This window comes from Gasterosteus aculeatus, chromosome 8 (genome assembly GCF_964276395.1).
Source record: "Gasterosteus aculeatus chromosome 8, fGasAcu3.hap1.1, whole genome shotgun sequence".
Taxonomy (NCBI): Eukaryota; Metazoa; Chordata; class Actinopteri; order Perciformes; family Gasterosteidae; genus Gasterosteus; species Gasterosteus aculeatus.
In genome coordinates this window covers 17994211-18915875 of record NC_135695.1, presented here as the reverse complement: position 1 = coordinate 18915875, position 921665 = coordinate 17994211, and the positions used below count along the sequence as shown (strand labels likewise).

Sequence of the window (921665 nt, the reverse complement as noted above, 5' to 3'; positions counted from 1 at the left end):
TGGTCCCTTTTGGTTTCTTTCTCCTTTCTTCCGTTCCATTTGTTTGTATGCAAGGCCTCCTGCATATGGCCAACACACTTCATTTTTATGGTTCGCTCTCCCTCCCTCTCTCTCTCCGGCCCGCCTCTGTAAAGGCATTATGAGTTCAGGCTGCTTCTCTCAAAGAAACCGTGGGGTTGTAAAAGTTCGCCTCTCTGGGCGAAAGGGCCTCGCAGGTTTTCTGACGAGAAATGGAGGTTACGGCGTAGGAGCGACAGGCGTGGAGTGTTTATTGCATCCTCTCCGGCCATTGATCTTCACTGCTAACTGAGGAACAGGTGCGGGTTCGAAAAAAAGGAGGAATAAGCACAACAATAGGCCGGGAGCGTATTTGTTCTGGCTTTGTTTCCCTCTCTCGTTCTCTGTTGAGTTGAATGCAAAATAACTAATAAAGCTGAAAAATGGCATCATCCATCAAAAGATATCTGAGGCAGGAGGTCACAAACAGGAAACACTTACAGGTTCTTTAATAAGTTCCTCTTATCTCTGTCGTCCCATCAAAGCCCTGGACTTGTTTACAACGGTTTAATCGCGATCGGTAAAAATGTTTGAATGAGGGAACACGCTGTACTCTTCTCGTCCGAAATGGCCTTCCTTTGCCTTCCAAAGTGGAACAGTTTGTCTAGTAATTAACTCTTGTGTAATTCTGTTAACATCTGTTAATATAAACATCGTTATATTTATTTTGCTCACAGATGGAAATTATTCACCCGCTGTGTTTGCATTTTTTGTTATGACACGTTTCGGTCGGTTTGCACACCTCACACAAACCGGAGAACGGAACGTTGGTGCATTTCTCTCCACATTACACAAACTGCTCTCTCGTAAACAGTATTTACTGGCGCCCGGATGAGTGGCTGCAACATTTGACCCCGAAGGGAAGGTACCCCCCCGAAACCTGCATAGCTTTTGGTGACGATTTAGACCATTGCTCACGAGAGCAGCTGTCTTATCACGATGTCTCTCTACCTGGGTAAAAACCCAGAGCCCGTTCCCGGGCCGGAGCAGATTTATAATCCCTCCAGCGTCGTCCGCGTCTCACCAGTTGGACGGCTCAGGAAAAACCTCTAAGTGGTAGAGTTTGTCCCCTGAGATACCTGCTCGGGGGGGGGGGGTAGTGACTCCTTCTCAACGAGCGGTGTGCGATCCACCGTTTTCCAGCAGCCGTCCATGGCCTCAGACTTCCTGGCTATCATCCCGACCACGTCCCCGCCCCAGTAGGTCACGCTTTGTAGGAGCCACCAGAACCACATCATCTGAAGGAGACCATCAAGAGCAGAGACACACCTCTGTGCCCCCCCCCCCCCCCCAAACCGGACATTCTACTTCCCCTGGCTTCCATCTGGTTCCCTGCACTCCTGCGGTTCCCCCACCCCACCGGGCTTCCAGGGGACGCCGCCTTAAGCCTTCGGTCTGTCACTCCACGGGGAGTGTCCCCGACCTCCACATGACGCCCAAAGAGATGAAAATGTCCAGAGGCTTCTCAGAGCAAGTTTCCCCCCACCACGGCGCCTTGCCGCCACTGTGCATTTCAGGCTCCTCATTGAACTCTGCCAGGGACGTGGATGGGTCTTTGAACATGACCCACTCTGAGTCCGTGTTTCAGCTTCCTCAGGGAGGCCAGATGAATTCACTCTTTAAGCACTGGTTCTAGTGTACTGACAATCCTCAGCATAAAGAATGGTGGGTTGAGATCTCTCTCAGGAGTTCATCCAAACCTTTTGTATCCCGTATCCTTGCTCTGACCGCCGCGCATCTGCTGCGTGCCAACGTTTTGCACCTTTCCTCCTGCGTGCAGTGACCACTGATCCTCCTGCCAGCGTGCATGTGAGTCGCGTGGGCGACCTTGAGGACCAGCTGACGGTCCGGTGGGCCAGCCCCCCCGAGCTCAAGGACATCCTGTTTCAGGCCAAATACCAGATACGCTACAGACTGGAGGACAGCGCCGAATGGAAGGTGATCCACGCACATGCAAACCTGCAGCCGGCGCGCACACTCTCTCTCTTCTGCGGTGACACCTCTGTGGCAGCTGTGGAAACATTTTAGCATTGACGATCCATTAAATGATGAACATAAAAGTAGCTCCCTCCGCATCGTTAGACTCCCGCATGTGGCTTTTATTACAAAGCAGACAACACTGCTGCTTTATTGTTTGCTGGTACATTCTTAACCCTGGATTTCCTCCAGAAGTTCCCTAGTGACGCTTAAATTCCGTCTTTAATATATTCTGTCCACAGCTTGTTTTATATTTTGTGTCGGCCTTGTAGGTGTTTGCTGAGGATTCGGAATCGAATGATAAAAAATGTCAAATATCTATACGTTCAAAATGTATTCATTAAATCAGTTCGACTGTTCTGTAGCGAGAAGAAAAAGCAACATTGAGAAAATGTATGCATGGTTGGAATTAAGTTGTCTTCTATTACATCATCCTCCTGCCTTTCCCCTCCGATCAAAAGGTGGTGGATGATGTGGGTAACCAGACATCCTGTCGGCTCGCAGGCCTCCGGCCCGGCACCGTCTATTTTGTCCAGGTGAGGTGCAATCCGGTGGGCATCTACGGCTCCAGGAAGCCTGGCATCTGGAGTGACTGGAGCCACCCGGCTGCCGCCTCCACACCCAGCAACAGTGAGTTCCTTCCCCCGACAATCGATGCACAATCCTCCACGTGTTTAAACGCATAGGTCAAGCCTTTCCTTTCTTAGTCTGTCTCGTGTGTTTTAAATGGCTTTTAAATGCTTCCCAAAGGTCTGTGAGGCCCGTATATCTTGACCATTTCTTCCTTTCTAATAATCAACCCTTCCCTGCCAATTAAAACCAGAAAAAAAGCAACGTCCTTATCCCTGTTTCAGCATCTTGAATAAGCAGATCCAAACCGCATGTGACTCAGGGGAAAGCGAACATCAATAGTCTAGATACCTTGATAGAAATCTCCCTGCAAAGGATTAGAAGGAACTGCAAGGAGCCGGAGGGCGTTTGGATAGATTTTGGTCGTCGGCTTCAAAGATTGATCAAGTCAAAACGGGGGTTGAGTGGAAGCAGGTTCGGGGGCCGGAGCAGCAGATAATGAGTTACCCAGGTCATGCGGTATTTACTCCCAAAAGGGAGGAAGTCGTTATCGGGCTCTGCTGCTGGCCGAGAAGAATCGATCGTAGCAGAGCCACGACTTCCAGGAGCCTTTCCTCTCCTGAGAAGGCTGTGCGGTTCAAGGCATCTTAGTTGTATTTAACTGCTCACTTTGTGATATTAAGCGACATTAATTACCGTTAATGTTCACTCAGCAACCGGTGAGCTTCTGTTAATGCTTCTTTATTCCATTTGTTTGTAATCTAATGCGCGTGCATTATCTTACTGGATGAATATTAGGAAAGCATTTTTTGTGTTCTACTAAATAACTTCGAATTATTCATCGGTTTGACTTTTATAGTACTTTTGATAATCAGACTATGAAAATGTCGACAGCATGAATTCACACTTATTAAAAAAGTGCCAGAGAAGAAGAACCACGTAGGTGTCATTCATGCCGACACATTGAGCAGCTGGCGCATAATCCACACACCATCCTGCACTCGTGTCCTAACTTCAACCTTGACGCCGTCCTCTCATCCTCTCCCCCGTCTTCCCCCCCCCTCTCCCCCCGCCCGCCAGAGAGGCTGCAGAGCGGCTCCTGCGACCCGAAGCCCGGCGAGCAGAACTCCACCCTGCGGCGGGAACTCAAGCAGTTCTTCGGCTGGGCCCGCAAGCACGCGTCCGGCTGCAGCGGCATGTCGATCAAACTGTACGATCAGTGGAGGGTGTGGCTGCAGAAAACGCACAGAACGCGGAACCAGGTAGGTAAGCAGAATCCCTCCCCGTCTCTCTCTTCCTTTCATTACCTCTGCTGAGCCGCACTCAGTCACGCACACAAACAGCCATCTCTGCAGAAAAGTCCTGAGGTGAATTTCCGACCCTTTTTGTTTCGCCGTGTGGTCGGCGTGTTTAACAATCACAGAGAGGACAGACTTCTCTCTGAACTTTGTGATCAGGTGAAATGTGCTGTTTTTACTCAGCCGGCCCAGAAGTGGGAGCATGAAAGTATCAGATGCACTTTGTTTTCTTTCCTTTTTTCATATTTTAACAATGTTGACTTGACCCCAAGGGGAGGACTCAACCACAACAAAGGGAAATAAGCATCTAAATGCAAATTAACGGTCCACCGCAACGGGTTCTCTTTTGTTTTCTTGTGGCCAAACGGCGGGCAGAGCCTTGGCATCTTCTCTGTGTTTTCGTGTGCGAGGAGTTCAGGCGCTTCAGCCGCATTCTTCTGCCGCACGGGCCTTGAACCCACGGAGACCCTCCCCGGCCCCCTCAGCCCGACGCGGTGAAGAGATGGTACAAAGAGAAGGGGAGGAGAGAGAAGTGGCAGCACAGACAGAGCAATTATTGTGATGACTGTAAATTACATGCCTTTTCCCGTTGAAATCATCCCAGTACGAACCATCTGCTTTTTGTCTTTTCAGATTCTACAAGGCGATAATTCATAGCAGCGCCGCTCGGCACGCCTGTGGAGTTTAATTCACGCGCAGCACCGAGAGGCAGTGACACGTAGCTGGACCCGAGGGCCCCCCCCCCCCGGCTGTGTTAGAGGTCCAACGGCCCGGCCGAGGGACGCCGCAGCGTTCGGTCTCACAGCGTCAACTTCAGTTCAAAGGGCCCGAGTGGAAGAAGAGTGAAGTGGGGCAACGCGCTGTTCTTTTTCTACCACTTCTTTGAATCTGCCCGTTGGATCTGTGCGCACAAACAAATGCTGAGCCCTCAATAACTGCACTTTTATTATGAAGAAAATGTATTTTATACTCTTTTATTATTATTATTATTATACTTGTTGGTATGTGATACTAAAGCAGGTATCTAATATTCAAAACAAAATAACTACTTTTCATGTATTTTTGTAAATTTGTGGTTTTTCTTCAAGGAAATGTGAATCTGGGAGGTTTACATTGTTATTATTGGTTTGACCTTTGGGATAGTTTGTGTCTACTGCTATTAGTGCTGGAAATATTACTTAGTAGAGCGGCCATTCACAATTATTTTCTACATCAAACAACATACTGATAAATCTCATAGTTTCATCTTTAAATATTTTGTTTGACAAACTGCCCAAAACACCAATTATTCAACAGTGAACATTTGGCATTTTGCTACAAACAAATGACTTCGATAGCAGGCAAGTCACTTTCTGTCCAATCGATCATTTAAAAGGACGTTCAGCAAAAAATATACTTGAGAAATTACTGAAGAGCCGTTAGTCCAACAATCACAGCTCTTAGTCATGTGGTAAAGCTCAATTAACACAAACGGACGGCTTTGATTGAAAATCGCTTCCATAATATCCACAATATACATGCGTCACGTACTTGGGCTCCATTGAAGGTCCAAGAGTTACGCTTGTAACCAAATAAAATAAACTAGTATTCAACGACAACTCCGGTCTTACTCGTACACAAGTTACAAAGCGGAATCAACTTCATTCTTTAGCATTCGGTTCGCTTGTGAGCTGCACCGTCCTCAGGCTACACGCCTGCGTCCGTTTACAGTGACGGACACACGGCAACGTGTCAACGCAAACCCAAACTGCAGGTCTTTGAGAAGATCATAATGTTTCATATTTATATTCAGATATTAAATACTGTGACAAGTGTTTGTTCAATCAGTGAAATGTAGATTATACCCAGTAAACCATTTTTATAACTGCGTATTTCTGTTTTTTGGTTTAAGTTACCATATTTTACTGCACAACATTAAAAAGTCAAACTTCATTTTATTTTGTGTTAAATAAAACTCATCCAGTAAACAAAGATATGGGCTTGAACGACCAGGAATTATGGAACCTCCAGAGTATTTACATGTCTCTCTTTTTTTTCTGCTGAGTTATGCATTAACAGAAACACATGAATAGATACACACACAGCCAGAATGTGACGCGTCCCCTGGGTGGAGGAGGACTGCTGCAGCGAGCAGGGCGGAGCCAGGGAGGGATCGATGAGTGCAGCTGACGAGTCAAAGATGGAAGTTGCAGCAGAGCAGAGCCGATCCGTCTTTTCCGCCTCCTGGGAGCCACCTGTCAATCAAACTCCTCAGAGTCGTACTTAAAGTCCTGCAAGACTTCACTCAGGGCCTCTTTGTTCTTGATGATCCTGGAAAAGAAGAAACACATTATATGTTGCACGCCTTTGCAAGTATCTTTTGACAGTTGTCCGTTCAGCGTCGGAAGGAAACGGGGAGTCCTTCCGCAGCTGACGACAGTTTGGCGGCGAGCGAGCGGCCGGGTGCTAACGCAGTTAGCGGTAATAGTCGCTCTTACTCGTGCTTGATCTCCTGAATGTGTTCCTGACAGCCCTCGTCCTCCGGGTGATCCTGGGCGCGCTGCCGGGCCAGCTGCAGCCTGGCTGTCTGTGGAGAAGGCACGCCAGATAAGATTTATGCAAACCATTCATCAGTGGGGGACGGCTGGCGAGGGGGGGGTGAACTCTGAGGTAATAGGGGTTTTATGTCTTTACTGGCAGAAAGGCAGTTGAGTTGATCAAACTTCACACGACCCCTGAGCACCAGATGTACGAGATGTGGACCGTCAGAGCGTGTGGGAGGCAGCTCTCAAACTGTCCGTCCAATCGGGACGAGTGTCCCGGACGGCTCTCGCGTCACCGGCTTGAAACCGAATCCCAAAAATGACAAAGCCCCATGCAGTTTTCCTCCATGTTCTTTAAACATGTATGACCTGAGCTGCCAGCGTATGTAAGAGTCCTGCATACTTAACGTGACAGCCGGAGAAACCGGTGCCGAGAGCAAGAGGGAGCTCATGAAATGTTTTGTACGAGAAGTCTGCCTCCTGGTGGTCAGACACTGGGACTGTTTCACACATTAAACAAAAAGCAGTATGTATTGTCAAAGATCAAGAAGAAATGGCATTTATTGTTATGATCACTATTTATTAAAGGCGGATCGTTATTGCTGTTAAAGAGGATGTTTGAAACAAACATTAAATTACGCAACCACTGTTATTTAATAAAACAATACCGTAATTAAAATAGAACTTATTAAACAAAAAATGAATACAACTATTATTTAAAAGAGTGAGTTGGAGTTAACTTGTTTATAATAAACCTTTTTATCTTAGTTATAGATTCATTCAAATATAAATCTGTTGATTGCCCCACAGCGATTTGCATGTCTCTTTATTGGTGCAGAGACGTTATTTTCATTAAGTCGGTATCTAGATACACGTATTAATATTTCCATTATCCATGTCTTGTACTAATTCTTTGTGTTCACGTACCAGTTCTAGTTTGTGCTTCTCTTTGCTCTGCAGCTTCTCAATGTGCTCAGAAAGCGCCGGCCTGTCAAACTGGTGGTGCAGCTTCTCTTTGATCTCCAGCATTTCCTTGGAGATGCCGCAGAAGGCCTGTGTTATCTCATGGACCAGCTGCTTGTAGTGGTCAAAGTCATAGTGGGGCCCCGTCCTCAAGTAGGCCTCATGTCCTCTGGAAGGCAGTAATAGACACCCATAAAGAAACCCAAGCGGAGATGATGAGACGATGCGTACCATTTATGCTTTGTACGTTTATGAGCCCCAAAATCAAGGAGCATGATTTCTGGAGACATATGCAGAGACCTATCAACAGCGTGCTGGTTCATACTAGACACAAACTTACTCATCAAAGAGCTGATACGTCTCCACCCGCTCAGACTGAAGGTGGTAAAACCTCTGGATCAGGGCTTTAAAGTCCGATGGGACCTGCAGGGAGGAAACCAGGACAGTTCACACAAAACATGCAGATCGTTGTAACGGGTCCAAACACATGACACAAAGAGCTTAGGAATGCACGTCTCCTGGAGCGTTTGGACATGAAAATGCGTGTTGCCACCTCCCCAGAAATAAAAATGAAAAAATTGCCACGTATCAATTATATTTCCCGGGGCCACTAACATTGACACGGTTGATTTCCAGCAAATCGACACTCATTTCCCCACTTCCATTTTGTTTTAACTGATCCGACAGAATACAATTACATTAAAAGTGTTATTGCTCATTAAAATGACATTACTTTTATTGAAGAGCTCATAGTTTAGGACTCATTATTGGGACTTGACTTGTTTAGGACTTAAGTCCAAAGACTGTGTGCCTAATTGCTACTTGTAAACAATGAACTGGTCCCACTTGATTAACAGAATATGAATCCATTCAAGCTATAATAATTATTATTACCATTACTGTCCTTTTCACTTAAATCAAACATGTATGACGAGCATAGTTAAACTACACATTACCTTGTATTTACTTTATTAGAAACCAATTACCTTTGAAAAACGTTATAGAGTAGATTTGACTGGTTGTAATTTGTCTTTATAAAGAGGAAATAGAATGAGGCTTCTTAAACAGGGCTCATCTGCTTGAAACTCCAATAAATTTCCAGTTAAAACGTGTTTTCAGATCCCATCTCTGTCACTGAAGCTGCAACTTCACCTCCATTGAGTTAACGTTGGTCAAGTTAACGTTAGCATCGATTAGCTTAGCACATGTGGAAGTATTAGTTTCAAAGCTCTCAGACACTTAACATTGGTATACATTTACAAATACTCACCATGGTAACCTCCCAAAAAACGCCGTCGCTAAATGTCCCCTGTTTATCACAGAGACATGTTTAAATAGAATAAATACGGGACGTGGTTTCCCTTCGTTGTGTGAATCAGCAGCCTGTCTGACCTGCAACCCGGAAGTGACGATGCTGCGCACGGTACCTCATCTGTTGTCAAAATAAAATATACTGTTCCTTTGCTACAATCTACAAGAGTCAAACTCTCTTGTTTTAAAAAATATATTGTTCCTGTTTATTTGATTTGTACTCCCATTGTCAGATTTAGCTCTTTATTTGTAATAAAACCTTCCTCTGTAAGGCGATGCAAGCTCATCAGGACAGGTTTCCTCCAATAGGCCAAAGCAGCTTGAGCATACTAACCATGTTATAAATTATTACAGAAACAGTTTTTAGAGAATAGTTGGAGTGTAAGGTAGCATTAAAACGCATACACGCCATACTGTAATACGTGTAAGATTCAGAGCTCAAGCATGGACGCTTCATTTTTTTTCTGTGTAAAAACAAGTTGCTGTATTTCTTCCATCAAATCAAATAACAGACAATGTGTCGTATATGTTTAAAGTGACTTATTTAAAAAAATGTTGGAAGGTCAAAAGGTGCTGACGATTTAATTATCATTTCATTCATAAAATATCAAAGTGCATATTTAGAGGTTATAAAAACTGATGAAATGTGTGAAAAGATATGAAACTATCAGGGTAAAGAAAACAACGAATCAATTCTATTCTGTTAATCCTGCTTTAAAAACCTACAATATATCTGATGTGTAATCAGAATGAAATCATTGAGGGGTAAATACATGCATTAACATACCATATGCATATCTGCAAAATACCAATACACATCATATGAGGTTCACATGCGTGTTTATGCAAGGCGTGTGTGTATTTTATGTCATTATGGGTAAAAATGCGCTGTGGACTCAAATGGGTCGTCACCTGCAAATATGGAGGGATCTTGTAGAACAGAAAGAACAAAAGAAATCTCACCACAATCTCAATTTTTACTCCTTTACTCCAATCACTCAATATGTACAAATCCATGCCAATGTAAGGACTGGGTTAGTGTACCCCGAGGTGACGGTTTTATTTTGAAAGGGGTCAATCTGATTGACTGCACCCTAACCACGCAAATATTTCTCCACACGATAAAAAACAGCGTGTCTTTTTAAATGTTTAATTGCATATGCCGTTTTGTTACGTTGGATTAACAACAATGCATGAAGCGGTGTTTCCTCCCTGAGAGACGCAGCAGACACTACACACCTGTTGCCTTCTACCTCACAGCCCCTATCAATCATACTTGCAGCCCACCCACCCATTGACATCTGCTTTACACGTTCACGTCATTAGGTTCCTCCCGTATGGAGGAACCAGGTCCCCGGGCGACCACCGCGCAGACACTCCCACGCCCTCCGTCCCCCTCTGCTGCTCATTGGTCCATTCGGCATCTTCAGCACCGCGCAGGCTGAACAGCGACACTCGGCCGGGCAGCTTCCACCACACGAGGATGCCGCCCGGCGGACACGCTTCCGCGCGCGGCCCCCCCGACGCGGTTCGCCTGACGTTATTGTAACAATGTCATCGTTTTTCTGTCCGTCGACAACGCGTGTTGACGGCGGGTTTGTGCGTGGCTCGTTTTCCCCTCCGCCTCTGATCGGGAACGAGCCGCCCGCGTCGCCTTGACTCCGCCAGAGGAAGCTTGATATCCCCCCGTCACCGATGCGCGGACTCGCGCGTTTTGCTCGTCGCACCGGGGTTCCCTCCCTCCGAGTCCACAGGCATGACGGACGGTAACGCCGCCGCCGCTCAGGTTACAGGCAGCAGCAGCAGCAGCAGCAGACGAGCCTCGCCGCCCGACCACCGGGTCTCCCTGCCGGCGCCCCGGTGTCCGCCGGTCCCCCGACGCCTGTTGTGACATGACAGCTCGGGGAAGGAAGAAGAGGATCAAAGGTTACGGGCAGGGGCTCCAGCGGGCCGGATCCTTGAGGAGGGGGCACACGGAGGCGCACGGTGCGCACGGCTCGAGGGGAACGGACAGAACCGGACCCGGGTCGAAAATCCACGCGACGCGTTGTTAACATCCTCGCGTGGGTGTTTCTCTTGGAGACTCCAGAGAGGTCAGAGCACGCGGGATAAGCAACGGAGCGTCACCCCTGGAGGCCGGGTGACGTGTCCGTATACAGCAGAAAGGCCGGTCCGGGAGGTGGGGGGAGGGGGGAGGAGGGCGGCGGAGTTCGAACCCGGGTACCTGGACCCAGCCGCCCCTCCAACCCTCCTTATTGTGACTGTCGTCCGGGCCCGCGGTGCGGTACCGCTCCCACCTCTCTGCCTTACAGCCGCATCTGATGCACGGCCTCGTGGTGTTGACACTGGTCGAGTCCCAGTCAGCAGTGCGGTTCCCCGGGCCCGGCGGGCTCACTTGGCTGCTCCTGACCGTCACCTTCACCTTCACCGCCATGGGCTGCATCCAGAGCATCGCCTGTAACAAGTCGCGCCTCAAGCGGGAGAACATCGTGGTGTGCGACCTGTCCGCCACCATAGACCACTGCCCGACCGTCATCGAGGAGAACTCGCCCATAGTGCTTCGCTACAAGACGCCCTATTTCAAAGCCTCGGCGCGGGTCGTGGTCCCCCCCCTGCCTCGCAACGAGACGTGGGTGGTGGGCTGGATCCAGGCGTGCACCCAGATGGAGTTCTACAACACCTACGGAGACGTCGGCATGTGAGTCCACACATCCTCGTCACGCCACCTGTGTGGCACGCGCTCTCGTGACGTGTTTTTAGCAGATACCTGAAATAAAGTGCACGCGCCTTTGCTTGCAACACTGCGCGCGATGAGGCGTTTGCATGGATGGAGCGTTTGTGCACCCAGCAGGTTAACTGTGCAGTCAGCCGCCTTCATTCAAAACGCCCACCGACAGATTCTGTTCCTGTGACTCTGGCACCCAAATAGAAAGGCTGCTATTAGAGGAGCTAAACAACAGTTGATGCTCTCACATGCAGATTGTGCCCACGGAGACATGTCCTCCCCCACGACACACACACACGTTATCTGGATGGCATATGTGAGGGGGTGTTTAATCCTGCTGGGTTTAGGGAGTGGGTGGTTTTCAGGGGTGAGAGATTGGGGTTTAGGACTGAACATGGAAACACAACACACATAGACGGTTTGGCACAACAAAGAGATGATGATAATCCACCGACTGAACCACTATATCGTTTACTGCTCATTGCCAGCTGGTGTCTGGGTAACACTTTTAAAGCCTTTCTGAAATGATCTTGTTACTTCTTTGTTTTTCCTCCTGAGCTTTTCTCAGCCCACGAGAATAACTGATCCACGTGAGAATTAAAGAGTCTCCACAACACGATTGTAAATCGGGTCAAAATAAACTGGCAGCCCAACTCGTTTTGGGCTGTGAAAGGAAGGCCAACACTAAAAATAATTTTCTTTATTCATTGAAAAGGAACTAAATCGTTGTATGATTTTCTTCTGATTGACTGAGTCACAGTTTCAGCACTAGTGAAATGGATTTTCTTTAATGTCAGAATTAATTATTTTCAATTATCTCCTGAGAAACAATACTCTTATCGTTCATAGGCCCCTAACTTTAAACGGTGTATGAAAATGTACTTGCACATTAAAAGGAAAAAGACATGTAGCCATTAGTATCTTGTTTTTGCTGATCTCCAGTAGTTTGGTTCAGGTCTTTTGATGGGATTCTTTTATGGTAATTCAAATATCACCAGACCCTTTAAATGAATAACAGACAGTTACACACCAAAAATATCTCTCTTTCTGCCTTCTATAAATCACACTCATTTGAAAGGTCCAAATACAGATATGTTAAAAATGACATGACAGCATATTCAAGCCAGCACGAGCGAAAGGAATCCAGCTGGACGCACGTAAAGGAACAAACATGCGACCAGGAAATCAGCGATGTGTGTGTTTCTCCTTTCCAGGTCAAGTTGGGAGCTTCCTCAGCTACGAGAAGGCCTGGTGAGGGCCATCAGCGACTCGGACGGCGTGAGCTACCCCTGGTACGGAAACACCACAGAGACCGTCACCATAGTCGGCCCCACCTCCAAGCCGTCGCGCTTCGTCGTCAGCATGAACGACAACTTCTACCCCAGCGTCACCTGGGCCGTGCCGGTCAGCGAATCCAACACGCCCTTACTGACTAACATCAAGAGAGACCAGAGCTTCACCACCTGGCTGGTGGCGCTCAACACCACGTCGCGGGAGAAGATCCTCCTCCACACCATCAAGTGGAGGATGAGGGTCGACGTGGCGGTGGATCCGTCCCTGCCTCTGGGCTCCAGGGCGCGGCTGGTGGGCCGGGTGCACCAGGACCAGCCGCGGGTGCTGAGCCGCATGGAGCCCATCCCTCCCAACGCCATGGGGAGGCCCAACGCCAACGACGCGCAGGTTCTGATGTGGAGGCCGAGGAGAGGGCCTCCGCTCGTTGTCATACCATCCAAGTAGAGCGTCCGATTGGCCGCTTCTGACGTCTTCGTCAGTGGGTCGTCGTGACGGATGTGACAGCAAAAAAAAACAACTAAAGACAGACGAAAGATCTACGAGCAGTCTGAGACTTGTGACAATACGCACAAATCAGAGATCTCCAGGGGATAAATGCCTTAATTCCCCACCGCTGCCTTGGACGATGCAGAGTGTGTGACGTTGTGTGTGTGTGTGTGTGTGTGTGTGTGTGTGTGGAGCCGTCGGGTTTGCAGGCCTTCACTCTCGCCCGACGCAACATCTGCCAGGGGTGCAGGAACGTAACCTGCACTGTAGCTCCTCAGGCCCAGGAAGAAACCACGGAGCCTCTTTAGAAAGGTTTTTCAGCCTTGGTGATGACTCCTACCACTGGTGCCGTTCTAAAGGAGTGCACCCAAGGAAAAGGTGATTGCGTAAATGTGTCGTACAACACTGGCGCGGAGTTGTGTTCGTTTCGGACAAAGAGGACTGTAACGTCCAACGTTAACGTTACTGGACGATGTGCTTTTAGGGATGACGTGAGTGTGTTTTTCTATAATGGAGACCCAGGGTCGGGTCCAAGCCCGCTGCTTTGTCACACCAGACTGCCTCATACACACAGACACACACACACACACACACACACACACACACACACACACACACAATGGGGCCTCGTTTGTGATTATGTTTCAGGGAGGAATATTTTATTGGTTTAAAAAAGAAAAGAAAAAACGGGAAGCTTGCCAACATTCGTTTATCCTCGGATGTAGAAAAGCACAGCTTTTGGATTTCATGACATGCACACTATTTGTGTATTGAGAAGAATCTTGAATGAAGCCCTGCGGCGGGATTTTAGTTATTCACAAACGGCCGGTCCATCCGCCCCTCTCTCTCTCTCTCTCTCTCTCTCTCTCTCTCTCTCATGCCTTTTGAAAGCCAGCGATGCCTGTGTGTCGGTGAGAGCCGTCCCCAGCAGACAGACAACCGCCCCGTCTAATCCGGCCTGTGGAGGGAAGAAGCACGGCTACCTGCTTTTAAAGGGACTCTGCCGGCTACGAGAAGACACCCCCCCCCCCTCAAACGCGTCCCTGTCCAGTCGACGTTTGTCGCTGAAGAGCACGGTTTGAGGCGGAAGAAAGCTGATTTCACACGAGGGTTCAGCTATTACAGAGAATAGTGTCAAGCCAAGCTGATTTGAGGGGGGGGGGGGGGAGGTGATCAGAGACGTTGGAATAAAGTCACGCAAACAAAACAACAAGGGTTACATGATGGTGTTCAGCAGATGTGCTCATCATCTTGGCTTACAACGTTAGGCTGTAGCATTTGCTAATGAACGACGAACGAAAGCTTATACAACAAAACCAGTGGAAAGGTGCTTTAATCCTCTGGGCATCATGAATGTCTCACCACCTATAATAGTTTTACTAAAAGACAAATACGTCAACCTTGATTAAGCGTTTAGGCGATTTTTTTGAATAAATTTGTCAACGCTATGTACACATGAGCCCCCCCCCCCCATTCCCCTCCGTTGTGTTGAGTGGGAAATAGACGGCCAGATATTGAGAAAATAAGAAAACGTTTTTGTCATTTGTGTGGGATTATAATCTTTTATAAAATGTGTTTTTAATGAAGATTCACGGAATAATGTGTCCACTCTGAAAAGGTTGCGTGTTTGTTTCCCAGCCAGGTCCATTCGTTGTGTTTGTGTACTAAACGCGCACTCAGCGCGTTCCAGGTGAAGACAGAGATGAAGAGAGACGGAGGACGTAACCACGTCGTCTCACCCGCGCTGCTGCTCCTCACCCCTGGTGCAAACCCAACCAGCCTTGGCACACGCACACGCACACAACACGCACACGCACACACACCTCGGAGCGTCTCTGCCGGTGTGCGACACACAAAAGACAGAGATATTTGGACAACATGCCGATAGTGGCCATGACAGAGGCCCACGATGACAATCAAGGGAAACATCTGGAGAGTCAAAGTATTTACATGTTTTTTTCTTCACAGGTTGCCCAAATTTCAAAATAAAATGGCGAGAATACGTTTGTACTTGAGCAGGAGGTCAATGACCTCAAGTGTCTTTCACAGCAACGGACGTGCCTGAGGAGTGTGACGCCGTTGTTGGTTTGAATTGGTTTTACTGCGTTATGATGTGAAGAGGAGGAAAGTGTTACGGCCCGTTCTCTCAGACTGTCTGGCTTTCGCATGCAGTGTTTTTAAAAGTAATTAAAACAAATGCCAAAAATATCCAAAGGGTGTGAATGTATTCATGTCGTGTAGCTCGCAGTTCAAAGGCGACGTGCCGAGTGATGTATTATTCAAGGTAGAGGTGTTATCGTGCAAAAAATGATCTGGAATCTGGCAGCAACTTTTGAGCAGTTGTGTAGAAAACAATGATTATTATTATTATTGCAAAGTCCACATGACCTTTGAGCTTCTCAAAATATAATTCGGCCCGTTCTAGTGTAGAATAGATACAGAAGGAATTTAACACACATTTAACACAATTGAGGAAACATTTTTATGTAACACTCAGATATTGGTAATCAAAATAAAAGTTATTATACCCGTGTTTTCCCAAGAAAAAAAAATTAAAACACCGAAGAAGGAAAAACAATGTAAATTTCAACAACAGTACATGTTATTACATGAGAGTAAAGAGCTGGATGTTTATAAACAGTGGCTTTGAAAAGCAAATTAACTAATGAATAAATTAAAAAGACAACTCATTTAGATTTAAGATAACAACTTCAATGGTGGTGATTACTTACGCCCCAGGTTAACACAATATCAAGTTATACAAAATAACCTTCACCACATAATCACAATGGCTTCAGAAATCAAATATATATTCAAAGAGTAACCCCTGTTTGACCCGAGAATTGATCTTCTAATCAGAATTATTCCTTTTTTCTTTGATTCGTAGTCCCGGATGAGTGTAAAGCATCAGCTCCACCAGTAACGGTCACAGCGTGGTTCTGTCACCGTGCTGAAATCAGAGATCCCAAAGGCTACTTGTTGCCTGGCAACCGCAGCAGTTATTCAAAAATACCTGGATGAAATGGATCACGGAAGCCGTTATTCAGGAAACGATACCAGTCATGGCGAATGCGGCGAGGACACTAAACCATTTGGCTGCTGCAGCCACAGATGAGGTGAATTTTATTCATGTCAAAAGGTTTTCCCCAAACGTCTCTTTCGTAAGCCGACGGGAGAAGGCCGTTTTGGGCCCCTGAGGCCCCGGCTTGGTCGTAGCTCGTGCTGCTGTGAGTAGCTTCAGGGGGCCGCGGTCACACGTGTGCAGATGCAGCTCATTTTCCTGGTAAATGTGGGCGTCGCCAGGTGAGGTCTATGTGCACCTGTGCACCTGCGTGACCCTGTGAGCAAACTGTGGCGAGAGGCGAGTTGTAGGAAAAAAAAAAACGTGTGTTCAGATCTCGGAGTGGGACGAAAGAAGAGCGTCAAGTGTCTTAAGTGCTGCAAACTCAAGAGGTGGATGAGAATCTCACTACGGCTCCAGAAACGTCTCCAGGTGCTGAGTGGATGTGACCGAAGACCAGCAGCCAAATCTCTCACCGGATCTACGCCGGCAATAATCGCCGCATTTCTCTCTTCTCGTGGGTCTCCGCTGAGGCACATTGGGCGTGTGAGGCCGGTCGCAGCGGGTCGCTCTCTGCCCTCGTATACGATAAAGACCCTTTCCCCTTCTTCTTCTTCTTCTTCTTCCTCCTGCTCTCAGTCTTCCTTTCATCTCGTCTCGCCGCTTCAACGGGACCTCCAGCGGCCGCTGTCAGCCCCCCCCCCCCCCCCTCCCACCGAGCGTCCTACGCCCTGCTGGGGTTGGGGGCCGCCCGGCCTTCGTAGCCGTAGAGGAAAGTGGCCGCGATGACCAGAATGGCCCCCATGAAGAACACGCTGTGGACGACAGCAGGCGACATATGAGAAAAGGGAGACAAAAGACCAAACGACCGCGGGGAGACAGGAGGGGGTGGGGGCGGGCGGGGGCGGCTCTTTACCCGGTGGGGTCGAAGTCCTGCAGCAGGAAGTAGGATATAAGCGTGGACAGGATGATAGACAGCGACGTGGCGAAGCCCTTGAGGATGTTGTCTGCATACTTGATGACCGCCGCTATGACCAGACCACCCAGCGCCTGGAGAAGCAACAAACACATGGACGCAGATGGACAAAGGCATGACCCCGGCGGCCCATGAGGGGGGTCTCTCTCGGGTTACAACGAGTGCGTCACCCCGGAGGCCTGATTGAGTACTTGCCAGTTAGGTGGGAAAACATGTTTAACCCACGGCCACTCATTTATTATTATTATTATTATTCATGCCACTTACGGGGCCGCGGTTCAGACCACACACCCTTTTTTAAACTCCGCTTTCATTTTGATCTCAGCTGCTCAGTCGTAGAATTTTGAGACGGCCTTCCTGTCTGCGCGGCGAGCGTTACCTGCAGCGCCACGACAGCCCAGGTGACTGCGTTGTACCCCTGGAACATTCCCGATTCAGTCACCCGCTCTCCGTCGTATGCCAGCATCCCAAAAAGGCCGAAGACCAGGCCGAAAAGCCCTGGAAACAAACACAAGACCTGCGTAAACGTTCCATCCTAAAGCCTCGCCAAAATAAAAGCTCAACGTTTTACGATTCAGTTTGATGGAGAAGAACTGCGGCGACGGCTGCGTTAAAAACAGAACTTCAGTTCAGCATCTTGGCGTGATAATATCGAGGTGTTACCCGCTTATTAAGATGAAACATCAGTTACAATGTTTCCCCGTTTCCAGTCTTCGATTCAGTTTGATGGAGAAGAACTGCGGCGACGGCTGCGTTAAAAACAGAACTTCAGTTCAGCATCTTGGCGTGATAATATCGAGGTGTTACCCGCTCATTAAGATGAAACATCAGTTACAATGTTTCCCCGTTTCCAGTCTTCACGCGGAGTGAACAGAAAGCGTCAACGCTCCTTCTCTGGTTTGTGACGGATCCGCCAACTCCAAACAAGAAAGCTAATTAAGCATTTTCTTGAAATTATCATTATTATTTGCCATGACTGCTCACATGACCTGTACTTATTTAATAAGTACAACAACCATTTATTTTCCATTAATGTGTCAATCAATGCTTAAACGATTCGCTTATGAGAATAATTCCTTTTGCCTTCTTTCTACGTAAAACGGCAAAAACGCAGCATTTTTCATCCTCTGCTCCGACATTTAAAGCAGCTGGAAAAACTCTGCGCTCGCGGCGGGAATCGCAGGAGACTTACCACAGGCCTCGCACGCAAAAACAGAGCAGACAGCAACATTTATCTCAAACAGAACCCAGTGGGAGTGAAGAAGCCCAGCTGGCTCTCTGCAGGACCGCTTCAGAAACACGGTGCTGGTGCCTCCTTCAATTTGCTCTCCTGACGTCTCACCACATTGTTCTCGCGTTGATTTAAAATGGCACAAACTCCACATTTCGCAAAAGGAAATGCTGAAAAACAGACAAGTACGGACCCAGCTGAATGTTGCGGACCCAGACGCTCTGCTTGCTCTCCTTCAGGATCTTCTCGAAGTAGACGCCGGCGAAGCCGCTGGAGCAGCACGCCACCAGAACCGCCGCCACGCCCACCAGCTGGGAGCCCGGCAGGGGGGCGTCCTTCTCGGGGGCGGCCGCGGACTCGGAGGGCCACTGCGAACACGAGGGAGCCAATCGGGGTGAAATAAACCGTGGAGCTGGAACGTTCATTCAGAAGCTTTTGTCCCAATAGATCGACTGCGTTAAACCGGTTTTCATCAGCAGGCGAAGAAGCAGCTTAGAGGTCGTCTCTTAAACGCAGACTTGTGACACGGAGGACGGCGCCATGTGGTTGAAAGAGAGACAATTGTCAACTCTCTAAAAACATAAAATCAAGCAAATGTTGAGAAAGCATAAAATTAAAAAAAGAAAGTGAGAAAAACAGATTGTGGCTCGTTTAGCCGTTTGCCATCATAACATTTAAATAAAGTTTATTACTAAAATTACCTTTTTAATTAACTAATCCCAAGTTTACAATTAATTCTTGAAGGCTTCCACGCCAAACAGAACAGTCACAGCTCTGCAAAGCTGTGAAGATTCGGCAGCCTGCGAAATCCCGCAAGAAAACGGGCGTTAAAAACAGACCGCGATGATCTCGGATGAGAATTGAAGCCGCTGCACTTTCCCGTCGCACAAACCCACAAAAAAAAGAACGTTCCGGAACAAGAAGCCGGTTTGTGTGCCGCCAAAGCAAACCCTGGCGAGTGAGAACGGACAGCGTAAAGCTCCAAAAAAAAAAAAAAAATGCAGTGACGATGAGAACGGGCCAATCGTTCACCAGCAGATGTCTTTTCCCCTCGTTTGTTTGCAAACAGCGTCGCCTACAAACAAACGGCTCGCCGTGTTAACGCCGCGTGCGATGTGATCGTCTGCTGTCCGAGGCCTTCGGAAGGCGCCGTCACGTCAGCTCGCAGCCCGGGAGCAAACGCTTCCGCCCGTCCGACCGACCGACAGACCGACAGAGGTGCGTCTCCGTGTGCGAGTGACAGACGCTGTGAGAGGCTGAGAGGACCGGTCCTAGAATTACATCTGAAAGGATGGAATTCTTTTGGGGTTTTTTATTAAAAAAGGAAACAAAAAAAGAATGAACGGCACGTGGACGCAGAGAGCAGGAGAATAAAGCTCAGAACTCCCTTATGAAATCCACACGAGGGGAGATTCCAAAGTCCAAAGTTTACAAAATGTCAAAAACAAGTTTTGGGGCCACAAAGTGACTTCTTGCTTTTTGTTGTGATAAAACCACCTTTTCATGAAGCAGTTACAGTTGATGCGTATCCGTTATCCCAGAGTTCTTTCTATCGTCTGAGCAGATTGTACTAGAAATAAAATAATGTATCCTATTAATTAAAAAATGTACCGTATGTATTTTCATCAAAATAGTTCGAGAGAATTAGTATTTTTAAAATTGCTAAGAAATATTAGTTTAATGTTGTATTGAATATTTGTTTAACACTAAACTTGATGGTTCTTGTTCCTCTTGCACGGAGGCCGATCTGTGCTCCACGTGGGAGAATCCAACCGCACCGTGCTTCTTCACACCAAAACACACACAGCCCATCTACTCAAACTCTCACGTATCATTTTAGGATTCATGATTCAGCGGTTACCGGACCTGCACGAGGGCCACTCCGGCCATGAGAACCAGCAACGAGAGCCACTGGTAGACGCCCAGCCGGCGGCCCAGCATGGACACCGAGAACAGAGCCGTGGTCAGGATCTTCAGCTGGTACGTCACCTGATGGAGCCAGAAGAAGAGACGGCACGTCAGGGGTGCGTGTGTGTGTGTGTGTGTGTGTGTGTGTGTGTGTGTGTGTGTGTGCGCTGCACGCCGGGAGTCTCCTGCCACACGTACCTGGTAGGTGGCGGCGTCCAGGTTGGACAGGGCGACGTACAGCAGGTTGTTCTGCAGGGTGTAGATCCCAGAGGGGATCGCCAGCTTCAGCGTCTCGATCGGCTTGTGGGCGATCTCCTGCCGCAGAATGCTGTTCAGAGCGCGCACGCTGTAATCTGAGGAGAGACGACAGCGAGTCAGCTCGACCGCCGGAACAGGTAATTCGCTTTGTATCCGGAAGTAGGAAATGTGTGATCCAACGGGCTGAAATTCTCAGAAAGAAAATTTCCCCCAATTTATTTTTTATCTTTCCCCCATGTTTCAGTAGAACCAGGAACAACCTGATCCACAGAGTGAGGAAGGTTTTGCCGGATGTAGTAACTGATGTTGGCTTTGGCAACTTACCAGGACTCCGTTCTTTGAACAGATCAATCCTGATTGAAATAGTAGGTTTTTTGCATTTTACACTTTATTCAAGCAAACTTGTTGAGGAGCAATTTCCTTTCAGACTACATTTCCCAAGCAACTAAAAAGGATTATTTGCTTAAAACGATAAAATCCAAAAAGTAACAACATTATTATTATTGCTCTAATTCACTATTAACATGAACTGTTTTTCATATACCATTTCTCATGTGTCTGTGTTGGATTAAAAACACACAAAAATGATGACGATCACTATTAGGACGACGTGCACCAACGTGCACTCACTGTGCTCCTTGAAGACCAGCAGCACGCAGGCGAGGATCTTCATCATCTCGGCCACCACCACCGCCGAGGAGGCCAGGTACCGCGGGCCCTCGGCCTGCAGCGTGCGGGAGTACCGCATGGTGAGCACCAGCGACGTGGTCTGGAACACCAGCACGCCCAGAGAGAGGTACTTCAGCCGGGGAGAGGCCATGACCCGTGGTCGGTGTGAGGCTGGACACAGAAATGAAGAAAAAAGGATACTGTTCAAATATTGGGAAACGGGGGGGGGGGGGATTAATACAGGTAGGGAGTTAAATACAGAAACACAGTAAGAAGTAGAAAAGTCAGTGACACCGATTGTTAAACGAGTGGCTCTCACCTCTTCCTCTCCCGCCCGATGGAGCTTCTTTTTGAAGCTACTTAGATGATTTGTCTCTATAATAAGCGGCTGTAATCACCACTTCCTGCAGCTGTCTCCGTGTCTCCGCGTCTCTCTCCGTCGGGCAGTCGGACCAGGGAGGCTCAACCCAGCTGTCACAACAGCAGTCCCGGGCTGGCGTCCATTGACCCGGGGGGGCAGAATATCCACTCGGAACTCCGCCGTCTCTTATCGGGGCTTCCGCGAAAACTGCTTCATCGTTACGCCCGCTTGAGTTTCAACTGACGGCCGAAGGAATAAGGAAACTAAATCTGGGAAGTCCGCGGAAGCGGCAGAAAACCCAGCATGTAAGATCCTGTATGACTTCCGTGTACTGGGGTTTCTTCTTCGTGTTATAGCGACGCGGCTCGTGCGCCACAGCGCCCCCCGCTGGACAGACGGCGGGGGGACTGCAGCGCTCGTGTTTACCTGACCGCGGCTTTACAAACTACTCGACATTTATGCCCGCAGATAAACGACGTTATGTTTTGAGTTTACCGTTAAGTGGATATCCGGTAGAAATTCATGGATCAAGTAGTTTTATAATGCAGAAATGTTTACGTATATATAACGGCGCAAAGTGGTAAAGAGGGTTCTTTGTGTGGAGCATTGTTTCTGTACTGTAGTCATTCATTTTATTATTATTATTATTATTATCAGTTATTATCTCAACAAAACATTGTTGATGTTGAGTGGGAAATGCTGAACCACTGACCCAAATGGATTTCAAATATCACAAAGATACAGATTCATAGAAGGAAATCAAATATTGAATCCAAGACCCTGAGAAGGCCTATCAGCATGAGTTCAGTTCTGGCGGTTTTGTTTTTGGAAAATACAACCTGCTATCTATCAAACTCTGTATCTGTCAAACCTGTATCTTTCACCCTGAGGAAGTTTTTTTACTTTCAAAAAGTATATCTCCATTCGTTTTAGTTTAATCTTTGTCATAATTACATCTCCAATTTAAAACTATGTATATTTTCTGAACTTTGGGGAAAATACACAGTACACAGTTAAAAAAACAAAAAGACAAAGCAGAAGTCTACGAAGATCTGGGCTTTATTTCAGGAAGCACATTCGGTTGATCATTTGTTTTTTTGACATCTTATATTTTCCATCAGTATTAGTTAATCTACCTTTTACAAACATGGCGACAACTACTTCATATGGCATGTATATTATAGGCCATTTGGTTAACAGAGGAAAGTACGATACAAAAAACTTATATATACAGAATATAGACACATGACCTTGCATATGAAAGGGAACCGACCCTCAATTCTAAATAGAAAGGCTGACTGGCACAGGACACTCGTTTTGGTAAACTACATAATTAGGACAGAGAAAACCATGTGGTTCGTTGCAGTAGTAATTCAAACACTGATGTTTCTTGGTATCGGATGATAGTCATGCGTCTGTTTAGGGCAAAACGAGGGCAACGACTGATTTGGACATGATGTACATTTTTGGCAGAAAAAAAAAATCATAATTTGGTCTAAAGAGGCACTGATGTTCTGTTTTGAAGTTCCAAAAACAAAACAGTGAATGATTGTCTGGGTTTACAGAGCAGTCACACAACGCTATGATCAACTTTAAGAAGGAAGACAAAAAAACAAAATACTTTATCAAACCTTACTCACCTCCAGACTTTGTTTATGAATCATTAAGATTAGAAAAGGTGCAGCGATACACTGATTGTAGTTAAGCAAAAGGCAAAACCGGTTAAAATTATTTTTGGAAGTAGAGGCCGTTTAAAAGTAAAAACATTCAGAATCATTCAAGAAGTGCGAACATAATTCATATGAAAAAAACAAACGAGCTCAGTAACAACAAGCAGGAAGCGCCGCAAGTCTATGTACATTTCATCTCATGACACTAAAACTAATGTGTTTTTGCATAAAGTCTGTCAAGCTTAATTAATCCCTCAGCGACACATGACAGATAGTGGTTACATCTGTGGCAAGATACAGTCAAACGGTGTTTTGTTTCTTATGTAACAGCACGCGCCTTCAACGCGCAGACGTCTCTCTCTGCTCCTCGCAGCTCAAAACTGCATTTGTGTGTTCGGACATCTGATGGGAAACACTAACATCGATCATCTGTAATCACTGCAGTGAATACACCCGAGCGGCGTCAGGCCATTGAGTAACATTCATGCATGCGTGTGCATTTCTATACAATCGGTAATTTACTTGACGTTTGTCTTTTTTTTTTTAGTAATTTTATAAAAATTCCCACTGGAGCACGTTGAGAAATAATGCATGAATATAAAAAAAGAAAAAATTAAGACGACCCTTTAAACTACACATGTAGGCAGCAGGAGGCAGAAAGAAGTGACCATGTCCTCTGAAACAGACGGAAGACCGTCCTCCGCCTCGTAAGTCACAACGTCTTTGCTCTTCTGCTGCAACACCAGCCCGCCGCCTTCTGGGCGCCACTTCCTCATTGATCCCTCGATAAAACAGTTTGTGTTTGGGTGCCAAAGTCTTGACTTCGCCAGCAGAGAGGAGTGGATGCTCGGCTGGGGGGGGGGGGGGGGGGGGGGGAGTCACAGGATGTGCCAACGGCTTCGATGACGTTTCAGAAACTACGTAGATTTTTTGTAAGTGCAAAGAGGAGGAGACAACGTAAAAGGGGAAGTGATCGATTATCATAACAGGAAGAGAGACAAAAAAAAGAAAGAAAAAAAGCGTTGCACGAGTTCACTTGTTGTTACGTAACATCAAAGAGCCCAAAAGTCAGTCTGTTGATGCTCCCCTGCAGCCGGCCTACGCAAAAACCTGCATGTTGCCGTGCTGAGGCGGCTGAGGGGCCGGCTGCATCTGCTGGGACGCCGGCTGCTGCTGCGCCTGCTCTGGAATGTGTGTGTGGTGCGCAGACGGCAGTGCGTGGTGGGGGTTCCCCAGAGGGGTGGGGCTGGTGGTGACGTCCGACCAGTCCGAGTTGGAGTGCGGCGAAGAGGACGACCAAGGGTCCGGGGACTCGGGCGAGGGGGTGAGATACGGGTGCTCGCTGGGCGGGTGGGCCGAGTGGCCCGGGGTGGTGCCCTCTGAGCCGGTGGTGGTGTAGCTGTGCTGGGAGGGCGGAGTAGGGTACTTATCCACGGGGCTCTGCATGGGTGGATAGGAGGGCAGCGGCCGAGACTGGGCCTCGATCCCCGCGTGGCCCCCGTGGCTGACGGCGTGGGGGTGCTGCAGGGCGTGGGGGAGCCCGTGCGCCATGCTCATCTGCTCGGACATCCGGTACATCATGCCCTGGGGGCATCGGAGGTGGCCCGCCCCCTGCTGTGCGTGACCCTGATTCTGGCTCTGCCCCTGGGACTGAGTCACCTGCACCTGCCCCGGCTGAGGCGGCTTCAGCATGGCCTGCCCCCCCCCGGGGGCCATCATCTGGAACGTGACGATGGGCGGCAGCTGCTCTCGGCTCATGGTGACGTTCATGGTGCTCAGCATCGGGCCCTGGACGTGGTGTTGGCTCATGCCCGGGTGAGAGCCCCCCATCTGGTGCGACACGTGGCCGAACATGTGGCCGCCGTAGCCGTGCTTGGTCATGCCCCCCCAGCCCGGCTGCTGTCCCAGCATGTGGCTGACGGGCGGCAGCATCGGCCTGGAGGTCGGGCTGCTCATGAGGGGGGGGGAGTTGGCCGTGGTAGCGGCGGCGCCGGACACGTCGCCTGTGTACGAGTGCGGGGATTCCAGGGAGTCAACCGGTGACATGGTGACAGAGCTCTCTGGGAGTCCTGCTGCTGCCTTGGCACCATTTGCGTTCCCCCCTCCCGTACCAGCTGCTCCTCCTCCTCCACCTCCAGCTCCTCCAGCACCCACAACCGGCCCCTCTCCTCCAGGTGGCTTCTTTCTTCTCTTTGCCTTCATGTCTTTTAGCTCCTTAGCTCCCCCTCCGGCGCCGCCCACCTTCGCTCCGCCTCCACCCCTCCTGCTCTTCTTGCCCTGCGGCCCGGGGCGCATGCCGATGAAGCCCACTCCGTTGGCCCCGCACATGACGGAGGAGTTTCCTCCTCCACCCATGTGGTTCGGGCCGTGTGGACTGTGGACTAAGTTGTACTGGTCCAGCAGGCGCACGATGTCGTGATGCATGCGTTCTTGAGCGGTGTCGCGCGGCAGCCGATCCAGGTGGTCGGTGATGTCGCGGTTGGAGTAGTGGTCGAGGAGCACCTGAGCCGCCTCAAAGCTGCCTTCTCTGGCGGCAAGAAACAGAGGGGTCTCCTCCTGAAGGAAACACAGCAAGCAGCAGGTTGGTTTCAGTGGACTTACACAACTAGACGACGTATCTGGAGGTAACGAGTGAGCGATCTTTTAATAGCACACAAACATGAGATATCATGAACGAGAACCAACCTTATTGTCTTGCATGTCGCGGTTGGCTCCGTTCTTCAAAAGCACGAGTGTGGCCTGCACATTATTGACTGCTGCTGCCCAGTGGAGAGCAGATTTGCCTGAAATGTTGCGGTGGTGAGAAAAGACAGAGAAGCAGATCCATGTTAAAAAAACATTGAAGAACTAACCGGGTTTTTTTCCTGCTAATCAGAGCTCTTTGAGTCTTAAATGTTACTATCCAAACAGAACATGAAGAGCTGCAGAAAGTAAGTCAGCGTCTTAGGTTTACTACCATGAACAGGTACAATTTGCATTGGCGGGGCTTATAAGCTTGTCCTGCTTACCAGGATACCAGCATAATTCCCCATACTAACACTGCATTGTCAATACAAGCCACAGTGTGAACCTCATTGACCGTGTTCAGACTGCAGTACAAACATAAAACATTCCACAGGAGGAGTGTGAACATATGGAGGGTTGGCTCACCGTGGTCGTCCACAGCATTGATGTCGGCGTGGCAGTGGATCAGCTCTTCCACCATTCCCTCCTCAGCCAGCCGGGCGGCCAGGACCAGCGGAGTGGTGCCGTCATTCATCCGGGCGTCCAGTTCTGTCGCTCGATTACGGATCAGAATCTGAGGAGGTGGAGATAGAAGATTGAAGTGATGCAGAGTTCACCAGCAATTATGCGTTTATAGAAGTTTGCTTTGTTCATGTCAATGTCAAATTTATAAGTTTGTAGTTGGATTCGACTCGTGTCACCTGGAAGACTCCCTGGGCGTCGGCCGCCACGGCGGCGTGCAGAGGAGTTCTGCCCATGTTGTCGTGGCCGTTGGGATCGGCGCCGGCGTCCAGCAGCCTCTTGGCAGCGTCGGCCCTGGCGTAGCGGGCGGCCAGGTGGAGCGCCGTTTCTCCCGTGCGGTCGGTCTGAGCCATCAGAGAAGCACCCTGAGCGATGAGGTCCGAAATGACGCTGGGCCCCGGTTCGTCCCCTCCGCTCTCCTCCTCTTCTTCCGCTGCGTGAAGGCTGCAGTCCGGACCGCCGCCGTTACGCAGCGACGCCAACATCAGTGGGGTGAAGCCATCTGAGAGAGAGAAATATTAAAAGGAAGTTCCCGAGTACGCGTGTCAGATTTAGAAGTTTTGTATATTTTTTTTTCTTCTCTCACCGGGTCCCTTGACGTTGACGTCCAGACAGTCGGCGTCCAGGTCGGCCTGTGGGGGAGTGAGTGAGATGTCGGCAGCCTTGCGGTGCTGGAGGGTCCACTCCCTCCGGTCAACACTTCCCTCCATGGCGATGGGCAGCAGGGGTTTGTCTTCGGTCTGTAAAAAGCAACAGAACTTGAAACAAGATATACAACGAAACCTTTCCCCACGATGTTGATCCAATTGAATCCAAACCACTCCAATCCGTCGGTTTTCTTTTTGAGCCGTTGCTTTTACCCTCTGAATTCACTTACTCTCTGCTTTTTGGATGGGACCTCGTCTTTCAGCCACCTCTGACTCTGCACTCCATCAATCAGAGCTCCATCCTGGGTCTTGAAATTCCTTGTATGAGAAAAAGGAAAAGGTCTAAGAGATAGTAACATTTCCGCTTGGTTGTGCTTATATTCATTCCTGCACACAGCATGCAGGATGGAACAACCACAACTTATGTAGCTTTTGAAAATAAAGTATCGTCACAACGGTCACACTGACGCTGACACATAACATCTAGGTTTCACTCTGGTAGGAGGTGGCTGTTATCACATATCTTGCACAAGCTTTCGGCCCGTGTTTCTACTCACTTCATGTCAAAGTCGTCCTGTCCGACAGGCTCTCTCCTTTTGTCGTTCTTATTGGCCAAGAAGCCATCGGGCAGCCACAGGGCTCCGTGTTTGTGCTTCCTCTTGGCTGCCAGCATCCCCAGCACAAGGATCAGCAGTGTGATGACCACCGCCAATCCGACCAGGTACATCAGAGCCGTTGGGGGGGGCGGGTTAACTGACGGCTCACCTGGAGGATCCAAAGGTAAGTTTAATACCGGTTGTTTTGTCGTCATTGGATTTAGGTTTTTACTTGACGACGGACCATTGACTGTCGATTGACAGGCCTACTTACTCTTGACGGACACCAGAGGGTACGGTAGTTCGGCCTTGATGTGCGCTGCCGCGAGGAACGACGCGGCCTCATCAGTGTTGGAGAAACAGTCCACGGAGCTCTGGGAACACTCGCGGTTATCGAGTTCCAGATGGACCACGGATCTGCGCAGATGTGAAGATTACGTCAATGACCCAAAGTTTGTTTGTTTCAAGCTCCTGAGTGTTATAAGATAACTATTCTCACCCAATAACCTCCTTCTCTAGCTCCCGCTTGCTTCTTCTCCTCTGGATGTGTAGTCCATGCTCCTCCCCGTAGAAAGGGTACACCATCGGCTTGTTGTTTTGATCTAGCTTCACCTGGAGGTTGGTGTGCAGCAGGGCCCCAAGGGAGCGCAGGAAACCCCTCAGGTCTCCGAGCAGCTCCTTGGGCTGCAGCCGGACCACGATGACCAGCGTGCCGTCTATCACTTTGGCCGGAGTGTCGATGGAGCAGTCAAGGCCGTCCCAGCCGCAAGCCTCCGTGTAGCAGCTCGGGTCACAGTCGCCGTTCCCAAAGTGGTCCGCACAGTACCGGTCGTATCTGAAAGTACACAGTACGGGGAAGGTCCGTGTCTATTGATTTGGCTCAAAAAATAATTGGGACTTTGAACACAAGTGCAACAGCGATGACAGAATAAAGAGAATGGTCACATACTTGCAGGATGCTGGCGTCTCCTGGCACTCGAAGCTGTCAAAGAGACACCCAGGGTTGTCGCACTCCTTATTGCAAAGTCCATTCTTAAAGAGATCCCAGCAGGGAACACTGGCGGTGCAGTTAACCCAGGGCTGCTGCCAGTTGAGCGAGCAGTCGCCTCCATCCCACTGGCACTCGTGGTTGTTACACTGGGCGTCGCACACTTTATCCCTCGAATGCTGCTCACACTGTGGATACCGGCAGGTCGGGGTGCGCGGCACGATCTGTTGACCGCTCTCACAGTACGGCCCCGAGAAGTGCGCGGCACAGCGGCAGCTGTACTGGTACGGGTTGGACGGGTCTTTGACGCAGCTTCCTCCGTTTTGGCAGTTCCACGGACATCTGTGTTCATTCTCGCAGTGCGGCCCGCTGAAGCCTGGCTGGCACTGGCAGGACAGGCGGCCTGTTGACTCCACGCAGCGGCCGCCGTTCTGGCAGCGCAGCTTAGCGCAACTGTAGCCCTCTATTTCGCCACAGTTGAACCCAGTAAAGCCCTATAAGACATAAACATACGTGTTTAAGCGTGATAGTAATAAAGTCAATCCAACGGTGAGTATTAGCGACACATTTCTATTGGGATTTTTAAAGAAACTACTAGAACTAATATATGTTGAGGTTCTACTACAAATCTGCTGCTTGTCTACTATACCTGAGCCATGGTGTGGCCCTCTGAAGCAAGCGTGAGAATAAGAGAGGGGGTAAGAAGTTAGTGGAGAGAAAAACAAGGATTTAGTGTGAAGAGATGTTCTGTTAAAAGAGAAGAAGAAAACGGGCCGATAGTAACCCACTAAATATGTTACGTTGACTTTTTATTACATCTTCTGTATTGTTTTAACTTTTTTATACAAAAAATAAATAAATAAATAAATAAATAATCAAAAAATTCAGAAAAAAAGCCCAAATGGTTAAAATATGTTGCATCAAAAAAAGTAATAAAATATTACGTCAATAAATGTAATGTAATGTAATTGTTAACTCAAGTTGACTTTTGCGGTTTGATATTCGAGTCAAGAGGGATGTGCGAAAGCCCAAAAAAGAAAAATAATTGATTGGGGTTTTTTTAATTTTTTTTTTAGCACCTGGTTGAACTTTGCGCCAAAATAAAAAAAACTGAACAAAAGGAAAGATTCCGCCCAGATTATTGGTTTTCTTTCAATAGTTATTTGAAAGATTCACAGGCACAGCGCTGTCAATCAACATAAAACTAGAGCATTACACTGATTATGAAAGTGCACAAAGAGAAAATGAATAGAAAAGATGTTATTCAGAAAACAAGCTTAAAAGCTGTATCTTATGACAGCCGAGTATTAGGACCATTGAATAAACTTACGGGAACACAGGAGCAGGTGTAGCCATGTACGGAGCTCATGTTCATAGAGCAGACGCCCCCTTTGTGGCACGGCTTGGACAGACACAGATCCACCATGGACTCACAGTGACGACCTGGTAAAGAAATAACAGTTAAAAAAGGCAAATACAAGATTATCAAAATAATACGCAAATGCCCAGCAGTTTTTTTCTAACACACAAAACGACCACATAATGTGGCCGTTGGAGTGGCTGACGCGAACACACCCGTGTATCCAAGGCGACAGCGGCACTGGTAGTCGTTGACCAGCTGCACGCAGTCGAGGCTGCCGGGGGCGTGGCAGGGTCCCGACAGGCATTCATTGAGATCCCCCTCGCAGTGTTCTCCAACGAACCCCGGGGGGCAGGAGCACGAGTAGCGGCCCACGCCATCCACACACTGCCCTCCGTTCAGACAGCGGGGTTCGAAGGAGCCCGCCTTTGCGGCGCACTCGTCCTCGTTCACTTCACACTGCAGCCCTGCGGAGCGGTGGACAGACGCGCGTCAAACACCGCAAACACTCTGCTCGCCGTTTGGGCGCGTGCACACGTGTGACACGCCGACTTACCGTGCGCTCCGGGTGGGCAGGCGCAGGTGAAGCGGTTGATGAGGTTGATGCAGGTCCCTCCGTGGAGGCAAGGCCGGGAGTGGCACTCGTCCACATCGTACTCACAGTTCACCCCCTGGTAGCCGGGCTTGCACTACAACGAGAGACGCGGGGTGAGCTCGTTGTGCGCTTCGGGTGCCGCTAGTTTGGTATCGACGTGCAGCTCGAAACATGAAAGCTGAGGATTTACTTACTATGCACTCGTACGTGCCCTGATAGTCCTTGCATGTAGCTCCGTTGCGACAGGGGTTGGACTGGCACTCGTCCACCATCTCTTTACAGTAGCTGCCCGTGTATCCCGGCTGACACTGACAGCGGTGGGAATGGCCCACGTTGATGCAGCGCCCGGCGTTCTCACACACATTTTCAACTTCCCGACCTACAGTAATTTGGTAAAGGAGGCACAAGGAGGGAACAAATATTAAGTTATAGGCAGGAAACAAAATAATCTTTGTCTGATGAATGTCCACAACATTTAAATGACTTGTTTCCTGAGCTTCCTGAGCTAAGATGCAATTCTTTTTTCTGGCGATGGCCTCACCATTCCTGGCGGCGTAGTCCTGGCAGGACATGTTGGGGACGTCACAGTAGAGTCCCGTCCATCCCATTTGACAGTGGCAGGTCCAGGAGGTCGATGTCTGAGAGCAGGAGCCGCCATTGAGACAGCGCACCTGGCTGCAAAGGTTCACGAAGTTCTGCAAAAAAAAAAAAAAAAAAAGAGTCATGGGGGGATGTAGATGCTACACAGACCGAAGGTACCACACTGTCTTCTTAAGTTACATCATGACCAACTTTCTTTTCTGACATTCCAAATTATATTGACGAGGCAGAACAGAAACTTTGTGGCGGACATGCAGATTTGTGAAAAAATGTGACGGGAATTTGATATTGTTTGACCTATCTTTGTTGAGATTAAAAGAGAAATTATAAAACTTGCATGTTAAATGCATACAAGTATAATTGTTTCTCTGTTTTTCTGTGATCGCTTGTGATCGGAATCCAGTGAACATTGAAAGACAAAGATGTAGCTTATAAATGGATATTATCTAACTTAAGTTATCTAACTTAAAGGTTCAGGGAAGATTACATACTATATTATTCAAATAGCCATCTGTCTAAAACTGGTTGGGTTGGTGAGCTTTGTTATACATGTTGAATTACAGATTTATAAGATTAATATATATATATATATATATATATATATATATATATATATATATATATATATAAATACAAACAGTGTACCTGGCAGTTCTGGCCATTGTATCCCATAGAGCAGGTGCAACGGTAGCTTCCCAGGCCATCGGTGCAGGTGCCTCCGTTCTTACAGGGCTGAGAGTCGCACTCATTCTGCTCGTACTCACAGAATGTCCCGTAGAAACCAGGACGGCAACGGCACGAGAAGGCGTTGACTTCGTCAATGCAAGTCCCATTATTCAGACAGGAGCTGGAAGGAAGGAGGGAAACAAGGTGGTGAGTACAGACCCGCCGAGAGTGCAAAGTTTACTTTCAGAAAAGGACAAGCTAAATGTTAAAATCATAAAGAAACCTACTAATGTCATAGATGTTAGTGAGATACAGGAACTGCGGCTCACCTCTCGGTACATTCAAGAATGTCGCGTTCGCACAAGATTCCGTCAAAGCCCGGACGACACTCGCACACAAAGCTGTTGACGTAGTCCCGGCAGACGGCTCCGTTCCTGCAGGGCTGGCTGGCGCACTCGTCCACCTCCATCTCACAGCGCTCCCCTTCGAAACCCTGGCGGCAGTCACAAGAGAAACTCCCGACATCGTCCACGCAAGAGCCTCCATTCTGACACGGGCCTGTGCAGGGGGAGGAGGGAGAGAGAGAGAGAGAGGACTTGATTTACTGAAAGAACGAATCATCCACGTTATTAAACAACAAACCACCAGCAGTCTGGCTGCAACATCTGTGTTACACCTGCTGTATGTACGGCTCAACTATCTCAGCTAGTCTACGCTGTCTACGCTTCTCCCCACGAAGGCAAGGGAGGTCTCGAGGCTCCAATGATACGGTGAAGACTGTTAAAGTCGGCGCGGTCCATACGGGCGAAGGCGAGGCTTCCACCGAGTGCGTAAAGGCACTTGTGAGGGGAGAGTCAGACTCACTTGGCGAGCAGTCGTCGATGTCCGTCTGACAGTTGTGTCCGCTGTATCCAGGTTGACACCTGCACGTGTAGCTGCCCTGATTGTTCACGCAGCGGCCGCCATTTCTGCAAGGGTTCTTCTTGCATTCATCCACATCTTCACTGCAGCGTGGACCTACACAATTGTAAAAGAAATTACAACATATTAGCACAGCATCAACAAAGAAGTAATTCATATTATTAGATAGGATCTCACACACACACACACACACACACACACACACACACACACACACACAAACACACACCTTGCCATCCAGCGGGACACCGGCAGGTGTATGAGGTGTAGTCTGGAGACGGACGACACACTCCTCCCCTCTCACATGGATGAGAAGCACAGGGAACCTGTTCCACCTCACAGTGTTTCCCTGATGTGACATAGCACACATTTTAAGGAATAATAAAAGCAGATTCTCAGTTGGCTGCCACAAAGACACGCTAAAAAAACGTATGTAACACGGTGGAGGTGTGATGTCACTAACCTGTGAATGGCGGACTACATTGGCAGGAATAACTGCTGACTCCATCTAAACAAAGGCCGTGGTTCAGACACGGCCCGGATGCACATTCATCTATGTTCTTCTCACAGCTCACACCTAGTGCGGGAGGAGGGGGGGGATTCATATATTCATTTTTAAAATGCAGTGCCATTTACTCGATTGATTGCAGAGTCTTAAAAAATGCAGTGCTAAAATATAGCAACGAACATCCTTACCTCTGAATCCAGGTTGACACTGACAGGTGTAGCCGTTGTGACGGTCCACACAGGCGCCACCATTCTGGCACGGATTGGGCCGGCACTCGTCCTTTTCCTGCTCACAATGTTGTCCCACCCAGCCGGCCTCACACTCACAACGATACCTTGACACAAAGCCAGCGCGAATTTAAAATGAGCCACATTGTAATAATAGCAGCCGCTGGTTTTGGGGCAAGTATTGGTCTGTTCTGGTAGTCTTTGTATAGAAAAGCTATCAAACAACCAAATATTGCCCGCGTCCCATCGATCGGTGCATAACGAACGCCGGATTTCAGAACACAACATTTCAGGGAAGGAGGTGAACGTACCCGTGTTGCTGCTCGATGCATTCTCCGTGCACACAAGGCTGAGGGGCACAGTGGTCGGTCCCCGAGAGGCACAGAGGCCCGTGGGTGCTGGGCGGGCACAGGCAGTGGAACCCGTTGACCTTGTCGATGCAGGTTCCCCCGCTCATACACGGGTTGGAGCTACACTCGTTGATGTCCACGTTGCATTTAAGTCCTATTAGAAAGCGATTCAGAGGGAATTCTTTTTAGATTGTCCAGTGGGTTTCGGTAACAACATCCAAATATCGGCTTGCAGAGAATGAATTGTATACTTTTATCATAATGACCGTAATAGGAGTATCTTGGCTAAACATACCTGTATATCCTGGGGCGCACACACATTTGTATTCGTCAATACCATCTTGGCACTCTCCGTACTCACAGGGGTTGCTGGCACAATCATCCTCATTGATCTCACAGTTCACCCCTGAGGGGAAAAATATGAATTCATAAAAGGGAAACAATAGTCAGGTTATGTGCCTCACCGTTTTATTTGACTGAGTTTGCTCAGATTTAAACTTAACACACAGAAAAACACCCGACTCTTCCCTTTAGGACACTGTCAGTGAAGAGTTACGAGGATCAAGCAGCTGTGACAAAATGTGACAGTTAACTCATTTGCCAGCAGGGGGAGTGAGACACCAGGAGAAGTACAGCAAGACGTAAGAAATTAGCTTTAATAGAGCGAAGGCTCGATACAACTCCAGTGTGACAGATAGTTATGAATCTATCAAGAATGACCGTAGAAGAGAGAGGGAGAGAATGAGAGAGAGGAGAAGGAGGAATAAACTAAACAAAAGAGAAAAAGGAGAAAACTAGAAACACAAAAGGCACATTAACAGAGGGGAAGTGAGGGCATGAAACCAGAAAACAAGACCTGACAGGGAGAACTGAGGCATATTTAGTTAAGTGAGGACAGTGCAGACTTCAGTACCGGGTCTCGGAGTGGTACGACGTACTGAACTAAGCAGATTAACCCACAGAGCAACGTACACACACACACACACACACACACACACAGGGGCTGCCCAGTTGATCTATCAAAAGTTACACAGGAAGCTCTCGGCGTGGGGGATGGGGGCCTTCACATTCGACTCAAGCTCTCAGAGGCACATTAGTATGATCCGGGCTGGATGATCTAGAACTCGTACAATGTTTTCTCTAATTGTTACTTTAGTCACAAAGGGGTGGATTTGAAGTAGTGTACTGGCTCGTTGGGTGAGAGATTAACGCTGCCTCCAAACACCCAATCACAGATGTAACACTTACAGATGCACCATTTACCATATGGTCTGGAAGAATAAATCAGAATGAACCCGACTCCCTGCATAGGCAAACGGGTTTTTGTAGCACACCGAGTACCCACCTCTGGTTCCTGTTGGGCAGTTACACTGGTAGCCATTGACCAGGTCGACGCAGTGTGCTCGGTTCTGACACGGGTTGCTGTGGCACTCCTGGACCTGGATGTTGCAGATGGAGCCCGTGTATCCAGGATCGCACTCACAGGAGAAGGTGGCGATGCCGTCTTTACACGAGCCATGGTGGCAAGGCTCCGGTACACAGTCGTTGATGTTGTCCCCACAAAGTAGACCAGTGAAGCCTGCGGAGGGAGATTTTCTCTATTGCATCATGGATTAAGTGACTATTTACGATTTTGCTCGGGGTTAGAAAGGATATGAGTGTTAAAGTGATGCAGTCTTCCATTCCATAGCAGGCTCTACACATTAGAATTCAGGATCTAACGTGTGGTTATTGCCTTTTACCTTCAGCACATTCACAATCATATCCGTTGGGTCGGTCGATACACTTGGCACCATTTAAGCAGGGGGTGCTGGAACACTCATCTATGTCTATCTGGCACATTTCACCACTGAACCCTGAAAGCATAAAGAGACAATGAACACAATAACAAACGCACACATTAAAAGATGGTTTCAAAACAAGACAGACTTCACAAGCCAATTAATTTCATATATATATATATATATATAGAGATATAATATATGAACATAGCCACAGCTCTACTCACCGGCTGGGCATTCGCAGACAAAGCGGCTGACCTGGTCCAGACATTTTCCCTGGTTCAGACAGGGCGAGCTGATGCACTCATTTATCTCAACCTCACAGTGAGTCCCCTCAAATCCTGCAAGTACGACGTGAAACAAGTTGTGAGGATTTCCCAACAGACTAGGGGTTTAATACCATTCCTTTTGCAGTTGCATTTCAACCTTGTAGCGTCGCACCTCCTCAACAGACAGATAGTTATCAACTCCACCGAGGATCAAATGTTTTTGCTCACTATGTGTTAGCAGGGTATCCTCAAAAAAATGGTAACAGATCTGAGCCGGCACGGCATGGGGCTAGGAATAAAATAACATTTCATGTGGCCCAGAAAACAGGCCACACCATAATAAGATTGCATATTTGAACATTTCATAATAATTTCTTCATGAACTCCCTGCACTTTACACATTATGGCAAACTGTTTATCACTCAGGACCTTTCGGATTGAGAAAATAAAAAAAAAACACACACAGCCCCTTGGTTAAAACAATTCAGATGAATAGTGGAGTATGGTTTTATTTGAATCTATACATAACAGGAATCCAGAACAAGCCTATCCCTCCCCTCTTCAAAGCATATGTGGACTGGAATGTCTGATAAAACACAGTTTCTCCAGAACCGTACCTGGCATGCAGATGCAAGTGTAGTCCCCGATGCGATCCAGACACGTGCCTTCGTTCTGGCACGGGTTGGAAGCGCACTCGTTGACGTCTTGCTCGCAGCGCGGCCCGGCGTAACCCCGCACGCAGTTACACGTGAAGGAGCCGTCCGTGTTCACACACTGACCGCCGTGCTCGCACGGGTTGGTACCTGGCGGTCGAGAGGGAAAAAAGAGGCGCGCTTGAAAGCGGAACAGGCCGGCTGAGATTCACGTTAAGTGTGCTGGAAGTCTCTCTCTTTCTCTCTCACCAATGCTGCACTCGTCTCTGTCGATGTTGCAGGTGCTGCCGACATATCCAGGTGCACAGTTACAGTTGAACATGCCACTGATGGGGTTGGTGTCGCACTGAGAACCCTCCCTGCAGGGGTTACTGATGCAGGCGTCATCTCTGTGGCAGAGCAAGCCTGAAAAAGAACATTGTGTTGACAAGGAATGAGCGAACTAGACAACTTGTTAATCCCCAACATCATATAAGGTCGACGACCTCATATTTTTCTTTCTCAGTCGGGTACAGACGTTTTACTGGCCTACCTGTCTTTCCGTAGGGGCAGAGGCAGACGAAAGACGCGACGCGGTCGATGCAGGTGGAGCCCGGGCTGCACGCGGCCGTGGCGCAGTCGTCGATGTTCTCGGAGCAGTGGAGTCCGCTCCAGCCGTTGACGCAAACACACACGTAGCTGCCGAACAGGTTGCTGCAGGTGCCTCCGTTCTGGCAGGTGTTAGGCTGCAGGCGGCACTCGTCCACATCCTCGGTGCAGTGCTGACCTGCAGAGAGGCAGGCGGGGGGGCGGACGTGAAGATCGGGGAATGTGAACACGTCGTGTTTTATAGTACTACATAACGCACCCAATGTTTCTCCCTGACATTTTAAATGCTCACTGCCTTATTTAGAAAGCTCTTTTTTTTGCAGACCTAACAAATAGACGGTATGAGAATACTATTCATTCATTCTTAAACACCCCGCTCACATAGGCTTTGCTTTCTCCGGTTGGATTAGTGCTACGTAAACTCAGACAGGCCCAAGGAAGCCGATGAATGCACGTCTGCTTTGTAAATGGAAAGCCTGCGTTCTGCCACACAAGCGTGTTAGCACAGACACGCCCGGTGTGGAGTAAGAGGCTCTACAGCGTGAAGAAAACGAACAGACTGGTAGGACGTATGACGTCAAAACGGACAACATAAAAGGATCCAGGTTATTTGAACTGTTCTCAGCAGCGACGTTTTACTCCACCTCACTGCTCCACCGGAAAAGACTTAAAAGCAGAGAAATTGTGACTGACATCACTGCAACAGCTGTAGTGATGTCCATCGAACACACAAGTCCCTTACCAGTCCACTCTGGTGGGCACTGGCAGTTGTAGGTGTTGACGCCGTCCATACAGGTTCCTCCGTTGGCACACTGGTGACCGGGGCAGTCGTCGATGTTGTTCTCGCAGTTAGTCCCGTTGAAACCTGGCACAAACGAGCGGTGGAGACATGCACTCAAACACCTGGATTGGAATGTGATATTCTCGATTGTACGTTGGTATCGTGACGCGTCCTGGTAGCGCATGAACATCAGTTGTGTGTGTGTGTTTGTTGTGTCTACTGACAGACAGCAACACGACAGGATCACACTGTTTGCACCTCAAACAACTTAATGTAACAATGCAGTAACTCAAAGCTACATTTGTGGGTGATAGATACTGGTCACAGTGGCACTTTCTCCCCCATAATTCAATTTCATTCTTTTAACTCCCTCTCCCTCGATGGGCAACAACATTTTCTCTTTCTCTGTTAGTGTGCGGTGGTTTAACTTTCTAAAAAGTTTAACAAAACAAGTTTTCCAAAAAGAATAACAAAACGCTATTTCATAATCTGAATCCCTCTACCTGGAAGGCAGTGGCAGGAGTAGCTGGTTTCAGTGTTCTGGTGGCAGGTGCCTCCATTCAGGCACGGTGAGGGGGAGCAAGGGATGTACGAGCTTTCACAGTGTCTGCCAGTGAACCCCGGGTCACAGGTGCACCTGTAGATACGGCAGTGTACATTTATTGTAATTCGGGCAAAAATATTTCAGATCTTACATACATCACTTTTTTTTCTCCCTTCTTTATAAACAAGATTCTCACTTGTAGGAGCCAGGGGTGTTGATGCAGCGGCCTTCATTCTGGCATATTGAGGGCGAGGCGGCGCATTCGTTCGTGTCGTTGAGGCAGCGAGGACCTTCGTAGCCCGGAGGACAGGAGCACGTGTAGCTGCCAGCGGACGGAGAGCTGCACTTTCCGCCGTTTGCACAGGGGCTGGAAAGACAGCTGTCCTCGTGCTCACACTGCGGCCCTGGGAATAAAGAGGACGGAGAAGGACCGAGCGTTAGCGCTCTAGCTATCCTGCGTGCCGAGTGTCAACGTGTGTCCCCCACCTCTGGAAAAGAACGTCTCGGATGACAGAGGACAGCAATATGCAAAGAACCGGACAATTTTGCATTTGATATCCCACGCCAGGTGACATCATGAACTCATCGGCCATTTCTGGCAACATCATTAGGTTTTGTATGGGGAAGGAGAGTATGCAAGGGGAGAGGAATCGATTCCTCTGAGCTGCGTTTGGAATGATTTATGATATGTTTGCATATATTTATTGTTTCTTTCCCTAGTGGTAGGAATATACTCAATATGTTAAAATTGTTGCCTTTTAGAAATTAAATTAAATGTACGAGCATGAATGTTGCAGTTGTTAGTTAAACGTGTCCTGTGTTGCTGGAAGCTGCTAGCTCCCCACATCTGGATCACACCAAGAAGTGACTTGTTCCTAACTTGTACCTTTGCTGTAACTTTTACGAGGATATTGAGTATAGCAGTCTTTACAATTAGCATGTGTTCAACAGGTGTTCATTTTCAGGATGTTCAAAAGAAGAAGAGGTCAGGCATCACTGTCCTAATGTCAAACTAAGAGGTGATTAAACTGAATCTTTACCTGTCCATCCTCTGGGACACTTGCACTTGTATTTGTCGAGGGACAGCAGGGCGCAGACGCCCTTGTTGGCGCAGGGATTGTTGGGGTAACAGGTGGAGTTCTGGGGAGTTTGGCAGTGCTGTCCGGTGTAGCCGAGGGGGCAGGTGCAGGCGGCGCTCCCCGGCACGGGTACGCCGGCGGACATGGACACCGAGCAGTCCCCACCGTTCAGGCAGAAGCCGGGGTGACAAGGGTCCTTGTGGTGGCAGTATTCCCCCAGAAAGCCCGGCGCACACCTAGACACACACACACACAGAATTCAATGATGGCGACCGCAAAGGTTTAAACCTAATCCCCCCTCGATACAGACAATGCAGTTGAAAGATGAATTAAACAAAACAGACATCTCTATGTGTTGTGTTTGTGTGCGTGTGTAGGACAGTGAGGTATAAAGTCAAAACAAAAGAATGAGTTTCTGTCAGGTGCACACACACCGCACCACATCAGACAGCGGCATTGACAGCCGAGCGTAGCCTCGGTACTCAGGTCGTGCAGCACGCACAGATCAAAGACACAAATAAAGATACAGCGGTAAAATACTGGCGTATGTGTAGGTACAGGCGAGTACAGGCAAAATGTGTGGTGGCGCATGTCTCAATGAATACTAGATGGTTTAAGGACCGCATTCATGCAAAGATACATTGACACATTGAAGATTAATGTGGCCATGAAAGAAGAAGTTGGCGCATTGTGTCTTGCTGAGGGACTTTTTGACATGCCGTTAAGATGTTAACTGGTAACCCTGTGATTGCTGATATGAGATACTCTGAACTCTTGAGCTGTTGCCCCATAAACCCTCGGAGATGAAAGGGGGAAGCTGAGCCTGGTGAAAGGGTTAACGCGGGGCCGGTGACGGAAAAGAAGAAGTCAAAAAGTGGAAGGATGTGAGGTGGAGTTATCTGAAAGTTGTTGACTGCCTGGCAGCAAACTATACGCAACAATTGGAAAACACCAGCGAGTCATTGGGCAATGTAGAAGATGAACAATATTCACAACAACAGAAAAATAATGTCGCAATTTCTCAAGAAATGTTTCCACAGTAAAACTAAAGAATCTTGAGGTCTTCGACGTAAAGAAAAGCAGCACTGCATCGTTTTATGACCACAAACAAAGTCTGTTTTTTCCTCTGCTTATTCATCACCACCCTTTTTCTTTCGATTTCTCCTTTTTCGTCAAAGCGATTCGGCCACATGTCAAGCAGCGGGGAGGATATTACAATATTACACAATGTGCACGGGGAGGTGTCAGAACACAGCTCCTTTAGTCACTTTCTATTCCCTCCTTGTTTTCGGTCCCTCCCGCTTCAACACACCACTTCTCCTCTGTGTGTGTGCGACACCATTTGGTTTGGGTTGTTATTTTGTTACCGGGTAATTTCCTGTGTCGGCTATTTTCATCTGGAGCGCTTGTCGCACAGTGCGACACACGCCGACACGCCGTCTGGGGACTGTGGGCCCCCGGAGCGACCTGCTGCCTCTTACGCAGGCCTCCAAAGGGGCCTCCCAGGGGGGGGGTCAGGTAACATAATAGTAGGGATACACCCCGGAGTAACTAACACACACACACACGGGCACAGAGGAATTAATACCTTCTTTCATAACCAATCCAACGGGATATGTGGGCTTCTTTTGGACGTAAACATAGGGCGAGTTATCCGATATCAGCGTTGTGACCAATTTAAAACAAGAGAAGAAACGTAGGAGGTGGGAATTATATGAAATCCCGTCTCACGCTTATTAACTTTTATTCATTATCGGCCGCTCCACCCCAAAGCAGCTTGAATATATTAGGTGATGAGCGCATGGGAAAGTGGGGAAGTGGTGAATCATGCCAGGCATGAGAGAGTCTCATCACATCGCATCTGAGAGACGTCTCTCTGCGTGGTAGGACATGCGAGTCACCCGACGTCTGCCTTAAATACTACAAACTACTCCGACACACACGAGGCTCCAGTATATCAGATGCATTCAAGAAAAAAAAAAGATTATATGCCATTATATTGAACAATGTGTTTTCTTTTTATACTAGTTTGAACTATGACAGAAAACCCTTCATTATTTTCAAGGTTAGTTTAGTTCTTGTTCAAATAGAATATCTCTTTGAAATGTATAGTTTGTCTAGACGAACATACTCTGTAAAAATCAGCTATTTGCATTTACTCCACGGTAAACAGATAAACATAAGGGCAGATTAATGACGTATAGGAGCTTGAAAGAGAAGACTGCACGCCTCTCCACCTCAACACCGTCAGATTAGACACGGACGCCCTTTCCTGTCTCCGTGCTCGGTGTCAGCGCTTCTGCAGTGCAACCCCCTACACACATGCCTACACAAACACACACACACACACACACACACACACAAATCCACAAACACAAAGCGGTCCCTCCCTACTGCGAACACAAACACAGCTTGGTCATGATATCACAACAAGGTGACCGTTGTGGGAATTAGGAGCACTTTCTTCTGCGGGACAACTTCTCCGCCCCCCTGTAGCCTTCTTCAAGGAGGAATGACACGGCCCTCTGACCCGGGACATACATCACATTAGCGGGCCGTCAGATGGAGAACACCGTGTCCAGGTTAAAACCAGGTTTACGTTTCTCTGCGATCGTTTCACAGGTTTTTACGGACTTAAAAAAGAAAAGGGGGAACATGAGGAGGTATTTCCAAAGTCAAGTCTCCCACTTCAGGGAGAGAGACAGAGAGAGGGAGGGAGAAAGAAGTCTGCATATTAGAAATGTGAGCGAGAAAGATAATCATGAGACTCTACACCACAACACAAGACTTTTTTTTACAGCTTTGGGATTTTTGGGGGGATGGATTCCAAAGCGCTGACAGGGCAGATGCACAGCAATCTCTATTAAATTAAATCGCCATCCAACCAGCGTTGACAGAAACGTGGCGGCGGCGCCCCGTCCTTCAGGTTTCTCTCCCGGGTAGAGCGCTCATTGTGAGCCTCCAGGCGGGATCGCTAGAGGCCCGAGGGCCCCCCCCCCCCCAGACGAAGGCTGTGCAGGATCCACATCAGAGTGAGGGAGCGGCGTTTCACTGCGGAGGATAAAACCTGACGCGCCGGCGCGCCGAAATGCCACGCAGGATGGAGTGTGACTCCTCGGGGCGCGTTTCCGTACGCTCTGCACGACAAGGGTTAAGAATCTGCCCACACGGATGAATGCTCCGCTCTGCTTGGGTGAAAATGGGAGCAGAGAGGGTCTTTCTGCAGCCAAAGTCATCTATGGGATTCTTTGTTTTGTGCCATCGGGACTTTTTTTTTTTTCTCTCCTGCCAACCCCCCCTTCCATCCTTCTCCTTGTCCGTGCAATTTCCTGCAACCCTTCTTTCCCTCCCTTTCTCACTCCTCCACCTCTAACCCGCTCTGGAGGTGTCAGGTTTCTACAGCTGGTCCACATTAGCCCCCCCCAGTCCCCCCAATCTCACGCACACCCCTCCCTCCCTCATTCTCTCTCTCTCTCTGCACCCCTTCTCTCCTTCGTCCTCTCTCCCGCCTCCTCCTCCTCCTCTAACTCATGCTGACCTCTGCCTGTCCTGGCTGGCCGGCAGTGGGGGTTTCAATGAGCAGAAAGAGGGGGGGGGGGGGGGGGGGGTTGAATCTCACTCACTCGTGTCTCATGTTTGAAATGAAAGACGTGGGGTCTTTTATTTCTAATGTCAATCCCCCCTCATCTCCAACCTGCAATTCCCCCATTCGTTTGTGCTAAATCCCTTTCCCTACCTCTCCACCTTCATCTCCTAAACTACAACACCACCACCTCCTCCCCCTCCTCCTCCTCCTCCTCATCCTGCCACCATTCTAGTCTCAGCAACGCTTAATAACTTCATCATGCTCTCCCCCGGCGGCCATCCCAGAGAAACAGTGTGAGAGTTGTGGGAGAACATAAACCGGCTCAGATTTCAATTCCTGGATCATTCCCTGGCTTGATCGGAGCATGTTCAGTGTCCAGGTGGTCTATTCAGTGCACTGTAGTCCCGTGTTGTGCGTAAACCAACATCGAAAGTGAAGTGAAGTGCAGAAGATGTTACCGCTGGCTTCTTTTTTGGTGATTCAATGCACGGCTACGTGGTTGAAATCTTAGCTGCGAGCTGCCTGGTGGATTATTTTAAGAAGAAAAGAAGAAAAAAAAAAAAGCTTGTGAGTATTAAGCATTCAGACCCGGCCGCTCTGGCGGTGCCAGAAGTCTGGCGCATTTCTTAATCCAGGTCACAGGATTTAAGATTTGAGACTGAAGTCTCGGGCCGGGTTACACACTTAAAACCAGTGTCCTTATCGCAGCAACGCACTGCGACTCTTCATACGCGTTCATCACCTGGAGGAATCAGATGAGCGTGCAGTCATATCAGACCCAGAAGTGACACAGACGGAAAAGCACTATGTTGACCTCAGAGGTGAGCGGGGGAGCCTCGCCCGGGAGCTCCCGAGACCGGTTTGCGTGTGGTGCAATATATCTCAGAAGGGGGAGGCGCACCAGCATGTGACCTTATCAGCGAAGAATGCTTCGACACCATTTATTCGCTGCTGCTGGAAAGAGGAGAGCTTCAGTGCACTTTCAGAGGCCCTGGTGCCGTACGCATTGGAATACTAGAGTAAGAGAGGAGAAAGGGATCCCTGTGGATCAGCAGGCTCGTCCTTGCCGCTCTAAATTACTGACAGAAATGCTAAAAGTTCTCCCAAGAAAGGGCATCAGCCGCATGACGGAAGAGCCCCTCGACATTCAGACATGATTTGTCCCATTACAGATCCGAAAAACACTTAAATGTGGATGTAGAGGCCCGATGATGGGTTATATTAAGGGGGATGGAAACTATGAATCCACTACTCACAATCGTTAGCAGTCATGCCGTTTTAGTGGTTTGCACTTTTGGCACGCTCCCCACTTGGTAGCACAGTTTTTATTTCTGGAGTTCATCCAGGAGAGCAAAGTAGAAATAACATTAGAGCTGGCAGGGGTGGCAAGAAAGCAATGTCAGAAGTTGCGGAGAAAGAAAGAGAGGGAGGGAGAGAGAGAAGAGGGGAAAACAAAGTTAAGAATGGGAGCAAAAGCCAGGAGAAGTAATGAGAGAGTGAAATGTTCACAGGGAAAGGGAAGCAGTGAGAACTGAAAGCGAATACACAGAATAAAAGCAGAGCAGGGTGGAGTCCAAACAAGGGACATGCGGTCAAGTCGCCGCCTGTGTTCAGAAGGACTCATCGGAGTGGATGCGGTGCACAGCACAGGAACCTTCTCCCTCGGCGCGCCGCTCTACGTCGTTCTGTCATTATCCGGCTTCTGCAGTTGTTTCATGTGGAATCTCCAAATATAGGTCTGATGGCCTGTGATGTGTATTTAAAATGTATAAAAAATGGCTCCCTACACTACTTTAGGTCACTTTTAATAAACTGAATAGCAAGGTTTTTACCCAAATGTAATGTGTTTCATGGGAAAAACCAAAAGTGAATTAAAAAGAAATAAAAATAAGCGATGATAGTTGTTCTACTTGACTGGTTCTGATGCGCTAAAACTTCTCTATATAGTGCACACGGGCCGTGGGACTTATGATTAAACCAAGGGGCTTTCGACTCCTCAGTGCCTCTGTCCTGTGTGACGGACAGCCACTTGTCACCTCACTGTGTGCGGGTTTATAGTCTGGTCTCTACATTCCCCGCTGGTCTGTAAGGCTTCCTCTCTCTGGGAGACTCTCCCGGTGCTCCTACGCCTGTTTGTGGGTGTTATGGTGCACTTTGTTTGTTTTGGGGGTAGCAACCGTCGCCACGTGCCCTCGTTTCGTCCCTCAAACATACACTCAAGAGAACTACTACCACCATCCCAATACTGAACCCGATAGACGGCATCTTTGAGGCGCTTGGACCTGCAAAAGATGGGGGCGCACTAACAGGAAATAGTACCGGCACTTGAGCAAAGTAATGTCCTGTCGTGGACAGGAGCTGCAGTAAAATCCATTTTAGCCATCTGAAAATAAGCAATATGTTTAGAATACTGTCATTGTCATGTGATGGGAAACATCAGCGCTCTGCAAAGCCACAAGGCTCCAATGAGAAAAAAACCCAATTGCAGAGTTTTCTGTGCAATCATGTGTTCTTACCGTATGTCCCTCAAGGTGCCTCTAAGACACACAGACAGGTCATACGGAACAAGCTACAAACAAAGAAAACTCTTTATCGCCGTGGCGCCTACAGCAAATCTACAGCGCTGTGTGAGCAGGACTTGGAGGGTAAATCACTGCCGTGGGTTCCGGTGTCCCACTCAAGCTTTTGTTGACTTTAGTCGGGATCATGTGCCTTACCCACTTCAAACCTGAGTGAGCGGGGGTATGTGTGTGCGTGCGTGGGGGTTGTGTCTGCTGTGGAGGTGCAGAGCGCAGCGACCTCAACTTTTTGACCAAAACACACGTCCCGCCCCGAAGCTTTCCGAGAGGTGACGAGGCAAAAAACAGCCAGAGGAAAAAAAAGATCCACGACAAAGTTCTACAAACACACAAAGGCACGAACGAGAGATGAAGCAGGTACGGCAATAATAAACGCAACAGGGTAATAGGGCTGTGGGGGGGGTCGAGATGGTCGGGGGAGGGACAGAAGCATGGATGGATGAGTGACAGTTTGATGAAGGAGGCGTAGCGAGAGGAAAATTACACTCCTTTCTTTGGGCCGCAGCCCCCCCCCCCCGCCACCCCGCTTCCCTCAGTCCCGCCACCCCCCTTCCCTCAGTCCCGCCACCCCCACATCGCTCAGGACGCTCTCTCATCATTAGTAAGGAGTTGTGCTCCGAGGTATTCCTCCTCGAGTTACCTGAAAAAGAGACATCCTGTTTTCTTCTGTCCCTTTCTCTTCCTGCGTCTGCCCCGCGGGCAAATTCTACCTGTCAGATCAAAGCAGGTCAGAGCAGCAGGTCGACCCAACGCAGAAAGAAAAATAAATCCTTTCTTTTTTAATAAACCTCAAGGCAGGACTGGCACGGCGGGGAAGAAAGAGTGCGAAATAAAAAAAAAGCAAGGGGCCACAGAGAGGGAGAGTTAATCAGTTTGCACCATGAACAGCGGACAAAGAGATCTTGTTCTGGAGGAAAAACAGGGTTTTCAAACGTAAGGTATTAAGTCCGTGAACAAGGCTCCACATGTCGCGCTGCGCTCCTAACCCTGTTTTCAACAGAAGCTTTCTCTAGTCGTATTCTATTTAAAAATGTGACGACTTTCTACGTGGCTGCGTGACACCCGTTGGTACACTCCGTCAAAGAACCTTGACTTCAGACGTTGTTGCCATCTACGGTTCCCGTAGCTGCAGTTCCCTGCCGACCTCGCCCACTTTTCGGGCTCATTGTCTCGCTCTCCTCCGACCAACGGATCCATCGTCTCTGTGCCCTTCGCTCATACCTCGTCAGACGGCCGTTACGTATCACCGATCAGGCTGGTGACACCCACGAATCCACACACACACAGAGACACGCTCACCACACACGCCTTCATCTCACACCCGAGCCCGGCGGCTTGCGGTGCCACCGGTTAGACGGCTTCCCCGCACCCTGTCCTGCCAGACAGCCGGTGGACCTCTCCCATGCGCTGACTCTCACAAAATGAGACAGAGCGCCATTTGCAAAACACGCAACGTCAATGCCACCGTCAGCGTCTCGAGGAGGAAGCTCTCCGCCGTGGTGTCTTTTCCCATCAGTTTTGAATGCAAACAGTTTCTTAAAAAAGGAAATAAAGAGATCTAAAACCGACACATATAAAAAGTGCATTTGTACGTTTTCCACAGTTGCACAGAAGCAGGTTATGCTGCAAATCAAAAACCGGGGCCCCGTCTTTCCACTGTGCACCCGGTTACATGACGCACATCAACAAATAACAGCTGCATTAATGAAGCAACATTCTTTTTCCTTTGTTTTGCTCCATTTCAAGGTCAACGGCACGATGGCGCTCTTACTTTCCGCTCTCAGCGTTAAAAAACTCACAGGTTGAATCGTTCACCAGGAAATCTGTAAAATACATTAAAAAATAAATGTAACTGTACCCCAGTGGTCCGCGGCGGAAACTCATCAATGGTTTAATTATATCGTGACCCCCGGTGTGAGCCATCATCGGGCGGGACCGAGCCAAAGGGCCAAAGTAACTGTTGACTTACAGCCGGCCGCCTTTAATATGAGGAGGCCACCAATAAACACATAATTTAATTTGAACACAATGAGTCTTTTCATCAGCAGCACAGAGGGACAAGCAGACCAGACAAGGGCAAGGCCATTGGTGTGAGCATGTGTGTGCGTGTAGTTCATGTTTACTTGTGAACAAAAAATGGACTGGCCAGTTAATCAGTCTAACAGCAGGCCTGCGCTCTGTCAGCTGACTGAGCAGAGAGACTCTTCTCTGTGTGTCTTCAGGGCAAAAGGCCACCCTGCCGTTTATCATCAGCAATATCATGATTGCATTCATATAAAAATAAATTAGGACTTCAGGAGGTCATGGAGACAGTGAGGCTGACCGAGAGGGCGAGTAAATACCACAGTAGCACAGCTTCTTCAAAAATTAAAAAAAGAATCAAATGTGATCTCATTCATTTACAATTTTAAATAGTTGTATGTAAAGAAAGTGTAGTGATGTGTACTTGAGCAGAGAACAAATTCACTCTCTCTTCCTCCGTGTGTGTGTGTGTGTGTGTGTGTGTGTGTGTGTGTGTGTGTGTGTGTGTGTGTGTGTGTGTGTTCTAAAACACAAGCTTCATTTTTTGTTGACACAGCCGGGCCGGCGTGCATGTTTGTGCACCGGACCACCGCGCTCCACTGACCAGCTCGCGGCCACCGCTCATATGCGCCGGTTGAAAATCAGAACCACAAATCGCAGTAACAGTCTGAAGAATCTGCAATTAGGCCTTGATTTTTTTTTCTTTTTCTTAATTGTTGCCGCCTAACGCACAGGCCGCACAGAGGCGATGAGCCGGTTTGCACCTGCAGCCACCTGACCTTCAATTAGACGCGGAATGTCAAACACCGATTAAGGAATGTTGCGTTCTGCTTCCCTTTTGTGTCAAGAGCGTTGAAATTCCTAAAGCGGTGGGAACGGACGCACAGCCCGATTCACATCGCATTTGATGAAACGTGAGCAGCTCCATGAACCACGTTCTCAGTGGGACTTTGGCTCGGGAGTGGCAACGTAATTAAGAAGACAGCAGAGTCTTAATTACAAAGTGGGCTAAGCCGTCAGAGATCACACAGGCCCCCGCTCTCCTTCTCACCACAGCACGTTCCCCCTTAATGACCCGATTGCACCGCCGGTAGCAGAAGACACTTACTTGCAGGTTGTTTCAAGTTACCGCAACAACATGCCGTGCTCCAAGAAGAAAAAGGGGCCACGCTGGTGTACCGACGGGTAGCCTAAGTGTCGTTTTGAATCAAATGACCACGTTTCAGATTTTTTTCCCCCCTCATCTATCGGACAGAGAAGGCTACTTTCTCACGTAACAGAGGTGTCTCGTCATCGTCTCGGCATCCCACAGGAAAAACAAATCAGCAGGCAGTCAAATGTTGGCAACACCTCCAGCTATTCATTCTAGAGCAACAAGAGAGCATGTAACAAAACCCCCTGAAATGTCCTAAATAGCATCTTGGAGGTGGAAATGTGTGTATTGGTATTGTTCCCAGTACTGGTGTACTTTGTCAGACAGAGCAGCCTTTTATTCTCCCTTCCGTGCCTGAGCCAAACCTCATGGTCCTGTGGACAGGCTCGGGTTGATCTAAAAAAAAAAAAGTTGTATTTCTATTCTGGCGTTTCACATCCAGCCCCCCCCCCCCCCCCCTCCCCATTTTGTTCGAGTGTCGGTGACAGTGCGAGTGTGTTCGGTGCCAGACGACCTTACCTGCAGTACTCTGTGCCATTGTTGAAGGTCAGGCATGTCGCGTTGTTGACACAAGGCGCCTTATCGTCCATACATTGTAGAGCTGCAAGAGACGGGGGAAAAGTAAAGAGATCGGGCGATTAGCGGGGTGCTTGATAAGCTCAACACTTGTCATATTGGCAATATTTGAATGCGGTGGTAATTCTGACCATTGCAGACACGTGTTTTTAGATGCTACCTGAAATCGGCCTGCGGTTACAGGACGGCCGGATGAGCCAGGCGCAAATCAAACTCCGCGACGACAACAAACCACAACTGTCTCCCCGCCAATGAGACACTAGCAGGCAGACACATCAGCCATTGTGTGCACATGGCCAAGTGGTCTTCGGGCACAGCATGCCGGCCCGACATCGAGTGTGATGTTCTCAGTTCTCAATGAAGGAAGCTGCTGTTTGTCAAGTGAGGGTCTTTAATTAGAAACACCATAAATTACTGTGAGAATGTTGCTGTATTAACAATTTTTGTTTTATTGTTTTAGCCTCACATGTCCATGAATCCTCACCCGGCTGAACGGGACTCTGTGAGCAAAACTGCGGTTAGGTCAGCTGATTTAAAAGAAAAGCCAACAAACAGTCATTGCATTACAGGAAGTGTACCGAGCAATGGTGTTACTTTGTGCGCCTCTATTAATCACGTTGTCACTCGAGCGGAGGAGCATACGTGGAGACACAGACTATTGTAAACCTCACTTTAAATGATTTTGTGGTGTGTTTTTTCCGTGACTGTGAAGCGGTCCAGTGAGAGAGCGAGGGCGGAGTAGATCGCCTTGGACCCGGGCTGACAGGCATAGTCCATTAGACACGGGGATTCCATACGTAAACCACTGTGAAATTCATAATTCCAACGAGCACGCACACAGGCTTGTGCCTCTACGAGCAGAACCACACAGTCACCCAGTGTATTAGAAGCATGAGTAGATGGTGCATACACAACATCAAAACGCAGACAGACAGAAATCCACTAACGTGCGGTTTGACTCGTGACGGAGTGGAACTTTCGCTTTTGGTTTTGATCACGTTTACGTCTAAATGATATTCAAAAATTGAGCAGATCGAGGGGGAAGGAGGACGTGTGGAGAAGAGCATGCATTAATGCATGACAGCCCAGACCGGAAACAGAGACTCTGATTCCCCGACTGGTTTGACGAGCTTCCCACGGACGCTGTCATGCCAGACACAATGATCTTACCAGATTTGGGACGGCCCGCCTGCCATTGCGCAATTTTGGAATACACACACACACACACACACACACACACACACACACACACACACACACACACACACACACACACACACACACACACACACACACACACACACACACACACACACACACACACACACACACACACACACACACACACACACACGAGTACCCCGGTAATGCGTCTCTCTGTAAAAGTTAAACAAAGCAGAACGATTCCCACACCTTGACATTTCCAAAGCGGCGTGCTGCGATACACGCTCATACCAACAGCATTGCATCCTCTCCACCTGGCTGTTCCCACACTTCACTATCAACAGGAGATTTCCCAGGAATGGGAGCCGTGATAAGGCCCAAATCGACAAAGTCCACAGTGAAACTACAGGCAGATGGTGTGAGCGGAGGAACACAGCACGCGGGCTGCTGACAACGATGAGAGCCATGATTTGGACCGTTCCTGATCAAATGCACATTTTTCTTTTTATTTATACCTCCCACCACCGCGTCGTGCCGCTTAAGTGGAGTACAAAAAGCAACACAAAAGCAAGAGATTTACAATGTCTGCAGTCTGGTGGGACTGGGAGGAGAGACGTGCGTGTTTCCTGTATCTGTAAAGATGCCATTGTGCATGAGAAATGAGAGTTTTAAACACAGATGTGGAGGTGCTTTTCTCAAACTTTCCTCAGTGAACTCAACGTTATGATATTAACATCTTTCTTGCGCTTTGAAAAAAAAAAAAAAAAAAAAAGGTTATTCTCAGGCCCAAACTGTACTAAAACTAAACTTATTCTTACTAAAAAAAAAAAAATAACTAAAATGTTGACAAAGATGAGAAGCTCTGGTGGGAGATTCGGTATGCAGATGTCGCAATGGAAAAAGGCGTTTCTATGTGGGGCTGCGCGGAAACATGTGAGAGGTCATCCAAGTCGCAGCAGATCCAGATTCAAATTCATGTTAATCATAATTCTCTTTTACACATTTTACAGTACAAACAACATCACAGTGTGCTAAATGGGCACAAAACTCTCATGCAGAGTAGTTTTCTATAAGTGAGATGTTGGTGCATGGTGAGATGGGGGCGCCACGGGTTCCAAAGGTGGGGGTGGGTGCAACACGTATGTTTCCATTAAGCTGTTTTTATGAGCCTTTCTCAAAAAAAAAACATGAACAAAGCCAAAGAGGCCCAAAGCTAAATATAACAGAAGGTGTTTAACCACAAAGTCCCCGTTTGGATTCCAGGCGGGGGTGGGGGGGCGGTCGCTGTAAGTCAGCCCGATGTCTATCATCGCATCAGCAGACTGCAGCCCCGAAGGCCACAGAACGAAGATCAGAGGAGACTTCTTCAAAAAGGAACAAAGCCATATTAAATATATGTACGTACACAATACATACAGATACAGATCTAAGACATGAGATATTAGAAAGGAATGATGATCTATTTAAAACACCTCTGGGCAGGTTCTAGTGCATCACTTAAACTAATAATGACAAATTTGGTTTCTTCCATAAAAATATAAACTTGTACTTCACTTGAACGTCATCTGACACTCTCTTCACAGAGTTTATTGAAACGTTTATCTAAACATTCAGTCAGCTAATGCGTGGCGTGAATATTGAGACGGACATTTGTGGTCGACGACGAAACTCGCATCTATACTATAAACACTTTTCTGTTCTCCTAAATATCAACATGCTAACATTATCATTGTGACCACGCTGCCATGCTGAATGTAGCATCTTGCTGGTTTTGTTTCATAATTATTTAAAAGACTCACAATTATTGTTTCCTTTTCATCTAGCTATTACTAGAAACATTTATTGAGCTGTCGAAAGGGCTGCAGCTTGTATAAAAGCAAAGAACAGCAGCCACCACAACTACTTGGATTTATTTATTTTATTTTATGTTTTTGTACTTGAATGTGAGAATCTTTTAAAAAATGAAAACACGGTGTCGAGATAGAAAAAAAGGGTCGAGAGAGTCCGGTTGTCGTGCCCGGCTGGCATTACGCAGGTTCCTCCCTCAGCGCTCGCCGGCGCTTTGTCACAGACACCGCGACGCGTCCCAAGAGGGGTCGAGCTGCGTCACGAGGAGAAGGGGGGGAGAAAAAAAAGAAGGCCGCGGTAGGAGGGGAGTGATGGAGGGAGAGCTAATAGCTGAGGATTGAGACGGGGAAGTAATTACGACCCTACAGACAAAGGCTACACACGAATGGGAGTTCCTGAGCCCTGGCACGCATCCACACAGCGGAGGGCAGGAAGTCGTTCGCGCTGAGTGAGGAAGTGACCCCATTTCCTGGAATTGCCGTACAAGCCTCTACATCCAGCAAGCCCAGCAGTCGCCGTGGCAACTTGCAATAAAATACCCTTAGCTCAGCGTGGAAGGAGGGAGATGATGCTCAAATGAAGACTTCTTACCCCTGAGGGCAGCTTTGCCGGCCCACACACACAGCAGACGAACCGAACAGGGGTTTTAAGGCTTTAGCCGCCCCGGATCAGCGTCAGGTTAGAAGAAGTCAGAACACTGTCGGAGTTCACAGCAAAAGGCTTGTGGTTACAAAGATGGTCTCATGTTGATCTATTGGATTATTATTATTGGAGGCAAATCAAAACATTTAAAAAATGCGATTAAACACGGTTCAATTTCCGATCCTTTGTTTGTTCGTAACCCAGTGCAATCTGGGTAAAGCTTCTGTCAGAGACGGTGAATAATAACTCGCCGCCGGGCCGAGGCATCGGATGTTTTCTATACTTCAAGAGTAGCAAACTCCCCTGTTGAATAACTCCAGAATGAGAGAGAGTCCTTTCTGTTAAAAATCGCCTGAGGATTAGGCAACAGACAGGCCTACTCAAGTTCATAAATATAATCGGGTTGAAATGAAGGCTTTCTGGCAGAAAGCGCTGGCTCTGGTGTGCGTAACGTTAGCTAGTGGGCGAACACCGTCGGCCCCAGCTCACGTTGAACCGGCAATTCTCCTTTTAAGAAAAAACAGAAATTCAAGAGTGAACCACATGCAAGCTAATCAAAAGCTGGCGGTAGTCCCAGATGCTGAAAGTGGAAGTGCGACGGAGGGCAAATACCCTCACTGCCCCAGTAATTATTCCCCTAACCTCCCAAATGAGACGAGACGGTCGCCTCGCTGTCGTAATTACTGGGAGAAGTTGGGAGAGTCTCATCTGAATGTGCTGGCATGCTGGCTCAGTATGCGTGTGTGTCAATGTCTGCGTGTGTGTCTCTTTCGATGTCTGCGTGTGTGTGTCTGTGTGTGTGTGTGTGTGTGTGTGTGTGTCAGACAGACAGAAATGGGGAGAGCAGACCAGACCAGACCAATGCAGGGACTTTCCCCTGCTTGACTAATGAAACACACACATAGTACAAGGACTAACTTCCTTTCATGCTTTTAGGTTGTGTGTAAAAATGTTTGTTATTCATTTAGGTATCAGAATTGAACCGGCATTATCCATGGTGGTAAAATGTCAACGGAGAAAAGCTCTACCTCGATATGAGAATTATTTTCTCATATAGAGATACATGGTGTACCTCTGGTGTTCTTCTGACTCAGGCAAAATGTAAATGAGTCTTTCCAGGCTTAAGGAGAGCAGACATTCATAGAAAACAGGTGTATTAATGACAAACTGTAAGGGAAAATGATCTGTAGCTTAACCAAAACCAACGTTTTTTTGTCTGGAAAATCTTTAATGTCGAGCCACGTGGCGTCATGTCCCACCTTCTCTATGGACTCTCTATGGACCATGAATTACAACCGACTCTTACATTGAACCAAACCAATACTGCGCCCCGATACAAAGTATTCTCATTTCCTTGCCGATGTGCCTTGCTTGGCTCATTGCTCCGCCTGTCTCCGGGATTACGGGGGTGCGTTGACCAAGGAATGCAGGTCCCAGTAATTCCCTGTTAATTTGCCAACCTGTTCAACAGTGCAGACGCGACGGCTCTGTAATCCCCTCGACCTTCACAGCCACAAACACCACCTCCTATAGAAACAGGGCAGGTGGTTCATGCAGGGCATGCACCTAACTTCACTCACACTTGGACTGGTATTTATTCAGTGCAGGTGGATCAAAGTCAAAAGGAGAGGGAACTGGTGGAGCAGGCCCTGCTGCTTTGTCAGCACAGCCAACCAAAATGGTAACGCAGGCCATTGACTGTGACCACCTCGTCTGACATGCACTTCAACTTCAAGACCGTATTTGTAAGTCTTCAAGTTTAGGTCAATTCCAAACCAATACGCGCTGCACGGACATAGTGACCCATGTGCATCTGGAGCTCGTGTGTCAGTGACGCACACGTCCAAGCACTGACTCATCCAGTCAGACACGTTAGCACTCACTCCCACCACAACCAACATGTGCAGGAGCGACACACGAGCGGAGGCCCGACTGTTGGACTAAACTACCAATCAAAAAGGGCGGAGAAGACCGAACTGAATATAACCTGAAACACGAGCACGGGCACTATGGCTGAACGATCTGAGGTGAGGTTACAGCCAGCCGATGTGAGATAAGATGACAAAAAAGAAAAAAAACAACGCATTAATACAACCGCCACAAGGCAGTGGGATGAGCTGGTGGTCAGTAAATAACGCAGTAGTGTGGGCAACTCAATAAATATCTTTGTCTTCACACAACATGCCGAAGCAGAGGGCGAAGCACGTTGCAGATAAATCACATTTCACACCAGTCCCCCCCCCAGCTTGGGTCAGACGCAAGGAAACCATGGGCGACACAATTGCTGCCCTTTGACGGTTCATATTCACAGAGCGGCACATGCACCCACACACGCGCAAATAGATATGCACACTCGTGTCAGCTGTCTGCTGTTTGCACTGGGCAAATATGTGCGACGATCCGCTTGCCCACGCCGTAGGGGCAACGCTATGCCGTTTGCCGCAATGATGGCACCTACGCTGCATCAAGATCCAGAAACACAATCACCTACAACACTGTGCGGCACACAGTTCCCGCATCACCACCGAGGGGCTTTTGCAGGCCTGAAATTATGATCGAATAGCAAGTAAAGCATGTGTTTTTTTTGAGGAAGAAGACTTTAGCAACGTGTCTCAATTAGCAAAGCAAACCACGGAACCGTAATGCTAAATGCAAACGTCACTGGTAGTTTATGAATGTGCCACAAATCACCTTTTTCAGTCAGAGTTTAGTGACATTGAGCGAAAAGACAGAGACACTGTGATCTCCTTTGGACAATACAAGCCAGAGGTTGAGTTATGGCTTTTTGGTGGTTACACCGGGTCACATTCGATGTCTTTTAGATTTTTCACAGTTCATTTGTTTGTACGCCCTGTGGCATATAGAAGAATAATGCAGGATCACATAATCAAAGCCACAGGAGTGAAGTCAAACTGCTCTTTTGATGTCCTGGCTTGACGTGTGTCAGTTGAAAAGGAGAAATATACTTATTTTTATGTTCAGCTGTTTGCAGATTGTGTTTAGGGTCCACAGTTATGTGACATACTGGAGCTCTGATTGGCAGGATATGATAATGCAAACATGCCGCTTCACATTAAAAGCTTCCAATCGGCAAACAACTGGCGCGCTTTTATTCTCAAAAACCCTAAAAGGAAGTGCAGCTGCATTTGTCCCAACAGTTAGAAAAAGACTGCTAACTCCTGACAGTATTTTATACACATTTACAAAGACAGTGACATTTTTGCACAGTTTTGTTTGCAACATTTCATCAATTCTATGAACAAATAATTGTAAACTAAAAAGCTGGAGAATGCAGGTCACAGATGCTTTCTTGCATTTTGGGTAAACCTCAAACCACCCTTATGTCATTATGGTAAACAACACCTTATTCCGTGCCATCCTGTCAAAATAAACCATTTGCGCCTTGCACACATCCCAAGCTGTGATCACAGCGGCTCATACGGCGCAGTGTTCCAACTATTTGGATGTTCAGCTTTAAGCTTTGTTTATAGTCACGCGGGGCACTGTGGCGCGGGCCTCCACAGATGGTGCGGGCCCTGTCAGACGGCGCTCGGGCTACGAGCGCGCAAAAGGGCGTTACTGCTCACGCTCTGTTCGACGCCGTATCCTCCAAGATGCTGAAGGCTGTACCAACAAAGTCTACTGCGAAGGAGCAAGGAGTCCACAAAGGATACCTGCAAAACTGAAAAACTATTTCCGGATATACCTCATCACCTTTATCGAATCACTGCATTGAAAGAAGTATATAATGAAACTATTATAAAAGGATGAAAGGATGAATTTTGAAAATGCTAAGTATTTGTGACATTCCCAAATGAAAGGTCCTGTGCGTGCAGCGGACACCTAGTGACAGAAACTAAGAGGTGCAACTTAAACGCAAAAGCCGCGAGGACCTAAATTTCTGGCAAAAGTATTGTGTGCTGGCGTCGCTGCGGCAACCACAAAGCAAACATTAGTTGAACAAAGGATGAATAAATATAGCAAAGAGGAAAAGGAAAATAAAATCATAGTGCATAAAGTCTGTGTGTGTCTGTATGCGTTGGTGTGTGTGTATGTTGGAGAGAGGGAGAGAGGCTAAGCAGAGAGGGAGGGAGGAATGTCAAACACCAACAACATTCCACTGCCTCTCCTTGCATTGCCTGCAGCACTTTTTCATTGTCTTTTCTCCTTTTGTGTAACATCACCGTTCACAAGTCACCTATAGCCCATGAAAAAAAACGTGAGAAAGAATAGCAGGGCTGCATGTATCTACTCTGAGCTAAAAAGGCAAAAGGAGAGCAAGATGGGAGATGAACACAGTTTCCCTGCTGTGGCACCATTACATAAAGGCTTAAAAGGCTACAGGCCTTTCGGCACATTTCTCAGAGGAAACCCAGAAATCCATGGGAATGAAAGTCATGGCAGAGATCGAATTAGTGAGGTACTCAAAATTAAGTTTTCAACATTGCATTCACTAAAGTACTAATCCCCAGGAAATTAGGAATAATGTTTTATCTTATCTTAATCAGAAACATTGTACAATGTTCATGCACCTGTGTATTCAGAAGCACGTGTTTAGAACAATTTAAAGCTAAGCTTCCACTATGATTCATGCAGACAAAAACGTACACACCGGGAGTCACTGTGCTTTTTTAACGTGAGCTGGTTTGGTCTCTGCAATGTCATTTCAAAAGAACCTTTGACTCATCCGAGTCTTTCCTAGTCCACCAGCCTGAGTACTCTATGACCCCCTACTGGCTTCCTATCAATAGAAACCAATTAGTGCTCCATTAAATACTTCACTAGAAACTCCCGCATATATATATATATATATATATATATATATATATATATATATATATATATATATATATATATATATATATATATATATATATGCTGTGTTTAAACGCATATTGACATTGCTGTTGCTGCTATGAAGGACTGATTAGGACAATTTCTTTATCCTACTTTTTCTTTAAATATCACAATTATTTCCCAATTCATAAAACACACACACGTCCTCTGCATCACGGTCGGCCCTCTTAATTTTAAACATAGTTATGGATCCATTTTGAACTATTTCTCTGCTGAACATCTGGGCAGCGGTGTGACTCGGCAGCGGAAACTCACGGCATTGAACCAGACACCGACCTTTCGAAACGGGACGTGTGGTGATGTGCAGTGTGGTCGTCGGTCACGTCATGGTGATACGAGAGCAAAAACACGTATAGAAAGGGTGTGACGTCAAAGTAACGCCAAAGCAAACGTAAAGTTAGCTAGCGTGTGTTAACTTTAAGCTAACTTACCCCGAGCAGCAGAGGCGATGCGCGCGCGACAGAAAACGCAGTTGTAAATACTGTAAATGCCTAAATTAAGCCGATTAATTTCAGGCTTAAGTCTGTTTTTTACTCTTTTTTGCCCACAAAAAGTCACATTTGTTCTGATACTAGTGACTCACCCGCCGTGCGCGTGGAGAGATGCTGTGTCCCGCAGATGCGCGAGCCAACAGCGAGCGAATCATCAGAAAACAACAGCGCAGGTTTATTTAAACTAACGTTACTTACCCGAAGAGAGGTGAACGAGGCAGAAGACGAAGACTAGTGATTTGCCCGAGGAGAAACCGGGGATCTGCTCCATGTCTTCTGTAAAATCCACATAAGGTCGCCAGAACGAAGTGGAGTTGTCTCCCGGGGACGGTTTTGGTTCTCAGAAAGTCTCTCGGAAAACGGCTCTCGCGCAGTAAAAAAAAGAAATAAAAGAGAAAACTACTAGCGGCGCTCAAAGAAATCACCACATTTCGGTTTTTATAAAACACGTATCCCGCGAGCCGCCGCGTTGAGAGAACGCTTAAAATAAAACAATCGGGGCTTGTGGGAGTCGCGCACGGTTACCGGAGAAGAGTCCTCCACCTCTCTGCGCGCACCAGTCACCGCGAGCCAAGAAACGAAAACACGTATCCTTCCGCCGGAGTCAGAGGGGGTCTAGAGACGGGCCGAAAAGAAAAGATGGTGAAAGCGTACACGCCTCTATCTAAACGAGAGCGTTTGACGCCGATGCGGCACGTTTGGATCACTCGGTGTGAACCGCCACGTTACGACGGGCGAAACGTGGGGGGGAAAAAATAACAAAAGTTGAAGGATCATTTCTCGGTGTCGCCGCGGCGGAGGAATTTTTTCTTCTTCTAATTTTTCGACTTCTCTGAGCCTGGTATGACTCAAAATTAACCCGTTCTATGGTTTTATTTTTTCTTTTTCTTGCCTCCTTCCATGAACTGCACGTTTTTCCCCAAAATGTATTTGAAGTCCCACTCTTTCATTTTCTTTGTCATTTAAAGTGTAAATGTCCGTCCGTGTCAAAGGGTTCATTTGTGCAACTTTTTCTCTTAAACAATGGTTTCCTGTGACCTTCGAATCATTTCAATCTGATCGTGTGCTTTTTGATTCATCAAAACGTGATTTAGTTTCTTTTACTCATGCCATCAATTAAATGATCGCCGGTGTTGATGCAGTTTAGCTGCAGGCTGCTCAAGTTACTCACCACTTTCTCTGGTGCAGACAGTTCAAGTTCTGCTGTGGCTGTGCTCCAAAAGTTACATGTTGTTGTTGGCCTATTTAGCTTCAATACTTCATAAAATATCGTAAGGAATTAGAAGAAGAGTTCCATCAAATAGAAACAGGCAATATGGCAATAATTCATATAAATAAAAATACATTAAAAATAAAAACATTACAAAATAAAAAATAATTTAAGAATTTGATTCACCACAAAAATAGTTTTTTCGTGAGCATGTCAAATCTGAAAATGAGCTGATTTGGGATTTTTGTTTTTTAATTTCCTTGGAATAGCCATAACCTTGGAAATTGTTTGACATTTTCTCGATAAGCCGAGAAAATAGAAAATCTGATTATTCAATAAAGTTGCAGCCACAGTTATCATACAGATTAGGCGGCAGCCTTCATAGTAAAACATTGTCCTTGTTTCTCACCATAAGCAGCGTTTTCTAAACATCATTGTTCCTTATTTTTGAGCACAGCAAGGTCGACTCGAGCCCACAAATCTAAAACACGAGTGAAACTCAACACTGCCCTTCAAACTCCCTCGCTCATGCACGGACGGACACACACACACACACACACACACACACACACACTGGCTTTCTAAACTGTTAGTCCCAAAGTAATTATCCCTTATCAGCCTGAGTGATCCAGGTGTAAATCACCGGCTCGCCGCAACAACAAGGCCACGTCTCATCCCAGTGATTTGTTTGTCTTTACACCCCGTTACAGAAACATTGCGGAGCCCCATGCCGCTGCGACCGACCCTTTGTCCCCTATTCAACCCTGCTGAAAGGCCTGCGACCGGAGGGGAGCAAATTGATCTCCTCAGGGGTCGAGACTCACAAAGCTTTTGTTGCTGTGGCCAATGTCAAGCTCTTGCTCTCCATGCGTTGTTGGGTGTCAATTGCTGGCACCACGACAAACGCTGCTCAGGCATTTGGTCGGATGCTGTTTTCTGCATTTAAATCCAATGCCACAAAAGTCGTGTCACGTTAAATTCTGAATAAAACCCTTTGATACTTCTGCTGTTTTACGGTAAGGCCGTTGGTCATGTAAGCCCTCAGATAATGTTATATAAATGATATCGGAGGATTGCTTTTGGTCCGCGGTACTGTTTTCTTAATGATGTCATTCCAGATGTGGGCCTTTGGGGAAGACGGGGCGAGGAAGGGTGTGGATCTGCCTTGTGAGCAGAAAACGCTGATTAGTTCCTCCTTCCATTGGAGGCCTGACGCAGTCTCAGGGAGGGAAAAAAATAAACAGTGTTGGGAAGGCTCAGGCTCGCTTCAACTCCCTTTGAACCACCTTTGTAATAAATACATCAACAGCCTCAAATTCAATCTCTTGTTTCAACAAAAATATACCACATTAAACATCCGTTAGCAGCAAATACTGTCAGGAATCAAATGGAATCACTATAAGAACATCAGCTTTGCCACAGCACATTTTACATCCGCTGTGAGCATTTCTTTTTTTTGGGGGGGTGTTGCAGGTTTTGCTTTCACGGAGAAGTGATAAAACTCTGACCTCGCCGGTTCGGAGGGCTGCTTTCATCAACGTCGGCGCTCTTCACGCTGATTCGCAGCTCATCGGTCCGGGCGTCTCCAGCTGTCAGCGTGTAGATTCATGCTGCAGAACATAGCGTTCACAGCGTGGATGCAAAGGGCAGACAGTAATGAGTGATTACGCTAGAGAGGGCATGGGTGTGTGCGCTTGTGCGCTCTCCTTAACCATAAAACACGCCATATTCCCCCAACTTGATAGCCATGGGAAACCGAATCAGTGCCTGTAATTCAAGGAGTACTCACCGGGCCTTTACGTTGTGCGATGGCAGCGTGGGGTGTATATACGATGCCTTTCTATAATTAGTAGCGGCAGCGGCCGATTCACTTTTCTCAGAAGTGACAGCCCATTCGCCAGCACAAACAGACGCACAAAACCCAGGCAAGTTGTGTTTCTTTGTCCCGATGCTTTTCATGCACAGTCCGTAAAGGCTTTTTTTTTGCATTGTGGCATTTGGGGAACCTTTTGAGCAACTGCGTATGCACTGAGATCAGGTTGAGTTAACACGGGTGCTGACCAGCAGGCATTCTGCCCTGGCTTTGCTGAGACGGACATTCACGAACGTCAGGCCTCGGGTGTGAAGTTTTTATTTGACCCCGGGCGCTCAGCAGACGGAAGCCTCGGCTGTCTAATGCCGTCTTTACTGGGTAAGCAGATATGGGACAGGAAGCTGAAGGGGGTATTTTTAGGCTTGATTATTGCCTCCTTTCTCCCTAAGTGCTGTTAAAAGAGCAGCATATAGATTTGTGCAATGGGAGGAGAAGGCGGGGATTCGCTCTGCGGCCACGACAAGTAGGATTCAAAGAGGATATCGCGTCAATTTCGGATTTTCTTGACTCGACCATCAACAGTGCAGGTTTGGCCTCTGGAGCCACGTAATCAAGATGAAAAGCCACATGGTGTGTAACTTACGCAGAGATGCAGAGCTGATTTAAGGGTTGCCAAATATTTAATCACAGTAAATCATTTTTCCTGTGTGAACTTGAAGTTATATGAGTCGAGTGTCAACACCGGGGTAGATAGTATCACACACTTTATAAAGAGCACACATTGGCGCTGAATCAGTGTAATCATTTACTTGGTGGGAAGTAAACATTCCCCCTTTTTTTTTTTTACCGGCCTAATTTTTTTGTAATTTGCTGCAGAATAGTCACACATAAAACGTGTGATTTCAAAGTGTAATCACTGCGCGGAATCGTTATGATTCACCACACATTCAACTAAGCCGAGAAATCATTGTCGGGCTGATGAATTAGCAGCACGTTGCAGAGGACATCGTGAGTTGGTGCGCTGCAGCTTCTGGGAACATAGCAAACGTTACACTAAAGTAGCTCGCTGCAGATGGCACCTTCCTTGAGGAAAGCAGGGATTTTGCTAGTAAGTTCATGCGAGAAACCAAGATGAGGCGTGTGTGTGTTGGTGTTAATGTGTGCGTCACGGCGTTCCACCGTGGTCAAAGGTGGAGAGTCAGCGAGCGCGAGGGCCCGATGTGACCAAGCGTGATGTGGGCAGAGACCTTCCGCCTGAGGGCCGGGGAGTTGGCACAGAGGTGAGGAAACAGGTGATGGAGAAAAGGTGTGAGGAGGAGGAGGGATGTGTGTGTGTGTGTTTGTGTGTGTGCGTGTGTGTGAGCACAGCCTGTAATTGACCTACAGGGCCCTGCCAGGGCCAGGTGGAACGGGAATGTGTGGTTGTGTGTGGACGGGATCCTCCCTCGTGCGCCCCTGCCTGCCCACCGTCACCCCACACTAGCAAGCTATTTATATTGTGCTGTGGGAAAATAACGGTCCTGGCCGTGTCATCTGCGTTGTGCATGGTTTCTACTCTACACGCATGCACACTCACAACACCGCCACGCTTCCCAGCTCCCTCAGTCACAAACAAATTCAGGATAAAGTAGAGCGTTGTTAGCGTGTTCCTTGCAGACTTTGTGCAGAGGAGCATGTCGCCTCTCTAGAAACTCAAGCCAACGAGATGGTTTGCGATTAGAAAACGGATTTTGAATACACAAAAATACACACGCGCAAACATGCAAACACACACGATGCACTCATGCATGCAAGATTCTAATTTGAAAAGCGCAAACAGTTCGATCTAGAAATGTGCTTCAGGGGTGAATACAGTGGCACAGGCGTGAAAACAAGGGATTTATAACACTACTCACTGACTAACATGTTTCAACTATTGTCTGGTAGGAATGAGATTTGGAGTTGTTGCTACAGATCGGTGACTCCTGCAGCTCCATTCAGCTCCATCTCATTATTGGCATGATGACCGCAACTGTGTAAATCATGGTTTCACAACCTAAACACTGACCTACGTGGCAACAAATGTGACAGGGCACTGAACAGCCTTCACCCAAGTAAAATATAAAATAATGATTTTGAGTCTCCACATGCGAAAATAACCACATCTATCAAAAAAAAAAAAACAGTCCCCCAAACTGGGAGCTGTTGATTAACTTGATTAACTGAAGGGGGTTTAGTGCAGGACTTGACCTCTGCATGTAATCCACTGCTGATATATGGTTTTGGGAAAAGTCCCAGTGGGGGCAAATTCAGTCCCACCAACGCACACCCAAGGTCGTCTCAACGTAAATACATTAGAAGACCCAGATTTAAGCACACATGTATGCACACTTGTGCAATGCGCCAAAACATAAACACACAAAAATACTGACACGCACATTTGGAGCCATGCCCTCCTCCCTGAGGCCCGAGGGGGGCAGTAGGTCAAACTCATCTGCTATACAGTCCCTGATGTCTGCCGCACTGACGGGATGAGAACAGCCGGGAGAGGAGAGGTCCTGGTGAAAGATGAACAGAATTCAAACACGGTGTATTTTCTTGAAGAAATACACGTAAAAATCACAGTATTGAATGTTTTCCATATTACGGTCCATTTCTGTAAATCAGTACAATGTTATAAATATGTTTGTGGGCTGATACATATATATTTACAGTATTTGTCTGTCATAGAAACCAAATTAAACTGATTTTCATTTTAACGGTCACTTACTGTCATGAATTGACAGTTTTTCATTGTCGTTTTTTTGTGTTGATTTAAGTGCTCAAATGCTCAAATAATTTGGTTTAAAAATGTGGAAAAAGGACAGATAACTGTGATTTTCCAAATGTATAACAATTCAAAATGACCTGGGAAAAGAAAATGCATAAAATCAATACACAATGTAGACAAACTGACACATTTCCAGCATTTTCTTTATGCTCAATACGTCTGAAGGCCATTTTTCGCTGCATGTTTGCGTGTTTGACTCAGACGCTGAAATAGAGAGTGAGTGTGCTTGCTGTATCTTCCAGGGTTAATTGCATCATAAATTCACAAGCTGCAAAAAAACAGGCATGGATGGAATTCCTCACTTTCTCACAGGCAAAGCTCCGCACTGTGTGCGTGTGCATGCTTGTGTATCAGATATGACACTATTAATAAACCAACATGTTATCTATAGGGAGAAATTGGTGGAGATGGATGGGAAATGCTGGGTGAGGTTATACACCCTAAGGTCCTAGCACTCAATGTGAGGTATGGGGGTATGTGTGGTGGGAAAAAAAAAGTTTCTTTTATTACATCTGTTTTATTACTGAGTTAAGTGTGTTCTTTTTTTAGATAGACTGCTGTAATGTTATGACGGTATGGTGTGCGGGGCTCATCTTCCGCCTGCGATGAGGTGATAAAGAACACACGGCGTGCAGAGCAGGTCCAGGCCTGTGCAAAACACGCCACACCGACCCCCCCTGTGAGAAGTTCCCTGTTCCCAGGACCCAGTGTGTGCGTTTGGGGGGCAATAACTCACCAGGTTCCCCTGACTTCCTCTTTCGGCCTTCTGCGTTTTATGACTCTCTCTCCTCGGCCGTACAGCTGCCGTCTCCGCAGCTTCCCTGCGCCGTGATTGGACCAGGCGGGAGTTTGAGGGAAGAGGATGAAAGGAAGGAGACAGGGAAGCAGCTGGAATGAGGTGGGAAGCTGGTTTGATATGCGATGGAACACACATTTCTTATCATGGTTATTACAGGTGATCGATGGACACAACTTCCTTTTTTGTGGACCACATGTACCTTTGAATAAAAAGTTGTGAAATTCCTCTGACTATTTCCACGAGTGTGACATTTGACACTCGAAATGTTTCAACAACTAATTCAATGAAAGCAACCAAAGTCCCACAGATTTGCCAACTTTATTTAACTAAACTGTTAGAATCTTCAAAGACGTCTATATGTCTGCATTAGTTGCTGGTTGTTAATACCATGTGTATCCTTTCATGTTTTGTGCTTTGATTAATTCATTTGTAGTTGACAGTTTTAAGTTAAAACTTGTGCTCCTCGTGTAGAACCTATTTGAAGAAACAAGGTCAAAACTGGGTCAAAGAAGCCTTTACAGTGCCGATGCCTTGCTGACCCAGACTAGGTCTGTTTTTAACCAATGGGATTTTTGCATGCTAATTGAATAATCTGAGGGTGTCTCTTTTTCTTTTTTTTTGTCAAATCCTGTCAAGAGATCAAGGTCTCGCCACCGTCAGGAGGGAGTAGATGAAGTTGTCCGAGTGCGACAGACCCCTCACGTCGACCCTCCTCTTAATGAGATCAGACGCTCAATCGGGGTCGTTTGTTGCGGGAAACACGACTGAGACTCTCTCGATTTGTGTGAATTTGCCGGCTGGATTTTTCCAGTCCCGCTGAGACGAAGCGGCTGGAGGTCAAGGCCGAGCTCGCGTTGTTCTGAGGTCCTGTTTCTTTAAGATTACACAAGGCCCAGGAGAAGTGGAGCGCATACGTGGACGGCGTTGCGGCAGCGCCGTCCACAGGAAACCTAATCAAGGCCGGGTAATGAGAGTTTTGCACCACACAGCAGCTTTTAAAACAAACGTTAGGAAGGCACCGCGGCCTTTCTACCTGTCCGGGTTTTGTGACTTGGCGTGTCGTGCGTGCGCTTGAATCGGGCTGTGTGAGTTTAGTACATGCGCCGTATTCCTGACCCTCGATCACACAAAGTATTTTAATCCAATCTGCTTCGTTTTCACATGACTGTCACACACTGGCCGCTGCCATGGTAACCTGCAGAGGAAGGGGAGAGAGGGGCTGGGGCGAGAGAGAGGTATACTGTCCTCTCTTTAATCACTGTGACACACACAGTTTGCTCTGGTACTCGGCCTTCTTTTTATGTCGTTGTACACAAAAGTCAAAATCTTGCCCATTTGAAGAAGCTTCTCTAAACGTGAACAGAATGTGTGGCACAGGAAATAACAAATCCAGCGTTTCCTTCATTATTCTGCTTGAAACTTTCGTGGCGTTTGACGCTGTCAACTCGTCGGGTTCAGATGCATATCTGGAACATCGATGCAAATTTGTTTGTGATCAAATTTGCATCGATGTTCCAGATATGCATCTCAAAAAGAAGAAATCCACCGATTAAAAAGTAGAGAAGAATTAATTGTGCAAATAAGTGGTGAACTTCAACTTCAACAGTGAGGTAATAGAAAGGTCTGAGAGAAAAAAAAGAAGTTCTCGTGGAAGGAGATTATAAAGGAAGATAAGAGTCACAAGTCAAGTTTACAAATACTTACTTCCCTCAAGAGGTGAAAAGGTCAGCCTGTGCCCTGCGGTTTGCTTCTGGCACGCAACCCTCTGCCGCTTCTCATTTCTCCCCTGACATTTCCTGTTCTACCTCAGGTTGACGAGCCAGCCTGCTGGTGTTTGTTGCATCTACTGTGGTCAGCTATACATGTGCAGCTTTTTTATTTCCCTTCCATTCCCTCATCACAGAGGCTGCAGCCTGTATTTTTCCGTCCGTTTAAAGCCGATGATTTGGAGCTCAGCGGGCAGAAAGCCACAGTCAGCAGCAGAAGTTGCAAGTCGGAATGATTTAGAGCATTTTTTTTCCCCCCCTTCCTCAACTGCATCAGTGCAATAGTGAGCAAAGCGCTCTACCTGCTGGCCAAGAGTGGCGTCGTCAGACTGTGCGCCTGGTGGCAAACACCATGAGGGTGAAGCCTAAATGTGTGCGGGAAACACCTGGCGGTGCTGCTGACTCACTGAGCGCTCTTCTCAGAAGTCGTGGTCGATTATGCTTTTCTAAAAGCGTTCTTACTGAAAGTGTTTTGCATAGTGTGTGTTAGTCAGACAAAGGAAAAGCTCTGAAATGCCTTTCAGCATCAGGATCGGTAGAATAATATAAACTAGTGTCCATTTGCACCCGAGTGTATTCAGGATGGATGGCTAAACCAAACTTTGAAATGCGAACACCTCAATCCATTTTCAGATTAAAACACATCTGTTGAAGGTCCCCCGACAGAAAGGAAGCGTGATTTGTGCAAATGATTTTATTCATGGATATACACGGTACTGATAACAGAAATGGACCGTAATATGGAAAAGAATTCAATGGACAGAACAGGAGAAGGAGCTCCCCCCCCCCCCACGTCTCTCAGCCTGAATTCACCTTTTAATTGAGTCTACACACGGACGCTGTACACAAAATGAAAAGAAGGACCAGACTAGACATTGGTTGGTTTGTATGGAGGGTGTTGGCCCACACGGTCGCGGCGCGAGAGACGCTAAAAGGAGGATGGATGCACTCTGCTGAGGTCAGCGACTGTACCGGGTTGTTGGAGGTGTAGGCGGGGGTTGAAGAAACAACGAATAATCTCTATTTTACAATTAAGACATAGTCATTAATAGGCTAAACGTATATGAACTTTATATGGCACGTTGCCCGTAGTTATGATGAAGGCTAGAGCAGAGGAGACGGTTGAATCAGTACTAATTGTGCACACAGACCTCCCGGTTATCTTTCTTGTCATTTATCCTGTTAGCTGGTTGAGATGACACAGCAGGATGAACACGGGTAATTAATAACAATAATCATGGTCCTGTTATGAGCATAATTAATTCAGTCAATTACACCTGTGTTTTTATCTCAAAGCAGCTGCTGTGAAAAGGGTGTTTTGTTCTCTTCGTATGATGAAGCCCACCTTAACCACCGGCGGAGAAGACAAACTCCAGCTGTTATTTTACTGTTTGATTTTAACTGATGAAACATACGATTTAAAAAAGCGGCTAAATGTAAAATTCAGAGAGCATCTGTGATTGAGGAATCTGCCCCAACGTGGCGACAGTGGAGCGGACGGCAAGCAGCCACCAGTGCTGACAGCGCTAGTAGTGTACACAACAACAACAACCACTGTGTGGGTGGAGCTAACGGGGGGGACGGGCTGTGTGGTTTGTTACATTACATCACACAAAGAGGGCGTGGCCGTTAATGGTCTGCTCTGGACGCCGTGGTTTGGTGCAACATTTATGAACTGAATTTTGAATTTAGCATCTTTAAATGAGCCGACCCGCCTCCCCCCCAAAAAACAGACTAGCCTCCATTCAGCAATAATAAAAACAACATCATTCTCCCAAAATAGCTGAAGACAAGCTGCAAAATTATACACAGGGGAATGCAATGCTTGAATTCTATATTTTTAAAAAGATAGTCTACTTAAATTACTTTTTTTTTGCCAAACCTTATAAATACCCCAGCTTTTCTAACCCTTTGTAAGTGTTGTACATGTTGTATGCTGAGGCCTGTCAAGTCATCGCTACTGTGATTATAATATTAACAAATGCAGATGCAGAGAATCATGTCAGTTCATTTTTTCAATTTCCTTCGGTGTTATTAGACATCGGCATGACTAAATCAGTCCTGTTACAGTACAGCTTTGGAAACCTGTTTTCCTCTTCATTTTCCTCTCCACACTTAAAAACCAATCACCTACAAAAACAGAGCAAATCGACCCACCGACCGACCGACACGGTCACCACCCTCCACTCGCCTCCGGCTCCAACTACCATCCCATCGTCCAACAACCGCTACCGACATTATGTAATCATTCGTAATCCGCTCACACGTCCGCGGGACAGGTGAGAAGCAGACGGGCGGTGGTGTGTCTGCAAAGTCTTATTAAGAGCAGGTGTCCGGCTTCTAGTGTGTGCGGACTCATCCTCTACCTCGATACCTCGTTCCTCTCCCCTCTCAGAGCCACCAGAAGCGCACGTAGACAATGAGCATGATGAAGAACACGCCGCCGGCGGCCAGCTTGGCGTAGGTGGAGCGGGTGTTCAGATACTTGGCGTCCCTCTGGTACTTCTTGGAGAGGCTGGACAGGTTGCTGGCCTTGGAGTCCAGCGCTGCAGAGAAGACAAAACGGGGAGGCGAGGACGGAAAAGGAAAATCAGAGGAGGATCCCGGGCGTGGACGCGAGGAGGAGCCGTCACTTTCAATGGCTCAGCGAGGGAAGGACTCACCGGAGAGAGCCTCTCCTCTCTGCAGCACCTCCTCGATGTTGGCCACCATGATCCTCTGGACGTCCTGCAGCTCCGTGTTGATGCTGCCCAGGTTCCTCCTCGCTCGGCTGTCAATGTACGACTTCTTGGTTTTTTGGATGTAGGTGTCTGGGGGGGACAAGAACGAGGATTCATTCAGCGCGGACTCGCATTGAGATCGAGATTTATCTCACGCCAGTCGATCAGCGACACAAAAAAAACTTATGAAATGCAGAATCTAGGCAAAGGGGAGCGAGATCAGTCTGCAGTGTCACTACAAACACAAAATCAGTCTCCTTAATTTATCCAGGCCAAATCAGGATGAAGTGCCATTTTAATGCTACATTATAAAATAATTATCCCGATTATTATTAACTTTTCAAGAGTTCAGCGTCTCCTGGCTCTCTCACCAAATTCAATGAAGGAGTAAGGCCGGGACACCGTGGGGACCTTCTTGCCGTGCTGCTCATGGAACTCTGCCTGCAGGTCTTCGAGGTAAGCAAAAGCCAGCTTCTTGGCGAAGCTGGCTTCACACAGCACCAGATAGCACACTCCCTTCTCTATGGCATAGCTGCAAGGAGAACACAAACAGTGTCAGGAAACCATTGCAGAAATACTTACTTAGAAACAAATGGTCTTTTTCTGAATTATTCTTGGTACTCACTGGAAGGACATGGAGCCGGCCTCCAGCGTGCAGCGCGTGGGACTCTGATCGTTGAGTTTCCTGAAGAGCTGCTTAGCTTGACTCTGATACTGCTGAAGGTCGCGACCCAACTGAGCAGACGGAGAACACGAAGCAGATCGGTGACCACGCGGCTCGCTCGCATCGCACACAGGGAATTACGTGTGAATTTCAGGAAATAAGGAATTTTATGTTGCACAAGCAAATGTAGCAGCGGAAGAGACATCAATGACCGAAAAGTTTCACAAGACAGACAAAAAAAAAAAAGCAACCGCCCAACAGTCCAGATTTCACATTATTTGCAAAAGTAAAGTTGAAAGTGTGCGGGAAATAAATAGTTGGCAGAAAACACTACTGAGAGACAGTTTCATGCTTCAACTGCGACTGAAGAGGCAATTTTCTTTTTTTTTTGTGGTCAGAATTTGGACGGTATCAATTTCCTGCGCGTGGTTGACTCAAGCAAATGACACGTTGTTCACAGCATCACAGACACACGTATGACGTGGAAGCACAGAGCGGAGAGACAAAAACAAACCTTTTCACTTCCCTTCGGGTGAGCAAACGAGAGAGCGAAGGGAAAGACGTTAGACGCCCGGTAAGTCATGCTCAAACAGAATGCAACAGCTTGACATGTCACAATGCCAAACATTAGAACATTTCTCACATGTTGAGTTTATGTTTGGGATTTTTTTTTGGTGGTTGCCGAAAGGGTTCATGGCAGGATGCAATCAAACAAGGGGACGTTGCATCGGAACCAGGACAATCTGATACTAAAACAGGTATTCTTTAAAAATAAATGAATAAATAAATAATAAAACTAAGAATTTGCTTAAATCTGGTGTTTCAAAAACAACAAGCAGGACGTTTACCGAGCAGATGATTGTACAGTCGATAAACACACCAGCGCCATCTGGTGGACAGTAGAAGTAAAGGCAACACCGTTGCTACGTGTTGTCAAAAATAGGATTTCAACAGTTTCCAGTTTCTTATGCGAGTTTAAGTGATCAGATAAAATCTAAAATATATATTTATTGACCCGCAATTTAGGAATGTACTACTGGAAAAAAGATATTCAACTGTGCTTTTAAAGAGATGTTGCCCACTTAATTTTGATCAGAACTGAAAGAGAGCACGATTAGTCGAACCCTCCTCGTTTTGCGACACAAACATCCACATCCACACGTCCGAGGGCCTCCGACCGCGCCGCGTTTAAAGCCTCACACAACCCGAGGGTGAAGCTCTACGAGCAACATCTGGACTAACGCGACGGCAGGAACAGAAACACGGCGACGGGCCCGGCGTCAGCTAACGTGTCAGTCCGGCATTTGTTACCCGTCGAAGAGGCGTTCACGGGCCGCAGTGACAACAGCAAACGGGCTGGCACGCGCGTGTACACGCAAAGACACACAAACACACAAAAGGTGCTGTTTTCACCTGTTCGTCCTCCTGCATTGAGGCGGCTAACGGAAGGCCGTCGGCCAGCCGAGCGATCATCGTCAGCAGCACCATGTCTCCTCTGTGTGTCTCTCTCTCTCTCGGCCCGGTTGGACGTTGCGGCGGAACGAAAGCGTCTGACGGGCTGTTAAACTGACAACACCGCAGAGGGCTGACGCGCTGAGCTGGCCGGAAACGCCGGGGAGCTTTGCGTGCGACCGCTAAATGTTTCCGACCTCTCGCCGCGCTTAGAGTCGTTCCGTCCAGCGCGTCTGTTTGTGTTTACAGTGACAGTTCGTACTTTATTTAATGTGTTTAATGTCGTGCTGTATTACTGTATTGTGTATTCGCCCCATTACTTATTTGTCATTTTAAACATTGAATGAATAAATACGTGGTTTGAGGTCCATGTCTCCATCCATTGAAGAAGACATTGAGGTGCGACTGAAGGAGGAAAGCTAATAAACGCACTGCAATTATTCCTACTGACGACAGAATTAATTTTAACGGTTGTATTACGATTTTAACCAATTAATAATTAGAAAACATATCGCTGGTTAGACCGATTTGTTTAATTAATATGCTTATGTTTTTAAATGCAATACGTTTGATAAGTGATGATGATTCGGGGGTTAATTATTTCTGGCAATGTTATAATATGTATATGTGCATATAGAACGTGCGGTGTGACATCGAGAAAGTACCAAGATAAAAGTAAATTAAATCCCCCTTTTCCAAGAAGGCCACAGTGTTATCTTACTAAGTAAGTAAGATAACAAAATCTCTTGAATGTGTTTTTTCTGATAAATGATGCCATCCCCACAAACCAGGAGACACTGCTTGACTTGAATCATTGTGTCAGTGTCACCTTTCCATTTCAATTCTGCTTACCGCACAGAATGAGATCACTCTTACTCATCGAATCCTGCATTTGTTCCTTGCGCATGAGGCATTCAATACTCAAAATGAGTCAATTCATCTAGTTGTGAGTACAAAGTACATACAGTGGAGGGCAGTATTGGTCACTTTTGGGGGGAAAAGCCTCAGGGAGAAAAGCTTTTCCCATTTATTCGTGGTAAGGAATTTACTACATTCAAATGGCTGCAATATGCCATCTCGTGTTAAATCAGCTGGTTTGCTGTTGTGCTGAAGTGTCAGATGGAGCGAGGAGCTCCGCACAGAGAACCTCTGAGCTCTAAAGCACAAACCACAGCAACTTGCACAGCATTCCTAATCCGTCACCAGCCCTTCCACAGCCTCTCTGTCCTATCGTCCGTGGGCGAGACAGGTGCTGCGTCCACAGGGAGCCGCTGTGACGGTCTGCAGGCCCCCACCGAGTGACCTCACCGCGTGACCCCGCCGGCCCCACCGGCCCATCCGCCACACAGCACGTCTGCTGCCTGTCTGACATCGAACCGAGGCGAGCGACGGCATTGACGGAGAGGACTGAGACGAGAGAGAAAACTAGTTCCTTTTTGTCAGATAGGAGAGAAGACGGGTGAGAAGACATGGCGTCAGTCCCGTACCTGCGCAGCGAGTCCCAACAAAGGAAACGGAACCATGCCAAGTGTGTGTGTCGTCATAGCGGAGCTTCATAAGAATGATGGCTTTGCTTTACATGCCTGTGTGAGTATTGAGTGAGTACTGCATTGATGTCAAATAGTGCTCATCTTAACCACCTCCAATAGCACAGGGTAACTACTGACTAGGACACACACACACACACAGAAGTTCACACAGGAATATTCAGCCTGGCGGTGGTTTTCTCCAAAGCACCCACAGACTACTCGCTGCACTAGATTTGAAGCCAGATGTCTTATTAAAGAGGCAACTTGTGACAAAACATGGCAGGAAAAAGCAAAAGTAGTTTGGGATTTGAGTCTCACATTGAGCTGCAGAGTTCAGAAACGTCTGTCTCACAAAGGGCAGGCTGGTTTGAGCGATGCATCTTTCTCACATAGCTTTGTGAACTCTGTGTATTCAGTGCTTTGTTGTGCACAGAAACGTGGAATTGTAGGTCCATTTGAAACAACAGTGACATTCAGGTTTCAGGAGAATCATTCCACTGATGAGGTTTGTCAAGAACCAGCTAAATTTCATCTGATCTGTAAACTCATCTGAAAAAGTGCCAACAGAACATTAGTTCTTAAAGGACCAACATCTTAAGCAACCAAACGTCAACTGCAAAAACACAAAAACACAACAGATTTAATAAACTGTTTAATAAACTGATACAACACATGGATCAACGCATTCATTGGGAGGAAAGTAGTGATTGATACTTACAATACCAAGAACAAGTAATTCATTACACAGAATGTGTCCCTTTCAAAAAGTATCCATTTACTAGCATAAGATACGAATTCTTAACTGAGAACAGGCTGAATCTGCGCTTAATGCTCCCGTCCAACAACTGGAATCTTGTCTTCCCTTTTCTGTGAGTGTTTATTCTTTTGTGAAACAACGGTCACATCGACGTGCCGTCTGTCTCGGATTCAAACAGCAGTTGTTGTTGTTTTTTTTATAACTGTGCTTTTTAAAAGTATAAAAATAAAGCTAAACTTTCCCTGGAGGGAAACATTCTACTGACCTAAGACATCATTGTAACATTTCACTGGGTTAGTTCTTTTTACATAAAAAAAAATAAAAAATCCATATATCAATTAGAGGTTTGGATAAAATTCATCACGTTATAATATCAATACCATCAAGGAGAGACACACAGCAGGGTTTGATTAAAGGTGTAAAGGTGGCGAGTCCAGTTATTCTGGGATTTTAACAATCCAGTTTGAAACACTTCAACAATCGGTAAAAATCTGGTGGTATTTCTTCACGATGAGCCCGGCGGCATCTGGAGGACACGGCGTCACAGGGAGCCGGGGGGCCCCGAGGTTCAAGCCCGACAGCTCATTCATCAGCTGCTTGTTCACGCCCACGTCAAAGCCTGTCAATCACAATAAGGCGGTTTAAAAAAATAAATATATAAATAAAAAAAAGTGAGTGACACAACAAAAGATAATGTGTGAAAAAAACGTAGCTTACCAAGTTTCATGGCATAACTGAGGACCTGTTGCATCTTGAACTACGCACGGAAATTAAATAAATAAAAGATGTCAGCAAACTACATAAATGTAAAAAAAAATATCAGATAGAGATTGGGATGGACGGCACCTGGATCTTCCTGGCTTGGTCGATGTGGCCGTCCTTGAGCGCGGACATGAGCTGGTTGAAATGACAACCCGCATAGTTGTAAGTGCTGCAGACAGATAAACGAAACACGCGGTGAAAAACCGTGAAGCAGAGAGTACGGGAAGAGATGAAGCGCTACGCGGGAATCCAACACCGACCTGCCGACCGCTCCGTCCGCCCCCATGACCAGACCTGCAAGCAGTTGCTACGGGAGAAGAAGAAGAAAGAAGAAACTTTGTTTTAAGCCGGCTGAGATAAGACGCTGTGGATGGTGGAGGAGGTGGAGGAAGAGCTGACCTCGTCCACGCCGTACAGGAAGGACCAGTGAGGTGGACTGCTGCTGATGCACTGGCCAAAGTCCATCAGGTCGGCCCCGCTGAACTTCACACCTCTGAAGGAGGGGATGAGCTCCTGGATGCCCTCCAACAAATCTCTCGCTGGCACTGAAAAAAAAAAAAAAAAAGAATCACAGTCGCTCCGTTTTCTAAATGCAGCAGCGAAAAAAATCTGTTATCGGTGACACTCACCAGTGACACCGGTGACGGCTGGAATGTGGTAATAAAAGAAAGGCAGCGTTGGGGCGGCTGAAGCCACTTCCTGGAGGAACGACCTCAGCGCGCCTGAATCAGAACCACAGCGAGAAAATGTGACCAAAACGTGAAAAAAAGCACCCGGCGGGTTTTCCCAGTGTCTGTGAAGCTGCACTTGAAGATAAATCCATTTATAACCTGCAGTTCTGGGCTTGAAGAAGAACGGGGCCATGGCCGCGATGGCGTCAGCGCCGACCTGAGCTGCATGCGCCGCCTGGAGGGAACATCAGCGCCGTGAGGACGCGCAACCACAGCTATGGGAATCTGAAGCCACTGCTGTAGTGGAGTTATTATATTGGGAGCCTGTGGATGCGGTCTACGATCACTGTAGGTTTCGTTAGCCGAGGCTTTATTAACCTATTGTTGGAAAATGTCAAAAAGAAATAGACGAGCGGATTGAAACGTGAAGCTTCAGCAGTGTTTTCTTCACGATTCTGGCACTCGATGGCTCGAGGAGCAAATACGAAGTGAAATTAGGTGTTGAAATACTTGCAATTGTGTAGGACTTTGCGTGTCTGTGTCAGTACTGCATTGACTCACCAGCTCTTTGGCTTCTTTAAGACTCAGGCAGCCGACGTGAACGATCACCTGATCCAATCTGTCGAGACACGGACGCAAGAAATTTAGCAATCTGTTGATTCCCTGTGGCGTTGGACTCAGACAACCCCCCCCACCGGGATGACTTACTTCCCCTTGGCTTTTTGACACCACTCCTCAGCGAGGAGCTTCCGCTCTGCAACACTGAGAGACATGCTCTCTCCCGTGGTCCCGTTCACTGAGAGCAAGTGCAGACATGTCTCATTTAGATTAAGTTCTCCACTTCAGAAAATACACATTTTGAAGGAAATTAAAGAGAACAAGCTGTGTGTGTGTTCAAGAGTGCCAGGACAAAACAACGAAGCGAGTGATGATGCAGACGATGAAGGCGAGATGAGGGGGCACACGGATCAGCACGAACAACGGGAACCACGATGATTCATCGGCTTTGAGGAAAAATGTGAAACGGACCCGTAATCAGGGGCCCGATTGACGCACAGGAAGCGCTGATTGTCTTTGATGAAAGGAGAGCGAAGGGCAGGTTTGATATCTGGTGCTTATTGGTGAACAGATCAATTCTTCTGTTTAGTTAGCTGGGGGGGCAACACATTTACATAATCAAAAGTTTAAAAAGGTCCCATGTAGGTTTCGTCTGCACCTCTGAACTTTAGCTATGAAAAACGTTTTTTCGTATGTGAATCACACACTATGAAGCAACGTTTTCGCTGGTATTTAAAAATGACTATCATCACTATCACTACTATCATTGAAATAATTGGTGGATAAATTATAGTTACAGATGGCAGAATTGCCTTTTGACGTCAAAACAAGTGAAAAAATGTAAACTCTGGCGAACTTCTGAAAAAGCACTTGAAAACGTAAAGGCTTCAGGTACTTTCTTAGCGGAGCAGATGTAATCCCAAACTAATCACCAACTGATAAGTGTAGCAGACAACGTAACGACCAGACACTGCTCCTTTGTGACCACGCAGAGAGGTTAACATGGTGACCAGAGGACAGACACACCGACATGTCTGCAAACCAACAAGGTAACAAGGCTGAGAAAGGACAGATTTCAGACTCCACCTTTGAAACTTACCAAATATGCCATTAACACCTTGCTTCTCTGTCAAGTAGTCAATATAAGGTCCAATCTCCTCTAGGTTGACTTCACTGTTTTGAGGAAAATGTAGGTCTACACATTTTGCAAAACAAATACGAAACATGCAAAAGTAAACCACATCTACAGGATCAGTTCGCAATTCAATCCAATCCTCCTTAGTCACTTTAAACCTCCAACAGGTTTTCAGACATAAACACACATGGTGAACGGGTTTATTATGGCTTCTTACCCTTGGGCGGTGAATGGAGTGAACGTGGCTGCAATTAAGCCGTTCAGCTTCTTTTCAGCGGAAGGATCCATGACTGATTTTAGCTGAATGACCAAAACAACAGACGGGTCACGGGTTAGGAGAAGATGAGGTACAAAAGAAATGAGCAAATGGAATAACTAACGTTACAAAAATAAAAGGCTGAAATACTGACAAATACGGATAAACGGTAAGCAAAAAAAACATGTCGCGATAACTTACGTGTTTTCCTTCTGCACGTTGTGGAAGTCTATTTCATTTGGGGGTTAATTGTAGTTACTGGAGGTTCCGTAACTGTTGACAGCCTCTTAAAAGCGCCCCGTGGTTGGTACCTGTCACGTGTAGAGATCACGTGCCACCGCAATGCCTGATGGGACACGTAGTTAAAGGAAGAAAAAGCACGAAAATACGTTAAATGGGATAGAGTTAAATGGGTTTGGAGCAAATGCAACTCAGACACACTACAGTTTCCCTTAGAATCCTTATTTTAGGGTTGGTAGTCGTTCCTCCACTTGCGAATATATTAAGCTTTGGCACGTTAGTATTAGTTAAAAAGCGTTCAAAATGTAACGTTAATCCCTCGAGAACGCGGAGTTGAGGGTATTTTTTTTCCAGACCTTAAATGCGAAGTGAAAGGCACAGCATTCAAAACATTAAAATAATTTGTTTTCCTGAGTAGAGACTTTCAGGTAGCAAGTGGCACTTGTTTCATTTATTAAAAATGCAGGCTGAGCTTGGGATGACGTGTCTTTGTGCTTAATGTTTACGTTTTAGGAGTTATGTATATAAATCACCGCGAACGAGGGGCGACTTTCCTCTTGCAACTTTCGGGAAAAGTTTGCCTGACAAGCTCAACTCAGGGCATGAACGCGATCCTTGTACCAGGAAGCGGATGTTGTTGACGTTTTCCTCGCAACGACTTCCGGTTTTATAAGGCTCGCTAGCTTGGCGAAACAGCAGTTTACGGCAAAATGGACCACTTTATAACACGAAGTACAGAGTAGATCGGCCGGTCTGTCCTGCTGCTCAACAATGGACACGGATTTAGTCGATTGTCTTGTGTTATTAATCCGTCCGATCGGCGCGTCCAGCTACTTAGTCCGGCCGGCTAACTGGTTTAATAAAGCCTGACCCAGTGTTCGGCTGACTGACGACAGAGACATGTCATGAGGAGATAATACCTAACTTATTTCCTAAAAGGTTTTACAGGTTGACACGTTGATCACGGGAGGCAGTATGAACAGGAACTTCCGGGAGCTGTTGGATTTATTCGTGGTTTAATTGGCTTCGGATTGTGTGGAGTAAGTAAACGATTTGTGGATTAGGATTTTAAACAGAAATTAAGACCCGTATTTATAAATCGGCCTTTCCTGCTGCTGTTTACAGTGTGCGCTTTACTCTGATAATGTGTCGTGATACCCGAAAAAGGGTTAGATTTCTTTCCGATCGCTCTTGCTTGAAATCTACATCTAATAAATACTTAAATTGTAATTTGCATCATTGAATCGCGGGATTCATCCGATTTGTTTTTGCAGTTTTGACATGACGCCAGAGTTCACACGTTACGTTATCCATGTGGATGTCAACGTGTCACACCTGCGTGCGTGCGTGTGCGTGTGTGTGTGTTTGTGTGTGTGTGTGTGTGTCCGGGTCACCTTTTGGATAAACAGGTGTGAGTGACTCACCACCTGCGCACTGCAAAGTAACGCCTGTTCCCTCTCTATCAGTTACACGTTGATAACTCTCCACTTTAAATAACAACATTACCAAGAAACTATGGCATCACAGTTTGCCTTTGCAATGTCTGCACATTGAACTTAGTCGGTCATTGACTCGGAGTCGTGTCGTTGGTGTTTGCTGAGAAAAGAAGTGTGTAAGTGGCTCAGTTTCATCAGCAAACCGGCACGATTACGTGATGCTTTGTGTTAATGAATAAGTGGTACACAACGTGCTTTAACCTGATCTCTGAGGTACAACATTGATGGAGTGGCGTCGGCTTGTCTTCCTTTGGTGTTTTTGTTATTTGGAGCTGTTTGGTCAGGGCAGTGGTCACCACCGGGTGTTTGCTCCGGGACTGACTCGTCTCTTTCCTGTGCATCAGTGCGATCGTGCCCACAACCACAATGCCGGGTGTGCTGTTCTCGCTGATGCTGCTCGGAGGTCTGTGCGGCCTCGGACAGGCCATGTCACGGGAGGAGAAGAGCAAGTTGAGGTGAGTGGGCACGAAACACACCGCTTCCTCCGAGGAAGAATCCACCTAAAACATGTTCACGAGGCTGACTTTTGCCTGTCATTCCCCCTTAATGAAGGAACCAAGTGGTTGAGATGTTTGACCATGCATATCAGAATTATATGGTGAGTTCTCTCTGTTCCATACTTGTATTTGTTGTTTTGCTGCAGCTTTGCATGACGGATGGATGTACATTTTCTGATGGCAGGTTTAATTAGCGTGTCCTCCCCGTTAAGAAAGCAAAATAAAAGAAGAGCAGGCCAAAGCGTGGTGTTTGATATGTGTGTGTGTGTGTGTGTGTGTGTGTGTGTGTGTGCGTGTGTGTGTTTGCCAGGATCATGCGTACCCAGCAGATGAGCTGATGCCACTAACGTGCAGAGGAAGAGTCCGTGGGCTTGAACCCAGCCGAGGAGACGTAGACGACGCTCTGGGGAAGTGAGTAGAGACTTTTGTCCCTTGAGAATTAACAGAGCAGCAATAACACACAAACACACACACACACACACATTACCACACCTGGTTGAAGAAATTCAAAACGAGGAGGCTGCAGAGGAACTGAACACTTTGCTGAATTACCCTTGTGTTGAATAATGTTTACATGAGATATAAACAAATGTCTCTCTGTCTTATAGGTTCTCTTTGACCCTCATAGACACACTGGATACTCTAGTGGTGGGTATTGGTGTGGTCGTCTTACAGAATTCATTTGTTTTATTATGTTGAGGCTGTTTTTAGTATCATTACTATTCTATTATAAACACTGGTGGTGTTATCGTTGGTAATGATCAGAATTGTTCTATCAGTATTTAGCTTTTACTTTTTCTGGTCCTCTAAGTCGGTTGAGTATTATGAGTTTTCCAATAATAATACTTTTTAATGATTTAATATAATTGAATATAGATGAATATGACAGCACATTGCAAAGGTTTTCATGACATCGTAGTCTACAAGGTGGATCATTATCTTTACTTCTTAACTGAATTTAGAGTGAAATGTCAATATTTTCTAAATGAAAAATGAACTGGTCATCTGAAGAAAGTCTTCAGTCTCTCAGTCCACCTTTGAGCCATGAATCCACCGCTAGTCAAACCGGATCTCTACAGTCATCTATTACCTCTCATTTCCAGCTGTTGAACAAGACAACAGAGTTTGACGTTGCCGTGAGAAGAGTGCTGACGGATGTGAGGCTGGACAACGACATCGTGGTGTCGGTCTTCGAAACCAACATACGTGTCCTCGGGTGAGATCAGATTAGACGATCGACACACATGAACGGTTAAGAAATGACACGTCAAGTGCGCCCTCTGACAGGCAGCAAACGGAGCAGCTGTCCACGAACAAGCAAGTGCTAAGAAATCTCTGTGCTTGGTTCCTAACGCGTGTGTGTGTGTGTTTTCAGAGGTCTGTTGGGGGGGCATTCCATGGCTGTGATGCTGAGAGACGGCGGTCAGCACATGCAGTGGTACCAGGACGAGCTCCTGCATATGGCCAAAGACCTGGGCCTCCGACTGCTGCCAGCCTTCAACACCAGTAGTGGCCTTCCGTATCCCAGGGTGAGACGCAAATACCCAAATTCTGCTCATCGATAACGGAAACAAACCCACGCGCTTTGTCGGGTGGGGATGCACAACAGAGACGTCTAACACACGCTTGTTTTGTCATGTCATTGGCAAAGCAGTCCTATGAAATGAAATGCTGAGCTACAAAAAAATTGAGTTATTGTCAGTCACACGTTTTCAGTGCTGCGACATGTCAGATTGACGTTCGTAACCTCTGTTATTGTGACCACATACTTTGATTTTGACGCTTTTGATCACGCATATTTTCGTGTCTGACCAATTTCCGTGCACATTCTCTTCTCTCAAACCAACTGTAAAACTTTTTTTTAAAACGATTTTTCAATGTTTTTCTCATTGTTGTTGTTTTTTCCACGTGACAGGTTAACCTGAAGTTTGGCGTCAGGGGTCCTGAGACGAGAACGGGCACAGAAACAGACACCTGCACTGCGTGTGCGGGAACCATGATCCTGGAGTTTGCCGCCTTAAGTCGCTTCACTGGAGATCCTGTGTTTGAGGTATCGGAGGACAACATCCACCTTCTTCGCATACACGTACACACCGTGTGTAAATAGTCAGTAAGCCGTGAGCTAAATGAACAGACGCGCTTCAGCACCAAACAGCCACGCCGCGCCGGTGTTTATCCTCGTTACACCTTGTGGCTCTATGGTTAGTTTCTTTTTAGATCGGGTTGCAGACGCCCTCCTGTTTGATGTGGAATGCCGTGTCTGACCTGTATCTTGTTGATCAATGTGCATCCCACGAAAATAGACCCAACCGAATGTTGTCTTCCATGTAAAGAGAATAAAACGGAACATGAAGTTATGGGAGCCTGATATTTTACCCTGTGCACTGGTTGACTTCCTGGCAGCAGTAAACTGCTGACCACGCACACAGTCCATCACTGGAATCGCTCCTGCAGCCGACAGCTCCTGCAGATTGATTTTAAACCTTTTTTTTTTTTAAATCAATACTACACTCTTCTTCACAGGCCCATGCCCGGAGAGCTCTGGACTTTCTGTGGGAGAAAAGACAGAGACACAGCAATCTGGTGGGAACCACCATCAACATCCACTCTGGAGAGTGGGTTCGCAGGGGTGAGATAGGGGGGAGGGCGGGGAACAGGATGACATGCCTGAGGGTGGATGAAGTGGAAGCAGAGAAAGGAGGGAAGGAGGCTGCAGCAGATGAGGAGACAAGGACACGAGAGAGTGGAAATGAAGCGTTTGTGGGTCGGGGCGGGAGAGGACGTGGGGTCACAGAGGGTTGGCGGGTAAAGCCGCAGCATCGTCGCACTCTTCTTGCCTCATACAAGTGTGTTGATTGATTGTGTCCCCCTCCAGACAGCGGAGTGGGAGCGGGAATCGACTCGTACTACGAGTACCTGCTAAAGGCTTACATCCTCCTGGGAGATGACCTGTTTCTGCAGCGGTTCAATATTGTGAGGACACGCGCACACACACACACACACTGTAATTTGAGGCCTCTCCGTCTGCATAATAGCATCTCCTTATGGCACCGCCAACATACATCATTATTATACCTTATACTTTTATGTTTGTTGTTTTATGTTTGGTTTTCCAACTTCCAACGTATTTTTGTTGCAATTCTATTTGTTTATATCACACATATAATCCACCCTTCACTCTGTATGTCCTGTTCAGCACTATGCATCTATAATGAAGTACATAAGCCAGCCGCCGCTGCTGCTGGACGTCCACATCCACAAACCTCTGCTTCCTGCTCGCACCTGGATGGACTCTCTGCTGGCCTTCTTCCCTGGACTGCAGGTCGGATTGCAATCGGTTTGACTGAAAAAAAAGTCGCGCCTCGTGCCGTTACGGTAACGCTGCACTCGCTGTGCGAACTGTGTGTCCCCGCAGGTGTTGAAGGGAGACATCCGTCCCGCCATCGAGACTCATGAGATGCTGTACCAAGTTACGAAGAAGCACAACTTCCTCCCGGAGGTAATGTGTCACTTTAAGTAGCCTCGCAGGGCTTTCACTGCTCCGTTTAAATGAGCGAACTAGAATTCTGGGCCTCATACGAGTAATTCCGCATGACTTGTGTCATAAGCCGCAACTGTTGTGAAAGGGACGTGCTCGCTTACAGTTTAGCTCCGTCTGCCTGTTCTAATTACAAAGCGCTGGATGGTACGCTGACCCCTTCGTCCTTCTCCCCCTCCCCCCTCCCACCTGTCTCCTCCAGGCCTTCACCACTGATTTCAGGGTACACTGGGCCCAACATCCCCTGAGGCCTGAGTTTGCAGAGAGCACCTATTTCCTTTACAAGGTACTATATCAAGGACACCTGACATAATGCAGAGGCTCTCTTTCCACAGACGCACTGCAGATTTACTGCAAGTGTTAGTTTAATTTCAACTAAGCGATTACCAATCTCCATCTTTTGCAGTTTTATTAGCGGGCTCCTTTATGCTGCCTTTTGAAGTTCTGGTTCATTGCAGCGGAGTCTCCCTTTGTCCTCTGTCATGATCACACTGCTGTCCTCTGTCCCTCCCAGGCTACAGGTGACCCGTATTACCTGGAGGCCGGTCGCACCATCCTGGACAACCTCAACCGCTTTGCCCGTGTTCCCTGCGGCTTCGCCGCCATGAAGGACGTGCGCACGGGGAGCCACGAGGACAGGTGAGGATACAATGGACGTATCAAGTATTTATTGTGACCAATCAGTATCAAGATATGCTAAAGAAGAAAGGTACAAAAATATATTTGAGCGGAGAAGAAACCCTTTTGGAAAACGTACCACATGCATTATCCACAACAAGCTGACAGCCCTTCATGACTATCTGATAAACACGCCATGAGGTGACACCCACTCTCTCCTGGAAGGATGGACTCGTTCTTCCTCGCCGAGATGTTCAAGTACCTGTTCCTGCTGTTTGCTGATGCCGAGGATCTAACGTTTGACGTGGAGGACTACATCTTCACAACCGAGGCACACCTGCTGCCGCTGTCCCTCTCCACAGCCCCTCACTCTTCATCCATCCCCTCCAACACAACGGTAATGAAAACCTTTAGGATTCACATCTGTAGATGGATGAATGAACACGTGTAGACCTTCCAGTCCCTAAATAACCTCTGATGTGCTTCCCGATACTCCAGTCCAAGGAGGAGCTGGACGACTCAAACTTCGATTGGACCTGCCCTAACACCCGCCTCCTGTTTCCTGACCCCGCCTTCCCCCGTAAGCTGAGAGACCCGATCCGCAGCGCTGTGGACAAGAGCTGCCCCCGGCCCCCTCCTTACCGGTACGTGCACGAACGGGGTTGTGACCAAGTCACGGTGCCGTGCAGCAAATCTATTTCCCCCAATCGCTGTGCCTCTTTCATGTCTTTGACCCGCCTCCCCCTCCCTCTCTCCTCCCTCTCTCGCAGGGAGCCCGGCATGGGGCATCCTCCACTGAGGGCTCAGGACTTCATGGCAAACAACCCGGAACATCTGGAGCTGCTGAGGAGAATGGGAGTCAGTCTCATCCACCTGAAAGACGGCCGCGTGCAGCTGGTCCAGCACGCGACACAGGTGGGCTGTTGAACAACACGGATAAGCACACGCGTGTTCTTGCAAACCGAACTACTGGAGACGGGGAGGATGCAGCTCTGTTAGCTTTCAGTACACAAACAGCGATAACGCTGGATATGATGAGGGAAAGTTTCTTTTCTTCTTCTTTTTTTTTTAAACCCCTCCTCCTCGCCCGCAGGCGGTAAGTGCGGTGGCGGCGGAGGACGGCGTGCGCTTCATGCAGGAGATGATGGAGCTGTCCAGCCAGCAGCAGAAAGAGCAGCTGCCCCCCCGAGCCATTCAGATCGTCTCCCACCCGTTCTTTGGCAGGGTCGTTCTGACCGCCGGCCCGGCTCAGTTTGGCCTGGATCTGTCCAAAAGTTCCACAGGGGTGAGTTTCTTCTGTAGCTTCGTCCAAGCTGCCGGGTTTCAAATTGGAACGCAATTCTTCTTCTGCCTCTCGCTTTTCTCTGGTATTTTTGAGAGAGTACTTCCTCTCCTGGAATATTTTCCTGATTCAAACATTAGAAAAGATGCGTAGACAAGCTTGCTGCAGGAAACCTGCAAAATATCAGAATGTTTTTCCGTCCCTCTCTGCAAATGCACGTGTGCGTGTGTGTGTGTGTTGCAGGTTCGAGGCTTTGCCACCGTGGCCGAACCCTACAGCGGCTGCAGCGAGATCACCAACGCCGAGTACGTCCGGGGCCACATCGCCCTGCTTCAGAGGGGGCAGTGCATGTTCGCCGAGAAGGCCCGGCACATCCAGAAGGCCGGCGCCATCGGAGGCATCGTCATCGGTGAGTGCGAGACGGAGGACAGGCCGATCGGTGACCAGATTAGCGCTCTATAAACGGATTATCTGGAAGGCAGATGGACCCGCGCGTTACACGATAATAACTTATTAATACAGCAGGAATGAAGTGAGCTTAACAAGTACCTGAGTCTAACATAGAAACTAACTAATAGTTTGAATCCACAAAATGTCAGAAACTTTTCTTTTCCTTTTTAATTTCCCACCAAAGTCGGCCGCCGGCTCATTTTCTCCCCCCCCCCCCCCCCCTCTCGCCGTCTCCTTGCAGACGACAACGAGGGCAGCAGCAGCGACACGGCTCCCCTCTTCCAGATGGCGGGAGACGGCCGCAGCACGGACGACATCCCCATGCCCCTCCTCTTCCTCTTCCACAAGGAGGGCAACATCCTGTTGGAGGCGCTGAAGGAGTACAGGGAGGTGGAGGTGCTGCTGAGCGACAAAGCCCGGGACAGAGGTGTGTCTCCCTGCACGTTTGGACTTGACCCCGACCCCCGGGATTGCCCGCTGCGCTTATCGCTCTCCGCCGGCTGAGCCTGGTTATGTGTCGGCTTTTATGGGTTAAAGTTGGCTTTTACACACTTGTCATGGTTGCATCCTCATTCTCCTCCTCATTTGCCAAATCTCTCTGTTCCCCGTGGCGGACTGTAACGGTGCTTCTCCTCTCCTCTCCTTCTCGGTTTCTTCTTTTCCATAACCCTCTCCGCTCTGGATGAGCAGCCACCATATTCAAAGGTAAACCTCTTCCTGGCAGCGTGATTGAGGGCTGTGAGTATCCTTTTTTCCTTCTGCCGTCTGCATCCTTCCCCCTCGCCTGAGTCTCTCTCCTGGCTCCTTTTTTACAGTCATGCTTTCACCCCTCCATCCCTTCCTGTCGCTCTGCCCTCTAACCACAGGATTCTGGTTGTGTTTGATAGGACAGCTTCGTGCAGTCACAGTGTTGTCATTTCTGATTTTCCCCTCCTTAGAGCTTAAGACGTGGCAGCTTTTTTATGTATTTTACACTGGAGCAAGCCGATAGTTACACGCGGCGTGGGGCAAAATTGCCAGGGGGGGGCAATGGAAGGTTTACATTGATTCCGGGAAGAGTTGTCACAATTTGTGTTTGCTCAGCTTTTTTTTGTTACAAATCCTATTATTTGAACACAAAGGCCGCCGGGGCAAAAGGACGAGCCTCTCTGAACTCATGACCCCGACCGCATAATAAACAAATCACAGATTCGTTCCTTAACACACGTACAATCTGCACTTAAAGTAAACGGATGCATTTCTAAAAACAGATTCACACTTCTCCTCCTCCTTCCTTTTTTTTGTACCAGATCTTTGCTAAAGTCACAGTTCAGCTTCTTGCCAGGTTTTCTTTCCACAGTTGCCTCTGCTTGGTTGTGCGGCTCTGTGTGAAAGGCTTTATCCTGTGGGAAACATGACTCACCGTCCGCATCGCGCTGCTGTAGTCGACAGCCTCGCAGGGAAAACGGTTCTATTTTTGACTGAGAATGGCTACCGGGGGGGGGGGGCGCATGTTGTATGGATCACCGGCTGAGGAGGAGGACGAGAGGTTTGTGTGCGTCTGTCTCACCCTCCGTCTTTCTTTTCAGGTGGGGACGAACCAGAGGCGGAGGCGGGCTGCTTAACCGAGGCAACGACCCCCACCTCTTTCGAACCCATCGGCCAATCGCAATCGAGCACGTCGGAGCGAGACCAGCTCAGCCAATCGCAGCAGGACGTTGAGCAAGACACGAGTCCCGCGGAGGAAGCCCGACCGCTGGGGGAAGAGGAAGAGGAGGAGGAGGAAGAGGAAGAGGAAGAGGCCGCCGGTGCCGCGGAGGATGCCACATCCCTGGAAGAGTACGCCACCGACGGCGCGGACTTGGCTCCGCCCATAGAGGAGAGAGACTCGGAGGACAGGGAGGAGCCCGAGGGCGACACGGACTCAGGCAGCCAGCAGGTGGACGAGCTGCTGGCGGATTGGCGGGAAGACTTGGAGGCGTTCCAGCAGATGGAGAAGGACGAGCTCTGACAGCCGCCAAGGCGCAGGGTCGCGGTTTGATCCCGCCGTGAGAGAGGGGGGGGCGTGTCTCCACGAGTCCCCCCCCCCCCCCCCAGCGTCGATCCAGTTGGGCTCAAAGGGAGCTGACGGAGATGTCTCACGTGACTGTCTGTTCTCATGCTCTCTGTTGATGGTGTCATGTGCCAAGGCAGCCCACATCCTGTGTCTCTGGGTCACATGGGAGTCCTTTTTTTTTCTTTTCGGCCCGCTAGTTCAGGAATGAGAGACCAGGGTTCTTGCGTCACTTTCCATGCGGTTTCTATTGTGCAACGAACCTTAATGAACGACACTCGGCGTCGATGTCGAGCATTAAGCGAGACGCTGTCCCTAACGGCGCCTTACTTTCCACCCCACGTTGCTCTGTGTCTCTGACTCAAATGAATGCCGGTCCAACAACTAATAATTAATCCATCGACCAATTCATTTTATTTTTAAATGTGCTGATTGTGTGTGATGATACATTAACCGTCTTTGTGGTGTCAGGCCTTCATTGTGTGTGTGGGCATTGAATAAGCTGCAGGGTTTTATTATTATTATTATTTTTATTTTTTAATGCTTAATGACTGCAGAGGCTCGACACCAGACTCGATGTGTCTCTGGAGGACAGATGAAATCACCTGTCAGTGTAAATGTTGTAATTGGTCCGGGTGTGGCGACTGCAACGATTATGGTGCTGCGTCGCAGCCGTTTCTCCCCACAAACAACAACAACAACAACAACAACAACAACAACCACCTCTGGATCACACCGAGCAGACACACCCTCAGCGGCGAGCTGGGAGAGATGACACACCCACGAGCCGCCACAGGGGGGCGCGCTGACATCTGTCTGATTCGGAGGGATCCAGAATAAACCAATGAATTAACGTGATGAAATTAAATAAAAATGAAGAGGGGAAATTGGAAAGACTGGCTTGATTATTTGAGTTCACGCTATTTTAACAGCGAGCTTTAGGACATTCAAGCGTCTGAAATGACGTGAAAGCTGCTCTGATGTATTATGGGGGAACTCAAAATGTTTAGACTTTTGCAAGCTAGTGGAATATTTGAATGTTTGATTATTTAACTGACAGTCGGCTGACTGCCACATCCAATCAGCACGATTGAGAAATGTCCACTATGCAACAAGGTGTCTCTGTCTGGAGGAAGTGCTCATCTCAGCTCATTTAATAAGGTTAAACAAAATCGCATGGTCCAAAAGTATCAGCCGCCTACCTCCTTTAAGATAATGTGTTCTATCATATCAGTGGATTAATTATTCACAGCAATACAATCCGCACAGCTGGACGAGGTGGAGCTACTTCGCACCGAGTTGATTAAAACGCCAATAACCACCTTTCAGTTGGACATTTGTACTTCACACCAGCGAGAATGAAGTGATTGAACGTGGTGACGGAAACAAAGAAATTAAACGATACTGTGCCGATTCCTGCTCACGTGCTTCCCTTCGGATCGCCCACAAGGTAAACACCAGGAGCTCGTGGTGGGTCTGTCTCGTTACGGGGGGCCAAAGTGAGACAGCAGCTAGGGGGGGGGGGGGGGGTTGGACGTGTGTGTGTGTGTGTGTGTGGTGGGGGGGGGCACTCCTCGGCAAGATGGCTGCATTGCTGCGCGCAACAGTGGCATCCTGGTGAAATGACGCAAGCCGCAGTTTGCGTGCGGTCCTCGAGGCTCTGAGCTCCCGCGCCGCGCAGATCCCGCCCGCCCCAGCAGCCGGAAGACTGACCCCCCCCCCCCCCCCCCGGCGATCCACCCTCCTCCCCGGTGGACCGAGGCGAGCCGGTTCGTCTGAGTAAGTACGAGCGCGGGAACGACTTTTAGTTCACCGATCTCCCGGAGAGGTGCCGCGGACCCCCCCTTCATCCCCCCCCCCCCCCCCGGGTCACACTCGTGGCTCCTTTTTCTCCGTCTCTCTTCTCGCTCCTGTCTTTTGTTGTTGTTCCCTGAATGCACCGTGATTACCCGCCGCCTTTCCTCCCTGCGCGCGCACGGGGCTTCGCATCTCTCGGTGTGTTTGTTTGTCTTCTCCCCGTTTGTTGGGTGGTCGCTCGCTTTAACCGCAGTCAAAGCACGAGCGACCACAACGGGGGGGGGGGGGGGGGCATTCAAAGCGATACGCGTACGTTTCTTTCGTGTGTGTGTGTGTGTGTGTGTGTGTGCGCGCGCGTGCGTGTGACCGGTCTCTCGCTCGGACAGCGATGGCTCGGGCGCATTTGAAATTTTCCACACATCCTGGTCTGCTGTGCCACCGCTATATGCCCCCCCCTCCCTCCCCCTTTTTACGGGTGGAAATTAAACTGTATGTCTGTATGTATGCATGTATCCCCCCCCCCGCACCCCCCTGGAACAAAGCGCCCCAGTGTCTCCATGCAGCGCAGCTGGACACAGCTGTTGAGAGGGCTCCTCGCAGCTCCCATGGCATCGCCTCCTGGTGACCACCACGCTCGTTTTTTCTTTCTTCTCTTTCCAAAGTACTAAAGGTGTGTTGCTCATTATTCCGATGAGGCGGCGTGATGACGATGACGACGATGATGATGATGATGGTGGTGATGATGGTAGGAGAGTCACGCAGCCAGAATTAGATTTGATGTGCACACTCATTAACTAAAACTCAGCCCCGAGTCTGCTTCAAATGCCTGCCTGCTTCCTCAGACAGACACACACACACACACACCATCTCTCACACACACACACAACATCACCATTGGGACGAGGTAACTTCTACGTTTAAATGTGCCATATGGCCGTTGACTGCTGTGGATTTCCCGTGATCACCACCAGACTGCTGCATCCAGTCGGTGTGTGTGTGTGTGTGTGTGTGTGTGTGTGTGCGTGTGCGTGCAGCAGCCGTGGTGTTAATGTAGGTTGGTGTGTGCCGGCGTTTACAGAGCGGAGCGTCCTGTCACCGGCGGCTTACATCAAGGTTAGAAGTTATGATCGCGTACCGGCAATCCTGTGAGTGGATGTGACGAGCCCCGCCCCCCCCCCCCCCCCCCCCCCCTCCCCATGGCTACTTCATTTATCTTTTTGTCTTCATCCATCTGCCCCCCACCCCCCCTCACTTGCTCATCACAGAGAGAATTGTGTGTGTGTGTGTGTGTGTGTGTTCATGAGCCGGTTCCCACATATGGCTCACGGTTTCCGGTAGCTATCCAAAGAAACTGAAACGCACTCCTCTCCCCGTCCTCTCTGTCTCTCTCACCGAGGCACGAGGATCTATTCTTAGTCCCCCCCGTCCTCCCCCCGTCCTCCCCCTCGTCCCCTCGATCATCGTCATCCGCCCCAAGGGCCTGCGTCCACCTGCGGCCTCTTCACCTTGAGTTGATGAACGGCGGGGTCAGGCGACGTGCTTCGGCCCCCTTGTCCGGGTCATGATTCAACACCTGTGATGTCACCGTGTGAGGAGGTGGAGGGTTTCCATGGTTACCAGGATGTCTTCTCTGCCTGTGTATGTGTGTGTCTGAGAGAGGGAGTTCCCGTGGCCGTCTCTGCGTTTCGTCCCTGGCGTCGCGCTCTCTGACCGGCGGCCCTCAGGTGTGATGAGCTCGTCTATATTTCCGGCGCCAGGAAGCGCGAGGCGAGCGCAACGCGATCCCTCCGGGCTCCGGGCAGTTTGACCGACCGCCGGGTCCGCCTGTAACCGAAGCTCCAGCCGCAAATGCTGCGACGGCGGGAAAAAAACAACAACTAAGAACTGCAACTTCGTTCTCCGCTGCTTGGTGATTTCAGGTTTGTGTGTGTGTGTGTGTGTGTGTGTGTGTGTGTGTGTGTGTGTGTGTGTGTGTGTGTGTGTGTGTGTGTGTGTGTGTGTGTGTGTGTGTGTGTGTGTGTGTGTGTGTGTGTGCGCGCGCATTGCAGTCGACGGGCAGATCGTAGGCTTTGAGCTATTTCTGCCATCGGTCTGCTTTTGTGACTGCTCGTCGTTTGAGTCAGCAGGCGTTGGCCGTGCAGCCCCGCTCGCTTTATGAGCGTCCCGCCGATGAAGTGGCGCCCCCCCCCCCCCGCCCTCCCTCCCCCTCCACACACACACACACTCCCTCCACCCCGGCGGCCTTTTACAGGGCAGTTTGCACTCGGTGTCCAGTTGGTACACGGAGCTGCTGCTGATTTTAGCTCGTCTCTTGTCTCTCGTTCTCACCCTGAAGTGTGTGCACGTTGTCGGCCGTCAGACAGAAGGTTTCTCTGACACAGAGAACAGAGACGGAACCTTCGGTTAAGGCCCAAATATTCTCATATAAACCGATGGGGACGAAAATGAAATCAGACCTTCTGCTTTCTGCCGTTTGCTGTTGAGTATTGGGGGAGTTTGTGTGACGTTTAATGTAAACACCCAGGAGAACTCTCTGCAGCGCGGCAACAAAGAATCTGGTCATGAACTGTTTTCTATTTTTTTTTGGGGCTCCAACTTACAGTTGTATATATATTATAAACATTATCTATTTATTCAACTTGCCTAGTTTGTATAAACCGATGCGAAAAGCCCAGATCCTCAGCTGTAAGTTGACCTGAAATGCCTTTTTTTTTCGATCAAAACATGACGACTTTGGTCTCGGCTGATGCAAAACCGCCGTGTGCTTCCTCGACCCTTTTTTGGCCATTGCTGCACGCAAGACACATATCGATGCTGTGGTAATAATTTCAGTCACATCACCCGGTACAGCTGCTGCTGCTGCTGCTGGCGGAGTGTGAATTATAACAGCCTTACTTCAAGTGTCATTAGTCTCTGTTGGATGGAAGGTTTCCCCGCTGTGTGTGTGTGTGTCACAGTGCCGGATGACAGACGGGGGAGCAGCGGTTTGCATGTGAAAGAACATGGTTGTTGAGACGCGAGACGCGGCCCTCGCCTGCAGCTCTCCGCGTGAGGACGTCAGCTTGAGATTTATCTCCTTTGGCGTTCTTCATGTTTCGCTGGCGGCGATTCGGGCGGTGAAACGTAAGCGCGTTTGACCTTGTGCGTAGGCCTACGGGCGGTGTGATGAGAACGCACCGCCTCACTCATGCTAAACCTGAATAGGTTAAAAGAAAAAAGGCAATAACAGGATAAAAAGCCCGGACGGAAAGATGTGCAGTTAGCTGTTAAATACGGGACAGGAGAAGGACGTTGATCTGGACCTGGACTTGAAGTCTGTCTTTAATCACCTGATGGTGTCGCCTCCTTCTCTTTCCGACGCCACGATGCGTTTCCTCACTTACTTATTCCTTTTTTTTTGTTTTCAAACGTATTTCACGGGCCTGTCGCCAACGTGGAACCATCTAACGGCTCTTTAGCGGCACGTGCCTCGCGCGGGCAGGCTGTACGGTTTCACCCAACAGAACAGAGGAGCGCCTGTATCCTCCTCCTCCTCCTCCTCCTCCTCCTCCACCGCCCCCACCCTGTGTGTCTACGCCCATCCCGCGCGTCCACTTAGAGACACGCAGAGACAGACAGAGGGAGAGAGAGAGAGAGAGAGACTCCTGCAGCAGCAAAACCACTCGGGAGGAGCCTTTTACCGGCCCGCCGGCCCCGCGCGCGTTTGGCGCCGCTTCCCAGGCTTGTCAGGCTGATGGACTGCTTCGACTGGGACAGGAGGAGAGGTGCGGCCGGCGCTGCCTGGCGAGAGTAAATATTATGACGCGTTGGCCCCGGCGTCGCACTGAGACTCTGCTCTGTCACAGGGAGAGGTAAAGGACTCGCTCCACACACTGCGGCGCGCGCCGAAAAAGACACCCCGCCGACGCCGTCCAGGTGTTTTTGCTTTTGCTTTTCCGAGCCGACTTTGTGTTGGGTTGGTAGGTTATTCCTCAGGGGGGGAGAAGTAACAGCGGGGCGACTTGCACGTTGAGGTGATACTATGTTTTATTAGTGGTCATAGATCCGGGTGCTGACGTGCAGCGGTAGAAAAAGAAGAACGCTGTTAATAACGTCTGGATTGCGTGCGGCTGCTTTTCCGGTTTCAGGGCACGTTGGCTCCCTTCACTGGCTCACTGGGACACTTGGACGGAACGGAGCCATCGGCAATGTTTATAAGCAGCAGCCATTCCAAGTAAAAATGTCAAAGCCAGAGTTATATCGGCCGTCCTTCCTGTCTGGTTAATGCTTTGGTTTCCCTTTCTGAAGCGGCTGCAAAGAACTTGTATTTACTTTGGGATTTGGAGTTACTGTGTCCAAGCACCAGGTTCCCCTTTTTTTTGGAGGGGGGGGGAGGAGCCCCTCTCATCCCCTCGGTCCTGGTTTTGGTTCCAACGGGCCTCCCCTTCCCTCCGCCGCCTTTTCCAGCAGTGTGGTGTTGCTTTTGCCCCCCGGCATGGACCGGGTGGAGCTGCTGGCCAGGGGAGGAGGCAGCGGACCGGGATCAGGGTCGCCCCACCCACCCCCGTGGAGTAGATTCCGGTGGTCTTGTTTGTCTATATACATTTTCTTATATATATGTTGAGGCCTCAACAGTAAAATTAGTTTGTTTCAAAGTCCCTGGTAGTCACTAATCTATATCATGACTTCTTGATACCATGACGTAAGACGACGGACTGAGATAAAGGTCTCTATCCATTCCTATGTCGCTATTATAATAAAACATGCATAAGAAATAGAGAAAAAAACAATCCACGTAAGCGCTTTACAAACAGACAGAACTTCATGTGGAAATATTGACATGGAACTCGATATCAATCAGGAACCATTGTCTCTTCCTCTTCCTGTCCGATGTTATGCACCAACCGCCGTGTCAAATTCCTTAGACGTCTAACATATTTTAGCAATAAATGTTGCTGGTTCCTCTGGCCCGCCCCCTCCCGCGTGCGGCTTTCAAGACGCCACTTCCCCCCCCTGCCGTCTTACCAGGAAGCCGAATCTCAGCCGGCCACTCCTGCTTACAGTAGACTGGTGGGAACCGATAAACCCCACAAGACAATCGGCGCCATTGCAGAAAAAAAAAAAAAGAAAGATAACCTGCTGCATCGTTGAGTGCTCTTCTCGCTCTTGCTTTTCGCTTAACCAGTTCTTCAGGCTCTGGCCTCTGGCACAACGCTGTGTTTGAGAAACCCTCCGCGCTGCACACTGCTCAGCCTGTGTGCACAGTTTGTGTTTATGCAAGCATGCATACCCCCCCCCCCCCCCCCCCCCCCCCACACACACACACACTAGGCCTATGCGGGCAGGTCAACACGCCCAGCTCCCGGCATGCAGGCACGGGCAGGCCTGCGTGTTTGCCAAGTCGCACTCATTTCAAAGGCTTGGTCATCCGCCACGCGTCGCTCCCTTTTTGGGGGCCTCAGCACGCCTTGAACCGAGGGCTGTAGCGCCGCAGAGGCTTATGTCATCGGTTAGACACACTTTAAGGTTGCTAACGGGGCGAAACGCCGTCTGGAGGCCCCGCCCCGCCCCGCCCCCTTTTAGCTACGAGACGACGGCCGACATCGTGGCATTATTTACAAACTCTAAATCAGGCCGCCGCTTTCGCTCCGGCGAGTATTTGCCCCCCCGCGATGAATGCTGAGCATCTGGAGCGAGTTGCGTGGAATCCTGAGGTGGTCGCGTGCCAGTTGGTGTTAAGACCCCTTATCCCCTTTCAGACGAGGCAATGTTTATCAGATCATGCCGGCTCAGCGTGCGTGTGTGTGTGTGTGTGTGCCAGAGAGACACACACACGGGGGGGGGGCGAGAGGTCGTTGGCTGGTGTGAGGGTCTTAGCTGACTCAGCACACTAAGCCTGTCCCATTGACACACTTCCGTGTCTACGCCCCGCTGTGGTCAGTGATGGGGGCTCTTTGGGAAGCGTAACCGTACGAAGCCGTTTGTGTGCTTTAAGAGCGCGAGTTCTATGGCAAGCGATGCAAAAGTTGTGTACCCTTTTAAACCATTCTAGTTTTCCTTCGTTGCGTTGTTTCTTTTTCTCGGTTGGGATGCAAAGTGTCTTTTTGGTAAATGTGCCTTTTTGACGCATCACATTTTGGACTTTTTCTCTATTAATACATAACATCTTTCGAGCCAAGCATCCCCCCCCAAAAAACTATTTAAGATACGAACAGGATCTCCTGAGTGTAAAAAGACACACCGTCGTAAAACTGTCTCTCTTCAACCAGTGATTTGTGTGCTGTTGAAGCAAGCGCCCAACCTCAGCCTTCTAACGGGCCGCGGTGGTTTATTTCTGGCCGTGTTCGGCTGTGTGAGAGTCGCCCTACCGGCCGTAGCTCATGTGTTCGACCCAAGTGACAGCAGTTTGGTTCACAGGATTGCCGCAGCCTGGCATTATCCCTGCACACAACAATGGCCCTGGGACGGCGGGGGCTATTTTTAGCCTGCGCCGACTCGCAATTTGATTTTTTATTTTTTTCTTCAATACACACAAATCAGAGCCCTCCGAACAGATGCCGCCCACTCAGATCCTTTTTGAAAGTTGAAAATCCATCAAGGCAAAATGTCACCGTGCGTTTCGGGAGGGGAAACTCTTTGCTAACCGAACATCGTTCTTCAGCTCTGCACGAACGCAGCGGCTCCTTTGGTCTTTGCTGCTTTGACTCTCTGACGGACGACCAGCGACCCAGACGTTCCCGGGTGTGCAAACTCGTCCTCGGCGGTGAGGAATCCTCCCTCTCCACTCCCTTACGCCGGAGGAGATTATCATTGAAACGCTGTCGCCAGACACAATGTGCCCGAGGCCGCACTAAGACCTGTGTGTGTGTGTGTGTGTGTGAGCCGTAGTTGTAGTAAGGGAGCGGTTTCACAGGCTGCCTGGAACATTCCGATAAGCTGCTTTATACACCGGGACACACGCTGCGGCCTCGGGTGACACACACACACAACCTGTGTGTGTGTGTGTGTGTGTGTGGGCGTCTCGATTCGCGGCGAAAGCCTCCTCTCACCTGTCGGCCCTTTTTGAGGGATCCATTTGTAAGCTGTGCTCCGGCTCCGTGGATGACACGTGGTACCTGGAGAGTTGAGAAAGAGCTTCTCGTAAAGGTTCCGTCATCCTCTACTGCACACACACACACACACACACACACCACTGATTCACAGCAGTATATAAAAGGATGCTTAATATACACACAAGACTTGTATTTATACATCTGATTATGACATTTTAACACACATGAATAAATCCCAAACTACAATCACGGTTCCTTTCATTAACGTACTTCTCGTTCGGATTTGTTGGCTTAAGGCGCCTCCATTTTGAGAAGGAAGCAGACTTTTATTAAAAAATTCGCCCCCCCCCCGTGGTGCCGAATCCCAAACCGCCTCCGGCCTCACTCGACTTCTTTGGTGTCAAGACGATCCTGTCTGTTCCCTCCCGTGATAACAACAAGAACTGGCTCGCCTGCTTTATTTACATTCCCAGGATGAGTCCTGTATTGTGTGTTTACGGTCATTCATGAGTCCACCCAAAGTCTGTGGAAAAAAAACCCACGTCATGTGAAATGTGTCTCTGCGTTGAACTCATGTGGAAGTACATCTGGAATCGGACTTTTAATAATCATGAGTGTTGACAGCCGCGGCTGCTTGAAAGTTCCAGTTCTGTTTTGGTTCTTGGCAGCGGACGGCAGAGCGAGTTTTAGACAAACAGTTTTCCACACTTTCAAATAGCAGCGTTTCCTATAAAAAGAGTCTCGTCTGGCAGCGTAGAGACGTCTGGCATGGAAACTCAAACCCTGATCAGACTGACCGTGAGCTCTTCCTGTAATCAACCACCGTGTATTCTCGGCGTCCGTGTCCCGGGTGACGGAGGCCGCTCAGGTGCAGCGTGTCCACTTCAAACGGCCCCAGGACGGCTGAAGGAGGGGGGGCGGCGGCGGTCCTCTGGAGCTCTCTCGGGCCCCTTTCTATCCCACCTATTTTTGCCATTATTTTCCCACCTTTGTCTTTGTCCTTTTCTAAAGCCTGTCCAGCCCACTCGGCTCTCCTCCTCCTCTCACTGATGTACCCGACCTCCAGTTTTCATTAAAGTGATCGGCAATCATTGGCTTCCGTGTGATGTGTGTGTGTGTGTGTGTGTGTGTGCGTGTGCAGTCAACTCCACTCGCCTCCCCGTTGTCCCGGAAAGTGAACCCTTCATATGTAAATATCAAATATCGCAATTTCTATTTCGGGTCACGGCACGGTTTGGTTGACCAACTCCTCCGATGGTTGCCAACGGCAACCTGACTTTCATTCTCACACTCGTGGTGGTAAGAGGGAGCTGCTTGGGTGAAGGACGCTTCAACGTTTCAATCACTTTAGAAGCGGCGTTGAGTTAATCGAGGGAAAGAGGCGGGGAGAGAGTTTTGTCGCTTGAAAGGACGAGAAGTTGTCGCCCGCGGCGACGTGTCTATCGACAACTACGGAGACGTTTTTTGGGGGGGTTTTGTTTCTTCAACCCCGGCGGGCGGCCTTCTGAAGCCAAGCGAGCCGCCATGAACGCCGCCGCACACGAGCTTCCCGGCACACGCAGACAGAGACGAGCCGGTGAACATAATGAAGCGTTTAGCTGCTAATGAGACAGATATTTCCCTCGGGAGTGAATCCTGGAGCGTTTCGAGGCTTTGGCTCTTTGTCTGCAGCACACATTCCCCCTACAGACTTCTTCAGGGGGATAATAGAATGTTCTATTATTTGTTGCAGGTAGTTCATCACATAAAACCACAAATAATGTCAGGCTTTTGTCTACGTGTGTATATATATATATATAATATATATATATATTAATATTTTTTTAAATGTAACACCAGTTGATTGATAAATCCCAAAGGTATTCAATGCTATTGCATAATGTCTCGTATGTATTTATTTGCAGGCCTACTTCTGACCAGGTAGTCTAGTATAATCAACCTCTCCACCAATAATGCCCGTCGCTTTATTTAGCCCCGTCCGAAATAATCCGCATCGCTCTCTTCCCGATTCATGTTATGACTCAACCTGCGTTCGTGGCCTCCTGAACGCCGGGAGTGAAGGCGGTGGAAGGAAAAGGCGCTTTCCGGCGGCGCCGGCGATTCGCGTGCTGTTCTGAATAAGCGTGGCATCTAAATGGACGCGGCGTCTTGTCTCTCTCGTCCTCGTCCAGGTGAGCGTGAGATGACGAGAGGCCTCAGGGTGTGAGGCCATGGGCTGCACCTCGGCCAAGCAGGTGTCGGCCGTGCCCAGCGATGAGGAGGGACACGGCAAGGCCTACAGCAACGGAGACCTCTTCACCGGTCAGTATGCGCACACACACACACACACACACACTCGCACACGAAGAGAGAGGGCTGTCAATAAAAGCTTCATGCTCCGTATCGCTCCGTTAATTGCTCGGCGTTGCCTCGTCTGCCCTCGCAGTATATTCTCGCCGTTACAGCGTTTAGTTCTCCATTTCAAACAATAACTGTCAACGCGGAGGTTTTATGGCCGTTATCTGTGTTGACAGTTCATGCAGCGCGGAGGGGAAGTTGGTCAGCGGCGTCAAATGGCGTTTCAGGGCGTTCTTGGTGTTTTAGTCTTTGGAACTGGAGAGGAAAGGAGGAGAGAAGGGGAGAGGAGAGGAAAGGAGGGGACAGGAGAGGAAAGAAGAGGAGAGGAGAGAAGAGGAGAGAAGGGGAGAGGAGAGGAAAGAAGAGGAGAGAAGGGGAGAGGAAAGGAGGGGACAGGAGAAAAGAGGAGAGGAAAGGAAAGGAGAGGAAAGGAGGGGACAGGAGAGGAAAGAAGAGGAGAGGAAAGGAGAGGAGAGAAGGGGAGAGGAGAGGAGAGGAAAGGAAAGGAGGGGACAGGAGAGAAGAGGAGAGGAGAGGAAAGGAGGGGACAGGAGAGGAAAGAAGAGGAAAGGAGGGGACAGGAGAGGAAAGAAGAGGATAGGAGGGGAGAGGAGAGGAGAGGAAAGAAGGGGAGAGGAAAGGAGGGGACAGGAGAGGAAAGAAGAGGAGAGGAAAGGAGGGGACAGGAGAGGAAAGAAGAGGAGAGGAGGGGAGATGAGAGGAGAGGACAGGAGAGGAAAGAAGAGGAGAGGAGAGGAGAGGAAAGAAGGGGAGAGGAGAGGAAAGGAGGGGACAGGAGAGGAAAGAAGAGGAGAGGAGGGGAGATGAGAGGAGAGGAAAGAAGGGGAGAGGAGAGGAAAGGAGGGGACAGGAGAGGAAAGAAGAGGAGAGGAGGGGAGATGAGAGGAGAGGAAAGAAGGGGAGAGGAGAGGAAAGGAAAGGAGGGGACAGGAGAGGAAAGAAGAGAAGAGGAGAGGAGCTTCCATTAAAGATGAATTGATTCATTGGGTTAATCCAGTGGTTTTCCAACTAAAAGGGGCCAAAGGAGCTCGAGATGAATGGGGAGATCTTCAGTATTCCGTCACCACTTTTTGTTGAAAGCATTTTTTTCATCCCAACAGCGTGCGGAAAAAAACAAATGCACCAAGAATATTTTCGTTGTATAAGCCCGTCCCGTCATTTCCTTTTGGACCGAATGATTTACATTCTGCGTCAGACGTACAGTATGCAGCTGCTGACGTAGAGCAAGAAGCAGGCGCCGCTTCGCCGTCGAGGGGTCAAGAAGCGGCGGAGGCGGGGAACCTCGGGGGTTATCCGATGGAATGAGAATCCGAGGCGTATTTCACTTTATAGAGTGATTCATTGAAGAAGAAAAAACAAACAATATCAACAGATGAATCTGTAACCGATATGATTGTAAGCGGCCGCTCTAATAATAGAACGCGGGCTGTCGAGCCGTGACGGACAGAAATGAAAGTGAAGGCCAGAGACGGAGAGAGATGATTGGTTGGTAGGGGGGAGGGGAGGGGGGTGGGGGGGGATTAACAGCGATTAAGAATATGGCTGCTAAGCGGGCGGATGGAGGCGGCAGATGACGATCCGCAGGAGGTCCTCCCTCCCTCCGACCCCTCCTCCCCCCCCTCTGAAGGCCGCCTCTCTCGTCACTCCTATCCTCTTCTAACCCCCCACCCCCACCCCCCCGCGGTTTCCTTGAGAGAAGAAGGCAGAATGACGCTCTTCCCTTTTTTTTTCTTCTTTCTCTTCGTTCCCTTCTCTCCGTCTCGGTCAGATCGCCTCTTCCCTCCCCCAGGCTCAAGGCCTCGTTCTTCCCTTCCTCCTTTTTCTCTCTATTTTGGGTCTCCCGCGCGCCCTCTTCCTCCTCCCTCTCTTCCTGCCTTCATCCACCAGTGTTTCTTCTCTCCCCGGCTCCTCTCCTTCTCATCGGGTCAGAGCCTTGTGTCCTTTCACCTCTCCTCCTCTTTCCTCCCGCTTCCTCCCATCCTGTCCCCGCCAGTGTCACTGCCGGTTGGTTACAGGGGCCCCGGACTGGCACTGCTGGGCCACTATTGTGTGTGTGCGTGTGTGTGTGTGTGTGAGTGTGTGTGTGTGTGTGTGTGCTGGAGGTGGTAAACAGAAGTGACCTGGATAGGGTGGATTATCTCAGGCCCAATGACACGCTTTCTTCACGCCCTTTTTTTGTTGTTGTTGTTTTCCTTCATCTCATCTAGATCCGGTCTTATCTTTTGTTCCTTCTTCAGGTCTAAATTCCGACCTCGTCTCCCCCCCCCCGGCCCCCCCGGCCCCCCGCGTCGTCATCGCCCTCATTCCTTCCCACTGAACTCGCCGCCCTTTCCCCGACCCGGGCCGAGCTGCTCCGCCGCGTCCGGCGTACTTCTCGTCATCGAGGCGGAAAAGAATTGTCGTTTTTTTTCTTGTCATCAGTCAGCCCGCCGCCTACACAGACGTGCAGATAAACACACATCTGTCGCTCTCCCCCCGTCACCACGACACGTGTCCACCTACTTGTGTTCGCGTTTGTTTTGTGCGTTGCACGTCGCTGTGTCAAGCGAGACGGTGCAGCCCTCTTCGTTCACGCCCTGATCCCCCTCCGACGGGATTGTCCGTGTGTGTGTGTGTGTCCCAGATAGTCAGACTAGCCCCCCCCGTCTCTTTCTCTTGCACAATAACCGGAAAAGGCCGAGCCGCGTTACACAAACACTGAAGGACGGCGAGGGAAAACAGCAACACCCTTCACAACACCACGCTGGTGGAGAGATTAGAGTGGAGATACGGTGTGTGCATGTGAAGTATCCCCCCCGCCTCCCTCCCTCCCTCCCTCCCCCCGTCCACACTGATTCCTCAAGAGCTCGTGTTGTGTTGACGAGGCGGTCCGACAGATTCAGGCCCGACAAAACAGCTGCAAAACACCCGACAGGCGTGTTTCTTTTTTTCACTCCGGGGGATTTAAAGCGGGATCGGCTGATTGGTTTCAGTCGGCTCATCAGTTCAATGGCGGCGAGCGTTCCTTCGCCGAGCCGCTGCGTGAGCGCGCGGGCCTTTCGGGAAATGTCATCACACGAACACGCGGCCAGAGAGAGGGCGGCCCGCGTCCTTGAATCGTTTCGGAGAATTACCTCGCCTTGCTCTTTAGACGCCACGAGCCCCGAACCCACAACAAATACAGGTCCTGCGTGCGGGAGAAAAACAATCGGAGGCACGGAAAAGGACGCCGGGTTTCGAGTGCGGCAAGAACAAAGGTGAAGGAGCCCGTAGCCCGGCCCCACCGACTGGAGCTGCTTACTGGTGGACGGCGCTGGGACGCTTCCCGGTGTGACGGTGGAGCGGGCCGTTCCTGGGAAAGAACGGCGAGTTCCCCCTTGTTGAGTAGAGGTCACGTGACCCAGATACTGGGAGTCGTGTTGAGACTAAACACGCAGATTTACTCAAAGGAGCGGAAGTATTTCAGGGTATTTGTCAAATGCGTTATGTACACGCAGCCGCTGTAGATTGACAACACATTTTGTGTGTGTGTGTGTGTGTGTGTGTGTGTGTGTGTTTGACTGGAGCTGGTTGCTGCTACTGGGTTTATTTGCACACTCCAGTCTTTCTTCTGCCAGTAGATTTGACTGATTCCCGACACGGCAATTCTTTTTCTGCTCCCTCAATTTGCTTTGGGCCTTTTTTGAGCATCATCATGCGACGATATCAGCCTGATGGATCAGGACGTCGGTCCTTCTAACCGTAGCGTAGTAAATCAATCACTGATGTCAGCTGATCAGAATCTTCTTCTTATAGTTCTAGTTATTCTCGTATATTTTTGTATTACTATGGCTAGAAAAGAGAATCTGCTGGTGAAAGATGTGTGAATATTGTGACAGATGGAACCAGAAGTGTGTGTGTGTGTGTGTGTGTGTGTGTGTGTGTGTGTGTTGTGGCCTGTAGTCAGAGTGGCTGAGAGGTAGGACACACAGCGGGGAGGACAGAGTGACATCGCCACAGGACCGCTCGAGCTGTTAGAACAAGCGCGCACACACACACACACACACACACACACACACACACACACACGTGTGCTCCATCGTGGTTATTACAATGAGTCACACCCGTACAAAACGCCGCTTGCACAAAAATGACACGGCCTCGTCTGGAATAGAAACACACACACACGCACGCACGTGAGCATTTGCAGCGCCGGTCTCTATTCAGAGACGAGACAGATGTCCACATCACAAAAATCACGGCCTCTGAAAATAGTCCTTTAACCCCCCCCCCCCCCCCTTCCCCCTCCATCTCTGTCCTGGAGCGAGCCCGGCCAACACCGGCGTGACGAAACACTCTTGTCGTTCCTTGTGACAATGACTGCTGCACGCGCACACAGACACACACACACACACACACACACACACACACACACAGCACGACCACTTTTGGCTCGTATCTGTGGCGGAGCGCAGTCTGTGGTGTGATGAGTGTTGATCGGCGTAAGCCGGGTCACTTTGATCTGTGTGTCCCCGTCGCATTAAAAGCTCGGTGACGATCCAAAGACATTCAGACAGTTTAACCCGTCAGGCTGCAGCCCGACGCGCCAAATCACCAGATGACACGTCCTTCGCAGTTTGCCGTCTTGAAAACGTCCACTTGGATCTGTTTATGTAACCCGGAGCGGCAGCTAATTCCACCGGCTTTTCCCCGGCGTTCATCACGATGTGGCCTGAGGTCCAAGTGTGAGGCTGATGGTGGCAGGAACGTGTGAGACGCAGAGGAAACGGCCCCCAGTTGTGTCTCCCTCCGTGTTTACGGAGCGCGTCTCAGTCCGGGGATCCTGTGTAGTGTCAGAGGGTGTGTGTGTGTCTGTGTGTGTGTGTGTGTGTGTGTGTGTGTGTGTGTGTGTGTGTGTCAGCTTGTTCAGACAAGGAACCGACACGTTTACATTCCTGCTGCAAACAGAATAGAAGAAACACACACACGCGCGCGCGGTGACGCACGTGTCTGATGTAGAAGCGCAGGTGATTCTCCAGGTGCGTCGTGTGATTAGAAGGGGGGGGGGATTAGAGGGGGAGGGGTTTAGAAGGGGGGGGTTGAACCCCTCAACACTGTTACAAAGTGGCTCAGACAGACACATGGATAAAACAGCAGCTGACAGCGGGGGGCGGGGGGGTTAAATAGAATATGTGCAATAGATCCGGTAGAGAGGTGTGTGTGTGTGTGTGTGTGTGTGTGTGTGTGTGTAAGCGGTCCAGCAGCTCGGTGTCAGGTGGGCTTTGCTCTGTACGTTGGGTTTTTCATTTTACATCCTTCACAGATTTATTTCCCGGTCGGGCCAGACACCAATGCTGCATCTGCTGTGATAAGAGACTCGATATCATCTCTTAGATTTGGGGTGTCGGAACATGACATAAGTGTTCTTTTCTGGGTTTTTAAAAGTCCCAACAAAGTGTTTCTCAAGATGTTGGACTGTGTTTATTTTTACCCGGTTAGTCATCGGCGTTTGCTGCTTCCACGGACGATTAAGTGCTAAATGGTCACGAAACACCGTTTTACGCGCGTGTCTCCACACGAGTCTTTCGGTCCGTGCGACGATCCGGTTTCACAACTTTTTCTAACTGTAAAACATGTTTCCCCTCCGTGGCTCGCTGGCATGTTTGACGCAGCACGGCCGCCACGGAGCTCCGGAACATCTGGCCAGCTGGGATTCGATGCTCCTGTGGGGGGGGGGGTTCGTGTGGAACCTCGGTCAGGTGCAGGTGCACTGCTGACCTGCTGACCTGCAGGGAAGTGTTGGCGTTCTCTCCAGTGAGCTCGTCTTAACTGTCTTAACGTTCTAAGCCGTCCCTGCAGCCTAGAAGCTGTCGGGCGGATCTTTAATCCCCTCCATCTCTCTCTCTCTCTCTCTCTCTCTCTCTCTGTCCACATGGACGCAATGTATTTTTATTTATCCTCCGTGTGCTGCAGCTTAAATAGAAAGGAGATGACTAGTTTCCTCCCACTTGAACCTCCGCTGTCATGTGCACTTTCTAAAACACTGGATCAGGTTGCAGTCATCAGATTACTCGGACACAAATTAGAGCTGGAATCGATGGCGTGGCCGTCGTTAATGTGGAAATAACGCGGTGAGGGAGTTATGACATGCTTCAATCATTTCAGTCCGTCAAGTCGTATTCACCGGGACGCACGAGATGAATCTGGCCCGTGTTTCTATGTGCGGTAGAATACATGTTGTTGCTGTGTGTTTTTCTCCTGCATCACTCGCCCTCATTTAATCTCTCTCTCTCTCTCTCTCTCTCTCTCTCTCTCTCTCTCTCTCTCTCTCTCTCTCTCTGAACCTCCCTCCTCAGACGAATACAAGATGAAGGGAGTGGAGGAGGTGAAGTACATGAGAGGGGAAGAAACCCGGCTGAATGCACGCAACCAGGAGAACCTGGTGAGAGAGACGCACACACGCACACACACACGCACACATGCACACATGCACACGTTGTCTCCTGCACATGTGCAGAAACACGCGGAGCGGTGCCTCACACGCAGGTGGCGGCGGCCCCGCTGGCTGGTGTGGAATGCAGGGGCCGACCTCTCGGTTGGTTCAACTCTTTTTTTTTTTTTTCCCGAAACCCGTGGAAAGAAATGTGGAATCGTCATTGAACAAGTCTTTGGTTTTTTTTTGGAAAAATGCAATGCAACAGCAATAAATAAATAAAAACAGTAAATCAAAACACTCTGTTTGAAGACACAAGGTACGATTTATTCTCAGCACACGGAAGGATGATCCACCCACCAGACATGAGTGTCATTTGATGCTGAGTGTGTGTGTGTGTGTAAAATCCTTACAACTACAGTAATGACAAGCGGTAGAAAACACACCATTTCCCACCTCATGTTTTACTGGATGTAACCTGCCGGCGTAAAAATGTGGTTTCCCATAACTCCCAGTTTGAAACAAAACCACCAGCCATTCACGACAAGTCGTGCAGTTCGTGAAGTGAAGTGTACTTTACATTAGAGTAAGTCAAGCTTTTTTTAAATCCAGATTTAAACACTGTAAATCTGTAATAAAAATGTAAACGCCACCGTTTGTTTTTCATTCCCATTTTTCACCAGTTGAGATGACAGACCTTTGCACACAAAAGGCTTATTTCTTAAGTCTTCTGCACAGATTTTGTTCGAATCCTTGTCAGCGAACACTTGACAGATGTGACTTATCAAGATGCTGATTAGACGGCATGAATATTACAAAACACAAGGACACAGCTGTTGCCCCGTGGCTTTATGGTTCCTCGCCCGGCCAGAAGCCGTCCAAGGATGTTGTTTTCCGAGAATCGGGCCGCGTGAAATACTGTAAATGGCACCCAGAGTCCATCACTCGTCCCGATGAAACGACGTTTTCACATTTCAGAGTGGAATCTCGCGTTTAACAACACCGAAGCGCTGTCACTTAACCGCCGTTGATTTACGTGGCTGCAGCTCGGGAACCGTCGGCATCACGGCGACGGTCCGCAGGCCACACGGAGAAGGAACCTCTTCACCTCAAGCACGACCACGCCGCGTGGTTGGACCCGGTATTGGTTTTCTACACAGCAGGTCACGCTGTGTTTTAATGTGGCAGGAAACTATACGCAGAGGCTCAAAGACATGGGGGAGGAGAGAGGGGGAGGGGGGGGGATGCTGGGTGAGGAACCGCAGGTCTGATGTGTTGTTTTGTGTGTTTGTTCAGTACTGTGGCTGTTTGCCGAGGTGAACTATTTGTGTGTTTTAACAGCTGATAAGGGGAACTCACGCTGTACGTTTGTGTGTGTGTGTGTGTGTGTGTGTGTGCGCTTTCAGGAGAAGAGCAATGTGCAGTACAGGGGCAAACCGCAGAAAGAGGTCTCTTCGGCAAACATCAAGTCCAAGTAAGTGTCCAGTAGCTGCATATCACCCACGCGTTACAGGCGGCTCCGGAGCGCCGCCGTTACAGAACACGCGCGTAGTTCCTCTTTGACGCGTAGCGGTCATGCGGCCGTGTTCGCCGGCTCCCTGCGAACGGCTCCAATAAAACCCGAAGCGCTCGCTGAACCGGTGGCCTGTTGTGATTTGGGTGAGCTGGCCCTTTAAGAGACGGTTCCGTCCAGCTTCCATTAAGTCATTACTTAGAACGGGCGTGTTGATATTAGGACGCGGGAAGTAAGTGATATGCTGCGTCTGGTTTTTATTACGCCGTGTGTGTGTGTGTGTGTGTGTGTGTGTGTGTGTGTCTGTGTTTTGTACATGTAAACAGATGGTTGTTGGTGGCTGCGCGATATTTTGCCTCTTGGACGTTAATACTTTAATAAATGATTATTTAAATTCCTTCCTCCACAGCCGTTCTGTCTGTGTGTGTGTGTGTGTGTGTGTGTGTGTGTGTGTGTGCGGGGGGTGTAATGGAAAATTCTCATGATGTATTTCTTGCCTCCTCGTCTCTCCCCCCTCCTCCCTCCCTCCTTCTCTCTTTTCTTTCTCTCTCTCCCTTCTCAGCATTCACACGTCAGAGAGCCAGCAGGAATTTTTCAAGATGCTGGATGAGAAGATTGAGAAGGTGAGGGGGGGGGGTGTTTGGGTAAGGGGGGTGAGGGAGGGGGGGGCGGGGGCAGTGAGCGTTTTAACAAAACAGCTGGGTCTTAACATTTAAAGAGACAGGCCGTACTACAACAACAGGAATTAGTGCACATTGTCGCTCAGCTTATGGGCTCCACACCAGCCCAGATGGTGGTGGTGGGGGGATGGAGGGGGGGGGGGGGGGGGCAGTGACGAGCACTTGCTGCTCTTTGTCTGGCATTTGATCTCGCCGGTAGTTCGTGACTGAAAAGGAGGTTGTAGTGAAGCGATGGCGAGTGTCTGATCGATTCAAATTTCGTGTGATGCATTTGATTTTTTTTTTTAAAAATTTCAAGCGGCCTTAAAATGAGTCGGTGTGTTTTGTGAACAACAACGTTTTTAGCCGTATTGTAGGTGTATTGCTGCGTGGAAATAACTTTCATCACGAACAACTTTTCATCTCGCGGTCTGGCCACTACAGAAAGTCCCGAATGTGCCGGAGAACATTGTGATCCATTGACGGTCCAGAAAATAAAGAACTGAAGCCCAAGCTGACGTCTTCAAATGTTTTTATTTTGACCGACGTGAGGAGATCGTGTATCCCGTGAGACCGCGTAGAAGAATCTAATGCCTGCAGCCGAGTCGCAGCCGCTTGGTTTATTGATTACGGGCCTTTAAAGCAAAACGCCAAACAGTCGCCGATTATTTGAACAATGACTGACCGGTTAATCGACTAATCCTCAATTTGCAAAGCAACCACGGCTGTCAGATAACACTAGTGGGGGCAATGGAGATGGAAAAAAAAATGTGGTGAGGTAAAAGTTTGAGGTTGCACAAAATGAAAATACAGCTGCTGAGTGGTACTTTTTGTTTCTCTCCACTTGAGAGGCGGCCTGTGTTTTTAAAGCCTTTAAATCGAGACAGCGAACAGTTAGACGAGCAAGGGGAGGGGGTGTGTGAGGGGGTGAGGGTTTGCTCTCACCCAGCATTTGCTACGCCGGTACCGGCACACAGACGAGTGTTTGTGCGAGTCAGAGGGTTAAGGATCCTTTTTAAAGCAGTTTATTTACTGAGGATACATCATCCTCTCTCTCTCTCTCTGTCTCTCTCTAATGTCTTTCCGCGCAGGGACGAGACTACTGTTCGGGGGAGGAGGAGGACGAAGACGGGACATAGCACAGAGGCCCCCCGAGATTCACCCTCACAGAGGGCCTCACAACGTGCGCGTGTGTGTGTGTGTGTGTTGATGCGTGTGCCTGCTGAATCAGTGTTTTACCAATGCGGCGTTGAGATGTTGGCAGGAGCGTGTGTGTGCGTGTGCGTGTGTGTTTTTGAACGTACGGCAAAGATAGTATTTTAATCGAAAGAAGTGGGGACGAGTGAGAGAGAGAGAGAGAGAGAGAGAGAGAGAGAAAATGGGATGAAGAGCACTTTCTTCGGAGGCCACAGCCCTCCTCATCCCTTCAGGCCCCCCCCGAGCGGACAGATGGAGGTGGCGAAGCGATGAAGGCGCAGACGGATGAAAGGAGGGAGGGATGGATGGCAGAGGACGTGACGAGAAGGAGACCGTCGGCTCCGCGTCCCTCCATCTGTCCCTCCGCGTCCATCCGGCTGTACCTGCCTGAATATTTTAACCCGTGCAACAGGACGTTGGGACTCCTGAACGTGGAGCTCCTGGTATGGACAAATGTCCCCGGCGCTGGGGGCCCGGGACTCACGGAAGGAGGCCCCTGGGGAGACGAAGGTGGTGAAAGCGGAGGAGTCGCGTAACACCGCCAGGAACTTTTTGGCCCGTCCACCGACAGCCGGGTCACCTGGGCCACGGGGGGACTGAGCGAATGGGTGCGGGCGGAAAAAGAGTGGAAAAAAGTGTGATATTTTAATAAGAGAGAGTAAGGGGCACGCCAGTGATTTAGAAACTCTAAACTACTCTGCCTTCTGATGTCAAGGACCTTTTATTTTTATTGTTTTTCGCAGCTCCGTGTACGGCCCCCTTTTTTTTTCTTTTTTTTTTCTTCAGTTTGTTTTCCTCTTGCCTTCCTTTTGTAGTTCATCAGCATCATCCTCGTCATCCTCCTCACCACAGCAGGCAGACTGAAGCTAATTCAGATCATTCGTGTCTCGACCCAATCCCCCCCCCCCCCCCCCCCGTTCATATGTACCGTAACACTGCGGATCAAAGCCGACACACACGTACATACATGGAGACTTTTATTGTTCACATCGCACACTGTCATTGCAACACACCTCAGCAAGTACAGATAAACCAGACAACCGCACACACACGCACACACACACACACACACCCCTTTCATTTCACCAGCAAATGGCAATCTGCATCATAAAGCTCTAGTTCTGCTTTGATTCAGTGTTCTCTCTCACACACACACACACACACAGACACACACGCACACATGAGAAAAAAACGGGACTGAGCTCACTTTTTTCTTTTTTTTGTTGGGTCATCTCTACCAGATACTTCCTGTTTTATTTTGGATACTTTCTTTTTTTCTATTAAAAATAAAATCAAAGAAGCTCTTACTTTGTGTGGCATTGTGTGAGTACTTGTGCGTGGCCAGAATGCTGGGTCAAGGTGTGTGTGTGTGTGTGTGTGTGTGTGTGTGTGTGTGTGTGTGTGTGTGTGTGTGTGTGTGTGTGTGTGTGTTTTCCTGTGGTCATGCAGTCAGAGCAGAGTGAAAACTCCCCCTGGCGGCACCGTATCAGTACTGCAGTCTAGTGGGTTTTATAGTTGCATGTCACCCAAAATGAAATGCATTTATTAGCATGTATTAGAATTTTATTCCCGGGTTTAATTCTTAAACAAATGGACTTATCAGAAACGGCTTATAATAGATTTAGTTCAGGTTGAATTGAATATTTAACATCTTGCTCTATTGAAGTTTGTGGAGACCCCAACCGCTATAAGGGAGAGGATATAGAACCTAAATGTGTCAGTTGTCACATCTTTAAAGGAATAACACTGTTCCTCCGTATCTGTTGGTTGAAGACTGCCAAAACATTTCCCATATATGTTTAGTTTATCCGTGTTTCCTTTCTGCTCCCTCCAAATGACCAAAATTTGTAGCACAGAAATGGTGGTTATTTTTTGTTGCAATTTTATTGTTTTATGCCTCTTTTACGGCAGAGTACTTGGGAAATCAATAACTTATATACAGAAACCATAAAAAGCTTGCTCTATATGTTTTAAATCAATTTAACGTTCCATCATGGAGGCATAACTCATTCTAGTGCGATAAGTAAAAGCAGTAATCAGATCTAAGGACACTGAGCATTTGTCCTTGCAGTGACTAAGAGAGTGACAGTACTTCTGATTAGCAAGCAACTTTCCTTCACAAATGACTGCAGTGTGTGCGTGTGTGTGCGTGTGTGTGTGCGTGCGAAACCCAACCGCGCACAATCGATATCTGCCCCTATAGTACTGCCCCTAATGTGCACCCTGTGGCACTTGATGCCATAATGCTTCGAGTGAGTGTCAGTGGTTGAGTTGATTATCACATCATGAAAGTAGTCAGTATTCTGGCCTTTTTTCCCCCCCAACTGTCTCAAACCAAAACACACACACACACACACACACACACACACACAAACTGCCTTTGTAGCTTGCATGACTCACAAGCGGGGGCACATGAGGTTACAATCAGCAGCCACTGTGCACACCAGCAACGTGAAAGGGTCCCCGTGGGTCGGTGCTTGCAGAAAGGGACCCCCACACACACACACACACACACACAAAGCAATAAATGTATGCTGGAAGCAGTCTGAAAGCGAGGCGGGGGGCGGGGGCATTTAATACGAGGGGGTTGCTGAAAGAGATTCTTGAAGGGAGGAAGCGAGGAAGAGACTCATGTTGCCTGTAAACTTAGACAGGAACGTAGGCGAGAAGTTGTTCTTTCCACTCTGACGTACCAACAAAGAACTCACACCTCCTTGCTGTGTGTGTGTGTGTGTATATGTGTGTGTGTGTGTGTGTGAGAGAGAGAGAGAAAAAGAACCCAAAGTTCTCATTCGGATCCAATCACTTGGATTATTCCGATCCAAATACACAGTCATTACGGAAAATCTGTTTTAATGATGAAAAAAAACATGTTTCTGGTCAACGCGTATATAATTTTGTTTGTAGCTTTCGGCAGCTTCTGAGACATTGATACCTTGGATTTATTTGCTGCCTCACATTAATTCATGTATTGCTAATCAATCTGGAAGGGAGAGCAGTTTGGCCTGTTTTGAATTTAGTTGCTAGGATAGTCCTCACGTTTATATTTGAATCACAGCTTGGGCCTTTCAGGTAGCATCTCTTATGCAGCTTGCATCCAGTGGCTCCCTTCAAAGCATTTCAGAGGAGAAGAGGGATGAAGGGTCTAATGATGGAAGCCAAACGTGTGACCTTTTAGGAGGATTACTCCCCATTGTTTTAGGTTATCATTTATGTCTTATGCATGTGTAACAAACCCAAATAAAGCAGCATCGATCAGGCCCTGGCACACGCATGTCGAGTGTACTCGCCAAACTCTGGCTTCATGCTTCCGTGTATTTCTGCGACCATAAATATTGCAAAAATAGGCCAGGTAAAAAGAAGGTAAAAACATTAGGTGGTCTAAAAATGTCACGGAAAAACAAGTAGCAGTGAAAGGTTTGGACACATTTTCTCCAGAAAGTCTATAGTCAAAAATATATGTTTAAAAGTGTTTGAGAAAAAAGTCAAAATATATTGTGGTGTAAATATGTCAGAAAAAAATATTAGGTAAAAAAAAAATGTAAGAGTCAAAATATGTAGCGTCGAAAGATTTCATAAAAAAAGATGAGGGGAGTCTGCATCGTGGCTTGATTACTGATCAGAGGCAGGTGAGGGAACAGGTGAAGTGACTTTAGGCTGATGAGTAGCGAGGAGAAGGTTTCTGTAGTTTTTTAATCCATCCAGTCTTAAGCCACATTTTCTGGATACCTGGTGGAAGAGGATCGTTAGGGGCAACGGGGAGCACCTGGTGATCCTAGTCTCCCTCCCTCCCTCCCTCTCCCCCCCCTCTCTCTCTCTCTCTCTCTCTCTCTCTCTCTCTCTCTCTCGTGCTTTGCTTTGACTTTCAGGTAAGTGCTTTTCGTTGTGTTATGTTTACACACATACACCCATATCTTACATTTTGTTAAAGGTTTCTTATGGTGTATTCCTTTTTGTTATGACCACAATAAAGACCGAGGTAAACCTTCACACACAAATGTGAAGTGCGCAAATGTGCAAAGTTGAATGGACAAAAATATTCGTTATTTAATGTTAAACAGTTTTGGGGAAATTTTATTTTTATGAATCCAAACTGTTTGTTTGTCCTTGGCAGGTTTGGACACGATGACTGTGCCTGTCCCTACGTGTGACTGTGTGTTTACATGCAAACGTTTCCCATGTAGAGAGCATGGGTCCCCTTAAAGGACAATGGGTGGACGGGTCCCTGCCTGGAGTAGAGCGGGTGCGCCGGGAACCGCAAAGTTGGCGGTTCGAGCCCCAGCTGCTCCATGTCTAAGTGTCCCTGAGCAAGACGCCTAACACCTAATTGTAAGTCACTTTGGATAAAAGCTGATGTGCTAAATGACCAGTAATGTAGTGTAAGGCCCAGCAGGCCTTCGCTCCGTGTCCTAACTCTCTCCAGCAGGTCCTCGCTGCCTACTGCCTCTTCGGAGTAATCTACCTCTTCTAGCTGTAAGCATGTTTAGAAATCTGTCGGCGTCCAGCCTGGTGGCCTTTTTGTTCTCACCGTGGAGAAGACGACATTTCCCATCCATCAACCGTCCACTAACCACATTCCTGTCTTTCTGCTCGCCATCCATTTGTGTGTAAAGCCCCTCCATGCAGATCCATACTCTGGATTACCTTGGCAAAGAACATGAAGAGGGAGGCCGAGGCTTTGGGAAAAGATAAATGGATGCATTTGCATTCATGCCACACATCCACAAGAAGTGACCTACTTAAATCCCAGGAAGCTAATTGTTTTGTGTCAACACCGTATTGTATCCATGAACATTGATGCAACCGTCTGGCTGGATCCATCAATTTGACAACATTGGAAATTGTTTGAATATCCTGCTTCACTTAAGTGACCGGCAGAGTACGGACATGGACGGAGCCTGCATGCTTTAATGCCCCACTGGTATTTTATTACACGGCAGTCCGACCAATTCAAATGAACCTGTGCAGGCGTTCAGCCTCCTTGGTGACCGGAGCCCACGGAGGAGGCCGTGGCTTTGCAGCAGATAATAGTCCCCAACGCCTGACCAGGATATGTGTTCATGTTGTATCTCTAGCACCGTTTGGACAACAAGTCAACATGCATGTAAGAAAGAAAGAAAGCAAGAAAGAGAATCTCAAGGATGAAACAAGAGCACCATCTGCTGGTTCCCTCTTTCCCCGGACAGCAAAGCGCACCAGTATGAGCCCCCAGGTCATTGCCTCTGGTTTGTGTTTATTTTCACCTGATGAGATCGGTTCCAGGTTCCCAATGCTCTCGTAGCAGGGGGGGGGCAATGGCAGAAACGCTGACTTCCCCTCAGGCCCTTAAAGAACCATTCGATTTTCTTTAAAATTCACCACGTGAGGCGGTGCCGCAATCACACGTCTATACTTTTACAGAAAATAAGAGAAAGCACAACGTGCGGTACGTATTTCTCCCGCAGTTTTCTGTATGGCACAGCGTTCTATTTATTGAACCGGGTCGTGGAGGATTTACCCAGCTATTTGGAGCCACGCTCTCCCTGCAGCCACAGCTTGAACAAACCAAAAGCCTTTAAAACGTACATTTATCCCAAACATAGCCATAAAAGAATGACACGGCTCGGCTCTGTCCGTCATCCGTAGTTCAGTCACAGACGGAAACATGGCTGCACGTCAAGTACGCGACCACAATTACAAAGCAGCACAATGCTGTGACAGAGCGGGTGAATGATGAAAATGTAGTGTGGGGAGCCCTCGCGTTGAAGCCAGACACTGGGCCAAAGGGTGGGCCCGTTTCTTTTGTTTTTCCAGAACTGAGTAGAGAGAGAAGGTACATTTTTGGCTTTGGCATTTTGTTTAATGCACTTGAGAGCTAAACATATATGGCTCACTTCTATGTCCCTGACCTCTGACTTTTGTTTAAAACAGCTGGAATTGAAAAGACTTTGGAATAAAAAGTTTAGCAGAAATTACATCACAGATATTTCATTTTTTCTGATTTTCTTTTGGTGTTTTATGACTTTGTAACGGCACCATCCACGTTACAGATCTTAACCGTCTTTGGGAAAGCACTAGAGGGGGCTAATGGAATACCCCGACAGGTTTGAAGCAGTCCTTTCTCTGTCTCTCTGTCTGTCCTTCATCCACAAGAGCGTCCAACAGCAGAGGGCTCGGCAAAGTACTCTCATTACCTCACAGGACGGGGGAAAATATTACCAAGTGGCAGAGATCCCATGGCTTAAATAAACAGACGCCTGTCTGCTGTGAATGCACTACAATTTAAATAAGGTTACGACTGTAATCATATAAGAACACGCCGAATAATATTATGACAGCATCGGGAGCGTGGACGCCAACCTTTACAGGGGTATATTAGTGGATGGCTTTTATACAACAAATTCACAGCAAACTTCAGTTTTTCTGTGGGAAGTTTGGGAAGCTTGAAATGTTTGTGACGGGGAGTCGTGTTATTTTGGATATGCACTACTTCAATGTTTGGTTTTGCTGCTATGATTTCATTGGGTGGTTTTATGTCCCATCAAAAAAACTTTTTTCAGAATGAGTAAATACACATTCACAGGAATTACAGCCTCCTGCCCCCCAGCATTACCCTTATCTTCATTTGTAACTTCCTCATTGAATTATCTCAACTATCTTGTTTACTTGCAATTTACAGTATTTCTCCATATTGGGATTTTTTGTTGATTAAAAAAAAAACACATTACCGTATTTAAGGAATGTGAAAAGTGTAAACTTCCAACACTTTATACACTTAAAGTAAAATAATTGTGTACTTTGCAGTTACAATTTCTAAACTTTTACAATAACAGGTTAAAAGGTGCAGCAGTCCGTCAGAATGTTGGTGGAAAAGAACAGCAAGTATGGAAATAAAGGGGGGGAACACGATGTTCTTCATGTTGACACATGTTGAATGAAAGCACTGACTGGAGGACGCTCAGTGTCTGAATAATTAGTGGTTCGTGCGCTTGTGAGACATTTTTTTAAAATTATTATCTCACTATTCTGCACTATTTTTCCACCAAAAGTGGGAAGAGTCCCCAGACCCGCAGCAGCGGCAGCCATGTGTGCGGGTTGTGGGAGGGTTCAACCCCCTCCACCCTCTATACCGCCAATCCTCCTCCTCCACCACCCACTCCCCCCTCGCTCGCCTCACCCCTCTCTCACTCTCGCTCAACCTTTTCCGCGACTCCAGGTCCCAGGTCGGGCGACACTCCGACGGATCCCCCACCCCCCCCCACCCCCCTCCTCCCGCGCCACCTGGAAGCGAAGATGCGCGCGGTCGGGGCCGTGGGAGTCGCCGCGCTGTGCGCGCTGCTGGCCGCGGCGGTGCGCGGCGGCGCGTCTGTTGAGCTGGCGACGCTGGTGGAGGAGCAGCTCAAGCCCGAGTCCTCGCTGCTGAAGCCAAAGGTCATGATCGCCATCGTGGCTCGCAACGCGGCGCACAGCCTGCCGCATCACCTGGGCTGCATCGAGCGGCTGGAGTACCCGAAGGAGCGCATAGCGATCTGGTGAGAGACCCGGGCTGCGGCACGCGGCTGGCTGCGGGACGGGGATCGCTCTTTCTGGTGTTAATGCTTTGCAAAGATTTCTGTCATATCCATCGTCTACTTCCAAAGTTTCAAATGTGCAACTTCCGAGACGGGCTTTGGTCGCAGAGGGCCGCGTTCTGCGTTCTGCATGGCCAGCAGCGTGCGTCCGAGTTAATTCTAACAACAAACGACACCCCCCCCCCCCCCCCCTGTTGCTGCGTTTTACGATGCTCTCAAACTCGCGTGTCTGCCAGCATCCAAATTGCACGCTGTGTGAGAAGATGAAAAGGCTGCTGTGCATGTTGGGTTAGGCTTAACCCTTAATCACCCCCCCCTCCCTCTTCCCCCTTTGCCTGATTCAGCGGAACCCAGAGCTTTAAAACAGCACGGCTGCCAGATATGGATCTGTGTTGGGAGGGGGTAGGCAGGTAGGCAGGTAGGGTCCTGTAGTCTTGTTTGGTCCCATACGAGCAGACTGAGATAATATACAGTTAACAAAGAGGGACCCTGCAGGTGAGATGAAAGAGACATTGAGTTGGTCTGACAGCAGGATTGTGTGTGTGTGTGTGTGTGTGTGTGTGAGAGAGAGAACTTTTGGAAGTCATGCGTAGACAGTATGCTATGCAGGCCGGTCTGATAGGAAACATAACTGATTCCGAGGGATTTCGAATGGAGGCAGTCAATGTTATCATCAAAGTGCAGACTTGATGCTGGGTGCACCCCCCCACCCCCCCCCCCACCCACACCCCCTCATCTACCCCCCTGCCACCCTGTTACACTGGCATTCTTGTGCTGCGTTTTCCTCTACCGAATACCTCGCCCTTCTTTGCAGAGAGCGACTGTCTAGACTAGAGACCCTCACCAAAACACACACATAGCTGTTCGCTAACTTCGCTTGAGAAACTCAATACAGAAGAAGAGGGGAAAGGGGCCCTTCCCTCTGCTGCTGAGTGACCGAGCTGGTGTGGCTCTGTGAGAGGAAGAGACCCATCAGATATGAGCTGCATCTCTCCGCCATGCAGCCAGTGCAAAGGAATCACTCTGTGTATTTGAGGCAAATAAATCCAAGCATGTGGGTGATAATAATGAAGTTGTGGCTAAACTCGTTAGGAAAAGTACTCCACACTAGCCCTGCGCCTCTTTGTGTCTTTTTGTCATCATCGTTGCTGGTCAGCGTGGGAGCCAAACCACCCAATAAATGCCCAAATGTAATTCAACTCTCACGCACAGGGTGTTGGAGTGCAGTGTGACATCAGGACGACAGTGCGAGAGAAAAGTAGGAAAGGAAGGACGCCAAACACAGGGACTTTTCACTTTTAACATTCCTGTCCTCTCTGGACGCTTCAGTGGCTCGGGGGGAAATAGAGCGAGGGGCACCATGTGGGACGAGGGTCTCCAGCTGGACTGCAGCCAAGAGCTTTGCATTCAAGGGCGTCGTGTGCGGAAGGAGACGGCGGACAGACAGACAGACGTAGAGGAACTTCTGCTGAAACTAATGCGAGGGGACACAATGTTCCTCTCCGGAGCTTCAGGCCTGAGCAGGACAGACGCTTGCTGTTATTCCTCCACCGCTGCTCCTCTCAAACATGCAATCCAAGGGAGACAGGGCAAGGTGGAGTAGTGAAGAAGGATGTAGATGATTAAACATAATAATCGGGGTGGTGATCAAAGAGGAAAGACACTTCGTGGAGCAATAGTGGAGCAGCAGAGGGACACCAGCTCCCTCTTTCACCATTTGGCTCCCACAGGGCCGTGGAAATGTTTGTCTGCGACACAGTTAAAAGTACCAAAGGTTTCTGAGGGTAAACGGAGCATTCTGCAGTAAACGTTCCCTTTCCGGTTTTGAGAAAATGTAGTTCCCATTACGGCGGCGCCCAGAAGTTGATATTTCTATAGTTCTATTGTGTCTTGCTTGTAGAAAGGCTAGTATTTGCATTACAGTTCTATCATGAGTTTTATAGACTTATTTTAATCATATTGTAGCTTCACAGCCGTCTGTTATTGTTGTTCACATACAGGATTTGCAATAAGAAAAACAAGAAAACATAGTTGACTTCACGGCCGAAGTTACCTGCAGCTGTAAAGAGAATCTGTGTTGAAAGACAAAATTCAGCTCGTTTCCAAATACTTAGACAGGCTTTAGTCGGTCTGAGGGCTGTTCGGAGGACCAGAGCTTTGCATTCGGGCCTGCTCACATGATAATATGCACACACTGCCCGTGGTCATGACCCCCCCACCCACCCGGACTCATGCTGCCAGTTGTTTGGTCAGTGAAATAGGCCTTCACAAGTCTTCCCTCTGCATGTGGTTGCAGGTTGCGTGCCGCTGTTAAAGAGTGAAAGAATGCAGGGCATTAGAGGAAGAGGTGGGGCCGGGCCGACGGGAGGTGGTCAACAATGTCGGGAACATTACCCACAGGGCATTTAGCAGGGTCGGCTAATCCACATTAGCACAGTAGCTCGACCACGAGGACTCTTCTCTCTCTTGTGGAATTCACAGGATGTAAAAGCCTTCAGTAGATGCTGTCAGCTGAATCGTCTTCAGAGAACGACGGCTGCAATCCGGGTGCAACAGAGTTGCTGTGGACATACAGGCCCTTTCAAAGAAGTTATCGGCTTATAAACATAAATATGCACGGCAAGCTTGAGCATGCACAAGGTGCTCCAGGTGTGCCTGTCTTTGTGTTTCTGTGTTTATATACTGAGCTATTTCACCGTATAGCTGCTTATTCTCACTCCTTCTGAATCAGAAGTGATCAAAAGTGGAAAGAATCACGCTTTAACTAACGTCATGGTTCTGGTAAATGCGCAAGCGTGCATGTTACTTTTCCCACGTGGCTGTGTGTGTTTTAAATGCTACAACACACGTTGCGGTTGTGCGTTCCTGCTCGGCGCGTTCCTTTGGCTCGGCCCCCGATTTCCACTCACTTTCCCGAATTACGCCTTAAAGCCGTCGGCGAGGCCAGAGACTCTGTATGTGGAGGATCTCTGAACTCCCAATCGGCATCAGCTTTTGGCAGTCGCCTCCAATCCGTGGGAAACTGAGAGGGTCTTTCAACATCTGCGCAGGTATTTTGACAGAATCACCAGATTTTCTTTTTCCAGATCAGCAGCTGGCAATAACAAAAGCTCCACTGGAGCAGAAGGACGTTCTTGCTCTAGCTACTTCTCTTTTTTTAGTTTCCCCGACGCTGTAAACACCATGTACGAACTTATAAAGCCGCAAATATCCGGAAACACGTTACAGAACATTTGACATCAAAGCCATCGGCACATTAACTGACACGACCAGTTAAACTTGAGTCTCAGATGTGGTCAAAGCACAGCTGCTGTGAGACTTCTACAATATGTCGCAGCCACATGGAAAATTGTTTGTGTCTCTTCAGTCAGCATTAAAAGTAAACATGCCCAAATTATTATTTCATTTTTTCAAAGTCAATTATTACATTGAAACACAGAACAAATAAAGTTTAAATTCTGGTCTATTTTACTGAGGACGTCCCTCCTCTCAGTTCAGGCTACTAATTGTTTTTTTTTGTCTTAGTTGACTTAAATCTTCCTTCATTTTCAAAATTACCAACATACGTCGGGCTAATACAATACTTTTAACGGTGCTTTTGTGTCATTTTCTTTGCGGAGAAACTCAGTTTTACATAATGTAATCTAATAGATTAGTTTACTGAGAAGTCCTTTAGATGAGGACAACTCTATAATCACTAAAATACTTCCCTTCTGCTTCAAACCCATTTGTTTCTGCTTACAAAGTACGTAAGTATGGTTTCCTAAAACAGCTCTCAGCAACAGTTACTGAAGCAGGAGGAAGCAGTGCATTAGTTGGGGACTGCTGTCAGCAGTGGTTAATAGATATTTGGTCTTCTGGTCTTCTATTTGGCACAAAATGTGTGACCGACTCAGAATGGCCGCTGATGTCTCCTGCTCGGTGAAGCTCATCACGCGGTTGGCGACGTCACTTTGAAACGGGCCTTCAGTGTTACCTGAGATGCACTGAGTCGTCATTTGTGCAAAAGCTGCAGGCCATCGGTCTAAATAAATACACCCAATAATGGTGTTAATGGTAGGAATAACTAAAGTGGTCCATTTGCCAAACTCTGTGACTTCAGAGTGTAATCTTTGCCAGCCTTTCGCCGAGCCTCAACCAGCCAACTCCGTAGAGCCGAGGGACGTCGTGGCTGCCAACAGCCCGCACCGGTCCCCTCGGCCCTGTGGCAAGAAGGTATTCATGGGAACACTTTTTTCCTGTGCACCCGGCTCATGATTTAAAGTCTCAGAAAACTCTAATCCCTGAGCCTTTTTTAAAAATGTCATTCTCTTTCTCGCCCCTTGGAGTCAAAATATATTTTACCTGCTAAAGACTGAATTCTTGCTCAGATGCCCGATGTGGCTCACTTCCACCTCTGTGTTGTCAAGGGCTTGGCAGCACAGCGATAATAGAATGTGCAAAACCGGGACACAGACTGGCATCTTGGTATGATAAGCCTCACCTGGGGAGGGAGAGGCCCGGATGAGGATGAAACTCACTGTTCATCAGCGAGGGAAAGAAGAGAATGAGAAAGACCGGGGGCCCATGTTTTCAAAGAGGAAAGATAATTTTAGCATCACCCATCTGTCATTGTAAAGCATCATCCATCTGTCATCAATTTCACTGCTTACCACTGTGCTCAAACCCCCCTCACTCATTTCCTCCCCCTTTCCCAACAACTTTCAGGTCCTCCAAACCCTCTTCCATCTGTTTTTCCTTCGAGTCTTCTCTTCTTGTCCTCTTACACAACCAGTGTTAAAGCATAAATGGTTTGCTTGTGTGTTTTTGTATTAAACCCAAACCCAATACCCATTATCGACATGGGCTTGAGGTGTATCGGAACCGATATTTAGGATTGAGTGGATGGAAGTCAGAGTTTCTAACCAGAGAGTTTGCAAAAATGGTGCCGATCTGCAGGGAAATTATTAAAACAAATATCCGTGCCATCCCATATGACCGCATTGCGTCAGTGTATGGTGCTATACCATGAGAGCCATGCGTCTGGTACTGCAGGCTCCTCTCGTCCCGTCCCCTGAGACCAGGGAACACTGGCTGCCCTTGACATTCAACCGCGATAAATGTGTTTTCCACCTCTTGAATATTACACTTCAGTGCGAGCCCACCGGTCCCGGCTACTTTTGTTGACCCTGAGAGTCATGAGGAATTTCTCTTTCACCTCCATCTCCTCCCCCCCGCCAACCAAGGGCCAACCAACCCCTCCTCTTTCTTCAGTGCCCTGCAAGGTCATCGAGAAGCCTGCAGCCACGTCAGCCTGAGACACACACACACACACACACACACAGGGGCATGGTTATTATGTTTGAAAGGCATCTACGATCTGGTCTGAAAGAGGCTTTCTTGCTTCTTAATTACACGCGGCACCCGGTCATTATTGGCAGCGGTATTAGATTGTTTATTTAATCAGCAGTCAGCTGACACGGACCCGCTGGATCAGTTGAAACCGGTGTTTAGCTGAAAGGGCCGGTCTCTGAGAGGAGCCTCTGTGTCTGAGGCCAGATGTCAGCCTTCTCCTCCGGGGACACTTTCCCTGATACCCGACACACTCCTGCACTAGATAAACCTAAAATACGTGTGAGAGAGAGACAAAGGGGGTTGTTGTTCACGTTACTGCAGGTGATGGAGACGTGACCAACACGTCTGTTCCTTCTGGTGGAGGAGGGCTGCAGTGAACAAACTGGCTTTAGCATCGGAAGCTTAGTGAGGGATTGTTTGAACTAGAGACGTGACTTGTCTGCTGCTCCACTGATTAAAGGACATGTGTAATATTTGGAGGGTCGGGTGTGCTGAGATTCCCTAACCAGGGCAGAATGAATGCTGTTGAAGAAACGAGAGAGTGAGAGAGAGAGAGGGGGAGGGAGAGGGGGACTGGCGGGTCTTGTAGGTGAGATTTTGGGGGGGAAATGTGGTGTCCAGATGTTGATCGTAAAGACAGAAAAGGGGAGAGGGCGCCAAACCTCAAACGCCGCAGGCAGCGGATTAATGGGGCTGCAATTAACTGTGAACTTCAAAACAGGCAGCGGGAAGAAAGAGAGCGAGATGCTGAGGTATGGCGGGCTGAGGAGGGGGCCATCATTGTTGTATCGTTATGCTGAGGGCAGTGGAAGGAACCAACACATTACACATCGTCCTCAATAGACAGATTTGTGTATTTACATGTTGGCACGATAATCTAATACTTCCCTTTTATTGGCAAAATGAGCTTCTTTATGGAAATAATCGTTGAATTGAGATACAGTTTTAATTTGTCGACCTTCAGTTCCAGGACACAGGAACAGCTCATGAATGTGCTTCTCACGTTTTCATATTCATTCAGATTCATCATTAGCATTTCAATGTCTGATGATTCATTTTAAATAGGGTTATGATGAATTCTGTGTTGTTCTTTCTCCCCTGTCATTGGAGGATGGTGGAGCGCATTTATTTACCCCAGCTATGTGCAGTTTGGCGGTTCAAAATACATGTATACATGTTCCAATGTGTGTGCACACGTACTCATTACCTGCTTCAGTGCGTTTCTAGCTCAGGCTCGTACAACAAGCGCAGAGAAGGACTGCACACATGCATGTGCTTGTAGACTCAAACATGTATATTTAAAATGGTGAAACGGCCACTTGAGCAGATAAATGACCATTTGCACTGCTGCAAAACCGACATTCCCAGGATGTACGAATGAACATCGTTATGTTTTTGTCACACGTCGGCAAGTGCAGACACGCATAAACACACACTCGCACATACACACATGCTAAGATTATTTACCGCCGCGTCTCCTGCAGGCTCACCGCCCCTCCACAGCTGCTGGTTATGTGTGAGGATGTCGGACTAAAGATTTTTTAAATTCCCGAACCCGAGAGGGCACTGCTCCTCCTCTGACTAACCCATGCGTACGATGCAGGACCGTGCATGTCCTTGTGTGATTCCCTTTCCATGTGTGCGTGTGTGCTCGATGTTTTCGTTCTGGTAAAAACATCTGTTTCTGAATAGCAAATTGTGGGTAAATATTAAGTGTGGACACTGAAAGTACGAGTCGGTGTGTTTCTATCTCTGTCCAGCCAGTCTAAACTCGGGTGTGATTTTGGATGCAGGACAGCGAGGAATATTACAGAAAGCAGTGGAAAACTCCACCTCATTAAGCGCGTGTGTGTGTGTGTGTGTGTGTGTGTGTGTGTGTGTGTGTGTGTGTGAGCGTGTGTGCGCCAAAACCACACGAAGGACAAACAAGCAGCAGCGGCAACATTTTCACTGACATCATTTGCTTCCGTACTGGTCTCCTGTGCATTAATATTCACATTCAGATGAAATAAAATGTCAGCTTCTATTTAATGCAACGCTTGCTTGGCATATCCGCCTTTTTATTTACGTCTGTCGGAACCGTGACTCCTCACACTCCGGCTGGGCAGCCAATTAGGAAGCGAGGCCGCCTGTTGTGACATCAGAGAGAGTAATTAAGGATGAACGTGGAAGCTCCGACGTCTTGAACGCCATCTGAACCCCGTCTTTGACGCGGCTTCTCGCCTCGTGGGTTTCCGGAGGGTGTTCTCCCGCTGGCGTGACGCCCCGCGTTGTCTCCCCTCTGCGTTTCAGGGCAGCGACGGACCACAACGTGGACAACACCACCGCTATGCTGAGGGAGTGGCTGAAGAGAGCCCAGAGCGTGTACCACTACGTGGAGTGGAGACCCATGGAGGAGCCCAAGTGAGTCACGGTTTCCTCAGGAATCACTCCAGGGGATCAACCCTTCGTCTTTTAGTGAACCGCCCTCTATCTTTTGTGTCAGGTCCTACACGGATGAGTGGGGGCCGAAGCACTGGCCCCCTTCCAGGTTCAACCATGTGTTGAAGCTGAGACAGGCGGCGCTGAAGGCTGCCCGCGAGCGATGGGCCGACTACATACTGGTAGGACTTTTCAGACCATTTTGTTTCATATTGGGCTTCTTCATACGCCGTGACTGCCACACTGAAGGCCCTCTCCCCTCTTTAGTTCGTGGACAGTGACAACCTGTTGACCAACCCCCGCGTGCTGAACCTGCTCATGGCCGAAAACCTGACCTTGGCCGCTCCGATGTTGGAGTCTCGCTCGCTGTACTCCAACTACTGGTGCGGCGTCACCCCACAGGTACGCTTCACGCTTTAACTCACCCCAGCCCGGCCGACCGGATTCGTCCACCCCCCTCCCTCCCCCCTCGGCGCTCATCGTCTGCCTCCTCTCCGTCAGGGCTACTACAAGCGGACCCCGGACTACCAGCCCATCCGGGAGTGGAAGCGCCTGGGCTGTTACGCCGTCCCCATGGTGCACAGCACCTTCCTGATAGACCTGCGGCGCGCCGCCAGCAGGGACCTGGCCTTCTACCCTCCTCACCCGGACTACAGCTGGGCATTCGACGACATCATGGTGTTTGCCTTCTCGGCTCGTCAAGCGGGTGCGTTTTGAGAACTCCGGAAAATCGCAGCCGACCACCACATTTGTAGCGGGGACGCGACGCGGCCGCCGTCCTTTGAGGACTGTTTGCTGATGAAATACTGAGGTCACAGTCTATCGCAAACTGGGTTTTGTCCTGCAGGTGGACTGAGGGCTTGAGGGTGTGCCATTCCCCAGCTAACCGAGAAGCAAATACATTAAAGCCTTCACACAAACAAATACAAACAATGCATAGCAGTGCATTTAAATACAGAGCAAATTAGTATTCAGAATTTCTCGATTCCTGCTCGGCTGATGACCGATCATCATGGCGGCTAATGTCAAACTGTGACTACATAAGTATATTATATAAATACATTTCAGTAAAACTGAGGTCTGGTTTGCGGGGTCCAGGTGTGCAGATGTACGTGTGCAACAGGGAACATTACGGCCTCCTGCCTGTTCCTCTCAAAGCACAGCAGAGTGTGGAAGAAGAAAGCGAGAGTTTCATACACACCATCACAGAGGCTTTAAGTGAGTACACACACACACACACACAGCTTCTAGGAGTAGTGTCTGTACTCTCCATCACGCCCTGTTTACCTCCCCTCTCGGGTTTGTTTCTTCTCCTTCTTGACCTCTGTAACCCGCCGTGATAACATCCTGTCACCCCTCAACCCGTCTCTCTCTCCTCCTCCTCCTCTCTGTTTATTCTCCCCCTCTTGGCCTTTCACACGGCTCCGATTTCAAATAAAGCAAATTAAATGGGCCGCCAGGATCCGGCGGCAGCAGTTAACCTTTCTCCTCCCTCCTCGCCGCCGTCGACAGTTGACCACGACATCGAGCCCTCCGAGCACCTGTACTCCCCGCCATCGCCGCAGAGCACCATGGGCTTCGACGCGGTGAGTCATGAGCTCGGCCAGGAGGACTCTTCAGCTTCCGTCTCTGCGCGTGTGTGTGTGTGTGTGTGCTGCAAATGAGCAACTCCCACTTCCTGTTTTTGCAGCATCTCGTCGTGTCATGAAGTCCTTGTTCTCTCTTTGCCTTCTTCTCTCGCCGCGTTCCCCCTCTGACCCCGAAGTTAGGTTGTCCCGGTCCAAAGAGAAACTGTGCCATTTAGGAACGCACTCCCAAAACGGAGGTTTTCAAAGCTAACTAGAACGTTTTCTCTTCAATGACTCCGGCACGATGTCTAGATTTTCCTGATTAACCTGAAGCGGCGCCTGGACAGAAGAACCAGGATGCTGAAGACGATGTCTTCACTGGGTCTCCACCCCACGCTGACGGAGGCGGTGGACGGAAAGTAAGTCACACCGGCCTGCATGTGCACGATGAATCAAACACGCAGCCTTTAATAACTTGTATAAATAGCTGGGCTCCCCGGGGGTCCGATAAGATGACGGCTCCGCTCCGACTTCCACACGACCTGCCTGAACAGAGCTTCGCTGTTTGTGGCAAAAGCAGCTACTTGCTTTCTCGCCTGGGCGCTTATTTTAATCCAACGTTTGAGAATGTCCTAATCCTTCTTCCAGCCGCCGCTCGTCCGACTAAATACTAACGTAGTTCTTTTCCCACTACTGCTCCTGCATTTCCTTTCTCCATCCCCCTCAGAGCCCTCAATTCATCCCAGCTCCAGGCTTTAGGGATAGAGATGTTGCCGGGCTACAAGGACCCTTACTCGGGCCGAGTGCTGACCAGAGGGGAGATCGGCTGCTTCCTCAGCCATTACTCCATATGGAAGCAGGTGAGAAACCAGGCCTTTGAGTTTGCAATGCGTATTAAAGATAAGATAAATATCAAAAAGGGACAATCTGGACAGCAGGCCAAACGTCAGCGGCCATTCTTTCATTCGATCGTGTTTTCTGATCTTCAGGTGTTGGAGCGCGGCCTCGAGAGGGTTCTCCTTTTAGAGGACGACGTGCGGTTTGAACCCAGGTTCAAACGCCGCCTGCAGGCCATTATTGATGACATAGACAAAACCCAGCTGGACTGGGACCTGATGTGAGGAAACACACACCCCTTTTCTCCCCACCGCGGTCACACTTTCAGGCTTTCTCTAATATCTACGGACCGCCTGTGGGAAATATCATTACATATCACACAAACATCTACTTGGCCTCCACTGTGATCACACAAAAACACTATTTTGCGCCGTGGCTCAAGAATTTTTATGCTAATAGCAAGTTCGGTGCGGCGAGTGGTCGTAAAGCAGGAGCATTTGTGCAGGATCTGATAACAGGCTTGATCGGCTGGTGCATTCTAGTCTGAATCCCGTCCGTTCTGTCTCCAGCTACGTGGGGCGTAAGCGCATGCAGGTGCAGCAGCCGGAACAGTCCGTGGACGGCGTCAACAACCTGGTGAAGGCCGACTACTCCTACTGGACGCTCGGCTACGCGCTGTCGCAGCAGGGAGCCAGGAAGCTGCTGGCTGCCAAACCCTTATCGAGGATGCTGCCCGTCGACGAGTTCCTCCCCATCATGTTCAACAAACACCCAAAGTCAGTCCGCGCTGCCTTCTTTCGGTGTTTTTAAATGGCAGCAGCAGGAATAACGTGGACAAGTAACATGTACTTTTTTAGCGTTCTGGTTTGTGAAGTATTTGCTGAGGGCCACATAGATGACGGTAGGTGCTCCCTACGTCAGGTAATCCACATGAAGATGCAAACGCATCAGGCAGTAAACCAGCGCGGGACCCGCGGTGCCGTAGTTATCAATACACAGACACGAATGTTTTACACAGTGGTGTAGTGTTTGTACTCGTGTGGTAAACCACAACCCCCATCAAGGCCCACTCCCAAGTTCTGATCCTGTGTCTTTTCAGCACCTTCTTCTTCTTCTTCTTCTTCTTCTTCTTCTTCTTCTTCTTCTTCTTCTTCTTCTTCTTCTTCTTCTTCTTCTTCTTCTTCTTCTTCTTCTTCTTCTTCTTCTTCTTCTTCTTCTTCTTCTTCTTCTTCTTCTTCTTCTTCTTCTTCTTCTTCTTCTTCTTCTTCTTCTTCTTCTTCTTCTTCTTCTTCTTCTTCTTCTTCTTCTTCTTCTTCTTCTTCTTCTTCTTCTTCTTCTTCTTCTCCTTCTCCTTCTCCTTCTCCTTCTCCTTCTTCACACACAGGGCAGGGATTGTTCCTGTGGTTCAGTGGGTACGGGGCTCTGCGGAGCAAACACACAATGCCTGCTTTCATCTTTCTTTCCATGCTCGGTGACTCCTGCTGTGTCTCTGCTGCACCTCCGTCCTCGTCTCCGCTTCACCTTCTCGTCCCTCAAACCGGCCGTCCGTCTCAACTCTCCTCGTTCTTCATTTGTTTTCCTTCTTTTTAAATGTTTCTTTTAACGTTCCCTCTCTCCCCTCAACAAACCTTTGCTTTCTTTGCACACCTTCTCCCTCCCTGTGTCACCCGCCTTTCCTCCCCCTTCCGTCTCTCTCTTTAAAGGAATGTAGGCCGGCGCGGCTCTTCCTGTTGGTTACAGAAGGGGACAGGATTCCTATTGATGCAGGCCTGAGTGTGGGGGTGGGTAGAGATGGACACCGGGTGTGTGTGTGTGTGTGTGTGTGTGTTACTATATAAATACATGGAGATGTGTGTCCACTGTGCAGTGTATAGATGACTAGACAAACAGGGAGAGAAGGGGAGTTTGCTCAAAAGGGGAAGAAATGGGAAACATGGACGTAAATGTAGAAAGGTAGCTGGGAAAATAAAATGCGAAGAGGAATACGAGACGGTAAACCCGGCGTACAAGACCTGACTGCGTGGACGGTGTGTGCGCGCAGCGTAATGGAGGTGTCCTCGCGGGGGGAGTTGACCTGCACGGTGACCTCCGTCTACGGTGCGACCCGCCGGGCTGACACGCCCCTCTGCAGGCTGACAGAGGAGCTTTGTGCTTTTACTTTGACACTGTGTTGACGCGAAGAGGATACCGATTAGATGTTTCATTATTATTATTATTATTATTATTATTATTAGCTCCCCATTGAAACAATGTTGTTATAAATACGTTATCTCCGGCGGCAGTGAAGACTGAACTCTTCCTCCGCTGTGAACACGGAGCATGTGATTGTGCAGCCGGAGATGGAACGCATTCTTGTCATAACTGAATTGCGCTGCAGAAAGGAGGGGATCCTGTTCCCCTTTATGATATCCTGTAAATCTGCCGTCCGCACGGAAATTCAAATCCGGGACATTGAGTGTGGACACCAGTTAACATACAAGTTGGTGTAGTTAAATCCAAAACAGCCATAATCATTCTTCCTCTCTATTCACTTTGGTATAAAGCTGATGTCACATTTCTAAATGTTTTTAACGCAATTTCTTCCCAATCGCAGTCAGTGTAGAAAAAGCTGATGGAGCTTTTTTCATTAGCTATCTGATTTCCGATGTGCGTCGATTTAACCCGTAACCCTGGGGGAAACTCTTCGCCTTTACATCACTAATCCCCCCCCACCCTCCCTCCTCTCTCCTCCTCAGCACCCAGTTCATGTCTCACTTTCAGCCGCGGGACCTGAAGGCCTTCTCGGTGGAGCCGCTGCTCATCTACCCCACCCACTACACCGGAGAGCCGGGCTACTTCAGCGACACGGAGACCTCCACCATCTGGGACGACGAAGCCGTGGCGACGGACTGGGACCGCCAGCAGGCCCGAAAGACGGCGCAGCAGGGCAGCATCCACGCCGTGGCACAGAACAGCGTCGGCGGGGACTCGCCGCCCCCGGCGGCTCGAGCCTCGCGGGACGAACTCTGATGACACTCGGAGGAAGACAGCGAGGGGGAGAGAGAGAGAGACTCGTACTTGGGGAAAAGACACTTGAACCACAAAAGGACATTCTGTACATTAATTGACATATATACACACACACATGGATAAAGCCAGAGTGAAGATGTTAGTCCACTCTGCTGCCTGATGAAGGGACACTGAGGAGAGGAAGAAGACGAGGAACTGGGAAGAGAGCCAGCCGGCCTTTGACAAAAGCTTTATTTATTCCCCATGTCCGTCCTCTGGGCATGTGGAGACGGTCACAGCCCGCAAAGAAACTTCAGCAACACACAAGACTGCTGACAATTTGAAAGACTTGAAAGCAAACAATAATAATTTCCACAAATGAATGGTAACGTTGTTCAGGATAATTATTGTTATTTAAAAAAAACGAAAATTTGTTTGTTTTTATGGGCAGCAAACAAATAAAGAAAGCTTAAGTCTTAAAACTCCTCAGTCCGTGCATTGACGTGTGTTTACAGAACTGAGGCTGCGTGGAAGGACACACACACACACACACACACACACACCGTACCCAAGGGTGCCACTGCCCCGTTGATGTCACACACACTCACACATGCGGGGGAGTGCAGCCCCGTGTTACCAAGCAGCAGGACAATAAAGGATGTCTTTAGGGTCAGTGTTTGTCTCATCTCTCACTTGCACAGCGGGCTGGTCCTGCTAGTCACCCGTAGGTGTGTCCTCTTCGGACCCCGGCGTTCAGAATACACACGCGTGGGGACTCTTTGCGGTACCTGAATCATTTGCGTGCTCGACGCGGGCCGGACCAAAAAAACTGCATTGTTTGTGTTTTCACTTCCTCCGGCTGAAGCGTGGATCTGACACAGATGTCAACTTGGGTTTGGGACACAAACGCTGCTCTCGTCATCTCTCGTTCCTGAAACTTTCTATTATCTCCCAGAATGGAACACTTCTCCTTCCTTCAACTGAAAAATAAGCCTTGTGGCATTACACGAAACAGTCGTAAAACATGAAAGCGGCTGCAAGCTCCCAATAACTTGCAGGTTAAAACGCTGAGGCCGCTCGGCGGGCGTGTTCGCTCCCACTGTTCCTCTTTCATAGTTCCTGTCTGCTGTGGGATCTGACAGAGAGGGAGGTGGAGGGTGTGGAGCTGATGTACAGGTGGTGGTGGTTATAGATGATGGGCGGAGGCAGGGGATGAGAGGATTACTAGGCACAAAGGAGATCTATTTCAAAATGAATAGCTGGGAGTTACTATCAGAGTGAACCACGAACAGACGTCACCCGACTGTCGAGCCAGGAACGTAGTTCTTTAAAAGATTCCTCGTCTACACCTTTGACCTTTTAAACGGCAGAGCCAGAAGAGAAGAGTTTATGCTGTCATCTGCAGGACACAAGTGGAACGACATGCAGCTTTTAGTTTGCTCGCATGTTAGTAATACCAAAAGGATATGAAACCTTTTTTTCAGGAGAAGGCCAGTGCACTTAAAAAAAACAGGATTTCCTGAATACACATTGACACTTATATAACTCTTCCTCAGCTCGTTGTTGTGGAACTGCACATCCTGTCTGCATTCATTATGGCAGAGGAATGTCATTGCACTTCTGCCTTCAGGAAGGTCGATTCACAGGCCTGCATGCAGATAAGCCTGGAAGACGGAGACGCCTTTAATGAATCTGACACATTCTGACGCGCCTGCTGTCAGTCAAACCACAAGCATCGGCTCCATCCGATCACATTAGTGCTCAGGTTTCAAATGACCTGACACCAAAGGTACATCCGTGGAAAAAAAGGTTCACAAATAATTGGTGACGGCAACTGGGAATCACCATCATCAGATGTTTGTGACCCTAAATGACACGTGGTCAAGTTGAGCCCGTTTTACTTGATGGTGAAAAAGCGCACTCTGCTGGCGAGACGTTAAACAGTCAGACGCGTTATTTCCTGGAGAACGCACGATATGTTTCCTGCTTGTTAAGATCCAGCAGTGTCACAACCCACGTGTAGTGACACCTGAGCTCAATCACAAGCGCAAGATACAAACAGCACATGGTTCTACAGGATCTCTGAAAGTAGTAAAAGAAAGACTGACAACCAAATAAGAAGTTATGAATGCACAGACTTCCACGTTACAGTCAGTGATGAAGAAGCCTGCGTTGTCGAGCCCTCCACCTGTGGGTGGAGACAGAGCCCCACCGGCCTGCAATCAGTCACGTGAGTGATGATCAACTGAAGAGTTCTCCTGTTTGGTTTGAGCGTCTTAAAGATAAAGACCCAATAAAAGTCAAGAAAAGGGCAACATTTATTCAAACATATATGCATATATACATATGTATGTGTGTGTGTGTGTGTGTGTGTGTGTGTGTGTGTGTGTGTGTGTGTGTGTGTGTGTGCATGTGAGAACTCTCCCATCGTGTATAATCATTTAGTCAGTGTGATGCAAATAGAGCGAGACAATTTGGACCACATCGGGTTTTTAAAAAAATTGGATTCCAGTCGCATTTGCATATCTTTACTGATGATCCTATTAGTGCGGTATGCAAATGCTAAATCGAGGATGTCAAACTCTGAGTCATCAAAGGGAACAGCCGGTGATTCGTCTGCGTTGCCGACGACTTGATGATGTCTTATGCAACGAGGAGACGAGGTTGCTCAAGCGGGGGATGTGAGTCAGTGGCGCCGAGGCCTCTGACTAACGGAGCTGCTGTCAGGCCGTGTTCTTTTTGACAGAGAGGGGTCTCACACATACACACACACACACACACACACACACACACACACATTTACCCACGTACATGCACATGCACGCGGGTAAATGTGTTTGGGAAGATTAAGGAACCGCGAAGAACAAACATTGTTCTTGAAACATTCACAGTGCATCGCGCTTCTCCCGTTTTTATTATCAATCCACACGCATCTCTCCTCACACTGATAATGAGTAACTGCTCAGTGACAACAAGAGCTGCTCGGGCTCTGCTCACTGAGTGAATGTGTGTGTGTGTGTGTGTGTGTGTCTGCAGCCAAGGGATCCTAAACAAACAACACAATAATCAGATGTGATTAAAATCATTTTAGAGCATTAAAAAAATAAATAGTCCATAGTGTGTGTTTCTGTCTCTATGGTAACCAGCAGAGAGCAGTGTGGAGTTGTGAAAGCTGAGAAGCTCAAGCTGTTGTTGTGCGTAATCTAATAAAAGAAACACCTCAGTTTGTGAGAAATGTTGTTTGTGTAATTGGGAACATTGTGCCATTGTTTACCTTCTGTTGTTGGATTTCAGCTGTGTACATTTAGTCTGGTACTATTCTATCTTAATTAAGTGTTAGTGTCCATTTTATAATCCCATACACTTCTACTTATACCAGATATTGGGCTTTTTTCACCACTGCAGTCATCCGTTTAGTCCGTATAGAAGCAGTTACAATCATTTTGTTCTATTACATCTCCAACGACTGAGGCGTATTTTATTTTGAAAGGTTCAGGATACGTCCTCCACAGCTGTGTTTTCTTTTCAATCTCATGTACCAACAAAGGATCCTGCTCAGTTATACACCATTTACTATTGTGTCATCCGAGATGTTTTTAGAGGTTCTGTTTGTGTTGACCCACACTAAGGGGATCTCGAGTGTGTATAAAAGTATGTGTTTGTGTGTGTGTGTGTGTGTGTGTGTGTGTTGTCAGAGTTTAGACAGCTTTGTCTTCCCAGCTGTGTAAACTGGTACCGGCCACACAAACATACACAGGCAGAGAAGAAAAGCAAGAAAAGTGTTTCCCTTCAACTTTAATTTGACCCAACAACAAAAAAACATGTTAAAGTGGTAAAATAAATATATATTGTAGTTGCGGTGAATGAAAAATTAATTTTCTTTGTCCAATCACTCACATCTATCGCTGCGAAAACCTCTTTGGCAACACGTCAGGCATCAGAGGAAGAACCTAAAGGGGGCAAAGTGCAGCGGCGTGACGTGATCGGGGGTCTTTTTAGAAAAGGAGCTTTCAACAACAGGGAGAACAGGGACAGGGAGAGGAAACGGAGGAAGTTGGGGCGGGGGGCTCTGAGCGGAGGCCAGTTCACTGGGAGTCCATCTAGACAGCCAAAAGACTCTTCCTGCATGCCATGCTCCCCTTCACTCCCGGCACACAGTCACCCAGAGCCGCAGCCCAAAGGCCTCCTCAGCCCAAAGGCCTCCTCAGCCCAAAGACCTCCTCAGCCCGAAGGCCTCCTCAGCCCGAAGGCCTCCTCAGCCCAAAGATTTCCTCAGCCCGAAGGCCTCCTCAGCCCGAAGACCTCCTCAGCCCGATGGCCTCCTCAGCCCAAAGATTTCCTCAGCCCGAAGGCCTCCTCAGCCCGAAGACCTCCTCAGCCCAAAGGCCTCCGCAGCCCGAAGGCCTCCTCAGCCCAAAGATTTCGTCAGCCCAAAGGCCTCCTCAGCCCGAAGGCCTCCTCAGCCCAAAGATTTCGTCAGCCCGAAGGCCTCCTCAGCCCGAAGACCTCCTCAGCCCAAAGGCCTCCTCAGCCCGAAGACCTCCTCAGCCCGAAGGCCTCCTCAGCCCGAAGGCCTCCTCAGCCCAAAGGCCTCCTGAGCCCAAAGACTTCCTCAGCCCAAAGGCCTCCTCTTGACCCAGAGAGTAGAAAGACTCAAAAGTCTTGCCTTTTAAAAGGTGTATAAATACGTTTTATTTTCATTCTAAATATAAAGTGGCTCATCGGATTCACAACGCTGACGCAACAGAGTGCAAACAGGGTTTTTCTGTTGGTTGAGGTGGAGTTCGTTTTAGATCACAATTACTGCTTCAAATCAGTATTCATTTGCCTCATCTTGCATTATATTGTGAAATGTTGTTTTTGATCCATTGAAGCCTGGATTAGTTGTTCAAATGAAACCATCTGAGAAGTTTAGAGGGCAGTTTTATCTGCAGCTTAATTGTAAGCGGCCCCAACTAGACACTGCTGTTCTTGAAAGGGGCCACATGTGGAGAGTTACTGATTTAATCTTGAAGAACTTTGTAGTATTTTTAGAATCTTATATATATATAAATAAATACAAAAATAAAATACTCACTTTGATTACAATACATCAAAATCCTGCTTAAGCGTGTTACAGTTTGTGTACGCGTGTGTGTGTGTTTGTGTGAGTGTTGTGTGTGTTTATCGGTTAACGGTCCCGCTGCTATAATGTAACTTCGCCGGATGTTTCTCTGGTGTTTTTCCAATGGCTGTTTATTTACCTGAGACAGGATGCAACATTTGACTTTACACTGAAACTTCTGTCAGTAGAGAGCAATTTTATTCAAACGTATTCATACTTATTCATAGTTCAATATTAACTCCTGAATCACTGAAATACTGTGTGTGTGTGTGTGTGTGTGTGTGTGTGTGTGTGTGAGAGATTGAGTTCAGGATAGAAATAAGAACCAGTCATGTGTAAAAACACTGCAGTCGCTGAGGAGAGGATTATATGGGACCAAGCAGTGCTCACACACTCACGCACACACACACACACACACACACACACACACATGCTCTCCATAATTGTTACACATTTATTACGGTTGCCCTTTGCTCCGTTGTCGTCAGAAACGTCCCCGAGCCAAATCAGTAACCTTACGGTGCCGTCCGAACACTTAAACAACCTGGACTTCAGTTTAATGCAGAAAGGAAACAACATGTTTACACGTTCGACTTCTTTGTGACATCTTTAAGAAGAAGGAAGTGATTCAAAGTGTCCGTAGGGGACAAAACCCAGCAAAGTAAATGCCTCAACAACTGCAAGAATAAGGGTTGAAATGTGTTTGGAGATTCACTGAATGCAGCCTGAGACCTAAACGAGGGCCAAAGTCATTCCATCATGGAAAATATCCGCTGTTGTCATTCGTTCTTAGAGCCTCTTCCACAACATCCTCCTTTCCTCTCGCAGATTTCCTGCCTTTCTTTCCTTCTCTTTACATTCTTCCACAATCCAGCTCTCTTTAGTCAGTTGGTAGTTTTTTAAAGAGAGGGGGGCTGGGAAGAGGGGGGGCTGGGCCACTAAGTCATAACTCCTCCCCCCTCTGGCAGGGATGAATGTAGGAGTCGAGAGAAGGAGGGAGACGCAGAGAAAGAGAGAGAGAGACAATAGACTTTAATCACTCATGTGGTGGAGAGCCGCCGGCGAGCCGAGTTCCTTGTGTCGTGGGAGGACGGAGAGAGAAACGGGAAGACGGAGTCGGAGAACTCGAGAGGAAAGTTATCACTGGTGACTCCCCCACTCCTCCTCCTATTCCTCCCCCCCCCCCCCCACACACAGCTGAAGACACGTCCAGTCTACGGCCAGACTGAGAGGAGAGCAGGTGAACAAGCGAGACCCAAAGGAGCCCAGGCTGCCCCCCCCCCCCCCCCTCTTCCAGACGCAGACCTCTCCCGGTTCTAACCGAAGACGCTGCCCTCCAGACTGCAGTATGTCCTTCCGCCTCTGCCCCCCACCGGCATGATCTCCCACCACCCTCTGACCACGCTGCTGCTCTGGCCCGCGGCTCCCAGCCACCACCACGCAGACCTGGACTGCAGCCTGTTGCCGGAGGGGGAGGGAGGTGTCGCCCTGCAGAGGTACCAGGCTCGCTCGCCGGAGAGCAGCCCCCGCCACTGGGTGAGTAACCGGCACAACGTAATTGAGTCCGTCCTGTTTGAAATCTGCTTTTTATTTATTTTTGTTTTTAGGATAACTGGGAGGGTGCGTGGTACCCGCAGTCTGGTGTGAAAACAGTCTGCCAGATGTTCGGCCTCCGCTCGCGTGACCTTCGTGTTGTTTGGAGGGGGTTTTTTTTCGTTTAGTGTCAGAGGCTCTGGACCGTTTCCAGCGAGTCGAGGACGGGAATAAGCGGTGCAAAGCGAAACGCAGCAAACGATTCAATGAGTGAAGAAGCTCGGGGGGGCGGACGGCGGACAGAGATGTCAGCGGAGAGGTCGCCGGCGTTTGCGACTCCTCCGAGGTTCGTCCGTCGGAGGCCCGGGGCTGTTGGGGGGGGGGGGGTGAGGGGGGGTCGGGGTCGGAAAGGAGTGCTGTAGAAAGTGTTTGTGCGTGCAAATCTGTCACATGGCGTGCTGAGACCTGCAACCAGTGGGCTGCACTTCCTACAGACAAAACACAAGAGTACAGTAAGTGAGGGTCAACCCGAAACCAAATCAAAAACACGCACGACCGGTTGCCCAACTTTCAGTTCCTCTGTGTGACCTTGATTCACTTAAATTTCATACAAAACATTGAAAACTTGCAGGGAAATAACGCAAACTGGACGGTAACCTTTGGGTGCACAGACGAGAGGACAGCTGACCTCGTGTGGTAATTCACTCACTGTGTGTGTGCGTGTTTGTGTGTGCGTGCACAGTTCTGCAGACAGCTCACAGACTTCACGGAAGGCTGGTTACTCACTTTTACTTCAGAACTCAAACCTCTTGATGACTTTAACATGCGTCAGGCGAAAGCCGGGAACGGCCAAAATGTGGCTTGCGTTTTCACTTCACGTCAGCGGAAACACGCGTTTGTGTTTGTTTCCCCCCTTTCGAGTTTCTTCCCGAGGACGCAGATTCCTCATAACGGAGCGATGGCAAGAAAAAGTGACCTGCAGCGGCAGCTTATTCCAGCTTAGCTTCTTGCACATGCTTACGTGTGGCACTGAGGATTAAGTGGAAATTTGTTTGGTGTTTACGTGCGGCGTTTTGAGTCTGCTGAAGTGTCCTTGAGCGAGACTCTTAACCCCACCTGCTCACGGGTGGATAAATGAAGCCCCTCTGCAGACGGAGAGGAAGAAAGGCCAGCTCTCCCAATTAGGAGCAAGTCGTAGATGTTAAGCCCCCTTTTGTTGTGGTCTCATTTGTGTCTCCCTATAGTTGATTTGTGCGACTTTGTAATTATTTTGGTCTTTTTCCAGCTTTTATTGTCTCTGGTGGTTTTGCCCTTTTTCGTGGTCGCGTCGCCCCTTTTTGTAGTTATGTGATGTGTATTTGCGGATCGTTGTTTTTTTTCTCGGCCGATTTACCCCTTTTTGAAGTCTCCTTTGTGGACTCCATCCACGCTGCCGTCCAGATCTTGGTCTCCTTGCAGTTGTTTTGGTTTTGTTTTGTCTCTTTGTGCCTTGTATTGAGGGATTTCAAGCCCTGGACACTTTAGGTGAAGTTCCGGTGGACCGCTGACACTTTGATCCATGCACTGTTATTCATTGACAGCAACCAGAATCCCAGTTAGCATTAACATGAGAACAGCTCAATTACTCCTAATTGTCTATTCCACCGTGCTGCATGCATTTATGTTTTGATTCCAAGTGTTGGGAGATCCTCCTCCTCTCCGGCTATCCGACCTCCTGGCTCATGTGTTGATGAGTTCTTGCGTTTCCTCCAGTGGTTTTTGGGGGGGTAAGGAGACTGGAGGTTAGCTTTCACATCTCTGGATGTTGTAGCCAGAGTGAGGCTCAGCTTACCATCCCGCTCTGGGTGTCAGAAACTCATCCTTGAGTTATGTTATCATTGGTGAAAAAAAGCGGAGGGGTAAAATACATCCAATGAAACCATTTGGTGGTAATCGTAGAACTTTAAACCTCTTTAAAAGAATAAAAGCACGGCCGCTCCCCGTGTCGTCGTGCAGGTCTAAGGCTCTCTCTGGCTTGCAGGAGACTTTGCCTTCGCTGCCGTCAGGTGCGTCTTTCTCTCCAGTCAAAGAACATTTTTTTACAATCGAGGGCGCAACTGGACCGAAATCCCCTCCCTGCAATCGGCCCGCTGTTAAAGGCCTGTGCAGGTCAAAGTCGAGGGAGGAGTGCTGGGGAGTTGGTTCCCAATCAGCAGTCCAAAAGGATAATGCGACTCCCATGTGAACACACACAATTGTTCACCCCAGCAGGGTCGGGAAGGACCGGGGGGGGGGGGGGGGGGTTTCAGGAAGATGGAGCGAATTAAATGAACGATAATAAATCACAGAATAAACAATGCATCTTACTCCGGCGTCCAAGGTGGGAACAACAAAGGACTTGACCGGGTTTGACCGCGGTTTAACAGTGAGGGCGAGTGGGTTACCGCAGTCCAAGGCTGTGTTGCTTCACGCTCTTCTCTCTCTATCAGCGACAAGCAATTAAATGCAATTAAGCCGCAGGCCGATCAGTTTAATCAACTCGGGCAGAGTGAACATCAGCCGCCACCTCACACCCGCTCGGCTTGTAATGACCAGCAGGGTAGTTCAATAACCTCGGCGGGTCATTTGAAAAGCAGAAGTAATTTTCTGAAGGGAAAACAGGGACAAAGGAAGAGGGGGGGGCAGAGAATTTTGATGACGGCGTGTTTTCCATTGACAAAAAAAACGAAGAGAGCTGAGTTAACACTCCTCCTTCCCCTTTCGCGTCTTTTCGAACAGAGAAGTGCACGTCCCATGCGGCGGCTCAGTGACGTCTCAGTGTCCCCAAAAGTCTCGACCCCTTCGCTCGTCATGTGTCTCGATGAGCGGCCGGCGATTCACTCGTCCGGCTCGGACGGGTTTTCGCTTCGCCGAGCTGCGCGTCGTCTTAAACGTTTACGAAACGTCTCCATTTGAAATATGAGACACGGACAGTAAGTCGGGACGGTGGGTCGGGGACAATGAGTCCCTTCCTTTCCAAAATCCAGCTCCCACTCCCCCTAAAGATGGTGTTTACACACTAAGTGTGTCGAGTTGTTTAGTTGCCTGCAGCTCTCCAGAGGGTCACATTGTGATCTTGGGCCCAATTAGGTCGCATAATAGAACCGGTGTGAAAAGTCGACACTGCGGGCCTTGTCCCTGTCGCCCGGGCGTCCGTCTCAGCGCCACAACGCCACAGGAGCAGCTCGCTTAACTGGAGCAGAAACTCACACGGGCCATATGGAGACGGGTGCGCGTGTGCGTTTGTGTGTTTGTGGCGATGCGTGCGCGTGCGTGGGAGAGAGCGTGTGTTCCGCGGTGTGTTGGCGGGAGGCAGACGGCCTCCTTTTCCCGCTCGGGCAGCAGAGCTTTCGGTATTAGCCGGGACGCATGACTGGGATCAGGCTGGCATTGTGAAGTGTGTGTGTATAAGCACGTGTGTATTAGCATGTGTGTGTTTTTTGGCACGAGGCCGCTGGACACCGGTTATCGATAAGAACGCACATTCTGAACGTCGGCCGTTTTTCGAACTTTACTAACAAAGACAAACAAAAGAACAGCCTCCTCTACTTTTAGAGCAGGATGTGCATCCTGTATTTGTTTAAGTGAAAAGGGACAAATGTATTTACAGGTGTAATAAAAGTTTACACGCAATACGATGTGTGCACATGAGGAAGTATTTTACATTTCGCTGCTAGTCAATGCCTGTTATCGCGCTGCTGCCCCCTTTTTGGTGGGTGCGTGCGCGCGCTGTTGTGTGCATCGCTTTTCGCGGTTTCATTTCCCCCAAACGCGCGCGCGTCATACTTTGATTCGCCAAAAACAACACTGCGAACCGCAGCGCAACAGAAATCCTCAGACTAAACATTGTCCAGTCGATTGTTGTTGTCGCCGGCGTGCGCTCGGGCCTCATCGACTCCGTGTGCTGTTTCTGTTGTCTATCGGACAACTTTCGGGTGGCATGTATCTGCTGGGCAACAGATGGTCCACCTCCCGTGAGCAGGGAGGGGTCAGACGGACAGCCAGAGACCCGTCCAGACCGATTCATTCAAGGCTTAGCAGGGCTTAGATCCAGGGCGGTGGGGGTTGGGGCCCCATGAAGGGGAGGGTTGTCTGTGATTCTGTGCGCTGGGAATTTATCGTAGCTCTTCTCGACACCTGAAAGTTGCTTAACCGCCAGCGTGCCGTCATCGTGGCTGCAGAGAGGATTATCCTCGCTTTAGTGCAACGGTACTGAGCCAACGGGGGGAGGCTGCTCGGACAAAGGAATAAGTCTGTTTCACAACGTCTAAAAGCCTAAACGCCTCTGTGCATTGGTGGGATTCAGTAGGTTCAGCTGTCGAAACTCTGAGCGACCTTTCCTTGGAGTACGTCTTAGCTTGCAGGGTCATCTGTGTTTATTGTGGAGGAGGAGGAAGAGGAGGAGGAGGAGGAGGAGGAGGGGTCTCACTGTGAAGCTCTGGACTTTACTGGAAACTAATGATGTCACCCACCCAGAGGGGGAGAGAGAGAGAGAGAGAGAGAGAGAGAGAGAGAGAGAGAGAGAGAGAGATCAACAACAGCCAGGACAATAGATCTGAGGGGAGTAGAGGCCTGACATTAGAGAAAAGGGAGAGAAAAGGGGGGCAGACAAAGTGGCTGGAAACAAAGCGCTCAGTTGACCCGAAGACGAGGCGGAGAAGGACCTGGCGTGTCTTGTGTCCAACTGTGTCTTCATGGTTCATACGGATCCACAGACACTCATCTGCTGATCCCTTTGCCTCATTAAATAACTATCGAATAACCGTGTGCACTTAGCGAGCGCCCGCTGCTCTCACATAACCACTTTAAGCTACTCTGATTGTCTCATTCGATGGTTTCATTGAGTTATAGCAGAGCTCCCGCGCCATAAATCCGAGCTCTTGGGTTTTGTTGCTTTGGCCTGGTCCGGGTCAAACCTCTGCTGACTCTGGATAAACACAGCGGTTTATGAACTCTGCCCTCTGCTGGGCAGTATGCTTAGGAAACACAAACCCTCCGACCGCACAGCGGAACGCGCTGTGTGTGCACACCCGAGCATAATGCGAGAAGAACGTGCAAACAGGGAGAGAGTGCAGACGTTTGGGCACATTTGGGTCCCAGTATGGTGGGAGGAAAGATTGCCAGGCGGTGAGTTTTCACTGGGGAGTTTGGCTGATACTCGCTGGATGAAACCACGAGCCTCCTGTTTACTTAGAAAAAGAAAGCAGGGCGTCTCTTTCCGGTCGGGAATATGAAATCCCTCTTCTTCTGGGAGCCGGTGCTCGGCGGTCCCGTTACTCAGCCAGTAGAGATCCTCACAGGTCCTGTCTGTGCTGGGAGCCCCCTCCCATCTGTCCCCGTCTGTCCCTCTCACGAGATAATGTCCCTTCAAGTTAATCTCAACGGTGTCCTACATTTTCTTTGATACATGACCTTCTTATCTCAGCTGTAAACACACATGCTGCTCGAGAACCTCCCCCCAAACCCCATTATTGTCCCCATTATTGTATTTTTGTGATTCCTCGTCTCCTCCTCCTCCTCCTCCTCCTCGGTCTACTTGCTTTTGGGGACCCCCCTTTTCCTCCTCTCTTCTCCTCCTCGTCTCCGGGCCCTAAAAAGCCCCTCAGACAGTCAGGTATGAGGACAGCAGGCTCGCTGGAGTCAGGATTCAGGAAGCGGGGAGATTTCCTGGAATGTGCAGTTTTTTTTTCCCCCCACAGTGGTGCAACAACAGTGCGAGCGGCGCTCCTCCTGATTTTGTCCCTTTTCTGTCTGCGCCGCCGCTGTCTGTTCGGACTTTGTGGCACCGGGGAGAGGAGTTCGCTGGTAGCAGGAACCTATTGAGGAGAATATCGGTCTGACCTCTTCTGGGGCTTTCCTGTGTGTAATTACGTCATCGGTCTTCCTCGAGAAAAGGAATGCTTGATATGAGGACTGGCCAGTTTACAGTGCGGGAAGACCATAGGTAATATTTGATGGCCTTTTAAATATTGCAACACAAAGATGCCATTAGCATCCATCACATTCAGGCGACAGGAGAGGTTTCGAATGAATCTTAAACTTAACGTGAGGAAGTCACTGGTCTTCACATGAGCTGTAAAGAACACAACTCAAGAACACGTCTTTACACTTCAGTTTTCGTGTTGATAATGCAAATTTTCTAATGCTACGTTAATTGGTGAGCTTCAGGTGGTCTGGTAGGACGATTTGTTGCATTTGGAGCCAGTTTCCTCTTCCACCGGGCTGTATGCTAAGAGGGGCTACATGCTAGCCGGCGCTAGCTTCACGCTCAGCTGACAAACACGAGAGCAGAAAGCAACCCTTTCATCAAACTATGGGCATATTAAATAAATACATTGTTGGTTCTAACTTGTTACACGCTTTCCCTGATTTGGCCTAAAGTGCCTAAAAATAGCTCTGACATTTACAGAAAGTTAGCTTGCTAGGGCCTAACTTGTGAAAGCCTGTTGCAGCAGCTCAACGGCAGTACCAAACCTGCAGGATTAACAAAGTAAGTGAGTGTTCTTCTGAGGCATCAGAACTCATACAGTACATTAATGGATCTGAACTCCAGAGAAGTGAAGACATTTTCCCATTTTCTTGAAGAGATGAGCCCACCCATCTGCTGCGTCAATCAGACGAAGGAGCAGCTGTCGGCGTCTTTTTTGTCAAATGTGTTGTTCGCATTTAGATGTGACATCATTCCCACTGTGGCCGACAGTCACAGCGCCTACCCCCCTCCGTCGCCCAATCCCCTCCGACCCCCCCGGGGGGGGGGGGGGCTGAGCTGGAGGTCGCGTGGGGGCACAACCTTCCCACTGCCCCTGCGGGCTTCCCAGAGCCCCAGAGACACAAGTGGACACCGGGGCAGCTCGGCCTGGGAACTGGAGCCCGGCCACGTACGCAGCCGGGACAACGAGTCAGCGAGAAGGAGACATGATGGAAATCACGTGATCAACGCACACGGAGGAGGGCGGCGCCCTGCCGGCCACGATGCCAAAAGTCGGGCCTCTGCGTGGGAGGGTGCATCCGTCTACGCGTGCACCCTTCTCGGCGGCCAGTGACGCTGGGGTGTGACGTCGGGCGTCGGTCTTATGGGAGCCAGAGGAGTGAGCAGGCACGTGATGCTAAAGTAGGTGCCACTTCAGGCGCCGCGGCGCCGCGCGACAATGAGCATCACGACCTTCCCACCAACGGATCAGCGGTTCAGACCGGCCGGGCGAATGAACGAACCGCCGCTCGCCCACGTCTGATGTGCGTTTACGCTACGACTTGATTCACGTCTTCCCGTTTATTCACACCAAGTGGGCAGTCTGAGTGCGTGTGCATGGCCCCGTTCACAGAGGAACAGTGTGTCCATTCTCACACTCGGCCTTTTCTCCCCTCCTGTCACTGACAATGCACAGTGCTGGTGACGGCATCTGCGGCCTTCCTTGTATTGTCCCGCGCTAAAAGGGGCCGTGAGACGGCCGCTGCTTCACACACAGCGACGCGCTTCATGCACTCGTGTCAGCGCGTTAAACACAACTTATGTTTACTGGTAAATAAACACTCGTGATCAGAGTGTGATTTGTTGGAACGGTTTTTACACATTAAAGTCAGCTGGCAGGATTCAAGGAGTATGATGAGTACTGACGGTTGATGGACATGTGTTGGCAATATTGTTGAAGAATATAACTAATGCCAAATAACAGTAAGATAAGGACCCTGCCCTACGGGAGGATCGTACAGTGGAGAGGTGAACCGGGCAAAAGGTATTTCTTGTGAAGGACTTTGAACTTGAACCTTACACATACACAGTGTCCATATATAGCTGTATGGAGGTATTTCTCGTCATTTATTTATTTCCCTAAAATGAATAGAGTTTGTGTAGTTGTATTGAAAAGACTACACATTATCAGAGCGCTCCACATCTTGGTTCGGGGCCGGACGCCGGAACCCTCAATTTCTGCGCTTCAATATGGTCCTCGCCAGGTTTGGACGGGAACCAATGCGTGGAATATAAAACCAACTTCTTTTTTCACAGGAGCGCTAACTGGACGGAGTCGACCAAGTTCACGGGTCATACAGAGATCGCTTCTTAGTTGACAGGACTCAAGTCAAATAAAGTAGGTGTCTCTCAGCGTCCTTTTACAGTGATCACCACGTGTTGACTGAAACCTGTACTCAAGAAAACACTACCTGGGTGAAACCAAAAAGGAATATTGCACTAAAAACACTGACCTTACAGTGACATAGTCTACCCACTTGAATCCGGCCTCCTTTACTATATAATAGTAAAGAAATAAACACCCAATATTTCTTTTTTCATTTGTTTTCTTGTAACAAGCTTTCCCAAAGGCAACAAAAAGCCGATCACTAAGAACTCTGTTTTTTTTAAACGACCATAAACACATCATACAAATATTCTATGCGTGTTATGAATTTCATGTGAATGGTTTATTCGTTGCGCAAACGGAAATCACAGCCGCGCGCGCGCGCTGCGGGCAGGACGATGGAAGTCAGCACAAAAAGCAAAGGGGCGGAGTTTGAAGGGAAGCGCTGCGCGCGTCAGGAGGCGGAGTCCGCTGATTCAGTAGAAGAGGCGAAAGCTTTCTGACAGACAGGCAGGAGGAAGAGTTGGAGTTCGGAGTTGAGCCGCAGGACGTTGGAGGGAGAAGATTCTTTTTTGCAGCGGGCATCTGGGATTTGATTTTTTAAAACACCGGAGCAGCTTTTCTTCCTCTTGCTCTTCTTCTTCTTCTTCTTCGTTCCTGGGCGGATTATTCCCGAGTTCTGATGCTGTCCCCGGATCATGAAAGAAACGCTCACCATGAAATTCGCCTGGAAAAGTAAAATGGTAACAAACTCCAAAAAAACAAAAAAACAAAAACAAATCCACCCTCGTGTTCATCCATCCTGCGCTGCGTTTGTTTGTGGGTTTTTGAAGAGACGGGGACAGGGAGGGAGGGAGGGAGATGGGGGAGAAAAGGGAGGGGGTGTCTGTAGGCCTGAGAAAGTAGTGGATAAAGGGGAGAAGAGGAGGGGGGCGGGGGAACATTTCGTTGTGGTTGTTTTTTACCTTGTTTTAAACCCAGTCGAACCTTAATTGTTGGTGCGTAAAGATGACGCGTAAAGTTTGGAAACGTGAGAAAGAGGGGCGGGGAGGGTATTATTAAAAAAAAAAAAAAAAAGATCCAACGACGAACTCGATCCATTAGCTCTCCCCTCCCTGATGGTGGATAAGAAAACGTTTGTCTTGGGGGGCCGTAGCGAAACAGAGGGAACAATTGGCGAGGCCCCCGGGGCCACCACGGTCTCTCCACGGGTCCCAGCTGCGTCCAGGCGAGGAAAACACACAAAAGCCAACAGATCAGCCCCGAACATTTAGCTGCTGTTGTCTTTGGAGTATTGTCACACACACAGCTGATGGGCAGATTAGCAGTGTTTGAGCAGCATAGGGTACCGTGGGCTCTTAGTGTCCTCGCTGTGCATCTTCTTGGTGAAGGGTCCCATTAAACAAGCCATCTGCTGTTTACACCTCACCCAGGGCCATTGGACACACTGTGCTCTGTGTACACGTATCCTTTATCTGCCGTGCATTTCTCTGGTCTGTGTGTTGTGAATAGAAATGTCAGTGACAAGCTGTTTTGGTTCCCATGTGAGCTCGTGGAACTTTATCTCCCAATAATCCCCAAACTTGGTGCACAAAGAGAGCACAAAAACATCTCCAGCTCTGTATTTGATAAAAAGCAGGCGGTGTGCGCGTGTGCAGACTGTGAACTCAGCATCCCGGGTCGGGCCAGCGCAGAGAGCTCTCGCTATTGTTTTGGGAGTTGTGTGGACTGCATGACTCATGCGCTGATGAATTTATCCGTCTCTGCGCCAGCAGCAGCTGAACGGAGGGAGACGTGCACTCGCACTCAGTAAGTTGCCGGTCTGAAGACAAAATACTGAACATGGTATGAGGACAGGCCCGCGGACGTGTTTCACTCCCTGGTTTCATCTGCCGGGTTCGGTTAAGATCCCTTTTGTTGAGTTAAAAAAAAGATCCCCTTCTTTTTCATTTCTTTGTTTTCACTTCAGCATCACATGTTTCTGTTCAAACCCAAACACGGCCCAGTCGTGGCGGAGTGCCACCGGCCTGCAGGATCGTCCATTCAGCCTGTTAACGTGGCGGCTTTGACCTTTTTTGACCTTCTTTTCTGGCAGCCTCTGTGCTTGGGGAATAGAGTGGACTTTGCCGTGCGTGTGTGTGTGTGTGGGGAGGATTTTGTCATAACACTGAATGCGTGGTGTTTGCATTTGGCCTGTCCCTCTCTCTCACCGCTTCTGCTTTGGTCCCCGTCTCCACGACATGTTGATGTCTCAGCGTATTTCCCCGGGCTCTCTCTCTCTCTGAGCAGAGGTCTGTCGGTGATTTACACGCCGCGTACTCCGAGCGGGACGGTTTCACGCGTGGTCGTGCTCCCGCTGGTAATCAAGCTCTCTTGTCTTGTAGAATTACTTGTAATTACTTACAGACGGAGACGTAGCAACGTGTCTTGTTTTGTCGTGTCGGGGTTTTTGTTTGTGCCCGTTCCGGCCTGTTCTCTCTCTGAGCTCCAGTGAAGCGATCCAGCTCTGACTTCACTCTCGGAGGGAAGGAGCACGGTGAAAGAGATGGATGGGGAATAAAAGAGGGAGTAAAAGGCCTGGCAGGCTGCGCCGGTGGGGGGTTGGGGAGTCGGCCGTTCTTGTTGTTTTTACTGCACGTTGGAGCTTCTTTTACTAGTTTGTTTGAGGGCTTTAACTCTGGTTTCTTTTTTTTTCTTCTCATGGTTCCTTCTTCTTTTCTCCAAAAACGTCGGTTTCCATTTTGTTAAACTCTTCCAATGACGCTCTGAAGTTCGTATCCTCTTCTGGAAGCTTCTAACTCTCTCTCTCTCTCCTTTCGCAGAGCTCTGTGCAGGACTGGGGGGAGGAAGTCGAGGAAGGAGCCATCTACAATGTGACGCTGAAGCGGGTTCAGATTCAGCAGGCGGCCAACAAAGGGGCGCGATGGCTCGGGGTGAGCGGGGGCCGTCTGATCTCTCTCTCTCTGTGACCGAATAACAGCTGACTAGGCGCATTCAAACAAGCGACGGATTACACAAATGAAACCCCAGATGCTGCTTCCACCCCCCCCCCCCACTCTCTTAAGCTGTTGCTCTGCAAAATGTCCACTGCTGATTTAATACCCCAAGTGGAACATCGCTGTTGTAAAAGTGATCTTGCGTGCAGGCGGCCCATCACGAGCACGGGACCTAATCTCTATTGTTTTAAGCAGACGGGCGTCCTTGACCGGTCGGGCGTCTCCTGGCTTTGTTGCTTTTAACGTTTGAGCTATAAATCAACGGTTTCGCCGGACCTGGACTGTTTTTAGCCGCAGCGCGTGATTTCCTGACTTTCCCGGCTGCCAGCGGGATCGCCCCCCCCCCCTCCCTCCTCCCGCTCCTGCACAGCGGCGTTTTTATACAACGCCGCTATGACAAAAGTAAAGGAGGGGTATTGAAAGGCTTTTCCCAGCACACATGTGAAGCATGGCAGTTTCCTCCACAGTGCTGTTTTATATATAACGCGTAATAAGATGCTATACAGCATGGCATCACACTGTGTGGGCCAATCAGGGCCTCGGTTCCTCCTTGTGTGTTTCCTATGGAGGGGATCCATGAACCCAGCAAAATGGCAATTACAGATGCTCCTCTTTGCGAATCCTTGTGTTGTTGGTGTGTTTGTGCCACCGTGGTGTCTCTCTGTGCTGACAATCGGGGACGGGAGTTGGAACACAACAGAAGAAGTGGATAACGGCTCTGCGGCTTTCACACTGTATTGGTGTAGTTACGGCGTGAGCTGGCAACTGTATTTCCAGCTAATTAAAACAACATGGGTGTGTGTTTTTTTACACAGCGCTGTCTATTGAGACTGGGTAGAACGGAGAGTAATCCCCTATTGAGGCCTTCTTATTTACTATAAACAGCCAATTGTAAGTGAATAACAGCAATTACTGTTCGTCAGTGGGACTGTGTGTTTACAGTCTGCGAGGCGGATTCCGTTTTAATTGATTGGGAATTGTAGATGTGTGTGTGTGTGTGTGTGTGTGTGTGTGCGTGCGCGCCTCACAGAGATCCGTCGTGGTGTTAAGAGAACTTTGCTGTCCTCCCCTCCGCCGGGCGGTGGAGGAGGGGCCTGCTGTGATTAGAAGCAGATTGGAGCGTTTCCTGTTGCTAACTCCACGGCGGCCTCTTCCCCTCCTCTCCTCTCCTCGCCCTCGGCCTGTGTTGTAACCTCTCGGCCCGTGTCCCCGTAGACACAATAGTCGGACACACCTGGAGATTTCAGAATTAAATCTAGGGCTACGCTTGTCGTCACCGTTTCCTCCCATCTTTTTATTCCGTTGAACTGTTTTTAAAAGCTCAACTCCAGTATGAAATCAAAGCCAGACTCAAACGAAGCTTCCGAAGGCTCAGCTCGCACTGGTTTACCGGCGGGAACTTGTGTGTGTGTGTTCAGGCGGAGGGGGATCGCCTGCCTCCCGGCCACACGGTGAGCCAGCTGGAGACCTGCAAAATCCGAAGCATCCGCGCCGGAACACTGGAGCGTCTGGTGGAGACGCTGCTGACGGCGTCCGGAGACAACGACCTCACCTACACCTCCATCTTCCTGTCCACCTACAGAGCCTTCGCCAGCACGCAGACCGTCCTGCAGCTGCTGCTCGACAGGTGGGGCCGCAGTGAGGCGCCGCGACGGTGCATCCGGCCCGACTCTTTTTTTTCAGTGGTTTTGAATTCTTCTTCTTCTCCGCTGCAGGTACGGCAGCCCGGAGCGAACCGAGCAAGACGCAGGAAAATGCAAAGGCTCTGAATCCGACGGCGCCATCAGAAGGTGAGTGACCCTTTTTCCGTAGCCACCGACACTTCCAAATGGAAGAACATTTTTCAAACACTCGGGTCTTCCCCCGCTGTCTCTCCACAGTGCCTTGGCCTCCATCCTGCGTGCCTGGTTGGACCAGTGTCCTGAAGACTTTCAAGAGCCCCCCGACTACCCGTGTCTCCACATGCTGATGGACTACCTGCGCAGGGCGCTGCCCGGCTCCGAGGCCCTCAGACGGGCCGAGGGCCTGCTGGAGCAGCTGCAGAGTCAGGCCGCCCTGGACGACACTGACGGTAGCTAACAACTTCTGTTTACTCTCTTTCATAACGTGTATAAATTCCCTCCGAGACGAATCCTTTTTTCCTGCGTTCAGCTGGTTTCCACGGGAACAGTTCTTTCTGCCTGGGGGAGGAGGAGGAAGTGGAGGTCGAGGTCCAGGAGAACTTCCTGTCGTTCGAGTCCGACCTGGTGGCCGAGCAGCTGACCTACATGGACGCGGTGAGTGGAGACGCCGCGCCGCGAAACCGCTACGCAGCCGAACCCCACACTTACACCCCGCGCCCCCTTCTTCTTCTTCTTCTGCTGCAGCTGTTGTTCAAAAAGGTGGTGCCCCACCACTGTCTGGGCTCCGTCTGGTCTCAGAGGGACAAGAAGCACAACAAGCACAGCGCCCCCACCGTCCGCGCCACGATCACGCAGTTCAACGCGGTGACGGCCTGCGTGGTCAGCACGGTGCTGAAGCACCGGCAGATCAGGCCGCATGTCAGAGCGCGGGTCATCCAGCGCTGGATAGAAATCGCTCAGGAGTGTCGAATACGCAAAAACTTCTCGTCTTTGAAAGCCATCGTGTCGGCGCTGCAGTCGAACCCTCTGTACAGGCTGAAGAGGGTGTGGGCCTGTGTGCACAAGTGAGTCCTGACGGGATAATGTGCATTTGCTTTTGCAGCACACGTGTGCTTTTCTGCTGATCTGTCCGTTACCCGTAGCTGACGCGAGTCCGTGCTTCACACAGGGACAGCATGCAGACCTTTGAGGAGCTGTCGGACATTTTCTCCGATCACAACAACTACCTGACCAGCAGAGAGCTCCTCATGAGGGTGAGCTCTAACTCAGCGTTTGTTTGACGCTGGATGATACAGCAGGTCTGGGTGCTATAAAAACCACTTCATCCATGGAGATATATATATATATATATATATATAGATTTATTTATTTATTAAACTCCTTGTTTTAACGCGGGTACGTGTTCTTCTCCCAGACTGAGGAGGGTCCGCAGGACTGAAGCTGTGTTTCTTTCCGTTTGCCCCACAGGAAGGCACTTCAAAGTTTGCCAGTCTGGAGAGCTGCGCCAAGGAGCACCAGAAACGCACACACAAGAGACTGCAGCTACAGAAGGAAATGGTGAGACGAAACGCTCCTGAGAGCCAAAGCGAAGGCTTTTTTTAAAGCGAGCTTCGTGATTTTAAAGCCCCACATTCCTCTAAGGCAACGTGCCTCTCCAGCGGCGTGGCCTCGTCTGCTGCACTGTGTGCTTTACGCGCATTAAGCCTGTGATTTGCATCTTCGTCCACCCTGGCGCCTGTGAAGCAAATGTAACTTGATGTTGCATCCTTACTTAAACCCGTGTGTCTCACAGGGGGCCATGCAAGGAACGATACCGTACCTGGGGACCTTTCTAACGGACCTGACCATGATGGATACGGCGCTGCCTGACTTGATAGAGGTGAGAAAAAGGAGAAAAAGAACTTTGAAAAAGAACCTTGCGCTGTTTGTCTAAAGCGGCCGTTCGGTACGCGGCGTCCTCGGTTCTGACGGCGTTTCCTCTCCGTGTCCTTCCCGCAGGGCGGCCTGAACAACTTCGAGAAGAGACGTCGGGTGAGTGCGGCCGCGCGGAGTTCTGAAGGCCCCCCCCCCGGTTCCCGGTTCCTGCCCCCCACCAGCCCGTCTGACTTTCTCTCCCCGTCTCCGCAGGAGTTCGAGGTGATCGCGCAGATCAAGCTGCTCCAGTCGGCCTGCAACAGCTACTGTCTGTCCCCGGAGCCGGCCTTCCTGCGCTGGTTTAAGGGCCAGGCTCAGCTCAGTGAGGAGGAAAGGTACTGCCGCCCCACCGCCCCCCCCCCCCCTCCCACCCCCGGGGGGACCTTCTCCCTCCAGTATTCCATTAGATCACAGGCGCGTTACTGCTTGAGGTCGTGGTCTGCTGGAGCCATTGTTCCCGAACAGACAATGGAGGCTTCTTTTGTGTCCTCTGTCTCCTGCACGGAGGCCGTGTCCTCCCTCCCTACTGCTCTATTGTGCCGATCGCGTTCGCTCGGTGAACTCCCTTCGCTCCCCGTTTCTCTCGTCGTCTTGTTCTCTTTCCATCTCTTGCTCGGGAATTCCTTGGTGTGTGGGGAGGGGGGAGCACGTGATTTTTGTTTTACGATGTCGGAGTTTTATTATCAATGTTCTCCCACGCAGCTACGCCTTGTCCTGCGAGATCGAAGGTCTCGGTGACAGCAGTCCGACCTCACCCAAACCTCGAAAAAGCATGGTGAAGAGACTCAGCCTGTGAGTACGTCCGGGGGGGGGAAACGTGACGGAAATTAAGCACCGTCACGCTATGTCACGTTCAGGAACTGGGTTGCTGTGAGTGACCAACTTCCTTTTTTTACTTTTGCAGGATGTTCCTCGGACCAGACAGCAACGCGGCCACTTCTCCCGCCCGGGAGACGCCGCGCTCGCCTCCCACCGGCAGCTCGGGGGAGAGCATGGACTCGGTCAGCGTGTCCTCCAGTGACTCCAGCAGCCCGTCGGACAGCGAGGGCCTCACGCCCACCCACACCGCCGACCCCCAGCAGAACAAGGTGGGCTCATCACGCTCATAGCAAGGGACTGTGTGAAAACACTGGTGTCAGATAAAACGCCACAAAATCACATGATAAGAAAATGTAAATTGTTGCGGACAACTGGAATAAAATGCAACTCTTGGATACTCTGCCAAAAGTTTAGACAACTTTTTTCCAAAAAAAGATAATAAACAGTTACATTTTTCCAGTCCCACCCTCCCACCTACATATTTCCATACGGCACCTTACTCAAAATATTGTTAATATTTAAAAGAAAACAAATCCGTGCGTCACTTTGTTCCCGTCCCGCTTCCACCTCACCTACCTTTTTTTTTTTTTTTTTATATGTGTCTGTGAACTTTTGCTCAAATGCTTCCTCAGCTCTCGGAGTCGTCCTCTTGTAATTCACTCCACTCCATGGACACCAGCTCCTCCACGGCCAGCGTTTCCGTGACTACCGCGTCCCCGTCACCTCCCGGGCCCCCCTGCACCCACAGGCGCTCCGTCTCTCTCACGCCGGTGTCCCCCAGCACGCAGAGTCCAGCCCCGGCTTATAACACGCAGGCCCAAGATGCGTGCATCATAAGAGTGAGCCTGGAGCAAGGCAACGGGAATCTCTACAAGAGCATACTGGTAAATAGACGTGGTTCTGTTTCTGTTGGATTATTATTTATTTTTTTACGTGATCTAAGAGTCATTTCCTGTCTGTTCCCTAAAAATAGCTGACCAATCAAGACAAGACTCCGGCGGTGATTTCTAGAGCCATGGCGAAGCACAACCTGGAGGTGGAGCCGGAGGAGGGATACGAGCTGGTGCAAGTCATCTCTGAGGAGCGAGGTAAAAGACAATGTTCTTTTTTCATTAAACGTTTTCTACACATGTGCAGCATTCTCATTATTCACATCCACACTCTTCATCAGAGGTAGAAAGCTGCTACATGTTGCACTTTCCAAAAAAACTGTACACGCACGGCACAAAACAATTCCAAGCCATACAGGAAGCAGAAGCTGATGTGGTAGAAAAAGAAACTGCCTCTTAGTGTAATTTCTTCCACTGATCAGCTGGTTTTTACACCACAATGACCCACATCAGCAGCTGCATCAGTAAGAGCGTAACACTCACGACGTCTGCTTCGCCCCTCCAATCAGAACTGGTGATCCCCGACAACGGCAACGTCTTCTACGCCATGAACACCTCCGCCAACTACGACTTCCTGCTGCGGGTGCGAGGCTCGTCGAGGCTGCCGGTGCAGCTGCGGAGCCGCTGCAGCTCCACCCTCCCCCGGGCGCAGCAGCACCGCTCCAGCCTGTCGCTGAGACTCAGCAAGGTCACGCTGTGACCCCGGACTGCACGGTCCCGCCGGTTGTACCTCCTTTTTTTTTCTGTCTTTTCAAACCGTTAATCCGGGACCAAGAAAAGGGGGGCGGACTCTATGCGAGCCCGCCGGGTTTCTTAGGGGGGGCGGACGAGGAGCTCCGGAGGATCCACGAGGAGTCTTCAGACATTTTGAGAGATCCTCTTTGACGCTGATCTTGAGTCTCCCCTTGAACTGTGCCACTCCCCCCTCCCCCCCCCTCCCCCCCCCCGCCTTGATATTGGGCCTGTGTGGCGTGACTGCGGTGCCAGTGGGACTTGACTTTTGACTCTGGACTCGTAGTGCCTGTGAGAGAGTGAAGCAGCGCCCCCTAGTGGCATCGGCTCTTCACCACAGGATTTTGCACATTGTTCTGGGAGCGGCCGAGCTCCTGACCGCCAACAGTATTCCGATCGTGAATGAACGTCTTGTGAAGTTTGTGTCGGGCTGAATGTTCACTTTACTGGTGTGATGAATGCAGAAAGCGAAGGGAGGTGGTGGAATAGTAGGAGAAGCTGACTGAATCCTGATGCCTTTTACCGATGAATGAATGAATGGACCTCTGCTAGTGTTTCTAAATGATATTAATTGGTTAATTGATTGACAGGAGCTGCGATGTCATTGTTTTCTCTAGTCGGGCATGTTTACCTGCCGTGTCCGGCTTGTGCACAGTGTGCACTGTGTTTGTTTGTGTATCCAGCCCCTCTCATAATATGAGCTGAGTGACAAATGTTCGGTGCATTCTGATTGGTTCCCTTACTTGGTTTTAACAAGTCCATGGCAACTATTTTAAAGGCCTTTCCCGCCCGTCTCTAGTGTTTAGAGACGGAATCTGTGCTACTTTCTAATCCAGGAAGATGCTCCTTGTCCTCCTCGCAGTTTCAGAATTGTTTTTAAATAAGTAATAAATGTATGTGCCAGAACATGGAGGAAGAGGAAGACGACTTCCTGGATCGGAAACACTTGCACCTCTTTGCCTTCATCACATGAGCTGCACTTGTTGGTAGGAGAAGCCAATGGGATGTGACTATAGAAGCGTGAGCGAGCCTGTGTGTGCGTGTGTGTGCGCGTGTGTGTGGTTTTTCCCTAAAATGTATACTTATTTTTGTTTGTAATTGTCGCTTTTTAGAAAAAATGGTTTTTGTTACACAATTCAAACCGGACACGTTGGAGAGCGACACGGTAAATGTTAACGAATTTAGGGGATCAATAAAAAAAATAAAAAAAAGAAAGAACTGACAGCGGTACCAGATTTTTACTGTGAAACACGCGAGGAAATCTTTACTTACACACCACGTAGTAAAGACATGCGGTGCACACGGCGACGCCTCTCACCTGTCACATGACCGCGGCCCACATGAACACTCCCGCGAGCCTCCCTTTCAGTTCTAACGCACTCCTGCAGGTCTTACGTTGCTCTCGTGCCAATTTGTCCGACCTGTTGATGTTACTTCCCCACTGGGAGAACTGGTTCCCTGCTGGACTCAAGTCTATGGTCCAGTTGGGCTAATAATTTGTCTCCGTGCAGCACTTCCCTTTTTTTTTTTTTTAATTTTCTCATTAACTCCACCTCTGTTCGTGTGGTCTTCACTGCCAAAGACTTTTACTTTACCTAAATAAATAAATTATTATCATTGTTATGGTGGTCGTCCTGAGTGTTTTTGCTTCAGTCTGATGTTTTGGGGAAAAGCTCCATATTCATTGTCATTAGTTACATTCAAACAGTGTCTCTGTTCCTTGTTGTTTTTACTTCCCATTCCAGAGCACATAAACACGAACGCACAAACAACCGTTTCCTGTTCGGATGGACGCGATCAAGGCCGCGCTGGACGGAGCCCAAGTTAATCTGCTGAGTGGAAGATATTTCTGCGGAGTTGAACGCAGCAGTCACAACCTTCCAACGCAGGAACTCAAAGACTGGGGGGGGAAATACACATTTCTTTATTAGATGAGGTTTTTACCCCACGTACCAAAGTCACTCAGTCCTCCAATGCGTCCAGACGTGTCATGACAACTGATCAAAGTAAAACGTGTGTAGGATTTTGGGGGATCTGTTGGATCTACGGACGTGTTGTCGTGTGTCAATCTGTGTTTTTTTTTTGTTAAAAAGGCCACTAATGACAAAATCCAAACATATTGAAGGTTGTTTCAATCAGTTAATGTAGGAGGTGTGTGTGTGTAAGTAAAGGTGATAATTAAGCTTAGGAAGGCCAATGTTGGGGTAAAAAAAATACAGGTTATTTTTTTAAGGTGACTTCCAAATCAATCCGGCGGTAGAACCCCCCCCCCCCCCCCCCCCCCGCAGCACAGCAGATAAACATCAGCGAGTCACACGTAATGCACGGGGCAAAGGAGGCTCTGCAGGAACCGCAATGAGAAACTGAAGCCAGAGACACACTCGGCCTGCTGGCCAGCCGCTAATTAACCTGCAGCACAATATGGAAGCCGCAAATGCTCGCCAGCACTTAATGTTCAAAGGTCGGCGAGGACGCCTGCGTGTTCCTTTTGAAGAGGGTCAAGCTGATCTCTCATGCCGGCAGCTTGTTGAGCGATTATGCAGCAAGATATCAAAGTGTTTGCAGTGGGACGTCATCCTCATATCCGGGTCAGACCGTCTCTGTTGGACTTCTCTGGGCCGCAAGCGTGCACACACACACACACACACACACAGTACAAATCTGTGTGTGCTAACGATGCAACATATTAGTGGAGGGTAAGTAGCGGTTATGAGATCATATGAAGAATACTATTTCAGATATGTGGAGCGACAACTGAGACGTTCACTGCAGCGCTAAGGGTTTACAATAATGTGTAATTCATCGGGTATTTTCTCAGCATCCTTTGAGTTTCATAAATCTTTATCCTTGTATGCGAGAGTGAATTATGAGATTAGAAACGATGACAAAGGGTCTGCGAGAATGGATTTTACAAAGCTCGCAAGAGTGTGAATGATGCTTGAATAATTCATTGCAAAATCTTTAAACTACAATACCACTGGTTAAGAATAAAAGGTTCCAATGAAAAACTTGGCTTGAGTTACTTTTTGTCCAAATAAACGTCGGGTTATCTGCAGCCCTGCTTCTCAGGTCGTCACGGAAACCTGTTAAATGCACAATGACAACGTCCACTCAGAAACAACACGCCGCTTCCTTTCCTTTCCCAGGCCCTTTGCGCTCTACGTGGATCTGCATCTCCAGCTGATCTGCAGCCTAAAGGGCTCAGGACTCAACGATCCTCAGGTTGAGGGACATGGAAAAAGGCTTCAAAGCCCTCGTTTAAGTCTCCCGTCTGTGGGGGAAGCAGCGCGGCCACGATGCTTTGATGACACGACAGCACGGAGGGCTGTGGGTGCTCGGCGCCGTGGGAAAGACGGAGCTGAGGAGTGCTGCTGGTGGAGCTGCTCCATGCAGCAGGTCAGGCTGCACCAACTGCGGCTGCTTTTAACCCGTAGGAGCACTGGAGCATGTCCCTTCACTGTAAAGCTGGATGGAGGAAATAACTTTGAAACAAAACAAGAGACACGCTGAACATTAATTCATGATGTTTTATTAACTTTTCAATTATCGCAAAAAGACCAAAAAAAAGCTAAAAATTAGTCAGTAAAATAAACATTGGCTAACGTTTTAGGACGCCAGTAATTCCAATAATGGAATAAAGTAAAAAGAAAATCTTTTCATTCCAGCGTGAAGCTCCTCTTTAGTTCTTTAATCATCCCACACAGACAAACACACACTTTTTTGCCTTAACGTATCCAAACTCACAGCTTTGCTGTAAATCGTTGTATTCCTCCACAAATGATCAATTAAACAAAAAACAACTCCGTTGTTGCATATTTGAAATCAAATATGACAAAAGGATCATTATTTAGCAACATGACAAATGGTCACATCTCATTTGTATCCAAATGTATTGTGTAGTGAAAAAAGATTGGACCAACAAAGATGAATATACATTTTGATAAAAGAAATTGCCTTTGGTTACAAAGAGACCAACACAAACAGCAGGTACACTGGATAAAGTCCTGAAAAGTTACACTTTGGTTTGTATGTACACAAGAAAACCCCAAAAAGTTGTGACCTCAGTATTCCACAAAGATGTTTTTCAAAAAGGGGGCAACGCTGAGGTTCATCGTGTAAAACAGATTTCACGGAGCAGATGTGTTTAAGCTTTCCATTTGAACGCGTCATAAACTGTAAATAAGGGACTTCTGTGTCTAAATCGAAAGCGTTTAAAAAGGGGAGTGCAGCCACTCTGACGGAGACGGATGCAGATTCCCGTTTATCTCATGAGAAGTTTACGCGGACCGATTCTAAACCAGTTACTCCCGCGTGCGAACAAATCAAATCAATTTTCTGTATGCTAGTTAGTGATATCCCCATAAATAAATCTGCGAATCCCAAAAAAAAAAAAAGGAAAGAAAAGTCACAAAAGGGAATACAACGTGCTTTTGAACGTTTGCATTAGTTACAAAAGTCACACCAGCAGCTAGAAAAGGTCGTTTATCTTTCATAGTAAACTCTCTGTCAAACCCACAGCGTCACCAGCAGCTTGTACACAGACAGATGTTAAAGTTCAAGTAATAGAGTGTTGGAGTGTGTGAAAGTGCCAAAACGCTGTCTCGCTGCGCTGCTGGAGCCACAGCTGCATCTTCCTGAGAAGGAGCCTCTGGTCCTCTGCTCATCGGCGATAAAGATTAGGGAGGATTCTCGTTTGTCAGAAGGGGAACCTCATTGTTTCTTTAGATCCAGATTCCGTGGTGACGCCACTTCCCAGATGGACAAAACCTCCCCTGGGGACGGGGTGTTCGGGATAGCAGTCAGACAGCTTTGGAGATTACAAAAAAAAAAGGGGGGGTTTGGGGGGTCCGGAGGTAGAACACGGAGGCCTGTTTGATTTTAGTGTCACGGCTCTGTTCCAGGCGGAGAGGGGAAACAGGAACTCGGGCGACAGCTGTGACCGACTGGTGTGAGACATAAACAACACAACCAGGACTTAAACACACACAAAGAGACGGCCGACAGCCTCGCAGACGTCCCGCTGGACGCGTTTCTCTTCCTGACGCTCCGGCGCTTTCTTTATCACATCCGATCCCCCTGTGGTACCGGGATACGGATGTGACCGACAACATGATGGAAGAGATTTAAAAAAAAAGAAAAATGGTTTGCTTCAACCCAACCTGAAAACAGACCACACACACACACACACACACACACACACACACACCCCTTCTCTTTAAGCATCTGAAAAGATTTTGTCGACTGCATTAAAAAAAAAAATCCAAAAAAAAAATCCAAAAGTAGAACAATTTACTAAAAGAAAAAAGGGCTACCTGAGCAAAATGTTCAGTACTGTGAAAGACAATTACGCATGTAAGTAGTGCATACATGAGGCCATACATAGGATATCAGGACGCTGTGCAATATAATGCAGTCCAACGCCACACAACTAGTAACTACAAAATGACAATAACGTTAAATCCACCGGGATTTATTGTCAGGCTTCAAATTGGATTACGCTAATTTATTCCGGGGTTACTAATAGAAACTGTAGAAAAACGTTCTTACAAACAGGTGTTAAGAAAACGGAAGAAAAAAAAAAGCAAGCGTGTGAAAACGGTTTATTTTGAAAGGGCATTCTGTAGTTTCCTTTTCCATTTAACTCGAGTTACCATTAAAAAAAAAAATTCCCAGATCTCTTGTAATACCAAAGTAACTGCACTGCGCAGCCGCCCCCCCCCCCCCCCCCCCCCCCCCCCACCTTTCACACTTACACACCTCTATCTGCAATGTCCACGAACGCACTCAGCGCCACGGCGGTGAGGTCAGGCGTGCTGCACGGCCAGCTCCTGCCCTATGAAGCGGCGCAGGCGCTCCAGGTACTGGCTGTACAGCTCAATGTCGTTGTGCCCCGCCCCCTCCACCCACAGAGGCTCCACGGCTTTGGGGCAGCGCTCGAACAGAGCCAGGCCGTGGGAGAAGTCGATGACCTCGTCCTCCGTCCCGTGGATGATGAGCACCGGGGACGTGATCTTGGAGACTTTCTCGATGCTGGAGGACGGAGAGAATAAAAAAACAAAAAAAAAAAAACAAGGTAACTGACGATGTGTGTACAATGTTAATGGCGGTCTCTCGAGTACAGCCCTTGTGGACATTGCAGCAAACAAACATGCACGCGTCCCTTCTAGGACCCTGAAGGGAGCCAAAAAGATCGTAGCCGTTCCTGTTCGCTAGTGCACTTTATTTTTAAATATTTTTTAACTAACTTTTATTCTTTTATTTTAAACTAACCCATAGCCTTATACTACTAACCCATAGCATTGTATTTTATTTTATTCCTCGTGCACTGTTGTCTTGTCGTCCATTACCGTACTGTCTACTGTTACGCACCAACCGCCAAGTCAAATTCCATGTATGTCTGACATATTATGGCAATAAATGTTTCCTGATTCTTGATGCGCTCGTGACGTATCGCGCTGACGACGAAAAAGGGCGCGGACGAACGCAAAGGCGGAAATCCCCCAAAACAGACGGAAGCCTTAAACACTCGTGTCCTCCCTCGGAATGTTTAGGTGGAGATCAGCAGATAAAGAGGCTGGAAGGATGCCAGCTGCCCACTCTGAAAGCTGGAGGCTTCCTACACATAATGAAGGTTCCCTCTTTTGTAAAGTGCATCGCATGATGAAGCACTCACATTCTGAAAGCTGCAGATCTAAATTAAAAGACAATTTCCAAAAAAATGAACTCATGTTGTTTGTTATGGTCCAAGACGTGGAAAAATATTAGCCGCCATGAACGACTCTGTCCAAAAGCCCTAAACTAGCATGCTGAAAAGAAATCAGACTATATCAGAACTGCTCCCTAGACGAGGGAATGGTGGCGCGATGTCATCGTGTTGGGGCACATTTTCTGTTCCATAAAACACTGATACAATAGAGCTCTTTTGGGTGTGAAATAGAAGAGCGTGCATCCCGTGGGGGATTTTAAAAAGTCCCTGGCACATGATCTACGGAGCAGCTCTAGACGTTACACATGATGTCATCACAGGTTTCAGACTCCATGAACCTCCCCAGGCCACGTCTGAATATCTTACTTGAACTCGCGAACACCGTCTTTATCTGCCATTTAGGTTAAAAAAAGTGTTGGACCGTAAGAGTTTATTACCTGAACGTAATTGGGTGCAAGTCCAACCCTGCTGTTAAAAGTCACAGATAAACTAGGAATAGCTCTCACTGTAGGTCACTTTTAGTACAAACAGAGATTTTGGTCGCCGTAGACGATGACACGATGGTTCTTCTCTGAAATATTAGTATTAGGGTGGCCTGCCCACATCTAGAAGAATAAAATACAAACAATGTCCATCGTCACCGAGTGAAGACATTAACACAGCCATTACGGAGCTGCTCTTTCAGTGTAGCTGTTTCTCTTGTACAAGAAACACTTTCAGCGCAAATAGCAATTACGCTTCTCCGGTAGCAGATCTGTAATTATTTGGAAATGCCAACTGGCAGCCAAATACTCTCCATAATCTTTGTGTGAGCCTGTTCAAAGGAACACCTTATTTTGGGATTCTACGGCGCAGAAAAAAGAAAAAAAGAATGTGACAAAAGGCTTTGTTTGTTGTAGGAAGATTTCTTAGACAAAACTGTAATCCTTAGAGCCGGTTGTCAAATGCTACATATGTTGTCATGTGCGCGTGCTAACAAACACAAATGGAATGTTTGTCACCAAACAAGAGACTTACTTGGGGAACGCGTCGAAGCAATACGTCTTCTTGGTGTCGGGAAAGGCCACTCGCATGCCGGACGTCAGGGGGGAGTGAAGCACCACGGCGCCGCACTCGTACCGGGACGCCAGGTCCACGGTGGGGACGGTACCAATGCTCTGTCCGTACAGGATGATATTCTCCGGGCTGATGCCATACCTGACAAAAAAAATAATAATAATAATAATTAAAATAAATATATACTGGGTTTACAAAACTCAGCCTTTTAAATAATCAACTCAAATAAGTGACGCTTTTAATGGCTACAGCATCTGCAAATGATTAAACTCCCTTTATAGAACCCCTCATTGCAAACAAGAAAAAAGGCTCCGGATGTTCCTAGAAATACCAGTGGAAGCATAGATGGCCAGTTCAAAGTAAAAAAAGGAATGCTGGCTACACTACCTGGACGTGGCAGGAAGAGTAAGCTTTGTACGGCGGCCACAGGCTTTCTAAAGGAGGGAGACGGCCAAAAACCCTTGAATACAGAACACCTGCAGCAAGCACTGAGGCTTCAGCTTCCACAATCAGACGCCAACTAAACGCCACAACCGACCCAAATGGACAAGAAAAGTCGGCGCTCAAAAATATTTTTAAAAGCCACAGACATTTTGGGGATTCTGTTCTGTGTAGCGATGAATTCACCTAAAAACAAGCTTTGGTCAATACCATTTTCATTTATCTTTTTTTTTTAAAGGACATACAACATTAGGGCTGTCAATAGATAAAAAAAACAACAACAAAAAATAATTAATCTCACATTTTGAAATTCATTTATCTTGATTAATGGCGATTAATGAATGTTGTTGTTACAATGTTGTTTATAATGAATGTTTTTCTTCTAAAGACTAAATCTTAAAAGTAATGAGTAATCACTTAATTGAAAGAGCGTATTTTAGACACTGTTGTTTAATTGTTAATGTTATTTTAAACACAAAACTACATACATTTGATCATCTTGGAGACAGAATTCCACCGGGTGGAACATGTTGAACTAGCGACTCCTCCTGCGGTCCTCGTGCACTTTGCTCTCAACTCTCCATCATTTGAGGGCTTTGTTTGAAGTGCCATCAATCTCCCCACATTTAGCCGGGACGTTTTCAAACCACGGTCTTTTAGGGACACGGTGGTGGTCCTCTGCGGACTGTGTGCCATGTATGGTAGATGTTGAGATGGAAGTAGCATAGCAGCTAGCTTAGCCTGGCAGCTAGCTTAACATAGCAGTGTTTTAAGTGGTCCGTTTGCGACTCACCCCCCTTCTGTTTGACACGTGGAGTAATTCCTCTGCACAGTTCCCTGCTGTATGTCACACCTCTGTTTGTTTTACTTCCAATGCAAAAAGCTCTCTCCATCTGGATGTAACTGACTGCAGCTAGCGGCCGTTTCCGCGGTCAACTACCGGAAGTAAACAAACGTGATAGCGGTCTGTATATAAAAAAAAAACATACCGTGAGCGCAGGGCGTGCCAGGCGGCATCGATGTCCGCGTAGAGGTTCTTCTCAGAGGGCTTGCCGGTGCTGGCGCCGTAGCCGGAGTAGTCGTAGGAGAAGATGTTGCAGTTGATGCGAGTGCCGAGGCCGATGTAGAAACTGCTCATCTGGCCCAGGTCGACTGCGTTGCCGTGGGAGAAGAGCACTGTAAATCTGACAGGACACACAGGCAAGAGACGGCGTAAGCAAACAGGCCCACGACCCCTCAGATGTGATGAAGTTACAGTATTCCGTGGACGAGTTCCCCAACGCGGCAACGTGGCGATGAACCAAACCATAAGCGACACGGCTTTAGGATCCAAAGTGCAGGAGGATCGGTTTACCTCTCGTGACAAATGACTTCTGGACATTTCGCACAACCCGAGAAGGAGGGTATCCACTAGAAGAGCTGTCCGTCTCGCCCTCGCCTTTTATTCATGAACGCACGTTGAGCTCCTTTGAGAAACCGGAGACTTTTTTCGACACACGGGACGGTTGTGTTTTTGGAAGCCTCCCTGTGCGGGTTTGGGTTGTGAAACCACGCGGCCCGTGGCTTTGCCCCCGTGGCTCTCTCCACTCGGAATGCAGAGGTAACAATGACTCTGCCATATCGCGTCTAGTGTGGATTCGTTCATGTAACACAAGCTCGACATTAATAGAAGTCGCACAGACTGTAACACAAGCCTGTCCATGTCTTTTTAATTGATTTAGTGAATTAATCAGCAGCAGCACACAGCAACAGGATGGCCATGACACTGCTGTTAAATACTTTTACACTACATCATAAACATAAAACTTCTGCTAAAGTCTAAAGGGAAGAAAGCCAGACACTATTTGTCACTAAACAGTGGAACAAATAGGAAGTAAACGTGGACCCAAGCGGTGAAATTTCAGTGAAAGTGTTCAAACAAAGCGCGTCAGACAGAGGGACACAGGTATATTCAGACAGACAGTAAGAGTTTTCTGAACATTTAAGCTATAATATATTAACCTGGATCTGAGCAAATCATGTGTCCTTTTCAATAGACAAACGGGAGATGACAAGAGAAGACAACCTTTCAGTCAGCAGAATCAACAAGGAGACAGGTTAAGAAAGTAGACCTGAGTGCGAGTGAAAGAATACTGACAAGGAAGGAAGGTACGGTGACACACAGTCAAAAGAAACCCATTAACACAGACTGGCAAGGTAGGCCCACCTGGCGTTTGGAACGCAGCGGATGTACATGCAGCCAACGCGGTTGCCGCGGCTGGACCGCGCGAGGAACACCTCGATCGTGTCCAGCTCTCTCTGAGAGTACTGAAACTCCGCTCGCTCCGTCAGGTGGAGCTTCCATCTGCTCTCCACGGGCCCTCCGCTCCCGGCGACCGATGCACCGCTCCGCGCCCGCAGGCTGGATGTCCCTGTTGTCCCTGCTGCTGGTGCTGGTGCTGGTGCTGCTGCTGGTGCTGCGGGTGGTGCTGCTGCTGCGGGTGGTGCGGGTGGTGCAGGGCCAGCCTCTAGGTCTGGGAGGAAGGTGTAAGTGGGCTCAGGCGGCAGGAAGGCGAGCTTGGCGGCGATGCGGCCGGGACACGGCGGGCAGCAGAAAAGGCAGCAGAGCTCTCTGAGAGAGAGGCCATTCATCCTTCACTGTGCCGGGGGGGAAGACAAGAGGATCACTGTGACTCCACAACATCCCAGTGTTAAAAACAATGACATTCTTATTACGATGTTATGTATAAAGGCATCCAGTCATAATGATGGTAATGTAGCTAGAAAAGCTTAATTCCTGGCTTATCTTTTCCAGTAAATACACGTCATGTTTTTTTCGTTTTAGTCTCAGAGATGTTAACTGTGACATTACACAAAGAAACAAATCAAGTCCTTAGAGCAGAGCGGCTGGAACAGTTACATCTCAAGAATGTTCCCTTGAGAAGTGACACAAACAATAAGGGTTGGTTCTTCAACCAAACCGATAATTATTTCTGCTTTAACTTTTTGGACGTTCATTAACCGGCTTCAAATAGGCACAGACAGCGGTCTGGTAAACCATTTAATCATAACTCATCACTTGCTCATTGGCAAAAATAGTTCTTATTTTTAAAGAGTCATTGAATGCAACACAACAAACATAGAATACATGTGTTGGACAAGGACAGTAAACGTACCTGTTGAGTATGAGCTTAGGCCAAGACGAAAGTAAAAAAAGGAGTCAAGTTGAAAGAGTCAAAACAAGAAAGACTTCTTCCTCCTCTCCGGTCTCCTTTGAACGCAGGATCCTGATCGTAAATGTGCACAGTCAGCAGAAGCAGGAAAAAAAGTAGTGGAGCCGCACGGCTGACAGGAAGTGTTATTTACAAAGTATCTGCTGAGTTATCTGCGTGGGGACTAAAGTCCAGATCACATCCATTTTGTGCATTTGTTGAGCTGTTGACGAGGCACCCAAACGTGCCCTGTATTATATTTGAGGGGAAAAAAAACCCGATCACTTCTGGACTGTCTTCGAGGAGCAATAAGCGTTTCCGATGGGACTTACAACACGGGCTGCGAGCGTTTCCCTTCTCCCTCCCAACTGCATTCCCTTAAAAGTATTTCAAGCAAACGTGTGAGGTATGAAAACTACAGGTGACACATCAGCGGGGAGAGAAGCCGCTGGTGTGCGCGTAGCAGCTGACGCCACGGCGGCTTTAGCTAGCAAGAAGACGTAAACACGGCTAGCCGCTCGCTCAAAAACAATCGCCCGTTCGCCGGCCTCGCGGAGCAAAACGCCGCAAATACGCAGTTCCCGACGTGTGCGGCTTTCACCGTGAATCCATCCCGCACAGCGCTGGCGTCTCCTTTCGGGTTTTACGGCTGTCGTCTTGTCATTTAAGTTAATCCGTGTACGTGCGGGGTTTTCCTTCCTTCTCCGCCGTTTCGATGCACCCGGAAGTGACAGCTGACCGGATGTGACGTCAGGAGTTTCCATTGGACAATTAGTGGAAACTCGTCGCCGGTGTGGGTCAACGACGCCGCGCTAGAAGGTGACATTGTTGAACCTCATTGTTCAGTTGCACCTTTTGAGAAAATAAAGAGATTGTTACCGCAGTGCCTATGAATCATCACAATAACTCAGTGTCGGTGACGAAAAGTAAAGTTGGTGGGACTTTGTTACTGTTCGTGAATAAAAAAAACAGGACGTTTATCTCTCTTGTTTTGCGTCGGCAACCGTGATAATATAAAACATGACGGGAATACGTCACCTGCCAATAACTGCAAATGTCAGCGTTTCAACGTTTGGTTAAGTAGCCCATCGTGTCATTTGTTACTATAGTCTTTGTTTTGTATTTAAAAACTATAAACTAGTAAAAATTAATTGGGGCACAACTTGTGAATCTACTGGAGTAGCAAAGACGTCATATTTGCCTTTCAAGTTCACACCAGTGAATATATAAATTATATTTAGACATTTTCAACATTAAAAAAAAGACAAAAGACAAGTGTAATTTAAAATAAACTTTGTGAATTTATTGTTTTATACTTACTCTTACACATCATACAATCCTAAATCTTCAAAGAAAACAAAAGAAAACGATATCTGGTGGTGTTTCTGGGGGACTGGGGTGCCGAGGAACAAGAGGTACAGTCTCTGAACATTGTGGATTTCATTTGATGCCCCTCAAGCTCATCTTGAAAACATAGATTGAACCGAGTCACCGTCCTTCGTCTTCTCTTCCGCAGTGAAACTCAACATGAACCAGACTTGTCGCACCTGAAGGTTCATCATTATTATCAATCTAAACCCTCGCACAATGAAGACATTGATTATGAAAGATTGTGCTTAAGACGGGATTGAAGACATCAAAACTCTATCGAAGCAAAAGTACAGAGGGAGGAGCAATGTATAAGATATATATACTGAGACCATCTAGATTATTTTATGGTTGCGTTAATTGCTGGTGCCAAGTCTGTCATCCCAAATCACAGGTCGGAAAATTGGGCCGTACGCCCCAAAACACGAGACAATAACAGGGCACAGGGGTCTGATGAATGACCTTACAGCTGACTATGTGAATTATGGGGGTTTACATTCAAACTGCCCACGTTTATCAAGAAAATAAGGGGTGGGGGTTGGACGTGAGCGGTCGATAGAAAACAAGTGTGAACTGTGAAATCATCACAATTCCCACAGCTGAATAATCACCCAAAGCAAAGTACTTCCTCCCAAGAAGGACTTTCGATCCGCAAAAAGAAAAGTGAGCGACGCTGCTTTGTAAAGGTCATGAACCCAGCAAGCTTGACTATTCGCAATACTTGTTGACGGAGGACCGAGTTTCAACCGCAAATTCCCCCCGAATGTGACAACATTTAGACTGTCGCCTTTCCCAGAAGTGGTCATTACATCATCATCCTCCGTGAGGGCATTGCAAGTCCCAAGGCCACTTGTACGCCCATCACCCACCCCGGGACTCAAACCGGGAGTTATGCCCCATAAAGGAGCCGGGACTAAACTCAACCAAGGTGCTACATGATATTCTTTGCATCCAAGGAGAGGCCTCATTCACGTCCAAATACATCCTGCATTAGCTTATTTTAAAAACAAAAACACTGCAAGTTCCTTGAAACTTTTCTACGGCGCTTTCATAAATACTTAATGACGATCTAGCATCATTTACAGAGAAAGCTTAACGGCCCCTCTGCATCCCATGGGCCTTTTTTAGCGCATTATCCCCGTTGCTAAGAATAGACCAAACAGGATAAAAGCATGTGCTGGGATAACGTGTGATTCGGCGAGGTTAATAAAGCTTACGGGGCTTGATGACAGTCTCAGTAGGGTTGTAGAACAGAAGGCTCACGGTGGAGCCAGATGCTGAATACACTTTGGAAATGACACGGGCAGATGCTGCGATTAGTCACGTGTCAATAAAATGGGAAAGAAGAGAAAATTAAAATGGGGATCGATGCCTCAATGTGGCGTCCTTTTGAAAAGCACTTTTAATACACATCGGACTGTTCTTCACCGTAGTCCCAAACCGTCGTTACTTGGCAACAGCTACAATAAGATTATATTATATGAATAGGAACCACGTGGTATTTACATATGGAGGGAAACAAAACAAAAACCGTAGAGCCCTGTTAACTTGACCTAAAAGGTTCCAGCCATGCATTGTGCTACTGCTGCGTGGCTGCTCTTGTTTTTTTTTTTCAGCTTCATTTTAAACCGTGCAGTCGCTTCCAAGAACAGTAACTTGTATGTTTGAATCGCACACATGCAGGGGGAGTCCCATCGCCCCCGGGGAGCAGCTCGCCACAGGCGGTCGTCCCCCGGATCGGACGCACATCGCAAAAACACAGCAAGCGACAATCTTCAAAGCCGCCACCCAGGTCAGTTTTCATTCAGCTCGTGTCGGCGGCCTGCTGGTGGTTAGAGACGAGAAGCTTCCCTCGTGGAACAGAAAAAGAAAGAAAAAAAAAGGGATTTGGGGGTTGTGTCACCGGTCGGGCGATTTCTTCGGCCATTTAGTTAAACTATAAACGGCAAATGACCAGCGATGCTGAACAAAACTGAGCCGGCGTCGGCCCGCTTGTCAAATGACAAAAAAAAGACTATGAACATTTTGCTGCACAGTTGTGGGCGTAACGGCTTAACCGGACTCTACTCCATCATGTCAAAGCTTGTGTAATTTTTATTTAATGGTTATATAATCAAGATGGAACTACTTAAATATAATTGAAAAAGGTATTAAGGGCAAATCTGAGCGATTTGCTGACACATGCCGCCAATCCTCCAGCACAGACCAACCAAACGATAAAAAATAAATAGAATGCAATCACACAATTCAAGCTAACTACAATATATTAATATAGATCTTCTGATGTCATACACTCATTAAAATAGGGGGGAAAAAAAGAAACACGCAAGTGAGTCAAGGTTCTCTGTTCTGCCTACCCCCCCCCCCCCTCCCAAAAAAACAAAAAAAAAACTGTTCATGCACCCGATATCAGTGTGATAAGTCGATATATCAAAGAGAAACGTTTCTGGAAAATGCTAAGACTTGGGAGTTCAACATATGGTGACCCATATGGAAAAAGGTATGAGGATACGGGGGGGGGGTGCCAATTTGACAATAAGTTGACATCATTTTCGGTCCGTGGGGAGGGGGTTATAGGAAATATATATATGTGTGTGTGTGTGTGTGTGTACTCCAAAGCCCTTAGAGGTCTTGCTGATAGATGAAATCTCCTTAATTGACCCCCGTGTCGCTGATCGGGCTGTGACACATTCCCCAGCTTCAGCTCAACTGCCTGGCAGGGATTGTACAAAATGAAAAAGCAAACGATCCCCCCCGGGGTTGAGAAACAAAAAGGGCTCAAATCAAATGCCCCCCCCCCCCCCCCCCCTCCCCTCCCCTCCCCTCCCGCAGCGACATTAATGTCCACCAGGCCCCCACGGCACTCTGCCCGACTCTCAAGTAAATGTGCACACACCGGCTTTCATACACACACACACACACACACACACACAACAGCGGAGAGACAAGGAGATGCTAGTAGGGGCGTCTGGAGCATGTGGACAGCGGCTGCAACCCCCCCACACCCGGGCTTGGTCAACCATGAACTAATGAAGCCATGATTTCAGGTGTTCTCCTCCAAGTCGCCATTGTTCATATTCACAGAGTCAGAGACTTTTTCTTTTTTGTTGTTGTTGTTGGTTTGAACTCGCTCCTCATAACTTCTGGATCTTCTCCGCCACCACGATGGGGTTCTCCTTGCGTATGCGGGCGGCGGCTGCGCTCCGGTAGTCGAAGGGACAGTCGTGTTTGTCGGAGTAGCGGTGGATGGCACAGAACATGTTCCCGCAGCGACAGTCGAAACCTTCGGCAGAGGGAAGAGCGAGAAGTTACTACCGCGCGGTGATTATCGTGTAGAGGGCGAGTAGTGCTTCGATTAAGCGATGAGGTACTTTATTGTCCAATTATGCAACAGTTCGGGGGTGTTGTTAGGCCCGACGCGCATAGTATTAACCACCAAACGTTGTGTATCGCATTTCAGTAGCATAGAGAAAAATAGTCCCCGTACGAAACCGATCATTTGTGGTGTTTCTGGTCTTTTTTTCGGCGATCGCCACCGAGCTAAAAGCTGAAATGTTAACTAACGGTCGCGTAACGCGTTAATGTAGGTACATGACACATAGCTTTGTTTTGTTTGTTTTCCAGGTTAAGACATTAAAATGTAATCAAACAAATGAGTGGAGGCTGTGGAAAACTGGAGTTTATCCACTTTTTCTAAAAGGTGGAGGCAGAACACCGTGAAATGCACCACTAAGCTGCCGAATGCCCGTCTCTGTGCAAAGGCTTACTGTTTAGATCACATTTTACGGTAGAAACATGACTAAATATCCAAAGCTTGGATCCAAGTTTCAGGTCAGATGGGACGTGGCGGAATTATTTCAAGAACCCCCCCCCCCCTCCCCTCTCCTCCCCCCCAAATGTAATCTATTGTGATTGTCAGACACTGAATTGCTGGAAGCTTCTGATAAATGTCATCGCAATCAGAATTATGACGACTCTCAGGCAAAAACAATATTCGTCACTTCCTTACCAGTAAGGCCCACTTTCTTCCGGCAAGAGAAGCAACGGTTCTTTTTCTTGTTTTTATCTGGAGTTTGGTCATTATCAGACAAAGCCTGCGCTGCTTCCTCCACCGGGTCTGATGAAATTAAAAAACAAAAAAACAGACACACACAATAAAGCAACCCATCCATTGTTTCCTTCACAAACATCCTTCGGATATATACATGATAAAATAAAACTGAATATCCCAAAATTACAACGAATAGAACAAAAAGAGTCACTGCTGTGAGAAAATGTTGTAATCTAGAACAACAGACGGTATAAAATATGTTGGTAGTTATTCTGTATTTCTCTTTCAGTGCCATTTACGGCCAAAAAGCATCGCAGAGTTCACCCTCTCCCCATTTATACATTTGGTAGGATGGATTTGTGATATTAGGGGCCATGACAAACCAGTCAGTGTGACAAAGAATATATATACAAATAATTGGACGTTTCATCTTTCATGCATAAAATATGTTATGATGAGGAACCCCCCCCCCCCCCCCAATAGCATTAAAATATTATTTAAAAAGCTGATATTTGTGAATGGAAGAAAGTTAAATTAAAAAAGCACCATCCTAAGAGTGTATATTCATACTGTTTTCATGCCAGTGCATCTACGGTTTGCATGTTTATTCCTCACGTTAACAAGCAGGGCCTCCACAGCTGCGAGTGTGACTCACTTCACGCGAATAGTGGGTGGGGACGGATTCGCTTAAAAAGGGCCGCCGAGTCCTGTGATGTTTACCTGAGCTGTTGGAAGTGCCCTCTTCCTCTCCCTCCTCCTCCGCCTCCGCTCGATCCGAGTCTACAGCTCCCGAATCGTGGGAGATGCTCATCGCCGTCATCTGCTGAGTTACCGGGCTGGGAGAGCTGGGACTGACACCCCCCGACACAAATAAATACATTTCCAGGAATAGGAACTACCTACTGATTCACTGTATGGCTAACAGACACATTTGGCTGCATACATCCTGTAACGATTAAAACAGCCTCCCGTTACATCATCATCTCAAACACTACTCTCACCCACCACATGATGACCTTCAAATGTACAAATCATTTAGTGACATAACTAAAGCATTCCAGAGCCCTTCCAAAATGCTTAATTCCTCAACAATAAGCCTAACCCGCAACAATTGTTCAACATTATGCAACGGTCTTAAGAACAGGCCCCCAAGCAGGTGTACTTTGTTTCGGTGTCAACTTTAAACAAGAAAGTGACCGTTTCGCTTGTATTGACGATTAGGAAAAAAAGGCGGTTACACTTCAAACCCTCCAAAAACATCAATACAAAGGAAGCTCTGGTCGCTGCCACACAACTAGTCATCCCCCACTGGATAAAATGACTAGATCTCTTACACAATGGTACCTATAAATGCTACACAAAAACGGTTTTATTATCAGTGATAATAATTCAAATGACTTAAGTGGTCTTAATCTGCCCCCACGATGAACACGGGGTTTTTACTTAGACTCGCTTACAATGAGATACAACTAATCCCATGAGAACAATATATTCGAGGACTCCTTCCACTGGTCTGTCTCTATATACCTGGCCGTCTGCTCCTCCGGGGGGGTTCCTGCCACTTGCGCACTGGGCTCTGAGGTCGTGCTCTCCACAGTCACGCCAGACGACCCCGGCGAACCTGCTGGGGATGCAGCCGCTGTGTGAGAGGAAGGTCAAAGAGCACAAAACCTGTTGTTTTGGCCTTGAACAGGAATTTGTTTCGGTTTTATTTATGAGTCAGCAAATCTTAACACATGAAAGTTGCCGCCTGGGTTTAACCGATGCGTTTTGAGTTAAAGAGGAATAAACATTCGGTGGCGTCACTCTCCTGCTTCGTGATGCCACGGTGTCGCCACAGACAACCTGTCCCTCCCATCCCCATACCTTTCTCGTCTGGGGGGCTGGATCGCCCCCCTCCCTGTTGTCTCTGCAGGTGTTCCTTGTAGCAGACCGAACACATGCCGTTGTTGCGGGGGTTACCATAGAAACCGCATCCCATTGTGCAAAGCATTGGCACCTGCGTCTGGTTGGTCTCCTGAGCCATGCTCCGACAGAGCAGGTAGGGGGGGCTTGGGGGAGGGGGGGGAGGGAATGGGAGAGGAGATTCCTGGAAAATGGGGTGGGAGAAGTTAGATTCAATGACGTGTATTGATTGGAGTTTGCAGACCGGCATTGAAGCTCGAGAGTGGATGAAACGTGGGCGACTCTGTGGGCTCCGGGGTCACACTTTAAACCAACCAAAACCATGTTGGTTCTGCCATTGAAGCAGAGCAGGACATGGACTTCAGTAGTAAGTGTGTAAGTCAAACGATCAAATCGATCGCATACATTATGGGAAGGTAAGAGCAGATACACACTATACACACGGGTCAATGTAAAGCTGCTCCTGCAACAATGGGCCAATAGGTCAGGAGTTTTGAAAGTAGCACACTGTGGAATTGTCACACAAACCAGGTGGGAGAGCCGTGCACGTGAGTGAAAACAAAGGGGTACAAAGAGGCACGTTAGAAAGTTACTGATCTGCGAAAAAACGCCCGAGCGAGCTCAGCCGGGTTCTGCGCTCTCGCGCCGCACCAGAAAGACGTTTCGATCGGCACAAAAGTTAACGCAGGTCGACAGAAAACAAAAAGCTACGCGGACGTGCCGGCGCACGAATAGCGTCAACGGGACCGTCGACCGGTCCCCGATCGCGCCCGTGAGTTGCTTCCAGCGCAGCTGGACAAACTTCCAGCTGAGTGTCGCCAGGAAACAATCGAAGTCCTGTGCTGGCGAAGCTGGAAGCGAACCGTACCGTTAGCAAACAGCCCCGCTGGACGCTTTTTGTGTCCCTTCGACTGGGATAACACAAACAAACAAATCAAAAGAGAAGGACAAAACTCGCTGAGTGGCTTCCAATAGCGATGGCAATCAATAACAATGAAACAGTACAGCGTCCGTAGCGACGGAGTGTAAACAAGTGTTGTTTTAAATCGAGTGAACGCTAGTGTTAGCAGGCTAGCGTTAGCCCGCCGTGCTAGCTTAAACCGGGCAGCGCGCCGCCTGATCGTGTCCTCGCCGGTTTAAGGTCGGTTACGCACGGCGGCGGTGTCTCGCGGCGGTCCGGGAGGGAGACGGTACCTGGGTTTGGAGTTACCGGGGGGGACGGGGGGCACGGCCGACGACCTTGGGCTTCAGATTTGTACGAGTTGTGTCCCCCAGCGGAGCGTGCGGCCTCTCACCCAGCGCTAGCTCCCGACATTCGGAACAACTACCATGACGTCATGCCCAGCATCGATTCAGCCTTCAGTCGGTCGGGCCGACATGGCAAAGTCCACCGACCAACCAAAGAGCCCCCCCAAAACACGACCAAACACCACAACTACAACCACTGAGTGATAACGCTTTAATCAATGCATTCGGAACCAGTACATCAATGCTGTGCTGTGTCACAGCTCCATCGACAGTTTATTAAACCGCTGCCAGAAGCCCACAAAAAGGTGCAGACACAAAATATTGGAATTAAAACGGCCAGTCTGAAATAAACCGTTAGCTCTCCACCAACAGTACTTGCTTTCCATTTTTATTCACACAAAAGGAAATTTTGAGCATTGGTTTAGGTCAATGCTTGGACTACTTTTCTTTTTAGGCACCAACAGAAGTTTTGAGCACACGTGTAGTTGATCAACATTCTTAAAATACTTTTTTGATGTAAAATAAAGTGCACGGATATACAAAACCTCTATGGCCACGTCAGAGCTTTCAGTCAACCATCACAAATGTTGAGTTATTAAATGATATTTTGTGCATTATAAATATTTCATTAAAGCAAGCAGATTTTTCTTTTCTTTCTCAAAAGGTCCAGGTCCAGTGTACACCAGTCTTCCGCCCCCCCCCCCCCCCCCCCGCTCCTCCCTCCATGGAGAAAACACAAGAGAGTCTTGCAGGTCTAGTTGCCTGGTCCGCTCTGCTCCATCGCTCCATCTTCCTCCACCCTCTCGGCGATCTGGGGGGCAAACGGTCCCACCAGCCAGTTGAGCGGTGTGTTGTTCAGTAGATACTCCATGACACCGTCCAGAGACCGCTGAACCTGGGAACAAGCACAGACTGGTATCTGGAACAACATCACCGACCCCTAATCAAAAGGTTTCCTTAGAAACGTGCTATCCTCACCGTGGGCAGTAAATACTTAAGTTATGTACATGTATAACCTAATATAAGCTTAGCTGTCCTAGTTTCATAAATGCATATGAATGAGCAGACGCCCCTAGTGGATGTTTGTTTATGTGAAGTATGCCAGAGTGTCCTGTTTAATTCCAGTTCCCAGTCCAAGACTGTTTATTATTCAGGTGGCATTTTAAGAAGGTAATGGAAAGACTAATTGTAAAAAGTAATTGCACTGGAAAAGAAAAAGAAACGTCACAATCTTTAGCTAAGCTGACACAGCAAAATAAAACAGTGGTGTAAAGACGGGGTGCGATCGTTCAGGTACCTGGCTCAGGTGGTGGCGGCTCCGTTCCAGAAGGTGGGGCGTGATGGTGCTGGTGGTCCCCAGAGAGGAGTGCAATTCTTCAGCTGATCGCCTTGCGCTCGTGAGCTGGTCCTGGACTGCACCTGGCAGACCCTGAGCACTTGACACCACGTTGGAGCATGCCGATTTCAGCTGGTCACTCAGCCCGTGCACCATGGAGAGGACACGCCACTCCAGCTGCTGTGAGCGGAAGTAACAAAAACTGATGAGCGATTCACATTTTAAATAATAAAGCTGTAAGATATACATTCCTCCCAATTCTTTAGGCCGAGGTAATCCCATTCCCGTCCTGTTGATGAGACAGATTGATGTAGAATCACTTCTATGACACATAGATGTGTGGGGGCATTACAACACTTGGCCCGCCTCTGATTTATTGATTTGTTCTCATGACTTCATGCTCTTAAGCGTTCTTTTGTGCTCAAGTGGCATTCCGAGTTACTTTGGAGCGTACACGCTGCCTATGTAACAGTAAAGTATACACTCTAAAGGCTGTCAGATGCAAACATAACCCGGTTAGAAGCCATGAAGACAATTCCCCTAATGCTTCAGCCCTGACCTCAGCCTCATCTCTGGTCCCATCCGTCTCGGACTCGGCCTGTCCAGCTCCAGCCTGCTTCTGCTTCCACTCTTTCCAGCGCTGCAGCAGCTGCTCGGAGGCTCCTCCTATCTGGTTACCGGCGGTGCCCAGACCGGTGCGGGCGATCTCCAGCAGGTCCAGAGTACTGGTGATCTGAGCCACTGTAGTGTAGGTGGCGTCTCTGGCCAGGCCGGCACGGGCCAGGGACTGCTGCAGGGCTCGCTCCTGGACTTTGGCGGAGAGTTTCCCCAGGCGGACGAAGTAGCTGGGGCTCGATGCGGCAGTCACCTCACTGGTGACCGGTTCAGCCACAGCAGCTGAGAGAGAATAGCATTGATCTCATACAGTAGCAGTTAAACTGTACCAGACTGGTGCTGTATGTATAATAAAGAGATGTTGGATAAAAAATGTATTAAATATGTAGGTTTTAGTGCTATACTGTATAATATCCAATAGTGCAGTATCGAGTTTGTGACACTGATTCTTCAAAACACAATAAATAATAGCAGTAGTGCAATGATGCTGGATATTACAGCTATTAATGCAAATGGATATCCCCCGGTCATGATTCCATAAAATTAAAGCATATTATGTTGTGTTCTACACTTTGACAGTTTTTATGAAAATGATATTCAGTAATCACGATACATCTCATGCTTAGAGTGATATAAGCGACTGACATGCTTTGAGGAGTGGATGGCGGCTCAATGGGCTCCCTCCCACGCCCCGCTAACTGGGGCATCTGTTCAGAGTCGGGCTACTTGACTCTGACCGGGTTGAAGCGCATTTGCTCAAGCGACACCGAAAGACTGGAGAGCCACCTAACACCCCCGAACCACCCGTCGGTGGAAGCTGAGGGATACGCAGAAAGAGCCACAGTAAACCACTGAGCAAATCCAAACTCCCCAGAGTACCACTGGAGGCCGTTGGCCTTGCATCATTGTCATATCCATACTCAGAAGAAGAAGAAGAGGAGAGGTGGATTGCCTCTATGTTGGGGTATGGCAGGTTGTTATGACATCATAGTAGCAGGTGTCAAAGCCGTGAGTGTTGGAAATTGTCAGGGCTTTATGGGCCAAGCTAACAGAGGGGAAGTTCACTGCGACGTCCTGCCTCCCTCTCTATGAATAGAATCAACCATTCATGTGTGTCAGATCCAGTCACAGGGGAGGAATTAAACACTTTTATCACACATCATGTTAATCATTTTGGATGGTCTCATCGGATTTGCTCTTTGATCAATAGAACAGTGAAGCACGGACAGTGTCGGCTACCGACCCTCACGGTAAATGGCAAATCGTGCAAATGCAGCCATTCACAGATATTAATTATGGAATAAATTACGTTTGAGCAAATGGCAGATATACCAGCTACAATTTATAATGTATGAAATTGAACTTGGAGCCCTGTAAGGGAGGTAAAAGCTAATCGTTGAGCTAGCATTTAAAAATGTTCCACTTAAAAGCAAGTCTGAAGCCTTACTAATAAATACTTGAAAGTAGCTTCACTTTCTCATACACCAATGTGTATCAAAAGTATGCAAAAGTAAAAACAAAAGCGGGCCAGATGCGACATGAAGGTTGTGTAGTAGTAAGTAATCGCACAGGTTTTCATGAAACATTATATATATATATATATATATATATATATATATATATATATAACAGCCATAATCTGTAATTGAAATGTCAAAGAATCACCAACATTTTAAAAGACACACAATCAACTTTAAAAGTGCTTTCTTACTATTAAAGTTCTTTTCCATCATCATAATTTATGAAGCATTTGCAGAAAAAAAGGAACGCTTATTGACGGAGTCTTGAAGCACTAAATTAGGTCATTCATAGTTCAATATTATCTTTGATTAAAAAAAACTGGCCGTTTGTTGTCCCTTAATTAACTAACTGCAGCCCCGTGCCGGCTTCAGTCGAAGCACCTGATCTGTACCAGCGCTGGGTTTATCTCTCCCATTGTTTGTGTGTGTTTTTAAATGAACTGATTATGCATTGAACATTCAACATCCGACTGACCGAGCTCCTTCTCAGTGAGCGGCAGGTTCTGGTCAACCCAGTGCTCGGACCGGCTCAGGGCCATGCCCATCCCACTGCTGACCATCTGGCCCATCCGGGTGCCCATGGCGGTGGTGATGCCTCCGCTGACCGCTGCCCGAGTCAGCTCCACACCACCCATCACAGCCCCCATCACTGCGTCTTTGGCCCCAGCCACCGACTGATACACCATGCCCACTGTGTCCGACACCACCTGCGGGAGAGCCAGCAGATTGGGAGTCACACTTGGAGAGCCATTTATGGATTTTCCACATAGCTCTGATACCCCCCCCCGAGTGTTTTATCCGACTTATACCCGCGGCGTGGTTGTTCATTACCAAGCGGCAACAGTAACTGGTATAAATATTCTGTTGCTATGGTTACTCAACGTAAATGTGAAGATGCAACTTTGTTTCAGCCACTAAAAGAGAATGTTTTATTGCGGAGGTGAATGGGAGGTCAATGTTAATTGTGCGCCTGTGTGACCGTGCTTTAATACATTTAGAAGCTTAGTTAATGACTGTAGAAGTGTCTTGATGCGTGAATGGGTGAGTTGGACAGTCCCCCATGTCCGAGTGTGACTAACAGTTAACCTTAAGGGCTCTCAATGAAAATGAAAATAATAATTATACGTTAAAAATGATTACATGTTACGGACACCATCACAGGGAATTTATGAGCGTAGCCCCCCGTTGACACTGAACACCAAGACAATTCTGACTAGTCAGTGTGAATGCAAAAAATGTCAAACGGCTTTTAAATCGATTCAGAACCTTCTTTTTAATCGATTGACTGCGGTAGGAACATTATAATGAATAAGTTCCAAAATGCACGGTGAAAAGGTGTTTCTCTCTGACCTTGTCTGCTGGCTTGTGAAGAATTGGCAGCTTCTCTTCCATCTTATCCAGTCCTTTCAGGGCGTACTCATTCACTGTAGCGACTGAAACAAGAACGCAAAGGAAATTCACTAATGACAATTCATGCAGAATAATATGTAATTCCTTCAAACTCAAAGGATAACGTGATTTGTGGGAAGTCATGTCATGTACCACAAAACAATAATTGTTTCATATTTACAGCAGAGAAATAATTCAAAAGGTTATTAAAGTTTAAAGTGACACTTCGGGTAAACAAATCAGTAATTTCTGTTCTAAGAGGAAGAATGATACTTCTATTCCCATTGTACGCAATCCTAGATGTACCAAGTGGACCAAACATTCTTTAGACACCCTTAATGTGGAACCAGCTTGCGATACTCACTGAATAGTCCAGCCATCATTGCAAAAACATTCCATCACATTTCACACAGAGAGCAGAACTCACGCTGGGGTTCAATAATGTCCAAAAGCGGCTTTGACCCCGTGGTGGCCACTGCTCCCAGGGTTCGCACACCACTTTCTGCCGCATCCATCACTCCCTTCAGCAAGGGCACACTGTCTTTGGTGCTGCTGTAGGCGCTGGAAACCACCCCGCAAGCTGAACTGACCAGAGGCAAATGGCTCACTCGGGAAACAACGCTCTAGGACAAAGAACAACAACCATTACTGCCACTGAAAAGGACATGAATGGGAATATGATCCCTTTTCATACAGAGTATAAGTCCTCGGTGCAGGATAATGCTCGATTCCCCACACAGTGTGCCTGGGTTTTGTAATACTTGTAATTCTGGGTGTAGGTTCTCCTCACCTGCTGATCTCCATTAGCTGGTTCTGCTGCTGCAGCTCCAGTCTCATTAGTCTTCCCGCTGTCTGCCATTGTGACTGCTGGAGTCAATCTATGACAGGGAATATAGCGTGTCAAAAATAGAGATAGCTTGGTATGCATGATGAAATACATCCCGGGTATTCTTTGTTTAGGTGGTTATCCTGAAAGAATTGTGTTATGAAGTCGGAAATGAAATCGCTGTCCTGTCAGAGGGTTTAAGAACGTGGGCGCAAACTCAACTCAACCATGTTACATTCATTTGTCACCCTATGATGCAATGAGGACGAAACGCTGCAGTCAAGTTTATGTCAAAGTTAAAAGTAAAATAGTGAATGATGATTCTTTTTTGAGTTACACTTTTCTCTTGTTTTCCTAATCAGGGGCTGACGAAAGGGTAAAATCTTGCTTTTGTAAATATGGAGTAATGAGTTCAATGTTCGGTAGATCTAAATTTAGACCATTTTCTGACTTGAAAGTAAGAACCTACAGTTCCGCCATCACGTGTGCGTGAAAAACTAGGTCTTGATGGGAGCTTTTGTACAGCTCCATATTCCACCTCTCAGTACGTGTACCCGGAAGCAATAAAAGGTTTCCCAAGCTTGTCGATTTTGTCCACAAAACAGGAGTACACCCCTGATATGAGGAAGTTAGTCCGATTGAAAACTATGGATTAGTTGAGAGGAAACCCATGAATAATGGCTGCCGGTAAAGCAGCCGGCCACGGTTGCTGGAGATTGATTGCTCACACGAAGGCCTGCAGGAAAAAGGGCCCTCGATATCATTTACATCCAGAGAAAATTCTGAAGGGAGATATTGAGAAATACTGACTCTACAATTGTAAAATATAGCTTTAAGTCAAAACCAGGCCAAAAGAATTACTCAAGTGAATTATTGCTACCCTATTCCATTACGTAAAGAGTTATTGCTTTAAATAGAAACTAAATCCAACACTAAATGGGTCAGAAAAGGTTGAAATAATGAACAGAAAAAGGGGGACATGAATGACTGTCTCTTTTGTAGGAGTGGGTGATATTAATAAAACCTATCATTTTAAGACTGCAGCAAGAATGTTTTTTTTTAAATCAATTTATTTAACTATAGATCATTTCTGGATCATTTAATTTAATTAAAAAATTATCAAAAATATAGAGAAAATGCCCCAAAGGCAGAGGGAACTCTCCAATTATTTTAAACATCTTCAGTAGAGTGGAAACATCAATTAAATCCTAAAGACGATTGAATAAACTTTTTTTCTCACATGCAATTATTTTGATTATCAATTAATTGTTGAAGCAATTTCTGGGAAAGAACACCAATTATTCTCTGGTCTGAGCTTTGTGCAGGCTTTGCTACTTTTCTTTGTCTGAGGCAACAGCAACTTCATATATCTCTGGCTTTCAGATCGTTGGCAGAAAAAAACCTGTAAAAGACGTTGCCTTGGGTTGAGAGAAATTATAAAAAAAGAAATTATGGCTTTTCATTTTCCGACACGCCATTACTCATCCACATGTGCTGCCAGTTGGCCCTGGGAGACTTTAGTGGACTCGGCCTGTATTATTTTACTGAAACACTGGTTCCTCGCCATTGTTGACTGGGTGCAGAGGGCAGACGGATCAAAGAGAGACATGGTTACCGTATGTGATCATACCCGTGGGAGCGTGTTGAGTGCAGCTGGAAATTTTCATCAATGGTGTTTCCGACGAACTGTTCGAATTGCGTTTTGTTGCAACATCATGGTTGAGCAACACATTTTTTCAAGAGGCAGTTGATGACATCTTCATTGGCTTTATTACAAATCAAAGTCTCCCTGCTATCAAGTGAGAGATGAACCTGGGATAACTCTCAGCAACACCACACATAATATGCCGAAGGCAACACAAACGAAGGCATTTTAGACTTTTGGAAATAATTATCCCACTGATAAGCAACTCATAAAATTCCTATTGGGTTACAAGTCAGTTTGTCATATCCTCACTATGTTAAGACACATCATCCCCTTCAGGGAAAAAGGAAACTTCCACGCTCCCGTCGGAGCTGAAAAATTATGTGACCTTTGATATTATTAGAGGCTGGTTTATCTCCAATAAAATATTGAGACACTGGCCATGGACAACAGTGTTGCAGCTGACGCAAAAAGAAAAGCTCAGCTTTGGTCAGTGGGTCAAAGGGGTCTCCAGCTGTTCTCGATCCAAGACGCTGTAGCGGCCCCTGATCCGACGAAGTGAGAATTTAGATATAAGGACAGGAAGTGCTGGGTTCTTGTGTAATATACATTTAAACTTGATGAAATATTGTAGAAAAACAGATCTATGACATCCATTTGCATTGTCTGAAAAAGTAGTGAGAGCAGACCCCGAGGTTCAGGTGTGAAGACCCTCCAGGGGGCGATAACGTGATTACAGGAAAGAAGGAATTGTCATTAACGTTAAGGCCTCTTAAAATCCCTAAAATAACACCGAGAAGAAAAATAAAAGCTCACAGGTCACTTGCTGTCTGGCAGAGGTAACAGTCTAAAACAATACAAATTATATACTAAGCACAGGCTACACATACCGAAGGTTCTCTGTTGGCATGAACTGGTATAATTTCCAGCCTGAAAAAGGCTGGAGAAGAAATACGATGCACTGCTAAACGCTCAGTTCCCGTACAAACATAACGTTACACTGTGTGTTCTGCCGAGTGTATGATTTCCAACCCTTTTCGCCGCTTTCGAACACAACATCGTGTCCTCTCAATAGCACGCGCGGTGCCGCCCGGCCGTTAATTTCAGTTAACGTTGTTGGTCGATGAACTTTACCCCAGATGAGAAACAAGGACTTTCCAGGTACTTCGGCACACAGCGACGCTCTTTTCGTCGGTTCCTCCTTATTTATCACGACTTCCGGGTAAATACCCTCCTCGACGTTAATGGTCAACTTTAAAAAAAGTTTACGTTAAGTGAACGTTAGGTTGGTTTAGCTAACTTTGGTCAGTTTTAGTTAACTTAACGTGACGTTCTTTCGGAGTTGACATTATATTCAAAACAGAGCGGTTAAAGTTCTCCACTGACCTCGCTGGCAGCCTGTTGTCGCTCCTCTGCTCCCTGCGTGACCTGCAGTGTGATGTCGGTCACCGAACCACAACAAGGCCCTCTGTGTCCGGGCCGCCGCTCACTCACACCACGGCCGAAAGGGGCGGAGCTTTGTACGTTTTTAACCAATCGAATCACAGTGCGGAAGTTGCTGTCACAGCAGTGTTACCTGGTGCGATAAAAAGAAAAAAAAACACATCATATAAATGATAACACCAACGCATTTTCTTTTTTAATTGTATGCGTTTATTGCTTTGTACACTCAGATGAAGTTTGGACTTTATCCTATCTTATAAGATATTATCTTATTATCTATTATCTCTTAGTTTATACTGAGTGACTCATTCATACTATTCTTTTAAGTTTTGTATTTACAATTTTGAAGCCTTTGAGTATATCTATGACAGATATACTCAAAGGCTTCAAAATCATTCAATTATAAAATTCTGAATATCAAAGATCCTATGATATTCAGAATTTTATAATTGAATGCTACATCTAGTCTATGCTTTTACATACAAAGCATAACCAGTTTACGTGATATGATACACATAGATTAAAGTAATTGGTACCGGCTAGATCCATAATGGAGTATTGAAGTCCACATCTGATATAGATGTAATTAATTGGGCTAAGATTTCAAAAATCAAAAGAGAACTACTTTTACTAAAGAAACTTCTGACAAGGTCCTCACTGGACATTTTCTGGAGCTTTCATCCACAGAGAACATTTTGTTCAGTTATAAGGCAGATCGTTTATTATGTTGATTGTTGAGTTTTAAAAAAAGGAGGAAAAGACCCACACCTTTCTACATTTTGGACTCTGCAGAAACTGATTCAAACCGCGCAGAACGTCATTAATATATAGCATCAGTGATATTGGGAAGAAGAGGGGCCTGCAGAGAGCCGAGAGGATATTAAAAGTATTAAAGACGGAACCCACTTCAGCCTCAACCTGTTCACTGTATATCCGCCTGGAAACAGATACACGAGTATCAGCTGGCAAAGCACCAGATTTGTTTTTAACTACTTGATTCTTCCTCCACCCGTCATTTCTAAGCACAATAATGCTTTCAAGCTTCACTTTCCCTTTAGGTTCACAAAATACGGGTAACGCTATAATGTTCACCCCCCCTCTTCAGCATTTATCAACTGCAAATACCTAATACATGTTTTATATCACACTATAATGGGGTGTTAAGTATATATATATATATATATATATATATATATATATATATATATATATAATCGATTGATTTATTCACACATTATTGTTCTTCACTATAATGTGCAAACCCTAAATCAGATAATAAACTGCAAAGAGATTCTAAAATTACCTTTTTGTTTTGACGAAGATGGGTAACACTATTATTTAAACCCCCAGTATATAATATTGCTTAGTGGTTATTATATGAATGTAATTTAAAGATATTTGATATCAGATATAATCACATATTTGTAAACTATCACTCCTCGGGTGAGGTTTGTGTAACCTTGATTAAGAATTATGTGTTTTATGTCAACAAATTATGTAATCATTATATTTATAAATCATGTGTGTTTATATAAGCTACAATCACTTATTATGTTTATGAAATAAATATCTATTCATTCATACATTCTTCTTCACTCTGAAGGTCATATGGATACCCAATCTCCTGATAAAGGCCATGAGATGCAACAAGATGCTACAAAAAAGTTACAGAGTAAATCTAGTAAGTGGACCTCGAGTTGCTTTGAGGAGCTCTTATTCATTCATAAGCTGGGTTTATACATCTGTTTTGGATGTAATATCTAACATCTATCACATATTTCTGGTGAGTCACATGTGATTCAGCATGCGCATGCTGGCGATTCTCCGGCCAGGCGGCTGATACTCAACACATGTCAACTGCAATTGACACAGGGAACCCTGAGAGGGCAGTCTTCACCCATTGAGTCAACTTCAACCTTTTTCTCTTTACCAAAGCCGCAGTTGGATTCATTCTCATCTAAATCTTTGAGATACTTTTTTTATTGCAGATTCATTACAACCACAGAGTCTATTTTCTATTAAATATTAAAGATTAAAACATATCCAGGAAAATTAGTCTTTGATGGTGCAGGAGGAATATCAATTCCAATTGCTGCATTCACTTGTTATTCTTACTTTTCTTCTTCATATGGCGCTGCCCCTCAATGAAAGACTTATTTTGATGCAACAAATTCATGAAAACTGTCAACCATGACATTTGTTTGGTAAAAACAGTAGGATAAATACACAATGAGTCCATTTCGGTGTGCGTTTTATCATCATGAAACTAGTACAGAGACTCTCTGCGTATCGCCGCCACTAGAACTCGATTAACTCTCCCTCTCCATTCACTGAGGCCTCTCATCATTCAAGCCATTACGGTCTTCATTATGTGCCCATTTGTATTTTCCCAAACGCCTGCACCGGGCTCCAGAGAAAGGAAATAGATTTCCTCTAACGTGGCCACCAGAAATTCGCTGAATGGGACCTGTTGTTGCTTTGTTTTGGCCGTGTTTAAAAAACAATCCAGGCTGCACTGGGAACAGTTTGTGTTGTGAGACCGGACTGAGGCGGTGAGAGAAAACAGGTCCCACTGACGTTTGTAGTCGTCAGCACAGCGGTGTGGCTGCTTTCCCTCAAACTGCTTGTTGATACGTTTTCATGAATAACCCGAGCAACTTCAACCTCAATATGAAGCACACACCCGCGCACGCACCGGTGCCACCGCGGTGTGTGACGAAGAGTTGGCAACATTTGCCCCGAAGGCTCTCATCTGTTCGCGCTTAACTCGTGACTGTGCTTCGCTGGATCAGTTGATTGAGGCCAAAATTGTTCTGGATATTGAGTAATTGAAGATTAGTAGATAACAGCAAAATCCCCCGTCCCTTGGAGGAAATTGATCACCCCGCTCTCCTCCTCTCCCTCGCTCTCCTTCCCTGACAAGCAGTACATTGGCCATTTTTCCAGAATTGTATTCATGTGAGTGCAGAACACACCAATTCATGTAGATTTCTTTTAAAGATATTTTCTCAAGGTAAATAGACAATCCTGCTCTTTTGGTTATAATAGAGAAGGCACAAGCTGCCATGTACATATCAGCAAATAGAACCAAGAAAATGCGGTATATTGGCTTTAATGCTACAAGAGGCCGCCCCATTTGTTGATCAACGACAGGCGGACAAGAGCAGCCGTTTCAAGCGAGAGCCTTATTGTTTTATTAATCTGTTCGTTTAAATTGTTTGTGCTCCATCAATTGATGTTTCACATAACTAATGTGCCGCATCATAAATATTTTTATATTAATTTCAAACTTTAAAAAATTTAAAATTAAAAAACTTCATTTATTTATTGTAGCCGTTTGGTACCGGGCCGCACCACAGAAAGCTTATATATATTTTTTTTCTGCAAAATATTTTATTTTGAAAATTGACCGGATTTTCCCCTAATTATGTGCGGTCGTCCCTCTGACATATTCCCCACGCGTCACCAGGCGTTTTTCTTGTCCTTTTACCGTGCACGGCAGTTTCGCCGACCAGCCAACACAGAGCGCACAACTACTAGTCCCCCCCCCCGTCAATCGTTCCCCCGCCCCCGTTGGTCGTTCCGCCCCCCCCCCCCTCTGGACCTTCTCGACCGGTCCGCGAAATATTGTCTGACATGAAACCGGTCCGTGAGGTAAAGGTTAGGGACCACTGCTCTAGAGCATAATATGCAATGCAGTAAAGCAGCTCACAGATTCGTATACGTTCAACAACATTTTTACACAATTTGTTAGAATTCCCCAATCAACATTCCCCAGGTCAAGAAATGATGAACATAGACGAGCTACAAATGTTACCGGGACACTCCGTTCAAATCCCAGGTGCACTTTGAAGCGTTTCGTGTGGAAGATGAATGGTTTCAATAAGATATCCATCATCATCAAAGCGCACTTTGGAAGAATGTGGTCTTTGCAAAGCAATGAAAAGAGCAGTACAATTACGCTGTAATGAAATCCATTTGCTCTGTTTCATGTTTACTATCAATCCGCGAGTCTCAGGTGTGCTGAAATCACATCAGAAGCATTTCTTTGGCTCAGCATTCGTTTCCCCTCCTGTTTCACCCTCTGCTCGTCATTATCAGCGGCCTCAGAACTGCAGAAATTAGCTCCCATTAATAGCTGACCAAATCTCCTTGGTTTCATCTACGCTACACCGGCGATGGGAATCTTATTTCCATCATCCTTCATCATTTCCGGCGGCTTGCAACACAAGGTATCGGTTACATGCAAAGCTACAAATCAGCTGCAGGTTGAAACTTGAGCTTGGACCTTTGCCCTTACTATATTATTATTCCCAATAACATATTAATAAGGCATAACCAAGGCACCGGCCGTGCGAGAGAACTTCGTCCATCATGTTGAAATAATAATAAGACAGCAGGTTGACCTTGAGTCACATTGGCGTAAGCACAGCATTCGTTATTTTAAAAAACCTCGGAGCTGCATCACGCAACAGGTTGACATCTTGGAAAAATCTTTGCTTTCTTGCTGAGCACCCTCATATTCCGGTTAGCTTAGCATAGCATAAAGAATTGAGTAAGAGGGAAAGAGGTTGCTCTAATACTCTAAATAAATCTAAATCTACACCTGTTGTGATTACTGTGATGTGGTAACCAGCGAGCTTTAAAGGTGCTGGTGTTTTTTGTTGTAAATGAGAATCATTTTTTCTCACCCCCCCAGTTTATGAGGTAGAATCCCAAACTGAAAGCTCATAAAAGTCATTAACTTTATGTTCAACTTTTTGCCAGAGTAACGGTCTTTAATCTTTTGTGGAGTGGAATTGCCCTGCGAGGAAAACTTAACTGGCTACAGACGTTTTACGACCGTTTGCCTTAAAGCATATTGAAAAAGTGATTTGTGGGAAACTTCCAGCAGACCTTTAAAAAACACGTCATCTACAAGAGTTGCAGTCGGGGGGGAACACGGGAAATGCCAGATCGCTGCACGCAGCATACGGAATGAAAGGCAGCAGACAACAAAGCGGCTAACAGGTAGAGCCTCAGCTGTCTGGCTACTTCTCCGTCTCCGCTGTTTTATTTTGGAGAGCTGACGTGCACCCCAGGGCCCTGACAGGGGGGGGTCAGCTGCCGCGGGGCGGTGAGAGGAAACATGGACAGAGCCGACCAGCCCTGAAATATTTATGTTTCTTTAGTGTTGTGATTGTATGAGTTTTGACAGCGGGGACCCCTGCCAAAAAAAAAGCCTGATGTTTTGCTATCTGTTGTGAGTTGGAGGGGGTGGGGGGGTCAGGCCAAGTGCATGCTTCTTCACCCCACGCCACCTCCATGCTTTGCTTGATTTCCGTCCTCTGTGGATGAATGATCCTCTTCCTGTTTCTTCTTCACCCTTCACCACTATTTTTTCCCTGTTATTCTCTTCAAATCTCCCCTTATATCTATACATATATATCTATATAGATATAAATTTATATATAAATCTATACATTTATGGGTGTGCTTGCTTCCTCTCCTCTCTGCACGTTCTCGCCAGCTCATTTCCTCCACCTTGTCATCTGTGCACAAAGTTCATAAAGAGATTGATGGCTTATTATTTTGTATTTAGACTAAATCTTGGACGTAATCCGAGCTAGAATATCCGCAATGTCATATTTAGACTGAGTGGCGGACCGCAGACTAACAAATAACAGTGGAACATTTTTGAAGTCGTTAAAATAAGTTGGATGAACATGAGTAACTAAATTGAGTTTGCTCGTTTCATAAACAAACATCCGTCCTTTACAGCACACTTGTTGTCCCTCCGGTTCAAATCCAAACACAGCTTTTCTTATTTAAAACATTGTTCCTTCTGTGTCACGCTGAGTGGAGGAGCCATTCAAAAATGAGCTTCCTCCCTCAAATGTTTTGTAGGAATATTGTAACAGAGTGCCGAACAGGGGAAAGCCCCTATCATGCTGTGTGTGTGAATGCTGTCCTATAGGTGTTACCGGTGCTGGATGTATGTCTGTACCATAAGCTGCTCATTCTCAGCCTCGCATCACTTCACAATGTCGTCAACAGTTCAACGTCAGGTTAAAGGAATACACTTGACAGAAGACAAAACACTGCCCCGATAAGTAATCACATGAGGTCCATCCCTCTTATTCAACTGTATTTTGTGTTGATTTGGTTTGATTTGGTGTTCAGTCAAATCTTCAGTTACTTGTTCTTCACATTTATTCAGTAACACTTCAGAACACTTCTTTTTAACACTTCTTTAAAATATTTATATTACAGATTTATTCACAGATTAAATATATTATAAATATGAAAATGTCCGTATAAATGATTATGATTGATATCAAAGGGTAAGCTACCCAGCAGGGAATAAAGTAATTTATTAGCCACCACCTGCAACATTACTTAACACATAAATGCATCTATAATTATAATCCAGTAATATAATATAGGCCATTTATTATAATAAAGTATAATTTGATGTTAATACTTGCATGCATTTTTAGACTGTGACATTGCTGGAGCACTTGATGGGGACCTTTGTAGCTGCCTCTGATGACAATGTTGTTATTTGTACACAAAGTCATTTCAAATTGATTTGTTCTTATATTAATGAATTTGTCAGAGTCTTAAAGCCAGAGATGATTAAATGGCTGAGCTCCATCGGCTAAATTGAGTTGTCAGAGCGACTGCTGAGCTTGTGAAGTCACTGCTTCTGATCACATGAGCCCGACATGCGGTCCGGGAGTCTTTGTTCGCAGCCTGGCGAACCATGTGATTACTTTGGTGAGGATGGAAAATGGTCACGCTGGAGACTTTTGTGTTGCAGTCATTTCTCCGCTGAATTGGAAGTCAGAAGACAAAAGCCCTTGCTGTAAAGATTTAATCTGACTCTGGCATCCGCATATATCCCTACATCCTTCCCTGCTGCTGTCTCACTGTGCTGCCCCGTTTACCATGAAAGATCAAAACGTGCCACAACTGCATCTTTATTTTGTGGCTCAGCTTTCCTTCTCTCTCTTGCGGCAGCTCTTCTCCTTTGTATCTGGCTTTGACAGGTGATGCAGGTTTTTTGTCCAACACGGGTGGAAGTTCTTGTGTCCTGAACCATTTCCATGCAAATGAGCTGGATACAGAATAATAAAGCTAATCTGGGGATTAAAAAAAAACTTTCATAGGGCCGCCGAATAGAGTGCCGTCAGCAGTAGCTTCAGTACGAGCTGCGGTGGATGCTCGCTCTGCCTTCCTGCATCTTCACGGGACATATTGAAGAAGCAATACAACCGCGTGAAAAGGTACCAGTCAGGCAGAAAAGGAACAAGTGTCTTGTAAGTATTCACTCTCCTTTAGCTCTGCTTTTGGCCCCCACTCCTTAATGGAGATATTCGCCTATCTAGACATACCAACTGTGTCTGTGTGGCGTTTGCTGCTAAGCATTAACATGTTTGCTTTGCTTTAACGATGTAGCAAGTTGGGGCATGAGCTTACCACATGTATGTAAAATGTGAATCTGCTAAGGAGCTAGTTATGTCTCTCAAATAAATAGGGGGAGAAAAATGTCAAATATACATCCTCAAATCCACTGGCAGGTAGTGTTTCGCTGTACTTCTCGGCAGAAAGGGAATATACTATTCTGGATTTTTCATAACTTTTCAACTAAATAGCTTATTTACATAGGCAGCAGGTCCTTGTCCACAGAGTCCGCCTTGTTGCACCAGCATGTTTCTAGCTCAGAACGTACAAATCAACCCCTGGCTCTAGAGAAGGACCGTCACGGTGCTCAGTCCATGAAGGCCAACGCGGTTCTCCAACACGGTGGGAAGAAGGAGGGTTGATCGGAGTCGTATTCAGTTGGTTGCAATCTGCAACATCACCACTAGATGGTAGCAGATCATTCACACTGGTTCTTTAAATGTGCAGCGATAGAGTGGAAGGGTTGTTGACAGTTATTGCATTTTATTGCATAACTTTCATTTGAGGCCAAGCAGCACGGACAAAGCAATAAAAAGTGTTGGCTCTCTCTCTCACACACACACACACACACACACACACACACACACACACACACACACACACGCAGGTTTACACAGAAGTTTACACACAGACCACAAACCTCTCTTCACCCTGTACCACTCCAAAATGTTACACTTTGGTAATCTTGTACCAGACACTCAAACATACTTATCGTTAGTTGCAGGTTATGAAAAGAATGGACACCTAAATTCTTTGACACACACACAGACACACACACACACGCACACACACACTGACAGTCTTGTTTGCATGTTAGAATGATAGAGGAACAGAAAGCAAGTGTGTAGGGACAACTTGTCATTATTCCACTGTGAATACTCTTCTCTGCTGTAATTCGATTCTGCCTGTTCAGGGAGTTTAAGCAAGTCTCCTCTGGACAAAAGGAAACTTTATTTTTAATTACGGATGCTGCAAAGTCACAGGCAGCATGGGAGGATAACGTTAGCGGGATGAGTAATAAGTTAATAAGCCCTACGGTCCTGGTGCAGGCAGCATTTTTTTTGCTGTGTAAATGAAGATAAGACGATCAACAAAACAGGAAATAACAAGCAAACCACAACGCGTCCTACAATAATATCAATGTCAGGCAATAGCAGGCCACATTTAAGCTCCACAAAGGAATTTGTACAACAACGGCCACATTATGCCAAAACAAAAACCCTTCATATCGTTCTGTCATATCTTTCCAAATAAACACAGACAATTACATTAAAGAAAGTGTTTATTTTAAGACCTTTATACAATGTACCCAGCGTACCACCATGTTATTAAATGATATGTTATTGGATTCAATCTTGAATAAAAAGACCTTCGGCTAAATTGCACTCAGCGATAGAAGGGGACTGTGTTTGCACATTCCTCCCCAATCAAAACGTCATTGCATTTGGCACCGCTGATTAGCACATTGTATCAAAACGGCTGTCAGACGGCTGCCAGTAGCTTTATTAAGACGGCAAAGAGAGTGAGCTGCACACGTGAGCCCTCCAACCCATTCGGCATTATTTCAGCACATTCACAAATCAAAGCTTGAAAGTCGCCTTGCCTCTCAGCGATTTAATGTTCCAGTCCAGTTCGTCGTAACTCCTTTCACACGGCACCGGCATTATCCACTGGCAGCATGTAAATGCTTTTCAGTGTGTTCATCTTGGCATGCAGTCCTCTCCATGCCATTTAGAGTCCGGTTTGGGTTAGATGTGAGGACGCATGTGCTCGAACGCTAACCCTAAAGTATGATAAAGCAACAATTACGTTTGGCTGGAGGCTTATTGAGATTTAATTTTAATGGGGCTAAATTATTCCTCTGTTGTGTTAATTTCGGCTCAATGAGAAGACACGGAAAATATATTAAACTCCAGTATGGAGACTGCTGCTTTTAAAAAAAAATGAGTTAGAAATTGTAGTTTAAACTAATTGTTCCATAAGTGTGTGCCATGAAATGGGCCTCTGCTGAATAAATTATGAAAGCAAATGCAAAGGGACACATATCTCCCCTGCAGGCTGAGTGATGCTTGGATTCTCCAATAAATATTATTGTTATGGTCCACTGTGAAGCTGCTTCACAGTTGGATAAACGAGCTGTTAATTGAACTCATAAAACAAAAAGTAACACACATAGACAACTAGAATTCTCCCTGAGGCCATTTTTTGTGTTCACCCAAAGTGTACAGCATGTCACCTCTGGATCTAGCCCCTGCCCACATTGCGCAACCACCCGATTGTCCAGAAATAAATAGCAAAAAAAAACAGCTTTATGGGGGAACTGCATCGAATCCCGCGTTCTGCTTACATCGTCAGCACGATTTCACGTTTGTGGCTTTGATTTTTTGGTAGAAATATCCCGGAGAATGAAGTTCTCCCCCCCTGTGCGCACAAGCCGTGTGTCTGACCTCGCGTCTGGGTCGAATCCCGCTTCTCAACACGTCGTGCCACCGTGACATTTGGGGTTTGACAGACAGCAGGGAAGTTCGGGCGGCTCCGCCTGGATTTGACCGGCGCAAATTTAGCCGTCAATTCCATTCCAGTCGCCGCATAACTCTGCTTCAGGTTTTGGCACAAGCGGGATCCAGGAGCCTCTGGTGGATGACAGCGGGGAGCAGCAGCGCTGGAGATGCTGTAGCTCGCACCGCCGCTAGAAGACAAGCGCCGCGGTCCTCCCGCCCCCCCCCCCCCCCCCCCTCCTCCTCCCAAAAGCTCCAGAGTGCAGCCTTGGGAACGGGAACTGTTCTCAATACACCCGATGAATGGGACTTTGCGCCGCGCTGGATCCAGAGCCCGGCGCCGCGCTGTGCCAGTGGAGAACATTCGCGGACAGAGGCACAGTTTTTGTTTTTGTTTTTTAATTTCAGTGTGAAACCCGAGGTGGAAAAGACGCAGCAATGACAGAGCGGCAGTCGTGCGCAGCGGCGAGATAGACCAACTACTGTGGGTACGGAAGATTGATAACGCAACTGGGCGAGCGCAGACGTCGGCAGATGTAATTTCCAAATCGCCGCTGCAGTTTTGGGGTGGTGTGCTGGACGCGCAGCTATTTTTTTTGTTTTTTTTCCATCACTCACTGCGTCCTTCGGTTCCGGGCTACTTGGAGGGGGATCGCGGACGGCTGTCCGCGAGGGAGTATTTGCCGCAGAGACTAACGGGGAATGCCATGTGTCTTTGCGCGACATAGAAGCTCTTTGTGGGCTTGTTTGCACCGGGGACAGGTGGTGGTGCCGCGCGCGTGTGTGCCTAAACTAGCAGGGGGGGGGGGACCACACGAACACACAACCCCTGAGACAGTTGTCCAAGGGATGTCAGGCCGCCGTACGGGATCAGCTTTTGCCAGAGACAGGTGCGACTGGGAGGAGTAGTTCACCAAACGCCCTCCGCCGGATCTGGTTACGCACTAACGAGCCTCCTCTCCCCTCTGATCACTCTCGGATTTTTGGGGATCCAGCGGAGCTCATCACTGACTCGGACCGACTCCCTTCCTCACACCCTCCTCGCTCCCTTACCAGAGGTAAGTGTCCGGTGTGGAGGTCTGAGGTGGGTGGTGGTGGTGGTGGCGCGCTCCGGGGCCACTATGGCTCCGGCGCGCCTTAAACCATGGGGGGTGGCGGGGTAAATTGTCTGATGAGCTGATGCGTTGAAGTTGTGCGGGCTGGTTTGAGAACGAGCAACACCGAGCCGATGTGTGATCCGCCCGCGCGTCTCGGCTCCACAGCAGCTTTCGTGGTGTGGTTCTGTATTTCATGCTGCGTAGCTCGCAGCCACGCACAAACAAGCAGCACTCAGCTGTCCGTCCATCCATTGAGTGGTTATTGACAGGGCTCAGATCGCGTGATTGAAAATGGCTGACAGTTCTAAGTGTGTTGGCTCCTTTGCTGCTGTACATTAAAACACTGGCATCAGTGTCTCACTCAGCTACTTTAATCAAACCAGCATGGTTTGAGCGAGGAGCTGTTTAATTTGAGACGTTTGGGAGGAGGAATTTAGCCCTTTTCACGTTGCAATTGTTTTCAATGGTCAATGGAAGAGACTTTTCTAATCCGGTGAGTTTCAGAACTGCACATGCAGAGACTGCATCGCACGGTCACTGTGGCCTTGTGGAAAACGTGCCCCTCTCTTTGTGTTGTTCTCACTGTTTTGTGTGATTGCATGTTAGCTGCGGTGGGCTGCGTTCTACAGTCCTACCCGCTGGGCCCCTGGTGTCCAATGCTACTTCCTTCAGGCGCTGCCATCCCTCTCCTTGTGCAGTAGCTGCTACCTTTACAGTTCATTGGCTGGCTGGATAATGTCAGAATCATGTTTCTGCTTTTTGGTGCACGGACCGGTAAACCTCAGCTGCCTACAAGTCTTCTAAAGTTTCTCCATTTCAGGAGCTGCGTGTTTTTGTTGCGGCCTCCTGTTTCAAATTCAAATTTCCTCTCAGCCGCCTTTTGTCCGTCGGCGAGGTTTGTGGACTGGGAGGAGAGTCAGAGAAGTAAGTGAAGTCCCTGAGGATCATTCCTATAATGAGCCCGAGTGTGTGTGTGTGTGTGTGTGTGTGTGGGGTGGGGGGGGGGAGAAGAGCAGGAGGACGGTGAAAGACACATCTAAAGAAAGTGAGACGCTGCTCTTTGTCCAGTGCAAAAGGTAGAGACAGCCGAGGGAATAGCTGCACTTCCAGCAGCCTTTCTGTCGCTCTGACTGTGTCAATCAGCCTTGGAGGAGGACAAGAGCCTCTTTAATTCCCCGTCCTCGGGCCTGTCAACCCGTTCTGACAGCCAGAGCTCCGGGTCGCCGCCACAGGTTACAGATCCTTCCTCCCCGCTGCTCAGATGCTATACCTCAGAGGGCGACGTACTGCACCAGACTCCTTCCCCTGGATTTTATCCCCCCCCTACGGAAATAACAAACAAGGGACAGGAAGTAGTTGGCGGAGGGGAACACGTTAGGATGAAACGTGGAGAGAGAGACCATCATACACTAAACATCTGAGCGCTGCAGCGTCTTGTGCACCACAGAGGAGCGGCGGTGGCCTCTTGTCTCGTGCGCTGACGTCCTCTGAAGGCCCATCACGCCAGCAGTAATTACGGGAGAAGTGCTATCAGAGGGAGTTAATTAATAGACAACACAGGGAACACCTGTCTGATACGATCTCTGATCCCCCATATTGCACCGGATCTGGTTTTCATTTGTTCGGGGGGGCAAAACACTTAGTGCGGAGTTAAGAATAGAATAGTTTTGCAGGTCCTTGAAGTCATTTTTAGCGGGTTTTGAAAAAGGAAATTTGAGTAAAATTGAGAAACAAAATGATCAAAAGGCAGAACTATGAGCTGCTGCACTATTCATTTTACCTTGACTCACATTCTGTAACCACGGCAGAAATGTTCGCACTAATTCAAGATTCAACCCTCTAATGGTGTCATTAAAGTTACTGTTGAAGGATTTAAAGGTAAGCTCGCCCAAAAAGAGTTGAATTTTTTACGTCCAGGCAGGGGAGGAAGGATAAATGTTTTCCTAGTTATTATATAAATAACCAGACTGTAGGAAGCCTTACTCCTGCCAAAAGCAATGACTCAGTGGGGAGGGGGGGCAAGATTGCAGAGACACGCAAGGCAAACATAAGGAAAGCTTTTGAAAGAACGCGGTACCTGATGTCAGAGCCGATGTCCTGAACGCTAAATGTCATTAACGGGGAAAGAAGAAATCAGAGCTCAACATAGGAGCAGCGTTTGGTGTCAACGGAGAACTCTGATAACGAGGCTAAATGTGGCCGGCGGGGGGGGGGTTCGCACCGCTTCAAGGTCCCAGTGCTGATGTCAGTTTTTAGCGACGTTTCCTCCGTCCCCAGCGCTTTCTTCCTCGCAGCTTAACAAACTGCTCGCTGGAGCTCGGCTAATCCTCGGCTAGCGGTGCCCAGTAATTCATCACAAAGTTAGTTAATTCGGGGAGATCCGCAACATCCCACTGTACACACACGCCTGTGACAGATCCCCGCCGTCTTCACTGCAGAGTCTGAATCCTCCAATTAGGTAGAAGAATAGTTTGTAAGTGTGTGTGTGTGTGTGTGTGTGTGTGTGTGTGTGTGTGTGCGCAGGTCATTAAGAAACAAGGGAAGACAGAGGGAGAGTGCGCCTGTGTCTATCAGAGAGAAACACAGGCGCATTGTGCCTGTTTGCCATCCTGACTCTCATGGACTTTCTGTGTGTGTGTGTGTGTGTGTGTGTGTGTGTGTGTGGGCGTGCGTGTGAGTCAGTCAGTGCGTCTGTGCCCCCATACAAGTGCTTCAATGGCCGCCCTGTTTGTGCCCCCGTTTGTGACGCCAAACAGCCGCTCTGCACCCTTTGCCTCGGAGCAAGTGTCGCTCCCTGAAATAACAGGTGGCTTTTTACACAATGACCTAATCCCCCCCCCCCCCCTCCCACCCCGACACCCCGCTGTTACGTCACCTGCGGGTCCGGAGGCAACTCCAACCCGGAAATAAAAGTCCTGTACATTAGTCACACGTTTTTCGTTCTAACAGCAGAACCTTTGTTGGAACCTGGATTCAACACTAAGGCCGAGGTGTGTGTGGGGGGGGGCGTGGGAGTGTCATTGGGGTTCTCTTATTAGAACAAAAACTTCTCAACCCATTCTATAATCTAAATTGTGGCCCTTTTGCTATCCTGACACTTCGGTTAAGGGGGCACTGGCTAAAGTTTGAATTGCGGTTCACCTTTTCTACGAATAAGGAATAACCACTTTCTCATTGTGTTTGTGCAAAATCTAAATCATGTTGTTGTCCCTGTAATTTATCCTTCATCTAAATACAATGGAGGTTAATTGAATACTTTCTTTTGTATTCTTTGATACGATGTGTTAGAAATAAGTTTTCAGAAAGAAGCATTTCCTGCGCTACTCTTTTTGATAATCAATCTGCGACGTCCGGACTATTTTATTTTTTGTTTTCTAATAAAAACAGAGTGATCCTCCCGGGGTAAGGGAGAAAATACCATTTATTGCAATTTTCTTGAACAGACCCTTTAAGCACCTGTTTGGCAGATTTTCTCTCCAAGGCAAAAATGAGTCATAACATTATGTTCTAATTGCATTTCAATATTGCACCGAACACATGTGCATGAACACCTGTGCTTCCTTGGCTGAGGCCGTATGCACCAGTCTAGTCTGAGAGTGGCAGACTGGTAGGAAATAGATTTGAGTCTGAGTGTTAAACCTGGCACCTCAGCCTCGTCCCCCCACCGCTAGTTTCCTTTGCATTTTCTGCCTCCAAACTGCTGCTCCCCTTTCTACTTCCCTTCCTTTGCAATTCCCCCCTCCCTCTTCCCCCCCCCCCCCCTCACCCCCCTCCCTCCCTCCGTCTCCTCTGGACCTTGATGTCAAGGCCTCTCAGGCAGTGTGGTCCCTGTCTGCGGGCTGTCAGGGCGGGGACACTGCCCACTGGGACCCTGAATGGGACAAATTGACCGTAACAATGTTCCCACTTAGCATGTGGAGCTGGGAGAAAGAGAAGGTGAAAAGGAGGGCCTGATGATTGAGGACCAGGCCAGCCACATTGGGGGCAGATTGGCGGCAAGGGGGGGGGGGGGGGGGTGAGCGCAGGGAGGCGTTTTGAATTGAAGACCTACATTAAACCCTACACCTTGTCCTTCTGCATCCTCTCCCCACACGTTTTCCCTGCACGTACGGCTTTTATTGTTGTCGTTTGCCTGAGGCAAACCGGGGTTGCTATGGCAGCAGAATAAACACGTTTGCCTGTGACCCCACGAGCCCTTACACACAACACACCTCATTCCCAAGGCCTTTTCAGGGGGGGTTCGTCAAGCCGGCTAGTTTGAACTGCACTAAGGTGCTAGCGCCGCCTCAGAGAGGGTCAAGGATCATCCAGCCCCCCCATTACCAATGCAGTAAGGGGCTGTAAGCCCAACGGAATCACCTCTGCCATTTAATCACACACCGCTGCCCTCCAATCATCATCTGGCTCTTGCTTTTATCTTTTAATCACTTGTTTTTCCAGGCCTGTCTTCCTTTCACTCTCATCTCTCGGCATGCTTCACACATCCAGTGCAATGACACGGCAGCCAGAATAGATGAGGGAGTTCAAAGAAGGAAGCCCGATATAGTCAATAATAAGGGCCTTTTTTTTACTCTTCTTCCAAAAAGTCTTGTTCCCATTGTTGCTCTTATTGGCAGCCAAAGGCTAGTCTCTCTTCAGTTGGTAGAGTCTAGAATATCTTCTCGTCTCTGCCCTTTAACTGTCACAGAGAATGTCTTGGAGAAATTGCATGGATATCACGTTGTGTAAGCCCGAGGTGCCACAGTATGGCGGGGAACAAAGAATGCAGCTGCTACCACCAAAGGCCAAGTGGCTGTTGAATAAAGATGCTTCCCGTTGGTAAAACCGGCATTCCATGTAGGCTTATTGTACCTCCACAGGGGGAGTGTGTTCCTGCATGTGGTTCTCCCCTATATGTGAATAAGGGAGACACCAGGGATGCTTCCATCCTCTGCAGCAATGAAAAAGAGACATTTCCAGGAGAATAAAATCAAACTGGCAGTGGACCATGAGCGATGCAGTGGTGGACAGGGATGAAGAGACGGGCAGACATGACGGAGACGGACAACAACTTTCTCTTCCTTGAGTAAAGTTGTGTGTGTGTGTGTGTGTGTGTGTGGACAGTTTCTTTTCACAGCCTGTTTGCTTGTTCCCCTCCTTGCTTTTTCTATCTCTCTTTCTAACACACACACGCACACGCACACACATTCCCGACACATACACACACCATCTTGTCTGTGTCGCTCACACTGTTATGAGGTCTCGGTGTCAGTTTGTTAACAGGAGAAGACACTAACGAGGGGCATGGTCCGGAAGAGGGTGGACAGTCCGGTGCCATATACCACCCAGAATACACAGTGGCCCATTGAGGCACACACATATTCCCAGACAAATAAAACATTCACATCTACCAAAAAAGCCACCGCAAGCCCAAAGCCTGGAGTAGCATATCCAGCTCCTGCAGCCATACCGCAATTATATTATTTTTGTTCCCCTCCGACATGATAAAAATAGCAAGCACTCGTTCCTATGATAGCGTTCTCAGACGCGCTCTGCGCACCTCCGCGGTTTTATTTCCCACGCCAGGTTGCTACGAGCACTAAGCAGATAACTAGTAAGACTCGGTTTAACTGCTGTGTGGCGGGAGACATTTCGTGGAGGATGCTGGTGCCACATCCGGAATAATTTCCCGCATCAGCGCAGCGTGAATCTGAAGAAACCACCCCCTCTGGGCCAGACTGGTATTATCCTGCTGCTGTTTTACAGCTGATTCATTTCTTCGGGGGAACTTCCAGCCCAAATGGCTCCATCCTGTAGTTTTTACGGTCGCAGAGAAGCTGCAAAAACGAAACGCGAATGTTCTCATGGCCTTGTGTGCTGTTGACGGAATTGTTTACTAGCTGCAGCTTTTGCCGGTGTTGTTGCTGTGGCCTCTTGTTGGTCTCGTTGGTTTCAGTGTGTGACTGTACTTTTTAAAAAGTCGATCTCTCCTAATTTTTCTGCCAAAGGACCACTTGTTTTGTGCCACGAGGTCATCAACAGCTCAATGCGTTTGGTGACCTGGTGGAGTGAAGTCACGTGGAAAAAAACAGAAAAAGAAAAAACGTCCTGCTGGATTCGGTTGGGGGGGGGGGGCGGCGTTGGCAAAGTGGCGGCACGGAGCCGAGACTGTGAACCGCTGTCCGCCGAGAGAGAACGAAGGCAGCGCCGTGTCAACGTTTGATGGGTGAAGCTGAACTCGAGGGTAATGGGGGATCGGGGGGCCGGGGGGGGCAGAGAGAGGGATAGAGAGGTGGAAAGAGTCTTGAGCGGATGCTTGTTCAGCCTCAGTTGCCGTTGGAAAGTGGAAGCAAAGTGGGTCCTCGAACGTACTCTCCTAAATGAACGGCTCAGAAGCACCAATTAATGTACAGCCTCACTGTGGGTCGGTGCTGCGGCGAATCAAAGGGGTCTTGCTGTGCAGTGCGTCTGCTCATCTCCTAAGCCCCCCCCCCCTTTAGAAACACACACAGTGGGGAATTTAGCCAAGGAGCTCGGGCCGCTCAGCGAGAGATGGGATGAAAGTGTTACGTGGGGCTTAAAGCTGGATGTCAAGGTTAAAGAACAAAAAGGATGATGGTTTTAGCTTTGTGTGATTGGCTAAGGGGACGAAGGGAAGGGGAAGTTTGATCGTGGAATGAGAAGAAGACGAGATGAAATAAGCAGCGAAGGAGGAGGAGGAGTGTGTCCTCCGAGGATGGGAATCACAGAACCAGACCCAGAACCCATCTGGAGACAACAGGTCCGCTGACAGCAGGCAGGTTCCAAGTCCGAGTACCCGAGCCGTGTGTGACAGCCGGACCGGAGCAAGGGTGTCCCCCTGTCCAACACCCCCGGAGAGCCAGCCAATGTACCAGCAATCTGTCCCCTGGTACTAACCACTTCAATATGACGGATCGGCACGTTTGTTATGTTTCAATTAAAAGTGGATGGCTGATATTAGCGCTGCCATCAGAGATGAGTGGACTCTCTGAGAACGGCCGACAGTCTGTATACCAATGAGTCATGTGGAACCGACAGAAAGGATTTCAGCTCCTTCACAGCAAATCTGTTTTGTTTTTTTCCTGCACTACATTATGTCCCCGGCTGAATTCATTTACATTAATTTTCACTTGATACAAGGAGGCGGTCAAAATAGCAGTCACAAACCAATAAGCCACAAAAGCAAAAAATAATTGATATCCTACACACATAGCAGCTACTTCTAAAGCCTGCGTGCTGCTACAATGGAGCAGTTGATTGGCAAGTCTTGTGTGCCGGGCATTTCCTGCTGGTTGCCGTGCATTCAGAATACCATAGCTAGCGTGCTCACAGTAGCTAGTGGGTGATTCGTATTTGCATGTAAATGTTTTTCACCCCTTGGCTCGACTGGTGGGGGAAATCAGAATGGCTCTCTGTCTGCATCACTGAGAGGGAGGCTGCGGTGACTGACTGTGACATTCAGAGCCCAGGCCGGGCTTCACCCTCTGCTTTCATTGGCTTGTTCGCTGACACGTTCGTTTCTGTCGGGAAGGAGAAGGCGCAAGACAGGAAAAAAGGGGCTGTGTTTTTTTTTTTTGTGCGTTCGTGTGATATGTCCTCAGTCGCACCGTGCCGTCCCACGTCCTCCTACCTCATCGCCCCGGAGCCCTCAGCTCGACCACCTCCAGCGTCCCGGGACGTGTTGCCACGGAGGATGACGCTTTGCGCTTTGGCTTTTTTTTTTTTGGCGACACACACAGACGCGCGCACACCTCCCACACGGGGCGATGATGGATACATGTGCAAACGCGCATCCCCCACGCCGGAGGAGTGTTTGTGCTCGACTCATGTAGCACATCCCGTGGTTTGGCAGTCTGTCAGGCTTGTGTCAGCCTCTCTGCTATCAGATGAAACGTGGCCCTTTTGTTCCCTGCGCTTCGCTAGCTGGGTCTCTCTGCTTGACGAGCGAGGCGGGTGGAAGGGGACGTTAAGGGACGACGGAGCTCGGGGGGCGGGTAGTTGGATGTTTTCATTGAATAAGTTCAGTGAGGAAACGGGCAGATTGGTGAGTGAGTGAAAGAGGGAAGATTAAATCAAAATACTGCTGTTGGAACGTGTGTTTACTCCATTGAACCGACATTATTACCAACATGTCTGTTCAGGCAACCGCAAGGCTCCGCCAGTTGTTGTTTCCTTCCCAAACACTGATGTAGGTGCATCTTCCGTCTCTGTCTGAGTATGTGAGTCCGTCTCTGCCAATGTAAGAAGTTGTTTGTGTATTTACAGTTTAAATAAACACCACTATTTTTTTAAAAAGTTTTCCCTTTCCAGTTTGTGCTTGTTTATGTTTGATGGGACGGCGCTTCAAACATTTCTCTAATCCCCCTCCTTGACATTTGAGCACTTAGTTGTTTCATCCCAATCATGGGATGGCACTGCATGTCCGCTGCCTAAACGGAAACATTGATTTGTGGCTGTCATTATGTGGTCGCTGTAGCTGCGTATTGGCTGCTGTTGTAAATACAGTTTGAGAAGCTGTGGCATCGCGTGGGCTTGAAATCGTATCTGCCAAAAGCGTTCAAGAGTTGGTTCTAGTTAGCTGTCCCCCCCCCGGCAACATGTCACTCAAACGACGTGTCTCTTGTGGCAACTCTGTTTGACCCCGTCCTCACCTGGCCACACCACGCGCTCCCCCGACACCCCGCCGTGCACATCGCGCGCATAAAAAACCAAAACCCACTTGTCACCTGATGTGGCTGCTCTAACCTTTTCAGCAATTATTCGCTTGCTCCTTATAAATAGCCTCACTTGTTCTGTCGGTTTCATTTCAAAACCGGCCGCTCCGTCCCCTGGCTCTCCGCAGCGGCATGGGCAGAGAAACTCAATCCCTGAGTCTAAACTGAAGTAATAAACAGGACAGAAAATGCCTGAGAGCCGGCCTGAGATGTGTCATGTAGCAGGAAGCTTTAAGGGTGCTTTCTTAAAGGGAAAGCTTTTACTTTTTTACAAAAAAACATTACTAGTTTTTTTAACTTACATGTTGGAGACAAATAGCAATAAAAGCCGCCTTGTTGCTGAAGTAAACAGCGGCCCTCGCCAAAGTAACCCAAATCACCACAGAAGTATGCAGCCAATCAACAAGCTTTCAGATTGGCCTCCTGCCTTCTCTGCATGCTGCTAACTACCGACGGAGCGTTTTCTGCTGCAAAATGTTTAAATTATTGACGACTCTTATCTTTAATTGCGCTATCCTGAGGGGGGCGAGCTGAGTGCTCAGTTACAGAAGTACTGGCGTGCACTATTTCTGCCAAATGTTAAACATGACAGTTATTCTTGATTTTTTTTTCTCTTTTTTTTTGCCACACAGTCATCATTTATTTATCTATTTCCACTCTTTCTCTCATTTTGTTTTGGGCATTCGGGCCGCTTCACCTGGCACGGAGATCCTCTCTGCTGTCATCAGCACCATTAACGGCCACAACAAAGTAGCTTTGAAGCTCTGCAGGGCTCAGGCAGTATTGGCAGGACGGCTCCTGCCTCCCGCCGCCACGGAAGGGAAAGCTGCGGAGTTCCGATTTCTGCCGCTTTTCATAAGCTGTGGCTCTAAAGACGTGTGGACCAATTACTCTTGTCTTTGTGTTTCTTCCACCTTTCTTACGACCTCTCATCTCAGTTTCACCAGCCTCCGACATTAAAGGGGAAGTCGACAAATGCAGCGACGCGGATCGTAGCTGCGCAGGGCGGATGGCACTGAAGCGCCGAGTGCTCTGCAGAAAAAAACGGTCGCTCCTTGAAGCTATTCTCAAGACAGGCGGTAGCAACTGCTATAGAAGCTCAGTATATACCGCTGTCTCATCTCTCAATTGAATGCATTATGCTAATTTCCTTTGCCACTTTTCAAATCTTAATCAGATGGTTAATTGCAGTCTTGCAGGATTTCACCAGCTGGCTTCCGAAAACATCTTCATCTCCGTTTCTTTGTCTTCCGTGGGTGTCGCATCGTGATTTTCCTCGCTTTCTTTAGTAGGCAGGCGGGTAGGGATTCGTGTGCCGCTGCTTGTATGTGACGCTAGGTGGGCGAACACAACAGAAAGTGTCTTCTGCCTGGTCTGGCCTTAATTCAACGAGGCCAGTGAAAATGTGACGGGGATTATTTTGTCTGCCGGTCAGTCCACAGAAAGACGAAAGGCGCTGTGAGGAACCTTCATTAATACAGTAACCCTCCTCAGCTACGACAGCTAGCATGCTCATTATGTGACACATGAAGACACCTAATGGCTAGCCTCTCCACGGCCACCTCGCATTCTTTTATATGTATTTCCCAAAACGCAAAGAGGCTGATGATGCCTCTCCTCGTATTTTACAGGCCGTGAGATCCTCGTTTCCTCGCCGTTGTCGAGTCGGTTCCCCGGCGCCGATAAGGAGTAATTGCCAGTGTGTCCGTTGTTTTGCGTCTTCCTTGAGAGTTGGCATCCGGGCATTGAGACGCTCTTTGTTCCCGTGAAAAGTCTACATCAATATCTTTGTCTGGAGGTGGGGAGATTTCGTTTGCATCAGATAATCCCTCTTTACTCCTGAAATGAGTTTCTCTCTCTTGAGGCTAACGCGCAGAAGCGAAATTACGAATGAGCCGGGATTACAAATGTAGAAGTGTGAAACAGAACAGATAGGCGAATGACTGGAGTGTGTGTGTGTGTGTGTGTGTGTGTGTGTGTGTGTGTGGGTGTGGAGGAAGCCTCTCTGCCAGCAGTCAAGGACTCTTGCTGGGATACTCACCTGATTGAAATGAATAGATTCCCTGGATAGCGGAGGAGGGGGGTGTGTGGAGTAGCTGCCTGAGGACTCATCAGTAATCACACACACACACACACACACACACACACACACACACACACACACACACACACACACACACACATAGAGGCTGGCTCATTAATGCAATTTAGCACCACTGGCTGCACCAGGCCGCATGCCAAACACGAAAACAAGCCAAGAGGTGATGCTCACCACCAGCCACCCTGGGGTGGGTAGATGGGTAAAGCTGAGCCTCTGGCTACTTTTAGGTGTCAGGATCCATGCACACACTAATGAAGAGCCAGGAGACACAAACAGAGAGGGAGAGGGAGAGAGGGAGGGAGAGAGAGAGGGAGGGAGGGAGGGAGAACGGGGGCTTTAATCAAACAAAAAAACAAAAACATGCACACAAGCTTCAGCGCGAGCAACTTCCGTACACACAGGCGGCCGCTGAAGAGCCTCAGCTAACAACCGCCGATGTTTTCACCGAGGAGCTGATATTTAGTTAGACTCAAAGCTTAGCAGTGTCTTTGTAAGTGGATGTAGCGATAAGTCTGAAAGCAGCGCTGTGTTTTGGTGGACTGGTTCTCCTTCATCTGAGCGTCAGGGGACACAGACACATAATGTCTACGAGGGAGGTGAATAGAGGCTTAGTACACAGCGGCTGGTTGAAACTCTCTGTGTGTTTTCATAGGTGCGTACCAGAGTGTTTTTTCTTAACCCACCCCACCCCAGCCCCCCCCCTCCCATGACAGCTTCCATCAGCACCATTATCAGGAGAGCAATATTGCTTTTGTCAGAGCGGTTTCAGGGGCAGAATATTGTTATTTAGTCTGTGTGTATACGCCAGGACATTTTGTTATTGTTGTCAGGCGGAGCGGTAGCCGTGCTCGGGAGACCTCCGGGTGGGGGTGTGGGGGAGTGTAGGGGGAAGGGGGGGGAGGGTGGTGCTGCTTATTTTTTAAAGATCAGCAGGTCTCCAGCCAAGGCGGCTACGCTTCTCTCTTCCGAGGCCTCCCGAGAGTCAACCCCAAGGACTTGGGCTAATTCTTCTGCATCACATTACCATTCTCATTACTGTGACTGATTATGCACTTGGAGAGCGCCAACCGGCCAATGTGTTGGCTTTGCCGACCAGTGTGAAGGATCCCAATGCCCACTCGCGTTGAGTCATTTGTGCCTGAGACCATTCTGACGGCTGCGAGCGGACCTTTGACATCTCATTCTCTCCGTTGGAAATGGATTTGGATGGCGGTTTAGTACGCGAGGTCGTGTTTGTGCGTGTTGTTGTCGGCGCGTGTTCCTACGCTCATGAAAGAGATTTTTGCCGAAGTTAACTTCATGTTTTAATCACACTATTAATTAACCTTCTTTGGCTGGCTGTTGAAAGCGAAGCACGTTATGTAACCGGAAAAGGCTTTTATGAAAGGAAATATATTTCCACTAACAAGCAGATCCAATTTTGTAAAGCTGTAGTTGTTTCCATAGTATACCGCATAACGTATCCTCTTGTGTTTATTGTTCTGAGAGCATGATGCACGAAATAGCTTTTAATAAAGAAAGAAAACAAGGAAAGAGCCGTCTCGGTCTTCTCGCTGCACTAAGTGGTGTCCCTGACGCTGAATTCGTAAAGAAAAAGTAATAACACTAACGTGTGAGCCATTTTGGTGATAATTAGATGTTTGAAATGCAGACAGACTGTAGAGAATAAGAGAACACAAAACCCCAAAGCCATCGCGCTGTCCCGACTACAGCCATTATTAGTTTCATTACAACGCCACATAAATGCCCTGTTGATTTCAGAGGAGCGTGGATTCCTTTTCTCCTCTCAGAATAGAAAAATGGAAATAGTTCTGGGTCCGTCTGGACTTCTAAACGGTATGCACCTGAATATAAATCCCTCGCCATTACATGTACAGCAGGTCATCTGCTTTGTTTGTGTCAGTCAACATTTATTTACAGTGCGGGGACACACTTAGGGGCCAAAAAAAGTGAAGTTTGGAATTGAAAAACAAGTAAAGTTAAACGTGACGCTAGAAGCAATTGCATAATCGTGACCAAGATCTGTTATTCCGGGAAAAGGAAGCAAGTGGCTCATCTAATGTAATGGTGTGTGTCCACTTGTGAAATGCAAACTAAACCCGGGCAATAATACAGTCTTTATGTTTTATGAGACATGTTATCAGATGATGGCTCGACCACCTTGAAGCTTCCCTGCACGGACATCAGTGGCTAAACTAAGTGGATATTAGCCACTGATGTCAAGTTAGCAAACGTTAACTAAATGCTCAGTGGGACAACTTGGGTCAACTGGACCCGCATTTCATTTGATGACCGTTAAAGCTAAAGTAATATCCATGTTGCATGCCACAGTGTACACTGAAATGTAAAAAATCACATCGTGAATTCTGAATAAAGTGTCCCTGAACTCTGTACTATGAATAATTTGCTTGAATGCCATCGGGGGCCAAAAAGGTCAAAAATCAGGTTGTAAATTTGAACATTGTATCCAAATGATTACCCTTGTCCCCTGTAATGTTACATGTGTGCGTTTGGTGTGAAGGCGGGGTCAGAATCAGCCCCCCTCCTGCACAGTGACCCGGAGTCCATCCTCTTAGATATTGTATCACTGCCCTCTGCCTTTGGCCTGCAGCCCGCCGGCTATCAGAAACAATTATCTAGATTGGGTCAATGGAGTCAGTGGAGCAGGTGAAGTCCCAGTTGAGGGACAGCGAGCGAGGGGGGTTAATGGCCTTCCCTCACTGCGGTGTGTGTGTGTGAGTTCAGCTGGAAGGGGGACCAGTGCCTATGGGCCTCTCCACCGGGACCTTTTGTATCAAGCCGAGCGGAGTGGTGCTTTTTTAGAGGAAAACGAGGCGCGGCGTTTGCGTGCGTATGGGTTTGTGTTTCTCTCGTTTGTCCACCCCATCTCTCCGGCTGACCTGCACTCTCTCCAACGGCCGTAGCACAGCGAGCCCCTCCTCTCTGGACTCTGTAGGCGTCGGCGGGCGTCGGCGCAAAACGATGGTGAGCCTGGGTTTCTTCCAAAATGATTGCCGTTGCCGCATAAGTGCCTCTGGAAGAATACAACTCTGTTCGCGCCAGGAAAGGAAAGGAATAAATGACCCTGGTGTGAGAGCTTGAAGTGGTCCAATCAACTTTTCTTTTTTAAGAAGAATGCGGTTGCAGCTCGCCAAGGCCCAGCCGAGCAAATTGAAGAATTTGGAGCAGCGTGGAGAACAGCGTGAGGCGGAGAAGGAGAATAAGCTAGAATAAATGAGAGATTGGAGGAAGGTTGTTGGATATAGTGGTGCTCTTGAGAGGAGAGGCCACGCGATTGCAGCAGACGGGAGAAGAAAGTAGATAGAAGCAGACAAGGAAAAAGGCTTTAAAAGCTCCATTTAATCAAAATAAGCCGCAGACGAAGTGAGAAGACGGCAAAACGAGTAGGCGGGCGGATGGGGAAAACACAAGCTAAGGGGAAAGCAATGTTCCCCCTTTTGCACGTGCGTAATTGTTTCGGCGTGTGTGTGTTCTTTTGCCCTCCTGTTGCTTTTGCAATCATCCCGAGACCAGGGGCGGTCTCCGTGGAGTTAGAGTGCTTGAGACACTTGGGTGGCTTGATGGAGATTCGCACACACGGAGCCAAGAGACGCTGCTTAGCTGATTACCCTAAAAAGACCAAAACCGACTCTCCGGGCTGACAAACGGGAGCGAGGTGGACGTCTTCTTTTCCTTCTTCCCACTCGTGAGAGGAGCTCGGCAGATGAAAATATCACCTGAGTAGTTTCAGGCCCGGTTGCTTCTCTCGCATCAAAGGAGGCCGGGAATCCGAATCGGCCGAGGGAGGGGAGTCGACGGAGTGTTTTGCTGCGGAGGGAGGAGACATCGGCCTCATCAAAAGCCATTCGCATTCGCTCGAGGTCAACGCATCTTCTGTCGGTTATGGACACTTCTATTCACGCTCTCCGTTGATAAGAGACCCTCCTCCCGCCCAGCGTCCGTGGTCAAACCTGCGTGTCACGGCCGCGTTGTTGCGCACGTGTTCCCTCTCTTTTTTTTTTTACGCGGCAGAGGGGGAATGTTGATGAGCGCGTGTAAATACACGGTTGGCAGACAAAGCATGCTGGCTTCTTGTAAACCAGCGGTGGAGATGATTAACATCCGCACCGACCCCCACCGAACCCCAACCGAACCCCACCCGCCTCATGTGTTCTCACGGTCAGTGTGCGGTCCCCATTTTCCCCCTCGCCAAAGGAAGGCCGCGTATAATTGTTTTAACCCAAGCGCTTTGTCTCAATTTGTCTTTTTTTTAAAAACATTTTCGCTAATTAAAATTGTAATGGTCTACTATTTTCATCTTTATAGTGATTACCTCAAATTCACTTCCCCACGTCCCTCGGGGGCCACGGGGCCGGCGAATTAGAAGCATTTTCTAAACAGCTCCCTGCGGTTTCGGCAGATTACGCCGTGTCCGCTGTTGTGGGGAGTGACTGCTCGCCCGCTGCTGACTCCGCCGCGCAACCTGCAGAGTTTGCATCAAACATCCCGTGACCCTTCATCCCCTTCGCAGGCGCACACAATTTGCACCGGCGGCCCTGTATATTTTGCCCGCGCCCTGACATTTTAGCTTTGCCCTCCTATTTGCCCTGTCCTTTCTCATTATGAGACTGCGTCCATTGCTGTCACAACGGCTCTTTCAGGTGGTCTCTTACTGTTGTGCTTCATTCTGCTTCACTGTGTGTGTGTGTTGGCATTCAACTGCTTTTAATCACAGTCTTTAAACTTTTATATTTGTCCCCCGCAACCCTCCTTTTTTTCGCGCCTTCCTGCCCTTTCGCTTATCCACATTCACGCATCTTTGCCCCGTGGACCCACAGTCTGCTGTATAACGCCACATCGCTGTCGCTCCACCCGTCTAGCTCCCGTCTGCGTGACCGCGTCCCGTGTCTGCGGATACAAACATTTGCCTTTGTTATCGCGGGTCTTCGCGCTTGCAGACGGCTCTGCAAATTGGCCCGATAGTAAAGCAGGCTGCGATGTTCATTGAGCTGCCGCGTCGGTAATAGTTGCCTGGCACCAGCTTTTGTTCCCCTCAGAGGTAATTGCTACCGAGGGGTTTAAGTAATGATATGTGACAAGGGCGAGGGCATGGGCGGGCCATCCGTCATCCTTTTGATCAGCCCACAAAAGGTTCCCGTGAAGTGAGTGGTGTCGTTTTCTTGACATTTCCATAGTTAGGACCGCGGGGCTTCAGTGTTAAAACCCTCCACAGTGAGACCGAATGAAAACGATATTCTTATCAGGTGCAGTTGAACTCGAGCTGTAGCTTCGGTGGTTCGGAGGCCCGACTGATCTTTTCCTTTCCTCACTTCTTCGCATCTGCACTACTATTGTTTTGTCTTCTAAAAATGTCAGCGAAGCAGTTTCCTCCAGGCTTTGCTTGACTTGGACCCAGCCACCAGCGACATTATTCTAGCTTTCCAAACAAGAGCGACATTGAATAAAATAAATGGAGGTTGCATCGCAAATACAAATGTGCACGGCCACCACCTCCCACGCCACGATTCCTCCTCTCACAAAGTTCTCTTCTTCCCCGTCCTCGGCTTTTCTCTCTCTCAGCTGTACATTAAAGCGGCATAAAACAGAGGACAAAAGTGTGTCTCGGCCCTTGAATGGCTCAATTCCCATTCTGGTAGAGGGGGTAGTGTCTCGGCCTGCCAAGTGGTGTGCAGACAGATCGCCGGCCGGCCCGGCTTCTAAGAAGAAATGTACTGCCCACAGTGTGGACTGATAATGAGTTGCACTCGGCAGAGTCTTTTCGCTTCTCCTCCCGTCACTGGGCGGTGACTCCCTTCGGAGACCAGCTGTAAAAAACACATTTAAAAGGTGCCATGTCTCTCTTTCATACACACACACACCCCTAAGAGGCATCTATCTGCGTACCGGAGGCCTCTGTGAATTACACCAACACGTCGAGGCGCCGAAATACGCTCTTTGACTATTTGACTCTCTGATCTCATTTAAGCACGTGTCTCCTTACAAACACATGGGAGCATCTTGGCCTCTCAGTGGGAGACGATAGAGAGGCTGGTGGAGGGTGCTTCACTACGGGACTGCTTGCTACTCACCGAGCACCCATCACACACACACACTCCTTGTCACTTAAGTCCCAGTGCAATTTACAGTGGAAATGAAAACACTCCAACGGCAGCGTTTGACAGGGTGTGAGTGCTTTTAAATATTGGCCCCCTTTTTTTTCTCCACGAGACGTTACTCTCAAGACGACATGAACGGCCCTTCATAGCATCGAGATAAATTGAGTTTAGGGTGTTTATAGGACCTCTATTTCAAGTCACGTCCGTCAGCCGCCCAGCTAGTCACCGATAAGCGGCTAACAACGGATGATCTGTCGCCGGGCGCGTGCTTATAGTTGGACCCAGAACTTGAATTTGTTTTGTGCATGCAGTTATGTAGACTCTTCCTGATTGAGTTACAGTAATTGGATTCGAGATAAGATCAGGCGTTTAGAGCAAAGTCTCACTCTGACAATTAGGAAGTCTCCACTCAGCAGAACAGATTGACTGAAAGCAGCGAGATTGTAAAAGTCTTTGAGTTAAAAACCGCCTCTTGTTACGATGCTAAATGGGGGGCCTTTTCCTCCTACAGGCCCCCGGCCGTCCCAATCGACCTTTCCAAGGTCCAAATCTGCTCACGTAATCCAACAACTGCCTTCTGCGGAGCCTCACAGCAGTCCATCGCATTTCTGCTGCTCTTTACGTCGAACTGCTCTGCATTCATATGAGCTTGTTTCACGCCGGGAGGGAAGCACTCTTTTTTTTTTTTTTTGCTACTTTAAAGCTGCTTGCTGTTTACAGATTACCCTGAATCTCAGACTGGATGCAACAGATGCGTGTCGGCAGCATGTGCTTCTTGGAAATGCAGAGTAGAAACACCGACACCCGGTCGGATTCCGCTCCGTGGGTTTCAGGATCGTGTTATTCAAAGGTGCCAAAGAAATACCCGAGAAAGTGTAGAGAACTGCTAAAGTACGGGGAGCTACTGTTAAACAACGTTCCCTGACACGTGTTTTGTTTGGCCACGCGGCCCAACGACACATCACTCCTATTTTTCTTGTTAACATAATCTCCCTCCTTTTCTCCCCACCTCCTTCAATTTTTCCACAAAGTTATCACCACACGCTCCGGGCCGGCAGAGTTTCTGATTAAGGAAACTGAATCAACCTGAAAACCTCCAGGCGTACAATAGGGATGGGACGATAACGCAGGGCCAGCAGAGCACACCCTTTCCCACTTCCTACCCCCTCCGAAAGAAATTAGACCCGCGTGAGCATCCGGCCGTCTGCAGATGGCCCGTCGTCCCACAGCCATCAAGAGTGTTTTATTCAGCTGTTTGTCACACTGTGAGAAATGTGAGACCTCAATCTCTTCCTGCTACATCTACCGTGACCCGCCAGCGCTCCAGCCCAAGGAGATCTAATGGAAACTTTCCCCGTTCGTGCCGCAGGATGGGGGGTGGAGGGGGGGAGGGCGGGGAGGCAGGCGGGTACGGGGTTTGCCTGACTGTCATCCACGCTGCATATTGGATAAACAGGGGGTGAAAGGTCATGTTTGCACAGCATATCCTCCATTTCCTTCACGTCAAACAGGATGTCTTTGGCATCTTTGACGCTGCATCAACATTTCTTTTTACCCCCCCCACCCCCACCTTGTCTGTCTGCGTCTAACATACATTTCACACAGATGCAGGGGGACGGGTGGAGCTCGCAGTGGGACATTTCCTCGGGTTGTCACCTGCTAACTGCTCAGTCTGTCAGTCAGTACACTTTGCATGCGCCCAAGCTAACCTTAGTATTAGCATTTAAATTGAGTAGCCAACGAAATGGGGCGGGGGGGGGGGGCTCCTTCCGTTTTCCGTCTTCTCTTTCGCTGCTTTGGCTCCGCAACGCTCCCAAAGCTCATTGCAAATACCTCCATGCTGTTGGCCGCTGGCCGTGGCCTGCTGGTGGCGTCTTGGCACGAGCAGATGTTTGGATTTGGACTCCCTCTGAGAAGAATGCGAGAATATGAGCGAGCGGTTTCAGGCGGACGCTCGCAGCGGCGGTTTTGAGGAGTCAAACCGAGGGGAACTTTTTTTTTTTCTCTCAGAGAAGTTCGAGCAAAGTACCCCTTTTGATGGCGAAAATCCTCAACTTGACTGAGCTCAGCACGGGAGATTATGGAGAAGATTTTTCTTTTCTTTTTTTTTTTTTTACTCCTTTAATCCCTCTTTCGGGTTAAGAAGCGGAAGCGTTATCTTTGGCGTGTGCACGTGTGAGTAAAAGCGAGAGAAGGAGAACAAAGGGAGTAAAGCAGCGGAGGCGATTTGGCCGGAGTGCGTCGTGCAGATCGAGGTCACGTCGCTGATCCCTCCCCCCACCCTCCCCCGCTGCTCGGGTGAGAGCGGGTGACCTCTGCTTCATTAACTCCGTAATTCCCTTTTCGCCCTCCGATCTATTTGTGTGTGTGTGTGTGTGTGTGTGTGTGTTTGTTTATCCGTGTGTGTCTAGAAGCCGATAGAAGTTTGTGTTAATGAGGGAGGCGGCATCGGGACGAGACGAGTGAGCGAGAAAAAAGTTCCTCCAGTCAGCCTTTTGATGCAGGAGCCCCTCCTCCCCCCCCACCGCCGTTTCTCCTTCTTCCCGACCCAACAGAAGAGCTGCAGGCGGAACAAGCAGACAGGCCTTTGATGCCCGAGTTGATGGTTACCAAGCGCTCCCTACCTCCACCTCCCCCCCCCCCCCCCCGTATGCCTCGCTCGCTTTCCGTCCTTGACAACCGCGTCGTCAAGCAGAAATGCGCCCAATGGCGGCCCAGGGCCGAGGGGCGTCGACAACCCCGGCACCTGTCTTCTCCTTCCTGTCCCCGTTTACGCCGCTCCGCTCCGTCTCCTCGCGTCACCTCCTCCCCTTCCGTCCCCCGTCCCTCTCGGCGATGCCGTCACGCGCTTCATCCCCCGACTCGTCTCGGTGCAGCCGGAGGAACGAGGGGTCCCGTCGAACACGCGCCCCCGGAAGGCACGGCGTCGAGCGCGAGGGCCGTGGGAGGCTGGCATGCGGGTGGAATCTTGGGTAAAAAAAAACACAGAGGAGGATTTGGTGCGCAGTGCAACATCCTTTTTATTTGTTCCGCCGCTCTGCCTGTTGGGAAGAGTTTGAAAAAGTTTTGTCTCTTAATCCGTACAAATCAACCTGGACTCATCAGTGCAACTGCACATTTTCTTGGACGGAATTTGTTTCTGGATTTGAGCCGGATAATCACATTAAAGAGTCACGCGCTTTAATCACAATTCCTTCTGCAATTTAAAAGGCAGCTGCATTATTTATATATATATATAGAAATTGATTCACCCCTCCCCAAATTCAGCCCCAGGAGGCCTCTAACTAGATAATATGTTTACTGTAGCGATCAGCTACAGTTGGAAAGCGCTTGAATGAGCTCCACTCCACGTGTGTGTGTGTGTGTGTGTGTGTGTGTGTGTGTGTGTGTGTTTGACTGAGAGGAAGGCCTCAAAGAACTGAACACAAAATGTCACATGTCACGATTACAGAGGCCCGGAGGCTATTCTGAGACTAATGACTGCATAATGGTAACGGGTCGCACAATGACAAACTCCATTACGAAGATTATTCCTCTGAAGGAGATGAAGACGCCTCACACCACCCACGACGGACACAAACTGACTTAAATATGACCAGACCAGAGCAAACTGCTGATGTTCTCCCACGTGCCTTTATTACACAAAGCCTTCTTTTCGTCCTTACGGTCCAGTTGTTGCTGTTGTGCGCAGACCCCCACAAAACGGTTATGCAAGAGAACTAAATGATAAGCACCTGTTAATCTGACGAATGGATTATTCTGAAAAATGTATTAATAGAGACGTTTCCCGGGAGGAGTCGTTTCACGATATTAGTGAAATCAAATGAGACTACGGGCAACCACGGCCTCTCGGCAGGGCAGCTGAGAGCCCACAACACAGAGGTGGGTGTTCATTGCTATTCCTGCACTGCGGTGAAACAGGTTAGTGCTGTCAGGATTGAAGTGGGCTAGCAGGGGATTATGTGGTAGGAGGGTGTCTTTTCTTTTTCTCCTACGGCGCGTACCTCCCTCCAGCCCCGACGCCCCTCCGCCTCCTCTTCCCTCGGCTCCTCTGTATAATGTGGGAGTGTTGTTTAGACCTTGCAAACCCCCCCCCCCCCCCCTCCCCTCCCCTCCGGGTCGGTGAAGACGGTCTGAAAAGAAGAAAGTATCGGTGACGACGACAAGGAAGCGTGACCTGATGAGCTGTGCAAGAGGACTCGTCATGATCTTAATATCAGGAAAAATATGGGACCTCCAAAACCCTGAGGCTTCACTTCAAACAGGCGACCGAGCGTGTAATTCCTAATGAAAATCACAAGAGCATCTCAACGCCCACACAAACACCCAAACCCCGTCAACACGTTTTTTTTTATTTTAACACAAATTCCCAGCCGGACCGGGAATCGAAGAGATAAGAGGCATTTAAGGGTGTTTGATTAAAATAAAATAAGAAACGATCAATTACTTTTTTTTTACCTCGGGGGGGAAAGTGAAGCGAGACGAGGAAACGTTCACTGACGTTCACGCTGCCTCTTTAATACCGAGCCATCGATTCGCGCGCAATTTCATTTGCTCGCAATCAATAGGGAGTGCACAGCGGTCAGCCTGGATAAAGTGTGACAAACGGGCAAAGACCAGCATATTCAAATGTCATTGTCTAGATTAGCCCTCATTGATCGGCTGCATCCACTTAAGAGGAAGTTACGCTTTGACACTTCCTCACAGCGGCCCCGCCGCCCGCTGACATGGACATCAACACTACCTTTCTCTAAGTGCACATGGGTGCCCGGAGAGACGCATGAATGGTACAAGTAGTGTGAGAAAGCCACCTGGTTCGGGGCTTTGAGAGACAGCAGGTGAAGTGCGGTGAGAGGTGAGGCCGCCGTGAGCAGAGGGGTCGAGGGAGAGAAGAGGAGGTTACGCGCAGCAGACGAGATACGCGGACAAAGCGGCATGTGGAGCGGGAGCTGGGAAATGGATCGGTGTTCGTTAGCGAGAGTCTCTCGCCCTGCACACACACACACACACACACACACACACACACACACACGCACAACTCCCTTCAATTTCTGTTCCTTCGTCTCTCCCCTTACGCAAGCTTTCCACATCTTCTCTCTCGTTCGTTCAAATCATTTCTAGTGTTTTTTCTTTCTCTGAAATTTCCCAGCTCAGTAAAACGTTGGCGGAGTGCTTTTCCATTCTCTCTCACAAACAGTGTTTGCCGTCCAGTCAACTGGCAGCACATGAACAAAGCATTGTGACTGCGAGCGGCGTCTGCTTATGGAACACTTTTCCTGACTGTGCTGCAGCTGTGTTCCTTTTCTTCGAATCTGTTGGGATTGCTGATAAAAGACAGTCAAAATATACGATTACTCTGGGAAATAGTTGAACCCACTGTGAGCCAGTTCGACCTGTTGAGCGGATTCTTTATATGTTCCACTGCTGTGCAGTTTTGCAGATGGCCGCAAGTTTCAAACGCTTTGACTAGCTTCTCTCTCGGTGGCCAAGTGGTCACAACAACGAATATTTCTTACCATGCGTGCACTGTTGTCCCCCATCACCGTCTGGTTTCTTATCATTTCTTATCATTTTGATTAGTGAAGTAAAAATGGAGCCACATTAATACTTTATACATTACGTGCTGTTTGTTTAAGTCATTGATGAAGTTTAAGATTTTTTGGGCCAATGTCCAATGCTGAGGTATCAGTAGCAGGACTGAAAAAGTCAAATCAAATCAATCAGACCTTGAAGAGTAACAAAAACTGAGATAGCAGCATTTCAATAACACATCCCAAGTCTTTCTTCTGCTACCTGAACCGCGCTGTTTGTGATCTGGCCGGACAAAAGAAAACCAAGTCAAATGTTCATAAAAAAAGACATTTAACGAAGAACGTTCCAACGCAGGTTTTTATGTTCCAGACAGGTGGGTGTGTTTAAAGCCTCTGGGCCTCCCTCTCATGTATTTCCATTGTGCAACTTACAGTTGATCACACAAAAGCACTGAGATGGATTTGGAGGAGTAATTTGACCCCCGTCAGGTGGTGTAGCCCCGGGCCGCGATGCTCTACCAGCCAGCCCGGTTCACCTAAGAACAAAGTAAGCCGGGCTTTAGCCGGCCGGCAACATGATCCGCCCTGCAATGATTCCCAGGCATCCGGGGGTCACGCACAGGGACGGGTCTCTCAAAGGCGGTGTCACGTCGGAGAGAGGACCATACCCTCGGCTAAAGAAGGGAAACCCGATACGTGCGCACACGCACACGCGCACACGCACACTCGCAACCCCCCTTTAATGGCCACGAGAGTGTGAAAGGGACAGGACTGAGTTAAGTGTAAAGCCCCAGCGAGCGAGAGAGAGAGGGAGCGTGTGTTCAGTATCGATTCGTATTTGATCCCTGCCAGTCGCTCCTCTCCTGTGTCTCCCCGCAGGCTCCACGCTGACCTTCTCTGACTGTCTGTCACACACACACACACAGGCTCACATGCAGCCAGCACCGGCATTGTCGCTTGCCACGAGCGTGATAGCTCACCCTTAATGGAGGTGGTGTGAGAGGCGTTAGGGGCCCAAGACAAAAAGAAGAAGGAAGGAATGAAAAAAGAAAGGATAAAGGCATGGGATGGCTTTGGGCATGTGATGGGAGACAAATGGAGTGACTCAATAGGTCCATTATGAGTCTTGGAGAGGAGGTGGAGAGGGAGGGAGGGAGGGGAGGGGGGGTGGAGGGGAGGTGTTGAGAGATGGATGGCAAAGACGAGGCTTTGAGGGGATGTGAATAGATGTAGGGAAGCGTGGTTAGATTAGTTAGATCAGGCAAACTGCTTAACCAGCTTAGGGTTCCTGGCCCCGGTTCCTGCTCTCCATCCCCTCGCGCTTCTTGAGTGCACTCGGACGTTCTTGGATGGCAGTTATCATCACACTGTGCTTTAGCGGTCTCCTCTGATATTTGTATTAAGCAAATTCTTCAGTCGTCTTATATTTCTATGCGCCTCTATCTTTGACTCGGGAGGTCAGAGGATTGGAAATAATCTTTAATATGTTCGGCTGGTCTCCGTATTTCTGCACGTTCCCTCCCTCCCTCCTTTAATCTTGGTTCATCCCTTGCTCTTGTTGGCCCCCCCTGTGTCCCCTTCTCCCCCTCTGCATTTCCTCAGCCCTCTTCATCTTCGCTTCCTCTCGGCCTCTATAACTGTTAAGTCATGTTTTATGGTTCTGTTTGCCGGCTTGGCCGTGCTGCTGTAATAGAATCGCTCCTTACATAGACAACAGTTTCCAGGGTAACGCTGACGGAGGGAGGGTGGGGTGAGGGGGGTGGGGGGGCGGGAGAAGGCCACGCAGTGCACTGTGCTGTAGTCAATTTTATTTTCCTTCACAATATTTTTGGCAGATTTCTGATACACTCCGCCGGCGACCTGAGGTGTGCAGAAGAAGACGCACGGCAACGCTTTTTTTTTTATCGGCGCCGAAAAGCATTACCGCCGCTTTCGATTTGAGCGATTGCGTTCACTTTTTCAGAACGGGGCCGCTGTGGCTTGTTGTGGAGGTCGAGCAGGTTGATGCATTGCCCTTTGTGTGTAGTAACCCTGACTGGCATTTGTAAGGAGGAAGAGGAGGAGGAGGAGTGAGCTGCAATGCCTCGCAGACACTCACTGGCATTTCCCTAATCACTACGACTCATCTTTTATTACCTCGGAAAGTCATTCCCCTCCTGGGTGCTGCCACTGCAGATGTTTCTACCGCCCGCAGTATTGGACATTTTCTCACTGGCGAGAATAGAGTAGAAGAGACAGACCGTAATATGACTGTCGGTAATATCGCCACTTTGCTCCGGGGGGAATGTATATTTGCGCGCAGAATTGGAACAAACTCTCACACGTCTGCAAAATCACATTAAGAAAATATTCCTTCGTCAAAGCTTTATGTGGCCTCGGGGATCGGAAATAGCTGGTGTCCTGTAATCGACATTGTTAGCGTTCTGCGAACAACCTCTCCGATATTAGGGAAACAAACATCAATCAAAGCAATGCCTCGCACTGACTCAAATAACAGTAAAAGTGTAGCCGTTATAATATTTTGGGGTAGCGTCATAGCTGTGTGCTTATTGGTCTACATGTTGCTTAATTTCAATGATTTGAAGATTCAATATATTTATGGAGCATATTCGCCGTTTCCAGCAATCAAGGTCTCCTTGAGCTGTGCAATTAATGAAACGCACTTTGTGTAATAGACACGGCAAGGTGACAACCCACAGCAGGTGGGTGATTGTGACAGAATGAAAAGAAATCTTCAGATTGAATGAGTTTGTAATTATCTTTTTTTCTCAAGTAACCAGATTACGAAAAATAAACAGCCATAAATAATAAGCCCATGTTTAATTTGAAAAAAATAAATGCCCAGCTTTACAATAACCCTTCACTCTTGGATGACAGCAGTCCAAAGATAGACAAACACACGTCGCCGCTGTGATACAGTCTAATGGCCACTTCTCTGGTGCCAGCGGATCCCCGTTTGCTGTAATGTCATCATGTTTCTATAAAAGGGGATGAGATGAGAGAGGGACAGTATAACCCTTCGGGCCCCCGCCCGGCCCCGCTGAGACCAGTTTGGTTGAAAAGAGGGGTGTGTTGGACCGGGGTTTGGGGGTGGATTTGGGGGGGCGGCGTTCGGGGTATTTCTGCATTAGAAGTGCTGCAGCGTGAGGCAACAGAGAGACAAAGAGGGACCACCGCCTATATTTAGTCTGACCTGAGTGCCGGCGTGTGGCCCGGAGAGAGGCAGAGAGACAGGTGCGGCGGCCGGTCATTACGGGAGAACACAAGAGGCCGATAGCGGGGGGGGGCCTCATTTGACAACTACCTCCAGCCCCGCTGCACCGCCTATATTTAGCTGCGCTTTGAGGCCGGCGTTTTTTGAGCCGCGCGTGTTCACGCTCCAGCGTGAAAAAAAAACACAGGCCCGCTGGGCCCGTGAGCGTGCAGCTGGGGATTGGACGCTGGCACGGGGGTGGCGGGAGAGGGGGAGGCGTCTCTAGGTAGACTGGCATCTGTTTGGAGACGACACACGCCGCGCGCTCGCAGTGTTTGCACAGGCGTAAAGGTGCTTCTGACCCGCAGGGCGACGCGTCTCAGGATTGCACCCGATTTCGGAGTTTGTCACGTCTCTGTAACATCTGCTGCTCTCCGCTCCGGTGAGCCGCGCTGTTCTCGTTGGTATTCGCGCCACGGACCCTGACTCGCTTCCGATGTTAAACTTAGTTGTTAGACAGGCGTGAAAGTTGTCGTAGTCGGCGTTGAAACAATTGACTCAGTGAGTGTTTGGATTGAAATCCACTGGTTTCAGGAGATTGTAGGGGACACTTAGGACAGCCAGAGTGTGTCTCTCTTTCCCGTCTTTGCCCGTATTTTTCTGCAGCACACAGCTTGTCGCTCAACACAGAACAAACATTGGCGGCCATGTAGCGAGCGGAGTTCATCATTTCTCTCCATCCTCCGTCCGTCTCTCTGAGAGGACACAATACTCGGAGTGAGGGAAGGAAGAAAAAAAGGAACTGGTCAGGCTTTCAGTACTGTTCAACCTTGGAATGCTCTCCGGAACGTTTTTATAAAGTTTAAGTAGAACTTAAAATGGTCTGCACGTGTCGGCCCTGCGACAGCCGACCTCTCCGGGGTGTCCCTGCATCCCTAATGGATGGATGAATTTTTGCCAGTGCCTCTGTCATGCATTTTAACGTCTGACATTACTAAACAAAATCAAGCCGAAACAGACCACAGCTCCACGGCCGGGCTGTTCATCTGCATTTTACTGCACTTAAAGTCAAATGAATGATGCGGGTAAATCACGCTGGAAGGCACACTGACCACCGTCCATCTAAGGGCCACTAACTCAGCCGTGCCATGGAGACCGACATGAATGAAAGTCAGTCAGGAGGAAGTTGGACATCAGAGTGTCCTGCTCACTGTGGCGATCCAAGGGGAGCAGCTGATAACATCCACCCGCTCCAATTGCAAGCAGGAGAAGGTAAACTCCAACCGTGGCTCTTCACAGAGAACGTTTCTGCGACACCGTTTAGGAGATTAGTTTTCCATACTCTCCATTTGTGCATTTTTATGTCCCTGTTTTGTTGCCAAACAGTGAACGCGTCCGTTGAGAATGCAGCGTGTCATCGGAGATACCATTTTATCCGCCCCCCGCCTGTTGGCTGCAGATTGCGACAGACAAATCATTTTTGCCTCTTTGATGTCTATGGACGAACGGCCGTCTTTGTGGCCGTGAGAGCGGAAGTTGTTGGACTGAATTTGAGCACCGGTTGTTTACTGTTGCTTAGTGAAACCTAATAATTGAGGCGCGGGATTTACCGATGACCTTTGGTTGACCCGTAAATTTACAGCTGCACCCTTCACCCCCCCAGCCTGGATCTCATGTTGAGGGCACCATTCAAACCATTAAAGTGTAATTTGAGAGGAAGGGGCCGACTGCACAGGGGGGGAGGTGATTTTTAAAAATTTGTCAGTTCAGAAAGCCAAGGTCACCGTCACACGAGGGGGTTTGTGTCAAGACACGTTGCATTCTGGGTAAGCAGAGCTAGTAAAAAAAAAATGGGCCGGGCAGTGAGTCTTGGTTGAGGGGTGTTGCAGAGGGGGGGGGGTCAGACAAAGAGAAGTTGTGGTTGAGGACTTTGGGGACGGGAGGCCTAACCTGCCCGAGGCAAAGGAAGGGATGGAACGCAGCCAAGATGACGGAGGGGAGAAGAGGTGAGTCGTTACGCGCTCGTAATCTAATCTCTGGTCACTGAACTGAAAGTGGGAGAGTTTGGCTGCCAACCGTGAGTGAGTGAAAAGGCGATTGTTCAATCTGTGGAGTCAATTAAAACCGCTGATAGAAATGTATAAAACCGCATTTAGTTTGGGGGGCCCATTTCTTTTTCCCAATCAAATCCTTTTAGTCCATTTTCTGACGGATGAGAATGTGTCAAACTATACGGGAATGGGGGAGCGACGGGGGGGAGGGGGGGTGCAATCAGGGCCGAGTTCACAAAGAATGGCTTGCAGGTGCCGCGAGCGTTATGAATCGTGCATCACTTCCATCAACATCTGCCCCGTATTACGGTTCGAATCATAAAAGATGTTGCCGTTGTGAGACTACAGTCCAAAACACACCGTGAAGTAGTTTTTTTTGGCATCTGATTGCAATTATCCATGCTACAAGCTATTGATTCGCTTGAGGCCAATGCAGCTTTTGGGGGTAATAGCCCGCCTGAGCTAGAAGCCCGTCAGGACCAAACCGCTCAAGTGGCCTTTCTTTTCGCTGTAATGTATAAATATTTCTCCTTTTGTGGAAACAGCGAAATCATGGCGAGCAGGGAACTCGGAAGTGACGTTCAGCCAGCGTATTGTGGGTTTAGGAGGGTTTATTTGGGGGAAAAGGGTGTTTTTCTTGGCTCTAGTAGTGCAGCAATGGTCCGTGGGTGTTTGCCTCCCCTCCAAGCACCTGTGATGTTTTTGGCTCTGCGGCTGGATGCTCATCGGTTACCTGGACTCAAGGCTGCACGTTGGTCGTCAACGTTTTCACTTACGTCACTACAGGACGCGTAAAGAAATAACTGCGTGATTCAAGCTGATGGTGTAATTTGAGAAAGGCAACTTGGAGCTAAAAGAAAAGACGGAGTAAAGGCTGGAGGCAAGAGCGGGTGTGAAGGGGGGAAGGATGTGACAAAAGCCCGGTGTGATTAGCAAAAGAAGTAAGAGTTGGTGCTGAGAGCTGTGTGCAAATGCTCAAAGCATCTCAAGATCTAATTAAATATTAATGTATTTGAACTTGTTCAAAATTATCCCGAGGTTCCGTTTTCTTCTTCTTTTTGCGCTATATAAAAGTTTAATTATTATATTGAGTAGTTTGTGGGCAGCCAAAGTACGCTGTAAAAGAGTTAAAGCCTTAAATTAAATAAATAGATGCATCTGTTGGTTAACAGACATAAGAGACCAATTAATGAAGTGAAGTGCCGGAGTTTATTCAGTCTGTGCGCGTGAGCAAGTTAGCGTGTTTGTTTTTGCTTACCATATTGATTTAACGCCCCCCCTTCCCCTCCCCCACCTCCCTTCCTCCCCCCAGTGCAGGCAATCAAAATTTGTGAGCCTGCCATAGATTTCTTTCTGTAAATCTCTGTACACACACACACATACGCACAATAACACCCACACAAAACCCCAAACTCCCCGCTCCCCTCGCTCACCCACCCGGCTCCAGATGCGGCCCCAGCAGCGGTGACTTCCGGCCAGCACACATCTCCTCCCATTTATCAATCGGCATTAGGCCGTGGTAGGTGAGCAGACAGGTCAATCCACCTCCAGATGGATCCGTATTAGACGCAGCCGCTCCATCCATCTGAGCCCGGACCAGCCTCCCTCTGCCAGGGGCCCACTCGCTCCACTTTAGGAACCCTCATCGGGGTCGGAAACACTTTCTGAACGTTTCACAAGTTGATACTGAGCAGAGGAGAGATTTTGGCGCAGAGATCCACGTGAGGATAAATAAATATATAAGCCTCTATTGCATTATTCCCTCTCAAATCACCATCGTAGGCCTGCCTTCGCAGCCACCTCCTCTCTCTCTCTCTCTCTCTCCCTTCTCTGTTTCCCCAAAGCCCATGAAAGTTGGAGCACTTTAATAGGAAGATGAAACGCGAGAGAGGAAGTGTGTGATGTGATGGAGATGAGAGCGATGATGAAATGGAGATGGATTGGATGCGGATGAGAGCCACAGGTGACAGGTCTCGTCCTCTCCTCCCTTTCGCCCCTGAGAACGTCTCCTGCAGATCCCACATGCCCATGTCTCTAGTCTCCAGCCATTTTCCCTCTGTCTCTTTTCCTCTCCCCTCTCTCCTCTCTCTCCCTCCCGTCATATATATATATATATATATATATATATATATATATATATATATATATATAGGACGTGCATGGCGTGGAGCAGTGCTCGGATAATCAGCAGCGGTTTATTCATTATGAATGAGAGCCGGTTCTGGGGGGAGCCAGTGAGTAGGCCTCTCGCAGAGACTCATCAATTAAACAACAGAGTTTCCCAGCCTTTTGATTAAAGATAAAGAGGAAATACGATGATCAATAGAGACCTGTTAGAGACCGGGCAAAACAGACCAACAAAACGCAAGAAAGCTGGAAGACAGACAGACAAACAGAGGAGTGGAGGGAAGGAGCCACGGAGAACGCGGGGTGCGTTGGCGTGTCGACATCTCGGCGGGGGGAAGCCTCGCCGTCGCCCCCGCATCAATCCCACGCAGGCCCACGCCTTGGATCGATGCCAGGGCGGCAGCGCGGGCAGAGGGCCAAACCCCGCTGTCTGTTCTCCCCCCTTTTTGCTCTCCCGCCCTCGCCCGATTCTCCTCTTCTGCCGTCTCTTCTTTTGTTCTCTCTCCTTTCCTCCCCACGCTTTTTCTCTCCTCTTTCCCGTCTGTTACTCCTCGTCTTATCTCACCTCCCACGCCCTCTCCCACCGGTTGGCCTGCGTCTCATCTTGGTTCCCCCGAGGTCTTAAACCCCTTTCAAGTGTTTATTTTTACAAAATTAATTTATTCAAGAGGGAACCAGAAAGGGCTGAATGTGCAGCTCGGCGGGAGTCGCTTTTCAGCTCGAATCCCGTTGTCTCAGGTGATGTCGCACACTCAGCAGGAACGGCAGCCTCCGGGACGCGCCGCCTCCCTCCCACATGTTCCCCCGTCTCCGAGGCCTTGAAGTTGGGGCCAAGTGTGGAGTGAAAGGCCCGGCGACGGGCTGGTACTGTTAATCTACGCCATGTCTGATTACGCTTTTTACCCCGTGAACAGGAGGTTGCTCGGCTTGTTGCTAGGCTCCTGTCCAATAAGTGGCTATGAAGGTGGGCGGACGGTGCTGTCATGCTCATCACAAAGACACACACACACACACACACACACACACACACACACATCCCGTTTCTTTATCCATGTGGAGCACGAAAGGAAATTAAATATCACCTATATTTCCATTTGAATTACTTTCTAAATGGTGTTGGTGGGAGGGAGGCCAGTAGCTGGCTGCTAACACTGATGAGCACGACGCTGTGGTAGTGACCCGTCAATCACAAGGTACGCCCCGTCCTAAAACATACACAACGGATAATACACTCAAGTTTACTGAGGTCATACATCAAGTGAGAAGTAGGGTCCTTTTACCCATTTTTCAATATAACCAGACTTCTTTTTGCTGGTCATTAGAAAGAATGAAGAAGTTTAAGATACTTTCTCATTTACTTCACTATGTTTAAGAGGATGATTTCTGATGGCAGAGAAGATGCCTAAGGGCTCATCAATTGTATTCACGTATATACAAAACTATTTCACTGTATCTCATTTTTTATCTCAATTTGTGCTTTGATATTAATCAAAGCAAAAGACAATCCGAGCCTCCTATAAACCCGGATCCTCGTCTCATTTCTATTCTCCCATCTTTGATCACCATAAACAGCATCTGGTGCCTTTGCACTAACCAGATCCGCTCCCACTTACAGCAGGACCAGTAAATTCATCGCAACATCTGGTCAGCTCAACACTTTCTGCAGCTTCTGCATATCAACAACACTGCAAGAGAAACCCAACATATTTCGGGATAATTCAAGCACCTGTTTGTTTTTGTTTTTTTCTTCCATTTTGAGGTTCCGATGCATCCTCTGCCCCCCCCCACCGCCCCCCAACAGGGAAGCAGCTCTGTTCTCTTGGCATCCTCTTGTGTAGCAACTTGCCAGGTTACATAGCATTACCCTCATTACTCACACCTCCCTTCAAAGCGCTTCGCTCGTTGTGGCTGTGGGATGAACGCGGCAGCCTCTCTGGCCTCTGGAGTCAACCAACCACTCCAGTAAGAGCCAAACTTCCTGGTTTACTTGTGGTTGGTTATGGATTTTGGCCCTCGGTGCTTTGCCGTCTTTACGGGCGCACAGCTGCTGTTTACTCAACATCGAGATCGAAGCGTTCTGACTTTTGGCTTTTTTTTGCGCCGTAAGAGAAAGGGTTTATTCGTTTTCACTTCCGCTCAGATGAGTTTTAATGTATCATGAGGGCTCTCAATTTTTGTGTGGGAAGTTTGCTATCATTAGCATCTACGGTTCTTTATGAGTGGATGCATTCACAGTGAAGCATGGCCTCAGGCTGACATCAGCACCGGCCAGACCATCCACGCTTGGTAATGGGAAAAAAAAAGCGGAATACAAAAGGCTTCACAAATTATTCTGTTTAGACTTGTTGGCTTGTTTTGGATAACAGACGCAAACATGTTTTTTCTTAATGCCAAGACATCCATTATATATACTCAAATATATGCTGAAACCTGAATTCCACGTTCTTTAAATGGCAAACACGTTTATTAATATTACTCACATGAAAAACTAAAAAGATATAGAAATACAAACAATATTTCTAAATTCATTTGCCTGGTCCAACATAAAAGAAAGTGTGCTTATGGAATAATAAGTTTTATATAGTAATGTGATGGGAATTGTGTGTAATATTTCAATAAACGGTGCAAACTCATTGTCATTAGCAACTGAGCTAACAAGTTTGCATGGTGGATTTATTTAAGCTTTTCTGCAAACTGCTCCACAAAAGGGGAGTGTCTTAAGAGATCGATTATACAAAAATGTATTTTAAATTACATTACATTACTTGTCATTTAGCTGACGCTTTTATCCAAAGCGACGTACAATAAGTGCATTCAACCATAGGGTACAAATGATGATAAATAAATGTGTATTTCAAATCATCTGTATTAGCTTTCTGGCTGCTGTCATGGACTGAGCTAACGAGTCCAAACAGGTCCAAACCCCAGAATGTGATGCTAGAGGGAATCACTAGTGCCGTACAAAGAGAATAGACAGTAGCTCAAAAGGATATTACTAATAAAATACTAGTTTAGCGGCTAGGTTCGACCAAATCGAGTATGTTCCACGGAGACAGTCAGATTCATTTTGCAGTGACACATTCTGTTTTTAATGTGTTTGATCCCTGAATATAAGGAGGCAGATATGCGTGAATATATTGAAAGACACACGTGTTTCATTCCCACGTTCACTGCGAGCCGCTCTGCGGGAGTCGATGTCTGGTTGCCATAGCGCCCGTTGGCATTGAGGAACCCAGGCTGGACTCCGCAAAGAGCGAGAGCAGCGAGAGCACGACGTGAAGCGCAGAGGGAACACAACAGGGAAGAAATGAGCGAGAGAGCAGCGAGGGGACGACGAGTCGAGGTTAACGAACGACCATCTGGCCCAATGTTCGGCGATTTAAACCTTCGTCGCTGCTTCCGTCACACTTTTTCCTTTTATCTCTCTGACAGATTTCCCACAGCGTGACTCACTGTGATTAGCATTGGGCGGCCATTTCAAAGCTCACACGGCTCGAAACCGAACCCTCTCTGCGATAAAGCAGAGGAGAGTAAAGGAAGCGGACGGAAGGCTCCATAACGGCCTCGGACTCATAAAACGGCAGCTTAATTCAGGAGCACACAAGTTAATGAACTGTGTCTCCTTTGCAACGGTCTTTAAATTCCATTTAATGTCGCTGTTGCAGCTAATCATTTGTGTCCCTCTGTGATTGTGTGAGTTTCTGTGTGACCAAGGGGGGGAAATGTTATTCAGCCAACGCTCGGGATGAGTAAAAATGGAGGCTCAGGTTGTGATGGCTGTCCTTATCTCGTCATGAGCCAAACTGTTTCAGCGAGAGAGCGCGGCATTACCACACTGCCGGCGAGGCTGCCTTCCCACTATCTTTCCATTTGTCTCCAGCCGCTCCAATCCGACCCGCTATTTTCGTCTTTATCTCCCCGTGTCATCTCGCTCTGACTCTGAAATTCATTTATGCGCTGGTTCTCGCTCGGCCCTTCTCTCATTCTCTCTCTCCTCTCTGTTGTTGTCGGCTCGCTCAAATTTCTTCTCTTAATTCGCAATCCTCACCTGTAGATGGATATCAATTTTCTCCCCCCCCCTCTTCAATGAGAGCCGCCAGGCTCGACAGCTGTCATCAGCTGTATGTTCGGCCACGTAAGACTTGAGTCCATTAAAAACAGATCCACCACCCGCCGCCGTCACCGCTGCACGTCCGGCACGCTGGTGTTCCTAGTGTGGTACTTGGTTCTCATTTTCCTTAACTGTTTGAACGGATTATAATGGCTGTGTCATTAATCGATATGCTGAGATGTGGGAACATGGTGATTCAGCTTAAATGTTCGTTGGGAAAAAGACAAAAGGTTGTCAGTGTATCTAACATGTAGTGTAATCTCAATTGGATTAACTGAAACACAAACAACTAAACTTAAATCATCCAATTAAAGTTGGCGTAACTTGGACAACAAGCGAACGTTATTTTTGCCTCTTTACAGTACATCATTCTCCATTTTCTTCACAAATACTTGGTGAACAATATATTTTGAGGATATTTTGACCTTAACTGGCCTTTGTTAACTTTGCTTAAACTGTGTGATTATCTGATTGCTTGTTTCGTCTAATGTACAGTATAATTGATGATGATTGTTAGATATTTGGAGTACACATTGCATATCTTATTGTGTATCTGTCTGAACTGCGATATTCCCACCACATTAATACATTAAGCTTTTGTCCGACACTGAATTGAATTAAAGTTCATACAGAAGAAGCCGAGGTAGATTAAATAATAACATGCTCCGAGGGCTGCACTTCTCTGTTGTTGGGAAAACCCGGCCTGACATTAGCAAGGCGGTATTGAATAGTTGGCTTTCTCACATGGTCACAAAGAACAGGGGGAGAGACGGAGAGCCGGGGCCCGACAAAGTGGCCTCGGGGCATCTGTGCTGCGGTGGAACCCGGGAGATCAGTCGATAAACAGGCAGGTTGTTGTTGCCGGATCAATGCCGGCCCGAAGCATTGCTTCACTTCTAATTGCCATGTGCTCCATCTCTACAGAGTATGAATGTGATCGCCACTGTGCCAAAATCTTTATGGTACTTCTCACCGACTTAAAACAGTCTGACAGGATTTCTTGCTTTTAGGCGCTGTTTGGAATCGAGACACATATCTAACAGCGTTGCCGTGTTTCCTTTCCGAGCTTTTACTTGGAAAAATCCATTTAAACTGAACAGCTGCCACTTTTTAATTTGTTTTTCTGTGGATTTTATTTCTGCAGATGACTGGCCACAGGTACAGGGGGCCATTAAATCAAGATCGCTATTAGCAACAGGGAAAAACAATGAAATATTTTGGAACAGTTTGATAGCAGATAAATCATCAACCAACAAAAAGATAAATGTTAAATGTGCCTCTTGGCGCCTGTTCATGAACGAGAACATTATGCAGCGCCGATCAGCTGATCGTCAGCTGCTCGCTGCCTTCTGTTGACTGACAACAAACAGTTATTCCATTTACTTGTGGATCATTTGTTGCGGTTATCACTTTAATTTCCAATATATCAGGCATTTATATCATCACATGGTTTGTTTTGAACTCGCTGGTTCACTCAGTTCCCACTGAGCGGTTGTTTCTGCCCAGCAGGACACGTCTGTCTGAATGGGACGGAAAGCTGCTCTAAAGGAGCCCCCCGAAAAAAAACAAATTCAGCCTTTTTCTTTATTCTCAGGAATAAAGAATGACAAGACCGTCTCTAACTGAATGTGTGCACAGGCAGACGTTGTGACCGGCAGTAGACGTCACGGTCCAGAGGGAACGTTTGACCTGAAGCCGTTTGATGTTTTTGGTCAGTCTGTCAGTGTACCTCAGTGTGTCCACCTACGTTCTCTCAGGGCTGCTCAGTGTCTCTCCGCCAATCGTCTGGAACTCCAGCAGAAGTAGACCGAGTGGGCAAATCGTGGCTTCGTGACAAAGCTCCTGGAAGTCTTTTTGCACATCACAAATAGAGGAAATGCAACTCTGTGAGAGTATCCAAAGGAGGATTGTTTCTTTCATGCAAAATATGTCAACGCGTTCCCTAAAGCATTCCTGTCTTAAATATTTTGGAGCAAACTTAAACTTCTGAGTTCTTGTGTGGATATTCCAGCTGGATGAGAGAGTCGCGGAGAAAAAAAAAAAAGCCCTGGTGAAATTAAACCGGGCAATCTTCCTCAACGCCTTGATGTTTGTCCTCCTCTCAGTGTTTTTAAAAGGCAGCTTCTGTCAACAGGCGCAGCAGGCGGTTTAGCCCACTGTCTGTCTGTCTGTCTGTGCTGCGTTGTACCCTGTTGCTCAGAAGCCTGGAGGAAGACCAATCAATGAGCGCAGCCACTTACCCTGTTATTCACAGAACAAAATAATGTCTGTCGCCACCAATCTGTCGCAGTGGAAGCAGCACAAAGAACCCGTGTACCAGATCAGGGCGTCGGCGGGGGGATGAGAGCGAGCGGATCCGCGTGTTGGATTCTTTCTCATTGTTGTGTGGAATTTAAATGATGAGCTGCCTCGTTCCTCCCGGATTGGATTATGTGACAGGTAACAGGTAAAAGCTGCACGGTGCCTCGCTTATCCTCGATGCGCTCACTCACCAGGCGCATTGTGCCGCGGCCTTCGCGATCAATACCGCGCCGATGCCTGCGCTGTTCCTCTGTACTGTAAATGCCTTCCTCGGGTTTTGTTCCATGTCCTATAAGTGAGAGCTCACCAACACATCCCCCCTGGGCTCGTCTCTGGATTTATTGAATTAACCTGACAGCCAGAGCGGGAGGAGGGGGGGGGGGGGTGGAGGTGGGAGGGGGATTGACTGGTTTTATATCGATTCGATCCGCTCAGGTACTCATTGTTTAACATCGCCGCTGTCGTGGAGCGAAGAGGAGACTCCCTTTTTTTTTTTTTAAACGCAGATGGGACTCGAAGGGCGCCGGGCGGACGGGCAGAGGAAACCCCGTCGAGGTGTCGTCTCGGAAGTGTGCCACGCGAACGCGCTCATCTGTTAAGTGCAGCGCGCCGGCTGGAGGAAGAGCCCCGAGAGGCTCGCGTGGCACAATAAGGCCGTTAACCATAACGCGTCTTCTTTGACTTCTTTGAGTTATTCAGGTCAAGGAAGCGACGTCTCTTTTAATTCGTGTCGCTGCCTGTCGCCATTGTAAAGGCCTCTTTTGTGCTGCGCACATGTGGGGGGCCGTTGAATGGGCCGCTCTTCTCTCTAAAATTGACTGCACTCCCCACACTTCATGTTCTCTTTCTCCTCTAATTTCCCCTTTTCTGTCCCTCCTTTGCTCTGCTCCTTCCTCATCTGTCTCGCCATTGTTTTTGCGCTGTCAGCGCGGAGATGACCACCTCCCTCCGCTCCCCCACCTCATGACTTATAAATAAATGTGCTCGGAGGGAAATCTCCTTAGGAACCGTCTCTGCAAACACACGATTGCTGTATCTCTCCCCGCACAACTGCCCCTCCTCTCCCCGTCCTCCCCATCCTCCCTTCAGCTCTCAAAGCTCGCGCTTTAAACCTGTCCTGTGAAACTCATCCAGCATCCCACAGCCACCCACCCCGATCCAGTCACCACGACCAAATCCACTTTAAGAGCGACGCAAACGGATCAGAGAAGCCTCGTAGCGGAGGGGAAGAGGAAGGGGGTGGGGGGAAAGAAGAGGGCAATCAAATGGTGAGATATCTTCAGCGAGCCCGTCTAAATAAACCTTCCCGTTTTGAGTGTCTTATATTCCAGCTGTCTAACCCAGGAAAGAGATGCATAAATATGCTGGGGCCAGTCAAAATAAAAAATAAAAAAAGGACATGATCTGCTCTGATGTGACGAACAGGAGGAGAATGAGAGGAATGTGAGATAAATAGGAGGGAAAAAACGGGGTTTGACAAGAGCGAAGACGGATTGGAGGGACGAGATGCAGATAGATGCAGCGAGTGAGAGAAAGATAGAGACATATATGGCTGAGCTGGCAGCCTCTTTGGCTGATTAACATGCCTCTCAGACACGGTGAGAGGGATCAAACTTGCACACAGCCAGGCCTGGGAGTTATGCCTGCAATGCAACGATAGTGTGTGTGTGTGTGTGTGTGTGTGTGTTTATTTCTGTTTGTTTGTTTGGTGTTTGGATCTACTGCTCGGCACTCAGGAAGGCATGTGTCTTTGTTCACAGCTGCCTTGTGTGCACAGTTGTCAACTGGAGACATATGTTGATTGACACCTCAGTGTGTGCGTGCGTGTGTGTGTGTGTGCGTGCCATGAGACGTGACATCCAAAGCAACGGGAAGAGATAAAGTAGCACCCAGAGTTGCGGGAACTCGTCTTGGAAATCGATACATTGGAATGGAATTTATCTGATGAAATTGGTCGGGCGGTTGGCTGATTTGTGGTGAGAGGAGATAGTGGGAAGGGGGGGCGAGAGGAGATGGTGAAAACAGGATTGGCGGGGAGATGCACATCTGAGTGCAGGAGGCTGATAATGTGCAGAGTGTGCGCGCGTGGAAGTGGAAGGCCGGGGAGCTGCAGGTTTGCACGTTCGTTCCTCTGGGAGAAGATCCTGAGCCTTCCTGCCACCGTCGCCTACAGAGAAGATTGCTTTTTGAGACTGTTTATGACGGGGGCGTCCACGCTGGACCGCTTGACAAGTTGATTTCCCCGTGAAACCTGCCATTATAAATATATAATGTGGACACAGCGGTGGGACACGTTGGACCTGCGTTCTGTGCCGCCTATAGAGATGATCTCTACGGTGATTCTTTACACCAAGCGCTTTTCTGCTCTGTGACAGAACCACTCAGATAAACTTTCACGTGTTGCAGTATCCAAACGTATCCGTGTGTTGTACTGTCTGACTTTGATGCTCCGTTGTGTTCAGAGGTCCAGAGTCGTCTATGAATCAATGCGGGAACGCGAATGATGCATTTTGGAAAACCCGGCTATGCACCTCATAGTTACATGAGGAGACCTTTACCACATCATGTCTGTGTGTTGAATCAGTGACTTCTTGGAGGTTGCCTGGCAACGACATGGTCGCCACAGGATTCCAGGAAGTACCTGCTCCCGCCCGAGAAACAGTCCGTCACATTACTCCTCGTAAAAGTGCCGTTTTTAAATTGCATTACATCTTTTTTTTGGTTGGCCGTGCAGGTTGAGGTATACGCGCATAGTTAGTATCCATAATCTAATAGGAACAACTCACTCTGGTCTGAGCACAGCATGTTGTGTTCTCATTCGGCTCATTATTTTCAAGGCCTTTTCTGGTTCTTTGCTGTTGCACCATTTGTTGTTGTTATTTACTCATTCAAAATGACTCATAATCAGCCGCTCATTTGCATTCCCCTCCTGTTTTTCTTGATACCTTCTATTTTCTCAGAGTCTTATTTCGATCTATGAGTAGTGCCCTTGTGTAAAGATGGGCCGTAAACTCTGTAGACGGTTCGAATTTTTTTTCCCCCTTTATGTTCTATTTTTTGCCCGCCACCCGACCTCATCCCCCGACTGACCGTCACTTGTTGCCATTACAATAAATCCACCTCTCCTCCCGGTTAACTAGCTAAAAGGGCAACCACCCTCTCGAAGGGAACATATTGCCCTATTGAGTTTCTCCTGAGTATTTACGCAAGATAATACATGTCCTTGGGGGAATTTTAGCCGAATAATCACATCATGAGGGATTCTGTCCTGCTGCAGAATGTCTCATTGCCATTAGCAAGGTTTCTGTATTATTTATAACCATGCTAGAGATTATCGCCTTGTGTGTTTTCTTCTTCTGGCTTTGTGGAGCCTCCAGTCATTGATGGATGGATTTGCTTTTAGTCTCCCGTCAGTCTCAGAGCATGTTTTCTTTTCATTCTTTACTGCGGCGTAGCTGGGTTCCTCCTACATGGATGGTTGGAGTGTGATTTATGGCTTTGGCCCCTGATCCCTGCCCTGCTAATGACGGTTGTAAAATGGTTGTAGGCCAAAGGTCAGGCCTATCTCCACTGTTGTGATGTGAGATGAAGCTTCATGTGAAGCACAGCGAAGCTCTAAAGATAAAAGAAGCAAGCAGCGTAGAGAAATAAAAGTACAGCACAGAGGATAAAAGATTCAGCGCTCCTTCCCGGAGACTATTTCTCCTGTAACACAGACCTTTAATCAACCTGCAGACAATGCAAAATCTTTGTTCTACCCCGTCTAGATGGCGCCTACTGTTCCTCCGTCTCCCCGGTGTGTCAGCCGCTGTCATTTTGAGGACTGTGAAGGTTAATGACAGTGACACAACTCCAGGGAGAGCGCCAGTAATGCTCAAAGATATCCATTCATCAACAATAAGCTAGTACAGGTATTACATTACGCCGCCGTCATTCAGCGCTCTTCAGCCGGGATACCTCTCGCTCATTAACGAGAGCACATCCGCCGCAGAGAGAACGAGTCGGAGATTATCTTATTCCAGCACCAACCTTTAAATCCCCTGAAATTATATATCCATTAGACTCACGGTGCTGTGTGAAGAAGATACTGTGCCTGGTGGCAGGTAGCGGGAGTCAGATGAGGTGTTTTCATGGTCTGCTTCGGATGGAGGAGGAGGGTTACAGAAATGTTTTTGTCCTCCCCTGCACATGCTGCACATATTTCCCACTACATAAATCCATGTTGTCTCTCAGTGCATGGGAAAACCAGTGTTCTGTGCATAAAGGTCACATTTTTCATTTGCCGTGCACTCCCCCTCTTTTCTCTCTCTCTCTCTCTCTCTCTCTCCTCTCTCTCTCTCTCATTTTAAACATGTGCGACATTATTGAGGCTCCAGGATTGCACGGCGATGCAAATATCTAGTAAACAGACCTCGGGTCAGTCGGGTCCTGAGCAAAGAGAGGAGATCATGTGGGCTTTTTGCTCTCATGGAGCTAATTCCAGCATCAATTTCCCATTAGGCCTGAGAGAGATAGAGAGGGAAGACTGTTTGGGCTTAAGTGAAGGTATAATGCAGCATAGAGGCTATCATGTATGTGCTTATGTTTATGTTCATCCATGTCAGGGAGGTCCGGCCTCAGCAGAGAAAGATTAAGTTGGTTTTCAATAAAATAAAGATAAAGAAATCCTTGTACTCTCTTCTGCATTTCTTGAGAATACTTTTCATCTTATATTCCTTTGGTTCATATGTATTCAAGTATTGACCCCTTAGGGACTCTCTTTTCCTATAACAGCGCTAACAAAACCTGTTATCCCTTTAGATAAGTCCTTCCCACAGTCTACTCTTGGCTTAGTGTGATTATAAATCTGGCAATGTGAGTTTATTGGCTCGGAGCTCTTACTCTCCCGTTTCTTTCTCTTTCTGTCTCTCTCATTTGGGACATTCTTTGGCTTCACTCTCTGTATATCCTGTGTCACTCCCCCCTCTCTCCCCTCCACCTCTGTTTCTCCTCATCGCTCCCTATAGTGTATCTTTTTTTTTGTGTGTCCTGACCTGTCACCTCCCCACTCCCCAAACTCTTTTTTTTTTTTTTTATCTGCATGAGAAATATATCCGCGGTGTTGATTTCCATCTTTGCCTTAAATCCTCCCTCACAGCGCTGGTTCTCACTCTCCTCCTCATATCCCCGCCGAACACAGCATCTTATGTTCTGCAAATTGGGGGCGCTCGCTGCAGGAGGGGCTATCACCTGTCACTGACTCCACGCACTCCGTAAAGCAGCTTCTCATCTGGTCTCTTATTTGACAATTAGGCCACTCTGTAGAAAATCTATGGGCTGTTTTTGAGTCTGCATAACGAAAACGGAACAATCACAAAACCCTTCCCCGCTCGCTTAATGCACTTTCCCACGTATCCGCACGGTCTCGGGTCCACTCTGAAGGTCGTTTCTGTGATGTGCAACAATAAAAGCAAAGTGCTGCTCACCCTTGAGCCTGCAGCAAAGGAGTATTTACAACATTAATTCTTCTTCAAACACTGATTAAGTGTTTTAAGGATCAGGCTTAAGGTCTTTTGGTAGCTCAGTGTATCTCCTTCAACAGCAAAGGTTATTAGAGCTTTAAACCCGTTGGGTTGTTTTGGCTCCACTCCAGTTCCATCTCTTTCCACCGAGCTTTATTGGAAACTGTGAATTGAATCAGGAGGTTCTGGAAGCGCTATGTCACGTTCTACTGCTTCTATATAGTCTCGGCTTCTTTCCTGTCTCATGGGGAAAAAAGTTTGTTGTGGATTTTTTAAAATAAATATTTGTGTCACTATAATGAAATTACAGAAAACGAAGACAAACAGCGAACATTTGGTGCACCTCCTGATGATTACTGCGCCTTCAGCCCGTACAAAACAAGCAAATTATATTTAAAGGATATGTATATACACATTCTGGTGAAGAAAGCCACATTATTCCACTTTTGGAAAATAATAATAAGAGGATTTGAGTCAAAAAAGACCTTGCTTGAGTTTATTCTTCCTTCCTTTTATTAGCAAGGGCGACCGGTGTGAAAAGGGATTATATCCGACAATTGCTTGAGTACCTTGTTACCACTACTGATAACTCTGTATAATCCTTGACAGACATTCTGTTTAATATTTTAATCATAAATACCCCAACCACCACAGTGCCTCCATTAACGCTGCTCTAGTTCATTACCATCTTCCCCACATCTAGGACACGCATAATCTCGCTTTGGAAATCTTTAGTGCAAGCAGCTCACGGCTGGGAAATGAAAACACACGAAAAACGAGAGGAATCAACAAAAGCGAGAAACCAAGGCGTGACGCGATGGGGAAAGGGAAGAGGTAGATCGACTAAGGAGAGGAGAAAATCGAGAGCTTCCTTTCAGAGCATATTAAGCACCTTCGTTCCATGATGTGTTTCTATTTGCATGTAAAGCGTCCGATCCCCTGCAGCAGACGCTCACTGTCTCTGCAGAACCAGCAAACAAATCCACATCGCGGACATTCTTTACGTCTCTTGACCGCCTCAAACCACTCACGCTTCTCACGCCTCCCTTTTTAAAAATCGGATTCAGCCGTTCCAGTCGGCGATTGATCATCTGCTGACGCGTTATCGAAGTTATCCGAGTGGTGAACATTACCAGACGGCTTTAATGGGGTTCGAGGGAGACTTGGCTCCATCCACACACACACACACACACCTTTGGCAGCTAAATGTTCTTTTAATGGCTTTGTTTGTGAAATGACTTGCCTAAACAGCCATAATCACATTGATCTGCGGCTGTGGAAACAGATCTACGTCAATCCGGTTGAAGGGAATGGAGCGTGTTGATGAGTTCAGGGGTTCGGTTTCATGGGGAACGCTGATGAAGATATAGTTGTAGAGCGGATGAGCTAAAACTTTCACTCCACTCTCGTCTTCCCGGTGAAAGAACAGACACGATCATTTGCTGCTGCTAACTGTGTCGTTTGTGACGTTTCTTAAATGCGTGCCGGCGTCAGAATGACTTCAGTGACATTTTACTGCCATTTCAATTCCCCCCCCCCCAAAAACTGCCATTTCAATTCCATAGCACCCTGGGGTCCAACATTTGTGTTTACTGTCTGCTCCAAATGGGAAAACGTGTATATGCCTTGTTCATTGACAACGGTGTGTTACTGCGCTGCTCGTGCCGTGCAGCGAGGCTTCTGAATGAACTCGGCTGCAGCCATTTGTCACAATTAAAGAGATGCTTTCGCGCTGAACCCCCCCCACACACACTTTAATACTTGTATCTACTTATTCTGCTGTCCCATGGAATTGTATAGCCCAGGGTGTCCAATTATACTAATCGAATGCGTACCGCCTGACATTTATTCATACATTACTAATAGCAGAAACAATAGAATCTGTGATTGGATATAGTGACTAGTCTCCTCTTCTCTCTCTCTCTCTCTCTCTCCTTCTCACTGTTTCTCACTCATCCCTCTCTCTCCCTCTTAACCCCATGACCTCCATTCTTCTGTGGGTGACTTTCCCCCTTTACCTCCTGTCATTTCTCTTGTGGGTGTTGAGTAATTAGCATGCCTCCCACTTTAATTGTGATGTCAGAGGAGGGAATGTGAGAAATGTCCCTTAAAGATTATGTGTCCTGATAAGGTTATGACTGGGACTCCATTACTGAGATGCGCTGCACAATGGCTGTTTGTACCCTTTGGGAGGCTGGGAGAGGGGTGGGGGGGGGAAACCGGCCGGGGGCTTCTGTAGCTTTATTCTGTACTTTACTGAGAGTTACTGTGAGGAACTAATAGAATAATAAGTTAAAAATGATGCGTTTTCTTTGCTTGGACTCCAGCCCGCAGCAGTCCGACCCAGATCCAATTTCCCTGTAATTTAAGATTAAGATAGAGCCATCACTTATTGTTGTTATCACCATATTTTACTGTGATATCACCGTCTTGGTCAGTTGCTGTTTGCCATTGTTTGAGCCAGGCCCCTCGTGTACAATCCCAAGGGGCCGAGTCACGTTTAGAGAAACACATTTAAAAACACATTGTGTTCGTTGGGTTATCCTCTGCTCTACTCGTGGTAATGCTATGCTAGCCTGTGTTTTAGCATTCCACATCATCCTATAATATATCACACGGTGGTATTTTACTAGCTTCCAAATTGTTGGAGCTTTTATTGAAGGAGTTTTTCTAATTCATCATGACAATGACCTTGTGCACAAGGTTTGATCATAACTATTTTATTGTCGTAACAAAATGCAAAACACTTGTAATCTTTGCCCGTGAACACAATAGGGTTCAGTGGACTTGTGCTGAATTGAAAAGACATGAAAAGAGTCTTAAGAGAGACCAAGCCTGACACAGAAGGACGGTGCATTGTGGATTCTGTACTTTGTAGTCTCTGCGTTTGCATCCTTTTACACATTGTGCATCTGTAGCCACAATAAATTGCTGAGGTGTTTTGTGTAAAGAAATCCAACCTGCAGCATTCAAATATCGAGATGTTGCAGTTGTGCATGACTGGAAAAAATGTTTTGTGTGTGCAGCAGTGGGGAGTGATTTTCAAAACAAATGACCCCGCGTTGCATCCAGTGTTACGATAACAACCTGATGACAATGGAGTTATGCGGTTTTAAAAACCTCGCCAGGGTTGTATGCAGTGAAACATGATACAGATGAGTCAGAGCTCAAGATAATAACAACTTCAATAACAGTGCCTGTTGGATGCACATTGGATTCCGCTACACACATGCTACAGCAGTAAAAGCAGGCAGCCAGTCGAGCCTGCCGGGGGTTTGTGGCGGAAGTCGATAGAGGAGCTTAAAGTGCTCCGTACGGTGTCTGGATGTCACGTGGAGGCTGACTTTCTTCATTCAAATTACCACACGAATCACATCTGGGACCCTGCATCTGCCTCTGTACTTCCAAGCTGAAAAACACCAACAGTTCATCTCCGCTGTCAGAGCGGTGATTTGTGGCCCCGGCAAGCATTTCATTTGAGTGAACCACCACTTCCCGCCCCCCCCCATCTCTCAGCCTCCTTCATGTGCTGCATAATGCTCCTTGTCTGGACCGTTATCCTGCCTTCCCTCTCCCTCAACTGGTGACCCTTTCATCTGAGGGCCACACATTGTCCTCTGTCTCGCCCAAGATGTCGCCCCTTCGCCTCCTTAGCATTCCTCTCAGATGTGTCATATAGGCCGTGTGATGTTTGATGTGGTCGTGTTGCGCCGCGGCGATCCGGGCTGCAGTCGCCGCTGACCGGACACTTCTCCCCTCTCGGATGGTTTAATCCCCCCCCCGCTCCCAGCAGCTATTTCTCTCCCCTCACATCGGAGTGGTGAGACAGAGATGCTGGGGGAGTCAGACATCGGGGTGAGAGAGGCCGTGTCTCTCTGCATGTTCATTTGTCTCACTGCTCTGTCTCATTGAGCAACAACTCATTGCCATTTTTGTGTGTCTTTTTCTTAATTCCCACAGACTACGCTGTGGTGTTGCTATGGCGACCGCGGCCCCTCCCTTCTTCCTGCTCTGTTGGCTGCTCCGAACGGCGAGCTCTGCGTTCCCGGAGGAATCGGGGCCCCTCAACTTCATCCCCACCGAAGGTACCGACCTCCCGACTTCTCTCGCCCTCCAGCCGCCTTCTCCCGCCCCCCGCGCCCCCCCCCCCCGCGCCTCCCTCCCAAGTCGTGATGTGTGAGGTGTGGGATCAGGGTGTTGAATTAGTGGGAGGGCATGGACGAGGCTTAAGGTCACGACTTGGAGGTCAGACAAGCCCTCACACGAATGGCGTCGAGAGCAGGAGGTGTGGGGTCGCACTCCGGAATGAGGAAAGGGGGGCTCTGGCGTTCGTGACTCTCCCACGCGCACATTCAAACCCTCGAGAGACGCGGCTGGGAACGCACTCAGACTCGGAGTCTCCATCCCAGACCCGACCTTGATTGATTGCAGTTCAATATCATCGATTGGCGCTTTCCCAGCCGAGTCCAGAAGCTTTCCCGACGTATCGATACCAAACGGGGATTGGCGGTTGTCGGGCTGCTGAGCGCTGCACCACAGTGGCTGATGTTTACCGTGGGTCCAAACGTAAGCAGAATACACAGGACAAATAGAGGAAGGTGTGAAAAGGGACTGAAATAGAACAATGTGAAGGACAATGAGAGAGAAAAGAACAAATCGCTGTGGGTCCCAGGACGGATTGATGTGGACATTACAGCAGAAGCTGTAATGCAGAAGCTTGATAGAAATACAGCAGAAGCACTCAAGACCTAGAGGTGAATAAGTGGAGAAAACACGAAGAGGGTGGGATTTAAAGAGGTAATGATGAAAGAGCAGAGAGAAGATGAGAGGATAGTGGTACAGCCATTCACCTCAGTCAAGGTGAAGGACAGATATGGATCGCCATCCATATGATTTGTATGTAAGTGTGATTTCCGCTCGTCTCACCGTCTTATTTCTGTATTTTTTCACATCCGCGAGACAACGTCAAGCCAATGTTTTTTCCGCTTTTATCTTTGAAATCACTCTCTTAAGGTCTCCCTTCCTCGTCCTTGGAGACACTTTGAATCTTTAGTTTTACCTTTTTTGATGATTTTGAAAATGTCACCCGCGTGTCCCTCCTCTTGAGTCATCTGAACCACTCGGCAGAACATGTCTCACCTAACGTGTCAACAAAAAGCAGAAGCAAATGAACAATTTATCAAAAATGAGTCCTAACCTGTCAACAAAAGAAAACTCATGAATATAGAGGATTTTCCGATCTGAGCCTGAGCTTTGCTCCCTGTCTTTGTATGCTTAATGCAGAAGATGTGGTGCTACTGCAAATGCAGTTCTCCAACTCGCGTCACCTTGGATGTCCGTTAATGCTGCAGAACTGTCAAAACAAACCAACGTGTAAAATCGCATTAGCGGGACGGGGAAGATGAATGACAGATTGTTGATCAGCCGTAATCCGTCTCTGTCTCTTATTCACCGACAGTGGTGAGAAGACACCCGGTGTTCCTGGGCCGACCCCATCGGACCTGGCTGAGGCAAGAGCCTCTTCACATCCAGAGGATCCTCCAAGTCAACCGGACACTGTACATCGGAGCCAGGTACAGCACGCTCGCACACACACAAGCTGAATGAATGAACTCCATTTATCGTTCTATCTACAGTGAGGATACACTTTGAGAAATCATCCCTTTCAACCATTGTATTACGGTGATTGCCTCCATATATAATAATAATAGTAAAAGAGACCTTTTTTTAGCTTCAACGCACTGCATTTATTGCACATTATTTCAGGGGTTACAGTGTTCAGAGCATCACATCTAAATGTACTGATAAAACAGACCATCAGTACTCCAGCTAGAGATATTTGCTCCTTGTTGGATGCAATAATAGCACCGTTTCAAACGTTTGCGTCAGTCTTTCAGCATTCTAACTGTAAGCAGATCAACATGTATAAATCAGCATCCAGCTGTGGCTTAGTTCTGCTTCGGCTTTGGACTGTTTGAAGTTACTATTGGGAACTTTTAACCGCTTATGAAACATTCTCAATGTCATTCTGATGGCCTCTATGTGACCCGTATACAAGGTGGGTGGACTTGTACTTGTATAGTGTATTGGTAATGTGGTCTCCCAACCCCTCAAAGAGCTTCACAAAACCGTTCATATTCACACACACATTCATATTGTGATGGCAGAGGATGCCACCTGCCCGTCAAGATTAATGCAATGTTTTAAATATACACATTTTCACACTGATGGCACGGCTTTCTGTGGAATTTTGGGGTTAAGCATCTTTCCCAAGGACACTTCTACATCCTCATGCAGAGTGGAGGAGCTTGGGATTGGGAACGAGTGGATGACCCTCTCGTCCTTATGCACACAGATGCCGTCGGTAATAAGATCGGCTCTTCTATATAGTTATACTCAATGACTCTCGTCGATACCACCGGGTCAGATCCTGGCAAAGTCCGACAAAATGATGCAGGTTCACCAGAATGCGGAGACCAGCTGCTCCTCCGGTCGGGAACAGAGCTGCTGATGGAGGCCGCGGCCGTGTTGCCGGACCCCGTTGGAGGAAATGCAGGCAATGCACAACCAGATGTGGGACAGGAATTGGCGGACTGTCAGACTCTGCTGCAGTAAAATAATCAAATGTTTTCTAAAGGGACTCGTGGGTTCGTAAACACAACCTATTTTCTGCAGGCATCGCCAAAATCCACAAGTAATTACATTCATGAACAAAGATACTGTTATTTTTGGTAACTAGCTAACATTTTTGTGGTCTGGTCTCCACACGATGCCTGTCAGTCTGGTGAATGTGCTGATACTGGACAGAAAGAAGCCGCGGTGGTCTGGAGGACAGACAAGGACGGCCTGCGTGGCTGCACCGGGTTTACGATGTAAAGCTACGTCTGCTCCCCCCAGGAGCCAACCTGAAACAGACTAAACCAACAGAACCCCCCCCCCCACAAGATTTACTGCTGTTGTCAAAAAAAGTATTTAGTTTGAAACACAAATGTTCCACATGAGGTGCTGGTTATCTGATGGAGTGGTAGTCTGAAGAAGACTGAAAAGGTTTAGACAAGAGACGCCACCGTGGGCCAGGAAATGACCCAGTTCCCGGCCTCCAGCTCGTCTAACCTCACCACCCAAAGCTGGTAGTAAATATATCAAACTGTGCAACAAGGCTCCAGCCATGTTGTCTGCACTGAGAGGGTCTATAAGCACACACGTGCACACGGCCTGACAGTGAAACTTTGCACAGTCTGCAGGTATATACTACTAGAGCCATTAAGGGGTCTGAGAGACGTTCATTTTACATTTACAGCTGCAGGGGCGGGGGGGTTTCACAGACAGACAGTTTATTTATACATTTCTTGTATGCAGCGTTTTTGCAGCTTTCTGACAGAAAAAGACACCGATATCTGTCGAAATGCTGCTGTGAGCCAGAGACAGAGCCAAGACATGAGTTTTAAAAATGTGTTATATATAAATAAGTACCTGCGTGTCGCCAGGTACGACGGCCAAAAGCTCCTGCAGAGTGCCCCGGCCTGATAAGACGCCTCGCTCATCCCCAAATCCTGTCACTATTAGCATAGCTGCTCCTCAGACTGCAAGTGCTGCTAAATCTCTGCCCCCAAGCACCTGCTGAGAGCAGCTACCTCTCCCTGTCCTCTTCCCATCCTCGCTAAATGAAAGTAAACTGTGTGTTTGGCTGGTGGCGGGTGGAATAAAGCGCCTTGCTGTGTTAAGCCCCATTTCATCGCTGCCCAGATGAGCAGCTGTGGATCCCGTGGTCTTCAGACGCATCCAAAGGGCTAATCCCCACCAATACAAACCAATTGCAGAGTGTTTATCTACTGACAAGATGACCGAAGGAACGAAGCCAACTCTTGATTAACTGTTCCATTGGCGATGAAGCGTAAGAGGGTTTTGCCATCTGGCTCGACGCGCGTACGCGTGTGTGTTTGCATTAGGCGGGGAAGTGTGCAGACACACCGCCAGGGCGGTGGTTTATTAGCGCGCGGACGCCGACCTCAGAGGTCGCCAAGGTTCACGCGGCGGTCACAGTCGGGTTAAACGCCTCGTGGCAGACGGACGGGGAGGCGCTCAGTTGCGGCGCAGACCGGCCAGCTGGGGATGCAAGTTTAGCATGCAGACGAGGACTGGTAGGCGTGGAGGGTCACCCACCTGGACACAAACCACGCTGCTTACACGCTCCAATGTACTCGGGGCTGATCTTCAGAACATACTAACACGTTTGCGCGCTTTAACCTATTACATTTTCTTCTATGCATGTGGGTATTTTGATATTCAGCGTGAGGAACAGAGCTGCATGAGGAGTCACAAGAGGAGGGCAACCATTTTCAGAATAAGTCTGGAATATTTAGTCAATTTATCAGTTTACATGTCATAACATTAAACCAAAATAGCATAATATTTTTAATTTTTCACAAATTTTCACAATTTTGTTTTGTAGGACTTTCTACATAGTTGTATTTTTACGAAGTTAAACCTTTTGCTCCTTTTTGGATCTTAGTGGTTGGTTTTTCTATTCACTATTTTAGTTTTGAGAGCAATACCATATTTACTAATAAGGACGTGGTATTAAACTAGGACACGGACACTCCTCTACACTCCTGCACATATAAAGCATGCAGCCACCCAAATATCATGCAAACTCCCTCACCGGCCCGCCACATTCTCCTCTCCCTCAGTCGAAACCAGGCGGTCAGCTCTAAACCTTTCCATTTCATTTTCATCCAGTGGAGCAGCTTTTCCTGCACAGTGTTTGCAGACTTGGAAAGGCTCACCCTGCTCACACTAAACCAGGAAGAAGAAGAAATAGAGGCTTGCTATGCCTTGGCCTCGAGTCGGCTGTTGTTTGGGCGGTCAAAAGGAGAAAGTTCATCAGCTGGTCAAGTCAGAAATTTAGGAAATATTGTCTCTTTCTGGTGTTGACTTTGTATTATCCCGGTCGAAAAAGGTCAGGGGCGTTCGTGAAATAACAGCTCAGGCACGCGCACATCCTGCGCACACGTACGAACACACTCGGCCAGTCAAGAGAAAGAAATGGGAGACTTTTGATTTGTAGGTTTAAGGGGCGAACTTTGCGAGTCGAGGCGCCTTTGGGAGTTATGACCTATTCATGGCTGCACGCACATCCAGCAACATAAAGAATAACGACATTTTACACAGCTCACATGTTGGACCCTCTACCACATGCCGTACGTAATTAAATTCACTAACACACACATAAACAAACCCAAAACAAACGGGCTTTGCATCCTTCAAACAGCCTCATACGCAGGAGGGGAGCTGCAGAGGGAGAAGGAGAGTAGCAGGAGAAGCAGCAGCATAAATAATTCCCCCTCCTCTGCCCTATCGGAGGCAACGGCGCTGGCTGCCATCCACCCTGACCGGGAGGCCTGTTGCTGTATCCATTACGTTAATGCTGAGACAACGCTGAAACAGCCTGGATGAGGTTAGGCCCACTCCGCTGTTTGGAGGACGCTTGAACTCTGACCCGTTAAGCAGGGACGCGCCCGGCGAGTGTTTTAGTGATTTTGCACTTCTTCTTCGCCGCGTAGCCCGCAAAGCGTCCAGCAGGAAGCGAGGATGAATTATTCAGGGTCTGGGGCGACCTCGGGGGCACTGGGCCCTACCTGTGGTCTCACCGCTGTGTGAAAAAAGGTAGATAGCAAACGCGCGTTGGTGCGCGCACTTAGGGCGGGGCGAATGATCACACGGGCAGGTACTTGTGCGTGGATGCACACGTGATAACCCCGGCCTCGGTCAAAGTAAAAAAAAAAAAAAAGAAGTGGAGAAAGCGATAAAATATGCAGCACTGGGAGGCAAAGCCGGATCCGAGACGCGATCGATGCTGCCGCAATAACACGCCTATGGCAGATTTACAGATTAGTTCAGAGGCCGGCCCTTTGCTGAAATGAAGCCCGTGCTCCGTCCCAGCAGATATAGCAAGGCCTCGATCAATATGCGCTCTTTAGATGTTACCAGCTGCCTCGCTCGACTCTCACTTAGCTGCTTTTTTTGACAGGAGCGTCCAAGGTTAGTGCAGAATTACCAGCAGATTAGGAGCACAGAGAGCTTCATGAATACATGTATGTTGTTAGCTTCAGAACCACGTGTATAGGCAGCATGTGGGGGCGTGCAAGCATCAGTATAACAACTTCATTAAATCATCCAATAATTCAATTTCAGGCTTAAATATGACTGATAAGATGAATTTTGGCGCCTCGGAGCAAACTTAATGCAGCAAGTAGAGTTTAATGAGAAGAAGCAAAAAGAGAAATACAAGCGATTATTATGCAGTCAGGTACCCGTTTCTCAGATATATTCAGATATGGCAGATAAGACTTTGTAGAGCTGTTTCCTAATCTCTGAGGCTCTGATCAAGTATAAACGAATAAAAGTCTCTAAGATTTATGTATTATAGCTGTATGCGCGGAATTATTTAGTTGTAAAACCGCACTGATTTAATATATCGCAGAAATATTCATACGATTTTTTTATTAAGCGTGTTGCCTGGATTTCATCCAAAAGAAAGTGTGCACCGTCCTGAGCGAGCGCTGATATCTGGGCGGACCTCGTGCCTTGGAACTGGCGCCCGTGGTTCGCTTGGTGCAGCGTCTTTCCTTTACCTTGAGCTTCGGCCAGAGCTGTGCTGGCTGACCGCCACTCTTCTCTCTATCCTCCTCTTCCCCCCGGCAGGGATGACCTTTTCCGCGTGGAGCTGGACATCGTGGCAGGAGACGAGATGTTCTACAGCAAGGTGAGCACCTTCTGGACAGACACCCACAGCATTCACAACCTCAAGGAGGACGCATGACTCGCCGTGAAATGATATTTTGCACGAGGTAGAAATGCAAATGTAGCTAACGAGCAGTGCATGTGTGTGTGTGTGTTTTTATGTATAGAAAAGGACGTGGGAGTCGAATAAGAATGACATCAGGATCTGCAGGATGAAGGGCAAACACGAGGTGAGACGGAGTTCGCTTTATCTTCTCTTTCTTGTTAAAACGAGGCAAAGCTAAATTATTAAACTCAGCAACAAGGCCATTCGTCAGTTATACATAACATATCAAAATATAAAGAGTAAAAGAAACATCTTATACAAGGACATTTAAAATCAAGCCAAAATAGGTTAATATCGGTATAAAAGAATCAGTGAACAATATATTGGGGTCCTGGACGGACACCAAAACCATTGCATGCAGTTAATAGTTAGTAAATTAGAAATTGTTTCTAAGTTTTAACTTTTAGATATTATTAGTCTCTATTCCTTGGTTTGTTATGTGTTGATATTTTGGTAGAATGAGGGTTCAAATTCCTTTATTTTTACTATTTAATATTACTATTCTATAATTCTAAAATTCTTATTGATTTGAAGTGAAGCATTTCATTTGATTTCCTCATTTTCTTTTGAAGCGGGAGTTTTCTGATTTGGGAGTCTCGAAAAAAAGCTTAAATCGCTCGTCTCCTTCTGATGTTTTTGATTAAACCCCCCAAATTATCAGCAGCAAAGACAATGTTCAAAAGAATTCCACATCAAATGTCTCGGGTGACATTTGGTGAGCGAGACGTCGGCGCGTCGGCTCTCTTTCTTGTGCACGTTATGGCGGTGTCTTCCCTTTTCCCGCCCGCAGCTCTGGTTTCATTGTGCCAGTCATCTGTCTGTCGCGCCCGCCGGCTCAGCCTCCACATGAGGATGACTGCCTATCTCCTCATTGTCCCCTGCTCATCCAACACACACACACATCAATCGTAAACAACGCAGCCCCTCCTGCCTGTACATCACCTGGGGAATGCGGCTTGCGCTCTCAGTAAATCCAGGTGGGAGGGAAGAAGTGATGGGGGGGGGGGGGAGGGGGGGGGAAACGTCCCGGCAGCCACCAGCATCCCACGCGCCTAAATACCTTTTACACCTCCAACACACGCACACTCACATCCCCCTGAAACAGCCCGTATTCAGAGCGCGGTGGTGACGGCCGGCCGGGGGGGAACATGGGCTCCGTTCGCCCCGAGAGAGCGCGAGAGAGAGAGGAGAAAAGAAAAGGCTTTTTAACAGTGAGAACACCTGACATTAAATCTGTGCGAGACAGTGCCAGACAGAACCACAATGGAGAATAGAGGGACGGAGACAAAAAGCTCAGCCGAGAGAAGGGGAGGAGGAGAAGGGGGAGGAGGTGGAGAGGGAGAGAGGGAGGGGGGGGCGCTGGCCGGCCCAGAGGAGAGCTGTGGGGCCGACTGAGATATGAAAGGTCTTCTTGCTCCCTAATGAGTGGGCTGCCCGGTGAATCACACGGCAATGTGAGGGAGATAAGAACACAGCCAGGTCCTCTCAGTCAGCTCCGTCAGCCCACAGGCATGAGGGAACACACACACACACACACACTGCACGCCATGAATAACGGAAGGCCTGTATGATTAATATGTGACTGAAAAAGTTTCATTACCAAATAACACTCCAAACGCTACATGGACATTTCGCAATTCGACGTGCTGCTGTGCAGCAGCTACAACCTCCAAAATAAAAATTCTAAATTTAAAAGAGATTCTGTTTTGGTCCAAACAAAGTTTACATTCAGTGGCTCTCAGCAAGAAGCATCGTGCTCAATTCAAAATACGTTCAAAAGCGTTTTCTTGAAAGCGTACAAGATCATAAGCCTTGAGAACAGACCCAATTAAAGGTTTCTTTTTTACTGTTACAACCAAATGATGTGAATTTGATATCATGCTCTCAATAGCAGTCCAGCTTCTCTTTTTATTGCACTAAACGCATTCAATTAGGTCACCTGTTGCTGTTTTGCACATCACGTCAAAGGTGAAACTGAATGTTTAACCAGAGATCGATATTCCTCAGACTCAAACGCACGCATACGCACAACGTGGACGTGTAGTCACCGACCTTCATGTACGTTCATACATATTCACCATTTCAAGTGCAGTTTTTATTAAATCCTCTCTCTCTCTCTCTCTCTCTCTCTCTCTCTCTCTTCCCCTCTCTTTCTCTCTCTCCTACATGAACACAATTAAAAAATCAAATGAAATCTGTCAGCAGTCATCTTCCCGGCGCCCTGGGTCGCCTCCCTTTCCCCTCTTCTCCTCCTCCACTCCTCCTGAAAATGTTCCCGTTCTGCTTGGGGGACGGCTGTGTCAGATGTGATGCATTCACCACCTCGTAATTGGTTTTCTAATTAAATGCTTCTGCATGGTTGATCACAAAGGACATAGTATTCTCCCTAATTAGGCTGAAAATTCAATACCCTAATTCTTTTTTTTTTTCACCTCCTCTCTTCTCCCGTGTTGACCAAACGAATGTTGATGAATGCAGCAGCCGGGCATCACGCTGTCGCTCCCTCTGCATATTCTCACCATATTTCCCTTTTGTCCTTTCTGCTGTCTCTTTATCTCCTCCTGTGCTTGCCCTTTTCATGTTGTTCTCAATCAATGCCCCCCCCCATTTTCACTCCTTCCCATTCTCTCCCTTTGAAAGCAAGAGGTAGAGGGTGAGACGTTCCCCCCCGCCGGGGGCGGCACTGTGCCAGCGCGTCGGGCCGCGCCGGCGTGGCATGTGCGGGCAAACAAAGGCAATTCCGTATAGAGCGCTTTTAAAGAGCGGCCGGCCGTCGTCATGAGCAGCACTTAGCCAGATTGTTTCATCAATATTGCGTTGATGTTGCTCTCCGAGGAGCTCGGGGGGGTTTCATTTGTCCAACCCAAACGCCTCCTCTGGGTTTGACGGTCAGAAGATCGAGTTTCCCCAATGAATCGTATCGAAACACCACACATATGTTGTTTTTTTGTGCGCCATATGTCCTGCACCCATCGTCTTTCTGTGGCTTTTAGGTGCTGCTTGGCGCTATGTCTACTGTTAATTATTTGTGCTTATTTAAGTCTTACTGTTAATATCATTCATTCTTTGAATAAAAGTCGCCCCACACCTGGGACATTGAGGTGTAAGGTTCTGACCGCAGTCACTTCCTCGCACTTAATGGAACGCTGGTATTGGATCGGTACTCGGGAGACACCCGCAGCCCGGGTAAAAAGTTAAATAAACTCGCTTCATCAGAGAACGCGTGCGGAGAACCTCTTTCCTCCATGGCAACCATTCAACGCGACACGTATTAATCACATGGTGACAATTAGCCGCCTTTTTCCCGGCGTGTCGTCCAGCCGAGAGCCTTTCCCGGGGTCATCCGGGTTAAGTGTTGAGTGACATGTACGTGTGCGTGTGTGCATGTGTGTGTTTTTCCACCGGGGAGCCGAGGCTGCCTCATGGCTGAACCGGCCTGGAAAAAACTCCGGGTCTCCTGTTTCCTCCTTTCTTTCCCTCCTTCCTCCCCCCTCCTGCCCTTCTCTTTTATTTTCTCCTCATATCTCCATTATCTCACACCGGCTCCCCTGCTCCCTCCCTCTGGCGTGCGATGTTTTTTTTCGTGGCCCGTGGTGGGTTTCGCTCAGAATTACCGTCAAACCGAGGCGATGCGGATTAACTTTTAACGCGCCGAGTAACGCCGCGGCGCGATGAAACGTACATTGCAGCTAATTTGGTGCCGCCGCTAATTCACCCGCCGCCTACAACGCACACCACCCCCTCGCTTCCTGCTGCGTCACTCTGTTTTCCCCCGCAATTGTGCGTCAGGGATTTTTTTTCTGGGAATGACGAGCCAGTTGTTAATGAGTGAAGACGAGCGCTCGCCAAACTCCCTGTGTGTGTGTGTGTGTTCTGGCTTGATGGCGGCTCTTTGGCAGAGCAATGCTCTCTTCTCCCTGGTCGCTAACATCAGGGGATCAGCCAGGCATGTAATGGAAACTTTTGCGATTTAGAAGAGCAGCTTGCTAAATACGAGCCTTAGATGGCTCCTTTTGCACCATCGTTGCTGAAACAGGTCATTGTGATTGTTTAAGTCGTTTTACGAGAGCACGAACGATGCTGTGGGTTTCTCTGGAAACAGGAGGATTTTACGACGTGTGCACCTGTTTTGTGTTTTGGTTAGACGAAACGAAGGGAGGGGAGGGGGGGTGATTGCTGATTGTAGCCGGCGGTAAACTCGCGTGAGTTTAAGGTTTTTCGGATAAAGCCGCAACATCAGCGCTGACATGGAACCCGGGCCGAGGCCGAGTGGAAAGCCTTGTTCATCGGGAGGTTAAGTTCCAGATAACAGATGAAAAGCAGATGCAGAATGTCGGAGCTTCCCCCGTTTTTTAATGGCGTCTGACTGCTGCGGGTTGTTTTGAGCAGACGTGTTGTAGCAACGATGGAGGAACTCTCTGCCGACCCCCCCCCCCCCCCCTCCCCCCGTGCTCGCTTGCGTTCATCGTTCTGTGTCCATGGAAAATGTCTCGGCCTTTGCCGTGCACGCACTCAGGCCCGACATCTGCAGAGGAGAGCCGACCGCGGCAGCGAGATTTAAAAACCGTCTGCATGCGCAGCGTCTACTTTTTTTTAAGCGATGTTGCTCACGATCTCCCCCTCTCTCTCTCTCTCTCTCTCCTCTCCTCTTCCAATCTTCCCCCCATTCACAACCACGTCCACTCCTGTGTAATTCATCTGTGCTGCAGATTAATTTCTAAGAGCAGCTCTGCCACTGGCACAGTGAGAGGAGGTGGAGGAGGTGGTGGGGGTGGAGGAGGAGGAGGAGGAGGAGGAGGAGGAGGGCTGCAGTCATCTGGGTGATGGGGAGGCTTGCCAGGCGGCACAGGTGGCGTTTTGTCTGGATTCCGCCCAGGGAGCGAGGGAGCGGAGCGAGGGAAGGAGGCAGAGGGAAGAAGAAGGAGCAGCCAGGACTTACAACATTTGGATTTAAAATTAATTGTTTAATTATGTGATTCAGAACTTGATCCTTTGTAATTGGTTTTGTTTTTTAACGTGGAAACCGTTGTAAATCCCCGGTCCTGTTGACTAAATCTGACTTTGAATTCTTAAAAAAAAAAGCCCCTTACCTGGAAGAGGCAAATTGCTTCCTGGAAAAGATGAATACGGGTTAATGAAAAGTCCGTATGCAGCGGGGGATGTCTGTAATACGCCCCTGGCAATCGCAATTCAATATTTGAAATATCCGGTCATGAAATGTTTTATTTTCTATGTACAATCAGGGCCAAATGCGCACGTTGGTGCAGTGGTTTGGCTCTGGGAAGCGCTTTTCACCGCCCGCTCCCGCAGGCTGGCAGTTGGACCGGGTTGTTATTAAGAGTGCTTCATCTGGCTTTGTGATTACAGCTCCGACCAAGCTGACAGAACGCAACAGCATGCAAATAATACACACACACACACACGCACACACACACATGAATGCAGCCGGCACACATGAACACACGGAGTATGTGCAGGCGTGACACACACACACACACACACCTATGCTGTCAGCGCCTCACCACAATTTGTCACACAGCACTGCGCCATTAGAAATTTACACCTCACACTTGACACACACCCTACACCCCAACACACACACACACTCACACACACACACACACTCTTTACACTCACAGAATCCTTTTGCATTTGAAAATTGAGATCCCAGCAGAGAGCAAAGTCGGGAGATGGAGGAGCAGGATTGTTGTGGTTGGAGCATCTGGAATAACACTCACCCGTCTCTCATATCGCTGCTTCCCCTCTGATCTCTCCCAAACGCACAAACGCACACTCCCGTACACACACTTTCATTTCACATACCCGCTATCACCACCACCGCTCCTGCTCCAGCACTACTCCTCTTTCCGATGAGATCAGTGTGAGCGGTGGTCTTGAAGTAGAATCCATCTGGTATGTGTGTGTGTGTGTGTGTGTGTGTGTGTGTGTGTGTCTGTGGCAGTTCTGGTGCCATCCTGGCTGGGACACTTGTAGTTTGGGGGGGTTGCTGGCTGCTGTCCACCAGTGATCTAACAGAACTGTACATCGCCCCTCTCTCCACACACACACACACACACGCACAACAACAACTTTGATTACCCGTATTGTGTTGTTTTCATTCCATATTGTTTTTCTTTTTCTCCTTTTAAAATTACCCCATAAAGTTGTAAAGTTCTACAAATCAATAGATTTAATAGACATATTATTAAAACATTTTGCAAACAAATATTTTCTAAGAGACATACAAAAAAACTGTACGACAGCGAGCACTTAAGTCTAAACTAAAAGTTTAGACTTTCTGCATTTTCTGTATTATGTGATCTTAACAGGCGTGTAAAGTGTTCATCAGGTCACACGTGTTTAATCATTTCTACCATAAACACACTGACTGTACTCCTGTCGAGGCAGCGGCTTAACTTGAAAGTCATTTCTTCTCAGTTTCCCCACACCGACATTTATTACTTTTTTGGCGCCGTGGAGCTAAAGCGGCTATTAAGTCATGTGGTGCTTACACGACTTTCATCTCAAAGAAAAGGCGAGGGAGAATGAAGCCGAGTGCTTAGTCATTAGCCGGGCTTCATGTAGTCGTACGTCTCGCGGTAGAGAAATTAGCCTTAAATCTGCCGCTTGTTTGAAAGAAAAAAGAACCCTGGAGCTGGTTTAGATTACCGTCCGTCAATCAGCGGCGTGTGTGTTTGCATTGGGTGAAGGGGGGGGGGACAGTCGAAGCCTCTGCAGGCTCCGCTCAGCCTGTTTCAGTGTGATTGACGGCGTCAATGGTCTGATAATCCGGGCGACCGAGAAGCTTCAAATCACCTAGCGTTTTTTGGGATAATCACTGAAAAATAAACTTTCCCTTTTCCCCCTCCATTCACTCCGTCATTTTGTCTTTATTCATCACTCTCACCCCTCCTGCGTATTTGAGCAGCCGCTCTCTTTGTGCCTCCCTTCTCCCGCAGGACGAATGCCGTAATTTCATGAAGGTGCTGCTCAGCAGACAAGGAGGCCTGTTTGTGTGCGGGACCAACGCCTTCAACCCGCTGTGTGCCAACTACACTGTAAGTTATCCGACTGGACGCCTCATCTGTTCTTCCTCAGTAAACGGAGGCCTCGCGTTCTAAAAACCCAATCGGTTTCGCCTGTTCGGGTGAAAGTGTACAGCTTGATCGGAGCTGCCGAGGCGGCGTCGACGACTTGTTCATCCTTGTTTCCCTGAGACGCAATTGTTATTTCTCCGCGGTGTGGCTTCGCGGTCCGCCGCGCCTGTTAGCGGCGAGAGTCGTGAGACGGATAATCAAGAAGAACCCAGAGAGGTTAGAGGAGGAGGAGGAGGAGGAGGAGGAGCGGCGTGACTTCTTCTGCCCGGTTGGATTTCTTTCGCCGGTGATTTAGAAAGCTGGAGAGACACACGGGGGGGGGTTCAAGCTACAGATGTAAGAGCCGGCTGGCGTGATTCGAACCATCAGTCCTCTAAAATGTTTCCTCCACCGCGTCCAAAGCATATTGATCGTAGTCTGAAGGTTTGTGTCCCTTCGGCTCACCTGAACTCCTCGTTCGGGCCACTTTCCTCTCTCGCTGCATCACAGTAACCATTTTTAAAAGTTTTAAAAGAAAAGCGACACATGAATATGAATCGTTGATTCGGATGATCTCACTTCATTCCGCGGGAATATTAAATTAGCAACGAAGGCAGGAAGATAAACGAGAGGGAGAGATAGCGAGGATGAAAAAGTCCTCCCTCCACCAAACGCTTCTTCAGATAAGTGTTATTTTCGCTCGCTCGCATTTCAAAGACGTACCTGGCCCATTATCTGTCAGCCACTAATGACACTCCACAACAGTGTATAACACACCTGTCTCTCCGTGAAAGGCTGTCTGTTTCTCCGGGGACTAGTTAGCGATGCTAGCTACTGTTTTATTTATAGCTGCTTTTTAATGAAATGACACCTTTTCAGCCGCGGATTGGACTGCGCTGTTGAAATTGTTTGCGTTTGGTTGCCTTTCAAGTCTAGAGAGGGAGAGAGAGAGAGATATGCAGAACAACTTCACAGTGTATTCATGCATGCTTGTATGTGTGTCTGTGTGTGTGCGCGTGCGTGCATGCGTTTTATTTATGCATGAGAATGTGACTCTTGTTGTTGTTGTTGTTGCTGTCCCTAATTGGCACCAGTGAATCATTAGTCTGCACTTACGGTAACACTCCCTAATTGTCTTCCTCTTTGGGGCTTGTTTTTATAATGCTGCTGGAGATGTGTTCGCATTGTTTGCTGATTGATGCGCACATCTGTGTGTGTGTGTCCACATGTGCGCGCTGTAACAGGGAGACACTCTGGAGATGGTCGGAGACGCGGTCAGCGGCATGGCGAGGTGCCCCTACGACCCCAAACATGCAAACGTGGCTCGTTTTGCAGGTACGACGGACGTCGCTCTTCAGTTCCCTAAACAGCGGTTAAACACACGGGAGCAATTCTTTCATTTTTATTCGTCAGCTTTGTTTACTTCATGATATTTAAACACTATATTATAATCAACCGTGATCTGTGGCGGAAACTGTGGGGAGCCATTACCGTTCAGCCATCTCACCATTATCAGATATTAGCTCAAAGTAAAATGTCGTTTTTTTCGTACGTGGGAGGGCTGCGAAGTTGCAATCACGCCGCTGCAATTACGCTGTTGACTGGCCTGTAAATGTCTGCGTGTTTGATGCTGGAGGACTTTCATGAAAAACGTTGGCGCCAGCTCCACTGTTTGTAGTTCTGCTGTGTCCTTGGCGGGCTCTTCTATTAACCAGCGTCTCTGCCCGTGTTTGTCAGAGGGAAATCTGTTTACCGCCACGGTGACGGACTTCCTGGCCATCGACGCCGTGATCTACCGCAGCCTCGGGGACAGTCCCGCCCTGCGCACCGTCAAGCACGACTCCAAGTGGTTCAGAGGTACCAAAAGTGACGTGTGTGTGTGTGTGTGTGTGCGTGCGGCCCTGGCCTGTTTTACAGTGTGTGTCCTCATCACTTAGCGGATCGATACGCGTGTCCTCAGCACAGCGCTGAGTCAGCGGCGCCCTGACAACGCGCACGTCCGGGGTCAGTGGCCCAAGAAGCTGCCAGAACCAAACAAAATAAATTTCACATTAAGGTGAAATCCGCCGGCCACGACAACGGGACGGCGGCGGGAGGCGGGAGACGAGAGCGGGTCGCGGGCCCGGGCCGGGCCCCCGGGTGCGATGGCGCCGGAATGCGTAGCGTGACACCGAGTTCTCAGAAACATCGGGGAGTCATAATGCGCTTATTGTTCGGTGTGAAGTCCCCTCTCACCACGTAATGAAATTACGCGCGGCCCGTGCCTCTTTCCCGCTGCCCTCGCGGTACCTCGGCGGCGTGGGAGTGAGTGATGCCTTTCCAAATGGAGACAGTGTCTCGCTGTGTGCTTTCTCAAGGTCCGTCTTGATTTCATTAGACCTCTTCCCCTTCTTCTTTCCCTCCCTCTCACATTGTAGAGCCGTATTTCGTCAGCGCTGTTGAGTGGGGGCCTCACATCTACTTCTTCTTCAGAGAGATAGCAATGGAGTTCAACTACCTGGAGAAGGTATAGAAGTCGTCGCCTCTGTCGGTATTTACACATCGATCGTTAAAATGGACCGTGGAGGACGTGCGGTTAACAGCGTACGAAGCAGATGGCGCATTAATATCTCCCCGCTGCTATTATTTGAATGTCAATACAAACTCTTTTCCCACAGTCACGCTGACCTTTCATCCTTGGATCTGTTTGTTTGCATATTTAATGCATATTTAATCCAACAAATCACAGTCTGAGTAAACAATTAATGTCCCTTCTAACCTGAGAAAAGACCTTTTTACCAGAGCGGGGGATACCTGGGCTCAGCTTTGGGATCTTTCCTGATGAATTAGCAATTCCCGGTGCTTGTTAAAGAATAAAAAGCATCACTGTCGGATTGATGAGAATGTTCAAAGAGGCACATTTAACATGCGCTGACAATTTGATGAATAATTGATTGGATAGATTTACCTTTATAAAACAATGATGCGTCTAACCGGGCTTACCCCCGACCCGACACTGAAAGCACCTTTTAAATATGCACAAGAGGAAACCCGCCTGCTCTGTGTGAGCTATGAGATGCACCTGTCGCACTACTGCAACGGGATTTTAGTCATTTCCCGCCCCCCTCGTCTGCCTCTCCGTGCCTGACCTGCACCTCGCAGGTGGTGGTGTCACGCGTGGCGCGGGTGTGCAAGCGCGACCTGGGGGGGTCTCAGCGCGTCCTGGAGAAGCAGTGGACGTCGTTCCTGAAGGCCCGCCTGAACTGCTCCGTCCCCGGGGATTCCCACTTCTACTTCAACCTGCTCCACTCCACCAGCCCCGTCATCAGGATGCACGGCAGGGACATCATCCTGGGGGTGTTCTCCACGCCGGCAAACAGGTACAAAGCACCAGCTAACTGCTTTAAGCATTTATTCATTATCTTTAGCCAGTTGTTTATAACTTTTCAACATCATGTTCGGTTGCTTTTAGCTATTTCTTTCAACAATACTTCCTACACGACACTGCTCACCCCGAAATCTGTGGATTATCTGCCAAGAAGTGATTTTCTCGAAGAGACATTGCTGTTCAGTATCCTCATTATAGTCGAGAGAACGCAGACGTCTCTACTGCGGATGTCTCCTAAACTAGCACACTCGTACCTAAACAATCTAGATAAATAGCCCCACAGGTAAGAGGAAATATTTGAAGTTTGCGGTGAACTGTCCTTTTATTGTGAGGACACATTTGTCTGTTTTTTTTTCAAATTCCTACACAATATTTCCACGTGCAGAACCTGGTCGGCAATCACAACTCCAGATCAATAGTCAGCCCTATTTGTGTGTGTGTGTGTGTGTGTGCGCGACTTCGAGGGCTGCAGCGGAAGGATTTCAATCTAAATCCTCTCTCGAAAGACAAGAGCACATTCAATCAAACCGAGGGTGTTTTTTCAAGAAATACACGGCAGGCAGACACACTTCCTGTGCGTATAGACACCCGGTGGGAAGCGGCACTTACGCGGCTCGCCTTGGAAATTTACCGGACCACCAGTTTGTTCCATCACGTATGAAGTCGAAGAGAGCAAGGCCTCCTGCAGGCCAAGCAAAGCTCCAGAGAAATGAAAGGAGCCGTGCGGAGGTACAAAGGTCAAGACTGTGGCGCACGCAGTAATTTAAGACACATGCGGCGCTTTCATCGAGGACAAAAGGGTGATTTGTTGAAAGACGAGATTGAATCGGAAAAAGCTGCGAGCGGAGGAGAGGAGGCATGCTTGGTGGTAAATGGGGGATTACTGAAGACTGTCGCTATTTGCTCATCCATACGGCAACACAAACGGCGAGGCGGAAAGACGGGAACAACAGGGAGAAGGAGGTCGTATGTACAGTACAAATGACCAAAAGTCCATGTGGCTCAAATGAAAGCAAATGATTCCGTATTAAAGCGTCTGCGCGGCCGTCGTAGCGTCTGGTAGGGCCACGACATTGACGCAAACACGCAGGAACACACGCCTGATCTTTCGACTCCTGGTCTGGAATCAATACAGTGGCTCACTTAAACGCAGCCGGCGGCACAGTAATCATCTGAAAGTGCTCCCAGTATAATGGCCTCTATTATTTTAAGAATAAAGTGCTGTACCAGTCGCAGGACGGTGTCTCAAAGTTGTGGTCTCCCGGTAATAGACGAGAGAGACAGAGGAGAAGAGGGGGAAAAGGAGTGAATGCAAAAGGAGATAAACAGAATTAAGAGGGAAGCAGCAGACACGAGGGGGAGAGAAGGATGTGGAGCTCAAGGACGAGGAAGTCAATAACGTACAACACGTGCACCCGCTCGCTCCGCCTGAGATCTAAAACTGTTTCATCAGCTGCATCTTATCGGTGCGTTTGGAAGGACTACGCCGCGAGACGGAGCCACGGCCCGCAGGGACAGATGGACGATTCGCACACACACACAGACTCCCTCCCTCATACACAAACACACACATGCACAAACACACCTACAATGGCTCCCAGAATATGCGGCGTGCCACCAAGGAGAACCAGCTGAATACACACACACACACACACATGCGCGCACACACACTCCTGCTCGGGTAAACTACCACTTTGTCCTGTTTTGAATAACCGCCAGGCAGGAGAGAGACAAAGGTTCTAGATGGATGGATAAGGAGACGCGTGATGGAGGAAAGTGAACACAAAGGGAAGGAGAGAATGTGTGTGAGGTGAAGCTGCAAAACTCCCGCTGGCCTCGCGCGGCCCACCGCGGCCCACCGGCTCACTGCTCGCCGGAAAAATTGCTGTGGCTGGCGGCTTGCAGCGAGAAACAGCATGAAGCAGGACCTGGGAGTGGAGGAAGAGCTATTCTCTCCTGCCATTTGGCCCATAAGAGGGGCATTAGTATGGGAATAAACGGATGAAATCCAAAGTTTAACTGGGCCCTCCCGGAGCGTCCCCTGGACTATGAAGTTGCTCGTCTCCCCCTCGGTGCCCACATTCTCCGGGGATAATTTACAGCCGCATGTCAACTCCTCAAACATTATGGAGTTGCTTTTGTGGGATCCTTCATTCTTGACTTCCAGATCGCCTCCACTATTCAGATCCTTTGTGCATCTGTGAAGCCCCAGGCCCATCCTTTCCAATAGCGATGAAAGACGGGCTCGGATTTCCTAATAAGGACCCCCTGCACCCACTCTCCTGATGCTCGGGAGGTCATGGAGGCCCGGGGAGGAACGGCAAAAATGGAGAATAAAAATAGGAAACCATCGGGGAGAAAAGAAAAATACTTCCATCGGAAGAGAAGCGGCAAGATGTCAAACGGAAGGCTGGAATCATGCTGCGCTGGACGGCCTGGTACCGAAAAATAAAAACACCAGTCATTATTTCTTAGCTGTTGTTTTGGCAGCTGAACATGTCTGTTGCTGCTGGAGCAGACTAACATTGGCTCATTACGCTTAATGGAGCCACGCTTGATTGCAGGGAAAACATCCCATGCAAAGCAGAGTAAATGTGGTGCATCCTGAGGGAAGCAGGCCGTGTTTGGTTTTGGCTGTAAAGAACCCCATGTGACTGGGTCAGACATCAGGATGTCCCTCTGGGAAACGCGGCAGGGGATGGGAAATGAGGAGGATGGGGAGCTGGAGGAGAACAGGGTTTACTTGGAAGTGGGACACCGGGGACAGAGATATGCGAGCTATGTTCCCCCCCCGGGGCTGCACAAGCAGAGGAGGGATACATGGTTAGCGCTGGAGAAATGGGTCTGGGAGAGGAGCTCCGCCTGTAGTTGACAGCAGAGCGGAGTCACCATGTACAGAGACTTCCAGTAGCCCTCATAGGCCTGAATAGTCTGCAGAGAGAGTGATTGTCCCCATTGGGACCTGACGGGGAAAGGCCAGGGAAAAGGATGCAAGAATTAGGTTGCTTGAACACCCACGAAAAAAAAAGAAGCATGGGAAAGATTTCTGGGAGGATAAAATGAAAGTAAAGTTGACGGAATAATATTTAAAATAATTTTAATGAAGTTCAAGAGGTGTAGAGAAAAAGTATTTTAATATCTCAGTGGAGTCCTGTATTACTGAACAAATGAAACACATTTCTGGTTGATTGTATTAATTAATTAGGTCATTAGTTTATTCCATCATGGCGGCCAACCCAGATGTTGCTGAATAAAAACATTTATTTGTAAAAATGTGGTTGAAGTAAAGGTGAAGTTAATCAATTCAATAAATGAAACGCAAAAGACTGAAAAAAAAAACGAAGACGGTGAAAGATAAGATAAAAAAAACAGTGTGTTCAATTTCTGACCTTTAAACAAACCCTTCCGCAGAATCTATGAACATCTGAACAGAAATGATGCAGCTCCCATGTGGTGAATTAATACCACATTTCACAAGGGATTTACTTTCATATTTACAATGTGTGTGAAATGTAAACTCTCTACGATGGTTACAGAGTCAAACCCCTACTTAAAGGATCGAGATTAAAACTTCACCCTCCTCGTCTCATCATCACGTCTCCGTGAGGACCGCCTGTGTTATTCCAAGTTCCCCGAGAGCTCGTTAAACACCGAGGAAGTAGACTCTGCAGCAGTCCTCTCAAACGGACACGCTACGCGTCTTGCCTGGACGGCCTGTCACTCGACCCTAGTGGAGACGGAGAAAGGGGAAAGAAAAGAAAGATTCAAAAAGTAGAAAACGCATATGGACTAGATGACGAGCGGGAGACGCTGTTTCATCGTGAAAATGAAAATAATAAGGAAACTTAAGGAAAACGTAATAAGGAAACGCAGCCTGAGGCCTTTGTGGCCCCACAAGGGGGAAACCCGGTGACCTGCAGCCGTTTGGATGAGGCAGAGAAAAGAAGCCGGGCAAAGCTGGCCCACCTGTCACACGCAACATCTGGTGCCGGTGGTCCTGAGAGAGGCATCGTATTGTCTGCGGATAACGCCTGCAGCTCCGCCGCGCTGGGGGGGGGGGATTCGCCACCCTGCCTGTGAATGATGAAGTCCTGAGGGAGCCGGCGTGACCCGATCAAATGGCGCATCGGGAGAGACGCGGCCCCCCTGCTGCAACCAAAATGAAAGCCTCTGGGCGCTGGCCTCTCAAACCAACCCTTCCGCGGCTTTCAAAGAGCCACTCGACAGAATCACCCCTCAGAACCACGGCGGCCGGCTGCACGGACCCCCGAGCCACCGGTTGACCGTTTATTTTTCGTGAAGAAGAAAGGGAAAGGCTCCAGGCCGGTGTGTGTCTTTATTTTTTTTCTTAGCAGCAGGTTGCAGGTTACTCAGCCTCTCAGGTTCTTCTCAATACGTTTCGTGACGCATTAGCACTTAGTCTCTAACGCTCCGTCCACGCACGCTATTAGTCATGGAGGAGGACGCATCCGGAGCAGAGTTCAGTCTCAAATTCATTCCTCATTCATTCCCTGACTCTCTTTATTATCTCTGTCTCTGTAGTGCTTTCTCCAGCCAAAACACACAAAAGTAACATCAGGCTCAAAAAGGAGATAGTGTAACTTTGTGTGTGTGTGTGTGTGTGTGTGTGTGTCAGAGCTATGGACACCTTCTTGAGCAGATGTTCTGTTCCCGGTTGCCGAGTTCACGAGTAGTTAAACACCCTCCGAAGTGCACCAGGCTTTTTCCTGCAATGTGCTGTTAGGTTTACAAGAATCAGCCCCCCTCAATCACTCCCCCACCAGCACGCACACACACACACAAAAATATTCAGTGAGTCATTTCCCATTTCGTTTTATATTCCAGGAATTCCAGCCAAGATCTTTTAGTGTGTCGGATGGAGCTGTTGCGTCTATTCTTCGCCCACGGAGATGACAGCGTCTATCTCCTCCGTTCTCTCTCCTCGTCTCAGTAACACTTTCCTTTGTGGTCAAGTTCTGAATATCAAATAAATGGACGGCCCAAATCCAATTTGTCATCTCCCCAGGGAGCCTTTCCCTTTCTCACGTTCACAATCGACTTTATGCATTTTAACTGCTCTCCTTTTCACACCTTCACGGTATTATCCACCTCGCCTTTTCTTGTCACGACGCTTATTCTTTCTGCACTTTCTGTCGGAGCGTAAATCCCACTTGATCATCTCGTGCCAGTTCAAAGAGTTTCATCAGTTCATCAAACGGGCTCTGCCTCACCTCTCTGCCTCACCTCTCTCTCTATAGCATCCCCGGTTCGGCGGTGTGTGCCTTCGACATGGAGCAGCTGGCCGGAGCGTTCGAAGGGAGATTCAAGGAGCAGAAATCCCCCGAGTCCATTTGGACGCCTGTTCCAGATGAAGTCATCCCAAAGCCGAGGTACAGATGGCTGTAATCAATGAATGCATCAGGATTCAGGCTGTTATCGTCATTCCATCATTGTTTGTTGCAGAGAAGTTTGTGTTTGCAGGTTTCCGGATTGCATTTCATAACAAAAGCAAAGCAAGCAACAATACTTTAAATGATACTCAGGGGCATTTTCTAGAAGGTTTTATTTACAAGGTGATTAAAGCTGATTATACGCAAATGTAATGTAGAACGAAGGAAGATTGCAAACATGATATGATATTGAGCCTCTAGGTGCTTGTGAATATTACATCTTAGGGAGAAGGGAGATTTGTTTTTTCACAAGGATACGACGTCTCCTCAAACATCTGATGCAAATGTTCCATCACTTCACAATACTTCAAGTACGAATTTCTTTCAACTAAAATCAAGACAATGTCTTGTTGATAAAGTGCTTTGTGTCTGAATGCCTCAAATTCAGAAGTTCTAGACTACTCGACATCCTCATATCATAACTATCTTCTGACGCGTGCTGAAACTTGTTCGCCCCAGACCCGGCGGCTGTGCTGTTCAAGGCTCCAGGTTTAATTCCTCGAACTCATTCCCCGATGAGATGCTCAACTTCGTCAAGACCCACCCTCTGATGGATGAGGCTGTCCCGTCGCTCGGACGGAGGCCCTGGATTGTCAGAACCATGGTCAGGTGAGACGTAACTCGGATATTAAGGGGCAGTCGGTCACCAACCCGGTGTTACTAGGAGACAAGGAAAGTATTTGCAAAAGAACAGTATTATTTTCCTCAGGTTGCGATGTGAAACTGCGATGTACTATTAGTGTTTTTTCATACTTATTTTTAGGTTTCTTAAGGTTAGGGGAAAATTGCAGCCTCGGTGACCGATTTATCGTCAAGTCAAAAGTGACTTAATGCCACGACAGAGGGGTGATTTATTTTATTAACATTTACTGTGACAGAAACCGTGATATTTTCCTTACGCTGATGGAATTTATGCCAACCATCCACCCTGACCACCTCTAAGTGACTTCCATTCACCACTAAACGTTGTTATGTTTGAACGCAATCCAGGCAGCAATTACGTCTCCATCAAGTCATATTTAGCAATTTTAACTATCAAACGATCGAAATGTGTTTAATTTGATGGGAAAACTGAGGACTCAGAAGTACATTGAGTTAATAATTATATCAATTCTGGAATCAATTGTAATTTGTCTCAATTAGAAGGGCTGACCCATTTTGGTCCATTAGTGTAAGAATTGGTCGTTTTGGTTTCATTGGACTTATTTTTTTGATCATATCGCTGCAAAGAAATCCGCTTAAAAAGCCACTTTTGCGTAATTCTTTTTACGGATCTGTCTCTTTAATCAACTATTTAATCAGTGTTAGTTGACTAACCATATCTAACCAGGACACCCTAGAAAATGGGTTAAGTGTACATATCTGTTCCTCAAGGATCTTCAGTTTGCACGGCCAGTCTTTGTCTGTGAACTCTTGTCTGCTGCAGGTAAACTGGTTCGGTGTTAAAGCCTCTGGCAGCAGCAGCAGCAGCACATCGAGTCCCACATCAATGCATGCATGCCTCTCTCTCCGTCTGTCCACCTCCCCTTCTCTCCGCCGTCTACCACATGGGGACGAGATGTATGCGGAATATTGAACAGGCAGCACAACGCGGCTTCTTTTGTCGTGTATTGTCTCGTGCACACAGGACTGTGTGCTTCAGCAACACTCTGCTGTTGTTTCAAGAACGGCACATTTACTTGACTGATATTATTAATGACTCAACGTCTGCTCTAATTAGTTTATTATGCAAATGTGATAAGCATTTTCTTCTATATGGAATTAATTAAATTTTTGCAGGGACTCAAGAGAGAATAGCACCTCAAACTTGTTGCACAATCATAAATGTGCTTCTTACAACGGTTTGACGATATGTTTTTATCTTTTACGTGAGAAAAGTCAGTCACAATGAGCGTCACAGCGCTGCTCCGTCTCTGCAGATACCAGCTGAATAAGATCGTGGTGGATACAGAAGCCGGGCCTCACAGAAACCAGACTGTCGTGTTCCTCGGATCGAACAGAGGGACGATCCTCAAGTTCCTTATCATGCCCAACCAGGACAACACCGTCACCAACAGCCATGTATTCCTGGAGGAACTGGAGGGATTTAACCCCGATAAGTAAGACATGCCCTGTTAAAGGAGCAGTTAAAACATTTTTGGATACTATGTGTATTAGCTTTCTTTCTCTTTAGGTTACATATGAAGCTACAGATGAACTTATATATGTTTTACTACTGACGTTGATTGTTCCAGTCTTGATGCAAAGCTGACTAACTCTCAGCAAGTTGAACAAACTATTCATTTATGGCACAAACGTGTGCACTTGAGATAATATAGTGCTATAGTGCGAGTGCTTGAGATAATATAGCTCAAGACATAGCGTACAGCAGGGGAGGGCAGGAAAGGGTTAACTGACATCCGGGGTTGATGTATACACAGCGAGGGGAGCTGATGGTGTGATAACCCGAGAAAAAGAGTCACAAGGGGGAAAAAAGCCATTACATGTCTCGGAAACGGAAATGATGTGTCATGAATAGCCTCACCTATTCTTGGAGGGGCATCGTGATGGTACGGGAGAATACGAACAAGGAAAAACAAACAAAAAAGAATAAGATTCATTATCAGGAGATTTCATCATGTTCTAATGAGTTGGTGAAATACTGTAGAGCAACATTAGGGCAAAAAAAGCATCAGAAAGTAATGAAAAGATAAAATCCTATTATCCATAATCTTGACCAAAATGATTCTTATATTCAGCCTGATGCTAAATGATATTCAATATCTGGATCTGGACAAAAGATTGCAGTGGGCTTCTTGCCCCTTTCTAATTAGCATTTTGCATGAGGCTGGCGGCTTTCAGGTTTCGTTGGATGCCCACCACTACGCAATGAACACCGCGTACAATGCCTTTTCAATCTTTATTCCCGTATTTGTTCTCTCTTGGGCTGCAGTGTTCCACACGCTGGATGGCTGCAGGGTGGGAGAAATCCGATTGTCACACAGATGCAGGGAGATTTGGCTGGTGATTACCGTTTACCAAGGCTAATTAGAGGCATTTAAAAAAGGAAAAACACAAGCTTCCTCCCATGGTAATTGTGGTCCCTGATGTATACGGTACAACTTTTCCTTCTGCAATAACGGGGAAAAAAAGGATTATTCCTCAAATCAATGATGACCAGATGCACTGGTACTGTTCTTTTTCATTACTCGACTTCCTTCCTTTTTCAACCCCACCAAAATATCCTCACCAATTTGTGTCTCAGCGTGTTTGTTCAGACATGACAAAATGAGGGATAGTGATGCTAGGTGAAGAAAAAGGGATTGTGTGATGAATGAGCGGGTCTGGACCGGAGCCGGTGTGCACGGTAAGCCCAGCACGAGGTCACTGACAGTGCAGCTATTGCAGCAGGCCCCCAGCTAATCAGGAGACCGAGCATGGCCACGTCAGCACCACATTTTACTCTTTCATGCTCCAGGCGAACCCCAACCTCGCCATGCACACGCAGACAAAGAGATGCCTCGTGCCCTGAAGTTAACCCCAGGGGACGCGGGAGCAGGGCCACAAACACACTCATCTATCAGGAAGTCATCACAGAGAGAAATCCCCGCTTTGTGATTGGCCCGCTTGCCGTAATGAACATGGTAACGAGATAGATGCAGCGCTAACGGAGCAGCCTGTATCCCCGCGTCTCATCATGGTTCTGTTTTTTTCACGAGTCTCCCCGTCGTTGTTTATCTTTCCTTTCATTAGTAGTTTATTGTGTTGCTTTGCACTCCCTGCATCTCTCTCCCTCCTTTTGGCTGCCTTTCGTGATCTAGGCAGTGAAGAAGGGCAGATCAGCTTTAGCAGAATGTTAGATTCTTCATGACTGTGGTTTTGCAACAATCTCATTACCATAAACCATGCAAATTGTGCATGAGTGTACTTTTGCATAGAAAGGTATGTGGCGATTTCTTACTCAGCTGCTGGCTGCTATTTCTTGATGTCCGGCGGACCTCTCCAACCTTTACAATCAGCACAGTGCATATTTGGATCAGCATTATAACCTCTGGCTAGAAGGCTGCCTGTCATCTCGTTCACTTTTATTACGGCCTTTAAACAAAGTTTGATTCTTTTCAGCGTTTCAGCAGGAAAACAAATGCTCCTCACGACTCGATGTGAATTAATTTTCCTGCTGAAACGCTCAGCGAGGTGACAGGCTTAATGTGCAGCCTCGGCCTGCTAATTGAAACGGTCTAATCTATTTGGGCGTTTTGTGTGTGTGTGTGTGTGTGTGTGTTGCAGGTGTGCCGAAGACTCTCTGCAGGCCAGGCAGCTGCTGTCCCTGACTCTGGATCGGGAGAGCCACACTCTGCTTCTGGCCTTCCCCTCCTGTGTGGTCAGAGTACCAGTGGCTCGATGCCAGCTCTACTCCCGGTGCATGAAGTAAGTCTGCACCAAACCCTGGGGGGGCGGAGACATTGAAAGGCTGCAGAGCAACATAATAAGAGGTTAGGTGAACGTTCAAGAACAACAAGTGTCCTTGTGCACGACACTGAGCCTTTGTTATTGCAGGAATGTATCCTTCCACTATAACAACTGGTAACGTGTTAACTGGTTATTAATACTTACATTCAAAATGCAATAAATATGTCATTAAATTAAAATAAAAAACATCAAATCTAGTAAAAAACATGTAAACAGTGTAATATTTTACTGTTAAATATAATGCTGTTATTAGCTTTTAGCTATTAGATCTGGGACTTGAAGACAAATTTTAACCGTATCTTATAACACTGTCATTTTATTATTATTGAAACATATTAGTAAAAATACAAAATATAGGTATTAAAACATTATATGGTAAATAAATTGCATTAATAAAATATAATGGAGCTTAACAGAATATTCAGCACATGACACATCTTATAGTCGTATAATATGCACTTTGAAATGTGTCTATGTTTTAAAGTTATTTGTGATATTTCTCATCTCTCAAGTTGCACTTTGACAAAGTCAAATTTCCCCTCAGGGACTATACATTTAACCACACTATTACTATATTACATTACATGTCATTTAGCTGACGCTTTTATCCAAAGCGACTTACAATAAGCGCATTCAAGCATAAGGATACAAACTCACAAGAGCAAGAAACAAGAAAGTGCAATTTCATCAAATAAGTTTGCTTATACTTGCTAAATTTGCTATAAATCACTATAAATCTCACATTGTAATGATTGAACACAATTAGATCATCATCAGCTATATTACAGTACAAAGCATAACCAGTGACGAGAATGTTAATTATTAATGCGATATTATTTAGCAGCTACTTAATACTTTTACTTTCACCTCGTCTCCAGTGCGTCAGTTTGCCTGTGTGAATGTGTTTAACATTAAACATAGAAATGCATATAATCAAAGTAATAATGTTTCACCTGCATGCACCCACACAAGCCCCACGGTACTGACCTCCCCCCCCTGGCCGACATTTACCTGGTCTACTGACACACTTACACAAACCAGTGCTTCATCAGGCGCTGTGTTCGCTGAACCGGGCGAGTCGCCGAGGCGTGTGATCCGGAGCGCATTAGGGAGCGCTCACGCTCTTCCCGAGGTGCGTTCAGCGCGTGAGTTTACGTGTTTGGATCACAGACCGGGAGTTGGGATGTTTGGGATGCTCGTTGATTTCTCAGTCACGCTTCAGCGGCGTCAGGTCTGGTGTTGATACGCGTTGATACGTGCTTCCTCTCCGCGCGGCTTTCAGTCCGCCTGGTTGGCTTCTTTTCTTTTAATCTTTAATAATTCAGCGGTCTGCTTTCTAATGCATAGAGCTGCGGGTTGACGTTCAAACCCCATTTGACACCACTTGAGGACCCGCCATTGAAAAGTAATGTCGTGCAGTTGAGTGAGGATACTAGAGGTTTTACATTTAATCAGTCAAAAACTATTAATCCATTTCACGCTACTTGACATCTCTGACATCCTTTTTCAAGTGCTGCAGGTTTGGGGATTTTTTTCTCTTTTAGGCGCACACCAGTTTCTATTCATGATGCTGGTACGGTTTTAAAATTAATTTACAGACTTGAGTCCTTCTCGAGATTAGTGAACCTTCACATTGAACGTCTTTGAGCTTGTTTTTTTCATCCAGCCCAACGTTAGAGAGCATTATGCCCCCCCCCCTAATGTGTGCGGAGATGCAGATCACTACTTTACATTTAAATACATGAAATAAAGTGAAATGAGGATTATTCGCGGTCTGTTTGTGTCCCTGCAGGAACTGTATCGCCTCCAGGGATCCTTACTGCGGCTGGACCAGAGGAAGCACTTGTTCTTTCCTCAGACCTGGGACCAGGTATGACTCCTCTCCTTTGTATAGAATACACACACACACACACACACACTATCACACGGCATAGAGCACCTTCCCTGCATCACGTACCACCCTGTCTGGTTTAAGTCCACGTGCTGTGTCAACACCTGTCTCTCCTCCCTCCCCCCCTTGATCTCAGAGAGATTTTTCTATTTTGTTTTGATTTGATTTATTTCCATTTCCTTTTTATCGTGGTGGTCGAGGATTTTTTCCTCTTCTTCTACGACGGACCCCCCTTGGAGACGTTCCATATATTATTTATCAGGTCTGGAAACCCTTGGTTTCCAGCCTGGGACTCGTTGAGCATCTGGGTAACATCTGTGCCCTCCAAGTAACCTGTCACACAGTCTGCTCTTTGTACATTATCGATTCAAGATGTCCGCTGCTACCGTTTAACGCCACTTTGTTCCTTTGCTTCGCGCCTGTTATCAGCTGGCGGCCGCATAACGCCGCGGACTTGTGGGGCCGCGGGCGGCGTTGTGTGTTTGTTCCTTGCTGTCTGTGTTATGCATGACGTACCCAGACGCAGTGTTGTGTGGATGTGTGTGAATGTGAGAGCGTCTGTGTGAGTCTCTCTCTCTCTCTCTCTGCTGTGTTTTGCTCTCCCCCGGTCGTGGCGGCCTCCCTCCGGTGAAATGAAATCTCTCTCTTTAGTCAGGAGGTTTATTGAATTAGGCCTTCAAAACAGAGGTGTAGTGCCAGAAGAACAGACAACATGGTTCTTTAGACCACCTCAGGCTGCCCGCTGATACCATTAAAGGCCCGTGGGTTGGGTTTCATTTGATTCGCCAAGGTCGGTCAACTCAGCAATCGATTCTGCATTAAGTTACTGCGGATTTCCTCTTTTTGGACTAAATGCGACCTCTCTTTGCAAACTGACGCCAGCGGACAACTCAGCAGCTGATGTTATATTTCTTATCTATTTAGGCCGCTTCTGAGGAAAGAATCGTTGTATTTTTTCAAGAAAATGGTGGTTTTGGGTTTTGTACTGGGAGGAGAAATGCTTTCATGTCTTTTGCTTCTGCCAGTAATATAATATATATTATATATTGTAACTACTACTGTTCATTCATTACTTTTATCAAAGTATTCACTTTCTAGCTATTCACTCTTTATTGCAACGTGTCATTACAAGAGAGAGTGAATGGGTGTTGTAGCTGATTTAATAATGCATGTATATTTTATTTTTAGTTTTATTTGATGAGCTGAGCCTCCGGTAACTGCAGAGGTGACCCCTCGGGGTACAAGTAGTCCTGGCCGGCATCATTACTGTTAATAAGCAAGCGTCTAACATGGATACGCATGTGGTCTTAATCAAGTTCTCTTTTTATGATCAACTCTTTAAATTTATGAATGTGATGGAAATTTAAAAAGCAGTATAGGAAAAACAGCAGCACACGCACACACACACACACACACACACAGGCAACGATGATGTTTACAGAATAAATAACCCACAATCCTTAAGTTGCGGCCAACTGAACACAAAAACCACATTATTCTTATTTAAGGTGACAGGTTCACGGTGCACTTGGACTTACAGATGTCGCCTGAGCTTTCAGCTGATTGCAGAACTTCTCCCTCACTTTGTCCCATTCAGCTTTGAGTGTTTTTTTTTCTGTTTTGTCAAGGGATGTTTTTGTGTTGTTATTGACTGGCTCATGACCACAGAAGAGAAAGCCATTTATATCCATCCTTATCAAGCAGAGAGTAGCGCATGCTAATGCCTCTTGCAAGTAAGGAAAGGTACATGCTTCACACCCTGAAGGCCAGTGACTTTAATAAGCTGCCGCTTCTCTAAGCGATCCTTAGATTGGACTTGTCTGCTGCCAAGTGCTCACTTGACTGATGGATCCTTACCAAAACAAGTCTCAAGTGTTTGATCACAAGTATGAGTTACCCATCAATCAGTTTAGAGCTAATCTCACTATAACAACTGTTGCCCTGGAAACATCAATTCATAGATTATGCATTACAATTTTTTTATTAAAGGAATAATCTGAATTTTAGTGATGTACATTTTGCAAATCCAAAACTAAACTTGTTAAGTAGACATGGTCAATATGTATAGTGCTGATTATTAACCGTGTGTTTGCGTGTGTGTGTATGTGTGTGTGTCCAATCATTGAAACCAGAATGAAAACCTTGTGTGGGTCTGATTTTCGTAGGAGTGGATTGGAACTGTATTACATTATCTAATCATGATTGTACACACACACACACACACACACACACACATTCTAAGCCTTTGTTTTGCATCATGCTGCCGTTCCTCCATGATATGAGCCATGATTAAGAGCAGTTGTGTTTTTCTTAGCGTGCACCTGGTCCGTGTGCTGTTCTCATTTCCTCTCTGCTTCCTCACCTCATCGTATGTTTCTGTCCTTTGACTTTCTGTTGCTCCCCTGTTGCCTGAGTGGGAAATGAGTTTTAAAGCTTGTGGATAGATTTGTAGAAATCAGATATGTGGGAATTTCTGTTGAATGTGAGTCAAGCTGGAGGTTTTGTTGAATATTTATTCTGCGGAATAATATATTTTTCATCGAACTGATGCGATTATCTTTCGCCGTATATTTTAACAGCCTCCCTAACGTAAGTTCCATATTAATGATTAAAACACATTTCCTACCAAAATACAAATCTAATGTGGAGAACACTGACCTCGAAATACATCTAATTCAATGCATTAATCCGCTTAATGAGTGCCCCTGCAGGCATAAGTGGTTATCTTTGAATTATAATGGTGATTATTGCAAGAAATTAGGCCACTCAAGGGATCTCTGTTGCTGTTTTAATGATTTCCTTGTTCTCACAACAAAACAGAAACGATACAATCAGAGCCTTACAGCAGCTTATGGAGATACATATACGCTCCCTGGTAGCTCGTCCTCTGCTGTAACACTGAGATACTTTTCCTCTGTGCTGCGTGATTAATGGCCGTGTCTCTTCTCCTCTGCAGACTGCCGTTCGAGCAAGATGTCGAACAGGGAAACGTGGCCCACTTGGGTGACTGCGACGGTAAGAGGAACGATGAGTCCGTGCGTGTTTGCCCACAAGTGTCAAAGTTAATGGCTCTCTTGCGTGAAGGACAACACAGCAAAGGGAGCGGAAGGGCCTGGTGCGCTCGGTTCACACCGAAAAAAAATCCGCAAATAAACACAAGAGAAAAGTCCCAATCCGCCTCGGTGCTGTGTAGTTTCTGAGTCCTCTCCAGAGTGACGACAAACCTGAACACGGAGACATAGGAAAATGCCTGCGTATGTTTTTAAAGCTGACTTTGTTCTCTTCACTGTTTACTGTCTGTACCTGTCTACTATATTTGCTTTGTTCCAAATACATGTGTTTTGATTGTATTCCGCTTTAGCTCGAATTCCTCTTGACGTTTCCATCTTCTCTCTCTCTATCATTATTAAATAGAAGTGGTACACAGCAGAGGGAAAATCTCTATTCCAGATACACAGAGGTTCTGGATACTCTCTTTCATCTGAGCGCTAATTCACATGCGTGCAAATTAATCCTTCACTTCTGAAAGTTCCCCGAGTTCATGCAGCGTGCTCCTTAAAAAAAGAAAAAAGAACAGATGAATATTGCATAATCCGAACCTCGGCCTCAACGGCTGTAATCCCGTTTCGGATGGCCGCTCTGTTTGATGCTGCTCTCTCACTTCAGGTCCTCCGACCTCGGGGCCGTCGTGTGGCGGCTTGGTGCTCACTCGCTCCGCGGTGAAGACGAGATAGTTCGTCGGTCACGTGTGTAGACCCTTAAAGAACATGTGGTTTGGTCCTGCTCTGATAAAAAGGAAAACGCAGAATCTTCCAAAGGGTTCTTGTATTTGAAATATATCAGGATGTGCACGTATGCTGCTTTTAATTCCTACTTAAAAGTAACAAACACTCGATATTTACTCTCCACAAGGAAACTAGACTCCTAGGAACCTTGTTTTGCAGGAAGTTTGTAATTAAACGTACAACTCTTACACTTGTTATATGTGAACCAGTGGTGAGAAAGTAAATGACACCGATACAGAAGAACGACTTTCCCCTCCCTGCACACTGCAGATTATCAGAGCGCTTTCTTCTGGATGAGCCGTATAATGTCCACCAGCCTCAAAGGAATGGAATATCGATTTCATTTGCGTAAAGTTGAGAAACTTGTGAGGAAGATAAAGATATCAAAGCAATAAGAAAACCATTGAAAGTAACTTTTTAAACAAAACGCTGCCTCTGTCTCTTATTTCCTGTATTTAATCCCGTGCTGCGTCCTCCCGCAACTTTGTGTGAAATATAAATATAAAAGATGGGCTTGAATTGGGCTTGAATTCATAAAACGTAATAAAAACTTGCCACGCTGAACGTCTTATAAAACAAAATACTGTTCCTTTTAGATTACCAGTGAGACAATTAGGATTACATTATACATTACGCAACTTTGGTCCACATTAGACCTTCTTTCTCCTCGTCGTGTTTTGGAGGAACGACCCCAAAACGGTGCATTCCACACAAAATGCAACTGGCTCAGAAATGTGACCTTTATGAAAAGCGCCGCGATGGCCGCTGCTCTCCTGCTCCCCGCCGCGGCCTTTGACCGGTTCCTGAGCTCGTGGGTTGCACGTGCTTCTCCGCGTCTGATCCGGTCGGGAAATATCCCGAGCAGCGGGCTTTTGTCGTGGGCTGCAGGGCTGCCGTCTCTATGAAAGGACTGCGAGGCGGCATCTTTGTTCAAAGGGCGCCACTTAGACAGCACTTTGCCTCCCGACGTAGTGACGACCTCGCTCTGTTGGCCTTTCTCGTCGTGTCTCTTTTCTCATTTGACGCGTTCGTTCTCTCTGATACGGAGGATTTCCTAAGTGTTTCCTGTGCGTAGTTGACACTGACACCATCCCTCTTTGTCCCATAAGACAAAGATTCTCTATCAGCCATCGGAAAAGACATTAGGCCGTTGGAGGAAGACAAAGAGGAGCAATTTGGGCTCGGTATGACAAACTGACCCTGTTAAGACTTTAAAAAGCGGCCTCTCTATATTCTCCTCTCGGCATATTTCTCTTTAATTCTCTCCGCGCTCCTCGTTGGTAACGTACGCAGGACGCACACAGTACATCAGGCTACAAACACACACACACACACGCCAGCGAAAACTCTTCAGGGACCCGAGTCTGTGGCAGAAGGCTTTTGCCTGCTGAATATTTCATATCTTTTCATCAAACCCACAGCACATGTCTGTACGCTGACCCGGCAGACGAGAGGAGGAGTGTGGCGTCGGCCTGTGCACCTCTCTTTGGGGAAATCCAGCTGAACTCATTTTCAGGCTCCCTTTGTTTGCCTCCTTCTGCAAAGACGAGTCTACGCTTTCGGTCAAAGTTCAGACAATCTTCGGCAGTCAGCCATCCGAATATAAACATCGCGATAACTAGAAGCTAAGATAATTTGATATCCTCTGGAAGTATTCAAATGAAACAATGTCAGACGTTTACAAGGAAAGGACTAAAACTCACAAAGGGATATATTGTAGGTGAAACATTTTCCAAAGAAATGGTTTCTGTTTGACAATAGTGCTACTCCAAAAAACATCTTTAAAAATCTCAGACGTGTATCTGAACACATGAAAAGTTAAAACGTAAATGAGAATTGGGTTGTCAGCAATTTGGACCAACTGGCCCTTTAAGGTTGAGGTTTTTCTATTCCGATTTCTTAAAGAGGGAATTATGCTAGTTTTGACTTTGCAGCCAAGTCATTTATGTCTTTGCTCCTCTGCTGCTCCAGTGCTTCTCCTCTGCGACGCGTTTCATCTCTCCAGTCGGTGCTCCACTTATTCCACAGCAGCCTTGTCGTCAGACCTCAAAGGAAGATGGATGGACGGCCTTACTTAGAGCCCAGCTAACTGCCTTGCCTTCCTCCTTAGCCCGAGAGGAGCGGCTGCTGGAAGGCGAATCGATTTTCATCCCTCTTCTGGCTGATGGCAGTCGAATAGATATTAAGGGTGATTCTGCAAAGGGGAAAAAGAATGGGGGGGGGGGGAGAGCTGGGGAGATGAGACCTGGTGAATCAGATCAAGGAGTAGAGAGCGGAGGAACAAAAAAAGGTCGTAGGAAGAAGGCAAACTTTGGCGACGAAACGGGTGAAACGCTTCGGAGGATCAGAAGTCATACGGGTGAATAGGAAAATAAATGGAAAGGGAGAACGGCAAAAGTGAGGTCAGAGGAGGAGAGAATGGTGAGGTAATCACATAGGAGAGTGGAGGGGGGGGCGGGGCCTGATTCCGTCGCGGTGACTCGGACTGGGGGGCCTCGGGCCCCTTCTCCCCACTTCACAGTAACGTATTTATCTTCTATTTCGTTTGCATCATTTGGCTCTTCCACTATACAAAGGAGTACAACGGGTTCCAGGGGGTATTGGCTTGTGGTTGTAAAGATCCCCCCCAAGACACACACACACACACACACACACACACACCAAATATTCATATGTAGAGACATTCCGTTCCTCTGAACCATCTCTGATCAAAGCGGTTTGGAAGCACGTCGTCTAATCGAGACAATGTGTTGTGGGAGGGAAATCTGATGGATGAGGTCAGAGAAATAACTGGGTTCAATTATGCGTGTGCGTTTGTGCGTGAGTGCGTAGGTCTATTGGCCCGTGTGATCTTCTTTCTCGTCGGCGCTCGGCAAGCTAACTTCATTGTTGTTCGTTTTGAAGGTCCGAACAGACGCAGCGGCGTCCAGGGGCGGCGAGCCAGAGGCTCCGGCGTGTAACTCTGCAGAGACCACATCTCAACGCAAACACGCGCACAACGTTTCGGTATCCGCGCGGCAAACACAGAAAGTCCCCAACTGCACTTTGGGTTTTCACCCCTTTAATCAAACACGCACGAAAAATCACTTCACACTGTCGCGTTTCAAGGCTTTTAGGATGAGATGTAAAAAAACAGAATTCTCCTACTACTAAAAAAGCAGCTGGAATAACGTGTTTGTTCCATCTTTAGCCTGTAGTTTGAGTGATGAGTTGAGTAATGCTCGCATTCACTCTCAGGTCACACAGTCTGCGTGCGTTCACACTGCAATGTGACAAAAAAGATACACAACACAATTGTCTGTACTTCAGACTGATGAATATCAGGCACAGATTATCGGCCGTATAAAAGCTGTTTCCATTTAGCTGTTAATACAAATCTCCAGCTGCATTTTCTACTTGCTAGCTGTTTTTTGTTGCCGGAGGTGCGAGGGCCCCTGAAGGGACTTTGTAAATAGTTTTTGGGCAACGATGGAGCTCTTCAACACATGAACACAGGAAAGTATTATGTCATTTTTTTGGGGCTATTTTCATTAATGGTCTTGAAAGGTATTCAATCTAAAACAAGTCTTAAATTGGTATTGAAATGTGTGACAGCAAATCGTAAAACAACAAAACATGCGCTTCTTTGAAACTTTTTTTCTAACATTGAACCTATACGTTTTCAAATATCTGTTTCTGAAGCAATTTCAGAGCGTCTTCGTCCCTCTGGGCTCGACAGCACATTAAATTGTGGTGGACCTTTTTTTTTAAATCACAGTGGAATTGAGTCCTTAAAAAGTTTCCTTTAGCTGAACACAATATGATTTGGGCTTCTGCACCTCCTGATTCCTGATCTTCTATTCCTCCCACTAATAAAGTATTCATTTTTTGCTTCGACCTCTCCTCGCACTCCTCCCTCCGATGTGCCAGGATTGCGATTTGCAAAATAAAAAAAAAAATAGTTTGAGGCGCCAATTCTGCCTACAGGAGGAGCGAGCCGAGCGTGAGCGGTTGTGTGCCCTCTAGTATTCACCTCTCGGCAGCGACGAACAGCAGCTGGATCCGTACTGGATTCGGTTTTAACGACCGTTTGATCGGAACTCCCCCAACTAACTCCGAACCGCTGTGGGGGGGAGTGAGCTCGAGCGTGTGAGGCGGCGCGTCGACTGGCTGGCGCTCAGTTTCTCCGGGTCGCGACCCTCGCCGGCTGGCGGATCGGTTGAAGCGCGTCGACTAAGCTGTTTCTGGGCCTTTTGGGGGGAGCGAGTGAAATTGCTCATCATCTAAAGCCGACTCGGTTTAACCGGCAATCGAATGTGTGTGTGTGTGTGTGTGTGTGTGTGTGTGTGTGTGTGTGCGGGGTGACGAGTCCTTGTTGTATCGACTCAACACATTTCTCAAATATCTCTTCCCTTCCTCGTCCGGACGCTCGGCAACAAACACATTCGCCGGCGCGTTTCTCCCGTGAACTCACTCAGCCGTAACGACATGGCTAGCTGCTGCCGCCGCAAGTGTAGCTACAGATGGAAGCAATTATGGTGCTGCGAAAATATTTCCCCGAAGAAAGGCAGTGTTTTCACTGGTGGAACAGCGGGATGCAATCACTCGGTAATTGAGGGCCACTGAAACATCAATGAGGGGAACGAGGGACGGAGATTCCTTGTTGTGGCGTCACGTTGGACTGGACGACCACCAGCACCAGCACCACCAGGGAACCGGGACCGGCTCCCCCGGTGGCTGGGATGTTGTGGGGAGCAGGCCGTGGTCTCATCTGGTTTCCTCCTAATTGCCGCGGCTTGGGATCCAGGCCCGAGTTGAGCCTTATGAGGAGAAACCCACAAAGCCGCCACAGCTCTTTGTATTTACACGCTAGCTGAAAACGAGCTCTTAAGTCGGCTCGTGATAAATGAGTTGCCCTGCAGTTTGAACCCCAACGGAAGCGGGAGAGAAAGAGAGGAATGGGGGGGAGGGAGGGAGGGCTTTCGCCACTGTAGTTGACTTTTAGTTTGATGCGGTCGCCGTGACCTTGACGTCCTTCCTCCTCTCCGGAACTCCCTCTGCAAGTCACTGTGGAAAAAGGAGAGAGGGGGAGTCGGAGGAGAGACACCCTGAGGAGCATCTGAGAGCCTTGAAGAAGAGTTGATCCCCCTCCCTTCACCCCCCGGTGAATACTGAGGATGGGCTGATGAAATAAGGGGACGTGTGTGCCGCTTGCACGGGGGGGGGGAGCCAAGTGAAATGCTGCACGGCGCCCGCGTGCGCTTCTCAGAGTAAAGACGGGGAATTTCTTTTTCTTTTGGCGAGTCCTTAGAAGATAAGAATAGCAGGCGGAGCCTTCTGCCAATGCTGCTGAAGGGGCTCCGGCTCTCTCATCCAACTCCTTGGCTCCGAGTCTTTCCTTTGCTCCTCACATCTCCTTCGACACAGCAGGGGCCCCGAGGAAGAGCCTCGACAAACACAACACTGACCCCTCAGCGCGCAGCGAAGCCTCGGCGCTAGATGTGCTTTTAACAGGTAGTTTCGGGTGGGGCGGGGGGGCTATATTTGTGTTTTCATAGTTTTTGTTTTATTGAGCTTCACCAAAATACACGGCAAACTTTTAATACAAGCGCTCCGAGTTTCCTCCCATGATTTAAGAGTTCCCACACGTGCAGAAGCCATATTTTGGGGGGCAACTAATCAAAAGGCCGTCACCTTGATTAACTGTAATTGTGGAGCACAAATGTTTGATTGCTTGATTGCCGATATGAAGTAATCAAAATCCCACAGTCGACTCTAAATAATGATCAAAAATTGTACGGGGAGTAAATCAAATGTCCAAAGACAAACTCGAGGGAGATGACTTTTCTAAAGTTGAAATTTGAGTTATGAATTAAAATTAGCTTCACCTTGACCAACACTTATACTCAATACTTTAAAACGAAGCATGCAGGGCTTAAAATGTATTATATATCCCAAAAGTGTGACGCACCATCGAGGCCAGTATGTGTTGTCTCATGCGATCCAGACGCCTGCCTCAAAAATGGTCGACTGTAATTGTGTGTGTGGCTGGAACCTTTTTTTACTTCATGCGAGCTTAAACCAGCCGAAGCCACCAGCTCTTCTCTATTTGTTTACTAAATGAACGCCTGACACTGACATTGAAGGAACTGCGCTGAACCTACAACGCACACAGACCCACTCAGCGGATACAGAAACGGGCCCTGTGGCAGGTCTGTGGCCACTGCCGAGCTGCAGTGGCGTGATGGAGTGCGAGCGGGCCCGGAGGCCTTGTGTAATGCCTCAACAGAGCCTCCTGCAGCGTGACATCCTGTAACTACTCTTCACTCACACCGCTCCCGATTGTTTTTGTGCCCGTCATTCAGACACAAATCGACCACGGTGAGACTCAAACGCGTCACTTTTCCCAGCTTCCTGTAACACATCAACAGCACTGCAGCACACATCCGCGTTCCCTCCGTCTCCATCTCGTTGTTTTGCACCTCCTTTGTGCTTCTCCTCCCCCCTGCGGCTCTCTGTCGCTCCTCTCAGCCTCTGTTTCTCCTTCTAGCTGTCCTCTCCCTCACTCTGTCCATCAGCCTCTTCAGATATCTCTCTCTCTCTCTCTCTCTCTCTCTCTCTCCCCGAGCAGGTTTTTGTGTATTGATCCCCTTGTGCTCCCCTGGGCGGTTCTGGACCAGCGTTCAGCCCGTGGGCGTGTCCCCACGTGCACTCGCGAGGCCTTGGCCCGTGCCACAGACGGAGACAGGTCATTAAAGGGAACCTGTAAATTACCAGAGCGGGATGAGGGGCGTGGGGGGAGACAGGGGGGGGTGGGGGGGTTTCAATCAGCCACCCAGACGGGGTGCCGCCCCGTCATAAACCCTGATGGTTTAATCATTCCGTTAAACCTCTATACATTTGTAGCAGGAACGGGTCCGACGCTGCAGCGCTGGGGGACTTAACATAAAAACAAATTGGCATGTGTTTTCAGCTGGTGGGCGCGTAGCGCAGCACCGTGCATTACCCAAAGTGATATATGGGTGTAGCATGTGAGAAAGATTAAGCTGAAATGGCTCGGGTCATGATTTGGGAAGGAGAGATATGAGCCCTCTGGGCAGGTAGTTGGACTAATGCTGCGCAGACCTGCTCTCCAATTTATTTCCCCGTGACGTGTTTGTGAATATTTATTATTGCTCTCCGCCGTTTGCTTTTGGCTTTGCACCTTAAAATTAAAACATCAATTACCAGACAAAAGCACAGCCACGTCTGTAACCCGTTACTTTGAGTATGTCGGGGGAAAATAATGAAAACTGCGTCCTGCGGAGAAACATGCACGGACACGCGTGCACTCCGAGAAACTCTCAGGAACACAATTAATTTCGCCCCGGTGTTCCGCCGCAGCCCAGTTGCTTTGTTTGGATTGGATGCAGCTGAAACTGCTAACAGACCGGCCCCTGTTAAGCTGCCCCTCACTAAAGGTCGACCAGATTGTCTCCTCCATTTAATTGAATCCACAAATTCAATGAGGAACATTCCTCGCAGCAACACGTGCCCCCCCCCCCCCCCCCCCGTCCAACCCCGTCAGAAAAATAACTAGGCGTACATTCATTCACCCCGAGCTGAGATTTTCCTTGAGCATTAAAAGGGAGACAGAAACCAGGATGGAGTTAAAGATGGAGATGCGCTGGGCGTGGAGGAGAGGAATGCATCTGCAGTTATGTCATTACGCAATCATCATCCTCCCCGTCCCTGACTCTGAGCCGGATCTGCCCCCCCCCCCCCCCCCCCCGCTAATAGACCCAGCTGAAGACCTGAATCTATTAAAAACACGGTTTTGTGGTGGAGAATCTATGGAATTTTAATTGCAAACACACGGCCGTCGCGAATAAATGTTTTAACAAATTGATCGGTCGAGCACGTCCGACGGGCCCCGAGGAGCTGAGCTCGTTGGGTTTTTTTTTGTTTTTTTTTCAACCATTTGAGTTGTGCGGCGGCAGCCGGGGCCCTGAAAACGCTGTCAGGGAGCGACTGTAAACGGCTTTACGATCCCCCCGAGGGTAAACACGTTTTTACGAGCAAGCCACGTTTAGTCCGAGCGAGGATCCTGCTTCTTTTCGAGGAGCTTTAATTTCTTTCCCAGCTCGCCTCCATCTTCCTGCACACGCCTGTTTTTAAATCTGAAAGAGTGAGAGACGCTGTGGTGGAAGTAGGGAGTGAAATAGGCAGCTGTGCTGAAAGAGAAGTAATGGGGATGGGGATGGGTCGGGGGGGGGGGCGGCAGGAAGGAGGAAGACGAGCTAGAAACAAGACACAAAACAGTGCCGGCAGTCTTTCAACGGAAGGGAAGGAGGATAATGAGCAAAACCACGGCAGCGTATTAACACGCACACATATTCATAGTTCTATAAACGTACATTCACACCGAGCCGCGCCTGCTTCGCCACGTGCGCCCCCTCTTCCCCCCCCCCCCCCCCCCCCCGTCACAGCGTGCATCAACACACTAACATGCAGAGAAATGGTGGATTCTGGAGATGAAAGGCGCTCAGATCAGTCTGCGGTGCGCTGAGTCGTAACCTCAGAAGCTGGGAAGTGTGCGTTCGTGGCATCAACAGGTCCTCCGGGAGGCTGTGAAGTCTTTTTGTTCTGTTTTGATGTGCTGCGTTTCCGATGCATGTATTCAAGCTCTCCGACTGCATAAAGGTTCCCTTGCTTGGTCTTTTGATGAGGGAACTTGTTGAACTGTAGGAAGCCTCAAAGGGCTCAAAAAATACTTTGTTAACATCTAAACTGGCTAAAACCTGCAGGCAATAATCAATAACAGGACTCGTATCATTTGCTTCATGTAGTCCTGTGTTACAACATGTCCTGTTATTTTATTGTTTTGTGTTTCACAAAGAAACTTTAATTGATTAAATTGCAGAGTTATGAGTTGCAGAACAACATTCTCTGTAAAAGGAAATCCAAGAAGACAAAGAGCACGAGGCGTCAGACCAAAGGGTGCCCGGGCAAGCGTCTTTTTGATTTCCTTTCAATTTCCTGTCTGCTGAAATATCCAGTTAGCAAACTGACGACTTCCTGCCTCACTTTATTGACACATGGAATGCAGTTATGAGAACACACAACTTTCCTTTGCAATGACGGATTGTGACCCACCTTGCGTGCAATTACTTTAAAATAAAGTAGTTGAGCTCATTGGTTCCCGACCTTTCGGCCTGCTACGAGTGACTTTCCCTCCACATCGTTAAGGGTTTGAGTTTTTAAAGGCAGGAGGAGGCCGAACTCTCAATTAGTTCACAAGAGGGAAAACAGACGGAATCCTTTTGTTCATTAGAAATACGTTTTACTCCTCGTCCCTCCGAGGGGTTGGGAATCACTGGGCGGATTCTCCGGCTTTTATAACGTCGGCTTCGTTTGACCGCTCGTGTCTCTTCCGGCCAAACTTAATTATGACGATGCTACGGCGTTCCCAGATTTACGCGATTACGCAGAGCGCCGTCACGCTCGGGGGCCAAATCTACGAAAATTAGACTTGAGTCGCAATCAGATGCTGGCTTTAAAAGCCCAACCCTTCCCCTCCCTCCCGTCTCTCTTTATCTCACACACACACACACACACACACACACACACACACACACACACACACACACACACACACACACACACACACACACACACGCTAACAAAACCATTGTCAAAAGCGGCGCCAAACTGCGAGCGCCGGTCGGAGCGCGTTTGGCCGAGTCTTCTGCCAGTGCTCTAATCAAGGGGGAATGTTTAACAACTGACATTGAGCTCGCGGGGGCCTTTCATTAGTGTCCCTCAGTCACCGGCGGAACGGAGGAGCGAGAGAGCGAGATGAGAGCGGAGGACACGAGGGAAACGTTTCTGAAATCACCCAGATTAACACCAGCACGGCTGTCACATTCGCCGGGGAGCGGAGCGGCTTTTGCTTCGCCGGGCAGATGTTAAATGTGATGGAAAGTTGTAAAGTTGGAGGGGGGAAAGTTTCTCTTTCTAAGGCCATCGCTCCGGGCGGTGGAGCCAAACCCCCCCCCCAGCTGATCAAAGAGAGCGAGAGAGACACACACGAGGGGATTAACAGAAAACAAGAGGATCGGCGGGAGGCTGTGAAGGAATAGACGACTCCTCTCCTCTCCTCTCCTCTCCTTCCCAACCATCTACTCTTTTCTTCAGCTGTGTGACTTCCTCTCATCTTCCCAACTCTTTCAACTCTCCTCCTATTCCTCGCATGTCCCCTGCTCCCCTGGCTTCTCCGCCCTGTTCCACGGCCCACATTAAATCTCTCACCCTGCTTCTCCTTCCCTCTCCCCCCCCCTCCTCTCTCCTCTCGTTGCTACGCTGTAATTGGACCTGGAAGCCTAAAGACAAGCAGCTCAGTGTGCGTCGGGCTGCCTGACAGGCGCGTTGGCTTCTATTAAGCTTCAATGAGTGAGCAGGATTGGAAGAGGAGAGAAGGAGTTTAAAGTGCACGGTGCTGCTTCGGTGCTGTCGCCTCTCGGTGGGACGCACGGCAACAAAGACGCACGTTCACATCCTTTCCTTTCCATCGGCTCTTTCGGCTTATTGCCTGCAGGTTTCCTTCGGCGTGTTGTGTGTCTATGTGGTAGAATAAAATCAATTCAACGTTGAATAATAATATCCGGGTCAAGGTGAAAGACAATCGAGGAAGCACGTTGAGTGGGAGAAGGCCGGCCCGGTTACACACACACACACGCACACTCACATACACACACACTGACGTCAAGTCGTCTCCTCCTGCACGAGGGTGACGGCGGTGTTATTGCACCGTGCTGAATTTAATCCGAAGTGCCACACAGCAACCACAGAGCCCAGTTGAGGTAAATGTTAGAGAAATGTCTACTAGCTCTGCAGCTGAGTACAGCAAGAACAATTCCAGATGTGTGTGTGTGTGTGTGTGTGTGTGTGTGTGTGTGTCTGTGTGCGTGCGTGAGCGAGAGACGCCGTTATCTGGCAGATTTTCTCTGAATTTTGTTGCAGCAGCGCTTCTTTTTTGTTTACAAAGTCATCACTGTAGCGGTTCCCGGGGGGGGGGGGGCATCTCGCAAAGAATCAATTGATTGTGTTAAGAATCCAAACTTCTCCACTGTGCGTGAGTGTGTGTGTGTGTGTGTGGGCAGTAAAAAGTAACATATTGATAACCTTCATTTGCGTCCGCCCACAAACATAGATGATGTCGTTTAAACCAGCAGTCTCTCCAAACTGAATATTGGCCTGAAACATGAAAATGTAAACAGCGAAGGATCTGGCTTTTGTTTCGGCTGCATGCAACAAAAATGTGTTTGAGGCGAAAAAAGAACCTCCGATAAACAAATGACAAATTCAATAGAAACTTAGAAGTACACAAGTGTTTAAATGAACACGCAAAGACGGATGGCACCACGAGCTGCGTGACAGCGCGAGTCCAGGGATCTGAGTTATGAGCTGCCATCCGCGCGCGGGGCAATGCTGAGATATTGAGCCAACAAGTTTTTACATCCCGTTCATTCAGAAATAAATCCTAATAAACACTTTAAAATGCCTGAATGGAGCCTCATGCGACGGCCTACTTCACAACGTTAAAAGAAAATCCCTGACTTTGTATTGGACGATACTTATAATACTTATTCTTATACCATACTTATACTTAGTAATTGGTTTGATTTAATGGTATTTTTCACGTTACTCACTGTAAACAATGACTACCTTGAATAACTTATAATCATGCTTTAATTCACCATAACAGTGATTTTAATGCATTATTTTTAAAAATCTCATAAATTATAACAACAATGGGAATCTGGATACACTATAATCTTTAGTTAGCGAGTCAGTGACCAGTAATTATCAGTATTATGATGCTTGACCTTCTCAGTCATTATAAAACGAATGTGTATGAGAACATGTGACTTATTTAGTACTATAAGCCGATTATAACACGGTATATGTTCATCATGCATAAGCGCCATAGAAAGTGCTTTGAATTATCATTCAGAGGCGGTGATGAAAGGGAGAAAAGGCAAAGACAAAAGGAAGATAAAAGGAAACGAGGGAAGAAGACGCTGCGCCATAAAGCAAACAAAGAATTAAAATATAATACGCTATTGGACCGAAAGAACAACCCCGCTGATGGAATGTGATCTCCGGTCATTCACCAGGATTTGGGCGCTGAACTGTGCGTGTTTACGTGGCCCGTGTGCACGTGTGTCTCTGAGCTCATTGGATCGGTGATGAAGGGCTGATTCATGCTGAAAAGGACATTGATTGACCAACAAGGCCGGCTGATTAATGTCGGGTCTGAGCGGATGGATCCCGTAAAGCTGTTGAGAGGATCGAGGGGCATCGGAAGTGTCGGAGTTCTCTTTAGGGTGAAATAGCAATCGACAGCGAGGGATAAATTATTGACTATAAATCTGGCTATTTGTTAGTGCGATGCAGCTGGTTATACAGCTTATAGGGAACTTTTTTAATTTATTTCTGTTTGACAAAATGCTGCTGAGTTTGGTGATCTGGTTCGATATTTGGGATTTTTAGTTTAGAACAACTATTGACTCAGAATGAATTCTACAAACTGGTGATCCTTTTCTATTGAGAACCACCATCGTTCAGGTAAAACATGTAATTCCTCCACTGCTTTTGATTTATGACCAAATATCTGTAAAACTAATGATGTCCCATCAGCTCCAGCTGCTTTATGTGTTGTACAAAGATAGAAATATTGGTATCCTAAACGCCCAAATATTACCTGCTGCCTTAATAATAACCATTGTGCGCGTGTTAGCCTGCTGATTCTCTTTCTGTTTGCACATTGCAGAGCACGGTCGCCCCTTCAATCGAAGGATGGGTGGTTCGATCCCGGGGTCTTGACCCCAGGTGGCTCCCGTAGCCGCGGTGTGTGAATGTTAGTTAGAGTCCCGATGGGCAGATGGCGTCTTGCAGTTCGTTTAGCACCGCGCTTCAGTCACGACCTCCAGGAGAAATGAATGTGCTTCTTTTTCATTTGGAACCTTTTCCTGCCAAAGCGGTTTCCAGCGTGTAATTGATGTATTTATTTTAACCAGCTTTTTGGCTCGAAGCGTTTGGGACGAGCTTAATCGGTGCATAAACCTCAAAAAAATTCATTTAAAATTGAGCGATTACTTTCTGGGTAAAGACGAGTACAGATTTTACTTTATTTTTGTGTTTTTGGTAAACTCCTTTGAATGTATCTGCCGTTCCCCCGGCTCAATGTCAATGTGTGGAATAACGCTGTAGTTTACCGAGCCACAGGCGCATTAATTACCCACCAGGCGGCCTCGTGTTGGTGTATTTGCACCACAACCAGCTTCATTTGTTCCCATTAAAAATGAATTTGTCAGAGCGTTAGAGTATGTTTGTTTAAAAGGACGCTGCTGTTCTCTGTACGTTCATTCCGTCTTCCGCTCTCCGTCCCGGTGGTGAGTAAGTGGCTCCCGATGTCTATTAATGACGTCCATTTATTTCACTGTCCCTGTGCAGACCGTCCTTCCGCTGCCTCTATCCCTGCCATGATTTAACATCTATTATTATGTTTGTTTAAGGCCGCAAATGTTCCAGTTCGCTTTGGGCAACTTCTCCCTCTCTCTCTCTCTCTCTCTCTCTCCCTCTGGAACGCCCTCCCTTTCCTTCCTCTGTTCTTCTCCAATCTGCTTTTCAATCGAATTCCCTGTTCCGTTGTATTTGCTGGTGTTGGTCTCAGGAGCTCACGCTGGAAAGAACAACTTTTCTTTCTGGCATTTTCCTAATTGATCTGTGGCAGCCGGGGCCGTGGTTCAGCTGCACTCAGATCCTCAATTATTCATTAAAAGTTCCCTCTGAGGAAGTTCATCATTTTTTTTATATATATAAAAGAAATAGATTCATGATGTTGTCTGCTGATTTTTTTTTTATCTCATGTTCAGCTTTCGAAAAGCACAGAGAGGCGGGAAATATCCCTCAATGTTACTGCCTTCACTCGCTTTGAGTGAAAAGAAAGATGTTTTCTTTAAGCTCAATAGGTAATTATATGTTTTTACAGTGGAGTCACAAGTAGTCCAAGCAACACAAACTCGTGTGTGTCATTTGAAACCTTGGAATTATTACTCACCATTAATGCCCGACTTGGCATCTCTCCCTGTGAAGCCGGTGTTGTGAAACACGTCAGGGTTGAGAGCTATTCTCAATCAGGACGCCAGTTATTACAGCTATTAAAGTCACCATCCACTTTACGTAATCAAGGCAATTGCACCTCGGCTGCAAGCATACGACCATTCCCACCCGCAGCGGGGGAGAGAGAAAATGGGCCCTTTTGTCTTGCTGTTCGTTAACTCCCACATGTTTAATACAGGAGGTATCGATTCTATTTCCCCCGGTTGACTTATCTCTGCGATTGTTTTTCTCCCCGCGTAGGATTGCTGCTCCAAGAGAGTTTCATCGAGGAGCCGGACGGTCTGGTGTCCGTGAACCTGCTGGTGGTGTCCGCCGTTTCGGCCTTCGCCACGGGAGCCGTCCTCTCCGGCCTCACCGTCTGCTGGATCATGAGTCACCGCCACCGCCACCCTCGGGGCCCGGGGGCCGGCGGCGCCCGCCGCAAGGGTGACAAGGAGCAGAGCATGCTGGGGCAGGGCCAAGGCGGGTCGGTGATGAGCGTGACGAGAACCAGCGGCGGCGACCGGCGGCGCTCGCAGGCGGACAACCCCTTCGTGGTGCCCAACGTCTGGCCCAAAGTGGAGATGGACCCGGGTTTGCTGCCCACGCCGGAGCAGACGCCGCTGCAGCAGAAGCGGTCCCTGCGTCTCCCCGACTCCGACTGGGACCAGAGCCAGACCTTCCTCACCGCCGTGGGGACGCCATGCCCCAACAACTCGGTCATCTACCTGAGCTCCAAGTTCCTGCACGGAGGCGGTGGGGGGATGGTCCGGATAGAGGACCAGGGGGAGGTGCTGCTGCCCCCGCACGCGGAGCGCCAGCGCTACCTGATCCTGGCCACCCAGCGAGGCGAGCACGGCGGCGGTCGCCCCAGCGGCGCCCTGAGGAACTCGGCGGGAGAGTACATCTACCCGGCCACGCCGCAGGACTCCCCCGACCGACGGAGGGTGGTGTCCGCCCCCACGCCCCACATGGACTACGGGGAGCCTCGCTGGAGTCACGAGGCGCTCAACTTCAACAGCAACAACGGAGCGCCCTATCACTCCCAGCGGCCGGGCCTCATCAGGCCAGATGTGCACGGGCCGCGGGGGCTGGGAGAACTGGCTGACTTCAGCCATCTGCTGGGCAAGAACATGGGAGAGCGCGCCCCCAGTGGCCAGTGAGGCAACGTGCGGGAGCACTTCTCTCAGACTGGAATGAACGACCCCTCAGACTCACCGTCCCGGTCCCACCTTTCCCCGTCTGTCCTCTCTCACCGTCATTCAATGTCCTGACGTCATTCAGCTGACCGAAGAGAGAGACCAAGAGACAGTTGAAAAAGAGGAGCAAACTCTCCTCGCGTCTCCTGCTCGGAGTCGGAGGTGCACCCCTCTGCTCTGTAAGCGGTACGGCCCGCGGGAGCTTGACTTTGGCACCGCCGGGCGAACAGTAAGCTAAAGAGAGGGGTGCCCAGGAAAGGGAATCTTCTAAAAGTACAGTGTGGAGATTTAAAAAAAAAAAAAGAAGAAAAAAAAGAAGACCATGTCCCTTGCAGCGCCAAATGTGAAAGGTCTCCCTCCACCATCTTGTTTTGACACCCTGGATCTTCTTTGAGTGCAAGTTTTTGTTTCGGCTTTTGTTTTTGTTTTCCAGCAGACAACAATGTACTTTACTTTGGATTTCAGAGGAGACTAAAACCATCGTAGCCGCGCCAGAGGGCAGAGACTCAATGAATCATGCAGTGTGTGTGTGTCTGAGTGTGTGTGTGCGTGTGCGTGTGTTTGTGGCCACGACAACCCCAACCAGTGTCCCGTCTCAACTGTGAAACTATGTGAGGACATTTCTGTACGGAGGAGGTTGGCGTTAACATTATTATTTTATTTTTATAAACTAGGGCACAGAGACAAATGTATCTCGGTGTGTTTACCAATCAGAGAGTCGGCCATTTGGCCAGCGGAGGGGCAAGATCCCCGTTTTTATTTTTGAGTACCTCGTTGGACAGAGCCATCGCGAAGTGAAGGAAAGCAATAATGAGACATGTAAGGACGAAGACAAAGACTATTTAATTCGATGTTTTATAACGCGACCGTTTTCTCAGCGGAGCAAAGTGATGTTTAGAGCTGTCAGGAAGAGACGCCCCCCCCCCCCCCCCCCCGGGACAAGGAACAGTATCTCCCCTCCATTCTTCCCTCGCTGGCTCTCAGTACGCCCGGGCCCTACTGAACTGACCCGAGGGCCCCCGCGGGCTCCGCCGTCCATTGGAAGGAGGGAACGTGAGCTGAGGCTGTCTGACGGGGGGCTGTGTGAGCCCCCCCCTCCCCACCCCCCCTTCTCCCCCGCTCCATTCAGCCTCCTCTGCCGCGACACTGAGCCTCCTTTTGTGCCCCAGAAGCGGGAGGAGACCGCGGGGCGGCGAATAGCCGTTAAAGACTCAGGCCCCCCCCCTTCCCCCCCCGCCCCGGCCCTGCAGAATATCAATGAAGAGGACGGCGGCTCCACCGCGTCATGTGAGACGTACCCGCCCCGGGAGCGGGACACCTCCCCCGGCCCGCCCCGGACGAGGCCCCGCTCGCCGTCACAATGGTCGTCCCCCGTGGCTTCGCCTCAGGGTTGTTTGGCGACGGCAAAAGCGGCGGGAAGAGAGAACAGACGGGCAAATGTCGCCCCGGGTGTGGAGTTACTCTTTCGGTCCGCCGTCTGGTCTTTTGATGTTTATCCGGTTGTTGTTGTTTTTTTTCTGTTTCTGATTCAAATGTTCAAATGGTTCATCCTGGTCGTGGTGCGTTAGAGGCGGCTGCGTTTTGTAACCGTCGGCTGCTGTGTGTGTGTGTGTGTGTGTGTGAGTCCGTTTGGGTTCGAGTGCGTTACTCACATTGAGTGCCAAAAACTGCTTTGATCACTTGTGCTTTCGTTCTCACCCTTCATCTTTTATTCCACCCCCTGGTTCTTTCTCTATTGAGCCATCAATGTTTTTCTGCAACCCTTTGCTCGACATTCGGAAAAGCCTTTCGGAAACCACGACTGTACACAAAGAAGTAGGACTGAAACGGGAAAGCCGGGCTGTGCTTTGATAGACCTGCAGTGCACACACACACACACACACACACACACACACACATGAGAAGGTAGCAGAATGTACAAATAATAGTGCAGGGTATTATTTGATTATTACATTTGATTAGAAAGTTTGGAATTATTGAAACATTCCGAAGAGCCAGACTGAATAGAAGGGTCTTTAGTTTCTGTGAGATCTTCTAGATGTATTGATTCATTGATGCTAAACTTGGTGAAATATATACATGTTTCACTATAAAAATCATATTTCTCATATTATGTGGTTTTATAACCCAAGCAGTCGCACGATACCCTTGTCTGAAAAATATATTTTGTCTAAATTTCTATTTAAACCTAGGACTGTTTAACCCTGAAAAAGTAAAAACAACTCTGTAAGTCAGACCAAATACCAGCTGACGGTTTTCACTCCTCGGCCCCGCGGACGCATTTTACTAAAACAGCACTAAGGTTCAGCGCCGAGCGTTAGAAGGCAAAAGACAAACACGCAGCCGGGGCTGAAGGTTTGCTGCGTGAGACAAGCCAGTGAAAGAGATTTATGAAAGCAAGGACAGAGGAGGAGGTCATGATGTTACTGCATTACCGCCTCAGCACATCACTACAGTGTATTCTTTACACATTCCGCCCTGAAACAGGTCATTAGTACCGAGGATACGCAGCCGTCCACCAGCCACGACTCCCTTTATCGCCCTGCTGTGACCTGAGTGCTGCTTGTCTGTGCGTGTGTGTGTGTGTGTGTGTGTGTGTGCGTGTGCATGTGCGGGTGTGAATGAGGCCTCTCCGTCTCGACCCGCCTCGCCCAACCAGCCGTGTCCTCGCTCTGCAGCTCCTCCGGTGTTTCGCTAAACATGCTTGATTAGGCAAAGTATATTTTCCGAGGCCCCTCTAATGGGCCGATGAGCCCTTGAGGAGATTACTGCAGACACGAGGGGGAGAGGGGGGAGGAACTGGGGGGGGGGGGGGGCGCACGTTGGACCGGCTCGTCACCCCGTTTACTAACCGCCGGCCTCGCTCGCCCCGCTCGCATTGCGCACCAGCAAACGCCGTCGTCCATCGAACCGAATCCGCGGCGCAATTGAATTACGAGGCCTGACATAGGCCGACGCCCACTCGCTGTAGGGGAGGTCCTGCTCGCGATGCCGCCTCACTCACCGGGTCGTTTCGTTACATTTGTTCGACACTACAGGGCGGCTGAGGAACTCAAGTGTGGCCTCGTTAAAGTGGAGTCTGTTTATTCAAGTCATCATCCTCCTTCTTCTCTACAAACTTGTGTCATTCCCATCCGTCCTCTTTTAACGGCTGCACTTTGTCTCCTTTTTTCAAAATGCTTTTTATAGCTGACTCACACTGCTCACACACACACACACACCTAATAATTCAGCTCAATTTATGTGCAGGCTGCACCTTCATCCTGTTTGTCACCGTTAAAGGTTAGCTTGTTAATGTAATGAGGCGGTGACAGAAACAGAAATCAAATAATTCCCCAAATCAAATCCATAAGTGACAATATTTCATAAAACATTTACAAACCCTCTTATGCGGTAAATTGCTTTCCTTTCCTTTGAAATCATTTTGTTTGGAGTTTTTCTTTTTTTGGGTGACACATATTGCCTCCAGTTCCACACACACATTCTCCCTCTTTATCTCTACAGCACGTATCAACACACACACACACACACACACACACACACACACAGAAGAAATGCCCACCCATCATGACCCAGTCTGTGTGTGCTTATCCGGTTGTGCCCCCCCCCCCCCCCCTCCCACTCCCCTCCCCAGCCAATAACTGCCATCTCGCCCAGTACGCGGTCCATGCCCCACAGAGAGCCCAGGAATGGGGGCTATTCCTAAATCCACCGTCTCACTCGAGAGCACCGACATGAGAGAGCTCCGAATTAAAAAAAAAAAGCACAAAACAAGGCGTGAAAACAAAATCCACATTTGCATTTTTACGTAAAGTCGTGGACGTGTTTACTCGGCTCTGATCCTTTCCGTCATGTTTGCTTTTTCTATAGTTTGTTCCTGTGCTAGATATTCGGGTTTGAAATGATTATGGAGTATTATTGTGTATGATTTCAATTCCTCCGGCGCGCCCGGATTCGACGGCGACGATGAAGACGAAACCCCGAAGACTCTCGCGAGGAAGCAGCGCCGACCTGAACCTGAGAGGAGAGCAAGAGGACGAAGAGTGAATGGACTGAAGTTCTATAGCTGCAGAAGGGGATTCTCCCACTACTGTGAAGGACCCCCGTCCCAGACCCCCCCCCCCCCCCCCCCCGCCGCGGCCCTCGAGGGCCCGCCGCCGTCCAATGACAACACATGTCCCTACTGTGTACATAACCTTGATGCTTACATGTAATTTAAGTGCAGTAGCTGCATGAACACACGGCCTCTGTGTGTGTGTACAGAAGTAGCGACGTGTGAATTTGTACAGTACATGCAAGTGTGTGTGTGTGTGTGTGTGTGTGAGTGCGCTTGTGTTCGCAAAGAGATCTGTCCGTCGTCACGCTAAACGAATCACGTGCATGCACCCTCCCACAACTGCCCAGTACACACGCCTCCTCTACACACACACACACACACTCCAGCAGTTGTTCACCATTCTCCACATTGTCCTGAGCTGTGCGTGTCACTCCGCATGGAGACTTTGCTCTATGTCAACTTTCTTATTCTAATAAACCTCTCAGACGTTGATCTCGAAGGTGACATCATTGACCAGCGCGTGTTGTGATTTGTGTCGTTTATGAACATGTGAAACTCGCCGAGGAGGGGTTGTACTGGGACAGAGTGGAGGGGTTGTACTGGGACAGAGGGACAGAGGGGACGGGTTGTACTGGGACAGAGGGGACGGGTTGTACTGGGACAGAGGGACAGAGTGGACGGGTTGTACTGGGACAGAGGGACAGAGTGGAGGGGTTGTACTGGGACCGAGGGGACGGGTTGTACTGGGACAGAGGGACAGAGTGGACGGGTTGTACTGGGACAGAGGGACAGAGTGGAGGGGTTGTACTGGGACCGAGGGGACGGGTTGTACTGGGACAGAGGGACAGAGTAGAGGGGTTGTACTGGGACAGAGGGACAGAGTAGAGGGGTTGTACTGGGACAGAGTGGAGGGGTTGTACTGGGACAGAGGGACAGAGGGGACGGGTTGTACTGGGACAGAGGGACAGAGTAGAGGGGTTGTACTGGGACAGAGGGACAGAGGGGACGGGTTGTACTGGGACAGAGGGACAGAGTGGAGGGGTTGTACTGGGACCGAGGGGACGGGTTGTACTGGGACAGAGGGACAGAGTAGAGGGGTTGTACTGGGACAGAGGGACAGAGTAGAGGGGTTGTACTGGGACAAAGTGGAGGGGTTGTACTGGGACAGAGGGACAGAGGGGACGGGTTGTACTGGGACAGAGGGACAGAGTAGAGGGGTTGTACTGGGACAGAGTGGAGGGGTTGTACTGGGACAGAGGGACAGAGGGGACGGGTTGTACTGGGACAGAGGGGAGGGGTTGTACTGGGACAGAGGGACAGAGTAGAGGGGTTGTACTGGGACAGAGGGACAGAGTAGAGGGGTTGTACTGGGACAGAGGGACAGAGGGGACGGGTTGTACTGGGACAGAGGGACAGAGGGGACGGGTTGTACTGGGACAGAGGGACAGAGGGGACGGGTTTAAACATGCTTAGCGATTGAACTGAGAACAACAACATCACGCTGCTGAACGAGCTTAAAGTCTCCAGATGAGAACGTCATCAAACACTGCGATGCGACCACGCTGTTGCCTAGCAACGCAACGGCGAGAGCGCGCACATCGTTGTGTTGCTGAAGCTGCAGCCTCTGCCGAGTTTTTATACCGTATGCACGTTAACCTTGTCTGCTTGCCGATATTTTATTCAACTGCTCATTCCACAATAAAGAGTCTCGTCTCTCTTTCTGGCTGTTTTTCTAGGCCAGTTGTTCATAATTAATCGCAGTTGTTTGCGCAGGCTGCAGTGTAATAACATAGTGTAGTTCCATTTGTGCATTAGCTGACATTTGATGCAATATATTGTGTAGCCTACTATTTCATTTAACAATAATATTATATAAATGAACCTCCCACGGTTCTAAAGTGTAATGCAGTCAGTGACCTACTTTTACCTGTAATAAGACCTTTAAATGACTCGAGTAGATTTGAATGAGTGTGTTCTCTTGTATAGCAAATTTCAACAATCAAAACCATTTAAGACAAAGGAAAACTACATTTATAAAAACAGAGATTTAAGTCTTACCTCTGTAATCTCTGAGCAGCTTAAACGGCTCATATCTGCACTCTGTTAACGTGTGATACCACCAGTCCTCATTAGAGGGCGCTAGAGCTCTGAATTACATTCTATGAGCGTTAATAAACGCAAAAGACTTCAGTGCAACAATAATAAAAATGTGCAAATCAGAATCATAAATTGTCCCTTGCCCGTCCTGTCTGGACATTTCCTCCTCCCTCCCTCCCTCCGGACCAGCGCCTCTTCTCTCCCGGGAGCATCGGCCCATTTCACATCTGTTGAGTGGTGGAGGACCGAGAGGACCTGTCGGGAGCTTTCTGTCGCTGATGCTTTATGGGTCCTCAGTGCTGCAGTGCCGAATTGATCAAGGAATGAAGGAGGCCGGTGGCCGTGTGTTCTCTCTCCTCTGCAGATTTAGGGCGACTTGTTGTGCCGCTTTGGGATAATTTACAGCTTGTTTACGCCAGGACCAGATCTGTGTTGAAATATGAGGGCGTGTGCATGACACTATGCAGTCCGTCCATCCACCCATCCATCCATATGGGTCTCCATCTGTCTATCTATCCGTTAACCTATCAGTCTATCTATCTATCTTTTTTCCTCCTTCCTGTCCTCCCCCCCCTGCAGCCTCCACACAAACACGCACTCGCTGTCGTTATGATGGATCTGATTGATGAAGAGGCTGAAAGAGTGCCAGTGGGTGAACTCTCCTTGATTTCACTCCCTGCTCCACAGCTGAGCTCCACCTAATGCCAGCTGGCGTCTCAATATTTGGTCTCCCAGAAGCTGCTTTTCCACAAAATAAACATATTTTTTACTGTACTGTTTGTTGGTATACAACAAACAGACAAATTAATAACAGATTAATTGTTTTATTTACCCAATTCTTAACCACCGGCAAACACCTTGAAATTGTCAAACGCGTTTAACAGTTAACAAGGAAAAGTTATTTGATCATCAAATCTTTTAAAAAACGTCCGGTCTGACAGTTTGGTCGGACGTGAACAGCAAACGCTCTGTGATTTAACAAACAGGAGGCCGACGCGTTTGAGCTCGTGGCCTTGAAGACCCCGGTGAAGGATGAGACGTGTTCGGCCTCTCAGTAAAAGGGTTCTTTTCAAGATAGCGGAGCAGCTTTCGAACTCCCACACGCTTTGATGCCAATGAAACAACGCGGCTGTTTAACTTTGTAACTCGTGACCGAACGGAGGTCAAATGAAACAAAAAGCAGCCTGTGCAGCTGGCGGCCCGGGCCTTGACATTGGGTCATGCAGACATTGGTCAAAGGTCGTGATGTTAACTCTTGCGTGTGTGATTCATCAATGCAGGGATGCTTAAATTATAATCAAAAAAAGATTATATATGTAAATACATAAATATATAAGCATTATATATCCATGTGTGTGTTTGGTGTTATCTTCACATTGTGCTTTGCGATAACAAACAGTGACCACTAGGGGGCGATGCAATCCACTTAACTACACGACCACTCAGGTCCGCAAGAGAACATTCGATTATTTAGTCTCCTCCAGCGTTTATTCCCATTTGTCTCGAAGAGAGATACGATCAGTTTAATCCGAAGCACGTTTCCTATTTATCACCGGAATAGTTTTGATATTTTAAACAAAATGCGAAAGGAAATTTAATAATGTGAGCCGAGAGACGCACGGCATTAAAGTGAGGTAATGAAACAAGAGCTGCATGTGTGCAAAGGGGAGAGATGAAGGGGAAGTTCAGTGGAGATGTGGTAATGGACACTACCTTAAAATAAAATGGGATTTGGCACTCAGTGGGAGCAGAGAGCCCCCAAGTGGACACACTGCAAAGCTTCCACGGAAGTACACCTCATATTGCCCATGATGTAATTCTCCTTTTTGATGTATATTCGGAGGTGATCTGGTGCTTTAGAGGGGAGTCTGTGGAAGCAGAGGTAATGCTCGAGGTCCTGTTCCTTTACAATGTTATGTGTTAACTTGTTCATTATCCGTGCACAAAGCATAGAGATACACAAGGTAAGTAAGGACGCCACTTTAGTTCCCTTCACAAAGAGAGCGACCACATGTTTAATTCACTACTCATGTGTCACCGGAAAAAAGAAACCCTGCCTGTTTGGAGGAGTGGAAGCCGTGCAGGGCTCTGCAAACAAAACCTCTACATCCAAAAACATCGTCCCTCCTTTTTTTTGTGTGTGTGTGTCTGTTTTCAACGTGTCCAGGTGTCTGATCGCTGTGCATTACGAGCAATAAACCTCAGCAGCAGCCGCACATCATACGCACATCTGTGGCTTTAGGCCTAATTACAGTCAGGCAGCATGCGTGACTGGATAGGTGTAATTGGAAAATCAACAGGGTGCAGTAAGTAAATGTGTGTCGGTCTAATTGGCAAGTCAGCAGGGAGCGCAGCTGCACCCCGTGCAAACTGTGTGGGAAAGACACGACACACACCTTCATGAACACAAACACCTCTGGGTTTGTGCTTCAGCGTGAAAAGCAGACAGTATGTGAGCTGTAAGTAATGTTTATCCTTCTGGTGAGAAGTTGTGCTGTGTGTAAGGCCTCAGGCACAGCAAACAAAAGCATCACACACAGTGTTATGGTCACACGAGGGATTTATCTGAGCAAATCATTCGCGCTCGTCACCTCTAAAGCGTCGCCGACCACTCAAAGGTTCTTCTACATAGATTCCAAATTTTAAAAAGGGAAGCAAAAGACACCGAAGCCGATTGGGACGTAACAAAGCCGCTTGTTGTCTTTGTTTCCAGCAGCGTGATGATGCAGCAGTAGTTTGATCATTTTCTCACATGGTGCAGTTTCGCCCGAGTTAAGTAAGCAGCTTTCGACAGGTTTTGCATATCAAAGTGTCCGCGGCAGTAAGGCGGCACCAGAGACTTGTATTTGACAGATAATACTGCATTGTGCAAAACGGGCCCATCGCCCTACAGTCTGATATCATAACATTACTGCAGTGTCCAAAGAAAACAGGTTTATTTTTAAGTTGCACCATTTATTTTTCTAAATAATAGTCTTCATCCCGTCGGGGGCGTGAAGAAAAAGTACATTTTCATTTACTCTTGAACTGAGAACAGAAGAAATTGAGATACTATTTGGCATCACATTCAATCAAAATGTCATTAACTGATGTTCTTCATTCACACACGCTGAATGTTTTTTCTCTGATGCCTGTGCTGCCTGTGTAACACGGCGGCAGGACACGTGGGGCTGAACTTGATGAAAGAGTTTATCGGCAGAGTGGAGCAGAGTTCTCTTTGCTTGATGGTGTCTTTTGTCCCGTTTCGCCTCCCTGTTTAATACATTTCTTCCCTCAATCTCTTTTTCCATTTTCCAGTAAATTGTCCTCATTTCTCCTTTCCTCCGGCACACAAAGGTGTTTTCCTGCTTTATGTGATGGCGAGATTACCTCAGCCATTGTCCAGCTTTGTTTGTTGTCGAGCCAACCAGGCGTTTCCATGGGAACCAGGTTCAGGGGTCAGCATGTCGCAGATGCACTTTGCCAAGCCAGATGTACAAATGCGGTAAATTGAGCAGTCGTGACTGGAGTTTGAGTGGATTCTGGGTGTTCATGCTGTGCTGTTTCCTCTTCGTGTTAAAACAGACATATTGCTGTTTGTCCGCTCATCCAGTTTTCTGCAAGTCAAACAAAGTGCAACGATTTCATGCCCCTTAAAACCCTCGCGCCGGGGCTCTGCGTTCAATTTAAAGCGGCAAAATGCTCGATTCTATTAGCATTCAGCTGACCTTTTCGTTGAATCTTTTTCTTCTTGTCTTTGTGTCGTCTGCGTGTTCAGTCAGACGTGTGTGTGTGTGTGTGTGTGTGTGTGTGTGTGTGTGTGTGTGCAGGTGCACTGACACGCCGTGGCTGTATATTTGTGTTAGCGTGTCATGCCCGGTTCCTGGTGATTATCTGTGGCGCTGGTGTGCCGTAACACAACGCCGGCTGGATTAATTGAAAGCCGAGCCTCCTCCGGGCCTTTAGAGATCATTGGCCGTCAAACGTCCTATCTTGTGCTTCGTCTTACCACGTTCCCCGAACTAAAATGGAGACCGGCCCGACTGCTTTCTCTGACCTGGCCACCGCTCAACGCCGTCGCTCACTGGCGAGAGTCGGACAACAGGAACAGATAACGTCAATCGAATCAATGCAGGATACTTCACATTGTTTAATGTGACGGATTCATGAAGGTCATTACGGCACAATATCTCACTGCCATGTCGATGCCTGTAAAACGTGGACGTTCACCCGTCGGTTTGTGGACAAGCGACAGCTCGGCTATTTGACACCCGAAGTGACACAAGGAGGTGGAGCTAAATACAACGCTACCAAAATAGTTACAATTAACTTACATGAACTGGAAAAAAAACCCATTGTGGCACAGACACAGCTGGCAGCTACCTATCAAAGACCCGGATACCCTGCGTACCATTTACAGGATGAACATTCTGCTGCAGTGAAGAACATTTGAAAGTAGTCATGAAGATTTTAAACCCATGTTCATAATGTTTACTGAGGAAACAAATCTCAGGTAATATTTGAATTATTCCACAGAATTCTGTACAATCTGACTTTGTAACCAGAGGAGTCGCCCCCCGCTGGTTATTAAAAAGAATTTCAAGTTTAAGGTACTTGTGCATTGACTTTGCATAGTCACCTGCAATAGGTGAGGGTCAAGGTTCATGTTCTTAAGTCAATCTTGAACCATCTGCGTGTTCGCCCTCGCTACGTGGTGCATTGTTATGTAGTCTCATGGGTGACAGTTACATATTGCTTCCTTTTAAGGAGCTGCCAGCATGTCACTCTGCGTTTAAAACGTCCTCTGAGCGCGCAGTTGTTCAATATGTGCACAACAGGTCCAGATTGTGGCGTCTCCATTAATAATGTGTCACCTTCCTCTTCACGTCTCCATTCATCGCTGCTCTGCGTTGCACAAAGAGCCCCATGAGAAAGGTCGTCGGTGACGGGAGCAACGTGCTCTCCTGGTGAGACTCAGAGAGCAGGTCCGACTGGCCCTCTCTGTGTTTACATCCTGCATAGTGCCGGTTTCTAATAGCAATGTGTTAGTCTCATCTCACACGCTGTGACGGTTACAAAGATTATTAGCTGGTAGGTTGTAATCAGACAATAACACATCAACATTGTTAATAGCCAGCTTGTAGCTACTTTTACTGTTGATATGCTCCTTTTTAAACAGATTCGATTCCGTCATCACGGCCACTGGGACGTTTTATAATCTATTCATGTGTAACTGTGTACGGTTTCCTCCTGATTGCCTCTGTTCAGTCACATCCAGTTAGCGCAGAGGAGAAACCAAAAGATCACCTCATCTCAGCGACTTCCTATTAACACACGCGGAGGAAGAGCCAGTCTTCCCTGTGAGAACAGTCCGTCTCCATGACGATGCATCAGCAGCATGTGTGCATGCGTGCTTCCTTGTGTTCGATGGTGTAAGACTCCAATATTCTCCAATAACCCATCGAGTAACACAAAGCGCCACCCACCGTATATAATCATTGTATGTACAGGAAATCTGTTTATATGTTATTTTTTTACTATTTTTCACATTTATAAAATGGCAAACCTCAAACTCCCCCCCTCTCTCTCCCCCTCCCGTCCATCTTCCTCTGACTGTACTTAATCCATTTACTTCTTCTATCCACAGATTGCTAAACCGATCACAAGTTGCAATCACAAGATGTGGAACAATCACAGTGTTTGTGAAAGTGGAGGGAAAAACACAAATATCTTTGTTGCCTTGACAAACGGACAAACAGACAACAGATGAGATGTCCCAGTTGCGTGCAGTCTGTCTGTAACGCTCGGCTGTGCTGCACTGCTCACAAACAGCATGTTACAATTCAGCTAGAAACACTGCAGTTGTCTGCTCTGCTCTCACCTAACGTCTCTACACTGAATCAGACCGTTGGTTTGTAGCTCCTGGGGATGTCTCTGAATATCACTGGGTGGTTGGTAAGCAGGAAGTAATGAATCCATGGCAGAATCCCTCCAGGAATCCAATCAGTGCAATTGATAGAGAATATATCCAAAGAAATCCTGGCGTTATGTGTGCAGCCGTTTATTCAGTTCATACAGTTACAGAATAACGGTGTTACCCACAGATTGGTCACATGTCGGCCCTGATTCATCTCTGGTATCGAATGAACCGCACACAGCTGCTGCGGTCCAGCTGCCACTTACAAAACAGACATCGATGCCTCCCGTTATTCAAACAGTGGAAACGGGCGCATTGAATGCTTCTCTCTTGTGAAATACGCCGGCTTTGTGTGTGAATTACGGTCCTGTGTCCCGTGTCTCCCTGACGTCCCTCGCTTCTGTCCCCCTCGTTCTCTGTATTCATCTTCACCCTTCTTTCTTCTCTCTTTTTGCCCACACGTGAATTCGGAGTGTCTCTGGTGTTCTCTTTGCGCATACAGGAGTATAATTCATATTAAAGGCACAAACCCACCTCTTAAATGGATACGCACATATGACGTATGACTGTTTCCCTGTATATTAAGACCCACAACCAAGATCAGGGGGAAAAAATAGCACATAGTAATAGTTTTTGCTTTACTGAAGGAATCCAAGTGGTCTTTAGGACCGAAGACGGCACACGGCTGCTTCATTCTCTGATTAACTTGTTTTGCAGACTGGAGATCTGACCTGAATAAATGTCACACATCAGATCCCTCTTCCAAAACCTGTTGGGGGAGTCGGGACAAGGATCAAAATGAAGCACTGAGATTGCGCGGCAGCGATGCCCGAGGTGGCAGAAGCGACCCCTGAAGGCCCGCGCGCCTCCAGAGCCGTTGCGTCACGGGAGCTACTTTAAATGCGTGTTTGCAATTGATTAATCCGGGCTTAGAGAGAATATTAATGCCCGAGTTCCCGAAAACACACATGAGCGGAATCATAATGCTCACATTATAATCATCCGGCGCTCATTTGCATCCCGTGCAGAGAGCAGCTGTGGAGCTGAAGTCTGTTACGTAAGGAGCCCAAAGGGCCTTCGCACTTCTCCTCACCACGGGTTGTAGTTTTGTTGCAGTGGGTTATTATTCAAAACAATCCTCCACCACATGACTAATAAAACCAGAGAGGAGGGTGTCGGGGGGGGGCGTACATAAACAAAGACAAATCTGTCCTGCTGAGTTTTAAAGTGGAGTAACCAAACAAAATTATCTAACAATCTACTGTACCCCAGCGAGCCCAGTGAGACGTGTTTATTTCTATCCGGGGGGGGGGGGCATTGAGGCATTAGGGGTGCATTGTATAGAAACAATTCAGTTTGTCGCAGACATGTCGGAAACACGTATACAAACACACGTACACAGAGACGTTACAGAAAAATCCCGTCATTTTACCTAAAAACCCGGCCGTTAAGTCTCGGTGGTTTTATCCAAACATCCAGCTGTTCCGAAGCCAGTAAACTAAAACTTAAAAATAGATTTTTGTTTTTTTAAAGATTGATTTCTTGAAAACAAGACAAAGGCATGACTATAAGTGGATGATTACAGCTTGTGCATCATAATCGAGGGACGGTGGAGAAATGAGACGGTCTGAAGGAGGAGGCCACCAGGCTCAGAGAGAAGTGGGCACTGCAAAACATTACAGAGAAATAAATAATGGAAAGTCATTGCTTTATTAAGCTCATATATACTAGGACTCTTATATCTGGCGGCGGGGGTTGAATCTTTATGTAAATTCTTACGTGGTTGAGAACAGATGGAAGGAGACACGAGTGACAACAAGCTGGGAAGAGATCTTAGATTGTGGCGTTGATCGGCGGCGGGAGGCGGCTGTGTTCTGGTTGTTAGGCGTGTGCAGCCTATGTGGCTTCATGTTTACGTGGGTCATGTGTTGGTAAGTGGGTCAGAGCACATGGCCTATCGCGCTGATTCATCAGCGACAAGCAAATCCTCAACAGCATGGCGCCGGCCATCTTCTTAATTCTCCTTTAAACGGTGAAAATGGAAATTTGGGACAAAGCGTTCTGTGCGTCTGTCCATCTGTGTGTAAAATAAATACTTTTAACGTCGAAAGATTTATTCATTATTTGATTGTTTTTTGGCATGTGTGATAAATGCCATTTGATTTACTTTAAAATCCTTTAAAATGTAAAACACTGTAGTTAAATAGCGTTTGGACTCCCTGGTCTGGATGTGATTCTGATCAACACTGACATTATTTTGGGCCGCTCCCGGGTTTCAGCCACCAGTCGTGCTCTGTAATTACATCTCCACAATAATTGTCATTTGCATGCTTCTAATTCTCTACCTGGTTGACAAGAAACAATGCAGCATGTGATCCAACTTAAGGTAGAGTTACTGGGGTAACTAGCCAGCTAATCACGTAATAACTCCTTACACACCTTTTCAAAAATGTTAACAACTCTCAGTCAGGGCATCTGGTTCATACAATCTGCCTTCTCATTACGTGACTTATAAATATGCTTTGAACTATCGAAGTTGTTGGAGGGCGTTCGAATTTAGCTCAAAGGGAAAAAAATGCCTTCAAGGGAATTGGATTCTCTCTGATTATGGATTATTTAATAAATGAAGTCGTTCTTCTGTAGTCAGTCTCCATGTCAAAGATTTAAAAAAAATATTTTAATTTAAGACTTCTCAAGTGTCAAGTTTGAAACCGAAAACACACGTCGGCCATTTTGAATTCAAAGGAAACACATCGCTGGATTGTGCGCGCTCCTCCTTCGGCTGCTTCCTTAACAAAGGTGTCAACGTCTGTCCCTGATCGTCCCCGTCCCCTCATCCGGAGCGGCCGGCCGCAACAAAATGAATCTTTTACACGGAGACGTGCAGGTAGGCCATGGATTATGTCACATGACAGTTTCCAGGTGTGGCTCCAAAAACCAGTAATCAAGGAGGTCATTGATCACAGAGGTTTGTCAACCGCTCTCATGGTTGAACTACAAGTCCACTTCGAACTCAGGTCAGCCAGTTGAAAAACAATCCTTTTTCCTGTCGGTGTTAAACAAGCTGTGAGAGCCAATCCGTCCTGGAAGGAGAATAATGCGTCTGTGTATGTGCGCGCCAGCTTTTGCGTGCACATATGTGTACATTTGTGGGTGTTACCACACTTTTCAAGGTAGATGATTCACTGCAGGCAAGCCAAGGCGTCGGGGGCCCAGTCGGCAGCCGTTGTCATGGATGCGAGTGTTGGAAACGGCAGATCTGCTTTCAGTATCATCTTCAGATTGTTGGGACATCGGCTTTTATTCCATTTCTCTTTATTGCCTCTTTGTTTTTGTTTTCAGCAAATATAAGACATTTTTATTTCTAATCCTATGCTAAAATGTGTGGTGGATATGTAATTTCTAAGAATTAAAATGGCTCCATGAAGCACACGCACCATGTCAGGCTGGTGGATCCACAGCATCGGTTAAAGGTACGCACACAAAATCACACTACACTGATGCATTCTCTATCGATCTCTCTCTCCTTATTGATGTTGGAACCGATGCAGGCCTTGGTAAAGTGGTTTGGTAAGCTGTTGCTTTCATAAAACACATGAAAAGCAACAGTGACCGATGAGGAGGATTGTGTTTCCTTACTTGAATACTTGTATAAATGTCATGTGACCAAAGGCTGGTTCATAATGTGTCTCTAAGGGATTGTTTTGTGTCTCTTTGCAGCTGTTACAATTCTTTAAGCTCTATGTTCTCTTTTTGCATCACTTTTTGATAGAATGCATCTCTGTAGTCGCTTTGCGTCTCCCGGTTGTCAATGGCCATCCCTTTGTGGATGTTGTGCGTCTTTTTGTGGTCTCTTTGTGTCTCTCTCGTATTTCGTGTCTCTTGGGAGTCATTTAGATATTTTATATGTTTTTTTGAAGAGGAAGAGATGTCGAAAATTACGGAAAGGGTGGTTAAGGAGTCACCGTAATTTGAATCCTCCATGTCACTTTCCCTCGCCGGCGAAAGGCTTCGAATTAAGAGGGTTAAAAGACAGACAGTCCATCTGTCCAATCAGAAGGGTCCGTCCTCTACTATCTGCTATAAGGCCCTACCCTTTCCGTAAGAAGTTGATTTCGTTTTGTTTTCCTTCTTGCCGTTGTGTTTTGCACTTCAGGGCCACCGTACTCTTGGCACGTGTTGTACCTTGTAACCTAACAGACAGAAGCCACACAAATGCCTTTGGATCTTCTCAGCTGACTAGTTATCCAAAGGTAACTGGAAATGAAGGGACTTGCGCGTAGAGACGTGCCCCCCATGGACTGCAGCAAAAACGCGATCTGATCCGAGCCTGGATCAGTTTCATCATCAGAAGATGAACTTTCAGTCCCACTATGCTGGCATACAGACGTAATCTCTGCCATAATCTTTTCTGGATCCCTGTATTATCTATTAGGCTGTCCAAACGTATCTTTAGGTCCTCTATTCTTTTATCAGAACCCCGTCACAACTCTGCAAAATGCCCGTGGTCGCTTCCTCCTGTCACGACTGTCGGATGCGATATCATCTGATGGAGGCAGAGCGCCATCGACAGACAAGGGGGCAGGCACTGTGTGCGGAAGCAGCACGGACAGACTCCCCACGGTAAATGTCACCTTTAATTGGATGCCTATCATTGAGTTATTGCCCGTCAAGACTAAACAAACAGCATGTGAAGCTAACGTGTACCAGATGGGCAGTAAATTCAGCCATCTCTAGTGTGAGCAGCTGCTGAGAAAGGACAAATACCTGAGTCAAAAGTGAGATGAAGGGCACTCCGGCTCGCAAATTGTCTGTCACAGCCAGTTCTCCTGGCCACAAGTATAAAACGTAGAGGCCATTGGTGAGCTGCATATACTTAAGCAGTTTTTTATAATGACATTTGGTACACACATTAACACATTCTAAAACGTTAAAAAATTCTACGCAGTTTTGGTACATTTAGCATTATCATCGTTGTTAAATAATTTAAATGTTAAATGTAAATATAAATGTTGAATGTAAATATAAATGTTAAATGTAAATGTTAAATGTTATATCTAAATGTTCAATCTAAATGTAAATCTAAATGTTGAATGTAAATCTAATTGTTAAATCTAAATGTTAAATGTTAACTCTACATGTCAGACTTGACGACTCAACATTGCAATATTTACGATAATTTACGCCGCAGCAAGACAAGCTGGCAAGTCCAAATGCATTAGCTCTTGTTATAAAACAGGGTGTCAAACTCATTTTAGGTAGGGGGCCACATACTATCCACATTGACGTCATGCGGGATGGGGGTGCACGGGTGCGGATCGTCGCGCAACCCCCCCTTGACTGGACCGGACCATCGCTGAGGATTTGACCGCGACCTTCCGTTTACATTTACATTTAACATTAACATTTAACATTCAACATTTATATTTACATTTACATTTAACATTTAAATTATTTAACAACTTTGTGTTACTGCCAAACATTATCCTTGGAAAAGTTATTGCATAAATTTACATGAATTTCTCTCTAAATGTTTGAAAAATTAATGTATGAATATTGTTGTGCTTTTTTCTTCATATAATAATGCCAAATGTACCAAAACTGCGCAGGATTTTAGAACGTGCAACATTTTACAAACGGCGCCCCATAATCGTTTGATTAGTGAGGAAGTTGTACTTGAAAGGAAAAAAGCACGTTTGGCACACGGATGCTGGTTCAGGTAAAAGATATATGGGTACAAACCAGATTACGGCCGCACACAGGGTTGGAAGGGAGACAGATTAGTGGGCATTTGAAAGGGGAGAAGGGAGAGGGTTTAGCTGGATGAGGGAGAGGAGAGAGGATTAGGGAAGCCACAGTCTGAATCCTAAAATAATCCTCTCAGTATACTGGGCTTTGTGCGCCGCGTGTCCAGTTTGAGCTGTAAAATTGCCATTGCTGTTGTGCGCCACAGTTGGAACATGTAGAAAACACTTCCGAAGGTGTGATGTTCACCATACCACCACCTGTGTGCTGTTTAGTTTACCCTTTAATTTCCAACCTCCTTGCCCCGACACACACACAAACACACACACAGTGCTCAAACACACACATACACACACACACACACCTACACACACAGGCGCGTTCATTCCATCTGCCTTAATCTGGAAAGCTGGTCAGGAGCTGCATGCCTGTATTTGTAGCTCTAAGCGCCTCCTTCTTTCCGTGCTCCATGTTCTAATTTGGGTATCGCCATGGTTACATAAGATCGAGGGTTAGGGGGTGACTGACGTTGCAGACGAACACTGAATGGACGTGTAGCTGCTTTTTTATGGCGACAGAGGGACAAAATATAACCCGAGAAAGACTGCAGATGAGGATCAGGAAGGAAACCATCCAACTGACAAAACCCTGTTGAAATGGGAGGAAAAGGAAGTTTACAAGATGAAAATATAATTAAACAAACCCTTACTGCCCCTTTTCCCAGCATTGTATTTTTAAAAGTGTGCATTTGGTAAGAAGCGAACACAGCACTGCTGTGCATTTATGTTCAAATGTTGTTATTTTTAAGCATTTGAACAAGTGCAAGAGGGAGGATCTGCAGAAGACTTTAGGAACACGACTGCAGAAAGGAGTGAAAACATGCAGCAAAGAGCACTGAGGTGATGAGAGATCGTACTTATAAGCATGAGCTTTGGTTATAATGTAATTCAGGACAAAGGCGTTTAGAGTGGGAGAAGAGAGAGCGACTCACGGCGCATGCACATCAGAGAGTCGGGGAAGGGAGGGGTGTGAAAGCCCTGTGTTGCTCCACTAACCCACTTACCATAATCTACCTCTTCTCCTCATTTCATAACTGCGCCCGAGTTATGTGATACACCCGTCATCGTACCTCGCCAATCAATTATTTTCATCTGCACTGTTATAATGGATTTTTGTTTTTGTCAGTGTGTCCCTGCTTTCTTTGTCTTGATTGCAAAGGGAAGCGGCACAAATGAAAATCTGGCCAGTGAACTCTGCAAGCATCCAAACATGTTACGTCCATACATTTTGCATTATGCATTAAGCATGTTTACTTTTGCATCAGAACATCTGAAAATATTGTTTTAAAATATAACACACAATTATGTTTAATCATTGCATTCATCTTTGGGTTAAAAATTGTTCACCCTCGCTGATTTAGTTAAAAATTTGCCAAACAAGCAACCTGGTCACACTTAATTAATGTTTGTTAGGCCGGTGATTTGCCAAAGGGGAACTGAGGACACAAAAGCTTCTTTCATAATAGATATGGCTAATTTATTCACAAAAGTAAGCCAATGAATCCTATATTATGTCTTATGAAATCTATTCTACAGCTTTGGTATTCACTAACAAACAAACAACAAATATAAAAAAATATATTAAAGCAAACATTATGTTTTCATCTTGCAAATTGTAAAGGTTTTTATAGTGTATGAGTTGTAGGCGTATTTAAAAAAATGCAATCCAAGAATGTGTTGCCTGCAATGAGGTCGCCATAGATCATTCTTATTTATATATAATTTTAATTGTCGCATAGTTCTTTTTTAATACGGTTTTTGGGGGAGTGGAGGAAAGTACCCGGGAATCTAAACGGCCCGGTTGTTATTAAACAATTCCCATGCTGGCAGACGCTCGGGCCGAATAAGTGACACACTGCCACACTTTCCCACGCACGCGTGAACGTCGATCCTTGAAGCGCGCGGGTGGGCGGCGCGCACGCGCACGCGTCAGATCACGGGGCACGAGGCGGGCGGGCCGCGGGTTTGGGGATCAGGTGTAGTCCACGCGCTGCCGAGAGCAGGTTACAGTCACCGAGCCGCAGAGCAGCACGCAGCCACGCGACGACCCGTGTGCGTGTTTTTGGTTGGGTTTTTTGTTGTTGTTGTTGTGCATCACAACAGTTCGTCCGAGACCGCGCGGGGCAACGACATAACGACGCACGACATACGACATAACGACGCTCCACGCGCCGGTGCCCTGCTTTGTTTTACGGAATTCAGAGGATTCGCTGCAGCGAATAAGTGCGCGTGGCTCCCCGCGTCGCTTCCAGCCGGAGGCGCATGACTCCAAGAGTTGGTCAGACTCCACCGCCGACATGAGAGGTGAGTTGGTCGAAACGTTTGCACTTAGTTTTGAATGCCCTTTGTTTGGGGGATTTTAAGGAGTTGGACACGTCCGGCGTTCTTAAATAACTTTTTGTTGCGGGGGGGTTGAGCGCGTTGGAGGCAGCGCGCGCCGTGAGAAGGTCCCAAGTGCGTAGGCTGCAGCTCTGCACCGGCAGGGAGACACACCGAGACACACTCCGCGGGGGCAAATAAAAGAACCGCGTGTGTGGGGTCGGCCGGTCAAACTGCCCCCTTAAGGACCTTGAGCATTTGTCAATAAAACGGCCTGAGCGTATTACGCACCTTTTAAAAGTGTTTATTTGAGTCGCATCGCAGCAAAATATAATATAGTTTATTCCTATAAACTCTGACGCTGTTTTGCCCCCCGATGAAGGGAATGCGTCGTTGCGTTGAATTACTTCGTTTCACCGGTGACTCCAGTTACGTAAGAGAGCGGATCAGGCAGGGAGAGGGGGGGAGGAGGTGGGAGGAGGGGGGAGAGGGAAGCGGGGTAGCGGAGTGGTTCTGATGCTGTCACCGCGAGAGTTTGTTTACGGTCCCCCTTTTCTTAGGGTTTCCTTTATGCTTTACTCTGACTTTTTGAAGGGCCACCCATTAGTTTGACCAATTTTTCAATCTCTCTATTTATTTTTAGTGCACTAGATTTTTTTACCTCAAAAAGCTGAGTTGAACTGTGGTGTAATACAATAGTTATAATTCATGAGACGACTGCTTTTGTTTTTCAACGTCAGCAGTATGGCGGCGAGGTGCTCCATTGACCTAGTTCTGTCATTGAGGATTACAAGTGTGTGTTTGTGTGTGTGTGTGTGTGTGTGTGTGTGTGTGTGTGTGTGTGTGTGTGTGTGTGTGTGTGTGTGTTAGTGTGGTGGTGGAGGGCCAATGTTTGTCGTCCTTATTAAAAATGTCGTTTCAGTCGTAATCAGTGATGACAGAATGTTCCTCTTTAGAATATTGTAAATACAAACTGCAATCTCTGAACACAAGATGCCTGCTGCGTTTTTATTCCAAACCATATTTTTCGCGTGACATCCTTTTTATAAAGATTCCACGTGTGAAATTCAGAAAAGGCGCCATCTCACCACGTGTTTTGAACTAACGCCGGTGGAACAGGTTGCGATGGTGAAGCCATGCACCGCTGCGACAAGCCGGATACTGGCACAGCGAGTCCTCGAGAGCCATGACGCACAGCGGGATCCGGTGCAGCTCGCTTCCCTCTGCCGGCTAATGTTACTTACATCCACCCGAGCACGCGTCACTCTCCGGTCGGGCGTTTTCAGCTATTCAATCTCATCGGTGGACTGATGTTGTGCAGAGGTTGCGCGAGCCGTGTAAGACAGGCAGCAGTATCAGTATCTTAGGTCATTTTGATCAGGCCCCGCTTACTACCTCCTAACTGTGTTCCAAGTGTGCATGCAAGGGGAGTTTTATCCAAGGCATCTGTTTGCACATTTGTTGCTGCGGTTTGGACCCGCATGCAGAGGTGCATTAACAGCCCCATTAAGTGAATGCACGTTATCTTCTCGTGTCGATGGGAGGGGATTGCAGAGGCCCAGCGTGTGAAGACTGGTTTCTTCGCTGGTTTCTCAGCATTCTTGTCCTGCAAGGAAAGTGGGAAAGGGTATGTAGGACTTTCCTTTCATGTGCTTGCAGCAAAACAAAGTGGCACACTGGTTGGATCAACCAGGATTGGAAGTTGGAAATAAAAAGAAAACCTGCAGTGCCATTTTTAAAGAGTTCTTAGTTAGCGTGAGGGGGGGGGGGTTAAACTTCCACTAGGTGAATGGTTGAGGAAGGAAAGAATAGCTGTCCTCACTGTTCATTTATAGTAACTAAATACAAAACACACAGTTTGGGCCCTGGATTGAGTGTGCTGTAACTTATATATTTCACAATACCCCTTATCTGCTGTTCATTCCATGGAGGCCCCAGAAGCCCCTCAGAATATAGGCGCGGTATGCAGCATGTCGTGTAAATGCTAAGTGCAAGGTAAACAGGACCTTGAACCCTGTTTGATTTGCTGGATGAGCGAGCAAAGTCTGCAGGTTAAAACCAGCGGCGATGGAGGAAAAAAAGCGCTCGCACACAAAAAGGCTTTTTTAAGATTGATTGTCACGGCTAAAGTGTCGCCACCATGTTGCAATAGGCTTCTACGTGATGGTATGACAATTACCGACGGGAGGGGATTTCCAACTCGCGTAGCAGGAACTGCACAAGGAAGCGTTCAATTACTGCTTTGTCATTTAATTATACACTGGGTGTTGTTCAAGCTCCACCAAAGATGTTGCTTTAAAAAAAAGTCCAGCGCATTTAAACACACAACACAGCCGCTCTTAGGAACCAATGACGTTCTCCAAACAAGCTGCGATGAGAGAGGCGCCGCATCTCTCGACATGCCACGTGACGCACGGTGGCAGCAGATTAGTTGTGGAGACCCCTTTAATAATCTGCACGCTGTTATTTACTCGAAACAGTGTAGACGTCTGCGACGCGTTGTGATTAGTGCGATATTTATTTGCAAATAGACCAGAGCGGCAGAAGGAATCTGCGGGCGGCCAACTGCACCGGAGTAAAAATAGATTTGCGGTCCAGCTCAAACACAGCTGAAATTTCACTCAAATACTTGACATGCTGCAACAAGTTAAGAGCCGCTTATAGCCATGTTAGTTGCCCCTGCTGTGGCCTAATGTACGAGATGTTTCCACAAATGTTTCCAGATGTTGCTACGGTCGTAAAAGGAGGCAGTTTCAACCCCGTCCGCTCGGGAGTGATCATCCGGTAAATCAAGCCTCACATTCTCTTCCCTCCAAACCAAAAGACGACTTAAAGCCACACTCAAGATTTGTTTTCCGCCTTCGAAACCTGCTAGAAACCAGATTGTTTTCCTTGCGGGCCCCGCCCCCTCTATCTGCTAAATGAGAAACTGTGTCAGTGGAGCAGCTCTCGCTCGGTGACGGTCGACGGCTGACAGGTGAGTCACCGGGCAAAGCTGACCCCACAGCCAATGGCGGCGCGGGAGAGGGAGGGAGGATCGTTGCCCTGTTGCCAAGGCAACCACCTCTGGATGAGCGTGTCTGTGGAATCCAGCCAGACGGGCAGTTACATAACAGGCCAAAGCGGGATGACGAGGCGGGGGGGCTGCGCTCCCCTTCTGGAGCGCATAAATAAAGGCAATTTTTTCCATTGCCTTTATTTATTTATATCCCTCAGCTGGCCGGGAGGAAACACTCAAAGATGACTCGTGCACTCTACTCTTTGGTCTTTGTGGAGGGAAAATGTTGAAAGATTTTTCCTTCCCTGGTTATGTGATTGGTTTGCTTGTGAGTGGTTTATCAAAGGGCCGTCAAAAAAAACGGCATTTTCTTTGGAGCGCTGCTGATGGCCGGTTAAAGCCATCGCCGCGACTTACGGGTTACCTAACGCCCCTTGTGACCCGGCAAAAGTGGTTTAGGGATTGTTTACCACACCCCGACATGCACGGTGCCCGAAATCCGATTTTGCACACGGCCCGCACAGTCGAAAGCACACTCGCACCCGTGGTTTTGAGGGTTGCGATCTTTGCGCAGCGGTAATCCTTCTTCTCACAGCATACCTGTTAACATGTTGGGTGACGCGGAGAGAGCCGTGAAACTTTATAACCCCGGGCCTCAGCTAATGCAATTGACCCTGCTATTCTGGGCCCGAGGAGGCCCGGCTACTTACATAAACAACGTAATGAAAAGAACAGGCCGTTCCCGAGTAAGGAGGCGTCAGGCCTCCACAATGCATTCAAGGTCTACAATGTAAACTCACGTCAATCTCATCATCTTGACAATTCCAGTTTCTTGACAATCCGGCGACATTGGCGACATTTCAAAGCTTGCGTCGGACAGACGACAGAGAACTGGACGTCTTGTGAGAAAAAGTTTAACATGCATAGCTGCTGCTCGTCTTGTTTGAGTTTTAAAAACATGGTTGTCTAGAGTAAATATTGATTTATCACAGGCTGCCCGCTTATTGTGATGTGACTGAGGTGTTATATATGTTATATTGACAATAACTGGCCTCGTCATGATACGCCTAAAAAGAAAATATTGAATGTTCCAGTTACTTCTCTATAGTGCAACTGTGACCAAGCGACATTGTTATTTTACTGCGGGCTGGTTTATGAAGATGCAAATTCACCCAGGTAACCCGATTAACTACCTTCTACGCTTTGAGGCCTGTGACTTATTTCACTGATTCATCATTTTTCTCTTTCCTCTCTCGTTCTTCTCTCTGCAGCTCAAATAGAAGTGATTCCCTGTAAAATCTGTGGGGACAAATCCTCAGGGATTCACTATGGTGTCATCACCTGTGAAGGCTGCAAGGTGAGGAATCTTCCATCGCCCTCGCCGGTTCTCACTCGCAGTGCTGAAAGTGGCATCTTGCAGTATTTTGCTCGTGATTCATTCTGTGCGTGTATTCTTTTGGTCCGAAGGGCTTCTTCCGGCGCAGCCAGCAGAACAACGCCACGTATTCCTGCTCACGACAGAGGAACTGTTTAATCGACCGGACCAACCGTAACCGCTGCCAACACTGCAGGCTGCAGAAGTGCCTCGCACTGGGCATGAGCCGCGACGGTGAGTCCAGCTCCTCCATCTGTACTTACTTAACTCACTCGTCGCCGTCGCCATGAACGCCGCCCCGCCTCCCCCGATCTTGACTTCTTTTTCTTTCCGGCCCCTCGTTGCAGCGGTCAAGTTCGGCCGCATGTCCAAGAAGCAGCGCGACAGCCTGTACGCAGAGGTCCAGAAGCACCAGCAGTCCCAGGAGTGCACGGGGCTGCTCGGCGTCTGCGAGCGAGGGGACGGCGACGCGCCCGACCACGGCCGCGCCTGCCGGAGAAGCTCCACCGCCGCGCCGTTCGGCGACCCGGACGACATCAGCATGCTGCCCGAGGGCCTTCTGTTCGACCTGCCGCTGACCCTCGAGGACGCGGCCGAGGACTACTGCCGCCTGGACGTGCCGGGCGGCAGTGCGGGCAGCACCTCGTCGTCTCAGAGCTCGCCGGAGCAGACCCACTTGGACTTTGTGGACGGCAACATCGGCATCAAGCACGAGTACCAGCTGCTGCACGACTCCGGGCTCTTCTCGCACGCCATCCTCAACCCGCTGCCCGAGGGCTGCACCCTGCTGGAGATAGGTCAGTATGGCTGCCCGGCTGCTGCTGTGTGTGTGTGTGTGTGTGTGTGTGGTTTAAAACGGCATTATTCTGATGGAAGAAACTTTCTCTCCCTCGTTCAGAGCACATAACTCAGAGTGTGCTGAAGTCCCACTTTGAGACGAGCCGGTACAGCACAGAGGAGCTGAACAGAATGGCGTGGACCTTGTACAGCCCGGAGGAGACACGCGCATACCAGACCAAGGTACATATCACCCCAGCAAATGACGTTTAGCACGACAACAACTGCAGTGTAAATACCAAGTCACACGTCAGACGTTATCACGAGGGATGTAATCCGTAAAACGTAAGTGTACTAAAGCAAAAAGAGGAGTTCCCTTGGAGTAAATCAGAACCTCCCCGTCTGGGCTTTTTGGCTCAGTGATCAAGGCTGTAGAACACGGCCGTAAGGCAAAGGGAGCAAATGTTTTCCAACATACGGCGGGTCAGGGCGTCTTCAGGGGGAAACCTAGTCCTAGATACGCACCGCAGACGACAAGCGAATACAACTTGAATCCCGATTCTCATCAAAGCCCCTCTGTCTCCGGCCTTCTCCCTTCAGTCAGCTGAGGCGATGTGGCAACAATGCGCCATTCAAATCACCAACGCCATCCAGTACGTGGTGGAGTTTGCCAAGCGCATCTACGGCTTCATGGACCTCTGTCAGAACGATCAGATCATCCTCCTCAAAGCAGGTCAGTGCACGGCACGCCGTGGGGTCGGCGTCCGCTCGGTGCTCCGCGTTCACAGTCGTGGCCGCCGCGCAACACAGCCAGACCGCTGTGGGCACGGCGGTGCGTGTCGACTTTGCAAACATTGCGCTGTGACAAAGGCGGCTGTTGTCGTGAGAACGGTGCATTGACCTCATATTTCGCGGAGGTAAAACATCCCACGCGAGCATTGAGCATCGTGGAGCAGGCGCTTCTGTAGAATGGCTCACCTGTGTGATACTTTAGGTGTGAAGAGGATGTAAAGAGGATTCCGCGACGGCCAAAACCAACAAATCACTCCTAACAATAGATGAATTGCTTCCACGGTATTGTTTATGCGTCCACACCCATACAGGACCGTAAACTACAAATTATAGCTGTCACAATTAATTATAGCTGTAACCATTAATTAAATCTAATCAGGTTACCAGTAAAGAATGCTTTAATTAATGTGACCATGACAGAGTAGTTTCAACCTCCATTTTTTTCATTTTTTTCAGCTATTGTATAACAGTTTTAAAGAAGCACCCACTGGTAAAGTGAGAGAAGTTAACTTAACTTAAGTTTTCTTGACTGAGTGTGTCATATTGTTCTCTCAATGACTACATTATCCAGCACAAAACCAGAACTTTAATGCACAATGTACCTTTTCCTTTTATCAACAACAAAAAATTGAACATTTCACATATTCCAACCACTTATTCCTTTTGGCATTTCTCCGGGCTCCTTTTCCACTATTTCAAATACTTAAACACGTACACACCACTAATTGTATTCTTCTTTTGTTTGCGTGTGGTCCACAGGCTGCTTGGATGTTCTTCTGATCCGGATGTGTCGGGCCTATAACCCCATCAACAACACGATGCTCTTTGACGGAAAGTTTACAGCCGCTCATCTTTTCAGAGCACTTGGTGAGTGGACTCACTGTCAAAATCAACTCTTTTTCCATGTGCCGCATCTGTGTCAAAATCGTCCGGAAGGTTCTGTTTCGATAACAAAGTGATGGTTCTCCCTCCGTCCAGGCTGTGACGACCTGGTGAGCGCGGTCTTTGACCTGGGTAAAAGCCTGAGCTGCGTACAAATGTCCGAGGAAGAGATGGCCCTCTTCAGCGCTGCAGTTCTGCTCTCGCCAGGTGAGATTATATGTCTTTAATTATATATATATATATATATATATATATATATTTCTGCTCATTGCCGTGTTTACAACCCTACCAAACATGGTGGAATCAAGACTCCCCCCGTCATTAAGGTCATTTGATTCAATAAAATCTCTTGGCTTGTTATGGAACTACCTAAAGTCGCTGCACAAGTTTAGTTACTGACGACAACGCGCTACAAAAATAAAGCTAATTATAATTGATTACAGGTCATTAACATAACACAAACCTGTTCCCCGCCTCAGCCTGAGCATCTTTTCCAAAGAAACTACCGCTGTCACAGATTGGAATGCATTTTAAATTTCATTCCACACTTAACGTCCGTAGTGCTGCACCCGTGGAGACACTTCAGTGCCGGCGGCAACAGATCTGACGAGCCTACAAACAATAGACAAGTCCTTATTTGATCTCACCTGTGTTTTTCCGCGCTGTCTCTTTTTTTGTTTCATTGACGTTACTGACAGTCGTTTTTTTTCAAAACACTAATGAAACAATCTTGTCGCTCTGATTTCCCGCAGACCGAGCCTGGCTGACGGATGTTGAGAAGATACAGAAGTTGCAGGAGAAAGTGTACGTGGCGTTGCAGTTCTGCCTACAAAAGGAGGGAGGAGCCGAGGAGAAACTGGCCAAGGTACGAACCCTGCTGCTGCCAGTTTGCTGACGTGACGCTTTTTGCTCGGTTACCGAATTAGTTGGTATTAATTCCTTTTTTTCTAACTTGTTCTGCTCCCCTTTGCTGTCTTCCCAGATGGTGTCTAAGCTTCCCATCATGAAGTCCATTTGCGACCTTCACTTTGAGAAACTGGAGTTTTTCCGCATGCTGCACCCTGAAACCGCCTACACCTTCCCTCCTCTTTACAGGGAAGTGTTCAGCAGTGAAATCACCTTCCCCGACTCCACCCAGGGCTAGAAACACCTGGCCCACGGAGAGGGATTCAAATTGAGACATTGAGGTGTCGGGAAGGGTGGAGGTGGAAAAAATGTGGCAACCAAGCTGAGGCCAAAACCAACCAGCAGCTCGACGACAATCCTCCACGCTACACTTTAGGACAACACTCCTCCCACCCGTGAGCGCCCGACCCCGTGGAGGAGCTCCCACTGCCCTGCAGGCCCTGGCCGTTCGGCGTCAGCGGGACGCCACGGGAACTGCAGCCGCCCCGCGCTGTGCATGTCACCTCTTTCTCTAGGGACTTATTGACGAGTAGCCTACGTCGTTTTTTTTTCTTTGAGACGACCGTAAAACTTCTCTCGTAAAGATAGGATTTTGACCTTGGCCATTCTCGGAGTTCCCGTGAGCTCCGCGTTGAATGTATCTCCTTCTCCCTTCACCGTTTCAGCACAGCTCAAGGCTCGAAGTAGAATGTACATGCTTAAAATTGTGGAGGTTTGCAGTATTTACGCCTGTTTCAGTTCTCCCGCTTATTCTTTCATCCGACGTTTTTTGGTAGCGCCCCATACTTTGCAGTTTTGTAATGAAACGAACAAACTGTTTAAAGGGACCATGATCAAACTCACAAAGAGGCGGGTTGGTAACCGGTGTGAATCGAGTGTCTGCCACCGTGCACACACAGAACAAAACAAAGCACTTAAATTATCTTTGTAGGTATTTGTAACAGCACACCCACCGACACTGATGGAAGAGAGCTCGCTATTTTTTTTTTTTTTTTTGCCACCTGTAGAGTGAGCGAATCACAGAGGTATTTTGAAAGTATTTTCAGATGCTCCTTTTATACATAATATAAACAATTACACCAATTTAATCATGCAAGATAAGAGCATTGGAGGGTGATGTGCTCGTGCTCAGGTCTCTCAAACAGACACCGCCTGCCCAAACCTTTGCGGTCCGGGGTGGTGAGGGGAAAAAAAAGACTTGAATGGATAATTATGGCACTTTTGAGTCCTTGTTAGATTCCAACATAAACTCTTGCCACATGTTTTTTTTTTCTTTTTACGGTTTATGCCATCTGTGAAGCTCGTATGAAACCCAGTCCAAAATGCCAGCTTACTTGGGTAGAGATACATCTGAGAGTGCGTGCAGATGACACCTTTTAGGTAGGGGGGGGGGACGTACGGGACTTCTGTCCTAGAGAAACTACTAAAAGAGAATAGCTTTTAAAAAACAATCGCACAGGAGACGTCGCATGTCTAGCTTTGTTTAATATGTCCGCCTGGTTGGCTTCGCACTGCTGGGACGGTGCCGTTCGGCCTTACTTGACCTCACACAGCTTGAAAGTGGGTATTACCCTTCTCTGGGTACGTGTGAAACAGCGGCGTGGTGGGATTGTGCAATAGCGTCTTTCCCGCTGGTGATCTCACTCCAGCGTCGTTAACCTCGCGGCGCGACAAACAACCTTGTTTTAAAATATAACGTACCAAATACTCCGCCAGCCGCTACACGGGTCAGCACTCAGCTGACGCGACCCTCAGAGGACACATACAGATTGTAACAAAGTGCACTACTCTGTGTGTGCAGAATGTGAGACATGCTGCTTTGAAAGGACTCAGTGTAGTCTGTTGCATGCCTAAAAGCTGCCCGGAGGGGAGAGACGGGGGGGCAGATCTGCACTCACATTTCCCGGGTTACTCAGGGTGATAGCTTGGCTCTCTGTCCCACAGTGTCTGCAGTTAGTCGAGCTAGCGAGACACCTTGCACCAACGTAGAAGACCTTAAAACCTTGATCACTGTGTCCAGTACATGTTCTTGTGAATGTTTTATTTCAAAGAATCAAAGATTTTACCCCCGGCCACTGTCATTAGTGCAAGAATATTTTTTGAGTTCGAGCCATAGATATATAGTTATAGTTATAAATATATATGGTGGGTTATTATCTCTGAATCATGTGTTGGTTTTGTTGTGATCTTTTGTTTCGGAATTTTTATCCCTATGTGTTACCTTTTCTCATCAGTTTAGGGTCCTTTTTGTCTTGGAGAGATGTAATTCTATTTTTTTAATGACCGTTTTTAAAGATGTCACCCTAAAAGTTATCTTTTGTCATGATCCTTCTGTTTATATGTTCACAATATTTTAAGATTATGGTTATTAAATCAATATAGATTTTAATAAGGAAGCATTTATGACATGCTATGGATATACAGCCTAAGAGTTTTTAACACAATAATGTGTTCTTGCACAACGGTGATACAAAATGTGGATTTAAGAATGTAATAAAAGTCTTTTTATAATTAAAATAAAAACTTGTTGCTTCACTTAATGTCTCATGAAACTGATTGCACCCAAAATACGCTGCATGGATGAACCATTTTATTTTCCATAACAATGTGAAATTATACATTTATCACGGTTTTATTAGATACCGATTGCTTTTATTTTGGTCGTGTAATACCTACAGACAAAAACGCATCTTAATTTGCCACTTAAAGACACTGGAAGAAAACACTTTCTGATTAAGTCACTTGGATGGCTATACCAAACACATAAAAGCAGAGTGAAGGACGCCTGTACTGCATTATCACCACCATGTGGTAGATAACAGCCGTTCAGTCACAGTTTGTTTGTATTCTCGATTCACAACCCAATGCCTTTTATGTTTTTTTTGTACGAGTTGCATTTTTATTTTCTGCCCTTAGCTAATAAGCAATGTTTCAACCCGTGACATATAACAATCTGATCTAATTCAGAACACCCTACGCTCTTCATTCGTGTCTTTAGATGGACTCCAGCTACAGTACCCGAGGATGTGAACATCTGGCCTGCAGTTCCCGTGTGTACCCGCTTGCCCCCAGCAGGGGGCGCTGCGCACCAGCACACCGCCCGAGTAGGCGTCCGCTCTCTCTGGGAAACTGATTTCCTCCTCAAGTGGCTGCTGCGGATTTCGTGCACTGTGAGAAGAAAAAAATCGGGAGATCATATTTTTTTTGGAGGGGGGTAGTTTTTAAACACACGTCGCGCCGTTGTCCGCCGTGTTAGTGGGAACAATCAGCCTCGACGTGGACGTGTCCCGACTCGGAGTGACGGCTGTGCGGTCCTATGATTCCTCCTAGACATTTATTTCGGGCTGGTCCTTTTTTTTCTCAAAAACTTACTACACCGTTAACTTTTAGTTAAATCGCAAACCGATTTTTTGCAATTCGTTGGAACGCCGAAGACAACCGGGGGGGTTCCAAGATGTCGGTAGCGGGCTTCAAGAAGCAGTTTTATAAAGCCAGCCAGGTTTGCAAAACTTTTTCTTTTAAGCTAGCAACTGTCACGTAAGAAGCTAGCATCATTTAGCAACATTAGCTAGCGTGTTTACGGTCGGCTATTTTTTTTTTTAATTAGCGGGCTAACTGTGCGGTGACAGCAGGAAGCTAACGTTAAAAAACACTCCGTGTCAGTGTTTGCAATGCCACGGTAGCTTTTAGTTTGACACTTGTGTGTGTTCGGCTAGCGTTAATAAAGTGGATGAGCGCCTCTGGGACATGTTTTGTCACTTAACGCTAGCTCGACTGACGTGCACCAAACGGCAGCTAATGCTAAAGAAGCTAACGTTAGCGCTGTTACGCTGCCCCGGCGGCTCACAGGCGTCTCACGTTGTTGTGTTTGCAAGCGACGTTACCCGGCATGTGCACCCAAATCATGCCTCAGACACTCATCTGGGTCATCGAGACATTTGAGCAAAAATATTTTAATCAAGTTTCATTCGGGGGGTGTAAGAATCTTCTTGTGTGTGCGGTGTCACCACAGACGATATTTTCTACTAAACTGTGTTCTGTGTCGGTCTTTTGTTTTAGAGAGACGGATCGAGTGGACACAATCACTGTCTTAAAAGTGTCCGACTGCTGATGTGAATGTCTCTCGTAGTCATGGGCAGGGAGGGTTAGAAATATTTATTTTTTTAGGGGGGTCGGCTCTTCCTACCCCTGCTGAGCTAAGCAGGAAAGACATTTGGTTTCTGCCCAGCTTCCTGTCAGGAACAGGCTCGGATCCCTGTGGGTTTTGGTGGGTTGGGTTTGGTGTGTGGGGGGGAAATAGCTCGAAGCTGTCCTGTTTGGGAGTGCAGACACTGACCGTTATTAAAGCAAAAAGTTAAGGTGTTCGAGGAGAGATGCAACAGAATGCTGCATAGGAAAGTGAGCCAAGGAATGGTGCAAATCATTTCCCTTTTATTTATCTGCAGCCTTTTCTGGCCCGAACTCAATGAGAGTCAATAAGATTTTGGCACGCAGGAAGTTGGCTGTGGAAACGGTATCTGTGTCGAGCAGCTCACACATCCTTGTTTTTCTCTGGCTGTCCTGTCCTACAACCCCCCCCCCCCCCCCCCCCCATTATTAATCTATCTACGAAATGCTTATAGACCTGAATTGTTGCAGGTGGTTGGAGCGCAAACGACATGACGCACACACGTTTTATGTGTATCGGGGGAAGATTGTAGGTCTAATCAAGATCAGAATTATAATTCGCTTATAGCCGTTCATAGCAACAAGATTTCCTCTTTGAATCTGGTCCCCTTCAACTGTGCGGTTGCAGAGCTCCCTTTTGAATGTTGTATTTATACCACAACATCCAGACGACATCTGTTGTGTGGATGTTTTTGGACTGTACACATTTTGAGCCTGTGTGCGTGTAAACATTAATGTCACGTTGAAACGGGTTGTGTTTTCATTAACAGAAGAAAAAAAGAAACATTACTTAGGTGACAAAGAAGACAAAAGACTCTTGAGTTTAGCGGCTTAAAGTCTTTTAAAGCGGACAAAGATAAAGCGGCACAAACGTAGGACTGCGGTCTTGACTGAGGTTGCTTAGTAGACCGAGCGTTGCGGCTGTATTTTTACTTGTGACCTGAATCCCCCGCGGCCCCCCTGTCATGTGCTGTCTGCGTAGAGCAAAGATTCAGCAGTAAAGGCCCCTGACTGTTGAGATCAGGGGAAGCTCACCCATTGCTAAATCTGTTCAACTGAAGCTTCGTCAACTCCCCAGTTCACTCTGATCTCATTATATTCTTTAAACATGCATTTCCCTCCAGCATAGAAAGTCCTGATGATTCCAGTAATCACAAACTGCCGTTTGCGTCATGTAGGAAGTGACTCAAACTGCTGTTACTGTCTCAGACAAGGACATTTAAGTAAGGTGAAGACAATGAGGCCAAAGTTTCCACCAAATCATCGCGTATTATCGAATCTACGTGCCTTTTGTACTTTAGGTCAGGTCTCATTCATATTGTTTATATGAATATTCTACTTTGTGAAAGAAGTAACCTCACCTCAAAGTCTTCTGCAATCTGCTGTTATACAATTTTTAAATTCAACAAACTCAATCGTCTGTCCCATTTCCACGGCCGCCTCTCCGGTGTTTCATTAAGCGTGCAGGCATTTTTGAATCCTCCCGGTGGACGCACGATTAAACATTAACATCAGAGTTGTTTCAACCTCCCTCGAGGCTCAAGTGCACAACATCAAAACCGGCTAACTAGGTCTTGACGGGACAAATGTTTTGATCCAACAAAAGAGTCGTGGGGCACTTTGACTTAAATCGTGAAATCTGCATTGTGGTTTGCTTTGATATCTTACAAGTGACTGCAAGCAAAACAATGTTTGACTTGTGTTGATGGGGGGGGGGGGTGTTTTCATGGCCATTCTGCTTGGGGAAACCGATATGGAACCACGCACGTAGTTCATGGACACAACAATCTAAACCAACCACTATGAATCTAAACAAGTCCTGCTCCACAGTTATAAGAATTGACCTAGAAGGACTTTCAGGAGTACTTGTACTGAGAAAAAGTGACTGTTTTCTGCCTGTGGCCTAAAAACAAGCTGAGGGATCTCCCTTATAAGTACATATGCCTTCAATCAACATGTTTTAGTCCACTGACTTAAGTTGCAGCCTGTTGTTTTTAAATGAAAGCAACTGCTCTAGCTGGTCCAACGTCTTCCTCGCCGTGCAAATGGTTTTATTGCATTTTCTACACAGAGCAGGCGTGTGATTGTGTATTGGAGAGATGCTTGCAAGAAATAGTTAGCTCTCTCTGTCTTTCCTCCCCCTTCTCTCCAGATGGTGAGTGAGAAAGTCGGCGGTGCTGAAGGAACGAAACTAGACGAGGACTTCAAAGACTTGGAGCGGGTAAGAGAGGCACCTTGGTTTGACCTTAAAAGAGCCGCATCTTCCTTCCAAAGCTGTCGTCCTCGTCGGTTTCACACACCGCAAACAAACCTACAGCCGTTTTGTCAAAACAAGAAATCAATGCAGGCGGTGTCGGGTTCAAATCGAGTTTGGAATAAATGAGCCACTTTGCCAACTCCTAACATGAATTGCCCTAAATAGGTTTATTACATTTTTCAAGCAAAAATGCCTAAATTTACGGTTTCCAGCTTCTCAAAAGGTTTTTCTTGCTGGATTTCTTGGTCTTCTGTTGGGCAGACAACAGGCAGTTCGTAGATGCCGCAAGACGCAGTTATAGACTAAACATTTACTTATTATTCCAAAAAATAAGTATTGGATTCTTTAAATCATCGTCGGCTGCAGACCTTGTTGACATTTTTTATTTTGTTCATTAAAAACATGACCAGATCTAAGATAAATACAAAATCTGAATACTAAACAAAGATAAACATATCATGTTCTGTATCCGACTATGACGTCTGTGACAGCAACGTATTTCACTGTGAGCAAACCGCTCATAATAAAAGGTCGAAAAGCATCCCTCCTCTGCTGCTCCCTGTTGTACTTCTGGCTTTGTGTTGCAGTAGCTCTGTTGTTGTACACTTGTCATGTGAGCTCGCTGTGTTTCGTAGAAAGTAGATGTGACCAGTAAAGCGGTAGTGGAGGTAATCTCCAAAACATCCGAATACCTTCAGCCCAACCCAGGTGAGAAGAGCGCCTTGCCTTCGCGTATTTGTTCACACGGCGGGAACTCCGTGACCCAAATGTACTCGCGCTCCCTCGTGCAGCCTCGCGGGCCAAGCTGTCCATGTTGAACACCATGTCGAAGATCCGCGGCCAGGTGAAGAACCCCGGCTACCCTCAGGCCGAGGGGCTGCTGGGCGAGTGCATGGGCAAGTATGGACGGGACCTCGGAGAGGAAACCAACTTTGGTAAGATTTCTATCTGTGTGTGTTGTTGTTTTAGACAATCAGTAAGTGGAATAGGAATGTTGTGTACATGTACACACGGTTGTCCTTGTGTTTGATAGACCCACACTGGTTTTAAAGAGCTTTTTTGCAGTGTTGTATTTGTCACTGTGTTCGGCTACTATGTGTTATCTGGCGATATGATTGTCTGGCACTGCGCTGTTGAAGAACCGTGTCACTGAGCTGCTCTGCTCGGTCTGTGCGGTCCAGGCGGAGCGCTGGTGGATGTCGGAGAGTCCATGAAGAGATTGGCGGAAGTCAAGGACTCCCTAGACATCGATGTGAAACAGAACTTCATCGATCCGTTGCAAGGGCTCTGCGACAAAGACCTCAGAGAGATACAGGTACGTTGACTTCCTCGTTCCTCCATACTGGCGCGTTTGAATTTAAGGCGCTAAACTATCTATGGCTCCTGCGGCCTCAGCATCATTTGAAGAAGCTGGAAGGCCGCCGCCTGGACTACGATTACAAGAAAAAGCGCCAGGGCAAGATCCCCGATGAGGAAGTCCGACAGGCGCTGGAGAAGTTTCATGAGTCAAAGGAAGTGGCCGAGACGAGCATGTACAACCTGCTGGAGACTGACGTGAGCAACTTATTTTTACTAATCATCTAGATGCAAAACTCGGCAACGAACAGCTTCTGACTGTTGAAGTGAAAGCTGGCCGTAGTCAACGCTGCATTTTGTACACCTACCAACTCTGAATCCAATATTGATTTGATTTAAATCTATAAAGTGATTGGATCCGCTGCCATATCATGTTAACGTTTTGTCAGTTGAGCTTCCCCTTTTGTTGCTATTCAACACGCCCGCTGGACAAACACGGCAATCGTTCCGCCCACAGAGGTGTTCAAACGAACACTCTGATTGTTATAAAGATCGGCAAAAGTAGTTTGACAAAACAATCTTGAACCCTGGTAAACAACTTCACTGGCATGTAATCAGGTTCAGTGTTCAAGGAAAAGTGGAGTGGCATTTGAAATAAAACAAATGGATGCTAAATCATGATATCGCATCTCAAAGGTGCAGTACATGCCGGCATGCTTTTATGACCCAAATCTTGTTGTAATCCAGAATAATGAGCAGTTTATCCATTGGAATAAAAAATATGTGTGTGTGTGTGTGTGTAGATAGAGCAAGTGAGCCAGCTCTCCTCCCTGGTGGAGTCCCAGCTGCAGTACCACAGACAGGCGGTGCAGGTGCTGGAGGAGCTTTCTGACAAACTTAAAGACAGGTGCAGTGATGACAAACACCAACATACTGTCGAGGGCATCTGGGAGCGTTCGGCCTTCTGCTTAAAGCTGCTTGTGGTCTGGATCAAAAAATAAAACCGCCGTCAACCTGTCTTTATGAATAGGATGAATGATGCGCAGACCCGGCCGAGACGTGAATACACACCCAAACCCAAACCCATCTATGACTTCGGAGAAGACAACCAGTCGAATGGCGGCTACTCCACCTCAGCGGCTCCTCCCCCTTCACGCAACTCTGGTAAGAAACAGCCGCTGTGCCGAGCGTTGGTGAGGATCCACGTATCCTACTTCTACCGCGGACCTTTGAGTCAAATACATCTACTGGTCGGAATAATGAAGAGCAGCAGAGATGCTGTCGTGTCACACAAAGAGCGAAAGAAACTCAACTCCGAGGCACGGTTTTGTATTCAACGACGTCACTCCCAAAGGGGCAGCACGAGATTTGTGGAAAAGAGTTCAAGCAGTAAAGAAAAAAACCCATCCAGCTGTTTTATATACACACACACACACAGAAGATGTACCGAGCCGAAGTAGCATGCCTGCATTGAACACATTCCTTAGAAGCCTGACGGAAACTAAACTCGAGATATAACTCTCCTCTTTGCCAGATTGATTGCTCAAGACCTGCAACCTATCAGAGACACTCGGCACAAAAATGTGAAACAAACTCTTTTTTTTCTGTCGTCTTATTGGGGCTCACTGAACGTTTGACTCACTTGGAAAATTCTGCATGTGGGGGGAGGGGGCAGAGTTGTGTGTGTGTGTGTGTGTGTGTGTGTGTGTGTGTGTGTGTGTGTGTGTCCTCTTGGCTGGCATTTCTCCAACTGACTGTGACCCTCTTTCCTGTGATGTCATCAGGGCCCTTTTTTCCACTTTTTGTCCACATTGTCCTCCTTATCCGACATCGTGTCACTCACAGATTGTGGGGCTTTCTCTTTTTTTGGGAGGCGTCACAACTCCGTTGCGGTGGTTCATGTAGGAAGTGGGATACGAGTGGCTTCTCACAGGTGTGACACATAATTGGTGGTTCATGTAGCACGTATACTGTGATGTCATTGGTTTTGTAACAGATCAACATCCTGAACTATAAATTGTTTACACATTTCCAACCACCGACTCGGTCCATAATTGGTTGAAGCTAACAAATCCTAAATGAACAGTAAGGATCTTGTTTATTCGAACTTCAACAAACCTCCAAATTAACCCTTTGATGGCTGAATCAATGGCCACATATAACATGTAAGACACAATTAAAATTAATTATTTGTATATTTGTAGTGGTTATTCGGTTTATATTTACGTCCGTGTTTTTTTTTTTTTTACAGTTTACTAGTACATTCCGCCTTAAGCTGTTTCTCTCTGTCTGCTCTTTTGTTCTGCACACCAGCTGTGCTCTACGTGCTCAGCACCAAACCGCACACTGAATGAATTAGGATTTGTCTCGTAACTACTTGCTTACAAGTAACCGTTTGTCCTGTATTTCAATCATTAAGACTGGTTATTATAGGAAGAAAACAAGGCCGTTATTTTTTGAAGCAACCTAATCAACATCATACGGGTCATATGGGTCACGTCGGCTCACCAGCCAATTACCAGAATTTGTCTATTTACCAAGAAAGTTGGTTCCTTCCAACTCGGTGGTTCGCATTGGTTTCTCTCGGCCGCTGTAAGTTGATACAGAGTGTGAGTGAGCCGAGCTCCCCCCCTCACCGTGTGCGGACCCCCACTCTCCTCTGCCGGAGGGAGGGCTGCATGGAGGCAGGAAATTGTCAGCACTCCAATGCCATGTTGAAGTTGATCTGACTGCGCCCCATGCTAATGCTATGCTAACACATACAAACAGTTAGAAGTACGGTTTACAGAAAAGCTACTTCTGGTGAGTAGCGGGACCGATTTTCATGAAAATGGCTCCGCTCGCTGTGTCAAGAGAGCAGCCTGGGTGTTATTTTGGGGTTGACTTAATGCTGCCATCTTCCTTTCTCTTTCTGCCCTGAATTCTTCTCAGCCCCGGAGCAGCCGTGCTGCAAGGCGCTTTACGACTTTGACCCGGAGAACGAGGGCGAGCTGGGCTTCCGCGAGGGCGACGTCATCACCCTGACCAATCAGATCGACGAGAACTGGTACGAGGGAATGCTGAACAGCCAGTCGGGGTTCTTCCCCCTCAACTACGTCGAGGTCCTCGTCCCGTTGCCACACTAATTCATGGAGAGAGCCGGGGAGGAGACTGATGAAGAGGAGGAGGAGGGAGGGAGGGAGAGAGAGCGTTAGTTAGGAGTGAGGGAGGAAAGCGAAGCCGAGTGCTGGTCCGCAGAATATTCATTTTCACCTTCAGCTCCGACGTCACCATCACAGTCGAGCACTTTTTGATCTGGAGAAGGTCCAGAGCAGCGCATCCACCCGTTTCCACCCAAAGGTAAAGAATCTCAGGTGGACACAGAGCGTCGTCACCCGTTATCTGGCAGTCAGAGACATTTCCTGAGGACTAACTGTTGACACATTTACAAGCAATAATTTCCCATCACTGAAATCATTAATGCTATTTTTGATGGACTCCGGGGTTGTGATGGTGGCGCCGCATTTCACATCATCCGTTTTGTGTGACTGCAGACTTCTTTTTACAACTCTGATCAGTCAACAGTCTGTTGTTTTCAAACTGAAGAGGCCTCCTCAAAGCTCTTCTGCGCGTGGAACACGACTGAATATTGATCTCATTCCAGGAGCCCCTTGAGGCCTGGAGCTCTTTATGCCACCTGCTGGCGAGACGGACCTGCTACTTTAACCTAAACTTAAACTACACACCACCAGGGATGTAGTTTAGTTAATTGCATCTAAAATACAAATACAGAAATGATGAAAAGAAATGATAGAGAAACGATGCAGAATTAGCCCCAGATGTAGACCATTTCCCGTTTTTGGCCTGTTAGTGATGCTTTTTTTTAAAAGGTCTATGTCTAAGCTGTGCTTTGCTCATAGCTTCACAAGGCCACAGTAATATAATAACATTTTAATAAATGTGTTATTACAACACAGGCCTGATATAGTGGTGTCTCGGTATTTGAGTTGCGTTCGTGTCAACCCACTACAGTAGTTTTTAAAGTGGAACTGAATACTGAATATGTGAGAAGACGATGTAATTGCACCTTGGTCCTCAAATGAGATTGATGTGTCCACCGTTACACGCAGACCCAAAGTTAAATGCAGACGTTGCACCGTTTTGTCACTCAAGGGAGGCGTGTGTTTGTTTAGAGATGCAGGAGGATTCGTTGTTTAGCGGTTGTCTGTTGGTCTGTTCGATAAGAGGAGACGGCCAAAAAGTCTTTTATAAAATGCAATAGAAACATTTCGCTTGGTGCGCCTGTTTGTTACACTAAGTATTCTGTGGCCATATATTCATTTAGTTTAAGGCCTGCTTGACTCGGCATGTTCAGCCTTTCCCTCTTGTCGGGTCCCTCGACGCGCGTCAGGCGCCTGTTAACTGGGTGCCCGATCGACGGGGGCTGCTGGTCAGTCCCTCGCAGTCGTCAATGTGTGTCCCGCTATTTCTGTCTTTTTGAGAATGTGAAGCTCCTCTGCGCTTTGAAACGTATTCTAACCCTGTGATGTTGATGATTCGCCGCGCCGCTGATGTGGTTTATTCGTCCGTACGTCGGGCTGTTCAGGTAACCCACGAAGACGAGGCCGGTTTCTCGTTGTGGACGCAGCCCTCGGACGCGACGTACACTTTAAAGTATGAGGGAAAGACCTGGAGTGAAAGGGAAAACATCATGGTAAAGTAATTGTCATTTGTTTTTGGTGTCCACTTTTGTCATTGTCTTTTTTTTTTTTTTTTTTGCCAACACAAGAATCCTAACCAAACGCGTGTCGACGGTCCGGCTCATTTTGAATTGTCGGGGGAGGGAAAGGTTTTAGTCGTGAGTCGCAAATGTGTTCACTTTCTGCTAAACATCCCTTTTTGTTGTGCGTTTGTCCATCGATCCACGGTGCCGAACTCCTCCCCCACTACTGGGTTTGGTCCTAATATGTTTACATCTCTGATCTTACTACATTTAATACTTGTTCTGGGTAAAGTCAAAGGAGTGTATGAGGTGCTGTCTGGATCACACTGTTCCAATAAGGACTTTGATAGCTTTGTTTTAGTGCCTTTTGGGAAAGAAAAGAGGGAAAGCACCGCTACTAATCCAGCAACCAAAACCGTACCTTGCTACTTAAGAATATGGTCATGAAGTTTCTTTTCTACTTTTGGTTTTTATTTCCGGCCGTTGGCACTTTTCCTGTGTAAAGATGAAATGTGTGATGCGTGCACATTTCTGCACAGTTTTGACACTACAGGCAGTTTCCTGGACATGTTGTTTGGTTTTTCAGCAGACCACCAGCCAAAACCGACCTTTATGCATATTTGAATCCATGTTTTAAAAAATATGTCCCACTGTTGTTTTTTTAAGGGCTATGTATTTGTTCAATCAGTCTTAAATGCTTTTTGAACAGCATTTAATCATTCTGGCTCTTTATAGTATTATTTTTTTATAACATTTAAATTAATGTTTGCATGTAGTCCTACATTAGACCTTTTAAATGTATGTCTTTAGATTTAAGTTGCCTTTTTACTTCCGGTATGAGTACAGAATTTAACCGCAATGTTTTGTCTTTTATTATCAAAGTATTTGTACGTACTTCTGTCACCCCCCCCCCGCCTTCTTACAATAAAAAGAAAACAAAGACGTTATTGTTGCGTTATCAATGGAGAGGTCTTCTGACATTATTATGGCTGGCATATGAATATTTACCAACATTCAAATGTGGAAAACAGACCGGAAACAAGACGTAGTGACTGATTTAAATGTCAGTTTCTATTTCAAATATGTTGATTTTTTTTCTATTGAGTTTACGCTGCTGCTCGAAGCAATTTTTACTGTTAAACCTTGAAGATGAAGAGAAATAACATTGATATAGGCGTTTTGCTCTTCTAATATCTCGCCAGCTATGAACCAAACTGCCACATTAACACAAATGTCTTTGATGACAAGTTGGACTTCTTTTCTAGCGCCACCATGAGGTCAGCGTTTTTATTTTTTTATATTTGAACTGTTAGGACGGGTAACAGAGTCATTCTGTTTGGTCTAATAACAAATACTTTGAACTCCAAACCAATGACCTCAACCATTGTCATCATTGTGTTAAGTGCTAATAACAAATTGTTAGCACGTTAGCATTCAACTCAAGTTCCTGTTAACCCCCCCGCCCTCCCAAGAAACACTAGCAGGGCTTAGAATGAAGTAAAAGATCCATCAGTGGTGTTTAAATAGTTCCAGTGTGTATATTTTAATGCTTTGTGGATCTTCAGCAGGCTTAAGGCATTGCTCTGTCTTCATACGTGTACATCACACAATCCACAGCTTGTAATAAATACAGTACAGATAAAGAGCCTCACACAACCTGACAGGGAGACAGTAGAAGGGCACGTGCACGCACGCACACACACACACACACACACGCATGTTTTGCTCAGCACGGTGATTTCACCCATCCAATTTCACTGCACATTCACAAAACTTATTGCGGAGTTGACTTTAGGTAAAATCCAGAGACTCTTACGTACTTTGCTATTGCAGTAAATTAAAAACTACTAATCCCCCCCTGCGCTACCGCTCCATTGGATTAGTCCATAAAGGCATTAACAACACATTAAACGTTTACATCGTACCAGGACAGGAGACCGGCACAGACAGGCACAGAGGTCCAATCGGGAAGAGCTCCATCCGGCAGGTTGATTTCTGGTCCCTGAAGGTCTCCGTGCTACATCTCCTTTAACCTCACGATAACGCCGCATCACAACTACTCAAACGTGACAGAATTCAAGGCATCTATGTTTTTCAAGCAGTTTTTTTTTTTTTTTTACATGGTACATCCATCCCAAATGTTTTTTCTTTGAAATGGAAGGACTTGCGGTGGAGAGCTGCCCCCCCTTCAGTGTGTGCAGCTCAGCTGACTGTAAACGTGCTCTAAGATCTGCGAGTAGGCCTGATCTTTGGGAGCGTGACAACTCAGAGAGCCCTGTGGAGGAGGAGACAAAGTTTTACCGGTGGCCAGGTGATGTCCATTGATTTTATGTCTCCTGAGGGTCACACTACCTTGATCTTGTCCATCATAGTGGTGTCGGGACACCAGTACTGGCTGAAGTGGACGATGTCGGGAGCCGTCCTGTAGTAGTCAACCAGCAGCATCTTTGTTGGAAATATAAACACCTTTTTTTTTTAAATAGTGATTTACAACATATTTATGAAAAGTCAGGGCATTATCTTCGCTTTGGTGTCCGTACCATCTCATTAAGAACGTCGCTGGTGAGAAAGTTGTCCTGCACGTAGGTGACCTCCACAGCCACCGGGATGCCGTGGTCATTGGGCCGTTGCTGCAGGACGGCAGACGTGTGTGTAAATGAACAGTATCAGAAAATACTCAAGTAAGGAAGAGATGAAACACGAAGGGGACTAGTCCTGACCTCCGGCGGTGGGACGACCCAGAACGGGGTTATTGTGGACGCCACGCCCTGATTTCCGTGATAGTACGGCCCTGGAAGAGGGAAAAACAAAGAAAACCTCTTTATTGATGTTATTATTATGACTTTTTTTCCAGCGCATCTCCTGGGTCACTATTTCTGACTTTGGAGAACCGTTCCTTAACCCACCACGTTCCTGACCTTCACCTTCATCACGTGCCACAGATGATGAAGGTGAAGGTCAGCACGTGCCACAGATGATGAAGGTGAAGGTCAGCACGTGCCACAGGTGATGAAAGTGAAGGTCAGCACGTACCACAGATGACGCCCAGACAGGGCTGGAAGCCGTTGTTCGATCCCTGCAGCCTCAGCTGATGGTCCATCTGGGAGTCGATGTCCTGCAGGGACGGCAGGGCCGGACCTCGCGGGTGGCTGTGGTACCAGCCCACCAACGACAGCCCGCGCATAAACAGGTTCTGACAGATCTGGAGTCCACATGACAAGCGTCTGATTAGAAGGAGAACAAAACAAAAAAAGACTACAAAAACGCAAACGTCTTTATCTCGAGCTGGTGTTTGGTTTGTCCGTTCCGGGCTGCCGTAGAGACACGGCAGCAGGCTGTGTATGCACGCTGTCAGTGCGCACTATTCACTGTGTGCGTCAGTGTGTTACCTCCTCCTCAACAGCCGAAGCAGAGTCTCTGTCTGCCAGCCTGGTCCGACAGGGGAAAGCCCTCAAGACCGTCAGCACTGAAACACGTCGACCACACAGAGGGTTAAAATGCCTGAACCTCCGCTCGCCGCGTACATCTCTCATCTCCACTCACGTTGTGTGTTTGTGTCCCATCGTCCTCCGAGGTATCCCACCACCTCACTGCTGGTCAGGTGACAGTGGAAGTCCTGAAGCGGGGGGGGGGGGTAAAGGAGCAGGAGACTTGGGTCCGCTGGCTGGTCGTCGGTAAAATGTGCAAAGGCTTTTCACTCACCATCAGCAGCAGCACATTACTGGACACGGCTACGTTGAACGGCTGGAATCTGTTGATGGCCGAGAAGGCGGACAGCTCCACGAGTGTGTGTGGATCTCTGAGGACGACAGTTGAGAGTCCGTCTACACACACGCACACACACACACACACACCCGTGGCCACGTGAGGCTGCGTTGATCTTTCAGAAGTAAAGTCGGTACCTGGCGGCATCTCTGGTGCCCAGGGTGCAATATCGGACGGGAATTCTCTCTCGGTCGGTTCTCCGTGAAACCACCACGTCTGTTGAGATGGACATTTTTGCTTATTACGGTTTGTTGAAACTGAAAGTCCGGAGACTTGGGAGGAGAGAAACACTACCATTTAATCCAGGTTTGTGATTCTTGTTCTTCTCCTCTGCCTGCACGGCCGTCTTCCCTTCCTCTTCGTCCTCGTCGTCTTCCTCCTCACTCACCAGGCTCTGGAGTAAACATTGAATAGTGTACAGATATAGAGGTGCACAGTCTGAACAGTACAAAGTTGTGTTGTGCGCTCACCATGTCTGCGCTGGGTTGGTACTTGTGCAGCCAGGTGGTTTTGTACTGGACCAGCTTCTGGCCCCGGTAGCGCACCGACGCCCAGCCGCAGCCGGACTTCTTGGCCGGGTTGACCAGGCGTTTGCAGTGCGTCGCCCAGGCACTCGGGGAGTTGAAGATCTGCCCTGTCTCCACCCACCTGATTTTCCCATCATTCAACAGGTCTCCTACAAAGTTCTTGCCCTGAGAGAGCGGAGTGGAAAGACTTTTTTTTTTTTTTGCTCCTTCACCTCCCAGTGCCACCAGATGTGACACGACGCACGCGCATGAATAACAATCTCACTGCGTAACCGCGGCGTTTCGCTATTACCAAGTAGTGGATCGCCAGCACGCCGTCGCCCGGCTCCACCAGGCCGTCCTTGAGCAGCACTCTCAGGGTGATGCCCCTCCGGGTCAGCAGGGAGCCCCGGCCGGAGCTGGACCGCAGGTCCGCCTCCTCTCCTCCACTCAGTTCCTCCTCGTCCTCCTCTCCTCCGTCCTCCACCACCTGCGGAGAGCTGGGTGGCTCCGAGTCTGAGAACACACACGCACACAAACACACACACACATGGATGGATCATAATGAGCTGAGGTCTGCAGGACTGGCATGTGGGTGCCATGCAATGCTAATAGTAAAAGTCATAATCCGTGGCATGTTGGGATGCCTGTACAATGGTTTCATAATTAGTCTGAGCATCTGGCTATCAGCATATAACATCTGTGCATCACAGCTGCACCCGGAAACAAAGCCAATGCAAATGACCATTATTATGATTATAATGACTTCATAATAAAAGCTGCACTGTAACGGCAGTCAGCCATTATCGTGGTTAAATCATCTCAGGGGACCAAAATAGGGAAAGTAAATCATCTAAATTGGCGTTCCGTTAATTGCGGCTAAGCTATGCGGTCGGCCTTTTGTTTCCACCTTCCATCGGGACGCGGTTCTCTCCGCAAGAAGAGGCCCGTCGCCCCCCCTCCCCCCGCAAACCTCTGTTAATGCCCCCTCCGAATTACTATTAAACCTTTTATTTCATCATGCTCACCCATAAGCGACGCAGAGCGACTTTAAATCCCACTCGGGTGAAAACAAGCGGCTCCTTTTTCCTCCTCCGGACGCTCGAGTCCGCGTGTTCGAGCTCCGGTGCCGCTTCCACAGACGCCACTATTATTAAAACACACACACACATAAAATGAAGGCGTCTGAGGCTGTGCGGTGTAGTTTCCTTGTTGTGTTGCTTTAATGTCAGTTCCCCTCCCCTTCCTTCCTCCCCCCCCCCCCCGTCTTTGTCACCCTCCCTGCCTTCTATCAGCCATTATTAACGGGACTAAAAAAAAAAAAAAAATAGCTTTTTTTTTCGCTTTTTTAATAATGTGAAATACTCGGTTACTGCCGGCGGGGAACGTCCCGAATGCTGTTTAAGATAAAGACAAAAAAACGTGTCGATTATTCTGTCGCTCCTCGCGGGAACGTCAACCGCTTTTTATGCGGATTAAAAGTGCCTCGTGGAGAATAAAGTCTCTCTGTCCACGTGTTATTTGTGTGGTGTTTTATTACCACGGTACACCCGTGCTTAACTGTGTTGTGTAGTGGGGTTTTTCCCTCACTACACTGAGATGTTCCGTCTTTATATTTCCGGGGGAAAAAAGAAGCGCATTTACCGGGAAACAGCCTCCGGAGGGCAGCAAACCTCCAGCGGATTAAGATCCCTGTTTCTTCCACCTGGTGGTTAAACTGCGGTCAACTCCGCAGACACTTGATTCTGAGTGCACGTGTATGCTGACGTTTACGGTATTAAACAAGTAACCCGAATAAAAGCTATTTAATCAAACATTCTGGACAATGACTGAAGTATGTGTGTTCAGGACCATTCCGACTACTTTTGTACAATAAAAGAAATACATTTACTCTACAAAGTTAGATAATTATCCTATATTTCAAATTTCAAAAGGACCAAGTTTAAACTGCAATAAAAAATACTTTTCTCAATAATTCCAATCAATGACTGTGTTAAGGACATATCTGACTACTATTGTAAGAAAAATGAAACATTTTTACTGTACAAATATAGAGAATTATCCAAAGTAGAAATGCTATTTTTGCAATGTCAAAAAGATAATTCCTCAATGTTTGAATTGCAATGGAAATAATTGTCTCAATAAGTGCAAACTATGATTAATGCATGTGTTCAGAAAACCTTTTTATCTTCCATTACAAATTTTCAATATTTTCACAGAACAAATTTGGGGACTAAAACATATTTAAAATGTTTTTAATTCCCCTAAATGCTTTCATAAAACCTAAAAACATCCATAATTACACACCTAATATCTGACAATGAGTTACATATTTATTAACCTTCCGAACAAAAAAAGATGAAAAAAACATACTCATAATTTACCTCTTGAATCTACCTTGAATTGTGTGCCATTCCCTTCATCATCTTAAATATGACACCATTCAATCAGTTATGTAAGATGTATGCCATGACCTTTCTGCTGCATAACATATGAAAATGAACCCCGACTAGACTGAACTACTTCCCTTTCCAGGAAAAGGTTCTCAGGTCGACCTCCATGTGCGCGTGTTTACTAGATAGTACGGTAAAAGCAGGAATTGACTTCAAAATAAGAGCCTAGTTCCGGTAAACGTATGCAAACTGTTTTGTTTTTTTAAGGAAAAATGTAATTCTAATTGTTTGAATACGTAGTCAAAAATATTAATGAAGAATAGATGTACACATAACGGCATGAAAACACTACATCAGATTAAAAAATGTAAATTTAAACTACCCACGCGGACATTGTGAGTACGTTGCTAAGCAACCGTTAGCTAGCTGCTGTAAACGAAGTTAAGGAGCAAATCCAGCTATGAGACTCCATTAATCGAACTACTGAAGGGGCAGGACGGGAGGAGATACCATGTCAACACAGACAGACGAACAGGCAAACATCGGCCGGGTGCTGAGTTTTCTTCGAGAGTGGGACCGCGGCGACGGGACGGTCCGCGGCCGTATGTTGAACACCTTCCTGACTCTAAACTCGGGGAAGACGTTTTACGAGCTGGAGCTGGAGTTCGCTCAGGTGGCCAGTCTGTTTCTGGCCCGACTCACCACCTGGATGAAACTCACGTATCCTTCGTGTGGTTTCAGCGGAAAACTCCATAGAAACAACATATTTCTAAGGAACGATTACCAACACGTGCACGTTCTGATTCATGTGTGATGAATGTGTGATTCTGCACACTGTACTTTATGATCTATAACGCGTTCACAGGGTGAATCAAGGATCTGCAGCTTCATGACAATAAGGGGCTGACCAGATTTAATATATTAAAATATATATTTAAATATATGTTTCTTATTCTTTTACACAGAGTATGTGTTTACTATATCGTGCTTCCTGCACTCGATTGACTCTGAACATAGAGATCCAGTCCTTAAAAGAATATTTAGATACACATTTGGGACGTTCTTGGGAATACAACTTAAAGCGATTGGGATTTTCCTCTCGGCGTCAAGCCAGTGAGTGGAATGAAACTGATGATCATGATCTGTCGTGAGACTGAACGTGTGACCAGTCATGCAGATTTGGTCTTTGACCCGCTTTTTAGTGATCAGTACCTGATGGAGTTCCTGGAGGATGGAGGTGTTCACTCTCTCCTCGACATCTTGGGCCACTCTCGGAGCAACGAGGAGGAGAAGACTGAGGCCCTTCGTCTTCTGCTCACCGTGTCAAATGCAGGTCGCAAGTACAAGGAGATCATCTGCGAAAGCCATGGTAAATTAATGTTTTACCTTTTATTGCAGTTTCTTATTCAAATAGCAAAGGACTTAAGGCCATATGATACAGCAGCAGCTGGTGTTGTTGTTTTTCTTAATGTTCATACCTAAAATGCAGATAAACTAATTATTTTACCAATAACCATTTGGATAACAGGCATTCCAGCTTCACCCTCTATTTTTGTCACATTCTTACAGGTGTGACAGCCATAGCAGAGTGCCTGGCTAAGTCAAATACAGATGAAACCCAAGAGACAGCCGGTGCCCTCCTGGAGTCCATCTCCCATGGAAACCCCAAATATCAAAACCAAATCTACGACGGTCTGATTGCTCTCATGGCTTGTACCTCCCCCAAAGCCCAGCAGCTGGCCCTGCACAACGTGCACACTGTCCAGGTAATCCCCGCTCTTTCACACAATGGATATTTTGGCAAAACTTGAAATATTCAACATATGTGTAGAAATATAAGAGTTCTCCAGCTACCTCCTCTCACAGTGCAAAATGAAAACAGCCCATTGCAGCATTGTGGAACCTCTGCTGAGTATGCTCAGGTCGCTGCACCTAGAGGTTCGGGATGAAGGTAAACTGAGAAAATGTAAAAAAAAATACATCATGGTAAACCTTTATTGATGATTATTAATATTCTTTTTTTAAATTATTGCTTGAAAATGACCAGCCATTTTTGCATTGAGGCAGAAGTACTATCCTGCCATATACAACCACCTTTGAATATTTTGTCTAACACGCTTCTCCCCCCGCGCGTGTCTCTGGCAGCTATAAGTTTGATCTTAGACCTGAAGTGTTATGATGTGAGGCCGCTGCTGCTCAATGGACTGGTGACTCTGCTGAGGCCTACGAACAAAGTGCAGCACCATTTGGAAGGTGATACTTTAGTCTTAAAGGGACACCCATGTTAAACTAGTTATGCATTATTATTACTATTTATTATTACTATTAATGTGCTGGTATTTATCATTATATTTTGTTGATTCATTCATCCCATCAGAATCTGAGATGATCAAGATGACTGGAACTTTGCCTGTGTTCGTGCAACAAGCTGCCGCAGCCAAAGCTATACGGTGTGTCATATTCGTCCGTTATAACTACACGTGTAATTAATATTACATAATATAATTGAGAAAATGTGATGTTAATATCATGTGATCTATAAAAAAGTATCTATATATAGGGAATTAATATTGCTTTAATAATCTCAGTGTAATATTTCTTTAGCGGTTGTCATACACTGTATATATTCATATGGTGCTGGATGTGTTGAAGCTTGCTGGCCAAAGACAGTGAAGAGCTTTCTCGTGAGCTTCTCTCTCTTGGAGTGATCCAACATCTTCTGTACACAATGGGAAACAGAGACCACGCTGATGCTCAGATACAAGCCAGTCTGGCCTTAGAGGTAGGCTTCAACCTACATCCAGACACTGTATGTCCACACACATGCACACACACTACAAACACTTTCATAAATTCCTTCATCTCCTTCCAGCACTTTATCCGCTCATACCCGGTTATTGAGGAACATGTGCAGAGAGGCATCGGCAGGACACTGTTTCAAGCCTTCATGGTAAGCTTTAATTTATAAGGTCAATGGGAAAAGTTCTCGGAGGCCGCACATAACAGATTTAATCCCCTATTTTCTACAGCACCACACTGACACTTTGTACATGAATATGGATGAAAGCCAAGCAGAAATCCTGCTCACAAACAAGGTTCACATTACTGAAGGTAATGTGTGTGATTTGTTCGTTGAGGCCAGTCAAACGTTTCTTTTCACTAGTTGCCTGTATCAAATGAGAATCATTGTTTCTTTGTTTTTTCTTGTCAATCTTTGAATTGCAGTTTGAGACGGTGACTACTCTGAAGGCTGACAAGAAGGACAACTTTATTTTGTTGATGCAAATAAAAACATTTTTTGGATCTGCTGTCTACCTTTTTTATTTAAACTAAATTGTGTTTTTATTAAAAGGTGATTCATATGGAACTTGCTTTTACCTTATTTGTAATACGCGCTAATAAAATAACTTTCCTCTAATCTGGTATAACGATAATCAAGCGACACCTTTGCGTATTTCTTAGTTTGACCCTCACACCGGAAATGACGTACAATGTCCTTCCGCTGTGTCCTCTCAGCTGATTGGACAACCAGCCACGGTGCGTCATCGAACGTGGCGGGAGGAGAAATGACTTCGTGAAGTAAACAGTTGCGCTGGTGCTGTTCAGAGAGAAATTAAATAAGTCACGCCGTGTTTGAAAATGAGCAGGTTGCGTTCAGCGGTGCGTAACGGAAAGAGAGCCGGACTGGAGCTGTTAGAAGCGGCCGAACCAAAGCGGAACAGGTCCAATAAGGCGGCGAAAGAAGGCACGTTGCAACTTTATGTTGTTTAACTACAAAATATTTTGTCAAACAAAACCTCACCACATACTAACATTGTAATGTGCTTCTTCATTTTAATTTGAAACTGTTTGAGAAAGTTTTTCTCTTCAGTAATTTAGTTTACAGCTTCAGAAATGACCTTTAATAAATATGTTTCCTGCTTTCTAGAAGAACCCGTGAACGCCTCCTCGCCATCGTGCGCGCGCCACACCTTCCATCCTCCTGCAGATGTTGAGCTGCTGCGCGCTCAGCTGCTCCGCTGGTACGACGAGAACCAGAGGGAACTTCCCTGGAGGACGCTGGTAAAGGAAAACATTTCTCCCACTGGCTCCGACAAGACAGTTTGTCTGTTTGAATCCCCGTATTTGGGTTTTAGAGAGACGTTTTAATTGTGCATCATCATGAAAGTACAGGAGGTGAAGTAGTGAGTTTGGTTCAGACATGAAACTGGTGGGATTTTTGTCTAACTTCATGGTTCTATTTTGTTTTTACATCTCATCACTATACAAATACTAAAAGTTATATAAAAATAAACAAGGATTACAAAATAGTAAATTAAACTAGTATATATGTATAGAGTATATCTGACCCCTTATGTTTTATTTGAAATATAATAAGATTAACTATTGAATGCATAGAATGAGGTACTTATCTATAACTGGTGTATTAACTACTCCACTGTCAAACCTCCAGTTTGGTAAAACAACCCTGAATTTAGAAAATCAAAAGTATCCCTTCCAAGTCTTTTCTGTTGTTCCATAGCTTTTTTCAGACAATATTCTCATCTAATTGTTAACAAAAATGATTTATATATACGTCAATGTCTAATTTTATGATGAGTGAATGATGAAAAAAAAACCTTGAAAATTCCCAATTGCAAAAGGTTGATCCTGATATCGAGCGATGCTGCTCTGCCTTTAATTATTGACACACCAAAACAATGCTGAATTCTTTAACTGCTCTCTGTATTTCTTTACAGGCCGTGACGGAGTCAGACCTCAACATCAGGACATACGCAGGTAAGCAGATGGTTTCACGCATTTAACAATCCCAACACTTCTTATAAGACTGTTTTTCTCTCTTCTTTTTGTCTAGTCTGGGTTTCAGAAATCATGCTGCAACAGACCCAGGTTTCCACAGTTATAGACTATTACAACAAATGGATGAAGGTAGGTGTCTTTGTCTTGTGATACGTTAACTGTAATCAATATATCTCATTCTCTGTAATCTAATCTCTTCCTCCCCTTTGTGTCCCAGCGGTGGCCCACTGTGCAGCACCTATCTTCTGCGACGCTGGAGGTGAAGACCATGGACATGATGGGGATTTTTCAATAGCATTGACTTCAATCTTAATTCATTGATTTTCACCCGTGTGTAGGAAGTGAACCAGATGTGGGCGGGGCTTGGCTACTACTCCAGAGGGAGAAGACTGCATGAAGGGGCTCAAAAGGTTTGTGTTGGGTTTGGCACATCTGCCCCGGCTGACTCACTTGCTATGATTTTATGCAAAAAAAAAATCCATAGTCCATCACCTGACATTGTGAACTATGGGAGCCGGTTGTGTATTTGTATTTTGTCTGCGTCAGGTGGTGTCGGAGCTTGAGGGACAGATGCCTCGCACGGCGGACAGCCTGCTGAAACAGCTGCCCGGCGTGGGACGCTACACAGCTGCGGCTGTGGGCTCTATTGCTCTCGGGCAGGTGTGTTTCTATGGACCAGAGCGAGAACCAGCTTCGCCGCCCCGTTGGTGACCGCAAGGATATCTCTGTTGCCTAGGTTACCGGAGCGGTGGACGGCAATGTGGTTCGGGTGATGTGTCGCCTGAGGGCCATCGGAGCCGACAGCACGAGTCCCGCAGTAACAGAGGCCCTCTGGTGAGACTCTACTTTTACCATGTGATCCCAGCAGCTTTTCTAACGGCTGCGATTGTCACTGTGATGTTATCGCACACGTCTCTGCTGGTCTATAATGAACTCTGCAGGCTTTCATAAACACACTTTGATCGGTTCAAAGTCTGTCTGGAAAGGACATCTTTGTTGTATCAGATGATTCCAGCCAACAGATTTGAGCTTTTATTAGATTAAATATATTCAGGTGTAAAACAAATTCTGTTTAAAAAATATAAAATAAGAAAAATGGAGAACAAATAGAGAATAAATGGATTTCATGCGAGTCAAATTATGATCGTTGATATTAAAATCTGCTTTCTATGTGAAATTGTATTAAAGTGAAATTGAGGTCCTAAAAATAAAATCTTCAATTCAATGTGGAGCAATAAATTGTTAATGCAAATGGGCCTTTTTTTTTCTTCTCTATTTCAGGGGACTCGCCAATACGCTGGTGGACCCTGAGAGGCCCGGAGACTTCAACCAGGCCATGATGGAGCTGGGAGCCCGCGTCTGTTCCCCTAGAGGCCCCGTGTGCAGCCAGTGTCCCGTACGGTCTCACTGCCACTCCTTCCGCACGGTGAGCCGAACTAATGCCAGGACGTAATGCCTGTAGTTTCATCTGATCAGATCTGAATTATCAATGCTTTGAATCATATGGAAAACTCGTCTGTGTACGTGATACAGTGTGTGAATGTGCAGGTTCACAGAGAGAAAGAGAAAAACGCCAGGAAGCCGCCCGCACCGCCCGATATAGAAGACTGTAGTAAGTGTCAGGACTTCTCATCTCTAAGTCAGAGCTACAGGTATCAAATGAATATACTGTCTCCTCTCGCTCAGTGAACAGCGAGACGTGTCCCCTGTGTCCCTCGGAGCCCTGGGACGAGGCGTTGGGGGTTCAGAACTTCCCGAGGAAGCCGCCGAAGAAGCCGCCTCGCGTGGAACGAACTCTGACCTGCGTGGTGACGAGACGCGGAGAGGAGGGAGGGGACGAGTACCTGCTCACACGGAGGCCAAAGAAAGGTCGGTGTGTCCTAACTTAATAAATACTCAGGTGGGCTACATTAATAAATACAACAAATGTGACTTAAAAGGGAACGTCATTTTAAATTCAAATCAATCAATCCACAGTACACCTCTACCTAAATCACACATACAATTAACATCTGTGGAGATTTGATCCTTTTTATCGCACCAACAGGTTTGCTGGCAGGCTTGTGGGAGTTTCCGGGTCTCCTGCAGGGGGAGAAGAGCTCCGAGTCGAAGGACAAGGCGGCTCTGTGTGCTCAGATCAGCGAGTTACTGGCAACCGATGTGGCAGAAAGCCTCATCCAGTATGCGGGGGAGGTGAGCTCGATGTCACCCGCCTCTCTTCATCATGCACACTTTTAACGCTGCGGCGTGTGTCCCTGCACTGACGGATTTGCCCGTTTTCAGGTGGTTCACATCTTCTCCCACATCCACCAGACGTACGTGGTTCACAGCGTGCGCCTGAAGGACGCCGGCACACAGACGCGGGCTGAAAACGCCAGGTGGCTCACCAGGTCGGCTCTTCAGGAAGCCGCCGTGTCCACGGGAGTGAAAAAGGTTTTTATTGTTGTTTACAAGACGGGCGTGAAGGAAAGCTGTGAGCGCAGCAGTGGGTGAGCGCGCACATCTGCTTTACCTTCAGCCTTCAGAGTCAATGAGACCGATGTGTTAATTCTCCTGCAGATTGTGAAGCTCTGTGACTCTGTGGACAGTGAAAAGGAGCAAAGCTGCAATGTAAGTATACGTTTATCTGTGTGTGTGTGTGTGTGTGTAATAAAAGCAGATTCCACCTTTTATCATTTGTCTCTTCTTGTCTCAATTAGGGCGGGAAAAGGCAGAATTGCACCGGCACGAAGAAGAAAAAGAACCAACCGACCTCCAAAAAACCCAAACTGAGTGCGGCTGACAGCGGCAGCAGACAGCTCTCCCTCAGCGCCTTCTTCAGCCGCGTGAAGCAGGAATCTTAATATATATATATTAATATCATCAAGTATCGCGTGTCCCTGCAGGGACTTCTAGTCCATCAGCTGTGTCGTTACATTTCTAGCGACCTCTTTGCTGATAATGTTTTCATCACTACATCATGAATAGTCTTCATGTTTTACCAGCAGTGTGTATACGTGTTTATTAAAATGAACAGTTTTTATTTCGCCATGAACATAACTTTTGATAAATGAATAAAGCCCAAACACAAGAAAAATACTTGTAAACTGTTTGTTTATTATGTTGTTTTTAAGGTAATATGACACAAAAATTCATCTGCATCCATCCTTTCATTGATGTGTATATATATATATATATATATATATGTGTGTATATATGTAAATATGTGTATATATGTATATATATATATAATATATATATGTGTGTGTATGTCTGTATATGTAAAGAATAATTAAAGTGTGTCCCCTTATGGCGGGAAACAGCGCCCCCTGCTGTGCTGAACACGTGACGTCCGACTGATCTCAGACCGAAGATCTTGGTGCCGGAGGAGACGTGGAGTAATACGTGCGAGCGATTCGGATCTCCTCTCTTAATGACGCATCTGTCTTTTGAAATGACGCATCGTGCGCATTTTTGGCCGCGGTTTCGTTCGGTCTGCTGAGGTGGAGTTTCCGGTCCGGCTGGTTGCTCCGGTCCGTCCTCTTTTCACCGCTTTAGCAGGTTTGAACTTTGCTTCCACTTATCGCCAGATAACGTCGGTGTCCAAAGGTCCTCCGGTTCGGTCCCCGGGGGTTCACCGTTCAGACCGCCGGCCGCGAGGTGCGCATCGTCGGGGGGATTGTTCACGTTTGATGCATGTAGACGTTTTTCTTCTTCGTTCTCCGTGAACTCTCGTTGTGTTTTCAGATGGACTCTGCTGCGTGGACACGTGTCCTCTCAGTGCACCAGAGAATAGTGGACAATGGAGGTGAGGCGATGTTCCCCTAATAAACTTGCTAACGTCGCTGCAGTAAACTTGCAATAAACCTGGATAAAATATTGACTTTATTGAAGGAATCCCCGCTCTTAGAAACAGGCCTGTGTGTGTGTGTGGGGGGGGGGGGTGCAGATGTTCTGGCCGACTTGTCTTCACAATGACCGCTTTGTGGCTTGTCACGTGATATGTGGTCACGCCACTTTTGGAAGGAGAGGGGAGGACCTGCTTTTGTCCCCTCAAACTGTTGAACTTTTACAAAACTGAACAAACGGGTTATCAGTGCAAAGAAAGACCTGGAAACGTACAATCGGGGCAGCTCTTATAATGGGGACTCATAGCCAGAGATGTGGGCCGCAAAATGTGCGCGTGAACATGACTCCCTGACGCGAAGCTTCTGTGGCGTCTCCAGACAAGAGGACGGACCCGTGGCTGCTGGTCTACTCCCCCGTCCCGGTGGCGCTCATCTTCCTGGCGTACCTCCTGGTGGTCTGGGCCGGCCCCCGTCTGATGAAGCACAGAGAACCCTTCGACCTCAAGGTCGTCCTGGTCCTTTACAACTTCGCCATGGTCGGCCTGTCGGCCTACATGTTTCACGAGGTGGTGCAAATGTTTCACAGATTGTAATTTCTGTTTTCATGTTGGTGGTGTTGTGTATGAATATTTGTAATGTTCGCACCAGTTCCTGGTCACGTCGTGGCTCTCCAACTACAGCCTCCTGTGCCAGCCCGTCGACTACAGCAGCAGGCCGCTGCCCCTGAGGGTGAGCGAGCCGCACGATCGGCGTTAAAAACCAATCTGCTGGAAGGTGGAACAGTATGCAACAAACTCACATTTCAACCTTCCTGCAGATGGCCAACGTCTGCTGGTGGTTCTTCTTCTCCAAGGTCATCGAGCTCGCCGACACGGTGCGTGAACTGTTAGTAGCGTTTGGTGGCATCCGCGGAATGCAGGATGCAGAAGTTCAAACTGTAGCGGCCTCCTCTGCTCCCAGATGTTCTTCATCCTGAGGAAGAAGAACAACCAGCTGACCTTCCTTCACGTCTACCACCACGGCACCATGATCTTCAACTGGTGGGCGGGCATCAAGTACGTGGCCGGCGGACAGTGTAAGTCAACGGATTTAATCACGTCATCTAAATGTTTCCCATTGCTGAACCGCAATCTTCCTCATTCTACCGTTGATGTGCTCATGTACTACTGGAGAGCTTTTTTTCTTCTTCATTCCCGCCCTGTTTCCACATTCCTGTGTTCGCTTCCGGCAGCGTTTTTCATCGGCCTGGTCAACACGCTGGTCCACACCGTGATGTACTCGTACTACGGCCTGGCGGCGCTCGGCCCCCACATGCAGAAGTACCTGTGGTGGAAGAGGTACCTCACCTCTCTGCAGCTGGTGAGTGAAGAACCGTGACCCCCCCACTTACAATAAGTATATAAGTATATATATATATATATATATATATATATATAAAAATATATATTTGTACGGTAAACCTGCCTCAACTCCCCCCCCCCCCCCCCTCCTGACTGGCTTCCCAGCTGCAGTTCCTGCTGTTCCTCCTGCACACCGGGTACAACCTGTTCACCGAGTGCGACTTCCCCGACTCCATGAACCTGGTGGTGTTCGGTTACTGCGTCACGCTCATCGTGCTCTTCAGTAACTTCTATTTTCAGAGCTACCTCCACAAGAGGAAGCAGAAATGAGACGTGCGCGCGGCACTGAGGTGTACCTGCCTCATTGTTCTGTGTGCAGTAGCCAGTAGTGTCCACTAGGGGCGTCCGCTCTCTACTCTTCTTCTGTTGCCGCTCATCATTCATCGTGAAGGGAAAGATGCTTCACACAGTTGAGGTCCTCAGTGCGACGTGAGCACTCACAGGTCACGTGTGGGATGCGAGTGCTCTGCGGTTCATTTTGCGTGGAATGTCTACGGGAACAAAGAGAAGTATGTGTCTGGACCGCTGAAGTGTGAAGTTGTGGCCAGCGACAATAATTTGAATTCCTGAGCAAGAATGTTCCTCTGCAATTTTCTGTAGTACTCACAGCAATATAGTATTTTGAGTGTAATGAATGAGCACATCACATGACACAGTTATGCTGCGTTTAGATGAAATGATTGGCCAAAGCTTTATTTGAATAAATTCAACAATATTTATGGTAATTAGTTCTGGATTACTCTTATTGTTGTGAGATATAACACATGCATAACACTAGGTGAACAACCTGCAAATATGCGATATAAAACCACCTCAAAGGCACATAATATATACTGCAAAATATAAATGTACCCTGAGAAAAACTAATTCCTTTATGGCAATGTTTTTTTGAGCCTGTATCAACTTCTCAGGTTAAGCTTTTTGGGTCAAGCTCAACAACTGCATATCGAGGAAGTGGATGAACTCACTGACGCCGCCATCAGATCACATGGCGGCGCCTCCACATTCAGAAAGAGCAACGAGCAGTTGTGTAACAGCAATCCAGTCACTCACTCACTCGGTGCGAGACACTGAATAACCTGCATGTGCACGAGATGTTAATCTGAGGTTAGAAGCAGGTTAACCTGCAGCACCCGGAGAGGAATTCCTCCTCCTCCCCCGATGTCACTCTGCAGTCAAAGTTAATCATTTTCTGAGCTGAGTTGTGTTTTCAGAAGGTGGGAAGCTGCAGTCGTTGAGTTTGTTCCAGAGCGAAGTGACAGCAGCAAACCTGCAGCTATTGTGTGACTTTCCTTTACGCACACATGCATTATTGCCACAGGGGATAACAGTGTCGTGGTGCCATCGCTTGTAATTAAGTACAAATACAAATTATTTTAAAAGTTCATTTGTATTAATGTTTTGTTTTAAAGCAGATTGCTTTGATGTGCCTTTAAGGTTTTTTTATTCAATTAGTTTAAAAGACCAAATTGTACATACGGTTTAATTTCTACATTGTGATTATAAGATGTTTTTACAAGCTGTGGGATAATTGTCGGGTTTATTACTTTAATAAAAATGTAATGTTAGTGGACACAAGAGTGCCGAGAGTGTAACTTTGTACAATAAAGCACAAGCACCAGAAAAATCATCATGATTAAAGCCAATTATTTTAGGTTTTAGTAGCTTTGTTTATTATGGACAGTTAACAAAGCATCTGCTGTTTGTTTGTATTGGTTTTTTTTAATTACTTGGTATGTGATAGGGGTCACTGACTGTGACATATCAAATAATACCTGTTACTATTACGACTAAAAGTACTGCATTCAAAATGAAAGACAAATACACAAGAGGATTAGCGTCAATATAAACTTCTCTACCGAAAATAATATGACTCCTTTCAGAATGATAATTAAATAATATTTTTGATTGATGGATTTCAGTTAAGCATCAATTTAATGTAGCAGCTGCAGGGGCTGATTTAAAGTACTTCTTCTTCTTTCCTTCGCGGAGACGGAATAATTGGCTCAAACAGCGAAAGTGGGCGTCGGTGACGTCGTGGCGGGAAACAGCGCCCCCCGCCGGCCGCCGCGCGCAACGACACGCTCATTCTGTCACCCCCCCCCCCTCCCTCCCCCCAAAAAAAATCCAAAACGCAGAAGTGAAGACAAACAGGAAGTGATTCAAATCAGATGTCAGTACTTTCTTCTCCGCTCTGTTTCAAAGTTAACCGCGTAGGAGGCAAGTCGCCATTGCAGCTCCCCGCGTGCGGCAGCTTCTCGCTTTAACGAACTTTAATCCACGCGATCCGGTTCCGCGGCTCCGCGTCTCCCCGCGAACGCCCTTCATTCATTCATCGACCAAAAAAAAAAAGGCTCCGGCACCGCCAGGTGAATCCAGGCCAACAGGCTGAGAGGCTCCAGCGAGGGAAACGACGGCGAGTACATTTCTTCATCTTTAAACCTTTTACGTTTGTTTGTGAGGGTTTTTTGTTTGTTTGTTTGTTTGTTTGTTGCCTCTTTTTCTGCTTCCTCGTTGACTTTCTTGACGTTTCCAGATGGCTTCAGCGTGGCAGAGCGTCGTGTCCGTGCACCAGACGATAGTGGAAAGCGGAGGTATGGGTTGTGATTATTATAATTAGTATTATTCGTTTTCGTTTAGTCACTTAGTTCCCTGCGAACAACAAGCCTTTGTGTGTCCGTTGGCGTGTGGGAGATGCAGATGTGCTCCACGTCTCGACAATGACGGCTTTGTGGGTCCAGTTCCACGTTGGGCCTCCATGACACTTAACGAGAAACCTTGTTCAGGAGCAGGGAAGCTTTTCGTTGCGAACGTTTGTGGTTGGGACTCCCAGTGCCGGAGGCCTCAGCTGAACTGGGACTGGGAACGGGGGTTCGGCGGGGGGGGGGGGGGTTAAATAAAATTGTCACAAGCATCTTCTGGGATGCAAACGCCGCTGTCCTGTGATGCGCGTGTGAACGTGGACATGAACCCCTGACGCGAAGCTTCTGTGGCGTCTCCAGACAAGAGGACGGACGAGTGGCTGCTGGTCTACTCCCCCGTCCCGGTGGCGCTCATCTTCCTGGCGTACCTCTTCGTGGTCTGGGCCGGCCCCCGTCTGATGAAGCACAGAGAACCCTTCGACCTCAAAGGCGTCCTGGTCTTGTACAACTTCGCCATGGTCGGCCTGTCGGCCTACATGTTCTACGAGGTGCGTCTTCCTTTGTTTGTCTCGGTAGAAGAAGAAGAAGAAGCAGGTCGGTGGCATTTCGTGTGGCCTAAGTAACCGTGTGAATGTCCGTTTGTACCAGATCCTGGTCACGGCGTGGCTCTCCAACTACAGCCTCCTGTGCCAGCCCGTCGACTACAGCACCAAGCCGCTGCCCCTGAGGGTGAGCGACACGCCGCGCGCCCCCCGCTTTTAAAACCGTCCAACGAAACGACGCGTCAGACTCACATTCCAACGTGGTTTCCCTCCCCGCAGATGGCCAAGGCCTGCTGGTGGTTCTTCTTCTCCAAGATCATCGAGCTGGCCGACACGGTGCGTCGCTGTTTCAAGAGTGTTCAAAGTTGCCAGCGGGCTGAGTTGAAGCGATAACCCCACCTCCCCCCTTGCAGATGTTCTTCATCCTGAGGAAGAAGAACAACCAGCTGACTTTCCTCCACGTCTACCACCACGGGCCCCTGATGTTCAACTGGTGGGCGGGCATCAAGTACGTGGCCGGCGGACAGTGTAAGTCAACCCCTCCGGCCCGGTATGACAGGAAGTGGAAGTCATGTAAAGGAGAGCCGCGCCGATGCGTGAGATTGTTTCTTTTTAAATGTGCATTGATCCAAACGGAGTTTTAATGGGTTACTTGGGAACAAATGGATTTTGGATTAAGTGCCGCGCACAGATTAAGGAAGTGGGGAAAATATTAAGACCGAGTGGCTTTTATTGACGTCCGTTGGCAATAAATAAACAGAAGCTGTAGAATAATTGCTCTGACTTGTCCGGTCCTTCCTGTGAAAACGCCCCTTTCGGTGTTCCTTCCCATTCTAAACATATTTCCATCACACGCGTGCTAATTTGAATGAAACAAAAGACCTGTGCAACAAAACAGCCGACCTCAAAGAGTCGTTTTGTTTCTCGTTTATTTCAGCTCACTTGTTGAAATCCTCGTCTTGTTGTGGCCGTTTGCCATCCGGCCCTTTTTGTATTGAAGCAACGGGAGGCTAATTAAGCCGCCTCGCGGGACCCGAACGTTCCCAAAGCTCAACCGTCGAGCCGACAAGAAGTCTGTGCAACCTCTGTTGGCTCTTTGCGTCATTCTCCTGCGTTTGCTGCCGCGCAAGTTTGAACACGCAGACCGGCTCCGTATCCAAGTTCCCACACAGCCGGCGCGTGACCTTTGTAACACTTTAAGGCCAAGGACTCCAGTAAGACCTGAGAAATCTCCAAATAAATGTTTACAATCACACGTGACAACTTTTAACGACACGGTTCATTGGATGTGAAGTTCAGCTTTCCATCTTTTTACTGACGTTCTTTATGACTTTCTTAATTTCTCACATTGTATTGTATTTTTTTGTGTTACTAAGAGCATTTTATGACTTGCAATAATCATTTACATGACGGGTGATATAATGTACAGTATTTCTTTATGAAACACCTCTGTATGACATGTCACACTGTGGGTACGATTCTCCAACTTTATGACGAATAGTACAACTTTTACATCTTTGGATCTCTCGTACTATGACATTTTTTTACCTGCTAAGTACTTTTTATGAAATACTTTGACAAATTCTTTTATGAAACACTATTCTTTTAAATGACGTTATTATTGACTTTGTGTACAATTATTTTTATTTGACATATACTATCAACCGAATATTAGTTCCATGCTACACAAGGAACGTCTTGTATATTGTAACTTTTGCAGTTTCTTTATGATCGAATATGACGTTATGACACTTAACTACAACAATACTTTTACCATTAAGGACACACAATCCTCACCTATTTATCTTTTTCATGACCAGCTATAATTTGCATTTTTTGAGGGCTTACTGTACTGACTTTTACATTTATTTATAATTTTAATGACAATTTTCCAGCATGCTTAACTTTGACCTTTTAACATAACATGCAAAAGGACGCTTTCATTGATGTGATGATTTTGTTTGACATACGTACTTCACCCACAACCATTAATTCAATATTATACCAGAACTACTTTTATTTCCCTATTTTGTTTTAAGCTTCATGAGCCACATTACTATGAATGACCTTCTATGGCTTAGGTTTAATTTCTTTAAGCAACCTTTTTTTCCTTGACATCGGGAAGACGTTTTACGGCATTCTTGTCGTAATCTTTGACGGTTTCCTTCCACGACATGCAGGCATTAGATATATCTAAAGTATCTAAGGACAACTCGCTTTGTTCTCCTACATACCTCCACATGCTCGAGGACGAAAACGACCAGTTCCTTATTAGCAGGTTTATGACTCATTCTAGACTTCTCCCTCTACAAAGTGTCCATGTCTTTTCACACATTCTTCTGTTCGCTTCCTGCAGCGTTTCTCATCTGCCTGGTGAACACCTTCATTCACCTGGTGATGTACTCGTACTACGGCCTGGCGGCGCTCGGCCCCCACATGCAGAAGTACCTGTGGTGGAAGCGGTACCTCACCTCTCTGCAGCTGGTGAGCGGCTCTTGCAAAAAAAAAAAAAAGTCAACCGTGGCCGCGATGACGTTTTTTTTGTGACGCGAACCGATCTGAACTTCTCCCCGAATGACTTTTCCAGGTGCAGCTTTTTCTGTTCCTCGTGCACTCCGGCTACAACCTGTTCACCGAGTGCGACTTCCCCGACTCCATGAACGCGGCGGTGTTCGGGTACTGCGTCGTGCTCGTCATCCTCTTCAGCAACTTCTATTATCAGAGCTACCTCAACAAGAAGAAGCAGAAATAAGTGTTTGTGTCTGTTTGAGGGATCGTTTTCCGTCTGCAGTACTCGGCTACGTCCACCAGAGGGAGCAACGGGCCCGCCGTCTGCGCGTCATTCCCCCTCATTTAAGTTCTCTGTATTTTATATCAAGTGTCAAATGCATAGTTTAAAAAGACATGATCATTCAATTATTTATTTCTTAAATTGAGAAATGACAAATATTCAAATGATTGCTGTAAACAAACTGTACATTTTATACATAACAAAGTAGGTTTTTTTCTGCATTACTGCAGAATTAAAGAGTTCACACTTTCCTCAAAGGATCCATCCCCTTAATAGAACAAAATATGGAAATTAACATTCCACTGCCAAAACACTGCAAAATGATATATTCTTTTCAACACTTCAGTCTAAAATAGATTGAAACATGTAAAGTCAAAACGAGAAGGAAGACATTTAATTTCCATTCACGAGTTTTGTGTTTGAAATGTATATATTGATGCTAAAAAAACCCTACATGAGTTCTGAGTTTAAGAAATAAAGTATATGGAACCTTTAAAAGCCTAACAAAAATGGGCTTCCTTGTGATTTCTTTGACTTTCTTTTGACCGTTGGGACGTCCTCATTCGCACACACCGCATGAGGCTTGTTGGGAACCTACTTTTGTAAATAAAACAGTCAATCAGATTGCAGTACACGTCTGTTCCATCTCGCCAGTTTTACGTCCATCCGACATCTAATTGTGTCGGAATGAGATCGCACAGGGAGGAGACGAGAGGGGGGGGGGGGGGGGGGGGGTCTACTCGGGAGAGGACGAAGGGCCGCTGGGGAGTCTTATGTCTCCGTGTACACGGAGGGCATGTGGCTCAGGCCGCGGTCGAAGTTGCCCACCTGGAAGAAAATGCTCTCCTCCGGGCCGGAGAACTGGCAGCCCGCGCCGCCCTGAAGCTCCTGGGTCAGATTGAAACCTGGAACAGACGCAATTAAGAGAGCGGTTTGTTTAAAAAAAAAAAAACACATGTAGATGAAGACGTCGGCCGTCCCGGTGAAACGCTCTCACCTGCAGCGCCGGTGTTGCCGGCGGACATGTGGTAGCCGTTGTGCTGGTGGGAAGCGTAGGCGAGGGCGTCTCCTGGCACGTGGACGCCGCCGGCCGCCTGCTGCTGCTGCTGCTGCTCCATCCTGTACGAGTCCCCGAAATGGAAGCAGCTCTGAAAGCTCCCCTGGTATTCTGGGAAACGAGGGAAGACGTCTGAGCACAAAGGAAAAGGGAGAAAGACGCGACCAGACTGTGGGCGTCCGCTCCATCCGGACGAAACTCAAAAATCAAGACAATGTTATATCTGTTTTTGTGCTAACTGCTCCCGCCGCATAGTGTGTAACATTTATCCCCGTCGTCTCAGTTTGGACCGCAGGACTCGCAAGAATGGGGAACGCAGCCTTCCCCGCGGCGCTCTTACGCAACCCCCCCTGACCTCAGCGCGGTTAGCGAGACGTCCATGTGTAGATCTTTACAGGGAAAACAGTGTTTAAGGCATTAGTGGAAAAGGCTGAGTGACAGCTGAGTCCGCCATGTACTGAGAGACGGAGGAACACATGAGCCAGCAGTTTGTTGGGCTAATTCAGCTCAGGAAAAAGACTTCCGGCGTGCGGTCTCTTCCCCCCCCGCCCCCCCACTCTGTCTCCACAACTCTAATCTCCCTGTGTCCTAAAAATGCTCTGGCGGAGACTTCCTCCCTCCCTTTGAGACCTTTCATCTGGGTCCGCATAGAAACAGCGAGCGTTTGAAAAACGCTGCACGGGGAGCGCTGCGATGTAAATTTCCCTCACAGGAAGTTCTAGAGGAGTAAATCTCCGGCTACTGAATCACCTGCAGGATGTTGAAGTGGAAGAACAAAGAGGCGTCGAGCCAGATGTGCGCGGGTCGGCCTTACCGTCGCCAGCAGACTGGTGGTGGTGGTGATAGTAGGGCTTGTGGTGCGGGTGGACATGCTGTTTCTCCAGAGGAGGCGGCGGCGGCGGCGTCCCTGTCCCCTTCATTCCTGGAGACATGAGGCCCCCCGACACCCTGGAGGAGACACAGAAAGATTGAAACCGCCTCCATCCGCTTCGATGCTCTCTAGGCCGCCTCAATCATTTGTGACGCTTTAGTGACGGCGCCGATCAAAGCGGCGAGCTCTACCCGCTGACCGCGTGACGCCCGAGAGCCCAGCGGGGCGGTTAGCGATCCTAGACACACGGAAGATGAAACATTCCAGGCGTGTGGAAAACTCGGGCTCCCCACATTTAATCGTCCTCCGACCACATATTATGATGTTGAGTCAACAAACAGCAGAGCGTGCATTGAAGTGAAAGCAACGCCCCCCCCCCCCCCGACCCCCCCGACCTCACACACACCGCCCACCACGGCAGGAACCAGAGAGGCGAAAGCACGACACCGTTTACATCTTTGGAGAAATGACAGAGAGCGATGACGTGTTTGTGCCTTTGTTGACTCAAACAGCTGAGAGGACTTTTTTTCTTTGTGTGGAAATGATCATTTGAATAAAGTTCTGTGTGTAATTCGAAACACCGCCAGTATCGCATGCGTCACGGGGTAGTATGTGGAAAATGACAGTACAGCGTGTCAAAAAAGGTATTTAGGTCAAAAAAAATGTTCCCGTGTTGTAAAAGTCATGAAAATAAGAAAAAGTTATAGCATGTTGATAAATGACAAAAAAGTCAATGTAGTATGGATTTAAAGAGTATGTCATTAAGAAAGGTCAAACAGAGTCACTAAATAATGTCAAAATGTAATTTAGTGTAATATGATATTTCAAATGTTTAAAAATCCTGTGTTGTACAATATACATGTACGTTATGTTGCATCTTCATCAGATCACACTGATTGCATCAGTCAGAAATGGTCTTCAGGTATTAATTCATTAAAATATGAGACAGTGGCCACTGATTCAACATTTATTGTGCCCCCGACATCAACTTAATCACTGAGCGCCGTACGAGTGTGATGACCGAGTGTTGCTGGAGCCTTCAGACGACTGCGCCCCGCCGGCCTGGACGGATGGAGCTCGCTACGTGACTGAGGGGGGCTCCACCCGGCCCCCGGGCGGCCAGAAAACCTTAATGAAAAATATGCATTAGCATATTCTTTTTTGGGGGGTTTCGATGCCTTTGCTCCGTTTTTCCGGTGTGGTGAACGTATGAATGGGTCGCGTGTTATGTGGAGGACACACGTCAGTGGTCATCAGACGACCACGTGTGGGAAAGTAACAAAGTAACCAAACGTTATACAGTTTTGAGTGTATTTTATAGGAAAATTTGTTCCTAGTCGATTTCATTTTTCACTGTACTTGACCGTGTTGTCAGTCGAGCTTTGGAGCAGCTAGCTGTTAGCTGTTAGCATGGCGAATCCCCGGCTCCTGCAGAGCGCGTCTCTCCCCGAGGAGCTGCTGTCAGCACAAACTCAGGAAACAGTTATGCTGTTCATATTTTTACAAGCTGCCTCTACGTGCAGCTAAAGTGAATCTTAAGCTAATCACTGCCAGCCGACCCCCCCCGGGCCCTGCTCTCCAGCTCGCTAGCGACTCCGGCACGAGACATGAGGGGAAACTTTCATACGCCACATTACCCCCCCACCCTCCCCCCCCCGATCTTCACTGACCGCTCTGCAGGACTCCTCTTTCTGCAGCCGGCCCACCCACTCCTGTCCCACCGCCACGAGGGAGCGATTCCACCGCTGACCCGTGGGTCGCCGAAGGTGGAGATGGAGGGGAGGGGGGATTTTAAGGCGAAGCCGTCAGATTGATGGACTACGTTTAATAAATATCTATAAGGTCGAGAGGTCAAAGAGAGTGGGAACAGATACGTACAATACCCTCGTGTGGAGACAAGGAGGAGGTGGAAGCGGTGAGCGGGACGGTTTACGAGACCTCCCTTTTTTCCGCTCAGCGAGAACACAGCTCGGTGACTTCGGCCCAGTAAATGTTCCTGGGAGAAGCTGATGTCATTCTTGGGAACACGTTTCATGACTAAACATCTAAGAAATGCTTCAGCAACAAGGTGAAAAGGTCTTTCAACCTGGACTGTTTGCTGCATCACAGCCACACGAGACCAGACAAAAAAAAGACACCCTGTGTTCTAGTACGCAGGCACGGACGTCGACTGCAGCGGTTTTTCCAGAAACATCACAAGTGACCCCGGGGGCATGATGGGACGGCAAGAAACCCGAAGATTCATGAGCAGTCCCGCTCTGCTGCTCGTTCGTCTTCCTTCACCTGCCGCTGGCCGTTCCCACGAGGGATCGAGGATCAGACCCTGTCCTCCAAAGACCCCTACGCTCTCCCTAGACACCCCCCCCACCCCCTCCCACACACTCACACCTCTCATCTCATCCACCATTAAGCCCCTTCTGATGGATGACGACGGCTTCTCTGGCACGGATTGGTGGGAACACTTCTGGTTCTGGTTAGCGAGCTAAAGCCGCGCTTGAGTGGCTGAAGCTAAAGCTAAAGCTAAGGCCGCCCTGCAGGCCCCAGAGTTAAGAGCGCAGCCAGGGCTCTGGATGTTGCGCCCCCCCCCCCCCCCGAGGCCCCCTGTTAAGAGAGCTACTCGAGACGAGGACTCCCGCCTTAATGAATAACTCAGCGGCACAAAAAACGAGCGGCAAAACCTCAGAAATGTTTTTGTTCCGGCTGTGAGATCGAGAACCTGTTTCTGGATCATCGCAGAATGATGATGGCTGGAGGACGGACAGAGTCGAGTTACGCGCCTCGAACGCCCCCCGCCCCCCCAAACTTCCCCTCCCATCAGAGCGGGAACTCTTAATGTAGCTCTGTGCCGTCTCTGCCGCCACTCTAATTCAATTAGCCCGTGTCACTCACTGCTGAGGTATCAAACCACCCCGGACTAATATTTGCGGAGGGGCTCTAACATCAATACGCAGGTAGAGGCCGCGGACTCTCGTCTCCGTAATTATATAAGCGCGTACGGCTGAAGCAGTGAATGACAACATTTACCACCCATCGCTCAGCGAGAACGCGCCGCCACGGGCGAAACAGCCGCCTCTGTGAGAGGGGGCCCCCGCAGTCACATACACTTGTGCATCGCCGATCGCCAAATGTATTTTAACTAGCGGATTTTAATATTAGCTTCAGAAAAAAATGACACTGGTATTTACAAAGTAAAAGGAGTCTAAATGGCCCATTTCAGCCAGAGTAAACACATTAAGCCATGAGGTCAGCGGCTGCCACACTAGAGGCGGGTTGGTTTGATAATTTTGTCAAAATGTTTAATGTCCTGCTAAACCGTTTGGGAAAAACAAGTGCGGTGCTGATATTGACGTTGGCAGCGGCCTGTATACTCAAGGCTTTAAACATGTAAATCAAATGCTCCATCTTCAGGCAAAATGTGAGTAGACGTTTCATGGCCGGCTGGTTGTACTGCAGCTCTCCTGCCACAACTTTCCTTTTACCCCTCTAACCCCACCCTCCGTCCACACTGCGCCATGAACAGATACGGCCCCACAGTGTGCGCGAGTGTGTGTGTGTGTGTGTGTGTGTGCATTTGGGACTTGCTTTTAGGTCAGACATCTTGATTTGATGAAACCCGTAAATTGGGCAAACTGCGGCGATTTTAACGCATTGTCATCACGTCACGAGTATGGAGGCGTGCAAAGTTGGGGAAGGAACGCGGGAGATTACTTATACGGCACAATAGGCCCTCCGGTTGCATAACTCACACACAAGAGTGTTCAGATGTTCCTCATCAAGCCCCCCGGAGGCACGGACACCGCGTCTCACATGCAATAATGTAACTCTTGCCAGTGCAACCGCCGTAACGGCATGTGTTTCCTGGGTAAACCTTTGTGTGAGCCTGAACGCCATCGGACCTCGTTCTGCATATACGGCAGCGTACGAGTGCATATATATATATACACACGGGCGGACCGCAGGGTTTAAAGAAAGCATGTTTACGCAACACGAGAGCTTTTGTAACGCAGCGTTTATGATGCTCGATTCCATCCACTCTTTCTCAATGTTATTGCACCGTAAAAGACTGTTTTCCCTTTACCGCCTCCCTGCTTTTCGGCACACTGTTCGGTAACAGCACGCACTGTGCCTTCTGGCGACGCGCGGCCTCGGTGACTCCGCTCCGCCGGGCCCTCGGGGGAAATCATCGGCATTAATCCGAAACATGCTGGGAGACTCACACGCGAAGGGACGCGAGGAGAAGACTTGTCCCCTTTTAAGTGTCCTTTGACCACTCGCTCCTGGATCGCTGTCTGGTATCAAATGTAAGAGGCAGCTTTGAAAAAAGTGTGTTTTAGTGCAAAGATTAATGTGCTGTTGTCACAGTCAATTCATTGTTTCATGAAGTTTTCAAGAAATTTAAAACAGGACTGACTGGAAACTTGTTTTCTTATTTGACAAAGATGTGGTGCTTGTAAAATAATTCTAAGTTTACTTGGGTTTTATTGCTTTCCCTTTAAAAGTATCCCCAGTTGAACTTATTTTCAATTGTTTAAAAAAATCTTTTAGGATGGCAAAAAATATAACGCAGTGTTAAATGACGCTATGGTAAACAAATACCAAATAATGTGTTGATGGATGTCATTTGACCAATGATCCTGTGACTCAGTAAAACCCCGTCCAGCCAAAAGTGGTTTGGTCGTCACACCGATGCTCTCTCCCGATGTGTCGCGCTGACCCCGCGCTGACCAGCGCGGCGCCTCGTCCCACGAGGACGTCGTGGAGTTGAGCTGGTTTTCCAGTCGGACGGCCAAATGGGTTCGTCAGTAGAGGACCGAGAGGATTAACATCATATGATCTAAGGGGGTTCGCCCTGTGGATCTGCCTCCATTCAGGGAGGAACGGATGAAAACCAACAGCAGAGGCTCATTGCCAGGGATTCAAGTTGTTTTTATAATTACACAAATACTAAATGTGACTGGTTTGTCGAGGGATACAGATTAGCATCTCGATCTCCATCGAGTTTTTTTTTTTGCTCATTTCAGCTTGAAGAGTTTAGCCTGCCAGGTCACATGACTTTAACCCACGCATTTTAGTTTGGCCAATAGGAATAATGAAACTATACCTTTTTCCAATTAATAATTGGGAAATGTACACTAGTACTAGATTTAACTTTTTCACCCCCCGTCCACAGTGACAAAGTACGACGCCTCTCGCCATCCTCACCCGTCTCTTGCGCCGTCCATGGCGGCCAGCGGCGACAGGTGATGAGGGCTGCCGAGCTCCCGGTCCAGTCGGTGCTGTCGGGAGGGCAGGTCGCCGGGGGGCACGGGGGTGGGGTTGGGGGTGGAGGAGAGGAGCTCCACCGAGGCGCTGTGGTGGGGGGTGCCCGAGCCGGCGTACAGGCCTGAAAGACAAACACAGCTAATTCAGTAAATGGGCCAAACAAACCCGGCGCTCCGTCTGCCCTTTGAGCAAATTAAAAGCCATTTCATGGCAACGGGGTCGTGTTTTGACAACATCCATCCAGCCCGAGAGCTTTGTAAAATGTTTGCACTGTTTTTACATTGTTTGCGCTGCCACGGGGATCGGGCTTGTTTGTCCTTTCAGCCAGTTTGTTCTCATTAAACAATAATAAACTAAAATGTTACAGGTGTTTGAATGTTGACTTTGAATAGAGGGGATCTAGAAGGTGGAACATGGTTACTGTGCATAGTCTGTATTGTGTGTCTGTGTCAATCATAGTTACGTTATGTTTGTTAGTACATGCAGGTGTACATGTCATGTATTCCTGCATGTGCACGTCTGCGTGTAGATGTATTTTATGATTAATATTTTGTTTACACAGGGACTAAGAACCCAACGCCTTGCTCATAAAAAACATTTATATAGACGGGGTTCATGCTTTTTTTATGTGGTTGCGTGTTGCCAACTTTTCTAACATTTCAAGCTGCAGAGTCCAATTTAACACAGATTATTTTCCCATTTAAGATGCACTGCAAACTACAGTTGCTATAAATAATTACCACATTATAGATCTGGGATATTTTTGTTTGACCAAAAACCTAAAAGTAGTCACTTTGCAGACATGAAATGGGGGAAAAAAAGAGTGTGTATCTTTGCATTTGGGAAACAGACATTTGTGGCCGAGTAAAGATTTCCTGAAATCTGTGTCAATTTGTCAGCACATATCAATCAACAAATACGCTGAAGAAACATCTGACATTTCCATCAGTGCCCTCCAAAAGGTTTTCACGGGTTTAATCTGTTGTTCCACGTTTCTCTGGAGAAAGACGAGCAACAAATCACACCGAAAATACAGAACCGGAAACCAGAAAGAATCTCCGCTACAATAAATCTACTCTCTCCATCTTCTGCTCCGTTTCTCATGTGATTTCTTTCCCGGCGTGCAGGAGGAGAGCGACGCGCTGGCTGCGACGAGCGGGGACGCCGGGAGGAGATGAAAGGGAGGAGGAAGAAAAGGTCGGTGCTCCTGCTTTTGCCGTTTCCAGGCCCAGCTGTTCTCAAGTGGAAGCATGCAGGGGCCCGATCTGACAGCACTCCGAAATGGTTACAAGCTTGATTCATTACCCCCAAATCATCAATCACAAAGCTTAAATGTTTTACCCTTTAGCCCCAACATCTGCCACCACGGCGGCAAAAACAGTCGACAAATAATGGCCGTGATTGCCTCAATTTCATCCCAGGTTCCTTGTGGAAGGAGAGTGCGAGGATCTGGTGGTGCTGATTGGTGGACGGAGGATTACGTTGGGAAGATGATGTGCTTTGGCTCTGAAAGGAAGAACGCTCTGCCTGGGAGGGACGTGGAGAGGGGTTTCAGCCATCCGGCGTAAATAGCAGGAGCATTTCAACTTCTGCATTAAAACTAGGCTACATTCTGGCTCTGGGTAATCAGCGAACACTAATTACGCTCTATAAAACAGAGAGGGGCTCCTCGTAAGTCTGCCGCCGTGTGAATGGGAGCAGACGTACAACCGGCAAACAGGAAAGCGAGTTCATCTCTGACTGGAAGCGTGACTAATTTTCTGCCTCACAAGTGTTAATGATGGGGTCGCTGCCCACTTTGCTCCACCTCCTCCGCGCCTCCCATTGCCCCCCGGAAACAAAGCGAAGCGCAAATAAATGGCCGCGGGTCTCGAGTGACACTTGCATCACTGGACGGCTTTGCCGTCGTCTCTCGAGTCGTCTCCTTCGGGCCTTTGAAGCGTCTAAAACGGGCGGCATCCACTCACGAGCCGAGGGAGGCGGAGGGGGAAGGAGGAGGGGGAGGGGGGGAGACCCGAGGCCCGGTTGGACATCCAAAGGCGAGTTGAGCCTACACAGTTGTCAACGGTTCGCTAAGTTGCCAGCAACAATAACAAAAGAGCAACGGGGAGACGTGATGGAGTACAGGCAGAAAAAACAAGGACAGATGTGTCCATAAAAATGAAAAAAAAGAGGGGGAGCTGCGGGGAACCTCTCTCTTGTCTTTACGACGGTTTGAATCCATTTATCTCTCTCTCGTTCCCAAGCAGTGTTGACATTTGGTGACGGTCAAATTCATCAATTAGAAAGCCGGGAGTTTAAGGCCCACATGTGGTGGATAAAAGTTACCGTTTGTAATGGATTTTGCAGCACACGCAGGAGAAGCTTCACATGATATGGGTAGGAAATACAAGCCAAACAAACAAAAGTGCCAGGCTGTAAGACTTCTAAATCTAAACTTAAGTAAACAAGTGGAGTTGATATAAAAGCTGTATAGGCATTTAAATATAAATTATGGTGGAATGATTTGTTTGCGTTTGTCCTAAGGCGCCATAAGTACGTTTTTTACAGCCCGATAGCACAAATTTACCATCGTGCATCCACAGGAATGTTGAACATGGCGGCCGATGACCACCAGTGACTCGGTGATTGCTTTGCCGGGTGTCTGGGCTTCTGGCGCTCTCGCCGGCCTGTTCTTCCGTTTCGGGAACAAATGTTCCCTGGCCGTCGATGTTGTGAGACGCGGCCAGTCTCTCGCGCTCACGTTTTCAATTGCTCAAGAACAGTTAATCGCGCGGCTTCTGGTATCATGTGACGTGCCAAAAAGGAAATGATAAAAGATGTAGCACACATTGAAATCATTATGGCATGAGGAATTCATGCCATAATTGGAATATATTCTAAAACCTTTTTGTGAATGGAGGTTGCCACTTCTAATCAATGTGGTTTAAACTACAGCCTGAATTATAAAAAATATTGATTTGATGCGTATGATATAAATGTATTAGAATGGACAGTGTACCATAGTAACCAAAAGGTTGTTGGTGCACTGAGAGAGAGAGAGAGAGACTAGACTTTGATGATCGCTGAACGCCTTCATAAGAGGTTACGTAATCATGGTGTTGGATGCAGCATCCCGTCTGTGCACCTGTGAAGATGTCCTGGCCCAGTCCGGAGGAGCGGCCGTCTTTCATTCCGTTGTAGCGGTGCTGCGCGGAGGTGGAGCTCTGCAGGTGCTGCATGGACAGACACTCACTCAGGACGTCCTGCTCCAGGTGGGGACATGGCCGAAGCTGTCAATCAAAAGCAGGACAATCGGAGAGAGAACAAAGAATGTTCACGAGAAAATGATGGTGAGTCACTCCATCTGGTTTGCAAGATTACACAAGGACGAAAACACAGCCTCAGTTGTGTCTATTTGTGGGCTGCACCCTACGTGGGGGGTGTTTTCTTGCTGTTTTGTGTTCTCTTTTAGGGCAATAACGTGATAGAAACGGTAATTCAAAACAGCAACTGTACAAATTAAAATACATATTCAGTCAGGGGGAACCGCAGGGAAGATCACACACTCCTTTTTGAGTCATGCGTTGGCCTTGGACGTTGTGGGCAACCGATCGATGTACCAACTCGGGGCCAATGCGAGATCGCTCCCGTTTCTCCCACTGCCAACAGTAATGGGGGCAACTGAAGACACATTTCAGCTGCCGGGTTGCTCACACGCAACGCAGAAGAGACCTGAACCCAAGGACACTTGTGTCAGTTGGAGAAATGGAACATCTGCCTCTCGGATCAGTGGAACAGCTGACCTCTGTTGTATACATCAGCAGATGTCTCTGTAATGAAACATTACGGTTGCCGGGCAACACGACAGGCCGGAACTAACAGCCGCATCTTTCCTTCGCTTTGGGAGATTTACCTTCAAAGAAAGAAAGAACCTGCACATTCCACCCGCGGACTGATGCTGATCATCGGCAGCAGGCAGAAATGACACCACATCGATGAGACATCAACTCTGCACTGGGTTCTTTGGTTGTTATGAAAAAAAATGCGCATTTAAACTAACTCACCAACCACCATTGTAATCAAAATCCACCCAGTTTATATCACCGTTTATCATTCGGACATTGATTAAGTAACATCGGATCTTTTTCGGACATAATCAGTTCACTCTTTCGTTTTTCAATTGAAAGGATTCAACGGCAGCTGCATCATTTAATTTATAATGCTTTATTCAAAAAGAAAATAATAACTCCTAATTTGATGCGCAACTGTCCACTGCAACACTAATGTTACACGGTCGGCTTCAGAACAACTGGCTCCTAATCAATTGCATCCAACATACTAAGGAGATCAAAACGTAAACCCATTGTAAAATCAACTACTTGTTCCTGTCACCATGATGTGACATTAACCATGCTGAGTAACACACCCGTTTTGTACAATAGTGTAATAACACAAGTGTATAAAAGAAATCGCCCCAGTTACAGATGAAGAGGTTGGTGTTTGTTCACCACCTGTTTCTCTGTGTCGGCCCGTCAGTCCTCCCGACCGCAATGCCGGCCTTTGTCATCTCGCAGAAAGACGTTCCACACTTTACATTTTGTGGTTGGAAACATTCTTTTGCATTATCGCAACAACCTTCTCTTCTCTCTCTGACCGTCCCCACCGAGGACGGATAACGGCGTTATCTCTGCGTCACTTAAATCTTTTAAGCCCCTCCGCCTCACAGATGATTCACTGGTTCAGCTTGCATCATCCACGTGGTGATTTCACACTTGCGTCGGGTGATTCAGTGAACGTGTATGTTTTTGTTCTCCCGGGGACCGTTACGAGTGGCCTGCAAAGCATTCATCACGCGTAATTGAGGCCTGTTCCCCACACGGCGACACTCCTAACACTTTCTCCGGGCCGCTCCAAGAGCGGAGCGAGAGCGTTTGTTTGACATTTGTCCATAACATCTGGCCGCTGGGGTATTCCGCGGCCCAGCTTATTAACAATGCTACGAGCACACATGTGTTTCCCTTTACAGCGGCTGAGCAGAGAAACGCATCATCCAGACCGCCACTATCCAGCCTCTTCCACAACAATGAGCCCTTTCTCCGTTGTTTACCCGCTTCCACTCGGGGAAAGAACGGGCTTCTGACCACCAACACGACACAAATGTGCTCAAACCTGATCTATTGTCTATTGTTGGGGAAACGGTTACCCCCCGTTTGTGAGACCTGTAGCACTACCGTCCTGACGGATGCAGGAGCTCTTGAGCAAGGCACTGCAGAGATCTACCCCTCATGATACACCAACATGTATATGCATTACTTCAAAATGTAACTTAATACTGTTCCTATAAATGTAATACTATCAAGTGTTGATTCAGATACACATTATTTATCTCTCAGTTGGTTTTATGTGAAAAAAGTCAACGTCGAGTTACATATTTCTCGCGGCGGTTTCTCTCGAGGTCACTTTTCTGATTCCATCACTTTCCTGTCGGAGGTTCCTTACCTTTCTACGCACCTGTTGCTCTTTGGCCGAGTGGATCTTGACATGTTTGCGCAGCGAGCTGGGGTCCGTGTAGCGCTTGGTGCAGCCGGGGATCTGACAGGCGTACGGCTTCTACGAGCAGAGAGAGAAAAAAACAAAAACATACTTCACATACCCGGGTGAAGTTTGCAATTCATTTAAATAAACATTGTCATTGGGAGACACGAGGAAAGAAGGTGGGCGGGTATTTAAAGAAGACATGACGGAAATCGAGTGTGACGGCAGCCGCGGGGGGGTTTGTGGGGGGGTTACATGGCGGGAAACCTAGTGTAATCGTTGTTTTATGTCAAACGGGAACGTCCATGAATGACTTTTGTTTTGAAAACTAACTTCATTGTCCTGTTCGTGTCAGTCAAATCAGCACCGATGCGTCCGGCTTCTTCCATCACATCACCGCTGTTTGTGACTGATGAACTGGGGGGAAAACTAAGCTCACCACGTTGCTCAGGGCGACATTAACGTACGGGATGTGTACCGAGGACAAACTTCTCCAGAGCTCCCGTCGGCTCTTCTCCCGGCAAAGTAAAGGGAGGCGAATCAAAGGAGTGCTCCAAAGCAACACCCCCCCGCGGCTGCAATCAGCCTCTGAGAATGGGGGATTTAGGGTGTGAGTGTGCAAAATGTATACACAGGAAGTGGGAAATCTGTTGATGTAAAGGCAAAGTTCAGGTCCTACCTTTCAGCTGAGAATGACAGAATTGGAAGTAAGTAGGGGGGAAAAAGGCATGAAAAAGAAAGAAAAGATGCATTATAAAATGATCAATACCGACTGATCTCCCTGTAATGTTTCCTTTATTTAAATCCAGGCCTTTGAAGTGTTCCCTTGCTGTTGCATGTATGCATATAGGTCTATGATATTTTTAGGTGTAGTAACAAACCCCCTCTCTCGAGACATCAAAAGGGCATGATTAACAATATGTAACTTGACAATATGTGTGTAAAACATTCAGTTAATATAAATGTTACACAAATAAGGAAATATGTTTGATTATGGACCAATTTGGAGTACCTCTATTCACAGTGACATACAGACTTGCTGTAAGCTGGGACACGACATCTCGAAAACTCACCACTTGACTTTCTTAAAATTAAAACGTTAAACCAAGTAAATACAGCATGCATTGAAAAATATATTTTCCCTCACTGAAATTTTTGTTTCATCATCAGGAAAATAAGATGGCTATTAAAGTGTAAGGGGACACCGGTCTTTATTTTTGCTCTGCTTCCATACCTCACCCTTAAATAAGCCTTCGTTATTGCAGAGCGCCAACAGTGCCAGTCACCTCCATGCGGCGCGGAACGTCAAATTTTACACTTCTGCGTAAAATAAATACCGTTAAAGATTAAAAATGATTTACTCTCAGAGTGTTTCTGGCCGGGCGGGCAGCCGGGCAGGCACTTTGAATACCACGGCGGGGTGTTAATATGAAGCTATAAGCATCGCCGTCCCAGATTAGCTGTATCACTTGCCCTATTTTGGAAAGACCGGCTGCTGAGGAAAAATCTCAAAATGATAGAATAACACAAGTCTGGGTTCAACGTACTGCTTAAGTAAAGGTTCGGAGTGATTTATTGTAACGTGTACCAAAAGAACGGGCGGCTGGCCAACCCAGGAAGGAACACAGGGGGAAGATATTCTGGAAAAATATTAAGAAAGAAAATAAACATCTCTTTCAATTAATGTTTTGCAGAAAGCGGGGAATTTGAGCATTGACTGAATAAAAAAAAAAATCATTCACACTGTTTGCCTTCAGCTCTCTTTCTACTCGCTCAGCATCACTGAACTTTTATTCTATTTGGAGTTGAAGAATTGTTTGGAGACCTTTGGTCCGTCACCGAAGTGTAAATATGGAATAAAACCCGAGGTGCTCGGCTTGTAAAGCTCTGAGAAAAATAAACGTTAAAGTGCTATATGACAATAAAAGTGTATCGACCTATTGAGTTTATGAGAGACTAGTCCCCATCGCTGATGTCCAGGGCTCCTGAGACTATTTAACTATTTAACATTTTGATGTTAAACAGTTTCACATTGAAACATTGAGGTGAAACAGTCAAATACCTCAATCTCTAAAGAATTTCAGCAACACGTACCCGCTAACTGTGCTGGTATCAAAGTGGGGTATTTGCGAGGTTACCGAGACGCGACGAGCGGCAGCCACGTCTGACTCAACCTTTCCCTCCGCGCGCGGGGTCGGAGAAAACAGGCGATGCTCTGTGTGATCTCGAGCCGATCGCTTAACGCGTGAGAGCGCCACGCCGCAGGTGGAGGATGGCGTGAGCACCCACCCTCTCAGTGGGCTGGGTAGAAAGTGGATGAAGCTGGTATCCAAACACACGCAAACATTTACAGAGCATCATCTCACGAAGCCACGCCTTCCGCAACGCGGCGACCACGCAGACCATTTCAACATGTCGGCCGTGGATCGACTCTGGCGAAAGAATCGGGAGGTGGAGGCCCGGCTTCAGCTTCTCACCGTGTCCAGGTGAGTCCGCTGGTGCTTGGCGCGGTCGCTGGAGTTGCTGAAGGCCTTCTGGCAGCCGGGGTGCTGGCACAGGTACGGCTTCTCTCCCGTGTGGCTCCTCAGGTGGATCTTCAGGTTCTCCAGGCGGGAGAACGCTTTGTTACAGCCCTCGAACTGCGGGGAAAAAGGGAAAGACGGCTGTCACGGCAGGCTGTCACGGCATATATATGTGCACCCACATGCACATATATATATATATATATACGTGAATCAATCAGTGCAAAACCGGCACATCCCTGTATGCCTCTGTGAGTGTGCACTTGTGTGAATCACAGCTGTCCCACTCCTTCCCAGAGTCCCTGAATCACTCGCACAGCTGGAGGAGTTGGCTACACCACGTATTCATCGCCAGCCGTGGAAAAGTGAGGGATGCTTATGAACATGGGTGGTGTAATTGCGAGCATCGTTCCCCCCTCTGCCCCCCCGTGCTCTTGAATTACGCAGCCAATCCAGGGACCTCGGTTTGGAACCACGTCCACTTGAAGGACGGCGGCGTTGCGTGACAGCACACCTGCCTCGGGACGGCGGGGGGAAACCGGAGTGTTCCGTGCGGCGGCGGTTAATGGGCTGTAATGCATAGCGCGGGATAAGTGTTCTGCTGTGTATAGGGCAATAGACTGACAAGTGACAGCGGCTGTAAACAGGCTCGTATCCGACCCAGCTCGGCCCATTTGATCCAAACCACTCAGCCAATGAACACCACAGATTTGTTAACATGTGCATGATTCATGAGGCGTCTCGCGTAACCACTCCTGCTCTTGAGTAGAAAACGAGGCTGATCGGCTGATGAGGCGGTCAATGTCAAGACCCCCCACAGGGGCTGCTGGGTAAAGAGTCACGGATTGTGTATCGTAATATAGGAAGTATAGCTCAGTGTTACTTATATCTACGTAGGGTTAAACTCCTTCAGGTATTCAGCCGCTGCAGGACATCCACACGCTGGTACTGTCACAGAGCACAATAGGAGCCGGTGAAGAGCTCAGGTTAGCGTCCCTCTTCTTTACCTTCAGATGCATGTCTTGTAGGACTGTACATCAGCACAGGTGGATGCCTTAAAGTGGAGACAAAAGGGTGCAGAGGCCAAAGGCAGCGTCGGAGAGGAGGCGGCGCCGCGAGGAGTAATGGATGCGTAAACCGGTGAAACAGACAAAGGAGATCAATGACAAATTTAAAAAGAACCGACGCAGCAGAAAGACATTCGGTCTGATAAAAAACAGGGTGCAATTACTCAGACTTTATTTAACACTTAAGTTTCCCCTCAAATGTAAATATGACAATATCTTCAAAAATATTTGCTCCCTCGCTCTTGGATCTCGCGCAAAGCAATTCCTTGCAAAAGGACTTTTGTGGCGCCACCGCGGCCTCCACCTTCCATTGTAGCCTGACCTTTAGTGAAGCCCGCTGACGACAGGTCGGGTTACGGCTAAGGAGAGAGTGACACCATCCCTCTAATGGGCCTTCAGCTTCACCTCGGCTCAATACTCATCCGTGGTCTCCTTCAATCACGCAGGCGGGGCCTTCTATTCACCGAGGCTCCATTTAATAAAGGCGAAACCTAAGCCAGTCATGGTAGAGGCGTGTTGGGTGACCGGGCTGATCTGTGGGTGCACGTGCTCCTGTGGGTCAGTTAGGGAGTCTTAATCTGCCCGTTTACGGCTACAAAACGCACATCTACTTTGTGAAACCATTTAGATGTTTCAAACTGAGCTGGAAGTTGAAAAACAACAACGGGGTGAGTACACATGCACCAAAAATATATGTAGTATAATTATTATTATATTGATTATTAAGTAATTTAGAACTGGTTCAATAAACAGCCTTATGTACAAGGGGAGATCTAAGTTAGAACCCGTGTGCCGTACAACAGAAGCTGAGAAGATAAATGTGTAACCGAAATATAACTGACTTCTCGTCCCGATGAGGCACAGCACAGGACTCGAATGTGGAATAAAAACACTTAACCCCGGATTCATCAGCTCACGTCCCTGGAAAAAGCCGTCACGTCGCCCAGCGTTGCACGGCCGGAGACATATTATTTCTGAGTCCTGCCAATCAAATGCTTCGGATGGAAGCGGGAGACGCGGCGAGGGTGGGGAAGTTTAATGAAAGCCTCAGTGCGGAGGAACAAACGCGCTGCCGCGCCGGTCGTGACAGACGTGGTCTGCGCTGACGGCGCCGGGCATCTGGGTTTGGAAAACAAACACGGCTATTATTGACGTGCCAAGTTTGAAGGCTAAATTATAATTACTCGCCCCGTGGAGGAAACCGTGTTAATCGCGTAGAGCGTATTATTACTCTGGAAGCCGGAATGGCAGCCAGGCGGCCGAGTATGATGGTTTTCATGCCACCCGTGGACATGGACGTTACCCAGAACCCCGTGCAGAAATGTAATGCTACAGTCCCATGTTCTAGCGTAGCCAATGTGTTAAAAGGACTTACTGTATTTCAATGAGTTCACGGACTGTGAAACCTACTTAGGTTTGAAAATCTGCTGTTGAATCCAGTATTGCTCTTCTATTAAAACTGTATTGATGTGGAAAGTTTGTGGTTTTCTTTTGGGAACCTATACATCCAATGTTATGGATACGATTCAAACTACATTAAACAAAGTCAAACTATATTGATGAAAACCTAAAAAACAAAGGCGTCAATGTGGTATATAAAGAGTCTGTAAACGCTGTAGAAATAAATCAACACATTACGGGTTAAAGTGGTATGAAGGCCGAGGCACAGGACGCGGCATTGATTTTGCCGTCGATATTATCTATGAAAACAGTTTAGACGGCGCTGATCACATTAATTGCTTTAAACATGTTTAGTTTTCCTCTCTCGCTCTCTCCCCCTCCTCCCCCCGTCTGAAGTAAACCGGCAGATCGCCGCGCGAGTGGAGCGCCACCGGCAGCGCGGAGAGACTTGAGCCCTGCTTGACGCCGTCTCACTCTTAAACTGGAGAGGGGGGGGGGGGGGGGGGGGGGGGGGGAGGGGGCGCTTCAGTGGCTCGGTAAACATTTGGGATGACAGCGGGGTCTTGACGTGGCTGAAAGGGGGTGAGAGCGGGTTGAAAAGGTGGACGGGCAGCTGATCACAACGGACAGATTATGGGCCCCGGCGTGCAGGCCGGCGTGCCGGAGGCCTCCATGGGAAATGACTCCTGACTTGGCGGGGAGAGGGCCAAGCGGCTCGAGGGGCTAAAAGGCAGCAGTGTGTGGCTCTCTCTCCCCTCGCATGCGGCGGCTCATTAGCAACCGGCAGGAGCCGTGGAAACAAAAAGGGCCGTTATAGGAGGGCACGGCTACCGACATGGAGGGCAGCAGAGGTCCGATTAAGAGCATTAACGAATGGCATGTGGAGAGAAATGCGGTGACAGGAGGCAATCAGGGGTACGGTGGAGGTGCTTCACTTCACTTCACAAAAAATACCACTACGCTCGTTGCAGCCGAGGTCATCACCCGACAGGAGCCCTTTTATTTCCTCAAAAATAGGCACCAGAATTTTCTCATTGGCCGTTCGTCTTGTCTGGAGGTTGCTTTAGATGCCTCAACTGTAAAATATCTCAGTAATTGTACATCGGCCCACTGAGTAACGATGGCGCAATGGAATCCAGCTTCTTAAGACCATGACATTTACTATTACGCACACTCAGGTGGAAAAAAAGCCCTGCACCAGTGATCCACTGTGATTAGGTTTACCGATTATATCCAGGCTCCTTTACAGCCGGGCCGGGCCTGACAGACACCACGAAGGGCAAAGAGCATTAGTGGCGAAAGAAAACCCGGCCAAATAAAACAATATCAAGAAACAGCTTGTATAACTTTTATAAGTATAAAAAAAAGAGAGTTTGGGGAGGGGGGGGGAGTTGGTTTATCACAAGGTGTCTTTCTCCGCCCGGACCTGCGAGGGGAAAAACCACCAACACTTCAGGATCTGTCGGGAGGGGAGGCCGTGGAGCTGCGGATGGGAGGAACATGTGCGTTTAATCTGCCTGCTTGCAAATGCCCTGTGGCAACCACAGCAAAGAGCAGAACGACGTAAATGGGTGAAATTATATCCATATGATTCAACGAGACAGCTAAGGGGAGGCAGGTTTCTCGTGCGCTTCGTCAGGATACGAAATTAAACACAGGCCGGCTAAAACATTCGCATTACATAGTTTACACATATCATTTCCACGGCGGAGCGGGGACCCTTTTAGCAGCCAACCTCATCTGTTGCAAATAGGGCTTTAACTTCAATCAAAGATAGGACTTGTTTCTGTTGGGCAGCAGAGATATGAATTCACACACAATTGCCTCGTCATCGTCACCACGAATCATCGCTTATTTCCTGCACTTTTGTCAGATTTTTTTTAGGAGGCCTTGATTTATGAACGGAGAGACACAGGTACACACACACACACACACGCACACACGCACACACACACACACACACACACACACACAGAGAGAGTGTTGTCCAGATGTGCACAAACAGGCCGGCGGAGCAAGAGCCGATGAATTGGTGGGAGGAAGTAGTCATGTAAATGACTAAAGAAATTGTTCTAAACAGCCATTTTGCACCCATGCCTGAATAGTTTGGGGGGGGGAGGATTCAAAACTACGTGGATGGCACAACAGGAAGCATTGGTATGATGACTAAATGAGGCCGCTTACATAATTAGCCTGCCCAGCAGTTTTGTCCCTCTCACAGAGAGTGTTTGCTGGAGATTGAGGAGGAAGTGCAGTGATGGAGTTGAACCCTTGTTCCTGCGGTGGGGTGGGGGAGGGGGGGGGCAGAGTGAGAGCCGGGGCTGCACAACAACACGGCGCGGCTTCATGGAAGCACTTAACCTGCTGTGATTCACAAATGTCTACCAGCATCAGATTAGAGAGGCCGCCATGCGATTTCCTGTGAAAGCCAGGCGGCCCGGGGTTTGCCGGTTCACCAGGTGGAGGGATGAGGATGGGGGGGTTTGGGAGGAGGGAGGGAGGGGGGGGGGGGGGGGGGGGGTCTCTGTCAAAGAGGTGAAGGCAGGCCGAAGAGGAAGAGCATATATCTGGTGTGCCATCATGCAGCGTTACTCAGCTGAACTTCCAGCTCCCGGCTTCCTCCGTTTGACCCGACGTATTACCTTCTCCTTCCGCTGAACACAGGGTCATAGGTCCTTACCGACGCTTCTCAGTGAGGGAGGAGTTTTCAGACACGCTTTTGGGGGCCCTGCACATACTGGGTGTCCCCATAATGGCTCTCTTCAAGACTACAGTGTTAACAAGATATCCGGCCCCTAGTGGAGAAACCAGCTGCCCTAAAATACCTTTTACAAATATTAATTCCATGAATTATAATCAAAGAAATTTAAAGAAAATGGAAAAAATGATTATCAATACACTCAGGTTAAGAGACTGATTCTTTTGTGCTCCCATTCAGAGACGGCATCCTAAACACAACGATGCCGCTCGGCCTTGGGACAGCGTTTCCTTCTCACAAGCCAATCCTAAACACTTAGAACGGCTGATTAGAACGCAACACAAAGCTTCCAGCGCCGCAGCCATTAGAACCCATCAAGGCATTAATTATAAACCCCGTTCACGAAACCCGAACCCGCCGGAGAAAAAGGCGGACCGGGGGGGTTACGCAGCGAAAATCCTAAACATGATCTGTGTTCCGGGGCGGCGCCTGGACTGATGTTACTGGCAGTCAATGCGGGATGCTGTCCGTCCTCTGACGGCCGCGGCTTCAATCTGTCCAGCACCTTTCACTCACACCTGCCTCTGTTCTCTCACACTCCCTCGGTCTCTAACCCCTCGTGCCAGTGAGGTCCTCTCGCTAAGGCCCCTCCAGCCAGTAATGACAATAATGTGGTGTTTAATTGATCCTATTAATCTGTCTTTTGATGGACTGTTAGACACATACTGCCGGGTCCAACGAGACGATTGCGCAGTGACTTGAAGTGATATTTTTATTGGATCGCTTCTATCATCCATCATTTCTTTGGTTCCCTCTCTCTATGGATCGACTTTTTCCTCCTTCAATAACTTTTTGTTTAAGCAGCTTTTGATCATATTCTAAATCGCAAGAAAGGAAGTAGCCGTTTATTTAAACCCGCCTTGTCTACTTATACTTATAATGTCAAAAATAAAGAAAGTGTCTTACTCGCTCAAAATGCAACATATCTCGTGATTGCATTTTATTTTGGTCTACAGGCTGCTGAAGCTTTGCCACAGCTCTGGAAAGATGCCACAGTTCTGACAACAACTCCTGACAATAACCCGCTCAGGCTTTAAAAAGAAAGAAATACAGAGTCTCCATTCAGAAAACGCAATGAATTGTCAGTATCTGATTTCCAAAGGGGTGAAAGTCTTATTGGGAGTTATTTTTACAATGGTGTGTTATTGCTGTGTGGTTATTCACTATCAAATGAAATGAAAACAGGACTATTTTCTGTTGTATTGACATGTAGTGATTGAAGTCCTTTAACATGAAGATGTGTTAGTGAAAGAAATGAAAGCCCATCTCCCTTTTTTTCGGTCATAACCGTTCGCCGTCCGCACAAGAGTTGACACAGCTGTCTAAAGACCCACCGTGGCAGACCGAGCGACTCTATAACTCTGACTTGACAACAACAACAACAAAAAAAAAAAAAAAACAGAAGAAGAAGAAGTCCAGCGAGCTGCCAAGCCAAACAGCTTGATGCCAGAAGCACCGTAGCACTCAGACAGAAAACATGCCAGCGGAATTAAACAATAGGTCAATATGGCGTTGCGATCAACGCCAGCTCAAGCACGGCGTGTGGGAGGAGAGAGCATTTTATGCAACCCTCTGGAGCGGGACCAGACCACAAGGCCTTCTGGGTAAAACAAAAAAGAAATACGTGAAAGAAATGTGGTGCATCGGTGCCCGTAGATCAGATTTGTCCTCTAGGACGCCACGGGTGTGTTCTTTTCTGCTCTCTCTGCGTTTCAGGGTCCGCTTCCCAGTTTGTGTGGATATGGCCCGTTGCAATACATCACAATGTGCTGGATATTCAACGGGTCGAGTCAATCCCCCCCCCCATGCAACGGGCCGCTCTCTCAGCGAGCACATCGCCGCTCATTCGCATTTCAATAAATCAATTCACCACGTTTCGGTATTTGGTTCTCTATTCATATTCAATTATTGGGCGCACACTGACACGCTTGTGCCCGCCGTCCTACAGGAAAACACGTTTATTTGAGTACGAACCAACTCCCCCATTCCTGTGCAATTACGATGGACGCGGGCGACCTCGCCAACGGCAAGAATCCTGAACTCCTCCTATTCACTGATATTCTAAGGTAAACCTCTTCATGGGACGTTTCCTTCAGCTTTCTCACCGGGCGCATGTTTGCGGTAGCCGTAACATGAGTCCCAGCCTGCCGCTCATACACAATTTGCCAGTTAAGAGACTAGCGCGTTACAATATTGCATTTTATCCACGTATAATATGCATTTCCTGGCCGTATCCTACGCCGTGCATGACTTGATCTCAACTTCTTGGCCTCCTTTCAGAATGAAATTGGCACGCGGGTGATACGCGATCATTGCCGGTTGTGCCGCTGACACGGATGCAGTGCGATCGGAGTGACAGCTGCTACGTGGCACAGTATGAAAGATCAACGCTGTGAGAAAACTGGAAGAACAGGGGATAAAACCGAGGGATACGCTCCGACTTAAAGGCTTTTTACTTCCACCGTAATTCTGCCTGAATGGCCGAACCAATCTGGTTCTAAACCCCGCGTAAACCTTTTTACATCGATGTTAAACCAATTCCAAAGCTCAACAGGCTGAATGTGAAACAGATGTTTTAGGAACTGAGCAGAAAGCGAGAGGGCTTCTTTCTGGAGACAGTTAGAGATCATTGGGGTGTAAACCTCTATGGGGGAGAGGTAAATCCCAATTTAAACACCAGAGTCCGTGCTGTGCCAGCTCTTCTGGGTCACACAATCATAAAATAGGGTTATATGAAAAACGATCCTTCTGTGGTTCCTGTCCTTACATGTCCCAATGCGAAAGATTTAAGGTCCCGTTTTTCCGGATTTTATTCTCTAATTATCAATCATTTTGGGAGGTTATGTGGTTTTGGAGAAGACTCCACTGTTTTGATATATGTGCCATTTAATGCCACAATCCAACCGGCACGATTCTTCTTGGATCGTTCCCTTTGGACCTCTCTTCAGTCTGTCAGTCTCGTGTGGGCATTTAAAAACACACTGGAAGTCTCCATATTGTAAACAATCACAGGTCTCCGGCTCGGAATGTTTGGTCACCTTGAAACAAACACTTGAGTTTTGTGTGCAACCGCACACCAACTGAATGAGGACTCATCAAGTCCTCATTCAGCGCATACCAAATTGCTTGTCATGCACAACGCCGTGTGAGGAATTCTGGGCAAAAATGCTGTGTTTTTTAGCGGGTGGTGGTGGGGGGGGATGACATCAGTGGAGCTGAATTGTCTGGCTGCGTTTCTTTCAGCCTTCACTTTTTTCTCCTCAAACACGCTACAAGTTAAACCCGGCACGCCAAGCACAGAACGCCGCGGCGCATCATTTAAACATGACACCCTGAACGTGAACTCGTCGTACCGCTATTGGTGTTTATTCTGCGCGGTAGCGACTCATACGTGTGTACATGTCAGCGGCGGGTCTGGCCTCGTCCGGCGTGGGGCGGTGTGGGTCCGGCTGGGTGGAGGGATACGCGTCGTCCTGGCCCGCGGGCGGCGCAACACTGAGGCAGAAGTGGTCCCGCTGTGTACAAACAACCCTTCTTGTTTGCGTGTTTGCGGTGGCCGATGTGAACGCGGCCTCTGAACTCTGGACTCTGTGGGTTCTGTGCGGTGGCCTCTGCCGCACCGCTGAGCCAGCGGGAAAAAAACAAACAATGTGGGTGCTTTGAGAGATTCCCCTCTGTTCAACACACATACACACACACACACGCATCACCCACGAACCGGGCCGGTGGCTGTGTTTACCAGATGGCTGCGGTGGCACAAAACAAGGCCGAGCTTCTCTCTGCTCTGTTTACATGGGCGGTTTTCCTTAAAAAAAGGCTCATGATCTAACCGGGCGATCCCCCGGCTCTCCTCCGTCCATCCTCCCTCCGCATGAACCGGGTTTTGCATCCCTGCAGCAGCCCCCCGAACACGAGGGAGAGCCCCGAACAGCCGCCCCAGCTTCTTGCATACGATGTATAAGTAACATGATCTGGCTCGGTAAAGAGGTTAAACTGATTAAGGTTTTGGATGGGACACAATTATGACACACTCTCTGCAGCGTGTAACCAGCCCCAGCCTCGGGTCTTCGGGTTTCCAATACCAGAGCGGGATTAAATGTTGAGGAAATGGGGAAAATCAAAATATCGCATTCCAGACAAATGCAATTAAGAGTGTATCACATGTAGTAAATCCTGCATGCTTTGATACCCGGTTATGAGGTTCAAGGGAAGTTAGCTTTCAGATCTTTCATAGCTTGGGTTTATTGTGGCTACATATTTTTAGGCAAATGCTCCGCTGATTATAATGTGCATTTTATGCTTCTAAAAGTCACAATCACACAGGGGGGGAAACAAGTTTGGGAGTTCACAGTGCATGTGCATTAGTATCTTCTTAAAGATCTCCCTGACAGTAGCTGGCTTCTTTCCAGCTCAGTTTTACTTAACTACAGGTTAACATCATTTTTTGTTTGTCGCTAGTTGTGATTTCTAATTATAATGCAGTTGCACCAGCAGTTTAAGACATGTGAACTTGTGACACTTTCTGGAACATGAGCAGTACGTTGCAATGCAAAGAAGGGTATGTTCATTCTTTGATTCTTCGATGTGCATCGTGCAGACCGAGAGTGACCGAAACTTCAGCGGCGAGTTGAAAATGTACAACTTTAAATCAAATAAGCAATTAAGCTTGAACAAAACTAGCACGGCCCTGAATTCAGATCTAAATGATAGATAGTGTGAGTGAAAGAGAGGAGTGCTGGACTACATTACTGCAAAGGATCGACTGGAAAGCTTTCTCTCGGCCTGACAAGAAGTTGGCCCCGCTCACTCGACAAGGAAAACAAGCAAGATCCATCCATCCAGGGCTTTCCTTCGAATGCCAAAACATCAGTCGCACAGCCCCGCCGCCAGAAGTTTCATCATACCAGCGTCACATATGGACAGCGTTGTGTTACTACTAGCATGACGAGCGAACTGCCGACCCGGCAGGAAGACGGAGGACAACCGCAGGGCAGGGTTGTGGATTGGTAGAAATTAATTAGACTTTCGAGCTACCTGATGAACTCGTTTGCCTGGGGAACGGCCGACAACAATTAATTCTGGAAATGAATCAACGGGTAGCAGAGCGATGGTAAAGCGCTAAAGGTTGATCTCTTGCGTATGTGGCCATTGAACAGACTCTAGGACGTCTGTTTCTCAAGCGTGCGGTTACTCCCGACATGCTGAATCAATGCTCTTTTCTTCGCCTGTTGACCATTTTTGCAGCTGCTGGCCACTCAAGAGCACTCGTGCGTTTCTCTCCTCTTTAGGCTCAGGTAGTTCCGGGCTCCGATGGTTTCGAAGCTCAAACTGTGGAGACCGTGGCCTCTAAAGTTGCGCGGACAGGCCGGAGTGTCAGAGCCTCGCTAAATGCAAACACATTAATATCAACGTCACTCGCCACTCGCAACCCGGGCCGGCTCCGGTTTCACGCGCCATTCAGGGGGAAAAGTCGGGTCGTGTGCCGAACCATCGGTTTTAATTAGCTAATGGCAGCCGATGGCTCAGCGAGGAGTCCTTTTACTCTGAAAACACGCGCCACCTATCTTGGCGCTCTGCGTGCCGCCGTCTGCTGCCGAGCGGCTCTTGCCACTCTCCTCCCAAAAATCAGCCCGGTAAATCTAAGTACATGTTTTTGCTGGTTTCACACCAGTTTTCAGGGAGCCTTCCAACTTTCCTTCAACAAGTGGTTTGACTGCGTCAGTGTGTGTTTTGCTGTTTGTCTGTGTGCGCTCCCGTGTGTGTTTGGACGGGGTCCAGTTAAGCAGCTAATGCCGGCTCTTTTTTATCGTCGTGAAAACGGGCGGCGGCTTTCTGTCACGCCTTTGGCTCTTAACATATGACTAATGCTGAAGTATGCGAGTCTAGCCTTTTATGGAGGAATTTTCTTTTGCTTTGAAACAATGACATCACATCAATGGTACGAAGCCTGGCAGAAGAAACTAGAGACTTCAATCCAACAGCAAAAACAAGTGGTAATGTAAATTACTATGGACGTGCTGCAGAATGCTTACCTCCTTACTTTAACAAGATTTAAAACTAACTTAATAAGCATACCTCCTCAGCCAGGTGAAAAATATCATTTATAATAAAGATATAATGAAGCCTTAAGATTGTATCCAAGCTTGCAACCATTAGCATCTACTATGCACGATTGATCTGAATTATGTTGAAAAGTACTGCATTTCTGCCGTTAAAATTCAGCATGTTAAAACAGTAGCCTAACAAAACCCCCGAATCGTGTTTCATGCCTTGAATCCAATACAACCTATCCCAAGCACCCGATTGCTTTAGTACACAGAAAAAGTCTAACTGACCCCAAACCGCACCCGTCGTCGTGCCCTGTGAAACGCTCCGTCCGCTCCACACAGACGGCTTCGTGCTCCAGCAGGATATTATTTGACCTCCAGAGCCTTCAGACACTTCAAATCCGCTGACAAAGCTGAACGACATGCAACGTCTGGGTCCACGTCGGGGCTCGTCTCGCTGGATATATTTTTAATATTTATGCAGACACAGAAGAGAAAATGTAATAAACTGAAACAACAAGTGAATTAGGAATGAAACACAACAGGATATTGCAGGGAGATTATGTTGTTTCCTCTTCGCAATGCTTGCACGCCCTACACAAAAGCGCCGGAGGCCTCGCTGGAATCAACGGGAATAGGGGACCAAACTTGTTCAGTTAAAGGGTTTTCAAAAAGTTTAAATCGTTTTTAAGAGCCAGAAAAACATCCATCTACATTAAGAATGAATAGGATTTCTTAAAACATGAGGCGGGTACAGACCACAGTCTGCAGAGGTATGACTTGTTATAATGACGTTTTCCTGCCAAGACGCAGCATGAAGTAAATGAGGAAAAGGAGATACAGCATAAATATAGAGGGAGAGAGGTAGGACGAGGGAGAAAGGGGAGAGGTGTGTTATGCTTGGATAGGAGGAGAGCCGCGTTTCACGAGCGCCCGTCGGAATCCGCTGCTGGAAAGATAATAAAGGGATTAGCTCATTTTTGTTTCTGCAGCTTTTGGTCCAAAAAGCTAAAATGTCTCATCCGCTTCCTCCATACGAATTTCGAAAATTCTTCAATGCCTTCGGCTACTGCATGAGGACAGTAAACACCACCAGTGACCAGAGAGCGCACAAGTTCAGACAAAAAACACTTGGGATCCTTTCTCAAGACTTTTGGAGCTGAGAGCAAGGAAACACCGGTAAATCCAAAAAAAACTTCCACACCCAACACTTAAAAGGGAGTGACGCTCGGGTAGGAGTATCCGCTCTACACAAAGGAGCAGATCCTTTTGTGTTCAGAAATTGAAGTGATTAAAATCAAGGAGCAATCGAGCTTTTTCGCCCCGTCGCGCGGTGCGACGCCTAGTGGGCAGCTGTTCCAAACGCACTCTTTTGCATTCCTAAGAATGTGAGGCTTATATCAATTAGAACTTTTGCCTTCGGCGCCAACTTGCTGTATTTCATGTTGCGTAGATAGAATGGAATGTGTTTGTGTTTATGTGAAAAATATCACTCAATCATTTGTGATGCTTCACAGAGATAACATATCTTTCTAAGGATAGAGCCTGGGCGTTGAATTAAAATGTTTTTTAAAGGAAGTCTCTGGTGGTTGGAACTAAAATGTAAGGAAAACTATAGGGGATACATTAGCGTATTGAGAGCCCCCCCCCCTTGCCTTCTAAGTATGTAGTACTTAGTTAAGTCTACATCGCCTATACACAAACACAGTTACAAACACATAGAGAGTGTGTTTATTTCTCCGGCCCTCCGAGTTTATCCGCTGAAGTCCCAGATCAGCATACGTTCAATCGTTGCTGATCAGATGTGTTGATTCAAGCTCCAAAACATTTCACCTTTCTGTTTACGCGCCGCCGGAAAAAGCCGGAGCGTTACAGCCCAGCGCACGGCACTCGGAATCAATACTTCCTATTGTGAGACTCAATGGAAACAATATTCCCATTTTCATATATCTGCGTGGCTGTGAATACGTAGGTGTGTGTGTGTGTGTGTGTGTGTGTGTGCGTGAGGGTGATCGGGAGGTGAGGGTGTGTGGCAGCGTTTCACGGTGCCTCATGTCGGCAGACAGAATCCAGCGGCTCCTCCACACTGGGCCGAATTGTTCCAGTGCTCACATATGGCAAACATCTCCAACAAACACACGCGTACACACATCTTCGCGGTGACACATTCCTGCGTACACCTATTCCGCATGAACACACAAACATCCCCTCGGCGTCCGCTGGCTGCGTGTCACTCGAGCGGCACCGAGGCCACACCCGCACAGCCCCACGAAGCGCAACAAAGGAAAGCCTTTAATATGACACAGTCCTAAAGCACGATTAACAGCCGGGAAACGTGCAAATCAGCAAAGCAAATTACTCCCCAATGTTTTGTTCGCGCTGGGCCGAGGAAGCAGGACACTAACAGGCGAGAACAGCGGACACACGTTTCAGAGTTAGTTCAAATTTCTGATCCAACGCTTAAGAAAACGGCCAAAGAAAAATTTGACGTGCCACTTAGAAAGGAAGGGAAAAAATCTCCAGGTATTATTTATTTTTGGAGGAATAAAAAGGGCAGAGAGGTAAAAAAAAAAAAAGGTGTTGTAGCGGAACTGCAGACTCAGACTTTCAATAATTAGTACCTGGAGGGGTTCCTGAGCTGGAAGAGAACCACTTCTGACATTTTCATTTAAAGGGATCAAGTGTAGGCATTGTTGGGTTACGTTAACCATATGTGTCGGCTTTTCATGATCTGCATCCCGTCTCAAAAAACAGAGTGCTCGTGAAAATAAACATGGCTTCGGCCTACGCAAATTGTGGACCAATTGTGTATTTGGACTAAATCATTCGGTTGGAAGGTTTTTTTCCATTTGCTAAAGGAGGCGGGGGAGTGACAGCTTGACAGTGATTAGTGGGGGTGACTGGTGGAATTGGAGCCTTAACTGTACAGAATACAGCCACGAATGTATTTATTCTGACGAGGTAATGCTGCTTTTACAGCGGCTCATATCTTCAAAATAGCAAAGTAAAAAAAAAAAAAAAATCACAAAATAAAGGTTTCTGTTGAAAAGTAATCAGCAGTGAAGCAAGTCCATTCTTGCTTTTTGGACACAATGGACACTCCTCTTTTTGAGGAGAAATCCCCTTGAGGGTCTGTATTTCTTTGGGAAATATGTGCTTGTGTTTATTTCAAACAAAGAAACATCTTTAACAGACTGATGAAATCACGGGACGAACTATATTCATAATAAACCAATAAATACAAACAAATCATTACAAAAGAGAGGAAAATCGGGCTGCTGACTATGAGGGGATTTAAAACATGTTTTGACTACGACTGACCACAGGGGTCCGTTTTTTTTTCCGGGGGTCTGGCACATGAATAACTTGACCGGATTGCGATCACTCACCATACACTTGTTGGGCTTCTCCCCCGAGTGGACTCTCATGTGAATGAGCAGTTTGTAGCGGGCGTTGAAGGGCTTGTAGCGACGGATGCAGCCCGCCCAGAAGCAGGTGAAGTCCTCACCTTTGCGCTGGTCGATGTGGACCTTCTCAATGTGCCTCACAAGCTCCTCCTGCTGCTCGTACGCAGCGCTGCAGTCGATCCAGCGACACACCTGCTTGTCAACCGCTGCTCCTCCTCCTCCTCCTCCTCCTCCACCGTCTTCCCGCTCTGGGGCCGCGTGAGTCCCGGGGGGGCCTCCGGGGGACGGTTTGAGTCCAAGGGAGGCGGTCGGCGCCGCTTGCTGGCTCTGGTGGTGCTGCGGGCCCCCGTATTGGTGAAGGTGATAGGGCGGAGGCATAGCAGGGCGAGAGGGGTGGTGAGGCTGCCGAAGGTGCCCGCTGCGACCACCCAGGTGGTGGTGGTGGTGGTGGTGGTGATGGTAGTGGTGCTGAAAGAGTTCGTCTTCGCTGGGCGAAAAATCATCCATGGGCTCCTGTTTGAGGGCGGCCCCTGACCTTTGGCCGCGGTCCAGGAGAGGCCCGACTTCCAGCCCCGACTGCAGCATCCCAGACATCAGGGCCCCGCTCATCAGTAGCCCCAGCCCGTCGGAGCCTCCTGCCCCTCCTCCCACACCTCCCCCGCCAGCTCCCCCGGCCCCACGCCCCGGCAGCATAGAGCCCGGCTCCTCGCACAGCCCCTGGCCCTGCTCGAGCTCCACCGATGACACCGAAGAGGAGGACGATGACGAGGAGGAAAGGGACAGCAGGCAGGTGGCAGGTGAGGATAGCTGACAGCTCTCCAGCAGCGCGGCCTGCCGGGGGCTGCCGTGAGGCGGGGGCCTCTGGGGGGCTTCCCGCGAGCAGGGGTTAGAGAGCGGGGACGTCGAAGAGGAGGAGGAGGAGGAGGAGGAAGAGGAGGAGGAGGAGGAGAAGCCGGCACTGCTGGCGTGGTTGGGCGAGAGGTTGGTGCGGAAGCCGTTGACGCAGGCGACCATCGACATCTGGGAGGAGGAGCAGATGATGGCGGTGATGTTGATCTCGGAGGAGGAAGCGCCGGTGACCAGCGGGGAAGCTGTGGCAGCGGCGTCCGCAGCGGAGGTGGACGGCGAGGCTAGGGACAGGCAGCGTCTCCTCAGACTGCTAGCGCTGACTAGCCGCGCTGAATGACGGGAGCCAGTCGGGGACAAAGCCAGCGGGGAGGAGCCATCTTCATTATTAAACGGCTGCGCCGCGTTGCCTGACACGGCGCCGCCTGCGCCGCTGCTAACATGTGCCGCTCCAACTACGTCGTCCCTCGACGTGCCCAAAGCGTGGCCCGCCCTGCAGTTCTGAAACCCGGCCAGAGAAGTGCTGTGGACCCCGGACGCCAGGTTGGAGATCTTGTAGCCCATTGAGTTCTCCTGTTTGATGGGGTATAGGAGTGAGGAGCGAGTCCCGCTGGCAGCGCCGCAGCCCGGGCCGGGTGAGGCCCCCGGCAGGGTCCTCTGGAAGCCACTGGAGGATCTGTAAGGAGAAAAACACACAAAGAGGAATATGAGCGCTATTAGCTTGTCGGCTGATGACAGACACTGGCCGTTTCATCCTTCCCACTGGCGGCACAGTCAGAGCTTAGCCTCTTGCTAACCCCTCCTCCTTCCGACCAATCTCCCAGTTTACATAAAAACCCACCGGTTGAAAATAATTCGGCCAAGTCTTTCATACACCTTAAGGGACCTCGAGGGAAACAAACGTTAACGTTGAGTAGGATTCAGTGACTGAAGGACATGTTGAACACTTGTCGGCAGAATCCACCGAGTGCTTACGTGAATAAATGAAACAGGATCTCCTGGTAGTGAGAGGATATGAATGGGCATTTATGACTAAGAATAGAGAGAGGGGGAGGGACGGACGGCTACTGAGACCGAGAGGCCACTGGCTAGTGTGTCCATCTGACAGGCTTTGATGACACAAAGGGGTTAAACCCAACCCAATATTGGGGATAAATAGGGAGTCACCTGTTTTGGTGGCATAATTGCGGCCTATGAAGGGTCATCGTTTACAATACTGTGTATTATGGTGGGAATCTTTGCCCCACTGAATGGGGAACCCAGGTCAGATTTCTCCATGCGTCGCTGTGATCTCCTACATAATCATTCCTGTCATTTGGCTCATTATGGATTTTGTCCAAAGCCCCTGAGTGATGTGAGAAAAGCTCCCTTTTCTCATGAAGGTATCGTCTTTGTCCCCCCCCCCCCCCCCCCCCCCCGAGCGAGACGGTGGGGGGGGACTGAGCTAACGTTAGCTAGGGCCGGAGACCTTTGTCATCGTGTTTGTTCATAAAGTATTCCCCCCCCTCCCACCACCACCACCACCACCACCACCCTCTCTTTCTATTCAGGAGCACCGTTTCCTGTTTGGCTATAGAGAAAATATTGACAGAGCATATGAAAGAAGTGAATGGCTGTCCAGCTCGGATGAGGAGGGGACAGGAGGGACAAACCCCACATCGGAGAATTTGACTCGAAACTGTTTCTCACTGGACCGACGGTAGTCAGAGAATTTCACAACACGAGAATTGCATTAGTGTAACATAAATGTTGTACTTTGTACCCCGTCGGTGTGTTTCACGAGACTGCGTAAACATTTTCCTGCTACATATGTGTGCACATCTGCTCCACAATAGCAAAGATAATGAAAAACAGATTGTACCTGCATACATTTACTAACACAACACCCGACAGGAAACACTTGAAAAAACGATGACGAAATGGCAGTGGCGGTTTACCTGGTGTCTTGGTGAGGGCCGTCCTGCGGAATGAGGTCGGACGCAGGTCTGTGGAGGCTCTGGGTGTAAAGCCCCCCCAAATGACCCCCCACCAGCAGTGGCAGGCTCTGCCCACACCGCATCAGGGTGCCCTCGACGTCACCCAGCTCGTTGTCCAAGTCCTTCTCCGAGCAGTAGGGAGCATTCGCTGAAAGAGGAGCACAAGAACTATCACATAACTGAATAAATCCACAATTTGTGAAGCTCAGCGGTGACCCGGTGTCATTCTTCCATTCAGAGTGGGCCGAGCAGCGGGGATCCAGTGAATCCTACTGACTGCCCTGGAAGAATAATCACTTTATATGGGATCCACGCCATCCGTGACATGTTGAAATCCTATTAGATTATCCATATTCTCTTGAGGAATGATTGCTGGCTGCCACAACTGTAGTTTCTAGTGATATATGGAGAGCTCTTTGGCCAACGGATGACGGTAAGAATAAAGTCCGAGAGATTTATTGCCAAATATTATTGCTGGAGCGATTGTGGAATTGGGTTCCAAATGGCGATGCGTCCATTTTGCTAAAATAAGCAAACTCCAATTAATGTGCCTGAACGATCCAGCCAGTAAAAAGTGTAATGAAGACTTCATGTGCTGTCCCTTAAGATTTACCACCAGTTGTTCTAATTTTATGAAAGCAATCATTTTGTAATAATGCTGACGTCACTTTGATTTACTTAATTAGATCAATTAAATTGGTACATTTTTAATAAAAAATAAATATATTTAAAGTGTGGCAGAAGCACTCAGCGATCTGATCTAGAGGCACTATGCGAAGGCCAAAAGGCTCACTTTAGATTATTGATGATGTTTCATTCAAAAGGTTCTAAAAATAGAATTACGGTGGAGCAAATAAAGGGGTCATATCTGCATATCACCCATCCATTTATTTATTTATTTGGATCAACTACAGCGATTTTTCTTCTTAGGATTTTTCATCACCCCAACCTTGGTAAGAAATAAAGGCTTTATGAATGGGACCCAAAACATAATGGAAATAGGAGGGAGCGAGATGAAAGTGACCGAGGGAGGGGGGCGAGGGGGGGACCTCGTGTATGAAGAAATATTTGTGAGGGGTAAGATGATATCTCCACACTCTAGTGTGTAGGCGGCCACTCGTCCCCCGTTCCAACTTTCCTAACTCAATTTCTCAAATTGAATTTTGTCCTAATAATATTATTGACAATGTTATCACACACTAGGACCTATTAAATAATAAAGTCACCTAAGCACCCCGTATGTGAAAAAAATGTGTACTGGTGGGAATGAAGAACTGAACAATGGACTGAATTTTGAAACAGTCGGAGAAATATTCGTGCAAACTTGAACAATGAAGAGGGACCAACAAAGGGGAAAGATATTACAACATGAGTACCAAATGGAAAAGGAGAGTAAACAGTAACAGGGAGAGAAGGGAGGGGCGGGGGGGGTGTTGCAAAGGTTAAAAAGACGAACAAAAGACAAGAGAAAACAAGGGAGCGTTGTGATCCATGTTACGCTCACTGTGAGACACATCTCTGCACAGCTGACGGCCCCACTTGTTAATCTCCTCTGCGTTTGTCCTGTCGCGGGTCATCGCTGAAGCACAAAGGAGAGGAGAAAAAGGCAGAGCGGGCGACGCTGGTTTCACTCAGAGCCGTTGACGGAAGGCAAGACGTCTTTCGGCTCCGCTCTGCTTTCGGGCAACGCAAACCGTTGTGTTTATAATAAATTTGGGATTGTTTCTTCCTTCGGTTTTGTATGAACGTTTCAAGGCCCGCTGACGTGGAGCCAAGCGCTCTTCCGCCTCCAGTCGACCGTAATTCAATCAGGATGGCCTGAAGTGACATGATGGAGATGACTAATAGATCTCTTAAATCGGGCGTCGACTGTCCATAAACATGCACGCAAAAACAACCAAATAAAACCATGGTCATCAAAAAGCCCCGCACGGGCTTGACTGAATGCACATGCTCCCTCTCACACACATACACACATCACAGTCGCCGCGTAGACCCGAACCGGGGAGCCTGGTAAATGTAACCCGAATTATGAGACAATGCTCGCCGTTTCACAACACGGAGCGGATGCTCGCCAGGAAAAGTCCACCGTTTAAATGAGTTGGACATAAAGAAAAGACGGGGAGGGTCCCGGGACGCTGATTACCTGTCTGCAGATAATTTCACCACAGCTCGCAAATAATGCAGCCATTGTTTTCCAGCATGATGGGAGATATCACTCGAGTCTTCACTGAGAACTCGTTGAACTGAGGTGGAGCTCCGTTTTTGAGAGTATGTAAAAAAAAACACTGCGCCTGGTTTTGGGGTTACAGTATTGAACCTGAATATTCACAAACTGTCAGACATTTTCTTTGTTTCGACAACATCTTCTCTCAGTGAACATCGGGACAGATCTTCATGCTGTCTAGTTAATCCACACCTACATCAGCAAAGACTTTACTTAAACCGTTGATAAGTTGAAGGCAGATGAAACCAGAACTTTAACACTGACGATGCTGCTTTAACATCCATTTGAACATCTGGCAGCAACATCGCAACATTGGCCTTTGTTTTGGATCGTACAAGGTTTTCAACACGGATTGGAGGACTTCACTCTTTGCTCTGGACGGATTACTTCACCACAACTTTGCAATGAGCGGCTTTAACGCGACCAGGCGGGGGCTGCCTTTGCGTCTCCCGTAACCAACCTTCATGGCGACGGCTACCAAAGCTCAAGTGGACTCGGGTTGCTCCATCCGAGAGGCACCTTCTCAAGGGTCTCCGGGAGTGTTATACCAGGGTGTTAAGGTTCTCGCAGGAGAAAGCTAGCGCTCCGGTGATTTAGAGCTTTGCTGGATTAACAGCATCAGTCATGCTCTGGTTTGGGAAACGGGCTCCTCGAACACATGGTGGCTTGGATGGCACCCAACGGCAAATTTGGTTTATATTGAATGCGCCACGGTAATTTAGCGCTGAACATTTCATTGTGTGTTCTGAGGCAAGATTGATCCAGAGGTGGAAGCCCGGAGGAGCGTCAGTGCTCTGAGGGGAAATGTCAGCCCTCCAGCAGCAGCGCCAGGAGGAGCGAGAGCGTAGCGCGTGTGCGTTAGTGGGAATTAACGAGTGAACGAGTTTTAGAGATCGATGAGCTTTTCTTTCTTTTCTTTTTTGTTGTGCAGTTTGTGGGTGGTCTGGTCAGCAGATGTGCTTTCATCATACTCTACATTCCTTTGGCTCTGGATTTGAATCAATTTTTTTCTATTATACTGTAGTTTCTCGGGAAAACGTGAGCTGATCCAAATTGCCGCTGTGTGAAATCGAGTTTATTGTCCACTACAGAGCAATGTTTTCATGAGTCTTTGCTTCATGCGCTTACGCAAGCTCACTGGCGACACCGTACTGCCCACCGCTGGTTTCACAGATCAACAATGGGGGGAAATAGCGATGCAGTGGAGCGATGCAGTGCAGCGATGCAGTGTAGCGATGCGGCCATAAAGGCCAGAAACCAGAAAACTAATATCAAGTTAACAGGTTTTAAAAAAGTCTAATAAGTCACCTTTGCAAAGGTTACTTCAGCAACAAGGAGTTCAAGGAAACACAGAGTGTAAAAATGTTTAAATTGGTCTGTAAGCACAGTAATTTAAAAGAAATCTTCACATTTTCCATGAGAATATAGTTTACTATTCAGTCCAATTCTAGCAAGCACCTTGGAACAAGCAGGGTGGCGATACCTACTCTCACAGAAAACACAGTTGCAAGCATTCAGGCCCAATTTGCCTGAGAAGCTGTTAGGGGCGTGAGACCAGGGGTGCAGGGGCAGGAAGAACGAGGCAGGACGATGCCAGAAGCACCGGGGGCAAATGTTGTGTTCGGGGAAGAGACCGGGTACAGATGTGCTGGCTCATCCTCACAAGGAGCCACTGATGTCAGCATTGACAGTTAAAGACGCAGGCACATATAAGGACTCTATTGTTGTTCGCCTCTTAAAAACAACACACACACACACAAGAAAAAAGAGAAGATTTTGTAACGAGGACTGCGAGCAACAAACAATCCCTGTGGATAACCTGGTGTCTAATAATACTGTGTAACAGTGGTATCTTCATCACATGGTATCTATTGCTCAGTCTGCCTCCCCTCCTGTATAATTAAAGCAGCACGTTCTTTTCAGTGAGGATCAGTGCAGGATGACAGTAAACCGAGGAGCTCAGTGAAACATATGAGAGGAGAAGTCAAATTAAAGGGAGCAGTTTGTAAGCTCCATAGCACATGAATACAAAAAGGAATGAGAGCCATTCTAAAAAGATAAACATTGTTATTAGAGAACTTGTTTTGGGATGCATGTGATTATTTTTTGGGCTTGGGTTGCAGGGAAAGAGGGTCCCAATCACCCTGCAGCACGGCTGCTCTGATGTCATCCATTTGTCACGCTTCCTCCTATGACGGAATCCTGTGTGAACGCAGCGAGCCTCGGAAAGGGCCTTATCATCTGATCAGTGCAGCACCCCCCCCCCCCGTGACCGAGGAGGCTAAACCACTAAGACAATAGACGGGAGACAGTTGAACGAATGCACTGCCGATGATTCTGGCGATCAGCGGCCGACCCACTCTTCAGAGAAAGGTTACGGCCACTGTGACGGCGAGAACGTTGGCGGTTGAACACGCTTCACGCATACTGGAAGAACGGATGGTGGCCAGTCAGGGTGCATCATAACTGTACACCTATCCAAACTGCCTCGGGGGCTGACGATCAGAGTCATGTTCAAGTCCAGCAGTGTTGTGCCTCGGCTATAGGAAGAAAAAAAAGCTCTCTCCTGACCTCAGTGACTAATAAATGACTAATAAAGCAGAGCAGACACATGTCTCCAATCTAGCAGGACTTAACCCCTCGGAAACAACACGGTCATTATCCCAAGATACAAAGTTCTGACTGCATTACCATACAAAGCATTCCTGTCCGGACAGTGAAGATCAAACCACATCATCGCGTAGTTAAATATGTCGCTGTCTCCCTCAATGAATCTCCCGACTTCTCGCACTTTGGGGTACAATTATTCCTCCACGGACAACGCCAGCCCTCCATCTGATCAGCAGATGGTCCGGAGAGCGTTATTAAGTGTAATTGGTGGTAATCTGGGGCGATTTTTTATTTCGGTGACACTTCATTTTCTATAATTCTCGCCTCCCTCTTTTAAGTCACCTAAGCGTTGTGTTAAGTGCCAGAACGAGGCAGTGCTTGTGCCAGCGTTTAATGCGTCCAAGTCCTAAGAGACATGCAGGCCTCAATGAAAAGCAGATGTGAAGATTGATAGATGGTTTAGGGAGAGGGAAAGGGGAGCGATCAGAGGAGATCTGTGCTTAAAGCAGGAGGCTGTTTGGGGGGGAAGAACGGGGGGGGGGGGGGGGGGGGGGGGGGGGGGGTTGTCAGGAGTGTGATACAAACATCTGAACCCAAGGTACAACACGCTGCCAAAACCACAAGACGGATGCCTCTGGAAATCCAATGTGACACCCCAACTGGCCGCACTTCGGCTCCATAAATCATAACATTCAGCACCTAAACAGTTAATAACGATCATTTTACTCCCGTTGGCCCCCCCAACACCCCCACTTGCCCATCTGTCTCCTTGACTCCTTCAACACGAGACAGGTCAACAGTTACAAGTGTGTGACGGCGGGCTGTGGGACTTCGGAGAGGGATGCTCCGGTTGTGCGTCTTGTCTGGTGCAGATGTTGTGTATTAAGGGGTCCAAAGCCTTTCCCAGCTATTCTGAAGTCTCATAACTCATGTCTATATTTGTGTCTGCGGCAAAGGCCCGGAACTTATTTGTTTGCTTAGTAAAAGATGTATGATTGTAAAGCCTGAGGGCACAAGAAAATGAAAAATAACAACGTCTACGAGGAAAGATCCTCTTAAAGCAGGTGCGCAGCGAGGGAAGAAGAAAACTTCTATTAAATTACTGCTGGAGTGCAGAGATGTCAGTGTTTTTGCAGCGGGATTACCGAGAGCAGAGGACATGAGAACTGAGGATAAAATCAATTTGTTCTCGCGGGTTTGGATGCTCCCAACCAGGTATCTTGGCTCCTCCCGGCTTTCTCATGGTCAGACGATGACCTTGTGACCCGGTGAGGTCTCACTAAGTGGCTACAAGGTTTCTAATGAATGCAGCGGTCGGTAAACGATCCCTTTGAGAGAAGAGGCCACATGTTGTGGCCAGCGGGCTCTTCACATGGCACCGTAACCACCACAGTCGTGAGCACAGACAGTTGGCAGCCAACAGCGCTTCCGTCCCCGACAAACCGGCCCAACCTCCATCCCAGTGGCATGATCGTCACACCCCCCCAGGTGCCGAAGACCAACCCCTCGACCGCATGGCGTAAAGAGTCAAAACACAGGAGAAAAAGTCTTAGACTGCCGTCATTCCAGATCTCTTAACTCACAACATCTGACAAGCCGTCACAGCCGATCACGTCCCTTCTCTGTCCTCCCCAATTAACATAATTAAAACTTTACACTTGTGCATGTCACCACCTGGTGGCAGCCCCTCGTCACTGTTTGTGGCCTCCAAGGTGTCTCTAGAGAGAATACATCAGGTGATCCACAACAACAGAAAACAACGGTGTAAAGAGAAGGAAAAGGTCTGCCAGTCAGAAGTAACATGATATTCAGTCTGGATGTCAATGCACATAATCAGATACTCATTATAAGCATGCAATACCTCAAACTTTAAAAAACTATCATATTCCGTTAAAACACATTAATCACACTAGAGATACAACAGAACTACATTGAGTAACAGGTTTATTAAAAAAGTGCCAAAAACAACAGCTGTGGAGTAAATCCTACCAACTTTGAATAGTAATGTTGGTGTTTCCAGATTGTGGGGCTGTTGAACCGTAATACGTGACACGCAGGTCTCGCTCATATTCAGTCCACCCTCTTTGTTCACTAGTTTGTGCCGAGTGAAGGTAATAAACGGACTAAGAATATTCTGAGGGGCTGATGTAAGATTTGCACTTTTTACATAAATAAATGGATAAATTGCTCCACTCTTTTACAAACTAATATAAGGATTGCATAAAGATTGCATTTGCTTTTCTAAACCCTAAAACGTAAGCAGGTCTGACAAAGAAGAGGGTTATAAACCAACAGTTATAAAAGAGGGATGATCAGAAACAACAGAATCGGGCCATTAGCTTAAGCAACAATAACCAGATGATGATATCTGAACAGGAAGAAAAAACAGAGTGCAGTGTACAGAAACCCGGACTTAATCACCAGGAAATCCAAGGAGAACATCTCATCATGCTCGGACACAGTGTTTGCCCACTGACCTCTGGGAAGGGCCATACAAAAATAAAAGCACCACGGCAACGATTGATTTTGACCAAAAAAAGCACAACACCTATCCTCAAGTCAAACTTGTTTAGAACCTTAGTTAATCGAACAAAAATGTGCTTGGTTAACAGACCACTTTAAAAGCAACTAGAACTGGAATCACAAAGCTTTACAAGGAGTGCTCGGCCAAACCACGTGCTAGAAAATGCAGAGTCCAAACAGCGCACTGAGCATCGGGGAGGCCCACGGACCGACTCGCCTAGACTGACGAGACGCGCTGCACCTTAGTGACGGACACCTTTATGGGGCCGGCGAGCAACCCCGCCAACGTCGCTGAAACCTCGCCATGGGAGCGGGGAGGCGCTTCAAAGCCAGACAAGAGGCTGCTCTGTTTGGGGAGGCGGCGGTAAACACTGGCATCGCGGCACCTCACCCTCGGCGAACATGTTCAAGGTGAGACTGGCACACTTTTCCAAAGCATCAAGTTGTTTTCTGTCACAACTTGCTTTATTTGAAAGGCTTCAGTGTGCGCGAGCTGCTTTTGAGAGCCTGGGATTTTTTCTGTGTGTGTTCGCCTGTGAGAATAACCAGTGTATATAAATCTGCTGTATAAAATAAACATGGAGATTTAGGGAAAAAGCGGTGTTTTCCCCTTCCAAACAATAGGCCTCAGTCCGTGTGGCCGTTCGACTTATAGCAAAACACAGCCAACGTCACACTGAAACGGGAGTGAAATCAGATCCATTCGTCAAACATCCGCTATTAGTCACAATTATTACATAAGCACAATAAGCTGGGTTATTGAATTAACTTTTTTCTGATAAAAGTCATTAGAGCTGGTGACAAAATAAATGAAGACTACTGATATTATTATGTTATATTTCTCCTTATGCTTTAAAAAAGTACATTTTAAGAGGAAAAGTAAGCTATGTGATCATTAAGTGTTTTGTGTTTTTGCCACAAAGAAAAATCTAAATCTAAAATTGAGTTGAGTTTGTTGTGATCACGATCCGTTCTATCCAAAAAATGTTTGGATTTCATGTTCATATTGACTACTTGTGTATATTAAGACTTTAGTTGGGTGTGAGTTACGTAAATAAATGAGAAGTATAGAGACTTTCAAAGATCCGAACATGCACAGTCGCTTGAGCGAGTTGGTTCCAAGGTTTCAATCAGGCACAATGTAAGACAATTTCTACCTGATGGTCGCGCTACAGTAGAGAATAAGGTGTGACCAAAGTAATTACTGAATAACTGAATACTAATATTAACTCATAGCTCATACTAAATAAGGAGATCGTGATAATCCTTTACAATATCCTTGTGATCCATTAATTGGTCATCGAGAAATTTTCCTGAAGGCCACACGTGTGAATCTCATTGTGATGCAACAGGTCCAAAGTCATTTATCCTCTAGACAGCATGAACATATCTGCATGTGGTGGTGATCCATCCAATGATTGAATGCTGCGAGCGCCGCTGAAAATAGGAGGGAAAGAAACTACTCTGGATAGGATACAAATCAGTGAGAAAGATTACGAAGTGATCTCAGAAACAGAATCTTTTCAGAGCAGCAGCTCATCTCTGTAGCCTAGCTTATCTCTGTAGCCTAGCTCATCTCCGTAGCCTAGCTCATCTCCGTTAGCCTAGTTCATCTCAGTTAGCCTAGTTCATCTCTGTTAGCCTAGCTCATCTCTGTAGCCTAGCTCATCTCCGTAGCCTAGCTCATCTCCGTAACCTAGCTCATCTCCGTTAGCCTAGTTTATTTCAGTTAGCCTAGCTCATCTCTGTTAGCCTAGCTTATCTCCGTAGTCTAGTTCATCTCAGTTAGCCTAGTTCATTTCAGTTAGCCCAGCTCATCTCTGTAGCCTAGCTCATCTCCGTAGCCTAGTTTATCTCAATTAGCCTAGTTCATCTCAGTTAGCCTGGCTCATCTTTGGTCTTAGCCTTCCGTCTTCATCCAGCACCCAACAATTACAAGGCATCCCGAATCTGTGAAAGGATTTGATTGAACGCAGATGGCAGGAAATTCCTCGGAAGTGACAGTGGCCAAAAACTGAACCACGAGAACATGAGAGTATCTCTATGTAGCAGAAACATCTCAGCCCATCTGACGCATGGGCTCTCTTTTTTTTTCTTTTTCTGGCCATCACTCAGATTTATGCAACTTCTGTAAAACAAGTGATCAATTTGCAGCAATTACTGCATATATACATATCAGCGGCAACCGTGGGGGAGAAAGAAATGAATAGTTAGGAAAACGTCTGGAGGAAAATGCCCTTGATGGTCGGTGGTCCGACTGAGAGCTTGAATTTAAGGGATGGTAATTAGATCAGATTCGAACAGAGCTACATTTGAAAATGATTATTTTGTTACCTACTCACAGTGCACATAACCTTCTGTTATTCTCAGAGGGGATGCTAGCTGTTTAGAACAAGGGCCAAACCAGATGTTTTTGGAACCAAAAGCGGAGTCCAATTTCACTTCCTACTTTTTTGTTACTTTTGTTTTTTTTAGCGCAGGAAGAATAATGGAATGTTACTTTGAGAAAAGGATATGTTCAAAGCATGCATAGTAATTGCTTTGGCCTTTGAAGTTTCTGGTTAGACTTGAGGCCTCTCCACGGTGTGCACAATGAATATTAGGTTGTCCGGATGATTAGGAGTTAAATCGTTCCCAAAATGGAGCTCTTTTAGGAAAATGTTTTTTTTTTTTTCAATAGCACATGAATTTGCTTTGACAGCAGAGGCACAGAGGGTCAGCTTTTATTTTGATTTAATTATTGGTGTTGTTTTATGTCCCCGGTTTATAAAACATTAGATTCCAGCACGCAAAATAAGCGGTTCATGAAGAGCCCTAAACCCCTTTGCGTTTCCCCAAAACAAATGTTATCTCACAACACGGCACACGTCGCAGAAGATAAACTACATCATAACATTGTATGATGTAGGTCATCGTCTGACCATTCACTGTACTTTGGTTATGAAGGGAGAACATTTTAAGGGATTCAAGATTGATTCAGAGGATTTTCTTCAAACAACGTCCTAAAATGAGAAATATCACAAAAGCTATTTTTAAGAATAGTGACAATATTTAGATTGAAAAACCCGATGACGCCTCTGACACACACGGTTAATATTCTGCAACTGATTCAAACCAGCAGTGAGGGACTGTGCAAAAAAATATACAGAACAAATAAGAGAGGGCCCCAGGTTTTCCACTGAGTGGACCTGTGTTGAGTTTCAAACCACACATACCTAAGGAAGTCAGCAATTCCATTCTTTTATTGTGTGGCGAATCCTTCATTCACCAAAGGCTTTGGCCGCCTCACACAACCACACACACACACACACACAGACGCACACGCCGATCACACACAGCGACAGGCGCACGGTAACAGGTAACCTGAGATGGACGGCCCTTCATATCAATCAGAGCTTTCCGCGAGGAACTCGCCGTCGACCTCTCGTCTCTCCACAACCTCGGGAGAAGCCCCGTGTCGGCCACCGCTTGAGCAGCGGTGGCTCTTCCTGAGCCCCCCCCCGTGGTTCCAGGGATTAAGGCCCAGTAGGGACTGTAAAGCCCCCCCTCTCCCCCCACCAAAAAAGGTACCGAATGACACCTAAGGAAACACATTCAATCTTGTGCGGTGGGAGGTCAATACACAGATATTTACCCAGACAGCGGCGCTGTGCGCTGGAACGGACAGGGCCACCATCAAAGAGCTTTACGAGCAAATATATTCTCACTGCGTAAGCATTTTAGATGTTCGGGCATTAAAGCCCCCCTGTGTTTTCCCTTCTCTTGTTTAATGGCCGTAATAAGATTCCTTTTGGTATGATTTCTGCGCTGGCTGCGCGAGGCAGCCGATGGCGATACGAGAGTTTACACAGTCAGGACTTGTTCCTCCGTAGTTTCACTGTGGGTCAGCCACCACCACACTAACCGGAATGGCTGCGTACCATTAGACTCTAACCAGACTGTGATGAAGTCAAAGGTACAGTGTGACGGTTGTCTGTTGATAGATTTTTGGATGCGCTCGTGGTGAGAAGAAGCCTAATCAGACGTTAACGAGCAGAAATAAATAAATCGTTCTTCACAGTCACCATCTTGGCCTCTGACGTTTGTGCTGCTTGGCCCGAGAGTGCGAGGCGGGAATAAAGAGGGAATCAAGAGAGCGTAGAACCTTCCACCTGGCCTGGCATTCATTGTGAAGCTCCCCTCGCCTGTTTTCCAATATAGTCTCCAAAACCATTTATTTTCATTTTTACGGTGTATGAAATACAAACGTTTCTTTCCTCGCACGTTAAAATTGAGTGAGGGGCCATCTTAAAAAAAGAGAGATTTCATGTGAAATATGAATTCTGGCCATTTAGCATCATCCCCAAAATAAACATGCGGGCTCTCAGCGCTGGTCTTTTGGCGCTGTTAAACGAGTGTACTTTGGCACGCAGCAGTGTACATTTACCGAAGCATCGCCGCTCTCGCTGGACTCCTTCATGACTCCGAGCTCTCGAGGCCTGTAGAAGACTGGCGTCTTTACAGGGGCCTTGATTGGCCATATTTTCGTGTCAAATGACAGGGCTGGTCTTGTAAAAGCGGCCACTGTGGTAAAACCGTGCATCTATATTTACAGCTAAAGCCATCAAGGGCCCGGCTAACAAGTTCGGTTGACTTTTGTTGAATTGCGGTTTTAGAGGCTACACATCTTTGCTAAGCTTCTTTTTTTTCTAATCATTAATTCATAGTTACTGCTGAACTGCAATATCTAGTTGGAATAAAAAGCGGCATGCCTTAGAACATTAATATGTTATCGTAAAATTTGAAGGGGAAATTTATTGTTCCCACGGTAACAAATAATATCATAAAAATAGAAGAAAAAAAACACATGTAATTTATGCTGGATGCCAGTACCATACTGACATTTATGTGCAATTAGAGGGGAGTACCAAGACAGTCGAGGCACCAAAATAAACTTCAATTATTCATAAGTATGCATCAACATAATTTGAAATACTAAACAACAAAGCTGGACCATTCAGAAATTTCTCCCGAGACAGTTCGCAGCACTGTTTAACTCAACACGTCGGCCGCGTGCACAAAGTCCGACTGTGCCTGAGCCTGGCGAGAGGCCTGGACTCTTTGTGTTTGTTTGAAGCCCAGAAGTGGTGTGAAAATGGGACCAGGCCCACATAAACAGCAACAGCGTATAAGGCGAGGCAGGACGGCAGCGGCGGCGCTGTGATCAAGTGGGGTGAGCAATGTGCGAGGGAGTGAAACCAAAGGGACCCATCGGAGGAGACGTCGGGGGGTGACCATCAACGAAATGACAAAACACAGACACGTTTCGTCCGCTGTACCTTCTGGCCAAAAAAACATTGGTTTGGCTTTTCCCTGTGAAGCTCGATGGCCCGGAGATGCTGTGAGGACACTAATATGTTACCGAACCAGTTAATCCTCTCCATTGCAAAAGCTTTCCTTTCCAACCGGAGAGTTAGAATCTTGGCGCTTTGGTTTACGGTTGTGTGAATTGTTATTTAGGGATTTCGTGAGTGATTTAGTTTCACAGTAAATGTTAAGCACAGTTTGAGTGGAGCAAGTGCTAAAAAGAAGAAACAAAACATGTCAACGCGTCGTTCGGTTCTGTTTTAGCTTCTCTTGTTAAAAGACAGGAAATACAAGAAGGTTTTCACAGCGTAGCACAGTAACAAACCTTTATGCATTGAGTTCTTTTTCCAACTCTCACAGATTAAACTATTAAACTATCGTCATTCGGTGCAGTATTTTCTTTGCCTTCGGTCCTCCATTGTTCCACCCTGAGAGGCCCGCGTGTTCCTCTGCAGGACGGCAAACGCGCCGTGGACCTCCGCGGAGCGCCGCCGCGTGACGCAGTGGAACGGCCAGCAGGTATTTGTTAGTCAATCAGCGTTTGACTGAAGCTAGAGGCGGAGGTTGTGTTCAGGAGCAGCGGGGCTGTTTTGACTAAGCCATCTCAGCGAGGGCCCGGTCATGGAGACTCGGAGCATTTGTTAAAGATTAGCGGGCCTGAGTCCTGATGTTCCGAGCCCGGGTCAGGCAGAGTGCACGGCTCGGACCTATCTCTGCCATCTGCAGCGCTCGCGCAGCAACATCTACTCGCCCGGGCACATGAGACACACTGAATAATGTGATTAAAAAGGGTTTGGAGTTCGCTGAGGGGAGATCGTACAGAAGTCGACCCTTCAGGAAGCAGCATTACCCCCGTTTGACAGAAGGTCACAGAGGTCACGACACAGAGGCACTTACACCATATACAAAGTAATACGCGTATCAAGATCGCCCTTTCTTACCCGCGACTAAAGTTTCTTACTCTGCGTGCCATCTATGTGCCCTCCGTGTGTCGCGTCTCCATCGGCTTTCCGGTGCAGGGGAGTCAGATGTGAACGCTCGCAGAGCATGTAGGCCGGATAAAGGAACAACAATAGCCCGCGTCATTAGCCGAGATGCTAAATGAAAACCAACTGTGTGGGAATAATAAAACAATTTGTCACGGGAGAAGGGTGCGGATAAATTCTGAAAGCATTTTCCAATTGGCCGAGGCTCCCAGGCGCCGGGCCAAGTGCTCAGCACCTGGCTGTCACGGCTCCGCCGCTGCCTGATTCATTCTTAGCCTTCCAACACACATGCCTATTAGATCCAGTCGATCCGAGCTGAAAGTGCCTGATTAGGCTTTTTATTGGTGTCCGTCATCATGTGCTATAATCACACTTTTTTTTTTAAAAAGGGTGAAAGTTAGATGAACGGAGAGAGGTGAAACGTTGCTTTCCTCTACTTTCATCTGTGACTTACTGGGGAGAGCGCCAGTTACTCCTCCCAAATATTCTTTTCAAAAACCCCCGGTGATTTATTGAAGAATGTTTATTGGTTGCCGAAGCCGTATCAAACCCGTGTTTCTCGTCCGTGTGGATCAGAGGATCTTGGCGTTTGAGTTTTAAGGTAAGTGAAGCCCCTCTTGATGTCGAGCCAGAGGGGAAAGCTACGCACTGGTTCCCATCGAGCGCAAATCCCTCAACTTCCATTTTGAACGCAGCCCGCCCATCACCACCATCTTTATTGAAAATGACAGAAATCAGGGTTTGAGAGGTCCAAGAGGAGGGGATCCAAAGCAGACATTTCATGTACTGATAAAAACAGACGTTTACACGTATCCACCCACACGTTAAAGAATACCTAATTATACCAAAACACTCTGATAATAATTATAAGTCTTCAAATGGGCCAAAGGCTTTGAAGGGCCATATTATCTCTTTGGTGATTTTTTCAATCGTTGGCTATCATTGGCTTTGTACTGTAGATTTTTTACTCCTAAAGACAAGTTGCAACCCAAGTAATTGTCAGGCCAAAACAAAAGCTCAGGCCAATAACATAACTACACACTGCAACGTATTAAAGGGATAGTGTGACTGAGGTTTTAGACACCTCAAAAATAAGCTCACTCTATCTAAGCCCTCTCTGAAGTTAAAAAACTGACGAAAACAGCAGGCTCCACCTTCAGATCAGTTCCCCATAAATATATAGCAAACCCTTAAACTGATGAATATATTTCTGTCTTTTGGCGGGCTGACCGCTGTCTACTGTCTAACACACTGACCGTGAAAATACACGACACGCAACCCAACGTCACACAAACTACCCGGTTGACCTCTTCACCAACATCTGTTGTGTCTCTGCTCTCGACACAAACAATGTTTGTGTCTTAAATCCAACTTTTCAAAGGGTTTTAATGTTCAAGGTTCATGCACGTCTCCATTCTGTCCTCCACTTTGACCCAAACACACACACACACACACACACACAGTCCAAATGCGCTTACTAATAAAACTGCCAACAACGAGCCCCATAAGAGATTGGAAGTATCCAACATGATGTTTGTGTTAAGCGGTGTATTATAGAAGCCGACTTCTGGGTCTTGGGGGGAATGTTAAGCATGCTAATGAAGAGTGCATACTGAGGCTATTACACAGTGTAATATGGATCCACTTAACACACTTACTGCTTGGCCCATATGAGACGCATAAAGAAAACGGGTCCTACGTTTAATCCCGGCGACAGTAAATCAAAGAAGAACAGAGCTGATCCTCTCGAGCGAAACAGCTGAAAGCAGAATTGTTTCCTCATTCGGGATCACAGGAGAACTCTGCCCACGGAGCCAAAGCTGCACAGCTTTCGTTCACGTGTGACGGGAAGTGGAATAAAAAGCAGAAAGATACAGCGGGAGCCAGAAGATAACAGATGGACAGTGCGACTATCTCATCCTGTGGGTTTTTTCACATAGATCATCCGTGGACTGGCTGAGGAAATGGACGCGGAATGTAAAATCAACAATGCTCACTTTATAAATGTTGTGTAAACATCCATCCGTTTGTGGTTGGAAGTTTACTTTCAACAAACCTTCTGTAACATAATATAAGAGAAAAGTACTATTGTGTTGTTGGCTGTTTCAGTGCTACATGGGGATTTCTCATACATAACATACACCCCCCCCTCGTCACAACATGGGAAATTGCCTGTTCTTATCACATACTGTATCTCATTGCTCCGATATTAGACCACTGAAAAACAGCTTTCCCTTTCAAATGTAATTGTCTGTAAAAAGTCTGTAAAAATAACCCTAAGCGCCACGGATCACAGTGCTGGCAACGGGCCTCTCAACTTTATTAACATCCAGAGTCGGCCTGGCCAAGCCCCCGGCTCCCTGAAACTTAGACTTATAAGCGTTGACCTGAGGAGGGCATCGGCGTTGCTTTCCCAAGAACCATGACTCCACAAAAACACCAGTCCACCTGTGCTATGATGCTGCCATGGATGACATCACTCTCGGCCCGACCTTAGAGGTCCCGTCTTCAAGCATCACATGAGCTAGAATATATTCAGGCTCGAAGATTCACATAAAATATATCATTGAAAGAATAATTCATTAGATATCAACTCTGAAGGATGAAACTTGGCCCTCTATCTTGAACAATGAGGTGCAAGGATGTATATATCTGCCAAGACATGAGGCACATGTGTATATCTGAACCCGGATCTGGTGCAAGTTGTCACGCTCAGGTTCTGTGATGTGATGTCGAAATGATTTGCCGACAAGCCAGAGTACTCGTTGTTCTCACAGCAGCCTCTACTCCCGTCATTCCTTTGTGCACTTATTAATCACAAACACGAAAAGGTTTGAGTTAATACCGTGCAGGAGCTGGACTGCACTGCACATCCAGAATGCCGGGCTTCTAAACACAAGCACCAATAAAAGTATATAAACTGCACTATTAGACTTTATAATGTCTTCCATGGTCCTCTGGGGCAACGCCAGCCAATGGTGCAGTGAGCTGACTGGGTTCTGCCCCGTGGCAGCTTCCTGGCAGACGGAGAGAGAGAGAGAAAGAGAGAGAGAACAAGAGAGAGGATAAAACTTGGGCTCCTTGGCTCTAATGAAGGCATTAAAACGGCCTCGGCTCGCGTTATGTTTGCCGATCTGTTTTTGACCACTCAGTCGAAGCCAATGTTTGATTGGCTGGTTGATTAATCTCCAACATTGAAGAAATAACAACTTGACCACTGGAAGCACTCAAAGCGGTTGCTGCTCTATTTTTAGACGCTGATCCGCTTCCAGAGTAGCAATGCACACTTAGCAACTACAATGTGTCACAAATGTGACATCTTGATCACATTTAATATGAGATCAACCGCTGATAAAGTACAACAACATTCTTAAGTGGAGCCTCTGTGATTGACTTCTGAAACTGCCCTTTCAAACTCTAACAAACAATGTTGTTGCAGCTTGTTTCCATTACATTTTCCTACATAATATCATGGACTTTTTTTTATGATCACTTTCATCCTAATTTATTTTACTATTTTTCCATGGATTCTTTTTAACCTACTCTTTTTTTAACCTTTTTTCAAAACTTTTTTGAACCTAGCACTTTTTGACCAGATATATTTTTCTTTTACCTTCCATGACATTATTTGACCAAATATTTTTTTTAAACGTTTTATGACCTAATATAATATTATATTTTTTGGCCTAATATTCATTTATTTATTTATTTTGCAAGGACAATCCACATTTATCAACAGTTGTACTGTAAGTGAGCCAGAGTGGCTAATTTCCATCAGCTGATGGAATATGTTCTGAGTTTTTTCTCTGTGACATTATTTTGACTGTATCCTCCTTGGTTTTCTTTTTGACCGTTTTTCCAAAGACAGTTTTCAAAAAAATATTGTTTGTGCCAACGTATTTGGACGTTTCTTTTCAAAGCCCCTCTCTCTCGTTCTCAGCTCTGGCAGAAGCCGAGGCGAGCGGCCGTCTCAACTGCCGCAGTCGGAGCGGAGCGGATTCCTCTTTGATGAAACACAGCAGCGCCGAGCCAAGAACAGCAAGTGGCACAGCCCAGATGAAAATCAAGAACCCAACCGTCATGCACACAGAGGTCTGCGAGAGGAGCTGCTGCTGTCTGAAAATGCGCGAGTAATACAGACTCTATAGACGTGTGCTCAGCTGTGGCGTGTCACAAATTACAAATAGGTATCTCTACTAAAAATAAGGGAAAAAGTCAAATCTGGTGGAATTCACAAAGACCTGGCCGCTTGTTCTTAAACCTGCAGTGTGAGCAACCTTTCAAGCACTTCTCAGGGCAAAGCTTGGACTAAAAATACATTTTTATTATGACATACATATCTGAGCAAACAGCCCAGAGCCCATTTATTCTGGTATTCCAGTTCCACACTTACTCAAAGCAGATCAGATTTTTGTTGTGTGACTGGTCGGATTCTTTGACCTAATTGGAGTCAGAATTCCGTTGGTTTCAGAGAGATGCAACGGCCGCACCACACTGGTCAGATAGGAATGAGAAGACTTGACCTGCTAAGGGGAAGGCGGGCGGCGATTAACGTTTGTTTGCGGCCTCACAAGTGCACATGTTCTTTTTGAAACTTCAGGGGACCAATCGGAAAGCGCGCAACAGCCACACCCCTCCCCCGGTGGGGGTGACGCAACACGTTTGTGCACACCTCCTGCGTACGGTGATTCAGCCGAGCAGATGCCTGACCCGCAGAGCTCTCCTTCTCCAGTGGCCGTGACTCAGAAGGCGCGCTCACTCCATTACCCGGCATTCCCTCTCTTCCAGACAGAGGTTTTTTTACGGGAATGCCGGTGGGGAATCATCAGCGGGCCTGGGCTTTATGAAGCGATGGAACATGCTGCAAACGACCTTCCATCCTCGCGTTTGCCCCATAACTCACTGCTGAGGTCATTGCAGAAACTAAAGACGTGAGATGATGAGCTCTCCTTGGCTCGTGGGAAAGTACCGACTGGCGAGAACACTTGTGAGAAGGTTGCCATCTCTGTGCTACTTTGAGATCCACCATCAGGCCCGCATCCCTTGTGCAGCTCCACTGGCTTCAGTTGCACGGATGCAGAAAGTGGGGAAAGTATCCGGCGGGTTTTAAAGTTGAAAAAAAGCACGCGGCGCAGCTGCTGTGACCTTCCCTCGCTGCCACCACCTTGTATGTTGCTCCACGTAAGCCAGGTTTAACCTCTTTAAATATACCCAGTGAAGATATTGGAGGCTTAAGATCTTTTGGTTTGACCCCTGGTCCTCATATCAAATTCTGGACTTTTTTAATTTCAGGGATAAGATTGCCAAACCAGACGGTGACACCATCCGAAGAATGACTGACTCAGCACTGTGTGAGAACATCTGTACGGCGCTCGGGTTTAGTCCAGAGCACAGGATTGATTTAAACTGTGGTCAAACATCCACAGTAAATATTTAAACTGCGTCAACTGCTGAATCACACCCCCCTTCCTCCTCCCCCGGGATCCATCGTTCCATTAGCGATGCCTTTTGTCAAGATCTAGACCACTTGAGCTCTTTGATCATTGACACAGACGACCGTCATAGCTCTGATTCAGCAACGTTGGTAGAACGGAAATACTGAGAAACATTCCAGGACGAATAAATAATATGATACATCAGAGGCAAACTCTGGGCAAAAAAAAAACCCTTTCAGAGTTATAGCTGTATAAACATTTTACGTGAGAGGGAAATCTGAAATGTACTAGATGAAAGTCTCTGCTGCCCGGAGAATGCATTGGAACCATTATTTTTATGTAAATGATATTTCAAATGTGAACCCCAGTTCCCTTGTGCCATATCTATGAGGAATAATAAGTATAATTTTTGAACATGTGCATCATCAATTGCTCTTCAACATCAATAAATGACAGAAGAGAACATTTCGATTTCAAAGTCACAGCGAAAGAAATAATGACTCCTCTTTCCAGACTACAGAATAATAATAAATAAACCTCATAGTTTGACGGAATTTGAGACCTCACCAAAAGCACTTAATGTGTTCCTCTCTGCACACACGACCAAAACTATTCACGAGCTGCTGGTAAGCTGTCATTAAGCGCTCGGCACGGCCGAGGCTCAAAGCGGGGCTGTAATGGTCGGTTGTTTCTCATAACAGTCAGATTATCGCCCCGCGGCCTGACGTCTACAAAATGCTGCTGTGGGAAAACACAGGAAACTAGGTCATTTTGAGGAAACTCAACATTGGTGCCAATGCCACTTCACCACACACACAACAAAAGTGTGTCCTTTTTGTGTGCGGCAGATGTGCTCAGTGCACCGCGTTGCTCGTGTTCTGGCACGGTGTTGCGTGCTTGCATGCAGGTGTGCGCGCCGCATGTGGAAAATGCAACGTCTGTAGAAAACATGTCACTCTAATGTGCGCTGGCAAAAGACAACAACGAAACAAGACGTAGAGGTGTAAAAATGATGGAATCCAAACATCCATTACTCATCTCTTTACAGGCTGAGTCAACAGACGGGGCCTCGGCGTTAGTCGGAGACAGTCTGGGACTCCGACACACTCCGCGAACTAAAACATTTCCCCCAAATAAGCTCACACACACACACACACACACACTCTCGACAGCTCTGTCCCAGCCAGGAGAAACTTCAGCGTGGTATCCAATGAGTACACACGCCGTTCAAACCTGATATTCTTTTTTTCAAGAGAGGTCAAGTGTTTTTCTTCGAAAGACAAATATTTTCGTTGCTGGTGGGCCCTCGTGTTTAAAGCACAGTGGGCCCGCGGCGGCGTGCGGACGATCAGCCGGCGCTCCGCACACGAGCAAGAGCAACACGAAGCGCAAGGCCCCCGGTGTGCCGCAGCTCACGACGTGACGTGAGGAAAAATAATGAAGGAATGCCATCGTTTAGCTGGAGGACTTTTTTTTTTTTTTTTTAATGCAACGGCACAGCAAATGCAAGGAGTATTTTTTCCCTCGTTAAAGATACCTGGCAAGTGAAATAAGGATCTAAGCGAGCACAAAGTCGACTCACACGGCGGCCCTCCAGCTCTGTAACGCACGGGCGTCATTGACACGCAAGCCGTCTCCCTCACAAATACACGCGGACGCATACAAACTTCCCTCAAACACATAGCGTTATTTACATCCTTAGTAATTAGAAAACCAACAGGACAGCACTCAATGCAAACATCTCAGAACACACCGCGGCACAAAATCAATGAAACATCAGCCGGACAATGAATTCCTGTGTAGTAATTGTTCATATTTTACAGTCAAAGGATGCACCGTTAAAAGGTCATAAAACCTCCCATGCGAGGTGAGTTCTTCCTGCAGTGTCTCCGTCAGGATAAATATTACAGTCTGTGTTTGTTCAAAGATTCCTTTCAGTATAAATCCACAGAACGCAGGTCAAACTACAGTTCTGCCCCCAAATGGGAGGATGTAATTTGAACGCATGAAATGAGGCATGATACAAAAGACTGATGAGCACAGAGATCAGTTACACGCTCAGCGTAAGAGACCACACAGGGCAAAACGCCTTCGACACAGCGCATGCTGATCTCAGATAGGCACCATCAGCCGTGCCAAAATATACTTTTTTATTACTGAACCATTACTGCCAATCATTTTTTTGAAGTACTAAAGGAAGTGTATATTTTTTGGGGGGGGGGGGGTTGCACTCCGAAGAGCAGCTTAAAAATATTTTATTCATTTACCCCCTGGATATTGAAATGATGAAAAAAAAAAAAAATTTTAAACTGCCTCACACAGTCAGGACCAAACAAACGGATACGTGCATCTCCTCCGATGTCAATGACATAATCCGCAAAGGCATAACACATCTTGCGTTCCCACAATACACGGGGAAGCGAGTTCAAAAGCGTCGCGGAGACAATGAGACGATTCATTCCGCTTCGGGATGCTGAGGCCGCAACTGTGCGCCCGAGAGAACTCATAAATGCTGAGACACATTCAGCGGACATATGGTTTGTGTTTGGCACGAGGGAAGAATAATCAAATCCGTTGATCCTCTTTTTGCTGCAACGATGATTGCTAATATAAAAGTCTGTTCCCGTCTAATCATATTTAGGACGGGGCTGTAATTACCTCCGCCCTCTCATAACAACACTCGGTGTAAACAGGAAGGAGCAGGGCTTCCACGGACAGTTGACGCTCCGCATGCTATCTGTACCACAGCGCTCATATTATCTATAGGTAATTGTTTTGTTTTTTAAGTATTCTGAAAAGGTACAAAATCAAATGTGAATTTTGAGCTATTTGATTAGTGTTCAATATTTTTTGATTTATTTTTATTTTGTGAAGATTTTTTTTTTTTTGTTTAGATTAAGTTACCAAATGTTACATACATATATTTAACTAAAAGAGGCAACACCCTAATCCTCTACAAGCCGCCTTGCCTTGTTAACATAGCTCGGCACCAGACTGGAGGCTGCATCCCTTCACAGGGCATTTGTGTGCAAACAGAGACTTTGAATCTGTTATTTATGAATCAGCCGAGGATGCAAGCGAGCTCTGGGTCTAATTAACAGACCTCATCCACAAACATATGGGACAGCTGCCTCAAATAATGCTCTTTGAAGAGCAATATGGGAGCAACGTTATTTTGGATAATGGATTTCATATCAAATAAAGAGCGCGAATTGGTCAAAATAGCGGGACTCACATTCTGCTGTTGTTTTTTAGAGTTGATTCTTTTTTTAAATAGCAATAATTATTAGTACATTGAATATTACTCCAATTCATCCACCAGGAACCAACAACTTTAGAGCTCCCAAACAGCTAAAGAGCACCCCCCCCCCCCCCCCCCCCCCCCCCCCCCCTACCTTGCGCGGCTGGGAAAGAGAGGCACGACCGCGGCGCTATGGCGGCCAGGTGCGCCTTTTCCCCCGGCGCGCCGACTGCCTTCTGCCGGCGCAGTTCATGTGCGTCGGGCCGTCGTGGGGGCTCCGGCGGACCAGCGATCCGAAGCCCCCGCTGCCGCCGGCTCTGCGCGGGGGGCAGACGTCCGCCTTGCCGCCGAACGCGGAGAGCGACAGGCCGGGGAAGTCGGCGAAGGTCGTCGGGGTCTGACAGTGGCTGAGCATCCCGAACAGCGCGGAGGGGTTCTGCATCGGTGCGTCGGCGTTCCCATGCGGCGCGCGCGCGGCCCGTTTCTCACACTACCTGCGCGAAACGAAGAGACGAAACACACACACACGCACACACGAATGAATAAATGAGCAAATCACTGCGAGCACTGCACGACCGCGGCGAGGAGAAAACTTTTTAAGCTCCGGGGCTTCGCTGACACCCACCTTAGTCATCGCGCGCATCGGCGTGTTCATGGGAGCGAAGGAGGAGAGCGTCTGCGAGCCGATAGCATCCTCTTAGTGCGGATCAGTCATCAGCATCCCGTGTGTGTCCCTCTCCCCTTCTCCCTCCCTTTCTCTCTCGCTCTTTACGCCCCCCTCCTCTCTCTCCCCCTCAGGAGCACCAATGAAGAGGATAAGATCTGGATGATACAGCTGTTAGCAGTTCTGAACGTGGGTGTGAGCTTTGCGCACGAGTGCCACGATGCTCGACTCGCAGCATTTACTGCGGCTTCGGTGTGAAACATGCAGAAAGGGTCATTGCACAACCAGCTTCGACTCACAACATGCATGGGAACCAAAATCCACGCGGTGACATTTAACGAAATGTCTTTAAAAATGCAAATTTTTTGGCACGTGCGGCTTTGTACGGCTATAATTATTGCTGCCTGTTAAGGTGATATAAAAACATTACTTGAGAAAATTGGCATCAGGATTCTCATACAGAAAATTTGGAAATCGGTTTATTGATCAAATGGGCACGTAAAGATGACTAATTGTTTAGGCTGTCTATAATGTTTCAACTCCATGAATTCTCAACTTTTATATTATTTGAATCATGCTTTATTACGTCTGACTGCAAAAGAAAAATCTCACCGGAGTCACCAGAATCTCTTTGGGGTGTTAGATTTAAAATGGGATTTCTAAATTTGGGACGACGAGCCAAGTCTTACTAAGGTGCTCGATGCTCAAACGCTATTCTGCAGCGCCCCTTAGTGGCCTTTCCGTGGAAGGGAAAATCCAAATTTGGGTCAGAGTTGAACCTGTTAACACCACCAAGAGTTGTTATTGTTCAAAAATCCAAGCTGGCCAAAAGCACTGAAGGGAAAGATGTGTTCCCTCAATGCGAAGCAATGAAAGGCAGGAAATACTGGATCTGAGGCCTTTTTGTGCTGTTGGAAACATGGAGAACCGGAGAAACGTGCAGGATAAAGAGAGAACGAAAACTCATCTATTGATGGTTTGAGTGGGAATTTACCAGCCACGACCGCAACGCTGGTATGGTTTTTCTTTGGGTCTGTGTGTGTTTGTGTGTTATTATGACACCAGGAGGAACTACCACACAGGCACTTTTAAATAGGTTACAAAAGGTGTTTATATGTCGGTGCCCGGACAGATTTCGTCACTGAGATAGTGAGCGTTGCGTTCGTGTTCATAGAAGTTTAATATAGAACAAACCCAAGTTCGAAGATGGATGTGGTCCAACCGAGGAGGTCAAAGGGCAAATAGCTCATTCTCGACACTTGTCTTCGTTTAAACCTTCGTTTAAACCTGCACTTCATTTAAACTCTGACATTAAATACGAGCTGCTGATGCATTTTACCGTGTGGTTGGTGTAACCGAGCTTTTGAACACAGAAACCTTTCAGAAACAAGTGATCATACAGTATGAAGACAGATGTAGTTGAACAATGTCTGTTTTGGGGAAACAACAAGTAAGGTGTAGTTCAACAGACATTGTAATATTTTGGATAGAAGAAGTGGATCCACATTTAACTTTCAAGATGTGTACTGAAAGTGCCTTTTCGGGTCTTTTAAAAATGCCTGTATGTCACTTGAACTGCTGTGATGTCTTATATTGTACCCGTCTCCAATCTGCATGAAGGAAACTTTGAAGCAACATGAAGCAATTTAAGTAATATAGATTGTGGGCATTAACCAATCAAGTACAGTGCACCATTTTTAATACACTATGTCGGCCTGGGTCAGTTACGTGCTACCAAGAATAGGAGGCGAGTGAAGGAGGGGGAAATAAAGTACATCATTTACGGTAGTATAGATGCTGGCAATTATAGTCTGTGTGCAGTTAAAAATGTTGATCAAATTCACTGTTTTCTTATTAGTATCTTAACGTATGTGAGTTTTATATGACCTGATTTTAACTGGCTTTTTTCTGAAAATAAAAATATTTCAGCAAGCCAGAAACATCAAATATCAGAGGACTGAGTAAACATTTGACCTAAGGTTAGCTAACGTTAGCCAAACATTTCCCGATGTTTGTTGACCGTACCATTAAAAAAAAAAGAATAGACTTACATTCATTAACTGGCGAGAAAGAGCACTGCCGTCGGAGGCCATGTTGCTCAGTGTCACTTAGCATTACATTAGTATTTAACTATATAACATAGTTTAAAAGTGGTCTCGCTAACGTGTTAGCTTGATAGCTGACGTCATTGCTAATGGCTAACTCCCTCACACTCTGCTGCCTTCACGGTCGGGCGTTGTTTCAGGTAACGTCTCATAGCTAACGTTAGGGTTATTGGTCATGGTTTATTTTGTGGTATTTCTGTCTCTGTGAATATCTCCAGCAACTGTTCATAATTAAATAATTAACCCTAGGTAGTATTTTACCTAGTGAGCAACGTTAGATTGGTGCAGCTCTTCAATCTTCCCCCAATCGAGAAAAAAAAATGTTAACGTTAGATCCATAAAATGATAGGTGATCTTTTCATTATTTTTTATCTGATATTGACATATATAGGATTTTTAATTTGTTTTTTTCTCCCTGCATTTGCAGTATTCGGGAAATGCTCATAAACAGGTATAGTTGAACAAATGGGTGATCGTGAAAATAGGACTTTTCCCTTAAGGTTTGTGAACAAAAAACTAGCTAACGGCTTAATGTAACGTTTGCAAGGGACCTCCGTGATTCACAGTTTTTCTAACTTTTACTCTCACAGCAGAGGCGTCCTAAAGTGGGAGCTTTGAAATATTCAAAAGTAGTCGTATTTATCGTAAGATTGAAAGGTACATTTCAATTCATTCATAACAAAAAAAAAGTATTTGCGACTTGTGGTATAGAAAATTACGAGCTCTGGGAGAGTCCTTGAAGTTAACATTAGCTGTCACATAAGTGCAACGTCACAGAGGTGGGCGGTAACTGACGTGTTAATCTATAGTCGTGGGTTTAGTAAGAGAGACTGTGCACTCGGAAGTTCACCACAAAGGAGGGACAATGGCTTGGCACAGGCTGATGGTGTATTTGTCGACTGCGGGCTTGTTTTGCTTCATGATGGGAATCAATGTCCTGCTGTTCATTTTGCATTTGATTTCACCAAGTCTCACCAAGAAGATCATTCTCAAATTGGGTGAACGCGTCACGATGACGCAGAATCCCAACTTCAAGTACGAAGATTGGGGGCTCACGTTTTCCTCTTTTGCTTTCGTAAAAACCGCCTCGCAGCACATGTGGTTGTCTCTCGGACAAGACGCCTTCGTGGGGGAAGAAGCTCCGGACACGCTGGTGGTCAACATGGAGGGAAAGCAAACGAGCATCTGCAACTACTTAACGGGTACGTGAGGAGATTTCAGCTTTTTGTGCATCAACCAGCATGCGCCCCCTTTCTTTCTGCTCCCTGAGTTAAAGCTTCACATCTTCTGCAGGCAACAGGCCGCTGGTGCTGAGTTTTGGCAGCTGCACCTGACCCCCGTTCATCTACAAACTTGATGAGTTCAAGCAACTCGTCAAGGACTTCGGCGACGTAGCTGACTTTCTGGTGGTCTACGTCGCCGAGGCGCATTCAACAGGTGAGTGACAGGTAAAGGGGTCGGTGTGGGTTATTGTTGTCATGGATACTATGCGATCCCAAAATCCGTAAGGGGAAAGTGAATGCATGCCCTGAAAGCTTCCTTAAACCCTGCAGGCCCTCCAAATTCAGTTGAATGTTGACTCAATCCCAGGAATGGAGATTTAATTTTTTTTTCAATGGGGGGAAAAAAAAAGCTTTGGATCGTGTCATCGCATTTAAACGTTTACAAATAGTCACATGTTGAGCCATTGGTTTAACCAAAAGACTCGAATGTCCACTTAAGAAGCAGATCATTTTTAGATCCTGAAATTGTAGCTCTGTGCTTGGGGGCGGTAACGCCCAAACTGCCCGGGCTACATTCCCCTCCATAACACTCATTTAACTCTTGATGCTGGAATGCACTTATGCAACGGCAATAAAACACTATTTAGGTGCCCCATAACCCCAATGTCCTGCTGCGTTTGGCCTCCGGTCGCAGTTACATTCTTAATTTCTGCGTCAGATGGTTGGGCCTTTGCCAACAACATCGACATCAACCAGCACAAGACCCTGGAGGACCGGCTGTCTGCAGCACAGATCCTGGTCGAGAAGGAGCCCCTGTGTCCCGTGGTCGTGGACGACATGAGCAACGTGTCCGCCATAAAGTACGGCGCCCTCCCCGAGAGGCTTTACGTGCTGCAGGCCGGGAAAGTGGCCTACAAGGTGAGAGCCGTGCACATCACGCTGTCGGTTCCATTTCACGGGATGCCGATGGGAAGTTTTTTTTTTTTCCGGCGAGCGCTTCTGTCGTGTCACTGAAAGCCGGACCCGCATGGTGGGTGTAAAGTTCCCGACGCTATCTGCGTTCTGCAGTCACGCTATCGCATGAGGCGGCGCTGGGAAAGCTTCAAACACAATGCTAGAACTCTTGGCACGGAACCAGACTCACACTCTGCCGTGCCAGAAATGTACAGTTGCGTGTCCTTGAAAGTCGCTGTCGTGCCTGCGATGTCTTCTGATGGTATTAACTTTGTGGTCGGTAATGAAAGTGGTATCTAAATGATGTTATTTTCTCATTAATATTCCTGTTTATTTCTTTTTTTTCCAGGGCACCAATGGGCCTTGGGGTTACAATCCAATGGAGGTGCGTACTTTCCTGGAGAAGAATGAATAAGGTCATTTGTCTATTTGGCATGTGACCTGTTTAATTTGTAGGGCGTCTCTGTTCAGCCGGGCCGTGGGGGCGTCAACATCCTAACCAACAATATCAAGACTTAAATCTGTTAACTGCTCTGTCTATTTTTTAATATCTGCTCTTAACTCTAAAATATATTATTCAAAATGGCACTAATGGGGTTTTTAGGCCTATTTTTACTTTTGTGGAAAACGCGGTCCTACTGTCAATCTGAGTTTGGACTCTCCTCTCAATCTTTCTGAGTGACGGCTGCAGATTAAACCGTTTAACCGGCTTCTGTAGCCAGATGAAGTGAAACGGAGAGACAGTCCGGTCAAGAGTTTGTGACAGCCCACATTTGGAGATTTGTCATCTTAATTGTCTTCTCAAGTAATACTTTAAGTCAGTGAACACACCTCTTATGCAGGTTCAGTTATTATGTTTAGTAAATAAAACCGTTCACAACACTTAAGGTTTTCCGTTTTTAAACGTGTGCTTCAATATAAATTGACTGAAGTAGGTTTTTTTTATATGATGATTACAGTGCAAACCTCTGGAAACTGTAATCTGATGGATGACATGAAAAACAGCCTTCTCCGATTTATGTAGCAGCATTTCTGATGACGTGTAATGTTATCGTTATGGTACAATAAAGAGCAACCTGGGAAAGAATACTCCTGAAAAAAAATCTCAATTTCTTACGACTGCAGTTTGTTTATTCATTCTTTGTTTGCCGTGTTGTCTGGTAGTGAAAGCCGGCGAGTGTCCTGCTGTGTATGTGGGTCAGTTTAACAAGTACAGACAGACGGACAAACAGTGACCTGTGATGCAAGTTAATATCTAACTGTCCAGTCTTTGCACATCCATTGATTTTAGGCTTCCAGCGTTTGTGGTCTCACTTGGGAACGTACGGCCTCTGTTGGTTTTAATCCTTCCGTGTGTTCTTCTGAGACCTCAAAATGCAACGCTAAGTTTTGTTGATGTCTTTCTCTGGTGGGGGGGGGGGGGGGTCTTGATGCCAGAAATAAATCATTTCCCTAAACGTTAAGGAGCTGCATCAGTGGTGATTTGGGCATCGACTGGCCTCGTTAGTGTAAAAGTGACGGGAAAATGGAACCTCTAAAAGACTCTTTATCCGTGATGAAACAAACTGCATGATCGTAGCCTCTGACCTCAAAGTGACCACCAGAGAGTGTTTGTGAACCAGCAGGGGGGTTTTTTTGTTCCTTCTTTCATGAGCTCCATTCCGTGGCTCTGAAGCTGGAGAGCAGGTTTGGCTCCGGTCCAGCGAGGCCACATCCTGTGGAGAGCAGCTCCGCTCCCTTTTGTCAGGCAGGAACCGCCGCGCTGTCAGATCCTGCCAGCCGTGGACTCCGGTTCGCTCGTGACTAAGTAAAACCAAAAGCCCACACTGTATTCGCTTGTGTTTATGAAGTGTAAATATTTAGAGGTCTCTAAAGCAGTGAGGGTCTTCTGCAGCCCCCACCAGAGGGTAATGGTTTTTTTTACTCCCAACAGGAAAGTTTCGGACCTTTTGGCCTTGCAGACATTGGAGGGACCCATCTGGCCAAATTTGAATCAATTTCAGAATCTAGCTGGCCCACAAAGTATTAATTAAAATGATTAGTTTCTTTTAATGTGATCTAAAAGTATCTCAATGAAGGCCTTGTTCTATTGTCACAAATGACCCACTTTTACAAAGAGGCATCGGATGGCTCCGGGGTTTACAGATGCCATGTGCTGCAGACTGGAAGTCCTGGTAAGATGTTCAAACATCTAACCAGACTAAAATGCAGCAAAAGAGAATAAGTTCCCAGGAACGCACACATTCACACCGTAGATCGGACCTATAAAGCTCTACATGGTTGGGTCCTGAACCTCGGAGGGACCAGAGTTAACCCGACCTCCGTCTCACCCTCTGGACGCCACACATGCATCCAAATGCTACACCTATTAAAAAAACATCAACACTCAACAAGAACTCGCTTTCCCACTTCAGGTTCAGTTAAAGTTCATTATCGGCATAGAAAACGGTATTTATTATTAAGGTCTTTGAATGTTGCAGAATGATTGCAGTGGGAACTATAATTTGATTAAAAGGATGAAAAGACGACCTTCATTGCATCAGCGAGGAACAGAATTGTTTAATATTAGCATCTCTGAACTAACAGACTTTGATCTTTGTTTTTCCCGTATGAAATTAAGTTTATTAAGTGAACTACTGTGCCCCCCCCCCCGGACGTCCTCCTGTTGGTCTGGTTGCCACGGCAGCTTCAAATATTATAAATATTAATATAGTTCCTTCTTGAGGATTAAAGTTTACCCGTCATGTTCACATCTTCAGTAGCATGTTGTACAGCACATTATATCGAATGTACAAGGGACAATGAAGAAAACCAACACGTGTAATTAAGTTATTGTAAAATTATATTAACAAGCAATCTTTCCTCAATTTGAAATAAAAAAATAGCAAATAAAGGCAACATAGGACAGATGTATAGAATGCGTAATGTTCACAAAAAAAATCATCACATTTACAAGACTGCTAAGTTTATAATGACGCCTACTAGAATCATTTAGAAAGCTTTGACTAACTGAATAACTGGAGCGATATATGTAGTCAAAGATTGTATCAAAATATAAAAAACAAAAAAATGTGTGAGCGGGCAAGAAGGGGCGGGGCAAGAGGACGACCAATGACACAGAAGGCAAGTGTGAACAACCAATACCTATGTAGGGGTTCAACTGGGCCGCTCGTTCACAGACATCTCATCATAAATCAGCCAACGCAGGAGGCGATGGAGAGCACGGAGGACAGGTAGAGAGAAAGATATACGCCACATCGCAAAGCAGGTGTCCACATAGAGGAGAGCAGCACTAGGTAGTATGTTGTACACAGATTCTCAGCATTCATGCACTCACGTCTTACGCCAAAGTTTCCCTTCGACAGGGCGCAGGACCGCGTTGCCGCCGCCCTACGAGGGGGACTGGGTTTGATGGGACGGGATCGATGGGACATTTTAAAAGCCATCTGAGCACTTGCATACCGTAAGAGGTTTTCACAATAACGGCCGTAAACTTTAAAGTCGTTCTATCTCTCCCCCCCCCCCCCCCCCATCCCCCATACAAACGTCTTTAAATAGAAGAAGGTCGGGCATTGGGTACGTTATTCAGAAAAGGTGGCCACGGAGTAAAAAGGCAAATTCGGAGTCCTCTGTCAAACTGTGACACAGTACGCATGGCGACAAGTAAAAAGACAAGACAATGACGTTCCGAGCGCACAATGCATACGCACACTCTCCAGTGTTTTAAGTGACAAAAAGCGGAGAAATTACCTGCACATCTTGCACCACAAAGCAATAATTAAAAAGTACAAGAGGTAAACTTCAACCATTTTCTCCCCCCCCCCCCTCTCTCTCTTTCTCTCGCTCTCTCTTCGCTCTTGGGTTGAGGGGGCCGAGAGGGTTTTTGGGGGCTCTGCAAAGAACATAAAACGTGTCATGTATGCATTTCAGTAGCTGGTTGTCACACTCGGGGTTGTGATAGGTGGGAGAAATAGGCCTTCATTTTGAGCAAGAAGCAGCAGTCGCCCGCCTTTTGGATTCTTCTCCGATCAGCATTCTGGCGTTTAGCGTGGAACCAAAATGGCGCCCGTCCCTGATTCGGTGCTGATGTGTTTGGCCGTGTCCTATAGTGAGTTCAGATCCTCGGAATGATGGCATATGATGTAGGGCGGGGAGGGGGAAGGGGAGGCGGTCGGGGAGGTCACACGCTCATGGTCATGGTCGGAGAGTACTGTGGAGGCACGGACAGGAGAAGAGACGATTTTAAGAGACAAACAAAACACACCGTGTCACTACCGAGGTCTCCCGGATCGGACAGACGCCGGGCCTCCTCGCCACGCCGCTCCTGAAGTGGGCGGGGCTAACGAGCCCCTGCCTCCGTCAGAGCGCGGTGGCGGTCTCTGCCGGGACTCACGTTCTCGCTCTGAAAAGAGTGGAGGAAGTTTCCACTCAGCTCCCCGTCGTCCCGCGGGGTCCCAGGAGGATTGCTAATGCCGCTTAAATTGTTTGGGGAATTCTGGAAACAAAAGGGGTTCACAACGTTTTTATGTATCTATTACATTACATTTATATTCATGATTAAGCTTTAAATGCAAACAAAACAACTCGTGGTTACAGTATTTACCTTGTTCATTCCATCCAGATCACCAGAGCCTGAGAATGAAAAAGAATGTTTTTATTCTGTGACCACGAAAGACGAAGGAGACAAACTACTTATCAAATTTAATGCACACAGAACGTGTGTGTGTGTCGCGGTAGTTGGCGGCGTTACCTAGTGACCCGTTCATGTGGTGCGGTTCCATCCCAGCCATGGCTCCCAGGGGTCCGTCTGAGCCGGGGCCCATGGGGAACTGGGGGGGGGGGAGAAACAGGACAGCACGGACTCACTAACAACACCTGACCGTGCTCAATTGAGTCACTTGTTAGTCCCTTTTCAGTGAAGTGTAAAGGTATTTTCTAAAAACGTGTGCCACCTTTAAAACATATGCCAACTGTTCTCCTTCCACATCGTAGACAAGAGAGGAAACAGAACTTACGTTGTTTCGGTTGCCGGGTCCAGTGTTGATCATGGTGTACAAATTGTCACCAGAGTTGTTTGAGTCTGTAAAAAGTTGCGATCATACGGGTGATTGGTACTGGAGAGTTTGTGAAAAGGGGAATGGTTGAGAGATTAGTTTAAGGAAGCACTAACCTGCAGGGCTGGGCATGATGGGAGTTCCTGGGGGGCCCCCACCTCCAGATCCACCCTGTAGAGAGTAAAACAAAAGATGGAAATGAAGAAAAGAACAACATTTATATGCAAAAGAATTTAAATGACATGTTCCCTCGACCATCATACAGTATGTGTAAGTTAGGATGTGTTCTCACCCCGTATGCACCAGGAGAGGGTGATGAGTAAGGCATCTGAAAGCAAAAAACACAAACATCACACACCAGTAATGTGTGAGAGCAGCAAACCCCTTCGATAAAATGGCACCACATGATCAACCTAATAGCATTGCGGAAACCGTGACACATAATACTACAATTACATCCCAACTCTGAGAGCCAACGGACTGCAATCCAAACCGGCCATTTTTTCCCGGGTGTATGTGTGCGTTTGTGCATCAGTACTTACAGAGTTGGCATTGTTGGGATTGGGCCATGGGCGACCGGTCCCTGGGCCCCTAGATGGTGAATGAATACATGTCATTTAGTTTTTTTATAAAAGGCATTGAGAATACTTTTACGCGTGAAAAAGAGGCTCACATGTTCACTCCTGGCATACCGGGACCCATAGAGTTATGTGGAGGCCTCATTCCGCCACCGAAGTTCTGAGAGACAAATAAAAGAAAAACATCTAAATTACTTGTTGGATCAAAATTTACAAGAGCTTACAAATGAATCTACAAACCAGTCTGGCACAGACTCACAACTGGGGTCGTACAGGCAGGGGAGGGGGGGATATTGTTCTAGGTTAAGTCCAATAACCTACCTGAGGGCCCGGCCCCATAGGTCCCATGCCACGAGGGCCACTCATTCTCTGCATTGGCCCCAAGTTCGGATGACCTGGACGGGAAAAAGGAGATTGACATCAAGCAATGAGCCAGGAAATAATTCCTCTACTGTCGGGGGCCGTATGTAAATAAGATTAGACGAGTGCTTCATAATATAACAACAAAGAACGATAGAACTACACAATGACAAGAATCAAACAACCGAAAGGGCGCAAATTCTGCATAAAAAATACGGTTTTGGTAAAAAAGGTGACATAATCGGGGGCCAGAACGACCGGCTTCTTAAAAGAGAATTCTAGAATCAATCAATCAAAAGTTTAACCGGAAACTAATAAAGGGAGACGAGAACTGGGGCGATGTGGGATCTACGTTTGTTCTGGACTGAAATGGAAACAGGACTGAGTGGCACCTTGTGGCCGCGTGGGGTCCATGTTGGGCAGCATGGGATGAGAACCGGGTCCTCCGCCTGGTGGCTGCAGGGGAGGAAAAAGAACACGACGACTCAATGAAACTGGTTTTCTGCATCCGTGGTGTGTGAGTGAGTGAGTGAGCGAGTGAGTGAGTGAGTGAGTGAAAGCTCTACCTGGTTGGACATCCTGATTGGGGGACCTCTTGGGCCTCCAGCAAAGCGAGGCGACATGAAAGACTAAAACAGAAACAACAATGCTCCATGAAATTTTAAATAACTAAAATGCCAAACATCTCTCAAAAGGCAAGACTAAATAACTTCTCGGTTTGTATGAATACAGAAAGCAGCGTAGAAGCATTAAGCTGACACAGATGCCCGAGCATGAAGCATCAAATGGCGAGAACAGAAGAGAAAAGAGGGAGCGAAAGAGGGAGTTACCTGGCTGTGAGGTCCCATCATACTGTTAGGGGGAGGGGGCTGAGGGTGAGGAGAGCCCTGGGGACCAGCAGGACCCTGTGGCATCGCGCAAATTAAGGAGAGGGACGAAAGGAGGGAGGATGAGACAAAGAGGGAACGAGGAAGCGAGAAACAGAAGTGACAGAAGAGGGGCAGAGAGAGAATAGCAGGTTTACGGCGGAGCAGTGGACAGTTAGGAGTGCCGGAACCAATGTAAAAATAAATAAAACACAGTACAAAAATAAGATGCCTAATTCCATGTAACAAAACACAGTAAAAGAGCCTGAGCAGAGAAAAGCAAGCAAATGATTTAGCCTTGAGTGACAGAGTGGGTGTACACTCATCACGCCAGTGAAGTCATCAAGAAGACTGCTGCATGCAGCATGTCATCAGTGCTAATTCCCCCTGAATTAACAGTGCCAATTATGCTCCATGCAATTAGCGCCGTAACAAACACAAAACACCGGCGCTGTGTCGCTAAAGCTGCTGATCAGAGCGAGAGCGAGATCGAATTGAGCCCCCTCCCATGGAAATAATTTATTTTCCTGATTTTAATGTGATCACATAACGAGTCTAGTACATAATAAGCCGGTGGATATCCGGGTTTGATCTAGTTGAGGGGGAGCAACATTGCAATCTGATGGCTTCCACACGGTTGCCTTGCCAAGAGTTCATTCTCGTAACATATTGATTTTCAGTAGGTGCAGCACCTTTCGATTCCTCCATTAGGGAAACTGGCCGGGGCCACGCCTGCCTATTGACAGGCAGAGCGTCTGTGATGTTTACTACAAGGAAAATGGCTCATTAGATCATCTGTCCAGCCACAGGGCTCCCATTTCTGACGAGTTTGATTACTTATGCCGAATTTAGGGACCTGTGAGGCGCAGCCGGTTTAAGAAGGATGCTGAACAATAGACGCCGTCAGTGTGGTAAATTCACTGACCTGGAAAAAGCCGGGTGGCATGGGTCCTCCCGGCATGCCTTCACCAGGGGGCATCCCTCCCATCACAGGACTGGGGGCTGCTGCTGCACTCTATATGAAAAGGGAAAAAAAGGAGATATTGTCAGTACAAACACTGAAGTTCAACGTGTGGATGAAACGCTCTTGCTGGGAATCTATTTAATCCCTTCATGACCGAGGTTCTTGGCACAGACGGCCGGCCACAGGATGAGCACGTCTGAGAAACTGAATGTTCTTAAAAAGTCCTTCTCACGCACGCACTCTATCACTGGAAACGCATGTGACAATGGGAGCAGGGAGCGCTGTTCGGGGAAATCCCTACCGCCAATTTCCCAGACTTGCGACGTAGCAGCTTTTCTTTGAAATTGCGGTTGTAAGTGGAAAGATTATAAAACGGTGACGTCCCCCTGAGGAAGTACGGCTTCACGCGGGACGAGCGCCACCATCACAAGACCCCGCTGGTGATCCATTTAAATCCACAACGCCATCGATGCTTTCCCCTTGTCTCTCTAACTAGTTTACCTTTAAGTAGATCACATGACAAAAACAGAGCATAACCCTTGAAAATAATAAGAGACCTCTACACATAACCGTACCCCTTCTTCTGTTCATTTTAGGGAGGTTGACATCCATAAGTATTGAATTCCTGCCATCTGCTGGTCTTTCCCTCACACCCCCTCTATTCCAGCACGGCCATGGCATGTGTTAGCGGGGACAGAAATGTTCCTGAATGTAGTGCATGTGTGGATGGTGGAAATCCACGATTAAATTCCATATTATTTTAGTTGCAACATAATTTGACGCACTGTCAACTGATCCCAAAAGAGAAAGAAATGCATTCAAAATAGATTCTTTAAACTTTGCATCTTTTGTCGGTCGAATGGATGGAAGCGGCGTTAATGGGAAGGGGGGGGGGAAGCACCCATTTGATCCGGAGAAGGAGCAGTGGGATCCACTGAGTCAGTGCTCCAAAGTGCTACTACACAGCAGGGGAGGGGGGGGGGGGGGGGGCTCACTGGGCCGATATCCTGCTCAAACCGCGGCCCTAATTCGCTAATGTGCCATTTGTTTCGGTCACACGCTGATAATTGACTGAGTTTCTTTTCCCTGTAGCGGAGGCAATCTGAGACGGGCTAATGTCTTCAGGCCGGGGGGGGGGGGGGGGAGGGATTTGGCTTCCACAGAAGCACTTGAGAACGAGATACGCCCCTTCAGGCCACTTTCCTCATGTGGAACTCACTGTTGTTATGATATAGGTAAACAAGCAGTGGTTATTCGAGCAATGGACATACCAACACACACACGCTGCAGACATCAGGACATCACTGGTCAATAGCAAACACACTCCCTGGAATTGACTGCAACTGCTCCTTCCCTAATTATATCTGTTCGGGCGACCGCTGCAGGGTCACTGTGAAATACCTCAGCAGGGAGAGAAGTGAGGCCACAGAGCGCTTGCATCCCGTCCGGCCTCCACCACCGGGACACAGGCTGCAAATTCAGATTCACCGATAGCAGTGTTAATTTCGTCGACGAAAACTATGCCGAAAATTTTCCGTTAACGAACCTTTTTTCCATGACTAAGACGAGACTAAGACGTGACGAAAACGATCATAAAAAATAAAAACTATTAAATCTATTCTAACTTTCGTTAACGAGACGAGACAAACATGTTTGTGGTTGACGAAGTCACAATACTTTATCCCCCCTAAATTCGCAAACAAACAGACAAAGATAACAAAGGTCCCTGGTCCTCATGAAGTTGTTACACCTTTGCCAATTTGTTAAATTGCCTGGCAAATAAATGCTTTGCTATTTGTTAAAATCCAAATCCTTTCATGTGATGATTTTTCACATGTCATTTATATCAGCTCACACAAACACTTGTTCAAACCATTTGTTCTTGGCCTGGCTCCTCCGTCAAATTTTCCAACCCATTCTGGCCCGCGAGTTAAAACGTTTGCCGACCGCTGCTATAGACCTGTCCTAGGAGGGACATCTAATGGACAACCAAGTACTGCAAGCTGGACTATTATGCAGTTGTAGACACAACACAGGGGGTCCCTGGGCCTGAGAAGGGAAGAAACAGAGTTTAATATGGCTATTAAATGTGACTAAAACTAGACTAAAACAAATTACATTTTAGTCTAGTTTGTCGACTAAAAGTAAAAAGGATTAAAATGAATAAATGTGACTAAAACTAATATGCATTTTTCATCTAAAGTCCAAGACTAAATCAAAAATAGCTGCCAAAATTAACACTGACCGATAGAGCTGGGCAGGAGAAGGCGATTTCAGTGAGTCATTTGCCCTCCTCATGACCCGTTACTCTCAACAACCCGGCGCAAATTTAGTTGGTCTCAGAATTTAGTCAATTTTGTGTATGAAAACATTTGAATTAAGATTTAAAAAGATACAAAAGGTCTAAACAAGAACTTAAAGCCCTACAATTGAAATGATGTCAGGCACCCACTCACATATGGAGAAAAGCACAAAGCCTCCCACTTAGGTGTAAGCAGCATGTATATGTTTGGTGACCTTACTGGTTTGTGATGCTTTTCACCATTGACGCAATAAATAGTGTGACCTCAGAGATAACCGTTTGTACTTTTTAAAAGTCTTACAATTAGCAGTTAACACAGTTAACAGTCAACGCCAGACCGTTATTGTAACTGATACAAATAAATGCAACGGTGTTTCACACCAAAGATACAAACGCAAGAATACATCAAATAAATGTGCATACATACACATTGTCATGAAGAAAATCACATGACTACCGATCACATGACTACAATGGTCTGTGAAGAAGCAGGCAAAGTCACCATTGCTTTTGAAGACTACTGGTTTGACGCCTGAGTTTGACATATTAGCAGTTTTACCTCCTCAGAGTTTTTCTCCTCAACGGACTGTGGAAGTAAACATGTAATGGAATGATCTACAGAACATTATTGGTACATGCAGTGGGGAAAACAAGTACTGCCGATTTGTTTTGCAGCTTTTCCCATTTACAAAGCATGTAGGAGTCTGTCATTTTTAACGTAGGTACTTTTCAACTGTGAAGGACGGAATCTAAAACAAAAATCCGGAAAATCACGTTGTAGGATTTAAAAAATATATTAAAAAATATGTAACGCAATAAACTGTAAAATATACAAGTGTTTAATTACCTACCAACCAGTAAGACCTGTTTGTTTCTCTTTAGGAAGCCTCCTGCTCTCCACTCGTTACCTGTATAACTGCACCTGTTTGAACTCGTTACCTGTACAAAAAACACCTGTCCACACTCTCAATCAAAGACACTCCAACCTCTCCACAATGACCAGAGAGCCGTGTAAGGACATCAGGGAGAAAGTTGTAGACCTGCACAAGGCTGGGATGGGCTACAGGACAACGGGCAAGCAGCTTGGTGAGAAGGCAACAACTGTTGGCGCAATTATTAGAAAATGGAAGAAGTTCAAGATGGCGGTCAATCTCCCTCGGTCAGGGGCTCCGTGCAAGATGTCACCTCATGGGGCATCAATGATCATAAGGAAAATGAGGGATCAGCCCAGAACTACACGGGAGGACTTGGTCAATGACCTGAGCTTCGATCACAGTCTCAAAGAAAACCATTAGTAACACACCACGCCGTCATAGATTAAAATCCTGCAGCGCACACACGGTCCCCCTGCTCAAGCCAGTGCATGTCCACGCACGTCTGAAGTTTGCCAAATGACCATCTGGATGATCCAGAGGAGTGTCATCTGATGAGACGAAAATAGAGCTTTTTGGTCTAAACTCCACTCGCCGTGTTTGGAGGAAGAAGGATGAGTAAGACCCCAAGTACACCATCCCAACCGTGAAGCATGGAGGTGGAAACAGCATTCTTTGGGGATGCTTTTCTGCAAAGGGGGCAGGCCGACTGGACCGTATTGAGGGGAGGATGGACGAGGGCATGTATCGACATCTTGACAACCTCCTTCCCTCAGTAAGCGCATTGAAGATGGGTCCCTACCCTGAAACACACAGCCAGGGCAACTAAGGAGTGGCTCCGTAAGAAGCATATCAAGGTCCTGGAGTGGCCTAGCCCGTCTCCAGACCTGAACCCAATAGAAAATCTTTGGATGGAGCTGAAAGTCTGTGTTGCTGCCAGCAGCAGCCCTGAAACCTGAAGGATCTGGAGACTGTCTGTATGGAAGAGTGGGCCAAAATCCCTGCTGCAGTTTGTGAAAACCTGGTCAAGAACTACAGGAAACAAAGTCTGTAATTGCAAACAAAAGGTTTCTCTACCAACTATTAAGTTTGGCTTTTCTGATGTATCAAATACTTATGCAATAAATGATTTAATGGATTTGTTTTAGATTCTGTTACTCACAGTTGAAGAGTACCTATGATAAAAATTACACTGTAATGCTTTAAGTGGGGAAACCTGCAAAATCGGCAGTGTGTCAAATACTTGTTCTCCCCACTGTATATATTTACAGCGTCTCAGATATCGGCTAGATCCTCTCAAAGTTATTTTAAAGTATTTCCACCCTTCACCAAACTGACATTAAATACATTTATTTTGCCAGTTAATCTTACGTCAAACTCGGCCTGTTTTTTTTGGTGTACATACTCAGGAACTGTAAAATATGGAAAATATAACCAAATTATCTGCATACATAAAATATGACCCGTTTTGCAAGACAAACGAGAATGAAGTTAAGATCCCGTCCCGCCTGAAACTATAACTGACTTGGAAGGATTCCCCTGGCAGTCACTCCATGTGAGCTACGTGGCCCGACAGGTCTACGAACACAAAAGGGCTCGAGGTAAATATTAACATCACTTTTACGAGGACATTTCTTTTTTCATGACTCATTAAATCAAAAAGCAGAAAAGACATCTCTCAAGCTTAATTGTCACTGCTATAACGGCTAGTTATTTTTTATTACCGTTGTCGGAAAGACGCTTGAATGCTTTTTGTCAAATTAAAGTACGCTTTGGGAGGATAACCAATCAGAACGCAACAAAACACGTTAGGAGGGATACTAGCTAGGGCTCTTTTATACGATTACATACTGGTTTATTGTTTCTGACGGGTTCTAAAAGCACTGAGATGATTCAGTCAGAAGCAATGCAATATAACCAGGAGTAAGTACTAGGAATCCAACAACGACCTGTTGTGAGTCCGTGGGAGCGGAGCAGTGACTAAATTCACCAAGAACATTCTTATTTAAAGAATTGTGTCTTTTTCCACATGTAGTTAAGAGAAGATCCTGATAAAGATCAAAACTATTCAGGTGGCATCTAAGCCCTGAAGAAATCTGATATGAGTAGGAAGGATGACTTTTAAGAAGCATGGGAGTATCTTGAGGAGAGCATCGTGAAAAGACAAAGAGGAAATGGAAATACTTTGGGCTATTTCATGTTCCAACTTCATTTCCTATCCCCGTTGACATTAAGTTGCGTTATTATTTTCAATTAATGCAATAATTGCAGCTCCTCTCCAAAAGACATCCATCCTAGAGCTCTGATTGCCTTTGAACAGACAATAAATTGCCAGAGATCAGTAGTATAATTCTTCATCTAAAGAAGGGGAGGTGTGTTGTGTATGACTAAAGAAAACACATTCATGATGCGATTGGAGGAGGGAGTTCATCATAGATAAAGGTTTGATCTACAGTGACCAGTTTCACAGCAATGCCTTGTTCCTCTCCCCTCAAGTAGCCCATTCCTGGAATCAGGCCTGCAAAGAAATGACGCAGAATAACTCTGTATTTAAAGGTAAAACCTCATAAAACAATGTCAACGATCGACGCAGCTCTGTGGGAGCCAGAAACTGAAAAGCAACATGCGATGTTATGTTTAACCCTTATCATGTCTAACAAAAGCCCACAGCTGTGCTTGCTTGACTGTCCCAAATAGCCCGACGCCGCTTTCCTCTCGAAAGGAGCCCCGTCTGTTCAGTCTATCTGGAGCAGGAAAGGGGCAGATGTCTCAGCCCTGCCCCGGGCTACGAGGCTCTTGTCTGGGGCCTTCCATACAACTTCCCAGGGGACCTCTTTTAGAACAGACTACACCCCCACCCTCCGCCCCATACTAACATGATTCAGCGTGTATATGTGTGTAGATAAAAGCGCACAAGAGCAATCCCAGCCTAACAAATATCCCCTTGAATTCTTGAACCACTGAAGGAGGTTACAAAAGGCCAATGCGACGGCGGCTGTGCCTGTGTGCTCCTTACAAAAACAAAAGAGGGTAATACGGAAGGGGGGGGGGGGGGTGGGGGGGTGAGGATGACCACAAGGTTGACAGAACAAAAAAAAAGAAAAAAGCACACAATGGTGATTTTGGTCACTGCACAGACCACCCAAATGTCACCTTTTGACCTTGCGTGCTCTTAACAGCGTCACTTCTTCCACTGGAGCCGGCGCTCCAAAGAAACCAGCCCTTATGTTTAGCTTGTAAATGTTTAACCATCAATCAACATTGTAAAACACCCCATGAATCCTGACTGGATGCTCTTCCTCTGGCTACTTCCTCCCACTTCTCATCTCCCTCCCTGATCCTCCCTCGTCCTCCACCTCTTGTTGTTGTTGTTGTTGACTCCCTCAGCTCCTTCGAGAAGGTGGATGCTGGGTATATGCCACAGTGCCACTCCCCTTCCCACCCTACCCCCTCCAATCTGCCCCTCAGCCGCATGACAGCCATCAATCAGCCGCGGACGCCATGGCGACGGGGCCCCCTGGGGAGCGTCAGTCAGGCCCAGTGTGAATACGCAAGGGTTTTTACGAGCCCTGCTGGCTAACAGCACGGCCATCACCTCCCCCACACCTAGACAAAGGCACAGGGTCCAAGAACCAGTACTGTCCACACAAACACACACACACATACACACACACACACACGATTGACTCCCAACATCCACAAATGAACACATGAAGAAATGAAAATTGGATCAAATGGCAACCACAAGATGTCGGGGACAGTCAACCGCACACAAACTCCAGAGGCTCTCTGCCACAGCAGCTCGCCGCCGACTGACGATCCACTATTCCGTCATTTGCTTAATGTTTTCCATGTTATGAAAATTGCCTCTGTGGAATCACCAGCTGCAACCTGACATTTTACTGTGTGCTGTTGAATTTTTCAGAACCCGTCTGCAGTTGTTCTGTGACATTTTACATCCCTGCGATGAGAGACCATAAGACCTGGGAAGATATAGCAATCAATTATAAGAAAGTAGGCTTGTTAACAAATAATGTTGGTTTCAAAACAAAATGCAACCCCCTCCACCTGCATGTGTTAGAATAATAAGGAATGTGTTTATTGAAAAGGGCAGAGCGACTCTGTAGGCTCTCTCCTGCTCCCAGGTCACCTGCCAGATCAGGAGGCCCGTTGCCCTGACAACCCTATCTGCCAGAGCAGGACCAACATCTCCGTTTTAACCCCTTCCTGTCTTGATACATTGTCAACCGTCCCTACGAACTGAGCTGTGCGTCAGTCATTCTGAGAGGACTGCTCAACTTCTAATGGCCATTTCCTTGGCCATGCTGACACAGCGAAAGCCCCCTTTTTTAATCTAATTTATGAAGATTACCTGATAAAACACAACATGGGAACAGCAGCAGCGCCTAGCCAGCAGTTTGCGCTCTTTGGTCCTAAAGAGGCTTTTTCTAATGCTGCCTCAAAGCTGAGAACACTGCGCTGTTTTCTCTAAAAGGTTATGACTATAAAGAGGCAAAACACCTATACATCACATATCAACGTAGCAAACAAGCCGTGTCAGGTTTCCCACTCATTTTCAGTGAGGATCCAGCTTGTGTCACGGACAGGTAGAGGGCCGTGTGGCTCATAAATGATTGGGTTCCAAGTCAGCGTTTACTAACTCAACAATACTCAAAGAGCTTTTGAAGCCATTGCTACATGCTAACCAATATAACATTTTTTGAACCGTTTAAAAACAAGTTGGTAAGACAGCAACATTATGTAATGTCACCCCACCTGGACGTGGCTTTTGTTTACAGTGTTTTCACCAAACCAACAAGAGCCTCTTCTTAAATAAACTACCGCCTGAACGTTAATATGATCCATATTACGTAACTTAGCCCTTTCAGACGTCAATTTCTTTCCGTTTTGGGAGCCCCTATTTATTCTCAGATAAAAACTTTCCAGGACATTTTCCTCTTAGCATCATTTGTTTTTTGTTTTTGTCAATGACTGGAAAATGTGACAACTGTTTTTTTTTTTGGGGGGGGGGGTTCATGGTGGAAGGGAACCATGTGTGTTTACAAAGCTTTTAGAAGTTGTGCGGAACACACAGACATGTCTTTCTGGTCTTCACAGCTGAGGCAGGGAGCTTTGAGCGTGGCACAGATAAGGGGGGGGGGGGGGGGGGGGCGCTCGACAGGTCCTCCTCAGGACATGCTGACATAAGCAGCATTCTCCCGCAAGCCTATGAAGCAAGCTCCCTGTTGGACGCATCATTCGACCCACCAATGGGGCAAGATGGCGATCGTAAATTAAGAAGAAAAAAAAGACACGCTATCCTAAATTGCATTAGGTAGTTCAATACAGCTCCAAATGTGCAGTGGGCAACATAGAAATGAGGCACACCTCCAAGACTAAAATCAGACAGACATTTGCGTAAATCGTGATCATTATTCGAGCTAAAAGGAACCGCAATAACCTGAAGCTGCATCGGTCTTGAAGGGGAATGTGGGAGATTCGGTCAGGCCTGGAGTGTTCACAAACAGAGATTGCGAGCACTTTGCTATGATAGCTCCCACGGGGGAAAAAATCTGACTCATTGCAGAAATCCCAGGTCAGTGGCACCTTATTTACACTCCATGTGAGCGTCGAGAGACGATTTGTTGTCTTCTTCATCAGTGCAACAGTCTCCATGCAAGAACTACTCACGTAATCATGGAAGGCTTTCGCTTCGCTGGAGTGGTCACATGTCTCTCTCCTCTCTGGTGCAGCACAATACAAGTCCCAGAATACACTGTGGACAAGACAGGTCATGAAGCAAACAACAACAGAAAAACCTGGACGTGCTAAACAGGGAGACAGAACATTTTTCACTTACCACCACCAAGAATGTAGGAATCCAGGGGGTTCTCCGAGCGTTATGTTCTTCTCCCATCGGATCTAGTAAAAGGGGGCGTTCAATAATTACCCACGGGTGTGATTTTTGAAATGGACTGCAAAACATTTAAGATAGATGTGTTTAAATATAGAGAAGGGGCATTACAGGGTGGTTGTACTTTCCCCTAAAATGTGCACATACCTCTGATAAAAAGGTCTGTGCAGACTTCTGTGCTCCGATGTGCAACAAATACTCGTAGACGTACAAAGCCAACCTGTGTGTGGGAGGGGGGGGGGGGAGACAAAAAAACAAAAACAAACTATTGTTAGGTTTCACATTTTACGAAGAGCCACCAAATGGTTAAAAATAAACGTCAACCAGCAGATTAAATCTTCTTCAACGGCCACAGTGAGTGACTGGAGTCGGGCACAGGGCCGCTGAACAATGGCTGCCAAACAGCCAAGAAATGCAACGAGGGACCGTGTGACCAAAGGCGAAACGTGGGGAGGACTCACTACGAAGAGGAGGTAAAAAGAAAGTGATAAAAAAAAAACACGCTGAGTCATTTAAACATCGTGTTGTGAAACGTAAAAAAAATAAAAAATAAAATAAAGACAGTCTGCAGGGTATTAGCTCGGGTACAGTACCCTGGTGGCACTGATGGGGCTGAGGGAAATACAAAAAAGGGAGCCTGTGAACAGTGAAAACAATGTACCGCGTAGAAGGGCCATGTTATTGTTTTTATCCTCCATTACGAGCCGCGCGACCGAAGAACCGCGAAAATAATAGCGTGTAAAACCGCCGTTTAAAACGCCACAGAAGTCCACTCGGAATCGTTCGGTTGAGGTGTGAAAAGGGAGCCAGCGGGGAGATGTGAAACACGGCTCATTTGAGGGGGGGGGGGGTGTTGGGGGGGAGAATGGCGAGCCGACGAGGCGGTTCATTCAATCCGCTGGTCCGGAGGAGGAAATCCTCCCTCGGTAAACCCGTCCAGCGAACAACAGAGAGCGAGTAGGGAGCAACTTACGAGGCACGGAAGAAAATACAGAATATTAAACGTTTCTCGGCTTACTTCTCTCGCGCTTGGCCGTCCGACGGCACCGGGGTGCCTTTGCCTTTGGGGAACATTGTCTCGTGTGGGAGGACGACCGCCTTCACTTCCTTTTTTTCTTTTTTTTCCGTTATTTCATCTGTCAGATCATCGCGGCCGCGACCCTCTCTCACGCACTCCAACCGCACTCCTCCTCAACCCGACGACTCAACCGAGCCTGGTCCGTGTGACGGGGGCGGGGGGAGAGGCGGGGCCAGGTCTGAGTGACGCAGCCAACAGCCAATGAGAGCTCCGGCACCTGTTAAGGTCTGCCTTGAGACGTGCTTTCAATTTGCTACCAGCTTTTACAGTTTGTGATATTGAGATCGTTGAAGATTGAAGAGTATTGAATGGTTTTTTGTTGATTATTTTCCATTCGTGTTTGATGTACTATTATGATAATTAGAAAAATGATATTATATAATAAAAAAAATACATGTATAGGGGAGTATATAATTTAATAAATATGTGTAATTTAAAATTGTTGTATAAATATGAACTCCAAATTCTCGAAAACTGAAACGCTTCTGTTTTTTAACAAGCTGATTTGAGATTAAAGGCAGAGTCCACATTTTGTTTAACCCTCCATAGTATAACAACAGGCTGTGTATTCATATTTTTGTATAGACTTTAAAGTGTATTGCCAGCGAATAATTTGGATTGCTTCTCTGCAACCAAATATGTGAATTATTTGAAATAAGTAATTAATCCTTTGGAAAGTCACTTGAGAATGAAATACGAGCCTTTGAAAACCAGCAACAAAATGAAAAAAAACATTTTAAACAAAACAATTTAAAAAAAACACATTTTACAGATTTTGTAGCATCCATAAAAGTTCGTCGTATCGCTCTGTCAGAATAATAATAATTATAAATATTATACTTATTTAATATTATTAAATGGTCCACTCAAGTTGTTGCTGAGCGACCCCTAAATATGAGCCAACTAACAGCTCCACCTTAAGAATGTGCACGTAACAGCTCCCGCTGCAGGGGGGGGCTCTCTCTCCCCCTCTATCTCCCCCTGTGTGTGCGTCTCTCTCTCTCTCTCTCTCTCTCTCTCTCTCCCTCCAGCGGTGAAAGCGTTCATTAAAGCTGTGGCGTGTGCGCGCATGTGTGTGTTTACACGTTGTGGAGGAATGGCTGAAATTGAAGCGGACGCGTAGAAGCCGCCCGCCCATTGACGCGCGGAGGTCTTCATCTCGATCTCACCATCAGCAAAAAAAACACAAAACATAAAACTAGGTAAGCCGTTTTATTTAGTTTCCCCAAGTCAAACGCGTCGCTTTTATTACTGTCACGACATGTTTTTTTTCCTCCCCCACAAAGAATTATTTGCCTCAGATGTTCTTGTCGTCTCGTCACAGACGTCCACGGTGAATGTTGTGTTATTATGTATTAATTCCACGCAAGGTCACCCGAGCCCCTGTCCGCCTCAGCGGGAAGGACAGGTGACCACGGCACGCGGCCCGGTGGAGCAACCGCGGTTGTGGGCAAACACTTCAGTCCTCGGCAAATAGTTTCCATGAATGCCTCATTTAGCATCATGCATTTAAAATAGTTTGTGTGTGTGTATACTGACAGACTGCGCTCAAATTAAACCGGGCTCTGAATTTAAAAAAAAAAAGGAGAAAACAAACAAACAACTCCCAGCCTGCATATTCAGAAGGACTACATGGAGAATGGCATTCATTCCTTGAGAGGCCCAACTGCTACAAGGTTGTGGTCACACACACAGGCCTTTTCGGGTCGTGCCTGATCTCTGTGTCAGGGGACAAACGTTGGGCCATTCCTCAGACGACAATATGATTATTGAAAGCTCCTTACGGTGGCAGCTCTGACCCACGCTGACCGCAGTCTCCACATTTTCTCAGGTGCTTTTACTGTGACACACTTCCCTGTGTTCTCTCTCTCTCTCTCTCTCTCTCTCTCTCTCTCCCTCTCTCTCTCTTTGCAGTTGTGCGTTTATTATGACGTCAAAGGGGAAATGTGCGGACGCCGCGCTGGACCTTCTGTTCATTGAGGAGGGGGACGACGGGTACAGAAACCCCACCGAGCTGAAGATGAGTCAGATCGTGCTGCCCTGCCACGCCAACCACTGTGGCGAGCTGAGTGTTGGGCAGCTGCTGAAGTGGATGGACTCCACCGCCTGCTTGTCCGGTAGGAAAGAGGATTTGTCAGAAAACGGGCAGGTGTCCCAAGTGCAACTTCCATTCCACGGAGTTTGTCTCGTGGAAATTGGGCCGCTTTTCACACCGGTGAAAGAATCCATTGTGTATCCGCCCCGATGTTTGGATCGGCCGGTGGTTTCTTCGCTGGTTAGGGTTAACCCAACTATTTCCTTGAGATCTGGTTTGTTGTCTTCCCTAAATCAGTCTACGGAGATCATGAAGCCCAATGTTATCCAAGATTATCCCCGGGTGGTGGCACATCTGTGACCCTGCGTCCACCTGAAAGCCTGGTACATTCTTGAATAGCACCCAAAAGCATTTCATGTTATTTTGTCGAGTCATTATAGCTGCTTCCCTTTTTTTCCAGCGTTTCACTGTTGACCAATTTGCGCTGGTCTCGCTTTTGTCTTGACCTCATTTGGGAGGTGTTCTAAAAACGGATTTGCACTGAACCATAATGGTCTAATCCACGTTCCCCGAAGTGATCAAGTGCTTGCAGTTACAGTATGTCAAACGTGAAGATTTTCTTTTAGTTCAATTGCTGTTTCCACAGCGAAGAATGTTTGACTATTAAGTTCCATAATCAGAGTCAGCGATGTGAACGCCATCGTCACTCGTGTGACATCACACACACTGCATCATTTTCAGTTTAAAGATAAAACAACTGTCAAATCAAAAACACTTCATCACATTAAGGACCGACGTCTCAGAGATGTTACCCTTTAAAACAGCTTATTTTTTTACAATATTACCAAATCAATCCAAACGTATTAATGAGATTGCTACCACATCGTAAATGGTACAAATATGTTTTAATTTTGGGCCACTGCCAAACGTTTAACGATATCTGCACAGAAGCAATAGATACAACTTTGGCATCAGTATGTTCTGGTGTTTTATTGACGCATTCAATGCATTTAAACTGAAACCTTGTTATAAATCTGTCTGTGTGATTGATTATTACTACATGCAATTTAATAGATGCACATATTTACAGCTCACCAGCTCATTCCACCTTGCCTGGCTTGCAGTTGCTTCGTGACTTTGCGTGCTGGGTTTCCTGTTCTAACTGTAATCTCTGTCCCCGCAGCGGAGAGACACGCAGGTTGTTCCTGTGTCACCGCGTCCGTGGACGACATTCACTTTGAACACACCATCGGGTAATGCACAAACCCCATGTTTTACAGTACCACGGTCCACATTGTGTTGATAGTACAATCACGGTTAAGTGTTGGTAGTAAAGAGAAGCGCCTCTGTCTGTGTGCTCCAGGGTGGGAAAGGTGGTCAACATCATAGCAAAGGTCAACCGGGCCTTCACGTCCAGTATGGAGGTGAGGGGACATTTTAATTTGCAGTCGCACAAGTTGTCATTTCCGAAAAAGGACAAATGCACGCGATGGCTTTTGTTTGTTTCAGGTGGGCATATTGGTGGACTGTGAGGATCTTTACACCGACAGGCAGTGGAAGGTCTGCCACGCTTTTGCCACCTTCGTCGCCCGACGAACCGAAGCGGGGAAGGTGAGGCGCGAGGACCTGAAATGAGCATTTTCGCCAAGGCGCGTCCGACATTCCTTTCTTCTGCGTCCTGCGCGCACAGGTGCAGCTGAAGCAGGTGCTTCCTCGCACGCAAGCGGAGCAGATGGAGTACAGCCTGGCGGCGGAGCGGAGGAGGATGAGGCTCATCCATGCCGAAATCATGAACGACCTGCTGAGCAGCAGCACAGCTCAGCTGGGTACAGCCTGTAGACACACGGCCCCCCAGTTTGAATCATCAGCGTTTTAAAAATCGGGCTGATCTTGCCTCCTCGTTGTCGCGCTCTCACCAGGAGAATTCCAGGAGTTCCAGGGCGCCGTGCCGGCTGAGCGGACGCGGGTGGAGAGCGTGGAGCTGGTGCTCCCGCCACACGCCAACCATCAAGTCAGCACCTTCGGGGGCCAAATCATGGCCTGGATGGAGAATGTGGCTACAATTGCAGCAAGGTGTGTCCGTAGTGTGTTTAAAACGTAGAGACTTGAACCAGCTATGATGGACCGTGAGTAACTTTATTCCTGAGTTGGATGAGAAGGTCAAAGTCGCGGCCGTGTCCGCCTGTTGAATTTGAAACTGAAGCCAGCAGTCGGTTAGCTTAGCTTCTTCATTCAAACTTGTGCATCTTCCTCAATGTACAAATAACAGTCCGGAACGAGGACATAGACACGGATGTACTTGGATTGAACAGTATACGAAGTGAAAGAAAGTAAGTGCTTTAAAATCTGTAGTGATCTCTTTTGTTCGACTGAGACAAGTTGTTGTATTTACAGAGTGTTCTGTACGGGAAACTTCTTGGCTTCTCTGTGAGACCAGGAAATCCGGGCACCCGGCCAAGAAATAGTCTCACACAAATAACCCCCGCGACACCACAAATGGTCCTTTTTGGGTTTGTGTGCATATGACATGGTATAGGTGGTAGTTTTAGAGACGCAGGTAGGTGGGTATCGGTGCCTTTGGACGGAGCCTGGATACTTGTTTCCAGTACTACGCTGTGATAATTTACCGGGCGGTGGCTTCATATTTAACGCAGAGATATGACAATTAAATAGATCTTCTCATCAAACTCATTGTGAGAAAGCAAATCGGCAGATTCTTTACAAATCCTACTTAGACGAGGCTATTTGTTAAGAGAACGAGGTTCTAAACAGCAACACCGGTAACAAACCTCTTTTCTTCTTATTCTGATGTAGCCGCTTGTGTAAAGCTCACCCAACCTTGAGGAGCATCGACATGTTCCATTTTCGGGGCCCGTCTCACATCGGTGACCGACTGGTACTGAAGGCCATTGTCAACAACAGCTTCAAGCACAGGTGAGTCTTCACGCGAACGACTCGAACAAAGAGCGCACAAGCACACAACCCTCGTCCCGTCTTGACAAAGACTGTTTTTACCGCACACGTCTCTTTCTGAACCCGCGCGGCGCGTCCCAGCATGGAGGTGGGGGTGTGCGCGGAGGCCTACCAGGGTGGAGAACCTCTGCGTCATATAAATAGCGCTTTCATGACCTTCGAGGTGCTGGACGAGGACCGGAAGCCGCGCACGATACCACGGATACGACCTGAGCCTGTGGTGAGTTTTCTTCTGGTCCTGTTGCTGCGTGACAGCTCATAATGTACAGTGTGACCGGCTAATTTTCAGCACTAAGTTATCAGAACATGTCTCTGTGGAAGGATTTAATTATTAGGGCTTCCCACGTTTTTACAGGATGGGAAAAGACGTTATCAAGAAGCTGTTGCCAGAAAGAAGATTCGCCTTGATAGGTTGGTATTTCCCCCTCAACCACCAGGATGTGTTCTTTGGACAGATTACTGAGTCATCAGTGTCGGAAAAAAAATCTGCTTAATATGCATTTTCTATCCCTACCTCCTTTGCAAGGTTCGATTCAACATGATTCGTGAAAACAAAAAGTGTAATCACGGCTGTGTTTGTGCAGTGTTGAGCTACGTTATTCACAGTGGACTGCAGCAGCACATGACTTGGCAGAGCAGCGGGTCACAGCTGAGCAGACTTTGGTGCTGAGTCTGTCGAGCATAATAAGTGGATTGTTCAACTGTAGAATACCCGGCCTCCCGTTTTATTCCACTATTCGAGAGCCCGAGGTCGGCTCACTGCGAGAACGAAAGGCTTTTGTATTCAGATCCGGTCGTCTGATCTTTCTTTTGTCCCTCAAAGTAAATTGTCACTGTGCCCTACATGTTTACAGGAAATACATTATCTCCTGCAAGCAAACTGAAGTGCCCCTCTCTGTACCCTGGGATCCAAGTAACCAGGTATTGCAATTTCTGGCAAACAGAGTCCCACACGGCCTGAGTCTTATTGCCACTGTGTTTGAGAATTCAGACGGTCCGTTGTCTTTGTTTTGTTAGATGTACCTGAGCTTCAATAACGTAACAGCGCTGAAACTAATGGATACCAGAAACAACTGGGTCTTAACGTCTGAGAAAAACAAGGTCGGTACGGTTTGTGTTGTTGTACCGGATATAACTTGTTAAATAGACACAGCTGTTGTGATTCCGCCGTGCATTCTGATCTGTGTTATTTTGGACAAGCAGCGTTGTCGATCCTGGGAGAAGGCCCATGTTGCTCTTAAGTAAGTTCTAGAATAATGCAGAATAGATCAAATATCGACCGTAAACTTACTTCGGCTCCAACCCCTCTCCAAAGGTCACTATCGAAGATTTAGAGAACGAGCTCTAAATATAAGTCGTCCTGAAAATATGTGAAATAATGTATAATCTCTCACACACACCATTAACTCACCAGTTAATGTGGCGGTTTAGACCGCAGTCAAACTCAATGTGTGCACATGAGACTATCTGAAACCAGTCCTATTTATAGACGTTGAGCCCCCCCCCCTCCACTCTTAGGTCAGACTGTACACCCTGGAGGAAAACCACGTGCTGTGTTTCAAGGTGGAGATGCACGTCAGCGTACCGGCAGAGCAGACGTTCCACCTTCTGTCCGACCTGAGGAGAAGGAAGGAGTGGGACCGGATCTATGAGTCAGTACGACCGCCGACGTCCAGCTCAGAGAACGATGCCGATCTTATTCTGTTTTCATTATTGTCGACAAAAAGCAATTACTTGGATACGTCATAACTCGAAAATATTACTCAAACATGTGGAAATTGTTAGGGTTTCTCAGGGGATTAGTTTGGTGCTTTAGTGAGTATCCACGTCAGCAGGACGGGGTTTGTGAAAGGCTCAAAATAAACCACAGTGCTTGTTTTCATGGTAACGGATGTACATGTCACCCAATGCAGCATTGGTTGATTTTTAATCATTTTAGGAGAATAATTGAGGTCTACAGCACAGAAACGAGTGGACAGAAATCACTGGGTTGGTTCCTTTTTTGTTGGCTTTGTTAAATCGAGAGCATTACCCTTTTTTGAGTTGAATGTTATCATTACAGTCGCCAAACCATGAATCCAACTATGTATATGTAGGCCCATATTTAAAAGCTCAGATTGTGAAGCTGCAGTAGTTATGCGCAGTAGATACGGAAAATCGTTTATCCAAGACGTGATGGTTACAGCAGCATGAGAAGGCAGAATTCTGTCTTTTAATATTTGCATTTCATCACAGTCTCATTACTTCGTGGCCCTTGCAGGGAGTGCGAGGTTATCATCCAAGCAGATGAGGAAGACACCCTGTACCGCGTGACGACACCATCCGTCAGTAAAGGGGGCAAAGGCCAGGACTTTATCCTCCTGGCATCAAGGAGGAAGCCATGTGACACCAGGTGTTGTAACTCCACGTTTGGTTCGCAGCTTCTCTGCTGTATTGTTTTCATATTTTGTTACTTTAGTTCCTATTCCCAACTTGTATTATTGCAAATGCTGCTTCCCACCTGCTCTCTCACTAAAGTCTCATGTCGCTGATCCTCGTCCATCCCTCTCAGGGACCCGTATCTGATCGCTCTGCGCTCCGTCACCTTGCCCACTCACCTCCCCACGGAGGACTACACCAGGGGAGAGGTGCTCTGTGCGGGCTTCTCCATCTGGGAAGAGTCCAGCGCTGTCACCAAGGTTGGCCAAATGAGAAGGGCACACGGGAGAGGAGAGGAGGGGGGGGGGGGGGGGGGGGGGGGGCGCTTGCTACGAGCACATTTGCTGCGTCGTCACAGATGCCGATTCACACGCGTCTCGTTTGCAGATCACCTACTACAACCAGGCCACGCCGGGCATCCTCCCCTACATCTCCACGGACATCGCCGGTCTGTCCTCCAGCTTTTCGAGCATCTTCTCCGCCTGCAGGGACTTCCTGGAGGCCAACAAGGACAGCCTGGCTGCCCTGCCGCCCTCGGCGCTGTGACACGGCGGCGCCGCCGCCTTCGTCCCGATGCACCACCGTCGTGTGGGGGCTCTGAAGGGGCCTGTGGTTGAATGTAGGCGTCCCACCCAGAGATTAGAGAACTCATTTTTTTGCATATGTAGTTTTTAGACCTCAGTTCTCACTGTATGACATGTGCAAAATGAGAGAAATTGTCTTGTTATGCAAAAGAAATAGTGTTTACATTTTTGAACTTGCTACTTGTTTTCAGCAAGATTAAAAGGTATGAAGCAAAAGTGCACAATAGTTACCATAGGAATTTTAGCCTTATAACTTTTAATAGATCTAATTTATTCCAAAGCCGTCTATGTGCTGTATTAATTAATCCAGCTATCCAGCTATGTATTTACCACAATCTCTAAATCGGTTATCTTAGAACAGTCCTACAATGGTACTCTGGTATAAGTTGTTTCAATCAACCTCTTTTGTTATAGTTTATTTTCTACCTGCCTACATAATGTTTTTAAATTATTTTATCGAGACTTCGAATGACAGTAAACCAAGATGTACATTTAGTGTGTAAAGATGCTGTGTTGAGACGATGATGTATAGTTTTAGAGAACTCTTGCACTGATTTCGATGTACTGACGTTAAATGGCCAAGTATCTCACATGTCAAGCGGTCTTGATTTGAATTGACACAATAAAGACTATTAACCAGTGGATTATGGTCATTTGAGCTGTTGTGTTGGGCTTCACTTCAGTCTCCTTACATTCCTACCATACCCTAAACATTTTGCTACGGAGAAAAACACAGCTGGCAGCTGCATCCCACCGTAACTCTTGTCGAACTAGGTGACAGCGACCTGTGGGATGGAATCGAGGTGAAACAGAAAGGCTCTGACCGCGGTCTAAAGGAGTCGACTGCTGTGCTCTATTCCAGAATTTGTTTTTGTTCCATTATCTTCCTGCTGTCCTCCCACTGCTTCTGGGACAGCGAAACGGAAAATAAAGCAAAATTCTAGTTAGTTCCTTGTGCATGTGGCATTTGTTGCCATGACAACAAGCCAACAGAGACAGTTGGCACCTTGTTAAAAGTGATGAATATTTCTAAACAAAACCGCTCATGTCATAAGTTAATGAATTTCACCGGCTACATTCAAGAGTAATGTGCCCTCTCCAATGATACATTTTCCATTATGTAAGAGATTAGTATACAACACCTTATTGCCCTGATAAGGAAATGATTGATTTAGCTAATTTCCTGTTTTGTGTACCTCAGCATGTAGGCCTTTTTTGAGTCAACATTGGTTGGCTGCAAGCAATGCGGAAGTAAAACCTTAAAATAATATTACAGGTTCACAAAAGTCCACTTTAAGGTTACTAATAATATTTATTCCCCAATCCCCTATTTATCTATTCATTGGATGTTTGTGGGTTCTCTTTATAAGATGAAATATAGCAATTATGTCGTCCAATTTCCAACTCTTTATGATATGGTTTGTATGAAATGCAAAAACAGTCAATTCATTTGATATAATCTATAAACCATGAGCACAGCCCAGCGTGCGTCTCAGCATCTTCCTTCTTATGCAGAGCGCACTGTACTTTACTTAATATTTTATTTTTTATTCTGCATTCCTCTAGTTTATATTTGTCTATTTTATACTGTAGATTTAAATTAAAATTTGTAAATGGAACATGTCGTTTTTCCTGCACTGTGTTATTTTCTTGTTGTCCATTGTCTCATTGTTATGACCATGTCAAATTCCTTGTATGTCTCGTATGTCTTACATACTTTGCCAATAAATGTTCCTGTTTTCCTGATCCACGCTTACGTCATAAACACAACTAGCCACGTGACCCGGAAGTCAGGGACGGAAAGGGTCCTTCGCTATCTGCTGAAACTAAAAGCACTTATGGAACGAGACACTAGACAAATCGGACTCGGAACCGATAGTATGAGCCAGGAAAGTGTCACAAAGTTACAAAAAGCGACAAAAGTAAAGATAGGAAAGTTTAACTCCCTCCGTGGTGAGTCTTATGTCCGACTGACTCGTTTCACTGCAAAAGCTCGCTTCTCCTTCGAAACCCAATGCCTTTGTGTTTATTCTCCGTTTGTATTCTTTAGTCTTATTTGAAGAAGCTATGTGATAACTGTCTTCGCCTGACAGCTCGAGAGGTGCAGCCCGGAGAGTTCTGGGACGTGGTGGCTGTGACCGCCGCGGACGAGAGCCAGAGAGCCGCTTACGAGCTGCAGGTGAGACAGAAAGTGGCCCGGAAGGAGCTTCCCCTCGGGCCTCACTACAAGGTCTTCTCTGATCCACCTGGACCTAAAATAGGTGAGGCAGTCTACATTGATTTTTTTTTCTTTTTTACAACAAAGCGTTGCGTTATTATCGTTATTGTTATTACTACTAATATGACCTGTTTTCAAGGGAATGGGGGCTCTACTCTGTATGCGCTGCAGCAGCTGAATGACATCTATGGGAAGTCTCTGGAGAGGCTGAGAGTCATCCTCATCCATGCAGGTTTGAGACCCTAATCCTACAAATACACCATGTTCCACTGCTTTTTGCTCAAAGCATACTTGTTTAGAAAGTAGAAAATATATGTATATATTTTTTTAAATGGCCATTACAATTTTCCAGAACCCGATTGCTCAAAGTCATCATCAAAAACATGCGGCCAATTCATTCATTTCATTTTTTGACTAATGATTTCAGTTCTGCAGACGCGTCCATCTCCCTTCAATACAAATAAGAGGTTTGCAGGAGAAAGGCAGACAGTCACGTGCTTATACTGCTGCATGAAATGAGAAAAATGTGAATCCATTAATGGCCATGAATTGTTGTCAGTATAGAATAAGCAGCGTTTGTGACATCACATGTTCACATGTCCAAACTGTTCTAACATGTTGTAAACCTCATCACCGCTTCCTCCATCTGGATTAGTCCAAATCACACACCGCCACAGTCACAATAACTGTTGCACCCATGTGAGCTCATTTATGTATGCAAATATATTTAAATTATAAGCAATAATTATACATAACAGAGGAAGACATAAGGCCAAAAGCAGATGATCGTTATCGTGTAATTAACACTGAAATAAATTCATTTAACACGATCGCTCAAACCAATAATCCATCCATCCATCCATCTTCAACCGCTTATCCGGGGTCGGGTCGCGGGGGCAACAGCTCCAGCAGGGGACCCCAAACTTCCCTTTCCCGGGCCACATCTACCAGCTCTGACTGGGGGATCCCAAGGCGTTCCCAGGCCAGTGCAGAGATATAATCTCTCCACCTAGTCCTGGGTCTTCCCCGGGGCCTCTTCCCAGCTGGCCGTGCCTGAAACACCTCCCTAGGGAGGCGCCCAGGGGGCATCCTCACCAGATGCCCAAACCACCTCAACTGGCTCCTTTCGACGCAAAGGAGCAGCGGCTCTACTCCGAGCTCCTCGCGAATGGCTGAGCTTCTCACCCTATCCCTAAGGGAGACGCCAGCCACTCTCCTGAGGAAACCCATTTCGGCCGCTTGTACCCGTGACCTAGTTCTTTCGGTCATGACCCATCCTTCATGACCATAGGTGAGGGTAGGAACGAAGATTGACCGGTAGATCGAGAGCTTTGCCTTCCGGCTCAGCTCTCTTTTCGTCACAAACCAATAATATGTGTTGTTATTATATAATATTTTATCACAGCAGCTTCCAAATAATCAGGGCTTTATAATAAAGTGTGTGAACTAAGAGTTTTATGTTTGCTTTTCCAAAGTTGACTAGTTTGGTGTGACGTCTCCTCACTTCTCGTCCTCCCAGGAGGATTCAGTCAGCGTCTGCCCAGTGCCAGCGCCTTGGGCAAGATCTTCACCGCCGTGCCGCTGGGAGACCCTCTCTACCAGATGCTGGAGCTCAAACTGGCCTTGTATGTTGACTTCCCCTGCCGGATGAAGCCGGGCGTGCTGGTGACCTGTGCAGACGACATAGAGCTGTACAGTACCGGAGGTGATGAGAGCGTCCGGTTCGACCAACCGGGCTTCACGGCTTTGGCCCACCCGTCCTCGTTGTCTGTCGGCACGACCCACGGAGTCTTTGTGTTGGATCCGGACAAAAAGTCGGGCCACTCTGAAGTGGAGAACGTCTCCTGCCTGCGCTTCCTGCACAAGCCGAGCATTGACGAGATGCGCGACAGTGGAGCTGTTCGGAAGAGCCGCGGCGGTTGCTTTTCTCTTTCTGACACAGAGTTTGTCTACACAGACAGCACCTATTATGTCGACTTTGACACCGCCAAATCGCTCCTCGGCCTGCTGGAGGAGCTGGGGCCTTTGCACTGCGAGGTGGACGCATACGGGGACTTCCTCCACGCGCTGGGCCCGAGGGCCACGGTAGATTACACCAGCAACACCGCCAACGTCACCAAGGAGGAGGACAGCCTGGTGGAGATCCGCCGAAAGATCTTCCATCTTCTGAAAGGGACTCCCTTGAGTGTCATTCTCTTGAACAACTCCAAGTTCTACCACATTGGGACCACATCGGAGTACCTCTTCCACCTCGCCCGGGATGGGGCTCTGAGGACCGAGCTGGGTCTCCTGTCGTCCGCCTTCAGCCTGAACGCGGACGAGAACCCGGGTCGCTGCGTCATGTGCAGCGTCCTGGACCCCGCTTGCTCCGTGGGGGCCGGGGCCGTGGTGGAGTACTCCCGACTGGGAGCGGGAGCGTCCGTGGGCGGGGGCTCCGTCGTCAGCGGCTGCTGGGTCAGGGCGGGCCTGTCGGTGCCCGGCGGAGTCTTCATGCATTCTCTGAGCGTGACTCGCGGGCACCGCGCCGGGTTCGTCACCGTGGCCTTCGGGATCGAGGATGACTTGAAGCGCGGCGTGGAAGCGCCTTCGCGCATGGCGGAGCTGAAGCTGTTTGGCGTCAGCCTGCCGGAGGGTCTGTCCCGCTGGGGGCTGAAGGAAGGAGAGCTGAGGTTCTCCGGTGGTGCGCCCGGCTGTAGTTTGTGGAACGCTTGTTTGTTTCCCGTTTGCTCTGATCAACAAAGCTCATTCTCTCTGTCCCTGGAGATGCTGCAGGCCGCCCTGAGCGGCTCCGCGTTCACCGTACCGAAAGACACGATCCTGGTGTCCATGCGAGAGTCCTTGGAGTGTAAGAACCTGGAGGAGATGCTGACGTTCAGGAGGGGATTGTATGAAGACATCACGAGGGGAAAACGAGACAATCAAAGTTCATAATCGAAATTATGTATCAGCTTAACTGTGAGATAAAGTTCATCACTACACTCAATTTTTCTCCAAAATGTTCAAAAGTATGACGTTCTGCTGTCTATTATAAATTGATATTGCACAAAATCCCAATTAACACTGGTTGCTGTCATTTAGAGGGAGATCAGTTGTCGTAGTTGTTTAGCATTCAACAGTGTTTATTTTTAGCCCACTGCCACCCCCCCCCTCCCCCTTTATCTGGACCTGTGCAATTGTGGCAGAGTGATAGATTGTGTTACTGCCTTACCAAACTACAGAGCCGATATTACAGGAGAAGAGAAACCTTATCGATGGGAAATTACAAATCAAGACCCTCTCAGACGTGCACAGGTAACTGCTGTGTGTGTGTGTGTGGGGGGGGATTATTTAATTCTGACAAGAATGAGGTTTGGATTGAATAAGAACATGAAAGTCGGGTGTGGATTGTTGGCTGCCATCAGTCACAAACACTGGCGAGTTGCACTTTGGCTTTCAAAAGTTAATGTCTGATAATGTTTAAATGGTGTTTTTGATTTTATTATTTATATATATATATATATATATATATATATATGTGAATCAAATCAGGAGGTAAAATAAAGAAAGTTTTTCTGCATATGGGCTTTTATTGTTGTTTTTTTAACCATGGCGATGGCTGTGCAGATGAGTGGAAGAAGAAGGTGGGCGAGTCGTACGCTGTGATCGTAGAGAAGTTGGAAGATGATCTCCAGCTCAAAGACGACGAGCGTGTGGAGCTCAAACTTGCTTTCAGGTTGACAAAAATAATGCATACAGTTATTTACGTCTCTTAACGTATCACGTGTTGCTTTGTACGCATTGTGTTCTCCTCAGTCGGGCGGTCGCGTGTCATTCCTCACCAGCAGGTGATGTTTATTGTCTTTGGCTCAGCTCGGATGAAGCTTTTCAGAAGGTGAACTTGAGCTACCGAACAGCGAAGGGGCTGTCGCTGCTGCATCTCTGCTGCGTATGTGGAGGTATGCATGACTCCGAGAGTCTATTTATAACTCCTCAACAAACTGTGGCAGTGTGAGGAAGGATTACCATGAACCGACTGACATTGTGTGTACAGTCGAGCTCCCCGCATAACACATAAATGTAAAAATAAATGTACACGGCTGATGTGGAATAAATGTCAACTTTAACATCGAACATGTTTTGTTGAATGAGTTGAAAAGAATGAAAAGAATCATGCATTTGTGACCAGGTACCAAGACCAATATGCGCACGCTGATGCTCAAAGGCCTCCGTCCTTCCAGACTGTCCAGGAATGGGTTCACGGCGCTCCACCTGGCTGCGTACAAGGTGACCGCAACTGAGGAGCAATAAAATCTGAATTCAATGGTTTTCGTCATGTGTTTCTAAGTGCAATAGGTGTCTTTTTCCTGCCACTTGGTGGAGTGCAAGTACCAGTAGTGAAAATAAGTACTCTAGAGTAAACTACAAATAGGAACGTAGTATATGACCGAGTACATCGCTTTAATGTCGCAGCTGTTCAAGTCGGAGATGGATTCTCATGTCTGTGAATCCCCTGTACGCCAGGACGACGCTGAGCTGCTGACCGCTCTGCTCCACGGGGGGTCGGACGTGCAGCAGGTGGGCTACGGTGCCCTCACCGCCCTGCATGTCGCCACGCTGGCGGGGCACCACGAGGTGAGGCCATCTTCTTTTTGGCCTCAATTACTGTGAGGGAAGTGACTTTTTAGTGACTATTTCTCTCCCCCGCCAGGCAGCAGATATCCTCCTGCAGCACGGAGCCAGTGTGAATGTTCAGGATGCCGTGTTTTTCACCCCCCTGCACATCGCCTCTTATAACTGCAACGAGCAGGTACGTTGCAGCTGCATTTGTGCAACCGTGATGACTGAAAGGCTGAATTTTGCACGCACATTGTCACCTCTGCATCTGCCCTTCAGTTGGCAAAGTTGCTGCTCAAGTTCGGGGCCGATGTGAACGCCAGCGGGGAGGTGGGTGACCAGCCGCTGCATTTGGCTGCAGCCAAGGGTTTCCTCAGCATCATCGAGCTCCTGCTGGAGGAAGGCACCAAAGCTAACGGCGAGCCTCCCACACTGCACGCCCCACACATGTAGCAAACGTTCTCGTTCGGCCCGCGCGGAAATGATCAACGCACTGAACTTCACTGCGATTCTCTCCAGTGAACGCTCAGGACAACGAAGATCACGTCCCTCTGCACTTCTGCGCCCGCTTCGGTCACCACGAGACTGTGCGTTTCCTGCTGCAGGGCAACTTTGACGTACAGCCTCACGCTGTCAACATCTACGGAGACACACCGTTACACTTGTAAAAAAAAAAAAGGTTTTACAGTGTCAGTAACCGTCCACAACCTTTTGGGAGATGACGAGGGGAGATGAAGTGCTGTGATTATTGTGTCTCATCAGGGCCTGCTACAATGGAAAGTACGAGGCGGCGAAGGCGATCGTACAGCTTTCTGGCACAGACAGTCTGGCAAAGGAGAACATATTCAGCGAGACGGCACTTCACAGGTGCTGTATTTATTCACCGTCTTAAACCAGACAAACTGTGCACGGACACAAAATGCATGCTTTGCCTACGGGCACCACCTTTAACGCGTGATTGGTGTCGCTCTGACGTGGTAACGAGGAACTCGTCTTGTGTCGCAGTGCGTGCACCTACGGAAAAGACCTGGAGCTGGTCCAGTTCTTGTTGAGCCAGAATGCAACGAGCATCAACAATCAGGGCAGAGATGGACACACGGGTGACCCTCCTTTAAAGTGTTCAGATTAAACAGCACCAGCCGCGTCGTGCCCCATGGTCGTATAATAAATACTCTTTCCAGCTCTACACAGTGCCTGTTTTCACGGCCACATCCGGCTGGTGCAGTTTTTGCTGGACAGCGGGGCCGACATGAACCTGGTAGCCTGCGACCCCAGCAGGTCCAGTGGGGAGAAGGACGAGCAGACCTGCCTCATGTGGGCCTATGAAAAAGGTCCGTCGGCATGGCGACAGGCTGTCGGAACAGATTGAATGGAAAAACTAGTATCAAAGGGATAGTTCTGTTCTTTTGAAGTGGGGTTGTGTGAGGTACTTATTTATAGTCGATGTATTAGCTGCAGTTGGTCGCCATATGCTCCTGGCTGAGAGAAGCAGACACAAAGCAATGTTGTGCATCTGAAAGGGACGCCAGCGAGAAAAGTGTAAGCTATATTTAAAATATTGATGCCTTTTACTTAAATAGTAACCGCAGAGGAACTGAAGTGACTGTTTTTCTAATTTTACGGTGTCGCCACAGCCACAATACTTCATTAACAAACCTCATGCATCCTCACTCGGAAGACCAGAACTATTTCAGAACCAACTCAAGTACTTCTGACATATTTGAGTTTTTCTTACTCAGGTCACGATGCTATTGTCACATTACTGAAACACTACAAACGTCCAGACGACTCCCCCTGCAACGAGTACTCACAGCCGGGAGGGGGTGAGTTACCCCTTTATTATTAATAGTATTAATTAACTAATATTTGTCACTTTTTTTTACATGACTTTTTTTCAACATTACATATTTTGACACATTTTTCAAAATATTTTTTACTTTATTTTACTCTTTTATTTTTCATGACATTTTTGGACATAATATTTTTTTACTTTTCTTTTTATACAATATTCATTATCTGGCCTGAAAATGACGTCCTCCCATCAACAGCAACATGTCGTCTCTCTTTTCAGATGGGTCCTACGTTTCTGTTCCGTCTCCCCTGGGAAAAATCAAAAGCATGACTAAAGGTAGCGAGGTGGAGTGAAGCACAGCAGCTTTCCCCACATTTCACGTCGCTTGTCAGATGATATGACAGCCCCAGTGTCTGTTGCCATGGGAGGGGGCTTAGCTGCTGGGGATAATACCTGGCTGATGCTCTTACCTATAAAACCACAGATCTGGCTACCTTTGTGTGCTATTCATTCGTCACGTCTTAGAATCACGTTTAAAGCTTCTAAATATCAAGATCAAGGTTCTAGATCTCATTTTGGTGACAAAAATTAGACCATACTATTGATTTGTCGATGGGGGGGAAAAGAAAAGATTCTGCCTATTACAGCGCACTCTACCTGGTAGCCTAAATTAATTACAAATAAACAAAAAAAAGCTATTTGCAGCATATTCAATTATTTATACCCTAACTACTGTACTTTACCCTAAAATGTTAATCAACTTAAATCAGGCCGGTGTGCACCTGCCAATATTTATATAGTTTCTATAGATATAAAATGCTGCTGCAGCACCCGCAGATTAACACACACACACACGCCCCTCATCCTAGTTTTAATTATAGCCGTAGTTGTGGTGCACATGTTTCACTTTATTTTAGACATAAACATGATGGCTTCATGATGCGTTCCATTCCATATTTTCTAAAAAGGTTGCGTTCTGTTTTCAGAGAAGGCCGAAGTTCTGCTGCTCAGGGCCAGCCTCCCCTCTCAGTTCCATCTTCAGCTGCCCGATCTGGAGTTCAATGAAATTATCGGATCAGGTACCTCTGCTCATCTGTTTCCTGTGGTCCTTGCTGCGCGCTTCAGACAATCTGATGCTATTACTGGTGAATAAATCTGTTTCCCCACTCAGGCTCCTTCGGAAGAGTCTACAGAGGCAAATGCAGAAACAAAACTGTCGCCATAAAACGGTAACCCTGCACTCATAAAGGTGACATTCAACGTCCCATCAGGGGGGGAAAAACTAACGAGTCCTTTGCTGCCCGCTGTTGATCGCAGCTATCGATCCAACACGTACTGCTCCAAGTCGGACGTGGACATGTTCTGCAGAGAGGTCTCCATCCTCTGTCGCCTCAACCACCCCTGCATCATCCAGTTCGTGGGGGCGTGCCTGGACAACCCCAGCCAGTTTGCCATCGTAACCCAGTACGTCTCCGGAGGCTCCCTGTTCTCTCTGCTGCACGAGCAGAAGAGGTGAGGAAGTGTCCTTTCACGCGCACAACATGCTAAACCTAGAACGTCTACCACAACTTCTACTTCTAACCATTTGAAACACAAACACAGAGAAGGTCTGCAATATTCACTTTGAATGATTCAGGTCACGGCGGGATTCAAACTAGAAACGACTGCATCCTGTCATTCGTTCCAACGCGCAACAGTCTACATGTCACATCATTTCATTTTTTTAGTTGCAGCTCTGCCATAAACAACATCTTTTTCAAACTTAATTTTTTCTATGTGACTTGTTTCTCTACTACTTTGCTTCTTTTACTTAAAATAATTCTAAATAATAGAGACACAATGCAGTGTAATGCTGCTCGACACAAACGGCGGCGAGTCAAAAACTGAAAAAGTAAATAATGATTCATTGCATGGCCATGAACATGCATTCCATCTCAAAGGAGTTTCCGTTAGATGTTCGTTAAATCCAACGAATGATAAAGTTCTGGTAAGTCCGGTCAGGTGTGTTAAACATCCGTTTGATTGCTTTTACCCTTTAGCAGTGACTAAATCCTGAAGTTAAGGCCTAAAAGGAGCTCCCAACTACCTTGAGCTCAACCATTATCCTCCTCGGGAGCAGCGAGGATCACCATTGATCCGAATGAAGTGTGCTGTCTTCATAGACCGCCCTATCGATCTGTGTAAAGTGCTGCGAGTGATTGGCATGAATCATCGATCCGCCACTAAGTGGCCGCTGCTTTAATAACGTGTCAATGGACAGGCTGATCGACCTGCAGTCCAAGCTCATCATCGCCATCGACGTGGCCAAGGGCATGGAGTACCTGCACAACCTCACCCAGCCGATCATCCACAGGGACCTCAACAGGTGGGAGCCACGTTGGTTCGGTACTAACAGAATAGAAGAACGTTGTCGTTACCAATGATTGGTGTGATCCTTCCAGCCACAACATTCTGCTGTATGAGGACGGGCATGCGGTGGTGGCCGACTTTGGAGGTGAGAGAGCCGTTGCGGTGGAGAAGAAAATGAAAGCTGCCTAGACGGTTTTATTGAAATAATACAATACTGTTGGTAAGAGGGCGACTATTTTGATTTTCATCAGCAATAAAACTCACATACTTTATTCAATTTTAGGAGTTTTAGAGCTAAAGCCCCACTTGGTCCGGTATGACCAGTAGCTTATGTTCTTTCAACCAATATTATTAAATAATTGACATTACTGAGTCAGTTTACTTGCTTTAATGGGCGTCGTCATTTGTGCTTCAGTTCTGTTTTGCACTTTTAATACTATTCTTCGCATCGCCTGTGAGCACAGTCGCGTCAGTTTGAATAAAGCTTTAACGTCATGGCCAAGTAGCGTTTATAGCACATGCAAACAAAGGGGGGGATAGGATTAGCAAAGAGAAACTTCCTTCCATCCCGCCGTCCTTTGTTAAACTGTCTTTATTAAGTCAAGTCTTTAATTGGTTTCGCTTGTTTTGGTTATTTAATTGACAATCTCTTTCTTTTCAGAATCTAGATTCCTACAATCTGTTGACGAGGACAACATGACCAAGCAGCCGGGGGTCGGTGCCGTTTTCCTCTCTCCCTCCTTTGCCAAATACGCTCTCGCCGTGTGCGGCGTCCGTGCAACAAGAGCTGCTGCCGTCACCTGCCATCAATTACCCACCAGCAAAAAAATAAATAAAAAAGGAAAAACTGCTTCCATGCAGAATTTGCCGTGATGCGCTGACTCATCACTACTCAAAGTGCTTGGCATGCAGTTTTGTGTTAAGTGTGTTACATCTCTTGAGGACTGCCTGCTGGGAGGAACTACTTGCCCTTGCTGGGACGCAGTGTTTATCAGTCAGTAATTGGGCCTGATGTTGTGTGTGTGTGTGTGTGTGTGTTTGTGTGTGTGTGTGTGTGTTTGTGTGTAATGGCCTAAAGAAAAATGGAAGAATCTCTCTGAGGCAATAAAGATTCACTTGTGTGTGTTTGTGCACATCCGCGTGTTTCTGTGTGTGTTAACAGAACCTGCGTTGGATGGCGCCCGAGGTGTTCACCCAGTGCACTCGCTACTCTGTGAAGGCCGACATGTTCAGCTACGCCCTCTGTCTGTGGGAGCTGCTTACTGGAGAAATTCCCTTCGCTCACTTGAAACCAGGTATTTGGGCCTAAACGCTCGTAGTCTGTTTGCATGCTGGAGGTTAAACTGAGGGAGGACCCTCACGAGAGATACGAGAGAAGGAAAAAAAAGCACAAAAAACCCCAAACCCTTTGACATGTAAAAGCAGCTGCAGGTAATAGAAGAACACATGATGTTTCAATCATTCCTTCAAGATCACTAAGATCTTCTGACACCAATCTGTTAGTGATTCCCAGAGTAAATACAAATCATGGGAAAGCATCATTTAGTTACTACGCAATTTAGTTCAGCTTTGCCTTCTGCTAAATCTGCATTGCAATTTTAACCTCTGCCTTTAATTAAACAATTTAAATAAGATTTTAATTTATAATTTAATTTGCTTTTATTTGCTGTTTTTAATTGTCTTTTAATTCCTGCATTTTATTTCCCTTTATTGTATGAAATGTTATGATGTGAAGCACTTTGAGTCTGCCTTGTGTATGAAAAGCGCTATACAAATAAAATTGCCTTGCCTTGCCTTGCCTAAATTTAATTAGGTCTTACGAAACCCGACTAGATTTCTGAAGTGTTTCTGTCCACACAGCTGCTGCTGCAGCAGACATGGCGTACCATCACATCCGGCCTCCTGTTGGCTACTCCATCCCCAAACCCATCTCCGCCCTTCTGATGAGAGGCTGGAACGCCTGCCCGGAGGTGAATGACACAATGTGACTCCCAAACAACTTCATCGACAATAGATTTTCTGTATCTACAAAAATCCACCGTGAGCTCTCACGTCTCGAGCAGGTGTTGCTTGCTCGTCTCAAATCAACGCAAAAATATTCTCGCCATTAGCATCCTCTCCCGTCATTAGCTGTTAAGACACACTGAGGCTCGGAGATGATGCTGAGCAAACGGCTTCTGCAGACACGTCCCCGGACGGTGCATTATCTCACGCTAATGAACGCATGGCCTGTGTGTGATCCTCCCCTCGATGCTGCCATTTTCATAATTAGCTGAGCATGTTTTTGTCCTCGGCCTCATTAAGACACATTATGACACGGGCCGAGCGTGCTGGTACGTTGCTCCCTCCGTGGCAACTCTCCTCCCCGTTTGCCAGCTTTAAGGATTGCTCGCTTCCCGCTGTCATCGCATTGTCCCGGTTAAGCTCCGTCAAGAGACATTTAGTGAAAAAAAGCGTCTCATCTTAAAAAGCACGTTCGTGTGCGCCGTGTCTCTCGCGCGGTGTCTCACCTGTGCACCAGCTGCCACGGGGGTTTTAAACGTGGGACACGATGTTCCGCGCAGTAGCATTTCTTTGTCAAAGCCTGAGAGCAGCAGATATCACAATGCAGCTCTCAGGTGTGTGACACAAATTGAATCTGAAATTGCAAAATGTTCCTAATAGCCTCGTGAAAATGACCAGATTGCGTCATCATGATGCATTTCAAAACCATTCAATTGCAGCAGAAGGGTTCTTTCTGTATCTATGCAGGAATCGTAGTCTTGAAATACAGCAAATTTGGTGTTCTGGTTTGCATTATTTAGTTTTTTTTTGTGTGTTTTCATCTTTCCTGCGTTGTCCTTGTATTGTTGTTGTTGTTGTGTTTTTGTCTGGTGTATTAAAGCAGCCTGCAGGCCGTGGCCTCTATCTGAGGATGTATAATTGAACAGCTCCGGTGGCGCTCCAGTGTTTGTTCTTTTACATCGAGGCAGGAGATCTAAGGACTGCTTTTGAAGCGGAGTTCACCTTTGCTCCATGCGTGGGTGGACTGAAAAAGAGAGACGGTGTCTGAGAGGATACAAGTGTCCCCGTCTGTTGTGTGGGAAACCAAACGAAGCGTTCGATTGTTCGTTATTGAAGCGAGGCATAAATTGCATTCTCCACTTCCCCCCCCCCCCCGTCTCAGGACAGGCCCGAGTTCTCCGAAGTGCTTTCCAACCTGGAGGAATGCTTGTGCAACGTTGAGGTACCCATCGTCCCGCGCATCCGTTGAGTCTTTAACCCTGCAAGCGCGTTGGTGGATAATGTTGTTTGTGTGGCAGCTGATGTCTCCGGCCTCCAGCAACAGCAGCGGCTCCCTGTCGCCCTCCTCCTCCTCCGACTGCCTGCTGGGGCGAGGAGGACCCGGCCGGAGCCAGGTGGCCGCGCTGCGGTCCCGCTTCGAGCTGGAGTACGCGCTCAACTCGCGCGCCTACGCCTTCTGGAGTCAGAGGTCAGAGAATAACCGGGGCCGAGCAGAGACCCGGGTGGTTTGGTTTCCCTGCGGTTGTGTCTTTAAAGTTGGGTGACAAGGGGGGAGAATAACTTTTTAATGGCGTCAAAGTTCATACGAAGCACAAGCCAAATATTGCATTTGTCAAACACACACATATTTGAGCTGCGTTTACAATGAAAACTAGAAAATATCCTTCAGTAAAGTGCAGATCTCCTTGGAAAAGCTCTGCAGAAAAGACTCCCTCTGAACGATTGTTCTACCCGGAACACGTGGACCAGTTAAGAGACTTACTGTAACCGTAAGGATTTGGAGTTGCTGGGATACTGAGCAGGAAACCAAAGGAAAGCTGAACGCTGAACTGAGGAGAAAGCGAAAGCAGCCTCCTGTTGAGCACATTATGTATTGAATTTCTGCTGCCTCTATTTGGCTCCATCTCATCTGTCTCCCTCCGTGTAAACAAAGCTGTATATCTGTCTGCGCTGGTGTCGTTTCACAGTAGAATGACGAGCAGGTGTTGACTTTATGTTTTACTCTTCAGTGAGCGGCGTCGAGCATCCGGAGGCCTTTCGCTGGAGGAACACAGGAGGAACATGCAGTTTTCTCCCATTGATCGAAATGGTTTGTTTATGCAGTATCTTTGAATGTGCTTTTTGAAGCCTTGTTATGTAATGTTGATTATTTCATTCCCTGATCAATGTATGTTTCTGTACTTTCTCATTCACGTAAAGTGTTAATGTGGAATCACACTTGGTAATGTCTTTATTATGTTATTATTTATTAGGTCAGTTGTTTGTCTCTCTTCCAGGGTACGTGTCTGATCCCATGAGCACGATGAGATTCTGCTCTTCTTACAGCAGCAGTGGAAGCTTTGAAGACAGCAACTAAACGTCTCCTTTCCACGATCCTATCGTGCCGGTTATCATCACTTCATTTGAATAGTTCGTTGGAGCGTTCTGTATTTGGCTTGTGTTTTATAAGGTTTTTTTATATACTGTGATTTGAACATTTTAAAACCGTTTTGGCGACGTTTGTGTTTTCTGAATACTGTATGTGGGACAAACAACTCCGTTCTTGTGCACATGGTTTGCACAAATCTCAAGTACAAGTTCCCTGTCAATGAACACGCATTTCCATTCAAATAAATTCTTTATAAGAAGCCAAAAGATCTGTATTCATCTCACTTGCTTTATTATTTTGAGCGGCCAATGTCACACAAATGTTTAGTCACTGACAGATGAAATGATGAAGCCTCACAAACCCACGCTAGCAATAAAAATCACATGATTGAAATATAAATAAATATTAATCTTTTTTTTAAATAAGAGGTAGTGTTTGCAACAATAATGACACAACTCCGTGTTTCATTTGGAGTTGTGGTTCATTCAACTTATTAGTAACCCGGTAACCAATGAATTAACCACTTTGCATTTTTGTCTCGATGTCGTACAAACGGATAATAATATAACAAATACACGTAAAAGCGCTAAAACCCTCATTAACGCGGAGAGGCTGCAATTACAGATTGCCGATCAAAGCCAAAGAACATCAGTGAAAATGCAAAGTGTACTTGGGACAAACGTAGCTGTAAGAGTCCAACAACTATTAATGATTCATTAGTTGGTCAGCGTGAGTGGAAGAGTATCTGCTTATAGCTGAGAGCCGCTGCATTCGATACCTCTCACAAACTACGCCTCTTTGTCACCAACAATAGCAAGAGATGGTCTATTGTAAACGTGTCAAAACCCATCATGCAGCTCCTTTTATTTTGGTGAGTCATGGATGAAGAGTATTTAAAAAGACGTAAACACAGAAACCACGAGACACTCGAAGGCCTCTGTCAAAACTCTCATTTGGAGAACTAACTAATAATAAACCCAGATGCATTTCTAAATGGAGCCACCTGATTGTCTAACCGCAAATATACAATTTCCTGTGCCACATTCCTCCTTGTAATCTAAAGTTAGTTAAAGCCCTAATGTCTGCTCTCCGTAAGCAAAGGACGTGAACTCTGACCTAACGTGGTTTCGTCCACCGAGAAGGTGCTCAGCAGGTCTTTACTGAGAGTGCGCCTGATGTCTTCGATCAGCTGCGCGTCTCTTTTGCCTCCGTCGGTGGCGGCGTCCGGCGATGGACATCTCCCGTCTTCCGGCCGGCTCCCCTCCTGGCTTCCGTCGTCGGACTTGGGCGACGTGAAATCCGTTATTTCCGTAACTTCTTGACTTTGTTCGCCACTTTTACCCCAGGTTCCTTCGCTATCGTTGGGTTCGGTCTCTCTCGGCATGGAGGGCCCCTCCGGACCGGCCGGACGCTCGCGATGCTCCCCGGTTTCTGATGACGGGAAGAGATCCTTCGCCTCTCCAACTGTTGTTGCCTTTTCTGGACCACTATCGTCCGTCGTCTCTTTGGTTCGGACGCTCTCGCGTCCTCCGCTGGTGACCGATCGATGAGAGCCCGCGATGCTCTCCACTTCAGTCTGAGACGCACCAGGTCGCTCGGAGGTGTCCTGCATGACACCTCCTTGCACCTTCTCTTCCTCCACAGATCCCCCGCTTCCTTCGTGCTCCTCCGACCTCACGTCCTCCCTGCTCGCAGACTTCGCATCGTTCCCTTCGCTCTCTGTTTTTGGGGTCGAGTCCTTCGTCTCAGTCTTCTCGTCCACTCGGCGTCGGTCTCCCTCACGCGGTTCGCCGTCTTCGCCGTGATCGCTCTCAATGTTTGACACCACAGTGTCCCCTTCGCTCTTGTCCCTTGTCTCATCTTGTGGCGCGTGCTCTCGCTGTGCGCTTTCAGGCGCCCTCTCCATCTCGAGCGGACTCGATTCCTTCAAGTCCTCCAAGGGCTCGACGAACGTCTCAAAGTACTTTGCCGTCTGATGCACGGTCACCCAGTTTGTGACCAGATCCGCGTTGTCTCCTCTCGCCAAGGCCTGCGGAGCGTTGCTCCCCGCCGCTTCGCTCTCCTCCTTTTCCCCGTTGCTTTGTGCTTTGTGAGGCTTGAGCAGAACACTCGCCCCTTCCTCCGAGGCCTTGCTCGCCTCCTCGGTGTCTGCTCCGTTGTCTTCGTCGGCAGCGGAGAGGTCTGCCGCGGTGGTGGCGGCGTCTCCTCCGTCAGGGGGCGGCTGCTCGTCGGTTCTAGCGCCAGAAGGCGCGGCGGACTCGTCTAACCCGTACGGTGAGCCGTCTGGATCCGCAGCGGTGTCTGGTGAAGATTGCACCTGGTCAGCCGAAGAAGCAACCACGACCTCACCGACATTTCTCTGCTGGTTGTCGCTCGTTTTCATCAAATCTGACTCTCCAATTTGGTTCCCAGGGTCGGAAATGTTGCCATTGTCCTCCGGTTTTGCGTCACCGTCCTTTTGGTCTTCCGATTTGGACTCCTCTGTTACTTTAGAGCCGGACGCCTGCGGCTCCGAGACGTTTCCGGTGGATTCATCTTGCTTTTCCACACCGCCCTTCTCTTCCACTGCCTCGCTTTGTCCGACATCCACATAAACTTGGTCTCCTTCGCGTTCTTGGAGAGCATCTCCAGACGCCACAGGTGCTGCTGTGGGTTCCTCGGCTGTTCTCCCGTCTGCGGTGTTCGCCGTTGTGTTCACGTCATCCTCGGCCTCAGTTTGGGCCGGTCCCTCGCGGGCGCTCTTCTCTGCTCCGGCAGACATTTCGTCGTTTTCAGCATCAAGTTCTTCCTTTTCACGGTTGTCGCCTCCTCCTTCGGTTTCTTTCATAACATCTTCAGCCTCCTTTGCATTATTTGGCACCTCTTCAGCCGTTTCTGTCCCTTGTGCTGCTTCCCGGTCCGGGGATTCCGCTGACTCTGCAATATTTACATCAGATGTTTTCACATTATCCTGATCCAAGTCTGCATTCTTCTCAGATTCCTGTGGAATCTCAGATATTTCTTCTCCTTCAGCCGGCTCATCAGTTGCAACTTTTTTCTCTTCAGATTCTCCCTCATCTTTGTTCTCCTCCTCTTCTGCTTCGCCGTCCTTTTCTCCGTCAGCATTCATCTTTTCCCAATCATTAGTTTCATCAGTTGCGACTCCCTTTTCTTCAGAGTGCTCCTCGTCCTTTTTATTTCGTCTTTCGCCTTCGTCTCTCTCGGACTTTTCCGATTCCTCTTCCATCCCTTCATTTGCAACCTTGGCTTCGTCTCCACTGTGGTCTCCCTCAGCTTGTTCTTCATCTGCATTTCCTTCAGCGTTCGAGTCACTTTTATCCCACTCGGAAATGTTTTCCTGGTTTTCTATCCTTTCTTCTGTCTTACACTCATCATTCTCTTCTTCTTCTGTCTCATCTTCACCCTTCTTTTCACTTTCACCTCCTGTTTTCTCCACTGGATTTGTTTGCTTTTCTTCCTCGTCACGTTTCTCCTCCATCTCCTCATCGATTCCAACGGAGGTTTTTTCTGTCTGCTCCTCTCCCAGATCACCGCCACGTTGTTTATTTACATCTTTTCCATCTTCCGCTGCCGACGCTTCCTCCTCTTTAACGTCGTCTTTGGTGCTCTCGTCTTTTGCGACGTCCCCACTTGCATCCGCTGCTCTATGGACCGCGGCGTCTCCGCTCCACTCACAGGAACTGCTTGAGTTCTCCGCTGTGACTCCCGTCTCTGATGCTGCGTCTCCGTCCTCGCCGTCTCCCCGCCGACTCTCCTCTGCGCCGATCACAGGGGCCTCTTCATAGTTGAGGGCCTCTCGCTCCTCCGAGGGCTCCGCTTTCATCTCCATTGTCTCGCTCGTCGCCATCGCCCCCGCCTCTGCATCATCAGTCCCGTCGGCCTTTATATCCGGCTCTGATACCGATGACTCATCCTCCTCGCCGCTTTTTGTTCCTCGCCCCGTCTCGGCAGCGTTTTCTTTGTTGTTTTCTGCAGCTTCCCCTTCAGTGGATTGAGCGGCAGCATCTTCTTGAGGTTCTGAAGCCTCGGGATCCTCACTAATGGCCTCTTCAGATATCGGGTGCAGAGCCGTGTATTCTGTGGGCTCTGGTTCAGCGTTCTCTGCTGGGGTTTTGTCTTTTTCCCTTTCGACCTTCTCATCTCTGGTGCTGTCACTGTTCTCCCGGGGCTCTTGTTCAGTTTCATTCTCGTGCTCTTTTGGTTCGGACGTCTTGTCGGGATCCTTTAACAGTTTGTTTTCACCAACAACACCTTCCTCACATGTCATCTCCTCTTCAAGCGCCGGTTGGTGTTCTGTAAGTGTCACAGAATTCACTGCAAATGCATCTGCAAATACAAAGAGGAGAATCTTTAGGAAAGCGTGGTCTTCATTGGATTCAAAGATGATTGAAGTCTAGTACCCTTGCTGTCCTTTTCAGGGCCTTTATGCGTGGACTCGTCCTCCTCGGTGCTGGTGTCGCTCAGTTCGGGCTCCGAGCTGCACTGGGACTCCTTCAATATGGCTTCTGCCAGCTTCTCCTGCACAGATTTGGCTTGGGAGAAGAAGAAAAAAGGGTCCAGCAAGCCGTGGAGTCACTCGCGGTGACAAACAATTGTTTCACGGCAACGAACGAGAAAGTATTTGAACAGCGAACATGTAATGGGAGAACTGAGACAATGAAGAAACATATAGCCGTTAACAAAAGAACGTCTTTAATCCTTCTAGGCGCAAACAGAACATGCAGAACGGATGATTAACATGCACAGAACGAAAGAAACAACACATAAACAAGCATGATTCCGTATATCGGAATAGAAACACTAGTCAGTCTTTAAAATACCTATTTTGTGTTATTTTGGGATGTGATTTTCAAACTCCTGATGATAAAATATTAAAACAAACAAAGAAAATCAGCAACCTGTGGCACTTAAATGGTTTATGCAACTTGTTCGGTTGAGGAAACATCTGGTTTGATATTACGTTGATAAAAAGAAAAAAAAGATGGTTGTAATGCAAAGGTTGATTTGTTTGGGTGCCGTATATCTCTTGATTATAAAGATGTATATTCAGTGGGCTTTTCAAACACTGGGACTTAAAGTATGTACAAAAAATGTGTCTACGTTCTCTATCATCCTCCTCCGATTGCATTTTCATCCCAACAGATTTCTGCCTTTGTTTTCCCAATTGAATTTTGAAATGTTTGTCCATTTCTCATCATTAATCCTTTAACCTGAATCTTAAAGTGATGAAATTACAATTCAGATATTGTTTAACTTTTACATTAACAGAGCATCAGACAGAAAAGCATCACACACAAACAAATGACAAATAGAAAATCACACAATAATTTTTCCACTATCAAATTGTAGAATTGTAGCAGCCCTGTGATATTTTTATTTAGTTGTTATCAGGCCTGAATTGCTTTATTTTAATATACACACCAGATGAAGTGGACGGCAGCCCTCGTTGGGATAATAGTGGAAAAACCTCCATAAGAGATGGACTGATCCTTTGCTCACTCAGGTGGAAGCTCCGGAGTTGTGTTTTTTGTTCTCACCTCTCTCCCGTTCCTCCCGTTTCTCCTCATCTACCGTTTCCTCCCCCCGTCGGCCCCCCGAGGTGTCGTAGTCGCCCCGCTCATCCCGGCTCCCTGCGGGGTCGCTGGTGTCGTGGACCTCTTCCCCCGAGCTGTCCCTACCGCTGCCCCGCGCGTCTGAGTCTTCATCCCCATCTGGTCCGTCTTCCATCTCACCCGGCGGGACAACAATGTCCTCCCGGTGGACCTCTCTCGGCCCATCTGCTCTCTCGTCCTCCCCGCGGTCCTTGGTGGCCTCCGCGTCGCTCTCCTCCCGGTCGCTCTCCGAGGAGCTGGAGCCCGAATTGGACTTCATGTCCTCTGTGCAAATAAAGACGAAAGTTTCTGTCCCGGGAGAAACACGCAGGATCAACCCTCTCAAGAGCTGTTTTGCCGTAAAATCGCTGGTCAAATGAATAAATAGTGTGCAATCAGTGTGGCACGTTACTCCCAGTGATTTCACCAACCATCTCTCTCCTCGTCTTCAGTCTCGGAGGCGTCTCCCTCGTCAGCTTGCGTTCCAGTTTCACCGGCTGGAGACGAAGGTTTATTTTCTTTCGCCTCGACGACTCCCGGAGGTCCCTCGTCGTCTGCTTCAAAGTCTTCCTCATAATCTGCGGAGGAAGTGAATAACGGTATTGCGCGGCCTCATTGCCCGCGGTCGAGCTCTTTCTCGTACTCGCGTGTCAGAGACATCGTACCATCTCTGACTTTGTCCTCCCCGGCGTCCGTCCCCTCGCCCGCTCGAGTCTCGGCGGCCCGCGATCGGCGCGCTTCGCGCTCGGGATGCGCCGCGGCCTCGTCGCCCCCGGCCGTCTCCGTCTCCGTGCGGGGAGCATCCCCGAGGCTGGAGGCCGACTCCTCTCCGCCCTTGTTGTCTTCTTTGACCCTCCTTGGTGGAGGAGTGGGCTTCTTGTCCAACCCCATCGCAATGATGCACCTGAAGGAGACCGCGAGAACGTCCCGACAGCACAGTTCACCCGGAGGCCTTGAGTGGATTTGCCCTCTAAAGAGACAGCGGGTGGCCTTACTTGTAGCAGGGAGAAGCTCCCTCCACGCTGCGGAAACCAAAGTGTCCGTGCCGGCCGCCGAGTCTCGGGCCCTTCCTGTGTTTGAACTCGCAGCAGGAGCTCAGCCGCTCCACCTGCAGCCCGCTCAGGAAGAACGTCAAGCTGAATGGGAAACCTCGGTGTCGCCTGGAAATGAACTGGAACGTCTCTGAGGGAGAGATGGATGATGTGGACGAGAGGGGGGGGGACATTTTCAGGGTCGAGATCATCATATCTGTGAGCTTGGGTGTCGCGGAGCAAACCGTCAAACGGCCTCTTGAGTTAATTCAGGGACACCTTGATAGAGTCGCTTTGTTTGCTCAAAGGCAATTGTGCACAAAAGGACTTTCTCTTCCCTTCCCACACAAACGTCACAGACAGAATCCTCGCACTGACCTCCCTCGCTGAGCCGCCCCCTGAAAACACAGAGGTTCTCTCCTCCGCAGTGCTGCTGGAACACTTTGATCTCATCCCTCATGTCGCTCAGGTCGTGGGAGAGATGCACCGTTTTGCCAAAGTAAATCATGTCCACACGTACTTTGCTCTGGTGCACAGAGCTCCTCAGCACGGGGGGGTCCTGGATGGAAGGAAATAAAAGAAAACAGCGATCAGTATGATGTTGATTTCAGTTTTAGGGTTGAAACTTTTTTTAAATGTCCTGTGTGACTGATCTCCACAGATAGGTGTTATCTCGGCCTGGATGATTGTATTTAATCTCTATAATAATGAATAGAATATAAATGACTCTTAGAATATATCACCAAGATCTTCTCAAATTTCTTATTGTTTTTTTTTTGAGAGACGGAGACCTCTGTGAGGTCGGGCCCGCTGGACGCCGTGGTAGGACGCAGTCTGCGGCCTCTGAGCGCGCCGCTCGCGGTGACCTTTGCCCCCCTCTCCTTCCTCTTGGTGGCCGGAGGCACCGGGGTGACAAAGTTGTTGATGACCGGGAGGCAGTAGGGTGAGACGCCATGGGAGACCTCCGCCGTGGTCAGTCGTCTCCGGGACGCCTTGTCCATCTTTGAGAGAAGCGAATGAATGTGCCTGTTAAACCAGACACAGCGGGTGGGTTCTGATGTGTCGCGGCCTCACGGTGCGGTTGGGCGGCCGGTCGTTCTCGTTGGACGACCGCAGGAGTCGGCCCGGTGAGCCGCGTCGCAGCGACGCCGCCGTGCTGTTGCTGCGGATCGGCTTCAGGCGCACCGGCCTCTGCATCTTCCCCGGAGCCGTGTTGGGTCGAGACGAGCCCGGCTGCAGCAGCGTTAACACACACACACACACGCAGTCTTTACAAACGCTGTGTATGCGTTTCTATGGAAACGTGATATGAGAACGCAAGCAGCCGAGCTGGCTCTTTGACCCCGAGTGTCCGTGTAAATATGGAATCAGCCTGCACAGATGACCAGTGTCATTACAAACATTCCACACAGGAAGCATTTGATTTGTACTTACAAATTACAATAACAAGATTAAGCGTATTGATTGAAGATGTTTTAAAGGTGCTGGAGGGCGGATTTTGTTACCTTTGGGCGAGCGCTAAGCTAACTAAACAGCTGTCTTTCTAATGAGGACAATACATATAGTGAAATTGTTTATTTATGATTGAATTGACACATTCACCTTAAATTGATGGGCCTACTAAAGGTCTTGAACTATAGGTCGAAGTTTCAGTGTCTCACAGACGATGGCGGGACTTTAAAAAGCTTCTTTGCAGACAGTTATGCTACAATTAAAGGCTGAATTTGAAATGCACTTGATGTGGAATATGAGCCACTCGTCACAGCCTCAGAGACTTCAACCGGTCGTTATAAAACTCAGAACATCTGAGCATCTTCGGATGCTTTTGAGCGCCTGATTCTGACGCGCACTCGATCTACCGGAGCACCTGAGCACCAGGTTGTGACTCACGGACTCGGAGGATTCCGAGTGCTCGCCCTCTGGCCCGGAGTGTTGTTTCGGGGTGCACTTTGCGCCCGTGGGTGGCCGTGGAGACAGGATCCGAATGGCGTCTTCTTCATACCTTTTAGGGCGCTCCACCTTCCAAACAAGACCATTAGATCATGTAGCTAAACATCAAAATGATCCATTAAAAATGGCACAGTAAATAATGGTCAGCGCTAATAATCTTTTTTGTTTGTTTCACATGAGTCAAGACTCATTAGTGTACAAAATAGGGCGACAAAGCACAGTTTAAATGTGAATGTCTACTTTGATCTTATGCACTCTTTCCCTCCTGGCGAACTCCTCCAGTTTCCTTTTGATCTCTATTTGATGGACACGCTGCGTGAAAGGGGCACAGAACCAATGACATAATTCGTTATTTCAAAGAGAAGCACAGATTTGCTGGCGGTGGTTTTACTCTTTTTTGTTTTTGGCCTCTGGTACAGAACGCTTCTCCCACCTCCATCTCCAGCACCTTGTGGAAGATGGCCTGGGCCAGGCATTCCCGGATGTGTCTCTGGTGGGCTCTCTGGATCAGCGTGTGTCGGTACTCCTTGTCAGGAACGATGCGCCCGCTCCTGGTGATCTGAGAACAACAAGCGGCCTCAGCAGGGTTCCGCCTACGCAGACGTTGACCTTTCAAACCGAGGTCACCGACAGCTGATTGATCAGGGATGCAAAATCAGTAAAAAAAAAAAAGAAAAGAGAAAAGGGCCAAAAAATGTATTTTTGTTTTTCTCTTCAGCTTATAGCTCTGAGGAACAATGTCACACAATGACGCAATTAATTAAAAACATTAAATCTAAAATCACAGGTTTGATGTATCTAGAAAAAGCAGAGGTGGGAACAAACCAAGCAGAATGCCTTTTGTGAGCTCATCCTTATGTTAAAATATCACTTTGTTGACTACTCATTTTTTATTCAGAGAAAACAATTTTTCCCAACTGTAATTGGTGCGACGATTAATTGGTTTGAGGCGCACCTTTAATTTCCATTAACAACTTTTGGGGCCTTTATTCATTACATCAACAGAGTCATGATTTTAGCAATACTAAATAAGGTTGTACGTCCATATTTCTCTCTGGGAACCGTCACCTTATCGTGGTGGAGAGGTTTGTGTGTCCCTATGAACCTGAGGGCTGTGTTGTCGGGAGCCTTGTGCTCCTGGTAGGGTTACCCTTGGCAAAGTGGTCTCAGGCGAGGGGCCAGACTAAGAATGGTTCAAAACCCCCATGAAAAAACGGAAGAGGGAAGGAGTTACCCGGCCCGGAGGAAGCCCGGGGCCCCCATTTGGAGCCAGGCCCAGATGGAGGGCCCGACAGCGAGCGTCTGGTGGCCGGGTTTACCGCGGAGCCCGGCCGGGCACAGCCCGAAGGAGTGACGCGGCAGCCCAACACTCTACTCCCCATGGGCTCACCACCTGTGGAGGAAACCGATGGGGTCGGGTGCGCTGCTACAAGGGTGGCAGTGACAGTGGGGGGTCTAGACGGAACAGACCTGGGCGGCAGATGCTGGCTCTGGGGACGTGGAACGTAACCTCTCTGGGGGGGAAGGAGCCGGAGCTTGTGCGGGAGGTGGAGCGTTATCAGTTGGATCTGGTGGGGCTTACCTCTACATACAGCCTCGGCTCTGGAACCAAACTCCTGGATAGGGGGTGGACTCTATTCTACTCCGGAGTGGCCCATGGTGTGAGGCGCCAGGCGGGTGTGGGGATACTCCTAAGTCCCCGGCTGAGTGCTGCTACATTGGAGTTTACCCCAGTGGACAAAAGGGTCGCCTCCCTACGCCTTCGGGTGGTGGGGGGGAAAACTCTGACTGTTGTCTGTGCATATGCACCAAACAGCAGCTCAGAGTATTCGGCCTTTTTGGAGACCCTGAATGGAGTCCTGCATGGGGCTCCTGTAGGGGACTCCATAGTCCTACTGGGAGACTTCAATGCGCACGTGGGCGACGATGGAGATAACTGGAGAGGCGTGATTGGGAGGAATGGCCTCCCTGATCTGAACCCGAGCGGGTGTTTGTTACTGGACTTCTGTGCTAGTCACGGATTGTCCATAACAAACACCATGTTCGAACATAAGGATGTTCATAAGTGTACGTGGTACCAGAGCACCCTAGGCCAAAGATCAATGATCGATTTTGTAATCGTATCGTCTGATCTGAGGCCGCATGTTCTGGACACTCGGGTAAAGAGAGGGGCAGAGCTGTCAACTGATCACCATCTGGTTGTGAGCTGGGTCAGAGGATGGGGGAAGACTCGGGACAGACCCGGTAAACCCAAGCGTGTAGTGAGGGTGAACTGGGAACGTCTGGAGGAGGCCCCGGTCCAAAAGATTTTCAACTCACACCTCCGGCGGAGCTTCTCTCACATTCCTGTGGAGGTAGGGGACATTGAACCAGAGTGGTCTATGTTCAAAACCTCCATTGCTGAAGCCGCGGCGGTGAGTTGTGGCCTCAAGGTCTTAGGTGCATCAAGGGGCGGTAACCCTCGAACTCCGTGGTGGACACCGGTGGTCAGGGAAGCCGTCCGACTGAAGAAGGAGGCCTTCCGGGTTATGATATCCGGTGGGACTCCAGAGGCAGTTGCAGTGTACCGACAGGCTCGAAGGGCAGCAGCCTCTGCCGTGATGGAGGCAAAGCAGCGAGTATGGGAGGAGTTCGGGGTAACTATGGAGAAGGACTTTCGGTCGGCACCAAAGTGTTTTTGGAAGACCATCCGGCACCTCAGGAGGGGGAAACGGGGAACCATCCAAGCTGTGTACAGTAAGGATGGGACCCTGTTGACCGCGACTGAGGAGGTTATCGGGCGGTGGAAGGAACACTTTGAGGAACTCCTGAATCCAACTACTACGCCCTCTTTGGTGGAGGCGGAGCTGGAGGCGGAGGAGGGATCATCGTCAATTAGCCTGGTGGAAGTCACTGAGGTAGTCAAACAACTCCACAGTGGCAAAGCCCCGGGGATTGATGAGATCCGTCCAGAGATGCTAAAAGCAATGGGTGTTGGGGGGTTGTCTTGGATGACACGCCTCTTCAACATTGCGTGGAAGTCTGGGACAGTGCCAAAAGAGTGGCAGATCGGGGTGGTGGTACCCCTCTTTAAAAAGGGGGACCAGAGAGTGTGTGCCAATTACAGGGGTATCACACTACTCAGCCTCCCGGGTAAAGTCTACTCTAAGGTGCTGGAAAGGAGGGTTCGGCCGATAGTCGAACCAAGGATTGAAGAGGAACAATGCGGTTTTCGTCCTGGTCGTGGAACAACGGACCAGCTCTTCACTCTTTCCAGGATCATAGAGGGGGCTTGGGAGTATGCTCAACCAGTCTACATGTGTTTTGTGGACTTGGAGAAGGCGTATGACCGGGTCCCCCGAGAGATACTGTGGGAGGTGCTGCGGGAGTACGGGGTGAGGGGGTCCTTGCTTGGGGCCATCCAATCCTTGTACGCCCAAAGCGAGAGCTGTGTTCGGGTGCTCGGCAGTAAGTCGAAGGCGTTTCCGGTGGGGGTTGGCCTTCGCCAGGGCTGCGCCTTGTCACCAATCTTGTTTGTGGTCTTCATGGACAGGATATCGAGGCGTAGTCGGGGGGAGGAGGGTCTACAGTTCGGGGGGCTGCGGATCTCATCGCTGCTTTTTGCAGATGATGTGGTCCTGATGGCATCTTCCGTCTGTGACCTCCAACTCTCACTGGAGCGTTTCGCAGTCGAGTGTGAAGCGGTCGGGATGAGGATTAGCACCTCTAAATCTGAGGCCATGGTTCTCAGCAGGAAACCGATGGATTGCCTACTCCAGGTAGGGAATGTGTCCTTACCCCAAGTGAAGGAGTTCAAGTACCTCGGGGTCTTGTTCACGAGTGAGGGGAAGATGGAGTGTGAGTTTGGCCGGAGAATCGGAGCAGCGGGGGCGGTATTGCACTCGCTTTACCGCACCGTTGTGACGAAAAGAGAGCTGAGCCGGAAGGCAAAGCTCTCGATCTACCGGTCAATCTTCGTTCCTACCCTCACCTATGGTCATGAAGGATGGGTCATGACCGAAAGAACTAGGTCACGGGTACAAGCGGCCGAAATGGGTTTCCTCAGGAGAGTGGCTGGCGTCTCCCTTAGGGATAGGGTGAGAAGCTCAGCCATTCGCGAGGAGCTCGGAGTAGAGCCGCTGCTCCTTTGCGTCGAAAGGAGCCAGTTGAGGTGGTTTGGGCATCTGGTGAGGATGCCCCCTGGGCGCCTCCCTAGGGAGGTGTTTCAGGCACGGCCAGCTGGGAAGAGGCCCCGGGGAAGACCCAGGACTAGGTGGAGAGATTATATCTCTGCACTGGCCTGGGAACGCCTTGGGATCCCCCAGTCAGAGCTGGTAGATGTGGCCCGGGAAAGGGAAGTTTGGGGTCCCCTGCTGGAGCTGTTGCCCCCGCGACCCGACCCCGGATAAGCGGTTGAAGATGGATGGATGGATGGATGGTCCATATTTTACAAGCAACAGCAACCCCATTAATCTAACCGTTGTGGTGTTTTTGTACACTTCTTTCCCCTCAACGTCTTGAACCTGTTAACGTACCAGTCCTGCTCTCTGCAGGTGTCTCCTGATGCGAGTGTTGCTGAAGTATCCGGCCAGATGTCTGTCTGTGAGACTGTTGTAGGCAGAAATAAGTCTGCAGAAACAGGAAAAAAACAACAACAACAAAAAGAGATATTCAATTAATCAGCCAAAGAAACTTAATCAAAAAAGGCTAAACTTAATGGCGCTTAATAGCGTAACTCGAGAGGTCTTGATTACAGTTAAAAGACACAACACAATCTCAATAAATTGTTCCAGCGGGGAACAACACCATGTTGGTTGGTTTGTTGTTTCTCTCGTCCTGGTTAATGAGACACCAGGTCGTCGGCAGCTCGCCTGGAAGTGTTTTTTCAACATATTTCATTTCATTTCCTCCTGCACTTGTGCACGAGACAACAGGATCTCACCCCTCTGGGGTCAGTTTGCGGTGTTTGCTTACAGCCGTTATGCCTCTGTTGTGCTCCCGGAATACACTTTCATGCATCACAGATCTGATGCAATGCTGAAAACTTTCCTTTTATTAATTCAAACTACTATAATTTGGTTAGAGGGCACTGTGACCTTTATTCTTGTATAGTTCAGTCATTTTTTTCGTGAGATTGTATCAACTATTTTCTTGACATGGCTCTTTAAACCCGTTTTTAAATTGCACTTAAATGTCCTTTTATAACGTGTGTCTCCCGCTATTTGTCTCGGTGCTTCTGATGTTTTATGATGCTGAAATGTGCTTTAAAAGTAATCGCCCCTCGCCTGATTCGTTCTTTCTGGGTTTTCAAAAAAAAACACAACGGATGAAAATAACAATAAAACAGTAAAAAGAAGTCTGACGTGTTTGAGTCTTTTTGTGACGTAAAGTAGCATTAGCAGAACTAGCAGATGAGTCGACTTTGCCTGTAAACACATTCCTCGACATTAGTGCGGTGACAGACGTTACGTCGGTGTTAATTGTGTAGAGAGGAACCGAGCGGACGTTATAAAGTGTGTTAGAGATTAAACGGAACCTACCCGGTGTTCAGGTGACTCATGGCTCTCGGCGATGGGGGGGAAAAGGACGAACAATATCGGTCAAAGTGAAAACGAGTGAGTGGACGTCGGTTGGTCGTCGGCTGCACTTCTCCCGGAGCGGAACTGATGACACGCGCCGGTTGCCATGGAGATCACGTGACGACGCCTCCGGCGGGGCCGGTTTCCTCTTACCGGGTCCCTCCGCCGCGTGGACCGGGACGACACCGGACGGCCCAGGGAAACACGCACTCTCACGAGTACACGTTTTTTTTTTAGAAAATACTGTTATTGTTATTTATGATCTTGTGATAAGTAGCCGAGCGAGTCAACTTCTTCTAGATTCCCCGATGTAATAAAATGCTCTAAAGCTTTAATCGGTGGTGGAAGAAGTACTCAGATCATTTACATTTGGTAAGAAAAGTAACATTAAAGGTAAATATACTTTCAAGTTAAAGTCGTTTAGTCTTTAGGATTTAGTCAAAATCCTTCATAGGCAGGAGTACTCTTAGAGAGTAGAGATGTGTGAATATATATATATATATACACACACACACACACACACACACACACACACACAGTGGAAAACTATGCAGGTCCTCTGTGGCCCTCTGGTGGACATGTGGATAATTACTTCTAACAGAAACCATAAATATTTCATATTTTGGAGAACGCAGGAGCATCTTTCTGTCGTCATAATGACGACAGGTTTGGTTCTTATATATTACTGAAACAAAAGTATGGTGGCTTTGCTTCCATCTCTCCATCTCTTAGTCTGTCACTGCCTTCATTTTTGAGTTTGAGAAATCACATCACACAGTAAAACGATGTCTTTGCATTTATGGGGGAAAATGCTCATTTCCATAATCATTTGAGGTGTTGTGTTCTTGAGTCTCAGCATGTGTCAATGATTGTGAGTGAGGGTCCCCGATGAGGGATGAGTGTATTAGGGAAGAGCTTTGGTCCTTTGGTAGAAATCGTGTGTAAAATATGCTTCAGAATATAGATATAGAGAGAGAGATCTCTCTATATACATGTATGTATGTATATATATATATATATAGAATCAGATATATAATAGAACATCCATCCAGACAAATCCATAGATCTTACAGCCAATGTGCCACAGGTAACTCCCAAGAAAAGAGGCTGTCTGCTACAGGTTGACTCGTTCATGTACTATTTAGTTATCCATAAGTATTGGTGCTAAATGGCTGTGTGTAGTACACAACCATGCTTTGAATCACTTGTTTTTATGTGCATTTTATACACATGTAAATTCTCTTCGCTTTTTTCAAGTCATTTGCATCTGAGACTCAAGTCTGAGGTTTTTTCAATAGATACAGACAAGAAGCAGATTATCATCATTATTATCATTATGTTGTTGTGTCTGTGTGAAGGGACACACACCTGGATGGTTCATGTGTTTCTGAGCTTTATTGGAGAACTGATTCTGATTGAAATACATCAAGCAATGCAATGTACAGCAATACGGAGGACGCTGTGCTATTAACCATCTTCACCATCGTCATACTAAAGAACGTTTTAAACCTGCTTAAAGGTTTCCTCAGAATATCCTGACAACACAAACAAATACGAGGAACAGATACAATCAATGAACAGCCGTTTTATTAAATTAGCCCAATGTAAATTATCATAACTAACATTCCCCCAATGTCTTTATTCTCGTTGTTTCTGTCTGAGCTTCGTGGAGGTCGGTGCTCATTTGCAGTCAGCAGCATCGTCACAATCCCTTTTCCTCTTGCACACACAAGGACACCTGTGGACCTTTGAGACAACCAGACAGCACGAGCCAGAAGAAAAGAGAAGCAGAGATTAGGATGCGAAGCCAGAGGAAAAGTAAATATTTCACTGTTAAAATGAGTATATATCTGTTTAAAGACAAGGGCGAATCGATGTGTTGACCCTGTTGTCTGTGCAGCCGTGAAGGTTTTAGTTTGATTTCATCTGTGGAGAGAAAAGGCAGAGTTCGAATCCTTTATTCATACAATATTTAAAGGTCTGAGCTACATAATCTACCAAAATACATTTATTCTCATGAAAGAAAATAGGAGTAAGAAATATACACACTTAGAATAAGTAAGTGCACTTTCCTCATGAGAAAAAATACCCATTCGACTGTTAAGTACTACTGTTAGTGGTATTCTGGAGGAAAACAAAGAGGGTTGAGTAGGTTGATGTATTAGTCTCTAAGAAGAACCCCACAAATGTGTGTTTGTTTAAACCACAGAAATCTAAGATGCTATAAACAAAAAGGACCTAAAGGTTTTGGTCCAGGCGGCGTGGAACATGCGTAACCTTCCCATGTACAGATGTGCACGGCGGCAGGTGTCTCTCCTGCTGAGCAGTGGACACCAACTGAGGACAAACCACCAGATGGACATTCACTACCTGTCGGGCAGGTGGAACCGAGAAGCAGCAATAAAACACAGCAATCAAGGGAGACACTAAATTCCTAATACACACAAGTCTTGAAATAACAATTAGCGTAGAAATGGAGGAGGGGTGATTATGAATTCCATTCAGGGAAGGGGTCTCGGCGGTAAGCCGGGAGGTGGCGTGCAGGGAGATGTCGGGGAGTCATGCGGCTCTGAAATGGGTGGGGAAGGAGGTGGGGGGGCAGCAGTTTTTGCAATCAGCGTTAAATAGAGCAGTTTTGTGGCTGTGTGATTGTCAAGTGGGCCATTACTCGCTGATAAGAGCACTTTTTCCTCCCGCCGCCCTGATTGGGCCGAGCGCGCTGCTCCCCTCTCGCGCGCCGTCCCGCTGCAATCAGGCCCCTCTTTCACCGCACTGCCATTTCCACCGCTGTGATTTTCCAACCCCAATCCCCCCGCCGGCCCCCAGCCGACGCAGCCCCCCCCAATCCCTCCCCATCCCTCCTCCAGCACCCCGACCCCCCCCACCCCCCCCCTTGCAGATTCGATGAGTGCCCATTTACAGCAAGGAGAAAAGGTCATGCCAAACTGGTTGTGTCAATTGTAAACCACCCCGATTCGGACTGATTTCAATGAAATAAATGAGGAGGTGCGGCCCCCCGCGGGGAGAAGAAGGGCCGCGTGGAAGCAGCAGATTAGACTCGCTGGGGCCCGACGCCTCTCGCCCACATTCCTTGTTCTGTCTGCATTTTTAGCAAACGGAGCATCTTTTTACTCGAACTTTTACGAACAACGTCTCACTTTAAGTATATGAAAACGATTAACTGGGACAATTTAGCATCCGGTAAGAAGGGAAATTAGCTGATCAATGAACCCTGAAAGTTATCACTTGTCTGAAGAAATAGATATCTAGCGCTATTATATATTTGTGAGAGTGTTTCTCTTTATCAGGGAATCGGGTATTTGTTAAACGCCTTCTTGCTTTTTGTCTCTAGTCCTCATGGTACCTTGTCAACACTTGTATTTCATAGATTTTACTTTCTCTTTGTTTGGGGCCTCACAGGCTCCATGCTGACAAATAACCACTTGGGGTCAATTATAATCCAGAGAACAGTTTTTTTCTTCATACCATAATTTGAATGTTTATGTTATTCTCATAAAATTAGGAAACGGCAAAATTAAAAACTGTTTTGGATGCGTTAAAGTAATTCCACAACCCCAAAATGAACCTCAGAAGTATTTTCCTTAATAATATCATGTACCGCTCGGGCAGCTTGCCACAATGTCACGCTGTGCGTTTATAAAAGCATAATTCACCAAGTAACTCAATGAAAGTTTAGCCAATCGCAATCACTGAGCTGCTTTCCGACGGAGTATTTAAACACCGCACTGTGAGCAGCAGAGCAGCTGTTGATGGACGGGACCTTGTTTTTGTCCGCTCCATATCACGCAAAACATTTAAGAAGTGAGCCATGCAACTGTTACACACTCAGATGTGCATCTTTCCCAACATCTGGGGTTGCGCAAGGCCGCCCACAGACGGTGCAATCGGAGCGAGGAAGACTTTAATGTCCGAGGGAGAATCACTCCGGGGAGCATCGGGCTGCACGGTGAGGCCTTGCATCTCGCCTCTAACCTTTGACCTCTCCGAACAGAAGGGCGTTCCGCAGGACCTCTTCATACCTCTGAGGTGATCAAAAGAGCTCTGCGGCGATGAGGAGGGAGGAGCGGTTTGAGATACGTTATCTGATGAAGAGCATTCATCTCCAGCGGGTGGAACGGGACACATCTCGATGCACGCTAACTCCTTTATCCCCCCCTGAGATGGTGCGATAAGGACGCAGACTCGTGCCGGTGCAGGTCGGACTGTTATCCCGCCACAGGAGAGAAAATGGATTCAGTGAGTCTGTGAAAAGAGAAAGCAACTGTGTTTTCTTCCCCGGAGTCCTGTACTCACTAATTGCTGCGAGGTTCATGCAAAACTCTTAAGGAGAATACTGGCGGGCAGCTTCCTCCGTCACCGCCTGGACGGAGAGTAACAGTTAATGAGATTTTCATACAGACGGCGAGCATGTGGGCCGCCTGATTTTCATTTTTGGGATCATGTTGCATATTTTTTTTCTTCCGATCCTTAAACCCAATATGTGGAAATCCCCCTTCCCACGGGGAAGCAAATATAATGCATGATTCTGTAACACAAAGTATGCCGATTTATTTTCTATATTATACTTCCAGAACAGGTTTAACCCGGCCGTGTACGTAAATGAAATACACATCATGTTGGTGAAGCCCGGAAGTGCTTAGTCAGTGAGAGCAAACAGATCACATGCTGCTCAAAGACACATCGTCATGTTCATGGATTAATCATACGTGTATGCAAATTACCACGATTCAAATATGTAAGCCCACTTCCTGACAAGCAGCACCGTAGTTCAATGAATAGCAAAATCCATTCAAAAATACATGTATTATCCAATGTTACTGAGCAGGTTCTAACTTGTGTGAGTACTTTTTAAAATGACAAATGTATACAGTAAATAAGAATGTGTATATAGCCGACAGTCAAAATACTCAAAATGAGTGCCATGTAAATGGGCTTTCACCATTGTTATGCAACCCCCCCCCCCCACAAAAAGAGTCACATAAGGCCACACAATAAGTTTGTTTCCCAAAGGGAGGCGCGGCCACAGAGGCCCGGATCACAGGAGTTGTGATCCGCCCTCTGGGAGCAGCTCACACACGGAGGAATCCTGCAGGAGAAATAAAGAATAACAGAAGCACTTGTTCTGCCTCCTCCGCGCTCTCCGGGACGCAGACATGCGCTGGAAGAGTGAAGTGAAAGTCGAGCGCTGCGCCGTCGACGCGGTGCAACACGGATCCCCGTTGTCCAACGACGAGGTGAGTCCTCCAAACGAAAGGCGGAAGTTATTTCTTTTTTATAGATTTTTTTATTTATTGTTATTTTATTTCTCACCAGCAGGTCGAGGTGCGAATCAGTGGGCGCGGGGAACAAGTCGGGGATTTAATTAAAATAAATAAATAAATAAATAATCGAAATTGCTTTGCCAATTAAATGAAAGTGGGCCCCCGCCTGGTCACCGAGGCCGGCCCGCCACAGGCCGACAGCTCGGTATTTTCACAATTTCAAGAAATGTCGAAGAAAATTACTCCTCCCCCGAGTTCTGCAATTAAAAACTCAAGTAGTTAATGAGACCTCTTCACCTTTTGGTTGCCCCCGGTCGACGGTTGTGGCAAACTTAGGGCTTTTAATTGCTGTTATTAAAAAAATCAATCCCCCCCCCTCCTCCTTTCCTCCCCTAATCCCCCTCCCAGAGGCTGTTTTTGTCTCTGATTGACACGTGAAATTGGCGACCCGGAGGGGGGGTGTTTAACCACAGCACGCGCGCAATGCAAGCGAGCAGTTGCCGCGGGTCTGAAGGACATAATGCGCGCGGGATAAGTATTAGCTCGAGTGCGGTCTGTTTATGCACGTAATGGCTATCCTCCTCCTCTAAATGTCATCGCGGTTAATCGCCGGCGTTGTCATGGTGAACGGTGAAAGGCACGATATTCACGGGGAGGCGCGGGGGGGCATTTAAGGCAGCTGCAGCCGCGCGACAGCCGCGCGTCGTCCTCTTTTTTTTTTCCCCCCCCGCGCGCGCGCGCAGCTTCCCGTCATGTGCGAGGATTGCGAAGGAGACGCGGAGCTGCTGGGCAGATGCACGGAGGACAGGAGAGACATTATGGTAGGGTCAACGTGTCCGACCGGCTCCGGGAACCGGGCGACCACTGTTGTTGATCCGGGGGCCACTGTTGTTGTTTTTGTTGTTTACATATTCTTGACTCGGGACAACATCAGGAGGGAACTTTGGGGGAAATGTGGAGATAGTTCTGCTCTATGGGCCTAAACTTCAAATTAGAATCAAAGTAGGCAGGGAGCGAAAAGAAACTCTTTGATTTATTTTTATTTGTTTATATTATATTTTGCTCATATTACCCTGCAAACTGACGTCACGTTTTAATACGTTTAATACGGTTTAAGACATTTACACATTTTAAACAAATGTTTAGCAGCTAAAAACTAGAATCTGAGTATATATATATTATCATCTTTTCTTTCTTTTACTGTCCGACATGAAGTTGGTGAGCTGGGTTCCACCCCTGTGCGCGCGTTTCGTGCATCTGGATGCGCGCGTTTCGTGCATCTGGATGCGCTCCCGCGCGTCACTTTCTAACCGCTCGTTCGCTCCCGTCAGGGCGCACCGCTGGAAGTTTTGGATGAGGACGCGTCGTCGCTGCAGCAGATGGCCTCTGCACCCCTGTTAGGCGGAGCTGTGTGCGCGAGCTGCAACGAGGACATTGTGGATAAATATTTATTAAAGGTAAACATTTTTTTTTTTGTTGCGAAGACTTTTCTTTAAATTTGCGATTATGCCCTTTTTTCTCTTTTCTTTCCCCTCCCTTGGGTGCGTTGGGTTTTTTTTGTGGGTTTTACGCGCTGGGGACCTCCACCCTGATTGACTTCTTCCAATTTCCGTGTGTCCCATCTGCGATGTAGGTAAACGACTTGTGCTGGCATGCGCGCTGTCTCTCCTGCAGCGTGTGCCAAACTTCACTTGGCAGCCACACGAGCTGTTACATCAAAGAGAAAGAAGTTTTCTGTAAACTGGATTACTTCAGGTACGAAGTTAATTAGTCTACATTATATTGCATATTGAAGGAAATTTTAGAAATATAGTGGCAAGACTTGACGTTTCACGTTGCTTTAGCTTGATATTTTATTTTTTTATTTCCAAACCAAACTTGTCTGTGCGAAATGTTAAATGTGACTTTTATAAAAACGAGACGATACTGCATTCCTTTTAATTAAAACTCTTTAAAGAAATGGATTTAACCTGTTGCTTAACAGTCAGCTGACTAAAACATGAACTGAAAGCACACTTCGTGACTGAAGCCCGTGAACGTCCTCGCGGCGGCTCGTGCGTGCGGGTGTCTAATCTGCGTGTCCTTCCCCTGCAGAAGATACGGCACGTGGTGCGCGTGCTGCGGCCGGAACATCCACTCCACGGACTGGGTCCGCCGCGCGAAGGGCAACGTGTACCACCTGGCCTGCTTCGCCTGCTTCTCCTGCAAGAGGCAGCTGTCCACCGGGGAGGAGTTCGCGCTGGTGGAGGAGAAGGTGCTCTGCAGGGTCCACTACGACTGCATGCTGGACAACCTGAAGCGGGCCGTGGAGAAGGGTGAGCCGCCGGAACGCTCGCTCCCGGCTCTGGTGTTTTTTTTGTGTGGGTTTGTGTGGTTGGGCCGGAGGAAGGACTTCAATGAATTGCTGTGCTTTCCTCCAGATCGAGTTTATTTAAACTAAAGGAAAACACAAAATATGTAAGGTCAAAATTAAATTAATTTAAAGGCCTGCTCTGAATATACGGCATAGGCCATATATTGTGTCCTGAGATTTAAAAATATATATATTAAAGGGTAATTTTTATTGGCTTGCTATTTATATATTTTTTAATTTAAAAGGTTTAAAACACTGTATTTCACATAAATACAGATATATTAATAATGTGCAGAGTGTTTAAAGACAATTTAATCTTAATGTGAATATCCGTCCTTGTTGCAGGAACCAATGTTAACATGGAGGGGGCTGTGCCCACTGAACAGGAGATTAATCAGCCCAAACCGTCCAAGAGAGCACGGACCAGCTTCACTGCCGACCAGCTGCAGGTGAACCTCCATCCTCCGTTAAAACATACTATCATTTTGCTTTCAATAATGGCCTAGATAACTGAGCCCAAAGAAATTAGACCCATTGTGTTGTGTTATTGTATTATAATTATGAACTGAGATCAAACATACGGTGAAGCTATAATCAAATTAAATACATATTTATAAATGTCACATTTATTTGAATAGAACACACCTGATGCTGGCAGAATGGCACATATACAAGAAGAGCATTTTTCCTTGTTTAATAATTATAATTGTGTCGCATTGTTTAGGTCACTAAGATCCAATTCCAAAAGGACCCAATTTTTGTTTCATTTTTTCGTTCACATTTTTGTGTGATACAAATCCGGGTCAAATCTCCACACAGCATCAAATGAATTTTTTTCTTTTAATCTCTGACCTCGCAGGTGATGCAGGGCCAGTTTGCTCAGGACAACAACCCAGACGCCCAAACTCTGCAGAAGCTGGCGGAGCAGACGGGCCTCAGTCGAAGAGTCATCCAGGTCAGTGACAGAAAGGGATTATGGGATTTATAGTATGATCCTAATTAGAGGAAGGCAAGAAAAACTAATCCCAACCAGCTGGTTAAACATGTACCAAGCAAAAAGAAAAATGAAACCATTTCATATATATATTTATTTTAAATAACACCTGTTTGTTTAAATGTTCCTATGAGTTGTTTGCTACGTGAGTTTTGTACATAATCCACGTTGCAATATTGGTTCATTGATGTATTATTCATACATCATGTACAGTATTATTGATTTGATGTTTCGTAAGCTGCTTGAGGTTCAGCTAGTTTTAAATGAATTATGCTGGACAGTTTTCTTCCACCACAGTGCACTTTATTCCATAAGATGATCATGTCTTTAAAATTTAAATCGCGATAGAGTAACTTAATGGAGGACAGAGCCTCTTACATTTCCCCCTTAATTCCCATCAAGGCATTAAAATACCTCAGTCTGGTAAACCTCAAGATAACAGATTTTTGAAACAGAGATTGTTCAAGCACAACATGGGGGTGTTTTAATTCATCCAATGGCACCTTTCAAAGCCATTCATTGATTTAATGAGCCGTGGTTCCCGTCGTGGCTTCTTGATATCGGACGTATGCCCCCTCGTCCCGTTCAGGTCTGGTTCCAAAACTGCAGAGCTCGCCACAAGAAGCACGTGAGCCCCAACCACACCTCCAGCACCCCCATGAGCTCCCTGCAGCCCAGCCGGCTCCCTCAGCCCACCCTGACCCCCGAGGAGCTGCAGTACACCGCGTACGGAGGCCCGGAGGGATCAATGCTCTCCGCGCTACACTCCTTCATAGACAGTGAGCACCAGACTTTTCATGATCTTAAGTCCGTTTACTGCGCTTATAAAAACTATGTGTCACATTCCTATTTTAACATTTGAGATTTTCTATCACTGCGGCTTATTTGAATGGAACTGTGTTTCGAGTGTTATGATCAAGGTGGCTTGTTATCGCTTTCCTTATGCTGATGATTTGAGGTTATTTAAATAACATTTTAACAAGCTATTCAAAAGAAAAGATTTTTTCTTAAATATAAAGTCACAGCCACAGGTTATTGTTAAAATATTTCTTGTTTAAACAGTGGGCTATATCATCATTAAGGTGTACATTAAGTTTAAGAATGACACACTGACACTACATTGGATTTAATTTCAATCATATAAGCAACGTGTACAACATCATTAAAAAAAAGAAAGAAAAAGGTTTCTCTCCTAATCAGGTCATTGTAATTATATGAGAGCGATACCTTCCACCAATCCCGCTCATTAGGGCACAAACTCAACAGTAGCAGGCAACCAGTAGTAGCCAATCAGAGGCAGAGGAGGGCGGGTCTTGGCGGAATGCTGCTGGTGGAAAGAAATAATCAGAATCAAATGATGACGGTGGCGTGTTGCCGCCGCCCACAACGACCGTCTTAGGAGAGTCTGTGAGGTCACAGGTCACAGAGCTCTCAAAGTACCCCCCCCCCCAGCAAACCTGCATTGCTGATTCTACAAATATATAATCATTTAAAAATATCACTTAATAATTAGCATTCACAAAGTAGTCATTACAACTTCTGTGTGTATGGCACTAGAAAAATGGGACTTTTTTAAACGTGAATTCATGTCTAAATCAAAATCTGTATTTATTTCTTCTATATGTTAATATATTTGATGGAAACTGTAATGACTCCAGTGCTCTCTGTGCTTGCCTGCAGTCCACTCCTCTCCATCCATGTTTCAACCGCTGCTGCCGGCCCACGCCATGACCTCGCTGCCTGTGTCACACGCCTGAGCTGCTCTCTCTCACACGCACACATACACACATGCACAACCACACACACGCAGCAGCCTCCGTCGTCCACCAGCGTTCGGCCCTCATTAGCGGCCGCGGTAGTCAGAGCTTTGTGGTAAATATGAATTCATTTTGAAAAGAACCATAAAACGTTTCATTTTCCTGAGATGACAGTAAATCATTACACGTCGACATCATTTAAAACTCAACTGAGCGTTGAGCCTTCTATGGATGACTACAATTTGTACTGTATAATGTGAAAATGGAAAAGTTTCAGTGTGCATCATTGGATTGTGACACATGACGTCATAGATTTCTATTTGTTTGTGTAGTTGGTGACAGTTTGACCCGGCTGCGCCAAAGTGACCCAAAATGTCAAATCATGAAGGTGAACATGAAATTGTTTATATGGCTGTGTTCTGATATTGCAATTTAATTTATTTAATGTATGTGAAGTCCGTTTCGAAAATAAATGTAATTTCACAAACCCGCTGTGAGTGAACAGTGACAGGCGACCTGCTGCAGCGCTCAGAGCCGACTGCAAGTTTGCATCGTACAAAAAACCCATTCAAAACATCTTTTACTTAAAGGAAACACACAGTTAAAAAACACATGCAACCTTTAATAAATAAATATACACATGACGGTGGCATTTATAGCGTCAGCTTTCTGACCAAATGAGCAAACATGAGTGAAGCACTTAATAGCAACTGCATCTCTAGTTTGACACTTAAGAGTGAGCGGTAAGAAAGCTGCCGCACGTTCCAGCGAGGAGCGACGACTTGCTTGTGTCTACTTGTTGACTGCGGTGGGCCAAAAGAATCTAATTTCCAGACATGCGAGGGAGGGGGAAGGAATAGAAAAAAAAAAAAAAAACACTTATCAGATCTCCAGGGTTCTCCTTCATGGGAAGGAAACTCAAAGCAGAGCGACGTGAACAACGAAGAACACAACGACTACAATTCAACTGGTGTCGTTGTTCAGTAGAAGAAACAACAATAATGTGCAGGTTTGATGCCACCCGGAGCACTGCATGCATCATCCGTCTCCTTTCTGATACACAAGAGTTTGTTTTGCTTTTGCTGAAAGGTCACGTCGTACGTGTCCCAGCGTGTTCGTCTCTAACGGCGGCAGAAGGTGTGTGTGTGTGTGTGTGTGTGCGCGTCCTGGCAGTACTGTCACTCTGCGGCATCATGAGGGCAGGTTCTCCGGTTCGACAAACACGCCACAAAGACTCGCACGCCTGAGTCACATCTCAAAGATCTAAAGGACGTGAATGAGGACGTCATTTCAGGTGATGTATGGTCTGTTTAGGAAAAAGAGAAAACATCAGAAGTGTGATGCCCGTGAAACACGAGGACAGCTGTGCCACTACTTTATTACATCGGTCCTTTTCACAAACAACCCGCCTGTCTGACGCCAGAAATGCGCATTACAAATGTTGAAAAGCAACAAATTAAAAATGATGAAGTGAAGAAAAGGAAAAACGCATTTAAAGGGGAGTTCAGTGTTCAGTCTGAGACACGGATATCTTTGTTTAAATGGCTAAATGCCAGATGTTGTTTTCAATAATCAGAGGCAAGAGGCCTCACATTAAGTTGTCTTAATTAATAAAAATATTTTAAGTGCTATGAAAAGGTTCTAGTATTAAAGTGCATTGAAATTGACATCAGATGAGCCCAGCTCCTATCGCCTGTAAAGGAAACATCTCTTTACAGCCACCTTTAAAAAAAAAAAAAAGGTGAGTCATCAATTTTGAAAAGATACATTGACGGGGAGAGTTAAGATCATTCCGTGTCACGGTACGCACGAGCAACACGCCAAGGCTCCGGGACATTGCTTCTACCTCACCATCCACTCCTAGTCCTAACATCTGGAAGAGCCGTCACAGGCTGCTGAGTGTCGCCTTAACAAGTTCTATAAAAAGGCCATAAATTAAAAACGATCTTCAAATGCAAATCATGCAGCTGCAGGATGCAATTACACACTCAATGAGGAATTTCTTTGAAAAAGGCACTTAAAAATTGAAGCACTTTGAACTGCTGTGCCATTACGTCCTTGTGGTTATAAAGACGGTGGACGCAAACACGTTTCTCAATGTGAGACAATATAAGGTCAAAAACGGCAATATTTTACCATTTCACGGGAGAACTAGTTGGATGGGCTTTGGCATTCACACCTCAACAGCAGCTTCTGCTAATGACCGGCCCCACAAGAGATTAAATGTAAAAAATAAAAAATAAAACACATAACAGCTGGCATTTACCACAATCTCAATAAAGAAAGAAATCACAGATTCCAATAGGAAATTAGTGTGAAGTATGACTGTGGCTACACATATTAATATATATATGTATTAGAACTAGAACATTAAAAAAATACATATTTACAAGAACTTGTGCGATAAAAATCCAATAAAAAATGTTTGGGATACAAACTGCGTTTCTAAAATATCAAGGCCATTACTCATTTGAATGTGGATGAAATAATCCGTGGAGTTAGATTATCCATAACAGCGTAGTGTTTGGTTTGCTCGCCCCGTGCTTTGGTAAATGCCTTTTCTCTATCGCCGGCCGGCCGTCCCATCGTTTCTCTTGCAGAGGAGACGCTGCAAGGTTTTGTTCATGTAGAAGGGCCGCTGCGGAGAGCCGTCGTTCGCCTCCAGGTCCCACACTAGGAGGCAGCAGTAGCAACGGGTTTACATCGCAGATGGGAAATACACTGGACAATACTTTAAACATTCATGTTTATTCCAAAAACATTATTCACATTTCAATTGGATTTCATTGATTAAAAAAAATGCCCCTGTACAAAAAGAACACTGAATAACCTCCAGATAGATGCGTGTAGTATACTTAGTATTAAAACAGCAATACATCCAAACCATCCAATAAAAAAATTACCAAAAATGGCTTTGACATCCTTATATAAACGGTATCGCAAAAGGTTCCTGGTGTTAGAGCTAAAACCACGGATTAAGAGGGAAACTTTTTTTTTCACAACTAGGCACATAAACTAGTGGCTGCATTCACAAGTGTCCTGAAGACGGTCAGGTTCTGTTCAAATTCCAAGCAAAGAAACAGAATGTCTTTTTAAGTCTTAACCTCCAGCAAAGTCTGGTTTACAGTACGAGCATGATGGAAACCTTTTTCTCGATCATGTGAAGTGACAGAAACCTGTTTTTGCCGAGTGCAGAATGACACCTTATTTATGGATCTGTGTGTTTGTGTTCGTATAAATACGGTGAATGAAAGCAACCGATAAAACCAACGGCAAACATCAACAGCCAGCAAAATAAACATGCTCGACAGAGGAGATAAATCACATGGGTCCTTCCCCATATGTGAAAGTGCATACAAAACATGATTTTACACTAGAAGACCAAAGTGCGACAAGAGGGTGTTTCCATAACTGCACCTCTTCTTCACGGCGAAGCGCCCTAGTCCGTCAGTGGCGTCTGTACATGTTACGGTCCTTACGTTTGTCTATGCAAAGATGCTCCTATCATATTCAGCCTGTGCGTCCGTCCTGCGAGTTGACATTTACCCTCCCGGTAAGGCAGAGGTCAGCAGAGGATACAGAGAAGGGAAAGAAAACAAGCGCGGCAGAAAAAAAAGGCAAGTATCTGAGTCGGCCCAGGAGAGGAAGTAAGCTGGTCTTTTTAGTCCCTCCCCCCCTCCTCCCCCTGCGCTTTTTCTGGGAGGACCTGAAGTAAAAGCATGTCCTTTTATGTCCAGACCATCCCCGGCCAGGCTGGGATGCATCCAGCGTTTGATGCTTAGCCCTACGGTACTCGCTCCGAGACGTCGCGACCATCGCACTTACAGCTGATATGGAGAAGCGGGTCAAAAGTTTTAAAAATGGCCGCACTTCGCTCAGGAGGCAGCGCACAATTTGGCCCCCTCGTCTCCTTTGCGCAGGATCTTGTGCAGGCCGGGGGACATGTAGTAAGGCCTGGAGGGAGAACCATCGTTCCTCTCCAGGTCTTCACCTGAGACCCGGTGCCAGCACAGCAGAGGACAGGACGAGCGGGAATAGCAGACAAAGTGGTAAGAAAGAGAAAGCAAAGCAAAGACTTAGTAGAGATAAATATTCAAAAGGGCCATCCAGCAATTAGAGGGCTGAGTGAGCAGGAATTGTTGGTTGTTATTCGAGGTCAGTTTCACCTTCAAGCTGCTTGTAGCAGCAGTGCTCACTACAAGCAGCCAGGTTTTCACATTGTGTCGTGCAAATTGATGAGAGAAATAAAACACCCGGAGCATACTCACAAAAGCACAGGAACAGCGTGTCCACGCACATGGCGTACACGTTAAGAAAGCCATGTGCAATCACGTAGGATCCAAATATCACCGTCTGCAAGAGGCCAAAGGACGGAGTCAGGATGCTACTCTGTCAACGTTGATCACAACAAAACGATCAAGATAGTGTGATAACAGACATGGATCTGCAATGACGTGCTGCCTCGTGGAGCAAAGCAATCTGACACCCGTAATAGTGTCAAATGCAATTTAGCTCTCCTCCCTGACCCTTAATTTAGCTGTGCTTCCTGACCCTTTAACGTGGGGACACGTGTGATGTAACACATGCCGGCGGATGACGGAATCAATCAGATCCAACTGGGGCTACCAATAGGAAATGAGCAGAGTCAGCGAGACTCCGAGAGGCTTCATTCTGAATGTTTAAAAAGGCTTCAAAAAATGTTAAACAATTTAATACACACATTGAGATGTTGTATACATTTGCTAAACTAATGCTCCAGCACGCTCTCAACCTGTTTTTATCTAAAAACGTAATGGCTGAGCCAGAGAAATACCATAAACTACCGAAGAAACTTGATTCAGTCTCAGTGGTTATTGCTGCTACAATTCTGCTACAATCCCTTACCAGTAGGGGCACCCAGGTGTAATTTAGGGATGGCACCCCCTCTTGAAGGATGGGTATTCTATGTGTGAAGACGAAAAATGCAATAACACCTAGAAAACACAAAGAAGAAAAAAACTTACTTACTTAGTTACTTTATAAACCTTTTAAATAAAAATACATAAAGGATTCAAGGACAAATCCACCAAGATGTTTTTGTCAATCATCAAAAATGTTCTAAGAATTGTGGAAAAAGGGGGAAAAATTAGTTATAAGCACCCATACTTTTACTGCTATATTTAGATCTATACATCTTACACCTAAGGACAAATAGCCAATAGGTTCTGTACATGGATTTTTGGGGGTAACTACTAGGATTAATTCAATCTCCTGTAATCAAAAGATATGTAATCATTTCGCAGACCAGCAGACAACCTTGGAAATGAAGTAAGGGCACAGCAGAAAAATCCTCCCCCTAATATTGTGGTCATAGTCGGTCACTTCCCAGACAGCAGGTGACATGAAACTCACCGACACTTCCTGTAATGAGCAGTTTCCCCAAGAAGAGCAGAAAGTCGGTCACCCTGTCCAGCACATACACCCTACAGAGGAGGCAGAGTGCAGGAGAAAACAATGTCACACGCTGAGACACAAAAAAATGTACCCGCATTGAGTCGGATTGGAAATCTACATCTGCTCAGTTAATTGTGTGTGTCTCAGCCGCAGGTGATCTGTACTCGGACCTTTCTTTGGACGCTTACCGAAGAACGTTCCTCAGCAGGAGGTGGAAAGCATCCTTGGAAGAGGTGCAGAAGCTCTTCCCATATATTGCTATCTGTTGGGGAAGTGAAGCATTGAGGAACAAGCCAAAGCCAAATAAACAAATGAGTCCACAGCAGCAGCTTTCTGAACTCACCATTATGTATGCGTTTGTGTTTACAAACTTGATGAAACGTTCCAGGCACCAGAAGCAGCATTTGAGGCAGGAGAGCACAAATCGAGCACACCCGTTTTGGGAATCTGGGGGACACGTCATCAAACCATCAACATCACGTTTAAATTATCCAGCAAACCGTGTGAGATTCGCGTTCGCAGAGTCGCCGCCGTACCTTTCAGTTTGCGATCGAGGTACTCTAGAACAATTCGGATCACTTGCACCACAGAGAGGATCAGAGAGCCGAAGGCCAGAGAACCCGTGTGGTAGCTGTGAGGCGAGAAAACAAGTCGTAGAACAGACATTTGACTTCATTCTGAGCCGGTTCGGTTTCTTACCGTAAGGCTCGGGTAAACGAGGACACAAGGGGGCATGGAGGGATGTCTTTGGGCTTCTTCAGGGCCCAGTAGTAGGATGCGAAGGCCCCTGCCAGGGTGCACTGACCCAGCGCGATGGTGAAGTTCACCAGCCAGAGGAACACAAACAGGTTACAGAGATGGAGGACCAGGATGTAGCGGTAGTACGCACTTTCCCCGCCGTAGAAGGCAAACATGCATTGTGACCCGGGGCACACTTTGGTGATATTGGTCTGACTGAAGGTCTGAAAGAAAGCAACAGATTTTATCTGGATGTGCAGTGGGACGAGAGCAGTGTGACCTTGTATTTGATTCAATATTTCTGTTTACGTTTAATTCACAGCCAAGCAGGAGAATAACATTTGCCAAATAATTTTTGCTCGCTGTCAGCAACTAACGTCACCTCTATTTAGAGATCGATTCCAAGAACTCACTGCTAAGCAATCAGATTTTACTTGTTGGCAATAAGAAAAGCCATTGCATTCATTTTGATTGATTACAGACAAAGTTTTCACAGCGCAAGAATGAACATTGGTTACAAGAATGAAGGATGAGTGACACCAGTATTTCTCCAGTAAACGGACTCACCTTTGGACTGCATGCGAGGTTGGCATACATGCATTTATCATCAGCAGCTGTGACCTTGTAGACGGCATTACCCGATGATGCTAAGAAGCTGAGGACAAACTAGTTAAGGGACATTTTATCCACACAGCAATAAATGCCTGCTGATGAGTCTGTTTTGGTACTTCAAATGTAACAAAAGTATTCAAACAAAACTAGATGTAGATTATCCACTTACACAAAGTCATCTTATCCGTACAGGTGTTGCTTCGTCATTGTTAAATGCGTCACGGAGACAAAAGAGCACAAGCTTTCTTCCATTTTCAACAGAATGAGAGAACTAGCACCCATGTTCTGTAACTACATAGTTACATTTGCTTTTATTTGTGTAGGCCAATATGGTTGATGATGCTCATATGCATCAACCTCAGCAGTGCATGATCTATTTATTCACAGTTTATTGCATAACACAGCGGAATGAAAGAGTTCAGGAAGCAGCTAGAAACAGAGAGGAGGATACACTGCTGTGACGAGCCAGTAGGCGATGCACACGGCCAGCAGGAAAAAGGTGATGATGGGGTAGAGGAGAGTGGACATGATGTAGCTGACGGCCCTATAAATCAGAGAGATCAAAACATTGTTTTTTTATTGTGCCGCATCATGAGAGAAAAAAGGAAGTCAAATGCTACACAACAGAGCTGCTGTTGGGACGTACCTGCTGCTCTCCTTGAGTAACGCAATGGCGATGCGCAGCCTCGCCCGCAGAAATATCAGGATAACAAAAATGACCACCTCAATTATTGAGAGCACGATCACTACAAAATAGAAGACACGTCTCATTAATAGTTGAGAGAACAAATGTGTTTTTACGTCAATGTAGCATTACATTTTTTTTGGGGGGGGGGGGGGGATACAATTGACAATTCAATTGTATTTTTCAATATATTACCTTTTTTTCCCTGACTTTTCTTTTGACATAACACATTTTGACTTATTTTCAAAACTATTTCCGACCTAATATTTCTTTTTTTTTGATGACATTTTTCAACAGAATATATTTTTTTACTTTAACTCATTTCTGCAGCCTAATATTATTCAAAACATTCTTCAAACCAATATTTTTTAATGTTTTTTACCATTACATTTTTTGATCTAATATATTTTGACCTTTTTTCATGACATTTGACGTAAAGTTTTGACTTTCTTCAATAAAATTAGCTGAAAGATTTAGATTTTCACGTGTACCGGGACGGAAACATGTTAATGATATGATTTGGGTTAAGCGGAACTTAGCGGAATGAGCATCGCGCTACAGCCATAAGGGTTTGGGATAACAATGGCAAGAGTGAATCAAACGGGACTGGATAACAACATACTGAAGATGAGCCACGTCTGGCTGAGCTGAAGGTAAACGCCGAAGTCCGAATGGAAGCCGATATCAGAGATGGTGACATTAGCACCCGGCTTCCCTCTCAGAGAGCTGTACTCCCAGTAGCAGTGCCAGATACCTGAAAGACGCAGCAAGGAAGAAGGAAAGGATGCGACATGTAAGGTGAGACAAATCTATATCTGTCACAGATTGCCATGACAACACGCCAAGACGGCCGAGAAAGTCAAAATGTAAAGCATGCAGGTAACTTCGCTGACATGTGTACAAAGCACACGCCGCACTCACCGAAGCCGACCGCAGCGATGATCCCAAAGACAACGAGCCACAGCAGCACACCGGCGATGTAGCGCAGCAGGAGGATGAAGACCAGACTGACCATCATGGTGAACACCAGACCACTGCAACAACACCAACACACACATACTGCGTTCTGACCCGGATGACAGTTGGAAGTTATTGTTGTGACTTGTATAATTCACTGATGGGTCAGATTTCTTTTATTTTCCCCCAAGTACATAAGAGCACATAATCCAATAAATAGTGAACGCATTCTCACAGGAGGATCCAGTTCCAGGAATTTGCATAATCCTCAAAGATCTTGATGCCAATTTCTTTGGCATTCAGCAGGCTGGAGATACTTCTGTGATGGGGTTACAAGGTGAGATGGGAAGAGATGACAAAAAAAAGGATTTAATAAAGACAGAGAGGCGGACTGTGGCAGTTTTGTGCCACTGTCACTACAAAAAGGTGCTTGCTAGGGTTTCTCAAAAAACATTTTAGACACTTGACTCATCTTTGGTACTTTTACAATGACAAACAAAGATGGATACAGTTTAAAATGGCTTCTGATTGTCTCAGCGTTAGGAGCTACGTATGAGAGACATGTTCTCTAAAGCAGCATTAGTGTTACTGAAGCGCTCGGCAGCAGTAGTTCGTTATGGCGGAGAATGTTACATGTTACTGAATGTGATACGGAGCAGCTACTAGTGGACGAGAACATATTAATGGATGAGTCAGATTAAGTTAGTTCTATTCACATAACCAATAAAACAAAGTGCTTCAAATAGTCAAGATAACAGACACAAGATGAATTGTATTGTTGATCCATTTCACTCATTTAAAAAAAAGAAAAACTTACACAACATCTGAATCTTTATTTATTAATCTGTTAAATGTCCTTTTGAGGATTTTAAGTGATGCACTTTGAATTGCCTTATTGTTGAACTTGCCTTTAAAAAAAAAAACTTAACCCAAGTGAAATTCAGCATCAAACCAAACATACTTTTGTCTTAACAGTGTATTTGAATTACAATAACAACCCGGGGCTTACTGAGATCTCCACAGGGACAATATTACTACAAGACACAACATTGCTACTGCTAAGATCTGACCGCAGAAACACTGGCCTATGACTGAGAAATCCCTCGGGGGCGGACAGAGGAGGGAGAGAGGACGAGACAACATTGCTGCCGCACAAACGCAATGCTGAAAGCTGTTGTGAAATCAAGCATAAAATGAACAGCTGTTGTCCAACTTCCTGCAGGTCAGTGAAAGCAAGTTTATAGACCACTGTTTGGATCATATGCAGTACTGTTTTGTAAACCTGCATTCAAATCCGGAAAGAGGAAGCAAACAGTGTGACCAGCAGAGGGCAGCACATCCCCTCCCCATGGTATCTGACTCCAGTAGTAGATGATGTTTTCAGGCGGATACATGCGACAAACGATTGCATTATTAATCTGTCCTAATTCCCGTCCACTGCTGCAGGTGGAGGGAAGCAGGAACAGATTGTAAATGATAAAGAGGCAGGGTTAGTCTACACAAAGCTACTGGCCATAGCGGAGGCAAAGTTAAAAAGCTATAATAAAGCATTTTGGAGACCTGTCCACTGCTTGTTGCACCGCTGTTACTTGGCTACGAAAAGAAAAGCATTAAAGCACATTATCTTTCATACTCGGGGCAAACACACGTTGGTCAGACACAGAATCATGTATGTTATCATATCAGCTCACCGGTACATGATTTCTCTGCTTATCCAACATTTAGAGCCATGTCGAGTCGATGGCGTGGATTAACAAAGCAGCTCGTAGCTACGCCTGAAGTTCCAATGTTGAACTTTCCCGTAAGCTGCATTTTCATGCGCTAAACATGCAGACGACTTTGAATGTGGTTGGACACATTCCCGGGCATCAGTGACGATGCCCACTTATCATACCCAGTAATATCAGTCCAGAGCTCTCTGGGTGCCGAGTGGGCAGCCCTATTGACAGTATGACAGTTTTAAAATACTTTACATATACTTTTACCAAAGCAAATAAAATGCAGATTCTCAATCTCATCTCATACATTAGTTTGACATGTTTCACGTAACTTAACAGGTTGAGGAACAACATTAAAGATTCACACAGCAGGGAAACAGATCTTACTTGGCGGCATCTTTGAGGTCGTTGACACTTCGCTCGTGATTCTCACCGTCTTTGAAGATGGTCTTATTGGCTACTGTTAAAATCCCATTTCTTGTAATGAAATCAGGAAAGCACCGCTGAAGGACTGAAGCACATTTCTTTAGTGGCCTGGCCAACAGATAGTGAGCTGCTGTTGTGATTACAGTTATTCAGATTCACTTACAGGGTCTGCTTGGCACGATCATTGATGGGCAGTCTTCATCTTGAATGGCTTCTACAACGGACTGAGAGGGCAATAAAAGAGATGGCAAAATAATTAAGTCAAATCTAGTTTGTATGAAGACAAAAAGGACCTCCGACAGTGGACAGCGGTCTCTCACCTTACTACTAATATCAAAGCCCGGCCTGCAGAATTGCTTGTAGTACTCCCAGCTATTGGTATTCCACGAATCCAGTAGAGTTGCAAATCTGTCAGGGCACTTGGAGACACAGAGCTGGAAGAGAACAACACTTCCTTTTAATGAGCAAACCCATCAATCTTGCATAACCGACCGTGGAGGACAGGTTGAAATGTGTCGGCGGAAGGGGCTCCGTTCAGTCTCTTACCTGGGTTGTAGGGCACTGGAGGTGAACCAAAACTGCAGGATTGGCACATTTCAACATGTTGAAGTAGAATAATATGGATTTGTTTCTGTGGAGAAAAATGGGGATGATAAAAACACACACACACACACACACACACACACACACACACACACACACACACACACACACACACACACACACACACACACACACACACACACACACACACACACAGGGATGGAGTGAGCCGTGCAGTAAAGCTCGCCATAATCAATCACAAAGCATCACAGTGTATTGGGGTCGAATCCTCACGAGAGTGTAAAAATAACGGCCGTACATAATTATTACAGCGTACAATCATTTCAGTCATGTGTAGACTCACGCATTGGGGGTGTTTTGGCGACCGCAGAAGTGTCCATGGCTGTCAGTCGGATAGACGATCTTGCTGGGGTCGCCATGGAACCAGGCTAAAAACACAGCACGGCACAACTTTAACATTTGCTAAAAAGTCCATCTCTCGCCCGGATTGATACGTGACTCCACTGACAACCAGCTAGAGAGGGACGGCCCCCTGGCGACAGTATTGGGACTTCCTCTCCCCTAATATGTGATGTTTATCGTACATGCGATAGACAGAGGGAAGACATGTGCAGTCAGGTGTGCCGGTTAAACCAGGATATGTTTTTCCGCTTGATGAAGCGGTGAAAGAAAGTGGCAGATTGGGGGGAAAAAAATGAGACTGTGAGATAAAAAGAGAGACAAATTGAAGAAGAGGAAATGGAAAAAAGGAAAAATTGAGGTCAGACGGAAAGAAAGTACTGCACCGCCTCAGTCCTTTTCAAACAAAGAGGACTTTTGTCACACTCAAGTGAACTAAACAGCTTCAGGAGAATTTGAATGAAATGAGAGCTGGAGGGAATCACTGGTCATCCAGCCAATAACAAAAAAACAAACACAGAAGAGGCGGGTTGTGGTGGATCTCCGTCTTATTAGAAAGACTAGCGCATTCCCTGAGGGAGCTGCATTCCTCGACTCCCACGCAATTTAAACAATCAAGACATTTTGTTAAACAGCCCACCATGAAATTAGCAATAAATCAAACTAAGGGAAGAAAAAAAGAAGCTTATGTTCTTCTCAAGAACATCAATCGTACATTAAGATCATTGCAAATGATTGTCACACTTCCTGACCAGAACATCATACAGTATGTGTGTGTGTGTGTGTGTCTCCGTGTGTGCGCGTGTGGGTTAAGGACTTTGCAAACAGCAGCATTGTGTCAAACTCACCCACAGTACCCAGCGCGATGTAGCCGAGGATGACAACGATGAATATAACACAGCACACCACATCAGTGCAGCTCCTGGGAGGGGAAAGAAATGTGTGAAAAATTGAAAACACATAAAATAAGGTTGTTTATGATCGGTTGTCCTGAGAAAGACACATGCACATTGTGACAGAGAGAGCACGACACGGGGGTTCAGCTTCACATCTGGATGCAGCATTTGCTACCAGGTATAACAAAGTATCATCTGTGCTTTCTGGAACTGTAGCAGAGGTCTACTGACTTTCTCATGAGACTGAACCCCCCCACACTACCATTCTGCCCCCTCCCAAGCCAACCGTCCCACAGGCGCAGAAAGCTATTTGAAGTTTACCTTTGTCTCCCTCCACAGCATCATCGGCTTGCTAGTTTAAAACAGTCTTTCTCTCTTCCTCTCTCCCTCCTTTCCACTCAGAGAAGCTGTCAGCCCAGCCCCTTTATAGCCCAATCCCCCCCCCCCCCCCCCCCAACTATTCAGGCTGAGCGTACTGAGCGCAACCTTGAACAAAGCTTATCTCAACCCACTGTGCCCAGTAGTACCACACATAGGCTCCCAGTAACACCATACGCGACGCAAATTGACTTGAGACCCTCATCTCCTCCAGCTTTCAACCCTTCTCCTCTTTCATCCAGAGGAGCGAAGCCGAAGTCAAAAGGAGGCCTGTGATCAGAGATGTGACAGTGTTTCCTCTGTGTAGTTGGTTGAAGAGTGGATTGTCTGCAGCATGGTAATATGGTCCTTTACGGCCGACTCAGCGGCATCCAAATACTATTTCATGATTAAGCAGCAGAGTGTAGAGCGGCTGGAGCCCTGATGCACACAGATCAACGCATACCATGCAAACGTTCAGCTTCAAATAGACACGTATTTACTTACATTAGTCAGTGTGCTGTTACTCGTCTCTTAAAATAAATTCACCACTTATTAGTGGGGCTGTCAACATTAACGCATTAATCTATGCGATTAATGTGACCTAGATTAATGCAACAAAATATTTTAACGTAGTTAACGCTTGTTTGTTTACTTAGTTCACCACAGGGCCGCTAGCTGCAGTCAGTTACATCCAGATGGAGAGAGCTTTTTGCATTGGAAGTAAAACAAACAGAGGTGTGACATACAGCAGAGAACTGTGCAGAGGAATTACTCCACGTGTCAAACAGAAGGGGGGTGAGTAGCAAACGGACCACTTAATGCACTGCTATGTTAAGCTAGCTGCCAGGCTGAGCTAGTTGCTATGCTACTTCCATCTCAACATCTAACGTTACCCTGCTCGGCACACAGTCTGCAGAGGACCACCACTGTGTCCCTAAAAGACGTGGTTTGAAAACGCTCTGGCTAATGTGGGGAGATTTGTGTTTCAAATAACATTAACAATTAAACAGTGTCTAAAATACACACTTTCTAAAGTGATGTCTAAAAAGATTTCTAAATTTATGTCAAGCGGCTCAGGTGGAGTTTGGGAATGTTTTTCTGTCCCAGCGGGGCTTCTAATTCTCCCCGCTCCTCATTTAAAAATGAGACAACTCCATTATCATTGCTCTGAGTTACATTAAGACTGTGGATACCTGCAATTTCATCTCCATTAATAGACCACAAATAAAACAACTCCTTTGTATCTTGAGGCAAACATCCCAACCGCAGCCAAAACCTCCAATAACTGACACTGGAAGACAAAAGACTAAAGGAGCAGTTGGTTGCCATACAAAATGAGACTCAGGGACTTGGTGTAAATTATTTTCCCCCAGAAGAGCGCTGCAATTATTTTTGGGAGATAATAGAGAAACAAAGGCTGTGCACAGCTCCACCCTGGGGAAGATTGCTCCGGTTTTAGACTGGCAGTGACTATGAGGAGTATAACAACAACCCAACACACTATATGCAGCTTTTGCTGACATCGTGCATAATGCTAACAAAGAGAGACATGGGAATTCAATTTCATCATATTTTAAAAAGAAAAGAACAAGAGAAAAGGATGTCAGGGTTGCCATAGCAATGGTTGCATTCCTTGTCTTTGAATCCCTCTCCATCCTTTAGCTGGAAGATGACGTAGCGATCACTCTGCAACGCATCATATGATTAAAAAGGGAAGAGATCTGAGGGGTGGGGGTTTTAAAGCCAACCTCGCCTCTCCCAAGCCGTAATATGTTACTGTAGATCCGTCTGCATTATTAAGACAAAGTGCACACAGCACTACGGTGCGAGTACAAAGTCACCTTTGAAACATGCAAAAGGGAGCGTTGAAGAGAGCCTGACGAAGTGAGGGGAGGGAAAACAACTCGGCTTTGCTCTCTTATCTCCGAAAAGCAGGCCAGATCCAAAACAGCACATCTATTCAGATCCCACCCTGGCCTCTTCAGATGGGAAGTGGGACTAAAGGGACCCGAGCATTGCTCTGCTTGTGAACGGAGCCTGCTGGGGCAGTGCCGCTTTGACAAAAGACAAAAGAAATCCGTGCTGGAAGTTAGAGCAATAAGAAACTTTTGTGTCAGTGTTATGTTTGCTGGGCTGATATTCTCAGCGATCCAAGGTGACAGATGGCAGCAGCGCCACAGAATAGCATGAGTTCCATTGTGGTGTGAACCTGCCAGCCTGTCTCTGCTTTGTAACAGACTAACAGGAAAGGACATCTTGAGGGTCAGATCTGCAGATTATAGGGAAATTCCCCACGGTCGTGAAGCCGAGAGCGACTTTCTGTAGCATGCTATACGCCACATTAAAGGCATTACTACATAAAGGCATCCTAATATGATTGTGACTCCTCTGCGTAGATTTTCGATGATATTGTAACAGTTTGAATAAACACAGATATGGTTACTTCATTTTGGTACCAAGCCCACGTGGAAACAAGACGACCACAGAGTCGGTTCTCCCTCAGTTCTCATTAAGAAAAGCCTTCGAGCCACGGAAACATCAAAGTATCTGTGGTGCCTTCATCCAGCTGTAGCAGGGAAATGGGCTGAAGAGGGAGGTGGGATGGAGAGACACAGGAGGACTGAAACATGCCTTCACAGCGGCCTGCCGAGCTGACATTGAACATGAAAGGGAGAAGAGCCTCCATTACCTCAGAAAATGACTAAATCATCAATAGACCCTGTGGGGACCCAGAAGGGTTTTTATGCATTATTGCAAAACTCTGCTCGTCATTGTGCCGGAAAGCAATCATAAAATGTAGACGTCATTTTAAATATCCTAATACATTTATGTCGGGGCATTTCTCAATCCACAGTTCATCATTTGAATCAATTCATGACTTTTTTTTAGTATTTTGAAATGACAGTGTCCCAACGCGGCTGCCCACCTGACGGCATTATTTCTCTGTACTATATCGATATAATTGTAGACAGTAGGCTGTAGTTCAGCAGGAGGAGTGCTACGGTGCTTCCGCTGGAAAACCAGGCGATGCAACAGCCCCGGTGCCGTGGGCCACATGGGTGTCATTGGGAGAACTCCAGCCACCAGCTTGACTTATGGCCATTGATCTGTGCGGTGGAGTGGAAGGAGCTGCCGGCACTCGGCCTCAATCTTTATTAGCGTGGCGTGACGAATGATCAATCTATCAACGCGCCGACTTGGGTGTGTACCAAAAACGTTATACAACGGACAAAAATCAATATACATGGAAGACAGTGACGAATGGTGAAGAATTAAAAAACGGTTTCTTACAAAGTCCTAGCGGTAAGTGTACATTTAGTAATTCACTCATTTAAGTGTATGATAAGTGTTATTGTACTATAAGGCAAGAGGGGATGATGTGGAGTGTGTGGACTACCTTTTATGAACAGGCCCTCTGAAGTTTGGGTCAAACTTGCGCGGCTCACCTATAAGAAAAGCAGAGTGGGAGGGATTAGCATAAAACACAAACACAAATAATATCTAAATAGATATGTTGTGCATTTCTTTCAACATTGACACTGTGTACAAGTAATGCGCACCAGAAAAGTTAACCCGCTGCTCTATTCAGCCGGCCGGGACGATCAAACTAGGCCTTCTCACTGTGCAGGGCGAAGCTGAGACAGAGAAGCAAAAGCCAAAACAATGCAGCTAACGCAGAAATCACCTACAAATCCTCATGAACAACTCTAAGCTAAACAGCGTATATGGCGCGCAGCGAGGATTCCCCGTTTGATCCAGCAAAGGGAACACTGAAAACACCGAAGTGCCATCCGTCCCAGGGGGGGATCACTACCACGGGGCGCTCTCGCAGGTATGAGGAGGCATCTGCATTCATCAGCAGCTTCTTCTTGGACGCCCACGCAGTCTCCAGCCCAGTTGAAACTCTCCAAGCAGCTGGGGCGCACTGAGGGGAAGCATGAGTGGTCCAAACCTCCCATCTGCCCATTATCACACTTGATCCTGTCGAAAGACGTAAATCCCAGCCGTGTTCCTGAAGCTGTGAGGGATGAGCACACTGTGCCGCGTACAAAAAGTCTTCTGAACGTACTGTGAAATGTAATGACGCCTATGTTAACTAGCCTTTTATTTCTTTCGGCATACAATTAACAACGCAATGCCAGCAGTAAATGTATCCCAATACCGTGTTGGCTGTAATGGATTCTGCCTCGATCCCATAGAGCTCAGAAATTATGCAAAAACTATTAAAAAGACATACTGCTGCACTGGAGGAAATCATCTTCCACCACAATCAACTTGGCAAGTGTTATTCAACAACTGTAGGTTTCATTATGACTATGCTTATGGAGTAGTGTGTGCTACAGTTTTAAAATTGCACAAAAGTTTGAATGACACATTTTTAGGAAATAGGAACAAAAGGGATTTCAGAGAGACGCAGACAAAAGGGTCCGAAATATGCATTTCAAGGATGTGTTCAAACTGATTCAGCTGTAAAAATATCATCAGCTAAATCAACAGGAAAAGTTGTATTATAAAACACCAGTTTAACCAAACCAGGAGAGGCAACGTGAACCAACTAGTCTCTGCTAAATGGGGACATCACTGTGACGTCAATACCACTAACGGCCCTGTTGGTCTACAATACTGCATTGGTTTGCCTTATTACTTATAGTAAAAATTCTAAAACCACAGCTACATCTCTAGCAAACTTAACACCGAGACATAGGCGTTAAATCGATTACGACATTGTGCAGAGCGTGTTAGATCAGGAGGAGAATTATTCAGTGTGTTTACATGGTGGTATAATTTGAATCTTTGCTTAGTCGGACTATGCTATCAAGTGCTATTATCCCAATATACATGGCAGTGAATAAATGGAATCATTGGCCGATACGATAGGTGGCGCTGTTTTCATTACAACTAGTGGTGATACAGCCATTTCCGCTTGACCGCTTCACCACTACTAACAACAACCAACAACAACATCAACATTACGAGAAAGATGGCGAACGGAGAGCAAGGTGAAGCTACATTCCTCTACTGTTTGTGCATGATGCTAATAGGAGCACAGCGAATGCGAATGGCGCTATTGGCTGATTTGATAACGGAGAGAAGACGCCGTCGGGATCTCAAGCATGCACAAAGACGCAAAGTCCAGGTTCTTATCCGGATCACCGTTACATGCCGCAATAGTCGAACTATCAACTGGATCGGATCGAGTTATCCAGGGGTGTTAGTCGGATCGTAGTCGGACCACACATAGTCGGACAAAGGTGTTTACATGAAACGGACAATTCGATTTCAGTCCGACTAAGCCGGTTATTCGAAGCCATGTAACCCCGCTGACAGTGGATGTGATGATGACAACTTTAGCTCTTTTAAATAGCAGCAGAGCGGCTAGCCGTGATACAAAACCATGTGCTTTTTTTGGTCTTCTCGCTGTTAAAAACCCCTGCTACTGTGCCGTGCCATCTGTTTGGCTGTCACTGAAAGCCAATCACTTCCGTTATGTTTCAGCTCTAAAAACGTGAGATGTTCAGTGTTAAGCGTGTAAAGTCCTCAGCCAAGGACACAATGTCACCGGACCAGGTGCTCACTGCAGCGTTTGCACAGCACTGAATTTAAGTGGATGCTACGTTCCAAATGACCTACAAATGATTCCTGCACGTGAACTAAGAACAGCTCCATACCAATTAGATTGTTATTTGCCACATTTGTTTACTTACGGTTTGGAATAAAACGAATAGATAACAAAGAGTAATACTGTCAAACTATCACATTGTGAACATGTATTACCATTACAACCCCATTAGCAACCGTGCATGTTTTAATGACGGAGTAATATATTCCACTGTATTGTACCAAATGTTGCCTCAGATGGTTTTGTATCCTGGTGTTTGCTGCTACACCCGCATGGCCAGCAGGTTGTATCACATTAACTCACATCAGACCTAATTAGAGATGCAGCTGCTGGGGGGAGGGGGGGACGAAGATTCATAGCTGTGTACTATGTAGGCTGAACTTACTGTACTATACTGTAGGATATAAAAAAAAAAGAAATCTCATTGATCCTCCTCGGTCGTGTGAAGTCACAACAGAAGGTCACCACAGTGCGGGGGACACGGTGACACAAACAAGTTGCTCCATATGGCGAGTGCCAGTTGAATCCCACTGAGATCTGGGAGAGCCAGTGGTGGGAGGACCGCCGTGGTTGAGGCGACTGTCGGGGAGCGATCATCGCAAACATGTGATTGTTGCATAATCCAAAACACAGAGGACAGCGTACCGAACGATTCTGTAGGGTTGCGCACACCTTCGCTCCGACGCGATAACACCGAGGTGACAAGAGATCGTGCTTATTCAGCAAGGATCAAATTAGCTGCTGTTCCAACTCACTACATCAGCTTGACTCCTCACACAAGGTTGTTGTACTTCTCTCCGTCCCACAAAACACATGTCAGTGAGGGAGGGGGGGGTGAAAGAGAGTGGGGCAAACCATCACTGACGCCTGGATACAAGCGGACTCTGCATTAGACGACGGCTGTTCAGACTGCAGTGCGGTGCAGGACACGAGGGTGGTGCACTGGACGCGTGCCGCCGGCTGCAGTCGGGCTGAGGGAGGTTCTGTGGTCAACAACATTCGGAAAAAGCCCGGCGGGCATGCCGCACTGGGACGGCCAAAGTCTCCGTTAGAGCCCCACTGACGGCTGCTCTTCAGCCTGGGATCAGTTTACAGGGGTGAGCACCCAATGCCATTAATGAATTTTGTGATACAGAGATATTTTATGATAGAATGCCTTCTTCCAACAGGGGTTTAATGACAGCTCTATAAATAAATTGAAAGGCAGAGTAGGAATGCCTCACTCGGAAGCGAGTACCTCGCGTCACACAGATACTAAAGTATGTGTAGGAGCTGCGATAGACTGCTGAGAATCAACTTCAGAGTGCCTGTGCAGGAAAACGAACCAGATGCAGAAACCCCGTCCAGAGGGATAAAGCTTCTGCAAAAAGTCACAGAAGTGGTTCATCGCCCCGTATTTTTCACCACTTGGGAGGAGACTAAACTGCACACCCGTCTCCTGCAGCTCGTGTTCTCCTCAGGAATTATGTGCACGCCGACTGAGTCAAAAATGTAAAGCACGCAAATGTCAAATATAAAAACGGTAGGATTAGTAATCATGCAGCACAGGGCTGTGATCACACCCTCCACGGTACAACTTTTTGCACTTTCTCCGGTGTTTTCCAGCTCGCCACCGTAACCTCAGCCCATGCACAGACGCGGGCAGACACAGGCAGCAGTGTGCCCGGGCCCCACCGGGCCCTGCTGTCCAACACAGACCTCTTTCATCCCGTGGTCAGGCAAACAGCTCGCACCCTGCAGGTGCTCGACGTGGGCTGGGTCAGAGGGGAAGGACCCGTTTTGTTGTTGTTTTCAAAACACTTTTAAGACCCGGAGAGAGTGAAGTGCTGCTAGTTGGTCACAGCTACATCGGGTTAGCTCAAGCTACAAATAAACACAAAATTATAAATAGAAAATGGTAAACATTCTGCATAATTATGTTCCTCAGCAGGGTAGGTACATCCTGTGAGCTGTACACAGTACGCTCATTCATAATTGATGGAAGAACTGGCTTCTGCCACTCCAGAGAGGAAAGCAGCATCAGACTTTTGGGCTTTTACTCTTGTTTGTTTTTCTGAATTTGCATTGCGTGATGGGAAGGAGAATGGGTGGAGGCGATGGGGATTCGTGATCAGTGTGTCACAGTTTGAAAAAAAAGAGAAAACACTCATCCAACTAACTCAACTCAAACAAAAAAATGTAAAACACACGTTGAAGTCTCCTCCACTTCCCAGAAAGAAAGAAAGAAAAAAATGAAACTAAGCCCAAATAATTAAAGCAGAAAAATAGCTCCAGATGGCTCCCCACTTTCATAATATTAATGTAGAGATAATACACACGAACCTTCTTGTGTAGCACCATCACTCCCTTTTCCTCTGGCTTTCTTCCATCTGCTTCTGAATCTAAAAACATTTTTCCTGCCGCGCTCTCATTCCCCCCCCACTGGAAAACATTACAACCTCTCAAGGGCTCGTCTGCTCATTGAAACAAGACAACCACACGCAGATCTCTGCTTTAGGTTTGACCCTCTCAACTATTAGCAGATGCTCAAGGACTATAGGGACACATCGGTGGTGGGTCGCCCACGGGGTAACCTATCTGTGCGGGAACGGCGTTAACAGTGCACATATTCAGAGGCAAGGCTAAGACCCGGCGCTGTCCCCACGTTGCCTCAAATGCAGAGGATAGTGGGATCCCCCCCTCCTCCCCAAGAGAGGCGTTTGCATCCGAATGTGTCAGACGCTGACAGCTAGCTCGCGGCTCAGAGCGGAGCAGCGGCAGTATTGTGGTCGGCGCTTTGTGACCTTGGTTACATCTGCGGGAGCCTGCTGGGCATCAGTGACAGGCTCAACTGGCTTTGGGTTGGACTCATAAAGACTTAAGAGGGTATGCCTCATATTGATATCCAAATATGCTCTAGACACACAAATACGAATGCACGCGTCTGTTCTCATGTAAGAGTCTTGATGCTTTAATTACCCGTTGCCTTGTATTCAACTTCCTCAGGTTTTAAATGTTGATATCCTGAAAAAACAGACAGACAGAATCGCACCACGAAAGTATGTGAAAATGAATCTACACTGAAAACAGATTACTGTAAGGAAAAATAAATCTCACACTTGCAGCTAGATGTATTTGCATGTTTTAGCAAAAAATGGGATTTTCAGCACTCAGTACTGATCTAAACGACTAATTAGTGTGAGAAGTTTCTGCTGTGTACATTAACACAGAAAACCCATCATCTCCCTTGGCCCATTAAAGTTTAATGTCAGGCGAGATGCATCCGAGCCCCAGATTCGTAACGGTAGGAATAACAAAAAAAATCTGCTTTTGCACATTAGTGTTTTTGTCTGTGGCCACTTTGCGAAGGCTGTGGTGCAAACTCCTTTCTGATCAAAGTACCTCTCCATGACGTCTCCAAAAGTAGCTGAATCTATCAAGAAAGTGGCCGAGCCGGCTCCGCCCCTTCATGACCCCCCAAATCCCTACCCAAAAATTATCATAATGAACAAAGACAGCAAAAATGGCTATTGTTAGCGTGTGACAAGCGGCGAGCACTCCGGAATATGCACGAACAGAAAAGTGGCCCGTCCTGCTGAATGAAGTGAGGGGACGAGCTCATTGCAGATACTAGATTTGCTTTTTTATGAACATCGCGTCGCCTTTTTGATCGCGCCAGCTGCATCATTTAGCAGATTAAACCTTTTAAAAGTAGTTTCGGGTCTCGCTGCGCATCAGAGACCCAAAAGCACGAGGGTAGTTTTATCCCTCACCCATTTCCAGTGGGTCTTCGGCTTGTGTTTCATAAATCACTGCCTTCTAGTCGTAGACAAACACTGACTCCATTTGTACTGCAAATGGGATATTTAAAAAGTCTCCTTGGTGTCGCTTCACGGCTCAACGCCCCATCTTCATGGACTTCAATAAATCCCTCGTCGAGAGCTGTGCAGATGTGAATCTGAAATTATTTACTGACTCACCCCATCATTAGTGTGAAGAATACACTTCCAGCCACTGACATCTACTGAGAAAATACACAATATTTGTCACAAAAGAAGATAACCTTGTTAAAAATAACGAGCAGATTTGACATGAAGACTCATAAAAGGTGCAGCTGCACCGTGGCGTGAGCGTCCGTCTCCATTCAGACGGTTATTTGCAGAGAACAGCGACACTTAAAAAGCCCGTGATGGCACTTGGCCTTTGGTGCAAAATGGGCCATTGGAGCCACAACATCCTCCGACTGACATTTCACGGGAAGAGGCTGTGAATGTTGGATTCTAAACCAAAGCCCTCAGCTTTCTGTCATCGGCTCAGTACAAAAACGCAGCGTTTAGGGAAGCTGCCCATGCGAGGAATTTGTTAATTAACAGTGTGCCCGACTCAACACTTTCTGTGGTGAATGGAACTCATATCTAAATTGTTACTTACAAACCTGTCACAGAATGATTACGAGCCATTTCCTTCTTTTATGACTGACTGAACGTTTCACTGAACGCTTGCTACATGTATAATATACAGACCCCTCCGCGGCCAGACGCCAATGACGGGACGGCAGGTAGTTATGTTCTTACACACATGGCTGGACTCATCAGTGCTCGCTGGTCTGTTGCTGCTTTTTATGGAGGGGAATGTCATTTATGTTCATTAACTGAAAACACCAACCGCATAACATGTTAGGGCTGGGTGATTACTCCATGTTGATGAAGAACGGCATCATAACCGTCCATCATCCTGCCTTCAGTTAAACATTCCCTAATTTTCCCAAAAATATACTTCTTTTTCAAGGCAGTAGGAGGGGAAACAAACTCCTCTTCTGTGATTTCTCAGTGTCACTGCAATGTGGCACGGTTAGCAAGAAACCTTTTGTCTTGGATTCTATGGAACGGACATCAGAATCAACAGACAATCAGTTTAGCGAGTCGTTCTATTCCACCAGCTGAATGGGAAATAATATACTTGACAGATTCAGACACTTCTACCCCCTTCAAAAAGACAAAAAACTGCAGGAACGTCACCGGGAAAACTGCAAGTTTGAGTATACGGATGTCCAATGTGTCTTTTTATTTCATAATCAGGTGTGAGACCAACATTTTCTAAATTTGCTGAGGTAGCTGATGACATAAAGCAGCTGACCCAAACACAGTGAGGCCCCATAACTCCCTCCAACGCTCCGCTGGATCAGTGGATGCAATATGATGTGCCTCAATTAAACTGTCTCAATAGATTCTATGCAATTCCCTGGGGAGAAGCGCTTGAGTTGACAAGAGGAAAATATTGCAGGTATTTGTACGACACACACCCTGCATCATGTACAGTATATGATAATAATAATGACACACAGGCTCTACGTTGTGTCTCACGCCGAATCTGATTTTACTTTACACTTGACATAATCTCTAGAGTCAGGTTTGTGTTGATAGGCGTTGAAGCCCCCCCATGGTGAGCTGCACGTCTGCCGAGAGCCGTGACCGTCGACCGCGGATGACAGGTTGCAGCGGTGATTGGCACTGTGCTGTAGTCATGACATATGAGGGTCAGCGTGGGGAAAACACAGTATTTCTTCCATCGTGAGCGGACCTCGCAGCGCTCTATCTGAAGATCCTCGCTCCGACAGTCCTTTCGGTTACATACAACTCCCCACACTGCGAGTACGCATACTCAAAAAACCACCAGTGTGTGGTTAAATTAAAAAAAAAATCAGCGGTGGACGGTTATCCTTTGTCTCAGAGGACGGCCACAGCGGGGCATCTGGTGGTGATAAAGGATTATTTTTGCTTTGATAAACAACATGATTACCAAGGCAGGCTAATGGACAGAAAATCTGCCCTTGTATTAAATATATATCCTGGCGCATCGAAGATGTCCCTTGGAGACAGTAAATCCTGTGTTATCATCAACGTTTACAGAGGACATTGATTTGAATCCTCATTTAGTGGCAGAAATACCTGCACCGCATTTGCTACTGTTTGGTTTTTTGAGAAGGAGGAACAGTGGAGATGCAGACTCATTGTTGTTAACAGTTTACTACAATATTTTGCATTAGATATATATAGCAAAATATAGCATAAACGTGTAAACCGTGAACGTGTATTTGATGTAAACCCATCTGTCCCTGAAGATAAAATGTCTCAACTGCAATTCATCATTGTGAGAATAAACGTTGGCGGGCTGCTTTTCTTTGTCCTGTTCGGGTTTTGGAACAAAACAATCTGACATGTGTTTTTTTTCAGATATAGTGATGTGCATTTTCCACTAACGTTAAATTCTGACAAAACCGATAGATCTGCTAATCCATAACACATCGGCATACCGATCGATTACCGAGATAACGTCAACGTGCTCTTGTGTCGTCACGCCAGTCGACCCGGTACCGTTAGCTACAAATACAAAATAACGTTACGACCAAGTGATGACAAGTGGAGGAGGAAAGTGATGCGACTTGATTGTCTCCCATCCAGGGGACTTATTCACCGGGGTTAACGGCAATAACCGTAACGTTGTAACGCCGGAATTAACGCCAAATCGCCACCAAAAGACGCAACAACAAAAAAAAAAGCCCGTTGACATGTTTCGAGACAGCCGTTTAAAACACGACCGTTGACGTTGCCGCGTTTTCGACGTCAACCGTCAAAAATACCCCCCAAATAGTTAGAAACTGACAATGGGAGCTTAGCTAACGTGCCCGTGAATCACAACAAGGGGTTAAACGTCCCTCGGGCGGAATAACACCTTTCTTCCCCGTTGTCTCACGTCGTTACACAGCAAAAAGAGAGATACAACAAAGACGAAGCGACACTCACCGTAGTGCGAGGAGGGGACGTCCGTATTTCCAGCCATGGCACTTAGCGGGGCAAATGCGACGTCGCCTCCGGTTTTGGAGACCGCATACGAGAGTCGGGGTGAACCGCCGCGGTGATTTTCAGCGCCTCTCGCCCCGGTCCCGTCGAGAAGCGAAACGCAGCGGGAACCTGGAAGAGGCTCTCGGGGCTCTTGGAGGATGCTCGCGGCCACGCAGCCGAGCGTCAGCCGTGTTTACAGCGTGACGTCATTAATTATTCCAAAAACGTTCTTAAAGGGGACGTGCACCGCGGCTGCTGCTGCCGCCGCGTCCTGTTTACCCTTTGTTTAGGTCAAAAGCACATCGGTCCCGTGTGCTTGGACCGCCGACATGAATATCCGTAGGATCCATAAACACATCTGGATCGGATGGCTTGCGAAAAATGTCTGTGACTGCAATGCGCCCGGTAAATTGCAGGATGCCATCTTTTGGTTGATTAATACCACAGCCAATATTGTAGGAAGCATGCTAGTAGTGCTGCACAGCGGGGCGTTGGGTGAAGAAACACTGCCCTCATCCGGCCATTCTGTGGCACTGCCAATATTATTCTCTGCAACAAACTGTTTTTAACAGTGACATTCATGCTCTAAATGTGCATGAATGTCACTGTCACACACAGGTGGCCTTGATTGACACCTAGCTGGTCAGATGTCAGTCAAGGCCACCTGCGTGTGTGGTCCAGGTCCACACACAAGAAAATATTACACACATATGGGCCCTTAAAATGTGTTATTACTGCTTGTATGTAATTAGTGTTTATTTATCCATTGAGGAACAATACTGAAGAATGCTGAAAACAGAAATAATTTAGTGAAGTAGTATGCTATAATATCTCAACATATATACTTTCCATGTTAGTATTCAGTAGTGACTAAGGCCAGGATGTGGCAGCAGTGACTGCAAATTGGGCACGATAATTGAGGGGAATCCTAGCGATGCAGGGTTCAATTTTTGTATTGCATCAACAAAATAAGACCAAGACAGGAGAATGTTGCAGCCAAGGAGATTCAACCTGGCTTTACCCTGAATAATAATTGAACATCGTCAAACGTTATCCCTTTTAAATACCATCACATCTAAATCGTGAAATATTTCATACATTTTAATGTAAGATTGGATTATAAATGGGCCAGGTCATTTGTATTCCCCTCTGACATCTAAAAAGTGACGTCTCTCTCAGTGCTTTCTGGATAAAAAAAAGTAATAGAAGCTCAGGGAGCCGAAGGCCGGGCATTAAGAAGGGTGATGTGGGAGGATCAGTGCCAGTAGCACACGGAGAGAATCAGAATCACCTTTTTGTGCAATACAATCGTCTTGATGACAGGTTTTCAACCTTTTAAGGCCCAGAACTGTTGCTACTGATTTACATCCTCCAGAGATCCTCTCATGAGTCTGGTTGTGGGAAAAAAAAAAGAAAAAGGCCACTGAGACTAGAAACATCTCATAGCCAGCAGATGTAACAATGTAAAGGATTGTTTATCGGTCCTGCTGTAGTTTTTATGTTTTCTCAGAGAATTTGTGTTCTTTGAACTTCTGTTCATCGACATTAGATGCAGATGGGTTTGATGCTATAAATAGAAGCCAGATGGAACCTATTTGGAATCGCACTACCTGCTGTTGTTTGCATTCCTATAATTTTAGAAGTCAATAATATTTGCCACAGTAATAATCAAGATTTACTTACGCAACATAAGATCAGTAACAGAGCAAATATTAACTGTCAATATGAAGAAAAAACAATGTAACGCTACGACATGACACAATGTCAATCAAAGCCGTTATTAATTACCAGCAGTACGAAGGTTCACTAATCCTGCATGGAGTGCCCCCGCTTTCTGAAACACAAGATAATTCATTTCTCTGCCCTTTTTGCAGTTTGGAAAGTGATGGAGTTTTTATAACAAGAGGCAGAAGGAGACGCTCTCAACACAATCACCCTTTGTCTTTTTCATTCAGCGCTCACAATTGCTGCAACAGCAATCAGCTCTGCTGACTCGCATAAATTGAAATCCCCCCAAGTCACACAATTAGAAGGAAGCGTTTAGGTAACGCTGCACAGCCGCAGCAGCGCTGCATAGACGGCCGAGAGAGATAAACTCAACGGCTGGGGGCCTTTTTCATCCGCGAATCAATTGCATGAGCACAACAACTCAGAGAAGCGGTGTGGTAACAGGAAATTGCATCTGTGATTGGTAGGGATGCCAGCCGATGAGCCAATAAACCGCCTGTAAGTGGGGACAGTTTGCAAAGAGAAGGAGGATTTTTAATCTGTTGGGCCTATTGAGGGGCGGGTCAGGGGACACAAACCCTGTTTTCAGTCCCGCCCACACTTTGCCCCCATTTAAAAGATGTGTCCCAGCAGAAATGCACAAACATATAGTCTGGTATTACACTAGTCAGATTTACACAGAAGGCAAAACATCCAACTCTCTGAATTCACAACGGTGATTTGCATTAAGATCCTCAGTGATCAGCAGAGCATGTTTTGGAAATAATGTACCCAGCCACGTAGTTTCATATGAAGATGTACCGTAACTCATCTAAACACAATGCAGTGAGTCATTTGATTTCCATTATTCTCCCAGCGACTGCAACAAGAGCCCAAATAAATGACAGTGTGGTCTCCATTGTGGTAACCCTACAGAGGTGAGTAAGTAAGACGGAATTTAAACTGGTATTGATCGCTGTCAAACCAACAAACGAGCCGCCTCCTTAATGGGTTCTATTTCATCGGTTGTCCTCATAAGCTCGGATCACTTTAAAACCTTTAACTGTTTCAGAGGCTGAACAAAAAGCCAAAAGATGGTGAAAACATTTGATCTTTAGGTCTCTTTTATTAGAAGTTTGTTATCCCCATTTCAGATGACCTGGTGGTGGATTTTTAGCTGCAAAAACAATCCACTATCTATAAAATGTCCATATTTGTTATCATTTTATTTTAAAACAGCAACCTAATTCAAATTTGCATTCATTGTGTTGTGGTATGTTGAATCTCATCATATTCTATACAAATCCCTAAACAAATAGAAAACCAATTAGTTCAAAAAGACATTTGTCTAAACTTGTGTAAATCTGGGCCAAAAAGATAAAAGGGAAGCCGAGCTGTTTCCACAGAAGCCACCCTGATTATAATTTTTTTGCAGCATCTGGTATGCCAGCGATATTCTGTGTTGGTTTTGGGTCAGATGATCACTCATTAATTCCCACAAAGCGAACAGATACAGTTCAGTTTGTAAAGCAAGACTTGAATGACTTCAACATGAAAGCAGCACTAGAAAAGAAACACAATCAGATGGCGTCTATAAAAAGACTAATTCCCCACATCCCAGCTCCTCCTCGCGAGTTACGGCCTCAAGCAGGTCTCCGACGAGCAGCTGAAGCTGCTCCGGTTGCCGTGACAAATGAGTAAAATGTTTCCCTGTCCTTTAATGGGATGTTCCCAAATCTGCGTTAATGACGGAGAAAATGGTGGTGGATTATCATTAACACCTTTAAAGAGCTGTATAATATTACCATCATTTTATGATGAACAAAACAACAAGATGAGGCAGAAGCATCCAACGTCTCCTCAATGTCTCACGCACATTTCATGAAACACCGTTCAAAACAACAAAACAATCACCGAGCTATAAAATTCACACAGTAAAAACACTTAACTCATGTTGACATTTCAAATGAACGTCATCGGCCAGTGAATCACTGCCTGACAAAGTGAAATGTCAATTCATGCTTGTGTAACTGAGAAATCGAACAAATGGTGTTGATAAAAGAGAGAACGACAAAGTAGCGTTTCTGTATTTCATTTCTTATGACAATTGGCATTAAATGGAAACAATTTACACAAAAGCTGTTGTTTTAATTGTACGGTAAGGAGAAAAAAAAGTAATATATTCATGTAATTCAGGAACTATGATAGAAATATCGGAACAAAAAAGCTAAATGTTATAACTAGCTCATATTAGGATAACCATGGGCTGCGTTCATTGTGTCCAACACAGTCGCACTGGGAATGATAACTATACGTCTGTCATCTTTGTGTGGAATAGAAATGTTGAACTTGACAGAAAAATGGGGAGTAGAGTGTGAGAAACATCAAAATCCTCACACAAGAGCATGCACGTTGTTGTGTTGTTTGAATAGACGCCTATATAATATATAATATACCAGGCTGCACAGTTGCACAGATAACATTAATTGTGTAATTTGCATCTCATGAACCACCAGGGAACTGAGGTTTTGATCGGAGGGTTTTAGGACCATGAGGAGCCGTCTCTTGTGGAGGAGACCACGGGAGGAGGAGAGGAGACCAAGGTGGAGAAGGAGAGGAGACCAAGGGAGAGGAGGAGAGGAGACCAAGAGAGAGGAGGAGAGGAGACCACGGTGGAGAAACAGTGGAGCATCATTTCCCGATGCTCTGTGAGAGAGCTTCTGAGAGGATGATAGGATGAAGGTGGGAATGCAGAGTCGCAATGAACATGAAGATAAGAGTGGTAAGAGACGTCACTGAAATGTTTGTTATTTGGGGAGCTATAGTGCTTTCTTGGAGGTGAGTTACAGGCTTATATGTCATTATACTGTCAACTAGGACCTCATTTTCATTTGGATCATTTAAAGACTATTTTACTGATCTTAATCCTGTAAGATAAGTTATATAGGATAACACATCCGAAGGTATTTTTTTCCTCTGCCATAGAAGGGAAAGTAGTAATGAGGCATGTTTGATCTTTTTTCTTGCTATTTTGGCACCGCTCTGTTGATGGAGAGCGGCACAGCTGAGGTTCCATCTGCAGCCTTCCACGAGGAAAAGAAAAAATAATAATAACGCAGCTCTGCTCTGAAGTTGACTTTTCAAATCAAATGCTCCAATTTCGTTTTTTTTAATGCTCCCTTTTCTATCTTTTTTTTTTAACAACTTAACGCCTTCCTCGTGTCTCTCCAGTGCCAGGGGGTTAGTGGCATCATTTTTGTCACCATGGTTACCAGCTTTATGTTGGTGTACAACAACGGCAGCTTTGGCAACAGATCCCCTTCCTCGTCATCACCATCGTCACGCCGTCCGAATGGTACCGCTCCGACCAAGAAGAAGCCCGATGGACCGCGGCGACTCCCAACGCCGACACTGGAGGGGTACACAAGTGTCATGGATCACAAGGTAAACGTGCGCCATCTGTGTACCGTGACATTACATGATGCCCTGCACAGTGATGTTGTTTATAGCTGTACGTAAAAGGAGGCCAGACGGAAGAGGCACATCTGTATGATAATCCATTTTAGTAAACATGGCCTGAAGCTCTTCAACTTCCAAAGACATAAACGATGCAGGACAGTGGTGCATGTTTGGCTCACCCCGCCCAGGGAGATACATGGGGTGCACTTCAGCTTGGTCGTCGTACATCAAACACAGGATCAGGTTCATGACGGTGCGTTGGGAGGCTGCAAGGCGAAGGGAGTGACAAGGAAAGCAGCTCATTGGACTGCGAGAAGGAAAAGCTACAGGAAATGGAGCAGAGTCACTTTAAATATCATTATTTCCTGGGATGTGCCGCGCATACCTTAATTGATGCACTGATTCATTCAATGCATGACATCCAGGGGCTATTGTCTAAGATGGCGCTGGTAACTTTACTCTCTTACCATTCTGCATCAAGGAATCTGGCACTGGGATTTATTGCGTGTGACAAATTTTATGTCGAGCACCCACCCGTTGAAAAGAACACTGATCGTTTTGACACGCTTGCCGCATATTTAACACAAAGTGCAGTTCATCTGTATTCAACTGTGATCCCGAGACGAGCATGTAAATGTCAGGTCCAGGAATGCGCTGGAAATGGCTTTTTGAAGCCTCCGGTGCCGCCCTGGTTACAGAGAGAACAGAGAAATCCTCTTCTGTGTGTTTAACCTGTGTCCAAAGCCACCTCACAGCTGAATGCGACATCCAGGTTTTTCCATTTGGGTTACAAGGGACTATTGGAGTTTGCTTTTATATTTGATTTATATGCTTTTCAGGGAGGATGCTGCTTTTTTAGCAAAAACTGTTAGGCCCTCCGAAGGTGATGCATGCAAATTTGTAGCAATATAGGGAAAAGCAACAGAATGAAATAGGAGTTGATTACAGCTTTATTGTCCTCTATGTGTGTATGACAATAACCATGAATCTTCAAGTTCAAAGCCAAACTCTCTGTGTTTGAAACACTCTAAATAATGTCTGTGCGGCGCTCTGCTTGTTGCTTCATAATTAATGTACCCGCCATGAAATATTCAGCGACAAAAGCACTTAAAACCGGATGGATTTGTCCACAAACGGCTGCTCAAGAACATCCGCGCTGTACTCTTTGGATATAAGCGCCGCGGTTCAGTGTTGCCGTAATGCACAGGCCGATCAGGGTGTAAGAGACTCATCGTCCAGATGGCATCATTTCTGCCCCCCAAGTGTGAAATATAGCTTTCCACCCAAAGAACATTGCTTAGGGCCCTCTGGGAATGAGGGTATCCGGGAGGAAAAAAAAGTGTTGCTGCATTTCACCTCTCGGTGATTAAAGATCAGCGATATGAGAGTGATGAAGGTCTAGAGAGAGGTTTATTTTCCGGCCGAGGCTTCCCAGACTTCTGGACCTCGCCAGATTTTACGCTGAGGGCTCCTCTGATGACGTTGGATTGTGGGTTACACGCAAAAGCACACAGCTCCTGCAAATGCCAAATGCCAACAACCTGCCTGCAAAAGCACGGACGTGTTGTTAGGATTTCATGCCTTTGTCAGAGCCAAGGGAAGTTTTATCTAATGCGCCCGCTGGACCTTTTTTACGGTCCAACTTATGTGCATGTCTTGTCTCTCATTGGCTGCGGTTGTTTCGCTCATTTACATCTCGCCCAGGAGTTTGCGAAACGCACAACAATCAATCGCAAGAGGATAAACATCCAGCTTTTCCTTCTGCTCCTTTAGTGCTCAGTGGTGATGTGCACATTTACTGTATGCAGGATATTTTTAGTGGCTTGCCGGGAGTTTCAATCGTTACTTTAGTTCTCTCCGTCGGCCTTCTGCCATCTCTCCGGGTCTTTGTGAGGCGTCCTTCTCTGGTGCGTATTTCAGCGAATAGAGTCTGTCAAGCGCACACAAACACAGATTTGAGTTTGAACACCGGGACGGCCTCTCTCCGTTCTTCTGCTCAGCTCCCCCATCTCACCTCGCTCGCTGACATTTCGCCGATTCCGGTTAACGAGATGTTGACCTTTGAAGAACTGTCGGCAGAATCAATCTACATTGGCTCTAATCACAAAGCCTGTGCGACAGAACGGATGTGGATTGTGGGCCTGTGCCAGTTTGGGATGTACCTACTTATTGTGGGCACTACCTCTCCGTGCGTCTCACAGCCCACCAAGCACTCAGGAGGAAAAAGGTGCCATGAGAAAGTCAATAATGCAAAATGATCAAATTCCTCCCATCAACGCCGACCCCGTTCTGTGTGAGATGTGCTGCACAGTCGGTGAGACAACACGAGGTTTCACCAGATGCCAATTCCTACATTCCATGGCCCGGGTTTGTAGTCCTCTGCAGTTTGTAGTCCACTTTGTCCCGACGAGTCATGGATGTCAGCTTCTTTTCGGACGCGGGGGGAGAAAGCAGCCAGACTCAATCCCACTTCTCTGAATCAGCGTGCCGCTTACGAGGCTCCACGCCGCCGTCCCTTTATCTCCGACTGAGCTCGACTGGAGGGTGAAGAGGGGGAAGAAGAAGACGGGGCGCCTTTATTCCGTCAATTTGAGGTACGGAGCAAGTTTGAATGCGTGTTGCCGGCAGGAGCTTAATGAGATGTCAACTGTCAGGAGGGTTTCGATGTAATGAATGAATTGGACCCCGAGACAGAAGGAAGCGGCTCTGATGCTTCACCCCACAACCGGCCCCATTTAATCCAATTCCCGTCTCCATCGAGCCGTAAGCCTAATTCTGCACGGAAAGTGTGAGGTTTCTGTTATGATGACAATCAATAAAAATACAGCCTTGATCTCAAACCACCACTCACATCAGAGGATGTTTCACATCCAGGAATAAACTTGGTGATATTCTTATTGTCAACAAATCCCATCTTTGTCCCTTGCTGATGGCGCCTCCCTGACCTCTAAATAGCTCAACTTGCCAAGTGTTTGACCTGTAGGCTTGTACTGTCCAGCCCGCTGGAACCGAAAATGTAAAAATATCAGATGAGTGATTTGGTTTGCTCTGAAACCAATTAAGATCCTGGAATCCGGATCAGATCATACTGGTGAGTGTGTGTGGGCGGTAATTGACTGGGACTGGAACCGGAGGCACACTTCTAACCCTTTTCGTCTTCTTCTGCTGCTCTGAATGACACGTCTCCCTTTTTCAACATAGAAAAAACAAACATGGAAAAACCTCACACATGCAACAAATACAATAAAGGCAATAATATAAAGAACATACGTTACACAAACAAATAAAAATGTATTTGTTGAGACAACTTAATTCACAGGACGGTAAATACGTGTACATCAGGGGCACTATAAGCCCCTGAATTTGAAAAATAAGTTTCCATATTCTTCCAAAAGTAACGACACCATTTTTCATATGTGAGTGGTTGACAAGCAGTCGGTCTCTAATATAAGAGAGTGAGTATTTGAAAAGACGATATGCTAGTGAGGAGAAAAGAGCAAATAGAAAAAAAATATCGGCATCTCAGTTGGGAGAATAAATACTCGTGTCACGTGTTTGTTGAAGGGTTCTTGAAGGCAAATCGGACACATTTCCACCGGCTTCAAAGAGGATGTCCTTATGAATAACCAACCGTGCCTCTGGCCTCAGCGATGCTGCTGCTAGTTGAAGACGGGTGGATATGTGAATATTATGTTCCCCATTAATAACTTAACTTAATAACGGCATATACATCACTTGCCTATTGCTTGGGGTGAATAGATATGGTGCCAGAGCCAGAATACATAGTTACCATTTACTTCACCTCTTCATTTCATCTTCTTTACACAGAGATTAATAAATCACAGATTGCATAATAAATGCCTCTTTTAATTCACGGTTGATTTGGGGAATCCTTTACCGCCCAGGTTAGATTTTAAATTTGGGTGGACTTTGTCTTCGATAACTGGAGCAAACCAAAAGTCCTCGTTGTCCTGATGCACAGATCTCTGTCTCTCCTGCTCTTGTTTTTCTACTTTGTTGGAAAAGTGTTGTTTCAAGGTTTGTTTTTGTTGTGGGGGGGCGTCCGTATCACGCGCAAGAAAATAGAAAACACGTGACTCAAAGACAACTGAAGTAACCTCCTATAGAGAGAGACGATACATCCTCCATCCGAGTGGGTCCGCCCGCCTCAATGTGGCGCCCTGCGGCCCATAAGCGCCTGTTTCCCAGCACCATCAAAAGCTCGGGAAGCTTCAGCATCCGTGTCGAGGACACTTTCAGTATTTCACGAGCACTTAAAAACCACAACACCGTGTGTTCTTCCCCCAAGTTAAGGCGGGGAGGGTGTTTGCGCTGTGAAGGGCCTCATATACTCTGGACGACCTGTTATTGAGGGAGGAGGTCGGTGTACACACAAAACAAAACAGGACATGGTTTGTTTCTGTTTCTATGAATAATAACTGTGATTGTGCATGTGTGTGCAGACGCAACTGGTGTCGGATCTTGACACTTTTTAATTAGAGGTAGACAGAAAAACATGATTGTGTGACATATGTGGGTCTACATCAAACATCTGCACAACATATGTGCACACATATACAGAATCAGGACACACACAGGCCCTCTCGCGCACTAGGAGTCAGTGTGTGGCTGCAGGGATAGTGAGAGAGTATCGTAAACATCGCAGGGGGAGTCGAGCCTGTGGTGCTGGTAATATCACCTGTACTGAGCACAACCCCCATTCACACACACACACACACACACACACACACACACACACACACACACACACACACACACACACACACACACACACACACACACACACACACACACATTCCTACTACAGAACTTGGTGGAGTGTGAAGCTCAGAGCACAGTTCAGAATGCCAATGTAGTTCTCCATTAAGGTTCAAAACAATTCATGTGAAGAGTTTCTGGTTGCTGTCAGATCAATAGGAGCCTGTCTTTTCTTTTTTGGAAAACCTGATGGATACAAAACACAAATATATGACCTATAAGATGCCAACCAACACAATTGTGATGCAATGCACCTCGACAAAGCTTATTCCTGCAACAGAAATGGCACACTTTGCAGTAATTACACACTGTGTTGTACAATTTGCATGATTAGATTGTATTTTGTCTCCTTGTGGAGTCTCTAAATAAGTATTATCTACTATTATCTCTCTAACTTTCTGGGAGCAGCTTCAACCTTATTTGACAGAATGATGATTTGTGAGGATTTATGTAATGTGACCTAATTAAAAAAAATGTATAATGCATGGGGAGGAATATTAAACTAACCCCTACATTCAAATGACAAGACATACTGAAAGAGCTCACGTACTGTTTTAGCAAACTGAAAAACGTTTTGCATGAAAGCACCGTGTGTTCTGACCAGTGCTGTGCAGTACATGCACCCCTTCCATTGCTCTGATGTGGTCCAAGACTGAATAAATACCCCCACTTATTCATGATGTTCCACCGAAGCCAAAGTGTACAGAATAGCTTCAACCTGCAGTGCATTTGAACCGAACCGGCGATTAGCCAGTATAGCTGCTTCCACTCTGCCGCTTCCACTTTATTCAGGTTCTGTGTGGCTGCAGACATCAGTTGAAGTTGGCCATGTTTGCATGATGTATGCATACGTGCTGGATGAAAAAGTATATTAACCTGTGAATATGGATCTCAAAGAAAATGAATTCCAAAGTTTGGGTTATAAAGATGTTTGGGGAAGATGCTGTTGTCATGGCTACGGGTCCACATGCCGTGCATGCTGTGCAGACCTATTTCAGGGTCATTTTCCTCGCCATAATCTGGATTTAAAAAGGCAATCTGACCTTTAACCTTTCATCTCCACAGCCTCTGAAGATGCACTGCGGGACCTGCGCCCTGGTGACCAGCTCCGGCCAGCTGACTGGGAGCAGGAGAGGCGAGGAAATCGACCGCTCGGAGTGCGTCATCCGCATGAACGACGCCCCCAGCGTGAACCACCAACGGGACGTCGGGCGGCGCACGAGCCTGCGGGTCGTAGCGCACTCCAGCCTGCAGCGGGTGCTGCGGAGCCGGCAGGAGCTGCTCAACGCTAGCCAAGACACCGTGTTCGTCTTCTGGGGACCCAACAGCTGCATGAGGCGGGACGGGAAGGGCCACGTTTACAACAACCTCAGGCTGTTGAAACAGCTGCTGCCCAAACTTAAGGTCTACATCATTTCCCGGGTCAAAATGCTGAAGTTCGATGAGCTATTTAAAAAGGAAACGGGGATTGACAGGTAAGGGTTCACAGAATCGCACCTGCGTTTGAGGGTTCGGGTTTTACTTGAGGCCTTTCGTGTTGCCGAGGCAAACAACCGATCGGTGGAGAAAGCAAACGAGAAAGGGAGCAAAAGACAAGAAAATGATCTCAGCTTTAGATGTATTGTCTCCTGAAAGGGCAGATACAGTATCTAAAAAAAAAAATCACATTTCTGATACTCGCTTACAAAAGAACAAGCCAGGCTTATAGGGAGAGTATTGAAAAGCACTTTCTCATGCGTTACCATGTAGCAGGACTTCGACTTAGTGGCTCCGCACCAGGGAGGAAACACGTATGTTTCTTTTCAATGCCATTGGGATTCTGTCAGAAGCGTTATGCTGTTTATAGCAGAAATACGCAATAAAACATGAATCAGTATCTTGGAGTAAGAAGTGACACAATGTTTACTGAAAGTGACTATATATCAATGCAGTTAAATAACACTATTTTTATCCATTATAAATGTAATGATGGGGAGAGGCTGGATGTTGAGACCTGAATTCAGTGTTGCAACTTGTTTTCTTCTAAAGGTTTTCTTAAAGTACGGATCTTTTTTCCACATAGTATTATTGTATCAGAAACACAAACACGTCTAAATATTTAACAGCATCGTGCAGAGAAGTTTCCACTACACCTTAACATGAGGAAGTACTCCGACAAACAGAAGGTTTATCAATAAAGGAAAGTAGAAAAACCCAAAACAGGTTATAAAATATTGACATCACCCTAAAAACCAGGCATATTTCTTTTTTATACTGAATATGACACAGGTTGGAGTTTATTTTCTTTAACACATGATAGCAAAATCTGTCCTATCATTTGTAGCCTCAATCAAAATAAAAGCTAAATATAAAAAGCGTTATGTCACCGTCACTCAATGAACTCATTTGCATGTGAGGGCTCGGCTAACAGGAAGATGAGAGGACATTTGCATTTTAATTAAGAATCCAATCACTTCACCCTTCAAACAAGCACACTTAGTCCCAGAATACATTTCGCTCTCATTGATGTTTCTTTTAGAGTTGTGTACAAAGCGCAGAACCAAAGAAAGTCTTTCTTCAACCCCGTCTTTTTTGCCTCGGGCCGGTTTATTCCTACGAAGACGATTGATCAGATAAACTCCAAAATCATGGATTCAAAGCTTTAATCTGTTTCTGTTTGATCAGTTAGTCTCTTGGAAGGAGTCAGTACCAAGCACAAATGTTTACTCCTCTACGTGAGTGCAGATGAAGTGAATATGTTGATGATTTTCTCTCCTCTTCTAGGAAGAGTTCCAACTCCTGGCTGAGTACCGGCTGGTTCACCATGGCCATAGCCGTGGAGCTGTGTGGCCGGATCGACGTGTACGGCATGGTGCCCCCTGATTACTGCAGGTAGGGAATCAGATCCAGCTTTTACTTTATCATCTCAAAGAGTAAATAAAACATAAAACGCAAAAGAACTACTCAAATCAATGAAAAACTATATATAAGACATACAAATATGAGTTATGACTTATTAAGTCTTATTTCATACAATATACTCAGCATCCGGCTCCAGATCAGACGTCAACGTTCATGAGTCGTGACATGTGGTAAGATTTTGAAATGTTTTGGAGACCATGAAAGCTTCTTTTCAATTATTTTCTCAGCAATTTCGGTTTGTTATTGAACCTTTGAAAGCACAAAATCGTTAACCAGCTTTTAAAGAGAAACCAGGTGATGTCCCTCTTCATTGCCAGTTGCCTAGCAACACTGTTCACATGACCTCAACTACAATAATATAGTGTATTCAACTTTTCAGGTCAAAATGAAGGCACAGTGATACATTTTACTAAATTTCAAGCACATCTTTCATCAAATGGCCAACAAACAGTTAATTACGCATCATCCTTTTTGAAAATTACATTTACTCATATGGGAAAGGAAGAGAAATGGTCCTCTCAAACATTTTACAATGAAGAACACATTTCGGCAGATAGGTTAGAACTGCAAAGTACCGTCGTTTTATATGGATTCTGGATGTAGCAATAATTTGGCAGACGATGTTCTCAGATGAATCTACAATGGCTTGTAGGACAGTTTGACCAATTTAGATACTCAGAGACAAATAAAGACCAGATCCTCCACTGCGGTTGGCATGAGCATTAATATCAGAGCATTAAAATGGTGAATAATGAACACATCTGTGAGCTCAGATCCCTCTGATCTTTCTTTTCCCTCTTCTCTGCCGGCGTGTCTCGCTCCCTCTCCCCCAGCCCCCGCCCTCATAATCCGCCTCACAATCATCCAAGCACTGTTTTTCCTACATCACCATTCCCCCTCTTTGACTCTCCGCGTTTCTGCTCCTCTCCCCGGGCCTCCTCCTCGCAGATCCCCCTCTCATCCCTCCCTGCCGTACCACTACTACGAGCCCTCGGGGCCCGACGAGTGCTCCATGTACCTCTCACACGAGCGCAGCCGACGGGGAAGCCACCACCGCTTCCTCACGGAGAAGGCCGTGTTCGCCGACTGGGCTCGAACCCTCGACATCCACTTCCACCGGCCGGACTGGGAGCCGGCCGCCGCTGCCAACGGCTCCCGCGCTCCGGCCCCCGGCTGGATCCCGGGGTCCAACCCGGAGACAGGCGAGCGGACGTCTGGCGCCGTGGGCCGCGTGAAGGCGCGGGACGGCAGCCGAGGCAGCTCATGGCAGGGCGGGGTCGCCGCGTGACGGCAGCACGAAGCCCAGCGGGACGGTTTGAAAGGTGTTTTACGGGATGAATCTCACACCGGAATCAAACACGGCGATAAGGAACTTATCAACTACTCACACGTTGACGTTGTTTTTCATTTTTGTTGACACCTCACAACAATACAGAGTAAATAAACAGTGCCGGCCCGTCATATTTAGCTGTAACAGACAAGCTATGTATATATATTCAATGACAGAAGCAATGCATCACATTGTATCATGTATGTATAGTGCAATAAATTCAAGAATCATTAGGGTTTATAACTTTTGTGCAGCAGGCAGCCTTCATTGATATGAAGTGATGCTAGTCTATTGTAATGGTATTGTCATTAATTAGTGTATTGATTTTTTTTCAATGATGACTGGATTCATTGTTTTGTCCGTTAAATGTCAACAATGTCGACAATTGTGAGAAATTACCTTTGAACACTGTTAAAGCCGACACAGCGAGGTCCTGAGACGTCCTCTTTGGATTTGACTGGACAAACGATCAAATTGGAGAAGATGGAACCAGTAAAGGGTTTTCATTTTCACTAGAATAGATGAAAACATGTCACACCTGGATGTGCAGCAATGATTTTTCGAGAGATGCATGAACTGAACATTTTTTGTTCGTTTTTCTTGCTGGTGACTCGGAAATGGAAATTTTCTGAACCTGTATAATAGAAAAGCTGTCTAATTTTTACACCAGAACATTTTAACTACATTAAAGGAATGTTAAATGTCTGTATATTTCTGAATAAAGCTTGAACCAGCATTGCCTGGACAAATTAAATACAATTACTATTAGTACTGTTGTTAATCACATTATTTGGACTCTTGACATCAATATTTCAATAAAACTGGTGGTAAATGTTGTTCAAAAAGCAAAACTACGTACAGCAAATGTATCAGAAATGTGAACGTAAACCACAACAAGACATTTTGTTCGCAAAATCAAAAAGAAAAAAATTTAACTTTCAAAAATGTAGTAATTGGATTTTAAAAAACAAGTGTAAAAGTCATCTTTGAATCGCACCCAGACTCGATCTGGATTAAAGCAATTATTCTCTAACAGATGGCCCCTCAGAAAGGCCCATGTGTCTGATACTGGGGGCCACGTTCCGTCCTGAAGCCCTCTGAGGCACTTTCTACCTTCATCCCCGACCCTCCGGCCTGCGCCTGCATGTTAGCGAGGGATTACATCGTATCTCCGGGGTGAGATACCTGTTCCCCTGCACAGGTGGAATATTAACGTTTCACTTCTCGCAGGTGCTCTGAAAAAAGCTCGTGCAGCGCTGGAAGGACGACGCTAACTGGCTGCTCTGCACACCAACTAGAGAGTCCTCAGGTGGAAAGTTTGCAAAAGGACGAGCTGGCTGCACGTGAGCATCCCGCCGCTGTCTTTCACGCACGGAGGCGTCATCGGGATTGAAAACCTGGGGAGACGAAGGTGCTCGGGGCAAAGCGGGGCTGTCCCAGGCCTACTGGCACCTCTTCATGCTAAGCTAAGCTAACCAGCTGCTAGTTGCAGCCACACGTTTGCCATTCTCTCGTCTAACTCACGGTTTCTCTTCCTTTAGGCTTCAGCCCATCGAATTAAAACGATGAGTATCGGAGAAAGAATGTGATGGATTATATTCAGTTCATATCAAATGTTGGCTTGAATCATTTAAGATGACTTGGGGCATAATTTCCTACATTGTTATGACATTCAACCTATTCAAGACATTTGGGATTTCTGAATAAAAAAAAACATTTTTACAGAACGGCCTCCCTCTCTCATTTTCAACATTTAGTATAAGACAAAACAAATGTATTTCTTTACAATATGACAGAAAAAGCAATAATCAGATGTGTGTTCCACACGTGGTGATTGTTTAGCATTCTATTGTACTGAATTGTGAGCACTGAAATGAACAGCAAAATATGATATTATAAGAAATGTTTTAGTAAAGCAAGTCTCACCAATGCAGTGAAGTTTTAAGTCAGTCGGAGAAATGTTGCGGTGTTTAACACTTTTATAAACACCCCTGTTTGCGTTAATTGTCACGTCCTTCACACATACAGGGACCCACACACCTGCTGTTCATAAGAGCAGTGTGTGAAACCGTCTGAGGTACAGAGATGCTGCTCTTCGTGAAGCAATAGTGACGCAAAGGTATTTTTTGAAAGACTAGAAGGCAATAAAAAAAAAAAAAAGCAAATACAGAACTGTGACGTGAGGCTACAATGACACCTCGTGGCTGCAAGCGTCTCTGAATTGTCTGTGCAGACCAACAACCTGAAACGGTTGGATTTGTAACATAAGAGTTGCAGCACTTTAGCATTGGGCGATTATTATTATCATTTATGAAACATAAAAAATAATGAAATCAGATTTCTGGCATTGATAAGATCCATTTCACTCTAAAGGGGTTTTGTGTCTTAAAGCAGTTTTCATCTGTCTTTACTTAAGGTGCACAAAAGAGGAAATTAAACCATTTAACATCCATATTTGTTTTGTTGTTTTAGTCTATTGTCCCAGAAGGAAGGATTTAAAGATGTCTGACTTCAGCAGCTCCTAGTGGTAGTTCTACTGTAAAGCACATCCTCTGTATTAGTTTGCTCTCAATTAAGTTACGGCAATGATAACGTCCTATTTTAGTTCCTTTATTTACACTAAATACATGTAATCTCCTCAGCTCTTAAATTCATTTCAGTTTGTGGCATCTGCATTGGTGAGATTTTACATTTATTTTAAATTTATTTTCTTTATTCTTTATTTATTTTTAAATACTTAAATTAAATTAAAAAAGAAAATGTATAAATGTGAGTGTTATGCAGTCTTTTCGTGTTTTATGTGCCTGTAAAGTTACACAGATTTAAAGGACTGAAAAGAAGAAATGGACAATTTCACCAAACGCAACAAATGGAGACACAAAAACAAAGATTTTCTTGCCCTCACTGGTGTCAAAGAGGCCCCTTCTTTGCCACTCGCTGTTTGCGTTTGTGCTTTCTGCAACGTCGTGGTGTTTTCCGGTGTGGATTCACAAAGTGAGGTGAAGTGTTCCCTTGATGTTCCTCCCTCACTTGCTCCTACTGTTCTCTCAGCACTTTATTCGACTCGGAGACACCACGCAATCGCTGTTCTTCAAAACTTTACTTTTCCTTACGACCACTTGTGCTGAGCAGCCTTCACTCACCAGGCGATGCAGTCCCTGCTTTTCTCTGCCACCAGATGTGGTGGACGACCACGACCAGATGTTATTGGACAAGTAGGTGCAGAATACCTCTCCAGTCTGATCTATTTTATTCCGCTGTTGCGTGCTGACGAACTACAGCCACCTCGTAAATTTGGTTTCCAGCCATTTCACTCGTTTTGTCTCCACCTCAACCGGCCACACGGGGCGAGAAATGCAGAGGAGATTCATGGTTAGGCCCCAAAACGCTGTACAGTATATAAATATAAAGGATCACAGAGCTGTAATAAGAGAACAGGATGATTAGTGATCCTGACTTCACGTTGAAGGTTTAGCTCCATAATAACTAGATTGGGCCACTAGTTGAGCTTCTAGGAGACCACAGTCAACAAGCAAGTTACCATGGGATGTAAAACTGATTGAACACAAACAATGAACTCTGCGTTGTGTTTGAGATATTAGCAAAAGGTGGAAGGGTAGAAGCTAACCCAACCTGTTCAACCCGCTGGGGATCTTCTTTTTTCCTCTGGACTGACCGCTTGTCTCTACTAGATAACCAGCTTTCACAAATGTTGCCACTGCCTCACATGTGTGGCGCAAACTGTGCTGCTTTTCAATTTTCCAAAATGGGTGAAATCGCTTGGTCAGGGTGACAGAGAGGAACAAAAAAAAAGAAAAATGATGACGGGACGTACGAGGCGATTTCGGAGCGAAAGGAAGGGTACATTGGTTACCTGTGAATCTTGGAACGGGGAAGAGGGAGTGTTTTTTTGTGACAAAGCAGAGACACAAAGGCAAAGAAGTCCGGCATTATGGGTAATCTTCCCATCTCGCGCCATCTGCTCCCGGCTCCATCTGAGCCCCAGTCGACGAGGCCCACAAATGAACGTGATTGCGCTCCCGTGCCCGTGCTTTGCCTGCATTGTGACCCGGCACTCTGCTGCCTGTCATTACAGCAGACACTGTGTGACACCACACTTGAAGGTGTAATGTCACCTGTGGAGAAGATTTCACCTTGTTGGATAATTAGGGAACCATTTGGGCACATGAGAAGGGGCGATCCGACAAGTCAATTATAGGCTTTTCAAATAAGTGAATTCATCGCGAAGAAAAAAGAAAAAAGCTTTTTGTTGTCGTCCCTTCCGGGACTCTTTCTGTACGCTGTTGAAATTGTATTAAAATATATACTTTTTCAAGGATGAAGCGAAGCTGCTGGATCTTCTTCTCCAAAAGCCATTGAGTTGATACTTCTTATATTCCGTTGAATGCGATAAATTCTCAATTTAAAAGACGTTACAAAATCGTGTGTTTAGGTTCGATTGAAGACATAATTAAATCACCAAAACACAGAAGTATCCGTGGCACAGTTGTTCAGGTCACGGAGACCTCAGAGTATTTGTGGTCAATAAGATGGATGTGGTGGAAATACAGAGAAAAAACCCAACAACTTTCAAACGGCACGTTCAGAACGGAACAGGAACTGTACATTTATGTTACAAAGCACTCAGATTATCCTCAGGTCATCTGGGACAAGACACCTGAGTCAAAAGCAAGCGAGTGGAAGCAGCTTTTAGTCTCCATAGTGCTGCAGAGAGCACAAACCGAAAGCATGAAGCAAAGAGAAGCTGGCAGAACGACACGCGCAACGATACCACGACTTTGCTGCTACATCAATGACGTCGCTCCTTTTAACCAAAACTATTCAACCAAAAGGATTTGATGTCTTTATTCATTTGCGCTTCAAAATTGCAGACGTTTAATACATATATGGAGACGTATTCATTTGTTGGTTAGTTTCTAGATGTTGTGTGTGTGTGTGTGAGCGAAAGTATTTATATTAACTTTGATTGCCACTTCAAAGAAACAAAATACAATTTCCTAGTGGAACACATCATGCAGTGCGGCTATCGTTGAAATAATGGGAGATAATTTAGAGGATAAAAGGCAGTTAAACGATCGCTGCCTATTTGCAATCAATGACAATAATGGGGTTTTGATTACACTGCAGAAATGGACGGTACCCTAAATTCCAACACATTTAGTATTTTACTAATGTGTATTTTTGCAGATAATGACTTTAATGGTTAGTATTTAGTAACTATGACAAAGGCAGCAGACGTTGGATGTTAAACTAATGACCAAATATTTGTAACTAAAGACATCCATTTCTTAAGTCCAATGAAACACTGAATGCAGTGTTTCATTGGACTTAAGAAGTCTTTCTTTGTACCAGTGGACTCAATTCATAAAATGCATACTGCAATTCCGATATGCTTTTAATCCCAACTTCTTATTTGCAGGCTGATTGTTGACAGAACCAAACTCCGGCTGACTTTCCACCCTCATCTTTCCACACAAAGAAAAAGAAACACAGCAAAGGACACAAATTAAACAATGTCTGGTGAACAAAGAGAAGGAAATACGTTTTGGAGGGAAGAAATAAGGCACTTTTTTCCAGACTTCCGGCATAATGAAGCATTTAGGTTGGGTGGTCGTGGCGCAGGGTTGGTGGTTCGAATCCCGGCTGCCCCATGTCCCATGTCGAAGTGTCCCTGAGCAAGACACCTAACCCCTAAGTGCTCCCCAGGCAAAATGTAAGAGCCATGGGTTAAAAATATAATATAAGTCGCTTTGGATAAAAGCTAAATTACCTGTAATGTAATGTAATTTAGGTGCTTTAGGGTGCGACAGTTTAGTACGAACACCCCGATGCAATGATGACTGTAAATGCACTAAAATCGCAGTACTACTGCAATACAAAAGACAAAAGGGAGATTGATTGAGCATTCAGCATCATGACGATGATTATTGCTGGAATGTGGGCAAAGTTGGGTTCGATGCACAAACTTCTAGATGATGTGAAATGAGCTTTTAGCCGACGTGTGTGTGACCCCCAGGTTGTCTGACTCAGTTGCCTGGCACCAAGACTAACGCTCAGGAACTGTTATGTTAAGATGTTCCAGGCACTGAGCTGACGTCATGGAGACGATATCAATCAATATGCTGACCCCGGAGTCTATGGGTTTGATAAGCTTAGTGGGTCTGGGACTGCACTCGCTTGGTGGAAATGCATGTGCGCTCAAAGGCAACTTGGCGTCCTGCCCGAAATGATCACACCATCATCGCCCGTCAAACGTTCTCTGTCACTCAAACATAGCCTGTTTGCATTGTTAGTTCTCTTCCATGTGCTAAAACCAAGCGCTTTCATGTGTAACTCCACTCTTCTGACACACCTTGAATGGCGCTTTGGTTAAAAATGCAGTTTTGCATCTTGATTCTTGTTGTTTTGGGTCTGTAACCATCTTGGTTGGATTCACTTATTGTAAGTCGCTTTGGATAAAAGCGTCAGCTGAATGGTATGTATATGTATGTATATATGTTACGAACAACAGCACTTTATATTTTTTCATTTCAAAACATCAAAACAACATTTTTATACTAAAATTAGGCCCAAATGAAACAAATTTAAAAAGGACACACAAACAACTGAAGAAGGATGTGAGTTTGTTTGTGTTTAACTATTGTCTTTGCACTGTAGTCTAAACTAAACGTACTACATAGCTTACTTAATTGTGTGCACTTGCAGCTTTAATTAACTCTTGGATAAAGGCTGTCTTTGTCATAAGAAAGGTGTGACTATTAGAACACATCAGCCCAGCATTCTCAGCATTCTGTGCAGCAAGCAGAGACATTGTGTAGCTGCTAAAGACTGGCTCATTGTTTCTTCCTTTTACATCCTCAGAAATGGGGAAAAAAACGATTTATTTTAACTAGCATTTTTATTATGATTGTTGTTATATCAAAAGGGATTGGATTATGAATATTGGTATTAAATCATATTCTATAGGGCCTATTTTCTATTTGCAAAGATGGATGAAAAATGAAATATCAAGGAGGAGGATGTTACACTTGGGTACAATAGAAAACACATTATAATAAGAGGATTTAACATCTGGGGAAAAACACTTCTTAATCCTTTTTTCCATCAATAAAGCGCATTGGACGGCGGATCACTCGTGCGGCTGCAAACACGCAGCCCTTTTACTTGGAGGAAAGTTAATCATGCGCGATTATCAAAGTTGAGGGCGTGCACATTCTGCCGACACTCCATTTCCGTTTGCATGCCGCAGAACTCAAGCATTTTTGTTTTTTGCCTTTATTTTACTCGGCTGGGTGTGACGGGTGTGCTTGTGTTTGAGCCACCGAGGCGGGTTTGAGGCTGAAAGTGACACCTCGCAGACTGACGCGCGTCCGCGGTCTTCCAGCGGAGCGCCGACGCGGGAACAAGTCGCGCTGTTCGCAGTACGATGGCATTTGCCGCCGGAGCGACCGCGCGTCGAGTCGCTTCTCCGATCGTCAAAGAAGACGCAAAGTGACGGCGACATGTGGCGAGTTGCGTGAGGGAGGAACAAACGAGAGGTAAGGAACCGGGCGAGATTTTAATTAACCGGCCAGGATGAAAAATGACCTAAAATACATAATACATAAAAATGTAGGATGTTTTTCATTTTAATATGCCAGGACGTTCACTGTCTCCATAGTTACACCCCAAAGCGCACGCGGTGCTGTAAAAATATAAAGCTGCATCTGTTAGTCAGAGAAACTGATTCAATTAATTTCTCAAAAAATACTAAACGCAAAAAAAAAGCTATTTATTTGCAACAATGTCGGGGAAAGTGATTCATCCTCTATTTATCCCTTCCTTCAGATTTCAGATGTCCACCATGTCAGCCAATGGGAGCTCAGAAACAGCTTACGGGTCAGAGTTCGGCCCGAGCAACAACACCGGCAGCCGGAAGGAAATGTCCATCGTCGCCTCCGGCGTCTCCATGACTGTGGGCATCTTCTCCAACGGCCTCGCGCTCTTCATCCTCCTCAAATCCTACAACCGCATCCAGATCAAGTCCAAGGCGTCCTTCCTGCTGTTCGCCAGCAGCCTGGTGGTCACCGACCTGCTGGGTCACCTCATCAACGGCTCCCTGGTGATCCTCGTCTACGGCTTCCACAAAGAGTGGGAGACGTTCGACCCCCACGGCATCACGTGCAGCGCCTTCGGGGCGTGCATGGTGTTCTTCGGCCTGAGCCCCTTGTTCTTGGGCAGCGCCATGGCGGTGGAGCGCTGCATTGGCGTCACCAGGCCCATCTTCCACTCCACGGCGCTGGCGTCCTACCACATGAAGCGGCTGCTGGCACTCACCTGGCTGCTCGCCGCCCTGGTGGCGGTGCTGCCCGTGCTGCTGTGGAGGCCCTACAAGGTTCAGAGCTCCAGGAGCTGGTGCTTCTTCCACATGGAGGGACCTAAAGACTGGCTGGACGTGCTCCTTCCCTTGGTCTTCTCCGTCCTGGGGCTGATGGCCCTGATGCTCTCCATTGTGTGCAATGCGATGACGAGCTGTGCTCTCCTGCGGGCCCGACTGCGTCGCAAGCACCACTGTCGAGGCACGTCCTACCACATAGAGATGATCTGCCAGTTGCTGGGTATCATGTTGGTGTCCTGCGTGTGTTGGGGCCCATTGCTGGTGAGAATGTCATGACGTCATGAAAATGAGTTGAAACGCATTGTTAGTATTAATTATTACTTTACATTGTCACACGCGTCACATTTCTGAGCTTAAAACCACAGGTTACCACGGCTTGTGAACATTGGTAGGTACCAAGTGACAGTCAGAGGCAGTGAGACGGGTTCTTTAATGAGAAGGAACGCTTTATTAACTGTGATGAGAACATTAGCTTCTTTTTAAGGTTTCCGCACCGCTGCTTTTGTTATTTTCCATTTGTCCTCCCTTTCACTGTTTGATGCCAATGTTGAAGCTCTCAGCGATTCAATTAGGACCAAAAAGGAAAATGCTATAATTGCCCTTTAAAATATTCACTTTCTCTGGCAGAAAAGGACACTCATTTCAAGCCGCCTCTCCTGCTCGACGACAATTTCCCCTCCGTACTTTTATCGCTGCTGCAAAAGTGCACTGAGGTCTCCATTAGATCCGAACGTGACTCCCTCTTCTTCCACTTTATAGAGCTACTTTCATCACACATTTTAATAGTACCTGTTTCTGGCAATATGACCAACAAAATGACTAAATTTCCTTTGGGTTGTTCAAAAACACACTATTCTGACAGTGACAACGCAGTAAACAAATATGACATTACATCTCGTTTAGCTGACGCTTTTTTATCCAAAGCACCCGTGGTTTTTGGGTTGGGCGTCTTGCTCAGGGACATTTTGACGTGAGGCATGGAGCAGCTGGGGTTCGAACGCGCACCCTCTCGGTGGCACACGGAGTAGAGACGGCGCATATTATTTATGAATTATTTGGCAATCAGAATGCAGATGACAGTGTGTCGAATCCCTATTTTTTGGTGGAGGATACTTTGCTCTCATACAAACAATAAACAATAAAGTTAATATCTATTAAATAAAGAAGTGGAGTTATATTGCATGCTACAGCTGATTGCGTATTTGTCTCGATATCCAACAGCTGTTCAATTTTTTCTCACTCCTCCAGATCCGCGTCATCATGCTGAGCACCAGGGCCAAAGACGAGCCCGCCTCCTTCAGCCTCCTGATGGTGGTGCGTATGGCCACGTGGAACCAGATCCTGGACCCCTGGGTCTACATCCTGCTGAGGAAGGCCATCCTGAGGAAAATGTTCACGCTGCTCCACGACTGCTGCGGTCCAAAGTCTCGCTTCGCGCAGCGCTGGCAGCGCAGCGTGCTCCGCAGCTCGCTGGAGACCAGCAACTCGGGCTTTGGTCCGACCGACTGCCGCCTCCTCGGTAGATTACCGGAGACTGCGATCAAGTCCGTCGCCTGAGGCCTGAGGTCACGCGAGATGATATGACCACATCATTTGAGAAAAGGAAAACGGAGTAAGCTATGAAGTTGTGCAGAGCTTTGTTGGAATACAGACAATCAAAGTTACTGGATATGAACTACCATTATAAAGGCAGTTTTCCAGCTCTCTTTGCTTAATGGAAAATATGATCTGTTAGTCATGTGCTCTATTGTGTAATGTGGGATTCATTTTTTGTTGTTGTGGCAATACAAGTGGGTTTACAATTGTAATTGAATTGTTTTCAGTATTTAGTTTTGTCTTTTATACTTTGTCTTTGGGCTTCAAATTTGAAGAATTGTCGTTTTTGTTCCATTTTGAGCGTGTATTCAAGTGGAAAAGCTGTAATACGGCATCACTGCTCTGGGCATAACGCCACAGAGAGTTAAAATACTTAAATATATACTGTATATACATATGTATTGCGATACTTCAGCAGCCCTTATAAGTTCATTGACCATTGTGTTTCCTTTTTTTGGTGATGGAGAGTGACTTAACTGACATCTATTTAAATGAAAATAGTGCTACTTTTTCACCCCTGTGTTACTTCACGGTGTCTGTGTACAAAATTAGTTTGAAACATTCCCAGTGCTCAAAAAATATTGCCTCCAGGTTTGTTCTGTCACTCCTTTATTGAATTTTTTGTTAAGGATTTTTACTGTGCTTAGTTGTCTTTTGTTATTGCTGACAGAAGCCACACTTGGATTCAATCAGCTTCTGGACAATGTCAGATCTCTAAATGTATCTGTATTATTATGTGAACATGTAGAATGCAGTAGACGAATGTTTGTAGCAGGATGCACAAAATACTGTAACTGAGCTCATGACTTACTACGATCCAGTCTATAGAAATACTAGATGACGATCACAGTTTGATGAAATGTAGCATCTGTCCATCTACTGTATCAGACAGAGCAGTCGGTCAGTGGTCCACTTATGCGTTGGAAGCACATCATCTCTGTCTCGTAAAATCTATGTGAACATTTTCGTTGGGATATACTGTGTAATATAGGTGGAAATTAAAAAACTAAGCAAAATGACAAATGTTGTCATAGGTGATGATGTCACACTGCTAGAGCCGCCTCTCTCTCCTCTGTCCTCATCCTTCTGGACCTCTCTGCTGCATTTGACACGGTCAACCACCAGATCCTTATTTCCTCCCTTCAAGAACTCGGTGTCACAGGCTCTGCTCTCTCCCTTCTCTCGTCCTACCTCGATGGCCGCACCTACCGGGTAACCTGGCGAGGATCTGTGTCGGAACCGTGTCCTCTTACTACTGGAGTTCCTCAGGGTTCCGTGCTGGGTCCCCTCCTGTTTTCGCTTTACACCAACTCTCTTGGCGCTGTCATTCGCTCGCATGGCTTCTCTTACCACAGCTATGCCGATGACACCCAACTAATTCTCTCCTTCCCTCGCTCGGACACCCAGGTGGCGGCTCGGATCTCTGCCTGTCTAACTGACATCTCTCAGTGGATGTCCGCCCACCATCTGAAAATCAACCCCGACAAGACTGAACTACTTCTCTTTCCCGGAAAAGATTCGCTTACCCAGGACCTGACAGTCAACTTTGGAAACTCTGTGCTAACGCCCACTTCGACTGCTAAGAACCTCGGCGTCACACTCGACAACCAACTCTCCCTGACTCCCAACATCACTGCGACAACGCGATCCTGTAGATACACGCTCTACAACATCAGGAGAATACGTCCCCTTCTCACTCAGAAGGCAGCGCAGGTACTGATTCAGGCTCTTGTCATCTCCCGCCTGGACTACTGCAACTCCCTCCTGGCAGGTCTCCCTGCCACCGCCATTCGACCTCTGCAGCTCATTCAGAATGCAGCAGCTCGACTGGTCTTCAACCTTCCGAAATTCTCCCACACTACTCCACTCCTCCGCTCTCTTCACTGGCTACCGGTGGCCGCCCGCATCCAGTTCAAAACACTGGTGCTCACGTACCATGCTGTGAATGGATCGGGTCCAGCTTACATCCAGGACATGGTCAAACCCTACATCCCACCCCGCACTCTCCGCTCTGCATCTGCAAAACTACTCGTCCCTCCCTCACTGAGAGCAAAACACTCGACTAGGTCTCGACTCTTCGCTGTCCTTGCGCCGAAATGGTGGAACGCGCTCTCTGAAGACATCAGGACCGCAGAGAGCCTTCACATCTTCCGCCGCAAACTAAAGACACACCTCTTCAGACTCTACCTCGACTAAAGACTAACAAATTGCAGCACTTAAATTGTACTTGTGACGTCACTCATCTATAGCAAATTGTAAATTCGCTTATTTGAGGAAATTGCACTTTCTTGTTTCTTGTTCTCCTGAGTTTGTACCCTATGGTTGAATGCACTTATTGTACGTCGCTTTGGATAAAAGCGTCAGCTAAATGACATGTAATGTAATGTAATGTAATGTAATGTGTTAGGTCGAAGTCAAGAGTGTGGCAGCAAGATAAATAAAGACATTCTAGGAGTCCATTTCAACCTATTTCTAACTATTAAATGCCAAATAATTACATTATTTACAATGTATCGGTCATGACAAAGACATAATAACTAACTGATTAATATGCCAGCTGTCATTTGTTGACAGAGCTCTTGATAATTACAGTTCCTACTGTTACTTTTGGGGCGTCACAGTAATTTGGCTACACTAGCTTCAATTCACAATTCTTTTTTTCACAAACAAAAAAGAGCAACAACTAAATATGTTTGTTTCTTTAGACTTTTCCACAGTTCAATATCTTAAAGAAATGTTTGAATCATTAATTGTCTCAATGGTTGCGGGTGAAGTCAGTCGGCAGTGGGTAAAGAGGCGTTTGTTGATGTAATACATAAACCGTCCTGCAGGGGGCAGCGCAACATTCAAACCCTTGCAGCTACAAAACAGAGCACAGAAGAAGAAGAACAGAAATCCGTATGGGTGTGTGACGCCAGCTCTTCCTCGTTACCTCCATCTTTCGCCCCAGCGCGCGCCCGTGTGGACGTTTGACCAGGTTTGGGATGAAACGTGTTGATTTGTGCTCGTCGCTGCGCAGTCGGACGGGAGCTGTCGGGCCGAACCGAGCCGTGACGTGCCGTGTTCGGTCTGTAGGCCCCCGTGTTGTGTTGTCATGTCTGCAGCTGCTTAACACACACACACACACACGCGCGCGGACACTGACTGACACAGACTGACAACTTGGAGCTCGTCTGAGTAGAGGTATAATGTCCTCCTGTGTTTTTAATACTTTCACCTTGTTGATGGACCATGTGTTACTGGATTCAGTGGGGACTGGACTGGGTTCTGGGGGAACCGGACTGGATTCTGGGGGAACCGGACTGGACTTCTGTCTGATCGGCTCGTGTTGTTGCTGCAGCTTCACGGTCGACAGGGCAAGCAGCTGCTGCAGAATGCTAAGTTTGTTTTAGCTGCTTACACGTGAAAGGTATTTGTTATTCAATATTCATTTCGGTTTTATTGTGTAGGTGAGAGAATGAATCAAGAAAAACTGGCAAAACTTCAAGCCCAGGTCCGGATAGGGGGAAAGGTAAGTTGACAACCAGGAGGTGGTGTTTTGTTTTGATTGTAAAGGTGTTATTTTCTCATGAGAGTTTTATTTACACTTGACCAAAAGTTATGAGACATCTGGCAGCAAAAAAGTTATATTACTATTGTATTTTTGCCGTCCTTTGAGATCAGCTGACTACTGCTGAAATGTAAATATATTGAAAAGTAATGATAACTTGAATATCATATATTTGAGTTGCTATTAAAGTGTGCAGAGGGGAAACTATTTATTATTATCTTATATTGTAAATCCCGGGTTACAAAGGGTCAAACAGATCATGAAAATATCATGTGGTTCTGTGGGAAATTGTTATGAGTGTGTTTATACTGTTTTCTGACACTTATTCAAGCACTTTTGGTAAATATATGTGCAGCTCTTCTTGCTGTGTTATGGTCTCAGTGTGTCCGATTACGCCGAAGTCATCAATTTAAATTAAGATATTTGACAAGAAATGATAGAATAACATTGTAAGAAGTGTAACGAACAAACAAAACAGCTTTTAACGTTAAGTTAAAAGATAAAGAAACCGTCAACTTGGACATAAGTCTGCCAGAACAATACTTCAGTATAGATAAATTGCCATCGTCACAAAAACGCAGAAGACACTGACACATGGAGATGCAAAAGTACCAAAGATAAATTCATCACAAAGTTTGTCCACCAGAGAGCGTTTTATAAACAACGGATTTTCATTAAAGCTGTTTGTAATATGTTTATGCATCCATGTAATATAACAACTCACGCATATCTTTAATTTTCAGTTCCAATGGATTTTGAACAAAAACATATGGCGACTTCTTTTATTCTTTCAGGGATCTGCACGCAGGAAGAAGAAGGTGGTACACAGAACTGCAACAGCTGATGACAAGAAGCTACAGAGTTCACTTAAGAAATTGGCTGTCAACAATATCGCTGGAATTGAGGAGGTACATTTGCCCAGATCTTGTTCTCTAATTGACCCCCGAACATAGTGTCTCTTTTCCCTTTTTAACAAGATGCATTCTCACCGCGTGGACCTGACCGCTTTGCTGTTTGCCCACTTTGCACTCTGCGCGTGAGAGCAACCTCTCACGTCATGACACCACAGCGTTCAGCCCGCGCAGTTAAACCGCGAACGCTCTTTGTCTCCCGAGGTGAACATGATCAAGGACGACGGCACCGTGATCCACTTCAACAACCCCAAAGTTCAGGCCTCCCTGTCCGCCAACACCTTCGCCATCACGGGCCACGCCGAGAACAAGCAGCTGACGGAGATGCTTCCCGGCATCCTCAGTCAGCTGGGAGCGGACAGCCTCAGCAGCCTGCGCAAACTAGCAGAACAGTTCCCTCGGCAAGGTGGGTGTGCCTCGACCTCTGACCTCTTGGGATAACTGCGAAAGAGGGGGAGGATTTAGGGTGAGGCATCTGCAGCTGAGAGCACAGGTGTGGTTTAGGATCATTAGGGTGGTGTGTGGCGTATTGTGGTGTGAAGCCATTTTAGATGTATAGATTTTGCAATGCAAATGTTCAAAAACGGCTCACATGTATGTAATATGACGTTCAAGAGGGCCAAATGATGCCCTTAAACAGCAAGGCACTGTTGTTTTTTAAGCAGAATTTACTCTAACTGGAGTGTTAGTGTATTTATTTGGGGACTGGTTTCAGCTGTGATTATTACATGTGCCTCTCTAGTGAGTATTTACAGCAGCAGAAAGGAGCATTCGCTCCCATGTGCATTGCAATAAAGCAGCTGGTCCCCCAGTGAAAAGATGGCTCACTGACTTTGAATTGTTTTAAAAAAAACAATGGGGGTGTATGTCTCTGAGGTAAAGGGTTGCATCAGTCTTTAGCCACACGGTAAATATTTGTTAGTAGAATAAATACATTTGTTTTTGCTCTTTTTTTTTTTTTTTTCCTGGCATTTGTTAAACAACAATAAAATATAAACCTAAACATAAATGTTTATTGACAAAATATTACATCCCTTTTACAATTGAGTTCTAATGTGTTTCCTTTTTATTTGTACATTTTATCTCAGCTCTTGACAGCCAGGCTCCGAAGGCAGAGGACATCGAGGAAGAGGACGATGATGTTCCAGGTGCGTGCTTTTAGATATCTAAAGTCTAAAAGCAAATTTCTAATAATTTGCATAATGCCAAGTCTGTTATTTATTCAGACGAAGGAGATCTGCTTTGCATAAGTGGTGTTTTGCCTACTCTAATCCTTGAATAAAATAATTCAGCCTGATACCATTTCGTTGAGTTGTAACATTTTGTCTTCAAATGCAATAACGCACAATGTGGTATTTTTCTGCAGATCTGGTGGAGAACTTCGACGAAGCGTCAAAGGACGAGGCGAACTGACACACGTGGAGTTCGCCGGCGCGCACGTGCGAACCAAGCAAGCGACCTCCTCCGGTGTTTTTATTGTCTAGTCATCCAGACGTATCAGACGCCGACCCCACCCGAAACCAACCAGAGACTTTTCTATTCAACAGTGACCCAAGGATGTCGCAGTCAGACTGGCCTGTGCACTTGAAAACAAATAAAAATACTCCCTTCGCGGGTAAACGGTCGAATCCCTCCACCAGTCACTGTCAGGATCACAGCGGTCATTAAAGCGAGTCTTAAGGCTTTTGATTAAGGAACGAAATAAAGGTGATTAACATTTTTTATATGGTGCTGTGCTCATTGACAATTGTGTAAATATGAATGCTTCTCATCCAAGATGAAGATTTCAACTATGCATGTTGCACTAACAATATATGTGTGTATAAACGTGATGTCCTGTAGGACAGGTTATGCACATCTGGCGTCTTGGCTCGTGTTGTCTTGGCCTGCGCGCGGTGCTGGGGGGGTGGGGGGAGGACAGGACATTTCTGCACACCTCTTGAGTTTCTTCAAAGAGCCGCAGAGCGAGAGAGAGAGAGAGAGAGCGAGAGAAAGACACGCGGGGGGAGGAGGAGGAGGGGGATCACTGAGAAGGGTTTGTGGAGGGGGCGAAATCATCCCAACGCGGCAAGGCGCTGCTGCTGCTGCTGCTGCTGCTGGGAAGCCGCGTGTAACGGGGAGAAAATGCTGAAGTTCTTCTCCGCGCGGGATGACGAGAATGAAAGCCTCCTGGGGGCAGTAACCGAGGGTAAGAATCGACTCTTTACCCCCCACACACACCCATCTGCCGCTCTCCCCATTCATTTTTCCTGAGCGCTGCACGGTGATGATACAGCGCATCTCGTGTTTGTCACCGGGGGGGGGGGGGAAACGCTGATGCAGCATTTCTGCCGCGCGCGTATTCCGCATCATCCGGAACGCGCGCGAGAGAAGTGTTGCGCACATTCCCCAGGGTGCCGACAAACACGCACCGTTCTCCGCGAGCCTCGCTCAGGGGGTGTTTAGTGGGGCGGGGGGGGGCTGGTGTAACGGAGGGGGTGTCCGTGCCGAGTGTCGCATTGCCGCCGGCCTCTGGTGTGCCCCGCGGGCGGCAAAATAAACATTTGCGCGTGTGTTGAATGCGTCACCGTCCCGGGAAGCGGTGGCTCCTGTCAGCCGGATCGGGAGACCCCCACCCTTCAGCCCCCCCCCCCCAGCAGCGGCGGCGACGCGGCGCGCCTCCCTGTTACAAGGCAGCTGCAATGCAGCTCAACCCTGGAGACTTGAACCTTTCCGTCAAACACACGCCGGAACCGCGGGGTGATTTCTGACTGTTTGAATTCCTCTTAGCGGTTCATAACTCAGCCGCTCAGTAAAAGCACCACGTTAACTCACGGGTGCGTTATAATGAACTGTGATGGTTATTGGCCTCACTACAATTTGAGGGTGAAGCGTTCAGGATCAGAATTATTATCACCATCATTATCACTTTGTCTTTGGAGCCACCAGGAGACAAACAGTAGATGGGCGAATAAAGTCTGTTAATCCTCATGTTAATATTTGGGCGGTCAGCCAATCAAACACAGAAGCACTATTGGACATTTGGTTCTCGAGGGGGAACCGGCAGCTGTGTTGGTGTCATCAACTATACACACAGCTGCGATTGGTTTTCACATCAATGTTTAATTCACAAGCACACCTCTTATTTCCAACCCTGTTCTCTCAAGGGCGACTGAGTGCTGATGCTGCCTCTCATGATGATTGAACGCAGAGAGGTGTGTTCAGGGCGATGAATTCGATTCTCGCACGCTGTTAAATGGCCACTTAGCACATGTGAACATTTCCCACATAAGTCGTTATTAACAAGCAGTAAAACTTGTGTGTGTGTGTGTGCATGACAGAAGGAGCGATGGACACGTGTCGGTGGTAATCGTGCTCTCCTTCGACACAGATGAAGGAGACAATCTGTCTCTCCGGGACACCAAGCGCCACTGGCTGAACCGACCCTGTGTGCTGGTGCTTAAAGATGGCGACGTCTCCAAACCGGGTTTGGGTTGTGGGCAAATAAGACCAGAATCCCCGTCTAAGGCTTCGTCTGACGCGTCCGTCACAAACGGCTCGGGGCCATGTGAGGAGAAGCCATCCGAGCATCCTGCCAAAACCGCTCCACCCTCCCGGCTGGAGGAAGGCAGCTGCACCGTGACCGCCATCTCCATGTGGGGGGAGAGTTGTTTCAGGGAGTCTCCCGGCCCACTGGTGCTGAGCCCTGCAGTGGCAGCGTGGCCGGAGGTAGAGGAGGAGGAGGAGGAAGAAGAGAAGGAGGCTGCAAAGGAGGAGGAGGAGAGGAAGAAGAAGAAGCCCCAGGATCTCCCCTCGAAGGAGGAGTCCGTGGTTGAGGAGAAGGAGCTGGAGGAGAGCAGGCTGGAGCAGCAAGAGCAGTCCTGCGGCTCGGAGGCGACAGGACCGCCCGCCGCTCCCTCGCGCGACGAGTCACGTGACAGGTGGTCCAAGGAGCTCCAGGGCCAGTTCAAGGCCCTCGGATGTAACGGAGGAGATGAGACGGGCAGGGCCCAGGCGGCCGGTGGGGAGGGAGCAATGGGCGACTGTGCAGCTTCTCCTCCGGACCCCGACAACGAGCTGAGCCCCGCCGGCATTCTGTCCAAGGACCGGGGCGCCGTCCTCGGCGAGGTGGCCCCCGTGTGGGTCCCCGATGCTCAGGCGCAGGTCTGCATGAAGTGCGGGGTCAAGTTCACGTTTACCAAGAGGAGGCATCACTGCCGCGCTTGCGGGAAGGTGAGGAGAGTGAACGTTTCTATTTGTGCATAAAATGTGGTTCTCAGTTGATGCGTGCCCCGTGCGCTTTGGGTACCGGCAGGTTTTTTGTGCGCTTTGCTCCAACCTGAAGTTCAGACTCACACATCTGGACGGCAAGGAGGGACGAGTTTGTGTTTCCTGTCATTCAACCCTGGACAAAAGTGAGCAGTTTTGTTTTTCAGTTCGCAGCTTTTGAAATGGAACTCTGCCTCAGTAATCCTTCGTCCTCTCTTCAGGGACACCTCCAAGGGGAAGAAGGAGGGTGTGGTTTGCAGATGACATCCTCCCCAGCGGGCAGTCGGAGTCTGCTCCGACCTCGCCCGTCAGAGGGGCCTCGCCGCTGATGAGACGGGCGCTCGGCGGCCTGGTTGGAAGTCCTGTGAGTTCACCGCAGACCAGGAGAGCCTCTCGGCCACACAGGACGGGCGCCAACGTAAATATCAACATGTCTGCCGATGATCTGTCGCTAGTCAGAACGTGGGCTCAGTCCTCCGCCTCCCACCTCCTCTAGGAGGCCTGTGGTCCGTACGGCTGGGGCACCGCGGCTTTAGTGGGCAGCTCTGCCAACCTCATCCCGCTGGAAGGCCTGCCACCCATCCTCACCTCCACGGGAGTCAAAGGAGGTAAGGCAGATTCCATCCCGCTATGGGGGGGGTCAAAGGTCAGCGTGAGGCGAGGGGAAAGTCACAATGTGGAGGAGCAAAGGAAGAGACAGCAGCTTTCTACAGAACAATATTGATGAGCGGATTGTTTACAATAAGATATCGTAGGATTAGTGTTTATATTTCTTGATCATTTCCACTTAAAATTCAAGTCAAGTAGCCGGCCATTATCGCTACAGCCCCGAATGCATAGATACTAGTTTACAAACCACAATCGCCACAGGAAACTTCACAGTAAATCAAATCTCAAAGTACCCAATAGAGAGTAAACGTACCTAAATGGTTACACGAGGGAAGATTACACATTATTACTTAAAATAGGTTTATTTAATATAGCCATAAGGCGTCTCGCGGGAGGGGCCTGCTCAGTGAGGGTCATCACTTTGCTGTTAATGACAACGTGCATCCCGCCCTGCTGGGGGGGGGGGGGGGGGGGCGTTTAAAAAGAACGGTATTAACAAAACAAACCTGCCCTTCCCACTCAACTAGACCAGGGCTCAGAGGACGCACAGGCGTTCATCTTCAAATATCGTCTTTAAAGTCACAGTGTCCACCGACTATGGATCAAAGTAGGCTACAGCATCTGAAAAGTAAGTTTCCGCGACGGCTCAAAGCCAAAGCAGTGGAAGATCCAGCAATGTTGCTTCGTCTTTGTCCCTCAGATTATACTGTGGAGGAGCAGCCCTCTGAGATGCTGCTCATCCAGGAGCTGGAGAGTGGCAGGCCCAAGCCCCTGGTGTTCGTCCTCAACGCCAACCTGCTGGCAATGGTCAAGCTGGTCAACTGTATGTCTCTTTTGATTGAAGTTTTCCTCAAACAACACAGCATATTGTACACCTGTTAAATGAAACTGTTCATTGTTATTGACTACAAAAAGGTTGCTCTCGTAAATAAACTGTCCTTGTAGACCTCTGAGGTATTTGCCTTGATTGCGTGCCAGATGTGAACAGGAAGTGCTGGTGCGTGACGACAAAGGGAATGCACGCCGTGGGCCAGGCGGAGGTGGTGCTGCTGCTGCAGTGTTTGCCTGAAGAGAAAAGCTTCCCCAAAGACATTTTCAGCCACATCATCCAGCTGTACAGGGACGCCCTCACAGGTCAGAGCCGCACGCACGCAGGGTGAAATGCTCACGTACTGGAATTTCCAACGAAAGTGATGTGTTATATTCTGCAACCTTTCCCCCCCCCCCCCCCCCCTCTGTATCTGTGCAGGAAAGGTGGTGAAGCACCTGTCGCTGTCCTTGTTCGGCGGCGGCAGCTTCCTGGGCAGCGAGGAGCACGCGGGCTTCCTGTACCTGCGCTCCACCCTCCAGTCCCTTCAAGGTCTGCCTCTGCCGAACCAGCCGTACCTCTTTGGCCTGCTGGTCCACAGAGCAGAGGTGGCCTGGGCCAAAGCCTTTCCCTTGCGCCTCGTGCTGCGATTGGGGGCCGAATACAGATGTAAGCCCCCCCCCCCCCCCCCCACCCTGGCCAGAAGGAAGTGCCAGGTCTGTAACGCTACAGGGTTCCTCTTCAGTCAGCAGCTTTCTTCTTTCTGCTTCCAGTTTACCCGTGTCCTCTGTACAGCGTGCGCTCAAGGAAGCCCCTGTTTGGGGAAATTGGCCACACCATAATGCGACTCTTAGTGGTGAGTTTTGGAACACCTCCTACAGATCGTTTTCGGTGTCCAAACTTTGACCAAACATTCCCCCGTTCTGTCCCGTCATGTTCCAGGACTTTAGGAATTACCGCTACAGCCTGCCGATGGTGCCGGGGCTCATTGTGGATCTAGAGGCTCAGAGGACCTGCATAAAGATCCCGACCACTGGGTATAATGAGGTACGACTACGCCTTCAAACGCCTCAAAGGGTGAACAATGGTATATCATTGTTAACACACATAAGTATTTTAACCAAGTGTCGCCCTCCCCTCTTATCAGCTAATGAAGGCATTGAATAAGTCAAACGAGCACGTGCTGGCTATCGGGGCGTGCTTCAACGAGACTGCAGACTCCCACCTCATCTGCGTGCAAGGAGACGACGGCCAGTACCAAACCCAGGCCATCAGCATCCACAACCAGCCACGCAAAGGTGGGCCACTGCCGGCTACTGAGAGGCACACGCGGACATCAGTGGAGTCTGGACTGAATCTGTAGCAAATGCTAAATATGTAGACACGTGCAAACCCGTAACGCTTTATGGAGCGGAAACGGAAATGTTAGAGATCATTTTTCATTTAATTGAGCGGCAACTTCAAAATCCATTCTTGGATTTAAACATTTAACATGGATGAAGTTGTATTGGAAATAGATGTATAGTATAAACAGAATAGATTTTTTTAACGAGCCCAAAGGAGAATTAAAGTAAAAACAAAATAAAGAGGTTCTCTCGTGTAACACTAGATGGCACAGCAGGCCAGTTTCTTTTTTGTGTTGCTATAAACCTAATGTATCAGCATCGGGAGCTACAGTTTGTCTAAAGGTGTTTCCTTCCTTGCCTTTTTGTTGTTGCAGTTACTGGATCGTGCTTTTTTATATTCAGCAGTGCGCTGAAAGCGTCTGCAGGATACCTCGCCAAGTCCAGCATCGTAGAAGGTAGGAGGTCTGCTCACAGTGGAGTCAGGTTCACCTCCACATCATTGCTTACATATTTGTATTATTAAAGAAAAAAGTAAATTAGTGCATGTAAAACTGCTTTAAGCCTGCGTTATTCAGAATGTGTGTGTATATGTGTGTGTCTGTGTACATTTTAACAGACCGTTTGTCCAAGCGTGCGTACATGTTGATGCATGTGAGTGTACGTGTGTCCGTTCGTGTGTTTCTCCTGTATCGCTGTCCCCTCTCACCCAGACGGGCTGATGGTGCAGATCACCGTGGAAACCATGGCCGAGCTGCGCCGCTCGCTGCGGGACATGAAAGACTACTCCGTCACCTGCGGACGGCTCGACCAATCGGACAGCCAGGAGCTCGTGTGTGTCCAGTGGGTGGAGGAGAAATGCTTGGTGAATAAGGGGTGAGTCTGTCCGTGTGTTTGATGTGCACGTGGTTGAACGGTGCTTTTTGCGCTTAGAGGGATCAATAAAACGCAGTGAATGGCCTCTTGAGACGATAACGTCTTTTATTTCCGTCCCGTGTGGTAAACGTGTGTCCTCCAGACTCGTGAGCCCCATCGACGGGAAATCCATGGAGTCCATCTGCAGCACGAAGATGTTTCAGAAGTCAGAATACAAAGAAAACGGAAAGATCATCCGCTGGACAGAAGTATGAAATTCTTTTGATTCCAGCTCCTTAGATGTATTATTCTCATTTATTTCTGTGAGTTGTGCATAAAACAAAACCCCCAAAGACCCCCCCGCTTTGAGACACAAAAACAACCTAGTGCTTCATCAAATAAGAAATTGATGGACTAACGATTATTTACCATGTCTATCGCAAACTGCCCCCTCCACATGCATACCCTCTCTATGTGCCGTGCAGGTGTTTTTCCTGCAGAGGGGGCATCAGCCCAAGGGGGGGGCGAGTGACTCTGCTGAACACGACCGGTTAACGGAGCGGATCGCTCGGGCCTTTTGCCTGGCGCTGTGTCCTCACCTCAAACTGCTCAAAGAGGACGGGATGGCCAAGCTGGGGCTGCGTGTCGCCTTTGAATCCCAAGAGGTCAGAAATGTTTGCCGTCACGGTGACGATTTGTAACGACCTTCCTGTAATACGGTTGCATCGTGAATGCAGCCCCAGATGTTCCTCCACTAAAAAAACGCTGGCTGGTGCAACATCACAAGTAAAGATTATAGCCGAAGCTCCTTGGTGCAGCCAAAGTAAAACTAATTGCAGGTTTCTTTTGGGATTCCAGGTGGGATTTGTGGCTGGGAGCAACGGGCTTCCCCTCCCGGCTCAGTACCTGAACGCCCTGGACAGCGTGCTGATCCCAGTCATACACAGCAGGGGGCGCAAGAGGGGCGACGAGCCCATCGTGATGGAGTTCATCTTTTACATCCTGGAGAACATCACTTAAGAGAGACACTCTCACTCCACTAATTTCATCTCTTCAAACCCCCGACCACAACTCCGTCCCTGGCACTTCTCATCACTGCTGCCGACGGTTTCAGGGCAATAAGAGCATTGGAAAGAGGGCGAACCGCACCACATCCAGGGTCTGCATTCATCTCATCTCCTCACCAGTAGAGAGAAGTGCTCAGTGGTTTTTTTTTCCTCATCTCACCCTGCAGCAGACAATCTGGGTACGCATGAAGCCTGGGATGGGCCATCAGATCACTGTACATTGTACAGCAGTAGCAACTTCATCGCTTGATATCCTCCAGGTCGTAATGTCCAATGCCGCCCCCCCCCCGGGTGGAGGATTCCTTTAGCCCCACAGTGTGAAAGCAAAGAGAAAAGGACTTAGTGAACAGTAAATCTGCAGCAATCTAATGCACAGAGCGAATGCCTAGAGGATGTTTTCATACCAGTTGTATTTTACCTGATTGCTCATGAAATGTAATGTTGGCCTGGAATTAAACTTGCAACAGTTACTGTGACTATCAGTTCATTACGAACACATTCACTTAACTTGCAGTTCACTTCTACGTCACATATTGGAATCTTGCCCTCATTTTTGTCCACTACACTAGATTAGTTCAAACTACCATGTGGCAGATGAAGAGGGCACATGTCACAAATGCGCTCTTTCACTTTGATAAGTCAGTCTACAGAGAAAAAAAAAGTTCAGTTTGGATTGAGACGATTATAAATTACATTTAACTGTAGAATATAATCAAATAATTAGGTTTTTTGAATCAACTTGTTAGGAGGGTTAGTTTACAGCTGTGACAAGTTGCAATTGAGGAATAGCTGCCTGAAACAAAGGGACTATTTAACTGGATCTGTGGCTTATTCAGCTCGCATTCATGTTCAAGCTGAATGGACCTAAATAACTCAATTTCAATGAGCGCTAATATGATGGCATTTGTGAACCTGATGAACCCGTGCGTGGTCGGTGGCGATGGGAGGAGATCCGGTCCGCAGGATACTTGTTTTCTCTCTGCCCCGTAACAATGATTTTCTTTTTTTCCCCCCCTAACAAGGCAGAATGGAGCTCTTGTTGGACCTCCTACTGGCTCCACATACTTGAGATGGCCGAGACAAGAGGCTTCAGCTCGCAACACAAATACTTTTCTTTGTTGAAACACAGCTAGTCTTCACAACTCAAATGTTTCAGCACACACACACACACACACACACAGCACTTTTACTGCGGTCGAAAATACTGCCACATGAAAAACGTAAGATAATTAAAAATAAAATTTATTGGCATTTAATTTTAAATACACAATATAACAAAATTTTGAAAGTCTAAACCAATACACATTAGTTATTTTGTTTGATGTAAAACTATAAGTTTGATAGAAACTGTACAGTTATCTGTCATCGGGGGGAGGTCAGTGCGATGTGGGGGTCAGAAGTAGTGAAGGCATGTGGGGTGAATACCAGTGTGACGCTGAACCAGAAGCCCGTTGCAACATCAGTGAAGATAATATTTTGGTCAAAAACATCTTCTCTTCATACAATTGGTTCCCCAACTCAAGCTCGACAAACAAACAAACAAAGCAAAAGTTTTGGAGGTCAACTGTGGAAATCATTGACCACGTCATTTCCCCCGAGTCGTGCGATTAAAACTAATAACGGGAAAAGAAACACAAGTCTTTGGAATCCGTAGTAGTTTCAAACGGGTTCATCCCAGCCGCCTCAGGCCTTCTTCATCTTGCTCAGGTGGCTGCCGCTGTTCTCGTGGCGAGCGGCGCCGTTGCTTGCTCCGTGGTCGATGCCGTTGGCGTGGGCGGCCGCGCCGTTCGGGCGCTGCTCGGCTCCCTGTTTTGGCAACCGCTTGCCCTTCACGTAAGCCTGGACCCAGAAGTTGGAGAAGAGCACGAAGAAGAAGGTTCCGTACATCCAGATGAGGTGGATGAGGATGGGGAACTGGTAGTCGCAGCTCTCCATGAAGTAATACTGGGTAGCGTGGAGGGACACCAGGACAAACTGGATCTGTTGGGAAGGAACCAGCCCCTCAGATGGATTTGTCTCAAAGCTCTGGGAGCAGAGGCCTTAAACTAAAAAACAAACCCGGAGAACAAGAAACGACAGAGAAAAGTGCGTCCAGAGTAGAGGGTGTCCCTACCAGCTGAATGGCAGTCATGTATTTCTTCCACCACAAGAACTTCTGGAAGCGCGGTCCAGCAGCAGAAAGGCCGTAGTAGAAATACATGATGATGTGGACGGTGGAATTCACCATGGCGTGGAAAGATCCCATTCCACCTGGGGGCAAGAATCACACAAGCTGCATGAAGCCAAGTAGCACGAGAATCAGAGTACAGTTACATTCTTGATCCGACAGGTCGGAGGCTCTTAAGTTAATCATCTTCTCATGACTAAACAGTCATAAATAAATCAAGCCGGCACAGGGTTGAGAAAAAATAAGAGCAGAAGCCAAGTGGAGGAAAGCGTTGCTGATTGCAGAGGTCAACATCCACAACGTTGGTTTACGGGCACAATTTCAATGACAATAAAAGCCGCCGCGCTGTCATTGCTCAGCTGTTAATAATCTTCAAACCATTTGGCAATTCAAGTCATCGTTAACGTGTGCTCACCGGGAGCGTGGACGATTCCCCACCACCAGGTCCAGGGCATGAAGGAGTGGTGGAAGATGTGAAGGAAGGTGACCTGGCCGTGCCTTTTCCTCAACACGAAGAAGACCTGAACAAAAGAGGCTGTCGATCAGGTCGAATCCGAACTACGGCGACCAAAGGTGAGTCGGGTAGAAAGGCTGAACCCACCGTGTCGATGAGCTCAATGATCTTGGAGAACCAGAACAGCCAGGCCACTCGGACCATCTGGTGAGGGAGGAGAACCCTTGATGTGAAATGATCCTTCCACATCATGGGAAACCAAGTGGTGCATAATGATCACGAGAGGGGGACTTACTCGAAGTGCTTGAGGACTGTTGGACGTATCGACCGGGTCACATCGCCAGGTATATGTTGTGGCCCAACCAGACATCAGGAACTAGAATATCAGAAATACACAAATGAACATTTATGTGAAATGTTACAATGTGTAAAAAAAAAAGGGATCTTTAAACGTTGGAGACTTGAATTAACAACGTTTTACTTCGTAGACGATGATTATCGAAAGTGCCACTAGCGAGAAGTTGTAGACTATCATGGCTTCCTTCAGCTGGAAGGGCTTCCGATGGGCCATTGTGCGCGGCCCAAGGTACAGTACAAAGAAGAGGTAACACAGCAATATTGCGGACATGGGAATAGGAGTCTGCATCATTGGATATTCCTTCAGCCGAGGATCTAGGAAATAAAAAAAACCCCGTCAGAAAACAAAAGCATAGAGCGATCTATTGAATTCAGTTTAAACCTACCAATTCCTGCCAAGAGGTAGTTGTAGATGTCCATGGCGTGCGAGCCAATCTCCTGAACCTTCTGAAGCATGTTTGCCATCTTGAATTATTGTGACCAAATTATCTGGAGAAAAAACAACAACAACGAGGTCATTGTTAATTTCATCTGGCCAATGCCTCAAAGATCGTATTTTGGCCTTTTTTTGTTTTTTAATGACCAAAGAGTAAAATTGGGAGCACATCTCAGACACGTCCTCTCAATCCAGATGTAGTGTGAGACCCAGCAGCTCTTCTCTCGTCGGACAAAAAAAGCAAAACACACCCAACCAAAATGCCAGGATGCTCATCCAACATGTGCTACAAGGAACTGGGAGGACGTCGCATCACACAGCAGGGCGGCACTCTGCTGGCTTTTGTGTCTTCACCTCATGACTCCTCAAATGAACCCGACTGGGAACAAAAACCGGAAAGCTCAACACAGTAAAAAACACAAAGCGCTGAGCCCTCCCACCGGCATCAAAGTCTTTTTCTTGACGTGTAGAAAAACGTTTTTATCAAACGGACCCTGCAGAAGACGTCGCTGTGGTTTATCGGACCTGTAAATGTTCCTGTTGACAGAAGGTCTGCCGTGTGGGGTGCAAAGTGTATTCCCAAAGTAGAGGACCGGCGGGGCGCGGCATTCTCTTCCCACGCTATTGTTGTACAATCTTTTCACTGCCTGAGGCGTAAAGAACGGCCCGACCCGCCTTAAGCCAATATCGTTACCAGGCGGTTATTTCAAGGCAGGTGAGAAGTGACGCACAAAGAAAGGAAGGAGATATTTTTAGGAGCAAACAACAGATATGCGACATGGAGCTGGATGCAAGTTTATGGCGGTTTAGTTGCTTTCAGTGTACAATTTTTAAGTTCCGTTTTGTTATCACAGGGTGTCAAACTGGCTCTGCAATCGGTACTTTGTATCTGCTACTTGTGTTCTAGGCCACACGTTATCTGACGACATCAAGAACAAACTTGCAGTGACATCGAGAAAGAAAAAAAAAAGTAAACTCGAAAGCATATTTGTACAAATAATACCGCCGTTGGGGTGCTTGGGTTCACATTTTGTGCATTCATTGTGTCAAAGTCAAAGGTGATTCTGAACAGTGCACAGCTACAGTGTGAACAGATTACATCATCTTCCTTCTCCGAATTTCCCCCGTGCAGTTTTTTTTACAGCGCTAACCACGTAGCAACGGCGTCAGCGCCGTATCCGTCGGGCGGATCTCCCGCCTGAAGCCTCCAGGTGATCGAGTTCAGCATCCCAGAACAATCTGTGACGGCTGCGCGGCTGACCGAGCTTCCCTGCGTCACAAAAAGGTGACGACTTTAACTGCGGCCCTGTGGTCTCGCACGGCCCCTGCGCGCCATCACCGGGAGGTGGAAATGAGGGTGTCGTTTCGGGTGCAGCAGACCAGATACATGACTTGACAAGTTCAGGAAACTCTTACGCAAAACGCGGCGGTTGTTTTTGAGGTTTTCTGTCGGGCGCCTCGCATTTCAACACGAGCGCCATCACAACCGTCTGATGGGGAGAGAGACTGTCTTGTTCTGAGGGAAGATGCTGAAGAGTTACATGGCGTAGAAGGTTATTTATTAAAAGCCACTTTAGGAATTAGATCCCTGTGGGATTATTATTATTATTGGTTATGAATCTCCCAGTTTTGGTGTTCAAAGCGCAACATGTGACTGACTTGAGAGGGAAGGTTTAAGGGAATACAGACCATAATAAAACTGAGTGTGCGAGTCAGGAGGACAGTCTTGTGATCATGCATGCTCGGAGGGAAAAAGGGGAAAAAAAGTCTGTATTTTTTAAAGTTCTAGGTGAAGAAATGGAAAAGGAAGTTTCACCATCAGCCGGCAGAGACCGCTTCACAAGCAACAACAAACGGCACTTCTTCTTCTATCCCATTAGCTCAGACCTCAAACCTCATGGGATCAGCGAACTGATTTCAATCTCCAGCAAGTAAAAAGGCGGAGCGCCGCTCAGCCAGCAGTACTTCCACGCGGGGAACATGCGCATACGTGTGGGAGGGTTCCGCACCCCGCCGCCGCCGCTTCATTCCCTCGAGGGAGCGAAGCCACGGAGCTGCAGACACGTGACCGCACTCCCTCGAGGGAACGACTTCTGTCACTCGAGAGGAATGTCAGAAATGCACAGCCCCGAGCTACTCCAGTTTAGTGTTTTACAATCATTTGAAAAAAGAAGAGAAAAAAACAGCTACTCCGGTACGTCCCCTTTAGGTCACTCTTAGACTTCCTTGTCAGCGCCGTGGCCGGCTTACATCTACCAAAAGGGAGCTATAGAAGAGTGGGGGGGAGGGGAGGGGGCTACTGTGAGAAGGTCAATGAATCACTGGGATGGAAAAAGGTTCACGCTCGCGAGTTGGAAGTTAATGATGAACCAAAACTAAAAAAGGAGCAAAGTATCTGCTATGAAACCGGAGCCCCATTTCCTCAAAAACGGCCCCCGAGCCGCTCGACGCGTGAGCCCGTCCTGTGTAAACATGTGCAACTTACCTCCTTGAGACCGGAGTCACTTTCCACCCTAAATCATCAAAAGCCAGAGTGGATTCTTGCTTTGGGAGGACGGCAAAGCGATACGGGAAAAGAGCAGAGAGAGACAGAGAGAGAGGGAGGGAGACAGAGGGAGGGAGAGAGCGAGTACTGTAAACGGAGTGTGACTGGTACAGCGGTCTTCCGATTCCCCACCCTCCCTGACTCACACGGTGGATGAATAACCAGCTCACAGAAGGAGCGAGCGGTGGGGACGGAGCGCGGCCAGGGGGCGGGCGGGGGTGGGGAGGGGGGAGGTGGCGAAGATTGAGATGGGGCCCCCCTATTTAAACCACCGGCCCTGATTTTAAGATCACTACTCTGTGACCACCGCCCTGAATTCAACAAGGCAGAGACGGCCCCTCCCACCGTCTTCTCTCCTGTGGCCCTGAAGAAGGAAAACACACACACACACACACACACACACACACACACACACACACACAACTCCCGAGTCCCCTGTACGTTTTCGGGTGGGCTGGTAATATTATTCACGCAGGCGAGAAATCAGAGGACACTTTGTTCTCGTGAAGGGGCCCATTGTTGGGCCCCCGGCATCGGGCTCTCGAACCCGGACGAATATTTGGCCACGTGTTCGCTCCGCACGGAACCTCAGTAGAACACGGAGGAGAACGAGTCGCTGAATGCATCGGGAGCCGGGGAGCTTAAACATAACGGCAGAGCAGAAGGATCGCTGCGAGGGGGGGGGGGCGTGTTATTGTGGTGATTACATTTCATGCCAAGAAATTTGCTTTTGTCCTTCGGCCGCAGATCACTAGATACTAGAACATATCGGAAACAGTTATCAGGTCTGATGAAGTCTAAGCGGTTTCAGAGGTCAAGTCCTACATAATCGATGATCTGCTGACTTTGCTGACGAGTTCAAGGTCTCGGGTCAAATGATGTAACAGGAGAAAAAAGTTCCTTGTCAATAAATTATCTGAAAGGAAGATAAGGCTGATGGCATATCAGGCATTTTTCAACAAATTACATTTGCTTTAGATGTTGGACGGCCGTCACGAAAAAGACGGAGGAGGAAGAAAGACGTCCCGGACACGCTGAGGTCACGGGTGCGTTCCCATGACAACAGCCAAAATTAAAGGACAGACGAGAGATAAATGTGCAAGATACGCGTCGCTGGCCTGCGGTAAATGTGTAGAACTCGTGTGCAGGGAAATGTTTGCGTGTTGCCCGGAAACAGTCGAGCTGCAGAACTATTTGTGTTGGTGGCGCAAAATAAATGATTGAATTACACAAACCCAAGTGGGTTGTTATTACTGTGGAGTAATAATTGTTGGTTACAGAAGCAAAGACGCGATGCTTATTGTTGGGTGGTCCTGAAACGTCCTACAAGCGTAAATCCTCCTGTCATTCAAATAAAAATATTTATTTTTATAGAGGAGTTTGGTAAACTGGTTGCTATATAATGTGGACGCCATTATTAGACAGGGCAAAAGGTAAGTTAGGGGAAAAAGAGATGAGGACTAGGAGAGAGAGAGAAATTGGAGGTACAGGAGGAGGAGGAGGAGGAAGAGGAGGAGGAGGGGCAGCCATTGTGAAACATAATCAGACATATTCAACTGAACACTTGTTCAGTGTGTCCAAAGCTCTTCTCCTGTCAGCAGAACCGCTAAATAAAACTCCAACACGTCAGCTGATATAAGATATAGGGATATACTTTTGGTCTTCTACAGGATCTACAGGTTTTAGTGAAGTTGTTTTCAAGTAAAAACATCTGGTGTGACTTTCATATTATTTTACAAACTGTAATAAATGATCACAAATGAGATTTTCTGTAAAAATCAATAACAGCTCTTCAGTAACTACATTTAAGCTTGTTCAATAAATAAAATGTATAACAGACACAGGAATACCGTATTGGATTGAAGCCTTTTTGACATCAGGTGTGTGTGGGGAGCAGTATCACACCTGTGAGTGCACAGACGTGGCCTGTTGCTAAACACCGGGTTAATTCTCCCTCTGCCCCCCTCCCTCCCTGAGCCCTCTGCAGGCCTCGACGACTCGGGTGTCAGGAATAATCCACAACAACAATGGAGCCTCCGTGGGTCTCTTCGTCTCTTTTTTTCGAAAGGTGAAACTAATGAGAAAATATCCTCATTAGCGCATAAATCCTTATTTAGCTGCGGCCAAAAACGTGTTTTGCGAGGACCAGCACATTCTGTTCAGTTAGCCTGAGGTCCAGGCTGAACTCTGACCCAGATTTGAAGAAAATTGCCCCTCAGTTGTTCCTGAGAGATATTCAGGAGAACCTGGAACACACGGTGCCTCCGGCTGCAGCCGTCAGCGGCACCGAGCGGCAGCTCAGCAGGTGCAGCAGACGTGAGTCAGCACATCGAGTCAGCACGTCGCACCCCAGTGAGGAGCAAAGGTGCAGCAACCAGTTCGATTCAATGTTGCAAAGAATAATGCAAAGGAGCGGTTATAGCCGAGGACTCAATCTGTCTGCTTAGGCCACGCATTCAGGGCAATTTTGAATTGTACCAACGCAGGTGTTGTCCATCACTTCCCTTCATTTAGTGAAAAATTGTACTCAAAATACTGAGATTGAGAATATGGAGATCAATAAACTCAAACAAGGCAAAGAAATGTGTCTTTGGGTACAAGCAATCAGCTAATATAAAGCATTTAAGTGGGAAAAAGTACCCTTAACTTTACATAAGCTGGCGGCACTTAGTATCCGGGTAGTTTAGTAATGTGAGAGGATGCTTAAGCAGGATTTACATAGGAGGGCCATTACGCCTCCGCCACGCCTCAAACAACCTACACATACAATCTGCCATTATACTTCACAACATCGCCGGTGCAAAAACTCCATTTCCCCGCCATTGGAAGACGTTCCTCGCTCACACCAGGTGTGTCACTGGATGCAAAAACCAGTCGGCGAAAAAAAACAGCCACCACACGTCCTAAGAGAGACTCGTAGACGGGTCGGGGATTAGACTTTGTGGGGAGGGAAACGTGCACCACGTACTACCTGGCAAAGCCATTCACCGACATAAAAGAAACGTGGTTTCAAGAGAAACATTTTCGCTGGCTGTAAAGTGTTGACTCAAGAAGATTATACACTATAACAGCAGGCAGCGGTTGAGCGATAGACGCCCCCCCCGGCATGCCGCCGCGGTGTTTACGTTACCTGCACGGTCCACCTGGGCTCTCTGACCTTGGGCCACAGCTAATGTTGACATGTCTACACACAGCCAGTGATCCACAACCTTCCTTAGGACACCATCAATAAGGGCCCTGGGAACACGGGGCCTTCAAGAAACAGGTGCCAGGTGCATTGTGGGATATGCGTGTGTCAACCTAATCCCGTCCTACGAGGTTCAAAGCACTGTCATTTCCTCTGGAGCAAATTCACAGGTAACATTTTGCTTTGTTGTGTGAATAAAACCCCACAATTTCACCCTCAGTGTAGTTTCCCCAGCATGCATTGCAGGGACGAGGTCGTGCTTCTGTCTTTCTCCCGCATCGGCAAAATTAAACGAGAGTCGAGCGTGACCAATGCTGTCGCAGCAATCAAGGACGGCCGATAAAAGTACCAGAGTTATTAAACATTATCATACAACGCCAATATTTACTCACGCATTCAGAATCACTCGGTCCAAAGTTCAACTCCTCCCCTTCCTGTCGCTATGTATGTAAATATGTATCATTTGATAAGTAGCTTGAGCTCTGCGGGGATGATGGTTCCATCACCTCTGACCCAGGGTAACCACATTAACAGGCCGGCCCGGTAAATACACAAAACTCTGCCACCGAGTGAAGTAAAATGTCACAAGGAGCGTGAAATAGATGAGGTGTTACACAGGAATGCAGCTGGACCGTTAGAAGCGGAACAGTTGGAGCGTCAGGCCTGCAGGTGGGTTCTGCTACACCTCTGATGGAGAAAGGTGAATGTCAATGAGTTCTTTGTCCGCAGCACAGCAGCCAAATGACGAGAAACAATAAATGCTGCAACACAAACTCAAGTTAGTGTTGAAATTAAATCTGCTTTAAAATAAATAAATATGGATTTGCACTTACAGAAAGTGTGTTTAAGTTTAAGGCCCTAAGCAGTTCTGCACAAGAGGAGAAAAACACAAAATAAAAGACACCTGAATGAGAAACACTTTGATGTGACGTTACGGAAATTAGAAGCGAGCGCGAACCATCACCCCCCCCTCCACAAAAAAAGGGAAATTGTACTTAATTTGTATTTACACAGCTGAAGTTAACTAAAGCCTCGTCGAGTCAACACGTTGCAGAAAGTAACGTTACTCACGTGAAATAAAGGCGGAGGGAAAGTGTCGAAAGCAGCGTGGGCGCCAGAGAGAAGTCAGAGCCGCTTCCTCTTCCTCTCCGCGGAAACCTTCCTCACGACAAGAGACCGCTCGGCGTCAGCTGGAATACAAAAAGGTGGAGTGATCTCTCTCTCTCTCTCTTTCTCTCTCTTTCTCTCCCTCCCTCTCTCTCCTTCTGTGTCTCTGCACCGCCACGAGTTGGGCTCCTAGTATGGTGTCGATTGTCGACGACTCGGCGGGTGATTGGGCTCCTCTTGTGGTGGGAGGGGACCTGTCTAAACTCTGGAACAGGCTACACTATATCTATATATATATATTTTGAAAGTAAGCAATGTGCTGCACGGCATCTAGAATTTTTTTTTTATTGTTGTGTTGTTGTGAAATCTTGATTATTCTGACCCGCAGTGACGAACAAAGGTCACCTGAGCTACACCTGCCTCAATCTTTATTCTCTTTTAACAGCTTTAATCTTCAGGCTTCAGGCAGCAGGATGATGAGGCAGCATTATTTATACAACCCTGTTATTCAGCTGATATATAATACTGTATATATATATATTTATATATATAATACTATATATAATAATATATATATATCATCAAAATATATATTTATATATGGATATCTTTAAAAATCAAAATAGCCATCAACCTATTCTGACAGAAAGAATACTATTAATTTCAATCAGCCCGTATTCAATGAGTCTCCATTCAATGCTTGTTACTGGAGTAAACTGCTGGCTTAACAACTGTGAGTACTTAAATAGTGGTTTTTTTTAAAGTTACCTTCATGGTGGTAGTTTGGGGGGAAAGTGGCTTTGGGGGGAACCAACTACAGCTCCGGCGGCCTTGAGCTTCATATAAGAGATGGCAACACTGGGCTTGGACTTTTCGAAGTCTCGAGGTCTCGTTCACGCGTGAGGGATCTACTCGTCCATTCACGTTTGGACCCTCACTAAAGACAAGAGGATAAGATCGCAGATGCAGGCGGCCGTGATGCGCTTCCTTCATAATGGCGCTGGGCTCAGCACCACAAAAAGTCCGTCTACAAATTGGCGCCCTTCGCACGTGGCATTGCAATATCAGCACTTCAAGTCCCTTTGGATAAATACAGTTTAATTCAATCTTGTCAGCAGTGACGAACAAAGGTCACCTGAGCTACACCTGCCTCAATCTTTATTCTCTTTTAACAGCTTTAATCTTCAGGCTTCAGGCAGCAGGATGATGAGGCAGCATTATTTATACAACCCTGTTTTTCAGCTGATATATAATACTGTATATATATATATATATATATATATATATATATATATATATATAATACTACATGTAATGTAATGTATATATAATAATATATATATATCATCAAAATATATATTTATATATGGATATCTTTAAAAATCAAAATAGCCATCAACCTATTCTGACAGAAAGAATACTATTAATTTCAATCAGCCCGTATTCAATGAGTCTCCATTCAATGCTTGTTACTGGAGTAAACTGCTGGCTTAACAACTGTGAGTACTTAAATAGTGGGGTTTTTTTAAGTTACCTTCATGGTGGTAGTTTGGGGGGAAAGTGGCTTTGGGGGGAACCAACTACAGCTCCGGCGGCCTTGAGCTTCATATAAGAGATGGCAACACTGGGCTTGGACTTTTCGAAGTCTCGAGGTCTCGTTCACGCGTGAGGGATCTACTCGTCCATTCACGTTTGGACCCTCACTAAAGACAAGAGGATAAGATCGCAGATGCAGGCGGCCGTGATGCGCTTCCTTCATAATGGCGCTGGGCTCAGCACCACAAAGAGTCCGTCTACAAATTGGCGCCCTTCGCACGTGGCATTGCAATATCAGCACTTCAAGTCCCTTTGGATAAATACAGTTTAATTCAATCTTGTCAGCAGTGACGAACAAAGGTCACCTGAGCTACACCTGCCTCAATCTTTATTCTCTTTTAACAGCTTTAATCTTCAGGCAGCAGGATGATGAGGCAGCATTATTTATACAACCCTGTTATTCAGTTGATGAATAACTTAATCTAAAGATCACCCTAAGGTAAAACCACATGTAGGTGTTTCTTTATCTCCACTTTGTTTTATTTGCTCGTGATGCTTTCTCCTAAATAATAATGCTTTGTTTAAATATTCAAAGGCACAATATCAGAGAGCTAAATAGTCACAAACTCTATTTTAAACTCTATTCACCTGTGAATTGTTTTTTTTCTCACTCTGAGACTCTACTAAAATCAACTCCCTCCTGATTCATACGCAATTGTTTTCTATTCCTAAAAACTGACAAAACTGAAAGAAAAAACTTTCCACTGTTGAAAAGCAGTGTGGTTTTTGGGGACGCGATGATCGAGACTTTAAGGAAGGTCTGGCTGGTTGCACTTCCTCCTCTGTAACGTCTCTGGTGGATGAAAGTAAGACCGAGGACAAAAGTAGAGCACAGGGCAGCAGAAGGCCTCAATCGGTCATTTCCCGCGTACGTCGTCTACTCCTTAGTTGGTAAACGCATTCCTCCGAATAAGAGCATAGTATTTAATTTATAACCCAGGGTTCATTTGTGTTGTGCAGAATATAAACATTTTTTACTCCAAATTAAACAATATTAAACCAGTATTTAAATCCAAACCACCTGCTGCTGTGGTATTCCTCTGATAATAGGTCATTAGAACATGGAGCCACACTCATAGTAACACTCATAGTGACTCCAAGTGGACATGTTGGATCAGTGCAACTTGTGACAACTGCCCACTCAACGTAGAATAAAGGCGGCAATGCTGAATTAAATTAATTAAAAACTCGACAACATATACAGAAGATGTGCATGTTGACATATTCATATATACGGTATATGCACATATTTTTCTTTTTAATTCTGTCCCAATATCAATACGTTACCTGGGCTCTGTGTATCGCCCGACACCTTCAACATTGTTAAACACTATAAACAAATATAACTAGAAATATAGATATAAATCCACTGTGTTGTTATTCACCTTTTAAATAGTACATTGTACAACATCAGACATCCTCAAAGTTAACAAAAATTATACAGCTCAATAAAAAGTTGGAGATGGTTTAAAATTCCAGTATATAATAAAAATGTGGTTCTTTCACTCCCATCACAACGAGTGGACCGCTTCTCCTTCTTTGCAGGTGGGATGACATTACCCAGTAGACAAACAAACACTGTCTTCATTGTAGGTTACCACACATTCACCTTTAGAGACAAAGCGAACAGTCAGGACCGCTGCAAGGAACGCTCAACGCACCCCGAGGGCACTGGGAATTAGTCGGTCTCAGTCAAACATGCCTTGTTTGCTCATGATTTAAAGGCAGTGTCGTTTTTTGAACACTAACTCTTGATCTATTTCAAGTTGGACTTTGAATTCAACGACAATATCTTAAAAAAGGCCAAGAATTTAAATGACATGTTATTGAGAGTTCACAAAAAGAGAAAAGATAAAAGAGCAGCATTGACTGCCAGACATCCAGAAACGTTTGCGGCCTCGTTCGGCTGCGTCCGTCCTATATGTGGCTTGAGAAGAGGGGTTGCTTTCTCAGGACCTTTACCAGAGGGCTGGACTTTGGTGGGACGAGAGGGCCGGCTGCTCTGCCTACAGGATGAGAAGAAAGGAAAGCAATGGAAAACAGGGAGGGCTGAGTGGGGGGTTCAGAAAGCCCTTTTCCAGCCCTTCTACTCTTTCATTTTATAGGTCTTCCACACACACACACACACACACACGCACGCGTGTATCGTCAGCAGAGGACAGAAGGCAAAGTCAGGATGTGACATCATCCACAGGAAGAGAAGCCAAACAACTTTTTTTTCTCTCTCTCTTTAACTGTGTTGACTGTGCTGCTGAGTGAAGTTGGAGCCTCTCGGTCTGTTGGTCGGCCGGCGGAGAGGCAGCGGATCCAGAGGAGCCAGAGGGGGGAGAGAGCGGCTGGATCTGTCCTCCACGGGGGGAGTTTAAAGCCTGAATCCTCCCTGAGCTTCTCACGACTCCCCACCACATTCCTCCGCCACAGAGGACCCAGGTACAGTGCAGGCAACTATTTCTTCTCCCCCCCGATTCTGTAATCTCCTGTTTTTCACCCCCCCCCCCCCCTCCTCCTTCGTTTCGGGTTACCGTGACCCTTTTTTTTTCTTCATAATTTGTGTGTTGGTTCTTTTGGAGGGCTTTTGCTAGTCTGCAATCTGCCAGAGGCAAACTGCATAAAAAACACCAGAGTGGGCCAACAGTGCGTGATCAGACACGCTTCCCTCCGAGGCTGTTGAAGCTCGCGGGAAGACGTCAAGTGATCAAATACAAAAATTCCCTCTATCCCACATGCGTCCACTTCTTGTGCAACCCCTCCCCGACCACGTATGATATCTGTCTGAAACCGTGAATCCGGAGCTGAATGCTGTGACTGAGAGCCTTCCTCGGAAAAGCCCTTTTGTTGTGGACGCGTTAAGAGCGATCTCATGACCACGTATTCACGCTCCCCCAGTGCAGAGATTCAAGCGGAGGCAGCGGGGGAAGAAACGGTCCCCTTGTCACATACCAACGCCAATGCGTTTTGAACCATCACTGTTGAGTCGACAAAAGCCTATTTTTATGAAATGAGGTTCTATGTCAACAGAGGTTCTCACACAAAGGGCCGGCTGAATGCTCGGTCTGTAATTTGAGCACGAGATGATAATGCGGGGACTGAAAAACTTCTGCTTATTGGAGTCGCAGTGAAACGAAACCGCAGGAAACGTTGAGACCGGCAGTTACAAATGGGACACAAATGCGGACATAGGATCACGTTGCAGCCACAGTCACTAGAATGTGACTGCAGTGTCAACACGCGCTGCAGTCTCAGACATCGCTGGATGGAAAAGCACACAATGAGTGTGTCGCTTTGTATCTCTCACAAACTGCTCACCCACCTCGTTTTCCCATAACAACCCAGAGTGTGTAGTTGATATTAAAACGCAGGCATTCTTGTTTTATTACCATAATAGCCGTTAATGGAGGGCACGCTGCTGATCGGTGCGTGCTATCTGCCAGATGGTTAATGGCACCGTATCCATAGGCTGAGATGTATTATCTCGTTGTTTGTGCATGTAACAAACTGGAAAAGGTACCTGGAACTCTCTGCCTGATGCTTAAGCTCTTATAAGTGAAATGGTGAATGTTGTGTGCTCTCTTTTTAGGTAATTTTCTTAAGCGGGTTTCCCTCAATGGGTTGAATTAAAAAAATAAGACAAAAAAGATATAATAATAAAATAATTGTTTGTCGATAATGTAGATAATTAGTTGTTGAACCAGACTTAATGTTTGGCCGTCCAGCTTTGTAGGTATACCTTTTATGTTACCTTCACATTTTTGGTCTTTCCGGCCCAAAGCAGTTGATTGACGGGAAAGTGACCTCTTTTTTTCTTCTTCTTCTTCACAGAAAAATCCCACCATTCGAAATCAAGACGACCTGAAATCTTCAGCGCACAGACGCTGACCCCCTCTGACCTGATTTCCTTGCTGAAACCCGCCTGGTGCCATCTCTCAGGAAAGGTCCCGCTTATTATTCTGGAGAGCTTTTTCCTCCCCTTCTCACGGGGGGAATCGCCTGAGTCGATGGCGTTGTGTCTCGGACAAGTCTTCAGCAAAGACAAAACATTCAGGCCCAGGAAGCGCTTCGAACCGGGCACCCAGCGCTTTGAGCTCTACAAGAAGGCCCAGGCCTCGCTCAAGTCCGGCTTGGACCTGAGGAAAGTGGTCCAGCTGCCCGAGGGGGAGAACATCAACGACTGGATCGCCGTCCACGTCGTGGACTTTTTCAACAGGATCAACCTGATCTACGGCACGGTGAGCGAGTACTGCTCCGAGCGCACTTGCCCCATCATGTCCGGGGGCCTGAGGTACGAGTACAGGTGGCGGGACGGCGACGACTACAAGAGGCCCACCAAGCTGCCCGCTCTCAAGTACATGAACCTGCTGATGGACTGGATTGAGTCGCTCATCAACAATGAGGACATCTTCCCCACCAGAGTAGGTGTGTGAGGAGTCTGCAAGTTAATGAAATGTCCCGTCGTCTCAAACTGGGGGGGGTAAAGTTCAACCGGGGTTAATTTAACGGCGAGGTTGACATTTAGAGGAGATTGGACAGTGATGGTGGGAGCACGTTTGCCGTTTAACATTTATTAGAGGGGAGACTCGGGGTCTTTCTCTATGATTCGCCTCTGGGAGATCTGCTTCCTCCTGAGCATCTGTGGACATGCAGACCAGGTGAAATAAGGAACATTTTACCTCTAGGTGTAAGTTGTTGGACCGTAGATTACGGGTTTTAGGTGAGTGTTTCCCTACCTTTTAACTAGTGTGTGCTCAATTTTTCACCGTAAGACAAGAGACAAAGTGGCCTGGTACCGGAACCTTTTGTCTTTGTCTGGCATTACCACGCAGCCTTTAATTAGATAGGACAGCTTTGAGGAATTGTTTTAGTTTTAGATGACACTGTGATTCTTTCATTTCTTTAATTCATTTTCAAACTAACAGGGAACATTTTCTCTCCCTTTTTAGTAAAGACAGCATTTTAAGCCACCACAGGCTTTTATCTGTTCTCTTCGACCCAACTCTTTAACACATTTCGCTGACTGATAGATGCCTCGTACTGCTGAAAAATGGGTTATTATACATTTTCGGGAAAAAGTGCAATAGCGTATATTAGGTAATAGGTCCTATCTTTTCTCCTTTATGTCCACTTTCATCAACCCAGTCTGTCAAAATAGGATGTGTCCATGCAAATCAGATTTCATTCAAACACTCCACTACAAATCTTTACTGCATTCAGTTTTACTGTCCCGGATTTAATCAACTTCTCAGGTGGGATTCTATTCATGTCTGTTTCTCTTTTCTACACACAATAGGTGTACCGTTCCCCAAGAACTTCCAGCAGGTGTGCAAGAAGATCCTGAGCCGCCTCTTCAGGGTGTTTGTGCACGTTTACATCCATCACTTTGACAGCATCTGCAGCATGGGCGCGGAGGCTCACATCAATACCTGCTACAAGCACTACTACTACTTCATCTCTGAGTTCCACCTCATTGACCACTCGGAACTGGAGCCCCTGGTGAGACGATAGCGCGGCCACAGATGCGTGAGCGTGACGACAGGGAGCATGAGAAAGAGGATCAAACGGATGGGGTTTTTCTTTGTTCGGAGGGGTTGTTAACGTCAGCTGTGCAGAAAACATCAGCCGTCCTGCCATCTATAACCTTGATGTGCAGCACGGCTGATGAGGTTGAGTTTTTTGTTGAGGCCAGTGTGTTTTCACAGCTAATGCACAAAAAAAAACTTTAGTCTGAAGTCTTACAGAGTGAAGTTGCTGATTTTGTGCGGGCCTGTAATGTCCTCTGAGAAGCCTGGGCCGGGATATCCCTCAAAAAGTGAAACGGGGTTGAGACATTTATGTCTCGTTTTTATTGTTCCACCTTTAGCACACAGTTGTTTTGTTGTTGGTCTCACAGGAATTGTCTTGATCACAATTAGAAATTATTTTCTTCAGGCAGAAAGTGTCGATACAACTTCATAACAATCATTCATCCCCTCGTTTGATTTGGATGTGTTAAATATGCCCTTTGTTTTATTTTTCCCACAGAAAGAGATGACAGAGAAGATATGCAATTAAAGTACACCACAAGGACTAAAGGAGTTTACACTTTGACGTGATCTGAGCCCCGTGAGAAGTCATCGCCTCCGAAACACTAAACAAGGAACAATTTTGAATCAAGTTGTACGTGCGGTTTTCTAAGCATAACTGAGAAGGTCCACTAGCCAACCACTTCTCTCCCGATTGTGGAAGTGCCTTCACAGAAGTATTGTCTCATAGTGAGGTGGTGCATAGCTCCATCATTATAGGACTTTGTGTTGATTATAATACATCCTCCTGAAGCTGTTTCTTTCCTCCTGGTCATGCATGTTACATCGTTTTATATACAGTGTTAAGTCGTTGCCGTATGTTTGTATTGCTGTTGATTTGTTGTTGTTTTTTGTTTTTTTTACATTTTGGACATAAATATGCAGTTTAAAAATGCTGTTGAAAATGTGTTTTCTTACCCTGTCAAACCAAAACATTAGTAAAAAATTAGTAATGTTTACATTATTAAAGTCAAAACGTGAAAAGACAACAAGACGAGCAGCTTTTTTAATACACATAATTGCATCAGTTTGGTCTGCTACAGGCCTGTAGTTTCAGGCCAAAACCCAAACAAATGAATGTTTGACCATATGAATAAAGAAAAGGATGTATAATATCATTGATAATACATTTCTGGCATGCGTCGTCAGCCAGAATTAGTCCTATAAGTGACGCTGGGCTGCCAAACCTGTGCATCCCTAAATGAACCGCATCAACATGCACAAGAAAAATCCCCACTACGTGGAGAGGGGAGCGGCGGGGAATCGAATGAAGTGACGTAGGACTGACAGCTATATTGTTGGCCAATGGGAGAAGGGCGTTTGCAAAACGGGGCGGATACAAACGTCTTTTTAGGTGTTTTCCCGCCCGTCGCGTCACTGGCTGCGCTTTCAGCTAGCAATGGATGCTTACATCAGCTGTGAGAGGCTTTGACAGCGGGGACCTGGCTGGTTTGGACCATTCGGACCCGGAGTCCAGGTTAGACTGGTTTCTTGTATTTATTTATTTTCCCGTTTAACGTGATTTAAATGTTACTTAGAAACATACTAGTCTGAAGTGGCGAATGGATGAATATGGGGAGGGGAAGCTAGCTATGGGTCGTTGCTAGCTAGCTAACGTTAGTATCAACAACAATAACACCCGCTATTGTTCATTCGCCAGTGAAGCCAAACCGCATCTTTCCAAATGAGTGATTGGTCGTTTAGTTGTTGCTTCCTCTTTAAACGTGTTCTTTGAGTTGCGTAGAAACAGTACTAATTTAAAGTAACCGGGTGTAGAAAGTTAACGTTAGTGTTCGCTGTCGGTACACTTGTTATCCGCGTGGTTACGAACACTTCAGTGATAATTAAAGGTTAACGGAACAGAAAGCCGATGCATACGTTACATTTCACTTGTCATGAAGCTAAATGTGACTTATTACCATATGAGATCTCAACCGTTCGTCCACAACCGCGACCAGATGCCAAAGAAAGTTTGACACGAGAGAGTGAAAGAAAGAGGAAACTGTTGACCAATGCACTTTTTCCTTTTTTTTCCCCTCCCCGTGTTCCTTTAAATAGTACATGTGTGTAGCCGCTGATGCAGTTGGTTCCAGACTATCTAACTATTTGCGCTGTGACCTTCCTCTCAGTTGGCAGACATGGTGAGGCACAGCGCGATGACAGAATTGCAAACCTTCCAGCACTCTCTCCAGGTAGGATCTGTTCCCTCCATACTGATGACTATTAATCGTTTAACCTGTTGGATACAAACAAGCTGCCATCGAGTTCACAAACTGTCAAGGCCGTCCAAATTCATTTTCAATGAGTCACTAGTGTAAATGCTTCTGGTAATCTCCATTGGGGAGATGAGGCCTGATCTGGTGCTTCCTGCATTCCCACGAGGCCACTGTTTTGGCGGGTTGCCAAAGAGGAAGCAGAGAAAAGCTGTGTTGTAATCCTACTTGAACATCTGTATAATCGCTGTGCGTCGTGTTTTTTGGTTGTCATTTCTCACTTGTAATAAGGTGAGCGAATGAACGTTTTCCCTCCTCGTGCTTTCTGACTCTGGGTGCTCTCGCACTTTCCCCACCCTCTCCCTCCCTCCCCCCCTCCCCCCACCCTCTCCCTCCCTCCCCCCCTCCCATGCGGCCTCCTTCCGTCACAGGGTGACTCCCTGCCGTTGGGCCAAGCGGGGCAGAGCTGTGGGGGAACTCAGGAGAACGGGGTCACTCCGGAGGGGAGACGGCCCCCCTCCCCGGGCCCAGCAGGTACAAAAGCTCCGGAGCTGCCGAAACGCTTCGGGTGAACAGCGGCAACACTCTGGCAAACTCTCAACTGTTTTAACAATTTTTTTTAAAAATTTTTTGCTCGCAACTGGGTTCTTTTGTGTCGCCACAGATATCGAGAAAAGCCAGCCAGTGAACATCCCCGATGCAGCGAAAAGAAAAAAGAAGAAGAGAACCAGAGCGACGGACAGCTCCATGGGCACTTTTAATGGTACTTAAGCTGAAATTGTTGCGAGAGCTAAAGATAAAATAAATGACACAAACCTATGCTGCAGGCCCATGATGTCATGCTTTCTTCAGATCTGTACAAGCTGACGGATGAGGTGCTCGGTCAAGGGGCCTACGCTAAAGTTCAAGGGTGCATAAGTTTGCAGAACGGACAGGAGTATGCTGTGAAGGTAAGTAAGGGTGGTTGTAGGTAACAAAGTAAGACTTATGTGCTTTGTTATCTTGTACCGGGTGGACAATCATGCCACACAAATTAATAAGGGTAATATTATATAATAGTTCTTTTTTTTTTTTTACAAAGATCATAGAAAAGAGTGCGGGGCACAGCCGGAGCAGAGTCTTTCGAGAAGTGGAAACTCTCTACCAGTGTCAAGGAAACAAGTGAGTGTATCTTGTTTTTTAGTTATTTTTAGAACCAAATTAAAAAAATGTAAAAAAAGGATGAAATCAATTCTAATTGGTATCTTGACATATTTTCATTCAGCAACATTTTGGAATTGATCCATTTCTTTGAAGACAGCTGCTGCTTTTATTTGGTGTTTGAAAAGCTGCGTGGTGGTAAGTACAAATTTGCAATTAAAGCTAATTATTAGCTTTCTTTCCTCTTTATAAATGGGCAGATTCCCACAACAACTGTCTTCTCTTCCTTCAGGCACCATTCTCACACACATCCAGAACCGGAAGTACTTTGACGAGCTGGAGGCCAGTAAGGTGGTCAGGGACATCGCCCAAGCGCTTGACTTCCTGCACACTAAAGGTAGAACACCTAACACCCGTTCTATGGCAGTCTGTGGATTCCTTATGTACTTTTCCTCATGGAGACTGTGCTGTTGCAGGCATTGCCCATCGAGACCTCAAGCTGGAGAACATCCTCTGTGAATACACTGATCGGGTAAAGACAGGAAGCTGAAAGGACATTCGTCTTTCCTTTTCAGGTATAAAGTAAACCGGCATAATGCTTTTCCCTCGTCTTTCATCCTCAGGTGTCCCCAGTGAAGATCTGCGACTTTGACTTGGGGAGTGGAGTGAAGCTCAGCAGTGCCTGTACGCCCATAACGACCCCGGAGCTCACCACGCCGGTAACTATCTGCTTTTGAATTCAGAGCACACACTCACACACACCCAATAGAAAAAAAAGGTTACGTGACCCAACCCTCCCCGTGTGATTTTATTCCTCTCAGTGTGGCTCAGCAGAGTATATGGCTCCAGAAGTAGTCGAGGTGTTCACTGACGAGGCCTCTTTCTACGACAAACGCTGTGACCTTTGGAGTCTCGGGGTCATCCTCTACATCCTACTGAGCGGAAGCCCCCCGTTCACAGGCCGCTGTGGCACCGACTGTGGCTGGGACCGCGGAGAAACCTGCAGGACCTGCCAGGTACCAGGCACCTGTCACTCTGTGCGCGACGGCCGAACACCTTTACACGGAAGTTGACGTCGTGTCGATTCTCTCTGCAGACTCACCTGTTCGAGAGCATCCAGCAGGGAAAGTACGAATTCCCAGACAAGGACTGGGATCACATCACCGAGGGGGCCAAGGATCTCATCTCCAAGCTGCTGGTTCGGGACGCAACCCTTCGCCTCAGTGCTGCTCGGGTCCTCAAGCACCCTTGGGTGCAAGGGGTGGGTGTGGATGCATCTACTCCTACATCCCGCGCGCAGGGCCGCTGGTAAACCCATTTAATGCTCCTCTTGTTTCTACAGAACGCCCCAGAGAGAGGTCTTCCCACTCCTCATGTTCTACAGAGGTAGGACGTATAAGAAAGTCACTGTGAATGTAGTCATGACGTTCAGACGGTGTATCGAGCTACACTGTAGTCATCTGAAGCGCAAATCGTCTTTCATATCCTTTCTCTCTCTCTCTCTCTCTCTCCCCCCTTTCAGGAACAGCAGCACCAAAGACCTGAGCCAGTTCGCAGCCGACGCCATCGCCTTCAACCGGCAGCTGTCTCAGCACGACGAGCAGCGGGAGGACGTGGGGGCCGTCGTTTGCCCCGTGAGGCTTTCCCCTCCTTCCAACTCCAGACTGGCCCGCCGGCGGGCGCAGACCAACGCGCTGCGCAGCAGTGACTTCGCCCCCGCGTCCGACGACCTCACGGCCTGACAAGTCTCCTCGATGGGAGGGGGTCGGGGGGGGGCGGGGTCTGATTGATTTCTTTTTAGCCTCCGCCTGCTCCGGGCGGGTGTTGGTTTTCTTCTTTTCTATCAGCAGCGGGCTGTTAGGATCAGCCGCACAGTGGCCGGTCCTGGTCCTGAAGCTCTCTCCCGTGGCCAGTAACCTTCTCACCCGGACAGTCATTAGTCGGCTCCCGCTTCTTTTAATGTAACGACTGTTTAGTTTTTAGAAAAGCTCTTGGTTTACTGTTATAAAGAGTCTTAACAGATATATTTATTTTGTATTTAATGATGATTTATTTTGACAGAAACCACTCTTAATGCCTCGATCAGTACATATCAATATCAGCGGCGCAGTACATTGGTTCAGCACAGTTTTGCCACTGTTCCTGTTCTAATGAATTATTATCTAATATTGATGGATTTATTTTTCTTGTTGTCCAACTGTGAAGGAATTAATATTTTATGTAAATGCTGCTTATTGCTTCTCTGCTTTGGGTGGAAAGGGATGTGTGTTTGCTTACTGAAGCGCGTCCGTCTGATCTGTGTGGATGTGTTGAAATGATCAAGTCTGACTACACTAAGAGGAGACTGTTACTGCGAATACGCTTTTTCAAAAATGACATTCCTGTTCAGGCTATGAAGAACGTTATAGATTGTGAATGGATGTTGAGAAGAGCCTTTGATCAAACAATATCAGTTCTAGCTTTCACTTCAACCCAGGCTACCTGAAGCACTGATGTACTTTAAGACAAGTGGCTGATTCATTGTATCTAAGACGTATTGTAACTGCGTTTGGGCCTTCTATGTGAAATCAGCACCTACAGGGATATTTTAACTTTTTAAGGGGTTTTAACTCCTCCGATGTTACAGCTAGCTCTTTTGGCATGTTTTGTGTCCTCCCGGTTAAACTAAACATCCCAAAACACTTTATTATTGATTGGATATCTGTTGTTGTTTTTTAAATTTTTTTTATTCTGGGTGCATTTAAATGTGAGATTTGCATTTTTTTGGTTCTTTGTAGCTATTGAGACTTTAAAAGGGGTTTATTAAGAGTTGATGTTATACTTTGTAGTCAAACAGCAGAATCCATTCTGCTTCTTAAGAGATTTTTATATTTTATATATTGTTTGATTTTGACGATTTAAGTTGGTTTCATAATTGTTTTTAGACTAGAAGCTCTTATTTGTTTGACCAGCGGACACCAGTCGCAGGCCATCATCTTCATTTCCCTGATCACTCCATTGACGACCGATAAACGACACGTCCCCCTGATTTCACACTGTTGCCATGGACACCACATCCCCATAGCAACACTGGCCCATCACAGGCTGGCAGGAAATTGACAGGGATTTACTCTGAGCAACAACAAAAAAAACCCATTAGGGGACAACGGCTTGCTTTCTCGCCGTCTCACTGCTATTATGAATCATAAATGGACTTTTAATATCTCCTCAAAAGAAGATTCAGTAACAGGCGTGAAACTATGGAGTGCCATTTACATTAGTCATATCTCTTACAAGGGTCCTATGCATAACGTTCTCAGTACGGAGTACATGTTCTCTGGTAAGCTGTGTTCTCAATAATAAAAAAAAAAAAGTCAACATATTTGCCGGTGTAATTTGTGTCACATTAATTTGTCTGCTTCTACATTGAATGCAGTTTCTCATTGCGGTGTGTTGTGTCTTGGGTACGAGTGCATGTGGTGAAAAGCTTCCCTTGAGTGAGAAACCTTCGCTCACTGAAGCCGTGTCCGTGTTAAGAGGAGAAGTCTCCGGGTAACAACAGAAATGTACCTTTCCATTATTTAAAGCAACATAAAAGCTGTAGTAACACGTGACGCCACCCACTGGGTGCATGTGAGTATCTATGGACTTCTCAGCGATTTATTCAGTGCCCACGTGAAAACAATTACTCACTTTATTGCCAAAGATCTGATTGGAGGGTTTGATTCCGATCCCTATAGTGCCCCCGGTGGTCCTGGTTTATTATAACACGTGTGTGTGTGTGTGTGTGTGTGCGGGAGAGTCTGCTCACTCTGCTGCTCACCTGCAGCCGCGAGACATCTTCTCCAGCTCGGCTGCTCCTGCATCAGATGGACGGACAGCAGAGGGGGAACCATTGATGAGCTTTATGGGTCTGACTGACGGTAGGTGACTGAGAAACAGCGTGTTGCAACAATGTTGCTGTATGTTTCCAGCTTTTCTTCTTGTTGCAAGTTGTCATGTGAACATCGGTGAGGAAATGTTTTTAAAAAGCTCTTGCCCCGTCTGTTACATGTCTTGAGTCATTTATTTCTATTCTCAGTAGCTGTAATTTGTCTCTTAGTAAAATTAATGGACATTTATTTTGCAGCATTGTAGGAATTCAAAATCGGAGGAATCTTAAACATGAAGCGTTGTAAAAGCTGCAGCCTCTTAAACTAGTCTTAGTGGCATCGTCCCAGCGAGCTGCACACGTTTGCTCTCCATCATCATCATCGTCATCATCATAGTCACGCCCCCCCCCTCTGTTGGATGAGTTCAGTGACGAGTCATTCTTCAGCTTCTCTGGGTTTCCACAGAGCTCTCCGTGAGACATGGCGCTACCTGAAAACTCCCCCAGGCCCTCTGCCCCCATGAAGGCCCCCCGGGGGCGTGCCCCGCTGCGCCACAGCGTGCCCTCCCCGGCCCTGTGCTGCGCCTGCGGCCTGTGCATCCTGCTGGCCGGCATCAACATCACCCTGGTGGGAGCCTTCGCCTACGGCACCGTGGTCCCCGCCGGCAACCCGCCGATCGTCGTCGGGCCCCTCCTCCTGCTGGTGGCCCTTGGCTTCTTCGCGGCGTGCTGCGCGGTCAGTAGGAGGCCCCCGGCCCGCAGGCCCGACGGAGGCGAGAAGTGGGGGCTGATGCGGGTGGGCGGGGCGGCGTTCGAGATGGAGACCAGCGACCACATGCTGCAGGACACCACGGCGGTCCAGCTCAGCCCCGCCAACTCCCCCGCCTCCTCCCGCGGGTCCAGCTCCAACCGCGGGGGCGACCCCCAACCCGCCGCTCCGCCCGCCGCCGGGGCGCTGCACATGTCGGAGATGTCCGCAATCAGCACCACCTTGACCTCTGACCTCAAGGAGAGCCGTCCCGCGGAGACGCTACCTGCTCAGGACACGCCCTGCCCGTAACGTGGACGTCTTCGTGCCGCTGGATGCAGACGTCCGGTGTGAGTCACAGCTGTTTAAAAAAAAAAGAAGACTACTACTAATAAAACCTGTGATTGCAGCTTATTCTGTGTCGTTGTGCCGTTGAATGTGTGTTTGTGCAAAACACAAGAAGAGAAGACGGTACTTTAATCCAGTCGCCTTTTTGTGTACTTGTACGTGTATGGAGGCCGATAATCCTGCACTCACGCTGTGGATCGACCCCAGTTGGCGCCGAGCTCCTCTGAGTCATGAGAGCTGCTCCCGTGCAGACCTGCTCGCCCACTATTCTTTTTCCACACGCTTGAGTTTTGTTTTTAAAAATCAGCTGCGGAAAGGGTCAGAGGTCAGAGCGACCTGTGTCATGCCAAGATGGATATTCAGTGAACGTGTTTTGTCATGTTGCTGCTTCAGATGTTCCATGCGTGATTGTGGCAACTATACGTTTTATAAATAAAACTCAAAGTCATAAATGCCATTTACTCAAAGTGTCTCTTTCTGAAAACTGTGTTAATGAGTAAGAAAGGTGAAGACGAGTCCTTCGATCCGTGATCCGAGGAAGGCCAGCCGCTGACACGTCGCCCCTCACTTGGCGTCTGACCCAACAGCTGCTGAGGAGGCGAGAGGTCCGCGTCCACAAACAGAGCCGGGCACAGCGCGTGATCCCTGCACACGACTCAGCAGCCACAGCGTGTTGTTGCCTGGTGAATCAGAAATACGACCCGGGGGAAGGAGGGGGGGGGGGGTGACATGTCTGGGCAACCTGAAGTCATTTCAGTAAACAATCAATGAGGTCACGTTGAACTGAAGGATGGCGGATGGAAAATCGATGTCGTGCAGGTTCATGTAACTGGGCCCCCCCCCCTCCCCCCCAGGCGTCGTTACATTTTTTATTATTTACTTTTATTAGTTTGAATTTTGCTTAATGACATCACGAATGACACATGGTGTTCAAACTGTGATTGTCATCTCTGATAACCGGTAACACCTTTGGTTGCTTTCAAGAAGAGAAAAGCTTCCTGTTAATGAGGAATATCTTGACATTTGAAAACGGCATAAAACCAGAGTGTAATATTTCATTGTGGTTCTTGTCAAATGGGAGAGTCGGCGATGTCGGCATGCTGAGCCGGGTCATGAGCGAGGACCAGAGACCCTCTCCAGCGCCATCTTCAGATCACTGGGGTCACCGGGGTCGTCGCAGTAGAAGGATTTCCACGGAGGGCTTCTGGGCCCTCGGTTTGGCGCCCGGGTAAAACATTTACAAGTGGCTGACAACAATATAAGACGAACGAAGCAGCTCTCTCCACCACCACGTCTCACAGGCGTCTCTCTTTTGTTCCTCACATCGATCAACAAACATTACCACATAATTGTAAAGTGCATGAAATAGCTGTAATTTGCGCTCATTTAAATGTAACAATTTGTGATTTTAATAGTAAGTGTGAGGCTGAGGACTGAGATCGTTACTTTTGTGGATATTTATGCCATTACTGCCATGAGCGTACAATGAACTGGAATCAGAGTTAAAATTTGGAAAAAAAACTGAATTCATCTCCACTGACAGAAGGTCGTGTTACTCCTGTTAGACCACAATGTTTAGTCACATATCAGATATTATTCATCCTGCAGCCTGCAGGTGCTTCAAAAATAACTCTGACAACATGAGCGTCTTAAAAAATGTTACTAGGTCTCCTCTTTTTTCCTCTTATGTTGAGTCTGCATTCATTGCGAATCCTTCGGGTTCGTTTTATGTGACATTATTTTTCAAAGTGAAAGTTTCCGCCTGTTCTAGAACTGCTGAAAAACCAGGAGCAAAGTTCATGTCTTTCATTGATTTGATTTGATTGATTTGTTCTGGGGTTCTGCCGCCAGGGGGCAGCGGCGGCCTTCACACCGCATCGCCGACGGTTCATCTCACTTCGAGGTGGGAACATCTACAAAATGTGTTTGGGGTTTAGTCTTTGGTTTTGATGTTGTATTGAAAATATCTTTAATGAGAAATCCAGAACAACGCTTACGTCGCTCTCCAAAACATTCACATTTGCACATGACTACATTTCATACTATTAAATATACTTTAATAATATAATATTTACATCCCAATATGCCTTTCTGGCTATTCTGACCCACAGTCCTTTGTTCAAGGTCTAAGTTCAAGGGTCCAAAATAAAATGCATATATTGCTGCAAATGTATGCAGTTTGTGAGATGCTGTATGTATAAAAATTACGTTTGGATCAGGGTTCACGTACATACAATTTACAAAGTAAGTAATGTTGCGTGCAGTATTCATTCTATTGGCACATACTCCCCCCATAACATTACATTTAGAAATTGGACCATCTTGATCTGCTGAGGAGAATGTAACCGTGTGCAGCAGGATCCTAACATTTATTACCAAACTATACAATTACAACATTATGCATTGTGAAATACAGTTTTTTTACCTTGGAAAATTGGAAGTGGGACGTGGGAATGTTGTAACGCCCATGCACCACCCACCATGACAATTTCCTTGTACTTACCTGCCTAATCAATGTTTCCGATTCTGATTCTGATTCCAGCTCAATAAGTCGAAAACTTAATCGGGATCAATAAAACCTGATGATACCAAGCGCTATTTCAGTATTTTATACAACCACTGTAGCAACATGTCCACAGATAAAGACAGTGAGACGTGCATGACTGATTTAATACGACTTAATAAGACCGCAAACATGGTAATTGACAGCATAAAGGTCTTTGATGTGGGTCAAACTAAACATTCACATCCATGGATTCTGGATTTATCAGTGATGGAGAAAGAGTTAGAATTACTTAGTGAATTCACTTGGACAAATTATAGGTAAAAGCACGTCTGGATCAAGTCTTAATTAGAATAGTTCAATAAAAAGTATATGAATGACAAAAATAAATAATAATTATTAATACAAAAAGTGTTTGGACCTTGAATGCACCACGGCTTCCAGCCCCGCTCGTTCAAAGTGCCCGTCCTTGGTGAAGACCCCCCCCCCCCTGCTTGCAGCGAGGGACGCAGGGATCCTCCTGCGGCCCTGAAACACAGTCGGGTTTTCTCTGAACCGCCGCCTGAAAAAAAATACATTTCATTTCCCGCAGGTAAAACACTACATTCCCAGATATTATAGAACAATAGCAAGGTTACAGTGTCTTTGCCCTCCTCTGTGAACATAATCATCGGCAGGTGGGTGACCCCCCTCCGTGTGTTTCACGCACGCTGAACTTCTTCTACACGGGCCCGTACTGGGTTCGCCCCGGCGTCTTGTGCTTGCCATTTGTCTCCCCGTCCCTCCTCTGTTGTCGGGTAGAACGGGCGTTTAGCATCCCACCTCTTAAAAGTGAAGTGCCATTAATTTCATCCCTCTTTTCAGTTTCCAAAGCCCCCCCCAACCCCCCAACGGCAGCGGGCTTGATCCGATTCCTAATGACTGTTGTGAGTGCTGACTCGGCTATTGTAAAACAAATGATGTCTCTGTCCTGTTGGAATAATCCTAATCTATTTCAATGGAAGAGGCCGTATTAAAATGACAAGAGGGGGAGGATATTTCCATCATGATAAATGTGCAAATGTCCGCCAAAGCTGAATCAGACACCAGGTTTTAATGGCCTGATTGCGCGTTCATTTCTCGCCTCATTCTCTAGCAGCCCTGCGCCCTCCTTTTTAATACGGCGCTGGTCATATTTCGTCCCAGATTAGTACAGACGCCGGCTGACAGTTGGCTCTGCTCAAGGTATTTAGAAGACATAATTCATTCATAGATCTAGAAGTGCTCCCATTCGTCATCCCCATTTTTTATGCTCTCCACAGTCACTCATTCCTCTGGGTGGTGTGTGTCTGTGTGTGTGTGTGTGTCTGTGTGTGCGTGTCTGTGTGTGTCAAGGGAGATGAGGTCCGCGGCAGTTTTCCGTTGATGTATTAGCTGGCATATGCAAGCGATGAATTATCAAGGAGGAAAAGGAGTCAATTATCCACTCCTAAAGAGGGGCGGGGGCCCGCGAGGCCCCGGGGCCCCTTTCCGTATTTACCAAATGGTTTCACAGAAAGGTGCGCTCGGAGACCTGGGGAGGCGAGAACGCACACACACACACACACACACACACACATTCGGCTTCGTACCCTCCTGTCCTCTCTCGTCCTCCCCGCACATGCTCGGTGCCCCCCCCCCCCCCCACCACCACTCCTGGTTTACAGGGCAGGCGGTGACGTTTTGGAATCCGAAAGGGAATAATCCATTCTACACACGCCGAGTCCTCAAACTGATTCGGGCTGAGCTGGAATAGCCACTCTGTGACCGTCGGCCATTTTGCCGTGTCCCAATTTCCTCCACCCTCTCCCCCCGACTCGCCCTCGAATCAAAATGGGGGGGGCCCTGATTGACTGTGGCGCTCTGACTAATAGAGTGGATATGGTAAATGAGAATACTTTCATTGCAAAGTCTCTTACCCCCCTGTGTCCCCAGTCACTTTGCCCTGACATGTTTTCAGAGATTGAGCGTTCTACCCTGTTTTTGATGAGGGTGGGGGCCGAGACAGCGGCGGCGGCGGCGGCAGTGATGCCTCAGAGCAGCCGGGACCCTCGGACACGAGCGGCCAAGCTGACAGGGGCCTCTGGTGACTGACGGGGCGAACAGTTAAGGAAATGAGGTCGTTAGACGGCTTTATGAGTGGGCTGATGGCTCAGTAATGGGTTTTAACTTTGGAATTTAACACAGAAGCCCACCGGGGACGGGTCTTCACGTGCAGGCGGACAGGTGGGTTCCACCAGAAGAAAGACGGCGACTCCCGAGGGCGCCCGAAGACAACGCGCTCGGTCGAGAGGCGGGGAAAAGGGGAAGCGGAGAAAGAGCGGATGGTCGCGAGAGGACCGGTAGCGACCAGTAGGAATAAAGCGCACCAGACAAAGGCTTCGCGTCAAGAGTTTTTACTCTCTTCGGATTTGAATGTCCGCACAAACCAAACGAAAAATGATCTCCTCCATCGCAGAAGGCGCCGATTCGTAAAACAATGAGCGTTTCGGAAGGTTTACGATTTTGCTCGCTGTATGCACACAGCCTCCAAGCCGCCTTGAGTCTTAAGAAAGGGCGTCTAAATATAGCACGCAGCGATAAACTCTTAAGTTATAAGACATAAGGCTAATACGTAAGGGTGTTAAAACCGGCAGGATAGTTTAGTGGAGATTAAGGGACGTTTTAAAGACTCGCGTAAAGCTCCATCAGGAGCCGCGTGGTTGTTTGCCGGGCATCTGCTTCTTTCTTATTCTAAAAACGGGGCGGCTCACACAGTGAGTGACTGATACGTCTCCCCAACACTCCCATTACTCATTTTTCGCCGTGCCGTGAAAAGGGAATGGTCCACTTTACGGCCGCCGTGGACCCGGAGAGTTCTGTCCAGGAGGAAGATTTAGAGGTCGGGCGTCATGGCCGCCCAGCGGAGGAGAGCGCGGGAGTGGAGGAGGCGGGGTAGCGTGATGGCGGTTTCACTCACTGCCTCGGTTCGGGCGCGAGATGAATCACGTGAGAGGGGTTTCTGAGGGAGGCAATGTCAGGTGTCAGTAGAGCAGACGAGGGGGGGGGGTTGGCGGCACAAGTCGAGTCGAGACGCTCCACAGTATGTTTCCGGGCTCCGTGTGCCGGAGTCGTGCGTCTCTTTCGCGGCTCTCCAGACGCTGCCCACAGAACTGGGCAAGAAGTGATTTCTGGTTCATTGGAAGTAGTCTGTGCGTGTTTGTGTGTGAGTGTGTGTGTGCGCTCCTGGTAATCTCACTCCTGTTTATTTTACAAAGTGTTATGTATCTTTCACAAACTGCTGCTGCTGCTTTAATCACCATCTGTCAGGGAATTCATTATGCTTAAGTGAACATAAAGCCTTTCTTCAGAGTTGTGAAAAGAACAGGAAAAAATAACAGCCCCCTTTCACCGGCAGAGGTGTGCGTGATCGCTGCGGCGGGCTTAAGTGAAGGTAGATTGCAGGTTAAGTGGAGAACACAGTCTTTTAACAAGAGACTCCAGGCTCCTCTAAATCCTCCTTAGTCTTTAATCTGAATACAAAAGGCAGGGGCGGGGGGGGGATTAAATCTGACCCCACAATGTTCTGTTTGTTCCAGACTCCACTCGAGGGCCTGCCGTAGCCAGCAGAAGAGTCCCAGGTTTGCGTTTCCTTTTGTGCCATGTGGCGGCTTTTAAAAAAATCTCCGTCCACAATGCCGCCGCCTCTCTGGTGGCCAACTTCCCCGGGACAAAGGACGGCCTGGAGTTCCCCTCTCTGATCCGCTCTTATCGGGCTCCAGCGCTAAGATGTAGTTTGAATTCTCTTTAAAGGGACTGTTTATTGAATCGTGGGTGAAGCGGCGTGACGCGGCGTCATTATCGCGCTTTCTGCCGCGGAGCCCAAAAAACAAAAATCCTTCTTTATTTAGCGGCAACGACGGTTGGAAAGGGGAGAAGGGGCCGGGGTAAGGCAGGCGGTTAGGGCTTGCAAGAGAGAGAAAGGCGCTTTGGGTTGTCAACGTTTTAGAGGCTTAGAGTCAAACCTATCCGGGCTCAGGAGAGAGGAGTCTGGGTGTTAGGCGGGCAGAATGACTCCTGATAGAAGGAGTTTGCGGCTCAAGTCGAGAGGAATCGTCTTGGCTCCCGGATGAGGCGAGGACTAATTGATTCTCTGAAGTTTCCTGTCTCAGAACCCGATTACAGGTATGACCGGATTAAAAAAGGAGAAGGGGGGGAAGAAAAAAAAAAAACAAGGGATCTGGAGGAGGGAAACGGTAAAAATCAAAGAGGGAAAGAAGATGAGGGCTGCCATAGACGGATCAGCATCGATTAAAAACGCATTGATGTGCCCGCTTTTGTGTGCGTTTTGTTTGTGCGGCTGCGTGCACGTCCGCGGCCGTGTTTGATCTCTGCGCTCGGCGGCAATCACCAGGTCGCACCGCGAGGCCCCGCTCACCGGCGCGTTGCACAGGAGCACATTGTGTTTTGTAGCGCCGTGCTTCCCCCAATCACTCACTTCTGGTTAACACGTCTCAAAGCCGGAGGCATGTGTCTCGCCTGCCCATAACAGCCCGTGACAAGATGGAGTACTGAGGCACGTGGGAGCCACAGTGAGGCGGGCTCCAGGAGAGAGGCCTCCAGGAGCAGGAGCGTTAGGACGCATATCTAGACCTAAGCTGTCATGCGCGAGGCTGTAATGGCTTGTTTAGTGGCAAAGTCCAATCTGGGGCCCCAGAGAGCCATTATTTCTGGAGTATCGATCGACCCCCGCGGCCACCGCGGCTCGGGCCCCTGTCCCTGATCCTGTTCAGTAATAAGCGTACTCGTGTCAAGGTGGTAATTATCATTGATCTGCAGCCGCTGTGACAGGGCAACGGCCCCTTTGGCGTGATTCATACCCGGCGTGGGGCTACTGGACTTGAGGCGCCAAATCACCAATCTCAGAGACTCAATGCGGCTTCTGGTGGCAACGCCGTGACCGGACCTGGAAACAAAAAGGGCTTAGGGAATGGACTGCAGTTTTTTGCTGCTTCCTTACCAGCAGGAGAGTCTCTATATTCGCCCAGATATAAGACATTTGACCAAGTGTTCTCGTCTTAGTTAGAGATTTGAATAAAAGCAACTTTTCTTCTGAAAAGAGCTTCTTTCACCTCATCATCCTTTGCTGCTGATGTTGTTTCTCCCTCCTGCTTTCCTTCCTCTGCGTCGGCCAGGATGCCCCCACCTCTCCCTGCTCTGTAGGCAAGAAGACCTATTACTGAAGATCTACCTCTGTTTGGTAGAGGAGACGAGTGTTATTGTGCATAATTTGTTAGCATTGCACTAGTGTACGTGTTACTACACCACAAAATATGTGGCTTTGTGTCGATTTTTTTTTATCATCTCTGCTCGGTCAGGCAGGAATGGAATGTTTTTGCTCCAGACTGAAATATCTTCAGTCCTTCGATTAATCATTATGACATTTTCTGCTGACAGTCATGGTTCATCAAAGGATGAAGCCCAGTGACTTTGGTGTTCCATATCTGATGGATCATCATGAGATGTGGTGCAGATGTGCATGTTCCGCGCAGGTTTAATCCTAAGGACTTTGATGATAACATCCAGCGCTACCAGTAGGTCCAATTATTATCACCCATTCGGTCCACTTGATGTTGTGGCACCAAACTTGACACAAATATTCGTTGTTCCTAATTACATTTTTGGTGACCTGTTGACTTCTCCTCCAGCTCCACCAGGTCATATCTATACAACTGTTGAATGGATTACCATAACGTTTTGGACATGTTCCACAAAGTTTGCTCAAAGACAGCGGCTTATATAGTCTAGAGAACAAGCTGCAGGACTGTACACTGTATGTTCGGGGTTCGGCCTGGATCTCTGATCGAATCTAATTGAACTACATGCTCGTGGCGTCATGGAGCTCCCTCGGTCACTGGCGTATCGCAGGGGCTGAGGCAGGTGAGGACAGGAGCGGGAGTCAGACAGGCAGCAGAGAGACGCACAGAAATAGACAGATGATGGGGGTTTCAAGGCAGGCAATCAGTTTTCTTTTTGGGGGCGCTGGAGCGGGACTCGTGTCACCTGCAGACCAAACCCCATTTCCTCTGATTAAGTCCGTTGAAATATTCCATTTGTCAGTGTCACGGCCCCGGCGTGTCGCGCGCGGCGAGCAGCCAGCCGCGTCTGTTGACTGTGTCATTCTCCAATTTACATCAGACACTGACGACATCATCACGTCCCTAATGCCCCCATGGCTCGTATTTCGCTCGACCCTCTGCTCGCTCTCTTTATTTGTATAAATATATATTTATCGTCGTCGCAGAAAAACGCGAGAACCATCGTTCCCAGTCGGGATCCATCCGTGGCTTCCATTGCAGGGTGGAGCCTGTTTGCAACTGTGGAATCTGGGGTCTGCCCAATGACTTACAGTACTTTTCCTCTTTGGACTCTTGTTTCTTTTTTTTTTTTTTAAATGTGCCTCTAGTATGAACAGCTAACATCACTCAGGCCTCAAACCCTCATGCGTGTGATCTAACCCCATTAGCAGCCAATGTCTTTTCCGGAGCAGAGCCGCCATGGTTCAGAGAGGATGGAAATTTCAATCTCCCCTCTATCATTTTCTCTATCATTACTCCATTCGCAGAGGTTTCTCCCCATCGCGAGTCCCGAGAGGCAGCGCGGCGGCTGAAAAGGAGGGCAGCATGCACTCGGTGCCCAACTTTAATATGAGTGGGGCAAAAAAAGAAAAGAAGAGGGGGTGTTTATACATTATTAGGGGTCTATTATAGAGCAGCTATCACATTCCCACTTGTTCTCTCCCTGTTCTTTTCATTCGCTCACTCTCCTGACAGGTATAGCGGGCGGGCTGCCTTGATGACTAGACTCAATCACCTGTGACAGTTTTGATTTGATGTCACTCTCTGGGTCGCTCTATTTGTTTGAGCAGTTAAGAGGTAATTGTGTGACATTGGCGGTGGAAGACGTGCTTTGGCGGCGCACCCGCTGAACCGAGGGGACGAGACGAGGGAGCGTGGCAATAATAAATGAGGGCTATTTTCCACAGCATTCCCAGACTGTGTGTATCGCAGAGTGTGTGTGTGTGTGTGTGTGTGTGTAGCTGATGGAGGGTACGAGACGGGGCGATGAGCCCCTCTACCCTGGGGGAATTCAACTGTGAGATGCACATTGAGGTCGGCAGCACCCGCTCTTATCATCACTTTCTCTGGTCTGAACACAACTGTTTCTGTGCGTTTTTGTGTTTGTTTGTTTTTCTCCATCAAAAGAGAAGTTCAGGTGTCACTCAGAGGAACTTCTGAGCCCTCAACGCGTTGACAAGTGATGCAACATTTTCCATGGTGTCGTTGAGAGTTGTTGAATTGTTCAAGTCTCGAAGATGACAGCAAACTTTGTCCCATGAAAGAGGCAAAGACGTTCGCACAGACGACTTTGTGTGTCCTTGCTGTGCCGTGATTGTCTATAATCGAAAACTGTAGTCGTGTGCATTCTTGTTTTCCTGTCCAACATGCAACACAACATTTGTATTCCTCTTTGTATCTTTCCTTACGTACTTGCAGACCTGCTGTTTCCTCACTAAGTTTACAGCCACCTTTAAGTCTTTGTGGCCAGTTTGTACCGCAGCAACAGACACAAACCAATTTTTTTTAGAAACCCCAGAGCAAATCTGATAACGATGGTGGCTACTGTACAACCACATTGGCAGTAAAGTCCTCTCTTTATTCAGTGAGTCTTCAACTCTCCCCGGATTTGAGTGCCGGAGATAATCTAGAATCCTCCTTTTCTTATGTAGAAGAAGCAGTGAGGAATCGTGGTTGAAGATTGCAAATCTGTGAGCTCCAGCTTTACTCCCCCCTTTCTCTCTCTCTCTCTCTCTCTCTTTCTCTACAGGCCCATTCCCTTACAACAGAGGGATGGCAGAGAGGTAATTTTAGGTAGAACTGGATGTTGGCCTGATCCAGAAATCAGACGATCTGACCCAGTTCAGTTCTCCGCTCGGACCGCTGCGCAACACCACGACGTAGTCTTTGGCGTTTCAGGTGCCAGCAAAAAGGCTTTCTTACTCTGCACGTTGAGCTCATCCATTTGTTTGTTATCTCAATCCAGGATTTGGAGAGATACAAAGCTGATTAAACAACAAAAGCATATGGGAAGATAAAGAACACTTAGGTAATGGGTTTAGCCTGCCTGTTTAGCACGCCAAATTCATCCCCCTTTTTCTCTCGGCTCAAAATGCATTTGTTATTCTTCTCCCGGGCTTGATCCAGAAGGGAGAAAAGGAACAAGAATGGGAGCAAAACCCCAAAAAGAAGAGGCTTTTGGTGACAATCTTGTGAGAGAGCGGCAGAGAAGTGCAGCAGGGAGCACTAATGGTTTCGCCGTTGCTTTGGACTTGCTGCTAATTCTGCGGTCCTCACAACTAATCGATATCAAATCATTTAGTGTGTGCTTACTTTTAAGTGCTAAAGCATCTTGTAAAAATCAATACTAATTAAAGTTACTGTGGCAATTTCAAGGGAGGGAAGTTGAGACGTGAGTTATTCCCATTTAAAAAACGGCACTATCTTTTTTAATATGCACATATGCAAGATGTTTAAACTGCCTGCAAAGAATAGTTTAACATTGTATAGTATAATAGTGATACAAATGCATATTTACATCTATTTGTCTATCCTTGGGGTAAACAAAAGGCCGATCTCTGTCTATCTGGGTAAATTAGTGTGTTGATGGTTGAAGTATTTGCTTAATACAATAAGTACCCATCCTGAGTGGATCCATTGGGTGGCATGTAAACCAATACGCAGCCATTAAAGCCAGCCTTACTCTCCCCCGGTGAACCTGGCTAAAACCAATCTCCGGGCTTAGCCGTCACTCTGATAATAACGCCTCACAGAGGTCAGCGAGCAATGACGAGGGGCTCGGGGGAAAACATATTTTCGCTCCTCCTGCTGCTTCCCCCTCGTGGAAAGAAACCATGAGAAAGGTGCTTACTTGGACGAGATAAAGAGCGAGATGAGAGGCAGCAGACTCGGATTAGGGAAGGGAGACGATCACGGCCAGAAAAGGCAGGGAGGAAGGGTGGGGAGGGGGGACCGGGGGGGGGGGGCAGTGAGGCCGGGAGCCGGTGTCTGGGCTGGTTGGATATGTGGGGAATATTAATCTGGGTTTAGTGTGAGCAGGACCCCACAAACGGCTCAAGCAAACAGAGCTTAGACGAGGCCAAGCCTCGGAGAAAGTCCTAAATCTTCACATTAGCTCCCCGCGTTTCTTCTGCTGAACTCGTAAGCTCTTTTTCTAAAGGACAGCACAAACAAACCACAGCCCCCCCCCAAACCACTCCTGCCTGACCCCCCCCCCCCACCACCAGGCCCCCAATAGTACCTCTTGCCAGTCCTACACTTCCTCTCTCACAAACACACACACACACACACTCAAAATCAAGACGGCTTTGAGAATCGAGATTGCAAGAAATGTATAAATCCGTGGCCTGAGTGGATCGGCAGAGATTAGATGGGTCCCCATCTTAAAGCGGCAGGATGCCTCCCGATTGTGTTGCTCATTCTCCGGTGTGCCCTACTTCTGTGTCAGCGGAGAAAGGGAGAGCAAAGGAGAAACACTTTTCGTGTTTCGAAGAGCCGGTGTCATGATAACCTTTGCAATCCTTGGAGAGACCTAAACTAAACCCTGTGAGGTTTTAAAGGAGGCTTTTTATTGGTTCGATTTCAATGGCTGCAAGTTGCATTGTGAGGCGCGTCCGTTGATAAACGTTTGCGGTGTTTGTCGCACGCTTTCGGGAGATCATCATGGAGAAACTTTTCCACTGGAGGAAACTCCCCATACCCATACTGATTTCATCAGTAAAAAAGAAATGAAGTGGGACGAGGAGGAGTAATTCATCTCAAAGAGGGTGTCAGGCCGTCCTGTCGGTGGAGAGTGGGGCCGCTGAGGTAGAGGGGGGAGCCAGTCGCTCAACCTCATCCCATCACCCGCAGCTTCCATGCGGGGAGGGAACCCGGAAAAAGCGCCTTCACACTGAGTTTCATTAACCTGACCACATGAACCAAAAGCCTCGGTATTAGAGTTAATCAAACTGACATTGACACACATGCCGCAGTCTTCTGGGTCACCTGGGAAGCTCATCCAGGGCCCCGCTGCGACTGATGTCCAAGGTGCACGCGTGAAGTATGCAGATGTTTGCTCATGTGCAGTCGTACGCACGAAGCGGCTGACGCTTTGCAACCATAACTAAATGAAATATCATTTATGGAGTTCCAATTAAGTGTGGAAGACCGTTTAATGGGAAAGAAGTGTGTCCAGTAAGCCTCATGGCTAAATGTTACGATTGCATGAATGTGATTTAAACATCAAATGGAACCTTGAACGGCCTATAGGCCTTATTTAGAGTCACACTTTAAATCATTAGAGAATTTAAAACTCCCACACATATGACAAAAAAATAAATAAAGTCAAGTAAATTATGTAAAATATTGTTTGCAGTGTGCACTGTGTGGTTAATTGTGTCTATTTTATAAGCCAATGCCCACTTTATTTATTTATGCATTTTTTTCAAAACCAAGTTTTATCAAGTTGATTTTATCCTTCCAGGCTAAGGGACAACCTATAAAAAAATGATCCCCAACCCCCTCTTCAACATTTTGAAATACTACACTTTATTTACAATATAACTTGATAAAATGTAACTTTACCATAGTAAATAGGTTTCAAAACCATCCCTTAAAAATGACTTACTACTTGGAAAAGGTTGTAAAAATTATTTATTCTATTATGTTAATATAATTACTATACATATCTATTTTGATATAATTATATTAAAAAGTTGTTGGAATGTGTCTATGTAAAATACTATATGATAATATATCTATTAAAAATGAATATTCCAAATTTCCCTGTTCATAATTGACACATCTACTGATCTAATTAGATAAGAATGAAATGCACTCCACCATTTGACCTGCCTGGATCTTAAATTTGAACTATCTTGTCAAAAGCGTATATATATATATATATATATGTATATAGTTTGACAAGCACACAGAAGCCAGAATTACGCACGATTAGTCTAATACTCTACATACAGGAAAAGAAGCAGTTTAAACTTGACAGTGAGTAAAAATCCACTTCTGTGGACAAGAATTACTAATGGAAAAGACTAAAATGGGGTTTTAGATATGTACAGTAGGAGGACTGGTTGTATTTAAGCTCCCTGCAAAGTCTCCCACTGGCAGCATTATCCGAACCTCTGCACCTGTCAGACAACAGAACATGGCGAAAAATGTACCTTCATCAAATGCAGCCTAGCAAATATTAGACAATCTTTGAAACATTAGCGACGGGACGGCTCCATACCTCCACCTGCTAGCATTTATTCACACAAATCATTTTGACTTTTTTGAATGTGCACTCAAATGTGAGCAGGCGTGAGTTTGACAGGTCGCTCCGCGGGCTTCAGACGAGGCCCCCGAGGCGCTGCCGAGGGTAACCAGGTGTCCACTGACTGAGGAGAACAACCTTCATCAAGGCAACGCCCTCGACAGATCAATCTTCCCGTGACACTTCATTTAGACTGCATTAATGTGGAATTAGGGCCCATTACGGCTATTGGCAGGACCTGACAGTCCCTCAGCGCCGTGATCCTCGCTTCCCAGGAGAGACGGCTGCTGAATAGAGCCGATAAGGCTTCTTCAGATATCGCTACAAAGCTGAAGAAGTCATTAGATTTTTTTCACCCCCCCCCTTCTCATTCAACCCCGTCATCAGTATTGCTAATCAAATAAAGGAATGTGTAAGGCTTTTTGCACCCCCCCCCCCCCCCCCCTCGCTGCTATGGTGCCACAGCCCTCTTTGATGCAAAAGAACGAATGAAAGCCTTTTGAAGGGTAGATAATAACTTCACTTCACAGGTCCGAGTGTACAATACTTATAAGTCCGCCGTTAAATGGCCCCTTGATGATCAGAAGCGTAGACGCCTGGGTGCTTTGGACTTAATCCAAAACCACCGCTTGACGCCATTCAGACCTTTTCTCCGAAGTCCAATCCACCACAGGAGACCGTTTCTAATGTACATTTCGGCTTGTCTGTGTTCGTCCTCCCGCGGGGGAGGGGGGGGACGTCGCGTGTTTTAGCGCCGCCATTTCCAACTTTCCACGTGTCAAACAGCCCTACAGCCGCTACATTTGCAGCCCAATTTCTAAGCTCTGTGAACGAGCCTTGTCCTTGTGTGCAGACGCCCCCGTATCTCCCTCACGTGATCACGCCATCTATTTCCAGCATTTATCGGGGGATTCTTTCTGCGAGCACCCAAGGCAGTGAATCTGATTCAATGTCAACATTGGAGCTGGTAACCAGGGTCCGGGTGGAGCCGGGTGGGGGGTCAGGTCATCCTCCCCGCGTTCCTCTCCCCCCACCTCTCATGTGTCACCCACACTGTCTCAGCGGAGTTCATGGCAAGGCCCCCCTCATGCATCCCTCACTGACCAGGCGGCTGAGAGGCACACAGATACCCCCTTAAGGAGCTTTGCTCTCTGGAGGAAACTTAATCTCCTTTTTTAACGCCATCCCAAGGCTCCTCGCGGGCCCTGAATAGAGCGGGGGGAGGAGCCGGCTGCGGAGTATCTCCGAGCCCACATGGCAGCCCAGCCCAAATCTGAATATCTGAGCCACGGCGGAGCTGAGGAGCTCCAACGCCAGCACAGGAATTAGCCCTCCGACAGGCCACGCTAAATCCCCCCGCCTCCTCCCCGCAGCCCCGCTTGCTCCTTCCTCCTTTACTCTCCTGCAGCGACCCCCCCCTCACCCCACCTCCCCCTCATTCACCCACCGCCACACGTGTTCGACAGGCACGGGGACTGAGAGAAGGCAATTTGATCACCTCTATGAAAAATATACAGCCATTCTCTCAGGGGTATTTAGACATTCTGGGAAAGGACTTGAGTTGATGAGTTAGATGAGTATATTTATATCAGCCTGTCCTGATACGATTAGTCAGACGGCCCGGACATCTGTGCATTTAACATGAAGATTGAGACAGAGAGTTATCTTAGCTTAGCTTTAAAAGAAAAATCAGGCAAGCGCGGCTCACATAATTGTGAACACGGTGGTGATGGAAGTCACAGAAGCAGGCCAAGAATTATTCCACAGCATGTCATGTTTTTTCTTCAGAGAGATATAATGAATGAAAATTGTTCCCAAAAAACTGTTGCAGTGAATTCATTTCTAACAAGCAACTAAAATAAACAAAACAAACCCCAAAATAGCAGATTTTTTTCTGTATCATCGTAACCATCAACTGAGACAAAACGTCGTCAGTATTTTAAACCTTGTCAAGTCCGGCTGTAAAGACACTCAGACGACTCCCTGCTGCAAAAGCCGGACTCACCCACCTCCCCGCGCCTGTCTGCTCTCTCCCTCCCTCTTGACCAGAGGGCAGGGGTAAATATTAACCCTGACAGACTTGTGTGAAAATCTCTGAGCCATTTTATTTGGAAGGAGGTGTGACAGATTACCGAAGAAGGGCGGATTCCTCAGTGGCAAGAGGTAGCGGCTCTCTTTGCCCAAACACTTTGGGACCCGTGCTCTGACATGCTCCTTTAGCACCCTGTCAGGAGACTATTCCCAAAGCAAACACAGCAAAGGCTTTCTTTCCACAAGGCGGGCCCTCATAAACTCCCTGAAAAGGACTTAAGAGTGCTGAGGAGCCACAAGAAAACAAGATGTGGGGAAACCAAACAGACCTTACAAAGCCGCGGACATGGTGTCTTTAGACGACCTGACGGGAGCCTGGCATTCGCTTAAGGGGGAGTAAAAGGAAAGGCGAATTTCAGCTCCGTTTCATCACAGCAGGTCCGAACACAGAACGGTGCTGTGTTTTACGCAGAAAAGTGACACCAACGGAGAAAGGAAAGGAAAACCACAGGATAAGAGCCACAGCTTGTTTATCATCGGCTCAACAGGGAGCAGGAGAGTCATTTGTCATCAGGGTGTGAGATTGTGTCACAGCCGTGATAATACAGTCCACACACTGGCTTACGGGAGACACGAAGTACATGAGGAATTTAAGACCTGGACAGCCGTTGGACCGTAGAGAGGTTTCTTTTAACACAAGCAGTATGCCAATTTTTGTGGTGTATTTCCTTTATTAATGATGAGGTTTCACTTGTCTTCTCTCGCCCAGTTTAGTTGTCTGGTCTAGGACTTTGAAACCCTGTTGCTGGAGTTGCTATTCAATTGGACTAAACTTTCTTTTTGTCCAAGCTGTTTGAGCTAAATCCAATATTGTGGTTATTCACTGAAACACATGAAGCTACACGAAGCTTTTACCTCCACAAGATGGTTGCACCTCCTCTCAGTGTGTTCTGACACTAAACACTCATCACTCCTCTCATTCCATGCATTTTCAAAATAAAAACTGATTGAAGGAGGCTTTAGGGAGACGTTGAATCTGCATAAATACATGTATGGCAACATCCTTTGATATATTGATTGCAATATTCCTCTGAGAAAAAGTCCTGCCTCATGCAGCCATGTCTGCATTAACCGCAGGTCCTTCCTACTCAGAAAGCTAACGTTGGCACGTGTGCGTCACCGAGGGCCGCGCTACACGTCATTCCCCCTCTGTTAGTCCTGCATGCGCCTCGGCCACTGAGGGACGAACCTCTATTACCTCTGGAGCGAAAACTGGGTCGAATGCTTGAACCAAGAATTAACTTACAGTCGGTGGTATGGAGTATTACGGAGGTTCGCCGGGTTGTACGAGCGGGGGTGGTGATGAGGGGGCGTGAGGGCAAATGGAAACGGAGTCCTTAATTAAAAGAAATGGACCCTAATGAGTGGATTCCTCCGAGGGAAGGAGGGATCACAGCTTCTTCAATTGAAAAAAGAGAGCCAAATGGATCATCCATTTATTCATCATCTGTGGAGTCGTCTTAATTGGAATTCAATTTAACTGTGTGTGTGTGAACGGACAGTGTGTATGTGCACGTACAATCACAGGGTTGGACTTTCTTTTAAATTAGCTGTGCCTGATGGGCTCTGAAATACATTTCTCTTGAGCCCCGAGTAGACTTAGATACACTTGTCACATAATCAAATGTGAAATACAAAGTACTGCATGGTGAAAAGGGCCAAGACTTTATTCCAGGGGAAATAATTTACTTTTTCCTCTCCTCTCTCCAGCCGGTTGCTTTCATGACATTTAGATGAGTGGTTAATAAGGCAGAACGTTAAGAGGATTATGATCTGGTTGGGCCGTGGTGTTGGATGGAGGGGGGGTGGGGGGGGAAACAGAGCATCTAAGGCAGCGAGATGTGTGTGTGGGGGGGGAGGGGTGGGGGGGGGGTATATCATCAGCTGGTACAATACTGGGCAGGAGGAGAGCATCCTCCTCACTGTCAAGATTCATTTAGTCAGAACTAAGCACTCCAATAGGCCTGAGCTCTGCAATAGGCCATATCTTCTTCCTGTTCTTTGGGGCTGGTGGGGGGAAGGGGGGGGGATATTATTTAAAGACTCTCTATCTCTCTCTCTGCGTTAATGAAGACCCTCAAAGTGGTCCGATGAGGGTTGCAGGCGGTGGTAAGCCAATGAGGAGGGGAGAGCTTGACTTCTGAATGGGGTTCGGCTTGGAAGAGGGGGAGCTTCATATTTTAATGGCCCTCAAAGATTTCAGGGTCCCGTGTGCCGGCAATCCAAAGATAGAGCTTAAGGAAAAAAGGCTTTTGAAAAACGTACACTTTTTTCTCAGTCCGGCGTCGTTCCAATTGAGTGGAAAGGAAGATTTTGGGGTAAAGTCTCTTCCAGGTAGAGTGGGCTTCACCCGAATCATCCTCTCCATGTGTTCTTAGAGGAACTCTGCGGATGCACCGGACTTGACGCAGAGGAAGTCCTCCTCCGAGAGAGGCACTTTGCGAGAGTCCATTTTAAAGAAATCTCCGTGGATCAGCTTCGCTCGCTCCACCGAGAAGACACAACCCCCCCCCACCCCCCCACCCCCCCCCCTCCACCCCCCGCCCAATGCAACCTCCCACCCCGCCCTGCGACTCACAGCCTCCCAGCGCCCGGCACCAGGCTTCTTAAATGCATCTTTAATTCACCAACTTTGAAGTGGCACTCCGGCAAATGCACTCAATCAATTATAAATGAAATAATCTCCTTATAATATTAGAGATTTTTAAAGTCTAAGAAATACTGGGAGATTAGCGAGCCCAAATCAGTTTTAGCGGTATCTAAAGTGACAGCAGGAGAATCATCGGAGGGAGCGGGTAGAAACTTAAAATGATTATGTAGATCTGTGTCACCGCCGAATGTTTCCGCAAATCCCTGCTGGATCTACCGCAACGGAGGAAACAGATTATTCCTGGCCTTATTTAAAGGGTTCGAGTTCTTAAGTGGCTTTTTTTTTTAAACGAAACATTTATATATATTTACACACATATATATTCACAGCTACTCTCCCTCCCTTGCCAGGGATCCTCTTGAGGCTGATTGCCGCCATCTTTCTACCTTCTGGGTCAGCTTGCGTCACGTGTACATAAAGCTGAAGTCTTTGCTTAAAGCAACACCGACAGCTAATTCATCAAAGGCTGATTAGATGGAAGGAAGTCATTGCATACTAATTTTGCATCACGGCATTATTGTATCTTGTGATTGGAGAATTTCACAAGATACAATAATGCCAACAATTATATGATTTATGTTGTATTAAATTGCACACATCTAAGAAAAAGCTTTCTATTCGGCTCGTGTTGGTGCCACACATGCGCGCTTTGCTGCGCTGTTCTTCAGTTTTACCCCTTTTACCCGCAGCGGCTGTTGTGTTTATTCGCTCCCACCATTACTCACAGTGGTAGAAATTATAACCCAGTGCACATTTCTAACACGCTGGGGTTCATTCATCTTTGATTACACCCTTCAGATAATATAAATTAGGCCTATCCCACACTGTTAGCTTGATGGATTACAGGGCCCGATATGAAACACACTGATCAATACTATCGATTACAAGTGTTTCAAGGCTATGAGGGAGTGAGTCTGCTTTTGCAAGCCTGCTCAGCGTTAATAAAGGACTCATTTGTGCCACATTTTAACTTTGCAGATCCTTTCCGCTGAGCTTTTCTTGGGTGTAAAATCTCCAAATACAAACCAAAAGGCGTAACTCCTCATTCACATCAGTACTCAATAATGTGTCCCGCGAATTAGATGTACGCCGCCAAATGTCTTTGTTCTCTGCAGCCGTTAAGTCTATCGTATCACTAAAACTCAAGTTGTCTTTGGCTGAAGTAGAAATCAATGGTGGGCTAACTGTGCTAGAGGGCAGAGGTCATGGAGGCCATAGCAACAAGGTGCCAGCGGGCCTCGCCATCACCTGCGTAAGTTATTTAGTTAAGGTCTTGGGCAATTGTTCACTCATCCCTCATAGTGATGAAACCCGTGGATAATCTCACCCACAAGTCGGCCTTTCTGGGCAGTGATGCCGTTCCGTCAGACACTGGGCCGTATTCAAATAAGCCACAATGCTGCCATGATGTGTTGCACATGCTGCGCAATTCTCAATTTGCTCACATGCTGCACGTAAAGCAGAAGGTAGAGTCCAAGGCGTAGAAAGGTAAATGCACGTTGCCGGTACAGGCAGTGGGAGGCGACTTGAAGACAGACAGTTGGACACAAGGTGTCTTTGACTGTCCCCCTTTGCTGAAAACGACTAAATGAGGGCTGAAAACGACTAAATGAGGGAGTTCTTAATTATTTTACAGAGGAAGAAGAGGTTCGGGGTAAGGGAACGAAAAGCAATCCGGAAACCTATTGAGGCATTTATCAAGCTCACAGTGGAAAGGCCCCGTGTGGACATGGTGCAGGTCAAATGAATAAGCTTTTAAAAATCAATCTCACCAATTACTGTCTCTCCCACTTGCGAGCGAGTCACGCTCCGCTTGGCACACAATCAAAAGGGGCAGATGCAGGGAGAGGCTGAGGAGTGACAACTTCATGTTTAGGTAATTATCACCACTTCTGGCACGAGCTGAGGGGCCTCTTAGCGGCCTCATTGTTGTCGTTAAACAGTTTGCTCTGCTGATTGATGATGAAAAGGCAACATGCACCCACACCTCTCTTGGGACTGTGACATAATATGTGTGCATCCCCCTGTGACCCTGCCAGCTGGGCTGGCTAAACACAACACACACAGGCCCGGCTATCAATACATTATTCATACACATCTGATGGGACACACTCCGAGGCGAGACATACACACACATATTTAAATTCAGCCACTTCATCATATCGGCGGTGGAGCTGAGAAGTCATACATCCCCGTAGATGCTCTTTCCTGCACTGTCATCAGATTTCCCCGGCTCTCCCCCGTGTGTTACCTTCTCATTCATATTCATGCGGAGTCAGATCTCACCGCCTAAGGGCTCCTTTGCAGGGTAAAGGGGGGGGCAGGACCCCAAGGAAACACACACACACATAAAACATAGCAGTTAATCCCAGCACACTGTACTCAAATACACACAATGTGACAAATGTGTGATTTTGAGCAGCAGTATTTTTTTTTTAAAAGCCTTCTTGTTAATGTAAACATATATTCTCATGAAGAGGGGAACACAAAACATATTAACAATTGCATTTTCCGGCAAATTCAGCAAAACATTAAAGTCTCTTCCTCCACTGTTAGCTTTTCTCGTTCCAGCTCGGTGGGCAGCTAAGCAGCGCTCATTAGGAGCAGATAAATACAGACACATATCCATCAGCACTGGGTCCCCCCCCTTCCCCCCCCCAAAGCCGGCACTGTGTGCTGGAGGGATTATCTAACGAGGAGGCGGCAGCTCTCGCTCCTGGGTTCCTCCAGCCAGCCGCCATCTGACAGGCCCGACTCTTTACATGGCCAGTTGGGCCCAGCAAGACTCCTTTTCATTCCCGTTTCCCACCACCTCCCCCTCCCTTAATTCGCTGACTCCGTCTGTGTTTTCATTTCGCTATTATGAGCAGTATGCGAACGCCACGCAGACTGCTTTTTACGCCAACGTTGCAATGAGTTGGTCCTTCGTCCCTGATTAGTGGGATCCGTGCGAGGAGGTACTCGGGTCAAGTGGCGAGACCGCGGCGCCCCAGCGGAGAGCTCCATGCCTTCAGGCCCCCTCACACATTCATTTCTTAAGCACTTATTTCCACACTGACTTTTTCTGCAGAGGCTTCCACCACACTGGCTGGAAGCAGACCGCCCGACAAAAAGCGGGGTCAACTTTGCCGCCCATTGTTGTCGCACAGTAATCAAAGGGAGTGTAATTTGTGTGATGTAAAAGTTCTGGGTGTATTCTGAGTTTATTTAATAAAATGTAGAAGGTGATTTGAAGAAAGGTTAAAGGAATAGTTCTACATTTTTGGAAATTTGCTCGCTGCCTTGCTTGCGGAGAAATATATTGAGAGCAAAATATCTAAATAGAACGCTCAAGCCATTAGGCGGTTAGCTTAGCATGCAGGCCGAAGGGAACAAAATGAGGCTTCCAGCACCTATAAAGCTCCCTAATTAACATTTTATAACATGTGCGTTTACTGTAAAAACACAGGAGCATACAAAGGACATATAGGGGTTATAAATGGTTTGGCTGCAGGATTTTCTTAGTCACCAGTTTATTTCTCAGCCACAATCCATAGCATTTTGTCCATTGGCCCTTCTTGCCAAATAGCACGTCGAACCTGTGTAAATGGTCATGGTCTTTTTTCAGTGGCCAGCCAGTGTGTTAATGCCATATGTGCCCGGAAACCAGCCAAAGCCTTTTCCAAAAAGCTTAACGCAGGACAAGGCATAAACCCAGATTATGAAAAAACAATAAATCAAACCCATATTATCATTTCATAAAAGCTAGACTTGTCTTTTGAGCTCTGATCTCGCTGAGATGCAGCTCTACAAGTTATGAGCCAAGGGACGATGATAAAATAAGTTCAGTCGTGTTTTGTCCTCGCTTGGTGGAATACTTGAGGCATAGTTGAGCTTGACTTCATTGCAGCTCATTTATCAGATATTAGGCAAAAAAGGCAGAACTTTCGGAGGTGTTTGCAACGAAGCTTCGGATCAGCAGCCTTTATTCTAATGAGAGACTAAAGAGGAGAGGAGTGACTTAAGCTCCGCAGATGAGCCTCAATTCTCTAAATGTTTGAATCCACGTGACCCACAGATGCTTTAAAGCAGATTTAACAACAATAGACAGATGTTGGATGTTGAGAGGTAGCTCGGGAACAGTTATCACACCGGCTGAGTCCCTTCCCCCCGCGCCCCCGTCCTTTTAATCGAGAGAAGACTTAGAGCTGTTTCTAAGTGCTTCTAAATCAGATAAAACAGACGGAGGAAATCAACTTGTGCATGTAAGTGTGCGCTGCTTTGTGCGGCTGATAGGGACCGGAGAGGATTACTCCAGGATGGGAGGCTGGCTTTGGAAGGACTATGAAGATGGGAATATAGTACTTTGCAGGATCACGACAGTCAAACAGTGGATGGAAGCCATTCCCCCAGTGTGCCATGCAAAGGATCTTAAAAGGGGAATAGAGCTAAGATTCAAAAATTAATACTTTCTAATACTACATTTTTAGAGATGTCAGTGTGGTTATGTAAACATTAGGTTTCTGCTAACTGTTTGACATCTTAAACTTCATTTTACTGTCACATTTGTTTTGCATATATGAAAGCTTTGTTGAGGGGGGGGCACCACGATGAGGAGGCGATTCGCGGAGGAGATATTCTTTTGTGAAACCCATAGATTTTTAGATTTTTGAAACCCATAGATGGAGGTAAAACCCATAGAACCCAGTTCTATGATATTAGAAAATTATAAAGCCATGTCTGCTATATTAGTTCTAGTATATTATGTCATATCAGTGTTTCCCCTAGGTTCCCAACTTTGGTGGGGCGGACATACCGAAGGGGGCATTTTGCATTTTGTTTTTGTTTGTCTCGGACTTCGTTTAAGTCTTGGACTTAGTTTTGCCTATTTTTCCTATTGCCACTTTTCAGAAAAAGAGTTGAGCAGAGCCGCGCGCCCCGTCTTGAAAAGAACGACAACTGAGCCAATAGATTTACCTTAACGTAATGATGTCACGGCTGCCGTTTGGTCTAAGGGAGGAGACGTAATGGCTAGGGTACAATGAACCATTACCCATTTGGCGCCAAACGCAGAAAGCAGTGCACCTTTATCAAAAAGATTTCACAATTTATCTTAATAGCAGCCTCCTGTTAGATAATTATTTAAAATGATTCTAACTACTAACATTAGCCTTAAAGCTAGTGGTATAGGCAACATTAAGATAACGTTAGCAGCTACAGGCCTCAGTTAACATTAGCTAACGTTAAGACGCAGCAGACAGCCTTAACGTTAGCTACAGTAACTACGTTACTTTTCTTGGTGGCAACTAAATCCTGTTAAAGTAAAAATACAACACAGCAATGAATTTAAAATGTTTACTTACTGAAAACGGAGATGGATTCTTTTAGACAGCCACTAAATACAGCAAATTTTGTTCTGTGAGGAAAATTCACGCCTCCAGGGGCGTGGGGCGGGGCTTGTAGACGCACATGTGCAGATATAGAAATTGAATGTGGAAATTAACATGTACATATTTTTTTGCTGTTGCCTTTAAGAGAAGTGTAATAATGTAATACCTAAAAGGGGGTTTTAGGGGAATTTATTTGTTATAATTAATTGAAACGCTTCGAGATTTTATTTTATTTTAGCCTGTGCTATATAAATTAGGGTCGTTTTTAAATCATCCTAATTTGAAACAATAGAAATAACGGAACTTTTTATTCTTACCATGTAAATCCTTAATTCTATAAAGTTATACATAAGTTATGTTTACTTATACACAAACTGATTAGTTAAAATGACTCAAAAAACATCTTACACCAACTTGACATAATTAAGTTAGTAGAACTTCCTAACACTTTATATCTACTACTTAATCTATTTAATTATTTTGGACGTTCTGGTTCACAGTATGGGCAGAGTTGGGGATCAAACCCCCCACTCAATAAATAATATTAAATAATGTATTGTTTCGATTGTTGCACCACCACTTAAGACATTTAATTCATTTTTTACATCCCAATTACACGGCAGCAGTAAAAGGACTTTGAGCCATTAAATAGAGGAAGGAAAGCCAGACTGTGCTGCGGGTCGCAGATAGGCCCCGCCCTTTCCCTGGCTGATGGTTAATTACCCTGGATAAATCCAACAGCAATTTGTAAGGCTGTTTCGGTGTGCTCCCCCCCACCAAAAACCAACCACTTCCCTCCTCTCTTCCTCCTCGTTCTAAGCTCATGTAATGAATCACTAATCACTCGGTCCCCGACGAGCATCCCCAGCCTATTATCTCTTAATTACCTCATTCAGGAGGCATCAACACAGGCCGGCAGGGGGCGTGTCATCATGTATTTAAAATAATATACAATGGTAATCAATCAGTTTGTCCTCTGTGATAATCAATTTGAAAAGCCTGAACTTTGTTGTGTGTGGATGACAGTGTATTTACCGCCAGGGGGTGAATCACGTATGTCCCCGTGTTCTTGTTCCTACACCTGAGAGGTCGAGTGAGACTTTGAAAGCCCCCCCAGGCTGTGCAGGTTTATGTACATAGAGCCAGAACAAACTGGCTTGTTCTCAATCTCTGCCCGGCTCCGTGACCGCCGGGCTGCGAATGGTCCTCCTGTGGAGCATTTGGGCTGTGGCATAAAATGGAGCCTCTAACTCACACTCGGAGTCATTTGCAGATGTGACGCTTGGGATTTGAAGCGAGTTGCCACAGAGCAAAGATAGAAATTGGAATTGGCAGCAGACATGAAATAGGGTCAGGGGATTTGCCCTCTGAAACACACACTGAACACGTGACTTACAGAGCCCTCTAGTATACTAGGGAGGTCTGTTCAAACAATGGCGTCGCAGATGAGCGGCATAACTCACAGACTTACAATAAAAAAGCCTAATTCGTAGCTGTCACTCAGTGTCTTTTGAGGAATTCCCACAGATTAAATTAAAAGGATTCTTGCTCGGTCGTTTTTAAGGTAAACGTGGCTTGGACACAGGTTGGGGGCCACACAGACGGTGTCATGGAGCAGATTTTCTAAACAGTTTTTGAGGAGGGAAGGAAAATTTCCCATACTCCCTTTTTTCCTGTCTGAGAATAGAATTAAGAATAGGCTCAAGATCACACAGTTGTCGCTTGTTTACACCAACCCAGTAAACCAAGAACAATTTTCATAGCTTCGAAAATTGACAGGTGCCCCCTGCCAAGTCCTCTTAATAGTTTAAGGTTTTGGAATTTAATCTCACTAATTTCGACATATCCCTCTAAGGATCTTGAAGCTTAACTTCAGAAAAGAAAAAAGACCGTGTACGGCCCTTTTTGGAATCCTGGTGTCCGTTTTTCGTCAATCCTTTAGTGAAAGCCTGTCAAAAATGGTTAGCTTCTCCAGTGAAACTACTTCTTTGCATCGTGGCTCCCGGTCTTGCCCTGTGTCTGCACAATTTCTTTCTATCCTCTTGTTTCTCTCCTTTTGTTTAGATAAAGCGAGGGATTAGGAAAGATTTGCCCCCATAAAGTAGTGGTTTGATGGGCTTTTATCCCACCATGTTGCTAAAGCTGTGTAGCCCCTGGATTAGGGCCTGACAATAGGAACCCTTGTCCTGGGCCGCAGCCTGAGGGGCACAACCAAAGACCGGCTCTGAGAAAGAGGGAGGAAACAAACCTGCCAACCTCGATACGTCAAGTCTGCTAGAGAAACCGTTCAGAGCGGCGGCCCGAGCTGCATCACGGTGCGCCATCTCAACAGGATCATAGAGCCACAAACAATACTGAAAGTGAACCACTGAGTTCTGTGGCTCCCAAATAATTACATTCTCGCATAACAACATGTTTTCCAAGACGCTAATATCAAAAAATGAACGCGCATTTTTAAAGTGGATTGTTTTCTTAATCTAAGTGGGCTATAGCATATCGATGCTTTCAATGAAAAAGTTGTAGAAAGCGTTTCGTGTCTGATTAATGTTCTCAAGTGATGTCACTTGAGTCAGCATCGGTTGCATTGACTGAACATAAGAAGGGGTCGTATAGTCACCGTGACTGAACCCCTTAGCCCTGTGTACTGCTGTTCTAGAATATTTGATTTGATTTTGGCTGCTGGTCGCCATCACGAAACCAGAAGTGATCCGAGAGGGTGGAGCAAAGTTACTTAAAGCTGAACAACTTTAGGCCGCCCCAATGTTAGTTAACTTAAAAACACCGTAAAACAGTTTAAGTTGTAAGACGAAAACCAGAAAAGAAACCAGTTTCCATCGCGGTTTACTCTAAATGGGACCATCATTTACGAAAAAGAAAATCATGCTGCATTAAAGAAATGAATAAAAAGAAATGTACGCTACATTGACTTCACTTTTCAGAACCAAAAGTTCTGAAGAGGAGTGAAAATGAAGAAAAAGAACTATGGGTAAGTGAGCCCACCGGACTGCCTCATCTCTGCTTAAGGCTAGCAGCTCAAGGACACTACATTAGCATCTAAGAGCATAACATACTTACATCTGATACTGATCTGTCCATGCACTAACACATTGCCTTAAGCACCAAACTGCAAACAGACAAAGGTATTGAGAAGGCTGTAAAAATTGTGGAGGATTTCGCAGCCAAAGAGCCAAATATTTCCCTCAGGAGTTGGTGGAGACCAAAACAGAGCCAAAAGGAGAGCAACATTTGCCCGATATTTGAATGGTGGTCAAAAATACAATTCCAAATAAACACAGATTGGTTCAGTGTCTACTGGATGTACAAGAATGGGTAACTTGAACTTTGCACTGGTTTCTTGAGTTGCAGGAACTCAATAACAAGCCCCATGTTGGTGTCATCGTTTCCTTTGGTTATGAAAATTTGATTAATTTGACGTTTTTTATGTGGGTCCATTATGAGGTTGATGTATCTGAGACCAGCAACAACAACAAAAAGGTGCGGGACCACAGATTTGGTCTATTTCATCCAATATCCAACACATGTGAGGAAAGTCTTTGGTGAATGTCTGGCTAACACACAGCTGGAGGATTGCTAATGGCAAGTTGCTTTGTTACTCCAGTCACACAAGTCCCAAGGAAGCAGTCAATTCCAACCCATACATCAAAATGATTAATTTCACCCAAATGAGCACAAGCTAACCTTGACTAAGAGCACGTGCAGACCAGAGCTGCTGGATTGAAACCCAATATATTCATGAAGTTAAAGAAAACCCAATGATAAAAGGTAATGGGCTCTGAAGGCTGAAGGCATCAACTTTTCCCTCCGTCTGATGAAAAATGCCACTTGGAAAATATTGGAAGCCATTTGAGGGGTAAAATTACAAACATTCATGCGTTATAAACCTGATTAAAAACTGAACATGATTTATAAATCGCTGCAGCTTTCTCGGCTGAGCTTTGATTCAGGCAGCCAAAGTCCTGATGCAGGGATGAAAGTTTTGATATTCAGGATGGATGAGTGAGAGCAAAGACGATAACTCAGATCTGAGGAGAGGCTTTAACACGATAAAGCCTGAACGCAGCCGGAGTGCCGAGAACAATGAACACAGCAATGAAATCCGCAGAAATCTCAGATGAATTTGGGGTTTAGAAAGTTAGCCTGCGGCAAGCGCTGAGATCCTGAAGGTGATGAGGAGATGTGTCAAAATGGTAATTAAAGAGGTGGGAAAATTATCATTCACGATTAGGCCTTAAAACCGACGTCATCAATTGAAATTGCAAAAATTTGCACATACAAGTCATGTTTGGGTTTTTCCACCAAAAATAAGTTTGCTGCTTTGTTTTGTAAGAAAAATCGGACAAAACTAGATATTGTTGATTTCAAAATCAGCTTTTGGAAGTTTCTGTGGATAATGTCTTTATTTTCTGCCATTTTTACAATAACTGTAAAACATCATTTTAAATCCTCCAGAATAATTTACACTTAAATGTAGCAATGTAACCTTTGTCCAGATGATGTAAAACATTGCAATTCATTCCTTTAATGTCAGAACACACAAAACAACAGAAAATACTAAATGAGCAATCACAACTTGAAGTAAACAATTCAGAATACCTTTTAGAAAATGTAAATTAGTACTTTTAGATCTTTGACTTTATTGATAATTAGCATTGAAACCAAAGACGTGTGTTTTTTTTTTTTTTTATGTCAAAATTGTACTGTACACATTTTAAATCTGTGTACACTGAGTCATGGTGAGTTTATTGTCCACTCTGTCCGTGGATGGTTAGGAGCTGGTGCTCCACTGGCCTAATACCATTCTAATGGCAGGCCCTCTTGACACTCGCTGCATTAAAGCCCTCCGCCATGCTGGACACTAGCCCGCATTAAGGTCCGTATAAAAGCTGATTTGAGGAAGAGCAGCTGAGAGGAATTCCTTCTCGCTTTAATTGCTTTAGAAACGGTCCTCACAAAGAGACACTGGACAGATTTACCTCCAGTTTAAGTTCTTATTTCCATCGGTTCACAAGTTAATCCGATTTTTTCTTTTCTGTACCTAAATGGTCTGCACTCATAGTGGCAAGATAAAGAAAACATATAAGCTCAAAGTAATAAAATAATAACAAATGCGTATTCATCGATGGCTGTAATTCACTCACTTTTTTTTTAATTCGGGGAATGATTACCACCTGTTGCGTAACAACGTCCACTCGACTCATTCATTTTGTTTTGATCATATTTTCATATTTTAAATCTATTATTAAAATAGCCAGTTTAAACAGGAATATAAGGTGCACTCTTTAAAGAGAACTTAAGAGTCTTCTGTATCTTGTTTAAAGTTCTGCCGGTCAAAGTGGCCAAAGATCAAATTGGGTTGAGAATTTTAACCCCCTCCACCCAACCCCATCCAACCCCATCCAACCCCACCTTTCCCCTTTCTCTCTCCCTCTCTCGGGATAAAATTCAACAAAATATGCGAGCTTGAGCTTTACATTAAAAGGCTACTTCTCGCTGCCCTTAATTCCAGCCTAAACGTTTTTTTTTTCGAGAAAAGAAATCTTTTCTAAAAAAATAAAACCTTGAAGAAGAGAGGGGCATTATTGTTTTAATCCTCTTACCAGCAGTCATTTTAAGACATTTTTTGGAGGGTGAAATGGCGTCTTGTCTACCAAATCCCAACCCAAATCCCTCGGGGCCGGGGAGCTGCTGGAGGAAAGCAGCGTGCAGCCCGCATCCCTCCACCTCGGCTGCAAACACGCAGCGAGGCAGCGGGGAAATCAAATTAACGCCCGGAATGAACCTGAACGTCCCCGTGCACGAGTCACTGCGAAGGAGTGGAGCAGGCCTTCGCTTACTATTTGCATATCATTTAATTAAAGGCTGTGTCATGGAGACATTTTTATTCGGCGGACCCCCCACCCAAAAAAAACAAAAAACAAATGTTGGTTTCGGGAAAACGGCAAAAGTTGTATTATATTAAAAGCTCTCAATTATTACGGAGACTGAAGATTTGAAGAAGCACGTATTTGCTTCAAGGTGGACTCTTTTTTATTTTTCTTTATTTTAGTTGCGTTACATTAAAACGAATACAGAAATTAAGCTACAAGACCTAACAAAGAAATTCCCATTTGAATGGTTTATTAGCTTTTTAATAATAATATACAGTCAATCTTAAATTGGTTGAATTTCGTGTTAAATGTTTGTAATCACAAAAAAAGAAATGACAGGAAAACAGAGTGGGCCTTTTGGCTTTAGCTGATTTTAAGCAGCACCTTAAAACCTAATCATTCTGAATACATTAAAACCCATCTTCTTATAGAATAATCTTTGAAGTATTAATATAATTTGTTATTTATGTCAGTCATACCTCACCCCCCCCCCCCCCCCCCCCCCCCAAAAAAAGCACTGTGATTAGTTTCTCCTCAAAAGATAACTTAAGATAATTTGCCTCCTAAAAGCAATTACAATAGTTCCCAGTTTTTGTGAAAATACAAAATAAAACTCGTGTTTTCTTTCTTTCTTTCTTCCAAAACAACAGCAGCAAAAAGTCGACACCTTGCATGCAGAATAATCACCACTGAAGTGAGGGGTAATGTGGAGGAGGAGGAGGAGGAGGAGGAGGAGGAGGAGGAGGAGGAGGGTGGGGGGCTGCGTTGGCGGCTGGAGGAGGAAAGCCACCTGATTGGATGAGAGAAGGAGCGTGTGAGCGCCCCGGTGACCCCACCCGGAGCGCTTTAAAGGCCGGTAGATGGCAGCTCAGCATCCTTCCAACATCCGCGGAGAGGCGAGCCGGAGCGCGCAGCGCAGCGAGCGGGACATTCTCAGGATATCACAGTGAACGGAACCGCTTTTAGTCAAACGAGAAACTAAACAACCGAACGCGGATTTTTAGAGAAGAAGATTTGAGGAGAAAACACTATTTCGGTTGCCGGTGGAGATATTTCGTTTGGGACGCAGAGAGAAGAGAGGTGAGAAGTTTGCAGCATCGAGGTTGGCGATGTTGTGATTCCTGGAATAGTTATAGTTATTAATATCTGTGGTACCCGAACTTACTTTGGATTGTGTTTTTTATTGCATTTTATTGCAACTCCGTCAAGTCGTGGAAAGAAAACAGTTTTTGAAAAAAAATGCAGCGTTGGTCTCACCAGTGATGCAATAACATCGCGACCTTCTTAATCTATCGATTAACTGATCAAATTGATCGACAAACCGACGTCATTTAAACGGCCTAGCTCTAAATTGCATGTATAAACAGGCCAGTAGAAATATTAAACGTTGTTTAAAAAAAGTTATTTTTGGTACTTTTTCCCCCAGGTTGTTAATTCACCCGACACAAAGTTAAACATCTCATTTAATTTCCCGTAAGACGTTTACGTTTCTAAATGCTGCTGAATTGACGACACGCATACAGAGCTGCGGGCCCGGGGGGCAATCTCCACTCAGTCCTATATAACTCATAAATCCACGGCAATTTGCATAATTAGGCTTAAATCAGAGCCCGAAGCTACACGCCATTGTCCCGGATGAAGAGCAATGTATGTTGAATTTATAAGCTGCAGATTAAAAAAGAAAAGAAAGAAAGATTCAAACAGCACACAAGAGTGCAGCCGAAGGCAGACCTGGTAAACATGATGCGATGAAACAGTTACATAAAACGGTGTTTGCGTTCGTCACACGGAGTAACGCGTCGGTCCTGGTGATAAATGAATAGCTTTGTAAGGTTGAAACCTATTAGCACTCACAGTAGACATCAGACTCCGTCCGCCTGCGGGCGTCTGGAACTGACCTGGGACCCGCCACAGATTGAAATAAACGAGTCGAGCCCCGAGGAGCAAAGTAAAATATGTCGTCGCTGTCAGCGAAGACCAATGACTTCCCTGTATCTTCAATTAGAACTCTTCACACTAAACATTTAGTTTGACGGTAGATATTCATATAAGAAAATGATTGGAATTAATTTCCTGTGATAATGTGTTTTTTGGGGGGATTTTTTACTTACCTAATAAGAAATTTGGACATTATTATCGCCATCGTGGTCATCATAATTATTATTATTATTAAAATGATCATTATGTAAAGAGATGATCTGATCTTATAAAGAAGGCAACCCATATTTTTTTACTCATCACAATTATGCAACGCTATATTTATGTTGAAATTAAAAAAAGGAGAACGACATCAACCAAAATAATGCATAAACCATATTACCTCAAATGTAATATATATTTTACTGTTAGTTATTCAATGCTAAATTTGAATTAGGTGTTAGATATTGTATTTGTCCATACTGAATGAAACTCACTTATTCTGCACAACTTACTATATTTCAACTCACGCTGTGTATTCATAAAACACATGCCTTTTTTCTTTAATCAAATAACAGCTGTGAAAAGTTTAAAACCGATATTTTGTATTTTTTATAGCAGGCTTTAAATGAGGCTTCGGTGGTAAAAACTAATCATGGGAGAAAAAAAACATTGTTTTCCAAAAGGATTCTTTTTTCTTAAATGGGATCTGACTGAAACAACAACATGCATAAACGCCCTCAGTTGAATTATCCATCGCTTTAAATCATTCACCCGTAGCTTTCTGCTTAGTTATTCTTTGATACAGAATGTTGGTGTCTCCCATGTTCATCACCTGTTGTCATATCAAAAAGTCGGCCTACAACAAACATTGTAATACAAACTGTTGAAGGTTGTTGTGTTTAGAGAGGCCTGACACTCAGTCCTTTCTCTCTGCAGACATATCGCCGGCCATGCAGCACTACGGGGTGAACGGCTACTCTCTCCACGCTATGAACTCACTGAGCGCCATGTACAACCTCCACCAGCAGGCGGCGCAACAGGCCCAGCACGCCCCTGACTACAGGCCCTCAGTGCATGCCCTCACTCTTGCAGAGAGACTTGCTGGTAAGAACCAGTTGTCATTCAAGGTCCCCATCTATTTTTGCATTTACCCGTACGTAATGTTTGTCGATCCCTGCGGTGCTTGAAGGACCTTTTCACCCCAACCTCAATTAAACTGGTCATGTTTCTTGTTTCTCAACGGCTGCACATTTCAAGACATTATCCTCGAGGCCCGGTATGGCTCCCAGCACCGAAAGCAGCGGCGCAGTCGGACAGCCTTCACCGCCCAGCAGCTGGAGGCCCTGGAGAAAACTTTCCAGAAGACTCACTACCCTGACGTGGTCATGCGAGAGCGTCTGGCCATGTGCACCAACCTGCCCGAGGCACGCGTTCAGGTAAAAATCGTTAAAAGCCTTTACCCCCCATGTCTGCTGTTTGCCTGTGAGATGCTCAGCTTGGAGACAAAAAGGCCATCTTGCATCATTGAAAGAGACAATTGAGGACGCAAAACCTGCAGTCATTTGCTTTGGCGTAACGATGTCCACGTTGCGTTGCTTGTAGCCATTGACTCAATCCCTGACCTGTCTGTGCATCCGTCTGCCAGGTCTGGTTCAAGAACCGACGGGCCAAGTTTCGCAAGAAGCAGCGCAGCCTGCAGAAGGAGCAGCTCCAAAAACAGAAGGAGGCGTCCGGAGCTGCAGAGAGCTCTGCGGAAGACTCCAAGACGGACCTCAACGCCACCACCACCAACACCACCGCCGCCGCTTCCACCACCCCTCTGGTTACCGAGGCCCGCACTCCTCCACCTCCTTCCTCCTCTTCGTCCCGTCAATCGGAGACAGAGAAGCAGGCGGCCGGCCGGCCCCAGCCTGGAGAGACCAGCGTGGAAGTCAACGTCACCTCCCCCGAGGCGTCGGACAGCGAGTCGGCAGCAGAGGATAATGCTGACAGAGAGGAGGAGGAAATGAGAGGGGGGACCGGGGTGAAGATGAGGGAGGAGACGCATGGGGAGGGAGGAGCGCGGCCCGGGAGCAGCTCCCCGTCCTACAAACAGCTGAGCCCCACATCAGGTACGAATAATCGCCGTCAAATGACTGACGCTGCTTTTTTCTTTTACATTGTGAAATTCAAACCCAGCAATCTACTAGACAGTTGGAACATTAAAGTCCTCTTCTCCTCCTGTCCCTCAGACTCCCCCCTGAGCTCCCCCAACATGGCGTCCTCCAGCGGCATGCCCGGCGGTTTGGCGCAGAGCAACTCCTACGCCTCGTCTCCCCTCAGCCTCTTCCGGCTGCAGGAGCAGTTTCGCCAACACATGGCGGCCACCAACAACATGGTGCACTACCCGTCCTTCGAAATGAGCCCGCCGTCCTCACTGCCCTACCTGGGCATGAACGTCAACATGCCGTCGCCGCTGAGCTCGCTGCCCTGCCAGTCGTACTACCAGACCCTGTCGCAGGCCCAGCAGGTATGGAACACCCCGCTGCTGCAGGCGCCCCCGGGCAGCCTCTCCGGAAGCCTCAACAGCAAGACCACCAGCATAGAAAACCTGCGCATGAGGGCCAAGCAGCATGCAGCCTCGCTGGGGTTGGACACGCTCCCCAACTGAAGTCCAAGTCTGGCCCCTGCCTGTGAATCGAGGGCCTTGTCCAGTAGAGGTGACTCTTGGTGGCCCCTCTTCACTTTCGTCTTGCCCCCTCGTCACCGCCAGCGTCTGAGCGCGTCCGTCCAAAAGATTTAAACCTGAGCTCCTGGCGGCTACCCAATTGGCTAACGTAATGACGTAATTTGTAATTTCTTGTTTTGTTATTTTACTAAACAGCCGCTGGTATTTTCTGGCAGTTTTCTAGATATCAAATAAACCGTAAATTCCAAAAACAACCAAGCAGTTGAAAGACGTTGTTTTTGTTTTTTCTTCGAGCAGGCACTTTAGGCGCCTTCCCTCAGTTTGGAGCCCAGGGTGTTTGACGCAGCTATTCCCCCTCGCCGCATCGTCAGCATGTGGGCATGCAGCTCACTGCCGGCAGCACAACAAGCCAACGAGAACAGCTCCGAACTCAATGAACTCGGTGAAACAAACAAAACAAAAAAGACCGCACTGCCGTAGTGACTGAGAAGAACTTTCTCCCGTGGATCTTGTGCTTGTATCCAACTCCTCCCGTTCACCAAGTCAAGGCCGGGGAAGAAGGTTTTGAACTAGTGAGCTGATTCCAGCACAGATATAAGATATTTAAATGTTCTATAACTCAACCCCTGAATGTGAACTTTGCATGCGTGCACCCCTCTGAAGCATGGCTTACAGCCGCAAAATACACAGAATGAAGTTGCATCTGATCTGTTTTCAGAAGTAAAGCTCAAATCACTCAATATAATCCCCTCTCCACTGTATTTCTTTCCACATTCCTCCGCTTGTTTAAAGTTACGGCGCTCAGCAGAATCCATCGAGCGTTGTAAATGTCCTTCGGCGTTCGCCTGCATCCGCCCGGCTAAAGAGGAACTCCATGTCTTCTTTTGTGTGAAGGATTTGAGGGGAAATGTGGGGAGGATCTGCAGAGGAGGCACAGCGACAAATAAATATGAACCCAGCCGACATATTTCTATTTGTTAACCGAACTCGACCACTTTTTCTGGGCCACTGGTTTCAGTCAGAAAGATGCACAGGCCAATTCTCTATGTATTATATCACTGTAGATTCAAGACATGTATTTCTCAATTGTTTAAAATGTAAGTAATTTATCTGTTTAATGCAAGGGAATAAATCACACATAAGAATGACTCATTTTCTCAGTTTTATCGGTTGAAAGTACTTGCTTATACTGACTCACATTGCCTCATTTTGGTTGAATTGAGAGAAAATACAGAAAAAAATACAGTATTTCTGAGTCTTTGGAACCTTTTCAGATGAAAGGTGAGAACACATGATATCATAAACCTGAAATAATCCCATTACAGAAAGCATGCACTCACATAAAGGTAAAAATAACCCCCTTATTTCTAAAAAGTTCTCTACTGAGAAAGTTTGTTTTGGGTTTGAATTCAGCGCCGAGAACGACAGGAAAATAAATCTCAGCGAACAGTTCTGATTTGCACACATATTACCGTTAACCCTTAAAAATTAGGTTTGGTTAACGCCTTCCACTGATGATACCTTGATGAACCGTAAATAATTTAGACACAGGAGGTCCACCGTGCTCGACGGCGAGGTTTACACACGACATGGAGGGGAGAACCTGCCACTTGTTCAGTGCAGAATAACTAATCCTAAATGAAATGACTGAAGCACAGCGTCGAGCTCTAAAGAGTCTCCAATCCACCACCCACCCTTCACGCCTCTCCCTCTTCTCTGCAGCGGCCCCCCTCCTCCCCCACCCTGTCAGCCGAGGTTTGGCTGCACCGAAACAGAGCGCTTTGCCATAAGAAGATTACCTTTGGTTGGGATATCGATGGATTAAGTAAGAATAGAATGAGATAAAAATGGGACTAGACGGGTTCCCGGAGTCAGAGAAGTTCAGACACCTGTTTTTTTTTTGTTTTTTTTCACCCCTGGTCTTTTCCTGCTCCACGACCGTTGATGATATCACTGTCTCACAAGATGAAAGGAGCTGGTGTGGTTTAAGATGAGGCAGGTTACAGTATATTCAAATGTCAGGACTGCAAAGATGCCCCCCCCCCCTCCCCTAAACATACACTCAAGCATACGAAATATGTGGTCAATTTGTCATGAGTGTGTGTGTGGAGCTCATGTAGGTGTAAGTCAATGGGAAGGCTGTGCTTCTGTGTGTGTGTGTGAGAGCGCGTGTGAGTGTGTCTATAGCAGTTAAGCCGCTGAAGGTTTCCAGGAGCTCTTTGATGTGTATCTGGGCAATGCGCTATTAGAGGGATTTTCCTAGTTGACAGCCCAGAGAATGTGTGGAGGAATTGCGATGCCAACGGGCTAAAAGAATGCTGGAAACAGGATTAGGATCATATTCTGGCAGCTCCTGTCACTTCATCAATGGGCTAAGGTTTCCTCAGTGACAGCCCTCCTTCTCCGCCCGGCTAAAACCTTTAGTGGGACCATAAAAGGGGTGAGAGAGGGGAAAAAACAATGATTGAATGGCGTGCTATGATTTCTGTGCTGCTGGGTTCGCTCTGAGGGCTTTGTGTTGGGGGGTCTGAGGGGGGCGGCGTTGATTTGGAGGGAGGGGCAGGTTGGGGTTGATGAGAAAAAAAAGGGTCCATTTTTTTTTTTTTTTACTGGGGGCGAGGGGAGGTCTTTTTGGAGGTTTTACACCCAAATCCCCATGGCAGCACACGTGGAGGGTTTTTTACATTGATGCAAGCGGGCAGCAGCTGTGTGGGACAGCAGCAGGTGGGGAGGAAAAGCAGAACAACGTTTCCTGAGTCTTCAGGATCCGGTTTGTCTGTACGATTCCTACCTGTGGGCATCAAGTGAGACCTCAGCCACACAATGACGGTACACGATTAACAGCGCATGAAGGGCTGTCAGGTGTTGTTATGTAGGCTTAAATGAGTACGTAACGGGGGCTCTTGGTTATCTTATTTTAATGAAGGACTATTCTGGTGAAATTCTTCAACTGTCCCATTAAAAGACCAAACATGTTTATATATGTTAATAAGTATTGTCTGTTATTTATTCTTCTTCTGTGTCAATTACTTACACTGTTGTCTAAAAACATTAAATAGCACATTGCACTATATTTTCCTTCCGGTTTGAGTAATATTTGCCAACTACATAAAATAAAAATACATATTGCAAGCTATTTTTCATCAAATATCTAACAAGAAAAAGGTATCTCATCATAACAAAAATACTACACATTTATTATCAATGTTCAGCATTTGTTCCAAAATGTCATAATGGCAGATGAGATTCAAATAAGAGATAAATTAATCAAATGTATGACTTTAACACATTTTAAGACAGTTTGAAACTCAATTTAATATATGATGCATTTAAATCACAAATGCTTTTCAGACATTTTTCACATACCACATGTGAATCAATGAATATCAGACCCTTTGTCTCATACATTTGTATGTTCTTTACTTAGATTTGGTAGCTGGCTGCAGCACTGCTTGCTCAGCCTATTTATACTCATCACTCGCCGTGTTCAGGTGAGTCATTTGTGCTGTAAGCTGAATATTGAGAGAGGATTTTGGGGTGCTCTTTTTACATTTGGACCGGGGCTTGTGTTGCACAACAGTTATTCAGTGGGTTTACGGGGTGGTCTCTGCCGTGCATCTTGGACCGACTGTCTCCACCAAAACATCCTTCCCCCAAGAGTGTTACTCCACACTTTGCTCACCCATGTGAAACAATACTTTCACAATACCACAGGAGTTTGATTGTTGGCGACAAGTTACATAATGCCAGGAATTACAGACCAGCATGCAAATGCTAAATCCTCTCCTCTTTCTCCTGAGAAGTGGATGAGACGGACTGTATCTGCAGGCTTCACTCTGGCTCCCCAGCTTTGTGCTACAGAGACGTTCTCCTTTCTCCCCCTGACTTGGGTGATAATCCTGACACGCACTGTCTGCATTTTTTACTGTACGTGTTTAAGCGCATTTGCAGAGCATTTATCTCTCCAATGTAAACCAATTTGGCTATAAGGGCCTTGGGCCAAGCAAGGCGCTGGATGGAAGAAAGGAAAACTCAGACCTAGCAGATGTGCAGAGGAGGGGAGGATGGGAGAGCTGGCGAGCACGCGGGGGTTGATGAACAACTGAATGCAGCAAAAAGGGGGGAAGCGGAACCGCGCGGGAGAAAAAAGAGTGTCCCTTGTCCGAAGGGTAAGCTTTTGAAACTCGGGATAGGGGCCTTTAAAGCCGATACAACGTGGATCACTGAATTGTTGAGTCACAGAATCTGCGAAAATCACGCGGCGCTCCAAGTTAATCCCGTCATAGTGAAATCGGCGGGCATACTTTGGGGATCCCGGCTCCTTCTGCAGAAATTTGAAGCCTGCTGTATTGACAGAGCTGCTGTTTGATACCGCCTGTACACCTGTATCAGCGGTCTGTTAATCTGCCTTCCCCTCCTCCCACTAGTCCTCCGACAGCACGCCGCCTCCGCTGCTAGTAATGGCTGTTGAAATGGACCAAAGACCTAAAAGCTGCCAATCGTGCTGCTTCTCGATGTCTCCTGTAAGTGGCTCTGGGTGCGGGCTGAACTTGTCACTTTGATCATCTGAAAGGCAGGAGCCCTGCTGTGTCAAACATCACTAGCTGCAATTCTTTGGACACATAAAGACTATGGACTCCCTGGTCCCTGAAATGGGACATTAAGATAGAATCATCCGAGTTTAGTTGGGGCGATGTCAAGGTGTTTTATTTGCTGGCACACAGGCCGCCCGAATGTGTTTGGATGGCTTTTAAAGTACCTGATCTTATAGCCTAAGGTTTCTGTAAATGAGGTGTTTGCTGCTTTTATCAATGAGACGTTACATGAGAAGAGCACCTCGGCCTGGCGGGGCCGTCGAGTCGTTCTGCGGTGTGATCACAACGGGTTGAGCGGTGGCCATGGTCCCCTTCGCATCGAACTTCCAAAACTCTTTCCTTATACTGTTTACACTTCGTGAGCTTCTGAGTCCTGGAGCAGATATCCCGCATCATGACGACATCATCATCACCCACAGATAATGATTATACTAATGAAACGTATCATCAGGTCACCACGTAACACCGTGTGTGGTAAAAATATGAATATACATTTTATGATGCAGAATGGCTGTTTTCGGGGAGGTTGTCACGTCACAACATTGATCCAATACTATTTGGAGCTCTTTCAGTAAATATTTAACAGTGTCTAACTGTCTTCTGTTAGTTTAACCCGTCTTTCTTTCCCAGGGAATATTTTGGTTTGTCATAACAAGACATTAACAACGAATCCGTGAAGCCAAAGTGTCCTATTCAAAGTTTTTTTTTTTTAAATATCAGGAGTACAAAACAATCCAATTTTTTAAAATCTAAATTGTGTGTGTTACTATCATCTGCAGAAAGTTGAACCAAAGTGCAAATATGAGTAATTTTACATTTTCATATCATGGTTTTATAAGTCATCAACAATGATGAAGTATCGTGTGACGAAAATAATATATTAAGAATAAATACAAAAATTAAAGTTGTTATTCCCTTTAAAAAAAAAAAAAATTGACATTTCATTTGGCAACCAATTTTGAATTTTGCAGGACGTCACTTGCACTTCTGCCAAAGAACTAATAGGTAAACGTATTTAATGGGGCCATTTAAAGGCAGATTTTGTGCACGTGTGCGTGTGTGTATTTGTCGCTGCTTCTGTCTCAGCTCCTGAGGGATTTATGAACAATGTCAAGTTCCCTCTGAAGACCTGAGTCTCTTCACTGCCTCTTAAAGCTTAATGCTCCCTGACTGAGTGGCACAGCGAGAGCCACACTCCCTCTCTCTCTACGTGCCACAGATAATGCTAAGAACAACCTCTCAATTTCAGCTCCCCTCCTCGCCTAATGTGCCCTCCTTCCTGTACGCGCACATGGCCATTTGCTTTCAATGAGACGGCAGCGCAAAACGCGGGCGATTGTAATGGAAAACACGAACATTGTCCCTAATGGTTTCCCATCCCGAGAGAGTTTTAAAACATATGTAAATTTATGTAAACCCAACAGAAACACATATTTACAATAGCACGGGGTAATCACAATATGACGACATGGCGCGCTGGCCTCGTAGATGGAGGCGCCATGTGTCATTAGTCTCCTTTATCTCTTTTCCCGTTTCCTGTTAAAGCATCAGAGCAACGATCGCTCACAATACGAACGAAAATGATCTGCACTCATCTCTGGCGCAGTGACGGAGAGGTCGAGGGTGAAGAGGAAGAAGGTAAAGAAAGCCATTTCTCGCACTCAGAGCGGCAGGACGGCTCGAGGGCGAGACGCACTTTGTAAAGTCATGTTTGGTTACTATTCAACAACTAACTGTGCAGGTGTCAAAGGCTGCGCATTTACTTTATTCCACCCTTTGTCATCGTATCACAGAAAGCGGTTACTGCAAAGAAACAATCTTGATTTGGGAGACATTACTTTCTGTATTCATGTGAATCCTAATTGTTAACATTATTCTCTTTGCCTAATGGCGAATTTAATTGAATTTATTCTAAAGCGTGTAGTTTCTGTTCATCTCATATAGCATGAAAATTTAAACAAAGCCAGAGGTGGAGCAACTGAAACAAGATGTTACATATTTCAGAGGATTCTGAATTTTATTCATTCTATGATGATGATCTAATCATGGAAATGTCAGTTATACTCTTTATTTCAAAACAATGCATTAAAAAGGTTTAGTTTATATGTGAAATCAAAATAAATTTGTTTGTTAATGAAATAATTAAACAATGAAGGAGTGAACCATCCCAATCATTCATTAATATATAATTTCCATTTGTTTTAATGCAGTCAACAGGTTTTATAGCCCGAGACCGGCTAGTCGATTGTGTTTTCACATTCACTCATTCACTGAGTCCATTCACAACACCGTCAAGCCCCCCCGCCGGAAGTGAGCTGCACCACCTGCGTCCCCCGGGCTTCACTTTCTGCTCTGTTGGACCAGTCGTTCCACCTCCTTCATGAAGCGCAGGCACAGCTCGTCCTGCCACGGCAGGGCGACGCACTGCACCGCCACGGGCAGACCCTCGCTTCCGCCGACGGCCTTGGACACAAACGCAACATCCAGTCGGTCAACAGTCAGTCGGCAGGAACGCGCGGCGGTCGTCTGCCTCCATCTGCTGACCAGCTGGGGAACTACTGGCATCGGCCCTTTAGCTTACGGAGCTACAGGTGGAAGCGACCTACTGGTATCATTACGTTTTTTTAACTAAAGCCAAAAAGATTATGTCGTCTCTACTTCACAATAGGACGGCCGTCAGTCTCAAACTTATTACAGCCTCCAGAAAAAAAAAAGTGTCCTGCATGATAGCGTTTCTGCTTCTAACCAGCGTACTGCACCAGTTGCCCCCACTGACCTCTAACTGACGCACGTCTCTTACCTGTTTCAACAGCTTGTCCCAGTGGTCCTGATGATGGCCCTCGTAGCGCCCGAGTTCCTCCTCGTCCCCGGCCGTCACCGTGGAAACGGGAACGACGCCGGCGGGAAAGGTGAGGAGGTTGTAAAGTGCCGTGTAAGACAAAGCGCCTCAAAAAAGAGAGAGAACGGCAACTGGTTATTCGTTGCTTTACGCCGGGTTCGATAGCGTTCATTAAACAGGACATTTAATTAAATGCTTGCAAGCACGGAGACAGAATTGACAACGTACAATTCATTGTCGTGCGTCAGAGCTACTCAGAGGTCTTCGTCTCCGAACCGGGAATATATAAAAAGCAAGTAGTACTGACTAAGGTGAAACGTTTTCGTGTGTCACGCACACGTCGCTGTTTATTGTCACTGCACCGTACTGGAAAGCTTGCCGCAGTAGAAGAAGTTGAATGCCGGTCCGATCACAGGGCACAACAGCACGTCTATGTTGAGTCTTCTCCACTCCGCTATCGTTTCCCCAATGTAGTCCTTATAAAAGAAGAAAAAAAAGAGGCCTTGATGACCCCAATGTATGCGATCGTTCATGCGTGAGCATCACGAACTGACAATTAACGGCACCTCGACGTCAGCGTGCTGCTTCCACAGGTTTTCGACGGATCTAAAAAGACACAACAGAGAAGGAACCGGTGCGTTTGTGCGTCGCCACAAGACGTGAAACGGCAGAGTCGCTCTTTCTTACCCGACTCCACAGAGTGAGCGGAGGACGGCGGCGCCGCGAGGAAACTGCCGAAGACGAGCGAGAGATCCAACACACACACACAGAAGGGTTGAATCACACTTTAAGAGTCTCAACAGAACCTCCACGGGAATGTTCAAACCACTATGTATTTCTGCACATGTGAAGGAGGGAACTCACCACGGGCTTGAGGAGGAATGAGAGGGTTTTCTTCAACCAGTTAGGAAGATAATAAGGCATCACCTGTTCCCGGAGACAGGGGTCCAGAGGGCCCCCCTCCCTAAAATGGAAAGAATAAATGGACGAATGGCACAAAGCTTTAGTAAACACGGCTTAACTGGGCCGCTCGCCGTTATTACATGAACGCCTTGTCGCAATTATTTGAGATGACTGCGATCATTTTCCACCAAAAATGCGATCCCACAAAATCGGGGAGAATATAAAGCGCAAAGACATTTTCCACTGTTTGAGATCTGACAGCTGCTCCTTTAATTAGTTCAACTTGTTGCAACCAATTATTTATCTTCATGTGCTCATATGAGACGACAATCCTCACGGCTTGTGATGCGTTCGAAAGGCAACTTGTGTTTTGCACAACAGGTCTAAAAAAAAAACACTTATCAAATAAATTAGGACTACGCTCATGAAATAACCGGCATCCCAAAGAGGACCTCAACTCACAGTTTTTGAACCAAGCGGTTTGCTCCGTCTGCCAGTAAACCCTTGACGAGAAGTTCAGTTACAGCGTAAGTGATCTTCAGAGGAGTGTAGGGCACCAACTACGGGCACAGAGAGGCACAAAAGTACCTGCATTAAACACAAAAAGCTCCAAAGCACACAGTGTTGTGGCCGTGGAGCATATAGGTGTGTGTGTGTGTGTGTCTCACAGTGTGCCCCGCTTGCTCCAACAGAGCTTTGACCTCGCGGACTCCTCGGGCCATGCTTGGGGACGGTTGCGTGTAGCCGTCGTCTTCTAGGAAACCGATCCTGAGAGGTTCGGAGCTCTGGTACATCTGAGGACGAGACATTTTCATTTTTATACATTACTATTATGGGTGTAACGATTCATCCACTGAATCGATTAATCGATTTATATTCCTGCTGAATCGATCTGTGCTCCGCAAATCGGCATTCCGGACGACATATATTGATTACAAATCGATTGAAATGGTACCTCATCGATTTGTATCGATTCTTGGAAACTGCACATTGGATTTAAGTACAAAAACGGTGTGGATGTGTGTTTGTTTGTCTGTTTTTTTAGCACTTTAGACACGTTAAACGTTACTGGATTCAGTCTGCCTGTCTGTGACGTCATCAGTACGCAGCGGCAGCCGCGCGAAACTCTGAACAACAACAAAACACAGCGTGGAGGAGACGACTGCGAGCGAGACATTTACAAACCAACATATCGATCCAGCGTGTGGAAACATTTGGGCTTTTGCAAACACGCGGGTGTTCTAAATAAGTCGGTCGCTGTTTGTAGAATATGTAGAAGCCAAATAAAAAAAACACAGAAACACGACGAATCTTTCCGGCCATCTACTAAGGCGCCGTGGGATTAAACAACGCCGACAGTCAGGCACCTCTGCAGCAGCAGCAGGTAACTCTCTGCAGACTCCTCAGGCCTCGCCAGCACAAAACTCAACATCACAGTAACAATTGCCAAGTTTATCTGTAAAGAAATGCGACCCTACAATGTGGTTGAAAATCCGGGGTTCTGTGAATTGATCCAAATTGATCCAAACATTGTGTAATTATTGTGTAATGTTTACATTGAAAATGGTTGCACAATAAAAGGTCAATACATACAATTATTGTGTAATGTTTACATTGAAAATGGTTGCACAATAAAAGGTCAATACATACAATTATTGTGTAATGTTTACATTGAAAATGGTTGCACAATAAAAGGTCAATACATACAATTATTGTGTAATGTTTACATTGAAAATGGTTGCACAATAAAAGGTCAATATATTTGCCATCAATTGTTGTTTGCTTGTTTATAATATCCATAATTAATTTAAACCTGATTACAAGAAAACAAGAAAACGCAGGGATCTCAGAAACTTTGCCTGCACTGTCCAGTAAAGTTACTGAATCGATTTCAAGTCACTGAATCGAATCGAATCGTTCTAAATTAACCCATATCGTCCATGAATCGAATCGGCAACCATGAATCGCGATTCGAATCGAATCGTTGTTAAATTGAATCGTTACACCCCTAATTACTATATAAATATTTGCAGGAAGAAGAAGAAGCGTAAAATGTTTGTACATTGTTTAGGTGAATCCGACTCATGACAGCACACGTTCCCCCAGAGAGACCTGTTCACAAACAACAGGCAGCAAAACTCAAGGGAGTTTTCTTCCTTTCCTGACTCTGTGAAACTGATGTAATAAGACCAGAATCCCTGTTCTGGATCAACGACTATCAGCCAAGTGTTTTTTTGTATCATCTCTTTTTGTAGTACTGGCACTAGGCTACATCTCTGATATAACAATCCAAACAAACCTCCCGACCCCTCTGACATGGGCATGCCCCCCCCCCCCCAAAAAAACAAAGGTCATCAAGCATTTCCTGTTATAAATAGCACGAGTACCATAAAAAGGTCAGCCTTATCATTGTCCTCATGAAGACACCCGTGATCACGTTTGTTGGAAAAACTGCAATAACGTTCCACCTTAGTACGACAGAGAGTCTGTGCTCTTCCACGGAGCGGCACATGGCGTTCTGGGTCATCTGATTATGCGCGTCAATGTTTAATCGTGTGTTGCCAAAGACGATCGTCTACATCCGAGGTATTTGAAACAGAAGGCGAAAACAAATATGTTGCCAAAGTCAGGAGTTTGTTGACGTACTGAAAAGATTACAAACCAGCTCCCTCGGTTGTGTCCGTTGTTACAGAAGGTTACAGAGTTTTTCTTGGCTGAGAAACAAGTCAGAATGTCACTTACGACGTTTAGGTTTTTTTTTCTGCAGTGGACTTACCTGCATGTCAAAAGGAATGGGTGGAACCGTGGGGTCCAAAGCAAACATGTGGTCGCAGAGCAGAGCCTGCATGGCGAGGGCCACGGCGTCCACGTCCCTCGCCATCGGCCCCGGAGACGACAGCACTAATTTCATAAGAAGGCGAAAAAAAAAAGGTCAGACAGCACAATGCGGCAAGTAGCCAAGGACGGCGCACCTGTAACTTACCCGATTTCTGCCCTCGAAAGATGGGTTTCAAACCCTTGGAGCTAACAAGACACGGAGAAATAACATTGTTCAAAAACGAAACGCGCGTTAAACAGTAGCAGAAAAATGTCACGACGTCGCCGACCGAATGGGAGACGCTCACCTTAGCCGACCCGCCGTTGGCTTCAAGCCGCAGATCCCACAGAACGAGGCGGGGATGCGGATGCTCCCCCCGACGTCACTGCCGAAGCCGAGCACCGAGCCCCCCCCCCTCACCAGAGCCCCCTCCCCTCCGGAAGAGCCCCCGGGGGTCTTCCGGAGGTTGTTGGGGTGCAGCGTCTGCCCGTAGATGGGGTTTCCGCAGTCGTAACTAAGAAATGAAAAACCGTCAAGAGAAAGAAACGAGGAGATCAGCGACGATCATCACAGCCATTGGTGCCGCCGGTGTTTTTAAGAAAGTGATTTACTTCAACAGCGCTTGGGGCAAGTTGGTTTTCACAAAGGGAATTGCTCCTTGTCTCTTCAGGACCTCCACGATCACGCTGTCCTTCTGGTCAGGCCGCTCCAGATTAACGACGACGCCGCAAGAGGAGTCGTGATTCTGGGGGTGTAAAACAAACAACAGGCAACGGTTAATGTGTACCAAACTGCTGCATAATTGTTCACCATCTCCTTATCCTTTTCTCTAATAGTTAACCGGACACTTGGAGGCGAAAAAAAGGCGAAGTAAAATCCATTGCTCAACAACGCACTGTGTACTCTGCACAAACGACGCACAACTGGAGGTTTATAGAAGTGACCTATGACAAAAGCTGATAGTGTTTTTGAGGATTTGTGAGAGAGGCGTATACAATTGTTTGAATATCATCTTGCTATGGAGACTTTTTAAATAGGACTTTGTGTAATACATTTCATTTAAATGCTCTGATATGACACACAATAATATTTTCTTCATTTCCATGTCTCTCTTTATTGTATGCATGTTGTTTAATGTAGGTGTATCTATGTTCTGGCTGCACACATGATGCTAACACGTGTACCATTCAGGGTCAGTAGAATGACTTCTATCCATCTACCTGAAGTCGCAATAAACAACTACAAAATACCTTGTACGCGTAGTTTTCTTTGATGCTAACTGGAACTCCGTACAAGAGACCTTCCTTCTTGGAAGCAACAGTTTTCAGGTCCTCAAAGCTCTCCAACAAGATTCCTGTGCAGCAGTTGACATCTTTGTTCACATCCAGAGTCTGTGGGAGAATACGGAAAAAGAAACACACATAAGGGTTTGAAAAAAGGCAACAAAACCAGGAAAGAAAAGTGAAACCAAGGACATTTTTACGAGTCCCTTGTAAAGTTAGTTATTTAATGACAAACTTTATTTATAGCACAGCTCTGCATATATTTCTATACGTGATTGTTCTGGGAAAGTGTGTGAAACATGGAAGGTGTTATTTGGGTTTTCAACCTTTTCCATGTAAGAGTAAAACACGTCTTCAGGGCTCAGCGAGCCGTCCTGCAGGTCGTTTGTCAGCTCGGACAGAGACTTTGCCAAGATGAAGGCAGAGTCGACTCCTGGATGCTGTAGGCCACACACACACACACACACACACACAAACAAAGCTATAAAGGAATTCACACATGCAATAATCCCTTTTCAAAATGAGCTGAAAGTTCTAAACAGATGAAAAACAGGGATGCAAAAAAAAAAATCAAGATTTGCAAGAAACCAAGCTAAATTTTGACAAGCGTTTTTGTATTTTGAGGCATTGGGTGCCCTCATATGTTAATAGGTAAAGAAGCAAAGCATAATCTATGGTAATCTACGGGTAATGTTATGCACAGCGACACCAGGTCCAAAAGTAACGTAAACAATGAGAATGGACTCTCACGTGCCGTTACGCTTTGCTTGACAAGCTTTTGAAGCGGAAAGTCCGAATCTGTGAATATCTTTCCAACTTGACCGAACTCTTATGCAATCGCACGGATGCTGCACTGCGTTATTATATTTTTAAGTTATTTGTGGAAGTGCGAAACTTGAGAGATTTATGTGTGGTTGATGAATGGTACAATTTGATTGGTCTTATTCTACGAACCATGGCATTGTCACTGGCGTCAATGGTTTTACATCAAATCTTAATATAGTGTATAGAAAGGGTTGATTCATAAGGCTCACTCATGATGACACGCCCCTCTCAGTTGAGGGTCAAAAGTGAAAAAAAAGACCTGAAACTTGAAAATATAATCTGAATAAAATTTGAATCTGAAAACATAAAATGTGCAATCAAAAGATATAATACAGCGGATATAAAAAATATGTGAGGATTGAAAAAAATATACTCTATTCAAAAATATTAAAGAAATGAATCAAAACAATATTGAACCAGACAATACTTTTTGGGTTTTGAATACATTGTTGTATTTTTCAATGCTCAAGACCACAAGTTAAACACTTTCAGGTTCGCATTTGCTTTTCAAATGATCAAAACGTTCGACCTGGCCTTTGCTCCATAGTCACAAGCGCTTATAACATTCCCCATGTCCTCTGACATGTCTGTCCCCCGCGCACAAACAAAGGACACTCAAAGCGTTGTTATAACAACTTTCCCCTCCTGACGGGCCGCGAGCTCTCAACTCTCACCGACTTCTTGTACCGCCGCACGGCCTGCTCGGCCCGCTGCAGGCTGTCGGCTCTCCGGCCCCTCGCCCTCCGGATCTTCTCCTGCGCCTCCCGGTGCGTTTGGACCTTCAGCAGCACCGCCACCACCAGAGCTCCAGCCCCGCACGCGGCACCCGTCAGCAGAGCCGCCGTCCGGCGATCGAGCTCCACTCCCTGCAGACAGAGTTTCACGTTGTCCATGATGCCCTCACACGACCACTACCGACACCCGCGCCGGTGTCTTTTCTCTACAATGAGCAGCGATGAGCGGCTGACCGATGCTTAAATAAACGCACCACCGGTGTTGCGTCCCAACCGGCTTTTGAACATACTAGTTTGCCTCCGCTTGGGCGTCGTTGTTTACTTAACAGCAGCAGGTATGATCTCACTCGGTCGCCCGATTCGTCACATATTTACAAACATATTGCTGGAAATGTTTTCTTTAATATGTTTATTCATATGCGGCAGTAGTGTAGTGCTCACTTATACAATCGTTATTGATGCAGTGATGCATTTTGAAGATTTCCAGCGATATGTTTGTGAATGTGTGACGAATCAGGCGACCGAGGGAGAAAGAAGCTGCTTCATACCAGTAGGTCAAAAAAAAACATTAGGCACGTAACACCGATGGGAAGGGATGGGAAGATCGGATCATTTTACTGACTCGGTTCTTTGAATTTCGTTCAGTAAAATGAACAAATAGCCAATTCCCTGTCTTAAATACGTCCACTGCAAACACATTTCATATTCTCATGTAGGTTAGTGCATGTAAACCAGCAGATACTAATTTAAAATAAATTCCTGCATTGAAATAATGTATCATGATAGTTTGGATTATTTGAAATGGTCATTTATTATCACGCTAGCACTAGCAACAATTACGCTGCACTGAACTAAGTACAAACAAGTTACAATAACAAAACCTGCAATTATTACTAGTGAATTAATATCATTCACGTCTTACTTAACCTAGTCACGCGAAAGTGAACGAGGTAAACAAATCCTTCATGTTTCCTCTTCTGAACCTATGCAGGTCCCGTGAAAAATGATTCAAAGACTCGTACCCGAAAACCCAGTCGGGAAATGAACGAATCATATCTGTTTCCTTGACTGAGCCTCTGCAACAGTCCCAAAGCGCAGCCACGAGAAAATGAACGGATCTCTCTTTGAGAAGACTCGTTACTCCCGAGTCCTTGTAAGGATCCGTTCAAAATGAACGAATCGTTCACGAACGGCACATCACCACCGACCACAATGGGTGGAGCCGAAACAGCGACAAAGTGGTCAAACAGGTGCCGCTCGCTGGTGGTTTTGCTCACCGCGAGTTGTTGAACAAATTACTTACGCAATCGACCGCCGGGGGAGGAACCCGGATTGAAGGGTTCCTCTGATCTGAACTCACTTTCTTTTCATTTGACAGAGAAAAGCGGCCGCGTATGAAGGATAAGCAGTTTGAAGATGGATGGATGGATGGACAGAAAAGTGTAAGACACGCCCCGGGGCCTTGTTGGGGTCAGGCTACGAACCAGATTAACTGGACTAACTAGATGACTCCAACCTTGTTTCACCACACTTGGGTCAATTTGTGTATGTACTTAAAGAAAAATCAATTGCATCGTCTGCTCCATCCTGGTGAGGCATCTCCAGATTAAAACAGATAAGCCAGGCACCAGGTGAGGTTTTCAAGCCACCCACTTTAATTAAATGTCGACTCAAGCTACCTTGTTAAATACTTATACAGATACAGTAATGTATACATTCCAAGTTACAACATATAGTAGATCCACATATGGATGTATTCAAAACAATAGTTTCCTCATAATATTTGAAGAATGTCATCAGCCAACTGTGCGACCATCGGAGAAGACTTTATTTGACTGCATGGAACAGTTTGTCGGACACCTACAAAGGACAAAACGTAAATTAGTTATTGCGTGATAATACATACAGTGGCTAGAACAATGTTGCAAAGGAAATATATTTTAACATCACAGAGTTGCTGCTTCTGATATGAAGGAAATACTTGCAAATGTTAAATAAAAAGGGGTACTATTCCTTTGATACGGTTAATCCCAAATCTGTGAAAATCATCCGTACAATGAAAATTTGCTTCGAACTGTAGACATAATTGGTTACTGGATCATTCTGAAATTACTTAAACAACTACAACTATTGATATTCATCCAGGATAGATTTAACTTTGCATCATTGATCAAATGTGAATTACGTGCAAGCAAAATGCATAAACTGAACATATCTTTAAAAAGATATATTATTCTTAATCTTCTTGCATGGCACAGTTGCCAAGCGTCCACACTTACACAGTGGTCGCGGGCATGCAGGAAGTCAAACAGCTCCTCGGTGCAATCCTCAGCTGTCGAAGACCGGGAGCCGACCCTCGACTCACAATGCTCCAGACGCTCCCGAGTGTGAACGCAGTGCTCCGTCTCCTCACACTTCTGTCGCATCGTTTCCATGGGATCCTGAAACACACAATCCAGCACTCAGGGTACAAACATGTTAAGACCCCGTGCAGACGGACTGTAGTTTGTCTGAACCCGGTGAACCCTGTCTCCGGATAGCCCTATCGTGCAGACGAACGCACTGTATCCGCACTCCCTCGAATCGGGGGTCCAAAGTGAGTAAACTCGAAATCCGATTGCTGTTGTTCGTCTGCACGCTATCCGCATACCTAATCGGATTGCCCCACGTGATTGCATCACGTGATTGCATGCAACCTCACGCTGAACCCTAATTAACCCCAATGCGTCACTTCACAACAACGACAACAATGGCGAACGCAAGGATAATGTGCCTGCTGAATGTGCTAACAAGTCTACAATGCGCACTACAGGAATATCGTCAGTTCTTTTCGTTTGTATAAGGCGCGCATGTCTTATATGCATGCTCCTGTCTTCTCCTTCCGTTTTCTTCAGTTGTCTGTAGCACCTTAAAGGGCCACCAACAGGCGTGGGGGATGTGCTACAGCGTTGTCAATCGGATTCACTGGTTTCATGTGCACGCGATTTAAAAAGTGGGTAGGTGTGAAAAATGAACCCGGGTTCAGGCAAGAGTCCGTCTGCACGGGGTCTAAGTGCCGTTCAGACGTTGCATTACACTGCATTCAGCAGCGCACTCAATTACCCCATCGGTATGGGGGGGGGGGGGGGGGGGGGGGAGACTATATGTGGGAACCAACAGCTCCCCCACTAACTACAGCGATCATCAAGTTGTACCCAATAAATAGGGTGAATGTTTGAAGGGGATTCAGAAGGTTAAATAGGTCACAATGTTGTGATTTTGAAAAGTGTGGTATCAAGGAGGTTCTGGTGTTACATTTACAATGTTCTTTTAAGTGGTGAAAGGAAAAATGTCTTGCGTTTTTATAAATACGTTTCCTGTGAGTGGGAGTGGAAAAGAAGACCTTAAACGATCCCTTGTCTAGTTGTTGTTGTTGGGGACGTCATGACGTCTAAATATTGTCCGTCTTCATACAAAACCATTGGGTTTCTGTTTGTTTACTACAGGTGAGTCTAAGTCCAAACAAATGCTATTTTGCATGCTTGACAACCACAACACGCAGTGAAACATAAAAACAGTTAATATGTGACGTGTGGCTCTGCAACAAACCTACCACCATGTCTTCTTCCTCTTCATCCTCTTCCTCCTGAAACAGACATCATTTAAGTTACTTGCAGATGTTTTGGTAGGAATTAAACATGTAAAAACTAGCTGGATAACTTCAACAACGACACAACTAGAAGGGCATTTTGATTCCGCTGTATAAATGAGCTTCATCATGTTTCTGAACGCAGACATTGACATAAACATTAACGTCTGCTGAGGCTAACTTAAGCTGGTGATGACATTAGTAAACGTTAGCTTAGTTAGCCGTGTTGTGTTAGCTTGCAAGCTAAAGTAGCCAAACGTTACTGCCTCCACACAGTTAACGTCGTATTGAATCTGTCGTAGGTACTAACATCCTCGGGCTCTCCGTTCAGGATCATCTTCTCCTCGAAAACCATTATTGTGGGGTGTTCTCGCCCTTAGATAACCGGCTGTCAACTATTGAGTGTTGGAGGACACGGAGGGTCACGCGAGCTCAGCTGTTAGCCACGAAGTTAGCGAAAACAAGCCCACAGCTTCCGGTCACGAGACTTTCAAAACAAAACACCCAGCTCAGCAACTTCAGATTTATTGTGCGATCCGATCTATGAAATAAAATAAGTATGCTTTCATTGAAAACGTTAATTAGAATATACTTATAAATGCTGTTTGAGTAGTGCAGGAAGTCAACAAACTAGCTCAGTGTATGTCAATAGTGTAGATTGATGCATAACCACGTGGATCTAGAGATGTCTGAGGTCATGCAATGCTAGGGTATAACTCTAAAGTTTGCAATAGTATTAGTTTTAACAACAAATACAATAATATTTACCGTAAAACCCACTCAGTAGTGTTTTTCAATGTGACCAAAATTATGTTTTATTTTTACATTCTTTGTAAACATGTACATTTCCGTCGTCCAAATTTCTAAAGCTCCATGCTACCATCTTATGATGAAAAGTAGTATTTCATCAGCTAAATTAATTCTTAATTTAATTAGTATCTTTTTAATTTATTTGGGAATTGATTTGTTCTGTAGCAGCACTGCAGTCCAAAACTCAGCCTTTGTGTTGTGCCATGGTGAGGCTACATCAATGGTTAAGGTCACTGATTAACAGTGTTTACAAATCCTTTGCAATTTGTAAAGAGGGCAGGGTCCAGTGCAAAGGGGGCTTTTGCTATGAAACCAAATGTCAACAGATAGCTGGAGAGCAATAGGGGATATTACTGGCTCCGAGCAACTCACCAGTCTTTTACTTGACAAATAAAGCTAGAAAAACACAGAATACACATAGAAAGGCTTAAGTCCTCGATTAAATAATGGATTCAATCTTTTCTATTTGTGGTTCCTGTTTTAACTTGGATGTCAAAAATTTTCTGATCTTTGCTGTAGTTTTCCTCCTCAGCGCAGATTACATAAAGAACCGTCGGCCGGGAAGCTTCCCTCCGGGGCCCCCGGCACTTCCTATCGTGGGCCACATTTTCAACCTGGATTACACGAGGGTTCATGTGAGCTTGACACAGGTAACAGATGTCAAAATATAGACCATTACCAATGTTACAAGTTTCCCGGGTGGACTGTTGGTGTTGTCTGTCGTAAGCACCGTGCTCTTCCTCCACTCAGTTAGCTGGGAGGTACGGAGACGTGTACAGCCTTCGAATGGGTCAGAGATGGATGGTTGTGTTGAACGGGATCACGGTTCTGAAAGAAGCTCTGGTAAATCAGGGAGACAGCGTGGCAGACCGCCCGTATTCCCCTCTGCAGCATGACGTATCTTATGGACTAGGTGAGCAGACTTCAAACTAAGTCTGTACTCAACTCTGCTATTGGGGTCGTCTGTATACAGGAAAGCATTGTGATCATTTAACGTTTTTTGAGCAGTCAGAAATGTAAAGACCAACTCCTGAATATTGCTTATTCATTTGTTTTACCTGTTGTCCACTATCAGGTGTAATTTTCAGTAATGGGAATAAATGGAAGCAGCAGAGACGTTTTGCACTTTCAACCATGAGACATTTTGGATTTGGCAAGAAATCGCTTGAACCCGTCATCTTGGATGAATTTATATGTTGTGCGAAAAACTTCAAGAGCCATAAAGGTAAATATAGCAAATGCACAGTGACCCATTAACATCTATATGCATGTAGAAATATTCCATTTACATCAAATTTTCTTTTTAAATGTGGAGGTAAGCCCTTTGATCCACACCTCATCGTCAACAATGTTGTTTCCAACGTCATCTGCTCCCTGGTTTTTGGGCATCGTTTTGAATACGGTGACGAGAAGTTCCTCAAACTGATGAAATGCCGATGGTCTTGAATTGGAAGCCTCCGTTTGGGTACAGGTACAGTTTTTTCATGCTCTATATATGCACAGCTATGCCGTACACACATATCCAATGTGTAATAAATACATTGTAATATGTGCCATTTATTAAACATACATTTTTCTCTGCAATGCCTTTGCAATCGTTATTGTTCCAATCTGCTTTACTCTACAGCTTTACAACTCCTTTCCTGTGCTGATGAGACGTTTGCCAGGTCCTCATCAGGCAGTCCAGCACATCTGGAACAATTTGAAGGACTTCATAGGGGTGGAGCTGAAGGAGCACAAACAGAACTGGGATCCCTCCGACCAAAGAGACTATATCGACTGCTACCTGAATGAGATTCAGACGGTGATTGACGGGATGTGTTTTTCTGTATTGTCCATGGAGAACTTGGGAACATCACATCTGCTTGTCATGCATCTAAATCAGAACCATCAGCAGTTAATGTGTACAAACTCAATGTTTAATTGTGGTATTCTTCCTTGATGCAATGTGTTGAAATGTGACAGAAACAGACACACATTTGTGTGCTATTCATAAGTAATGATTAAGAGTTATTAAACATAAATGGGAAGTTCTATCTAGGACATCCTGGAAGTAACCATTATAACCCCTGCTTTGACACTTGTATTTTCATATTTTCTCAGAGTAAGGGGCAGGCTGACAATACTTTTGATGAGGAAAACCTAGTATTATGTGTCTTGGATCTGTTTTCGGCTGGATCTGAGACCACATCTACCACCTTGCGCTGGGCTTTCCTCTACATGGTGAAGTACCCCGAGATCCAGGGTAAGAGCCGCGACCAAATCACTGAAGGTCTTTGTTATTACTCAATACTGTGCACATGTGTGATACTTCAACCACCATTGTGAATTTTTAATTGAAAGAATTGAAAGAAAAGTGATTGTGCAATAATTCGAGACCTTCACAAGCGTCATTAATGATACATAACAAACATCTTCCTATATAACAGCATAGCCTTGGTTGACTGGAGCAAGTATGCAAATCAACAGGAACACAAATTATTATATACACTAATGTGGCAGTGCTACATTGCTCTGTCTCCAACTCTCCATGATTATTTTAGGACATGTTGATTCATAGTCATACAAACTTTGTCTGTTTCCACTGTTTTACAGCAAAGGTCCAGGCTGAGATAGACAGAGTGATTGGACAGTCCAGACTGCCGTCCATGGAAGATCGAGCCAACATGCCGTACACAGACGCCGTCATACAAGAGGTCCAAAGGATGGCCAACATAGTTCCTCTCAGCCTGCCTCATATTACCAGCAAAGATATACAGCTGGGGGGCTACACAATCCCAAAGGTCAGTTCTCATGTACAATATCTATCTCTTATACACAAACATGTTGCATCTTTACAGTTGCCTTTACAATTCCGATCACCAGGGAGTTACAATAATCCCCAATCTGACCTCCGTGCTGTTTGACAAGAATGAGTGGGAGACGCCGGACACCTTTAACCCGGGACACTTTCTGAACGAGGAGGGCAAGTTTGTGAAGTCAGCGGCTTTCATCCCTTTCTCTGCTGGTGAGGAACAACACAATGACTCTCTTGTGTTATTAGTATCTAAACGTGTTTATATTCAAGCTTGGAGACTTTGCCAGCATTCCCTGTGACCCCTACGGTGATCCTCACTTAATGATTGCTCATCAGCCCAGGGTAAACTGTAATGATCAAGCAGAGGACGCAGACAAGATAGAAGCCAAGGCTCATAACCAGGTCTTTATTGTGGTTAATGTCAGTGTCTGATCCCTCCACTTCTGTCCCAGTTATTAGAGAATTTCTTGCAGACAGCAGCAGACATGCTCAGGTATGTTATTAGAGGATGCAGCCTTTGTAGAGGCCACATAGGTAGATCTGCCGTGGCGTCCGGGCTACATAGGAGGATCCGAAGTGTTGTCCAGAAAACAACAAACCACCCAAAACTCTTTTTATCTGACGTCTGATTGAGTGGCTTGAAGATTTTAAGATCCGAGCAAATGTAGCAGTGGTATGATTGCGAGGACAAGCGGCTGATGATTTGGATGAGGTATTCTGGTTTGCCACTATGGGAGGCTTTGGTAGCGCCGGCGATTCTAATGGAGTGTCCGGAGTGCGAGGTTGGAGAAATGCCGGAAGAGGAGAGAATGTGGTGTAAGTGCTGGTGGAACCAGAATCTGGTAACTACTGTACTTCTCCAGATTCTGAGATGAAGTGAGTCTGTTGGTGATATGCTTTCGGATTTTCAAAACTGCGAGTACGTCGAAAGAGTCTTTAATGGACTCAGGGGTGACTGTGTCGTAAAGTAAAGACGGGAATAGGTCGGCTGATTGGTAGAACAGGGCTCTCATCTTTTTAAGAAACCTCGGAGTGACATTTTGTCACTCTGAGGTTTCGAGGGGAGAGTAACCAACGCAGTCTTTTTTTTTTTGCGTGAGAAATTGGATGTGTGGAGGGAGTGCGAAAGACTAGAGACCGAAATGAGTGACTGTCACACTCAATGCGTGACACTAGAGAGCCCTGGTAGAATGTCACGGTGTCTTCTGAAAGACAAAATAATTTGGATAGGTAAGCATGGCTGCGTGTGTTGAAGGTGGGGGTAGAAGCGGTAAACGTTTGATGGCCATCTTGGAATTAGCAGGGTGATGAAACAATTCACGGCGACGGAATTGAACGACGGGAAGGTTACTTTGTATGGTTTTGGAAGTTGTGCAAGCTTTTCCAAGCTGTTTAGTAAGACAAGAGAGTTTTACGAGTTAGTTCGTCAGTGCCGAATTTGGAGGAACAAGGTTCTGAACCTGGCATGATCAATGACACTTTGGATCGTCCATGCTGATATGTTAACTACTGGGAGGTTGTAGGACTATATGAGGATACTTGTAGCCCGACAGAATGGCTGCGCTATGATGGGGTGGATCTCGAAGAGTGCAAAGGAAGTTGCTAGGCAATCTCTCGCAAACTCTGGAGGCCATTTTGCCAAAAACCATCTTCCGTTGTAGAAGACCAACAGAAAAAGCTGTGGCTTTGTACAAATATAAATCGTGGGCATGTGTTAATGTTTCATTGTAAAAAAAAGTAATCCCGTTTGGAGCAAAGGTTCAGCCAGAGACAGTTCGGAGTGGCCGCAATTCTCTAGGGGGATGAAATCCTGGAGAGATGGACAAATGCCAAGAGGTGAATGATCTCCCTTGAGGGACGATGCGTAGAGCGAAGTTTAGGTGGCCCAAACTGGCATGGGTGGCAGCGAATGGTGCTACTGGGAAGTGTTAAGGTCTGGCATCCTGGTGCCAGGGGTTACTCCAAGCATTTTGGGTGACTGGGAGAGAGTGGTGGGGGTGCCGGCATCCCGCAAGAGCCCCCGCTAGAGCTTCTGCGGCAGTGGGAATTGCAGAGACGGGCCCTAGGACCCCTGTGCTAGGTGCTCCTGCTAATGCTAGCTGGAGAGGTCTTTCTTTTCCACGTTGTTCCACTGTTCCATTGTTGTTCCAAATGTTTGGTTAGTTTCAGTTTTTTTTCCTGTCACAGGTAAGCGGTTGTGTCTCGGGGAGAACCTGGCCAAGATGGAGCTTTTCCTCTTCTTCACTTCCTTCATGCAGCACTTTACCTTCTCAATGCCTCCGGGGGTGAAGCCTGGGATGGACTTTTGTTTCGGCATCACTCTGGTACCACTTCCTTACGAGGTCTGCGTTACCTCCCGCTAAGAGTGGCTCCTGAATGAAGAACAATTTAAAAGGCTAAATTTAACAGCATTGGTGAATTATTTAATATTTGTTTTGATCAATTCATATTAAAAATGTTTATTGAAGTTTAACATGTGCCTTTGTTCTGAAACATTTAGAGCTGGCTCCATAGTCACTGAGCTCTAAAGGTCAACCGCAAAAATTGTTACAAAGCTGCAGTTTAATTAAAAAAGTTATTCATCACGGATTGCAAATTCAATCTTTATATTTAATCAATAAGGTATGAGAGGCTGTAATTTATTGTCCAATAATGTTTGGGGGTGTTGTTAGGCCTGACACGCAGCGGAAGGCCGGCAACCCTCAAGTACCTTATTGCTTTTATAGTATAGCTACCAGCGAAACGATATATACTGTAGTAAGTAAATAGCTACCTTTCAGCACAATATAGTATTAGGCACCAAATGTTGTGTATAGCATTTCAGTAGCCCAGAGAAAATAGTCCCCGTACGTGTATGTAAACAGCATTGGGTCTCCTTGCAAGATCTCGCACCATCTCATTCATTCACATTGCTCATGACGTCCACCTTAATTGTCCGGTTGTGAAAGCTCGAATTGGCCGTAACCGATCATTTGTGGGATTTCTGGACTTTTTTTGGCGATCGCCACCGAGCTAAAAGCTGAAATGTCAACTAAAGGTTACGCAAAATCTAACCTGTTACTTTGAGTGCGCAGTGAAATGCAACGCTCGGGTCAATGTGAACCGGTACCCCGTGACTCACTCTCAACCAATCAGAATGCTGGTTTTCATCTACTTGTATTATAAAATCTGTTAATCAGAAAAATACATTTTCTGCTGACAAAACCGGTTAGTTCATGAGCTCGAACAACAAATGTATTTCTTAGCCTGAACTGAAATCTCAAGTCAACAATAACAACAGCGGCTACATCCCGATCATCACCGTGGTACTTTCATCATTTATGCATGTGCAGTGGGTGACAAAGCACTTAACAAAACCAATATAGACAATTGTGGATGGAGAATATGAAGAAACTGGAATTCCGTGTGACAGTAGAAGAAGGCAGATGAGTGACATTCTTGCAGCACACAAGTTTATGACACCAAACAATGTAATTGTTTGTATGGATTCTTTAACTTGTTTAAAATAGAACAGTTAACAGTAGCGTTTAGCCGGTCAACAGCCAAGGATTACTTCTGTTGTTTATTTTCCTTTACAAATTCCGATATTGTGTAACTACTGAATATCCACTGGACGTTGTCAGGATCTCTGATCCCCCCGAGTTGGTTGATGAGAAGAATCGCAGCACGTTGATCAATTAAAGTCAAAAAGTTAACATTTATTTAGAAGAGAAAAAGATTACATGAGCAATTCTCCGCAGATATCTGGCTCTAACTATTGCTTGCAAGCAGGAGGTCCCACACACCAGCACGTATCTCAGCGCTCGGTGTAATGACGTCCCCGAGCAGTAAAAACGCTGAGTCTTTATACACATGTGAAGGACATTCTCCGTGCCAGCTACTAGAAGCTACAAAGCAGGTTGAGATAAGAACCCAGGTGAAGCTGAGGGTAGCACACACACAAGATCCTCCTCAGTGGCCGGTGCAAATCATAATTAATTGACATAAAGTAAAAAATGTGGATCCGGAACTTTCGTACCGAATAAGATATTAACCAAGGCCGTGAACAGAAGTCCTTTGTTTTGAAGCGTCTATGAGCTTGAGTTGACCGCCCTCCCTTCTCAGGACACAGCTGCAAAGCAACATTTTGTATCATGCTGCTCTTTGCACATCAGGGTCAAATACAGGACACTTGAGACACAGCTTTAGCACAAAACAATGTTATAATATATTTTACCAGTACATGCATCTCACAACGTCGATATTCAGAAATGTCTTTGCCTTTGGAGTCTAAATATTGCTGTTCTTTACTAGTCACGGGACTAAAGAAAAGAAGCAATGACCTCTACCTTGCAGGAAACGCAGGCACTAAACACCACATTAGTCAGAGGTTAACAGAACTCACTACATTTAACAGGCCCCTAGATGTCATGAATCCACCTTCTACATATCATATGTCAAAAGACCTGAAAAAACTATGTGCTATGATTACAGAAAATAAGCGCGGGGGAAATAATATATTCATGCCCTCTATTAGCTGTGCTGCGCTGCAAGCAATGGTCATGCGGCTTTGTTTGTATCCATGACTAGACATTTCTCCCTATCCGAGTCTGACAACAGTGCTGCAACACCTGCCTCTTAGTTTGATTAAAGTGATTACATTTAAGGATACTGTTCTTTGAATGTATTGCTGTTTGTAATTGAATATTTATACAAAAAAATAATGTTCCTTACACTGCAAAGTAATTTCAATGGTTAAGGTCACTGATAAACAGTGTTTATAAATCTTCACTAAGTATCGGAAGGGAAGAGTTCAGTACTGTTGCTTTAAAGCCAACAGCCCACAGTGAGCCTCTCCCTCCCTGCAGAGCGAAAAGGGCTATTACTCTCTTTGAGCAACTCACTAGTCTTTAACTTGACAATAGAAGCTAGCAAAACACAGAATACACATAAAAAGGCTTGGGTCCTGGATTAAATAATGGATTCAATCTTTTCTATATGTGGTTCCTATTTTACCTTAGATGTCAAAAGTTTTCTGCTCTTTGCTGTAGTTTTCCTCCTCAGTGCAGATTACATAAAGAACCGTCGGCCGGGAAGCTTCCCTCCGGGGCCCCCGGCACTTCCTATCGTGGGCCACATTTTCAACCTGGATTACAAGAGGGTTCACGTGAGCTTGACACAGGTAACAGATGTCAAAATATAGACCATTACCAATGTTACAAGTTTCCCGGGTGGACTGTTGGTGTTGTCTGTCGTAAGCACCGTGCTCTTGCTCCACTCAGTTAGCTGGGAGGTACGGAGACGTGTACAGCCTTCGAATGGGTCACAGATGGATGGTGGTGTTGAACGGGATAACGGTTCTGAAAGAGGCTCTGGTAACTCAGGGAGACAGCTTGGCAGACCGCCCGGATCTCCCTCTGCAGCATGACATAGCTCATGGACTGGGTGAGCAGACCTCACACACTCACTATAAAGTCTGTATTCAACTCAATGCAACTCAATGCTATTGGGGCGTCTGTGATACAGGAATGCATTGTTAAGGGACTGTTACAGAAAATAGGGGGGGGGGGGGGGGGTAGTTATATAGTAATAATATATAAATATATATATAATAGCCATTCATGAATATTAACATCTGATTCATTTGTATTACTTGGTGTCCACCATCAGGTGTGATTTTCAGTAATGGGAATACATGGAAGCAGCAGAGACGTTTTGCACTTTCAGCCCTGAGACATTTTGGATTTGGCAAGAAGTCCCTTGAACCCGTCATCTTGGATGAATTTACATATTGTGTGAAAGACTTCAATAGCCATAAAGGTAAATAGCAAATGCACAACGACACTTTAAGATCTATACGCAATTTTAAATTTACAGTTTTTATCCAATTTTCTGTTTAATCGTGGAGGTAAGCCCTTTGATCCACACCTCATCGTCAACAATGTTGTCTCCAACGTCATCTGCTCCCTGGTTTTTGGTCATCGCTTTGAATACGGTGACGAGAAGTTCCTCAAACTGATGAAGTGGTTTGGCGATGCTCTTGAACTGGAAGCTTCCATTTGGGCTCAGGTACAACATTTTAGAGCTGTTGATGAAATCCTATTGCTGTCTACATAATTGAGGATTCATTTCTCATTATATGTTGGAAGGTTTATCAGTCATGCTTGCAGTTCTATTTGTACACAGGTAAGCCGTACACACGTGGCTCAAGGAGAATAAACGCATTTTAATATGTTGCATTGAGATTAATTAAACAATATTTTTCTCTGCAGTGCCTTTGCAATCGTTATTGTTTCAATCTGCTTTACTCTACAGCTTTACAACTCCTTTCCTGTGCTGATGAGACGTTTGCCAGGTCCTCATAAGGACCTCCAGCACATCTGGAACAATGTGAAGGACTTCATAGGGGTGGAGCTGAAGGAGCACAAACAGAACTGGGATCCCTCCGACCAAAGAGACTATATCGACTGCTACCTGAATGAGATTCAGACGGTGATTGACGAGATGTATTTTTCTGTATTGTCCATGGAGAACTTGGGAACATCACATCTGCCATCAGCAGTTAATGTGTTGGACAAACTTAATGTTTAATTAATCGTCGACATGTGTTGAAATGTGACAAATACCGCCACATTTTTGTGTGCTGTTCATAAGTGATGATCGAGAGGTATGACACATTGTTCTTTGGAAAATTCTATAATAGAAGGAACCTGTAAGTAACCATCATAGACAATTACGACCCCTGCTGTGATATCGTTGACATACAGCTGTTATAAATGATTTAGAAGCACTTTTTGACTCTTGTATTTTCAAATATTCTCAGAGTAAGGGGCAGGCTGACAATACTTTTGATGAGGAAAACCTAGTATTATGTGTCTTGGATCTGTTCTTGGCTGGATCTGAGACCACATCTACCACCTTGCGCTGGGCTTTCCTCTACATGGTGAAGTACCCCGAGATCCAGGGTAAGAGCCGCGACCAAATCACTGAAGGTCTTTCTTATTACTCAATACTGTGCACATGGTTGATGCTTCAACCACCTTTTGTGAATTTTTAATTAAAAATTAGGCACATTTTTCATTTATTGCCATGGTGACAATAATTGTGAAATAATTTGAGACCTTCACAAGCCGGATTCATTATCTTTTGTCTGTTTCCACTGTTTTACAGCAAAGGTCCAGGCTGAGATAGACAGAGTGATTGGACAGTCCAGACTGCCGTCCATGGAAGATCGAGCCAACATGCCGTACACAGACGCCGTCATACATGAGGTCCAAAGGATGGCCAACATAGTTCCTCTCAGCCTGCCTCATATTACCAGCAAAGATATACAGCTAGGGGGCTACACAATCCCAAAGGTCAGTTCTCATGTACAATATCTATCTCTTATACACAAACATGTTGCATCTTTACAGTTGCCTTTACAATTCCGATCACCAGGGAGTTACAATAATCCCCAATCTGACCTCCGTGCTGTTTGACAAGAATGAGTGGGAGACGCCGGACACCTTTAACCCGGGACACTTTCTGAACGAGGAGGGAAAGTTTGTGAAGTCAGCGGCTTTCATCCCTTTCTCTGCTGGTGAGGAACAACACAATGACTCACTTGTGTTATTAGTATCTAAACGTGTTTATATTCAAGCGTGGAGACCGTGCCAGCATTTGATGATTTTGGCGGAGCTTCTGACTTTTGGTCTGGATCTAAAATTGGGGCCAACCGCTCTACCTCTTAAAAAAGTCCTCTGGAAATGACTGCAACTGTTTTCTTATCCTAGTTTCCCCTTAGGACCAAAACTTCTCAACTGTCTTAAAGAGATGTCCAGTTTTTTTCAGTTTGTTTTCCTGTCACAGGTAAGCGGTTGTGTCTCGGGGAGAACCTGGCTAAGATGGAGCTTTTCCTCTTCTTCACCTCCTTCATGCAGCGCTTTACCTTCTCAATGCCTCCTGGGGTGAAGCCTGTGATGGACTTTCGCTTCGGCATCACACTGGCACCACTTCCTTACGAGGTCTGCGTTACCTCCCGCTAAGAGTGGCTCACGAATGACATTTTTTTCAGAAAGCAGATTTGTTGATGTTAGCACGTATTATTTTCACTGTGACAAGGTCAATGCATATATAAATATTTGGCTTAAAGATATATCTGTAGTTTTTTAGGCTAGTTTAACAGATTGCTGAATTGTTTAGTTTAGTGTTTCTAATCATTTTCTAATAAAAATGTGAAATAGTCCCTTTGTCTGTCTGTTTCTTTCTTTCATGGAAGTTTAAAATGTGCATATTTTCGCTGTGGTTTCCAAAGCCTGGCTGTATCACATTAATTGTTTTGATGTAAGTTAGTTAACATAATGACAGTCCAGTCCTATCACTGTTATATTATCACTCAGTGTTGACATCCGATATCAATTAAGTCTGTTTTTAATTTTAGAATACTAACTGCAATTGAATACGTCTCTAAACTGTTCAAATATTTCTACGGCTTTCTTTCATTTGAGATTGAAATATGTTATATGTCTTAAACAATATTTTGGGTTTCCAACAGCTGTCCTGGGGGATATGGAGGTCAATATCTACAGAACATACTTTTTATTTTACGTTGATCCTTGAGAATAAGGCAATTATACCATGCTGTAATACTGGAATTGCTGGAATTATTTGTTTTTAGTTTTGAGATGAGACGATAAATTAATCAGCAGAAGGCAACTTAAAATGTTTATTGAGTGTGCTAATAAATTACTTCAAATACATTTTTATATTAAAACAATAGGTGGTGATCAGTCAAAAGGCAAAACGTATGAATAAACTTAATTAATTATAAAATAACTGCCTTGTTATTATTGTGGAGATCCAAAGTGTTTCACTGTTGACTTAAATCCAGCCAATCACAGCCGAGCCCTCGACCCAGCTGACTTGTCCACCACGGTGTCTAGATAAGAGCTTTTTCCCGACCTCTGCTCCTGCAACATGCGACGAAGCAAACACGAGGCCCGACCCAGTGGCTCCCTATCGCTATGGACCAACTCTCCGGTGTCTCCTCCGCCTGGCTGTGGCTGGACGGCCGCAGCCTGCTGCTCTTCACGCTGGTTGTCCTGGTGACCGCAGAGTATCTGAGGGCCCGGCGGCCCAGTGGCTTCCCCCCGGGGCCCTGGCCGTTTCCCCTCGTGGGCAACATGTTCTCCTTAGACCCCAGCAACGTGCACGGGGACATGACTAAGGTAACGCGTCCGTTTGTAATGCGTCCCATTGAGGGGAATAAATAACCTTAAACAAAAAAACATTAAAGGACAAAGCAGGACTATCTTCTAGCTGAATTGCTGATTTCATGAATCTGAACGGGATAGATGTGGATATTATTTCAAGCAAAAGTCCCACTAAAACAATTGCCGTTTAATTCATTTAAAAACATTTTTCCCTTGCCTCCCAACCTTTGAGATCTACAATTCAAATGCCCCATTTGTAATTAGACACCTATACAATGTGGTTTTTCCTGCTTTTCTGAGCATTGTCTCAGAGCTCAAAGTGAAGGCGGGGGGTTTGCTTTTCGTCTCACGTTGTGTACATTGTGTTGTTGTCTTTGTGGCAGTTGGCAGAGAAGTATGGCAAAGTGTACAGCCTGAAAATGGGCCCTTTGTGGTCGGTGGTGTTGAACGGCCTCAGCGCGGTGCAAGAGGGTCTCGCCGAAGGAGACTACGCGAATGGCCGGCCGGATTTTGCAATACATTCCGATGTGTTGCCTGAACTGGGTAGAGAATTATATTTTACTCCATCACCGTGTTTTTACTGTTGAGTTTGACAATCAGTCAGGAACAATATTTTTATTAAAGCGGAACTGCTGACGTTTTTTGAATAAGATATTTCATCCATTTTGAGGATTCAGAAGCATTTCGGTTCCTTGAGTTCAGTTGCTGATGTTGATTTAGAAAGGACTTTGACTTTAAGTTCTGGTGTGGCTATTGAATCAGACATTAGTCACTATATTCATGTATATGTGCATGTTCGTGACAAGTTTATTTACGTATTCCTCTGGAGTTTTATCATATTTAAGATAAAGTCACTGAGTTTTCCACTTGACTGTTTTATAACTGTGATCTGAATTTGTTGTTGGTTCTAAATCTAAATTATAATTTTTTTCATTAGGTATTGTTTTTTCCAATGGACATTCGTGGAAACAGCAGAGGCGATTTGCCCTCATCACCCTCAAATACTTTGGCGTTGGCAAGAAATCACTCGAATCCTCAATACTGGAGGAATTTATTCATGCATCCAAAGAAATTGCTAGTCATGAAGGTAAAAATAATGACGCAGATATCTAAAACTCAAGTCAAATACATACCATTTCTTACTACTCTGACTACACACTCAAATTTCAAATTTAATATGTTTGTTTATGTAATCAACTGTCCAGGCAAACCTTTCAAACCAAACGTATTAATGCGCAACGCTGTCTCCAACATCATCTGCGCCCTGGTTTTTGGTCATCGCTTTGAGTACAGTAACGAGAAGTTTCAAAAAATGTTGACGTTGTTGGACAACGGGACGCGGATTGAAGCCTCCATTTGGGCTCAGGTACTCCTATTAATCCCTCCTATTAATGCATCTGAATACTATCCTGATCGATTTTCATCAATCTTTTGATGACGCAGACAACGTGCTTGGTGTAGCGCTTTGAGGTAAATGTGCTACCGGTCTTATTCACCAGCCCTCTTATTGATGTTGACAGATGTACAACGCATTTCCGGTGCTGATGAGGCGTTTGCCGGGGCCGCACCGCACACTTCAAGGGATTTACGGTGAAATATTGGACTTGATCAAGACAGAAGTCGACCAGCACAGGGAGGATTTTAACCCCTCTGAGCCCAGGGACTTCATCGACTGTTACCTGAATGAGATGGAGAAGGTGGGTCGACAAAATGATCAGACTGTATCTTTAAAAGGCATTAATCAGCCTTTACTCTGTCCCGGCCCTTCCATTTAAACATTTGATGCTTTTCTTTCATTTAGGTGACGGGGGCATTCAGTTGATTAGAACCGAGTTAACCCCACTGTGACTTCAAAAGCGGCCCGCTGTGAGAAGGGCCATTGTGACATTGTGTACTTTTTCAACTGTTCAGCACCAGGGCAAGAGGGACGATGAAGCGGATGCCGGTTTTAATGAGGACAACCTGCTGATGTGTTCCTTCGATCTGTTCGGGGCTGGCACTGAGACCACGTCCACCACCCTGCTCTGGGCTTTCCTCTACATGGCAAAGTACCCCGAGATTCAGGGTATAAAGAGCTCACAGACAAGAAGTCATTGGGAGGTTGCTTTGGCAGCAAAAAAAAGGTGCACACCTGAATCGCCGTCATTAACTTCCAGGCTACTTTGCTTTTGCGTCCCTGCTGTCCCGTTCGGACAGCAAAGGTCCAGGCTGAGATAGACAGAGTGATCGGACAGTCCCGACAGCCGTCCATGAAGGATCGCGCCAACTTGCCCTACACGGACGCCGTCATACACGAGGTCCAGAGGATCGGCAACATAGTTCCTCTCAGCCTGCCTCATATCACCAGCAGGGATGTGCAGCTGGGGGGCTACACAATCCCAAAGGTCAGTTCTCATGTACAATATCTATCTCTTATACACAAACATGTTGCATCTTTACAGTTGCCTTTACAATTCCGATCACCAGGGAGTTACAATAATCCCCAATCTGACCTCCGTGCTGCTTGACAAGAATGAGTGGGAGACGCCGGACACCTTTAACCCGGGACACTTTCTGAACGCGGAGGGCAAGTTTGTGAAGCCAGCGGCTTTCATCCCTTTCTCTGCTGGTGATAATTGTTTCATAACTTTTTCTTTGTTAATATTATGTTTAGTTACCAGGGCCCCTGATTTAACCACCTTTCTAATGTCATGGAAGAATTTGTTCATTTTAGTTTAAGTTTAAGTTAAGATCATGGGTTGACTTACACTCTGAAATCCTTCAAACAACTGTTTCAAATGTGAGGAATATTTAATTTTTTGTACGTGCAGACGAATAAAAGTAAATGCTGCATTTTAAGCATAACTGGGATGTAACTATGTAGGTATTAAGGAATGATTGCCGGTTGTCTGATGACTTGTCGTTGTGTGACTTTGCTGCAGGCAAGCGATTGTGCCTCGGGGAGAACCTGGCCAGGATGGAGCTCTTCCTCTTCTTCAGCTCCTTCATGCAGCGCTTCAGCTGGTCCATGCCTGCGGGCGTGGAGCCTCTGCTGAAGCCCCGTTTTGGCATCACCCTTTCACCCGAACCGTATGAGATCTGTGCTATTTCACGCTGAGAGTGATTCACCTGCTCAAGCGTTTGCACATTTTTGATATATATTCCCAGTTTTTCCTTTTTAAACATTTTTGCATTTATTTAGTCCTGTAAGTCCTGTAAGTACTGCCTCAGTCTACAATAACTCTTAATAAACCATCTGGATCTTCAGGGTGCTGAAGGTTTTTTTCTGCACAAACCAGTTTAGTTAACAACGTGTGTCTGGACTTAAACAAGGAGCTTCAGTGGTGCTTGAAGGGAACAGTAATTGTTGGGTGAGGGTTGATCGTATCTCACATGAAACCTTTGACCTGCTTAACCAGTGAAGTGGAAAAGGAAAGCATGTACAAACAAGGTGATAAACCTGTGTGCTGGGTGAGAGGGCAGATATTCACACCGCGGCAATAAGAACGTGCAGTCTCACACTGCAGATCAGTTATTTACTTTGAGTAGTCGTGAGGCTGCTTTTGTGGGTTGTTTAGTTGTTCCGCAGAGACAGCTCAACATTTCATTCAGTCACTGTGGTTCAAAATCAGAGGAATCAATCTCACCAACGTGTATGTTGTTGTGGCACTTTATCTTTATTGGTGATATTCCCTAAACTGAACTATTTTCAGTACTCTCACGCATAAATTATTATCAGACCATCATTAGGTTAACAGCCTGTAAAAAAAAATTGACATATACAAATATGACAAATAATTCAACCATTGCACATTTAATGTGCTGAGGAATATTTCTTGTACAATGGAAACATAATAGTTTGTCCAGAACCTATTTAAAGATAACTGTCGGCTTATTTTAGATCAAATAAGTAGACGCCCTCAGAGACGCCACAACAATCCAGTCAATAATGCAGTCGCACTTTAGAGTTCACAGCTCGTCTGGTCTCAGTTCTCGCCTGGTGTCCGTTGGGGGACGTTTCCTCGTGACGTGGAGCGTTTCAACAACAGCGTTTCATTCTTCATCTGCCGTTCTTCTCTGGACATTGGATTTTGTAGCCCACCCTGTAGGCCTGCAGGTACACACGAGCCTGGTTCATCCTGAAAAACACAGCATTTACTTTCAACTTTAGCACACCTTTCAAATGAACTTGAATAACCTCATCTATCTATGTGCATAAGGAAAAGCACGAGGGAGAAAAGTTCTTGTAACATGACTAAAAGGCTGTGGGATGAAACTCCATCCTTTTGCTACAAATAACTACTCATTGCGTTGAGTTCCTACAAAGTTAAATCAAATATAAATCACATGTTTTAGGTTCAAGTTCAATCGTGGGCTTTTTAAGAAAATTTCAGGTTGTTTCTAAATTTTCCGTAAACACGTGACCTGTATTTAGTGCAGAGCTGAACTCCCAGAGGTCCACAGCGGTCCACGTAACTCTCCCTAACCGCCTTCCTTACAGCTCGAGCCATCCCGACCACGGTGGTGACCACAGGACACGTCCTACGACACACGCAAACACACAGCCATGAAAACAAGTAACAACAATGCCGTTGCTGGTGTCGTTCATGCTTACAGTCTCTCACAGCGCAGGCCAGCAGTGCCCTCGGGGCAGGTGCAGGTGTTGTGAGGACTGCACGTGGCCCGGTTCCGGCACGGCGGTACACAGGGGACGGTCACTGCTGTAGACGTACACCGCACGGTAAAGGTGTTAATGCAAAGCGAAGGCGTAGAAAAGTCTTTCATACACTCACAAACCGACCCGTTTCACAGAGAGTCCCGACGAATCCTTTGGCGCAGCGGCACCTGTTCAAGCCCACGCAGACTCCTCCGTTCTTACAGGGTTTCTCACACTGAACCGGCTCTGAGGGAGTCAGAAGAGACAACACAGAGGAAAGCTCAAATTAGAAATGAACAGAGCATCTGTTATTGTTATTGTAGAAAATAAAAAGTTACATTATTTTCATTGGAACATTTCATTGGATAATATAATTACTTTGACTATTGAGCACTTATCGTGCAAGATATGTGGCTCAAAGTGATTTCAATAATAATACAATAAGAAGAATGATATTAAAGAAGAACAACGGTAAATATGTAAAATGTTGTTGCACAACCGTTTTTTCAGGTGCCTACAGTGTGAAATCTAATGATGGAAAATCACAAGACAGAGTCTTCAATAAGTAAAATAACCTTCTACCCTCCACTTTGTAGATAAAATGTTCTACCTTAGTGCAAACAATGAGGAGAGAAGCAGTTCTCTTAGGGGTATTTATCTTTAGATTCACAAAATAATTTTGAGACGGGAGAAGAATTTGTGCACAGCTCCCCCAGCTGGCTGCCTGGAGAACTGCACACTCAACAGTGTTGACGTTTTTTTTAAATAGCCCGGTGTTCCCGGAGCAATGGCCATCTTCACAACCGCTTATCTTACTTCTTAACATCTTACTAATGTTCGGTTGATTAATTGCCTTGCCTATACAATGGCAAAAAATAATTAAGGACATCATCAAAACGCTTCTTTTGTCTGGACAGCAATTAAAAACCTGAATATATCAGGTTAACCATCATATAAGAAAAAGAAAAGGAACGTTTGAGAGGCAGAAACCAGCAAGTTCCAGTTGCGATTTAGTTCCAACCTACGCCTTATGATATGATTAAATACATATATAATCACGGTAAATAACAAAATGTTCTACATTGTGGGTCCAGCTATTTTTGGCTCACAATTTGTTATTTTGCCTCGAATAGCTTTTATCTCCCTAAGGGGGGGATTTAGGATACAGCCAGTAAATAATGATAAATACTGAAAAATAGAAAAAAGACAATAATAAATATGTGGAATGTTCATAAGTTAATGCAAACATCAATGTTGTAAATGTCCCTCAAACACGTACAGTAATCCGCAAAGAGGAGAAGAAGCCAGAACAGGGAAAACGCTGCTGCCTCCACAGCCGGTAATCAAATCTCATTTTCTTTATAAAGCCCAACGGATGGAACCACATATCAGTAACTGACTCCTCTAGTCAGGGAAAACCTGCCTCACGATTGAATCAAATTAATTGCATCATAAATTCGAGCACATAATTAAAGTAAAAGCCACGAGAAGTAATGTGGTTGCATAATTTAAAAAGTGTTTTTTACTGTGTTACCCTTTACCATACCAGGTTTTGTGTGTTAAATGCATGCAGACTAATATCTAAATTGTGCAGCAAAGGACATGTAGAGATGTTGAGTGCGATGTCACCTATCTGGCAACGAGCTCCTTGCCATCCACCAACACAAGTGCATTTGTTGACATCAACACATGTTCCCCCGTTTTTGCAGGCTGGAGTGCACAGGGCTGCAAGACACACACACACACACACACACACACACACACACAAACAGGGATCAATGTAGGCCTGTGTGTTGGAAAACGAATATCCAAACATTTTGACTTATTCTACCAGGCAGTCCTGCTAACGCACATGGAGCCGAGGAGGTAGAAATGCCTTGTTACTCACGCGAGAGGCACTGGGGGCCCGTGTAGTCCGAGGGACACTGGCAGGTATCGGGCGCCACACAGCGACCACCGTTAGCGCAGGGCAGCTCACACAGCGCTGGCAGGAAGAGAGAACGTGACCATCTCGTAACTGCTGATGCAAACAGTGTTGTTTTTTTTCTCGTTCAGAGGCGATGTACCTGTGTGGCAGCCTGCCCCGGCCCAGCCAAGAGGACACAGACACTCGTTCCAGCGCATACAGGTACCTCCGTGGGCGCAGGGTGGGGAGCACATGGCTGAAATACACAATCAACGTGCATCTGATTCTCACAGGAGCAGTAAGCAACTGTGACATCAAAGGTGAGAGGAGGTGTCGAGGTTTGTACCTGAGCAGCCGTGCCCGGGGTACCCCGGGGGACAGTCACAGCTGTTTGGGGCAACACACACTCCATAGTTGTGACAGCGAGGGTTACACACAGCTGGAATGCAAGGGATTTTTAGAATTCTCAGCCCTCACTCTTCCGCCACCTGTGGGATTCGTTTACGGCGTTTCGTTTTTTTTGACGTTTGACTCACGCCGGCACTTGGTGAGGTCGTCGGTCCGCACTTCATACCCAACCCGGCAGGTGCAGTTGAAGCCACCCGGGTGGTTCACACACAGCTGCTCACAGCCTCCGTTTGCGAAGTCGCTGCACTCATTCACATCTTATGACAAGTGACAGGGGGACAGTTACACGGTCCAAAACTCCAAAACCATAGTTAACAAGCTTATCATCCAAGAAAATGTGGCCACAGATGAACCAGTGAACCCATTTCCCTGCTTAATTGCTCGCCTGCTGAGTGCAAAACGGATGAGATGCTGATTGTAGCCATTTACACCTTTCAAGCACTTTAATTGTCCATCTGAAAGATTGCAGCAATACATGTTTACACAATATTGCTCCATGCTTGTTTCAAAAGTCTGAACACTTAAATATCCCACTAAACTTTCCCTGCTCAGATGTCACCTTAACTAACCATACCTGTTCCCAAATAAACTGCTTAATTTACAAGGACTAAATGTGCTTCCAATCAGAGTGTCATCAGGACGGAGTAACTCAACATCAAAAGTCTCACCCTTGCAGCTCCTCTGGTTCTCGGCCAACTGCCAGCCGGCCCGACAGCGACACTGGACCTGCCGCTCAGCCCTCAGCGTGCACACGTGGTCACAACCTCCGTTTCTCAGCGTGCAGGATGTAACATCTGTTCAATTGGAAAATGGGTTATTTGAACAATGATTTTGCAGAGCTAAAAAAAGAGTGATTTCTTGATAAAGCAATAATAAAAACCTAATAAATTATTTAATACAAAATATGATGGTCAAATTTCTAAAAAACAAACCGTATCCCAATCTCTAAATTGTAGAATTATTTTTCTAATTTTGTAGCATTTTTCTCTCTTGCTTATTATTAATCACTTAACACTTATTAATCATGAGTTTCATTTGCCGTTCAACTTGTAATAAAAATAATCTTTCATTCATGTAGTAATTATGGCTAACAGTAAAATCCTTGTAGATTATTGGTTTTAAAATTGACTTAATCAAAAGACATCAAAAGAAACGTACTTTTCTCTGAACGAACCAATTGCTATAATTAACAATTAATTAAAGCGGTGGTTTAAGAGTTAAATGAAAGCAATGAGAAAAACAGCTTGACTCTCTTGAAGTTTTCACAATATTGCACACTTTTCCACAATTTTGTGCAAATCGACAAAAGAACAACCTCAAAATGCTGTGAGGAAACATACTGCTGCAGGTGAGGTTGTCTGTGTCCAGCAGAAGAGGAGGAGGACAGTGGCAAGTGTGTCCTCCTGGAGAGTTGGTGCAGGTGTGAGAACAGCCGCCGTTCTGGAGTTTACATTCATCGATGTCTGAGCACAAGCAAACAAACACACACAGAAACGCACACTCACACTCACAACAGATTCTTTAAAGAGAATCTCATATCATGAATCCTCCAAAACGCATCCACTTGCTTATCGGCGGATAGTTATGTAAGAACACAATGTGAGATGACACATTCATGGCACTTTGTGTAAATCAGCCCGTCTGAACGACTCAATTTATGTAATTAATGTAAACTGTGAAAGCGAAAGTCTGTGAGTGACTGACCCACACAGGTGTGGCCATCGATGTGCAGCTGGTAGCCGGGCCTGCAGGAGCACCGGAACGATCCCTGAGTGTTGATGCAAATATGCTGGCAGGTCCCATCCGGCGTCAGACACTCATCAACATCTGAGAGATCGGAAACATCTAAGTTCACTTTTTGGTAACTGCACAACAGGGTTTTAAGTCAAACACTATACTTTTCATTTCAGCACGTTTGGAGTGCCAGATGAGTGTGTTTTGGCAAAAGAGGTTTGGCTCAAGGCATCAAAACGGCCATTGGCTTTCGTAGATGATATTCTAGAGAGAGACGATCCCTTTAAAGATGGAACTCTGTTCCTCTTTCCTTTTAATGTTTACCAGAATAACACACTGACAGGTGGGAATTGATCTGACACCCTACTTCTGACCAAAAGATGTATCCGATATTAAATTATTGCACGTGTGTATATATACACGTGCAATAAATAATAATATATAATAAATAAATATATATATATATATATGCACATGCAGCATATGGTTTTACCTGTGCAGTTGAGTCCATCCTGGTCCAGCTGGTAGCCGGAGTCACAAAGGCAGCTGTACCCTCCCGCCCCGTTGGAGCAGTTGTGTTGACAGTGGCCGTTGTTGAGAGCACACTCATCGATGTCTGTAAAGAAGGACGACCCGAAAGGAGTGAGCGCTCGATGCCCCATGCAGGCCTGCTGGCCCTTTATGGGTAACGGTTTGCATGACATACTGTAAGCATCACTGGTGGACCCCTCGGTTCTACTGAGCCCCACTAATGTGGAAAACGCTGCTCACCCACCGAAACAAGAGTGTCCGTCTCCATTGAAGCCCTGGTAACATTGGCAGAAATAGGAGCCGATGATGTTGCCACAGCGAGCGTTGGTGTCACACCCGTGACCACCTGACGCGCACTCATTCACATCTAAAAAGCACACACGCAGATACATCGTTTCCATTTAATAATTACCCTCCTGCCATCCGGGAGCCTTTTTAATGGAAGGCATAACAGCGAGCATTAAAACACCTGCACACAGGCAAGCTGACCCCATCTGCAGGAGTTTTCCACGGGGGGGGGCGGGGACGTCAGCATTTATTGCTTACCCTCGCAGTGTGTGCCGTTTCCCCGGTAACCTGGTCGACAAACACACTTGTAGCTCCCGAGCGTGTTCTCACACTCGCCCCGACCGTCACACACCGCAGGGCGCTCCGTACATTCATCCACATCTGGAACAGAGACGAGGGGGGACAGGAAAAGAGAATCCTGCATGAAGCACACGACTTTTGCATTCACTTTTCATTCACATTGTTCATTCAAAATGTTGTCTCTGCAACACCGTTTGCTGAAAAGAAGATCTTTTCACTCCAGACCTTTGATTTGATTGTTACCAGGACAATTGATCCCCCTTAACCGGCGGGCAGCATGTGTTGAAGGAAAGAAAGAAGATGTAGCATAGACATACAGGACCCGATGCCTGGGGTGCAGAAGTGTCAAGGAAAAAATCCCCAAAGTGGGGCGATTATAGAGTACACCAGAGGAAATGAGTCATTAAAGGAAAGGGGAACAAAAGCAAGCAGATTAAAGTGCTGTGTCCCCCCCAAAGCCTTCCTTCCTGTCACCAGGAGTTATTGAGTCTGGAGGAACGCGAGTGAATGATGAGAAACCCCTCAAATCTCCCGTAGGGTCGGTCTCATCCGGCCTTACCGACACAGGCCGAAGCCTCTGCTCTGAAGCCCGGCTGACACCGGCACGCGAAGCTGCCGGGAGTGTTCTCGCAGGCGTTTCCCAGCTCGCGGCGACACAGCTCCTCGAAGCTGCACTCGTCCACGTCTACAGACAAGAGGAACCGAGAACTGTAGAGCGGCAACGTTAAAAACAAAACTCGAACATCCGGGTCCGAGAATGATCGGGGGACAGGGGACTAAATGCACACGAGGTGCCCGACATCGGCTTCACCTGCGCAACTTTTTCCATCGAGGGCCGTTACAAATCCCGAAGGGCACGAGCAGGTGAAGGACCCGGGGGTGTTTCTGCATTCGGCGTCACCCTGACACGCCTGCAGGCCCGTCGCTGCAGCCGGGGAACACTCGTCTATGTCTGTAAACACCCACACGACACGGGACACTGTGCAGATGATCAACTGTCCTCACGGTACATCTTCTCTGCCTTTCTCTCTCACACGCACACACACACATGGATGCTGACGAACCCCCAGCACGCTCCAGCAGCCATCAGGTAACCACGGAGACAGCTGCACGAGTAAGAGCCGGGGATGTTAGTGCAGCCGACATGGGGACCACACGCTCAGGGGGCCCCGTACTTCGCATAATAATAGATTGTGTCAAAGTGACATTGATGCGTGCAAACACTGGGCGCTTTGGATGGGAATCCTTTAGAACAGCATTTCAAATATCAAAGCAAAAATTGTTGTAAGGAGCCTGATGGGGGAAATCTTCAGTTTCGCTGATCTGATCTGAATGTTTTGCTGTGAATAGTTTTAAATGCAGAGTAGAGGGCGCCCACCATCCTTCGGTGGGACTCATTTGAGTCCACTTCTGATTTATTGATGTTCCGGTGTCACACACGGCACCTTCACTTAAAACGCTCTTCTCACCTTTGCACCCCGCCGCCCCCTCCAGGGCGAAGCCCGCGGGGCAAGCGCAGCTGCCCCCATCCTGCAGCATTCCAGGCGGACAGCCGCAGGCCGAGCCGTTCCCCGGCATCGCCCGGTTCCCCCGACACAGAGGAGCGAGACTCGGACTCGGACTCGGGGAGACCGCGGCGGTCGGAGGAGCTGCTTGCGTAAAAAAAAAGGAACATTTAGCTTAAGTTATGGAGAAATGGTAAAAAGAAAAAACAGGAGAGAAAGTAAAAGGAAATCACCTGTAGCAGTTATGGGGCTCGGGGTCGTCTCACTGAGATTTCCGATGGTATTTTCGGTCACCTGATTATAAAAAGAACCAAAAGTGAGACCATTTGAGTTTAATTTATGCACATCGCACAGTCTTACTGTTCTGTTATTCATCTCTTCCTCGGTCACTGGCCTGGCTCTGGTGGAGCTCCGTCCGAGTCCGCCTCAGAACTTCATTTTCATTTTCCTCTCGGCTGCTTAGATTCTCCGACTTCTCCGACGCAGACGGAACCAGAACCAAAACCAGCAGCAGGGCCGGGAGGAGAGTGCCGTGTTGAGTCATCGTCACCCGAATCTGTGTAGATCAGCGTGGGGGGGGGGGGATTTACTGAAGTAAATGCCTAAACAAAAGTCTGGCATGCATGTTAAAATGACTGCAGAGGTGAATGAGTTTGTGAATGTGTAGAACTTCTTATGAACTGTGTGCAGCAGCCAGACAGAGCAAGTCCAGACAAGTAAAAACAACAGCAGGGGTAAGAGCCCCCCCTGTTATTAAGTTAACCCCCCCAACCCCCCCAGGCTGTCTGCACAGAACAAAAGAAAGCAGCAGCTGGAATACTGCCACATGTTCTAAAACAAGTCTGTTACATTTGGAAATAAGGAAGGCAGCGATGTTCATGGAGAAGCTTTTGCAACTGTAGAATCTGATATATCATTATTTCGTCGAGGGAGGGAGGAAGGGGGAGAGAGGGGGGGGGGGAGTTGTAGGGTGATTATTACGCCATGCACACGCTAGTTGTGTAAAAGTGTAACAAACTTACCGCCTCTAGATCCTCTCTCGCAACTTCTGAACGGGGTCGAGGCGCTGCGTTCTCCAGATGTCAAAACGAGCCTCTCGTCTCCTCCAGATGCGGAGTCGCGCAGGCAGCTCGACGTCAATCCGGGGGGCGGCAGGGAGGGGAGGGGGGGGGGGGGGGGGTTAATGACTCCACATCCTGTCCGCGGACTCCGCACCTCCCATTCCACGAGTCCCGAGTCCCGAGTCCCCCCCGCCGCAGAGCCGCGGGACACGAGGCCACGCGGCCGGCAGCGGGAGGTCAAGGGGTCGACGGTGGTAGAGGCTTAAAAAAGTTATTAGCATTTACGGACGGGTAAAATAAATGATCCCTTTTTATTATGAATCTGTATTATTTTACATTCCCTAGATTAACTGACCTTTCAATGTAAATGTCATAAAGCTGTAAAAAAAAAAACCTTTTTATTATAGTTCTCACAATGCCGGAAAGGGAAAGCGGCTGTCCACTGAAAGGTCTTTCGCCTCTCAAAATACCTTGATTTATATTTCATTATATTTCACAGACGATGGCCCCCCGAGGCATTTTATTTGTTAAAGGGTCTATGCAAATCATAGCATGCCACATGCCAAAAAGTACCATGATTTGATCAAACGTTATTTATGCTTCAAAAACTGGATTCTGTAGAAAATATGGAAAAATCGGAACACTATATATTAAAGTGGAGCTTAGAGAATTAGTTTAAATACTGTCGAGGATGCCTTTAATGGAGTTCTAAAATGGTTTAAGACTTTTTTCATACATTAACATTCAATGATGCAATCAATCCTCGCTTTACACAAGCTTCACTGCACCACCTCATCAATACCGTCTCCACAGGGGTTTTAGTCTACACCTTTTTCTCGGAGTTACTGGGATGTGTCAATAAATTGATCCGTTTAATTTGCTTACAACCCTCATCAAATAGTGAAAAACGTTGTTGTGGCCTTTATTTTTTTACCTTGTGTAGCGGACATGGAAGGAACATCGACGTAAGCGTCATTGAAATGAAAGCAAGCAAAAGCCAAGTGCGAAGGAAATGCATTTATTATAAGCAATATAGAGCAATTTATTGTGTTTACCACGTCAAGGATCTAATGGGCTTTCATGCTTTTCACCATTGGAAACCATTAAAATATTCTAATAATTTGTAATGTCTTTCCTCTCCAGCACTTACACAGTTTAACATCTAAAATAAGCGTATCAATAACATGTGGCGTATATATAAACTGTAAAACGTTTAACATTGTTAAAGATCTTTTCCACGCAGTCACAATTACTTTGATGGCTTCATCACAAGAATAAACATGAGCTGCCAGTTGTTGGTATCTTCATTTTGTGAAGGATGCTGCAGAGCGCCGTAGCCAAGCCGAGGGAACATTTTAATGCTTTAACATCACAGAGACACAAGAAAAGCGGCATCCTCCAAATGCAACAACATGACACAACAGTTTCTTTACGTATCCAGTTTTAGGTAAATGTTTTCTATGCATTAAATCATCCGTGGTGTCAAAGTGGGCAGTGATGAAACATTTTACTCCAGAAGCTCAACTAAAATAAACAATACAAACAAATCCAGATTATCACAAAAGAAGATCCAACGCAAATAAAAGTTGTTATGGGAATGACATGTGTTGATTTGTCATTCTTTTTATAACATTAATAGTTTAGCGTCACATATATTTACATTGAAGACAGATATTATATTCCTTGCTTTTTTTCCCCCACGGGACATGGCTTACTCTAAAATAATAAATAAACCATCACAAATACGGCATAAAACATTTAATGCAGAAAGACCAATAGCTACTTTTTAATCGTCCTGCGAGCTTTCAGCTAGTGATGAATAATGTTCTATGTCACTCGCTGTAGGCTGTACAGCCTCGAATGAAAATGTCTGGATATTAAGTGATTAAGTGCTTGTTCTTTAATGTTTAGGCTCTTCTCTCAGCTCAGCTAAATTTGCATTCCTCATTAGACCTCCTGACTCTCCAAGAAGATCTTAAAGCTTTCTAAAATTGATGCCAAAGTGTCTTGTGGGAAATGCATGTGAAATTCAAAGGATCTCTATTGAAACGTGCAAAATGTTAATATGGTTTCTGAATCATTCATCATTGGTAAGTTATCGCGCCGGTTCCTCTATCCTGGCAGAAAGGACAAAACCCACTAAAAAAAGTCCACCGTTGAGCTCGGAATGAAATCTTACGGCCGACAATCACTGGCATTTTGTGTACTGTGCATTCCTGGGCAGCCAATGGCGGTGCTCAAAAGCCGTCCTGCAGGGGAAAGTCCAGTCAGCAGAAGAGAGGATGAGGGTGGAGGCCTCCACGAGAAGGGTGTGTCCATCTCCACTAGAAGGGTGTGTCCATCTCCACTAGAAGGGTGTGTCCATCTCCACTAGAAGGGTGTGTCCATCTGGCTGCATTTTGCAGCGGGTGACACCACAGCGTAGCTCCGTTCCTGCCACCTCAGCCACTGCTTGTGGACCTCTTTCTGGACCTGTCAAACACACACACACACACACACACACACAATATGAAAGCAAGAAAGATGATACCGTATTTATTTATTATACAACACTGTGATAAAAATAAGATAGTTTTGGGACGATGGTTTCACACTCATATCTCTCTGTTCCATGTGAGGCTACAGCCAGCAGTTTGTTAGCTTGGTTTATGAATGCGAAACGTCAGATTAAAATGCATAGTTCAAAGAACCAGTTATGTTTGAACTCCATCAGGTAGCCTGTGAAAGCTCCAAAGTGGGTGGTGTTACATTACATAACGTTACATCTGAATTCACGAAGGCGAGCAGTAAAGGGTGATGGGAAGCCAGTTGGTTTCGGTTATTACGACTGACAAAGACACCACACATTTACAGCTCAGTGTATTTTTCTCTCCTATTAGTGCCGTTTTATGTTTTATTTAACTCTTTTATTTGGTCCTTAGAATTTATTTTAACAATCGAAAGTGTTGGGTTACAAAAGAAAACAGGCTTGGTTCAACGGTGACTAAATCCGCCCACCAGCATCACTAGACTGTATAAAGTGTGAATGACAAAGGCAACTATAGATGTCTTTACACTTTGAGGTTTGAATGGATTCTAATGCATTCATAGCCAGGCTGTTTCCAGGCTTTACACTAACTGGATGATCATTGTGCCTGAATTTAAATGCAAACACATGTAATTTGTATCTGTTCATGCAACGTTATACGAAAGGCGAACCTCCATGAACTCACAAACTATTTCTTTATTCTTCAATACAACTTTACATTAAAGTCAGCATTCAGTTCATCTTCCATCACAACAGCATTTTATTGGATACTCAGCAATCTAGTATATTTGATATTTGGTATCCTACATTTTTTTGAAGAATATCAATCTCATGTGGCATCAGAATATTAATTACGAGTAAAGCCCTGCTGTATTCTTTATTTTTTTTTAAATCTACAAGAGGCTGTATATGTAAATTGAATGAGCTAATCCATTAGTGAGGATTAAGTGACTTCCAAGTACCCATGATGCCCTGAAACACATCAAGTGATGAGCATGGACGTGGAGTCATTGTGGGCCGAATACTAAACATGCGCTGTGTCGCGTGGCGAAGCCCTCGTGTTGATCTTGCTGGTTGCATCAGGGCTCGTGGTCCATCCCTTGTGCAATGAGGGAAGAGAGGTGCGAATTATTGTGCTTTGACAATAAGCCTCGGCGATTGTGAACCACTAAACGCTCACCGGTGTGTGATCTGGGTGCAAAACGGAGCTGTAAACGATCTGAGTGCTTTGTTGAATGTGTCGTTGTAAATGTTTGAGAGTTCTGTGGCTCGTGCTTACCTCTTGATTGAGGAAGCAATACAGAATCGCTACGAGGAGCCCCTGCAAGAGAGATGTATAATCATTATACATATAGGAATATGTACTAACAGACTCTCATCCCCCCCCAAAACAAACAAATGTTTGTGTCTCACCATTGAACACAATACATATTGTTTACAAATTAGATTGGAAGGCTACACGATAGCAGAGGGCAATATTTCTCCATTGTAATGTGACAGTTACTGCACACATCAAAGAAAAACCCTGCAAAGCATTTCTTCAGGGGAAGCTACTACAGTCAGTATTTGTCCAGGTGTACAATGTGTCCGTGTACCTGGAAGGATCCGACGCACAGCTCGACGCAGAGGCGCAGGTTCACATTGAAGTGGTCAGGCAGAAAATTGAAGACCATGTAATGAGTACCGAACAAAGGGACGAGGAGGAGGGTGGACTTAGTCAGGCGTCTGTCGCACAGAAGGAGAGAGCGGCGATGAAGGAGGTAAGGCCACCGCACGGAGTCATTAAGAGCACGCAGCGTCTAGATAACCCTCCTAATAGCATCGTGCATGCAAGCACTCTGATCATCGGAAGGCAATCTAGAGGATGCGCGTGTGTGTGTGTGTGTGTGTGTGTGTGTGTGTGTGTGTGTGCAACGTTTTGTTGAAGGGTGACTGACTATATTACACTTGTCGGCTGTTATGCAGCAAAATGTTTCACACGACTCGCATCTTTCACCGCATCAAAGGGTCTACTTATCACTATCAAACACAGTGAAAACACATTTCAAAATGCAACCATCAGGATAATTAAAGCCACTCTGATGCAACTTTGAAAAGTCGAGACTGTGTTAAGAAATCCGATAAAAGCCAGCGTTGCTGTAATGACTAAAGAAGGAGAAAGATTGTCACTGTCACCGGTACTGAGAGGAGTTATTGAAGTGGATCAGACGAGGGTTGAGCTTCTGTATCAGGATTCGGATGATGTTCATGAAGAGAATGAAATTGACCTGTAAATTGAAAAATCAAATGTCAAATTCAGGCTTGAATACGATGACGACTAGGCTGGTATTTGTAGTCATGGCAGCGGTGTGGACAGCCAAGTGGGTAATTGACTAGGACAGGTGTGAGGGCAGCTTTTGACAGTCTATCCAAGCATGCACAAAAGATGTTTCAAAAATTCATCCAAAACCATCTCTAAATCGAAAGTAAACAAAAACATCTGCATGATAATCTGCCAGGTGCATGATTAAAAGTTTTGTTTCCACCAGCACAACGGGAGTATTTACCGCAATAGACACAACAATCGGCCCCTTGATGATCCACCAATAGGGTGAGTCCTCGTTAATGTCCCAGCATCTGCGCAGGAAGACAACTTTAAAACGCACTCTTTGGATCCATCTGGAGAATTGATTAAAAGGGTTGATGTACAATGACTCCAACTGACTGGACGATATATAAAGAATCAACTCATACCAGCACATAGTAACAAAGTACAATGTGAGGGAAATGTCCAAACAAATAGTTTAAAAGTGCCTCGCCTTCCCTCTAAAGGGTGTGTCTGTGCATTGTGCTGTAAATATACATGTAGGAAATAACCGCGCTTGTGGAGATAGTGGTATTGTAAGTTTATACAAACTCTGTGTCCTCAAAATACATCCTGGATCCAATCCACAGGATGGTGAAGAACACAGGTACCCCTGTGGAAAGGCAAAAAACAGCAAAACAAATGTCCGTGAAATGCAATCAATACACGCTGAGTTGGCGGGATCCTAAATAGACACTCATCCTTGTGTGAACGTGAAACTTTTCTCTGTATTGTTCTGTAAATCGAACATTTGTTTTTTGGCTTCATGCAACACACGTCTGCAACACCAATTTCCTGGCTGACCACCGCTGGGACAAATGCTTGTATATTCATCAAGCTCGTGGCGAGTTGAAAGGAAACACAATCAAACCCACAAACATAATCAAATACGTTAGTAGGGTTCGCCACAGGGATACAAACATTTATTCCGTTCGGTAAATACAGCTGACGCCGGCGAGCCGGCAGAATTTCTGCCCGTTTTGAGATATTAACTCGGGGACGGGGATCTGTCGAGTTGTTGTCGTCCCTAAAGGCAGCTGTGAATCTCCTTTGAATCATCTTCACGCCCAGTTGGCATGATGTTGATGAGAACGGTAGGTGTGATATATTATACACTATGTTTGTTATTTAATATTTAGAAGTAATTGAATGTACAAACTTTCAATTCTCCAGTGAGTGACACGTTGGAGACCTAAACTGCTGATGTGACTTAGAATAGAAAGCAATTATGGACTAAATTCAATTCAGTGCGCTGGACTCGTTGGCTGATTGAAAAATAAAGAAATCTGTTTGGTGAATTGAAATTGAAAGCAGCAACAGAAGGTGAAGAGTTTACAAAAAATAACTCGTTCAATTCCAAAGCAGGTGCAAGTCATCGACTAAACACATAAGTAGACAGTGAGAAAAGTTTCCACTCCAAGAAAACCCAACGTCTTATGTTCAATCTAATAAAAAAACATATTTCCCAAGATAAAAATGCAGATATTCATTATGTGCATAATATATTAGCTGCAGAATAGACAGCAGTGCCTCGACTCACACAAAACAATGTGGTTTTGCATCAGGCGCTTCGCATTGTTAACTGTTATCTCGTTTATTTTTCTCTCAACATATCAATCATCTGGTCTTTTTGAGTTCTCTCTTTTTTGTTATCCTTGCATATATCACCCACATAGTGCCCCTCTTTGTGTTTCTGGGTGTCGCGGCATCACGAGGTTGGAGCTTAGCATAACAGATGTGAAATGAAATTGCATGTCAAGATCTCTCACCCCATCCGAGCAGACAGAAGCCCCAGAGGCATCGAGGACTGTGATAAAAGGACGAAAGCAGCAAGGAATTGAGGTAAAGCGCCTCCACCAGGAGCCAGAAGAAATTGGACATTACACAGTAGTGACAGAAGACCACAGAGGCCTTACAGGCAAACTGGACGGAAAGAAAAGCAGAAAGGAACAGAGGGACATATAGGGTGAACTGCAAGGGGGGGGGGAGGAAAAATGCACAGTCGAGAGTCACGAGAGACACGAGGAACCTGCTCAGTACAAATGTCTCTGGTTCCTACCGTGGAAAGGGTGCAGTGGTTGGTGTCATCACTCGAGAACAGAGTCGCATCCTTTATGAACACGGCCGCAGCTTTCAGGATGAACGTGACAAAAAGCTGGATGTGGATGAAGTTCCTGGCACAACGCAGCCTCCTGTCGAAAGACGAGGCCAGCGACAGTGCAGACGTTCAAAATATGTCACGACATCACGAGGACACATCGTCACACCGTATTGTTACACCCTAAACCAATACACCTATAATGTTTAAGCGTGCCTGGTTAACGATAGGCAGCTGACGCACAGAATCTCGACCGTTCCTTAAATCCAGCAAAGCACGGCGCTGAGCGATGAGGAGGGCAGAGGACCGGGGGATAAGGGGGCTTATAGCACCTGTTGACCCGTGTCAATGAGAGTCAACCCAAGACAGAACAAATTGCGACTGAGGGGCGCTGCGCAGATAAACCTCTTCTTACAGCAGCGTCGCTCCTCTTCCTTAAAGAAGTGCAACACATATGCGCTTATTTGCTTTCTGGAGTTGGATGAAAAGGCTGGTTTCCTTTCTGTCACATAAATAATTTATGTATGCAAATATAAGTTGCCGTTTTTACATTTCCATCTGGGTACATGCTAAACAACATATGTTTATGAGTAAACCTTGGGGGTGTTGGCTTTATTTTTTTGGCAGGGCCAGGCTGGATGCTTCCTTCAACGTGCTTCAGCTACTTACCCTAAACGTGCCGGAGCATTGAATAAACTACACTGCGAGATCATTTGAAATTTGTCAAAGCTAAAAAAACCCAAAAGGCTGCAATGCAGAGCAGAGAGTGTCAGGCATCATTGAGGGTGACTTGATCCAATCTTTTTATGTGCGTATCAACAGGATCGTATTGTCGCCGTAATGATGTGATCACTACCCTAGACGGACGAGCCTTACCGAAATGTACTGGTTAGTGATGGAAAACTCTGCCTGACTTCTCTCTGGAAAACTACCGCCTATTTTAGGGTCATCTAATCTTACCTGAAGAGCAACAGAATCATCACAGCCACAGCCAGCACCACCAGAGAGATGCTGTAGCCGACGGTGTATATCAGCTTCACCGTGGCGAAGTAGGACCGCTGCGTCTGGAAGGCAAACAAAAAGGAAGGGGTTGTTTAAAAGGATGTTCTTCTCCTGTGTTGAGGCTTTTAAAAATGCATTTAAATTACACTAAATTGCAGAGAAGCCCAGCTGTCCTAAAGAGACAAAGGCAGCATTACAGAAAAATGAGTCAAATGGCGCAATGACTGGACAAAGCTGACTGCTGAATCATCTCACAGAAGTACATTCAAAGCCTCTGTAATTTGTGACTTTCCACCCAGCTATTAGAAAACATAAATGTTTTTTTTTAAACTAAGGACAAAAGATATTTTGCACCAGATGGGATTTTCTGATAATCATCCTGCAAAAACACAGTCTTTGTGAAACGAGATAATTTCAACTCCTTGCAAAAGTACATAACATATGAGGCCCATTTATACTTATCATTTTCTACTCTTGAAAGGCAACGAGCCAGGAAGCATATATATTTAAAAGTTATAGGGCGGTTGTTTCTTTTCATTACAATTGACCGGCTGCTCTAACATTTTCATTGTAACACGGTACATTTTTCTTTTCTAATTTAGCTTGTTTGGTCTGTTCATTAGGCTTCAATTCTCCCCAATTCAATTTGTTATTTTCCCGTTGTTTGTTTTATCTCCTGTCTCTTTGTCCCCCTGTTCTCCAGCCGGACCTCTTTAACCGCCCTCTCACCTCTGGTATGTCATCGTCCACACTGCAGGCGATGTGGTACGGCGGGAAAGGTCCGGACCAACCTTCTCTGGTGCAGTTACGGCTCACTGAACCTGAGGTGAAAGGTCAAGATGTAAAAGACAAATCTTCAAAATAGATTCAAACTTCACGAGACAAACTCAAAATTTGGTCAAACGCAAGTGTACCTAAATCCATCCTACCTTACAATAGTAGTTTTATTTAGACACTGTTCTGATGACAGATGTCACGGTACTTTCATTTCGTTAGGGTCCCATCGTGTGCCCACTTCACCGCAGGTTGATATCGTTGATTTGGGGTCTTAATGAAATGTTTGTCCTTTTTACCCTGTCTGAAACTGCCCCTCCACAGTGACCTGTTTTGAGTGCCTGTCCCTTTAAATGCTAATGAGCCAGATAAGAAACACCAATTGCTTTTATCAGCGCTGCGCTAAATATACCTTTGAATTGCTCTCGTCATTATCTAACGGCTAAACCTCCTCCTTCCACGACGTGATGCTTCACCTGTGTTGTTTCTGAAGAAGGAGAAGAAGTCCGGACAAGATCTTTGGACGGTTTCCCCGACGGCCGCCTGAGGCCAGCAGGCCACTGCGTCCCAGAACGGCCGACAACCTGTTTTGTAAAGGAAGGTTAAAGAAGAAGGCGGGTTTGAGTCTCTTGGGGGGGGGGGGCAGTTAATCAGAAGAACACACATTTGTATGCAGTGTCGCCACTCAGAATTAACACAGTTTAACACGGTGCTGATGGAGACACAGCGGAGGAAAATGGGGTCATGCACAACACGCCCGACGACATCCCTCAATTCCACACCACCCGCCTCTGCGTGAATTACAATCCCAAATGAATGAGGAAGCGCACCTTTATCTTGACACACATTACAAACATAACAATTTTATGTAACTGTCCTCAAGGGTTTTTTCCAACAATGCATCCCAGTGACGGATTCATTCTGCACTTGGGACAACTTGTGATTCTCTGTGAAGCATTTGTTACAGCTTACACTCTCCTACTTAATGTGAAAATGTGCAATACATTTCACATCACAAGTCCAGCCACGCACGGATCTCAATGTGAGCTCTTGCCGCAGAGTGATTTTGAAAATGGAAACCACACCTTCTGTGCTACTGTTGCTCTGCTCTGTGATGTGCCGAAGGCAGCTGCGCTCCTCCTTCTCCAGCTGGAAAACAATCTCACACTCAGGATGCAGGCTGGACAAAGCCTAGGGGTAGGAAGGGGGCGGAGGAAAGGAAGGTATGCTTAGATATACATACTGACATGCAAGCTGAGGACGCAGCGGCCAAACTCGTATAGTTCAGTGAAAAGCGTTTCATGGCATCCACACGTGAATCTCTAAAGGGCACCGAGCAATTTCGCCTTCAGCGCGAAGATTTTTCCCTCTAAAGCGGTAACCTTTCAGTCTATATGCGTCAGTGGCATTAGGCAAAATGGTCTTCCAGCATAGCTTACAGAGAGCAGGGAAGCGCAGCCGATTCAGTCTGTCCCCAGGATGCAGACACCACCTTGGCCTCCGACAACTGTGCGCCCTGTTCATTTGGTGGCGCTCAGAGGTCCCTCTGTAATTCTGCCCCTGCCGATCCTTTTGTTTACGCCAAACACAAACAGCCTGACATCGATCTGGATCTCCGGCGATTATGAGTTGCTCGTTTCTGTGAGAGAAGACGAGGATGATGGAGCGTGACGCGGGGAAGAGGAAGATAGAGGAGCAGAAGTGTGCACCAAAAAAAGCTCGAGAGCTGCTCGTAAAAGAAAAACCTCAGCGGCGCAACAGTTCATAAGTACCGTGTTTACAACTAATAAATGTCAAGAGCTCTCACTCAGCACTGCCCTTCCTTGGGTCCTCAGCAGTGCACCCGCCAAGTGTGGACTAGATTGGATGAACAATTATCAATTCAAAGGACACATTCCTTGGATTATAGTTAGATATGAATCCAACGTTTGCCAGATGTTTTAGAGCAGGAAGGAGGACCGTGTTTTGATTGTTGTAGGGAGAGAGAGAGGCATTACTTCCTACGGTTTTGAAGGGCAGTGGGGATAAATATATGCAGCTTGAGTCAGAATAGGTCATGTTCATTAGTGGTGAGAGGTTCCCAGTATGCCAAAGAAAGGAAAGGCCACATAACAACTCAACGGGGATAATCTAAACGTAAACAGTGTAATTTCCCTGCGCTGAATGAGCAATCTGGTGGTCGTACTGTGAGTTGAGTTTATTGTGTACATGGGCTCAAAGTGACTGGGTCAAATTAAAGCATCATTTAATTTGACCTGATGCTGCTGGTAATTTTAGCTGGTCTTGAATGTAAAGGTCAGAGCAGCAGGCTTGCACAGCCTGACAACGTGAGCTTCTCGTTGAAATCCTTCCATGGTGTTTCTACTGACAGCGTGAGTCTCTTTACCCCGGTTTAAATTACTCCCACATAACGCAACATAAAAAATCAGCTTTCATTCTGACGAGATTCTGCAACCGAGATTTCTGATTATTGACGGGATGAGAAATGCTCGCACGTTATAAAACGTGTATTTATGTGATTTGTGCTTGCAAATTATCGTTAGACTTTGGGAATTGACTTTCAAAGGAAACATACCAATTTGATTTAAATTACGCACCCATTCTGGTGCAGAATTTATCACGGAAAAAAAAAATCATCTCAATCTCTAGTCTTCCAGTCGCGTGCGGATTGAATAAATCATCATCTATGGTAGTTTTTCTACATGTAAGGAACATTTCATTTGAAAGTCATGAAATCACATCTGTGTGTTGTGCTAGACACAAGTCACTTATTGGCAGATATGGAATCACGATGCTCAACCATTTCCAAAATGTCTAAATTCTTACTATTTAGTTTTTCCTTTGCTGACCAATTTTGAGACTTCCATTTTGGTATAAAAGAAAAAAAGATGAATCGCATAAGACAACACAGCGGGCTGCAGATGAAGCCATCTGTTTTTGAAGGGCACATTGCAGAGACGTTTCTGTTGCATTCAGCTTCGCTCCGGGGTCATTTTGAAACACTTGATGGAATTCGTAAAGAAGAAGCTTCCAGAGACTTAATTCTTCCGGGACCACAAACACGAGTGCCCACTCGAAAAGCCATCTGAATGCCATCCAATGGAATGCGCCCGGTGTGTGTTATGAACATTTCCATTAAAAGGATCTGTGACTTTAGACTGTGGGTGAAACAGCAACATCTGCAAACCCACCTGGAGCCGGTTCATGAAATGACATGACTGAATACGCCCTGCACTGGTGTGGCTTTTTATTATTATAATGTTGTGCATGTGATTTAAACTGTTAGGGTACACTGTTACCGAAAAAAAAACTAACCCGCTCAGGAACCGAAGGCAGAGCGTGAAGAGGGTGTTTGTCCAAAACGTACACGAATTTTGGACGTTAAATGAAAAGAAGTTGATTGTGAGTTTTAAATATAGATTTAAACATAATCATTTCTTTGATGCGTCGATTAATATCTCCACATGTCGCATATGGATATATGCGCCTCTGACAATAAACTGTACTGGAGTTTCACATTAAAGGCAATGCCGAATTCAATCATGCTGTGAGGAACGTTTTTGTGCAGTGACTTGGTCGCTGATGATTTTGTCTGACTTGCCGCAGAATAAGATCAGGTGGCACCGGCAAGCATTGAAGATAACTCTGTGGAATTAGCCAATCTTCTTGCTGGTGGTGTTTATGTCATGAAGTCAGTATTAAATCGCTCTAAATAAATCAGAACATACAATCTCTCATCAACCGTCTCCTTCTCCATCAATGAAGAACACAGGTGTCAGAAGAAACCCGAGCACATCACTGCCAATCCTTTTCAGTTCCCTATGCAATGCCAACAATTTAATGAGGGCTGTCGTTGCGCAATTTAAGAAGCAATTACTGCGCCGCCTGTTCAAAGGAAGGCGAGGGACCCGCGGAAAAACCTGTTTATCTTGGCTCATGCAGAGGTACCGGCGTCTTGCAGCATGTGTGCTTCAAGGAGGGACATGTATACAGATGTAAAGGCATTTGGTTTTCTGCTAAATTCTGGCAGTGTTAATACAAAAAAAAAATTGTTTGAGCAAGCATGAGATTCCTTCAAAGCAGAAAACACTTATGCATGCATTGTTAACATCAGCTAAACCGCGGACATGTGCGTGACACGGGGCTTGTCCCTGCACAGTATGCTGTGAAGACGCCCTGTTTGAAGACCCGGTTGGCAGTTTAGAGCCACGCTTTCAGTAGCAGGAACAAAGCAAGATGGCTGATGACGCGGTCGTGCATTTTAAGTGTGATGAAGGAAGACACCGATGTGCATTTAAGAAGCCGGACAAAAGGGGGAAAGTGTGGGGCTGCATAACCTCAGTCTGGCTGCTACGAGCCATGAGAGTAAATGCGAACCCACAGAGCCCTTCACACGGGCAGCCTAGAGTGCAGTCTGCTGTAAAATATGCTCTCTGAGAGGTGAAGCCCATTATCCACTAACCCAAAAGTGTCCATCAAACTCGGCTCACCTTGCAGATATTGCCTTATTTTTGGCAGCACCTGCAGGCTGGTTTCTGTGGTGACATTTTGACTCAATCCGATAATACAAAGAGCTCAGAGAGACAGATTATGATGATTGGGGTTCGTGCGAGATGAGAAGGTGGGTACTATTGTCGTCTATGAAGCTTGAACTGGGAACTGGTTAGCTTAGCTTAGCACGAAGACTGGGAACAGAGAAGCAGCTAGCCTGACTTTGTCCAAAGCTCAACTAAATCACTCTAATCAGCAAATTCTGAAAACTTTTTTTGAAGTGGGGTTTCTGCCAAAATATTTCTTGGCCAAACACTAACTTTTAAATTAGCGAGCTGTTTCCTATGCTAAGCTAAGCAGCTGCTGAATGTAACGTTAGCGTAACAGACCCGTATTTTTTTTAATGTCAAATACTTTTTTAACTGAAAAATAGTATAATAATGTTTTGGCTACTTCCGGTGTAGTTTTAAAGCGATGACAACTTTCATCTTCTCTCTCTTCTTCTTCTTCCTTGTTTGCAGGGACTGTTTTCTTTTAGAATGTGTAATTGTGTGTGTTTATGGAACCATTTCATTACAATTATCTGCGGTTGTGAGCATTGGTAGAGAAAAGCCTGAAGTGGAACGTGGTGATGAGTGTCTGCCCTGTTCTCATTGTCTCCCTGTCACGCTGATCATCATACCACCTGTTTGTCGGCTTCTCATATTTCTATTCCATTATGGAAATTACGAGGTGGCGGTGAAATTATAACCTTATAAACAAAAAACAAAAAAAAATGCTGCCGGCGCATGAACGTGCAGATTGTGTGTGTGTGGTAATACAACAACAAGTCAAACATAACTAACATTTCTATTGCTAACATCCCATCCGACGAGCAAATACTTTTGAATGTTACTGCAAGAGAATCTAATGTTACTGTTAGAATCTTTATATTTGAATGCCCAAAAAACAATGTACGATGTCTAAACACACTACTTGCATTTCAACTGTACCTGCACTTGTATCATATGTTTTGTCTTTTTTGAATAATAACATTTTTTATTCTGGGCAGGTTTGTGTGTTCTAATTCAACACACATTTTATTCGGGTTTTATTTGCTAATTAAAACAGCAAACTGTGAGAAAGAGAAATATTTACATTAGAATCTATACATTAGTACAATATGTATTGTTAATGATTCAAAGCTCTTGTTTTGTCCACATCTAAGACTAACATATATTCAGTTTATTACATAAAGAGACAAACAAAAGAAATAAATCATCAGATTTTGTGCGAAGAAGCTAAACCCAGCGAATCTAGGGCACATTACCACAGATATTAATAGATTTAAAATATAGAAACAGATTTTAATTTAGTATGAAATATATTTTACAGGCAACAATTGTAATGTTTATTCACTATAATGTTATACCGTGAAGAATCAAACGCCATCAAGTTCCTGCAGACAAATTCAGTCTGGTCACCACGCACAACACCAACCGTACGCACACCACCACCCGTACGCACAGCACCACCCAGACGCACACCACCACCCGTACGCACAGCACCACCCAGACGCACACCACCACCCGTACGCACACCACCACCCGTACGCACAGCACCACCCAGACGCACACCACCACCCGTACGCACAGCACCACCCAGACGCACGCACCCAAAAAGGCTTGTTTCTATAAAAGATAATTGAACACCACACATCATTAATATGTTCAATAAACTGCAAGTCTTTAGACATAAGCAAACACGAGAGAAATATTCTCAAATAGTTTACGGTCGTTATTCTGTCATAAATCATTCGCAATGTTTCGGTATAAAAACAAAAATGTCCTACAAAAGAGAGCTTGAAGTTTTCTACGTAGCAAAAATAACAATTACTGTTTTTTCTTCATAAAGGTAAAATCCGAGTAAATCACTCACAGTTGAAGACAAATACATAGTGAGAAGAATCCCTCTGATGTGGAGAGCGGACATGTCGTCGGTTCCCCGGTTCCGACCAACGTGGCGCGTTCATCAATGAGACTGCACACACGCACACACACACAGACACACACACACACACGCTCCTATAGAGACTGGATGCGAAGAGCGTCTCAGTGCCCAGGTGTAAAACATCTGTCAAGCTCACAGAGATCAAAACGTAGCGGTGTCCTGCGAACGCTTTCAGAATAAAACACCCACATACAAACCGTCCGTCGGAAATGGCTCTAAAAATAATAATACATTTCTTTTGTTGATTCCTGATATTTTTTGCAAAGAACTGCCTCTAATTCTGCGATAACGGATGGAAGTCCGATTAATCAGAGCGTTGCCAGTTCGTGAAGGGACACGTTCCACTTTTATTTTGAAGGCAAACGGTAGAGCTCCTAAATTAACCCAAAAGCTGTACAGCTGCTGCTGGGATGATGTTTGGTGGATACTTGGTGAATATTTCTCTGCTTTCCTGAGCCTGGTGGTGTCGCAACGCGCGCACACACTCACCAGTTGTTCTTGTATCATGTTGCACCAAAACATCAGACAGAGAGAAAAGATACATGAGATGTGAGTCGCAGACCACGGACTGATGGGGACTATGACATCATTTTTTTAAATGTTCATTTGTGTAGAACACTGTTTAAGATTTTTTTCACATAAAATAACAACTCCCCTCTACATCGCTTCTGATGTATGTTTAGATGTTTTTTTTAGAAGAGAAGTTCTGGGCGTTGCCGTCTTTGTTTTCGTCATGTTCTACAATGATTGAAGCAGCACACACAGGTTTGTTAATCTGGTTTCTGTCGCTCCAAGCTGTCAAACACACATCAGCGGATGTCGACAGGCGTCCTCACTCTCACCTTTTATTGATGTTCACCTGTCGTTTGACATATCGATTACCAGTTACACTCACGCCTCGTAGCGAGGATTTGTGCACAATATGTTCCTTAAAAATGAATATATAGAGCGTTTGCATAGACTTTCAATTTACGCCCATCAAAAATATAGTATAGAGAGATTTCAGTGAAAGCAGCAGAAACACAAAGCCCTTTCCTTCATTAGTGTACGCTTGTGCCCAAAAAGTGAGCGAGCCCGTTTCTCCCCGTTGCTTTGCTATAAACGACCAAGAGCACACAGAATCCCCTCTGGATGACAGATCACAAAAGGACCCCAGGGATTCAAATGAAATCCAAACTGAAACAGTAATTAAGGTTTTACAGAAGAGCACAACTTTGTGCGGATAACAGGAGTAAAATAAACAGATTCGAAAGAAAAATAAATCGCTGGCATCAGAGTAAAAAGGCACTTTGACGAGTACTGTAGCTCATACACTGACAGTCACCAGCGTACTTAAAGTGAAGGTGATTGTAGCGACACAAGTGCGTCTGTGTAAGAACACGCAGTCTGCTTCCTGAGGTCCTGTGACCAAATGGAGAAAGACGGTTTGTGTTCCGACACAGAAAGCGAGATGCCAGTTTTTGTTTTTCTGGGTGTTTTTTCTCCAAAAGACATGAAAATAGGACACACTTCCATCGAAGGACAATTGTATGTGCCACTCCTGAGATTTGTACAAAATGCATATGCTTTGTGAACAAACAGAAACTGTATTTTTCCTTCCCGCACTGGCAAAGTGCAAACATAGTGTTCAGACAAGTTGATTAATAAACAAGCCAGCAGCAGAACCACTTTGAAAGCTTTGACTTAAAAGATTGCACATCAACTGACCACGATTCTGTACATTTTTAAAATCTTTCCCGGGTCTACGTAGACTTCCTTTGCAAATAAATAGTTTATCCTATTTCATACTTCTAGTGTTACTGGCAGGGCTGTTCATTCCCCCAACGTAAGAGCGCATTTGGGATAAAGAGAGGCAAACGATTTCTTAAACTTAACAACCTACTAATCTTAACACACGTAAACTAAAAGTACTTGGTTTATATTTCTAAAACACGATAAAGCCGAACTGTTGTTAAAACATAAGGACGCCTCAAAACAGTGACACCAAAGACTTAAATAGTACAGGATCCTTAAAATACAAAAAACAACAACTAAAAACAGGTTTGGGGAATAAAAGAGGAAAAAAGTCAAAAAAAATTTTTGAAACAGTCGGAGAATTTGCCATTTTTTTCAGGGTCCGTTCAGCCGCCACAGTGACGTCATCAGGGAAGGTCGCTTCCATCATAGATTATGGGCCTCTCCATGGTCAGATGGTAGAGGACTTTCTTGGAGATAAACCTGTTGGAAAAGAGTGTTTCATCAAAAGAATCCAATCCAACCGAAAACGCGACAACAGAAATATGGTTCGTAGGCTGAAAAAACTCACACACACACACACACACACACACACACGCACACACACACACACACACACACACACACACACACACACACACACACACACACACACACAGTGGAAGGATTAGGTTTGCGAAGATATCACAAGTTAGAACACTTCTATAATCCTGGAGCTTCTCCCACTGAGCCGGAAGTATCACAACAAGGATGTCAGGAGCTCCGTACCGCGAGAAGGAGTTGTCAAAGATGAGTGTGTAGAGGCCGGGGTGGCGGACTTTCAGCTGTCCCTGAACCGTTTCTTTATGGGAGTTGCAGCGAGTCAGAGGAATCAGCACCTGGAAGGAGAACAGACGCGTGGAGATAAACTCAACGTACTCGCTAAAGATTCTGCTCCAGGTCGTCTAGCACGTCTCCACCACACCATTAGTTCTTCAAAAAGCTCTTCTACCTTCGAATGCTCCACATGAGAGTCAGCGGATTCCCTGTAAACGACGCTGAAGGAGATGCTCTTAGGCTCCGAGGAAAACGTCCAGCTGATGGTCGGCCCGCGGTCGCCCACGGCAACCGTTATCACACTGTAGCAGCTGGACTTGATGAAGATTTCCCTGGAACCTTCGCCGAACTTGGAAATATCTTCGATGCTGAGAGGGACGTCCATCCTGCAGGCAGGACACATGGATTTCAAGAGTTGAGCATGAGCTGACTCGTCACATCGAAGGGTTCATGTGGTAGTTTTTTTATTCCCACGTTTTGTGCCGAAGTGACTCATTTTTTTTTAAACTGTTGCAGCCTCGAGGGTGAACGCTAAAGAAAGCAAACGGACAGCGGCTTCTTTGTGGAATGTCGCTGTGCACCCAAGTTGTTTGAATCAGGTAAATATTCAGCAAAAACACTGAGGTTTTAATGGCTGTTGACCAGTTTTAGAGAATTGTTGTCTCCATTTATTTATTTTTTCTGCACCAAAAACAACTCACGTGAGGTCTCCTGACTGGAGCAGGTTGATTTCTGAATCCTGCACCGTGGCAACGTGCTCCTCAGAGTCATCGCGGGCCCCATCTCTTGTCCCTCTGCAAGGCACAATACACACTGAATATTTGGTTTCAAATGCATTTGACTCTTAAATGATAATGAAGGATTCAAACGGTCAAATTAGAGAAGTTTCCTGGTGCCGCAGGTTGAGCAGTGTTCAAAGTATCTCAGCGTTACATTTTAATATGGAGTTTACTCACACATTTTGCAGGTTTTTATCCCTTTTTCTTCTTTTCAAATGCATTACGTTGAACATTAATTATCACAATCGAATCAAACTTATTTTATTGTTAACTCCTCTGCCCCCCCAGGAATCATTTATTTGCATCAATTTTGAAACAAAGGCAATGACAGAATTCAACATGAAAACCGCTAAAGGAAGTTACAACATTATCGGGCCACGCGAATGCTTCAGCCTTTCTCACGTACTGGCTCACCTTCTGGAGCACGAAACTGGCTATTTCCCTTTTCTTATAATTGGTTAATTCACTTTTTACTAAAAACAAAGACATCCACTTCCCTAATCACGATTACTAGTAAAAGGGGCAGGAACATGTGTGCGGAGTTCCCCCAGGGTGCGACGTGTTGGAGAGCTCATCTATTGTGGCGTGCTGTTATTTTTTGAGAGCGTGGGACATGCACAGCAGGTGCAGGTGGGAATGGGTCATGGTGGGGACTCAACAATAAACAAATATTGTTGGGCAGAATAGACACATGGTGTCTTTTGAATATCCTCTGAGCCTTTCGTGCATTATCAATAATACAGAACCTAGTTATCTTCCTCAGGCCTACTTCCCACCTTTGAAAGTTCAAAGAGGTGAAACCAATATGGCAAGAAAGGCCCGACGCTCGGGTGCTTCAAGTTTGTGTTTTCCGTCCGTCCTACTCTAACACAAAATAACATGCACAGTTCATGTACTCTTCTTGGAGCTCTTGATTGATTTATCTATTAGGTACATATTACACTCACAGTGCTCCTGCAGGCGGTCGGTCTTGTTCGCCCTCCAGGGAGCCTGCTGTGGTCTGGGAGGTGGTGTCACTGTCGTAAACTCCATTCACTTCATCCTCCGTGATTATGTCAAAGACTCCATCGTCAGATCTGCTGCTGGGGTCCGAAACTGTGAGGAACAAAAGAAACTGTAGGACCACTACATATTCTCAAAGTATAGGCTTCTTGTGACACAATGTGCATGCCATGTATTCATGTATTGTAGAGGAAAAAAAACACTAAACTACTACATAAAGAGACCTATTGTAACTTTATTCAGAGTTCCTGTATTTCTACAATAAAAATAAAACAGGTTCTCCTTTGAACGGAAATGTCACCCTCTTCCCCTTTTGTCTGTTGACATAAAATCTGCAGCAAAAGTTTCTGTCCTTCTTCCCTAATAAGATGAATGCAATAGTTTCACTTCTGCTTAAAAGCTTCCACTTACCTCACAGTTCGTGGCGTGAGAACTACAGCAGCGGCCAGTCGAGTTAGCATGTCGTAGTTAGCGTGTGCGTTACTGTCCGGCTGGCCTCTCACCTGTTACACTGGGAGTGGGCTTATACGGGGCTGGTTCGTGGGGCGGCTGAGGTCCAGCTCCCGGCGGAGGGGGCTGCATGTCGGTGGGACTCAGCTCCGCCTGTGTGAACCTCTCCACCACTACGCTGTGTTGGGTGTAACACTCCCTGCAGCAGCGCTCCTTCTTCCCGCTGTGCTTGGTCATCACAAAGTTGTTGCTGCAGTAGTAGCAGAAGATGCGACCACAAAGCCTGGGAATTTAAAAGAGGAGAGGGGGGGGTCCGTCTATATTGATTCTGTCATTTGGTTAACAAAACATTTTGGACACCTTGCATTTTGAGAATTGATGCTGCAAGTGGTCTGACACTCTAACCGGGTTAGGTACAGGAGGTGTCGGGGAGCAGCAGTGTGCAGTAGCCCCCCAACCACCGCCCCGTGTCCACAGAAAGCCCACCTGCAGTGATGTCTGCGCAGCCACCAGGTAAACTGGCCCTGGCAGCCGAGGCACTGCGTGGTCTCCTTGTCCACTAACCACCAGCGTTCCTCTGCTCGTAGCTTCTGCTCAAACTCCAGGGCGTCTGACTTCTGCCAAAGAGCGTCTTTGTCCCTGCAAAAAAAAAAAAAAAGAAGTATTTTAGTCATTCTGCGCAGACCCTTTCATATTAAAGATATAAATGCCTGTAAACTTTAAGCGACTTTTCGCTCTGTGTTGATTTGACGTTCTGAGTGGGACAGTCTGCCCTGCTCGGCCCTGGTTGCGGGTCTCACGTGCCTCCCGTCCCCTTCATCGACCCCAGCAATAAGCCGCGGGCCCCCCCACCCCACCGCCCCCCCTCCACAGAGAGACGAAGGACAGCTGCTGCAGGAGGCGGAGCTTTCTTTCAGTTCAAGCACCGGGATCAACTCTATGAAATCAACCGATCTCCTAAGACCGAACGGAGCGTACCGTATGAGCTCAATGAGCCGCTCTTCCAGGTTGACCTTGGTTCTGTTGAGGTCATCGACCTCTGCGGTCATCTTCAGGTTCTGGCTTTGCTTGTCGGCTTCTGCGGCGTTGAGTTTCTGCTTCAATTCCTCGCAGACGATTAGCAAAGCCGAGTGGGCTTCTGCAGCACTGAGGAGACGTAAGTGCAAGGAAATTAAGTCTGGACTATTTTTATATTATATTTTGACAGCGGGATTAATTTTTTAAAAACGCACTTGGTTTCTGCATTCCTCAGCTGCTGAATCTCGCTCTCGCTCTCACGAATGGATGTTTCTGTCTTTGTGATGTGAGCGTCTTTCTCGCCGGTTAGCTGCAGGTACTCCTCATTCGCAGCCTTTAGTACCACACGATGAGAGCAAGCATACAAATACATCTTAGCAAAAAACATTTGGGAAATATTCTTTTCAATAATTGTTCCAGGTTTGTCTATTTTAGAAAAAAAGTGCTTTTGCTGATGTATCTCAAATTAAAGAAGGGGCTGTCAACCTTTTTAAATAACGGCCCCCATGAACAAAGGGTGTTGGCTCCTAGGCGTTGTGCAATGTGCTCCAGGTACGGGCGACTTTTGATACGTTTCCGGGACTTTTTCCTCTCTCTCTGAACCCCCTCAGAAGAGCTTTAACTTTAACTCAATAAAGTCTATTCTGAGGCTAATTGGTTCAGGCAAATCCCGACCCCCCCAGGTGGAGAACCACTTCTATAATCACAGGACATGAAGAAGCATGTCATTCAGTAACGTCCAATCCCATCAAACCAGAGAGGAAGATAATTGTGATTTGATTGAGCTTATTAATTGGATCATTGGTGTCACATAGCCGTGATTTTGTATTATATCTTAAATTAAATCAATTAAAACTGCAAAAGCAATCAAGGTCTCGCATTATACAAACCCGAGACTTGAAAATGAGCTGCTAATGAGTACTAACCAAACAATGTGAGGTGCAGCTTCCCTTTCTTCTTCCCATCTGCAAATCCACTAATGATCCACTAGTGAGGAAGCTGCTGGTGTTCATGTGTATGAGGTGTTGCACATGTACTCTTCTTTTAAAGATGTATGCTTTACTTAGGAGTTTAGTACTCTATGATGGTCTATATATTTATAAAACACAATTCTCTCTCTCCAAAGATGACAGAACACATTCATTGACCGCCGCCTATCTACTTATTATGTAATCGTCAATCACCGTGTTCGATGCTTGAAAGACACAGACCTCTAGTTCAGACACTTTGGCCTGCAAGCTGGACGCATGCTTCAACTCCTTCTGCAGCTCGGCTTTCATCTTGTCCAGCTGCTCATTTATACTCTGAAATATGAGATAAATGTAAAAAAAAAAAGAAGGAAAAAGAAACAGGAAACAATCTCTGCAAGGATGTAAAGGCATCTTAAGTGTAATGCAAATCCCGATGGGCACGTTCGCACTGACTCACCTTCACCTGGAGCTGATGATTCATGCTCTCTGAGCTCATTTGGAACTTGACGGCCTCCACCTCCTCTCGGTTAGCGTCCTTGACACTCTTCAATTGGTTCCTGGCCTTATCCAGCTGCTGCTGGAGCTCCACGATGGTCCCTGGGAGCGTCCCCTTCTGCGTCAGCTCCTCTTTTAGTTTGGTGTTCTCGAGCTGCAGTTCTGCCCTGCCCTCTTCCAGCCTGTGCAACTCTTTCTCCAGCTCTTCAATCCTGGCAGCGTCCCCTGCCCATTGCTCTCGGACCTCCTCCTTCTCCGCACTCAGCTTGCAGATGCTTATCCCGAGCTCGGCCATCTCCGTGTTCGCCCTGTGCAGGACCTCGCGCGTCTCGGCGTTCTCCGAGGACAGCCGGCTGTTTTCAGCCTTGAGGCCGGACAGCTCTTCTCGGGCGGCGGCCGCGGAGATGGACAACTCGGCATGGGCGGCTACTTCTCCATCGCGCTGTTCCATCAGAGCCTGCTCCCTCTTTTTGCACTCCATAAGGTCTGCCACGTGCCTTTGATTCAGGGCCTGCGTCTGGGACTTGAGGTGCTCGGTCAGAGTCCGGAGCTCGTCTCTTTGGGCCTCCGTCACCTCCAGCTGAGCTTGCGATTTCATCCTTTCCTCCTCAGACCTCTGTGCCCGCACCCTCAGGTCCAGGATCTCCGCCTGGAGCCTGGACACGTCTTTCATGCACACCTCCAGCTGGCCTTCGAGTTTGCCTGCCACTTCCTGGTTCGCTTTAGCTTGGACTGCGCTCCTCTCCAACTGAGACTTCTCCATCGCCTGCTTGTCAGAAGTAACCCTTTCAATCACCTCGCTCTGTTTAGCGCAAGTTGCTTCAGCATCAGCTTTGGCAATCTCTAGCTCCTTCTCCCGGGCCTCGAGAGATTTGAAGCTGGACAGCAGCTCGGCCAGGTTCTTCTCTGTACTTTCTAGCTGGGCCTCTTTGGCTAGAAGTTGTTCTTGAAGGCTCGCTGCGTTCTTGCGTGACGCTCCCAAGTTCTTCTCCAAATCCCCGATCTGCGCGTTGACGCTCTTCAGGTCAGCCTGCATGCGGCTCAGAGCTGCTTTCACGGTGTCCTGCTCCTCTCTCAGACTGTGGTTCTCGCGCTCCAGCCGCTTCGACGCGTCCTCGGAGAGCTTCGCGGCCATCGCGGCTCGTTGCAGGCTCTCGTCCAGCTTGCGGTTGTCCTCGCGCAGGCACTTCTCCTTTTCCTCCACGGTCATCTTGGTGTCGTCCAGCTGGCCGCGAAGCTGTTTCTCGGAAGCCCTCAGAGCTGCCAACTCATCTTCGTGCGCCGTTCGGGTTTCCGCCATCTCCTTCTTCAGCTCCTCGCTTCTCTTCACTGTGGTCATCAGTTTCCTGTTTAGTTCAATCAGATTGGTGCACTGCGTCTTGTAGTCTTCTATCTTCATGGCCTGGTCTTTGACGTCACCTTCCAGCTCCACAAGGTTGGTGGTCAGTTGGTCCCTCTCTGCGGTCAGGCTTTGGTTCTTGGCTTCTAGCTGTTGTAGTGTCTTGCAGCTGGAGGTAAACTCTGCCTCTTTCCTCTCTAGATGCTCCTTAAGGGCAGTGACTTCTGCTTCTAAGGACTCTTTTAAACCTGCATTCTTCTGCATCGCATCTTTATCTTTTTGTGCGCTGATCTTCACTTCCAGCGCCTCTTTCTCCTTCTCCTCTAGAGATCCTTGTAGGTCCAGCAGCTGCCTTTGGAGGTTGCTCGTCTCCTTCTCTCTTACTGTCAAGGATCCTTGCAGCTTATCGATGGCTTTGCGCTGTTCCTCCACTTCCGCCTCTAACTTGGCTTTCTCCTCGGACGCAGATGCAACAAGTGCCGCGAGTTTCGTTTCCAGGCGCTTCGCAGCCGTCTCCTTGACCCTCAGCTCGTCCTCTAGCCGTTCTGCCAGTCTCTTCTTCTCCTCCATCTCAGCTACAGCTTCCATCTTCCCTCTCTCTGCCTCTTTCAGTCTGTCCAGCAACTCGTGTATCTTTTGAGCAGAATCAAAGTGACTTGTTGCCTGCTGGCCCTTCTCGTTCAGAACCCCGTCCAACTTGGCCAAGAGCTCTAAGTTCTTCCTCTCAGCAGCTGCCAACCGCTCCTGGACCAGTTGTTGTTCAGCCTCCTTGGCTTTTTTCCCAGTCCTGAGTGCCTCCACCTCTCTGGACAAGTCTTCTTCTCTTCCCTTCAGAGCCTTGAGATCTCCATGCAAGCCCCGTTGCTCCTCTTGGGCCGCAAGGGACACGTCCAGCTGCCTCTGGAGTTGCACGACTACATCCCGGAGCTCAGCGCCCTCCTCGCCCATCTGCTGCACCTTATCGAGGAGCTCTCGCTGCTTCAGCTCTGACTGGTCCAGCTCGAGGCGAAGACCGTCGACTGTGCTGACGTCCTCGTTGCAGGCCGGCAGAGACTCGTTCAGGTCACTTAGCAGGCCGTGACCATAATCAGGGCTGGAGGGGAACTCGTGTGCTTGCTGGATGGTCGCAATGGAAACCAGAGGATGTGGCACAGAAGAGAGGAAGAGTGATGATTATAACGCAATTATTTTACTAGAATGGAAAAATGACAGGATGTGATTTTTATTATTTTTATTTGTTACCTGCGAGTAAGTGCTGGCCAGACTGTTAATACTGGAACTGCGACTGGGTGGTTTCCACATGTGGCCGGGTGAGCTACCACTTCCCAGTGTTCTCCTGTTGATGAGAAAAATGGCTTTTAGTACATATCTACATATCTTTTAGTATTTTCATGATTTGTTTTTTACCTTGCAAAAGTGGGCCAGGCAGCATCAAGGTCATGACCCCTGGAGGCCACGTCAAACTGGACCTCATTGAGTTCGTAAAGGTGACTGATTATGTCAACGCTGAGGTGGGGCTTCAGTAAGGGACTTCTCGCATAGTACCAGTCGCTGGGGGGGAAGCGATGAGGTAAAGGTCACAGTACAACAACAAGAAACAATAATGGGGCCTAAAAAAAAGGATGTTTCGTCCCATATTTTAACACTTGCAAAGAAGAAAGCAACGAAATAGAGAAGTAAAACAGCACGACACAAGAACAACACCCATCCATCCAATCCAATGACGGTTCCATTTCTCTATTCAGCTCGCCTTCACTTCAACAAAAGCCCCGTTCCTCAGAGTGCAGAGAAACTATTCCGCTGTGACAGTTTTACCTGGTGACCCTGTGGTTCATCAGGCACTGCTGCAGCGTGTCAGCCAGTCGCTGATGTACGAGGGAGTATCGGATGAACGCCCGTCCTTTTCCCAGAGAGGTCTTCAGCTACCAAGGCACATAAATACATTGTTTTACATCGTGCACATCGGAAGCTAAAAACTAACCGATAATTGATTATTCAATCAAAATGATAATTCAATCTGTTTAAGGTGTAAAGCTTGAAGATTTTCTCATCTTCTTATTTTCCAATTTTATCTGAATTCTCTTCAAATCTCCATATTTAAACTCTCGCTTAGTCTTTTAGTTCTTTAGGTTGCTAAAATACGTTTTGCTGCAGCGCCAGTCCATAATGCTTTGCTCCGGTACTAGTACATCAGTCTGTTTCGCGTGCCAACTAATGTCTACAACAAAAAAACAACAAATAATATGCTGACTATGAATGAGTTTGTCTACAAGCTGTTTGTCTAAAACAAACAAATTCTTACCTCAGTGATAGATTTGACAAAGCGGATCCCATCATTGGCTCCTTTGATTTTAGCCAGGCAGTCAGTGAAGTATTCCCAATAATCCTTCTTAGTACCAAGAAATGTAGTCTTATCCTTCTGGTCAAACTGATATATATATATATATATGAGAGAGAGAGAGGTACAGTTGCAACGGAAAATTGTTAAACATATTGCAAGGCATGGCATTGATAATGTAGTATTTATGAATAAATCACACCTGCAGCAGGTACTCCAGTTTGTAAGAGAACTTGTGCAGGGTGGTACTGTCATCAGTGATCGGCTCCCCACTTTCCCGGTACTCCTTAGCAAGCTCTGCAACAGCCTCTGAAATTCCGTGGTTCAGAAATGAAAAAAGATCAGGGATTAGAATAACAGCAAAACAATGTCCATTAATCGACATTTGCTTCTAACAGATGGGGTGTATAATACATTTGAATGTGGGGAAGAAGCATAAAAAAGGCAGAACATGGCGTTGCTTTTACCTAAAGTCACATTTTTTTGTCAAATTTAAAACTAAACTAATATTTCACCTCTTGGTGCATTTTGGTTACACAATCACACCGAAACACACCTCTCTTGTCTAAATCTTCACTGTTATTTGCTTCTTTACCATTTCTACCCTCTTGAAGCACAACTAGTCTGTAGATGAACCACTTGCCTCGTATCATTCGCAAAAACTGGAAGGACACCTGTGACGGGTGAATCCTCAGAACGCGCTCTCTGTCTCGCTGCATGCTGACAGCGGCTTCCACCACACCCTTTACGAAGGAATGTAAGGCCGACTGCACGTTTTCCCAAATTGTTTGACGACCAGGAAAAGGTCAGATAGTTCCAGGTTGGAAGGATTGGACTTGGACTTGACGCTCGAGTCGTGACATCACATCGAGTCTCTTACTTCTCCTCTCTTCGGTCACGCCACGCGAGCAGACAACTGCCTGCAGCCAAACCCATTCATTCATTCACGCACACACACATAAAGCTGTCGTACCGTGCAGATCTCGGATAATCCTCTGCAGTTGGCTCTCCCCGACTGTAGCCGCAGCAGCCATGGCCCCGGCGCTCTCTCCCTGGCAACCAGGGGTCACGGGGTCACGGCCAGTCTGCTGAGTCAGAGAACCGGAGGCGGTCAGGAACAAAAGATGGACATGAACGCCCCCGACGTGGTCTACACTCTCGTGGCACGCTCGGCACACAAAAATGTCTGACACAGTTCTCTCTGATAGTGTTTGATCTGCACAATACGTGTCACTTTACTTTCCTGTGCGTCCATCACTGGTCTGTATGTGACATGATCAGATACTGCAAAACTGCAGGGTAAGATGAACTAATGTCCTGCGAGAAGCTTGTAATACGTGTGGAATAAGATATGTACGGTTTCAACCCCAATGTCCATAAGACACCAGCACCATAATCATAGCAATACTTGGTTAGTAGGAGCTATAATGACGAGGTCCCACTCCTGTAAACTCCTGTTAGTAAGGCAGTAAACAAACAATGCAAAAAACTGCCACTGCCTGTTTTTTGTTATAAAAACGCTTTAGAATAGGAATGTAATCAACGTCAGAGGCAGGAACCTACACGAGTATTGACACAATAAATACCACAACACTAGCGAACTTACACAACCCTACTTTTAACGTTAGCTAACAGCTAACCAGGTTAACGTTAGTTGTGTTTGAACAGTTTGAAATCGGTTTAACGACTGTTTACTATCAGTTCGAACTGCGCCAATGTTGTTATCGAACATCGAAGAGATGCTGATAAGAAGCCACGAGTTGGGTTCTGGGTGTTTACGGGCGCTTTCTGTTCTTTTCGAGGCTCTCCCGGTGGAGTTAACGTAATATTTAACTAACGTTAGCTTTGACACAGTGAACCTTTGACGGACATTTTGAAAGTTACCGTGACATCAACGAGAAAAGATACAGACAGTCTATTTCTTATAGCTTCAGGTAAAATCATAAGAAAATAAAAATAACTTTGACATACTTTTACATATATAACTCAAGTCCATAACAAACCAGATATTTAATGCGAGCATACAAACTTGTTGAAAGTGTTAGGATTGACATTGTGTTGTCCACTCACAAAGCGCCATGTAGCCTTCTGACCAATGACTAGAGGTTGGTGGGCGGAACCTTAAATCGGGGTAGTTTGGTTGACATAACAGCGTAAACAGAGCTGTCATGTGATCACACTTACGTTCATAAATGCGTGTCCCACTTCTCCTCGGTCCTTTGTTGTTATCGAAAATTATGGACTAATTAGTGCAATTGCACCCCCCTACACCGTTAATTCTGTTTAAAACTAACAACAACAAAATCACATAGATTTGCCTTTTATTACATGCTAAGTCTTCTTATAAGTCATTCTTAAAAAAGAATCTGTTTCCCAGAAGTACAAACGTGTTGTGAAAGTGACACGCTTCCGGAGTATCTATTTTCAGTCTCATATCTCATTTAGTGTCTGGGAAATAATCGCCATAAAGTGCTGGTTACTTAGTTTAATTTTACTTACTCGCCCAGATTGTTCAAAGGTGTGAGCATCATGAACCCCTCTCAGCCTAAGCACCATGTCTGAAATCTGAAATGTGTGGTTGGAAATCTCAACCACACATGTGTCATGGATGCCATGAATTTTGGCATCCATGACACATGTTTATCCAATTTTGGATAAAATAGGAACTGGAAACAGAAAGCCGTCCCTGTGACGAGGGTATATAGCTGCCCCATTTTGAGCTCTCTGAGTGCGGAGAAGGCGTCCCACGTTGCAACAATTCCATCACGCAAGAGGTAGGTGCGTTTTTACCTTTACAATGTGATGTACTCTTTTACACGTATTAATGTGGTTTTGGTGTAACACGAAAAAACAAATTTTATTAACATTTATCAACATTTTATACATTATTATTTCTTCTATTTGACATGACTTAGAAAAACATAAAACGGCGCACAAAGTAGCCCTGTCTTTTCTTCTAGGATCTAGTTGAACAGCAATGAATGACTCTTTCAACGACAGCCAATATGACAGAAACTACGACGATGAAGTGTGTGAAAAGGAGGAGGTGGTCAAGTTTGGATCCATTGCCGTTCCTGTCTTCTTCTCCGTTGTGATCACACTGAGCCTGATAGGAAACATCCTCGTCCTTGTAATCCTCGCTTTGTACGAAAACCTCAAGTCTCTCACCAACATCTTCATCCTGAACCTGGCCATCTCCGACCTCGTCTTCACCGCCGGTCTGCCCTTCTGGTCAATTTACCACATCTGGGGATGGTTGTTTTCCAAGGTCCTCTGCAAAATAGTGACTTTTATCTTCTTCACCGGCTTTTACAGCAGCGTCCTCTTCCTGACGATCATGACCATCTACAGGTATCTGGTAGTGGTCCACCCACAGTCCATCCTGATCCCACAGAGACCCAGCACCAGTATTTACATCTCTGTTGTTATGTGGATAATCAGCGTCGGAGCTGCCCTTCCCTCCCTGCTCTACACCACCATTGTCTCCATCCCCCACAAAGATAACCACTCCCTGGGCTGCGAGTACCAAGACCGCCTGTGGAAAACCATTAGTGTTTTCCAACAGAACATTTTCTTTTTGGTCGCTTTTGCAGTAATGGCTTTCTGCTACATTCAATTACTGTGGAAAATCACAAGAACGAGATCTCACACAAGGAGAAGAGCAGTGAAGTTAGTCTTCTCCATCGTGGCCGTGTTCTTCCTCGGCTGGGTGCCGTACAACGTGGTCATCTTTCTGCAGGTGTTGGCTGACGTGGATGCATCATCCGATAACTGTGGCGCAAGCATCGACCTTGACTACACGTTCCATGTGTGCCGGCTCGTGGCTTTCTCCCACTGCTGCCTGAACCCCGTCTTTTATGTGTTTGTTGGTGTGAAGTTTAGGAGTCATTTGAAGTCGTTGCTGCAGCGATTGGTCATTCAAACTCGAGCTGAAGAACAGCCGGTTAGAATGCAAGAAATATCGCGTGGATCAATGTTGTAGTTGCTGTTAAATTATGGAATTTTCTCTCGTTTGCTAAAGTCAAAATGTGTACTTGGTGAAAGTAATCCTGCTGAAATATGGAAATAAAGGGCTGACACTTTGCACTTTGTAGCAATCCACACAATATTCAAATCAGACCTTTTCTATTTATCCTGTCATAATAAATAGTTATTATTGGACCATGCAGCTTGAATTGTTATTTGCATTTATTTACTGGCACTTTAAAAAAGGGAGTCATGTTTTTTGTGGACATAAAACATGTAATTAAATAGTCACAGCGGAAGTAGAGACATAAACACTCTCACATTTGTGAAGATGTTTTCACTATAATTAGATTTTGTTTGATAAAATGTTTCTTGCTTGGCTTTTATGTTGTAATGCAACTGAATACGCTTGTGTGTAATATTTCATTTGTTAATGGTGCCACTGAGTAAAAAGCAAATGAAAGGTATCGGCAATTTTGAGTTTCTCTATGCATTAAAAGACACAATGGCTTTTTGCAAAAGACCACATGTTAAGTTTTTATTATGAGTCAAGTGGTTGAGATTTCAATTGATGGTAGTGCATCCCCACCAAAGCAAATGTTCCCTCATGGACACCGGCTGTGGCTCACGAGTGCGTTGTCCACTAATCTTTAGGAAAGACACTGTGCTTTAGAAACTAGATTATCCTCTGATTAATGGCAGCTCTCACCATCGCTGTGTTTGTGTGTCTGTGAGTGTGTGTGTGTTTGTGTGTGTGTGTGTGTGTGTGTGTGTGTGTGTGTGTGTGTGTGTGAATGGAGTGTTGAAATGTCAGATGACTCGAAAAAGGTGGTTTATAAATCCAAATCCATTCATCATTATCAGCAAATGTATGGCTTCAACAATTATCATACATAATATATAAAGTGTATATATATATATATATATATATATATATAAATATACATACACATATACAATATATATACAAACTATACTGTTTTAATATCTCCTTTTTTCAAGCTCTCGTTAGAGAAAAATAAAACACCATTGACCTTTAACCTTGTTGTGTTTAACTATGTTTTAAAAATGACATAAACATATTTTGAAAAAAGTGGAAAAAAGCTTAATAAAAAAGAAAAACAATAAATGTATTATGCAGTTCAGCCATTGAAGAAAGAAATCAGAGCTGCTCTCTGTCAATCGGAACACATCATTTCAACAGAAGAAGAAGAAGTTATGAAGGAAATAAAGGAACCTGCAGACTGCAGAGTGCAGGTTGGTAACCAACACACTTTGGAAACAGCCTGCGACACAGGTCAGATAAAGGAAAACAGTTCTTTGTTAATCATTCAGCTGTGTGTACGTGTGTGCGTGTGTGTTTGTGTATGTGTGTGTGTGTGTGTGTGTGTGTGCGTGTGCGTGTGCGTGTGTGGGATCGGCTGATTACTGAGGTCGTCCTCTATAACTTCCTCCTTCAGAGGAGCTGCTCGGCTCTCGAAGCTCAGACTGCGCTTAGCTGTCAAGGAAGGAAGGAGGATCCATCTCAGAGCTTTATTCCTTTTCTCCCTCCAAGAGACTTTAACAGCCAAAAGGGGCGAAGGGGTGTAAGACCGTAGAGTGACATCTCTACTGGAACACATGTTTCAGGAAGATGTTATACAAATACTTTAAGGTAAGAGTTGTTATTAACGCTGTTTAAATAATTGCCACGGAGACTCAAAATGCTATAAATGCGTTTTGAACTTGAATCAAACCGTGGGAGAGCTCTCTGAAAATGTGTCACTTTTAGGCCAAATTTAGTTGTTATCATTTCCATTTTCCAAATGATATGAGATGACTTTAACCTGCGGGTTAGTTTAAAGGCTTATTAACAGAATAGTGTGCAATTGTTAATTTGTCGTTTTCCTTCTGCCTTGTTCAAAAGTCGCGGGAGTATGTGGAAGGAAACTTGCCGATGCATCAGCTGAATGTCACAGTGACGGTGTTTCAGGTCAGGATTATTAATCCCCAGTGGATGGTTATGAAGAAGTCATTTTGTTTTACAGATGTGGACGTTTATTCTGATTGGACTTAACATCATCTCAATGGTTTACGGGTATGCGAGCGGTTACTTCCCAGAGACGTGTGGAACTATGTTACCTCTGCACGATGCCGATCCTCAGACCTCGAAGCCGCCTTACGAGGTTTCTTACCAACAGGGACACGTTAGAGACCCGATCACAGGTATGGAGACCATTGGATCCGTCTTCCTGGAGAGTTGTTCATCACCATCTATATTCGTGGTGGTCATTCCCTAAGTACCTCACCTCTAACGCTGTCTTCCTTTTCTTTCCCTGCACCTCCTCCCCAATGAATCCTCACACCGTTCTGCAGTCTGTCTCAGCAGCCCGACAGGCAAAGATTTCATGGGATTTATGTTGAAGGCTCTGGACACGAGCAAAGAAGAAGGACCACCTCTTGGAAAATTCACCTTGCTTGATTCTGGATTAGATCAACTCTTGACTTGTAGTGGTTCAGGAGTACGTAATCGTCCCATTTTGGCATCATCACAGTTATTAAAAACATTACATTGGTTTAATATCCCATCAACTTATTTAACAGATTGAATTGAGATGTAAGGGTACTTTTTAAGTCAAAGCCTTAATATGCTTGCTTTACTTTTTTTCCTCCTCAGGAGGGCTCGGCTGTCAGTCACAAGAATAATAGAAGAAAGACTCGGATTTGTGTCAACTGGACGGCACCGCAGGACGCAGGCGCCAGTACGACTTTCAGGTATTTGTACCTTTCGACTGCCCTCCAAAGGTCAGTGTGTTTAATGCAAAGCAACATCGTTTGTCAACAACATGTTTCTGTTTAATATTTTTCAGAGCCACATTTTCTGAGACTTATAAAACATTCTGGACAAAAGTGGATGCAATTCTTCCACCCCCCACCCCAATACCAAGTACTCTACCAAGTACTCAACCAAGTACTGCTACAAGTACTCAACCAAGTACTGCTACAAGTGCTCAACCAAGTACTGCTACAAGTGCTCCTTCAAGTACTCAACCAGGTACTAGTACAAGTACTCAACCAAGTGCTACTACTAGTACTCAACCAAGTACTGCTACAAGTGCTCCTCCAAGTACTCATCCAGGTACTAGTACAAGTACTCAACCAAGTACTACTACAAGTGCTAAACCGAGTACTCATCCAGGTACTAGTACAAGTACTCAACCAAGTACTACTACAAGTGCTAAACCAAGTACTCAACCAGGTACTGCTACAAGTTCTCCTCCAAGTACTCAACCAGGTACTAGTACAAGTACTCAACCAAGTGCTACCACTAGTACTCAACCAAGTACTACTACAAGTACTCATCCAGCTACTAGTACGAGTACTCAAACAAGCACTACTACAAGTCCTCATCCGGGTACCAGTAAAAGTACTACAATAAGTACTAAACCAATTACAATTATTACAAGCACGGCCACTCAGCAGGCGGACAATATTTCCAGCCTATTGGAGGTAAGCAGCACGACGCTGTGCAGATTCCCGCATTCAAGGTATTCAAAGTGTGTGGCATTTTGTGGAATCTGGCGGTGTGGTGGAAGGCTGAAAGCAAAGCACCCCACTGCTCAATTAGGACTTCCCGAGACAGTGGTAACGCTCGCCGCTGAGTGCAAAAGCGTGGCCACGCCATTCGCCTCAAAGGCCATCCTCACCAGGACGACGGCCCCAACCAAATTCAGACAGTGGGCGGCGGTACAACTTTTTGGAGTTTTAAAATCCTGTCACATCGGAGTTTCAGTTGGTCATGCAATACTGAATAAATAAATACTATATTAGCCTTCCTGCTAAGAGATTCCCTTTCAAAATGCGACACACTGGCCTTTTGATACATCAACCTTTTATTTACAGGGCTGTTTCTCTTGATCTGCCTCCAGAAAGCCGGCACTGTGAAGATGAATGTTGTCCTTTTCTTGGGGGTACTTAAAATGGTACGCTATTCATGAAGTCATGTCACTCAGTGAACAGCCCTACAATTACAAGATAAAGGTTTCACTATAATGAAAAGTATAATTCTCTTTATCTCCCATCAGGAACTGTCAAATATATTTCTTACTGCCCTCTCCGACGGCCCCTTTTCTCGTCATCTAAATAAGGTACGGCACTGGGAGGGGGGGGGGGGGGGGTCGTGTTGTTGTCAGTACCTGTCATCTCACACAGAGAGAGGTGTCAAATGACTCTTTCAGAATGCCAACCCAAATGACACTTTAATGGTTCCTTCCATCCACTTAGCTTCGGTCATTTCCAAATACTCCTTATTGTTTTTGCATTTCGTATCTGTATTTATAATAGCATTGCAAATTAGCACACCTTGTGTTTCTTGTGCAGGTGTCTCAGACATTCTTCGTGGTGCTGTGTGGGGTTGTTGAAACATCCGCTCTGGCCTTGTTTTGTCTGGCCAACCCTATCAACGTAAGATATGACGAGGGGTGTCAGATATGTCTCTACATCCACATCCTAAGCCGTTTGAGGTTGTATTGACTGTGTGTTTGCGTCTGTTTGGGCGCGTCTAGGTCTCTCTCGTGGCTCTTGTGTCTGTGGCGATAGTGTTTAATATCATAGAGCTGGTGATCGTCTGTCTGCCAATTGGACCCAGTCATGAACTGTGAGAATAACTTCCTCTTCTTACTTCTTATTCCTGAATGTTTGACCTGAAATTCAACTGCATCAACGGTCATTGTTCCTCTTTTGCTCTGCTCAAGAAAGGAGATCAGTGACCACGTTGTCAAAGTGTCTTCCTTCATCCACCAGACCTTCACAAGTGAGGAGATTCACCTGCTTTTCTTATATAACTCGTGGACTCCACTGAATTAATGTCTGAGGGAAGACTTGTTTAATGTGAAGTTTGACATTTTAGGAAATCTGCTTATTTCCCTTCCTATTAATCACGGCTGCATCGTCTCTGAGCTGCCGCCGCCTTGTCCATCGCGCTGATTGTTTCCCAAATATGTTTTACACGCAGCTGCTGCCATCTTTGTTGGTATTTTGGAGGTTGACAAACACAAAGGGACCCGGACGGACTCTCGGATTCTGAAAGTGATGGTAGCTTTCACAGTGTTACTACTGCTGTTTGAAATGTGGGTTTTCATAAGCAGCACTCAAAGGAAAGCGATGCTGAGAAGGAAAACAGGTGAATCACACGTACCAACTCACGTGCTGTGGGAGCCTTAGCAGAGATACACATTGAACACAACATGCAGTCTTATGAAAACACCTCTCACTATTTCTCTGTTACAGGGTGTCCAGCAAACCGTGAGAGGGGCAGGCCAAGAGGAAAACAGGTGAGCGCCTGTCACATGACAATATGTCCAGCTGCATTGACCGTTTTACAACAGTAAGTCAACACGCCGGTTCTTTTCTTTTCTTTTTCTCCCAGAAGAAGCTCGGTGCAGCTAAAGGGATCGTCATCGCTGTCTCAGTCATCTTCATCGTCGCATTCTTGTGTTTTGGTGTCACTGTGGCTGTCATGATACTCGGATGTCATCAAGAGTCGGGATGTGCATGAAGGTGTGCTGGTACTTTCATGAATGTTTTATTCATGAATGTGGATTGAATTCAAATCCCAGATTTCTTACTGCAAGTTTGCACTATTGTGCATAATCAGGTGTAAAAGGGAATTGCTTTTTTATTCATAGGTTAGTAATTGTGTATGTTACATTGTTTGCACTAGTCTCTGTACCTTGTTTGTAATCTGCTGCTTTGACCTGCACATTAAAAAATACATCTATTCTTCCAAACAATGCCTTTTGTTGATATTGTGTAATTGGGTTTTCCTGGTTGATGCCCCATGATTTATTGATTCCAAAATAACAATAAAACATGTTCAAAATGAAATTTACTAGTACAAACCACTTAGACTAAATACACCACACACTGTTTAAATACAACATTCACAGCGGGTAAAATAAGTATTGAACATGTCACCATTTCTCAGTAAATATATTTCTAAAGGTTCTATTGACGTGGAATCTTGACCAGATGTCTGTAACAACACAAATAATTCACACATATAAAGAAACCCAAACAAATAACTTCACAAGATGTTATGTGCCATCAAGTGGAGGCACCTGGCCGTGGCCGGTTTATGGAGAGATGATGTTCTTTCCACTCATAATGGACCCAACATTGCTCACTGGAACATTCAGAAGTTTGTAATCATTCTGTAACCAATCAGCCATCAGATGTTTTGCAACAATGAAGTTGGGAAGGTCTCGAGACGGCGCTTTGCGTCTGTGGGGATCTTTCGGGACGGCAACAGCTGATGTATATTTACTGAGAATGTGACGTGTTCAGTACTTATTTTACCCGCTGTATAAACGTTTTACAAGTGAGGTTAATGAATCACCCGACTTCTTATCAAAGTTACACCTGTCATAACGGTCAAAATTTCCCAGGGTTAAGTTGCTCATGGTTAAGTATACCTGTGTACGAGGCGGATTCCCCTGATATGAAAAACAAACTAAGCCGTACATTTTATAGCTGATATGTTGAATATATAAACATAGATAAATAATAGATGGAGATCGAATATGATACATGTTGAACAAATCTCATTATGCTTTTATGGGTTGAGTCCATTGACGGAAACTTTAATGGCCTCGTGACTCAGCCTGTTGTTGATGACGCCAGGAGAATGTGACGCCTAGTTCAGTTCGTGAGAAGGAATAAAGTAATTTATTTTAATGTCTTTAAAGAGTAACATACACATAAATCCATAAACAGATCAAACCGTGTGACTGGTTGAGACTGGATGGGTAATGCGTCAGTTGCTCAGTATGTAAACAAATATTTTTGAGCATAGACTGTAAAAACAATATGGTAGATGACTAATGCCATCCTGCCAATAAAACAAGGTCCACCTAGAAATCGCTACGCTGTTTATTAACGTTGCTGTAAATTTGGATTTCCTGGTCGGTAAAAGCACATTAAATATTTCTGTGATTTTACAGAGCCAAATATATTTAATATGTCACTTAGACGAGATGTACTGCCAGAGTTATACATACGGGTTAATAAACAAAAGAGAGTAATAAAGTCTCCCTCTTTGTGTTTTTCATTCCTACGTACCTGAGTAAATGATTGAAGAGCTGCTTTGTTGCAGGGTTGTAACTTCCTTATTTTAACAGCTTTTTATTGTATTCGCAGGAGCAGGTGGGACCTCAACTCCATCACTTTAGCGCGATCTATAAACAGGAAACTGCTCTGCTGAAAAAAATTACGTTCTGGCCATGATATAAATTCTTAAAAATACAAGAAGTGTAATTTCTCTCCTGACGGAACAAAAAGATACACATATACAACTATATTTGATAAAAAATAACAAAAATATCTGTATCAATTTAAACCCTAAACTACAAATAAATGATTTTAACTTTCATATACACATATGGATTGAGCACTTACAATCTTTAATAATACACCAGCGCTACAAGCGTCAAAGAAAGACAATCCTCCTGAGAACGTTTAGACCATTAACAACTTTGGTAAAATTAAGTCAATATAAAACTCAGCGTAGGCTAAAAACTAAAAATTATTATTTATTGCACAGCATCTCTCATGCTGTGCAATAAATAAATAGAATAATGACTAATACGTCCTGTGCTTTAGAAAGTTTTAATTAGTTAAACCTGGCTGAATGCCAATGTGGTCTCAGATAAGCACTCAATGTCGCATCTTCAAAATCCTTCTGCTACAATTGATCTGCTGGTGCTGTAATAGTTTGGAGCCGTTGTATATTGAGCGGTGGACTCTAATCACGTAGATGTGCAATCCTGTCAAATGTGCATTAGGATGTGTTTCTATTCACGCGAGAGTTACATCCATAACTGACTTTGAATTATCAAAATGATCTTTATTGAAAATATAAACATGTTGATGTGAGCAAATGAGAGAGATGAGCGGCAGGAAAAAAGAACCTTCCTCTCATTTAAAAAATGTAATTAGCACAAATCCAAACAAACTCAGTGCAGGGAACCTCATTTGGGTTCCATGGTTGTTAATATACAGTAAAGAATGATTCACAAGTGTTTTTAATATACTACAATGTTCTCCATGTAACTGTTTAAGGCACATCTTTGTGACTTGTAGAATATTTAGCAATGTTTTATTTTAACAAATTCAAATCACTTAGTGAGAACCTGTATGTTCCAAAGTTGAGATTTCAAGTCTTTTAAATTCGATACATATAAAAAAATATTAAAATATTAATAAAGAAAAAGGAAAAAAAAAATATATATATAACATATTTATCTTAATAAAAGCCAGCACTCTTGACAGGAAGGATAGAGAAAGCTAAAGAATAGTGCAAATCCCATCGTGTACAAGATAATTAAATGAGCAATGGGACACATCTCCACGGGGCATTAAAACCAAAGTATAAAGCAAGCCACCAGTTTGACATTATTTGTTCCCAAATAGAGTACCCAGGCTAATTAATCAATGCAGATTAAGTTCTTTTTTTTAAAAAGCTGCTCAACAAAGGAGTCTATACAGAACATGGACATTAGGAATATGGTAAGCTTAATCACCACGGGAAAATGTATTTCAGATTTGAAAGCGGTTGCTGCAACAGTGGCCCCATCGTGCATGTGTAGAAACTCAGGGATGAACTATTGAGAGCACTTAAACAGAATGGTCAACAATGGACTTTTGAGCACAACCTAATCTCAGGCAGAGATCAATACAGCAGTCAACTATTTTAACTCATGTTTAAATGTGAAGTGTAACAGCACACACTGATTATCAGATGTCACTTCTCTGGTCCATCAGCATCCGTTATGCTCCACTTCCCTCTCAGACACTACGGGTAAGATAAGATGGGAGATGCGGCTCCACAGCCCCCCGTACTTGTCAATGTCCATCTCATTGAAGCCGACTTGGTCGCTGGAGTCCACGAGCCTGCCCTTGACATAGTCGTGCACCCTCTCCTCCAAGTCCTTGAGACTCAGGTCCCCCGTGACCTCTTCTTGAGGAAGAAGCACAGTAAACAACAAGAACGCCTTCTTGTATGCGGCGTTCTCGTGGTCGCAGTAGCGATAGAAAATGAGGGTGGAGCCCGGAGGCAGCTCTTCGAAGCGATGAATGACAGCCGCCTGTTTGTTTCCTTCGAAGGCTGCTTGCAGCTGGCTGTCAATATCCAGCTTCACCTGGTCGCTGTCCAGGCCGGCTTTACCGGCTCCATCGATGTGAAGGACGGAGGCGTTGAGGGCAGACGAGAAGGCGTCGGCGAGCCGCTCAGCCAGGCAGCGCAGTGTCCTCTCCGCCCCGTGGCCCGCAGTGAAGATCAGACTGACCGGCTCTTTAGGACGGGCTGTCTTAAGGTGCCTCTCCAGGTGGATCTTGCTCCTCCTCCACAACTCGGGTCGCTGACGGGAGAACTGAGTCTCAAGAAGAGACAAACGATCAGCAAACCTTTCAGGATTCACAGCCGTGGATGCACGTGTTCCCCAATCCGCAGTCTTTTGGGGTAGAGGAATCGTCTTGTATGCCAGCCAGAGGACCGAACAGAGCAGCCCCAGGAGAACTAAGCGCCATAAAACCCACATGAAGCCTGGAAGGATGCATGGCCATATTTAATTGAGGTATAGGAAATAACAACAAGTATTTTTGGGTGTAAATATTTTTCAATTGAAATGTGAAATGACAAAACCTTACCTCTACAAGAATATCCGGAGCTTTTGTTGATAACAGCAGTTTTCTTTTTGCCTTTAAAAGAGAAACACTCATCTAATCAATGTCAAACATGTCACAGCTACATTAGATGTCGCTAATGACTGAAATATTGAAGCTGCAATACCTTTTTGTTGGTGCGGAGCAGTTAATCTTTGTGTTGGAACGTTATTCACACGTTTTCGCGTTGTGTAGCATTTCTCTAAGGCTGGGTACACAATTGGGACGTGATGCTTAACTGTTGGTATACCTAAAAGGTGGGGAAAGAGTTTATCAATGTCCAGTCTGATCATTTTTTTGGGAGACGTAAATCCAGTGGACATCTGCTCAATGGAATTCACATCTGGACTAATATGTGGCTAAATGAAAACAGCTACAATACCAGTGACATTGGCCTTCGCCTCCATCGTCTTCTTGTAGTCGGCCATGCTGGTGACCAACACGTTGTGCCTGGCAGACTTAGTCGGAGCTACAGGTTCCTTGGTTGGTGGTTTTACTGAGTACAAACAAGCCCGATTAAGACAACTGTAATATCCACCATTGATGTAAAGGCTCCCATGCAGAATGTAGCATGCCCCTACCTCTCTTGGTTTTCATCCAGTCCGCATCTGCATTTACAGCACCGCTGGATCTGTGGCATTCGCCGAGCATAACACAAGGGTGCAAATTCACATTCTGAAGGTCGCCTGATTTATGGAGAGAAAACCTTTAGGAGAATAACCTGTGATTATATCTGATAGTTATACAAAGTCTTATGAATCCCAGATTTATAATGCAGTAGGTGAACAGATTCCACATTTGATAGCACCTGCATACATAGCTAATCCATTTTTAAATAATATTTATTCATTTAATAACATATGCTCCGATGGAAACAGAGACCAGTGCTCTAAAAAGGTTAAAAAAAAATACACACAAATATCATTAAGCAACTTTGGCTTGTTCTGAGTTAATTGACTCATTTTGCGTGAAAGAAAAGTAACAAGATATACAACGGAATTGTGAACTAATTGGTCACATACAAAAGAATCCGTTGGGGCAAACCGATCACTAACACACAGCCTAACCTTGGCCTGTCGGTGGTTGACGGGAAGCGTGAGAGGACTCCTGAATAATATCCATCTCATGGTCGGCTTGTTTCCCCAGATCTCCATCGGATTCCTGGACATCCATCTCATTCTCCTCCCCGCCGCCATCCACCGGTCCGCCGGTCTCCGCCCGGCTCCTCTTGCTCGGGGACGTTTCTAAATGGGACACACACGTCACAAGTCTCCATTTATCACAACGGTTGACTGGGGAACCAGCCGTTGAAACTAGGCGAGTGGTTTTAACTTGAGCATCGCACCTTCATCACCAGAGTCGCTCTCTGCATCTCCGGAACCATTTACATCTGGAACGGGAGCTGTATGGTTTTTTAACCCTTTTCTGGTCCTCTTGAGAGGACCTCTGGGGGTCGGTTCAAAAGCCAATGCTAAAAAGAAAAGGAGGAGAAAAACAATATTTCACTCTGTCCCAAATGACTGTAAAGTTAAATTAAAGTTTAAAAACCGCGACGCCTTAACGTACATTTCATTTGATAGAAATGTCCGAGTCGGTCGGTTGATACAGTCAACTAAAACGGGCTCACGCTCAAACCGAAACGGTTTTCTCGTTGAGTGTTGTTTAGCTTCGATGCTAAACGAGCTAGCGTTAACAGTAAAACGGTCGACTTGCTCACCTTTGGAGTTCGCGTTACCCGATGATTGCCTCTTCGATCGCCTCAACGGGTAAGACGTCTTATTCTCAGACACGCTGGAATCCATTTTAATAACTCGGGCGATGACAGAAACGACAAAACACCGCGTTCGATAACAGACAAGCTACCACAACTTCCTTATAGTTGTCAGGGGGAACCATTTTGCTGTGACAATACACCGCGGCTATCCGGAAAAACGAACGTCATTTTTAGTTGTCCCCGTGGAAACGCGGGCACTGCGGAACGTTCCGGCCGGATGTTTGCGTCCTGTCAGTGCGACACACGTAACGTTAAATCAAACTAAACAATAAGGAAGCGCTGTAACGTTACTCGTCATATTTCTCGGTGATGTGATCGAGGCTACGTGCGGTAGTAAGTATAAGCCACTATCTTTGTTATCTCAACACGTAGGCAGTCCTCACAGACTTCCGCCTTGCTAACTGTTGTAACCAGTATTTCTTGTTTGTCACTTATATCGTAAGCTAGTAGCCGGTTAATCAACAGAGAAGATGAGCTACGGCCAGCTTCGTTCTCTCCGAGCGAGCTTTTGTCAGCAGCACTGAATTGTCGGTGTGCTTACAGCGTCGACTCGCACAGTCAATGAGCCCCGGAGAGGACCAGCTAACCCCGCGGCTCCCCGTGTTCCCCCCCCCACTCTGAGGTCAGCAAGCCTGCGAGCTTTTGGTTTCCGACCCGTCGACTTCAGACTTTGAACACGTGACGACGATGCTTCTAAAACCGATAAGGACCTGTGTGCTCGGGTCTTTGCATGAGGGAGGCAATCGCTAGCTTTACACCGGCTACCTTTCTTTCTCCAGGTTCGGGCCATCTCTTGAGTTTCTCCGACATGGCGGCGCGACAAACGGAGCACCGGCACACCGCAGGTAACCCGACGGACACCGCCGCTTGTATCGGATTAACATGGTTACTGACGTTAAATTGAACGTGGAAGACGTTGACGTGGGTCGTGTTCATCCTATTTTCAGACGCCGAGGGACCAGAAGCTCACATCGCTGCCTCCGATGAGGGCAAACCGGAGGAAACCAACCAGAGGCTCTCGGAGGGTAACTTCAATGATAATCTATTCAAAGTGTCTTTACCAAATGCTTTTCATCTCCTGTTGTGATCAAGTGTCTATGATTAAAAGTGTTTTATTTCACCCGAGTAGTATTTAATAGACAAACATTTGTGGCTGACAAGACTTTTGTCGTGTGTTCACGTTCTTTGTTGTACTCGTACATTAGTTTGTAAGCCTACATTATTCATCAAATACAGCTTGGCCAAATGCTTCTTTTCATCAGATCTGTAATGTTACTAAAAATATGTTCAATCAAACGTTTGCTGTTCAGTCAAGACGAGCACCGAGATGACATTTGATATGTTTTTATCACGGACGGGGATTCAGCTGGAGAGAGGATGGTGCCTCCAGCAGAAGGTTCTTCGCCTCCAGAAGATGCAACGCCGACTGTGGAGGACCAAAGAAACGCGCTTTGGGCTGATGAAGAAAGTCAGGGGGATCACACGAGGCAGGTACCAGCAAATGAACAACAGCCCAAGACCACGGAGAAGATTCCAAGTGAGTGTTTGTGTCAAGCGATGTGGCCGTTGTAGAGCCGGGACTCTTTGTCACACAGCTGGCTCAGTTTACTGTGTTGTGTTTACGGGGATTCACCGTATGTTCTATGCAGTGTGGGTTCTACGCAATGCGCTGAGGTTCCCTCCCTGTTTTTGCATTCTACATTAAACAGTTTCCACAAGGAAATATTGATCTTACCGCAGCTACGATACACTGAAGGAACATTTACAGCAACAAATACGGTTTCTTCATTTTGTGGGCCTCTGATAATTAATTCAACATGGAAAGCCCATCCCTTTAAATTCTGGGAGTATAAATAAGCAAGCGTCATTGAAACCCTTTTTGGTAAGAATCCCTCGTAAAATAGGACTGTGGAAGCGTTGTCGTTTTTTCAATCGAAGCCATTGTGATGTTACCAGGCGACGCCCTGCAGACAACCAGCACTCTTACCCTGGACGGCAAAGAGGATGGAGGCGTTGAGGAACCCTCCGACTCCAACACCCCTGACTCTGATGCTGGAGGCGGTGACGGAGTAGATGAAGCCGTTAAAGAAACCCCCGCCTCCAACGCCCCAGACACTGATGCCAGAGAAGGTGAGTGGGACCATTTCTGAAACATGGACGACTGGACTTTTAACGTTCTTGTCGCGGGCCGGCGGGGTTTAATGGTGGACGCGATCCGCACGAATATGCTAACCATTTGTTTTTTCGCCCATCGCTCAGCCGATGAAAGCTCCCCGGGGAAGGAAGAAAAAGTCACAGAGGAGAGGAACACCATCTCCGCTCAGAGGGTGGAATGTGTTGAAACCATTGGTCCTACCCCTGAGACTGCTGATGTTCCACCTGCAGCGGTTAATGACCATGTTATTGATAATCGTAGAGGTAATCTTGTAAATTAATCCTCGTTTTTATATCCTCTTGCTTTAATTTATTGTCATGGTGATTAATATCTACGAGCTTACCATCTCAGCGGTTATTTAAATAGCTGTTCTCCAACTTTGGATGTTGTGTATTACTTGATACACGATTATAATGATACAAACAACTTGTACATGACTTACTAAGTACACGTGCCTCCTCCGTAGGAACAACACTGTTGATAGCAGCTGGTTTGTTGGCGTTAGGGATTGCCGTCCTGTGGCAGCATCTCCTCCAATCCCAGTCTCCACCTCACGAAGATGAAATGCGGCCAAAAGACATCTTCCTCGGGCAGCTGGAAAAGGTAAAGACTCAGTTCCCCCATCAGCGCGCGGAGGTCTGGAGCAGGAGCCAGATCCACCTCCTGAGGCACCTCCAAACGGCCCAGCCCACTGAGCCGGTCAGTCTGATCCTGACCGCGGGCCGCGGAGGCGAGAGGACACTGCGCTGCCTGGCTCAGAGGCTGGCTTCCGCCTTCTCGTCTGCCCTCAACGCCTCCGTCCTCCACATCGACGGGGCCAGCCAGGCCAGCCAGGACAGCGACCAGGTCAAGCTGGACATCGACAGCAAGTTGCAGGGAGCCTTCGAGGGCGACAAGCCCGTGGCCGTCATTAACCGCTTCGAGGAGCTGCCCCCGGGCGCCACGCTCATTTTTTATCGCTACTGCGACCACGAGAACGCCGCCTACAAGAAGGCTTTTATGATCTTCACAGTGCTGCTGGGGGAGGAGGAGGAGATCCCCGCTGAGACTCGTTTGACTGCCGTGGAAGAGATGGTGGACGACCATCTGCAGAAGAAGTTCCTCTCCGAAGGCCATCCGGTATCTTTTGACAGGATGGACCTCGACAAGTACGGTGGACTGTGGAGCCGTATTTCTCACCTCATCCTGCCTGTGGCAGCGGAGCAAAAGATCGAACACGAAGGGTGCTGAGGGACGTAAACAGTCCCTCTTGAACTTTTAATCCCAGCACTTAAGTACCGCCTGTCTGTTGCTGAGTGACTCCAGTCATTCTGGGGCTCGTAGCTGTGGTTCTAAACACCCACAAGCTTTTTACAATTACTACAATGAAGCATACTACAGATCAAGGTATCAAGTATAAATGAAACACTTGCATTTTCTGAAGATTAGGCTTTGGGATGTTTGGGGGGGGAAAAAATAAATTCAGGACTTTCGTCATGGTGCTTTCTACTTGGTAGTTCTTTGATCAAATGTAATTATAGTTCAACTGGGGGCTTTGTGGATTTTGCATCACAAAGAGCTATTCTTTTGATGTCACAACAGTGTTTATTATTTTTAACCACAAATGTCTTATTCTGAAATACTCAAACCGACATGGCACCACGGGCCTTAACCGAAACTTGTTCCTTTTTGTAGAAACATAAACACGCATCCCACCGAGATCACACTACAATTAGGGTTCGATGAAAATACGAGCAGGAATTGGATGTGCCTTAAAGTGCAAATAAACAGGTGATTTAAAATGTTTTGTCGTTGTTATGAATTCCTTCTTAAAGCCCTTTGAGGCCACATTTCTTTCGCCCGTAAATGCGCAGAACCAACTGAAGGCCCTTTCCTTCGGCAGCTCGCTCGCGGTTTGGTGCCCTATTGATGACTGAATAAAGAAGAACACGAGTGAAGCCAATTCATAACAAAGCACGTTCAACTTGTTTGTCAGGTGAACAAGTCAACTACTCACAACCCGGTTAATCAGCATTTCTGGCTCTTGGCGTCCTGACGCTACGGTGCTGATGAACGACGTGGTCGCTCCGTGCCACAGTCGGCCACATGGGGGCGCCAATGCCACTGTAACGGCAGACTGAACGATGAGGAGTGGGACTTCCGTTGCCGTTGTAATGCTCTCTTTAGCCGGTAGAGGGCGGCAGAACCACAGCGTTTATGTGGGAGACCGAGACGCATCAAATCCATCTGCAACAGGTTACTTTGCATTTGACCTCAAACTCTCCTTTTAGAAGCCAAGTTGGACCAAAAGCGAATATCAAGATAAAGCGGAAGTCCTCCGGTGCTTTTCGCACTTTTCTCACTAATAATAGTTGCGCTGCAGCGTCATATCGAAGAAGTCATTTGAGGCAGTTGAACTCCTCCTCCGCCGTCCGGTCGGTCGGTTCCGCCTCCTGTCAGCGCGCCTCCAGCAGCAGCAGCAGCAGATGCCGGCAGCTCTCTCACGGAGTGCGCGGTCCGTCTCTCCTCACGAGATGCCTCCTCGCTGTGCCGCTTCCCTTCGCTAACTGATGGATCCCCTGGACTCGCCTCTCTAAGCCAGCAAGCGGGCTATGGTATTGCCTCGGCGTCTGGAGTGACTCGTGGCGGGCTGTGCCTGCTCGCACACTCGCAACGTTTTTGCTCGCGGTGAGCTTCGCAAGATGCACCAGATGTACGGGTTCTGCGCCGTTGTGGTCCTCTGCTGCGCGTTTTCTCCACGGTGCTCCGCAGCGCCAAAGACCTGGCGGCCCGACCCCAGGTCAGAACCTGAGCGCGATGCAGAGCGGGACGACGGGCTGCAGGAGGAGGCAGACGGCCGGGAGAGCATCCTCTCTAAGGTAAGAGTGAGCATCCCTCTTTCACACGTTTTTGCAAACATTTCATCACAATTTCGTGCGTGAAAAGTACAAAATGCAAAACTCCTCCGTCCTCTTCTCTTTGTAGCTGCTGGGTGATTATGACAAAGTGAAAGCCCTCTCGGAAGGCTCTGACTGTCGGTGTAAATGTGTTGTCAGACCCCTGAGCAGGAGCGCCTGCCGGCGGATAGAAGAAGGGAGCGCCGCTGCGCACGACTTCTACACTGTGGAGACTATCACATCTGGACCCGAGTGCAAGTGCGCGTGCATCGCGCCCCCGTCAGCGGTCAACCCGTGCGAGGGAGAGTTCAGGCTGAAGAGACTTAGAGAAGCCGGGAAAGAGAATGTCAAGGTGAAGGGTCAACGTGCTGCTCCAGGCCTGTTTGTGGATAACGCGGGTTGTCAGATTCAGGAGACCTGGTTCGGATGCGCCGGGAATCGACCTGTTCATATGGCATGTCTTGAATTGGTAAATTCCCTTTTGACGGAATCAACTTGATCATTCTAGCTCTCCACAGTCCTGGAGCTGCTGGAGGGCTCCTTCTATGGCATGGACCTCCTGAAACTGCACTCCATCACCAACAAGCTGCTGGATCGCATGGACAACATGGAAAAGGTACACAGCAAAAGTCTGAGTGAGAAACAACGAATGCAAATGTTTTGTTTGCTGCAAACTGTTGGTAGCAGGTGTGTTTTATATTGGGAGCTTCTGGATTCAACAGTCTCTGGGCCAGCTTCCACATTTGTTAGGGGCCGGACCTGGAAGGAGTGCAAAGACTTTCCATCACACGTGGAAGTTTTATCTCACAAAAATACCTTCTTTTTTTTATTGATTGTTAAAAAAATGAAAATACAAACCAAATGTTTGTTAAATGAGATAGACTAGTCATTTTAACTGTTCAAATGAAATGGCTTAAAACTTAGCGTGATGATGTGTTCATTCAGGTATTGAACAGCAATCACATATCTATAATTTTATTTCAGAAATAGAGTAAAACTACCTGCCATGTCTTGGCGTGAAGAAGCCGCTGCATATAAAAAAAAGCAAGCATTTCCATTTTATCCGTCTCAGCTCCGCCGGTGCTGGAATGACCTGAGGTCGTTGGTGGAGAATTTGTAATGACATCACTGATATTTATTTTAGCAATGCATTCTGGGAAGTTAAGGGAGACATAAGCTTATGCTCATGTGACACAGAGCTGAGTTCCACACAGCCGCTGCAGGTTCGGGGTCCCGATACTGTTCATGCTGGATCACTTTCCCACTAATCGTTCATAAAAGGAGCCGCGTGGTCTTCAATGTGCTTTTCATGGCAAGTTAAAATATCTGCAGTGAAGAAAAAGAATGACTTCTGTCATTGATTATGACTGCTGACGATTGCAGCCAGTTTTCCATGAAAAGCTGCACGCTGTTTCTCTTAACGTCTCCATTTGTGCGTGATTGCGTGAAGGCAGTAGCTCTGAACCCCACCGCGGTTGAAGTGAAGCCCCGGGAGACCCCTGGGATGCACGCAGACGCAACGGAAAGCCCACCCGGCCCCCCCCAGGACCAGAAGAGACCAATTGAGGTCAGCGGGACCGCAGCACACCAAGACCCAGATGTAAGTGGTGTCTTGTATTACAGGATCACTGTCCATTAACAGCATAACTTGGCTTGTATCTTTAAATAAAAATGGTACTTATTAACTATTATAGTACACTTAACTAGTATATACATATTTCTTATGATAGTTACTTCTACATGTATTCCAACCAGGAAACACTATCGTGGTCAGATTATCAGACTGGTTTCGTACAAACAGAAGGTTAACTAAACTTATTTTGAGAACAGGATTCTGGTAAACATTCAAAGTAATACTCAAGATGTCCATTTGAAACATCAATCACGCTGCATTTAATACCTGCGTTTTAAGTTCTGCCAATTTATTTCCTCACAAAAAGTTGTTTCTGGCCAAACTCTTTGTTTGTCTAAAGTCTGTCTTATTGTTGTGATGTCACAATGTAATCATAAGCTCGCTGAACCAAAAAGAAAGCAATGTGTCGCTGGAACCAAATATTTTATTTGGTCGAGTTTCTTAAATTAAGCTGGGTCGAAGTCCACCGCTGCAAAGGTTTTTATCATGTTTTGTTTTTCTTTTTTCTTGGCGGGATGAAAGTTCATCTGAAAGCACTCACATAAAACTCTCATTGGCCCATTATGTAATTAAACGCATGTATCGGTCAAATTCTACTGCATTCGGTCGCACTAATGTTTTTTTTTTCCTCATAAAAGTCGTCCATCTGTCCCCTCCACTAACAGGAACCGTACGAAACCTTCATTGGGGGAAATCCTCCCTCCCTAAAGACGGATGGATCTGCTCACATCGTTGAAGTCAAACCTCAGGTGACTCCCAGAAATGTGGCTAACAAGGAGGCTCCTCCGGTGTCAAAGACCAGCCCCAATGGAATGATCATAAGAGGAATCACCTTTTATAAATCCGAGCCGGATCCCATAGTGGCCGACGATGGAGATCCTGGAGAGAACCGTGAGTGCACTTTCACATCGGTTAAAAGCACATGAGGAAACTAGGGAAATCTACAACGACTAGCTCTAGACTTTTTAAATATGGAATATTACAGCAGTGTGATAATCAAGCACATAGCTGAGATAGCTTCTGCTTTTTCATGCACTTTATTTATTTTAATTTTTTTCAGAGACGCTTCGATATTTGAACAAGTCTTTTTTTTCCTCTAGTTTTTGAGTATCATGGATTCAGTGGTGACGGCCCAATTAACCTCTTCGTTGAGGAGAATCTTTTACGACACAGAGTCCCTCGTCCCGGGACGAGGACGGCACTGACAAAAGGCCCCGAGCCCACCCCACAAACTCCCCCGGAGTTCCGCAGTGCCTCTGGAACCACATCTGTTGAAGTGTCTACAGATGTGCGCAGCGACGCTTCCACAGCGAAAAGCTCCACGTTTGAACCAAACACTTCCACGGGGGCGACCGGGACCACGGGGGCGACCGGGACCACGGGGGCGATCGGGACCACGACCGGGACCACGGGGGCGACCGGGACCACGGGGGCGACCGGGCCAAGGGCACCGGGAAGTGCTCAACGAGTCACTGCTGGAAACCGGCCCATGTCAGCGATGACTGAACTGACCACTTCATTGAGCATCGCCGGCGAGGAAACAACCGATGCTGCGATAGAAGCAACACGAGTATCTGAAGATGCAGCCACGGAAGAAGTCGCACCGACACCCACGACGGAGTCCTCCACCCAGGGGGCGAAACAACGAGTGCAGATCACAGGCGGCAGCAGCGCCGCGGTTCTTTCGAGTAGCCATGCACCAAACGCAGCCGCAGAGGCCTTGACTACCATTCCGCCTCCCACTACAAGCATCACAGCCCACGGCGCCGTGACCACAGCACCAATGCAACCGACCGCAGCTTCCACGCCGGCCGCCGGCACACGGGCTGCTGCCGCGACACCACGAGAGAAAACTAAATCCGCCTTCTTTTCGACTTCCGCCATCTTGCCTCCAAGCACACGGAGGCCGGTCGCGTTGTCTCCCCTCACTTCGGTGCCCGTCACCACACCTGGGACCACCCGTCCTTCAGATGCGACCACCACCACCACCGCCGCCGCCACCACCACCAGCACGACCACCACCAGACAGGCTGCTCAAGCCAAACCGAAATTCAAAATCAGCTGGGAGGAGGAAGATGGGGAGGAGGGACATCCGGAATTAGAGGAGCCAATGCAAAGGCAGGAGGAATCTCCCTCAAGAAAACCAGGTAAGTAAGTTTATTGTTGATTGAATGGAAGATTTAATATTTGCTATTCATTAAATCGATACCTCGATTAAAAGAAGCCAAATAGTTTTCTATGTTCACCCTCCTCTATGTTCCCAATCAGCAATAAACACATATGTAAATACCTTGTGTAATTATAGGCTAAATAAAAGTGGTGCTGGATGTAAAAAGTCAGTTTTGGCACATTTTTTACTAAATGTCATGGCAAACCATTCAATAGTTGTAGAGATGTTTCTCTAAAAAGAGGGAAACGTCAAAGGGAGGTGGCTTCACCCTCATGGAAACATCAATGTCGTTATATGGAGAAAATATCATGGCTGTCCGAGAATCTAATGACCAAACAAAGGACAGATTGACATTCCCATCCAAAGATCCAGATCTGAAAACCTCCCAGAAAAAAACAGAAAAGATTTTGCCAAAAAAAAAAAAAGATTCTTGTTGAAATTGTCTGTAATTGGTGTGAAACACCAAAGAGCATTGGCATCATGCCTTAACAGTTTTCATATTCTCATAAAAGATTGAGAAAATTAATACTTGTTCTGTAAACCCTTAAACTTAGTAATTCAGTGCTCGGTCCTTTTAGGGCAAACTCAAGCATTCCGTGACACGAGCCGATTAAAACACAAACCTCCTAATTATTTTCAGACGTAGCAGCTTTGCATAAACAGCGTCTGAATCCTCGCTCGTGGCTCTCTGACTCTCTCACAGGGGAGTGCAAGGACACTTTGGCAACTATTTCGGAGCCAGTAACTCACAACGCCTACGGCAGGAACGAAGGAGCGTGGATGAAGGATCCAAAGTCGGATAACAACAAAATCTACGTCACGAACTTCCTCTACGGAAATAATCTCCTGGAGTTCCGCAACCTGCAGGTTTTCAAACAAGGTGAGAGGCGAAGTAGAGCCGAGGCTTTCCCTCAATTCACTTGGTGTTTCCTTTCGTTTTCGAGGGACTCTCGTCCTTTCTCCCTCTTATTCGTCCTTTCTAGGCCGCTTCACCAACTCCTACAAGCTTCCTTACAACTGGATTGGCACCGGGCACGTGGTCTACGGCGGGGCCTTCTTCTACAACCGCGCGCTCTCCCGGGACATCATCAAGTTCGACCTGCGCCTGCGCTACGTGGCCGCCTGGACCATGCTGCACGACGCTCTGGTGGACGAGGCGACGTCGCCGTGGGAGTGGCGCCGCCACTCGGAGGTCGACTTCGCCGTGGACGAGAGCGGCCTGTGGATCATTTACCCGGCGCTGGACGACGAGGGCTTCTTGCAGGAGGTGATCGTCCTGAGCCGGCTGGACCCGTCGGACCTCAGCACGCAGAGGGAGACCACGTGGAGGACGGGGCTCCGGAGGAACCACTACGGGAACTGCTTCATCGTGTGCGGCGTCCTTTACGCGGTAGACAGCTTCAACCAAAGGGACGCCAAACTGGAGTACGCCTTCGACACCCACACGAACACTCAGATGACTCCCAGGATGCCCTTCACCAACAACTACACCTACACCACGCAGGTTGACTACAATCCCAAAGAGGGGGTTTTGTACGCGTGGGACAACGGGCACCAAGTCACGTACGACATTAAGTTCGCCTACGTAGACCCGTAGTTCGGGGCGGAGTGGTTATTTTAAAAAGTGAATTGTATGGTTTGAATGGATTGTAGATCAGTCCACACGGCCTTTATTATTGGAGACAAGTGAGGGCCAAATGTACAAATATACTGAATTATATTGAGACAAAATTGTTTCGTGTTTTGTTTGAATTTTTACCCCAAAAGAACATCAACTTGTACTGTATATTGTAATACTGTAGACATACAATTCACACATATGAGCTATCAAGAGATCAACAAATCCTCAAATTATCTGGGAAAAAAAAAATCAATGTTTCTGTTTTAACACACAATTTTTTGTACTGTTCTTGTACTTGTTCTTTTCATCGTATGACGCAGGTCATCCGTGTGGCGTGTTCACTCAGCCCATCCATACAGACTGTTTTTGAAGAGACTGCATTAAAGTTGGTAAATACTAAACACAAGAAGTCTCCTTTGTTTGGATAATGACATTAATGTTCGTGTGCGTGTTGATTCAACTCAACCAGGCAGAAAGAGCAAATGCATGAATAGGAACACAGATACGATTGTTGCAGTGTAACTAGTTACTGGATGTAAATTAAGTTTTTGTGGAAGGAGCAGAAAACATTCCCCTCAATAGCACAAAGAATACACACAAGGTATATAGTAAAATCCAGTGTTTATTTTGGTTTATGCAACAACACAACAAAACTCAAACATTTGTCATTGTAGGACTAAGTGGATGCATTGAAATACGCTTTTGAAACCAAAATGTGAAAAAAGGAAATGACACTACACAACTTGTTTTCTTCTGCACCGATAGAAGAAAACACAACTAGTTTTTTTTAAAGGGCATTTGCTAAACATAACCATCTTTACTATTATATAGTATGTTGCTTTATCAACGTATAAAAAGTACATGTATTGATCATGTATTGTTTTTTTAATATAATATCAATTTTGCAAAAAAACAGGCAGTTAAAGCTGCATTTATAGTGCACATCTTTACCACAAATTAGCACTAGAAATCAGATAACGCAACAGGTTCTAGTGGGTTTCAATTTAATAGACTCAAGTACACCAAATAAAAGTGATATAGCTTGTGGGCGGAGACGTCATTGCCTTGTTTAACTCAACTGTAAAAGGCATTGGGTTCAAAATTGTTTCTTGAACTACAAAACTTCAATAAAAAAAAATTCAATTCACGGTTTGACATTTTATAAAACAATACAGTCCTTTTGTTTTCTGAAGCAACGATAATAAAAAGTATAAATCATAGATAGAGAACATGTCAAATGTTGACAGAATACATTTTTTTAAAAGGGTGAATTGGATCGCAGAAGTTGGCTTTACTGTAACATCATAATATCAATAAATATATACAGTTTCTGAATCTGTTCAGTAAAATAAGAGAAACACAGTGCAACGACCCCAAAAACTGGGGGAAAAACAGCGCACCTGAATCCTAGAATGATGGAAACCCGCCAACAACACGGTGGCAGCCTGCTGGCGCTCACAGATCACATGGATTCCTGATTTTACCGAAGGCCTCTAACTGATGCGTCCAATTAATCTGGCATCTCACGCTGTTTCGCTGTTTTTTCGCAATTATTTTCATTCAGAGATGCCAACAGACTTCAAATGAGTAAGAGAGACCATTACAACGCTCCATCCTGTTGCCCCGACACAACATTTTCTTTCAAAAAAAGAAAGAGCAGACTTGAGAGCTACTAGGGGGCGAAAGTATTTGTGTTATGACGGGGTGACTCAGGGTTCAATGCTCAGCCCCCCCCGGCGTTAAGCAATTACCCTTATGTGGGGCATCTGGGGTTGTGTGGAGAAGTCAGTGTTGCCACACAAGGAGCAACCGTCTGCAGGGACCCTTTTACAGACTACCTCCGGACATCGGCCCTAATAAAGAACGCAGCTGACTGGAGCTGCCGCTTTGAGATTGTTACTCAAATATAAAATTGAGCAAGAGGGAATTCACCCGATTTGAAATATACTTCACACGTGCCTAAAAAAAAAAAAAAGTGTGCACTGAGGTCTTATCTTCTGTTTGTCACTGTGGATTTAGTTAAGGAGATATACATTATATCAGGCGGCGTCGAGCCAATCAAGCGGACCCCATCAGCACGCCGACAGGGGGCGGGGCCTGGCTGTCGGTCGAGGCGTGCCGGTAGACCGTCTGCGTGCGGTTGACCCGCAGCAACGGTGGGATGGTGGAGGACCTGATGTGGATGATCCGGGTGTCCGTTACTTCGCAGTCGATCTGCATCATCACCTCGTAGTCTTTGTCCCTGATGATGCTGTCTGTGACGGCAGGAGAGGAAGCGGAGGGTTTAGTCATCAGCTGATTCACTTACACTGAACATTTCATCCCTCCGCGACGGATTCATGTCACGGCAAAGGATTTAATCAGACACACAAATAGAGCTCGTATGACTGCATGTGTCACAATCACAGGCCGGTTTACTGTCACACGGGGGCTGAAAGAGGTGATAAGAGCGTATTTGGGAGTGTAAAGGAGTTTTGTTTTCAGGCCGTTGGGGGGGTGGGGGGGTCACATATGGACTCCAGGGGTGAGTCATATTCTGGCCCATGCAGTCGTAGAGATAAACAAAGCAGCCCTTAACAAGGGCAGGACATGCACATTTCTGGGGGAACTCTAGAACTAGTGTGGGAAAGAAAGTGATTACTGAATCCTTCAGACTTGTTTTCTCACAAAGAGAAAAGAACTGTGGATATTGATGAGTCAGGCTATTGTGTTTGGAAAAAAAACACAAAGCTTGTAATCAAACACAAACACATTTTCACAAAATCATTCTCATGTGTGGAGATTCAATAGATGCTAGGCTTTGGTTCACGGCCTATGGGAAATTGGGCTAAGAACATCCTCTCTTTTTGTCAGATTCTCTGCTATAAAAATATATTATCAAAATGAGCGTGAGGGGATCTCCTGTGGACTTCTCAAAAAGCGTGTTTCTTTTGTATGTGAGAGACAAGATAATAGCAACATTCCCCATATGGAGCGCGCACGACAAACACACCGCACTCTTCTACGACTCAGAAATGGAGCCGTCTTTAAAATCCCCGAGAGCGCCGCTGCGACTGGTTTCAAATCATTTTCCGAACACCTGTGCAAGACATCAGCTTCCTCTGCCTTCCGGCAGGATTTCCAATGACGAGTATGTGAGGAGGGTTATGAGATCCTACACTGACCATACAAAAGACTGCACAGACCTTCATATCATCAAATAGCTTGTGGACGCAATACTCGATGTGACTTCATCTTATTCTTTGTGCATCTCCATGTAGCTTAATGAGCTCACAACAGACCACCCCCCCAACCTCCTAATGGTTTACGGTTGTTTTATTGAAGCACAGGCAGTTCACACTAAAAAGCTCCCACATTCTCATCCCTTCGCTCATATAAATCCCAAAATAAAGTGAAAAGGTGGCACACTCAATCTAGATGCAAGCCGAACACACGAGGAGGACAAATAGAATGGAAATCCTGCAAAATCTGGTGTTCTTCAAAGGAACGCTGATGTTGGTTTGTGTGATGATGTGTCAAAAGATGAGTCTCCAAATTCAGGAGTCACATTTAATCCTCCACACCGTAAACATCCACCTTTCACCAAATTACACGAGTGTCTGGATTCTATTCGGCCGACTGACACGTGAACAGTGAAAGAGGAAACACACAAACCCGCGGCCACGAGGCACTGCCTCAAACAGCCGCTCTCTGAAGAAGCTGCCAAATCTGCCCTCCTGCTCCCCCCACCGCCTGCCCTCCCCCCCCCTCCTCTACTGGGGCCCTTTGGAGATGTTCCAGAAGGCTTCAGCGGGACAGTGAGCTGTTGTGCGCTGATAAAACCCTGCCGTCTGGCCACGATGCAGCCGAGGAAACCTGAGCGTGAATCCCGGGTGGGCAGTTGAGGAGGGGGGAACAGGGGGGTGGGGGGGTGTCATTGAAGCAAAAGAATAACTTGCACAAGAGTGGTTTTGCAAGGGTTAAACATTTGGGTTGCTAAGTGTGCTCTGCTTTTCAGACCACTGGATGTTTGTTTGGATTAGAGGAGTAGGAAAATGTGACCCCCCCCATCTTCTTCAGACCTCCACCTTGAAGCTGCCCGTTAGCTACAGTGCACGTCCACAACCTCACAGAAGGAAAATAAGACGGCGGTGCGTCCACCTGTAGATGATGTCACCTCCGACACATTCCTCTCCTCCAAACAAGTCGCCTCCACTTGATTGAGCTCCTTTCTGAGGGGGGGGGGGTTAAGTTGGCTCAGTTGGATCCGTCCCTAGTGGGAACCAAGGACGGTCAAGGGCAAGTTGCTTTCGACATGAGCCGTGGACGGAGAGGAGCGACGGCTCACTTCAAAGTCTCTGTCCTCCGCGTCCGCTCACTGACCGCGTCGGGGAGGAAAAAGAGAAACGCTCGCTCCAGATCAACCGAGTCCTTCCGCCTCCACCAGATGAAAACCATTTAGCGGCTGGAGGAGGAAGGCATTCCTGAAGGAGAGCAGCTACAGGGAGCTGGAAAGAATTACCCTCCGCTGTGGAGCAATCCGGCTCCAGGGAGAGGACGGTGTCCGCCCGGCTACGCGTGTCCATTTGCACATCGCCTCAGAGTTCTCAAAGACAGCATGAATACGAAACGGGCCTCAAAGGTCAAGTCATCAATGTGCCACGTATGGGAGGGGACGGGGGGGCTCTGAGCGCTGGTTTCCACCATGTCTGCTTCAGCCAATGACACGGCTTTCACTTAAAACTAAAGTCCTACAGGCCTCTTTGTCGCACCGCGGAGGAGCTACCAGGAGGAGCAACCAGGAGGAGCAACCAGGAGGAGCAACCAGGAGGAGCAACCAGGAGGAGCAACCAGGAGGAGCAGTCGTGGGGCCTGAAAAGTGAAGCTGCCGTCCGTGCATCTGAAGACACCACGTGATCTATCCGGGACGCCTGAAGCAGGAAAAGACTTTTGGTCCTCAATGTATGTTGCGGCCACCTGCAGCCCTCCCTGACATGTCACGCAAGCCCAAGGGCCTTTTTCCTTGAGCTGGCCAAGAATCCGTCCAGACTTGATATCTTTTACCTGAATGCCACCTTTGTTTGGGCCGTTTCAACAATTAGCCGTCTTGGATTTCACTATTTACTGCTGTTTCATGTTGGCCCATGTGACATGCGCGAACCGTAACATTCCTCCCTGACAAGACCGACCAGGAACGATGTTTACCTCCATCAATCTTCATCTCTAAAGTCCCCTTACTAGGAACAAAAAACAGAGGACTTTCCCTGCGGAGTAAGAGCCTCATGTTCCACGGACTCGGTTGAATCATCCAATCAGCTGCTGGTGCTTTGCCACAGACGAGACGAGGAGGAATCAGAAGACGATATCTGATAAGAACGCCGGGCGAGCCCCCAGAAACAACAACGGCCTGACGTCCTAATTGCTCACACCGGACATAAACTCTGTCCCTCTCGCGCGGCTTTTCCTTTCCGTCCCGCAGGCGCGGTGAACATCGAGCCGCCGGACAACTGACTGCAGCGTTTGGACAAAGAAGAAGACATTCCGCTGAAATCTATGACGACCCCACGGGTCTAAGGACCGTGGAGAAAAAGTCATCATGAGCTCATGGAAATCAGAAACGTCTGTATATTTTAGCAGTTCATTAAAAAAAAAAAAAGCGAGAGAGAAAAGGCGCCAATCCAAGTCCAATGTTTCTGTTGATTTGGTGTTGGGTTACTGAGGCGTACCTCCAGCACACCATTGTTAAAGTGTTTACAAGGGGTTTTGTTCCGGAGGGCCGGCGGTCAAATAAGCGGGGGATTGGTAACCCCCCCCCCCCCCGCACGCGACGACATGACAGCAAACTAATGAGGCGCTGGAAGGACAATAGGGCCGGTCTCTTCAATTCAATGTTTATATATTACACATTTTATATAGGGATTATAATTCAGGTTTTGAAAAATGTGCATCCAATTCCGGTCCAAAAAGGTCCAATTCCTGTTTGGTTTTTTTTATAATCTTTTTTCACCAAGCTACCGGTGTACAATTATTAATAACAATGCAGTTCATTTATATTGACTTATTAATTTGTTGCCTCGCAGTGTTTCAAGGTTGATGTTGCTTTACACAAAAAAAAAAAAAAAAAAGAATGATCCAAGTTAACTCCACATACTGATGCATACAGGCTACAGCCTATTGAATCGGGTCAGTACTTGATGTCTGCTGATACCCGAAGCCCAGCATGAGGTATCAGGACTGTAAGAGTCAGATGTGGTGTCCCTGGTGTCTTTTCTTGTCGATGGCCCTTTGGATCGGAACCAGAAAAATGATAACTTGTGTTTGTCAGTGAAACAATTACAGTTGTATTGGTGACGGATATTAAGCCAGAATGAAAAGTAAATATTTGAACTTCACTAAAAAGTTTTTAGTTTAGTTTTTTTAATGTTTGTATCTTCTTGTGGGGAACGGACACTTGACAGCATTTCTAAATGCAACAGAAAGCGTAATCAAAAGCTTAAGCACGTAACAGAAACCACAAAGGGCTCAGAGGGAGGTTGGGGAGCAAAAAGAGCTTAAACCAATAACACGCCACAAGTCAAAGGAAAATCTACAAAGAAACTTTGATTTCAGTTAAAACTGGCAACACACTCCAGCTCCAAGAAAGTAGATTTTTGGAAAAAAAACACCAGCATGGATGAAAAAGGGGATCGGAATCCCCCCGAATATGCTCACTTAAAAAGCCCATTGAGCTCCATCTTGGTAAGAGCAGTGTCAAGTGTCATACAGAACAAGTAATGCATTCCTGTAGGGAGACGTGTTCCTGGCTACACCGTGTGCAGTGCCCAAACCCCCCAAACCCCCCAAACGGTGTGTCTGCGCTGCGTACCGTTTATATTCATGGCTGGCAACACCAAGGACATCTTGGGTCGACTTCCTTTGTTGTGGCTGGTGGCAGGAAGTAGAAGATGATCCTGAGAACAAAAGAGGAGGAAAAACACAACATTTAAAATAAATAACGTCCAGCTACAGTTGTTGAATTGGTTATCAATGATCAACGGTCACCTGGGAGGTTCAACAGTCCTCATATAAAAAGGAAACAATTTCCATTAAGGCTTTTCTGCTCACAAAATTCTTCACAGCGAGCAATTTAAACAATTCAAATCAGTCGGCGGCGTTCAGATGTAGGTCGACTATTTAAAAGCCATGACTCGAGTCATTTAATCAGTGCAGTGATTAATGACATGCTGGTCAATAAAATCCAACATGATCTGAATCCCTCAACAAACTAAACTGTTAAAAAGACTAAATATGCCTGATGTGAGCTCAGTATAAGTGACACTACGGTGCTGCACTCAGCTCGAGAAGTTGTCTCGTGCGGCACCACTGGCAGTGTTTCGGTATGAAGGGTTTGTGCGATACGTGATCTCTGTACCCCAAGCAATAAAGGATCAACTGTAAGCCACCGAATGGAGGTGATCAACGCTAAAAACGAACCACATTACTGCTCATCATCGGCTTGTCAAGCAGACACGACAGCTGCAGCTGCCATGACAACAGGTGAATTTCGCCTGAACCCTACGAGACGCGGTCCGCGGTGAAAGCAGCCAGTGTTTTTCCACCACCTCACCACACACACACACACACAACCACAAAGCCACAGCTGCTGAAACAACACCAGGGGGGAAGCAAGTGAGAGCAGTTCCATGTTCTGGTCTCGCTAGGAGTTATGTTTTCCATCATCATCATCTCACTCAAACAAAGCCACAGGCGCTGGTAACGAATCTACAACAGTCCTGCACTGAGACCGGTCATCTCTGAGCAGTGACATCAGGCGCAGGCATGAGCACGCCACGAGGAACCCAACGAGCCCCCCCCCACCCCCCACCCCCCACCCCCCCCCGCGGGACCAAAGCCAGAATGGGCTTTAAAATCCAAACAACAATCACAAATTTGATCCAGAGCTTTGGCAATCTTGTAATAACATCATACCTACTGGAACATGAAAATAAAACAGAGAGCACAACGGTTTTTGCCAAGGCGCACTCACTAGAACCCAGGAGACCAAATGCAGGCCAATAATCGGACTGCGGAAAGCAAATACGTGTCTGTGAGAATAAAATAAAGGTTATGTGAGCAGGCCCCTAAACTATGATCTTTGATAATGGATGAATCACACTCGGTGCTACAAGTGTCTCCATCGTGAAGAAATAACAGCCTCTATTTAACCGCTCGTGCAACACAGAGCTGCTAGAACCTGACCGACAGCCACTTGACCCGCTGAGGCCCTCGACCCGGGGACACCATTGCTGCCATTGTGACGGCTGTCACCATAACAACGGAGGGCCGAACCCATGTGACTTGCTCGGTGACGAGGGGGCTCGGTCTTTGACCACTTGCTTCAGGATTTAAGGGCTTAACATCGAGAAGAGGTGCCGAGTGTGACATGAGCTCATTGGAGTTGGAGTCGTTTTTAGATTTAGTAAATGCGTCTAAACTATAAATCAACTCAAAAAAGAAAAAGATTTCCCTTTCAGCAAAATGTTGTCATCTTGAATAAGGAGACGAACCCGAACAAATAAAATAATTCATTGTTGTTTTTTGAAAATTAAAAGCAGGTCCAAAGTCTGAAATGTGGAAAAATGGTCAAAAGAATAAAGACCAAGAGGATTAACGGTGACATATGGCCACGGCAAAAAAATCTACAGCACGGTCTTGATGATTGTAAATGGGCCGAGGAAAGTGGTTGTTACACCCTTGGGCGTCCATGGGTCACATGATTTATGATTCACGTTACTCAGCCTATAATCCACTTCTTGCTTTTCATGACCGGGTTGGGACACACATTTGTAAAAGGTCAAAAGGTTGATCTTTAAAAAGGTCCATTGAAATCTCTTCTAGTTTTACTGTAACCACGGCGTCAGAGTTTGAAGCCAACTCCCTTTTCTCCTCTCGGATTCATGTCAGACCAAACAGTGAAAGGTGAAACTTACCCTGCGGAAAGACACTACGTAGAACGTGTCGCCGCGGCGATTGATCTCGTCAAAGAAGTCACTGTAGGTGTGATGGGGTGCGTAGTATACCTGGAGCTCACTCCCAGGATTCCTGTTGACGGAGCACCACAGAAACATTTGAGCAACACTGGAAAAATGTGCAGAAACGAGGAGAAACAGACACGTATACCACTAATCAAATGCTGATGATCAATGTTCCATGCCAGGAAAATGTTTGGCAGTTTTTTTGGCAAATTCCAAAATCCTTCTTTGCTCCAGATTAAAAAAATATAAAATTTTGCTGCTTTTTCTTGTTTTACTTTTTTTTTTTAACAGTACAAAATGGAAAAAACGGATAGATAAAGCTGCTGCAGACTGTGGGGAGCGACCAACGATCCTTCTGCTACAATGAGCCATATGAGGAACATCAGGAACAACGTGTCACGCTCAAATTGGGAATCTTTCTAGTGTTTTTTCCCCCCATTCTCTATCTGGCCAACAGGTGGCCCTGCAGAAGTCGACTATGCTTGGTCACTACTGCGTAAATCGGACCAACTGTAAAAAAAACTGAAAAGCCCACAACTGTGGAACTAGAGGCTGATGTGATATTTGTCATTGCAGTGCTGTTGAAGGAGCCATTTTGGTCAATTACCTGAGACCTACCAGTTTGTTACGTCTACTGCTGGTTTGGACAACCTGTTTACGAGTATCCCGCCGACAATAAACAATGTTTTACACAGGCAGTAGTTGGTGTACATCTACAGCATGCTGTGCACTCAAAATGCTTGATGCAGCCCTGAAAAGGTGTTTTCCTTCCAACCCAATTACACTTACAGGCCTTTCACTTACTTTTCCTCAGCAGTTTCTGTGTATTGGACCGTCACAATCTGGGCACTCTCCCCTTTCTCCGCTTTCTGTTAGGAAAGAAAAAACACAGAAGAATGAGCCTCAAACTCTTCAGCCAGTCGACTACCCTTTAGATACAGCACGATAAACTGTTAGCAAACACAGACTCTGTCACAACCGACCATCTAGAAGTCTTTAATGCAGTGAAATAAACATGTCTGGATTTCTATTTAAAGTTAAAGGAAGAATGGGTATATATGAGCCAGGCAGCTCCTAATGGATTAGAACCAACCGTGACAGATTCTTTAAAAAATGATGGAAAAAAAAAAAAAAAAGCGCAGGGGGGCACTAATCCCACAGCTCGGCTATAAGTGCTCTGTTTACTTTCTCAGGGCCGCCGGATTAAACTCGGCCCAAAAGGGAAGGTGAACGAGGAGGTAAAACAATGCTGGAAGGGAAAAAAACTTTTATGGCCTAAATTACAAGTGGGCTCGAGTTTGTAAGCAAACGCTGGACATCATTAGATGCGACGCGACTTACCAGGATGGTCCTTGTGGGTTTGTGACTGCCGTTACTCATGCGCCTGGATTTGGTCTGGTGCACTTCATGACGGTGGACCCAGCCCCTCAACTCATGGGCCAGCCTGTCAATCAAAGTGAGTTAGTCTTACACATTTGAAATTAAATTCAGGCATTTTTGTGGTCTTACGTTGAAAGGTGAGAAGTAACGAGTGTAAAAGAGTTAATAACTTACTCCAAGCACTTTGTCCTGTTGACGGGAGGCTGGCAGGGTGGGGGTGGTCTGAGGAAGAGGGGGTCCTTCAGCACCATCAGGGACTTGTCCTCGGAGCTGCAAGAAAAAGAAAAAACGGCTGTGAAACCAAGATACTTGATAAAAACGTTTATATGCTCTCACGCCAATGTCAAATTCCAAAAACAGGATTGGCGCGAAAACATATTGCCGCATGTGGAGAATATGCTTTGAATGCAAACCGAGAGCCAACATGGCCGCTGGCCCTCTGACGGAGGTGAAGCAGCCTGAGTGGAGCAGGAAGACTATACGAAATACACCGGCTTGGCTTCAACGTGGGCACAATAATATTCCTTTTCAATTTAAATCGATTGACTACTAATGACCTCCATTGACCGTTTGTTCTGGTATGTGTGGAGAAAGTAGACGTTCGGCCGCTGACCGTGTGAACAAAAACGCCGAGAAAGGAGGAGTGGATTCTGAAATGATTCGTCTGGATGCTGTTCAGGGAGACGCTCAGAGACACGCGACAGACGACCGACTCGGGCTATAACAGTGAGATTCAATACATTGAATGTCCACAGTCAGATCCCACCTGCAGGAAGGGAGGGTGGGGGGGCTTGTTACCAAAACGTCTGCAGACTCTAACAGCTCCGGAAAGGGTTCGACGAGACCACCTATTAACCTTCCCGGACAAACACACACACACACACACACACACAGCTTCCTGTTCAGTGGGACCCCGAGGTTAGGTTGCATGCCCCCCCCCCCCGGTGCGGTTGGTGCTGTCAACCCTTTTGTAAAGGCTAATGTGTTCCTTCCTGCCGGCGCTGGTTTAATGCTCCCAGGGAAACCCGAGGCTACGGCGGAATGGTTCGCATTAACATGTAACATGGAAGGCGGGCGACGTTAGGCTCCGACCACCTTGCATAACGTCTCGGGGCACGGAGAGGGGAGGGGGGAGTGCAGGTAATGCACCAAACAAGAATGTTATTTGTGCAATTTACAAATGAGACTGCTGGGCCTCAGTCGCATTTAAAACAAGAAAAGAAAAATATACAACCCTTTAAAAAAAATAACCTGGGACTGGCGATATGGGGCTGGATGTCAAACAAGACAGGGCCTTACATTTCCCACCTTTAACCGTTGGCTAACCAGCCCGGGGCCTGCCGGCGTTTGAACGGAGTCGGCCCGCCGCGCGTGTTTACGCGTGCTGTAATGAGCTGTGCCGGCTCGGACCGGGCCCCAGGCGCAGGTGCGTCCGGGTCTGCTGTTCACTGCAGCACGCTTTTGCGAAAGAAGGTGTCGGCGGGCCGGGTTGAGCTCATTACCTGTCAGCCATGTCAGAGGGGCCCCCGCGGAGGCGATCGGGGCCCATCGCGACCTCACTTTCTGTCTCCGGGGAGAAACCCAACAGGTGTCGGCCGCCCTGCGGCACGGAGACGCCTCCCAGCTTGGAGGCCGGGCCGCCCTGGAACAGACTGGAGAGGCAGAGGACAGGCGAGGTGAGGAGAAGAGACAGGTGAGGACGGATCGGGACAGCTGGAGGAAAACGCACCGGGACGGAGTACAGAGGACTGAAATAAAAGCCAAATTCTACGTGGCCCACCTCCTGCGCACAGGAGGGTTTTTCAACCACAAGCCGAATCTGAACTTTGATCTAGACTGCACAACCCAAAGCACGCTGGGGCGCACACAGGCGAAAATACACACTCAACAGCATTACTCCTCTGGGTGGCAATCTTATTTCAAAGGGATCCGACCTCAAAAGCAGGCATATTTCACATTCCGTAGGAGAGCACAGGTACAGAGACACACACACACACGCAGCTACTTGAGTACCTCTCAAGTCGGGAAAGCAAACTCATTCACTACTCCACAAAAACTTGTTCATGTTGAAGCGCTGGAGAAGAACCAAAATGACACATTCCCAGCACAGAGAGCAGGAAGATTATCAAAGCAAGCCGCTCCACCAAGTAGATCCTTGCGTCTCTGTGGAAGAAGTCAATCCCGGGAGAAAACAAACATTTTCACGGTGCATGAAAACAGAGAAGTCATCGCTGCGGTCAGAGGTGGATTTGGGTTGCCTTTGGGTTTGTGGGATTACGCAATCCCTCCATCTGATAGCTGGGTGGAACAAACTCTTTTTGCCCGGTGTGGTTTTACATAACTCATCTGAATTTGTCACGACTGTTCACACCACGAGAAATACGGCCGTAAACAAATACTTTCCAGGTCTTCTTTTGCCTGAAAGTTTTGTATTTACATCTGTAAGTGGTAACTGTTTACTTTGCTCGCAACAAAAGCCGGCTGATTCAACCATTAGTCACAAAGTCCTAAAACTCTGGCAATGACAATAGAGGAACGGAGGATATTTCATACACGCACACGCGCGCGTGTGAGCGAGCGAGCCATTTGGCATGAGCACACTATTAGTCAACGTCTTTTCTTTAGCAGTTAACGGTTTCTCTGGAGAGCAGGCGGGTCAGCGTGAGCGTGCATTCCTGGATTACACCACGAGGTGGATATTTAAAAGGTGGCATTTCGTGACTTTTGATACCGCAGCGCAAGTGTACAAGCACTGAGAACGTTTTTTTTTTTTTAAATGAACAATAACAAGTCTTATCCAAACTGTGATGATCGCTTTATCATTTTGGGATGTGGGACTGTGTGAGCATACCTCTTGTGTGGGAAATGTTCTGCTCTGTTGTGTCTAAAAAGAGTCGTGATCAACGCAATGATTCTCATTTGTTTTCCTCCGTTAACAGAACCCTTGGGCGTCTACATTTCGTTGCAGTTACTGTTAATCTCATTGCATCGTGAGCCGCAGCCTTTGGTTTTCGACGGAATCTGAGCCTTTTCTGCATCGTGGGCTCACCTCATTGGTCCAACGTTGATCATGACGAACATCACCACCACCATGAGACACACGGCTCTCCTCTTGGGGGCGGTGACCTTCAGCATTGTGTTCTGCGGGAGAAGTTAGGCGCCGTGTTGCATTATCAGACGTTGCATAGATGTGTGCGATTGTCACAAGACTTTGGTTATTTTGCACAGGAGGCATCGTCCGGGCCGTGAGCCTCTCACCTCGCTCAGCATGCCCTCCAGCTGCTTCCTCAGCTGGCCGTTCTCACTCTTGAGCGACTCGTTCTCGGACAAGGCCATATTCAGTCGGGCCTCCAGCGAGAGCAGGTAGTCCTTCTTCTTTTTCCGGGACTGGGATGCCGACTCGCGGTTCTTTATCATGCGCTGCTGCCTCTGGGACACCTTCGACTGAAGCGGGACGGAAACAGCAACACACATTTTAAACGGGTTTTTACTCATTTCAAGTTATCGGCATTGTGGATGCATCCACGCCGGACCCACCCTTCCAGAAACAGAAATACACACATTTATTAATGCAACAAATGATGCTCGGAAACATATTTCGCAAAAAAGGTTGCGCCCATTAATAGTGAGGAGGAAAAAGTACGTGGTGCACAACATCGAATCAAAGTGGAAGAAGCTAAAAGTAAAAAAAAAAGGCGTGACCGAGGAGCCAGTAAAAAGATAAAACAGATCAGTAGAAACAGATTGGAAGAGGGGCAAAGGAAGCCAACATGAAAGCCGGGGTTGACTTTGTTATGCTCAGAAAGCGAGCTGCTGCTCGGCTGCTGACGGTCCAGTTTACACGCTGACAGAATCGTACAGACATGTTCAAGATGTGTCTTAGTGGATGTTGACGCCTCTGTCGCAAATCACGGCTTTAAAACCTCCCGAAACAGCCCTTAAGTGCACTCGATCAAGCTTTCGCTTGAACATATTTACACCCAAATCCTCCCAGAGGCCTCTGTTCTATTTGTGAAGAGAAATGCATCTCTTTAAGAAACAGGCTCACATCTCACAGAAACGGAGGCAATGTATTTGTTTAATTGGACAGGTTTAATTGCATTGATTCCCATCAAGGTACCCGAGGTAATGACTGAAATCCGACCTGATTGGCTGGAAATGGTAACACGACCTGCGTCACATTAACACGACCCACGGCTGTGGTGTGACCCTTGACACCTCCACTGACCGCCCAGGGCCCAGCTACCCCCCTACGGCCCTTCTCCAATCGCTCGGCCTCCCTAGAGGAAGGCTGTAAGATGCCGGGCCTAATAGCCCCGCTGGTGATTAAGTTATTCAGATCCCTGTATTTGTGCTCCGTCTCCTGAGAAACCCCTCTGTCTCCCAGCCCAAATCTGGGAGCCGTGCCACTAGCGCGAGCCTGGGAACGCTGCAAGCAAGCGGTTACCAGGGAGTGCAGGCAAGAGTGTGGGGGGGGGGGGGGGGCGCTGCACAACGCCACCGGAATCAGGCCGAGGAGTAAAATGCGGGGCATATCTCAATAAAGCCCTATGAGAGTATGAACGAGGGTCTGCGCTCTCAACCTTTTTAGAACTACAAAGTCCGTGGGGGAAAAAAAAGTCAACAGGGCGAGGTGCCCTTGAGCAGGGCACTTTTCCCCCAGCAGAGCAGCCAGCAGCATGCCGCGGGGAGAAAGCCAGCTCAAAAAAACACCGACTGAACGCAGGTGAAGAGAAAGGGAACAGGAGTCGACAGGATCCCAGCGCCCCAACTGTCACTCTGCAGTCCAGCGTCAACTCGTTTCATTCACCGTCCGAAGGGTTACTCCACGGGAGGGGGGTGTAGGGGCAGACCCTGACTGACGTCTTGAGGTATTTATGCAGCTGTTAGTGGAGAAACCGATCTTTTAAAAAAGGTGTGTAACAAAATGCAGAATTTGTCCTTCCTTTAGTTACATTACAGCTGCAGAAACAGAGTAAATGACAACCCGTGCACATGGTCAGATTATGCACCTAATTAACAATACATGCAAAAGATAAAACACATACATTTATTTCTCTGTATGCTATTACACACAAGCAGCTTGTGCACATTGCAATCACAGCATGAGCGAAAAGTCCATGGAGCCAAAGCTGAGGGACAAGTACTGTTAATTAAAGGCCTTGTTGTTAAACTGCTATTGCTCCCTGTGTGAGTGTTGAATAATGAGACAAAATATCTTATTCTTATAGTCAAGCTTCCTTATCGCAGCGTCTGGAATTCTGTCAAACTCACTTGATGAAGTGAACGATGTAAAAGCATTATTTTCTTGTGTTTGAGAAACTCCATTCCATTGCGCTTATGAAAGGATTAGAAAAAGCCTTCAATTCCAGGCTGGACGGTTTGTTCAGTGTGTGTCACACACACACACACACACACACACACACACACACACACACACACACACACACACACACACACACACACACACACACACACACACACACACACACACACACACACACACACACACACACAGAACTGAGACCTCCCCACATGCAGTTGAATCTCTTGCAGGATAGGAGCTCATTACATTACAGAGACCCAATCCCCGATGGCTGCTTACAGCTGTCGCAAAGCTGCACAACACCTGTCTGGAGCATGTAATTGTTAGGGGGGAGGGAGGGGGGGGGTTATATATGCCAACTATAGCCCAAAAGTACAGTGCTGTATGCAACAGTGATGTGTACAAACTGTATATACACAACACGTAGTAACACCTGGCACTAGCATGTCATCTTTCACAGGCGTTTTCCACCGTGTCGTGGTAAAAAAAAAAAACACACACACACAGGTTATAAAGGGAACACAGCTGCAGCGTGTCCAAACACCAGCACACACACACACACACACCAAAGGATTCTCGTTGGGGCCCAGAAACAACTTCTAAGTCCCTTAACAGAGAGACTACCGCTGTGTACCTTTAGAAAGGTGAAATAACACATTCTTAAAATGTGAAAAGCAGAATTTTTTCCTCCACATTCAAATGCTAAAAGCTAAAAACAAACTCTGACTCCCTTAAACACACTAAAGGGATTTGCTGCTCCAGCCTCACTAGTTGGAGGACGTTGTTGAGCTGCTGACTTTGAGTGCCCTCGGCCTTCAAAACAGAAATAAGAATGCCACATTTTTCCTCCATTCAAATATCTTTCACCACTCGGCCTTACTTTCCCCTGCCGCTTAACGTTTAGTCCCTCCAATCACCTATTGTAAACTTTATTGACTTGTTTTGCTTAACAAATGGCTGAGAGGCGTATTTGTTTTGGCCTCTGAGGTTGGACGGTCACCATTCATACAACATAAAACACAACGCAAAAACATCGGTTGAAGTTAATCAGTAAAGAAGTCTGATGAAAAAAGAAATAAAACGACTAACGGGCATCAGTACCACACAATGACTCTCCCTGTGAGAGGATAGCAGCTGATAATTGGATCCATTTTCTGTGGTGGCCTCAGTGTTGCTTCAGAGATCCCTGCAAATGATTTACAGTTGGAATCGCTCTCCAAACGTGGCACACGTGGTTCCTCACGCATGAACCTCGACGCCGTCGGAAAAGGTGAAATGTAAATGGTGGATGGAACAGATTTTCTGACAGGGGGAAACAAAATAAAAAAGACGGTGTTTTTCAAGTGGTTAAAGGTCAGACATCAGCCAGCCATTAGGAACGGTCACTGAAGTTCCTCTGACGATCCGGTGTGGCAGAAAGATGCATTTGCAGTTTGATCGAGCGACAAAAAAGAAAATAATCAGAAACCAGAGGGCCTACAAACTCACACCCAAGTCTTTAAAAGAATAACTCTCCTATTCAAAGTAATCCCAGCATGCACATTGAGAGACCACAAAACAAAACGCACCATTAACTTTTGAATATCTGGGTGCCGTTATTACACATAGAGTGGGAATGGAGGCTGTGTTTACTTTTTTACTTTGCACGTTCTCCTGTTCGCTGACACTGTCCTGCAATGAAATCGTCCACACGGAGGGAAGCCTATTGTCGCTTTTTGACACTATTCAGGCTCAAAAAACTACAAACACAATAACATTCATCTCTCCAATGAAACCCCAAAGAGATCGATGATGATCATCCGTGCGCGTTTGTAGAGTCTGGAGGCCAGTGGGTTGACGTAACCCTTCACAATTCTTTTCATATTTCACACCACTATTAAAGTTAATGATATGTGAAATTAAATCTAACGCTAGAAGTCGGGTAAGATGTTGGACAGATTCCAGTGGGAACATGGTAACCACAGCATCATGAGTAACTCGTGGGGGGGGGGGGCAAGCACGCCTGTGCTGCTTGCTGCTCATCGGCGTGCAGCTGCACGCAGGCGCACTCGGGCATGTCCTCCCACGACCACGACCATGCAAACACAAACACAACTCCCGGAAGTACGAGTGAGCCCCGTGAAGAAGTTACCTCGTATAAATGACTCGGACACATTCTTAGTGACCTTCGGAAAAGCTTGAGAGCAGAAAACCGTGCCCCATGAGAGTAAAACGATTGAACATCCCTTAAATGGTCGACATGGGTGTCCAGGATTCGGGTGTCAGCACTATGGACCTATTGGGTTTGGCAACATTACACCACTTCACCCGCGTTGATTTCTAAGTGAATTAACCACTTTGTGTAACTCCGCCCGAGAAAAACAGGTGGCGTCGCCTCTGGACCGACGTTGGGCGTAACCCAGGGAGGCCAACGGAGTGGCCTGGAAACATTTCCAGACCCTTAATCAAAACAGTGTTTTACAGTCATGTGTGAAGGACAGCACCTACGTGAAGACACAAGTAATAGTTTGCAAATGGCAGGTTTTACGATGCAAATGTGGCAAAGCGCAGTTCTTGCACGACTACGGACACGCAAGAGGACATTCGCCATTTCTTTTGCAGCACTGCTCTGTGCGCTTTCTCATGCACACCCCTGCGTGTTGGTCCCCCGGTGCAGTTCAACAAGTTAGCAGACGGGACTCACGTCATCATCCGAGGACGGGGCTCGCAGCGTGACGGAGACCCCCGGTGGAACGGCGACGGGGACGGGCCGGTCCTGGCTGAGCATCGGCATGGCGACCACGTTGGCGGCGACAGCCTGTGGTGCTTGGATGTGCAGCACCTGGCTGGGATGAGACAGCACTATGGGACGGCCTGAGAAAGGGTGCACAACACATGCAGGTTTTCAAATTACAGGTCGTAGCTATTAACATTACATTACAAGCTGTAATCATATTTTTTACCGTATTATTAAGGTCGATAAACACAGACTGTGATTGCCAGTTTTTTCCCATGTCAGTGTTTATGTTCTTAACCTAAATTTGCACTGTCAATAACATTCAACCAGATATTCTATCCAATCGGGAAGCCCCATCCGACTACTGTTAAAAAACACTGCTGCAGGTCCCAAAATGGGAGGTGTGGGAGTTTTATGTGCATAGACAAAAAAAGAAACCTTTACGTTGGCCCATAATCATAATGTTTTTTAGTATGTACATACCTATAAAGACACTAGCAAACCCTAATACTAAACACTATATTGTGCATGTTTATAAAAGACCCTGTTAATGCAGGCGCTTCCCACAAATGAGGCCCACCCCTCCCAGTAAGGCCGTGGAAGGAACCATTCCTCAACCTTCACCTCTATTACTAAACAACCTGCCAGAGCGAATTGTGGAGAAGTGTTACTAATGACTGCGTGTGGTGCCAAGCGCTGTGTCTTGTGCCGGAGCTCGGCCATCTGAAGGCAGAATCGAAGAGGAGGAAATGGAAAAGACATTGAAAGCCTCGGGATCACCGGCCGGCATGTTTGTTTTTCGGAAATAACGATCAACCTCAATAAAAAAAAAAGTGAAGTCATCACTAAGTATCTCCTGTCTCTTTGTTCCATCATGCCTGATGCACAGGGATCCCAGATGTGAATATTCTGGAGATCTTAAACCAGAGGAACTCATGACACTGAGCAGGCTTGACTTGACTTCCATCTGGGGTCCTAAACTTGGACGTCTTGGCTTTAGCCGTCTGCCGCCACAGAGACTATTTCAAATTTAACGTCAAGAGCAGTCAGATACTCCGCCCACTTGGGTCTCAGACAATGACATAAGTATTTATATTGGCCTAGGTGGTGCTGATGTAACCAGATTGGCTAAACCACAGAACAAAATAACCGATTTTAATGCATAAAACATAGAAAATCCAACAGTAACCCATAAATAATATTTGGTTTACGTGTGGTTTAGAAAAACAAACTTTCCCAATGATATATTTCTGAAGGCTGATTCCCAGCATTGTTGTTTTTCCCTCAATGTACACAAATTTGACCATAGTTTTGGATACAAAAAAGAAGAAAACATTTATCGCCTCATTTACTTAGAATTATTTAAACATCAAGCAGAGTAACATGAGGCACTGAGGACGAAGGAGGAGAACAAACTAAGCTCACACCCCCATCTGCTGGACAAGACAGAATAATTCAACTGTTGTCCAAGCATGAACCAAATTCACCAGAAATGACAAACAACAACAATAACATGCCATCTATACATTTTTTTAAAACCCTCTAAAGTAAGGAACACCGCACTATTCAAATAAATGCAGTGCAACGGTCGAATGCAGTACGGCGTGAGTGAGTCTCAGCATGCAGTGCAAGTTATCACCTGGTGGGGGCGCTGGTTGGATGTTGATTGGGGCCTGTTTGACCACAGGCAGCACAGCAGTCTGTAGGGGCTGGATAATGATGGTCTTCGCCTGCAGGGGAGCCGCAGCATGAGCCAGGGGCACCGCTGTGATCAGCGGTTTCGGCTGGATGGAAACCTTCGGGCCAATCTGAATCGGCCTCTTGACAGGCTGAGCTTGTCTGGCTGTTACGTCAGAGCGGGGTGTGAGATAAGAAAAGAGCACTTATGTCACCACGAGGAAATGCTGACTCCCAGCTACGTGTAGGAAATGATCGTTTAGCATTACAGGGAGTGGGGGGGGCGTTCTTTATTTTTATGCAAACCCGGAAGGTGTTTTTCAGACAAAGGGTACAAATATAGAGGATAGCTGAACGAGCGGATGTGCGGCGGGTGAGGCTGCCTCACCTCGGGCGTTCTGGTTGGTCCTCTTTGGAGCCTTCTTAGCTGGGGGAGAGACTACCGACAGCCCACTGGAATCTGAGCAGACGGAGACAGGAGACGGCTGCGATTGTGGAGACAGCGCCTCGTCCTGGATGCGGAAGCAGAAAATTTGATCAGATACTGACACATTTGTTAAGACATAAGCAGTAAACAAAAGCAGTACAAATGGTTCTATCATTTGGTCTCGTGCTGCTTAACACTTACAAATCCGGGATTTTAAGATCTGCATTAATTGTTCTTGTCATCCAAACGTAGTTATCAGCAAATTTCAGTAGAGAACTGCCTGACGGAATTCGACTGTTATCACATCAGATGAAATATGAATCAAATCTCCTTGGTAACATTCAAAGACGCGTCCTTGGATCCGATTGGGGGATTCAGATAAATGTGTGCACACTGTTGGGGCTACACAAAGACGTAACCCTTGTCCTTGTTTTGACACACTGTGAAAACATCTGCCCGCCAAATTATGCTAATGCGCCCAAAGTTGTCAGCACCTTCTATCTAACGAGGGGGCGGGGCGCGGCTCAGGCAGGCGGCGAGTTATTAGCTTGACAAGGTGTTTAAGGCTTTTGTTAATAACGTGTCTAAAGTGTGTATTCGAAACTAAATAGCAGCTGTTCATCTTTGGGAGCCATCTGGATGAAGCGTTCACTGGTTCCAACCGCGGAACGGGCGGGGCAGCCATGTAAATACTCGCCAACCAGTCAGAGCAGCAAAAGATTTGCATTGGAAATACAAGTCAACTGCTTAAATATGAGAAGGGCCGAGAGTTGCAGAGAGTGGTTTACCTTATAGAAGTAGGGGGACGGGGCTTCATATGAGGCAGGAGAGGGGACAGAGCTCAGAGTGTAGGCAGGTGACAGAGAGTCCACGCTCACCTCGCCATCTGGACGCACAAGGACAAAGGCGATGTATATTTAGACGCATCAGGGTAGATGGATGTGATTCGCTTATCCTTGTGTATTCCCAGACATAAAGTCAACACGGACAGCCTTTCTTTATGCTTTATTCATTAAGCATAAACGACACCTGTTTTCTCTGCAAATCATAAAGCAGATTTGAAAACTTTCCATGACATAAGTAATGTAATCAACTATTTTTTGTAATTTTCCAGGAAGTATCACAAACATTCGGAGAGTTAGGGGACTTCCAAAAATGATGTATCATGTATATAAATAATAATAATCTTCGGTAAAAAGTTAGAAAAACAACAAAAACAGTGTACTTGAGAATTATATTAAATGACCTCAGCATAAACCTGTGCAACAGTCCATCACCTGGGTTACATCATAGAAATGTCAAAAAGGATCCACATGGGACTACTTTTAGAGTCAGTTCCTATTTGCCTGGTTTCACGCTTAAATGCGAAGATGACACAGATGTCATCGTGTGTCGCTGTACCTGTGCAGGTGCTGCTCGCGTCCACATCGTTCCATTGCGGCATGTCGATATCAAAGTCCAGGTCTGGAGCCCCACTGGCCTGAGAAACCAAGTATATGGGCATATAATCACTTTATTACCGTTTTCTGAGCCTTGCATTTCTGCCATGTAAGGAAAGCAGATTCCCAATAAAAACTTGTCTACATTACGCCAAACACCAACCCAGTGCTTGTGTGAAGTGTCGGTAAATAAATGCTCTGATGCACCTGCATCTGCGACTCTGAGCCATTGTCAACGAGCACATCCAGTTCCAGGCGATAATAGACATTTGCATACCGAGAGAATGAGTTACTCACACAGCCAGCGTGCAGCAGGGCCTGGAAGAGCTCATCCGCATCTCCCAGGTCGTCCAGTTCATCAAACAGGCTGATATCTGAGTGACAACAAACACACAACAAAACCAGTCAAAATAAAGCCCTCACTCCAGTTTAAGTGGGAGACAAAACGCCGCCTTCAAAATAAAATTCACATCGGATTCCATGTTATTTTTTTTATATTTGCACAGCAGAAAGCGGTCCTTGCAGCGACGTGTCTCTGTGCTAGACGTTGTTGCCATGTTGCTCGTTTTATTTACACTCTGGCTCAGCATGTTGCGTCAGCTAGCTGCTGCTAACGGTTCCAGCTACGACTCGAAGAGCGAGTAAGAACACGTAGCGCTACGGGGTCGACACCCTAAACATTTATTTTAAAGGGCACCATAATTATATCTTTGTCCTAAAGTAGTAGCCGGATATTATTAAGCTAACGGTACATCCGTTGTCTGCCTGGGCAGAGCTTACCCCACTCTCCTCCGTGGTCGATGGACATGGTGCCCGTCTCGTCATCCGTCGCAGGATATTGCTGATGATTGTCTAAGTACAACGTTAATTCGGCGGACATCTTTTAAATTCATCAGTAAATCGTCGTTGCGATCGAGCGGCGGTGCGTTAACGGTGAGGTTGTTCGGTAGGACGCTTCCTGTTTGACGTTTAGGTGCCAGTAAGATACACGTCTGTCTTTACCGTCAGTGTACGGGTGCCACCGAGGGACAAATGTGTGAAAGATCGCGAACTTTCCGTGGGTAATGTGGCCGCGAGACGGTGCTGCACCCGACGAGGCCACGCGACGGCAGGATAGCACCGCGGGCCTCGCGGAGTGCGCGCGCGATTTGGTGACTTTACGACAATGGTGGTCGATTTAACTTCCGTAATCCTTCCATTTGGAAAGTATTGACAGTCCGTTTGAGTAGTTTGTTAATCCCAGATATGCAGGCTAAATCAAAACGTATAAATTCAACTGATCTTGTAAAAAGAAAAGGCCGAGTAATGTCTGGTCAAAGGCGGACAGAGCTAAAGCCTGCAGGGGTGACAGGTGAAAACAGGAACAATAGGCCACCAGTACCCCCTTATTGTTTATTATAAGTTAAATCGTTTCTGAAGTTAATTCATTCCAATATCACAATTCAACAAAATCAGCAAACATGTTTAATACATGTCTAATTTATTTCTAATACATTCATCTTGTGCTTTACCTTAACATAACAGTTTTACAACATATAATAGTTTGACAAGGCAATTTCTCCATGTTCATTAAAACCCCCTTGATTTGAGATGTATCCTTCCTTTAAATCACCACACAGTGATGGTTTTGACGTTGCTGATCTGGTGCGGATTGGACAGATGGATGGATGCTTCCATAGGGTTAGTTTGTGAATTAGAATTATGGTTGTCCATCATGTCTCTGTTTTTTCAGTAGGTGGATAACATTAAAAATTAACGTAGTACCTTTACAAAGCATACTGCGAAGAGAGAAAGAAAATGTTAAAGATAGATATAAGCAATACAAGGATGTTGAATCAGATAATCCAAAATATTGATTACTGGAAAAATATATGTAAAACGCACATGGAAGTAGTCTAATAATGTGTTAAATGGCTCTGTGTCAAGTCTGAAAAAAGAACAACAACAAAGACCTGAGTGTTTACCAGGCAGGGAGGTTCTATTTAAAGACACTCAACATTTGCATATGTGGAAGATTCAGTTTTTTTTCCATTTAAATCTCTGCCTCAATTCATTCTTTCTTTTTAAATCCCTAACTCTATAAGTGCATTACTTATCTGCTTGAGTAAATTCAGGCAATTACAAACGACCGTCTATAAAAAGAATCTCTGGTGTTTGGTGACCCTGCCCCGTTTGGCTGAATCACTATGAATCATTTCAACCAGCAGGTCTAAATGTCAGTGAACCTATAATTTGATCTGCTCAGAGAACTAAATGTTCTTGCGCGGCTGTGACTGACGTTCCCACGTAAGTTCTGCGCGCTGTGGATACAGTGTACACAAAGAAAACACACGCATGACATGCAGCACGCACAACAAATAAAGCTTTGCCAGCTTCATGTTCAGTGCGCTTCAAGAAGTGCCTTTTTTGGGGGATAAATCTGCCATCAGGTCTCATTTCATTCCATGGACATGTGTGTAAGCTCTTGTTACAGGACGAAGCGTTCTCAAATACACTTTGTGACTTTTAAACGGCACGGCATGTAAGGGACATTGTGTGGTTAAAAAAAAAATCAGCGACCAGGTTTAATCCCTTATGGGCTTTTAAGGTCGTGGTGAGATTAACCTGAGGTGGTCTGTCTGATTCCCTGCTGGACACTGGAGGAACAAGTCCCCAGTCTGCATTAAAGCAAGGCAAAGACTAATATAGAGGTCAGCCATCTGCCTGGGGTCTGCGGTTCACCTATAACATAAACCTAATCAGCTAATGTAAGCAACCACTGGTACGTCCGCTCAGTGTAATGTTTCAATGCTCTTTGTCCAAAGTCCAAGGTTGAAAAACGTGTCAAAGTGTCAAACATTCCTCACAGATCTTAAAAATAAAAGGCTATGTCCTCCATCACGTGTCGGGGGTGGTGATGAAAATGCAGCGGCATCAGATTGGAGTGGTGTGGTTAATGGCACAGGCTGTGAATTTGGTCCGTGTGCAGTTGAGGACTCATCATATTGATTGTTAGTAAAGCCCCTCGGACGCAGACGCGGACAGCAGATTAACAGGTTAACCTGATTTGTTTGGCAGAACGGTTGAACTGAACATTTGCTTGAAACAAAGAACGGGCTTTGGTTACGATTTTGTTGAAGCTGCTACAACACGTCTCGTCATTTGTCTGACGTGTGACAAATTAAAGACAATAAATTAAAAAATTAAAAAATTCTAGACAATGTGATATTTTGTAATTAGCTTTTCCTACTACAAGGCCTTTGTTCATTGGTCTGCCATCAGATCACCAACCATGAAATAGGACAAAACGGCCCAATGCTGTCCACTAGAATCCAATTTTCCAACACTTTCCAACAAACTCTGACACTACAAACCAAACATTGCCGTCTGTATGGCTGCTTGGAAAACACAACATTGAGTTTGAAATTTGCAGGATAATGAACAGCAATGACTATAACTTTAGGTCTAAATTGAGTGGAACAAACTAAATTCCATCATGGACAAACTGTCATGCATCAGAGCCATCGCCGCTTTGATCTCTCAGAAGACGTATCGTCTTTTTGTGACTGTGGAATGCTGATTCTTGGGCCGCTTCTGAAAGAACAGTTTAATCTCAGTGGGGTTATTTTACCTGAATACAATGAAAAAGTAGATGTTGGTATCTGTTTGTGTATTACGGGGCAAGTATTTGCCACCAAATAAATTCAATTAAATCTGGCCTGTTCTGGTCCAGCGCCTGTTTTAAATCTGGCGTTCCTTATCGGCTACATATTTTTGTTGCAGAGGAACTGAAACAGAGTTCATCTATCACTGGGGATGTCGAAATAATGTCTGGATACTTGTGCGTTTTGTGCAATTCCCGTTATTTTATTTTTTGTAATGCTTCGAATTGTTTTCAAAGCAAAGCAGAAGAATTTGTTGGTGAACCAGTAATCCAGCGGTGAAAAGGAGCGCAGAGGACGAGCTTCCTCTAAGCAAAGAGAAACCTCTTTGCAAAAGGGAGTTTGAGCTACATTTCATCTTTTGTGTCCCAGATTGATGACCCGCGAGATGGATGATGTTCTGTAGTGCTGTGTGGCATTGTCGTATCCTGGCCGACACAAAGAGGGGGAACACTTATCATCTCAGCCGTATGTATGGAGCAGGGGGCAGGGGTTGTCAGAATTGTGAAGAGGGTCCAGGAGGGTGTGTGTGTGTGTGGGGGGGGGGGGTAAAGCTTGGTGAAGATGGGCTAATGGCAGCAGAGGCAGATGGAGGGAGCCGTCTCCCATGACGACGCAGCCAGAATCTCCATCCTGAAGCCCAGAGAGGGATGGACACAGAAAGAGACGGGGAAAAACGCAGGACGGGGGGCCAACAGGGGAGAGAGGAAATGCATTTTTGCGGGTGTTTGCTGCATATTCGTGCTCGTTTTGCTCCCTGTAATCATGGGACCTGCGGTTAGGTGTCTTTAAACAGGCGGTTCGTTGCTCAGCGCTTAGCTAAACTGTGACTTGCTAGCAGGTGGCCCAGGTCTGTAGAGCTGGGTTTAGGATTAGGCTTTAGGACATTGTTTGGTGGGAATGGTGGTGGGAATACAAAGGGATTAGTGCAAAGGGTTGCTTCATTGACTGTGAGTCTCTGTGTGTGTATGTTGGGGGGGGGATTCTGAAGTTGATGGATGAATTGGCCACCAGAATAAAACATTTCATTCCAATTAGGCAGAAACAAAAGAAATGAAAACGTAGAACCCATCACAACAATAGGGTGGGATACAAATGAAAACAAAATAACAGGTTTGTGCAGGATAGACTTTGTTCTAAGAGAGCAACGCAAATTCACAATTAAATAATTATAATAATAAAATGTTTTACCTTTTGAATCTGAAAGTGCACCGTTCTCCAGTTCCCACGTTCCCCTCCCGACGCACACTGGAGAGGAAGAAAAGCCCCAACGAAATCACCTCAATGCCTCGAAAACCATGTGCCACCATTAGGGACGCACAAAGGGACGTCTGACAAATGACCATTTTAACGTCCCTCTTTGACTTTAATTAATTTATACGTTATCTGGCCCTAATGGAGGCGGCGGTGGAGGGGCCATAACAAATGAAAAGCTCTGATTAGTATAGAACGAGTTGAGAGGGGGGGGGGGGGGGGGGGGTCGTGCATTCATCTTGGTTAGCATCCTCCTGTGCGCTTTTATGGGGGGCCGCTGTGACGTGCACGGCGGAGCCCGGGGGTCCGGAGGGGGGGGGTCCTTGTCCCATTAGCGCGGAGTGGTCAAGCGGCCGCGGCGTTGACGGAGCGTCTGGCGGCTCCGCGGCTCATGACTGTGAATGCCTCTGTGCGGCTTGACTCCTGGATAACCCTCCGAGGTACCGGGAGCTTCACCCCTCCGTGACCCCGCACTCTGAAGAAGGGCGGGGCGGGGGGGGGGGCACCCAGACCGGGACTCAGCACTAACAGCAGTGCGTGTAAACACTGGAGGGATCCAGCCCCCCCTTTGAGGAAGGACGACGTGGAGATTAAAAACAAGTGTTGGTGGTTTGGAAGTTTTAGAAGCGTTAATGTTATAAATGTGATCAGATTAAAACAGACCCGATTATCACGGGCGAGAGGAGCAGTTTGGAATGACACCACAGTACATGTAAATACATGGTAATATAGATAATATAGCAACACAACAACAAAATAAACAAGCACCATGCTGCCAAATCTCCTGGATTCAACCGATATGTTCACATTTCCCCTTTTTGCTGCGGTCACTATATTGTTGGAGATATTTCAGATCTCGGTGCAAAGCGACTCAAGGCGGAAAATAGGGTTTCATTAAACCCCCCCACCCTTTTTTTCTTTTTTCTTCTTACAGTCGCGATTCCCAGAAGTAACATTTCGCTGTGAAAACGATTGCAACACTCGGTGTCACGGCAGGAGAGACGATTGCGTCACCCGCCCGCGTTGGAGTTTGAGATCCACCGCTGTTGTCATTGGGAGAAGCCCTGTTTTGCCCCCCCCCCCTCCCTAGTGTGTGTGCGTGTGCGTGTGTGTGTGGAGCCGCCTCGCAGAGTTCAGTCGGGCTGCGAGAGGAATGCGCGGGGATGCGGAGCGGCACCAACCGTAGGAACCCGACGCAACACTTCGCCCAGTATGGACAGTAGTGATCCGTACTTACACCTCCGTAAGTTCACAACCGCCCGTCTGTGCGCGCGTGTGTCCGTTGTGTTCTTCGCCGAGCTGCTGCGTGCTGTTGTTGTTGCTTTTTTTTGAGGGGGGGGGGGGTGTTTGAGAGAGTGCCTTTTCGTGTCTCATGGCGTCTTCTCTCCGCCAGCGCCGCGAGCTGTGCGCGTCCGCGGACTTTGAGCAAAAACCCGCCGCCCGCCCGTCCCGTCCGCGTCCGTGAATCCGGTTGCTCCGCTAGTTTCTTCTTCTTCTTCTTATTTTTCCTGCAACAACACCGGTGGAAACCAACGCCTGCGCCCGACACAGAAGTCAGGTGATCGAGGTCGTGCCGGTCGAGCAAGGTCAGAGGTTGGCACTTTAATTGCGCGTGTGTTATTTATGGCGCTTGTCGCGCGTCTCTCGCTAAACTGTTTGAGGCAGAAACGCAATTTATTGGTCTGGGATCGGCCGTCAGACCCAGAGAGAAACGCATGCGAGGAATGGCGGATCTCGGCTGATGTACAAACTTGTACTTGGGGGGGTGGGAAGAGGGAGGGGGGGTATAGGTCCTTCTAAATCCAGCGGAATGAAAGCAAGACGGGGTTTCTGCTCGGTACAGCTCGACTCTTCTCCGACTTTGCCCTTGAACCCGATCTATAACCCCCCCCCCCCCCCCCTCCCACACACACACACACACACAACATATGGCGCTGTGCATACTCGTGGCAATCCTGCGCGCTGTGGAGTTTGCAACATGTGGGAGACCCACTGTACACAATCCCGACGTTATCCTGCCAAATAATCAGCAGGCCTTTTTAAACTTCCAGATTAGACTCTTATCTGCAGGCTCTGTGCGCTTCACTGAGTCACACACGGTATGCATCGTTCATCATGTGATGTTCTCCTTGCGCTCTCGCTGAAACATACACGCGTTGTCAAACCCCACTCGCAGGCCCAGATACGCCATGTGCTCCTCAACCAACGGGGGTAGATTAAAGCAAAAACCGTGCAAACGCCTCGGTGTTATCGCAGATATCTCGGCACCATTTTGAAGGGGGCCTGAAGGATTGTTTCCATAACGAATGTGGCTCCCCGGGGAATGAGGGAGACATCTGGATTGGAGAGCTTGTAGAGGGAAGCCTGCAGCGCACAGGAGTAACGGGAGACGTCCCTCTGGGCCTCCTCGTCCGTCTTTGAAGAATAACTCTCATCAGGCAGTTGTGGCATCTGAACGTTTATGCACATCAGGGCAGCATCGGACCACTGTGTTATTGTGTGCAGGGGTTATTGATCCTTTACTATGTTTTTTTTAAAGTCATGTCCTGGTCCGCTAATGCTGTTTGCCTTGGTTATCTGGTTGCAGCAACATACAACCGACTGTAAAACATTTTAAAAAAATTCTTGTTGGAACATTTAACATAAGTTGTACCGCTTGTTGTAACCAATACATTTTTTAAATTTAAGTTCAGTGTGCAATCCAGGCGTTGTCCAAATGTTTACAAGTCATTTAGAGTTATTTAAAAACTGCTTATCTCAAAGAATTGGATCAATCTTGGTTCCAATGAAGCCCATTTCGGCCCCATTATGGCCCAACAGTACTGCTGTTGCAGCTTTCCCAGCCGACAGTCACTTGCAATGTGGATATTGGTCATTTTTGAAGTCTAGTACTAGTGGTTATAAAACAGTATCAGCTGAACCCTGTCTGAACAGCTCTTATCTAGTGCACTTACATTCTGTTAGTTGGTGGTAAAGCCACCGAGCTGTTGAGTGAAAAGCCACAACCGCTGAATGATCATGTCAAAGGGGAACTGTTGTGGTTTTGTCTGTATGTGGCTGTCCCCCAGCCATGATTTATTATGTATTTTTGCATTGACTCACTCCCCCTGTGGGAGATGATCGCTCTGAAATGAATCTGCCTCAGTGTGCAGCGCCGGCCGAGCCCTCAGAAAAACAGTGTCCGGGTGATTATGCGTGGATTGTTTCGCGATCCACTCGGCTTCTCCCAGACACGTTACAGCTTTCAGTTTGCTGCAGACCTGCCCTGGGCCTTTAAGTCGAATCAGCATTTTTCTCTGTCAGCACTTCATGCATTTTTGTTTCTTCATTTTTCATTTTCTGTCGGCGGAAGTGATTCTAGACGAGCCGACGAGCACCCAAAAAAGGAGAGCGTATTCAGCCCGTAGATGGGGGAAGTCGCGGCCCCAAAAAAGCAGAACGGGATGGAAGAGTGAAGGGAGCCAAATAAAGGAGAATGTGGTGGGTTGGCGGTGGGGGGTGGGGGGTGGGGTGGAGAAGAGTCACCCTTGTTGATGTGAACTCTCATCACTTGCCAGGGGTCAGCGATTGACCTCCCAGTGCACACTCAGGGGCAGAGCAGGTCACACACACACGCATTCAATGCCTAAACTTCACAGCTGCAATCGTATGGACCTCCGATGCGCAGCTAAAATGCGACTGTGATATCATGTGACTTTGTGCGTGGCACTATTTGACTGTTGGGTGCCGGCGGTATTAAACCTGCTCTCTCAACAGGCCGATCCCTGCACAGAGCATTCTACCCCCACCCAGTCCTGCAGAGGTATAACAACCCACACAGGTAGAGGGGTGTGGCTCTCTGCAGGTATTTGCTCAAGAATTCTGTAGCTTGAGACCTGCAGAGCTTCAATGCCAACACACACATCAGCACACACTGCACACAATGGCTTTATTCCCAGCCACTTTTGATTGAGTGTGTGTATTTATGTGTCAGGGAGGCTGCTCGTCTACCCGAGTGTGTGCGCGTGTGTGTGTGTGTGTGTGTGTGAGTGGGTGGGTGCTAATTGTGAGAACAGGATGAGGGAAGAGAACGGGTGTAAAGAGGCCATTCTGTGGGCTAATTGCCAGTAATTAGTCATTAGTGATGAAGGTCAAAGCTTTGATTTAATTCCAGCTTTAATCGAGCAGAGAACCTTGGGGGGGGGCAGCGGTTAGTATCAAATAGCTTTTTCTTTTCTAATTATGCATTATAACGTGCGTGTCACACATGGACGCACACCAAATCCAATCACTAATCACTGAACATTACGTATTGCACATCCCTCGCCTCTTAAGTGTGCGTCTATTTCAGCGTTTACTTCTCATTAGTCCATCGAACGAAAAGGCACGGCGTCTAAATGGCGAGATCAGTTGTTGAATAAATGACAATCTCCTCCTGTCAGACAGAGTAAATGCAACACATATCCAGCTGTTGATAAGTCTGAAACCAAAGTGATTCCCAGTTGTCATCAGGGTTCAACAACAAGAGCAAGTGAAATGCCACGTTGGGCGAGTAAATCCATCAACTCACCTGCCTGATCATGAAAAGGATTTAAAAAAGGATTAAACACATTGTTTGCAATCTATTTAATTGCAGGGATGGAGGTTTCTAGGGAGGGGTCCATCTCGCTTTCCTCTCAATGGACGCGTTAGTGTATTGAGCAACTGAATGTAATCCTAAAGATTGGGGCGAGCTCAAATTTACTTGGGAAAAAGAAATGCTGAAAGATCAGATCATCGAATTGGATGCCACACTATACAAATACTCTAATCTATTAAGAATTTCAAATATCAGCAACAAAAGTGTGCTGTTTGGTGAGGGTAACATTGTTGGATTGTGGTTTTTCATGTTTTAACATGTATGCAGTACTTAAATGTAGTAGCGGTCGAAGGTGGAGCTCATTTTTTCCTTTATTTGCCGTTGGGTATTTAAATCTATGATCATATGTACACTATTTACAAACGGGGGTATTTTTTTACATATGAAATACTAATGTGCTATTAACTGTCAAAAAAATGTGGAGGAAATATGTAATATTTACCTTTTGCGATTAAGTGCAGTTGAAGTATAAAATAGTAGAAAAGGGAAATACTGAAGTGGAATACAAATGTTTGTCCTTTCCCCCGTTGTGTTTACAGTTTTACGCCATACGGCTGAAATAATTGGTCAATTAACAAATTGCACAATCAACAAAGCTTATTTTCCGTGTAATTAATTCATAAAATATCATTTTTATAGCTGTTCTATTATTTGACCAACCGACTTAGTCATTAAATCCTCATTTCTGATGCAAAATTGTCAAAAACCTCATAGAGAAAATATTTTGTAAAATCACCAATGGTCGGAACTATAATATCGTTTAAATATTCATCTATTGTATTCAGCCAAAGGCATGGCGATATTTGATTTTTTTCATATTTCCATGGAAATATGGAAAAAATAATAAAAGCCATTCTAATTATTTCTGACATTTCCAGCTCTTATCCGTTAGTCGCTTCATCATACAATGAATTATCCGATTTATCATTGAGGGGAGACTCCTGGCTCAGTAGAAGTCGGTTTGGATGACCGTACTCGGCACTCTGATCTCCACACGAGCACAAATGGCAGCAACAGGTAACAGCTAAGCACATAATGTCTCATTAAACCTCTCCATTGAGGGACACGAAAGAACAGGCTGAAAACCTCTCGGCTATTTTGAGTGCCGTTGTAGAGCGCCGCTCCTGTCTCACGCTTACGGGCATTAACACTCGGGCACACTTGGCTGTTGGGAAGAAAAACACGTTTTTCTGCTCTTTCCTTCTCTTCTATAACTTTGCATTAACAAATAAAGTGTGTTGCATGATAATGACTTAAAAGACCTACAGCAAATACTGTCTCCTCTTCAGATCTGTTCAGTAGGGCGAAGCAGCGGTTGTTTCCTCTCCTTCTCTCGGTTAAGCCTTTGCAAGACCTGGAATTGTGGACACCAGTCCGTGACACTGGTGACAAAATAATATTTCTATTCTTTTCCATTAAGATTAAACATCTAAGAGTGTATAATACATCTAAGGTAGCCAGTTATCCCACGTTTTCGTAGCCCACGATGCTATGATCTATGAATGCTAATTGTGGCTGTCGGGGCTAATTTGGCATGTTTTATGTGGGCCACGACACTATTATAGCACAGCGTCCTTTTAGGGAGAACCGCATTATTTTAGCTTGTCCCTGCGGGATGCGTCGAGTCTGGAAGAGAGGCAAGCATGTGTGTCTCCTCCCGTCTTCTTGCGTCGAGTCTCCTGCCAGCTCACTGTCACTGAGGGGATCTGGTTACTGGTGGCTACCCTTCAAGCACTGTATAGACATTCGATCCAGCCTCGTGCAGGCGCACGGGACAAGAAAACTCTGTTGAGTCATGTTGGGTAAAATAGATGCACACGAGTCGGCGAAGGCTCCTCTGGTTTTTAGTGCCATCGGTGGCTGCAAATGTCTGTTTCCTGAAGCTTGACGGGCGCACGTTTGATCTGATTGAAAACAGCAGCTGCAGACAAAAATCAGTTGCAATTCGACATTAACATCGTTTCTTTTCTCCGGGGCACAAGGATGTGACATACTTCTACGAGGAAGAACGTCCTCTGACATTGTTGAGCAGAGTTAAACTCCTGCTTTGTCGCAGGCCGATTTCCGTGCCGTTTGCTCCACTGAAACCATTGTCTTACTGTATTTTAAAGCCTGTTTTGAGGATTGAATGCATCCCTGCGTGGGCTTACTTGGTTTATTTAACCTCCCTTAGGGTTTGCCATGTATTGTTCCTCTTTGCTTTTAAGGTATATTTTGGGCCTGTGTTGCATCTGGTTTTTCACTTTGCTGTGTGTTTGCTCGACTATCCGCGGGTTCTGAAACAGACCATTCCTGACTTCCTGTAATGTCAAAACACTTGTTAAACACACAAACATACTAACAATGTGCACGTGGGCAACCTGACATAGAGGACCGCAGTACCGTTAAGCATGCACGCTGCTGGCAAAGTCACTTTGTGCCATTAAGGGAAATTTAAACCGTTATGAGATCCAAGAGATAATTCTTTATCTTCAGAACGCTTTCAGTCACTTCCTTTCTCAAGACTCACTTCAGTATTTTTTTTACATTCATATCAGCTACACGTTAAAAAGAAGGCCTCTGACTAATATCAGCAAAGGGAAAGAGGTGATTTCTGAAGGTGATTTCTGTCTAAAAATGTAATTCGACACATATAAATCTCTGGTCTACAGGAAGGTCAGTGCCGGGTTGCCTCCCAATGCTCTCCTGCACAGTCTGGATCATTTTTAGAGGGAGTAATTTGAAACCTGTGGTGGTACCGCACACTATACAAGTGCGAGCCTCTCCCTCCTGAGGCCCCGCCTCCCACGTGACGGACACCCCCGTCCTGCCGCTGCAACAGGTGTCGCTGTGCGGGGACCTTTACCGACGCACACTGCGTGCGCGTGGGCGGTTGTGGAGCAGTTGGTCAGTAAACAGTTCCCGTCGGATTGATCTCCGGGGGGAGGGATAATCTGGGTAATCCTATAACCGGCGCCGTTGAACCCCGCCCCGCCTCTTTTGCTCTTCACTAACACCCCGCCCATTTCCCCACATCCACCCCGTCTGTTTCTGTTCCGTCCTGGAAAGGGCTTCATCTCTGGAATATCCCCGTCATTTTTTTTTGTTTATTTTTATTTTTTGTTTAGTTTGTCACCGAGCCAACACTTGAGTCCTGGTCCTGGGTGACTGGCATCCCGCCGGCGCCACACTTGCACCGGAAAGCCATGTGGCACCCCGTGGCATCCCCTGCGACCGGAGGCGGCCCCGCGAAGGACATAGGTTATGGCCACTGTGAGTAGCCGGGTCTTTTGTCTTGCTTGCGTGTGTGTTGGTGGACCAGATCGGAATGGAAACGTACGTTGTGGTCGTGTCGTGGAAGAGGTGACCGGTCGGTGCACAGCGGTGGAGATGGGGCACTGAACGCAAGCGCTGCACAGATGCACTCTGGTAATGCCTCTAATCCCTGTACACTCTCCAAACACGTTGTTTCCAATTTCTTTCCCCGGTGGGAGGAACTTGCAAATAACATTCAGTGGTTTGAGCTTCTTTTTGCTTCTAGATTATACGCAATGCTCACTGTTATCCATTCCTCACATTGACTGTATGTTGGAAGTGATGGTATTAAGATGCAAATGTTCTGATCTTATTTGCCCACGGCAGCTGAGAGCCTTTAAAATCGTTGGGTCGTTTTAACCAGTTGTGACAGGTACAAGGCTTTGGTGTTGCTTGTGACTCACTTTAGGTCTCAGATGTGGTCAGCGGGGATGCCACTCAACTTCCCAGGATGCTTCCAGCTGTCTTTGCCTCGTCCTTCACTCTCGGTTTCCCGCCGGACACGTCTCCTTTCCTCTTAGTCCTCTCAACCCTGCCTTCTCCCTCTCGGCCTGCTGTCTGTCACCCTGTATCCCTCCATCAGTGCTCCCTGTGATGACTTTCTTTTGTCGCTCTTCCGACGTCTTGTGTTTGAAGAGGTGCGGGAGGCGCTGAACTCACCGCTTGTGTGTCCAAAGTGCAGCTAATTGAGCATTGTGTCTTTTAGGGAAGCGTCTTTACGTCCTGTTTATAACTGTCGTTTCCCACGGCTGAAAACTTTAAGGATGTTCATTCCCTCTTCAGCTCGGGGCCCGATTGGAAGTGCTGAGACAAACCTCACTTAAAGGTCTTCACAGCATAAGAACTAAAACATCCACCTGCTCTGCATGCACACGCCGTCTATATGTTCTGTTCCGCTGTCTCCACTGAGAGCACAGCAGGGCCGTCCACACAGCTGTGATTACAACCATTATATCACTCATCATTGTAGTCTACAATAATGTTGATGGAAAAATGGATTGAAAGCTACTGTTGATTCTTAGTAGTAATTGGCTGGATAGATTAGCGTATTGATCTGTTATAGCTTCCTATGTTTGTTTCATTTCAAACTTGAGGTGAGTTTCTGTGAGTGTATTTTCCCATGTTGGCACTATCAAGTCCTTTGGCTTATTTTTTTTATAACCGGAAATTTCCCACAAAACTAACGACATTCCCATCAGCCTAAGCTGTACTTTGTGTTCCGTGCTAATTAGCAGACGCTAGCATGCTAGCACTTTAAAATAAGTGTCGCTATCCAAGCTTTCCTGTGCTTCGTTGGCATCGACGGGGCCTTTCGTGCTTCCCAACCGGTTACAACCGGTTAGCTGCTAGTCTGCCGCCGCCATGGATACAGATAGAAATGTTGTGATTCAAATTTAGCGGCGTCAAATATCGTAGCCGCTTAGCATCAACGCGTTAGCACTGCCTTTGTCAGCTTGTTAATTCCGACTTCAGCATTAAGCTTAAAGGGGCAAAGTACAACGCGGATGCCTTAATCAAAGTCCGGTTTCCTCCTTACTCTAATGCAAATTTGAACCACATTTTTATGTAAATACATTTGTAGGAGTGGTGTGAAAGTGAAACATTTGACCGAACTATTGCATTTCTGTTTGTGTAATCGTGTCAGATAAGAAACCACATTGCTCCAAGAAGAGCTGATGCAATTTCTGTCCCTTCATTGAAGCATAAGCCTCATGCATTTTTTATCAACGAAACAACTATTCCACCTCAGCCGGGCGTGAAAAGCACTTGAATTTTCTCTCAGGTATCGCTGCACAAACCAACATAAATGGAAACAAGTTAACAAAATGTTTTTTTGAGATCTTTTCTCGTACAAAAGATTATAAGATTGATCTGTTATTAAGCCAGTGGATTATTCCGGCTGTCTTTCCAGGATCTGGTCACAGATACAGAGGTCAGGTCGCCCTGGTCACACTCACTTGGTCACAGCGTGAGACGAGTGGGTTGGTGTGTATTTGGTGTGTAGGGTTCGATGGCCCCTCCCCATCCATCCAAAGCCATGTGAGAGATTACTTCTTGGAAGTCATTTGGGTGACCTCATCAGGCGGATGCTTCGGTTTGCATTGGGCCACCTGTGTGTTTGTTTTTCAGTGCCGTCTGATCAACCTGTTCCGTCGTCGCGTTAGCTCCCGCTGTTTAACTTCAGCCATCTCTACTTCATCGTAGGTTGTCTCAGCGCCGGCCCCCTCGTCAATCTTTTGCCTCAGTGCAAAAAGTCTCCCGCTGGCACGTCTGTTGTGTGGACGTGAGAACACGGCCTACATATTATGTGTTTACCTTCTATTCATTAGCTTGCCTGACGTGGTCTCTTACTCATATGAAGCGATGCTATAGAGAAACTAAAGCGAGAGGATGCAGTTTGTGGAAAGGAAGTTCATCTCTCTAGTTTTGATGAAATGTGTTTTGGATTGAGAGTTCACCACAGGACAGAATTAAGGGTCAGCGAGGTTCACTAGCTCGAGGGCTTGTTGTCACAGCCGTTATATGCCTTTACGGAAAAAAATTGATTTCCTCGTTGTTTTCAAAAAGAAAGGAATTTATTATATATTATCTTCTTTAAAAAAAGGAAGTCCATCCAATGTACTGTATTTATTTTGGCTGTTTAACTCCACAGAGGGAGTAAAACATGGATCAGATGTCCCTGCAGCAGCTCTGGACATTTTGCTGCTTATGTAACAGTAGAGAATGTCTTCATTTTCTATCACCAATAACCATGTCTATCTCCACAATCACAGCTGTGCAGAAAAACAAAAAAACAAAACAAACAGGGGCTTTTTTCAATTGATGATTTAATGTTCTCAGCCGGGAGCACGGATTAGAGCTGGTGTGGTGGAGGGATCATGTGAGCTTTGGAGAGGGATGCCGTTTCGGAGCGAGACAATGCCCCCCCATCCTCACATCGTCCCGTCCATCCATCCGCGGCCCCTCTCTTTACCCATCTCCGTCCCTCCCTCGGTTCGTCCCCTCCTCCTCTGCCTCCCACCTTCTTGACAGCTGGCCCGCTGAGCTGCAGATACTTACCCAGGGGTAAGAGGATTTACTGACACAATTGATCAGACATCAACCTCATTTAGCACAGAAATAAATGTTTAAAGCGTGCTGATTTTTTTTTTTCCCTTCCCTCTTGTATTGTGAAAGATGACCAGTGAGTGTGCTCACGAGGAGTGTGTGTGTGTGTGTGTCAGATGACACCGGGGTGCTCGTGAGCTGGATTGGCTGGGAGGAGATTTCTTAATTACATGTCCGCTGTAATGAGCTCCACCGGCTGACCGGCTGAATACTTCAGGGCGCGTTCTGCTCACTGTCACTTCAGATGTGAGCATGAGAGCACTCGGGCCGCACTCGGACCGCACCACAACACGGGTATTAAACAGATCAATACGCACGATGAGGATCCGGCTTCATAATCTCGTAGGTCTACTGAGCAGTTGTTCAGGAGTCGATTTGCTGCTCCCGCCGCAGTCCCTCATCGCTCGCTGCCACCCCCAAGCCCCCTGCAATATACGCTCCCATTGCTAGTCTGTTTCACAGTCAGGAGATATTATTAGCCAGTGGGCCATGGGCTTATTGAATTACCACACAGCGGAGCGCTCCGCCCAGCCTTGCAGTGATTAACAGTGGGGGATTTAGAGGGGTTTGGGGTCTGCGATGTTCGTTTAAACCTGTTGATCATCCTGATACATTTCATGGCTTTGGCCGAACTTTGCCACAGATGCGGGAATGTCTTTAACCTTCATAAATGATCATCTAGCAAACGGCAGCTGTGTGATGAGGAGGCCCGTGTGTCCTTGTAGAAATCTAAATCCAAAAGGATCAGAGACGGAGATGTTTTCTGATTCTCCATTCAATGTGGGACTGCATTCCTTTTCATTATAGATTCCTTTGCAAATCACTTCTTCTGGAAATATTACATTTATCTTAATCTTAATTAATTCAGCGGGAGTCGTTTACCGAGGTACCCGAAGAGTCGTTCCTGCTCATTTTGTATGTTCAGTGTAATGTCTATATTAGGACTGAACAGTAGACGGACAGTAACATTATCCTATTCAATAACCTTATGACATTCTACTCACCATGACAACAACATGTGATAAACTAATCAGGCTAAAGTCCATTCCACTATCCTAAATTGATCTTCCCATAATGCATCAGGAATAATTCAAATCAAACTCTGATGATCTGTTGTTGTTGTTTTAATGGCATTACATTAAGCGGCGGTGATACTTTGTAAGTTGTACGTCATTTCTGAGAAAAATCAGTTTAACTGCAGGCTTCTGCAGATAGGAACTTTTTGTACTTGGTCCAGGAGTTTGGCAACAGGCGACCTTTGATTGGCGACGCTCGCGGTCAAAGGTGCCCTTCGCTGCTCTGTCTGTTTGTTTGCTCTCGGTCGCTGCAGCACTGAATTGGTTCAAACTACAGCCGCAAGATTGTGGTCCAAATGGTGAACATCATTATTAGGAAGAATATTGAGAAAATGATTATCCCTAAATTTTGGGGGCATAATATTTTCAGTTCACTGCTTGTGGGGAAACCTTTTGCCCCAAAATAAGACTATTCCGTATTCTAGGAGGAATTAAAAGTAGTACCCAAGCTTTTTTACACAAAACAGAGAACTGCTTTTGCTTTCAAGTTGTACCAGGACAATTACGACTTACTGTCTTACGAAAACTGTTAAATTCAGTGGATCGCTGTGCGGACGGGCAACACTAGCGGTATTGCTCAATGGCCTCTTGGTGGCTGTCTGTTGGTTTAGGAATGCTTGATTTGAAATGCAGCAGAGTTTCCATGAGCGTGGTCGATCGTGTTAATTGAATTCCCGGAAGCCCAGAAATTGCGATCGCGGGTTTATATTTAATTTGCGGGTCTATACTTAATACCGACGGGAAGCAGCGGAACTAAATGTGAATTCTGCCAGTGTCTTGTGTTTTTTTTTTTTGCTGGCTCCCGGTGCTTGCTAACATACCTTCCTCTGCTGTGCAACGTGTGATAGGCGTGTACATTCCAGGGGCTTCTTTGTCTCGAGGTGATTTACATAGAATGGAGATGGAACAGCCGGTTGAGGCGGGCCGTTTGAGGATAGGCCCCTTTGAGCTGCTCTGGGCAATTCATGCTTCCTCCTCTGAACATGTTGGCCTCTTTCCACAAACACACACACACACACACAGACGCACACACACTCACAAAGCATGCATTTCAGGCAGCCACCAGCTGACTGTCCATGTGCTCTCCTGTGTACTGCATCTCGGAAGCGGGCATGTTTGGTTTCGTCTCAGGCGACAGGTTGAGGAAGGCTTTTTATTTATTTTTTTATTAGCCAAGTTGGAAAATGTCACAAATGTTTTCCCATCAAAAGTGCTCCAACCAACAGTCTACAATCTAGTGACTTTTTATATACAATGCCATAAGCTTCGTGCAAAAAGGTTTCAAATCCTCACATTTGAAAAGATGTAAACATCAGTTCGGAGTTTAGTTTTAAATGGTCCTCGTTCACTCCGCCAATCTGTCCCGTAAATACATTTTTCCATGAAACAACCTTTGTCTTCTGGCCCGCGGCGATCGGGACACTTCTCAGTCTCGACCTCCGCGGGAGCACGGGGGCAAATTTCGGGCCGCAGCGACGACGGGCCCAGGGACCGTATCTCCTGCTCAGCACTTCTAGAATAGAATGGATCTTTACGAGCCCCGAAGGGAATTTGTCATGCACATAAAGAAAGGGGTCAGCGCACAGAATCAGACACAGTACATGCTGTACAGTCCTCGTCCGTTACATAACCTCGTTATTTAGAGGAATCTGCCCTGCAAAGAGCTCACAACACACTCCCGCCATTGTGGAATTTAAACCTAGGCAGCGCTCGCAGGCAGTAGCGCGCACTCCAAAGAGTTTGCTGCTTTGATCTGCGTTGTAGTGCGATATTTATTGTGTGTCCAGTCGGCCCCGCTGCAGAGAGGGAGGCCCCGATACATATTTGTCTGCCAGGGTTCACTCGCGGCGGGGCTGGGGAACGCGAGCGAATGGGAGGAGGGGGTGGAGGAGCCCGCAGTCTGCCGTGCTAAACAGGAAGTTGCACAACATCTGTTCCTTGGCATTCAGGGAATGAGTGAGGAGCAGTGTGCTTAGCAGCGTGTCCTCGTGTTAAAAATAAAACAGGCAGACAATGTGACATTACTCTTTGTTTCCCAATTCGCTGAAATCTGAGAGACTGTCATGCGTTGCTCAAACTTTCCATTTCCAAAGGGAGTCACGACGTCCAACGGATATGCGTTTAATCACTGTCAGAGGTTCAGTGTTAAAGCCGCGTTTCAAAATGATTGCAAAGTATTTAGCAAGTCTGTGTAATTTCGGACTGCAAACTGAAGTCACATGCAGAATCGGTCCAAACTGGTTTTTTTTTTTAGAGGACGTAAGCAATTATATTACAGTGTCGACACCAAGAAACACATCTTTGTAAACTCTGGAGACGATGCTGTGACAGCCTCTGCCTGTGGGCGAGTGAATCTTCTGAGATGTTTTCACAGTGTCGACACTGTGTATTCAACACATGAGAAAATGTTTTGACAGAAATAGGGCTATAGGATGGCACGTGTCCTGGTATTTCCATACACTAAACATGAAATCAATAGATTGGGAAGTTCTGTTCACAAACAACCGAGTATTAACTGCATCATTAATAGAGCATGACAACAATATATACACAATGATACGAATGAAGATGAGTCGTGATGAAGGGTGAAAGTTGACGCAGTAGATCGTTACGACTAGAGATCATTAGATCATAAAAGAGGCTTGTGTAAGTGAGTCTTGGGTTATAAAGAAAGTCAATCCAGCTTCCATGCAGAGCGGAAGCATTCAGATTAAATCTTTCGAGCAATTTAAATAGAGAGCTCAAGCTGCAGTATGAGACATGTGAGTTTAAATGATCAGTGTAGCTCGGGGCTGGAGAGATTGTCTATAGAATATTGCCTGTTTATTGAGTTGTCTGAGCTGTTTTGGCTCATTAATAAGGCTCAAGGTCTTTAAACAGGCTCCCTCTAAAGTCTGATTGTGAAGAAGTCTATAAGAAAATGTCTCACTCCATTTGTGAAAGTAAACATTTTGAGCTTTCTCACCCACCAGTTTCAAGTCGTCTTCAAGCGCGTCGCTCATTTATTAAATCATGGTCCCATATAGAATAAAAACAATGAAATCCTGTTGCACTTTTTGCTCCTTTTTAAGAAACACAAACACAAAGACTTGTTGATGCATTGTGGCCCAATATCACACTGCGAATCCGTGTCTGTGTGTGTGTGTGTTTGTAGAGGTGGGTGGGCGGACGCACAAGCAGACGCTTTTGAATTTGTCTGAGCGTTCAGATTAGACCCAACGTGCACATGCCGGCATGCCGCTCCTCCTCAGTAACATTTGGCCCAAACAAAAGCAGTTTTATTCATTTCCTCGAGTCGCCAACGTGAGCGCCGGAGAGAAACCGCTTGTTGCATCTGTCCGTAACAGAACAAGCAGTGACAGCTTGTGCCATTTGCCCGTGCAGCAGAATACGCTTCCATCCGTGCACGCGCCCTCCCGCGCCCGTGCGTTGGTATTCGCAAGTCTGTAGCGATGCTGAACGAACGTGCACACAGCTACATCACATGCATGAACTTAAACGCGGGCGCCCCGATACTCTGTTGACTGACAGCTTTTCTAAGTAGGTCATCTATGTAAATGCCAGCCTGTCGGTTTACATCAATGGATGCAAAGCAAAGTCAGCACCCTCAGCGCCAAAATCAGATGTTTCTCGCTCTGTGTAGACATATTCACACAACCGGGTTTGCACTGTTAAGAATCTCCAGTTCTCAGGCTGGTTTCATCTTATTCATGTGCTACTAAACGTTCAAATGTGTATATGTGCTGTACTGTCATTTTTCCATATGCCGTATGTCTTAAATGTATTTTCAGAAGCTGTTCCTCCCAATTTAAAGTGAATTTGCCGCTGCTCTGTTGGATGTGTGAATTACGTACCATGTTTCTATGGCTTCATCCGTTGATAATATAAAGGGTTCCTCATGTCAGGTTGAAGCACTGTGATCCGTTTGGATGGATGCATTTGCTTTTCGTCTTGTTTATTTGTTTTCAACGCATTCCTTCCTTCTCCCCCAGACTCCACGGGGCCGATGACCCACACCCACCCTCCTCCCCCCATGGGAGGCATGGTCGGCCACCCGTCAGTCATCAGCACCTCCAGGCCCTTAACGTCGCCCATGTCCAGCTTGGGCTCTTCAATGAACGGGCTGGCGTCCCCCTACCCCGTCATCACGTCTTCCCTGGGCTCCCCTTCCATATCGTTGCCGTCCACGCCCAACATGAACTTTGGACCACTCGGCAGCCCGCAGGTGAGAAGATGTGCGGCTGTTGTGATGCTCTCCAGATGGGCTTTGTCTTAAAAGGTGTCTTTTTACGAATTAGTTTAAACTTTTCACTTGAAGAAAATATACTTTTTTTTTTACATTATTAGAGGGTTTTTCATCAAATAGTTATGGCATTCTAGTTAAATGTTTAAATCTCACTTCTCCTTGACAATGCCTTCTCAAAGCTATTTTCTGGCTTAGTGAAACCAAGACATTTGGAAAACATCAATGTGAGGTGCTTTGAAACAGAATGCATGTTTTTAGTCCTCAACCCTTTGTTCTTTCAGAGGCTCTTATTCTCCTTCTCCTTTCGGGAAGCTTTGTCCGCATTAAACTGTTCTGTGGTCCATCATGTGCCTCTCATTGTTGGAACCTCCGGCAGCGGCCCGAGGTTGAAGGTTAGGTACATCCCATGTGTTTCGGCTGGCATACCTCGGCTTTCCTTTCTCTCATCGACCTTTAAACCTCTCGCCCTGAAGCTCATCCTGGATTCTGTTTGCTGGACTTAAGATGCGGTCCCTCTATTAGCCTTTTAATGGATTACTGAGATCACTCGCTTTCTTCACTCTTTCCCTCATTGTTTCCCCCTCACTTTCTCTTACCTTGTCACAGTCTCTTTTTTTTAGTTTAATCACAATTATGATACCAGAGGTTTTCATGCTTCTACAAGATGATCATGATCCTGCAAGGTTGCGTCTTTTAGAGCAGGATAAATGATCAAGTAACAGACACAGAGAGCCAGTAGAGCTGCTTTCTGAAGGGGATCTCTTCAATGAACTACAAACCCCACAAGGCTCAGTGCTTTGACGCAGACACAGAAATACAGATGTGCGCACACACACACACACACACAGAGTGCTTCGGAGGCCGGATGGAGGCCAGTGCTGCAGGGCACAGCAGGCAATGATGTACGTTGGCTCAATCACAGTATGGATCTGTGCCTTGAGGGACGGCCAGGGTTGATACGATCGCTCTGGGTAACCGTATTTTCACCGCTCGCCAACCAGCAGTGACCAGGCCTCCGTCGGGTCACTGCGTCGCGCATCGCATAGATTTTTGCTGAAGTTCGTGAACGGCGCCAGGTCGACAAAAGGATTAGCAAATTCCTCATTATATAGCTGTTCAACAATCCAGGAGATATTTATGTTTTATGCTATCATCTTGTTCTTCCCACTTTAATTTGTATTTTCTGATCATATAGCTTGCAGGTATATTCACATATTTAATTCACCAAGTGAGGAATAAACAGATTTTCTTATGACTGTTTTATTACTGCATTTTGTTATATTCAAATAATCTGTAGAAACTATTTCCACCTGTTTCTTTTGACAACGTCTTTATTTATTTTAATCACCATCAAGTCTCACAGCGTCCCGTCCCTGCGGGCATCATGCAGTGTGGTCTACATGCCGTGCGTCCTATGAAGAATGTATGACGCATCAATGATCCAGATAACAGCGCTTGTAGCGTTTTTGCAGACGCACGTTGTCCGTCCAAAGTGACGCGTCTGAACAACTGTTTGAATGCACCACTGGACTTCTCCTTCAAGGTCAAGGGTGAAGGGAAGGTTCTGTGTCGGGTGGTGCGCTGAAGAGGAACAGCTTCTCACTAGTGACTCACCTAGGCGAGCACTTTGGGGAATCTGCAGCAGGAGAGGGGGGTGGTGGTGGAAGTTGCTGTGCTTTAGAGAACTAAAGACAAGAAGCCAAGAAAGAAAAACCCTTTGTATACTCTTCTCCTGTGTGAGGTCACAGTCTGCCATTAGGGGATATTCAGACGAGAGTGCACATTGTAAATAAGTGATAGGAAGAGCCTGAGGTGACTGAGGGTAGGACGTCCATATGCAACGCATATAGGACAGGGGGGGGGGGGGCAGGGGAGGCATGTGTGGGTCAGACTTGTTGTTGCAACTTAGAGTGCAGATGTGTGCAACTACACAAACAAACATACGGACCACCAGTGTGCGTCCCGCCGGGCGCTTGTCGTAGGAGACGGCCCAAGGTCACAAAGTTGCTGAAATAGGAGGACGAGGAATCATATGTAGGAGTCAAAAAGGACTTGTTGCTTTGTGCCGATCATCTCTGAAGTGTTTCGCACAGGGGATGCCTCGACTTCTCGTGACACTTTTGATTAAGACTTTTCGGATCCACCTCGACGAGAAGATGATCATGATGAAATAAATCTGAAGTCTCAACAACATATTGTTGCAAAACCAGGAGAGCCTGCGCGCGGCTGCGCTCTGCTGTGCGTGTCGGGGGACTGCACACTCTGTCTGCGCACGTGACTCCTTTACATCCGCCTTCTTCCTGTCAAACAAACGCCTCAAAAAACCTGTACGACAAACTCAGACGGAAGCCCCGGCGGCACCCACCAAGTGAGCATGTGATCGCACGCTGCGCGTTCACAGTAAAGTGTGTGGGCGGGAAGAGGAGAGAAAGAACATGGGTCAGAAAAATAAGAGGAAGAGGGGGGTGGTGGCGGGGGAGTGTGTCACGAGACGGCCTCACACTTGTCACTCCTGCTTCCTCCGCCGCTGTGTTCAGCCGCCGAAGCTTCTCTCCTTTGCCTCCGTTATCCCCTCTTGTCTTCCCGTCCTCCTCAGATGAACTCGATGAACAGCGTCAGCAGTTCGGAGGACATCAAGCCTCCGCCGGGCCTGCAGAACCTGGGAAACATCAACTACCAGTGTACCAGCCCCGGGGGAATGTCCAAGCACATCTGCTCCATATGCGGGGACCGCTCCTCAGGTAATGTTAAGAGGGTGAGGGAGGGGAGTCGGGGGGTGGGGGGGCAAATGTACACTCCCACCCACCACAAACATCGCCAGCCAGATAACTGAGGGAAAGATAACAAAGGCGGACAGATTCCAAGGTTACATGTCAGGCTTTTTGTCAGGTTTATTTGTGCAATGTTGACTTTGATAATTTCCAAAGTGTTATTGGCCTGAAAGCAGACGGGTCGAGTCAGGAACGAGCTGAGGGAAAGCTGAGGGAAAATTCAGATAGAGAAATGGATGCGACGGGAATTGCGTCGATTGTTTTTCTCCTCCAAAAAACACAAGACAACAGGCGCTCTTAAAGCGAGTGAGGGGAGGAGGGGGACGCTTTCATTTGTGACTTGAAGGAATCTTCCCAATACAGGTTTTCCACCTTTGTCGCCTGACGCGTTCTTGCCGCTGACGCCGTCGTCTGTTTGTCCGCAGGAAAGCACTACGGCGTGTACAGCTGCGAGGGATGCAAGGGCTTCTTCAAGAGGACCGTCCGTAAAGATCTCTCCTACACGTGTCGGGACAGCAAGGAGTGCCTGATCGACAAGCGCCAGCGGAACCGATGCCAATACTGTCGCTACCAGAAGTGCCTGGCCATGGGCATGAAGAGAGAAGGTGTGTGTGCAGGTGTGATATGCTTTAAGGATCAGCGTATGAGCGGCTTCATCGTTATTTCCATCGTTACAAATGCATTTTACCTGGCAGCAATTCTACAAATGAACACACTTATTTACTTTTTACTTATTTTTCTTGTTAAAGTCCGTGCAGCAGAGAGTCTCTTTTTGTTTTGTTCACGTGCAAAGCTAAACTTTGTGACGTCATACTTCATAGTTTGCTTGTATCTAGTGGATGGCGATTATCACAGGGGTGTCCATGCATGTGTGTGTGTGCAGCCGTGCAGGAAGAGAGACAGCGCGGAAGGGAGCGAGGGGAGAGCGAGGTGGAATCGACAAGCAGTTTCAACGAGGAAATGCCAGTGGACAAGATCCTGGACGCCGAGTTGGCCGTGGAGCCCAAAACGGAGACGTATAGCGACGGCAGCCCCAGCAACTCGGTAAAAGAGCTGAATGTGATCAAGTCAAGAGGAAATTCAGACACCGATGACAATCAGAGGTTGTGTTTTATTAGTGAGCTACTCGTAGATTGATTTTGCTGCTTTAGATACCTTAAGCTCATAATGTCGATCTTTGGTGTCAGGTCTAACTGAGGGAATCGATGACCCGGATATAGCCGCAGCACCTGCTAACCGCTGTTGGACACATTTAGCCGTCCCTAAAAGCAGCTCACGAGCACATTCACTGACCGTTTTATTTTTACATTCTCCCAGACCAACGACCCCGTCACCAATATCTGCCAAGCAGCCGACAAGCAGCTCTTCACCTTGGTGGAGTGGGCCAAAAGGATCCCGCACTTCTCCGAGCTCCCCCTCGACGACCAGGTCATCCTCCTACGAGCAGGTAGACACACACACACACACACACACTCCTCTGCGTGCACCAGAGGTGTATGCACGGGCCTATATGAGCAGGCAGGAGATGGACAGAATTAAAAACACATGTTTCTCTAGAACAGTAAACCTCTCCGCGACCTGTTGTCCTCGTGGTGGTGGCGGCGGTGTAGCATTTCTTTCAGGGGAGTTATTCATTCCCTGACAGGTCGTCTATTTGAGTCTTTTACGTTTGCTCACTACATTTTTGCCACCCGGTTTAATGGAGCAGTGAAACCAAATATATGTGGACTATGTGCCGAGTCCCAGCGGCGCGGTTTGCAGCCACGTCAGCGCTGACCTCTGCTGGTGACACAGAGTGACTAAGCAGCCGCACCGCACAGCTAACAATAATCAGGGGAAGACGGACACTTAATGCAAAGGACGGCACATATTACTTACAAATATTAGGAGTCACAGGGAGGAATAAAAGGTTTTGGGGGGTTTTTTTGCACTCAGGATGGAACGAACTTCTTATCGCCTCATTCTCGCATCGCTCCGTCACGGTAAAAGATGGCATCCTGTTGGCGACGGGCCTCCACGTCCACAGAAACAGCGCCCACAGTGCCGGAGTGGGCTCCATCTTTGATAGGTAGGCCACAGTTACTATATTGTCTTATATAAAACATTGGGTTTAACACCGTCCACCGATATATATTTTTTTATATACTGTATGTGTGTAGATTTCTGATCCACTTGCTCGATTATGTAAGCGAAAAAACACTGCTGTTGAACTCTGCTTCACTTATGTGATTATTTGGAGGGAGCGGAATATTTTTTTATTTTTTTTTCTCTGGTGTCCTCCATTGTCAAAAGTCTCTAAAGTTATCCATCTGATCTCCTGCAGAGTTCTGACAGAGTTAGTGTCCAAAATGAAAGACATGCAGATGGATAAGACGGAGCTCGGCTGCCTGCGAGCCATCGTCCTCTTCAACCCAGGTCAGCTCGGCCTGCGCCCGCTTCACCACGGGCCCATTCGTCTTTCCACTAGGATGGGAGATATCGTAGACCTCGTGTTTTATTTGTGTACGGTTTGGCCTTACCATGAGTGTTTGTTTGTTTTTTTCCAGACGCGAAAGGTCTTTCAAACCCACCGGAGGTTGAGGGGCTGAGGGAAAAGGTTTACGCCTCTTTGGAGTCGTACACAAAACAGAAATACCCAGACCAGCCCGGCAGGTAGGAGACGCGTGACGTCACCGTGACGTCACCGCGGCGTCACCGCGGCGATCACGATCAGTCACCAGCTTTTCATTGTTCACTTCTTCATTGCTGCTCAGCTCTTAAGCACTCAAAAGGACATTAGATTTAAAAGGATAGAGGCCGTCGGTGTTACTATTGTCTTTTTTCATTTACTGTCGCGAGCTGAATAAGATCAAGAGATGATGTCAAATGAACAAATTAAGTGTTAGTTGAATTTCAGCTGCTGAGTTGAGTGCCTAAAAAAAAGACGTGGAAATAAACTAAACGTTATATTGTTGGATTTTTATATTTTCTTAAGAAGATTTGTTGATTATGTAACTGCATTCAAGGTGGAATTCTTATTTCATAGAGATTCCAAACGATAGCAGAGGTAAAGAATACTGAACGATCAGAAGTAAAAGTATTCATTGTTAGAAAATGAATAGGTTTTAAGTGGGTGGTAGTTCTTAGTTTAACTAAAGGCACTATTTGATCATAATAAACAAAAAAAAGCATTTCATAGTATTTGATGAGCAAAACATTTTGTCAAAATTCTAATTTAAGACTAAAAAAGTGTTTCGATAACAGAATATTAATATCTTATCTTATTAATTAATGGGAATTTGAAAGATTTTGAACCGTTAACAAGAAAGTAAATATAAAATAACGAATCCTGAAGTCTGTTCCTTCTCTTCTCCGTCGCTTCCCGCAGGTTTGCCAAGCTGCTGCTCCGCCTGCCCGCCCTGCGCTCCATCGGCCTCAAGTGTCTGGAGCATCTGTTCTTCTTCAAGCTCATCGGGGACACGCCTATCGACACCTTCCTGATGGAGATGCTGGAGGCTCCGCATCAGATCACATGACACCAGTCCCCCCCCCCCCTTCCCCCCTGTATATAATCCCACATAGTAAGCGATATGAAGACTTGATCAAATTGTAAAAGCACCTATTTTGTACCAAGCAAAACATTGTAATTAAAATTTTAAGAAAGGTATTTTGAGGCCGTGGTGAGGGTGGAGTCTTGAGACGGAGCATCGAGTACAGTGTCAAAATGTATTCTAATAGAATTGTTAACAGATTTCTTTTGTAAATAGACCATTTCAAGTGTCCATTTTAAAAGCAGCCCAATGCAATTTGAAAATAAATTGTATTTTATTCAAAGAGGAATTGTATAAAAACGGAAACCATCAATGCATTTCTTAAAACACATTAGAGAATTCTTACAGAATAAAGTTATTTAAAAATGTATCTAAAATGTTTTATTTGTCTTGTCTTTTTTATACAACTTGTTACAGAATTGCATCAAAGTCCTAAACAACTTCCCCCATGTTATTATGTTCGACCCAAATATCCACCCAGGGTCTATCAGATGTTACACAATTATCTAAAAGTACTGAATCACTAATATAACTATATATATTAAGTTATATTAGTGATTCAGTAACATTTCTCAAGTACTATTTTGTTTATTCCACAGACCAAAGTTAGCCATAATTATTTGCTATGACTGAAAACACACACAACGTGTTTGTTAAATGCGTTTCCCGATGAGCCCACCAGGTGGCGTGCACAGCACGCAAACGCCACACGCGCGCTCTGCAGGTTGATATTCTGCTACTCTCCTCTTTCCAGTTGCAATCTGTAAAACCTGCAAACACGGTCCTCTGCATTAGTAACACCCAGCTGCTCACAAATAAGTTGAGGATTTGGCAACTTACACGTTGACTGGTTATTTTTCTTATTTTCATTTTTATTTGATTCCACCCGGGAAAGAAGAGCCAATACTGAACAAGCATATAAGCTCTTCCCCTGGGCTCCTGCACGCCACCCTCATGGAGGCAGAGGTACTGTTCAGTCAGGCCAGGCAAACAAATCCGACCAGGAGGCTGTAATCACAAGTGCAGAAAAACGGGCAAAGGTCTGAATGCAGGAGGGTTATTAGTTAAGGGGAAAAACTGGTCTTTAAGCAGAGTACTGGCGGACAGCTACAGTACAACCTAAAAAAGTCTATATGATTTATATATCTTATTAACAAATTAATCAGTCGTTCTATCCATCTATCATCTATTTTTCCCTCCCACCAATACATCCATCCATCTATCTATCTATCTATCTATCTATCTATCTATCTATCTATCTATCTATCTATCTATCTATCTATCTATCTATCTATCTATCTATCTATCTATCTATCTATCTTGAAATATGTGACCTTAAAGTATGACCTTCCAATCTGCACTTTAATTTCAAAGCACTGTACGCATTATTTCTTTATAATGAAAGACACAAACCTTTTATCTCTCTGGTAACTTTGTAACATCCAATGCGGGGAGAGAGGCAGAGAGAGGGAGGGGAGGGGGGAGGAGGGGAGGGGGGGAGAGAGGTAACCGGCACCTGCAGGAAGTCTCTCTCTCTCTCTCTCTCTCTCTCCCTCTCCGTCCTTCCTTCCCGTTCACTCCTAATAGGATAATTGATAGAAAGCCCAAATAGTCGATACCGGCGGACTCAGAAAGGTCTTCGGAGGCTGCGGAGAGAAACTTTGATGCGCTGCGCTCTTTGCGGCGAGCGGCAGGTCGCAGGAGGACTTTGAGAGGCGGAGATGCTCTGAGATCTGAAGACTTTGTGAACGCGAAGACTTTGACGGCGTGTGGAAACTCGCGCTCTGCAGGTACGGCCTTCTTTAATTCACAAAACTACATCTAAATTGTCTTTTTACTACATCGATTTACCAGGAATTTCCTTTAGTCAAATAAAGGCCTTTTGACAATGTTTTTTCCGTAATGTTGCGTCACTGCGGCGGGATGATTTCATTTTTTAAAAAACATTTTTTCGTTAACTTTTTTTTTTTACACGTACCGTTTTCTTACCACTATTTTGTCCCATGGCCACCAAAGTAACTTCTCATTTTGTCTAATTAAGCAGCAGTCAAGAAAAAAAAACGGGAGCCACATTTTAAAAAACAAGCTTCCCTTTTAACCAACTTTCCTCTCCCATTAAATTCTAACGACCATCGACATTATTTGCGATGATTGGAAAAGTGTTCTCATTAAAGGACCCCCCCCCCCCCCCCCTCTCCTCGCAGATATGGATCAGGGGGCAGTGTGTGCCGGATGCCACCAGCTGATCAGAGACCGATTCCTGCTCAGAGTCACTGACGGCCTTTGGCACGAGGGCTGCGTGCGGTGCGCGGCGTGCGGGGACGCGCTCCGCGCCTCCTGCTTCCTGCGGGGCCGCAAACTTTACTGCAAGCGTGACTACGCGGAGTGAGTGCTGATCATTACGGTTTGGTTTGAAGTTTTAAAGAAAAATCGCAAAACACGTCGACTACTTTTTTTTTCTTTTTTTTTTAAAGTCTGGAGAGAAGCTCACTTTCACCTCCATCCGGGTTATAAGCTCATCTGACTTTATATTGGGATACATTTACTTTTACTCAATGAAAGGATTTACATATAATAATTCATTAGAGTGCCAGATAATTATTTCTCATTTTCTAAATTTTGTTCTAGTCACATGATGCAGTTTTTGCTTTGGCAATACTGCTTTTGTTGTAAATATCTTACCAACAGTAAGTCCACGTGATCCCCCAAAACATCCTGTGGTATTTGTTACTTTTTCTATACTGTTTACATTTTTTCTTTCATTTTATCAACTTTATTTTAGTTTTTGACGTGCCCCTTAAAAATGTTGTGCCTTATTATGCCTATTGTCCAGATCTGACCTTGACTGTGTACATCTGTTTGTGTGTGTGTTGGTGTGCGAATGAGGGAGAAAAGCAAAGAGAGAACGAATGAGACTTAAAGGGATTTCTCTCTCTTTAAACTATAATATGAACACATCTATTCCTACTTAGTTCAGCATATATTACATGGATGCTTTTATTGTTAAGACAAAAGGATTTTGTTATGAGTGTGTGTGTGTGTGTGTGTGTGTGCACGTGTATAGTTGTATAAGTGCAAACTGTGTACGGTGCAAGCGGACTTGCCGGGAACTTGGCACAGTGCATCAAGAGAACAAGGTGACTGGAGGAGGAAGGAGTGGCAAGGGAGTTGGAATGTTAGAGTACATCCACACACACACACACACACACACACACACTCGCACACGCACAAACAAAATAACACAGTAACACCTTCAGACAACACGCACACACATAGACACACAGCACACAACCAGGGGTAGAGCTCAACTGACACATTGTCAAAAAGTGTTAAAATTTCGAGGCCTATTGGCGTGGCAACTGCAAGCTGGGGACAACATATGGTCTCGTCAATGAGGCGGCCAAACCCCCCCCACCCACCTCCCCACCGACCTCCCCTTACCTCCCACCCCCAAACAAAAAGCTCCCACTACCATCACCCATCGCCCGGCCCACTGCATCATGCCTCCATTCTTTCTCCAAAACATGTTCTCACCTGAACCACCGCCAGAAACGGCAAAAACCTAACGGGCAGCAGCTCGCGTTATTCCCGATCAGTTTAGTGACGGTCGCTCTGCCAAGCGGGCTGAGGGAAACGAGAAAAGAAGCGCTACACGTTCCCCGCCCAGTCAACCAGATCCCTCTGCAGTGGTGCCTGCAGCTCTGTAAGCACAATAACTGTGAGCAGAATGGAGAAAAAAAAGACAAGAGTACAGTTTGTAAAGGATGGAGGGATGCGGACGGATCGGCCAAATGCACATAGAAAGAGAGAAGAGAGAGGTAATTAGCAGAGTAGAGCCATATGTCTGAAGGTCTGGAGCGTCCCTTCAAGAAAGACGCAGAGGATGGTGTGAACTTATTTTTTGGGGGGGGGTGCGCTGGGCCGTGAGCCCTGGCGCTGTGTGCCGCGGCATCTGGAAAGCTGGGGCCCACAGCAGCCCCTGTGTGGAGCGATGGGACGACGCCCGGCCAGCCGTGAGATATCTGACCTGACCAATTAGCAGGAGGCCTGGTGCCAGAGCTCGCCCTCTGAGGTCTCACGCCCCCCCCACCCCAGATCGTCCTGTCTGGGGTTAAGGCCCCTTAGAACACATGAGCGCCGCTGTTGTCCACCATGTGGGTTTCTTTAAAAAGTGTGTTCACACTGTCACAACATTTGTCTGTATCTTCTGCCTTGTTTTAACTTATTACTCTTCAATCATCGTGTCATCATGTGATTTATTACCGACTCCAAGAGGTTATAACAAGCATTCTCAATTGTTAATTAATGGATGTGGAAAGATTATTCATGAGATGCCAGGACGTACTAGAGTTAAAGAAATTTCTTTATGTAAGAAAAGACAGATTGGATCAGGTATAAATAACATCATTTAGCAAAAGCCCACCAACAAACATAACAAAAGAAAAATGTTAAACCCAAACTACGGATTATACGAGGTAAAAAACTAAATATTCCTTTTTAGGAACATTCTAAATATTATTTCCGAAACAAACTCTCATTTCCTGTATGGATTGAATCATTCTTTTTTAATTTAATTTAATTTAATTTAGATCTGAAGAGCATTTTCTTCACACAGATGCAGTTGATTTCGAGGATGGATTTAAGTCCATTTTATTTTCAACATTTTTTAGTAAATTTATTCATTTATCTTATAATTCTTTGGTAAATCTATTCTATCTAGCAACTGCACTAAGAAACTTAACAATGACAACAGTAACAGTAATTTTGTCAATAATTATAGTATTAACAAGCTAATCTACTTCCTTGACAGGGTTCAAGTTATATATTTTTCCCACAACAAAACAATTCTTTGGAAGACTTTCACGTACGTGGATATTCCTAACCTGCTGATGTGGTCGATTCATTTAGTTTATTTGTCCGAACTGAAGCAGTCACACTGGACACAGAATACCTACGTTAGACTTTTCTGTAATTAAATGAAGCCGTACGCAGGTGTGATGTTTAGGTCCCTCCGATTGTCAGTAGATTTAGTTTGGCTGAACGGTTCAGAGGCCATGTGGACGGACAGCAGGTTGCTCGTCAGATCAGCGGCGTGACGGCCGCCGCACTTGACCCGAAGATCTGTATCTGATACACGCTCTGTGAGTGTGTGTGTGTGCGTGTGTGTGTGTGTGTGTGTGTGCGTGTGCACCAGAAAAGGATCCAGGTTAACCTGATCCAGAAACAGGATCTGTATCTCTGCATGTCCACTAGACCAGCAGTCTGTCTGCCAAAGGTCAGCAGTCAAGGCAGGAATATTGAGAGAGGAGGGCTTTGCTGCAGAGTAAATGTGTTTGTGTGTGTGTGTGTGTGTGTGTGTGTGTGTGTGTGCACGCATTTCTGCCCAACACTCGTTTTATACAGTACGTCCACCATGAGAGTGGCCGACCACGGCATCGTAAGTGTGCAGGAGTGCAGGATTTTTCTCCTCTGCAACCATCTTGTCACTAATTGCCACGTCTAAATCCAGCGCGACTGAGTGTTCCCGCTCTCCTGGCAGGGCCTCTGGACCAATCACGTCGACGGAAACTCTGAAATATTAAACACGACGAGCGGCTTCATAAGCGCTGGAGGTACTCCTGCCTTTGCATTAACGCCGCTTTAGAACACTGGGTACGACGAGGAGAAGCGGACGAGGCGCGTAAATGGAAAAGCGATTTCTCGAAACGTGAACCATCTCAGAACATTGCGGCTCCGCAGTCACCGCGAGACGTTGAATCAGGCAATTTGCTGTATCATAGGAACCCGGAAGGGTTCCGGGTGTACTGCCCTCTGCCGCGCTTCCTTTTTGGAAAATGTTTCGTTGATGCATCTGCCGTTGCCACAGGAATGCACACACCGCAGACGGTATGTTGGCCATATTAAAGCACATACCACTGAAGCCGTGGTGGGCAGACGACCCGGATGGGTCAACCAACCAGGCTGACCCTCCTGAGCTGCTGGGAATGGGCTTTGCCGTTTCCTTAGCGACCCCACGGCAACAGCAAGAGGTCCCAGCAATGTTTGTCTTTAGGATGTTGCGGCTCCGGACCTTTTGACAGGGATGTCTCAACCCGGCTGTTTACTTGATGTTTTAGTCGGAGGTTTTGTTTGTTTGTAAATATTGTGCTGAATTGGAATTTAACATGGATTCAATAGGAAGTCAAACGCATTATTTGTTCCAGCTGAAAGTTAATGGGGAGTTTTGGATTCACTGAAATCACTCACTAATATTTCTGCTTATTCTTCTTTCTTTTGTCACAACTGCTCTTGGCATTTTTTTGTGCCGTGCGATGTACTTTTCTGTTGGGTACAATTGTTTTTCAAACGGCATGTGACCACGGGTCATTTCAGGAATAAAAGCTCCCCGAGATAAAACACACAGATGAAAAATTCAATTATTGACCAAAATCCATCCATCCATCCATCGTCAAACCGCTTATCCTGCACACAGGGTCGCGGGGGGGCTGGAGTCCATCCCAGCCAACTTCGGGCGATAGACAGGGTACATCCTGGACTGGTCGCCAGCCAATCGCAGGGCTACACAGAGACACACAACCATTCACACATCTACGGGCAATTTAAAGTCCCCAATTAACCTGATCCCCAGAGCATGTCTTTGGACTGTGGGAGGAAGCCGGAGAACCCGGAGAGAACCCACGCAGACACGGGGAGAACATGCAGACTCCGCACAGAAAGGCCACTGGGCGGAATCGAACCCAGGACCTTCTTGCTGTGAGGCAACAGTGCTAACCACCACGCCACCGTGCCGCCCTTATTGACCAAAATGACAAATATATTTTAGAAACGTACTGTGTAAAAAAAGTGAACGATTACATTTGTGTAATAAAATAGACATTAAAGATAAAATAAATACTGAAGGGACAATATCATTCAGTTATTCAGAGTAAAAAATAAAAAAATGTAATCCATTCTTGCGCTCCTGTTTTTATCTACAAAGCAGCAAAAGAAAGAAATCTCAGCTTAAATCAGTGACATTTGCACGCTCTTCTTTTGGGATTTTAATGTGAAAACAAAAACATGAAGAAAAAAACCCGCTGTCACTTTCTCATGCCTCTGGGCTGACTGGTCTGTTGACCCAGTCAGGTCTGCAGACAAACGCCAGCTCCAGAATGATGACGCATCATCCTGCGTGACAGACCCAAAATGCCGCGGTGCCAGCCAGCGGACAATGGTCCTGCTGCTTGGGGGCCGGCTCTGTCTTTGTCCCGCTCTGGTAAAGCAGACTTAGGGATAATTCCGCGGATAATTCATGGTACCGGCGGCTCAGCCTCTCCCACCGGGGCATCTGATTCCCCCCCTTTGCCTGGAGCCATGGCCTGCCGTGAGCTTTTCTCCTGCCTCCCCAGGAGCACAGCCTCGGACAAGGCAGCCGGAGCCACGGCAACAGTCTCTGAGGCTAAGCCCACCGGTCCTGGTTGCCAGGCGCTAAGATGCACACCCCGCCACGCTGAGGGTATGCGTCTGAGTGGTCCGGGCCAGGAGGAGGAGGAGGAGGAGGAGGAGGAGAGGGTAGAAGTCAGGTTGGCACTTGTTTTGAGTGACAGCTCGACTCAGCAACATTCCCCGAGTCAACCGAGTATTTTCTCTCATGGAGTCCCTTCTTGGTGAGAAGCGAGGGGTCCTCAAGTGTCTCAGCTTATACTCCAGCTCTCGGGCAGCCAAACAAAAGCTCCACTCTCTGTTATTTACTGAGCTCTCACAGTTTCTCTCTGTTTCCTTTCTGTCGCTACACCCCCACTCCCCCCCCCCCCCCCACCCACCCACCCACCCAGTCTGTTTGCAGTGCGTTGTGGGGGCTGTGCCGAGGCCATCTCTCCCGCAGAACTGGTGATGCGTGCGGGGTCCGCTGTGTTCCACCTGCGCTGCTTCACCTGCAGAGTTTGTTCCTGCCGCCTGCAGACCGGAGACCGCTGCGTCCTCAGAGAGGGACAGCTACTGTGTGCCAGAGAGGACTTTCACCGGTGTGCGGCCAGCCAGACCTCCTCGGACACAGGTACAGGTTTGTTTTGTGTACGTGTGTTTGTACACGTACACCAATCGCTGGTTTGTTACGATGCCATGCAATACTGGGTTGGAAAGAACAAGGACAGGGGTTGTTTAGACCCAGTGTCTTGGTGGTCATTTCTGTGACAGTTTAGAATTTGATAAGCATGTGATTTTGTAGAACTAACATGAGCAAACCTGAACTTTCTACTGTATTATTAAAAACAGTAATACATACATGGGGCAAGGTTTCCTGCGGCATAGCTAATAAAAATAAATAAAAATCATGATAAGATGTCAAATATTGATCAACTTTTGCATCTATTCATTAAGAAATGTAAAGGTTCCAGGGTGACTCTAGATTCTGGGGAAATGCAGAAAAGTGAACAACAGATCTGACAAGTTGAGAAAACTTGGTGGGACTAAAATACTAGCAGAATGCAAATAATGCATTGAATCTCTCAGATTCCATGTCTTGCATATGTGAACAATTGGTTGTGAATAAACATTTTTTTTTCAATCACACGTCTGCCCTAGGCAGAAGTAATGACGAAGAAGAGGAGGAGGAGGAGGAGGAGGAGGAGGAGGAATCTGCAAGGGTCAGAGGCAGAAGAGTTCGATCCGAAGACCTGGAGAGCAAGCGTCCCAAAAGACCACGCACTATTCTGACAACCCAACAAAGACGGACCTTTAAAGCCTCCTTCGAGGTCTCATCGAAGCCTTGCAGAAAGGTAGAGTGTTTATTCTCTGTTCAAATGTTGTACACTGTTGACAGAAAACCATTGAATCATATTTTGCTCTCATGGTGTTCAGAAAAGAACAAATACATACATTTTCAATGCAAAAGATAATAAAGAAGTTTTCCTAGAAGTGTTCAGCTGTTCGGCAGGATATGCTACAGCAATAACTAAATTACCTTGCAGGTATCAAGAAAAATACATGTAATAAGTGCATCAGGCTTTCCTCCTCCTTTGAGGCGGATCGGTGAAGTGATAGACCATTTTTTTTTTTTTTTCAACCTTCAAGTGACCTCTTCTATTTTGACCCTTTCGTACTTTCTCCCCCTTTCCTCCCCCTGAATCTTAATCCAAGGTAAGGGAGACCTTGGCAGCAGAGACTGGTCTGAGCGTCCGGGTTGTGCAGGTCTGGTTCCAGAACCAAAGAGCCAAAGTAATTCAAAGTTCATACACACACACACACACATACACACACACACACACACACACACACACACACACACACACACACACACACACACACACACACACACACACACACAGTCATATGCGCTACTAATAAAAGAAATCTTTCGGCACGTGTTTCTATGCCAGAGTGGAAATCAGCCTGGTTATCTCTTCATACAGGAAACTGATGACATCTCATTGCAAGATCACTGCAGATTAAATCCCACATTTCCTCACAGAGTGGGCACATGTGTGGTTTCCCTCCTCCACTGAAAGATGTCACTTACCTCACTGTTAATACTTTTGCAATTGAGTGAACACACTCGTGGCAGAGAGACCGAATGCTTGACATCAGGGCCTGTATGAGATTTATGCCTGATGTTTTTTAGATGAAGAAGCTGGCCAGGAGACAACAGCAGCAACAGGATCAACAGCGAACGCAGGAGCAGCGAGAGCATCCGCCACATCACACAGGTATTGAGAAAATTAATACATTTTTAAGTACCACAATATTTCTCAATGACCTTTTAGCCGACAAAGAAAAACAAACAATACCACATTTCTGACAGAGTAGAGATGCTAAATAGCTAGCAACTTCACAAGTTAGCACAGGTCACCAAAGCTTTACGGTAACGGATTGTAGCTCATGGGTGTCTCCTTTGCCCCACAGCACCCTCCTGTGGCAGTTTGACATCTGAGCTTGAACACCTGGGGTCCTCCTATACCCACATTCAGCAGCAGCAGCAGCAGCACTTGGCCCTCACCACGCTGGAGCCGCAGGACTACGACATGGACCCCTTCAGACAGGGCCTGACCCCTCCTCAGATGCCCGGGGATCACATGCACCCCTACGGTAAAACCCCCAGAGCTGTCAAGCCGGGATGAAGAAACAAATGTTTATGTTTGATGGAATTCTGGACAAAGTTTTTGTGATAAGTGGGATCGGTAGAATGAACAAACCAAGGAAACAATATTATAATTTATTGGCATTAGGTTGTCATTGTTAGTTTGTGCATTTAAAATGAACAATAGTTTGTTTATTCTCTGAAACTTGGACCTCAGTTTCCTGCTCCGTGTCATTATGCATTAGAAAAACTCACATTTTTTCAGCATGGGTCCGATCAAAAGGTTTGAGTGAAAAAAAAAGTAATCAATGATGTTGTGTCTTTCTTAGGTTTTAAGGGTCTGTACGGCGCCATGGACACGGACCCTCTGTGTCACGTGGCTGATAGCGACTGCCTGTCCCTGGGAGACTCTTCACTGCTCACCCCTATTGACCGCCTCTACTCCATGCAGGACTCTTACTTCACCTCCTGAGGTCGAAGCGCCACGTCTCCCTCACTCTCCATCGCTCTCCGGTCTCATCATTTCTCTGTCTGTGCCGTGCACAAGGTGTAGTTGAAGAAGTGGTTGCAAAATCACCTCCAAGGGGTTGTGGGTACGCGGTGATCCCGCGCGATGTACCGCATGCACGTGGACACGATTACACGGCTGCCTCTTATGCTTTACCGTCCCACGGTACTGTATGCACGACGCTGTCTGACCTCTCTCACTCATGTTTGAATGCCAGATCATGATATTGTTACTGCATCTACTAATGTAAATAATGGTTTGGGTGTGTGTATTTATTCTCACAATGTGTGTATGACGTTCACCTTGAATGAATCAACAAGGAACAATAAACAATGCTGATGAAACAGTGAATATTCAGTATTCTAAATGTGGCAGAGGGAGCATGAGGCTCAGGCTCCTTTATTATGAGGAAAGGGTATTCATGCTGAGGGTGAGAGCTGGGTCAGTCCATCCTCGGTGCTTATCGGTCCAATCCAGGTGACGGGTCAGCTAAGCATCTTCCCTCGGCTGTCGGGTGGATCATCAGATTGTGAGACGCTGGGCTATGACAGCTGTATGGGTCAGTGGCAGGTAAGCATCACATCCACGCCGCCATCATCAACGCTCACATTGTGCTCCCCGCGGTCAAAGGCCGCACGCTGCATTTTTCTGCCTTTTCCTTCCTCCAGTCATAGAGGACCCGAAAGGAGAGCGGCGGGGAGAGGGAGGGGATGGGGGACCACCCAGGTACTGTGGCCAGCTGGAATGCACCAATCCCGGTTGAGGAAGGCTGAGAAAAACCCAGGGTGACACAGAGATATGGAGCCCCAACTGTATGGAGTGCCTGCTTGCCCCAGCCGTGAACCCTCTCCTGGACCCGTCTCATATTTCCCACTATGAAATCAGATCTTGCGGAGCAGAGAGCGCATGTCAATGGTCAGGAACAATCTAACTGTCTGTCACCGCGCTATGCTGCTGCCAACCAGAGCTACAGAAGTGTGCAGCAGAGTACACCGAGTGTGTATTTCTTTGAGTCTAGCCTCTGAGTATCGGCCCTCTGAAGTGTCGGGCGTGCGCATGTGCTCATGTGTTAGCTGGAACAACATTCTTTGTTGGATACTAAGTATCATAATGTAGTTCCTTGTATCTTTAGAGGTAGATGAAGCGAGGGAAGCCAGACTTAAATGTCGTGGAAGGGAGCCAAGGCGGTCACCTGCAGGGCTCTTTCCCCTTCTTCGTGTGCGAGTCCGTGCACAGTTGGCACGCAAACATGGCTGCCAGCAGCCGTGGGTGGGAAGAGAAAAATAATCAAACCGTGATCATACGGTCACAGCGAGGAGCAATAACCTCATTATTATTCTGACGGTTGCCAAACAGTTTCCTGTCGACAGTGTGGTTATTTATTGCACCCTTCATGCCAACCGCAGGCCACAAACCCTCTGTCTTTTAACCGCTATAATTGGCTTCATGCTGTTGCAGCGCCAACCCAGATGCCCACGCTTTGCTGAAGATGCTCCATTGGCCACTTCCAGAACAAGTCTGGGGGTGCGCTATTGGCACAATTACAAAGGGAAGATTCTATGCGTTAGATATAGCCATATGGAAATGCCATGCTTAAACAGCCAATGGGTTTACACATAACTTGGCATAGAACATATCAGCTCTGATCTAATATCCTTTAAATGTGGGATCGGTGCCCAGTGTGACACGTCGCACCATAGACTGATAATGGATCACCTCATTACCACTCAGAGACAGCACCGTCCGGGTCACTGGATGTATTAAACTGACACGTTGCGTCACTCTGGTAATCTCAGAGCTCTTCTGCCACTTCCCCGACCGACCCAACAGTCTCGGTTCTTATTGAGGAGGTCACATGTGGTACAACAGAGAACGCCAACCCTGATCACATGCTCAACGCCGTTTCGGCAGGCTGTCATTCCAAGCAGAAGGAGCCAAGCAGCACATCTGTGCCATTCAGGGAGAATCCCTCTTCACAAGTAGAAAAGACGCCGGGTGCTGAGGCTGAAGTTCCCCAGAGGACGGGAGGAGTTCATGAAGGACAATGCCTAAATGTGGAAAGGAAAGGAATTGTAATTACTGACATCGGATCGGTTTTCTGAATGCCAGCATGACAAAAGGACGTTTAGGTTATTGTGAGCGCTCGCGTTCCTCCTCCCATGTTGGGGGAGCCTCGGCCACCAGAGGGCATGGCTGCGCTGTAGATAACGAAAGATGTGACCATCAGCTTCGGTCGAAATCAACCTCATCTGCTCGGCGTTCCCCTCAAGTCTCCGGTTACTGATGACGGATGTGACGGCTCAAAGACACAGCTGACGTGGTGTCACACAAATTGAGACTGAGACCAAGGAGTGCGAGGGAGATCTTCTGCAGGGGAACAGAGAGAGGGGAAAGAGCTTTACCAAGCAATTTGGTGGGCTCGTGGTCCACATGCCCAGGGAGGCGCATTCTGTCCCATTGGGTTGCTCCAATGTCCCGAGGCCAGAGAGGAGAATGTGTCCTCCTCTCTGGTCAGGTAGTCACCTTCATGGTCGGTGAATTTACACTGCGTGCCAAAGGACAAAGGCTCCAGAGTGTCCAGATTTGTCACGACGCCCGAGAGGGGAAATCACACTGTGTTCCTATGATAGATGTCAAAGCAACTGTGCATTATGATTTCACTTTGATAAACACACCATGATCACAAGGTGGGGGATTTGAATAACCATGCTGACATCATATACAGCCAAGGGAAACCCACAGGAGATTGCAATGTTGTTTCTCGAATGCGGACAAAATGAGTGTGAGGCAAAGTGACGACAGGGTTGACCTGAACCCAATCCGCTGTGCAGTCTAGACAGGATGGAACTTTCAATTGCGGTCAGCTAAGTATTTGAAAAAGCAGTTAATCCATTCACAGGTTTAACAAAAGAGGAAGTTATATGAAAAGTGTCAGCTGTAGAGAATTTCACAAACTAATATTCAGATAAAAAATAGCTATTATAACATTAAATCACTACTGCTACTATCACTAAATGACCGAGCCTACAGGTCAGAATGTTCCAATGAGGACATTGAATCATACAGCAAAATATTACATTTGAAGATTGGCCGGTGTGGTCACCACGTTATCGTCACACCTGAGCTCACAGGTGGACTTGCATCTGTTGGATGCGACGGAAGGGGGGGAGCTCAGACGCCGTTCATCCGTGACAAACCTTTACATCGGAAATAAATGGCCACGCCTTGAAAACATATTTGATTCCTGTAGGATTATGCAGACCTACATTTGGAGAAATGAGTGTAACTATCAGCCAAATGTCATGCTAGCTTTGTCTGGTATCAACGGATTCTTGAAGCATCTCAAATAAGAAAATACTTTGTCTCATAACTGCATGAAAGTGTGTAACACTCGCACTGATATTTCACAGGATTTAACATTTGTTGTCGTTGCATGTGCTCCACAACTGATGGCAAAGTGCTATTAATTGTCCTGCAGGCAACAATCATTGCCTGATTTTGAAATACTACTTTTTTACCGTCATTTTCTTTCAGGAAAGACATCACTCTACCACCCGTAACTCTCTGGGAACACAAATACACAGACACACATCCACTACACACATTTTACATTTATTTTATTTAATGAAACAAAGATATCACAGAAATTCACCTCTGATGTTGTTAAATAATTTTACACTTGCATGCACATGCAATGAACCATCACATACATTTACATCCATGCAGTCTAACCCAATGAAGCTTTACCTTGCAGTGATTTAGACAAAGCAATAAACTGTGGAACACCGATTGAGCAGCGAGTGGCGTTTTAGGTTCATTTAAAATCAATGTACTAAAATGTATACGAGTAGCTGCATTGGGGTCATTATAGATATATAACATATAGTGGATATAAATCAGGTCCCAGTTGTACGCTATCCATGTGCCTCATTGGATGGACCTGTCGCTTCTTCAGGCTCTCTGTAAGAGACAAGCAGACTGACGATAAAGGGTCACTTACTGGAGGATTTACTGAACTGAATAACAGTTTTAACGTTGAATATTTTAGCATTGTTGGTAACGGAAGCAGTAAACTGTTCAACTCTTCAAGAATGCATTGCTGGTAAATGGGTGGAGTGGCTTTGGAAAAGTACTGACCTTACTTGGGAAGGTTTATTTCCTATGAGACATCACAAGACAGAAAACAGTTCAGTATTGAGGCCTGTTGCAACTACGTGCATCTCAGTTTTTTCGGGATTGAGATTGAGAAATACTAACTTTTTCTGCGCCGTATGCAGCAAAAACAGATGCAGGAGAAGACTGAAAAGGCTGCACACACAGCAACAGCAAACATACCCTGTTCATAGACTGACAGGAGAAGAAATGCTGGTCATATCCTGAGTCATGCAATAACTTCATTTCGATAGATATCACTTGAACTTTTGCTCCCACTGCCCATGAAATAATAACTCATCACAGAGCAGAGAAACAGCAAAAACGGGACAATGGGTCACACGACTTCACAGCATTACTTGCACAATGAGGTCTCGGCCCGCTCCAGTCCCCGGTGACATTGCAGGTAAAATCCTGCCGTCCCGTTATCAGGAAGCCCAGGTAGCATTTCAGTCCACAGGTTGAGTTGGACGTCAGCTTTCCCCTCAAGCAGCTACGGTGTCCAGTATCGGGCTGAGACAGGGGGGGGCATTCCTTCGCTGGGGGCACAAACAGGTTCAAGTTTGTGGATGCAGGTATGAAAGTACATGCTGATGCAAGTGTTATGAGTACTTTGAGCGGGAGCCTCAGCCCGGCTTCAGGAAACAGAGGAAACAGATGCGAGGCTTGTGACGACAAATTTAGTCCAGAAAGACATTTGAACTGGGTCAGTGAACTATGCAAAGGATATTTTGAGGATGGAGATAAGGAAGTCCATAACATCAGAGTGTGACATATTACTCTGCTAAAAAATCTACAACATCCAAAATTTCTGCCAGTGTCAGTTTTCTGGTGTGCAATCTCAGCAAATTGAAAGGCTTCCGTCATTCTAAGGTTGCATTGGGGCCCGATAATGATGGCAGAAACAATTGACAACATGGAGACAATGGATTAAGCCGTGATCCCAAAACATTAATGTCACCATTTTGATTTAACGGCAAAATGTCCTCATACGGAGCAGCATTTGCAGGAGTGTTCGTTTCCACGATGAGCTACAGAGGCAGTAAAAAGCAATGCCACGTGTATTTTTAGCAATAAATCCTATATCCTGTTCTCAGCATTCAATCACCAACTTGCTGTTTAGGGTAGTGCAAAGAGTTTTCTAGTTCTAGGTCGGTAGTGGGAAGTGGGGAGAAACAAAACAGTGCAGTTGCAGTGTGGAAAATGAACACTATGATCTATAAAGCTCTTTTAGCGCTGAGAGGCAGAGTTGGGATACAATGGGAAGTTCATTTGACACCTTCCCCGAAATAAGTTTTTTAAATTCTCCACCTTTACGTAATTTACAGCATTCGGACATGAATAATTAAACCCAACGAAAACTGTTAGAAGTGTACGATTGACACCTTATATGAAATATAAGTTACATGAATTATATGAAAACTTAAAATATGAACCCGTCAGCTACTGTAATATTTTGTGACATCGCTCAAAATAGCAAATTTCTCACCTGTTTGGCACCTGTCTCCCTCAAAACCAGGTTCACAGACGCAGCTTGTGTTATCGATGGTCTCCTGGCATATTCCTCTTTCACATGTTGTTGCCTTACATTGGGCTGATAAGAAAAAATGAGGTAAGGAAGCAGCATCTAACATTTTTGAAACTGTGACACCAAACAAAGCGAATGAGCTCCGCACACCTTCGAAACAAACAGGGTATTTTTGATTGGCACACTTCTCATCATTCCACTTCCCACTGTTTTCTCCTCCATTCACGTAGAGCTCCACGCAAAACTCCCCGATGTGGTTGTTGTTGGGCTCGTTCGCTGCCCACGACTTCTCACCAATCCACGTGCTGTTATTTCCAATCCAGGTCCAAGGGTCAGTCTTGTTTTTTTTAGTGATCCCAATCCAATAATATGGAGTTCTTTCTCTTTTTGGCAGCTGGGAGACCAGATAGTCGTTCTCTTTCTGGTTTTGGATGACCACCATGTCCGTGTAATTGGTCTGGCACCACTGTCGGGCCTCGGCCCAGTTCATCTTTGTGTCTGAGTGATGATACCTCCAGCCCAAGGTTGTCATGGTCAACATACCTAATGTAAGTTTGGAAAAAACAAAAACAAAGTTAAGAACAACACTACATTATTACATTACATTACATGTCATTTAGCTGACGCTTTTATCTAAAGCGACTTACAATAAGTGCATTCAACCATAGGGATACAAACTCAGAAGAGGAAGAAACAGTCACTGCAGTCACAAGTCAGCATCCAATACAATTTTGCATTATTGCTAAAAGTAATACTCACCGAGAAGGATTAACGTCCCCTTCATTTTCATGACCAGTGACCTAAAAACAGCTGTTGGTTGACCAAATAAAAATAAAACAGAAAATAATGTAATAATAGCATTGATGAATACCGTTGGATGAAATAGTGGAATGAGCATACTTACTTACATCTGCTATGTTATGATATAAAAAAAAATTCAAACTGATATGAACAGGCTAGCTGTTAAATTACTTTTCCAATCGCATCCAATGTAAAAACTTCATACATGTGTTTCAGCAAGTGAATGAACGTTTTGGGCAAGCGGGCTCGTTGTAAGGCTTTTATATTTCTCACTTGTGCATGAAGTCCAACATTATCACATAATACCTGGATGTTTACTTTTCAGAGTGAATGCATGTGATGAATGAATGAGTGACTTGATGACCTTTCATACCTGAACAGAACTTTTTGGAAACGCACTTTGTTTCCTGTAAACTTGGTGGCAAATCAGGGGCCGGTACATCGAATAAAAGAGAAAAACAAAGCATAAATGTTTCAAATAGAAGTAGAGCACAGTGGGGGGGGGGGGCCAACACAGGAATAATTCCTCTGAAAAAGGATGATTTATTATCGTATGTCCTTTCCCTGAAGCTTTGCGACTTCAAGTTGTTTACAGAAGTTACATGGAACACTGTGAATCTACTGTAACGAACAATAGTGGTTCCCCGTGAAAACAGATTACCTCAGCTACTCCGTAGCTCTTCCTGCAGAACTGTTACTGACCTGATGGATCGGACGTGAAACAGATTGAGAGGTCTGTGTTTGGGGAAAGCTTCATCCTGGCCCTCTGAAGAAACACATTAAATCCTGCCAGGTCAGGGTAATTGTTCCTACTGATATCTTTGTTTTATGTGGATGGTGTGTGTGGAGCTGGCGGCTGAACCTTTCTACATAAACAGTGTGTCAGCAGAAGTCAACTGACGACATCTTTATTTTCCCACCTGACAGTACGGATATTTGTCATGACACTTGGTGTATACATGAAGAGACCACAAACAAATTGAAATTTTCAGGTTTTATTATGATTACAAATCAGACCTATTTTAAGAATACAGAAATATAAATGAGTCATTCAAAGGCAATAACCATTGGTTAAATAAATAGTATATAAATACTGAAATGATTCACAGTTCTGCTCAAAGAGGCATCACATTAAAGGTCATTTAGCTGACGCTTTTATCCAAAGCGACTACATTTTTAACCCGTGGCTTTTTACATTTTTGCCCAGGGAGCAATTAAGGGTTTGATGTCTTGCTCAGGGACACTTCAACATGGGACATGGGGGCAGCCAGGACTCAGACCTCCAACCTTGCGGTTCCCAGCGCACCCTCTCTACCTGCGCCACAACGATCCTCTTGGCATCTATAGCGTTTAATATCTACAATAACTTCAATGGAGCCGCCTTTCCAGCATATTCATAAAGCTTTAGAACAATGTGTTCAATGTAAAACTCCCCCTGGGAGGAAAATACTGCAGATGAGTGGACAAAATGACCGCGCACCTCATGAAATTCAACACAAACAAATACCACAATCAAATGCAATAGTCTGAAAGACCCCCTTTACTCATCATAGACGTTTTCCATTAATACCAATGACATGTTGTTGAAATTACTCTGACTGGTGACTGACAGTTATGGTTTGAGATGAATTCAGATGTCCTCCGTTGTCTCTCAAACATGTGACTGTGTTCTATATGAGGCTGGTGATGCTGTTTCTGTAGACCTGTGGAGATTCTCCTATGTCAGAGTTGCTGTGAGAAAAGACGAAAGAAAAAGATGAGCATTGTCCTTCAACAAAAAAACAAAACAAGTGTAAGCATAATTTAGGCTTAGTGAAAGCTTTATCTAACCTGCTGAGCTCAAACTTGTTTGCTTTCTGCTTCAGTCGTTTCATGATCCACAGGGCCAGAGAAAGTCCAGACAACATAGCGCCCCCTGCTGCCACGCCAGACGCCACGGCAGTCACCGCAGATGGGGGAGCTGCAGAAACATCATCAAATGTCAATTATTTGATCTTTTTTATCTATCTTTAAACATGAATTTCATTCAGGTGTTGTAACAAAATATCTTCTAGCGTTTGTTCCTTCTCTGTTTTACCTTGGCAGGTGGGTTTCTGTCCGGTGGTCCACTCGCCATGACGATCACAGGTCAGCAGCTCATGTCCGTCCAGTGAGTAATATTGATTGCATGAGAAGGTGCACTGTGAGTTGAACACCGGCTCGCTGTTGGAGCAGTTGATGTGACCGTTCTCAGGCGCCTCGAGCGACGGGCATCTCACGGCTTTGGGGGCAGGAAAATGGATTTAGTGATCACTAAAGGGTTTAGTGATCACACATCGATGGAGGACATCTCATTTTAGTGGCGCAAATACTACGTTAATTACAAATAACGTAGGCATTGCTAACATTAGAGTGGGTGCATATGGGTACCTTTGCAGTTTGGTGGTGCCGAGGTCCATCGGCCTGGATTTGCACACTCCATGCCAAATGCACCGTGCAGCTCGTGGCCTTCATCACAGCTGAAGGTGCAGACCGTGCCAAGTGGATGGGAGGTCCCAGTAGAAGCAATGGAGGACAGGGAAGGGCTGCAAGTTATTTGACCACTTGTTGGGATCTTAGGAGCAGGACATCCGATTGCTGTAGATAAAACAACAAAGATGATGAGATGTGTGACAGGCACAAAACAAGAGCCTTTTCTAATTTTGAGGAGGGTGGTTGGATTCATAATCAGAATTGACTGAGAAGCATATTAGCATTGATATAATGGATACTATAGAATCACGCAAGCTCAATAGTGTCAACATTTCAGTGTACCGAGGCAAAGGGGCTGTGACGCATTCCAAATTCCTGAGGCTTCACATTGCAGCTTGTTGGACGTGGAACCGGCGAGCACGTAGCCTTCATCGCAGGCGAACGCACAAGTGGACCGGTAGCCGGAGGGACCCAGAGGATCTGAGCACTTTATGGATCCTCCTGCTGGGCTTGACAGCACTGGACACTGGACCACTGTGGAAACCAAGGACCATCAAGGAATGAGGAAGGATTGTGATGTTAGCAATCACGCGATGGAGGACATCTCATTTTAGTGACGCAACCCTAACCCATGCATAAAATAACGTAGGTATTGCTAACAATGCCGGTAGAGTGGGTCCATATGGGTACCTTTGCAGTTTGGTGGTGCCGAGGTCCACCGGCCTGGATTTGCACACTCCATGCTGAGTGCACCGTGCAGCTCGTGGCCTTCATCACAGCTGAAGGTGCAGACCGTGCCAAGTGGATGGGAGGTCCCAGTAGAAGAAAGGGAGGACAGGGAAGGGCTGCAAGTTATTTTACCACTTGTTGGGATCTGAGGAGCAGGACATCCGATTTCTGTAGATAAAACAATAAAGATGATGAGATGTGTGATAGGCACAAAACAAGAGCCTTTTCTCATTTTATGGAGGGTGGTTGGATTCAACTGTAGGCCCGCCCTCACCTTCACAGCGAGGCTTCCTCTCACTCCACACGGCGGCCGACGTGCATGTCATCTTGCTCGGTCCCACCAGCAGGTAGCCGGCGGCACAGCTGAAGCTGCAGGTGTTTCCGTATTGGTGTTTTCCTGCATCGTCCCCACAGCTGACAAATCCATTGTCCGGCTGCAGGAGAGACGGGCACTGGACAGCTGCAGAAATAATGGGGGGGCGGAACCGATCAGTAATATTGCTATTTTTCTTATTTTTAACACCATCATAATTGACTAGCATTGATATAATGGATACTATAGAATCACGCAAGCTCAATAGTGTCAACATTTCAGTGTACCGAGGCAAAGGGGCTGTGACGCATTCCAAATTCCTGAGGCTTCACATTGCAGCGTGTTGGACGTGGAACCGGCGAGCACGTAGCCTTCATCGCAGGCGAACGCACAGGTGGACCGGTAGCCGGAGGGACCCAGAGGATCTGAGCACTTCATGGATCCTCCTGCTGGGCTTGACAGCACCGGACACCGAACCACTGTGGAAGACGAGGACCATCAGAAACACATTACAGCAGTTTGCATCATTGTAATGATGCAACACGATCCTCGTGGATTCGAGGGCTCGACATCACTAGTGGTCAATGTCGCCTTGCTAATTTTTTTTCGCAGATGTGCAATACTCCTGAACTCACATTCACATGTAGGAGGCGGCTCGGACCACCGCGTAGAGGCAGTGCATGTCAGGGGCCGTGACATACTGAGCTGGTATCCTTCCTCGCATGAGTAGTGGCACATGGAGTCATAGGAGAAGTTTCCATACTTGTGGATGCAATTTACACTCGCTTTGTCTGGAGCGGTCACCTCCTCTGCGTCGCACTGGACAACTGTCAGCGAAGAAGACAAGAAACAATAAGATGTCAGGTCCAGGCTGTGTGAACATTTGACGTTTGAACACTTAAGAATTGTATTTTCTTACCCTGATCACACTTTTCTCCGTAGAAGCCCTCAAAGCAGGCGCACTCATAGCTGTTGATGGTTTCCACACAGTCTCCATGGCCGCATAAGTCCTTCTTGCAAGCGGCTGGGGAAAGAAGTAGTATATTCGTACAACTCATTCAACATTTTTCCTATTTCTCAGAGCTCTCATTTAAAATAAGAAAAAAAACGTTGATAGGTATTTATTTGGATTTTCCCATAAATTAACAAAATGAAGACTTTGGCTATAAGGAGCAGTTCTTGAATCCCTAACTTTTGCTCACCTGTGTAGCAAAGAGCCGTCTTCGACTTTGCACACCTCTCGTCATTCCATTTGCCTGCCTGCGAATCCCTCTTGATGTACATCTCCACACAGTCCTCGCTCGCCATGGACCTCTTTCGACTTTTGAGGTTGTTCGGCTCTCCTATTGCCCAGTTTGCTGCTTCTGGGGTGAGAGCCCTGTTGGTTCCCACCCAAGTCCAGACTTTGTTGATCCTGCGTATTCCGATCCAGTAGTAGGAGGATGCCTTGGGCAGCCAGCTGTTGAGATGACTGATCTCGGCCTGGTTCTGGATGGCCACCATGTCCGTGTAGTGCTCCCGGCACCAGGTTCGGGCTTCTTCCCAATTCATGGTGTTGTTAGAGTAGTAGTAGGACCAGCATTCTACGTTTGTCCACGTGCAGAAGACTGAGGACGGATGAAGGGTGAAAAATTAGACTGTTGATAAAGACAATACAATAAAAGAAAAAATTCTAGGACTAAAGATTCTGTTCACATTTTTAACATACTTGAGCAAAGAAAAGTCAAGCTGATCCACGAGGTCTTAGGCCCGCGGGTCTGAAGTAACCCAAAGCAGAACTGTAAGAATAAGTTAAAAAAAGATTAACATAGTTTGAAATCATAAATCTGTCAAATAGCAATGAAGGGATCTTCAGTAAGAGAACTAAACTGGTTTGTCCACTTACCATATTAAGTGGCGGGTGTGATGACCAAAAGAAGATTCTTAGTAAGTCTTTAGTGTCGCCGTGTCTGAGATTGAGATGATTCTGACTTTTGTGTCCAGAGGGTCTTGCTTTTATACTCTTCATAGGTCTGGTCCACCTTTCCTGGAAGCCCTTATGAAAAGGGGGGCTAGCCAGTGGAAATTCCCACCTCCCACCTCCCACCAATTCTTCCCCATCCCACCAAGTTCCGTGAAAACTTCCCCTCTCTTTTTCACTTTGACGCAAAATTCCTTTGTGTTAATACTTTCACCAGTTTGGCTTTGGAAAGTATTTGAGTATTGAATGAATGGTCAGAGTTGTGCCACACTTGAGTGTCTCCATTTCATGGTATTTCATGCAATTACAATTCTAATTTTGATACTTGAATACATTTAGATGATAATATTATTGTGGAGAGTCCGCCCACGTACCAAAGTGGGGAGGTGGGCGGGTGAAGCTGTGAAATCCTGTGAGATGATAAGATGAGTGAGTGTGGGAGAACTTTGCCACAAAAACAAGTTTATCTGATGTTGTAATAAATATAAAGCAAAAACATGGCGACAACCTGCTGATTTGTTTGATTTTCTTTTGTGCCTTGGTTTTGATTTGGTCTGGTTTTGGATTACATCGAGTTTTCTAAATCAAGGCTACTTTTCAACACTGTAGTGGTAATTTTTGTAAGTAAGTAAGAGTGGCAAAACAAATGCCCCGCTGTTGCCGTTTGTTTTTTCCATTTTAACACACCAGAGTAAAGCAAAAATATAAAGTGCGAGCTTCATGCCTCTGCTTCATTTCAAATGTGCCATCGAGAAGATCCACACAGTGGGACTGGCCTTTCCGCAGTTCAAAGGATGTAAGAGGATGTGGTCATTAAAAAAAGAAGGAAAGGGAAAAATAAAAAACAATGCAGTGGCGGCAAACACTTTACCGCTATTTTTTTCATTACCCAGAGACAGGAAGCGTGCGGCGCTGGAGCAGAGGCGTCTGCCGGCTGCCTGTGTTTCCAGAAGTGACAGTTCAGATCCTTCCTCCCCGACCTGGCACGCTGAATAGTTGTGTTTTTGACACCTCTTGACCTCCACCCTTTTCCCTGAAAAATAATATAAACTCCTTAATGAGCTTGTACTAAACAAGACCCATGGGAAGAGCCTTCGTTTCAGCTTTGATTAGAACATGCGTGAGAGATGTGATCATGGTGAGGCGACTAAAGGGTCTACTAGTGTTTTCGACTACTGTAATAATAAAACCTACCACTGCTGAATTTGCAAGTCTCGAAAGATTAATAAAACATCTGTGTATCGCCGCTGTCGTATTAGTCGTGTCAATGCAGGAGAGGTTCAAGTGCCTGTGGCAGAAACATCCATCCTGGCTGAAGGGATCTTGGACCAAAAACGACATCCCTATCAGCTTTTGACTCTGATCTTTGACCTTTCTGATGGACACGAGCGGAAAATCTTGTCTTGCGATAGGAAATAAGAAGAAATTCTACCTGCCAAAGACAATGATGGTGCGATTTCACACGGCCATCATTGAGTCCATCCTCTGCTTTATATTCTATTGTTTGTTTATTCTCTTTTGTATGCACCAGTCTCCAATGTCCAACATACTTGTCAAATAAATGTTTCTGATTGTGATTGTCATTCTTACATTACGTTACATTTAGCTGACGCTTTTATCCAAAGCGACTTAATAAGTGCATTTCAACCATAAGGACACAAACCCAGAAGAACAAGAAACAAGAAAGGGCAATTTCATCAAGATAAGCCGATTTACAACTTGCCATGAGCCATTATAAGTACAATAAGAACAGCCATTATAAGTGTTGTTTTTTTAGTTAGGGTAGAGTCTGAAGAGGTGTGTCTTTCGTTTAATGCAAAGAGTCTCTGCTGTCCTGATGCCATCAGAGAGCTCGTTCCACCATTTAGGAGCCAGGACAGCAAAGAGACCTCAGGAATCAGGAATCAGGAATCAGGAAACATTTATTGCCAAAATATGTCATACATACAATGAACTTGACTTGGCGGTTGGTGCGTGACAGTAGACAGTGTAACAATAGACAACAAGACAGCAGTGCACAAGTAATAAAATAAAATGAAATGCTAATGCTTTGGGTTAGTAGAATAAGGCTATGGGTTAGTGTAAAATAAGAGAATAAAATTAAAGTTAAAAATTTAAAATATTTAAAAAGTTAAAAAATATTAAAAAATAAAGTGCACTAGCGAACAAGTGACAAAGTGACGAGTGAAAAATGACCTCGTGAAAGAGTGAATGAAACATAAGGGGACATTTTGTTGATTTATTCCCTTCGCTTCGAACTGGGCTGCTGAATGTTGCGTTTCATTGATCTCAACAACCACCACATGATATCTGCCTTTCGACATTTTCACAGATCCGTCTTTTGCCACAAAGTGTCGCCCGCGTGCACCGTCCTCAGGTGGCAAATCGATCTGTCCCTTTAAGACCGGAAATAGACGTCCCAAATAAAGCCGCGCGCGCGCGCGCGCCGTGTTGTCTGCAGACCTGAGATCAGTCCGACGGACCCTCCGGTGCTGTCGGGCCCAAAGTCACCGTCACGATGGCAGACGCTCTGGCGAACATCCCCGTGGTGGAGATCGACCCAGAAGGAACCTTTAAGTACATTCTGCTGAGAGTGAAAGTGAAAGGTGGCGATGCGCACAAAGACATAGTCCGCGGCACAAAAAGCGCAGAGTATCACAGTAAGTTTAGAACCGCAGAGGAGCTTCAAAGTGCGTCTGTTTCGGCTGGAGAAGTCACGGAAAGATGCCCTGAGAGGCAGATTAAAATAGGCCGCGACTTGAAACCACGTTTCTTTTAATAGACATGAGTGTACAAATTAAATTAACACACCAGGCAGGTGCAATGTTTGCCAACCAGACCATTTGAAATACATGATGGGACATTAGTGACAGTACAAAGCTGTGCATTGTTGCTCGTTTGACTGTCGTATATCCTGTTGACCCGTTTGTTGTTATTGGTGGAATCGTTTGAATTGTTGACAGATCACATCTTTGAGAAGGTAAATCCAGCTATGGAGGCCTTGGGGATGGAGTGTAAATGCCTCGGAGGAGGGAAGATCGAGCACAACAGCCAAGAGAAAAAACTCAGGGTGTTTGGAGAATCGACTGTGAGTTTCTTTTGATTGGAAATGTACGGTGGCTCTGAAGTGCAAATCGCAACGGCAACTAGGAAAACAACAGCAAATAGGAAAAGACAACGACAATTAAGAAAGCACAACGGCAAATAGGAAAAGACAACAACATTAACTTACGGAAAGGGCAGGGCCTCATAGACGAAGACGGACCCTTCTGATCGTTGTGTTTTCCTATTTGCCGTTGTGATTTGCACTTCGGAGCCACCGTAGAAATTAAAAGCTAAATCGAAATACTCTTAAAACACCAAAATAAATACCAAGTAAGCTTTTTATGTAATAATGCAATTTCTTTCTGGTTTATTTTCAGGCGTTTGGTAAAGCAGACCATTCTGTGTCTGTGGAGAAGTTGAAGAGTGCCTTCAGCGACTATGAGATCACCTGGTCTGACGACAAAAAATGACCCCCGCGTCTCATTTGAAATACCTGCCTTCATTCATTAGTTCCAAAACAACCCTCGTGTAAAAGTTTTTTGACTGTACCTTTTTCACTTTTATTCAAATTCAATTTTCCTCCATTAATAGAATGATTCATCTCTTGTGTTTTGCTTGATGCCTGATTGACTCTACCCAAATAGAAGGCCGCGTGCCAAGCGTAAAGTCCATACAGGAAAGGGTGAGCCAGTTGGAATCGCTAGCATATCCTGTTTCTCTGAGGGAAAGTTTGGTGTTTAAAAAAAGGCAGAGATGGATAAGAGGGGCTGTTACCGGCTGTCATGGTTGAAAGCCTGTGTTTGCATTGATAAAACTCCGGCCGAGCTCCACAGGGCTTTACAGATGGATACAAGAATATAAGCTCTAACAATGGGAGACAATAACAAAAACATTGATTTAAAAAAAAAAAAGGCGTGTTCCTATTTTCTTAATTTCCAGCTCACATTGGGCAACCTAATTGCCTCCATTATATTCATTTGTAACGTGACAATCAATTTCACACACATTGTATAATTTTCCGGTTTGTATTCATTTATTAAGTGGTAGACCAACATTAGTGGGATGGTTTTGTGACACGGCTTAAATCTACAGCTTAAGTTTTGCGAGTCTGCATGCCAACATTTACGAATAAGCATTAAGTTTTACAGTCATTTGATTGCTATTGTTTCTAAACCAACGTAGCTGGTGAGAGAGTTGACCTGACGACGGCTTTAAAGAGAAGGTTGAAGGATTTTGAAATTCCTGAATCAAATTTCATGAAATCCAACTGTTGTTGAGAATTTTAAATGAAAACCACAAGTAAACTTCATGGTGTTGGCAGAGGAAACCAAATCATGGATTAACCAAAGTCGTTTTTTTGTTTTGGAGATATTTTAAATCTCGGCCTGCTTCGGAAGGAAAAGTCAGGGGATCACCAAAGGATAAGCCGCTGTGGATCATTAACGCCAAAATATTTCTCTTAATAGTTGTATTCCAGTCTGTGGTGAAACAAGTTTATAATATGCAAATTTACATACATACATATGTACACAGATAAAAATAAATGATTTGCATCATAAAATGTTTTACTCTTAAGAATCTGCAATCTTTCCCCAGGATGTGTGTGACAGCAAATAATGATACCTGGGCTGTTAAGGTGGTTCTGTTATGTCCTAGCCACAACTTTTACCTTTATTCCCACGACATCCAACCATCCCAGCGTCTACATCCTTTTACTGTGGGTTTTCCCCACATGACTGGGTCTTTAATGTACATGCTGTACTCCAGCATTGAGGTACATTCTTGCCATTACTTCTTTGCTTTTGACTCACCGGCTGTGAGCTATAAAAAAAACAACACTATGAGGAACAGTGGCGCGTAAGTCCCTGACTACATAATCTGCTTGTGTTGACACGCTGAGGAGAGCTCTCGTCACCGTGACCCTCGTCGGCAGACTTTTCACAGACTGACTGCATGCTGGAAAAAAAAGCATCCTTCCGTATTCCAACACAAATCCGGAGGTTTCCTATTAGCGGATGACCTTTCCATTATCTACAAACAGGGCGGTCAGCACTGGAGGGAGAAGTGTTATACCGGGTGAGACTCAATCCACTTCTTGGAAACTGTTGGGATTAAAGTAATTAAACGGTAATCATTCGGTTATAATAATGGTTCCAAAGGCTGATTAAAACCCAGTTGGAGGCTTTCTTCTTCATCCATACAGTCGTACAGAATGTAACCCACAAAATAACCTTTTCTCTTATTTGCAGTTTTCTTCCCAAGTGTTAGTAGACTACACAGCAAGAAGTAAAACAATTTATTTGAAAGAGATAAACATCAATGTGTGGTCTTTCTTGGTAAACAAAAGCTTAGTCCCTTCCTGCAGTGGCGGGCGCAGACACCTCTGTCGGGAAACCACGGTGCAGCAAAAGTGTGATGCCCCACTTCAATAGTGAAGATCATATCAGTAAAACAATAGCAGCCGGACTCTCATTTAATGGAGTCACTCGGGTCAGGGCCAGGAGAAATTCCAGAATCCTGAGGGATACATATCATCCTGGCTTTAATAGCTCTAAATATAATTTGAAAAACTGAAACGTCTCTGTCAATTTGCGCCAAACCTGCATGTGTTTAGTTAATAATTAGAAATGTTTGTATGGAACTTACTGCCCATTGACATTAAAATGTGTGTAACTAAGAAATTGTTATTTCCAATATTGATCTGATCAATGTTTCATCACTCTAACACTGTGTCACCAAGTCAAGACAGATAAGCATGAAGTAAACATTCTGGAAAAAAATGTATTCTAACTAAATCGGGGAGCAGATTCTTCTGACAAAGTATTGTAACTGCTATCACCATCTTTACCTTCACATAATCAGGTACGATCCAGAACGACTTGCGTGAGTCCAATGCTTGTTTGAGCTTTTCCAACATACTGTGGAGCTGCTCATGGTTTGCTTTTATGTTTCTCCCTTTGCAGTGGACACGTTGTTTTATACACTTTTCATTGATGAGCCGGGATGATTTCTCATTCTAATTAAGTATCAAGTATTAAGTATAAAGTATTTGTAATATTAATGTGAACCCAGGAACAGGGACGTGAAACCAGAAGTCGTTTTTAATCTGAATGTTACGTCCTGCCATTGTGTTTTATCCTCAAACCGCTGCTTTCAAATAACCAAGAGTGTTTGATACGAGCAGGATTTGTTTTGTTTGGATGTCTGATGCTCGCCAACCGTTCTCACAGCAGCAGAGCAGTAGGGTCACGATGGAACTGGCCAAACAAATGTCTTCAATCAACTTGTTCTTACTTTTTCTTGGACCTGACCAGGGCTCAATCCCATCTGTACATGGGTGCTTGTCATGAGCCTGTCTTTATCACTGTGGTCCTTTACTGGTAATGACTTAGGCTTCCTTCGTTAAAGATGTTGGAAGGTGTTATTGGCCAGTATTGGTTTGTAAGAGATCCGGTATATGCATCAACATTCATAAGCCGCATTTAATTAAATTCAACTTATAAAATATATTTTTTATGTACCGTTGTAGCTACTATTATCCCTGACTTAAACATCTTCTAATATTTTGGCCAGAAGTTTTGTTTTGTAGAATATTTCCCGTCATTCTTCGCAAGTTATTCTTTCACTTTCGTCTTGCTGTTTTGTCTACGTTTGTTATATCTTGTTTCTTCAGACTCCCACATCGCCATCGCCCACTCCTCAGACCTTGGCTTTGCTTTATCTCTCTTCCAGGAGGTATATGGGAACTTCCCTTATTACAAAAGTGCAAAGAGGACAAACTGCTGTTGCCTTTCAAAACTACATACAGATCCAAGCTCGACATTGAGCATTAATTGAGAAGCAAAATTTGTAGTGCAAAGCATTGCAACCACTAATATGGTTCACACATATCTGCGCTAATATTGCTTTCACAGATTGCATATTATTGTTGTTTGGAAAAGGTATGCAGTGTAAAACTCTTTAATGACAAATATTTTAACTTTCACAAGTTGCACTTATTATAACAATCATTTTGTTGTAATTTAATGGGTTTTTTTCTGATGGAGAAATCTGGTTTACTTGATTATTCATTAGCAGAAATGGAGGAATCACAAAATGCAACATGTAACGCTTTCATTCGGGACAGTGGGGTGTGAACATTGTTCTTCCTCTGTAGTTTATTAACAGAAAAGGTTTGAGAACCACTGGTCTAATCAGACATTTCATGACCCCCCACCTGCTGTGGGTCTAAAGAGACAGTGAAAATAAAGTTTTAAAAGTAACTCAAAATAGCAATAACACAAGCATGTTTAGGATATTTCTTCCATGGTAACCATGACATCGGGGGAGTGGCGCGGACACTACGGTCGCCGAAAAAAATAAAAAATAAAATAAATAAGACATAACAACAGGCCGATCCATTGACAGGTTTCATAAAAGAAGACTGTATATTTTACACATTTTCTGCTGTATATTGGGGGGGACAGATTGGTATTGTTATGTTCTAAAAAATAGAATAATGTTCTAAAATAGTTACGAGATTTCATCATTTGAATTATTACATGTTGTCAGGGATGCGGGGAAAGCAGGACTCAAACGCAGACTTTACGAAACACAAAAGGACTTTAATAGTCAAAAACTCCCAAAAGGGCAAAAAGGCAAAAATACAGGCAGAAACCAAGAAACATCCAGGACAATCGACAATGACGCAACAAGTGACACAAGAGACACACACGGCTTAAATACACTAGGGAGGTGCAGGTGATTGGACACAGGTGGAAACAATCAGACAATCACAGGGGATGACAGGACAAGGCAGGATGTGAAGTTACCCAGGGACACAAGAAGCAGAAACTACAAAATAAGACAGAAAATAAATCACACCGTGACACATGTTTGTTTAAACAAATAATCATTCAAATTATTGTATTTTATTAGTAATATTATTTTTTATAAAAGTATTATTTATTTGCAGTAAAAAAAGGTGCAAGATTTCCCTTTACTAATACACATCGGGAAATGCTGCATGTTGAAAATCCTCACCCTTTAGAGAAAACTAGACTACTGTGGAGGTATACACATGGATCAAAAATCACAAAGATCAAAAAAATTACCCCCCAAAAAATGAAATCCATAAGAATAAATAATATTAAACGATAAGGATTAACAATAACAATAAATAAGAATATAAAGTAACGGGGGTGTGGTGTAAATCAGTAAGTGGAAGGGAACCAAAAGTGTGGTCCAATCAGTCCAAAGTTGGTTGTACTCAAACCATAGAAACATTCAAACATATTTGGTTATATTAGTAATATTCCTATTATAAAAGCCATTCTGTATGCTGAGTTTTAGTGACCTATTTATTGATTTAACATGAATAACATAAAACCCATGGTTATAATTATAATTATTCATAAGTATGCAGTGTCATAAATGCATATCTGTACAGGGTGGGGATTTCAACATGCATTTCTTGATGTATATTTGTAAAGGGAAATTGTGTACTTATTTAACTTACTTTATTTTTTCTATTTTCCTTTTTTTTTTAGAACATAACAATGATTCATAAGTATGCAGTGTCATAAGTACATCTCTGACATTTATAACAAACCAAACCGGTTGAAAATGTATCATGGTTATTTATTCTGTACACATCCATTGTAGTATGTCCAGACTGGAAAGCCCTCTGAGGCAAATTTGTAATTTGCAATTTGGAGCTATACAAAATAAAATGAATTGAATTGAATTGAATTTAAAAAGTACATGTACTACAAACAACACAATGTTATGGGTGAGCGAGCTAACTGGGGCAAGATGGCCGCCATGTGTGGACCTTCTAGACTCCGCCGTAAGACATCTAGCCTTTTTATATATCTATGAGAGCGTGAACCTCCTTGCTCGCGAGGCTCATCTCTGCTCGCACTCGAAGGTTTTTTTTGCTTGCAGTTGTTGTTCTTTTTGACAGTAAGGGGACAGACCCAGTCCCCAAGGCGTCTTTGGATTCACAGAACTATAGAAGCCCATTTCCGCACTAAAAAGGGGATATAAAGTCAGAATAATGAGGTACCACTTTATTAAAACACCTCTTTGTAACCGTAGTGGACTGTAGATGACAACCAGCCACAACCGTAATTTACCGTCATTTTACCAATACGGGCCTCACCCCACATTGAGACCAATGCATCCAGCTTGCAGACCGGTCTGTATTGGGAAAATTAAGTCTGAATCTGTAAATATCTTGCCAACTTTACCGAACTATGAAGGAGCCTGCGCACATGTTATCTCAGAATTTCAACTTTATTTCATCATTTCGATTTTCCAAAATCTCATGGTATCTGTGGTATCTCATGATTTTGACTTTATATCCCTTTTTTTAATGCAGAAATCTGCGTCGACGTCATTGATTACGTCGACTAGTCGTTGCAGCTCTAATATAAATGTAATCGTTTTCTTTTTATATTAGAAGCAACATTGATTTTAATAATCAACGTTATACTATATAACAAACTATATTTTATTGATTTTAATAGACATTCATACTATAATTAATTAGTTTGGGGTTGGTCAATCTGGACGTGTGTGTCTCTCTAGTTGTGTGTCGGAGCTGCAGAGGAGCCATGTAGTGCTTCGCTGGAGACGGATCATGTCTTTACGGAGTCACTATTTTTTCATAAGAAAATAAAGGTTCTTGAAAATGAAAAGAAAAATCTCTTTCTCATACATGCTTGTGATGCCATCATCATCATATAAAAAATTTCAGCAATTTTAAAAAATGTATTTTGACGTTTGTCATTCCTTCATTTTCGGCAATTCTTTGAAATTAATTTCATTCAGCTTTTAGCTTTTAGCATTTCAACGCATTTTGAGCAGGAAATGCATTTTCTAGTTAGCTTCTGTCGACACCCTGAGAGCTCTCGTCACCTTGACCCTCATCGGTAGACTTGTCACAGACATACTGACTGCATGCTGTAGTGTAAAAAAAGCATCTTCCTTCCGTTTTCATCACAAATCCCGAGTAGGTTTCGTATGAGCGGATGACCTTTCCATTATCTACAAACAGGGAGGTCAGCGCTGGAGGGAGAAGTGTTATACCGGGTGAGACTCAATCCACTTCTTGAAAACTGTTGGGATTAAAGTAATTAAACGTTAATCAGTCGGTTATAATAATGGTTCCAAAGGCTGATTAAAACCCAGTTGGAGGCTTTCTTCTTCATCCATACAGTCGTACAGAATGTAACCCACAAAATAACCTTTTCTCTTATTTGCAGTTTTCTTCCCAAGTTTCTCCCAAGTGTTAGTAGACTACACAGCAAGAAGTAAAACAATTTATATGAAAGAGATAAACATCAATGTGTGGTCTTTCTTGGTAAACAAAAGCTTAGTCCCTGCGGGCGCAGACACCTCTGTCGGGAAACCACGGTGCAGCGAAAGTGTGATGCCTCACTTCAATAGTGAAGATCATATCAGTAAAACAATAGCTACCGGACTCTCATTTAATGGAGTCACTCGGGTCAGGGCCAGGAGAAATTCCAGAATCCTGAGGGATACATATCATCCCGGCTTTAATAGCTCTAAATATAATTTTCAGCCCAACCTGCATGGCTTTAGTGAGTATAGTTAGTATAGTTATAGTTAGACATTTATAGTGTAGTCTACTGCATATTGTCAGTACAACAGAAATAGTTTTTTCCAATATCGATTCATTCGTTTTATCACTCTAACACAGTTTGACATCAAGTCAAGATGAATAAACATGGAGTAAACATTCTGAAAATAATGCGTTGGATTAAAAACGTTACTACCAATTTGCAGATGTTTTACAGACCCTTAACCTTCCTATCAACTTAGCTTAAGTCGTTATTTACAAAACCTTTTATGGCATTTAAAAAATATATTACGATATTCCATTGGTGCCCTACATTAAGTATTAAATACAGGTTATTGAATTTAGATTCAAGTTTATTGAACAAGAGACAATTTACATGATGCCGTTCTTAAAAATATTTAAGAACATATATTATTGAGAGATATTATTTAGATACGTACACAGAATGTATTCAACTTACATTTCTACATCATTTCCCTCAGACTCATGATCATTGTTATTTTCAATGGTTTGACTTTGCATTAATCACATTCGTCAATTGGTTGAATGCTTTAGATTTTAACTTTTCAACCAATCACATCAAGGCAGACGAGCAGCGCTGCTCCTACGTCACATCCGTTTCAAACAACAGCGCGCGGGTATGTCTGTCCAGAGCGATGCAAAAACTTAACTAACGTTGTCTCCCTCATTTGTTTGGTTTATAAACGGCGAAGCTTAGCGAAACAAAACGCCTGAGTGGAACGTAATACTCCTGAGATGAAGATACAGCTAATACTTTATGGTAAGAAACTATAACTTGACGTTACGTTCTACCGACATTCTACCAAGTGAACAGTTAGCTAAGTTAGCGCTAAACGTTACCTTTAGCAAAACACAACGTAACGTTACCAATCTGTCGTTACTCTCGTCCCGCTCTTGTTTAATCAGGAAGCGATTTCTTATAGTGTGGATTGTGTCTCTCGGACAGCTGCCCTGAGCCGCCGGTGACTGACGTCATCATGTCCCAGAGCAACACTTCTCTCCTGGACGAGGTGATGCAGTGGAGTCAGGAAACCTGCCGCCAGGAGCTCAAGTCTGTCCTGCCGAAACTCACCATATCCTCTGGAAGCTAACGTGCCTGTTAACTGCCTTTCATTGTTCAGGTCCACATCGTGATGCATGAGTCATGTCATCATACACTGACTCCAGTGAGATGCAAGTTTCGTGATGGTTTGAAATCCACAAAATATTGGAAAAGCATGTGGAACATTTTTTTATATTTGGGATAAGTTAGATTGCATATTGATGGAACACTTTTTGTAATGATGACAATCTGCCCGTTCTCATGAATTACGTTGAGCACCAAAATTGTCTAACCCTCTCGGGATGATAACGGGTAGTGTTTAATACATTTTGGGCGTTGTATTTTCTGGATGAAGATCGGTCAACGCTCACTCATCCATCATCTATCAGGTTTCTAAAAATAAATTAAATCCCCGTAATGTTGGGGTTTTCCTTGACTTCCTCTCCACTCTTTGCATAACAACTCTGAAAATTGGGATGATCATATACGTAAGTTTCTCTATTGCACAATTTGTGATGGCACTACTGTTTTTTTGCCCTGAGCACTTTTTGTGATGCATGAACTGTCTTATGAACAAATTGTCACTGCAGGTGTACTGAAGGTCATTACAGACATGTTCCTCCCTCATATGGGTTTGTCTGAGCTGGAAGATGGGTGCTTCTCCAAGATCTTACCAAAGGTAAACAACAGGATGAATGCGCACTGTCATCCATCACAATATATATAATATGTGAACACCTTTACTAGCATTTGTTAAATAAAGCAGAGTGACTGCAGCTCACGGGAAAACACTTTTTTTGATAGAATTATATTTTCCTTGTGAATTACTATTCAATTAAACCTTCCCTTAAAGGAGTGTATTATTATTGTCTGCAGGTGGTGACCATGTTTGAAGGCATGATCAAAGAAATCTTGGACCAAGTCGGAGGGCTGTCCAGTCAAAACACTGAACTGTGTGCCTTTCTAAGAAACATTCTGCAGGTACAGTTAATAGTGCTATCTGTGTTGTTTGGCCGTGTACTTAAAAATGGTACAAAAAGGTACTAAGTTTAGGGTATGTATGACTTTTATTTAAAAAAACAAAATCAACAATCTCACCTCCTTCTCTCTTTCTGTCCCAATATGTTGACAAGTGTCTTCTTTCTATTCCAGGCAATGATGCAGATAATTGATGCTCTATCCACTTGTGTGCGTCACGTGTGCACATTTGAGGAAGCCCCTGACCTGGATGCCATCCGCTCCTTACCGACTTGTATCCTGAAAGTCCTGACGGAAACCTTCAACCACTGCAAGGTTGGCCTGTTCGGTTCACCAGTGGAACTCTGCAGCTCTCTGTGGAGCTCAATCCCAGGCTGCGCGGCTTTTATGCATCTGAAATGATGCAGCGCAGCGATCGCTATAATTATGTCTAAATGGTTTATATTATTTTTACGTTGTTAGTAAAAAAAGAAAGCATGGCACTGTCCATCAAAATGAATTATAAAGATTTTCCAGATAATTTATCATTTATACACAGTGGAGGAGTTAAGTAAAATTAATTGTTTAAATTGTTTGGGCTCATTTTAGTAAAAATATTCCGCATTGCTTATTTTGAAATAAGCAAAATAAAATCATCATAAAATGCCCCCAAAACGGGGTGAGTTTGAGCATGCAGTGTGTGTCGTCCTCAGGAGAGTGAGATGGTTTACTGTGGCCGTCTGTCCCTGGTAGCTGACCGGCTGCAGGGACTCTTCAAGGAGGCTTACTCCCTCCAGAAGGCTCTGCTGGAGCTGCTGGACAGGATTCCCCTGGACAGCAGTGCCTCAGAGGAAGCTGTCTCTGACACTGTAACAGGTGTGTGTGTGTGTGTGTTGGTTGTCTGAAGCCACACCCTTTGAGGATGAGACATTCACTTGTTCCACCGTTGGACCATTGATACAACTTATTTTACATCTTCCTCAGTGATTCACAACCTGTTGGATATCTGCTCTATTATCTCCAATCTGGACATTGCACTTCATGCCAACACATGGAAATTCCTCATCAAGTCAGTACAGCAGCAGCTTTGTGTTTTTGTTGATTTTCTATTTACTGTCACTGAATCACTTTGTTGTAAGAGTTGGGTGACTATTTCTGTTCAGACACAGCCTGAAGTACCAATCATTGGTGGAGGAACATCTACATCACGGTGACATCAGCAACAGCCTGTGTGACAACCTGTTGGTCTCCTTCAACAACTGCGTGGAGCTGGCTGAACAGATTAAACATGCCGGCCTGCAGGTAGGGAAAAAAAGATCAAACCATGAGGATTAAATTCAAGAGGAACTGCGCCTCGCCGCCAAAGTGGACAAGAGTCTTCTATGGGACTTATAGATTTGGAATTTGTCCCCTTTTTGTATTGAAGCTTTCTGTCCTTTTTTTTGTAAAGGAGTCAACACAAAGCCCAGAATACAAGCTCTTCCAGAAAACTGCGAAGATGTGTCGATTTTTTGCCAACACGTTGGTTCATTACATAAAGGTACAAAAAGTCTGCTTGACGTCCGCTATTGACTCTTTACAAACGTGATGGCATCTCGACGTCTGTTACGTTTCTCCTTTTCTAACTTGCATCCTTTCAACAGGAGTTCAAGTTTTTTCTGACCAAGTATTGTAACTGCTATCACCGTCTTTACCTTCACATAATCAGGTATGTGTGGTCCTAAGCAGCGTGAACCGACTGCGACTTGTCCTTCCGCGTGAGCAATCCTCCAATAAAGCGAAATGCACATGCTGATGTCTTTCAGCAAGTTCCCTCCCAGCTTGTCTGCTCCAACGCTGCCCTCCGCTCTGTCCGAGGAGCTGAGTGCAGCCGCTCTGGTTCCCATGGGTGCCCTGTTGCTCCAGCTGTTAGCCGTACGGCCCTTCGCCGAATTCGTCCTCCAGAACGACCTGCGTGAGTCCAACGCCCGTCGGTACCGTGGATGGATGCTTTTCTGTTTCTCCCTTTGCAGTGGACACATTGTTTTATACACGTTTCAGTGATGAGCTGGGATCATTTCTCATTCTAATAAAATATATCATTCCCAGAAATCTCATGCATTGACATATCCAATGTTGAGAGGCATCAGGGAATATCTCCTATATCTCCAAAACGTCCACCGAGGACTGACTGACCGATTGTGTATTTAAGAAAATTTCTTCGTCAGTGGCAAAACTTTATAATAAAGTCTCCGCCGTGTTTCTATCTGCCGACCCAAAACGTGCAACCGCAATGAGCCTTGTGTGTCTGTGTGCAGGGCTGAGTCCCGAGCACGAGCTGCCTCAGTGCCTGCTGCTGCTGAGCGTCCTGGGTCAGATCCACTCCCAACCAGAGGAGGTGCTGCAGCTGTGGCACACGGGCAGCCAGTTCTCAGAGGAAGAGCCCAGGTGACTACGCGTTGTTTTCAATCCTTTTTAGCATCAAATCAATGATACACTTGTACACCACACAGTAGTGTCTGTGATTTATGATTAAGCATTACACCGTTTGATTTATGGCTATATGTTTGAAGTGGTTGCTTATTATACTTTTAGTGACCCTTCTGATGAAAAGTGAGGTCACCTTGGTTGGTGTTAAGTTTGTTTTGACGCGTTAGATCTTCCTTGAGACACCTCCAGTTGATCTTTTTCCCCGCCCGCCCTGTCAGCTGGTTAAACTGGGTTTCCTTTCATCAACAGAACGTGATTTTGTGTTAACGGCTCAAAGTCATGAGGATCATCAGACAATTGTGGAATAGGCCGACCATTCAGTGGGATTTCACACTTCGCATGACAAAGTGTGAAATCCTTCACCCTCCAAACATTGCTGACGAAGAACAGTACTCGTATGATGCGCTCCCAAACGCCACCATGATGGGATCCGGCAGGAGGGTTGAAAATCCATTTAATTCCGTCCTGTGCCGTAGTCTTGGAGAGTACATGATTTCTGCCACTATGGCCCAGTTGTTGGGGAATATGCCGGAGTATAAGAGTAGAGACTTGCTGGTGAGCAGATGTTTGCATGGAAGCTTTATTTAGTCTTCCTCCAACTCTCAAAAGCTCTTCTTTGTAAATTGGGTTCAGTTTGTAGATGGTGCATAAACCTCGTTGTGAAAACTTTCCCATTGGCTGAGGCAAATAGTGGATGTCTCCATGGACGGACAACCTTTGTCCTCCTGGTGGCTCCTTTAAATCTTTGCATCTCCAAATTGACACCTTTTTTTAGTTGTCAATTACCTGTCATTTCTCAGCTGGTTCCTTTTCTTACTTAAAGAAAGCAACATCTTCAAAACTAGCATCCACCCTCCTGCTGTTTTCAACCTTTTCTAACTGGAGAAGTAAGTGATCAGTTTATGCGTGCGGCTTGAATTGTCGATACATTGCATTGCATTTACTGCAAGATTCCTTTTAACTTCCGGCTCATCACTAATGTCCAAATCCAAGCTGCGAATTGGCCACTCCTCTTCTGGCCACCACAAGAGCCTCAAAAGGTCTGCATGTTCTTTGGCAACTTTAACTGAAACATTGATTGCACATCAGCCATGATTGCTACAGGTTCTTGCCTAAAACCGTGTCAAAACTGCTAACCATGACGCACTGTTCAGCGAGACGCCTCTAAATTCTGCACCGCACTCAAACACGACACGCAAGCTTCTTTTCCGTGGATGGTATAGTTCACGGTGAGGGGGATCTTGTACCTAATCTTGTACTGGGCTTTTTTTAAGCTGCATTGAACCTGAACATCTCCTCTTTGCTCACTCAAATCTCTGTTGTATTGTCTCATCAACACTAATCCGATTAACAGTGACCGTAGCCACTCCCACCCTGCTTTGCGTTCCCAGTAACCCCCCCAGTCCAATAGAGTTGTTCATTAGGATCATTTGATGGTGTCACTAACACATGGCTCTTCCACGCTCGCTGTGTCACAGCCAAAAAACTATTTGCCTAATCACAAACACCGACACCTGCGGCAGGTAATCCTGCTGTTCATATCGACCCTGCGGCCTGATTGAAACAAATGTCCACACCCCCGAGTGGTGGGAGATTAATAATCAAAACAACAGAATGGCTCTTACAAAACTGAATTCCTATTTAACAGCAATATAACTCGAAGCGACTGATGATTTAGGACTTTGAGCAGAGGTAGTTATTAAAAAAATGCATCCATCTTCCAGCAGTCTTGAAAGAGACTTAGGTCATGTATCTGAATTGTTATGTGCATATGTCTAATACCCCCCTCCCCTCCCCTCCCCTGCCTCCAGGCTCCCTCTCTACCAGGCGTTGTTCACTAGTTTCCGCCGATGCTGTGCTGAGCGGCGGGTGCCTGTGCTGTTGCCCGGGGTGATGATGAAGGGCCAGGCCCAGGTCCTGGTCACGCTACACAGCAACATCTGTGTGCAACTGTGTGCCAGCGTGGCTGCGCTTCCCCCGGTGTTTGTCCCCGTGCTGGTGAGGTCACACACGGACGCTCATGCGTTATCCTGCCATTGAATTTTTTCCTCAAATCTCTGATATGAAAATAATCAATGGCGTTTGATATGCATTTGTTGTGGAAGTGTGGTGCTTATATTCTGGCCAGAAGCTTTGTTTTTGTGCAGGATTTCCCGTCATTCTTCGTCATTGGTTATTCTTTCACTTTCGTCTTGCTGCGTCTACGGTTTGTTATATCTTGTTTCTTCAGACTCCCACGTTGTCATCCCCCCCTTTTTTTTATCTCTCTTCCAGGAGCGTTGTTTGCTCAACACGGTCCTGCAGAGCGATACCCAGACAGCTCTACTGGCTACCGACGTGTGGTGCTTCACAGCGCGGTGAGTGTGTCGCCCCGTGTGCCAGCGTACCTTTCTGCACGCAGAGGCGTGCTGCACCGCTCACGGTCTCTTCTTCGGTTACAGGTACGGAACAGCCGAACTTTGCCTACATCATGTCCTCCTGGTTGCTCAGCTGGTAGGTGGAGAGTGAGAGAGAGAGAGAGAGTCCCTTTTTGTGGTCTGGTTTTATTTAGCGCCGAAAGAAATGGGGTTCACAGCAGATTGCATTTTACAATTCAATTTCAGACACAAATTCCAAAGACTTTCTGAGATCTAGACTGTTTCCAGCAAGGTCATGGATGTTTCTCCACGTCTGTGACCTCATCCTGAGCTAAAATAACTCAGTTTTCAGGACCTCTGGGATACTCTTTAGCACCGTTAGATCATGATGTCATCAGACTAGCCTGGAGCCCATCGCGTCTGCACCTCCTTTCATCAGAGCATCTCCTTTCTTCTGCCTGGATGCCCTCGTGATTTTACTCCCCCTGGGCCTTCACACCGGCTCCCTCACTGGGCCTCACGTCTCTCCTTGCCCCCCCCCCCCCCCCCCCCCCCCCCCCCAGGTGAAATGTTGCCCCGCTGAGTGTTACCAGTCGTCCCAACTGGGCCTGCTGCTCAGACGCATGGTGTTCCTCATGACGCCGGACCACCAGGTTAGAAATGCTAGGAACTGAAATTAAAATATAATTTTAGTTTTCAACTTGCATCTAATTTTTACAGTTATGAATTGAAATTCACCCAAAAGTACACTTAGTTCCTCCCCCTCCTTTAAAAGTTTAGTACATACTTGTTAACAATGTGCATAGTTTTAGGATAAAGTTGGTTGTCTTGTAGATACTTTCATTATTTCTTCTAATTTCAAGTTTCGAATATTTGATAAACACATTGAATTTCAAGTCAACAACTAGCTGTGATTTGTTTAATCTATACGTTAAAATGAACATACATTGAACTGTGCACAATTAGAACATTTGTATGAGGGGATTTTTGATCCATCATGATTTGATTTGTTTTTCCAGACGGAGCTGGTGGAGCGCTTCCCGCCGTCCGAGGTGGGAAACCTTCCAGTTTGGCGCCACGTCCTCCTCCGAGCTCTCTCACAGGAGGCGCGTCGGCGCGTGGAGGCCGACATCACGGACCTCACTGAAAAAGCTCTGAGCGACTGGCGGAGCGGCGGATACAAACTAGGACAAGTGGAGAAAGTGGTGAGGACGAGCTCACGATCGGGTTGGTACGGTCAGTCGGGTGGTCTCGTGACACTTGTTCTCATCGCCTCCTTCCAGCACCGAGCAGGGTGTTCATGTCTGCCGTGGACTCCGGTGGAGACTGCGAAGACACACTCGTATAAACTCACTATTTTACGTGTTGTATCGTCCAGCTGCCATCAGTAAGGTCATTGCCAGAATGATCAAATCCAGCCGACAAAACAATGCAAGGAAGCAGCGGGGGAACCTGAAAAGGAAAACGTACACAAGTGTCAAAGTGCCTTCTGTCTGCAGAACAAGGTGCTGTTTGCCCTCCTTGCGGTGGTGCGGGTGCAATCGTCCCCTGAGGAGCCGTGTGTGTTGTCTGCAACGGGAGTAATCACACAGCTGTGGTTACGAATGAGTCCAGACCAGGTGAGATCCAAATACACACACACACACACACACACACACCGGAGAGTCAGTGCCTGACTGTTCCCCGTGTCGTCACACTGCAGGTGCAGACTCACCCTGTGCTCCAGTGGACTCTGCAGCTGCTTCTGTCAATTACAGCCATTTTAGTGAAAAGCCTTGACCCACAAGTCATTTATCAGGTATGCGGTTAGTTCACCTTTAAGAAGATGAATGGAGGAAACATCTGTAGGCTGATGTGTGTGTGTGTGTGTGTTCCAGGCTCTGTTGTGTGTGGATAAAGTGGTGTCTCAGAAGTGTGCCGATCAGCTTCTGCTGGCTGCTCTGGAGTTCCTCTCCTCCCTGGGGAAGATCTTTTTCCCTCCTGACAGCCAGGTAATCAGACCCGACTATTCAATGAGCATCTCACCGGTTAGCTCATGTATTGTTTTTGGTTTTTCCTTCCTCTTTCACACCATTTATTTTGTCCCCCAGAATCCAATTCTTCCCAAGCTGAGCAGCCTGTTTGCTGTCCTGTTGGCGGACGGAGTGTGGCTGCTGCAGCAGCACGCCCTGGAGGCCTTTTCTCAGTTTGCAGAGGTAGGGCAGGACCTCGATAGGTGCGATGTGATGTACGCTTTAGGCCTTATAACCTCAACGTGCCCTTTTTGCAATTCAAGATAACAAACCATGAAGAGGTCATTTCTCAAAGTTTGAGTGTAGAAGAAACCAAGACGAAGGTGGTTAACTATCTGAGCAAGGTAAGGAAACGGTATCGCAATGGAGATTGACCTTTACGCTAAACGAATGAATGTAAACAAGGATGTTTTGTTGCAGACCGTCAATGCACAAGAGGATGTAGAGTCAAGGCTGCAGAGGCTCAAGCTGGAGACGGCAGTGATCGAAGAACACAATGAGAGGCTGGAACTGAACAAAGAAAACGCTTCCAGCAAACAGACAGCTGAAGCTGTTCCAGATTTAGAGGTTGGTGATTGTTAAATAACATCTTCCTTCAGTCCCTCTGAGAGGCAGCTGGCCAATACGACGCCACCTCCTAGTGTAATTAATGAGGACTGTTTTGATATTGTTTATATATTGGGAATTTTGTCAAATGTGGCATTAAGGTCCACTCTGACTCATGAATGAAGTGAGCACCAAACTGGAAATAGTACATTTATTCAGCAAAATATTCCTGGGATAAGTTTTACATGCTGCCCTGCTCAGCATTTTCCAAATTCCATTTGTACAAGCATGGTGTCAAATGAAATGATGAATTTGACCCTGAAAGGTATCATTATGTCCCTGTAATCCCCCCCCCAGCCGTGCCCAAAGAGAGCTCGCCAGGAGGCCGGCGCCGAGGAGCCGTACAGCCGCTACATCCAGACGGCTGAGAGTGCTCTGAAAGCCCTGCAGGCGCTGATCGCCGAAGGCACGCCCGACATTGTAGCTCCGCCTCCACGATGGCTGGAACCCAAACTCCAGGAGCTCCGGACCCTCATAACCCACATCAGTACAGCGGGCGCCGCGACCTAGCCTTCATTTGTAGAACGGGCCTGAGGAGTCTGTACGCCCTGATGCTGCTGACCACTTTTTAAACCTTTACATGGGCTGTTTTCATTGATATTGTTTATTAAACGTGTTTGAATACGAGCCATCGTTCATTTGTTTGTATTTAGCACAAAGTCAAACAGTCTTTACTGACTCATCAAAAATTGTGCCGCACCATATTGGCAAGATTTACAAAAGTACAAGTTTATCATATCTCCTCATTTTGTACAAGAAAAGCTTTACTTCACCAGCAACCTAAAGCTAATAAATTACGTAATTTGATTTCACATTCATTCAAAGTCCTGTCATTTAAACTGGCAAAATCTTAAATGCACACCTTGATTTTTATGTCAGTAGTGAAGTTGGCACGCTCAATAACCCCCCCAAAAATCATAGAACATTAGGACCAGTTAGCAAACGGTTAAGAATGGCTTCACTTGTCAAAATCAAGTTATCCCAACAAAAAAGACTAATGCAGAACAACCACCAGAACATGTATCAGTCCGACTGACATGCTTTTTAAAGTAAAACAAAGAACTTTCAGCATTACTGAGAGTCTCTGGTGCATTTTTGAGGATTCGAGTTAACGAATCAAACGTCATCACCAGGAACTTTGCTCCTCCCAGTTCAGGTCCTCTCCGTCACCCCAACCGTCGGCTTCAGCCTTTGAAAGAAAAGAACATCTGGGTAAATATTACAAATCCCTTAGCAGGTGAGGTTGTAAATGTTCATTGTCAAGAACCCCCCAAAAGGTGACTTATCTAAACATGGTTATAAAGCAGAGAACAAAACCCATTTTGCTTGTTCGTGGGTCACCGGTCAGCGTTTTAATCTTTGTCCTTGAGGACAACAATCCAAATGAGCGATGTTTGCCGTTGGTGCTCTGCATCGTGAGCCTTCATTGAGGCACCACGAGAGGAAAAGGCATTAAGTCTACATATTTACATCTAATTGTGGAAAAATGATTTGGGGTTTTGAGAATTTCCAATTAAAGCGTCTAACAAAAAAAACAACCTCACGCTCACCTCGGTCATGTTGTCAACGGCGAACCTGGCGGTGAGGGTTGCGGCGTCGACGGCCGAGTCGCCCTGCAGAGACGAGGCCGGAGACGGTCCCTCGTCCGGCTGCGGCAGAGCCGGAGAGGACATTTTGATGTCCGGCACCATGTCCGCAAACAAGTCCAGCTCCGGGTCGGGCTTTTCCTTTCTCTTCACCGTAATGGTGAACTCCTCCCCCAGACCCGCTCGGCCGCCACTCTTTCGGGACGCCGCAGGTTTGGTTTTGGGGTTCAGCGGGTTCTCGGCGTCCGTCTCTTCTTGAGCCCAGCCCTCGTCCAACGAGGACGCGGTCCGGCCCTGTGCAGATTGCCGGAGGCCGGGGGTCAGTTTGAGGGGTTTGGAGGCGCCTGGTCTCAGCGCCTCCGGGGGAGGATTGAAAGGGGTAGCGGCGCCCCCTCTGGGCGGTGTGAGTACAACCGGGTCAGACAAAGGAGCCGTGGGGGAAAGATCCGAGGTGGGTTCGGCGTCCTCGATGTCGTCCCACGGCTCGTGTTCAGTGTTTCGCTGCGAGGGAAACTGTCCGGCTCGGGTCTCGCTCTCTTCCGGGTCGCTCCAGTCGGGCCAGTCTTCCACTGGGCCCTCTAGCCTGTCCGTCTGCTCGGGGCTGTAAGACAGCGGCTCCGTCTCACTGTCCTGACGGAAGCCATTCAAAGGAAGGGACACCGGTCTGCTGACGTCTGAAACGGAAGCAAATATAAAAATAAAGATTCAGACAAACAAAAAAGCAACTGAACACCACATTTAGAGCAGGGGTATCCGACGGGGGGGGTATCGACTTAGCGTAGCCCTCCATCGACTGTACCGTTCGGACAGCAACGTCACCCCCCTCCCCCCAACCCCCCCCCGTCGACCGTAATGGTCTGGCCCATGAAGTGGGCTGCCTCTGGCCCGCACCTGAGATGAGTTTGAGACCCCTGATTTAGAGTATTGGAGAGGTGGGGTCATACCTGGTTTTATTGGCAGCGGGTACATTTGGGGAGCCTCCCTGCGACCTGCTGAGCTGCCCATGTGACCCAGGACGAGGCCTTCGGTCACTGTCGGTTTGGGGAACAAAGTCAAGACTTTTGACGGCTGGGCCACGTGAGGGTGGGGGCCTCCAACTATATGGACAGGTGAAGCTGAAGACAAGAGGCGGGATTAGTGTTGAGTCATAGTATCGAATGGGAATGGTAGGAAAGAATATAATGTCATTACAAATTCATAGTATATAGTAGGTAATAAAAACAAGCCAAAAAGCCATATTGGCATTAAAAAGTCATTTTCATTGCATTGTTACTGTCCAATAGTGGGAGTTGCTTACTTTCAGGGGTGACCTCTGTTGACCTCGTGAAGTTGGGTGTGGTGCGTTTGAAGACCTTCGACCTCTCTCCGCCAACCACCACTTGAGCCCCCACCAGCGGCACCAACACCGCCAGACTCTGCAGCGTCATGGCAACCAGAGAATCGCTGGTGTCCCTCATTCCCAACAAAACCTGCAGCCGGGGACAAAACAATTGACATTTAGGTCGAAACTCAAATGCAGCGCTAATGTTTCACACGCATCTTGTTCTCATCTGTAACAGTAAAGTTGCAGTGACCCGAGCTAGCGGCTCCCCGCTGCACCCGGTCTTTATGCTCGGCACCTCTCGCCTCCATAAGTAACCTTTTGTGGAAATTAGTAAAAATCTCCATTAGCGGCAACACGGCTGTTCACGCGGGTTCACTTACATCACACACAGCCCAGAAGAAACCTACACGACAAACACGCAAAACAAGAAACGAAAAATGCAGGTTTCTCTTTCTCAGGTAAGTCAAACTATGTCTTTACACCGAGCTCGATGACCTTTGTTGACCTCAAAGTTCAAAAGTCTGGTAACTGCGGTCACTGCACCTGAGGTAGGATGTGGTTTTTGATTTCATCGTGAGAGAAGAACCCTGCGTAGATGTGCATGTGAGCCAGCAGGACCATCCGGATGTGTTCCTCTTTGACCTTGAAGAGCCTGAGAAGATGAGGGATCACGTGCTTGCGGTACAGGGACATCGACAGCAGGCATTCTTCATCGTTACCTCCTCCGCCACTGGATTCTGTACACAGGGACGCAGAAATGATGCTACAGGAGGCCTCTGCTTCTTTGGCAGGGACAAAAAAACAGACAAGGGCTTTTTATTAGTAACAGAAGGTTTAATAGGAAGGCCAGTCTACCCTTCTTTGGCCGCAGAAGATGAGGCAGGAAGCTCTTGACAGCCATGGGTTCAGCAAAAACAAGAGAGTTGAGGAGTTTGGGGACGAGGCGCGAAGCGATCAGCTCTTCAGGGAGACTTTGGACCCGGTCTAGAAGAAACCTACACAACAAACACACAATGAGCGTATGATGGGGTTTAGTTACATGATATACATTAGCCAATATATCGGAAACAACACTTTAACTATTCTGAGTGGGATCTAATAAACCTGATACCGTTTAGCATGAACACAGCACAGGTTAAAGAACACAAAAGACTATATTCTCACTTAAAGAATTCATTCTTTTCTTCTTCCACCTTCAAGGTCAGGCTCTTCAGAAAATCCCTCACTTCCAGAAAGTCATTCCTATTCAAAAAAAAAAAAATAGGCAGTGTTCAAAACACAGAATTCTCCCGAAGTGCTGACGGCAGCAAACGCAAACACTAACCTGAAGAAGTCATGAGCCAGCAGGGAGCTGAGTGGGGGTCGCGAAAAGGGGTCAGAGTTCAGCAGGCCCGCCTGCAGGGTCTTTGTCAGACTGTCGGACAGCTCCTGTGACACTGAAACAGAGCAAGAAGTGGGATGAAGAAGTTTACCTGCAGGCCAAACCGGCACGTCGAGGTTATGAGCCAGCATTACTCACCACAGCCATTCAGGAGAGAGATCAGGGCCTCCACCGTCATGCCAAAAGAGTAACTGTCCCGGGAGTGAGCGTGTTTATCCGGAAGCATTTTAAAGTCCTCAACCTGTCGATGACGTGTCTATTATGAGAGAGGTTCTACGAAAAGGGAGGCGGTCTTCCATTTAACCTTTGACCTGCTTACCTGCTCTTCTGGAGGAATGCAGCTGGCTTCCCTCACATTACGGATGCTGGCGAGAAACTGAGGAGTTGGAAGATAAATTAGGGAATCGAAACATTCAAACGTATTTACAAAAAAGGTTTTCAAATATCTGACCCGGGTGCGTCGTCCCGGTCTCTTACCTCAGGCGTCGCTTCAGAGAACTTGCAGACGGTATCCATCCCCCCCAGTTTCCAATGACCATCTTCACTGACAAATACTGATGAAATGCAGACGTTGTTGTGGCTTGATTTACCCTGGTGGTTAAGAAATAACATTTAGGAACTTATTTAGGAAACTTGTTAGTCACAGACGGACACCAAATGGCAACAAATACTGCGATACAGCACCTCAGCAGTTACTGTTCATACTAATGCCATTGTTCAAATAAAACATCATACACAATTCAAGCTGAACAAGCTTGGAGGAATAAGACAGCATCCTGCAAATTCAGACAAACGTGATCACATTACATTTACAGTCGCCTCCGTTAGGACAATTTTTCCGGAGGACTTTTTCCGCTCCACTGCTTGTTTTCCGCTCACCCTCTCGTGCAGAAACACAAGTGCCTGCAGGAGGTCGTAGATGCCGGCGCAGACTTCCTCTGGGGACAGACCGTCCAGCAGCAGCTCCAGGGGCTGGACACGCTCCGTCACCAGGTGGATGCCGCCGTCCTGCACCGAGCACGACAGGAAGCGCAGCAGACACGGGTGCCTCAGAGTCTTCAGGTGCTGCAGGAAATTAAAAGTAGAAAGTCAGAGGGGAAGGGGGGGGGAAGAAGAGAAGGGAACGTGGGAACTGATGCGGCCAGAATGCCACAAACAACAGTGACCAAAATAGAGACCTCAGTGAATGGAGGGCATCAGATAGCCTTTGGTTGGTATGTGATGTCATGATTGAGATGCTACCTAGTTTGGTGCGTGGGGGGGTCTGAAGCCTAGGACTAAGTAGGACTACCTGAGCAGCTTTGTTGACTTTGTCCTCGTTGCCCCGCTTGTGAACAAACACGGACACGGGCTTTCCATCCTGCAGCATCGCAGAGTGCACGGTGAGTCCGGAGGGCAGAGTAAGCAGCGGCTCCTCCAGGGTGCAGCTCCGCACCGCGCTGCTCTCCGCACCCATGGCCGCGCTTATTCCTGGTAGCGGGGAGGGGGAGAAAGGGGGGAGAGACACAAAGCAATGTTGTCAGTCGCTGAGCCCGCAACCATGGCCACGGGGCACACACACTTATGACGTTACCTATTTCGCCGTAGTGGAGTCACCGCCGCTGTTTGGGGAGTTAGCTAGCTAATGTTGTGTTGTTAGCTAACCTGGGCGCTACGTTAGGCGGCTCGTCATCGCTGCGCGTGTCAGTGGCCCTTCCGCCTTCAGGCAATCGTGCCGGTCGCGGCGTGGTCGATCCGGTGCGTTTTCAACAGGATTTACTCTTTGTTAGACAAACGTAAGATATTGCGTAATACTGTTCACTTCTACGTGAATCAACGACGCTAACGTGGAGCGACGGCAGCACAGTAAACACGGAGTCTTCCGGTTAAAGACGGAACCACGTAGCAGGGGACACTGCTACTTCAGAAAATGTTGGAAATGAATCACTGACGTTTATTTCCTTATTTTTGGGGAAATTACTCTTATTACTGGGCAAATATATAACACATGGTCAATTACATTTAACGTTAATGTGCCCAAAGTTACGCTTTTAAAATCGTATAAAACCCATGTCCCCGCTCTAAAACACAATGGTTGCAACCAAAGTGGTGCGAGAAAACTGTAGCAACCAGCTTATGTTGACAAAAATGAAAGTTAGAAGCTGTCCGAATTGGACATCAACTAAGTCCTCGCCCTCGGCAGAGATGCGTCCGGTCTTCCACCATTTGTCTTTTTTGGGGTCCCCAGTACGAACAAGTTGGGACGCTATTTTGAACCCGGGAATGAAAGCGATACCAGCTGCGGGTTTCAGTTGTACCACGTGGTCATGTGCTTCAGTGACAGTTCTTAAAATTGTGCTCTAATATTCTGCTGATTACGGTTCACTCTGCTCTAAAAATGTCTTCCCATCTAAAATGTACTAAATGCGTTCAGTTCAAATGACTGAAATGTGAGTTATCTTGAAGTGATCATTAAAATGTTCTTAATTACCGATCAACTTAAAATCAGTTGAATACAAAACAGTAATGAAAAGGTTCATTGAAATTGTATTTCATGTCTACTTTTGGTCAAGTTTTTATTTTATATGTGTTCAACTCCAATTGTGTTTGCCTTTTGCATTGTCACTGTGTTTACAAATATACAAATTAAAACCGTGACACTTGACACGTTGAAGTGAGGTCATGTTTCCAATACTGTGGCTTTATTAACTGTCATATGCATAAATATACATAAAAAGCACAATCAAATAATATTATCTTTGTATCAGACTTAAATCCATTTCACAACTGCACAAGTCAGCTGTTATTTCAGTTGCAGATATCCGTTAGTTTCCTCTTTAAACGGAAAGAGCATCACTCAAGTTTCACTTCCGCAACAAACGAAAAACATCTTTTGTCAGAGGAAGTGATGATTTTCACCAGATGATGATTTGGGCAAGTTACCTTAGTAACTAAACAGCAGCAAAAAACCAACCCCACTCACTCTCGTGTAGCAGCAGGGGACGACATGGACGAACTCGGTATGACATGTTTTACGTTATTCTTCTATTGTGGACACGTTGTTCCACATACAATGATTCATTTGATTCTCAAATATCCAGAGAAAGATGATTTAAGTGAAAAGAATAATTGATTATAGAATAAGAGGATGGTGCTTTATTCTGTTTCCCACAACTAGTCCCTCTTGGGAGCAGCTAAAAGCAGTTCAGCCTGTAATAATGTAAATTATTTCTTCTTACACTACTCTGTGACTTTGTCTTGATTTTGTACTCTCGTTTTAATAATGCTGGTTGGTATTTGTCAACGTCTGCCTTTTTTAGCTCATAAATTGTATTGTGTTTTTGTTGGGCTTCATTGATCATCAAAACATACAATTTATGTCCTGGAATAACAATACAAACATGTATTCACTTTCACTGACGATAAATTAGAGAAAGTTCAGATTTTTGTAATTTATGTGACATAAGGGTGATGACATATCAGAGGCGATGGTGCTAAAACATCTCTTCATTGAGTGAAATTAGCCACACACTGAGTTTTTCACAGCTCTCAACATTACGACAACTTCACTTCTGCAACACGCGGAACCGTCACTTCCTGAGGAAGCTACGATTCTTGAGGCAGCTTCAGAGCCATCACTTCTCATGTCACATCGGGGTCACATCTTCCGGCGTAAACGTTTACACCCAGGAAGACGGCCGATGTGTTGTCTGAATGCCGTATGATTGCCCGTGTGTTTCTGTCCACGTGTGTGGTTAGAAGATTCATGGCCTGTGTCCTGCCGCAGATTTGCTGTTGGAAGAGTTGGCCCTGAATTCCGCGCGCTCCGAAAGCGCCGGAGGCAGCAAAGGTGCCGCGGCTGCAGAGGTGGAGAGACACCGTACCCGAACTTTTTTCATCGTCGCCCATTTCTGTGGGAATCAAACTTGAAATCTCACACTCTCTAAAGTCATTTGTCATCTTGTCCACAGGTGTCATGTGCAGTTAATAGTGGACTTACCAAAAAAGAGAAAGGCCCAGTCTGCTCCAACGTGTACAGGTGAAGCACAACACCGTCGCTGACGTCCCTGATTCACATAATCATTGTAATCGTGTAAACGGTGAATACAGGAAAAAGGAGATTACTTAAAAGGATTTGCTTGAAAGGGATTCTTGCGCTGCTGGTAATGTACAAGAGCTCCAGCTATTGTGCACAATGATCTTACTGATCTAGTAACGTCTCTAACTTTATTTCAATGTTAGACATGTTTATTATTAGACATTCAGAGACAGATCTCCCTCCAGAAATAATAGAAAAGACCCCATATCATAAGTACACCCCTCTAGGCTTCTGTTCCTAGTTCCTAACTCTTAAATCATTGTAAAAAACCTTTTTGGAGACACAGTTTTCCCTTAAAAGGAACTCGTACAGTGGAGTCACGGGGTAGTTATTATTCCTGCAGATTAAATCATTATATCATGTGATTTCTAATTTCCCTTCTCTGGCTTTCAGTGATCTGCCGTCTTCGGTAGCAGCTTCCCCGGCTCTTGACTCTCCAACTAAGGAGCTGGACGCTATCTTGCAGGGTTTCCTGGACCTGGAAGAAGTGGTCAGTGAAGTGTTTGTGAAGTGCATATCTCAAAATAGTTCAAAAATATTTATTGTGGTTTATTAAAGAAACAGGAACGTATGGTCCATATAAAGGGGTGATGAATATGGGACAATCTTGTGTGCGAAGAAACTTTCCAAACATGAGCAGCATTAAGCCGGTTCACCAACAGGGGGCAGCATTGCACTAATTCCAACGCTGCACAGCCTCAAGCAGCACTTCAGTATCGGAGCATTGAGCACTACTTCAAAAAGATACATTAATCATTGTATCCAGCTAAAAACAACAGATATTTGTATGTTTTGTCATTTAGGACCCAGTGTCTTCAACAACCCCTCCGCCTCTCAGGCAAAAACAGTTTGTGAAAAGGAAAACAGAAGGTGGACAAGGGGAGAACCAGGAGAGCAGCAGCAGCACAGCAGCTTCAGATGCAAACGAATCGACCACGGGCAACAGAACTGAAACAATCGACGAGCTGCTGGGAGGGCTGAGCTCTGACTTGGAGAAGATCGGCGTACGCACCACGGCCAAGGGCCATTGTGCTTCCTGCAACAAATGCATCGCAGGAAAGGTTAAAAAAAAAAAAGAGAATCCAGCTAAACAAATGCAAAAGAATTTAAATCCAGAGAAATCGACATGACTGCGTGATAACGGGCCGTTTATTCGCCACCTTCCCTCTCCTGCAGATGATCACGGCGCTGGGTCAGGTGTGGCACCCCGAGCACTTTGTGTGCGAGGCATGCAAGACGGAGCTGGGCACCACGGGCTTCTTTGAGAGGGACGGCCGGCCGTACTGTGACAAAGACTACCATCAGATCTTCTCTCCTCGTTGTGCCTACTGCAAGGGGCCCATCGTGACGGTGACCATCCATCAGAACTATCACTTATGCCGCACTCGCCTTGCCATTCTAATTTGTTCTGTGATGTGTCACATCCATTTATCTAAACATTCATCTTTCAAGATTGGAGGTGGAGGGGGGAGGGGGGACATGCAATAGCATGTGGTTTGTTTTTTAGACATATCCAACAGATTCGTCTGGTTAACTAAAACACAAATCCAGGATTCTGCGGTTCTGTCTCATGCTGCAGATCAAAGTCCTTAATCAGCAACTTCTGCAATGATTCCATTTGTGCTTCCTCAATGATGGATAATCCCCTAAAGGAAGCAAAAGCATGATGTGATTATTTCTCTATCTGGCCGGTTCACCAGAACATCCTGACAGCTCTGGACCAGACCTGGCACCCCGAGCACTTCTTCTGCACACACTGTGGAAGCCTGTTTGGACCCGACGGTAAGAGGCTTGTGCATTCATTCCTCTTCACCGGGAACCGCAGCTGTGGTTAGAATGAATCTGTCACGTGTCCTACGCATCTCGCAGGTTTCCTAGAGAAGGATGGGAAGCCGTACTGTTGCAAGGACTTCTACCACCTCTTCTCTCCCAAGTGCTCGGGCTGTGGGGAGTCGGTGAGGGAGAACTACCTGACTGCGGCCAACGGCACCTGGCATCCAGAGTGCTTCGTCTGCGCGGTGAGCCCTTCTACCTCGGACCACACACAGGGCTCTGGCTCGCACACAGGCCCGGGAATAAACAAGAAAGATACCCACACATTTGCTTTATTTGCAACATTTTGACCGCAACGCTGATGAGAACCGTATGGAGGATGAACACTCCGCGGTTTAAATGATGCAAATAAATGAAGGAAACGGTATTCCTCAGTTTGTCATTTATATTCCCTTGCAACTTACTTCTGTATGCGGCATCTGGACAAAAAAACGGTTTGGTGTGCAGCTTTACTTGCGAGCAATTGTTAGACACAAAATGTCACGCTGACGTGAGGTATAGCAGCTTTTCATATTTTATGCCCCATAAAGAAAACCATTCTTTCCCGACTGTGCATAAACCAGAACATGACATACATCAAATTCAATGGACTTCAAACTCGCCGTTCAAAATAACACCACAATTACGATTAATAACATCCCATAAAACATGACCCATAAAACAGCCCAATAATTGCTGCATCGCCAACACAGCCATCAGAACAGAATATAAACATGGTTTTACATGGAGCACTTATTATTATTATGATTATTATTATTATTCAATCAACAAGGTCAGGATTTTACCTGGCCCTAACTAATGACTAGTGACTAATATCAAACTCCAGAGGTCAGGAGGTCAAACACCCCATTAACAGGAAGAAGAGGACTCTCAAAAAGCAGCTGTGAGATACGCAGCACGTCCTGAAACACACCAGGGAAAGAGTCAGGTTTTAGAAACAAGTCCTGCTTGGATCTTAATGTCCATATTTTAATTCTTCTACCCCCCAGGACTGCCTGAAGCCCTTCGCCGATGGTTGTTTCATGGACTTGGACGGTCGACCCCTCTGCTCACAGCACTTCCACTCTCGGCAGGGCACTCTGTGCGGCGGCTGCGGCGAGCCCATCACGGGCCGCTGCATCTCCGCCCTCGGTCGCAAGTTCCACCCCGAGCACTTTGTGTGCGCCTTCTGCCTGCGGCAGGTCAGCCAAGGCATCTTCAAGGAACAGGAAGGGAAGCCGTACTGCTCGGCCTGCTTCGACAAACTCTTCGTGTGAGATGCGCAGCGAACAACGCGGCGTAAACCAAGGAAATGCAGCATCGGGGTGATCGACGGGATTATAATGATGTGAAGCGTTTAATGCCTCGAGCAGACGTTTCTTACATCACAGCAAAAGAGTTTAATTTTATTCAACATTTCTACGCAAATAAACATACTTGATGTTTTTATGAATTGTAATTGAATAAAACGTCAAGAAAAAAATGCTCACATTGTAACATAGTTAATGACGTGTAAAGCACACAGAAAATTCCCATATTCCTGGATAAAAACACTGAAGGATCATTTGACATGTAAGAACTCTGGATTTTGCTGACACTTAGTCTATATTATGTAGGATTCCATACATCATGATCACATAAAATTCATAGACGGAGAAAGAAAAACACAGAAGTGCAGTTTTAATCTGTGGTTTCCATTATGCTACCCTCAGTTTGCTGTAAGACTTGGCAGTCTGGAGATCCTCCGTGGCAGTCTGGAAGGGGGCTCGTCTACGGGTCCTGATAGCTTGTATTGGCAGGGACTGGCATGGAATCGGCGTGCCAACCCGAGTTTCCTCTTACTCCGACTTTACCGTTTGGCTCCTGGCGTGCACTAGATTCAAACAACCTCTTCGGTCTCTACACAGGTTCCTTTATGGACGACTATAGAAGATTAATGAAGGCGGTGATGTGAACAAAGGTGGTTTCAGGAGGACCTTCTTCACATCACTGCATCTCTTCAGCAACTCACGTTTACTGTTGAGGGATAAATCAGCCCCAACGTGCTTTCGAGTAAATTCAAGTATTTTTGTTCACTCCCACTGGTAGTTTTAATGATTTGTTGAGAAATTTGCAGCCCAGTCAGGATGTAGCAGAAAATGTTTTACATATTTCAATTTGAGTATTTCTTGTCAGTTCTGCAGAATCGCATCATAAAAAAAATATATTGATGTTTTCATTAACGCCCACATTTCTAAATAAAATACGGTCTTGATTTTGAGTCGTCTATAACCTTTTTGCAGGGGAGAAAATGATTCTGCCATTTCCTTTAGTAAATATATAAACTGAGGAGAGGTTTTTGAAAACAAATATCATTAAAGGTAGGACATATCCTAATCTTTAGGTTCACATTTGTATTTATTTTATTTTTTATAATAAATAAATTGACATTCTTTGATGTTCAGGTGAGCATGTGACGTAAAAAGGCTATTCTTGAATATTTTGTCTAAAAATGTTATAGAAGAAAAAGTCAAACGTGTAAAAGAAAATATCGTTGAAGAAAAAGTCTAAATCAATTGTCAAGGGAAAAAAATCAAAAAAGTCTAGGTCAAAAAAAGTCTGAAAAAATTTGGTCAAAAAGAATCCTGGAAAAAATTATGTCATAAAAAATGTGATGGAAAAAGGGTTAAATAAAATAAATATTGAGTTAAAAAAATGAAAAACTATTTCGTCAATATAATATAATCAAAAAATATATATATTTGGTTGATAAATGTTTTGAAAGAAAAAGTGAAAAATATTAGGTTAAGTGTTTTGAAAAAAAAGATAAATGTCAAGAAAAAATTCAATTAAAATGATTAGGTCAAAAACAAAAACTTTACTCAAAGTATGTATATTTTTTATAACTTCATAATGAGTTGCTCCTCTTTCTGTTACAATGTTGCACCACTATGTTTCTACAGTAGTCCAGAATAGACAACCTCTGGCTCTGGGATGGTGCTCAGTCAAACCATGAATCCAGACTGCTTGCCAGTGTCCAACCCTAGCTCATCAAACAGTGTCTTATCCTCAGACGAACACTGGCTATATTCTGCAGCCCTGGGGGCAGTTTTCTTTAGCTTCTCTTCAAGCCACTTTGACTTGCTGTGTGTGTGAGAGGGAACGGAGGTGGGCATTAATCATGCTGTCATCACTGTCAAACCAGGCCTCTTATGACCTTCACATGGAAGAAGTATCGTGTTTAGTCAGAATCCGGGATTCGTAGGCGTTTGAGGCTGTTAGTGATCTAACAGCCTTGTTTGCAGAAGTCAAAAATATACTGCAATGTAAAAAGTGGAATATGTTAAAAACACCTAAGAAATTGGCATTTTTTATTAGAAGATACCCGAGGAGATACATTTTTCCAGCATGGACCAATCATAGATCAACATTAACTTGGATCTGATCCGGGACCTTGGCAAGGTAAATTTCCAATTGTAAAGTGATTTGAAGGGTAACTATGTTTATTCTACTATTAAAAAAAGACTTTTATAGATACATATTTCTTATTTCTTTTTTTACTCGCTTTCCAACTTAAAAAAGGTGTACAATAACCTTGGGGGTGAGTTTAATTTTAGATCAGCGACAACCTCTTATGTTATGTTATGTTATGTCTGAAACGTAGAAAACAACAATATGATGCAGGGGAAAGTTCCCCCCGGCATTCACAGAAAAAATACGAATGTTATCCTGTGGAAGGGTGAGTCGGGAGGAAAGAGGTTGTCTGGCATGTAGTAAAAATGAGAAAACATGAAACGTGAGGAGGGCTGATTTTTAAAAGGCTGGCGCATAATGGGCCGTCTGTGGAACGCGGGGAGAGTGTAACTCAGGTGACATTTACAGCAGTGAAACAGAGTACGAACGGTCACGGAGCCGAGCCATGTGACGGCGGCCACGGCTCGATGGGGGAGGGGAAGGGAGTGAGGGACGTGATGGATACCGGGGGGATGAGGGAGGCCGGGTGAGGAGGGCAGGGGTTGAAGAGTGTAGTTGCAACAGTTACCCCAGCGCGACTCTGAAATCCAACTCTTACCTTCTGTCTTGTAAAATGTGCGCGTCCACATCTTGTCAGCTCCACCGGGGGTTACGCCCTAACCTGCAAACCCAGCGCTTAACGGTCACATGGGTCTCATAGGAACAGACTCACTCATTAATCAATATATTTTCCTTGTAGATACACATGTATGGAAAACACCAGCTGGACACAAGTCCTAAGTCACAAATCCGTCTGGACAATGTGAAACCACAGGTCGCTGCGTCTATAAGAGATATGAGTGAATACAAATGTAATACTCTGAAAGGCACGTGGAATTTCTGACATATTAAAAAAATAACATTGAATGATTTTATTTCTGATTTTAATAATGTCGCGCATCAAATTTTTCTTTACCCAAAGCAAGATGGCCGCCGTGGAAGTAATACAATTCACGCACTGTCCCAAATATCAACGTGGGAGAGTCTCTATGCACAGTGTTCACGCACGTACAGCCTGGAAGTCACATCACTGCCAGCAATGGTGGCTTTGAGACCCCCTTTGAGGGAAATGTTATTGCTGTCCGTAGTTGGACAGTATTTCCAACTTGGTCACCAATACTAGAAGTATGAAACGATGAGACATTAGCACCTGTTATTTCCAGTATTTATCTTTGTTCAGTCAATGCAATGTTCGTGGCTGCATTTTAAATAGATGTTGGTGCTCCGATGTAGCCTGGAAAATATGTTGAACATTGCTCGAGTTTTATGTGTTTGCGGAACATTTTATCCACTGCCGTACCCTCTCATCACGAACAGCGTCAGTCAGCTGGCCGAAGCGAGACCAGAAGTTTGCTGCCACTCGAAAGGCCAGAAAATCGAGACATTATGCAAAGAAGAAGGAGTCTGAACAGGAAGGAGGTCTGTGTGTCCATCGTTATTGGTCAAACAAGAACATGCAAATTCAATACTCGGCGAAGTGAGCTCGTAGGCCTAAAGTGCCTGTTAAGAGGGCAGTGACATAGAGTGTGTCTGTGTGAGAGACTGCGTGAATGTGTTTTTAACAGCAAAGTAAAAAGCGACAACTTCAACACCTCGGAAATTACTTCCACACAGAGAGAAACGGAGCTGAGCAGCTCCACTTCTGGGTGTGTTTGTTTTGGCGCTGGGCTGACGCTGGCTGCAGGTATATCACACCTGATTCATGACTAGCTGCTCTGTCCGGGAGGAACGTCTTGTTGTCTTTGGCCCAACACAGAGCGAGCCTTACTATCTCACACACACACACACACACACACACACACACACACACACACACACACACACACACACACACACACACACACACACACACACACACACACTTGTAAATACTATTTGTGGAGTTTCTACTCATGCCCTCTTGGGTTCAGTCAACACAATCACAAAAACAGACGTCCACATAGACAAATACCACTTACACACAAATAGCTTCAGCTTAGCCACTCGTACAACCATACGTGTATCAACCCGGAACACACAAATCAACCTGGAACATGTGCATGCCAAGTTACTATCACACACACACACACACACACACACACACACACACACACACACAGAGATGCAAAACAGAGACAAACATATAAATGCTATTTAGGAGTTTGGTCTGTCTCTCACACACACACACACACGCAAATCCCCAAAAACGATGGTGTTCTTGACACAGAGCATATCTGTGCGAGCATCACTGCCTTCTCTGTGTGCTTGCTGATCCTTAACCGAGTGAACTTTATGGGTTAAATGGGAGTCAGCTCCCAAGGGGCTGGGGGGCGCGATGGGTTCTCAAGACAACTTCAAAACACTCCGTCGCCTGTTTAAGCAGTGCACGTCTTTGTTTCATCTCCCTCACATCTCCCGCCAAGTCTTTCAGCCGGACCTCCGTGGCCAACGCGGAAAAACCGGGAGAAAAAGAGCATGTTGCATTTTATCTGGCCGGGGTTATGAGAAAGATTTACAAGACAGTGATCTCCTTCTGTATGCCAGCGTCTAGAAGACAGATGGTTTCATTGTGCTACATCATTGTGTGCATGTGTGGGTACGACAGAGAGGTAAAGTTGATATCGGGGGGGGAGCATTCTTGTGATCGATGGAGCTCTTTGAGAAGATAAAACCCTCATGATCGTTAGCCGCATTGCTTTGGAACCGCTTGGGCTCCAACACAGTTTTTCACAGGGGTCGAACTGGGTTACGGGGGGGGGGGGGTGGGGGTTTTGGGGATTTCGACACTGGGTCGGACGTTGCTCAGAAGCAGATTTGCATCTCTGTTTGTACGAAACCGCTGTCGGCTCAGCCAAGGTGGCAAGACTGGGGCCTGGACCAGGGGTCAGACAGTTAGCAGAATGGCTCCAGGACGGGGGCCGATTGGGAACATGGCTGTGATCCAAATCCCCCGCTTCTGTAGCAGCCGCAGCATGGATTGTTATGAGATTTGTTTTAAAGAGTAACGGTTAACCACATTATGTCCCTGTTGCCTGAGAGCTGCAACGACCTCCCGGGTTTATACAAACTCGGGGAGGTTTTTTTTTTTGCGGGCTGGGAAGCTTCGCGAGGAGCAGATCACGGGTTGGGAGGGTTGAAGAAACAAAGGGCCTGACGAGGGAGCCCGTAGTCAGATCTCCAAAAGGCCTGCTACGCTTAACGGGGGGACTTTATATACAACCACACAGTAACATACACACATGCATGGTTTAATGACAAAACAGACGTAGGCGCACACACTGATTTCACACCTGCAACCTCTATTGGGTTATACAGCAATTTCATGAGCAGGTGTTGCAGTTTCTGGCGAGAACGTCCATTTGTTCAGCGCTATAGGACACATAAGTAGCTCGCAACAAGCTTTCGAGTCTGAGGAGACATTTTTCTCATCATTACTTGCCAACTACTTGCTGTGACATCCTGTTCCCAGTAAACCCATTGAGATGCAATCATAAGCCCTTTCCTGACCCCAGGGCTCGTCCAGCGCCGTGTGATGATGGAGCTGAAGTTACTCCTTTGCATAAAAATGATTTAGTGAGTAATTTAAAACCTTTTTCTTTCATCATAAAAACGACTTCTTCATCTTTGTAATCTTGCAACCTCGGTCATTCCTGTTCCGTTCTGTAACTCTCTCTGGGGTTGTATTGCAATCAGAAAAAGTTCTTGTCAAATTTAATCTTAAAATTTCCCTTCCTTTAAAAGTAGCATTTGAAACAGGACTTATTTGCTTTTGAAAATGTAATTTAGTCAAGTAACTTACTAAAAAAGAGCTGCCATCCTAAGAGTGTTTTTTCTTTTTTTTCACTATAAACCTTTAACATTTAAGAGGATAAAATCTGCTACAGATTGTAGCCCACTTTTTGCTATATTTTTAAATAATAACAACAAGCAGATTCCTTACAGGATCTTTACTTTTTACATCCATTTTTCAGTCTTTAATACTTTTGCTTCATAAAAAAAAACTTTCTTTTCACCTCTTAGCAGTAACCTGATATCTCCTTCTACCTCTCAAGCAACCAGCAAAGCCAAGACAAAGAGGAACTCAAGTATTATTCAGCGTTTTAATCAACATCTTCTTCACTTTCCTTCCACGGAAATATTCCCACCAAACAGCTGAGTCTCCGTCAGGGCTTACGGTGGGATTAGAGCTCAAATTACTGACTCTGAGGCTCTTTTACTCAGAATCCACAGACCTCGAAGCAAAAGTTGCATGCGGACATGTCCAGTGATATGATAATAGCATGAAATGAGAAACACATTTCGAGAGCGGGACTCTTTCCAGTGCCGCGGTGAGGCTGCTTTGTGCACCGTTTGATGTTGCAACACAGAGAATGTGAAGAGCCGGAGACAGAAAGTAAAGATGTTCCACACGTTCGACTGGTCGAAGACAAGCGCTGCAAAATACAGAAGGAAGAAACTATTTCTCTGAGAAAACTGGGCGGAATAGTTGAAAGTATTAATACCATGAATTACAATTACAGTCTCAGAATAGTCTTTTTTGATGGTGTACCTTTACCCTCAATGTACGTGGTGCTTCCAAAGCTCTTCAAGCCCCTTCATGTAATCAAGACAGGATCTATCATACCCAGTGACACCTGCCCGTCAGGAACTGGTATCTACGTCATTCACACACTGGAGACAGATGCAGATCTGCAAAGTGTCTTTCCCAAGGACACATGGACACGCGGGTTAGCAGGGCCTGGGCTTGAAACCGCCTGTCCTCTGGAAGACACCCACGCTCTCCATTCACCCACAGTCGTCCACCTCCAATTTAGGATTTTTTTCAGCCATAAATAAGGAAAAATAAGAAAACGCTTTGGAACTGAATCAAGCAGTATAGTAATTATATTACTTCCCTCTGAATGGAAGAAATTTGTGTTGAAGTTGTCTCCTTTTCCTCTGCTCTTAAAAAGCACATTCATTTAAACTGGACACACCATTTCACTGTTTACCGTCTCAGCAGCTCGTCTTTGTGGAGCACTGAATTTGCATGTGCTTGATAAAATGTGTTCATCACAGCTGCACAATAGGAAGCTGATTTTGGTCACGCTGCTGCACCATATTTATTTTCAAAATCTGTTTGCAGCGTGAGCAGTTTGCTGGAGCTGCATCCCCCCCCGTTTATTTTTATCTCCCCTTTCTGTCTCCGAAACCTTGTGGTTAACAACATGCCATGCAAGTTACCATCCTCAGAGCTGAAGTTCTGGCTGGCTCCAGTTATGACTTGTCACCATCAATAGAGACAACGCATGATACTTTAAATACACCAACAGGAAAAACAGGCGTGGACGTTAACAAAGTTCTTGAACCCGGCTAGAAACATCCGATCCCAGCATGTCAAAATGTTTCCAAATGTAACAAGCAACTGTAGAAAGTAAACACAGTAAGGTATTCTTTCCTAATTCGCCCACATTTCCCTATATCATAAGTTGTTGAAATGCTTGAGCTGTAGAAATATAGTTAGCCTAATTCTGCACTTAGGCTTTTTAATGGTTATACAAACAGTATGACATTATATTTAGTGTATCTAGCTGCATGGATGCAAGAGAAATACAGAGGGTCAAAAACGCCACCAAACACTAGACTCTGTATCCCGTGTGCTCGCACGACTTTGTAAGTTCCACTCAACTTCCTTTGAGAGCGAATACCGTATCAAAGCAGCACGCAGGTATCGCAGGGCGTGTGCCCAGCGGTGACGGAGCGGCCCGGCGCAGCAGCTTGGATGTGACTTTCAATCATGGAGGCGTGCCTCCACCCAGTAGACTTCGCTATGTTCAGCACGTCCATAAATCAACCCACTGTCTCACTGAGTTGGCTGCAGGGTTTGAAACTCTCCAGAGTGTAATGTCTGATTTAACCCTGTGCAGTCAGACTACAGGCCTCTGTTTAGCTACAATGGTCAGCGGGGTCACTGCTGGAATCTCCCTTTGTAACAGACATCGTGTCCGTGCTGCACGTCTGCTGTTTGTCAGCAGGTGAGGTTTGGAACAAAGCGAGTGTGCAGGAGTTTAACTTGCTGTACTGATGTTTTTAGGACTTTGTCTTCATAAATGATGGTCATGAGAAAGTATTGTCGTTATGTTTTGCAAAAGATATGAACTTAGTAGTAGGACTCTCTACTTTTCTCAGAGGAAGGTTTCTGTAGAAGAAAAGTCATGCAGTGCCATCTTGGGAGCTCTTCAATGGAGAAATAAATTGCCCAAATAGTGGTCTTGAATGGAGAAAACATAATAAGGGGCTGTTTGGGTATCACCGTTTTTCCACACATTTTAAGATGCACAATGTGGGGGAAAAAACTTCCGGGTCCCAGTATTCATATATGTCTACAGATACAGTTTGCATGTGCATCTGTACTGCTCCTACTCCATTATTAGCTTGCCTTGTGGGTCAAAAGCCTCCCAGAATGATCCGTCGCTGGCGGCTAAGCACCCAAGCCCAGTCAGACTCAGCCGTTATTCATCGTCTATGAGGTCAGGTGGAGACTGGAGGCTGTCATCATGATGTTATTGATGAGCTGCACTCGAGCCTCAAGGAAATGAGCAGTATTCTCAGCTTGGTTCGCTAAAAGAGATTGTGGAAAGACTGTGGAAAGCCTTGACTTCATAAGGTGGTAACATTTTGGGATGCATTGTAGGGCTGTTTAATGATGCATAAGGCGTACTAAGTGGGTCATGATAGGACCATCATACTGTTCACACAGCTCAACACGCGTGTCCTCGTGCAGCCCAGAACTGAAAGAGATGAAAATTTCTTTTCTCAGTCTCTATAACGGTAGATTACAGTATAAACCTTGACACATGTTCCGGATCCGCTGACGCAGCTGAGGGTTACTTCTCAACACCTTTCATAGGTGCACCGTTTGTGTATTTGTCTCTGCGTGTTCAATCATCAAGGTCACGCTGTTTGATGTGTGTAACAGCTCCGTCCTGCAAGCCGGGCTGTTTAACACGCGTAGCCTGAACTACTATACATGTGTGTTTGTGGGTGTTTCGTCATAGAAGCCTTTTGCCGTTTGGCATGTTTCGACTATGTGCCTGATGCATGGATCAGTGTTTATATCAGTGTGTGGGTGTGCAGCCTGCTTCTCGACAGGCTCTGGGCCTGTTGACAGCTCCTCTGCTCCCTGTCAAGCACCAGTGTGTGTGTGTGTGTGTGTGTGTGTGTGTGTGTGTGTGTGAGAGAGAGTGAAGAGTAGCTGTAGGAGCGATACCCAGAGAGTAGAAAGAGGTCTGGAGTGTGTTTACGTGTGTGTGCGTGTTTATCTCACTCCACAACCAGGTATTTTTTACGGAGGCATATCTTGAAAGCTCCCACCGCTCTCTTTCAAAAAACTACTAACATTAGACCCTTGAAATGTGCCGTTTAAGCCACTATATTATGTCTGCCTGGCCTCAACGTGGAGTGATCGATCGGACCTAATCGTCTCCCCTCTGGCATCCTGCGTCTCTTCAACATCGATTGCATTCCATCGCCGCCTATCTTCCTTTCGCCTTTCCACGCACTCCTGCAATTTCCCTCTTCTGCCGGCTCCCTGTCCGTCTCCCCCCCCCCCCCCCCCCCCCGCCCCCCCTCCTCGCGTCTCATATTCAGAAGACTGTATATCCGCGCTGAGGGGTGAACTTAAGTCTTTGCGTCGGACAGAGCGGACCAGCCAAGTGTCAAAGAACCGCACGTTGATGTTGAAAATAAACAGAGCTGAAAAGCAAGGAGAGATGTGGAGGTGGGGAGGGGCGTTTTGGGGGGGGGGGGGGGCAGAAAAAGAGACTCGGAAGAGAGCAGATGATGGAGAGGAGGCATGAAATGTCATAATGTGTTACCAAAAAAACATCACATGCATGTAGCTGAAGAGGAGGAGGGGGGGGGGGGGGGGGGGGATGCCGGTCAGGACGTATAAATAGTTTTTATACACACACACACACACATATCCGAGCCACATGTTGCTCCTAAACAGACGTTGATTTAAATCTCGAGACACTGGCCATTTTTCTGCTGCGTGCACACTGTGTGGTGTTTTTTTTGGACACCTGGCTTCACAGATGTGGGTAAACAAAGCTGGAGTCAGCCGGTGACTAAGGCTTCCCCCCTCAAACATGCTTACGTCCAACCGGAGAGGCCACAGCAGGAGCGGTACGGCAACAGCACCACAGACAGACATGTGCTAGACAAAACTAAAGAAATGCAGGAAAAAACAGGGCTAGAGTTTCACTGCCACCAAACTGAACTCTTTACATCCGGGCGAATGGAGCCTGCACGGACTCCAGAGCCAGAGCAGCACGTCTGAAAACAATGAGGGCAGAGCGTGGCTGAGTCTCTGTTGATCTTTAAGCGTGTATCTTTATTCAGAGGCAAGCTCTGCTGCCATGAATGTACTATACGTGCAGCATGAAAGCATGAAAGCAATAAGATAATCTTCAAAAGAACCTCATTAGAGCATGTGAGCAGCTTCAAAAGGACGTAAAGCCAAATCCAGATTCTTCTCAACTTAGCGATGAGATCATCAGATCCGTCAGACAGGAATTCACGTGTTGCTCGTACACATCAGTGCAGACTACAGGCTTTAATTTAATGGTATCATAACACATGCTGTTTACACTGTGCTCACCATCACAGCCGAGTACCCCCCACTAGGATAAATCACAAACAGGACATTGACAATGAATAGCAAAAGCATTATATGGACCAACATTATCCATGTGCATCATATTTCCATAACATTATAGAGATTTGCAGCAGCATCCCAAAAGCTGAAATGACAGGAGGGGGAACATCATTATTTCCTGTTATCTTATTATTCCACCATTCGAGTAGCCGGCTGACAGCAGGTGGGGGCTTTTCCCTCCTCCACCTCTCCCGCTTTAGCTCTCAGGACTAAATGGGGCAAAATGAGAGGATAACAGGGGGTTTCCACGTATGGGTAATACAGTTATTTACAATGCCGATCATCAGTGGGAGAGAACTCAGAGCCAGGCCTTTGATATGAAAGCTTTATGAGCCCGTGAAAAATAAGAAATACACTGCTCAACACGAGCGGCTTCAGCAAACACTGGTTTGACATTAAAAGGGCTGTTTCTCACACTATCATTACCATCACTTTAACTGGTATGTCATCTCCACAGTAAGGAGGATATAATGCAAACAGTGATGACAAAGTGCCTCATCGAACCCAACATCGAAACTACCACTGATGTAAACTGAACTGCCTTAATCTCCGCTGTGAATAACAAGTGTGCCTCGGATTCGTGTTCCACTTTCCTTACATCACCTCAAAGCAATGACAGAGAAAAAACACTAGAGACAGAAAAACAGCTCTGACCGTGACCCCGGGTCCCTTTATCTCCTCCTCTCATCTTTCCCCTCCTGCTTTTGCTCATCCTGGCTGATGAAGACGGACATCCAGTGCAAAGCCGTGGGGAAAGGGCCTTAATGCAGACATGCTGCCACTGAACACCGTCTGAATCAGCGAGTACTTCTTTCACAGGCCGATCACCGGCGAAAAAGGTTCAGACCCCGGACGGGTCGATTTGACCTGCTTCGACTTAATTCTACCCGTCTCGGGTGAAGGGGCTTAAACGGGCTCGTTCTGGAACTCCTTTTGACATTCTTTGACATATTCCAACCCCTGACGTAACCCTTCTCCCCCTCGACCGCCTCCTGTCCCGTCCTGGACGTCCAGCAAAAAAAGGGGAAACCACAATAACATTGCACCGGAGACTCAGTCAATATTATTCCTAGACATCTTCAAAGCGGGACAGAGGATATTGGACCCCGAGCAAGAGACGGGTGGAGATAGAGAGCGAGTGTGAGACAACAGACGGAGACGGAGAGCGTTCGGTGAGGTCTCTGAGGTATGGCTGCCTGAAGCTATGAGCCGCTCCTTCACATCCATCAAACGCGCATTGCCTTTGAAGCCCTGTCTTTCCTGCCCTCGAGTTAACCATCTTTCCTGCGTCCTCACCGCCGTCCGCGCTGGCCGCGATGTGCATTCTTCCTCACACCACCAGGGGTCCCTGTGTGCATAACAAACAAATTGCTTCCAGCCTCCAGTCGCCGCTATCGCTGTGGTCGTTCCACATTTCCTCTTCATGTGGTGTAGTAGCGCTGGCAGTAATCGAGGTGGCACCTCTATCATTACATACCGATAGACGAGTAATGATGCTGAGGCAGGCGGCTAACGTTGGGGTTTTGTGGCAGGACTTCTGCACAACATCAGACAGACAGAGAGACAGGCACGGAGCCCCAAGGACAAGAAGACACATGATTCCTTCGTGCTGCAGGGCCACAAACATTAACAAGGTCTTTTCACTCTCTCCTTCCCTGCTCCCTATTGCTCCCATCTGGGGTACAAAAATGGATACGCAAGGTTAATAAAAGTGTTGGAAAGCACAAGTATCAGTTACAGATATGCTTTAACGTTTTGAAAGTACCTGTCTATCAGGACGGGCTCTCTTTCTTTCAACTTCTCCCTATAACGTCTCCCCAGATGTGCGTTTCTGCAGCGCGCTAACAGGACATTAACTGTTAAAGTCTTCTTTCGTCCACGGCTATATGCGCACCGCGCTGTAAGCGCTGGCCCCCGTCCAGGAATCTCCAGCAGCCAGACGCTCATAAGTCCTCCTCCAACCGGCCAAGAATGTGGAAAAGCTCCTTCAAAGAGAAGCCCAAATGCAAGGTGTGGTACCTGAGTACCTGAGTCCACAGGTGGTCACATTAGAGCGAAAGCGCTAACTGAAATCCCACACCGGTCAGAGAGGCCAGGAGGAGAAGATGTGATCAGATCGACGTGAATGTGTTACGTGCGGCTCTTGGGACTCAGGAAAAAGGGTTGAGGTCGCCTTGGACTGGTCCATTTTGCAGATGTATAAAACAAAGAAATATCAACTCTTCAGCGTTTCGAATTCGCAGAGCTTGATGAATGGCGCCCAATAAAAGAAGTCAGAGGGTCAAAGGGCAGAAGTGTCACAGTTTTACAACGTGAAACTGTGTTAAACGACAAGCTGATCAAAGACACTGTGCAGAAACGCCCCGATCCGCCTCATCTGAACGCGAAATTGGGCAACGAGCCACAGAGACGGTCGGCCGCTAACAAAGCTGCTTAGTAAGAAAAGCGAGAGCAGGCGGCGGCGAGAAGACGAGTGGAGAACACGGCCGAGGACAAAGGGCTGCTTGTCCGACTGCAGGGAGGGGCCCGGTGCCACTTTTTTGAGGGGTCTCTCCGTGATAAATTTCCCCAGTATACTTGACTCTGTCACATTGTCTGCCACTTGGACAATCACCGAGGTCACGGCGGAGTAGTGGACTCCACACCGTGACCGATCTGAAGAGGAGTGCTGGACTGAAAGTAAACAAAACACTTCTCACAGTTGTCTTTACACTGACCCGTTTATTAATGACGGATATAAGGTATAAATTCTCTGCCGCAGTGGGACGCTCATACAAATGAAGGGCTGCGGGGTTGTCAAACAGAGAAGGACAAAGACGGATGTGATCGTCCTGGAGAGGAAGCACATGACGACACGCAAAATAGTGCTTATTTACATCTTTGGAATGGCTGTGTTGAAAACCAAAAACAAACTGAAACGTGGGCTGCCAGCACGTGTTTGTCAACTGACCTCATGGATCTGTGTGGTTGGTAAGTTTTCTTTAAAGAGCTGCAGAAATCTGTTTCAACTTAACTGAAATGAGGCTAAAAAATATATTTGTATTATTATTATTATTTTCTAAATGTAATTTTTAATCTTGAAGCCGTTTAACACTAACGTATTTATTAAATACATTTCATCAAGTTCAATAAGTAATTGATTTCTTAATTTGTTGAATTAAAACGTTGAAAAAGAGAAATACTAAGCAACCACATAAACCCCTTATTGATTATATTTATACTTTATAACTTTATAAAATACTAAAGTCAGACTTTATGACGGGAATAACATCAAGTTGAATGAGGCAATATCTAATCTTACCCTTCACGACGTTGGAAGAACATTCGTCCACCGCTCAGGACTGTGGGGTCTGTCTGGTGTCAGGAGGGGGGGGGGGGAGTACTCAGGTCGTCCCACCTCCCTCTCTTCCAGGCAAGACGCTCCTAACTTGCGGAGCGCACTGCGGAAACTCTCCAAAGAGTCTTGAGCCGCTCCTGCTTCCCAGCTCTGCACCGAGTAGAAAGAGAGACAGAAACCGTCCAAAAAAACAGTCCCAGGCGGGAAGAAGTAGCCTAGAGGTCGGGGATGTTCCTCCAGCGGCGCGCCACATCTGAGCCGAGAGGCCACCGGCAACGGGTTTAATCTGCATTTATTATACGTATCATTCCAGAGGAGAGACGACTTGGAAGAAAGTGCAAAGGAGGCGACCGAGAGCCGACCGACTCGCAGCGTCCCGTCACCTCGGCACCATGGTCCGCCTGCCGGGATCCAGCTTGGCGCTCCTGTGCGCTCTGCTGCACGCGGTGGCCCCCTGGGGCGCGCACCGACCGGACAGACCGAAGCAGTGCGACGCACCGCAGTCGGTGAGTCGTGGGGGTCTTTTTTTTGGGTTCGTCGTCTCATTTGATCGTTCTACCTCTCTGTTATCCAGAAAGTTAATGGTTAACGGTCACACTTGTTGTCGGCATCCAAATGGAATTGTTTCCTTAAAAACGTGCAGATGGAGAAATAACAGTGAAACTATTAGTCATTTTGGAATGAATCGGCGGGATGGCAAAATCACAAAATCATTTATCATAATTGTGCAAAGAATGAGGTCAAATATTACGACATTTTACACATCTGAACTTTTTTTATAAGCATAAGCGTATGAAAATATAAGTTTTAATTGCACTATCAATGGAAATTGATAGAATAGCCTATGATAATATTACCAATAAAAATAGACTGCAGTAATATTATATTATTATGTGCAGTGATCAAACACAGCCGCCTTGTCTCCTCAGACGTGTAAAGAAGTTCAGGTATTTCAGAACCGACGCATTAAATGAAATCACTAGAAGAAATGCGGGAAAGCAGCTGCCGAGAGAAATTGTTAAAGCTTCACAACTTTGTGGCTGTTTATGTGACAAACGCAGGAGGGGAACACCCGGGGCCGACTTGACTTCATTTGGAAAAGTTTCACTGACCCTACAAACGTGCTCATGTTTCAGCGAATCTATCTGCGCATATTGGTAAAATTATGGATGTGGCTTGAACCGTCTCCCACCGCGAAAGCATCCTCTCCACGAAGGAGGGGAGAGTTTATTAAAATCAAGAAGCAGACTTCTGGGGTCAAATTAAAAAACTCAGCGACAGGCGTTTTTTTTTTTTTTAAATACGACACTTGTGCCCGCGGCGTCTTTTCAAGATCACATGGTGTTGTTTGATTAGTCCGTTTAGTTCTTGGGGCCGATGATGGATCTGGTGTGAGAGATCACCGAAGGCTTCGTGTGATTTGCAACGCGTCAGTGCAGTGCTCTCTGTTTTCTGTTAAGAGTAATTACCCCATAAAAAAGGAGCTCTGCGCGTCAAAGCTCCCCAGAAAAGTCCACGCGCCTTTAGCGGAGTGGGGATCTGGCCTCTCCCGCAGGACACGTACCACGCTCTCCACGTCGAAAAGTCGTTATTTTACGGAGCAGGCCTCTGTGCACGCGTGCACGTTAACGGTTGACAAGATGCTGCAAAAAAACAAAACAGAAATACGACGCAGAGTGCGCTGACGCGTCTCATGCCATCCAACGTGCGTCAGTCTGCGGCGTGGGCTGCTCCCCGAGTTAGACGCACGCCATTGAAAGGTTTTTGGTGTATCTGCAAGGCCGCCCTGAGAAATGACTGAACGCTCATTTTAGTTCATTATGAAGATAGCAGAACATCCCATTTGATGACTCCACTGGCCCTTTGGCAAACATATTTGACAACGTAGACAACATTGGCAGCGTGCACTATAATTTGAACCCATGTTGAAGCAAATCTTGATTAAATTTGAGAAGTTAACATTTACTAAGAATAACTTTATTGTACAGTAATGGGTTTCATCCCTCAAACGCCTGATTACAGTGTCTTAAGAGCCAGAAGTTGAATATTGTTTATAGAAGTTCATTTTTTTCTTCATATTAATGCCAACATCAAAGTCGTAACACATGCGCAACACATTTGTGGAGCACTTAACAAGAAACATATTTTGCGACGCAATGCGGCCCTCGTGCTCATTTAGAATGGTGCTGATTGTTTCCTTTCCACTGTGACATTGTTCAAATGATAACAGCACCAGACACGTCCAGCAACGTAAACCGTACGGGACAAAAACCGCGCCGAACCTGAGGCTGTCAGCACCCGGTCTCTCCGCCTGGTGTAAAACATCTCACAAACAAAAGTATCACAGTTGGGGTCACGATGGAGGGCAGGTTTCTTTCAGCTTTTGGTTTTTATGAGCTCTGAGCGCCGTGTATTTGCACTGCAGCCTTCAAAACGCTTCCCGGCCCAGAAGAGGCATTGGCAACCGAGGTATGCGCCTCAACAATACACGGGGGTCTGTTCACAGCCCCAAAGGCCGCTCTATAAACCCCCCAGCAGCAAACCCCCGAGCTGACTATATGCATCATCTCAAAAAAGTGCTAACGCGTTGAGCCGAGCCAATGAGTCACAATACAGGAACAATGTGTCGGCTGTAGTTGAATTTCTCTTTCCCCCCTTTAATGTATTCTTTCCTTCCGTCTCCTCCACAGCAAAGCGACATGAACTCTTTCCTGTGGAGAGTAAACCGTGCGCCTCCTCACCCACCTTCTTACTTATTCGGCACCATCCACGTGCCCTACACGCGGGTCTGGGACTTCATCGCCGACAGGTCCAAGCAGGCTTTCCACAGCAGCCGCAACGTGTTCTTTGAGCTGGACCTGACCGACCCGCTGACCATCTCCAAGCTGACCAGCTGCCAGCTGCTGCCCCACGGGGAGAACCTGCAGACGCTGCTGCCTCGAGACCTGTACCGCCGCCTCAAACGCCACCTGGACTACGTCAAGCACAGGATGCCCCACTGGATGACCGCCGACCAGCGCGGCCGCGGCCTGTACGCAGACTACCTGTTCAACGCCATCGCGGGGAACTGGGAGCGGAAAAGGCCCGTTTGGGTGATGCTGATGGTGAACTCGTTGACGGAGTGGGACGTTCGGTCCAGGGGGACACCCGTGCTGGACCTGTTCTTGGCTCAGGAGGCCGAGAGGATGGGAAAGGTGACGGGGGCGGTGGAGCGGGTGGAGGAGCAGTGTCACCCCCTCAACGGGCTGAACTTCTCTCAGGTAAGAGGAGGAACGAACTCTTACGAACGCTTTGTGTTCTGCTTTCCGCGCTGGATTTCCCCCGGCGGGAAATGCGAGCGTGATAAGACGTGAGATTCCGTTTGGTTGTGCTGGTAGTAAAGCAGGGTGTGCCGGGAGAAGTGATCGAAACCTTTCAGCCGGAGACAGCTTTACGGTTATGGATGTCCGTCCACCTCACTGAACAAACACTCAACAGCTGAAATGTGCAGAGAGGGGCGTCGGGCTGAGCGACGCACATGCACAACGCATTAGAGAAGGTGAAGAGAGCGAAAGACAAAAAACAAAACCACCTCCTTTGGATCCCTCTCCATTGGATGAGCGAAACATGCAGCTTTGATATCTTGTCTGATTACGTGAATACACGAAGGGAACAAGCATCTATTTAAATAATTAGTCCCACGAAAATCTGCAATGGGCCTCAACAGCACGTGGAGGATGCATCGTTCTATTTCTTGTTCTGATGCAACCTTCGATCTAAATCACTTGAATAACACGTTCCGTGCATGCACGGCCCACCCGGAGGCCCACTGCAGGCACGCAAAGCTCCATGCGTGCCCTGGCCTCCGTGGGGCGGTTCTGAGGGCTCCGGGGCTAATTTGAGAGGGAGAGGGGCTCCCAGCCTCTCCTCTTTCATCAGCACCTCCTAACTATGCTGTCAAAAGCCCCGCCGCATGCCCTGCACATGCCTGAGAGCTTTACTGCACGTAGGAATCAGCTCAGCAAGGCACGACAGTATGTTTGCCTCACAGTAATGAAGAGATGCCGTTAGGAGGGCTCTGCAGTCCGTTGTGTCGCGTGGACATGTTGTTTTCTGGTCATCTCAAAAGGGATCCATGCCTCCGGTCTGTTCCCTCTATGGGGCAGCCTAACCGTCCCCGACGCTGATTTATATTTAGTGTGGCACCGCACGGCAGTTGCCCCGAAAAAACAACACGGTTTTATGTAACACTCAAACCGGTTTGAGAAGGAGAACAGTGTCCGACTCCAGAAAGCTCTGTTTACGCTTCCTGAGAACTTCAATTTGATTATAACAAGCATAATCTATTGATCTTTAGGGAAAAGAACAGGCACTGCATTTACAAGGGGTGGTAACGGCTTTACAAGACAGGTGTTCAAATTCCGATAAGAGTTTTATTGCCATGGAAATACAGTCCGAATTTGGATCACGGCTAACTGGAATTTTACCCCTCCAGAGCACAAGGAGGATTTGCGAGCTTCCAACCCCCTCGTCCCCAGATACGTATGAGAACAATTCAGCGCTGAACTGAAGCTGACATGGCAACCATTATTCACAATTATAATAATTTGCGATTTAATCTGAACACTGTGGTTGATTGATTCCCTCTATGCGTGACTGTAACAAAGATGAGGACAGAAGGATGGATAGAAGGGTCGAAGAGAGAATGCGTGGGTGGGGGGGGGGGAGAAGTGAGACACGGAGAGAGGAAGGCAGAGATAGAGACTGACTGGGGGAAAGAGGGGAAAGTGGAAAGGCAGCGGAGACTGATGTGAATCCGCTCACCGCTGACGCTGATCTGAAACGCGAGCCACGCTTCAAGGGGAGATCGGAGTCGGGAAACCTTCCAAACCCTGACAGCCCTCATATTATTTGTTCCCAATAAAAGTAGTTGCTTACAATCCTGTAACTTTGACTTCGACTGGGGGCTCTCCGGTGATTCATCATCTGACACATTGTGGGTTTCACATAGGCACCTGGGCCCAGCGGTGCCGGCGCAGCCAGGCAAGCGCCACTGGCAGATGGGTGGTCTTGAGGCACGGGCCTACACGTCTACAGGTCAGCTGTTGCTGGGGGGGACCCTGTGACCTCATTCTCTTCGGAGGAGGTGGAGCGGTCTCCAGTTAGCAGTGGTGATGTTGGCCGTGACGTGGGGAGGGGTCGAAGAGGCCGTCGGTGGACCGGTTTGTGGTCTAACAAGAGCCCCGTCTGCCAGAGGCCGTTCCTCGGTCCGCTTGGATCACGGAGGAAAAAGGCGCGGGTGTCTCTGTGTGAGGCGGTTTAGAGTTTGTGGGAACGGAGGCCGGTCGCGGTGCATGGTTCTTCTCCGCTTCTTTGGAGGCCGACGCAGGTTGACAGCTGAGCCGGCACTGATGTCTTTGTGAATGCTTTGAGCAGCGAGGGGGAACAGCTGGAGAAAGCATTGCATGGGAGGGGACTCCTTCACAGGCGGTTCACTCAAGGGCAGATTAAGGAATTACTAAGATCATTTAGGTAGCCACATACGTCTGGTAATCAATGAGAGGATGCAAGGTGCATTTACTCATGTTATTGGTGTTACGATGTGGAACAGAAACTTCTCTAGTGTTAATCTGCTTTTGAGAAACTCCAGGGCGGCTCCAGCCTGTGGGCCTCTCTCACACCCACCAAATAAACACCCAGATTTATTTTCCCTGGGTCGCATTGCAGCCGAGGCCACTGGCCCATGTCCTGGAGAAATTACATCACATCAGTGGCGCCTGTCTCTCGGGCGGGGGGTCAAGGGTCTCGGCGGGAGGTGGCGGTGGAGACGTGGAGCAGCAGAGCGGTGAGGAGACTGGCGGTCTGCCGGGGGTCAGTCTGGGCACCGCTGAGCCGGCAGGCAGCGCCCGATCTCATGGAACAACCTCAGACCAAGGTGATTTGTTTTCATCAGCTCGAGGTATTTGGTGCCACGAACTGGTGCAAGTGGGGGTGCGAGTAAGGAAGAGGTTTGGCTGACAACGGCACACTCCAAGGGTTGTGACTCCCCGGCTGGAGAGGGGAGCGGGGGGAACGAATGGGAGGCTGGAAGGTGACAGAATACAGTTTCCTCACGGCAGGAGGCCGTCCTCCTCTGTTTACAGCTTCAGTGGCTCAGCCCAACATGTCTATTTCGATCAGTTAACCCCCCCCCACGCTGTCTGTTGTGTTGACTCTGCGGCCTCACCACACATGCTGTGGTCGCAGTGAGGCCCTCTCAGGCCTGGAAATGTGGTTACACTATCACAACAGTGTGTCTCTTTGTGTTGAAATGATACAAAATGGGATTACATTTAGGTACGTCTGATGAGAAGGGCAAGGTGATAGGACAGCAACATCTGAATTTACACAAAGTGGTGGTAAAGTTATCTTTACCGACACGGTCGCTATTACTTTATATGATATTCAATTTTATTTGCATTTGACCAATTCAGATTGGACATAATATTTGGCCCTAGGATAAAAATATCATATGTAAAAATGAAAACAGTAAAAGTAAAATACAGCGCATATCCACAGATCATGAGGTTTCTTGCCTCTACATGCCACTTATTTGATGAGCGTTTGTGGGAAGCGGTGAGAAGAATATTGTGATCCCGGGGTCGTGAACGTCTCCTGGCCACGTTGCTACGGGTAACAGCGTAACTCTGTGTTCGCCACAGAGGGCGACTGACGGCTCTCTCTTTTCCTTGACCTTCCCGCTTCTTCTCTCTCTCTCTCTCTCACGTGTCCCGAGGCTCCGCGTGTGCCATTGCTCATCTGCACGCACGGCAAGTGGAAAAAGAGGTGGAGAAGGGAGGAGGAGGAGGAGGAGGAGGAGGAGAAGGGGAGGAGAAGATTACCTTCAAAGTGTGCTGGCGACATGTATCCCCTCTTTAAACATGACATCCGAGGGTGTTTCACGTCTAACCTATAATTACCTGCGCAAATATGTGGAAAGCTGCGAGGGAGCGCGTATCGAGCCGATCATCTGGCCCCGTCGGCTGGCAGACGGCAGTCTCCCTGTTGCACTAATGACTTAATAGGCCCTTTAATGACCAAATAGCCCGCTGCCATCCAGAAGCACTTAGACAATTATACGCTGGCCAGAACACTTAGGGGCTGATGGCGAGATGGAGGGAGGTGCAGAGAAAGGATGTTGTGGATGCTGCGAAAACAGGAGCACTGTGCACTTGACGACTAAATAAATCACCGTTTCATTTACTGGTTTCATATTTTGTGGGTGGGGGATTCTGAAGGCTATGATTGAGAGCAGGTAGCAGACACGAGCTGACAGGAACCTGGTACAGGTAGGAAACAAGAAATGTTCCACTTAAAGTGCCACAATTTTAGCATTTCCTTAACTCGAGCCAACACAGCTGCCACCATTACGCTCTCCTCGAACTTTTTAACGCAGTCGAAAGTGGCAAGTTTAGCAGATGAAGTGCAAGTGAGGCGTGCGGGGGAGAGTGGGAACATAAACATCTTTTCTTCTGAAGAGGTCCCCTGTGAAGCGTTAACTCTGCCCGGATCCCCGTGCGCTGCTTTGTCTCCATTGGGCGAGTCCAACAGAGGTCGCTCCCCTCGTCACACTGACTGAAGTAATGACTCCAGCACATTGTCCCCGGGCCGAGCGCCTCCGAGGGACCCGGGTATGTGAGCGCGGCCGGTCGGAGCGCTCTTCCATACTTTAGTGTTTCGACGTGCCAAATCCTCGCCCCCATTCTCCCTTTGTTGGAGAGAAGGAGCGTTGCTTTCTGCTCAAGCGGCCTCACGTCGCACTGTGGATCCGTCTTCATTCCCGCGGTCATCATCCCGTCAAATGAGGACCGAAGCACACGCCCTTGTGTTTCTGTATAATTATTTTGTCATCCTAGCAGTGGAAATTGCAGTAAAGCGAAGGGCGTTTGAGCGTGTGTTCCTGCAGGCAGGTAGTCTCAAAGACACACCATATTTCCACACGGTACATATTCATCATCATGCTCATCACCACAAGGGAAACTGTAGTAAATAGTTCGGAGCTGGGGGTTATTTTCTATGGGAAGGGCAGGTAGTTTCCAAGCCGGCTGAGGTTAATCTCAGGTTGTCTGGGCCAGAGGCTGATTGATCACAGACAGGAATGTGACTGACTGATTTCCTCAGAGACCCGCTTGGCCCCTCTGGAATGTTGTCTTTTGGGACGTCCTTGTTTTATAACCTTTGTCTAACCTGGTTAGCCCCCTGAAATCTGGGGGCATTGTATGTATCTGTGGTGTGACGTGTGCGTTGCTTAGCTTGTGCTTCTATTCAGATGCCGTGCCTTAGAGTTACATTACAACTTGATGTTTTATCAAATGGTGACTTTGAGGCTGGTCTTACATGAAACACGTCTGTAGTCAAACACACTGTACAAAACAACCCCATAGGACCCAAAATATAACGCAGCTCATGCAGACAAGCTGTGGACAGAGACACACGCACACACAAGCTCATACACCCTTTGCAGAGACAATATTGCTATTGTCCAGGTTTGCTTAAGCACAAGTTTAAAAACAGGTAAGATCCTGGTTTATGTTGAAATTACTAAAACTAAACTTAACTAAAATGAAATAAGCCCATGTTGACTGTTTGCAGGTAAAAGGAAGCAGAGGGCTCCTGACCCAAAGTTCAATATACCCGACTACCCGACCCGCTGCCTCGCTGAAATCATCTCCTTTGCTCTTTCTGATCGTGTAACCCTGAGTTCCTCTTCCTCGGGGCTGCAGTAGCAATACTTTTAAGCATAAATAGACCCGGATCATTTGGGCTAAACGGAGCAAAGTGTGAACAGTACCGCGAAACAATTTCCATCTACACCATCAATCCTGAGAAATACCGAGGAGCCAACGACATGTACAAAACAGCCGTGAGAACAGGACCAGCAGGACACGGTGGTGTGCCGGTACCACCCAAAGCGGGCCAACATGGAAAAAAGATTGCCGGTACGTCATGTGGGACGTTCGGTGGTCTGAGATGGACTCAACGTCTCAGCCTGCCGGTGACATCAGTCACACATACCACCACACACCTCTCCCACACACACACACACACACACACACACACAGTCATAAATAGGTGCCAGTAGAGAACAACGGTGTGTGTGTGTGTGTGTGTGTGAGCCAGGCTTGTCGGGGATTAGGCAGCATTAGCGGAGCCCTCTCTCTGAACCCGGTTTTAATGTGACCCATGCGTCTTCTCTGCCCCCTCTGCCATGTCCCCATTATACACAACTCAGTGGAGCACTTCAGCACTCCTTTCTATTACCATACCCCCCCCCCACACCCCCACCTCCCCCTCACACCAGCAACTTCACGTTCTCACTTACTTGCATCATCCTGTAAGTCAAATGATAACGTTTCGGGTCCGGTTTTTATGTTTATTTATCCAGTCAGGCTGGTGGGGAACATGTTTTTCATAATACGTGTATTTGTAGCAATAAGAAGCTTTTACCACTGACATAACTGGACCAAAGTGACATTTTATTATATATATATTCTACCTAACTTCAAGTCAGTCAGCACATAAAGCCTGTCACCCGTTCTACCCCATCCGAGACCAAACAGCGGGCCGAGGCAAAAAGAAAAAAGGCCTCTGGTAGAGCACCGGAGTCATCAAGTGAAACACAGAGGGCCGACCTCACGGGTCAAACAGGGGGAAATGTCACCGCGTGTGGATCCTTTCAGCCTCCCGTTGCAGACGCTCGACGTGGATTTGAATGCCTTTGGCTGCCACACCGGCTTGGTGTACATCAAAAACCGCAACGTGTTTGTTTAAAAACTGACCCCCAAGCAGCAGCCGACCACCTGGATGGGCGGCAGGTTGTGTTGCTGCGGGCCCTCCTGGTGGGTCCGTTCGTCCCCCCGCCTGCCCTCGGTAGCTCAGAGGATTTCGAGCGTCCGTGCATTCAGGCCTCTGTTTCACCTTTCAAATTAGGGCTCCCAGAACTTTCCATGAGCCGGAAGGACAGAGGGAGCCGACTGGCCTCGTCCTCGGCCTCTGGACGACCCCGTCTCTTCGGCCCGAAGCCCCAGAGCGCCCCCCCCCCCACCCCCCTCCTTCCCCCCCTCCTCTCTTCTCCCCCACCAACCCCCGACCGACAATGCCGTTGAACATGACTTTCTCAGTTCCTTGAAACGACACCGGCCTCGGCCAATTCGTTTGGGAAAATTTGGCCTTAACAAGATAAGCGGGTTAGCGTTTACGGATGGATGGATGGAGATTATTATTATTTTTGCACAGTCCAGTTCCTGATATCAGGACAGTGACGAAGAGCACAATAATGTTAACGTGACTGAGCTGTTTGGCATTCCCTCTGTTTGGAAAACTGTGATCCATCGGCCACGTAAAAAGAAATCAAGGATAAATTTGTGCCCTGCTCTTGACATGTGACCAGGTCAATCCCCACCACGGGAGAACGGACCAGAAGAAAAAAAAGAAAAGAAACATAGAGAGGGATTATGAGAAAGAGAAGTGGAGGAACAGCAGGGGGGGAGCAGAGAAACCCCCCCCATGCCACTCAGGCGAAACGGGAAAGAGACGAGAGGAAAATAAAAAGCTTCAATTTAGTGGTACCGGGAGGGAGCCATGGCAACAATAACAGAGGAAACCTTTCACTTTATCCACTCAGCAGTTTCCTTCGTGCCAAAATAAAAAAGACAACAAAGAAAGAAAGAAAGAAAAAAGAATGCTGCAGTGAGGTTTCTCCCTTGTCTTTCTTTCTCTTTGTTTTTTTTCTCCCCCACATCACGGTCAATTTCCCTTGTCGCTCACCGCGTTTTCACAACGCAGTTGTTTTACTTTTCCCAAGACATCCGCTCACTTGGCGTCCACCACAACAGTTTAAGTGTAATATCCAACATATGGCAGAGTTTATGCAACGTAAGTGAGATGAGAAATCGAATCGAGCCGCAGCGGGACCGGCTCTCTCCGAGAGGGCCGTCGTTCAGGGAGAGCCCAAGTGACGGAGGTGATGGGATCGGAGAAGCGGACCAGGAGAGGGAGCCATGGGAGGGGACGAGGAGGGGTCGGGAAAGTCGGGTCCCCTCGGCGGAGGTCCCTCGGCGTCCCTCAACTTGTGACGATGTGTAATTGGCCCGCGGTCACGCCGGAGCTGTGCAAACAGGTTAGCGGGGGAATGTGTCAGGCTGAAGGGCCGCGGGGGTGAATGCGTGTGTTGTGGGGATCACAGATGTGGGACTGTGTGGGAAACGGTTTGATGGAGCAAACGCTTTATTAATGGTGAACGGGCCGGGGCGGCTGACTTTTGACGCGGCGCAAATTTGTTGTTGCGGGCACGCGGGGAATGTCTGGAGCTCAAGTCTCTATGCGCAGTTACAAGTGTTTATTGAATACAGTTATATATATATATATATATATTTATATATGTTCATTCATACAGTTATATATATATATATATTTATATATGTTCATTCATACACCGATTTTCAACGCTTCATTTGCAGTCAGTAAATGAAATGATGTTATGCCCTACTCATATATTCCAGAGGTTGTTACTGCAACACTGCACGCACTGAATAAAAAGTTGAAGTGTGACCTTGATATTCCGAAAACCTCTCACAGCACAACGCGATTGTGGTTCACTTACGTAGCTTAAACTAACACCTTGGTTTATGAGTGAAAGGTATTTGTTATTTTAAGGCGAATAGGTTGACAGTTTGGGAAACGTTTTAGGCCCAGAATACAAACTGTAAATTTGGGAATTCGGCGCCTCTAGACGTCACTGATCAACACTTTATATCTATAAAAGCGTGTAAAAATACCGCTTTCCTGGCCGGGGGAAGTGACTTCCCGAAGTAAGTCCTGCCATCGCCGAGAGGTCGCCATGGAAACCAGCGGATGGATGAAATGAGATATAACGTGGCAATCATCGGGCCTGAGGGGCTTAAGATTCCCCTGAGGACTTTTTGAGGTATTCAGAAAAACAGACGGGGAAAGAAACAGTCCATTAGTGTCCTCAGCTTAAGTTGACTCGAGGAACAGAAAGATGTTTGAGTCGGACTTGGCTGAAGAAAGTCATTGTGTGAGCTGACACAGTTATTGATGCCCCGGACCACCTGCCCGGGGGGGGGGTGGTCTGTGTAATCTACCCCCCCGATGCAGATGGCAACTCAGAAATGCTTCAACCCCTTTGTGTCGGTGTTTTCCCTGTTGAGAACGGTCTCTTGTTTTCAGCATGTGTTGAATTGGGGCCACTTTTTCCGCTACTTTCTAGCACAGGAAATCAATATTTACACTTTGCAAGTATTTGTCATTTTTCTGATTCCACTTTCTAACAAAATCCAAATATGCCTGGATGACTTTCAGAGGATATTATTGACGATATAAACGCCCATAAACGTTAGTACTTTAAATGGTGCGGATTTGGTTTTGCCATGCACGCAAATGAATTATTAATTATGATAAGCTTCCGCCAGTGGGGGAAAAGATACACACTTTGCCACTTTTCTCTGACGGATGTGGCCCTCTCGATGTCGCGCAGCAACTCTACAGCGTTTGAGAATATGAACAATATGAAATAGGCGCTTCGTTAGCCGAGCCATGTTCCGGATCGGCAATAACAAATCCCGTGTTTTTGATGCTGTCGACCCTCCCAGGTAGCAGTGTCAACGCCCCGGGCGGCCGACGGAAGCCTCGCGGGCGGAGGGTGGAGGCGTGCGTGCCGTTGTTGACAGCCGAAGGCCAGGTCTTTGTGAAACGCTCACAGAGAGCGAGCGGCTGTTGGAATGAAAACACTAGTCTATTTTATCAGCTTGCCAAACTGCAAAAGGGGAGAGTGCATGAGAGGGGCGGAGAGGGGAGGCCGGGCCTCCTCCGGGCCTCCTCCGGGCCTCTGTAGTCAGCGCTGGTGATGGCCAACCCAAGCACTCCAGACCAGTGTGAATGGCTATTTAATGCCCGCTAACGGTCGGGGTATTTAGTGAGATTGTGTGTGTGTGCGGGGGGGATACGGCGAAGGATGGTTTGGACACACGGTCCCAGCTGGACAACACTGCTGCCCTCTCGATATGCGCCAGTCTGGGTTGCATGGCGTTATTGATCAGGCTTCTTTAAGCCGTGGTCTTCTCTCTGACTCCAACCTCGTTTATCTTGGTTGTGTCTTAGTGTTTTTCTTGAGGTCTTGTTATTTTGCCCGAGACTGACACAAATTAAGTCTCAATTGCAAGGAAATCACGGGCGTAATTGCCTTTACCGCTCTGCTGTGCACAGATGAATGCCCAGCTGGCTTCAGATTATACACCCACTTAAATTTAAATGATACGCCGTTGAGGAATCCAAGTGCACTTCTATTGGAGAGGATTTCACAACCCAAATATACAACCCCGACACATTTTCCTCCTATTGTGGCTGCAGTCGAAAGGAAGGTATTGGCTTGTCTTTGAAGCTAATTGGACTTTTGTTTGGTCTCGGCCTTGACAAAGTTGACTGCGGCGCTGATTTATATTTTCCTACAGCTGCCTTGAGACGAACGGCTTCCAGCACAATAGTTCTGCCTGAAACCTAATACGCCCCAAAAATGTGTGTTTGTTGAATGAAGGCGTGTAATGACCACTAAATTACTTATTATTTAGCTTCTTTTTTTTGCAGTTTCTGGAAAATTCAGTACATACGATATGACTGTATATTATGTGGGTTGATTTAAAACACGAAAGGCAATGGTGTGTTTGTGTGTGTTTGTGTGTCTGTTTCTTGGCTTTTTGTGCTTTGCAGTTTTCAGATGTTGAATCAAGAAAAATGAGTTGTGTTCATAAAAAGACTGTTGACCTCCACTAATAGGTTTTTATAATTAAAAAATGGTGTGCTAGCTCTACAAAACAGCACAGCATGTAATTTTGTACGTGGGGTCACGGGCTGCATGTAATGGATTAGCTTTGAGCTGCACCGCCAGGGAAGCAGGCCGAGCCAAATATAGAGAGTCAATGGCCGCCGCCGGCGGAGAAAGCAAACTTGCGGGTCCAAAAGGTTTCAATAAATGAGTACTTACGCCTTGACGGAACTACAAAAGATTTTGGAAAAGCACTTCATTGGCGTGGTGTCATAAAACTCTTTAACAAAATGCTGTGCATTGCAGCAGTTCAAATGTAAAAAGAAGACTACAAAGAGCCAGATGGAGGAATACTGAAGTAAGAAGTTATATAAAAGCCATATACTTCAGTATCTTACCTAAACTGGGCTGCTGTTTACACAAAACGGCCCACGGACTCAAACAAAAGCTGGACGGCTCAATGGAAACTATTGGAAAGGAAGAGGAAAATGATGAAGACTGAAAAGAAAGGTGGTGATAAAGGAAGACAAAAGAAAACCAGACATTTCTTCTGTCTATACGTGTCTAAATATACTTTTAGAATATTTCAAAGACTTATTTTGTTGCTCGTTTTTTAAGTATCAACTTCTATTTTTTTTACTTGTGTATGAACCAGCCCCATGAAGCACGGCAACAGAATGAGAACGAATGTTTTAGGACGACACATATCTTTCCTTTGTCCCCAAACCGTTGAGCCCCATGGCATCAAATACGGCCTTTAAGCTGCCCCTCGTCACACGGCCCGACTGCAGACTGTGGCTCAAAACCATCAGCTAAAAAAAAAGGAAAGAAAGTGTGAAGTCTGGTTTAAGTCTGCACAATGTTCCAGGAATTCCATCCCTCTTCACTCACTTCCAGTTGGGAGTGCGCCAAGCTTTGGAGACATTATTGATGCAAGTCTGTAGGAATAGTGCAAGTTCCCCCTCACTTCAAGCAATTTTCTAGCTTTTCTTAAAAAAAACAAGAAAAAAACCCCAAATTGATTGGTTGCAGTCGTGAGTGCACCAGTTAATGTGGATGAAATCATTTTTACGGATGTCTGGTTTGGGTTCAGCTTTTCTGGGGCAGCGCTGCCCACCCAGGAGGACCTTCTGATCTGGCTCTTGTAAAAAATAAAAAATAAAATAAAAAAAGCCACTCTCCGTCCCAACACAAATAAATGACTTTTAATCAGCCTTGGATTCTTCCGGGGCTCATTTGAAAGGAATGTAATCGAGAGTCGGGATGGAGTTGTTCCGTACAGGGTACATGTGCTCTGCTGAGCTTGATTACTCCGCTGATATACAAGCGTGTGATCTGATCTCCGTCGGCTGTGAGCGCGGGAGCTCTCTGCGTCGCGGCACCGGCGGAGTTTGTTTCACCAAACGATTAAACTCGAACTGTCCGATGTTATGAGTGGCCCTGCGGGCTCCCGCTTCCTGCCTGTCTTCCACCCTCCTTGTTCGCTGCTCTCTGGAATGCTGAATGGGGAAAAGGTCCCGGGTTCAGCTCCTCTGAAAGGGGATCCAAACCCCGCGCGCTAACGAGAATGCCAAGCCCAACCGGGGGGCCGAGCGCTCGTCCCGCTGACAGCGGCCGTGTGGAAATGTGCCTGTGCGGTTTATTTTCGGGGTGGGTTGGACCGTGCCAAATGTCCGTGCGCATTTATTATGAGAAGCTCGGTGAAGCTCGATAACTCACCCAATTTCTTCACTTGCGCGTATGCATGCAGGAATGCGCCCGTCTGCACACACGTGACTCGCGGGTGTTGAATTGCGCGCACACTCGGCACGGACACGCCGTTCACGGGCATCAATCAGACCCAGAAGGATGCGGCTCCGTCCCCCGGGGCCCGCATCCTCCCCGGTCGCACTGCGCTCAGATGGATCGGGTCAGAAGAGAAGAGTAAGACGAGTAAGAGGAACGAAACGGACATAAAAGCCAGACGGGGGCTGCGGGAGTTAGGAGGAACAAGAAAGCGCTTAAAAGAAATTGTCCAGGGAGAAATAGCGGGAGGGAAAAGTGAGAGGCGAGAGGGAGATAAACGCGGCCTCCCCCCCCCCCCCCACATGAAAGGAGTCCCAACAATCCCCTCAACGATAAACACGTGTCTCTGTGTGTGTCACCCGTCCCGGGACTCTGCTCTGTGTCAGGTCTGCGTCTGGGCGGCTCCCGGCAGCGGCAGGCGGCGATGACGATACGCGCTCCCTGAAAGCTAAGCGCCGACACCTTGTGCGGGGGGAGAAAAAGCGCCTGAGTGAGTGTTGACTGACACAAGCCATCGCGCCCCCTGAACGCAACACTCGAGCCAGACGGCACAGCGCTGCGTCTCCAGCCGGCCTGCGCCGTCCCGTCCTCACTCGCTGCCGACTTACACCCTCGGGGAGAAGACTAAATAACTTGGACACCTCGTGAGTGGGAACCAGAAGTGACTCAGATAAAAAAATAAAAATAAAAATATACATATATATATGTATATTAACCCTAACCCTAACCCTAACCCTTCTGAAAGGGAATCGCACCAGAGAGCAATATATATATATATATATATATATATATATATATATATATATATATATATATATATATATATATATAGACAAAAAGAAATGGGTGGCGCAGGAGACAATACATTTGCTGACCACAGCTTAACTTTACTCAGATGGCTTTTTTTTTTCTGACAAAAGCATTTCAGTCAGAAATATCTGTATCGTAAGTGCTGCTTCGACTTAACCGGAGTGCATAAAGGATTCGTTTGCAGCACAACTGCTTCCTCACGCGACGGATGGAAAGTGACAGTATTTTTTCATCTCCTCTCATGCAGTCCCATCTTTGCAGTAAAAAAAGATGGGTTGCCCTCACCGCCATGACGGAGGTCGGGAGAAGGGCCCGAGTGGCTTCCTGTTGATTGAATCACCTTGTTGGTAGTGTTGCCATAGCCACTGTGGGGGCGAGGACACAGAGAGCAAGGGGTCAGTGGAGGAGAGGAAATGAGGTGGGGGAAAAAGAGATGGTGGAAACAGAGAGGTAGCATTTTACTTTGGCGGGGTAAACTTTCTGGAGCTGTTGATTGAAAGCTGGTTCCCAGGGTCCGTGTGTGTGTCTGCGTATGTTTAAACCAGTGTGTGTTTAATTGTGTGTTACTTCCTTTATGGTATTTTCACAACAATGGCTGTGGGGGACATGTTATTTATTTGTGGTGGCTTCAGAGTACAATGATTCCTTTCCATTCTTCTGTTGTAACCCTGTTGTGTGTGTGTGCGCGCGTGTGTGTGAGTAGCCCCTGAAACCATGGCTACTCACCCGTAACCACACACTGCCGATCGGGTCACTGGCACACACTCATGCATGCAGGCGAACACATAAACACTCACAGACACACACACACATACTGACTGGCACTGCTTGATGTGGCTCCATTTCTACTCAAGTGCCTTTGGCAGATATTGTTTTCAGTGACCTTCAATTCAATAACTTTGTGGCTGTGGGTGTTGCGTGTATGACACACACACACAACATTCTCATTTTAACACACTGGAACCAAGGCACTTAATTACTGTCACAGTGGATGTGAAGCTGGTACTAAACCAACAGTGATCTAGTAAAACGCCGGTGTTAATTAAGATGGGCTTTGGCCCAGCAGGGAGTGTCCTGAGATGGAAACTGAGAGAAACCATTGTGTGTCTGGACAAGACCATCAGTGATACACACGTAAATGGAAAAGGCCCCCAAATTAGGTTTAGCTTTGCTGGGTTATGGGTGTATTTTATAGCCCAGAAGCTAACCCTTAACATTGAACAAAACAAACTTTGATAGGGAATTGTTTCCTGCGTGGCGAGGCCGTTAAGCGGAGGCGTGTGTGTGTGTGTGTGTGTGTGTGTGTGTGGGACGGTGAAAATGTGTACGTTTGTTTTTGTCAGGGAGTGATCGAGATAGCGCACATGTGAGCGCCGTGCTCACACAAAGTGCGCAGTAGCTGCACATGTGCGCTTACCTCCGCTCCGTGTCTCACGCCGGCTTCTGAAAGGGAATCGCACCTTCCGTTTGGAATCAGCTCTTTCAAAGCCGCAGATATTCCGACGCAAAATTGGAGCTCTGCTCGTCCATGTGAATTTGCAGCGCTGCACTCTCAGTTTAACAGTCAGGGTTTGTCTCGAAGATAAAGCCTGAAGGCCGTGTCACAGCAGCATTTCAAATGGGAAAAATGTTATGGCAGATCCAATTCTTTCCATGTGGAATTAAAGTGCTTTGGCTTTAAACTCGTGTGGCGTAATGTGTAAACTGTTCCACTAAAGAGAAAATGTTAGCAGGCAGTTACTGGACGGGAACGTCTTTGATTAGAAACCAAGCTAATTCAACGGGCAAAGTTCATTATATGTAAGAAAAGGCTTCTCTTCCAGCCCACAGAGATAGTTTCATCAGTGAATAAATATGATAATAAACCTTACACAAGATGCTGATCTTTCCCCCAGCAGTATATATAAATATTACATTAAATACAAATTGTGCTGATCTTTGCTAGTAGCTTTGAAGTGAACTGCAGAAGTTGTAATCTTATGTAATCTTATTTTTCCAGCACCGCTTCGGCCTCCCCCTCAATCTGTGTGGCCTGTTTGATGATTTGCGGCCCATTTAAAGCCACAATCCTGTGATCTGTTGACCACAAACGCTCAGCATAGCTGACCGAGTCTGGCCTTGAGCAGTGTGGGTTCCACACGCACACACACACACACACACACACACACACAGCCTCACTAACAGACACAGGAAACGCACAGAAACACACATAGACATATAGTGTCCATATATGTACAGCTCACACCTACTGTACACACACACCGAAACACTGAATTATGGGTCGTTCCCATAAGATGATCCCTGTCAGAAGCCTGAGCTGAACTGCGGTCCAAACGCAATGTTTTTCTTAATAGAGGGTATGGGTGCTAAAACTATTAGAGGCCGCAATCAAAGTCTTAATCATATTGGATTTCTTCATACCAAGGGAGCTCTGCGTGGTTGCTCACAAGCAGGAAAGAGCGAAACGAGGACAGTATAGCGGCGACATCGCCAGATTCCTGGTAACAACGGCAATGCCGCGATAACGGAAGAGCCGAGGAACAGTAGTCGAAAACGTGTCTCTGATGCACTGCAATTAAATTCACTGCTTGCGCCGTCCTAGAAGGGTCCCATCAGCTCCTGTGGGAAGCTGCGTGCAGACGGCAATCAAACAGAGCATAAGCTCATCACTCCACCGCTCTCCAACTTTCAAGAGCTCTTTTGTCCAGCAGGTCAAATACCAACGTTAGGTTGGATCCACGACACCAAGGCAGAAGGCAGCCGTCAGCGTCTCTGTGAGACGCACGTGGCTGTCTGATGGCTCCGATGTAAACCCAGGTGACGTAGTGAAAAGAGGGTGAAGAGCAAGGCTGGGTGGTTTTAGTGTGAAAAACGAGGAGAACCGCTGCTGGAATCCAGCAGTCGGCGTTAACTTTGAGTACTCGCACTTTTGTAACATTAATCCCCCCCCCCCCCCCAAAAAGTGACTCGGTCGAGCTTCCTGACATTTAGGTATGAAAAAGGGTTGCTCTCTGGTACACCCGTGCACCCGTGCACACACACAAATACAAACCGAGGTAGTAAATAAATTAAAGAGACCGTAAAAACATTCTTTAAGTCTTGGCGTGGGCTCAAATCAACAGAGCAGAGTGCCTGAACTGCAGATTGATGACATAATGAGAGAGTCTTAAGGAGGCAGTTAAGGGGCCCGTCTCTGATGTGACGGCCAGCACCGCTCGTAGTCAAGGCCGGCCACAGGAAGAGCCAATAATCTATGGCCAGCATTACTGTAGCCTCCTCCTCCACCACAGGCTACAGTTATTTCCCATGTCCTGTCGCTGGGCCGCCTCCGCCTTCACCGCCTCCGCCTTCACCGCCTCCCACTCGGCGCTTCCGAGAGCTTTGTTTGTCTGTTTTTCCCTGTCTCTATGTTGGCTTGGCCGCCTCTGTTTTCTGGCTTCCATCGTCCTCAAACACACACACACACACACACACACACACACACACACAAATAAAGTCTCCATTTCTTCTGTCTCTCTCATTGGAAACAAAAGCAAGCACACTCATGAGGTTGCACAAATCCTTGTTTTCTCCAACTCACCATCATCAAGGAATTGATTTGCACTGGTGATGTCGGCAGAATCATTTATTGGCATCTCGTTAAAAAAAAAAAAAAAGGATTCATTCCTTCTCGTTTCAGTTTTCAGCACTCGCCTGAAGTCTGCTTTAGTCATCTGAATGAATAAGTTCAGTTAATTAATTGCAGCCGAGGGAAGCCAGAAGTTCATCTCTTTAATTAAGAGAAGCACATTGGAAGTCGGGTTGATTATATATATAGATATATATTATATAGTTGTTGTCGTCATTTTTTCATTTATATATATTTATATATATAGTTTTGGATTGGAACGAAATTGATTGAACCAAAACATCAATTGATATAAGTGTTTCTTTGGATTAAATTAGCCTCCTCTTGAATGGGTTTTAGATCAAAGTTTTTAGTTTTTTTAAGGCTAAATGCCGTATTAAACATAATGTGAATATAATATATTTATATTTCTTTTGTTAGCTGGAGAGCATGAGCTAATACTACTATTCCGCGCGGCACACAGAGTCCTTTGCAGTGTTCAGGAGTCCAGCACATTGTCCTTGTAGGCTGACTGAGTCTGCTGCTCATCTGCTTCTCATTCACACGGAAAAGGGAGCGAAAAAGGAGGAGAGGAAGAAACGTGTCAGCATGAGACGCACCCGCTTTTCAAAATGTCTCCTTGTTACTGACAGGTCCTTACCGCGTCCTCCTCCGCTCTGGGAGTCTCTTTATATTAGAACTTCAATCCTTTCACGGTGCATTGTCAGCTCACAAGGGTATAATCGTAAAAAAAAAACTCGACCACCATCTCCCGTCACCTGTGGTCACCCCCCCTCCACCCCCCGCCCCCCAAACGGCGACAGTAAGAAGGCTGAACCCCGAGGCTTCTAAACTCTGGTCCAAAAACCAATGGGTGACAACCACGGTTCACACACACTCGCCATCTGCGAACAGAACCCGGCCTGTGCGCGAGCGCGAGCTTACCGGTAGCAGCACAGAATGTGGCATGTCGGGAGGGGGGGGGGGGGGTCAATCTCCCACTCATTACCGTAAGAAAGGAGGCAGCCATTAAACATTTTCCAACACTAAAATGACCCTTTTATATCTGTCAAACACATCAGATATCTCTCCGGTGGTCCCACAGTTAAGTGTGCAAGGCGATAGCCGGGAAGGTTGTATACATTTGTGTGTGTGTTTGGGTGTTCTTTTCCGCACTTCACCCCAGGCAGCTTGTTCTCATCAGGGGAGACAGTTTGGACTCTGTTTACTCGCGGATGTGCTGACAGAAGGTTTTTGAAATGACAGAGCAGCGTGACTCTCACTCATAGTGGGGGACCCCCCCCGGCCCCCCCGAAAAACTCCTATTACACTTACTCACACATAGTAGCTTGCTTATAATTCAGCCTGGTTCTCCCTCTGTTTTCCCCACAGGCCGACCGCGCTCGCGTGAAATTGAACGTTCCTCCCTCTGATTCGCCGTGAAATGGTGCGCCTGTGCGGGATTACGCCCGCTTTAGCTTTCAGTATTAAGTCCTGGAGGGGAAGCTCGGTCCGCTCAGCTCCACAGGCGCAGCACTGTGCAACTTGGGCAAACTCTGCGGTGAAGACAGACACATGTGGAAAAACACAAACACGCGGTGCGCGCGCGGCGAGTTACAAGCTTTCTGTGGGCGTGCGAGCGCGCGGCAAGCGCGGCCCGGAGGGGAGGCAGTTACATGAAAGCTAAATAAACAGATCAGTGACGGTGGTGGAAGGAGAGCCGCCGCCACCTAATGAAAGAAAAGAGAGCGAGGGATGAGGAGGAGGAGGAGGAGGAAGGGGCTCGCTGCAGAACCGTATACTCTGGAGATTTGTCCTTGGGAGAGTATGTGACCTGAGCGGAGGAAAGGGAGGTGATGGAGGGTTTGAGAATTGATGGAAGATGAAGAGAGTTGTTTTGGGAGGGATGGGTGGACAGGGCTGAGGATGGAGGGGCTTAAGGAGAGGCAAAACTACCCAGCTGGGATCCAGACCTGTTCGACACTCCCTCTTCTCCCCTTCTATACTGTGGTTAACGGTAAACATCTGGCCTGTTTTGTCTTTCGGACTGTTAGGATACTTTTATCCATTTCCACAACCACCCCAGTGTGTCTTTTTACCTCCTCTTTTCTTCACATGTCGTCTTTCATTTGATTTCATATCTCTACTTAATATTTAGTCTCCCACTCCTCTACTGGAACACATGCACAACATGCAGATGTTAACTCACACGTAAGACCTCTTAACCATATCCCTTTGATATGAAATATGCTTCTTTTATAGCCAAGGTCCACAGCGTTACACGCAATGCTACGAAAAGGTCCACTGGTCTGCAGGTGGAATCCAGCCTGCCTGTCAAATAGTGCAAACTGGAGCAATTCAGTATCGGCTGCTTGCTGAGACGCACACACAAAACTCACAGAGGAGAAAAATCAGTTTGACAGACATTGCATCATTTAAACATCGGGAGGATGATGTGTGGTGATTGACATTTTAAAAATAAAAATGTAATCACCAGAACCAGCTCAGGAGAGTTGGGACAGTTGCTGTTTCTCAATCTGGACCCAGTTTTTACCCCGTTATACAATTTACGTCCACACAGGAGATTATATGTGCTGCTCTCGAGTTTCAGCCGGACCTCAAAAAACAACAAATCATTCTGTGGGAATTATTCTGTCTAATAGCATTAGTCTGACCAAAGCAGACTGTGGGAGATAAGAGAGCGCGGTCGGACCCTGGTTAGGGGCCGGGGGGTGGGGGGGGCATGTTTTAAACACACACTGCTGTTTCTGCTTGCTCTTTTCTCATGCTGCCGGAGAAGACCCAGCTCATCTGGTTTGGATACCATCACACATCATAATGGGAGCCAAATAAGTCCGATGGAATTCAATGAGTTTTTCCTCCGGAAAAAAAAAAAGAAAAGCAGACTGTGAAATGTGTTAGGATCAGTGGAGGCCATGAAGTGGACTACGAGCTTTGAGGGGGATCCGGTTAGAGTGACCTGATCTAGTGTCGGTCTCAGCGAGCAATTTAATTGTATTTGCTTTAGAGCGGCTGAAGAAATCGCATGGATTTCATGGCAGTTGACCGCACTTAATTTGGTTTAGAAGTTTATTTACACTCGTGCTCTATAAATAAAGCAGGTTACACCATTGAGAATGATCAAAATGGTACTAAACCTAACACAAGGAGTTTTTCTTTAGCTCTCAGTGATTCTAAGACGTTTTACTGTAGCAATTTACTGACAATTGTTTTGGTCACTTATATGCAACAGTCTGTGCACTTAAAAGCTGATTTTTAGAATAAACAACATGGATGGGTTTAGTGTTTCTGGCCACCGGATTTATTTTTCTTCCAATATTTCCGTCTTTTTAGCTCTGTTTTGGTCTCTACCAAACTCCCGAGGTAAATGATTGGCCACCTAGCACTTTTGCTCCAGACCAAAGAGCAAACTGCAAAGTTGGGTAAATGTTGTGCGTTTTACAATGATTGATACCATTCAAAGTATACTGTCATAATATAAAATAGGGTTAGGGTTAGCTTTAATTTACCTAAACAAAATTGAAGCACAACTTCCTTTTGTAGTTTCTCAACACTCCTTCAGGCCTCCGGCTTGTGAGGAACCGGCTGTGAGCTTTGTCCGTCCGGACCAAGTGATACTTCATCATTTTCTCTGTTTTCTGGGAAGGTGGGAACGCTCGGGTGACTGGCGCAGCGGCAGCATTGCCAAGTCAAACAGCGGGGTCTATTTTTGGACAAATGTCGGGAAGACAACCACCGCCCCCTCCCACCCTCCTAATTCCCTGGAGACTCTTATTGAGGGGAGACAGGAGGCTCTGGGGCCTGGAGGGGCGAATACAGTAGGTGGTGCATGTGGGTGCATGGAGAGGGAGGCGGGCGCACGGTAACGGACAGTAGCAAACTTTATTCAGAGGAGTGAATGATGAACTAAAGACGAGGAGGGGACACCTCCCACCATTACACACTCACCCCCTGTGTCCGAGAGGAAATAAGACAGGATGGAAGTAAAAAGGAGGGAGTGGGGGATGCGGGGGGAGGACGGGAGGTGGTAGCTGGTAGCAGCAGGCCTCTGCCACTGGGATTGTCCCTCTGGTAATCCCTGGATTTCCTAGGTTGAGACAGAGAACCATGGAAGACAGAAAGGAAGCAGGAAGAGAAAGAAACACCGAGACAAAGGACAAGCGATATAAACAATATCGACGCCGTCTGACTTCTGAGTTCTCTCTCCGTCATGTGGTTTGCGTACATGTTATTGCTCACAGGGGAATTGGGTCGCGTACGAGTATCAGCCTGCGTGCTTATTGGTGGTTGTATATGTAAGTGTGCACGCATGTCTATGGGTATTGGGGTTTATTTACAGGGACACATCTGTCCTGCCGTAGCTCATGCCAGATGTGGCGGGTTGAACGTGGTGCTACCAAACGATACAACGATACATGCAGACAGGTTCTGTTAAACTATTTTAGACACGCTCTGGCGATGGAGGTCCCCCCTGAGGCATTCGAGGCAGATTACACAATTCCCTCGGAGACAAATGAGAAAGAGCAAGCTGCTGATAAAAACTGTACGAGACAACCGGGGAAGCTATGAGAGACTGTCCAGATACTTTGATGTGGTCGTGTGTCACAACGACTTTCTCGAGTAATGTGTTCAAGGTGCTTTTTCAGAGCTCGCATGAACTAAAAGGTCAGACAACGTCAGCTTTTTAAAATACCGCTGCCACTGCTACACGCACATTGGAGCACAGGTTAAACGAAAGTGGAAACATTTCTTCCTCAAGTCTCTTAGTGAACGGGGGGGAAATTGGTATCTGGGCTTTTCTGGGGAACGCGGACTTCTCCTATTCTTTGGTTGCCCTGGATGTTATTTCAACTCCCTTTCTCCCTTCCACCAGTCACCCCGGGGTGCTGTGAACCCAATCCCGTCTTACCGTCTGTAGCCCAGGGGGGGGGAAGCTGACTCGGCCCCACGGGAACCTAGCGGTGCGTGTCCTGGGTCAGGAGGTCTAGATCTTCTCTTTTTTCAGCCGATGAAACCCAAGCGGCTCTCGGGGAGACGGGAGCAGTCGAGGGGAACGCACAGGCCACAAACAGTTTGTACTGTTTTTTCTTTATCGGCGGGCTGATTGGGTGACCGGAGATAATTCCATCCATGTATTAAATAGAATAGAAAAGCTCTTTGCAAAGATATACTGTAGTACTATACATGTGTGCTGTTATCTGAGCCTCTCTGTGGCTTCTTTAGATAGGCGTGCCCGGCCACGTAACATGTACATATCTCTGATGTCCTCCAATGGCTGGGAGACCCACAGAGCCTTTGCTGAAGTTTATTAGAATTAACTTATTAGCATGCGGACATGAATATTCAGCTCAAAACACAACTGTGCATATGTATTTAAGAGGTATGGAGCATATATATTGAACTAAAACAGCTCTCAACACGGCAACAGCGGGCCGGCGCAAGTTTAAAGAGGGAAAATCCCATTTTAGTAGAACTGCTCACAACCTTTAGAGTCTTAAATAGTCACTGCATCATTTTCTATTTAAAAGGTCAAGGACCAGAAAGGCTGCCAACCGTCGCTGTAATGCAACTCAAAGTGTGACGATGACAGAAGCAGGGATTTATTACCTGTCCTGCGTGACACATAACACCCGAGAGGACTGGAGTTGGCTCAGCAGAACAAGGAGAAGAATAGATCTACTGAGAGAAGCGGTTCGGGCAAAGGGGGAGATGTGCGAAGGAACGAACCTTCTCAGATCTCCCGCCCGACGCTGGCACACACCGTCAGGCTTTCAAGCACCTGACTGCCTGAGTGGTAATACCAGGTGCCCACGCCAAGCCCGTATACCAACCCTCCGCGGTGCAGACGTGGAGGAATCACCTCCATCTGTACAGCACATGGTCCTCTCGTAGAGAACAAGGCTTTGTTTGTCCTCTACCATTCTTTCACACCTCTCCTGCTTTTGTTCTCTGCTCCTGCTCTCATTCATTCCTTCCTTTCTTCCTCCGTCAGTGTGCAGGATTGTGTTATTGTGTCTCATTGTTTTGAGTATTTAAAAAGGGGGGGGGTTGGGGAAAATGGAAACGAAGGGAGGAGAACAGATGGAACTTTGAAGGTTGATGGTTGTGAATGATGAGTTCTCCTCATTTGCTTTACAGGCTCCTACAGCTGTGAAGGGAAATATTTTATAAATAATATTTTCTCCACTTCAGTGCAATTCGGCGCTTCCCTTTACTCTCTCTCCACCACTCAGATTCTCCGATTCAGATTGCGGAGGTGTAATAGGGGAGTGATGTAGTCGTCAAGGCTCCCTCCTCTGCAGCCTCCTTGTCATCGGCATGTACTCATGCCTCAGACCCCTTAAACCTTCAAAAATATGACACTTTTGCAAGCAAACAGCCAGGATTTAACGCACTTAGAGGTTGATTCCTGCAATGCACACACATGCTGATGAAGTCAATTTTCTGAAACATGATCTGATTTCTTTGTTTTTTTTCTATGTGTGTTCTGCCCTTCCCCTTTTTTCTGTTCTCTTCCCACACATGCACGCTAATGAATTTTTGGAGCGCTGGGCTCGGATAGCAGGTTCCAAAACCCTCCGTGTGCTCTGTTCTTATGAAGCTTTTCATTTAATTACAATGGGAGTTTCTCACGCACGCATTAAAGAAAACAGAGGGGAGAGTCCTGCAGTAGTAGCCTACGTGGTGAGAGAAGTCAATGTTAGTTACTTTGAAAAGGCCTGGCTGTAAAAGAGCTCTGTCTCTGAGTGAGTGGACCACTTCAGCACGAGAACACCCACTCCGTCAGCCAACACGTGCGTGTGTACACACACACACACACACACACATTGACACGTATGCGTATAGTTGCGAGGAGTGTTTGCATTTGTCCTTTCTCTCCCCTTCGGCCTCTCCCGCAGTGATTGACGTGCTCTTTCATTCGGCCCGGCACAAACTCAGGCGCCATGGTTACAGCTGCAGAGATGTTCTTTCCCCCGGGAGACGGACAATATTGAAATAACAACTCCCCTAACAACACAATCAAGCTGACACACAACCCTCCGCTCTTACCCGGCGCCCTGCGCTGCGCCCTCTCGTCTGTCATGTCTGGTGCCGTTAGCCGTGTTAAAGGGAACCGGGAGAAGCACAAACATCCTGGCAGGTGTGTGTGTGCTCGGCCAGCTCCTGCTCCTCGACTCTGGCCAGGGGGTCCGTGTTTTCATTTGGGGGAGAAAAAAAACCCTGGAGACATAAGGGCCGAAAGCCCTGTGGGTCGAGGACCCGGGGCGGTGGCAACTCATTGGAACAGAATCAGCATCCGCGGAGGCAGAATTAGCTACTGTAGCTCGTCAGACTGCGTGTTGGCTAAAAAACAAAAGGAGGTACAGTGTTGTAACTCCCGCAGCAGCGTGGCTTCTGGGTTTGGTAAATGGTCACAGATTTGATCACCAACATTTGAGCAGAGCAGAAAGACGAATGAATAAATGCAATCGGGTTTTTGGTCGTACAGCGGGAGGGAGGAGCCGGCAGAGAGACGACAAGAGATGATGAGAGTTAAAAGAGTTCAGCGTGCCGTTAGCTCATCCGTTGTCTCTTTGTATTATGGGAGAAAACAGCGCCCCAAAGCCACAGCCGAGTGAACAAGAGCGGCCAGCGAACACAATGACCCCAGAGAGACGGAGTCACAGGCTCGAGCTTGGAGTCGTGATTATCCCAGCGAAAGGGTTACCTGGAGTTGAAACCTTCCATATGCACGATATGAGCATTTATGATTAAGAAAACATAACATGATTGTGTGAATTACGAGCCGGACTCTTGACATCGGGCTCAATCAGTCGTGCAGCTGTATCGGCCTTAAGCCGCTCCACAAATCATCCGGGCCCGGATGCTGACGTTCTCCCTGTAGTATTTCCCGACGCGCCGGTCGGGTTTCTCGGTAATTAGGATCATAGACGCGGAATCTTTCGGGTGTTTTCTGAAGACCCGACGAGCCGAGCCCACTTCTGCTAATCAAGTCGACGCAAACCGTCCCACCGGGCGCAGTGCAGAGCTGCGTGAAAATCCATTTTTTGCACGGAAAGAAGAAACATCTCCTGTGAGAGAGCTTAACGGTGATTGACAAGCCGGCCCCGCTCGCCAGGCCAGTCAGAGGTGGCGTGGGATTGTGGAGGGCGGGAGCAGCCCGGTTAACCCCTGGTGTTGGAGGACAGCTGCGGAGTTGTTGGCCCGGCTGGCGGCTGCACGCTATAAATTCTCTCTAAAGAGGGTTCACTTTTGATTTTAATGGCTGCAGTAAATTTACAGCACCCTGGCCTGCTGAAAGGGAAAGAAGGGGTTGTTTTTAAAGGCTCCCTCGCCCTCTCCAGAACCTCCGTTTCTTTCCCCGTTTTCTCTCCTTCCTGCGGAAGAAAGGCGGTGGAGTGTTCTCCACCAGGTCTCTTGTGGCCTGCGTTTACCTGTAGTCAGCTTGTGTGGAAAGCGTATGAAAACATCCTGAAAGAAATGAGCAAAAAACGCCGCAAAACAATTCATATTTTGCCGACGCGCAGGAATAACGGCTTCATTGTGTCATCGCGGTCCAGTTGTGTTCCCAGAGAGGAACGCTGGCCACGCTGGCCCCGGTTCCAACCCGCTCTGTGACATGTTCCTTGACGTGTTCCTCAGAGCAGAGAGAAAATGGAGTTTGCGGATGCAGAGCGTAAAAGCGGCCTTCTCGTCTCCCTGCAGGTGCTGTTTGCGTTGAACCAGACGCTGCTGCAGCACGAGGGGGTGCGAGCAGGCAGCCTGCAGGGCTCCTACACCACCGAGGACCTCATCACCCACTACAACTGCGGGGACCTCAGCGCCATCATCTTCAACCATGACACCTCACAGGTAGGTCTGCGCTTTTAGATTTTGAATGACTGCTTTCTTTGGCCTCTTTAAGAGCCTATTTTGTTCCGTAAAATGAGTAGAAACGGGTCGCCAAGCATAATACAAATGATCTAATAATTGTACTTTGCCAAAGAATCCCTCATTTTTTATATTATCTCCCATATTTTCCTACTTACAAAGTTGTATGTGATCCAAAAACAACCTGCAGCAATGTCTTGCTGCCTCCGTGCTCACAACCGACTCTTTCTCAAGAACGCTTTCACCAGACTTCGCGCGGCGGCAATCGCACGTTGCATTTTTTTCGCGAGGCGGTGAGTAACAACAAGCTGCACAAATTGAAAAATGCTTCTGCGATGACGCGGCTATCGCTTGTGAACGTGGGATTATTAGCGCAGCTCAGACAGCCATCCAGCAGATCTCTACACAGCACATAGCCTCAAATCGCTCATATCGCTCCTTTGAACGTCCATCGCAGTTTAACCCCAGGCCACCTCCTGCCCCCCGTCTTTTGGTCCCAGCAAGAATCTCTCACTCAGCGATGGTCTTGATCTGAAAATCACCAACGAAAGAAATATTCGCTACTTTGGTGCCAAACTGAATTCTTCTACTACTCCTTATTATAATGACTTTACAGGGACAACCAAGAGAAGCCGTTTCTGTTGTGTTGAAATTGAATCTTTATCATTTTTTGGTTTGGGTTTTCTTGGACAAAAAGAATGGTGAAGTTTCGGATATTATGAAATAGTCCCACAAAATACCAGCTACTTGCCGTCTTGGTCCAAAAACTGTAATTCTATTCAACATGCCGAACCGGTCAGACCCCCGACGGGAGCTGGCGGCCCCCCCTCACACCCACTTGTCTGCCAGCACGCTCTCGTCACCTCAGACTTTTAGGCTTGCACATCAATTCCGCAAAACTGCACATTGCCATCTTAATCCCTTCCCAGCCTCAGGTTACTTGATAGTCTGGCACTTTATTATCCCTGGACTCAGCTGTAAATACGCCGCGTGACCTCCTCTAACTTTGCGTCTCCTAACATAGCCTCTGCTCCTGCAGAGACGGCCTCCTCATCGGCCTCTGCTGGCTGTCAAAAGCACACACGCGTTGGCACCCTCACCCCCTCCCCACCCCCCCTCTCTCGAATGCAGATTTACTCAAAAGCCCTCCTCATAAGTCACTTGTCAACCTCCCTCATGGATCCTGGAGTGTCATTAAACTGACTCAGTGCTGCACGGCGGAGACTCGGCATCGCTGTCTTGTTAGCCTTATGTAGCATGTAGCTTCACCCGCTGGTCGCAGTTACATGCGTCTCCTGCATGAGTGCTTTAAATCATACCAGTTTGCCTCGTGGTCCTCATCGCCACGATCACGCGCATCAACATCTCCCAGCACATGCTAGAGCAATCAGGCGCCCGACTGTGGTGCCATGTGGCCGGCTGATCTAAAGCAGGTGTGCGTGTGTGTGTGTGCGTGAGATTGCGTTCGTGTTTGAACCTAAAACCATAAAAAAGCAGGTGTTTTTCGGTAGATTGGACCAAACCGAGCCCCCCTGATGCTGCAACCCCGTTTCAATCCCCATCATATATTAGAAAGAGGCTGATGATGCGCCGCAGGACACAGAAGTCACGTCAAAGGTAGACAGAGAAATAGGTTTTGTGTAACATTTTTTTTTTTCTTCGAAGACACCAATAGAAGAAGCAACTTCAAAGGATTGCAAAATATTGCGATTGAATAGTTCACTTGAAAATTGCTGCAGTTGTAGCACCAAGATGAAAGTTGAAAAGGAGAGGACAAGGGAAATGAAAGGACAAGAAGGGAAAGATAAGATAAGAGAACGGAAGGACTTCAAAGAGCCGAACCATGAAGAATAAATAGAAGACAGTGAATTGCGGACCGGACAGACAAACTGCGAATGAGTGGGAGAGGGAAGGGAGGAAATACTTCGCTGTCACTCCACATTTCCTGTCCAGCTAATGGCTTTTCCTGTGATACGTTATCTGCGCTTACCGCTACACTCCCACCTTGACCCGTCTCCGACCGAACACTTTTTGGACGTCGTCATGAAACACTCACTCCGTCCTCGCTCGTTTAGAGCAGTGATGGAGCTCGCTTTTTTTTTCCTCTTTAGCTCGGCTTCATTTTACTCCTCCATCATGAGGTTCTGTCAATCCGAAGGAAACCCGGGTCATGCACTCTGAAACAGCACAGACGGGCAATACAAGCTGTCGGGCTGCAGATACCCCAGTGACTTTCTTTCTTTCTGACCCCCCCTCCATCCCCCCATCACTGAGGATTTAATGTAGAGATAAGTGAGCATTGCGGCGTTCTTGTAATTAACAGAATTTTGAGATCTGGAGCAACTGTAAAGCAGAAAAAAAAGCTTGACAAATTCTTTTATTCCACGACAAAATGATGCCATCCTACACACTGCTTATTACGGCCTTCACGCATTTGATGAATGAGATAAAATGCGAACCATGTTTCCTCATTTTACCACAAAGAACACATCAACGGTCGGGTGTACAAACATAACTAGCGGCGGCAATTTTATTCGGAGGCGCATTCGTCTCCTATGGCAAAACATGGCGTCTGCATTACCCACGATGCCACTTTACTAACACTGTAAAGTCTTCAACCCCAACGCTGACTCAAGTGACATCACTCGAGGGCAATGCATCACTCGCAGGCCTCATGCAGCTTCATGATTGATGCAACATTCTCCAATTGTGCTCCCCCTCCCAAAAAAAACCTGTAAACGAAGGTATCTGTTCACCTTCAATCCACATCCCAAATGAAATATATAAACATGCGGTGCAGGTTTGAATTAGAACCTTCCAACCTTTATGTGAAACAGACTGTGAGAAGGGACTGAGAGACAATCCGCCAGATACAGATAATGGATGGATGCACTTTGTTCACATGTGGTACAATAAATACCCCCCACCCACATAATTTAGCTGCTGCGACCGTGTGTTTGCATGTGCGCAGTCGTTGTCACACTCGAATGCATTTACGGATCAAACACATCTGCAGAGAAGAGAAGTGACGCGAGGGAAAGGACGGGAGCCGAGATCCCACAGGAATATTACCGGGAAGAGGAGCCTCGCTCACAGTTCAGTTAACGTCCAAAATAGGAAATGACAACACACAAGAATTGCGGCACCACAATGGTAAAAACAGCCAAGTCAAGAGAAGACATTTAAAACCAAATGAAACGTACTCTGGCGTATTGGGATTCCACCTATCACTGATGTGTCAGACTTTATTGCATTAATATATCAAGAAAGAGAAAAGAGCCAGAAAAGCCCAATGATACTGGGACAGGAAGTGGAATAAGTGAAAACGGACAGTGTGTGTCTGTGAGTTGGAAAGATCCCCCCCCCGCCCCCCCGCCCTCCTCCAAAGTGCCTCATCCTCACAGATTAACAGCCTGTCGAATCCACCGATGCAGCCAAGTGTGGCGCAGAGCCAGCGCGCTCTGCCTCCGCCTGCCCGGCTCTTAATAAATCCCGCAGCAATTAATCACACATTCACGCGCTGGCGCTGCACGTGCCTTCGTTCGGAGCCCCAGCTGAGACGCACACGTTACGCGAACGACACATCAGCGATCGGCGTCACATACAAAAATGTGGCACGACGGCCCTCCTCCCTTCCTCTCCTTCATTTATTGATGCTTTTCTCATTTTAAAAGGTCATCGGCTGCATCTGTCAAGCTCATCGCGTCACACACACACACACACACACACTCCCGGCTGCCAGGTTGTCACCAACACCGTGCTCTTCTTTCTTCCCTCTCATATATTGTTGTATTTTTACGTCCCCCTCTCAATGCCTTCAACACCAGTCATTTCTTCTCCTTGTGTTTGACGTGTGCTTGAGATGATTCATGTGCGTTTCATCCTCCCGTGGATTTTTCATCACGAATGTTTTTATAATTAAAGTTCTTCCCTTTGCCTTTCTCACTTCCTCAGCTGCCCCACTTCATCAACAGCTCTCTGCCCGCCCACGACCGCACGATGGCCCTGCAGATCGACAGCTACTTCCGCCGGGAGCTCATCTACAAGCGCAACGAGCGGATGGCTCGCCGCGTGTCCGACCTGCTGCAGAGGAATCCCAACCAGACGTACTTTTTCGCCTTTGGTGCAGGTGAGGAAGCCTTCAGACGCTGCTCGGGATGAGGTGCAGGTTCAGTTTCCCGTCCTGAGCCGGTTCAAAAGGGCTAAACCTTTGTTTAACGTCTCTTCAAACTGCAATCATGGCAGCAACTCCATCGTGCATCTCTATTTTCACATTAAATGAGGTCTTTCCAAATACATTATGATTGTAGCCGAGTGTGTGTGTTGGCATGCGATTGTGAAGTGTAAGAGAGGTCGGTTTAGCTTTGGTCTCAAACGCTGATTCTGTCAACACCGATGTGTGTTTATGGCCAACAATTCTCTATTTTATGTTTGAAAGCCAAGCTGGAGAAAAAGGAGGAAAATAATAGTGTTCAATGGTTCCCAGATCTCTGGCACGGAAAACTGTATCTTCTTAACCCCACACACACACACACACACACACACACACACACACACACACACACACACACAGAAGTCTCAATTACAGCCGGCTCACAACTCAGAAATCAAGAAACCGTGAGCTGTTTGTTTCAATTAGCATTCCTGGCTAATGTTGCTAATAGTTCCTGAATAGCACAGTGTGTCCTGAGGGAAGTGTGTGCGTGTATACATATAAGTGTGTTTGCCCACACAAACAGGGGGTGGGTGTCTGTTTACTGTATGACTGTGCGTCTCTTCATGGTTGGTAATGCCTCTGAGTGTGTGTGTGTGTGTGTGGTGTGTGTGTGTGTGTGCGCGCCATATTGCGTGATAAATGCTGGATGCCTTGTTCCCAGTTCTTGCTCCCTCAGATCTTTGTACTGTTTGCACAAGGCTGCTGTTGCACCATCCAGCTGCTACGTATGTGTGTGTGTGTGTGTGTGCGCGCACATGCATACATTTACGCTAAAAGCACACATATAAACTACATGTATATGATGGAGGAGTGAAATAAGTGTTCCTCAGAAGTGCGCGTAGATGAAGAAATACGGACCGATGATGCGTTCCTCTCCTGTTCAAACGTTGTCAATGAAAACAAAGATACGTGTGAACTCCAGAAGGCAAACGAACGCAGTCAAACTCCGGCAGGCTAAAAAAAAGGAGCGGGGAGTAGCAAGAAACTAAAAAGACAAACACAGATTCTTACATAAGTTATTAGGAATGTTTCATACTTGCACAACTGACATCATAAGATATGACTCTATTTTTTAAGGCAATCCGTTGGGGAATTTTTTTTTGGCTTCTGTCAAAAGCAAACTGAAAATTCCGATGATCAGACACCACACAAACGCACATACAGATCACGAATATAATACACTAATCAGACAAAGTCAAAGCTTTGAGGCGCCACTTACCATGTAGATATAACTGGCTCATGATCATTCTTCGTGTGATTAAACACTATAGGAAAATATAATGATCAACATGATGTTTCCCTATGATTTTACACACTGTTCCTTTAAATACAAATTTGTTTCATTCTCTAAATACAACAGTGCATGTGTGGATCTGTGGATAAATATGTGACCGTGTTCGTGGCTGAGCATCAGACATTGTCAGCTCACATCAGGCAAACTTCTGACAGTTCCTTGCAAAGCATTTTAACTTTCAATAGTCAGTGTTGTGATTTTATGCAAAAGCATTAAAAATCAACGCCCATAAAACTGACATTTACATGTACATTGGTCACCCGTTTTGCCTCGCGAGACGGGCGGATTTGCCTTCTAAAATCTCTTCTAATGGAGCCTCGTGTTTTCCAGATTGCCCGTCAGAACGGCAGCTATGTGTCGGCACCCCAGCGCGTTCTACCTGCCCGGGTAGAGCGGAGGTGAACATGTGTGTGTGTGGGGTCACCTACGGGCTGCTGCGCTGCGTGGAGGCGAACTGACAGGCTGGTGTGAAGTGATGGGAACCACCACAGTTCCCGGCTCAGGCAACGGGGGCCATAAACTAGCAGAGAAAGTACTCGGGCAGCACGTTAGCTCAATCTTTGCTCCCACAATCTGCATGTAGTTAAGGGTCTGATTTACTACGACTGAGGCTAATTACGCGACTCGTTTCTATGGGTCGCCCTCCAGGTTCATTCAAGGAGAACTTTGAAGTTATGGAAAGAATTCAAAAACTTGTTAGGATATCATAAAGTATTACTTCATAATTTTACAAATAACACTTAAAAAATGTAATGAGTAAAACCGTCAACTGCAAAAAAAAAAAAGTTCAAACCGTACGACCACGCACTTAAAACTAATTTATTGCAGATCTACCATGCGGGTCATTAAAACTGAAGCCCCTAACGTTTCCTGAATAAACCGGCACAAATGTTCTCCTACTAGTACTCGCTGCTAGTGAATCCAGCTTAACATCTTCCCGCCGCTCTCGACACGTCTCCTTCTGCACCAGTAATTCTGATCTTTCCTAAATGCACGTAATGCGTTTTTTTTATAAGTAATAAAACCAGCCTTGGGTGACACATTGGGCCTCCGAGGTGTTTTGTCCGCTGACGCACACGTCTCTAGATGCAGATGTACCGCAAAACAAGATGAAAAGAGGACCTCGTAAATGAGCCATAAATAGTCCCTCCCATGCTATAAGCACAAAGCTTCCTTTCTCTCATCTCTTATTTCGGACTTTAAGACGCTGACTCATCCCTTAACAGACCTGTAACTGTCCCAGCTGGTCCCCGTTTCCCATTGGCCGTAACCAGCCGTGACATTTTACCATCCAACGATGCCAACGCGTATTGAGCGACGGCGGTTCGGCCTCCCAGAAATCCCACCGCGTGGTCCGGCTCGTTCCGTGAAAGGATTCCTGCTGGCGGCCCGATAACCATCCGACCACATTGTGAGCGATAAAGAGAAATAAAGACGGCCGCAGGTGTGAAGGTTAAGATTGTGAAAATGTCTTTTTGGAATAAGTACAGCCCGGGGAGACATAAAAACAGCCATTTTCAGGCCAAATGTGGGCGTGCGCTAATCACATAAAATCCAATCTTTATGGTCAGATCTGAAAAATCCCATTGAAATGACGTGCGTGACTGCAGGCGGCTCAGCGCACACGGCTGATCGTATGAAATAGAATAGTCGTACCTTTTGATCCCTCTGTTACTAGAATTGTGTCCAACTTTGCCTGCGTCAAGTTTTGTGTTTGTCGGGTTGGATTTCTGCGGTACAACGCATAAATATTAACGGCCCCTCTAGCTGCCTTTACCTATGACCCCTGACCTCCAACCCGAACCATGTTCTGAGCGCAGAAGGAAAAAAAGGGGCTGTCGGGAAAGAGCCGGGGCAGCGGATCGGGTCGAGGGCCTCTAGAGGTATCGATGTTGAAGTCCGTCCAGGACTTCATGTTCACTGGGTAATTAACCGCTACGACGTGTGTGCGTCTGGTTCAGGCTGGAAATCCATCTCTGCTCAGCTCAGCACCTTTCCTCTCGCTGCACACCTACACCTTCCTGCAGCATAAGTACTTGTGTGCGCAAAATGTATGCTTTTGTACTAAAGCAGTTTCCTTCTCTTCTTCCTCCATCCTGCACACATATGTTGTAACAGACATTCTTTACTTTCTTCACTTTCACCAACAGGTTATTAATGCAAATTACAGACGTAAAAAGAGGTCCAGCAGGCATAAGCTGAATTACCCCAGGCGGTACAGAGGAGACTGAGGGAGCAGTATTACTCTCTCACTGCTCGGCCGAGGATTTATGATGTTGATCCACAGAAGCAACTCGGTCAACTTGAGTCTCTCGGCCTTTCAGTTGTGTATCACATACCGATGCTGAATACATTTGGAACGAGAGAACATTACCAGGAGTCAAAGACACATGAGTGAAACTCTACTAGTCTGTTTTTTTTTTGACATTACTGAAATTGACATCATCTTTAAGATGTTGCTTGCCGTCATGAAGCTCGCCACTTAATTCTATTCTCATTTACTATTGCTTCTCAATTTTGGTTTATAGTTTTATACCACAAGTTGTGCTCCATTAGCCTTGCGACAAACACAAAATCAAGGTAGTGAGGAATTATTTTTATACAGAATGATATTAGTCCTCTGAGACCTTGTTTGGATATTTGGCTAAATAGTCTTTCAAGTATAAAGCTACAGCTGATAAGCTAGCAGCAAGTAAGCTAGCTTAGTTTAAAGACCGGAAATGAGTAAAATCTCAACTGAATCCACCTTAGCATGAGGCTAGTGCTGCTATGGGTCACTGCTTCCCATTGAAGAGAATGACAGAGCAGCACCAGATGATAGCAATGAGGAGGCATGCTTCCAGACACGGTGTACACACACTAGACACTTGTTTTGTTGCTATTGTAAACAGATACAAGCCTCAATGGGATTTATTTTCCATCACTGCCTCGGCTAAATATGCATTCTTGATTGCTGCCCCCCCCCCTCTCTCTCTTAATCACGGGTGGACAACAAACATACACTGACATTTTCATACAGGATCACAGAACACACAGAGTTATGGTCGCTGAAGGGCGGAGGACCGCTGCGAGGCGGCGCGCTGTTGGAGCTCCGTGGTGTGCTTCAGCAGGTTTTCATTTGCCAGTTCCTTGGCTGCCGCTGCCCGGCCTTATTGAAAACATCCCATGGAATTTCCTGACACTGCCGCGGCCTAGACACCGCTTCACGCACACGCACACACAGATTTCTCTCACCAAAAAGAAGTTGTTTGCAAGTTGCTATGCAGGCCAGTAACAGCCCAGCGCAGAGTGGGTCCGTGTGTAGGCCGAGCGGACCCGTGTGTAGACCGAACGGACCCGTGTGTAGACCGAGCGGACCCGTGTGGAGGCCGAACGGACCCGTGTGTAGACCGAACGGACCCGTGTGTAGACCGAACGGACCCGTGTGGAGGCCGAACGGACCCGTGTGTAGACCGAACGGACCCGTGTGTAGACCGAACGGACCCGTGTGGAGGCCGAGCGGACCCGTGTGGAGGCCGAGCGGACCCGTGTGTAGACCGAGCGGACCCGTGTGTAGACCGAGCGCCGTGTGGAGGCCGAGCGGTGTGCGGTGTTGAAGTGATGACTGAAGGAGAGAGACGGCTTGCCGTGCATGTCACCTCTGCATTTCTCGGCGGAGAAATGCAGAGGCGGATAGGGCGGATAGGGATAGAGAGATGTTATCTGTGCTTTACTCCAGACATTTTGGGCTTAGTAGACATTTTGCATTCATTTTTAAATTGAGTGTAATTGGGCCTTCTTGACTCATGTCATAAAAACATTAATTATATGTATTCATTTAAGGATGATGTGCCATTGATGGGTCGTCGTGGCGCAGGGGTTAGAGAAGGTGTGCTGGGAAGCACAAGGTTGGTGGTTCGAGTCCAGGCTGCCCCATGTTCCATGTCGAAGTGTCCCTGAGCAAGACACCTAACCCCTAATTGCTCCCCAGCCAAAAATGTGAAAAAGCCATGGATTTAAAGTGTAATGTAAGTCGCTTTGGATAAAAGCGTCTGCTAAATGTAATGTAATGTGCTTCATACAAAACATCAGAATTCTATCCAAGTCACCATATTTACAACATACAGATATGTGCCTATGTACTTTTCTTCTTTTATGGTTAATGCCTCCACAAAACTTAAAACTTTTTTTAAAACCCAAATTTGCACATACATGTACAGATATTTCCAAAAATAATTTCATCATTTTATAGTTTAAATATTGAAATATGTTAACTCTCTTAACTTTTAAACGTCTAATGCAAATGTTGCATTGTGTGCATCCAGATTATAAATATAATTTATACATTATTATTTTTTAATTTTTTAATATGTTTTTACAAAGTTGAAGAATCTATTATTTTAATTTATAAGGTATAAGGTATTTATAAGGTCAGACAAACAGAATAATACTGACAAAAAGTATTTTACCCAATTTCTTAATGCCTTTACTGGATACATGAGATTTTCTCTGAATCAACTGTCCTCTTAAATTGTAGATCAGACTTTCCCAGCAGGTTATGTAAACTGAAAACTCTATTGAACACAAACTATTTGGAAAATATTCACAGCAAAGCTCACCTGAGATGAAAGCACACATAACGCATGTGACTGCTGTAGCGATAGAGTTGTGGTACCCATGTCAGGTGAATGTTTTCCTAAACACATCTTCTGGTAACTCTTAGCGACGCTGCCTGGATTCCTGCCTCTAATTAACTCAGCACAGACCATTAGCATGTACAAAGATTACACACTTCATTAGCAACGGAAGGAATATCTCATATCCTTTTTAGAGCCCATCAGCTCAATGCTACATGGATGCTTCAGTCCAGCATGCTTTGATCTCTTGAGCAGCTATTGGCCTCCGTGCACACAGCAAAACACTGTTTTATACCTAGAGGAGGTTCACTTCGTGGGACCTGTAGCACTGCTGGTTTACAAACTCGGGAGTTAATTGCATTCGCTTGTTGGCCCAGGTGTAAATCTGTCCCTGATTAAACAGATGAATGAAAACCAGCCGGCCTCCGGCGCTGAGAAACCGCCGATGTCAAACATTGGTTTCCGCCCCGGCGCCGACACCGACTCGCACTCACATAATATAACAACCTGCGCACACATACCCCGGCGGAAAACAGACGCATGCATGCGCACTTGGTTTTTATCTGTGAGCTCATGCCCGCCGGGCAGCACGTCTGGCTAATGTACGCCACGTCATCGACGCATAGACGACACGCCTGCAGGTGTTTGCGTTTTGTAAAGAAAGTGAATGTGCGGGTGATTATTTTCTACACGCTCACATGAACAACTACATGCGCCTCGCCGTCAACTGGAGAGGAAATGAACCAAAGAATGAGATGAGAAAGATATAAAGTCTGACGTGAGACAGAACTCCGTTAGGACACCAGGTCTTCCATCACGTGTGTGTGTGTGTGTGTCTTTCTCCTTGTTGACCAGCTACACGTCTCTTGTCCCAGAAGGGTCACAGGCGGATGACAGGAACAAAAACAATACAATACTACATTTTGCTCACTTTCTTTCCTCTCATTATCTATTTTTTCTGTCCTTTTGAATTCCTCCTACACTTCCCTGAGAAATGGTTCAGGTATTTCTGAAGGTCCGTGGGTGCGTGTTTCTCCGGCTCCGGGCTCTTAATCCACAGGCTGCCGTGGGTTTTTAAGAGGGATCCTAGTAGTGTAAATCTCAAGATGGAAACGCGCAGGGATGCAGAGCCTATTAAAATCTCTGTTGCATTACTCATTTATGCTGTTCAAGGAAAAGGATAAGACGGAGGGAGTCTTACAAAATCCAACAACATCCAGATCTACAAGTAGACAAATGTTGGCAGATTCACAGGTGCGAAATTAAAAGAGAACGTAAAAAGAAATTCATGGCATTGTAACAAATGTTGGCGCTTCCATTCTAGGCAGGCTGAGCCCCGGATCTCGACCCAACCGTCCCTCAGCAAAGACAGACTTCCTTCATGGCAGAAAGTTATGGTTACAACTGTGGCAAATCTACCACTCGAAAAAACGGTGGCCATTTAATGTCACACAAGGTGCTGTTTTCTTAAGGGAATTAGTGATTAATCGCCCACATGGAAAGCCTATTTTTACACATGATCCATGATGATGAAGATAAAGACAAAGACCAAAGATATGTGGCTGCTGGTTGGACCTTCTGTTTAGTTAAATGGTCGACTAAATAACTGGAACAGAGCGAGTAGGCGGCTTTCTCCACCGCCGCCATCAAAACACCGGATGGTGATCATCTAGAGGCCGGTGGTCCGGCACTTGACGCGCTCGTTTTCCCTTTAATTTGTCCTCCTACGCACAACCAAATGAGATGATGGAGATGAGGGCAATTTCCTCCATCATCTCGGACTCCACACACACCCACTCACACAGTGGAACGCATTTCCTACCGAATCAAAAAGGGCCACACGTTTAACCCTGTGAAGTCAATTTCATTTTTCTGCGGTTTCCCAGGGTTCTCTCTTTACTGCATCCTCTCCTCTTTTCCCTCATCTCCTCTTCTGCCGTTGTTCAGATGGCTGGAAGCCGACAGCTCGTGTTTGTCTGGGCCAAAATGTGGCAGCAACCCCCAGCATGCACTCTGGATGTGCACCACCTACCCTCCCTCTCCACCTCCACTCCCTAAAGCCGGTCTCCCCCATCCTATACGCTCATCCCTCGTGTTTTCTTGCGGTTCATGCTCTGATTGCAGTTTTCATACGAGGTGGTCTGCTTGCGAGCCATGTGGGATGTTTTTAAACCGCAATCGTGCATCAGTTGAGCCGTTGTTTATACAGTGTAATTGTAAACACATTTGTTTGTGCAAAACTGAAAAATAACATAATTCTCTTCCTGTGCTCTTTCTTTATTTTGTGTGTGTGTGTGTGTGTGTGTGGGGGGGGGGTCTCAAATCTCTTCCCATGCTTAACACCCTCCCAGTTTCCATTACATTTGCACGTTGGAGGCTGTCCAGAGAGATGTAGAGCGGTGAAGAGACATAAAAGGAGACTGAGCCTGGGATGGAGAGAGGCGGATAAAAGGTGGCTTGAGAGACAGAAGGCGTGAAGGCCCAAGATGCGAGTTAGAGACGAGCGCCGAGGCCAGCTGGCCACCAGGGAGACCTGCTGGGACACCTCCTTTTGCAACAAACAACACTGCAATTCTACATACGCATGGAGAGAGGAGAGAGGACAAACACGGGACGGAGGACAAGGGGCGCAGAGACAACCTTTAAAGACAAAGAGACCTGAGACAAGAGGCGTCTCCAGTGAACACAGACAGACGTGCAGTACATTAGGTTGCCGCTGTAGGTGGAAACCAGGAGGAGAGTCGCCGGGTCAGTAACTCGTCTCACAAACTGCAAGAAGTTCCCGCTGCTCGGTAATCTTATTTTTAGCAGAGAAATATATTTAGGGCCTATCTGCAGTGTTAATAGCGATGACAGCAGAGCAAGTGAGAAAGAACCGAGGGTCGGCTGATACGGGAGAGGGTTTGTAAGCGGTTGGAAGCTACTTTACCACCAAGTCTGTCTTAAATCAAGCCACACGGCAGATAAAACACTGCGACGCAAAAGAAGAAAGTGGCCGACGCCTGGTCCCAATGGCATAATAATTTATGTATATTAACAATCTCATAGATTTTTCATTTTAAAATAATTTGGTAGAAGAAGAAGGCATTGCAATATATATTTATTTGCAATACACTTTACTGGAAAGTAATAGTTATATGTACAGTAATACTAAAATAAATGTAATTATAGTGATCTGTCTTTCTCAAACTATTGAACATACGGTGCATTTAATTTTTACACAAACGTAGCTTCCAGAGGAGAAGTCTCAGAGTACGGAAGCTAAAGACATTGTTTTTCCCTGGGATGCATGAACTGTAAGGCTGTGGATGTCCCAACAAACCCGCTGACATCAGCACGTCCAGTGTGTGGTTTGCTTCAGGCAACCGTCTCTCTTTGATTGAGGGTTGGGGCAAAGATTGTGGTTTCGATTAAACGAAGTACGGAAACACGTCCCGTCAAAAACCGCGATCTCTCAAACCTAAACTCAACCAAAAGCAAACATTATTCACGGGAAGAGGGGAACTTCTCACAGCTGCAAAACATCAGATGACATCTTTATGGTGGGGAAAGAATACGTGTTATGTCTTTGTAATAATAAATAAATAAAAACATTTGTAATAATACTATGAAAACACTTTCAAGATTTTTAAATTCATCAGTCACTTGAACCGGAAAATCAAATGAAAGGAGAGCTATTTGTGTCAGAAGTTAGTACCTGTCGACACACACAAACACACGCGCGTGTGCGATCACGCGTTGTAGTGTACAACCAGCGCGGTCGGCCCACGTGTGCGGCGTGCGGCACGGGAGCAATTAAAAGAGTCAGCTGACCTCTCGTTACGTCTGTGCTGATGGAGCCTTCAGAAGCGCTGTTTACTGTCTGGATACACCGAAAACAAACACACTCGCCCACTGTCCCTCCTACACACACACACACACACACACACACACACACACACACACACACAGGAGGGGAACCAAAAAAAACACACAGCAGCAAACAAACACACGCCGCCGCCGCCGTCACATAATCAGCGTGTGAATAAACTTTTCAAAAACGTAAATAATCAAAAAGCCATAAATATTTGTTGGTTTGAAAAACTCGCGGGGACCCAAGAAATTCTTCAAATGAAGTTCAAACACCAAGTTGCAGAAATTTGACCTCGATCCGGACAGTTTGCGCGCCGCTCGCGTGTGTGAAAGTGTGCGATCGAAACGCTTGAAGAATGTCACACTTACAGCCGGTGTGTCTCGCGCATTAAAAACACCTGGTCCGCCGGCTGTGAAGAGAAAGAAATGAAATAAAAAAACGTCCTCCTACGAATAAACGGGCGCGGACGCAGCGCTGAGCGGAGCGGGGGGAAATCAAACGGCCGGCCCCCGACCTCGCCCTCGGCCGCACACACAGGAGGTGTTCTTCTCTGCCCCGGGGGGAACTAATGAAATCGCTGCTTGACACAGATGTGAGGGCGGTTGAGCCTGTCAGCGTGCGGCCACTGAGCGTCTATTCAGGAGAAAGAGATGAAAGAAGGGAGGGAAGAATGTGAGAGGGGAGAAGAATAGTAGAGAGTATTTGTGTAGAGGATTTTTTTTTTCTTATTTAATTCTGGATTAACTGTAGTATTAAACATGCGGCAAAACCTCATCTTCTTATACCTCTCATCTTATACCAAAGATAAATCTGTGTCGCATTAAGTTGTGAAAATATTCTAAATACAGCGTCCATGTCTGTTGGTCCGCACCGATTCAGGGTGCTAAAATACTTTTACTGCTCCCCACTCGCGCAGACGGCCTCTGATTAAATAAAGCACCTCACACAACCCCACTGAGAAAACAGAACAAACCATCGCTTGAAGGGATAATTACAGCTCGCCCCGAGGGAGACGTGGATCTTGTGTACCAAGTGGTGGCGAGTGACCACTTTTCTCCATGTTGTGATTATGCAAAGTGAAGGCCCCGACAGGGAGCCCGACGTCGAGAGGCCCGGAGCGTTGCCAACGTGCCGCTAATAAGCCGGGGGAGAGAACCGAGGTGTGCGAGTGAGCAAATTCCCGTGCGTCCTGCCACGTTTCTGCAGGCGATTACTGGCCGGCTTGAGCGACGGGGTTATCAGTCGACGGGAGAAATCCAAAACACAAAGAGTCAGGGGCCCGCTTCTTTGATGTCCGTCTGAGGGAATCACACAGGAGGGGAAGGAATGGTGGGGGGGGATCTCGGGTCCGATGTTTAAAGACTCTTAAGTTGCTGTTTAAAGCATCTAAATGTTTGTTTTTTTTGGTCTTTCAGGCAACGTGTGTGTCTTTGTCTTCTGTTAGGTCACTTCCTGGGGAATCACAGCGTGCTGGACATCCTGAGGAAGGACGGCTACGAGATCGTCCACGTGCCCCCCGATGCCAGAGAGCCGGTCGCAGAGTGAGTGTGCCGACAGGGCGACCGCAGCGGGGCGTCTTTTTCACTGAAGTGCTGCGTTTGCAACAAAAAGAGGAGCAAACTCAAATCTGTGGCAGAAGAAGACGATCGCTCGGGTTACCGGGTAACAGAACGCAGCGATCGCTTGACATCATTGAATCCGACGAGGTGCATAATAGCGTATTATTTTATTTTTGGCTAAGTAATTCAAATACAATTCAATCGCCGGCTTCGGATGATTCCAATTCTGCACGAGCAATCAATCCCAGATTACACTTGAGATCCTGAAAAGACGACGAATGGAAAAAGACAAAGAAGGCCTGATGATCTGCTGGCATCGCAAGCTGATTGTATACGATAGTGTGGAATGTGAGGCAATTTGTGCACTCTTTAGTTTTTTTTGGCAGGCGGGCAGATGGACGCGTAGAAAGCGCTTCAGCTTTTTAACCTCGGCGGATTCATTAAATAAAGTGCTGCGGCCGTCCGGTCCAAGTCGAGCTGTGCAGCAAATAAAAGCGAGCTACGCAGGAATCCTTTGATACGCGCTTCGTCGACTCCCTCACCTTCCTCCCCTCTGCCCTCCCCGCTCTCGCCCCTGCGTGCCAAAGGCGAGCTGCCAGCGGCGGGGCGGGGGGGAGGAGGGTGCTGCCTGTTCTCAGCAGCCACTGGTACCGCGGTCAACACAAACGCACACTTCCCAGCGTGTCTGTGTGTGTGTGTGTGTGTGCGTGTGCAGGGGTCAGTGGAGGGATGCAGCGTGCCAAAGGAGGGTTGTACTTAATGCCTCAATCTGTGTGTGTGTGTGTGTGTGTGTGTGTGTGTGTGTGTGTGAAATCCCATCCCTTGGCACAGAGCAGCTGTCACCTTACATATTGATCTGTGGTTCTGTGAAGAAGCAGTACAGAAAGACACTTGAATCAGGGAGAATTTGTCCATCCAGTAACTTCTCCGTGCAAACCGCGGCCGTAAACACGGACTCCCTGTTGGCCGACGCCCTGTTTTGCAGAGTTGTGGGTTTTTTAGAAAAAGTGGTTCTGGCGTCAAAACTGACCAGTGGACAGACTTACTGTGGTCACACACACACACACACACACACTTATACGTGTGCACAGACACTTTCAGCTTCCTGATAGAAGTTGACAAGCCAGCCAAGGAAAAACACCACAAGATGGCTGACTGAGAGGCGTTTAGGGAAGCTGTTAGCCTCAGAGCGGCAGCCTAAGGAGAGCGTTTTTATCACCTGACTGACGGAGGAGTGGATGGGGGGGCGGTTGGGGTTCTTTAGGTGTTCTAGATTAAAACAGTCACATTCAAGCCATATTGACAGTTTTTGGAACGAGAGGAGAAAGGATGACTAACGGGGGAAGAAAAAAAGGTTTCTCAAAGAGAGGTCAGCAGTTCTGGGTGGTCCGCTTCGGACAGACGGCGGTTCTGATGCACCAGTACGGTCACTGTTATTTCTGCCCGTCGGTACAGCGTTTATAGCGCAAGGCGTCTTGATTGAAGTAAAGAGACGTGCAGAACGCAAAGGTGGTCCGAAACCACTGAGCGCTAAACTTCCAAAAGAGGAGCGGTCTTGTATCTGATTGTTTTTCATCTGTGAGTCTAAAGCTTTTCAGCGAAATACCTACAGATCACGTGGTCCAAACACCCCAGAGGGGGCTTTTTCCTTGAGGACAATTTGACTCCACCTCCTCTCCGTCTGTTTTTTCCTCCCGCTGCAGGGGCGAAGCGGTGCAAGAGCCTCCGGCACGGTCCGGCGAGGAGGGCGCCGGCACGTCGCCCCCCGACGGCTGGCCGGCCGCTCCGTCGGAGGCGGGGCTCGAGGCGGACTACGCGGAGGGCGAGCGCGGCCTCGGAGACGACGAGCCGCCTCACATCCTCCTCCCCGACAGCCTGAGCCAGCTGGAGGAGTTTGGGCGACACAAGAGGCCTCGCAAGGCCCACCGCGGCCACGGGAGGCCCCGCCTCTTCAGCGACCTGTGGGTCCGCATCGGCGACAGGTGAGATACGTCTCTTGTGATCGGTGATTTCCAGCCCCTCCCCCTTCCCACGAGCACGCCAGAACAACCGCGATCTCCTCTTCCCTGCAGCACTACTCCACCACCTCATGTGAGGATAATCAACGGCTACGTGACGGCGGAGCCGCCGAGGACCCATCAAGAGCAGCACAGACGGACGGAGGTCTCCGCCACGGGGCCGCAGCACGGCCCGACTTCCCCCCCGCCCCCGGTGGACGATGCCGGCGCCGCCCGCCGCCCGCTCACGCCGTCCTGCATGGTGGCCTGGCTGCTAATACACGGGCTGCTCGCCTCCTGACCGCAGAGCCGGGCGCCGCCTCAAAGACAAAATGCCGCAGATAGAACCGCCTCCAGAGGACGACCTCCGTTGATGGGGAGGGGGTGGAGGGGGGATCAGCTACGCCCTCCTCCCCCTCCCCGCAGAGGCCTCCGCCTGCTTTTCAGTGTGTCAAACTGAGCGGGACGAGCTCTGAGCCTGTGTTCTATTACGGTAGAATAAAAACTGTCATACTTGTGTAGAAAAGTAGGACGATAACTATGAGAGTAGGACCTACTAATAAATTGTAGCTCTGTGATGAACGAGGTCAATACGGTCGGACAGTACTGCGGTGGAGCACTTTGTGCCACTGGTCTTTCTTTTGTAAATTGTTCATTTTGTTCATAAAAAATAAGAATATTGTATATTTATTATTTCTGGAAGAAAACAGTATATTTTCTGGCTTTTTGAAGACAAATAAGGAAATAAATAAACTTTAAAATCATTTGAAGTGTGTGAAGATGATCTTTCCTCAATAAAAGGGGGGGGGGGTGCTCGCGTGCAACAGGTGATCTAAACCTGCCACCTGCTGGATGGAACGAGGACAACATCATTCCCCGTTGCCTCCACTACAGTTGCTTTGGACCAAGTGCCACTTGTCCTGCATCACAGAATGAAAACCGGACCGCAGGAACAAACCGGCAGGAAGTCGCAGACGGGCAGGCAGCGTTTCCCTCAGAGGAACAGGAAGCCACATTAAATCCATCAGGCAGAGCCGTGATCAGCCCCAGCTGACCTTGACCCCCAGGCGCTCCAGCAGAACTACAAAGTGGTGAAAAACAGAATGTTCCCCTTGTATGATGTCAACGTACAGCCCGAACATTCAATTCAAGTGGAACCAACTAAACGTGCGGCCCTGCTGCAGTTGTGCCGTTTGCCACCAGGTGGCGGAATCGTCACAGAAGAACCTCATTACCAGCTCATGAGCACTGACCTGCAGAGGAAGGCACCGCTTCATGGACAACATAACGGTGTAGAAAATATTCATATTCGAGCCCAAATCTCGACATTTACATATTTACGTTATATTCATTCCAATAATATATTATTTTTTGCAGTTTGATAAGCCAATTAAAACTGGACCTACTGATCCAATTCCAACTAGCTTATTGTAATGTGTTTTGAAATCATAACATTAGAGACATAAAATACATTCTCAAACTATTGATGTCAAAAATAATGAAGACATAAATAATCTGACATAAAAAGCAAAAACTCTGCTTTGCTTTTGGTTCTCATAATCTCATAATAACACTGAAAGGAATGTTATGGCTTGCTTCAGTCACTTTTATGCTATTTTGATAATTAAATCATCAGGATAGATTTTACGGACTACAACGTGTGCTGTGAAAGCACAGTTTCACAAAACAACAAAGGATCCAATGTAAAGATCCAAATGAATACTTCAAATAAATATAGCCAACATTCTCAATAAAGTGTAAAGTATATCCCTCGCTAACTTGATTAACTGGCAAAGAATAAGTGAAATAAGAAGAAATATTAAGTTCATTTTAGTTAATAAAGTTATTTTTTGATATAAGTTTAAACTTATACCAAAAACACCTGAGATGTTTTAATGAAATCCTTTTAATCTATACGTATAATTTCAGAGCGAATTTTGTTGCATTATTAACTTCACTTTGTAGCTTTCAATCGAGCGTTTAACAGTTTCCTCTTCAACAGAGAAAAAGGGACGTTTTTTAGAACAAACAGCCTTTTCGCCCCTTAAGCCAAGACAGGACAATATTTGCCTTAGCTAGAATACCATTTTCCCTGGACTTTGGGGTGTTGTTTGAAGGAGTGGGGGCCTTGACAGGGCGCTTTGAGGGCTGACCCTCACTCTGCCGGGGACACGCCGCCCGCCGCATATAAATAAAAGATTACAGTGGAAAATCAATTTCTGAGCAAACTCATTAAAAATGCCCCTCGCCTTAAATGATTCCCATTTCCTTCCATTCAACCTGTTAATGCCCGGCTATCCCTGAGACCGAGCACCCCTTCATCCTCCCTTTACCTCCCTGTTGCTCCCCCAACCCGCACCCCCCCGGTGGAGATTACGTGCACAAGTCGTTTTTTGCCCTTTGATTTGCGCCGTTTCACAAATGAAGGTTAAGTTTGTTTAACCGTGCCGGATTTGCCAGTCATGTTAAAGCATATAATGTGGCAGGTCCTCGGTTTCACCGCACACCTCCGACACCCCCTGGCCTGCCTCCTCCCTCCCTCCCTATCTCCTTCCCTGTTTGCCTGGGCCTCTTCGGAGGGGGTGGGGGGGGGTCTGGAGGGAGGCTCCAAGGTTAAGGCTTACTGAGCCTGAGGAGGCCTGCAGTGGATCACGATTCAGACCCATTGACTAGAATGAGGGGACCAGAAGAAACATTTTAAAATCCCCCCTCTGGTAACAGGATTAGGAATCAAACTGCTGTGTTTTCCCCGGCGGGATGTTATGGTGCCGCCGTCGGTAAGTCGCCGAGGCGATGGAGCCAACGAACCGGAGCAAGATAAAGGAAGCAGTTGTTGTTTTTTAACTCTCTTTCCAAGCAACACGCCGCATTGTTTCATTCTCCTGCCGAATTACTGAAGAAAATATATAAATCGATGATGCACAACAGCGAAAGACACACACGCGCAGGAGTGCTTTCACGCGGCGGCGCCTTGGCCTCGTCTTCGATCAATACCTGACGAGAGAGGGAAAGTCGCCGGGGGGCCAAGGTGAGCATTGATCTCGGAGGGGGGGGAGAGGGGGGAGAGCCGTCCGGAGCATTCTAAGTGTGCGAAGCCAATGGGCACTAAACGGCGGAGGAGGGGTCCGACACAATGCACGGCCGAGCGCATTGTCTCCCGCCTAGTTGGGTCTGCAGCAGCCTGCCACGCTGAGGGAGAGGGGGGGAGAGGGGGGGGTATCTGTAGCTGCTCGTTGCAGAGGGACGCTCACCGCATCCTGTGCGGCGGACGGTCACCCCCACATCTCGCTTTGATTCTCGGTCTAGCCCGACGGCAGCCATAAAGCTTTGGAGAAGGAGTGGGTGGGGGGCAAAGTGTGTTTAGCCGCGCAGATAGCACTTCCTCCCTTCAGATAATCCCGCTGATAGCCGAGAGAGGTGTTCGGGGGGGCGAGCTTCAGTGACTCGCGCCTCGTCTGTGTTTGTGCTGGTTGAGACATTATTCCCTCCCATTGTCCACGGCCCCCCTTGAAGATTGTGCGGCTTTGAGCCGCGGGATGGAGCCGCGTGGCCTTGTGCTGCCTCAACGCGGTTCAGGTGCAAGTCTCCGCGGGCGAGACGGCATCCGGCGACAAACACGAAGCTGCCATTTCATTTCACATTTCCAGGTAGCCGACGGTTCATTGTTGCGCTGAAATGCCTGTAGGGCTGCAGACTAACAGAGCCCAGTGCTCCGTGGCCCTCCGTGGATGCTGGTGCCTAAAACAAGCGGCCCTACTGCTGCACCTGGTGACGTGTTCTAGTTACAACGAACATGACCTGTGCCGTTTGTTCTGCAGCAACTCGCAATCTCTGGAGGACGCCACTGAGCGCGCTCAAAGCGTCCCCGTTTACACTGCCTTAGTGCAGCGGGGTCATGGAGGAATACGTCAACCAATGAGACAGTACGGCTCTTTTATGTGCTTTTAGTAGTTTGTAGATAAGGAGTGAGCCCCATCGACTTCTTCTAACCCTTTAAGGATATTCTCGAATGGGATTCTAATAATAAAGGTACTTCTTACTGTTCCCCCCTCCCAAAGATTGGGTGCACATTGTGTTGGAAAACAAAACTCGTAATTAGAAATCGGGAATAGTGAATGCAGATGTGTTTCACCGCTGGTTCTGTGCTGCAACATACAGCGAGGGAAAATAGTTTGTTTTGAGTGCAGAGGTAGAAGGAGCGAGTGTGTACCAAGGAGAGCAAAGTAGGTACAAAGGAGAGCGGAATACCGGGTGAGCTTACGCGTACGTGTGTGTGTGTGTGTGTGTGTGTGTGCATTGAGGCATGGTGGTGAGAGTGTTGTGTTTCACAGTTTTTTGCCATGATGCACTGCTTTATTATTCTGCACAAGGGGCACTTCACATGCGGAATGGGTTCTCTTTGATATCGACAGCAGCTTGAGGGAGAGAGTGCACTCAAAAACAGGCGCGGGCGAATTTATTCTGGGAAAAAAACAGATAGTTGTGTACTTCCCTGGCAGTGGTCGCCGCACATGCGAAGAGCCAACCGCTTTGATGCTCCAGCGGTGACACTCCATGCGCTAATGAAATATGGTAATTACAGCCACATGAAAGCCCTCGTACACGGAGCCGGAGAAAGGGTGTAAAAAAAACAACAAATATGACTTTATCCAAAGATACCCAGTGTGATTAATTCTCCTTTTCGTAAACATATATTTTATGCCGTTCACTTGCGACAAAGCAGCGTGGGCCATCAGTTGACCCGGGAACTGGCGAGGGGGGAAAGGTCCGCTGATTAAGAACCCCATTGTTCCCTTTCAATGGTTCGCTGGAGATCTCGGTGTGGAAAAAAAAAAAAAGAAGGACCTCCGGAGGGTGCTCTGCGTGCCGCGCACCGCCGCTTTAATTTAGGCCCGTTTCTTTCACAGCAGCGGATCTATTATTTGTTTATTTGGAATTTACCAAACCTGGACGGCAAAAGTGACTCCAAAGCCCAGACCTCGGGCTCCATCCGACGCCCCAGTAGGCCCATTTGTGGAGAAAAACGTAACTTGATTGTGGGAGGAAAGAGATCTTAAACTTATTACGTTTAAAGTTTACACAATGGAAACCGGAGCGATGTTTTCCAGTCGAGCTCCGACGGCCCCAGATGTCACCCGGAGAAACACATCAGAGCTCGCATGAGAAAGGGCCACAACTCGATATGCCCTGGAACACTTTTTTTGGGGGGTGGAAACGGAAATGGTTGCATGACTGGAAGCGTAGGGGCAGATTTGCATGGATGGTAAATTTGGGCAGTTTGATGTAGATGAAGGGGGGACGATTTGAGGAGGCTCGACGGAAGCATGTGAAAAGTCGTACCCGTCAGTATGAATTATATCTTTCTGTTCTTGTCATAACTCAATCTCTTGCAACCCGTGAAGAATAAATAATGAATCTAGAATATTCTAAAACACTTAGTTGCCATGTTTTGTCGGCCAAAAAGAAAAAGTGTATTCTTGGAAGACGCCATAAATGGATTTTAACCTCAGCTAGGTGCAATAAAGTCTAAGAATATGAAGCTGCATCCAAAGTCCACTTAACCTACATTTTATTAAGAAAAAAAGCTGAAATTCTCCCTGTATACTTGACACAGAAAGAGGTGGAGTGACACGGCGCACTGCCTGTCTCAGAGGAGGTGGACAGACAGACAGAATACAAAGGGGTGGAGGAGGCTGTGTGTTTGACCATCAGTGTTTGCTTTCAGTCAGACGCCACAGCAGTCCCCCATCCAGTCACACACACACACACACACACACACACACACACACTTTCGCCTCGCTGACCCGCTCTCCTGAGGGACGCAGACCTCCACCCTCTAGAGGTCAGGGAGAAGGTGGAGGTCAAATGGGCTCTGATAAGTCCTGCTAATGGGACGGTGTCCGTGTGCGTGTCTCAATGGGCCTGTCGGGGGTCTGACCAGCTAACTGGGGCTAAGTGAACAAACACACGGCGCTGCAATGTGCCGGTCCACATGAGCACAGAATGCACACACACACACACACACACATATGCATGCATGCACACTCTTTAAGGTCAGAGCACAGGGTGAGAATTTTAAACGGCCAAGCTGGGGACATCAAATATTTTCCTTCCCATCACTATCAATCAGCGGAGCACCTGCCTGAAATCTTCAAGTGTGTGCGAGTGAGTTTGTGCACGCAGGAGGCGGCGTGGCTGAGGAACACATAGAGGCCTAGCTGACCATTACACGCCCAGTCAGACAGACCAGCGTGTACACAGACAGACAAGATAGACAGGGTGTGTGTGTGTGTGTGTGGGTGGGCGCCGGAAAAGCGTTTTAGGGGGGGCGGACCTCAGCCACTCAGATAGGGGGAGATCACCGCCTCGCCCTGCGTCTCTCACACCACCTCGTCTCCTTTTTGTGCGTTATCGCTCTCCTCCAGGTGTATCCAGGTAACTCCAAGGCCGCGGCGCTCTTAAAAGCCACGAAAGTCAAGGTAACGGGTAATTGCGGAATGGCACTCGTAAAAAAAAAACAGCCTGTTTGCCCACGGCAGAGCCGCGCCCCCCTCGCTTCGGCCGCCGAGAACGGAGAGAGGCAGGAAGCGACGGATCCTTGGACGAGGTCACACTTTTTTCTGCCCCATTCCGTCTACTTTCTTCCCCTTATTTAATCCCCACATCGACCCTCACTCGTCCTCGGCCCCTGCGTCCGCCTCCCTTACTTCCCCCTCCTGCCAGCCCTTTATACGGCAGTTCCTCTTATTTTTTATCATCTTCTTCCCCCACTCCGCCTCTCACCGTCTTTATCTCTCCCCCCCACCAGCGCCCATATATCTCAGACTTTATGAGTAACTCCGGCTCCCTCCCTCTTTTAATGTTTGATTCCAGGTGATAACAGGAGACCGGAGAGATGAGTTTGACTGCGCCGGTTAATGTGGTCAAAGGGCAATGGCCAGGCGGGGGGGGGGGGGGGGGCGCGAGGGGCCCGGGCGCCATCAGTCGGTCGGTCTGTCTGTCGGTCGGGTCGGTCCAAAGACAGAGAACCGGGCCGCGGTCCCCTTTTGGGCCCCTTTTCCGGGCCTGAGCCAGGAAAACACATTGAAGCAATTGTCCACACCCGCGCGATGAGTCATTATCTGACAATCTATCAAGATATTGATCAAGAGTTTGTGTATCTCTACCGTCACATGTACTTACCCTATGAACGGAGATAAGATTACCTCCTCTCTCTGCACACGGGCCAATAAACACGCCGGCCGGCTGCAAATACGCTGTGTGTATATTTGTACACATAAACGAAGCACGTTGTATACAGGCAAACATGTACGGCACACATGAATGGATGTGACCACACACACACACACACACACACACACACACATACAGTTCACTGTCAAACAGTCACAGTCTATCTCCTCACTTTCAACAATCACTTGTTTGTTTCACACTACAAACAAACAACTCACTCCGGCGCATAGTGGTCATTGACACGGACTCCACTCCGGCTCCTCCATCTTTTGCTCTCTTGTCCTCCCGAACCCCTTCTCCCTCTTTGTCCATCGCTCTCTCTTCCTCCCTCTGTCTCTCTTTGATTTCGTCCCTCGCCCTGCTCTGGCCATTATAAATTCATTGTATGCCGTGGTGGCTGATTGAAGTGATGGGCTGATTCCTCAGAGCTTCCTGCCTGATGGAGGGTGCTATAGCAAATAGCCCAATGGGTCTGTTTAGATAACACTGACCTCTCGCAAACCACCGCCACGTCTGCCGCGAGTGAGCTTTGTGGGATTCACTGTCATTCTCGACTGGAAGGACGAACGAGGGAGGGGGGGGGACATTGGAGGGGGGGAGATCGGGAAAAAAATGAAGAAAAGAAAGACGAGAGGTGGAAAGATATGGATGGGGGAGCCGGGGGTTAGAGAGGGAGAGTAAAGGGGAGATCTCGGGTGAGCAATGATTTGAAGCGTATTGTAAACTCCCACCTGCCCTCTCCATGAACAAAAGTGTTAGCCATCATCAGGGTGAATTGTGAGGGGAGACAAGAGGCCGCTGCGTTGGTCCCCCTGATCTGCATTCTGCCCGTTGGGGTTACCAGGGCAACGGGTACAGTACACCGAGGGCCGAGGAGGGGGCATGGAGAGGGCACTCACCCTTTTTCTTGGAAATGGATATTCATGTCTTTGTTCGGCAGGGGGTTACGATCGTGTCGATTATGAAGAAGAAAAAAAAAAGAAACAAAAAAGGAGAAAATCTTGTTTAAGCGGCACGGCCGGCGAGGCTTCACCCTGCCGGCAGACCAGCACCGATGCACCGGTGTTCACCGACAACATGCAAAGCACAAAAAAAACACCAAATATTTATTTTGTCTGGATATCATTTCTCGATTACAGAGACATTTGTTTCCCAGCGTTTGGCGGTAGTTTGTTCAGACGCATGTAGGAAGCATTTATCTGCGTCTATATCGGCAGGCCTTTGTTTTTAAGTGCCCACTTTATAATACACATCGGGACACACGTGCACCGTCTTGAAGTGCGCAATTAAAAAAATTATGTCCCTCGGCATTATGCAACGCTTTGCACACACCGTCTCCGTCTTAAGACGTCTCGGGTAACTGCGATGTATATATCTTTTGAATGGCTGCAGGGCTGTAAAACCTCATCGTAACTCCCGCATGTGACAAGATGTTTTGCAATCGCACCATTAAAAGCTATTGACAGAGCAAGGGGCCATATAGGACAGAGGAGGACAGGCAGCGGTTAGTGGAGGTGGCGCGCTCTCCTGCTCTCCTGACGCAGCACTGAAAACAAGGCATTCCTTACTGCAAGGAGTGCAGCTGCCCTAAGATAATGTTGTTCTTTAATTAAACTATCTCTGCCGTGTGCGCGAGCTGGGGAGAGAGGGCACGGAGGTATGGTAACCTCGCAAAACAATGCATGAGGAATTTGGAGTGTAGTGAGTTCTTTGTGTGACCGCGTTGTCTTGTGTGTGTGTGTGTGTGTGTGTGTGTGTAATTGGAAGTAGAAGTGTGTGGATTGATAACTTGTGCTTGTACACTTTCTAGACCGATCGCCAATTAAAACAAGCAGCCACGCCGCACAAAAACAAAACTGACTCTCGCTATCAGTTATGAATCAGCCATCAGAGCTCATTACAGGAATCAGGTGATCGACCTCTGAAGGGGTTTCGCTTTACACAATTAAAACCTGGAACCAAATACGGTCCAGATTAAACAGCCGCCACTGTGGTCTCAATGCGTTGTGAAATAAGACTTTCCGTTCATGCATTACCCTGATTATTGCATAATCACCATCACTAACTGGTTGATATATGTTAACTATATGTTTCATATAGTTTTTGTAGTTTTAATATATATTTAAACAAATAAAATAAAGTAATAATCTATATATTATAGTCTACATTATGTCTGTTTCAAACTATTTGCAGTATGCAAATTATCCCCTGATCCCGGAAAAGGGCTGAATTACATTTAGTCAGCAATAATCCAAAAGGCTTGACAGAGCTGCCTTATTTACTTCTTATAATTAGTAACAATATTATTGCAGGTGAAACCTACGTGCAGGCTAAATAGTCTCTTTATGAAATGACCATTCAGAAATCTCTTCATCAAAAAGCCTCATGTTGATCCACAACGGCTGAAATAGTCAAATATAAATAATTCAAACGTTGCTTAAGGTTGGTTTCCGAGGAGCACCGACACCGAACGGGCCGGTGGTCGCGGAGGGTAAACCGCGCTGCCGTCCACTCAAACGGGGCCGTGACGCGAGCGGGTCCACCGTCCCTGCACTTCAGCCTGCCGTCGCCAGGGGGGGGTGTGAGTGAAGAAGAATCAGAGGACGGAGAAGCGCAGGGAAATCGTTGGAGGGAAGAAGAAAAAAAGAAGTGAAAGTCACCCCTATAAAGAAGTGGATGAATAAATAAATAACATGTAGTGGGCAGAGGCAAGTAGCGAGCAAAGATAAGAAAATGTATATCTAAAATTGCCACGGTCTTAAACTATTTTATCTCACGTTTGGTTTTTCTTCGTGGTTCAACCAGTGAGAAAATTAATCGTATAATGGAAAGTGTATTTGGGGGGGGGGGGGGGGGGGGTCGCGTGAAAAAGAAAAAAAATGTCATTTAGGATTCAAGATTTTCCATTTGGCCGCCTGAAAGAGACTTAACGCCAATTGTCCCACTGGTCACCTCGATAGAATGCAAATGTGGAAGGTCTATAGGGGCCTGGTGCGGGAAAGCCATTGATTTGGGATGAATACAGTGGCTACTCTCAGGCTCTTCACAGTTATTAGGACTAATAGAGAAACATAAAATAGTGAGAGAGAGGCGCACAGATCCGCACAAATGCTCTAAATAGCGGCCTACTCCACAGGCCTCTCGGAGAGTTTGGCTTGCAATTTGCATTCCTTTGTGTGACAACTTGTAATCCTCCCCTCAGCATGCCAAGAAACACACAACAGATTTATTGTCCCGGTCAACAAATCGTTTAAGTCATCCCAAACCTATTAATGCCTAATGCAGTGGGACCCGACCCGACCCCCACCCGCCCCCTCCATGCACCGCCTCGTCGAATCGAAACCACCGGAGGATGTCCAACGCGGATCCGTGCTCGCGCCGGGTCCAGATCAAATAGATGGATGGACCGGATCCGGGAGGCGGGGGGCTTTGTTGGGGCCCCTATCCAGACAAGATGCACTTTATATCATTTGGGAGCAGCTTGGGAGGTTCAGCGGGACAGAGGCCGAGGCTCAGACGGCTCTGTGTCGGGCGGGTGGGGAGGTTTCCGCCGCCGAGGGGCCACACAGGCTGCGCCGAGACTTGCCAAGTGTTAACAGCGCATGTTCGTCCCAGCTAACCCAGAGTTTGATCCTTATTTTTACCCTCATGCATTCCTGTAAAACGCGCGAATCGAATGTCCAAATTGGGATTCATTCCCCGTTAGAATGAAGCCTTTCCGTGTTGTGGTTCATTTTTTATTCTCGCTCACCGTTTTTCAAACACGAGGCAGTGTCGCCATATCTTCAGTGAATCATCGCGCGTCATATTGTTTTTGGACAATGACCTCAGCATGGCAGTTGTTGCGTCCTGTTATTATATTTAATGGAGCGCGACCACATCCTCACGTGTCCGCAGGAAAACCATAACAACACAGTAGTTTGGCTCGTCTGTGGCAGGCGTGGACCGACTGCTGTCTGTTTGTTGGGGGGGGGGGGCAGACAGGACGATGCCGTTTTCTTGTCACATCTTTAGAATCGTGCTAAAAGTAATTGTTTAGTTCACTTCAATAACAAATAAAAAACACATTTTAAAAATAGCACACGAATGGAAGCAGCCCGTATTTGCTCCTTGGGCAAACGGAATCGGATTGTTGAGTCGAAATAAACGTCAATTGAAGTGGGATTTTTTTTTTAAACGGATAATAAATTGGGAGAGGAGCGTCAGAAAGAGAGACCGCAGCCCATCTGTGTGTCTCGGCCTCGCACCGCAGGACTCAAACGCGAGGTCAGCCCAGAGAGGGGGGGGGTTCTCCATCTCATCTGCCCGCAAACACAACAGGCCTTTGATTCGTTTGTTTGGACACACACACACACACACACACACACACACGTTGTCTTTTTTGTCCTTTAGCGCATACCACACAAGGCGCACAAGCATCGTGCAGGAGAGGAGGCGCAAATCGCACGAGGAGCGGCGCATCCCGCCGCACGTGCAGCCAGCAGCAGCGGCAGCAGCAGCAGGCTCGGCCTGCGTGTCCCCGACGGGGACCGACGGTTGTCCGTATTTATAATTATAGATGAAGTCAACGTTCGTTTTTAGCAACAACGAAGAGGAGCCCGTGCAGCGACGAGCATCGACGTGTACAAACAATTTAGTAAACAACAACAACAAAAAGAAATTGTGTTAAAGGATGCGGATTTCGTTTCCGTAAACGCCAATTTATTTTTGTGCAAATTCAGGCAGTTTTCGTGACCGAATTTCGGTTTGTTTGAGTGTAAATCCAGAGGCAAGTTTGAGGCCAAACACAGCGCTGGTTGACAGCTGTCTGCAGCGATGCGGCCCTTATTAGTCCGCTCCACTAATGACACGAGGACTGCAGCCGCGTGCTTGTTGCCAGGCTGCAGCGGCCCCCGCTCGTTTGTCATAACTCCACTCCAGCGTTCAGCATTTCTCCTGCCAACAAAGGCTGATGTGGCTATTTAACAGCCATTTTCAAGGTCCAGCGGAGAACGGATTGAACTCCTTTTCCTCCCCCCCCTTTTTTTACATGCCCTAATCCGCCTTTAACCTAATTTAAACACATGCATACTGGAATAAAACAACATCACAGGTGAACGAAGGGGTTAAGAAAATAATTGTCCATTGTATCACGCTGCATCACGCAGTCAAAGCTGAAACACATGTTCTCCATTTCCATTCAGTCACTGACTGTGATTCATGGAGCGACTCCTGAGCCAGATAACATCAGCCATTACATAATTCTTAAAGACATAGAAAATGATATCTGAATGTTATCAGCTTTCTTGGCTTGACATTATTTATTTAAATAATAATCAATCTATTAACTATTTATTTAACATTATTCCTTAACATTCATTAAATGTAACTTTATAAAACAATACAATGGCTAGTCAAATAAAAAATACAATAAAAACCTTTCGTAACCATTATCATCAATATTATATTTCTAATCATAGCAAGTAGTGTAATTCAGAATGAGAACTGTTTATTTTCAACAGTTTATTGATAATTATGTACTACTAGTTGAATGGTGCATACCAATAAACGGAGTGCAATAGTGTGACACATAATTAAAGAATAAATGTTTTTAGAAAACGTAAAATTAAATAAAGTAAACAAATAAAAAATACAATTAAAACAAGTTTCTTGATAAAGTGTATTAGGTGTATTTTAAGTATTTTTAGTGTATTAAGTGTATTTTAATAAAGAAAATGCGCAACTGGAAGTTAATATTAAATTAATTATCATTACTGTCATCATCATCATCGTTATTACTTTTCTCGTTGTATTAAAATATTCTGAACCCCCCCCCCCACCAGAGAGAAAAGGGCAGCGAACATATTCTACAAATGTTTCCTTACAGAACTGACAGAGTAACTGATGTAGGTTTAAGTGGTATCAACATATTTTGTCACATTTCATTTATCTCTCTTACTCTTGTAAGTGACTTGTTGTCAACACGCCCTTCTGTTTCAAAAACTACTTCCATGAGTTTATTTCATTTTTAAACATAATTCCTCAGCTCTTGGCAGGATTTACAAATATGCTCCGCAAACCACCCTCTTTTTAGGCCAATATTCATTACAATAAAATATTAAAATTTCCAGCTTGCGAGGCAGTGTGTCCTTTTTTCTCTGTCATCTTTTCATTAACAACAAATATGCCTAAGGTAAAAAAACATATAATTAAATAAATAATTAAAGCAAAACATCTTGATGGCACCCACAGCTCAATATGCCGAGGAAGACCGGAGAAGCGAAATGAAGCGAGCGGCCGCAACGAAAGAGTCTTCCTTGGAAGAACCGAGGGCCTAAATGAAATACAAATGAAATCCGTCTCCCTGGAGGCGAACGTGAAGCCAGAATGACCTAAGCGACACCGGCCTGGTCTGAATACATTTGTCTGGCCACATGGCTCCCTGCACACATGCCCTTGGTTAGGTCGTCTCCTTCTGCGAGACTTCCCACAGATTCCCCGCGTAACTCAATCTGTCGCCAATCAATACGCTGCCCAGAGCCATATTGAATAAATACATTATTCAATCACTTGGAAAACTCTGCAGCATGCATCCTCTCTCTCTTTTTTTCCATCCCACCAGAGGAGGAAACCTGAATCAGAGTCCGATCGTGCGTGCTCTCAGCGGTGCTGCAAATGTTTAAAAAAGGAAATTAATTCAGAGGGAAAATCTCACGTTGGGTAGACCTTTGGCAGCGGTTCGTACAAGCTGCAACATGTGTGTTGTGGGGTGCTAGCAGAGACGCAGGTGCTTCTCCTTGCTCCTTGGGCCCACACCGTGGGCTGAAGGACGCCGCCATCCGCGCTCCCTCCCTCCCTCTCTCTCTCTCTCTCTCTTCTGGCCCGCTGCTCTCCCCTCCCTCCACTTCTCCTTCTCGGGCCTCTGATCAAAGCTGGCCTCCCTGCCACAGCTGCCCATCAGGGGGCTCCTCACCCTCACCTACAACAACACTGCCTGCTGGGCGTCCCTCTCTGATGCACACACATGGGTGCAAAAGGCACAGGGGCTGAAGCCAGAACCCACACGCAGATCGAGGCCCCCCCCCCTCCCCCATAAGAAGCAGAAAACTCTTATTAATTTCTAAGAAAAGAAAACAGCGAGCGGGACGACGGCAGGGTTTTAAACTTGAAATGACTCTCGGACACGTGTAAGCACGCCACAGAGAAACAACACGTCTCTGTTAGTGTGTCGGTGTGCCGAGGTCTGCACACGGATTCATGCAGGTTCATGTGTGACAAGAGACAGGGAATGTTAACCAGAGTACACGCTATATGCTTCTACTGAGCAAACACATTATGCGCTGGGAGCTGTGTTTTCCACATACAAACAGACACCAGAACAAACAAGCAGCGCAGCCTGCTTACACATGTAGGAGCGTATAAGTTCCACCTGTGAGCTTTTATCTGAAGGCCTGGTGCCCAAGTTACTTCCTCTTCTGTACTTGACCTCAGAACTCCTCTCATTTGGCATGTGCAGCCCAGATTACAGACACAGGACATACTTTTGGTCTGCCTTCCAGCGCGGCGTTTTCATAAACTCCCGTTTTTTGTTGATTTCTCTTTCTCCATCTTTGTCGACGGAGCGCGCATTGGTTCCTCTTTGAAGGTCCACCGCTCCTCTCCAGAACTGGAAGTAATCCCGTTAAAACATCTGGGGATGACTCAGCCTGCATATCAGATACACATCACGTGTGATTCATTATCCTGAGGTCGGCCTGTCCCGGGCAAATTGGACTTTGTATATTTTCAGACAGTCCCATGCATATACATGGGACCCGGCTGTGATGACACATCGGCCCCCGATGAAAGTGTTTCCAGTGTTTGTGTCCCGGTTCAAAGGGGGTTGACGGGTACCTCCGCTGGTGATGTGTCACAGGAAGCGCCTCGGGCCAATCCTCTCCACGCTCACCTGCGCCCCCAAGCCCCCGTCGCCCCATTACTCTGCCCACCCACCCCCGACTCCCAACAACACCGGGGTCAATTAACTAATCAAGTGCCAATTAAAGCATTAACTGCTTCCCGGAGATTGTGAGGTAGCGCTGCGGCGGGACGCCGGGGCAAGTGGCCACGGGGCTGAACCGGAGCGGGTTCAAAGGGGTTTGAGGTCCTGAAAAACACAGCGACAAAGAGGAAGGTCGGGCCAATGTTTAACTAACACCGCATGCTAACGGGCCCCGGAAAATAAAACGCCAGGTTCTCTGCAACCATTTGATTGTGCGTTCTTAACGATGAGTCAAAAAGGAATTGCTCAAATTGAGGAACAAACAATTGAGGCATTACACCTCATTTGTTTTTTTAATCACCTGCCACAAACACATTTTACTTTACTTTCTGGTCTAAATGGATAAGTATGTTTTGCGGTTTAGATTAAACAGCCAACGCGTTTAGACCGACAAAGGAAGTGTTTAAAAGTAATTCAAGTCTCCCCGATACCATGTGAGCCTCTCTGGCTGCAACCAGCGTGTACCGGACAACTCACGCAAGTTCAAATACTTAATGCGTGAGCCAACTCTCGCTGTGTCATCGCTCGCATATAGACACAACTACCGTTGACACCTCTGGCTCTCTGCTGAACACAGCGTCCTCTGTGTGAGCGCGGTTTCTTCGCCCTTTCTCCCACATTCTCCTGCTGTCGGCGTGGACTGCGCTTCACCCTTAAAAAACCGGTCAGAGTTGAAGGGAGAGTCGGCAAGAGGGAAAGCACCGCGGCCGATATCCACACCGCTACAGAGGGGTGAACGTACGGGACGAAGAGGGGCTGAGGGGGGGGTGGGGGGGCACATAAGTAGCGGTGCGTGTCCATGTGAAGCTCAAATGTCTCCCTTGTTGAGTCGGGGTCAATTTGCTCTCAGTTTCCTCAGTTTAAGGCGTAATGTAAAACCGCAATTTATTAAATGATAACACACACACACACACACACACACACACAGCCCTAAATCACTTCCTTACAAAGTTGTTGCAGTAATTTTATGGTTATTTTCAAATTGAATCTACTCATTAGGTTGACTTAGAAGGCGATACAACCTTTGTCGAGCCGGTCCGTTACCTCTACCAGTCCCTCACTGTGAGGTTCAGCCCTGGGCCCCCCCTCCGGGACCAGCTACAGCCCACTTTTCCCTCCACAGTGAGGACCGGCGGGCAGCGTCCCGGGCTCCCGCTCACCCCTAGTGTTTACCCGGGCGGGACGCCACCGCCCCTTTCAGCTCAGAGGGTTTCAGCCCCGTCATGACACTGCCGTCGGTGAAAAGAGCGAGGCGGCAAAATAAAAAGTTCTCGGGAGACAGGTGGGAGGAAGGACAGATGAGACGGATCGCAGTGAAAATATTGTCCGAGACCATCGAATGACGTAATTCTTGCTGAGTGAGTAGGTTAAGCTCCAAGACGCAAACCATCTCACCTTTTAGGCATTTCCCCGAAACAGGAGATAACTAATGTGGGGAAAGAGTTTTCATAAACGCTGTGGCTCGCAAGGCATTCGGGAAGATGTTATGCGAGACGGGCGGAGATGCAGGGCGGGGGTGGGGGGGTCACAGGGCCGAGGAAGACGAGGAGTTGGGTGGAATGTCCAGGAAAACAACAACGCAACACAAGTGGCTGCAACTGTTCGGCATTATCATCCCTTTTGCTGACAGCAACTGCTCCTTCTGCGCATTCAGTGTTGAGAGGGAATCTGAAGAATGGTGCCGCGAGGAATTGCAGATATCTAAGGCGATCCTTCACTTTCCCTCCCGTTAGCTCTCGCCGCCTGCAGCAACGAGACCATTTCTCAGTCCCACTCTGCTCGCGTGCCGCCGCCGCCACCCCGAATCAATTTTTTCGGAACCCGAAAATAAAGGACAAGCGCTTCTGTCCCATACGGCGGGCGGCGGGTTCCACGCTCCTGCTCTGAGATATTAAGACTCCTTTTCTCTCTATCGCTCATCTCTCCTGCGCTGGATGTTTCTTCTGGCACTCGGCTCCCCCGTCTGTGTGCATCAACAAACACATGAGGAGGAACCAGCAACTGTATTAACAGATGTCCAGAGTCAATAAAACACACACAAATCAAGCGTTGGACACATCTGTTGTGCTAATCTTTCTGTGTGGCTTTGTCGCGAGTGATGGAATCGCAGCAGCTCGGGCCAGATTAGAGGGGAAAGGGCAGATTACCCGGGGAGGGGGGGCTTTTGTAATGGATCGTAGAATGGAGATAAAGCCCCGGTGGGGGCCAGGGGACATGTTCCAGTCAGATAGAGGCAGTAGCCTGGATAAGAGCCAGGAATAAATGGCCTGTCACGTGTCCATTAGCTTACTGGTGAGAAGCCTCTCTTTAAAGTGTTTATTGAGCTATTATCCGAGTCGCATGGCTTTATTTACAAGGCAGATATCAATGACCGCTGATTAAAAAGAAAAGGGTGTCTGGATACAACTTTGTCTAAAGGCGAATACCATTTTATGTCACAATATCAACAAATCTAGTTATACAGGGAATTTTATGGAAACTAATTAAAGAAAATGTTTCGACAAGCAGACAAGTCTGAAAGTTGAGCAACGAACATCCCCACGTAAAAATATTTTTTTTAAAACACAAAAACATGCAGCCACTGTGGTGCTTAACGGACTCAGCGAGGATTATGCATTCAACGTGTCGCTAAACTGCGCTTAAAATCCCCAATAAACGTAAAGTGGCTGAGCAATTAGGCTGAAACAGCTCAAATGGCCGTGTCGAGTTTGTTGAACCACTGACGCACTGTGTGACATAGTGAAGTACTCTAGCTGCTAATAAAATATACATGAAAGACAGTGATTAAGAGAGAGAGCGAGGGAGGGGGACTCAAATCCTTTACAAAAACCTTGACAAACAATTATCACTGAATTATAGAGTGTAAAATATGAACCGTGACTAGAAGATTCCTGAGGCATTACGAGTCATTTCTTGCATGTTTTGCGATCTGTCGGAATCTTTCATCCGTTACGTTGTGTTATTTCTATACAAATTCTCTCAACATCATCGGGGCGTAGATTATTCCTTTTAATGCAATGTGCAACCATGTCATCATGTGGTTGCCCGACACGTCCACTCCAGCAGCCTCTTGCGTCACTGGAAAGTCAAACATTACCGGGGAGATTTAATTGGGGAATAAGCCATTATGGAAAGGGCCAGCACCGCGGCGACTGGGGATATGTGACAGGTCACGGAGGGTCTGCAGCAGCCGGTGATTAGAGGCGAGGTTAATGCTGTACCATGCTAATCCTCCATTTGTCTGAAAACACATCAAACGGGAACCTACAGCAAAACCCGACGGCGGTGAGGCCCTGCCGCAAAATGATGCTGAAAAAAGCAGCCAAACATCAAACAGATGTAATCAGACGGGGGTCGATAAGCATTCGGGCTCGGTTAATTCCCAACAAATTATCTAATCCAGATGTTGCACTCTTAGTGTAAACACAGTGCCCTGCCGGATCATAAAACAAATAAGCATGAAAAAGGTTTAAAGTTTCAAACAGAGCCTAACCCCGGACAGAGACCTCTCCAGTAAAAAAAAAAAGAGAAAAGAAGAGAAAAATCCACACCACACACACACACACACTCCCCCATCGCTGCCTTCTTGAAACAGGAAAATGTAAATATGGTAATATTTAGCACGTGTTTTAAAACAGATCGGTTTTCTCAAGTAGGGAGAAGCAGAGAGAGAGGGAGAGAGAGGCAGACGGGGAGGAAAAGGCCCACACACGATAGAAGGCCTCCCCTTATTTGTGTGTGTGTGCGTGCTGCAGCCGGTGCGATGTGGACAGACTGCGGCTTCCTCTGTTTGCACACAGCTCCACCGAAGAGCTCCGGCTCGGCGCTGATGGCTCGGAAACGCCAAACTGGATCTGTCACACTGCGAGTCCAGAGCGTCAACAACAACTTAACAATAAGAAAACACCACTCTGACTGGTCACGTTATCCGCCCGCGCGCCGCGGCCATTTTTCATGGTGAGAGAGAGAGAGAGAGAGAGAGAGAGAGAGCGGAGGGAGGAGCAGAAATGGAAACACATGGATGTGTTTAAGGACCACCAGGGAAGGGATACTTGTGCATTTTCGCATAAACCCTGATAAACTCCAAATATGTAATTACACGGGGTTTAAGGCTTGTCTGTTGCCGATTCATTCAGGAATTTCTGGTTACGTCTCTCTGAGAGTTCGGGTGTAACGGGGCTCTTTATCGTTCTCGAGTGGCGGATCTGCTGAGCCGTAGTGCGGCCGAGCCTTCCACACACAAACACACACACACACACACACTCAGCCCTGGCCTTGCTTAGTGTGAGAGGGCCATTGTCTCCACCCTCCCCACCACCTATTTAACAAGGCGCTGCGTTAAAGAAGAAAGCAGTCAAAAGAAATACCTCCGACTGCATAAAAATAAAAAGCCAAAGGAGCGGAGACGTCGTAAAATACCTGCAGCACGTTTAAAGATTTCATCACGTCGCAATATTTATAGTTCGATTCCTTGTCAGTGTTTGTAGCCAATTTGTTGAGCTCCAATAAATAGACTGGCCTATTTATCAGCGGACCACATGGCAGCCATTTATGGAGCCCTAACAAGAGGCAGATGTGTTTTGTATATGTTTTCACATGCGAGTTTGACACGCTGACAGGCCCGAGACAGATAGCTGAGGTGTACGGCCTCCGTCCCGAACTGCAGCGGCGGACGTAAACATTGTTGTGTGTGTGTGTGTATGTGTGTGGAATGGGGTAAACACAAACAAGCCTCTGCGGCCATCCCTGAGCAGTGTGCGTCTTCCCATGACAGCGCTCTTTGATTCATGCACCGGCTGAGTCCCTTTTGACCTGCAAGACAGACGTGCACCGAGGGAGTGTGCACCTTTCCTCCTGCCTGTGAGGCCTGTGCACGTGTGAGCGTCATGTCCATCACTGAGTGTAAACACAAACTCTGCCTGATGTGTGTACATTTAAAAGTGTCTATTTCTTTGTACTTACTTGTGTGCGTGTGTGTGTGTGTGTGTGAGTGTTGCCAATTACCCCAGCTATAAATACAGGATCCCCATCCGTCACTGAGTTTCTGGGTGGCTGCAGCGCCGCCATAATTGGTTTCAGATGGTCACCCAGATCTCTCTCTCTGCTGCAGCGCCATCACACCGCCTGTGTGTGTGTGTGTGTGTCTGTGTGAGAAAGAAAGCCGCAGGGAGAGAGAGAGGATGAGGGGGCAGGGGGGGAGGAGAAGAGAAAAAAAGATGAGTGACAGGGGTGAATAAATACTGAGTGAGCACAGGAATAAACAAGCAGACACTAAATGTTTTTTTTGTCTTGAGGTTCCAGTCGGGGAGCGTGGGAGGCCGCGCAGAATGTTACTCGTTAACTCAATAGAGGCTCATGGTTTGGGAACCTATGCTCTCATTGGGATGTGATTAATTAAAATCAAATGAGGTTCGAGAGACATAAATGTGGAAGAAAAATCACACATTTTCTGCTTTACGTTAAATAAAGAGTTAAATAGAGTTATAATATATTTGGACAGCTTATAAATGACTGTAATAGCATTCAATTAAACCACTATAATGCAAATATTTAACCGATAGATAGTTGGACAATTATTTTTAAGGGTAACATTACGTTTCTTAAAAAGGCTGTAATTTATTCAGTTGTAATGACTTGGCTTGGTATTTATCTGGTGTGTTACTGTGTGTGTGTGTGTGTGTGTGTGTGTGTGTTTTCCCCATCTGGTCCCAGGGGGATACTTGATCAATGGACATATTAACAATGAATTAGCAGACTAGGCCTATCGATTAACTCCGCAGAGGACACTGCGACTCAGTGACAGCTGGTGAGACGCTCACTCTGAACAGGTGGGATCAGAGAGGAATTACAAGCAACCAAAGACAAAACAAAAAGTCGTACCGGGAGAAATAACGGCTGAGTTATGGTAACGTGCTCTACCTGTAGTAGACATTCAGCAATATAAGGCAAATGAACGTCCTATCAGGGCTCGTCTGTTTATTTCATATCAAAGACAATATCTACAATAGTACACCCTCCACTTGTTTGTTAGGGCTCCACAATTAATCCAAATCTTATCAAAGCCGCAATACAGCCTAAACTGCAACTTCATCAGTCAAAGTAATCGTATTAGATTATAAAATCACTCAGCCCGGCTGTTTAGTAGGAAAGCAGTGAACGGAGGCCATTAGCTTCCTCGCTATGATACACCTGCTTACTGTTTATGCTCCCGTGTGAAATACTGGTGCCAAGTCACAGCGCACCGCTTCCCCTCCAAATAGGAAATGTGAGAAAATTACTTATGAACCTTTGCGTCGCCCACATTTGAGCATGCAAATATCCGCGCTGTACTCCCACAATGCTGCGCTCCCTGCCCGGCATCTGTGCTGGCCGCGGCTACCTGTTTGCACCGCGGCCCTGGGGAAGCAGTCAAGAGGATATTTTGGGCGGTGATGTAGTTTTTTTTCACCCACTCTGCTTTTGCGTTAACGTGGAAGCGGCTCGCCGATTATTACAGCCGTCCGGAGCACGCGGACACGCGGGAAGCCATTGAATCCCTCTCACCGGCGCGCGGGGCCCTTGTCCGGCGCCCTTCGTTTCTCGCACCGGGTGCTGCCGTGCCCTCGTGCGTGCCCCCCCGACCCCGTCCGCGCCGCGGTCATTACTGGCACGCTGCGGCTGTAGCTGGCTCTTTGCTGACGACAACAACAACAACACATTGTGAGCGCAACAACCCACGGACATCAACACCATTCCAACAGAGCTCGTCACAGACTGTTTTTAGGTAAAAACGGCAAAAGCCCACAATCAAAGTTACAAATAACAGCTGTGCCTCGTAAATCTACTTGAGGTACAGACGTCTTTTCTACCTGTCACTGAATTGTTATGCTACATGCTAGTTTTTGGATTTCTATTTGACGTGTTTGATTGTTTATTAATGGAAATAAATATTCGTTTCACATAGATTTTGTTTAAAGTCTTGATTAGAACTAAAGCCGCCACATGAATGTATTGATTAGGAAGTCATTGAGTGCAGGTAAAGCTGCGTGAAATGGAAAAAGTAGTTGATGATTTCACATTCTACAAAGAGAGTGTTTAATAAAAGGATTGGGTAAACAATAAATGCATCACTGGCAAAGTCAAACATTTAACAATCCATTTCTGTATCACTATTTCCCAGCATGCACTTGAGTAGGGGCAGAGAACACCCTGGGCATGTCAGCAGCATGTAACACGGCTGACTTCTACCAATATAAACAAAAGTATTTCATTTTAGGATAAACATCTGCGTTGCTATTGCTAATTTGATAAATTCCGTACCTATCCAACTGTGGGCTAGAAGACGCATCCAGGGGAGCTATAAATGAGGGTATTTCTTTACAAGCAGCAGCCGTAGCCGGGTCGAATGCAGTGGAACGCAATTTTACAGTATTATTCAATTTCCTATAATATAGTGTGACATGCTCTTATTTTTTATTGTCTGAATGGAAAGCGAGTGTAAAAGGAAGCTAAAATAACAAGCCCCGTATTTATTCTGGGGCAAATTTATTGCAATCCAAAACATCCAACAGGATCAGCGCTTTAAAAATGGGGAAAGTGAGTTGCTTCTACGACACGGAGCAGCGCCCGAAACTTAATGTACGCTCGGCTCCATAAATCACCGTGACATTTTCTACCGTGTCCACGGCGTCTGCCAGCTAGAGATACATCTGTGTCGGGTCGAGACGTCGCAGGCTATGCAAGTCGGTCTTCAGGGTGAACACTTGCATGTTTAGCCTCAGGAAAAGTGGAGGAGGGGGCGAGGGCGGCAAGGGCAGCGAGGGCAGCGATGCCAGCGAGGGCAGCGATGCCAGCGAGGGCAGCGAGGGCAGCGATGACAGCGAGGGCAGCGATGACAGCGAGGGCAGCGATGGCAGCGATGACAGCGAGGGCAGCGATGACAGCGAGGGCAGCGATGACAGCGAGGGCAGCGATGGCAGCGAGACCAGTGAGGGCAGCAAGGGCAGCAAGGGCTGCGATGGCAGCGAGGGCAGCAATGGCAGCGAGGGCAGCAATGGCAGCGATGCCGGACGCTGGCGGGAGAGTCGGGAAAGACGGAAAGGAGAGTGAGAGAAGAGGAGACAGAGGGGGACGAGGGAGGTGAAGGAGAGGACAGCAGGCTCTCATCAGGCAGGGCTGAGACGGCATCGCTAGGCCGCGGCGTGGAGAGCAGATGGGGGGGGGGGGGGGGGCGTCCTTGTGTAAATGGAGATGTACTAAACCTTCGCTAACCTGGATCGCCCCAAGATAAAATATTTATATATGCTATTGTGTGACGGAGCGCCGGGCTGAGGAGAGCCTTAATTTGTTTTCCCTCCCGGGTAAATTAATTCCCTCCCCATCATCAGCGCAGTGAACCCGCAGTGATTACTGCCCCGTCTCACTGTGCCCCCCCCTTGCAACGAGCACTCGAGAGACGGTGATAATGGTCAAAGTCCACCATACAATTATACTTCATCAGCTCCATACATTTCCATAGATTAAAGGTGAAGCAGATACACTTAAAGAAAGATGAACTCTGTCCCCCGCCCGCCTCGCCTCCCCTCTCCGTCTCCCCCATCGCTCCATTCTCTTCGCCGCCCTCGTAGCGAGAACAATTGCAAAACAAAGCACTCAAACAACGCACTGTACACGGAAACGTGTGTATCTTTATTAACCGTGTATATGCACGCAACGTACACAGTCTGGACGTACAAAGAAGATGCGCCGAGTGGACACCCGGTGACACGCGCGCGCGTGTGTGTGTGTGAGTGTGCGTGTTCTAACCATATGTAAAACACGGGAGTCGGGGGACACGCGGTGGGAGCAGATCGACCCTGATTGTCGTGCTATTACAGGCAAATGGCGACACTTGCTCGGCGGTCGACAGGGCATAATCATGTGTGACTAACGGCGATGGAGAGAGCGCTACAAAGGGAAAGCCGAGACGCTCGGGGCTACGGGCTCTTTGTGTCCCCCTCCCGCCGTCTTCCTCGTCTCTGGAGTGGCCTGGAGGGGCGAAGAGGAACCGGGGAGATGATAAAAAGATGGAAGCCACTCAAAGTTCAAGGCAGCGATGCCCCCTTTCATCTGTTTCAAGACAATCATGTTGGGTTTTACATGTACATTACTGCAAACTACCAATCTTTGCTGCAGAGAGGAGAGGCAGGGGAGGGGGGGAGTAGGGGAGGTGAAGAGGAGCGAGTAACTCCTGCATAATACTTTTCACTTCACTTCACGGCTTCTGTATGTGGAAAAGTCAAATATGAGTCAAAGGGCACATCTGCTGTTGTGTCATTTCAAGCCTGCCTGGTTTCTGCACAGCGTTTTATATTCTATGTAATACAGATTGACAGTTTATGGGCAACACGATGAGGAAACAATTCAATTTTGAAAAGGGCTCTTTGGGAAACTATATCTGTAGAACGCTACATTATTTCTTTACCACATCCACTCTGAGACAAAACATGAAAACACTTCGTCGGTATGATTTTGGGGAACGTTAGTTAACATTTAGGAAACTTTGTGTGTCGAAAGAGATTTAAGACTCGGGAACTAAACCGCGATCTCATTCCTTTCACATCTAAATTAAACGTGTAAATGAGATTTACATTTTTTTGAGGAGTGATCTCACAACTTGGGCAGTTATTTTTTCCTTCCAGGCCTCGTTCCACACAGCGTGCAGACACGGCATCACACAAAGTACCTCCAGCTGCACTCGTGACTCCGTCACGCGCCCTTGATGTACGCATCGCATAACTCAAGTCCAGCACCGTGAAGTAACCCCCGGTCTCGCTCCGTCCATATCTCACGGGCAAAAACAAAAGCCGGCGGCGGCGAGACAGAGGGCGGGCCGACCGCCGCTCGGCCCGGGCCTCGGGTCGGTCGGGGAGCCAGTCGAGTCGACCACACGCAGTCCTCGTCTCGTCCCCACCGCAGTGAGCGGATTACCAACCGAGCTCGCGAGTAAGTACAGGGCCGACGGTAAGAGCTGATTTGAAGCCGGTAAACGCGGCAGAACCGACGGGCAGTTAACCTGGACTGTAATTAGCTGCTGAAATCGACCGCGGAGGCATTGTTGTCCCGTGCTGCTCATGGTGACGAAGGCCTTCGAGGGGATATTTTTAAAAAACCCAAAATCCGGCGAGCAATTAGTCAAGTGAGAAAACTGCCGCTGCCACGGCGAGCGATAACGGACTGGTCGTGAGCGGTTGATGAGCGGAATCCGAGATCCCCGTTGAACAAACAGGGCTGAAACTGCGAGGGAAGCCTCTCCGTCCCTCATTCAAATCGCACGGACCGGGCCGGACTCAATGGCCGCCTTCCATTTTTTTAATCTTTCAAGCACGGTTGCTGTAGTCAGCATATTTTCGTGAGGAGATGCGAGAGGAGGTTTTCCCACTTTGTGCGATGGAGGCTGAAGGACCTGACTGATTCACGGTGACACCAATACGGAAGGGAGAGACTGTCTGATTTACTCTTTAAGTCCTCCTCTTGTCCAACCTTAATGAGCCCCCCCCAGCAGAGGTCATCGCTGTATTTTCGGGTTCGGTTTGGGTTAATGTCTAGAGCAGTGGTTCTTAACCTGGGTTCGATCGAACCCCAGGGGTTCGGTGAGTCAGTCTCAGGGGTTCGGCGGAGGTCGAGACACACACCCGACTCATATGATTCGTGATTACACGCCCCGCTTGGCCATCATTGACTGCAGGTGATCACGCAACATCGCTTGGCCTATCTGTACTGCAGGAAATTTGACGCGCTCAGTAGTCAAATTGTGACTGTCGTGATGGTACCTTCATACTAACTATGTCGAGCAAAAAAAGACCACAAAAGAACACAGACGTTTCCAATCTAAGCCAGTTTGCTGTATTTGTGCGCTATGTGAAAGACAACGTGATAAAGGAAGATTTTTTCTTTTGTAAGCCTCTTACGACAACGACTAAATCAGCCGATGTGAAGAAACTTGTGGATGACTTCTTCAAAGACAACGATCTTTCGTGGGATATGGTTTCTGTAGTTTGTTCGGACGGAGCTCCAGTCATGCTGGGAAGAAAGTCTGGTTTTGGTGCGCTAGTGAAAGCCGATGCACCACACATCATTGTTACTCATTGTATTCTGCACAGGCATGCGTTGGCAACAAAAACCCTGCCTCCAAAACTGGCAGAAGTATTAAAAATGATTTTAATGGTTTTGTTCTTTGAACACTGATGTTGATGCACGGTTCATTTTGTGCACCAGTAAAATATATACCTATGTTTTGAAATGTATTTTTCCAATTGAGAAGGGTTCGCTGAATGCGCATATGAAACTGGTGGGGGTCAGTACCTCCAACAAGGTTAAGAACCACTGGTCTAGAGAAATAAAAAAAATTTAAAAAAGCTCCCTGTCCTTCAACCCCCCCCCCCCCCCCCCCACCCTTCTTACTGTGTGCTACGCCCGGCTGCCCATCAAAAACTAATAACCTCAAATTTGATGCTGGTGTTGTCATTTGAAATTAGAAACAATCTGTGTCTAAGCCAAACTTGGCTGCGGTGAACTCTGACCTCCTTCCCCTGATCTCCCCCACCAGCAACTCCCTGTCCAGACTTGGGAGACCAGACTCTCAAAACTGCAAACTCCTTCTGCTTCCCACTGAACGAATCCCCTCTTCCCAGCCTCCATCTTTCTCCCCCCTCCATCCATCCATCTTTCCTCCCCCTCTTCCCCCCCTCGCCCCCCCACCCTCCCGTTTCAAGCTTCAGTCATTTTTAAATACAGTAACACAATCTTTGGGAAAGCTGATATAATCTTTTCCAAACCATAAAAGTCAGTCAACCAGAGAAACATCTGCACGCTCAAATTTAAAACAAACTGTCGGGGAGTCCGGTGTCCCTATAAAGAGGGAGCGGATCGGGAGGAGAGGTGGGAGGAGGGGCGGGAGGAGGCGAGAGAGGGGTGCACGTCCTTTTAGTGCTTGCCACTTGGCCTCGACTTAAACACAAACCTCTCTCAGGCCGTCCGGCTGCTCGCGGGGTAAAGCTGACTCACGAGTAATGATACCGTTCCTTTTTACTTCTGGCTGTCAGAGCTGCAAACTGATCGTTGCTGTTGACAAAAATGTTCAGCTCTTCATGTTTGACGTGATAACAGGCCGACATCAGAGCCAAAGAAGTACTCTTACCACCGCGAGGTGGTTTCTTACTGTTAATGTCAGTGATGCGGGGAAGGCAGGACTCAAAATGCTGACTTTCAAAAGCAAAAAGACTTTAATAGTCAAAAGGCAAAAAGGCCAACGGGCAAAAATGCACACAGGAACCGAGGCAAAAAGGCAGGCAGGAACTAGGAACTAGGAACATCCAGGACGATAGACAATGACGCGACAAGAGACACACACTGCTTAAATACACAGGTGGAAACAATCAGACAATCACAGGGGATGACAGGACAAGGCAGAAAGTGAAGTTACCCAGGGAGACAAGTCATAGTCTACAAAACTACAAAATAAGACAGGAAATAAAACCACACCGTACGTTCTGTGTGAGGAATAAGTAACTGGAAAGTAACCGGTAACAGTTGTGTTGTTGCTAAGCTGAACCTTAACTAAAACAACTGGCACAAAAACATCCATTTTAAAGGAGCTCACCATGTTAATATGAAACATGGGGTGTAAAAATACAATAACGAGGTTTAAAACTAGACAGTTGGACTGCGATGTCTGTCAAACTGTCAAAAATTCTAAATAATTTAGCTGTTAGTGATTAAACAACAATTGAAATTATTAGGATATAAAGGTTGTATTAATATATTCAAATGTTGGCTTATCGCCTATTACTGACTTTTAAAGGGGTGGACTTGGAACACATCGTAATGTAAGTAAATGCAATCTCTGCTAACTAACTAATGATTTACCATATAAATCTGTGATAGATTGCTCACGTAAAACTATTGAGCAACGTGTGTGTCGGCTGATCAGCTGAAAACCAGCAGGTCGTTTTCTGCACGAGATCTCACAATCATTTCTGTCACTTGACAAAAGTCATTATTTTTGACAAAAATATGCGTACAGCAGATTCACGGCTGGTGGCACCGTATCATTCACCCATAATCACCTGGATTGACCACGAGTACAAAAAAAAAAACACAAGGCCTGGAATGTATGCAGCATCATCCGTGGAGTGAGTACAGCTAAACAATCCGACGCACTTCAGTCCGACTCCCCAGGGTTTCTGGGTTAGAACGCCGCTGAAGTACACGTTGAGCGGAGTGGGGGGCGCACAGTGCCTGCTCCGCTCTGCCCCGTCTGTTTTGAGCCGAGTGTTGGATTGCTTTAATTGATTTAATGGGGGGGGGGGCACGGAGTCACGGTGGGAGACGGGGGGGGGGAGAGACACGGGACGCTTCAGGGATGTCAAGTGCGTCGCGCCACCTCAACTCGATCTTAGACGGCGCGCGTCTGCCGGCGACACGCGAAGGCAAACGCTCTCTCGCTCTGTGTAAACGCACACAGATCCACGCACGCTGCTAATGGTTTGAACAACACCCACAATGGCGTGATGAAGCCCCGGTGACGTGTGCGTGTGTCCACACACGCTGCTAGAGAGGGACGGGGTGGCAGCGGGCCGCGCTAATGCCACCCTGAATGGTGTGTCTAATTACTTGGCCCGGAGATTTAGCTTTTAGCTAAATCACCCCGCCTCCTGAAGAGCCTGTATCAACAGTGACAAGGGCCCGGACAATTACATCAGCCCTCTCCGCATCCGCCAGGTCCACCACTAACAATCAGTGGGATTCGCAGCCGCTTCATTGTTGTCATCCATCTCTCCCTGACAATGATGTTTTCCCTGCTGGAGAGAGAGAAATGGAGAAGATGGGAGAGAGGGAGGGGAGGGTCGCTAAAAAGAGGAGATGTGGAGAAGAGGCCAATATGAGAAGAGAGAGAACTAGAGAGGGAGAGAGTTGTCAGTAGAGGGCTTACTTATGTTAATGTTTGGCCTGCTGCTGTGTCGGCTGCTCGGCAGACCTCGGTGACAGCGGCAAGTGGAGAGAGCTGGTGACTTTAATTGATACTGGAGAGGGGGGGGATCGCTCAGCAGCCCACACTGCCACAAACACACAAACACACACACACAACCCCATTACAGAGAGTACAGTAGCCACCCACAGCACGCACATGAAAGCCAAAAGCCAAAACTTCATTCAGCTCTACTTAGTGGCTCTCACATGTGCCAACTGCAATGCGAGCAAAATGCAGAATAAGGCTCCTAAAGTGGCGCTTTACTTCGGATTGACGAACATTCCTCCCTTTTATTTTCCCCTTTTCATCCGCGCCAGTCCTCCTCGCTCGCACATGACGTGGCACACAACGCCGCGTACCTTTGCGGCGTCGGGAAAAGAGGTCTTATGGAGCACAGGAAGACGTGAAGTCAGAGGACCTGTGGGTCGCACGATAACCTTTGAACTCACAGGCAGGTCTTAAGTATCAGAGGTCGTGGGGAACGCGGCAATAGAGAGAGAACATTGTGAAGGGAAGCTGGGAGTAACTTACTGGAACCGTTGGGACTTAAGCACACATATATAATCACATATAACCGAGTCCCTTTTGAATAGCAGTTAATATATTTATACGACACTCATATAAATATATTAACTGCAATTCAAAGGGGACTCGGTTATATGTGATTATATATGTGTGTGTGTGAAGGCAGCGGGGAATAGTAGACCCACAATGTGAACTTATATATTAAGAGATAATTACAGAATCCAAGTAAACTTGGCAAATGCAGATCACAAAAATAGTATCAAAACACGAGGTTCAAATAATACTTTAAATCAGATATGACATTAAGATTGACAAAACTGTGTTTAAATTCAGGGGTGGAATTTTAGTGCGATAACTATGGACAAAGAAACGTGTAATTAAAGAGCTAAACTCCAGCTTTCTGTTTCCTACAGCGTCATAATAAGTGTACAAACGTTGGGGTTAGTTGTGTGTACCTCGCCGGTTGGATCCTTTGTAATGGCGCAGGAGTGATGAAGAAAACCCCGAGACACGGCGGAGCAAATGGGAGAGATGTTACGATGATCTCATGCTGATAAAAAAAAAAAACCTTCTTGAATAGAATTGGAGGTGAATGGAGAAGTAGCGTCAGAGGAATGAGAAGAACCCTGAGTGGGAAACGGACACTATGGGGAGCAGAGTGGTGCCAAGTGGGGTTGGATCACTCGACAACAGCCTGTCCCACCTTATTACCCTCCGAGCTCCCCAACCTCCACCCTCTCCAACCACCACCCCCCCCGGTTTCCCCCTGCTCTGTGGGGTAACACCACCCATCGCACCAACAAAAAGAGAGAGGGAGAGAGACAGAGAGAGAGAGAGAGGGAAAGGTGGGGTGCTCTTCACATGGAGGGCTTTGCAATCACTGCGCATATTTTATGGGGTGTCATTGTAGCAGACGTCTGTGGGTGTCGATCACTAATGGGATTACTGGGAGAAATCGAACAAGAGGTAAAACGCGGCTATTAGATGCTGCACGGCCCTTTCTCGCACCGCTTTTTTTTCCCTCCCCGCACAAGATAATTGGCAAAAGGCAAAAACATGGGGAGTTTGTAGATGGGACTTTGCAACAGCATTGAAAAAACGTGATTTACCCGGAGGCCGGCGAGTCAGAACCACTGATGGTGGAAGTGGAAGGAGGAATGTCCCAGAATGCAAAGCGCACTCACACAGGAAATCACAACTGGGGGTTAAAATGAGTTGAATGAGAGACGGACCGAATATCTCCAGGAAGGAGATGAAAATCACCTGTCATTGATACAGGGTGTGGGTTGGGGTGGGGTTGGGGTGGGGTCAGGGTGTCGGGTGGGACGCGAAGAGGAGGAGGGAGGAGTGAAAAGTGGTGCGCCTTTGGAGACACCCCGCCCCTCCTGATGTTAAGGGGCTGCTCCCAGAGGTCAAAGACAACCAGTCAACAGGAGCTGGTCCGCCTAGTTTTCATCTCCCTCCCTCCGCTCCCCCTCTCTCCCCCTCAGTGCTACACAAAAGGCTTGTGGAGGGTGGGGGCGGGAGGGGGGGGCGTGCTAGGTTAGACTGGTTGAGAGAGCGGCATGGCATTTTAATGGTGTTGGAGAGAGTGAGAGGCGAGAGGTGGTGGTGGGGTTGGATGGTGGTAGAAGCAGGGAGGAAGCTGGAAGCCCCCCCCTGCCCTCCCTACCGCCCCACCCTTCTCGCGCACACAAACGTACACACAGAAAACGCACATACGCGCAAGCATGGCAGCATCATTGTAGAGGGCTTTTTATCTGAATGATTGCCCTCAATTAGATCCCTGCTCAGAGTGGGTGAGAACAGACAGCTATCCGGAGGGGTGAGGGGAGAGAGCGGGGGGTGGGGGTGTGAGGGGGGCAGATCAGTGGAAGACAGGAGGGGGAGAGGGGGAGTCGGACGAGGACTCTTCCTCCTCGCGCTGACGGGAGACAAAAAAGGAGAGCGGGCCGAACCGGGGCGAGAGACCTTGAAAATACACAATGAGAAAATAAATACTACATCATCAATAGAAAAACTAGGTAGCATTTCTGAGGAAGTTGTACCTGCACCGTAGTACCTGGACAAAGTACACGTGTACACGTCGGGACAACAAAGAACACGGGAACTGGGATCGGTCCGCTTCGTGCGGGTTGCTGACATTCTGATCGCTGAAATAAACCCGCGCCTGGAATACAAATACAGCTTGTGCAGAGAAATGCAATATTGATTTGTGTGTATACTTTTTTTTATGCTTTATTCAAGACATTCGCCCGCAAATGACGTGTCTATTTCACTTTCAATTACCAAATTCCTGAGTCTCAAAACCTTTGACTACCCTCATTGTTGTTAATAAAAGCCATGGCTATACAAATAGCAATTCAAAAAAGTAAAAATACAATTTGAGCAATAATTACATTTCGTGGAATATGACGAGTTATATAAAAAGGAAAAATATTTTTACGATGAACTTCAAGCTTTAAAATGTGTGCTTTAAAAACAGTTTATCTTCCGTTGACTCTCCGGATTAATAACATGTCTGAAGATAATAAAAACAGATGAGCATAAGCTGCTTAAAGGTGCGACAACTTTAGTACCTTAGCTGGCTTCATGTGTGCACATTACTTCCATCCCAGTCTGCAGCACAATAACACACACACACACACACACACACACACACACACACACACACACACACACACACCCCCTGTTGCCCACTAAAGCCCAGTGTTTACTCGGTTTTGTTTTTAATCACAGCGAGCCTAAACTTTAGATCTAATTTTCCACTCTGCATACACCTAAACACCAACACAGACACATAGAAAGACACACAAACACGCACACAGTACACACACACACAGTACACTCGGCTCTACAATTACCCCTCAATTAGAGATAATAACATGAACCACTTCCTGACCAATCACCTGCAGCCTTGCCATGACTCACGCGGTGTAGCTCAACAACACACACACACACACACACACACACACGCACGCACACGCACGCACACGCACGCGCATACGCCAGCACGCACACACGGGGTCAGATGGTTTATAAAGTTGGTGGTGGCAGCAGACGTGGTCGGTTATTCCGTCTGACCGCGGCGTTCGGTGATTTTCTCCGTATCGGGCAGGTGGAGCGAACGCTTTCTCTCATTTCACGGAGACAAATGTTAGCGTTCTGTGGTTTCCTGTGTTTCCTCTCGCTCACCAGCACACAGACACGTTTTCCTGGAAACACTGAAATAACCTTTTCCGTCTCCGTGTCTCCTTCGCGGGCCAGAAAGAGACTACAGTCGTCTCAGCATCGTGATTCTCCCCCCCAGGCCAAGTCCAAGTCCAGCAGCAGAGCCCCCACAGACCCCTGGATTCAGAGGCTGCTACCTGGAGGACATAAATTGGTATTTAATAGCGAACCTTATTCCCACTGCAGCCATTTTCAACTTAAGCAACGCTCAGGCTTGGAAACCAGAGCCGCCAGAATAAATGACATCAGCTGAAAATCACACAGATTTACCACTACGAACAGCAGGCGAAACAATTTTGTCCTCGTGATAATCAGATATTTTCAGATTTGTAAACATGAGGTATTTGGTGTACAATGTAGCCACAATGTTCCTGCTTCTTATACATTTTCCAGAAAAATATACTTAAAAATACAATTTGGACATCAGCTAAGTAACAGTCATTTCTATATCTCAGGTCCAAAGGTTTCTGAAAGGGGAGAAATAGATAGAAGAGTTCAAAAACTCCTGTAACATCTCAAATATGTGATTGGGATTCATTATGATGCGATCAAGCTCTGTTTGGTCAAAATTAGCATTTGGTGAAGGTACGAACTTAAAGAGCATCTTCAAATTATTGTTTTTTTGACTGTAAGAATTCAACAATAAATGGCAGGTAAACATTTCCCAGCATTATCAAGACAACATAGAGAGGAGATAATGAGTTGTTAAAACTTCCCCAAACTCACTCTAAAACAACTTATAACACATAATAAATAATAATAAACACAAACTAATGAGGCCAAGCTTCTGTGGAACCCACTCAGAGCTGTTGATGAACCAGAGGAATAATAGGAGACCGTTTTATCTTGTTGTGGTCAAATGATCAGTGAGGTTGTCATTATGTAGTTTTTTTTTATCCGCTATAAGAGCAGGAATTTAAATGTATATAATGTAATGTAAATGTAATCATTTTTAATAAATGGTAAATGTTAATAAATTAAGTCGCATGTTGTCCATTAATTCGTCATTTACCAGATAACGTCATGAAGTAAAAGGATCTACAGGTCTGTAGCATACATCACACATGCTAAACATATTTGTTTGGCTTTAATCTGACAGGTGACAGGACACCCAACGTCAGCAATGGAGGGTGAAAAATAAAAGCGTATATAGATCAAAGGCATAGAGGCACGATGGGAAGCTCACAATCTGAGCCAGTAATAATGTGTTGGGAGATTTGCACTTGAAAAGGTGTGACAGTTAAAAATACATTGGATTTTAAATGACATATTATCTGTTTAGATATTGGTTCAACAGCTTGAAACAGCTTTATTTCAGCCACTCTAAACAAATGCAGTAGGTTGAATGATGGTCACTGAAATAGACCAGTTCAGTCTATACACAGTTTATTTAAAAGCCACGATCCTGCTAACATTTTAAACATATAATCTTGGATATCAGTATAATTAACGTAGTAATTCAGTCAATTATCCTGTAGGTCTAAGGTTTAAACCAATTTTTATAATTTAACCTGACAGTATATATTATGTGGCATAAACATTTGAATGGAACCGCTGCTCCAAACTGAAAGCTGCTCCGTGCAAACAGAGCCACGGCTTTATAAAAATGAAAGGACATTGAGCTGAGGGTGACTGCGGGTTCATCTTTCCACGTTTAATCAAAAATGCTGTTCAAGGAAATGGCTGTCGGAGCGTACAAGTGGTCAAACCGAACATCAACTTAACAAACAAATCGGTGTACTTTGATTCCAGGGTAGCAAACTTACATATTATTTAGGGGGGAATTTTTGCTCCTACTGACTGAAAACCAGGGGCATTTTATAAGAAATTGGGGGCAATCGTTAAAAATAATAAATGTACTTATTTGGGCTTAACTGTCAATTGTTGTCGCTGACGGCAAGTTCGAGTGCCTCGAGAATCTTGCAAAAAATGGGTGACGACGGTGCTTGGATTCCTTTTTTGAACCTGAGATGGTGACGGAGGCTGGATTTGCTCTCCGCTCACTCACAAGTCTGATCAGGTAGCGTTCCTTTTATTTAAAGAACGTTCGATTCTTCTCGCACACGCAGCATGATGGTGCACTTCTACACAGCAGCATGGAGTCCATCCTCTGCTGGTAGACCTCCCGCCACAGAAACATTTTTTTCACATTGCAGTGGTTTCTCTCACCATAGAAACATATGGACATACATACGTGTTTGGACATACTTATCTGTTTATATTGTTTATTCTTGATTGTATATTTTGAATTCTTGATTGTATATTTGTTATCTTATTTTATTCTTCTTCTATTGCACCAAGGTGGCAATATATGGCTTCTGATTCTGATCAGTGAAGGCGAGAATCAAAAACATTCTATGGCAACTGGGCCGGGTCATAAAGGCTACGATGTTCTTGACAAGTTAACTAAATTGTAATTATTGTTTGAGGAAATTATGGGAGCATTTTTTGCATTTTTAGCGGCAATTTTGCCCTTTGCCCTTGTGTATTTACGACACGGTTTGATTCTAAACGTACAGGAAACCTCACTAATTACTTTCCACTCACGCTTTGAGATGGACTCAATGAATGAAAAACCGACAATCATCCGACTCCGTAAGAGGGAGGAAAGAGAGGAAACGAGCTGCTCAGAGAGTCAGTTACCATGGTAACCGACCCAGAGTTTAAATTACCCGTCTTTTTAGAATTGAAAATCCCCGGCCCCCCTCATGTCAGGGTTAACTTCCAAGCACTGAAGGCGACCATCGCCTGCAGATGACTCGACTTTAAACCTCCAGCGGTAGAAATGATCGACCCGAGAGGCCTCTCTCAGTCAGACGCTACCCGGGACAGCGCCGCACGCCACGTCCCATGCTGCTACGGTTAGCCCGCCGCTAACGTGCTCCGGGTGATTCTCACACACAATCAAACACAATAACGCGCACACACACAGTAACCCAAAAACCAAACTCATCTAAATGTCTGCAGAGGGATACGATACTGAGACAAATGCTCAAAGACGCGTACCCCCCCCGGACCCTCGCGCTCATTGTATCATATATAAAAGGTTAACGGATTGACACCATCACACCAGCAGAGCCCCTTTCACACTTAATTACAGGCTCTCATTTCCCCTGCCGAGGGAACAGGTGCAGGGGGAGAGGGAGAAGAGTTCAGGCCCACTGTCTCCTTGGGCTTAGGACCCTTTCCTGGCTCTGAGAGGCCTGTATTGACGGAGACAGGGGCATTGGGGGGGTGGTGGGTGGATGCCAGCGGCGATAAATCAGTGCGAACGTGTAAATGCCACAGCAGAGCATTCCCCGAAAGAACAGCAGGCCAAACGGCTACAAGTTCCTTTCTCTTTCCTCGGCCTGTTGTTTTAAGGCCTCCCCCTCCAACACACAAACTATCCTCGCCTGTTTTCTCTCTCCCCATCTCTCCCAGCCCTCGTCTCCCTCTCCTCACTCCCCCAAGCAGCTAATAGCATAATTTGAGGAAGAATGTTCCCGCAGTTTCCTGTGAATTCAACCATTAGTCATCCGAATGACCTCTCTGTTCCTCCCCTTTCCCTTCCGTGTCGCCAGCACAGCGCCGCTCTGAGGACCAACGGCTGCCCGGGGACGAGGGAGGTAAATAGGAACCAGAGCTGAACTCACTGCGTGTGTGTGTGTTGGCGTGTGAAAAACCATGTCCGTGCACTGTATGTACGAGACTTCTGGTGCTTTCTGTGTTTATCGTTGCACGTCTACAGTCCTGCCTACATATCGGCGTGTGTGTGTGGATGAAAAAGTGAGTGTAAGTGAGCGTGTGTGTGTGTGTGTGTGTGCGGTGAATGAGGTGGAAGCTCCCCCACTCAGCAGGGGGCAGAGGTAGGGCCCCACTACTTACCCCCTGACACGGAGCTGTTAACTGGGAAAAGTAGAAAAGGAGATGTGCAGGGTGGAGTGGGTGGAGGATGTGTGCATGTGTGTGTGTGTGTGTGTGTGTGTGTGTGTGTGTGTGCGCACTTCGTGTCGGGTGTAGAGACGTGAAGCGGAGAGAAGGAGTCAGCACCACCACCGTAGCTGAAATGACTTGTTTATGTTCCCTTCAGCTCTAATAACCAAAGCAGTTATTTGCTTTCACAGCACAGTTACTACTTTGGTCGTGTGTCCATAAGAGATTTATTTGGATTGATTAGACAACGAGACAGCGACAGAACGGGGCACGTGAGCATCGCTGTCTGGGTTAGGTTGGCCTTTGCTGTGAGGAGCGTGTAATTGGCTTTGGCGAGTGAAAGCGAGGGTTGCATTCGAAAAGAAAACAGACGTTGATCAATTTGAGCCCAGATGATGCAATATCAGCTGGATCTGGAAATAGATTTGGGATTCTGAAACCAATCATTTTACTAAAGTAGATCCGGAGAGATGGAGAGTTAGCTTCATAACAGATGTTTTGTGACTCGGTGATTGACTTTGGATGGGATCATTATTAGCAGCTCCACTCGGGGGTTTTCCAGCGCCGAGCCTCAGCGGAACAGGTAATTCGTTCCATTATGCCAAAACATTCATGTCAGAACCAGCGGTTGGATCGTGGACCAGACTGCGGAGGGACCGTGTTCGCATCGACCCGCCGTGGGGGCAGTTAGCTGACAGAAATGAAGATTTTTTGTTAGCGGACGCTAATAACCCCCCCGATATCTCACACGTGTAAAGCGGCGACATCACAACTGTAACGGCCGTGGAGCCAACAGCAGAACCACCAGGCCCACCTATTCATACGCTCCTCCCGTCCTCCATCCCAACACCCTAAGCCTCTGCACCTCCAGCTCCCCCACCCCCCCACATCAAAGGCCATCAATCTCCCATAGTACAGGGGGAAAGGCAAATATTTAGAGAAGGACTGAGCCCCCATAAATCTGTTGTAGAGGGAAGAGAGAGAGAGAGAGAGAACATGATACCCGCCCCTCCACCTCCAAACCCCCACCACCATCGTCCCAGTCCCTCAGCAGTCCTGCGTCTTGACGGCCAGAGGAAGCTTTGGGAGGCCACAGGAACCGGAGAGGAAGAGAGAAGGAGGTCTGTGGCAACACCGGCGAGGAAGACGACGGAGATTAAGAATGAGACGAGAGAGAGAGAGAGAGAGAGAGAGAGAGAGCTCTCACACACTCAGTAGATACACGCCCAGTCAGCCAGTCGAACAAAAACACACTCTCATACACCAGAAAGTGCTCACACACACACACACACACACACACACACACACACATACAGAGGCGGGACTTCTGTTCTCAGGCTTTGATTTACTCCAAGTACGACTCAAGTGAGACTAGAATATTAGGAGTATTTATGTCCTTTTTCATTTGAAGACAATATGGCCTTCTTTAAGAAAGGAACGCCGCACTGACAGGTCAGGGTTGGTAGGTCACCGGGACACTAAATTGTGTGTGTGGGGGGGGAGGGGGGGGGCAGATGAGATCCTGAACAAAGCTATGCTCGCTCCGGGTGGAGGACGGAGGCTGCTGGCTCCTGAACAGCTCGGAGCGAGGCTACGCACACAAAGAGACAAAGCCGTTGGAGATAAGGCCTCCAGTACCAGAATCCTGCACAAAGCCAAATGTTTCCACTGGAGAATTAAGTAAACAATAAACGTTAGAAGCACTTATGTCTTTACTTTCTAACTGCCGCACGGATCCAAAATCCTGGTCGGTAAAGTGATTTACGATGTCAACACATCTGATGTGGTAATAAACAACAGGAAGTACAAAAGCACACACATGTGGGAAAAATCTTTTCAGCAGTGAGTGACACCTGAGCAGAAGATGCAGGTACACACACCCTGCAGTCAGCTGGAGTACGAGGGATTTAAAAAAGGAGCCTCGGGGGGCTCTGGATAACTCCCCCCCCCTCCCCACTGACTACGTCCCAGGGGTGACGGGCATTGATCCCTGACTGGTGTGTGTCCGGCTCCCCTGACAGACTGGTTGATTGACTTTTTTTTTGCCCCGGTGGGAGGCGGCAGGCGGCCGATAAGAGACGCACGAATGCCTCAACACAGGCGCGATCGACGCGGTGACGCTCGACGCGGTGACGCATGCCGGCGAGGTGGACGCGCAATGGTTTGGGAGTCGGGTCATGCGGGCACACGGGACAGATGTGCGGTGCGCCTCGCACACACACGCACACAACCAGCAGCCGGCAGCGTCAGCACAGCTGCCATATTCATGAGCGGGTCCGGCAGCGAGCCCCCCGGTAGCCGCCCTTGTGTCCCGGCCTTTGTTGGCTTTCTCCGCCCGCCTCCGCCTGCGACAAATGTCACATCCCGGCGGACTCACGTGTTTTGAGCATCAATATCAATAATTGGACGTAGAACATCACGGGCGCCTCGAGACCCTTTGGCTCAAGACGCATCTTTTCTTGCGCATGCGTTGCTCTGCTTTGTTTTCCCACAGCTTGAGGTTGGAAATCAATGGTTTTCTGTAAAAGGCTCCGTTTACTCGAAGGGATTTTTATTTCTTTGTTTTAGTGCATGTGTCATATTTGCCGTTTCCAGTTTCTCGTCTTTTTTTTTGGCGGGTTTCTTTGTCAATCCGCTTCTTCTATTCTCGCTCTTCCTCTGTAGCTTTTTCATTTCCTATTCTATAAATGCTTTTCTTATTACACGTTCTACATAACACGCAGAAATGGATAAAAGAATGTAATGTAATGTTTGCATTTATTTGTTCATCCATTTCATTTTTAACTATGTGACAAAAAAGGATTGATTTGAAGGCCACGCAGCTGTGTGTGCGCGCACACACACACACACACACACACACACACACACACACACACACACTAGATGTGCCTGGGGGAGGATACGGTTTTGGGATGTGCTGGGAATGGGCACCTAATTGCTTCTTACTGATCCAAATAGCACATCAGAGGCAACGGCACTTCAGTGGACCTCCGAAGAGATCCGCAAGCTTGGGCCTGTTCATTACCCCACTGACCCCCCAGCTCGACCCCTCATGCGCACACATATTACACACACACACACCTCCACCCCTTCACCTACCCCGACTCATTGTCTCTGGGGTTTAATTGGAGCGATGTTCTCCATTGTGAGCGGGCTCAATGGCAGTGGAGGGCTCCATTGTGGGGCTGAATGAGGGCAGGAGTGTTCATTAGGTGAGTCTCTGAATACGGTCTTCTGGAGGTAGGGGCACTGAGGGCCGGGGGCTGCCTGAGACCTCCAGGGCGGGTGAAACTGCATGCTCTTCTCTCCTCTCCTCTCTGTGCTCCCGGCTCCCCTGCTCCTCTCCCGTTGTCTCCTTTCCTCGACAGCCTGACGCTTGGCCCTGAAAGGCGGCCGGCTGCGTTTGTTGGAGGGGCCGTCTTTGTCCCCGCCGGGAGGATGAATCGGAGGGGAAGAAGAGAGACGGGGGGATCAAAGACGGACCACAGAAAAAGACAAACAAGGACCACCTCCTCTGATGGAGGGAGAAAGAGGACCCTCGTCAATTCCGTCGTGAAGCGTTTGGAACCCCCCCCCCCTCTCCTCCCGTACCTGGTGGTCCCGAGTACTTACACCGCTGTAAAAGTGATACTTCATTGACGCCCATTGGGAATATTCTTTTTATTCGTCCTCCGCCGACGTGGGCTCTGCCTCAAACCACTCTGCATCAGAAGCAGTCGAGCTCACGCAGAAGCTGGGTGGGGGGGGGGGGGGAAACGTGCCGTCTGGGCCGGGATCTTAAATGACGGGTTACAGAAAGGGCACATTTCTATTCCCCAAAAGTCGATACGCGTAAAAAATGAGCACTCATCACAGCGGCGTCTGGATTTAATAAAATATCACAGAGTGAAGGAGAGGAAACAGGTGGGCATTTCTGCACGTCTGCACCCGGCTGGCTCGCTGCCACATGTACGCTGCCGCTCTGCAGATTACAGGGAGCTACCAGCGAGCGACATTGCTGGGGTTTCCTTCAGGGAGGAGGCCAGTTTGAAATCACCCTCATTCAAAAAATGGACAAAAAATAAATATGAACTACATTCTAATGTTCTATTTACCGTAGGAACGTGCACGCCGTTTACGCTCAGTTCGGCCGCGAGGCGGAGAAGGGATCCAATGCCAACGTGTCGCCACGGCTGTTACTTTTCGGGTTTCCGGACCGCCGCGCTGAGACGTTTGAGCCGACAGGCTTTGGCAGGCCGCCGCCGCCCGGCCGCTCCTCGAGCCGCTGCCAGCGTGCTGAGTGCTCTGTTGTGAGCGTGGCGTGCAGTCGGACGGCGTCTGTGTGACAGACTCCACTTTCACACTGACCAGAGCCCCTTCGCCCGCTCCCGGCCGGGCCTCTGATGTCATTCTGCCGCCACACACATACATACACACACACACACACACACACACACACACACACACACACACACACACACACACAGACTAAAACCATCTCCGCTCCTCCACTCTCCCCTCGCTGCTGCCTTCCGCTGTTTACATTTCTCTTTCTGGCCAAAAAAACAATACCAGGCACACACACACACACACACACAGACACACACACAGGGTTAATGCTAATGTGACATCATCAGAGAGGTGTGTAGGGTTACACAAGCTTATGTGTAGTCTTGGAGCGGTGTTCTTGCTGCCACACACAAACACATATTACCGCTCCTTAACAAGGGCGCGTTCAGGTTTCTGAGTCGGCGACGGCTCGTCTGTTATTGGCCTCCCTGACTTCAAACAGACTGGCTTTCCTCTCCTCTGACGGTATTTATTTTTCCCGTCTGCGTGGTGCGCATGGAGCCCCGCATGGACAGTGTAGCGTCGGGCTCCTGCCTCCGGTTGTCACGCGCGTCGGCGCCTCGAACCCCCGACGAGCGTGCGTGGCGCAGGTGAAAATACGCGTTGGCTGTGGCGCAGGCATCGGCCACCCACACACCTATGAGCGGCCACTTATCGGCCAACAGTAACGTTTGTGATTTTTGATTTGGTCGTGCGACGGCAAACCTGATCCCCCACTGGGAGGGGCCTGTGGATGTCGGCCTGCGTCCCGAGTCCCCAGTGACGGTCTCCTGTCCCTTCCTGTTTAGCTTGGGGGCCTGCTGCACATAAACACTCCGGGGCACACGTCAATCCCCCTGGAAACCACCTTACAGAGAAGGTCAGTGTATGTTCTGAATGGAAGGGGCATTGTGAGGGGGGGGGGGACGATCTGTAACCAAAACCAAACTCTCCCTTTTCCTGTGCGCTTAAAGACACAAACAACATGGGTACCGTTTGTTTACATTCGGTGTTTCTCACCAAACACTATGTGTGCATCCTTGATGCCCAAAGAAACACGGCCCTTCTGGAATGACCTTTCACTAACTCACCAATTCTGATGATTTAGCCTTTTTTCATTTATTTTTTAACTAGACGTGACTCATTTTTGAAGTGCGTGTCATCAGTCGTGGGACTGAGGGCCACAGACACGTAGTGACATGACCAAGCAGAGTGTTGCCTTCACGGTATTTTCTGAAGAAAATATATCCAATATTGTCAATATTTCTTACAAGAAATTGTGATTTTATTTCATTTTTGTCCTCACAGGTATCAATCACGCACGTGCATATTAAGTTCTAAACTACACCACACGGTGTAGTTTAAACCGATTGGTCGCACACAACTCCTTCTCGTCTCTGACGTGCAGAGGGACCTGCTACGTCGCAGGGGACAGCGGGGGACCACACACCCGGAGCTCAGCCGGTCATCAGTGTGAACATCTAGTTCTAGTCTGAGGATGCTAAGATATCTGCCCCCCCCTCCCTCCTTACCCCGTCTGATCTCGGGGACCATCCCACTTCTACTGCTGCAAAGAGGAAGTGTTTTTCTGAAATGTATTGTTTGCTGTCCTGTCAGAGTTTGAATACAGCCACATAAACACTACGGCCTTTGTCATCGCTTTATTTTTATTTTCTTTAAAAAAACTTTTTTTTTTAACTAAACGCCTGCCACAGACACTTTGGTTCTACCACAGTAATTAAATAATGCGTCACAAGAGACTTCTATCATTAACTCCTCTGTCACATGTTACACAGGATATGGTGTGTGTGTGTGTGTGTGTGTGAGAATTCATGCACATTTGCTTTCATGTCTGCACGCTCCCATGTGTTCGTGCTTGAATTACAGCTGAGGGGACTTGGCAGCACTTGTCCCCCGTAGCACTGTGAGAATGTTTAGCGTGAAATCTCTCTGGTTAGTTTGTTTGCTCTGCCGTGGCACCATAAAAAGAGTCGGGGGCCGGCCGATTGGCGGCGCTTTGTTTACATGCCGACCACCGATTCCAAGGAGGCGAGGTCTGGTGAACAAATGTTTCCCCACGCCACCTCACCGCAGTGGAGCCCGGATTAGACGTCCTGACGTGTGAACCGCTGGCTGCGGTGCCACTGGGGACGCGTTGGAGAAAGTCCCAGGGGCCTCGGGGGGGGGGGGGTCCGCCGCACGACAAGACAGCTCCGGCGCTAATCCGTTCGAGATGTCGGATCCTGACATTAGCCACAATCACATGACCGGCATGCATCCCCACGACGCCGATGAGGAAGACGGGGCACGAAGGTGGGCGGGGGGGTAAAAAGGAAAAGGATACTAAACACATCCTGCAGCAGTGAATATCCTGCCTGAAGGAGTTCCATCTGGGCCTGAACATTGAAAAAAGGCGTGGAGTGCTGGGGTTGGGGGTCCGTATAAGAGGGAAGGTGGGAGTCCAGCTGGGTCCCATTAGGGCCAGACCACATGTGCCAGCATGGAAGGGGGGGTGGGGGGTGCTGTGAAGGGCCGAAGGGGGCAGGCGGGGGCACAGAGGGCAGCGGGGAGGAAGTGCTGAGAGCGATGGGCCTAGACCCTGTGAAGCTTTATTAGGCCCGTCGTCTGCTCTTCTCGACGGGGCTGCTCACACCCCCCACCTCAACCTACCTTCGCCCTCCCCCCCCTCCCTCGCCCCCCTCCCGCCCTCGGGCACCGCCACGGCAGAACGGTATAAAACTACTCGAAGGAGGGAGACGGGACTAGACCACCCAGACGCATACACATTACGCACACACAAACACACCCATAATGGGTACCAGGAGGAGGCCCCAGCATGAGAGCTGCAGCTGGGAAGGGAGAGGGACGTCCACACACACACACACACACACACACACACAGAAGCAAACAAGAGTGACACAAACTGAAGTGGGGTGCATGCACAACGAGGACCAATCGCTCTTCCATTCAAATGTCAGACGCACGTGTGGCCGTTTATTTCCTCAATTCCATCTGATCCGTTAAGACAGTTTGAAAATAAAGTCTGAGGGACGTGAGAGTGGCGTTTGCATCTGTATTTGTGCAAAAATGTGTTTCTGCCATGACCACCTGTGGCTCTTCCACCTCTTGTGGTTCACATCGGTGCATACGTCTGAAGCTGTACGTGTGTGTGTGTGTGTGTGTGTGTGTGGGGGGGAGACGAGGACAGCGAGAGATTGTTCTCATGCATACTCTGTGCGTGCCTTTATTTGTGTATGTGCTTACATTTCACAGTCCTGGCATATCCAACATGCCTGGAGGGCTCATCTGCCTCCGCCCGTCCCCCCCCGTCTACCCCCGCGGGACGCGTGAGAAAAAAAAAAAAAACACACCAAAAAAAAAAGAAAAAACCTCCCTGCAATCCGAGCCCTGCCCGGAAACGCTGACCAGCGCTGTGAGTGGACGGAGGAAACGGCGTCGCTGGGAGTAATGATGGTGATCAGCCGACAGCGTAGCTGACGGATAATGAGCCTCGTGACGGTCCGGTGTGTCAACATTAGCATACTGAGTTCAAAGTGTCGCAGTGCTGGAGGACATCTCAGGTTTGACTATGTGTGTGTGTGTGTGGGGGGGGGGGGGGGGGGGGGCTCAGAGCACCTGTTGGTGCCCCACCGTGGCTGTGCTTCGAAAGCTCCTCTTACAGCAATGAAGCAGATTCAGGAATTACTGAAATACGAGAATAATATATTTTCAAACATGATTAGTTGTAATGCAGAATTGAATATTTCTATCCCTTAGTTTTGACAATGTGCACTAAAATGTTTTTTTAATTCTATCACGAAAGTGCCAGATTTGTAAGATATTGGAACTAAAAAAGGAAAAAAATTCAAATAGCCAAAATGAAAATAAATATCAGAACCTTTTCCCTCCTGGATATATTTTGTTGTGTTTAAAAGGGAGTGTTCCTTCAGAAGTAATTATTAAACTGCAAAATCCACTCCAACATAAAGATTTAATGAGGACACTTCTCTCCCGGGGTAAGAGTCATGTGCCACTCAATTTGCTTGTGTGTGTGTGTGTCTCTCTGAAAGTGTTTGCACAAGTAGATTTCCCCCAATCAAACTTCCCCCCCCATCCAGGTCAGGACCCCACAGCAATAGTTACAAGGTTTAATACTTCAGCCATTCAATCATTAAGGCGTTTTATACAGCCTGTCCCCGGACTTCTCTTGCTTGTAAAAAAAATTATATTTGTCTTTCCAACTGCACTGTGAACCACAAAGTCCTCATGTTTTATTTTAGCCAGCGCAGTAAAACCCTGTTCTCCTGCCAACCCACTTCCACGATAAGCTGCTCTGTTGCTGTTGTCTGACGCCCGGGAGGGGAGGGGGAGTCTTACAGAATCTTTTTGTCATTCTTTTAGAAAATGAGATGCTTTACATGTGATTTTATGCGACACAATAGTATGAATGAGAGACTTCAAACGCTCCACCTCCTGTGAGAGCACGTCTTCAGACCTACGCAGTGGGACATTTTGTGACATTCATGTCTGCGTTTGTGAGCTGTGACACATGCTGACGTTAAAAACAGGGAGAATATTTGTCCCACTGCCAAATCCAAACTACACTCGCAAAACAGAATATTTCTTTGCTTCCGTCTTCTCGTGATGGTTGGTCTACGTTAGCGTCTCCTTTGGACTTCGTTTACAGTTCTTCTGTTGATCAAAGGGCAGAAAAACTCTTTACAAAGGCTTTGAAAGGAGAACAAGAAGAGTTCTTAAGGTCTCCTTTTATGTTGGCGAGTTTCCCCCCAAAACGGTGCTTTCCAAAGTTAATCACAGCTGTATGCACAGGTTCTACTTCACCAACGGGTTACTTGCTTTTTCAAAAAGGCAGCATGAGTCTGGGACTCTTATGCGTTGGAAAGCAGACCAAGAGAACAAAAGCAAGTTTGGCGTGAGGTAGGACAGTAAATTATTTCAAACTCAATTAATGATGAACTTTGTGTCGCATCTAAAAGATATTCTTTGCCCCCCACTGGCTTGAGTTCCTTTTGAAATCAACGTGAATGAATCTAACTTTTCCCACAAGATCCCGATGTTGGTGAACTTAAAGGAGTGGGCAGGATACTCTTCAATTAAGTCTGTGTTAGCTCATTTTCTATTAAAGGTTATTGTGACACGTGCTGTATAATATCCTTCAGTTTGATACATTTTAAATACGAACTGATTTTGTAGAAAAATTTATATTTTTTTAAAATAACAACGAAGGATTGCCTCTCGTTGGAATTGAAATTGACAACATGTATTCAATATAAAGTGGACGTTTCGCAACTCCTTCTTTCCTTGCATGTTTCCTCAAACATAATCACTAAATCACTGAAAAAAAAACTAGCTTCCCCTCAGCTGCTTGGGAGCATTTATACAGGACACCACATCATTAGCCACAAGTGCATGTGTACTGGCGCCTCATTAGCTAATCAAACCGGAGTCTCGTCGTGTGAGGAGAGGCGCCTCATTAAGACGAAGAGCAGGTGAGAAGAGCCGTCTCTGGGATTATTAGACTACACTACAAACTGTGCAGTTATGTGTTTCGCTCCGCGCCAAAACACAAACTTGAGCTCAACGAGCGGCCGTGATTCTCATGAACACATTTGCCGAAGGTCAAAGCTCGGATTTAAAATAAAAGAGATTTTCTTCAGGAGCGCCAGCGTCTGATTCGGTGGTTTGCATACACTTTTCCCAACACTCATGAACCCCCAATTGTTGACCTTGTTTTAAGCTGACGAGGACCACTTAAAATCACAGGCAATCACAGCCACCACACGTCGTTCTTCCGCACAAATTCAATCAATGCGGTGATTACCTTAAATAATACCGAAGCGTAACGCAGTGAAACAGCGGTTGATGCAGCGTGTCGGGGGTCGGCCTTGTTATGGGTACGCTTGGAGAGGGCCGACGCGCATTAACCGCCATTGTTTTATCCACTTGTGCGCTCAAGCGTCAAAGTGAGGGCAGGCGATGGGGAGCGCGGGTGTTTGCGTCGGGTTTCTTAAATATCACACGAGTCACGGGAGTAGCAACGCATCCACAACGGGGCCATTTTGGAGAGCAAAAGAGTGCGAAGAGCATCGTCACAAGAAGAGTAGATGTTTGTGCCGTGTCTGGTGGTTTTTATCGGCCCGGGGTCGGTGTAGTGATGGAGGAAGTCGGAAACATTGAACTTGAGTCAAACATTAACCCACGTCAGCTGCTCTTTTGCTTTTACCAGCCACATTTAACGGCACCAAAGACCTTACGTCAGCCTTTCCTGTTCCGCCGTCCTCCTCCATGCACCCATCATTCCTCGTTCAGACCTCCTGTTGAGCTTGGTTCACATTTGCAGTGGCGAAAATGTCCGCGTCCCGGACAGCGCTTGGTGCACCACCCCCCCCCCCCCCCCCCCTGGGCGCACACCTCCAACTTGGCGGGAGCGATGGCGTGACAGCAGCAGATTTCACGGAACACAGTTTACATGTCAGTGGATTTTAAACAAAGAATTGGCCAATTGAGTTGTGGATGCTTTGGAAATGTGTTAAACGGGGTCATACAGGTTGATGGCGTAGACATATCTCAGGGTTAAAGTCGTTGACTGGATTCCTCACAGTTTTTTGGGACGTCCTTTGGCATTTCGGAGAATATTGATAGAGAAACGCCGGAGCTACAAAACGACGCTCTCCTGCCCCCCCCCCCGTTCCGTCCCCATCCCCGTCCTCACTCCTTGCATCAACTCAGAACACTGTTAGAGACCAGTGCACCCACACGAGTACAAACACATAACTATGATATAAAGAGTTACATTGCGACCTTATCAGATGTTGATGCTGCAAACAGCAATCTGCAGCTACTGCAGAATAACGCGCCCGGCCTGCCTCTTATCACAACTTTACACTGTAAACATAAATCATTGCCACCTATTAAAACCTTCACAGCCATCATCGTCCCCATCAGCCATCCAAACACATCGCTGTGTGAAAGACAGCGTCAAGGACGGGGGGGGGGGGGGGGGGGCGGAAGGCCTGGACCGAGTGTCGGTGACCGACTGGGGGGACAATCAATCCTGTGTGGACAGGAATGAGGAGCATCCGAAAGCATCATCTCTCGCTTTCCAGTCACACTGGAGTGTCACATCCAGCTGTTTGTCTGTCCGTCCGTCTGTCAGTCAGTCCGTCCGTCCGTCCGCCTGCCTCTCCATGCGCCAAGATGGCCGACACCAAACGGCCGCGTTCACAAAGGGATTCCCAAAGAAATGTGTCCAACTGCTCTCAAACTGCTCTCATCTCATCTGCTATGCGGTTTTATGGCTCAGTGATTGAGCGTTATACGTTTCTTTTACGATGGTGAGAAACTGCCGAATGACGCGATGTGACGGACAGTAACAGGGAGAGAAAGAGAGAAGTCAGTAAAAAATAAATCACCAAAGTAAAAGAGACTTTTGTGCCTCGCTGAACGTTGGCGTAACCGAACACTTCATTATCAATAAAAACTGTTAACTTGAGCCCAGAGATGAAAAGACAGAGAGCGAGAGGGCGACAGGGGGTTGGGGGGATGTTTGCGATGGGGAACATGAAGCGTCGGATTAAGTATTGGCTGCCGAGGTCGTGTTGGGTTTCCAGCTTCGGCGTTGTCGACACTTTCACTCCTTTCGACGGACAGGGTTCCCCCACAGAACAGGAGCCCCCCCCTCCCTCCTGCGGCAAAACCACTTTCGAACTTTACAACACATGGAACCTGCGAACACGACACCGGCGCCCGGTGGAAAATCTGAAATCTGTCCCGTCCCCGGGCCCATCTGAAACGAATGTTCTCGCCCCACATGGCTTGATCTCGTTGATCCGTCTCCTTGCTCCTGCCAGGTTTCGATTTCAGACCTCGCAAACACATGTTGTCACACATGAGCCCCTCCGCATCAACGAACGCTCGGCTTTTCACTGCGTTTGACTTGTTGACGGAGATATCCGCTGGAGGGACAGCAAAGAAGGAGGAATCAGAAGATCAAAAGGTGGGAGGAGGGGGAGAGGGTGTGAAAAAAAACATATTTCTGAGAGCGCCGGCGAAGGAGCGAGAACATGTGCGCTTGCTGAATGTCGGTGTGGTGAGCCAATAGGAGCGCGGCGGCGGCGGCGGCAGAGGGCGGCGGGTCTGCGGCTGCTCGTGTTTAGGTTTCAGCGGCCTCCGATGACAGCTGACTGCTCTGGAATGCGGCTCGAAGCCGCCGCCCCGGCCTCGCTGACGAGCGACCGGGTGGATGATGAGCGCGGCGTGCGGCGCTTCCACTCGCAAACGTCTGGCTAACCGCAGAAGAAGAAGAAAACTACAGAAAGTCACAAAAGAATAATGGCATTCACTGGATGTGAGATCGCTTCTACGATATCTCTGTTAGCAGTAAACAAATAACAATAGCAATTTTTTGAAATGTCGTGAACAAGGGGGAAGTTTGAATCAGGCGTGATTGCATCAGCGTAGTTTAGTGCCCTCTATTGGCCACTAGCAGTAGACAACGCAGCGTCGGCCATGTTTCATACGGACAGATGTCAGTATGACAGACAAAGACAAGCATTTGGATGCAAGTTCTCCCCCAACTCTCTGCAGGAAAGTGAATAAGCACTTTTCCCGAAATGTTGAAGCATTCCTTGAGTGTCATCATCCCACATCTTGTCGGAACATAGTTCTCTGCCCCCGCGAGTGCGTGTTGTGTGAAGCGAAACACTTCAGCTTTCAATGCTTCATGCCTATTCGTATTAAGCCTGGATATTTTATGGTCAAGAGGAATGAGTTATATTGGCTGGAGGCAGTCTGTTGTTTTAGGGCCCGCGCTGCCACTCGATTAGAGCAGTCATTTTGGTCTACACCTCATTCTGCAGCCCATAAAGAGCGAAACCTCAGAGAATGTGCATGTGTAAGCTCGCCGTGGAATAACAATGACACGAGAATAGAAGCAGTAAGCTGAGTGAGAGAGAACTGACAAAAAACAAGAATAGAAAAAAAAATAAAAAAGGATCAAAAACGGCCTTGAGGGAAATATCAGATGCTTTTGATTATTCCGTCAGACACTCAGCACACGGAACTCCTTTCTCTTTCTGACTTTCAGCTATTAACACGCAGACACAGTTCGCCCACCGTGCTGACCACCCAGCAAGTGCCCCCCTCCTGCCTCCCCCCTTCCTCACCTCTCACCTCGCTCAGGGGTGTTATAGTAGGGAAAAACTACACCATTCACTTCCTTCCCTCCCTCCCCGCCTCTGCTTTTTCCTCCCCTCCGTACCCAGTTCCTCCCTCCTTCCTTCGCTCAGTGCTCCCATTCATGTTGTAACAACTCGTAAAAAGGGAAGGAGACTTTGACCCCCACCTCAGTAAAACGTTCTCCATCTCTTTCGTTTATCTGATGTGTGGGTAGGAGGCGTAGGCAGGTGACGGCCGTGGAACTGACTTCCAGTTTCAAAGTAAAAGCCCAAGCTGCTAAAATGGGATTTGGTGGAGAAAACTACAGAATTGTGTCCCAAGCGTTTGCAAAGAGGACTCATCAAAGGAGTTGAAATTTTTCAGAACATGCTTGTTGTGAGACGCAATGAGGAAAGAGTCGGTAACAATGTCATGTGATTTATAACTGAGCGGGACGGAATCTGCTTCATACCGTTTAGTCAGTTGAGGTTTGCTTACCTGTTATTAAGTCAAACACTGTGACATGCTGTGACATTCAAACTCATTCTACATTCTACGTGAACGGGGAAGATTTGTGATGAACACATTTAAACTTTAGCCACAACTCTCTACCTAAATTCTTCATTTAAAGCAGGGGTGTCAAACTCATTTCAGCTTCGGGCCAGACACGCCCCACTTTGATCGAACGCGGCCCAGACCATTAAAACATACGTATATGTTCCATATACATATGGAGGGGTGGGGGGAGTTTGACATATGTGATTTAAAGGGATGTTCATTAACGTCAGACATGCAGGGGAGCAACAAACGCGATTGGGAGAAACACAGCAATGTTTCCCAGACGTAGAATGTACTTGTAGGCATATTAACGGCTGCCAAATTTGGCAAACACATGTAAATCTTTTTTTTTTTGTCCATCCAAGAGATTGACAGCATTCACCATCATTTAACTAGTGGACATTTCTCCCTTTGCTCCACCTGAACTATACCCATTAGTTCTCCTGGCGATCACACGTACCTACTCTACACATTTCTTCTGAAATAATGAGCCTCATCGGGATTATCAATTCTTATGTGTTTTTTTTGTATTTTTTACATAATTGATTTGTTTCCTCACTGTGAATACCTAGTATTTTCAAAACACTGCGTACTTCTAATAACTCATTATGTGACCGTAGAATCGGTGCAATTAATGGAGTCACGGATCATTTTCATTCAAACTAAAAATAACTAGTTTTGTAATTAAAATTAGATACAATAAGGCCAACAGTGTTCTCCCTCCAGTCGGCTGCCACCTCATGCAAGATTTTGTAGTGAAATGAGGAGGCTTTGTCCAGATTTTCAGTTTGACTCCACCAATCAGTCGTCCGTCGTCCATCACAGCGAGCGGCAGGAATGAACTCACACTCGTTCACGGCTAAGCAGGCCGACGGACACGCGCCTCAGCCAATGGGACGGATAGACGGACAGGCAAGAGACAAACAAAAAAACGGACGGCACGGAGAGAGTCGGCCGGCTGGTCGTTTAGTGAAGTCTGCCAGAGACACGTGTGGAAGCAGTAGCAGGGAAACCAAACACGGGTCAGAGGTCATTGAATTTGGGTTTCCGGTTTCTGGACCCCAGTGGAAGTCAAACATGTTTCCCTCGCCTCAGAAAAAAACGCCGCCTCAGTGTGGATTTCCTCTGCTCCGTGTCGTCTCCTACCAACACACCTGTGTTTCTCTGCTAGAACTCAAACTGCTGCTACTGCGACAGAACCACTTCTGCAGGCTTTGGTTCTTTTGGAGTTAAAACTGCATAAACACCGTTACTGAGTAATTGTTTGTAACACACACACACACACACACATACACCTTTAGCTGATGTTTAGGGGAGTGTTCATGGTGCTGTCCCCCTTCTCCTCGTCGATATATGTTATATTTCCTTGGTTTGTGAACTACTGCTCAACTTTACAAAAAAATATGAAAAGCATTTTACTTTTGACACGGTGAACAGAAGTTAACTGAATGTTTCTCTGACCAATAGCCGACCCGACAAGATGAGCACAAGTGCAAAAAGAAACTTCTGGCCCGACGCGAATTGCTGAATAAACACATTAAATCCATCATTTACCGGCAGTTGCACTGAACAGTCAATTGTCCCCAGTTCACCCGCACGGGAGACTTAACAGACAGTTTCTGTGTGCAACGTCGTGGCTGCAGCTGTAAACTCTGCGCATTGCAAGCCGCCGTCACGTCGCTGAGCCGCTGACCCGTTATAAGAAAGAGAGATTGTGTGAGCTAATTAAAGTGAAGGGGGTCAACCCCGCAGCGGGTTGCAACAATGGCCTGGGCTCGGTTCAGGTGGGCTGACCCTTTAAGGAGAACCAGCTATTGACCCTAAGGGGACAAGAAGCTACGACTTTTGGCATTTGTTTGTCTTTTTTATTGTTGGTATCTATTTTAACTGTTCAGCCGATGTGTTATCCGGTCACAAATATTAATAACTGTTAACTAAAAGGTTTATTATAAATATCCGTAGGTACCAGATTATATTTCTGCGGGAAAAGAAATTCAACCAGTGTGTGTTTTGCCATGCATGCCATTGTTCTCATTACTCAAGTCTATTTGCACAAGTGTGTTTTTGTGTATACTACGTATTGTAGTGTGTGCGTGTGTGTGTGTTTACATGCGGGCAGCTCCCACTGCAGCACTCTTTATAAACACATCAGTCGGGCTGCACAGCGGGAGGGAGAGAGAGCCTCGAGACAGCCTGGGACAGAGGCCTCGTAAAAAAATCACTCGTAATTTATTTCCCCGCAAATTGGAAAGTGCACGCTCACACCTGACTAAATCATCACGCGTCAACTGGAGACGGCCCCCCACTGCACGCCGGTGAAACCCGATCCCAGTTTTGCTGTGCAGGCCCGCACCAGGCCTGGCAGAGAAAACACAGCGTCACGCCGAATACAGAAGACACTCCTTAATGGCTTCTGCAGATGTGCTGTTCCTGATAGCCCTCCCAACCCCTGCCTCCTTCCCTACCGCCTGTATGCACAATCCAGCCTGCTCAAAGCCAGCAGGGCTTTATCAATTATTATTTTTGTATCTGTTTTTTGTGGTTTTGCGTGGCCTCAACATGCCCTCTCGCTCTTTTCCACTGACTCCGACCTTTTCTTTCCTCCCTCTTCTTTCGTTGACGTTTCCCTTGTTCATTTCCACTTTGCTCCTTGATTCCTCCCCCTCTTCCTTCTGGTCTCATCCATCACGCCGCCGCAAAGCATGAGCTCAGCAAACGTTTGGAAACACATCCTTTTCTCACTCGTTCTATGGCTTTCCTTCTCTCTGTCCATTTCTCACAAAATAAACCGCATTCTCTCCCAACAATTCCCCGAGGTGCATTCACTCTGTCCGATGGGAAACACACTAGGCATTAGACACGGCGATCCACAATTTGACAAATAGCAAACAAACAGCAGGGGAGGCCCGTTGGGGTGAGACAGGATCCAAAAGGTTACCACAAAGGTGGCTAATGAGCAAAGAAAAGGAGCGAGGAATAAATAGTCCACTGGTCGGTCAAATGCAGCTGCGCATGGAATCACTATTCAGTTAAATGTATCTTTATTTTATTAATGTAAACTGTTACATTAACTTTTAACGTTAGCTTCCTAGCTTGCCAACCAGCGAGCAAATATGCCACTAAAATTTGAAATCAAATGAGATATTCTATAAAATAACTGATGATAGAAGATGATAGTAACTCTCAGTTAAATGACTACGAGAAAATGGCCTCAATAATTTAAGGCTAACCAAACAATATATGTCCCAAATAACACAATTTTGAAAAATGTATTTATATATTTTTCATCACGGATATAGGTCAATACATATGTAATGATAGACTAGAAAAAAAAGAAATGTAATAATAGAAATGGTCATAGTGTTAACCTTACCTAACAACAATATGTTTAAATACCCAAACTGTTCAAACAAATTGAAGAAAAAAAACCTAAAGCACAGGACTTGTTATTAATATATAATAATTATACCACTGTGCGCAAAAAACGGCCACACATACACAGAAACTGTTGCAGGCCGGTAAATGGCACTACAGCTGGAAAAGTCATTTTTACTGGAACCAATGAAAAGGCATAAACCACTTACTGCTGTTTGTGTCCGGGCCACGCGGCGTCTCCTTTGGGTGAGTAGCAGTGGGAGATGAAATCTTGGTTGGAGGCACCGGTTGCTGGTTGGGGCACCGGTTGCTTTTCGGGTCACGGGTGGCGCAGTTTGACCTTGAATCCATCGGAGTCACGTCCGAGCTCATTCCGGTCAGGTCAAGTGATCTCGTACTCACGCCCACAAGCTAACGATAACTTCTCGAAAGTTCTGCTAGCCGCTTTTATTAGCGGCTCGTAGCAATGTTGCTACCCTTCTGCTAGCTTAACGGCTAACAGTGACGCATTGTGATTTACTTCCAGACCTAACTGTATATATATTATATAACTGTGTTAATGAACTTACTGACGTAATGGTGATGACAGCGAACTTCTATTATATACATATTATTATATTCTATACAGCGCTTCTATTTTTTTACATACTTTTCTATGACGCTGGCTCGGTCTCTGTGTGGCCACGCCCCCTTTGTTTTTCTTCCGGATTTATAGCCAATCCCAACAGCTACGGGTTATTGGTTCCTGAATGGGCAATACCAACGAAGAGACTTGAAACTAAAGGAGCAACCTGTGTGTTTTTATTTAGTTTTATTTAGTACGTTAAAATTGGCATTTGATAGGATTTATTCAACAAATTTGCCACACAGGCCCTCACAATCTGTACATCTGCAATGCCTGCCAAATTCAGTCCCCTTCGTAAGTATTCACATCTCACTTTATTCTGTAACAAATTACTTTTAGTTCCTTCTTACTTTATTTTATTAGTTGTTATTTTTAGTAGTATTAGTAAGTAAATTAACTGTATTCCTAATTTTTGCACTTATATATGAGGTCTGTGTAACAAAAATAGGAACAAAAATACCATTATTTTTTCACAAAGCTCAAATCAAAATCTAAAGAAAAGCTCCGGCTGAAGATTTCCAGATGTTGTGTTTGCTGATTCATTAGAGAATGCATAGCTCAACACGGCTGATCGGTCATAACCGTGTGTTCCAAACCCTGTTTTGACCTTCAGCTTCCCACCAGAAATAATGTTCTCTTTCATTATCTAATGAAGCCTGTGGCTAAGGAGTCACAAACAAAACAAAACAAAAATCACAGCATGCCATGTAAAAACAAAAGGGGGTGGGAGAAAGACAGATGAACCCTGTCCTGGGCACTCCCACTAAAGTTCACAAGTAAACAAGAGGCTGGTAAATGGTATGCTCCCACATAGGACAAACATGCAGTGTTATAAGCTACAACATTGTTTTCCTGGAAAGGGTTTCTCTTAGCTGGAGAAACACAGTGGTGCCTGCTTGCTGGTGTTCGCTGATGATGTTTGGCTTCAGTTTGTGGGGCCTCTGTCTGTGTTTTATTGCAGGTATAGGACAGGGTGGTCAGATGTTGAGGTCACTGAGAAACTCTTTACGAACCCACACAAGCCCTCGAGTTCAGGAGCAGAGGGCAGCAAGGGGCCGGTGGGAAAGGACAGAGACACACTTTCATTTGAACAATGTCACCCTGCTGTTCTTTGCCTTCAATATCGCTGTTCCTCTAATTTCCACAGCTGGATTTGACCTGAAGGAATCACATCAGTGTATTAGTATTTCTGTTTCTTTCAAATCTCAACGATTCTTTACAGGCTTATATACTTATTAGATTAGGGGACACAATATAATAAAAATAAAGAAGAAATTGATTTTTCGATTTCTCTCAGATTCTCTCTAGTCTCGCGCGAGCAAAAGTTCATCTCGCGCGAGATATTTGCTCGCTCATGGAGCATGAACTTTACTCGCTCGCGAGGTTAGTCTCTGCTCACGCTCGAAGGTGTTTTCTACGCGCTCGCTGTTTTTCTTTTTGACAGTAAGGGGGCGGAGCCAGTCACCATGGTCTCTACACTGGATTGGTTCCAAAACCCCGTCTTTGGATTGGCTGGCGTGATGCATTTTACACAACTATAGAAGCCCATTTCCGCACTAATGTAAGGGGATAGAAAGTCGAACTTATGAGATAAAACGTTAAAAAACAAACGGCCCCCTTCGGTAATCGTAGTGGACCGTAGATGACAACCAGCTACAACCATCATTTACCATCATTACCGGCACATTAAGAGCAATGCGTCTAGCTCGCAGACCGGTCCGTCAGTCTGAATCTGAATATCTTGCCAACTTTACCGAACTATGAAGGAGCCTGCGCACATCTTACCTCATTATTTTGATTTTCCAAAAAGTCGATCCGTATTGAAAGTTGGCAAGATATTCACAGATTTGGACTTTTTTCCGGTATTTTACAAATACGGACCGGTCTGAGACTAAGAGCAGCTTTTTCTTCATTTAAAAGAAAAATGAATCTCTTTAATATTTTTTTACATAGGCTACTTTTATATAATGTGTTGAAATGCAAGCTGCATTGGTTCTTGCATTGTTGATAAAAAGAGAAAATCATATTTGTGACAAAGATTTTTTTTTCTCTCATAAAAAATTAGAGAAGGTAATTCATCTGTTGATTTTCTTTAATTATCAAATAAAGTAGGAAGTGATTAGCAACCTCTGAGTAGCAAACTCACATTTGAGAAAATTTAGAAAATCGAGATGGATCGATAATCGTTTTATCAGTTTAGAATCGCTAATCGGTTTAGAATTGAATTGTTGACCTCTGAATCGGAATCGAATCGAATCGTGAGGTGCCAAGAGATTCCCACCCCTAATTACTTCTATATGTTTTGACTGTAAACAGCAGGGGGTGTTGTTCCAACTTCTCTTTGGACAGTGCTTACTGAGAGGTCAAAGGGCGCGTGAAAAATACCTGAAGTGCGACTTGACGTCCTGTTTATGTGCAGGATCGCTGAGCCATCCGAACACTGCCAGACTGTACTAATTAAACCAATCCACGATCTTTAAATCTTACAAAGTAGATGCGTTGCCTAAACCTAAAGAGGTTTCCAACAATAAGGGTTATGAAGGCAAACTTCTCCCACGTGCTTTGTAGGAAAATACCGTAAGTGCAACATAACATATATTTTGTTGGGGATTCCCTGTGGCCGACGGGGGGGATGAGTATGGGTAACATTATATTGTTTGAAAAATCACATGCAAGTGAAATATTTTAGTCCTGATTTGGCTAAATTCCTCAGAGAGCTTTGGAGAGCGAGATGTCCATAAATTGACTGTCAGTGGGATTGACAGTAGCAGTCTTAGGCCACAAACTGTTGGACAATCTTTTCAACACGCATGAATAATTTTCAGAAATCTGTCAAGGATGAGTAACGCAATTGTTTCTTTCTTTCTGACCAGATGTTCAACTCTATATAACCCATTGCTGCATAACCCAGGCAGATTGCAGCCTCCTCGGCTCTCTCTCCATCGGCCCTGACACGTCCTCATTCAGGTAAAATCAGTGAGCTTTTAAATCTAGTCTCTTTTGTGTAAAGTTTACAATGGAGCTTTTGTACCCTTGTTGCAGGATATCACAGGCCGTCATACCAAATCCCCACCTACAGGAGGAGACTCAATAGTCAATTGCGAGTTATGCTGGGTGGCTAGGCGTCTTTCACTGTGGACATTTTGATATAACTCGAGGTGTAAACAATCACATGTGTGAATTGCAATGAGGAGCTTCAGTTTCAGGCTCCTTATATTGTACATGTTGGCAGACTGTCCTGCTAGTGTGGAATACCGGGACCCTGAAAAGAGCCACAGCCACTGTAATTTCCATATAATGAAAAGTCCAAATGTCTGCTGCTTTTTTTAATGTCATGTGACAATCAAAATAAGAACAATTGTCAAAATGTAGGGTTTTTTTATGGCTGTAATTAGCCATAACCATGGTATATTGATGTTTAATTAAATGTACTACTATTGCTGATAATTACAATTATGGTTTTTTTTATAGTAACAAAGGCTTTTAACATGATAGAGGTTTGACCGGTTGGCTCATCCAGTCCAACTTTATTTGATAAATCAATATTTTATATTCCTTCCTTGCTTGCAAGTGCACTTTTATTCACAACTTTTTTTCCCTACTTATTATGGTGGGAGAAGAAAAGGTGTGGCCACAAAGAAATGCACTTGCCACGGTGACTGTAGTAATCGAACGCGCCCGACGACGTGCAGTACGCCTGTTACCGCAGAGGTCGTACAAATCAAATAAAACCTTTATTGACGTGTTTTGCATGGGGACTCCCCCAAACCGCTCCCTGGCCCCCTTTTCCCCAACCAGGGTGTTGATGTGGTTCCCCAGAGTATCGACCCGGCAACCTACAGCCCAATTCCCCGTGCCCTCATATCCTGGTGTGAGCACAGAGGCCACCGGCCCGGCCCGGCCAGGGCAGGTGAAGCCCCGAACGCCGTTACGTAACCACAGAGGAAGTCATCCGTCAGTGGGGCGGCGTGGGGCGGCACTCAACTGTGTCCTTTTTTTTTTCCGGTGGGAGCCGCCGCTTCCAGTGTGCGAGGGTGACGGCGCGGTCAGTCTGGAGTGTTTGTGTTAGCCTAAATCAGTTTGAGCGGAGTGGAAACAATCCAGGGGGCGTCATAGGTGTGTGTTTGTGTGTTTGTCGCTCCCTGAGGATTTATTGTGACAAATTATCAGCCATAGACAAACAACAAGCAAGCCACCCGCCTGTCCCCGTAAACAAACAAACAAACAAACAGAGGAGACAGACAAACAGGCCGTCACGCCACGCCGAGTTTACAAGGATTAATCACCGTTTGGCAGAAATCAATGCAGGCTTATTTAGTTTTGATCAACAATCAATGCTGCACTGTTGTGTGTATCTACGCGTATTAGTTCTTGCAGGCACGTCTGCATGGCCACCTGTGTCCATCACTGTGTGGGGACGCATGTTTTTGGAATGCATTTTGTGCGCCTGTGCATGTGGTATCATGTGTGTGTGTGTGTGGGGGGGGGGGGGGGGGGATGTAACCCAAACCAGAGCGGCACAACACAGCAGCCTGTTCAAAGGCACGTTTGTATTATTACAGCTTGTCCAGCTGCTCAGGACAGACAAACAAGACTTAGAGCTCTGAGCTGCAAAACACAGACCTCCCACCCCATCGCACAGACCCCTGTGGCCCGGCCCCCGCAACGCCGATCAGAAATGGACAAACAGACGCCCACAAATAGACAAACCAACGGCCAAGAGTGGAAGTCTTTGTCCTGAAACGATGAGGTATGAATGCAAATTCATGTTTTCCCCTGCTACTTTTATTCAGCCAGCTGCTAAAATTTCTCTGAAACTCTCACAAATTCTACACAAATTTTACACAATCGGCCTCCCTGACTAATATTTGTTCCAGGTGGATGAGATGGGAAGTTTCCAAATTGATAATGTTAATTTATTTAAAACAGATATGGTCGACCTGTGGCAAGTAGCCCCCTCCCTGTCCCATTTTCTCCCCCCAAACAGTGTAGAACTGCCTTTACATTTCTACATCACCCTGTAATGAGTAATGCAGCTTCTGTCAAAGTATTGAGTCCCCATCCTACATTTGCTTATAAAACGTTACTTCTCCGCAGCACGTTGACCGATGATCCTAAAAACAAATTATTGCTTTTTATGCACAGCGACACTTGGAGAGCTGATGAAAACGAATGCCTGTGTTTGCGGCGCAATATTTCTTCTCGGCGTGTGCTCGGCGTGCCCCATGAGCAGCTCTCTCCTCTGGAGACCCCCCCCCCCGCCCGCCCTCCAAATGAATCTGATCGTGGCGATTAAGATCAGAGTAAGCCAACACTCTCGCTCCCTCACGCCTACGCTACCCATCGACATTGTCTTCTTTTCACCTCAACTTGTGCCGTTCACCCTGACCTCCATCCTCCGTCCTCGATATCTTCCACACTCCTCCATCCCTCATCTATCCTGCTCTGCTCCTCCTCCTCCTCTCCCCCTTGTGCTCCTGCTCCTTTTCCCTCTCTGAATCAGGGTCCCTGTGTGCCTGTATGTAACATCAGTAAAGCTGTCAGGCGGCCAGGCCAAGGTAAACAGCCCAGCGCCGGGTTCAGGGGTGATGGGGGCCGAGATGTTTTTCCTCAGGAACCCAGGGACCCCTGGAGGCTTCTGGCTGGGGCCAGGGAGGGGCCGAAGGGGGGAAGACGATCCCCTCAGTTGCCCCCCACAAGAACACACGCCGGCCAATTTCTCCTTCCATCCTCTCCCTTTTGTCACCGACCTCCTAATCACACTCGCCTCTCTTTCTGCATCTGTGTACACAAAGCTCTTCAACAGCATCTTTTGACACATGTACAATCAGTCATTGGTGCTCTCGCACACTCCTACACAACCACTTGGGGCCTAAATCCTTCCTGTTTCAGTATTAAAGAGATATACTCATGCATATAAATATGTCACATAATGTACATTATGCAGAATGTGGTAGGTGTTGAAAGCATAAATATCATTTTATTTTCAACTGCACAATTGACATTTTCAAATTGATTGATTTTGGCCTGATGTGCTTCTGGAGGAATTCAGCAAATCAATTACCTCACTGGGAGAGGACGGGGGGGAAAAAGACGAGAAGGAGAAGGGTCGTCTAGAGAAGAGAAACAACAAGATTAAAAAGGGAAGAGAGAAGAGGAGAGTCAAGGGGGTGGGGGGGGGACAAAGAAAGGGGAGGTAGGAGGAGATAGGGGAGAAGTGATATCCCTCACCCAGGCGTGACCCCTCGCAGCCCCAGCGAGCTGCTCCCTCTGAGGGAAGCAGACGGGCCCGGAGAGGCAGAGCAAGACGGGGTACATCCAGAGGTTGCAAATCAGAGGCAGCACTAAAAACACAGCGGCTGGGAGGAAGAGAGACAGAAAGGCGGGAGAGAAAACAGACCGAGAATGCAGGGAGTTGATGGAGAGTGGGAGAAGAGACTGAAAACGAGTGCAGACGGATTTAAAGAAGAAGAATGAGAAAGTGAGGGCAGATTCAGAAAGGGGGGGGGGACTTATTTGTTTTAACCCGCTTTGAACGGCCGTAGTCGGGTAGAGGGAGATTTTGGGGATCCCAGAGCTGGAAAAATGCCAGAGATTGAAAGTCAGCTTAGCATTCCCGCCTCCAACATACCGATTCACTCGACATCGTCAGAGCTGTGATGTCGCGGCCTCAATGGGGCAGCAAACCTCTATTATCGAAGTAAAGATATAGTGGAGCTTTGTGAGAATAAAGCCACTCTCCTTGTGTGTGTCTATGTTGACATAGTTTTAGTGCATGTGAGCGCTACTGGTTAGCTCGAGGCCGCCGCTCTGCGCTGCTCTCATACGGCGGTTACGGCTGATAAGGCAGGTAATCACTGTTGGCTCTCTCAGCACTTCTGCCATAGTTTGCACCGGCTGTTTGGCCATCGCCATGTTGAGAGCCTTAGAGAGGCAATCAAAATGCTCCCAACTCCAGATATGGCTCCTTTTTTCGAAATGTATGAAATATTTACTTTAAAAAAAGGTCTTGTCCATGTCCATGACCGGTATATTTCTTAGTCAGACAGATGGGAGGAAGGTACTCCTCTGCTGCGCATGTTAAATGGGAGCATTACATTGAAGGACACTTTGCCTGGAGCTCCCTGATAGCATGAAGAAAAAGACGAGGGACTCCGAGAGAGCCTCCATCGAAAGTAATTGTGTAATTTCATCAATATCCAGCGGACACTAATACTTTAAAAGGTGCTTGAAGGACTGGTAGCCATTCTCCTCGGCGTGTATGAATTTCTGATAACTCCCTGCGCAGCAACGATACGGCACGTCTTCATTTATTTCGCCGCGCGCCAGATACCTGCGAGTGGAGTTCCGCTCCTCCTCGCCTTCCGCTTCTCATCTCCTCCTCTTCCCGTTCCTGTTTCCCGTCAGCCATTATTCATCCTGTTGCTGCTCCCCATCAATCCCCCGCCGGCACAATGGCCCGTGACAGCAGCACCGACAGGCCCGTGACAGGTCTGTGCCACCCGGGAGGCCTGTCCCAGCCAGCCAGCCCACGACGCCGGAGAGGACAAACAGACGTGAACATGCACAGCTCCCCCCCCCCCCCCCCCCTCATCCGCCCCTCACCCACCCACTTCCCAAACCTAGTTGGCGCCTGGCTGTTCAGCCCCACCCTCTTACCTGCCTGCAGGCCTGGATTACATCCTCCGCATCGTACTGTACAAACACGGCCGAGGGGCTCTGACTCCGGCATTGTCGGCCTCTCTGTCGGCATGCCGCTTCGGTCTAGACTGCTAGACCTCGGCAGCTAAATGGGGGGGGGCGCGGGGGGGTTGCCAAGAAATTATCCCCAGGGGATTAAGCTTGCTGACTTTGGAAATCCTCTGACTTTTTTTCTGTAGTGCCACCATGAGGACATTAAATGGAGTTTTTCAATTGAAGTTCTCCGTAGGTTACATCATTGCATCAATGACTCTTTAAGTGGTCCCGGGAAACTGCAGGTTTTTGACCAGGTTCCTTTAAAGATATAAAGCCTTTCACAATATGACATCCTTCAACAATCTGTCGTCTTCATTACGGCCTTTTTCTCTTGTGATTTTGAATCTCCAGTAGCTTTGTTTCACGGTTCATACCATGAGCCTTTAGTTTCTAACCATTTTGCCAAACCACAAACCAACCATAAAGTTGTCTTTTTTAAACTTTGTTTCAACCTTTTAAAAGTGTTTTTCCTTCGACTAAAGTACATTTTTTGCATTTGAAAACATTGCAGTGGTATTGAAAAGTAGTGATGTTTGTACAAAAGAGTTTTTGTTGGATGACTACAGCGTTCCTGTTCTTTGCGTCCACTCGAACATGTAATCATTCTTTATCCTTATAATTTCGTGGATTACCGATTTTGGCAAATTAGGTTGAATTCATGGAAACTCTCCCAAACAAAACTCTTGCATATTGACTTCAGCGATCAAACACGATCAGTGTTGGTAGCTTTACAGGATTCACGGCCGATCATTTTTCCATTCACGGTAGAACGATCAAACGCTCGCCCGTGCATAAACAAGAGGGAGCGGATTGGCTTTCAACACAAACCTCATGTGCTCATCGACCACACACTGGTCAGTTGCTTCCACGAAAGTGAAAGTGGGGACTTGAAGTGTTCTGTAGATCCGGTTACTCGCTGTGCGAACACACCATTAGAGAGAGCGAGGATCATACAACACAACACAATACAACATTCACACAACAGGGCAAACCGGGAAATGTAGCATATCTGTAGAACTCTCTTCCCCACACACACACACACACACACTCTTGATCTGCTCAGATCTGCAACATCTAACTGCCACTTAACCTCACTTTCTCTACTTACCCATCTGCTCGCCCCTTCAGCTCCCAATCCATCACCCAGCCGCGCCTCTAGCCCTTTGAAATGGGTCTAGTCGTGAACAACATTAACCCCCCTCCCGCGTCCAGATACACACACACACACACACAGGCGTACACATACATGTGATCAGATGCCCCTTTACCTCTACTCAGAGTGCAATCTCGGGCTACTTCAGCCGTGCATCAGCCTCTGGATGTGG

General features: G+C 46.7%; 60 protein-coding genes and 2 long non-coding RNA genes across 145 annotated transcripts in view; 37 read left to right on the top strand and 25 right to left on the bottom strand.

Moving 5' to 3' along the window:
- crlf1b (cytokine receptor-like factor 1b) overlaps positions 1-5875 on the top strand; it is an 11252-nt gene extending 5377 nt beyond the window's left edge. Inside the window, exons 6-9 of the mRNA XM_040185285.2 lie at positions 1838-1995; positions 2496-2664; positions 3685-3866; positions 4536-5875. Coding sequence (XP_040041219.2) covers positions 1838-1995; positions 2496-2664; positions 3685-3866; positions 4536-4559 — 533 coding nt within the window. The 3' untranslated portion in view covers positions 4560-5875. The remainder of the gene's footprint in view (positions 1-1837; positions 1996-2495; positions 2665-3684; positions 3867-4535) is intronic.
- rex1bd (required for excision 1-B domain containing) lies at positions 5817-8819 on the bottom strand. The gene is made up of 5 exons (XM_040185289.2): positions 8658-8819; positions 7728-7810; positions 7352-7556; positions 6380-6468; positions 5817-6212 (listed from the first exon to the last, which is right to left on the bottom strand). The coding sequence occupies exons 1-5, from the start codon at positions 8658-8660 to the stop codon at positions 6140-6142; spliced, it is 453 nt and encodes a 150-aa protein (XP_040041223.2). The 5' UTR covers positions 8661-8819; the 3' UTR covers positions 5817-6139.
- A 1231-nt stretch (positions 8820-10050) lies between these two features.
- fam78bb (family with sequence similarity 78 member Bb) lies at positions 10051-14522 on the top strand. The gene is made up of 2 exons (XM_040185288.2): positions 10051-11396; positions 12638-14522. The coding sequence occupies exons 1-2, from the start codon at positions 11020-11022 to the stop codon at positions 13158-13160; spliced, it is 900 nt and encodes a 299-aa protein (XP_040041222.1). The 5' UTR covers positions 10051-11019; the 3' UTR covers positions 13161-14522.
- Positions 14523-15660: 1138 nt separating this feature from the next.
- Positions 15661-22068, bottom strand: slc35a3a (solute carrier family 35 member A3a). The gene is made up of 8 exons (XM_040185287.2): positions 21625-22068; positions 21267-21476; positions 20577-20731; positions 20337-20459; positions 18664-18838; positions 17619-17737; positions 17180-17313; positions 15661-17078 (listed from the first exon to the last, which is right to left on the bottom strand). The coding sequence occupies exons 2-8, from the start codon at positions 21454-21456 to the stop codon at positions 16988-16990; spliced, it is 987 nt and encodes a 328-aa protein (XP_040041221.2). The 5' UTR covers positions 21457-21476; positions 21625-22068; the 3' UTR covers positions 15661-16987.
- Positions 22069-22707: 639 nt separating this feature from the next.
- Positions 22708-59635, bottom strand: notch2 (notch receptor 2). Its single transcript, XM_040185283.2, has 35 exons — positions 58852-59635; positions 49595-49676; positions 39697-39971; positions 38853-39060; positions 38616-38749; positions 38074-38196; positions 37276-37509; positions 36993-37148; positions 36708-36893; positions 36049-36162; positions 35783-35896; positions 35386-35619; positions 34336-34446; positions 34002-34194; positions 33652-33797; positions 33419-33532; positions 33185-33304; positions 32899-33051; positions 32364-32592; positions 32014-32215; positions 31310-31463; positions 30963-31147; positions 30730-30862; positions 30389-30640; positions 30144-30256; positions 28775-29307; positions 28325-28660; positions 28100-28242; positions 27787-27994; positions 27460-27547; positions 27169-27322; positions 26762-27084; positions 26487-26634; positions 26022-26119; positions 22708-25892 (listed from the first exon to the last, which is right to left on the bottom strand). The coding sequence occupies exons 1-35, from the start codon at positions 58922-58924 to the stop codon at positions 24435-24437; spliced, it is 7527 nt and encodes a 2508-aa protein (XP_040041217.2). The 5' UTR covers positions 58925-59635; the 3' UTR covers positions 22708-24434.
- A 4371-nt stretch (positions 59636-64006) lies between these two features.
- Positions 64007-67134, bottom strand: LOC120823441 (uncharacterized). Its single transcript, XR_013468652.1, has 3 exons — positions 66989-67134; positions 65222-65306; positions 64007-64213 (listed from the first exon to the last, which is right to left on the bottom strand). It is a non-coding gene; the product is annotated as an uncharacterized LOC120823441 (long non-coding RNA).
- A 595-nt stretch (positions 67135-67729) lies between these two features.
- On the bottom strand, positions 67730-73306 carry sec22bb (SEC22 homolog B, vesicle trafficking protein b). The gene is made up of 5 exons (XM_040185377.2): positions 71848-73306; positions 70396-70505; positions 70142-70302; positions 69714-69860; positions 67730-69596 (listed from the first exon to the last, which is right to left on the bottom strand). Exons 1-5 carry the CDS (start codon positions 71920-71922, stop codon positions 69442-69444), a joined length of 648 nt encoding a protein of 215 aa, XP_040041311.1. The 5' UTR covers positions 71923-73306; the 3' UTR covers positions 67730-69441.
- Positions 70902-74088, top strand: LOC120824483 (uncharacterized). The gene is made up of 3 exons (XR_013468651.1): positions 70902-71008; positions 71123-71192; positions 73136-74088. It is a non-coding gene; the product is annotated as an uncharacterized LOC120824483 (long non-coding RNA).
- On the bottom strand, positions 74055-138673 carry npl (N-acetylneuraminate pyruvate lyase (dihydrodipicolinate synthase)). 4 transcript variants are annotated; one of them, XM_078108561.1, is made up of 13 exons: positions 78151-78175; positions 77756-77900; positions 77516-77598; positions 77263-77336; positions 76314-76401; positions 76167-76224; positions 75765-75840; positions 75564-75656; positions 75334-75479; positions 75195-75241; positions 75019-75103; positions 74890-74929; positions 74055-74791 (listed from the first exon to the last, which is right to left on the bottom strand). In XM_078108561.1, the coding sequence occupies exons 3-13, from the start codon at positions 77584-77586 to the stop codon at positions 74646-74648; spliced, it is 924 nt and encodes a 307-aa protein (XP_077964687.1). In that variant the 5' UTR covers positions 77587-77598; positions 77756-77900; positions 78151-78175; the 3' UTR covers positions 74055-74645. The 4 variants fall into 4 exon arrangements, with proteins under 4 accessions (XP_077964687.1, XP_077964688.1, XP_077964689.1 ...); XM_078108562.1 differs by having other exon boundaries at positions 77999-78159; XM_078108563.1 differs by lacking the exons at positions 77756-77900; positions 78151-78175 and adding an exon at positions 138670-138673.
- edem3 (ER degradation enhancer, mannosidase alpha-like 3) lies at positions 78358-88601 on the top strand. Of its 4 annotated transcripts, none has more exons than XM_078108549.1 (22): positions 78358-78834; positions 79635-79745; positions 79843-79888; positions 80098-80198; positions 80396-80435; positions 80891-81003; positions 81163-81316; positions 81703-81837; positions 82311-82416; positions 82663-82760; positions 82984-83109; positions 83203-83286; positions 83528-83611; positions 83840-83964; positions 84169-84340; positions 84442-84587; positions 84714-84858; positions 85037-85228; positions 85469-85634; positions 85917-86102; positions 86366-86380; positions 87244-88601. In XM_078108549.1, the coding sequence occupies exons 2-22, from the start codon at positions 79657-79659 to the stop codon at positions 87663-87665; spliced, it is 2745 nt and encodes a 914-aa protein (XP_077964675.1). In that variant the 5' UTR covers positions 78358-78834; positions 79635-79656; the 3' UTR covers positions 87666-88601. The 4 variants fall into 4 exon arrangements, with proteins under 4 accessions (XP_077964675.1, XP_040041308.2, XP_077964676.1 ...); XM_040185374.2 differs by having other exon boundaries at positions 86366-86413; XM_078108550.1 differs by lacking the exon at positions 86366-86380.
- Positions 88985-109960, top strand: LOC120824482 (uncharacterized protein C1orf21 homolog). Of its 5 annotated transcripts, none has more exons than XM_078108567.1 (6): positions 88985-89157; positions 98707-98836; positions 105208-105293; positions 106691-106758; positions 107360-107420; positions 108548-109960. In XM_078108567.1, the coding sequence occupies exons 2-6, from the start codon at positions 98746-98748 to the stop codon at positions 108593-108595; spliced, it is 354 nt and encodes a 117-aa protein (XP_077964693.1). In that variant the 5' UTR covers positions 88985-89157; positions 98707-98745; the 3' UTR covers positions 108596-109960. The 5 variants fall into 5 exon arrangements, with proteins under 5 accessions (XP_077964693.1, XP_077964691.1, XP_077964695.1 ...); XM_078108565.1 differs by having other exon boundaries at positions 89138-89486; XM_078108569.1 differs by lacking the exon at positions 88985-89157 and adding an exon at positions 91160-91423.
- colgalt2b (collagen beta(1-O)galactosyltransferase 2b) lies at positions 115757-129836 on the top strand. Its single transcript, XM_040184582.2, has 12 exons — positions 115757-116164; positions 123830-123940; positions 124023-124140; positions 124226-124360; positions 124460-124664; positions 125057-125176; positions 125471-125544; positions 125839-125945; positions 126254-126386; positions 126516-126643; positions 126933-127139; positions 129099-129836. Exons 1-12 carry the CDS (start codon positions 115926-115928, stop codon positions 129370-129372), a joined length of 1851 nt encoding a protein of 616 aa, XP_040040516.1. The 5' UTR covers positions 115757-115925; the 3' UTR covers positions 129373-129836.
- rgl1 (ral guanine nucleotide dissociation stimulator-like 1) lies at positions 135448-154679 on the top strand. 2 transcript variants are annotated; one of them, XM_040185280.2, is made up of 17 exons: positions 135448-135991; positions 146904-147014; positions 148496-148704; positions 148793-148867; positions 148958-149148; positions 149229-149353; positions 149444-149763; positions 149868-149952; positions 150167-150256; positions 150492-150578; positions 150698-150730; positions 150827-150948; positions 151316-151405; positions 151518-151701; positions 152065-152316; positions 152406-152520; positions 152832-154679. In XM_040185280.2, the coding sequence occupies exons 1-17, from the start codon at positions 135833-135835 to the stop codon at positions 153020-153022; spliced, it is 2439 nt and encodes an 812-aa protein (XP_040041214.1). In that variant the 5' UTR covers positions 135448-135832; the 3' UTR covers positions 153023-154679. The 2 variants fall into 2 exon arrangements, with proteins under 2 accessions (XP_040041214.1, XP_040041215.1); XM_040185281.2 differs by lacking the exon at positions 135448-135991 and adding an exon at positions 144427-144824.
- A 1888-nt stretch (positions 154680-156567) lies between these two features.
- abhd17ab (abhydrolase domain containing 17A, depalmitoylase b) lies at positions 156568-165486 on the bottom strand. 2 transcript variants are annotated; one of them, XM_078108558.1, is made up of 6 exons: positions 164413-165486; positions 163464-163894; positions 162247-162441; positions 160778-160957; positions 158812-159084; positions 156568-158213 (listed from the first exon to the last, which is right to left on the bottom strand). In XM_078108558.1, the coding sequence occupies exons 2-5, from the start codon at positions 163886-163888 to the stop codon at positions 158859-158861; spliced, it is 1026 nt and encodes a 341-aa protein (XP_077964684.1). In that variant the 5' UTR covers positions 163889-163894; positions 164413-165486; the 3' UTR covers positions 156568-158213; positions 158812-158858. The 2 variants fall into 2 exon arrangements, with proteins under 2 accessions (XP_077964684.1, XP_077964686.1); XM_078108560.1 differs by having other exon boundaries at positions 156568-158130; positions 164413-165408.
- A 243-nt stretch (positions 165487-165729) lies between these two features.
- Positions 165730-173237, bottom strand: LOC120824419 (AN1-type zinc finger protein 5). Of its 3 annotated transcripts, none has more exons than XM_040185276.2 (6): positions 172967-173237; positions 171734-171956; positions 171395-171506; positions 170588-170718; positions 169826-169933; positions 165730-169099 (listed from the first exon to the last, which is right to left on the bottom strand). In XM_040185276.2, exons 2-6 carry the CDS (start codon positions 171891-171893, stop codon positions 168951-168953), a joined length of 660 nt encoding a protein of 219 aa, XP_040041210.2. In that variant the 5' UTR covers positions 171894-171956; positions 172967-173237; the 3' UTR covers positions 165730-168950. The 3 variants fall into 3 exon arrangements, with proteins under 3 accessions (XP_040041210.2, XP_040041212.2, XP_040041211.2); XM_040185278.2 differs by having other exon boundaries at positions 171395-171488; positions 172967-173225; XM_040185277.2 differs by having other exon boundaries at positions 171395-171491; positions 172967-173141.
- Positions 173218-181872, bottom strand: plin3 (perilipin 3). 3 transcript variants are annotated; one of them, XM_040185274.2, is made up of 8 exons: positions 181738-181872; positions 178671-178758; positions 178308-178503; positions 177842-177924; positions 176967-177198; positions 174916-175253; positions 174318-174536; positions 173218-173915 (listed from the first exon to the last, which is right to left on the bottom strand). In XM_040185274.2, exons 2-8 carry the CDS (start codon positions 178737-178739, stop codon positions 173775-173777), a joined length of 1278 nt encoding a protein of 425 aa, XP_040041208.2. In that variant the 5' UTR covers positions 178740-178758; positions 181738-181872; the 3' UTR covers positions 173218-173774. The 3 variants fall into 3 exon arrangements, with proteins under 3 accessions (XP_040041208.2, XP_077964683.1, XP_077964682.1); XM_078108557.1 differs by having other exon boundaries at positions 181486-181767; XM_078108556.1 differs by lacking the exon at positions 181738-181872 and having other exon boundaries at positions 178671-178835.
- On the top strand, positions 181412-290884 carry sema6bb (sema domain, transmembrane domain (TM), and cytoplasmic domain, (semaphorin) 6Bb). Of its 3 annotated transcripts, none has more exons than XM_078108555.1 (18): positions 181412-181512; positions 183398-183475; positions 238542-238666; positions 240040-240154; positions 245286-245346; positions 245492-245554; positions 252390-252488; positions 253751-253841; positions 254244-254363; positions 254924-255012; positions 255648-255865; positions 261132-261263; positions 261783-261932; positions 263243-263422; positions 265590-265730; positions 267565-267642; positions 270620-270678; positions 285834-290884. In XM_078108555.1, exons 3-18 carry the CDS (start codon positions 238561-238563, stop codon positions 286733-286735), a joined length of 2604 nt encoding a protein of 867 aa, XP_077964681.1. In that variant the 5' UTR covers positions 181412-181512; positions 183398-183475; positions 238542-238560; the 3' UTR covers positions 286736-290884. The 3 variants fall into 3 exon arrangements, with proteins under 3 accessions (XP_077964681.1, XP_077964679.1, XP_077964678.1); XM_078108553.1 differs by having other exon boundaries at positions 181489-181871; XM_078108552.1 differs by lacking the exons at positions 181412-181512; positions 183398-183475 and adding an exon at positions 191866-192796.
- Positions 290885-306543: 15659 nt separating this feature from the next.
- Positions 306544-317209, top strand: rorca (RAR-related orphan receptor C a). Of its 2 annotated transcripts, none has more exons than XM_078108548.1 (10): positions 306544-306929; positions 311214-311299; positions 311410-311551; positions 311665-312114; positions 312216-312337; positions 312695-312827; positions 313646-313753; positions 313865-313975; positions 314521-314633; positions 314751-317209. In XM_078108548.1, exons 1-10 carry the CDS (start codon positions 306923-306925, stop codon positions 314910-314912), a joined length of 1434 nt encoding a protein of 477 aa, XP_077964674.1. In that variant the 5' UTR covers positions 306544-306922; the 3' UTR covers positions 314913-317209. The 2 variants fall into 2 exon arrangements, with proteins under 2 accessions (XP_077964674.1, XP_040040853.2); XM_040184919.2 differs by lacking the exon at positions 306544-306929 and adding an exon at positions 310935-311118.
- Positions 317210-317671: 462 nt separating this feature from the next.
- sh3gl1b (SH3-domain GRB2-like 1b) lies at positions 317672-328043 on the top strand. 2 transcript variants are annotated; one of them, XM_040184039.2, is made up of 9 exons: positions 317672-318173; positions 320994-321062; positions 321734-321806; positions 321890-322033; positions 322280-322413; positions 322494-322652; positions 323198-323301; positions 323425-323558; positions 325326-328043. In XM_040184039.2, the coding sequence occupies exons 1-9, from the start codon at positions 318129-318131 to the stop codon at positions 325517-325519; spliced, it is 1056 nt and encodes a 351-aa protein (XP_040039973.1). In that variant the 5' UTR covers positions 317672-318128; the 3' UTR covers positions 325520-328043. The 2 variants fall into 2 exon arrangements, with proteins under 2 accessions (XP_040039973.1, XP_040039974.1); XM_040184040.2 differs by lacking the exon at positions 325326-328043 and adding an exon at positions 323929-324429 and having other exon boundaries at positions 317700-318173.
- Positions 328044-328609: 566 nt separating this feature from the next.
- Positions 328610-332966, bottom strand: mpnd (MPN domain containing). The gene is made up of 13 exons (XM_040184038.2): positions 332396-332966; positions 331681-331883; positions 331332-331553; positions 331156-331255; positions 330999-331077; positions 330799-330895; positions 330640-330712; positions 330486-330562; positions 330130-330298; positions 329817-329887; positions 329637-329726; positions 329449-329541; positions 328610-329371 (listed from the first exon to the last, which is right to left on the bottom strand). The coding sequence occupies exons 1-13, from the start codon at positions 332397-332399 to the stop codon at positions 329285-329287; spliced, it is 1365 nt and encodes a 454-aa protein (XP_040039972.2). The 5' UTR covers positions 332400-332966; the 3' UTR covers positions 328610-329284.
- A 1189-nt stretch (positions 332967-334155) lies between these two features.
- Positions 334156-341636, top strand: mutyh (mutY DNA glycosylase). Its single transcript, XM_078108098.1, has 26 exons — positions 334156-334480; positions 334805-334873; positions 334963-335129; positions 335330-335526; positions 335627-335711; positions 335906-336013; positions 336138-336210; positions 336413-336542; positions 336633-336710; positions 336790-336973; positions 337277-337297; positions 337380-337505; positions 337689-337822; positions 338500-338539; positions 338616-338689; positions 338778-338819; positions 338899-338970; positions 339107-339220; positions 339297-339394; positions 339842-339986; positions 340109-340172; positions 340247-340429; positions 340608-340753; positions 340844-340993; positions 341120-341170; positions 341260-341636. The coding sequence occupies exons 1-26, from the start codon at positions 334272-334274 to the stop codon at positions 341401-341403; spliced, it is 2904 nt and encodes a 967-aa protein (XP_077964224.1). The 5' UTR covers positions 334156-334271; the 3' UTR covers positions 341404-341636.
- Positions 341637-341848: 212 nt separating this feature from the next.
- On the top strand, positions 341849-345414 carry elovl8b (ELOVL fatty acid elongase 8b). 2 transcript variants are annotated; one of them, XM_040185334.2, is made up of 8 exons: positions 341849-342199; positions 342287-342347; positions 342766-342953; positions 343036-343116; positions 343205-343261; positions 343348-343462; positions 343619-343746; positions 343893-345414. In XM_040185334.2, exons 2-8 carry the CDS (start codon positions 342287-342289, stop codon positions 344055-344057), a joined length of 795 nt encoding a protein of 264 aa, XP_040041268.1. In that variant the 5' UTR covers positions 341849-342199; the 3' UTR covers positions 344058-345414. The 2 variants fall into 2 exon arrangements, with proteins under 2 accessions (XP_040041268.1, XP_040041269.1); XM_040185335.2 differs by having other exon boundaries at positions 341871-342100.
- Positions 345415-345849: 435 nt separating this feature from the next.
- On the top strand, positions 345850-350272 carry LOC120824452 (very long chain fatty acid elongase 4). The gene is made up of 8 exons (XM_040185336.2): positions 345850-346203; positions 346324-346381; positions 346790-346977; positions 347078-347158; positions 347251-347307; positions 347385-347499; positions 349328-349455; positions 349559-350272. Exons 2-8 carry the CDS (start codon positions 346324-346326, stop codon positions 349721-349723), a joined length of 792 nt encoding a protein of 263 aa, XP_040041270.1. The 5' UTR covers positions 345850-346203; the 3' UTR covers positions 349724-350272.
- Positions 349879-405781, bottom strand: glis1b (GLIS family zinc finger 1b). Of its 2 annotated transcripts, XM_040185302.2 has the most exons (11): positions 405487-405781; positions 405016-405355; positions 382455-382641; positions 379654-381193; positions 364947-365108; positions 362434-362544; positions 360080-360224; positions 356893-357073; positions 351634-351767; positions 350760-350930; positions 349879-350667 (listed from the first exon to the last, which is right to left on the bottom strand). In XM_040185302.2, exons 3-11 carry the CDS (start codon positions 382574-382576, stop codon positions 350534-350536), a joined length of 2700 nt encoding a protein of 899 aa, XP_040041236.2. In that variant the 5' UTR covers positions 382577-382641; positions 405016-405355; positions 405487-405781; the 3' UTR covers positions 349879-350533. The 2 variants fall into 2 exon arrangements, with proteins under 2 accessions (XP_040041236.2, XP_040041237.2); XM_040185303.2 differs by lacking the exon at positions 405487-405781 and having other exon boundaries at positions 362446-362544.
- Positions 405782-407274: 1493 nt separating this feature from the next.
- On the top strand, positions 407275-411270 carry dio1 (iodothyronine deiodinase 1). Its single transcript, XM_040185337.2, has 4 exons — positions 407275-408832; positions 408924-409067; positions 409572-409771; positions 410157-411270. Exons 1-4 carry the CDS (start codon positions 408496-408498, stop codon positions 410220-410222), a joined length of 747 nt encoding a protein of 248 aa, XP_040041271.2. The 5' UTR covers positions 407275-408495; the 3' UTR covers positions 410223-411270.
- A 1361-nt stretch (positions 411271-412631) lies between these two features.
- On the bottom strand, positions 412632-428034 carry ssbp3b (single stranded DNA binding protein 3b). 4 transcript variants are annotated; one of them, XR_013468648.1, is made up of 19 exons: positions 427736-428034; positions 426865-426937; positions 426664-426725; positions 426495-426579; positions 417591-417680; positions 416630-416704; positions 416366-416428; positions 416192-416255; positions 415761-415834; positions 415535-415599; positions 415404-415452; positions 415154-415189; positions 414978-415032; positions 414823-414887; positions 414558-414636; positions 414411-414439; positions 414201-414302; positions 413286-414017; positions 412632-413253 (listed from the first exon to the last, which is right to left on the bottom strand). XR_013468648.1 is itself a non-coding variant. In XM_040185322.2 (18 exons), exons 1-18 carry the CDS (start codon positions 427789-427791, stop codon positions 413988-413990), a joined length of 1152 nt encoding a protein of 383 aa, XP_040041256.1. In that variant the 5' UTR covers positions 427792-428034; the 3' UTR covers positions 412632-413987. The 4 variants fall into 4 exon arrangements, 2 of the variants coding, with proteins under 2 accessions (XP_040041256.1, XP_040041257.1); XR_013468649.1 differs by lacking the exon at positions 416630-416704; XM_040185322.2 differs by having other exon boundaries at positions 412632-414017.
- Positions 428035-428745: 711 nt separating this feature from the next.
- Positions 428746-436447, top strand: acot11b (acyl-CoA thioesterase 11b). The gene is made up of 16 exons (XM_040185311.2): positions 428746-428997; positions 429710-429912; positions 431014-431083; positions 431194-431254; positions 431340-431441; positions 431521-431656; positions 431750-431903; positions 432645-432764; positions 432885-433023; positions 433159-433214; positions 433658-433724; positions 433821-433904; positions 434322-434455; positions 435064-435195; positions 435355-435481; positions 435609-436447. The coding sequence occupies exons 2-16, from the start codon at positions 429723-429725 to the stop codon at positions 435765-435767; spliced, it is 1731 nt and encodes a 576-aa protein (XP_040041245.1). The 5' UTR covers positions 428746-428997; positions 429710-429722; the 3' UTR covers positions 435768-436447.
- Positions 436448-437582: 1135 nt separating this feature from the next.
- fpgt (fucose-1-phosphate guanylyltransferase) lies at positions 437583-441579 on the top strand. The gene is made up of 4 exons (XM_040185309.2): positions 437583-437758; positions 437899-438066; positions 438163-438255; positions 439543-441579. The coding sequence occupies exons 1-4, from the start codon at positions 437644-437646 to the stop codon at positions 440952-440954; spliced, it is 1788 nt and encodes a 595-aa protein (XP_040041243.2). The 5' UTR covers positions 437583-437643; the 3' UTR covers positions 440955-441579.
- tnni3k (TNNI3 interacting kinase) lies at positions 441175-451395 on the top strand. 2 transcript variants are annotated; one of them, XM_040185304.2, is made up of 25 exons: positions 441175-441314; positions 441627-441735; positions 441873-441958; positions 442189-442286; positions 442524-442634; positions 442711-442809; positions 442896-443034; positions 443136-443280; positions 443379-443483; positions 443622-443716; positions 443798-443947; positions 444356-444439; positions 444688-444744; positions 445395-445487; positions 445580-445637; positions 445726-445920; positions 446669-446773; positions 446850-446902; positions 447419-447471; positions 447920-448052; positions 448618-448727; positions 449924-449983; positions 450060-450229; positions 450771-450850; positions 451038-451395. In XM_040185304.2, the coding sequence occupies exons 1-25, from the start codon at positions 441275-441277 to the stop codon at positions 451115-451117; spliced, it is 2508 nt and encodes an 835-aa protein (XP_040041238.2). In that variant the 5' UTR covers positions 441175-441274; the 3' UTR covers positions 451118-451395. The 2 variants fall into 2 exon arrangements, with proteins under 2 accessions (XP_040041238.2, XP_077964656.1); XM_078108530.1 differs by having other exon boundaries at positions 442473-442634.
- Positions 451396-451397: 2 nt separating this feature from the next.
- Positions 451398-465686, bottom strand: erich3 (glutamate-rich 3). Of its 4 annotated transcripts, XM_040185301.2 has the most exons (15): positions 465221-465686; positions 464216-464309; positions 460135-460260; positions 459942-460013; positions 459642-459770; positions 458826-458984; positions 458495-458752; positions 458130-458310; positions 457716-457902; positions 457386-457624; positions 457152-457298; positions 456667-457005; positions 455530-455661; positions 454272-455455; positions 451398-454193 (listed from the first exon to the last, which is right to left on the bottom strand). In XM_040185301.2, the coding sequence occupies exons 1-15, from the start codon at positions 465238-465240 to the stop codon at positions 452205-452207; spliced, it is 5256 nt and encodes a 1751-aa protein (XP_040041235.2). In that variant the 5' UTR covers positions 465241-465686; the 3' UTR covers positions 451398-452204. The 4 variants fall into 4 exon arrangements, with proteins under 4 accessions (XP_040041235.2, XP_040041231.2, XP_040041232.2 ...); XM_040185297.2 differs by having other exon boundaries at positions 451398-455455; XM_040185298.2 differs by having other exon boundaries at positions 451398-455443.
- A 4626-nt stretch (positions 465687-470312) lies between these two features.
- LOC120824448 (LIM/homeobox protein Lhx8) lies at positions 470313-476132 on the top strand. 8 transcript variants are annotated; one of them, XM_078108538.1, is made up of 8 exons: positions 470313-470514; positions 471873-471998; positions 472175-472296; positions 472639-472856; positions 473240-473343; positions 473754-473849; positions 474478-474667; positions 475569-476132. In XM_078108538.1, the coding sequence occupies exons 1-8, from the start codon at positions 470434-470436 to the stop codon at positions 475643-475645; spliced, it is 1014 nt and encodes a 337-aa protein (XP_077964664.1). In that variant the 5' UTR covers positions 470313-470433; the 3' UTR covers positions 475646-476132. The 8 variants fall into 8 exon arrangements, with proteins under 8 accessions (XP_077964664.1, XP_040041261.1, XP_040041260.1 ...); XM_040185328.2 differs by having other exon boundaries at positions 470352-470514; positions 472636-472856; XM_078108539.1 differs by lacking the exon at positions 470313-470514 and adding an exon at positions 471023-471362 and having other exon boundaries at positions 472636-472856.
- Positions 476133-476246: 114 nt separating this feature from the next.
- slc44a5b (solute carrier family 44 member 5b) lies at positions 476247-501323 on the bottom strand. 7 transcript variants are annotated; one of them, XM_078108533.1, is made up of 23 exons: positions 500836-501323; positions 491831-491879; positions 488026-488099; positions 487122-487206; positions 486761-486845; positions 486535-486648; positions 486378-486438; positions 486176-486299; positions 485965-486009; positions 484306-484389; positions 484035-484147; positions 483736-483867; positions 483075-483174; positions 482880-482972; positions 482384-482471; positions 481778-482040; positions 481615-481709; positions 481422-481525; positions 481267-481340; positions 481037-481107; positions 480530-480618; positions 479914-479998; positions 476247-479636 (listed from the first exon to the last, which is right to left on the bottom strand). In XM_078108533.1, the coding sequence occupies exons 1-23, from the start codon at positions 500870-500872 to the stop codon at positions 479521-479523; spliced, it is 2181 nt and encodes a 726-aa protein (XP_077964659.1). In that variant the 5' UTR covers positions 500873-501323; the 3' UTR covers positions 476247-479520. The 7 variants fall into 7 exon arrangements, with proteins under 7 accessions (XP_077964659.1, XP_077964660.1, XP_040041239.2 ...); XM_078108534.1 differs by having other exon boundaries at positions 476247-478318; XM_040185305.2 differs by lacking the exon at positions 485965-486009 and adding an exon at positions 485631-485663.
- A 3838-nt stretch (positions 501324-505161) lies between these two features.
- On the top strand, positions 505162-515809 carry st6galnac5b (ST6 (alpha-N-acetyl-neuraminyl-2,3-beta-galactosyl-1,3)-N-acetylgalactosaminide alpha-2,6-sialyltransferase 5b). Of its 2 annotated transcripts, none has more exons than XM_040185319.2 (5): positions 505162-505363; positions 505813-506025; positions 511885-512294; positions 513583-513690; positions 514669-515809. In XM_040185319.2, exons 1-5 carry the CDS (start codon positions 505343-505345, stop codon positions 515006-515008), a joined length of 1092 nt encoding a protein of 363 aa, XP_040041253.2. In that variant the 5' UTR covers positions 505162-505342; the 3' UTR covers positions 515009-515809. The 2 variants fall into 2 exon arrangements, with proteins under 2 accessions (XP_040041253.2, XP_040041251.2); XM_040185317.2 differs by having other exon boundaries at positions 505165-505363; positions 514554-515809.
- A 6418-nt stretch (positions 515810-522227) lies between these two features.
- Positions 522228-526067, top strand: ptgfr (prostaglandin F receptor (FP)). Its single transcript, XM_040185324.2, has 3 exons — positions 522228-522609; positions 522899-523709; positions 524697-526067. The coding sequence occupies exons 2-3, from the start codon at positions 522906-522908 to the stop codon at positions 525003-525005; spliced, it is 1113 nt and encodes a 370-aa protein (XP_040041258.1). The 5' UTR covers positions 522228-522609; positions 522899-522905; the 3' UTR covers positions 525006-526067.
- A 1809-nt stretch (positions 526068-527876) lies between these two features.
- On the top strand, positions 527877-531229 carry btf3l4 (basic transcription factor 3-like 4). 3 transcript variants are annotated; one of them, XM_040185341.2, is made up of 7 exons: positions 527915-528021; positions 528294-528400; positions 528494-528555; positions 529389-529502; positions 529710-529911; positions 530594-530653; positions 530872-531229. In XM_040185341.2, exons 3-7 carry the CDS (start codon positions 528502-528504, stop codon positions 530916-530918), a joined length of 477 nt encoding a protein of 158 aa, XP_040041275.1. In that variant the 5' UTR covers positions 527915-528021; positions 528294-528400; positions 528494-528501; the 3' UTR covers positions 530919-531229. The 3 variants fall into 3 exon arrangements, with proteins under 3 accessions (XP_040041274.1, XP_040041275.1, XP_040041278.1); XM_040185340.2 differs by lacking the exon at positions 528294-528400 and having other exon boundaries at positions 527877-528021; XM_040185344.2 differs by lacking the exon at positions 528294-528400 and having other exon boundaries at positions 527919-528111.
- A 190-nt stretch (positions 531230-531419) lies between these two features.
- Positions 531420-538905, top strand: zfyve9b (zinc finger, FYVE domain containing 9b). Its single transcript, XM_078108528.1, has 16 exons — positions 531420-531693; positions 532876-533717; positions 533800-533899; positions 533975-534171; positions 534250-534361; positions 535063-535185; positions 535341-535496; positions 535612-535839; positions 535944-536026; positions 536113-536217; positions 536318-536468; positions 536891-536971; positions 537227-537389; positions 537532-537637; positions 537854-538033; positions 538227-538905. The coding sequence occupies exons 1-16, from the start codon at positions 531630-531632 to the stop codon at positions 538386-538388; spliced, it is 2853 nt and encodes a 950-aa protein (XP_077964654.1). The 5' UTR covers positions 531420-531629; the 3' UTR covers positions 538389-538905.
- A 754-nt stretch (positions 538906-539659) lies between these two features.
- Positions 539660-548957, bottom strand: elovl1b (ELOVL fatty acid elongase 1b). 4 transcript variants are annotated; one of them, XM_078108542.1, is made up of 10 exons: positions 548653-548948; positions 548415-548449; positions 544335-548268; positions 541800-541902; positions 541538-541728; positions 541352-541432; positions 541204-541260; positions 541018-541123; positions 540549-540685; positions 539660-540415 (listed from the first exon to the last, which is right to left on the bottom strand). In XM_078108542.1, exons 4-10 carry the CDS (start codon positions 541876-541878, stop codon positions 540119-540121), a joined length of 948 nt encoding a protein of 315 aa, XP_077964668.1. In that variant the 5' UTR covers positions 541879-541902; positions 544335-548268; positions 548415-548449; positions 548653-548948; the 3' UTR covers positions 539660-540118. The 4 variants fall into 4 exon arrangements, with proteins under 4 accessions (XP_077964668.1, XP_077964670.1, XP_040041266.1 ...); XM_078108544.1 differs by lacking the exon at positions 544335-548268; XM_040185332.2 differs by lacking the exons at positions 544335-548268; positions 548415-548449 and having other exon boundaries at positions 548653-548957.
- Positions 548958-550152: 1195 nt separating this feature from the next.
- On the top strand, positions 550153-556828 carry mob3c (MOB kinase activator 3C). The gene is made up of 4 exons (XM_040185339.2): positions 550153-552714; positions 554104-554697; positions 555569-555771; positions 556300-556828. Exons 2-4 carry the CDS (start codon positions 554280-554282, stop codon positions 556327-556329), a joined length of 651 nt encoding a protein of 216 aa, XP_040041273.1. The 5' UTR covers positions 550153-552714; positions 554104-554279; the 3' UTR covers positions 556330-556828.
- A 329-nt stretch (positions 556829-557157) lies between these two features.
- On the top strand, positions 557158-562549 carry mknk1 (MAPK interacting serine/threonine kinase 1). The gene is made up of 14 exons (XM_040185315.2): positions 557158-557316; positions 557969-558031; positions 558484-558586; positions 558717-558815; positions 558905-559002; positions 559134-559213; positions 559317-559390; positions 559485-559589; positions 559669-559724; positions 559816-559911; positions 560014-560208; positions 560289-560453; positions 560535-560578; positions 560715-562549. The coding sequence occupies exons 2-14, from the start codon at positions 557978-557980 to the stop codon at positions 560932-560934; spliced, it is 1389 nt and encodes a 462-aa protein (XP_040041249.2). The 5' UTR covers positions 557158-557316; positions 557969-557977; the 3' UTR covers positions 560935-562549.
- Positions 562550-562911: 362 nt separating this feature from the next.
- LOC120824455 (transmembrane protein 275-like) lies at positions 562912-564215 on the top strand. The gene is made up of 2 exons (XM_078108546.1): positions 562912-563094; positions 563509-564215. Exon 2 carries the CDS (start codon positions 563524-563526, stop codon positions 564100-564102), a length of 579 nt encoding a protein of 192 aa, XP_077964672.1. The 5' UTR covers positions 562912-563094; positions 563509-563523; the 3' UTR covers positions 564103-564215.
- A 30504-nt stretch (positions 564216-594719) lies between these two features.
- LOC120824444 (diencephalon/mesencephalon homeobox protein 1-A) lies at positions 594720-599760 on the top strand. Of its 2 annotated transcripts, XR_013468647.1 has the most exons (6): positions 594898-595104; positions 596881-597048; positions 597202-597380; positions 597590-598055; positions 598176-598760; positions 598910-599760. XR_013468647.1 is itself a non-coding variant. In XM_040185321.2 (5 exons), the coding sequence occupies exons 2-5, from the start codon at positions 596895-596897 to the stop codon at positions 598592-598594; spliced, it is 1218 nt and encodes a 405-aa protein (XP_040041255.1). In that variant the 5' UTR covers positions 594720-595104; positions 596881-596894; the 3' UTR covers positions 598595-599760. The 2 variants fall into 2 exon arrangements, 1 of the variants encoding a protein (XP_040041255.1); XM_040185321.2 differs by having other exon boundaries at positions 594720-595104; positions 598176-599760.
- A 5442-nt stretch (positions 599761-605202) lies between these two features.
- On the bottom strand, positions 605203-612937 carry faah (fatty acid amide hydrolase). Its single transcript, XM_040185310.2, has 15 exons — positions 612550-612937; positions 611377-611490; positions 611018-611158; positions 610379-610512; positions 610075-610281; positions 609933-609973; positions 609726-609850; positions 607618-607743; positions 607412-607509; positions 606911-607010; positions 606734-606777; positions 606613-606652; positions 606414-606522; positions 606008-606153; positions 605203-605670 (listed from the first exon to the last, which is right to left on the bottom strand). Exons 1-15 carry the CDS (start codon positions 612766-612768, stop codon positions 605548-605550), a joined length of 1767 nt encoding a protein of 588 aa, XP_040041244.2. The 5' UTR covers positions 612769-612937; the 3' UTR covers positions 605203-605547.
- A 1304-nt stretch (positions 612938-614241) lies between these two features.
- On the bottom strand, positions 614242-616772 carry uqcrh (ubiquinol-cytochrome c reductase hinge protein). Its single transcript, XM_040185345.2, has 4 exons — positions 616548-616772; positions 616202-616234; positions 614889-615050; positions 614242-614469 (listed from the first exon to the last, which is right to left on the bottom strand). The coding sequence occupies exons 1-4, from the start codon at positions 616590-616592 to the stop codon at positions 614437-614439; spliced, it is 273 nt and encodes a 90-aa protein (XP_040041279.1). The 5' UTR covers positions 616593-616772; the 3' UTR covers positions 614242-614436.
- Positions 616773-617332: 560 nt separating this feature from the next.
- On the top strand, positions 617333-632263 carry LOC120824441 (cytochrome P450 2J6). The gene is given in 18 exon segments (XM_078108529.1): positions 617333-617697; positions 617798-617960; positions 618123-618272; positions 618363-618477; positions 618479-618518; positions 618675-618851; positions 619151-619292; positions 619643-619830; positions 619913-620054; positions 624875-625005; positions 625106-625268; positions 625494-625643; positions 625732-625892; positions 626139-626315; positions 626647-626788; positions 626994-627181; positions 627264-627405; positions 631939-632263. Coding segments are annotated over 18 exon segments (2751 nt in total). The 5' UTR covers positions 617333-617493; the 3' UTR covers positions 632115-632263.
- Positions 632264-632654: 391 nt separating this feature from the next.
- Positions 632655-641495, bottom strand: LOC120824461 (uncharacterized). 2 transcript variants are annotated; one of them, XM_078108532.1, is made up of 22 exons: positions 641348-641478; positions 641175-641230; positions 640720-640881; positions 640559-640619; positions 640290-640469; positions 639632-639772; positions 639380-639505; positions 638779-638901; positions 638477-638599; positions 638195-638317; positions 637672-637794; positions 637308-637430; positions 636636-636761; positions 636096-636224; positions 635906-635998; positions 635720-635815; positions 635542-635637; positions 635283-635378; positions 633798-633899; positions 633612-633717; positions 633422-633538; positions 632655-633135 (listed from the first exon to the last, which is right to left on the bottom strand). In XM_078108532.1, exons 3-22 carry the CDS (start codon positions 640867-640869, stop codon positions 633057-633059), a joined length of 2313 nt encoding a protein of 770 aa, XP_077964658.1. In that variant the 5' UTR covers positions 640870-640881; positions 641175-641230; positions 641348-641478; the 3' UTR covers positions 632655-633056. The 2 variants fall into 2 exon arrangements, with proteins under 2 accessions (XP_077964658.1, XP_077964657.1); XM_078108531.1 differs by lacking the exon at positions 641175-641230 and having other exon boundaries at positions 641348-641495.
- An 893-nt stretch (positions 641496-642388) lies between these two features.
- Positions 642389-656788, bottom strand: ghrhrl (growth hormone releasing hormone receptor, like). Of its 3 annotated transcripts, none has more exons than XM_040184103.2 (13): positions 656540-656737; positions 651217-651322; positions 650608-650715; positions 650087-650178; positions 649316-649419; positions 648317-648449; positions 648027-648180; positions 646810-646870; positions 646460-646529; positions 646089-646180; positions 645509-645638; positions 645193-645234; positions 642389-643858 (listed from the first exon to the last, which is right to left on the bottom strand). In XM_040184103.2, exons 1-13 carry the CDS (start codon positions 656591-656593, stop codon positions 643757-643759), a joined length of 1248 nt encoding a protein of 415 aa, XP_040040037.1. In that variant the 5' UTR covers positions 656594-656737; the 3' UTR covers positions 642389-643756. The 3 variants fall into 3 exon arrangements, with proteins under 3 accessions (XP_040040037.1, XP_040040036.2, XP_077964653.1); XM_078108527.1 differs by lacking the exon at positions 642389-643858 and adding an exon at positions 644812-645012; XM_040184102.2 differs by lacking the exon at positions 651217-651322 and having other exon boundaries at positions 656540-656788.
- Positions 656789-657377: 589 nt separating this feature from the next.
- Positions 657378-669605, bottom strand: fyco1a (FYVE and coiled-coil domain autophagy adaptor 1a). Of its 5 annotated transcripts, none has more exons than XM_040184098.2 (18): positions 669524-669605; positions 668526-668640; positions 667755-667861; positions 667517-667642; positions 667030-667136; positions 666622-666765; positions 666457-666550; positions 663838-666330; positions 663594-663713; positions 662625-662743; positions 662371-662538; positions 661879-662031; positions 661446-661675; positions 660888-661035; positions 659863-659955; positions 659337-659547; positions 659114-659223; positions 657378-658828 (listed from the first exon to the last, which is right to left on the bottom strand). In XM_040184098.2, the coding sequence occupies exons 2-18, from the start codon at positions 668584-668586 to the stop codon at positions 658753-658755; spliced, it is 4560 nt and encodes a 1519-aa protein (XP_040040032.2). In that variant the 5' UTR covers positions 668587-668640; positions 669524-669605; the 3' UTR covers positions 657378-658752. The 5 variants fall into 5 exon arrangements, with proteins under 5 accessions (XP_040040032.2, XP_040040035.2, XP_040040031.2 ...); XM_040184101.2 differs by having other exon boundaries at positions 663621-663713; XM_040184097.2 differs by having other exon boundaries at positions 668526-668637; positions 669524-669604.
- Positions 669606-669963: 358 nt separating this feature from the next.
- On the top strand, positions 669964-672041 carry xcr1a.1 (chemokine (C motif) receptor 1a, duplicate 1). The gene is made up of 2 exons (XM_040183311.2): positions 669964-670326; positions 670513-672041. The coding sequence occupies exon 2, from the start codon at positions 670530-670532 to the stop codon at positions 671532-671534; it is 1005 nt and encodes a 334-aa protein (XP_040039245.2). The 5' UTR covers positions 669964-670326; positions 670513-670529; the 3' UTR covers positions 671535-672041.
- A 934-nt stretch (positions 672042-672975) lies between these two features.
- On the top strand, positions 672976-677286 carry LOC120824395 (uncharacterized). Of its 13 annotated transcripts, none has more exons than XM_040185220.2 (13): positions 672976-673172; positions 673546-673723; positions 673874-674019; positions 674178-674272; positions 674368-674552; positions 675401-675480; positions 675583-675645; positions 675878-675961; positions 676063-676154; positions 676252-676310; positions 676512-676679; positions 676787-676830; positions 676926-677286. In XM_040185220.2, the coding sequence occupies exons 1-13, from the start codon at positions 673152-673154 to the stop codon at positions 677052-677054; spliced, it is 1344 nt and encodes a 447-aa protein (XP_040041154.2). In that variant the 5' UTR covers positions 672976-673151; the 3' UTR covers positions 677055-677286. The 13 variants fall into 13 exon arrangements, with proteins under 13 accessions (XP_040041154.2, XP_077964645.1, XP_077964643.1 ...); XM_078108519.1 differs by having other exon boundaries at positions 674368-675007; positions 675427-675480; positions 676929-677286; XM_078108517.1 differs by having other exon boundaries at positions 674368-675007; positions 675427-675480.
- Positions 677287-679379: 2093 nt separating this feature from the next.
- On the bottom strand, positions 679380-683183 carry LOC120824286 (uncharacterized). 2 transcript variants are annotated; one of them, XM_040184995.2, is made up of 8 exons: positions 682935-683183; positions 682563-682688; positions 682285-682461; positions 681799-681903; positions 681600-681713; positions 681345-681467; positions 681203-681253; positions 679380-681098 (listed from the first exon to the last, which is right to left on the bottom strand). In XM_040184995.2, the coding sequence occupies exons 1-8, from the start codon at positions 683017-683019 to the stop codon at positions 680314-680316; spliced, it is 1566 nt and encodes a 521-aa protein (XP_040040929.2). In that variant the 5' UTR covers positions 683020-683183; the 3' UTR covers positions 679380-680313. The 2 variants fall into 2 exon arrangements, with proteins under 2 accessions (XP_040040929.2, XP_040040928.2); XM_040184994.2 differs by having other exon boundaries at positions 681203-681274; positions 682935-683127.
- On the top strand, positions 683176-686927 carry LOC120824287 (torsin-1A-interacting protein 1). 4 transcript variants are annotated; one of them, XM_040185000.2, is made up of 8 exons: positions 683176-683324; positions 683535-683613; positions 683771-683836; positions 683939-684016; positions 684358-684528; positions 684948-685121; positions 685251-685409; positions 685613-686927. In XM_040185000.2, exons 3-8 carry the CDS (start codon positions 683800-683802, stop codon positions 686374-686376), a joined length of 1383 nt encoding a protein of 460 aa, XP_040040934.2. In that variant the 5' UTR covers positions 683176-683324; positions 683535-683613; positions 683771-683799; the 3' UTR covers positions 686377-686927. The 4 variants fall into 4 exon arrangements, with proteins under 4 accessions (XP_040040934.2, XP_040040935.2, XP_077964640.1 ...); XM_078108514.1 differs by having other exon boundaries at positions 683193-683324; positions 683435-683613; XM_040185001.2 differs by lacking the exon at positions 683535-683613 and having other exon boundaries at positions 683184-683324.
- Positions 686928-687327: 400 nt separating this feature from the next.
- Positions 687328-693847, top strand: olfml2ba (olfactomedin-like 2Ba). 2 transcript variants are annotated; one of them, XM_040184991.2, is made up of 8 exons: positions 687328-688004; positions 688111-688374; positions 688531-688638; positions 689473-689622; positions 690321-690546; positions 690756-691802; positions 692529-692705; positions 692809-693847. In XM_040184991.2, the coding sequence occupies exons 1-8, from the start codon at positions 687828-687830 to the stop codon at positions 693420-693422; spliced, it is 2763 nt and encodes a 920-aa protein (XP_040040925.2). In that variant the 5' UTR covers positions 687328-687827; the 3' UTR covers positions 693423-693847. The 2 variants fall into 2 exon arrangements, with proteins under 2 accessions (XP_040040925.2, XP_040040926.2); XM_040184992.2 differs by having other exon boundaries at positions 687587-688004; positions 688182-688374.
- A 203-nt stretch (positions 693848-694050) lies between these two features.
- On the bottom strand, positions 694051-716547 carry atf6 (activating transcription factor 6). The gene is made up of 16 exons (XM_040184993.2): positions 716185-716547; positions 715702-715778; positions 715367-715445; positions 714754-714851; positions 713927-714050; positions 713501-713704; positions 711829-711998; positions 707078-707263; positions 706869-706960; positions 705322-705471; positions 703994-704089; positions 703781-703883; positions 703244-703308; positions 702395-702506; positions 700291-700375; positions 694051-695701 (listed from the first exon to the last, which is right to left on the bottom strand). The coding sequence occupies exons 1-16, from the start codon at positions 716282-716284 to the stop codon at positions 695505-695507; spliced, it is 1938 nt and encodes a 645-aa protein (XP_040040927.2). The 5' UTR covers positions 716285-716547; the 3' UTR covers positions 694051-695504.
- Positions 716548-721253: 4706 nt separating this feature from the next.
- rxrgb (retinoid X receptor, gamma b) lies at positions 721254-743319 on the top strand. Of its 6 annotated transcripts, none has more exons than XM_040185003.2 (11): positions 721254-721542; positions 728025-728169; positions 736388-736620; positions 739238-739382; positions 739838-740017; positions 740296-740456; positions 740730-740859; positions 741348-741480; positions 741736-741827; positions 741959-742064; positions 742780-743319. In XM_040185003.2, exons 2-11 carry the CDS (start codon positions 728103-728105, stop codon positions 742925-742927), a joined length of 1395 nt encoding a protein of 464 aa, XP_040040937.1. In that variant the 5' UTR covers positions 721254-721542; positions 728025-728102; the 3' UTR covers positions 742928-743319. The 6 variants fall into 6 exon arrangements, with proteins under 6 accessions (XP_040040937.1, XP_040040936.1, XP_040040939.1 ...); XM_040185002.2 differs by having other exon boundaries at positions 739838-740029; XM_040185005.2 differs by lacking the exon at positions 728025-728169 and having other exon boundaries at positions 721280-721542.
- A 1193-nt stretch (positions 743320-744512) lies between these two features.
- lmx1a (LIM homeobox transcription factor 1, alpha) lies at positions 744513-753848 on the top strand. Its single transcript, XM_040185388.2, has 8 exons — positions 744513-744732; positions 745147-745327; positions 750757-750977; positions 751505-751698; positions 752060-752137; positions 752541-752625; positions 752822-753004; positions 753326-753848. Exons 2-8 carry the CDS (start codon positions 745149-745151, stop codon positions 753466-753468), a joined length of 1083 nt encoding a protein of 360 aa, XP_040041322.1. The 5' UTR covers positions 744513-744732; positions 745147-745148; the 3' UTR covers positions 753469-753848.
- Positions 753849-757104: 3256 nt separating this feature from the next.
- LOC120824263 (L-selectin) lies at positions 757105-760223 on the bottom strand. 2 transcript variants are annotated; one of them, XM_078107866.1, is made up of 8 exons: positions 760089-760223; positions 759944-759994; positions 759335-759727; positions 759146-759250; positions 758016-758195; positions 757762-757851; positions 757642-757663; positions 757105-757464 (listed from the first exon to the last, which is right to left on the bottom strand). In XM_078107866.1, exons 2-8 carry the CDS (start codon positions 759972-759974, stop codon positions 757419-757421), a joined length of 867 nt encoding a protein of 288 aa, XP_077963992.1. In that variant the 5' UTR covers positions 759975-759994; positions 760089-760223; the 3' UTR covers positions 757105-757418. The 2 variants fall into 2 exon arrangements, with proteins under 2 accessions (XP_077963992.1, XP_040040887.2); XM_040184953.2 differs by having other exon boundaries at positions 760093-760223.
- Positions 760224-760964: 741 nt separating this feature from the next.
- On the bottom strand, positions 760965-765517 carry sele (selectin E). The gene is made up of 13 exons (XM_040184951.2): positions 765364-765517; positions 765187-765256; positions 764681-765085; positions 764398-764502; positions 764114-764305; positions 763766-763957; positions 763440-763625; positions 763127-763333; positions 762779-762970; positions 762395-762601; positions 762063-762245; positions 761816-761945; positions 760965-761716 (listed from the first exon to the last, which is right to left on the bottom strand). The coding sequence occupies exons 1-13, from the start codon at positions 765484-765486 to the stop codon at positions 761656-761658; spliced, it is 2253 nt and encodes a 750-aa protein (XP_040040885.2). The 5' UTR covers positions 765487-765517; the 3' UTR covers positions 760965-761655.
- A 2327-nt stretch (positions 765518-767844) lies between these two features.
- On the top strand, positions 767845-769092 carry LOC120824218 (si:dkey-51e6.1). Its single transcript, XM_040184883.2, has 3 exons — positions 767845-768098; positions 768402-768526; positions 768861-769092. The coding sequence occupies exons 1-3, from the start codon at positions 767957-767959 to the stop codon at positions 768951-768953; spliced, it is 360 nt and encodes a 119-aa protein (XP_040040817.1). The 5' UTR covers positions 767845-767956; the 3' UTR covers positions 768954-769092.
- A 7545-nt stretch (positions 769093-776637) lies between these two features.
- Positions 776638-786159, top strand: firrm (fignl1 interacting regulator of recombination and mitosis). Of its 3 annotated transcripts, none has more exons than XM_040184110.2 (25): positions 776638-776849; positions 776996-777162; positions 777580-777619; positions 777722-777810; positions 778008-778112; positions 778284-778424; positions 778802-778964; positions 779073-779157; positions 779252-779390; positions 779539-779628; positions 779732-779796; positions 779894-780042; positions 780386-780515; positions 782369-782555; positions 782832-782914; positions 782999-783050; positions 783478-783567; positions 783934-784119; positions 784414-784533; positions 784617-784712; positions 784792-784905; positions 785005-785109; positions 785190-785270; positions 785347-785493; positions 785830-786159. In XM_040184110.2, the coding sequence occupies exons 2-25, from the start codon at positions 777067-777069 to the stop codon at positions 786040-786042; spliced, it is 2766 nt and encodes a 921-aa protein (XP_040040044.2). In that variant the 5' UTR covers positions 776638-776849; positions 776996-777066; the 3' UTR covers positions 786043-786159. The 3 variants fall into 3 exon arrangements, with proteins under 3 accessions (XP_040040044.2, XP_040040045.2, XP_040040043.2); XM_040184111.2 differs by having other exon boundaries at positions 776658-776849; positions 777036-777162; XM_040184109.2 differs by having other exon boundaries at positions 776674-776849; positions 777013-777162.
- On the bottom strand, positions 786121-792294 carry scyl3 (SCY1-like, kinase-like 3). Of its 2 annotated transcripts, none has more exons than XM_040184112.2 (14): positions 791397-792294; positions 791115-791293; positions 790703-790888; positions 790301-790414; positions 790143-790199; positions 789962-790064; positions 789767-789878; positions 789607-789684; positions 789298-789437; positions 788986-789179; positions 788416-788587; positions 788063-788233; positions 787083-787792; positions 786121-786721 (listed from the first exon to the last, which is right to left on the bottom strand). In XM_040184112.2, the coding sequence occupies exons 2-14, from the start codon at positions 791277-791279 to the stop codon at positions 786659-786661; spliced, it is 2265 nt and encodes a 754-aa protein (XP_040040046.2). In that variant the 5' UTR covers positions 791280-791293; positions 791397-792294; the 3' UTR covers positions 786121-786658. The 2 variants fall into 2 exon arrangements, with proteins under 2 accessions (XP_040040046.2, XP_040040047.2); XM_040184113.2 differs by having other exon boundaries at positions 791468-792125.
- Positions 792295-792653: 359 nt separating this feature from the next.
- lpxn (leupaxin) lies at positions 792654-797973 on the top strand. Its single transcript, XM_040184115.2, has 9 exons — positions 792654-792822; positions 793590-793669; positions 793774-793841; positions 794295-794391; positions 794705-794962; positions 795078-795251; positions 795602-795683; positions 795771-795919; positions 796724-797973. Exons 1-9 carry the CDS (start codon positions 792810-792812, stop codon positions 796988-796990), a joined length of 1188 nt encoding a protein of 395 aa, XP_040040049.2. The 5' UTR covers positions 792654-792809; the 3' UTR covers positions 796991-797973.
- A 13314-nt stretch (positions 797974-811287) lies between these two features.
- trabd2b (TraB domain containing 2B) lies at positions 811288-858410 on the top strand. Of its 2 annotated transcripts, XM_040185089.2 has the most exons (8): positions 811306-811440; positions 811533-811725; positions 813910-814479; positions 839947-840093; positions 844066-844240; positions 855535-855631; positions 857353-857631; positions 857722-858410. In XM_040185089.2, exons 2-8 carry the CDS (start codon positions 811612-811614, stop codon positions 857945-857947), a joined length of 1608 nt encoding a protein of 535 aa, XP_040041023.1. In that variant the 5' UTR covers positions 811306-811440; positions 811533-811611; the 3' UTR covers positions 857948-858410. The 2 variants fall into 2 exon arrangements, with proteins under 2 accessions (XP_077964637.1, XP_040041023.1); XM_078108511.1 differs by having other exon boundaries at positions 811288-811725.
- Positions 858411-921665: the final 63255 nt, after the last annotated feature.

Bases quoted from the DNA above. Each gene is read 5' to 3' on its own strand.
- rex1bd (XM_040185289.2), bottom strand. The intron at 7,557-7,727 runs GTAAGTTTGTGT...ACTGCCTTCCAG, and splicing joins ACGTATCAGCTCTTTGATGA to AGGACATGAGGCCTACTTGA. The intron at 6,469-7,351 runs GTACGTGAACAC...CCTTCTCCACAG, and splicing joins AGAAGCACAAACTAGAACTG to ACAGCCAGGCTGCAGCTGGC.
- fam78bb (XM_040185288.2), top strand. From the start codon at position 11,020: ATGCACGGCCTCGTGGTGTTGACACTGGTCGAGTCCCAGTCAGCAGTG. The intron at 11,397-12,637 runs GTGAGTCCACAC...TCTCCTTTCCAG, and splicing joins ACCTACGGAGACGTCGGCAT to GTCAAGTTGGGAGCTTCCTC.
- slc35a3a (XM_040185287.2), bottom strand. From the start codon at position 21,456: ATGGCCTCTCCCCGGCTGAAGTACCTCTCTCTGGGCGTGCTGGTGTTC. The intron at 17,314-17,618 runs GTAACGCTCGCC...TTGCTTCTCCAG, and splicing joins GGGCTGTCGTGGCGCTGCAG to GCGCTGGGTGGTCTGGTCAT. The intron at 17,079-17,179 runs GTAAAGAGCCGC...TGTCGTCCACAG, and splicing joins CAGGACTTCGACCCCACCGG to CGTGTTCTTCATGGGGGCCA.
- notch2 (XM_040185283.2), bottom strand. From the start codon at position 58,924: ATGGAGCAGATCCCCGGTTTCTCCTCGGGCAAATCACTAGTCTTCGTC. The intron at 32,216-32,363 runs GTGAGCCGCAGT...CCTTCCTTCCAG, and splicing joins ATTCTTGAATGTACCGAGAG to CTCCTGTCTGAATAATGGGA. The intron at 30,641-30,729 runs GTAAGTCGGCGT...ACCGCTCCGCAG, and splicing joins CTGCCCACCCGGAGCGCACG to GGCTGCAGTGTGAAGTGAAC.
- sec22bb (XM_040185377.2), bottom strand. From the start codon at position 71,922: ATGGTGCTGCTGACGATGATCGCTCGGCTGGCCGACGGCCTTCCGTTA. The intron at 70,303-70,395 runs GTGAGTACCAAG...TTCTCCTTGCAG, and splicing joins GCCGGCTCCATGTCCTTCCA to CTATGCCATAGAGAAGGGAG. The intron at 69,861-70,141 runs GTGAGAGAGCCA...TGTCCCCCCCAG, and splicing joins TTACTCCTTCATTGAATTTG to ACACCTACATCCAAAAAACC.
- npl (XM_078108563.1), bottom strand. From the start codon at position 77,586: ATGGATCCTTCCGCTGAAAAGAAGCTGAACGGCTTAATTGCAGCCACG. The intron at 75,242-75,333 runs GTCAGCTCTTCC...CTTCTCCCGTAG, and splicing joins TCCTGTACGGCGTGGACGAG to CAACTGCTTGCAGGTCTGGT. The intron at 75,104-75,194 runs GTCGGTGTTGGA...ATCTGTCTGCAG, and splicing joins GCGGACGGAGCGGTCGGCAG to CACTTACAACTATGCGGGTT.
- edem3 (XM_040185374.2), top strand. From the start codon at position 79,657: ATGCCGGGTGTGCTGTTCTCGCTGATGCTGCTCGGAGGTCTGTGCGGC. The intron at 81,838-82,310 runs GTATCGGAGGAC...TCTTCTTCACAG, and splicing joins CTGGAGATCCTGTGTTTGAG to GCCCATGCCCGGAGAGCTCT. The intron at 83,965-84,168 runs GTGAGGATACAA...CTCTCCTGGAAG, and splicing joins ACGGGGAGCCACGAGGACAG to GATGGACTCGTTCTTCCTCG.
- LOC120824482 (XM_078108567.1), top strand. From the start codon at position 98,746: ATGGGCTGCACCTCGGCCAAGCAGGTGTCGGCCGTGCCCAGCGATGAG. The intron at 105,294-106,690 runs GTGAGAGAGACG...GTGCGCTTTCAG, and splicing joins CACGCAACCAGGAGAACCTG to GAGAAGAGCAATGTGCAGTA. The intron at 107,421-108,547 runs GTGAGGGGGGGG...CTTTCCGCGCAG, and splicing joins TGGATGAGAAGATTGAGAAG to GGACGAGACTACTGTTCGGG.
- colgalt2b (XM_040184582.2), top strand. From the start codon at position 115,926: ATGCGCGCGGTCGGGGCCGTGGGAGTCGCCGCGCTGTGCGCGCTGCTG. The intron at 123,941-124,022 runs GTGAGTCACGGT...CTTTTGTGTCAG, and splicing joins AGACCCATGGAGGAGCCCAA to GTCCTACACGGATGAGTGGG. The intron at 124,665-125,056 runs GTGCGTTTTGAG...TGCGGGGTCCAG, and splicing joins CTTCTCGGCTCGTCAAGCGG to GTGTGCAGATGTACGTGTGC.
- rgl1 (XM_040185280.2), top strand. From the start codon at position 135,833: ATGATCTCCCACCACCCTCTGACCACGCTGCTGCTCTGGCCCGCGGCT. The intron at 135,992-146,903 runs GTGAGTAACCGG...CTCCTTTCGCAG, and splicing joins AGAGCAGCCCCCGCCACTGG to AGCTCTGTGCAGGACTGGGG. The intron at 150,731-150,826 runs GTGAGTGCGGCC...CCGTCTCCGCAG, and splicing joins ACTTCGAGAAGAGACGTCGG to GAGTTCGAGGTGATCGCGCA.
- abhd17ab (XM_078108558.1), bottom strand. From the start codon at position 163,888: ATGAATGGCCTCTCTCTCAGAGAGCTCTGCTGCCTTTTCTGCTGCCCG. The intron at 160,958-162,246 runs GTATGTTTTTTT...TTTTTTTGTCAG, and splicing joins TGGCACGCCCTGCGCTCACG to GTATGGCATCAGCCCGGAGA. The intron at 159,085-160,777 runs GTAAGTCTCTTG...TCCGTCCTCCAG, and splicing joins TGCTTCGACGCGTTCCCCAA to CATCGAGAAAGTCTCCAAGA.
- LOC120824419 (XM_040185276.2), bottom strand. From the start codon at position 171,893: ATGGCTCAGGAGACCAACCAGACGCAGGTGCCAATGCTTTGCACAATG. The intron at 169,934-170,587 runs GTAAACATCACA...TAATTTCATCAG, and splicing joins GGGCACTTCCAACAGCTCAG to ACCCGGTGGAGGAAGCAGCG. The intron at 169,100-169,825 runs GTAAGGAAGTGA...CCTCTGCCGAAG, and splicing joins GAAGAAAGTGGGCCTTACTG to GTTTCGACTGTCGCTGCGGG.
- plin3 (XM_078108556.1), bottom strand. From the start codon at position 178,820: ATGTATTTCATCATGCATACCAAGCTATCTCTATTTTTGACACGCTAT. The intron at 178,504-178,670 runs GTGAGGAGAACC...TCTTTGTCCTAG, and splicing joins CAGCTAATGGAGATCAGCAG to AGCGTTGTTTCCCGAGTGAG. The intron at 173,916-174,317 runs GTACCTGAACGA...GCTTGTTCCCAG, and splicing joins GCCGCCACCACCTGAGCCAG to GTTCAGCGGTCTCTGGACGG.
- sema6bb (XM_078108555.1), top strand. From the start codon at position 238,561: ATGGCGACCGCGGCCCCTCCCTTCTTCCTGCTCTGTTGGCTGCTCCGA. The intron at 252,489-253,750 runs GTAAGTTATCCG...GCGCTGTAACAG, and splicing joins CGCTGTGTGCCAACTACACT to GGAGACACTCTGGAGATGGT. The intron at 261,933-263,242 runs GTGAGACGTAAC...CCGTCTCTGCAG, and splicing joins ATTGTCAGAACCATGGTCAG to ATACCAGCTGAATAAGATCG.
- rorca (XM_040184919.2), top strand. From the start codon at position 311,028: ATGTTCCAGTTACTTCTCTATAGTGCAACTGTGACCAAGCGACATTGT. The intron at 311,552-311,664 runs GTGAGTCCAGCT...CCCTCGTTGCAG, and splicing joins ACTGGGCATGAGCCGCGACG to CGGTCAAGTTCGGCCGCATG. The intron at 312,338-312,694 runs GTACATATCACC...TTCTCCCTTCAG, and splicing joins CACGCGCATACCAGACCAAG to TCAGCTGAGGCGATGTGGCA.
- sh3gl1b (XM_040184039.2), top strand. From the start codon at position 318,129: ATGTCGGTAGCGGGCTTCAAGAAGCAGTTTTATAAAGCCAGCCAG. The intron at 322,414-322,493 runs GTACGTTGACTT...CTGCGGCCTCAG, and splicing joins AAGACCTCAGAGAGATACAG to CATCATTTGAAGAAGCTGGA. The intron at 323,302-323,424 runs GTGCAGTGATGA...CTTTATGAATAG, and splicing joins TCTGACAAACTTAAAGACAG to GATGAATGATGCGCAGACCC.
- mpnd (XM_040184038.2), bottom strand. The intron at 331,554-331,680 runs GTAATAGCGAAA...CCGCTCTCTCAG, and splicing joins TGCTGGCGATCCACTACTTG to GGCAAGAACTTTGTAGGAGA. The intron at 330,299-330,485 runs GTAACACACTGA...TGTGGACTCCAG, and splicing joins CTTCGGCTGTTGAGGAGGAG to ATCTGTCAGAACCTGTTTAT.
- mutyh (XM_078108098.1), top strand. From the start codon at position 334,272: ATGTCAACACAGACAGACGAACAGGCAAACATCGGCCGGGTGCTGAGT. The intron at 334,874-334,962 runs GTGAGTGGAATG...CCCGCTTTTTAG, and splicing joins TTCCTCTCGGCGTCAAGCCA to TGATCAGTACCTGATGGAGT. The intron at 336,974-337,276 runs TTTGAATTGCAG...GTGTCCTCTCAG, and splicing joins TTTGTTTTTTCTTGTCAATC to CTGATTGGACAACCAGCCAC.
- elovl8b (XM_040185334.2), top strand. From the start codon at position 342,287: ATGGACTCTGCTGCGTGGACACGTGTCCTCTCAGTGCACCAGAGAATA. The intron at 342,348-342,765 runs GTGAGGCGATGT...TGGCGTCTCCAG, and splicing joins GAGAATAGTGGACAATGGAG to ACAAGAGGACGGACCCGTGG. The intron at 343,262-343,347 runs GTGCGTGAACTG...CTCTGCTCCCAG, and splicing joins TCATCGAGCTCGCCGACACG to ATGTTCTTCATCCTGAGGAA.
- LOC120824452 (XM_040185336.2), top strand. From the start codon at position 346,324: ATGGCTTCAGCGTGGCAGAGCGTCGTGTCCGTGCACCAGACGATAGTG. The intron at 346,382-346,789 runs GTATGGGTTGTG...TGGCGTCTCCAG, and splicing joins GACGATAGTGGAAAGCGGAG to ACAAGAGGACGGACGAGTGG. The intron at 347,159-347,250 runs GTGAGCGACACG...CCCTCCCCGCAG, and splicing joins CCAAGCCGCTGCCCCTGAGG to ATGGCCAAGGCCTGCTGGTG.
- glis1b (XM_040185302.2), bottom strand. From the start codon at position 382,576: ATGCGGTGTGGGCAGAGCCTGCCACTGCTGGTGGGGGGTCATTTGGGG. The intron at 365,109-379,653 runs GTGAGTGATCGC...TTTTCCCCGCAG, and splicing joins AGAAGCCCAACAAGTGTATG to TTCGAGGGCTGTAACAAAGC. The intron at 362,545-364,946 runs GTGAGAAGCTGA...CTCTGCTCGTAG, and splicing joins AGCGGACTCACCTGGACACG to AAGCCGTACGCCTGTCAGAT.
- ssbp3b (XM_040185322.2), bottom strand. From the start codon at position 427,791: ATGTTCCCCAAAGGCAAAGGCACCCCGGTGCCGTCGGACGGCCAAGCG. The intron at 416,256-416,365 runs GTAGAGCTTTCA...CCTCCCCTGCAG, and splicing joins CAATCAGGATGTCCAACCAG to CCACCAGGCGGAGGACCCGG. The intron at 414,303-414,410 runs GTAAATACTGTA...TTTTGTTTCCAG, and splicing joins ATCTGGATGGAATGAACAAG to AATTCCCCAAACAATTTAAG.
- acot11b (XM_040185311.2), top strand. From the start codon at position 429,723: ATGACGTCAAAGGGGAAATGTGCGGACGCCGCGCTGGACCTTCTGTTC. The intron at 431,904-432,644 runs GTGTGTCCGTAG...ATTCTGATGTAG, and splicing joins GTGGCTACAATTGCAGCAAG to CCGCTTGTGTAAAGCTCACC. The intron at 433,024-433,158 runs GTGAGTTTTCTT...ACGTTTTTACAG, and splicing joins GGATACGACCTGAGCCTGTG to GATGGGAAAAGACGTTATCA.
- fpgt (XM_040185309.2), top strand. From the start codon at position 437,644: ATGGAACGAGACACTAGACAAATCGGACTCGGAACCGATAGTATGAGC. The intron at 437,759-437,898 runs GTGAGTCTTATG...TTCGCCTGACAG, and splicing joins AAAGTTTAACTCCCTCCGTG to CTCGAGAGGTGCAGCCCGGA. The intron at 438,256-439,542 runs GTTTGAGACCCT...TCGTCCTCCCAG, and splicing joins AGTCATCCTCATCCATGCAG to GAGGATTCAGTCAGCGTCTG.
- tnni3k (XM_078108530.1), top strand. From the start codon at position 441,275: ATGGGAAATTACAAATCAAGACCCTCTCAGACGTGCACAG. The intron at 443,717-443,797 runs GTGACCCTCCTT...TACTCTTTCCAG, and splicing joins GGGCAGAGATGGACACACGG to CTCTACACAGTGCCTGTTTT. The intron at 450,230-450,770 runs GTCAGAGAATAA...TTTACTCTTCAG, and splicing joins TACGCCTTCTGGAGTCAGAG to TGAGCGGCGTCGAGCATCCG.
- erich3 (XM_040185297.2), bottom strand. From the start codon at position 465,240: ATGAGTCACCTGAACACCGG. The intron at 460,261-464,215 runs GTACGTTAACAG...TGTTGTTCTCAG, and splicing joins ACCTGCAGAGAGCAGGACTG to ATCACCAGGAGCGGGCGCAT. The intron at 457,903-458,129 runs GTCAGTGCGAGG...TCTCTCCCTCAG, and splicing joins GGGGCGGCTCAGCGAGGGAG to AGACGTTCCAGTTCATTTCC.
- LOC120824448 (XM_040185326.2), top strand. From the start codon at position 470,434: ATGCGCTGGAAGAGTGAAGTGAAAGTCGAGCGCTGCGCCGTCGACGCG. The intron at 472,857-473,239 runs GTGAGCCGCCGG...TCCTTGTTGCAG, and splicing joins GAAGCGGGCCGTGGAGAAGG to GAACCAATGTTAACATGGAG. The intron at 473,850-474,477 runs GTCAGTGACAGA...CGTCCCGTTCAG, and splicing joins TCAGTCGAAGAGTCATCCAG to GTCTGGTTCCAAAACTGCAG.
- slc44a5b (XM_078108533.1), bottom strand. From the start codon at position 500,872: ATGGCTGGAAATACGGACGTCCCCTCCTCGCACTACG. The intron at 484,390-485,964 runs GTATGATAAGTG...ACCCCATCACAG, and splicing joins CTCTGGACTGATATTACTGG to AAGTATCTCCAGCCTGCTGA. The intron at 482,472-482,879 runs GTATCCTCCTCT...GTTTGTCCTCAG, and splicing joins TACTGGCTCGTCACAGCAGT to CTTCTTAGCATCATCGGGTA.
- st6galnac5b (XM_040185317.2), top strand. From the start codon at position 505,343: ATGAACATGAAGATAAGAGTG. The intron at 512,295-513,582 runs GTAAGGGTTCAC...CTCCTCTTCTAG, and splicing joins AAGGAAACGGGGATTGACAG to GAAGAGTTCCAACTCCTGGC. The intron at 513,691-514,553 runs GTAGGGAATCAG...CCTCTCCCCCAG, and splicing joins GTGCCCCCTGATTACTGCAG to CCCCCGCCCTCATAATCCGC.
- ptgfr (XM_040185324.2), top strand. From the start codon at position 522,906: ATGTCCACCATGTCAGCCAATGGGAGCTCAGAAACAGCTTACGGGTCA. The intron at 523,710-524,696 runs GTGAGAATGTCA...TCACTCCTCCAG, and splicing joins TGTGTTGGGGCCCATTGCTG to ATCCGCGTCATCATGCTGAG.
- btf3l4 (XM_040185340.2), top strand. From the start codon at position 528,502: ATGAATCAAGAAAAACTGGCAAAACTTCAAGCCCAGGTCCGGATAGGG. The intron at 528,556-529,388 runs GTAAGTTGACAA...TTATTCTTTCAG, and splicing joins AGGTCCGGATAGGGGGAAAG to GGATCTGCACGCAGGAAGAA. The intron at 529,503-529,709 runs GTACATTTGCCC...TTGTCTCCCGAG, and splicing joins ATATCGCTGGAATTGAGGAG to GTGAACATGATCAAGGACGA.
- zfyve9b (XM_078108528.1), top strand. From the start codon at position 531,630: ATGCTGAAGTTCTTCTCCGCGCGGGATGACGAGAATGAAAGCCTCCTG. The intron at 534,362-535,062 runs GTAAGGCAGATT...TTTGTCCCTCAG, and splicing joins CTCCACGGGAGTCAAAGGAG to ATTATACTGTGGAGGAGCAG. The intron at 535,497-535,611 runs GTCAGAGCCGCA...GTATCTGTGCAG, and splicing joins GTACAGGGACGCCCTCACAG to GAAAGGTGGTGAAGCACCTG.
- elovl1b (XM_040185332.2), bottom strand. From the start codon at position 541,878: ATGGCAAACATGCTTCAGAAGGTTCAGGAGATTGGCTCGCACGCCATG. The intron at 541,261-541,351 runs GTAAGTCCCCCT...CTCCCTCACCAG, and splicing joins ACAGTCCTCAAGCACTTCGA to ATGGTCCGAGTGGCCTGGCT. The intron at 540,686-541,017 runs GTGAGCACACGT...TCTTGCCCCCAG, and splicing joins GGGAATCGTCCACGCTCCCG to GTGGAATGGGATCTTTCCAC.
- mob3c (XM_040185339.2), top strand. From the start codon at position 554,280: ATGGCGTTGTGTCTCGGACAAGTCTTCAGCAAAGACAAAACATTCAGG. The intron at 554,698-555,568 runs GTGTGTGAGGAG...TACACACAATAG, and splicing joins CATCTTCCCCACCAGAGTAG to GTGTACCGTTCCCCAAGAAC. The intron at 555,772-556,299 runs GTGAGACGATAG...TTTTTCCCACAG, and splicing joins ACTCGGAACTGGAGCCCCTG to AAAGAGATGACAGAGAAGAT.
- mknk1 (XM_040185315.2), top strand. From the start codon at position 557,978: ATGGTGAGGCACAGCGCGATGACAGAATTGCAAACCTTCCAGCACTCT. The intron at 558,032-558,483 runs GTAGGATCTGTT...CTTCCGTCACAG, and splicing joins CCTTCCAGCACTCTCTCCAG to GGTGACTCCCTGCCGTTGGG. The intron at 560,454-560,534 runs GTGGGTGTGGAT...TTGTTTCTACAG, and splicing joins AGCACCCTTGGGTGCAAGGG to AACGCCCCAGAGAGAGGTCT.
- LOC120824455 (XM_078108546.1), top strand. From the start codon at position 563,524: ATGGCGCTACCTGAAAACTCCCCCAGGCCCTCTGCCCCCATGAAGGCC.
- LOC120824444 (XM_040185321.2), top strand. From the start codon at position 596,895: ATGCAGCACTACGGGGTGAACGGCTACTCTCTCCACGCTATGAACTCA. The intron at 597,381-597,589 runs GTAAAAATCGTT...TCCGTCTGCCAG, and splicing joins TGCCCGAGGCACGCGTTCAG to GTCTGGTTCAAGAACCGACG. The intron at 598,056-598,175 runs GTACGAATAATC...CCTGTCCCTCAG, and splicing joins ACAGCTGAGCCCCACATCAG to ACTCCCCCCTGAGCTCCCCC.
- faah (XM_040185310.2), bottom strand. From the start codon at position 612,768: ATGGACAACGTGAAACTCTGTCTGCAGGGAGTGGAGCTCGATCGCCGG. The intron at 610,513-611,017 runs GTATTTTGTAGT...TTACACCCCCAG, and splicing joins AAGAAAACTACGCGTACAAG to AATCACGACTCCTCTTGCGG. The intron at 609,851-609,932 runs GTAAGTTACAGG...TTATGAAATTAG, and splicing joins CTTTCGAGGGCAGAAATCGG to TGCTGTCGTCTCCGGGGCCG.
- uqcrh (XM_040185345.2), bottom strand. From the start codon at position 616,592: ATGGTTTTCGAGGAGAAGATGATCCTGAACGGAGAGCCCGAGGAT. The intron at 615,051-616,201 runs GTAGGTTTGTTG...TGTGTGTTTCAG, and splicing joins AAGAGGAAGAAGACATGGTG to GATCCCATGGAAACGATGCG. The intron at 614,470-614,888 runs GTAAGTGTGGAC...TGTCCTTTGTAG, and splicing joins TGCATGCCCGCGACCACTGT to GTGTCCGACAAACTGTTCCA.
- LOC120824461 (XM_078108531.1), bottom strand. From the start codon at position 640,869: ATGACTCAACACGGCACTCTCCTCCCGGCCCTGCTGCTGGTTTTGGTT. The intron at 640,620-640,719 runs GCCAGTGACCGA...TTTTATAATCAG, and splicing joins CGGAGCTCCACCAGAGCCAG to GTGACCGAAAATACCATCGG. The intron at 640,470-640,558 runs GTGATTTCCTTT...TTACGCAAGCAG, and splicing joins GAGCCCCATAACTGCTACAG to CTCCTCCGACCGCCGCGGTC.
- ghrhrl (XM_040184103.2), bottom strand. From the start codon at position 656,593: ATGTCCGCTCTCCACATCAGAGGGATTCTTCTCACTATGTATTTGTCT. The intron at 646,871-648,026 runs GTGAGAGATCTT...GCCTTTCCACAG, and splicing joins CTTCTGTCTGCTCGGATGGG to GGGTACCTGTGTTCTTCACC. The intron at 645,235-645,508 runs GTACACGGACAC...TCTCTCTTGCAG, and splicing joins TGTGCGTCGGATCCTTCCAG to GGGCTCCTCGTAGCGATTCT.
- fyco1a (XM_040184098.2), bottom strand. From the start codon at position 668,586: ATGGCTGCTGCGGCTACAGTCGGGGAGAGCCAACTGCAGAGGATTATC. The intron at 667,862-668,525 runs GTACGACAGCTT...ACGGAATTTCAG, and splicing joins GATTATCCGAGATCTGCACG to AGGCTGTTGCAGAGCTTGCT. The intron at 658,829-659,113 runs GTACGGAGCTCC...CTTTTCCAACAG, and splicing joins TTTGACAACTCCTTCTCGCG to GTTTATCTCCAAGAAAGTCC.
- xcr1a.1 (XM_040183311.2), top strand. From the start codon at position 670,530: ATGAATGACTCTTTCAACGACAGCCAATATGACAGAAACTACGACGAT.
- LOC120824395 (XM_078108516.1), top strand. From the start codon at position 673,152: ATGTTATACAAATACTTTAAG. The intron at 674,020-674,174 runs GTACGTAATCGT...TTTCCTCCTCAG, and splicing joins TGACTTGTAGTGGTTCAGGA to GAGGGCTCGGCTGTCAGTCA. The intron at 674,273-674,367 runs GTATTTGTACCT...AATATTTTTCAG, and splicing joins GGCGCCAGTACGACTTTCAG to AGCCACATTTTCTGAGACTT.
- LOC120824286 (XM_040184994.2), bottom strand. From the start codon at position 683,019: ATGGATTCCAGCGTGTCTGAGAATAAGACGTCTTACCCGTTGAGGCGA. The intron at 681,275-681,344 runs GTATTGCAGCTT...GACATTGATTAG, and splicing joins TGCTCCGCACCAACAAAAAG to ATGAGTGTTTCTCTTTTAAA. The intron at 681,099-681,202 runs GTAAGGTTTTGT...GCATCCTTCCAG, and splicing joins CTCCGGATATTCTTGTAGAG to GCTTCATGTGGGTTTTATGG.
- LOC120824287 (XM_040184998.2), top strand. From the start codon at position 683,722: ATGAGGGAGGCAATCGCTAGCTTTACACCGGCTACCTTTCTTTCTCCA. The intron at 683,837-683,938 runs GTAACCCGACGG...TCCTATTTTCAG, and splicing joins GGAGCACCGGCACACCGCAG to ACGCCGAGGGACCAGAAGCT. The intron at 685,410-685,612 runs GTAATCTTGTAA...CCTCCTCCGTAG, and splicing joins TGTTATTGATAATCGTAGAG to GAACAACACTGTTGATAGCA.
- olfml2ba (XM_040184991.2), top strand. From the start codon at position 687,828: ATGCACCAGATGTACGGGTTCTGCGCCGTTGTGGTCCTCTGCTGCGCG. The intron at 688,005-688,110 runs GTAAGAGTGAGC...TTCTCTTTGTAG, and splicing joins GGGAGAGCATCCTCTCTAAG to CTGCTGGGTGATTATGACAA. The intron at 692,706-692,808 runs GTGAGAGGCGAA...CGTCCTTTCTAG, and splicing joins CCTGCAGGTTTTCAAACAAG to GCCGCTTCACCAACTCCTAC.
- atf6 (XM_040184993.2), bottom strand. From the start codon at position 716,284: ATGTCCGCCGAATTAACGTTGTACTTAGACAATCATCAGCAATATCCT. The intron at 713,705-713,926 runs GTGAGGCAGCCT...CTGACGTAACAG, and splicing joins GACCAACCAGAACGCCCGAG to CCAGACAAGCTCAGCCTGTC. The intron at 702,507-703,243 runs GTAAGTGAAAGG...CTCCGTCAACAG, and splicing joins ACAGAAACTGCTGAGGAAAA to GAATCCTGGGAGTGAGCTCC.
- rxrgb (XM_040185002.2), top strand. From the start codon at position 728,103: ATGTGGCACCCCGTGGCATCCCCTGCGACCGGAGGCGGCCCCGCGAAG. The intron at 728,170-736,387 runs GTGAGTAGCCGG...CTTCTCCCCCAG, and splicing joins GGACATAGGTTATGGCCACT to ACTCCACGGGGCCGATGACC. The intron at 739,383-739,837 runs GTAATGTTAAGA...GTTTGTCCGCAG, and splicing joins ATGCGGGGACCGCTCCTCAG to GAAAGCACTACGGCGTGTAC.
- lmx1a (XM_040185388.2), top strand. From the start codon at position 745,149: ATGGATCAGGGGGCAGTGTGTGCCGGATGCCACCAGCTGATCAGAGAC. The intron at 750,978-751,504 runs GTACAGGTTTGT...CGTCTGCCCTAG, and splicing joins CCAGACCTCCTCGGACACAG to GCAGAAGTAATGACGAAGAA. The intron at 751,699-752,059 runs GTAGAGTGTTTA...TCTTAATCCAAG, and splicing joins CATCGAAGCCTTGCAGAAAG to GTAAGGGAGACCTTGGCAGC.
- LOC120824263 (XM_078107866.1), bottom strand. From the start codon at position 759,974: ATGAAAATGAAGGGGACGTTAATCCTTCTCG. The intron at 758,196-759,145 runs GTGAGAAATTTG...TTGTGCCCCCAG, and splicing joins GGGAGACAGGTGCCAAACAG to CGAAGGAATGCCCCCCCCTG. The intron at 757,852-758,015 runs GTAATGCTGTGA...TTCTCCTGTCAG, and splicing joins GCCGAGACCTCATTGTGCAA to TCTATGAACAGGGTATGTTT.
- sele (XM_040184951.2), bottom strand. From the start codon at position 765,486: ATGAAGAGTATAAAAGCAAGACCCTCTGGACACAAAAGTCAGAATCAT. The intron at 764,503-764,680 runs GTGAGCAAAAGT...TTCTTTCCCCAG, and splicing joins GACGGCTCTTTGCTACACAG to CCGCTTGCAAGAAGGACTTA. The intron at 763,958-764,113 runs GTGAGTTCAGGA...CGTCTTCCACAG, and splicing joins GCCGCCTCCTACATGTGAAT to TGGTTCGGTGTCCGGTGCTG.
- LOC120824218 (XM_040184883.2), top strand. From the start codon at position 767,957: ATGGCAGACGCTCTGGCGAACATCCCCGTGGTGGAGATCGACCCAGAA. The intron at 768,099-768,401 runs GTAAGTTTAGAA...AATTGTTGACAG, and splicing joins AAAAAGCGCAGAGTATCACA to ATCACATCTTTGAGAAGGTA. The intron at 768,527-768,860 runs GTGAGTTTCTTT...GTTTATTTTCAG, and splicing joins GGGTGTTTGGAGAATCGACT to GCGTTTGGTAAAGCAGACCA.
- firrm (XM_040184109.2), top strand. The intron at 778,113-778,283 runs GTACAGTTAATA...TTTCTATTCCAG, and splicing joins TTCTAAGAAACATTCTGCAG to GCAATGATGCAGATAATTGA. The intron at 782,556-782,831 runs GTGAGGTCACAC...TCTCTCTTCCAG, and splicing joins CGGTGTTTGTCCCCGTGCTG to GAGCGTTGTTTGCTCAACAC.
- scyl3 (XM_040184112.2), bottom strand. From the start codon at position 791,279: ATGGGTGCGGAGAGCAGCGCGGTGCGGAGCTGCACCCTGGAGGAGCCG. The intron at 789,438-789,606 runs GTGAGAATATAG...TTTGTTGTGTAG, and splicing joins GAAAAGAATGAATTCTTTAA to GTTTCTTCTAGACCGGGTCC. The intron at 787,793-788,062 runs GTATGACCCCAC...CTTCCGTTTCAG, and splicing joins CCCGCTGCCAATAAAACCAG to ACGTCAGCAGACCGGTGTCC.
- lpxn (XM_040184115.2), top strand. The intron at 793,670-793,773 runs GTGGAGAGACAC...TCTTGTCCACAG, and splicing joins AAGGTGCCGCGGCTGCAGAG to GTGTCATGTGCAGTTAATAG. The intron at 794,963-795,077 runs GTTAAAAAAAAA...CCTCTCCTGCAG, and splicing joins ACAAATGCATCGCAGGAAAG to ATGATCACGGCGCTGGGTCA.
- trabd2b (XM_078108511.1), top strand. From the start codon at position 811,612: ATGGTCCGCCTGCCGGGATCCAGCTTGGCGCTCCTGTGCGCTCTGCTG. The intron at 840,094-844,065 runs GTAGGTCTGCGC...TCACTTCCTCAG, and splicing joins TCAACCATGACACCTCACAG to CTGCCCCACTTCATCAACAG. The intron at 855,632-857,352 runs GTGAGTGTGCCG...CTCCCGCTGCAG, and splicing joins GCCAGAGAGCCGGTCGCAGA to GGGCGAAGCGGTGCAAGAGC.